Here is a 1153433-nt window from a genome sequence, read left to right as displayed (position 1 = left end):
CGTCATCAGTGAGGAGTAGCTTGGGTCTCATTCGAAACCTTCCACCCATCACTTTTGTGGTCAGTCTGTTTCATGTCAACACATATGTGTATTGCAGCAGGTGTGCCTTTTTTTGGAACTGCTACTATGTGAGACAACCAAGGGGTAGGGCCTTTGGCAGGTTTAATTATGTCTTGTTCAAGCAGGCTTTATATTTCTTTCTCCACTTGTGCTTGGAGGTGAAACAGTATCCTCTTGGGGTGCTGAGCGACAGAAGTGATAGATTTGTTGATGTGTAGAATTATGGGGTCTCCTTTGAGGCACTCTAGGCCAGTAAACAGAGCTGGGAAGATCTGTATGATGGAGTCGTTCTGCTGCACTGCTGCAATCTCCATTTTAAGGGCACTAGAGCGGCCTAGCAGGTTGCTCTGGGGACTTCACCCTGTAGTACATGTAGCTCCTTGATGGCATGTTTGCCTTTGTACCAAAGAGTCATGGAGACTTTTCCATGATTGCACATGGGGCCCTTTGCTCCCCAATGGAATATTTTCAGTTTGGATGGAACCAGGCATGGAGGGTTCAACATTTTCTGGTACTCTGAGATGCAGATGATGTTAAGAGTGGCCCCTGTGTTGATCACGAAACTTGCTCTGTGGTCTCCTATCCTCATGTTAACGTCACTCGCAGCCGACGTCTCAGGATTCATCATGTATGCATAGTCACAGGGTTCTCTTTCGTTCATCGTGTATGCATAGTCACAGGGTTCTCTCTCGTTCACTAGTGAGGGCGAAGGAGATCTGTTATCTTGCGTATATGCCTCACAATATCTCATCGGGTGTTTGCGTCTCTTCTCGGCACCATGCTGCGTGGTTTGTTCTTGCCTCTTGCCTCATCGTATTGTAGTTGGGCCCCTGAGTCGACATAGCAGGGCATGCACACAATGGCCAAATGATTCTCACGACCACATATAGTGCATTTCTGTCAAAATGCTGGGCATTTCATACCTGGATCATGTGGAAATGGCAGTTTGCAGCGATAACACCTGCTTGTGGAAACATAACTTCTTGTCCAGTTGCCGCCAGTGTATCGACTACGTCACCCTGCAATCACCTGATATATCTGTTCCTTTGTAGGACCTTTGTTACTCTCCATTCGGCTCCCCTGCGTGTCGGTGCACGCTTCTGTCCTGGCCATCTGTGGAATGGTATTTATCGGAAGTGGCTCTCGTAGCAGCTTCTTTCTGAATGATGACAGCCACCAATGATCGTGAGACGTATTGCTTCTTCATTCGAAACATTTTTGAAATTCACAGTGTGCCACCAGCTTACGAAGCCTGGTTGCAAATTGCGTCCGTGCTCTCACCTGTGAGTTGACATGCCGTATTTAAGGTTTGCCTTTCATGGTCGATGTTTCGTTGTGGATCAAAGTATACACATAGTGCTTCCTTCAGACAAGCAAATGTTTTCACTTCTTCTGGCAGGAAAGTGGGGATCAGATCTTCTACATCGTCCCCCACGAGATTTATGAGCAGTCTTCTTGCGAAATGATCAGGGGCCTGTTCATCATGGGCTGCCAGGTAGTTTTCAAAGCACTGCAGCCATCTTTCCCACTTTGGTCCAAGCAATTGTTGATCTTGCATGTCGAAAAAGCGCTGGCCTACGGAATGCGCTTGCATCTGGCATGTTGTGCTCATGGCATTCTTGTTGTTCCTGTCCTTGCTCCAACATTTTGCAGGTGTAGTGGAGCAGGTCAGGGGCGTTGCTAGGGGGGGCTAAGGGGGCTATAGCCCCTGATCTTTTGGTTGTAGCCCCGGATAGATTCTCAGGAGCTACAGCCAAAAGACTAGCTAGCCCCCAGTCCCAACAGGTCCGACATCAGCTTAGCCCCGGGTCTTTTCCAGACCTAGCAACTCCCCTGGAGCAGGTGTTTATCGCCCCTTGCAGGAACGAGAGAATATAGAAGACATGGGACCTGAATGTAGCCACACAAGCCTACCCCATCCTTGTCTCCATTGTCCTGTCCTGTATTTGCATATGACAGGTTCTGAATTTGTAATGAGAAACAAGTACACACAGCCACGTAACAGGTCAACCATCTCTTTATTTCTTAACGTGGTAACTGCCCGATCCCGAGCATGGAGCTTTGCGTATGCATAACATTTTCGGGCTCTGATTGGCTGCAGACAATGACGACGTCAGGAGCCTGCCATCTTTATCCACGTACTTTCCGGACTCGACACTGCCGAATGGGAAAGGTGTCCTGCTACCAGGACATTGAGGGTGCTGCTCGTCAATGGATTAATAGGTATTATGTATAGTGGGCTAACTAAAAGGTAATTGTAAATTTCCCACAGAAGGAAAAACTATAATGAGAACAAAATGGTCAGCATGGTCTTTGCCACTGTCTGTGATTCCGGGTGCAAGTTCCAGGCCTCCTGAGCTCTGGAATCAAAGTCTGAATCCTTACAGCTCTCACGAGATTGCTCCACCACCCTCTGCTCTAACATTGTGAGCTCACAGGGTCTTTACAGTTCCAGGGAGACTGCACCATCTCCTCCCCTGGTATTGCAGGCTCCCAGGGTTGCCAAACTCTTTCTGGGATCCTTTAGCCCTTCGCTACTTAGGTTCTTAAAGTTCCTAAGCAGCTTGGATGTCGGTTGTAGCTGGCAGGGAGAGCTAGAGTAGAGTCCCTTGAGCAGGGTGGCCAACCTTACAGACTTTACCCTTTTCATTGTACTGACCATACTCCCCCTGCCCCTGTCTCGTTCCTCCACTCACCATCTGGACCTGCTTAGGGTGACCTGACATGGTGGACCCCGCCTAATACATCTGTGTAGGACCTGCTCTTTCTCATACTCTTTCTTGCTCCGAAGGTTCCTTCCCCTCCTCCTCAACTCCTCTCTACTACTCTCTCCTGATGTTATAGCTGGTGCTGTTCACTCGTGGACCCCAGTGTTTTCCTTCTTTCTTTGACCAGGAATCCTGTCCCCTCCACCTGACCCTCTCTTTGTGAAGCCTTAGCTTCTATTCGTATGAGGTCCGTAACTTCCTTACTCTCCCTTCCATTACCTTTCTTTTCACTCCTAAACTGGTATTACAATCTCCTTCCTTTCCGCTTAGGTAGTTGGCATCTCCTAAAACCCACTCAACAATTTACAACAACCACCCTTTCCCCCTTCTGTTGTTACACCTTTCAGTCCGCTCCTGAATTTACCTCCTCCCTCCTATGCTCTTCTGTTGTTGCCACTGCCTTACAATCCATTCCAGGTTTCAGCACCTCCCTCTTTGCCTCTTGTATTGCTATCACCTCCTTCCACTGCCCTTTAGACAGTACCTTCTCATTTCGTCTTCCCTCTCCTTCCAATCGTCTCCTTTTGCTCCTTTTCCCTTCTGTAAAACCACTACCTCTCTCTTATTCACTCCTGATTTACACACTTCCTCCTCACCGGCTCTGCTGTTTTCCCTCACTTCCTCTTTATGCCAGATTTGACCTCGTGTCTCTTTCCACATGTTCAGTTCTCCCCATCTCCTCGTGCTCTCCTCTGCCGCCACCTCTACAGGCTCCTCCCCCTCCTAGTCTTTCAGCTGCCAGCCTCCATCCAGCGTGAGCCTCCTGTTCCTGCAATCCACCCAGCCAGACTTGACTGCCAAGGGTCTGCACCTGTCAGTGGCAACTGGTTGAGGACCGAGTTCCACCGTGGCCCTTATTTTCTTGTGGGTCAGAATGCGCCTGAAGGGGCCAAACTAAGACTATAAGAACTTTATTTGCATTTTGGAAGCTCTATGTGTACAAGGTGAACAGCTGTCTGTGCCTGGGACGATGCTGTAGTAGAGCTTTGGGTATGCAAATTCACTTTGGGGGGAGTGGGGGGGTGGCATAGGGCCATTCATATTGCTTTCTCCTTGTTTCCCATAATGTTAGCATTGAACCTGCATGTTTGCAGACTTTGTTCACAGGTCTGCAAACCCGAACAGGATCCCACCGATGGGTAAGCAGATCAGCATGGGTTTGCACACCTGGCACAACCCATGAAGGTGCTTTGCAGTGTCCAGGGCTCTGGTGCTCCCATTAAGCATCTTATCTGTGTCTTTAGGGCGAGTGTTGTCCTATGAGATTTGTTTAGGGGAGTGGCCTGCTAGTAGTGAGCCTATATTGGGTATGGAGCATGGTGTAGCTACTGTGACTGACCCCTGTCAAGCAACCCGGACAGAGGAGAGGGCCCCAGGGATCCTCCTCATCCCCCCGCCCCACAGGCCAATCATCCACAGGCTCAGGGAGGCACCTGGCCCCAAAGCCACTCTCCGAACTCTCGACAAAGCCAGGCAGGCAACTTCATTGTACTCCTAATAAACAGGGCTATTTTGGCATATGCTGTAGTCTCTGCATCTCAATTATTTTCAGGGCAGTGATGATGAAATCCATGGCATTGAGGTACCCTCTGACAATTTACGAATTTACCAGTGGAAGGATGATAATTTACATAGACTGGTGGTTGTGTGTCCGCAGGCCCCTCTGGCATCAAAGCTGGCCAAATCCATTGTTAGTTACTCAGATTAGAAGATCATAGTATTGCTGTTGCATGTAATTTATAGCTAAAATGGGAGATGATGAAACACAATTTACTTGTTGTATAAGCGCCTTACAAATGCACAAAAAATACATAAATCTGACAGGCACTTGCTTAGAGTCGGGCCTTGAATTTCATTCTTCAAGCGCCCCAAACACCCAGTCCATAATTGAGATTTAGTCTCACTGTATGCTTATGGGTTTCTTTTGGAATACCTGTTATTTGAACAGTATTACTTGTATATATGAGCTAATATGTAGCTTTAAAATACGTTTTCACTATATTTGTCCCTTTCGCTGCTTAAAATTTGAAAACAAAATGTAAAAAACAGAAACATTAATTTTCCTTTGTTAGCGGCGCATTGGCTATCCAGAAGTTGAGCACTGCTGCGGAGGAGGCACTGGGCGGCATTGCAGCTTTATTCAGGCACATCATAGCAAGTAGGATGCTACGCGCTATCAAAGGGCAATGATGGACTGGTTGCTAATTCTGGATTCTTAAAAACAGCCCTGGGGTTGGTCCTTATAGACCAAATTATTAAACAAAAATAGGTTTTTCTTTCTAACGCTGAAAGAAAATCTCAGCCAGTTTGAGTTTCTTGGGGCCTGCCGTGACCCCCTAAATGGCAATGCTAGACATGCTCTCTCAGAAGAGCAGTTCTATGTGAGCATCTTGAACGTAAAAAGAATAATGTAAACCTTTAATAAAAAAATAGAATGTGAATGTTAGGCCGAACGGCATAATAAAATAGGACGCGACACCGGAGTGGACTGGAATGTCTGCTTTATTCAATGACTAACTACATACTGACTTTCTCCCTCATCACTCCTCCCCTCGCCCACGTCACCCCCCACGTGGGCTCCCTCTCTGTCTCTTAAGGGGACAGAGTCTAGTAACATCACCCCTGGACAAATGTCCTGACATCCTCCTCAGCACTGTTGAACTAGGTGAGGTGGTCTTCTAATGGTCCTTGGGGCCTTTCACTCCTCTCGCTGCCCATGGGTGGTCTTTGTTTCCGCTGAATCTGCCACCCGGTGGAGGGTTTCTCCTAGGGGAACCCACAAGTCATGTCTGGGCTCTCGTTGTTCAGGATCAAGATTAGGTGGTGGAGGCCTTTCATTTTCTCTCCTGGTGAAGTGCTTAAACTGGGAACTGTTCCTTGTGACTTCCCTGTCTGCATTCTCGGCCGTCACCATGGTGCCTTTGATGGCTACAATATTGAGCGGCCTCTGTGCAAACCGGGCCTCAGTGTTCTTGGTGGTTGCCTGCTGTACCAGAACTTGGAAGTCCTTGGGCATTGCCCTAAGTTCTCCTCAAGTCTGTGTCTGCCTGCGCCTTCTCTTTCCTCTCAGTGTCCCTTCTTATGACGTCGGGAACTCCCTCCTGCTAGGTTGTTGGATGCCTTACGATACGGGTGTGGACCGCGTATCGCATCATTAGCTCTGTGGCCGCCTTGTTGGTGGCTTTGTGGAGGGGTGTTCCGGTAATCTTGGAGTAGCCGGCACAGCGCTTGATGAGGGTCAGTACACCTGATGCAAGCTCTCTGAATTGTTTTCTTAATGGAGGCTATAAACCGCTCAGCCATTCCATTAGCTTGCAGCCACCTCGGGGTAATCTTCTGATGGGTGAACCCCATGTGTTTTGCGAAGGATGGGAATTCGTGACCACTGAATGGGCGTCCATTGTCAGATTTAATCTTCCTGGGGATGCCCCATTCGCTCAGTACTTCGTCAAATGTTGCTGCTACATGGGCAAATGCAGTGGTCGCCACTTTTTTTTGACAATAGGGAACATTTTGTGCTTGTCAATGAACAGTAGGAGGTACCCTCCAGATTCCATGGGTCCATAAAAGTCAACCGCTACTCTATCCCATGGCTTGTCTGGGATGTGTGTTGGCTGGAGTGGGACTGGGGCTTCTGCCTTTGCTGTGCATTGGCATGCTAAGCAGTTTTTCACCCATCTGTCAACCATCGAGTCTAAGAAAGGAAACCACACATGACACCACAGCTGTCGTTTTGTGTTGTCAGCACCCCTCGTGTGCTGTCTTGATCACCTGTGCCCTGAGCGTCGCAGGAATGACTAGCCGACATCCTCTCAGTAAAACTGCATGGTCCTTAACAGCTAGTTCGGTGTGTACCCTTGCAAGCCTGACCATCTCTTCTCTGCACACCCCACGGTGGTTTAAAACAGCACACTGATCATCTTTCCACTTGTTGTTTCCTGTTAGACTGATCGCAAGCGCCATGGATGCGTCTGCGGCGGATGCAACCATCCCAAGTGAAATTGCTGGTGGGAGTGCATTTGAGGCCACGTAGTTAATATATTCTATTTCACCTTCTCTGGAGCTAGTCATGCCTGTCGGGTTGTCGTGACAGGTGTTTCCCTCAGGCCTGTGGATAATATCAAAGTCGTATTCTTGAAGTCTGATGCCCCAGTGCTCAATCCTGGGAGGCATCTTGGTACGTGGGTTCCCGAATAGGGACAGCAGAGCCTGATGGTCTGTGATCAGTGTGAATGTCTTCCTATGACAAAGTTATGAAAGTGTTCACATGCCCATATTGCCACTAGCTCTCTTTCTCTGCCTGTGAATATGCGGATTCGGGTGGGGCCAGGGCTCTGCTCGTGTAGGCGGCAATGTGTCTGGAGTGCTCATCAGGCCCACTTGTTTGTGCCAGAATTGCTCCTAGCCCTACGGGGCTCACATACACAATCATTTCTGTGTGCCAGTTTGGATTGAAATAGGCTAAACGACGGGCTTCCGCCAAGGCTGTTTTGATGGTGTCGAACACCTCTTGACATTCCGTCGACCAGGTGAACACAGTGTCATTCTGCAGCAAGTATCGTAGTGGTCCCGTAATGGACGCATAGTGTGAAATGTAACGAGCGCCGTAGACAGCCGTCCCCAGAAATTACCGAATATCCGCTACTTGCGCTGGTTCTTGGAGGTTTGAAATGGTGCTGACCTTGTCGGGGTCTGTCGTCATTTCTTCTGCGGAGAAGATGTGTCTGAAGAATTTTAACTTTGTCTTACTGAAGCGGCAGTTGTCGATGTTAAGTGTTGGTCCTGCATCTTGGACCACAGTGCATGTCGCCAGTAGTGCAGCGTCGTGATCCTCTCGGGACTTGCCGAAGACAAGGATATCATTGCTATAGTTCAGAGCTCTTCTCACCGTCCTGATGACTTGTCTGATAGCCTCCTGAAAATGTTTGCCAGCTGACGAAATGCCAAAGTTAAGGTGTCTGTATCGAAATAGGCCATCATGGGTGGCAAAAGTGGTAATGCCTCTCGACTCAGAGTGTAGTTCTTTCTGGTGGTAACCCTGATTGAGGTCTAGTTTGGAGAACATCACAGCCTCATGTCTTCAATTCGGGGTCCCATGTGTCGTTCTGTTTGAATGTCCTTGTTAGCCATCCTTATGTATATGCACATCCTCAAGCGTCCTCCTTCTTTGGTCACAATCACTAGGGGTGAAACCCAGGGGGTCGGGTCTGTTGCTGGTTCAGTTATGCCGTTGTTGAGCAGCTGGATTCGCTCTTTCGAAACTGCCTCTTGCAGGTGGAACCCCACTCTCCTGGGATGTTGGGGAATGGGTCGGACCATGTTGTCGATATGTAGCTTAATGGGAGGTCCCCTCAGTCTTCCCAGCCCTTTGCAGAGGAGTGGGAACTTCGTCAGGATTGTCTCTTTTGTGATGAGAGTCTTCGATGTAGGGTTGACGTTTATCATGCATATGTCCTCCTTCTTGTCGCTTGATGGTGCAACTGACTGGATTACATTGCCTTAATGGAAATGGATATCAATGAGTCCTAGGCAGGATGCGGTGTGGCAGCTTAGAAAGCATTGCACTTTTGTTGGGCTCCGGATCACATGAATGACCATGTCAATGGTAAGTCCTTTGTGCATGAGTTGGCGCTTGAAAGGTCCTATGGAGTGAAGGGGGAGGATTGCGCCCCACTGGAAGATCTTGCAATTCGTTTTGACCAGCATCGGTCTTTTGTGAATTTGTAGAAACTCTTGTTTACCTATAATGTTGACGTGGTGCCAGAGTCAAATAGGCAACAGAATTGTCTATCACTGATGTTGACGGCTATCCTGGGCACCTCTCTTGCTTCCCTGTCGTCCAGAATGAGATTGACATACTCATCTTGGAAGTATTGATCGTAGTTATCACCTCTGTATGGTGGTCCGAATTGTTGTTGTGCATTGTAACCACAATATAGTTGCGGGGGTCCATAGTATTCGTCCTCTAGGCGTGGTCCTTGGTCATAAGATTCAGAGTGTTGGGAGTAGTCTTCCGTGTGGTGCTCTTCTACGGCATGTACATAGCACATAAGTCCTTGTTGATAGGATCTTGTTTGGTATGATGGGCTTTGAGGAGTTCGATTGTACATTCTACTTTGTGGTTGTGGAGACATTCGCGGATTGGGAAATGGCCTGCCTTCCCTGCAACGGACTGGAAGTGTCCCGCTCTACCACAGTTGCCCCATCTTTGGGAGAGTGCAGGGCACATCCCTGAGTTTAGGAACACCATCCTGCAGCGGTAGCACAGTCTTTGTGGTCTGGGACCTGTTTGGTTGCCCCCTCTGTATGGTACGGCTCCCCTGTCACCAGGACGCTGGTTTACAGTTAGACCGCTGCAATGAGCTTGCTCTTGTCTTGCTTGGTGCTGGGGTTTCCTGTCATCGATGCCACTTGTGCATCCACTCTTTCATAAATTCTGGCCAACTCGCTTACTTCCTCTATTGAGAGTGGCTTTTTCAGTAGTTGCTTCTTCAGGGTTTGGAATAGGCATCCCTCTATCACCCGCAGTTTTATTGCTTCATAAAGTGAGAAGGTGTGGAACTGACAGTGTTCGCCTTTGACTCTCAGGCGGGTGATGAATTCATCAACTGTTTCTTACCCTCGTTGTGTGCATTGATTGAACATGTAAGTGTTCAAAATTCGACCCACCTTGGGCCTTTGTCTACCTGTGGAGTCATGGCGAACGGGAGCAGAATGCGCAGCAAGGTTGATGTGGACCTGGGAAGGGATGTTGGTGGTGCAGGGTCACTCATGGTGGCAGGTGTGGCAGTTAAGGTATGTGCGTGGTGCTGGCTGTGAGCCTCTTAGTAGCAGTTGACTGGTCGGCGCATGTGCGACCTGTGCGCGAGGTACTGTGTGAGCGATGCCACTTGGGAACTGTGGGCACTGTGTGAGACACTCGGCCCGTGAGGCTTGCCTCCCTTTCCGCTGTATTGTACTGTTTTCTGTGTCTTGTCTTGGTGGTGTCTGCTTGTAGGGTGGCACCCAAGCTTCTTTCGACTTAATTTCACAGTGGTATGGTTTCCGTGCGAGAAGGACCGCCTTTGTGGCAGCATGATTGCCTGTGGCGAGTGGAGGAGGAGGCACTTCTTGTATTGCGGGCCAGAGCCGCCTGTATGAGGAGTAGGCAGTGCGTGCGTAGTGGTGTTTCCCGGCTTGCTGGCGCCTTTTATTTCTCTTTTATATGGAGGCCGAAGCGGCCAGCCTGAGGAGGAAATGGTGCAGTATTGGCAGGAGCGCCAGAGGAGGTGGGAGGAGGAGGCACCCACCTGAGGGCTCTGCGTATGTAAACATTTGTCACACTCACCTGGGAAACTCTGCGGGAGCGATAGGCACCTCTTCCCTCTCTGGGTGGTTGGTCTTGGAATGGGTGGAGAGTAGGCCTGCCAAAACAAAATGGAGTTCAGTGTACTGCTTTTCGCGGGTAGCCCCAGACCTCCCCCTCCCAGATTCCCTGTGTGTGTATGGCTATCTAAGGTAAATGTGCAAGATCACCTGTATGGCTAGTGTGGTGGGCTCTCCATCCTGCGAGGCGCACTAAGTCTTGAATAGGATTGGATCCCAGTTGCTTCACTGGGCCCTTGGAGTCTTGCTTGTCCCATGTAGATATCAGGTAAGTCCGGCTGACAAATAGCCTTGAAACGATAAATAAGTTCCTTCCCTTGCTGTGGCAGTTCCTCAGGGGTTAATAAGTGACTTTTTAGCAAACATAAAGTAACTAGTGTCTTTATATAATGGGTGTAGGTTCTACAAATGTCTTGATTGTTCTATTCTTACTCTCTCTCTCTGCAGGTGTCCGTGGAGCGCTGGGAGTTAAACCTGCAAAGCTCGGGTAGAAACTGAGCGGGGGTGGAGTCTCGTTGCGCTCCTGAAGTCGGGGGAAACCCGCAAGCAGCCTCTGTGAAATGTGATGAGCTGCATGAGCAAAGTTTCTAAACCTGCTATGCGGCAGTCGTTGCACTTCATGTTCACTATGCCAAAATGCGCTGCGATTATTGTATTCACTGTGTTACTGCGTTTCTCTCATTTTTCTTCCACAGGTGCAGAAGCTGCAGAGTTGGATCGGGAAATCAGGAAATCCTCACAGCTGAAGTTCGGGGCTCTGCAGTGTCGTGGAGAAGCTGATCTGGTAAGTCTTTCACAGAGAATATTAACTGGTTTTTGGAAACAATAATACTGATACGGGTTGTCTTCTCTTTCCAGGATAACCGGAGCTCTGGTGAGTGTGTACTTGGAGCTACAGATACTACACGAAGCACGGACTGGTTTCTGGGCGTGGCTTATAACGGCAGCCATGCTTAGAGACTAGAATGTGTTGATCAGTTCTACTATGGCCAATGGGGAACCCATATTGAGAGATCACGAAGTGTCATGCCCTAATGGAAAGTGGTGACTCATGATAACTGAAGCTGTTGGCGGTGTCTTTCACACCTGGCCATTACCCACATAGCCCCTGCATGCCTATTCTGTAACCCCCCTACAATCTATGGGAGAGGAATGCCTAGCTGGGAGCGCAGTGCCCATGATAGTCTTCCCCTTTGAAGCCCCCCCCCCCCCCCCCTAGGGTGTGCTCCCTTATCCTGGTTTGGTAGGGTTGTTTTGATGGAACTTGTTAAGCAATCTGGGGGCGCAAATGTTTTCACTGGGTTCCCAAGTTCTGTCTTGTGGCCTATACCCTTTCCAATCTACTTTTAATCATCTTGGAATCCAGAATACTTTTTACTTCATACTCCGGTTCATTTTCGACTACTACTGGAGCAGGGGGTGTCTGCAATGGGGTCCCTGGATGTACCGGTTTCAATAAGGAGACATGAAAAACCGGATGTTTGCGTATGTGGGGTGGAAGAGCTAGTCTCATGGGCACAGGCGTAACCACTGCTTCAATCATGAACGGTCCTAAGAACTTGGGGTGAAATTTCCTGGACCCTTTTAGTGAAATGTGTTTGGAAGCTAACCATACTGTATCACCCACTTGGTATTTCGGAGTTTCCATGCGGTGACAGTCAGCATATCTCTTTTGTGCCTCCTTGGCTACCTTTAAATGTGCAATAGCTTTCTTCATGGCTTGGATGATGTTTTCGTGTAATGTTTTAACTACAGGCATCTCTAATGCTTCCGGTGGAGCGTATCTAGGAGTTTGTGGACTCTGACCATATAGCGTGTAAAAGGGACTCAGGCTGGTGGAGGAGTGCACGGAATTGTTATAAGCGTATTCTGCCATCCACAGAATTTCCACCCAGGCTTGATCCGTTTGGTGTAGGAGACAACAGAGGTATTGCTCGAGAATCTTATTTCTATGTTCCGTCTGCCCCTCTGTTTGGGGTTTGTGGCTAGTGGAAAGACGAACTTCCACCCCGGCTAGAGCACAACATTTTCTCCAAAACTGTGATACAAACTGACTACATCTGTCTGATATCACCATGGACGGGACACCGTGCAGCTTTACTATGCGTTCCAAGAAGACTTGAGCCATAGTTGATGCTGAGGGAATCCCCTTTAACACCACAAAATGAGCCATCTTGGAGAACAGGTTGACTTACGACCAATATGGTGTTGAATCCCGAATTAGGAGGCAGGTCTGTGATGAAATCCATGGAGATGGTGTGCCAGGGTGCGGTTGGTATCGCAAGAGGTTGTAGAAGACCAGCTGGCCTTTGTCTTGTCGCCTTGTTCTGAGCATAGATTCCACAGGAATTAACAAATTCAGTGACATTGTTTCACCAGGTTGGCCATCAGTATGATCTTCCGACCTTTTCCAAAGTCTTTGCCACTGCAGGATGACCTTTCAGGGGGGAGCTATGGTAATTGGTGATGACTTGCTCTTGCAAGGTACTCGTTGGGAGATATAGGCGTACCTGGTAGTAAGGCAGATTGTCATGGACGGAAAACTGAATTCCTTTTTCTTCCCATGTTTGTAGTTCAGCTACTGACAAGCTGTCTCTAACTGCCTCCTTCAGATTTTCCAAGGGAGAGTCAACAGTTCCACACCATCCTAATATCTTATTGCCAGGGATGATGTCCACTGGATCTGAAATTATGTAAGCGCCCTTGCCTTTACCGATGTGCGACAAGGCGTCTGCCTTGCCATTCTTGACTCCAGAAAGGTCATACTCGGCTAGAAACAGAGCCCAGCCTAGCTGTCGAGATGATTGGGCTTTTGCGGAACGTAACTACTGCAAATTCCAGTGATCAGTAATGACCGTGATGGTATGCTTCGCACCTAACAAGTAATGCTTCCACTCCTTGAGAGTGTCTTTGATCGCTAACAGTTTTTCATCTGCAACTGTGTAATTTAGTTCTGCTGGAGAAAACTTTTTCGACCGAAAGGCCACTGGATGTAAGCGGTTGGTCTCAGGATTCTGTTGTGATAGTATGGCCCCCATGGCAACACTGTAACCATCGGTTTTGACTACATAGGGGAGATCTGGCTGTGGGTGTTGTAATACAGGAGCTGAAGTAAACTTGTTCTTCAGAGCTTGAAATGCCTCCTCTGCTGCTGTTGTGCATTCGAACTTCTGATGTTTTCGGAGTAGCACAGTAATCGGATGTACTACATGTGAGAAACCTGGTACGAATCGCCAGTAAAAGTTTGCAAAACCGAGGAAACTCTGGATTCCTTTTAGTGATGTAGGCGAAGGCCAGGTGAGGATTGCTTCTACTTTCCTGTTGTCCATCCTTATGCCCTATGGCGATAACACAAACCCCAGAAACTCTACTTCGGTAATGTGGAAGGAACATTTCTCGAGTTTAGCATACAGATGGTTCTCCCGCAGCTTGAGGAGGACGGCCCGTACGTGTGATATGTGATCTTGCAGATTAGCGGAATAAATCAGGATAACATCGATGTATACCACCGCACATACATCCAGTAACTCCCGCAGTACGTCATTTATAAAATTCTGTAATGCCTCTGGGGCATTGCACAACCCAAACGGCATTACCTGGTGCTCATAGAGGTCATACCTGGTGCGGAATGCAGTCTTCCACTCGTCGCCCTCTTTCACACGCACCAGGTGGTAAGCTCCTCAGAGGTCTAATTTAATAAAAATCTGTGGCTGTTTGACTTGGTCCAAAAGTACTGGGATCAGTGGCAGCGGATACCTATCGGATACCTATTTTGTACCGTGACCTAGTTTAGCGCGCGATAGTCAATTGAGGCTCTTAGATCCCCCTCCTTCCTGGGCACGAAGAAGAGGGGAGAAGCCACGGGGGACTTTGATGGTCGAAGAAACCCATTAACAAGGTACTGGTCCAGATAGGTCTTCAGGTAGGTGTTCTCTTTTTCCGTCGAGGTATAGATCCTACTGCATGGCACTTGAGCACCTGGTATCAGGTCGATTTGACAATCATATGAGTGGTGTGGTGGTAATGTATTTGCCTGTTCCTTAGCGAAAACATCCTGAAACGCCTGGTATTCGGGTGGTAGTACACCCACAATCCCCAACACAGAGCCTGTCCTCAGAACGGCTGGCAGTGGACGTCCTGAAGTGGTTTCTTTATCGTAACATAGATGTTGACACCCATCGGCTAAGGTCAGGGTCCTAGTACACCAGTCAATGCGCGGGTTATGCGCTTCCAGCCAGGGTATGCCGAGTATGACCTGGAACTGCGGGCAGTGATTAAATTGAATCCGATTCCTTCCCTATGTCTGTCTTGGCAAAGTAACGTGACTTCCGCAGTACACTGTGTTACTGGTCCAGAGAGTAGTTGAGTGCCGTCCACCGCTGTGACGTTTTCCGCTACAGCCTTGGGACAGACAGGAAGTCAGATTGTGCCTGCCACACCTAAATCCATATAAATGCTGATGGCTCCACAGTCCACAAACGCCTCGAGAGCATGCATCCTGCAGGGTTGTTGCTGGTTTATCAGAATTACTGGAATTACGAAATGTGAGGTCTGAGATTACCTTTCTGCGCTGGGCAAACCGACCTCTAGGTTTGCTGGGCGTTGGAGTTTTCCGAGTCACTGTTCTGTTCTCTACTGTCTAAGGCCCCTACTGCCTTTCGAGGAGGTGTTGCCGGGTAATTCCAGAGAAAATGAACTAATTGGCCTAGTACAAACATAATTGTTCCTGCCGTCTTCGATCTCTCTCAGCCTTTGAGAGAGGGCTGCAGAGAACCCCCAGTTGCATGGGTTCTGGATGTGCCTCAGCAGGATGTCGGACTGGACTCTCTTTTGGGCGCACATAATACGTCCTACCCTCCAAGCGGGCATGATCGGTTTTATGGTCCTGCTACCAGTGGTCCAATTGGATAGCTAAATCGAAGTATTCCTCACACCCCTCCGGAGAGTTAACCACCTGTGCCAGAACGTCCTTTAACTCTCCCTGCAGCCCTCTGTAGAACAGTGTGGTACGTTTCTCTTCCGGCCAATTTGACTCGGCAACCAGGCGATTGAAGGTTGCCACATAGGCTAAAAAGTCTTGACTGCCCTGACGAAGGGTGAATAATTAGTTGTCAAACGCCTGCCCTTCAGTGTGGCGAGCAAACAGTTTTTCTAGCTCCCATTGGAAGGCAGGGAAATTGCGTAATAGGGGATCGTCTGTGTTCACCAGCGGAACCAACCAACACGCTGCATGACCCCCCCCCCCCCAAGTATGGCAACACAAAAGCCACCTTTGAGTGGTCCATTGGGAACACCCCAGGCCTACACAAGAAATGTAAACGACAATGGTTCATAAAGACCCCGAACTTCTTAGGATCTCTTGTGAATCTTTTGGGAGGTGCTAACGCAATATTACCGGAGACAACTACCTGCGGAGCCAAAGGCTGCGGAACCGGAGCTGGTGGTACTGCTTTATTCAATGACTATGTACTGACTTTCTCCCACATCACTCCTCCCCTCGCCCACATCCTCCCCCGCGTGGGCTCCCTCTCTGTCTCTTAAGGGGACAGAGTCTAGTAACAGTGAAGTCATAGAATTCCTATCTATAAAATAGAATTCAACATTTTAAATTGAATGGTTTGTACCAATTGTAAAATGACTGCTATGTTACTGCTGGACAGGATGTTCTCTTTGCTATCTTCAGAATTCATATTATCCTTCAGCCGAGAGGAGCTCTGTGCAGAGTAATGGAAGAGAGCCGGCCTTTGAAATCTGCAGAAAGAGCGAGGACGTAGAGGTAGGAAGGCGCTTGTAACAGGTCCTCTAATTGGGAAAATACGGGGGCAGAGTCAGAACGCATGTCCTCTAATGGGGGGACAACAGCTAAGGAAAAACACAGATGTATCATTTCTTCTAGGAATCAGTTATTCTTATTCGTTTGCATTTTCCGGGGTGCATTTTGTCACAGTAAACATAACTTGTATAAAAGAATCATTAGAGTGTGTCCACTTCCTCAAATGCTTTACTGCAGGCGTGACTGCAAAATGAAAACAGAAAAAAATTAGCAAAGCAGTATTATGCACCTTATAACTGAGTGCTTAAAATAAACAGTCTTTCTGAAGCACTGGCAAGCACAATCAGCACCTGCAAATAGGTCCCTTTTGTTGTGGAGCGTATGGAGGGGGGGCCTGGCATGCGCTGCGCAGCACAGCGCAGCAATGAAGACTGGCACAATGGTGTTGGTCGGACAGGTCCAGCTCCGCTCTGAACAAAAGAGCGTAAAGCCGGGCCTCTTTGTTCAGTCTGCATGCCTTGATGTGCAACGTCACAGCGTGCCATCATGTGATATAACACTCCTCCCAATTTTTATAACAACAAACCTTTTACTCAGCAACATCTCAAAACAGAACATATGCAGTGGAAACATAAATGCCTTGCACTCAACTCACAGCTACCCCAGGATTGGGGTAGTTCACCCGGGGCGCTGGCTTCCTCTCATGTCCGAGTTCTGGTGCCCAGCTCATAGTCCCTTAGGCATAGTGGGGGCCCTCTGAGTTCAAAGGTGGGGTACCGCCTTTAAGGCTCAGCGCTTGGGAGATCTGATGGCCATTTCCTCTGGGGGCTTGCTCCATTGCTCCTTCATGGCGTGGCTCTCTCAGGTTGGCGTCTTCAGTGTCGCTCACATCTGGGAGGTGGGCTGCGCTGTCCTCTCTCAGTCCATGCCAGTCAGTCTGTAGCCGGGAGGCACCCAAAAGCCTTTAGGAGAAGCTGGAATGTGTTGTTACCAGCCCACGGTCATCTGCAGCTGTTACCTGTGACCCGTGTATCCGGACCACCTCAGGGGTGACGGCTCATGGGTGAGGGAGCTCTTTCCTGGTGGGTGGCGAGTCCTCACCAACACTGTGTCCCCGACTGCCAGGTCATGCTCTTTTAGGCCTCGGCGTGTATTCTCCTTGTGGATGGCACGTACATTTTCATTGTCTATGGTCCCTGGAGTTCTCGCGTTCAGTTTGGGGAGGAATGTGGAAGGGCACCTATGCAAAAGGGCCTCTGCAGGTGCCATTCCTGTGGAGCAGTGTGGGGTGGTTCTATATTCAAACAGGAACTGGAATAGTGTTCTTTTTTTTTGAGGTCGCCTGATCATGCGCTATTCTAAATGTTTTATTGAGGGTGCGCATACGCTCAGCTTCTCTGTTTGCACGTGGCCACACTGGTGTGATCTTCCTGTGCGCAATTCCACTTTCCATCAGGAATTCTTCAAGGCCGGCGCTTTGGAATGGTGACCCGTTGTCTGAGCACACACTCTTAGGGAATCGGGTTGCAAATATTTTCTCCATCACGGGTATTACATCTTGAAGAGATTGTGATGGTACAAATTCTACTTCAGGCTAGTGAAACTATTGGTCATTCATAACCAGGAAGTGGGAATCTCTCTGTGTGGATCCAAAGTCCCTGTGGATGCTTTCACACAGTACTTTGCTCCTGGGCCTACCCTGGATGGAAGGTTCTTTTCCTCTCGGGGCAGCAGCCTGGCACCACCTACAGGCTTGGATGAACATCTCTACCTTTGATTCTAGCGCAGGAAACCAGAGTGAATCTGAAGCGACTCCTTGTTTTTGCAGCTTCTAGGTGCCCATGGTGTGCTAAGGCAATTGCTCTTTCAGTCAACTCAGTGGGGATCACCATGTGGGACCCCCGCCGGAGAAGGCCGTTGTACACGAATGCTAGCTCACTCCGTACCTTCCACAATTGCTCCAGGGTGCATCTTGGGTTCTGGTCCCTAGGTTTTAGAACGCTATTTTCCACTGGCCTGATTCCATTGCTTCTCATAGGATTCGGAAATACCAATCATGTTTCGATGCGGCTTTGAGCTCTGCAATGTCCATGGACTTTGGAACCATGCTATCTCTGACTAGTCGTACATACTCTTCCACCTCGGCAACCTCCTCAGGGGAGTTGGGGGGTATTGGATGGGGGTGGCTTGGTTTGTCACTTGTGGGTGCCGGGACAAGTAATCTACAGCGCTGCTCTTTCTGGGCTTGTATATGAGGTTGATATCATATACTTGGATGCCAGTAACCACTTTTCAATGCGTGGTGGTGGGTTAGCTGATCCGCCTGTCATGATGGTTAACAGGGGCTTATGGTCTGTGACCACTTTGACAGGTTTTCCGTAAATATAAAGACGGAACTGGCAACATCCCCGCAGCACGGCCAGTACCTCACGCTCAATCTGGGAATACCTTTGCTCCGTTGGAGAAAGAGCTCTGCTGGTGTACGCGACGGTGCATGCAGTGCCGTCTTTGTTCGTTTGTGTGAGGATGGTACCAAGGCCGAAGGGGCTTGCATCGACGATGATCTTTGTGTCTTTCTGTGGGTCAAAGAAGGCTAGGATGCATTTGTCTGACAATGCCTTCTTGATGCCATCAAATGAGTTTTGTTCCAGGGCTGTCCACTTCCACGTTGTGGATTGCTTTGAGAGGTTTTGCAGGGCTCCGAGAGTGTGGCTAGGTTTTTGATGAAATAGCCACAGTAGGTGACCATCGCTAAGAAGCTCCTGACTTTAGCTCGATCAGCAGACAGCCCTCCTTCCTGAAAGATGAAACCGAAGAACTCCATTTTTCTTTTGAGGAACTCGCACTTCTTGCGATGGAGGGTTAACCCCAGTGCTTGAATTCACAACAGCCCTTTCTCCAGACGCTCTAGGTGTTCTCCTTCTGACTTTGCATGTATCTGGATGCCTACGCTCACATTTAGAGTTCCAGTCAATCCCGCCAAGGCCCCGCCTATGGCGTTTTGAAACAACTCGGCTGCTGAAGAGATGCCAAAGTTCAGTCTCTCTGTAGAGGCCACCATGTGTTGTGAACGTTGTCATGAAGAGACTGTCCTGGTGAAGCAGAAGTTGGTGATATCCTGAGCGGAGGTCGAGTTCAGAGAAGATGGTTGCACCCTCCAGTTCGGCTATAATATCGTCCAGTGTTGGAGTCAAATGTCTCTCCCTCCTTATTGCCTTGTTCGGAAACCACATATTGACGCATATGCAGACACTGTCAGGCTGTTTGAGCTTGTGGGCAATGATGATTTGAGATACCCAGGAGGTGGGTCCTTATACGAGCTCGATGCTGTTGAGGTCCACTAGATTTTGTATCTCCTCCACTTTGTCACGAAGATGGAAGGGCACCCTTTGGGGTTTAAGGGCCACCGGCTGGATTGTGTCATCGATGTAGAGCCGGATCGGTTTACCTGCCATCTGCCCTATGCCTGTGAATATGCCTTGGAATCTCTGTAATAGCATCTGCACGTCTTCTATGAACACTTCATGGGTGAATTGAATGAGTTTGAAGACTTCAGCCGCAGCGCAGCCAAGTAGGGTCTGGGTGAATACCTTGGTCACGTAGAATCAGGAGTGTATGTAGACATCACCATGCTGGACGGTGGCTATGAAGGCACCTTCTAGGGATAGCGGGGTCTTGCATCCAAAAGTGGATATGCACACATTGGTCATTTGGACTGCTGGAGGGCCTGGTAGCTTCCGCTATTGGTCGTCGGCCATGACACTGACCGAGTGTCGAGAAGTACAGGGACTGGGGTATTAAGTATAGTCACCGAGCACCTGGGTTGGCGCTTCCCCCTGCCACCGACTAGAAGCACGCAGAAACGAAAAAACACCCTTGTCTTCATCCCCTTGGCCGTCTCCTGGTAGCTCCGTTAAAGACATGGTGTTGGCATTTTAGACCATTCGATATTGTGGAGCACCTCTTGGACACTTTCTGTCCCTCGGCACGCTGGCTGGCTGCCGATGCTCACCCTTTTCTCAGGGCAAGGTTGTATCCACACTGTGTGCACTGGGCTGGGGTGGAGGGGTTCCGGTGTTTCCTTTGTTGCCAGACGCTCCTCGTTCCTTGGCTTTTCGGGGGCTATTTTCCCACTGGGCACACCTCTTCTAGCTTCGCTGACTTCAGCGCAGACTCCATTTTTGAAGCCCTGAAGTACACCAGCTCATGAGACTGTCCCAGTTCAAGGATCCTGGAGAGTGCTATTCCCGGCTCACAGGGAATTTGCCTCCGCAGTTTAACGGAATGGCATCCAATGATGATTTGGAGCCTCACCTCTTCCTCCTCCTTCTCCCAGGCGCAGGTTGCTGCCAGCTGCCTCAGACGACTGTGGTATTTGTCTAGGCTCTCCTCGCTCATCTGCATGGCAGTGCACATGACACATTTTTCGTAATCAGTATTAACCATGGGAGTGAAGTAGTCTGACAGCAGCACTGTAGGGCGCATTGTCTTAAAAAGCTTGTGGACCACTGACCCTGCTGAATATATCAGCATGCATTCCTTCGTTAGGTCATCAAATCCCCCGTGGCATTAAAGCACATGGCCTGGCATTCTAACCACAGCTCCCACTGTGGTCCCAAATTGGCCGGGGCCCAGTCTACGTCGAACTCACAAGTGACCCTCTTTGATGCAATGTCCCCCACTGTGGACGTGGTTCAAGTGCAGGTCCTACCTCTCCTCTTTGACCTTTACAACTTATCCAGAACAGTACTGCGAGACTTGTCCTTGGCCTATCTCTCCAGCTCTGAAATCTTGTCATTGGCTCCCAGTGGCTGCAAGGATCAAGGTCAAGACCCTCTGCATCGTCCACAAGGCTTTCTGGTGCCTGGGACTGCTCTACCTCCAACTTTCTCCTCCAAAACATCTTCCTTCTCAAGCTCTCCGCTCATCCACCTTCAACACTCGGAGGGTCAGACGCTTCTCCAAGCAGAGAGTTGGGGGCAGATCTATCTCTTCAGCTGAGGCCTACCTCTGGAACAGCCTCCCTGTCTCTCTCAAACTTGAGCAGAACCCCCTCTGGCTCTGGAAGCAACTCAACACCTTCCTTTTCGCTTCCGCTTTCTCACTTCCTCTCCTCTGCTGGTGCACCTGACTGCTCCACGCACTGGTCACCCCCTGAACTTGGGCCCAGGTTCCTGCATGTCCAGTTGCCCTTGCACTTAAGGGTCTGTATCTGCAACCCTACAGTCCCATATCTCTGCACTTATGAGCCACCAGCTGGCTGCACTTGTGAGTTAACTGCACTTCTCCTCTTCCTCACACTTGCGCGATCTTAATGAAACAAGACCTAGTAAGATTGTTATTTTGTCCTCTCTTTGTTTCCCCCTTCTTGTCTTGTCACACCTAGAAACTCTTGTGTACAGGCGCGTTACAAAAGCTACATCATATATCACTGGTTGCACAGCGGGTGCACAGGCACTCCCTAGGAGGGCAGCCCCAGCCCACTATGGACAATGAGGGAGGGTGGCGCACAAGCGCTCTCTGGTGAGAGCCATGCCTTCCCTCGTAGTTGGGGTGGCCCTGTGGGGGACCTTGGTTGCAGGTGTAGCCTGGGATTTCCAAAAATTAAGGCTACTGCCTTCTTCTGACAGCATGAGGATTGTTAATTAGAACGAAAAAGCAGACTGGCTTGCACATAGCATGTGGTGTTCCCGTGGCGGGCTGAGGGACAGCACGCTGTGCGGATCGATAATCTAGGTGCTGCAGGCCTGCCTGATCAGCAGGTGCGCGCCCTGGACTCCTTTGTCGCCATTGTTGTGGAGCGCATGTGGGGGGGCATAGCATGCGCTGCACAGTGCAGCAATGAAGACTGACACAATGGTGTTGGTCGGACAGGTCCCGCTCCACTCTGATCAAAAGAACATGAAGCCGGGCTTCTTTATTCAGTCTGCACGTTGCGACGTGCAAAGTAACAGTGTGCCATCATGTGATATAACACCTCTCCACTACCCATTACTGATTTTTATTTTTTTATTTTATTTTTTACAAAATAGCGCTGGGGTACCCCCACCCTGTCCTCACATTGGGCCCAAAAACCCCATACATTACTTGAAATAAGAAGGAAAGAAGGCTACTGGCATTGCCTACCACTTCCCCATAAAACTTGTTTATTCCCACCTGCTACTTAAAACAAAGCCCTCAGTCCCCAAAAAACCCTCTTATGCCAAAGACAACATATTAATGGGCCCCATTACAAGTTTGCCGGTATTCCAGTGGTAAACCATCAAGGGGAATTACCGGCAGATTTCAAGTGGTGGTAAATCCCCATTCCAAGGACTCCCATTGGACTCAGGGGGTATTTTGACGCAATTACCGGCCGTGCCAGTGATAAAGGCAGTTTTTTGCCAGTAGGGGTCAGATTTACCTCCAGCTCTTAGCTGGAGGGAAATCCTTAACCTCTACCGGCAAAGTTGTAGTTGGCCAATCCAGTAAACCTTATTATCAGCACTTTTACTGTTTACCGGCCAACTTAGAATACGTTCAGCAACCAAAATAAATTCTGGAAAAAGCATTTGCACTGCTAAAATGGAAACAAGGAAAGTCCAGATCTACTGGAAGATATTTTCAGATGCCCACGGTGAAAATAGATTTGGAAACAAAAACGGATTGTTCAGAATACATGGATTTTTGCAACTGATTTCCTCAACAAAAATGGTCATTATACAAATTGCCCAAAAAATAATGCCCCCAAAGAAATAGAGTATATCGAGTCCTCAAGGAAAAAGTCCTGAAGGAAGTGAATGTGTATTGACATGACGTGCCGAAAATTGAACACTTTAGGTGCAATTATCACATTTTAATGTGGCGATGATATACATATATGTATGGAAAAAGGCAGAAGGGGTATGCAGGGCTGGGTTGAGGAGGTGGGCAGAGAGGTGGCAGAAGTGTGTGGAGAACCCCCATAATAAAACAAAATAGTCGAAAATACAAGGACCACAAAGGGACGAATACAAATCCCACGTACAGTATAAGGTAGGTGAAACCACGCAGATCCATTAACATCCTCATAACTTTAAATAACTGTACATTTGGAAAACCAACTTTAAGCCTCATGTGTACTTTGGAAAGTGCCATCAGTGAACATCTGTGTTTACCCCTTAAAGGCTTGTCACTGTGTGTAGTTTCAATGAAATGACTTTAGTCTTTGATCAATCGGATGTCTCAATCGTAATTTCAAACTTAGAATGCCCTAGGGCATGCCCTGTCGTGGATTTTTCCTTCTGAAAACCAGTAAGTATCCAGGGTGGTGCCTGTCACCCTTTAACGGACAAACTCCGATCAAGAGTCATGATTTCCCCTTGATTTCTCGATTCATGATAAATTAAAGGACTGATGTTCGTGGTTGTGTGGTGTCATTAAATCAGTGGTATTGTTTAAGGTTCTTTTTTGTAAAAAAATTGAAAAGGGAAATAAAAAAAAGACTTTTTGCACTGCCTATTAAAAGACTTCTAGCAATTTCACAGCCAAAATAAATAACGACAAGGCACCAGATGGTCATTTAGCAAAGACACTGTGTATGGCATAGGCGGGCTTGTCTTTGAATAACTGATGAATAGGTCTGTGGAGTCTTATGAGGACACGCTTTTCCTTAGGAGGCAAAGGCCTGAACTATTACTGAAATTAAAGCCTCAGGTAGTGAAGTGTCTTATTGGCCAAATTCTGATCTTTATTTTCAGATAGAGCCTGGAGTTTTAGCCAACCCACAAGCCTCCTGAGGCCTCTTGTTAATGTGCTGCCCTCTGCTCTGGCCTCCTTCTCTGTCTCTGCGCAATTTTCCACTGCCCATTCTTATTCCATGCGTGACTTTAGTTTGCTGCCTCAATGTGATAATTCCACATTTTAAAGGCTGAACACAAAAAATACTATTTCTTGTGGTTGTTTTTTGTGGCCTTTAAAATGCCAAAATATCACCCCCTCCCACCTTCTGAAGCCGATCCTGTCTCCAGCCCCACCCTCTAATGTTGGTTTTCCTGTTAATCGGGGGGTTTAACCTCCAAACACCCTATTTCCTCACCCACACCCCTTCCCAGCCCAACACACACTTTCTCCCCAAACACACACACGCACACACAACACCACATTAAACACACCTCCTTCGATGCTCCTTTCCTCTCCTGCCTGCGCTTGTCAGCCTCCTGCGCACTCGAGTGCGGCAAGGGCATGACACTTCGATTTAGAAAGACCGCTCTGTGCGGTTACAGTGGTGTTTCTAGATTGACCCCCTCACCACCCAATTAAAATAAAAACACTTTTTCACTTAAAGGAATTGTGCGGTCAAAAATGTTATTATCCCGAGTGCTTGGGCATGTGGTTTTAAGCAAACTGTGATCGATCGTAAAAACATTTCCTATGCACCTTACCTTAGTTTTCTGCACTTTTACACATGTGAAATCAACGAGTGGGGCACGGCCATCTTGTGCTAATCTTATCCGTGGATCGATCGCCCTAAGTTCAAGTACCCCTGCGGCACTAAATCATATCAACCGCCCCTGAAGCTGACATCACTAGAGGCATACTGGCCATTTCATAACGCGAATGCACGTCGTGTGTCCACATTCTCTGTGCGCCAGCTAATGACGTGTCCCCATGGAAATGGCAGGACACTGCTTTCCTCAATAAGTATAAACAGACGGGTTATCATCAGAGTTGCTTTTTCAATCGTTTCACTATTTGTTTTTTTGTATAGCCTGTGACTTGTTTCTGCTGTGTTCAGCTACCTTCGTTGCACGGAGCCCCTGCAAACTAATACTTATACTAGCATTACTATTGATTTCAATTTTGTTGTATAATGGCAACAATACAGCCCTACCAGTACGAGCCAGAGTATTCCGCGGCGGAATTACTTGATAGAGAAAGATGTGGAAACGATGGGGCATTGGACGACAGTTGGAAAGACGAATCACTGCATCCTGAGCCAGAGCCTAGTCGCATGGAAGACGTTTCCACCTGGTGTACATACAATTGGTGCAAGGTCATGCCAACCGAGGAGGAGAACTGCTGCTGCTGAGAAAACTCTGGATGCTTGGCCTACATATCGGAAGAAGACACACCACTGATTTGCCTTACCGAGCTGCCTGACTTCAGGGCAGCCTGCCTCACAAGGTCTGTGTTGAGGATTATGATGGAGTTTATGCACGAACTTCGCGCAACAGTTTGCCCTCGCAATCCAAGTAACGAGTAAGTGTACTCTAGGTGTGATGTCATTTTGACTACTGAGGCCACAAACATTTCATGTTTGTCTCCTATATTGTCGTAACTTTGATCTATTACTGCCAAATGAATGTAGTCTGCCAATTGAATACATTTCTCGCGCTTTGGGGAAATCAGAGTGTTCATCTTATGTGTCTTTCACGTTCAACTAAGAAACAATATTTCTCTGTGCCCCAAACGTTATGGATTGCATGGGTATTCACTTATGTAATGTGTCTACACTTCAAAGCCCAAGTTGATTGATCCATGAACTAACACTTGTACGGGCAACTATGCCATATGACACAGGGTGCATTTTCAACTAAGGTTTGTACACTTACCAGATTCATTTAAATACAGTATGTGTGTTTCTCTTCCACAGGTGGAACAGGCTGGTGGCCTACCGTTCATTTACATGGTGGCTTTATTGGAGGCTTGGATTCAGCGTCTGACGCGTAATAACCACGTGTTTCGTTGGAGCCATTTGCGCCAAATTCCCCAGTGACAGCGGACAGTACAGGGGATTTTCCCACACTGTGCTGCAACCCGAAGTATACAATTTGTAGTATATTTGTGCCATAAACATCACCAACAACATAAAATACAAAAGAGCTTTTATGGCTAGTTGTTTCAATTTTTCAGTGAATCAAGGACACGCTCACTTGTCTATGAGGGGCATGAAAGCATTGTTGGTGCCCTTTTACGCTCACCTCCTCTGCAACAATCCATCCCCCCTCCATTATAAATGGCCAAGGTGCCAAACACCATGTACACTTCAAAGGAATCTTCCGCACAGGCGACATTGTACACATGGACTCCCCAGACCCAGTGTCTCCAGGCTCAACTGAAGCAGACCGCGCCCCTGCAATCCACATAAGTGTCTCCATTCAGCAGTGTTCCGGCCCTTTTCTGCACACCTCTTGCCCATCCATTCCCCCCTCCACTATCAATGCAGTTCTCATCTGTGGCCATGCGCTCCCAAGGGGGCTGGCAGGGTGGGAATGGCCAAGGTGCCAAACACCATGTACACTTCAAAGGAATCTTCCGCACAGGCGACATTGTACACATGGACTCCCCAGACCCAGTGTCTCCAGGCTCCCCTGAAGCAGACCGCGCCCCTGCAATCCACATAAGTGTCTCCATTCAGCAGTGTTCCGGCCCTTTTCTGCACGCCTCTTGCCCATCCATTCCCCCCTCCACTATCAATGCAGTTCGCATCTGTGGCCATGCGCTCCCAAGGGGGCTGGCAGGGTGGGAATGGCCAAGGTGCCAAACACCATGTACACTTCAAAGGAATCTTCCGCACAGGGGACATAGTACACATGGACTCCCCAGACCCAGTGTCTCCAGGCTCCCCTGAAGCAGACTCTGCCCCTGCAATCCACATAAGTGTCTCCATTCAGCAGTGTTCCGGCCCTTTTCTGCACGCCTCTTGCCCATCCATTCCCCCCTCCACTATCAATGCAGTTCGCATCTGTGGCCATGCGCTCCCAAGGGGGCTGGCAGGGTGGGAACAGCCAAGGTGCCAAACACCATGTACACTTCAAAGGAATCTTCCGCAGAGGGGATATTGTACACATGGACTCCCCAGACCCAGTGTCTCCATGCGCCCCTGAAGCAGACTCTGCCCCTGCAATCCACATAAGTGTCTCCATTCAGCAGTGTTCCGGCACTTTTCTGCACGCCTCTTGCCCAGCCATTCCCCCCTCCACTATCAATGCAGTTCGCATCTGTGGCCATGCGCTCCCAAGGGGGCTGGCAGGGTGGGAACGGCCAAGGTGCCAAACACCATGTACACTTCAAAGGAATCTTCCGCACAGGGGACATTGTACACATGGACTCCCCAGACCCAGTGTCTCCAGGCTCCCCTGAAGCAGACTCTGCCCCTGCAATCCACATAAGTGTTTCTCCTTTCAGCAGTGTTTCCGGCCCTTTTCTGCACACCTCTTGCCCATCCATTCCCCCCTGCACTATCAATGGCAGTTCGCATCTGTGGCCATGCGCTCCCAAGGGGGCCGGCAGAGTGGGAATGGCCAAGATGCCAAACACCATGTACACTTCAAAGGTATCTTCCACACAGGGGCCATTGTACACATGGACTCCCCAGACCCAGTGTCTCCAGGCTCCCCTGAAGCAGACCGCGCCCCTGCAATCCACATAAGTGTCTCCATTCAGCAGTGTTCCGGCCCTTTTCTGCACGCCTCTTGCCCATCCATTCCCCCCTCCACTATCAATGCAGTTCGCATCTGTGGCCATGCGCTCCCAAGGGGGCTGGCAGGGTGGGAATGGCCAAGGTGCCAAACACCATGTACACTTCAAAGGAATCTTCCGCACAGGCGACATTGTACACATGGACTCCCCAGACCCAGTGTCTCCATGCGCCCCTGAAGCAGACTCTGTCCCTGCAATCCACATAAGTGTTTCTTCTTTCAGCAGTGTTCCGGCCCTTTTCTGCACACCTCTTGCCCATCCATGCCCCCTCCACTATCAATGGCAGTTTGCACTGGTGGCCGTGTGCTACCAAGGGGGCTGGCAGAGTGGGAATGGCCAAGGTGCCAAACACCATGTACACTTCAAAGGTATCTTCCGCACAGGGGCCATTGTACAGATGGCCTCCCCAGACCCAGTGTCTCCAGGCTCCCCTCTGGTTTTGGTCCTCTGTTGAATTCATTTCACTTCCGTAACTTGCTTTGTTCTACTTACAAGGTGGTTTCGGACCAATGGCTATGGTCCATTGTTGAACTCTTTCCATCATCCTATTTTGACTATACCGAATATTTGGTGATTGTTGTTTGATAGCTGTAATCTATTTGTCTAGTACAAACACTTTCAGATTTAGGACCTTGGTTTGTTGTTTTTTCTATTTTTCTATTTTGTTTTTTTCAATATACTTTGCTGTGATTTCGCAACACATGAATAGTACTAACCCACCAATGATGTTTCAATTGGATGTTATACTCTTTTAAACCTTTTTTTACTATGCTACATTCTGTTGTTACTCTGTGTATATATAATTGCAGATAAACTGTATCTGAAAAAGAAAGAGAAAAAAACAAAAAATGTAATAAAGTAACTGCTAATATTTAAAAAAGCAGTGTTTCAAGATACTGGTTTTATCTTGAAATTTTGATTTCTTGTTTTCAAGGATAACTGGCTTATTGATTTTTGAGCAATATTTTGAAATAAGAATAACAAAATAATTTAGGCACTCTAAATTAAGTGCAATGCCAAGAAATGTACTTGTGGTTGGAGCCCCCTTTTTTGTTCTCTACTGGATACTAGGCCTTTATCCTTCCACATTAGGGGCCATCCCTTCCATTACAAAATCCAGGCTCCCCTCTAGCAGACCTCGCCAGAAACATGTCACACATTCACATACACACCCACTTTTCTAATCATATATAAACCCTTTGATATTTCTCCGGAGAACATCTCTGAGCACTGGAAGTCAACTCTTGATCGTGCTACCTGTTCTCCTGCTACTAACTCCCCTGCTTGCTGAATCTAATTGTTTGTTGGTCAAGGTAAGGGCAGGTCACCTATTAACTTCTCTATACTCATCTCTTTCTGATCCCACATTTTCTATCTATTTCGACCGAATGTACCCAGTAGTGTAATGTTCATTCATCTCAATGACTTTACCATTGTCGAATGTTTCAAGTGGTCTGATCTTGATATATAGCACATTTCATCAGTGTCCATTTTAATAGAATCGCATCTTTCTCAGACCATGTCTATAAGCATGTTTGCTTTTGATGCATGAAAGTACATTCAACGGATGAGTAACACGTTCTGATTTGCGTCATATCAATCAATTCTGTATGACAGTTATCCCAGTGTATATTCAACTACACTACACAGGTTTTGCTTCTTTGACCAAAACAAACATTGTATAGATAGCTGTGATATAATTCCATCAATCTCATGTATACAGTACAATTTCTTTGTAATTATTTATATCTTTTTATGCATCTCTTATAGATTTTTTTAAGAATGCCTGCTTGTATGGTTTTGGGTTGCCGTTCTAGGAGCCGTGTCAAAAGTCAGGGCACAATCCTGCATATATTCCCGAAGGATATTGATTTAATAAGAAGATGGGTTCGATATTGTGGTTTTGCGGTGGACGAGATTCAAAGTAGAGCCCAGGCTGTCTTGGGAGACTTGAGGGCCAATCGATGCTGCAGCCTGCACTTTATCGAAGATATGTACAACCAATCGAAGTACACAAAATAGCGTCGACCCAGAATGTTTCGCAAATTGCTTCCAAATGCAATTCCAACTCGTTTGATGCACACACCGCCGCATGCGAGTCCCGGATGATGATTTAGCTGTAGGTGGTGGGGTACTGAAAAGGTAACTTCATGAACGGATTGGTGCTTTTGGTGTAAACAGCCTTAGACTAGAATCTAACTACCTATCCTTTAGGAAGAAACTGAAGAAACTGTTGTTCAAATAAAGGACCTGCATAAATACAAATGTCCACATAATGTAATCTACTCAGAACCAGTAATCTTACTCTACTGTGCCGTCACTTTTCTGTTGTCCTTGTCTTCATGTAATGTGCCCTGATGCCTGTGGGCTTCGGCGCTACAGAAATAAATAAGTCTTACTAAAGTTTTCATATTTACTAGATTGTATTACATTTTAACTATACCACATTTTACTATACATCTGTCCCTGTTTTATGGAGCCTCAAATGAAGTAATTATGACCATGGAAAACAATGCCATAGTGCCCTTCAAAAGAAGCATAATGTTTTTGTAATCGGTTGCTTGAAATGTTTTTTATTTAGGAAAGCATACTGACGGAAGCACAGACCCTCGCAAGTGACAAAACCATCGACACATCCATTATACCAATGGTGAGCCCTACAGACTTGCAGAAGTTCATATTCTCGACAGTTGGATCTTCCCACATATCTAATGCTCCCTTTTGCCACTTCATAACAATGCACTGAAAATGAAGGACCAAGATTCTGCATCCATTTATTTTCTGGAGTCAACAACAACTTCAAGTGCCTATCAGGTAATTTTATTTCACTTTTCAATTACAAGAATGTATTATGCTTGGAATTTCAAATAATATGAAATTGTTTATGTATCATGTTGGTTGTTTACACTATGTGTCATTTATGGATTTCTCTTTATATGTACCATTGTCTCTGTTCCATTTCGCTGTTTTCATCCATACTAAAACAAGTACTGTGTTACAGGGAGATGCAGGTACTTCGACTACAATTATATCTTCCTTTGCAGCTGGTCCAGAGTATGAGGTACGCATACGGACAGTTCCCTTGAATGAAAGAAAGTAAATCCTACATAGGATACTATTAGACAGTAACATTCATATAAACGTGCAGGGTTTCAAACTTTTATGACTTCAGTTCTAACGTTACACTTCCTTCCTAATGCAGAATACATTGCAAAATGTTTGAGCGCAACTTACAATCAGTATGTTTTGCACAGTGATCTCTGATCAAGTACACTTGTCATCAATCAGGTGAAATTTGAAATGTATATTTTGACTAAATGACGTACACTGTTTGCGAGGGTGTGTGTAAGCACTGTGTGCGATAAAAGATTTTAATTTCCAATACGATTGACTTGTTTTGTTAATGAATTTTCTATTCAGGGAATGTACACAAGGTGTGGAATTAGAAGTGGAGGCACATGGATCGGAGATGGTGGATCAGCTTGCTGGTGCAGTCGTTACAGAGAAGGCCACGGTTTCACAGAAAATCAAGAAAACAAGGGTAACTAATTTAGTTTTCTATAAGTGCTTTGGGCTGGTGTTTTATTCATAACATGTTTTTGTATTTAAATTGCTATCTGCTGTATGTGTGCTATACATTGAACATGTTTTACAACATCTCCTAGAGGCCCAGAAGGAAAAGAAGTATAAAGACACAGACAACAAATGAAACCAAAGATGTTGTTTGCCAAACAGATTTCTCCATGGAGCAACTATTTGAGGCGCAGAATGGTCCATCCAATAAGCACACTTCTGATGCTTATGCCCAATGGCCTCAAACGGAATTGAATATGACCGACAAAGCCAGCAAAGTGTTCTTGGACCATTACACAATTTGAGAACTCGACAAGACAAAACTGAATCAATGAAGATGCATTGGAATTCCTCGCAGACCACTTGACACAATCTACACCTGCAGAAAAGGTCCCCCCAATAAACATTTGAATTTGACGGATTCTCTAATTCATGTGCAAATAACACAAGCTGAACGAACAGAGACTGAAGCTTCAATGCAATTGACCGATGAACTTGCCAAAGATCTCAACTTCAGTTTGGCTAGTTTGGGCTATTTGACAAACACAGTTGAGTCACAAACCACATTCATGCAGGACGATTGGCTAATAAAGGAGCAAAAATACATTGTGCTCGACAGCTGCCTGGTAGACATTACACTGATGCTAAAATGTGTCCATACATTGAGGGGGAAAATATGTGGGCAGCCATTGGTGCATGTGTCAAGGCACTAACCTGAAAATCCAAGCCAGGTGTGTTCACCTCTATCATACATTTTCATGTTATGCTCAACCGATGCTGGGCAAAGTGCCAGGTGGAAATCTACTATGTTCAGCAGCTTTACTTTTCAGTGGCTCGACTTTCAGTAAGATGTCCAGTTTCTGTCAATTTTTGGGAGTTCAGTTACTTGCTAAAACCCAGTACTACAAATATCAAAGGGAATTATTATTCCCCGCTATTAGTCAAGCCTGGAAAATTGAACATATGACAATTGAAAGCACATTCTCTGGCAAACGGCTCAGGCTATCTGGTGACAGAGAGTGCGACAGCCCCGGATTTTCAGCAAAGTACTGCACATACCACTTTCAAGACATGGAAACTAAAAAAACTCGTGAGTTTGGAGATCGTGCAGGTGTCCCAATGTAAATCCTCAGTGGGCAAGGAGAAACATGGTTTCATAAAATCCCTCGAACATCTTCAATCGAGTGGAATGCAAATAGACCCGATAGCCACTGACAGACATGTTTCAATAGCCAATGCCATGCAAGAGTAGTTTCCAAACATTCGTCATCAATTTGATGTATGGCACGTAGCCAAATCAGTGATTAGAAAAATTACAGCTGCTGGTAAAAAAAAACAAAAAAGGGTTTTGAAAATATTTTACAGTGGTCTCAGTCTTTCAGCAACCATCTTTGATGGAGCTCCAAAACTTGTGACGGGTCTGTGGAAATTCGACTTGAAAAATGCCATTCATTGATGCACCACAGTTCCAACGTTCACTCATGGACAGAAAACCAAAATGTTCACGAATGTGCACATGGACCGTTATCGGAGGAGCAGGAACGCAAGAAGAAGCAGTTGGTGCCATGTTCACCTACACACAAAGCTCTTGATAAGATTGTGTCTGACATAAATCTTTCAAGAGACCTAAAGGCACTCACAGAATTCTGTCACACCAGAGATTTGGAGGTGTTTCACAATATGTGCCTAAAGTACAGGCCCAAAAGGTTGCATTTCGGCATAGACGGTATGCAGGCCCGAACATTACTAGCCGTATTAGTGCATAACGAGAACTTAGGTAGAGAACAATTGAGAACTGCCAGAAACTTTGGGATGCTTCGTTACAGCTTGGCCATTGCAAAAAGCAGAAAATGGGTGGCAAAGCCAATATACCAGGAAATGGAATTCAATTTTGCGAAAGATCTCACTTTGACTGTGTTGGCCATGCATACTCATGGAATCTATCTTGATTGATAGGACACATACAACGCCACAAAACATTTCAAACAAGCCCTGTCCACCTAAAGATGAACTTGTTGAACAATTGACCACCCGGTATAAATGATTTGCAGCGTTGTTCTTAATGTGCTCACTATAACCTTTTAGGATATGTTCCCTAATGTTTGTACATTGTACACCAACAATGGAATGCTATTGAACTCGAATTTCAATGCAATAAAAATATTAAGAAGTGTTTAATTATGCAGATTTCATCTGGTTTATGATTCATTAATTTATATCTTTTGCCTCTCTTAATTTATATTACTGGTCCTCGAACGATAACATACATGTTTGTGGTTGCTAGGTGTGTGTAAATCCCTCTGCTAGACCCAAGCCACATCCACAAATGCAGTGCATGGCTCTGGTGTTGATGGCCTAAATTGTCTTTTCAAATGTATCCTCTGTCAACTTTAAGCCCTGCTCTTTTCTCCTTTCCCCCTCAACTGGACTTGCATGATCATCTGTCCTGCTTGGGTCCTTAGGATATAGTTAGACGTGTGTTGCTTTTTGGGAGAATATATTACTACATGGGATAAGTGCAGCGATGTGGGTCCTTGACTGATCAGGGCATGGGACAGTCAGATGGATATCAGCATGAAAGGAACTGCACGGTCTGAGCTGGTGGGCTCAGGCCTGGCGAGGTGGATGGAGGTTGTTAGTGCACGGGAAGTTCAGAGGAGATAAATGGGCACTTGGATTTATGACTTGTTAGTGTCTCACGTTATCCATAGCACACATTCCTCTGCGAGAACAGGGTGCGCGCAGATCTGGCAATGGGGAGGAGATGGTGTGGGCTGGCTGAGCAGGGCGTTGGGGATGGGAGAGCTGCATTTGTATAGAGATGGATTTTCGGGCCTAGTATAAAGATGTAATTCGGGCTATTCCAAATTGGTTTCCTAATGCTGGGCTTGAAACTATAGTGTGTGTTATTTGCAATGGGGTGTGGTGTAATGGAATGTCACGGGGGTTGGCTACGCCTCCCACCTTGGTTATTACATATGTTATGTTTCAAGAGTGACGAACGAGGCGGAGGGGGGGGGGCAAGGATCATCTACTTCCCAAGACTAGTAAGACTGTTGTCTGTCTTCCCTCTGCATTGCCTCGTCGCACCTTGAAGTACTTGTGCATTGGCATGTTATAAATGCAATATCATATCATCATATGCTATCACAATCTGTTTCAGATAGACACAAGTGGAATCTTAGGTTACACCAGACTTGCAGTGGTTTGTATTATCTGTTTTACTGACCTTCTGTATAACTGGTGGAAGCCAGCAAATAATTTTTTATTTTTCAAACATATTTTGAATACCACGTTGGTCGGCCAGGTCATCACTCCAATGGAGTGAAGGTCACTTACTTTCATGTTGGTTATGGGGAGTTCACACTGACGTGTCTTGTACAGTATGTTTTAGATTTATGGCTTTCCTTCACAAAAACGAAACCTACCAGGCATACACGCTCTAAAGAGGCTTCAATTGTTATTTGACCTTGGACGAAAGGGAGGATTCGCTATGGCTTGAAGAGCGGAAGGTGTCGAATACCCGCAAAATTTTTAAAACTGGACATTGTAAACATTTTTTTCAATCTATGCAAACTTTTGTTCTGACGGGACACTCTGTTACGCCAAGAAAATGGAACTACCAAGTATAATGTAAGTTTAACTATTCAGTTTAAAGGCGAGTTTATAGACGAACGAGTAAAGGTTTCATTTTCTGACCGGTATTGCTCGTTTACGTTGTTATGGGTTGTTAGTTGGAGCATATTGTGACGATTATTCATCGACGACCTGCCAACCCAACCTGTATGCAGGCTAGTGATATCTAAACCACTTCGCCCCATGGCATATCACTGTGTGCTATCAACGTTGTATTATTGGATGTGCCGGGTGCAGAACATGTTTCAAGGGGACTTGGTTTGTCAAAATTTGATGTTGCCAGTTCCGTTACATTTTTTTTAAAAGGTAGCAGGCGCCCCACACTAGAAAGAACATGGCATGATAACCTGTTGTGTTTTTTCCACACTTTGAGTGTCCGCAGCCATCGCCTTTTGCTCAATGTACCTTTCACAGATGGGAAATATCTATTTGCATATCAGTCTTTGTCCCAGCCACATGGGCAGTCCAGCACTGAAATGCTATGGCAATTCCTTTCTGAACAAAAGTACCTAAAGCCACCCCATACACATGTTTCAGCCTTGTTGTGCCTCATCAATGAGGTGCACCTGTGCCTTTCTGAGTACAGTGAGCATGGAGTGCACGTCTGTGGTCCCCCAGTGAACTTAGGGTCACAAACCTCAAGTTCTTTGCAACTATTCCATCATAATGCCGTCTCTGTGTTGTTTGGATTTTTCTGCCAGCTTCCGCATCCCATTGGGAGCTATACATACTCCACAGCGCTAACCTCTCAAGCACATTGTAGACTCAAACTTTCCCCGATGTTTTCTGTGTGTTTCCATTCCATCGTTTGTGTTCGTTATTAGGTTTCACCTGGTGCAGAATTACAGGGTAAATGGATACATTTGAATAAAGAACGGCTACTAAAATATATTTGTATTATTGTGTGTACAAATAACGCTTTCCTGATGGCATTTTGTCACAGATTAGACAAATTTTGTAAAGGATACAGTCGTGTAAAGGATACAGTCGGTATTCACTTTCAGGGGGCCCTTCCGTTCTGGGGTATCTTGAACGTGCAGCGAACCAGATTCTTCCGGGACACCTTGCGCGTGATGCTAAACAAGACTTCCCCCCCCCCAAGAGCGTAGCCTGTAGGAATTTGAATAATAACTAACAGGCCAGGGGCTTGGGCGAAAAGGCAGGAGCAGCGACAACAGAGCTAAGGGAACAAACAAAAAACAATGGTTCAAGAGAGCAACTAAGTTTTACCCGAAATGCAGCAACCAGCCACCCACAATGGCCCTCTCTTACCTGCTGATCTAGAGAGAAATCCCACAACCTATTTGTGGGTCCAAGGCGCTCTACGACAACCAGGCGATGCAGGAGAATGGTTTCCAGTTGGTAATAGTTAGTGTAGATGTCCGCCTAACCCGAACGGCAAGAGGGCGCAGCTAATGTCCAAAAGCAATCCCTGAAAGCATTCAGCAAAGCGTCCTTGCATTGAAGGTGAGCGATCCAAAATAGTGACCAGTAGAATCAGGATAGCGTCCATATAGTCACGTTGATGCGTGGAAAGGAAGGGGGAGTAGGAAGTCCGTGAAGATAGGGATAGGGATCCGATGGGACAATTGGAGCTTTATCTGGAAATTCAGCGGTGAGAAACAAATCCGAAAATGTCACAACAAACAGGAGTAGGAGAGACCAGTCCGTTATACAAAGCCAGGAGTTCGAGTACCAAGGGGAAAACAGGAGGGGGTTTTGTCGCCGGAAATAGTAAGGGTTAAGACGTATAGGATAATCCTTAAAGCATGAGCCGGGTCTAGGAGGTTCAGGAAACAGGATAACATGAATCGGGCGCTTAAACTAACTGCTTAGTTTTAGGAGCACCTATTGCATGGACCGGCTTAGTTAAGTACGATTAGTATTCCCAGGACGTGAGACGCGTTGCCGGCGTGTCACATGATCGTAAGAAGTGGAGATGCTGGGAAATGTAGTGCGGCGTGTCCCGCGGCTTGGATTTAGTCGCCAGGGCAACTTCCACTTGGAAACGGACGGCCCTAGTCGTCCGTGTGCAGGAAAGCGGGGCATGACACATTTACAATAGATACCTCAGGAATCTGCCTGCTTTTAGCAGGTGCGCATTGCAGGCAGAGTCCATAAGAATCAATTTGTTGTACTCTAACTTGTAAATCTCATCCAGGCACAAAAGCCGCAGGCATTTGAAGGAGAAATGCATGAGGACATTTCCCTAGAGATTAAAAGTAAGGCATAAACAGCTTACTCCTTGCTCATTTGCCTTACTTTTCCACTCCAGCCCTTATATGTCTCCCAGTATATCTTGCTCAAGAGATATACACATGAAATGTTCCCTAAAAGAACCAAGACGAGAACTGTTAAGGAGCAATAAGACTACTATATATGGCTTGCTGGTGAAACATACCTAACATGCCACTGTGGTTTAATGTGAGAATATTGAACTGAATCTACTGAGGGGAGTTTAGATGGGAAAAAGATGGAGCTGCACTGTTGGACAGAAGATGGTTACTCAATGAATTTTGTTGACCAGTGAGTAAGGCATCGTGAAAAGGAGACATATGCATAACACTACATGCTGCTATGTTTGTAAATATCGGTTTACCTTTCTCTTTTAAGGTGTATTTTAAAATATTGTATGCCTTGTTTAAAACCACTACTACATGGAAACCTATACATTTAAATAAAATGCTAAGAATGTTTGTGTAAACTCCACTCCTAGAGACACTCGCCTCATTACGAGGTTGGCGGTAAGCCCCCTCCAACCCCCTGGTGAGACCAGCAGGTTGCCGCCAACCCTGTAACATTGAATCCTCCGACTTCCCAGTGCCACCGTGACATTATAAGTATCGGCGGCGCGGCAAGTCAGGCCCTAGATTTTTAACTCCCCATTCCCATAGAGTCCAATAGGAATAACAAAAAATAGCAACAGGCACACTGACAAAACATTAAAAATGAATAGGTACACACAAACAAAAACAGACAGCAGAACACACACAAAACATGCACACACAACGGATAGCAGAACATGCACACACGCACAGACAAACACACGAATGGCAACACACACATCCAATATAAAGTTAGAGGCTGCTTAATTAATTGAAGTACCTGCTGCATAATACTTTTGTCTGTGCCTGGTCCTGCAATTTAACTCAGGAATTGTGTTTTTGTCTATTGAACTACATTTCCACTCATTATTTGTAGTTCTGTTGCTCCTCTTCAAGACCACGTCAGACATGTAAGCGCCAGCGCGTCAAAGCCAGTTTGTGCCAGTTAGTGCTCAGATAGTCTCGGGCTGTGTTCCTTTTTGTCCTTGCCTGATATATGGGGACTGTGGGGCTTGCCTGTCCGGCCCGCTAACACTATGTCATCGCGGTGCAACTTTCTGTCAGCCATACAAAGGAACCGACGGGTAAGACTTGCTGCCATGTCGGAGGATGCTGCTCTTCAACATGCATTACCCATTATTTTGGCAAATGACTGTGTTCCTGAGCTGAAAGAAACTGTTCTCTCAGTCTCAGTTCCATTGAATAGTGTAGGTCCAGGTGAGGCAGCGTTGCTACCTACACAGAATGGGGATAATATACACATAGCTGACGCAAGCATCTATGTCAAGATTCCTCCATCATGCTCAAACAATTATCATTAAAGTGTGCTTTACTTAATCCATGTTCCTTAGTATGCCATGCAGTGGAAATGGCTGACTTAATAACTGAGTTACAATTGGATCTTGTGGCCATAACTGAAACTTGGCTACACAAGGCCGCCTTCCATGCAACGCTACTGCTGTTCCTGAGGGATATGAAGTTTTGCTCATTGATCACAACATACAAAGAGGGTCGGGGGGGGGGAGTGGCCTTAATGTTTCATAAAGGCCTTAATTTCTATATTTCAGCCAAGCCTCTTCCTGATCATTGAGTCCATGCTACTTAAGCTAAATATTAACTTTGTATAGTAGAAGACTGCTGCGAGTACTAACAGATTGCCTGTAGTAATGCCTCTGTTCAAGGAACAATTTCGGTCCTCCTTGGCTGCATCTCTAAACCTCACTCGCCTCTGCTGGTTCTGGGAGATTTTAACCTATGGGCCAACGACCCCTTGGACTGCGATGCAGTCTCTCTATCGAATACTTTAGCAACTCTTTGTTTTAAACAATATGTTAAGGAAGCAACACATGTTGGTGGCAATACCCTTGTCTGGATTGAGTCTATAAACCAGGAAGTGGCATCCGTTTTGTCACAGAATTGCTTATGGTCGGATCATCTTCTCATTGCTTTCGAACTTCCTTTTTCTTCTGATATTGCTAAACTACCTTATCCCTCCAAACAAATGGTCCTTACTAGGAAACCAAAAGGGATCACCCATAGGCCTTCGCCTCTTCTGCTTTTCCTCTACTACACTCTTTGGATAACGATATATCTCTTGATGACTTTATGTCGATCTTTAGGAAGGCTATTAATCAGAACTATGAATCTTTAGCACCCCTGAAACAATCTACCCAAAAGAAGCTGGCCTCACATAATTTGTGGTTCTCACCAGCGGTGCTGTCTGCTAGGATAGCCAAACAGAAAGCAGAATGCTATTGGCGTAAACAACCGACTGACACATCTCTTTCTGCCTACAAGGCAACTGTGAAGGCCTTTAAAAATACCATGTTGAAGGTCAAGGAAACCAAGCTCAATGCTAGGATTGAGGCAGCTAATCCAAACCCAGGGAATTGTTTATAGTTTTACAAGAGTTAAAAAGTACTCTGGTGGAATCCCATATTGAGGTGGATAATGAGTGGTGTCAGTTGATCCATGGTAGTTTTCACAGAAAATTCAAATGCATCATCAATGTATAGCAGACCAATTTAAATTTCTCCAAACCTCTGGAAGCCGAACGTCTCCTGCTTGTGCGGCTTCTGTCTGTGTCGTCTCCTTTCAGAAGGTATCCGAAAGAGGTTATGGATCCTGTGCCTAAGATGAAGCCAACAACATGTAAAGGGGATAGTTTTCCTGCCACTTTATTTGAAGAGTTTCTGAGCTTTCTTGTGCCCTGCGTGACATTTTCTGAAGCCTCTGTGCCGGATAACATCAAGGAGGCATGGATCTCTCCGCTTTAGAATTTAGACCCCAGTGTTCCTGGAAATTCTAGGGCTATTACTAACGCCCCTTTCATGTTGAACATATTGGACAAAACGGTGTTTAATCAATATCAAGACTTTGTGGAACAAAATAATATCCTTGGAATTGGTCAGTTTGGGAGACTGCACTGCTGGATCTCAAATCCAACATAGCAGAGATAATTAATAAGGGCGGCCAGGTACTGTTACTTTTCCTGGATTTGTCGGCCACCTTTGACTCGATTGATCATGCCCTTTTAGCAGATGGACTGGTTAAGGTTGGCGGATGTACTGGCACTGCAGCGTGTTAGTTCAGATAATTTCTCAGCCCAAGAATCGCCTTTGTGACTAAGGGTTCGGTGCAATCACAAAGGGTTTCTCTGGTGTGTGACGTACCCCAGGGCTATTGCCTGTTGCCACTTTTATTCAACATTTACATTAAACCATTGTGTGACTATCTATCCTCCCTGGGGGTACGATTTGCAAATTACGCAGACGACACCCAGATTGTGATAGAACTATCAGGTGCATATAGCAAAGATTTAGATTGGGTAAATTAAGTCTTCAGTGCTATTGAGACCTGGATGGCCACACATTCTTTAGCTCTAACAATAAAACTGAACTGCTAATCTTAGAAACCCCACAAAAAGTTAAATCTTCTTGACTTATCCTACAGTAGCTTTTCTATTGCGGGCAACAATATCAAGGTTTCTGATTCAGTCAAAACATTGGGTTTTTTCTTCAACTCCCACTTATCTTTCCAAAAACATGTTTTAGATCTGAAGTCTTCCTATTTTATTCACTTGTTATGGCAGATTGGTCCTTCTCTTTCGGAATCTAACAGGGGAACGATTGTGGCAGCTATCATCAACACCAAGCTTGATTATTCTAATAGCCTGCTTGTTGGAACCTCCCAGGCGAATAATAAGAGTCTCCAGATGATTCAAAATAGAGCACTACATGCTGTTTTTGGTTTAGGTCATCAGTTCCAAGTGTCCGAGGATTGCAGGAAACTGCACTGGTTGCCAGTTAGCCAAAGAATTAGGTTTAAAGGCACCACCTTGGTGTTCAAGTGCTTGGAAGGTGAAGCTCCTGCTTATCTCTCAGCCCGAGTTTCTAAGGCTCTGTTTAGGCAGACCATATGTTCTAATAGATATCCTCCTTCCATGCCTGGGCACCAAGTCGTTGGAATTCACTTCCTTCTAGCCTTAAGGGGTGTGTGTCGAGTCCCCATTTAAAAAACTAGTGAAAACCTACCTTTTTGCCATGAACACAGGCTAAACCCGCTATCCGCCCCTCCCTATCTTTCTGCAGTCCCTTTTTATGTTTTCTGTTGTTGTTTTGTCTTGGGGGCGCCTTTAGGCCCATGTGCAAATGGTGCTTTATAAGAAATGCATAGATAAATAGATAGATATACACAAACACAATGTAGGACAGCAAATGTGCACACAAAGCAAAAACAGATGGCTGCATACACACAACAAAATCGATGAGAGATGCCAGAACACACACAACAGATGGCGGGACACACAAACACACCACACCTCCAAAAGATGTCAGGACAAACATATATACACACACATGCAATTACACAATGGATGGCATCACAGAGACCAGCAACATTTGGCAGCACATACACACCACTAACAATGGAAAAAACACACACACACACACACTCCCCCCCCCTCCCCCTCCCCCCACTCCCACAAGAGGATGCCAGCCCACACACTGTAAGCTTTATTAAAAGAAAAGTGTAGTTTAAATGTGTTTCTGCATGTTTACTGCCATTTGAAAGACAATGTAATAAACTGTGCAGCTTGAATTTTAGCGTTCACGAACAGAAAGGACAAATTTATTTACAAAGTTAGATCGTTTATCATAAATCACACCAAATCTGTTCATAAGCTCACAGGTTGTTAGATTAATAATATAAGTCAGTCAATTACATTTACTTCAGATTGAAACAATCAATACAAGCACAAATAAATACAACAAATGTACAATCTACATTCTACTCATTTTGATACTTGGTAGTATTGTGTACCACCACATTCCATAATGTGAGTTTGATTTCATTTTGATCCCCGCTTGTTGAGTTACATCACACTATTTTCCTTCCACAGAGCCTCCTAAATTGGGTTTGGTTTCATTTTGATTCCCGCTAGTAATACCACATTCCATGATTTAGGTTTGGTTTCAATTTTCTTCCATAGCAACACTATATTGGGTTTGGTTTCATTCTGATTCTTGCTAGGGTTGATTTCTACCACATTGCATAATCTGGGTTTGGTTTCATTTTTATTCTGACTAGTACTGTGTTCCACTACATTGCATTTTCCTTCCACAGTGCCTCTGGGTTCAGATCACATTTGAGTCTTCCTCAGTGCTTCTAGATTGAGCCCTCATTTGAATCTCACTGTTGTTGATCCACATTACATTTTTCTTCCCAAAGTGCTTCTGGGTTGGGTCTGCATTTGAATCTCGCTTTTGGTTAGTTCCTCCATCTTGCATTTCTTCCTGCATTGCCTTCCAACTGTATTTACTACAGCCTTTTCCACAGCCACACGCCTTTTCTCTCTTTAGGGTCCTGGGTGTGGGTCGCACAACTATATCCTGTTACTGCCTTTCTCCAAAGCCACAATTGCTCTCCTTCTCTCGGGGTCCAATGTGGGTGTTTTTAGAACTGTATCCTACTACTGCGTTTCCCCCTTCCACGTAGTCTTCTTCCCATAAGGATCCAGTTGTAGGATTTCCCATTGTGAACAGCGCTTCTGCTACACACGCGCCTGCTCCTGCTATGCCCATCAGCTCCAAGATCAGAGACGCCAACTGGCGCTCCAGAAACACCACTGCTGTACCAATCAGACCACATCCTTACATGCCAACACCTCCCACTAATCCTAGCATCGTCGGGATGACTCATCCAACCCCCTTTCTAGCCGAGAATCCCCCCCTTTCCTGAAACACCCTTCTGAGTATCCTCCCCCTCTCTCCAGGGCTGCCTTCAGAACACTCTGCCCTCCTCCAGACACCAACCTCTTGGCACTCCTTCCCCCAGGCACATTCCAATTCTGCAATCCCACCACTCTGATATACGCTTTGCATTTCTAAACACTACGTGTAACATAGCCATCTCTCCCAGTTCTGCAGCCCATCCTTCCCTTTCCCACGTCGCCTAAGCCCTGCTAAACACCTAAAAAAACCAGACACTGTATCTCCCAGGCCATATCCATCGAGCACACCGCCCCCTACTTCACACACAGATCTAAAACACCCTCCCTCACCTACACCTAATGCAACCTCCACCACTCTGCCAAATCCAGTAAAATCACTCCTCACCCTTCCAAATAGTCCGCTTGGCACTCACCCCCAGAAGACCATCACCAGTCCCCCAGCTCCCCTAGAAGACGGGCCTGCAGATCAGAAAATGACTAGGGAACCTATTTGGGGCCTCTCAAACCCTCACCTCCCCTATAGACCACAGTCTCCACGTCCACCAGCCCAGCTCACCCTAACATTAGGGATTCCAACACATACCCTCTGCCAAAACTTGCATCCCAGATAAACCCTCCACCCACCACTACCCAGAGGCCTTCCACCACCCCAGCCCATTCACAAACACACCAACAATGCACAAAGTTGCCTTCCCTCCCCCACTGGAAACCCTCAAACTTCCTCTGATCACCTTGAACCTGCCACCAATTCCCGCCCTCTGATTCTTCCACATTACAACCACGAGCCATCGACCCGACCTCCCTCCATTCACTACTGCCATCACCATTTCAACTTTAACTTCCTCACATCTATATCCTCTCCGCCCCCCTCACCTAGAACTGCCCCCAGCTCCCTCTCAGAACATACACCTCCGATACTCAAACAAACCACCAATTGGCGGCCTAAAATGCATTCTGATCAACGCCAGATCCGTTACTAAAAACTGCCACAACATTTACGACCTTATCTCCTCAGAGGCCCACCGATATCCTCTTCATCACCGAAACTTGGTTCTCCCAAGACATCCATCCCATTGCACATGAAGCATTCCTTCTAGCGTCATAATCTCATTGTACATACCAGGACAATCAGGGTATGTGGGTTTGCAATCCTCCACAAACCCTTCCTCTCCATCTTGCACTCGAAGGAACAAGCCTACAATGCAGACTGTGAATCATTTCTGATAACATTTCAGGTCACCCCCTCGCACATCCACAGCTTCATGCTCATATCTAGAACCCAGTGATACAATAGACCCTTCACAGAATCCCTCGATGACTCCTTATCAGCCATAATGGTCTCCCAGCCCCTCCTCACAATAGTAGGAGACTTCAATATATGGTTTGACATCCCACACAACCCTATGATACAATCCCTAAAGGACAACCTGCAAACCCTACATCTAGCACAACTAGTGTCATGCCCTACACACTCTGCAGGTCACACCCTTGATGCAATCGTTAGCTCACCAGACAACATCACTGTACTGCCACCTGCCACTCATCTTGACTGATCACAAAGCCATCCTCTTCAATGTTTCCACGATGAACCCTCCCCTGCCTCCAGCAAGCCCCAGTGACACTTACCCACTCTGACTGTGGAAGAAAGTCAAAGTAATTCCTAATCTTGCAGATTCCTTTCTGGCCTCCCTGACCTACTCACCCATCCACTTTGATCAGATCTCCATCATCCACTTCGATCGCTGGCTCTTTGAAGCTCTCAGCCCCCTAGCCCCTCTCAGAACCTTCTCTAATAAACAAGGCCTTTGCCCCAAAAGGTTCATCACGGCTCTTAAAACACTCAAATCGCAGAACCACACCCTAGAACGCAGAGGGCCCACGGACCCTTCACCCTTTAACAGACTAGCATACAGCTCCCAGCTCAGGGCCTAGTGGGCAGAAATATGCAAGGACAAAAATACATATTAATGGAATAAAATCAACACCACACCTAACCCCTCCAGGGAACTCCACAAGCTCATCTCTGAATTCTATTCACTGGCATGCACTGCCTCCACGCCCATCCAAAAAAACAAACCGTCTGCGACTCCCTTTAAGACCACTTCCACAACATAGCCCTAGAAAAAAACACCACCATTGCCTCGAAAATACCTTTTCTCCCGCCTCTCTCCCCGCACCTCAATTGGGACATCAGTACTGCCTTGCAACCCCCCACCGCTCTTCACATTCTTCACTTCTCTCTCCCACCCCAAAGTTAACAAGCTACTATCAGCTATGCCTCAGGATCCCCCGGAGACCCCCTACACCAAGTCTCTCCTTAAAGAAATCCTGAAATCCACCTGCGCCAGAGACTTGGCAAGATCCACCATCAACAAATCTCATCACTGGCATTTTCCCAGCAGATTTCAAAACCTCCTACATCAAAGCCTCTTCTTAAAAGGCCCACACTCGACCCACTCATCCCAACCAAGTACAGGCCCATCTCACACAACCGACTCCTTGCTAGACTGGCTGACAGAGCCGCATATTCACAACTATGCCAGTTCACAGAATCAAACCAGATCCTCGACTCCATCCAACCTGGCTTCAGACCCAAACCAGGAACTGAATCTTGCGTAGTTTCATCTGTGATGAAATTAAAAGGCACTCTGATGGCTGTGCCGTCCTAATCCTACTCGACTTCTCGGCAGCCTGCGACACCATTGGCACCCTTCCCTCACGGACTGACTTCACTCTCTCGCCATCAGGGACTCTGTTATGAAGTGGATATCCTCCTTCCTCTGCAACAGATCCCAATTAGTATACCTGCTTCCTTTCTCCTCTTCCCCCTGCCCAGTCGCCCTAAGTGTGCTGCAGGGGGCCTCGCTCTTCAACCTCTACCTGAGCCCACTTCCCGCACTCATTCAAACCCATGGCATAAACTGCTACAACTACACAGATGACACCCAAAATCATCTTCATAATCCCAAAAGACCCCTCTGTCTCATCCTCAAATCTTGCAACATGCCTCTCAGAAATTGAGCACTGTATAACTTAACCACATCATACTCAACCCAGGAAAAGCTGAGATCATGCTCTGCGGGATGACCACCCTTTTCCCCCAACCCACCAGGTGGCCACTCTCTCAAGGCCTGCACCCACCTCATCCGAAACACATTAAAAAACCTCAGATGCATCATGGACACAGCCCTGACCCTCTCACATCACCTGGGTGACAAAAAGCAATTACTTACACAATCACATTCTCAGATGCGTATTCCCATACATGTCCTTCCCTCACAGACTCTTGCAACAATGGCCATGATCTTTTCATGCTTAGACTATGCCAAAGCTCTATAACTGGGAATCACTGCATCACAGCCAAGTCAATTTCAATGGGTGAAAAAACACTGCTGAAAGGCTTCTCCTAACCCTAGAGAACATCTCACACACCCTTCACTGGCTCCCAATTGGGTAACAATTCACCTTCTAGGCATCATGCATCACCCACCAGGCTCTCCACAACGCAGGATCGGAATACTTGCAGCATAAACTCACAAAACACAGGCATACCAGAAACCTCCGATTAGAGATAGCACTTCTCCTTGTCATACCCGTGACAAAGTCAACAAGAATAAGGGAATCATCTTTCTCAGTAGACATCCGCATGTCAATGGAGAAAATAATTAAAAACATGAATATTCCATTTAAAATTGGTTTAACTCTAAAGGTGAGAGTTAGTTTGTAGCCGATACATCTCCTTATGACACAGCAATATTTGATGGGCCAAGAAAAGCAAGGAGGAGGGCTCTGGTGTGTGTAAGAAAGTGAACAGAACCCATCATAGGGAATGTCCAATCCAAAATTCAATGACAAATGATGCTTCCTGTGTGCAGTTTGCTGGGTGTTTCAGCTCAAACATATAGGAGATGGACACTTTTTGGGGGAAAACAGAAAAGCCAGAGACTCCATTCCACAGGAAAGCAGCAAATTGAATGGTTACTTGATGGGGAAATCTTATAAAAAGGACCTTCTTTAGACTGAATGCAGACATCTTTCCCAAACGCAGAACCAGCTTAACCAAGAGGGATTTTCAGGTGCAGATGCACAAATTGGAGGGCCATCTTACTGTACAGAATGGCCTGGGACTAGTCTCTATCTTTTCCCTTTTGAAAGACAAACATACGCAAGTACCAATAACCCTAAGCTGTGTAGACATTTCCCCCAAATTAATTAAAGCCCAGATAGTATTTACAAGTATTTTGGGGGCCCCGTTTAAAAGTAGACCATAAAAAGGGAATATAGTGCAGGGTGTATTTGCTCTACGATTTATAATTAAAATTGAAAACCTAGGTAGCATCACCGTAATATTGCTTTGCCTCTGAAATTTGGAAGCTTTGGATAGATCAAATTGAAATGGTGAATAACACGCCCTTTAATTGGTATCTTCCATAGTCAATGTTATTGAAAGCCAATCCTTACTGAACATATGGAACTGGCATGATGTCAAGCCAAACACTTTCTGGAGCGTTGGGCTCCATTGTCCCAGCATTCCAAAAACAGACATCCTGAGAAATCCAAGCCGTTACAATTATTTGTAACACATTCAAAATCATAAAAGATTAAATCGAGTCAAGTTAAGAACCAATAGTTTGTCATAGATAATGTCCAACATTTTATATTTAAATCCACCCAAAAATGTGAAAACCATCTAAGAAAAATATGAATCCAAGTATATTTCCCAAATACCAGTACTTATTAATGGTTTTAGAGAAAACAAATTAAATTGCTTTGTTCAGAAGTTTATTCAGTTAACTGGCTCGCCTTTTGATTTCAGGGAAAGGTGGGTTTAACATGGACAACATTTTCGACTGGAGATAGTTAGATTTTTGTGAAACCTCCAATCTCAATGTGTGTGCCAACCACTAGCGAAATATTTGAACACATTGTCTTCCATAGTCATTCAAACATATATTTTTCAATGTATGGATGTTTGTATGAAGGTGTAAAGTAGACCCAATGGGCCTCATAAGTTTGCAGGTCCGGTAGTAACGGCGCCGGTAATTTTCTAGTGCTGTTGCTACCGGACAACTACGAGTTGTGCTCGCGGCCTCCTTTCTGCCCGCCAGGTCTGACCTGGCAGGCAGAGCGGCACCCGCGAGCACAACTCGTCATATGCACCGGCACCATTCATGTATAGTGCCGGTGCATCCGACCTCTCCATTCCCATTGAGCCCTATGGGGCTCACTGAGAATGGGGAGTAATTAATAATGGCACCCTGCAATGGGGACGGACCGGGTCCACCAGGGTCGGAATGCCCCCGTACGTCCCCATTGCTGAGTGCCAGTAATTTCATGAGTTTAGCGGACGGCGTGCTGTTTTTTTTTAGGCCCAATGTTTTATGTTAAATAAAAATGTTATTGAGACAAAAGTAAACATGCTTAAGTGCATTTATTATCATTGTAGTCAGAATTCATGTGCATTGTTTTGAAGTGACTTCCCCAACACTGCAAGTTAGGGGACCACATGCATTTCCTTGATTTATTATTTAAATAAAACAAAATATTAGGATTAAAACAGCCTATTTCTTGTCCTGGCGTCTGGGTGGGTGGGATTGTGCCAATAGGGGATATTAGATCTGGGATATTTCCACATAGTCAAAGAACCAACTACAAAAGTAAATATAAACCCCCAAAACAGAAGAGGAAGGCAGCACACACGTACACAGAGGATGGCACTACACACATACACACAACAACAGACAAAACACATACAGAGAACAACATAAATCATTTTATGAAGCTTTTTGACTACACCAATCACCTATGTAGTGGTCCTAAAGCAGCAGGGAAAATGGCATACTGTGGCTCAGCTTCGGATAACGAGACTGTAGTCGTGGGGGATGAATCAAGGAAAACAGGTAAAAAAGTAAGGGTTGGGAGAAGCAGGAATAAGAGATGCACACGGCAAACAAATTGGGAACATGGTAGAGGGAATAGGATTGTATAACGAAGTGTGTGTGAGTAAGCAGAGGTGTGTGTATGGTATGCACTGGGTCGGCAAAACAAAAGAGGTGATGGCTGGAAGGTTTAGAATTAATCTTAACCTCTAGCATTGCTTTGGGCAACCCTCCAGACCATCGCTCTTCGCCTGCCACGCCATTATAAAAGAGGAAAGACCATATGCAAATCAGGCTTGTTCACACCCCAAAAGAGGCAGTACAGTCCAAACTGCTTGGTCATATCCCTTGTACAGGAGACCACAAGCATCCCCAGACATGTTTCAGCCTAGTTGGGCCTAATCACTGAGGAGTAGCTTGGGCCTTTAGGCCCAGCATGCACAGGACCCATGTCTGGGCATAACTGTCCCACTCTGGGGACTACAGAAAACAGCAAAACAAAAGAGGTGATGGCTGAAAGGTTTGGAATTAATCTTAACCACCGGCATTGTTCTGAGCAAACCTCAAGACCATTGTTATTCACTTGCCAAGCTATTTCAAAAGCGGAACGACCATATGCAAATCAGGCTTAGTCCCACCCCAAAAGGGGTAATCCAGCCTGAACTGCTTGGTCATATCCCTTCTGCACGAGACCACAATCATCCACAGACATGTTTCAGCCTTGTTGGACCTCATCTGTGGGTCAAACAGAATGATTATCTAGAAAGAGGGAAAGTAAGAAAACTTGTGTTAAACATTTTCCAGTGTTGGCGTTTTCCGGTACTCTGGAAGAAGCACTAGAATGGTGCTGGTTGTCAGATGCCCCCGAGACGTGCTCGAGAAGCCCTTAACGTGTGCAAGCCAGAATTGACAGGTAGCATTTTTTTTTAGATGCCGGCTGCAAATCCCAGGTATAATCTGGGAATGCCAGGCCAAGTGACAGGGCCAAAGTAAGTACGAACCACCCTACAAGTGCCCTATGTGCATGGACTCTCCATTACAAATACACTGATTCAAGCTGTGGGAGATATAGAGGGTGGACAGTCATAATATCGAAAAAAAAAATGTCGACACAAAAATGTCGACAAAAAAATGTCGACTTTCATTTTTTTAAAATTATATATTTATTTTTGGGGTTCGGGAGTTAAAAAAAAAAGCGAAAAATTTAAAAAAAAAATTAAAAAAGGGGGGTTGGGGGGAACCCCCCATTTAAAAAAAAAAATGCATTGAAAAAAAAAGTCGAAATTTTTTTTTCCGACATTTTGACTGTCGACATTTTTGTTGTCGACATTATGACTATAAACCGATATAGAGCTGGTGTATTGGCATAATTTAGCAGCTGTGAGAATTCAAACTCCACTTCCATAGGCTGAATGCCTGATGCAAGCGAGTATGCCACATATAAATGATGCTAGTATAACAGGCATCCAAGCGCAATGCCCCCAACAGAGCCTAAATAACAAATAACTCACGATACATGTGAAAAGTATAAATGACCTTATGCAATATAAAGAAGACACCCATGGGCATTACGTGAACATGAGAGTTGACATGAGCCTCATTAATCCCCTGAATCTTGGGACAAATTAAGTCAATGCATCTCCCATAAATATTAGGCTTCAGTAGTACATTTGAATGGTCCATACTAGGAAGGTGCATTAAAGAACTTTGTAAGTGATGTATTTCATTTTACAACATTTACATCTCCCCCTGACATTTTATGTGAAAAAGGGTTGCATTTTAGTTCTCAACATCAAATTCCATATGAGAATATAGTTTGTAAGACCTGTTTAGAGGAAGCAGATATTTGTCCAGGTTAAGATGGCCAGCACGATCGACCTGCCTACCCTGCAGCCTATCAGCACCCGACCAGATTGGTCGGATTCAGCCAAGATGGATTGGGCGCTCAATACATGCACAGCCAAGCCCCCACCAAGTTGGCAGGCGGCGCCGACTACGCTGACAAAGGCCAGGAACTAAGGCCTTGGTCATACTCTGTCTGCACCGACAAGGTGATGTTTTTGACAACATGAGACGCTCCTAGAGCCTCACACCCTACCCTAAACTCTTCTTACCCACCTTATGCCAGGCATCTGTGCATCAACACACTATCGCCACACCCATACATAGAACAGCCTTGGACACCTCTCCCAAGTCCACAATCCTGCAAAAATCCTAGTAACTCCATGCAGGTGGTCAAGGTTCTGCAATCAGTGGTCCCAAAGTATAAAAGTCTACAGCCATTGTGGATCCACTAATCTGACCCCTCAAAATAGTATAACAGTTGCGCACCAGTGCATGACCAGCACAAAGGTCCAACCACCTGGAAGTACCCAACACCTTCGCATGGCCCATCCATATCAGGGCCCATCCACAATAGACCCCGCTCCTACTGGTACTAACCCACATCCTGTAGTCCTCCTAATATCACAATATCCCAATAGCCTAGAGGCACTCCCTCCTATAAACCACCTCCTAGGCACAGACCGCCTTCATAATTTCAGAGTCTACCACTAGACTCTGCCACAGACCCCTTCCCCCTACTATACATGCTCTAACTCTCGCCTCCATCTCTGTTCCCAATCCCACATATTCTACGAGTGCCTGTGCCCCCCCACACACTGTGCAATCAACCTCACCCAAAAAGGATCAGAGGAGCCCATCACCACAACATCCATGTATCTGCTCCTTGATTAATGCTAGGTCAGTTACTGTTCATGCTCTCAACATCCATGACCTCATCACAACAAAGAATATGGACATGCTGGCCATCATAGAAACATGGCTCAACCCATCTGCAGGCTCGGCCCCATCTATTGCTATCCCTTCTGGCTACGCCATACTAGGAGAAGATGGGACAGTCTGTAAAGGAGGCGGAGTTGCCTTCATCCACAAAGATACGATCCCGCTGCAAATGACCACTGCCCCACTTATCACACATTGCAAAGCCATAGGCACCAAACGTAGCTGCTCTCCCATATCGCTCTTCCTGCTGTACCGTTCCCCTGGCCATAGTGCTACCTTTGAAAACGATTTGATCGAAGTCATTGCTGCTCACCTAAAGCCCAAGACTCAGCTCATAGTCCTGGGAGATTTCAATCTGGTCTCAATGACCCTCTAGACGACAAAAACCTCAGCCCTTCCCAAAGCTACTTCTGCTCTTGGCTGTACCCAACGAATCCTTGACCCCATATATTGCCAAGGTCACACACAGATTGTTTACTAGACCATAACTGCAACATATCCGTAGTCTCCAATGTACCATGCGCTTGGACTAACCACCATTGCGTAACCTTCACCATCCCTACGTGACAAAAAAATACTAAACCCCTTTCTTTCCTACCCCCTACTCTGGCTTGCAGCACTCGCCATCTCACTAGTGGCCACCTACTCCCATTGTTCACCACCCACTACGATATCAACTCCTTAGTGGAACATTACATTACTAGCTAACGCAGTCGAGTCGCTTGCACCCCCTCAAGGCATGTAAAGAGAAGAACACCAATCACAAAAACACATTGTTCACCATCCAGCTCCACACACACTGCACCAAAAAATGAGCTTTGAAGGCAGCTTGGCAAAAGGCTAACACAGCTAACAAGGACCTCTTCTCATAGCGGTCCACAAAATATTTAAAAAGGTAGCCTCATGACCAAAGCAGCTCCTGCAATAGTAGGATAATGGAAGCTTCCTCCAGCTCGCAAGAACTGTTCATTATCATCCGCAAATCAGAATCTCCAATCGCACCTCCATCTACTGTCACCAAAGACTGTGCGGCAGCATTTAAGGCGCCCTTACTGGCAAAATCTCTCAACAAAGATGTCAAATCAAAGCCAAATGTGATTCCTTTACCAACAACATACCACAAAGCACCCCTAACATAACCCATACCTACACATAACTCTTTCCCTTCATCCCCATCTGAGTTCGACCTGGCCTCCATCGTGAAGGGCTTTAAGAAGCAAAGGTGATATTTGCCCTGTCACCCTGTTCAAACAAACAATGTATTGAATCGCTCATTCCGCTAATCACTGCCATAGTCAATGCTTCCTTTGCTACAAACACCTTCCCTTCACCCCGCAAAGAATACTGGGTTACCCCCATATAAAAAATTTCACTTGACCCGACCATCGACACAAACTGCCGACACATCACCACTGTCCCGTTCCTCTTGAAAATCTAAGAGTTGCCTATACTCAAATCCAAGCATTCCTGGAAGAACATCTCATCCTCAGACCCCACCCCTGCCAATCTGGCTTACACCCTAGACACGGAACAGAGACTGCACTCCTTGACCCAAATAATCAATTGAATGACTCCAATGATCCAGGAAAGCTGTCCCCCCCCCCCCCCTGCTATTACTTGATCTCTCAGCGGCGTTCGATCTCGTCGACCATAAAACCATATGCCACCATCTGACCTCAGTAGCTGGCTTCTCCCTAGAAGACGCCAACTGGGTCTCCTCATTCTTTGACAATAGATCATTCAGAGTCTTTGCAGGCAAGGCAGCAGCCCCCAACCCCAAAGCCTATCATTTGTGGTGTCCTGCTAGGTTCTTGTGTCCCCCCCACCCTCTATAACATTTATATAAAGCCTCATCTCCTTCACAAACTACGCTGATGAGACACACATTCTCACAGGACTGCACTTCTGTAAACTTAGTCTAGAGATAATCCAAACCTGGATGGCCTTGCATAACCTCTGCCTGAATGACAAGACGGAGCTCCTTCTCGTCAGCCCCCCAGTCCGTCTTGCAAGTATTGACCCATCATACCACTTCTTCATTGATGGCCACAAAATCGCCGTCTATGCCTCAGTAAAAACATTGGGCATTTACTTGGATGCATCTCTTAATATGACCCACCAAATTAACAACATCACCTCTGCTACAGCCTACACTACAAAAGTAATACGAGCAAGTCAACTTTTTCTCTCCACTGCTAACCGACTTACTGTAGCCCACGCTCTTTTAGGGTCCAAGTTGGATTACTGCAAAGCCTTACTTTGTGGCACTTCCGAAAAGAGCTTGAACAGGCTCCAAGTCATCCAAAATAACGCTCTGGGGTTCTGTGTTTCCGATTGTGTCAACATTCACCCTTGGCTTTCCACAAATCTGAATTTCATATTCTCATATATGGCTGGGGCTTGTACTTGCAGTATCCATTCCTGGTTTGCAAACAATCTCCTTAATATCTTTGTTTCCGTTGCTTTAAAGTTTACAAATTGTGTTTGGCGCGATCGCTGAAACGCCCCAGGGTCCCCACTTTGCTTGGGTTGACTCACTGGCTCTGTGTGCCGTCTTCGGTCCTGTTTGCATTTACGCAGCCGAGCTTTGCCACCCGCTTTCCACTCTGGACGGCTTCCATGTCCTTCCGTTCGTCTCGCGGCTTCCCATCAGCACGCCAGCCTTCCTTCAGGTCCCGCTAAGTGAAGCTGTGTTTTCTCTGGCGGCCAAATGCCCAGGAAGCTTCCCTCTGTTCCTGGCGTGTATGTGGCGCATCCTGCTTGTGCAATGTTTTTCTGCCTCTTTGCTGGCAATCCCCTGGGCTCTGCCACAGCGGTCCTTGCTCCCAGGGACCACGGTCTTTGCAGAGAGGTACAACAACTTCTTCCCAAGAGCAGCTGCCTCAGAGTACCAGTCCTCTCACGACAGCAAAGTCCTTCAGACTTCTTCCCATACACTTCAATGGGATTCACCCCAATTGGGCAAAGAAACAGACTTTCTGGTGTTACCCCTAAGTGGGGGAGACTGCAGTCGCTTTTGGGCTGCGGCACTCTGCTGCTGCCCAGGAGTCCCCCTTCCTCTGGAGGGGGTAGACTGTCCTCCTTGACACCTCCAGTGCTTTCCATCTCCCCACAGTTAATTGGGAGTCAAGGGTTCCCCCTTTCTTCTCTTGGCACAGGATTCCTGCAGCCAGGTACTCCAGGGAGGACCGCTCTCACACTTCCTGAGTCTTTCCTCCTTTTGATATTGGCTTTGGTCAATAGGATTTGGGGAAGGACTAGAGTGTTGACAGAAGGAAGTGATCATCATTACTCCTCTCCTCTTCCTTGTACCAACAGTGAGGAGTCCATCAGATACATCACACAGTACACACAAACAAGTGGCACACCATCAGAGGGTGGCAACACACACCCACCCATCACAGCACAACCGGCCTAAGAGTTTCCATTAGATACCCTCTCCATAGCTGCTGTAGATCAGAAGCTGGATAGTAGGACATGGCAAGCCTTAGACCATGCTAGATCAGCGCATGGTAAGTAGAAGGCAGCTACTAAATATTTGAGATAAACTATCACTGAAAATAAACTACACATTCTTTGAAGCTATAAATACTTGCTATGCTACAGAAAAGAAAATGGGTTATATCCGACAGATAGTGCTGTGCAAGGAAACATAATGGCAGATCATTCATGGAGCAGGTAATGGATAGTCTTCCAATGTCAAGGAAAGTCCATCTATGTCATGTAGTGTTGCTATGCAGGAAGTATTCACAATGAGCGACTCGAGGAAGACAACAATTAAAGTGAAGCAAGGACCTGCCTGAAAAGAGCATTGTGAATATTTGATATTATGTCATGTAGATTGACCCAAGCTGAGCATTGTGTAGCCCCTCAGTTGAACGAAGAATGGCCTGGACAACAGAAAAGGAAGAGCTAGATGGTAACCTTGTTGTAGAAGGCCCATCATCTTCAAAGCACCTTTCTTAATGAACACCTATAAACAAAGTCACTTAAAAGCATAACCTAGTCTGGCTTATAAGGGACCAGCGCCCACAACCCACAAAAAGTATACTTGACAAGTGACCATGTTTTTAGCGATAGGATAAATGGCGGTCTACTCTGATGAAGTTTTTTTTATCCATGACATTAGTTCTAATCATTGGGGTCAGGGATGTCTGAGCACAGTCACGGAGGATTGCAGTAATGGGATTTGCAAGAATTACTGGAGGGCCCTAGTTGGTATAGAACTGAAGGGCCTTGGTGTGAGACAAGGACTACTGCTCTGCAGGAGTATAGGGATGAGTAGCGGCTAAACCACCTACTCAGCCCCACGCTACTATTAAACTAGCAGTTGATCCCAAAGGTGAAACAGGCACAGCCCAAACGAAATTCCTCCTTCAGCTCTTTTGGCAGCATAGGCCATGAGCCAGCTATGTCTTTTGGATAATATTCTGCTGTGCCCTGTCTTTGTAACAAGGCATTATTATTATTATAATTTATTATACTTGGTTCATCTATTTTACTAGTTTTTACAAGTTTTGTGAACCGTTGAAGTTTATTTCCCTCTCTTTGTTACCTTAAGTGGTTAAAAGTTTTAAAAAGTCTTTCTTTTGCAGTAGATGTAGTTTTTCTTGGTTCTTTGTTAATGTTATTGTGTTTCCTATCCACTCTCGACAGCCTATTTGTTGTCCAGGTCGAGGCTTTCTAGGAAGTTTCCTACTGCAATCACCCGTTTGATGTTTTCTCTGTTCATCAGGTATGTCCACCAATAATCATCTTCTACACTACAGAAGTACGTGAAGAGATGACCGAGATAAGTTCTTCTATCCGCCGATAGGCCTTGGCAGTTGAAAAGAAGATGTTTTAATGTTTCAACTGTTCGGGGCTCCTCGCAGTATCAGCATTTGTTGGGTTTAGTTTTGTCTCGGATTGCTTAGATTCCTTTGGTTTTTAGAACGTTTAGCCTGGCTCTCATGAAGATTGAGCGCATTCTTTTGTTGGGAAATTTCACTAGATAGTTTACAGGCTCGCTAATATACAATTTGGGCATAAAGTCTAAGGAGAATACAAGGAGTTGGACTGCTTTTGATGCCAGAAGGGAAGTATTTGTCTTTATTGAGTTGGAACTTAAAAGGTAACTTTCTATCAGCCGCATATGGCAGGAGTGTTCAAGCCATGGCAACTCCAGCGATGTTGATAATGCCAAAGCTGAAAGTGGCTTCTGTGTTTTGAAATGAAACCTATTGGTGAAATGGAAATGAAACCTTCATTGGGTTAATCAGGTGTAAGGGCATGTCATGTGAAAAGGTGTCACGGCATGGAGGCTGGGTGTCTAACTGCGCAGCTGCATCTGGTTTACAGGGACAATATAATGAGTCAACCTCGTGTGCAGTGCGTGATGCAGCAGTCAAAGAACATCGAAGTAAAGTGTTGTTACTGCTGACGACCGGTTTTTTAAAAGCAAGGAAAAAGTGTCGATGGAAAGGTTGAATTAATCAGACTTTTGTCAGATCAATAGGACCAAAGGTCGTACATGAACATTTTAGTGCAGCGTACTCTGAGGAACATGCAGGGCAGAGGCGTTGCTAAGGGGGGGCTGATGGGGCTATAGCCCCTGGTCTTTTGGTCGTAGCCCAGGATAGAAGCTCAGGGGCTACATCCAAAAGACCAGCTAGCCCGGAGTCCCTTCATTAGCATAGCCCCGGATCTTTTCCAGACCCTTATGCACAGTCTTGTCAACGGACTGAAAGGAAACTTCAAACTGATTTTATTGTTTTTTTCTTTTCTTGGTGAACTTTACTTCAAGGTGTTTTACAGCACGAGAGGCAAGCTTTTCTGCACTGTGAATTTCGAGGAATTATAGTTGGAGACCTTGATTTATTTAAAATATATTAATGAAATGCATTGCTTAGACTTTAACTTCATAAAATGCTGGTATTCATAGGTGCACATAAAGAAGGCGTTATGTAGCAAGAGGGGAGTGTGTGTATTAATAACAATGTAGTGAAATGCTTAGAGTTTGTGCATCAGATGCAGGAAGCTTCAAGTGCACATAATGTTAGGCTGTGTGTTAATGACGGTCATAGGCCATTGTCTTGTGGAATTGTGTTCACGTTGTTGCCCGAGAGCAATGGATGTTTTTTACAACCTATTTAAAAGAGTGCTGCCAAACAGAGTATTGGAGGAATACACACCTCACATATAAGTGGGTGACGAGAGTTGCAGAGCAAGGTTGCTTTGGGAGGTTAAATCTATCTCAAGAGAATTTGTTAGGAACATGGAACAGTTCACGTAGAGTTTGGGACTTCTGAAGTGTGTGGTAGTGCTATACTCCAAAGTTGGGGTGCTGCTGTAGGGCTGCCAGAGTTGAACAGCATCTCTTGTTTCTGTTACTCCAAGGAGGGAGTTTTGACAATGAATATCCAGTGGATAAAGGCATTTTAGCTAGCTGGCTGTTTATTATTCCAAGGTGGGAGTTCTGTTACTGAGTATTGTAAGGGTACAGAAGTAAGGTTCGGGCACAAACGTGCCATGTTTTCGCATAAACTTTTATTAACCAGTAAAGTGTTGGACAAATGCATCCGAGTCCCTAAAGCTAAGAGGGATTTCCCCTGCCTCAAAGAAAACTAGTGAATATGTCAGCATGTCAAAATAAAAAGTGTGTTACTGTTGTGTCCCAAAAAGCCTACACCTGCCCCTAACACTAACAACCTAAATCAACTGATGATCTCTTCCCAAAGTAAAGTGTTCATGATAACTCTGGGCAACAGAAAGGTTCCCAATTTCTTGGGTGATAAAAAATGACAAAAGAAATGCTCCACAATGTAGAACTCCAAGGATTAGGGATTTACTACTTTCCACTGGATTCTTCCTGGTTCTACTTTCCTTTCTTTGGGTTCCAGACCCTGTTCTTAGGTAAATGTCACTGTGATTTTATAGTTTCACAAGGGTGCGAGCCCCAGACTTGCAGTTCTTTATCATACCAGCTTGGTGTGCTTCCCTGCCAAGCATGGGTTACTTTGGATTAGTCTCTTACTTCCAGCGTCCTTTACCCTCTTATTCTCAAACTATCATGTGGGTGCGAGTGCCAGACTTTTGATGTGCGATTGCAATAGCTTGGATCTACCCTCTTGCCAAGCATATGTCCTCTCATGGACTATCTGTTTCTGTCAGGGTCCCAGACCCTTTTTTTCTTCGACTCTTATTTGGACTTACAATATTCTGTTGCAATGCCCTGGTTTACTCTCCTGCCAAGCACATGCCCCCTTTTGTATTGTCTCTGCTTTGATCCGGGTCCCAGACCCTCTTCACTCGTTCTCATATGGGTGCAAGTCCCACAATCTCACTGTGCTGTTGAAATAGCTTGGTTTACTCTCCTGCCAAGCATATGATCCTGTATGCACTCTCTGCTTCTGTCAGGGTCCCAGACCCTCCTATTCGGATTCCTCGGCTGCTCCCGAGACCTCCCGGACTTCCAGCATCTTTCGCTCTGCCCATCTACCTGCTTCTCTGGTGCACGTCTTTTGGGCAGCAGTGCTTCCCTCTGACCCTCAGTCAGTATTCAGGCGTTCTGTGGTCGGCGGCGTCCCCACCGATCACACTTCGTTGGCTTATCCCTTCTCATTGGTCAGTCGCTCCGCTGGTCCCTTCTTCCTTCTCGAAATGGGGTTTCGCTCTGGCAGCTGGCCGGACTTGGGGACACCCGGTGGTTTGTTCAGGCAGCATGCAAAGTAGCTCCTCCGACTGTTTTCATGCTCCCGTTTGCCTTCCGTGCTCAGCATACCCTGCTGCTGTTCCCTTCAGGCCAGGCCTGTGTCTCCCAGACTTCCTCGCTGGAAGAGGGCTCTCTTCCTTTTGGTTTCCACCTGCAGTTTTCTATTTCCTTGGGCCAATCAAGTCCACGGCAAGACTAGACCTTTTCCTCCGGTTCTTGGGAGTGATGCTCATGCTCCTGGTCATCTTCTTCACAGTACTTTTAATGGAGCTAAAAGCGAAGCATTTGTTATTTCCAGGGCTGCTGGTCAGCTCCAACATATTAGGTTGGTTAGCCTCACAATAGCAGATATTAATACTGTCTGGGAAAAGGGAAGAAGACATTGGTTTGAGCAATGAGGGAGGGTCTACTAAAAGGGTGGACTACCGTGTTCTCTGGGAACGGTCGTTCCTAATCCCATAAGGGGCTTCCGCTCCCATGTGACCCTCCTTCAGTGTACCACCCCTAGGGGGACCTTTGTACTGTGGAGACACCATCCTGGCCCCATGGGAAATGTCCCCCTGCCCCAGGGAAGAAAGAGACAACATCTTCAGATTCGTCACAGTATTGAGTGGAGAAAGGCCTCCTTGCTTGCTGGGTTGTTGATCACTCCAAGCAGGGAGTGGAGCAGTGGCAGCATATCATATTACGAATTAAAGTGGGGTGTATTACTACCTAGTTGAGAGAGGAGTAGTGCTAGCATTTATGGCACATAATGCAGTGGTCTGTATTCTGTGGCATGGGGACATGAAAGTGTACATGTATACCTGTAGATCGGTCTGTTGTGTGTATTCATCCAAGTAGGGAGTGCAGGCAATGAAGATGTCTTCAAATGGGGTGTTTAGTGGCTTGGAGGTGAAGGTTACAATAGTACAATTCTTTTAAGCACACGCCTAGATAAACTTGGTTGTGCTGTTGGCATACATAGTGTTGTGGTGTGTTCGGGTTAGTGTTAGGCAGAATTATATGCAGTACCCTTTGGGAACACCACATACAATTAAGACTACAAGTGGCAGTACAATCTCACCTTTGGTACAAGCCTGTACTACACAGTTAAAGTGGTAGGAGTAGCAGAGCAGCCAGACTTATCTCAAGAGTAAGTGAGCAGTATCAAATAGTTACACAAAGGACAGCAATTACTATGATTCAGGCAAACACTGACTCAAGGTTTTCAAGTAAAAGAATATACATTTATTTCACTTTTCAGTTGTACAACATTACACTATTGTAAGCAGTCTAAAAACCACTCTCAATCCACTACTTCCCTTAAATTCCGGACAAGTTAAGCTCACAAAATGAAGTGGGAGCAAAATGGCACTCCAGCAATTTAAAAGGGAGGGAAAGACAGAAGTTACCTGTTGGTGTGGATTAATTTCTGTTAAGTACTCAGGGCAAGCAAACAAGAAAGACTACAATGATCAAATCAGATAGAAAAGGCTTAGGGCCAAAGTCAATGGTTCAAAAGTCTTTTTGCTCAAAATAATACAGTTCAGTGTAGTTCGTGGTAAAGTTCGTGGCACGGTTTCCGGACAAGGTTGGTTGGTAGAAAAGTTAGTTCAAAGAGAAGAGAAGGACAAGCCCTCGGATTGGAGAAAGATTCAAACACTTTCACCGCATCTGAACGAAACGAACAACCGGATTTGCATAGTACCTTAAAACGAGAGGGAGCTGTAGCTGATGCAGACGTTGCTGGTAGTTTCTGCAGGCTCACGGTTCCTGAAGAGACTGCCGGACTGATAAGAAATAGGAAGACTGGAGGGTCCGGCATTACCCAGGGAAGAAACCAGCAGCAGAGCAAAGCAACAAATAAAAGGTCCGCTCCTTAAAACCCAAGCAGGGTCCGACCTTCCTGGCTATCTGGCCCACTGTAGCTCTGTACAGCGAATTCGACCAGAGGAGGGGCCCTGGCTTGCAGTTTGGGTGAACTGATTGGTCCTGCCAGCTCTGGGAAAGAAGTTTCCTGGAGGATCTTATCGGTCGTCGGATTCTGGAGATTCAGACCTGCAGCAGGGCTTCACTGGGGGGGGGTTCAGTCGTTGTAGGGGTCCTCTTCTGCCAGTCCCTCGTTGGTTCTTTCGCTCCAGTGGCGACTCTGCTCTCCCAGTCCCAGAGACCTGCTTTTTATGCAGTTTTCCACCATTCATACAGCCTGGCTGTCAATCACACAGCAGGGTGGCTGCCCTGGCCAGGACAGTCACCCAGCCAATCAGGGAACTCATGGCAGGGGTACTAAAACCCCTTCCTCACAGCCTGCCTACCCAGACTCTCAGGCGCCTAAAGGAGGGCTTCTGTGTGGAAGCCCGCGAAAAGGCGATGAACCAAGGGACCAGACCTGGTTTGGCGCGCAGAGTAAAACACAAGAAAGACTAACAAAAAGAAATTGCGAATAAACCCGGCCGGAGCAAAAAATAAAATGTATTTGGTCAAGCGGGTTTATGTTTGAGGCGAATATAATAGCCTAAAACATTACCACGTTTATATAAAATAATCGCGGTAGAAAAGTTAGGGTAGATACCACTGCCACCAGCCAAGTCTTAATGTAAAGGGAGTGAAACATGCTCCAAGAGGCACAGGCAAAAAGGAGTATGAATTAACCCTGAAGATGGGGTGTACTGGGCCTTTGGAAAAAGTGACTAAATAAAGTTAATGGCAACTTTATCTTTTCTGGGGGACAGTAGTCAGCCCCAGAACAATTGAGTCAGTGGGAAGTCTGAAAGACAACCCTGTGTCACTGCACTGAAGGTGCTGTGTAACGCACATGAAAAATATGGTGCCCTGGAGTAGGTGAGGCTCCAGTGCCCAAGATCACACAAAAAGTAGAAATACACATAGCAAAACACATGTAAGAGTGGGGGAAAAAAGGCTCACACTCTTACCAGTTGAAAAAAAAAATCCTAGAAATCCAGCAAAGCTGCTGAGGGACTCAGTAGTAAGGGAAATCAACCATTTATGAGAATTCTCCCCAACAGTTAGTCCTTCTGGTATGTGCATGTGTCAGGTTCTTTTGTATTATTGATATTAACGTATCAAGTGTAAAGTGAAGGAGGTGTGTTGTTTTGTATATAAAGGGAAGGTGTGTTGTGTGCCGTCTTTGTGACAATGCATTATAGGTCTCTACACTTCTCTTTCTGGCCATTCCTATTGTTGATGGAATGCTCTGAGTGGGGGTGAGTGACAGCTTAAGGAATGTTAGATGAATCGTAACATGTTAGTGTTCTTACAAGTGTCAGTTGAAACGTGGGCCGAGCCACCCGAGGATGGCCGGTGGGTGTGCCCTGCTACCAACTTACAAGAGTAACTGGAAATAATATAAATAATGCAATGCACCTTTCTAACATCTGTCCCGACATGCCTTTACTGGAGAAATTCACTTTACAACAATGTAATCACAGAAACTACCCAAGAGGTGTTAGTATAATAGTTCCAAAATCAAACAATGTTCAATCAAGGTTCTATAAAAACATAGACCTTAATAAAACAAAATCAAATGCAAACTAATGAAAAATACTAAAATCCCACCTGTTTACAAGGGCAGAGAATGTAGAACTTTATGTTCAAGGCCACTCTGTTGATAAGCAGGTGTGACAAGGCTTTCTGCAATTGTCAATGTTAAAGGCAATTTTTTGTAGACAAAGGTACGAAGGAAGCTTAAAAGTCATATGGTCCCTTAAAGTGGATTGGGGCGGGGGACAGTTTCACTTCACAGTAGCTTTGATTGATTTGTTTATTTATAGAGCGCCTTACACCAAGGCACTGTACAATGGAACAACTCATTCAGTGAACAACAAACATTGGGAGCAAAATTACATAATGAATCATTTGACAACAAAACAGTGCAAAAAGCAATTAACTTAGGGGGAGGCGAGGTGGAGAGGGAGTAGGATTGGTGAGGGGTAACGGAGAAGGATAGAACGAGTGAAGAATAGATGGGAGGGAGAATGAATTGGGATGGGGGAGAGAGGAGTTAGAAGAGGGAAAGAGGGGGGGAGGAAGAGAGAACAGGGGAGGCCTTCAAGGAGGAGAGTGGAGAAGGGAGTCTTGGGTGCTGGATAGCAATGATCCCGGCTGCTAAGTGTTTTTATTGCAGTCAAGCTTATGTTGAGACATTCAAGTTGCTGGGGTCCCAGGCATTGAATCAGTTTGAAGGTGCATGCTCCCGTTAGGTCGGGTCAACTTTCGAGATGGTCGACACGATCGCTTCCAAAAGTTAGGGTTTTGGCTGAGTTGGCTGCAAGGCCATTGCTCTGCTGGGTCGAGTAAGCATTTGAGAAGTGTGACAAACCTGTGGGAATCCTCACTCCGACTCCCCTGGATCCTCTCTGTTCAGGTGGCCAGGGAAAGGCCATCACTTTTGGATCTCGACTCTGGGGGTGGGGAGGTGAGGCAGGATCACCTGGGAGGAGGGTTCTTGGAGATTGGGGTGCCCACGGGCGAGACATGGTATCCCCCTTTCCCTATTGACAACCAACCTACCCCTAGCCCAGCCTTTATGGGCGATGGTAGAAGCTCTCCCCTTATTTCCTCATATTGTACCTTTGTTAGTACTCAGCAATGAACACCAAGACGGTGTCCAGTCATTTGGTCGACTACAAACTGGTCGACTGCAATTTGGTCGAAAACCAAATGGTCGAATTTTTTTTTTTATTTATATATTTTTTTTTTGGGTTTTCGTTTTGTAAAAAAAGGGGTTTTTAGAGAAAAAAAAGGGGGTTGGGGGACCCCCCCCAAAAAAAAAAAAAAGGGTTAAAATAAAAAATAAAAAAATTCGACCATTTGGTTTTCGACCAAATTGGTTCGACCATTTGTCTGGTCGACCAATTTTTTTCGACCAAATGTCTGGTAACCCACCAAGACCTCTTTTCACCACTAGTACTGGGATGAGGAAGATGCCTGTATAGTACTTGCAAGGTCGGGCATGTCGCTTTAATGAGAGTCAGGCAAACCCAATTTGAATACACGCCTGCAACCTGTCAAGTGGTTTTCAGGTGTATAAAGAGAGCCCAATGCAAGAGAAAAGAGCAACAGGGAGGCCTTTGTAGGAGAGACCAGGGGACCCTTCCCGTCAGGAGGCAGCCGTGGTGGGACCAGAGGAGGATCCAAAATGCCAGCAGACATCCCCAAGGACCTGTAAAGCCCAAGGCGAGTTGGGCCGTGGGGCTAACTCAGGTGGGGAAGCCTCTGCGGCAGAGATCGAGCAGCTGGAGCTGTGAACCAACAGGAGAGAGAGGATGCCGCCCGCGTCCTCGCAGAAGCAACAAAGTTGCCGGCATATGCGAGATTCAGTGTGCGAGCGGGGCTAGCCGAGGTCAGAGCACCAGCCGGAGAAGGGGAAAAGAAGCAGCAGGAGCTGCCGGAGCTGGACGCAAAAGAAAGCCACTCCAAGTCGGGGCGCTCTGGGCAGGATGCACATAAATACATTAATAACGAAGCGATGTATGAATGAAAGTTTGAAGCCAAAACTGAACTATACATATTGAATAGCGAACTGAATGAAAGTTTGAAGCAACACTGAACTATGCATATTGAATACCAAATTAACTAAAAACTTGAAATTAAACATTGAATACAGAGTTGAAATGAACAAGTTACTTTCTTACCTGGTAACGTTCTTTCGATGGGATGGTCCGACGACGTATTCCATATCTATGACAGTAATCACCACAGCTGTGCTGCTTCGGAAACTTTTTCGGCGTCTGCGTCCTGCGTCGATGACGTCGATGCGCCGCCGTCGAGGACCTCCTCCGACGTCCGACGTCATCCGATGTGATAAGTAGGACGCACGACGCCAGTAGCCTCAGTTGTAGTTTTTTCCCCCAGAACGTGTGACATTAGTCAACTGCCAGTCCGACACAAAGCCTTGCGGAACGTAAGCTGCAATCGCAACAGAAATTCTGCAGCGGGGAAGGCAGGGCGGGAGCGATATGGAATACGTCGTCGGACCATCCCATCGAAAGAACGTTACCAGGTAAGAAAGTAACTTGTTCTTCGAGGGGATTGGGTCCTCCGACGTATTCCATATCTATGACAGACTCCCAAAGCAGTACCAAATCAAGGAGGAGGGAAAGAATTTAGAAACAAAATTTAGAATAGCCAATCAAACAGCAGAGCAAAGGACCGCCTTGCCAAAGGCCAGATCCTGCCCTCTGATGGAATCGAGGGAATAATGCCGCACAAATGTATGTACTGAAGCCCAGGTGGCAGCATCACAGATGTTGCGAATAGGAACACCCCTCTGCAGGGCAGTAGATGCAGCCAAGCCCCTGGTAGAATGGGCCCGCAAGCCAGCCGGTGGGTCCTTGCCCGCCAAGCGGTAACACTCCGAGATGGCCAAAATAATCCAGCGGGACAAAGTCTGTTTCGTCACAGCTTGCCCCAAGCGCTTACCAGCGTAACCAATAAAGAGTTGATCGTCCACTCTGACCCGGGACATGCGAGAAACATAAAAGCTCAAAGCTCTCCTAGGATCAAGCCTATGGAGCCTCTCCTCTTCCTTACCAGGATGCGGAGGAGGATAGAATGCCGGAAGAACAATCTTCTGGGCCAAATGAAATTCCGTCACTACCTTTGGAAGAAAAGAAGGACGAACTCGAAGGACAACCCTGTCCTTGTGAAATACAGTGAAGGGTGGCTTAACAGAAAGTGCCTGTAACTCACTCACTCTGCGAGCGGAAGTAACCGCAACTAAAAACACAGTTTTCAAAGTCAACAGCCTCAAAGGGCAAGAATGTAAAGGCTCAAACGGAGCACCCATAAGAAACCTAAGAACAAGGTTCAAATCCCAACCGGGCACCAGGAAAGGCGACGGAGGGAACACATTAGTGAGCCCTTTCAGAAACTGCGAAATTAAAGGGATTTTAAAGAAAGAACATTCTTCAGATGAGCGCTTAAAGATAGACAGCGCCGCCAGGTAACCTTTAATGGTACCCACTTGCAAGCCCCTGTGGGCCAAAGAAAGCAAAAAGGACAGAACCATGGAGATGTCACATGCAAAAGGATCCACATTCTGAACTCTGCACCAGTCGCAGAACTTACGCCAACGGCAACGGTACAGAGACTTAGTTGCGGGCCTTCGGGCCGAAAGCAACACCTCCATTACGTCTCCAGGGAGGTCCCAATCCTTATACCTCAACCTTTCAGAAGCCAAGCGTGAAGGTTGAGGGATCCGACCTCTGGATGGAGAACCTGACCCCCCTCCCGTGAGAGCAGATCGTCTCGGTAGGGAAGACGACGTGGAGGGCAGATGGATAAGTCGAGAAGGTCCGGGTACCACGTCCTCCGAGCCCACGCTGGAGCAATGAGGATCATCCGGGAACCGAACTTCCGTAACCTCCGCAGCACTTGCGGGATGACGGGGACTGGAGGAAACGCGTACAGCAGCGGGAACGACCACTCCACCACGAACGCGTCCCCTAAGGCTCCTCTTGGAGGAAATTCCCGCGAGCAAAACCTTTCGCACTTCCGGTTGACACTGGAGGCAAAGAGATCCACTTGAGGGGTCCCCCAAAGGGCGAAGATCTCCAGGAGAATCTCCTGAGCCAACTCCCACTCGTGAGAGATCGTGCTCTGCCTGCTCAGAGCGTCCGCCGTCACGTTTTCGACTCCGGCCAGATGAACTGCCGAGATCGAAACTTCCTGCTGGATGGCCCAGAACTCGAGCTGCATCGCCTCCCTGCACAGAGGAAGTGACCCTGCCCCCCCCTTTTTGTTGAGGTAGTGCATGGCCACTGTGTTGTCCGTCAGGATCAGGACATTCTTTCCTCGCACAGTCGGCAGAAAAGCCCTCAGGGCTAGCCTGACGGCCCTCAGCTCCAACAGATTGATATGGAGTCTGGACTCCGACGGAGACCAACGACCGCTGACTGTCAGCCCGTTGGCATGAGCTCCCCATCCCGTGAGGGATGCATCCGACACGATCGTCACCTCCGGCCAGGGAAGCCAAAACGGAGCCCCCTTCATCAAGTTGCCATCGACGGCCCACCACAGAAGGTCCCGGGCGACCGAGGGCGGCACCTGAATCGGGTCCGACATCCTGCCGGAGGACTGCGACCATTGCATCTTGAGTGCCCACTGCAAAGATCTCATTCGCAGGCGAGCCTCTGGCACCAGAAGAATGCAGGATGCCATGAGGCCGAGCAACCTCAAGAACTCGAACGCCGGGAGCGTCTGGGCATGCTGAAACTTGTGCACCATCTGCTGAATGTGAAGAGCCCTCACCTGGGGAGGAAAACACTGCCCCAGGGAAGTGTCGAGCACTGCCCCGATGTACTGGAGCCTCTGTGTCGGCGTCAAATGGGACTTCTTTAAATTGAGGGAGAAGCCCAGCCTGTGAAGGGAGTGGCAGGCGACGGACAGATGATCCAGGACCTGCTCGGGAGAGCTCCCCCTGATCAACCAATCGTCCAGGTAGGGGTAGACGTGAATCCCCCCTTGCCTGAGATGCGCTGCCACCACCACCATGAGCTTGGTGAAAACCCTCGGGGCGGAGGTCCAACCGAATGGCAGGACCCGAAACTGAAAGTGCGAGTCGCCAACCGCGAACCTCAGGTACTTCTTGTGCTTGGGATGGATCGGCACATGGAAGTAAGCATCCTTGAGGTCGAGTGACACCAACCAGTCCTGAAGCTGAAGGGCCTGGAGGACTTGAGAGAGAGTAACCATCTTGAACTTGTCCTTCCTGAGGAGTTTGTTCAACCGCGCAAGTCCATGATGGGTCTCAATCCCCCGTCTTTCTTGGAAATCAAAAAATAAGGGGAATACCAACCCTCGTTCCTCTCCGCTACAGGCACCAGTTCTATGGCGCCTTTCTCCAGCAGGGCTTGAATTTCCTGCGCAAGGAGCGGATCCGGACACTTCAAAGAGAGGTTCCCCGGTGGATTGTCGCGAGGCCTGTGCCGAAAGGGAAGACAGTAGCCGTGGGTTATGATCTCCAGAACCCACACATCTGAAGTAATGGCACGCCACTCTACAAGATGCTGCGCCAGCCGTCCCCCAACCGGCGAACCATGGGACATGGCCTCATGACTGAGTAGGAGCGGCTGCGGCGTTACCTGAGGGCAAAGAGGCAACTGCCCGAGCGGCCTTGGCACCACGGGTACCTTGTCGTCCACCTCTGGTACCCCTGCGTTGGCCCCTTTGACTGCCAGCTCCTCTCGCTCTACCAAAGGACGAGTAATAGCGAAAGGAGCCACCCCTCCACTGCTGTCCCCTAGGACGAAAAGGCGGAGGTTGGCGAACTGCAGCGCCCAACGACTTAGCTGCAGCTTTTGAGGTCTGCAACCTCTCAAGGCTCTCGTCAGCCTTGCTGCCAAAAAGATGTTCACCATCAAAGGGCATGTTGAGGAGCCGGGACTGCACATCAGGAGCAAACCCCGACTTCCGCAACCACGCAAACCTGCGTATCACGGTGCTCGCCGCCATGGACCTACTGACGCATTCAGCCAAGTCCAAACCCGACTGAACGGACTCACACATGGCATCCTTACCATCCTGGACCAAAGCAAGGAAACCATCCCGTTCGTCCCCTTCGGGAATATGTTCAGCCGCTAACGCAACACAGTTCCACAGAGTGTGCGTGAAACGTGACAAGGCACAAATGGAGTTGGCCGCCTGAAGCGCCATACCACCAGAAGAAAACACCTTCTTCGCCCAGCCATCAAAACGTTTGTCGTCCCTATCAGGAGGGATGGTAGGGTACGACGCCTGCTTTGCCGGGGCCGTGGCCGCCTGCACCACCAAACTTTCCGGAGTGGGGTGCCTGGTCAAGTAGCAGGGGTCGCCACTGGCTGGACGGTATTTCCGCGACAAGGATCTGCCCACTGCCGGGAGACTCTCCGGAGCAGTCCAAGCCGCCGCCACCCTACGCTGTAAAGCCATATGGAACGGCAGTACCGGGTCAGTTGGGGGACCAACATCAAGGATGTCCGTCAGATCATCCTGCACAAACTCCCCTGGGGGAGCAGACCATCCCAGATACTCAGACACCCTAGCCATAAGGCGCCGGTATGAGGAATCGGCATGGGAGCCAGGCTCAGGCCGACCAAATTCCACCTCCGGAGAGGTGTCCAGACCACTAGCATCATGCAGCGACTGCCTCAAATCGTCAAATTGACCATGGCCCGAGACAACGTCATCCGGCACCTGACCAGGAACCAGGCCAACCGAATCCTCATCCGCCTCTGAAATATAATCCAAGTGGTGGAAAGGCACCTGAGAGTGCCTGCTCTTAGCCAGAGCCTTCCTAGGGGGTACACCCGAGACACGGGGCACCTCCGACACGAAAGGCGTCGATGGCGTCGAGCGAATCGGCGCCGCCGTCGAGAAAACCGGCAACGGCGCCGAGAGGATCGGCGTCGACGTCGAGGAAATCGGCGTCGACGTCAGATGCAGCGCCTCCAATATCGGCGGCGTCGACACAGCCCTCGAAGCCGGAGCCCCGAGCGTGTCCCTCGACGACCTGAACGTCGACGGCTTCGACGACTTCCTCGGAGCCGGAGCCTCGAGAAAGCCTGTCGACGCCCTCGACGCCTCAGACGTCGATGTCTTCCTCGAAGACATCACAGGTGCACACGGTCTCGATCGCGTCGAGGACCGGGACCTGGAACGGGTACGGCGAGAACGAGCCTCCTTGTCCGAACGGGACCTCTCCCGTGACTCGTGCCGACCACTCTTGCGAGCGGTGTCTCTCGACCTCACACGGCCGACCCCACTCGGGGGCGCGGACGGTTGAGTACCCTGCGACTCAAGAATCGCCAACATTTTCTTCCCGAAGGAAGCCCATTCCTCCGGCGTCGCACGGCTGGTGGGATAACCGACGTGCCGGGCAGAGTCCTCGGAAGAGGACCTGGAAGGCGACCGGTGACGGCGCTTCCGAGAATGCCTCGAAGAGGCTGAGGAGTGGCGAGACCGACTCCTAGAAGAAGACCGACGAGACTTCCGACGATGACGCGGAGAGTCACCCCTCGAATCATCCGTCGAAAGCCCCGCCGACTTCGACTTCCGGGGCTTGGACACCCGACCTACCGACAATTTCTTCTTACGTTCGCGTAAGGCCTTGGACGTGAGCGACAGGCAGTCGACACAGTCATCCGTGTCGTGGGCCTCCCCGAGGCACCAGAGGCAGGCGTCGTGCGAGTCAGTCACCGACATCTTGGACCCACACTCCCCGCACTTCTTGAAGCCCGGACGCGGGGTTGAAGACGAAGTGGAAGACATCGCTAAGGAATATTCACAAACGAACAGGTTCGAAGAACCAGAAAGAACAGAACTCCAAAGAGTCGAGGCTAGAACCGAGAAACACGAAGCAACACGTTCGCGGAAAAAACGGAACTGAGGCTACTGGCGTCGTGCGTCCTACTTATCACATCGGATGACGTCGGACGTCGGAGGAGGTCCTCGACGGCGGCGCATCGACGTCATCGACGCAGGACGCAGACGCCGAAAAAGTTTCCGAAGCAGCACAGCTGTGGTGATTACTGTCATAGATATGGAATACGTCGGAGGACCCAATCCCCTCGAAACAATGTTACAGGCAAAGCAAATAGCTAATGAAAAGTCAAAAGGAAGAATGCCTACATAAAAAAAAACTTTTGGGAAAAAGAGCAAATGTCAAAGAGTGGAATTAAAGTGAACCTTATGAATGAATATAGTGCTGCAAAGCCAAAGACTGGCAAAGAGGTGTGTGACACATAATGGCAAAGCCAAGAGGCTGATGCAGAGAAGCTTGGAAGGTGTGATCCTGTATATAAAGCCAAGAAGCCAACAAAGAGAAGCCAAGCGAAGGTGAATCAGTACACAGGGACGAATGCTAAAGAACTTGTGTGGGCAGAAGAGCCAAGAGGGTCATGGTTGCGCAACCTGTGATGGGTGGACGCGTGGTTTGACAACTGCACCTAGACCAGGGAGCCCTATATTGTGAAAGCCAAAGACATTGTGAAATAAACCAAGAAGGAGCGCTGTAAGTGAATTGGTGACGCAAAACCAGAAGAAGGGTCAGGTTCATCTAGAATTAAGTAAAACTTTGAAAGACTGAAAAACACATTGGTTGCTACGTTGTCGTCTTGGGGAAGAGAACCCCGAGATTTGAAGAACTGCAAAGTGCTGCCTTGAGGACAGAGCCTAAAGACCCCCTTTCTTTTGAACTGTGTTGCTTGGAACTTGGGGAAGGGAACCCTCGAGGATTGTGTAAAACTGACCTTGAGCAAGGTAAACTTGAGACTTTTTGGTGGAACTTTCTTGAACTTGGGGCAGGGGAGCTGAAGAGAAAGCAAAGAGCTGGACACAGCTCAGAACTTTATGTTGAACACCATTTCTCGGATTATTAACATCCCTACACACATAGTTTTAGTTGTGAGGGCAAGCCAGACTTAAGTGGAACTCTTTGACTCAGACTTTCCTTAGTTTCGTTTAGAAAGGGAAATCCCACCTTTGCATTTGGCAATTTAGGCTTTCCACCATCCTGACATTTGAGTTAATAAACCATTTTGCTTTGAACTTTGAATCTGTTGGCTGTGTTGCTTCATGATGCCATCACAGAAGGGAGAATCAATGGCTTCCAGTACTCTAGTCAGTTTCTCCCAAGAAGTTGAGCACACCATATGGTTGAGATGAGGTGATGTGCTTCAATGGGTCGAGCCAGTGTCTGGTTGTCTCACAGTGCAGCAAGTGGTTTGAAGTTGCATATAGTGCCAGAAGCAGCACTGCAGGTCCTGTAGCGGCTCATAGGGTGCGTGCGCAGTCAGATAGTATCGAAGATCTCTCAAGGCAATGAAACCGGATTTTCAAGCTGCGTCTGGATTTCAAGGTTGCTGGGAGTCCAAATCCAAGATCTCCAAGGCAAGGTGAGTGCTTAGATTCTGCACTGCCACTCCAGGAAGTTGCCTGGCACTTATAGGGCAGATCTGGTTCCAGTACAACAGCCATTTGAGAGGCCTTGGTCCACAGCAGTTCTCCCTCACTATTCCCTGGTGATGGTTAAGGAGCAGAGAACCCCTCTGCTTTGGATGCATACCTGTCCTGCCGAAAATGGTGGGGTTGAGGGGCAGAAGGTGTAGAGCCTTAACAGCAACTAACTTCAAAAGGGATTCCAATGGTCAACATTCTTGTGTGGGTTGTAAGAAACCAGAAGGTGTCTCACCCGCTAGTCCTCTAGGATATGTCATTTAGGTGGCCAGGACTTGGCCATTGCTTTTGGATCCAGTTCCTGGGGTGGACCAATGCGGGAGGATCACCTGGGTGAGGTGTCTTCGGGGAGTGGGATACCTGATGGTGAGACGTGGTATCCTCCTCCCTGTAACACCTTTACCCCATCCTACCAGGTAGGATATTTTGGAACTCTACACCCCCTCATCCCCTTTCCCTTCATGAACACTTTCACACAGACAGCCCACTTTGGCAGAAAAGACTCACACACAAGCACACTAAGCGAGGCAAAACACACAAAGGAACAGTATTTTCCCGATGGACCCTTCTACATGGCTGACCGAGTCGGGGGGTGGGAGGGGGCTGTGGGGGGGGGGGGGAACAGCAGTCGCTGTGGTACCCTCCATGGCTCCAAGATCAAAGCAGCGCCAGAGAGATCAACACAGCCGGTGAGTTGGGGAGACCGATGCAAGACCGGTCTGTGTTGAAATCATGGTTGCAAGCAGCAACATTGACTAAAGGTTGCAAGAACGAAGATTGGTAACGCATGTGATGGAAGACACGTGGAAGGCTTAATTACTGATGGATGTTTGAACATTAATGGAGAAAGATACAATACCAGTGACAGAGTGGACCGGCACAGCAAGGGTGCTCAATCAAAGGTGTCTGTAAGGCAGCCAGCCAAGACTTGGCAGAAACGAAAAGAATGAGAAGTGAAGTGAATCTAAGTGGCCCTGTGACGGTTTAAGCAAAACCCATCGCACATTCGAAAGTCTTCAATTTTTGACACAAAGAGGGAAACTTAGAACATGGGAGATCCATGGTCCGAGCCCAAACAAGAGAGCCATGGTCCGAGCCCAAACGAGGGAGACCAATTGTGAACACTGTGCTAAAGTGGTCTGAGCTCGAACGAGGGAGATCCATGGTCCGAGCCCGATTGCAGGTCACCAATTGTGAACAGTGTGTTAAAAGGGTGTCTGAGCCTGTAGGAGGGAAGACCCCGGATGAACATTGGAAGCAAGAGCTTGTGAATGTGAAAATTCTGATAAGAAAGGAACTTGGTGCTCATTTGTTACGACAGGCCCTCTACAATAAGAGACTTATTGAGAAAAGAAGCTTTGGCAGAAGGCCTTGATACCTATGCTTTGAACTGTATCCTGGTGACAGAGAAACCAGAGTGTGTGCGCAAAGCTCCAACGTGCCTTCTTTCCCCGTGCTGAAAACATGGGGAAGGGAAGCCAACTGCTCAACTATCCTGATATATTTCTTGAAAACTTTTCTTATTGCATACATTATTGTCCCACACCATTTGTATTTAGAAGGAGTGGCAGTAGGATTATTAGTATAGGCCCTTTTATTCTGACAGAGACTCCACTAGGACTGTGTTGTTATTGTTTGATGGTCGTAGCATGCTCCCATCCTTAGATTTAGTCTTCGATAGGCGTTCAACCAACCCATTGAAGCTAAATAAACACCCTTGAACTGTGATCACTTTTGTCTGTCTTCACTGTCAAGATCAGGCTTACACACATTATTAATATACACACATTATTAATATTTGAATCAGAGGTGCAGACAGTTAAAACACCCGTCTGCTGCCATTTTGTATTGCAGCAGCTGTCAGGAATGCATATGTGACCTCTGAGCCTGCCCTGTGCCACTGCACAGCTAGTGCCAAGGGTGACAGGAGACTATCTCAGCAAGGCACGTTTGCACTATACTTTGGCATGGAACATTTTTATTAAAAGGGGGTTCTTATTAGCAGACCACATTTTTAGAGACAGAATTAGACTAATAATTTTGATTAATACAAATCAAAAAGGCTAGAGCCTTTGCGCCCTCGCTGATGGTTATCCATCACAACTGGTCTAAGAATATGAGCGTGAGGCTCAACCCTTCAGTCGGAAGGTAATTTGCAGTGAAGTGCAACCAACTTAGGATTTGTAGTGCCAAACCCAGAAAAAAAGAAGTTAGACTGCTGTTGTGTCTGACTGTTGGGCTGAGGGACAGAACACGGTAATGCTTTGAGAGCTGCTGTGCGAGACAGATTGAGCTTATAGTTGGCCAGGAGTGGCTCATTAAGAGAGTTGAACTGAGGTGATCTTGGAGGGCAGTGACCCTTGTGGGTTTGTGTTGCTACCGAAGACTAGGAGGGATATTGCAGGCTCAAATGCATCATATTAAACTGAATTAGAACCATCTGTATTTTCAAATGTTTTTATTACAAAAACTGGAAAGGGGAAGCATAAAGATTCGACTTTTTCTGAATCAGAGAGCCCCTTTTAATTGATAAATGTTTTAAATACACCAACACCTGGCAGAAAGTGTGCTGCTTAGCTAATAGTGTTGTCCTTTTAATGAAAGGACCTGGAAGAGTATAGCCTGGACTTGCTGCTGCAACAGTTTTAGGGAAATGTTCTCATTTAGAAGCAGACCTATTTTATAAACCATTTGTGAGCAGAATAAACTGTTGTTGAACTTTGCTTTTAGATTAAACATCGAAGGTTGTGCGATGTGTCTAGAAGCAATTAGTAATAATGTCTTTCTAAGATTAAGAATTGCAACATCCTTCTTTTGAAAATCCATGTTGACGTTTATTGGGATATATGGTGGATGGTTATCACATTATTGGGAAGAACAAAGCAGCATTTTTTATGGACAAATTGTTTACTGATCCATTGTTAGCAGATCTATCTGTGATGTGCAAGTTAAGGAGCAAGGGGAGGGAGAACACACCCTTGCTTTAAGGCAGTATCTGAAGATAGATCTTTTGAATAAACATCCAAGCTACCGAGACAGACTTTTACAGTGGTACCTGTTGTGACAACTCCCCGGATGCTGTCGCTTCTCCCTGAGGGGGAGCCCCTCCCCATGAGGCAAGGGAGGTGAGGCCACTACCAGATAGTCCCCTTGGGGGTGGTACTCAGGGGGTGGATCTCATGGGGAGAGAAGCCCCCTGTGGGATTACGAGGACCTGGGGAGAAAATGTTATCCCCATTGCCCATCTAACACTTACACACCTTCCTGCACCCCTCCCCCCAACACTTGTCCTAATGTTCATATATGTTTTAGTCATGCCACCAATATAGGACAAGGAAGAGTGTGGACTACTCAAGGAGCACATATCCCTTACGAACTGATATGAAGGCAAGACCAATTGACTCAATGGAAGACCTAAAAATCAGCACTGGGATGACGAATCCATGCAGAATCATAGAGAGCATGCATGAGAACCTGAATGAACATTTGTTTGCGAAGGCTAAAACCCATTCAATGCTGAAGCGGGAATCCAGGAAGGAGAACGAGGAGAAACTGTGGGAAACGCTCGGCTCAGCAAAGGACCTGTGCGGTTGCAGGAGAGATATAATGGTCAGGCAGAGGCTCTTACCTGCTACGATGTTGAATGAATATCTGGCGGAACAGAGCAGCGAACATCCAGGCCAGCCAGGCAGAAGGACTGTGCGGTCGCAGGAAGGTGCACTTGCTGAGAGTCTGCGAGTGCCGGAGAGACACCACAGCACGCCGGAAGAGCAGAGAAGCCTGAAACAGAGGGCAGAGAACCCTGAGCACCAGAGGAACAAGGGCTATCGGGCGGTTCGAAGGGGATTCAGAAGGCACTGGCAAACGCTGGAGCTACGATATTGGATAAGGATATCAGGAGAAGGAAACCATACCTCCTGGTGTCTTTCCAGAAGACTGTATATGAACTGTGAGTTCATAAAGTCTAAGAAGGGCTTAGGGCAGGGGTGCACAACTGATTTTGACAGAGGGCCGAAAGTACCTTACATGAGGGCTATAGTGGGCCGAAAAGTAAAAGTGGGCGGGGCGGTAGGCGGGACATGTCAGGAGGCTTTTTCAACCCCCAATTTGTATTAAACACATGGAAAAAGATGTTTTTGAGGGGTAACGATTTTTATTGCATTTCAAACTTACATTTTGTACTACACATTTTCCATTGCTATCATTTATTTCGATGTAGTTATTGTATATCGTCTGTTTAATTAAATTATATATATTTTATTGACCCGTGATTGGACATTCCGTTATTTTGGACTGCTATAGTTTGCTGTTTGGGTTACCCAAGAGGAGTATGGCCTTCGTTGAGTCAGGTTTCCTCAAAAAAGCAAAGGATGTACATCTCCTAACTGTGCCTGTTTCAGCTTTATTATTGAGTTCACTCTTGGAGTGCAACACTATGCCCCATGGCTCCCATCCCCAACCAAACACTATGCCCCATGGTCCCCTCACCCCCAACCAAACACTATGCCCCATGGCTCCCATCCCCAACCAAACACTATGCCCCATGGCCCCCTCACCCCCAACCAAACACTATGCCCCCTGTCCCTCACCCCCCAAGCAAACACTATGCCCCCTGTCCCTCACCCCCAACCAAACACTATGCCCCATGGCCCCCTCATCCCCCTAACCCCCAACCAAACACTATGCCCCATGGGCCCCTCACCCCCAACCAAACACTATGCCCCATGGGCCCCCTCACCCCCAACCAAACACTATGCCCCATGGTCCCCTCACCCCCAACCAAACACTATGCCCCATGGCTCCCATCCCCAACCAAACACTATGCCCCATGGCCCCCTCACCCCCAACCAAACACTATGCCCCCTGTCCCTCACCCCCCAAGCAAACACTATGCCCCCTGTCCCTCACCCCCAACCAAACACTATGCCCCATGGCCCCCTCACCCCCCTAACCCCCAACCAAACACTATGCCCCATGGGCCCCCTCACCCCCAACCAAACACTATGCCCCATGGCCCCCTCACCCCCAACCAAACACTATGCCCCATGGCCCCCACCCCCAACCAAACACTATGCCCCATGGCCCCCTCACCCCCAACCAAACACTATGCCCCATGGGCCCCTCACCCCCAACCAAACACTATGCCCCATGGCCCCCACCCCAACCAAACACTATGCCCCATGGCCCCCACCCCCAACCAAACACTATGCCCCCTGTCCCTCACCCCCCAACCAAACACTATGCCCCCTATCCCTCACCCCCAACCAAACACTATGCCCCATGGCCCCCTCACCCAAACCAAACATTATGCCCCATGGCCCCCTCACCCCCAACCAAACACTATACCCCAAACACACTCTCAAGCATGCACCCATACAGACCCGAACCCCCGCCCCCAACGCAGCACACACATTCTCAAGCATGCACCCATACAGACCCGAACCCCCCACCCCCCAACTCAGCACACACACATGCACCCTTACAGACCCGAACACCCCACCCCCCAACTCAGCACACACACATGCACCCTTACAGACCCAAACCCCCACCCCCCAACTCAGCACACACACATGCACCCATACAGACCCGAACCCCCCACCCCCCAACTCAGCACACACATGCACCCATACAGACCCGAACCCCCCACCCCCCAACTCAGCACACACACATGCACCCATACAGACCCGAACCCCCCACCCCCCAACTCAGCACACACACATGCACCCATACAGACCCGAACCCCCCAACTCAGCACACACACATGCACCCTTACAGACCCGAACCCCCACCCCCCAACTCAGCACACACACATGCACCCTTACAGACCCGAACCCCCACCCCCCAACTCAGCACACACACATGCACCCATACAGACCCGAACCCCCCACCCCCCAACTCAGCACACACACATGCACCCTTACAGACCCGAACCCCCACCCCCCAACTCAGCACACACATGCACCCTTACAGACCCGAACCCCCCACCCCCCAACTCAGCACACACACATGCACCCTTACAGACCCGAACCCACACCCCCCAACTCAGCACACACACATGCACCCATACAGACCCGAACCCCCCAACCCCAACTCAGCACACACACATGCACCCATACAGACCTGAACCCCCACCCCCCAAATCAGCACACACACAGACCCGAACCCCCCACCCCCCAACTCAGCACACACACATGCACCCTTACAGACCCGAACCCACACCCCCCAACTCAGCACACACACATGCACCCATACAGACCCGAACCCCCCAACCCCAACTCAGCACACACACATGCACCCATACAGACCTGAACCCCCACCCCCCAAATCAGCACACACACAGACCCGAACCCCCCCAACCCCAACTCAGCACACACACAAACATGCACCCATACAGACCCGAACCCCCACCCCCCCAACTCAGCACACAAAAAACATTCAAATCAAAACATTCATACACATCCGACACCCACCCCCACCCCCGCATCTCAACACACACACAAAATACATTCAAACACAAACATTCATACACATCCGACACACCCCCCACCCCCGCATCTCAACATACACACAAAATACATTCAAATACAAACATTCTTACACATCCGACACATCCGACACACCCCCCCACCCCCGCATCTCAACATACACACAAAATACATTCAAACACAAACATTCATACACATCCGACACCCCCCCACCCCCGCATCTCAACATACACATAAAATGCATTCAAATCAAAACATTCATACACATCCGACACCCCCCCACCCCCGCATCTCAACATACACATAAAATGCATTCAAATTCCAACATTCATACACATCCGACACCCCCCCACCCCCGCATCTCAACATACACATAAAATGCATTCAAATCAAAACATTCATACACATCCGACACCCCCCAACCCCCGCATCTCAACACACACACAAAATACATTCAAATTCCAACATTCATACACATCCGACACCCCCCCATCCCCCCATCGCAACATACACACACAAACAAAGTAAAACAGACCCGACACACAAACGCAAACAGACCACTTACCGGAGACGTGCTGGAAGGCAGGCAGGTAAGCGGCAGGTAAGCAGGAACGCTAGAATCGTACTACGGCTGGCGTGGTCCAAGGCTGAAATGCCTTCCGGCATCAAGCCTTATGGACCACGCCAGCCGTAGTGCTGGCCCTCCATTGGGTCAGCACACACACACTACGTGGCTCGTAGGAGCAACGTGGTGCATGTGTGCTGAGCTAATGACGGCCAGTGTTTTGTCCGGCCCGGAAGACAACAAAGACTTTCCTAATGGAGGGCGGCCGCGGGCCGCCCTCCATTAGGAAAGCCTTTGTGCCTCGCGGGCCGGACAAAAGAGCATGGCGGGCCGCAATTGGCCCGCGGGCCGTATGTTGTGCACCCATGGCTTAGGGGAAGGAAGTCAATCCGCCCTGCCATTGTGAATTGGGAAGCAAAGGGACCCCTGGAGAAGGGGACAATACCTCCTGCTGTCTTCCCAGAATATTGGGTATCGTCAAACGAAGGCCAGTGGAAGCGAGTCAATACCCGAGCTCTGAGAGGACATTGAGAATCATACCTGCAGAAGGAAGCCATACTCCATGAACCCAAAAGTGAAGTACCACATTGTTCAAGAAGGAATAATGTTGAAGTTGGAACTTTTTCTTTTGCATTGGACCCTTAAGTCGTTAGAAGCTGGAACTTTGTTTTCTCAGAAAGGACCAGAGACCTGGAGAAGGGAGTCATTTTGATGGGTGAAATTCCCCTTACGATTGGAATGTGACTCATTGTCCAGAAGGAGGGAGTCATTCTTCTGGACCAAGAAGAGCCACTACCCTTTTCTTATTAGTTATAAGTGTGAGGGATAGACGCAGATATTTTGACAACAGTGTTCTCTTTATTTACTTGGACATTTGGACCGATCGTTTAGTTACTTATTAGAGGCAGGGAAACCCCCTCTTAGAGTTTGGCAGAGTTAGGTCTCCTCTTTATTTAGTCCAACTTCTGCACCCTTACACCGTGTTTAGTACTTTTATAATTTGTATAATTTATAAGCAACCTCGCAGGAATTTGTGTGCAATTTGTGCCAAAGCTGGCTCGTCTGACTTAGTCAAAGGCTGAACTGTAATCTATAAAGGCAGCATACAGAGGCGGGGACTTAAAGTGTTTAGCACAGTTGGTTAACAGTTGTACCACTAGATATTATGCAACATAGCCATGCTAGTGAAAACCGCTCTGGAATAGTTGCAAAATAGTATCTACAACCCAGTTAGTTCTTTAAGAAGTATGGTGGCAAATAGGTTGCTGTGAGTCCAACATTGCTAGTAGTTCTTTAGCCGGATTTGAATGATCACCCTTTTTGTAAAGTGGAACTAATGATTGCCTCCACAAATAAGGTTTAGTTTCTTCTTTAGCTATGTGTGCTAGTCCCTCCAGAGCAGGGGCCCTAGAGAATTTGATTTTCTTAATAATGTTTTGTGAATATCCTCCGGGCTCATGGAGTAAGTGCATACACATTTGGTTGTAGATTCATTTGTTTTCATGCTTTGTTTTGGCAAAAGGTCTGTATTGATTTCCAGCTTTACATCACCTTATTTAAATTTCCTAATGAGCTGCTAACCTTTCTTGCTCTCATTTGTCTTCAAAGTTTACAATCGTACATTCCTAATATAGTCGTTGTGAGATAGTAACACTTTAAAATTAATTTTTCCTCCGATATAAGTATTCATCATTCCGAGTTGTTTATATGTGGCAATTTCTTATAATGATGAATATCACAACGAAGAATGCGCTCGTGACTGGCAATCTCAGCCTCATGAAAAATGTGGATGCTCAGCTTATTTTCTGAATATACCAATTCTTTGCCTTTCCTACCAAAATACCTTGCAAGACAACTAAACCATTCATTCATGTCATTTGATGTATACCAATTCTGGGGGGCTGAAGTAAGTGCGCTTCTACAATGCAATCATTAAGGGCACAAATGTTTTACTCCTGCCAGATTAAAAAGGGATGATGGACAGAGAGGGGACAAGAGAGACCACGCAAAAGAGAAAATGAACAGTACCAAGTAACGGCAAGTGTGTAAATAAAGTTATTATACATGCACAATTCACGTTCTGCGTTTATAACAATACCATCAAACACAAATGGAAAGCAAATGATTTAATTTGTACATCTTCCAGGCACACCGATGTGCAAAAACCAACTGTTAAACTGCAGCCTTCTATCATTGGCCAGTTTGGCACCAAGCCTCATCACCAGCTAGTGCCACACTTTCCCATCAGTAGAGTGGGCCTTGTTTGTGCCGATGACTCCTAGGCATTGAGGGTTCATTGCTGGCCGCTGGTATGCCTCTTTCTCAGCTTCTTTGTCCAGTGGTTGGCCTGATGAGGCAGTCAGAATATCAAGATCTCTGGCGCTCTGCCTGCTCCAGGATCCGCTGGGCGATGTCATTTATAGCGGGGTAGGCTGCACTCTTGGGGAACTCCTGCATGAAATCTCTGCCTTGCTCCAAGCTCTGTGAAAGCTGTGGATCCAGCGGGACACAACCTGCATGGGGGAGAGCTGTAGTTCAGAGTTTGTTTGGTTAACACAGCATCTCACACACTATATATTAATCCGTTGATACACAGGAACTACTCCTAGATAACACTGGCGGCAAGGTCTACATTTACCACACAATATTACTGCATCACACCTTCCCAGTGGGCAACAATCGCACTTCTTCAGTTGTGGGGAGTACTCACCCATGGAGAAAACCATCTGCAAACACACTGAGGCCTACTATCCCCCTTTTGTCGTATTACTGTGAGTCAAGAAGGTAGAGCTTCTTCAGTGTTCCCCTCACTTAATGGCTCTACTATAAGCACACTTGGGGCTGGAAACTACCTCTAGTCCAGTGACAATGTGGATGGCTGTGTGATACAACTACGTTCTAAACTAAGGGGAGATCTGCCTCACCGCTGGTGTCTGGGCGTCCAAACTTCAGCATGGCAAAGAAGCTCACCCTCTCTCTCCAGTGCATACTGAACGCCTCTTAAGGTGTGTAGGGGGCTGAATGTCGACTCACTCCCAACTCTGTATGGTCATTACTGTGAACCATGGGACAGGAATTGGAAGCCTCTCGCTTGCACTAGAGGACTTTAAGTCCTGTGGGACAGGGAGACATTTCTCAGTATTTATGACCAGGTAAAGGGAGTTACTTTACGACCTACAAGTTGAGTAGCACTCTCTCAAGACATTTACCTTGTACATCTCTCTACTCTGCCACATACTATGTGTAGGGCAATAAGCACACAGGAGACCACTCGTGGTGGAACATTCTGCAGTACTAAGTAGTATTTCTGTATTTCAGTGCACTTCTCTCCCTTCCAGAGCTCCAAACAACAATTCTGGTGTCTTATAAGGTGGTGAAATGAGTCATTGAGTTGAACATAAAACATTCATGCGCACAGAAGCAGAACTGGGACCAGAGAAGTCCCTCTGGCACAGGTGATCCCCTCACTATTCAGGGGAATCCCCAATGGCCAAGGTCTGTAAAGGTTTGTGGAAGACTGGAGTCTCAAGGGCCTCAACATTTTTCAGGGTACCGGCTTCATTTTGTGTTACACTAGTCCATGAGCTCCTTGCTCAATATACCCACTAACAAAGTACCCTCTGCTCCCGAATCCTTTCAAATAGCATAGGATGCCTGGTGTTGGCTGCAGGAGGCCCGAGGTGAGTTTTGGAGGTGAAGGCAACTGCGTTGGAAGGAACTCTACCGCACACTGTTAATGCAGAAAAGGCGAGACTGGCAAGAATAGGAACGCTTATGTCCATTTTGGGGCCCCAGGCGCTCTTCTTTTCCTCACAACTCTCCCCATAATCCACCTCCACCCAGACACCAGAGGTGTATAAACAGCACCAAAGAAAGCCTGCACCATAATGCCTTACAACAAAGCCTCTCATTTCCATCTGTAAGTGGCGCAACAAGATGGGGGTAAAAAGCCATCCGGGGTATCAAGCCAAACAGGAAGGGGTGGCAGTGGTAGGGGCTCATAGGGTAGGCAGAATTTTTCTTCACTGCAGTTGCAGCAACAATGAACAGCGCAATAACCCATTTGCGGGAATGAACATTCACAGAATGTAGAGGTGAGGATACCTAGAGCAGGCAATAACACCACAACCTCACCAAGAAGGGACTGATGCATCACCATAAACTCCCAGCAATACTGCTTTTAGAACAAGCATTGGCTTTTGAATATGCACTGTATGAGCATTTGTCAGGTATTACCATCATATGTTCAGCTACTCAAACCATTCGGCAGCTATTGGCCACATATGTCCAAGCACTTGCATCATCTCCAGGGGTTCACTTCATATATCTAGGTACATAAACCATTGGCATGCTTTTCTCTGAAATGCCAAGGTACTCGCAACACTGGGGTGTGCATGTGCATGCATTGTGATGATGTGCAGTGTGGGTGTCTGAACATTGTATGTGGGCAGTGTATATTGGCAGTATTGGTGCGTGCATGCAGGTGTGCTATATGTGGGTAGTGAGTGTATGGGGGTCAGTGTGTGTGGGGTGGGCAATGAGGTGGACAGTGCTGCGGGGAACAATGTGGGGGCTTTGTGTGTGTTTTGGGGCAGTATGTTCATTTGGGTGTAGTGTTTGGTGGCAGTGTTAGTGTGTGTGTGGGGGGGGGGGGGAGTGTAGGGCCAATGCATGTGAGGGGACAGTGCATGTGTGTGGGGGTGGGTGGAGTGCATGGGGGTGGTTGGGGTATATGGGGGTGGGAAGTATATGTTTGGGGCAGTGCACATGTGTGGGGCAATGTGAGCGGATGTGTAAGAGGTGTGTGTGTGGAGCCAGTGTTAGTTTGTAGGGGAAGTGTGTGTGTGTGGGGGGGGGCATTGTTTGGGCAGTTTGTGTGTGGGGTGTGTGCAGGCAACACGTGTGTGGTGCTGGCCAATGTGTGTGAGGGTAGTCTGCTTGTGGGCAATGTGTGCGGGGCAGTGTGTGTGGTGTGGCAGTGTGGGAGGAGTGCATTTGCAGGTCTCTGTGGGGGGTGGAGGTTGTGTGGGCAGTGAGTGTGCTTGGTGAGTGTTTAAGGGGTAGTTAGTGGGGGTTTGTGAGGGGAGAGTGCATGTGTGGGTACACTGTGTGCAGTGCATGTTGGGGACAGTGTGCGTGGGGCAAGATTGGTGTACGTGGTAGGCAATATGTTGGTGCGGTGTCAGTATTTTTGGGGGAGAGCAGTGTGTGTTAGTGGGCGCATGTGTGTTTGTGTAGTGGCTGAGTGGAAATGTGTGTGTGTGTGTGAGGGGGAAGTGTCGGTGTGTGTGGAGGCCGATAATGGGTGCATGGGCAGGCATAGTGTGTATTTGTAGAGACCAGTTTATGTGGCGGCACAGTGCCTGCGGCCAGTGTGCGTGTTGGGGGGGAAGTGTTCGGGGGCATTGCATATTTATGTAGAGGTATTGTGTGTTGGGTAGTGTGCATTTGTCGGGCAGTATGTGCATGAGGCATAGTGTGCGGGCAATATATGGGTAGTGTGGGGCAGTCAGTGTGAGTGTGGTGGGCAGTGTGTGTGAAAATCGTGCATGCTAGGCATTGTGGAGGGGCAGTGTGTGGAGGCAATGTGTGTTAGAGGACAGTTTACATATGGGGCAGTGTGTGTGTGCGAGTGGACAGTGTGTTTGGGGCCGTGTTAGTGTATGTGGGCAGCGGTGCTGCTCGTGTGTGTGCTTGTGTATAAAGTATGTGTGGGCAGTGTGTGTGGTGGGACAGTGCATGGGTGGGGAGTTCAAGTGTGTGGGGTGGGGCAGGCGGTGCATGTGGGCCTTGTGTGTGATTGCATTGTGTGCCAGTGGGTGTGAGAACAGTGTGTGAGTGTGGGTGGGTATGTGCACGAGAGCAGTGTGTGTAGGGGCACTGTGTGGGTGGGGTCATGAGGCCGTTGATGCGTGGATGAGGCAGTGTGATTTGTAGGCGAGAAATACTTTCCAAAGTCTGAGTTCAGTTATAAAATGCAGAGTGACAGCCAACAATATTTGGCCAACTTTCTTTAAATGTTCCCAGTTTCAAGCAAACAGGCTTCAGTTACTCCATTTGTCAAACCTGTTAACTCGTTGCTCAAGAAAGGCTCAAGTTGTGGACTTGTCATGTTCGATTCTATTAGAGCTCAACCGTCATGTAAAACATCTTGGCAAGCAAAGATGTCCTTGGCCTGATAATATTTTATATCCTTTAAACAAGGATGTAATGAGATCTCAAGAGCTTACCTAACAGAGCCCACCAGTGGCTTGGAAGTTGAACAAAGTGCCCAGTACACTGTAAATAAGTAAAAACCAGCCTTGCTATGAGATTCCATAACACACAAGGATTCAACGGAACGAAGGCAAAATCAGTTTTACATTTCGGAAAACACACTGCAACTCCAAATGCAGTATGTACTCTAGCTGGCAATGCTTTGTGTACTTGTATCTTGTGTAACTGTTTGTGAAAAGTAAGTTGACAAATGTGTGTACCTTTCTATCTATTAAGTTACCTAAAATCCTGATTTAGGTCATCTATATATTGCCCTTGCCTAGCATGAGCTCCAGCACGAGTCCAAAGACATGAGGGTTAAAATCGCCAGGCAAGAAAGCCTGGCTGCACCACTGTATGGGGGAAAATACATCTGTTTCCCTATTGCTGCAGCTGGATCCCTGGTGTGGCATCCGGCCAGCAGAACGGTCGTCCCCTCTGGATGAGGCCAGTCCCAATGATCGCCCACAGAAACCGCCTCTTTTCTTCTCCTGGTAAACGCTCTGAGACTTCCTGCAGTGTCTGGAACCCTTATTATGGCTGGAACCCAAAAACTAAAAGCAATTGCCTACTGGTAACTGCAGACCTCTGTATGGCCAGAAACAAAACTCACTGGAGAGAGACTGAACTTCCCAAACGGTAAGACGGCTTTGCAACTAAAGCATTGGGGTTAGTATACCATACAACCAACCAGATGCCCAATTATTTCCCATCTGAAAGAACAGTCCGGCTCCACTGCAGTGGCACTGACTTGATTGGAGGCTACGTCCTGAACAGGCCCTTCCTGAAAGGTTTGAAAGTGATTTCGCTGAACAGAGGTGTATTCCCCTTCCGTCTGTTATATCTAGACATTGTTGCTAGATGTACTCTTTTGGATGCATGTGACAAACCTCCCGTTGCCAGGTTTAGCAGGCATGGCAGAAGCTTGTGTGTTTGAATCTGAAGCGGATTCAGCTGCTGCTGCTGATCAGGCCCTTTGAAGAACCAGGCCCATTTTTGGTTGTAGGATTTATTTGTTGATGCCGCCCTTGGAAGTCGGGCGCCATGCCTTGCGTTTACTGGGTCGTGGTGTACTATCGTTGGGAGCTGTCCCGAGTGGGATTGGGCACTTCTCCGACATGTGTAGGAGATGTGTACCAGGATTGTCTGGGCCACGCGGATATCACCTCAGTGATCCCACCTGAGGATGTCTGCTTGCGAAGGTGTGGCATTTCTTCTTCATTCTGGTCGCAAAAAGGTCTATGGCGGGTGAGCCCCACCGTCTAAATACTCTTGTCAGCTGTTTGCAGCACAATTCTCACTTGTAAAATGGATCGCTTCCCTGGTGAGATAATCCGCGCTCGTGTTTTGCATCCCTGGCAGGTGAAAGGCTTGTAGCTTGAGCTGGTAGGCGTTTGCCCAGTGACAAAGGTTCTGCGCTTTCTTAGACCGAGGTCTGGACCGGGTGCCCGTTTGCTTCCTTAAGTAGTACATCATTGGTGGTGTTGTCCATCAGTATGCTTCCTGTGGACCCTCTTAGTACAGGTAGGAAGGAGCGGAGTGCCTGGGCTACCGCCTACAGTTCTAGAACTCTGATGTGTAGGCTTGTTTTGTCCACTGGCCTTTCACACATAAGTCGCCCACGTGTGCGCCCCATCCCATCAGGGACGCATCTTTTTGATGGGAGGGTCTCCTTTAGGGGCATCCCTTTCGATACAAGGGGAGGGGTTTGACACAACTGTAGCTGCTGTAATAAGTTGGTCATGACCCACACCTTGCCGTTCCAGGTGCCGTCCACTTGTGACAATCTGCCGTCCAGAAACCTCTGCAGGGGCCTCATGTGCAGCCTGTAATCTGGAATTAGGGGTATGCATGAGGACATTGTTCCCAACAGTTGCATGCACCTTCTGAACGAAAGCCACTCGTTTGGATGGAATGTGGCTGCTATTCATGGGATGGACTCTGCTCTCTACTGCGACGGTCGGACTAGCTATCCCCTGGAGGAAGATTCTGCCCCCAAGAAAACTACCTTTTTGCAGGGCATTATGCTGGATTTTGCGTAGTTGATTGAGAATACCAAACATGTTAATGTTTGCATAGTTTGCATCATTGCACGTGACGTTTCCTGCCGTGTAGCCCCCTCTACCCCCGCCCTTACTAGCCAATTGTGTAGGTAGGGTTATATGTGATGACCTTTCTTCCTCAAGAATGTCGCTACCGGTGTGAGGCACTTTGTGAAAATCCTTGGGGCAGCACTCTGAACTGGTAGCGGCTGCTTCTGACAACGAATCTTAAGAACTTCCTGTGGTCCTTTTGCACTGGGATGTGAAAATAAACATCCTGCAGATCTAATGATGCTAGGAAGGCTGGCTGCACTGCTTTGATGACTTCTACTGTGATCATTTTGAACCTTTGTTTTGGGATGCATTTGTTTATGGGCCGTAGATCTAGAATGTGTCTCCACTTTCCATTTGACTTCTTTATGAAGTAGAAGCGGGAGTATACTTCCTTGCCTTGTTGACTCTTTCGAACGCTCTGTATTTTGTGGTTTCAGTGGGCCCGTTGGTGGCTTCCGGTTAAAACCCAGGACGTGCCCCGTCGAATAATGTCTAGGACCCGAGCATCTGTTGTAATCGCTTTCCATTGCTCCAGATAATCCTGGAGATTGCCTCCCACTTGAAACTGTGTGGAGGCTGCTGGGTTCTGTAAGTAATGCTTGTTGCTTCTGTTAGCACCCTCTTTGAGATGAAACAAAGAACCTTTGGCAGAAATGGAGAAAGAAAAAGGCAGGAGGATTAAGGGAATGAGGCAAGAACAAGGGACGACAGTGTTAAAAAGGAGCAGGAAAGAGTAGGATAGCAGAGAAGAAAATGCTGGAAAGGAAAAAAGAGGGGGTCAAAAAGAATGCTGTATGGGAGAAAAAGGAAGCAGGAGGGAAAGGTGTAAAAGGGGAGCATATTTGTGATACGAGTTCAGCGGGTGCTAGTCCTAGTTGCCCCCATGTATGCAGTCACAGCTGCAATAAATACATGAACAGGGAAACAATTAAAATGCAGCCACTTAGATACAGTCATATTGAAATGGGGCAAAAAGATCCACATGGTTGACTAAACAAGCCCAGAGTTGAAGTAACGGGGCTGGGTGTCTCTGTAGGGTGGACAACCATGTGTGTCTGTAGGGTGGACTGTTTTGCAGGACTGTCAATTTTATGGGCCTTGTCCCTTGTCTCGCACACAGCCAGCTCGGGACAGGAATAAGGCTGACTTTTCTCCTTTGATGCAGGGTCATCTGTCCAAAGTCTTCCCAACTCACACTTTTCATGTGGTAGTTAAAAGCGCAGGGAAGCACAGCACCTTTCCCACTGTTCCCCCAGCACCTCAAGGTACAGCTTTGTGCCAACCCCATTTCAATAAACAGATAAGAGGGTGATGACCCAGACATGGGTATCTGGGTAAGAACTGTTGTCCCTTAGAAGGTGCAATTGGTGGGTGATAATAAATGGAATCTGCATGCTGTGTAAAATAATGTCTCAAGCAGATGGATCTGTGTGATCACTGCGCCGCCCGCAACTGCAACGCCGAAAATGCCGACGGTAGTTACGGCGCAGTGCAATGATCATATAGATCACTGTGCCCGCTTCCCCTGGTCTGAATTACCCCCTCCCCAACCACCCTACCACAATTACCTTTAGGGTGGCACACTTCTGCGTGTGCCGCCCGCACTCTGCCATCCCTGCAGTGTCAGCTTCTCCCACCAACGTGGGTTGGAGCCAACGCCGCAGGGTGCTTTTTTTTTTTTTTTTTTTTTTAACTTGCGTGTCCCCTGCTTTCCAAAATGGTAAGCGGGGGACACCCCCGCAAGCCCCTGTCCCCCATTACTGCGCCCAGGAAGAGCGGGGGACACCCCCTCTCTGCTTGGGTGCAGTAAATGTCACCCTCATTTTGTGCACCTCCAAAGTCGCAGGGACTACGGGGGCGCACAAATGAGGGCAACATTTTTGTATGATATCAAGCAGATTACCTTATATTGAATTCCCTTTCACTGTGAATACCTTTCTTAAACCCAAAGCATATTGTTTTTAGGCCCACATTACTTTGCAGGCTGCTACCGCAATCATGCATTCAGGGTGACTGATGTAAAGCTATGCATGTCTTTTTGCTTGACCTATTTCTATAACCATGCATATAATATCTGGTTGGTTTCTATGTGATTTAATAAGTACTTTTCAAGGCATTGATAGAAAAACGAATTATTGTTTTTGGAAACCGAACTTTAAAACATTTGTCACCTATCACTGGGAGGATATGCAGGCAAGTGCTTAAATCACAGCCTGGGTCCAAAAACTGAATCACCACTGTAACAAAAGGGGTGATCCTGGGCAAATCATTTAATCTCATTGTGCCTGATCAGATGACATTGGGTGTCGCTAGAAGTGATTTTGTTTGCAATTTGTCCGCCAAGATAAAAAAGCTTCATGGTTTACTGAACTATTGAGTTTCTGCATATTAATAATAGTGAATATATGTATATATATTGCACAACACATTCTCTTGGCTGACACTTGAAAACTGCTTGTAATTTCTTGACAAATGGCATCCTAGAGTACTGAAGGTTGATGCCACTGCTTGCGATATTTAGTGCGATGTCGCTTCTGATCAGGTCAATCCATATCATGCAAATTAGGGTTCTGCGTATCTTTTGCTGGACAGTTTGGGAAAACAAATTACAACATAACAGTGCCTTGTATACCCAATAGTCCCACAGTGTTGTGATTTTGTTCTATGTATGTGTTCAAAAGCCTCTGGGAAGAGGGGATGTTCAAGCAGCTGTCCCTATTTTGGCTACTGAACAACATATTTCTTATTTTCATGGCATTAAATGTGCACTTTGCCTTGTGTGCATTCTACAGGCATCCCTTTGCTGGCTGCTGTCACCTTACCTGAAGACTTTATATGTAAGCTTTGCAGCAGGTTACTAGCACCCAGCCTCCAGCAGTGTTGTCACCTCTTTTACTCTGGTTAAATCTGCAAAGCACTTTGCTTACAGAGCAATTACTAACTTTGTTAGTGGGAGTTTAGGTTCACTGTGGCTGCCTGCCCCTTCGGATCAAAGGGCATCGTTATTTAAGGAACCCAAGGGTGCCATAGACTGTGTCCCTCCCCCAACTGTAAGCAAGGGGGGTCCATTCATACTGAAATGGGCCCCACTAGCCATGACAAATGTGTAGCCAGGACCCTGTGAGCGAGCCCTTAAGACGGTTCTTTGTTATTCCACTGTGCCGGACTGCCAGCATAGAGGGATGAGGGCATGTGTGTTATGGCTGCTGTGAAGAGATTTGGAAGGTGTCACCAGGACACTGCAGGGCCCGCTCGCTCTGTCATACAAGTGCTATATCCGCCTCGGTGTAAACCTTGAGACTCTGGTCCGAACAAAAAAATTTCGGACAGTGGCCCAATCGATTCTGAGCTCTGGTTAAAAGCAGTGTGGAAAGCGGACATTCTCCTCTCCAGTTTTCAGTACCACCAACCTGAGGTAGGGGATGTGCATTCCAGCTGCGCAAGCTGATTACATTCCTTATTGTATGAAGCAATCTCACTGCTAGCCATTCTTAAGACTGCCACTTTCTAATTTACCAAAGTAAATCAGGCTTTCACATTCTTTGTGTGTCAGAATTTGGTGTGTTTAAGAAATGTGTTCATCCTGCTTCGCCAACACATTTCGATTTTTACACGGGCCTCTGAATAGGGCCCTTAGAAATGTGCATTTCGGACAGACCGCATTGCAACAAGGTCACATTAATGGCACAGGTGCACTAACCAAAGAACGGTAACACAACCTTAAACTCGGATTCCGGCTGTATACATTCTGGTTTCCTTATGCAAAATCAAGCAATTAATCACTGCAGTGCTGCGGAAAATCAGTAATAGCAGAGGAATGATTACTGACCTAGGAAGGGAACTTCTGCATGTCGCGCTAGCTCCTCGCCACCACCACTGGAAAAGATGTTGGTGCATTCCTGAAAAAAAGAAGACTCATAATTAAGTCAAATGATGGCCCCTTCCCTCAGGTGAAAAGATGAAACACAGCCAACACTGTGGCAGGCAGGACATGGACACACTAGGACTCCCACAGAAATCGGACACAGTCCAGGAAGTGCTCGTTTTGTGATTGCAGAGGGATGGGAACGTGGTGCTGAACTAAAAAAGAAGCCAGAGTGTGTCCCTACTCAAGTAAGACCTCTCCAGCGCTTAGAAGCTATTGTGCTGCCTACCTTCTTGAAGATACGAATCTCTTCACCCGCAAGTCTTGCAGCAACACACAAAAGAAACAGTTGTGGCTGTTCTACGGGAATACATGGTTTAACTAATACTTGTATATGTCAACATTTTCTACTTTCCACACAGATCCCAATAAACTTAATGGCGTTAACTACGAACCTTTATCTTTGCACTACAAAACAAGCACATAACATCACTAGGCTTGACGTCGTTTTCCAAAACAAAAATAAGCCCAGTATTTAGAGATGTGCGCTTGGATGTTGTATTGTCGAGAAAGCAAATAGCTGAATGTGTACTTGGTTAAGATGTTTTTGTTAGAAGAGCCCCTTACTAGTGGCAATGAACCCATTACCTACCATGCGACTGTTTCTGCAAGTAGAAATGGGTGTTTGAAATCACCTTAGTGGTACCACAGTTTCAATAAAATAAGCATGGTACTACCGGCCAAGCTACTGGCATATAAGCATACCTCGAAAATACCAGGAAAAGGGGCCTACCCCATGTATACTTTCTACACCAATACTTTTTTCCCCATACAGGTGTCTAATGTGATTTGGCATTTTTATAGTGCTCTATATATTATTGGTATGATCGCAAAGCGCTGGTAGGTTGAACACCCTCGGGGACCGTAGTCCAAGTCAGTTGAGAGAGTAAGGTGTCATAGGGTGCACCAGTTGTGTGCAGCTGATAAAATTGCCTGATGGTAGCTGCATCCTAGCATTAGGTGTGGTGGACTTGATATCAGTTGGAAGTGCGCAGTCTGGACGGTGGACTCCAAGACATGGTTCTGGCTGCGTTAGGCCCATGTAGGACGCTTATGTGTGCAGCTATGCTGGTTTGTCATGGGATCTAGCTCCGTATTAGAATGAGGTGTTCATGGGGTAATGTTCGTATGTGAGCAGGTAGGCCAAAATTTATTGAGGGGTGTAGCTGTACTTTAATTGTGTTTTGGTGTAGAGAGTAAGCATAGTGATATGGGAGGTGAGTGTTTCGCTGGAGTTATGATCTAAGGAGTTCGCTATTCCGGAATTTTGAGGGTGTGTTTGCTAAATAGCGACTTAAGCGTTTTCGGTGGTGTCATTGCTTGGGATCTCAAGGAGCATTTGTCATCGGTAGTCGCCTCAGATGGTCATGGTTGGCCTTACGGAAAGGGCCACATTTGTAGAGCTTTGCGGAAGGTCATATAGTCCTGGGTGTGTCGAATATGTGGAGGGAGTGAGTTCCACAGAGTTGAGGCCAGGGTTGAGAAAGCGGATCCTCCGATCCTGCCAGAGTTAGAGGTTGGAATCACTAGAAGTAGAGTAGTGCTTGATCTTAGGGTGCCAGATGGGAGATAGGGTTTTATCTTTTCTTGTAGGTACATTTGGCCGGTCTTGCGCACTGCTCGGTGGGTGATGCATCGGGTCTTAAAGGTGGCCCTTCGTCCGACTGGGAGCCAGTGAAGGATTCGGAGAGCTGGCGAGATGTGGTCTCTATGATCAGTTTTTGCGGCAGTGTTTTGGGGTCTTTGTAGTTTGTTGAGTTGGTATGCCGGAGCTCCTAGGTATAGGGAATTGGCATAGTCCATTCTCGACATCACAATAGACATAACTGCTGCAAGTCTGTTCGGGTATGAGAGGTAGGGAAAAATACGTCTGAGAAGTTTGAGGTGGTAGTGAGAATTTAGACACGTTGTTGATCTGAGAGAGAGTTAGGCCTGAGTCCATTGTGCAGCCTAGGTTCATCACTATATCAGGGGGGACGGGGGCCATGGGAGCGGATATGGCAGAAGGACAGTATTGCTGCACACCATGACTTTCGTTTTATCAGGGTTCCAAAGAAGGTGGTTTATTGTCATCCATCGGTAAATATCGCAGAGACAAGCTTCAAGGTTTGGAAGGGGGTTGTTGCCTGACTTGCCAATTCTTAGGATAATTTGGGTATCTTCAATGTAGTTGTAACAGGAGATGTGTGTGTGGACGATTCCTGGTAGAGTGGTCATTTAGAGGTTGAACAGGAGAGCAGATAGGCATGCGCCTTGGGATACTCCAGTGTTCACAGAGTGAGCATTTGAGACAAAAGGGGAGAGGAGGGTTATTGGTTTCCTGTTGCTGAGGAAGGTGGCAATCGATTTGAGAGCAGTGCCATGGATTCCGAGGGAGTGAAGGCGGTCAAGGACGATTGAGTGGTTAACCGTGTGAAAGCCTGCAGAACGATCGAGAAGAATCAGAGCTGCGCAGCCTTCAGAGTCTGCAGTGACATTGAGATCATCCCAGATCGAGATCAGTGGTTTCTGAAACCTGATTGTGAGGGGTCGAGAAGACCATTGGATTCTACTAAGGAGTTGAGCTGTGAGTATGCTGTCCGGTCAATTAGTTTTGGAGATCGGTCTGTAATTTTTTGGGTGAAGGGATGCCTTTTTTTCTTAGAAGTGGTTTGACATGTGCTGTTTTGAAGGCATAAGGGAAAATGCCAGAGGCCAGGGAGTTATTTAGAATGGTTCTTGCATATTACTCTGCACAGGTAAACTAGAATATTTCTTTCAGGACAGAGGCGGGGCAGGTGTTGAGGGACCACCCGGGGGTTTGCTGGCTGATAGGTCAAGGAACTTGTCTCTGGAGATGGGTTTGAAGGTGTTGAATGTAGGGGAGTTGGGCGTCGGGGCAATGGGATCAGGAGCAGTTGGTTATGGGAAGGGGGGAGAGGAGGGACAGTTTGGTGTTGAGGGTTGCTGCTCTGTCAAGTGCAGTGTTGAAGAAATGTAGGGAGAAGGAGTTGCAGAGCGATTGTGTGGGGGTGGATTGGGTCGCAGTGCACAAGGGTTTCACAAATTCTGATATGATCATGTGGAGTTCTTTCCTGCGGTTGCCACAGTTGAGAATGTGTTTATTGCAATAGGCTTTTTTTGTCTTTTTGGCTTTTCAGATTTGTAGTTACGGTGGTGCAGGGCGAACATGGATCTGCCGAGATCGGTTTTAGATGCTCGCCATATGCATTCAAGAGAGTTTCATTTTCGTTTTTTTGGCATGCCTATTGGGGCGTGAACCATTTGGCAGACGGTCCTTTGCGTGAGAATCCGGGGCGCGAGGAATTAGTGAGTCATTAAGCCAGGAGTCGAAGTCATCAATGGTCAAGTATCAATCGGGGGGGGTGGGGCAGCATTGCAGGGGGACGAAGAAGCAGCCTTTGGCTAGGTCAGGAAGGATCTTGACTTTGTTCCAGCCTTTGAGATCAGGGGTGGGGGCCGGGGGTGCTGTAGGAGGAGGGGCATGTGGGTGGATAGAGAAAGGGATTGCAAAGTGGTCGGTCCAGATGAGTGGTGTGAGACGGGATAAATAAACCAGGTCATGTGAGCTGAGAATTGCATCAATGGTGTGCCAACCTGAGTGGGTGGGACCAGTGGTGTGAAGGGAGAGGTTGAGCGCATCGAGAATGTAAACCAGTGGATGAATCATGGGGTTGTTGCGAATATCGAACCAGATATTGAAGTCTCCCAGGAGTATAAGAGAAGGGTGATTTACTTGAATGGTAGCTATTGAGAGTCAGAGAGGTTATTGGCAAAATAACTGTTGTATCCCGGGGGTCTGTAGATGAGTAGGAAGCGGTGGGAGAAGGTTGGTAGTAGCGAGAGTTTAACTAGAAGGGATTCACAGGAGGCAGTGCATGCCTGGGATTCGAGTAAGATGGGAGGAAAGAGAATTGAAGAGGACTGCCCCTCCGCCACCTCTGGAGGGTGGATTGTGGGTTTCGGTGATAAAAACTACAGCAGGAGGTAGGTATGTGAGAGAAGGGGTGGAGGGGTGGGTCAAGCGGGGTTGTGAATGGATCGTTTCGGGTGCAGGGGTTTAGGTGTGTTGATTTTGGAAGGAGTCTGGAGGGTGTTGGGGGTTTAACTGAACAGGGTGAGAAGTCAAGAGAAAGGGGGAGAAATTGGGAGAGGAAGGGGGTAGGCGAGAGAGAGGATGGGAGGTTGGGCAGAAGCAGAAGTGGCGAGGAGTGGAGGGTCGAGGGAGAGGACCAGTCACGTTTTATGCATTTTGTGAGTTCTGGTGTCATAGGGGTGTGAGAGAGGGTGAGGGGGCCGGAGGGGGCATGGGGGACGGAGAAGAGGTTACTGTTATAGCAAGGGTGAGACAAGCTACTATCAGAGAGGGGAAGGGGTATGAAGGGGGGTTTGTTGGCAGGGGTCGCATATGGTTTAAGGGGGGGGGAGGGGAGTGGGCGGGAAGGGAGGTAGTTCGAGAGGGTGGTGAGTTCCGTGGTGGGCTAAGGGGGAGGGTGGCATGGGAGGTCGGAAGAGAGAGGGGAGTTCCTCAGAGGGCACAAGTATGGTGTGGAAGAGGAGGAGGATTTGTGCTGTTTGGCATGCCAGAGTGATCCCATGGTTTGAGAGTTCGATAATGGGCGTGGTGTAAGGGCGGGGGGTATCAGGATGTTCTCTATAGATGTCAGAGGAGACTGTGGAGTCAATGTGTTAGGGCGGGATGGGAAAAGGGGGATGAGCACTTGAGGCGGCATATGTTTGGCGCCCCAGAGTGTTCTTCTGATCTTAGAGTTGGACGCAGGATGATGGTAGGAGAGTGGGTGGGGGTCGTCCGGGTGTATTTATGTACGGGTGGTAGGGGTGCAGGGGGGTCGTGAAGTTGAGTGCTAGAAGGGGGGCCATGTGCCGCGAAGGGTGAGCCATGGGGGAGGGGTATGGAGCAGAGCGGATCGGAGCATGGGTATATGATGCGCTGGGATCTACATCCCGGGGGGGTGGGGTGGGAGGAGGGGTGTTTTAGGGGGATCAAGGGCAGCACCTGGAGATTGATTTCTACTAGAAACAGTAGATGTAGTGGCAATAGATGTACAACCTGCGTCTAGATTCAGGACACCTAGATGTAGTAGCGGTGCCTAAGACATAGGCTAGGAATTCCCAGTACTATCTCAGACGGCATTTCCCAGTCGTGAATCAAACCAGCAAAAGCAATTCTAATTGTGCAGCGCAGGCAAGTAAATCACAGTGCCATCTCAGGGGGTACTTGAAGATGTGAACCGATGCAGCTTTCTAGGTGTGAATCAATCCAACAAGAACAACTTCTAAGAGTGTGGGACAGGCAAATAAATCACGGTACCATCACAGCAGGCACCTTCCAGATTTAATCAATGTAACAAGACAAATTCTAAGTAAGCGGCACAAGCAGGTAAATGACAGTACTATCACAGAGGGCTAAGCCAAGTAATTCACAGTACTCTCTCAGTGTGTACTTTCTAGGTCAAAATCAATGCACCTTTCTAGGTGCGAGTCAGTCCAACACAGACAATTTCCAAGTCACAGTGGGCACCTTCTAGATGTGAATTAAGTTAACTAGAAAGGTTTCTATGTGTGCGGCGCCGTTAATAAATTACAATATTACCACAGTGGGTACCTTCTATATGAATCAGTGCAACAATGCAGCAGTTTGTAAGTGTGACCGGCGCAGGTAAGTAAATCACAGAAATGGGGCGGCGCCTTCAAGATGTGAATCAGGTTAAGTAGAAGAGACAGTATATTATCCCACATGCATGTTTACCATACAGTCTTTGGACTGTTCAGTTTCCGTCTCCCCTTCAGCTGCTTTGTGTTTGAGGGATCTGGAGTAGGTTTTGTCAAAACAATGTGGGAACAATCAGCTGTTGTAGTATGCTGCAGATGTTTTGAGGGCTTTTCAGTAGGTGCATTTGTGGGTAAGGATAGAGGGTTTGAAGGCACTTTGGGCACAAAAGAGGTGCCAGCGACATAACCAAACAGATGGGAGGGAGGGGGTTTCAGGCCTTCTTTCCAGTTACCAGCCTGGCTGCTACATTTTTGATATGGACAAGGCTGTTAAGATCGATGTAACCGGAGGCACAGCTCGATTGTCTAAGGACACCATGAAGGCAATCATGGATCACTTCACCACGCTAACCTCACTGGTAAACTAGAACACCACCTTTACACTCCTTTGCTTACCGAACAATGCGGGCAAACAAACCCGCTCATATTCTCGATAATTCCGATCACCCGCAGGCCTGTCTTCTTACAGAACGTCAGCTCCCGTCGAACATCTCCTATGGACACCGCCTAGGAACAGAGAAACATAGAGTCAAATGAGATCATACAACATATGGGTGCACAACTGTGTTATTAGCGATATAGTCTGAGAACACAGACACCTAAAGACTCAGAAGTGATAGTGGTCATGGAAGCAGCTTAAGATCCCAGATAGGGTAAACCAGCTGAGATACTGGGAAACCAGTATACAGAAAGGCAAGCGATGAAGAATGATAATAAAAATAGAGATATTAGGATGGAGAAAATCAGAAGCCCACATGGTAATGGTCCAGCAAGACAATTGCCGCAGACAACTTGAACCTGCAGAGATTGTGTTGAAACAGTTAAGATCCTTGGAGAGAAGTGTAGAGATATCGGGGGTGGGGTTGGTGGTGGGGGCTGAGAGGATGCCGCCTGATAAAGGAGAGACATTGGGGGATGTTGCAGGGGCGGGCAGACCTGCTGAAATTAGGGCAGTAGGAATAAAATAATAACTGCCTAATTCCAAAGGCCAGGGAACATGATGGAACATTTTGATAATTGTTCAAAGAAACAGGACGATGTAAACCTTAGCTGCAACATGTACTTTGGCTCCCAACAGACAATGTAAGAATAAATCCCTCTAACAAATATATGAATATATGATTCCAAGTTGAATGTTTCACAAAATGCACTTTTTATACCTTTCAGCAAACTGCCTGGAAATATGATGCTTAGATGGAACAATGTGTTAGCCATCAAAGTAATGCAGACTTCCTAATCGGATAGTGTAAAGTGAAATGAGAAGCAAACACCCACAGTTAATTCTCAGAGCGGAAAAAAGGAGAGCATTTTCAGGTTATAGTTCATTGGGTGAAGGAATGGCACACGCATGAAATGCAGGCATGGAATGGCTGCCTTATCTCAGGGAGCAGGGAACACACAACAGCCATCACTGAAAACAGTTCACATTTCTAGCCATACAGACAGATTCATTTTATGAAAGCAAACCGGATTCACATATAACTGATGAATGTAATCTGTTCTCGAAATTAGTCACAGGCAATCTGAATGAGGGTCCCAATACATTCATAAAATAAGGAGGTTTCTTTAGAAACATATTGAGGTGAAAGATTTAGGAGCACCCAATGTGAAAGCAGGGCGTGGTTTGCATTGGCCTCACACAGGATCTAAAGATGTGTTTTGTAGCTTCCATATGGTGTCAAGTCTGTGCAAGGATTTTAATACAGATGCCAAGATGCACTTGCTGCAATAAAAAGTGACAACTGCAAAATATGTTGTCATAAATGGTGCAGTGAGCAAGGTTACTGCAGTATGCCTCAAGCGTCAAAATGGCGAACGTGCTTGCATACAATACAGCAAATACAAAATACAGGATGCAGTGCCCACTCAACTCAATAATGGGTGCCAATCATTTTAGCTTAGGCACCCACAAAATCCAATGGCAATATCCTGTGTCCTAACCCATTAGGGTTCAACAGCTGTTAGTTAGAAGTGGTACTGAAGGGTTTTCTTCTGACTTTGTTGACGTGATTGCAATCCTGGACTACGGCTCTAGGATGGCCACAGGGAGTCATAAAACTATGTTCGGATCTGTGTCTTTTAGGTACAGATCTTTAAGTACTTGAGTTACTGCTTAACCCCATCTCAGACAGATTCTTTCATTAGTTTCCAATTATTTCATTTTTCAATTCGTAATAATACATTTTCCTTATTTTTTGTATATCTCTGGTTTTTATCTCTCTACACGTGTTTCACCTATCCTATGTAGTGGCCCATCAGGAGAGATTCTAAAGTAACAAAAACAAAACATTGTGAACATTCAAAGTCACAGATACACTGAAAGATTCAAAGTTTGTATTTGCTTGACTTGATAAGCTTAAATTGACCAAACACCCTAAAACACTTCCAAAATGTTTCAAGGTGTTTTGGAAAGTTTTTTCCTTTCTTCCACTATATCATTTTTAGGCCTGCAGTAAACATGGATTAGAACCAAAAAGAAGAAAGAGAAAAACAGTACAAGCATTCCCTTTGTGTTTAACAAAAAATGTCTAATCAGGATACAGTTATTAAAGGCTAGCGTTGTTAGTTTTCTTACCAGCTTTGTTCCTTGGGATCCGTTTGTCACCTGCCTGATGCTGCTGATCCGTGACACGGATCTGTACTGACATTGGCAGTCTTTATACTAATTGATGGTATTGCATTATGACGTCATCACGCTTATGCTTTTTGGCATCATGACGTCATTACGCAATAACGGGAAGCAGCCATCTTGAACTTTTCACTATTTGCAAAAGCAGTCTATTTCTGAATACTCTTGTTTTGTATTACACCACAGTTTTTTGTAGGAAAATCACAGGTGACAAGTCATTTTCCTTTACATACATTGAGATAACAATCTTCCTATGTCCCACGTATCTTTTATATAGAAGTTCCAAATTGAAGCGCTCTCTCCAAGTTTCCCATATGATTCTGCTACATATAGTTCTGCCATTGTATTTTCATGTTTTCCCTCTGTACGTGACCCATTGTCATTTGGAATGTGTTCTTACTCTTTCTATGCAGCTGTTTCAATGTCATTTTCATTCAGTAAGTTTACCAATTTTCTGCTAAAAACTCTGGGTACCAAAAACACATTATGTCCAATCTTAGTCACAACCAGTTATACATCTGATTGTCACAATTTAGACCAGTCTCGCATGTGTCCATGAGACACATCCATTTTGCTTCTTTTTGTCACAAGAGCTGTTCTCCATTTCTTCCTCTAGGTAATTATTTGATATCAAGACCCTAGAGACTCAGCAGTTCAACTTTTGCCTCTGGATACTCTATGCCAAAGTGAATAGCCATGGGATATTTCAAGCCTTTATTCCTAATGGCGCTCATGTGTTCAAAAATTATTATTTTGAATGCCCTAATTGTGCTTCCAATATAAAGTATCACAGATGCATTTTATTCCATAAACTACAAACTTGGCATTGCAGTTTCGTTTTTCTTTTCCGTTTGGTAATTTTAAACTTCTAATTCCATTAATTATTTGTGGACAGAGTTTACAACTCCCACATCTATGGTTTCCTAGGATTGGTTTCTGATTGAGCACACTACTCCTATCTTTTGGTTTTGGTGGTTTCAAGAAACTTGGACTTAAAATGTTTATAGTTGGGGACTTCAGATAGCAGATCAAAGTTACATCATCCAAAGGTTTCCTAACATTTTCATCAATTTTTAAGATATTCCAATATTTCTATGACTATCAAATAATAATGCAGTCCTAGTGGCGTCTTATCAAAATAAATGGGCCTATACTAAAATAAAACTATTGCCAATCCTTACAACTAATACAGAAAAGTGTGGGGTAAGGTTTCTTGAGAAAGAAAAGAAGTTTTCACAAATGATAAGCCAGGGTGTAGTAGCCGGGGGTCCCCCTTCCCCAAGTTTTCAGCATGGGACAAGGTGGGATTCCGGCGCACAGCACACACAAGGTTTTTTTGAGCACGGGCCTACAGTTCCATTCTCAGGTATCACGACCTCTGGCGGTTAAGTCTCTTTACTACAAAAAGTCTCTAGTCTCCAAGGACCTGCTGCATACAAAATAATAAACAGTTCCTTTTCGTCTGTACGCTGGGTGACAACCATTCACCCCTGGATCACCCTCTTCAGGGCTCAGCTCCCCAAAGAGTTTCTAACAGTATCAGGACCTTCGACGGTTATTTATCTTGTGGGTCTGATACAACAAAAGAAAGCATCCTTTCTTGATTACACTCAGGGTGGTGGTGCACCTTCACCCCTGGGTCCTCCTCTTCTGGGCTTAGAGCCTTTTCTGCTTGCTTCTTTATTTGGGTGATGTTTCTTTATCCCTGGGTCCCCCTCTCCCGGGCTCAGACCCTTGTTGAATGTTTGCCTTCCTCTGTTGGGTTCACTATTGCCTTTTCCGGTGGGTAATGGCTTTTGACCCCTGGATCCCCCTCCTCCGGTTGCAGACCCTTTCCAAATGTTTGTTTCCATCTGTCGGTTCACTATCCCCTTTTCTCAGCTAAAGTTCACATGTCCAAAATACCTTCAGCTATCCCTCTGCTCCAACTTCCCTAGGGTCTGTTGTTTTTCAAAGAAACAAGCTGGGGGTAGATCTTAGTCTTCGGCTGGGTCCTCCCTCTGTACAAGCCTCCCTGCCACTCTGAAACTTGGAGAACCATCTCTGGAAGCACCTCACAACCTTCCTCTTTGCTTCTGCCTTCGCCACCCCCCCCCTTCCTACTGATCTGTTCTCTCTCGGCACTGTGCACCTGGCCTACCCTCTGTCTTCTGGACCCAGGTACCTGCTCACCCTGCCACTCTCCCGAACTGCCCCCGGGCCACCCCTTGCACTGGGGTCTGTATCTGTACCCATACCACTCCCCAACCCTTTTTCTTCCTGTACTTATCAGACATACCCTGTCTGCTGCCTTAAACCCAGCACTTGCCACTTGCTGGCTGCACTACCACTGTTGCCTTTATTATGTATTTATTATTTATTATTTATCCATTTCTCCTTTGCTCCGCACTTTCCACCTCTCCCCCCTTCCATGCTCTTTCCCACTTTCCCTCTCCCATGCACTTGCACATTCTCAAGGTCACTGGGCCAAGTAAGATCATTGTTTTGTTCTGCCCAGTTCCACTCCCTTGCCTGGTCGCTCTGAAACACTTGTGTACGAGGGCAATACAAATAAAATATCAATATCAATGTGGTATTCAAAATTCTTAATGTCTTTTTAAACAGGTAACAGTGACCTCAGTTTATCGGGTTCGCTCTGTCGGGTTCACTCTTGCCAATCTTTTCTTTCACCATGCGGGATTCGTTCCCCTTAACTTTCCATTACTTGCTGGCCAAAGACTTTCAACCGTAGAGCCTATTTTGTTAGACCTCTGTATGACCACTCTTTTCACTGCCCTCGCACGGCCTCTTGGTGTTGGTAGTTTCTACCATCTTCTTGCGGCCCTCGCACGGCTTCTTGGTGTTGGTAGTTTCTACCATCTTCTTGCGGCCCTCGCACGGCTTCCGGTGTTGGTAGTTTCAACAAAAATGGGGCATCAACTAGAGTGTCTTGCCATACACCCACATGGTGGCGGACCCCTTCAGCTGGCTTTCCCCTACAACCTTCACAGTTCTTTGTACTTTCCTTAACTTGCAACTTTCATTCAAACACAGTTCGGTTTCTTATCGGTTCTCCCCCTCGACTCACCGGCTGTGATGAATCGCTTGGTTTTCCTTGTATTGGGAGTCATGGACGGTGCCACGGTAGCAAGCACCTCCTGCTGTTCTGCTTATCAGCGTAGGCACGCTCCGTGTACCGTTGACATCTGCTGCAGCAAATGTTAGCTTTTGTTCACGGTCTTATGATTTCTTCCACAGAGGTGCCTAGTTAGGGATACGCTATTTTCTCTTTTTAGTGCCCAGATAGATCAACATACGTGGTTTACAGGGTGTTTCATTTCAAATCCGGACTCTCCAAGTGGTGGAACAGAAGGAGTAGTCAAGATAACTCTACAGAAGATATGAGCTGGTTTAAATGTACAGTAGATACATTTAATAATCTATCTTTAGGGAAATCTCTTCACAATAATTCTGTAAAAGCAGATGTGCATAGGAAAAAAAAAACTGGTAAATTTACAGCCAAGTACATACTCAAATAATTATGCAGAATATGGCTAAAAATACAGAAAAAGGTCTTGCGGGCCCTTCAAATCTGTATCGCCCATTTTCCCCATAGGTCTTTCACTACATTTTGCTACTGGACAGTCACCGTGGTAAAAAGGGGAAGGGTAGAGGGCATAATTGGGGTGGCTCTGGGAGAGTGGTGGTGCAGAGACCACGGGAAAGATGAGGCGACATTGGACACAGGATTATAATTGATTTTTTATAACGCACTTAATACCGAAGAGGTGTCCAAGCATGGACATGGGATTCGAACCTGTGTAGCTCTGCGTCGTCTTGCTTCTAAGCCAAGCGCATTGCCACTGAGCTATACTACCCGTTTAATGGGATGGGATATCATAGATCCCTGTCAGGTCCCTAGTTAACAGGACACTGTAATACATCTCTAAGGGTGAGTACACAAGATTTCCTTAACCATAATAATAGCCAGCTGCCATTGTCCCAGTCGAAGATGGTGAACTTCCTGCTCAGCAGTGATTGGCAAAGGAATATTGTGATGCAGTTTGGAACCTCAGGAGAGGTTCTAAACTGCCTTTCATTCAAGACCTGTTCAGGAGTGGTCGGTTCCATGTAATAATGTCGCCACAAAAATCTCGCCATGCAAAAATATCGCCGAAAAATGGCCGTTTTTCTTGGCGACATTATTGCATGGAACATGCGGGGGACACCCCCGCAACCCCCACATTTTTTTTGCCCCTGTCCCCATATATATGGTTACCTAAATAATATCGCCACGACATTTTCCCGGCGATATTATTTACGGCGACCATATATATGGCGATATTATTACCTGATACTGAGTGGTCATAGTGCTCAAGAGCTCCATAGAAGATCTAAGAAACCAAAAGAACAAATATACACTACCAAGAAGAAAAGACATCAGACAGTGCCAGAGTTTAAATTCAGATAAGTGACTTTAAAAATGAACTTGTGCCACAGTTAAATCAAAAGCAAGTTTGCATGTGTTGTACAGAATAGTTGTGAAGTTCTTAAACTGTCTAAACTGGAAGTCAAAAGAAAAGTTTCTGAAGCATTTGCTTGTTTGGAGAACACTTAGTATTTTGTTTTAAATTGTAATAACTAATATATTTTTCATAGAACATTATTTTGCATGCACGTTTTAACATAAGCGTAACAATAAGCACTTTCACTATGCTTTGCATTCAATGTTGTTTCATATAACCTGAGTGGTCTAAATTCCCCCGTGCAAGCATAAGAAGGTGGAAGCCCTAGTAAGACGGGAAAGTGCGGATGTTATCATGCTGCAGGAGACACATATAAAGAAGGCAGGTAGATCTGCGGTGAGAGGGCAGCAATTCTCCCGGATATTCCAATCTAATGTGAAAGAGAAGACCTCAGGGGCCTTGCTAGGGTTCAAAGACTCGCTTAAGGCTACAATTGTGCGGCATCTGGCTGATGCTGGAGGGGGCGTCTACTTGTATTAGTGCCGTTTGAACATAGACAAGTTACCATGGCGACTGTATATGCACCAAATACAGGGCAGGATGGGTTCTTGCCGGAGGTGGCAACTAAGCTGGCGTTCTTTGCAGTAGGCGAGATTCTATTAACAGGTGATTTTAACCTGGCGTGGGACCCGGCCATGGACAAAAGTGCGGCAGTGGGGAAGAGCTCAGCACCACCCCTTCACGGGTGTTAAAGGAAGGCTTTGAAACTCTGACCCTTGCGTTGCGAGCTCAACAGGAGAAGCAGAGAGTGGGAATGGAACAGGACCTAGAAACACAGTTGAGCGACACACAACAAGCTATGGCGAAGCATAGAACATGGGCCCTGCATAAAAGGTTGAAGGAACTCCATAGTCAATTAGAACTGTTGCGAACTCGTACGGCAGAAAAATCCCTGTTGATGGCCAAGCAGAGGTACTATGTGCGGGCCAATAAAGCAGACGAGCTGTTGGCCCGGGAGCTAAAGAGGTCGGAAGCTGCTAAAACGGTCCTGCAAATTACGCAGCCCGAGTTGGAGACCATAGAGGCTTTTGCTAAATGTTATAAATCATTATATGCCTTGGAGTACCCGGATCATCGGGCGGTTGGGCAATATTTTTTAGACATAACAATATCAAAGATAACATCTTTGGAGCAGGAAAGGCTGGATGGGGATATGAGGGAGGAGGAGGCAGATATCAAGGCACTACCACGGCATAAAGCGCAGGGACTGTATTGATTCCCTGCAGTATTTTAGAAAATGTACGCTCAGCAATTGGTCCCTCAGCAAGCAGAGCTTTCCAATTCGATAGCAGCTAAATGGGGGGTAACACCGACTATGACGGAGCCGAAAGAGGTGGTATATGGTAAACCGGGCAAAGACTTGACGAGATGCGGGTCGTACCGACCTATAGCATTAATGAATATGGATGCAAAAGTGTACACAGGCATCTTGGCGGCGAGACGGTCTCCACCTCTCCCGAACCTGATTGATGCAGACCAATTGGGGTTTATCATGGAAAGACAGAAATGGGATAACATCAGGGGGGTTGTACATTTGATAGAGAAGGTCAACGCAAAGCAGATGCCGCCAGTGCTGGTGTCGTTAGATGATGAAAAGGTGTTTGACCGGGTGGAGCGGCCCTTTTTATTTATGGCAATGGAGCAGATGGGGATGGGAGCTAAGTTTATAGGGATGGTGCAAGCAAATTATAAAGCCCCCAAGATATGCCTGTTGATTAATAACCAACTGTCCCGTAAAATAGTAATAGGTCGCGAAACGAGGCAGGGATGCCCTTTGTCGCCGCTTCTCTACGCAATATATTTGGAGCCATTTCTGTGTAAACTCAGACAGGGTTCGGCTATACAGGGCATCCCTTTCACGGGTTGGGAGCACTAGGTAGTAGTTTTCACGGATGGCATGCTAATAACATTAATACATCCAGTGCAGTCGATACCAGCACTAGTAGCGGAACCGACAGTAATCGAACAAATGGTGGGTCTCGAGGTTAATATGGGAAAATCGGAACTGAGGGACTTCCGGCTTCTGCTGATAGAGGAAGGCTCTGCCAGTCTATTATCTGTTTGTGGTAGCAAACGGTACGATTAGATATCTGGGGGTTAACATAGCTGATGCAGTGCCACAGATGTATGATAGAAATTATCTGCGGTTGCTCCAACAGGTGAAGGAGGATCTGGGGAGATGGACTCCACTGCATATTTCATGGTTAGGAAGGGTAGCCACTATCAATATGGTAACACTCCAGAGGGTACTTTACCACTTTCAGGCTCTCCAGATTCCGGTTCCGCTGTTTTTGTGATATTGAACAAAATGGTCGCGAGATTCCTATGGCGTAATAAACCCTTGAGTAGCACTGCACACTTTAATGGCACCCAGAGATAAAGGGTGGGTTGGCCTCACAAATTTTATAAAATATTATGACGCCGCACAGCTGCAAGTATTGCGTGAATGATTTACTGGAGACCTTTCGAAATCCTGGGAAAGGATGAATACGGTGGTGGCGGGGTGCCCCTGGGACGGGGTTCTGTGGCTACATAGGCTGGATAGGCCCCAGAACAGACAGATTAGTCAGCTGTTAGTGGTTGTATGCGATTGATTACTCGAAACGGAATGTTCATCTACACGCACATCCCCTTTTACCCTGATACTTGGGAACACGCAATTTCAGCCAGGGACAGTCCAAGGAGCGTTTAGGCAGCGGCGGACGGTGGGATGTACACAGCTGCGAGATATGATGCAGAGAACCGATATTTATACTTTTGTAAAATATAAACGGCTGGTGGGTCTTTCCAAAAAGAACAGATTGGAGTATTATCAAATAAGACACTGGATAGCAAGCTCTGGAGTGAAGGCAGCTTCAGGGAGAGAGCTTACAGAGTTTGAGAAATGTATTACCACACGCACTGGTAACAAACAAATGGTGTCAAAGCTATATTCGTTTTTGATGGCAGGGGAGATGGGAAAAATATGGGGTTATATGCATGGATGGAAAAATACATTGGGATGGATATCCCAAGTGAACGTTGGAAACATCTATGGGCGAATATTCCCAAGATGACGAAGCCGAATCAGGTTAGAGAAGCGTGGTACAAAATAAGGGTCCAGTGGCATACACCGGAGAGATTGCACACAATGTTTCCGTCAACCTCAGAGAAGTGTTGCAGGGGATGTGGCATGAAAGGGGATTGGAAACACATTTGGTGGGAGTGTCCAGAAGTGGAAATGTTTTGGGAGGTGGTCCCAACCCAGATAAAAACAATAATCATCCCGGAGGTAATTCTGACCCCCAGGGAATGGGTGTGTGGGGTGTTTGATCCGGAGATTCGCTTTCCCACTAGAGCACATGGCAAAGCCTTCATGTTAATGGTAACAGTGGCGTGGTTGGTGATCGCAAAATGTTGGATACAAAAATGGCCGCCAACGATAAGAGATTGGTTATTCAAACTGTGGGGGTTTATGGCAAAGGAATGGATGACCGAATTTGCAAGGGGAGACTGAGAAGTTCCAACAAGATTGGGTAATGGTTTTGGACGCTCTTAAAGGGGACTACATATACCTGTGGTGTCCACACAATTTGGGAATAATGGACATTATGTAAAAAGCACGATATCCCTGAGATTACCTGAGATGTGGAAGGATACAGGAACGCTACTTCTGCCGGTGGGCGCAGCGAAGGGGTTTTTGAGAGGTGAGGGCGGGCAATAAAGTTTTTTTTTTTTAAAAAACAAATAAATTACATTTCTCCGAACAGAATTACAGTTACCACCAAAGGTAACTGGATTTTCCACCGGAGTTGTAATCCCCATTCTGAAGTCACATAGGACTTCATTGGGGAATATTCAAATTGCCAACCGAGGTAAATCCACTGGAGATAATTCCTCAATTTTGTGGAAGGAAAACCTCCATTCACAAGCTGGAGGGATTACCTCCTGTGGGGTATGCAACTAATAAACAGGACGAATGTTACCTCCAGTTTTTTTTAGTTACCACCAAACTAGTAATGAGGCCCATGATCTGAAGGTGATCACATCAGCAGAGGGCCAGATGGATAAAGGAAATGAGGATCGGAAAAGGTTAAGGGATGTTGCCTGAAAACACAGAAATAAAGGGAAGTCAGTAGGACAGCCCTGCACAGCATCTGGGGGAATTAAGGGGTATAGGAAACATGAACACAAGGCATAGTCTGTGTAAGGATGATAGACTTGCTATAACATCATTGGCAAGGGCTTCTGGTCAGCTTTAGGAAGAACCTTTTAAAGACATTAAAGACAGGTGCATCAAGGGAGGAAAGGGTGAAAGCAGGCCAAAGACAATGCCATTAAGCTATTTAGTGTATCAGTGTTGGAGCAGTCTTCTACTGAAATGTGCACTTACCTGTGGGGTGGTGACTAAAATGGCTCCGAGAGGCTGGAATGGCCGCAGTGCGTCCACTGTGGAGATGTGCTCATCGGAGGTGCCTGGTGGAGTGTCCACAATGAGGAAATCCAATTCACCCCATGCCACATCATTGACAAACTGCTTTATTAAAGCTGGAGACACAAAAGGAGAACCCCCAACGACACCCCAAGGAATACACATTAGGAAAACAGCTGATGCAAGAAGAAACATGCTTCTCCAAATACAAACAGATCCCAGCAAACAAAGAAATAGCAGAAAGAAGAAGAGAAGAGCATCAGAAAAAAACTGAGAAAGAAGCATTTCAAAATCAATCCTTCATGGAAGACACCACATTTCAACAGAGTTAAACTGTTGGTATAGTTGTAACAAGACATCAGGCTATTTGACACTGGCTTTCTCCTAAATGCCAGATATTGAACATGTTTCCAGTGGTGATCCAGATGAAGCATTTGGGACAAAAACATGTCTTCTCGTCCTTAAATAACATGACCAAATCAACCTTGTTCTGCTCCCTTACTAATGTTTATTGCAAACAGCATTCTAACCCCACTGCCCTGCATGCCATGCCCTTTGTCCTATATGGCCTTAAAAGAAAGGACTGTCTTTACGACTCCATTATCGACAGGAAGCCATAGCATAATCTCTGAGCCATGACATTAGGCCAAGGGTTTTGAAATGATGCGAGTGCGGTGTACTAAGGACACAATTCAGTGAGGAGGATTGTGGTGGTCAGGTTTGTTGCCCTCTGGTCCTCAAGACACGCAGGGCAAGTAGGAGCAGGCAAGGTAAACCCATAAACACTACATTGGCAGCAGAAACACTGCTAGCTCACACCCTTGCAGCCAGCAGATTCTCTCCCAACTGCCATCAACCAACCGTCACTACTAGAATCCCTGCAACCTCCACGCTCCAGGACATCACAGGTTCAACATTGATCCACAGTCGCACGAGCAGGAACAATAGGTATCTGTCACCCAACACCAGGGACACCAGACCATAACATCTCCCCCTGTTACATTCAACACAACCAAGAAAATACCATGATACCAGAGACGCGTCAACGCTCCATTCCATTACACCATCATGAACACTAGGTGTCGCGTTACATAACACCAGGAACAAATCAAAACACACCTCTCTCTGTCTCATCTAACACAACCATGGTGGTCAGGTTTGTTGCCCTCTGGTCCTCAAGACACGCAGGGCAAGTAGGAGCAGGCAAGGTAAACCCATAAACACTACATTGGCAGCAGAAACACTGCTAGCTCACACCCTTGCAGCCAGCAGATTCTCTCCCAACTGCTATCAACCAACCGTCACTACTAGAATCCCTGCAACCTCCACGCTCCAGGACATCACAGGCTCAACATTGATCCACAGTCGCACGAACAGGAACAATAGGTATCTGTCACCCAACACCAGGGACACCAGACCATAACATCTCCCCCTGTTACATTCAACACAACCAAGAAAATACCAAGATACCAGAGACGCGTCAACGCTCCATTCCATTACACCATCATGAACACTAGGTGTCTCGTTACATAACACCAGGAACAAATCAAAACACACCTCTCTCTGTCTCATCTAACACAACCAGGGGACAATCCCAACACCAGAGACACAAACCTATAATGGCACAAGAAGGAATACACCAAACTATAACACCTTCCACACCCTCCATCACCTCTAATGCAGAACTGAATGGAAAAGAACACTAAAAAACAAACTATCGCCCCATGAAGAAGCACAACCATATACCACAGGGCAGGTCATGACCAGTGTGAACTAACCATCATACAACCTGACACACGCACATATGGCTCTCGCGTCAAAACACAAGTGGCCACCCAGTGGATTGATGCCAGGAGAGCCAAACGAAAGTGGAAAACACAGTGAATATATCCAGCACAAAAGGGGCCACCACCCCAGATCACGTACCGCAAGTAATGTAATCCAGCACCGGATACAAACAAACACAGACAACTTATAAACAAAACACATAAGAAAACCATGGTGCCCTATAACCTAGATGGCAGATAAAAGAACAGTAAAATCACCGCTCCATAAATCTGATGACGACCTACAGCTGAGCCACCTACATAAATGAGCAAACTCAAATACAAACCCAAAATTTGCCATTTACCATGATGACAAATAAGTGAGCAACAAACATTACCAAGAATGGTGCAGACTGACTGCAAGTATCACCATCCCTCACCTCCAAAACCGTACTACCATGGTGAACCAAGACACCCCAGATCAAAAATGCACCTATCGAAATGCACCCATCGGTGTTGCGGAGAATGCTCAAAGATTTGCCAATTCCCTTCACCTTAGAGACCCCCAGCAACTTTGCTGGATTTTGAGGACTTGATTTCTTTTTTACCTGGAGAGCGAGCCTTTTTCCCACTCATGTATTTTGATATGTGGTTTGCTCTGCGTTTTCTTTGGTTATGGAGTCTAACCAACTCCAAAGGCATCATCTTTTCATTTGTGTCACACATCACCCCTCGGTGCAGTGGCACAGGGAAACCTTTTCAGGCTTTCCCAAGGTTTAAATACCTTCTCTGGGATAAACTACTGTTTCCCAGAGTAAGTAAAGTGAAATTGACTTTACTAGTCGTTTAAATTCCTAGACCCAGCACACCCTATCTTACAATAGAGTTCTGAAGGGGTTACTTAGTATCCCCTATGTCTAGATACTCATTTAGCAGTCAAATGCTACCCTTTCTCCTCAGAATGGCTGGTGGCAGTGGTTTTACAACTAACTACCATGATTTTTCCCAACCGTTAACCATTCGTAGCTCCGGTAATGTTAAATCGAGCGAACCATGTTTTTCAAGATGGCGTCTGTGCCCCTTTTGTTAAAACAAGTCCTGGTCTTTTTTTGCCATTTCTTTTTGGAAAGGTCCTTCTAGAGTGTCTCTGCGTGCCAAACCTAGTTTGCCCTCGTTGTTCATTCGCCTTTGGCGGGCTACAGAAGTGAAGACCGCCTCTGGCTCTGGGGTGGGTAGGCAGTGAGGGAGGTGCCCGAAACTCCCTGTGCTTAGTCTCCTAGGAGACCCAAATGCACTCTGTGGTGATTGGCTGGCTGACTGTCGGGCAAGGACAGCCACCCTGCTGGGTGAGTGACAGCTAGGCTGGAATGAATGGGAGAGAACAGAATAAAAGGCGAGTCTCTTGGCTTGGAAGGCAGTCGACCACTGGAACGAAGGAACCGAAGAAGAGCTTGAAGAGGGCAGCTGGTCCGAATCGCCAAGTTTGCATCGACAGAGAAGCCCCTGCAAGGACGACTTCTCCTTTTGAGTTGGTAGGACCAATCAACTCCAAAGTAAGCCTCCTGGACACCCATCTCGGATCTGGTTTAATTTTTTCAGAGTTGCTGCAGGAAACCTTAGAACCAGGCACACCAGTTTGTGTGCGTTACCTACAGGCACTGGAATTGAAGTTGCCAGTTGTGATCTTTTGACCAGTCCTAGCGCAGGAGTCCCCCCGACGTCCTCCCTCTTGTCTCCATGACTGAGGCCCAGAAACAGCGAGATCTGCAGGAACTGAAGTCATCAGCTGCCTCTTTTTCTTCACTGTAAGTTACTGTAAAACAAGACAGAGTACTTATCTCTTGCGGTGAAAGTCTTTGGAACTTTTGCAACTCACAGGCCTAATCCGCTTCTGACCCAACATATGATTCTTCTTCCTACAAACTACTTCTAAGAACTTGTGCAGAGACTTTCCCCGTCTACTTACCAGAACTGCTTTGTCCTATCCAAGACTTTAGCCCATTGACTTTGGCGTAGCCTATTGAATTGAATGGACTATTCTGGTGAACTAATAACATTTGCCTTTTACTCCTCTTGAAAAGTATTCTAAATGCCAACAGTAAGATACATGTCCCCAGCAACCTTGTTACTAAAGTTACTTGTGGTTGTAGGTTGTGTCTGTGGACATTCCCAAAAGGGTCTTATCTGATTCATAAACTTAAGAGTGTACAGTATTGAAGTATATTTGTGTGTTATTATATGATTGCCTCCTTCTATTGAATGTTTTATAACTGACTGGTTAATAAATTAATAAGTATTTACCAAGAAACCTTGAGTGTAAGACTATTTAAACACCTGTGATAGTAGACCTCTGTGTAACATCATTACTGCTCACATTTCGCCTCTTGAGATAAGCCTGGCTGCTCAACATGCTACCAAAACTGTGGTACAGACTAAATACCAAATGGCACATTCTTGCGTCAAAATCAAAATCCTCGCAACGTGTTAGTTGCACCCAAGTCCCATCAGCAACGCTAATATCAGTGGCACTTCCCAGTGCTAAAATCACCATAAATCCAACCAGTGGCACCTCCTTGCGCCAAGGTCCTTACAACATTTGCTGTTGTTGCACCCTTATGTACCCCTCAGCCAACGCCGACAGAAATAGCACTTAACTTGCACCAACACAAACGACGAACAATCCACATTCACATGCCATAAGTTAACTTTGGAAATTTTGCATGGTCCAAACATACCAATAAACCTCACCCAAATGTAGGAAAAAAGGTACTTCCAGATAAAACACAACACACAGCTATACACTTTACAAAGAAATCTATCTTGCCAATAAGTCTGGTTTGAAACGGTGTGGGGAAAGAAAAAAAAGACTCCTATATAGGATCCCAGACCCACGTGTTAAGATACTCCAAATCTGAAAGAACCGGAGCCCAAGCGAGACCGACAATACAGCTAATCTGATATTCTTCTGCACCAACATTGAACGTCTTAGCGTTCACAAACCAAGCCCACAGGTTGGGATCCAGTTGCTGCAAGTTCCTGGAAATTCGCTCACACCTCGAGCAAATCACAGCGGCAAGACACTTTCTTTCCGAACACGCTCTGCAACTTTGATGCACTTGTCCCTCAGATCTGGTCACCGTCCACCTCCTCTGCCTTTTAGCTGCCCAACCAGATCACTTAATTTCCTCCCCTGTGGTACTGTGACCCAAATCTTCCATCCACAGTCGCTCTCCGCTTCTCACTGCAGGGCGATCCATTGGCTCCCTCGCCCCTCAGAGCTACGCCCCCGACTCCCACAAGTGCAACATTGCGCTCCGCACAACGTTGCTCTGTCACTACACCATCCCCAAGTGACATCACCATTCTTCCCTCAAGCACCCGAGGGAAAGGATCTCCCCTCAGCCTCCTGTCCGTGAACATGGGGACACAGCTCCTCATGCCCAGCATGGCGGGGACACCCTCCATCTGCCATCCTCTGCCTTCTGAGGCTCCTGTGTCACCCCTGGTTGGCCCTCAACTCACGGACAATGGCACCGCACCAACAGCGGCACCAAAATTTTGGCCGCTCCTTGCTGCTCATCCGACACCCGTCTCCTGCAGCTGCTGCACAGCCAATAAACGGCTGATGCTGGCATGAAAAATGACACCAACAGGGAAAAGCATCCTCTGTCTACAGTCTGGCATCTCGCAAAAACTGGCTCCCTGTCGACTGTGTGTGGGGGAAATCCTTTAGGAGGCAGTGGCTGTCAGTCCGTGTTGCTCCCCCCGACAGCAGTTCCTGTACCTGCTGTCCGTCAAGATCAACTCGTCGCCAGTGAAAATTATGTGAGTGTGATGCACCAACGACACAATCCAGCGAGTACGATTGTGGTGGTGAGCTTTGTCTTCTGGTCCTCACCACCAACCATCACTCCTAGAACCCCTGGAACTTCCAAGCTCCAGGACATCACACATTCCACATTGTGCCACAGTCATACTGAACACAAACAATAGTATTTCTAAGTGTAAGATATTTGAAGGGGAAGCCTATTTTAATCAAAGAAAAACGGCAGGATTCTTGGAGATCATGTCCCAACTGTGGTTGAAGAAAGAAACCAGGGCTCGAGCTAGTGTAGTGGGCTCTCACTGATAGACTTGGAGAAACTGCTACCCACTAGACTGAATCAACTAGGCTTCTTAAACACGTGCAAGGCTCTGGAAGAACCTTGATGCCGATATCCTTGAAATGTTACAGTACCTTGGTTGCACTGATCTCCCCCTCAGTCTATAGCAATGTTCATTTTAAAAATCCCAAGGGAGCAGTGTCCAGTAGAAAGCTTTGTTAGGTGATCTACCAGATTCACAGTGATGCCAGACAGGCATGGCTGCAACAGCTTCACATTGAGTGAGGACCTCCTCTATTTTGGAATTGAACACTGAGCTTTTAAAAAAGTAAACCAGTAAGTTGTATATCCTGCGTTATCACAGTGGACTTTAACCATGCCATTCCCATCAGAAGGACAAGGGGAGAGAGGGGAAGGTGAACCAAAAGGGGCAAGAGGAAGTCCAAGGTAGCAGAATACACTGGAAGTGCTTGAATAGTGAACAGTTGACAGCGTTTGCTCATTGATTGCTACATGTCGATTTGCATCATTGACACAAACATATTAGTAAATGCCTAGCTTAATGAGAGAGTCCTTTAATCCTGGCCTACTTGGGTAAACCTGTGTTTAAGATATTTACAACCAGAGTTTTTAAATTACAGAAAAATGAAACGCCTTCTTTAAACAAGTCCTCGGTTCCTCAATAGCAACAATGATCATCTCACTCAGGATGATTTGCCACTCTGATAACTTAAAGAAATAAAACTTCTCTGCAAGAGCCTTGGACAGCTCTTCCTCCAGCACCACTAACAAAGTGTCTGTTAGGACCACCTTAAAGCACTCCTTCAACTTCCACCTGGACTGCTTCCATGCCAAGCCTATAATCTCCAAAGGTTAGCCATCTGGGTATACTGCCCTGCCCGAACAACGTTTCACAACAAATGATTTTGTGGTCAAGGTTGACCCGCAGATAGATTTATGTTAATGTTGAGCTGGCAAATAGTGGCATTTTTCTTTACTCTTTGCACAGTCTCAATCTACTTACATAGAATTCTTATGATATGTAATTCATGTCATGAATCTGTGTTATTTTATAACATTTAAGTGTTGGTTTGATTCACATTTTTGTGCTGTTTTTTTAATTTTTAGCATCATAATTGACTATATGCATTGACAAATGAATCACGTTCAATGATAGAATAGGTTTATGTGAAAAATGTTTGGATTAAATATGAACATTAATGTTTGGAAAAAATTGCAATAATGTAGACTGGTCATTTTGACTACCTCTCTTGCACCAAAGTTCACCACGGCTGGTGCTGAGGGGCCTGTTCTTGGAGCAGAGCAGCCTTTTCCGTACTTTGCGGATAATAGGAACCCGTTCCGCCCTGCAATGGATTGGCGTGCTTGGACTCTGCTGCCGCATACAGTCACGCTTCCTCCTACGTTCGTACCTTTCATCTACGTGGAACCAGTTGGTGGGGGTACCATCCTGGCGGCCATTTTCTTTGCGATCCTGGGGCTATGCCCCTTCCGAGCGGCCTCTGCCCAGTCAAGCGCCCAGACCTTCGTCTGAGGATGCGTTTATTTTTGGCAAGTTTCACCGCTTATGCATCAACCCTCTATGACCAACAGTGTGGTTCGAATTTGCACGGACAATTCCGAAGCAATGTTTTACATCAACAAACGGGGGGCACCAAGTCTCCCCTCCTGGAGGACCTTGCTATCCAAATTTGGAATTGGGCTATGAAACATGTCTGGCTCCAAGGCTGTGCACATTCCAGGTCACATCAATGTGATTGCGGACTCCCTCAGCCGCCAATCTGCAGCGAGTTACGAATGGGCGATAAACACTGATGTTCTCCCCAAGATCTTCCAGCAATGGGCTACTCCAGAGGTGGACCTCTTTGCAACATCATCGAACAGTAAACATATTCTTTATGCTTCCAGGGACGGGCTTGGAGTGTCTTCCGATCATTAGCGCAGTTCAACCTCTGAGGACGACATGCGTATAATCCAGGCGGTACGAAAGCCCTCCAAGAGCTCAATACAGGAGCAAGTGGCTCAGTTTTTGTCATTGGTAGTCAAAAGCCCCGCCATGGACCGCCATTTTGTCAACGCCTGAGGCGAACTGCGTCACAGGTGCAAGTGAGACTGTAGTTACCAAATGGAAACAGGGGTGTTATGTTCCATTTTAGCCTTGAGAAAAGGAACCTTGGCAGAGCCGGTGCTAGTAGATTTAGAGGGTTTGAGACACCTTAGAGACTGCGGATGAATTAGCCCCAAGAGAGGTAACCTCGGCAGAGCCGTTACTCGAAGACTCAAGGTGTTTAACCGGCTTCTTTGTCCCCTCAGCAGGATCGGTTCTACCACAGGTCTGAGTGTGGGAAGGCTTAGAGTCACGCCCTGAAACCAGAACCCCCCAAAGGGTGCCCCCTCAATCCTGCTGGTCTTCGATATAGCCCCAAGAAAGAGAACCTCAGGGACAACCACGGTACGTTTAGTCACATTGAGAGGCACCTTGAGCCAAGACTCGGTACACTTAGTTCCTGATGTGGAAACCTCAGGGCTGACCCCAGTGACAACAGCCCTAGAAATACTGGGTGTACCCTAGCCCCCAAAAGGGGAAAATTGGAAGGAGGTCTGGTTTTGGAAGCCCCTTCGCAGTGATCCTCGGAGGAAACTCTGGAGGACCGGTTAGGTCCCTTTCGGGATAACTTGGGGAGATCGCTGTAATAGAGCCACTTGAGCCCCTACTGGACCCAGAAGAACCTGGGAAGGAGTCCCCTGACAAGGAACAAACTTACCGGCAGTTTCCATTTTTCTTCAAATAACTGCTGTAAATGTGGTGGAGTAACGAGTTCAAACACCTCCTCCCATCTGACAAGCCGACGCTGGAGTGCCCGGACGGAGAGGGAGTCGCAGAAGAAGGACGAGTCCCAACAGTCTTCCCGGCCTAAGCACTCCAGGCAAAGAGTGGGGATCCGCCCCTCGCGAAACGACGTTCGCAGGATGAACAGGACACGAATCCCAGACGCTCTGGCATAGACGGAGGAAAAGAGGACCGTGGAACCTGAGCCAGAATGAAGGACAAGGGAACAAAAAGAAAAATATTCCCTGTGATGCAAGTGCGCCCGACCCCAACTGCGCGGAGAAAAGTACTGAAGGGTGATGCACGGGGCAGAGCTCAGGAAGGCAGGGCTTTGGTCACGTGTGGTGGCCCCATGTAAAAATAAAAAAGGACAAAACATTTTTGATGCTTTAAAAGTGCTCCGGTCCCGTCCCCAAGGACGGAATGTTCCACAAGTATGGAGGAAAGGGGACAGGACGTAGGATTATGCCATTTTACAATAGTATGGTATTCAAAAGTAACGTGTGAATCCCTTTCATTCACATGCAGGTACTGCTTCTGCTGCTTTACATTAATTCTGCTTCTACGTGAGCACTCTACCTGTGAACTTACTCTGGCAAACTTTCGGTAAGTCTGCCTTTGCCCACGCCACTTCCAATGGGAGCTCCTCTTGCTCCCGAGGCTCTCTGGTGCACGTCAACCACTGGAGGCAGCCTCGTGGCCCTCGGGTGCACAGCAGCCACCCGAGACAGCCTCCTGCATGCTTTCTGCTGCGTGACCTCTGCACTTTAGATTTCTTGTGGCACAGACCCTCTAAGGACTGGGAGCTGATATCTGCCAAGCAATGGTCCTGGAGTCTTCTCTCTCCCCCCCCCCCAACAGCTTCTGCATGGGCTGTCAGCATGAACCATGCTGCTTCCACTCCTGACGTCCTCTACTCTTCACCAACGCCGCCTCTATAGCCTGCACCAGAGGTGGCTTTTTAAGCCTCTCAGTGTCCCTCAGGTGTGGGTCATCGGCATTAAAGAACTGACCACTCCTGCAACATTGGGCCTCTTCTTCGTCCCAGTACGAGAGTTATGGAACTTGAAGCCCCTAAGGGAAAAATGTGATTTTCTTATTTCTGTTTTACAATTAAACCCCAGTTTGTCCCTTACAACATTCTTTAAAGGAACATCATAAGAATTAGTAATTAGCCTGGATTGTACAGGGGAATGCAATTCTTTTACGTTGGCGTTATTCACAAATTTCCTTTCACTATCCCTTTGGGTGTTAGGGAGGTTTCCATCTCCTGAATTTTAGAAGGGTTTTGATTTTCTCAAGGCATAGAAGTGCCCGATTGGTGTCACCCCCATTTATATGTGTATTTTGTGGAACAATAAGATGGTTATTATAACAAGCCGTTGCATACTTCGGTATTGCAGAGCCATCCTCCCTAGAGGAAGACAAATACTGTCTCATCACACGGATTCCTCTCACTCCCCTGTGCCTCTTCTCCTCCCAGGCGACCCTCCCGCAGACCCCACCCCCAAGGTCAGGAAGCGTCTGCCTTTACCTGGCCACCTGAGAGGAGACTTTAGGCAGGGAATTAGTGAGGAGTCCGTCAGATTCATCACATGTGGCAGGAATTACAAAATGGAGACTTGAAGCTAGAAGAAATAGTATGTGATCCAGACATACAGTTAACAACCAATGGGAGTGGCTGATCTCCAGAGCCCCTGTACTTTTTTCACCCGGCTGAAACAAGTGATCGACCATGATGGCAGCCATGTACGCTACTGGCAAAGAAGGAAGTCAACCTTCAGCTACATGAAGTTTAATGGGTTGAGGCAAAGGGAAGATTTATACTTGGGTGGGTTGGATGCGATTTTGATAGCAAAACCAGAGTTAAATAAACTGCACAAAAAATATATATTTTAGTTATAGCTGCAAAAAGGATCTTGTATGTGTTTATGCTTATTAACTCTTATAGGTCTCTCTGGTCATTTATAGGTTTTGTTTATTTCTATGTAGAACATCATGGCCAGAAATATGCAGCGCTTACACAAAACAATACATAAAGAAGATAACTAAAAGCTAGTATTTCTGACAGAAAACCATAACAAGAGAAAAAAAAAGAGTAAGAGAGAAAAGGAGAAAGAAAGAAAAGCGGAAGAAAAAAGGGTTGAATGATCAGGACAAAGCGAGGGGGAAGAGCGCATGAGACACAGAAATACAAAGGAGTGCAAGATATTCCAAGGAAAATTTTGTCCTTCCGGCCTGTGAAAGCTGCCAATTGCAATCATTTCCTACCATTTTTCTTGGGTCCCCTCCACACCACAGCATCATCAGGTTTCTCCAGCAGGAACCCAATGGACATAAGAGAGATGCTCTTCTCTTGATCCACAAAGACTGGTACCCACCCACTGTCACACTGGTGCACATCTTTATCTTGCATGTTCAGCATGCGGGGGATGCTGGGGCCACACAGGTCCACATCCAGAATCCCGACCTATGAAACAAAATGGACAAAGTAAGTAGGAGTAGACAGGACAAACACGTCAAAGCAGATTTACTTCCTTGTGTACAGAACACAATCCCTTTGTATTTGCAAAAAGGCCAGACAAAATTACTCGAGATTTGAACATGCCCATTAGCATCATGTCTCTGGTGATTGCCTTATTGGAATGGCAATCATCATACCTTGTTTCATAGTTTTTTCTCTGATACTAGTAAGGTTGAAGAATGCCATATGCCCATGGAAATGTAAGTGCCGTTGCTGTGAAGGAGGACAGCAAGGACTGAAGAGCCAGAAACAAAAGTTAACTATTTGTTCCTTTCTACGTCACCCTGCTTTCCCTCACTCGCAAATAGTTGTGAAACAAGAAAGGAAAGTGACACCAAATGCTCAGCAGGTTTTGAGCAAAAAGTTTATTCAAAACATGGCAGAAAGATGCATCCCTTACTGAGGCAGCATATAAAAAGATAATGTCTGCAAACTACATGTGCAGTTGCCCACATGGCTACCATACATAGTTCCTAGATACAGACTTGCCCCAGATAGGCCACTGAGGATGCTTCCGACTTGCTGGAGTATGCATGAAGCCTTTTGGGCGCTAGGATTCCTTATTGTTCACAGACACGAGATTTATAGCAAGCAGTCCAACTACCTCTCAACTTCTCCTCGGAGAACTCAACATCCACCTGGATGCTCCTTATCCCTACTCTGGGCTTTTCCGCAACCTTTGCGACCGTCTCTCCCTTTCCATTCCACCCTCTGGTCCGACACGCTGCTGGACACACCTTGGATGTTCTGATCTCAGACATCCCCCCCTCTCTAACCCTCTCACCACTCCACTCTCTTGGACTCACCCATTTCTGCTCCACTCTCACCTGAAACTTCTTGCCCCTCAAGCAAAGCCTACACCAGCAGCGCCACCTTCCTTCTCGGTCATTCGACCCATGAAGAGGGTGACAGTGGATGCCTTTGCCTCTACTCCTGCGGCTGACTTGCACCCTGACACAGCCTTCTGTAACTAGCATCTTTCCACCTCTGGACATCCTTGCCCCTGTCATGAGAATCCGCCTGAAGCCTACCTCCAAGGTGCAACTCTTGGCATGATTCTGACCTCGCCGCCCTGAAACGCAAGTGCAAGGTGGCTGAGAGGAAGTGGAGGGCTCTCCTCTGATAAACTGGCCTGCTGCCTGCCCCAAAGGCATTATAGACTGTCCTCTCCAAGAAGAGGGTCCATAATTAAGCCCACGTGTCTGCGGCCTCTAATAACACGGCAAAACTTTTTAAAATCTGCAAGGAGCTGGCCTATCGCACTGCAGTCACTGCCTCTCCTGTTCCCTCCCATGCCCGCTGCACGTCCCTGGCCTCTCATTTCACCACTAAAACTCAGGCCATCCTGTTCTCGTTTTCCTTTTCCCCTCCCTCTACCTCTCCCAGGCCCCCTTTAGCCATCTCTCCCTCTTACTTTTTCTTTGTTCTCTCCGTTAACACCTGATGTCTCTAACCAAGTCAGATCTATGAGGGTGTCGTCCAAACATGTTCTCCCCTGCTCCTCCAGAATCATCAAGGACCACATTGCAGTCGCTCAAGCTTTGGCCGATTTCTGCAATCACTCCTTTGCCACTAGATATTTCCCTTCTCGCCTCAAGCACTCTTGCCCACCCCCTTCTAAAAAAGCCTTCTGCCGATCTTACATGCCCAGCAAACTATCACCCGATTTTTATTACTCCATTCCTGGACAAACTCCTGGAAAAGCTGGACATCTCCCAGCTTACCCTCCACACTGAATTGGTTTGCAGGCCTCCATGACCATCAGTCTGGCTTCAGAGCAGCCAGAGGCATGGAAACTGCTCTCCTGAACAGCCGTGAAGATCTGCTCTCTAACCAGGACTCCAGCTAGCCCACTGTCCTCATCCTCCTTGACCTTTCCTCTGCTTTTGACATGGTAAATCACGCAACCCTGATCCATGTGAACCTGGGCATCACTGATCAGTCCCTGGCATGGCTGACCTTCCTCCTGGACCATCCCTCCCAGGTCCAACTTGGGTCCTTTCTCTCCACCACCTCTCTCTAAACATGCCCCCCCCCAGGGCTACATCCTCTCATCCTGGCTTTTCAATGTCTACCTGCCCACTTTGGCTCACCCGATCTCCACCTTCTCTTCAAACTTTTCAGTGTTATGCAGGTGACACTCTGCTCTCTTTCCGGCTTCCCTCAGCCTCCTCTAGTCCCTCGCTCATCCCTGAATGTCTTTCTGCGATTCAGGAGTGGGGCGCCCCTAACAATCTTTGCCTTAATGCCAGTAAGACTGAGATCCAACTCACTGGGACCCCTGCTCCCACTTTCCCCTCTCTGACTCTAATCGGCCTCGTTGGGCACTCTACCCTCGCCTTGCTGTGAGGCAAAAAACCTTGGTGTCATCTTTGACTTCCCTCTCCCCTCCCATCAAAGACCTTACCAAAAAGGCCCAGCTGCACCTCCTCGGAAGCATTCTACCTTTTCTCACTTTCCCCCAGAAGCTCACTGTCTCCAGAGCCCTGGTTCTCTCCAGGCTGGACTACTGCAACAGCCTCTTACTCAAGCTGCCTACCTCTACTCTTCCCCACCTGCAGAAAATGGAGAACAGGACTGCAAGACTTATCCTTAGCCTCAGGTGCTTTTCCAGGCAGAGAGTACAGGGTAGATCTATCTCCTCTATAGATGCCTCCCTCTGGAACAGCCTCCCTGCCCATCTCAGACTTGAGCCGGACCACCTGAAGTTCCGCAAGCAGCTCAAGATCTTCGTTTTCACCTCTGCCTTCTCTCTCCCTCTCATTTGCTAACTTGCTTGTTGCTGCGCCGAACCGTTACTTGGTTACCTCATCTCATTGGGTATCCGGCCCCTCCACGACCAGTCTTCTTTGCACTGCCTCCTGCAGTTGGGGCTGTAAATGTAACCCCTACAGCCCCCTGCCTCCTTGCACTTATCCCTAGCCACGTTGCCCTGATTGCACTTCCCCATTTCCTCTCCCTTGCACTTCGCCCTGTTGCACTTGCACGATCCAAATGACAAGGCCTAGTAGGATCGTTTGTCTTGTCTTCCCTATATCTACCCTCCCTTGTCTTGTGCTGCCTAGAAACAGTGAGCATATGGCCCTTTGGATATCGTGCATGCAATAGATGGCGATGCAGAATAACTCAGCCACTAAATAATCAAACCAACTCAGGAAGATGGCAATGGTTGCTGTTTTATTAACAATTATCTAAAACAGGGAGTTACAACAGACATCAACGGACGTTCGCTCGAGCTCTCAGTACATTTTGCATAGAAACAGCCTTTTATACAAAAGATATGTCAGATGTGACGTCACACTACGTGGCAAATAAGAAAAACCTACGAGAGATTGTGATACATTCAAGGGGAACATCCAAGTATATTTTCTATAAGGGGTGGGATTATGATTGGCCATCTACTGTCGGGTGGACAACTTATGCTTACCTCTGAAAACATGTCATCTTTAACACTAAGTACACAGTACATCATTGGCTCTCAAACTAGAAGGCCCTTCGTTATACAGCCCTCTATAATTGGTTGGCACGGTCGTGCCGTGGCTGGAAAATTTGGTTTACTTAGCACGTATGGTTATACCCAGGTGCCAGAAGGTGGACTTGACTTTACCTCCCCACCCAATTAGGCCAACATCTCTCATGCCTTCTGCCATGAAGATCGTCTTTGAACTTAGCCTTGCAAAGTATTCTGGTCTGTGAGAATATATGGGAATGCGAGTACGCACTATCGTTCCAGAACGCCAGGCTCAACTCTATTTACATACTTGGCTCACGTGACAGGAGACCACGATTTGGTCCATTTTGCAGCATTTCAATGAATACAACTTGGCATGCTTGTTCTTTGCACCTTAACAAGGGATGATTCAGCTCCTCACATTCACTGCCTTCAAGAATAGATAATAGAACCTGGCTGCTTGAGCTTTGATACCAGGCCAGACATCCTCACTGTTCTCTTCTACGATCTCAGCTTATTCGTGCTGCGACCGTTCTCTGCCTTTCCTCTCCATGGGCCATGGCTTACTAAATTCATGACATGGATGTCCAGCTTCTATACAATGGTGGCTCCGCCTGCAGTATATTGACTACGTATAGCCAGCTTCTATGATCACTTAGTCAACTTGGGTTACAGCATCTGTACAGTTATTAAACGGCTTACATTTTCTGCAGCGCTTTGCACACGTGCAATCTTCTTGCATACTAAAGTTTACTCGATTCTAATTTCATCATCAGTTTCTTTAAGATCCATGCAACCCGATAAGATTTTCTCAGTGGATACCTTCTATCAAATATTCGCTGTGGTATGGTTACAACAGCTGGTGTTAAGCATGGTAAAATCTCAGGCTCCCAACATATAGGAGGTATAGGGCCGGATTTCCTGCAGAGGCAAGTAACTGATCCTCTACACTCCCCCCTCTGGTCGAGTCATCGACCATCTCTTTAATGGTCTCCACATCTTGATATTTTCTCTTGAAGAAGTGTTTCTTTGGAGTCCAGATCTTCATCACCCTCCTCAGGGTGCCGGCTTTTTTGACATGTTCATCCACACTCCAAGTCATGTAGTTGCACTGTCCATTCGGATTACAATAGACCCATCGTTGCATGTACTTCTTGCGATTCTTCGGATAGAGGAACTTCGTTCCTTCTGGTGCTACGATGCTGGCCTCTATGTATTTTCTGAAATCTTCATCAGTCAATTCCTTGGGTCAAAAGCCTTATTCGACATCGATCATGATCTTCATTCCTACTGCTTTCTTCGTAATCTTCTTACATTGTGCAATTATTATCCTGATTACACAGAATCCAGACATCACCATGACCAATATTGCACCAAGAAACTTTCCCATCCACTGCGGAATCCATGAGAATATGAAAGCAAACCAACTGTCATCTATAAGGTCCTCTGTTTCGTCTTCCATCTTGTTATGCAGGTTCGTTGGCAATGTTATGGCCTCTGTCAAAGTCCCGTTCTCGTCATGAGAAGGTATGAATGTGCATCATGATGGCCCAATTTTGGCACAAACTCCTCCTTCCATCGCTGTCATCATGTCAAGAACACATCTGTTCTGTAGGATTATCAGTCGTATGGCCATCAGCTCTTCTTTGATAGCATTGAATCCCTTTATGGTGGTGGTGATTGTCTGCAGAAGCTCCATTCTCAGAATTTGCAAACATTTGGCATTGGCCATCGTCTGAATCCCAGGCATGAAGATAGTCGTGAAGATTGAAGCAGTCTTGCTGAACAGCCTATGTTTATAGGGAATGGAGTCATATGCTTCTATTGACTTGGCTGATAAGCAATTCCCTCTTCTGGTCCGATTGAGAAATTGTTACGCTCACCTGGTTCCCAAAGGGCGGCGATCGAACCCGGACAGCAGCGGCCTCCACCAACGTGAAGCGTAGGGCAAAGATGGCTGTCTGGACGGACCCGCCTAGTCTCGTGTGCTTGACTCGTAGGAATATTCTCCTGTAGAAGGAGAAAGGGATTTAGTCCCGTGGATTTGAGTGCAGACCCCTCCCCACTGCTCCCGCTCTCCCTACTGGCCACCTCCGATATTCCCACTTAGTGTCCTCACCTTATGTTTTTAATGGATGAGCTCTCCATCTTGCGTGGCTTGCAGGGGCGCGTAGATACCAGTTACTTCACTGGTTTGGGGTATTGGAGTTCTGGAAGATTATTGACTCCGGAGTTTACCAAGTTTAAAGAGTTCAATATGTCCAATGCTCACTCTTGGTGTTTTTGCGGCAACAAATACTGTCTGGAGGTTGCTGGTGGCGTTCAGGTAAGAGTCTGTATTACCCAACACTATCCAGTAAAGTTGCGTGAGTTTAACTTGTTGTTTTGTCCTTCTTTCATAGATGCGGCGTATTGAAGGATAATGCCTCCGGTGGTAAATCAGGTAAGCCTTGTGGTAAAATGATTGTCTTTGTAGTCTCTCTGGGCTCACCTCGCTATTCCCTTGTCTTTTTCCCCCCAGGTGTTGAGGATTGCCGAAGATAATGATGGAGGCAGCGCCGAGTCGAAGATGCTGTGGACTGGTGAGAATGGAGCGGCACTGCGGCTGCAAAGCGAAGCGTGTCGAAGTATGTCCCTTCAGGCTCGGAATGGTGCAAGATCCTGAATCAGGTAAGGAATCAGATTAATGTCCGTAACCCAACCTCTTCTCCTATTTTCCCCTTTCTTCTAGGAGCTCCGGATGCGTGGTGGGCGTGGCAGAAGACTGGATGCAGGTTCGCAGGCACGGTGAGCGTTACGCTGCAGAATAACGCAAAGCGTGTGTTATAGATCAGGCGTTGTTTAAATAGCCTCAAAAGTAGTCCCAGGTAAGAAGTCCCTAGAACCACACCTGAGTAAAAAAAATAAATAAATAAATTTAAAAAAAAATAGTCCTTGCAGAAAAATAGTCCCATCCAGGTCTCACGTTGGCCTGGATGCATGTGCAGCATGGTCTGCCTGAGGTAAGTGATGACTATGAGTCAGTCCTGGCGCCTTAGGCGCCAGGACTGATTCCTACTAGCAGCCTGGTGCCTGAGGCGCCAGGACTGAACCCAGATAGCCCCTAGCCGGGGCTTCTGAGGTTTTACTAAATGTCTGGATGCCTGCTTCCGGGGCGGATGGGCTTGGTCCAGATGCCCGGGGGTAGGCATCATGACAGAAATTCAAGCACTTTTTTTTCTCAAACGGGCATCTACTTTTGGAAATTCTCCAGTATTCAGGTCACTCTGATGAATCACTAGTGCTGGAACATGAATAAGCTCCAAGGAGCACGCGCCTCCCCAATCCTTGGGCAACTTCATGTAGGCCATAGGCACAAAAGCCCAATATCGATCCATCAAGACGGCTGCCCCTGCTCCCATCCTGGAAACGCTAATTGTAGTTTTGCAGCCTTTGTCATCTCCCACATGATTCTTTCCATTATTGCGGAAGCACAATGTCAAATTCGACCAGATTCATCTTCTACCCATGTCAGTAGTTTGGCATATTTAGCCCACGACTTCAAACATCCATTGTTCACTCCCTGCACCTCTTGTACATACTCTGGTTTCAATAGATGAGCTGCACAGGACATCAGTCCTCCTTTCCCATCCTTTCTTGGACTTCACTTGTCCATAGACTAAGACTTAGTTTGTTCCCAACATCCAGGCGATCCAGCTGTCTTTTAGATCAGGGCACTCCATTCTCTTCATGTCTTCCAAAGACTACCTCTTCCTGTCCTGCTGCAGGATACACAAGCATCTTGCTCTCCCATCCAGGTTCCTTTTCTATCTGTGTGGTCTTGATATAATCATCCTGGAATGGAAACAACCATTTTGATCTCCATCGAAAAGTGGCCCAACTTCCCTGAAATTGTCCTCTGGTCATACATGCTGCAAGATGGAGGCATCTGGCATCATGTTCTGGGACTTCTCTGGAGATTAAAATTTGCACTGTATTCATGGCATGAGAGCGCAGATGTAGCAACTCTCCTTAGATGTTCTCTCTCCCACCTTTCTCATGTGTTACCAAATGTGCAGCATTGTCTAGATGAACAAGTTACTTCTTACCTGGTAACGTTCTTTCGATGGGATGTTCCTCCGACGTATTCCTTATCTATGATATTTGTATCTCCAGCTTGCTGGCCTCGGAATTTTTTTTTCCCCAGTAGAGGGCGCTGTGCGTCGACGTCCGTCGAGTAGGTGTTCCTCAACAGCCACCGTATCAACGCCGACGTCATCATGCCTATAAATGGCCACGCGCAGCGTCCGTTGCTCAGTTCCGTTTTGTAGAGTAAGGTAGTTATTGCATGAATGGTTACTACCCTTGAAGGAGCGTAAGCTGCAACCACAAGGGAAATGTTACTGCGGGGATGGATGGGAGGGGCGATAAGCAATATGTCGGAAGAACATCCCATCGAAAGAACGTTACAAGGTAAGAAGTAACTTGTTCTTCGAAGGGATTGTATCCTCCGACGTATTCCTTATCTATGATAGACTCCCATAGCAGTGGTATGTGATTGGAGGCGGGAGTAAGAGATGCCATATTACTCTGTTCATTCTTAAAGAGTGTAACACAGCTTTGCCAAAACTAGTCTCTTGACTAGAGGAGGAATCCAAGCTATAAAATTTGGTAAAGGTATGTGCGGACGACCATGTGGCAGCCGCACATATGTCTCTAATTGGTACCCCTCTTTGAAGAGCTGAGGAGGCTGCGATACCCCTGGTCGAATGAGCCCTTAGATTTTGAGGGGGCTCTTTCCCTGCCAGTTTGTAGCATTCCAGAATGGCTAAAATAATCCATCTGGAGATGGTTTGTTTGGTTATTGGTAATCCCAACTTACGTCCTGCGTAACCTACAAAGAGTTGGTCTGCTTGTCTAATTTTAGCAAGTCTACTGATATAAAAACTCCAGGCTCGCTTAGGGTCCAGCCTGTGTAGTCTCTCTTCCTCTTTCCCCGGATGGGGAGGAGGATAGAATGAAGGTAAAGTAATCTTCTGAGTAATGTGAAATTCAGAAACTACCTTTGGGAGGAAGTTAGGCTTCACCTGTAGAGCGACTTTGTTCTTGTGAAAAATTGTATGAGGAGGTTTACAAGATAGGGCTTGTATCTCACTAACCCTTCTAGCAGATGTTAATGCTACCAATAAAACAGTTTTGAGGGTGAGAAACTTCAATGAACAAGAGTGGAGTGGTTCAAAAGGAGCACTCTTTAGGAAGTTTAAAACTAGATTTAAGTCCCATAAGGGAACTTGGAATGGTCTTGGAGGGTAAACATTAGTTCGACCTTTTAGGTATTGTATTACCAATGGAATTTTGAAATACAATGGTTCCTCTGCAGTGCGCTTAAAGATCGATAGCGCTGCGAGATAGCCCTTAATAGTGCCAACTTGAAGGCCTGAATTTGCCAAATAAAGTAAGAAGGATAACACCGCAGGTGTACCACATGAAAAGGGTTCGATATTCTTTTCTCTGCACCAGCTGCAAAATGTATTCCAACGGCAGGGTTATGAAGTTTTAGTTGCTGGCCTTCTGGCCGAAAGCAACACCTCCATGACGTCATCTGGAAGGTCCCAATCCTTGTACCTCAACCTTTCATATACCAAGCGTGAAGGTTGAGGGTCTTGATGGCTGGATGGAGAACCTGACCTCCCTTCTGTGAGAGAAGATCCTCTCTGTACGGTAGACGAATTGGAGGGCAGATGGACATGTCCAGAGGGTCCGGGTACCACGTTCTCCTGGCCCAACCCGGGGCAATTAGGATCATGGTCTTCCGAAACCATCTCAATCTCCTGATCATTTGAGGAATGACAGGGACCGTAGGAAACGCGAACAGAAGTGGGAACTCCCAGTCCACTACGAACGCGTCTCCTAGAGCTCCTCTCGGGGGAAATTTCCTTGAGCAAAATCTGTCACACTTCCTGTTGATACTGGTGGCGAACAGATCCACTTGAGGGGTTCCCCAAAGGGCAAAGATCTCTTGAAGGACTTCCTGAGCTATCTCCCACTCATGGGAGACTGTGTTCTGCCTGCTCAGAGTGTCCGCTGTCAAGTTCTTCTCTCTGGCTAGATGAATTGCCGATAGAGAGTTTCCTTCCTGAATTGCCCAAAACCAGAGCTGCATCGCCTCTCTGCACAGTGGCAGTGATCCTACGCCTCCTTTTGTTGAGGTAGTGCATGGCCACTGTATTGTCCATCATTATCAGGACGATTCTCCCCCGTACAGACGGCAGAAAAGCCTTCAGTGCCAGTCTGATGGCTCTCAACTCCAACAGGTTGATGTGTGGTCTGGACTCCGATGGAGACCAACTACCGCTGATGGTCAGGTCGTTGGCATGGGCTCCCCACCCCGTGAGTGAGGCGTCTGTGACTACTGTTATCTACGGCCATGGTTGCCAAAACAGTTCTCCTTTCAAGATGTTCTCTGGAGAGGCCCGCCATTGAAGGTCGTGTGCTACCTTGTCCGGAATCCGGAGGAGATCTGTCATCCTCCCTGAGAATTGTGACCACTGAGTCCTCAGTGGCCACTGAAGGGATCTCATTCTCTGGCGAGCCTCTGGCACAAGGGATATGCAGGATGCCATGAGGCCTAGCAACCTCAAAAAGTGATAGGCTGGAGACGTTGGGCATTTTGAAACCTGGTGACCATCTGCAGAATATCTTGAGCCCTCACCTCTGGTGGCTAGGCTTTTCCCCAGGGACGTGTCCAGGACTGCTCCAATGAACTGGAGTCTCTGTGATGGTATCATCTGTGACTTCTTTAAATTGAGGGAGAAGCCCAGCTTGTGAAGGAAGTGGCAGACATAATCTAGTTGGATCCGAGCTTGTTCCGAAGAAGCTGCTCTGATCAACCAATCGTCCAGGTAGGGATAGACGTGAATCCCTTCCCTCCTTAGACTTGCAGCCACAACCGACATTAGCTTGGTGAAGACCCTCGGGGCGGAGGTCAGCCCAAATGGCAGAACTCGAAATTGATAATGAGAGTTGCCAATTGAGAACCTCAGGTACTTCCTGTGCTTGGGATGGATTGGCACATGGAAATAAGCATCCTGAAGGTCCAGAGATACCAACCAGTCCTGAAGCTGGAGGGCCTGAAGGATCTGAGGGAGAGTTACCATCTTGAACTTGTCCTTACTGAGGAACTTGTTCAATTCTCGTAAGTCCAGGATGGGTCTCAGTCCTCCGTCTTTCTTTGGTATGAGAAAGTAGGGGGGGGGGGGGTGGGGGATTAGTACCAGCCCTTGTTCCTGTCCGCTAGTTACCGGGTTCTATGGCACCTTTCTCTAGCAGGTCTACAATTTCCTGCAAGAGGAGCAGATCCGGCACTTTCAGCGAGCTGTTCCCCGGTGGATGGCTCTGAGGGATGCATAGAAAAGGCAGGCAGTAACCTTGGGCAACTGTCTCCAATGCCCAAGCATCTGATGTAATAGCCTGCCATTCCGTCAGATGGTGAGTTAACCTGCCCCCTACAGGTGTCTTGTGATTGGAGACCTCAAAGTGGTATGGGAGCGGCTGATGCAGTTGCCGAAGGTAAAGCGGCTCCTGCTGATGCGGCTTTCTTTCTTTTACCCCGTCCACCACGGGTAAATTTTCCTTGGCCTCTTTGTGCCGGCCGTCCTCTGCCTCTTCCATATGAGGAATAATAGCGAAAGGACCTTCCTCTCCAAGAGGATGCTGAGGGACGAAAATTGGCGGATTGCAGCTCCTAGTGACTTGGCTGCTGCTTTAGATGTTTGCAGTTTTTCCAAACTGTCATCCGCCTTTTTACCAAACAGGGAAGAGCCGTCAAAGGGCACATTTAAAAGTCTGGCCTGTACGTCAGAAGCAAAGCCGGACTTTCTCAACCACGCATGCCTGCGGATTGTGGTACTTGCCGCCATGGCCCTGCTGATACTGTCAGCAGAATCAATGCCAGTTTGAAGGGACTCACACATTGCATCTTTACCATCTCTGATGATATTTAAAAATGCGTCCCTTTCTTCTCCTTCCTGGAGGCAGTCAGCCGCTGATGAAGCACACTCCCAAAGAGGGTGGCTGAACCTAGCGAGCCTACAAGTCGCATTAATAGATTTTAAAGCCATGCTACAGGCCGAGAAGACTTTCTTAGCCATGGAATCATATTTTTTATCATCCCTATCCTGTGGAGCAGTGGGGTATGCAGATGTACTGCCTGATGAAGTTGCAGCCTGGACCACGAGACTCTCTGGAGTAGGGTGTTTAGATAGGTATTCAGGGTCATAAGCAGATACCCTATATTTCGCTGACAACTTCAGGAGTTTCCCAGTTAGTTAAAATCTTTCTTTGTAAAGCAGAATGAAAGGGAACCACAGGATCCTCCTGTGGACCTTTATCCAGAATATCTGTGAGGTCATCCTGTTGAAAAACAGGTGAAGGCGCAGACCACCCCATGAACTCCATAATTCTTGACATTAGGGTTCTATAAGGGGTTTCAGCATGTTCCCCTGGGTCTGGTATGACAAATTCCACTTCTGGGGAAGTGTCTAGGCCACTTGCTTCCTGTAATGCATCCTGAAGGTCTTTCAACCTTCTTTCCTCAGAGGCAAAAGTCTCTGGTTCAGGTGATGTGGTCCTCTCCAGCCCAAAAGGCCTTTCTTGATCAGAATCTTCCCTTTCTTCATAAATTGAAGTTAAGGGGGGATGCTCTGGCCTGTGAAATGGTATAAAACCCATCTCTAAAGCAGAGGGAGCCATCATCAGTGGCCTTGAAAAGGTCGATGTCGTCGACGCCGATGTAAAAATCCTCGAAGGCGCCGACAAAAGCGTCAAGAAAACTGGAAGAGGCCTCGAAGAACTCGAGAGGATTGGAATCCTACTCGAGGATGTCGACGGCGTTCTCGACGTCGTGTCGGAGGCTCTCAGTGTAACCGTTGGCTGTGGAGTAGCCGTGAGTTTTTCTTTTATCGGCGTCGACTCGATCGACGGATGCGTCGAAGAACCCTTTGATAACGGCGTCGATCTATGCTTCGAAGGGGCTTTCGACGATGGCGTTGAAGATGCTTTACTTCCCGATGGCTCATGGCGCTTTCGGGTCGACTCTTTCGCCGGGTGCTTCGACTAGCGGCGTTTAGATTTTTTGGACTTTTCACCCGGGGCATCACCCTCAGCTGACTTCGAGGGGGTCGAGGCCGCTTTCTCGAAGACGCTTAGCATCTTTTTTCTGAATTCCTCCCACTCAGCCTGAGAGCTGTATTTTGTGGGGCAATTTACTCTTTCAGGGGAACTAGAAGACGACGACAAAGGAGATCTTGTACGTCTCTTTTTCGAGTGTCTAGACCTCGACGAGTGGTGGGAGCCACTTCGAGACCTAGACCGAGAATGCTTTCGATGGTGAGGAGACGAATGTCTCGACCCCACCGCGGAAACTTTCGAGGAAGTTAAAACTGACATACCTCTCTCGAGCTTCCCCTTACGCTCCTTCAAGGCTTTCGCCGTCATGGATAGGCAAATCCTCACACTCCGAACACTGGTGTTCGATTCCCAGGCACCACAAACAGATCCTGTGAGGATCCGTCAACGACATTTTCTTCCCACAGTCTCTGCATTTTTTGAAACCGGACCGAGGAGTCGTCGGGTCGGAGGAGGAAGCCATCGAGTACGAGTCGGTTTTCTCGAGGAAATATGAATATATTTCGACTGACGAACTGAGCAACGGTATTCCGAGGCACACGAAGCGCAGAAAAACAGAACTGAGCAACGGACGCTGCACGTGGCCATTTATAGGCATGATGACGTCGGCGTCGATACGGTGGCTGTCGAGGAACACCTACTCGACGGACGTCGACGCACAGCGCCCTTTACTGGGAAAAATGTTTTTCCGAGGCCAGCAAGCTGGAGATACAAATATCATAGATAAGGAATACGTCGGAGGACAAAACCCCTTCGAAAGGTATTTATCCCTTCATTATCTAGATAGGCATTTATCCCCTCATTTTCTTTTGCTGCATTTCTCTTCTGTCTCCCAAATTCAAAGGTTGTGTAATAATCATGAAGTAAGTTAAAATCAGTTTTCACAGTGGGGAGAACCATTGATATTGATATTTTATTTCTATCGCGCTCGTACACAAGTGTTTCAGAGCGCAACAAGGCAAGGGAGGGGAAACAAAACAGCGATCTTACTAGGCCCAGTGACATTGAGAATATGCAAGTGTATGGGAGAGGTGGAGGGGAAAAGTGCACGGAAGGGGGGAGAAGTGGAAAGTGCGAAGCAGAGGAGAAACAGATAAATAACAAATAAATAATAAAGGCAAAAAACTGTTTTAGTGCAGCCAGCAATTTGCAAGTGCTAGGTTTAAGGCAGCAGACATGGTAGGTCTGATAAGTGCAGGAAGAAAAGAGGGGGGGCTGTATGGGTACAGATACAGACCCCAGTGCAGGGGGTGGGCTGGAGGCACTGTGGGAGGGTAGCAGGGTGAGCATCTACCTGGGCCCGGAGGACAGAGGGTGGCCAAGTGCACGGTGCAAAGAGAGCAGATCAGCAGGGGGGAGGGGGAGCAAAGGCAGAAGAAAAGAGGAAGGTCTTGAGGTGCTTTCGAAACCGGAGATGGTTCTCCTCAAGTTTTAGAGAGGCAGAGAGGCAGGGAGGCTGTTCCAGAGGGAGGCCACAGCCGAAGACAGATCTACCCCAGCTCGTTTCTATGAAAAGCGACTGACCCTGAGGGAGTTGGAGGTAGAGGAGCGAAGAGCTCGAGAGGGGAGGTATTTGCGGAGGGATAGCTGAAGGTATTTTGGACCCAGGCCCCAGAAAGCCTTGTGGACAACGCAGAGGGTTTTGAATTTAATCCTTGCATCCACTGAGAGCCAATGGAGAGATTTCAGAGCTGGAGAGATATGATCCGAGGGCTTGAGGCCAAGGACAAGTCTTGCAGTCCTGTTCTGGATTAGTGCCACAGGGCAGAGAGTAGAGGCAGATAGATTTAGGAAGAGGCTGTTACACTAGTCCAAGCTAGAGAGAACCAGAGCTTGGGATATCATGAGCTTCTGGGGGAAGGAGAGGAAAGGCAGAGTACCTCTGAGGAGGTGCAGTCGGAAATTTGACTTTTTAGAGACCTCAGAGATGTGGCCGGAGAAGCATAGGGTGGAGTCAAAGATGACCCCAAGGTTCTTAGCCTCGCAGGTGGGGGTAGGAGGAGGGCCAAGGGAGGCCAGCCAGAGAGTGAGGGGAAAGGATGGTGAAGGTGTGCCGATGAGGAGGATCTCCGTCTTGCTGGCATTCAGACAAAGATCATTGGCGGCACACCAATCTTGAATGGCAGTTAGCTGATGAGAGGGAGAGACGGTGGCAGAGAGCAGCCTGAAAATGAGGAGTGTCATTAGCGTAGCACTGGAAATTTGAGCAGAAAGTGGCAATGCAGTGGGCAAGAGTTGCCAGATATTGGTTGAAAAGCCAGGGCGAGAGGTTAGATCCCTGGGGAACACCACAGGTAGAGAGGAAAATAGATGAAAAGGAAGGACCCAAGTTGGACTTGGGAGGGTCGATCTGAGAGGAAAGGGGTCAGCCAGGCCAGAGCCTGATCAGTGATACCCAGTTTTCACAGACGGTTGAGCAGGATTGTATGGTTGACCGTGTCGAAGCCAGATCGAGGAGGAGGACGACAAAGGGAATGTTAGAGTCAAGGTTGGAGAGCAGATCTTCACGGATGTTCAGGAGAGCAGTTTCCGTGCTTTTTGGCAGCTCTGAAGCCAGACTGGTCGTCATGGAGACAGCCAACAGAATTGGAATGAAAGTTAAGCTGAGAGAGGGCCAACTTTTCCAGGAGTTTGCCAAGAAAGGGAGTAATGGAAATTGGGCAATAGTTCGCTGGAGAAGAAGGATCAGCTGTGGATTTGAGAAGACGGCGCACAAAGGAGTGCTTCAGGGGGGAGGGAGAAGGATCCCAAGGCAAAGGAGCGGTTGCAAAAATCAGCAAGGGTCATATCAAATCACCATAGGGTCCTCTGTCTCAGGGGATGTGCTAACTGAACAAGGAGGAACAGAAAGACAACAAGAGTAATCATACAGGAAAATATTATACACAAACATTGGCATCCACATTTCACGCCATCCTGGTATTTGTTGCACTTTTTCAATCTCTAGAACTGTCAGCTTCTAAATTGCTCATCTTTAATACAATCATCAAATTTCTTTAAGCCTGCAACTGTAAAACCTGCTCAATTATTGCAATTAGGAGCCTTATCACTTGTCCATTTTTAGGATCATGTAAAAAAAAAGTATGAATATCAACGTTTTTTCTGACAAGAGCAGGATAAGCTTGAAGTATAAACACAGACAGCAAGCACAAGCCGATGGACATCACTTTCAGTAAGTACCATATGGTTAACTGCTTATAACAGATATGCACCACAAAATGAATCTTGATACTGATCTTGTTTCCAATTTCTGATCAATAACTGACGTTTAGGCATAACTTTGATACTTCAATGTGTACCTCTAACGTTCATTTCCAAGCCACTGAAACTCGCTCAAGTCCTTGCACTCCTGCTAAAATATCTATAAAGGAGTGTCCCTTTGAATCTCATTTCAAATGCAAAATCTGCATCATCCACTGGATGTTGATTTATCCCCCTTCTAAGTCATCGATCGAGTCTGCGCACGCTGATATTCTTCTTTTTGTCTTGCTTCTGGATCAACGATGGAAGGGTGGGTCTCTCCTTTGTAGGCCTTTACATCCCCTAAGTGAAGCCAAGCTCATCTTCCTTGGACCTTTACAGCTGAAGGGATAATAGTCTCAACGCAAAAGGCACCATTAAAACATGGCTCATGACACTTCCTAGTAAAGTCATTAATCAATAGTAGGTCGCCAACATATAACTTGGGTGCCGATAAAAGTTCAGTTGGGTTGGTTGTTGAATTGTCTTCTTCTGTGTTCTGAGACCGACCGCCCTGGCGCTTGACTTGATCTGAAATGAGAGTAAGGCTAGAGGTCATACATGTCAAATAATCATGTAATTCATCACCTAAAGTCTTAGCTACACTCTGGGCATCACTTCTACTTCTAGTTGGAGGTCTAAGGGGAATTCTCGTTTGCGAGCCGGTCACTAGTTCGTGAGGGGGGAGGTGATGGTCTGATCCCAAAGGGCATACAAGGCTAAAAGGTAGACAATATAGCCATGCCTTCTATAAAGTCATTTTAATCTTGGCAATCGTTTCTTCAAGGAGGCCATTAAATCCCTCACATATCCAGTTTGCTTGCGGGTGAAAAGCGGAAGAAAACACATGTTTAACGGAAGCCCCATCTGTTCAAATGGCTCATTAACAAAATGTGGCCCATTATCTGATCTCGGCACATCACACACCCCCTCATCTCAGAAAGACTTTGCGCACTAAAATGTTTGCTGCACAAGTGGCATCGGGGTGTCTGGATCCACCTGGAAAAGGGACACACCACTACTAATAGATACCTGTATCCATTACACACCTGCAGCACATCAACATAGTCAATATGTAAATGGTGAAACGGACCATTCGGTCAAGTATTACCACTCTAATTGTCCTCAGTGTATGCCCAGCAGTAAACTTGAGTTTACCATAAATTGTGCAACGTGCTCCAACAAATTTCGGAATGAACCAGTATTCCACAATCGTAGCAGCAAGACTCTTCCTAGTTACATGCACGGGATAGTGCAGCTTTTCCAGCACAACCTTCAATAACGCTACTGGCATCACCAGCTTTCCAGTGCCATCTTGTCAAAATGCTTCTGTGGGGGATAAAGAACACCCCTTTCGCTCCACAATTCCTACTCTTCCTGCAGTGCATTCCCTTGAATTTCCCTTAGTTGGGTTATCGACAATTTATGAAACCCTTCTTACACCAACATGGTTGCAACTACTTTTTCTTTAATATTCTCAGTATCAAAACTTATTATCTGAGGAATATGCAACCCTTTTGGCTTCTTCGTCTGCGGCTTCGTTCCCGCAAGAGATGAAATCTGTTTGCTTTATGTGCGCTGCGCGTTTAACGACCACTGTGGCTACTGGGAGTTGTAACGCCTTGATAAGCTTGTCCAATAAGGATGTGTGCTGCACTGGAGTACCATGCGCACGGAGGTAGCACCTCCTTTTCCAACATGTTAACCCTGCATGTATAGTTGACATCACTTAGGCAGAGTCACTGTACACCGTCACTTCATGCCCTTCGTGTTTTTGGAGCGACAATAAGCGCTACTAACTCTGCTGCTTGCGCTGAAAAGGGAGACCATAGACTTGCACTTGCTACAACTTCAAATTCTCTATTTAACCAGTGTCTCACAACTGCAGTGCCCGAATGCCTTTCCCCACTAGTCTGATGAATTTTCAAAGAACCATCAAGAAAATTTTCCCCTCCTGCTAAAGCGTTTTCATTGACACTGGGTATATCATAAAATTCAACATAATTAGCACAGTCCTGCACATGATCGTCTTCTTCCATTGGCTCAGCTTTAAACGTGGCAGGATTCAATATTTTACATCTTACAATTTTAATCGTCGGGTTTGAAATCATTACCTCATAAGCCGAAGCTCTTTGAGATGTTAATGTGCCTTTGGGTTTCTCTAAAATGGCAAACAGAGCATGCTCCATGAACAGTCAGAGAGGCCCATATGTCATGCCGTTTGTAAGGAGATTCCCTTGGCGTCTCAGAAGCCAATGGCAACTCCGCCGCCATTAATTGTTCCACCTTTTTTTTCCCCATTTCCTGTTGCTACGCTGTAGTCTTTTTCCGGCCTCTTCCTGGTTTCGCTTTTAACCACGCCTCCTTGTTTTGCTCGGCGCGTTGCAAATGTAGCTTTCACGCTCCGTGTCGCTTGTGTGCTCGCTTCCGGCTTGCTGCCTTGCCGATCTCATCCCGGTACTCTCCCCTTTCTGCCTTTTTCTTTGCCTATCTCTTTCCGGTGTCCTTTCCCTCCTTGGTTCTTGGCTGTTCCTTATTTCTCGTCTTAGCGTTACGTTATTTTTTTCCCTTGCCTTATCAGCTATTCTCCGCCCTTCCCGTTCCCACTCTCCTCGTCCTGCCTCTTTTCCCGGCTCTCGGCCCTCCTTCTGTGCTTACCTTCTTCTGAGCTTACCTGTTTCTTTTCCCATCCTTTTCGGGTCCATTTATCCTTCCTCCGTTTTCTCTTCTTACTTCCTGCTTCTTCTCCCTCCTTTCGGTCTACGCTACCATTCTTCCTCTTCCCGGTCGGCCGCCGCTTACCCGGCATTCCATTCTTACCGCTTTTCCCTTGCCCAGCTCAGCATTCACGTGATCCTCAGCGGTCTCTGCGATCCTCTGCAACCCGGAACATCCTCTCCTTCGGATACCTGGAAAAGAACCTTGTCTGGCTATCCTTACACCGCAACAAGATCGAAACACATGAGGTTTTTTTCAGCATACGCTTTTTTGCTCTTTTACGGCTTCAGCGGAAAAGGGAGTCCCTTGTTTCCCTGGTGTTACGAGGGGGAACAGGGTGGCTTCTAACCGCGGAAGACCATATCTCTTCTCAAAAAAGAAGTCTACAAGAAAAAAGGGGCGAAGACGCGAGGAGTCCACAGAAGAATCAGGTGAGGAGGAGTGGGTTCTGGATAAAGACAGTTCTGGTTCCAACGAATTGAGTGATCAGCCTAGCATTCATGATAGATTGCAACGCCCAAATGATCCTACAATGGCTACAGCTGAACAGATACAGGAGTTGCCAACTCCTGTACACAATCTCACACAGGAACTACAAACGGTCAAGGCGGAGAACGCGGTTCTAAAACAACGTATTGACAACCAAGAAAGAGCACGTGCAGAATGACCCCCTATGCCTTTGGCATCGGATAAATACGATGGCTCTCCACATAAGTTCAAAGAATTCATGGAGGCAAGTATTATACATTTTACTTTCAGACCCCAGACATATGCCTCCGATAATGCCCGCATAGGGTTTCTCATCTCCAACCTTACTGGAAATGCACTGGCATGGGCCACCCCACTAGTTACCAGTGCTAGCCCACTGCTGCAAGACTATAGTGGGTTTACTGCACTATTTAAAGAAGCCTATGAGAGACAAGAAACTGCCTAAAAAAGCCAGCGAGCAGTTGCTTGACATCAGTCAGGGTAACTCGGATTTGCTATCCTACATTTCCCATTTTAAGAGGGTCGCCGCTGATACCGGGAGGCAAGAGGCGGCTCAATACACCATTTTCCGTCGTGGTCTCAGAAGAATTGAAAGACAAATTGGCACGCATGCCCAGACCTGCAACTTTGTCGGAATTGTGGTCTACCGTTCTCCAATTGGATTTCTGCCTTTCCGAGAGACGTTCTGAAAACCGAAGAGGTCGAATCACACCTATTTCCTCCGAGCCTTGTCTACCCACTGCCTCCTCTGCCCATCAAACCAAGGATGAACCCATGCAGATAGGTACCACCCGCGGGACCCTTCCGTCTGATGAACGAAAGAAGAAAGGACAATAATCTGTCTGTATTGTGGTTCTAACCAGCACCTGTTATGTGACTGTCCAGAAGTACCTCCACGACGGTCGGGAAACGCCCCACCTCAGAACTAGTGGGGACAAGTTACCGAGGGGGATTTCCTGGTCCCTACGTTTCTATGTCAATAACATCCATCTCATCCACAGAGGACACTCGTCTCATGGTTCTGGCAGTCCAGCTTACCCTTCATCAAAGGACTCATGATGTCCTGGCTTTACTGGACTGTGGTGCAGCAGGATGTTTCGTGGACACCATGTGGGCTAATAAATCTGGTATTGAACGACTAGAGAAGGATGAAGACCAGAAGGTGGAAGGAGTTGATGGCAAGCCCTTAAGTTCTGGTCTGATCACCCATGCCACCCCGCCCATGACTATGAGGTTGTTACAACATACAGAGACAATCCAGTTTGATCTAATAAGAGCTGCCCACTTCCCAGTTATACTAGGGGTATCATGGCTACGCAAACACAACCCTACCATAAACTGGAAAACCAATCAGATGTCTTTTTCTTCTGATTTCTGTTTGAGGAAATGTCTTCCGGAAACCAGCTACGCTACTGTTCAAGCCATCACTGAATCCTCTCCAGCATCTGATACCTTGGGAATTCATACCATTCCCATCGACCTGGCTCAGTTTAGTGAAGTTTTCCAAGACCAAGAAGTCCAAGAATAACCTCCACACAGACCTGAGGAATGCGCCATTGATCTGGTCCCAGAGGCCCTAGTATCGTTTGGGCGAATGTTCTCCCTTTCTCTTAAGGAAAAAGAAGTCGTCAAGAAATACCTTGACTCCAATCTACAAAAAGGACTCATTCAACCTTCACGTTCTCCTTCTAGGGAATCCTTGTTTTTTGTGCCCAAAAAAGATACAATGGAACTAAGACCCTGCATCGACTACCGAGGTCTGAACAGCATCACCATCAGAGATCGGTACCCGATGCCATTGATTAAGGATATATTAGAAGCCGTACAAGGGGCCACTGTTTTCTCCAAGATCGACCTTCGAAGAGCCTACCATTTGCTACGCATCCGTTCTGGAGATGAATGGAAGACTGCCTTTAGGACCCCCTTCAGCCACTACGAGTATAGGGTGATGCCGTTCACCCTGGTAAACGCTCCATCAGTTTTCCAGCGATTTATGGACCGTACTTTTTCTGACTTGTTGTATAACTGTACTATCATCTACTTGGACGATATTCTAGTGTTCTAAAAATCCCCGGAATTACATGCACAACATCTTCATCAGGTTGTCCAAAGACTTAAAGATGCCCATCTAAAGGCTAATCCAGACAAGTGTGTTTTCCAGGTAACAAAGGTTCCTTATCTTGGGTTTATCTTGTCAGCCGAGGGAATTCAGATGGACCCTCGGAAGGTAGAGGCCATCTTGCAGTGGCCAAGTCCGACTTCGGTAAAGGAAGTCCAAAGATTCCTCAGGCTAGCCAATTTTTATCGCAAATTCATTTCTGATTTCTCCTACAAGGTATTGCCCATTACCTGTTTGTTAAAGAAATCTTCTCCCTTTCTTTGGTTCAATGAAGCAGAGGACGCTTTTCACCAACTTAAAACTGCCTTTTGTTCTGCCCCAGTGCTACGTCAACCAGATCAAGATCTCCCATTTATAGTAGAGACTGATGCTTCATCTGCAGCTTTGGGAGCAGCATTGCTACAAGAACATGACGGGTTGAATATCCTGTAGCCTATGTATCTAAAACTCTAACACCTAGCCAACGGAACTATTCCGTGATAGAGAAGGAGCTGCTCGCGATGAAAGTAGCATGTGAAGAGTGGCGACATCTCTTACAAGGGGCTGCTTTTCCCTTTGAACTGCGCACGGACCACAAAAATCTAAAGGTCATACAAAATATGGAGTGTATTAATTCACCATAAGCCCGATGGGCCCATTTTTTTCCCCAGTACAACTTTGTGCTTACTTACTTACCTGGAACCCAAAACTTGCTTGCTTATGCATTATCCAGAAGACCCTCTCCAGAATGTCTGTCCGAACATCTAAACCTCATGTTGCCTCAGAAGAAGGTGATATGTACGGTAAATACTTTTCTAGAAGGGGTACGCAAAGCCACAGCCAACTTAGACAAACCCCCTTCTGTTAAGGCTTCAGAAGACCTCATCCTCCAGGATGGCGTATATCTTTGCAAAGGACGTCCATTTCTTCCAGACTCCACCTCCCGTCTACAGGTCTTGAAATGGTGTCACGATGACCAAGTAGCAGGACATCAAGGTATTAAGAACACTCTGGATTTACTCAGACGTCATTTTTGGTGGTCCGGAATGGAAAAGATAGATGAGTATGTGTCGACCTGTCCCATCTGCTCCAGATCACAATACAGCACTCAGAAACCGGTTGGATATCTACAACTAGAAGAACCACCTAGGAGACCATGGAGAGTAATCTCCACCGATTTTGTAGTTGACTTGCCTCCTTCGGACGGTTGCTCCTGCATCATGGTAACCGTGGACAGTTTTTCCAAAATGGCACATTTTACCCCCTAGGCAGGACTGCCAACAGCAGCAGAGAGGTCTTCTGTTTTTGCCAAGGAAATATTCCGGTTACATGGAATTCCAGACAAGATCATTTCTGACAGAGGTTCACAGTATACATCCCGTTTCTGGAAAGAGCTCTGTAAGAGGCTCGGAATTGCAAGAGCTATGTCCTCAGGGTTCCATCCGCAGACGAATGGTCAGACAGAACGGATAAACGCCTTACTGGAACAGTATCTTCATTGCTTTACCAATTCTCAACAAGACAATTGGGTGGCCCTGCTACCAACAGCCGACTTTGCTTACAACAACTCCACTCATAGTGCCACCAAAGTAAGTCCTTTCTTTTGTACTTATGGCTTTCATCCCCGTTTCTTACCAATCAGAACCTTTCCTCCTGGGGATATACCTTCTGTCGACGCTTTGCTTGCCAGTATTTCTGAGGCACATAAGACTGCTTATGCTAATCTGCAAGCCAGCAAGATCCGGTATAGTTCTTTCAGCAATCCACGGTGCCTTCCTTCTCCCCAATGGCAAAAGGGCACCCAAGTCTGGTTATCTACGAAGTACCTCCCTCGCTGGTTGCATCCTTCCAAACTTACTCCACACTATCTGGGTCCTTATACCATCTTGGAAATGGATAAACCCAGTGGCCTATCGATTTCTGTTGCCCGACTACATGAAGCGAATACATCCGGTCTTTCATTCCTCCCTTTTGAAAGAATATCAGGAAGACACCTACAAGCGAAGAATACCGAAAGATCAGAAACCCAAAGACTTACCACCTGATGAATATGAAGTAGCAGCCATCAGAGACTCCAGATATAAGGGAGGCAGACTGGAATATCTCATACATTGGAAAGGTTACCCGCATTCGGATGATACTTGGGAACCTGTTTCTCATGTCCATTCCCCTCGTCTGGTGCGGATATTTCATAGACTTCACCCTGGCAAGCCGGGGGGGGGAGGTGGGGGGTGTCCCATGGAAGGGGGCATACTGTCATGCCTTTTGTAAGGAGATTCCCTTGGCGTCTAAGAAGCCAATGGCAACTCTGCCGCCATTAATTGTTCCACCTTTTTTTTTCCATTTCCTGTTGCTACGCTCTAGTCTTTTTCCGGCCTCTTCCTGGTTTCGCTTTTAACCACGCCTCCTTGTTTTGCTCGGCGCGTTGCAACTGTAGCTTTCACGCTCCGTGTCGCTTGTCTGCTCGCTTCCAGCATGCCTGCTTGCTGCCTTGCCGGACTCATCCCCGTACTCTCCCCTTTTCGCCTTTTTCTTTGCCTATATCTTTCCGGTGTCCTTTCCCTCCTTGGTTCTTGGCTGTTCCTTATTTCACGTCTTAGCGTTCCGTTATTTTTTTCCCTTGCCTTATCAGCTATTCTCCGCCCTTCCCATTCCCACTCTCCTCGTCCTGCCTCTTTTTCCGGCTCTCGGCCCTCCTTCTGTGCTTACCTGTTTCTTTTCCCATCCTTTTCGAGTCCATTTATCCTTCCTCCGTTTTCTCTTACTTCCTGCTTCTTCTCCCTCCTTTCCTTTCGTTCTACGCTACCATTCTTCCTCTTCCCGGTCTGCCGCCGCTTACCCGGCATTCCATTCTTACCGCTTTCCCCTTGCCCAGCTCAGCATTCACGTGATCCTCAGCGGTCTCTGCGATCCTCTGCAACCCAGAACATCCTCTCCTTCGGATACCTGGAAAAGAACCTTGTCTGGCTATCCTTACACCGCAACAAGATCGAAACACATAAGAGGTTTTTTTCAGCATACGCTTTTTTCCTCTCTTACGGCTTCTGCGGAAAGGGAGTCCCTTGTTTCCCTGGTGTTACGAGGGGGGAACAGGGTGGCTTCTAACTGCGGAAGACCATATCTCTTCTCAAAAAAGAAGTCTACAAGAAAAAAGGGGCAAAGACGCGAGGAGTCCACAGAAGAATCAGGTGAGGAGGAGTGGGTTCTGGATAAAGACAGTTCTGGTTCCAACGAATTGAGTGATCAGCCTAGCATTCATGATACCCTAACAATACTTGTAGACTTCTCAAATGCAAACGCAGCGGCTGCCAAAGACTGTTCACAAGGCAAGTGTCATTTCATAACTGGATCTAAAAATCCCACTATAATACACTAAAGGCTTATATCCCAATGTAGTTCTATGTGTAAACACTGCTGTCATGACTCATTTGTGTGCGAGAACAAATAAAATTCCTCAGCATAATTGGAAATTCCTAAAACAGGGACTGTACAAATAGATTTCTTCAACTCATCAAACCCTTCCACCATTTCTTCAGTCCATTCTATTTTCACTTTATCCACATGTGCTTTCTTTAAAGCTTTCAGAAGTGGTCTTGTATATGTGCTAGAATCAAACACCCAGGCTCTAACATAGTTACACAACCCCAAGAACCTTTGCATTTGTTTCAGTGTTTGGCTTTGGCTTTTCCATAATCGCCTCAGCTCTTTCAGCTGTTACTTTCTTTCCTTCATGCAAAATCAATTGACCCATGTATAACGTCTCTGCTTGACAATATTGCAATTTCTCCTCGTCTACCTTACATCTCATATCTACTAGGATAGTCATCAACTGAATAGAATCTTGTCTGCACCCTTCTTCCGTGGTGCTACAAACTTAAATGTAATCTACGTATTGTATCACTGCTCTCTTATGATCAATATTGCCTAAATCCATTTGTAGGACTCGATGGGGACTCACAGTACCCCTGGGGCAAACGAGTATGTTTCAGTCGAGTTTGGTGTAACGTAAAGGAAGTCGAGGCTTGTGAGTCTTTGTGCAACGGGAATCGAGAAAAACACATTTTTCAAATAGATCCCGTGAAATATCGAGCTCCCACCGGGATACTGCATATTATCATCGGCGGATTAGGAACTAAAGGAAACTCTGCATCTACAATCTAGTTAATCGGTCTCATATCTTGTATAAAGCTCCACAACCCTCCTTTAGATACACCGCAATATTACACAACGATTTCAATGATACGGTCAGTGTAGAAAAATGGATACCTCTACTTTGAGACCACAAACGTATTTTGGTGGCCGTGGGCCAACCGTCTCATGCACAATATGACAGAACATAGGTTTTAGAGTTTGCCAATGAACGGCCATTTTGATGCAACAAGAATCGCCATTTTGTTTTCTAACCATTGCTCATTGCTTTCTGTCCTATTGCTTCGCAGTATATTTTCCGCTTACACTGCTCAACTGTAAAGCATTGTCTGTATGTAAAAAGGACAAGGCCGGGAGGATAACAAGAGTTAGTTGAAACACAAACGTAGGCAGCGCCAGGAAGAATGCCCGGCTCCCTCCCGAATGTAGCCTTGAAGCAGAGCTGCAGGGCATTAATCATTTCGCAGCTGCCAGCCAGTCTCGTTATATGGTAGAATATGTTAGAATAATACAGCTAAAGGCTTGAATTATGCTCTTCTTATGGCCCCCCCCTTTGCTGAGCCCGCTAGAGCGTGTCGGCTCCCAGGGCACGAATAGCACCTAATAGATAGCAAGGTCCGGAATGCAACTCTTACCCCCCATATGTAGCTTGCTTCCAAGAACAGAAGCGCTGTGTTCGATTCAACAACTGAAAGATGCCTTCGCACTCACAAATTGCAAATTGTTACTAGAATAGATGTTTGAAGGTGTCTCAGTTATCGGAGATGTCCATCATCACACCAAGTTCAAAGAAACCCAATAAAAGGGGGGTGTTAAACATGTCATAGCTGATTGTTTGATATGCATTTTGTATATATCTAACTGATGTACGTAATTCACTCTTGCGTCCCTCGAGGTCTAGAGATACACGTCGCGGGGCGCGAGACCGAGTTGGCCAACTGAGACTTTTGCTTTGCAATAAACCCTAGCTTTGGGAATACAACCTCGTGTCTGGCGTATCTATCGTGTGTGGTGACTCGCCTAGTTTCCATAGATGTCAGGGTCCCCTTTCAAGATGGCGCCCGAATAGGTACCCTCCCCCACTTGTTCCATCGCAGAATGTTGTAATTGAGTACGGCGGAGAACGGCGAGGACGGGACGATCGAGCCGGGATCAAGAGGTGTTTGGGGCGCCCTGTAAAAGTGATGGGACTCCTTTGCAGACCTGCACACATCTGATCCCTGATCGACATGCCTGGCTAGAGAACAAGGAGGCGAGGGTCCAGAAACGAGGTGGAAGCCAAGAAACGCAGACACAACGTCCTTTGGACCATCAGTATACAGACGTCTTGATTTATCAGGTGAGTCATTCCCCGATTCAAAGTAATCCTGATATTGGTTGAGAGTTGACTTTGCAAAATCAAACGCCCTAGGTAAGGTTGATTAACCAGGGGGAAGGTTGAAACATGCCTGGGGTATTGTCCACCTTAGCAGGGTTTTTCTGCTGTGGTAGACAATCTTTGGAAGATCGCCAAACTGTACCACCTGGGGGAACGCCGGCGTATGAGATGTATGTGAAGTATGGAGTGGGTGCGATAATATTCTGTGAGACTTAGCATAGGCAAACCAGAAAGCAACAAGATGATCAGTGGCCGATTAATGGTAGTTTTGAGATAGCGAGGACAGACAACCTGGAAAGGGCGTTGATAAGAAAGAAAGCGCGTCCTGCAGCATTTGAGACTATTAAAGACGGGAGAAAGGAAGCAATGCTCCGTTTTCAAAGCAGAGCAAAACATGCGCACAGGCACAAATCGAAAGGTGAAGTAGCGGAAGAGAAAGAAGAGGAGTGGACAGAGTCTAAGAAGGGCAGGTAGGCGAGACCAGTTGAATATAGAAAAAATATATCCACAACGGGAATTACACATAGCAGATGAATAGAAAATATATTGACCCATACAAAACAAGGCCCAAGATCAGAAGTAAGACCAGACAAGTCAGTAACTATTGCCCAGACCCTGCCCATAACCCTGCCCATAACCCAAGCTCCCTCTCCGGTAGCTCAAGCCCTCCCACAGCCACAGACCGCGCGCGTAACACTTCCTATTAGCCAACCAGGCCCACAACAGACCCTCCCTGTTCCCATTGTCCCATCCGCACCTCCCGCCTCAGACACAGACTCGGTACCGTCTGTTCCTCCTGGGGTCGAAATTGAAACCACGAGGGCAAGAGGCGGGACTGACCAACGGGGATGCAGCACAATCAGCAAAGAAAGGAAGGAAGGAAGGTGGAATTGCAGCAACAGGCAGAGATGTATATAGACGGGAATGACGGGACGACAACATTGGCTTCGATGTACGACTTCCGAAGAAGCAACAAAAGACAGGTAGTGTTGGAATGCACGGGTGCATATTTGGTGGAGAAATGGAAACAGTTAATTGGGAGATTACCACCGCAGCGATTGTTAGATTTGAATGCATTAGCACGCTGTAGGGAGAGGGATGAAGAAGTGAGAGACATGTATATAGACTTTTTGAGCTTAGAGATGAATTCGATAATGATTATGTCGAAATGTTTACTACACCTGTAAAAATGTTTACTACACCTGCGTACAGGAGTAGGGATATCGGGAGACCTGGGAAGGGGGGGAAAAGGGTGGGGTCGCATAATAAAACGGCAGCAGTTACCATCACCGTGGCAGAAGGAGATGGTGAACGAATTATCGTTGCTAAAACAGGTGGTGGCAGACTTGAAAGAATGTCTATTGAGAACACAGGTACTATTGCAGCAAGTAACAGGACATAATGTAGGGCGAGGGAACGCACAAGGAAGGAGTAATTCGAATATGCATGGGGGAACAGTGGGACCGAATCAGTGTGCGTATTGTAAGGAGGAAGGACATTGGCGAGCGCAATGTCCGCATCTACAGAATAGAAATGGGTTTGGTCAGAGGAGACAGCATAGAGGACACCCAGGAGCGAATGGACCAAATAGGAATAGTATGCAGAAGCATCACAATAACGGAGGTAATCAAAACCAAGGCCAAAACCAAAATGCCCCAAATCAGTGTCAGGGACAGCAAAATCAACAATATGGAAACCAGAGTGGGGGAAATAGAGGAAAGGGTGGGAATGTTTTTGATACACAGCCAAACACGTATTACAGTAATAGTAATGATTACATATCGGACGATGTGTTATTTCCCCAATAGGACAGCCCAGGACAGGGGTCGGAACCAGTGTCTATTCCCGTGAATCAGAGAGGACCCTACGTAGACATGAGAGTCGGGAATGAGGAGCACCGCTTCCTTGTGGATACAGGAGCGCAGAAGTGTTCAATAGACCACCACTTGGTTCCGGATATACCACTGTCGGGGCAAAAGAATGTTTCCGTAGGGTTCGCAGGTACACCAGTCATAAACCCAGTGTCCAAAGCAGTCCCAGTTACAATAGGACCATTTACTGAACATTGTTCTTTCCATTTAACAGAAAATTGTAGGGAGAATTTGTTGGGATTAAATTTGTTGGGATTAAATTTGTTGAAAAAACTAGGTTCCGTTATACATTGCACGGCGGACGGAGTGTTTCTAACGATTTGGCCACACGATGCCCCTGTGTCAGAATTCATGTCTGAAGCGTTACCAGGGGAACTAAGTAAAGTACCAACCTGTATATGGGCAATGCATGACAATGATGTAGGATGTTTAAAGATAGAGCCAGTAAAGATCATCTTGAAAAAAGGTGTTACCCTACTGCGAATACCCCAATACAGAATTTTGGCTGAAGGTGAGAAAGGATTGAAAAGTATTGTTAAAGATTTGGTGAAATTAAGGGTAATCGGGGAAATTACAGGCAGTACATGCAACAGCCCGATTCTTCCGGTTTATAAAAAAGGAGGCAATGAGGTACCATACCGTTTCATAATTGATTTACGCGCATTGAACAAGGTAGTAGATCCACAATTTCCTCTAGTGCCAGATGTCGCTACAATATTGACAATGATACCTCAGCAGATTACTTTAGTGTAGTAGATTTGAAAAACGCCTTCAGTATTCCAGTGGACAAGGACAGCAGATATTTGTTTGCGTTCACATTAGGAGGACGATCATTTACATTTACGCAGATTCTGCAAGGTTACGGTTATACGGAAAGTCCAAGTATTTACAGTAGAGCATTAAAAGAGCAGCTAGACATGCTGGAATTACCCGTGGGTTGTGTACTCTTGCAATACATAGACGATCTATTGCTAGCTGCAGACACAGAGGAGATATGTAAAGAAAGCACTGTATTACTACTGTCACACCTAGAGACACATGGCCATTAAGCTAGTTTGAAGAAATTTCAATATAATCGAAAGGAGGTGGCCTATTTGGGCTACCTTCATTCGAAAGGAGGGAGAAGACTAACGCCAGAACGCATAGAAAGTATTTCTTGTATGCCTATTCCAAAGACACAAAAAGGAGTCAGAGCCATAATAGGCATGGCTTCATATTGCCGACAATGGATTGGTAATTTTGCGTTAATTGTGAAGCCGTTGGTGAATATGACTAGAAAGGATACGGTTATGCCTTTGCAGTGGGAGTGGGATGAGGAATGTCAGAAAGCATTTGATGGATTGAAAACTGCATTATGCTCGGCTGCAGTTTTGGGTACGCCGAATTATGTGAACATTTTTAGACCATTTGTGTGTGAAAGTGAAGGATGTGCTTTGGCGATTTTGACACAGGAACAAGGTGGAAGAAATAGGCCGTGCGGCTATTTTTCTTCTGCGCTGGACCCTGTAGCGCGCGCACTACCACGATGTTTGCAATCTGTTGCGGCGGCTGCTGCGTCAGTGAAACAAACAGAAGGGACGGTATTGGGGCACACTTTAATTTTGATGGTGCCACATGCCATAGACGATAGGACACAGATGCAACACCTCACCTCTGCTAGATTGACAAGATATGAGATTATCTTGTTCGCGCCGTATATCCAAATTATGAGGTGTAGCGCTTTGAATCCTGCAGAATTAATGCCACCAACCATAAAAGAAATTGGGAAGGATGAATCATCCCCCCACGATTGCTTAATGGTCACTGAGGAAGAAACTAAGGGGAGAGTTGATTTAAGTGATATCCCACAGAAAGGGCCAGATGGAGTTATTTTGTGACGGCTCATGTTTTAAATTACCAGATGGCACGACAACTGCCGCATATGCTATCACTACCCTAGAGAGTGTTGTAGAAAGCAAAATAATTCCCTATAATTCAGCACAGGCCGCAGAGATAATAGCATTAACCAGAGCCTGCAAGATTTCTGAAAATTTGAACGTGAATATATATATATACTGATAGTCAGTATGCTTTTGGAGTGGTTCATAATTTTGGTCGACTCTGGGCTGAGAGAGGATTTTTGACATCACATGGCGCCAGGATTCAACATGGCCCTTTGATTGTACGATTGCTGTCTGCACTCACGTTTCCAAAGCGCCTAGCAATAGTGAAATGCGAGGCACATGAAAAAGTAACATGCAAAGTAGGAGAGGGAAACGCGTTTGCAGACAGAATTGCGAAACAAACTGCCACTGATTTGAATACCAAAATGATGACGGTTCAGACTGAGGAAGTACCCTGTATGATAGAAAATGGAGTTGCCACTGTCAAAGAAATGCAGGCCGAAGTTATGGCCGATGAAATACAGGGGTGGGCTGAGGGATCTGCCGAGTTGGATCTAGAGGGTTGTTGGGTGGACAAGGGAACTAGAAACTGGATGTTGCCCAAATTCGTACGTGACTGCAATGGTCACAATGGCCCACAGCCCTACGCACATCTGTGCGATGAAGATTTTACAGCACCTTTCTACAGTTTGGCAGAATGTAAACATAAAAAAGAATGCAGAGAGGTTGGTGCAGAACTGTATCACGTGTTTGCAACACAATGTAGGGAAGGGAACAGGCAGTTTTGGCCCACCCTCTATGCCATTTGAGGTAATCCATTTTGATTTCATAGAGATGGAGAGGTGCCAAAACTTAAAATAAGTCTTGGTGGTGATCTGTGAATTCAGTAAGTGTGTGGAGGCATATCCCTTGAATGACTGCACAGCAATGAGCACGGCAAAAGTAATGTTGAAGGAGTACTTTTCCAGATTTGGCTTGCCCCGTGTCCTATGGTCTGATAATGGACCACATTTTGTGGGCGCAGTGGTATTACAGATATGTGCTGGTCTTCAGATTGATAAGAGATTCCATAGCTCAAGGCATCAGAGTTCTGCCGGTCTTGTGGAGAGGCACAACAGGATTCTTAAATCAAAGATTAGCAAGATTTGTGCGGGAAGCAAGTTGAGTTGGGTGGATGCATTACCAATAGCACTATTATGCATGCGTACGTCTGTACAGGCTAAAACTGGGCTCTCCCCGTACGAGATCGTGATGGCGAGGGGGAGGCCGGCAAATGTATGGTGCACACCACAGCCAAAACGACTTAGTGAGGTAGAACATCCTGTGCTTAGTACTTATTGTGGCCTTTTAATGCAGAAATTGCGTTTGATTCATCAGCAGGTGCAGGAGGCATTACCAGTGAGATGCACCGGTCCGGGGCACGCGCTGGAGCCAGGCGACTGTGTGATGCTTAAAAATTTAAAGAAAGTCAGTAACACCCAGGTGGCGCAGGCCCTATCAAATACTCTTGGCGACGCAGACGGCAATACGGGTGGATGGAAGGAAGTCGTGGATCCATGCCAAGAAGATTCTAACTGCACTAAAAGTCTTGCCTGACACTGATGACCGGAAAGAGACAGCGGTCCCAGAAACGAAAGAAACTGTTGCCAGTAAGCAGCCACCTACTCTGCCAAAACAAGGAGTGAAACTCGAAACAAAGCCTGAGATGATTGCCAAAGAGGGGGAAGGGCAAAGAGTGGCCCAACGTTGCCCAGCAGAATCGACATCACTGCTGGCCGACACAAAATCTGCCTTGCAAATACCAGCAGAAACAAATCGTGTACCCCTTTGGTGCCCACCAGCACTTGCCAGCACGCCAAAGAACGGATCTGCATCATTGGCGCGGCGCACACCAGCACCTGCAGTAGCGCCACAGGCTGACTTTGAGCCTAAATCTGGAAGTGCACCGGCATTGTTCACGGATCACACGATACCAGGAGTAAGGCGATACAACTTGCAGCCTCAGAAGACAGTGATCTGCAGTTCTTTTTTTGATGTTTATGTCAACCTCTGGTTCAGCTCATGGACGGAGAAGGAACTAGAGGTGTAGAGGAGAGAAGCGTGAGAATTGTGCAAGTCGGACAATTCAAGACTCGCGGCTCCTCGGTGCGATCATAAAAGTACATGTGTCAGGAACCAGAGCGGACAAGCTGGGCGCACATGATACTAAGGCGATAAGAACTGATCAAAGGTCCTCTGAGCAGTATAAGAAAGGACAAGTGATCTTGCCTAAAAAACGAATCCAGGCTAAAAAGGACAGGCAGAACTGAACTGTGACAATTACATTGAACTTATTGACATCAGAGCAAGCGCGACGAAGAGAGATATCCACAACGAACTGTGATAAGAAAGAAGAAGGACGAGAAACATGCCGGGACCAGTTCCACCACCGCTGAGAATGAGTCCATTATAAAGACTGTAAGCTTAAGAAAAACGCATGGTAAAACAAATTGTATGATGGTACTGACAATAATAATGTGCGTGGTAGCACCAATATCGACAGCCCTAATATTATGGTATGTGGAAGCAATACACCCATTAGAAATGTTTTTACCAATAATTAATATATCCACTACCGAAAGCCCGGTTCAGGTGATCACTTATACCCAGCCCCCAATGGAAGAAAGACACAGGGAAGGTTTTGGAAATAATACATTGCTATTGATCATGAACATGATGCATGCAATTCTGAAGAAAACAAATTGCTGGGTATGTGCCCATTTACCACAGCATGCTGGGAAAGGAATAGGGTGGTATGTACAGCCACTACCATTAAGTTCTGCATGTAGTGCGTCTTTAGGTGCAATGTTCTATGGGAAATGGAATGAGAGTAGTACGGGTCAATTAGACAGAACCAATCGAGTTTGAGGAGATAATAATGAAGCCTGTGGGTTGTTCCATTTTCCATAAAGCACAATAATAGCCCCAGAGCCCACGAGGAAAAGTACACAAAAGATAACACAACAAAATAGACGAGAAAGATTGTCCCCACCAAAAAAAAACATCTGTAATGATGTTTTGTGTAAGAACAGAAGGGGACAAAGATGCAATTCCCCCCATCTTACACGGTGATTTATAGCCCAAGAACTGTCCCTTTTTGTCTAAAAAAGAAAGGCTCTTTTTCCAGTCAGAACATATACTGGATGCATGAATACAGTGGTATTAAAATGGGAAATAGAACCAGTATATGTAGGTGATCCAGTTTAATTTATATGTGGAGAGAAAGCATATCCTTGGTTGCCCAGAAACTGGGGAAGTACATGTTACCTAGGTCTACTGTTCCCAGGAGTATTCCTCTTAGAAACAGCAGCCATGGCCAGATTATCCAGAACTAGAGTCAAAAGGACCGACGAGGGTGTTTTAATAGCAACTGATGTAGCGAAATCATTCATTCCATTCTTAGGGCAGATAGTGAACTCCTATAATATAAGGCAACTGTCCAGAATCCTAAAAAATACAATAAACACATCAACAGATATACTATTTAACATGACGTTGGAAGAAAGGAATTAGGTTAATGACGCTGCAAAATAGAATGGATCTCGATGTGATCCTGGTTGATCGTGGGGGAATTTGCAAAATAGTGGGATCAGCGTGTTGCGCTTATGTCGATGACTATTTCCCTACGATCTTTGAAGCAATAAAGGAAATGCATGTCCTAAGCTCTGACCTCCCTACTGCAGAAGGAAGCTGGGGAATAGGATCTTGGTTTTGGGGAATACTACGTTCTTGGGGATGGAAGTTGATCTCAATATTAGTAGTGGTGTTTGGAATATTCCTAACGTGCTGTTGTTGCATACATTGTCTACCCATAGTTTGCGCTGAGGTGACTGAGGGATGTACGGAAGGATGTATGCATACAATGACAAAGAGAAAACAACCTCATGGTCGAACTGACCAAGACCCAAATGAGATGAGAGAAGTAAAAGAGTTGATGGCAATAGATATTGATGAAGACAATGAGGTTTACGATAGCATGCAAAATTCAGACACAAGTACTTCAGACTCATCATCACCAGAGGAGGTTTCAATAAATAGATGTGATGTTTGGCATACGGCCAAAGGAGGATTTGTCAGTCTTGAAAAATGGATACCTCTACTTTGAGCCCACAAACTTATTTTGGTGGCCGTGGACCAACCGTCTCATGCACGATATGACAGAATATAGGTTTTCGAGTTTGCCAATGAACAGCCATTTTGATGTAACAAGAATCGCCATTTTGTTTTCTAACCATTGCTCATTGCTTTCCGTCTCATTGCTTCGCAGTATACTTTCCGCTTACACTGCTCGACTGTAAAACATTGTTGTCTGTATGTAAAAAGGACAAGGCCGGAGGGCCGGGAGGATAACAAGAGTTCGTTGAAACACAAATGTAGGCAGCGCCAGGAAGAATGCCCGGCTCCCTCCCGAATGTAGCCTTGAAGCAGATCTGCAGGGCATTTAATCATTTTGCAGCTGCCAGCCAATCTGGTTATATGTTAGAATATGTTAGAATAATACAGCTAAAGGCTTGAATTATGCTCTTCTTACGGCCCCTCCTTTGCTGAGCCCAGTAGAGCGTGTCGGCTCCCAGGACACGAATGGCACCTAATAGATGGCAAGGTCCGGAATACAACTCTCCCCCCCCCCGTATGTAGCTCGCTTCCAAGAACAGAAGCGCTGTGTTCTATTCAACAACTGAAAGATGCCTTCGCACTCACAAATTGCAAATTGTTACTAGAATAGATGTTTGAAGGTGTCGTAGTTGTCGGAGATGTCCATCATCACACCAAGTTCAAAGAAACCCAATAAAAAGGGGGGTGTTAAACATGTCATAGCTGATTGTTTGATATGCATTTTGTATATATGTAACTGATGTACGTAATTCACTCTCTTGCGTCCCTCGAGGTCTAAAGATACACGTCGCGGGGCGCGAGACAGAGTTGGCCAACTGAGACTTTTGCTTTGCAATAAACCCTAGCTTTGGGAATACAACCTTGTGTCTGGCGTATCTATCGTGTGCGGTGACTCGCCTTGTTTCCATAGACGTCAGGGACCCCTAGGGGCCCCTTTCAACACCAGAATCCCTTGTTTCATCAGTGCTGAGATAGTCTGGAATATACCCTCATCAACTTTGAGACATGGGGTACTGCTTTGCTCGAGGTGAAATCGCTCCTGGCTTCAGCTTTATTTTAACTTCCCCTATTCCTTTTAATAAACCTACGTCACAAGGGCCTGTAGTCCAAATGACACTTGCCACCTCCTCAAAGTCTTCTTGAAGAAATGCTGGATGCTGCTGCACTATAGCCATTTGCTGTGCGACTTCCCTCTTTTCTATCCTTTTCCATGTGATGCTCATAAAGAACACCACTTCATCATCTGTTCGATCTTCCCTAAACATGTCGTCATCAGTGATGTCCGTCAATCTGTACCCTTCCTCGAGAGCTATTACTGTTCACCACAGTCTGCCCTCATCTACTCCGACGATCTTTGCCATTTCCTTTCATACTATGGCTGCTCCAATTATATAGGGATAGTCTGTCCCTCCCCCCCTCTTCGTCCATAGGTATTTGTGGTCTAAACAAAAACTCATCAGGTATCCTCACGATTTTTTCCCACCAAGCCAGGTAGCCATGTCAACAGAATGCTTACGCCAAACAGAAAAATCTCCGGATCTACTGAAACGTCGCAGAGAGTCACTTTCCCTGTGAACGCCAGTATGAAATTCGCCCGCGTTTAAGTGTATTCCTGGAGCAGAGCCCAGTATCCATTTAACAATGAATGAAATCACCAGGTTTAGTTTTGTCATCAATGTTCTTCCCAAAATGTTAACTGGCGTCTGTCGTGAATATAAAAAAAGATACAGGCATGTCACACTCTCCTATACAGATCGTTAATTCATTAGTAAAAGGAACTTCGACTCGTAGCTCCAGAGAACCCTTGAGCATTCATGACAATTCCCTACATTGGATATTTTCCCTCTCGTATACATGATCAAGTTGCTCCAGTGTCAAGAAAAGAAAAGGATTTGCCTTCTAGAGTCACATCATCCCATGGTTCCTCTTGGGGGTCTGGCGTCACAGATGGTACTGGACACATAGTCACCCTGTGAACTGTCCTATTGTGGGCAGAGGCTCATCCCAGTCTCTGTGAAAGGATTTCCTCCTACAGTGACAACCCCTATTCTGGGTGTCAGCACTTGTCCTGTGTCTGCATGGGGGCTTGTTGCGACTACCCTTGCGGTGGATTCATTTGCACTCGTTGTTGCTGTACCTGCTGCACTCATGGCGCTTGTGTCTGATACAATGTGTGATCTTGATCATACCATTCTCTAGTCTGTGTACTATATGGTGGAGGATTAGCTGTCCCCTCTCTTGGAAATTGGCCATTCCCTTGGCTCCCACATACGTGTGCAATATGCTCTGTCATCCCACAAGTCCAACATACTGGGGGAGCCCTTCTGACAAGTCCTTGTTTATATCCTCCCTGCGTACTCTGGTTCCCATTGAAACCCACCATGACTATTTTGAAATCCTCCTCTTCCTCTATAGCCTCCCCCTCATGGCACAAACCCATAGCCACCTTGGTCCATTGGGTGCTGATTACTCGCCTGCGATGTACCCACTGCTTCCTGCATTCCCTAACCCTCTCCGCTTGTCAATACCTGCCCTTCTATGGCAAATTGACAATTTTTTCTGAACTAACTTAGCTTCCTCAATTATTCTATTTTCATCTTATTTTTCTCTTGTAATAGCCGGCAATGATGTACTATTGTCAACAGTATCTCAGCCCAAGGCTTCCCTTCCATCCCGCCTTGTTTTTTTTTAATCTGACTCTGTACTGGCTCAGACAACCCCTGGCATATAATGTGGCAAAATAATGCCATCCTCTTTTCCCACGGCTTGCGAGTTTCAAGTTGCCATTTCTCCTGAATGTAAGCAATTTGGTCTTCATCTTCTTGCATCTTACGAGTCATAATTGCACCCATATCTGATGTGGCAGGATTCTGTACCCTGAGCACTCTCCAAACATCTGCTCTACCATTATTAAACAGTGCCCCGTCATGAGCTGTGTTCTGCACAGTCTCACTTGAATACCCCGCTCTTCTCCATCTGTCATCAGAACTCTCTGCAGGAATAACTGCCAGGAGACTTATGTCCCCTATGGCCAACGTATTTCCTCCTGTCATTTTTTTCTAATTTGTATATCCATTTCCCAGCGCCCAAAGTCAAACTCGCTAGCTTGCACCTTAAGTTATCCTTATCCATCTGCCCCCATGGAATATACTGTGGTCTTGCTCCCCCTTTTTCCAAAAAAGGGAAACTGCGTAAACCCTGTCCCACAGTCGGATCCTACTATTAATCTATCCCTGGCAGAGACGATTGTTCCCGTTTGCCTCCTTGTAGGTAACAACCTTAATCCGCTCGCATACAGTGGAGACTCTCCCTTCTCACTGTGCGGTCGTCCTCGGGGACGCTCAGGATATGCTATCGGATCTGGCATCTTATCTTTAGGTTGTTCAAGCTCAGACCATTTAACTTCTCCATCCATTAGCAGGCTTCCTTCAGGTGCACACGCACCCCCTCCTCCTACCTCGAGGTAGACTCTTTTTCCTCGTCTGGCATGTGTTGTCCCCAGCTGGTGTGACTATCATCCCCTTCACCCATATACAGAATCAATCTACTTAAAGACAATGCTCGACATTCATCACTAAACAAGCTTCCCGCCTCTCTCTGTGATCGAGGCAATGGAGATTGATCATCGTTCCCGCAAGTTACATATGTTGATGAGCCTCATCAATCCTTTCTCCGATGCTTCTTGCATCAAGCCTTTCTTTGTCTAACACAACTCTAGATGTCCCTGGCGTTGCTTCCTTCATCGGAAGGAACTCTTCTATTCTATTCTATCCCATCGTATCTCTGGACTTGGCCCTACTGGTTCTTTACGAGTGAGACTGGTATCAAATCCTTGTTGCCTCCTCTTTTGTTCTATGTCTCCATCTAGTTCTCTTCGCTTTCTCGCATCCCTTCTACTTCTTTCTTCCTCTTGCCTTCATTCTTCCATCTTACTCCTTCCCTTCTTTCCTCTTCTTCCCTTCGTCTGTCTTTTATCCCTTAGTCTTTGCGCTTCCTCCTCTTATCCCCCTTTCCTGTCTCTCTCTTTCTTCTATCACTGTCTGTTGTCATACTCTTTGTTCTTCTGCCTGTTCTTTTCGTTCTTGCTCTTCCTGGTACAGCTGTTCTCATCGCTCTCTGCTCTTTTCTGCTTGTCTTCTTTCAATCTCTAATCTCGTTCTTTGTCTTTTCTTTCTTGTTCATCATTATCTTCTCTTTGTCCAACTTCCTCTATACTTTTCCCATGTATTTTAAGTAATATCTGTCCTCCCTTCCATTAGTTCAGCACAAGCGCCATCTAATCAGCTTTATCTTTCTCTCCTTTCCATCTCTTAATTTTTCTGTATATTTCTGTTGACAATTTTGACCGCTCACTTTTTTATTCTTTGTCTTGCATGATCTCAGACCTCTTTTCTTTTATTCTCCTCTAGACTATCATCACTATTGTAAGCTGGGGGTTCGTAAATTGGATTACTATACCCCATTGCCACTTTCAACTCTTTTTAAGGGTACAACCCTATTTCTTCCATGCTAGCGTCTTTTACTTCAGGCGAGTTAAGGGGAGCTGAAGGCTCAACACCTTACTCTTTTTGCTAACTAAGTATCCACTCCTTAGGTGGAGGGTCTTCCTTTCGTCCTGGTACATTTTCCAGAGCTCTGAAAGCTATAATCTTCTCTAATTTCTTCCCAGTTTATGCAGCGTGCAACTATATGGTCATGGGTTGCAATAACGCTTTCGACAACGATCCCCCTTATGGCCACGCCATGAACATGTTCTCTGCCGTGCCTTTCACCATTCCGCACTACACTGTTTCAGCTTGAGCATGTGCTTCTGTAACATTTTACATGAGTGCATCAGGAGTGTCTCTCATAATGTCAAGTCTAAATTGACTGTCAATACTTATCAGCTTTATGAAATCTATATACTTTTGCTTAAATCACCACTTTTTCAACACCTTTAAAAAAACAAATATGAGTGCGCACCATCAATCGCGGCTCAAGCTTCTTTTTTCTTAATTAGCTACCTCTACCTTTTGATCGGTGCCAATCACTTTGCTAGGTTCAATCACTATTGCCCCTCAACTTTTTCAATTACTTCACTTCTATCGATCTTCGATATTTTTACTCAACGAACAACAAACAGACTAGTCGACATTACACATTAAAAAACGCGGACCACCTTTTTCTCTCTCGCCTTTTCCATGTACCCTGTTACAGGGTTTGAGACGTCACCTTACATAAAACTGTTTATGCGTTACATATTTTCTATTATACCCCCGTTGGGATTTGAAACGTCTCCTTCTGAAACTCCCTTGAGCCAGGAGTCTAGGCGCCATCTTTTCTTCACTCGTTATTTCACGTTACTTTAAAATTTTCACAACCCCATCCCCTTCATTTGTCATTCCCCTTAGTCTACTCAACATTCGTTATCGATGACGACTCCTCCAATCCGACTAGTTCGCCTTCCGTCCGCAGAGCGCCTGTGGAAACGAGGCAGGGATTTCATTAAAGGGGGACCTGCCCACTGTCTTGGTTCTTCTTGCAAGTTTATTTCTATCGGCCGCTCTCCACAGGAAACCCTGTGATCTTCCGACTAATGGCAGAGAATACTCAATCGTCCAAAACTCTGGAGACATACTAGTTTGCATCTTTTCCAACCATCCACACCGCTACCATGTGAGCATATGGCCCTTTGGATATTGTGCATGCAATGGATGGGGATGCAGAATAACTGACACCAAATAATCGAACCAACTTAGGAATATGGCAAAGGTTGCGGTTTAATTAACAATGACCTAAATCAGGGAGTTACAACGGACATCAAGGGACGTTCGCTCAAGCTCTCAGTGAATTTCCCATAAAAACAGCCTTTTATACAAAAAAGAAAGTCAGACTTGATGTCATACTATGTGGCAAAAAAGAAAAACCTACGAAGGATTGTGATACGTTCAAGGGGAACTTTCTAGAAGGGGTGGGATTACGATTGGCTATCTACTGTCAGGTGGACAACTTATTCCTACCTCTAAAAACATATAATCTTCAACACTATTAAGTACATAGTATATCATTGGCTCTCAGACTAGAAGGCCCTTCATTATACGGCCCTCTATAATTGGTTGGCACGCTGGTGCCATGTCTGGAATATTCAGCTCACGTTGCAGCACGTAAGCTCATACCCAGTGCCAGGAGGTGGACTCGACTTTACCTCCCCACCCAATTAGCCCAACATCACTCTTCATCCATGTCTTCTGCCATGAAGATTGTCTTTGAACTTGGCCTTGCAAAGTATTCTTGTCTGAGAATTTATGTGAGTATGAGCATGCTATATCATCCTTCTAGAATGCCAGGCTGAACCATATTTCCATCCTTTGCTCATGTGAAAGGAGACCAGGATTTGGTCCATTTTGCAGCATTTAAATTAATAAAACTTGGCATGCTTGGTCTTTGCACCTTAACAAGGGATGACAGCTTCTCACGTTCACCGCTTTCAAGAATAGATACCAGAACTTGGCTGCTTCAGCTTTGATACCAGGCCAGACAGTTTTGCTGTTCTCTTCTACAAACTCAGCTTATTCATGCTGTGACGCAGTTCTCAGCTTTTCCTCTCCATCGGTCCTGGCTTACTAAGTTCATGACACGGATTACCAGCTTCTATACAACGGCAACTTCGCCTGCAGTCTATTCACTACGTATAGCCAGCTTCTATGATCACTTAAGTCTACTTGCGTTACAGCATCTGTACAGTTATTAAACTGCTTGCATTTTCTACAGTGCTTTGCACACGTGCAATCTTCTCGCACGTTAAAGTTTACTCTATTCTAACTTCAGTTTTTGTAAGATCCATGCAACCTCTTCAGCCAGTATCTTCCGGGCGTCACGCTCGTCTTTCATATTGTTCCTCCCTCAGATTGTCATCTCTTCAGGGATACATTCGATAAGGTTTTCTCAGTGCATATCTTCTTTAAAATATCCGCTGTGGTATGGTCACAACAGCTGGTGTTAATCATGGCACAATCTCAGGCTCCCAACATATAGGAGGTATGGGGCGGGATTTCCTAGAGGTATGCAGCTGCTCCTCTACAACTTGTGTACAGGCACATTATCATGATCATCTGAAGAACACTTTCAATGTGACGTTACTGTCCAGCTCACAAGTGGCACAATTTTTTGTTGAAAAATCAGATAACCCAAATTTCACAATGCTGTATCCAGTTCACTCACTGGGCCTTTGCCAGTTTAGTTTCATTTAGCATCTGTCAGAAAGAAGCTGGAAGCAGGTAGTTGTGTCCTCATGCTTTTTTCAACTAACTTCAGAGGATAGAGAAGTGGCCAAACTGAGGAAAACGGTCCCACTTGTCTCAGCTGATTTAAAAAAAAGTTTGATGCTACTTACCCAGAGGGTCAAGATGAATGAGAAAGTATGAAATGAGAAAGTTTAAGAGAATGAACAAAGGGATGAGCGAGAAAAAGAGTGGATGCCTGCGTGGCTAAGGGCAGGTGGCTGTTTTGAGCCGCAGGCTGTGTTGTGCTGCAATATACTGCTCCTTCTGGGCCCTGCGTGAAGGCATCATGAAGTACAACACAAACAGATTCAAGATTCAAAATAAAGTAATTAACTCAAATGTCAGGATGGTAGAAGGCCTAACTTGCCCTATGCTAAGGTGGGATTTCCCTACCTGAATGAAACTAAGGAACGTTTGAGTCAAAGAGTACAACTTAAAAGTCTGTGTCCAAAACTATGTTTGCCCTTACAACTAAAGCTAAACAATGTGTAAGGATGTCAATAATCAAATAAATGGTGATCAACACAAAGTTCTGAGCGGCTTCCAGCTCTCAGCTTCCTCTTCAGCTCCCCTTCACCAAGTTCCACAAAAGTCTCGGAGTGGCCACTCTCTCACTCAAGGTAAAAGCTCCACACAATCCTCATGGTTCCCTACCTCAAGTTCCAAATAGCGCAGTTCAGAGAAAGGATGGTCTTCAGGCTTCTTCTTGAGACAACAACAGGTATATCTCCTTCCGTCTCAGGGCTCGCTTCCCCATGACTTCAGATCCGCCAAGTATACCTCTTTCACTCTTTTAAACACTAGGGTTATCACAGTTCAGGGCTCACTGGTCTAGGCGCATTTGTCAGACCACATGGTCCACCCATCACAGGTCACACAACCAGGATCCTTCCCTTTGTTAGCTGCTTGGTTTTGGTGGACAATATTCACCCATCTTTGACCTCTCCTTGGTATCCTCCTGGCTCTACCAGAGAAAGTCACATCTCTGCAAGTCTTTTGCTTTGCCGCTGTGGGAACCCCAAAAGGTGTTTCACCTGCTAGTCCCCGAAGATCTATCGTCCAGGTGGCCAGGACACAGCCATCACTATTGGATCTAGTTCCTGGGGGTGGACCAGTAGGGGAAGATCACCTGGGCGGGGAGTGAAAATGGGACACTGATAGTTGAGACGCGGTATCCCCTTCCTTGTAACACCTTTCCCCGTTCCTACCCTGTAGGATATTTGGAAACCATATTCCTTCCCCCACCCCTTTTCCCACCCAAACACTTTCTTACAGAGTAATAGACAACAGACCAGAGCCGTTTACATGACATGTCCCAACACACGGCTCAGCAAGAGTCAGGCAATTGACAATAACCATGCACACCCGACAGCCCTTTACCTTCCCCCCACAGTGATAAAAGGCAGAGCACGAAAGTACACTTTGAGCAAGGCCGAATGCACATGGAACAATGATTACAATTGAATAGGTCCAAGAGAAATAGGTGCTAACAGAATACTCATGTTTTTATCACCCTCTGCATCAAAGAAGAATAAAAATTTCCAAGCTCTGTTGTAGAATCAATCTTATTTTTTATCTAATGTTAGTACAGTTCAAAATAAAATGGACGTTTCAGAGTTAGCAACAAGAGAAAAAGGGAGGTCGTTGACCTAAAGTACAGAAAATATTTACATCACACGGAATCAAAGGTTTTTCAGTAGGACAACCATTGTGTGTGCAAGACAAAATCAAATTCAAATTTCATTTGTCAAGGGGTTCGCATGAAAATGGCAAACATATAAACAATTGGACATTTACAACATCACTTGAACATTTCGACAAAAACAAGTCATTTTCATTGTGTACAGCAGCATGAGTGTACTGCAGTTGGGGATAGTGCGTCTACACCACAGTGTTTCAGCCGTTTCTAGGTGGGATTAGTGGGCCACATCAAGTATACGGCCTTCATCAGGACGGGGGTCTGTACTGTATGAGGTTTGTGCTGCAGGGGGAATGGAGACAATTGTCAGGGGAGTATTCATGCACCAATTATTTAAAGACGAATAAATCATGCGCTGTGCAGTATTGAAAACGCACACAGCTTACCTATGGTGTATTAATTCCAAAGGTTCTGTGATTGGAAGTTGTATGAGCCACAAGGGCTAATCTCTGTCTGATCCGATTGTGAAAAAACAGAAAGGAAGGAGTTTCTAGTAGGTACAAAGATCACCTTAAACGGGATCGGAAAAACAACTTGGTTATGACGGACACTCTTCATAACACAGACTCCAGACTTCTTGGCTGGAGGAGAAGTTTCACTTGTAAACGAGCCTAGTTGTTCTATTCATTAAAATGGTCCCATGGCCAAAAACCTAAATCGAACGAGAATGTCCAATTAATATTTTATGGCACTAAGGGCACTTGAGTAGTTGTGAAAGTTGAGTGCGGGCAAAATGGCCTTACCTGTCAGGGTACAGGACCTGCTCGCAGTCTGCCGCTGTAACGTATGAACCGCTGAGTCACTCTACGATTTATGGTGACCTGGCTTGGCGTTAGTAACGCTGTTGCTAGGAATCCATGATTATTTATACGGTGGCCATCTTGGGGGGGGATGGGTAGCCACTAATCGTGGAAGCGAGTAACCTTTCCATCAATTGCTCAGATTGTGAAGCAAAAGAATTTACATGGGTCCCCATGCGTCTGGGGTCCAAGTGTGTAAATTAGCCACTGTGTTGAATACGGGTTGACATGGCAACCGACAGTGGGCAAAAGGGGCGTTAAATGTTGTGCCAATCGCTCGGCTTGTATACCAAAAGTGTTTATGTAGATCCTCACCTGGGCGGAGATCCCAGTGGGTAATCTGAACCCGATGTTGGTGCCGGTTGTCATGGCAACCTGCACTGGGAGTCCAACCGTGGGCGAACGGGCGTAAAGGAAAAAAGGGGAATGCCTCCAAACATCCCTTCTGACACCAGGGGCGGGGCCTGGTCCCTAGGCTGGAATATGCTGTGCGAGTATTTGATGATCAGTGCAGGTGCGGTTTCAAGACACAGCATCACATCAAACCAAAACAACGGTGCAGTAAAATCCCATATAGAGTCCATACTCGCATTGCAATATACATTTTGCCTCGTCATTGATAATTTCGTGTGCAGATGTATAATCAAACGACCTTCGGACACAGTTTCGTGATAACAGTAATGGTACATCAAGTGACTGTTGTATCTAGCTCAGGGTAGAATAGGCTCTCAACCAGGAGCCCCAACTTTTGAACCGAATGCACAAGGAGACAGCTACACTAAACTGGCAGTTCAAACAGAGAAGAAAGGTGGTGAGGCCTGGAAGGACGAACGGGAATTGCCCTTGCCCTTTTCAACTCGGACCGGCAACGCGTCCGAAAGAGAAATAAGACTGGGAGTTACAGCTGTCGTGCGGAGTAGCAGAAGTCAATGGTACACAGGGACCTCCCGCATTGATAATGCAGGCGGAGAGGCAAGCTGGCTACTGTGGTACTATCCTTGACTCAAGGGATCAGAGAGACCAAAGGATTCAGCACAGTCGATGAGTCGGAGGAAGCGGATAACAAATAGAACTGTGTTGATCCCAAGGTTGCAAGTGGCAACATTTTGAACGCCAGGAATTTGCAAGAGAAAGAACTTGTGTATGTGTTTGAACTTTTAAAGAAAGCCCATTTGAGGTCCAGGTGCAGAGTGGTCCAGCGCCACGTGGGCGCTCATTCGAAAGACTATGACCGGGACCCGTTTTGAACTAGATGAACCAGAAGGCCATAGGAAAGGGGCATGAGGTGTCAGAGTGGTCCTACAAGGGTCACGTCAAATCCCTTGTACAATCGAAAGTCTCCGACCCGTTGCCAAGAGGAAAGCTAGGGGGTCGGACTCGGAACACCGCTTTCCAATAAGAATGTGCGCTGTGAAATAAGGCAAGTGTGAACCCGACAGAGGGATGCAGAGAAAGCTAGGAGAAGGAAAACCACGCTTTCTGATGAAAATAAGCAATACATAAACGGTGTTAAAAGAAGGCCGTAGTGAACCCGACGGAGGGAGGCCCATTTTTGCAAGGAGGATCTGGGCCCGGCAGAGGGAGATCAAAGGGCCAAGAAGCTACCGCCCCAATGTAAAGGAGTACCGAAGGAACTTGTGCGTTTGTCACCGTGAATCAGCAAACCTTTTCAAGGCAAGAGACTTTTGCAGGAAAGGGACTTCGCCTCTGCAGGTTTTGATATCATTGAACTTGAACAGCCAACCTCGCGCTGACAAAGTCCAGGAGTGTGCTGTGCTCAGAAGTCCCGCCTTGTCCTGTGCTTAAAACGTGGGGAAGGGAGACCCAGCCAAACCATCCTGACTTATTTTGTGAACACTTTTTATTTTAAATTTTATTTTGGTGAACATTATCCCACACTCTTTTTGTAACTTGGCGTTAAGGACTGGCATTAGTTTATTTTTTAAGTATAGGCCCTTTTTATTTGACAAGACGCCTCTAGGACTGCCTTATTATTCGATCGTCGTAGCTTGCTCCCATCTTAAATGTAGGTTTAGATTATGCTGGATGAGATAAACGCATAAAGTTCAATAAACACCCTTAAAATATGATCTCTTGTGTCTGTCTTTACTGTTGCCACCATTAGTTCCTTACACTGCACTGTATCTTCCCTTTTCAGGTTTATAATACTTTCTGTGTAAAGGCTTAATTGAATCACAATGGGAAAGTTTGTTTGTGGATATTATTTCTCTTCTTAAGCTTTCTATTCACTTTAACAATGGCCTGTCAGTTTGAATCAACTCGCGTTTGCAGTTGAGCGGCACGGACAATGCGTTTGCTGATAATGTTGCTTTAAAGTATCACGCTCGCGTGCAGAGTTGCTCTGTGATTCCTGTGTCTCTGAAACTCACCAGCTCTTGAACACTTGGATGCTTCCACTGCTACCACAATGGTTAGGGGTCTTCAGTCTGCCTCCAAGATGCTCCAGCGTGGCTGTCACGCCCGGAGTCATCAAGCACCAGTCTTCAGGATTATGAGATCGGCACTGCTTCCTGCTGCGCAAACTCTGCACACAGGGTTTGGAGTTTTAAAGCCAATCTCAAGACACTTCATCTCGGTGCAATATACTCCTCACAGTTCGTCAGAGCTCCTGCCGGTTCTCGATCTGCTGCTCCTCGTTTTCCCAGTCGCTCTCTCCCTCTTGCTGGGCTGGTCTCTTTTCTATACTCCTGCAGGTGTGCATGCTTCATTAGCCCTGCCTGATGTGAGGGGCATGTCATCAAGAGAGACACAGTCAAAAGGATTTCTTTTAAACCTTTATTTATTAAGATTCCTTGGTTGGTGGAATGCCTGACTGGCCCCAACTCTAAAGGGAAGGTTCCCTTAACTGATCATTCTTATGGCCGTTGTTGTCGAATAGTCCGAAATAAAAGTCTGCTTGCCCTCACACTTTAAATAATGCGATAGGGAAGTCTTTTGAAAAGGAAAAAATAGTGATTCAACAAAAATGACAAAACCAAAGTTGGTTTCAGGTGGTCTTCTCACCAGGTGCAATATGGTCAATGTTACACAGATGGGATCACTCAAGAGGGCTGTTCGTAAGACCTCCACAGGGCCCTTAGAGTGATTTCAAATGCCTCAAGTGTCTTGAGTTCCTTGGGGTTCCGATCCCCAAGCTTTAACTGGTTCACTTTACTTTCCTAAATAGGCCCGTCAGGGTTCCCTTGCCCAGGCCTTTTCCAGCTTGAAAATGTCAGTTCCTTTTTAGTTTCTTAGGGTGCCCTTCCTCAAGCTAAGACCTCTCTACTTTTAAACACCAATTCAGCTGGTCAGGATATGCCTTTTCCTTGTATATCTTCAGTCTTACATTCCATCCTCTCATGGGGCATAATCGGACGCTTTCGAAAACGCCAGGCTCTCTACTTTCTCAACACGACCACTCTGACCCTACTGCCCCTCTCTTTGTTTCCCGCACTTTTTCCTTTGTCGTGCACACTTGCACTGCCCTTTATTCCTTCTCCGTTTTGCACCTCTTGCATGCTTCTTTCACTCTTTAGTGCAATGATGCACTTGCTTCTTTCTTTTCGGGTCACTCACACCCTTTTTATACTTTATTTTCCTTTCGTTCCTCTTGCACCTTTCCATGGGCTTCTAGCCCTCTTTACACTTGCATCACTTTCTTGTCTGAGTTCTTTCCATTCATACATGTGTGTTTCCCTCGTTTCGCGATTACACAGTTGCTTGCATCGTTGCCTTGTTTAATCTTTCCGTTAGCTTCAATTGAACACTCACTCAAACGCGGTTCTCTTTCTTACGTGATTCTAGTATTATTGCGCTCTTCACAACCCGGCTCGGCAATGCTTTCAGACTCACCGGGCTGACTTCTGCGCTTCAGCTCCACAACAGCTCTTTATTCCGATGTCAGGGACTCGCCGCCTGCCCCTCAGACACTCCCGGGCTGTCTCACCGACCCAGGGAAACAAGCATTCACAGGTTCAGCAGAGGACCAGCACGCCTCTCAGCTCCCTTACACAGACCCTTCTTGGCTCCCTGGAGACACGCTCCCTCGCCACGCTTTGGCTCCTTCGATCTGCCGCTGCTCAGCGTCCCGGGATCTCAGTCTCTGGCCTGCGGTCCTGGGCAACCCTGGTGTCTCGGTTCTCCTCCCAACTCGCTCTCCTTCTTGCTCTCCGAGTCACTAATCCTGTTGTGTAAGAACACACCTTTTATAGTGAAAAGTCCAGTCAAGTGGAGTCAGGTTTGAATGTTTACTATTAAATGCCTCACCCTGCCTATTAGTGGGACAACTTCAGTTCTTTCTAGGGTAGGTTTCCCTTATTCCCCCCCCCCCCGTGTTATTCCTATGGGTAATCTTTACTGATCTTAGTTGCCTCTTCCTCGTCGCAATATTTGTTGGAAATGGGGAGGGGGAAGATATAAAAGATGGAAACTGACATTTGTAGGTGAAGTATGGCAAGTGGATTGACAGAAAAAGAGCCTCTTGTCTTGTACAACATGGGCGATTCCCCATTTGTTAGGTCATTCCATATGCCAGACATCTTGCCATGAAAGTCCTGGCCTTGGCAATATTCCCCAGGCTCTGAAGCAGGGGAGAACAGTGTTGGGGTTAGGGTCATATCTTTGTCTTGTCTGGAACCTTCTTGCCTGGTTTGATTCTGGCCTGATATTTCCACCTCCCTCTTGGTTTGGGGACAACAGGGCTTGCATATCCCATGAAGGTTTCAGGGACCTCCTCCACCTCACCTACCGTCCCGCTGGGATACTGCGTCTCACCTGGGGTATTCCCACAATAACAAGCCCTGACTGCTAGCTAGGTGATCCTCGCTCGCTTGTTCACCACATGATTGGGATCCAAGAGCGATGACCCTTCTCTGGCCACCTGAATAGAAGTTTTTTGGAGTCTACATGGGAGAATACTCCTAGGTTTCTCACACCAACCATAATTAAAAGGGGCATGCCTGAACCTCAACTCTTAGCAGGCATCTTTCTCGTCCCAGCACCAGAGTGGTGAAAAAGTAGTCTTCATTGCTCTTAGTTGCCTCTTCATCCCAGTACCGTCAAGAGTCAATTGTGGGAAATTAAGATGAGCTAGTTTATAATAGCCCATAAAGGGCAAGGAAGGGCAGGGTTGGTTGTTACTAGGGAAAGAGGGATACCATGTCTCACCAAAGAGTACACCACTCCCAGTACCAAAGGACCCTCCACCTAGATGATCCTCCCTCGCTTCTCCACACCCTGGGTCAGGATCCAAAAACAATGGCCTTGCCACCTGCGCAGAGGATCCAAGGGTTCTAGGAGTGAGAATACCATCGGGTTTCTCACCTGTGACAGTGCTCTGTCACGCCCCCAATGCATAACGCTGACCCCCAACACCATTTGGCAGCGAAGACTGCGCAGCCAAGGGCAAGCAGCTGTTTTGAGCCGCAGGCTGGTTAGATGCTGAAGGCGGTGGCCCAAGGAAGGTATTCTTGCTTTACTTTTCTTGCAACCTCTCTGGGCCTCCAAACAATACCAACGTGAGTGCTGCGGCCATGGGGAGCACATTTCTTTCATCGCTGCAAAACCCAGAGTCTTTACGGATGCCAGTTCTCATTCGGTTTTTATGTGACTTGTCAACTATGCTATTTTAGCAGCCCAGTCAGCTTGCTGTAAGCTGCCTTTCATCCTGTGCCAATAGGGAGCCACCAGAGCAGCTGTCGCCAGGAGGAGAAATCAGGACCCCAGTAATGGGTGAAGAAAGAAAGCTGACCCTGGCCTTCAACCATCGTTGGCAAACATCCCGAATTGCTATTTATTTTGTCTGACATTTTGCCATCTGGAAAGATTTCTGTTAGCCTTCGGGTACTCCTGGGCACTCTGCTTGTGACAGAAGCGGTTGATTGTGCCCATGTGTAGACTTGATGGGACTTTGCTCATATACAGACGTGACTGAGAGCGGAGGGAATGGCGGGGCGGACTAAGGCAGTCCCTCAACCTGCCGGGCGAGCCTCGCTCCACGCCTGTATAAAGTGACCAATTATTTTGTCTTGTTTTAAATGCGGGGCTGTCATCTCACGTACATCTGTCATGATTCCTACCTCATGTGCCCAGCCCTCCAAGATGTCAGGCTGGAGCCAGGTCACAATCACCTACATGGCCCTCAAGGGCCTCTCCATCCCTCCAAAGACCCACTTGGAGTCAGACTTGGCGCTTGTGGCACCAGACTCACTCACTCCCATAGGATAACATTGGGGATTGGACGTGTAGTGCTTTGATGGGGACAAGATGGATGCCCCCACATATTTCGGTTCCCAGAACTGCATGTGCAGTGCAGTCTAGTCTCTTGGGTGTGGTTCAGCCCAGAGACACTTGGGACACCCAGAGACTATTTAAGCCACGCCCAGGCTGAGAAACATGCTTTGTGTTTTCTGCACCTGCAGCGTGACACTCAACGTTTTTGGATCGGTCTCCAGTAGGCCTGCATCTTTCTTCTGCGCTCAGCTCCTGAAAGAACAAGAACACCGTTAGGAACAGCCTTACCTTGCGGCGCTTCTGCCCATCATTTATCACTTCTTCTGTTCTGCGGGCATCTTCGGCGGTGTCATTCCCATCCTGGCAGGCCGCTTCCTAAGGAAAAGGGAAAAGAACAGAAAAAAGGCATTAGTAAGCATTCAGCAAATCTTCGCTTATTTTTAAATACTGTACGAACTTAAAACGCTTTCCTGAATCCCAGCCGCTCTGGGGGAACTCTGTCTCCGGAACTTCTCATCCATCTGCAAGAGGGAAAACACACTCCAGGTTAGCGTGGAAGCATCTAGAGGCGCCACATACCGCGCTTACTCACTGCATTCCTTCTTCATAACCGGCATCCACGCTGAAAACGTCGCGGCATCTAAAAAGACACAGAAAAAAGAAATCGGTTCAATACAAATAGAAAAGGGTCGCATTGCGCCCTCACTCACCTTCAGCGCTACTCATCTCAGCAGCACGTCGCCATCCCCGGACGCCGGCCATCATCTAAGGAAGGAAAGGAACGAGGTTAGAGAACTGTTCAAAAGACTCTTTATACTTACCTGTCAGACTCTTGCCAGTGAAGTAACTAGGCAGCAACGAGGCCGCATCAATCAACGCGCCCCTGTGCTGAAAGCAGGACGGAGAGCACACTTTCCAAGAAAAAAAGGTGAGCTGTGGATCAAAGGGAAGGGTTGGACCCCGGGGAAGAAAGGGGTTCAAGCACACAGACAATAGGGAGTTAAACTCTACCAATCCTGTGTTTCAGGCCCAGTCTCCAGTCGAGTAGACTCCAGGGAAGGGTTTGAGGTCGTAAGAGGTCAGAACAGGCTGAGTGACTTCTCCGTGGATACCAGGTGAGCGTTACAACTTAAACAGCAACCTTGGGATATTTCATTACTCATTGGCAAAATGTTGGCAAGGAACATATTACTCCCTGCCCTTTTTTGCTGTTAATTATAATGGCAAAAAGAAAGGCCAAGATCCCAATCTCCCCTGGTAACAGGCAAAGAAAGATCGAGAATATTTAAGCCGATAAAAGATGTGAACGCCCTTATCTTAGAGATAAAGGAGTTGCTGTCTGACATTGATAAAATAGATAATTCCATCAAACTTCCAATAAGTCAATCCATAGAGGGTTGTACAAAGGAAGGAGGAAACCAGCTGTGGCATTGATACCTACTTGTGTGGTGCTTGATGAGGCAGATGATTCATTGATTTTACCCTATGACCCTCTGCCCCTTCAGGCATTCAACCTAGGTTTACTGAGTAGTCGTGTCCCCCGGGGAGATCCTTTGGCCCCTTTTCAAGTCTGTATGAAGCCGGGACAAGAAGTGGAGAGGAATTATTTCCTCCTTGCCAAGGGCCCAAGATGGGGTAATGAGGAAGAAGGGCTGATTAGCTCAACCAATGTAATTGAGATCCACCCAAGAGCTAGTTGTGGATGTGGTTGAGCGGAATAATGATTTGGAAGTAGAGGTATTAGCTGAACCACCTGCAGAAATTAAGGGTGTTAAAGAGGGAGGAGAGGGGGGGTGGGGGGCGGGGGGAGGAAGAGGTTCAGTTAATAGTGAAGCCCTTCTTTTCAATGGGCACTAGCGAGAGGGCTGTTATGGGTAAGGTAACTAAGGAACTGAATGCACCCAGTGGGACCCAGAGCTGGCAAAAGAAGGAAATGGGTCTCACCTGCAGTAGAAATAAAGACCTGGGGAAAAAGGCAGACATTCTTCAGTCTCCAACACTTTTATTAGGAAAGATTCTTGCACACAGAACTGTGACGCAGACTTTGTTTCCGGAGCTACGCTAGGTTTCTGCGTTACAAATTTAAAGGCTGAAGGGCTGCTCTTAGAAATAAGGGAAGCAATTGCTAACAAATTGGAGCACCATGGATACACTAGTTTCCGACCTCAGCAAGTTAAACGCGGAGGTAGCTAGATTATCAACACCCCCAACCTCCAATGTTGATATAATGAGACCGAGCTCCAACAGAAGGGTTCACTGTGGCTAATAGGGGATAACACAGGGATAATAGCCAATGAGAAAGTCGTCTCTTGGAAGCAACCACCTGTAACTAATAGAATGGTCTCAGAGTACAAAGATTTGACACCAGTTGCCCACAGGGGCAAAGAAACACTCAAGGTCGGTTTCACAATCAGTGTCGTGCCCCAGTCACGGGTCCAAATTCAGTTCCAATTGCGGGCTCTGATCGGTCCTATGGCCCTGGGATAGGACCAAACAGAGCTTCACCCAATAGCATTAATCCGACAAGAGGTGTCCCTCTTTAGTTATGGTCAATGTGCCATGTTTGAGTTCAAATTCCTATGAAGACCAGACAGCCCTAACAAAAACACACATTTGTTTAGCCATACAAGAAGCGGCTTGGCCCCAATAAAAAGATTCAGTGAGGTGCATTAGGGCTCCTATCCCAAATTCAATATTTGACAATTTTCAGGTATTTCTGAAATCTTGAAAAATGGTTGACAGGTTACTAGACATTAGGTCGTACCCACCTAAGAATGTTAACATATCTCTTAAACCAGTAGCTCTGTTCCTGGCCAGGATCAGAGGCCCCGAGGTACCTCCTCCTGTGCGTAATAGCTGGCCCCAATGGGGGGGGGGGTGGGGGGGGGAAGAGCACGTGGCCGCTGGGCTCGGGGGTGGGGGAGCAACGACTGGAGCCTAACAATTGCGATGAAGTCCAATGATGACTGATCGTAAAAAAGAACAAACCAGAGCCAGAGGAATGCAGATTTTTATCTTGCAACATAGCCGGCCTTAAGAATGCCTGGAAGACCCCAATTGGATTACTTTCATAAGGGGTTTTCACGTTATAGCATTCCAAGAAACTTGGGCGTTCGCCACCATTGAACAACAGGACTTCCAATCTTATAGTGTACCGGCCATTATGGGCCCCAAAGGCAGGTCCAACGGTGGTCTTTTGATCTGGCTAGACCCCTTATTAAATTGGGCTGCGATGGTATCCGAAACAGGAGTCCCTGACCTCCAACATCTGACTATTCTATTAAATGAAAAGGAGGAATTGTCCCTGTTCAACATTTATAAAAGATCAGCAGGAAAAGGGGGCCTATGAAATCTGGAAAGATTGCATGCTTTGGAAAAAGAAAGGCATAATTTGAAGGGCTATAGCACGCTTACACTGGTTATGGGGAATTTCAATCTACAGATCGGACCAATCAGAGTTGGAAGGGATTTGGGATGATCAGGACATTGCATGGGACATCCCAAAATGAATAGCTAATCCACCCAGGAGAGCCCATCGATCAGCAATTGAATCTGCCCGATTATTAGAGGATCTGGATTTAAGGGCCTGTAATGGCCATCTCCGCAAGAACACATTCAAGGGCCCCAATAGCGAATCACTAATTAAAAATGCTCTTATCTCAGGTAAAGACTGGGCTAGGGTTTTGGATTCTGAGGTCATAAAAAATCTGAAAGTGACCGTAGGCCACTTAGTTTAAGGGCTCTAATGAACAATTTAAAGGGGGAGGGGAATAGATCAGCTATAAAATGGCTGAAGATACTGGACACAGCTTTGAAAGCAAATATGTATAGGGTTATCCTGGACAGCCTAGGGAATATCTGTAGTGACGACGCTCAGATACAGATGTCCTTAGAATTCGAGCCTCTTAAGGATAAACTCAAACTAGTCACCTCAACCAATGGTATTCTTAAGAGAAGAGCCTTAGTTAAATGTGGCCGATATGATGCAGATTGCCATAAGGTGAAAAGGAAGATAACTGACTCTGTTTAATTGGGCCCTAGCATGGAGAGGACCAATAAAAACGTTTAAGACATGATTCTAAAAAGACAACAGCTTAGACAAAAGAGGATTTGCTGCAAATCAATGCTGTGAGTTACATAAAGCTAGTTAGAGAAAGGACACTGGTCCTCATTGCGAGTCGGGCAGTATTCCGGTGGTAAATTCACCAGAATAACGCCCTACTGAATTACCGCTAAAGCCACTTGGTCCAGCGGAATTACTGCCAGATTACAAGTGGTTTTTGGGGCTTTTTTGGCAGAGTTACCGCAGCAGAATCTCTGCCGCTGTAATTCCACAGATTTCTCAGCAGTGAGTGAAAGGATTCCCCTCCAGGATTTTTCTGGAGGTAAATCCTCCACTCCAGGCCCAACCTCGTAATTTGGCATAGTGGTAAAGTTGGCGGAAACAGATTTACCAGCAATTTTACCACTTAACGCTATACTTGTAATGAGGCCCCCAGTCTTATTCTGGAAGTTAAAGGTAAGGACCTGAAGGGTGATCAAGATTTAATCTGTTGAATCACAGAGGAGGGCTGGCAGTCACACATTGCAAGTTTATATAGTGAGCAGGGAGCGGAACAGAGGATCGATTCATTTGTAGAGATAGATTATAAGGTCAACAGGGTTTGAGGTAAACGTAGAGGGTGCCGTGAGGGCATTGAAGTCACAAAAAAAGAGACAAGGCGGTTGGCCCAGATCTTCTACCGGTTGACTTGTTCCTAGATGGACATTTTTCTTCTGTGAAAGGATGGTGAGCTAAAGACTGGTTGAGACTCTAACCCGGGATATAGGCCGGTAGAGACACTCCAAGGACCCTCTTTGTTCATGCAGATTAAGTAGCTTTGGGTTTTCACCCTAAGTTACTAGGGTAATACAGACGTAGAACCCTTGCTCACTGTTCTTAGAAAGGCACAGCTCCACCTCACTGACGAGGCCCAAACAGGCCGAAAACACATGTCTGGTGTTGCTGTTGATATCCTTGTTCAGAAGAGAATTGCCTGGCATTTCGGTGGTGCTGGACTGCCCTTGGGCAGGACAAAGACTGATATGTAGTGGAAATTTCTCTTCTGTGAAAGGATGGAGCTAAAGACTCTGGTTGAGACCAACTAAAGACCGGTAGAGACACTCCCAGGACCCTCCCGCCCCCTTGTTTATAGAGTTGCGAGTGGCCTTGGCAACCACACTCAAGCATCCGAGCTTAGCCTTCTAAACTCTGTTAATGGTCAGGCCTCTGAAGGAGGTCCCAATTGTCGCCTGAAGGCACTGGAAAATAAAGCATCAAAATCATTACTCTAGGAATTCCACTGCACATGCGGAAGTAAACTCTAAACTTTGGACACATCCTCTTTGGTATATCACCCATGTGAATTTCTTAGTCTTTGGTGGCCAGTAAGATCCGAGAGACTGAGGTCATTCCTTAGTCTATGGTTATAGCGCTGTTAACTGTACAAAGTCATTTAGAATGTCTCCCTTTGGTAGAAATAAGCAAGAGGTGTGTTGGTGAATTAACTATTGCCCAGTCACTCATGAACTCCGCTGGGAGTCTGGTGAGTCCCTATTACAAATGCATGGAATACACATAGGTGTTCGAGCATCAGCCAATGCCCCTTGGACAGCTCCTATGTGGGGCTGGAACTGGTTCAGGCTGAACCCTGTGGTGTCTGAAGGATCCACTGCTGCAGAGCTAGTATTGGCAAGACGACCCCAATTCCTTGAAAGTCTGCACACAATGCCTGTATAGTGGACAATAAGGGGGTAGGAGTGCATATTTTATTTAAAGGCTGAGACTTCCCATGCAAGAGTCCTCTTTCCGGGTTCACAATGTCCTCTTCGAGCAGCAGAGGCCAACAAAGAGAGCAAGGTGTTTATATCATGCGAGGAAGGCAAAAGGTAGCTTCGGTGTGCCAGCAAAATAAGGCCAGCGATTACTAGTTGTCATTCTCAAAGATGTCCAAAAAGCTACATTTCGAAAGCTACAACATCCCCCTGAGCGGAGATGGTTTACGCAATGCCCAGAACACACAGGTAGTAGTTTGCCTGGAGAGAGCAAACAAGTGTCAGACATGACGACCGAGGATTAAACGGTAAGAAAGTGGCAACTTGACTGACCAAGTCCAAATATGGAAAGCAGAAGACAAAACAGAAATCTGACGTGAAGAAGTAGGGCAAAGGAAAAACAATTCCTTGCTCCAATGTGTGTGTGGAGGTCCAAGCGATGCATCCTATGCAGGATAGCATTAAGGTACAGAACTGCAGGCAGAATGGTGATCAAAAACACAGGAAAATATTAAAAATAAATACAAACATTCACATTTTCTTGAGTGCCATCAATGCAGCCTCTCGGTGCACCCTTGGGAGAACCGTACTCCATTTCGAATAAAACCAAAGACACAGCATTGTACAGTGTTTGTGTGGCAAGAGCGTGAGAGGTGTACTGGAACAAGTGAGTGTCTAAGTATTTTGGAAAAGTTGTTGTAGAAACAAAAAAATGGAGTTGCCAAGTTTCAGATGCCCCATAAAGTAGAAATAATCCCACCTCGGACCGCACAACCACGAAACCCGTCCCAATGGTGGTTGATATGCTCAAACAACCAGAAAGAAGAATTGTTTCCTTGAGATCACTGTTGAGCACTGCCTCCCAGACCCAAGGTGCCTCTTGGGACTTGTGGTAGGCAGAGCAGGGCGAGGCGAGTGCTAGAGAACGCTCACCTGCCAGCACCCACCTTCCCTAGTGCTCCACCTCAGTGCACTTACCTTCCCAACCCACCCATGGCTATACACTAGTGAGGCCGAGGATCTTTTCAAGGTAATATACATGCTTGCATGCTGTCCCTGCATGCTATGCGTATTATTAAAGGGTTTGGAGGAGCAGCGTGTTCCTATTACATCCATATACAGTAAATACATATGCCTGTTTCAGATACGCATTGTGTGGCAGATGCCACTCACATACTGCAATGTGCCTATCACAATTAAACTGAGTGTCTCCAAGTGCATGTACTGCTACCACTGTTATTTTATGACTCTGTTGCACTAAACCCCAAAAAGCGAGAAGGCATATTAATTGTAGCAGTGTCATTTTGAACAGAAGGTGCTGTGCATAGTCCAGTGTGGCGTGTGAAGTCAGATGGATACAGATTACAGAAACCAGCATTTAAAGAGGACTATGGTAATGGGGACTATGTGATATCTGATTAGGGTAGTACAATGTATAAAAGTTTATTCATAATTCCTCCCTATTCCTCAAATTGTAAATGTGTACAGTAATTTGCCCAGAAAAACACGATTGTTGGGTGAAGTGCTGAAGCGGGTAAAAATCCAGGTTTCCATAACAGCAACTTCGTCACTAGTCTACACCATCTCAACAGTTGTTATCAGCTGTTGCAGTAAGTTTTCTGCTCTGCATGGCTGTGCTTACCTTTTTTCCAGAATGCCGCAGTGCAAGGGCCAGTTCAGTGGAAATGGTGCTCTTCCCTACACCTCCCTTGCCTGAAAGCACCAGAACAATGTGCTGGACCCCAGAGAGATTCCCTTGATCTGTAAGAAATAGCAAATAAGGGTGACATGATAACTTCAATGGCAAATTGAAGATCAGAATGACCTTGCTTTGCTCACATGAAAAGGCAACATTTTACATTGTATTGCAAGTTACATGCTAAGACAAAGCCCTTGTTCTCTCCCCACTACATGCACATGGGCGATCTTAGTTTTCCAACAATAGTACTTTATTGATTACTATACATGGAAGCCACCAATCTAAAGTGCAAGCAAGAACAGGGAACACCTTCACAGGGCAAAAACGTCGCAAAGAATGAATGTTCAAAATGGTCCCCAAGCATATAGGGATCAAACTACACACACACATACTGATCATTTGTTATGTAGAAGTTAAGATGCAGACTGCAGCTTTTGCATGCAATTGAGTGCACAGGGTTTTGCAGTGGAAAACCGATTCAAGGGTCGCGAAGAGTTCACAGTGCAAAGGTGCACAGTGAGAACCCCTTACATTGGTTACTCTATAGCTAGCCTTCTCAATGCCAGCTTTCAGCATAGACCAGTCTGAACAGAAGCGCGTGTTACAGGATTCTGTCTTAAGCCTAGGGTTCAGTGCCTTCTAGAGGCTGGGGTTCTGGACTCCTAGGGATTTCCCTAATTTTTCTGACATTGGAGGGTAGAAAGAGGTAGAGGTCAGGTTACTCAAGTCCGGGATAAAGTGGGATGCCAGTTTCTGCAGATATTCTGGTCCTGTGTTCTAGTGGCAGGAGCACATTTTGAGGCCTAGAGTATTCCATGAATTCAATTCCAAACATCAAAAGGGAGGGATTCATTGAAGTGCTTTCAAATGGACATCAAGAGGTCTCTTTTTTACAATGGTCCAGGTGCATGTTGGTGCCTAGTTTTGGACTCTGAAGACTGTAGATCATTCCATAGGGAACACTGTATATATTCAATTGCCATTCAGGCAAGCATACACCAGGGATCTGGTTGAATATCAAAGTAGGTTTAAAGGAATAGGAGTATTTTTTAGAGCCATAAAGGCTGAAAAAGTTGTGATGCTCTTGACCACGGCCAATTATCGGCACAAAAATGGTCCTGCTTGAGATTTTCCCAGGTGTTATTCCCACCATCGATCTAAGAGTGGGAGAAGTTAAAAAACAAATTAAAAAAAGAAAAGTTCTCTTCCAACTAATTGCAGTCAAGGTTTATACATTTAGTGAGGTTTTCTGGCTCTGCAATTCATTTAAATGTGTGTCACAAGAATATACATTTGGAAATGCTGCCTAGTCCTTTCTTGGTAGTTTTTCGAGCAGGCACTTCTGAACAGAAGGGATGAACGAGAGGACTCCAGGGGCTTTCCCTGGGGTACAATGCGTGATAACGATAACTGAATTATGCAGATGTATTGCTTTTGGTCAGTGAGAAAAGGGCAAACCCATTTGAAGCCTTTACCCAACACCATTGCCTATACTTTTTGCAATACAGAACGATCAACAATGTCGTACACTGCGGAGGGGTCTAGGAGTACCAGTATTATGTGTTGCCATGGTCAAGGGTGAGGGGGCATGTGCTCATATGACAGACAAGGCGGTTTCAGTTCTCCTCCCAGGTTAATCATGAAGAAGGCAGTTATGTCACAAGTGTTTGGCAACTGCCTGGTCAACTTCCCCTCCAATATTTTATTAGATCATACAAGGCTGAGATGGGCCACTCATTTCTAAGGAATTGTAGGCCAGCCATCTCCTTTTTTTATTAACATTTTTTAAATGTGGTGAAGGCATGATAAGGTTGGCTGCTGACAATTTCTTTGGCAAGTTATGCATTTAACGATTGTCATCTAAGCAATGATTGGAAGGAATTGCTTCAACAGTGCTTTTGGGCTGGTCTCAACCAATAAGATGCAGGTCTTGGTTTTAAGAGCGAGTTCTGCCACTTGTGCCATTCCGTGGGTTTAAAGGTAGAGAGTATGGTCTGTAGTAGGGGAGTGGTGGGTGGGTAAAAATTGCATGGGGTCTTGCTTGTTCATGAGGGCTGTGCAGATTATTTAATCTTTGATTTAAACTGTGGTATATTTTTGTGGTGTCAAAAGTTTTATTTATTTTTTTAAAAATGGCACCCAGGTTGTGCCTTTTTTCACAGATGTAATATACGTTTCCTTTGCCTGGTTCATTGCTTTGCTGCCTAATTTAAAGAAGTAGACCCATTTTCGCCATCTTGAAGCCCTTGTGATAACCCCTGCTAGGTAAGAAGTGGCGCAGTCACACAGACTAAACAACACTTACCGGCTTGGTATTAGGTAACCCACCTTTTGGTATACGTCTGTACTACACAAGTTGGTAGGGTGACTGAGCAGCCAGGCCCATCTCAAGAGGAAAATATGAGCTGTAGAGCTGTACAATTGAAATTCGTAAATACATGTAACCAGTAACACACTCAAGGTTTCAGTTACAAATAAGTCAGTAATTTAATTAAACATCAATTTTTAAATAAGCGTTCTTTAAACAGGCAATTCATGTAACAATGTAAATACACTTAAACATACATAACTTTCCAGAACCAGAGCAAGTTAGTGGATAATCTTTGGACATGCTAAACAATTTCTACACCCTGAGGGGACTTTAATCACAAGGACAGTAATGGCATTTAAATATCACACCAGTTATACTTTGCAGATTCTGAGGTTGTAGAAAGGAAAGGTTTAAGGAAGGAAAAGGTTAAACAGGTTGTCAGTATATGCGAGGACAACTAAATCTTCCAATTAAATCTAGACAAGCCTTTCCCAGCAGCAACAGTCTAAAACAAGTTACCACCTATGAGGGACAAACAATATCAAAGTCAATAGGCTAGAAGAGTCTGCAGGGAGCCAGGACAGCCAAAGTCAATTGGAACACAGTCTATGGAGCTGAGGCATGTCTTAGATAAAAGTCTTGCAAAGTTAAGAGTTTGTAGAAAAATCACTTGTAGGGTCACAAGCTGTTAAGCCTGTGAAAAACAGAGTTGGAATCAAGCCACTGCAATTCCCAACCGAGAAGAGCACTGCTACAAGACAATGAGGTAAGTACCCCAAGTCTAAACAGTACCTCTGGTTTGAAGAAGAGTGGTCCAGCTGGATTCTGTCTCGCTACAGCGGTGCAGACCAGGTGTTCCTGAGCCCCAGTCCTGGGCACAAGAGGGAGGCCGTCTGGAGGGCTTCTGCGGCGGTACTTGGGAGGTCGTCGGCAGCTATGGGCTCTTTTCGGTTCAGCGGCACTTTGTGGTTTCAGTGGTTAGCAAACAGCACCGTCACGGATCTCGGATACCGGTTGGGCTTCCTTCACTCCTTGGGTCCTGCACTCTGGTGAGGGGACTCTAGCTCGGGTCGTCTTGCTTCTGGAGGGTCCTTAGGAGACTCCTGGAGCTTCTAGCCGGATTTCAGACATTGCACTCTACTATGGATTTCTCGACCCCTGGTACTCTGTTATTGCAGCAGTGAAGAAGTACGGCCAGTCAGGGAAGATAGTCCAGTTGAGTTTGTCTCTGGGTTAGTAAAATAAAAAAAAGTTCCAGCACAGCAACAGGGCTTCACCGGGCAATTGAAAGGTCCAGGAGGATGCAGCAAGCTTCGTTCACAGTTTCTTTGTCGGGTGTTTCTCCAAGTGATTGCCTCTAGTCCGAAAACATGCGCCTTTTAAGCATGTTTCTGCCATTCATGCACAGCCTAGGCTGTCAATCACACAGCAGGGTGGCTGTCTCCCTCTTCTGGTTTACCAAATATGGTGTCAGGAATGGGATTAAGATCAACTGATACAAGTTTGGGACCTATGCGGTTTACTAAGTTATCCTAAGGCCCGATCACCCACACTAGCCAGCCCACAATCCATTGGGATGGATTTTTACAGCATAGAGAACATCTACATACACCCGAATGAGAGACACCCGATGCCTACAGGGCTCAGTGTTTCCGCTCCACCTGGGACATGTGTGATTGGCCACAAAGTCAGCAATTGGCCAGCGAAATGACCTAGATGTTGCAGCCGTAATAATAGATCATGATTATCGGGTGGGAAGTTAAGATAATCATGCATAATCACTGGTTTCAACCTTACGTGGTCAAGGAAGGAGAAGCCATAGCATAAGGGATACTAGAACAGGTCCTTACTACAATTCCTCAAGAGTTGGAAACCCCAAGAGAAACCGAAAGGGGATCACTGGGGTTTGGAGAGGCTGACCTTCTCAGAGAGGAGCTAGACCCAGGGGAGACGCAGGCCATCGCACCACTGCCCGACCTTGCCTTTTCCCAAAAGAATGACCCAGCTTTTACAAAGGCCTTTGGAAGGGTAATGTTGGAAGAGCAAAGGAGAAGTCAAGCCAGGCCAGTTTTCTTCCTGAAAAGGGGGTTGTTGACATAGGGAAAGATGGTCTTCTCCGAAGACAATTAGTAATTCCCTGAGGTCACTAGAGAATCGTGTTGGAGCTGGCCCATTCCCATCTTACCGCCACCCACCAGGCAATAGGTAAAACCCAATGCCAAGGAGTCCCCAGGTTTTATAGGCCCGGAGTATATACGGATGTAAAGAGCTATGCATCAACTTGTACTATCTGCCAAAAAACTGCAACTACTCAGGTAAGCCAGGATCCATTACAACCGCTACCCATCATTGAGGTGCCCTTTCCGCGCATAGCAGTGGACATAGTAGGCCTGTTACAATCATCTAAATTGGGGAACACATTTATTCTGGTCATTGTCGACTATGCTACTCAGGTATGTCGAAGCATTCCCCCTTAGGAACACCACCAGTCAACAAATATTAAAACATCTACTTCCCTTCCTTTCCCAGAGTTGGATGAAGGCACCACCTTTATGTCCAAGAAATATTGCATCAAAATTTGATGTACACTGGTAGATCACTCTCAGAACGATGGACCTGTGGAAAGGTTCAATCAAACCTTAAAAATAATCTTACACTAACATAGAATGATGGTCGTAATTGGGTCGTTAGGATTCCCTGGGCTCTCTTTGCACTTAGAAAAACACCTCCGGCATCTCTAGGATACTCCCAGTTTGAATTATTGTATGGAAGGGACATGGGAAAAAAGATAAGAGGCTACCCTACCCATCTCCCAAACAGCACAAAAACCCAAAAGCCATATGGCTGCTTTTAGGGATATTGTAAAACATAATTTAGGCAGAGCCCAAGAACATCAGAGGGCTCTGCATGATAAACAAGCTGTAGCCTGAAAAGGTCACATTTATGTAGTGGACTAACCAGATAGATGTCAGAAGACACAGATATACCATGTAAACTTGTTAAAAAGGAGTGGAAAAATTAACCCAGTAGAGGACACTACTGTGACCATGGCCACCCTCCTAACAGACCAAGGGGATCATTAGAAGTTTGCTGGTATCCCTCTGGTAATTCTGTCGGGATACCGGCAAACTGACCCTACGTTTCCACTGCCTGATATCCCGGTATCACCGGGATATTGCAGGCGGCAGAAAGGGTGGTAAATCCCCATTCCATCTCCATGGAGGGGATTGCCAGTAATACTGGCATTATGTTACCGGTGGGGTGTTTTTTTTTCTTCGTGGATTAACCAGGAACCATGTAGACAGGCATTCCGGCCAACATCAAGCCCCAGGCACATGCCTCTCGCCACCATATATTTATGTGACCAGGGGCCCCTTCTAGCTTGTGAGCTTGCTAGAAACTGGATTTCTTTCTGGTTTAAGTTAATAGGTGCATTTCAAAATGTCCCTTCATAACCTGATGCGACAAGTGGCTAATATGTGCACATTTTCCTATGTACTGTACTGTTTGAATAAACCTTTTTGCCCCAGGGTCCATCACCTTTCCTTTGTTGCCGAAGGGTATCTTGAAAGTTTGAACGGAGGATGGAGGAGGTCTTCTTTGTGCAAGGGCCACTGAGTGAGGCAGAGGGTTGGATGCTAGACAGAACTTCTCTTCCAGCCCTAAACACAACTTATTATCTAAGTATTCACTGATTGAAGCAACTTGGTAAGGCACGTTCAAAATCTTTTTGGTCTCTTTCAGGATGTCAGTTTCTAAGGGGACCCCTGTTTTTGTCATGTCTCGAGAACAAAACTGGAAGCAAACACCCCGTTTCACTGGGATCATGGAAGGGACTGAAGGGCCAGGAATTCCACCCTTTCAAAATAGGATTTGATCGAAGAGAGAATGTCATAATATTCTCCCTCACAGCTTCTGAAAAGATATCCGTCACAGTGATGTGCTGGTCGTTGTGGCAATGCTGGAGACGTGCTCTGTCCTGAGCTCTGCTACTTTTCACCGCTTGAGTGCAGTCTAGTCTTTTTTCCAATATGGAGTCTTCATTTCTAATACTTCTCCTCTCGTACTGGCACTCGCGTTGCATCCCTACGATTATCCTCTGGACTGGACGTTTATGCCGGTACGTTCGGTGCCTGCTCCATCCTTTCTCTCTATAGCCCTCCTGTGCCTTTTTGTCCCTCGATTCTGTAGTATGCACTTGCATTGGTTTGTCAATGTAAGTCTTGGAATGTTTCGCTGGGCTGGAACCTTGTGGTGTGATGAGGTTCTAGCAGGGGCAGTTGGAGACACACAGGACGGGGGAGCAACTGAGATGGATATGTATTATATAGCTCCCTACTCCCATTTCCACTATGGAGCCCTGTAACAAAGACTCTTCCTATTTATAGTTACTAGTGTGAGTGTCTCCTAATTACCTGCCTGCCAATATGACACTAGACACTACAGATTCCTGCTCCGCTTGGTTTTGCATTCTGGTCTGTTGCTCTTGGCGCTCGCATTTCTGGCTCTTGGCTTCTGCATTTCTTGCTCAACAGCTTTTCAGCAGTGTTGTTGCTTGCACTCCCTCCTGCTTAGTTTCACATTTCATGGTTCTCAGACTATTCTCTCCCGGTACCATCTTCATTTGATGTCCTTTTGCCAGCAAGAACCTTATTGCCAGAGGCACCAAATCTTGAAATACCATCTGAATGAGAGCCCTCTTCTTCTGTGGACATTTTTTACCAATCATTGGAGCCTTTTCTTCAAAGCATGTGTGTGCCTTCTGGCTTTTTCCCCTGGAGGTCCTCTTTCTGGTCTCCCCTTAGTTTCTGCCTTTTGTTAGTGGGCAAACAGTGGCGACATGTAGGGATCATCCGTTTCTCTTCACGGAACAGAGAGTGATCTCTCAAAAGGAAACAGGAAGAAGTCGAACCGCAGAGAAGACAGAGGAACAAGACCTACCAAGAGGGGAGCATCCCATTCAAGGGGATAACTGACACAAGAATAGTAGAGAACCGAGTAGGAGGAAGATCCAGAACCACTAGTTTGGAAAGAGGCTCTGGGGATCGGTTAAAGAGGAGGGGTGGATTTCCTCTGAGGGGGAGGAGGAAGAGGATGCCTCTGTGGGGGAAGCAGATGAATGGATGGTGGCATCACCTCCTTAATAAAATCCCCAAAAGATGTCCTTTTTGTCAGAAAGGTCAAACGTATGGAACCTTTACAAACGGGGCTCCTCTTGAGATATTTGAGGGTTCCTGGCCTTTGTTGCTTGAATGAGGCCAGAAGGAAGGTCTGGGTGCATGGTGCTGAACAGGACCCCAAATCCAGGCACGGATATGGCAGCTTGAATATCATTGCATTCAGGATGGAGGGAAAGTAAGGATACCTTGGTATAGCCAATCAGTCCACCCTTGAAGCAAACTCCAGTCTGAGGCAGAGCCTGAAGTTCGGGTCACTGCTCTGTAGGCTTGTTACTGTTTCCCAACCCGATGGGGGTGCTCCATAGGAGATGGTCACCTCTTCTATTGAGAGCAAGAACACTTCCGCTGAACACGGCTGTCCCACTACTTTATCAAGGCTTGGAACCATCACAAACTAAGTCAGAAGCGCAGACAAAACACCATTCCTAGGGTCATTTGGTTTAACGGCCTCCATTTTGCAGTGCACCATGAAGTGCTGGGTTGCCTTGGTGAGGTGGCTGCCCGCCATTGACAGGAAAAGTTGTTACGCACCTTACTGTTCTTGCAGGAAAGGTGCGTCTCTGGCAAATTTCCAGAGAGATCTGAGCTGTGTGGAGCCTGCACCATCCGACAAAGCTTGTGGGTCTCTACAATAAGCGATTGCAGATCGGGTGAATACCCATGCTCAATGGGTAGCTAGAAAATGCCTGTGCCTTTTGGCAGCGTTAGGCCGCTTGCGTGCCACCTCAGGACAAATCCCATTTCAAAGAAACTATCTCCTCACATTGTGAGCTCCAGTATAGGTTTCACCTCGAGGGGCCCACTGGGCCCCTCGAGGTGAAACCTATAGAAAGATGTCTTATGTGACAGAAAGAGCTCTGGGGAAGCCTTCTCAACAAGTTGACACATGGAAAACAGTTAATCCAGATGGGATCCCTCAGAACATGGGAACGTACCCATTTCGATAAAGGTGGATCCTCCCACTCCCCGCCCATAAGTTCCAGCCCATCTCACAGAAGCAGATTTGTTTTCCCCCCACACTACACACAGGGGTCAATTCCCTCCTCTTCTGGTTTATCTGCGAGATGAACAAAAAGAAAAAAGAATGTAGGTGCTGGAAGAGAAGAGCTGCCACAAAGAACTCAAGCTTTGTTCTTGTGGAGAAAATTAACTAGTAGTTGCAGTCGCAGTCCCAGGTGTGTGGAGCGTGCACATGCACCCAACTTCTTTTTAGCGATAGTTATGGGGCAGTTCAAAATGCTAAAGTCGCATCACCTACCCGATGTGGACACCCTGCAAGTACACTGGAAACAGGAACGGACACATGGATACTGTAGGAGCAGAGTTCATGGGTTTCCAAAGCAAGAGAGACTTCTGGCAATCTCAAAATCAAAACATACAACATAAGAGGTACATTTGCAAACTTTTTTGAAGACTTACCACCAGGATGTCCAATCTTTCCCTATTTCTTTCAAAGAAATTACTTTCATTAGTCTGGTCAAAGGCTTGGGAATTTCCTCTCCAGGTTTCAGTCAAACATTTCACAAAAATTGGCAGAGATTTTAGAAATTCTCCTGGCGCCTGTATCTCTATTATTTTCTTTCTTTAACACCAATCCTTTCTTCATGTTTCACTAATAATTGCAGATGCTTTTAGGAATTTTCTCCTGGCACAGTTTGCGGATGGTAACTTCACTACAATTTCCTGCAGGCAGTGTTGCTCTCCGTCACACTTAACAGATTGGCGCGTCCACCATTAAATGCAGAATGCCATCTTCTAATGAAGACTGATGACAAATTTTTAAGTCGATTTGGAAGATTGCTTCATTCCAAAGGGCAAAAGAACTGGATCGAAGTGGTGTCAAAAGGGTTAGTCAAGATTTGAGCATTATAGTAGAATTAAAAAATTGCACGCTTCACAGGCCTTTGGCGAGTGATAAGTGGCTCTTTGCTGTGTACTGTGTGTATGTGGAGAATTGAGGAGGTGAGTGGCATTCTATGCCTGCTAATAGTTTGGAACTTGACATTTGTACCTCCGATTGTAGTTAGTGTTCATATTTGCTTTAAGTGTCACCCGACTACCAGCCAATCATGTTTTAAACAAGACTTGAAAGCAGCTGTGTTTTTGTGGAAGGGGGTCACGTGGTTTCACAGCTTTTTCCAACACAGTTGAGTTGAAGTAACCACAATTGGCTTCTTGAAGAATCTATAAATAATGCAGGTGTACAGAATATGACCAACCAGATAAACTGGTTTGTGAAAGATGTCACTCGCTGTGGGAAATATTTAATGCTTGTGAACCCTGAAATACAGGGTCCCAAAGGGTATAACGCTCCATGGCCCAAAATCATGAATGCGCAGAGGACAAATGAATCTACAAGGGAAAACCAAAACCTCTTGGGAAGAGCCTGAAACACAGGGAGATGAAATCATCTGCACAAGACCAAATCACTTTTGGCAAGAAGGAAAACCCAGATTAGGAATGTACGGATCAAACTCCAGAAATGTGGCAAATCATTGCCTTTCCTCATATTCGTCTCTTTGATTTGATATTAAACATCATGCTGTTTTTAAGATTATTTCTAATCGTTCCCACCATTGATGGATGAGAAAGCTGGAGCAGCTGAGGACAGCTATTTCACAATTTTGGTCAAGCAAGAAAACTAGGAAATCCCGGATTAGAAACAGCAGCATTATTTCACCAAAATCATTGGGGTCATGGCAGTGCCATTACACAACCCTTGAGACCTCATCAACCGCGCTGGAATGGACATCAGATTGTCCCAAAAGCCCGAGCATGGGCCCGTGAATGCTTTATAAATATTTAATGGAATCCTGAGGCTGACACATGCTCAACAGTGGTTCTTAACTGGGCCCCTCACCCAGCTAATAAACTACTAAAATTTAAATGCCTGTTGATTTTAGCAGACCACTCTTAAGGGTTGCAAAATAGTAAACATATGTTGTAAATCACCGCATAGGATATCATTGATTCATCAGCATGATTCCCATGCTTGTAATCCACACCTCTGAGTTCTAATGTCTAGGATTTTGCCATCACAATACCGCTCAACCACCAGTCTTTTTTGCACAGTATTGCAATGTCAACTGTACGAATGGCCAAGGTTGTACAAATTGGTTAGCCTGGATCTTCAAGATCTAAAATTGGTCACTTTAGCATATGGTTTCCATGTTACAATATTTTTGATTTGTTGCATCACGTAATCTTTGGGTACCGTTCTTTTACAAACACTCCCACATTTGGTGGGCAAGAAAACTAGAGTACGGGGAGTTCAAGTGTCACTGCAATGTTGGCCAAGTTGGGAGCCAGGTTTAAAATCCATAATATTTTGTTTTAAAGATCTGTACTTTAGACACAAAACTACATCACTTCTGTTTTGGTTTTTCTAAAGTGTGTTCTAGTGATGTTCAATGTCCTTCTAAGCACTTTTCCTTTCCTCCTCCATCCAGTATTTTCCTTTCCTCCTCCTTTCCCCACCGTTTCCTCTCCTGCCTGTAGTTGGGTAGGCAACGTGGAGGCATGGTTAACATGTATCTGTGGGAGTAAGCCTGGGAAGTGATGATTTTGTCTGGAACGGCCTTGGGGGGCAGAGGGGGGGGGGGGGGGTCAATGTAGTGTGAAAATAGGTCTATGTGGGTGGTTGAGTGTTTGCAGTGTGGAGCTGTGCATGTGGGGCAGTGGAACTCAGTCTATTGAGTTGTGACGGCTCAGGGGGGTGTTGGAAATGTGTCTGTGGGGGTTTGGGTGGCTAAACAGTGAAAACATGCATGTGGGCTTTATCTGGTCGGATGATATTCGGGCACGGGTTTGATGCCAAATTGTCTATCTGATCCTTGCTATTCTTGCAAGAGCTCATTAAAGCTATTCCAGTGTGATTTTTCCTAATTACAATATGGCATAAAATGACTATTGCTAATCTGGTCACTGATCATTAAAGCAAAGTCCCTACCGTCTCTGCATTAATGCACAACCTGCCAGGGGGGCGGGGGGAATTATTGCTAATATGTCCACTGTCAATTTCGGTGAATGGTCGTCATTTGTAACTCTACCCGATTGTCATTCTTGCCGACCCTTTCTGACATCATTGTCACTCCAAGTGGCAGTGTTATTGGTCTTACTGGCCAATGCAGTGAAAACAAATATGATGGAAGTAGTTTGGGACCTTATTAAAACAGTCTTGGCAAAGAACCTCATACAGCCGCCTTAAAATGGATATCCTTGCTTGTTCAGTGATCCCATATTTTGTCTAAAAGTGGTAAATAGTTCACAGTGATCTGTGGGTAAAAACGTGTTTGACAGAAGACTTTCATGGCTGGAAAAATGTAAAGAAGTAATCCAGTTCAGACCAGTGCCACACACATCAAGAAGAAGAAATGCAGAAAACGTTCCATGGCATGTGTCTCTGTTCTCAGAAGAAGCATTCTCTGCAACAGAATTCCCCGGCTCACATGCCTGTGGTTTAACAAACTCTATACATGGAGCTGGGAAGCTCATAAATGACCCAGGAAGAAGAAGCAGGGCTTTAAATAAACGGGGGGAGTTAATTCGCATAAGAAACACACAAGACTTCACAGTACGTGAAGTCAAATGAAAGCAATGCACACATACCAGCTTCTTAGTAATTGGGTGGGTCCATCGGATAAATAATGTATTTGATTTGTAAAAACACTGGCTTTCTCTTCCACCACCGATTAGTAAAGGGAATCCAAAGTAATTGGTGACAGAGAAAATGATAATGCCTGTTGAAATGGATTTCTAAACTCTGAACTGGTGGGCAGAGGTTTAGGAGGCAACCCTCCGTTTAGTGAAACAGGGGAACCTTCGGGACAAGCCAGACCAATCTAGGTGGTCAAGACTACATCTCCAGGAGGGGTCAGAGTGAACGAAAGCCCACAACGAGCACACACCGCAACAAACCACAAATTACTCTTAGAGAAGTGTATGAAAAATATATATACATTTATTGTCGGCCTGACCAAATAGACACAAGTAACTTTGGCAATGAGAATACAGTTACTACACAAATCCTTAAACTATACAGCATACATTACGTCTCCTATTGCAATTTAGTGATGAGATACAAACACAACCTGTGAAGAGAGGGTCAAGCTATCCCACACATGGCATTAGGTAATTCTTCAGAGTTCGTTCCCTAACTTTCAAGTTCAACCCCAAGAATAGTGAAGCCTTGTGCTCAACAGTACAGTTGTGCGTAAAAACGCACAACCGTGCAGATGAACAAAAAGCAGGTCTTCTTGGGAGGGCTGCAGCAAGTCAGGAAGGGGCTTGAGGTGATGAAGAATTGGTTTTCGAGTAGGCCCTAGCCTTGCTGGCAAGGCAGTGTTCAAATGGAGAGAATAGCTTGGGAGAGAAGGCTAACCCAGCCAAGTTTGAATACCTTTAAGGGATACTCGTGTGTAAAAAGAATCGGCTGTGCCAGGGGGGGCACCGGTAAGTGATTAAAGTACTCATCGAACCTAGACACAGTCCGGACCAAACTTTGCCAGTTTATTCGAGGTCGCTAGTAGGTTTGAGTACTCCAGTTTCGCGGCACTCCAGCTCTCAGCAGCTGCAGTGGAGAACGATCGTCTGTGATGGATCAGTTGCCTTTTCTCAGCCTCTGAAGGAGGTATGAAGAAAATAGTGCAGCTGGCTGAAAGGCACAGGAGAGCAGAAGAGCAGGGGAACTAAAGCGACCATCACCATCAGGTAGTTACGCGGGAATTGTGGATGCGGGCAGCGTTACGCACTCTCCCTATTTGGGACCCAGAGGAGCTAGGCCTGCGACATTTGGCAGGAGAATGCACAGGACCACAAGCAAGCGATGTTCCAAGTCTCGGGTCTGCACTCGAGATGGTGGCGGTGCTGAGGATTACCCCGAGGTAGAGCTGGACAGTTTGCTGGATGGCCCAGGAACACTACCGAAGGGGCTTGTTTGGTGGGTAAGCAGGGGGCGCCAAGAGTAGTTGTTCCCACTACTCCAAAGGGGCAAAGCGCCTTGGCAGGCCTTCTTGATCGAAGAAGAAAGCAGGGGTCCGACGGCACAGCAGAGGGCAAAGGGTGCCAAAACCTTTCAAACAAGCTAGTCTCTTTGTGTAGGAGACTTGGCTCCTTCTGTAGTTTGATGAGAACACATGTGATCGACCTGGAATGGCTGCAGAGCCCATTCTCTTATACAAGATTAACTTTGTGCCAAAGTTGAGGACTTCCAATAGAAGATCTGCTCTCTTGCAGGCATCCCAGACGTGGACCAATCATGGCCCACTATGGTCTCAGTCATTCAGGCACTCCAGACATCCAGGCACCAGTAGTGTTAATTGGGATTAGACAGCCCCAGCTCGCTTCCTGGGCTCACATACGTGACAGGCAGAAGCCTGCAAAAGCGATCGGTTTTCGCGGGAGGCTGCATGCCCAAATAAGGAAAACTCTGGTTACTCGACCTGGGTGAAGGCAAGGGACAAAATGGCCATGGGACAGAACAAAAGACTTTGTGGTTCAGCCATTTTCGGACCTGGCCACAGTCTTTAGCCAAACACGGTTTAATCCAGTAAAAAGAAGTAAAACATTATGAAAAGTAACTGCTACCAACAGTTTGTCCCAGGCACACTCGTACAATCACAAAAATAAAATCCATTGAAGGTGTCTAGGGCCATAAAATAAAAAAGGGACCCCAGCGCACAATACTGGAAGGTACTTTGTGCACCGTTAAAAAGTTACCAAGAATAGTTTCCCAGTACTGACAGTTTGAAGGACGCGTCCGTTTCCCCATAACAAGAGAGCAAAAGCCCAGAGGAGTTCAGCTGAAGGCTGGGATCCACTGGAAAAAGTCAGGTTAGGATATCCAAACAAAAGCAAAATGTTTGGGAGTCAGGGGTGTCCATAAATGGAGGGAAAGTTGCACATAAATGAAGTTGTTCCTGACACTCTCCCGACCCAGACTAAAGACAGGGGGAAATGATCCACCCTTGGATAGGCCTCCTCTTCAGGTCAGTTAAACGTTCTGGACAACCCATCAGCATTGCTATGTTGAACACCTGGCCCGTGCTCAATGGTCAAGTCAAACCCTTTCAGGCTGAGCAACTTTGGATTCTCTCCCTTCACGTTCATCAGCCACTTTAAAGGCTTATGGTCAGTCTGCACAGTGAAGTAGGTCCCATAGAGGTAGGGCCTCAAACTTACTTAGGACCCACACAACGGACCATCTGAGCTCTCTGTCCTTAAGCTGACGACTGATGATTCCAATTGGGTGTTCCTTGCATTTCCCATCCATCTGTGATAGTACAGTACCTATCCCAGTGTCAGAGGCATCTGTCTGCACAGGGGCCCTGAGAATAGGGGCCTGGCACAGAGCCTTTTAAGCCATCAACTGCCTTCTCGCACTCCTCAGGCCAAGAGACCTTCTAAGCTTCTTTGGAGTGGCGAGAGCAGTCGGAGGGGCAGCTATGGTGCCATAGTCTGCCATGAAATTTCGGTAGTACCCAGTGAGTCCTAAGAAGGCTCTAACTTGGGTTTGTGTAGAGGGGGGGGGGGTAGGCCAGTATTGTACTGCGTGTACTTTACTGGCTAGAGGCTGAATCCTCCCTCCATCTACTTCATGTCCAAGGTAGACCACTGACCCTTGAACCATCTGGCACATTCTGGCCATTATGGTTAAGTGGACCTTCTGAAGAACCTGTAGCACAATCCTAGGGTGCTCTACATGTTCCTCCCAGGTGGCACTTAAGACTGCTATATCATCCGGATATGCTAAGCAGAAATCATCCATCCCATTTAGAACATGTTTCACAAGCCTCTGAAAAGTGGCAGGCGCATTTTTCAATCCAAAGAGCATTACCCTGAACTGGTAAAGGCCTTTTGGAGTTGAGCATGCCGTCTTCTCATTGGCATGCTGTGTTAAGGCTATTAGCCAATAGCCAGCAGTGAGGTCAAATGTGCTGAGGTACTTGGAGGCACCAAAAGGTATCCACCAGCTCATCAGTTCTAGGTAGGGGGTGAGAATCTGTCCTGGTGACAGCATTCAGAACCCTATAATCCACACACAACCTACGTTCAGGTGGTACCAGCCTTTGGCACTAAGACCATAGAGCTTGACCAAGGACTACTGGAAGGCTCAATCACTCCTAGATCCAGCATCTTGTTGACCTCAGCGTTGATGTAGGATCTCACATGGTCCGACATTCTGTATCCCTACTTTTGGTAGGTACACTATCTCCAGTGTCAATCTTGTGTTTACACCAAGGTGTCAAACCTGGAGTCAGTGAGAACAAGGAGGAGAACTGCCTCAGCAAAGTTCTTATTTCCCCTTGTTGGTCTGAAGTCAGGTGAGGTGCCACATGGACACCCTCAATGGAGCCATCTAAAGGTCCATTCTGGAACAGGTCAGGTAGAGGTTCGATTCCTTCTCTTCCATGCCTGAAGCCAGAAGCAGTGCAGCTATTTCAACCCTAGGGATGAAAGCCTTCAGCCTATTTATCTGAAACACTTGTGGCCTGTCCACGCCTTCTAAGGTCCACCAAATAGTTAACCTCACCCAGCTCTTCCACAACTGCGCAAGGGTCGGACCATTTATCTTGTAGGGTTCTAGGCCTTATGGGATTCATAATTAGGTGGTCTTAGTGAACAAGAGAAGCCTTCTAGTCATACCAAGTTTGACCAATGTCTGACCAGCCTTCAACTTGTCACTGGCCTGAGCCATCAGGAGGACCATTCTCTTCCTTAAACCCAACACATAGTCCACCACAATGTTAGTGACAGGAGGAGTGGGGAGCGGTCACCTTCCCTTTACTATGGCCAGTGGCACCCTTACAGGGTGACCAAAAAGAAGCTTGAAGGGGCTAAAGCCAACCCCCTCTTGAGGTATCTCTCAGTAGGCAAAGAGTAAGCATGGCAACAGGCGATCCTATTTTGTCCTTTGAGGTTCTTCCAGAGCACCAATCATGCTTTTGAGAGTTCCATTAAATCGCTCAAACAAGCCATTTGTTTGTGGATGATAAGCTGATGAAAATGTCTAAGTGACCCCACATTCCTTCCACATGGCTTGCATATACTTGGACATAAAGGTGCTGCCGCCGTCAGACACAACTGCTTTAGGGAAGCCAGCCCTAGTAAATATGCCAAGTAAAGCTTTAGCAACTGATTTGGCAGTCACAGTCTTCAACGGGATGGATTCAGGATATCTGGTGGGATGGTCAACCAGCACCAAGATAAACCTATTGCCAGAGCATGTCTGTCATGATCTCTGCTTCCAAAAGGTCAGGGTTTTCCCAACTCCCTTGGAAGCAGATCCATAACCCAGGTTCCGAGTGCCAACCAATCCCAATTGGGACCTTTTGGACCCAGTCCTGGCGCCAGTGGCACCAGGCTCATAAATATGCCCAGTCCCAGCGCTGGAAGCGCCGGGCTCATAATGCTTGGGTGGACTTACCTGCAGCAGACCATGCTGCTTACTTGCCTGTCAGTTGAGCCTCTGATCCTCTTCTGTTTGGAACTACTTTTCCTGTTGGGTGGGGCAGGAGCCACTCCCTAGATTCAGAACACTGGAACTCTTCTGGAAAGCAGGAACTCTTTTCTTACCTAGGCGTGGCTGTGGAAGGAGACACCTAAGCACTACAGGAGGCTATTTAAACCACACCCGATGGATGAATCTTGCTTTGCGTTATTCTGCATCCTCTGCAGCAGAACGCTCATCGTGTCTTCTGCATCTGATCCTGGGCCTAAGGAAAAAGGCTTACCATCCTGAATCCAGTCTTCAGCAACACCTATAAAGACAAGAAAGAACAGGTTAGCATTACGGTCTTCAGTGACAGCTCTTCACTTACCTGGTCCATCGGCTGTCACCAACGCCTTGCGCTGCATTCCGGCATCTGAAAGACAAAAGCTTACCAACTCTTTGCACGCTCCGGAGGCCTTCAGCGCTGCATCCCGCATCTGAAAGACAAAACAAGGTGCGTTTAAAGACATTGGGGAACTTTAATACTCACGTGCCATTACTCCTTTCCACATCTAACCCAGTGGGTATTCCGGCACCCTGCAGCCGCTCCGAACTTGTACCTGCAAAATAAAAAGACAGTTAGAGCGCATCGTGAAGCAGGCAACAAGCACTTACTTACGTGCTTCCAGGCGCTTCTATTCATCACACGGGCTCCATCTTCAACTCACTTCAGCCCGTCATCCGCCATCGCCGGAACCCTGCAAAACAAGAAACATCATTACTAAAGACTTTAAAGACATTAGAATTACTCGAAACTTACCGTTCGTGCAGTAAACGACGGACAGCAGTCCTCTGAAGTCAAGAGGCCTGCTCCCCTTATCCAGTGAAGAAACTGGTTACAGCACCCTGCCCCGAGGCAGATGGAGAGCACGGCGTTCACTTACCTAAGGTGAGAACGTTAACCTTTGGGGTTCTACAGGAGAAGAGAAAGGGAAGAAGAGAGAGACATTCAATAACCCAGTTCCTTAATCCCATATTTTCTATCTGCAGACATCTTACCCTTCGAGTCAGTCATACAGTGCCCAGAGGTCCAGCCCAAAGAGCCACCATAACACATATCCCTCCTTTTACAAACGCCTTCCTGACACATCACCGCTCTTCACAACCGAAATCCTATTTTTATTACAGTGCTGACCTCCACTTACCCAAACTGCACCTTTCAGCACAGCCACCACCTTGACTGGATCAGAATACAATGGTTCTCCCTTCCTCCTAATCACACCTTTCTTTATTCTCACAAGATCCCCACACTCAGCCCTCAATTCCTTTTTACCCCTTCTCAAGTTCTCTCGCATGACTCACTCCTCCTTTTTTCTCTCAGATCTCTCCCCACCTCATCCACAACGCAATCAGATTCCCTACTTCTCCCCAAGCACGGGGGACTCGCAGTGGTATTTGCTTTGCATTCCCTCATCAACTCAAAGGGACAAATACCAGTTGTGGAATGAGGAGGCATCCTCGTAGCATACAGCCTCTCCTCAATGGCAACTTTTTGATGATACCCACACGCATCAGCCATACGAATTCTCTCCAAAACACATTCATCCTCTCCCCCATCCCGTTGGTTTCCAGGTGATGCAGAGCTGATCTTCTGTGCTTCGCACCACACTCCTTAAAATACTTCACAAAATAAGATATCCTCCTGCAAATTGCATGCCATTATCTGCGTGTACACTCTCCGGTACGCCTTTCCTCACAAAGACGTCTTCAACAAACTTGACCATACTCTCCCCAGATATATCTCTCACCATTCTAAACTCTCACCACTTCGAAAACAAATAAATCAGCAACACAATGTACTTTCCCCTTCCGTATCCAAGATCAATGGGACCCATTATGTCCATGACCAGTTCACTCCACACACTACCTGGAACCTTAGATTCCACAAGGGGTTGCTTCTTGGCCTCCACTCCCTTCCCTGACATGATACAAAATTGACACTCCCCTAACCTTCTCTCTATGTTCCTGTCGAATACAGGCCACCAGTAATCAATCAACACACCCTTTGTGTTTGGCACACCAAGATGCCCACCGTGGGCCAAATCAATAATCTTGTCGACGATTCCCACAGGAACCACTGCACGTTCCCACCTGAACAAAACACCATTTATCATACTTAACCAATCCTTCACTGACCAAAAAGCCTTCTAATTTTTCTGCAAATACCCTTTTCTGGGCCATACTGATGATTCAACATATGTCCTCACCTGCACTAGTGCAGCATCCTTACTTCCTTCTTCTATCCACTCTTCCCTGGTCACTATTCCTTCAACAATGACAAACGCCAACGCCATACTACTTTCCTCCTTGCCATCATAACTAGGACTATTCAACCTGGATAACCAATCTGCCAAAACATTTTGCTTCCTGGGAATAATCTGCATCTTGAAACAATGACATTGCATCCTCGTGACCTAGCTAGTCACCCTCCTAGAAACTTCCAACCCTTTATTCTCAAAGATAATTTTGAGAGGCTTATGATCCTTTCCAATTATGAAATCGGTACCCCATAAAAAAAATTCTTAAACCTCCCCACAACCAAATGGCATGCAAGTGCTTCCTTCTCAAGTACGGAATAATTTCTCTATGCCCCTCTCAGTCCCACAGAAGCATGAACAACCTCATCATCCTCACTATCGCCTTCACTTAATTGAAACAATACTGCTCCAATTCTACCATCACTTGCATCAACAGTAACTTTACTGGTTCGTCGTGTATCAAAACATCCCAACGGATGGGCCAAACCAATCTCTTCTTTGATCCCCTTGAATTCCTCCCCACACCTTTGACTCCAGACAAATTCCTCGCCTCTTTTCAATAACTTCCTCATTTCAATTACCTTGCCCGATAACTTAACAAATTCATGGTAAAATGCCATCATCCCCAAGAATGACCTCAATTTAGCCTTACTCTCAGGACGCTTAACCTCCTTGATGGCATTATCTAAACACTCCTTCGGCCTCACGCCACTCCTGGACACCTCATGTCCTAAATACTCTGCCTTATCCACTCTAAATGTACACTTTAGGGTGACCACCCCCTTCTCCTCAAAAATCTTGAGGACCTTGTCCAGCACCTTATCATGCTCTTCTTCCTATTCTCCACATAAAAGCACATCGTCTTGAAAGCAGAATACACGCCTCTCTCCCTTAAATAACCTGTCCATGACCTTCTGAAACACAGACGAGGCTGACACTAACCCAAACGGCATCCTCTGGAACAGGAAGATGCCTCAATGAGTGATAAAAGCAGTGTTTTCAACATACTTCCACCAACTCCATTTGGTGATAGGCCGAGGCCATATCAAGCTTTGAGAACACCTTCCCTTGTCCCACTCTGGCCAACATTTCCCCCATATTGGCAGATTGTTTATCCATGTTGATTAGACCTAATTATGATGGCAAGGAGGAAAGTGGTATGGAGATGGCGTTTGTCATTGTTGAAGGAATAGTGACCAGGGAAGAGTGGTTGGAAGAAAGTAAGTAAGGCGGCTTTTTGGGAAGTGAAGGATTTGTTCAGCTTGCGCACATCAACGCACAACCGCAATTCCCCTGATCCTTTTTTCCACCACAACTAAGGGAGAAGTCCACTCTATTCCTCCTGCCTTCTCGATGATGCCCATATGCAACAACTTGTCGAGTTCTTTCTTCACGCCCTCCCTTATGGCTAAAGGAACAGATCTCAGTTTGGCTGAAATGGTCACACTTCCATTTCTTAAAATGATTTGGTGCTGCACCCCTTTCCCTTTTCCAACACCCTTCCTGAGTACCCTTCCAAACTTTTCTCCTATAGTGCACACCACCTGCAAAACCTGTTCAGCTTGGTTTGGGTCTAGTCTTATTTTAAACTTTTTCTGTTCTCTCCGCCTTAGCAATGCGAGACCCTTCTTGGTCACATAAATCTTCCCTTCACTCCGCCAACCCTTAAATTCAAATTTGCCATTGAGATACCCGAGAAGCTCAATTATATCCTGATTGCAGCCTCTCGGGTTGACATCTGGTCTGAAGAAATTACGCACATCCCCTTTCACTTCTCCCTCAAACACCTCTCTAGACATAAGTGAAATTTCCGACGCTGAATCGGCCATCATCGAAACCTCTCTACCATTCACTCCAACACTTGCATACAGATGCTCGCAGTCATCACTGTTCGGCAGAGTTTGCATGCAGTACCCTTTGGGACCACTACACACAACTATGACTACAGGTGTAAGCAAACCAACCTTTGGTATAAGTCTGTACTACATAGTTTTGGTAGCGGAGCTGGGCAGCCAGGTTTATCGCCAGAGGGGGAATGTGAGCAGTAATGATGTTACACAGAGGTCTACAATGACAAGTGTTCAAATAAACTCTCACACTCAAGGGTTCTTTGATAAATACATATTCATTTATCTGCCAGTTATAAAGCATTCATAAGAAGGAGGCACTTCTATAAACACAAATATACTTCAATACCATTTCAGAATACTTTTCAAGAGGAGTAAAAGGCAAAGGTTATTAGAACATGAAAGGTTACAATTATTCTTAAACAGTGTAGATATTTTGAGTTCACCAGAACAGTCAATTCAATTCAATTCAATAGGCTAGGCCAAAGTCAATGGGCTAAAGCTTTGGATAGAATAAAGCAGTTCAGGTAGTTCAACGGAAAAGGTCTCTGCACAAGTTCTCAGAAGAAGTTTGTAAAAAGAAGAATCACATATTGGGTCACAAGCCAGTTATGCCTGCGAGTTGCAAAAGTTTCAAGCACCCACCACGAGATTCAAGTACTCAGTCTGATTTCACAGTACCTTACAATAAAAAAAAAGATGCAGCTGACTACTTCTGTTCGTGGTAGTTCCGGGAGATCTCGCTGTTCCGGGGCCTCAGTCGTGGGGACAAGAGGGAGGACGTCGGGGGGGACTCCTGCACTGCACTTGAACAGTGAAAAACTCACAACAACTGGCAAACTTCGATTCCAGTAGCTGTAAGTAAAGCACAAAAACTGGTGTCCCTCTTCCTGGTTATTCGGTTTCCTGCAGCACTCTGAAGAAAATACAACCAGCTCCAAGATTGTTATCCAGGTGGCTTACGATGGTTATCCAGGTGGCTTACTGTCGAGTTGATGGGTCCCACCAACTCAAAGGGAGAAGTCGTCCTTGTAGGGGCTTCTCTGTTGAGATGAACTTGGCGATTCGGACCTGCAGCAGAGCTTCACCGGGCAAACCAACGGTCCAGGAGTTGCAGGACAGTCAGCCAGCCAATCACCACAGAGTGCATTTGGGTCTCCAAGGAGACTAAGCACAGGGAGTTTCAGGCACCTCCCTCGCTTCCTGCCCACCCCAGACACTCGGGTGCCAGAGGCGGTCTTCACTCCTGAAGCCTGCCAAAGGCGAAAGAACAGAGACCAAACCTGGTTTGGTGCGCAGAGACAAACTCTAGAAGGACCTTTCCACAAAGAAATGGTGAAGAAAGACAACCAGGACTTGCATTTACAGAGGGGGGCTCAGATGCCATCTTGAAAAACATGGATCCCGCGATTTAACGTGACCGGAGCTACGAATAGTTCACAGTCAGGAAAAATCATGGTAGTTCGTTGTAAAACCACTGCCACCAGCCATTCTGAGAGGAAAGGGTAGCATTTGACTGCTACATGAGTATCTAGACATAGGAAATACTAAGTGGGGAATAAGTAACCCCTCCAGCACTCTATTGAAGATAGGGTGTGCTGGGTCTAGGAATTTAAAAGACTAGTAAAGTAAATTTCACTTTACTTGCTCTGGGAAACAATAGTTTATCCCACAGAAGGTATTTAAACCTTGGTAAAGCCTGAAAGGCTTCCCTGTGCCACTGCACTGAGGGTGCTGTGTGACACAAATTAAATGATGCCTATGGAGTTGTTTAAACTACATAATCAAAGAAAACAGAGGTAAAACGCACATCAAAATACATGAGAGAGTGGGAAAAAGGGACACGCTCCAGGTAAAAAATCAAGTCCTCAAAATCCAGCAATGTTGCTGGGGGTCTCGAAGGTGAAGGGAATTAACACATTTTTGAGAATTCTCCCCAACAATCACTTTCCCCATTTCGCACAACATTGAGAGTGATGTTCTCCACAGGACATGTTTCTTCCTTATCTGACTATTTTTGACCATCCTCTTTGACGTAGAAGACCTTCTTCTGATTGAATTGATAGTTCTTACAGCTATTCGCAAAGTGTCCTCGCCTCTCACACTTATCACACGTGGCTTTCCTTCCTGGGCATACCAGTGTCGTGCAAAAAAAGGGAATTGCTCGCGGATCGAAAACACAATCGCTCTTTGTTCCTTTCCCCCCTCATCTTATTGTATTTGGTGTCGACTCCTCCTCGAATACTGGTTTGTCCTTGGCTTTCTTTTTCTGTTTGGACTCTCCCACACTCAATACTTCTGCCTTCACTTCAGCACCTTCTTTGCCAATTTTGCCACACATGCCACACAATTATGCCACCCTCTTCGCTATGCCCAAGACTTCGAGTGTGGGTTCATCCCTTAACCAGAGCTCTTCTCTGATTTTGTTTGAACTACAGTGAGTCATAAATTGGTCATGTATATGCTCATCAAAAGAATCTTGAAATTTGCAAGATAGAGCCAAGTGACGCAGGGCCATAACGTATTCCTCCACAGACTCGCCCTGCTCTTGCACACGTGTACGAAAGTTGCATCATTCTAGTATGGTACTTGTTTTAGGATTAAAGTGTAAATCCAGTCTGAGTAGGGCACTCTCCAATTTGTTCGCAGAATCCCCTACACCTTCACTTGGGAGCTGCGGCAATGTCTCAAATATGCGCTGCCCTTCGAATCCCAAAAAATGCCTCAGCAATGAAAGATTCTCATCGTTGGAGTAAGAATTTCCACATGCAGCCTTGATACTAATGCATGAATCCCTTTCTCCACTGCGACCACTATCTTTACAGGACCGGGTGTGGCCATGGACATGGGTGGTCCCACTACACCCAGCATCGCCATCTTTTCTGCCTCTCCCCATGATTCTTCCTGGAAACTTCCTAGAAGCGATGTTTTCACGCAGAAGGAACACTATATTGTAACCTTCTAGATGAAGTGCCTTTCCAGTGTCTCCTCCTTGCCTCCTTTTATCTCCTTGCCACCTGTCCTCTAGGTTAGCCCACACCCTTCCTCCACCCTCTGCGCACAGTTTTGTTTTGTTTCAATTGTGGGTCATACAGCATGTTGGAATGTCCCCTTCACAGGTTAAAATTCCCAATTTTTCTTTTTTTTCCTTGTTCTTGTGTTCACCAACTTTTGTAGAGCAGAGAGCTTTTACAAACTGACAAAACTGGCATCTACAGTCTCGATTTGCTCCTTCACGCATGCGCACAACTGCCCGTCTTCAGGCTTCCGACACGCGCATGCGCCGGCTTCCAATAACGGCTGAAAGCGAAGGCGAACGTCTGATGTGGATTGATAAGATCGCGGGTGAAGGTAGGCCTTTATTACAAAATTGGAATGCAGCTTTGTGTAGCGTTCCCTGCAGTACCTCCCTGCAGTGTCTCACTCACCTGCTCAACTAGTTTCAGGGTTCCTTGCGTGGGGAAAGTAACCGTTTACTATCGGTTCTTCCGAAGCACAGGAGGGCTTAGGCAAACAGAACGTGAAATAATGCATTCACAGATTCAGACGCACTTCAGGCATTACTGATTTGCTCGCCTTTGAGTTTTGTTCACTGGGTCGGTGACAATGGGCTGGAGGCAGTTCGTGCAAGTCTTATTACGGACTCGGCACAATACAGCGTTCATGCTAGCATTGATTCTCAGTGCCTTCAGTGCTGATCCCAAGTTGGCCACTGCAACGTGTGAAACGGAGTGGCAATATAACTATCTGGCAGGCAGGCAGTATGTGCTTCTTCTGGAGGCACTGTGGATCCAAACACTGGGTAATCCTTGTTGCCAATGTTATGATACCACAGACACCACACGTATCTTGTTTAGAAGCTTTATTTCCAAACTAAATACAAAAGGGCCCCTAGCACAGCCACAACCAAGGTTGCTGATCTCCAACTGCTGCCCTGTGGAACCGCCAACAAAAGAAAACCGTAATGAACATTCCTAACACATAACATTCCCAAAGGAGTGTAATGCATCCAATGCACCCAACACTCCACTCTCCATCATCTCTCTCCATTGAGCAAGCAACACCATAACCGTCTCCTACAGTAGACTCTGGGCTCACTGTACAGGAGCCCATCCTCACTGTACAGGAGCCCATCTTCCCAATAAATCATGTGCTTCCAGGAGGTTCACCCTCAAGCTGGGAGCAGGCCTGTCTAAGGCCTTCCAAAGATGGGCACTTACGTTGACCCTTACTAAACGCTTCCCTATCAGGACCACCTTCAACCAATAAACTTTGGAGTTCAGGATGGTCATTGGGGTTGTGTGAAGTGCCTCTTTCTCATCAGGTTCCGGTGCTTGGCCAACTATCTCCACCTCAGTGGTAGGTGAGTTTGGGGGATTATCCTCTTTCCCGCTTTTTGATTTTGTTACTCCCTTAGCCATGGGTTTCCGCTTTGGCTCAGCTTTGGTCTTGACCAGGGCCGCTCTTGTTTGAGACCTTGTGCATAGTCGTTCTGCTGTATCCCCCACAAGACCCAAGTCTCGGAGGTCATTTCCTAGCAAGCAGCACTTTGAGGGGCTTGCCTCTGTACCCTCACAGGAATCCTTACTACTGTACCATTAATAGTCAGATTTACAGGCATTACAGGGAACTTGAAAGGGGGGGCTTCAGCTAACTTGGTGGGCAATCAGGGGGGTTCTGGCAAGCTCCTCCTGGTTGACCAGAGTTGCATTCACCACAGTTCTGCTGGGTGCAATATCCCTAAGAGCAGGAGTGTCTACTCCATTGATCATCACACTTTCTTTAAAGTAGTGCTTGGTGTTGTCAGGTATCCTATCATAAGCTTCTGAAACTCTTGGCTCCCAGGAACCCTGGGAAATTAAGACTACCTCAGATTCCATCCCACTGGGGAAGGAATCCGAGGAGAAGGATGCCCCTGTGATAATTTCTTCCTCCTCATAGGAGGCGAAGGTCAGACACGCAGAGTGGACCCCCAAAGTTTTGATCTTACATCTGAGGTCCCCCTTCACATGGTAATTTGCACCACAAGTCACCGAAGATCCACTGCGTCTGTGCACATAGGGAGGTTACTCCCACTACTCTGACTGTTCCCTGGTGACTTAACCTTTTTAAAATGTGTGGCCCTTCTGAGAAGAATTTTCAGATTCCCCCCCCCACCCTCCTTATCCTTTTTCTCCTACCCCACCCTCCTTCTCCTTGTTTTTTTCCCCTACCCCCACCCTCCTTATCCTTTTTTCCCCTCCTCCTGCTTACCAGAAGCAGGCTTGTCCTTATGGGACACTATGACACCCATAAATCTGCTGCAATGTCTAACTTTGTAGGATCCAAGCTCTGGGTTACAAGTAAAAATATGTCCAAGCATGACTAAATACATCATACCTTCAAAAGGTGGTGACCATGTATGCTTCTACCCAATCAAGTTTTTAAAAGAATCAGCAACATAAGAAACCCCCAAGTATTACCTTCATTCTTCTTGTATTCTCTGAAACGTGTCTAACTATTGGGCAGGAGTCTTCCCAAACTTGAATACCAGAGTTTGCTTCAATTTCGCAAAGTCTTTTCTGTCAGCCTTTGACATATGCACAATAGCACTGCAGCTAGAATGGGGTAGTCGACTGAGCAAACATGCAATCTTATCAGCATCCACTAACTCTTGTATCTCACATGCATACTCCAATGCAGTCAACCAGTACACAATGCAATTCTTGTCATCATACACAGTAAGCAGATCTTTTGGAAATCTTGGATGAGAGGAGGGCAGAGGCGTTGCTACGGAGGGGCTGAGGGTGATACAGCCCCGAGTCTTTTGGTTGCAGCCCGGATAGAAGCTCAAGGGTTACAACCAAAAAGGCTAGCTAGCCCCCAGTCCCGACAGTCCCAGAATTAGCGCAGCCCTGGATCTTTTCCAGACATAGCAACACTCCAGGAGGAGTAGCCAGACCCTCTTCTGGAACCACTGGGGTCATACAATCTAGCAAGCTCCAACTGGTGGTCCATGTCCTTCTGCTTCTCTGAGCTCTGCAAATCCAGCTTAGCCATGCAAAATTCAATCTCCTTCTGCTTAAACAGCAGCTCTTGCTTCTTGAATTCCAGCATGGCTTCAGCCCCCAAGCCAGTCAGTGAAACGGAGGACACATCATTATCATCAACACCATCATCACCCTGGCCTCTCTCTACGGTAGCACTACTTAACACATTACTGGTACTTGGGATAGCCCCAGTACCATCTGTATTATCATAGGAAGGCAAAGCCAGGATCCGCATTTCCTGCCAATCTGTGATCCTTTGGATCATTTCGGATGGTACCAGTGGCTGAGAGGCCCCTTTCGGTACAAATCTTTTAGTGTCTCAGATTTAGAGGCACTTAAAGCAATGTCTGTAACTGCTTCCATACTATAAGTAAAAGCACATGGCTTACAGTAAACTTTAACCTAAGAACCCTGTGCTCTTGTGTAAGTGTAACCTGGGTACCTTACCAGTGTGCAACACTGGGTACCTACGATCCTATCCCACCGATGTACACCAATTTGTTAAGATGGATTTCTAAACTCTGACCTGGTGGTAGGAGGCCACCCTCGGTTTAGTGAAACAGGGGAACCTTCTGGATAAACCAGGCTAATCTAGGTAGCTTGGTAGGCGGTCAAGACCAAGTCTCAGGAGTGGTGAGAGTGATTGGAAGCCCACAATCAGCAAAAAACGCAACAAACCACAAATTACTCTGACAAGTGTATGAAAAATATCTATACATTTATTGTCTGTCGGACCAAATAGACAAGTAACTTTGGCAATGAGAAAAAAGTTACTACACAAATCCTTAAACTATACAGCATATAAACATTATGTTTCCTATTGCAATTTAGTGAGGAGATACAACCACAACCTGTGAAGCGAGGGTTGAGTTAACACACAGATGGCATTAGATAATTCTTCAGAGTTCGTTACCTAACTTTCGAGTTCAACCCTAAGAACAATGGAGCCTTGTGCTCAACAGTACAGTTGTGTGTGAAAACGCACAATCGCGCAGATGGACAAAAAGCGGGTCTTCTTGTGAGGGCTGTAGCAAGTCAGAAAGGGGCTTAGGGGCTTGAGGAGATGAAGAATTGGTTCCCACTATTCGAGTAGGACCTAGCCTTGGCAGCAAGGCAGTGTTCAAATGGTGAGAATAGCTAGGGAGCGCAGGCTAACCCAGCCAAGTGCAAATACCTTTAAGGGATACTTGTGCGTAAAAATAAAAAAATTATAAAATAAAAATAAAAAATAAAATCGGCTGCGACAGTGAGCCAGTGATACAAGTACCCTGGGCACAGTCCGGACCAAGCTTCGCCAGTTTAAAATCGAGGTCGCTAGTAGGTTTGAGTCCAGCAGTTTCACGGCACTCTGGCTCTCAGCGGCTGCGGTGGAGAATGATTGTGATGGGACAGTTGCCTTTTCTCAGCTTCTGAAGGAGCTATGAAACAAATTCCAGTGAAGCTGGGTTCAGGACACAGGAGAGCAGAACAGCACGGGAACTAAAAGTGACTGTCACCATCAGGTAGTGATGTGGGAATCGTGGATGCGGGCAGTGTTACACACTCTCCTTATTCAGGACCCAGAGGAGCTAAGGCTGCGAAATTTGGCGTGCAAATGCACGGGACCACTAGCAAGCAATGTCCCAACTCTCGGGTCTGCACTCAAGATGACGGCGGTGCTGGGGATTATTCCAAGGTAGAGCTTGACAGTTCCCTGGATGGCCCAGGAACTTCTGAAGGGCTTGTTCGGTGGGCAAGCAAGTAGTTCCCACTACTCCAAAGGGGCAAAGCACTTTGGCAGGCCTTCTTGATCGAAGAAGAAAGCAGGGGTCCGATGGGACAGCAGAGGCGAAAGCGTGTCTGGTTGTTTCACAAGTCTGTTTCTTCGTATGGGAGACTTGATTCGTTCTGTGGTTCGCTGAGAACACAGGTGATCGACCTGGAAATGCCGCAGAGCACCTTTTCTTTTCCAAGATTAGCTTTGCACCAAAATCGAGGACTTCCAATAGAAGATCTGCCCTCTTGCAGGCATCTCAGACGTGGACCAATCACGTCCCGCAGTGGTCTTAGTCATTCAGGCACTCCAAACACCAGTAGTGTGGATTGGGACTAGAGAGTCCAAGCCCTCTTCCTGGGCACACATATGTGACAGGCAGAAGCCTGCGAAAGAGATCGGTTTTCGTGGGAGGCTACATGCCCAAATGAGGAAAACCGGGATTACTCGACCTGGGTGAAGGCAAGGGACAAAATGTCCATGGGACAGAACAAGAGCCTTTGTGGCTCAGCCATTTTTGGAACTGGCCACAGTCTTGAGCCAAACACAGTTTAGCTCGGTAAAAAGAAGTAAAACATTATGAAAAGTAACTGCTGCCACCAGTCCGTCCGAGGCACACCTGTACAATCACCAAAAAATCCTTCCAGGGTGTCTAGTGCGATAAAACAAAAAGGGACCCCAGCGCATGGTAATGGAAGGTACATTGTGCACTGTAAAAAAGTTACCAAGAAATGGCAAAATAGTCAAAGACTAAGGGAAACATAGTTTCCAAGTATTGACAGTCTGAAGGATGTGTCAGTTTCCCCATAACAAGTAAGCAAAAGCCCAGTGGAGTTCAGCGGAAGGCTGGGTTCCACTGGAAAGATTCAGGTTAGGATAGCCTGTTTGGGGGTCCATAAATGGAGGGAAAATTCACATAAATCAAATCGTTCCCAACAATGCCCACTACACCTCATCACATTATCAAAGCACTGCCTACCTTACTCACCGAACATCAAGCATTTTTTATACTCAATGTCACGTTGCATTCCTGCACAGTGCTTCCAGATTCTAAACCAGGTAGCAGGACATGAAGTGGCGCATATCAACCTGAAATGGGGCGACTTGAGTTTTCTAAAAACTGCATTACTATTGTCAAGACTTCAAGATGCATACACAAAACAGCTGCTGTGTTAAAGTCACCTGCTCTTACTCATTTTACACCAAACTGTGGGCCTAGCGCACCCCTAGGATGTCCAGGGGGGCACAAGGCTCTTCAAAAAGGGAGTACAGTGACTGCTTTTAATATAAAATAGGCAGATACTCAATGGGGAATCAGCAACAATATTTCCACTCAAGGAGGGGCTTGGCATAAAGGAATACCACTGTTTTACACGTACATGCAGCTTGGTAATATTGAAGATGTGAATTACATTTCCAGTGGAGAACAAATGCTTTTACTATGCATCAAACATGCATAAAAATGGACTACACAGCTCGGAAAAAGTATCTTTTGCTAAAAATACAAAAAACAGAACACTGCCAAATAACCTCTTCTCTGGGAAGGTGCCTACTCTGGAGGTTCTAGAACCACATTTTTACCTCGCAGGACTTTCACAGAGGGGAAATATCGATTGCTGGACTGCCGAGGTGGGTGGGTCAAGACCAAGGTTGTCCAACATACGGCCCGCGGGCCACAATGTGGCCCTCCAAGCCATTTCATGTGGCCCGCGAGGCTGTACAGAAAACATTGAACGTATAAATAAATAAACCGGGCCCTGGCAGAGGATTGTTACTGCCTCTGGTGCCCCCTAAAATGGGGCACCAGAGGCAAAAACAGGCCACGGCCCGGTTCATTTATTTATTTGACCAATGTTTGTCGGGTCCATGGACTCGATTAATGTATTTATTTCTGCAATGATGGTCGAACCAACATTGCAGAAATAAATAAATCGGGTCCACGGACCCGGCAAACATTGAACAAATAAATAAATAAACCGGGCCGGGGCCTGACTGCCTCTGGCACTAGAGGCAGTTACAGGCCACAGTCCGGTGTCAGGGGTGCCGAGTACGTGGGTGCTCCGCCCCCATCGCATCCCCCCCAGGCCGGAGAGAAGAGACGCAGTATGGATGGCCCTTTATTCCATCCATACTGTGTCTCTCTATGGCGGCCCGGGTAAAAGCCGGGTAAAAAACGAGGTTTAAAAATTGAGGGACGGATGCAAAGCAAGATGCTCTTGTTTTGCATCTGTCCCTTAATTTCTAAAAATCGTTTTGGTTTGGGTATACTTCTACATCTGTGTGCACGGATGTAGACGTACACCCAACCCAAAACGATTTTTAGAAATGGAGGCACAGACTTGGAGGCACAGATGCAAAGCAAGTCTGTCCCTCAATTTCTAAAAATCGTTTTGGGTTGGGTGTATTTGTACGTGCGGTCATAAAACTGCTGGTGATGTCACTTCCTATATTTGGGCACCCCCCGGGAAATTCATAAGTCGGCTCTCCTGCCCAATTTATTTATTTGTTCAATGTTTGTAGGGTCCGTGGACACGATTAATTTCTTTATTTCTGCAATGTTGGGTCCGACCAATAAACCGGGCCGTGGCAGAGGACTTTTACTGCCTCAGGTGCCCCCTGGAATTGGATTATGTTTCTTTCATTACCACAGAAGTAATAAATGTGTATTACAGAGATAAGCTAGCATGTGTATTGGGCACACTGCACATGCTCAGGCAGCATCAATCATGCTTTGTAGAGGACAATGCTGGCCTAAATTGGGAACAGCCAGCATAGACATGTTGCTACAGAGGCATATTTTGGACACAGCCAGTATGCCAATGTGTTACATCAGTGACAGTGCTGTCTTACACTGTGGACACATTGATCATTAAAATGTGTTGTGTTCTACAATGTTCTTGTCTGCTGTTGGCAAAATGGAATGTACATGTTCCCCTTTAGAACGGATTGTAAACTTATGGCTTTTTCGTCACTTTCTGCTGTAAAATGCACAATTTCAGCCCCATATTTGGAAAAGAAATCTTGGGGAGGGGACCCCCCCCAAACCCTCCCTAGATCGTTACAGCCCCGCTGCTTCGCTATGCTCGGTCGCCCCCACTATTTCAGAGAAATATCAACACATACACACTGGAATAAATCACAAGAAACTAACCTTTGATCACTGCCCCCCGACACCAAAAGCTATCTTTGGGACTGCATGGCTATGCCTGTGACGCTATTGTGTCAAAGGTAACACACCATCGTTTTTGAATACTGCTTTGGGTGAGGGTGTTCACTTTTGGGTCGCCGGCCCACCGAGCACAAAAAGTTAATGCTTCGGCCCCACATTCAAAAAGGTTGGACAAGCCTGGTCTAGACTGATATGCCAATGGGCATTTCTCCTCTGTGAAAGGTACAGTGAGCTAAAACGAGTGGACACCAGGGGTGGAATGGGAGCCAAAAGAGGCCCTGGAAATAATGTTCCCATTGGGCCATATTCATATTACACATTTTCAGCAAGCCCTACCCTTTTACTATGGTAACATTTGGAAATACCACACAAAAGAGGCCCATGGTGCAGAGGCCTACCAGGAAATCGAGAGTTCCCTATAGGCCAGTCCACCATTGGTGGACACCTTCCCAGAGAACAGGTGATTTGGCCGCGTTTGTTCTTGATAGAAGGTCTCCCAGACCTCTTTGTGTATCGGTTTTACCAAGCTGTTTTGCAGCTATGTGTACGTTTGAGGTGGAGATGTTTGCATGTCCGTGCCAAAGGCCCAGACCATTAGTACTTCTTATGAGGATATAAGCATTGTTAGAGAAGCGGGTCACTCAGTAATCCTGTGCCTTAGTAGTCCAGGAGTCATTCAAGGTCTGCTGGAAACAAAGGTGCTTCAAAGCAAGCATTGAGAGGATAAGAATAGAATGCAAATGTGCATGAGGCCCTCCTGAGGGTGGGAGGCGCCACAGTTTCACATTAAAGGGGATGCTGTGTCCTGCTTTGTTGCCTTGCTTGACTGGGATGAATCCGTTCTCTATAAATATCAGTAGTGCCCAATGCACACTCCAATTGGGCCTCAAGTGGAAATGTTGACGTGTCAAGAAAGGCCTGTGCAAGAATTCCAAAGACCATTACCACTCTAATTGCAGTGGAGGAGCCATAAGCATTGATGGCCAGGTGTTTAGAAATGATAATCGGAGCGACAGAAATGGCTACATATATTAAGGATGTGTTGCTTTCAAGCAAAGATCAAGGACAAATTACAGGACAGCTTAGCAGCAAGTCTTCTAAAATAGATCTGCAATTCTGAAAACTATTCACAAAACGTGCTCCTTTCATTTGATTTTGAAAACGTGCAGATAACGATTTTCATTGATTTACCAGAGGGTGACTGCACTCACCTTTGTCTTCACAGGGCTGGTCTCCACTCATTGTGCCCACCCTCGGAGCAGGCGCTCCTTCTTCCAAGGACAAGCTGAAGGGCAGTACTGGGAAAACTGCTGCTGCGCTCAAGATCTACAATCAAAAGAAAAAGCATCATGAGAACGCTTAGGGTCATGCCTGGTACATTGTGAATGATGCCCATGGCAGAAATGGAAAGCAGCAGCTTTGCCAAACAGGAAATATTAGCTGCTTAAGGTTTCGGATGGATGATTCATGTTATATTCAGGCAAGGAATCCAGAACAAGACTGCGCGGGCAAAAAATGTCTAGCCGGAGCGCCATTCAGAGAAGACCTGAGGCCCAAACCTGGATAGCACAAACTCAATAAAACAGGCCAAAGCTCTCTATATATAGACTATTCTGACAGAGGAAATGAGCACCATGGTCCAGGGTGCATTGCATGCTCAGAAGGAATGCACCTTTGAATTACCATCACAGACAGGTTTGATAAATCAGTGGTTATTCTTATGTTAACAAAATGCACTTTGTTTCTATGCAAAGCAGCCAGCATCCTATGTTCAGGGCACACGCATTATGTCCCGCCCACACCAGCACTGGTTCCCTTTACTGGATCTTACTATGGCACAGCATCTGTCACTTGCATGGCATTTTGGCTCGTTAAGTCCTGCAAGAAAAAAGCAGCCGCCCCCCCCCCCTTTCAATTTTGGGCCATTGCGGAAGAGACCTGTTCACAATGCACATAATAAAATGCACCTCAACAAGCGATCTGTCCCTAAAACTCTGCGTTTTTTTGGAGTAGTGTGAACTTAACTCACTTCTAAGTACTTCAATGTTTGTAATAGAGTCACAACAATATATTCTTAATTTTTTTTTCGATTTATAAAGCGTACAAAGCAGCCCTTAGGCATCGCATCGCTGTTACAAGGAGGCTTACTTAGTTGCAACGGAATGATAAATAGAATGTCAAAGGTTTGTGGGGTTACAGGAGAATCTGGTACAGAACAAGTACATAAGTTACTAGGTTAAAAAAGGAGAGACAGAGTAGGTGGTTCGAGGGGTTACAGGTGAACCAGCTACATCCAGTACAATATCGCACACTCGGGTAACTGGAGGTATAAGGCTAGGAGCGGGTGTGCGGGTTAGATGAACAGCCTTGTTTTGAGGGCTTTTGGAAAGGCAGTATATATTACATTTGTCACTCCTGCTCCTGATATTGGCCATTGAGGTCGTCAGCTAGAATTGGGTTATTGTTGCACTGGCTCGTTTCCATAACACTTGATTTGACAGGCAGATACTTGGTCTCAGCAGCCAAGCAGTTCACCAGAGATTCTAGTATAGCAGATTGACAGCAGCAGGACCAATGTCAATTTCCTCCCATGTTGCAGCTAATCACCGAAGTAGCTTAGCCGATCCAGACTACTGCTTCTCATGCAAAAGAGTGAAACTCTTTGATATGCCTGGTTATGTTATATTATTCAGTCTTGCAATGAAAACTGCTGTGCTCACAGGTTCTTGTAGCTTCATGATCTGCAAGAGGTGGGGAAGGGGACTAATGTTGAAGAATAGCGAGCAGGGCAATTTTGCTTTGTGGCAATGATCTGTGCAAATCTGAAAAGTAAGGGCTTTCTGAGGTGTGTAAATTGTAAATATTTTCCGAGTTGTCTGTACCAGTAGTTAATGCATGGTCCAGGTCACTAAAGTAAATGGTTTGTGTGGTCGCCTGTGGTGTTGGTCAGAGTAGTACTTAAGGAGCGTGGTAGGTCAGAAGGAGGAGACAGTCCGGTTGTGTCATTCTTACAGATATTTATTGGAAATATAAGAAACAAAGGCCTTACTGTCACTATTCTGTGAGTTTCCCCTGCCTAACGAAACTAACCAGGGTGCTCATTGCCAGTAGTGAATTCTAAAGCAAAAGATTTGTCCTCCGTCCAAAGCTACTACACTGCTCCTACAAATGAGACAAAACTAAAGTCCAGGAGAATGACTCCCTTCTCCTGGAATGGCTTCCCCAGCCTTAATATACAATTCTTAGATAGTTTTTGGCTATCTGCTTTAATAGCTCATTCAGTTCCTTAAGGGGGCTTTTCCAACTCCCTGGTTCCCCTTTTCCTTGACTTTATAAAGTCCTCCTTCTTTGGTGTTCCTGGCCTTTTTGTTTCTCTTCTTGTGCTTTTCTAAAGTGTCTCTGAAAGTCTCTCTTATCACCGGGGAAATATAAACAAGTCTTTATTTTCTTCCAGCACTGTGCCTTCCAATGGTTCTTTAACTCCTCATAAGGGCGAGTAAGATATCCTGTGTCAGAATTCTCCTTTTCTGGTTCTCTAGTTCCCTCACTGGGGCAAGTACGATGGACCCAATAGTTATTCTCTTGGCTAATTCATGTATTACTGAGATAAATAGGATGAGTTTGGTAATGATTCTCGTTCTCTTGGTTATTTCTGGTATTGCCGGGACAAGAATGATGTGGCCAGTAATTCTTCTTGATCTCTAGGTCTCTTATATTAATGAGATGAAGAAGATGATGATGATTCCAGTAAGGCGTATCGCTTGCTTTGTTAATTTTGGTATTACTCAGACGAGTAGGATGAGTCCAATAATGATTCTCACTCTCGGTTCCCTCACTTATCACTGGGATAAGTAGGACGAGTGCCGTGACGATTGTGCCAATAATATTCTGTGCTTGACTTTCGTACATCAAGGCACTGTAATTCTGGTACTCATACTGGTGTTCCCTCCCGGGTCTCCCAGCTTCTATTCCACAGGTTGGCATCACTGGGCCTGCTTGCAGGATAGGGATTTCTCTCAGCTCAGTCAGGACGGCTTCTGCCTTCACTACGTCTCTCTGCTTCTCATGGTCAGCTCTGGCCACCGTTGCAGCGGGCTCGTGTAGTTGCTCGACTGCACAGTCGAGCTCTCTTGAGTCACGACACCACTCACTACTGGCTTTCTCTTTTGGGGTTTCCTTTCCCTTCTCTCCTCTGCCTTCAGCTCTCCTGGCGCTTCTCTCGCAAGCCAGCTGGTTGCTTCCTCACCACAGATCCCAGTTTTGATCAGCTTCCACGACAGCAAAGCGCCATAATGATATGTCTAACCAGGACTCCCCTTTTTTTTTTAGAATATTTTGGGGGGTGTGGGGGTCGGGATCAGGTAGATTTGCCAGTTGAATTTTAAGAAGGGAGTGCTTCAGCCCTTTTAAGTATATGATACAAATGGTCCATAGTGCCATGGATGGGTTGAATAATTCTGCTAACTTGGGGAAAACAGTTCAAGGGTTTTTACTGTTGATTTATCCGACTGCAGGGTGATCAGATTAAGGTAGGTCCCCAACTCGGCTCATAACTCGCCGTGGACTCCCTCCACCCTATCCCAGGGTTCTCCCATTCCCCAATGGTTTATAGCAACCACTGATCAATAACCCCCAGTGTCCAAGCTATCCTACTCTATTGGCGAAAGGCCTAAAGGCTGCAGGCTCATCTACCATTTTCCCTCTGGGACTTTTTATTTCTAAGGATTCCCTAATTTCCTGGTGCCCAACAATGTGATCAATTATGTTCACGAGGGCTCTTGTCCACTCATGGCTCTCTCACTCTTTCTCTCGCTCCTGTCCCTGCTTTTATGCATCTCCCATGTTTTCCTGCTATCTCCTCCTTTGGTCGGTCGCTTTCTCCCCCTCGGTCTCTTTCCTCCCCTGCCCCTCAGTCTCCATCTTTACACTCCCCATTGGCGAGTGGGGGGGATAGCTCTGGGGCAACGCATTTGTCTTGGAAGCAAGACAACGCAGTGCAACACAGGTTTGAATCCCGATTCCGCACGCATAAACCAATCTCTGGTATTAAGCGCATTATAAAAGAACAATTATTATATTATAATTAGCCTACTACTCTCTTTCTCAGTCACTCAGGTCTTCTCGTACCCCTCTCTCTAAACTCCCCCTCTTCCTACTTGGCTCGCCTTTATCCAATTTCTTCCTCTAGACCCATCTCCTCTCCATTTCACTTATACGTCTTCTCTCCCTTCCTCTCTCTTTCCCCCCCTTTCTCTTTACCAATATCATCCTTCACCATCTACTCTTGCTTTCCTCTCTTCCACACCCTCATTCTACAACCATTCACTCAGTCATACATTCTCACAACCACAGTTAGTGGCCTGGGCAGGTTGGCGTTCAACGGGAGCCTCACTTTCCCTCTAATTTGGGATGCTTCAGTTTACTAAGCTGGAAGGTGGTGTGACTGGGCGATTCTTGGTCAGCATTTTTATCCGTCTGCTTATTTTGTTTGGTTGTCATTGTGCTGGATTTTGGATCTTGTGGTGCTGAAAATGGAAAAAGAACACTCTGGCAGAAAAGGGTCTAGTATGTATTGTGTGATTGACAGTGGTACTAACAGAAGTAAACAAGGCACACTCAGGGTATGACAATACCAGGCATCTAACAGGCTTACATTCGTTTTCAGAACAGGGTTGCAATCCACCAAGATCCAATCAAAGCATCATCATCATCATCTACACTGATGTGCCACCAGTCTACCAAACAGCAAGACACCCCTAACCCAACATGCAACCTAATTACCGCAGATGGCACACTGGGGCAATCCCGCATTTAACTAACATTCAGTCTTCTCTTTTCTCCCATCTCCCTTGGTGCTTGTCCTCTGTGCATACTAATGTATGAATTATTCGCAATGTGGCAAATACGCATGATCATGTATAACATTCAATACTACTGTAACACTAATGGATTCATGTACAGTATTACTATGATGTTCCTCGTGTACACATGTTCAATACAGCACACATGACGCACCATACTTATGGTATCTGCAACACTTTCTTTGGGATTCTTCGGGTGCAATAACAATGTATTTCTATGTGGTAATTTTGCATGAATATGCTCATAGCCTAGAAAAAGACCCAGGAGGGTCGAAACACACGTTGGATAGTTCTGCTATTAAACCCACCCCATGAACAAACTTCACGACTATCTTGAAAATTCTTGTGAACTGATGCAAGTGTCACAACCTATTACCACTGACCCAGCGCCTATGTGAACAGGGTTCGAACAAGTTCCTGTTACACTCAGGGAAGTCATGGACTACCACGCCCACCTGACCCCCCCCCCCCCCACCCCCAAACTACCTACCGCGCCCCTGGGACAATATCATCCATGGTAGGCCACCTACACCAGACCGGGAGGGATCTCTGTTCCCCCTGACAGGATCAAGCCTGTGACCCCGTCGCAAAAAGTCCATTGAAATTTACCACCAACTTAGTGATTTGATTGTCCATAAACAAATTGAACTATCATGTTCACAAGAGAAGGAAGAAGGAATTCGGGTGGGGTTTTCTGGTTGGCTCCCTTCCTCTATTGTCGACAGTTGATCTATGCAAGAATGGCTGAATGAGTCTTGTAGCTTTTTAAGTGCACATTTTTAATCAGTAAAACAAGAGTACATTTCAACAGCTTTCACTTAGTTGAGAAATTATCCAGCAAAATGTATTGTACTGCATACATATGCAAGGTAGCCAATAAGTCTGTTTCTGCACTCACAAAATAAATATATAAAACATTGCAATTCTTTGAGCAAACCAAATTATCCACAATGTATTACGTTCTAAAAAGTAGGAAATTGAATTTACACATGGAAAGGGTGCTTAGAAAATAAGCATTTTACACATTTACATTTGTCAACAAATGGCCACATTTTCCCCCAAAAAATAGAAACTAACCCTTTCGCGACTTAAAATTTCAGTAAGTTTCACAGCACTACACACTTTGCTGAATACACCATATTACACCTATTTGCAATCTCCTTAAGTTCCTTGCTGACCTTTATCTACTGTCCCATCACCCATCTCCCTACCTAGGGAAGATCTTTGAGGAAGCAGTAACTACGCAACTTCTCCAACACAGCGACGTCAACAACCTCCTTCAGTCCTACCAGTATGGCTTCAGACGCAGCACAGAAACAACGACCATCAAGGTGATCAACTATGTCCTTAACATCCTTGATGGCCATCCTTGCCTCCCATTTCTCCTTGACCTCTAAGTGGCATTCGACATCAGACACTCACTCAAACATTCTACATCACCGTATGGGGATCAGCGAGACCATACTCCGCTGGTTCAAATCCTAGTTTGCTGACCATCATTTCGTTCAAATGGATTGTTCTAGATCACCATCTCTGCCCATCACCTGTAGAGCCACGCATACTTGATTATCAACCTTTACACAGAACCCCTCTGAACCCTTTACGCTCCACACAGTATTCACATCCACCAATCCAAAGATGAGACACAGGCCGATCTCAGGATATCCTCCATCAAAGACATTCACAGGTTCAAAGCCTGCCTCACATTCATCCATTCCTGGCTGTCAAGTGCTTACCTGAAGCTTAACCCTTACAAGACAAAATTCCTACGGTTGACCAACAACACAGAAAATCGTGACATCCAGACCTAGCTATCCGCTAAGAACTTCGAGGACTTCACGCTCCAGCTGACCGCCTGCACCGAGCCCCTTGGGTTCTACAGACACCTCTTTGCCAAGGACAACATAGCAAGGAAGTCACCGATGGCAGGGTACCAACTTACCCTCTTGCAGAAAATGAAGCCTTTCATCCCAGCAAACCACTTTGGATCTGCTGTTCAAGCCTTGGAACTCTCCCACATGGATGGTGCAATACCCTTCTGCAAGGGCTTGCAGTGACTACCCTATTAGCCCAGAGATGTGTCTGACATGCTACAGCACTACTCAAAGGACTCTGGAGATTTGACCACATCGCCCGACCCTCAATGCGCTGGCCACTGCTGCAATCATGTGTCATCTTCAATTCTGCTGCATCATCTACAATGCTGTCGCCCTCTAGTCCCCAAGCTACATCACTGACGAGCTCTACATCTCTGGAAACCTATGATCCACCAGAAATAAGGCTATTTGTAGAGTTTATCTCTGCAGATGCAGGAGGGATAGAACGAGAAGATAGGCCTTCTGCATCTATGCCCACAGACTCTAGAATCTCCTCCCAGTCAACACAAGACTCACCCCTTCACTTCTAAATTTCAGGAAGGAGATCAAGACCCTTTAAGGAATGGCTCCTCCCTAACAACTAGGTCCACACATACTCCCCAACTACCTCAAATGTTAAACTGGGCGATCTGCTCCCTCCCATGACTGCTGATAAATCCCTTGCTTCGAAATTGCGCATCCACCCTCTCCCCCGGTTTTAGCTCCCCGCTCCCTCCTATCTCTGCTTCCTTCACTGTGTACTCCCACCTTGCCCCCCATGACTTGCAAGGAACAAGTTACTTACCCGTTACTGTTCTCCAGCATGGGTCTGGCATGGATTCACATGAGCATGAATATTCCTCGTCGTCAGGCTGGGAATCCTTGGTAAAGAAAACATCAGTTTCAGTTTCATTTCTGAACTGTCTTTCTGCTAATAACCAATCACTGGTCTCTGGGTCATACTGCCCTCAACCAATGACTGCCCTCTACCTAAGCCCCTCCTCTGGCAGCCATCTTCAGATTTGGTGGCACGTAAAGTGGCAGTAGGACCAAGAGAAGAGCCGCAGAGGGGTTGGAGGGAGGGTTCGCATGTGAATTCATGCCAGACCCATGCTGGAGAACAACAGTTACAGGTAAGTAACTTGTTCCTTCTCCAGCATCTGGCATGGATTCACATGCTCATGAATACAAGAATACATAGCAGTACACATGCACAACCACAGGAGGTGGCAAGGCTCAACATTAAGCATTTCAACAACTCAACATTAAGCATCTTTTACCTCCTCAACAGGCTCATCTTCAAGCGAACAGGTTGCGCAGCACTGCCTGACCCACTCTGGACTCCTCCCTGGAATCCCGGTCGACACAGTAGAATCTCGTGAAGGTGTGTCGACCTCCACGTAGCAGCCCTGCAGATGTCCAGCAGAGGCACACCAGACAGGAACGCCGTAGTAGCACCGTTCGCTCTGGTTGAATGGGCTCTCAGACGGCCGGGCAACGGTCAGTTTGCCAACCGGCCACAGTGCATGATGCAGCCGGAGAGCCATCTGGAAATGGAAGCCTTCGAGAGGGCCTTCCCTTGGTTCACAGGGCCAAAGTTTACAAACAGCTGCGATGTCTTCCGCAAACTCTTTGTGCGGTCCATGTAGAACATCAGCGCTCTAGCCACATCCAGCGAGTGCAAAGTCCTCTCAGCCGGCGACGGGAAGAAAACAGGTAACACCAAGGGCTCGTTGAGATGGAAGTCGGACGGCACCTTGGGCATGAAGGAGGGGTGCATCCTCAGCACTACCCTCGTCTCATGGAATGTCAGATAGGGAGGTTTACAGGAGAGGGCCTGGATCTATCCCACTCGTAGTGCAGAGGCGATGGCCACCAGAAACGCTGTCTTCCACGATAAGAACTTCAACGGCGCTGAATGCAGCGGCTCGAATGGCAGACCCATGAACCTGGTCAGCACCATGTTGAGCTCGGACGCCGGAGCCTTCACCGGCAGGAACGAGCGGAACAGTCCTTTCATGAACTCCTTCACCAGGCGATGAGACCACAGCGATGACCGCCCTGGAGTTCTGGTGTAGCGGGAGATCGCCGCCAGATGGATTTTGATGGAGGCATGAGCCAGCCCCGCCTTGGCCAGCGACAACAAGTATGGCAGCACTTGAGGGGCCGTGATCCGCAGAGGGTTGATGTGTGCACGGCACCAGACAGATAACCTCTTCCATTTATGTCCATAGCACTTGAGTCTAGGACGCCCTGGCCTTTGCAAGCACCTCGTTGCAGTCCGCCGGGATATCGTACCCTCCGAACTCTAGGCCTGCAGGTTCAGCGATCCCGAGTCGTGATGTAGGATGGCACCTCTTTCCCTGGCAAGAAGAAGATCAAGATCTGCATCCGTCTGCAGTTTGACTAGGAAGGCATTTGGTGTTCGTCGCAAATAGGTCGATCTGGGGATTGCCCCCATTGTTTGAATAGGAGATCCACCTGATCCTGCCGCAGCTCCCTACTGAATGAGTCGGTGATGGTGTTCTTTATTCCAGCCAGATGGAAGGGTACCAGGAACATCCTTTGGGCAAAGGCCCAGTGCCACAGATTCTGCGCTTGCTTGGATAGGGCTGGGGATCTGGTGCCCCCCTGCTTCCATATGTAGAACACCGTGGTGGTGTGGTCGCTGAAGACCCTTAACACTTTGCCCTTGAGGGACGGAAGGAAAGACCTGAGGGCCCAGAGCTCCAGGACGATGTGCAGGGACCTCTCCCCCGGGAGCCAAAGGGCCCTTGCATGGAGATCTCCGGTGTGCGCTCCCCATCTCTCCAGGGAGGCGTCCGTCGTCAAGTTTCCTGATGCTCTGGGGTCTGGAAGGCCATGCCCTCTGCGGGGTGCACGCAGGTGCCCCACCACCGGATTGCTTGATGGAAAGTCTTGTCGAGGGAGATCTCGTCTTCGAAGTTGCCAGCAGCTTGCCTCCAACGGGCGTCGAGGAACTCCTGCAGTGGACGCATCCGCAACCTGCAAAGACGCACAAGGTAGATGCACGACGACATCATGCCGAGCAGGGACTTGATGGACCTCACCCTGGCCACTTCCATGGTCAACAGCCGTTGCACCTTGCCCAGGATGGGCTTCGTCCTCTCCTCCGACGGTGAAGCCAACTGTGCCACTGTGTCGCGTCTGGCTCCCAGAAACAGGGCGTCCTGCGACGGTACCAAGTGGGACTTCGCGAAGTTGATCGAGCATCCCAGACCTGTGATCAACAGCGAGTTCTCTTGACTTTGCTTGGCTGAGCCAATCATCCGGGTAGGGGTATACGTTGATCCCCTGCAGGCGCACCGCCATCGGTGCCAGGCACTTGGTGAATACCATTGGCGCTGACTTCAACCCGAAGGGCAGGGCCTTGAACTGGTAGTGCCACCCTTGGACCACGAATCGTAGGACCTTTCAATGCCCTTTGTGTATGGGGATGTGGAAGTAGGCATCATCCAAGCCCAGCGACGGCAAGAAGTCGCCCTCCTCCAGTTGCCCCAGCACGTGCTGAAGAGTGACCATCCGGAACTTCTGGGACTTGATGGATTTGTTGGGCGGCTAAGGTCTAGGATTGGCCGCTAGCCGCCGGTCTCCTTTCGAACAAGGAAGTACAGCGAGTATACTCGTACCTCTACAAGCAGCTGTGGCATGTGGTTTTCCCTCCTGGCCACAGGTGGTAAACGGGGACACTTTATTGTGCCCTTGGGCCAGGTCATCTAGCACCCAACAGTCAGTGGAGATGGACTCAACACGCTGACGAAATTCGGCAGCCGGCCTCCCACCAGGGTGTTCGGGTGGGGGCCCGACATCACGGCCGGTTCAATCTTGTTCGCTGAGGGCTTGCCAACTTGGCGACGACGATGTCCTCTGGTCTTGTTGCGGCCTCTGTTGGCTTCCTGCGATGAGGAGCGGGCCGCCTGGCGGTACGACAAGGAAGTGCCGCTGAATCCTTTGGAGGCACCTTGAGACTTGCCTCCGGAGGTCCGAAAGGACGGCCGTTGATGGAGAGAACCCAAGGCCCGGGCAGTCTCGGTGTCCGCCTTGCTGGCCTGCAGTGACGCATCCACTGCCTTGCTGAACAGGTTGTTTCCGTCGAAGGGCATGTCCAGTACCCTGGTCTGCACGTCCTGACGGAAATCGGTGGCCCTGTGCCAACCGCGCCGGCGAAGGCAAATGCCGTCAGCGATGTCCGTGGGCACAGTGTTGGCGTGGTCCAAAGCCACCTCACCTTCATGGCGTCCGCCCTCTTGTCTGGGAGGAAGTCCAGGAGGGGAGCGATCTTGAACCACAGCTCCCTGTTGTAGTGCGCCACGATCACGAGGGCATTGGCCGCCTTGATAGTCGCTGCTGCCGACTAGATGACCAGTCGTCCCATGGCATCCAGCTTCTTCCCCTCGCCGTCAGGTGGGGGGAAGTGGAAGTTGATGCCGTCAACCCTGCCGATTTATTCTTGGCCGCCGTGGAGACCACCAAATCCGGGGACGGCTGTGCCCTGAGGCAAATAGGAGTCGAGTCTGGGACCCGGTACTTCTTCTCATACCGGTCCCTCTTCGCAGGGGTCGTGGACGGGTTCTTCAGCAGGGACAGTCCTTCATCGCAGAGAGGACGGTCTTCCTCTTGGCCTCCTGTCGTTGGTAGAGGAAAAATTCCTTCTGCTCTTCGGGGCATAGCTGGAAAAGCTCAGATGCCCTGGCGATCATGGTGTGAAACCCGGGCAGGGGGTGATGCCCGTCACCACTGTCATTGTCCGTCCCCGTCTCCGTTCTCCGTCTCATCCCTCAGTGGAGGGGATGGAGGTGAAGGATGGAAGGGAGGGAGAGAGGGGGTGGGGAGGGGAGGGGAGGATGGATTTGCCTCCGCTTGTTCAGTGGGCTCCCCGACGGTCCAGGCGCCGCTGGACCGTCCGCTGGCGGTAAGGGCAACCTTGGCGGTAAGGGCAACCTGGTCCTTCTCACCGTACACAGGGTCTGGAAAGCCATCAGGATTGCTCCCGAATTGTCCTGTGGCATCGGCATAGGTTGTGACGGGAGCGACAGCTGGGGCGCGGGGTCCTCCATTTCTTCCAGGGCCCGCGGCTCCTCGTCAGCTCCACCGTCGCTCTCTACATCCGACTCCTCGGGATCCCTCCCGTAGGCCTCAAACTTCTTGTCCAGGATAGCTTTGACACCAGCTCATTCTCAGAGGTGGTATCTGTGTCCGTTAGGGCTACCATGACCCCCCCCCCTCTTTCTATTCCCGGGGTTTCATAATGGGGTCTTCTCGATAGGCTGGAAAGATGGGTGGCAGGGAAACTCTAGGCCTGAAGTAGTCTCCACTGGGGTAGCCTCCACAGGTTTCGCCAATCGAGGCCTTCGCTGGGTGAATCGGGGCCTTCATGACCTTGGGCGCGTCTGAGGCCTTTACCTTAAGAGGAAGGTCAGCGCCTCTCCCCCCACTTGGCTTTCTCCGTCGGGATCGACCGGGGCTTCTCCCGAAGCTTACCCGGGTTCTCAGACTTCCTTTTCCTCCCGAGCCAGAGCGTTGGCTCGTGGATGATGGCATCGGTGACATCGCGCCCTGCCTGGCAGCCGAGGAGCCTGAACCACCGGCGCACCCGGTGCCCGCAGACTCGCAGTGCTTTGCCTTTTGTTGGGCCCCCGTCGCCAGAGCGCCCTCAAAGGTCTTAGAAGACCGCTCAGACTTCTTCTCACCTGTTGCTGGGCTCTTCGCCTCCAGCCAGTCAGCGAGTCGTTCACGACGGTCCTTCATGGTCCGGACGGACATGTTCTTGCAGAACGCACAGTCCTCCTCCACGTAGAACACAGATACTATGACACCATTCGGTATATCTGTTCTCATATCAACATCCGCCGCTCACTCCCCATCACTCTAAGTAAACATTGCTGGTTTCTCACCCCCAGCTAAGCGTTCTCGTCAGGCCTAACGCTGCCTCACTCGGACTGGATAATCTCCTGCCAGACCGAACACATACTCCTGATTCCTCAACCACCACACCTATCGCTAGGAAGCAGCTACCACAGAAATTCCGCACCAGCTGCACACATACCTGGTGCGCACACGCACCTTTGACCCTCTCCAACCTCTCCACTGACCCGAATCTCGGTTCCCAAGGGCGTTCAACCTACCAGCGCCTTCAGACCATACCAATGGTATATAAGGCGCTATATAAATGCAAAATAACAACAATAACGTGAGACTTGTCGGCGTGTAGGCAGAGGCACCGAGAGTGCTCGTCCTCTTTAAAGACGTTCTGCAGTCCACATCCTGGGCAGTTCCTGAACAGTTTGGATCCAGTAGGCGTTGAATCTCCTATGTCCTAGGCCATGTCCGACAGAGTAGGCCTCAAAGGTCTTCCGGAATCCTCCAAGAAGTGTAATTCAACGAAAATCCACCCTTTAGGGGCGTAGAAAATTCCGAAAACGGGTCCATGTTGATCAGAAGAAGAATCGGTGGAGCTTGAGGCTCAAATTGACCATAAAATAAGAGTAAATTCTCGAGAAAAAAAAACAATACGCAGTAAAAGCTCGAGAGCTACACCACAAGGACTCCCAACACTTGAACGTGCAGTAAAAATCTGAAGATGGCTGCAGGAGGAGGGGCTAAGGTAGAGGGCAGTCATTGGCTAGGGCAGTATAACCCAGAGACCAGTGACTAGTAATTTGTAGAAAGACAGTCCAGAAACAAAACAAACTGATTTTTCCTTTACCGAGGATTCCCAGCCTGACGGGGAATATTCATGAGTATGTGAATCCATGCCAGACCCCATGCTGGAGAAATAGCTCTGTTACTTCCCAAAGCTAGGTCTGCACTCAAATACCCCAATCATAATAACTTCAATATCCTTTTGCACACATGCCATTAAACCTTAGTGCATCAATATACTAGATTATCAGCTCAACTGGTAATGAGGAATATAAATTCACATTGGATTTGCCACCCCAAAACAACCTGGATCCTCATTTGGTGAGACCAAATCAATATCGGAATAATACATTACATGTAAATCGGTTAGGGCATCACATGCAACAACCTTATATATCCTGGAATGATTAATGGGATCTTTGAAAATATCTGAGAAGTTAAGAATTGTACCCGAAGCTTCAGATCTATACGGATAGGGACGAAGACGACATCATGCAAACTTTAATTGCGTTCAATTTGAAGAGCAAACGTAAGAGCAAGCCATCATAAATTAACAAAGCCCCATGAAATATCCAATGGTGTATCCTCCAATTTCTAGAACAACCTTTTAAAACTCCATCCACTGTTGGACCTTTTTCAGAATCATTACTTTTTAAGGGGGGCATAGAAAGGGGTATCAGTCATCCTTAAATTTTGGGGAGCTCATCTAACGTTAATAGAGGTTTTGTTACTCCCAAGCATTCCCTCCCAAATTCTTTTAAATTCCCATTTCCCCAAAAATATCAAGGGCCTATGTATCACAATTTTACCCTCCTCCCCACCCCCCAGCACAAGAGTCGCGCTCCTGCCATATGCTCGCTTCGGGTCACGGGTGTAAAGACTGGAGGGGGGGGGGCGTAATCGGTACTCCTGCTCTCTATAATGGCAGAGCAAAAGCACCCCAGCCAAGATTCTCCATTTGGTAAACTTGGACGAGCAATCAAGGCTTAAGCTATCGGGTGGTGATGCAGGCTGGTTCTTAAGTACAGTGTAGTCCCCAAGCACCCACAAAGGAATGTCCACACACTATGTTAGTGAAAACACAGTTCTTTATATAAATAGGCTCATGTTATGTACACAATAACACACTTTGTGCTCAAGTTAATCTAAAATGGTAAATGTATACAGTTCCTATGTAGTACAACCATTACTCTTTGATTCCATTACAATGCATCAACTGTACCCAGTTCAAATGTGATACAAATCAGTTAATAAAGTGAACCAACAATAGACACAGGGGGAATGCAGTTTGGTTACACAATAGGCAGAATACTGGCACCTACCACTAGACAGCTCTGTGTGAGGATTCCCCCAACCCCCCACATGGGCAACCTGTAAATAAAGATATAGTACAAGCCCAGTCCATATATTGTTCAATAGGAGTCTTATTTCCTTCTAAATAGTTCTACACCCCACCCCATCCCCCCAATGTACCTGGAAAAGAAGAGTTCGACGTCTGGTCCTAGACGGATCCTTCTTGAGCAGCTACCTTTAGCCATGGATCGTTGAGATCCCGCGAAGAAATAGTGAACAAAAGCATTGATTTATACAACAATAGGGGTGCCCCTTTGTGCAAGCGTGAGAGAGGGCAAGGTATACTTTAGACAAAAACAAAGTACCCACGCTAAAAGGACAGTCCTTATTTCTGTCAATTATTTTTGATTATCTCCAAAGAATAAAAGGAGGAGTGTGCTTTGAAAAAAAGTCACATAAAAGAAACCAAAGAGAAGTCCTTCGAATACAGGGTTAATTTAATACACAAAAAACATTTTATATTCAAACTTATAAATCTTTCTTTACACAAATGTAATAAAATTATTGAAAAAGGAAAAAGACATAAGACAAAGCATTCATAATATATACATAATTTACAAAACTGACAGAAAGAAGGACTGTCTTTAGCGTGGGTACTTTCTGTCTTTGTCTAAAAAGAACAAAAAGCATTGAGGCAGCAGCTTTGGTCCTGGCGGTGGTCGTCGACGATCGGTTGTGGACATCCTGCAAAGAAGAGGCGTGCGGTGCACCTCGACGACGATAGTTTGTTGCCGCAAAAGAGTCTATTAAGAACTTTGGCCCAACAAGGGAGTCAAGTCAGGCGTCTGAGGTGTTCGGGTGGCGGGAAACCCACCGGCGGATGCTCCTTGGCGCCCTTGACTTTCTCTGGTGGGGCAAAGCAGTGCTGGCGAGCGCATCCTTGAATTCAAAGTGTCTTGATCAATGGAGCGTTGCGGATCCGGTCGTCGGCGGCACCGGGTCACACTGTCCCTGCTTCTGGGCAACACTGCTTCGACGGGCCTCCAGCGGTTATATCAAACCTGCGAACCCTAGTCGACGATGGTGGAAGGCTGTCCTGTTGCTTCTCTTCGTATTCCTTGGCAGTACCCTTCTCCGGTCAACAGTCTTTCGAAGGCTGGCTTCCAGGGTGCTTCGGCGAAGGTTAGCGGTGCACAATGGTTCCTCGTAGCTCTGGAAGAGGTCTCCCAGCCAGGTCCTCTCTTGAATCAGTTCTTGAAGGCACAACAGCTTTCAGATTGTGTCGAAGGGAACAGCGGTTCACCTTCTTCCGGCTCGGCTTTCGAGATCAAGCATCAGTTTTGACTTCAGCTTCTGACCGATTTCCATCAGTGGGAGGTCCCCGGATATACTGTTTGGTCTCTCATTCACTCTGCTCACACTCAGGCAACCAATCATTCAGAAGGGCATTCATGCAGCCAGGCAGCCAATCAGGCTCACAGTGCATTCAGGTCATACACTTCCCTTCCCTCCCGACACTCAAAACAAGGAATGTGTATTGGGACAAGTACCCAGCCATTCAGAACGCCACACTGGTTTCTGGTGTGTAACACAATGAATGAGACAGCCCTGCCCCATAACATGAAGTGCATATTGGTCACACACTCCATTCACCCAGGTCCCACCCCAAGGGTGTACCCACAACATACAGTCACTGGGAAGGCTCCAGCCAGTCTGGCTTGGACTTCCCCCACAATACCATATATGGAACTTCCACCCAACAGCTAGTCAGGGTGAAGGGACAGAGTCAGGGCTTCCCAGGACTTTGAGACAAACAAGGTAACAAGCAATAGAACGCAAGAGGCCACAGGGGCCATCTTGTCTCCTATCAGGAATCAACTGATTCCAATGGCAGGGCATACCAAAATGGAGGATACGGAGAGCACCTGTAAACTCAGCATGGAGCTGCCACCAGCCTATACCCTGCTCTGTGGGCCACACACAGGTGCCCAAAAACATACACTAGGGGTGCCGGGCTGTACCCCCCTATTGGTTCTACGGGGTGGCACTGATGGTGCCATAAGGGTATCCGAAGGTCTGTAGACCAAACCAAAAAGAGGAAGAGCTGCCCTGCCAGGAGTCCCTGGGCAGAAAAACAATGCAGAACACACATGAAAGGACTACAGGACAAGGACCGGGAGGCCCTATCCCTCCAATGCATTTCCAGCATCACAGGAGGTGGTTCCTACTTTTCGCGGCACTTGCGATCCGCACAGGGCTGTTGCGGGATCCCCGCTACTCATACCTGCAGCAACAGGTCTTTCTGCCTCGTGGAGCAGTTTTCCCTGCGTTCTTGGATGTTGCCATGGCACCTCCACAACATCAGAGCGCAGGGACGTCACGCCGCTCGCATCACGTGATCCAACCAGGAAAGGCAGTATAAAAGCCCTGCCGTAAAGCAGGATGTTGCTTCTCAAGGTTTCCTGCGAGTGGCTTGCTACCTTTTTATCTGCTCTTGTGATTTTGTCCCTTGGCTGTGTTCTATCAGATTTCCTTTGGATTACCCTTTTTGCGGTGGAGACTTTGTGCTTTGGCTTTACTGGCTTTTTGACCTCGGCTCTGCTTTTTGGGATTTCTGGATCACTCTTCTGTTATGGCGTATTGGAACTTTTCCTGGACCCTTTGGACAAGTTGAACTTCCTTTTTTGCTTTTGGCTAATTTTGGTTTTCCTGGATGTTGGCCTTGGATCTTTCACCCTGCTTGGAACATTGACTCTGGGCTTTTTCGGAAGTCTCTCTCCTGGAGCGGCTTCTATCAAGGAACTGTGCACTCTCCTCCTTCCTAAGGAGAGCACGTCATCTTGTCTACTGTCGAGGCTCCCACTAGGTAGGTCCCTTTGCTTGCACGCTGTCATTCGGCACCCAGTGCCAAAAGTGGGGTCAACTTCATCCTTTTGTTCTTCTCTAGTTGCTAGGGATCCGCTGCGGCAGTTACAGTTCCCACCTGTGGCCTCAATAACTGGTTAGGGAGTTTGTACACTCTCTCCCTTTAACTGGTGCTTGGGGACGGAGGTACGGCCCACTCAGGAATCATCTTGCTGAATCTTGACAGATTGAGCAGCCACAGCTCCCGAATGGGCTATGGATGCAGTTGGGGACCCAGTGACTGCCCTAGTTCATGCCATCACTACGCTGCGAGCGGACATGTCAGCCGCTAACGCAGCGAGACACCAGCACTTGGACGTCATACAGAGCGAACGCCATCCACTTGCCCCCAGATGCGGAATTAGGGGAACCTGTGGGCCAGCAACCACCGCCTGGCGTTCCCCATACCACACAGGGCCTCTGCTCTATGTCCCCACTCCATTTCCCCTAGCTCCACCAGAGAAATACCACAGCGATCCTCAGATGTTTTGCACCTTTTTGAATCCATGTACAACTTTACTTTCTCTGCAGGCCTCAAGCCTTTCCTGACTCTACTACCAAAGCTGCGTTTACCTGATCACATTTAAGCGGTATCGCAGCTACTTGCGCTAACCCGTTGCAGCAAGGCAATAGTCCTCTACTCTGATTTTGATCTCTTGGTTACCGAAATGACTAGAGTGTTCGACACTAGTTTTAAGGCCCAGGCACGAGAACTCAAATTACTCAAACTTACACAGGGCAAGACTAGTGTGTTGGACTACATTACCAAGTTCAACCAGTTAGTGCCAGAAACCTCCTGGACCGAGAACAAGAAGGCTGTGGGGTTCTGTAGAGGCATTAATGACACCATGAAAGATACATAACGGGAACGATGCTGTGCAACCAATGCTTGTTTCTACTGTGGGCAAACAGGGCATTTCGTTGAGGAATATCCTAAACAACCCAAGAAACCACTGGGTTTTCAGAAAGCTCCTCCCTAGAGAAAAGGGCACGGATGAGCCCAGAACATACGCCCCCTTTGTTCTCACAATTCTCTGTATCCACTGCCCCAATTGCAGTCAGTCAATGTTACTGTTGCCTTGCCTGATCTCACAAAGCACCCGTGTGCCTGGTATAGGATTCTGGGTCTACCGGCAATTACATTGATATCGCCCTGGCTACTTCCCTACAATTGCCTCTGCAGGAGAAAGTTAAGCCTGAAACGGTGCAGGCAGTTGCCGGCTCCCCCATGATATCTGGTCCTATTCGACAACAGACTGTACCTCTTATTCTCATGATTCAAGATACCCATACCGAAACCCTGCTCTTTGATCTTAGAACAGTTCGGTATCATATTGCGGATTCCATGGCTGAAGCAGCACCATCAGAAGGCTGATTGGGCACAGGTTTCTATTGCCTTCACCTCTCCATATTCCCGTGATCACGGTCTTTCGTCCGATTTATCGGTGCACACCCCTTGTCAAGCTCTAGTTGCAGCTGCCTACCTGGTGGGTTCCCCAACATCCGGTATCCCAAAGGAATATCAATCCTTTGCCGATGTCTTTGACAAAGACAGGGCTGAGAACCTGCCACCACATCATCCATACGATTGGCCGATAGATCTAGTACCAGGGTCTGAAGTCCCTTGTGGGCGTATCTGCTCTTTGACTCCTTCTGCAGATCAGGCATTGAAAGATTATACGGATACAGCGCTTCGCATAGGGCACATCAGACCTTCATACTCTCCGGCTGCTAGTCCAATTTTCTTCATCACTAAGAGGGAAGGGGATCTCCGTCCCTGTGCTCATTACAGACGATGAGATTACTGTCAATAACAGGTACCCCCATTCCTTTGATTTCCCCATTACTTTAACAACTGCACCACAAGTTGGATCTGCGTGGAGCATACAATCTAGAGACGGCGACGAATGGAAAACGTCCTTCTGTACCAGTCATGGTCAAAGCCTCTATGAATATACAGTGATGCCTTTCAGCTTGTGTAATGCCCTGCTACGTTCCAGAGATTGATGAACGACATATTCCATGACATTATAGAATCCTTTGTTATTGTTTATCTGGGCGACATACTAATCTTTTCAGCAACTTATCCATCCCCATGTCCCATGTTATGCATGTCACAGAAGTTCTTTGGTACCTTTGACAATTTTCCCTTTTTGCCAAGCCTAAAAATGTGCCTTTCACGTGAACCAGATAGACTTTCTGGGTTTTCATATAACGGCTGAGGGGTTGTCGATGAATACTGCCAAGATCCGGTCTATATTGGATTGGCATGTTCCCATGTCAGTTAAGGCATTGCAGTCCTTCAATGGTTTTACAACTTTTACCAGCATTTCATTTCTGGTTTTTCCACCATAGCCTCCACTCTAACCAAGCTTACTAGTCCCAAGAGCCATACGTCTGGTCTACACCTCAGCAAGAAGCCTTTCATACATTGAAAACTGCCTTCACTAGCACCCCAGTGTTATAGCATCCCAACACTGACTTACCTTTTGCGGGACAAGCAGAGGCTTCTTCGTTTGCGTTAGGAGCTGTTCTATTGCAAAAATGTCCACTTTCTGGTCTGAAGCATCCAGTGGCATATCATTCACGTAAATTCTCATCATCCGAGTTTCATTGCACAGTCAGAGAAAAAGCTGTTGGCAATTAAAAATGCCTTCCATGTTTGGAAACACCATCCGCTTGGTGCCGAATGGCCTGTGACGGTGTATTCAGATCCTAACATACAGGATCTGGCCTTTTTAAAGTGTCAGAACAGTTGGTAAGTCTGCTGGCATCTGTTCTTCACCGCTTGCAATCAAACATCGGCCCGGGATCGGCCCATATAAGTTCCGATATGCTCTCCAGTCTTCCCGGGGGCGGGGGTGGCTCTTCCTGCATTTCCTGATACCATTTTAGGAAAGGCGCATCTTGTTTGTTTATGCACTCCACCGCTGACTGCTTTCTGAGATTCGCGATTGGGTCTCCCAGCATCCAGCGATCCTTCAGGAATGGAATGCAACACTACACGAAGGCCTGCCTTTTGTCCAGAACCGTTTATTTCTCCCCACTTACCATACCCGACAGCAGGTCCTGGAATGGTCACATGAAGCTGCAATTAACGGGCATCGCGGACATATTAGATCTTTAGCTCTCCTTCAGCGCTGGTGTTGGTGGCCCTCCATGCGCCGAGCCACTATTGATTACGTTGCCAATTGTTCTATCTGTGCCCACAGTAAAAATCAAAAAGGCAAACCATTGGGTCTCCTGCAACCTATGCCAATACCTTATAAACCTTGGTACATGATCTTGATGGACTTCATAACCGATCTACCCAGAGTCAAAACATTCGGAGCCGCTTCTGTGAGAAACCTGAAGATGCCTCACTTGCTAGTCCCCAGGGATCTGTCATCCAGGTGGCCAGGACACGGCTATCGCTATTGGATCCAATACCTGGGGGTGGACTAGTGAAGGAGGATCAGCTGGATGAGGTGTCCTCTGGGAGTGGAAATGGGACGCTAAAGGATGAGATGCGATATTCCCTTCCTTATGACAACTTTTCCCCATCCTGCCCAGCAGGACACTTAGAAGCTCTACCCCCCTTTTCCAACACAAACACTTACACACAGCGTGAACGGCAACGGACTAATACCCGAGCCGTTCACCCGACCTGTCCCAACACGAGGGTCAGGCAGAGCCGGACAATTACTAACAACTACACACACCCGACTACCCTTTCCCTTCCCCATCGGGATAAAAGGCGGAGCAAAATTAGAGCAAGGCTGAACGCATGAGGAGGCGGCAGTTCAAGCAGAGAAGAAAGGCGGCGGGACCTAAAAGGACGTCAAGCAGGGAGTTGCCCTTGCCAACCCACACCTGCAAAGCCTCCAGTAAAAGATATGCAAAACTGGGAATCGCAGCTGAGAGGTGGCACATGGCACCCTCCCAAGCAGGCTAGCCGTGGCAGATTATTTGTTTAATGTTATGTCTGCCTTGGCTAGTCTATGTGCTAGGTCTTCCCAATAGCATTGGATCTTCCTGCAAGCCCAATACATATGTATTATGTCCATGTCTTCCAGGCCACATTTTGGACAACTTTGCTCTTTTGCCTTATTGAATCGTGCTATTTTACACTGAGTCAAGTACGCCCTGTGGGTCACTTATAATTGGGTTTGCTGTAATCTAGCATTTCTGGACACTTTTTTTTAAATGATATCCTAGCGCCTGCTCCCATGCTTTGTCTGCAACTGGTTCACCCAAATCCCTCTCCCAGCTGTGTCGGGTCTGCACTAGCCCACAAGTCTGTTAGATGATTTTTAACTCATACAATCTTGATACTGCGTGACCTCCTTCTGAGGTATAGTATTTCTACGACTGCATTCTGGTCAAGCCAGCCTGCCTTACCCTTCCACCTCCGTGTCAGCGCATTGAGGACTGAGGCATAAACTTTGTATTGACCCTGTGTAACCCTGTTTCAGTAGTAAGTATGTTGAAGGCCACCGGCTCTCCATACCTTATCAGGTCTTCTATCGTCGCCACCCCGCATGGCTCCCAGTACTTTCTCACGTTTAGCCTAACTTGCGGGTCTTCGGCCCTCAGTGCCACCAGCGGGATTTGGGGAAGAGTATGGTGCTTTGTTTCCTAGCAAGCTGCACGCTCTATGCCATATGTGTTTACCCACTGTTAGCAGGCGTGGGGGCTTAGGCCAATGTGACACGCTTTCGGGCCATGTTTGGTATCTACCGCGCCACTCTGTGGTCTGTACTCACTTGGTGTTGTGTTGTGCTATGTAGGCTGTTCCCAAACAGTCCCCTCCAACTCCCCCCTCCCCAACAATTACCCACCTCAATACCTTGTGCTCAGGCAATCCCGTTTCTCACTCCCGTCCCAGTTACCCTTATTCGCTCCCGTCGTCCTCTCAGATCTGTAGCCAAGTATAGCTTTGACCAAGCAAAGGGAGGAGAGAACAAGATCTAGGCATCTTCCAATATCTCTTCTGGCGCCGTCCTGTCATGCTCTCTTAGCTTTCACAGAGCGTGCTTCTCAGGTCTCTGCTGCGTTATTCCCTTTTCTCCTTGTTCCCGACGGCAGGTTCTCAGAGACCATCCACTTGTTTGCATCTTCTGGGGTGTCTAAGAAGACTGTTCGACCATTGCGTATGACCTTGAGCCTCGCTGGGTATAACAGCATATATCTAAGGTCTGACTCCGAGTCTTCTCTTTGCTACATTCCCTACTTTCCTGAAGTATTCCAGGATTCTCTCAGTCCTTATAATTCAGTATACGGGCTACGATGGACCGCGGTGGGGCTCCTGACGGTAGTTTCTGTGCCAGGGACCTATGCATCCGCTCTACTGTAAAACCCTGGGTGAGGGTGCCCGAACCAATCACCTGCAACAGCATATTTTCAACAAAGTTAGTGGGGTTTGTCCCTTCTTCCCCCTCAGGGAGCCAGACAATCCTGATGTTGTTTCTCCTAGGACGACCTTCTGCATCTTCCACTCTCCCTTCTAGGTTTTTCAACTATTGAAGTGTCTTGCTGTAGTTCGTGGTGCCCTTCTGCCCGCCAGTATTCTCCGCCACCTATTTCTCCAAATCGACTTATTTCGGCAAGTTCCCCGACATCTTACCTCAGCAGGTTCAAGTCTAGGCTTATGCCGTCCATTTTAGTTTCCAGCACAATTTTCAAGGCCGCAATTGCCGGAAGGACCTATTGGTCTCCTCCATTCTGCTACATAACTCCTTGTTGCGTTGTCTTGGTTGATGTCACATCGTCGCTTGTATGCCCCGTTCTCGTGAATGTGTCTAGTGTAGATTGCTTGGATCTACCTTTGGTCGCCTTGGAAGGCATGTGTGGACCTGTCGCTGTATGTATGCAGCCTGCACTTGGGCAATATGGTCGTTCTATTGCTTTTTGGTTGTAGGTCAGTGCTGTCTGCAGGCCCCAGCTGCGCTCCTCTTGCCAAGTCTGAGTTCTGGTAATGCCTTATGATTGGGATGCGCTTTGGCGGCACCGATTATCTTGTTCACGAGTCCAGCTCTTGCTGTGCACAGTGTGCGTCACAGGGTGATTAGGCCCTATAGTCAGACCTGTATGAGTTTGGGGACCACAGTGCCTACTGCTTGCCTTTGCCTAGCCTTGTGCTGTCTTTTGTCAGGGCTGGAGTACTTCTATGCCCTTCTTGTGCATCTTGTGGCTTCCAGGCCTCGAGACGTGTCTACTACAGTACTGCTGTGTCTACGCTAACCCAGAGGCTATCTGTTTTCCGCTGCCAGTTTGACTGTGCGCTGCTGTGCAGGCTTTTAATTCTGCTGTTTCCCTTCCACGTGCCCAGTCCGTGCTCTGGGCTTACTCCGGGCACCGTGGGAGATCTATGAGGGGTCCGTCCATCAAGCGGATTCCTTCAGCGCCATCTGCCACAGTGCTGTCTGCCTCCTGACTGCTGTCAGTGGCGCGCAGCTCCCTTTAAAGTCGCTGTCAGTCCAGGTCACTTTTCATGTGAAAGTGGTGCTAGGATTTGTTACACGTTGCACCCCATCTGCGGCTCCCACAGTTCCTGCCTCCCCTCCTCCACAGGAGACCTCAGGGTCTCAATGCTCTTGCTCGTCTCTGTCGCAGGTGTTTGTGTGCGCATCGGGGTTGCAGCGTTCAAGCCCGCTCACTGCGGCGTACCATCTGCATGCGTGTAGGTGTTTGTGCATTGTGGGCCCACGCCTGTGCAACTTGGCTTGGACACTCTTATTATCTGGGCATTTTCCTCTTGCCTCATGGGTCCTGCCTGTTCTTGCTGTTTCTCCGCTGTGGTGCTGCATCCGATCTGCAGGCCCCTGTGGCTGTGCAGCTTTCTTGCTGCACTACATTAGGCTGTATGTAATATCCCTCCCCACTTGTGCTCTGTGTCTCTGCATCCGTTTAAGGGCTGGTGTGGTCGCCGCACACAGGTTTCTCTTCTGCAGCATGGACTCCCTGTGCACTAACCTCCATACGGATCAGTTTGTATGTCCTTCCTGGTTGCCAGTACATTGCTGCGGCTTCACTATTGTTTATCCTACCGCTTTGCTGCTTTAGTGCTTCGCGCTTTGGTGCCGCCAATCACACCCGGCACCGCAGTTATATCCACTCTCCCGCGGCATCTGTATTAATATTGACGCACTGTTGGTGTGGAAGGCCAGGTTTTCATATCCGGGGCCGCCGCCATGACGGGCCAGTGTTCTCTCCCCCAGGCGTCTTCTTCAGCGGTCCCATTCCTCAAGTTGCTGTATGCGATTTCTTCCCAGTTTCGCCCGCGACTGCTTTACTTATTCATGGGATGATCAGCCGGCGCACAGCATCTAGGCTCTACAGGATCTTTCGTCTTGGCAAGGATCATTACAGGAGCGGCGAGGAAGATGTCCCTACTGCATGGCTTCCGGGCCACAGCCCAAAAACACACAGCAAACTTCCTTGTTAAATAGAAGAAGCTATCTGGTCGACGCACAGTTTTAGACCATAGGTCCACTCATTAAAAGGTCACGCAACCAGGAGCTCCCATGTTTCCTTCAAAGTTTACAACATCATGTAGTAAACAGTTTGTAGAATGCAGCTTCACACTTTCCTAACATTGATTTCCTTCATTTAATTCAGTACTTTGCTATAGATATATTCTTAATTCACACTCATCTTGTGGTCTGTCCAAACAATGTTCAATAAGGATGGTTTTTTACAATACACATTCAATCTGATATTTAGAATAGATGCTTTTCACTTGTTTCGTCAATTGCAGTGTTCATTAAGAGCCATCTGTTATGTTCGCATCATAGCAGTGAATTACTTTCACTTTCTACCTTTAATTCGGTATTCAATAAATTGATAAGTTAGGTTGTTTTATTCAGGTTAAGGGAAAAACCAGTTCTGTTGTGTTTATTTGATTTTACTCATTCGATTTCACTGTTAATATTTTCTTGGGGATTTTTCGGGTTTCTAATTTTGCTCCCACTTCATTTCCGTGCAATCTCCCCTCTTCTTATGAGGCTTACAGTTCTACACAGAAGCTTTCACTGATGGGTTTTCATACACGCGATAGGTCAGGAGCTCATTGTTATGCTGATATTCAAGCGTTCCAATAAATGTGTCTTTTCCTTACGTGCTTGCTCAGTTACTTTGGATTTACTTGGTTAAGACACATACCGGTCTGCTGCTTGCATTTCAATATCCGGTTGTGTTTTCTTTACTTCCCCAACATTCGTCTGCTTTTTCTGAGGACAGGGTCCAACCATCTGCGCCTCAGACACTCCTGGGCTCCTTTCCTAGCCCAGGGGAACACGCATTTTCTGAACACCACTGGAAAAGGCTCCCGGCTCCCTTTCACAAGACGACTCCTGCTGCTTGGAGGCACGGCTCCCTCGCCACATTTCCACTGACTGCTTCAGTTTGCAGACCCTCAGCGTCTCAGCACGCTGTCCTCCTCCAGCTGGTCCTGGGCAACTCGGGTCGTTCTGTTCTCCTTCCAGCTTGCTCTCTCTCCAACTCTCTTCTCCTCCTGCAGCCCGAGCTTTTATACACCTATGGATGAATAATAGGTTGCAGGTGTATGCTGAGGGTTTGCCTTGCCTGACCCCAATTAAGTGAGTTCATGGGACATGCCTGACCTGGAGGTCTCTTCTTCGTGTTAGTACAAGGAGGTAATCTTCAAAGCTCCTAGTGGTCTCCTCCTCTTCCAAGTATTTCTATGCCTTTCAAATGGGGAGGAAAGTGGAACACTTTTGCAATGGCCCATAAAGGTCGGGAAGGATAAAGTCTTGAGGAGAAAGGGGATACCGTGATTTATTGTTAAATATCCATTTTTTTTGTTTTTGTTGCATTCACGGTTTACAGGAAACCTTACACAACATAGAGAAATTATTAAAACAATTAAAGAAATATAAAAGTTCAGAGCTTCAGATTCTAAATACAAAATCTTACCACAACAATAGCATCAGACAGATTTGAGGTTTTTCCTCGTCCAGTTCCATTGTAACAGACGTTAGAAACACATTTAAGGCCAAAAAAAAAAAAATGATGTTAGTACCCCACACATATATGCACCACAGTAGATTCATGGACACATCTGTGTTGTTACCAGTGTTATCCTTAAAACATATTGAACGATTTATTTTCGAAATAAGGCACACGATAACTAAGTGTCTCAAAGTTTCCCCACAAAATCTACAATAGTGGTTAGGAGGATTACTAAAAGCTGCGATGGAAAGTCCTTCCAATGCTTAATCCTCTCCTAGGTGGGGAATTGATTGAGCCTAAATGCATATTCGATGTGCGAATATTAGCACAGGGAAATCGGTGTAGGTATAGTGGTATACATTCTCTTGCATGCCAAAAAAAAGAGAACTCCCCATACATTAAATAGGAAGCAATGAAATCTGCAGTCTCCACCCAATGTGCCCTGAACAAAATCCTCTTACAATCCCTGGGAACTGCACAAGATCTTCCTCTGTTACCCCAATAGAGACCAGTACAGAATTCATCTGTAATCTGAACACTTGAATTGAAGGTACAGATTGTGTGTGCGTAGCAAAACCGAGATTCTCAAAGATAATTTTTAGGGGAACAGTCCATTTCCTAAAGATAGTAAGCAGTTTCCAAACATATCTAGCTTTCAGAGACACCAGACAGAACTTGTGTCTTAGGACCGTATTTCGGATAGCCATGGAAGGACCCAACACCACCTTCCATGTTTTCCCCCTTGTATGACATTCAGCATAGAGGCCATATCGTGGATAGACAGGTCGAGGTCGTACAAGATGCTTGGTTAAAATTTAGCCAGATAGCGCCTCAAAAGGAATCAATGAGAATTTACAAACTCCGAGCTTCAAGAATTTTAATTGAGCTCTTAGTTTTGCAGCTACTCCAAATTCAGTGTTGACCCTATTTGTGAGGTTATAGCTTAAATAAGCAATGACCTTGACCTGGTCCACATTTTTCCGGCCCCATTGCCCAAACATGTGTCTGCACCCTGGTTCCCCTAGAGAAAACCAAGACCTTGATTTAGATGCGTTGGCCAGGAATTTGTTGGCCACAGCATATGTGTAGAACAGCTGCATTTTCCTTTGCATGCCTCGCAGAGTTCTGTCTAGCAGGATAAAATCTTCCGCAAAGGCCATCCATTCCAGCCTAGGAAGAACTCTGTCACAGCCCCTCCATATCACACACGTACAGGTTGAAGAGTATGGGGTCCAATGTGCAGCCCTGCTTAACCCCAACATATGAGTGCATCTCCTGCGATAGGGACCCCTCCTTCGTAAGTCTTACACGTATGGTAGTATGTGTATCTAATAACGCAAGGAGCTGAACAAGCTTACGCGGTTCATGTCGAGCATTTTGGACCAGAGCCTAGACAGAATCACTCTGTTGAAAGCACTGGACATATCAAGGGAAGCTAGGAAAACGTCCCACACACCTGTGTGGTAACAGTGTCTCAAATGGGCCAGAGTGATCGCATTGAGTGAATTACCCATTTCTTCCATGAATCCCACCTGGTACTGGCTAAAAAAGATAGTTAATTTTTTAGTACTCGATTAAGATCCCTCAGGAGAAGGTTAGAGAAGACTTTACTTGTTGCGTCTATCAATACTATAGGCCTGTAGTTATTAGGATCATGAACATCTACCTTTTTATGAACGGGTATACTAATAGATTGCACAAAAGAGGCAGGGATGGTGCGAGTCCGAATGATGTCATCAAACATAGGCTTTAAAGGTTCGGGCCATAGATTAGGGGCCTCTGAGGGCAAAAGGTGGAAAGCCATCCGCTCCTGGGGCATGGGAAGGTTTGAGTCTATCTATAGCCCAGGAGATGTCCTCTGTTCCACATACACAGGCCTTCAACAGGTTTTCCCAAATCAAGTCCTCACACATTACTAAGGTTCTTGGGCAGGGCGCATTTGTTGGTATAATAAGCAGCCCATTCATTGGCCTTTATAAGACAATGCATGCCCCCCCCCCTGTAGCCTCGAAAGTCCTATTAACAGTAGACAAGAATTTTCCCTCCTTCCCCTTACAAAGCTGTTCTAGCATAGAATCCTGAGACATGCATCCATCTTTAGAGATTTGACAAGGTTCTTATGCCTTTGTGAAATTTTTGATTTCTGGGCCACATAATCAGAAACTGCCAGACACTGCTTTTTTACAGCAGCCAATTCCCTACGTTTAAGTAGCTTCAAGTGGTATACTCCATCGTCACCCAGTAGATTACCAGCTTTAGTGTGAACCATAGGGCAAACGCGCCTGATTTTATAAGTGCAAGCCAATAATATGTTATAATAGGGGTCCTCAAAGCCTTCCAACATGTTTCGGATTGAAAGGGGTGAGCCAAGTTCGACAAAGAACCTCATAGGAGACTATTGAATTGAAGGATGGTCTTCTATTCGATATGACTACAGTCCCCTTTTTACTAGTTAAAAGACCCACTAAATCCGGTCTTAAATGGAAAGTTGGGATAAGGATGGTAAGGGAAAAAGAAATGTATATGGTCTCCTAGTTCAGTAGGAATGTGCTTCAAGTAGCTACCGTTATGCCTAATGCCATTAGAAAAAACCAATCCTAGAGCTACAATCCCCTCTATGCCATGTACATCTTGGTGAAAGTTAAGATTGAGTGGTCCAGCAGGGCCATATCCCAATCCTCCAAAAAAAGATCCTATTTTATGCCTTGATCTATATTAGGGAGCCAATAGGAGGGAGAAGCCCTGAATTGTTCCACACAGCTCCCTCGGCACAGAGCAAATTAAAATCACCTCATAGAATAATAAGTTTGCCTCTACCCATCTCATACCAGGCACACAGAAGGTCACCCAATCACTCTTCCATGTTTTCAAACGGGACCCTTATAGGGTTCCAAGAGGTTCAGTAACAAGACAGGCTGTAAACGTTCCCCCAGGTCAAGCTTAATATCCCATCTTTATTCTCTCTCTTTCTTTGTTTATCCTGGCTGGTATAATATTGATTCCTACCCTGCTCGCACTAGATAAACAATAGCCTATTACTTCTGGGATAGGGGTTCCTTTTGAATAGGAGGAGCTAAAATACTGTGTCTCACCTATGGATCCCTCACCTCCAATCCCAGAGAACCCTCGATCAAGTCAATCCTCCATTGCTTGTCCACCCCCAAGGGCAGGATCCAAAAGCGATGGCCTTTCCCTGGCTACCTGTACAGAGGATGCACAGGGAGTAGACGTGAGAAAATACTCCGGTTTCTCACAGCTACCAAAAGCAGACTTAAGATTATCCTGTTTTTTGCAGACACCAGAGGCTGCAAGGGCCACCAGACACCAAGCCAGATTATACTTGCCCTTTGCACCTTTGTTGGGAACCCTTATGTACCTAATCTGTGTGACACAGCTACAGCAGTATAAGCACAGATCAATGTCCTGCCATTAGCAGCACAGACATGCAGATGTAAAATGGGTGCAAACCCATGCTATATTTGTGGGGCGATAGAGACTGTGGAGTATTTTATTATTTTTTACCTACTTTATTCAAACATTAGGGAGATGTGGCTACAGAGCATTTTAAGAAAAAGTTGAATAAGGCACTATACACCTGCATTCACTTTCCTATTGGGATGCTCATAGGTGAGGGTAGTGTTGCCCTGGCCAGTTGCCTGAGCAGGACGTGGAAAAGAAGAATGTGTCTAATGTCGCCAGTTCAGACCAACATTCCCAACTAACAAAGAGCCTCATCTGCTCTAAAACTGATTGTAAATATGTACTTACATGCACTTTTTTCTTCTTTAGTCAAACTCGCTTGAGAATGTGGAATGTAATGTTGTTGGAGCCTTTGTGTTGGCTATTAATCTGTACTTGCATGCACTTTCTTTGTGTTTACCTCAACCCATTATCTTGGAAAACACATATGTATTTTTACTAATGAACACTAATTTCACATTATGCACCTTGCACTTTTGTTCTTTGCATTGACGAGTCAAATGTTTATCTTTGTGGTATTTTAATTGTGGTGATCTACTTATAGAATACATTACAAAAACGTTGGTCTTCTATCTGCAATCATGCTTCATTCCATAGAGGTCATTTTAAACAATCGAGTGACATTTGCAAGACCTGATACTTTATTTATCCAATTGTGTTTTCTTGTTTACTACATTTATGGTAAGGTAATATTGAATTATTGTTCTTTTGTGCACGTATGTCAAATTGCCGAAATAACGTAACGATTGCACGTTACTACTATTTTATTCTCCACCCACACATTCAACCACAATCACCATCCTTTCACTTCCCCAGTCACCTTTTCATTCACTCCCTACTTTCCCTCTATCAATCTCAAGCACTCATCTTTCACATACACTCAAGTAACACTCTCTCCCATCAACCAATACCTCACACTGATTCAGCAATTCTCCTCTACGCCCCTCTGCTCCATCCTTCCACCTGGTCTCTTGGACCTCCTGCTCCACCCTTGACCACAGTTGAACAACCTCCACCATTCTACTTCCTAACCTCCCTCTTCCCTTCAATTGGCCATCTGCTGGTTCCCCTGGCCAACCACTGCCTTTTCTTTCCCCAGGAGAGGTGTTACAATCTGAAAACATTCAAAAAGGGGCCTTAAGCCTGGTCCTTTTTTTGCATGCAGGTCCTTTGGTCACCGGCAATGGCGTCCCGCAACAGTGAATGTTCCAGTTCATGCGAGGGCTTCCCGGCTGGTGCAGGATGCTAACTCGATAAACGTGCCACTCAACGGCCCATACACAGGTGAGTGCAATGTTTCTGCGGCCCATTCTCCCCGATTGGGTGTATTCAGCTGAAAAGCTCTGTGCTCCAAGTCACGCTGATATTCAGGCTGAGGTGGACGCATGACGGCTTGCTACATTCATGTTGCTGTATCATTTTCTCTGGCTCTTGCTCGCTCCGCTTTCTTTCACTCTGGTTGTCTGCCACTTTGTGCTAGGCTGCTGACATTGGCGATACTATGAGCCAAAGAGAAAACACTGCAGAATAGTGTAGTGCAGGCATGGGGAGACAGATTGTGTTACTCTACTCAAGCATGAATGCACAAGAGGGAGGGATAGGGACTGGGGCAGTCCTAAATCCCCACACTCTGCCTCTGGTGTAGGACTGGTTCCGGCATAAACCCTGGTAGAACACACCCCCTACCCCCACACCGCTGAGGCTGTGAGGGGTCCCTACCTCCACCCGTCACAGGTGGCAATACAATAAATGTTTCTTTAACTGTGTACAGAATACTGCGTGGCAATTGGATAGCTCAGCGAGTTAAAAACTCAAGGCTAAGCATGCGCCAACTTGCACTTGCCAAGTTCATATTTCAGCAGGGCTGAATTAGCCCATCATTGGTAGTGACAGCACCTATCTTTGCAGCACGTAGAAGCAGGAGGGATTGGAGATGAGACCATATACATATAAATCATAGTATACAACTAGTCTACCTGGATAGGGGAACGTCTAAGCTACAGTGACATCGAAACATTAATATGGGATGTGTAGAAGGCTGTGCCACACGCAGAATACATTTAGATTCGTACTGCAAGAGAGAGTTTACGCTTCTGGATATCACCCTTTTAGAAAACAAACTTATGAGGCTTGAAGGGTGATTTCTTTTAGATCAACTGCAATTCACCCACAGACTCCCTTTAAACTAGAACACAATATCACAATCGTATAACGGACACAGCATGACACACATAGGCAGACTTGCAAAATTAGGTGACAAAGCGGGCAATTTGTTTGCCCAGCTCAATACAATGGGCAAATCATCACGCTTTGTTCGTGAAATGGTAATACCTAAAGGTGTAAAGATCTTCAATGATTCATTGATCGCAAATATTTTCACGTACTATTATGATCAACTATACAGAGCCAAATTCGAATCTAAACTTGATTATATCTTGGAGGGCATTTTACTTCGACATGCCACCCAATCACAAAAAGTAAAGTTGTATTTAGACATCACTAAAAATGAAGGTCACAATGCAATAAATAATCTCCAAGCAGGGAAATCCCCTGACCCTAGTGGCTTTCCATTAGAGATCTGGAAACAACTCTGCAACAAAGTCACTAAACAGATGCTAGATTGGTTTAGAACAAGCTGGGGAAATGGTGAGCTTCCCACAGATCCAAGACAAGCGACTATCATAGTCATCCCCAAAAATGGAAAACCCAGCACAGATAGTAAATCCTATAGGCCCATCTTGCTGATAAATGGGGAATGTGATGCTCATCTATCCCGATCAATGTGTCTTTCTCTCAAAATGAATATCCGCAGTGTGGCCATTGACAAAGCATCTACCATATGAAATCTGCTGTCAGTACTTGCCATTGCTTTTGAAAAAGCGTTATATTCTATATACTGACAATTTCTTTGGGTGTTAATGCATAAAATGGGTTTCGGTTATGGCTTCGTGAATTGGGTAAAATTATTATATTACTCACAGACAGCCTCAGTTAAGGCCAAGGAGGTACCCTCCCATCAATTCTCCCTCAAGATGGGCACATGGCAATGCTGTCACCGCTCGCCAATGTTCTTTACCTTCACATTGAACCCCTGGCAATCTAGCTTAGAAGTTGCCCAACATGGGGAGGCTTCTGATAGCTGACTGGGCATGGAGGCTGGGTTGCGCTATACGCAGACGATTTGCTGAATGAACCGGTATACAGTGGTTATACCGAAATTCAAATCATGAATAACTTTATTAATGAAAAATAAATAAAGAAATGTCACATTTTTGGTTAAAAGTATATATGGGTTTGTGGTAAGGGATTTAAAAGGGTGCGGGTGGGGAAAATAAAGCTAGAAAACTGGGTTGGAGGGCCCACCAAAAATTTTTTTAAAAAAAAAGGTTTTCGTCATTTAAAATGAGTTTAAAAGGTTTTCATTATTATTGCATTTGTTATAATCACATGGAACCAATGAACGAAGGAACTCTGGTCCAAAGGTTACTGAAACACTATTGAAATTTTGGCCGGGACTGTGGCTGGCCTGCTTGTGTGGTGAATCGCAATGATGTGATCCACACAAGAGACTCACCCAGCACTGCCTGGTGGCGGTACTGACACTACCTGCTGGAGTAGGATGGCGGCCGCAATGGCGCAGCTCATGACACGCGGAGGAACTGATTGGCATCCACACCTTAGCGTGCCTGTGCTGGAACACCAGGAGCCAGAAAAGCAGCATGCTCCACTCCGATTGATGAAAGTCAATGAGAGAAGACTGCAGGACCTCATAGGAAAGGCCTTAGTCGTTTCCTTAGAAAGCGCCGGGAGAAGTCCCGGATGTTTGCAACTCCATAGAGCCGATGGGAGGACTTGGTTTCAAATCCCCATAGAGGAACCTGGGGAAATGCAAGGATAAGAAATATCATATTTTAAAGAAGCCCAGGATAATAGAAGAGTAAATAAAAGGAAATAAAGAAAGTGGAAATACAATTGAAGTAATAGAAGCCCAACTGGCCAATAGAAAAAAAGCGTAATACAGGAGGACCAGAGTGGAAATACCTTGCTAGCAAATTCTGGAAGCAGGGCTTTCCCATCTCAGGATGACGATTGTCTCTGATCGGTCAGGTTCCCTGTACTTCTCGCCAGAAACTGCAAGGAGTTTCTGCCTGGGTTAGGAAGCCTGGACTACCCTAGACCACTGCCTGCCTGGAAGCTGCCTTAAGAGCCTGTAGGAAACGGATTGGCTGGGGGGAGGGGGGGCTGCCTTAAGAGCCTGTAGGAAACGGATTAGCCGGGGGGGGGCTTCAAGGAGCGTACCTCTGCATCCTAACCTCAGGGGGGAGAAGGAGTACCTGGGCCCTGCATCCTCACCTAACCCAGAATGGATAGAAGAGCTGACCTGCCTGACAAGCCTAAGAAGAGGCTAAGGAGACTAGCTGACCCAGGTGGAAGGAGAGTACCCCCTGCAGCCCACCTAAGCCAAAAGGGTAGAAGAACGGATATGCCTGCAGAGCCGAAGAGGCTGAGGAAACTAGACCAGGGGGAAGAAAGAATACCCATACAGCCTGAAAGGTGAGAAAGCTAACCCGCCCAAGAAGCCTGGGGTAAGGCTAAGGTAAAACCTTGCTAAGATCCTGGTAGAGACCAGAACAGAAGCAGGACCCATGAGGAGAAGAGGGGTAAAAGCAAAGATCCTGTGAAGAGAAGAGGGGCAACATTTCAGCTGCCGCCCGCCCACCCGAGGTCATGAGGGGCAAAAGAAGAGAAGACACCTGAAGGAGAGGGAGAGGGAGAACCACTCGAACAGGGATAGAGAACCAAAGTGCAGGACCCAGATGATCCCTCGCCTAAAGGCGCTGCACCTAGGAGACAACTACAGGTCCCAGGTTGATTGCTTTGGGTAAGCGGCCTAGTTTGTCCATCTGAGGAAACCATAAGAGAATACCTGTTTTGAACTGTTGGAATTTTGTTATTTAGGGAATGACTAAGTTAGATATTCTACCCTCAATACTTTTCACCCAAGGGAAGGACTTCAAGTTTATATTCTTCATTGCACCATTTGATGTAGCTATTCTGACAACTCCCTTTCAAGGAACGTTTGATTCAGGAAAACCTATAAGTTAAATGATCAGTTGTGACAGGTAAGCTTACTGTAGGGGTTTTTAGTACTTGGGTCAACTTTTTGTTTCACAGGGGAGGTACCCTTCAGTTTGCAATATTCACACATGGCTGGACTTAAGAAGAACCAAAGTCTGAGACCCTTCTGTTCTCCATGTCGTCACTCTATTTCCACCACAAAGGGGAGGACAAGCAATATCAACATTTTTCAGATTTCAGGTACTGCGAGACTACTTCACGTATCTGGGTATTAGAGTGGGGAAAACACCATCAGAATTTCTACTTCGTATTTTCTCCCCAATCAGAAAGAGATTCCAATCTGATGTTAATTTCAGGAAATCAGGCGGTGTGTCCCTTTTCGCGAGAGCCGCCTTACTTAAGATGAGGCTTCCACAATATTTAGGTTATCCAAAACACCCCAGTTGAAATTCCCTCTGAATTAAAAAGAATTAACTGCATTCTCCCAACAGTTAATCCGACAGGACTCTCAACCCAGAATTGCTCTTTCGACCCTATTCAATACAGTATGCGATGGCAGCATCCCGCCTCCTAGTGGCTAAACGCTATTGCTAGGATTCTCAAATGCAATTTTAACCTAATGGCTCCACAGAAACCCTAACTCAGCACATATTAAAGTAGATGTAGCCTGGATGGGCAACCTATCTCCATTAGAGGTGCTGTGCGGATGAGGGAGGCCTAATGGTTTGTCAACCGCCTCTAGATCGGCCCTCCAAGTTCGCGCTGGGGTCTTAAAGGCAATGGGATGGGCTGGGAAGGTACACTCAAGGCACCTCTCTGGTATAATAGACACTTCCCCGAAGTCAGTAAATTGTACCCCTTCAAGTGTTGGAAAGATATTTTGTTGCTGAATGATGTGGCGACTAACGGAAAGCCGATACCATTCCAGGACCTTGTGCAAATATTTAATATTCCAGGCTACGCTAAAGACCACTACTTAGAATTCAGCCATTCAATGCAGGCACCATTTCCTCATGACAAATCTGCACTCCAAACCCCATTAAAGCGAATTTGAATTACAAACTCATTATCAAAACTATTTCCACCCTGCACCAATCTTCTCTCCTTTACTGCCTTTCCTCTTAATAAATCCTAGCTTAAATGGGAAACTGACATCTGCCATCTTGAACAAGAGGAATAGGCTTTGACGTTTCCTGAGAAGTAGCTATCTGTGCAAAATTCCAGCTCATACAGCTCAAAATCCTCCATAGAACATACTACCGAAGAGACCTCTTTAAAAGGTGGGCCAGCAAATGAGAACAGGAATCAGACACTTTATCACTTGATTTTGTAATTACCAAACATTCATAGTTTGTTCCCTAAGATTCTAAGATACCTGGCAACAATACTTGGTCAGGATGTGGGAAAGGACCCTAAAATTATTTTATTGGGAGTGGGATCAGTTGAAATTCTGCCTAAGTTTATGTTTCTGTCACTAGCTTTCATGATTGCTAAAAAGAATATTGCTATGAAACAGGGTGTGGATGATTTTGCCCAACTATCTAAATGGAAAAAAGATGTAGATTAATGTATGTTAATGGAAGAACACGTGGCTGTCCACAAAAATATATGAAGATCTGGACCAAGTGGGAAGTATATGGCTAATTATCTTTCTGGAACATGTGTTTTAATTCTTTCCTATCTAGGTACTGGATACTTTTTAACTTGATTGTTCTTCTGTGGTTTATTTCATGTAGGTTTACATGTGTTCTCTTTTGTGATGTCAAATACAAAACTAATAAAACTTGTATTATAAAAAAAGAGTGGAGTACTTCACACAACACAATAGGCCTCACAAACATAGAATTAAAACTAAACTAATTATCAAGTTGACTCTGAATAAGAAGTTCTGGATTATCCATTCCATCTGCGCTTTAAAGACAAACACTACTTTCCAGCTGTACCTTTGCAAATTTAAGCCAAAACACCCATGAAAGAAGGAAGTCTTACATCATGGCATATTGTGATGAAAATGTCATACTGCCTGCTCAGATTAGCAGTAATGAACACAGATTTCATCTGGCTATATTATAGAAGATAGGTCATGGTTCATAACCCTAGATACAGGTGAAGATGAGTTATGTTGGGACGACCATGACATGATCTTTGCAAGATTTTCAGTGTGTTCAGTCTCCAGATTTACCCTACAAATCTCTTGTGGTAAATGCAATGGATCAACTGCAACATGTTAGCTTAGCCTGTCAGCATCCAAAGGGCCTCATCAATATATCTATTCCCTCAATGCAAATTCAAAGGGATCGTTTTCGCAACTACTATTTGGGGTGCCGCTGGCACAGTGCAAAAAATAATAAGGGGGCCTTACCCCCTTTGCATTTTAACAGCATGGCAATACCATGAATCTTCACAAATGCTAGGCCGTGTTTCACTTATATTTTGTAGGTTTTGCTTCTTCATAATAGGCCCAATATTTATCGGGGAGTTCTTCCAAGTGAGTACATTTACATTTCTCACATGTGGAATCCATTGGAGCCTGAGTAACACACACATAAATGATAGTGAATTTGTGTTTCTCCGTTTGAAGATTAAGGGAGAACCTCCTGAAATTCTGTAGAAGGAGCCAGTCCTGAGGAAAACATGGTCCACATTGGGACCCAGATTGTTGAAACTAGTTAAGGGGTGATTAGTTAGTGCCTCCATATGAGCTCTTTAAGGAAGACAACAAGTTATTAAATGTAGACTAATTCTTCTTGGAGACTTTTGTTTTTGGCTCATGTAATTACACAATATGATATGTCCTATATCAATGATCTGAGGTAGAGCACATTGCACTTTGTTGAGAGATGTATTGCTGCTACCATATGCACTTCAATTTACGTGATTGATGTATGACGTATTGTGTTTTTTATAGTCCTATTGTGTATATGTTTTACTATTTCTAGCACTCTAATTTTCAAATTGTTGGACAAGTGTACATTTCCTTAACATTATTTGCTTACCTACCTTTTGGTATTATACACAAAAAGGTACGACATCCATAAACAATTCCACCCAACGAGTGATTTAAGTAAATAATAGAGCACACTGAGATAACACTTCATTTTTTCCCCACATATTAATAGATTGTTCTCTGCCTTTATCTCTCTCACCCCAAATGCTCTCAGTCTTTCACTGCATGCATATACACGCGATCAGCCTTGATAAAGCCCTCAGGCATGACACTCAAGTCAGTTGCATTTGTATGATTGATTGTACTTCATTAGACTGATACTGTAGCGTTTATAGAAGCCTAGTGTTTGACTCTAGATAACTCAGAATCCATCTGTTAACCCGGAATAGCACTATGTCCAGCAGTTATATCATCTTTAGAACAGTTAATCCTTTAACATTTTGCACGGATATAAATCAGTCTTGGGACAGACTTAGAACCACATCTCAAAGTAGCTCATACAGAGGATGACCCCTATATGAATTATCCAATGCACCTGTTCAGGGCTCTCAAGCTGCTGGCAGTAGGTCACCCAGCAAACACACAGGGGCAAAGGAGCTCTGCTCAGACATCAGGCGAGAAATAAAAAAAGATGTTGAAGCGCTGTGACCAGCACCACAATTGGTTTAAAAGTGAATTAAAAAATTAAAGTACCAGTTGCAGATGATAAAATGATGTGATAATGTAGGTACTATTAGGTATGCAGATATTACATTGATCAATGACTTGATAGAAAAAGTCAACATAGAAGAGTCGAAGTAGAAGACCACAAAGTAAAAGTGGCGATTGGAATCCACAGAACCGCACTATTAAGACCAATGCAACTTTACCAAGATGAGCTTCTTTACTATCCGTTCTCTCTCACTCAATGTTCCATGGCGCGCCACACACACACACACACACACACACACACACACACACACACACACACACACGTTTTCCAGCCATTTACCCTCGAAGTAGAGTGGAGCTAAAGTGCTGCATATTGCAGTTATACAGTATGTAAAAAGGTAAATACAAAACTCAATAAAACTCAATAAAATGACACTTTATATAAGAAAATGCAATTGTTGTAGAGCCTTCTTTTGGGGATTGGCCCCAAAATACTGTTTCCAGTGCACTTATTCAAAAATCAAGTACCTGTAAAAACAAATGGGCAGTGTCTGAAGTGCCAGGCTATTATGTAAGTCTATGCAAAAGGGATGAGCATACTCGTCCTTGGCACGTATTAAAGAGTAAGAGCAATGTATAGGAGCAAGCACTGATTCATCTCAGTTCTGCTGAACTTCTGCTCAATTCAGTTCCCTGGAGCTCAGTAGGGGCCACAAATTGCCCACTAGGGGCCACAAATTGCCAAGTGAACCACTAACCAGACAGGTAATTTTCGGCTAGCCGACCAGTAAATTCCTGCATCAGAGCACGCTTCTGCTCAACAATCAGTGCAGCATCCGCAATAGCAGCTCTTGTGGCATTTGCACTTCCACTGGCCAGCTATATGGTCAAAAGAAACTTAGGGGGTGCCTAGACGCTGGAGGGCCAGCAGCGTAAGTAGCATTAAAGCAAGGATAATATAGATCATTGACAGACCTATGAAGCCTGCAACATATCAGCCAGCTCGCAGATCACGGTACAAAGCATGCCCGTTCCATCTGTCCTCCTCACACACATCCTTCACCTAGTCAGCTGCATTTCTTTCCCAGAATTCCTCCTGGTACCTGAGCGTAATTAGAATGGAGTTACTTTGCACAGTTCTTCGAAGAGCCAAGTAGTCTTTTACATCTTTGACAGAGATGCCCAACACAGGGTGCCGCAATTTCTACAGGCCCTTCAGCATAACGGTTGCCCTAGCCACATTTTAGGTTTATAGTGATTTTTTCGACAGTCAAAGTTTCTACATACAAAAGTTTCGACACAAAAAAGTTTCGAATGCTTTTTTTTTTCCTTGGGTTTCCCCCCCCAACCCCCTGTTTTCTTTTTAAAACAAACTTTTTTTTCTATACAAAACCTGTAACATGAAAAAAAATGCATTCAAATTATTTATTTTCCCGAAACTTTGTATTCAAAACTTTTGTATGTAGAAACTATTTTTTCAAAAATATAACTGGATACCACATTTTACCAAAGCAAAAGACTCTACCCTTATACCAGTATCACTCTTGCTTCTTTCGTTCCCTTTCTAGGATTGCACTTTGAACAGCGACTTCAATAACTGTTTTCGGGACTTAGGTATGTCAGTAAAACATTTCACCATCTTGTTTATGGATTTCCCACTCTCGCCAAAACACCCCAATTTACTGAATCAGGTTTGTTTTTTGTAAACCTTGTCAAGCACAATTGGCATGTCTCTCTCTGTCCTGTCAATACAATCTTTCAAAGCTGGATTTAACTTGGACCCAGGGATCCAACCACTTATCCTACAGGCTGCTATGGCCTCATTCAATGCCCGTTTCCAATCAAGAGTGCTCACTTTGGCTAACTGAATGCATTCCCTTAAGGAAACGATTGGTCCTTTCAAGGGTGGATGGTTTGATGCCATGTGGCTGTGCCTTATAGCCATATGTATTTTCTAAAAACCTGCATTTCTCCAGAACAAACACTGTATACCTTTATCTGTGACAAGTGCTCAGGAGAAACTAGAGGAGTCCGCTTGTGGTTAAATAGGACACTCCCACTGAAGCCATTTTGACTCACAATCTATTATTGTAACAATGTATGTATTACAAGGCCCCAAAGTCTCACATGGCCCTGTGATGTGTCCATTGTTACATTGAACTACACCTTCTCTACGACTGGTAGACGAAAGAGTGCCTGGGTTACCAATAGCCGCGTGGGACACAATCCTTCACCACGACCAACGGTTGCCCATCAATGCGCAAGTGCATTGCCAGAAGGTTTGAGAAATTACGCAAGTGCATTGCCAGAAGGTTTGAGAAATTACAACCCCTTTTTGAGGAGTGCATATATGCAGAACCCCTCAAGGGTCAGACGGGACAAGTACAAAGACCTCAGTCGGAAGGGGGACGCCTTTGTCCGGCATACCTGTGGGCTGTTGTGCTCTCGGCCTGGCTGTTATCGGGGCCTTCGAGCCGCTTCTGGCGAGATGAGGGATTCAGTTACGCCCACGGTGATGTATTTTCTTTTAAATTCTCTGTCTTTTCTGTGATTTATTTCTGTGATATCACTTTTTGCTTCCAAGCTTTGAATAAATAGCTGTATAAGTGCTCATTATTTTCTAAGTATGCGTGTGGTTGTAAGTCATTGCGTCGTCTACCTGCGTTTAAAGTATTGGCTCTGCAATTGCGCTGGTGATTAATGACTGTCCGTGCACTCTGGGCGAGCAATACAAAGATTTATAGGCAACACCAGCTGGTTTCTCCTTGCATTCTAATTTCCCCATCAGCCAATTTTTCCACCACATGTTCAAAACTGCGCACGAATTTCAACACCACTTTCAAATGGGAAGTGAACCCCTGGCAGTTAAAATGTGCATATTCATCCTTCCTTCTGGCTGCCCCCTCCTCCACTCTTCCGACTATGGCAATGTGGTTGTTGGCTTCCGATACTACCGCCTCGCACGCTCTATTCTCATACAATGATAATCTAGACAAATAGTCTGCCAGCTTGTTGCGTTTTCCAGGAACATATCACACCTATTTTTCGTTCCATTAGTTGAACCACCCATTAGCATATTCTGGTTGTTGCAGTGTTAACACTTATTATTGAGAAAGTGTTCATCAAGGGGTGGTGATCAATCCTCAAGATTAGAGGAAGAGTCCAAACTAACAAACTAGAGTTTTAATATAACAATGCCCAGTGCTGCAATAGAGCCCCTGTATTTAACTGTGCCACAAGGTTAAATTCCATTCCCTCAGCACGCTAGAAGCGAAAACTATCATGAAATCCCTGCTATCTTCCTGCTTTTCGAGCACCCGCCCAAACTCCATACAAAAGGCATCCACTTTGAGATACTTTTGACATGGAACATTTGCAGAGTGCATGCAATGTGTACTGCGGTTTTGTTATAGGTTAACTCGGTTTGATAGCTTCTCCGCCAAACAAATGTAACCGCCCCCCCCTCTCATGCCTACTGATCTATCATCAAAATTGTGCATACACTTTCCTCCACCTCGAACATACTTTCTCCAATTTTGGTGTAACCCTTATCACATGCCTGATCTTCAGCACTTTTTGTATTCTTGCGTCTTGCTTCTCTTCGTTGACACTTTTGACTAGGATATTATGTTGCAAAAAATAATCCAGGCAAGCCAACAAACAGTACCTGAAAGAAAAAAAAGAAAAAAGAAAATACAGCCAGAAAGCCCTACTCAGTGCAACACATTAGGTCAGATAGCGGCAAGGCTGACACAGGCCTATTGGGTAGTAGACTACTTTGCAGGCGTCATGGTTGACATCATTTGAGGAAATTGGGCAAATACCAACCCAAAAATTGGCATTCAAGTACAGCAGGTCAACAATACACATGAATATCGTTAGATTTTCCCCACGCACACCATTTTGGCAAGCCTTTCCGAGTGGTTGATGGAATCTACAATTCCTTCTCCACCCAGTTTATAGAGTGCTTCCCTTAGTTCCTCTTTGAAACAGAGATAGGCCTGACTTTATGCACTTTGGAGCAGATGCCCGTGTTGAGAACAATGCAGTCCTTGAAGCACCTCAACAACCTAACTTCGTCAATGAACACTTGAAAATAATATCTTACTAAAAACCTTTCATTGGACCAATCTCGATTTTCAGGACCCCTTTAACTGCCCAATCCTACTACAGAGGAAATTTCCAGTCCAGCATACAATTTACATATCGCAGCAATGTCCTGGTATTTAAGAGGTGACCAGATGTAGCCAAGACAAATGAGAGGGTTCTTCTCAAATGATTTTGGGTTGCATAAGTTTAGCCCCAGAAGGTCTTGAATGTTACACCACTCCCCACCATAGTCTTACAAGCACCTGCTTGGGAACTACTGTGAATGGAAATCCTGTGTCCAGCATGCTTGAAAGAATACTCCCTAGGGTTACTGATGGCCAGGTCTAATGTTATTTTTCTCACCACCCCTGGCGAAAGAATATAATCTTTTTCTCCTTCATTCTCACCTCTTTCGTCTTTGGTGTAAGACTTAATAAAGCACGTCCATTTACAGTTTCGTTTGAGACACATGGAAGCAAAGTGACGCTTTTTCCTAATACTTGTTACGTTCGACCGTTGTTATGGGGAGCTCCTTGGTGCTCCCATCAGGACTGTCACAACTGTAACTAAAGCATACTACTTTGACCCTAGGATACCTTCTGTTTTTATCGTTTCACCCTCGTTGCCTGTTCAATTACGATAATCCACCTGCATCCTTTCCAAGTCACTATCCACGGCTGTAAACTCTCCAATATCGTGCTTGGAACCTGCACTAAGCAGCTTCACATGTTTTCTAAGATTTACCACCATGTATAGGTTGACCGCCTTCTGCAAGGCAAGAGTTTAATTTTCTTTAATGCTATGGTTAGATGTCCAACATCGGGTGGTCTCTAAAATGTTCATCTCGGGTGCCTGTGAAGTCAGGTAGAAAGTGGACCACTTCAGTGCTGCAAGACACCATTCAACTGTTTCCTTGAAAATAATGTCCAGTGTATGTAATCGACATTTGTAATGTCGGCCCTGGCACTATGTGAACTGGTGTAGAGAAAGAAAACACAATGTTCCAATCAACCAGCAGCTGAAAGCCACGTGAGGTTCCAGGACTACACTCCTGTAAACCAAAGAAAATGCACATTACATGCTGCTCATGAGCCAGAACTGCCTACATTGTGCTTTTCAAGAACAGCAAGATGCCTCATGTCCCTCTCTCCAACCTACCTGGGTTGACCTACACTTTGACCTACACCAAACATGGGCCAATCAACCTGCAGGTGGCATTTACAGTTTTTCTAAACAAATAGTGGAGAAGTGAAGAATAAATGTGATTTCACATGTTTTACCACTTTCCCACAAAGTGGTGGAAAATCAAAATTACCTGCAGGGGACCTTTTGCATAATGGTGCAAATGGAAGTGGTACCCTCTTTGCAATTTAGGAATCAAAACAAAAGTCCCACATACACTTTTTCGATCAACATGTTTCTACAATCATTATACAATGTCAGACTGGTTTATCATGTGACTTGGACTCTCTTAAAGCCATCTGTATAAAACAGATAATTTTAGGTCTTCAAATCCAAACAGAATACATATTTGTACTTCAGCTAGGAAGATGCCTGGTCAAGTACCAACTTTTCAAACTAGGCTCGAATTCTGGCTTCACCACTTAAAAGTACGTCGTATGTGAGAAACTCGAGGGTATTCCCACTCCTCGACCCCTTGGGTCCTCTACGCAGGTGGCCAGGGAAAGGCCATCGCTACTGGATCCCCGACCCTGGGCACAGTGAAACGAGAGCGGATCACCTGGGTGGCGGGCCCTTGGGGAGTGGGGTGCACTTGGGCGAGACATGGCATCCCCCTTGCCCTACTAATGACCAACCCAAATTTTCCCCAACCTTTATGGGCTATTGTAAGCCATTTCACCACCACCGACACTTGACAGTCCTGGGATGAAGAAGAGGCAACTAAGAGCAATGAAGACTGTGCTCTTGTACCACTCTAGTACAGAGAAGAGGAAGATGCCTGCTAAAAGCAGTGAAGGTCAGGCGTGTCCTCTTAATGGTCGTCAGGCAAGGCTGATTGATCATCCACAACTGCAGCCTGTTAAAAAGGGCTGCAGGTGTATAAATGGGGGCCAACCCAGTGGTAGAAGGGAACGACAGGAGAAGGACCAGAGGGGCGGTACAGACAGCAAAGAACCTTACAGCGTGGTGTGGGAGCTAGGACTCCCTGGAGCAAACTGGGACCTGTGAAGTGTGAGAAACATGAAGGCGTCTCACTCGCTAGTACCCAGGGATCCGTCATCCAGGTGGCCAGGACACACCCATGGCTATTGGATCCAGTTCCTGGGGGTGGACCAGTGCGGGAGGATCACCTGGATGGGGTGAGTGGAAGTGGGACACCGAATGGCAAGAGGCGGTATCCCCATCCTTATTACACCCTAGTAGGATGGGGAAGGGTAGGATATCTAGAGACTCAACCCCCACCCCATTGCAGTACAAACACTTTCTCGCAGGCAGTTCATTGTGAGCAACAACAGACTAACACTAGAGCTGTATACCTGACATATCCCAACACAAGGGTCAGGCAGAGTGAGGCAATTACTGATAATTGGACACACCTGACTTCCATCACACTTCCTCACACTGATAAAAAGCAGAGCACAAAAGCACACTCTGAGCAATGCAAAAAACACGAGGAAGCAGCAGTCAGAGATGGCGGTGTAACACGAGGAGAAAGGCGGCAAGACCAGAAACGGTTGCAAGAAGGGAACTGCCCATGGCCTTTGACGAAGAAGACAGCCACTTTCAGAAACCCTCAAGGATAAGAAACATAAGACCGAGAATTGAAGCTGCAGAAAGGTGCATCGTGAAGTACCCGGCACTCTCCCGCATCGATAATTAGGATAATTCTAGAATGGCACGCCGAGGAAGACTAAAGCTCGCCAGTCGTTTCTCGGTTTCGCAAATTTCTACCGCTGCTTCATCCGTTCTTTTTCCAGCCGTGGTTTCACTGATCGCTGCTTTGACTAGTTCCAAGGTTCCCTTTGTCTGGAACACTGCCACGCAATCGGCTTTTGAATATCTCAAGAAGGGCTTCACGACGGCTCCTATCCTTCAACTACCGGACCCAGAGTTGCCTTTTATTGTTGAAGCCGACGCCTCGGGCATTGCGGTGGGGTCTATTCTTTCCCCAAGAATGTCCTAATGCCGGCGAGGTGCATCCAGTGGCCTTTTTCTCATGAAAACTAACGTCATACGAACAGAACTACACTGTCACTAAGAGAGAACCGTCAGCTGTCAAGGACACCTTCACTGAATATTGAATTCATCTCTTGGGGGCAAAGCATCCAGTCACAGTGTTTTTCGATCACCGCAACCTGCAGGCTTTGAAAATTATGAAGTGTTTAACAGCAAGACAGGCCCGGTGGCACGCACCCTTTAAATCAGTTTGAGTTCCACATCACTTACCGCCCTGCATGTCAAATCACCAAGGCTGACGCGCTTTCACGTCTTGATGACAGCATGGCGTCACTCCGTTCTGATCAACTCCGGGTGCTCTCGTATCAGGTGGTTTGTAGCAGTACTGCGCAACCGCTAAAAAGGGCACGCTTACAGAACTGGGTGGCTACAAAGCCAAGGGAGCTGCAATACCTCAATCTAGATGTCCATAACGGAATTCCGTTTATTCAGGCAATGCTGTACCTTCCAACAGAAGAAGCCTGCAATCAAGCACCACAATGGGGTCATGATGCCTTGATCGCAGCACATCCTGGCAGGAAAACGCTGGAGTTGCTCCGTCTGTGGGATATATTGACCCACTCAACAGTATTTTCCCACATCACCAAGCTGCATTTGCGCAGAAATAGCAAAATGGCTGTGCTGTCTCCTGTGGGCGCTATGGCCTCAAAACTGCATTTTTGCAGCAACAAAAAGATGGCTGCAATCTTCTTGCCAAGCATACTTCGGGCAGGATGCAACAAGGGAACACACTGAAAGAGCGTGCCAGTGTGTTCTGACATATACAAAAAGGAAGAAAGTGAAAAGGCAGCACTGCTTTGCTGAAAACCCCAAAAGCCCCATTGAATAAAAAAACTTTTTCACCTTCCTTTAAAGAGAAAAATGCTGCTTTGACGCCAATTCCATCTGTTCTTTCTGATAAATAAGGTCCTGCCATGGCCAGTATTTCATTGAGCCTCAGCAAACCAGGCACGATTTATGAATGACAGGCCCCGTCAAACCAACTCAGAGAAATCAACAAGGAACTTCACTTTTACTTGCACGGGAAAACGCGTTCATTTCTTTACAAATGTATCAAAGCTCAGTAGTTCAAAAGAGACTCCAGCTATCTGAGCCATGCCAGTTTAAAAGCATCTGTGCTTCAAATAAACTACTGCCTAGAAGAAAGTAACTATGGCTGCGAGGCAATATTGGGAAGTCAGATGGCAAAATCGAATTTGAAAGGAAATGCTAGCAGTTTTTTTCAACACATGTGTAAAAAGGGGCTTTTGCAAAACTAAAGGAGAAAAATGCCTGTTTAAAAACTAAACTGTTGAAGGAAAGCGTGCCATTACCTAGCAACGTGAAAGGGGTTGTGGCTGGTGAAAATACATACATGGGCTATTTTATTTCACAGGTTTGTTTTAATTCAGGACCAAACATAAGAAAATAAAGGTTTTAAACCGCCTTGGTTGGATTTGCAAGCTGTCAAAACAGGTTATTCCGGTTGGCAGAGTTAAAGCTTCCCCGTAGGAAGGGGGACACACCATAAACCCTCAGCAGAGACTAACACCCCACTGATAATTACTAGGTCAGGAAGAATTTAGGCTGGGCTGAACCCACTGACAATGGAGCTCCCAGTGCGGGGAAGTGTGAAGAGGGGAGGGGGCAATAAACCTTCAATCAAGCTGTAACACCCCACCTTGCTCCGGAGGAAGTGACAGTTGGTGGCAGCTAAAAAAAAGAAAAAAAGAAATTATCCAGTGCAAGGCAAAGGACTGCCATTTGCTTCCAAAGACTATTTTAGAAGTAAACTTTAAAGACTATCTCTACAGCAAGAATTTGTAAAAATGTGAAAAGGTTATAGTTTAAATATGATCTTATGGGCTTTCATTGAAGACATGGTAGAATTCACTGACACTTTGGGGACAGAAATGGCAAAGTATTGTGGATTACAAGAATGCGAAGTTTTGTACATACATCCCTTTTGATCATCCACACCCATGTATAAAGTTATGGAATTTTAGGCTGAATATTTCACACTAGAAATGACCAAAAAAGTATAAAAGGACAAAACAATGTCTCACAAATTGCAGGATTGGACTGGTTTGCTCTACATAAAATTTGTCACCTTATTATGTCATTTATTAAGGTGCCACAACTGTACAAATGTGTGATTTTTGGTGGCAAAAATTTCTGTCTGAAGGCTTTTTACATCATAAAATGCAACCTCCTGAACCGAGTCATATCCCAGGGGAGGCAACCAACATTGATTGTCCAAGCCGGCACAGCAATATAGTCTATGAGGTCACTACGCATTATAAATAAGCGTCCCTGACAAGACTCTAGACAGACACTCTTCCTGACGTTCCTGCGCTGCGTTCCTGTTCCATCCAGATTCAAACTACAAGGCCAAAGCATTGCTGACCCTACTCCAGGGCCCACTGCAAAATCCAAGCAGTGCTGATCCTATTCTCAGCAAGGCCTCAAATCTGAAAATCCACTAATCTCTCATTAAGAAGGGGAAAACTGTGGTACCTTTGGGGAAGCATCCTGAACCAGCCTGGCTTGCTGTCCCCCAACTGAATGCTCGTGCAATCCTGCCATCCAGCTGATCTGGTCACTGGATTATAAAGAATTGCCATTCCAGTCCAGTGCCATCCAGTGACAAGACCTGCCCAGGTGTTTGACAGGCGCGCCGCCGTGTGGGGACCAGAACCGTTGACGGTCCAAAAATCCCCAAACTAAAATGTGGACCGAGTATAATCGCCATCCCATATAAACCCATAGACTATCTTGTCTTTGTCCTTATCCCACTTTAAGCCACCCTATCCTTATCCTGTTAACTTGTTGAAACTGTCAGACTCATGCTTGCAACACTGCCCTTGATTTCTAATGCTAGCACCATCTCTTTAGGAATTTTGTCTCGTGTAATCCTAAATCATTAGTCCTATTTAGAGTGATCGGACTGGTTTCCACCAGGGTTGGGCACTGGGGTGGCGAGGTTGAAGTCGCAAATCAACCCTGGCTCTTACTGTGTTCATCTTTGGTGGCCTAGCCTGAATACTCTAGTGTAAAGTAAAAATGTTCTTGTAGCAACAGATTTCCTTTCCTATTTCACAGAACCATTTTACTCAAAGCGCATCTTTTTATATCTTGCATAACTCACCCACTTTACCAACTAAAGACCTAGTTTCACTTCTAGAATACCCCTGGGATACACCTCTACACCCCAACCAAAAACAAATGCACTCCAAATAACTGTATTTCACCCCCTCTTTTTTTTTACATTAAAAACCGTTTGGGTAATTCAAGGCGGGAATTGAAAAATTTCCAACGTGTCATTTTGTTGCAATCCGTTTTAAACTTTCCACTCATTTTCGAACTGTATGCTCTTGGTAATCCATTCTTTGTGATCATTAGTGTCGTTGCATTGTTGCTTTAGTGAGGAATTATATTTGCTTCAAGGTTTTTAACACACATCCATTATTAATCAGTCATTTCATAATATTGCAAGGGGTTTAAAAATCTGTTTTTCTCTCTTATTTGGGGAGGAAACGTCAGATTTGAATTCCATTTCCTGTTTCTTATTCCAGATTACCTGCTGCTTCCGTTTATCCACTCAGAATTGATTATTTGTGGGTTGAGGGAACACTGCAGGGGGACATTCTAACTTGGGTGCTATCTTTCAGAAATCAAAAAAGTGCTCCTATTCCGCTGTGCTGTGTCTATGTTCCACTAGCAGGTTAAACCCAGTGCATTGCTCACATTCTCATTGTAATTATCACCCCATTGGTGATTGCTGCCCGATATTAAAAAGTGTATGATTTCTTTTGAATTTTAAAATAAATAAATATTGTATTTTACCAACCAGCCTGGTTCATGGTCAACTGTGACCTGGGGTATTTGAAAAGGGGGTGTGATACGAGTGGTGCATCATCTCAATATTGAATCTAGATACTATAAAAAGATAAGCATTTCAGTCGTGCGCTGCATACTAGTCCGAGACCAAGTCGTGTGTGGCCTGATTGAAATCCTTAACATGTCGATGGTGCTGGTGGCCGACCATGCATTGCGATGTGGTGGACTAAGTCTCATCATGCTCCATATGTACACAATATAAGGCTACGTCGGGTAAACCTGTGGGTTTGTTACGGCCACTGCCTGTGCCCCACAAACTGTGGCACATGGTGTCCATGGATTTCATTGTTGACTACCCATGGATCAGGGTTTCAACACCATTTCGGTTGTCATAGACCTTCTCCACGGTAGCCCCGTTTGTCCCTTGCAACGATATTCCATCGGTACCTATACTTGCTGATCTGTTCATAAGGAACATCTTACGCTTCTTTGGTCTGCCTTACATCATCATCATCTCAGATAGGGGTTTGCAGTTCACCACCCACTTTTGGAGGGCACTCTGTGCTGCTTTTCATATTGATGCTAGGTTTTCCACTTTGTATCATCCTCAGACAGATGGCCAAACTGAGCACAGTACGTTGGAACAGTATCTCTGTTGTCTCTGCTTACAGTACCAGTTGTCATGGCCATCGGTGTTGCCTTCAGCAGAATTCGCTTACAATAACTCCTGAATTCGTCCATTGATACGTCACCATTTTTTGCATTGTATGGGCAACATCCCTGTCCATTCCTTTTGATCCGGTTTCGTCTGTGTCCACTCCTGCCGCCACTGCCTGCGCTCTGGATATCGTTTCGGTGCATATGAACGCACTCACCCAGCTCAAAAAGGACCAGGTTTGTGATAAGCGGTTTGCTGATGTACACAGATCTCCTGCCCCAGTTTATCGTGTGGGCATGCAGGTGTGGCCGTCTACCAGGAACCTGACAATCCCTGGCAAAAAGTCTGATGCCCCGCTTTGTAGGTCCGTACACCGTTTCTGGTCTTGTCAATCCGGTGGCTGTGCGGCTGAAGCTTCCAGCCCGGTGGCGGGTTCACCCTGTTTTTCATGTCTCGCTCATTAAGCCCGGTCTTGATTCTGTCTGCCCGTTTGTCCTCTGTCGGTCACGTATGTGATTCCGAAGAATATGAGGTTAACGCTATTTTGGACAGCTGTTGCGCATGGCCGTTCCATACTACCCACTCGATTGGAAGAGGTATGGTCCCGAAGATTGCACTTAGGAGCCCGTTTCCAACATCCGTGCGCCTCTCCTCAGTCGCTTCCATGCCTCCAGGGGGAATTCTACTGTCATGCCTGCTGGTCGTGTCTTCGCTGGTGTACTGCGTTTTGCTGGTTCCCGCAATGCTCGCACAGCAAGTGCATTCAGAACAGCTGCTAGACCATTTTTCACTCAATGGAGGTTGTCGACAAGGTTTCCGTGTCGACAGTGGGTGGTTCTGGGACATCGATTGGCTAAGGCGAGGACCTCGCCTTCCCGACGTCACACCAGGTTGCTGCACACGCCGGCTCTGCCTCCGACCTGCCTCATTTCATTTTAAACAAGGCTCGCGAAAGAGCTGCTTCTGATTGTTCTCAGCTACACTGAAGCTCCGTTCACATTCCGACTTTCAGCGCTTCGTGAACGTTTCACACAACTGATTGGACTTGATCTGGCTCTGCCCACGGCTTCTTTGCTACTTCGTTATGCTGTCCTCTCCCCGCTGAAGCAACTCTGAGTACAGCGTTTTCTTAGCCTCGCTTCACTAATTGGGGCTCATCCGACATCCACCAACTTCCTTTCAGTAAATGCTCATTTACCATTCGTGCAGGGCACTAAGGAACAGTTTCATTGGTTATGCTGGCATTTCAGTCTCGCTACCTATACCGAGGCTCTCTGTTCCTGGCTACTGACAGTGCAACAACGCAGGGCGTGAATTGGCTGTACTGTTATTTTTCTATTGCACATTAGCCTCGCTTTATCACCAAGGTTATATTGAACTATCCACATATACCATACTCTGGAAGTGTGTGTGATATATATATATATATATATATATATATATATATATCAGTTGGACTGTTTCTTTTGCAGTCATTGAGAAGCACCCACCCAACCCCCACCACCACCCCCCCCACCACCACCACCACCACCACCACCCCCCGTTTGGAAAGATTCTCTGGAAACCAGAATTGTAGTAGCTGCTCTTTATTCAATAATACTGTGCAACATCACAGCTGATAAATAAAAACCACACACACTGTGGCTCTCCCACAGTGTATGGCCCAAACTTGACAAATATTTGTTTACCTCCTACCACATTAACTACGAGGATCCACTGTACCAGCCACCTCTACCTCATTCAGGTCTCATTCCATGGAGTAAAGTGCACCGAACTATGGACACTTTGCATGATCTTTTCATCCAGTGTACCACCCCAGCTCTAGGGCGTCCCTCATGCCGTACAGGTTATTCCCTCTACTAACATTCCTTCCCACTTTGCATCGTTTTCCAATCATCATCTACTGGACAAATACACTGGAAGACCAACTGACCTCTTCTACGGTAAAAAGAACACCTGGGGGGATCTCAAGGGCTCTAGAGGGGATAGGCAGGTGACTTTTACTTATTCATTTTCACTTGCATTCTTAGGGGAGTTCTGGAAGTGTTCCTCCAATTGATCCAAGCAAGGTCCGGCACTTCATTTATCCAGGTTAGTCTAGAGGTCTTTCAGATAGTACATCTATATTTCTGAAGGCTGAGTTCTGAACACTGTTCTCTTGTTAAAGCTTGGCATTTTCCTGCTTTGTGGATTTCCTCACCCTTCCAAGTGATTAATTTCTCTAGCCTGCAATTGCCACGGCTAGAGAGGTACATCACTAGGAAGGTCTCTTCCTCGACTAGTAGAGCATGTGTACCAGAGGCAGATACTATCCTAATTCAATCCAACTGTACTCCTTCCATATTGAGGGTCCATTCCATGTCTCTGGGGAGTCCCTCCTTGCTTTGTTTGTTATTCTGCAAGCAGTGTGGCTGAATTGCAACAGAGATTGAGCTAAAGAATATTGCACTCACCGTTGACAAAGCCAAACGGGGACAATATTTAACCATATATTGTAACCACCATTGCCAAAACCAAGGGGAAACAATATTCAAACAAAGTGAATGTGATTCACAAAAAGGAAGATCACTTATAAAAGAGGACTACAACCAACATTGCCTAAGCAAAAGAAAGGCAATTAAAGAAAACCAAAGCTGGAAGAATAGAAGCCCTCCTTGTAACAATTATCAAGTGGGAGAGAAATATAACCTGCACTGCCTAAGGCAGTGAGGAGTTTTAGCCTGGCAGGTAAGTATACCAGGAAAAGGACAAATAGTGGCTAGTGCTGGCAGGCGAGTGGACCAGGAAAAAGATTATGTTGAAATACTGCACTGTGGTAGAAGGTTGTGGTGGAAGGAAAGTGGTACATACACTGGTGTGCTTTGGTGAATTATTGTAAAGCCATACTAACAAAACTGTGCTGCTTAAGAAGAAGAAATGTGATATAATGAAAAGAGATTGATCATGAGAAGAGAATAATTATATAGCATATGGACTTGAGGTATAAAGACAAAGTCTTTTTAGTTTGCCAAACAACAGTTTGTGAATACTTTAACTATTGGCTTGAAGAGAGAGAAATCCGATTTGGAAATAAGACAATTATATTGCCAAGTGAAGGAACTATGGAATGAGCAGCACTTTGTGCCATACTTCAAGTGGAACATGGCTATTGAAAATAACTTTTCAGATTTTGAACTTTGCTTTGAAACATCCTGAATTGATTCAAAGGAAGGGGATTCAACCCTGGTTACAAGGATTTATGTTTATAATTTTAATGTTATTTTATGAAGTTTGAACAGCCAGATAATCCCTGTATGATTTTGTGTTGTATGTAAGAGTGCGAGGGATAGAGATCTTTGGACATTAGGTCATTTTCCTTTAGCTTTAGTTCGACAGGCAGGAAACCCTTGTTAGGTTAGGGAAAGTTATGCGTTTGTCTCACCCTTATCGTTTAATAAAATGGCTAGTTGTGAAAAAAACTCCATCTACTGGTCCGTCTCGCATTTCTAAACCCTCACACAATACTGTTCCTGGTATTTTGTGGGGCAGGTTTGACAAGGCTTGCACCAGTGGTGCACTTCCAACAATATCTGCCTTTATGCCAGTAAGATTGAGATCCTTCGCATTGGGAGCCCTGCTCCCGCACTCCTTGGGCCCTCTTCCTTCACCTTTGTGAGGCAAACAACGTTGGTGTCATCTTCGACTCCACTCTCTCCTTACATCACTGACCTTGCCAAGAAGGCCCACTACCAGTTGCAGCTCCTCAGAGGTATTCTTCCTTTTCTCACTTTCCCCCAGGCTCACCGTCTCCAGAGCCCTGGTTCTCACTAGGCTGGACTGCTGCAACAGCCTCTTTCTTAATCTGCCTTCCTCTACTCTCCGCCCTCTGCAACTAATCCAGAACAGGACTGCGAGATTTGTCCTTGGCCTCAAGCCCAGGGACTGTATCTCTCCACACCTGAAATCTCTCCACTAGCTCCTGGTGGCTGCAAGGAACATGTTCAAGACCCTCTGCATCATCCACAAGGCTTTCTGGGGCCAGGGACCACACTACATCCAACACTCACTTCCTAAACACCTTCCTTCTCAAGCCCTTCGCCCAGACACCTCCAACTCTGATGATCAGACGCTTCTCCAGGCAGAGTGGGGGGTAGATCTCTCTCCTCTGTGGGTGCCTCCCTCTGGAATGGCCTCCCTGCCCCTCTCAAACTTGAGCCGGACCACCTGTAGTTCCGGAAGTTGCTCAAGACCTTTTTTTGCCTCCGCTTTCTCTCCATCTCTTGCCCGCGCCAACCTACCAGTCTGCCCGACTACCCTCAGAGTCTCACAGGGTACCAGGCTTCTACACGACCAGTAGCCCCTGCACTGCCTGTGGGCCTATCAGGCACTTGGGGGCTGTAACTGGAACCCTACAGGCCTCTGCCTTCTTGCATTTACCCAGAGCCGTGCTGCCCTGGCTGCACTTACCCTTCCCTCCCCCTGGCACTTTGCGTTACTGCACTTGCACAACCTGAATGACACAAGGTCTAGTAAGATTGTTTTGTCCTTCCTCTGTTCTCCCTCCCTTTTCTTGTCTTGTCTTGCCTAGAAACACTTGTGTACAGGCGCGTTATAAATTATTTATCATGTATCATCAGTGGTGCCAGACTAGTGCTTGGGATAGGTAAAGCCCCCCAACTTTGAGGCAGCAGGCATCCCTCTGCTGTGACGCCCAGCTCAGACAGCAAGAAGCCGTCACATGTCTCACCTCAGGTAGCAGTGTATTTACTATAAAGGTGAAAAGGGAAGACCAACCTCAGGGCTAATAATCGCACTAGGCTCTAGAAGCAGAATACGATTCTTAAAAGCACTCACTTCAAATTTATTTCTGCAGGCTCTACTCTTCCGCTAGGGTCGAGGCCCGTCAGAAGATGAAGGGAAAGACATCTTGATAATAATCAATACATATTGGAATCAACAGGCAATGAGCAATATGAACTACTTGTCGATGGCAGAGAGCGCGCAATCAACGAGGCATATATAGAACATCAGGCAAAATATATACTCATATGCGGCGACCTAAACATCATGCTGGAAAGGCAGTGGAGAGCAAAAAAAGTGTAACAAAAATAAATAAATCATAAAGGAGAGAGGAATTTTATGGTCAACTCTAATGACTTCTAGAGAATTCCACAACTTACACCGGTCATTTAGAGAATGAGTGACGACATGGGAACGGGGAGAGTCACAAGTGACAATAGGCCACATTTTCTTCCCCTAATAACCACTTTTGACGATCAAAATTGAAGATTGTAATTATGGAAATCGCCTAAGATTAACAGCAAATAACATTGAAATGCTGACTAAGAAGTACCAAACGATTGACAAATCTGGGGAAACTTAGCCCGAAATATTATAAAATTAATTACTGACCTTTGCTCACCCAATGTCGAATAGAAATTAAAACCTCAGGATATAGCTGAAGGCCAAAGATTCACAGATATGACAACTTTTGTGGAAAAATTACATGAACTGCGAAAGGCAAGGCGAATGGCGGAAAGATGAAACTGCCAAGCCAGCCTGGGAAAAGCCAAGTCGGCAGCAAAGAAATACAAGAACTGGTTGACGGGATACCGACTAAATCTATACCAACAAGACTCTGAACAGATGCTCTGAGCAATTGTGGACGTAAATCAAGAGAATTTTGGTCACTCGTAACAACAACAGCAAGTACAACCAATGACACCCTATAAAACAACGTAGGGGAGAACACATTGTTGAAGGAAATCTGCACCGAGAAAGAGAAACCATGCACTACTTGGGACGTGCCACATGACAGTGAGACGATTCTGGAAAATTATTCTGAAGTCAACACCTCGAGAGCCCAGATGGTATAACTAACAAGGACCTTAAAAACCATACAAAGGAATGGGCAAACTTCATACATCTGGTGTTCAAAACCTGCGTTGAAACAAGAGCAATTCCAAAATCTTGGAAGACATTAACAGTAGTTCCAATTTTTAAAAAGGGCAGCAAAGACAACCCTAAGAACTACCGACCAATAGCATTATTGGATGTTATCGGCAAAGTCTTCAGCTCATTAATATTGACTCGCTTTCAATCATGGCCAAGGCTGACACCTTGGGCTGACCCTTTCTAAGTAGGTTTTGTAAAAACTTGGGAACCACAGCAAACATAATGCTGTTGAACACCTTGAAAGTGACATCATGGAAGCAAGCCCAAGGGTTTTTAGAGCATTTATTGACCTGGTGCAGGCTTTTGACCAGGTCAATCGCTGCACATTATCGAAGAAATTGACAGCCTGGAAGGGTACCAAATGCATTCCGGAACTTGTGCAACCCCTCTATACTAAAACTTCTATGAGAGTTGGACTAAGCCAGCAGGGCATACTATCTGAGGAGATCCCTACAGCAAGAGGGATAAAGCAGTGATGTCCACTTGCCCCAGCACTGTTCATCGCATACCTGGATGATTTCCAAAAATCATACAAGGTAATATCTTTTCCGGCAACAATAAGACATACAAAAATAACAAACACTGTATGCAGATTTGATTCAGCTTGACCAGACGGCAGTCGGCCTTCAACGTCAACTGGACAATCTGTCTGCATACATAAAAACTAACAACTTAGTAATTAACAAAGCCAAAACTAAAATTACGTCTTTTTCGAAAAAGCAAGCAATAGAACTGAAAATTGTAACTGGTATTTAGACAGAGAAAAGGAATTTAAATACCTGGGAGTAACACTGAATAGTGATACCACAGACAGCAATGCAAAGAGCTCTGCTTGAAAAAGTAAAAAAAAAAAAAGTTATCGGCACAGACAAGAGCAGTGGACAAAAAAAAAAGTCGATTCTCAACTAGACCCATAATCCACTCCTACAAAGCAAAAGCAATTCCGTCCTTGTCATAAGGCCATGCCATACATTCCGGTGAAAATATGGCTAAAATTGGAGAGCTTCTATTGGCGGAGTGTCTTGGGCTTGCCAAAATAAACACCAATGGCCTCGATACGAAGGGAGCCAAGTCTGATGTCACACCAGGCCACGATCGACAGGAACAGTCTGATGCTGTATAGAAAGACATTTGCGAACTATCCGAAAATATTGCGGATAATCAACACTGAAAATCAAGGGAGGCCAAAACAAATTGTTAAGGAAGTGGGAAATGAAAAACAAAGAAAACCTTGAAGAGATAGCTAGCACAGAACAACTCAAGCAGAACCCAACTAAGGTAAAATAATAAATTGGAAGAAAGGGACTGGATTTAAACCTTGGAAATTGCAGCCACAAACAAATTAACAACCAACTTACCAATGAACACAAAAAAGTAAACCTTACATTCCGGAATACACGAAGAAGTTCCCGAACAGAGCCCTTCAAAAACGTTTTTCTAAGGGCCTGTTTAAACCTCTTAGAGACTAATGAAATTCTAGCCAGAAGAGGCTTGTCCACCGAGAAGTGTCGACACTATAAAAACCAAGAGCAGAGAGAGGCACTTTCTGCTATCATGTCCGGGAACTAAAAAACGAAGGAATAATTCTCTGCATTTTAAGTATATGAGCAGGAAGTCTGGTTGTCGCGATTGATGAGTGGAGAGAAGACACCACTGGTGATCGCAGTGGTACAAATTCTTCAGACAATGGGCTACGTAGGGGTAAAAGGAAACGTAAAAGAAGAGGGCAACAAAAATGGAAGGAAACCACAACAGCCCAAGACAATTAAGAACATAGTTGCCACGTGAGGTCGGACTTTGGAAAGTTTTATAGTTATCCTGTGCACTTTGTTAGACATTATGTGGAGGATATTAAGAGGAGGGCATTTCCCCATTTCTTCTTGTTCTTCTTCCATTCATTTAATTTCTCTCTTTAAGAATAAATGGAAATAGAGGGCGCTAGAGGGCCATCCAAGATGGCAGCCTTGGCCTGAGCTCCCGCAAGTGCCCCGCATCAATCCTTAATAATCCAGCTTTTTCCTGCACTGCACAGCCCCAATTCCTCGTCTCCTGACTTCCTGATCTGCCCAGCTGCCTGCAAGTGCTTTCCTGACGAGAATCGGCCACTCCATGCCTGATTGGGACCCCTGAGGCCTTGGGTCTGAGCCCTACACAGCTAGCCCGCCGGAGCAAAGGACGCGGCGCCGCAGCCCACATCCAGCCAGCGGACCGCATTTGCCTGCGCCGCACCGCCGAGGGACCTACCCCACTCAGCTTGGACCGTGCCCTGCTGGAGGGCCGGATCCGGAGCGCTGCTCCCCCGGGGCGAGGACGAACTACAGGGGCTCAGCGGCGCAGGTCCAACATCCCCCTTCCTGGCGCGCGGCCATCATCGGCGCCCGCCCGCCACCCTGCGGGGCCATCCCGACGTTCCACCGGAGTCCGGAGGAGCGAGGCCGGAAGATCAGCGGGGACACCAGGTACTGGGAGGGGGAGGGGGGAAATCACGCGCCGCGCTGAAGTTGGCCCCGAGCCGGCCCGACCCACCCCCTGCCCCCCCCCCCGCCCACTTGCCACTTCAGCCGCGAGTCCCAGCTGCGGCTCCGGCCGCGGGAGGCCACGTTTGGGGGCTGGGGAGCGTGTGGGGTCTCCGCCGGCACGCTGAAGCATCAGCCCTGAGAGGAACCGGAGGCCCGGGTCGGGACGGTGGAGGAGAAAGTCGCGGGTGTACACCACTGGATGACCTGAACCAAGAGGGCCCCCCTCGGTCCCCCCTGCTTTGGACTGGTGCTTCGGTTTTGATGGGCTGCCCAACACACTTGTGGCGTTTTTTCCCTGCACCCCTCCGGCACCTTGGCACCTCGACAACCACCATATTGCCAGTCGGGAAAGTCAAGGCTGCATCCCATTTCATTCACCCACTGAGGCTACAGCAATAAGCCTGACAAAGTACATCGCCCACTGCCTCCCCACCGCAGTGTCAGCACCATCCCAGGGGGAGTCAGTTAGTGGCTAGCCCGGCTTCCACAGCAAATCGCCAACCCCTCGCCCAAATCAAACCATATCAGCCCCCTAGGGCGCGCAGAACGCAGCCCAAAAAGCGGAGTTCCATTTTGCTTTTGAACTATAATCCGTCCAGAACCGAGCAGCCGGATAATTCCTACCCACCCCAGGCATTACAAAATATAGCGGCTCTCGCACAAAGTGCACCGGCTCCACATTTGAAATGGGGAAAAACGACAAGTCTCAGAGGAAATTAACTTTTGAAGGCGGTGCGACTCCAAAAGCCCCCGTTCAGCGGAAGACCAGACTCCCGCCCCCAGTGGTTCGCCCCCGATGGAGCCAGAGGGTAATGCATTTGAAATAAAAACTCCTTTTAGACCTGAAGGCTTGCATCGGAAATCTAAACAACAAAATGGACGGCCTTGCCTCCAAGGTAGACCTCCTGCAACACCGCATCGACACACCCACACAGAAAGTCTAAACGAGGTCGAGCAAAGAGTGTCAAATCTAGATGATGGCACATCATCCCTCTCAACCAAAGTTTTGCAACTCGAAGCCCAAATGAAGGCAACAATAGCTAAATGGGAGGACCTCGAAGGTCGTTCAAGAAGGAATAACATAAGAATCGTCGGGGTGAGGGAACAGCAGCCGCAAGGTAGAATGGAGGAGTTTGTGGAGTCGCTCTGCACATCACTCTTCAGTAGAGAATCATTGTCCCCAATGTTCATAGTAGAGAGGGCTCACAGGATTCCGTCGACCCGTCCTGCCCCCGGCGCACAGCCTAGACCAATCATTGCCAGGCTGCTCAACTACAAAGACCGAGACACTATCCTCCGCCTGACGAGAGAAAGGAGAGCTGCTTCATGATGGGGACAAAATTCACGTCTATCCAGACTTCTCTCCCACGGTACAAACCCAGAGGAAATCATTTACCGCCATCAAACAAAGGCTCCGAGCCAATCAATTACCATACTCAATGCTCTTCCCAGCAAGGCTCAGTACAGCACGGGGAGAGGGTCCACTTTTTCCAATCACCCGAGGATGCACGCATGTTTCTTGACCAGATGGGCTGCCCAGACCCGAATCCCAACCGTCCCAGGCCCCAAAGAGACAGAAACATCAGGAATCCGCCATAATCCGGAGTGACCAGGGGTGAAGTGAAAACTCGCAAGAATATACGACGGAAACAGGTTCAATACATGCACCAGTTTACTCCCCAGGGTGCACTCGGCTACCAGTAGGTCTCTAAGCTGAGTTCCTCGGGGGTACAGTTTATACAGCGACATGGTTTCCACTTGTTACGCTGTTTGTTTTAAAGGGTTTATGTGGGATCTCTCTGTGGGCCAGTTAGGGGTTGCCCACCTGAAAGAGAGAAACACCACGGGCTTGTGGGGGTTTGACCACGGACGGTGTCCTCAAAGTTCATCAGGAAAGTTCAGCGCCACCAGTTCCCACCCCTCCCCTCACTCTCCATCTCCTAAGCAGATACCAATGTCGTCTAATCAAGCAAGTTACAAAGCTATCAGCAACAAAGCCAACAAGTCTCTTCTCGGTGCCTCTCCACGACCAGCTGCAGTAAACGAAAAGTAGTCAATTAGAATGCCATATCCGAACCATTCAACGTATTAACATGGAACATTAGAGGCGGCAATATCCCAGCCAAAACCAGGAAAATACTCCAATACCTCAGGCGCCACGAAATGGACGTGGCTATGATTCAAGAGACCCACCTTCTACCAGGGAAGGAGCACCAGTGGGCCAAGAGCTGGGGCGGTCACAGATACTTCTCCTCTTACTCAACCTACTCCAGAGGAGTCGCTATACTTATACACAGAAGGATGAGCTTCCGCCTGATACGCATGGCGAAAGACGCGGAGGGGAGAGCAATCATAGTGAGCGGTATCGTAGCCGGACAGAAGGTGACCTTTGTCAACTCCTACTCTCCGAACACAGACGGCCCTGACAATTTTGGATGGGTACTCACCCAGCTTTCCAAACAGGATACTGCAACCATAATCTGGGGGGGAGACATGAACACTGTACTTGATCCACTAAAGGACAGATCAAAAGCTTCTCCACTACCTATTTTCCTCAACTTAAAGCCATCCACTCCGACGCCACCGCTACAGCGATGGCGCTTCAAGAACGGCTCGTAAAGGGATGAAGTGTTTGCCTCCGAACTAAGGGACGAGATCAATGTGTTTCTTGATGCCAACGCTGGTTCAGTCCCATCTGCAAGCACAATTTGGGAGTCACTAAAATGCTTTATTAGAGGAGTCTGCCATGCCAAGGAAAATGGCATCCACAAGCTCATCAAGCGCGAGCTCACAAGCAGCGAAGGGAAACTAAAGAGCCTTGAGCGTCAAGTCACTAACGGGGCGGATCCCAAAATATCAGCAGCCCTGAAGGAAGAATTGATGAAATTCAATCTCGCTGCAGACCGTGAGGTCAAATTCCTGAATCGCAATAGCCAAGCTCGTCAGTACGGAGAAGGCCAAAAACCCGGGGCCCTTCTAGCAAATTTAATCAGAGCCGACAACAGACTTGCACACATTGAATCGATTTGGACCACTCTGGGAGAGACAGTCTATACCGATGAAAGGATAGCGGAGGAGTTCAGGATCTTCTACCAAGAACTATACAGTGCTAAACTCAACAAGTCGTCGACTGTTCCACTGGAGTACCTAGAAGACACGGAACTCTACTGGGTCGAACACTCTCTCCGAGAACCTCTAAACGAAATGATCACGCAAGAAGAGATTTTAAAAGCCATAAAGTTCCTCCCCAGCTCCAAAGCGCCGGGCCCCGACGGACTGACGGGGGAATTCTACAAGTCCTTCGCGGGCACCTTGGCCCCCCCCTCCTAGAGGCAGTATATGCGGAAGCGCTGGAAAGAGGGCACCTGCCCCCTACCACCTGTGAAGCAAATGTTATTCTACTACACAAACCTGGCAAACCTCCAGAAGATTGCTCATCATACCGACCAATATCTCTCCTCAATCTTGACAATAAAATACTTGCCAAGGTGCTGGCAAGGAGGTTAATGCCATTGATGCCTGCCCTTGTTCTGGCAGACCAAGCCGGTTTCATTCCAGGCCGCAACACGACGTTTGGACTTAGGAGAATGTTCGGTGTCATGGCCGCACTGGACCCCTCACTGCAGGCTGTGGCGGTGCTTCTCGACGCCATAAAGGCATTTGGTCGAATGGCCATTTCTGTTCACGGTGCTCACTAGAATGGGCCTAGGAGCCCGATTCATTAACCTGGTCTCTCTCCTGTATACCAAGCCTCGTGCCAACATTATTGTAGGTACAGCCAAGTCGGCCCCAATAGTTCTGCAACGAGGCACGAGACAAGGCTGTCCACTATCGGCCTTAATATTTGCCCTGGTGATGGAACCTCTAGCCTCCAAACTGCGGGAACAGAGACAGCAGAGGGGACTCATTATAGGTCCCCACAAGCTCATCATCTCTCTCTACGCCGATGACGTAGCACTATTCATCCGAAACCCGGAAGACAATCTCAATCCAGTCATGAGGGAAGTCATCAAGTTCGGAGCAGCGTCAGGATTAAAAATCAACCAGTCAAAATCCATTGTATTCCCTCTAACACCAGCCACAAAACAGTTCCCAGACGACTTCAAACTCACATGGAAGTGCTCCAGAGTTCGGTACCTCGGGATACAACTATCTCTAAAACGTCAGGAAGTGTTCTGGGATAACTATGAAGTGGTGGTAAATTACTTCAGGACAAGATCTCTCGCTGGAAGCCTCTTCCACTAACCCTCTGGGGTAGGATCTCCCTGGTGAAGATGGTGATTTTACCCAAACTATTTTACCTATTCAACAATATCCCAATGTTGCTGCAACAATCCTTCTGGAAAAAATTGAAAAGCTTGGTCCTCGAACAACTCTGGGCGGGTAAGCCAGCGAGAGTGGCATACACCATGCTAACACTCCCGGTCACCAAGGGGGGACTGGCTCTGCCGGACCTGGAAAGATACTATTGGGCGGCTCAAGCACAGTTCCTCAGCCATTGGTACGCCTCTCAGGCGATCCAACCTCATGTACAAGTTGAGCGAGTCCTCGCAACACCTAACTTCCTAACTGCAGTCGTCCTTAGTCAAATGCCAGTTCCCAGCGCCACGATGAATGTGATGCTCACAACGTACAAAGTTTGGAAGACGCTGGCCCAGAAACTTGGGGTGCAGACACTGTACTCACCACCCCTGCCTGTCAAGTTTATTCCCGGAGTCCCACTGACCTCGGAGATGGTGTTTCACAAGGGGGTCGACAAACTGAACATACAAACACTGGGGGATCTCTTCACAGAAGAGGGTTTTCTAACACCAGAGCAAGCAAAAAGTAAAGGGGGAAACACGGCCTTGGATGTATTCCTCTACTTCAGAACTCGCTACACCATGCAGGCTCTACTGCCCGACTTCCCACGTCAGCCACCAACGTGGCAATTACTGCATAACGTCATCCAAGCGCAGGGCGAGGGCAGGCTGGTGTCACAGATCTATAAAGCCCTCATTACCTGCACATCCCTCGCCATCTCAGGTGCAAAGGCTAGATGGGAGAAGTCATTACAGGTTAAGATTTCTGATGAAGACTGGTTCTATAGCCTGAAACAAACTCATAAAGTGGCACTTAACTCACGCCTAAAACTTATACACTTCAACTTTCTCCATCAAACATATCACACACCAGCGAAAACCAACAAGCATCACCCAGACACAGAAGCGAAATGCATCAGATGTGGGTCAATCTCAGCAAACTTTACTCACCTAGCTTGGGAGTGCCCCGAGCTTACGCCTTTCTGGAATCAAGTTCTGAAGACGACAGCGGCTGTTGTGGGAGAACCAATACAACCAAGCAATACAGCGGCTCTGTTGGGCATGACTAGGCTGCTCTCTGCTCCAATAAGGAAACTGGCTGGGGTAAAGTTAACTCTGGCCCGTAGGAGGGTTGCCATGGCATGGGGCAGAGGCCCCCCCCCCCGTCAGTCCCCACCTGGCGCAAAGACTTGTTATATTACCAAGATGTGGAAACAGACTTCATTAAATTACTTCCTCTGCACGCCCGACCGCCAGACATCTGGGGGCCATTGACACTGTTCTTGATGGGCGAAGCGGCAGAGCACACATCTGCATCTTCAGACTCGGAGGACACCCCCCGGTGAGGTCTGGTCCAGGGTATTTCCACATCCTCGAAGCGATTGCTGGAGGGGGCACTATCTCAATTAAAGAGGACGCTGTTTCAGGGGGACGGAGCTGTGAGGGGGTGGGGGGGAAGGGCAGTGGGAGGGTCCCGGGTCAAGGCGCAAAGTTTAAGTCCACCCTAATGTGGGTGTGAAGTTGTATCGTGATTTAAATACCTAAAAATAAAGTTTAAAAAAAAAAATAAAAAAAATAAATCAATCCCCTGCTACATTTCCATTTATTTAACAGGAGTTAAGAAAACTGCAATCTTTTAAAAATTGTAAACAATTAAATCAAGTAATTAAAGAAAAAAACTTGTTCTTACTTTGGCATCACATTTTACTGCTGTTACAGGGTAAATACAACATAATGAGTACAACATGAGTGTTCTTATATGCAGCGATTTGTGTAATAATGATAATTTATATGGCGCTTTCGCCAAAACACTGTACAGAGAACATATTTACATACAATCATCAAGCAATTTAAGTTGGTACTCATTTATCTACTTCAACTAGGATTTGAACCTGTGAATCACACTCAGATCGCAACTGCGAGTGTTTAACCCACTGAATTATCTTACTGGCTAGCAAGCAAGGACATGTTTTTTACTGTGGCACTGCATTTTATTGCTGGTGTTCAGGCCAAAGGCAACATAAGTGTTTTTACATTGGAGTGGGGGCATTTGTTTTGTTTACTCGGCATGACATTTTTGACTGCCATTAGGGAGCAAATACAACACGATGAGAGTTCTTACATGGGAATGAGGGCATTTGTGTAACCAGCAAGGCTATGTTTTCTTACTGTGGCAAGCTTTTTTTTTTTTTTACACTGGCATTAAGGCAAAGCCAAAAGGAGTATGTTCTTACATGGGTACACCGGCATATATTGGCAGAGCTAGCATAAACATGTTTTTTAATAGCCTCATTACTGTAATTATGGACAAAGAAAACAGGAGTAGTTTGTTATGTGGGAATAGTGGCATATATACATGCCAACCCTCCTTACTAAGGCGGGAGACTCCCGAGTTTTCAGTCAAAAATGTTGCTATTTTTGACTGTCTCCTGCCTAAAATATGCCTAAACCCAAAGCAGTTCAATGGGGAAAGTTAATTCTCCCGCGTCCTGTTATACAATCTCCCTCCAAGGGGATTCAAAACGCTGGCATTTATGTATTTTGGTGAACCAGAATGGACACGAGTGGGCACAATCAATATGAACATGTTTTTACACTTGCAGAGCACTGACCGTATGCAAAGGCATTATGAGAATACACTTGAAAATGCTCCTGGTCATTGTTGGTGACTTGGCATCGAATGGATATTTTCAGATCTTATCCTACAAAACCGATAAATAGCCCGACAGATGGTGCCTTTATGGACTAAAAGTCCCAGTAATGCCTTGTGGTAGGGCATAATCGCAAGTGCCATCTTGGAAGGTTCCTATTGCTTCGCACCAGGGCTTCTCAGGGAGGATGTAGATGTAGTTCTGTTTGCTCCTGACTCCAACATCTGCACGCCTACCCTCATCCGCTCCAAGAACTGCGGATAGTCTCCTGGCTTTTGGTAACCTTTTTACCCACGTATTATGAGTGGCTGAGTATGTTGGTGGCTTGTTCCTGTGTTCCTATACATAATACTCGCGGAGTATTGAGAAGAGCTTTACGGCGTGTTCCTCCCTTACTGACTCCCTTTACTCTGACCTCTGAAATGTCAGTTACAGCACTCAAAACTATTGGGGCATGTGTTTTTAAAATATAAGCAGGCACTAACCGAGACACTGCTTTCCTCAGACCTCTTACAAGCTTTCCTCATACGTGGCAGAACCAGTATTTGTTCAAGCTGTAAATAAAGATCTATTGGTGCTCTGACCCTGGATGAAAAAGGGCGCGTGCTTACCCTTTTGGTCAGCCCTCTACAAACACCTTCCATTAAATAGAAGCATTGGCAACGCCAACAGTTTGGGATGGTGTAGACATGGGCCCAAGTCAAAAAGGAAGATCTTCCTGGAATCATTCTGGAGTGTCATCCAGCGACTCCATCCTAGAGTCATCTATGGTTAGTTTAGGGAGATCATCCGAAACCATCCTGAAGTATGTGTTTAGGCCAAACTATTTAAAAGAGATGACTCTAGAGTTATCACAGAAACTACTCTAGGATGAGTTACTTCCAGTGATGATCTTATATTACCCCAGGATGACCCCATGACAACTTTAGGATGGGTTTGAAATTGTGAACAATTATTGCAGACAACTCCTCCTGAAGTTATTTCATGTTGCTTCCAAACGATTTAGAAAAAGGGTGTATTCCTGGTGTATAAGTCGGGTGGTATTACTAAAGGGCGAGTCTAGTTATTATGGCTAGTGTACTAAATGGAATTTTGTCACTTTCCATCTTTGCTAGAGCACACCAATGTCATTAACTAAACTCGCTGATTTAGTATGCAAAACTACAAATCCAGCCCAATATGTCATGAACCAACCGGTAACCTCCCTCCTTTCAGTAGACCATCTATAAGAGTGGTGGGCATTGTGCAGCATTTATGTGTGGAAAAAGGGAATGCCTCCACGTAGAGACATCAGATGTACCCTCCACACCCCAAAATCAAATCGATGAACAAAGGAAATACATTGCTTACCTGACTAGAAAAGCACGACTGCCTTGAAATCCTTTTCTTTACATATTTCTCTTTTACTTTCTTCAAGACCCTCTATCATCCATTCACAATTAACTACACCGGGAATTGCCATAGTCTGAAATTCCACATCCTTTCAAATACACAAAGAAAATTGTCGGAATGAAAGGAAAGCACATTAAAGAGTGCCATGATTTGAGTTATTGCCTAAAATAAGAAACTTTAGTATGCTCCAAGTAGTTGTGAACCACATCTGTACCCAAAACCATCAATTTATAGTAGACTTGCTATGGCTGTTCCTGCCTGATGTGTCCCGATTTATGAGTGAAGCGTCTCTTGGTGCTTGGTAACTTCCTCCAAGACTTCACCCATTGTGGCTTTAACTAGTTGCATCTGCTCGCTAATAAAATTAGAGGTGGGTGTTCTTGATGGGCAATACTTTCTTAACTGGACAGCTCTTGTACCTAAAACGCTGCAGTCATTTTGTGTGTGCCCTTTAAAAAACAAGCACCCGTTTCAGTTTCTTAAATGTAATAAGAGTCCCAGCTTGCAGACAATAAAAAGTACAGGAAATGATAGGGACCACAAATAAGAGGGTATGCAGGGACAGAACCCATGATCAAAGCGATAGCTACTGGGGGGGGGGGGACAAAAAGTTAATATTACATCTTAGCAGGAAGGCTTTTGCTAATATGAGCCAGGTACTAACATCCAGAAGGGTCAGACGTCTCCCCCCCGCCCCCATAAGCATCGCTACTGTGCCATAAAATGCATTACAGCTGGACTAGCGCGGCGCTCATAGCAGGGGAAAAAATCCTGCAAAAAAATAAAACCAGGCCATGGATAAATTTTGCAGAGGCATGGTTTCTAACACAAGCACCGCAGCCCGATACATGTAGCTAACGTACTACTTAGAGGGTCGGGTGCACCTATCGGAGGAAGGCATTGGCCTATTCGTGTGGAACATTGTGGGGCCACTGGAGCAGCAACAGCATTAAAGCCAAAGGGGGCAGCCAGTAGGAAAATTTATCCCCTACTTAGCGACGGTTTGAAAGCGATCAGCCTGATCAGCAGAACAGTCATTGGGTGGAACTGGGAAGGAGTCGCCCCACCCACGAAAAGGTGGCCTCTGTATGCTGAACAGCTAGGGTGCCTTGAGGCAGTGGACTGAAGGATGCCCCGTGGTGGTGGGCTTGAAGGATTATGGGGACTGTAGAAAATATAAACATTTGTGGTGGGGGGGCAGAAACTATATTTTACTCAAGGGGCCTTAGGATAAAAAAGGCTGGAAGGCCAGTACCTTAATGGAATAAAGTGACCTCCCACTTTCAAATAGCAAAGCAATTAACAGCACTCCTTTCACGCCTAGGTCAGAAAACTCCAGCTACTGTGCCAGTCCTCCGATACAAAAGGCTGCTGAAAAATCCAGAAAAGCAAGAACATAGCTCCAATCTCCACAACATCTAACGAGAAGGAACTGGTCCCATCATTAGAGGGGGGGGCGTAATCACCAAAAAAAGCAAGATATTTTCAAAATTAATGACAGGGATCACTAGCATTCAATAAGTTTACAGGCAAACTATCTTCAATTAACTGCTGAAGTCAAGTGGTTGGAAAAAAACTGCACTGAAGGGGCAATAAAATCCCTCTGGGAACCTCCCCTATATAGAGAATGTAATAAGTATAACTAGAACATGCAGTAATCCTGAGTCCCTGAAAATTACATTCGTATATATTAAATCATGAAGCAATTTCTCCAAAGTGTTGGACAAACTAAATGTAGATGGAGTAGAGCACGAGTCATGGGGGGAATTAGAACACTGTCTCCCGCACATAAAGGCTGGCTCAACGAGCCCTACTGTGAACCGAAAAAGGCCAGGGAAAACAGGAGTAAACAAGCCCTTAAAATAAATGACGTAAAAAGCTCTGCCTCACTGGTATAGCATTCGTAACTTCCAGCAGTAAAAAAGAATATTCAAAAGGATTACAATACAAAATGACAGCCTTTGAATGCCAGATAGTTTGCTTTTATGGGGGGCAGCTAGCTTTACAGAACCTCTTTGGGGGTGCGTGGACCTTGAACAACAGAGTACCTGCCCTGTACACTTTTCACATTACACAAATCTCAAGCTGCTGCACATACTGTAAACAATCTTCCCCAGCTTGAACCGGGGAGAAGGGGGTGGGTGGGGGGAACCAGGCTTTCCAGACTCTCCTTTATTGCAAACTCAGTTGCTGGACAATTAATGGATGCCACTTGTTGGCTGGTGTTCAATGGCTTAAGTGAAAGCAATGATCAGGTTGCAAGCATTGTTAAGAGAAACAGGGGGTGCGGGCATCTGTCCACTGTAGGTTAGAGGAGCCATTTTCTCTCCCTTCTTAATGAGAGCTTGGATGGCCAATATCTGCAACCATTCTCTGTGCGCAGAATCACAACAGCAAATCTAACTGGAGCTTTTGTAAAGTAAAGCCCAAAGCGCCCTGTGCCCAGAAGCAGGAATGCAGGAATCAAAGACCGCATTGATCGGGGCATTTCAACCATCCCCAGTCCGAGAATACACCTGGCGGCGTGTGCAGCAGACCCTGTACCACACAGCGGCTCAAAGAGTCTGCCACACACTAACTTAGCCAGTATTCATGTCAGCCAAACAAAACACCCTGCTTCAGAATTTAACAATATTAAAGATACTGCGAAAGTAACACGCTTCCCACGAGCTATACATCAAAAATCCCACACAAGGGAAATCTATGCCAGCAGGCATTGATGCACCAGCATGCAGCCGTTTGGGCAACTTATTGAAAATTATAAGCGCTGTGCCCTTTATATACAATAGACAGTCTCACAGGGGCTATGCGACAAGATGACGGAGTAGAATCTTGAGTATCGCTGGGCCCATGCAACTCTTTCCTTCACAGTAAAGCACTGGAATTAATTTGCTCGTATCAACTGAAGGTGTGGTCATGTGTAGGAGTTGTATATGCACCGTACCATACACATAGAAATGTCGCACACAAGGGCACAGCAAGCACATGGATAATGGACCACTTTAAAAATAAACCAGGGACTTTGCAAAGGTTTGTTTAGTACATTAAGCTTCCGCCGTTAAAGCCCACCCGTGTACTGTCCCCTAGGGACCGGGGAGGGTCTAAATGCTCTTCCAAACTAGCAATCAATTGTTAACCTATAGCGGCGCCAGCAAGATAGCAATTAGGTTTTTTGCCTTTTAACACACAATTTCTTGACGAGATCGTCACTCTACAGCAGTGGTCTTCAAACTTTTGCTGACCCAGAGCCCCCCTAAGGAAGAAAGGGTACCTGGCTTGGGCCCACCTATAGACATGGACTCCAAAATGTTTATTGGTTGCGAATGGTTATTGCCCGCAGGTGTACAATGGTGCCCCAAATGGAGGTGTGTGCCAAACACCAAATTCTCTCAAAGTCATTGCTTTCAATAACTCAAATTAGATTAGAGGGCAAATATTTGTAAACATAGCATTCAGAATTTTTTGCTACAGTGGACTGGACTAAGAGCAGTGTTGCATATTTATTTCCTACTGTATCGTTTGACAACTATTTGTTTCTTAATTACAACAACATGATTACTATCAATGCAGTCACTTGCAAGTTGGACAGTGGCATACTGGTGAACTAGTGTGAAGGGTGGGCCTGTCTTTCAGCAGCCAGCCTGTCACTATTGGGTTCAATTTTTGCAATAGCCAACCACAAGTTTTCTTCCAGCTTTGACCAATATTTAGTCATCAGTGCTGAGAATCCAATCTCACAAAAAGGTACGAGGTGCTGAAAGGTAACAGTACATTTGGATAAAGTTGTGAACTCTGCATTTAGCCAAAATCCACCCAAAGACAATTTTTTGAATTGGCTCTTCAGTAGGCGGTCACTTTGAAGCTCCATTGGTTCCTCCTGGAGGTGTACTGGGAGGTGGGTCCCTACGTCTGCTAGGAAAGGTTGAACCACTCAGTCTTTCATGCTACAATTGTCCTCTGGAAAGTACTTTGAGACTGGTTCTGAGATGGTTTCGTATTAGTTTGTCAACACATGACAGATCACACTCCGGTCTCCTCAAGAGCATCTGCTACTAATGGAAACACATCGGAATGCAGACATCAACCCTCCTCCTCCAAAGCTCCAGCTTCTTCTTGAATGCTGATATTTTTGTGCTCATAGCCAATGATGTTTCTTTTCTGTGCCTTGCAAAGAGAGGTTTAGAAAATGTAGCTTTTCAAAGAGGTCACCATGGTAAGCTAACAGTACAAGCCAGTGTGAATCAGAGGCTTTTCTTGCGTCTCGTCTAAACCCAGGAGAAAGTGTCTCATTTGTTGCCGAGTTCCTAAACGTGATTTAAAATCTTTCCCGCCCTGGAGAGCCACCAGACTTCATGTGAAACAAAGCAGCATCATATTCAGCTCCCGTTTCTGCACATAATGTGGCAAAGACGGGCTCTTGTGCAGTGCATCTTAATATCTTAATAAAATGTACAATTTTACAACAGAAGTCAGCAACCCCGAGAGTCCATTCCCCATATTGTGCACAGGCAAACGTGTGTCCACAATGTATGTGGAGATACTGCCAACACTTGCTTTTAACCCAGCTCTAGCACCACACATTGAAGAAGCACCATCCATGCAAATAGCAGCACACTGCATTTGCTCTGCCCTGAATTGGTTTACAAAATATTTCTTTCCCACGGCAGTACCTCAAAAAAGAAATCAAATAATAATAATAATTTGGCATTTATATAGCGCTACGAACCCTCAGGTATCTGAGAGCTGCTTATTACCACCCACGGTGTGTGGTGCTCATTTATCGACTTCTGAAGGATGAAAGGCTGAGTTTGGCCATGCCGGGATTCGTACCTGCGTTAGCAGGCTCTGCACGGATGGCAAAGCGAGCGCTCTACTGTCAGTGGCCTCATCCAACTGCAGGGGAAACTGACTGTTTCAAGCGCGATATCAATTCTGTACTGATATCAGAGAACAGGTCAGTGATGCGGCGGAGAAATTGGGGCGTCGGACATGGGGATACTTCGCATTTCTCTGCTGCGCAGTCACTAAGCATTACCCGGTTGACAGCGAGAATTGTTGGCAGAATTACTTTCTCAGCATCTGTAAAGGGCCTTTTGTTTTTGTCCAGATAATGTGGTAAGAAGCTTTCAAAGCGTTTGCAGGAACTGAGGCCACAATTTTAACAGTGTCCTTTTGCATGCCTTCCAGCTGCCGTACAAACAAATCCTGGGTCTTTGTTGCTAAATCGGCCCATTTTGTTTCCAAATGCCGGCTTAATTGTGTTGGCTTCAGGCTTGCTAATGTAGCGCCACAAACCACACAGTACAGCTTAATTATCCATGTGAACTCAAAGTCCAAATAAGAGACATATTTCCGTGTTTTTGCATTTCTTTTGTCTGTTTCCACCTCTCCTTCCGCTTTTCATTTGAGATTCCTACTATCTTTGGGTACTAGGAAACGAGCCATTTCTATGTGATATTTCTGCATTTTAAAGCCCGAAAAAAAAAAAAAATAATAATAATTTCGGCTGTTTTTGTATTGGCTTTAAAATGCAGAAATATCACATACTGTCCCACTCCTCCCCCACCCGCTCATTAACTTGTTAATCGGGGGCGGTTAACCTCCAAACCCCCAATTTCCTCACCCCCCAATCAACACACACCCTACCCAAATACACACACACAGTGAAAAACTCCACTCTGCCTCCGACAACGGCACTGCTGGGGCTTGCAGCACCTGCCAGCCCCTGCACGCACTTGTGTGCAGCAGGGGTTTGACAAGCATGATAGTGCGATTTAGAAAGACCGCTCTTTGTGGTCATGGAGCAGTCTTTTTAAAACGACCCCCCCCCCCAATTGGTACAGTGAAAAAGACCAATTATCCATCTAAAAAAGGAGCCCGAATCTGTGAAAACATTGCAAACCCCCACTTTAAGGTTGTGTTAGTTCTTAAAAAGCATTTCAAGTTTTCAAACATTAAAAAATGGAAAAGACCACATGCAAAGATTTAAAAACGAACCACATGAAAAGGCTGGGAGGAAAAAAAAACGCAGGGAGATAAAGGAATGCCTTCCTATACAGACCGACAGCGGAAGAAATCCCCTGGCTGTGGGGGATAGGCAAGTGGGCTGCGGGGGGAGGGGGGAGGGGGGGGGGGTCGGTGGAAATCAAGTAAGACATCTTGTGGTACAAACAGACTCTGCCAGTACAGCTCAAAGCAATGCCTGGCAGCACTGAGCGGTAAAGTTAGGCAACAGGCTAGGGTGACCAGACGTCCTGGTTTTTGGTGCTCCGTCCCCCTTTCTCAAGATTAGGTTTCCGTTTTTTGGTAGTCGGTCTTTATAGCCGACAGTCAAGAATGCATAATCTGGAACTGGAACACGTTAGCTCTGGACGAAAGAGTTGAGCCATTATTCAAAGAATTACCCACTTTTGCTTACAAGAGGAGTCAGAATTTGAAGGACAAACTAGTGAAAACCAGGAGTTTGAGCATCAGAAAAGACACCACAAATACTGGAACATTTCCATGTTTGAACTGCACAAATTGTGGATATATACAAAAAGGGAACATAGTAAGTCATCCGCATACTGGAGAAAAGATAAAACTCAGATATTTTGGGACATGCAATACAAATAACAATTTATTCAATAAAATGTCCATGCGGGATGTATTACATAGGACTATCCACACGCAGAGCCAAAGTAAGATGGCACGAACATCGCTCCTGTATACGTAATCACAACAAAAATTCGGCAGTGGCGTGACACGGGGATACGAAGAAACACAACTTATTGCTGTTAAGATTTCAAATACTGGAGGTTGTGAAGAAAAGAGAACCACACATGAACATACAACAAAGGCTCGACCAAAGGGAATCTTTTTGGATAGACACATTTGGGACACTATCACCAAGAGGATTGAATGAGGAGATTAATTTTGCCTGTTTTCTTTGAATTCTTTTGAACTTTATGTAACAAACATTTTTACGTAATGGATGATTCGCCTTGCACATTGAGTTATTAATAGATGATCACAGTATGCACCCGATAGCTAGGAGTAATTCATATCACAGCTACAAATCAAAGAAAGATTGAGGGGCATCATATTTGCCTCCACCTAAATAGGTGTGACACCATGTATCGACCTTAGGTTCTATCTCAGAGATGAACAGGGATATACAATACTGTAATGTTCACTTACTGAGAACGTGGATGATGGTCCAACATTACTGGCATGATATTATTCCTGGCCTTAGACATATTAAAGACACATTTTGTTTAATTTATCTAACTATTTAGGAGATGAAATATCGCCCATATTTTTGATTGTACATACACATGAAGAGGAGGTACACCATAGCTACGATCGAGTGTTAATAGTTACTTATAGATGGAATGAGATTCTTTACTAATAATAACACTTTTTACATCCGCACATAGCCTACACAGACACAAGTGATTGGTACGCGTGTGTACCGTTGTTGCACTTTAAAGAACATATGGGATTCTGTACTTACAAGGATACAGTCTTTTTGACTACACAGGAACATCCAAACTGTGCGAGTGTACGTGTGGGAACCATGGTGATCAGATGTCCCGCCTACCCATTTCAATGGGGAAGCGGGACTGGAGCCGCGTCCAGAACGACCAATCCTGGTCCGTGGACGTCGCCGTGATCACCATAAAAACAAAAAGTCCTTGCGGGCGTGCGCATTCGCAACCCGTACAATGAGGCGGAGTGACAGACGTGGAATGAAGGTAAGCAGCACGGGCATTGTGCTGAATCAGTACGGACAGCCACCTAGGAACATAGTTTCAACAATCCTCTTAGCAATCCTCTTCGTTTTTGCCATTACAGGGAGGTTTTCCCAGCATACACGTTAGGCAAAGAAAAACAGAGTTCGTAAAAAACTAAGGTAATTATATTTGCACGCATTGAGAAAACCCGCAATGCTTTATTGTAGTTAAAGGTTACATGGCAAAGGAAACGAATGGATGCATTGTGCTTTCTTTTACCTGCCTGCGTTACTATGAATTGAAACGTCCATCACTATGCATTTACATTGCAAATGGCGGTATGTATTTCTGACATGACTTTAAATGTGAATTTATGTATTTTATATTGATTGAAATGTATTGATGTTGATTTTGAAAAGCTATGCCCTGAAGATGGTGCTAGGCAGCGAAATGCATTGGCAGTAGCTTATACTTTAAGGAATTGGAATTTCTTCACCTGAAACATTGTGTGATTAAAACACAATTTACTTATAATTTACTTATAAAACATTCAAAGAAATTTTTGGAATTTTATTTTACCTTTAAGATTGGAATTCTACCTTATTGAACAAATGAACAAATGAATGAAGAAAAAACTTCAGTGAAAGCATAAGCTATATACTCTTTGGATTGAACCAAAAAGGAACAAAATGTAGCTTCTAAGGAGCAAGGAGTGAGCACTGGGTCTTACGGGGTGGATTCCACCCCGTTTTCCGGTTTGATTAGATTGCACATAGGTCCAGTGTCATTGGGCTATTTTCAACATGGTAGCTCCACATATAGGCATCATCTTATAAAAGAAACACATATGAAACAATTGATATAAAGGCAAGTTGCATAGCAGAACCGATAGTAGTGCCCACCTCTTCTCCATTCCTCAACAATGCACAATCCAACAGAAGAAATGCAGCATTTTACAATTTAGGATAGTGTTAGTTTGTTATAAATTAGTTATAATGTGTTTATTTGAACAGTAACACTTAAACCCACTTCTCCAAACGCTACTGAAGTGCAGTGACAGCCACTTACAAGAGTTAGTCCTACTTTTATGTTAGTTGCCCTGCCCCGGGTTTTTACTTTTAAAATCTGGTCACCCTACAACAGGCACATACCCTACAATGTTCAAATCAGAACCCCTCACCTCATAAAGGCAGTAAAGTTACAGAAATCATGCCAAGGGAACGTCAACCCCACCTGCTGCTCTTCATTCAGAGCCCCGGGCTGCCGCCGCACTCGTCCCCCCGCTCGCGACACATCATCCCCAGTGCAGGAGGGTTCGGTAGCACCAGAGGCACCCAAGCCCGCGTGAGGTTGTGCAGCAGTGCAGAAAAAGAAGCAAGCATGTGGTAAAAAAGGGATCGACAAGGGGCTTAATTTCCAACTAGCTGAGCGCATTGCTGTTTTTAAGTTAATAGATTTTTATTGAAAGTTAATTAAGTAGACATTACAGCAAGTTGCATGAAAAGTGAGGTACAACATAGTTAATATAACTGATGATGCTGTAGTTCATGACATACAATATTAGTTATAATAAACGTCATAAAAATATAGTAAAACCATTCCATGGTTCAGCACAAACAGAGGAGGACAGACATGACACGTAAAGGGAAGAGTAGGGAGAGGGAAGAACAGTAAAGTCAATAAAAGGAGCATTTAAGTAATCATTAAAAGGCATTCAATTTGTTATGAAACTTTGGTAAAGTTTGTTGATGAAGGCAAACATTTTTTCAATTCTGAGAAAAGAGCAGAATTCCACCAAAAATAATAAGTACATTTTCAAGCATTTCCAATTAGACACAATGAGATGGAAGGCAATATATACCAGAAAATTAAATAAATCAGACAAAGTAATATGTGACATAAGGATTTGCCACAGCTCCAATCATGACATTACATAATGTGAGAGGCACCTGAAACAAAAACCTTTTTTGTAAGCATTTCCATATACGAGTCCAAAACGTAAATTTACAGTTAAAGATTGAATGAATGAAATATGCAGGAGAAGATTGGCAGGATAAACATACACTGACTGGAGCAAGACATTTTGGCAACCATTTGTGGCATAAGATAGGCTCTATGTAATATGAAGCAATGTGATTGAGTGAGATTTGCTGCAACAGAGGTGGAAAAGCATTGTAGCCATATCTTAGTCCACTTTTCTTGAGTGATTAGTAAGTTACAATCTGATTCCCACATGTTACAGAGTTTAATGGCAGTATCAGTGGGCTGATTGAGAATGGAATAGAATTTGGATGTTTTGGTGGAGTAAGCGTACAAAATCAGTTCTAAATATGGGAGGAACTTTTATGTGTATATTGAGGTATAGCTTTAGCAATAAGTTTCTTGAAACTGGAGTAAGTTTTAAAATGTGATTAATTTAAATTGAAACGATTACAGGAGGTCTTGGAAAGGTATGCAAGCATTATTCTTAAATAAATGGGAGACTAGGAAAATGTCAGCTGAGTACTATTTATGTAGGAAGCCATGTTTGGGTTTATGATAAAAAAGCTTTATTAAAACCACAAGAAGGCGTTGGAGATATCTTGGTTAGTATCACCTGTTGTAATTAAGGAATTCCATACTTGTTTGTAGGAATATAGATGGGGAAGTTTTTTGATTCCAGGTCATGAGGATGTTTTTAGAAAGTGAGTAAAGGACGAATGAGTAATGAGTGTTGATTCAAAAATAATCCATGAAGGGGTGTCAAAACAAAGATAATTTGTCGTAATAAAAAGGATTTCTGGTATTTAAGGAAGTCTGAAAAATTCCCTCCACCGGAAGGTTTAGTAGATTTCAACTTATTGAGAGCAATTTTGGCGGAACTAGAATTTTGTCTATTTTTTAAAGAAATATTTTGGGAGTAGTACTGGTATCAGAGAGATAATAGAGAATAAAGGGACCAAGAGTCATTTTAATAGGGTCTAGTCTGCCCCACCAAGAGAGGAACAAAAGAGACCAATGATTAATAGACCGGTTAATTTTATCAATAATCATATTCTGGGTTAGGTTTAGGGTGGCCTCAAGGTTATTAGCAATAGGGATCCCTAGGTATTTAACAGATAAAGTACACCATTTCATTCTAATAAGTGGCGCATTTGCTAATGTACATGAATTTTTAAGGGCCAAGATTTCAGATTCATCATAGTTCAATTTATATCCAGAGACACAAGCAAATTGATCTATGGTAGACATAAGTGCTGGGAGGGAAGAGTTGGGATCTGATAAGTAAAGTAGAATATCGTCCGCATAAGTGGTGAACATAAAAGTAAAATCTTTAATCATGATACCTTTAATGCCATCATTGATGGTAATACTTTGGAGTAAAGGTTCTGAAGCTAAAATGAAAAAAAAGGAGTGGGGACAGTGGACAGCCCGGACTAGTGCCTTGTGAGATGGGAAAAGCTTTAGTGAAGGTTTTAATTAAATCTATGCCATAAGAGTGAATCAAAAAGAAAAGGCCAAGAGACTATCAAAAGCTTTTTCAGCATCTAGAGCAAGGATGAAAAGAGGATCAGTAGAATCTTGCGCATGCATAAGTAGTTGTTATGAAATGTTTTGATGGTTTCGGAAATTGTATTCTACTGTATGTGATTTTGAAGTTCTGTAAATAAAGTTTCAAAAAAAAAAAAAGAAAAGACTTCTTGTATTGGAGGAGGCAAACCTTCCTTTAATGAAGACTGTTTGATTAACATTAATTAGTGTATGCAGAATACCGTCCAGACGGCAGGCAATCAATCATTTTGGCATCCAAATTAATTAGAGATGGGACGGTCATTTTGAACCAAAGAAGGGTCTTTGGTTTGGGAAATAAAATAAGAAGTGCTTCTCCAAAAGAACCTGTGCCAGTGTCAGGAGTTGGGGCTTGAGAGCAGGCAGGAAGGGTGTGGGGTACTAGGAACTACAGTTCCCAGCATGCTTGGGGAAAACTGTAGTCATCCACGCATAGTAGCAGCTGACGGCTGATTGCAGGTCCTACTTCAACCGCCGTGCGCAGGTGTGGCTTATTGAGAGCATGCAGCACGGGCGGTCAGGAGGAACTTTGGAAATCTGAGGAACGCCGAAGGAATACGTCACTACCTTAGCTTTGGGCTATGGCGGTGATCTTACTTGGAGGATTCAACGCTCTGCTACGTCTGGTCCGGGTCTTTTCATACGGGAGGCCCGGGCCGTCAGTTAAGTGCTAGGAAATCTGATGTAGGCATGTTTTCTTTGTACAGTGCATTTGCTTTCTGGCAGGCTAAGAAGCATTGAGGATCAGAGGGCATTAAATAACCTGTTGGATTTAAATGCCCTTACACGCAAGGCAGTTCAGTATGAAACCTGCCTTCCCAACTGCCTAGAACTCCAAGTTCATTGTTACATTTGTTTGTGGGATCCTTAAGGGCAGCATTAAGACGCTCTATTCCACGTTTGTGATCTATGCTTGCCCATCAGGCCACGTGTGTGTCTCATTCACGAAGGGAGTCATTCCTGTGCATGTTCCATTCCTGCTTGCTTAATGATTAAGTGTGACAACGCCCACTGTGTTACATGTTACTTGCATTATCTCAGTGTGGCAACAGGTTTAGTGTTACTATGTGAATCTACGCACACGCTTCATTTTACATGAGTATGCTTCATGCGTCAAGGTTTGCTAGAGCATCAGGTTGTGCAAGGAGGTACAGGGCAGGAATTGGTTGTGGCAATTTACTTAAGGATGATGCATGCAGGGACTACTGCTGTCCCAGATATTACAGTGCACAGTGGGTGCAGTAAGCTGAGTTAAAGTGTAATCTATGTGTTGCGGTATCTTTCCTTGCAACCCCCTTAAACTGTTTCCCGGTTTTCCTAACATCCCCTCCCTATCCACAACCTCTCCCTAATTCCCCCTTCCCCACTGGATGCCACGTGGTCCCCTGTGAAGCTAATATAAGGAACCTGTGCCAACCACGGGTGGAGGGATCGATCTATTCGGCTTCTGTGGTGCGGGGGGAGGGTGTTGTTCCCTTAACCCCTCTCCCCGTATGATTCTTGACATAGAGCCTGAGGCAAGAAAATGATTGTAGAGTTTGAGAAGTTTAGGAGATAATAGGGATGAAAAGGAACAATAAAAATCTATAGGAAAACCATCTGACCCAGGGACTTTACCGATTTTAAGATCCAAAATAGCTTTATGTATTTCTTGCAACAAAATCGGATTATCAAGGAATTAAAGGTCTATTGGATGTTCAGTGATCTTTTTATTAGAGCCGAGACATTTAAGAATAGTATCGTTAAGAATTGTTTCATCTGCAGGGTAACATTGGGAGTAATACTCAAATGCATCATTAATTTGATGCAAATTACAAACTGATATTTTTTTGGTTAATAACTGAAGTTATGACTTTTTCCTTTTTAGATAAGCGGCTAATAATTTACCCGATTTACTGGATCCGCCATAAAATGTTGCTTTGAACCTTAATAAAGAGGATCAGGCTTTATTTGTGCTAGATTTGTTGAATTATATAGGTTTTGCAAGAAGGGATTTGAATGAGTCTTCTGTGGGATTGTTGAAGTATGCCTGTTCTAATGACTTGATGGAGCGAATAAGGTCTTGGGAGAACTTTTCATTTTGTTTTTTCTTACAGGATGTACAGCCAGTGCTCCAAATAAGATTTGGAACTGGGAGTATTTTACACCCTATTTTTTAAAGTTGGTAGTAAAATGATTTTCTAGAGAGTAAAAATGTCAGTCCAATTCCCAATGAGAGTATTTATAAGCAAGTAAAAATATGATTTAACTGAAAAATGGAAAGGTTTTTGTAATATTTATTAATTCGCACATAGTTATTCATGCACATTAAAAGATGCAGGTTTACGTGTTCCAAATAAGCAGTTCAAATAGGAGTTTCTTCCTGTGGTACTACGTGCACCACTTGTCCAAAAGTATCCATGGAGCAGTGAGAGGGCGAAAGCAGGGTTGCAAGATTCTACATGTCTTTATCCTGTTTTTTTTTTGGGAGTATTGTTACTCTCGATTTTTTTTTGTTGGGGGGAGTATTTGCCATTTTCTAGTGTGTGAAAGTGGCTGATACACACCTTATCTGTAGGGCTGTGTATAGCATATAATGAATCCACGCAGTGTGGCTTTAAAAGCATCCCAATTGGTATGTATTGATGTACCAAGGGAATTATTAAGGGTAAGGAATTCAGTAATAAAGACATTCATTTGTTGCATAAAATCAGGGTCATTCAGTAAAAAGTAATTAAATCTCCATCTGGATGAATGAAAAAAGGCAAGGGATCCCATTCCAGGACATTAAGCACAGGGGCATGATAAGAAATAATAATGGGGCCAATTTCAGAATGAAGAATGTTGGGTGCAAGAGGGGAAGTTTATAAATATATGATCTATTCTTGAAAATGATTTGTGTATGGGGGGTATATTCTTTTGTCTCAGCATGCCACAACCGGCAAGTATCAACAAGGGCAAGATCTTCTATAAAACTGAGGAATTGTTTGTGTGATTTCGTATTTTTAAATTTGGATTCGGATTTACGGTCCAGGGTGAAATCACAAATCTGGTTGCAATCTCCGCAAATAATGAGACGACCAGAATTTTTGCTGAAAATAGTGCCTTTTAAATGGCTCCAAAAGGTGGGTCAGGAGTATTGGGGCCGCAGATATTAAGAATCAATAATAGACCATTGTCCTGTCCTGAGGAATCATGTTGCTCCTCAATTAACTGAAAGGATTTTTTTAAATTTTCTTTTTATTTATAAGGATACTAACTCCACCCTTCTTATCAGCTGCAAAAAAGGCATGCTTGCCCCAAGATTTAATAATTTTATTATTTTCTTCTATCAAATTTAGGTGCGTTTCCCAAATACATGCAATGTCAGGGTTACTTTTCCGTAGATGGGTAAGGATTCTTTGTCTTTTAATAGGTTTGTTAAGCCCTTTAACATTCCAAGATAAGACGTTAATACTCATACCTATAAAAGTAGTTATGTAGTGGTATTAATAACATGAAAAGGGCAATGACAAAATGAAATAGAAAGAACAAGGTAGTAACGATTGGAGTCAGTTTGTATACATTCATAGTTAGCCCCTCTGATATATTCGATATAATACAGATGAGAGCTTGGTAAGGAAACAAAAGGAGAGGCGACAACCAGAAAAAACGAGTATTTGATATTATAAATGGTAACAATCATACAAGAGAACAAAGAAATAAGTGATCCTGAATTTGAAATGCAAACCAAACAGTAATCTGTTAAGAGCTGCCGCAGGAGGCAGCAAGACGGCACACATTGCATTAATGAGGCGGACAGAGTTAAAGCTACATGCATTACAAGATTGAGCTAATTAGTAATAAGCAGATAAGAACAACATCTGTGCAAAGATAATCCAGGAGTAGTGAAGGGAGGAAATAAACCTTCATGAAGTTGGAGCGACTTCTAACAAAGCATGTTTAATCAGAGACCTGGATGTATCCCATTGTTTTTCAGGGTTGTCAAACACCTTGGCAGATGGGTTGGTCTATTCCTGAAGTGGAAGAGTTTACCGGATTTCAGTTTTTGCCGGACCGGTGGATTGTGGGCAAGTGGAGGAGGTTGATTGGAATAATTATGATCTTTGAAGGTCGATGCGCAGGACATGGTGTCCATATCAGAAGATTGAAGGGATTGCATAAAGTCATAAATCTTCAGGGTTCAAATATTCTTTCGTAATGCATCCTGGGGGAGTAATAAGCATTCATGCTGGTTCAATCAAACCATATTTTATATCCATTTTTTTTTTTTGTGCCAGTCGTAGGTCCAAAAATCTTCTTTTATCTTGCGTAGATTTGGAAAAGTCAGGGGAGATAAATATATTGTTTCCTTGAAAGCTGAGAGGTGGCATTTTCTTTGCCGTCAAGAGAATTAGTCAAGATTGTTGATGTAATAAACAAGCAATTAAGGATCTGGGTGAGTTGTCATGTGAGGTGAATATAGGTTTAATTCTGTGAGCGTGTTGACATTCGATAGGAGGCGTGAAGGTGAGATTTAAAATTTGTTGAAGCCAATCAGTAATGAATTTAATGGGGACATTTAGTTTGATATTTTCTGGCACCCTGTATATTCTTACATCATGCCTCCTGTTTCTGTCTTCGAGGTTCGCTACTTCCTCTTCAAGGTGCTGAATTTTGCTGTGCATTTGTTCTAGACCTTCCATTCTGTTTTCAGTAAAAGAAACACGCTCTTCCACCTCTGTTAATCTGGAGTTGATAGTTTTCATATCGCTTTTAAATACATTCAAATCTTCTTGAATACCCATGGTTCTTGTGTCCAGAATTGAGATGGATATTTGGATGGACGAGAGTTCTTGAAGTATCTTTTCCATACAGTTGTTGATGGAAGATACATATGTAGAAGCATTTTGGGCAGCCATTGTAGCGATTAGGGTATCAAACAAGGTGAAGAAATTGAGCTAGTGGATGATTATATATTAAATTAGCATCTTTCGCTACATGTGTCAGGCAAGAGCGGCCTGACGAGAAAACTGAAGCTGTGTAGTCTCGTAAAGCGAGATTTGAGTTTATAACCTCAGACAAGGCGACATTCCTGTATTATTTGATTGAAGACAACCAATCATTTCACCAGACGTCTGTAGGCAAGTCACGCTCACACCTCAGCCTGCTGCCAATGCTGTGTTCTCCACTACCCTCTTGCAATATGAGTAGTAGTAAGAAATGATGCAGCTGAGGAAGTGACAATAAAGAGATTTTGACAGCAGTTAATCTCCAGAGTGTGCCTCCTCCAGCAATAGCTCAAGTCATGCATCAAAACTGTGTAATAGAGTAACCAGTAGTTCTACACAGAGGTATTAGCCATATGAATTGAAGTGTTGGCTTTCAGCGAGTAGTTTTAAGAACAGTCACATATTAAATATGTTAGTGTAATGTATAAGGGGAGGTGGAAGTTCCTTTTTCTTTGGTATTTAGACCTTCCTACGCTTTAGTTATACACAGGGCCCGTGTTGTGAAGAAAAGTATTTCCCCTGCAGAAGACAGACCTTCTCCAACGTGCTTTATCAGTCCGCTGGTGTCTTAATCAGGAGACTTCCGGGCTTCAGGCCCAGCCCACTTATACATATGATGGCTTTACAGGCAGTGATTCAACTTCATGGAGATTCCCCCACGGCCCAGCAGGGATGTTAAGCAAGTAAATTAGTCATTGCTTGTTTCAGTGGAATTCACACTGATACGTTAATATGCCCTTTTATTACTGCTTCATCTGCGAGCTCACCAACTATGCGGCTATCTTGTTTTGTCGCCGGCCATGGACCCCGCATTGCTGTTTTAACAGTGAAAGCTGTGTGTCTTGTTGTGAAGAAAGATGGCTTATAATCCGACTTGCTGTTGGCAGCTGAATTTGGAAAAATCATCTGCACTGAAATTTCCTTGGTGTGCACTGCATGGCCACAAACCACTTCTGTTGGCCGGTGGGGGAGCCGGGATGGGGATAATATCAGCCAAGAAGACACACAAAGATCCGCTGTTACTACAACCAAAATCAAAATAGGAAAAACAAACCCACCGGCACCTAAATATACCTGCCACTTCGAAACACTTCTGAGGTTTATACAAAAAATAAATACGTGCCCGTACACGGCATGGAGTGGCCTTTCCTCCGTGTAATAACGTAGAACAACAGGTAAGTGGATGTATGTTTATTCTTCAAACCTGTACACCGTAACCCACCATCACCTCCCAGCTCCTTCCTTTCAAAACCCAACCGTCGCCCCGAGCGTGGAACTCAAACATTCCACGCGCCTGGAACCTTTGACAAGAGCTCGCGGAGGCGCGAGCAACTACTACACATCTCCCCCTGTAAACCTCAACGAATGGAAATACATCAAATACGGACATCAATGAGGAAATGGAAATAAGGAAGAAATAAGGAAATATGCATGAAAAGACATATATAGAAGAATGCCAATTATCTACAGTTCAAGATTAATCATCTGCAAATTCTAAAACAAAATCCTTGTACTTTGCTGGAATCTTCTTCATTCGGTTCGGGCGAGTATTCACCCTATTGGAGGCTTCCGCTAAAACAGAGTCCTCGCATAGTCCCTTTCCGTGTGGAACCAAAACGGAATTATCTGATACAAGGACTGAAGACTCCTCTGCAATCCTCGTTTCCACCCCAGTCGGGCCAACAGCACAATTATCAGCATCACACTCAGAATATTCACCCACCCCTTTCGCACAGGATGCTCCATCTGATGGCGCAACACCATCACCTCCCGAGACAGGCACTTCCATACTTCCATGTCCCGCCCGAGTAGCCTCGCCAGGAACCGCCACAGCACAACTGGAACCCTTATCGCTCCGTATGGGAACCACACCTTCAGTCACACACTCGAGACCATCCCCAACTGTAGCACCACCTCCTTCACAACATTGGTCCTTAGTATTGCCAGCTTTCCTTTAACAAGGACCACCCGCCTCAAACTCCATCTGGTACCATCTTGCAGTTTAACATATCCATGACCTACCTTGGTCACTACACACGGTTTCATAAATTTGGACAAACCCTTGGCTACAAATCTTGGATTTTTCACCACCACAAGATCACCAACTTGCACACGCAGGGGTTTCCTTTTGGTAAGCTGAGATTCCCTAAAACGGGATTGTTTAATGCGCACCTTGTCAAGAGCTTCCTGCATATCGATGCAACTTCGCACACCACCACCAAGAGCAGCCACCCGGAGTTTAGAGCCTGGTTTTCTACCTCTCATCAGCTCAAACAGAGACACACCGGTAAAGGATGAAGGGGTAACCCTATAAGCCTTTAGGGCCTCAGTCACAACACTGCACCACGGCAAACCATTTGCTAGGGCCAACTGAACCGCCCCTTTCACGAACCGGTTCATCCGCTCAACTAATCCATTGGCCTCTGGATTGTACAAAGCCACCCTATGGTGACGAATTCCTAGTTTGGAGAAGAATTCTTGCATGGCGACTGACACAAATTGGGGACCATTATCGGTTACTACTCCAGCAGGAACCCCCTCCCTGTCAAACACCGCCGACAAGAAGTCAATCACCTTCTCAGTGGTGATCGAGGACAAAGCCGTGGCCTCCACCCACCTAGACGTGTAGTCAACCAACACTACAAAATATCTGAAACCTCCACCCAAAGTGTCCATGGCCACCTTTGACCACACGTCTTTCGGCACTTCCACAGGCTGTACGGGTTGGGGCGACGTTGTCCTACTCTTATCACTGACTGAACAAGCCACACAATCTTTAACCACTTTCTCAACCTCCTCATCCATCTTGGGCCACCAATACCCCTCTCTAAGCCTTCTTTTCGTCATAGATCTACCGATGTGCCCTTCATGAGCCAACTCCACCAACTTGGCCTTAAGAGAATCAGGTGGTATTAACCTGGTACCCCGGGCAATGCCCCACGGACCCACAGACAGCTCAGACCATACTTGTCCGAACGATTTATCCAATTCCTCCATGCCAGCACCGGTAGCGAGAGCAGCCTTGATGTTGTTCAACACGCGATCCATTGCACACTCTCTACCCCATTCCTGTTCATTGACGGCCGGAAACACCTTGGCCACCAACACATATTCATCACTCGTCACAGCCTGTGTTGAATCTTCCCCAGTCACATCATTGCGGGGAAAACGAGAGAGACCATCCGCAACCATATTTTTATTGCCAGGTAAATACTCCACCTTAAAATTATACTCATTCATGTCTGCCATCCAGCGCATCACCCTAGAGGATGCCTGGAACAAACCCTTAGTTGTCAACAAATGCAGTAGGGGTTTATGATCGGTGCGTATAGTGTATTCTACTCCCCATAAGAATGTTCTAAAATGCTTGGATGCCCAGACAGCAGCCAAGGCCTCCCTCTCTATGACAGCATATCTACGTTCTGTTTCACTAAGAACCCTAGACGCAAAAGCAATGGGGCGGTATGATCCATCAAAACACTGTTCAAGAACAGCACCCACCCCATACTCACTAGCATCCACTGTCAAAACTGTTTTCCTAGATGGGGAAAAGGAAGCTAACGATGGAGCCTGGTCCACCTGAGCCTTCAAGCCTTCAAATTCAAGTTGGCACGACTCTGACCACTCAAAACGTACACCCTTTTTGAGCAACGCTCTCATGGCCACTGTCTTGTCGGAGTACGTGGGAATAAACCTGCTATAATATTCAGCCAATCCCAAAAACGACCGTAATTGGTCCTTAGTGGTGGGTGGAGATACTTCACATAACGCCTTCACCAATTCAGCCTTAGGATGTATCCCCTTGGCATCCAGTGTGTGTCCTAAATAAGTCACACTCTCCACCCCAATCTTACACTTACTCAATTTGACCGTCAAACCACTCTTCTCCAAAATGCCCAAAACTCGTAGAATCCCCTCATTGTGTTCCTCATGCGACCTGCCCCACACCAAGATATCGTCCTGGAAATACTCCACACCATCTACTCCACAAAACAACTTTTGCATCACCCGCTGGAAAACAGCGGAGGCAGAGGCCAAACCAAACGGCATACGCCGGAAACGAAAAGCTCCAAATGGCGTAATGAACGAAGTTAGAGGGCGTGATTCGACGTGTAGATCCACCTGGTGATAGGCAGAGGACAAATCTAAGGTGGAGAAACAAGATGCCCCTCCTACAAGTGAAAGCATTTCGTGTATATTCGGTAAGGGATGCCTGTCTATCCAGATGCTTGAATTTAAATCTCTTAGATCAACACACATCCTCATCCCACCATCGGATTTACGTGCCAATACAACCGGGGCTAACCACTCTGAAGATTCTACCTCCTCAATTACACCAGCTTCCATCAGCTTTTTAAGTTCTGTCTGGAGACTTTCACGTGCCATGATGGGCACACGCCTAACTCTGTGCACAACGGGAACAGCACTCCTCTTGAGCACGATCTTGTGTGAGAAACCCTGCAACTTGCCCAGGACAGGGGAGAAAACTGACGGGAACCTCTCTTGGAGAGTATCAGCTGTCAACACACTCCCTTACCTCAAACCACTTTCTCTTCCCTTGCTCACACACAACACAGGTACAGCTTTGCCAGGGCGAACCTCCATCTCCAGGGCAGCCTGCTCATCCCACCCAATTACTGGATCACCCTTACAAGCTACATACAATTTTCCTCTGGTTTTCCGACCATGAAATTCAATATTAACCCACTCGTATCCCAATGCTTTAATCGGAACACGCCCGTAAGCACAAGGATTAATATCAGACGGATTCAAACTAGACACCTCCTTATGGAACTTAGATTTGTACATCTCTGGAGAAATCATAGTGTAAGGAGAACCCGTGTCAACCAACACACTGAGGGAAACACCATTCACATTAAGGTTAGCCCACGCACTCTTTTTTGACGGTCCCAACCTCAACAGCGCACCTTCTTTTGGAAGCACATCCGCCATAACCGAGGGACTAACATATCCTACAACCGTTACATTATTATCGTCCTCTTCAGGGTCCACCATGCGCACAACTTCCTTCTGTGCAATAGCCTTACACATGCGGGCAAAATGACCCCTTCCCTTGCATTTTCTGCACACAACAGCAGAAGCAGGGCACTCCCTAGCTCCAGCAACATGACCCCTCCAACCACATTTCTTGCAGAAATCTCTGCTATTCGGCATCACTCTTTGATCCTTGTCCCTGGCCCGATTTTCTTCATTCTTGCGTGGCTGAACCATGTGTACAATGTCCGCCTTTTCCGTCACTTCCTTGACACTCTTCCTTGACTCCTCCAGGGCACGAGCTATTTCTATCACTTTCTCTAACGGAGGATCCTTCTCTGTCCATAATCTCTCGCTAACTTTTTAATTCACTAGTCCTCATCATGATATGGTCACGAATGTATTCCTCCGCCATGCCCGTGAACTTACACGTAGAAATGAGGGTGCGCAGTGCCGTCACATACGAATCAATGTTCTCGCCAGGACCTTGTGCCCTTGAAAAGAAATGATACCTCTCTAGCACAATGTTAGCTCTCTTGCCAAAGCGTGTCTCTAGCTTTTTAAGGGCAGTCTCAAATGCCAAAATCACTGCTTGCCCCCCTTCTCCATCTCCTTCGCCTGAAGACAACGCCAAAACATCCTGGCCCGGAAGATGCCTGAACACCCTCCAACCCTCCGTACCAAGGCAATTGAGCAGAGTCGCTTCCTTGTCATCATCAGACATTCTGGAACCACCTGACGCTCTCAGGTATACCTTGAAAGTGTCTACCCAAAGCTCCCATGCAATGGGGGGCTCCCCCGTATTGGGGAGAAATGCTGGGGGAGGGCGAGCATTGCTGTGCTGCATGGTCAATGGAACCGACATAGCCTCTGACAGAAGTCAATACAAAGGAACAGGCGAAAAATGTCTGCGCACTTCCCTGAATAATAAGGTGCTATCACTTACACCTTGTCCAGGCTAGATGATGAATTTCTCCACAAAAACCCCTTACTGGCAGCAGATGCGTGGAATGGTTTGCACCATATGGTTACACCGGCAGGCTCTTATCACTTCCCTCCTCTTAGAACAAATGTGGCCAACAGAAACGTGCAGTTCTTTCAAACGCCCGCACTCAAGGAGTTAACTCTCCTCTCCTTGCAGTTAATGTATTGCAGACACACCCACCAATGAATAGGAAACCTTCGGCTCGCTTCCTCATGTAGTGGGCGGAGCCGAACTGCGTGACACCCGTAGTCCATTAACGCCTTCCCGGCTGTGAAGAGCGCAGATCTGTGCCCCCTCCCAGGATCCACCTCTCACCTGCTCTGCTCTACAGTCCCCTTTTCAACTGAAAGGCGCCAGCCGCACCCTCCCTCAAGCCGCGCTCGACCTCCTCCGGGAGCGCGGCTCGGCAGGATCTTCTGCGTACGAGCAGCGGCCGCTAAGACGAGGCACGGCTGCACTCTCCGCCGTGTGCCGCGCTCGACCTCCTCCGGGAGCGCGGCTCGGCCGGTCCTGAAAGCGAAGGTAGCGCTGGCCCAGCTGACACCAATCACGCCGGGGGCCGCGCTCGACCACGTCCGGGAGCGCAGCCCTGACAACCAGCTGAGGCACCTGATGATGTTTACGGCTTGGCAAGGCGCGTGGGTCAGGTTTGATAATGTAGAACAACAGGTAAGTGGATGTATGTTTATTCTTCAAACCTGTACACCGTAACCCACCATCACCTCCCAGCTCCTTCCTTTCAAAACCCAACCGCCGCCCCGAGCGTGGAACTCATAAACATTCCACGCGCCTGGAACCTTTGACAACAGCTCGCGGAGGCGCGAGCAACTACTACAAATCTCTTCCTGACCTAAGCACATAAAGACAACAACTTGCTACATGAAAACGTCTCGACGACTTAATAGAAATACGTGAAAGACATCATGACACCATAAAGCATTTTTATAAAATATCAGCAAACTTTTAAACAAACACACCATGCTATCCGGTCTCATAGGGATTTCAATGGTGTGATTGATAGTAAAGGAATATAAGGCTTCCCTTTAACCTTCTCTGTCACACATTACAAAGAGGCAAATGAACAACACCCTGCCCAGGGAGTGCCAAATCCCCCCCCATTGCAGGAGAAAAAAATAACTGAACTGTTATGCTGGAAATTCGTACACAAATGCGGCTGTCTGCGTAAAACACATATCCTCATCTGCTGCACATAACAAATCATCCAACCCTCCCCTCTCCAACGGGGAGAATAATTAACTATTCGCTGTACTGTTCACTGGTATAGTGGAAATCCCATTGGGAAGGGAGGAACGCGCTCATCTGCATGAGAAAACCCCAAAAACACCAACCCGCCTGTACTTTAAGTAAATCTCACCCCTGATGCACATTACAAATCCCCAAAATACTCCATTCCCCCTCTCTGCATTAAAGTAACAAACAACATGAGAAAACTTTAAGACTTACCATAAACCAAACTCAAGCACCAAATAACAAGCAACTACGAGAAATGTGCATTGTAACGGAGGAATCTCCCCCGCTGAGCCCTGCAACGCCTTGCCTTCCCTGTCCGTCCCGCTTGTGTGAAGCCTAGTTGCCACTTGCCTAGCCTTCTCGCTCGTTCAAAAAAAAGATGACCAAGTGAAAGATACAGAGCACGTGATGACGTACGGCGGAGCGTTGCTATGGTCCGTTTCTCAAATGGGAAATAGACACTACCCTTTACGAAACGTCATATCCTGATTCCAGGCAGAATCAGGTGAGTGCTTGCATTCATCTCTGGTAGGGAATTTTATATGCGTTTCTTTAAGCATCCATTAACTTACCAGTTCTCACCCCTTTGTTATATTGTTAATAAGAGGAGCCCTTTTGCAACCTCTGGAAATACACGTTGAAACTGTACCTCGTTGTATTGTACTTATCACATGTTGAAATTAAACATTGTATAAGTACGTGAATTTCTAAACATCTGGTTTTGAAATTACACGGGGCAGCCTGTTGTTGTTGGTATTGTCGACACAGTAGCTGCTCCGAAGCTCATCTCTGGTACGGTTCAGGCTCTGGAATGCTCGCAGACGCAGTAACTGCCGTGCAGCTACACAGACCCTGCTCTGGTGTAAGTGTATATAATACCTGCGCCCGGCTAATGCCCGCAGACGCAGTAACTGCTGTGCACCTACTACAAAGACCCTGCTCTGGTGTAAGTGGCTATATATATATATATCTGCCTTGGCTGATGCTCGCAGACGTAGCAACTGCAGTGCAGCTACTATACAGACCATGCTCTGGTGTAAGTAACCACATATATAATAATCAGGCATGTTTCTTGACTTGGGCAAAGCGGGTGGCTGCCTGGGGCGCAATTGCCCCTGGGGGTGAAATTGCACCGGTCCCTTGAGGGCAAAATTTCCCTGGGTGTGGGACGCGATTGCCGTGGGGAGAGTAGCCGCAACTGCTGACTGGGGTAGGGGTAGATGTGACTCGCAAGAGGAGGAGGAGTTGAAATGTAACTGGGAGAGAGCACTGTGACCAGACTGGGTAGAGACAGCTGTATCACACTTGCTGTGAAATGCACACTGGAATGTGCAAATGGGCTAAGCTCCAGGGCTGCAGGAGGACTCTTGTCTGTGGAGTCCAGCTCTCCGTGTTCACATCAGCTGAATGCCTCCTTTTGATGTTTTGTTGGAAGAGTTGTTTGCTGATTAGTACTTTCCTTTGGCACAGAGCACACTTGGGGTACTGAAAAGTGAACGCTCATAGATGTGCCAGAAGTCAGGCTGTAGTGACCTGCAGCCTATTTGGGAAGTTGGTCCTAGGTGAAGTGAGGGATGCTCTTAAACTCAGGCCACACCCTGCTTTTTATTTACCTTTGTGCCACTTGCTTCACCCTGGTCTCGTAACGAAGCTCGCCAGTGCTCCTGCGGTGTTCTGGTTCCTTACCTCTGTATTGTTCCATTTCAGTTTTTGCTTTCTTAATGGTTAAAACAAAGACCATTCAGCTAAGCAATATTGTATTAAATCGATTGAGTTTCTGGTCCGACGCTGCCTGCCTATTTGACCTGGAGGCTGGCATCATTGCTGTGATCGAGACCTGCCCTTTCCTGAAAAAGCACCATCACTTTAAAAGTGACTTTCAAATGACAAACGGAATTCCAAAAACTGCTCAACAATCTGACCTATTTGAGGTCATTGGTGAGATATAATTGAAAGGAAACCCTGTAAACATGTGCCATATGGCCCTAATTCAAACAGCCCTGTAAACAATGTGCCAATGCAGCCCTTTCTCTGAACCGAAAGTTATTGCCTCTCACAAACCTTAAAGTGCAGTTCATGGTAATGAGTGGAGTTTTCAGAATAAACTTTAACTGCATCTGCCAATTCAGAGCCTTGTTTTGTTGTAGTTGTGTAACTGCGTATTTGTTTGAGAGAGGGATTGGCACTTGCAATGTGAGATGGTGAAGTGGTAGGAATTGGCATATATCGTATTTGTCCAAATGCTAGAAAAGTTTTGTTCATATGGGTACGACCATGATGTAGCCTCTCCAAATTTGGCCCACTTTCAACTCCGCACCTTTTAGAATGGAACCTCCTTACCGCTACTTTGCTTCGCAATCAATGCATCATTTAAACTGAAAAGACTTTAAAACGTTTTTGGGGAGTTTGGATTATTCCTAGCAAGAATATTGCAACATGTTATAATTGGGCCATATTTTCTGGCTATTTCTTTTACTTCAGGCATTTGAACGTACTGGCAATGTCGAAACCAATAAGACCTTCGTGAGCACAGACCCGGCAGAGAAAAAAACAACTGGCGCAAGGTATCAAAAGTGCCAGAGTACTGTCTTCATTCTTCAAAAGAAGTAGATAAGAGCCCTCCTCAAGGCCAGGCAACAGGCATTCCTGAGGAAACGGTACTGCCTGTGGTCATGCTACAAGTTTTAAGAGATGAGGCCTCAAGAACCCAAGCACTAGAGGGCAATGATGACCAACAGGAACAAGGCACTAAAACGTGTTGTTTTGAAGACTTTCTCTATGGCCTAAATCAATGTATGGACATGTGTGTGATCAAATTGTAGTGGGAAGGCCACAGGCTATGCCACCTCCTAGTTATTGATACCCAAAGTATCACACAAATAGGCACTTTCTTCTTCATATGGGCTCATGGTATTACCCAACAAAGAAACGGTCTCCAGGCCTTGGCTGCAATATTCTATTTGGACTGATAGTCTACTGTTTTTGCTGTAGGCTTTTTGACCCTATGCCAAAAACAAAACTTGGTAGTGATGGCATTAATAACTGGAAGCATATTGGTAACTATTTGAAAATGCACAAGGGGTCTCCTGAACATGCCAAATCCAGTGGCAAGTGGGTGGATGCTGAAAGGTGCCTCACAGGACATGTTGGTATTGATTCTCTCATGCAAGATCAAATACAGGCAGAGACCAAGAGTCGGCGGGCTGTGCTTGAAAGGATTATGTCAGTTCTCTTTCAGTCCAAAAATAATTTGGCATTTCGTGGCTCTTCAAACAAGTTACTTACTAAACAATGGACATTTCTAAGCCTTGTTGCACTACTAGGGAAATATGTTCTGATCATGATGGATTATTTGCATCGAGTGACCTCACAAGAGATCCGTAGTCACTATTGCGGAAACGTCATTCAGAATGAACAAATTAGTTTAATGGGGTCTCAAGTAAAGAATGCAATTTTACAAAGGGTAAAGGCTGCAAAATATTTCTGTTATTTTGGATTGTACCAGAGATATCGGCCACACCAAGCAACTGACATACACTATAGGAATTATGGATATTACAGGCAAAGACATTTCTGTGAAAGAATATTTCATAGGGTATCGCCCCCCAGACTAGACATCTGGTGAAGGACTTGCAAACCTTCTGTATTCTGAAGTGTCAGAATTCGGTCTAGAGATGGACAACTGCCATGATCAGGGGTATGATAATGGTGCAAACATGATTGGGGTAAACAAAGGAGTCCAAGCGCGAGTTCTCGAGCAATACCCGCATGCATTTTTTAACCCATGCGGCTGCCACAAGTAAAATTTGATGGTTGGCGATGCTTCCAAATCCTCTGTTTCTCTTTTTGGTGTACTTCAGGGACTCTATAATTTGTTTGCCGCTTTAACCAAACGCTGGAGTATTCTCAGTGAGCATGTAAAAAATCTTTCCTTGAAAAAGGTCTATGAAACACGATGGGAATGTAGAATTGAAAGCTTGAGAGCAGTGCAGTATCAATTTGTTGAGATGCACACAGCACTCAGGAGCATTGAATAAAAAGTCAATGACCTAACATTGTCCTCGGAGGCGTAGTCCCTTGCTTTACACTTGGAAGACTTCAGTTTTATTTTATATGAACATTGTAAGCAAATCCATGCAGTCCAAACAAATTGTTTTTCCCGGCCTGCAATGACCTGCTTAAGTACTGCATTGCCTTTGTCAAAAGTTATAGGAGTGTTGGGTTTGAGTCTTCTGTAACAACAGCAAAAGAGAGGACCTTACCTTTAAGGCACCCTACTTTTAAGGCAACTGAACGACATAGGAAAAAAAAGAAAATGTTTCTGTATGAGACTCAGGGCGAGACCCCTGAGAATGAAGAACTTATTAAAGTAACCATATTTTATACCCTGATTGACGCCATAACTAATTAGCTTGAAAGGCGGTTTCCCCAGTTATCTACGCACAGAACTAGCTGGGTTTTCATGTACAACATTAAGCTCTTGCCTGGAAAAGAACTGATACAACTGTGCAAGCACCTGGAGCAATTGTTAGCAAAGGGTGGTGATAGTGCACCAGAATCTGATATAGATGGTTCCCAGTTGGCTGAGGAACTGAGACATATCCAGCCATCGCTCCAGAATAGTTCTATTATGCCCCTTCAAGTTTTGCAGCACATTCATCACACAAAAACACATTGGTTGTTTCCAAATATGTGGGTTGCTATGAGGCTCTTACTAACAATTCCAATTGCAGTAGCAAGTGGTAAGAGGAGCTTTAGTAAATTGAAACTGATAAAGACATACTTGTGCTCCACAGTGGCTGAGGAAAGGCCATCAGCCCTTGGGATACTTTCAATTGAGAGAACTTGTTGAAAAAATTATGCAGCACTAATAAATGCTTTTGCAGCAGCAAAGTCAAGGAGAGTGCCCTTAACATAGACTAAAAATTGACATAAAACTTTAAAAGTAGCATATACTGTTTGTGTACTCTGCTTTTTCCGAGGAAGTACTGCAAAGTTCTTGAATCATGATGTAATAAAACCGATTTCATTTGTTTAGCAGTGATTTATTGACCTTGGGTAGGAGTTACTTAACAGTGTAGTTTGGCAGTGGCATGCGGGTTGGGGCGCTTTCTAGTATTTTGCCCAGGGCACCAAATGGACTAGAAACTGGACTGATAATACCTGCACAGGCTAATGATTGCAGATGTGTACTGTCTCCAACTCCTCTAGTTTCGTTATGTCCCACTTCACCTCTTGCAACAGTCCTGCTCGCATAATGCGGAACTGCGACTGAATGGTGTTCGCTAGTTTGTCCCCAAAATCCTGAAGGCATTGGCAAAGGACCTCCTGGGTGACCACTTAATCTTTTGCAGTGCCCCCAGATCCTCTTCTGCCCCGGGCCCCTGATCTCCCCCAGCCGGTACCTCGCTTTCTCTGCACCAGAGTCTCTGCAGATTGCCCTCCTGTGGTTTCTTCACAGATTTGGGGGAAGCTTGCATGTCCTTCCCATTGTTTTTGGACATAGGCGTAGGCAGGTCTGATGGGGGAGAGCCCTGCCCCTGCCTCTTCTCCCTGATATTGTTTTGCATCCTTTGGACCTCTTCTGGAAATTTGTTCAGGGCGTAGGAACCTCCTCCCTCCGCCGCTTTGTGGGTCCGCCCATGACTGTGCGTGGGGGGTGTTGGAACTCCCCTCTAACTGTGCCAGGATCACTTTGCCATGAGCCCAACCAAATGGTCACTCGCTTATTCTTCCTTGCCCACCATGGGTGTAGATGTACTCTTTAGCGCTTTATTCGGCCTCAGGATTGGCCGGGTCCCCACCGGTCACTGTCTATGCATGGTGCGCCACTTGCTCCCTTGTCTCCCTTGCTCTGCTTCTGAATGGGGGTGTGCTGGCTGAGACACTATATGCAGTTCCAAAATCCAAAATGTACGTCCAATGGGCCTCCAGCCACCCAACACCACAGGGTCTCCCCTGGTCTTCTCTGCAAAGTGCTGGCTTCAAAGCTTTGGTAGGGGCCCTCCTCCAATGCTCCCCCACTCCTCAATGTCACTCTGATCAAAGCTGGTGATCACTGTCTGCACTGGCCAGCCTCGGCCTGCTTGCACCCTTTCCTTGGGCCAGGGCGCACGCTGACCTGTGAAGGTTCTCCCCCGGGCGGGGGGGCAAGTGAGAGTCAAGCCCCTCAGGGTCACCGCCTTCCTGCCTCTTCGCTGTGCGGCCCCTACCGGGCCTCTTGGCCGCTCCGGGTGCTCTTCTCCACTCCACAGCTCTCAGCAGTGGGCTATGGGTTTGGCTCCTACGGGTTTCCTGATGTCTCTGATGAGACGCTGCTTTGCCGGCGCTGGGGTGGCTCAGTCACGAATCGATCGTCCCGCTGCTGCTCGCACGCTGGGGAGCCCCTGCTCCACGAATCCAGCCCTTGTGGGCCTCTAATATCTCAGGCTGCTCCTTCCTGGCGGGCTCCTCCGCCGTCCGGCAGCGGCTGCTTTCTGCCACCCTGTCTTGCAGCCGTATTGGATCCTCGGCCGTCCTGGGTCTCCTTGAGTGGTTCTTCTTGCTCGCTGTCTGCAAGCTCAGCTTGGCACTGGCCGCAGGCGTAGTGCCCCCGCGCCTCTGACACCGTGGAGACGAAGGCCGCACACCCGCCTCTGTCGGCGTTCCTCGCTGTTGCACTCCGGCACTGCAGCCTACATTACTGCAGCCTACATTGATAAATCCTCACCTGGGGAAGGCTCTTTTAATCTATCTTTACTGTCTTTGGCCCCAGTGGGGGAGTGTGGGGGGATTGGGAGCTCCATGATCACGCTGCTCTCCCCTCGGTGGCCATCTTAGAATCCTAATCACAATGCACTTTTTAATGGGTATCCATCATAGATGGCAGTACAAAATGCTGTTTCTTTTTTTAAAAAATGTTTTCTTTTAGAAAGGATGATATGTGCTTCTATGTGGCTGCATTGCCATTTTGGGGCACCCAGTCTAGCCATTCTTTGCTGTGGCATGACATTCTTAAAACATTTTTTACTGGGATTCTATGACAAAGCAAGCGTGATGAATGCTGTGTCTAGACTGGCATTTAGGGCAGCCAGTCAAGCCATTTCTTACTGTGGCGTGGCTTTTCTCACTAGGTATCAAAGGTAAAGCAAACATGATGAGCATTATTTCACATCTAGACTCTCCTGCATTGTGCAGTGTTTGGACATTTTTAAAGGGAAAGCCAACAGGAGTGTGAGGCAGAGCCATGATGGGCATGTTTTCTGACAGTATCATTACTGGCATTATGTTATGTGCAGTTGAGTTGTACCGCACCACTGCCACCCAAGGCAGTCTCCAGGCGCTCGCGTGGATCTACAAAAAAGTGGGGTGCGGGGGATTAAGGGGAAAAGGGTGAGAGGATAGGTTCAGAACCAGGAGGAACTGGTGTCTGTGTGTTTTGCATGTGGTCACTTGTTGGCGGCCTCGCGCATTGTAACTGTATGGGTAAGATTCCATGCCTCGGGTGTGTGGTAGTGTTTTGCCTTGGTGTTGTCTGGTTATGTTAGGTTGGTTGTGTGCACTGGTTAGATAGTGTCCATAAGGGATTCTGTCACAGGTGGTTGTAGCTGTAAGCTTGTCCGGCATCTTGGTGTGTTGTTGCATTTTAGATGGTATTGGGCTATGTGGGTGGTTCACTCTTAATGTCGGCATAGTAATGTAATGTTTGCAGGAAGGGAAGAGGGTGAGTAAAGTCGGTCAGTTCGTTGTGGTCTCTCTAGGGAAGGCCTTTGGATGCACTCGTGAAGTACGGCGAAGTACTGTTAACTGTTTGCACATCATTCTTTGTCTGCTGTGTGCTTCGTGGCAAGTTTCTCCATTCTGAAAACCCGAAGCGAATTCGCCAAGAGGAAGTCTTTTGGTGCAACACGGAAGTTGCCTGACCTGGACTTGAAACTCCCGTGGGATTTGCCTCGATTCCCAAGACCCTCCTTTAACTCCGCCCCCTTGTGTTTACAAATACTGAGTGTCGCGCGCACTCGTGAAGTACGGCGAAGTACTGTTAACTGTTTGCACATCATTCTTTGTCTGCTGTGTGCTTCGTGGCAAGTTTCTCCATTCTGAAAACCCGAAGCGAATTCGCCGAGAGGAAGTCTTTTGGTGCAACACGGAAGTTGCCTGACCTGGACTTGAAAGTAACTTTTCTAACCTGGGCAGGGGGGTACTCTTGATAACGTTTGACATCTTGGATTAATTATATCCTGACTGTGTCATTTCCTCCTTTGTGCCTCTCTCCCCTTACAGCTCCCGTGGGATTTGCCTTGGTTCCCAAGACCCTCCTTTAACTCCGCCCCCTTGTGTTTACAAATACTGAGTGTCCTGCGCACCCGCGCGCGCACTCGTGAAGTACGGCGAAGTACTGTTAATTGTTGTCTGTGGGCGGTGCGCGGTGTGCGGTGAGCGTTTTAGCTTGTCCTTTGTATTTTAGGAACTCCTTTTATTTTGCCCCTGGCATTGCACTTGCTTATAGAATTAGTGAGTCTCTTTTGAACAGTGCTGTGTATGTGGGGCATTTATTGTGGTGACTGTTTGAAGTGTTAACTATTCTAGCCTTGAAGTGTTCTTTTCTAGCCTCACTCAGTCAAGTTAATGGCTAAAGTATATTCGTTAAAGTCTAATATGCCTAATATTGAGTCCCTTGTGGACAAACCTTATGATTTCCAAACTACCCCAAAACGCATTGTGAATGGCTCTTACCCCCGTATCGTTGTGCGGGGTCGCTCTTTATCCCATACTAGCGACATCAGGAAGTTTTGTGCGGATAGCTTTGCTGGTCAAGCCAACCCTAATGGATGTGAGCAAGATATGAACCGCAAAAATAATCACAAAAGTGTATTCGGAGTCCCTGTCTGCAGTGAAAAGCTAAGCGAAAATGCTGCTGTGGTAGATTTGTGTATACCTACTTCTACCCCGGTTATATGTGTAGAGGGAACCGATTGCGAAAGTAGTAACAAGGGTGTACCTGAAGCTCTTGCAAGCGACGAAAAAATTAATGAAAATGCTGGAGCAATAATCTGTGTACTCCCTCTGATTCCCTTTTTAGCTGCGTTTTCAGAAGAAAATCTGCTGGGGGTTTTTGCTTTGTCAACCAATAAAAAACCCACTGCTGATATTCTTGTACACTCTATTCACATTCCTCCCGTGGATGTCATAACCACTGAAAGTATTACGCCAGAGGTAACTGTTGTAACAATTAGGTACTCACGACTGTCCGGAAACAGCAGAGGTGTAGAATTGGCTCTGACGTATATAGGTAATTCCCCCAAAGTGTTCAGAGGCCAGAAAACTGGACTCAGTGCACCCCGGGGGCAGTACCCTTGGGAAACCCTCGTGGGGAAGAAAACCCAATTGTGTCTCGTAGAGGATGGTGTCTCCCGAGTAGCTGTGGAAGAATGGTAAGTACTGCAGGCTGAGGGATGAACGATTCCAGGAATCCGCTCGGTGAGAAGGGTCGAGCAGCAACGTAGTGGAAGCCAGAGTACAGCAGGCTGAGGAAGGAACGGTTCCAGGAATCCGTTCGGTGAGAAGAGTCGAGCAGCAACGTAGAAGGAAGGCCGGTCGTGCTCAATGCTGTGATAAGGAGACCAAGTAAGGAAGGAAACGAGGAAAGAAGTGGTGTAGAAAAGAAACCGCACAGGAGTGCACGGGAAAGGAAAGCAAGAAGAGTAAAAGGGAAAACGGAAGGTAGGAAAAGGTAGAATAAGTCGAGACGGAGCTCAGATAGAGTGCGCAGAAGAGAGGAGAAGAGGCTTAGAAAAGCCTCAACGGTAGAACTGCAGAAAGTTTTAGAAAAGCACCAGCGCAACTGCGAGGTGAAGCGAACAGAAGCGACGCGTCTTGCCCGACCATAGAGAGGAAGATATAGAATGGGCAGAGGCGGTCGCCATGTTGGAACCAACTAGAACGGTAATCGTCGTGTGGCAATAGCGCTGATAAGCCGCCATCTTGAGTTCCATTGTTGGTATCTTGAATGACTCATTCTCCATTTCCGCCAAGCGTGTCGAGCTGAATTCCTGACAGTATGCCCTCCCCGTGGGGTGATTGGTCCAGGTTTCCAGGGTTGAGAGCGATGGAATTTGTTTACCAGTCTGGAGGCATGAACTGATGAAGCGTTTTCCCAAGTCCTGTCTGATGGATTGTAGCCTTTCCAATCGATTAGATATTGCAACTTTCCGTGATAGTATCTGGAGTCGCATATTGCTGCTACTTCGTACTCGGGACCCTCTTGAGTATCCACTGGAGGGAGAGTATGATTGAAGCCCCTATTGAACCTATCCGGTATCTGTGTCTTGAGTTGAGAGACATGAAAAACATTATGAATCCGGTGCCAGGATGCTGGGAGACGGATTGTATATGCTACCTTTCCGATGGCCTCAATAATGGGAAATGGTCCAAAATACTTGGGTGATAGTTTCGATGGTACCAAATGTTTAGGAAGGTATTTAGAGGAGAGCCATACTAGATCTTTAGTTTTGTAAGTTGGTTCCTGTGAGCGTTTCTTGTCAGCTTGTTGTTTTACCCGGCCTCTGGTTTCAGAAAGGGTAGCAGGGGCTGTAGCATGCCCTTTCTGGATGTCGGAGACTAACTCATCCACCGCTGGGATTTTGGTGGATAGAGGAGTTACGGTAGGGAAACTGGATGGATGGAATCCATATGTGCATAAAAAAGGTGTCATTTTGATGGCTGTGTGAAAGGAATTATTATATGCGAATTCAGCATATGGTAGAAGAAGGCACCAGTTGTCTTGAGCAGCTGACACAAAGCAACGCAAATACTGTTCTAAGGATTGATTTAATCTCTCCGTTTGCCCATTGGATTGTGGGTAATACCCAGAGGTGAGGTTTCTTTGTATACCTAAGGTTTTGCATAGTATTTTCCAGAAGGAGGAAACATATTGTGAACCTCTGTCAGATATGATGTATTTTGGAAGTCCATGGAGACGGAAGATAGTTTGTAAAAAAACAGGATGCCATCTGAGCTGCTGAAGGTAATCGGCTCATGGGAATGAAATGTGCTAGTTTGGTCAAAGTATCTATAGTCACCATGATGGTTGTATTGTTTGAAGAAGGTGGTAAATCTACAATAAAATCTGTAGATATGCACTCCCATGGTTGAGTGGGAAGCTTAGGTTGGACCAACCGCCCTGTAGGCAGATGTCTAGGAACCTTAGATTGCTGGCAGATGAAGCAAGAGGAAACATAATCCTTGATGTCTTGTGTAACTCCAGGCCACCAAAAGTGTCTATTGATGAGTTCCAAGGTGGTTCTGATTCCTCTATGTCCTGCGACTTTATGGTCATGGCACATATGTAATACTCTCTTTCTTGATATACCTTCAGGTATATATAGTTGGTTAGCTCGAAAGTAAAGTCCATCTTCCATTCTCAGGTCATGATCACTGATTTCTTTCTGGTTCAGTTCTTGGCATTGTTTTCGTATAGTTTGAAAATAAGAGGATACATAGTATAGAAAAGTGGCATGTGACCACATCTTTTCCGGGAGGAATGACAAAGTATTATGTGAACTTCTGGAAAGAGCATCAGCGATTTGATTATTGGTTCCCGGTATGTAAGTAAGGACGAAGTCATAGGATGAAAAAAAATATGCCCACCGAGCTTGTCGACTGTTTTGGCACTCCATGTTCTGTAACACTCTCAAGTTCCTGTGATCTGTACGAATTTGAACAGGATGTTGAGCCCCTAAAAGGAGGTGTCTCCATTCCTGGCAGCTCCTTTTTATAGCTAAGAGTTCTTTTTCAAGTACGGTATAATTGCGTTCTGATTCTGTCAGGGTTTTTGACATGTAGGCAATCGGATGTTCGATCCCTTCTTTCGAAACTTGCTTGAGTACTCCTCCTATGGCTGAATCCGAAGCATCGGTTTCCAATATAAAAGGTTTTGTCTGATCTGGTAACCGTAAAATCGGTGCTGTAGAGAAGGCTATTTTGAGACCTTCAAAGGCTTTCTGAGCGGTTGAATTCCACTCAAAAGATCTTCCTTTTTGAAGAAGAAGAGTGAAGGGTTTGATGATTCTAGAAAAATCTGGAATACATTTTCGGTAGAAGTTAGTGAATCCTAAGAACCGCTGTACCTCCTTTACGTTCTGAGGAGGTTTCCATTTGTAGATGGCTTCTACCTTCCTTGGATCCATGGCAGCTCCTTCTGCAGATAAAATGAAACCCAAATAGGGTATTTTTCAATTTTGGCAAACAATCGATTTTGATGAAGCCGTTCTAGAACTTCAGAAACATGGATAATATGTTCTTGCAGATTGTTAGAAAAAATGAGGATGTCGTCCAAGTATACGATTAGGGTATGAAGGAGTAAATCCGCAAATATGTGATCTACAAAACGTTGAAAGACTGAAGGGGCATTTGCTAGCCCAAAAGGCATCACCCGATACTCATAGTGTCCGAAAGGTGTACGGAAAGCTGTTTTTCATTCATCTCCACTTTTAATTCTGATCAGATGATATGCCCCTCTAAGGTCGAGTTTTGTAAAGATAGTTGCGCCTCGGACAGCTTCCAGAATGTCCTGGATAAGGGGCAGTGGATATCGATCTTTGTATGTAACTTTGTTTAGGCCTCTATAATCGATGCAAGGACGGAGCTCTTTACAATCTTTTTTGGGGATAAAGAAAAGTGAAGCACCTGCAGAACTTTTAGACTCTGTGATGAGACCAAGTTAGTTTGTAGGTATTCCTTTAAGGCAACTTTCTCGGGAATAGAGAGAGTGTACATGCGACCAAAGGGTACTTGCGCATCTTGTAATAAATCAATAGAACAATCGTCCTTTCTGTGGGGTGGTAATTCCTTGTATTCATCATTTGAGAAAACAGAGCTGTACTTGTGGTAACATTCCGGTAGTAGATTCAGGTTGGATATGGTAGATAATACCGGGTTTTTGTCCGGGGATGCAGTTGTAGTATACAAGCCCACCACTCCTTTGGGTAGGCAAGAATGCAAGCAGTGTTCGGAACCCAAAAACAATGTGCCTGCAGTCCAATTGATGAATGGGTTATGTTTAACAAGCCATGGGAGACCCAGTATAAGTGGATAATGAGCGGCTTTTATCAAATCGAATGATAACTCTTCTTCATGAGTAGAAATCTTCATGGTGAGAAAAGTTGTGTTTTCTTTAATGGGTCCTGATGATAAAGGATTTCCATCTACTCCTTCCACTGGCAGACTCAGGGTTTTAGCCACCCGGGGTATGTTGTTTCTGAATGCCCATTCGGAATCCATAAACAATCCCGCTGCACCACAATCTACTAAGGCGGGTATTTGTTGGACATGCTTGTCTAGAAATTGTAGAGACACATTGATTACCACCATCTTATGGTGAGTTGAGGTTGTTTCCTGGGAACTTTGTACCAAAGACCCACTCATGGTTCCCTTCATGGGTGGGAGTTGTCGTTTCCCTGACGTCTAGGAGAAGTCGGGTGACAATCTTTTTGAACATGTTTATCGGAACCACAATACATGCATAATCCTAATGTTCTTCTTCTTTGTCTTTCTTCCGGTGTTAATGGTCCACGAGCTACTCCCAATTGCATAGGTTCCCCGGATTCTTGGTTCTTACTGGTCCTGAGAATATCCGACTTGTAAGGTCCTAGCAGTGAACGTGATTTCCCTTTCTTTCTTTCTAGATTTCTTTCTTGTATCCGGTAATCCAACTGGAGTACTAGTGTGACCATTTCCGCAAAATTATGAGGTCTAGGAACTCTAGAGACTTCATCCTTAAGTTCTTCACATAGATTCCGGCGAAATATGGTCAGGAGGGCATCATCAGCCCATGCCGTCTCATTGGCTAATTGTTTAAACTGTGTGATGAAAGTTAGGATATCAGTGTTCCCTTGCTTCAGATCCAAGAGATTTTCTTGTGCTGAAACCACTAATTCTTTTCTTCCAAACATGGCTTGCAGACTATTGGTAAATCCTGCGTAGGAATCCATTAGCTGATTGTTGGTGGTGACTAGGGGTGTAGCCCAGGCCAGGGCGCTGCCAGTGAGATTAGATATCAGAAAACTTACTTTAGCTCTATCGTTTGGAAAAAACGAGGCTTTCAAAGTGATTTGCACCAAACAAGAGTCCAAGAATTATTTTAGTCTTTTAGGGTTGCCATCGTATTTTCCCATGGGTAATGATCCTGGAGGGATATCTGCCCTGTTTGCAACCATTTGTCTCAACGTAGCATTTTCGTTTCTTAACGTCTGTACTTCAGTATTGAGACTCTGCATGGCTGCCATTACTTGTTGCATCTACTGTTCCATCTATTGTTCCCTTTTTGGGCGTCGCTTTCTGTAACAATTAGGTACTCACGAATGTCCGGAAACAGCAGAGGTGTAGAATTGGCTCTGACGTATATAGGTAATTCCCCTAAAGTGTTCAGAGGCCAGAAAACTGGACTCTGTGCACCCCGGGGGCAGTACCCTTGGGAACCCCTCATGTGGAAGAAAACCCAATTGTGTCTTGTAGAGGATTGTGTCTCCCGAGTAGCTGTGGAAGAATGGTAAGTACTGCAGGCTGAGGGATGAACGATTCCAGGAATCCGCTCGGTGAGAAGGGTCGAGCAGCAACGTAGTGGAAGCCAGAGTACAGCAGGCTGAGGAAGGAACGGTTCCAGGAATCCGTTCGGTGAGAAGAGTCGAGCAGCAACGTAGAAGGAAGGCCGGTCGTGCTCAATGCTGTGATAAGGAGACCAAGTAAGGAAGGAAACGAGGAAAGAAGTGGTGTAGAAAAGAAACCGCACAGGAGTGCACGGGAAAGGAAAGCAAGAAGAGTAAAAGGGAAAACGGAAGGTAGGAAAAGGTAGAATAAGTCGAGACGGAGCTCAGATAGAGTGCGCAGAGCGCAGAAGAGAGGAGAAGAGGCTTAGAAAAGCCTCAACGGTAGAACTGCAGAAAGTTTTAGAAAAGCACCAGCGCAACTGCGAGGTGAAGCTAACAGAAGCGACGCGTCTTGCCCGACCATAGAGAGGAAGATATAGAATGGGCAGACGCGGTCGCCATGTTGGAAACAACTAGAACGGTAATCGTCGTGTGGCAATAGCGCTGATAAGCCGCCATCTTGAGTTCCATTGTTGGTATCTTGAATGACTCATTCTCCATTTCCGCCAAGCGTGTCGAGCTGAATTCCTGACAACTGTAGAGACTATTGAAGCGCCTATAGCGACAGTTGTTTCTTCATCTGACGATGTCATAGCTCAACCGTGTGTTGAAGATGATGTTGATCATTTGTCTCAATCCCCTGTGATGTTTCCAGAATGTTCTCAAGAATCCTCTATTTTATCAATTTCCTTCACGTAACACTCCCCTCGGTGTGCTATCTCTTCTAAGGCAGATTCCCAAAACCTGCAAAAATCCCTTCTTTCCTCTACCAATGAAATTGCGTTGCAGGCGATGAATACGGCTTTGTTTACTTTAGCTAAGCTATATGAAACCTTAGATGCGAGGCTATTAGATCAAAATTTTCTATTAAAAGAGCTGCTAGAAAGCAAAAATGCGGTCATCTTGCCTTTTGTCTGTCCTTTAAATGAAAATACAAACATTATTTCTAGATCTGTTAACGCGCCAAAAAGTGTGGCGGAAGAAGTATCAAGAATGACTGAGCCAGTGCTTTTGCTCCAAGAAGTCAGTATGAGCAACCTGAGTGAAAAGAGAAATAAGAAAGTAAGCTCTAACTGTGTGGGTCAGGACATGAGTGTAATTGAGACAATTGACCTCAGAGTGGGGAAAGATGAGGAAATAAAATTAGCAGGTAAAATGGCAGGTGTTAAAATTGATAAACCTGCGTTTTGTCCCGCTACAGACACGGAGACCTACAACATATTCAGTGTTACCAAAAAAGGGAAAAACATATAAACAATCCTCAATCTGACTTTAAAAAAACAAAGAATCAAAAGATCACAAACACGCAAAATAATAAAAATTCTCAGCAGTTTATTAAGCACATTTCTTTACCTGATAAAAGTTGTCAAGAAAAAAGTGCAGCAATTGTTCGGAAGTATACTGCCATCAAGAGGAATAAAGTTACTCAACCTCCCATCAAGTTATCAGCGGCAGGCTTTCGTAATTCTATTAACACTGTTCCGATACATGAGCCCCTTGATAATCTAGTGTCCGAAATTACCAAACAGGAATCGAGGGAGGTTTCTCCAAGATCTTTCACTATGGGGCAGCTACCTCTGACGAAGGAGCAGAGGAGTTATCCAGATAACCTGTTGCAAAAACACTCTTTTCTAACCTTAGATGATAGACGTGAAGAGATCATGAAGTCCATGGGAATTTTTTTCTCCCGTCCCACTGACCTTTCAAGGGCTCCAATAGATAGATAGATCTTCTGAAGCTGCTTTCAATCAGACTGGTAGGCAGATCCCTTCAGAGCAGGGAACGACTTCTCTCCAGAGAAATAGCTATGATAAGTCAAGCATACAAACACCAAATGTGAACACAATGCCTGTACAGAAACAAAAGACCACAAAAGTGATACCGAGGAACAGACATGATAAATGCAATGATCACACTCATGTAAGTTTAATCTTACAATGCAGAGGTGGGGAATATGGTCTTTATGATTTAAATCGATCATCTGTGCTTAACATCCTGCGTTCCATCCCAATTTTACAAGGAATTAAATCTGATGATATGGCCCAAATAGAATTCATAAATGACCAAGACAGAGCAGTTGTGAAAATATGGATGACCTCAGACATAGTCAAATACACGATCTGGCAGGCAAGGGATGATATTTTCCATCTAGGGTTCCTATTGCACAATCCTTCTGCTACGCCGGCAGTGATCAATACATTCCCCGCAAATGTAGCCAATATATTCCCTTCAAGTTCTAATAATGGTATAAATGGAAATATACGACTTAGTGGCAAATTAGCTGACCCTCTAATGATAAAATGTTTTACAACAGGTGAAAATCAATCATGAATGGTAATGACTACTGCTTTGAATAAAAGGCTAAATGAATGTTAGCTGTCTTGTAATGGGACTACAATGAATGTCCAATTGGCCTCTTGGAATACAAGAGGTCATGCGCACCTCAGTTCGTCCTCAGCATCTATTTTTGGTATGTATGACATTGTCATGCTTCAGGAGGTTTGGTTAACTTCCTCCCCAGCTTGGGAGAACCATCAGGTGATTTTGGAACCAGCAATTAAACTTCCTAGAGGTCGCCCCAAGGCGGGTCTTCTTACAGCCATAAAATTAGATCATGGCTGGAAGATTGAAGCATGGGCCTCCCCTAACAGCTACACCCAGATGGTCTGAATTTCCAATAAAGATCATATTATTGCCTGTATTAACCTGTATTGGAATCATTTAGAGATCTCTGACAACCGTTCTTTCAAGGACTTGAATAACTGCCTGAATATGATTGACAGAGATCCTCTGGTGAAATTTATAATTATTGCAGGTGACTTGAATATGGATTGTGTGTGCTTGAAGGGGGGAAAAATTACGAGAGACTAAAGAAAAATGGAAATCACTGATGAAAGAAAGAGGTTTTAACATGATAAATGGTTCTGTTGAGGGCGATGTACCGCCAAAAGCCACATGGCAGCAAGATAAGGTTACATCAACCATTGATTATATATATATACCAACTGTGAACCTTTTTCCATGGTTACCTCTTTTGAAGTGCTGTACCAAACTAAAAGTGATCATAATTTGCTCCAACTGTCCTGGTGCTTGCCAGTTAAGAATATTCTAGAATCTGGTTTGAAATATATGCCAAACCTAGAAGTCTCTACCAATGGCAACCGCTTTAAGTGGACTTCGTCAAATCTTAGTAAATTACTGCAGGCGGTTTCATATCCGAAAGATATTATAAACCCTGACTTGCAGTATATACAAGGGGATTATGTGAGTATGCTTCAGAATTTTAAAAAATCTGCTCGATGTAATACCAATGCTCAGAAATCCTACATGCATGCATATGATGAGGAAATAAGGTCAAGGAAAACAGTCCTTAGAAGAGAGATACGATATATTAATCAGCAAAATGCTACTAATAAGGTTCTTATGATATCCAAATGCAAAAACAGATATAGGAACTGGATCAAACAGCGGAAAGCAAAGATGATTTTGCAGGATGCACATACCATGTTGCATTCCATAGCATCAAAGAACTCTGCATTAATATGGGGACTGATTAAAACCTCCTATGGGGATACACAATCCATAAGACAAATTAATCCTGTTCCTGAAGAAGTTTGGGTTCAATATTATACTTCCCTGTATGCTGAAACGCATATCCCTGCCCGGTTGTATCAGCTGGATTATATTGGGAAAGACGACCTCGAGTATGACAACATAGATATTGAAATATATATAAAAAAATTGAGTACGTCTAGGGCCCCTGGTCCTGATGGTCTTTCCAATATTATGCTAAAGGGAAATCCAGAGGCGTGGGCTGCCATTTTGGGTGCGATCTTTGATCAAGTAATTACTAGCAGAAGAATTCCTGCCTCTTGGCAAAAATCTATTATTGTTCCCATTTATAAAAAGGGAGACAGGCTTAACCCCAAGAATTATAGACCGATTGCTCTCCTTGATGCACCTGGAAAAATGTTTGCCCGCTTGATATTGAGGGACTTTAACAAATGGTCTCAGCAGGAGGGAATAAAAGATCCGTTCCAGACGGGGTTTATAGCTGGCCTTGGCACTTCTGTAAACCTAAAAGTGCTAGATGCCATTAAACAGCACGAACTTCAGCTTAATCAAGCGGTCTTTATGGCCTTTATTGATTTCGAAACTGCTTTCGACTCTGTTTCAAGAAAATTGCTATTTAACAAGTTAGCCAATAATGCATGCCCTGAATACTTAATTCATTGGATAATCCAATTTCATTCACAAACCTCAGTACAAATTCGCCTGAATATGGATGACTCTGTCGAGAGCGATCAGCACGCACAAGGGATTAAAACAGGGATGTCTTTTAGCTTCAACCTTGTTTAATTTCTTTATAGCAGATGTGGTGCAGGATTTTAGGAAGGTTATGTCAGATGCTCCGCGGTGTTCCTTGGATGTTTTATGCTGATGACCTGGTTCTACTCTCCAAAACATCCTGTGGGTTACAGAAGCTACTCGAACAATTGGGAGAATATGTTAAACGAAATGACCTGGTCATAAATGTGTCAAAAACTAAAACTTTGAAAAATGTACCCAATAGAACATCCAGAGCAGCTTGTTTCTCGTGGTCGTTAATGGCGGCACCGTCAGAAAATGTGATGCAGTATAAATATCTAGGGTTAAATGTTAATACATCCAAGGCTGATTGCCCCTACTGGGAGGAACTAAAAAATAGTCAATACGTCTATCTCTCAGGCTTCCATTATTAAATACAAATATTGTTCTTTCTCCATGAAACCTATCATCTTGTTTTATTGTCAGAAAGTAGTACCGACAATTCTTTACGGTGCTGAAACTAGATCGTGGAAAAATGAACTGGCCTGGTCAAAAATGGAAGGCCAATTTTGGAAAAAGATCTTGAATGTTCCCAAATCATTGCAGATATGCCTGTTGAGATATGAACTGGGATTATCATCTCTTTACTGCATGTACATGTGGAAACTATGTAGTCTATATCGTAAATGTTTAATGACTCATCAAGATAATTTTCTTTTGCATGTCCTGTCTGTTTATATGGAAAAAAGCGATCACAAAGTAATGGTCAAATGGCGTCTGCAAGTTGAGCAATTTTTATTAACAACTGAGGTCTCTAAGGAAATGTTGACATCTAACCCATGCAGAGCGAAACAGAAGATCATGATGTGGGACTGGATTAATACTTATGAACAATGCCAAAAGACCAAACGCGCGTTTATTTATAAGATAATTGTTAAAAAAATCAGAACAACTGAGTTATTTGTTGAAGTTCCCTGATGCTAAAGCTAGACTTTCCTTTTTAAGATTCAGAATGAATTGCTGGCATACAAGGAATATTTTGGCCAAACGGAACCTCATATCTAAGGAAGAGGACGTTGGTCGGTTTTGCAAAATTCCTAATGTATTTGAAACCTTATTTCACTTAGTCGCTGAGTGCCCCTCGTTACTGTACATGAGAATTGAACATTTTAGGAAACACTTTTGTACTTATACGTCTTTATCTACTGAACTCTTTTGGTATCGGATTTTCAATACTCAGCTAACTACAGTGAGAATAGCAATTCTAAATTACATGAAGGCTTTGAATTTGAAGGAAAATATCTGTGAATCTGAGCTGAATTGAGTATACGAGACTGAAAGATAATGTTTCATTTTATTTTGTGTTTATTGCAATTATCATGTTTTAGTATTTTTAGTGTTTATATTTTTTGGGCTATTGTCTTAAATGTGCTAAAACAAAATTGTGATACTTTAATAGATGTGAAAATGCTGTTAATTTTGTGTTTTATAATTTTTTTTTTTTTCTGTATATAAGTTATTGAAAAGTTGATTTTTTCAACTGTATCAATTATTACACACAAAAAAAAGAAGGCCTTTGGATGCAGTTTGACGGTATTTAGCCAGGTTCTTGTTTACAGTTCTTTGGCCCCTCTTGTCTCCTCTCTAGTTGCATTGTCTGCAGTATTGCTGTTGCTGGTGTCCCTTCTAGGTTGTCATTGTCTGCTGAATAGCCAGGTTTTGAGCAGTTTACAGAAGGTGATGTGGTTTTCTGTGGTTGTAATTACTTTGGGCATGTTGTTTCAGGTGTTAGAAATTGGACGTGAGAGCGCTATTCCAGCAAATTTCCTTTTTTCGTGGTGTTTTAACTCATTTGTAGATCGTTGCTGGATCTTAGTTCCCTTCATGGGAGATACCGGCTAATCTTGTCTTGGAGGAATTCCGCTCCTTGTCTGTGCAGTGCTTTGTGGGCGATGCAGAGTGCTTTGAATTTGATGCACTTTTTTTTACTAGTAACCAGTGTAGTGGTTTCAGTGCTGGAGTGATGTGGTCTCTTCTGTTTAGTCTTAGTACGTTCCTGGCTGCTGTATTTTACACCCTTTGGGGTTTCTTGGTGAGTCTTTCTGGAATTCCTAGGTAGAGGCTGTTTGCGTAGGTAATTCTTGTCAGTATAAGGGACCTGAGTACTTGTAGGAGGAAGAAGCATTTTTTGGCGATTGGGTTGGCTTGCGGTTCATGTGATAGTCCATTGTCCATGAGTATTCTTAAGTTGTTTACTACATTGGTAGTCTCTGATTGCGTTCCCATGCCGATTGGCCAGTCCAATTGTGTGTTCCCTACATCGAACCCTGTGGGTGAGTGCATTATTTCCGTATTTGCGGGGTTCAGCTTGAGGTTGTTCGTTGTCATCAATGTCTGTGAGGCAGTTGTTGAGGGTTGTTATTTTGTTCCTGTGTTCTGTTTGCAAGTTTATCAGTTGTGTTGTCTGCGTAGTTGTAAGCGGTAAGTCCGTAGGATCAAATGATTTTCATCAGTGGGCACATGTAGATGTTGAATTGAAAAGTAGAGGGGAGAGACTGGTACCCTGTGGGACTTCGCAGGATATATTTTTGGTGTTTGAGGTGAAAGGTAGGTTCCTTCGGTTTGTTAGGAATAAGGTAATACACTTTAGTGCAGATTCCTGCATGCCACATTCCATCAATCTTTTTATTAGTGTTGTGTGGGTGATTGTGTCTAAAGCCGCTGAAATGTCCAATAGAAGGAGGGCTGATTGGGTGTCGTCTGCATTTATTTTCAGATCGTCCCATATCGATAGAAGTGCTGATTCTGTTCCTCTCATCGGTCTGAAGCCAAATTGTGATGGGTCGAGTATTCCATTTGTTTCGGTGTGTTTAAGATGGATTTTGTGGACGTGGTCCTCCAGGATCTTCGCTGGCTAGGGCAGGTTGGCTATCGGTCTGTAGTTGCTTGGGTCTTCTGCGCTTTCTGACCTTTTTTTTTTTCAATCAGCGGTTTGGTGTATGCTGATTTGAAGGAGGACGGTACTATTCCTCTTTTGAGTGATACATTCATTAGGTTCCGCAAGTGTGTCGCTGGGGTTCTGTGGTTGAGGATTCCTTTGAAGAAGTCTGGGGGGCAGGGGTCCCATGGAAATCCTGCAAGGTTGGTGTCCTTGATCAGTGTGACGAAAGTTTCCCGTGTGATTGGTTCTAGGCAGTTTTGTTTCATCTGTGTTTTGTCAGTGGTCTAGTGGTTGTATTTGCCCCGGCTAGGTTGATGGTCTCCTCTTGTCTATTTTTGCTCTAAGGCGGTTGGAGATTTTGTCTCCAAGTGTTTGTGTAGGGGTGATGAAATTTTTGCAGGAAGAGTATTTTTTTTTTTTAAATCTGTGATTTTGAAGAGTTTTTTCTGAGAATTGTTTGACGAGTCTATTCTTGTGACGTAGTAGAGTATTTATTTTTGTTTTGAGGACCGTTACGTTGAACAGTTTGAGTTGTCTTCAGTATTTTATTTGGTCTTGTCTGGTGTATTGTTCTCTCCATTTTGTTTCCATTTTGCAGTTGTATTTTTAAAAAAAAATTCTGTTCTTCTGTGAACCATTTTGCTACCCGTTTTTGTTGGTGTTTCTTTAAATGGTTTGGCTGGTGCTAATTGGTCAAGGGCCTTGGTGATCCAATTGTTGAGTCAGTCTTTGGTTGTATCTAATGGATATTTCCCATCTGTGAAGGTACAGTGAGCAAAATGCAATGGCTGCGAACTCTCAATGTGGTTAATAACCACTGAACAGGTTATCATGCCGTGTTCTTTCGAGAGAGGGGCGCCTGCTACCTTTTTTGTATTTTTAGGTTACCTGGGGGCAACCAGACGTGGACTCTCTTCTCACTGTGCTTAGAGAGGCTCAGCTTCACCTCACTGATGATGCCCAACAAGGCTGAAACACGTGTATGGGGTTGCTGATGGTACTCTTGTTCAGAGAGGAATTGCCATAGCATTTCGGTGCTGGACTGCCCTTGTGGGCGGGACAAAGACTGATATGCAAATGGATATTTCCCATCTGTGAAGGTACAGTGAGCAAAAAGCAATGGCTGCGAACTCTCAATGTGGTTAATAACCACTGAACAGGTTATCATGCCGTGTTCTTCCTGCTTCCTTTTTTGTATTCGGTTGTATCTATGTTTGTATCAGTAGGATCTCTTTTGACTAGGTTGTTGTGGTGGGTTGATAGCATGGCGGCCTGGCCCGTTAGTTTTGTTGCAAAGTTGGGTTTTTAAGAAGATGTCTGTAGATCAGGAGGAATTCTATGTTGGATTGGTTGTTGAGTTCTATCTTGATTAGGAGATAGTCATAGTCTTCCGTGTTGGTTGTGATGATTCGACTTGCTTAGGTGTGTTTTTTTTTTTGTGGATAGTTGTGATTCTGCCTCCTCTTTGGTTTTCTCTGTTGGCGTTTATTCATTTATAATTGTCGGGTATTGCTTCATTTGCAATGGCTTTATAGTTGTCTGATAGCAAGGGTTCTGGAAAGAAGAGCACGTCGGGTGCCTCCTTCGCTTAGGAGATCATTGATTTCTGAGTGTTTTGCCATGGATCTAACATTGAGGAGGCTGCAGTGTAGTTTGCTTGATTTTGCCTTTTGTGGTGTTGTTCAGACCAGTATGGTGTTGGTTGGGTATCCGGTCCAGGTGGGTTTTTCCCAGTTTAGTCTTTTGAGTGGGGTGGTTCTTTGTTGGTCAGTCTCTTTGTGGAGTAGACTGATAAGGTTTATGGCGGGGTTGCTTAATTCCGGGTGGTTAATAGGGTAGCTATCCCTCTGTTCCAGTCGTGGTGATACAGGGGGTGTAGAATGTGATGGATTCAAATTTGTTCCTTGTTCTGGTTGGGGTATTGCCTATGGTGGAGACCGGGTTGGGATGGTTTATTAGTTGTCGTGTCCCGTTTGGTTCCTGGTTCGTTCTGTATTTGTGGCGCTTGTTGGCTGTCGGTTCGTTGTTGCTGTGCTGTTTTGTTTACCACGTTGCCGTATGTGGACAGGTAGCTCGCTTTGTAATCTGCCTTTGCTCTGTTATTTGTATGTCTCCTTCGGCCATCTCAGATGTTTGTCAAGTTTTTTGGGGCTGTGGGATCATGCTGGTTGGTGCCTTCCCGAGTGGTTTGGGATTTCTTATTATTTCTGTTGTGTTTTCTGGTTTCTTTGTCTTTCTTGTGGTGAGGCATGATGTGTGGGTTGTGTTCCTTAGTGGGCTCCTCTTTCGATTAGTGTTTTTCCTGGTCTTTTGGGTATAATCTTTGCTGTTTGTGGTTTGTTGTTGCTTGTATTTGTTAGGTTGTGGGTAGTTGAGACCTCAGTTAATGGGACTTTGTGGTTCAGTTTGTTTATTGCTTCTTTTTTCTGGATTTGTTTTTCTTTTTTCTTTTTTTTTTTAATCCTGGGGGTACTTTTGGTTATGGTTGTTGGTTATTGGATTTTGCGCAAATAAAAAGAAAAAATGAATACTGTGTGAAGGAGTACATGTGAATACTGGCATATATTGGTGCAGTTGTGTTAGGGAGAATTATCATGTCTCTGCTAATTCCCTTCAACTTTAGAGACCCCCAGCTCTTTTGCTGGACTGTAACTTAACCCGGAGTGAGTGAGACCTTTTTCCCACTCCCTCATGTGTTTTGACCTGAATTGGATTATGCGTTTTCACTGTTTTGGGAGTCTGAAAAACTCCATAGGCATCTACTTTTTGTAAGGTGACACACAGCACCTTCAGTGCAGTGTCACTGAGAAATCCTTTAGATTTCTCATAAGGTTTTAAATACCTTTTCTTGTGTGAACTACTGTTTCCAAGAATAGTAAAGTGAAATTGACTTTACTTACCTTTTCTCTTTGTGGGTCCAGCACACACCATTGTATGTGGAGTGCTGGGGAGTGTGGGGGTTACCTAGTAGCCCCTTATCCTACATTTTCATGTAACATTTTTATGTTACCCTCCCTACTTTAAATGGTAGTGGCAGTGGTTTACTTTTTCCTACCATTGTGCTGCACCCTCATCTTCTGTATAGCACCCATGGGTGACCATTTTATCAAAGGGTGACCATTTTATCAAAATGGCCCGGTCTTCTTTTTTCTACATTTTCTGTTTGTGAGGTATTTCTTGGGTTTTAGTCTGTGCGTTGAAACAGATTGGAGCCCTTTGTTTGTCTTGTCTTTGAGGGGCTTCAGCCCCAAAGCCCGCCTCTGGCTCCAGTGTGTCTGGAAGGACAGGATGTGAGGGAGGGTCCCAGAACTCCCCTGTCCTTTGTCTCTAGGAATGCCTGAATGCAACCAGACCTGATTGGCTGGCTGTCATTTTAGGACATCCACCCTGCTATGTGATTGACAGCCTAGGCTGTTCATGAATGGGAGAAACCTGCTTAAAATGTGAGGGTTTTGGGACTAGAGACAGAGTCGACCACTGGGTGAAACACCCGACGAAGAAACCGTGAACTAAGCTTGCTGCATCCTCCTGGATCTTTGAATTGCCTGGTGAAGCCCTGCTGCTGTGCTGAATCGCCTTTTTCAATTCAACAGAGAAGCTCCAGAATGGACAACTTCTCCCCTTGGACCACTCTTCTTCAAACCAGAGGTACTGTTTAGACTTGGGGTACTTATCTCACTGTCTTGTACCTGTGCTTTTCTCAGTTGGGAATTGCAGTGGCCTACTTTTAGATTTGATTCCAACTCTGTTTCCAGAGGCTTAACAGCTTGTCACCCTACAAGTGTTTTTCTAACAAACTCTCTAAATTTGTGCAAGACCTTTGATTCTAAGAAGTGCCTCGGCTCCATAGAATGTTTGTTTCAAATTGACTTTGGCTGTCCTGGTCCCTGCAGAATTTTCTAGTCCATTGACTTTGATATTGTTTGTCCCTCATAGGTGGTAACTTGTTTTAGACTGTTACTGCTGGGAAAGGCTTGTCTAGATTTCATTGGAAGATTTAGTTGTCCTCACATATACTGAGAACCTATTTAACCTTTTCCCTTCCTTAAACGTTTCCTTTCAGCAACCTCAGAATCTGATTGAAGTCACCCCAGGGTGTAGGTATTGCATAAGAAGCATATCCAAAAATTATCCACTAACTTGCTCTGATTCTGAAAAGTAATTTTAAAGTATATTTACATTGTTACATGGATTGCCTTTCTAAAGAACGCTTATTTAAAAATTGATGTTAATTAAATAAATAACTATTTATAACTGAAAACTTGAGTGTAAGTGTTACTTGGCTACTTGTATTTACGGATTTCATTTGTATAGCTCTACAGCTCACATTTTTATCCCTCTTGAGATAGGCCTGGCTTCTCAGTCACACTACAAACCTGTGTAGTACAGACCTATACCAAAAGGTGGATTACCTAATACAAAGCAGAGAAGTGTTGTGTAGTCTCACACAGTAGGACTACACCAATTCTTACCTAACAACTCAGCAGGATAATGATTTGATTGTGAGGGTGCTGGGTTCCTGCTTTTGACTGGGATGGCAAAGGATTCTCAACCAGGGGCTGTATGCTATGTTTAGGCCTCTGGCTTCAACTTCGGCCCAACATGGTCTTAAGCTTTACCCTCGCCACAGTCAGATGTCTTTCAGCATAAGTACAACTAAGCAAAGGCGCAATGACAATCTGTATTGGTCCGCATATCATCCTACAAACTCTGATGTTCGGAAGTAATCAGTAAATCATCCCCAAATCATCAAAAACAAACATGTTTTATGGCAATGCTCTTGAAGTAATTGGCATGTCGTCCCAGAATCATCCCCAAATCATCAGGGACAAACATGCATTCTCTTGAAGTGATCAGCAAGTCATCCTAAAAGCATCAGGAACAAAGAGTTTTCTAAAATAGCGATGATGTTAGCATATTCATTGTCATCCTAAACTCATCCCCAAATCATCACCCACCATTCTGAGATATTTGCTGATGACTTAACAGCGTGATGACGTCTGATGGTGTGGGAATGACTTCTAGTGTAGTTCGATGATCATCAGATGACCCCAGGATGGTATCTAAAGTCATCCTTTTAGACCAGGGAAAAGCACTTGCCAGGCACAGCCATAGTGGTATTAAATACCCATTCTTTGTATCATGTGCAAAAAGGTGCGAGTGTCTGTGCAACTAATAGCAGTGCCTGGCAAAAGATTAAAACTTAGGCACAAGCCAAAAATGTTGGATTCGCCAATGCTTGTTTTGAATGACTTCGGTGAAGAACACGCATAGTGCTAATAAATCGAGTGACTGAAGGCAGGCATGATGAGACATTTTTGTTATACCAGCAGCAGACATTTTTATTACACCAGCAGCGTGTTTACAACTCCAATTAAGTCATTAACTCTCAAAAGACTGCTTTGAACGAACACTGGCAGGCACTTTGAATGCAATCACTCATGGTAAGGATTGATTAAAGCGAGTGCAAAGAATTCCCATGAGGAGGTGTTTTGGGTGGGCAGGGGCAGCAATGGGAGGGGGAATGACTCTGGAGATTAGCATTGCCATGGGCAGGCAATGGGTGGGTACATAACCTACAGACTCTGTGTCCCTCATATGTCATTCCTCCCTATCTGTACTCCATTGCAATAGTTTTGGCTTATTGGTGTCGCAAGCGACACCAAACTGAACACAAACCAAAGAATACTGTAACAATAGACAGTAGTTGAAAATTGGAAAGCAAGCAATTGCGATGGATTTTGGTGCCTGCAATCAGCAACTTCTTTTTGCCGTTGATGCCTTATTGTGATTTAAACCAGAATATATGTGTGTGAGCTTACTTACCTATGACTCCATATCATCTGGGACACCAAGCTCCATTTCTGGAATCTCCACAATTGCATTCTGTGGCTTGTTGTCATGGTTCCCTGGAATGCAATAGAATTGACTTAACTAGAGTCCAACACTACAACATTGCATCTACAGGGATATGTAGTCTTATGGTGAATTATTTGATTTTCTCTCCAACAGTTGATTGTGCACATTATTCGTGTGAAATAGAAGAGCATATTGGTTATTCATGAAACAAATCCAATAACATTACCTCCATGTCCCTCTTCCCCTGTACTTACTCTGATGAGTAGTTGATACGAGACCCACCACAATCACGCTTAACACTTGGCAGAAATTTGAGTCTCCGAAAAAGAAAATGCGAACTTAGTTTTAGGTGATTGCATAATTATTTAATGAGACTTGACGACACATGTTTCGACCTTAGCAACCAGTACGAGCATTGACTCTAGATCATGACTAGCCTTGATAAAGACCTCTGTGGTCGAAACACTTGTCGACAAGTCTCAAATAATTATGCAATCACATAAAACTAACTTTGCGTATTCTTTTCGGAGACTCTATCTCTGCCAAATCTAAAGTGTTAAGCGCGATTGTGGTGGGTTTCAAATCAACTACACATCTCTAACCAAGGACAGTGGGACATGTTCCAATCCCACCCAGAAGTGCTGTAGTACCCTCCTGTTTCTACTGTCCCAACCCAAGTACTTACTCTGAGGCTCGCATCCTCCAACGTTTTTTCTTCTTTCATGACCCATCCTGCTTGCATAGTGCTTAAAGCCCCACTTCATCCATAATGCCTAGTTATTTTGTTTTCTGCCTCGGGCAGGGACCCTTGCATGCTGTTAGGATTGAAGTTTCTCATTCTTTTGATGGTCGCCTGGAGTACAACGAGGTGTACAGCCTGGGCCCCTGTCCGCTGCTGAGTGGTGGGTTGCACCTTGGAAGTAATTCTCCCAGGCCTCACTGTAGAGCTGGGGGGCATGGTTGAGGATCAGCAAGATAAAGCGGCTGATGTATTCGGTCACAGTTTACTATTATTTTGGGGAGTGCAGTCGAGGGATCCAACAGAGTTTGATTCCAGGGACAGTGTTCATAATGGGTAGCGTATGGTGCCTGTCGAGGTAAGGAGAGAAGTGGAGGACTCTACTCCTTTTAAGAATGACCATGCTGATATTGAAATAGTGTGATTTACTGGGCTTGCGTTACCTCCAGCCAGTATGGGAAAAGGAAATGCATATAGTCTGTGCTCCCCCACTGCTCACCCCTTCCTCCACAGAGGGGGGAAAAGAAAGGGCAGCAAAGTTGAAGCCCACAAGTTTGCAAGATCTTTTGAGAATACTTAAGGAAGGCATTGGGTAAAATCATACTTCTTCCTGATCCAGCAGTTGTGAGTCGTCTTCCTTTTCCTCATCCTGAATCTCACTATGTGAGGGTGAGGAGGGGAGGGGGACATCTCAGTAAAGTAGCCAATGCCATTGCCCAAATTGTTAATTTACATGGGGTTTCAGGAGGATGAAGAGCCTGCCCCGGTGGGAGAAAAAAAAACCTTTGCCCAAAAAGTTCAATGGCGCAAAGAAAAGGGCTGCCGTTGTTGCCAGAAGTGAAAGAAGATGGAATGAGCCAGAAAAAAAAAATGCAGCCTCCAGTGTTTTTGGCAAACCTGTATCCCATAAGAGGGGAAGATGAGTCCATAGTCATTGGAAGTAAATTATATTTTCTTGAGTTTCGTTACGCATGCATCTATGTTCTGGAAGGAACTATAATGCAAAAAGCGTACTCACTTGACATTAAGGACATTTACTTATGCATTTGACCTGGAAGCAGCCCTACAGATAAGGGGTGTATCTGTCACTTTTACTCCCTACAAATAGGCAAATACTCCCAACAAAATATGGGAAAACGGACATAGGACCTTGTTCCCCTGCTTTCACTCGCACAGCTCCATAAACAAGTTTGGACCAGCAGTGGTGCATGTAGTACCACAGGAAGAAACTTCTATTATTACTGTGTTATCAGGTGAAGTAAACGTGTATCTTTTATTGTTTATGCAAAAATAGGTGCAAAGAAATAATTATTATAAAAAAAAATCAATTTCCCAGTTTAAACATATTTCTACCCGCTTATAAAATACTCTCATTGGGAATTGGAGTTACATTTTTACTCCTTAAAAAAATAGGGAGTAAAATACTCCCACTTCAAAATCTTATCTGGAGCACTGTGTGGAAGAGACATCAGTTGGGGGATTTCCTGCACTTTCCAAGGCCATTGAAGAAACCATGAAAAGTGGTCTTCCTATAGGATCTGGCAAATTATGGAGTTAAGTCGTCCGCTCCCACTACAGGACCCTTAACTGCATTAAGGTGCCATTTGCATCTTAGAGATTGGTGCAAAGAATCTCATCAGAAGTCTACTGCTGTCTGGATTCCTTTTGAGGGACACCTGCTATTCGTCAATTGTCTTGTGCCTCATAAATTGACGAGCACAAGGCAAGCTGCAAAGAACGGCATGCAGATGATCTGTTGGGCAGTCTAAGAAAAAGTATCATACTGGAGGGAGGCCCAGCTTGTGGCATTCATCCACGCTGAGTCAAATGGTTCATCAATCAACAGGTAAAAGCTTTCCCGCAGGGTCTACACAGTAGTCATGACACTGTCAGGAGAGGCTTGGAGAGCACTCTGCTCCTATGGTTTTCAGAAAAATTGATTGTTAAGAATGGCTACGTCATACAGTTTTGGTAATTCCTTGCTCATTCTGGCATGGTAGCCACCCCGCAAGGATCAAAATTAAGACTGGATAAGCAGGCGCTAAACGCTGCTCCTGGGTATTCAGCATTAACCAGTGACCAAGAGCTACCACTGGGCAACTGGGAGCTGGTAAATAGAGTTCCACAAATCTAACTTCCACATAAAAGGAAAATGTATCATTTTGTCTATTATTTATGACACCTTATGCTTTAAATGTCATACAGATGTGTTTGAATGCTTATTTATAGATTATCCCAAATGCAAGAGTTAAATTCACATATGTTTGTTTGTTCAGCATCAGTTGGCCTGAGGAGCTAAATGTAGCTCCTGGTAGCTGTTGTTGTCAAGCTAACCAGGCTCTTCTAGGCCCTACCCAGGAGCTAAATGGCTCCCAGCTCTGCTCAATTTCGAACCCTGCTCCGGATCCCGGCAAAAGGGCTACCGTTGGCAGAGAATATACAATCATTGTTGAACAAGAATGTGGTGTCTTGGGTACCGCAGATAGAGCAAGGACCGGGATTCCTTTTCAAAATATTCTTGGTTTCCAAACCAAACCGCACATTTCAAATGGTCCCGGATCTGAGAAGACTGAATGTCATTGTTGCCTCCAAGAAATTCAAAATGGAGACTGCAGCGGATTAATCCATTGATTAGGGCGCACTAGTCTCTGGCCTCAATCTATCTTCAGGTTGCTTATTATGTGCAAATGCACCCCTCGCATCATCAATTTCTGAGGTTCCTGGTAGTGGATTATGTCCTTCTCTTCAATCTCAAAACAGCTTCCTAGGTGTTCACAAAGAGGGTTGGACCAGTGGTGGGTCATGTCCAAAAATTGGGTCTGTTTGTGTTCCTATGTCTATACGATTGGCTCAGGGCTCCATCTGGTTAGTCGGAGGCTGGAACATACCAGTAATTTGTGCAACACATTGTAAAGGTTTGGGCTCTTGGTTAGTTGGGGAAAATCCATCATTGTATCCTTTCAAGATCTCAATTTTATTGGTGCCAGGTTTTGGGCAGCCAAGGGATGTTTGTTATTACTTGAAAATAGGGCCATCGGTCTGAAGTCCCTGTTGTCATCTTTATGCCAGAACGATTGGCCAATAGCCAGGTAGCTGCTAACGCTGCAAGGTCATATTACTTCCACAGTATTTGTTGTGCCATTGGAGAGACTTCATGTGCAGCCTCAGGTTGACTAAATTCTCAAACTCTTGGTTTCTGAGTCCAAGGATTTTGTGGTCAGGATGCACATTTTTCAGCAAACTCTAGTGGTGGCTTCATATGGAAAACCTGCTCAAGGGGTTCCTTTTCACCTGGCCCTCACAGATCATGATTGCAACATATGCCAGCAAGCACGGATCGGTGGGAACCTTAGTGAATCTCAAGGCACATGGCCAATTGCCAATTCAGAAATCTGTATGGTTGTCCAATAAGATAGAGGTGGTGGCGATCTAGCGGGCTCTCTTAATGTGTATTCCGCATGTTATGTGGAGACTGGTCCTGATCAGGATAGACAACAGTCACCAGGGGAGTACGCAATCCAGTGCCCTGAACCATATAGCAGAAGGAATTGGGTAGAAGACAAACAGTTGGGTCTCAAAGTTACCTCTATCCGAGGTGTGGAAAATAGATGGCCCTCCTTGCAAAGGAGTTGTGTCCCCAACCACAGCCTGAGAATTGGGTCAGAGGATTTTTCCATAGCTATACAGTACATTTGCTTATCCAATGGTAGACCTCTTCGCTTCTCCTCTGAATGCAAAGGTGCCCAGGTTTTTATCCATGTATCCAGCCCGGGTGTTTTTGGGCTGGGCTCCATGATGGCACGATGGCCGACAGGCTTTTGCATGCCTTTCATTCTCTGACTATTTTCCCAAAAGAAAGTTAGTAACTATCAGAGGCTCAGAGGTCCTAGTGCATCAAGTTTGGCCAAGGGGATCTTGATTTCCCCCTTGTTAATGAAACTGGCCGTGGAACCTATGATGCTATTGAAGGGGAGGAGAGGTCATTGCTCTTGGTAAAAGGGTCCTCAATCCGTTACATGCCATTGTGAGGGGTCGGGAAGTTGAAAGGTGGGGGTAGTGTAGACCAGATGTGACATTTCAGATGGCCCCACTCTACAGAATGCTTAGAAGTCATCCATGCAGAAGGCGTATGGCAGGCATTGAAGACTTGTTTTGGATTGGTGCAGCAGAGTTTCAGTTTACTAGTTAAGGTCTCAGCGGGAAGCTATTAGGGCAGTCACAGAAGTAGGGGGCTTGGATTAGAAGAAAACAACTCTGGTGGCTAAGTTACGTAAGAGTTGCATGCAGTCTCGTCCCTCTGCCTTCCTGGGTGTTCCACCATGGGACCTCCCTTTGACACTAATGGCCCTGCAAGGCCCTCCCCCATTTAAACCCTTGGCGTAGTGCAGATCGAAATATTTGACTTTGAAGGTTGTGTTTCTGGTGGCAATAAGCTCAGCCCGGATGTTAGGGGAAATTGGAGTGTTTAGGGCCCTGTCCCTTCAAGTCCTCTTGGAATCCACAATCCTACATTGTGACCCTCAGTTCATCCCAAAAGTGTTGATCTAAGGAGGTGGACCTACCCTCCCCCCCCCAAAATCCTGCCTCTTCAGAGGAACAGGAATGCATTCTCTGAATTTTGAGAGAGCTGTCTTGATAAATTTGGACAGAACAGAAGAATTCAAGGGTTTAGATAGACTCTTTGTTTAGCATTTGTGGGGCTAAGCCAATCTTTTGTGGGGCTAAGCCAGGCAGTAAGCCTTTAGTGGCTCCCATCAGTTGGTAGATAAGAGGTGCGATTGAAGAAGCATGAGGAGTGTCCGTGTTCCTCTCCCTGTCACAAGTCTCTCCCCTTCTTATCTGGTTTTTCCTTGCTTGCGACCTTCTTGGGTGATTTATTTCGCACGGTCTGGGATTTGTATAGACCCGTGTGCTGGTCTTCTGGTTCCAGCGTGACGATAGCAGTCCTACACCAGGAGGCGCTCATATGTCCAGAAAGGAAACAATGTCTGAGCTCGGAGGCACGGAACGCTGTGACCCGAGCGCAGGCGGGGATCCAGGAAGACGCTAGAAGGTAAGTTCGAGGAAAGGAAAGGAAAAGAAGTGGATTCAAGGAATCAGGAAACTGGAATCGAATGGAAGCCCAGAGCAAACTCAGGCAACACATGTCAGACTACTCCGAGCAGTGAGACGCGCAGAGCCGCGGGAGCGTGTCTGTTTTGTAGAATGTTGAACGTAGCGCGTAAAGACTGGCAAGCTGCGTTCCGCACCAAACGGCCATGTTGGAAGGATCAAGGAATTCAGTCCTCTATGGGTCAGGGACCACGAAGTCCAGAATGGACGCAGGCGGCAGTTCATGAACCTCCCGGCACTGATATAGGGACTCTAAGCCAGAGGAATGAAGGCTTCTTTGGCTGAAGCTTATGGAGTGTCAATCCAGGAAATGTATGGTTTGGCCACGTGAGCAAATGGGAGTATGTTTATGGCATTCTAGATTTAACCTACCAAGCCATGCTTCTACCACATCTGGGTTTGGGGTTCTGAGTTTTGTATCTGAACAATGAGCTGCTTTCTGTACAATAAAGTTGTTGGGGTACTAGTAGCATCCAGCGATCTGAGTCCTTCTTAGACCATCCGTACTCCGCTTTGGCTTTCCTAATAGATAAAGTACTGGGACAAGAAAAAGAGCACGGAGCAAATGGTGAGATTTACTTACTGGTAATCTTAATTACGCCTAGTCCAACTCTTCCTCGTCCCAGTACTTTTAGCCATCGCTCTAGCACAAATTTGGATTTCTCTTCCAGAAGTAGTATTCTTGAACTAAGACATTAGGTGTGAAGTGGGGGAATGTATGCGCTATTTAAGTGAGTAGAGCTATGAAAGAAGACAGTTGTGTTCCTGTAACAGATGGTTTGTGCCTCGTAGAGTAAGTGCTGTTATGAGGAAGAGTAGGACTAAGAGTAATGAAGATTACCTGTATGCCATTCCCAATATTGTCCCTGTACCGCAGCAAGCGCATTGGGAACTTTTTCAATTGACCTTAGTCGCCTGTTTATTTCTTCTAATTCACTGCAAATAGTCACACAACTGTAGTGTTTTTCTTCTCTTCAGAACTTCTGTCACATAAGCATTGTTGTTGAGGGGAAAAGCTGCTAGCTGGAAGGGCTTTGTAGATTTAGAGAGCTGTCCAGTGTTTAGAAGATGTATTTCATTGTATTCTGGTTTGTCCTGCTTACATGGACATTAGAAAGGCTACTATTTTTCCTGTTTTTAGACATTTTTAATTGAGACAACATCCATCTGCATTAGCCTTCCTTTTATCTGCTGAATCTCCATATTGTTTTCCTTTTTTTAAAGGCTATGTATCCCGCAAAGGGTGTCATGGCTGCTCTGTGAATTGTATTTTTAATATTCTGCTTATTTGCGCTAGAACAATTCTTCTTCTGGTGCGTTCTATAATGGTATTATTTTGTTATGGGCCAATGTGAACATTTTTAATTGTAAAGATATGTATTTTTGTGGTGTTTAATCGATATTTTCATCCAAATAAACCTTTTGAATGAATGGATTAAATTGTCGTATTAAAGAATGACCTTTAGAAACACAGTTTTGAAAAGAAATGTGGTATTTTGATTGTGCCAACTACATTTGTGTCCTGCTAAGTAATGATTTTTCAAATGTCGCAGGTGTGTGAGGAATGAAGAGGCAAAGAACCCAACCTCTTATTTGAAAATGTGCAAAAAAAGAGTATTTCCTCATATAAAGTACGACTGCGCCACACATTGTGTTTTTAATCCTAACATACACAAGTGTAAGATTCAAATAACAATAAGGTGCCCTTTTGGATAATGTGTGTTTCTGCACAAGTGCCTTTCTCAAATCAGGGCCAATTTTGTCAGCTTTAAAATAAAACAAAAAAATATATATATCAATTCACAGTGTGCATTTCATTGGAACATTCGTGGACCATATAAAACAAAAAATGTGAACAAAGATGGAAAATAAAAATGAATGACAGACATCAGGGAGGGGTCTGGTGGGGAGGGTATGAGTTTGCAGAAACACAAGAAAGAGTAATGGACATACTGTCAGTTTGGAAATATCAGGACAGTATTTCACAAAAATAAATAATTGAGTTCACCACACAACCACCTCTCTCCCAGCATTCCGCACGCACTTTACCACACCACATCAACAACACATAAACTTCACCCAAAGCACTTGAGGCCTTCGCCCGATCCGATACTAGCACCAAAGCCCAGCATTCGGTGTATACCGAGCTGAAGCTGCCAACAGCACACCACCTCTCCCACTCTCCTTCCCCCTTCTTTCCCGACTAACCCTACCCACCCTTTCTGTTTGCAGATCCGCCAGAGCACCTGGGGACCAATTCCGTTGGTGACGGTGCGCTATACAGGTACCGCTAACATAACATTATATTAATCCAATCTGGATATAATTGGTGATATAAAAATCCCTGTCAAACGTGCAGGTTGCATTTGTACTGTCCACCCATCCTATTCTCGTTGTAAGTTTGTGAAAAGAAAGCTCACAGTGCCTTAGCTACAAGGCTACGTGTTTAAAATTACCTGTACTTGTTTTCAATTGGTACGGGGTAATACGTATGAATTTGTAACTACAAATTCATTGAAAAATATCGAATAGATGCTTCTAAGTAGCCGTGGGTAGCAGATCGTACGCGACCATGTCTCTAATTCCATCAGTCCGATCAGTGTTGGGGCTTACCTGGAAAGAGTTAGTTTTCGTCTCCTCGCGTCAGCCCAGTGTACTCCAGCTCGTCCATGGGTTTGTGTTTCCATGGTAACCGATTTGTCCTACTTCTAGTTCCGCCGTTTCATAATGTTTATCCAGACCTGGGCGCCATGTTTTGGGCTCCGAGGTCGAGTAATGCACTCAATACAGGGCAAATCTGCCCGAACTTACTGTATTATCGAACCACCGTATATTCCTACATTTAAATGGGATAATCGTGGATGTATATGTTTAACGAAAATGGACCCAGACGGTCCGCCGTATTTTTGTGACGTGTTAGAGTGAAATAGTAAATATATTATAACAAGTGGGTCAGCTGCTCATTACATGCAGTGTAAATATGACATATTATATTTCTCAAAGTTGTCAATTATTATAAATTGTGTGTGGGTCGTGGAATAGGGTTATTTTAGGAAGTCCAGTGTTGGACAATTATATGCAGCAAATACTTTCACTGAATTGGGTAGTATGGTGAACGCGTCCTACTGGACGTAGTGGCCATCTCTGCTGAAAAATGCTGTCTGTTTGAAACCAACTATATATCTAAACAAACTCGTAAGTGTGAGAGTTGATGCGGATGAAAATCGCATCTAAATCATCATCACTGTTGGTATCTAGTACTGTGTTTGTGAGTGCAGAGAATTCCCACATAAATTCAAATGTACAATAAAATTGTCCTAAATCACAGATAATGAATGACCTGAAACATATGTAACTCCACATGTTGGGCACAATGGACACATCTATATAATCAGTTTTGTCACATATGAGTTAGTTCTTCACATACTGATCCAAGACATCATAAAAAGTGAATCATTTCCTTGTCTTTGCTCATACCAAATTCAATTGTGCGAAATTTACAAATTTAAACGTGCCTCAGCTTGGCGTAACATGGTCTCTCTCTTTCTTCCTCCTTCTTCCTAGTACTACCCTTTTCAACCCACATGTTTTAAGTTCTGTTTTTCTTCCAATTGATGATTCAACTGCCAGTGTTGGGCAAGTGGTAGAGATGCATCTTGGCTACCAATTCCTGAAAAATGTTCTCGAATTCTAGTCCTAAATTCTCTTATGGTACTCCCAATATAAATAGGTTGACAAGTGCAAATGATACCATAAACAACATCATTTTGTTCGGCAGTTATTATTACTTGTAAGAAATGTTCATTTTGGTTCCTCTAGAGTCTTGAAAAGATTGAGTGCTTGGGTGCGCGAATTTACATAGCCCACAAGTTCCACATTTTCTGGAACCTGTAGGAACCTTTTGATGGTAGCCAGGATCCAATGGCCTCTGCTGATGCTTGAGGGAGTAGTGACGGACTCATTTAAGTGTTTTGGCTTTTCTGAAAATTATCTTGGGCTTCTCGTCATTAAATGTTCTAGATGTTGGTCAAGTTTGAGAAGATGCCAGTTTTTAGAGAGAATTTTCTTGATTTCATAATTATTTTCACAATATGTAGTAATGTATCTTACTTTGTCCATATTCATTGTCTTTTTCCTCTGATTAGATGTGATTGTTTGTACCATTGCCATTTGGTTGGCTTTCACAAAGGCTTCCTGAATACATTTATGATTATACCCTCTTTGTTTAAACCTTCTCTCCAGTAGATTACATTCTTGATGAATTTCATTGTTGTTTCCACAGTTTCTCCTTGCCCTTATAAACTCTACTTTTGGTATGTTGTATTTTACTGATTTATAATGACAACTCGTTGCGTATAATGTTGAATTAGCTTCTGTTGTTTTTCGATATGTTTTTGTCATTAGGTGGTCTCCCTCAACATAAATTGTGAGATCCAGAAAATCAATGCTTGTGCTATTGGTTTCTCCCGAGAAATGTATGCCTTGGTCATTCATTTTCATTCTGTCTTGAAAATCTTCTTGCTCGGCCCCGATCCAAATTAGCAATACATCGTCAATAAACCTAGCCCAAAGGACAACCTTGTCCTGGAAAGAATGATCCTTTATAAACAATTTTGTCTTCAAACATCCCCATGAAGAGGTTTGCAAGGGCAGGGGCATATTTCACGCCCATTCCACTCCCCTTTTCTGTTGGTAATATTTGTTTTCGAATAAAAAGATGTTATACTCCAGTGTCACAGTCAACATTTCCTTAAGTATTGTTGTATAATGGTAATGAGAAGCTGATTCCTCCTGAAATGTATAGTCTATCATTTGTATCGCTGATTCATGTCTAATCGAGGTATATAGCGCTCGAACGACCCAGGTGGCAAGTTTGTATGTAGGTTCCCAATGAATCTGTTGTATGGTTTTTATTACGTCTGAATCTTTCATGTATGCTTTAATCTTTGGCATCCTTGGGCGTAGAACATTGTCAATAAATTCACAATTTTTTTCCGTTGCCCAAACGATTCCACTGACGATTGGTCTTCCTTCTGGTATCCTGTCAAATTGCTTGTGCACTTTTGGTAGGAAATAAATTGTTGGTACTACAGGATGTTGAACTATGAGATAGGCTTTTTCTTTGGCTGTGATCAGTCTTTTTCGTTCGCAGGTATTGATTTGATCCTTTCATTTGTTGTTTAATTCCATGGTAGGGTTAGAGCGAAGTTCTTCATAACATAGGGGTGTTCAAGCTGATTTTGGGCCATCACTATATAGTCATCCCGGTCCATAATGCTGATTTTCCCGCCTTTGTCGGCCTCCTTTATTACTGTGGTATTGTCTGCTTCAAGTGCATTCAGGGCCACTTGCTCTCCTTGTGTTAGATTTCTGATGGTTTTAGTGAGTCTCCTCATCTTCCTACGTTGCTCAAAAGTTGTGTTGATATCAATTTGTACAGCTTTGTAAAAAGCGTCAATCAAATTCTCTTGTGCCAATTGTGGCATGAACTTGGACTTAGGCTTCATTGACTCCTTCATTAGGCTTACTGGTTTGATTCTTAAATCGTGCAAAGTTTCATGTATCTCTAGTTCATCAGATTCAATCGATCTAAGTAAGTGAATATTCTCAGCACCACAGAAACTCAAACACAGCACCACCAAAAAATGTTTGGCAGCAACACCAATGCATAATGTATAATGCTCCTTTTTGTAGGGGGCCTAAATCCTCTGAAAGCTGGAAAGGTCATAGCATACTTGGACCGGCATTCTCCCAAAATAGCAATGTTGCAATAGATACAGGCACTGGGGCCGCTACATGACTGGGGGGGGGGGAGGCGTTTAATACGATCTTAGATCTCTACAGTGACCGGACAAGCAGTACACAACGTGGATTGTCCGCTGCAGCCAAAAGGATCAAGCATATTATGGGAAATCTTGGGTTGGTGGACATCTGGAGAGACGAGCCGACTTACTATTCTACGGTCCACAACGCTGTGTCACGGTACCAACATTTACCCCACACTTTCAGACCATTCACCAGTGGCGATCTCATTGGATCTTGGTAGTGCGCCACGCCCCGTCCTCTATGGACGATGCCACGCACCATGTTAGCAGACGATTTGTTGGTAGAGGATTTACGAGAGAAGATTGAAGGGTTCTTTGAAACGAATGAGGGCTCAGTCCCAAGATATGCCACGATATAGGAAACCTTTAAAGTCTGGCTGCGGGGTACTATGATCTTGTTTACATCTGGGATGTTGAAGCATACCAGGCGGGAACTGGCGGAAGTAGAGTGCGACTTACATAATTTAGAGAACGAATATTGTACAACCGCAAATTAGGCACTCCTGGGAGAAATTATTCCGCAATCTGGCTGATAGGGCGATACATTAAATGGCAAAGCCGACCAAGGGGTGATGCCCTTCGCCGGAATTTACGGGGTAGCGGTGGTTGTTTGACATCCACTGAGGCGACTAATAATGAGTTTCTACAATTATATGAGATGACGCATGCAACCCTGACACCTGTATGAAGGAGGAAGAAGAAACATACTTGGAAGGGTTTGCCCTCCTGGGTCTTCCTCCGGAGGCCTGTGAGACATTAGATACCCATCTCTCTGTGGAAAGAAATAACAGAAGCTATTGCCTCGTTATCCTCCGATAAATCTCCCGGCCCTGATAGACTGGGAATTGAATTGTATAAAACATATACTGAGATCCTAACACCACGGCTACTCGGGGTTTGGGAAGAGTCATTGGTAGCTGGGCACCTTCCATCTACGCTTACTGAGGCAGTTATATCAGTATTGCCGAAACCAGGTAGACCGCCCGGTGAAGTTGCATTTTCCTGCCCACTGTCACTAGTCTATGCCAATATATACGCTTAAGTATTGGCGAATAGGCTCCTTCCATAGACTTACCTGGTACAATCTGGCTTTATCCCTACACAGCCCTTACTCTACGGCGTCTTTTTGGTATAATCTCACAAATTAATCCACAGGCTCAGGCGGTAGCAGCGTCACTTGATGCCGAAAAGGCTTTCAATCCTGTACCCTGTAACTACCTACTTGGGGTACATAAACATTTCGGAGTAGGGAATCATTTTGTCAGGTTTGTGAGACTGCTCTATACGAACCCGACGGCCAAACTAACAGGGTTTTATCACAGATATTCAGTGGCACAGGGAATGGAACAAGGCTGCCCGTTTTCCCCCACTGTTGTTTGCACTAGAATCATTGGCACTATTGATGAGGGAACGACACGTACATGGAGGGATACACATAGCAGGTCACCCACAGATTATCTCCCTGTGTGCGGATGATACATTGTTGTATATACGTAACCATAATGAGACCCTAGGGCCGATCATGGAGGAAGTGGACAGATTCACACATTACTCAGGATATAAGATCAATGACACCAAATCTGAATTGTTCCCACTCATTAATGGCACCATTATACCGGTTGACCTTAAGGGGCTTAAATGGACTCCAAATAGTTTTAAATATCTGGGAGTAAAGGTATCCTGTACACAGCAAACATTGTATGAAGATCATGAGGCATATCTCAACACTCTGGCAGTTAAATTAGGGCTATGGGCTAGATTCCTATATGGTAGATTATCCCTACTGAAAATGGTAGTGGGCAAACTATTATACTACTTCACATCCGTACCGATTTGGCCTGGGAGAGGGTTCTTTTCAAAGCTGTGCTCTATGGCTATACAATTTGTATGGGGTGTGGGGGAGCAGTACGGCCCGCATGAGCAGAGAGTGGCTAACTGAACCACGAACAAGGGGTCCTGGCGGCTCCAGACTGTGAATTGGATTATCTGGTAACCCAGGGACAGTTTGCAGGATACTGGTATGCACCTGATCCCGGTCCAATACATGGAGCATTGGAACAATATGGGGCGGCCCCTACCGACCTTAGGGCAGCCATTCTGGATGATCGGTACACAGATTCTTGTCCTTTTGACCCAGTGCGCATGACAGTTAATGCATGTGCCTGAGTGTGTAAAGCTTGGGAATAACAACACCCTAATAACAAAATTAGTCTTTGGTGCTGCCCAGAGATCCCTCCTACGTATGACCCTGATATACAGACATCATGGGACCTGTGTAAAACAATGGTGTTGGGTGACCTATTTCCCGGGGAAATATTTGTTACGCAGGAGGAATTAATAACGAGGTTGGGAATGAGCCCCGTTAAATTGTTACAATATTTTCGAATAATCCTTTCCCAAGGAACCGAAGATATGTGAATGTATAGATGTGATAGTGCTGAAAGAAACCATAAGGGGGTCACATTTCAAGGTTGTATGGAGCGGTGCAGGCTTCGGAACATGGAATATAGCAAAGCTTAAGTGGGATAGAGGTCAGAATATGACCATAGATGAGACTAAATAGCGCAGATATTGCCTGTTAGCAAAGGATGTTGCACTTAATGCACAATTGCTTTTAATTCAGTTTAAGGTTTTAAACTTATTACATTATACACCTTACATTATACACCTGCTAGGGTGTCACGCTTTTTGCCAAATGCGGTAGATACCTGTATGAAATGTGGACAGAAGGGGGCTGACTCTATCAACAGGTTTTGGAAATGTCCCGGGATAGCACAATTTTGTCATGATGTGGCTGAGGTGCTACATGTAATGGTTGGGATACCGCCCACACTTGTCCCTCTTAAATACTTGCTGGGCGATATTGGGAAGGTTTCCATCAAAATCCGTAGATTGTTTAATATATGCTGCATTGTTGCGAAGAAATGTATTTTGTTAAAATGTAAATCGAAAATGGTGCCATCTTGTGAGGAATGGCTCGGAGAACTAACATATGTAAGTGAAAGAGAGGAGGGATATATCAGAACTGTAACTATGACGAGTAGGCCACATGACACATGGGACCCATTCCGTGAATGTTTGAGTATTGTACAGTCTGGAAACACATAAGGCATGAGAAATAGCCTATGTGCAGAACGTTAATATGTAATCTAATACAGTAACTTATCATATGTTTTCAGTGGGGTGTGGGACCTGTGTCCAATCCGTCTACCTGTTTGTTTCAATAAAGAGTTACAAAATAAATACAATTATGGCTGCTGAACACAAGTTTCAATCATACATGGTCCGTACCAATGATCAGCATACCATTGCGGCCCCCAAGCATAAAACTGCTCCACCAGCTCATCTTGACCAGGCTGTCTACTCCCCAATCTGCGGTTGTGACCTGTTCAGGCTTTATAGTGCTATTCGCAGGTGGAAGGAGTTCAATCAAATTGGAAGCATTGAGGCTGTGCTTTCTGCCCATGTTGACCTTGCCAACCAACATCCCCAAGGCAAGGAAGCACTGCCTCCCTTTGGTAAACATGTATTTTCAGACATTCATTGGTCAACTCCATCTTTTAGAGAACACCACTCGCAACCGCAAGCTTTCTGTTCCTGCACGAAAAAAGAGATTTAGGTGGACCTGCATTTGTGTAAGGTGGTTTCTTTGAGCAGGGTGAGGAATTCAAACTGAGTCCGACAGAAGGGGTGTGACAATTGTTTGCCAATCGGGGTTCTCTCTGATACAAGCCAAATTTAAATTTGGCGCTGGTAGATTACCTGCGATTCCATCCTCTTTGCCCCCACTTGATCGAGATTAAACCAGCTTGTCCCTGCATTGGTTGTTGCACCTTGCTCAAGCTTCAGCCGTGGTTACTCTCTAGCCATCCAATACATCCAACGGCCCTGCGGTCAGTAGCTTGGGCCAACGCAGCAGAGGGTTCCATTTCTGGGAAGTTCACGGAAGGCATTTGATCCGCAGGCTGTGAGGTGGGCAATAGGATTGTTAAAACCTTGATTCTAACCAGTCATGGTGATGAAAAATAGGAACAGGAGATGATTAGTAAACAAGAGGGGGAGTACTTAATCAGAGAAAATGGGAGGATTCCCATATTTTATATCCTTCCCAAAATTCACAAAAGTTTGGAGAAACCCCCGGGTAGACCCATCGTCTCGGGTGTCAATTCCCTTTTGGAGCCGATCTCAAAATTTGTCGACTTTTATCTAAGACCATTCATTCCTAGTATGAAAAGTTATGTCAAGGACACAACAGATGCCATCAATAGAATTGAGGGAAACACCTTTGATCCAAGGACGAATTTGCTAATGTGTCTAGACATACAAGCCCTATATACGAATATACCACAACTGGCAACATTAGAGGTAGTGGAAGAGACTTTGATAAACAGACAAGATCACTCTCCAGTCTCGAATTCCTTTATAAAATGGTGCACAGAAATGGCCCTCACGAACAATTTTTTCCAGTTTATGGGCCAGTTCTATAAACAAATTGAAGGGACAGCCATGGGGGCGGCAATGGCACCCAATGTAGCCAATTTGTATGTAAACATGTTCGAAGAAACGGTGGTGTATACTGACCGTAATCCTTTCCAAGAGAACATTTTATGCTGGCTCCGCTATATAGATGACATTTTCGTCATCTGGAAGGGGAGTGAAGAAGAGTCAAAAAATTTTGTAACATGGTTGAATTTCCAGAACAGATATCTTAAATTCACCAGCAATATCAGCAATGGACAAATACATTACTTAGACATTTGTATCTATCATGAACAAGGGGTATTACTAGTCAAACCTTTTACTAAGGAAACCGATAGGAATGCATTGTTACATTACAACAGCCACCACGCACAACATGTGAAGAACAACCTACCCTTTGGGCAATTTCTGCGGCTAAAAAAGAACAGCAGTACTAATGCTTCGTATGAAGATGGGGCAAACGTGCTTATTGACAAATTGGTAGACAGAGGATATCCCTCTCCTTTGGTCAAGAAGGCGGCCAAGAGAGCTTTTAATAACAATCGAGAAGCCCTCTTGGACCAACAAATACGTAGAAATGGAGAAACTAGAGAGACCCCGCTAGTATTTGTGAATACATTTAGTAATCTTTCATATAAAATCAAGAGTATTATTCAGAGGAATTGGAAGAAAATTATGACTAAGGAAATGAGGAGTCCCATTATAGCTTTCAAAAAGAGCACTACGGTGCGCGAGCTAGTCATGAGGAATGATATTAAGACCAAGAAAAGAGCAGGCCAACAGACGAATCTGTGGGGCCTTTCGCCAGTCCAGGGCCATTATCCTTGTGGTAATTGTACCATGTGCCAACAAACGAGGAAAACTACATCAGTTGTTTTAGGTTTGGGGAAAATATGGCAAATGACAGAACACACAAATTGTGAAACAAGTAATGTTATTTATTTGATTAAATGTCCATGTCAACTTATGTACATAGGAAAGACAAACAGAAAATGCAAGACAAGGATGATCGAGCATAGAAGCTGTATTAGGAATAAAGTTGAACTAGCGCCAATGGTAAAACATTTTATTGAAAGGAAACATACCAGTAACGAATTTGAATGGGTGATTCTGAAACAAGTTAAAGGGGAGTCACAACCACTGATCAATAAGAAGTTATTACAGTTGGAACAAAAACTTATTTTCTTATCTGGAAGCCACCTCCATGGTCTGAATGAAGGCGTGGAGTGGCATAATACCTAGACACGCTTCTCTGACTCGGTCTTTCTTTCTTTCTTTCTTTCTTTCATTCCCTTTTTTTCCATTGAGTCTGGTTTTTCCATTGAGTCTGTTGAATTTCGAATTTTGATTGACGTAACTGAGAGATCATGGTGATCGTCGAACATATGCACACATTGGACGTGAAGACATATGAGAAACAATTATAGAGAGCATGTAACACATGTATAATTCCTACCCTTTTTTTAGAACGCATGGAGGATCCATCTACAATGATTTGAAGCGTCTCTATGCGTTTTTTCTAAAAATGTGCTTTGATTAGAAATGATTCTCTGTGCTTTATATTTACTGTGGGGGCCTATTTGAGATGAAATCACAGTTATTGGGATGAAATTACAGACATGAGGGTATTTGAAGGCCAGATTAAGAGTCTGCAGTAATATGAATAGACGATCCGGGACTTCAATTCCCAGCTATAGGCCCGCGCGGGTGCGTCGCGGGCCGTAGTGACGTCACCAGCACGCGATCCGCGTGAGGCGTGATGACGTCATAGCGCTGCCCGCGATTGACATACGCGGTACCTAGGTTGTTCCCCGAGATGCTTGCCGCTCGAGTTCTGTACAAGCCGATGCGAAGCTAAGAGCAGGACACTAGGATATGATCGAGCCTTCTTGTTGGAATTAAGGGAAAGAACCCTCAGAACGCTGTTGGAGGCGCACTGGTGAGGAAATAAGACTACTAAAGATATCCAGCCCCAGTGGGAGTCACGAGCATGTATTGTCTGGCTCACCTAAATAAGATATGTAGTGGATTTGAATACGTGGGAATCAGACTAAGGTTTTGTGTGCTCCGGTTTTGATGTCTTTCAGGTATATATACCTGGAAGGGTAAAGGAAGTTTTCTGAGCAAACTGATGGAGTGATCCCGGATGACATAATTAGAACCATATGGTAAGATGTCTCCATGAGGTAAACATAGGCTGATGAGCTCATAATTCTAGGTAATAAGAGTCTAACATGTGTATATGTTGTGTACTAGGACAGAAGTTACAGGAACACAAGCATGACGTCCTCAACGAATGGGACTTTTGCTTTAATTTAACCAATTGAGGTTGAGAAGAAGATTCTGGGATAAAGAACCCCCGGGTCAGAGAGGTATGTTATTAATTACATTTTCCTCACCCTTATGGGGATAAGGGTGACAATGCTAGTTCAATTAACAGACTAACACTGTGTAAAATAAGAGTAACACAGTGCCCCCTTTGTATTAACAGGGTATACAGACTTTTAACAAGAAGATAGAACTTTGGAAATGTGGTTTCATCTCGAATAAGATCTACACAAGACACACACCCCTGAAGAATGTCCTACATAGATGTGATTATGGGACAGAAACTTGTGCAAGTTGGGTTTTTGGGAAACTAAGAACTGAATTAGCCAAAAGACTACTTTGAAGTGAGGAGACTCAGTGTGATTGGGTCATACGGGTTGTCCAATAGATCAAATTTGTAATCCGAACCAATTGAAGTTGAACTACTTGTGTGTTTTTAGAAATTGATTGTTTGTTTTAGGTGATATGATCATTTTTACGATGAATTTTTTTCTTAAAATGAATTTTGTATGATTAATAAAATTGATATCTACTTGTCTAAAAAATGTATGTGTCAGACAGGATACCCATGTAAGTGGTGGCACTTGTTTCCTTTTTTAGGAAAAAACGTTTAAACTTCTTTTTGTAGATATTAGATTTCACTCCACGGAGTAAGAAGTTTATTAATCCCCAAACTGTGGTTTTCCACTGTCTTGAGAATAGAGTACTTTGGAGACTATTAGGGTCTCGGTGGGTAACGTGTTTAGTAGCACGTCCTATTCTGTCTTAGTGTGTATATATATATACTGTGTGGACTTTATGAGCAGTCTAACAATGACTTCAGAAAAATGCTTAGCCTATAATGATGAGTATGTACGAAATCTCATGGAATCCTTGCCCGTGATAGGTCTTAATAAAGATCTTGATACCCTTGGCAAAGATGACCAATGGGATGAACTTGTGCAGATGAGGAAAAGACTGATACGCACTGAACTTCATGCTATAATCATGATAGAGTATGTGAAAAATCTAGCTTTGCCCCAGGGACTTAGGGTTAGAAATGAACCCCGTCTATTTTTAGACAATCCGGAATTTAAATTAAAGTGGAGCTATATTGCCAATAAGTGCGGCCGTGATTGGCTGATACTTATTATAGAGACTGCACAAGAAACAGCAAAAAAGATTGAAATAGACCTAAAAGACCTAGAGGAAGCAATAAAGAAAAAGTTCGACGTAGAAGCTTTCAAGAAAGGCCTAGATAAACACTTAAAAGAGATGCAGGAATTCAAAACTGAAACCATATCTGAACGCATCAAGAGAATGAAGAAAGATATACAAAACTTTACCCATGAGAAAGCTTTTGGATATATAAATAAAGACCATAAATTTGGAGAAACGAGACCTAATCCGAGACAGAATCGTAGAGTACGGTTCCGCAATACTTCATATAGCTCGAGTGATGGGACTTCTGAATACGACGAAGATAATGATCCTCCCAATAACAGTAATGATACCCGACCAAGCCGGGGGAGAGGCTCTAGAGGCAATAGTCGTAGGGGGGACAATCAACGACAGTCTTTTTTAGGAAGGGGCGGAAATCAAAGACAATGGGCACCAGAGCGGATGCAAACACGCAGCAACAGGGGTTGGTAGTAAATCTCTCTAACGTAATTCTGTCCAAAAGAGAAGAAGAGGTGCTTAACAAAGGACTTAATTTTGTAATTACTAAATATCATAATCCTTTTGAATTCAGGACTGAATTCAATCAATTTATGCGCAAAGTCCATTTGAGGGAGTTTTTTAAAGACATCTCTCTCGAGAATGGTGGAAATTATAGTGGATTGAGGAACCCCTCCACTTTTTGTGCCCCTTACAGCTCACACACTCCTGAATCCAAGGTTTTCGAGAGAAAAGTTCTGGAGGAAATTGACATCTTAGAATCACAGGGGATACCACACCATTCAAATTTGAGCAAAACTGAACAACTTACTCTAAAAAACTTGGGGACAAATGAGCAAATTGTTATACGCCAGGCCGACAAAGGTGGTGCTATAGTGATAATGAACAAAAGTGACTATGTTGAGGAGTGTTTAAACCTCCTCTCGAATACAGATCACTATGAAAAACTAGATAGAGATCCTAGTAATGATCTTATTAAAAAAATTAAAGAGAAAGTCATTGAAGCGGTGGAACAGGAGATGATTAGTAAACAAGAGGGGGAGTACTTAATCAGAGAAAATGGGAGGATTCCCATATTTTATATCCTTCCCAAAATTCACAAAAGTTTGGAGAAACCCCCGGGTAGACCCATCGTCTCGGGTGTCAATTCCCTTTTGGAGCCGATCTCAAAATTTGTCGACTTTTATCTAAGACCATTCATTCCTAGTATGAAAAGTTATGTCAAGGACACAACAGATGCCATCAATAGAATTGAGGGAAACACCTTTGATCCAAGGACGAATTTGCTAATGTGTCTAGACATACAAGCCCTATATACGAATATACCACAACTGGCAACATTAGAGGTAGTGGAAGAGACTTTGATAAACAGACAAGATCACTCTCCAGTCTCGAATTCCTTTATAAAATGGTGCACAGAAATGGCCCTCACGAACAATTTTTTCCAGTTTATGGGCCAGTTCTATAAACAAATTGAAGGGACAGCCATGGGGGCGGCAATGGCACCCAATGTAGCCAATTTGTATGTAAACATGTTCGAAGAAACGGTGGTGTATACTGACCGTAATCCTTTCCAAGAGAACATTTTATGCTGGCTCCGCTGTATAGATGACATTTTCGTCATCTGGAAGGGGAGTGAAGAAGAGTCAAAAAATTTTGTAACATGGTTGAATTTCCAGAACAGATATCTTAAATTCACCAGCAATATCAGCAATGGACAAATACATTACTTAGACATTTGTATCTATCATGAACAAGGGGTATTACTAGTCAAACCTTTTACTAAGGAAACCGATAGGAATGCATTGTTACATTACAACAGCCACCACGCACAACATGTGAAGAACAACCTACCCTTTGGGCAATTTCTGCGGCTAAAAAAGAACAGCAGTACTAATGCTTCGTATGAAGATGGGGCAAACGTGCTTATTGACAAATTGGTAGACAGAGGATATCCCTCTCCTTTGGTCAAGAAGGCGGCCAAGAGAGCTTTTAATAACAATCGAGAAGCCCTCTTGGACCAACAAATACGTAGAAATGGAGAAACTAGAGAGACCCCGCTAGTATTTGTGAATACATTTAGTAATCTTTCATATAAAATCAAGAGTATTATTCAGAGGAATTGGAAGAAAATTATGACTAAGGAAATGAGGAGTCCCATTATAGCTTTCAAAAAGAGCACTACGGTGCGCGAGCTAGTCATGAGGAATGATATTAAGACCAAGAAAAGAGCAGGCCAACAGACGAATCTGTGGGGCCTTTCGCCAGTCCAGGGCCATTATCCTTGTGGTAATTGTACCATGTGCCAACAAACGAGGAAAACTACATCAGTTGTTTTAGGTTTGGGGAAAATATGGCAAATGACAGAACACACAAATTGTGAAACAAGTAATGTTATTTATTTGATTAAATGTCCATGTCAACTTATGTACATAGGAAAGACAAACAGAAAATGCAAGACAAGGATGATCGAGCATAGAAGCTGTATTAGGAATAAAGTTGAACTAGCGCCAATGGTAAAACATTTTATTGAAAGGAAACATACCAGTAACGAATTTGAATGGGTGATTCTGAAACAAGTTAAAGGGGAGTCACAACCACTGATCAATAAGAAGTTATTACAGTTGGAACAAAAACTTATTTTCTTATCTGGAAGCCACCTCCATGGTCTGAATGAAGGCGTGGAGTGGCATAATACCTAGACACGCTTCTCTGACTCGGTCTTTCTTTCTTTCTTTCTTTCTTTCATTCCCTTTTTTTCCATTGAGTCTGGTTTTTCCATTGAGTCTGTTGAATTTCGAATTTTGATTGACGTAACTGAGAGATCATGGTGATCGTCGAACATATGCACACATTGGACGTGAAGACATATGAGAAACAATTATAGAGAGCATGTAACACATGTATAATTCCTACCCTTTTTTTAGAACGCATGGAGGATCCATCTACAATGATTTGAAGCGTCTCTATGCGTTTTTTCTAAAAATGTGCTTTGATTAGAAATGATTCTCTGTGCTTTATATTTACTGTGGGGGCCTATTTGAGATGAAATCACAGTTATTGGGATGAAATTACAGACATGAGGGTATTTGAAGGCCAGATTAAGAGTCTGCAGTAATATGAATAGACGATCCGGGACTTCAATTCCCAGCTATAGGCCCGCGCGGGTGCGTCGCGGGCCGTAGTGACGTCACCAGCACGCGATCCGCGTGAGGCGTGATGACGTCATAGCGCTGCCCGCGATTGACATACGCGGTACCTAGGTTGTTCCCCGAGATGCTTGCCGCTCGAGTTCTGTACAAGCCGATGCGAAGCTAAGAGCAGGACACTAGGATATGATCGAGCCTTCTTGTTGGAATTAAGGGAAAGAACCCTCAGAACGCTGTTGGAGGCGCACTGGTGAGGAAATAAGACTACTAAAGATATCCAGCCCCAGTGGGAGTCACGAGCATGTATTGTCTGGCTCACCTAAATAAGATATGTAGTGGATTTGAATACGTGGGAATCAGACTAAGGTTTTGTGTGCTCCGGTTTTGATGTCTTTCAGGTATATATACCTGGAAGGGTAAAGGAAGTTTTCTGAGCAAACTGATGGAGTGATCCCGGATGACATAATTAGAACCATATGGTAAGATGTCTCCATGAGGTAAACATAGGCTGATGAGCTCATAATTCTAGGTAATAAGAGTCTAACATGTGTATATGTTGTGTACTAGGACAGAAGTTACAGGAACACAAGCATGACGTCCTCAACGAATGGGACTTTTGCTTTAATTTAACCAATTGAGGTTGAGAAGAAGATTCTGGGATAAAGAACCCCCGGGTCAGAGAGGTATGTTATTAATTACATTTTCCTCACCCTTATGGGGATAAGGGTGACAATGCTAGTTCAATTAACAGACTAACACTGTGTAAAATAAGAGTAACACAGTGCCCCCTTTGTATTAACAGGGTATACAGACTTTTAACAAGAAGATAGAACTTTGGAAATGTGGTTTCATCTCGAATAAGATCTACACAAGACACACACCCCTGAAGAATGTCCTACATAGATGTGATTATGGGACAGAAACTTGTGCAAGTTGGGTTTTTGGGAAACTAAGAACTGAATTAGCCAAAAGACTACTTTGAAGTGAGGAGACTCAGTGTGATTGGGTCATACGGGTTGTCCAATAGATCAAATTTGTAATCCGAACCAATTGAAGTTGAACTACTTGTGTGTTTTTAGAAATTGATTGTTTGTTTTAGGTGATATGATCATTTTTACGATGAATTTTTTTCTTAAAATGAATTTTGTATGATTAATAAAATTGATATCTACTTGTCTAAAAAATGTATGTGTCAGACAGGATACCCATGTAAGTGGTGGCACTTGTTTCCTTTTTTAGGAAAAAACGTTTAAACTTCTTTTTGTAGATATTAGATGAAAAATAAACAGTCATGTCACTTTCTGACTCTGCATCAATTTGTGTTTATGCACCAGAACTAAAGTGTTATTCATTTGTATGAAAATGGATCCAGGAAGTTAAACTCTGCACAACTTTATGAGCAAAACTCATTTTTCTTTTACATTTTTTAATTTTTTTTCCAATTATTTTATAAACAACACTCCAAACATTACAAACAATGAGGACTTCTGTGTTTAAGCTTCACAACATTACATTACAAAGTATGCATTTCGGTCCTCCCCCCTCCCGCCCCTTTAATTCGAGCCCCTGCTTCCATGTCATCGTTCTGCTTATCTTCAGGCGTGTCTACTGCCATTATCTCTTCCGTATCATTATCACTATGATCGGCCTGGGAGGCTCCTACCATCGAGGCCACCAATTGTCTCCATGCTATTAGGGGTCCTACCTCCTCCCCCCCACTCCCACTGCTTCATACCAGGCAGCCGTTTTGCCTCTGCCCATTTCATGAGGTATGCCCACCACATCTCAATTCTAGGCCGTTGGGCTGCTTTCCAACACATTGCAATTCTCTGTTTGGCCAGTATGTAGGCCAGGTCTTTCATCTTACTGTTGTGCCTCAGGTTGCGTGGTCTGGTAAAACCCCCAAGCATGCATGTCCAAGCTGACTTCACATCCAGCGTAATCCTTTTTCCCACTAAGCGTATCTTCAGCTCTGTCCAACACCTTCCCACCTCCGGGCAAGCCCAAAACATGTGTAGCATCTCAGCTCCCTCCTCCCCGCTGTCACCCGCAGGAGTTCCGACTGGCGGTTTCTTCCGCGCTGGGTTTTGGGACGTAGGTACGGGAGGTACTAGTCCCTCCTTTGTGTCCGTTATTTTTTCCTCCTTGTAGCGCAGGGCCGCTGGGAGTATATCTACTCTCCCGGCCCAGCGGTCCCTGCGTTGCAACTTTCCTTTGGAAGCTCTCGCTCTTCCGGGTTTCTTCGCTCCTGCCTCGCTCTGTCCAGGCTCCAGTCACTCGCGCTCTACAGCAAGTGTTCTTCTTACTTTCTCTTCCCTCCAGTTTTTTCTGCTGCCGCCGCGCCTCGGCGGTTTTCTGTTTTCTCTCTTCTTGCGGCCCCATCCCCGCAGATAGGCGCCGCCCCTTTCCCTGCTCTTTTCTTTTCTTTTCTCTCTCCGCTACTTGCCTGGCGCCTTTCTCCTTTGCTTACCTCTCCTCCGGTCCTTGCTCCGCTTGCAGGCCTTGGCTGGTGGGTGTTTCCGGCTCCCACGACAGGACTTCCCTGTTCCACTGCAGTGTTACCTCCAGTTACGCATACGGATCCAGTCTACTATCTACCTCCTACCCATCTGAAAGTCTACTTTTCTGCTGGAACTACGCCTTCCGGGCTACAGACCAGAGGAGTCCAAGGGTTTTTCCCCATTCAGGGTTTTTTCCCCTATTTCGGCTTGGTTCCGGAAGGGAGGTCCTCGGACAGCTGTTCTCTTCAGCGGTCACGGTGGCCTCCCTCCGTGACAAGCAAACTCATCGGAAAAAGGAGAAGGATTATCTACTCCGACGGCGTCTGCAGGACCCCGACAGCGATTCAGGCGGTTCAGGTGAGGAGAGTACGACAGAAGGGGGAGAAAAGGGAGACCAGGCACTTAAACTGTCACACCCGCACCTAGGGCATTTCTGTATCACTTGGCCACCAAACCTGGTGATTTTACTGGGGGTCATATATGGTCTATGAGTGACATATAATTGAATCTGCTGAAGCCTCGCGTTTCGGGACACCTTCTTATGATACCTTTGGGCTCTGTCCCATTGCCCATCCGACATGGGTTCTCCCACCTCCTCTTCCCAGTCTCACCTCAGTTGGAGCAGCTCCTTCCCCACCCTAGTCCCCAGTAGCTCATATAGGCGAGATATTTCATGCCCACCCTCCGAGATATCATACATCGTCTCGATGGTTGCATGGGGTTTTCCGCAAGCACTGCCTTAGGCCACCTTTCTCGCACCCGTTTAATAATTCTGGAATAAGTAATGTGTTGGCCTTTATGCACCCCGGTGTCCTCCATTAGCCTCTGAAAGTCCAATGCCACCCCCTCCTACCAAATATTTCCAAGGGTAGCCAGGCCTATCGGTTCCCAGTATTTACGGATCCCTTTTATCATTTGGGAGTCCTCCCCGCATAGCGCCACTAACGGCACCTGCAGGGAGAATGGGGCTGGGTTCCCCACAATTTGCCATGCTCTGCGCCTCATTTCCCAGCCAAGCACCAACAGTCTCGCCATTCCTAGTACCTTTTGGTTTAGGGAACCACACTGTCTCTCTAAGGAAGAAGGGAGCAGGATCCTTACACAACAGCCTGGCTTCAGCCGTTTCTTCTTCAGACAACCACCTGGCCACATATTGCAGCTGTCCCGCCAAGTAGTATAACTCAAAATTCGGCAGGTTTATACCCCCCACCCGTCACGTGGGTTTTGTAGTTTCCAGAGGGCCACCCTGTTCCTGGAATTGTGCCATATGAAACCCCTGCACAAGCTGTGGAGTTTGGCAAAAAAGCATTTAGGGATCACATAAGTGATGTTTACAAAAAAGTGTTACAGTCTGGGCAGGACTACCATCTTAATCAGAGCCGCTCTACCCATCACACCCAGAGGTAGTCTGGACCAAAATCCCATGCTATATTCTTAATACCTTCAACTGCCTTTTCCGTATTCTGTTTGTGTTCCTCTTCTGTCGTGTGGTATATATCAATACCTAAGTATCGAAACGTCTCGGTTCACCAGGGTATTGGCAAAACCAGTAGGCTCCTCGGTAGGGCGCGTCTGTACCTCCCCAGGGGGTACATGCTGGATTTATTGGGATTTACTGCTATGCCCGAGAGGGTAGCATATCGTTCCATCACCTCCAGGAGATATTGTAGGTTTTCCTCTGGGAAGCGCAGATATAAAAGTATATCATCGGCATACAACGATATGAGATGCGAACCTCCCGCAGTTTGCATCCCTATCTCCCCGTATTGTTGTCCGAGGCAGACTGCCAATTGCTCCAACGCAAGGATGTACAGAATGGGCAACCAGGGGCAACCCTGTCTAGTGCCCCTGCTGAGTTGCCATTTATCTGTGATTGTAGCACCTGTTTTGACCCTTGCAATTGGGGAACTGTATAACCTTTTGACCCACCTCAGATACCCCGGCCCCATCCCGTATTCTCTCAGAGCCGCTAATAACCAAGGCCATCTCACTGAGTCGCAGGCCTTAATTGCATCCAGCAAGACAATTACCAGTTCGCCAGGGTCCTTCTCTGTTTGGTCGATAATGTGGTGAAGTCTCCTATGATTGTCTGTTATGTTCCTGCCAGGGACGTAGCCTGTTTGGGTAGGGTGTATCAGTTTACTGTTGACTCGCTTAAGCCTGTTTGCTAGGGCTGCTGTGAGGATTTTGCTGTCCTGATTAAGCATCGATAGGGGTCTGTATGACCCACAGTCTGTGCTTGGCTTACCTGGTTTTAAGAGCGGGATGATCACCGCCTCCCGTAGGGACACCGGCAACCTACCGTGCTCAAACGCCTCATTAAGCATGGCCAGCAGAGGGGGGAGCAACTCTTGTTTGTATGTTTTATAGAATTCGCTGGGGAGCCTGTTCGACCCTGGGGCTTTGCATGTGGGCAGGTGCTGAATCACTGTCTCTAATTCTTCTGAGGTGATTGGGGCGTCCAGGTCTGCCCATTCCTGATCGTCTAATTTTGGCAAGCCTACGTCTTCTAATATTTCCTGAATTTCTTGATCCATTTCTTCCCCTGCGTCCCCATAAAGATGTTTGTAGTATCTAAGGAACTCTTCGTTTACTCCCTCCTGGGTATCCCAGGTCTGGCCCTCGTCCCCTCTGATTTCCCTGATCACTGGTTTGATGTTTCATTTTTATATAACCAGGCGAGCAATCTGCCCGGCTTGTCACCTCCCGCGTGCTGCCTTTCGACATATTTCTTGTAGCTCAATTTACATAATCTATCCCAGTGCTCACTGCTGGCTTGTTGTTGCAGCTTCATCCTTACCTCATCCTCCTGTGAGGTGCCCCCCTTACGCATTATGTCTTCCAACTCCCTCTCCGTTTCTTGCAACTCCCGTTCTATGCCCCCTTGGAGCCCTCTGGATTTTGATATGGCTATGCCCCGCACTACTACTTTGAATGCCTCCCATAAGGTTCCCACCAATTGAACGCTTTCGGAGTTAGTGTCGAAATACTCAGTGATCGCCTCCCTCCGGTCCTCCCGGAATCCCGAGTCCTGCAGGGCCTCAGCTCTGAGCTTCCACGTCGGGATTCGCGCTCTAGGGGGCTGGTGTCGCCACTCCAGGACCAAGGGGGAGTGGTCCGAGAGCACTCTGGCCTTATACTCCGCGCCCGTCATTTCTCCTACCAACTCAGCAGCTGCAAACATAATCCAGCCTCATGTGCAGGTTATGTGGGGCCGCGTAATGTGAGTACTGAATGTCTGCTGGTTGTAACTGCCTCCAGACATCTTCGAGTCCAAAATCTCTCAGCAGGGCCTGTAACGCCTTTGCGGCCGGAGTGGGTTTGTCTGATTTACCATCTGATCTGTCCATTTAAGGATTTAATGTACAATTAAAGTCCCCTCCCCATAGGATCGCGCCGCCCAATAGGGGGCTCATTTTGCCATATAGGGTCCTGAAGTAAGCCGCTGTATCTTGGTTAGGGGCTTATAAGTTTATAATGCTCACTTCCCTGTTTTCCAGCATCCCCCGCACTACTATCATTCTGCCTTCTGGGTCCATTGTAGACTGAATTAGCTGAAATGGTACTCCCTCACGTAAGATGAGTATGTTGCTCCCGTGGTACTCCCTCTCCACTTTCTCTTGACCACCTCCAGTTTCTCCCTAGTAAGGAGGGTTTCCTGTAATAATGCTATGTCAATCCTCATCCTTCTTAGGTACATAATTACTTTATTAAGCTTCAAATAGCTGTTGAGGCCCCTCACGTTCCAGGTGACCACTCTAAGGCTACCCAACGCCATCTACGGGATATCCCACCTCCCGTCCCAGTTTCCCCTCCCGCCTGATTTGACACAAGATTTGTCTCGTTCCCCTCCCACTTCCGACAAACTCCCCCTCACCTCCTACCCAACTCTAAACCACTGCACACACCCCTTCCCTCCCCCCACTCAACCCAACCTCAACAAGTGCCCAGCTCTATCCCTGGATCTCAGGCCCCCCCGCGTTTGGTCCTGCCTCGGAATGCAAGAGGTCAGGAACCCTGCAGGGTGTCACCGGTCTACCGGTGACCTAACTAAACTACTCGTTATGGGCATATGTAAGGCTCCCGCGCTATTATCAAAGTTTCTCGTGCTAAAAGATCATGCATACATGTATAGCCCTAGTCGCACCCTCCAACAGGCTTTGTCTTGTGCTATATTCAGGTCCCATTGTCTTAGGCTGTGACACCATGGGTGCCACAGACACATGTTACTTATCTTCGCCTTCTCCTGTCTGGATACCCGATTTTTGGGGGCAGCTCTGTGCGTCCAACCAGGGACGCGCAGAGTCCAGGGTTTCAAAAAACAAGGTTCTGCTCTTGTGGAACACCTTCAGTTTTGGCGGGTAGATCAGCATATACTTGTGGCCTGCGTCACGCAATCTTCTTTTCAAAGCCCCAAAGTTCATGCGTCGGCGTTGCACCTGCAAGCTGTAATCCGGGTATACAGTTATGTTTGCCGACCCCCTTTGTATTGTTCCGCCCTTCCGAAAGTGTTCAAGAATTTTTTCCCGGTCACGGTAGTTCAGGATCTTAGCTATCACCAGCCTAGGGGGGGGTCCCCAGTGGAGGCTTCCTCATCGGGGCTCTGTGCGCCCTTTCCACAGCAAACTCCTGGGTCAACACTCCCTCGGTTATCTCCTGCAGCAGCATTGATTCAATGTACTCCGTGGGGTTGGATCCCTCAGCTCCTTCCGGCAATCCAACGATACGTATGTTGTTCCTTCAGGCGCGTCCTTCCGCCTCCTCCACCCTACTTTCCAGGTTGCCCACGTGTTGTACTTGGGCGTGAAGTTCAGATTTATGGGCTGCACAGTCCGCTGTGTTCAGGGCCACCTCTTTTTCTAGGTCACTCGTGCGTTCTGCCAGTGACTTGGCATCTTGCCGGAGAAGATTCACCTCCTCTTGTACTGCCCGGACTTTGAGCTCTAGTGTCACTTTCAACTCGTTCATGGCCAGTCCCAGTTTAGTTTCCCAAGCCACTTTCAGATCCGCAATCGCAGCAAGGATCTCCTGGTCTTTGCCCATAGTGTCCGTGCCCCCAGCGGGGGTTTTGTCTTTGCTCCTGGCCCCTTCTGCACCCGGCGATGTTCTGGCGTATTCGGCGAGCGTGGGTTGCTTGCCCTTTATTCTTTGGAGTTTGTTAGTCATTGTGGTGTGTCAGAGCCGTATGGGCAATCCCCACAACTTGTGGCCCCAGGCCTTAGTAAGGTTAGACTGCCATTAGTGTCAAGGCCTGGCCAGACCGTGTTGGGGGTATCCTCAAGTTGCTGGTTCTGCTTCTGGAGTGGGCTGTGTCCTCCCACGTAATTATGTGGGTTTATTCAATCCGCTCGAGCCCCGAGCTCCAGCCCCAGTTGGTCTGGGTCCTCGGGCGCACTCCCCAGTGCTTATGGAGCCCCCGGGCGTATTTGCTGGCCCAACGTGCGTCACCGTGAGCCCCGACGAATTACTGTCACGTTCCACTCGACCGTGGTGTTTGTGGAGCTTCTTACCAGGCACGATTCACTGTGCCCCTATGTTCATCTCTGGCCTAGGCTGGGGGGTGTTTCCTACCCCTTGCCTTTGTTACCGCTGTTCCTAGCCCGGGATCACGTGGGGCACCACACTAACTCCTTGATGTCTACCATGTCTATTTACTTTGTGCGGGCACCTTACTTGTGTCCATATATACAAGCGCAGCTCAAGGCTTGACTGCGGGACTGGTCTCAGTGAAGCTGCATGTTGCACCTAAGTGGGGCCTGCGCCCGTCTGGGCTGTGTGGGTCCCGCGCTCTACTCAGCGCTCATGCCCCCCAGCCGAGTTAGTTTGCTACGGGCATACCTGTCCGCCGCGCTCGCAACGGCTCCTGCTCATAAAGGGGTGTTCCGCTCATCCCAGTTTCCTCGCTTCTCAGAGCGATCCAAAGTTCAGGCGCGCGGGGCTCCCAAGTGTCCCAAGCACATCTGCGTCCACCTCGGGCCGCTTTCACTGCGTCTAGGGAACGTTGATGCGAGTTAGGTCCGCCGTTGGGTCTCCCTCGCCTGGCGCGGCTGGTCCCACACCCACCGTGGCATCAGGAGAAGCCGTGCCTCACTGCATCCAGCCTCGGGGACATTACGGAACAGGGGTCCATGCGGTTACTTCCACTTTCTGTCCCCCGGGCACCGCGCACAAGCGCTCCAGCTGGTGTTACAGGGGCCCCAGTGTGCCGTTGCCTGCATCCAACTTTCTCACCCGCAGTGCCACCACCGTCTTCACTTTAATGGCTGGCGCTTTTGTTGGCTCATCAAAGCCGCCATTTTGGGTCTCAGACCCACAGTACGTGAGCTCAGCTATGCCCGCAGTGCTGTCCCCTTCCCTAGCACAGGCTCCAGATTGCAGGTTACTAGGCTCCTGCTCATAAGAGAGTGTTCAGACCGACTCAGTTTCTGCGCTCTTCGGAGCGATCCGAAGTTCAGGCGTGCAGGGCTTCTAGGTGTCCCAAGCACGTCTTTGTCCACCCCAGACCGCTTTTACTGCCTCTTAGGAACGTCGATGCAAGATGGGTCCGCCATTGGGTCTCCCTCGCCTGGCGCGGCTGGTCCCACAACAGCCTCGGCTTCAGGGGCAGCCGTGTCTCGCTGCATCGAGCCTCAGGGGCATTACAAAGCGGGGGTCCATGCGGTAGCCTCCGCTTTCTGGCATTCGGGCACCACGCAGAAGTGCTCCGGCTAGTGTTGCAGGGACCCCCGTGCGCCGTTGCCAGCGTCCAACATTCTCACCCGCTGTGCCACCACCGTCTTCACTTTGCTGGCTGGCGCCTTTTGTTAGCTCCTCGCGCCCGCCATTTTGGGGTCTCAGACCCAAAGTATGCGGGCTCAGCGATGCCCGCATGACCGTCCCCTTCCCTAGCACAGGCTCCAGATTTGCAGGGTACCTTTGCACCACTTTCATGGACGGGCAGACGGATTTTCAGGGCATAGATGCATGCATATGTGCACTTCTAATCAGGATCAAATGCCGGATCGCAAGAGCTCTCCCAGAGCTCGACTCCTCACATGGCTCTTGTAGCCACGTCCCTATGAGCAAAACTCTTGATAGTTTGGATGGGCGATAAGTAGTTTTGAATGGAGAAGTGAAGTGTGTAATTGTGGCTGGAAAAGCTGCACAATGGTTGGCTGCATACATATTTAAGCCACTCTCTGCTCTTGAAAACCATACCAGTGACAAATCCCAAGTGCTGGCCTAGGACTCTGGTATCTTCGGGGGTGGGGGGAATGCCTAGGTCCAGCTTCAATGGAACTAATAATATTCAAATAAAATAATGACCTACTGTTATGGCATACCAATGCATGATGTTGCACTTCAAGCTATATCATTTGCCTACAAATGCACTGAGAATTGATGACTACAGAAAGTAAAGAAAACAGTGTTGATTACACCTTAGTTTGAGAGTATGGAATTGTGCAATGTAGAAGTGTGAGTTGTATGTTTCACGGAGGTACCTAAGAACTAGAGAAAAATCTCCCTAAACTTGCTTAGTGGTTCCGTAAGTAGTGTTATGTGCATTGCTTTCCAAGGAGGAGGACGTTCTTTCACACAATGTAGAACGTTCCAGACCCACACAAGTTTTTCTGGGAATTTTAGAGACTCCTTTTTACTGGTTGTTAATGGGTTGTTTTGCCCTTTCGCCCTCCAGAGGGACGCATCCTTAAAGATTTCACTCCACTGTCTTCCTTTACTTTAACACATCTTAATACGAATATATGCACATATTGCTTAATTCCTCAGAATTATTTTGTTCAAATTTGAACTTCAACATGAGATTCGAGCGGTGTCACTTTTCCATCTAGTCATTGACTTGTTATTGGATGATTTATTTAGAGGACTCCAAATGTAAAAATCAAGGATAGCTTTTTCTAATCCAGTTACTGAAATTAAGCACAGTAAAAATAAATTGATGAATGGGTATCTGCTCCGTGTTCAATGATAAACATCTGGTGTTGAGGTATTGTACGTTCCAAAAAGCATACAAGGTGGAGCTGTTGCCTAGATGACAACCTTGTGGGACCTTCCTCTCTGCTTCTCCGAGCCCCTGCTACAACCCTACCCTCTTATAATGTCCCCTGTCTCGCAAAGTATTTTCTGAATTCACAGTGCCCAGTCTCACATCCATGCTTCTGTGATAGCGAAGTTCACAGAAGGCAATCGCTGGTGTAAGGTGCAGAGCACTGTTTAGCCACTTGTGTGACTGATCTAAAGATGGCAGCATGCCGGAGGAGGCTGGCAGGCCCAGACACGTTGTATTGTTGTGCAGATGAGTGGCGCATCACATTCGGGGATCAGTTAACACTCGTACAGGTACTCCTCACCTGCAGATGAATCATAGAAATAAATGATCCTTGATGGAGCAATGGCCTATTGGATTTTCGAGTGCAAAGACACATAAAAACATCCATGCATGGCCCTGACCTGGCCCTTGGGAGGGTGAGCGGAATATTGCAGTGTGATTAGTGTCTCCAATTCTACTTCGGTCCAGACCACCATATATGGTCCGACGCTTGTACCCTCATCACTGCAACTACAATCTGCTTTTTGAACCTACCACTTTGAAGTCTCAAACCTGGGTGGCTTTCGATATATGCTTTGAGGAAGTCTAAAGAGGACAACATATGCTAGCAGACTTGGTGTATGCCGTCATACGTGTCCAAAGTGAATGTACAGTACACTGGGCAATCCTTAAGAGATGCCTTGCAAAAGAAAGAAATGTACCAGAAAAACTAACCAGTTGGGGAAAATTAACTTTTGCTGGGAAGTAACCATGGTGCCGACATCAATGGACGGGGTTCATGGTGTCGGATAGTTGAAAAGATCCAAAAGTACCGTCAACCATCATGACTTTATGATGGAGGAGAATTGATGGAAGCAACCACGTCAGTGCACCGAATGGAGTATCTGGATGTACAGAGTAGCCCAGCCATGATATTTATACTGCCTCCATCTAGGGAAATGAAGTGTGTATAAAAAAAAAAATTTTAAAAAAAATTCACTTGAAGTAATCCATATACCCGTGGATGTTGCATTTGCACTGCAATTTTGTCAAAATTATGCGATAACGATCTTGACTGAACAGAAAGGTCTCTGCATTTTAGGTTGAGGATTGGAGTCTGGCAAAGCGCAATACAGCTCTGCGAGAGGACAACCTAGAACTACGCGGTGCAGTTGCTGGCAAAGCAAGGGATCTTGACACTGGTTTGCAAATGGCTCCTCTTCCCAACCTCCTTGATGGTGACAATGGAATGGTATTTTAATTTGAATAGCTGGCTTAATTATCAGGGTGTAAAGAACATTGCAGAGATGTATGTCAACAGCACTCCATACATCTGCCGATAAGCTTTTGGAGCTCTTTTATTTATTTATTTATTTCTGAAAAGGCTTATAAGTTCCAATAGTAGGTGAAGTTCCCAGCAAATACTGCCACTGTTCCATTGAAAGCCTACCATATAGGCCAGAAGCTCCAGTTCTGCAGTAGAGTAGTAGTAAAGTAGCTGCTAATTTGTGGGAGTGGAATGGCACAGGATCACTTCGGGCCCCTGGTCTATTTTCAGACAAGATTTCTCCACTAGCATTATGGTCTACGTTTAAAAAGAAATGAATGGTGGGCTACATTTGGGATGTTTCTAAAATTGGGTCTGTGAGGTAAAACTGTTTTTGATTGGCTGGACTTTTTTGTGGCTTCTGGAATAACAGAGCTGGGAGACATACTGCATGAATTTGCAAGATACGTTGGCAACACCTACAAAACAGTGTTTCTTTGGCTTATTTTGGCAGAGATCACTCAGAGATAGCTTTTACCTTATTCAGAATTAAATTCCACCACCGTGGGGTGTTAAGGTGTAGCCCAAAACGCAATCTGTTGAGATTCGAAAGGTATGCATTGATTCCGTTGAGTGTACATTTAATGATATTGTAATCAGGAAGCAAAATTTCCACTTGCGATTTAGTAATAAACTACCTGCAGTGAGTAAGGAACTGCATGCATGTGGAAATCTGGCAACCTGCCAACTTCTCTGCACTGCACTTTTAAAGTTTGCATGCTTTTTGCTCCCCTGTAGATCCCTGATTGTGACGATGGCGCCAGCTGCTTACTACGCATTAGCGGCCGGCAGGCCCTACTTTTGAAAAGACCTCTGGTGCGGGAACTACTGCATGATAAGTCAGTGCAACCAGGAAGCAGGGAGATCGTAGGAGCAGACCGGTTTCCATCAAAGAAGGAAAGCACCAGCACCAAGAGCTGTATCCATTTGTTCAGAAGGTGTAAGGGTGTCCATAATTACTCTCCCACCAGAATCAATACACTCCTCTGCTGCCTGAACAGTCTGCTCCTGTCCCTTTCCCCGTTCCTTTCTTGCCAGAGTGCTCTCAAGCAGGGGTTTATATAGTCTTGGCTTGTCATAGTGCTGTCACTTGGGCTTTATCATGACTTCAGCCAAATCCATCCTTCTTCCACAATAGGGATGCTCCAAAGCCTTCTTTCTTCGTTGTCAGTTTTGTCAGGGCGTGCTATTCTACATCTTGCTAGCTATGCAAAAACACACTGTAACTCATGCTTTCCTCCATTTTGCTAACTATGCAAAAGCACACTGCAACTCTGCAGACTTTTACAAACCTTGAGGCCTAGCCCAAGGAAAAACGAAACATTATCCATGTTCAAACATTTTCCAGTTCTTCTCTCCATATCCCACTCATCCTGCTCACGCTATCTTGGTCCTGTAGTTTCCTCCACTTTAGACTTTTTTATTTCTAAATGCACTTTGCCATACAAAACATGCTAGTCCTATTTTTAATATGCTTGGAACCTTGATGGACAGTGGACACCTGGTGAGTCAGTTTGTGCTAGCCATGCTGACGAACACCTCACACTAAGCCTCAGGTCTATTTTGAATCCCACAGGCCACATTCCTTCTTGGAAGGAGGGGGAGCTTGATGAATCTACAGCACTAGCTAAGCTTTTAAAATGCCTGGGATCCAGACAATACCTTCTTCAGTGCTTGCCTATGTCTGTGTATGTGATTATGTTTGCACGAGAGAGCCTCCCCATTGTCCCTCCTACCCCTTAGTCCATTATAGCTGTTACGCTCACCTGGCTCCCACAGAGGCGTTGATCGGAACTGGACAGCTGCGGTCTCCACCAATGTGACGCGTAGGGCCAAGATGACTGACTGGACTGGCCCACCTAGCTTCGTTTCCTTGGCCCGTAGGAATATTCTTCTGCAAATGGAGAAAGGGAATTAACCACCCGTGGAGTTGAGCGTAAATCCCCACACCCCCGCTGTTCTCCCCACAGATCACCTTTGATGTCCCCTCTTATAGTCTCACCTGATGGTTTGAAAAGATGAGCTCTCCATCCTGCTTTGAGCGCAGGGGCGCGTTGATAACCAGTTGCTTCACTGCCTCGAAGGAATTGGTGAATTCCAGAACAATATTGACTCCGAGATTCCCGGCAAGACGCCGTAAGTATAAAGTTTGTAAGAGTTCAAATTCCTGACTTTCACTCTTGTCCGATTCCTTGCAGGTTGCTGTCAAGACTTGCTGGTCGTGTAGCCGATGGAACCTCTGTCCCCAAGTACCACTCGGGCAGATAGGAAAGTTACTGCACCGAGCGATCTTTGAGGCCACAGGTGGTGATCTTCGTCAGTCGCAACAAGGAATGCCTGTAGATGCCGGAAGGTGCCCCTGATGACCGCTGTAAGGAAAACACGTGATTAGGTCAAAACAAAGAACCCCAAGTTTGCAGGTGACTATAATAAATCTGGAACAAGGCTTACCCTGCGAAGTTGGTCAGGACTTAATAAAGGAAATGTGTCAGAAGCAGCCAGCAAGGATGACGGGATGGATTAAATCACCACCTGACGTGGAAGACAGGAACGTAGATCAATCAGAGTGGTCCAAGAACATAGTTCATGACAAGGGATAATCCGATAGCAATCCAGGGACAGAACAATGGTCAAATCCAGTAGAGGCAAAGTTCCAAAACAACTATACCGAGAGGGAAAAAGCCAAATCAGAGTCCAAAGTTCAATCCGAGGTCCAGTAGCACAACTAGTTCGAAATCCGTAGTACGCCCAACAGGATCAGCTGTGAAGCGTCGAAGGTAGTCAGCGCGTCCCTTTTAAACGCTGACTGGTGATCACATGACTCCGTCAACCGTCACGTGATCGAGCACGTTGAGGAGGAGCTTTTAGTTGCCGGCAACGGAGACGCTGTAGAATGCTCGTAGCGCGTCTCCATGGCAACTGCCATCGATTGAATGGAAACCAGTGTTGAGATGGCAAAACTCTGCGTCGTTGACCTTGTCCCAATCCTTGCTGGCAAGTCTTCAGGGGAGAGTGTGTTTTGTGAGGTGTGTTCAAAATACATCGGGGCGTGACAGAGCCCCCCCTCAAAGGCCCACGACCCCGTGGGCTGGAAGGGTTTTCCCGATGGAACCTAGACACCAATAACGGGGCATGGACATCAGAGGACGGGACCCAGGACCTCTCCTCAGGACCGTAACCCAACCAGTCTACCAAATACTGTAACTTTCCCCTGACTATCCGGGATCCCAGAATAGAGCTCACTTCATAATCCTCCTGAGAAACCACAGGAACAGGGCCAGGGGCAGAAGAAATGCGTGTATCAACAGTACAAGGTTTAAGGAGAGAAGTGTGAAAAACGGGGTGTAACTTCCAAGAAGTGGGGACGGCTAGTCTATAGACCACCGGGTTCAGAACTTTAGAAACTTTATACGGGCCGACGAAACGGGGCAGCAGTTTACGACACCCCGGTATGTCGAGATGCTGTGTAGACAACCAAACCCGTTCGCCTGGTTTATATGACGGGGCCTCTTTTCTTTTTTTGTTAGCGGCAGCACTCATAGACGCCTGGGCCTCTTGGAGATGGACAAGGGTTTGTGCATGAACGGATGCGAGATCTCTGACACAATCATTTGCCGCAGGGGTACTGATACTTGATACAGGGACATTGACAGGATTCAAGTCAGGAAAGGGCAAAGTACGAGGATGTTGGCCATAGAGTGAAAAAAACGGAGAAAAACCAGTGGCCGAATGCAGGGCGTTGTTGTAGGCAAATTCTGCAAAGTGAAGAGAGTCTAACCAGGTGTTCTGGAATTGCAAAGTTAGACACCTCAAAAACTGCTCCAGGACCTGGTTAACTCTCTCAGTTTGCCCATCGCTTTCGGGATGATATGCCGATGAAAAACGAGCATCTATACCTAGCAGTTTGGTAAGGGCCAACCAGAAGCGTGAGGTGAATTGGGATCCCCTGTCTGATACAATGACATTCGGTAACCCGAACAGACAAAAAACTGATTCAAAAAACATACGGGCTAATGAGGGAGCAGTAGGAATGCCTTTACATGGTAGGAAACGGGCCATTTTTGTATATGAATCAACAACCACCCAAATTGTGTCATAGCCTCGTACTCGCGGTAGATCAGTTATCAGGTCCATGGATACTGTATGCCATGGTTTCGGGGGTATGGGCAAAGGATGTAACAACCCTAATGGACGACCTTTCCGGGTCTTGCATTGTGCACATATAGAACAGGTGTTGACGTATGTCTCCACATCTCGTCGCATCGATGGCCACCAACACCAGCGTTTCAACAAGTCTAGAGTACGTCGCTGACCTGGATGACCATTGATTGGAGCATTATGTGACCATTCTAAGGCTTGGTTACGAGAGTCACTGGTAGGGAGAAACAATTTTCCTTGAACGAAAGGCAATCCATCCTGCATAACGGTATCCCAATCATCCAATACTTGAGGATGTTGTATAACCCATTGGCGTATGACCTTTAACATAGGAGGAGATGGAGTACAGGTACAAACAATATGGCCTTTCCCTAGCAGAGTATCAGGATATGAAGGGAGAGGTATCCCCCCAGGTGAACGGGACAAAGCATCAGCTTTACCATGAGACAAACCAGGTCTGTGTTTGACGATGAAATCGTATGCAGAAAAAAAGAGGTGCCAACGAACTTGCCTACTATTGACACATTTCAGGGATGCTAGATCTTGTAAATTTCTATGGTCTGTGTAGACGATAGCCTGATGTCTTGCTCCCAAAAGATGGTGTCTCCATACCAACAATGCGTCTCTAATGGCCAATAGTTCCTTTTCAGTGACCGTATAATGAATTTCAGTAGGTGTGAACTTCCTGGAATGATAGGCCACCGGGTGTAATGCTCCGGTAGTAGGACAAGGCTGGGATAGAACGGCCCCTAAAGCAAAGGAAGAAGCATCTGCTTCTACTATATACGGAAGCTCTGGGTCTGGGTGCTGCAGAACTGGGGCCGTGGTGAACGAGGTTTTAAGGGAGTCAAAAGCTGTTTGATGTGCATCAGTCCAGAGAAACGGTACTGACGGACTGGTCAGTGCAGTTAATGGTGCGACCATGGAGGAAAAATTCGCAATGAATCTTCGATAAAAGTTTGCGAACCCTAGGAAAGATTGCAGTTGTTTCAGATTAACAGGTACTGGCCAATTTGTGATGGCTCGAACTTTGGATTGATTCATTGTTAATCCCCCCGGTGAAATATGAAAACCCAGAAACTCGACTTCGGCTGTATGAAACAGACATTTCTCGGGTTTAGCGTAAAGGGAATTCTTCTTAAGTCTTGTGAGTACTTCTCTAACATGAATGACATGTTCAGCTAATGTTTGAGAGAATATCAATATGTCGTCCAAATACGCTACGACATAAACATCCAGAATATCACTGAATATATCGTTTACCAGTCGTTGGAAAATGGCTGGGGCATTACAAAGGCCAAAAGGCATCACCAAGTATTCATATAGTCCTTGGCGAGAACAGAATGCAGTCTTCCACTCATCTCCTGGTCGCATACGAACCAAATTATATGCTCCCCTGAGGTCCAACTTGGTATAGATGGAGGCCTTGGTTAACTTGTCCAACAAGGTAGAGATGAGTGGAATAGGATAACGATTCTTAATGGTGATTGCATTCAGGCGTCTATAGTCTATACAGGGACGGAGATCGCCTTCTTTTTTAGGAACAAAGAAAATGGGACTGGCAACGGGTGATGAGGAAGGCCTGATATGTCCTAACTGTAGTGCATGATGTATATATTCTTTAAGGGACGTTTCTTCAGATGGTGATAATGAATATATGCGTCCCTTGGGGAGCGATGCCCCATCGATTAGTTCAATAGAACAATCATACGGTCTGTGAGGAGGCAGTATCTCCGCTGATGTTTTATCAAATACCGAATGAAAGTCATGATATTCTGGGGGTACCCCTGACAATGTGGCGCCCACTGTATGAGCTGTTTCAAATGTACCGTTCTCCTCATCAGGAGCTAAATGTAGGGCCCCAAGTGCTCTTGCAGGATTGTTTGCTTCACCTTCCGATAGACAAAAATGTTGGCAAATATCCGATTCAAACGAAACTTGTCCTGTACCCCAGTCTATGAGGGGATTATGTTTTTTCAACCAGGGAAGACCTAGGATTATTCCAAACTGTGGTGTGGATATCAAATCAAAAGACAATTGTTCTTTATGGTTTCCCTGAATTACTACGTCCATCTGGGCAGTTTGTTGTTTAATTGGACCAGAAGCGAGAGAGGAACCGTCCACTGTTTGAACTGGTTCGGGATGTGCCTTGGTTATTAAAGGAAGGTTCAATGTTTTGGCCAAAGGTATATCAATAAAACAACCAGTGGCCCCTGAATCAATTACTATATGTACTGTGTGTGAACAATCCCTATCAGGCTGAAGAACTGCCTGAACGACCACTGGTTTTATTGGGCCAAAAGTAGGAACTCTGGGGTTATGAATCAAGCTCGTCTTGTCCCCCATATTCAAGGACGAGCTTTCTGAAAACCCGAGGATTTGTTTTTTGGGCGTCTTGGGCATTCTTTGACAAAATGACCACTGAGTCCACAGTAGAAGCATGCATTGTCGGTTCTCCGACGCTCCCTTTCGGTCTGAGTGATGGGACTTCGTAGACCACCTATTTGCATGGGTTCACTTGTACTATCCGGTGGAGAAGGTAAGGATTTGCCTGAGAAGCCAGATTCCGCCCGACGTTCAGTCTTTCGAGCGTCTACTTGAAGAACTAAATCTACTAGTTCAGGATATGCATCAGGAAGGGAAGGTATTACAGAAAGGGCGTCCTTCATAGTGTTACACAAACCTTTGTAAAATACTACAGCTTTCTTATTTTCGGGCCATGAAGTCTCAGCTGATAATTGATTAAAGCGTGTGATGTATTCTATTAAGGTTTGTCTGCCCTGAGATAATTCCAAGAGCTCCAGATCCCGAGACTGGGCTTTGTACCTGGTGTCAAAAACTTTGGCCAATTCACTTACCAAAAGATCAAAATCATAAAGGGCTGGATGGTTATTCTCAAGAAAAGGATTAGCCCAGGTAGCTGCAACCCCGGTCAAATGGGATAACAAAAAGGCTGCCTTTGTAGTGGAATCATGGAACACTAGTGGTCGGCAAAGAAAATGAAGTTTGCACTGATTAATGAAAGTGCGATATTTTCTAGGATCACCCTGATATTTCTCTGGAGGTGCCAATGGAAACTGTGTAGGTAACACCACAGGAGTAGGTGGGGTAGCAGGTATAGTGGGAACTGGTGGGGGTGTTGCCAAATCCCCGAATTCAGCATCTGCCAGTAGAGGGTTGCGGGTACTTTGGATATTGTCTAAACGATGATGTATCGCGGTAGTAGCAGCCGCTACTTCGGTTCTAAGGGATGCAACAGCTTGCATTAAAGCAGCCACAGGGTCCCTGGCAGTAGGTTCCATCGTCTGAACGACCAATAAAATGGCTTCACAGTCTGTCAAGACTTGCTGGTCGTGTAGCCGATGGAACCTCTGTCCCAAGTACCACTCGGGCAGATAGGAAAGTTACTGCACCGAGCGATCTTTGAGGCCACAGGTGGTGATCTTCGTCAGTCGCAACAAGGAATGCCTGTAGATGCCGGAAGGTGCCCCTGATGACCGCTGTAAGGAAAACACGTGATTAGGTCAAAACAAAGAACCCCAAGTTTGCAGGTGACTATAATAAATCTGGAACAAGGCTTACCCTGCGAAGTTGGTCAGGACTTAATAAAGGAAATGTGTCAGAAGCAGCCAGCAAGGATGACGGGATGGATTAAATCACCACCTGACGTGGAAGACAGGAACGTAGATCAATCAGAGTGGTCCAAGAACATAGTTCATGACAAGGGATAATCCGATAGCAATCCAGGGACAGAACAATGGTCAAATCCAGTAGAGGCAAAGTTCCAAAACAACTATACCGAGAGGGAAAAAGCCAAATCGGAGTCCAAAGTTCAATCCGAGGTCCAGTAGCACAACTAGTTCGAAATCCGTAGTACGCCCAACAGGATCAGCTGTGAAGCGTCGAAGGTAGTCAGCGCGTCCCTTTTAAACGCTGACTGGTGATCACATGACTCCGTCAACCGTCACGTGATCGAGCACGTTGAGGAGGAGCTTTTAGTTGCCGGCAACGGAGACGCTGTAGAATGCTCGTAGCGCGTCTCCATGGCAACTGCCATCGATTGAATGGAAACCAGTGTTGAGATGGCAAAACTCTGCGTCGTTGACCTTGTCCCAATCCTTGCTGGCAAGTCTTCAGGGGAGAGTGTGTTTTGTGAGGTGTGTTCAAAATACATCGGGGCGTGACAGTTGCAGCTTGACCCTAATGAAGAGTTCCTTGTGGCAACTGGTAGTATTCTGGTAAGGATTTGTATTTTCCAACACAGTCCGATAAAATAATGTTAATATGTAACCTGTTGCTTTCTCCCTTATTCAGGCACTGAGAGAAAGTATGAAGTCTCAGGGAATAATACCTGCGGTGTTAAAAATCAAGTAAGTCTATTGTGGTGAGGAGGGTTCCCCTTGTTAGTCCCTTTGTTTCATCTTGCTGTCCTTTTGTTTACCCTTAGGGGCCGGGGTTCGGCGAAGATGCAGTGGAAGCTGCGCCGACCCGTGAAGAGGAATAGTACCCCCGTTGGTAAAATCAGGTAAGTCTATGGTGGGGTAACTAATATTCCTTTGTGTATTCCCTTGGCTCACCTTGCTGTTCTTGTCTTCTCCTTAGGTGCCGGAGTGCGGCGGGAACATGCAGGAGGATGCGGTGGAATGTGAAGATGCTGCGAAGGCCAGTGAGTTCAGCGCGGCACTGCAGCAGGCGAGGCGACGCGCATAAAATAACTTCTTTCTTCCAGCTCGAAGGTGCGATGGATCGGGAATTCAGGCAAGGATCAAGGGTATTGCTCTTGTCCTAACCTTTTCTCCTTCTTTCTCCCTTTTTCTAGGAGCTCCAACTCGAGGCGGGCGTGGCAGAAGGGCTGGATGCAGACTTGCAGGCATGGTGAGCGTTACGCTGCTGGATGCAGAATAACGCGAAGCGTGTGCTGCTCTTCGGGCGTGGTTTAAATAGCCTCCAAAGTAGTCCCAGGTAAGTATTCCTCCCCAGCCCCGCCCGAGTAAAAAAATAGTCCCTAAGTAAAGTAGTCCCTTCCAAGCCTCTTTTGGCTTGGAGCTCTTGCAGCATGTTCTGCATCAGGTAGGTTTGCAGCATGGTCTGCATCAGGTAAGTTTTAATCTATGAGCCTGGCGCCTATGGCGCCAGGACTGACTCTCCATATGAGCCCGGCGCCATAGGCGCCAGAACTGGACCCAAATAGCCCCTAGCAGGGGTTGTTGGGCTTGCTTAGGATAACTTGATGCCTGCTTCCGGGGTTGCTGGACTTGGTCTGGGTCCCCGGAGGTAGGCATCATGACAGCAGCGCCTTAAAGAGGTCTTGCCTAACTCTAAAGCGCTTGGGGGTTCGGGAGGACCTTGGCTCCTTCCCAACATTCCCCCCTTTCGTTACTTCTACAGTAACAAACTCATCCCCGCTGTTTATTGTATGGCAAGGTGCATTAGAGCCCCCAATTGATACCATCATCTTTGCACTACTAGGTACTACATTGACATAACATCAGAGAGTCTTGGCACGTGCAGAAGAGAACCAAGAAGAGCACGATAATGGGCGCCAGTATTTTTACTGCTGCCCCCAGCCATGACTTGGCTCAATCAAAGGCAAGCGATGGCCAATCCGTGTTCTGAACTCCACCTTCTTTCTTAATTTGAACACCTAAATGTGCACCACCTCAATGACGTGGGATAGTGACCTATTCTCAGCATCTTCCGGGGGTACAAAAGTGCAGAAGCTGCGTCCCAACTTTTTACACACTCCTCCTTCTATGGCTGTTAGCAGAGCCAGCATATAGTGGTTCTGCATCGTCATGCGTCTCGGCGCACGGAGCTCTACTTTGATGGCGTTGAACCCATTCTCTGTATCATTGGCGAGCTGGACTAGCCCCCATCGAATGATATGAACCCACTTGGCATTAGCAGCTGCTTGTACCCCGTGAGCCAAAAAAGATGAAACGAAAGTCTCTGCTGAGCTAAAAAGTCAATACTCGTCAGGTATTCCTCTGAGCAGTGTGGAAGAGTCTTTTGAGATATAGTTCGATCTCTTCTTTCTTTTCAGCTGTTGAAATCATTTTTTCTGGCAGCTTACAAAATTCTTGTGTGATCTGCAAGTCTCTCTGCTTCTTTAGGTGCTGGAGTGACTGTTGACACCTTGACAGTCAGTTCTTTTCCCTTCAGGTGTTCTTCCGGGATTACTAGTGCAGGGTGGCCAGTGAACACTTGCCCCTCCAGGATGATGGGTTGTGCGAGTAGGCTTGTCGGCCACAAACCCAGTAGTAATCCATCACCACTGCTGTACCTTTTTTTGTGTGTGTGTGTGTCCCTTCATTGCTAAAACAAAGTTGATAGTCCATGTCCCTATGTATTCGCATTGGCTTCTCCATTGTGCAATCCATGTCAGCCTTGTGATGTATCGGGAAATTATTTGCGCACACATAGTCTCTACTCAGGCTATTATTTCTTTGCTGTACTCAGTCCATCTGCCGGGCTTGTCACTGGGGTACCCTGCCATTTGTTGTTGACATTTGCGTGACCTCCCAAGGAAAAATATGGTACTCGTAGACACTTACTGTATTTCGTACTACCATTGCATGGTGCTGGGACTAGATCGATGCTCCTCAACTGCACGCTGTGTGCCTGGAATGTGTCCTTTATCATACATAGTGCAAGATGTACCAGGCATTGTGCCTCTATAATTGCCACTGGATGTAGAACTAAAACCGTGGGAGCCCCTGAAGCATGCGGTATGAGTGCACACGTGTAACGGCTTTCATTCATCACATCCCTTCCCGCATTATGCATATCGGAGTACTAGCTATTAGCGACTTTGATTGCTGAATGTCAGAAATGACGTCAAAGCCCAACCCCTTATATACATCATACGTCATTCGTACTTCCCGTTATATTATTCTAAAAGAATCAGTAGGGGTGGCCCGCCAAAAGTGAGACATTGTTTGATTCTTATTTATCATAGACCTATTCATACACTTGCTTATGAATCTACTAACATTATTTTTCTTAATATGTAACTGTCCATCCCCACCTTTTTATATGCCCAACCCATATAACAGACATACCTTCATACACTCCGACAACAACGATCAGTGTCACACAAAACAATAATTATCGGTCTATCAAGAAAGCATAATGCAGAATTCCTAGAACGAATTACTTTCAGTTTATCATTATCCCTACATAACAGAGGATTGAACATGTCGGTCAGGCATCCTTGCTTATCCCCGGAGAGGAGATAAAAGGTTACCAAGAAAGAGAGGGAGAAAGAGAGAGCGCAAGAGAGAGGCCATCAAAAATTGAAAAATTGAAAAAAGATAAAAAATAAAAGAACAATACAAAATGAAAAAAGAAAAATCAGGGGTGTGCCACTGCCCACCACCCTGGCATGGAACCTTTACTAAGTGTCTTCTTCATCAGTTATGTCCTTGATCCGTCAATCAACCTTTGCAGGCTCTCAATGCCTCGATGAGGAGCAACAAGGTCCACTGCCAGAGCTAAAAAGTGCATAGGTAATCTTTTCATGATGGAAACCTCCCCATCCCCTCCCCCTTTTACCGTGCACCACTGCCGCTCCTGTGTGCCTACGTCCTGTCTCCTGGTCAATTGTTGATGACCCATCAACATATAGTATATCTCCTTCCGTCAATGCACTGTCTCTAGCTCTAGATTTACCCTCCTCTTCACCCTTGTATGTAGCACAGTCATGTGTTTTCAGGTCATCATCAGTGGATGCCTCTATCAAAAATGTGGCGGGATTCACCGTCCTATACCTTACTATATGAATGAGATTTGGATATTATAATCTGATATGCAGAGGTTATCTAATTCGTCAAAGTCGATTTAGACCTTTCCAAAATGGCAAACGTTGAATGTTTCGCAAACAAGGTAACAGAGCACCTCATGACAATCGTGGAACCTTTCTCTATCGCAAATGCAGCCACTGTGAGTGCTTGTTCGCAATAGGCCAATGGCCTGCGGCCCATTGTGCTCTTTTGAGGTAATAGTGCAGTCATGAGCAGTCCATCAGAGTGGGAAAATAAAAAAATAAAACTCCTGAGTATAATCCGGAGTTGCTTTAGCACAGGCCGTGCAAATAGCTTCTTTGAAGTCCTAAAATTGTCTATTCATTTCTTCAGTGAATTCCAATTTACAGTTTTTTGTCTTCTGTCCTTCTGTGAGACTTTGTAACAGCTGCCTTGTTTAGGCTGCGTAATCTAGGATCCATGCCCTTCAATAATTACAAAAGCCCAAAAACTGCTGTATTTCCTTGACAGTACTGAGCCTAGGGGTGGCGCATACTGCCGCCGCCCTAGCTCGTAGTATTTTCTTCCCGTTTGCAGAGATAAGTTGCCTAGTACCTCCTGTTGCCAGTATTGTAGCTTCTTTTTATCTCTGTGTACCTTTTTGTGAGCCAGCAATTGCAATAATGCAATATAATCCCTCCTGCACTGCTTTTCATTTTCACTACATACCAGCAGATCATCCACATACTGGATGATCGTGCTAGGCACCTGAATATTTCCCAAGTAGGCTTGCACCACTCTACTGAAAATACTCTGACTTTCACGGTACCCTTGGTGCAATCACGTGTGCTCAAAGCACTGTTGACCATGCGTAAACGCAGTGAGATACCATGAATCAGGGTGGAGTGGGATTGAGAAGAACGCATTCTTTAGATCCACCGCTGTGAAGTACGTCTCTGCCTTGGGAATGCTACATAGGATCGTCGCAGGATTTGGAACTACTAGAATCTCCTTCTGCACCATGTCGTTAAGAGGACTTGGATCCTGGATCATCCTCCAAATGCCCCCTGTTGCTTTCTTGACTGGGTATACAAGGATGTGGATGGCACGATGATCCCTTGCTCTAATAGAGCCTGAATAGTGCCTTTTATCCCTTCCTCTGCTTCCTTGACAACGGATACTGCCGCACCCTCGGGAGTACTGCTCCTGACTTCAACGTAATCTGTACTGGGGTCACATCTCTCAGTAACCCAACATAATGCAGATTAACAGTCCATAATTGTGCTGGCACATATCGCATGTCCTCCTCAAAAAATAAAGACTGGGTCACCACTGCCATCAAGAGGGCACTGTACCTTCCTATACTGCACCATGATATCACACAGGATGCAAATTTAAAAAATGATCTCCCCATTTTGATCATTGTCCTCAAAGACTCCTCATCAGTCATTTCCTTCAATTGTACTGTCGTATTTGCAGATAGTACCGTGCGCCACTCGCACTCATCCTAATCTGTTCCAATTAGGACTACTCTTTTGTTTTACACTACTAGTCCTTGCAAATCTAATGACCATATTGTCCCCGCCACCACCTCGGGTGGCACCATGGAAAATCTATGGGCACTCGCCAACATTTTGTCGCAATTTGAGGCACTGCTTTTGCTAGTACCTTGATGCCATAGGCAAATATGTCTGGGACCACAGGAACTCCACGGACTACTGACTCCCTTGCCATTGCATTGTTTATTACCATTGCTCGAGCTACACACATCCCTGGAGTGGAACACACTACCCCTTGATCTGTGAATGATATAGTTACATTTAATTTACTGAGCAGATCCCTACCCAACAAGTTAACAGGGTAACTCTCTGAATATAACAAGGGGGTTCGTACTATCTTTCCTCCCACTTTTATATCCAGCTCCTCTGTGTATGGAACCGTAGAAATAGCCCCAGAGAATCCCTGCGTGCAAGAGTTTTACCTGATAATGGAAAGTTCCCTTCCATAATGCATTATTTAGTAGCACCTGAATCTACCATAAATATAAATTGCTTGTTTACTATTTCCGCCTCTTCAGGGTGTGCGGTTGTCAAATGGATTGGACACGTGAGTGCTCTTTGTGGGCTGTTTTAATCAGAATATGTATTTGTCCTGGGAAATAGAAAAAGGGTTGCCCCCCCCCATTATTACTGCTTGGACCGGGGTGCCCATTCCCCCTGCCATTCTGTTAAACTGTGTTCCTTCACCCTGATGCAGTTGTTGCCCACGTTGCCCTTGCCTGTCAGCCCCATAAGGTAACTGATTTTGACCCCCTCGCCCAAATTGCGGGTGTGCCATTCCTTGAGGCCCTTGGAATCCCTGCCCTGGAGGTGATAATTAAATCCCATCCCAGGCCTGTGCCTGTATTCCCTTGCGAAGCACTGTGATGTTCCCAATCCTCCTCCCTGGGGCCCTATCCCCCCCAAAAGCCTCCTGCCCTTGCTCCTCGAAATCCCCCTCTTCCCCTTGGTGCTCCTCTATACTGCCACTGTGGGTTGGGGTACTGTCCCCCCACCCCATCGTCCCTGTCCTCCTTCAGACCATAGTGCCGCAATTGTGGCATTCACAATCTGTTGATTATCTCCTGTCCTTTCCCCCTGAGCCAGTGTTGTCACCGGTGCTTGGACGACAGCCTTATTTTGTTTCTTTTCTACTAGTTTTGCCTCATCCATCTGCTGCTTCTGTCCGGTCTCCCTGTCCCGTTCCTTGATTCTCTTACAATGGTGGATTAGTATGCTTTGTATCTCTGCCCACCCTTTGGCTTCAACGTCCACAATTGTATCTAGTGCCTTCTAGACCTATTTTGGTAATCTCCTCTTTACGATAAAGTAGAAAAATGGTTCTGAATGGTCCCATTGCCCTCATGTCTCAACTCTCTACATTCCCTGTAACTTAGAATAGACCTAACTGGGTCCTCATCATCACCCATTGTGCACTGTATTAAAGAATGTAAGTCAGGGGTATCTGTGTAAATGTTTCATAGGGCATCACATACCCTTGTCCTTATTTCATTAAAGGTTGCTCCATCATGTTAGTTATATGCAAGAATTATCCCAGGGTACCCAGCCCTTACCCATATGTCCCCAACTATGGCGACCAGTAAACTCTTAAATTCTCCTAGTGCTAAGGCAACCCTTGCTGTTTGTTTCTTAAATTCATAGATCCATTTACTGGCTCCGGCTGTAAGCTGGGGGAGAGCTTTATCAAATATTTTTTGTCAATTTTAGGCCATGACACATACACGTTATCCCTACTCCTTTATGTACAAGAGGCATCTGCATGTCTACTTTGTTTTCAACCCCTTTTTATTAGTATTTTTCTGTTCTTATACCACCGTTAAATCTGGTTGATTTCTCGGTCTATCCCTTCCCACTGTCTCTTGTGGTAGGGATGGGTTTCTCGACGCCTCCTCTGCTCAAGCTCTTATTTTCCCCCCGCCTCTTCATTATTTCTCCAACCTTGATCTTCCCATTCATTTTCCCTTGCTGGTTCGACTTCTTGTCCCAGAGCCGTCCATACCCTCTCCCCATCATCTTTTTCAACACAAACATTTCTTCTTACCCCAGGGTTAAATCTAACTAAAATCTAACTAAATCTAACTAAAAAATCTCCTTACTCCCTATTTTCTGCACGGTACCCTTATTTCTGGTGGTACTTCTCCAGGTTCTTTTAACCTGACCAACCTTTCCCGTAAGGCTCATTGTTCATATCTGCTTGTGAACCCCCTGAGTACACTGATGCTACTGGCATTTCAGCGCTTGTGGATGGGTTATATGGAGGTGCAAAAACTCTGAGTCCCCCCTAACTCCCCAGTTGCTGATCCTGATGATAATATTGTCGACAGTTTTTCTACCACTGGAGGCATATAGACTGGATTCGTATATCCAACCCTACTGCAGGTGTAGGCGTTACGGGGTATATCCCCTTACATTGGATCTTCCTGATCTTCCATATCTTCAAAGATCTAAAATCTCTTTTCTTTTTTGTAACTTCTTTCACTTATATTTTGCTGCTAAAAAGATATTTTTCTAGTGTGTTTCTGTTATGGGAGCCCTTCTCTGGCCAGGAGCAGGACATCCCCCCCCTTCCTTTGTTTCCAACACCCCTTGTCTATGATATTTTTCTATCCTGTCACAGTATTGTGGCAGGGCCCTATGCATGTGTCTTATTGGGGTTTCTTCCCCAATACTAATATTGCGCGTCCTTTATGCTTTACTTAGACCTTACTACTTTGCTGCGCACGCTGCTGCTTGTTACACAAAAATACAGATCAACCTACTTTTACCCCCACCCCTTTTTCCCCACTGTGTTTTCACACACACACACTGCGACTCATCCACCTGCCTTCTTTTTTTACCACAAATGACAGCAAGAAAAAATATACTACAATAATTGAGTAAAATCCAGGCCCATTCTTTATACCGAGCCACTACTCGTAGTACCACCTTTTCAGCTTTTTTTACATGCTGAGGATCCCATTGCTTTTATCGTCATAAAAGAATTCCACGTGGAACTACCATCTCAACCTATTATGGCTGAGGATCCCTTACCTCCTAGTCTTTATACGCTGATGCTCCCTTTCTTCCCAGTTTTTACACGCTGAGGCTCCTTTTTTCCATTATAAAAACAGAATTGAGCTACAATTTCAATACATAACCCAACTCCTATGCAAACTATACCTTAACACATCACCAAAAGTCCTATCCACTCTGTCATTGACCTCGTACTTCATTCACACCTCACATACTGTCATACACACATCTCCTTCTTGTTATCTCTTACAGTAGTCTACTTAGAAGTGCGTGTTCACCCGAATTTCCTCTGTGACAGGTCCTATACAGGAACTGTCCTCTCTGGAGCCATGCCCACTTCAGAGAGCAGAGAGGATTTCTATGAAAATGGCTCCTTCTAAAACCACTCAGGAAACACGTATTTTTTGATTTGGGGGGACAGGTCACTGTAGGTGGGCGTTGCTCTTTTTCCTGGAGAAGTGGCCTGGAGCATTTCGCAAAGTGCGGGGAGAACTGGAATCACGTTGGGATAGTCGCAACTTGTAAGGGTGTCCCTAATTACGCTCACTCCAGAATCAATACACCCCTCTAGGGAAATAAGGCAAAAAGGCGATCTTGTAAGGATAACAAGTTTAATCTTTACAATTGAGGATGGTAGCAAAGGACTCTGCTTCCTAAACGGTCTTCTCCTGTCCCTCTCCCCGGTCCTTTCCTGCCAGAGTGGTCTCAACCAGGGGTTTATATAGTCCTGGCTTGCCATGGTGCTGTCACTGGAGCTGGATCATGTCTTCAGCCAAATCCATCCTTCTTCCTTAACAGGGATGCTCCAAAGCCTTCTTTCTTCGTTGTCAGCAGTTTGGCAGGGCTGTTCTACATCTTGCTAGCTATGCAAAAACACACTGCAGCTCTGCAGGCATTTACAAACCTTGACGCCTAGCCCAGGAAAAACGAAACATTATCCATGTTCAAATATTTTCTAGTGATTCTCTCCATATTCCACTTGTTCTGCTCACCTTTATCTGGGTCCTGTAGTTTCCTCTGCAATTTAGACTTATTTTTTAGTCCCAAATGCACTTTGCCGTACAACATAATAGTTCATGGACCGTGGGGAGTCAGGTCGTGCTGGCCATGGTGACGGTCACTGCACACTAAGCCTGCAGTCTATTTTGAATCCCACAGGCCACATTCCTTCTGGATAGGAGGGAGAGTTTGACTCACCTACAGCACTAGATAAGCTTTTAAAATGCCTGGGCTCTGACATTACAAATCTATCCAACTAATAGTTAATTGCGCCTTATATTTAGACAATAACTACCTTCTTCAGTGCTTGCCTATGTGTGTGTATGTGATTTTGCATGAGAGAGCCTTCCCACTGCCCCATCTCCCCCCTAGTCCATTATAGCACCTTAAAGAGGTCTTGCCTAACTCTAATGCGCTTGGGGGTTCGGTAGGACCCTGGTTCCTTCCCAACAAAGGCCCGGGAAGTGGACTGGTGGGTCTGGCTATATCACATGAACCACGCTGGCTGCTTCTATGCACAAAAAGTGTGTGTCTGGACTGGGGATACGTCTTCCTGAAATTGGCAAAGTGGTGATACTACTAAGCTCAAAAGACAGGCATTTCTGCTTTATGACACCTCTGTTCCCTAGCAGCAGTGAACACTGCTCCGGTAAGGAGGATTACAAAGGACCAATCTGAGGCATTGCATTCCACCTTTCCTTCCCCAAGCCCCCCATGATTAATTGCCTACCTAATACTACCTAGTACAACACACACACACGCTCACAGAGAGCTCCTGTAGACCATGCGAAAGGCAAGGGTGCACGGTATAAATCCCATTAACTTAACACACTTTCAAATATCTGGAGGCACATCATAACTATTCTTAAAAGGAAATACCTGTGTGATCCACTTTTCATTGTGCAAACACTGATTTTCAACATGAGTGCATATGAAGAAAGACGGTCAAGTACTTTGAAGAAGAGCTGTTTGTTTTATGGGGAAAACTGCAGCTAAACCTACACTGAAAACAAGCATTCTAGACCTGAAACCGCAATGAAAAAGAGTACACCCAGGTTCGATCTGCTTCATGTAGAAGTTGTATTCAAATTAGCCAGTCATTGTTAGGAAAAAGACAGCAGCAGTTTTGGGATGTTTGTTTAACTAGCGATCCTGCCCAAATAGTTCATCAGGATGAAGTCTTTTCAGATTGAAAGAGTGCACAAGAGAGAAAGTTAATAGGGGAGTCACTGGGGACAGTGACTCAACAAATATCGATCAAGTGTGCCAGTTGAGACAACCAGTGATAGTATTTAACGTTGCATTGTGAATGTATTTAAAAATTGCATTGTGAAACCTAGGCCTTTTTCCCACTATGCAGGACTCTCAGACTTGGGTATGTTTTCTCTGGTATTTAAAGATTGAATTGTGATAATAGTGCCATTCTGTGGTTTTTCTGCCTTCCTAGCAAAGCTCTCATCTAGCTAACTTTACTACCATTATCTGAGCTCCTGTCGTCTTGTCAAAGTGTTTACTACTGTCTCGTCTCTCTCTGTCTTGTCTGCTTGGACCCCTCCCTGTGTCCTTCCCCAGTGCTTTCCCCACCCCCTCCCCCTTCTTCTCTCCTTTCCCTACTTACTCTGTGGTGCTCTCTGTCTCTCCTATCTTTTCCAACTGCTTCTCTATCGACTGTCCTGCTCTCCTCACTAAATCTGGCAGGAAGAAGTTTAAAAAGGACATCCTGGTCTCCAACCCAGGCCTCCCTATTGCCAACACCTATACCAGCACCTCCTTGAGGCAAACCCTCACCGACATCCTTTTTGTTGTTCCCTCGCCAGACTCATGGACTCTTCATATGGTCTCTGTGCTTTCTCCTTTCTCTTTCTCCCATTAATGGTGGCACCCAGTGGGAGGCCCACCTGGCCCCCTTCCAATCCTCTAAGGTCATCATTAATGTTTACCTGAATTTAAACTGTCTTGGTCCAAGGCCCTCAGGTCAACCTTCTCCGCTTTGATAGACTCTTCCAGCGCCTCATCCCCCCCACGGCTTCCTTGCCTTCCCCTGCTGTCTCCTCGTTGGCTACCTTGCCCTCTCCTCCTTCCTCTTCTGCCCCCCCTCGGGCTTCTTCTACACCTCTGCAGGGCGTACCTCTGATTTGTCTTTCAAGGACGGCAACCTTCTTCATATTGCCACTCTCTCTCTGCTGTCAAACACTCCTCTGACATCTGCCACCTGGAAGAACTGGACCTCGATGTTTTCGGTCTTACCGAGACATGGTTCACAGCCAGCTCTGTCATGAGCTTTGACACTCTCCTCCCTGATGGCTACTAGATCCTCTCCACACCCAGATCCAACCGTTCCGGGGGGGGTGTAGCCCTGATCTTCCCTGAGTGGATCCCTGCCTCTGTCATTCCTACGCAGGCCTACTCCTTTTTCAAATGCCTCGTCTGCAGGCACTCTCTCTCTCCTGGCCATTCCCTTACTGTGTCAACCATCTATCGGCCAGCTGGTCAGATCTCCTCCTTCCTCTCTGAATGGGCGGACCTCTCCTCTTCCCTCCTAGTCTCAACCACTCAACTCCTCCTTCTTGGCAACGTTAACATCCACCTGGATGCGTCCAGTCCTTCCACTGGACTCTTTCGCGACCTCTGCGACACTCTCTCTCTCTATTCTCCACTCTGGCCCGACTCACTCTGTAGGGCACACTCTGGATGTTCTGATCTCTTCAGACCTTCCCCTTTCTATCCCTCTCACCAGTCCTCTCTCCTGGAGTGATCTCCTTTGCTCCAAGCTCACCCTCTTTACCCCTCAGGCCAAGCCACATCCAGCACTGCCATCTACCTTCTCGGTTATCTGACCCATGAAGTGTGTGTCAGTTGAGGCTTTTGCTGCCACTTTCTCTCCCCCTCTTCCCCCTTTGGCTGACTCACACCCTGACACAGCCCTTTCCATGCTCCACTCTGATATATCTGATACTCCTGATGTTCTTGCCCCTGTCATGAGGATCCGCTTGAAGTCCAAAGCCATTGCAACTCCTGGTACGACTCAAACCTCGTCACCCAGAAACGCAAGTGCAGGGTGGCTAGGAAGAAATAGCGTGCTTCCGCTACATCCTCTGACAAGCTGGCCTGCCGCCTGCTCGGAAGGCATTACCGGCTCTCTGTCCGCACCAAGAAGAGAGCCTACATCCAAACTTGTGTCTCTGCGGCATCTAATAATTTGGCCCACGTCTTTAAAATCTGCAAGGAACTGGCCAATCCTGCTACAGTCTCTACCTCTCATGTCCCCTCCCAGGCCCTCTGCACAGCTCTGGCTTCTCATTTAATCTCTAAAACTCAGGACATCCTGTCCTCTCTCTCTTCCTCTCCCCCTTCTCCCTCTACTCCCTGCTCTTCCTCTGGCCCTTCTTCGGCCACCTCTCCTCTCTCCTTCTCTGCCTTTCCCCTGTTCTCCCCACACAAGATGACACCCTGACTCCTGCTCTTGCTGACTTCTGCAACCACTCCTTTGCCACTGGAGTCTTCCCTTTCCCCCTGAAGAACTTCCTTGTGCACCCTCTTCTTAAGAATCCCTCTGCTGACCCGTCCTGCCCTGCTAACTATCGCCCAATCACCATCACTCCTTTCATGGGCAAACTCCTGGAAAAGCTGGCCATCTCCCAGCTTAATCTTCACACTGAATCTGTTGGTTGTCTCTATGACCAGCAGTCTGGCTTCAGAGCTGGCAGAAGCATGGAAACTGTTCTCTTGAACATATGTGAAGACCTGCTCTCTAACCTTGATTCCAACATCCCCTGTGTCATCATCTTACTTGATCTCTCTCCTGCCTTTGACACGGTCAACCATGCCATCCTGCTCAACCGTCTCCCTGATAACCTGGGTATCACCGATCAGGCCCTGGCTTGGCTGACTTCTTTTCTCTTTGACCGACCCTCCCAGGTCCAACTTGGGTCCTTCCTCTCCTCTATGTCTACCTGTGGTGTTCCCCAGAGGTCTAACCTCTCTCCCTGGCTGGTCAACAAGTACCTGCCACTTCTTTCCCACCGCATTGCCGCTCTCTGCCCCAACTTTCAGTGCTAAGCGGATGACGCACAGTTCATTTTCCGGCTCCCTTCAGCCACCTCTTCTCCTTCTCTCATCTCTTGACTGTCTACTATCAAGGAGTGGTGTGCCATCACTGATTTCTGCCTTAATGCCAGTAAGCACTCCTCATCGCCATTCCTGCTCCCTCCTTTCCTGTCACTCTCTTGCCGGCCTCTCTTGGCCTCTTCCTGCTCCCACCTGTGCGGCTAAATACTTCGGGGTCATCTTCGACTCCACACTCTCCTTCTCTCCTCACATCTCTGACGTCTCTAAGAAGTCACACTACCAGCTGCACCTCCTCTGAGGTATTCTTCCTTTCCTCTCCTTCTCCCAGAAGTTCACTGTCTCCAGAGCTCCGGTTTTCTCTATGCTGGATTACTGCAACAGCCTTTTTCTAAATCTGCCTGCCTCTACTCTCTGCACCCTGCAACTCATCCAAAACAGGACTGCGAGACTTGTCCTTGGCCTCAAGCCCAGGGATTGCATCTTCTCAGGACTGAAAATCTCTGCACTGGCTCCCAATGGCTGCGAGGATTAAGTTCAAAACCCTCTGCGTTGTCCACAAGGCCTTCTGGGGCCTCAATATCTTCAACTCTCTCTTCCTAAATATCTTCCTTCTCGAGCTCTTCACTCATCCGCTTCCAACTCTCTCAGGGTCAGTCGCTTCTCCAATCAACAAGTTGGCGGTAGATCTCTTTCTTCGGCTGGGGCCTCCCTCTGGAACAGCCTCCTTGCCTCTCTGAAAATTAAGAACCACCTCTGGTTCCGGAAGCAGCTCAAGAGCTTCCTCTTTATTTCTGCTTTCTCTGCTCCTCTCCACTGCTGAACTCCTGGCTGAAACTGAAACTGCACTGGTCACCTGACTACCCTCTGTTCTTGGGCCCAGATCCCCTCCCCACCAGTTGCACACCTGCACTGCCCCCTGGCAACCCTTGCACTGAGGGGCTGTTTCTGTATCCCTACAGCTCCTACCAGCACTTGACACCTGATGTCTGCACTTACCCTTGAATCTGCCACTAGCTGACTGCACTTTTTATTTATTGTTCTTAATTATTGTTTTTATTTATTTACTGTTATCCTATTTACTGCACTTCCCCTCCTCCTTTCCCCTTGCACTTTTCCCCTTCTCCCCCACACCCTGCACTTGCGGATCTCAATGTTACCTGTCCTAGTAAGATCGTTGTCTTTGTCTTCCCTCTGTTCCCTTCCCCTCCCTTGCCGCGTCATATCATATCCGTCTTCAAGCGATTGAATCGGAGCCAGTGAGTTATGGAGCAATGAGAGACTCTGTGAGTAATTTAGGTGGTTGAACATGTCTGCATAATCAATACTGTTTATAGTGGACACTGCTGGCAAAATTGGCCTCTTTTTCACTAAAAACAAAGGCATGTGTAGATTATATATGATTTGGGCTTAAATTGGGTTAATTTCAAAGAGGTGTAAACGGAGACGTTTTTATGGGAGGGCAAAGGGGGCACTTGCCCAGGGCACCCACCTTGGTAGGTGGCCCCACAAGGCTGCCTGAGCTAAAGAAGTAAGATTCCATTGTTCACCAGAGTTAAATAGCACATGTCAGGATATTTGATGGCATGTTGCTGAGGTTCTAAGCCCATTGCCTGTCTGTTTTGACAAGTACGTTTTGACTTTATCAATTCATCATGTAATGCCTTCTGTGTTCACTGTGGTATACATAGTTTGTGTGCTCCTAAGGGCACACTATGTGGCATTCTTTCCTTCCTGTGGGAATTAGTTTACCATGTGCAACAGCTAAAGTTGAAATGCACATTGATGCATTTAATGCTACAATTGTTTAGAAGTTAGCTCAGTGTGTCAAGCACTCATTGCAGAGATATGTGTTCTATGCAAGATTAGAATAACACAATTCCAGCAAGGCTGGCTGAGCCTTTCCTATGTTTAAAGTTTATAAACCTACCTTCATATGTACTTGGTTTTATAGCACAACATGTGCTATTATCAGCAATGTACCTGCACAGATAGGGGTTGCTATAAAAACGAACATATCATCTAAATGGTGAAGGTCTAGAAATTGGTTTGGTCTGGAGGCGGAGTGGGGGGGGGGAATGTAAAACCTAGGCACCACTTCAAATGACGAGCATAAACTGTTAGTCTTATGTGAGGTTTGCCGTCTTGCGTTTGCCGTCTTGCATGCAGTGGCATTGTTTGGCCCATTACTTGATCTGTCTTCTTATGGAGGACATTTGACTGGAAGGGATGGTAGACGGAAGAGAGCAGACTAGATGTTGCAGGCCTCGGGCAAGCATATTTTAAGGTCTGCTCATTTGACACACAAAACGTTTTTCTTTTTTTAAAGTCAAAGTTTTTTATGCACGTTTATAAATGACAATGTCACAAGCCATTGTTTTGGAAGTATTTTTAAAGTTTTAAAATACGAAAGAAAAATCCTGATAAAATGCGTTCAATCACATTGATTGGTATGCTGGTACTTATATACTTCCCTTGATGATGGAGAGAATGAAGCTAGAATCATTCCCGTTTTGCGGGACACCTTTCTATAATATTTTGTTTTTAAATGTTTATAGATCATATTTAGTAATGTGATTTGTGTACTTTCCAAGTCTGTTTTCTAAAATGAGATTGTTTTAGTACATGATAAGAACTGGAACCCGGCACCTCCACCTTGATAGTTCATATACTTTAAATGTTTGTATTTTGTAGATCTGAGGCGGTTTACAGGCAATTCCTGTTAAAGTATGAATTTTTTGTCTATCCATTTTTTATAGTTTACCTTCGTTTCCTGCTGAATATCCCCTTCTTTGATAGCTAGGTGCATTAACGATTTAGTGTGACATGCCATTATTGCAGCTACCGGTCACCACAAGGGCTTTACTCTGCAGTCATCGTGTCTTTCCTGGAGATGGTGAATAGATTTTGGGATCCATCCCCGTCTCGTTCTTAATGTGACATTTCGGTCACGTAAGTGGGAGAGCTCAGTAATGTCTGTGCTAGAAATAGTCCAGAAAATAAATATACATAATAGAATGTGAGCAGGGCACTGAATTCCTGACAATAGAAGGCCGTTCCCTGGTAAGAGCAAAAGGTTGAGCTCGAGTTGAGTAACTATTGCAAACTTCATTTTATTCCTTCTACATCCACTAATACGATTTTAAATGCATTCATGACGCGCTAACAAATGCATAATAGATTAAATAAATAAATTGTGCTATTGGATTTGGAAAGTCGAAGTTCGTGTAACTGGGTAAAAAATATACACTCTGAAAAGAAACTAGCATTTCTGCCAGCACTCTAATGTAAAGTTCGAGGTTGTCTGTCCAAAATATGGTGTGAAATCTATAAGACATGGGATGAAAGCATGTGCATTGTACTAAAAAAAATGTTGGGAAGGAAAAGCTGCAATTTATTTCTTTGAACCGTACATGTGGCAGAATAAGTCCCAACGGCGTACCTGGTTCCTGGAAAATGTCGCACAGTTTGGGAAATATTTCTTGGTGTCCTACTTTTGGATTACAGGAGTAGACGCCTGGCATTAGGAAAATTGCACTGTACACGAGTTGAAACAATAAATTACAGGTAGCCAAGCTAACGCCAGTTGTAACAGCTGGTTGCACTCTTCATCTCTGCCCCTGATCCTAGGCAGTAACATTTTTAAAAAAGGAACACCACCTCCACCTAACGCATTTAAACCATTTTTGGGCACTAAAGACTTTTAATATTCAGTGAGGAATAACACAAATGTTGCCTCAGTTGTGGGAATCCAAGCACCGAGAGATGAATGGATTTGCCCAAGATCGAACCACTTTTGTCAAAAAGGGATTCTCAGATTAGTAGCCAGATAGCCTTGTCCCAAAGTCACTCTGCTTCATTTCCTTTCTATTTCGTGTTGTATATCACTGCATACTGGTGTCCAGTTTATTTCAAAGAATGCACACGTTCGTTAGATAAGAAAGCTGATCTAGACGGATAAGAACGTTTGCAGAAGTAGGAACCTGGATTAGAATGAGTAGAATTATTTCACCAACATAACAAACGTTCCTGACGGGACATAACGCAACCCTCAATGACCTCACAGGAAGAGACAGCAAATGGTCCACCACCCAGTAACTGGTAGTGTATTCTGCATAAACCATACTTAATTGGCTACCTGAGACCACATGTTGATAAACAGTGCTTTAAATTGGGTACAACAACCAGCTATTAAACGTACCAAAGGCTAAAGAACAGACAATTTATTCTAAGAGCCCAGTAATTGTATGATTTACATTAGTTAGTAGGGTTGCAAAACTGTCTACTTGGGTTGCAAGAAGAAACATTGAAATAGCACTGAGATAGCACTTGCTACACCTTAAATGGTGCGAATGGCTAGGGTTTATTTATTTAAGAATTGTATATTGTGCCTCAATGTTGACTTGAGGCCATTTCTAATACATAACGTCTGGTTCCAAAGTCCATGAATTGACCACTAGACCATACCTTTTCTCAGTATTTAATTAGGTGCAGTGTTGCACGTTGTACAGCAAGTGTCCCAACCTCTAACCGTTTTAGGCAAGCCAGAATTGGAACTCTGATCTCCATACCAAAGTTTGCAATTCTTCCACTAGGTCTCTTGTTTTACCGTCTACTTTCTTTCTCGTCTTTTCGTCCTACACCCTCCCCCACAACCCATCCAAAGTCCTTTTTATCTCATCCACAGTGTGGCTGCTAGCTCATTATGAGGGACAGTGGATATATGCCTATGGAATTGGGTGCTGTGTCGGGGCAAAATTTGGGCTTCATGGTTGCAGCAGATGTGCCCATATTTATCAGAGGCAGTCGATGGATGGTTGGAATATTCCATTGAGGGTAGTGCTATATTTCTGGTGGGGTTCGGATTGGTACACACCAATACAATGTCCAAACTGTGTAATTATGGTTAATAATACAAAATACCATTGCGGCTAATCCAGTCTGATGGTCGGTATTGATTAGACTGCTTAAAATAAATATTGCTAATCCCACTACATATAGACCTGGTCAGCTCTATTGCTAGCCTGGCCTAGAAGACATTCTTGCTAATAACTCCTGATGTCAATATTGCTAATCACTTGCTCTCTATCCTCATTGCTGATCACTTGCTTGTTGGTCAATATTGCTAATTCTGCTTGATGAACAATATTCTTCTCTCTGGTGGTCACTCTTGCTAAATTCTTTCTGACGTCATTGTTGTTCTGTTTTGTGAGCAGCAGTGATGTAGCTCTTATTATCTAATGTTAAATGTATAATGGGGCTGCACAGTTTAACTTTATCATTCTATTTAAATTAAATAGTATGAACCTTTGAAATAAAAAGACAGTGCTGTGAGTTTTTGAGTGACTCTGTGAGCCTAAATACGTTGTGCATTAATTTTGTACAAAGCTCTTAGCACTCAAAATAACTATTTATACAAGTCACTTAATAATAGTAACATTGAGGAATCAAGTCTGCATTCATGCACCATTGTAAATAAACCTATATAAGCCTAACAAAGTGACGTTGACGTTATATATCATTCTCTTCGTTACATCTTTTCCGCTCCCTTCTTAAACGTTATTTGCTTAGTTCTGACATGTAGTTCTTTCTCATTCTTTGCATCAATTTATTAATGTTTTGTGTCCCATGAATTTGTGCCTCTTTCTTTTTTTTTTTTGTGCAGCGCTTTGGCGAAAGCGCTTTTATAAATTAAATACAAAACAAATAATCCAAGCACGTAACCAATTTCACAAAAAGTACTAGAGTAGGAAAAAGGCAAACATTTGTTTAAAAAATGATTGTTTGCTCATTAACATTTTCTTGATTAGCAAACATATTTTGTAGCCATATTTCAATTTCATCGTTTCATATTTCATCGTTCGCAGCGTCCACAGGAGCAGGAGCTCCTTTCTCCTGGCTGCCGGAGCAGCCCACAGCCAACCTGCTCGCATCCCATTCCAGAGATCTGATCCGCTGAATGCCCGCATGCCACAGCACCCCGATGCCGACCAGAAGAGCACACAACGCCAACATGGCCGCCATGATCGCACCGCAGCACGGTTGCTGATCGCTGACCTGATTGGTCCTCCCCGCCCAGCGTATCCACTTCTCTGATCCTGTGGGACCGGCAGGCGTGAGCCGGCCCACAACAAGGCGCACACTAAGGCGCCTGTCCTGTGCCTGTCCCTGCCCGAACACTGCCCACTGGCCAGGAACTCTGCCCGTCAGCCACTCCACCGAAGGTACTGTACAAACTGTTTCCTGATCGCCTACTATGTCGACCTCCATCCAGCCTGACCTGCAAACTTCCTCATAACACTAATTCTAAACGTGCGCGCCATAACGCCTCGTGTACTTATGCATGTACTATCCTAATCCCACTCGCATTTGCTGACTCCCCCTGTGCATTCGCATACTGTGCTCCAGCCACCCCTTGCAAAATTCGAATCTACCCACTATTTAATATTCTGTTATGCCTATGGTCCCATCCCTAGTTGTGCCTCAGAACTTGCCCCACCTGTATTTATGATTCTATTGTGCCGTGATTTTGCTGCCCACACTGCATTCTGATTCTAGTTGTGCCTCAGATCTTGCCCCATCTGTATTTATGATTCCATTGTGCCGTGATTTTGCTGCCCACACTGCACTTTGATTCTATTTGTGCCGTGTTGAACGATACCCTCGCCATGCCTCATCCCCAATCCACCAGCTCACCAGCTGCCCCACTGGCATTCCTCTCCAACATTCCTCCTACTTACTTCCTACCATCATTCTTCACTGAAAGCATCCCCACAGCACGTCATCCTCCACCCAGCATAACCCCCTACACTAGACCCATCCACATCAGGAACCAACTCCTAGGTCTCCGTTCTAGATACCCTAGACCCACCCACCAAGCACCTCCCATCACTCTTAACACGCCTAATACGCCAGCCCTTACAGTCAAATCACCCTTACCTAAACCCGCCATGCCGCACCCCATCCCGGCGGCACCACTCAACACCACCCCTACCTCAGCCCAACACACACACAACCTACAGTGTGCCCTCATTAATGCTAGATCCATCCCTGCCCATGCCACTGAAATTCACGAACTCCTAATTAACTTGGACCTCGACATCCTAGCCATCACCGAGACATGGCTGCACAGCGCTGCAGGGCCAGCCCCCAACCTTACTATCCCACAGGGATACGCCATTATCCGGCAAGACCGCCTCTCCTCAGTAGGTGGTGGGGTAGCATTCATCCTGAAAGATCACCTCGAGACCAGACAAATCACCTCCAATCTAGGTGACACCATAGACTCTCTAGCTATAAAAATTGCCCTCTCCCCTAACTCAACCATCACCTTCAACCTAGTCTACCGCCCGCCCGGCCCACTAATAGAGTTCCATGAGAACCTTGTACACCGCCTAACAGAAAACCTAAAACTCGCCTCCAAAAGCATCCTTCTAGGTGACCTTAACCTGGGGTATAACGACAAAAAGGACAAGCCAGCTAAATCTCTTGCACTAGCCTTAAAAGAACTAGGCTTCGACCAAAAAATAACCTCACCCACACACAACAAAGGCCGTATCCTGGACTGGATAGCCGACCACAACTGTCACATCGACATTAGCTCCATCACCCCGACTCCTTGGTCAGATCACCACCTCATTCACTTCTTCATTCCCGCCGTATCTAACACAAACAAACCTAACCCCATCCCCCCAGCACTGGCAAGATGTGCAAAAAATCTCACTAAAGAGAAAATTACACCCCACCTTCACATCCTCTCCACAGACCTCAAGTCATCGGACCCGTCAGAATTAGCAGATATCTACAAGAGCACCATTAGCACCGCCATTGACGCCATTGCCCCCTTGCAGACCAAAAAAGCCAAAACTATCAAACACTCAAATACCTGGTTCTCCACTGAACTCAAAGAACTCCGCTCACAGAAAAGAAAAGCACTAAACTCCTGGCAGAAATCGCCTTCCCCAGCCACCCTATCCTCCTACAAAAAAATCACTGCCCAATACAAAAAAGCCATAATCACAGCTAAATCAGTCTCTTATAATGATAGAATTGCTAATGCAAGCTCCGAATCTAAAGAACTCTTCGCCATTTTCAACGAACTCACCACACCGGCCACCAAATCACAAGACATTGTTAAAGACCAAATCTGGTGCAACTCCATACAATCTACCCTGTTAAATAAAATTGAACTCCTACAAACAAAAATTAAGGAGCACCACAAAAACCTATCACTGCACCTCAAATCTCCCACCACCACGGGCCACATGCCCACCCCTAGCTCGGGGACCCCATCCACCAAAGCCCCCACCACCCCGTTCAAATTCAGGGAAGTCACAGTACACGAAGTTATTGAGATAATGAACAAGATCAAACCATCCAATTGTAAAGGAGATCCCTGCCCCGCCAGTCTGATCAAAGACTGCACTGAAACACTCGCCCCCTTCCTTAAATCATTCATTAATGCCTCTTTCAATACCAATACTGTCCCTGACAGTCTAAAAGAAGCCTGGGTGCGCCCGCTTCTAAAAAAACCTACCCTCGACCCAGAAGTAGCTACCAACTACAGGCCCATCACCACTGTGCCTTTCCTGCTCAAGATTCTGGATAAAATTGCCTACACACAAATCCAGGATTATCTCGAAACCAACCATATCCTAGGCAAAAGACAGTCAGGCTTCCGACCAGGTCACGGAACAGAGTCAGCCCTACTTGATCTGAAAATACAACTTGCAGACACTATGGATAAAGGCAAACCGGCACTCCTCCTCCTACTGGATCTATCTGCCGCCTTTGACCTTGTCAACCACAATATCCTAGGCATGCACCTAAAAAATGAAGCACACTTCTCCCCGGAAGCCATTGCATGGGTGGCCTCATTCCTAAATGGCAGACTCATGAAAGTCTTCTCAGACACTGCCTCGGCAACCCCTACTACCATCCACTGCGGCGTCCCCCAAGGCTCCTGCACCGCCCCCATTCTCTACAACATATTCACCCTTCCTCTCTTCAATGACCTCGACTGTCGTAACATAGCATACACCAACTAGGCAGACGATACGCAGGTACTACTCCCGCTAACTGGGACCTACGAAGAAGATGCGACAGCATTAACCAAAATCTACACAGCCATCCAAACTTGGATGGCGGCCAACGGCCTCTGCTTAAACGGGGACAAAACCGAAATCCTCATAGTAGGGACCAATGAAATTCTCAACAAACTCCCCCCCCCAATACAAATCCTTCAACATAGACAACTCCACCATCACAGTCTCCAAGACTGTTAAAACCTTAGGTGTTCACCTAGATGCCTCACTATCTATGTCTCGCCAGGTCAACGCCTTAGCCTCTTCCTCAGCACTCACCACCAAGGTGATAAATGCTGTCAAGCCTTTTCTCTCCACTAAAAACTGCCTGTCCATCGCCAGAGCCACTATAGGTACAAAACAAGACTACTGTAATGCCCTGTTCCTAGGCACCTCTGCCCACAACCTAAAAAAACTCCAAATCACGCAAAACAACGCGCTCCGGGCAGCGCTGTCCATTCCAAAAAGAGAACACATCTCGCAAGCAAGGAAAGATGCTCACTGGCTACCCGTGAAAGAACGCATACTTTTCAAAGCCATGACCATCACCCATAGATGCCTCTCCCTGGATGCCCCACCCTATCTCGCAGAAAGAATCACACCGAAAGCCTCCATCAGACCCACCAGAGCTCACCGCACCATGATTGATGTCCCCACGTTTCAAAGATCCAGGGCGGGAGTAACCAGCTTCCAACACCTCGCACCTAAAAACTGGAACTCCTTACCTACCTCACTAAGGAACGAAAAATCATACCACACCTTCCGTAAAAACCTCAAAACCCTCCTATTCCGCTAAAGTCCTCCACATGCACATTCATGCTTGCATTGTAACCACAGCATAGCATAACCTCTAAGCTCAATGTTTATTACCATTGTGAAACGTTCTATATAACTCGGTTTTCATCTGTAAACATATTCCTATGTTTGTGTTCAAGACTAAGTCTGCTGTAACAGCGCCACGATGCCCCAGGGCAGTTTTGTGCGCTTTACAAATGCAAATAAATAAAATAAATGTAACCAGAGGTTACTAGCACCCAAGACACAAAATGATCCACAATACCGCATTTTGTGTACTGTTGAAGTAATATATTCATGAGAATGTCTGTAAGTTAGCTGTATGAAGTACACAAAAACACAATATAAAAAAGGCTTTGAAAACAGCTTCCAGTGCAAGGCTCTCTACATCTGCGTGTAGTTTGTGCTGTCCACGGTAGTGTTCCAATATACTTTGTCTTGCCCTACCATGTGCTGTGTAAGGAGGACTTTAGACATTTCATAAATCCTAGAGTTCACAATGTTAGAAGACAGCCAGGGTTGGAGACCAACTACACAGTATGTTGATGCAGCAGGCAGTATAATTGCAACTTCAGATAGAATGATGGACAATATTGCCCTTGCCTGTCATTTAAATCAACTGATTTCAGTATAGCCTACATACTGCTTTTAAGGTTGTGCATAGCCCACCCATAAAAGGGTTAGGCCCGAGCACAGTGTTTCAGCCCTGCCTGCCCCCGAAAGTGGTATTTATCGCTATTCGCACCCACGGGTTCTGATACTTCTGATAAAAAAAAATATTTTTTTTATGTAGGCAGGCTTTGTACAATTGACATGTGCCTCCTTTCCATAAAAACACACAATAGACGGATATGTCTGCCATTTCTTTTGCAGGACCTGGACGTACGCTAAGAGACTCTCTTGGTAGATCGGGGGGTGGGAGGGGTTCAAGGAGAGGGGACTCCGGTGGAGAATCTTCTCCGCAGCAATGCACAAAGATAATGGTCGGGGCAGGGTGCAAAAGCCCATAATGGAATGCGGGCGGTTACTTGAAGATTCTTCTTTCACTCTCGGCCTGATGGGCTAGCACCTCGCCCCAGGGGCTAATAATGTAATTTTGTAATCGACATGCAAAGATAGATCTGAAGTATAGCGCATGCTTTTGCAGTAGGTCCGGAGATGTGCAGACTTGATAGAACTGTTGATCACTAGATTGTTTAAAAATCTAATTAGCTTTGTATTCATTGTGTAAGAGGAAAAGCAAAGCTCGAGACTAAGCAGAGTGAATGGCGTTGCAGCAGGCAGGGAAATGGGCAAACTAGGTGGACATTGTCGTTTGTGGACATCCATCGCTTTCAGGGTAGCTGGTTTAAAGTGACCGATTAATGAGATCATGCTGTTTGGGATCAGTTCGCGGATTGTGCATCGGTGGCACAGATCTATGTTACCAGCAGGCCACAGAAGTACCTTTTACATTTAGCTGTGTGATCGTTTACATTTTCAAAAGTGTTCTCTTGTGCTTTCCCCAACACAATTAAATGTGGTTCACACTATGAGATTTACATACACTAACCTGAACTTTACTGAAAAGCATGTAGACAATGCTATTTCTTTTATAGTAGAAATAATTATGCAATATGTATCAACTTACATTTTTAGGAATTGCAAATATGTCTTTAAAAAAGTTAATATGTACTGACCCTTTCCAAACAGAATATAGTTACCTTAATAAAAGTAGCGCTGTGATCACCTGTTGGTTTGTGGTTATTTGAAAAGGAACTACTTTTCCCGGCTAATAATCCCACACAGTTGTATGGCACTTTTCAGAGGAGATGATTACTGATGAACTCTCCTCTGCCAGTTTGAACTTGCTGTGAATAAAGGACAAAGGGCGGGGAGATCCCTCAGGGTAAGAAAATAATGCAAACCTACAGAATTACACCACGCATTATACCCGTTTGATTTGCAGTTCCAATGGAAGGAAAAGGTGGTCACTGTGTTCCCTGTGGAAGAGAGAGCCTCCCTCCTCGTCCTAGAGATGGGACGGTTGGAAGAAAGTGAACAGATGGAAGGAGCTACCCATGAGAAGAGAGGCACAGGGTGGAGTGGGAGACCAAAGGGGAGACCGCGCTGAGAGAGAGCTGGCCTCTAGACGTTGCAGTGAACGAGAAAGTTTCCCAAAACAAGCTACCTGTTGGTGTCACACTATCGGGCTAGTGATGTAGATGAGAATAAGGCACAAATAAATCACGATCTTGTATTGAAACAAATATAACAAGATATGCACGTAAGCTAGTATTTAGTTAAAGAAAAAATATAAATGGTTTTATTTTTCTACATAAAAAATTGAGCTTGATAAGTCCAATTGTTAAAAAAGCACAAGACAAAAACAGAGAGAAAAATCACAATCCTGTTTAAGGAAAATAACAATTCATGTGAAAACACTCATAGGAATCTGCTTGCTTGATTCCCATTGTACATCAAACCTATTCTCTTTCAAAAGGTGATGTTAGTAGTAGCAAAGGTGACTTCACAACATAGACATAACATACTGATATTATTGCCAAAGTACCAATCGGGACAATATGTGGGCATAGGCCCATCTAGACGTTGCAGTCATACCAAAGGGAGGTAGACCAGTTGAGCCCCGTGGGGCAACTTTGTTGGGACGCATGCATGTTGAAAGAAGCAGTTGAAAGGCCGCCTATTAGTTAATCGAGTTAAGACTTGTTATGGAAGCGTGTTGGAGGAAAAGGAGGCCGGGTGGGCAGAGGGCGCCAGTGAGATGTTGTAGTTCTACAGTTAATCAGCAAATGAGAATGTTTTAGGGGGAATGGATGATTAATTGGTGAGAGGGGAAGGCGATGGAATGACCAAAGGAGAGGGGAGGGTATGGGGAGATGTTGCTGTTTCTACTGGTTGGGGGCGAAGGGGTATAATCAAGATACGATGCCGGCAAAGGGGCACGAGTCATGCATTCGTATAAGGGGTGGGGGGGGATGTTTCCATGACTCAAGACCAATCATAATTAAGTTGCGGTTAGGCAATGTACAAGGGTTCAATACACTGAACCAACACATGCAGCTGTTGAAGGTGCCTCGTGGGTGTGTGCAGGTATAGTGGCGCAGCAGAAAACTCATCTAGTGAATCGTGACCAGCATAGAATGTGATATAGGAATTTCCTGCTGCAGTTCCACACTAGCACGGCCACCAAACACGCAGGAGCAGCAATTCTAATTCATAAGCGTCTCAATTTGAAAGTTAAGAGCTTGTTAAAGACAGGGAAGTTCCATATGTACTTGTCAAGGGGAACATTGGAAGCAGCAAGATGATGATATCATCCATATACGTGCCAAATAGGGGTCCGATACATTTCTACTGGAATTCCTCCAGGTACTCAAGAGCTGTAGAGAAGGGATCTGCCTGGTGGCCGGGGACTGCAATGCAGTAATGGGAGGGGGCAAGGACAGATCATCAGTGTCCTAAGTTCCTGCAGGTGGGTGAGCATACCGAAACAGTCAGTCGGCTTGACAGAGATGGGTACGGTGGATGTATGGAGGCACCTGCACCCGGAGGATGGGAATTACACCCACTTTTCAGTGGTACATCAGTCATACTGCGGGTTAGACTAAATCTTCATTACAGCCACAGCACTTAAAAATGTCCAGACGTGTAGCATCCACATTAGAACGATGTCTGACCATTTACCACTTTTGATTGATCTGACAGGGAGGGACAAGCTAAACACAAGGCCGCTATGGAGGCGGAATGAATTACTCCTAAGAGATAGGCTAGTGAGGGATAACGTTGAGAAAGCCCTAGGGGACTACTTGTATCTCAATAGGGTAGGAGACAGAACATCAGGGGTTCAATGGGATGTACTAATCGCAGTTGCAAGAGGGTGGGTCTGATTGCCTCGCCAGCTGCACTAAATTATATCAGGAAACACTGGGAAGCCAAACTACTAGGGGAAAATTGAGGAAGTGGAGGATCAGTGTAAAGACAACCACAACAGGAGCGTACAATGGAAGCTTAAAGCAAAAAGGGGTGAGCTTAACATGTTGAGAGTGGACAAGGGAGGGAAAATATTGCTGGGAACCAAGCAGAGATTCTACGAGAGGGGAGACCAGGCAGACAGTCTGCTGGCTAATAGGTTGAGAGCAAGGGAAGATAGGAGCTGCATCCAGCAGATATTCCATGAAAGAGGGGAAAACGGGGGTGAGATCTTACGCGCAAGGCCTTCTGAAACCTTTACTAAGTGTTAAACATGGAAGAGATGATAGGAGAGAGAGGCCAGATAGCATATTTAGACTCAGTGGACTCTCCGGAGAGGCAAGAAGTGTAGGATGCCCTCAAGGGGATGGTAGAGGGTCAGAGTCTGGGGCCAGATGGCCTGTCGGTAGCATTCTACAAAAGCATGCCACACATTCTTGTAGACCCAATGTTGCTTCTCTTTAATGCGATTATGGAGGAAGGGGGGATTGCTCGCGGGAACAATGTTTGAGACCCAAATAGTCCAGGTCCCTAAACCCAGTAAGGATCCCACCAACTGCGCATTTTACAGGCCCATTTCCCTACTTAACATAGATGCTGCAAGGTGTACGAAAATATTGACTAATCGCTTAGGTCGGTTCATGCAATTGCTAATTGACCCCGATCAAACTGGCTTTGTTGCCAACAGAGGGGCTGCGGCCAATAGAAGGAAGATCACGTTATTGATTGACAGGGCAAATAGAAGTAAAGAACAAACGGTCCTCCTGGGCTTGGATGCCGGTAAGGCCTTTGACCGGGTTTTCTTTTCAGGATCTACGTGATCCGACTGTGGCCGATTTGCCCGCGGCCGGAAAAAGTTTGCATGAGAAAGGTGCGAACCACCAAAAGTTTGCACCTTTCTCATGCAAACACACGTACATACCCACACCTCTACCCACACCCATAACACACCCCCCACCCACACCCTCGACACTCCCCCACCCACACCCCCAAGATCAGGATCCTCATCTGGGCTACCCTTCTTGACCAAAGTGGTTTCTTATTAGATAAATCAATTAATCTCCCTGTGTTTTGATTCCCATAATCTGCTAAAGATTTGTTCCACTTAAAATTAAATGCCTTTGTGCGCATTAATGTTTTATTTTGAATGTGTTAGGTAGAGATAGCGTGCCTTTTCGCAAAATGCTTTCTAGGAGCTGGTGTGGCCGCTGTCTGCCCAGGATTTGCTATGATTCCTAGCTCATATCGCCTAGGATCTCCACAACCGCGCTACTGGCTGTTTGCCATTACCCTCTCTCTCACATTGTATATCTCCTTGCTTAATTGGTCTCTCTATGTATATCTCACTCAACTGCATTATCTTACCATGCCTGTACATGTTGTATAATTTGTATATTTGTAGAATGCCCGTATTTCATGTTGTATAATTTGTATATTTGTATAATCCACTATAAATGCTTAATGTATCATGCCTGTAACTAAATAATGCGCCCGGTTGCCCTTGGGCCTGGTGCGCTATACAAATAAAATAAATACTAAATACACCGCGCCCAATCATGACTGGGGCTAGCTAGGCTTCCTGTAATTTAGTTTTACATTAATATAATGTGTAGCTTTCCTCTTATTATAAGGTGCATGCTCCTGTAATCCAATGGTAGACCAGCAAGCCTTATTTCTCGCACTGTGTGAAATTTCCCATGATCCTGGTTGGGCACGTTCTGCACGCCTGCCCCGGTGTGTAGGACCCTTTTGTGACTAGGGAGCACAGCCCTGAGAAAACACAATTGGTGTACTACCATGCTGAGGCTGTTTACTACAGTGATTGTTGCAGGATGCACAATCTGTGTAATGTGCACAAGGACAAAAGCCTGTATTGCATGGCCACGTGCTGCTGTCTTGTGCCAGAGTCAGAACTTTGCTGTTTAGATGACCGCACGAATTGCGTGTCCCATTTGGAGTGACGGAAATGAAATGACAAAAAAAATTAATTACTGAGAAATGTCTTGGAAATGTAAAGGATGCATTGGAGATGGGCCTCTAGTAGATAGTTTGCCCCTATTGCTTGCTGTCTGTCTTCCAATTAAATTTCTAACTAAAAATAAGGTAGGTTTGTGAAGATTATATTGGCAAAAATGAATGTTGCCTTGTTACTTGGTGAATGGGGGCATTGGCCTGAATGCTGTGAAACATCTGGATCATAGAACCAGATCTCATGGTCAAACTCAGGAACTATTCTGGGGACGTTGTAGAGAATAGTTTTATTCCATGCTAACAAGGGGACTAAATTCTGGAAGTTACCACTTTCTGTCACTCACCATACCATGTGTAGGAATGCTTCTCTGTTTGCATGTTCCAAAATAAACTTTGTTTTTCACATCTCCTAGACACCTTACAGACCATGGCACGGCGACCACGAAATAGCAGAGCTTGGCACTTTGTCCTCAGCGGTGTGCGGCGGGAAGCAGATGTCAGGCCTTTGTCATTTGACTCGGGGGCAGATGGATGGGCTTTTGACTCTGATGGACAGGTAAGGATTGCTTTTGGTGTGTAACCATCTTTAAAATAGTCAATCCCAGTCTTTACAATACCTGTAAAAATATCATGTGATCTGATTTTGGTTAGTGTGTCTTTCTCTTCCAAGCCTGAATCTTTGTGATCATGATAACTACTTCGGAAATGCACTTCTGCCTGAGATAAATGAGACATCTGCAGGGGAAAAAACTGTAGTTTGTGCAGCCAGAGAGGGCACCAAAAAGTTTTCTTTGTGGTTAAACCTAATGACCTGTGTCAATGAAGTGCATTTTACTTTGAGGTGCATTGGCAGGTCTATGCGCGAGTGCAAGTAGCAAAATATTTGGAGGCTTAATAGGACAAGTGATGTGAGTTAGTCCCAGGATTAGATTTACAAACGGTGCTGTATGTCTGTACCAGGGTGTGTTGTGTCCAAGTTGAGAGTTAACCGGGTGTGCTACAACAGGGATTGAAATAAAGATTTGCTGAGGAGGATCTGAAAGCAGCAAGTAGGAACTACAGTTTGAAAACCCAGAGCTAGTTCATTGGCCTTAAAACGTCCATGTACGGTGGCGGCTATGCCTTGTTCGTTATATATGACCCAATATACTGTCTTCTAGATGTGTTCTACTACTTATTTATACACATCCCCAAACACACAGAGGTACTGTTACATGAGCATGTTTGTATCAAGGTAAAGATGTCAAGTTGCAAGCTACTAGCCAGGAAGAAAGTCATTCACCCCCTCATCTTTCCATATGCACACAGCACACAGTTTCCTACTAGCCAAGGGTCAATTGCTACTGGCTAGGGCACATTTTGAGGCCTGTTGTTATATGGCCTGTGTTGGCCAGGGGAGCCTAACATGTCTCCTGCAGGGCATGGCCAATTCGGGTAATATGGTGGACTGTTCCAATCAAGCTCTGTCCTTCTAACCCCCTTCTTGGATCACTGTTCCTACTAAGAATGCCCTCGCAGACTGTATAAACACCCTGCGGCTCCGCTGACTGAGAGAAATGCAGCGCAATGGCTCCTGGAGGCAGCAGTAGGAGCACGCTCAGAACTGGGCTATGGCAGACCGAGCGTTTGAACTCTCCTCCTCAGAGGTGAGGTGTACAGATGCTTCTTGAAGGGGATACGGGAGATGAGTGGCTCATGAAGCCCAACAATGCTACCTGTAATACCCGTGCTGGCGGTGTGCCCACCTCGCTGCCCTGGAGCCATTGATGTGCTGCTTCGTGCCCATGTGGGGAGAGGTGTGGCAAGACTCCCACGGCCCAACACGAAGGCATTTGTGCATCGGCCAGTGCTTGGTCCGTACTGCGACGGTGCTACAAAGCTTGAGGAGGACAACTTTTGGGGACCTGAGGCATGATCAGTGGAGGCCCGAGGACGAGCTGCAGAGGTGCCGGCTCCCCCTTGACCGTATTACCCGCTTCAGGGGACCGCCGATCTATGCGAAGACGCCATTTCTGCTTTGTGTAGAGGAGCACCTATAGAGAAGCGGCGGCCTGTGAATAGCTCAGCATAATTCAGCATAAGAAGTAGCTCTATGATCCTGGGAGGTATCTATTTATTTATTTTTAAAGTGCCGTAGCCCGTAGGCCTCAGGGTACAGAGAAAAGTGAGATCGAGAGCATTGAAATGTAGACCAGGGAATCATCAGTAATGGGTCAATGTAAGTGAATAGAAAAGTCTTCGGTGCTTTTTTGAATGCTGATAAGCTTCTCTCACAACACATATTTACAGGCAGTTTAGTCCATGCAATAGCTGCTTTTACAGCATATGACCTTTCTTTTCCCCTGACTCGTCGGTATCTCGGGCAATATCAATCGCATGTAGTCCTTCGATCTGGTGTTTTTTATAGAATCTTGTACAGTGATGAGAGTTTTCAGATATATTGAGGCATCATCAAATAAACATTTGTGAGTCATGGTGTTACATTTAAACTCTTATTCTCGTTTCTACAGGAAGCCAATGCAGTTCTCTTCTATACTGTGAAATATGGTTGCGCTTCGAAACATTTTGATTCTCACAGCGTCATTTTAACGAACCTGCAATCTTTCAATAAAACATTTGCTTGCTCCCCCTAACAGCGTGTTGCAATAGTCTTAATTTTGAGATGACTAAAGCTCTAAATGGAGTAGCACAATTTGTTACTGAGAAAAATGGTTTTATCAGGCGTAGCAGCCTGAGATAGTATTATGTTTTTTGTCACACTTACAACTTGAGCGTCTGCATTAAGCAATGCCTCAGTAGTAACCCCAAAAGTTTTTACTTTATTGGCTGTATTTATTAGATGTTGGTCAATACATAACTTGTCATAATCCACTCCTAATTTTTCTTTTGCTTTGACTGAGCCAAAAATAAGGAGTTCGATCTATTAAGGCAAAGGCCATTTTCCTTCATCCAGATATTAATTTTCTCATATACAGATGTGATCAGTTCTGTGTCCTTTGCATATTTACCACTCAGTCTAAAAAGAAGCTGAGTGTCACCCGCGTAATTGGTGAAATATATTCCCATAGATTCCAATAGATCACACAACGGTTGACAGAAGACATTAAAAGGGGCAAGGGACAAGCAAGCTCCCTGCGGAACTTCACAAGTAATAGGCCCTGAATTAGATGAGGCATTTCCCCAGACAATGTTAGACTTTCTATTACTTAGAAATGTCCGAAGCCATTCAATCGTTTCGGTAGAACAATTTGCAATTTCATGAATGCATGTTAGAAGTTTGGAGTGGCATAAAAGATCAAAGGCCACTGAAAGATCTAAAAGCATCAGCAACCCTTATCAAATATCATCCATAATATCCAGCATTTCTGTTTGTAAATCGAGCACAGCAGTCTCCGTCTCATGTGCATTCCTAAAGCCGGACTGCTGCTGGTGCAGAATGCTTGATTTCTCGAAATACTGTTGGAGCTGAATAGCCGCCACCTTATCAACTACCTTCAACAGAAATTGGGAGTATGGAACACAGAGAAGAGATCAGGAATTGATCCCTGTGCCACCAACCCCCCTCACCACCCCTCCTCTATGCCCCCCAGGTGACTGCAAAGTTGCTGAGACTGCAGGATATTCAACACAGTTTAGCCTTCAAACACATGGGACCTTGGAAGCCCAGCAGCATAGGGGGTGTAATTAAAGAACGGAATGTAAAAGTAGGGGTGCACACACAGTTGAAGCCAGACCACTCACAGCAGTTAACCAAGTATCCCTAACCATGTCTAAACCTGCAGCCAAAGCTAAAGGTCCAGTCATTAAAGTTGGTGGTGGCACAAATTCATGGAGAAGCTCAACACTCAGAAGCTATGAAGACCTTCGCAACAGAACAGATCTGCAGGTCTTACTGCAGGAAATAAAACCGGAAATTTAAGGCAGCACTGCAAAGCTCTCCCAATCAGTAGCAGAGCTAAGGGCAGTCGAAAACCACCTGGAGGAAACAGAAAACACTATTTGAGAACAAGTGCAGCTCCACGACGAACTGGCAAACAGAATAACGGGGCTGAGGAGCAAATAGAAGTGATATGGTCCTTCCAAGAGGGCGCTGAAAATCACGCTCAGCGGAACCATATTGGCTTGAGGGTATTCCAAAGGCAGTACAGGAAGTTTGTTTGGAAGCTATTTGGCCATATTCTAGAGCTGCAAGAGTCCTTGGCAATCATCCTGGATAGAACGCATAGTTTACTCATCTTTTCAGCTAAGACAGAATCTTGCACCCGAAATTCTTACCCGTGTACGGTTGTTTTTTAAGAAAAAGATTATGAAAGCAACCAGGACCTCCAAAACAATGCTTCCAATGTACATATATTGTTCTGTTTCCATATTTATCTCAATGTACCCTATCCAGGAGAAATTGGCTGACCATGGGAACGCAATGGTTGCATGAAAAGTCCATCAGCTATCGCTGAGGGTTCCCCTGAAACCTTTGTTCTCTCTGAATGGTCAGCGATATGCCATTGCTAGTGAAGAGGAGGAGGCAAACTGATTAATAAATAGAGCGCAAGCAAGCAGGTGCAAGAGCAACAAATAAGACTAACAAAAGGTGCATGCATTCTCTGGATGAAAATTCATCACCTACTGGTTTAAAAAACAAAACGGCACCTTGAACATAAAAGGTCCTACCAAAAAACCCTGATGAAACGTGAGCATTAAGCTGCAAGTTCATACGTTAGTATTTGATTGAGTGCCAGTTCTGGAGGTTTGTCTATACCTGCTATATTGGCAGAGTGGTTTCTGGGGGGAAGGTGCAAGTAGTGGTGTGTGGCCGCGACTCTGTATTCCTTGTCTCAATGGATTATGCCCAACTTGAGTTAAAGGAACCAGTTAAGACAAATATAGGTTTTGTTGATATGTTAGTATTCATGCCTCATTGAGAAATGTTGGAACAGTTTTTTTGGGGAGGCATTTGTACAGCAAGTTAGACATTTGTTCGTAATTGCAAGGACATAATCGTTCAGGAGATGGGGACCTCATAAGGTCTAGGTATTCTGGCTTCAAAGGGAGTATGTACAGAACTGGAATGCAGGGCCCACATGATGTTAAAATATGGTTCCTTAATGTTAGACAGCGTAATCCCAGTTGAAGCTTAAGGTTTTAATACAGGCTGGCCGCACAAGATCTTATAATGGTTTTTCTGCAGGAGGGGCACCTGCTTCCAAAAGATGAGAAAAGGATAACTGAGTATTCGCTAGCCGCTTTTTTGCATCAAGTGGCAGTAAAAAAGAGGGAGTGACAATTCTTATTATAGTGGGCTTCTCCTTTACAAAGCAGGCGGTTCTCTGGGATCCAGAGTGAAGATATATTTAATGGTTAAGGCGCTTCTGAGAGACCAACTATTTACTCTAATCACAATATATGGCCCTTTTGAAAATCAAGACAAATTTTACTCTAAACTCATCCCAATCCTAGGCTTCATTGTCGAAGGGAACTTTGTAGTCGGAGGACATTCTAATTGCGTGATAGATCCGCTGCTCGATAAAACCCTCCCTCAGGTGAAAGCAGAAACTGGAGGGTGTTAGCCAAATTACTTAAGAGACTTCTCCCTGATCAACACCTGGAGGTTCTCTAACCAAAGAAGCAGGGAATGCACCTTTTATTTAGTGGTACATAGAGGGTTTTCCAGGCTGGACATGTTCCTAATTTCAAAAACTCTACAAATTTCTATTGGCACTAGGGTCTTCTCAGACCACTCTTCAGTGCTACTAACACTCGACCTAGGTAGCCTTTCCCGCTCTACTCTTCGGCCTCTTCAACTCATCCAGAACAGGACTGCAATACTTATCCTTGGCCTCAAGCCAAGGGACTGCATCTTTCCAGCCCTGAAATCCTCCACTGGCTCCCAGTGGCTGCAAGGATCAAGTTTAAGACCCCTCTGCATCGACCACAATGTTTTCTGGGTTGTGGTCCTCACTACCTTCAACTCTATCTTCCTAAATACCTTCTCCTAGAGCCCTTTCTTTGCTCGTCTCTTCTGACTCTCTGCAGGTGAGCCGCTTCTCCAAGCAGAGAATCGGGGTAAATCTCTTTACTCTTCTGATGCCTCCCTCTGAAATGGCCTCCCTGCCTCTCTCCGCCTTGAGCCGGATCTCCTTAATTACGGAAAGCTCCTCAAGACCTCCCTTTTTTCCTTTTCTTTCTTGCCCCCTCTCTCCTGCTAACCTTCCCTTGCTCCTGCTCAGTCTGCTGACTGGCTGCTCTGTGCCCTCTAAGTCTTACAGGACACCAGACACCGCTCCCCCTTGGCACCCCAAAGCACCCCGACCAGTCCCCCCTGCACCTGCCGCAACTTGCACTGCCGCCTAGCTAACCTTGCACTTCCTGGCTGGGATTGCCCCCTGTAGTCCCAGCCTTCCTTGCACTTAACCCAGGGCCCTGCTGCTCTGGCTGCTTTTCTTCCTGAACTTCTTGTTGCGCACAATCTCAATGACACGAGGCCTAGTAAGATTGTTGTCTTGTCCTCCCTTTTGTTCCCCCCTCCCGTGCCTTGTTGCACCTTGAAACACTTGTGTATAGGCACATAATAAATAATCAATCATCGTTAACCATGGCATTTAAACAAGTTCCTCTTACAGGATATAGTCGTGTATTGGCATATATAGGAAACCCTGAATAATTATTTTAAAGAGAAAGGTGTTGATAATATTGATGTAGGACCCCTGTGTGATGCTGGGGAAAGTGTTATTTAGGAGAGAGATTATAGGCAGATAAACTGCTATAACTAAGGCCCATGATCAGTGCAGAGTATCCTTAGAATTGAAGCTCAAGAGGTATGCAATTAATCATAAGCCGAAAAGCTCAATCAAATGCCTGAGAACTCAAAATGGTGACAAATATTCTGGATGCCCATTTGGAAGGAGCAACTACCCAATCACTGACAAAAAAGAAAACGTTTTATTAGGCCAGTGCAACAAAGCCAATAGGATTCTGGCGGAAGCCATACTGCGGACTGCTCCTCCAGAAATGTCATAGGTGGCCTTAAAAACAATGCATATGCATTTATTACATCAAAGGAAGGGAAATTCGATTTTTGGTAAAGTACTTTTTAAAGTATTGTTTTCGAAACAATTGTCACAAGTCCCGACAGAGGCCGAAGAAATTGATTCTTACCTTGCCCTATTGGTCCTCCCTTCTATAACAAAGGAAGACAGGGCAAGTTTAGAATACCCAATAACTGGGGGAAAAAAGATCAGAGGAGGCTAATGCAAGGAGCTGGCCAATCCTGCTGCAGTCACCACCTCTCTTGTTCCCTCCCAGGCCCTTTCCAAGGCAATGACTTCTCGCTTCACCACCAAAACTCAGGACATCCTGTCCTCTCCTCTTAATCTACCTTTCTGGCCGTCTCTCCTCCTCCTTTCTCCTGACGAGCTTTCTAAACAAGCCTGATCTATGAAGGTCTCGTCCAAGCAGGTGCTTCCCTGCTCTCCCAGAACCATGAAGGACCACATCGACACCCTCGCTCCAGGCTCGGCCGATTTCTGCAATCCTTTGCCACTGGAACCTTCCCCTCCCCCTTAAGCACTTCCTTGTGCACCCCCTCCTTAAGAAGCCCTTTGCCGAGCCTTTCTCCCTGGCAAACTACTGCCCAATCTCTCACTCCTTTGCCGGGCAAACTCATGGAAAAGCTGGCTGTCTCCCAGCTTACTCTCCATGCTGAATCTGTTGGTTGACTCAATGACCACCTGTTAGGTAAAGATTTGGGGTAGTATCCTTTGGGTGCACTACAACAATCTTAGCCTCCTGGCAATAGGACCCAACCTTTGGTAGAAGTCTAAACTACACAGGTTGGCAGTGTGGTAGAGCAGCCAGGCTTATCTCAAGAGGGGTCAATGTCAGCTGTAGGGGAGTTCCACAAGGATTCACAGTGACAAGTATCCAAATAAACACATACACTCACGGTTTCTTGATTAAACAATTATTAATTTATCAGGGATTTGACAAAATCTTCCTTAGAAGGGAGCAATATAATAGCAACACACAAATACCTTCAAAACACACATTCTTAGTTGCTAAATCAGCAAACGCCCATTGGGGATAACACACACACTTCCTACACCCTCAGGTGACTTAAATAGCTAGGACACAGTGGACATTAATATATTACTGTTGGCATTTAGAATAGTACTGAGATGAGTGTCAAAGAAAAGGGTATTGGAACAAACAAGAGATCACAAATATTCTTAAGCAGGCAAATAATTTTGAACCCCCCAATGCAGAGTAAGTTAACCCCTTCCTGGAAGGATATGTGCCACACAATGTGAAAGGAGAGAAGAGTCATTCAGTGAAACAGGCTAAGCCAAAGTCAATGGGCAACATTCTATGTGAGCTGAAGCACTTCTTGCAGGTAAGTAAGAAAAATCTTTGCACAATGTTTTAGAATTCTTTGAAGAAAAAGAAGAATCAATGTAGTCCCACACACTGTTTAGACTTTTGAGTAGTAGAAGATGCAAGCAACTCTACAACAAGAGGTACGTTCTCTTAGACTTGACAGTACGTTTAGTTAGAAGAAAAATGCAGCAGATGACTTCTGTTCCTGTGCAGCACTGCGGATCCTGGTGTTCCTGGGCCTCGGTCGTGGGGACAAGAGGGAGGACTTCTGGGGACTCCTGCACTGCAATGGGGCGGTCACAGATAGTAACCAGCAATCTTCAAACAAGTGGCACTTCGGTGTTTCAGCTCCTCGCGTCTACCGCAAATGGCACTACCGTGGCTCCTGGCTGTCGAGATGGGCTTTCCTTGTTTCTTGGGTCCCGCACTCTGTTGAGGTGGCTCAATCTCGGTCAGTCCTGCTTCCTGGGAGTCCGAAGGATCTTTCTGGAGCTCTTGGCAAACTTAAAACCAACTCATACAAACTGGTGTTCCTCTCCCTGGCTTTTCGGTTCCAACAACAACTGCAGTGGAATTGCAACCAGCTTAGAAAGTATGTCCAGGTGGCTTACTTGGAGTTGATTAGTCGCACAAACTCAAGGGGAGAAGTCGTCCTTGCAGGGATTTTCTAGTCGAGGCGAACTCTGAGCTTCAGCACAGCAGGAGGGCTTCATCGGGCAAATCAACGGTCCAGGAGTTGCAGCAGGCGTCTCTTCCAAGTTCTTCTCTGGATTCCTTTGTTCAGTGGCCGACTCTGCCTTCCAAGCCAAATAGCCTTTCCTTTTATGCCGGTTTCTCCCATTCATTCCAGCCTAGCTGCCAGTCACCCAGCAGGGTGGCTGTCCTTGCCAGAACGGCCAACCGGCCAATAACCTAAGAGTGCATTCCTGTCTCCTAGGAGACTAAGCACAGGGAGTTTCGGGCACCTCCCTCACTTCCTGCCCCCTGGAGCCAGAGGCGGGCTTCAATCGTGAATCTCGCCAAAGACAAAGCGAACAAAGGGACCCAACCTGTTTTGGCGCGCAGAGTAAATCTCAAGAAGGACCTTTCCACAGAGAAATGGCGAAAAAAGAAGACGGGCCATTTTGACAGAAATGTCAATCAATGGTGCTTTACTGCAGCTGCGAACGCAGCCCGCGGTGAAGACACATCATGGTAGTAAAAAAGTAAACCACTGCCACCAGCCATTAATCGTAGAAAGGGTAACATAAAAATGTTACATGAGAAGTTAGACAAAGGGGATACTAAGTAACCTCTCCAGCACTCTATGGTAAGATAGTGTGTGCTGGGTGTAGAAAGTTATACATGTAAGTAAAGTCAGTTTCCCTTTACTGCTCTTGGAAACGGTAGTTTAACCAACAGAAGGTATTTAAACCTTTGGGAAATCTGAAAGACTTCCCTGTGTCACTGCACTAAAGGTGCTGTGAGACACAATGTAAAAAGATGCCTATGGAGTTTGTCAGGCTCCAAAAACCAAAAGAAACAGAGTTACAAACACATTAAAACACCGGGTCCACAGAACATCTTAGAAGCAGATGGGGGAGAGACTTAGGAGAGGAGATAGACCCAGAACAATGGGAAACGATATGCAAAAACGCATCCAAGACGTCCTTATCCAGCCAAAATAAAACACACGCCATCAAACCACTGCATAGATGGCAATACGACCCACTCAAATTGTCCAAGATGTTTCAGACTCTGAGCCCGAAATGTTGGCGCGAATGTGGAGAAACTGCCGACTATTGGCACATGTGGTGGAACTGCCCACGCATTAGAGTATTCTGGGAGGAAGTCCTGGCATGGATTAAAGACATAGATGGCATACAAAGAGACGTTGATCCACGTTTGGTTCTCTTCGGAATGGAAAGAAACGAGGATGAATGGACTAGACTCAGGGGTCTTGCCCTACACCTATTATTAGCAGCCCGTGCGCTGCTAGTAACAAAATGGAAATCCAAAAAGGTTCCAAGTAAGAAGGAATGGATCAATTTATCAACCAACATTTATACAATGGAATTGATCACGGCATCCCTGCATAACAAAGCATCGCAATGCGAGACCTTATGGTCGGAATTTCGAAGCAAACACCTCTCCGAGACGACGGACTCCCAACCCGAAGACACTACAGGATCTTAAATGAATCAGGAATCCCAAAAACATTCAATACAGGACAGCTAAGACCCAAGACTCAAGGAAACCTCACAATCGTGAACCGAACATTACCCGCCATGAACATGTCAACAGAGAAAAGATGCTGCAATGATGTCTGCCCAACCATGGGGAGGGAGGGGGTGGGTATGGAGAATTTTATTCTGATTGTTACTACTAGAGATCGGAAACGAACACAAGGACGATCAACTGTATAATGAGACTCTAGTTTTGTTCTTTTGATGTAACCATATGCTAACAGAGTGGTAACATTTGAAACGCTCAAATCTTTTGTTCTTTTTTTGTTTTCTTTTTATTTTTGTTTCAATATCAATAAAACCAAATATAAAAAAAAAAAAATACATGAGAGACTCTCTCCAGGTAAAAATGAAAAGGTCCCAGAGTCCAGCTGAAGAGCTGGGGAACTCTAAGGTAGAGAGGAATTAGCACCATTCTGAGAATTCTTCCTAACACCACCAGTCTGGCTTTAGAGCAGCCAAAAGGAAGGAAACCGCTCTCCTGAATACCCGTCAATACTTGCTCTCTAATCTTGACTCTAACCTTCCTTCTGTCCTCATTCTCCTTGATCTTTCCTCTGCTTTCGATATGGTCAACCACGCCGTTCTGATCAATCGTCTCTGTGACAACCTGGGCATCACGGGTCATGCCCTAGCCTGGTTGACCTCCTTTCTCTCCCATCGACCCTCCCAAGTCCAACTTGTGTCCTTTCTCTCCACCACCTCTCTCTCTACATGTGGTGTTGCACAGGGTTCCAAACTCTCACCCTTGCTCTTCCACCACCCACCTCATCTCTACCTTCTCTTCAAACTTTCAGTGTTATGCGGATGACACTCGGCTCTCCTTCAGGCTCCCTTCAGCCTCCTCTGCTCTCTCGCTCATTCCTGGCTCTTTGCGCATTTCAGGAAGGGTGTGCCTCCAACGATCTCTGCCTTAATGCCAGTAAGACTGAGATCCTTCTCATTGGGACCCCTGCTCCCGCTTTCCCTCTTTCACTCTGGTCGCCCACCCTGGGCCCTCTACCCGCACCTTCCTGCGAGGTAAAAAACTTTGGTGTCATCTTCAACTCCACCCTCTCCTTCTCTCCCCACATATCTGACATATCTAAGAAGTCCCACTACCAGCTGCACCTCCTCAGAGGCATTCTTCCTTTTCTCACTTTCCCCCAGAAGCTCACTGTCTCCAGAGCCCTGGTTCTCTCTAGGCTGGACTACTGCAACAACCTCTTTCTAAATTTGCCGGCCTATACTCTTCGCCCTTTGCAGCTAATCCAGAACAGGACTGCGACACTTGTCCTTGGCCTCAAGCCCAGGGATCGTATCTCTCCAGCCTTGAAATCTCTCCTCTGGCTCCTGGTGGCTGGAAGGATCAAGTTCAAGGGCCTCTGCATTGTCCACAAGGATTTCTCGGGCCGGGCACCGCACTACCTCCAACTCGCTCTTCCTAAGCATCTTTCTTCTCGTGCCCCCCCGCTCATCTACCTCCAACTCTGAGGGTCAGACGCTTCTCCAGGCAGGGAGTGGGGGTAGATCTCTGTCCTCTGCTTGGACCTTCCTCTGGAACCCCTGCCTCCCTCAGACTTGAGCAGGACCACCTAAGGTTCTGGAAGCAACGGAAGACAGTCCTCTTTGCTTCTGCTTTTTCTCTCTCCCCTGCTGATGCTCCTGTCTGCTCTGCTAACTGGTTACCTGGCCACCCTCTGAAACTCACAGGCACCAGTCTCCTGCACAACCAGTAGCCCCTTGCGCTGCCTCCGGGCCTCCCACGCACTCACAGACTGTATCTACAACCCTACAGTCCCCTGCCTCCCTGCACTTACCACCCTTTTTGCCACTGCGCTCTGTAAGGAACTGATGGTTGCAACAGTAAAGGCAGACACAAGTGATCACAGTTCAAGGTTTTTTTTTAATTGAACTCTATAACTAGGTTGGAAAAACGCCTAATCCAAACCTAAATCTAAGCTGGGAGCAAGCTATGACCATTAAATAATAATAAGGCAGTCCCAGTGGCGTCTTGTCAAATAAAAAGTGCCTAATACTAAAACAAAAAAACTATTGCCAAGCCTTACAACTAAATACAGAAAGAGTGTGGGATAGTGTTCACAAGAAAGAAAAAGTGTTGACAAATGATACGTCGGGATGTTATAGCCAGGGGTCTCCCTGCCCCATGTTTTGAGCATGGGACAAGGTGGGACTCCTGGGCATAGCACGCACTCTCAAGCTTTTCCACCACGAGACTACAGAGTTCAGGTATCAGGATCTTCAGTGCTCATGTCTCTTTCATTACAAAATGTGTCTTGCCTCTGAGGATCTGATGGGTTCAAAATAATAAAACAAAAAGTTCCTTTCTACATGTACAGTGGGTGATGGCTTTTCACCCCTGGACTCCCTTCTACCGGGCTCAGAACCCTCTCGAATAGCAGCCTCCCTCTATCGGGTTCACTACGGCTTTTATTCACAAGATCTCTCCTATTTCTTTGCGTTGGTTGATGGTTTTCACCTCTGGGTCCCCCTTTTCCGGGCTCAGACCCCTCTCGAATGTCAGCCTCCCTCCGTCGGGTTCACTACGGCTTTTATTCCAAAAGATTTCTCCTTTCACATTCACAAGTCTTAATGACCTTTTAAACGATCCATTGTAGACATCCCTCCGTCGGGTTCACTCTTGTCAACACAATGGTCATTGGGGCATCATGCTTTGCCCTTTCTGTCGGCATCCCTCCCTTTGCCATTCACGTCTTTCGTTCAAAACAGTTTGGTTTCTTATTGGTCCTCCATTTGACTCATCGGCTGTGATGAACCACTTGGCTTTTCTTGTCTTTGGAGTCAGGACGGTACCGCGGTAGCAAGCGTCTCTCCCTGCCCTGATTGTCAGCGTAGGCGGGCTCTGTGTCCCGTTGACATCTGCTGCAACACACGCTGGCGATTGTTCACGGTATTATGATTCCGTTCACGGAGGGTTAATGGGCCTGGGATAAAAGGTACAAGGTCGCTTCTTTCATTGTCGCCCCTTCGGTTCTCAACGCTTTTCTCCTCTTCTTGAACTGCTGCCCTGGGATAGCTGTCTTGTGGTGCGGTTTGCCTTACTCGTATTGTGCTCTCGTGCTTCACCTTTTATCCCTGTGGGGAAGGGAAAGGGCCATCAGGTGTGTGTGTGGTTTTGGTCAATTGCCTGACTTTGCCTGACCCCTGTATTGGGACATGTCAGGTAAACGACTCTTGTGTTAGTCCGTTGTCTTTCATGGTGTAAAAGTGTTTGTGTCAGAAAAGGGGACGTGGCTAGAGTGAGTATCCTACGTGGTGGGATAGGGAAAATGTGTTATAAGAGGGGGGACCTGCATCTCACCTGTCAGTGTCCCACCTCCTCTCCCCGAGGACCCCTCATCCAGTTGATCCTCCCGCACTGGTCCACCCCCAAGAACTGGATCCAATAGAGATGGCCGTGTCCTGGTCACCTGGATGACGGGTCCCTGCAGACTAGTGGTGTCTCACAACTCCCCCATCTCCCTCTGGCACTTCTCCACTTCCTTGCCCCCTCTCACTTGCACAATCTGAATGACACAAGGATTAGTAAGATCGTTTGTCTTGTCCCTGCTTTGTCTCCCCTTCCTTGTTTTGTCGCGCCTAGAAACACTTGGGTACAGGTGCGTTATCAATTACCTATATCATATTAAACTCCCTGCAGCGAAAATCCCTGGTCCGATGGGTTCCCTGGCTCTTCTATGTTTTTAAATCCATACTAATCCCTAAACTGCTTCAGCTTTTTAATTCATTCTTAACCTCAGGGTGGTGACCAGCTCCATGGCAGGGTCCACACCGACCTTGCTTCTAAAACCGGGCACTTTCACTGTTAAATATGGACGCTAAACTTTTTGCTAAAATTCTGGCAAACGGATTAATGATTCTCCTCCCAGCACTGACGGACCCGGACCAAACCGGGTTCATAAGAGAAAGAGATACACGTTACAGTATAAGACGGGCAATCAATTTAATAAGGCATGGGATCCAATCGGAGAAGAAATGTGTATGTCTGGTACTAAACGCTAACAAGTCTTTGACCGCATCAATTGAGTTTATCTATACAAAGTGTTGGGAAAATGTGGATTTTGCCCAGATCCAATGCACAAAGATCGAAGTTAATAGCAAATTTGCTGAACCCATCAAAATAAGAAGAGGCTGTCCCTTGTCCCCATTTATTTATGCCCTGGTCATGGAGTCATTTGCACAATCATTTAGAGCAAACCTGAAGATTGAAGGCTGACTATTATTCCGATATTCTTACGAAACCCCATCAGCTCACTCCAGGAGTTATCATTAAGAATAAGGCAATACAGGGATCTGGCTACACAAATAGCCCTAAAAAAGAACAGGGTTACACATATTAGAGTTAAGGGAAACAGTAGAGCGATTGTGCACTCTGACGCAAGGAGATAAAACTCAATCCAATATTTAGGAGTCTATCTTACCCCACATTATGATTTTCGGGATCCAGCCAACATCCTTGTGTGTTATGGAAAGCAACCATAGAACACTTGCCTAGATGAGACCTGCAAGATATTTCATGGATAGGTTGTATCGCATCGGTTAAGATATAATAGGATAGGTTATTTAGAAAACGCTTAATACCCAGATGTTTCTAAGTGCAGACCCGGGGATCGCACCTGTGTTGCTCTGTGTCGTGTTGCTTTCAAGGCAAGCACGTTGCCCCTTAGTTATCCTCCCGAGATGACCATCATAGCAAAGCTTCTATACATGTTAAGTTTATCTCATCAGGGAAACATTCTAGAATACCCCGGAAAATATTGACAAGCACTATTGTAGGCGGTTTGGGGGCCCTATGTGCCGAGCAATACTATATTGCAGTATACATTAGTCACATGGAAACTCGGACGAGGCATCCCAACGGAAATAAGGGGGCTGCCATGGAACTGAGAGGATCCAGGGTTCCTATCGCTCATCTTCCCTTTCTGCCCCCCGCTCCCAGGTCACAGGAGCGAGGAGGGCGTCATCTATCATCCACTATGTGCACTCTAAGCTACTGGGAAAGAGCTTGTAGTCTGCTGGGAATAAAACTGGGCCTAAGCCCCTCACTACCATCGCACATGACCCAGAATTTACACCAGGACTGGAGGGAGTTTCTGCATTTTTGACGGTAATGGACCTCTCTGGCTAGTGCAGTTATACCCAGGGAATACTCCCTACAAGTTTATCGAAAAGGGAAATGTTATTTCCCCGAAACTTAGATTCCCTTATGCCGAGCTACTCCATTGGCTGATGAGCAGTGAGGTAAAGGTGGCGGGTATATGTTTCCTGTAATCGGTCGAGACTTTTCTAGCGGAACGTTCCTCCGACAGGATTGTTTCGAAATGTCATTGTCTGTTGGAAGCAGCGGATCCCGAAGAGTTGCTCCCATAAATGGGCACGTGTGAAAGAGATTTAGAAACAAGCATATTGTCTGAATCATGTTCGGACATGTGTGAACGGGTCAAAAGAAGCACTAAACCCGCCATGATCAAAGAGTGCCCATATAAGATCTGCTTCCGGTGGTATATCACCCCAAGAATATTACATAAGTTCTCTCTGCAAAGCTCTGTTGGAGAGATTGTTGTCTGAATGGCACGTTGGGTCATTTGTGGTGGGGCTGTGGTTACTGGAAGGAAATTGTGGCACAAATAAAGAACATAGTTTTGACCACGATCACCTTTAATCATAATACTGGGGGACTCTGACATTGATGGTGGCTACCCAATGTTCACAATAGAGCAACATTAAATACTCGCTCCAAGCAGCCCAGTTTAAATTTGGCGACATTTTTTAAAACTCCATGAGGTCCCACTATCCCCTCAAAGTGGGTCAGAATCTGGGCAATTTTGTATCTGAGAAGATCTTGGCTGCATCTTATAATTGTCCACCTAACTTTATACAAACATGGGATCCGGTTATCCAATATGTTAAGATGGAGAGCAGAGTTTTTGGAGAGCGCAATTGTTGAAGCATTTATATTTTATTTAGATGTGGTCGCTGATGATGAACTCTGTGTTTCTTGATTATCAAAACTACTGCAGAATGTGCCTTGGACCTACTCAGCTCAAATGTTTTTTTTTAAAGTTTGCCGCACACTTTAAACATAAGCTTGAATTATCAGATGTAATGAGTTTGCTGATAGTTCATTCTCTGACACTGCAATGCAATGAGAAACAGCTACAACGCATGGAAAAAATGTCTCCTGCTAGCTTTTTGTATCAAGATAAGCATGCTCTCCTTTGTTACGAGCAGGCGCTTGCACCCAGCAATTTAGATCCCTGCTACAAGTTAGGATTTAGGTGCATGGCGTCTGTGGGTTAGGGGCTAGGATATTGGTTCGTTTTTTCAAGCTTCGTATGTACAAATTATCTTTGTAGGTGTGCTGGGCATTAAGGAGTTTGTGGCTATTATGGTGTGACCATCCATAGCATTTACAAACCCTGAAAGTATATTCTGCGGTTTGTTTGGGCCCCTTTTAGCCACCTCAAACCACCCAGTAGCTAATATTCATAGGTTATATTACTGGTCCCAGTCTTCCTTCTGCTGACATTTACTCAAAATAATCGGGCACGGAATGGCAAATGGTGCAATAAAGCGGTGCCGAAGTGCCATCCCTTGATTCTAGTATGGACCTGTTTGTTTTTTTTGGGGGGGGGAGTGGTGGAAAGGGCCACTTTTATGGCCAGAGTGAGGAAGTTTCATAAGTTGGTAGACTAGTTTTAACCAATGTTTCTAAGCAAATAGGCTTTCAAATGAATTCTTTGAAACATATTTTGCCAAGAATATCCCCTTTTGGTAGTATTCAGTCTATTCTGAAAAGTAAGGAATTGTAATGTGAAATTGTGGGCCACTTTTTCATTGGTGCCTGGACCAATTTTATGTCTGTCTGATCCTGAAAATCGTGCACAACTCCTGTTGAAAGTACTTGCTTAGGGTGGACTTGAGTGTAGGATTGCTGTTTTCTCCAGAATGTTTATGAGTGGAAGCAAGACAACGCAGACGAACACAGGTTCGATCCCCGGGTCGATGCTTAGAAACCTCTGGTATTAAGCGCGTTCTAAATAACCAATTACATTTTTGCCAATGATTAGACTGGAGGTGAATGTGCAGTTTATGCATCATGAGTCCTAGTGCTTTAATCACAGTGGAAGCTGCTACTCCGTGTTCTTGGGGAACAGACAGCATCTATATTACCTAACCAATCTCTGGTTCTGTATAAAGCTTAGTTTACTTTGAGTGTGCAAAAGTGATTTGGATGGTAATGGGCAATAATTACCTTTTTTTGTTTTTTTCCTTTTTCTGGCAGCATAGTGACTCTGATTCAGAGCTTGAGTTTCCTGCACTTCCACACTCCATCCCCAGTGCTGTCCCTGTTACTGGAGAATCTTACTGTGATTGTGAGAATCAGAGTGAAACGCCCTACTGTGCCAGCCTGCACACCATACACCGGGTGAAGGACTGCCAGTGTGGAGAGGAAGACAATTGTGAGAGTCTTAACGTTTCCTTCTGGTCTTGCTCATCTGCCTGCTTTGCTTGAGTTCATGAATATGGTCTTGTTTGGTCTTCTACCTGTTGATACCCTATGTTCTGACACTTTTTTTTACTTTGGGGTTAAATATTTAAAACCGTTGTCAGCAGGGGAGTTGCTAGGTCTGGAAAAGACCCGGGGCTACGCTGATATCGGAACCGTTGGGACTGGGGGCTAGCTAGTCTTTTGACTGTAGCTCCTGAGATTCTATCCGGGGCTACAACCAAAAGATCAGGGGCTATAGCCCCCTTAGCCCCCCCTAGCAACGCCCCTGGTTGTCAGTGTTAGACTCGTTTATTATGAGGCTGTGCAGGATCTCCGATCAGTGAGTTTGGCGATGGTCTTTTTTTCATTTGTCTTCAAACCATGTCTATTTTTACAATATCTATCTTCAACACTTTTTTGAGTTCATTTGTATTTTGTCAAGTATGGGTGTAATTCACTCGGCATCCAACAACACGTCTGCCTTATTTGTTTATCCAAATAAGTGGCACGATGCCCATATCCTTTAAAAAAAAAAAAAAGTAAATACCCTTCTTTGGTCCATTTTGTTTATCCAGAGAAACCTCATTGTCAAAATAAACCCTAAAGCCCTCTCCCCAGGATATGCTCTCAGAATTCCACGTGTATAACAATAAAACGGGCCTCTCTCTTCAATGCATGTTAAAGTGATAAGCTGTTACCAAGGCTGGTAATCCCGCTGTAGTTTAAACGTCATATGGTTGGAAACAAGCACGTTACTGCAAACATGCTTATCTACCACGAAGCCTATTTCTGATTACTATGACAACCAGAAACTGGGATAGGTGTTTATCTTTTGTATATTTTTGTATAGTTCTCCAATGCAAGTTGTGGTCCCCAGACATTTACCACCTAAAGTGCATTTCTTTACACCCCTGTTGTTTTTATCTTCTGATGTGGAGAGGAACAATGGATATTACATCTATCCCACGTTTGTCCTGTGCATTTGAGTAGAAATGCACTTTCTGGTTGGAAACCTAGTCTGAGGCCTTCCTCTGCCAATGCATTATCCTGCACCCTTTTCTGGTGGCAAGAAGCAGAAAGATTTTTTATGTGATAAAGATTAACCGACTACTGTTAAGAGTTGCATAAATACATACCAATTCCAAACAAGCTCATGTGTTAAATCATTATGATCAAATATGAGGCTGGGATAGTAAATAACAAGTGAAGAGCTTCATGCCGTATTTTCAACCACTAAATTCGTTTCTGGTGGAACAATTTGAAACTGGATGCTTTTATATTGGAAGGGGGAGTCGGGAGTTTTCTTCTCCCTGTGTTCTTCTCCCTGACCCCCCACACCCCATTAAAAGGTCAATAAAGATGTTGGAATTTTTGATTGAAGCTTAAACATTTTCCACTGCAGGCACTGAAGCTGCTATATCGCTTCCTGTATGTGCCACCTCAGAAGCCTTGTGTCTCCCTGCCCCCCCCCCCTCACTCCTTGCCACCATTATTATATTGGATATGATGCATGTTAGGGCCGTTTTTCTGAAGTCCAACTAAAATCATTCAACTGAGACAGTGCAGGACCTCACTCTTAGTATAAGCCTGTACCACCTGAGTTCATGGTAGCATAGACAGAGCAGGCAGGCTTATCGTAGGAGGGAGAGAGGGCTGTAGAGTCAGTACAAAGAAATTATAATACACAGGGTCCAAAGAAACACTGACACACTATGTTTTGTACAAATACATGTTTTATTTAAATACAAGTAGGCCCAGATAAATCTTGGGGGGAATAAGTACTGTCACAGCTCATATAAACACATTATAAAAACACAACACTATCCTTGTAGGTTGTTAGACAAGATTTGTCTGCAGTACCCTCTGGGACCACTACACACAACTAGGACTACAGGTGTAACCAAAACCAACCTTTGGTATAAGTCTGTACCACACAGTTTTTGGTAGCAAGCTGAGCAGCCAGGTCTATCTCAAGAGGGGAATGTGAGCTTGTAATGATGTTACACAGAGGTCTACAATCACAAGTATTCAGATAGACACTTAAACTGAAGGTTTCTTGGTAATACTTAATTTATTACACAGTCAGTTAGAAAACATTCACTAAAAGGAGGTATTCAGTATCACTCAAATATATACTGCAGTACTTCACACTAACCGGTTCTGAAACATTTACACTACTTTGAAGGTGGAGCAAAATGGCATTCAGAGCATTTGAAGTAGAAGCAAAAAGGCATAAGTTAATAAAACGAATATTACAGTTACTCTAAAACAGTGCAAACAGTTTGAGTTCACCAGATGAGTTGATTCAATGCAATAGATAGGCCAAAGTCAATGGACTAGTGTCTTGTATAGGTAAAAACGGTTCTGGTATTTAAACCGAAAAGTCTTTGCCACGGTTCTTGGAAGTAGTTCACAGAAGAAAGGTTCATATGGCGGGTCACAAGCTGACTAGGCCTGTCAGTTGCCAAAGTTCCACAAACGTTCGCGGTGAGAGGTAAGTTCTCTTGTCAGGTTTTCACAATACCTCATATTGAAGAAAAAGATGCAGTTGAAGACTTCTGTTCCTGGCAGTTCCTGCAGATCTCGCTGTTCCTGAGCCTCAGTCGTGGGGACAAGGACGACGTCGGGGGACTCCTGCACTGCACAGGCACTGGTCACAAAGCTGGCATTTCTTCGATTCCGGTATCTGTCTTCAAGCACACAAGCTGGTGTCCTTCTCCCTGGTTATTCGGTTTCCTGCAGCACTCCAAGGAAAATAAAACCAGCTCCGAGAATGGTGTGCAGGTGGCTTACAAGTTGATTGGTCCCACCAACTCAAAGGAAGAAGTCATCCTTGAAGGGCTTCTCTGTCGAGATGAACTTGGCGATTCGGACCTGCAGCAGGGCTCCACCGGGCAAACCAACGGTCCAGTAGTTGCAGCAGCCGTCCTCTTCCAGCTCGTCTTCGGTTCTTTCGTTCCAGTGGTCGACTCTGCCTTCCAAGCCAAGAGACGCACCTTTTAAACAATTTTCTCCCATTCATTCCAGCCTACCTGCAACTCACCCAGCAGGCTGGCTGTCCTTGCTGGACAGTCAGCCAGCCAATCACACCAGAGTGCATTTGGGTCTCCTAGGAGACTAAGCACAGGGAGTTTCGGGCACCTCCCTCACTTCCTGCCCACCCCAGACACTCGGGCGCCAGAGGCGGTCTTCAGTCCTGAAGCCCGCCAAAGGCATAGAAACAAAGGGACCAAACCTTGTTTGCCGCGCAGAGTCAAACTCTAGAAGGACCTTTCCCAAATGAAATGGCGTAAAAAGATCGGGACCTGTTTAAACAAAGGGGGCTTAGGTGCCATCTTGAAAACCATGGCTCCTGTGATTTTTAGATACCGGTGTTCGCAGTAGGGCAAAATCATGGTAGTTTGTTGTAAAACCACTGCCACTAGCCATTTTGATAGAAGTAGCATTTGACTGCCTCATGAGTTTCTAGGCATAGGGGATACTAGGTACCCCCTCCAGCCCTCTATTGTAATCCAGCACTCTATTGTAAGATAGTGTGCGCTGGGTCTAGGAATTTAAAAAGACTAGTAAAGTCAATTTAACTTTACATTCTCTGGAAACAGTAGTTTATCTCAGAGAAGGTATTTAAACCTTGGGAGAGCCCAAAAGGCTTTCCCTGTGTCACTGCACTGAGGGTGCTGTTTGACACAAATGAAAAGATGATGCCTATGGAGTTGTCTAAAACTCCATAACCAAAGAAAAAAACATAGAAAACAGACAGAATTAAAAGTACAAAGTCCCAAACGTCAGCAAAAGAAATGGGGGTCTCTAAGGTAGAGAGGAATTAGCGCATTTATGAGAATTCTTCCTAACATAGGTACACAGATCAAAACATATAACCTAATTTGGAACACCTAACAGTAGTGCTAACGAAGTCAAAACTAATGATTACTTTTAGATTACTTTCAGTAATACCGGGTCGGAGGCCCTATCAGTTGCACCATGACGCTCAGCAAGAAATGACATAGTAAGTCAACTGGGAATTATATTTTTCAGAATAGTGGGGCACTTATTCTAGGAGCAGTAAAATACCTATAACTCTGATTGAGGATAACAGTTCTTCTAGGGGAGTTGGACCTTGGGATGTAACATCCAATTACAGTTGCTTTTCAGTTCACAGTTTAAGGGAAGCAATAACTTGTTAGCTGTGTGCCTTCCAAAAATAAGTTAACACAAGGTAAGTAACACCTCTATACTTTTGTAAGGAGCTACCAGCAACCTAAAAGGTAAGTATGACCTAAGCAATATTATTCTGTACAGGCTAACGGCAAGTCAGGGGAAGCACATCGCGCTCTGAAACACTTGTGTACGAGCACGATACAAATAAAATATCAATATCAAGACCCAATTGGGGATACTCATACAATTATCCTAACAGGAATAATAAAGTGAAACCAACAGCATTACTTTTGGGAAGTGGGGAACCCAATTCATAGGTGAGTAACTTAACCTTCAGTCTACTTTTAGTTAGAATGGCGAGACAGTTTCTACGAAAGGAGGACTTATTTAAGAAGGCACACAGCTTATTCAAGGCAAGTAAATTCTATATATACTTTTCAGAGTAGCAGAACAAATCTAAGATAAGTAATAACTTTTTGTAACTCACGGGGGGCGTGGCTAGGAAGCCATGTGAAAGGACGTGTCTGTACGGGGGCTCCCGAAGATCCGCACATTATCCGACTGAAAACAGTGCAAGGACCGATGTAATTTGGCTGAGACTGATATGACTGCGTACATGAATCTCAGGTGAACGTGTGGATACGTTTCGATATGGGCCTGCACCGTGAGAGCGCAACAAAAAGCTAAAAGAAGATCTGGAGGCGAGAGTGCGATGAACGAGAAAATGGCCGCCGCCGCCGAACGAAGGAACAAAGGGGTGCTTGATCTGGGCGCCTGACGGTCGCACTGGAGCGTGGTGGTGTTGTAGGTGCATGACGCGGGTGCATCGAGGTCATTAAGGACACCCAGTCCTGCGAGGCCGACGGCGTGGACCTGGGAAGGGAGCAGGGCCTGACCGAAGATACTTTGTAACCGGAGCGTGCGGTGTGACCGGGAACTGTGCCCCGGGCCCTTTGTGGCCTAAAGTGCACCTCAGAGGGTGAGACGCGACCTGGCTTAGCTAGGTAATAGACAAGATGGCCGGGGGAGCCGGAGGACAGAGGAACTTGGTGTCAGAGAAGTGGTGATAACAATGGGGCACCCGCAGAGCGCACTGTGACACCCTGCCCCAGATCCGAGCGGGGATAGAAGGACGGGAGACATGTCTAACAAGCCCCTGAGAGCGAAGACCAAACAGCACACGCTCGACGAATACGCTAAAACGCCTCCCGGCCCAGACGGAGCCAAAAGCAAAGACAAAACGCAAGCCAAGGAAATGGCCGCCGGGGGTGCGAACCACGAGGTCCTCGCTGCGATCGCAGACCTGAAAGCGACCTGGGAGACCAAGCTCCAGCTCGCTGTGGCTGAACTGAAGACCGCAATGGAACTCCAGGTTGGGGCAGTGCAGGAGGACGTGAACCTCCTAAGGCAGGACGTGCGTACCCTGGCAGAGCGCACGGAGACTTTGGAGAAAGAATTGGGCCCTACCGCGGCGGACTGCGCTGTGCATAAGCGTGAACTCCATGCCCTGGTGCAACGCGTGGGCAACTTGGAGAGTAGGGCGGAGGAGGCAGAAGGGCACGCCCGGAGGAACAACATCCGTATCGTGGGCCTGCCGGAGGGAACTGAGGGCCACAATCCAACGGAATTTATCGAAAACATGCTACTGCAGGAGATCACGGGAGGCACCCTGTCGCAGGGTTTTGCGGTTGAGAGAGCGCACAGGGCCTTAACTAGGAAGCCACCACCGGGAAACCCGCCCAGGCCAGTGATAGCTAAGATCCTTAACTACCGGGACCGAGAAAGGATCCTTGAACACTTCCGCAAGGGAGGCACAATACAACGAGGAGCGGCGAATATAACGGCCTATCCCGATTACACCCTGCAGGTACAGCGCAGTCGTATGAACTTCGGAACGGTGAAGAGGAGATTGCGGGAAGCGGGGCTCAAATACATGTTGCTCTATCCGGCCAAACTGAAGGTTTTCTTTCAGAGCAAGCTACTGTTCTTTGTCACCCCGGAGGATGCTATGGAGTGGTTGGATGCACAAAACTGCCCTCAGGAGTCAGATGTCCAGACAGCCGGTGGAAAATAAAGGACGAGATAAGTAACGCTGTAGGCCCGGTCGGGTCATGAACATTGGGACTAGATTATAGTCATTGAACTCGCTTGAGAACATGCGCGCGTCAGGGGTTATGAAACGTGGTCCTTGCGCGGACATGGTTGCGAAGTTGAGGAGCCGCCTGAAGCCACCCTTTACACCCCCTTTTTGTGTTTAGTTTAGTCACTGTTAGTGGGGTGACACCCTGTCGGGTTCTCTATTTGGGTTTTCCAAGGAGGACCGAACACAGGGATGCCTGAGATCCAGGGATGGAGCTGGGCAGTTGTTGGGGGTAGGGGTTTGGGGGGGAGTTTTAGTTTTTGTATGAGCCTGGGGGTGAAACCGGGAGTGGGGGTTCGCAAAGTGGGGAGGCATTGCCTCGGATGGGGGGAGGAAACTACTGATAGGCCATGGGAGACCTCAGGATATTAACGTGGAACGTTAGGGGGCTTAACAGTTATCTTAAGCGAAATAAAGTCATGTTGTATCTTAAGAGGCAGAAGATAGACGTAGCCCTGCTACAGGAGACACATCTAAAGCGAGAGAAACTGGAGCTGGTAGGGAGGAAGTGGAAGGGAACAGTGGTAGGATCAACGTACTCCGCCTATGCCAGAGGAGTGCTGGTGTGGGTGGCGCCACACGTCCCATTCAAGCTAATTGAGGAGGATGTGGAGGAGGATGGGAGGTTGGTTATGGTGAGGGGGCTGGTAGAGAACAAAGTAGTGTGCATTGTAAACACATACGCGCCTAACCAGGAAACGGCGACATATTTTAGGACGCTGTGCACCAAGCTCAGTGTTGGGATGGGGGGGAACGGTGATATGGGGTGGTGACTTTAATTGCGTGTTGAACCCCAGGGAGGATAGGTCGGATGACAAGATGGCTAAGCCCAGTCCGGCGGCTAAGGTATTGCAGACGCTGCTGGCGGATTTTGGCCTAGTGGATGTGTGGAGAGCGAAACACCCGAGCGCGAGACAATACTCGCACTATTCGGCTCTGCATCTACTGCACACGAGGCTTGATTACTTTTTCACTACGCCAGACATAGTCGCGGAGTGCGACCATATAGACTACAGGGCGAGGGTCCTCTCTGACCACTCGCCCCTGGTCATGCGATGGCAACTGTATTCCCCACGAGCGCGTATACCAACATGGCGCCTAAGGGCGGAGGCGCTCAAAGACCCCGCCTTCAGAGAGGATATTAGGGAAGAGATAACTGCTTATTTTGAGGTGAATAAAGGGAGCGTTAAGTCGGCTGGCACCTTATGGGAGGCCTTTAAGGTCGTAATGCGGGGGATCGCCATTGCGAAGTCTAAGGGATTGATGGGGGGAGTCCTGGCGGATTTGCATAGAGCTGAGACTGCGCTGGAGGAGGAGTTGAAAGGTGGTGGGACAGATGCGGAGCCGGTCTCCAAATTGCAACAGAAGTGTGCGGAACATTGGGACAGGCTCTGTAATTTGAACTATAGAAAGTATATTGAGAGACTGCATGCGGGGGGAGATAAAACGGGCCGACTCTTAGCTTGGCTGTACAAGATTGAGACCCCACGATCCCCGATCAGATTGGTAACCAATGAAAAGGGGGAGGAGGTAGACACCCAAGAAGGCGTGAACAGGGCATTCATGGAATATTATAAGGTCTTATACGAAGATTGCGAGGGGGGCAGCCAGGAGGAGATAGACCAAGTGCTGGAAGATGTAGGCTTGCCCAAGGTCAGCGATGAGGAGCGAGAGGAGCTGGATGCTCCGATCACCCTGGAAGAGCTAAAGGAGATTGTGAGACAGTTGCCCACTAGTAAGGCCCCAGGGGCAGATGGGTTCCCCAGTGAATTTTATAAAGTTTATGCAGAGGAAGTGCTCCCGCCCATGCTGGAAATGCTCAACGAAGCGTACGAGATGGGACGGTTGCCGGAGTCACTTAGGGAGGCGATTATAATACCGCTCCCCAAGCCAAATAAACCGGGACATGATTGTGGCTCCTACAGGCCCCTGTCGATGCTGAACCAAGATAATAAGATCCTGACAGCTGTCCTGGCTACTAGAATGCGTAGAGTGATCGGCAAGTTGTTCCACCCTGACCAGACGGGCTATGTCCCTAATAGGAACATCACTCACAACCACAGGCGCCTCCACAGGGTGGTCGAGTGGGGTGGTGGTGAGGACGGCGAAATGGCGATAGTGGCATTGGACGCGGTTAAGGCGTTCGACTCTGTTCGGTGGCCTTGGCTGCTAGCGGCTCTGAGAGGGTACGGGATGGGACCAGGTTATGTTAGGTGGGCCGAGATGTTATACAGAGCACCACTAGCCAGGGTCCGTACGGGTGCGGTGGTGTCAGAGAGATGGCAGTTGGGCAGACGCACTAGGCAGGGGTGTCCCTGGTCCCCAATGTTGTACATCCTGGCCCTAGAACCGTTAGCGATTTACCTCCGGCAGCAATATGACCCGGTCGGCATCGATGTGAGAGGAGAGTGTCACCTTATATCCCTGTATGCAGATGATATGCTGTTATACCTAAGATACCCAGAAGAAAATTTGCAGTATGTCTTAGAGGTGATGGGGAGGTATGCCTGGTTGTCCAGTATAGCGGTAAACCCTCAGAAATCCACTCTATTTCCGCTAGGGGGCTATGTGGGGACTCCAGTGGAGAGGTTGCCAGTGTTGCAGATCCCGTGGGCGACGAGATCCTTTAGATACTTGGGAATTGATGTGTACCACACGACCGTGGAAGAGCACAAGCATAACACTGAACTTGCTGTGGGGAAGATCGAGAAATGTATGAGGTTCTGGGAAAGATTGCCACTAGCGATGATGGGCCGAGGAGCTATGCTTAAAATGGTAGTGCTGCCCAGGCTTCTGCATTATTTTAACAACATCCCCTACATGATTCCTAAGAAGTTTTTTGTGAGGCTACATAGTGTTTGCAGAGAATTCCTGTGGCACGGCATGCGCAACAGAGTCGCACTGTGGAAGCTGCAGAACTTCTATGAGAAGGGCGGAATCAAGCTGCCGAACTTTGAGGCATATTATGTGGCAGCGCAGCTACAATATGTGTCCAGGTGGCTCTCTGATGACGAGACCCCTGAACACAGGCTGTTTGGGAGGGATTGCTCCCCTTTTTACTTGCGAGAGGTGATCTGGGTGGCTAATGCATGCATGAGGGAGCGGCCTAGTATGCTAGCTTTGGGACGGAACATGTGGAAACGGGCCTGCCGGATGATGGGCAACCCTTTGCCGTGTGTGTTGCAGTTCCCATTGGTCGCACTGGTGAAGGGAGATGGGCAGCTCAGAGCAACCATTCGGATATACTGGGAGTCAGTGGGGTTGGTCACCATGGGAGATATTTGGCAGGATGGGACCATCTTGGAGTTCGAAGAATTAGAGGCAGGGTCGGGACTGCACAGGGGTCAATATATGACATATCACAGGATAGTGCAGGAGATCCGGAATAGGTGGCCCGAAACTACCCTGGCCGATGAACCGGATGCCACGGTGGAGATACTATATGACACATCGGAGGGCGGGCATGAGGTCTCTAGGTTGTACGAGATGTTGATGACGAAGGTTGGGAGCGATTTAGAGCACTTGAGACTGGAATGGGAAACGGAGATGGGGGCCCCGATGGCAGATGGGTTGTGGGAGCGAGCCCTCGGGTATCATAAAAAAGTATCGAGAAACGCCAGGTTTAAGCAAATACAGCTTTATATAACGCACAGGGCTTACCTGACCCCTTTGAGAATATCCAAATTTCGGGATGTTGGACGCCAGGCGTGCCCCAAGTGCGACGAGGAGAATGCAGACATGATACACATGTTTTGGGCGTGCCCAGTAATTGCAAGCTATTGGGGTGAAGTGGCGCAGAAGCTGGCAGGAAAGGGTGTTACGCTCAAAGTGGATTCAGCCTGGGCCTGCTTACTGGGGGGATATCCCAGAGCACGTAAACTTAGACATGTCGATAAATTGAAAGATCTGGCTTATGTGCTTGCTAAACGTAGGATTGCCATGGGTTGGAAGGAGTGTGATAAGCCACGAACGGAGGTCTGGTGGAGGGATCTCCAAAAATGGGCGGAGGCCGAGACGGCTGTGTGGCGGGATGCCAGTATTGCAGGGGAGGAGGAGGAAATGTGCTCTCTTGCGGCATGGAAACTGTTGATAGCTGAACTGTTTGGAACGGGGTCGGCTCCAATTGAATCTGAGAGTGATGACGCCCCCTCGTCCACAGCGGATACCAATGGCGAACACCATGCAGGCTCATAGGGGGGAGGGATGGGGATTGCAGTGTTGTTTGTTGTTAAATGTGTTTATTTATGTTCAAGTTGTAATGTCGTGTGGTTTATATATATAAAATAAAAATATATTTAAAAAAAAAAAAAACTTTTTGTAACTCACTCCGAGTTGCAGTTACCAACCAATTTACAAGTAAGTAACTTCTGAACACTTGTTATTCTTTTCAAAGCAGAACCCTTTTCTTATCCAGTCCTTCCCTTATTCTATAGCATGAGTTCACTCAGAGGCAGTAGAGGGGCCGTAGTGGTCTAGGTGCCAGCATTAGGCAGGGTGAGATAGGGTTCAGTTTTAGGCATAGTCGGAATTCCAGGGGAAGACTGTTCAGAGCAGACCCCTTTGGAGGGATTATGTAGTGTGCCTCGGTGAACTGGATGAGTGGCCTCTCAATCACAGAAAACACCCCAAAGCTATACAGATATCTCAAAGGCTTATGGTAGGTAAAATACCCCAGCTAACACAGTACCTCAGCACAGAACAAGAGTTGCAGCAGGAAGACTTCAGGATCTGCAGCCAAAAACCCTGTCGATGGATTCCTTTGCCAAGAAGATGGAAGACAGGACTTTGGAAGGACTTTTGGAGCAGGGATCATAGGAGAAGGCTCCAGGCAAGAGTGTCTTTATGGTTGGATGTGGCTCTGTGGATTTGGTGCCTTTTCAGGAGCACAGAAGACAGAATATCGCTGGTTGGATTCTTGTTGTTTGCAATGTCCAGCACTCTTATGAGGGGACCTTTTCAGACCTGAATCGTGCCTCTGAAGTTTCAGCGAGAATTCTAGAGAGAATTCTAAAGAGACTTCCTTAAGTATTGAACCAATGACAACCAACCTGAAATATGGGTATTTTGAGGATGGATAATAGTCCAGGAAACCGGAGACAACGATGGGAGAAAACAACAAACAGGAATGTTAGTATAGGGAAATAAACCCGAGCGGCACGAGGGTCGCACTAGTACCGGGTTGGTGCAGAATCAGCAAAGCGTTTATATGCACTTGACGACAAGTTCACAAGACAGGGTAGATCACTCAATGTCCCAAAATCCAGCAAAAGGAAAATATCCAATCAAGGCAGTAGAGAAATGATTTCAATAGCAGAGATGGAGTTGCCAACTACAAATATGTACCTGAGCACACACGCATCCAGATAAGGCGTGGAAGAGTTCCGGGTGGTTGATGGCAAGTCATCTGCGAGGAGGGCAAAGTCGTTCCGCGTCTGGTAACAGCTAGCTGGGATGGGGTACCGCAAAGAGGCAGCAGGAAGCAGGAAGAATAATCCAATAACGTTCCGTGTCAAAAGCCAGGCGAGCACGACAGGAATAAAGAAGGAGGCAAGCCAAAACAGGAGAAGTCCGGGTCAGAAACGTAGCGGTCAGTAGACAGCGAATCCAGAAGCCAGGCAAGGGTCAGAACCAGGTAAGCAGATTAGGAATTTGTACGGTGGAAACACGAAGGAGTAATTGGACGTAACCGCTGTAGCTTGCAACGCTAATTAGCAGCAACGAGCCCCTTGAAAGATGGTGGTTTTAAAGCCGTATGGGGGCGTGTCTTGCCGTACGTCTTCCACATACAGGAAGTGTCAGCTGACACGGACTCCGTCGTAATTTATGCCGGCGCCATGGCAACCTGTATCTGTTCCACAGAGGAGCTTGTAAAGGAGTCGTATTCTGCAAGGAAGCCTGCAGGGAAGCCCGAAGTGTAACACGGGGTCGTCATTTTCGGAGTCCCCAGGTCGATTGGAAGAAAGAGCCACAGCATGCTCTGGTTATACAACAGGCTCTGTGGTAGTTGGAAATCGTTACAGCTGCAAATTCTTAATCTTCCTCTTCGGTTTTGGTTCCAGTGGTCGAATACCTCTTTAGCTTCCAGGATCAGACTTTTATGCAGGAACCCAGCCAATCAAACAGCCTTGCAACATTCAAACTTGGGGGGGGGGGTTCTTGAGGGGGGTTGGCAGTCCTTTCAGGACAGCCAGCCGCCCAGTTTGAACTGGATTCTCGCACTCGGGCTGGAAGACAAAAGGCTCTAGAGTTTTGGACTCCTCCCTTGCTTCCTGCCTTCACAGACACTCTGGAACCTGGTTGAGGAATCCACAAGATTCTCGTCGAAGATAAAGTTAACACAAAGGAGTTTCCCACCTTGGATTTCAGTAGATGGAACAAGAAAGGACAGGAAATGCTAAAATGGCAAAAAAAGAAGACAGGAGCCATTTTGGTAAAATGAGCACCCATCAGTGCCAGCCCACCGTAAAGGTGCACTGAATGAATAAAAAGGTTCACTGCCACCAGCCACTAAAAGTAAGTTTGTCCTTGTAACATAAATGTTACATTTTAAATGAGAAAGGGGATACTCGGGATCTCCCCAGCACCCCAGATAAGGGGCCTCGGGAGAGGGTCTGGTCTCACCTAATAAAATGTAAAAGGGATCCACAGATCCTTTCTACCCTTGGGAACTGTAGTTCTCACAAGGTTAGCCAGAGAAAGTTTAAAAGGGGGGGCAACCCAGCAACAATGGGCACCTATTGCCAAACAATTGTCAAAGAGGATAACTTTTAAAATACACTATGACACCCATAAAAAGAGTAAATTAATCTGTGAGGGTGGAAAAAGATTCCCACTCACTGAGGTATAGGGAAAAATAATGTACCAGCCCAGCAAAAAGTTCTGGCGTTGACACAGGTCAGGAAGATTTATCATTAAGATGAAAATCTTAACTAACAATGGAACATGTGGGTTTCGTGTGGTGCTTCATCTTATTTTTACATTTATTGAGTGCACTAAACCCAGAGGCATCAAGGCCTCGTTACATAACTGAAGGTCATGGCTAAATGATACTTGCATACGGTACATAGGAATTGGTAGCGGGCGGACAAAGCATGCAGTATTACAAAGGTAAAACTGCACATGGTGCATGAGGGTACATCGTGCCTGGAGATCGAAATGCTATCTAGACGCTTGTTACAGGTGATTATAGCCGATAAGTTTGATGCCATAGTTCAAGATGTCCAAAGTGGCTCAGAGGAGTAGGTTCGTGGAGAAAAGTAATGTTTTGAGCTGTTTTTCGGAACACTCAGTAAGATTGTTCAGATTTTAGGGACAAGGGTAGAGCATTCCAGTTCTTGGAGGCAATAACCGGGAAGCTGATCCCACCAGATCTGTTTCACCTGAATATAGGGATAGTGAGTAGGTGAGATTGAAAGGATTGGGTGGGTCTTGAGGAGTGTGCTTTGCAGAATTTTTCGAGAGGTACCTGGGTGCCGACTTGGAGAGGCATTTATGCGTAATAGCTAGCGATTTGAACATAATCCGCTTACGCTATGGGTAACAGTGCACCTCTTCTGGCAGCTGAGATGTGTTCATGCTTAGAAATGTTAAGTGCTGCTCTGAGTGCATTGCTTTGGATTACTTGCAGTTTATTGATGTTGCACACAGAGGTCCCTGCAAATGGGGCGTTGCAGGAGTCTGATCTTGATCTTATAAGTGCTCCGGCAATGGTGATGCAACTTTCAGAGGGAAGGAAGGCGAAGTATTGCACAAGAAATCCTATGTTGTGCAAAGGGATCACCAAAGAAGATTTGCAGCGCATTTTGAAGTTCACAAGGACCAGACCAAAACAGAATGGGTGGGGATCCTTCTTTAAAGGAACATTTCTGAGTAGAGGGATTGTACATACAAGTTTGCTTTGGCATGCTGCATTCCTTTTGTTCATGAAGATTGCTGCTTTTTATTACTGACTTGCAGCATAGTCGGATAAGTCAACATTTGACCATGTTTGTCTTCAGTTTGAGTAGGTAGTGTAAGGGCGTCGAAGAAGGATGCTGACACAAGCGTGGCATGCTTGGTTATAGATTGTTATTGATGGTAAAAGAATCGTCACTATGCTCAGATTTGTCTGTGGTTAATAAGTTGGCCATTAGGATAGAAGAGGACTCAACCGGGTCCTTCAACTCATTTAGGAGATTTATGTGATATGTTTGGATTTTGAGCCTCCTGTCCAGTTGAGTTACTTATAGTTATAGGTATGTGTTGATAGGTAAGTATTCGTGCAGTCCAACTGGTGAGGACTACACAAAACTTTTCTGCTTGCTATTAGGTAACCCACCTTTAAATCTAACCCTGTAATACACACATTGGTATTTGACTGAGCAGCCAGGCTTATCTTAAGAGGGGTAATGTGAGCTGTAGAGCTTTACAATTGAAATCAGTGAGTACATGTAGCCAAGTAACACTTGCACACTTAGTTGTATATACATATTTATTTATAATCTACACAAGGTTTAAATGAGCATTCTTTAGAAATCTATTCATTCTTTATCTACTAGTAACATTCAGTCAAAGTTAGGATTCAGTTTTTAAAAGACCAACGTTGTTAAAGACTTTTCTCATGCTAACAAATATTCCAGCACACTGAGTGACTTCTGTAAAAGTCAGTATTGCGCTTATTTCATTTACCAATTCAATTATTGAGTTGTTTAAGGAAGGAAAGGTCAGAATAAGATTTAGAACATTCTTCCACAGTTTGTAAAACAATTAGAATCTCCTAAAGGGGGAGGCGGGTAAACATTTATCCCAGCAATAATTTTCCACAATTGTAACCTATGAGGCAACACATACTGCCTATGCCAGTAGGTTCAGATGAGTGCCTTTAGGGAGCCAGGACAGACAAAGTCAATAGTTCTGATGCACTTCTTCTTAGATAAAGTCTTTACAAAGTTAGGAAGTTGAGAAGAAATCACAGAAACTTAAGTGAGCTACTTTGTAGTGTGCACAAGCTGTTGGGTCAGTGCAGGTGGGTTGAGACCCACTCCAAAAAGCACTTTGCAAGATAGGAAGCTCAATTTATGGCTAAAAGGTGAAAACCCCAAGCCCCACAGTAGCTGTGATTGGAAGAAAAATGTTCCGGTTGGATTCCTCTTTGCTACAGCTTGGCAGACCCTTGTTCCTGGACCTTGGTCGTGATGATGAAAGGGGGGCCGTCTGGCGGGCCCCTGTGGCAGTGCTCAAGAGACATGGGACATCCCCAGCAATGGATTTCCTTTGTTACAGCGGCACTTCAGTGTTTTGTCGCCATTTCCTCTGCATCAATGACGAACACAAATTTTGGTTGGAAGAAGCTTGCTCCCTCGGTCCTGGACTCTGGGGAGGTGACTGTGGATGAAGATTTCCTGCTTCTACAGAGTCCTCTGGATGCCCATGAAGATTTGGTCTTGGTGAGGCACAGCAAGTCAGGGGGATGCGCCAAATAGAAGTTGGTCTTGAGGCTAGTTGGTCGCACCAGCCCAAGGGAGGAAGTCGTGTCATACAGGTCTTCCCGGGCAGCACAGCTGCAGGGCTTCACTGGGCACTTCGGAGTCCAGGAGGTTTCTGCTAGTGTCTTGTCACATCTTCTTCTTTGGATGTTCTTCTCCAGTGGTCGAATCTGCCTCTAGTCCTAACAACCTTGCTTTTTATGTGATTTCTCATTCATTCACAGCCTATGCTGTCAATCACACAGCAGGGTGGCTGTTGTTTCACTCAGGCACACCTAGAGACAAATGACAGGGAGGTTTCGGGACCCTCCCTCACTTCCTGCCTTTCAAGACATACTGGGGCCTGAGCGTGTTTCAGGGCTGAAGCCCACCAAAGGCAAAACACCCAAAGGGCTCAAACCAGTTTCAACTAACAGAGTAAAAGCCAAGAAAGAATTTACAAACAGAAAATGGTGAAAAAAGAAGACTGGGCCATTTTGGGAAAAATGGTCACCGATGGGTGCTGTACTGTAGCTGAGGATTCATCCTGCAGGAGAAATGCACACTGGTAGTAAAAGTAAACCACTGCCCCCAGCCGTTTAAACAAAGTTAGTGTAGCACAAAAAATGTTACATGAGAAGTGGGAGAGGGAATTACTAAGTAACACCCACAGCACTCAACACAGGGTGGTGTGTGCTGGTCCCACAAAGAGAAAGGTAAGTAAAACGGGGATCATCTTACTATTCTTGGGAACGGTAGTTAACCCAAGAAAATATAATTGAACATTAAGAGAAGTCCAAAGGACTTCTTAGTGGCACTGCACCTAAGGTGTTGTGTGTCACTATACAAAAAGCAGATGCCTATGGAGTTTGTCAGACTCCATGAAACACAAAAATCCTAGTCAGGAAAAATGCATGAGGGAGTGAGGAGAAAAAGGTCCCACTCACTCAGGAGGCAGAAAATCGGATGTATACTAATTGACCTTTTCAAATTTGACCTTGGGAGAATTGACCTAATTTAAAAGGTCAATTAGGACATATATGCGGGGAAACCCCCCCCGCATCCCTCCACCCAATCCCCTTATATTATTTATAATCCAAAACCAACCCAATACATATATAAAATAATATAAAGGTCAATTGTGCAGAAGGTCAATTAGGACCACTATAATTAGGTCAATTAGGACAAAAGGTCAATTTGGCTAATACCAAAAAATCACAAGCCCTAAGTCCAGCTAAAGAGCTAGGGATATCTAAGGTTGAAGGGAATTAGCGCAGAAATGAAAATTCTCCCCAACACTTGTCCTCTGTAATATTTGATAATGTCTGACCATCGTGAAAGCATGTTATGCTCTGAGGGGTAGGATTAGCACTTTCTGTCCGATAGAAAAGGATTGTGGTACTGCCCTTTTATCGTAATGGATCTTCTGGCTTTCGGACTGACCTAGATGTTTTTTTACTATGTCCCGTGCTCTTTAAGCCTTTGGTCGATTTGGGACATGGGTTACGCTGCCTCTTCCTTTTCTTCCCATGTCTCCTGGAGCTTTCTAGTATGTCTCGGGTCACGTCTGTAAAGGAAGCATGAGGGGCTTTTCTTATGGCAAAAAGGGCCCACTGGATCATTGTGTCCCAGTTGCGTCCATCTGCTTCCACTAGTTCTTCTTTTTTTTTTAGAACATTCTTTAAGGTTTATTGAAACTTTCTAATAAACAGTGAGGGTGGTAAACAGAAGTGCATAGAGTTTTCATCTGTAAGATCTCCTTCACATCTGTAATCAATTTTGACATTAAGGTACTCCCTTGATAGGTCAATACTTCTCTTGGAAAGCTCACCTATGACAGAAAAGGGACTAGATGTTTAAGAATCTGTTGTGAGGTATTATTTTCCATTGGGAAGGCCTCTGGATACTGAGTTGCATAATCTAGAATTATTGGAATACATTTAATTCCCTAGTTTGGACGGTTCTAATAGTCCGACTGTGTCCATGTCAATTCTATAGAAGGGTACTTCGATTATAGGGAGGGTTTGGAACAGGGCAAGTGGAGGGGAGTGTGGAGCTGTTTTCTGACATAGGGGACACATAGCTATGAAGTCCTTGACGGCAGCGTAAATCCAGGACAACCCACCTATAGGTCCTAGGGATGACAATCTGGATCCTAGTTATCCCTTCTGGTGTGAGATCTCTACAATACAGAAGGCTTTGTTTCAGAAAGAAAATAGTTCATCTTTAGACCTCCCTTCTGGAACTGCCTTTAAGAAAGCTTCCGACAGAAGAGGGTCATTTCGCTGAGCGAAAGCTAGGTCAGGAATTATTTTGCTCCTTACACCAATGGCCCTCGTGGGTACTGGGGTTACATTCATGAGCCTCTCCAAAGCCCTTGGTACCTCTTTTCGTTAGCTCTTGTCCTTGAACCTCTATGGGGTTTGGGGAAGAGGACCCCTTGTCCTTGAACCTCTATGGGGTTTGGGGAAGAGGACCCCTTCTAAGAAGGATGCTGACACAAGGGTGGCATGTTTGTAGTTCTAGACTGTTATTGATGGTAAAATAATTCTCACTATCCCTATCTCTAAGAGGGGTTTACCTGCCTCCAACTAATACTAGAGGATCTGTCAGAATGACCGTCCAAATGAAAGTCCACTGTCCCGTGTCACAACCTGCTTCTATCCCTTACATTATAACTAAAGAATAAGCTAATCCAACTGAAAGTTCATTCTCCAAGAGAATGACTCCCTTCCCCTGGTATACAGGTGGTGTTCCCAAAATGTCTTCTTGTGAACAGGTACCAGGGGGAGCGACTCCCTTCCCCTGGATGGCAGTTCCAGCACTTTATACAGTCAACTTTCTGGACCAGAAGGATGCCTTCCTTCTCCCGGTACTGGTCTGCACTTTCCAATGCAGTTCACAACAAGCCTGGAGAATTACTCCTTTCCCCTGGCGTCTCTTCAATGCTATTGAAAAGATTCAGCTTTCTTACCAGGAGAATTACTCCCTTCTCCTGGTGTTTGCAAGTTCTTTCTCAACTTTGGTCTTCTCTTGACCATTTTTAACTTAATCAACAAATCTCCAAATCCTACTGATATCGGGGAACCAGACCCTTCTCTGATGTTCAGTGGTCTTCTCTCTGCCACTGGTACGAGGAGGATTTCCCCGGAGGCTTGGCTCTTCTTTGTTGGGTCCCAGACACTTCTCTGGTGGTGAGTGGACTTATCTCTGGTACGAGGAGGCTTACCTCTGACTCACGGTTTGGCCCGTTGGGGGTCCCCCCCACTCTTGATGGCCCTCTAATAGGCCTACACTTGCACCGGCATGAAGTGGAGACCTTTCTGCTACCCTCACGTCCCTAATGGGCTGCCCGTGCTTCCTGTTACTTCCGGGACTTGCTTGCTCGGCACAGGTCTCTCTGGGGACTGGGATCAGTCTCCTTCCTATCTGCCTCGTTACTGCTCCTGTGGAGGTTCTATGTGTTGTGGCTTCTTTCAGTCTCGATACCGTTCGAGGATCGGATGGTCCACCTCCTCCTGGAGGTCGTGCAACTGCTTCCTGCAGGGCTTGGTCCTGATGTGGCAGGACCCATCACGGACTCCCTCAGCCACTCCACGGCATCTTCTGCAGATCCCTCTCTTTGGGTCGAGTGCGAACATTGAAACTCCCAGATTCTCCGACGAGGATGGAAGATGAAGACGCACAGTCCTTCTTCTCTTTCTATTACATGGGCCTTACTCCGCCCAGCTTAACGTCAACACGTGTTGTCCTTGGTATTCCTTACGCCTCTTGTGCACCACCTCGTCTCAGTACTAGCACAGTTAGTATTCCTCCTGTTTTCGGAGCTCGTCTTCATCCTAGTATTTTCTATTTTGGCTGTACCTTAGGAACTACAGAAATACTTTTGGTTACTTTCAATATAATGGTTTGAAATGGAGAGTGGTGGCTAAGGCATGGGAGGGTGTGATTATACAACGGGTTGTACCCAAGGTGCTCATCCTTATCCCCAGAGGGCGAGTCCCTCCCCATGAGATCCTCCCCCATGAAACCACCCCTGGGGGACTATTTGGGACTGGCTGCACCTCAGCCAGCATGTTTTCGGCGTTTGAAGTCTGCAGTGTTTCCTTAATCCCTCCATTTATAAGTACAGTGCCACGCTTACAAAACTGCAGCCATCATCCACTCTGTATGATCTAGACAGACCACTGGATAACAAATGTCACCTCATAGTGTTTCTCACAGAAATAGCCATATTTGAAGGGCTCCTAGTGCTTAATCCTTGTAGTCCTTGTCTCTCCTGTGCTGTTTATTCAGTGACTCTTCAAAATTCTACTGTTTTATTTAGGCCTGATGCAATCTTTTCTTTCACAACAGATTTTGATTGGGTATGGGATGACACAAGCAAATCAACAGCCACCCTGCTAAGCTGCGAGAGCCGTAAGGTGAACTTTCACATGGAGTACAGCTGTGGAACGGCTGCCATTCGCGGGAACAAGGAACTGGGTGAAGGACAGCACTTCTGGGAAATCAAGATGACTTCTCCAGTCTATGGGACTGACATGGTATGTTGAACCTGACTCTGCAATGGTGATTTTCTGGTTTCACGTGTTAATATCCCCGCAAAAATATAGCCATACAAAAATATCGCCATATTTCTGCGGCGATATTAAGGCATGGAACCTGCGGGGGAAACCCCTGCATTATTTTTAAAGGAGCGGGGGACACCCCCTCAACCCTTGCTCCCAAAAACTCCCAAAAGTATCCCCCCCCCAAAAAATATTGCCTATGGCCATTCTAGACAACCATATATACGGCAATATTTTTGGTGGGGATAATATGTAGTGATACCGATTTTTTTTTCTCAGTGAACATGCTTAGATAGGAGAGCATTTCATATCTTTCTCAGAGCCTAAAGCTCTGTTAAATCAAATTTTTCTGTTTCCATCACTGTTAAGATGGATTTCTAGAGTCTGGCCTAGTGGACAAATGTTCGGAAGCCCCACTAGTTATAGTAACAGGGAACTAGAGGTTAACCACAACCCAATCAAAGTAAGCCTGGAGAATAGTCAAGGATATTTTCAGGAGAGTGTGATTGGGATCAGGGGCCCACAACATAATGCACAATAATTCAATTTAGACAGCTATGTATAAAAATACAAATATTTATTTGAGGCCTTCTACACACACTAAAAAATGAAACTAGCAGGTGGTGATATCACACAATACTCAATAAACATATATACATTCACCATAGGTTTTTCAGATGCATTCAAATGACTTAATGAATACAAGAGGTAAGTAAGTTAATGCAGTAAAGATGGACTGAATGCACAAGTGAATTTTGCTAACTTCAGCAGTCCAATCCTTATGAAGAATGGGACCTTCTGCTGCAAAGTCATAGAAGCTACAATGATTCTCGCCAAATTGTAGTCTCTGTAGGGAAGTTCTAATTTTACTTGTTTTGGTGATTGTTCTAATAAGCTATTCAACTAAGTTACTAGGTAACTTGTGTTCTTATCTTACAGAAACTACTACCCAGGTTTGGCAACCAAAAGGTAGTGGAATGGAAGATTAGGATGCAAATGGACTGGTTCCCAATATTATCCTAAGGAAGACAGGGGGAGGAGGGGATAAATGCTTTGCGTTTACTTACCCCCTGACTCTGATTTGTCCCAGATGGCTTGATGAGTCGACTGTTTGTCGCTGGAGGTTAGATTTCCTGCTGTTGGTTCTGGTGGGAGGTACCAAGGAGCTGTGGGTGCAAGGATTTTTCTGGCTTCGTCCAGATGCAGAATGCAACACTTGGCGAGGAAGAAATGCTATATTCACTGATGCAGTACTCTTCACGGGACAGGATAGGCGAGTTCCAGCGATGGCCACCACACAGACGACGGCAGGTGTCCTTCTGTTAGCAGTTGAAGAAGCTTCTCTAGGACAGGATCCCTTGATGCTGGTACGCTGAAATTCGGAGGGAAGGCGACTTGTTACCACACGCTGGCGACTACATAAGTTCCGGGTGCAGCTGCTGAACGGTGATAGTTCTGTCGAGGTAGCCCACGAGAGAGCTGGCCAGTCCATTGGGTGGTCCAGGGAGACTTCCGAAGGCTCAGGACGGCTGGATGCTCAAAGGCACTGAGACTAGTTCGTACCATTAGTCCAAGGGCTGAAGCTCCGCTTGGGGTCTTCGGAGGCCAGGTAGTCTAGCAGGGCTTCACCGGGCCAGATGCAGGAAGAGATGCCAGGCCTCTTCAGATCTTCAGTCAGCTGTACGTCTGCAAGGGATTTTTGGCTCCAACGCTGATCAGAAGAAATGGCTGCAGGAGCCCTCTTATCCAAAATCAAGCCTGGAAGCAAGTCCAAGCTCGTTGACAAGTATCTGCAAACGATCTCAGTATTGCATTTAAGTGTGAAAAGTGATATATCAGTGTCCACAGTGTCCTAGCAATTGAACTCACCTGAGGGTGTAGGAAGTGTCTGTGTGCCATCCCAAAAGGGTATCTACTTAATTAACTTAAACTGAAGGAGTATATTTTTGAGTGTATTTTGTTGTTGCCATTGCCCTTTCTAAAGAAGGCTTATTTTAAAACTGACTGTTAAATTAAAACATATTTATTTTTATCAAGAAACCTTGAGTATAAGTGTTATTTGAATACCTGTCACTGTGAATCTCTATGTTGCAACCCTAAAGCTCACATTGACCCCTCTTGAAATAAGTCTGACTGCTCAGTCACTCTACCAACTTGTGTTGTACAGACCTATACCAAAGGTTGGGTTGCCTATTGCCAAGAGGACAAGGCTGTTGTAGTCTCCCACAGGGTTGCTACATACAATCTTGCCTAACATTATGCAAGGACAGCCAGCCAGCCAATAAGCACTGGGTGCATTTGTGTTACCGTGGAGACAAAGGACAGGGGGGTTTTAGGCACCACCACACTTCCTGCCCTTCCAGACATACTGTAGCCAGAGGCGGGTTTCAGTACTGAAGTCCGCCAAAGACAAAACTAACAAAGGGCTGGGTGAGTAGAGTAAAACCAAAGAAAGACCTCACAAACAGAAAATGGCAAAAAAAGGAGACCGAGCAATTTTGACAAAATTGGTCACCCATGAGTGCTATACTGCAGCTGAGGATTCAGCCTGTATTAGAAAAGCCCAATGATAGGACACTTAAACCACTGCCACCAGCATTTAAAGTAGTGAGAGTAGCATAACAAATGTTACATGAGTAAGTAAGAAAAGAGGCTACTAAGTAACCCTCACAGCATGCCACATAAAATGGGTTGTGCTGGACCTACAAAGAGATAAGGTAAGTAAAGTCAATTTAGCTTTACTGTTCTTGGGAATAGTAGTTCACCCAAGAAAAGGTATTTAAACCTTTTGAGAAATCTAAAGGATTTCTCTGTGACACTGCACTGAAGGTGCTGTGTGTCACCATACAAAAAGTAGATGCCTATGGAGTTTGTCGGACTCCAAAAACAAAAACGGATAATCCAAATCAGGTCAAAACAAACGAGAGAGTGAGAAAAAGGGCTCACTCACTCCAGGGTTAAAATTAAAAAATCCTAAAGTCCAGAAAATTGGTTGAATGAATTAGCACCGAAAAGAGAATTCTCCCTAACATGGACCACTCTTCTTCTAACCTAAGGTACTGTTTTGACTTGGGGTACTTACCTCATTGTCTGCTGCTTTGCTGTTCTCAGTTGAGACTTGCTGTAGATATTTTGCCAGAGTTGATTTCAGCTCTACCCCTTCACAATTGTAACAGCTTGTGACCCTACAGTGATTTATCTTCAACAAACTCTCTAACTTTGTGCAAGATCTTTGCTAGCTCCATAGACTGTGCTCCAATTGACTTTGGCTGTCCTGGCTCCCTGCAGACTCTTCTGGTCCATTTGACTTTGATACTTACTGTCCCTCATAGGTGATTTATTTATTTATTTTATAAATTGCATTTGATAATACGCCCAAACCCGGAGGTATCATGGCATAGGTTACATGGTTAAAGTAAATCTTTGTTACAAAGGAAGAGATGTCAGGAAAACATACAGACCGTGACATGACAGTTACAGAACAAGTAAAGATTACCGGTACTATAAGCTAAAGAGTTTCAACAACATATGGTGCTAAATAGGATTAATTAATGCATCTGTGTAAACAGGTTAGAATTTGTTGACTAGCCAGGTCTGGCTATTTGACTACTATTGGTTTTTAACTATTATTGCTGGGAAAGGTTTTTGTCTACATTTCATTGGGAGATTTGAAAGTGTTCACAAGCTCTGAGAACCTGTTTAATCTTTTTCCTTCCTGTAACCTTTCCTTTTTACAAACCTCAGAATTTACAAAGTGTACAAGTGATATATAAATGCCATTACTGTCCTAGTTAGTGAAGTCACCCCAGGGTGTAGGAAGTGTGTATGAAGCATCTCTAAAGAGTATCTACTTGCTTTGTGTTGATTCTGGGAAAGTATTTTAAAGTGTATCTCATTGCTACATATATTGCCCTTTTTAAAAGAATGCTTCTTTAAAAACTATTGTAAAATAAATGTTTTAACTACAAACCTTGAGTAGAGGTGTTACTTGGCTACTTGTATTTGTGTATTTCACTGTTACAGCTCTACAGCTCACATTTACCCCTCTTGAGATGAGCCTAGCTGGTCAGTCACACTCCCAACTTGCGTAGTACAGGCCCATACCAATCGGTGGGTTACCTAATACCAAGAGAACAAGAGTTGGGTAGTCTCCCCCAGGGTTACTACATCAATTCTTGTCTAACAAAAGGATCTTTTTATTTTGACAGGACCCCACTAGGACTGCGTTGTTATTATTTGATGGTTGTAGCTGGCTTCCATCTATAGACCTGGGGTTAGATAGGTGTTCTACCAACCCAATGAAGTTCAATAAACTCTCTTAAACTGTGATCACTTGTCTGTCTTCAGCCTTTCTTACAGTACCTAGATGCCAGGCAATTGCCTTCTACGGTTGAAGCCAGACGTCTCTGCTATATTACCAATATAGGGATCTTTGGTTTAACATGGTGGCACCCTCTCTTCCCCTTACGATCGATCTGTAGGCATCCGTCCCCGGTGGTTGGTGCAAAAGTCTCACATTCAGTGATCATTCGCAATCTTCATCTTTCTGTGCCAAGTTTCCATTACCTGCCAATATCTGTGAACTGAGAAAGAGGCTGAATCCTGGTATTTAGTGCTGTAATAAAATTACAGAATCTTTACTTTTAAATCTGTGTCAATTCCCTGACCCAGTTAGTCCCAGAAGTGAAAGAACGCAAATTAAATGTGCTAATTCCGTGAACTGCCTTGTCCTAGAGTTAAAAGGCACTGCATCCTATGTTTATCTCGATAACATTCTTTTTTTTCATTCTTCAATTAGATGGTAGGAATTGGGACATCTGATGTGAACCTGGACAAATACCGGCACATGTTCTGCAGCTTGTTAGGAAAAGACGAAGACAGCTGGGGTCTTTCATACACCGGTGAGAGCAGAGGCAGGCATTGATGTGTGTTGAAATCTGAGGGTGGTGGAATTTTGACAACATGATCTTCAAAAGTAAGTTGCTTACTTGTAGTATCGGTCAGCCACGGTTGGCACACATATCTGCTAGTCCTGCCATTGATACTTTGTCTAGCCTATATATAACAAAAGAGCAATAAATTCATATTGTAAGCGACTAGCCAGCCACAGTCACCTGCCACCTCAAGTCTATACATATACACAGCACGCCATTTCTTACTCGCCAAGTATCAACTATCACTAGCCAATGCCTAGTATTGAGTGCAAATGTTGTGCCCGGATAAAACAATGCCTGGAGTTCATGTTGGCCTTGGCAACCCACCAAATTGTACAATCCAACTGGGCCCTCAGAATGATCAAAATGCAAATTATTTCAACTGAACTGCCTTGTTTGTAACTGTTTATTTAATACATATTCTCTGGAGATCCTAAAAAAACCTCACTAGATTTTCTTATAGCAATAATCCTACGTTCTGTGGGGTACACTGGGCGGTAACAGCCCAGGTCCAAGTTACAATCCTGAGCAAAACGAGGGCTGTAACACTGTGCAGTAATGCTGTTCCCGGGCCAGTGCAGTCCGCAGAACGCAGGATTATTGCTATTAGCACCCTGAGGCAAACCCGTGAGGTGCTTGTAGCAAATAAAAAATGAAATACCAGCTGCACTGTTTCGTTCCGAGCAGCAACTGGGAAGAGTAAGGCAGGGTTGCTGTGGAAATGGTTCCATCACGAATCCTTGCGGACCGGGCCGAAGGGCCCTGCAGAGAAAGGTAAGGAGATTTGTGTTGGAGGGAGGCTGGTGAGTAAGATTTATGGAGTGGCTGGATTAGGGTGCGAGAGGCAGGGGAGGGAACACAGCTTTGCAAGTGCAGCAACCACTCTGGTTGCTCCGTACCCAGGCTTGCATCAGTAGATTCAGCTTGGGTTTTGAGCAACCTGATTTGGCTGCCACACCTTGCGGAGGGTGCTAATATTTGGTTAGCCAAGGTCTTTCTGACATGTACAAAGTCTATAAATTTGCTGTGCAACAGAACCACAAGTTAAATTACAATGCTCTCCAACATCGAAGCTCTTCCATTCAAAACCTGCCAAACAGCGCCCAGTGTTCCCTGTGTAGTTATGCAGCCCAGGCTACTGCTGTCCATTTTATTTTTAGTATTGACCGACCCATGTAGCCTTGCACAGGCTTCCTGTACTATAACCCAGTTGTGAAAACCCTGCACATATCTGTAGGACCTTACATCGCAATAGTAGGTCCTTGCGGGCACAGAATTGTTAGTATCAAGTGTTAATGGTGCTTGAAGATGCCGGGTTAAAAAGGTACCTGAACTAAGCAGTTCTATTTGTTGTGGCCAATTCACGGCCGCTAATACTCTAGTCCCTTACCTTCCCAATCCCTCTTCCTGCACGCTTTCTCTAAATGTATCACACAGATTCCTCATCCCCCATCCAATGCTCACCACAGTTGTTTCACTTCACTCTTTAATGAGGGCTCTCCCATGTAGCCCTTGTCTTTACCCGTACATTACCCCATCCCAGGCAGCCTTTTGCCACCGGCCCAAAGTTTTCCCCTCTTAATATGTGCGTATCCTACTCTTCCCCTGGTACATAGCCACTCTGCCCCTTCAACCATGGCCTGCACCCTACTCTCCTCCACGCACACCTTTCTTCATTCGTCTTCATGATATATTCAGCAAAGCAGTAAAAACACTACTCGATGTGGCAAGCATTTCCCCATTGAAAAGGGAAAGCCAACTGTTGCAACCCTGACTTCAGGCACTTTAAATGTCTGCGATTCTGGAACCTGAAATCTGTGAATAGAAATTCAGTGCACGCTGAATCGGGCATTGTGGGTAAATGCAGCCAAGCGTATTATCAGTAATTTCAATCACATGCACTGCTAATGTTCAGTAAAAATTATAACATTGCAATTCTGAGTAACCGCAAATTACAAGGGATCAAGGGCCTGTACTCCTTGTTTAAGCTTTGTTCAATTTAATATCATAAAAGCAGCACAACTAACAAAACTGATATATCAACAGTTTCAGTAAAAGCAGGATTATGAGTCCATGCATAAGAATGTAATATATAAATATGGGCAGTACAATATATAAATATGAATAACAAAACAGATAAAAGAAAAGCGGCCATAAATACCTAAATGGCATCTTATACAGTTTGACAGGTTACCAGGTCATCAGATTTTATACAATGGCAGATGGAGGCAGCCAGAGACCATCCATTACTGCTCACTGTGCATGGCCTGTACTGTTGGGGCCTAAACCCTGTGTTGCTTAGTTCTCACTTGCCATGCCTGGGAGATTTTGTTCATGTATTGGAAATGCAGTGTAGCTTGTGGACCCACAAGTTGTGTTGAAGTTGATTGGGGTGGAAATTTAGTAGTAGAGGTGGGAAAGCATGGTTGCTTTGGATGGGTTGTTCTGTGCAGATCTGATGAAACAGGCTTTGTGTGCAGGTAAACCTCAAAGTGTCTCAAGGTAAGGTGCCTGCTGAGACTTGGACTGGTTTGTTTGGCATAATGTGTGAGATGGTTTGGTGACCGAGTCTGGCCCATGCATGCATGTACTATGATAGAAGTCAAGGGCATTTGGCATGGGACTGTGGTGTAATTGGGGTATGGAGGGATGTGAATGTGGTGTCGGTAAATGTGCAAGACTGAACTGCCTAGCTGGTATTTAAAATTGTCTTTGGACATGGCTTTGCCACAAGGTGCCTTCCATTTATGTATCTGGTCCATTGATGTGAATGTCTGTATGCTGATCCTCATGCAATAAGTCCGGGGTATTGAATCTGTTGTGCAATTGCTATTTATTGGTATTTGGCTCTAAACCGTTCCGGCATCTACCCTTTGGATTGGCATTTTGACCTATTTAGTGTCTTCAATGCATAGTCAGCTTTTTTAATTATAGTTTTTCCCGAGTAGCTTAGAAGGTCCCCCCTCAATGGCATTTCATAATACTCCCTTGCAAAAGCATAGTGCACCAATGTAAATTTGCTATGACTGTCTCCTGCCATCCCCAGCAGCTGCCCTTGTGGTGGCAGCTGGTCAGGTTTAAAGGTCACATGTGTATTCCTGAACACAGCTGCTGGAATCCAATTTCCGTCAGTCACAGTAGGCTTTTTAACTATGTGTGCACCTCTCGTTAAAAATATAAAAATTGTGAAACGCCAAGAGCTTTGTGGCAGTAGATAAAAACAGAATGTATGCTATGTCTAGTTTTGACAAATATTACTCAATTGACAGCCACAAGTATTTGATGTCCTTTGTCAGTTTGAACAGTGACTCATTCATGACAGACCCTGGTGTGCACTATGCTAACGGGGCTGGGTGCTCCTACAACAACCATGTTGAGGCCAGCCCAGAAGCCCTCTCTTCGATATCCGCTGAGGAGGGTTGTCACATTCCCACCAGGAGCAGGAACACATACTTTGAGGTCCCCTGGCAACCGGTGCTTCAATTGTCATTACAAAGGCCACAGCACACCAGGGTGCTGATTACTGGAGACCTTTTTGATATAAGCACACAGAGGAAGGAGGTGGAGTTGACATAACCCAGAAAGGAGTTTTAGACCACAGAGGGGATTCACCATCTTGGATTTTGCTAGGGATTGTTAGGGAAGGCATGGTATCAATAGTAAGACAGACACAAGTGACCACAGTTCAGTGGTGTTAATTGAACTTCAAAAATGGTTTGAAAAACGCCTATCTAATCCTAAATCTAAAGATGGGAGCAAGCTACGACCATCAAATAATAACGCAGTCCTAGTGGTGTCTTGTCAAAATAAAAGGGCCTATACTAATAAACCTATTACCAATCCTTAACTTTAAATACACATAGAGTGGGAAACAATGTTATGTAAAAGAAAGAAGTGTTCAAGAAATGATATGTCGGGATGTTCAGGCCGTTGGCGTCCCTTCCCCACATTTTCACCAGGGGATGAAGCGGCACACTTGAGCTTAGCACAGTGCAAGGAACTCATGGTGGCAACAGTGAAGACAGACACAAGTGATCACAGTTCAAGGGTGTTTATTAAACTGTAGAAATGGGTGAGAAAAATGCCTAACCTAAATCTAAGACGGCAGCAAGCTACAATCATGAAATAATAATAATAAGGCAGTCCTAGTGGTGTCTTGTCAAATGAAAAGGGCCTATACTAAAAAAAAAAAAAAATATTACCACTCCTTACCGCTAAGTTAGAAAATAGTGTGGGATAGTGTTCAAAAGAAAAGTCAGGATGTTATGTCCGGGGTCTCCCTTCCACACCTTTTTTTGCATAGTATGAGGTGGAATTCTTGAGCACAGCACACTCCTGAGCTTCTCCAGTACAAGGCTACAGTTCCCTTTCTCAATATCGGGACCTTCAGTGGTCAAGTCTCTCCTCCACCAAGTCTCTCGCCTCTGAGGGCCTGATGTGTCAAAATAACAAAACAAAAGTTCCTTTCAGTTATCGCTACGTTGAGTGATTTCTCTTCAAGGATCGGATCCCCCTCAACCGGGCTCTGATCCTTCTTGCAACATTGGCCCCCATCAGCCACGTTCACCACACCTTTCATTCAAATGAAGCAACTTGTGACATTCAAAAATCTCAATGTCTTTTTAAACAACCATTCACTGTGGACCTCCCTCAGCCGGGTTCACATTTCTCTACACAATGGTTGCTGGTGTATCACTGTTCACCCCTATTCATAGGCATACCTCAGTCGGGTTCACACTTGCCAGTTAAACAGTTCATTTTACTTTATCCCAGTGTGGGATTCACTTCCCTTAGTCTTTCTCCTGCCATCCCTCCCGTCAGATTCACATAGCCATTCTAACACAGTTTGTGTGGCTCCATTATCTCATCAGAATGCTGGAGTTCCCTTACCCTAGCTTTCTGTGGGCATCCCTACGTAGGGTTCACACTTGACTCATTATTTCGCAATTTCACAATCTTATCAGAAAGCAGGGTTTCCCTTCCCCTAGCTTTCTCTGGGCATACCTCATTCGGGTTCACATTTGCCCCAGTAGCACAGTTCATTCTGTTTCTTCAGCGTGTCAAAGACTTTCGATTGTACAATGGGTTTTTTCAACCCTTGTATGGCCACTTTGACCTCTTGTGTCGGGCTCTTCGGAGGCCTCCTTGTATCTGTAGTTTAACAAAAGGGGACCAACCAGAGTCTTCCGAATAAGCGCCCACGTGGCGCCGGACCACTCTGTAGCTGGTCTCTCCTTGGGTTTTTAATAGTTCTGTGACACACAAGGTCTTTGTTCTTCAATTCATATCATGTTGCCATTTGCAACCTTCACTCAAACACATTCCGGTCTTCTATCGGTTCTCCCTCCGACTTACCGGCTGTGCTGAACTCCTTGGCACTGCTTGTCTCTGGAGTCAAGGAGTGTACCGCGGTAGCAAGCTCCTCTCTCCGCCTTGCTTATCAGTATGGAAGGGCCCTGTGTACCGTTTACATCTGTTACACCACACGCTAGCTGTGATTCCTGGTCTGGTAATTCCTTTCACTGAGGCTTTGCGGGTCTGGGTGAAAAGGGCAAGGGCACTTCCCTCCTTGTCGTCATTTTCAGTCTCACTGCCTTTCTCCTCCTTTTGGACTGCCGTCCTGGAACAGTCGTGTCCTCGTGCGTTTTGACTTGCTCAAAATGTGCTCTTGTGCTCCACCTTTTATCCCTGGGGCGAAGGGAAAAGGGCCGTCAGGTGTGTGTAGTTATTGTCAATTGCCTGACACTGCCTGACACTGCCTGACGTGTGTTGGGACATGTCAGGTAAACGGCCCTGGTTCTAGTCCGTTGTCTTTCATGGTGTAAAAGTGTTTGTGTCGGAAAGTGGGGGCGGGGTGGGTAGAATTTCTCAATATCCTATGGGGTAGGATGAGGAAAAGGTGTTATGTTATAAGGAAGGGGGTACTGCGTCTCACCCGTCAGTGTCCCACTTCCACTCCCGAGGACCCCTCATTCAGGTGATCCTCCCTCACTTGACCACCCCCAGGAACTGGATCCAATAGCGATGGCCGTGTCGTGCCACCTGGAAGACAGATCCCTGTGGACTAGTCAGTGAGACACCTTCAGGTTTCTCACAACAGTCTCTGGCTTCTATAGCACAAAGGTGCAACATTAGCATTGGGGCCTTTTGTGCACAAGTTTCTTTCTCTTCCCCAGGCTCTTCTTGCAGAGTGCCTAATGCGACAAACAATAATTTTATTTTCCTCTATGAATTTCACACATACTCAATATCTCAGGTGATTTACTATTCACCTCAGATCCCCCTCAGCCGGGCTCCGATCCCCTTTAATACAAACTTTGTATGATTTACATGTATCCAATTTCTAGGGTGATTCACAATTCACCCTGGATCCCCCACAGCTGGGCTCAGATCCTTTTAACACAATGTTCAATCAGTCTCCCTCATTGGGCTCAGACCAGTTTAATTCCTTTAACACAAACTTGCTTTATCCCAAAAGCTTTCAATTGATCTCCCTCGTTCAGGCTTAGACCAACTTTCTCTATTTTGGCATTAACTTGCTTGGCAGTATCAACATCGAAGACTTTCGATTTTGCATGGTATTTTGCTTGACCAGCTGCAGGCCCACTTAGATGTACAGTTCTTTGCCATTCTTTCACCATTCTCAACTCTCAGTTGGATACCGTGGTGCCGGACCACTCTGTCAAGGGTATCTTATCTTGGTTTCAAAGTTGAATCCCTCATCTTTTGTTCAGTTTTTACTCACGTTGGTTATCGCATGAGTTTTATACACTGTTCGCTTCAGTGCTCACCATACAATGTTGCCGCTTGCAACCTTGGCTTCAACACAGACCGGTCTGGCATCAGTCTCCCCAACTCAGCAGCTGTGTTTTGTTGTAGGAGCCAAGGACAGTACCACAGAGGCAAGCGATTCTCCCCGCCCTGATTATCGACGCAGGAGGGGCCCGGGTGCCTCTGACGCAAATGCAGGATTCTTCAGCCTGGTTTTCTGGTCTTACGCTTTCTACTATTGAGGATTCGTGAAAGCAACGGTTCCTCGTCAAAAAGGTCAAGGGCACTCCCCTCCTTGCAAACCCCTTCTGTTTTGCCGTCTTTCTCCTCGTGTTAAACTGCCATATTGGAACTGCTGCTTCCTTGTGTGCTTTGCCATGCTCAGAGTGTGCTTTCGTGCTCCACCCTTTATCCGTGTGTGGAATTGTAGTGGAAGTCCGGTGTGTGTGATGGTCAGTAATTGCCTGACCATTGTATTGGGACATGTAAAGTATATGGCTCGGATGTTAGTCCGTTTTCACTCATCGAGCTGTCCGTGTGAAAGTGTTTGTGTTGTGATGGAGCGGGGAGATTGGGTTCCTAAATATCCTACCAGGTAGGATGGGGTAAAGGTATTACAGGAAAGGACATATCTCGCCTCACCCTCCGGTTTCCCACTCCCCGAAGCACCTCACCCAGGTGATTCCCCCCTACACTGGTCCACCCCCAGGAACTGGATCGAAAAGCAGTGGCTGTGTCCTGGCAACCTGGATGACAGAGCCATGGGGACTAGCGGGTGAGACACCTTCAGGTTTCTCACAGGATCCAAAACCTCATCTCCTCTCCCCTCCTGCCCCCCTCCCCAACCATATAAGGAGCTTTTTGGGATGACAGCTGACTGGACAATTCGTACTGCAACAGGCACTGGTACCCCAGCTCAATGAAGATGGCATAACCCTTGCAAGTGCCCTCTACAAACCTTGCTGCTTGGGAAGAACAGTGAAAAGGACTTGCCTAATCCCTGGCATCCTGGACTGGGTCTCCTAGCCGCCAAAGAACCAAGGAAGCCACCGATAGCTGTTGCATCTCCGAACCACCTGAACGCAGACCTGAGCACCTTCAAAACCATCCAAGGTGCTGCAAAGGAACCCCTGGAGTCATCCTTGACCTAGATGCTCAACCGCATAAACAGCTCAAAGTTCCGCTTGGCATCAAAGCTCGGCTTCTTCATATCCAACACCCACCAAGTCGTCTAGCATCCCAACTCAAAACCATTTGCCTAGTTACCAGCCTCTTCGAGCTCCAAGCCATCATTGCTTCAATATTACGATGATGATGAATTGAGCCCACTCGCTGGCAAAGCCTCAGCTTCTCTGCACCAGAGGTTGTCGAATATTTCATTGACGCCGAACCAACCCCATCTGCCATTCACAGGGTCTTCGACCCGCAAGAAGTCCCCACTGCCAAACTGCACCATATTGTTGGAACCCATCACTGCTGCTGACTCAATCTCTGCTTAGCACTCAAAGCACCCAGACGCCTTGTTAGATGCCAGAAAGACTGACGCTACACTATTGTGCCCTTAAAAGCAAGAAATAAGGTATTTGAAGTGGCATTCCCCCATGTCCGCCTAAAAAAAGGCCTTGTGACTTTAAAGCACCCATATCTACCTTTTGAAAGAAATATTCAATACGTTTGAAATTTTGCTGCTAAAATCTTTGCATACGCACTCCTGTCTAACATTTAAAGTGACCTTTAAATGTTTAAAGTGTGCTTTCTCTGCGTTTTCCCTTACAGGTGTGGGCTAGTAGTGTTTTATTAGTTGTGCGCATTTTTGTTTCTTTAATTAAAGATACTATCTTTTGTAGAACCAATCCTGAAGACAGTAGCCTACCCTCATCCCACGCTACCCTGAACTGTGAAGGATGTATACATGTCGACCTGCGCCTCTTTAAACTTTGTTTGGGATAACTGCTGGTTTTGTAGTATTGTGGCGCTGCGTAAACTCTATCCACCACTACTCATTACTACAGTAGTCCTTTTGTGACACTGTGCTCCAATTGGTCCTGGGGTGCTGGGTGAAAAGCCAGACTTTCTATTCCTAGGAGTCTGAAATTCAGTCGATGAGCAACTTTGGCTTTTTCTAGCGCTGTCAGGAGCACAGTGTTGCTGAATCTTACTGGCCATGTCTAATTGTAAAAAATTACTTATTTGCATGATTTTTGGACCTCTGGCATGTAAGGCCTGGTGCGGGAGGCCGAGAGCTTTGGATTCTATTGTTTGCATGATTAGCAGCCATTGTAGTGTTTATAGTTCTGGTATGACGTAGTTTTATTTGTATGTATGTTTTTTTTTTAATGTTGGTTCGGTTGTAAGAGCAGTCTCGCAGCTTTGTTCTCTATTCTCCATATCGTCTGCACCTAGTGCAGCCTTCATAGGGCCATAGAGATGTTGGCGCCGTTACTATGCTTGTAAAGTGAGAGAAAAACAGGTTGCATCTGATCCACACCAGGTGAACAACAGTGCTTTAAATGGAGGCCCCAGTGTTTGTGCAACATATATCAGATTTCCAAGATTCTTAACCTCTGTTGGGACAGAATTCCATTGTTGGGGTTGCTTCCCCTGACCCTCATTGTCAGTCATGTAAATATTCAGCTAGTTTCTTGACTTATATTTCTGTGAGCTTAGGACTGCTACTAAAGTTCTTCTGTCACTGCAATCCTTTTTGGGATGTGCTAACAGGAGTTCTTTTTGAGCACTTCATTTTGGTCCTAATGTGACCCTGTCACCCAGAAAGAGCGCTATGGTGTAGGTTGGTGGTAGCTGTGTTTTTTTTAATTTTGGCTAACTGTGCTTGTGGCTATTGCATTGGTAGCCCAGTGCCCATATACAGTGGTCATGGGGATACCAAAGTATTTTTCTAAGTGCAGCGGGCTGCCATTTTACTTTTGACCATTCTTTTTTCTCTGAACAACATGAGGCTGGCCTTTAATGATCGTTCTGCTGCACGGGTGTCTTTTCTCCAGACATCCTCAAAGTGGATGAAGAGCAATTCCTAGAGTCGAGAGTCTGAAAGGATGAAGTATGAGAATATGAAAATTTAGTATGACTCCCACTCAGTATCTGAGGAAAGAGAGGCTGGGGCGGCCGATGAGGAAGTTCACCTTGCTAGGTCCGCCATTACTTGATAGATGCCTCTTAGCTGGGAGCCTGTCTAGATAGCAACCTGTATTGTGCAAGAATCCAGCAGCTTCCTCAGGAGGTACAGTGGTTCTGTCCGTTCCATGCACTTCATAGAACGCGCCACCTGAAAAGTGCCACCTGAGAGGATGTTATCAGGTGCTGTTTGGTCAGAGGGGGCCGTTAAAATATCCCACAGGTGTTTAGAGCGGGGTGCGGTGTGCTCATCCAGTGGCAGGAGGGGTAACTGGGCCAGGTACGCAGACCTAAACCACTGACCAGCAACAGCCCACTGCACTGTTTTAAGGCTTTGTGCGCCCACATGTCATCGCCCGTCTTCGGAGTCAGTCAGCCATGTTCTGTACTGCTTTCCGGGGAGAACATATTACAGACAGCCACCCCAGTCAATGCAATTAGTCTGTCTGTCAATCTTTCAAGAAGTGCTGGCCAGACCCTACCAACCCCAGAGAAACAATAAAGGCCCTCTTCAGGCAAGTTGTGTAGCTTTAATGTGTTCCCTGAGCGCTTTCTGCTGTATTTTCTTTTTGCTGCCCGCCAGGTGGTAGCATATAGCCATTGGAGCAGCAGCAAGAGTGGCATAAAGAAACATAAGATTTTAAAGGTCTTCTGGCTAGGCCCCAGAGGTTCATAGATGAAGTATGTATGGTTTGGGTCCAACTAATGCAGGCATTCTGTGGCACCCAGAATACGTCCCGCCCTTAGCTGAGCCCTTCACCTCAGGATCACTGCAACAAAGCCAGCTGAGCACTGTCTGGGGGCTGCTAATTGGCACATGACTGTTGGTTAGCAGGAGAGGAGTTGAATGGTGGGAAAGGGTGGTCGGGAAATTGAAGTTGGCTGGAGAAGAGAATGTCTGTGCACCAAGTATGCACGGATGCTTTAGAAATTGCAGAGGGATCCGTTTGCAGGATCTTTTTAGCGCCACAAATGTGATCATTTTAGGAAGATTAAGTGTTCTTGCAGGTAACTTTTTGTCCCCTTACTGGTATAGCAGACGTCCGCAGTGGAGCCCAATACCCTTTCATCATACATACTTCTGCTGTACCTATATTGTAAGTTTTATTTCATACAGTACAGCTAAAGCCACGTGTTAGTAGTGCACCTTTCACTCTTATGGTACAGGTTTGTCACAAACCTCTGCAATGAATGGTTCACTTTCAAACAGGGGCAGGGTGATAGGTTGCCAGCAGCCTTGGGTTGATGAGGCTGCACCATTTTGGAATCTCCTGTTGTACCCACATGTGCCACCACAAGTCCCGTATCACATTTGGTCCCCTCTCTATTTGTGCATTCTCAGCGTACAGCTGTCCTGTAAGAAAGGCCTTCGTCTCTACGTTCCCAAGCCCACTTTATCCTCTTTGGCTATTGATTGTGCCATGTTTCAATCTTTTCTTTGCATTCCCATTCGCACCCTGTCCTCTATCTTGCCATCTACATTCTAACTCTCTCTATTCTTGTCCTTTCTTCCTCTCACTTTTTTTTGTCTCTCCATTTCTAGTCCTGCTCTTCCCTTGTATCCTCTCTTTTTCTATTAATTTGTTGTGTGTGTGTATGTGTGTGTGTGTCTATATAAAAGCTGGTAAAATAGCTCAACGGTTTAAGCGCTAGTTGCTGTGATCTGTTTGATCTGCAGGTTCAAATCCTGGCATGATCGACTCAGCCTTTCATTCTTCCAAGGTTGATAAAGTGAGTACCAATTCCGATTGGGTAATAATGTATGTAAATGGGTGCTATGTAAAGGGTTTTGGATAAAAGCGCTCTATAAATAACAAATTATCTTCTGCCTGTACTCTTTATCAAGCCCTGTTTCGATCATGCCCTCTCCCTTTGCATCCTTTCTCGATCACTCGACTTCACCACCCCCTTGCCCTTAGTCCCCCCCCTCCCTCTTGGATACTTCTCTTTACCTTCTTATGAGCCCCTCTCATCCCATGACATCTCCTGTTCCTCTCATTCCAATCAAACACTGTTTCCTCTGTCTCCCACTTTGTTCCAATTCCTTCTACCTCTCCTTCCACCTCTGACCTCGCCCATTCTATGCTCTCTCCCCATCCTCTGTGTGCCCTTTACACCTGTGACCTCAAGCTCCTCCACAACCAACCTCTCCTCCATTCTCTCTCCACTGCCACTTTATGCACATGGCTGCTCTGCAATTCCTCTATATTCTCTGTGCAAAGATATCTTGATGCATTTAGCATTCATTGGCAACAATACTCTTATGGGCGCGCGTTGGCAGGCCTGAAAACTGCAGGTATGCACAAAGGTCCTACATATACAGCCCTGACATTAACCGCTCAATCGGCAGCGCTATACATTGCTTGCAGTGCCACAAATTCCAAACCCTGCAAACATGCCCCCTTTGCTCATTGGTAGCTGCTGCAAACAGGCAGCATGCACACTATTAGTTCCTAGGACCAAGCAGTTATATGTTCGCATTATTGACTGAATGGCCTATCTCCAAATCCAAAGCTTCCTGGATTACCACCACATTCTCAGCTCCCGACAGTCTGGTTTCTGCCCAAGACATGGCACTGAAACTGCCCTCCCGAACTTAAAAAACAACTTGACAACCTCAACGACGACAGCAAAATCTCCACCGCCTTGCTTCTTGACCTTCTCAGCCGCCTTTGATCTTGTCAACCACCAGACTCTATGCCACCACCTTACCTCCTCAGCTCACTTTTCTATTGCAGCCGCCAATTGGAGTTCCTCCTTCCTCGCGGACAGAACCTCTAGAGTCTTTGCAGGTGAAGTCTATGCAACTCCCAGACCTTCATTCTGCAGCATCCCACAAGGCTCCTGCATCTCTCAAACCCTCTATAAGATCTACAACAAACATCTTTTCGATCACCTTGACTCCCATGGCATTTCCTACACAAACTATGCAGACTTTAATCAGATTCTGGTCCCCCCTCTCTGGTGGCCACGCCCAGGACACCCTAACACAATTTATGAAAAAGTCCAAACCTGGTTGGCCGCCCACTCCCGATGTCTGAACGCTGGAAAAACAGAGCTCTTCCTGGTGGGCACACCCTCGCGGCTCGCCAAGCCTCTGCATACTATCCCTGTAGCCTCTGCCGTCAAAATGTTGGGGGTCTACTTGGATGCAACCCTAAATATGTCAAGACAAGTCAACCACATTGCTGCCTCTTTCTGCCTACGCCGCCAAGCACATCCATGCGGGCAAACCATTCCTCTTGGTCGGCAGCCCCATCATATTCGCTCGTGCCCTCATTTGGTCAAAACTCGACCATTGTAATGTCCTCCTTTGTGGAACATCAGAAAAGAACCTGAACAAGTTAGAAATTGTTCATAACTATGCCATCCGAGCGGCAGTAGACTGGTGAAAACAGGACCACATCTCTGACACCAGAAGAGCTGCTCACTGGCTCCCCGTCAGGGAAAGGATTACATTCAAAGTCCTCTCCATCTCACACTGCAGCCTCTCAAATGATGCACCCTCCTGCCTTCCCCCGATGCTAAAAAGATGCACACCGGCCAGACCTCTATGCTCCTCTAACAAACACCTCCTATCCTTACCCAGGGCTCACCGGAAGAAAGCAGGGGGATCCAGCTTCCATCCCTGCGCATCTGCCCTCTCGAACAGCCTACCCCTCACCCTGCGTGCCAACCCCTCCTACCTCTCCTTCCAAAAAAAAGCTCAAGACTCGCCTGTTCTGCTGAACTGTATTACTCTGCTTAACCTACTTTTCCCTTACTCCTCTTGACGCTCATTTCTTGTAACTAGCCTTGTGGAATAAGCTGCCAAGTACACCAAGATTAGACCCTTAATTGTCTTCTTTGTGTGCCTGCATGCCTTTGGGCCTAAGGCGCCTGTTAGGGAGAATTCTCAGAAATCTGCTAATTCCTTTCTACCTTAGAGATATCCAGCACTTTTGCTGGACTTTAGGACTTTTGATTTTTATCCTGGAGAGAGTGAGACCTTTTTTCTCCACTCTCGTATTTTTCTGTGATTTGAACTGTGTTTCTTTTGGTTTTGGAGTATGACAAACTCCATAGGCATCATCTTTTAACATTGTGACACACAGCACCTTCAGTGCGGTGGCACAGGGAAGTCTCTTAGATTTAAATATCTTCTCTTGGATAAACTACTGTTTCCAAGAGCAGTGATATTGACTTTACTTACATTTGTAAACTTTCTAGACCCAGCACACACTATCTTACAATAGGGTTTGGAGGGGTTACTTAGTATCCCCTTTGTCTAGTTTCTCATGTAACATTTTTATGTTACTCTTTCTACAATTAATGGCTGGTGGCAGTGGTTTACTTCTTACTACCATTGAGTGTTTCTACCGCGTGCTGCAATTGCAGCTGCACTAAAGCACCAATGGGTGCGCATTTTGTTAAAATGGTCCTAATCGTCTTTTTTCGCCATTTCTTGTTAGAAAGATACTTCTTGAGATTTACTCTGCGCGCCAAACCAGGTTTGGTCCCTTTGTTCATTTTATCTTTGGTGGGCTTCATTGCTGAAACGCGCCTCTGGCTCCAGCGTGTCTGGCAGGGCAGAAAGCGAGGGAAGTTCCCGAAACTCCCTGTGCTTGTTCTCCTTGGTTACAAGAAGGCACCCAAGGGTGATTGGCTCCCCCTGCTGTGTGATTGACAGCTAGGCTGCAACTGAATGGGATAAACCTGCATAAAAGGCAAGGTATTTGGCTTGGAAGGCAGAGTCAACCACTGGACGAAGGAATCCGAAGAAGAACGACGCCTGCTGCAACTCCTGGACCGTTGGCTTGCCCTGTGAAGCCCTGCTGCAGTGCTGAAGCTCCAAATTCGCCTCAACTAGAGAAGCCCAGAAAAGGACGACTTCTGCCCTTGGGTTGGTGGCACCAATCAACTCCAAGACAAGCTCGTCTGGAAATCCTCTCGGAGCTGGCTGTACTTCCATTGCCGCTGCAGGAACCGATTGCCAGGGAGAGGAACACGAGAATCGAGTGAGTGTCTTTAAGTTGGACCCGAGTTCCAGGAAGATCCTCCGGACTCCCATGAAGCAGGACTGGCCAAGCCTGAGCCACCTCAACAGAGTTCTGGAAAGTCCATAGTGGTATCAAAGAACCGCAGTGCTGCTATTTGCGAGAGGCCCGAGAAGCTGAAACCGCGAAGTGACGCTGATCTGAAGTTTGCCCATTGCTGCCGCCGACCTTCCATTCATAGTGCAGGAGTCCCCAGACGTCCTCCCTCTTGTCCCCATGACTGAGGCCCAGGAACAACAGGATCTTCAGACCTACACAGGAACAGAAGCCAGCTGGAACTTATTTCTTCCAACCCAAAGGTACTGTAAAACTAAGGGGTTGCTTACCTCTTGTTGTGTAGCCTTGCTAGCTCTCAGTTGAGACTTGCCTGGTGTGCTTTTGGCAGGGTTGCTTACAGCTTTGCCCGTCACAAGCCTCCCACCTTGTGGCCCTACAGTGATTTCATTTTTTACAAAGACTTCTAAAACATTGCGCATGACTGCAAGAAGTGCTTCAGCTCACCTAGACTTTTGTTCAATTAACATTGGCTGTCCAGGCTCCCTGAAAGACGCTTCTTACCTCTGACTTCGTGCTTTACCTTTCCCCCAGGAAAGGGTTAGTTTTCTTTGCATTGGAGGGTCCAAAAAGTACTTACCTGCCTAAGAATGTCGGTTAACCTTTTTTTATTCCCTAAAACCTTTTCTTTGACACCAACTCAGTATTGCTCTAATTGTACTAGTGATATACCAATGTCCACAGTGTCCTAGTTATTTAAGTTACCTCAGGGTATAGGAAGTGTATGTGTGCCATCCACAATGGGTAGCTACTGATTTACAGAAACTAAGGGTGTGTATTTTGAAGTATATTTTGGTGTTACAAATATTTGCTCCCTTCTAAAGAAGGCTTATTCAACTAAAATTAATAAAGAATTGTTTAATCAAGAAACCTTGAGTGTAAGTGTTTGTTTGAATACTTATCACTGTAAATCTCTGTGTAATAACCCTACAGACCACATTGTCCCCTCTTGAGATAAGCCTGGCTGCTCAGTCACTCTACCAACTTGTGTAGTACATGCTTATACCAAAGGTTGGGTTATCTATTGCCAAGAGAACAAGGCTGGTGCAGTCTCCAACAAGGTACTGCATGCAATCTTGCCTAACAGCGTCCTATGTATGTCAGTCTAAATAATCAAAGAAAGCCACATGCAATATAAAGGGGCTGTTCCCTTTATATTGCCTGTGGCTTTCTTTGATTACATAAGAGTCATTTTCTGTGTTCTTCATTGACCCCTCCCCCCCATTGATTCTATGTTCTTTTGAATTAGATTGGGGTGACCTCATGTTTGTGTTGGTATCTATTATTAGGAAGGCACATGCAAAGAGCTGCCTAGTTTTCATTACTTGCCAGAAGCTTCTGATGTCATCCAGTTTGAGATTCGAGTGCACAAGTCTTGGGTCAAGTAGATTACATGAACTTCACCACACCTGCAAGTTAAGTAACAAACGATTTTTCAAGGCCTGTTACTCTCTCCCAACATTCAATCTTAATCTACCTTCATCCCTCAGGCCCCTACTTCTGTATCCCTCACTACTATCTTTACTCCCACAAACACTCCCTCAGTCCCTGCTTAACTCTCTCAAACTGGTACCACTTTCCCTCACTGTGAATAACTCACCTGCCCGCATGTTGGGGATAGGTATCATTTCTATGCTTCACCCCCTCTCCTAGTGAGACCTCATCACGTTTTGCTGGGCTTCTGGACCCATTTTCTTTCTAACCTGAATGAGGGGAGCCTTTTCCCCTCATTCATTCTTATTTGCTCTGCCTTTTGGAACTCTATTTTCGTGTTTTACCTTTAGTATGGAGTCTGCTTTCCTCCCTATCACTTTTAAGGCACCTGTGTTTAACATTTGCAGCACACAGCACCTTATGTGCAGTGTTACTGGAGACCCCTTGAGATTCTTTTACTATCCTTGAGAACTACAGTTCTCCAGGATAGAGGGTACCTCATGTCCATCCTAAAACTTTATGCTAGGAGAGGTTAGCACATAGCACCTTATGTGGAGTGCTAAGGGGATATCTAGTATCCCCTTTCTCTTTGCTCCTGTGACATTTGATTCACATAGACAACCTTATACTTATGGCTGGTGGCAGTGGACGTGTTCTACCAACTATTGTGCTAGTTTCTACTGCAGACTGTATTCAGTCTTTGTTATACACTATAGGGTCCACCTGTGTTCTAATATGGTGGCTCCTTTCTTTGCCATTTCTATTGTGGTTATTTGTTGGCCCTTCTACCATTCTGGGAGGGAGAGGTCTGAATGTGTGTTTTATGATTTTGGTGGGAACCTTTGGGTGTCCCGGCCTAGGCTCCAGTGTGTCTTTGAAGGCAGAAAGTGGCAGAGGAGTTTATCACTCCCCTTTGTCTGCTAGAGTGCCTTATTTGAACCAGTTCTTACTAGCGGCTGCCTGTCCAGATTGGCCAGTCTCCCTCCCCTTTCTGTAAAATGCTGAGCGGGTTTGCAGGGCAGTGAATGGGAAAACTGAATAAAAGGTGAGGTTCCTGAGGCAGAAGGCTAGTCGACCACTGGAACAGAAGAAACAAAGCTGAAGATAATCAGAGATGCCCACAGACCCTTCCAATACCTGTGAACCACTGCTGTCCTGGCCCTGTTTTCTTATCGACCGAGGAGCTCCGAAGACGACTCCTTCCCTTTGACTGATGGGACCAACTAGCCTCACGACTAACTACAAATTGAGCCATCTCCCGAGCTGCTGTGACTTTCCAGAGCTGCAGACAGCAAATACCAGGAGACCTCTAACCCATTTACAGTGCAATGTCTTAGTGAGGCCGTATCCGTCCAGAACTTTGGTGAGCTCCAGTTGGACCTACAGAGGCACAATCCAACTCATCTAAGTCTCCTCACCAGAGTGCAGGACTTCAGAATCGAAGATCGACTGGGTCAAACAGTCCTTTGTTTGGAGCTGAAAAAAAGGCACTCAAACTGCACCCTGAAACAGAAGATGGAGGAAATCCTTGTTGGGGGTCCTGTCTCCCAACTGCTGCTGTGACCTCCCCTTCAAGGTCTGACCGCTCGTTACCAGACCGAGGAATCCGGAGACCAGGTCTGTCGCTGAACAGGAGGGAATCCAGACAAATTTGCTTCTTCTAACCTAAGGTACTGTGGGGCTCAAAAGTATATTCCTTTAAGGTCTCCTTCGCAGTGTCCCTCTAACTTGTGTTATATTGCTGAGCATCTTTTTCTAGTGAGTGAAAGTATCCTGAGGAACTTTGCTTATTCTGCTACTTCGTAAGACTTTGGCTCCACTCCTACACTGACTTTTTTGTATAGTTTTGGATGGACTTTAAAAGCATTAGTGTTGGGGTAGATTCTCAGATCTCAGAAATGTGATAATTCCCATCTACCTTAGAGACCCCCAGCTCTTTTGCTGCACTTTAGGGCTTATAATTTCTATCCTGGAGAGAGCGAGACCTTTTTCCCACTCTCTCATGTATTTTTTCTTTGCTTTGAACCCTGTGTTTCTTTTGGTTTTTGGAGTCTGACAAACTCCATAGGCATCATCTTTTTACATTGTGACACACGGCACCTTCAGTGCAGTGGCACAGGGAAGTCTCTCTTAGATTTCCCCAAAGGTTTACATGCCTTCTCTTGGATAAACTACTGTTTCCAAGAGCAGTGAAGTGAAATTGACTTTACTTACCTTTTTGTAACTTTGTAGACCCAGCCCACACTACCTTCCATAGAGTGCTAGAGGGGCTACTTAGTACCCCATTTGTCTACTTTCTCATGTAACATTTTTATGTTACCCTTTCTACAATTAATGGCTGGTTGCAGTGGTTTACTTTTTTCTACCATTAAGTGTTTTTACCGCAGGCTGATTCCTCAGCTGCAGTATTGCACCCATGGGTGCCCATTTGGTCAAAATGGCCCAGCCTTCTTTTTTCGCCATTTCTTGTTGTAAAGTTACTTCTTGAGATTTACTCTGCACGCCAAACCAGGTTTGGTCCCTTTGTTCAATTTGTCTTTGGCAGGCTTCAGTTCTGAAACCCACCTCTGGCTCCAGCGTGTCTGGCAGGGCAGAAAGCAAGGGAGGTGCCCGAAACTCCCTGTGGTTAGTCTCCTTAGTTACAGGAATGCACCCAAAGGTAATTGGCCAGCTGGCTGTCCTTGGAGGACGGCCGCCCTGCTGTTTGATTGACAACTAGGCTGCGGATGAATGGGAGAGACTTGCATAAAAGGCTAGGTCTTTTGCAAGCAAGGCAGAGTTGACCACTGGACGAAGGAATCCGAAGAAGAACTTTGAAGAGACGCTTGCTGCAACTCCTGGACCATTGGTTTGCCCGGTGTAGCCCTGCTGCAGTGCTGAAGCTCCGAATTCGCCTCGACTAGAGAAGCCCAGCAAAGGACGACTTCTCCCCTTGGGTTGGTGGGACCAATCGACCCTAAGATGAACTCGACTGGAACCCCTCTCTCTTTTGGCTGTACTTCCATCGCTGCTGCAGGAACTGATTGCCAGGGGACCGGAACACCAGATTCGAGTGCATTCTTTTTAAGCCAGACCTGAGCTCCAGGAAGATCCTCCGGACTCCCTTGAAGCAGGACTTTCTAAGCCTGAGCCATCTTAACAGAGTGCTGGACCCCAGAAGCAAGGAGAGCCCACAAGGTGTCCAAGAACCGCGGTAGTGCTATTCACGAGAAGCTGAAACCGCAAAGTGCCTCTGATCTGAACTTTGCCCATTGCTGCTGCCGACCTTCAAATCATAGTGCAGGAGTCCCCAGATGTCCTCCCTCTGTTCCCACAACTGAGGCCCAGGAAAAAAACGACCTGCAGGAACTACAACAGGAACACAAGCCAGCTGGAAGCATTTCTTCAGGCCTAAGGTACTGTGAACTAAGGGGTGCTTCCCTCTTGTGTGTGTGTGTGTAGCTTGCTTACTCTAATTTGAGACTCACCTTGGCTGCCCTTTGCAGAGTTGCTTGCTGCTTTGCTCTCCACAAGCCTCCCAGCTTGTGGCCCTACAGTGATTTCCTATCCAACAAAACTCTCTTTTAACATTGTGCAAGACATTTTACTTGCCTTCAAGAAGTGCCCCCGCTTTCCTAGACTTGGCTCAAGTAACATTGGCTGTCCTGGCTCCCTGAAAGACTCTTCTAAACTCTGACTTTGTTTTTTAACTATTCCCTCCAAAAAGTCATACATACCTTACTTGTGTAACTGGGAAAGGGTTGATCTACATCGCAGTGGGAGATTGAAAGTGCTTACGAGAAACTTGTTAACCATTGTTTCCTTCCCTAACCTTTTCCTTTTTGCCAACTTCAGTATTACCATTTAAGTGTGAAAAAGTGATATATTAATGTCCACAGTGTCCTTGTGATTGAAGTCACCTCCGGGTGTAGGAAAAACTGTGTGCTATCCCAAAAGGGTATCAACTTAACTTATTGAACTGAAGCAGTGTATTTTGAAGTGTATTTTTATTGTTGCCAATTGCTCCCTTCCAAAGAAGGCTTGGATTTAAACTGTTAAATTAATAAATAATTATGTAATCAAGACACCTTGAGTATAAGTGTAATTTCAATACTTGTTACTGTGAAACTCTGTTACAACCCTACAGCTCACAGAGATAAGCCTGGCTGCTCAGTGACTCTACCAACTTGTGTAGTACAGACTTAAACCAAAGGTTGGGTTACCTATTGCCAAGAGAACATGGCTGGGGTAGTCTCCCAAAGGGGTACTACATACAATCTTGCCTAATATGCGTCGAGGCAGAGTGGAGCCCTTTGTTTGTTTTGCCTTTGGTGGGCTTCAGCCCTGAAGCCCGCCTCTGGCTCCAGTGTGTCTGGAAAGGCAGGGTGTGAGGGAGGTTCCTGAAACTCCCCTGTCCTTGGTCTCTAGGAATGCCTGAATGCAACTAGTCCTGGCTGGCTGGCTGTCTTTTCAGGACAGACACCCTGCTGTGTGATTGACAGCCTAGGCTGTGCATGAATGGGAGAAACCTTCTTAAAAAGGCAAGGGTTTTGTGACTAGAGCAGAGTCGACCACTGGGAGAAATACCAGACGAAGAAACCCTGAATTAAGCTTGCTGCATCCTCCTGGACCTTTTGAAGTGTCCGATGAAGCCCTGCTGCTGTGCTGGAACTCATTTTTCAATTCGACAGAGAAGCTCTGGAAGGGACGACTTCTTCCCTTGGGTTAATGGGACCAACTAACTCTGAGACGAACTCCACTGGACCATCTACCACGACTCGGTCGAGAAATCCGTAGTCGAGTGCAACATCTGAAATCCAGCCAGAAGCTCCAGGAGTCTCCTAAGGACCCTCGAGAAGCAGGACCACCCAAGCTCGAGTCCCCTCAGAATGCAGGACCCAACGAGTGAAGGAAGCCGAACCGGTATCAGCGATGGTGCTGTTTGCCAAGCACTGAAACCGCGAAGTGCTGCTGATCCGAAAAGAGCCAATAGCTGCCGACGACCTCCAAATTGCCGCTGCAGGAGCCCTCCAGATATCCTCCCTCTTGTCCCCACAACTGAAGCTCAGGAACCCAGGAACTGCATCGCTGCAACCAGACAGAATCCAGCTGGACCACTCTTCTTCAAATCAGAGGTACTGTTTAGACTTGGGGTACTTACCTCATTGTATTTCAGTTGTGCTTTTCTCAGTTGAGATTTGCAGTGGCTTACCCTTAGAGTTGATCCCAACTCTGTTTCTCACAGGCTTAACAGCTTGTGACCCTACAAGTGATTTTCTTAAACAAATTCTCGAACTTGCAAGACTTTGATTCTAAGAAATGCCTCTACTCCATAGACTGCTCCAATTGAGTTTAGCTGTCCTGGCTCACCTGCCGACTCTTCTAGCCCATTGACTTTGATATTGTTTGTCCCTCATAGGTTGTAACGTGTTTTAGACTGTTGGTGCTGGGAAAGGCTTGTCTAAATTTCTTTGGAAGATTTAAGTGTCCTCACACATACGGAGAACCTGTGTAACCTTTTCCTTCCTTAAACCTTTCCTTTCTTCAAACCTCAGAATCTACAAAGTATCACCAGTGTGATATATAAGTGTTATTACTGTCCTTGTGGATGAAGTCACCTCCGGGTGTAGGAAGTGTGTAAGACGCATTTCTCTAGAGTATCCTCTAACTTTTTGGATTCTGAAACGTATTCTAAAGTATATTTACATGGTTAAACAAATTGCCTTTGTAAAGAATGCTTACTTAAAAATGTATGTTAAATAAGTATGTATAACTGAAACCTGGGTATAAGTGTTATTTGTATCTACGGATTTCATTGCTACACCTCACATTTACCCCTCTTAAGATAGGCCTGGCTGCTCAGTCACACTACCAACTTGTGTAGTACAGACCTATACCAAAAGGTGGGTTACCTAATGCCCAGCAGATAAGTGTTGTGTAGTCTCACAGAGTGTTACTACATCAATTCTTACCCAACTAACAGCCTGATTCATGGAATTATTAGCGGCGAAATCGCAGATTTGCGCACCTTTCTGGCTGAAAATCCCCATACTTTAAACTGGGATTTTCTGCCAGAAAGGCGCGCAAATCTGCGATTTCGGCGCTAATAATTCCATGAATCAGGCTGTAAGTCCCTTTTGGGTGGATTTAAAAAAAACTGTCCTAACACAAGTGATTCTAGAAAACAAATTCTCTAGCGCATTGTTACGAAAGATTTTCTTTTGGCCATCCATAGACATCAGTGGGACACCCCACTTTTTGCTGCTGTTTGGATACTGTTCTGTTTTTCAGAGGCCAGTGAATTCTCTTTACTTCAACGGCCTTGCAAACCTCACCTGTTTTGGGAGCAATGATCAGTCCCTACGACTATTAGTGCAGGAGATCTCTGTTCTTCGTTGTAAACTTATCTGTTTATTTTTCCTGGACACATTACCTTACAGTGAAGTGTGGTAGAGTCACTTTGTTTCCCTGTACTTTTGTCATTTGTAACTTTGTGGTTGCTAACTTAGTGTCTAAGACTGGCTTGTGGCAACGGATACATTTCTAACATGTTTGTTGGTATGGTCTCATACACTTTTGCATTTTACAGTTTAATGCAAAATAGATTACCATGTACTGTAAAATGGCTTTGCCACAAGATATTTGCCTTTCCTTTGGTCATCTTGTTGTTTTGCCTTCTTCCTGTTCGGGAAGAGCTCAGAATTGCCATATATGGAAAGCCTTTTCCCAGAGAAAGCCTCTGCTTTCCTGGGCAAAGTGATAGTCCCTGTGTGTGGCAGAATGTGGGGGCTGAGACTCTCTAGTTCCTGTCCACATTCATTCTAAAGTGTGTGTTGCTGGGCAGTTGTGTTGGACACGCCCTGCCAGTTTAAATGGTGCAGATACTTACCATTGCTAGACTCAGGGGTGACTGCAACTGAAAATCCTGTAGCCAGTCAACAGATAGTCATTAGAGCCATAACCCCTACGAAGTGGAGCATCCTGCTGAAGACCCGGAACTCATTGTTGGAAGATGCTTAAAGCACTTTATTCAACTGTTCTGGCAACACCCTGCTCATTTACTGGTCTCCAGAAGGCCTTCATCGGTGCTTCGACTCCTGGGCTGGTGGGCAGTCTCGTCCCCTGCTTGAGGATCCTATGGAAGGCTTTGAAAGTGTCCTGGAGCAATCCTGTGGGCTGAACAGTTTCCTCCTAGGATGCTTTGCTGCATTGCTTGTTGTCCCAAGTTGAGCCTGGGGTTGCTGCAGATCCTCGACTTAAAACAAGAAGCTGTTCCCTGAACTTGCAACACAAAGAAGGGCCTTGCAGGACCAGTTTCTTAGTTTCCGCGACTGGTTGACTGCTGCCATTTCCTCGCAGTGGCTAATGCTGATCGCCATCTGCATTGTGTCTTGGGAGTCCTCTGAGGTCGTTGCCGGATTGGTGGTCCATTATTCAGTCCATTAGAGGTAGCCAGTATCCAGGACCGATCCATCAGAGCACACAACCACGAACTAGCCGGCCCCAAAATTCAACGCTGAAAGTGACCTCTGCCTCAGAGACCCCTGAACTTCCTTCAAAAGAAACAAGGCACGAGAAAAGGAGGCTAGCAATTTCAGGAACTTTCATCATGGTCCCTGAGGGAATCGGAGTAAAGGAGTTTAGTAAGCATACCTGTTCTAACCTTCCTTTCCCCTCCTGCAGTTTAACTGGTGCAAAGTCCTTAACTGAATCTGAGTTGTGGAGTTCTGGTCAATGATCCTCTGCAAAGATTTCGTTAAGGTGGTTGAAGAAAAGTTCTTCACAGACCCTCTCATAATCCAATTGTTTTCTATCTTTGATGCACTTGCAAACTATCTGTTTTCTTTGCCAGCTCGTGTTCAGACTCTTAAAAAGACTCATAGCCTTCTGAAGAGCAATGCATTGGGACCTCTGATTCTAGTGCGGTCAACCTCTACTTGTCTAGCTAGGGAAGAACTTTGTACGGTGTAGCCTGACATTTTGTAGCGTTATATTCTTATTTGTTTGTACGCATGCAGTGTCACCCTGGACGTTGTAACCGTTAATTGCCATTTTCTCTCCTGTCCTAAAATAAAACTCAATCATTGATGATAAAATGTACTCGATTTAAAAAAAAAAAGTTGCTCCTTAGGTCAGTCCAACTTAACCGTTACTACAGCACCTCTATCACAATTTAACAAGTTATTGGATTTTGCTACTCGTGGCCTCTACGTCCTTTCACGGTATTTGCCAACCTCACACACACCCTTCATGCTTGTTGGGCAATCATGCAAAATGGCTCCCAATTCCTCCTTGTGTTTTTAAATCCACTCTTTCAATACAATCCCCACTTAGCTCTAGCACACTGTGTATCTAAGCTCTCCTCCTTTCCCCCTGTGCTGTCTCCCACATTCGCTCCTTCACTCTCCTGGCTCTCCCAATCACTGGAACGCTATACCCCTTTGAAATTGAGAACATTTCAACAGTGACTGGCTTCAAGCTCGTCCTTGTAAAACTACCACCTCTCTAAGCAGTGTGATCTCAAGAGTCTTGGATTGTTTTGCCATCTTCTCCTATCTCCCAATCCAGTTAACTCATCAGCCACTGTCCTCACTAGATTGTATGTCTGTATATATCTGTTAATACTGTAATTAATGAAGATTCATTTTTTAATTTTGTCTTGTGCTGTCCTGATGTACTGTTTTTTCGTCTCCTTGCCCACCACCGTCCTGTTTAATGTATTCATTACTACTATAGCCATCAATATACCATTTGTAAGTGCTCCTTTGCAAAGACCCTTAGGTTTTCATTAAATACATACAAATTAAATATTCCATACTTAACAGATTACCAGCATTCATATGGGAGCACCGCACATTCATTTGTACTGCCTATTATTAGCCTATTCATAATTAAAAAGGGGAACCTAGCTAGTACATTAAGCATTGGAAAAATGGTGCTTCATGCTGTATGACCTTTTATGTTCTTGTAGAGACCGCTCCTAGTTCTCTTTAGTATGGTCATCATAAAAATGACAGTGCTCTGAAATTGTCCAATGTGTTTAGCATTGTATCCCTGCCATTGATCATAACACTGCTCTGTGTGTTGAGAAATGAAAGGCCCATTCCTTTTGGAATAGGAGCACCTCCCCAAGCACGTCCAATGTGTTCCCAATTTGATCATCCCGCAGACAATTGTACCTGGCCTACTGTATTGCAACTGCAGTGATGGCATGCAAGTCTAAGATTGGGTGTACTCCTGGGTGGCCTAGAAGCTAATCTGATCAAATAATTCAGAAGAAAATATCTCTGTATCCTCCATGCCTTGATGTAATATATCAGCTTGCTACTGTTTTCTTTCCCTTTTTCCTTAGGGCTGCTTCATCACAAAGGGGACAAGACCAACTTCTCCTCGCGCTTTGGACAGGGCTCCATTATTGGGGTTCACCTAGATACATGGCATGGCATACTGACCTTCTTCAAGAACAGAAAGTGCATTGGTAAGAAACCACCTCCCTCCCTAATCATGGAATAACAGCACAGGGCAGTCATAGGGGTGATTATAGGAGATACAACTGGGTGGCGGTATGAGATGCACAAGTAGGTTATTGGCACAGCAGGCTGATTTTAGAAAGGGGCAACCAAAGTGTTACAAGATAAAATGGTGATTCATAATGCATTAGCACATAGTTATCTTCAGCGCCACATCCTCAGCAGGGTTGCTTTGATCTCTGGCAACCTGTTGTAATCTATTTTTTGTAATGCCTTTTATGAGTCCTTTTCTTATTTGTGTTATTTGTTTTCTCTTTCTTCATCATCCTGCTCCCCCTTCCTTCCCAACCTGGTTGGGATGTAATTGCACTGCCACTCAGGGCCAGAAAACATCTCTAATAAATGGGGTTATCTACGCTGCTTCCCTTTATGTGCAGACCCCTGCATCTTGTTCCCTATATGTGGAAAAAACTGGAAGTCACCAAATCATCCTGTTGCAGTCTCCTCCCTATTTTGTCACAGAGGTGTCTGTATCGTCCCTTCGACACTCCCAGGAAAGTGATTATTCTGCAGATTTCGTTTTCATATTGGCACTAGACATTCTATTATTTATCCACCACATCCATTGCCAGATGCCGTGTTCAATCGGCTTTTAAAAAAGCATTGGTTTTGGCAGATCAATTTCCATAGCTGAATTAGACCGAGAATGTGTGAACTACCACCTGTGGGTTAAATAGGCATTTTGCTGCAGGGTGTGGCCACCAGTGTCTGTGGTGGCAACTCTAGCTGATTTCCAGGAAGGGACGGGTACTGCAGGTAACTGTCACCTTAGTGGAGGGTCATTAGCTGTAATAGTGGTTCAAGACAAAGCAGAGTCTGAAACCTAGGGTGGTGTGTAGTGCTGTTGTGGAGGTTACCAACCCTGTTCCTGTGTCTTCACTCATCGTTTAGGAGTTTGATGAATCATATACTTAATGGAGGATCACTACCAGAAACACATGTCTTGGGTTGAGTTTGACTTGAGGTGCAGAGCTTGTATCTAGGAAAATGTCACACGTATCAGCTTGGCTCGTCGAGTCGAAAATCCTGACCTGGAAAAACGCGCTTGTGCTTTTTGCATTTTGCTCGACCTGTTAAGTCTTATTTTCCAACATTAGATACTTCATACATTCACATGCTCTGAATGCTTTCTCGTCTTCAGGCTTGGTATCCTCTGTATACATTTATCATAGCACTTTCCAGGAAGTCAATTTTTAGTAGGCGATCCACATGATGTAGGTTCATAAAGCCCTACCAATGAAGTGGGCAAGCTAAAATCTTTACCAGGAGGCCAATCTCTGAAGTCCTCTCACTTTCTCAAACACTTAATTTTAGAAGATGTGCAACTTTCTGTATTGTTTTCCAGATTTGTTTTCAGCAGGTTGTATAGATGGACCTCTGCTTCTTAATTTCTTTTCGAGGTGCCTTTGATCTTTTAAATGTGACGTATCACGTGAATCACTACCATGTCAAGTCCTGTGATTGTCTCTCTCCAAGGCTAACGTGCTGTGCTTAAAAAAACGAATAACTGTCTGTAAATAACCCTCCTGAATTACTCCTGATTTTCTTTTTGCAACTTTCCCTCCATAGTTTTTTTATGGATTCCCATTGTTTTTCCCATTGTTTTTGCTTTGTTTTTGATCCTGTCCTGACTTTTTTTTTTTACAAAGAAGTAAAGCTTTCACCTTCAATTCCCTTTTGCTCATTTGTTATGGGGAAACTGGCTAGTCCTTCAGATTGTCAGTACTGTGAAACTTTGTTTCTATTTGAATTCTCGCATTTTTATATTGCACACAGCACCTTACAGTGCAGTGCAATGGGGATACGTGTCTATCACTGTAACCTTTTACACTTGGAATTTTTGGTCACTTTTATATGTGCCTAAAGACAAGCTGATAGCAGAGGTTACATTTTTTACCATTTTTGCTTTATTTTTCTTATGCACTGTCGCGTTTACCACGCATGGCTTCTAACCATGGCTAGTGCCCTAAAATAGCCGTGCCATGTGATTTTCATTCTTTCTTTGTCTGTGTTGTAATTTGGCCTTCTTCCTGCCTTCCCAGGTCAGGAAATCCCTTATAAGTACATGCACTTGCCCAGGAAAGCTGCTACTTTCGTGGTGTATGTGTCCATCTGTCTGTCTGTCGTGCTCAGGAAGAGGGCTGGGACTGTCTAATCCCAGTCCACACCCATGTTGCCGGTAAGTCTGCTACTGGGGGACTGTGAAACCAGTAGCTGTCCCTAATTGTACAACTACTGGCTGTTAGAATTGGGCAGATCCGTTGCATTATGGGCTCAGACTATCTTTCAGCTCCAGTTTTGGATAAGAGGAGAACTCCTGCAGCCATTCTTCAGATCTACGTTGGAGCCAAGAATACTTCAAAGAAGAGCAGCCCGAGGATGACGTCTGCAGTAGAACAGCGATTGGCCTGGTAAAGCCCTGCTCCTCAGCCTGATCTCCCAAGACCTTCGTCGGTGCTTCAGCCCTTGGATTAGTGGGACCAGTCTTGACATTGCATGTCCTTGGAGCCTTTGGAAGTGTGCCTGGTCTGCCTTAAATCAAAAGATCCTGTCCTCGAGCTGCTTCTTTGACCGTGACTGGAAGGATGCCTGCAAACATTGGCACTGGGGCTTGCCTTCCTCATCCCTTGAAGTTCATCTGCATTGTAGAAGTCTGCATTTCTTCATCGACTGGGCTTCCATCTTGCAGTTGCACCCTACCCGAAGAATCCTCAAACTGCAACCCTGGGTCCCCTTTCACCTCAACAAAGCACAGAAGTCTGTGCTCCCAGCAACTTTCCCCCAAACCCAGCCCACGACCATCCATTGTGACACCTGGGAAAATTGGAGTCCGAGGGTAACTAAGCATACCTGTGCCTATTCCCCATAGGGCAAGATTGGGTGCAAAGCCCTTTGTCTCCAATGTCTCTCTTATCTACTTCGGGTCATCGAATCTAGGTCAAGTATCCTGCCCCTGGGTTCGCCTTGGGTCTGGAAGAGAGAGAACCACTTAACTGTCAATTGTTGCTGAACTTTTAAATAGTTTGAAGCTATTCTGAATCCCCACCAGATGTCCATTGCATCCCTTTAGAGAACCCCTACCTGTGAGAAACCTTGTGTTGGAACCTGTGCCTTTTGGTCACTAGGCCCGATACATTTTAAGATTGGGCTTCTAAAGTATAGGGAATTGAACTTGTTATTGGTTCTCATCATTTTACCTACATCTGCATTACTCTGTTTAACCTCGTTAGTGTTAGGTAAGAATTAGTACAGTCCAACTGGTGTGGGACTACACAAGACGTATCTCTTGGTATTAGGTAACCCACCTTTTAATATAGGCCTGTACTACACAAGTTGGTAGTGCAACTGAGCAACCAGGCTTATCTTAAGAGGGGTAATGTGAGCTGTACAATGAAATCAGTAAATAAAGATATTCAATTAAACACCTACAGTTATGAGTATTTATATGCACACAAAGATATTTAAAGCATTCTTCAAAAAGCAGTAACATTCATCCCAAGTTAGGATTCAATTAAAAACGTGAACAATAAAGCAGGGCGTAATTCATTCATACATTGCACATTTTCCAGCACACAGAGTTGACGTCATTTGAAGTCAGTAGAACACTCATTTTGTATCACCTTTGCAGTATTGAGTTATTAAAGGAAGGAACGGTTAGAGTTAGATCAGAACAGACTGGTATTGTATAAAAACAGTTACATTCTCCCAAAGGGATGCAGGCACTCTTTTATCCCAGCATTAAGAGTGTTCAACAATTAATTCCTTAGGGAACAAGCACTGCCAAAGCCAACAGGTTCAGAAGGAGGCCAGGCCCTTAGGGAGTCGGGACAGCCAAAGCCAATGGGCAAAGTCAAAGTTCTGATGCTCTTCTTCTTAGAAAGTTTTTCTTAATTAGTCAGTGTTAAAAAAAAGAAATCGCAGCAACTCAAGAAGAGTCACCTTCAAGAAGCACAAGCTGAAAGGCCAGTGCAAGTGAGTTAAGGTCAACACAGAATAGGGTTAAATGGCACTCGCAAAGGTCGGAAGCACCCCAAATGGCAAAAGGATAATGTACCCCAAGCCCCACAGTACCTTTGAACTTAAGTTGTTCAGCTGGATGCCTTCTGGTTGCAGTGCAGCAGACCCTTGTTCTTGGTCCTTGGTTGTGGTAACGAAAGGGAGGACGTCTTGTGGGCTCCTGTGGCAGCACTTGAGAGGGACTCGGCAGCAATGGATTTCCATCGATTCAGCAGCTGTTTGTGGTTTTGGTGCCTTTTTCTCAACACCAAAGAAGAACGAACAGCTCCAGTTAGAGGTTCCGTGATCCCTCGGTCTTGGACTCTGGTGAGGGGACTCTAGACGCTGATTTCCTTTTTCTGTAGGGTCCTCTGGGGGCCCACAAAGTTTTGGCCGGATTCACACTTCAGAAGACAATGCACCCACAGGTGTTCCAAGTACCCTGGGTATTGGGATTCTGCCGCCTTGTAAAGTGGCAGCAAGTCGAGGGGTTGTGCCAAAATAGTTTGTCTTGAGGCTAGTTGGTCCCACCAGCCTAAGGGAGGAAGTCGTCCCGTAAGGATCTTCCCAGTTGACTCGAAAACTGGGTCTGCACAGCTGCAGGACTTCACGGGGCACTTTGCGGTCCAGGAGAGGTCTTCTCTCGGCTTCTGCTTCGGGTGTTGGCCTCCACTGCTCGACTCTGCTCGACTCTGCTCGTAGTCCCAAAAACCTCGCGTTTTATACAATTTCCCATTTATTCACAGCAGTGTGGTTGTCCTCGAGGACAGCCAGCTGGCCAATTGGAACTGGTTTCACTCGGGCGCACCAAGAGACAAAGGCCAGGGAAGTTTCGGGATCCTCACTCACTTTCTGCCTTTCCAGACACAATGGAGCCTGGGCGAGCTTCAGGGCTGAAGCCCGCCAAAGGCAAAACACACACAAAGGACTCAAACCTGATTCAAACAGAGTAAAAGCCCACCTTGTGCAGAGTTCTAGGGGTTACATAGTAACTCCTTATCCCGCTTCTCATCTAACCTTTTGTTACACTAATTAACTTGAATGGATGGTGGCAGTGGTTTCTTTTTACTACTTTTTTTTGCAATGTACCTGCAGGCTGATTTCTCAGCTGCAGTACAGCACCCAAGGGTGACAATTTTACCAACATGGCCACAATCTTCTTTTTTTTTAGAATTTCTTGTTTGTTAGTTCCTCCTTGGCTCTTACTCTGTTGTTTAGATCAGGTTTGAGTCCATTGTGTGTTTTGCCTTTGGCAGGCTTCAGTGTGTCTGGGAAAGGCAGGAAGTGAGGAAGGAGTCCGGAACTACACTGGCCTTGGTTTGTAGACATGCCTGGCTGAAACCAGTTCCAACTGGGCAGGTGGCTGCCCTAGAGTACGACCCCCTGTGTGATTGACAGCTTAGTGCTGTGAATGAATGGGATTTTGCAAATAAGGCAAGGGTTTTGTGACTATAGGCAGAGTCGACCACTGGAACATTGAATCCGAAGAAGGCGCGTAGAAAAGCCACCTTCCAGGACTGCGAAAACGCTGGTGAAGCCTTCCAGCTGTGCTGACCCCGTTTTCCCATCGACAGGGAATCTCTGGCAAGGATGGCTTCCTCCCTTGGGCTGGTGGGACCATCTAGCCTCGAGGCCTGCTTCATTTGAGGCACTTTGGATTAAGGCACTATATAAATAACACATCATTATTCTGGGCCAACCCATGTGTTGCTGTGACCTTCCCGGGCTGCAATTTCCCAATATCCGAGGTACGTGGACCATCGACAAATGCAACGTCTTCGGAAGGACAAATCCAGCTGAAACTTCACAGGCATCCGTGTGAGTCTACAGAAGCAAGAAATCTTCGTCCAGAGTTCAGGGGTGAGAAATTTCCAACCGGGGAGATTCGTTCCTCTTGTGCACTGACAAAAAGGCACTGTTAGGCAAGTTTGTATGTAGTAACCCTGTGGGAGATTACACCAGCCTTGTCTTCTTGGCAATATAACCCAACTATTGGTAAAGGTCTGTACTACACAAGTTGGTAGAGTGACTGAGCAGCCAGACGTATCTCAAGAGGGGTAAATGTGAGCTTTAGAAATGTAAAATAGAGGTTCACAATAAAGTATTCAAATAACAATTATAAGGTTTTCTAGTGAAATCATTATTTATTTAAGTTGAAATCAGCCTTCTTTAGAAAGGAGTAATAGGCAACAATAAAATACACTTAAAAAATACACTTCCTCAGCTTTAAGTTAAGTAAGTAGATACCCTTTTTGGGATGTCACACACACACTTGCTACACCCTGAGGTGACTTCAATTGCTAGGATACTGTGGACATTAGTATATCACTTTAACACTTAATGCAATACTGAGGGGGTGGAAAAAGGCAAATCTTAGGGAAGGAAACGAAGGTTAACAAGTTCTCTAAACAGGTGAGTACTTTACAATCCCCCAATGAAGTATAGGTTAACCCTTTCCCTCTGAACAGGTGAGTACTTTACAATCCCCCAATGAAGTATAGGTTAACCCTTTCCCAGCAATACAAGTAACCTATGTACTGCCTATGAGGGACAGATAAACACAAAGCCAAAGGGTTAGAAGAGTCTGCAAGGAGCCAGGACAGCCAATGTCAATTGAACAAAGTCTAGGGGAGCTAAGGCACGTTTTGAAGATCGCACAAAAGTCTTGCACAATGTTATATTGAGAGTTTGTGGAAAAGAATCACTGTTGGGCCACAAGCTGGGCGGCTTGTGAAAAGCAAAGAGGCAAGCAACTTTGCAAAAGGCAGCTACTGCAATTCTCCAGTGAGAGCAAGCAAGCCACACACAACAAGAGTTAAGTACCCCTAGTTAGACAGTACCTTAGTTCTGAAGAAAAAGGATCCAGCTGGCTTCTCTTCTGGTTGCAGTCTTGCAGTTCCTGTGTTCCTGGGCCTCAGTAGTGGGGACAAGAGGAAAGATGTCTGTAGGACTCCTGCACTGCGGTTCGAAGTCGTCGGCGGCAATGGGCTTACTTCAGAACAGCCTCACTTTGCGGGTTTCAGATACTGGCAAATAGCACCACTGCGGATCTCGCACACTCAGTGGGCTTCCCTTGCTTCTGGGGTCCAGCACTCTGCTTAGGTGGATTGGGCTTGGGTCGTCCTGCTACGAGATTGTCCTCTGGAGCCTACTTAAGATCTGGTCCAGCTTAAAGACAATGCACTCGATTCTGGCGTTCATAACCCCTGGCACTTGGTTCCAGCCGCAGCGAACAAGTACAGCCAGCAGAGAAAGGGTTTCCAGGAAAGTTCCTCTTGAGGTCAGTTGGTCCCACCAAGCCAAGGGACAAAGTCGTCTGCTCCGGGCTTCTCTAGTCGATGTGAAATTTGGACCGGGCAAACCAACGGTCCAGGAGTTGCAGCAAGCGTCTCTTGCAGTTTTCTTCTACGGTTACTTCATCCATTGGTCGACTCTGCCTTCCTTGCAAAAGACCTTGCCTTTTATGCAAGTCTCTCCAATTCATCCGCAGCCAGCCTAGCTATCAATCACACAGCAGGGTGGCTGTTCTCCAAGGACAGCCAGCCGGCCAATCAACTTTGGGTGCATTCCTGTAACCAAGGAGAATAAGGACAGGGAGTTTCAGGGAACCTCCCTTGCTTCCTGCCCTGCCAGACCCGCTGGAGCCAGAGGCGGGTTTCAGTCTTTAAGCCCGCCAAAGACGAACCGAACAAAGGGACCAAACCTGGTTTGGCGCGTAGAGTAAATTTCAAAAAGGACCTTTTCAAAAATAGAAGACCAGAGCCATTTGGACAAAATGGGCATCCATGAGTGCCATACTGCAGCTGAAGGTTCAGCCTGCGGAAAAAAACGCACAATGGTAGGAAAAACCACTTCGCTCAAGTGACATTGGCTGTCCTGGTCCCTGCAGACTCTTCTGGCCCTCTGAGTTTGTGCTTCACTATCCCTCCAAAAAGTTATGCATACCTTACTTGTATTGCTGGGAAAGGGTTAACCTACGTTGCATTGGGGGATCCAAAAGTACTTAACTGTGTGAGAAACTTGTTAACCATTGTTTTCTCCCCTAATCTCTTTTCCTTTTGCCACAACTTCAGTATTACAATTTAAGTGTAAAAAGTGATATATTAATGTCCAAAGTGTCCTAGCTATTGAGGTCACCTGAGGGTGTAGGAAGTGTCTGTGTGCCATCCCAAAAGTGTATCTACTTTACTTGATTGAACTGAAGGAGTATATTTTTTAGTGTTGCCTATTGCTACCTTCTAAAGAAGGCTTGCATTTAAACTGAATATTACATTAATAAATAATTATTTTATCGGGAAACCTTGAGTATAAGTGTGAATACATGTAACTGTTACAACCCTACAGCTCACATTGACCCCTCTTGAGATAAGCCTGGCTGCTCAGTCACACTACCAACTTCTGTAGTACAGGCCTATACCAAAGGTTGGGTTAACTATTGCCAAGAGGACAAGGATGGTGTCCTGTTGGAGCCATTTTGGACTTGGAGAAGCAGACCTTGAGACGAGTTGGGGGCTGGGGTGGACATTCACAGACATCCGGGAATGCCCTTAACAAGTCCCCTTTCAAAGGCAGATTTTGGCTCGGCAGGAGCTGGGGCTAGCGGAGGGGCTGTAGCAGTAACCAACCGCTTTGAAGCCCTTTCAACCATAGAGGAAATTCATTGACTACTGGATGGGTCGGCCTCAACCAGCCTGCTTCGAGAGAACTGTTTGGAAGGGCCCTCAAGGGAGATGCGGGGATCCTTTATGGGAGCCCTTACTCAGTCCCTTTCATGGAATATAGCGGGGGCTAAAGCTAAATTTGCAATTGAGGACATTGTGTTTTTTCTTAAATCTTATGTGATTTTGTGATGTTATTACAGGAGACGTGGTCAACTGAAGCCTATTTTTGGATAGTTGTATTACTATTTTTACTCCAGCCTCGAAGAAAAAATAGAGGTCAATGTTTTGAGGGTCTGAAGTCTTTTGTCCGGGCCTTTTTTTTTTTAGAGCGTACTATAAAAGCAATTGATACCGACTTGAATTTCCTACAGTTCATTATTCCTACCCCTAGTCGAGGGGCATGCATTGTGTTTTTAAATTTTTACAATAGTCCTCATTCATGTGGCAGTGCTTTGGAATTTTTATTATCTGTTATGGACACTGAGGTTTTTGGTTGCTTGGAGGCTAACACTGTGATACTCTTGGGCCGGGGACTTTAAATTTGTCCATGTCTTCCAGAGGCACTTTGTGATGATATAGAAGACCAGGTTCTGGGGATTATGGTGGCTGGAAGGGGGAATGAGGTCAATGAATGGCCATGTAAAATCTGATTGGTCTGGGCGACCGACATTTAGAAATCATCAGGGATCCTCCACAATCAATTATTTCTGCATCCTTGGCTCTTGTTGGCACATGGTGGAGGATGTTCGTGTCCTGGACGAGCTTTTTGGTGACCATTTCCCCATTAGCTTGAGTTTTTTATGGCAGAGATCTGGTTCTTCTTTTGAATTATATCCACAACTTGAACTAGTGGAGGAAAGCAATCAAAACGTACAACATGAGATGGTGACCCCCAAACCTGCATTGATTCAAAGCATTTTAGAGGATGAGGCTCTTCTGTCTCTAGTGCTTCATATGCTTATAAGTCTGATGGTGAAGTTCTCTGGTTTGTCTGTCCAGGATGCTACGAAAAGGGTCACTCAGAAAAGAGGCTGGTTTAATGAGGAGTGCAAATTAGCCAAAAGAGCCCTCTTGTCCTCTTTAGGGGCAGTTGGCTCCTCTAAAATGGCCATTATTCAGGCTAGGCATCCTCTAAAACACTTATCAAACGAAAAAAGCAACTCACTGACATGGGAAGCATTAGCCGAGGTGGCTCGTTGTAAGGATTCTAAAGCCTTTTGTGCTTTGGTTAACTCGGGGCCGGTGTATAAACACTCTAGATTAGGAACAGTTACCACGCTAGCAGCTTCTGCCTGGGTGGACCATTTTGCAGACTTGTATCAGGGCCAGTCTGAGATCCCGGCAAGTGTTCCTTTAGAGTGGTCATTGAGTTTTGAACTAAAGGACGTGAGACAAGCCATACTGGTTCAAGCCCGGATGCTGTTTCAATAGATTTCTTCCAGGATCTCATAGATCTTTGGGCTCCGCTATTGACTACTATTTTTAGAGCAATCTTGAAAGCCAAGGTAATTCCCACCTCTTGGAAAGATGTTATAATTTTCTCCATTCATAAGAAAGGTGATAGTGCAAGTCCCCTTTCTTATCGTCCCCTATCTCTCCTGGACACTACTTTTGAAGTGTATGGGAGGTAAGTTTTGGGGCACTTGGAGGAGTGGATAGAGCATAATTCAATTTGATCTGATACTCAGTCTGGCATCAGACCAGGGTTCGGGACCTGTGCACAGGCACTTAATCTGTATCTAGTAATGGTCCGTTCAATTTTTATGACATGGACCGGAGTGTGGCCTTTGACAAGGTCTCCAGGCCTAAGCTTTGGGGTGTATTCAGATCAGTGAATTGCCCCAGTGGTTTAATCAGGCTCTTGGAGTCTATACACAGGGACCAATAAAGCCTGCGTCTGATTCGGCGAACAAGGTTCCTGTAAACAGCATTTTGAAGTTAACGGGTGTATGCCAAGGTTGCGTCCTGGCTCCAGTGTTGTTTAAACTCTATATTAATGGCCTGTAGAAGGCCTTGTTGAACACTAAAGCTGATTACCCAAGCATTGATAATCGCAGAGTCCCAGGTCTTGCTTACGTGGATGATACTGTTTTGATTGCCCGTACCCCACGGACACTTCAACAGTTATTCCTGATTTGTACTCGTTCCATGTCTGATTTAGAACTCTGACAAATCCAGCGATATCGTCACTGATTCTAACGAGGTAAGCTTCTCTTACGTGGCCAGGGAAAGGCAGAAGCTACCTAACTCTGACCCTGGGGATGGTTATCTGTGGAAAGACCACATAGGGAAGGACAAACTCCAGAGAGGCAGGAAAACACAATCAAAGTAAATTTTCAGATGTAATTATTAATGACACCCATGTGCCTTTGCAACATTCCTGTAAGGCTTATTGTGATACAGATAAAGAATTCCCAGGTTTTCTTGACCAACAACCTTATTTACCTTCCTCCACTGTTTATTTTGTACTGGGACGAGGAAGCCGGATGGAACAATGAGGATGACCAGAAGCGGTAAGCAAACGCTGCATTCTAGTCTTTGGAAAGTGTTAACTAATGGCGGGAAGAGTAAAACACTCACAGCAAAACAGAATACGAGTGAGAGGCAGAGACTGCAGCAGAACGCAGCTTGTGAAGACGCTTGTTGGAACGCCAGAGGCGAGCACACTGTGGAAGGCAGCACGGAGGTTGTCAAAAACAGCGCGCAGAGAGACGAGTCCAAGAGAAACTCACTGCTTTATTGCTATAGGCCCTGGAGCCGCCAAAAGCCAAGGAAAATAAAGCGGGAGTCAAATGGTTAACAGGACGCACTCCCAGTTAGCGAACTGAAGAAGAAGACAGAAGGATGTGAGGAACACCAGAGCTGCCCGGTAAGCCAGGAGAGGGTGGGTGGATTACCGGAGCGCTTTAAGAGTGAGTGTTTCATATCATTAACAATTAAAGTAATTGGAGGAACTGATACAAATACGAACAGTGTTAAGAAAGAATCGGTGACCCAAATCTTAAGAGAGATTGATACAAATATGAACAGTATTAAGAAAGGGTTGGTGACTCAATACTTGCAAAGAGAGATTGATTCAAATACAAACAGTGTTTAAGAATGGGTCAGTGACCCAATACTTAGAAAGAGAGAGGAACTGATAGAAATACGAATAGTGTGAAGAAAAGGTTGGTGGCCCAATGCATGGAAAAGGACTTTGACATGAATATGACCAGTGTTAAGAAAGGGTCAGTGGCCCAATATTTGAAAAGAGGAGTTGATACCAATAAGACCTTGGTTGAGAAAGGGTTGGTGGCCCAATACTGGAAAAGCATAATTTTATGGATGAACGAAAGAGTGAGTGGAGAACGGGAACGCCCTGGCAGGATAGTGAACCAGGCAAACAGGGAGTCTGGGCCTCAAAATGATGAAAGGATATAAAGCCCAGGCAGGAGAGTAAACCAGGCACTGCAAATCTGGAACCTGCACCCAATAAACAGAACTGTGGTATCCTGACAGGGAGAGGAACGCAGGAGTGGGAAGAGAAGTAAACATGAAACTGAGGAACGTGGAGAACAAATAAAAAAAAGAAGACCCATACCCCTCTTAAGGATCAGTTATAAAGTTGCAATACCCTGGCAGGAGTTACACCAGGGGTAAAAAGAGGAACAGTCAAAGGAAAAGGGAAGAACCATAGCCCGTTAAGGTTAATTGAGATGCAGAGTGAGATGCACTGATGTTTCAAGGGTACTTTGTGTTTAAAAGAGACTCAATGGAATGCTCATCTCCCCTGGAATAACCTTGTACTGTATTAAGATATTGGATGATGAACAAAGGGAAATAACTATTTTCCTTAAAACTGTAGAAGCCTAATAAGTGGAGAAACTCAGGGAGAAGTCATCACCATTGAAACTATGAAGAAAGAGACACAAGGAGATAGCCCTTTGAAACAGTGCAACATTATTTGACCTTTTTACGGAAGTGTCGGACAGACAGTGAAAGACCAGAAGAAACATAGGGGAAGGGAGGAGCAAGCTCTTCCTCTCGTGGAACATCAAGTCCTTTGTTTACGACACCTTAGAACTTTGTTTTGAACTCTGAAAGAAAGCTACAAGTGCATAGTTTACATAAATCCCTGTGTACACATTGTTTTGAGTTTAGCGTGGAAGGGTCGGTTCAGGACATAGGACGGAGGACGTTCTTTTGTTTAACATCTTGACACAGACGTTCATTAGTTTTCTTGAGGCAGGGAAACCACTCATAGACATAGGGGCACGTATTATTTCCCCAACCCCCTTATTATTTTGACAATAAAGGTCCTATTTCATACTGAAACTTGTTACAGTTTCTGAGTCTTAATCTTGATCCCTTACAACAGTCAAATCGCAGTTATGGCATGTGCACCAAGGCAAAAGGTAGTTAAGCTGGGTAAAATGTTGTGTCAAGGGACTGTAATACCTAGTGTGACAGACTTGACTACCTGGGTGTACGTATCTCAAAGTCTTTGACAGGTATTGCCCATGTTTCTAAACCAAAAACTCAGCTGAGCAAAAGGCTGGGCGGTATATCCTGATGTATGGGCATGTTCCTGGGCAAACCCATTAGACTTGATTCTTACTGTTTACAACATCCAGTGCTTGGCCACAACCAACTATGGAACCACACTGTGGGGTTTTGGAAATCTTTCGGATTTGCAGGTGGTTGAAAACAAATTCCTCAAGACTCTATTAGGCTTACCCAGCGCTGCCACTAATTTTGTCGTTCATGATAAGCTGGGAGTTGGCTTTATAGAAGATGAATGGCGTTTAGCACCCCTCTTACACTGGTTCCGAATTGGGCTCAATACTAAAGCCATTTTAACTCAAATTGTAATTGGGGAAAAAACAAAAACTGATGGGAGCTGATTGAATACTGTGGCTCCATTCTATAAAAATGAGTCTAATCAAAGCTAATGCACCTGCACTTTTCCTCCCAGTGGTCTTAGTTTCCAAGGCCCATATTCAAACAGTCACGGTCCATTTATAGGACAGGATCAAGGAAATAAGAGAGATCAGTGAATTTAGGACGTACTTTAATAGAAAATATACTATTATTAAAACACCTGCTAAGTTACAGCATATCTTAACTTCAGTAATCATTCTGCTAATCGATGGCTGATCACCATTGCTAGGTTCGATTCTTTGAACCGAACGGTTAATACTGTTAAATAGCAGCATTCCTTGGAGGCTACAAGTTGTCCCGCTTCTCAGGCTTGGAGGAATGATTTGCTGAATTTGATTTGTTTCTGCCCAGTATATAGCACAATTTGAAGGCAACTCTTATACCGGTTCTAAGAAATTTCTTGTTCAGTCAATGTTGCCTGGCGTTGTATTTTTTCATTCAAGGCAGTCGTGCTTTATCACATGGGCGCGATTCTCTTCTTAATAGAGCGGCCAAGGGTAGAAGAGCGTGCTTGGTATAGTTTTTAGCTTCGTTTTTTTTAATGATTTTATATTTTTAAAGATTGCTTGTGTATCTTATAATGTTTCTATCTTTTTATGTATTTTAATTTATATTGATGTATTATGATGTATGTTTTATGTTGGGCTATCGGCCGAATAAAGATTTCCTGATAAATATATTTAGGACGTTTTATTAACATCTTTACAAATCTCAAGTGGAGCCCTTGGAACAGGGGTTTGTCCGTTTCAAGATTCCCTCTTGCTTCCTAAACTACCAGAAGCTGCCTTTAATTTAGATGGTAACACCGATCACGAGGTGGTTGTTGGGGAGAATTCTCAGAAATGTGCTAATTCCCTTCTACCTGAGACCCCCAGCACTTTTGCTGGACTTTAGGACTTTTATTTCTAACCTGGAGAGTGAGACCTTTTTCCCCACTCTCTCATGTATTTTTTCTGTGATTTGAACTCTATTTTCCTTTTGATTTTGGAGTCTGACAAACTCCATAGGCATCCTCATTTTACATTGTGGCACACAGTAACATTCAGTGAATTGGCACAGGGAAGTCTTTCAGATTTCCCCAAGGTTTAAATACCTTCTCTTGGATACACTACTGTTGCCAAGAACAGTTAAGTGAAATTGACTTTACTTACATTTGTAACTTTCTAGATCCAGAGCATACTATCTTACAATAGGGGGCTGGAGGGGTTACTTAGTATCCCCTTTGTCTAGTTTCTCATGTAGCATTTTTATGTTACCCTTTCTACAATTAATGGCTCATGGCAGTGGCTTACTTTTTACTACCATTGTGTGTTTTTACCGCAGGCTGCGTTCGCAGCTGCAGTGAGGCACCCATGGGTGCCCATTTTGTCAAAAAGGCCCTGGTCTTTTTTTTTTTCTCGCGATTTCTTGTTGGAAAGGTCCTTCTTGAGATTTACTCTGCGTGCCAAACCAGGTTTGGTCCCTTTGTTCGTTTTGTCTTTTGCAGGATTCACGTGTGAAGCCCGCCTCTCGCTCCAGAGTGGCTGGCAGGGGCAGGAAGTGAGGGAGGTGCCCGAAACTCCCTGTGCTTAATCCCCTTGGTTAAAGGAATGCACCCAAAGGTGATTGGCCGGCTGGCTGTCCTTGGAGGGCAGCCACCTTGCTGTGCGATTGACAGCTAGGCTGGAATGAATGGGAGAAACCTGCATAAAAGGCAAGGCTTTTTGGCTTGGAAGGCAGAGTTGACCACTGGACGAAGGAATCCGAAGAAGAACTTGGAAGAGATGCCTGCTGCAACTCCTGGACCGTTGGTTTGCCTGTAGTGCTGAAGCTCCGAATTCGCCTCGACTAGAGAAGGCCTGCAAGGACGACTTCTCCCCTTGGGTTGGTGCGACCAATCAACCCCAAAGTGAACTCGTCTGTACATCCTCTCGAAGCTGGCTGTACTTCCGCTGCTGCTGCTGCTGCTGCTGCAACTGAAGTGCCAGGGAGAGGCACACCAGATTGGGTGCATTGCTTTTAAGTCGGACGAGCTCCAGGAAGATCCTCTGGACTCCGAGGAAGCAGGACTGACCAAGCCTGAGCCAACTCAACAGAGTACTGGACCCCAGATGCGAGGAAAGTCCATAGTGGTAGCCGAGTACGGCAGTGGTGCTATTTGCTGGAGACGCGAGGAGCTGAAACCGTGAAGTGCTGCTGAATTGAAGTTTGCCCATTGCTGCCGCTGACTTTCCCATTGTAGTGCAGGAGTCCCCAGACGTCCTCCCTATTGTCCCCACGACCGAGGCCCAGGAACAACAGGGTCTGCAGAGCTACACAGGAACAGAAGCCAGCTGGAATTATTTCTTCTAACCAAAGGTACTGTAAAACTAAGGGGACTTACCTCTGGTTATTGTAGCCTTACTTGTTCTCAGTTGAGACATGTCTTTGTTGCTTTGCAGAGTTGCCTGCAGCTTTGCACCTCACAAGCCTCCCAGCTTGTGGCCCTACATTGATTCTACTTTTTCTACAAAGACTTCTAAAATATTGTGCAAGACTTTTACTTACCTGCCATGAAGTGCTTCAGCTCACCTAGACTTTTGCTAACTTAACATTGGCCATCCTGGCTCCCCGAAAGGCTCTTCTTACCTCTGACTTTGTGTTTTACCTTTCCTCCAGGAAAGGGTTATTGTACTTTGCATTGGGGGGTTCAAAAGTACTTACCTGCTTCAGAATATTTGTTTAACCTTTGCTTTATTCTTATACCCCTTTTCTTTCACACCAATCTTCTAAATGTACTAGTGATATATCAATGACCACAGTGTCCTAGTTATTTAAGTCAGCTGAGTGTGTAGGAAGTGTCTGTGTGCCATCCCCAAAGGGTATCTACTGAAACTGAGTGTGTATTTTGAAGTATATTTTTGTGTTGTATATATGTGCTCCCTTCTGAAGAAGGCTTATTGAACTGACTGTTAAATAAATGAATAGTTGTTTAATAAAGAAACCTCGAGTGTAAGAGTTTATTTGAATACTTGTCACTGTAGACCTCTGTGTAAGAACACTACTGCTGACATTGACCCCTCTTGAGATACGCCTAGCTTCTAAGCCACACTACCATCCTGCGTAGTACAGACTTCTACCAAAGGTTGGGTTCCTATTGCCAGGAGGTCAAGGTTGCTGTAGTCTCCCAAAGGGTGCTGCACACAATCTTGCCTAACAGTGGTATACAACATATAAATAATAGACTGGAGAAGGGCAAGGTCCCCAGGACCAGATGCTTTCATACCAGAATTTTCTAAATTCTTAGGCGACGCGATGATTCCAAACCTAATGTGAATGCTAAACATTCCTAGAACAAGGGTAAATCTTAACTACCATGCTGATAGTTATCCCTAAACAGGGAAAAGGCTGTACGGAATGCAGTAGTTACCGTCCCATCTCCCTACTAAACAGACCTAATAATCCTCACTAAACTCCTGACAGCTAGAGTACAGAAACATATTAGAAACATCATTAACCCAAACCAGGTTGGGTTATTGCAAAGAGATCTTCCATGAACTGTATGCTAAGGATTGTCTACATAATACCCTCAGTCCACAAACTTCAAGGAGAACTCATCTCAATCTCTGTTAATGCCGAAAAGGCCTTTGGTAGGCTGTTAAGGCCCTTTGTAATGCGTACACCAAAGTAATTTGGTGTCAACGAGAGGTTTATTGAATGGGTCCGAACCTTATACAAAGCACCACAGATCATGATAGCAACAAGGATGTGACATTGTCCCCCTTCATTGGAGAGATTGCTCCCTGTCTCCTTTCGTCTTTGCTGTACCATTAAAGCCCCTGGCATGCAAGGCTAGGCTAGGGAGGAGAAGGACATCCTTCTAGGGAGGAAAAATGTCCATACCTTTCCTAGAAAAATGTCCATACTTTTCCTATACGTAAATGATCTACTTCTCTGTGATATACCTAAATAGTAAATATCTCATCAGAGTACGATAAGCTTCAGAAGTTCTCCCTCAAAGGAAAAAACTGGAAAAAAACAGGACCATCCTTGCCCTCTACTTTAAACTCATGAATGGAAGATAGGATAACTTACTTGGGACTCACCCTAGCCAGATCTTCCTGATCCTATAGTCAAACTAAATCTAGACAAAATCTAGTCGGGAATTTAAAACCATTTCAAATATTGGCATACGATGCCAATACCCCTAATGACAAGTGTGTCTCTCTAGATATTGACCTCCTGACGATATCATTTTAGCATGCTCCCCTGCACGCTCCCATTACTCCATACTTCAAGAAACTAAATTCATTGCTTAATTATTTTCTATGGAGGGGGAACAACAGGATAGAACAAGAAACACTCTACAAAGACAAAACTAACTGGCACAATTAAGAAGGGTGACCATTTAGTGGAGAGAATGTCCATGTTAGGCTACATATGAGGCCCATATATCACATTCCCACAAAACAATACAATTCGTCAATCAAGGCCCCCAAGGAGACACAAATGAAATATTGATGCACACATCTTTAGCGTGGCAACATTTCTACAAGAAAGGAGGTTTAAAACCGGGACACTCAAAAGCTCCAATCTGGCATGATGCTCAATTACAAATTGGCAATCACTTGATTTGGTGGTGACCATGCCGAAACAAGGGAATTTTAACACTGTAACAATGCTTTGAAGGGAATTGCATGGACTCTTGAAAATATGTTGAGGAAGTTTGATCACCCAAGCCAGGTGTTTTGAAGAAGTTTACAAGTGCAAAAATGTTTTGACACTTCTTACCCAACACTCGGTAAAGAGGACCCTGTGAAATCACCCTTTGAGACTTAGAGAGCTATACAAAAGGGAAAAAAGCAATAGCAATGGCATACTGGTTGCGGACTGGAAACGGGACCCCCATGCCAAACCTTCAGTCCCAATGGGAGAAACGGCTAGGTTGAACTTGAGATGAGGACACTTGGCAGGAAATTCTGGAAGGGTAGTCAACCTGCTCAAAGGAAGCAAGCACGTAATGGTGGTCTTATTGTGTTTTACACAGAGCTGGATCAATGAAAATGGACCCATGGAGGGTTATATAAGTGATGGAAAGATTACATAATGTGAGTGGTTGGATATGAGCTGTGCTTGACAAAAGAGACAATATTTGAAGAAAGCATTAATGAAATTTGCAAGACCTATTTTGAGAGAGTTTGAGCACCACTGCTCTTCTTGGGGGACAACGTGCACAAGGGGGAGGGAGATTGGGGGCGAGTATGTTCAAGACATGTGGACAAAAGAAAACGCACTGGCTATATAATCTATAGAGGTTAAAACCAAATAAAAATAGTTATAAAAGAAAGGAACTGCAACCAATTGCCACGGCAGTGCATAATGGAAGCATTCTGTAAAATGACTAAAGGTGATGCCTCCCCATATCACAAGTCTGGGCGGGGAGCACAGGGCAGAGGCTATCTCTCACAATATGCACCGTAGATTAGGGGAGATTCCGGAGGCAATGCTAGCATATAACAGAAACAGGGTACATACCAAACTGATCTGAATTGAAACAGGTATTCACAGGAACTGCAGGGGCAGAAGCTGGCTGTAAACAAAGAGACAGGGAGAAAGCAAAGACAAGCAAATGCACGGGGCAACACAGATTGATCAGAATAAAGGGTGTACTGGAATATGATCAGGGGTCTCCGGGGATTAAGGAAAGCCCTTGGGATCGGTACCAGCAGATTACTCTTAACAATGGTCATACAGCAGTGTCATGAGTTAGGTATGCCGAAGAAACTGTTGTACTCAGTGCACGGGTAAAACTGGAGACCATATACTGAGGCAGGTACGACGTAAACGGACTAGGCGAAGGCAACGGAAGTCTTTCCCCTGTCTGATCTGAACGGAGACCAACCCAGGGTCACACTGTAAACGGATTCAAGCGGAGGCACCACAGTGGACCAAGATGTAATACAGGTAGAAAGCAGCGTTGAAAGAAATAACCAGGTACAGGGCAGGATAGGATCGAGAAACAAAGTACAAAACATAGGGCTAAGGCAAGATAAGTTGCTGCCAACACAGCGAATACAGGAAACTCAGAGTACTTAAAAACAGACACTAGAACTATGGACTGAAGTCGGGAAATATCGCGGGCAAGGAACAAACAGGAAAAACTGCAAAAGACTGGGTTTGCAGAAGAAAGAGAGAAAAGCAAGGCAAAAACGGGACAAGTCTGTAAAGCAGAAATGCTTACAGAAGACAGGGTGTTTCGAGAAAGAAAGGCAGAAAATATATCAGTTAAGAACTGAATGACTAAAAAGGTATCGGAAGTCAAAGGCTGCAATAGGCAGGCTGCAAGACAGGGAGCCCAGAGGAGCAGGGCAGAAGGCAGCGGAGTGCGGCAGGTCTGCCAGGCAGGGAGCCCAGAGGAGCAGGGCAGAAGGCAGCGGAATGAAGCAGGGAGCCCAGAGGAGCAGGGCAGAAGGCGGCGGAGTGCGGCAGACTGGAGAGGGTGCTGCAACCAGCAACAGCAACAGGATTCAAAAGCCAAAATGAGGATTTTCAGGAAAGGTCAAACACTGGTAACAGGAGCACAAGCATGAACTCCCAGTGGAAGCAGTTGACTGACGTTCCAAGTGAGTTTATGAAGGCCCTCACAGCTAGCAGGCCAACATGGTGGAGATGATTGCAAACTCTGGCAGCTGTGTTCAATTAAGCCCAGCCCTGGCTTCAGTAGCCTGCAGCAGTGGTTTCTAATTAAGGGCTCTCCAGCCCTTTGCAGCCTAGCCTGCAGTAGCTTGGAACAGGTGAATGTAATCGGGTCCTCTGCAGCTCTTAGTAGCTTGCTGCAAACAAATGTATTTAGTAAGCCTCCTCCAGCCCTCTGCCTTTTGGACAGCATACATGTACCAGAATGCATCTGCCGGTTTAACCCAAAAGCCGGAATGGAACATGAAATTGGATTGGTCCAAAACTGCAGCGGTAAAACAAGTAAATAAATGCATAGGCAGTTTGCAGGTTTTAACTTTGCAGGTTTACCATAAAAAGAGTCTCTGAATGTGCGCAGGTAGTGGTGCTGGGTGGCAGGTGAGTAGGATTGTGACACCCCATCCTTGTTTAAAAACGAGATGTATATTTTCAATAACTTGTTTTTCTTTTTATTCCAGGAAATGAGGCAAAAACAGTGCCACGTTTTCATTTTACATAGACATTTCTGACAATAAAACCTCTTGGGTTTTTTGTAAAGACATTTTTCTTTAAAATGTATTCTTGTTAATGCAAAGGTACTCATTGTGATGAATCAAGGGATTCAGTCACTTTCCCCAAGGGGGTGGGGGTGCCCCTTTCTGTGGGGCTATGGAGGTGAGCCTGCAAAGCAACATTTCCCCTAGAGGTGGTGGTAAGTGGGACCTCACAAGGCGAGACTCCCCTGTCGGGGATAAGTTCTTCCTTTCCATTGAGGAACTCCCTTTCCATTATTCGCCAAAACCCAATGTAACATAATTACTTCAAAGCCCTCTAGATTTCTCTTACATATGTTACTGTTATGTATGACAGAGGAAAAGTATCTGTGTAGTACTGTGAAGAGTAAGAACACTGGAGTCCTAAAGAATGCTTATCTGACAAACACTTAGATGAAGAAACAAAGAGGAGTTATGACTAATGGGGCCCAAACACAAAGAAAGGACTTTCCCGAGTACCCGGGGAATCCCCAGCACTTTGTCATAAAAAGAGGAGGGCCAGGAGAACAAGGAAGTGAGACATAGGCCGCATGGAGAAGGCTGGGAAACCTGGGGCAACGCTGTTCCACACGTCAAGGAACAGCTACTGAGGAGAAGTGCCAATGGTGTGCGCTACAATCGAACGTCTGGGGGAAGCCTGTCAAAGTCCCAGGAGGGATGTGCGACCAGGACCGGAGGAGGGCCGTCAAGTTGGCATGCCAGAGAGGACGTCTGACTACTGATGGCAAGCCGGAGTAGAGAAACCAAGCAGGAAGGTGGTAGACTGTGAGGGAAAATAGGTGAAGAACCCTTCCATCACCAATAAAATCTTTAGACACAGAAGCGTATCGAAAGAGTTGTCAGAGAAATGCCAGCGAACAGTCCTGACGGAGCAGAAAGACAAAAGAGAGAACACAGAACCGCTGACGCAGGTGGCCCCTTACACAGCAGGTAACTAATGGGAGAGCGGGAGACCCGGAGAACAGAGTGTATTTGTAAAAAGGGACAGAGATATCGTATGCTGTAAGCAAACCGAATATAATGATTGGAGAAAGACCCCTTGTGCCATTGAGAAGTATAACCACCAGAAGGGGGAGAATCACTTGAGGGTTCATCATACTCGTCTCAGAGGGGGGTATGAATATCTAAAGTGTGCGAATTATTGACGACTTCAACGTGCTCATCCCAGTGAATGGCGAGCTAGCCAGAAGGGTGAAACTCATGCATGGACTCATCCTCCTCCCAGTGAATGGCAAAACCCTAATAGGAACAAGAGTCCAATAGAGACTTTAGCTGTATATTTCAGTGAGGAAAAAGCCAGCCGCAAGGAGGAGTGTTGGTCCCAAGACCTGTGTGTGAATAATAAAGAAGGAAGAAAGACTGAATTGGACCTAATACAACAGAATGCCCAGAAAAGGGTCTCTGGAATCCAAGGAAACAGGACAGAAGTGCATGGGAAAAACCCCTGAAAAGACACTAAAGTTTATTGTGAGAAATAGCAAAAGACTATTTAAGAATCTCATATTGAGGAGAACTTGCTGAAAGGCCATGCAGGAGAAGTGTCATTCTCCTGGTATCTTTGTTTTAATAGTGTTAGAATCAGTTAGACTTGTTTCACATGGAGGACAGAACTTTCGTTTGGACGTTCATACTGACGACAAGCACCCTAGTTTAATTGTGTTAGGTAGGGAAACACTTGGAATAGGGAAAGTTCGGCATTCTCTTTATTATTTTGAAATAAAAGCTTCAAAAATGTCTGTCTCCCCCTTCTGACCTACCACATCCTCTATGAATGATAGTAAGAAAATAATGATGAAGGGCTAGGATTAAAGGTGCGTGACTTTTCCTTACATCAAGCATGTTTTGACTTGAAGGCACGTGGCGGGTTACATTATTTGTAGCTCACAAGTTGAACCCTAAGTTTTATAATGTTACAGATCTGCATATGCAGACGTTAACCCAATCCAATTCAGGAGTTGGAGTAGAAATAACATATGAGCTGTTTAATATTTAAGGAGCTTGAGATTTTGATGCGCACAAATGATCACTAAAGTGACCAGCCAGAAAAATAGATGGGGGAGTGGCAGGTGAACTACTAATCACAGAGAACCCTGCTTCTGTATATTTCTGGTCAAGAATAGCTTGCTGTCGACAAATGCATTATCCTTTAGTTACTTTGGTTTATTCCCAACTATGCAGGAAAGTTTGCTGTCTTCTGCATTTCCAGGCCTCATGATACCACCTCCTAACCACCCTGTGGTGCCCTTTGATACAACTGTGCTTGCCTGCATTCCTCAAGGTAGAAATGAACTGCTTGTGTTTTTGAAGGTCAGAGTGAGTAGTCAACCTAATCCTACTTTTCATCCTGGCTTCCATATGCCGGACAACTTTTTTGGGAAAACTTCTAATCGGACAGAGTTCGCAGTTACCACCAATTAGCACTGCCAGCATCTCAAAACTCACAAGTCACTGTTTGTTTTTTCGTGTTCGGAAATACTGCATTAGTTGAGTTAATGAATTATGATGTATTGACTGTTGGTGTGAGTTCTGAGAATACTTTTTGAACGTGTTTGATTTCTTTTTCCTAGGAGTGGCTGCCACCAAATTACAAAACAAGAAGTACTACCCTATGGTGTGTTCCACAGCTGCCAAGAGTAGCATGAAAGTTATTCGTTCCTGCTCCAGCCTGACCTCCCTTCAGTACTTGTGCTGTGCCCGACTGGGCCAACTTCTGCCTGGCTGTGTGGATACACTTGAGGCGTTGCCCCTTCCTCCAGGCCTCAAGCAGGTGCTTCACAACAAGCTGGGCTGGGTCCTGAGCATGAACAGTGGCACAATTAAAGGCCCAACCCTAAAACATAAAACCCTGATTGCTGCTGCTGCAGCAGCAACCTCCTCTACTACCTCTTCCACTGGAAGTGACTCTGACAGCTCCTGCAGCATCAATGCCGAGCAGTGCCAGCGGAAACGTTGCCGGAGGACATAACCTCTTTTCTCTAAAAACTACCTGTGATGTTCTCCTCCTCCGCTACCTACGTTTTGGTGTAATTTTTGGCTTGGTTATAGGGGGTGAGCTCGTAACATCTGAGATGCTGAAGATTTTGTGGACATTATCCTTTTACATGATGAGGTTTTATTCTGCAGAGAAGTTGTCATACGTTCAAGGAGCGCTGCCCAATGCATAACATTAGAAGCGACCATGTGAATTTGAATATGAGCCCAGAATCACAGTCTGTGCTCGGGAGGGTGCTTCCTGAACACTCCTAGAACAACCACAACTTTATTTGTTTTTCTCCAGCAGCATCTTCACACATCAAGAATCCTGTGTCACTACATTCTCCCTGTACCACTCACCTACACGACTTCTTGGGCAGGCAAATTTGGCTTTCTTGCGGACTTCACTGAAGATGCCTATTCTGTTAGTGGTTTGCACAGTTCTCATGTATCCTCAGTGTCTGTTGTGTTTTGCAGACATGACCTTACTCATGCCACAACCTCTGGGTAGAATCTCTCCACCCCTCTCCCCACCACCCCACCATTCATTTCAAGTCCTTCCTTGCTTGCACATGTACCAAATCATGCACAGAAACTGTTTTTTTTTTTTTAGAAAAAAGGAAAAATACTGTTTTTAAAAAAAAGATTCAAATCAAGATTACGATGCGGTTGCCCCTGCTGGAATCTAACTCCGTTCCGTTTTCATTTATTTAGCAAAATTGGCATTACTGCTCTCAAAAATCTGGGCTTTTAAGGCATCTGTTGTGCAGCATTATTTCAGACTGAGATGCAGATGAAATGGCCAACGTGAAGGAACAATAAGCGTGCAGTTTCTTTTTTTTGCAGTGAACCAATAGGACTCTGCTTGTACGCTGGGTGGTTGGAACTACCGTGAAGTCTACATGTAATGTATTTACTTCGTCACCTCACTGCCTCAGTTAATTGGCAAAATGTCCACTATCTAAAAGGAAGAAGAGCTGGAGCACATCAAACACCTTGAGGATTGGCACAGAGAAGTCATCAGATGGTTGGTTTTTAGTTCTTTTAACTGCTCTCCTGCTGCCTGTCGGCTGCTTCAGAGTATTTTCCCAAAATAAGAAAAATCACATGTGCCAGATTTGTACGCTAAACATGTAAGAAAGGAAGTCCAAAGATAAAGTGTCACAGTGCCCTCTCCGTTAACACCATACATAACGTTAGATGCTTTTGTGGCCGTTAAATGCTTGGGGGGTCTACAATTTGTTTTTGCTTTATTTCAAATTGTTTTCTGCTCGCCCAAGCAAAGCATGTTCATTGGCAATGCATACATTTTTTAGGCATGGAGTATTGCTTAATGTTAATATTTTGCTCCACGTCAATGGTATATGGCTTGTAACGCTTTTATTTATTTTTAGAGTAGCTTTAGAATCTAAATGTGAAAAGGTAGTTTGAGACGCATTAATCAGGGTTTTGTTTTTCACTGTATCTCTTCCCATCGTTTAGCATATTTGTGGAAGGTCGCAAATATGGTATCAGTGCAGTGACTGGCAGTGGAGAAACCAAGTGGAAACAAAATGTCCTCCTCCATCTAAGCAAATAACCCCAACATAAATGTGCAATGTTGGGTGTAGTAGATTCTATATGCCTGGTGCATCCCCAATATTAATCTTTGATCTCCTTGCACCCCTAATCCAACTCCTCATGATGGGTTGCCTTCTGCAGGCAAAGCACAACTCACGATGAGTAAGATCGGACAGGACAGGCCCACAATGACTGATGAGCTAGGGTGTTATCGAGGAAAAATATACTATTACCCACAATCCTTATTGGGAATGTGCAGTATTAATTTATCTTTATATTTGTATGGTGAAATAAAATGCACAAATCAGAATCTCTTCTCATAGGAATCCGCAGTCTTTTGAATAATACACCAATGTACAGCTTTGACATGGAAACTGCAGACACCAGGCCCTTTTCGCTAGTGTTGGAAAGAAGGAATGGCGAAGTGGGGATTGGATTTCTAAGTAGAGGCCTCTTTGAAAGTAAATTAGTTATTTATTGTTTCCAGGCCTGCTGCTCACGCATGGTTATCAGAGCTGTAGCAGGCAAGTCTTGTGACGATATTATGTTATTATATGCACAGCCTCTTTGAAAGACGTTTCCGTGCCTTCTGGAGTGGGACTGTTTGGGTGCAGAGGTTTCTTAGGTTTCTCCCTGAGGGAAACCCGTGGTCCCACTTGCTAATGAAACAGTTAGATGAATGTGAAATGTGCTATAGCTTCATTGGGCTTGCTTCTCGTGGGCCTAAGAGGGAAAGAAAGTGAAATGTAGGAGATGTATTCGAGTCTCCAGTCTGTTAGCTTGTTTCTGCACATTCTTTTGCTTACAGAGTAAGATTATGATCTCAGTAGAGATTAGGAACGTGCTTGTGGATTTTAAGGCTCGGTCTGGTAGCAGGCCAAAAGAAGTTCCAGGACTTCATTCCTGGCTTGATCAGTGGTTAGAAAATGACTTGTGTGTCTGACTGGATGTAGCGGATGTCAACACACTGTTTTATGATCCCATAGTTCAATACACTAGTGGCTAGAAACCTGCTATATAATTTATAGACTGGATCCTGTGCAGATCAGAAATGTACCCTACCACTTCGAGTGTGGGTCAAGTCTGCCGTAGTGCTGCTCTAACAGCCCTCAACTGGATCCAGGTCAGGCCAGCAGATGTTTGTATGACTCAAGAGTATAGAGACTAGATCCAGCACAAAACAAAAGACTGCTGTGGAATTCTTAGGTCCAATCTCTTGCACTATAATGTGGGTTTAGATCTGGAATAGGCCAGAAAACCTCTACAGTTCTAGTGGAGGCCAGAAAGAAGTCATTTGGCCAAACTTGTATAGGGGCTGTTCCGAGATTTTAAAGAGCAGCGTTTTTGGGTGGCCGAAGGCTATTGCCCATTGACTCCCACATTAGTGAAATAATATTTACAGTAGTCTCTCACAGTTGCTTGTCTCAGCAGTGAGTACGTGAAAATGGAACTCTGAGTGCTCATTAATGCCTCTCTGAACCAGCTTAGGCTGGCACAGTGTCCTCCTTGATAGCAGTGTTAAACCTGTGCTCCAAACTCTAAAGCAGCAAGTTCATTTTCAATAGAGCAGCCAAGCACCCTTTTTGATTCCATGATTACCAGGTTTCTAAGAGTTGAAGGGATTCTTGACAGTGCAGTCCTTTTGTATTGTATTGCCACATCTTGCAGTGTATAAGAAATAGGCCAGTGTTTTGACGCAGAGTGCAATATCTGGCAGGTTGAGAACAGCGAAGGTGGCATTGTTTTCTCTTTGTTAAAAATGAGCAGCTGTACCTTAAAGAACTTATTTGGGAATGTATGGGATGTGGTTATGCGTAAAGCAAGCATTTCCTGTCAACCTTAGTTGTCAAGGCCATCATTTCTGGTCCCTGGCTAGATGTGGGCGGGGGGGCATTTTTGTAGTGTGCACATAGATGAGTACACCTATTTGTTCTTCAAACTTGGGCAGTGCCTTCACCCTTTGAAAGTAATTCCCAAAGAGGTTACAGAACACTGTACATAAGTATAAACAGAGTCAAATGATATAAAGTAATATTAAGAGAGAAAAGTCCAACCGAAAACAAATTTCTTGGAAGAAGGCATACAATATGGGCAAAAGTGTGGCACATCTTGGCAGGTCATCTTCATGAAGCCACCCTCCGTGATGCCTCTTCCCAGTTTCTGGCCAAATACCATTGGCAGGGCAAAGTTCTGAGGACCTGTAGCTGTGTGACATTTCTCTTTGACTACCATTTCTGAAGTGCTAGTGTGGGCAGACTGCATTTGTGGAATGCTGCCATGGTCAAGCACCATTTCTGCTTTTCGTTATGAGCAGAACATTTTTTCTGTAATAATGGTGTGAGTGGATTGCAGTCCTGATGTTGGTGAGAGCGGCCCTATGTATTGCCTTAGGGAGCCAACATTTGGGGGTATTGATGTGAGCAGAAAAACAAATTGTTCAGTTGAATGCGCCTCTGGGACTCTTGGGACCCTGAGACCTTATGGGTGGATTGTAGTTGTGCGCTGTACATTTCTTCGCAATCACTCCAGTGTTAGAGTGGGCGTATCTGTGGCCTGGGGTAATGCAGTTAATAGAGATGGGAATTGTTTGGGTGCACGTGTGAATAAAGGTTATAGCACTCTTTTTATCAGTGATCTCTTGATGTGGCCTCCTGGGGTAATTAAGAAATTTGGTAAGGAGCCAGTCTTGAAGCCTACCATTGTCTTGGTACCACCAGTGCTCTTGTTGGTCTTCCGTATAGGAAAGCTGCCATTGATTGCCCTGTCCTTTGCCCTCTTCTTTCCATATTAAATACAGTTGACAGTCGCAACAGGTCCACATGTAGCAGAGAGGCAGGCGCCTGGCCTTAGCCTGTCACAATTTCCAAATGTTCATTAGGTGCCATGATGGTCTTTGCTACTGTCACAGGGTTCGAGTATCAATGAACCAGCTGCCCATAGGCTCTCTATGTACAAGAAGTACCTTATAACGTAGCTTCCAATTACACAAAACATGCCCAACCTGCAGGACCTAATTTAAAGTATATCCAGTGATTGAAATAAATATTTGGTGATCGAGCAGGAGCAAAGAGCCTCTCCTGTATATGAAGCAACACTCTGTAAGCAGGAGCTACCCCGGCAGAATCAAGTAGCTAATGCACAATATGCTACACATTTAACTTCACATGGCAGAGGGCCTTTTGTCCCTTATTTATGACCTACTTGAAATGTATTCCATATGTGCCCTAATATTTATACATTTTTCCAAACAAACAGTTAATGCCACACAGGTATCTTTATATGGTACCAGTTGGCATGAGGAGTCAAAAGTAGCTCCTGATATTTGTTGGTATCAAGCTAACCTAGCTTTTCTAGTCTACAAGTAGGAGCTAAATATATCTCTGCAATGTTAATCCCTGTGTATGCAACAATTACAAGTACAGACCTTTTGGCTTTTTACTGCTTGTAGTGCTTAGAGCACCACTGTTGCGTGGACTATGTGCCCGCATGAATAGGCTCCTCCAAGATCTAAGGTAGCCTGGAAGCCTTTGTATTGTTGACTTCTTACTTAGGACCCTTTGATGTCACTTCCACATTATCTCTGCAACCTTTGTCTAATTATTTGCTAAACTATCAAGCACCATTGCTTAAATGTTATGATTAAGTTCCTCCCCAACTGTCTAGGATCTATATATTTTTTTTGTAAGATGCAGACGAAAAGCTGTGCTCATTGGTCTACTGTAGATATTTTTTGAGGTTTCTCAGATTAGCCGGCCGCTCTGTCACATTGTCTCAATGTTGCCCCTCTTAACCATCTACCCATGCAGCATAGCGCATTGTTTCTTATTAGATCCCTTTGTAGGGTATGCATTCAGAATATATGGTAATATCTTCTATGCAACAGGGTTTCTATTTTTTGCACTGGGGCTCCAACTGGTGGGCCTCTTCTTGCTGAGTGGTTGCAATTTGTACGCATGGGCATGTTTTGCTTGAGCTAATGTACTTTCATTTGTGTCATGTGTATTGTGCTTTTTTGCATTGGGATTTGTTAATATTAATGGTGTGATGCCCTTAGTTGATGTAACCTTGGAGATAGGTCGAAAACCTGTAATATAGATAGCTCAGGGATAGCTCTACTGTCCAAGGCACAACCATTTAACTCAAGTGCACCCCTTGGAGCAGTTGGGTAAGGAAGAGGTCTGCCATCTGACAATTGTGACTTTAACATGGTGGTAGCCTGAGGGATAGGTCTGTTGCCTGAGACTTTAACGTTTAACATGTGTTTATACTCGAGGATAGATCTTCTGTCAGAGGTCTAAACCTTTAACATGTTTATCCTTGGGCACAGGCAAGCTTTTGGACCTCTAAACCTTTAACGTAAATATATCACTAGGGATCACTCCATACTCTCTGGTGGGAACTGGAACATATGTGTACTCTCAGGAATCATCCTGCTGTGGTGTTTTCTCTTGCTCAATCACCTAGCCTGTCTAAATCTTGGTTTGGTTCTGCATTATAGGTGTAACTTCAGGGACTGATTTGAGGCTTTGGGCATAAGCTTAACATTGGTATTACTTCAGTGCTAGCATTGCTCAGGCGTGAACATGCAAACTGTGTAACATCAAGAGAGTTTAGTTGTAAGGGAGTCTACCTACAGGTTTGTATAACTAAGACATACAGCTCGGCTGTTTATGCCCGATGTATTGTATATGGTTATTTATATTGCGCTCTTTCCCCATTTGTATGGCATCAATGCACTTTGTGGTTGGAACGCCCTCAGTGACTGTAATCAATGTGCTGGAGGTTCGAAGAGTTTTTAATGATTTGGAGATGGATGTGTGCATTTCCACCGGTATAGGACTTTGGTGGCTGACTAGGCTCGACTAAGCAGCCCAAAAAGGTCAGGCACGTGGGTGGGTGCTGTTGGTGGTTTGCAATATAGTGCTATTGTTGCAAGAGTTGGTGTGTGGCCAGCTATATATTTCACTTTGTTGGTAGTCGCTGTATGCTATTGGCAGAGGTGTTGAGGTACGTCAGGTGTTTCAGTGTGGACGGTTATGTGCGCTGGTAGACTGGATGAGGATAGCCATAGCTGCATTTTACGGTGCATGGATGTTTGGCTGTGCCTGTGTCCACAGATGTGGTGTAAGGTATACGTACCGTAGGCTTCGTTGTTGTTCGGCCGCAGCAATCGTTGTCCAGTGCGGACAGGTTTCATATACAGTAGGTTTCACAGTATAATAGGCAGATATGGGGGGGATATACTTAGATTTGAGCGCCCTGTATAGTGGGAGAGAGGCCTAGGTTTCACAATTCAATTTAGGTACAGGAGAAACCCACCTGGATTTAAGAGTCCTGTATAGAGGGAGAGAGGCCTAGGATTCACAATACAGTAGGTTTCATAATATGATACGCAGATATGGGGTGGGGGCTACACCTAGATTTGAGAACCCTGTGTAGTGGGAGAAAGGCCTAGGTTACAAAGTACAATTTGGGTATGGGAGAAAACACATCTACATTTGAAAGTCCTGTGTAGAGGGAGGGGGCCTAGGAGTCATAAAACAGTAGGTTTCACACTATAGTAGACAGATCTGGGGATGCACTTCGAATTGAAAGTCCAGTATAGTAGGAGAGAGGCCTAGGTTTCACAATACAGTAGGTTTCACAGTATAATACGCAGGTATGGGGGGGGGGTAACCTAGATTTAAGAACCCTGTAGAGTGTGAGAGAGGCGTAGGTTTCACAAAACAGTAGGTTGTGCAGTATAATACAAGACAATTATGTGAGTGTACATACACATTGTGTGTGTACGTATACACACATTGACTGCAGGATCTAATCAAAACTACTTGGCATATTCCAGTCTACATCTGCTATCTACAGTTATGTGCTGCTGTTCAAAGGTCAGTAATAAGAAATTACCCATTTTCATGTTTAATCCACAACCTCCCCAAGTGGTCTAATGTGGCATATGCAATTGTTTACAATTGAGAACTAGCGAACAAAATACCAAGTATGTTTTAGTTGATGGGTAAGGCGCCTTAACTTAAATTCCCTGTCCTTCTACAGAATTAGGCTATGTGTCGTTATAAATGAACCTTGCCTGACCAACTCCATGGTGATTGTCAATATCCTTCTAATGTAATGTTGGGGATATGTTAGCCATCATTTTCTGTGTCTTTGTTTCTTTAATATGTACATATAGATGCACCTACATTCATACACACGTTTCACACATTACTGTACAACAGTACGATGTTGAAGGGTACCCAGGCAGGCTGCTAGAACGTTTTACATTTTCCACTAGTCCCAAGCTGAACTTTGAGACCTACATCCATTGAGGCCCTTTCAAGTGGAAAGGATACTTGCTCAGGGATGCAGCCTTTGCTTTATCTTGGCACCAGGCTCTCTGCCACATCCTTTGGACACATAATGTCATCCTGAAACAAAGACGGGTTACATCATTAGAATGTGTTTTAAAGGATAATTATTGTACAAGCTTCTTACCACTCTGCCTGTCTTTTCGTTCCTGGTTTACGGCTCTGGCGACCCTAGCACTGTAACGCAGCAACCTTAATGGAATTCTTAGCTTAACCTGCCGTCTTTAAATGAAATGGAAAACGGATTTTAAAAACAAACACTAGTTTAGTTTTGTTTTTGTGACCCTGTAACCCCCAACCATATGCCAGAGTGCTTGTGGCATAATCATTCTATCATGACTGGGCCCACTCTTGGTATCTGCAGAAGGAACCGGTTGTTGATGGGCACACAAGTAAGGTATAAAAGCTGAAACCTATGTACTAAATTGAAGGAGGGAGACCATAAAAATTAGAATGTTATACTAAATGGGCACAGTGTAAACTGTGGGTACACTTTTTTTACACTGCAAAAGTTGAAAACTTCCAACCCACCCTTCGTCCCATCTTTCTCCTTGCTGACCGGTTACGGTTCAAAGTGGTTCTTGGTTGTCCCTGTGGCCACAATGTCACTTGTTTGTGTAACAATTGATACCGTCCATTTTAAATCCACCTGCCAGTGTTTATAGAAGAAACATAGTGAACATTATTGTGAGCCATACGGAGCAGCATCAAATCTTTTAATAAGTGTTTGTGTAGTGTGGTTAACATTCTGGACACAAATAATTGAAAATGGCACATTACATCCAGGTGAGAGGGTTTTTCCCTCCCCAATGCCACCCTTCGACAGGTTAATGATCTGTGTATGGTCTTTGAGAAACAGAGAGGCAGTCGGGTATTGGCTCATGGTAGGGTAATAAAGTAGAGCTTGTTCCTGGGCAGACCATCTTCCAGTAGAGAAGCTCTTACTCTTAATCCACAGCTTGATGGTCAGGAATCCCCTAAATTACAATAGGGGGTTCCTCACTACTTCTTCCTGTATTTGACGACAAGTGGGCAGTCTCTGTCATGTGTACAGAAAAAAAAATTCAACCTCATATCATGATCTGTGATCCTTGGCATAGATTTTTAAAGCCTATCCTAATCCTTCAACTGTATGTCTGTCTACACTCTCACAATGTTAGTTTGCCTACAATGCTCTCCATTATCCCAACGCTTTTAGGTGCCTATACTGTCTTGTGCCACATGGCAAACATCACAACACAATCACCCTTTACGGTTTTATGTTTGGCTTGCCGCCTTCATCAGGTTTTCGCCTGTTTAAGAATGTTTGCCAGGTCCTGCCTAGTGCACTTGGCGTCTTTCTGTACCTGAATCACAAATAAAGTTAAGAATCGTTTTTACATTTATGTCGATGTTGTCTGGTTTATTATTCTTTGAATAGAGGTTCAGCAGATTTGTATCTTGATGGCAGTTGTTCATGGGGCCTGTAATCTATCAAACCATTTCAACATCGCCCTTAAGAAATTATGATCTGTGTACAGTGCGTGTAGAAATCAAATAAATAACATTAGATTATGGACAATTATAGCATTTTATAGGTTGTATAGCAATAACTGCATGTGATAGGTTTATCTTGTACAATTCATTATGATTAGCAGTATAGGTACTGTTATTTGGCACCTGCAGCAAGTGTATGACTTTTAGACTAATAGTGGGCTTGTGTAGTTAATTACCTTTTTGAAGTAGCAACAGTATCGTAGTACCATTTATTTAACAGAGGAAGAGAGTACTCCATCCAGAGCTGCAAGACGTGAACAGATGGAGCAAACCTTTTGCTGGATGCTTTACATAGGGAAAATAAACGTTGATTGTGTATAAAGCAGGCTGTGATGGGGAGCGTGTGGGAAAAAAGAAAATGAGCACATTACAGGACAGAGCACTAGAACACATCTGTATTATATACATAATTATGTATATGTATAATTAAACAGTCCTCCAGTCTCAGGAAAGTCGTTACAGGGGGACAGAGAGTAGTGATGTTCTATCTGGGATCACTCAAGGGCGAGAAGGAAGTCATTGAAGCTGTCTTATTCCTGAGGGTAGAGTGTACAGGGGGGTTAAGGAGGAATGGGTTTGAAGAAATGAGGCAGCTCAGAGTGGACAGGGAACAGGTAGGTTGAGGGGGGCTTGGGATTTAAGGATGCAGGGGAGAAAAGCAGGAGAGATCCAAAAGGTCAACATTGGCCCAGCACATCTATTTATATACAAAGAGCTTGAAAAGGGAGCCATTTTGCTTAGCTAATCAACCTGCATGAAAGCAGTGTTGGGAGGTTTGCATAGAATTGTTTTGATATTGTGAAAGGTGAGATGGGGCCAGGTTTTTTGTTTGATCAGTAGATTGAGCCTGGTGATCATAGCCAATTTAAACAGGGTAAAACCACTCGGTAGGCTAAGCGCTCACAAAATGCTCTTATAGTGATGCTGCAATGTTTGTCAAATTTGTTTTCCATTGGAAGATAAATCATGGAATCAGTACAAAAGTGATTCTGATAAAGTGCCCAAATAAGTGTTTAATCATTATTCAAGAAGGCAAAAGCATTCTCAGCAGTGCTAGCTCATAAACCAATGCATTTTCGGAAAAAGATTCCATCTTCAGGGCTGAGCTCTTAGTTGATGCGTCTGTGTATCTGGGCTATGTTGAGTGCGGTCCTTCAGATTAATTCTTCGAAATCACTAATCCTATTCTGCTTTTGGGTGATTCACAGGAGATTCATATTTCACCCAATTTTTGTCATGTGTATTTCAATCCCTGTGTCACAGGATCCTTCATGCCAAGCAGCTCCATTAAGCAAAAATAATACGTCATTGTCGTATTTAAACTTAATGAGTTTAATACTAACATATGGTTGTGCCCACCTACCTGGCATAGAAACACTGTCAAAGAGGACCCACATATAGTGAATAGCTACCCTTCCTCACACGCTCAGGCGTATACTATCCACTACTTCCAGAGTTTACGAGCTGTCATATTTAAATTAGACAAAGGTACATGAGTTTAGAAAAATACATATTTTAATCTTTACATACAGAAATTCATAAATGTACTAAAACACATAAAAAAACATGAAAATAAATCAGTCTTGTTACACAAAAACCATTCCTGCCTTGATGGATCAAATTGATTTCTAAGGATAGGAGTGAGGTTAGTAATACAGAAGTGAGAGATGTGATTGAAGGTATAGATTGTCTATTAGTTATTGTTGAAACAAATGTGTCGACACTCAACATGTGGTTCTAGATCCAATCCAAATAGAACACGTAAATGTTTGAATCTGAGTGGTGTATTCCATTGGATCTGTCTTCAGGACACTTCTTATTCATACAATGTGGGTTGCATTTGACGTTACACACATGATTTTTAGTTCCCATGATACTCTTAAATTCCTGTTTGGTCATTTCATTCACGGGGTTTAGACTGTGCAAAGGTGTTTTTATTTTCTGTATTAATTGTAACTCGAGCGAGTTTGAAGGTCAGCCTGTTCCCTTTTTCCCATTTCTTTATGGCTCCAGCCCTCTGTGGCGAAACCGCATGCAGCTTCTGCAGTGTTTATCCCGTCTTAATGATTTACGGCCAATATGTAAAGATTAATATATATATATATTTTTTTTTTTTTAAGCTCATGTACCTCTGTCTAATTTAAATATGATGGCTCGTAAACTCTAGAAGTAGTGGATAGTCTACGCCTGAGCGAGTGAGGAAGGGTAGCTGTTCTTGTGTAATTTGTTTTTCTGTCACACATATCAGTCCTCATCCACACAGCCCCCCAAAAAAGAGGACAACCCGGCTCTTCTTTAGCCCACCCACATATAGTGAGCCATAGGGAATGGGGTGATAAGATCTTGTTAAAAAAGTATATAGGAGTAAAGCATATAGGACTAGGACGAAGGCATGCCTATTGCGGGCCAGAAGATAATTTCCGTTTGTAAGAGGTAAATATCAGGCAATGTAGCACCATCTAATGAGTAATGGCGGGGCATTTGTTAAGAGGGAAGTTCTGCAGAAAAGGAGGAAACGAGAAGATGAGTATCATTGGCAAATATGAAATGAGGATCCGAAGGAGATGAGTTCCTCAATGGAGGAGATATAACCTAAAAAGCTGGATGGGACGATGACCGATCCTTTTGGGACATCTACCCTGAGGGGCCTGTCCAAAGAGGTACGAGACTTCCAGGAGTTTGAGAAGGGGCAGTTTGTCAGTTAAGAGGTGACCTAAGGTAAGGGTGGTTTCCAGGAAACAAAGATTGGAATGTCTAGAGGAGATAGGGATGAGTAGAAGTGTCAGGCAGCAGAAAGAATGAGAAGCAACTAGTGACTGTTGAGTTAAGAAATTTGGAGATGTGGGAGAGCTCTGTTTCTGTGGATCCTGGATTGGAGGAGATCAGAGTTCATTGGCTTCCATGTATGCAATGAGGCGCTTGAAAATCATACATACTGGGACTTTTGAATTATGGGACTGCAGAGAGACATATTTTTTGTTGGCTAGTTGTTGAACATTTATGGGTTTCTTAAAGATTGCTGGAGCACAGTCCACCTTGAAGCCGGGTTGTTTGGCATGAGTTGAAAGAAAGTCAAGAAACTGGCAACCCTAACCTGATCAAGCCAATCTCCTCTACTCAACCTTTCACTGGAGTGAATCGGTCATCCGGGGTACAGGATTGGTTAGCTTTCCAGAGGATGGATGGACATTGTGCACATCGGTTAGAGGAACGTTTCAGAGTATGGTGAAGAAAAGAGACAGATATAGGTGGGGAATTGGGGTTTCCTTTATCTCGGAGAAGCTGCTGGTGAAGGGGTCAGCTTAGATGAGGAAAAAGAGCTGGTTCAAGAAGGGGTAGACCTGGATCGCAAGGTCATGACAGCTTGAGATGGGAATGGAGAGAACAGATGTTCTCCAGCATTGGATATTTCATGAATTCACATGCCTTGAATATTCCCCACCGACAGGCTGGGAATCCTCAGTAACATTTTATTATATCTTAGAATAGAGCTTTTACACTCACTTTAGTAGCCCATCCATGTCCTTTTGGGTGTATTCTGCCTCAGCCAATGGGATGTCCAGTGACAAGCCCCACCCAGGCGGCCATCTTCAAATTCTAACCAGACATTGTGCTGAGGAGTCCTCAAGTCTTTCTCTCTTGGAGAAAAAAGGCAAGAGACCAACATAAGTCTTCAACATTTTGAAATCCCTATTCACAACTTTATAAAAACATCTATACAGATAAGTGGTTTTTACTTTCATAATATGGAAGAAAAACTGAAAGCTCTTCTCAAGGCATACCAGTCATGTGGAATTAAGAATGCGTATGAGGGAGACAAGCATTCGGAATACATATACTGTGTCCCTCAAGGATAGAAAAGGGAGACTAGCCCTTTGGCTGAATGAGGGCAGATAGCCCCCTCGAGAGGCTGAATCCTCTAGAAGTGTGGTGGAGGACACGTCAGACTGGCAAAAAACCTATAAAAGGGCCAAGTCTTATGAAATAATGTATTCTTCTGTCACCTTCAAGAGAAAAAGAAAAACAGAAAATTCTGTCCGTCAACTACTTTGCTGCAAAGGGCCGAGGACGAAAACTACAACTGAAACCCCCTTAAGCGCTCTCAACGAGCACAACTATTCACGACCATCACCTGAAAACCACTGTCAACAGCGTCATGATTGTCCACTGCACAATCATCACGGATGACCATAAAACCATTGTCAGCCTTGTTGATGGGTAAACGGACAAAATCTTCGGCAACAATATCGTCCACACACCGGTTAATGACAGCCTTGCCCGCAAAGACCGCATCATCTGCAGGGTCGGCTACTTCTCTGTCGACGATGACTGTGCTGTCCACGGAAGGCCAAACGGTGTCAACGGCAGGATTGACCGTACATGGAAAGTCCCCAGCACCTTTCTTGTCCTTGCCGTCAATAGGTGGCGGCCCCGGGGGAAAAAAAGGAAATTGGAGCATCCTCGTCTACAGGCACGCAGAAAATATCAAAAATCGGAAACACTGAAGGAAAATTGGAAAATCTAAAGCACAAACACAAGTCTGGAGACAAACGTATACTGGATACAAAGGAGCACGAGGCAATAATGATATGATAGGTTATTTATAACGCGCTTAATACCCAGAGGTTTCTAAGCGCGGACCCGGGGATCGAACCTGTGTTGCTCCATGTCATCTTGCTTCCAAGGCGAGCACGTTGCCCCTAAACCATCCTCCCTCCCGGGCTCTGCACCTGTACAAGAAGGCCCAATAGTTCTTAAACTGCCCGTCGGAACCCTGCACTCGCCTAATGTCGTGAAAGATCAGGCCAAAGTAGCACTAAGTGGGGAACCATCTTCGTCCTCAGTCACTCGAAGGAGACACTAATCACCCTTTAGCGTCCAAAGGTCCAGCCCTGTCCCCGGTCTCGTCAATTGTTCCAGACCAGATACACAAGCACCATATTGATTCAGAATTTGAACAGGGGTCATCTGAGGTAGACAATATATGTCACGCAAAGCACCTGTGGAACCAGGGTTACAGGAGTTGCCAGATCCGATGTTGGTGATTCTGTCGCCCCTCCACTGCCAACAGAACCTTTACTTAACCCACAGTCCCTGTTATCGTTACAGGTATTATCTACTCTTCAGTCCCTAATTCAACAGCTGGATTCTAGGCAGCCAGTGAACCAACCCCACCCACAAGCACCCGATGAGGCACCTTAGTCTTCGGGGGGACGCCGCAGGTCTGACGGAGCAGCTACAAGAAACCAAGCAAATGAATCAAGAGACAATACACCCCCCAGGCATATAACCCTACCGCAAAGAGAACCGGCAATCAAGCCTATGAGGCAAACACCACTAAACGGGACCAGCTGCCCCATTAGAAGACAACTTGCTTCCCCCAAGAACACAACACCCCCCATACAGTCAAGAAGAGGTAGAACTCCAATCTTCTACCACGGACAATGAGAGAGGTAATAGGGAAACCAACATCTCTACCTAAAATCACTGCAGCCAGATAACTGGGAGGACACAGACTTGGGTCTAAACCAAGACTCTGAAGAGCCGTTGCATGTCTCTCCGCCTGACGACATGATATTTCACGATATGGTCCAAAAGGCTTGTGAGGAATTTGACCTAATACCATCTGAGCAGAAAAGGGATTGTTTCCTTTTCGATTTAATGCACAAGCGCAGAAATGTGTTAACGTCAACTCCCATTCTAGACTACGTTTGGGAAGAAGGGCTGTTACTCATGAGAAAATCCTTCTCGGAACCAGCATTAAAAGGCAGTTTGGAGAATAAATTGAAGGCACCAGAGGTATCCCCGAAATGCCTTACATACCAGCCAACACCTGATTCGGTATCAGCAGCATCATGCAGAAAATCGAACGCGTGAGGTCAAAATAGTGATCCAGCAGGTGTCCAACACCCTCTTACGCATTGCATTGGCTTTGCAATAAATCCAAGTAAATCATGCTTCAAGGCATCAACACGCTAGTGTTCTTAGGGGCACAGTTCAACACCAATGAGGGCCAGGTACGTCCCTCGGTAGCGAGGGCAGCGTCGATACCCTGTTTAATCATGAAATTCTACCTGGACCAGGATCACAGTCAGAACTGTCATGCAACTATTAGGCACCATGTCGTCCTGCATTCCTCTAATACAGCATTGCAGGTTACAAATGAGACCGTTCAAAGAATTCCTAGTGGATCGGGCTCCCAGCTAACGATAACATGTAACGGCAAGTTGGCAGTAACAAGGTTGCTCATGCCCAGCTTGCAGTGGTGACTCACGCCATCTCACATCACCAAAGGAGTCCCATTCAGGGACCTGCCTTTTCGAGAAACCCTGATCACAAATGTGTCACTGACAGGATGGGAGGCAGACATAAACCAGCTATCTGTAAGGCTGTTGGTCGTCAACCGAGACACAACTTCACATCAACATACTGAAGCTGAAGGCAGTGGCACACGCCCTTCACTCATTCCAACCAGTGCTCCGAGGCAAAGTGGTAAAAGTGTTCACAGACAACACAACCACAATGTATTATGTGCAAAAACAAAGGGGCACCATGGCAAGGGCGCTCTCTAGAGAAGCCCATCGGCTGTGGCACTGGGTTATCGAAAACAACATACAACTACAAGCATTTTGCCTTCCGGGGGAAGGAAAACACAACTGCAGATCAACTGAGCAAGAGCTAATGACCAGTCACATGAATGGCAATGGGCGGACAGGAAGCTCCTAAAGATCTTCAACAAGTGGGGAACCCTGACCATTGATTTATTAGTTACATGGGAGAACAAGAAATGCCCTCTGTTCGCAAGGAGATATCTGCACCATCGATCGCTAGGTGACACTGTTTGCAATGTCATTGGAAGGAATCTTCTCCTATGCGTTCCCTCCAACGCCAGTCATACGAAAGTGCACAGTCATTCTCATAGCGCCAACATGGGCGAGACAACCGTGGTTATCAGAGCTGTCCAATCCATCTGGGTCACGACTCTGACCTGCTAAACATGGCCAGCCAGCAGGTGCGACACCACAACCCAGGGGTGCTCAACTTAAAGGCCTGGCTCCTAACTTCAACGGGTTCGGGAAAGTCCCGCTCACGCAGGAATGCAGAAACCTCCTAAAAGCTGCCAGGGCGGAGTCAATGAACAGATCATATGTATACAAATGGAATCGGTTTTGCACTTGGTGTTCTCAACAACAATTGGACCTGTTAGGTCTGGAACTATCATAACGATTAAAATTAGCAAAAGACAGGTTATCCATCAAAGTACATGTGGCTGCTATTTCTAAAAGCATCAGAAATCAAGGAAAAGCTCCCATTTTCGGAGCCTGCATCGTAAAACATCATGAGGCCTATTCGGCACCAATCCCCCTCAAACGAAAGTGCCACCTCAGTGCAGCTTAAACACTGCTGTCAGCCGTAATGAAACCTCAGTTCGAACCTATGGCAACAAAGTTTGTGTTCTGGAAAACTGCTTTTCTAGTAGCAATCACGTCTTTCAGATGGGTGTCATAAATCCATGCACTATCTGTTAATCCTGCATACCTACAGTTTAAAAAGAACAAGGTCATATTAAAAACAAACCCTACGTTCGTTCCCAAGGTCCAACTTGCACCTGCAGACCGAAGTAACCCTACTGGTTTTCTTTGCATTGCACATCCACCACACCAGCGGAACAGATTCTACACTCACTAGACCTTCGAAGAGTCCTGAAGATTTGCATAGACAGAACCAAGAATTTTCAACAAACATCTCAACTATTTGGGGCTTTCCGCTTCCTTATCAATGGTTGGCCTATTTCAAAGCAAAGTATTGCCAGACGGGTTTTCACTGCAATTTTGACGGCGTACACACAGACCAATCGACCACTACAAGTACCCGTTCAAAGTCATTCCACTAGGACAGTGGGGTCTTCGGCAGCGGTCCCCCTGTCGGACATATGCCAAGCACCGACCTGGGCAATCCCACACACCTTTGTCAAGCATTACTGCATGGAGGGACAAGGAGAGGCTGAAGCAAGGGTCGGAAGAGCCGTCCTACAAAGCTTGTTTCAATAAGGTATGCCTTCTCCAATTACACCTCCTATTACAAAATATTAACTGCAGTGGCAATCTATTCAAAGCATGTGAATTCATAAAAGAGCCAATGCTGGAAAAAGGACTATGTCGCTTACCTGTTACTCCTGTTCTCCAGCATTGGTATCTTTCATGGATTCACATGCGCCCACCTTCCATCCCTAAGGGAGCAAGGCTACTTTTAGCCAACTCTCCTCTCTTTGGGGTTAGAATCTGAAGATGGCCTCCTGGGTGGGACTTGTCACTGGACGTCCCATTGGCTGAGGCAGAATACACCGAAAAGGACATGGATGGGGTACTTAAGTGAGCTTAAAAGCTCCACTATAAGCTATAATAAAATGTTACGTAGGATTCCCAGCCTGTCGGCAGGTAATATTCACAGCATGAGAATCCATGCCAATTCTGGAGGACAGGAGTTACAGGTAAGCAACATATTCCTTAGTGTCAAAGAGGTATTTGATGGAGTAGATCGTAGTGGGGAGAATGAGGAGGGCCTCTTTGTAGAAGGCAACTTGAAAAGTACAGCAAGTTTTGCATAGATTGTGCAACAAGCTGTAGATGACCCTGGATATCCAGGGTTGAGGACATGGGTGAGATGGGATAGGGTAGTGGTTTTTAAAGTCAAATGGATGTACTGACTTAAAGTCCAAGATAATCTATTCAGTGGAGTCAGCGAAAGTTAGAAATAGAACACCTGACATGATAAGGATTTGGGTATTAAAGTACCTTTTAAAGATAAGAGAGGTGGGTAGACTTGTGTAGGAGTGACAGAGAAAAGGGGGATGTGAAGGAAGTAAACCGAAGAAGATAGACCAGCAGAAGAACTGAGAAGTGAGTAAAACTAGGTTGAGTGAGTTGTCAATGTGAGTGGCCTGCTAAGGTAGGGTTATCAGTGTCTGGTGGAAAGGACTGGAGTCGAGCTGTAGTGCTCTGGCCTTTGTAGTGTTTGAAGGTTAAAGACTCTGATGAGTATAGCTGTGACTGTGGTGGGGAAAGATTGGAGTATTGGATCATGATTGTGCCAGAAAATGTGTGCAGCAGGGGTTTGTAGATGAGGATAATGAGAGGGGACAATAGAAGAAGTTAAACAGCAATATGTCAGAATTAAGAGCAGAAAAAGTATGTGTTGGCTTTGTTAATCAAAAGGCCAAGCCCTCCACCTTTCTTAGTCAAGAAGTGTGGTGTGATGGTGCTCGGTGAACAATCCTTTACGAGTAGCAGTGTGGCATTGGTGGGGAGGGAGGTGCATGTTTCAATAACTCCCAGAGACATGCTGTTGGTGCGGGTCAGTGATCAGAAAGGAAGGTTTCAGATTGGGTATTTCAGAGTAACTGTTAAAGGGAGATAGAGTAGTTCTTGGAGGACAACACAGTGACTAGATGAGGTTGGTGCAAGTTGGAAAAGGACTGGAGTGGGATGAAAGATAAACATAGAGAGGAGAAGTTGGGAATCATTCAGTGCATAGATTAGGGGTACCAAGAGCATGGTTAAGAGGAGGTTGACTGTGTGTAAGGGCATGTTCTGAGCAGGTAGTGATGAGCATTGCAGTACATAGACTTGGCTACCAAAATAAGGTAAGAGGCCATTAGTTTAGAGTATTTATAAGGATATTAGCCAGGCAAACTGGTTTATCCTTTGCCCAACTGCCCTAGCCTAGCATTCCCAATAGATGGTGTGCATCATTCAATCTTGGTGTAACAGAGCAGTATGACTTCCATCTGAGGAGGGTGATGGACTGCTATCAATCTACAATTAGGTGCATGTACAAACATCAAAATACACTACACATAATATAATGAAATAAATATATATTTGCATATACACACTATATTGTATAGGTCGAACCGCCGAATACTCGCACAAGAAGAGGTACTTTTGTCTTTGTTGGATACCAGTTAGGATGTGCAAACTAGACTCCGATACTTGCTGGAGATTTCAACCTGGGAAATGCAGTTTAACACAAATACTATGTGACTGTTAAAGATGTTTGGGTTGAGGAGATCGATAGTTGAAGTAGTGTGTGGGGCTGAACCGAAGATATGTTTTAGGCTAACCATCTGTGAGACAGTGGAAGCTGCCCGCTAACCATGCATCCCCTGGGAATGTTGGTTATACATGGTAACAGTATTGTCTAGAAAATACATTTTTAAAAGTCTGAAAGTCTAGGAAAAAGCCTTGTGTAGATAATTGGAGTTTGCATATGCAGCTACTGTCAAGGTATGCGAAAGAAGTATTGAAGAGATCCAAAAATACCACATATATGTTGATTTGTGAGCCTAATTTAGTGACTTGCATTTTTAACAATACCCCCATAAGATGCTTGTATACTATGGGCATGGTCCACACTAATTGTTTATACATCTAAAAAGCCAGGATCACACAAGACACACATATGACCACTCATTATTATAGTGTAAATTATTTTTTATTTAAAATCTGCACACTAAAAATATAAGCTGTTACTTTAAGCAGTCATTTTCCTAGAATAGCAACACATATCTAAAAAGGGACAGTTCACCCTCAACCACTAGTTAGAACAATATTTAGAATGGATTGTGTCCTCCAACGTATTCCTCATCTTTGACATGTAATGTCTGTAGCTCGGCTGCTTCGTACATTTTTCGGTAGAGGGTGCCCTGCGTCGATGGCATCGGGTTGATGTCCCTCGAAGACCTCCGTCGAGGATGGCGTCATCTGATGTTATAAGAAGCACGCACAGCGCCCATACCCTGAGTTTGTTTTTTACGCAAACGTGTTTGCTTTGTGAAACTCACTGCGCCTCGTGGTTGCTGTGAAGTTTCCAAATTATGTCGTCTTCTACCCCGACGACCACACGGTCTGGCTTTAAGAAGTGTCGGGACTGTGGCTCCAAGATGTCGATCACGGATCCGCATCGGATTTGTCTGTGGTGCCTTGGCGAGGGCCACGATACAGATGACTGTTCGAAGTGCCAGTTGTTGACTGCCAAAGCCTTGCGGGAACAAAAGGGGAAACTGAAGGTAGGCAAGGTGTCCAAGCCCTGCAAATCCAAATCCGCTGGACTTTCGATCGACTCTCCTCGGCGGAAGAACTCCAAGCAGTCCAGGTCCCGGAGTCGTTCACGCCACTCGTCGTCATCGTCGAGGCGTTCAAGGAAGCAGCACCATCGGTCACCTTCCTCGTCGTCTTCGGTGGACGCCTCCCTGAAATGGATGGTCTGCCCGTCCAAATCATTAACCCCGGCAGAGTGGGATGCTTTCCGGGTGGAGATGTTGAAGATCTTTGTTTTCAAACAAAACAGGGATAGTGAGTATTCTTAGAATTTCACCTCAAAAATATGGGGTATTATCCACCTTGTTAACTTATAATAACAGTATCACGCAAAACAATGGATATATGGGGCTATCATTCTGCCATTATTTATTGCACTACTAATGTGTAGTCTAACACTAGCCCTAAACAGAAGAACACCCTCTCCCTGGGTGGTGTGGACAGACCCTGGGTAGCGCTGTGGCATCACCTTTCTCTAAGAGATAGGTAAGAGGGAGACTTGCCCTAATTCTGCAATGGATACAACTCTAGACAAAGAAATTAATTCTTATATGCAGTTAAAAGGTTATGCATTAAGAAGCAGTATTGATTAATATATTGCCTGTCTCGATTGGTCAGGCAGTTCACGCGGGACTATATGTCAGGAGGACAGTTTATTTGCCATCCGTGAAGTATGCCTGTTACACTTGAGAGTGTATTAAGAGAAATGAAATGGAATAAAATAAAGGGATTTGTAGTGAAAAGGAATTTCAATACAGTGATCCGTATGGTGCTCAAAAAGATGAGGGAGCAATAACTGACTCTCACTATTTAGATGTCCTTAGTTAGCATCTTTTTTTGAAACTGGATATGCTTTCTCATATGTTGACAACCCTCCATTCGTTTTGTGGGAGGAAATATCGAGGGTAAAAAGGGAAGACTGCACTCCAAGAGGTCTTTAGTGCTCTAGAGTGGTCTGTACGTATGATGATTTTACTACGGGTCTCCCTTGGTTGTGAGACCTCTGAATTAACCACTAAGGTCTCACAACCATTGCAGAATTAGGGTGAGTTTCCCCTCTTACCTATCTCTTTTAGATAGGCGATGCCACCATGCTAACTGGGGTCTGTCCACACCACCCAGGCAAAGGGTGTTGTTCTATTTAGGGCTAGTGTTTGGGTACACATTAGTAGTGCAATAAATAACGTCCGAATGATAGCCCCATATGTCCATTGTTTTGCGTGACAGTTCCATCCGTGCCTTCTGAAGAAGCCGGCAAGGAACTGTCTCGGCCGGATACTCGCGCGCCTTTGAGCGTGGTAAACATTGGGAGCCTTCAAGGCCCTGTTTGGAAAAGGCATCATGTGATCACCAGTGACGTGCCAGGTCACTGTCTTCGTCGCCGGCGAAGCCTTCGAAATCCTCAAAGCCCTTGAATGCATAGACTCCATCAGCGCCATGCCTGTCAGGTCTTCGACCCCGGTCAGGCCCTCAAAGCCGTCGAAACCATTGGTGCCGTCTGGCCCGAATTTGCAGCTGAAGGTCCCTGTGCATGTGGACCCTTCAAGGAAGGCTACTGCTAAGTCTTTGAAGCCTGTAGATGAAAAAATGTTTACTCCTCTCCCTAAGAAGGATTTTTTTTAAGTCCCCCAATGACATTTATCATTTACGAGGAGGATGAAAGATCTAATGAGAATGATGTCTCTTTTGCTCTCCAGTATGGAACCCCTAGTGTTCTGGACAGCCTCATTTCATAGGAGAGTCAGATGGAGGATCTGCGTCAAACTTTGTATGATGCCAAGGGCCTTGACACTTCCCCTGAGCTGAGGTTCGGCAAGCTGGACCCAGGGGAGCATGCTGACTCCTCTTATAGGAGGCTGATGTCGAGAGTTGTGGAGTATTTGGATTGGTCCAGATCTCCTGTGCATTTTGATCAAAATGAGCGCCCGTCGACCGACCCTGTGTTACCATTTCATATGGCTTTGCAAAAGAGGGTGGCTGCAACTTAGAACACCCCGGAGTCTAATCCTGCGGTGAACAAGTCTTTGACAAAGAAATACCGCCCATCCAGTAGCGACTCCAGCTACCTGTCCACTCACCCCACTCAGGAGAGTTTGGTGATCTAGGCAGCCACGGCTACCTTGAAACAGTCGGCGTATCCTACAATCCCTCCTGATAGGGTCGATAAGGGCATGGATGGATGGATGGGCACGCAAGGTGCTTTCTGCGGGGAGTATGGCGCTGGCGCTGAAGTCGGCCAACTCCACGTGTGCCTTAGCAAAGTTTTTGCACACTCTGTGGAATTGCATTTCGTTTGCGGTTGAGCATATTCCCGAAGGGGAAGAAAGGGATGGCTTTCTGGCTATTGTTCAGGATGGCAAGGATGCCATGTGTAAATACCTTCAGTCGGAGTTGGACACTGCGGACAGTGATGGCAGGTCCATGGCTACGAGCACCGTAATGCGCAGGTTTGCATGGTTGAGGAAGACGGGTTTTGCCCCGGATGTGCAAGCTCGTCTACACTTTGTGTCGTCGTCCTAGGCGACAGCAATGGAGCGGTGGATATGTTCGCTTTTACTCCTCATTCGTAGGGGAGAGAGAAATGGCCAGTTAAAGGGGCAAATATAGGTTTCCTCATGGTGGACGAGGTAGAGTGGCCAAAGCTGCTCAAGCAGCAGCCGCTTTGCCATCAGGCGCTGCAGCAGCCGCTTCAAAACCATTCTGAGGCCTTGAGTCACTGCTCGCAGGTCCGGGCAGGCTGTCTCAGCATCTTGAAGAGTGGTGAGCCATTAATTCAGATGCGTGGGCTCAGAATACAGTAACCCACGGCTATTGCCGGCCTTTTCTGCGATGGCCGCATGACAATCCACTGGGGAAGTACTTTGAGGATTCTGGATCCACTCCTTATACAGGAGATATTGACCCTGCTAGAGAAAGGCACTATAGAACCAGTGCCTTTGGCGGAGAGGAACAAGGGTTGGTATTCCCTGTATTTTTTGATTCCCAAGAAGGACGGAGGACTGAGACCCATCTTGGACTTAAGTTGCTTCAACAACAAGTTCCTCAGGTAAGGCAGATTCAAGATGGTCACGCTTTCTCAGATCCTTCAGGCCCTACAACTTCAGGATTGGTTGGTGTCATTGGACCTGCAGGATGCTTATTTTCATGTGCCGATCCATCTCCAGCACAGGAAATACCTGCGGTTCACAGTCGGCAGCTCGCACTATCAGTTTCCGGTCCTGCCGTTCGGGTTGACCTCTGCCCCGAGGGTCTTCACCAAGCTCATGGTGGTGGTGGTGGCGGCAGCGCATCTCAGGCGGGGGGGAAGGTGTGAATTCACGTCTATCCCTACCTGGACGATTGGCTGATCAGGGCGTGTTCTCCCGAACAAGCCCTGTCTCATCTCAACGTCACCTGCCACTCCCTTCACAAACTGGGCTTCTCCCTCATCTTCAAGAAGTCATATATGACACATTCCCAACAGCTCCAGCACATTGGGGCTGTGTTGGACACATCCTTGGGGAAGTGCTTACCACCCAAGGTTAGGGCTCAACACATTCTCCAGATGGTAAGCACACATTATTTGGAGCAATCAGACTCGCACTGAAGGCTTTCGTGCCCTCTGTACAGAGAAGAATGTCCTGATAATGACGGACAACACAGTGGCCATGCATTACCTGAACAAGAGGGGAGGTGTAGGGTCAATACCTCTGTGCAGAGAGGCAATGCAGCTCTGGTTCTGCAATGGGATAAGGGGGCTGGGTGTTATGGTGTAAGCGCTCTCCCCTGAAGGATTATACTACACGTTTCATTATTCAGATTACATTAAAACACCTTCAATTTAAATCGAGATGATGACTTTGTATTTGATCATTGGTCAGTACAGCCGACAGGTGTTCCGACCAACACTTGGTCGTCCTCAAGGCTGTTACACATACATTATATCATCAAAAAAGAACAAGACCAAAATCAACATGTATTGTACCCACATAGTGGGCAGAAATCACAATTTGATGTAAGGATAAACAAAGGAAATATTACACAACGGAAAATAAAAGATCAGCAAAAAAGATTTTTAAAACAAGTTACATACCCAATGGTAATTGTCAGAAACGGGAGGGGTATTTGATGAGGCAGGAGCAGAAACAAAGCAGCAACATTGATAAAATTAATATCGGTATCATGTTATATACTGAAGGTAAGTTGGTGATTCACCCAAAGTAAAGAAAACAGAAGTCAGTGGATTAATATAGAAGATCTAGTATACCAGGTGGACAGAGAAAGGGTAATGGGTAAGTACCCATCCTTGCCAAGCACACTTGATCATCGCCAAATGCTGGGATGTGAAATAGTATGAAGTTATGAACTGTGTCAAAATGGGGAAAGGTTTTTTAAAAGCCAAAGTGGTATTACGGGAAACAACTAGAAAGATTCCCAAACAAATAACCACAAACACTGCACCCATTTAGAGTGTGCCGAGACCGAAGTCTAAAGTAATTATTCCAAAAAACTGCTCACCCAGTTTAACTTCTGTATCAATTCCTAATGGAAAAGAGATATGTATGTCTGTATCGAACCAGCTAGTAAATAGCTGCAGTAAAAAGAAAATCACATGTGTTTTGCCAAGAAAAAAGCAAATGACGTACCAGGTATTTATATTTCCATCATAATATTGCAGGTTACAAATCAGTGAATTAAACTTTCAACATGTACCCTGTTCTTATATTCACAAAGGCCTTCACATGAAGAGCTGTGTAAAAAAGCGAACAAAGAACATCTGAGTTACCGTATCCTAACCCCAAAGGAACAATAGCTAATATGGACAATAAATCAGAACGAGAAAAATTTACGTAAACAATCTTACCATATAACGTGTTTTCATTCCCTCCAAAAATTGTTTTATAGCAGGTAAAATACCCTGTTATCTATTTCCTGGGATAAATCCCTAAGACAAAAGCAAAATCCATTTTGTAAAACTCATCTGGGTCGTTTAACAGTTAATTTATGGCGACCAATAACAAGCTAAAGAAAAGTTCTGGACAAATACCTGCCCCAAGTCAAAAAATAGCTCTCTCCGACAGCGTTCTCACAAATGCAGAACCCTGGAGAGCTGTAAATGATGCTACTGCGTCATTGGACATATGACGTCACGCGTCCGATGCCGTGGTGCTATGTGCAGCGTCTGTGATATCATTTCTTGTCAAATGGTATCGTGCAAGCGTGTAGACAAATGCTGTTTGCCGTATATGTGATAAAAGGAGATTTTAGATTGATAGTAATGATATACATTCGCCCATTGCAAACTAAAATAAAGTGTATGCGAGCATTAAAATTACTTAGTTGGTAAAGGGAAAATATATATATACCTTGAGTAACTGTCAGGTTCCCACATTATGTACTTCACATTTGCAAGGGACCTAGGAGATTTGGGCGTTTCAGCCATTCCTTTTGGAGTACTAGGAGGGGGAGGTTGGTTAAAGTATTAGGTAGATTCTGGTTTTAGTGTAACCATTTCATATGAAGTTTGTTATCTTTCCTTAACTAATCTTCCTTTAGAAAGATGTAATTCTCCCAAGCCAAGATGGTGGAACACCTTTTCAGCAGTGATTGGCTAAGACAATTGTAGTCAACATTGTGTTGTCATTTGGAATCTTCATAATAATTCTAAACTGCCTTTCATTAAAGTTTCTCTCTGAGTAGGTCATGTTTTAGTAAATAAAGTCATCGTTTTTCATTTAAAAGTTGTAGACTACTTATTTCACCTCATCTTAGCATAGTACTCAGTAATAGGTTAAAGACTACAGTAGAAGAAAGATAAATACCTACGAGAGTCTGATGGCAGTGCAGCTGAATCCGGTTCTCAAGATAAAGACTAAGCTAAGTGAACCTTTGTATCTACAGTGATTTATCTATATTGGATTCAAGTATATTTTATTTTTAATCATTTAAGTTTTTTTAACAGAACTTGGAACTGTAAATTTTGTAAAATTGGTTTTTGATTTTTAAGATTCTATTTGCGCATATTTTTGTTTAATACTATTACAAGGCGCGCGGTTCTGTTTCGCCGTTTTATTAATATTTTTAGAACATATTTAAAGTTACTAATTTAGAATTCCTTTTGCTACGGGCGCGGGTCGCGATCATATAGTCTGCGCGTACTGTGTATTTTTATCTATGCGTGCGATTAGAGAAAAGGACCTAACAACGTCAAGCATGCGTCGTGGCCATTTTGGATTTTGCTGTTTTTTTTATTTTTTCTTCGCTGAGAGCGCGTTGCTTCATATGAGAGACTTTGGAGTATTAGACTTTCTTTTTTAAAGCAGATTTTTCCGATTTTTGATGTCCAGACAGCCTAATCGGATTGTTTCATCATCATATACTGCATCAGGTATTTTTAGATGAAGAAAAACTATGACCTAAGTTCAAAAGCTACTAAAGAAGGATCGTATTAGTGATACACTTTTCTGGGTATTTATTTAAGATCTTTCATTCGTGGTTATAAAGGAAGAGTTTTAAGTGAAAGAATTTTTGAAGAAGAATTGCCTTTTTGAATATTTGACATTACAAACATTTGTGAAGAAAAGCTACAGAAGTCTACAGTCAAATATAAAACCTCTTAAGGAAAACAGCCTAATGGCATATCAAGTTTAGGCTACAGGTAACAATAGCTAAGTTGTTTTTATAAAGTTTTAGTCATTTGTAGAGAGTTAGAAAATATATTAAAAAGATTGCATTCTCATTTTAGGAACTCTACTGAAATAACAAACACAAAAGACATTCCAGTGAAGACAGACTGAAGCGCCAGCAGTAGGAGTTCCTGAATTGTTGTTTTCTCCATTCCCCTTGGTTTGCCTGTCCAATAGTTTTATAGTTACAGGATTGTTGGTCTGGCAGGCTTTCGGGGTCTGGAGGACCAGCTTCACTCCTGCAGGATCCTTCAGCATCAGATCTTGACAGTAACCAAGGCATATCTAATGCAAATCTTACCCATGATTCGCCGGGATAATAATGTAATCCTAAGTAACTGAGTGTACCATTGGTGGATTTAATCGCTGAATATTTATTCGACCAATAGCCCATCTCATTGGTAAATTAGATCATAGTATTCTATGATTTTAAGAGACTGCATAGTGTGCTTGGTCAAGAGATGGGCACAAACCAAAACCCACCCCTTTCTCCAGTTAACTAATCCATGGTATTATACATGATTAGAAAAACACATGATATTATACACAGTAATCTCAAGACTAGGACCACAGGTACAAAGGCAGACGAAATCTTGTTAGGTTTAATCATAAGAAAGAATTCATTTCATGGTCTGTGTTAAGACCACTTTCAGTGCACCGAAAGAAACATATACATTTACTCTCCATTTGCCTAGGTTTTGATTGGAGATCTCCACCTCTTTTACCTCTCTTGGCTTTCATTAGTCCCACAAATTTGATATCTGTTTTATTTGCAAATTGATGGAATGTTTGCCAGTGAGCTGCCAGCGGGACTAGTTGGTCCTGGCTAAACAAACTGCCGAGGTGCTCTCTGATCCTAATTCTAAGCTGTCGTATGGTGCTCCCCACATAGATCAGACCACAGACACAGATTAGCGCATACACTACATACGTAGTTCAGCAATTAATACATTCATTGATCGTAATGGTAATGCCAAATGAATCCATAAAACGTGTGCAGTCAGGTTGGGCAAATTTACACATCGCACAAGTGCCACATTTGTGGAAACCTGCCAATGGTTGGAGCCAATTAGTGCTTACTGTGGGCATCCGCACGCTAGTATCTAAATGTGATGGATAAAGGTGGTTTTTGATAGTTCTTGCCCTCGTGTACACACATTCTGGTTTGTCAGATAGAAAAGGACAGAGGTCCTTGTCCAGACGCAAGATATGCCAATGTTTAGCAACCAATTTGTAGAGTAATCTAGTATCTGATGAATATTTTGTTATTATACTCAGCTTTTGATCATGTTCAGTTTTAGTAGTTCGAGTGGTGAGCAAATTGGTTCTATACACACTCTTGTATTTGTTAAAGGCTGTATTGATAGTCTTAGGTCGATACCCTCTATTCAAAAACCTGGCATTCAATAGAGCACATTCCTGATTAAAATCCTCTGAGATGCTACAATTGCGCCTGGCTCGATAAAACTCTCCACATGGAATATTATCAATTGTAGACCTGCCAGCTTTTGGCATGCAAAATGGAGTTGACCTTCATGGGTTTTCTGAAAAGTATTAGTCTCAATTTTGTTATTCTGTATGGTAATATATAGGTCAAGAAAATGTATGCTGTGGGGGTCACAATGACCTGTAAGTTGTATTATAAAAGTATTATTGACATATGATACAAATTCATTGAAAACATCCGAGGTACCCTGCCAAATAATCAGAACATCTATGAATCTTTTCCAAACAACCACATTTTGGGGAAAAATAGCATTTTTCAATACATGAGTTTCTTCAAAGAAAGACATAAAATGCCAAGCGATGGAGCAAATTTAGCCCCCATGGCTACGCCCCTAGTTAGCATATAGTATGCGCTGTTAAATTTACCTTGATGAATAATGTCTGTACCTTTAAGAAACATCTTAATCATTTCAATATGTCTAACATATGAGGCTGAAGAATTTCTAAAAGTATAATCCACTGCCCATAAAGCAAAATCATAATCAATGTTGGCATATAGGGCAACAACATCCATGGTGGCTAACAGATAGTGATCATGCCACTCAATTTTAGATATAAGCTCCAAAACATGGGTACTGTCCCGGATATATGAGGGCATATGGAGAACATATGGTTTGAAGGGTTTATAGTCATAGCATCGAATGCCTTACCATCTAAAAAAAAGCATCGAAAAAACAGCATTGAATGTATTTATTATTTTTTTTATGTTAATGGGGTTGTTCCACCAACCCCTTTTTTTCACCTTTAAAAACCCAATACAATTAAAATAAACCCTTTACCTTAAAAAACCAGCATTAGATGCTTTTTTTTTTTTTGGACGCTTTTTTGTAGATGGTAAAGCATTCGATGCTTTGCCATTCAATGATATGACTAGATACCGATTTGAAGGCATTATCTAAGTACTTGGAAAGGCCCTCCGTGGCCCACCCAATACCGCTAAGTATGGGTCTAACTTCTGGTAAAACAGTATAAGCTTTATGCACCTTAGGCAAGAAATATAGGGTTGGCATTATGGGATCTTTAATACTTAGAAATCTTTTTTCATCTTATGTAAGGTACCCCAGAACATACCATTCGTTAATCATCGTGTGTAGATCTTGCACTATCCTTTTAGTAGGGTCAGTAAGTTTGGCATAGCAACCTGGCGTTGCTAAATGTGTTTCTCCCATCGTGATGTAATCGTGGGTATTTAACACAACTACATTGCCCCCTTTATCAGCTTCTTTTATGGTAATCAGGGGATCTTGTTCCAAATTCTTAAGAGCTATAGTTTCAGCCTTGGTCAAGTTGGTGGATTGATTACGGTTTCTGTATTTACCTGTTGCTTGAATGTCTTTGATGTATATCCTTTATTTAGGCCTGATGAAAAGTATCGCTTACATTATCGTAGGCCAAGTTTGGGGTAAATCTGGAGCGGGGTTTCAATTCTTCCAGTGCCAGGTGTCTCGCATGAATTCCCAATTTAGAGGACAATTGCTGAGAGTCTAATTGAACTTCATTGATCAAAGAAAGGAGAATGTTAATTTCCTCCAAATCTTCAATTGTTTGTAAACTTAAAGGATTCAGGATTGGTTTGGGCACAAAAGTAGATACTTGTGTGGCAAAACATTTTTTTTAATTTAAGTTTGCGTGTATACTTGAATACATCAATCTGGAAGTCAGTAAAATTAGTCTTTGTAGTTGGTGCAAATGATAGACCTTTATTCAACAAATCCTAATCAAATTTTAGTACAACCTTATCCGAGAGATTGATCACTAAATCAATCTCCATTATTTTTCCAGTCTCTTCTTCGCATTGGAGCGGGTTGGAATCCCTGTTGTGCCTAAGGATTGTACCTGTAGCATAACTCTTGTTTTCAGCTCTGGCTCTGCACCCTGAGTAGGCAGGGCGCAGTCTCACACAATAGCTCAGGAAGTCCTTCAGGAGATCTTCGCCCTTTGGGGAACCTCGCAGGTGGACCTGTTTCGCGACCGTTGCCAACCGGATGTGCAAAAGGTACTGCTGAAGGGAATTTCCTCTGAGAGGAGCTCTAGGGGACACGTTTGTTGTGGATCGGTTATTCCCGCTTCTGTATGCGTTTCCTCCGATCCCCGTCATTCCTCAAGTACTCAGGTGGTTATGGAGGTTCGGGACCCACATGATCCTCATTGCTCCGGATTGGGCCAGGAGAGGGTGGTACGGGTCCTCCGATACATCTTTCCCAAAGAGAGGATCTCCTCTCACAAGAGGAAGGTCGGGTTCTCCATCCACAGGTCAAGACTCTCAACCTTCACGCTTGGTTTCTGAAAGGTTGAGATATAAGGACTGGGACCTTCCAGATGACATTATGGAGGAGTTGCTTTCGGCCAGGCGTCCGACAATGTCATCTCTGTACTGTTACCATCATTTTTGCAACTGGTGCAGAGAGAAGAATGTTGATCCTCTTCAGTGTTCTATTCTGGAGGTTCTCTTCTTCTTGCTCCCTTTAGTACACAGGGTTCTTCAGATGGGAACCATTAAAGGTTACCTAGCAGCGCTGTCCATATTTAAGCGCTCGTCCGAACAATGCTCTTATTTTAAGATTCCTTTGATCACTCAGTTTCTTAAATGGCTCACAAATGTGTTCCCGCCATCGCCGTTTGAGGAGCCGGTCTGGGACCTTACTCGGGTCTTAAAGTTTCTGATGGGTGCTCCATTTGAACCTTTCACTCCTGTCTGTTTAGATTGTTGACCTTTAAGACTATTTTCTTGGTTGCGATAACATCTGCTTGAAGAGTGAGTGAGTTGCAGGCACTTTCTTCTAAGCCACCCTTTACTCTGTTCCACAAGGACAGGGTTGTATTACAAGTATGCAAACTTAGGGAGCTTTTCTGGCCACACTCTTAAACCTCTGCGACCTTCCAGTGAAATAACAGCTTTGCGTGTCGCAATGGTGTGTGCAGGAAACGAAGACCCAGAGTTCCCCTACTTCGTTTGTCAAAATTGAAGAAAAAAGAGTTCTGCACACATCTGTTACTGTGCCACAAGAAATATCACTCTAGACTGTTTCTTGCATTTGCTTGCATTTTGTCATGCATTTTTATTTGCGTTTTTGGCCCATGTTGGTAACACGTGTTGCGGCACTCTTAATGTGCCTTTTTCAAATCTGGGCAATAAATTCTCTACCGGTTGCTATTATAAGCTATCTCTTGGTGTTCAAAGGCTCTCTAATGACGTAGTTTGAGCAAATGAAACAGGAGTCCCATCAGACTCATAAGCGATGTTCGTGCTACAAAATCATGGTTCTGGCATCACGCGTCGTGTTCTATTAGGAGCTTGTATTACAAATACATCCTGCCTTCCTACCTAAGGTTGCTTCTGACTTTCATTTAAGTCAGAAGGTTGTGCTACCCGTCTTCTATCCTCCTCCACATCCTAGTAAGGGAGAGGAAAGGCTACATAGGTTGGACCCAAGGAGAGCGTGAAGCTTTTATCTTTCCAGAATGTCCAAAGTCAGAGTGGACAGCCAGCTCTTTGTAGGGTATACTGGACGTAGATTGGGCCAGGCTGTTTCTAAACAGACCTTGTCTCGGTGGATCATCCTCACTATTGCTGAGTGGTACAGATTTGCTGGCAAGGACCCCCCTGAGGGCTTGAGGGCTCATTCCACCAGGGGCATGCTACATCGACGGCCCTGCAGAGGGGTGTCGTGGTAAAGAACATCTGTGATGCTGCAACGTGGTCTTGCATTCACACGTTTATTAAGCATTAGTCCCAGGATAATTCCCCTGTTCAGGATGTTGCCTTTGGTGAGGCTGTACTTTACTCTGCCATTTAATTGGGTATGTCTAAATTCTTCTCCCTCCTCCACTCATGGATACTGCTTTGGGAGTCTGTCAAAGATGAGGCATACGTTGGAGGACACAATCCATTCAAAGAAAAAGTTACTTACCAACTGGCAACATTCTTTCAACTGGATGTTCCTGCAACATATTCCTCATCGCCCTCCCAGCCTTCCCTTCTGTAGAATTTCCCATGCTTTTACAGCTTTCGTTACAACAAGGTGGAATAAAGGGAGCACTGTATTATGGGCAAATTTGCTCCATGATGAGAGGGGGGGGAAACATAAACTGAGGCTACGGGCGCCATGCGTGCTACTTATAACATCCTATGACGTCACCCTCGACGGAGGCCTTCGAGGGACATTGACCTGACGCCATCGACGCAGGGCGCCTCTGCCAAAAAATTTCGAAGCAGCTGAGCTGTGGACATTACATGTCAAAGATGAGGAATACGTTGGAGGAACATCCAGTTGAAAGAACATTACAAGTTGGTAAGTAACTTGTTCTTCTCTGTTGTTACTTGAAATATTGTGAAAGCTTAGGTATACAGTGCAATGACCAAAGAAGAACAATTTGTGCTAAACATGTTTTGTAGTCAAAAAGAAAATAAATGCCATGTGTAAGCATTATACATTCGGTGGGAGTCTTAATCTCATTACATATTCCCCAAATTAATGTCAACCACTTTCTGCAATTTAGTTATTTATTGTGTTCATTAGGACAAATTGTATTAGTTAATGGTCAATTTATCATTACTGCCACAAGAGTCCTGGTCTCTGCAATCTGAAATATTAAATCATTTTATTTCTAATGTATCAATATTGAAACTCAATTCAAATATTGTAGACGCCATTTTCCTGCATCAAAGGGGTCTGTATTTATTTACTCACTCAGATTAGTGGTATATATTATTATTTTCTTTGTTTTGTGTAATTGTTCATGTCTGTGGTTATCTATGATGAATAAACAATATATTCATGAGGGGTAATAATTAACCTGTTGAGTAATTCAGAATGTTTTTAAAGTGTGTACCAAACTTAGAAAATCCCAATTGTGTTTCTAGCGGCACAAAGGAGGACATAGAAATTCTACATAACTACCCCAATACAAGCATGTCTATGGCTGCCTAAAAAGATCGGAGCTATGTGTTCCATGATGATGGATTCTGAGCAAGTATACTTCCTATTTCACTCGCCTATGCACTGGAAAAATTCCGTTATTTAGAGCTGATGCAGCTTAGTACCTTTGCACAGGTGTGCCCATCTTGACGATATATGCAAGTTGTGGTGTGTGAATGTGCTGACCTAAGACAGTCCAACAGCGTTGAGTATCACCTCAAAACTGGATGAACAAATAATTTGTAGACCCACAGATGGACAGACACATAGTAATCCATTACAATACAAATGTGTACAGGCATGTTGAATTGAGTATTTTTCGACATAATACATCTAAATGTATTCTCGTCTATGCATGTGTTAGTATTGTTGGACACAGCAGAAGTTAAGTCATGTGGATGTTTGATGTTCGATATTTATTCCTTTCTCACCAACTTACCATTATATGTTTAGGACGCAAGCCCAACTAGTGCTGTACGTATTCAATTACTCCTTGCCATTGAATGGCCTCATTCAACCCTTCTTTGACAGAATTAAATCTGAAACTCCATCTTTGTTCAAACCTAAGTAACGTTTGAGACATTACCGCCTCTTTGAAAGTGTTACTTTTCCCGAGACTGTCCATGTAAAATCTTGATCTGAATGTCCCATTTCTATGAAGTGTGATACCAAAGATGCATTGTTTAGGTTTTTATGCATGATTGATGTTCCAACAATATTTGATAGAACGGCTTGTTTATCTTACGTGGGCCGAGAGGATAGCTCACTGGCAATGTGCTCGCCTTGGAAGCAAGACGTCTCCGAGCAACACAGGTTTGATCCCCAGGTCTGCGCGTTATAAATAACCAATCACAATACCTATCTACCATTTCTGATCACACATATTCCATAACTGGTACTACAATTTGTAAAATGTATTTCATTCCAAATCCTTTTATGGTCAATGCTGATTGTAGTAGTTGGTCTAGTTTGAGAGCAAATTAAACAAGAACCACAGAGTGCATGGCCATTGTGGTTTGGAGGGGTTCCACAAGTTATATTGTGTGAGGATTCCTACCAGTTTATGAATCATGTGTACTAGAATGTCCTGAAGAATGTTCCTTCTACGGGAAGCAATCCTCTGCATGGTAATGTATGTTCACCCACATTAAGAACAGGTTATGATTTCAAAATGTGTTTATTTTTTTTTGCTTATGGTAAATAACCCAACACTGCTGAGATGATACCCATGGAGTCCTTTTCTTGATGATGTTCAATTAAGGTAATGTCAGGAGGGATGTTCTGAGCTTTTTTCATGGACCTCTACTGTACTTTGCACGGACAACCCATCGCCATAAGTCAATTAATAAGATCCCTGCCTGGTTGTCAGACTTCCGCGATTGTGAAGCATTGGAAAAGTGGCCAAAGGGAAGGTTATTCTACAGAGAACTCAAATGGTAACTTCTATAGAAAAGTAGAGCTTTCCAGTCAGTCGTTTTGTTTTTGTATACCATGGTTGCCAGACAATATTCTCTGCCTTTTTATCTCAAGTTCCAAAAAATGAATCCCATTTCCATCACGTGTTTGCATAAATGTCAGTGACTTGTTCAGTTTGTTCAACCAAATCATTTTTGGACCACCCCATCCCAGGTGAGGATAATATCTATTTAGTGGTCCTAAAGGGCTATTTCTTTATTTTTATTTTTTTATAAACAATTTTTATTTTTTTATAAACAAAACACCAAACTTTACCAACATTTAGGACATACACGTATGTGTTACACGTCATTGTATACACCTGTTATAAATCGCAGTCCTCCCCCTACCGCCCCTTAACTCGAGTCCCTACTTCAATACCACAGAATTTGATCCTCAGGGTTTGTCTCCCTCATTGTTCCCAAGCGTTTCATCTTCACGGAGTTCAGCATGGGAGGGTCCTACCATCGTGGCCACCAGTTGTCTCCACGCTATCAGGGGTCCCACTTCCTCCTCCCCTCCCCTACTGATTGCTTCATACCAGGCTGCCGTCTCCGCTTCTGCACACTTCAGGAGGTCGGCCCACCACATCTCTATTTTGGGTCTTTGGGCTGCTTTTCAGCCCATTGCAATTCTCTGTTTGGCCAAGATGTAGGCCAGATCTTTCATTTTACTAACGTGCTTCAGGTTGCCTGGTGTGGCAAAACCCCCCCAACATGCATGCCCATACTGACTCCACCTCCATCTTAATCCCTTTTTGGGACTGACGTTGTTTAACCTCCGTCCAGAATCTGCCCACCTCCGGACATGCCCAGAAAATGTGCATCATCCCAGCGTCCACCTACCCACACCTGGGACATTTCTGTATCACTGGGCCTCCAAACCTGGCAATTTTGCTAGGGGTCATGTATGCCCTGTGGGTAACATATAACTGGATCTGCTGTAGCTTCGCATTACGTGATACCTTCTTATAATACCTTTGAGACCTATCCCATTGTCCATCTTGCATAGGTTCTCCCAACTCCTCCTCCCAGTCCCGCCTCAGTTGGAGCACCTCTTTGCCCACCCTGGACATCAATAGTTCATAAATGCGGGATATTTCGTGCCCTCTCTCCGAGATATCGTACATCGTCTCATTGACTGTATCGGGTTGTTCCGCTAGCTCTACCTCAGGCCACCTCTCACGCATTCATTTGTGATTCTTGTATATGTGATATATTGACCTCTATTTACCCCAGTGTCCTCCATTATCTTCTGGAAATCTAGTACCTCCCCCTCTTGCCATATGTCTGAGGGTTGCGAGGCCCATTGGCTCCAGTATTTGCGGTTCCCTTTTATCATTTGCGTGTCCTCCACGCATAGCGACACCTGCGGGGAGCATGGGGTCGGGTTTCCCACTATTTGGATTGCCCTACTCCATATTTTCCAGCCCAGTTCCAACAATCTTGCACTTCCTCTGGTTTAAGTAGCCATACCACCTCTCTTAGAAAAAACGGGGCTGAGTCCCTGCTCAATAGCCTGGCTTCGGCCGTTTCTTCCTCGGACAACCATCTGGCCACATACTGGAGCTGTCCTGCCAGGTAGTATATTTCGAAGTTCGGCAGGTTTATGCCCCCCTTGTCACACGCATTTTGCAACTTCCAAAGGGCTACCCTGTTCCTGGAGTTGTGCCATATGAAGCCCCTGCATAAGCTGTGGAGTTTCATGAAAAAGCATTTGAGGAGCATGTATGTGATGTTCGTGAAGAAATGTAACAGCCTGGGCAGAACCACCATCTTAATCAAAGCCGCCCTTCCCAGCATGGCCAGGAGGAGCTTGGACCAGAACCCCATACTATTCTTGATACCTTCCACTGCCCTTTCCGTGTTGTATTTGTGTTCATCTGCAGCCGTGTGGTATATGTTAATACCTAAGTATCTAAATGTCCTGGTCTGCCAGGGTATTGGCAAAACCGGTAGGCTGCCATGCGGGGCCCCCTTGTATCTACCCAGAGGGAACATGCTTGACTTCTTAGGGTTTACCGCTATGCCCGAAAGGGTGGCGTAGCGTTCCATCATCTCCAGGACATACTGTAGGTTTTCTTCTGGGAAGCGCAGGTACAACAGCATATCGTCGGCGTACAATGATATCAGGTGTGGTCCCCCCTTTGTGTGGATCCCTATCTCCCCGTACTGTTGTCTGAGGCAGATTGCCAATGGTTCTAATGCGAGAATGTAAAGCATGGGCGACCAAGGGCAGCCCTGTCTAGTGCCCCTACTGAGTTGCCATTTGTCTGATATTATCACGCCCGTTTTGACCCTTGCAATTGGGGAGCTGTATAGCATCCTGACCCACCTCAAATACCCTGTACCCATCCCGTATTCTTTCAGGGCCGCCAGCAACCACGGCCACCTCGCAGAGTCGAAGGCTGTTATTGCGTCCAGCGAGACTATTGCCAGTTCGCCGGGGTCCTTCTCTGTCTGATCTATGATGTGGTGGAGTCTCCTGTGGTTATCAGTTATGTTCCTGCCTGGAACGTAGCCTGTTTGATCGGGGTGTATAAGTTTGCCAATTACCCGTTTGAGTCTATTTGCCAATGCTGCTGTGAGGATTTTGCTATCTTGGTTCAACATAGATAGGGGTCTATATGGCCCACAATCCGTGCTTGGCTTGCCCGGTTTCAGGAGCGGAATAATCACTGCCTCCCTTAGAGACTCCGGCAACCTTCCTCTCTCAAGCGCTTCATTGAGCATGGCGAGCAGCGGGGGTAGTACTTCCTGCTTATATGTTTTGTAAAATTCAGTAGGGAGCCCGTCCGACCCCAGAGCCTTACACGTGGGTAGGTGCTGAACCACTGTCTCTAGTTCCTCTAGTGTAATTGGGGCGTCTAGATACTCCCGTTCTTCATCGTTTAATTTGGGTAATCCTATGTCTTCCAGTATTTCCAGAATCTCCCGGCCCAACTCCTCCTCCTTGTCCTCATAGAGGCATTTGTAGAATCTAAGGAACCCCTCATTTACTCCCTCTTGGGTGTCCCAGGTCTGGCCATCTTCTCCCTTTATCTCTCGGACCACTGGTCTTGGTGTCTCATTTTTGTATAGCCAAGCTAGCAGCCTTCCCGGTTTGTCTCCCCCTGCATGTTGCCTTTCGATATATTTTTTATAGTTCAATTTACATAGTCTGTCCCAGTGCTCCCTGCTAGTTTGTTGTAGTAAATTCACCCGTTCGGCTTCCTCCTGTGAGGTGCCCGCCCTCTGCATAATTTCTTCCAGTTCCTTCTCTGACTCCTGTAGCTCTCGCTCTATGCCCCCCCTGGAGTCCTCTGGATTTGGATATGGCTGCGCCTCGTACTACCACTTTAAATGCCTCCCATAGGGTTCCTTCTGACTGCACACTCCCTTTGTTAGTGTCAAAATACTCATTGATCGTCTCCCTTAAATCCTCTTGGAATACCGAGTCCTGCAGGGCCTCGGCTCTGAGCCTCCATGTCGGGATTCTCGCTCTAGGGGGCTGGTGTCTCCACTCCAAGACCAGAGGGGAGTGGTCCGATAATATTTTCGCCTTGTTTTCCGAGCCTATCATTTCTCCTACGAGTTCCGAGGCGACGAACATATAATCCAATCTCGTGTACAGGTTATGTGGGGCAGCGTAGTGTGAATAATGCCTGTCCTTCGGGTGTTGATGTCTCCAGATATCCTCTAGACCAAAATCTCTCAGCAGGCCCTGTAATACTTTCGCTGCAAGGGTGGGTTTATCTATTTTACTATCTGACCTATCCATTTTGGGGTACAACGTACAGTTGAAATCCCCCTCCCCATAGAATCGCGCCACCCAGTAGGGGGCTAATTTTACTGTATAAGGTCCTAAAATAGGCCGCCGTGTCTTGGTTAGGGGCGTTTGAATTTATAATGCTCAGTTCTCTGTTTTCCAGCTTCCCTCGCACCACTATCATCCTTCCATCTGGGTCTACCGTGGCCTGAAGCACCTGGAACGGTACATGAGGTGCCACCCAGGTGACCACCCCCCTTGCATAAGCAGAATATGTCGCTCCCGTGGTGGACCCTCTCCACTTTTTTTTTAACCATCTTCAGTTTCTCTTTAGTCAGGTGGGTTTCCTGTAGTAATGCTATGTCCACTTTCTGGCCTTCTCAAATACATCATTACTTTGTTCCTCTTCAGGTAGCTGTTGAGGCCTCTCACGTTCCAGGTGACTATTCTAAGACTCCCCGTCGCCATGCATGGTTTGTCACTCCTCCCTCCCTCTCAGTTATCCTCTCTAATCTTAATTCTGAGGCTTCCCATTGCCATCCATATTTCGTTCCCCCTCCCTCCCTCTCCGTTCCTCTCTCCGACCTTGTTTGGCATGAATGTGGGCTTGGTCCCCATCTAAATTCAACCTTAACTCCCCAACTAACCCCCCCATCCCATTTCCCCGACTATATTCACTACACACGCACACCTCCCAACTTACCCCCCCTCCCCCCGCCCGTCCCGTTCCCAACTGTTGCCCAGCTCCATCCCTGGATCTCAGGCTATCCCGCATTTGGTCCTATCTCGATGTTGCCGATTTCAGGAACCCAGCAGGGGGCTGCCAATATATTGGCAGCCTAGCTAAGCTATCTGTGGGGGCGTAAGAGTAGAGCTATCAAGGTTCCTGCAATTTTATACTTTTGCGCCATGCCCGGACACATCCTTTTATTTAAACCACCTTTCTGGCCTCTCCCTAGAATATATTCAAGTCCCAATGTTTTATTTTACAGCACCTCGATTTCTGTAGTCGCTGTCCTGCTTATTCGATCCATTCTCTTTCTGGCTGTCTGTTTCCGACGGGCAGTTTTGGGCATCCAGCCATTCCATTCCATCCTCCGGGGCATCAAAGAACAGCGCTCTGCTTCCGTGATACACTTTCAGTCTCGCCGGATACATCAGCATATATTTGTATCCCGCCTCTCGTAATCTTTTTTTCACTGTCCCATAGTTCATTCGTCGTCGCTGCACCAAGAATGCGTAGTCCGGGTATGCTGTAATGTTCGCAGAAGCCCTCTGTATCGTGCCACCTTTCCGGAAGTGTTCCAGAATCTTCACCCTATCTCGATAGTTCAGGATTTTGGCTATTATTGGTCTTGAGGGGCTCCTAGAGGTGGCTTCCTAGTTAAGGCTCTGTGCGCTCTTTCCACCGCAAATCCTTGGGTGAGCGCCCTTCCCCGTATTTCTTGCAGCAGCATTGTCTCCACATGATCCGTCGGATTTGATCCCTCTGTGCCTTCTGGTAGTGCCACAATGGTATGTTATTCCTCCGAGCGTGTGCTTCCGTTTCCTCCACTCTATTTTCCAGATTGCTCACTTGTTGTTTTAGCATATGAAGCTCTGATGTGTGGGACATGCAGCTGTGTTTGGGGTCACCTCTTTTTCCAGTTCGCCTGTGCGTTCTGCCAGCACTCTTACATCTTGTCTGAGTAGGTTGACTTCCTCCTGGACTGCGCCGACTTTGAGTTCTAGTGCTGCCTTAAGTTCAACCATGGCCGACTCCAGTTTGGTTTCCCAAGTTAGTTTCAGGTCCGCAATAGCTTCCAGGATCTGCTGATCTTTACGCTCCAGAGTGGCATCTGTAGGGGGGGGGGTCTCACCTTGTCCTCCTCTGTTGGCTGCAGTGTCCTTGCATATTCCTCCATCGTGGGCTGTTTCCCTTTTGCCTTCGCCTGTTTGCTTGCCATCTCTGAGTTATGTGCCCCAATCCGAGGTTTCGGAAATGTGGTCTCTGGTTCTTCTGGATTGTTGTGTGGGTAGCTGTGGTTCGTGGGGGAGATTTGGTCAGGTCTACCTGTTCCATTTGTGCTCTCCTCCGAATGGATTGTGCTCCCCCACGTCTCCCGGCGCTGTTGGTTCCCTTGTAGGCCAGCCCTCTTTGGGTCTTGTCGCTGCTTCCACTTATTTGGGAAACTTGGTTCTATATCGGTCCCGTGTGTGGTTTCCTAGCAGTTGGGGTTATGTCCAAATCAACCCATTCGGTGAGCGTAGGAGCTCTCCGGGTTGTTTACTTTTTGTGGCCAGGTGCGCTCGTAATTGGTGGGGCTGCTTTTTTGTGCACCATATGTTTTTAAAGCATGTCCTGCTGGGAGCCGGGCAGTGTTGGCCGCTGCAGTGCCCGCACGCCCCGCGCACCCCCCCGCCGCTCGGTATTGCATCTGTTCTGCGCTCAGAGTCTCCTGCGGGGCATGTGTGGGGATTCCCGCTGGCCCGGCGGGGTCCCTGTGGCTAGTTGGTGGTCCGGCGCCTCGCTCCTCTGCCTTTGGGGTGGCGCACGCTGTGATCTCCGGTGTCCGCCTCCTTTGGGGCCAGCAATTCGCACCTCTTACGAACAGCTGTTTCCTCCTAGGTAGTTTCTTATGTTAGCAGCAAAGCACTTTTCCATTGATGCGTCCGCCTCTGTGCCAGGCGGACGCAAGCGACCGTTAGTGCATCCCTCTCAGCTGGCTCCTCTTCATGCCTCAGCCTGGGTCCGCCTTCGTTTAGGCTGCGGTGCCTTGTTTATTCTCCCCGCGGCATCCAGCCGTCTCACGGTGCATTGTTTTGTCCCCTGGCGGCCACCATTTTATTTTTTCCCCTCATCTGATGTGCAGATCTTCTTCAGCCCGCAGTTCACCGCACGTGTACTGATCTCCCCCAGGCCGTCGATCGCTTCGTACCCGGCGACTTTATATTCCGGTGGGTGTCAGTTTCCTTGTCATAACTGCCTCCAGGCATGTATATATGCGAGGATTATGAACCAATCGGCAGGAGCTCCTCGGGAACACGTCCTGCTACGTGGCCATGTAGCCACGCCCCCAGGGCTATTTCTTTCTTAAAGCGATTGGTGTTCGTGTATATGTGTGTATATATATATGTATATATATATATATATATATGTTGATTTTCATTCATTCACATGTAAATTGGCCAGACTGGGGGCAAATGTAGCCTCCATGGTTATACCCAAAATGTGTGCATTGAACTGCCGAGAATACTTCTTGTTATGGATATTTCTGTCAACTGAAGAATGACATCCCATGAATATCGTACTGTTTTGTAGGACCTTTTCAACAATTAATAGTTTCCTGTTGAGGGACATAACATTGCATGGTTATATTGAATTGTAAATATTTTAGAAGTTATAATATCGCAGTTGTGTCCTTGACAAAAAATTGCATCAGTGGTAGCTTGTCTTCTAATACAAAATCCAGAAGTTGACATTGCGGTTCAAGAAAAGTGACCCTATGCCCAAAACTATGCGTCTCCCTGGAGGTGGATTTAGCACTTTCTGCATTTTTGGGGACTGCGTAGAATACAAGAGATTTTGGCTCTGTGGGTAAGGAATTCTGCCTCTTTTATTGAAATATATTATTTCATCAAGACCTCTTCTCTTATTGGGCCAGTTAATCTCAGAAGATCTGTTATATGATCTTGAGGTAATGGTTTATAACAAAATCTATTGTTTAATAGCGTTGTTACTATTTCACCATGCTGAGTGTGGTCTGCCGCCACTGTGACACTGCTGTTGTTGGTGGATTTCATACAAGGGTGGAGGTATCCCTTAATTACTCCAATACTGTCTTTTCGGAGCATAGTTTAGTGCATACTTGGCCTGTAGAGGCTCTCGGGTAGCAGAACTAGTCTCCCACAGAATGTAGCAGACTTGCACATGGCATCTTTTTTCTTTTGAACTACAAAACCAATTTAGCACCCGTTGGTGTTTTTTCTCGTTGGGCTTTATATCTAAGCTTTCACAATAAAAAAAGTTGTTTGATTTAGTGTTTAATGGTATGCTATTCTTTTGGGGAGGTGGGGGATGGGGGGATGCTCAAGAGCCGAGCCAAGATGGTCGCTCTAATGTGAGCTCCCGTTTCACTTGCTGAATGTCCTGTCATAATCCTGACCATCTACGCTAGGTTACCCTTGTACTAAATGGATGGACATTGCTGGCGCCTTATAAGGCTGCCTGCTGAGTTTTGCCAGCCTCTGACGATTCGAGAAGTGTCAGCGTTGAGCTGGTCTGGCACAAGGCCCAGAGAGACTGCTGCAGTGCGGTGCAAGCACTTCTTTGGGTGACACTGTGGGGCGGCCTGCACCGTGGAATGCATTGGCCTAGCCCACATGATTGAGATCCTAGCACAGCGTGAGTGACCTTCAGTGCGGACTGTCAGGTGGTTAGCAACAACTTTGTCCGCAAGTGAGGTTCGAGGAGGGGGGCCATGGAAGACCAGCCTGCGGCCCCGGGAGCGGAGCACCCTACCGCGCTCTTCATAGTGGGCACTGAACTATCTGAAGCTAGCTGCAAATATACTGGAGCCTCGCAGGGGGTGGGTGGGGTCTGCTGTGCCACCAGGTATAGCTGAGAAGGGCCATGGAGAAGCCCTGCATAGATCCCAGAGGTGGGCTGCAGTGCAGCCTGCTGGCATCGGCACCGTGAGGTAGCTGGGAGCAGTCCGGAGCTCCAGTAGTGGTCTCCTTGGGCGGAGGGGCACTCCTCCTTGGGCTTAGCTGCTCGACCCGTGCAGAGCGGAGGGGACCTGGCTGCGGTGCAGCTGCCTGCCATCCCCTTTCCCCAGACTGTGCATAATTATCCAGCCATGACGCTGAGGCGAACAGAGAGGAGTCATTGAAGAGCGGGGGTAAGCCCCCAGGTTACCAACTGGTGCGGCAGGCATGCGCTCAATCCTTCTATGGCCTGGTGGTCAGACAATGAGTGGGTGAGGCCATTGGGAGTCTGGTGGCAGCCCGGTGGCCGGGCAACTTTGGAACTTTGATCAGGTCGTTCCCGGGGGAAGTAGCCTGGCCCTTGCCTACATCTATTTGGGTTGTGGAAAGAAGGACCCTGGAGGGGAGGCCACTGGTGTGGGGAGAAGGCAGTGACCTCCATATGTGATGGTACTACTCTGTATACTGGGTTGGGGGGGACTTCCTTGGGGGCAGGGGCCTACTGTCTTGAGGGGTGAGCAGCCACCAACAGTCTACCCGGAGAAGGACAGAAGCATTGGGTGCTGTGGACAGATTTGACCTCATGGGTGTTTGTGTGCATTGCCCCAGCGCTTATCAGAATGGTAGCCAGGGATTGAGGGCTGGGAGGCAGAAACGTGGAGTTCACTCAACAGCCCAGGCTGGCATCTGGTTTTGGGGCCTGGATCATCATAGGTTTTGGGTGCCAAGGAGTGGTCTCTGCAGCTTGATGCGGCTGGGCAGAACCTGGTGCATCAAAGTTGGGGCGCCTCTTAGAGTCCCTGACTGTCTTCCTGGGCTGCAGTCAGAATTGGAAAAAAATGAAGAGACAGTTCAAGCTCCCCTATGGCACACCTGCTCAATCAAAACAGGTGGCAAAAGGATCACCAGGCATGGTGGATGTGATGGAATCCCGGACCAAAACTTCATTGCACGCTTTGAGAGACATTAAGGGAATCCTGACACAACTACCATCTGGTGTCAATTCATTGGACAGTAAATTGGACACCCTCACCTGCAAGGTCGATCATATGCAGGTAAGGCTTAACAGGCACAGCGACAGGCTGGACGAAGCAGAGCAGCACCTATCCACTGTGGAGGATGAATTGGTGACAATGTTGAGGGAGGTGGTCCAACTGAAGATGGTGGTCAAGGAGCTGTTGGAGAAACAGGACGACCTGGAATCTGGGTCCTGGCAAAACAACCTTAGAATATTCTGGGTCTGGAGGCCTCAGATAAGGGGCCCACGGAGCAGTGGGTGGCATCGATGCTGCGTGAGATGCTTGGTGAAACGGGCTTCCCGTCTGTGTTTGTGGTGGAGAGGGTGCATCGTATCCCTGGCGGCCGTCTGCCTATACTGGGAGCGCCTCCCAGGCCCATCATCGCTCGACATCTCATTTACCACGACTGGGACTTTGCACTGCACCGTTCCATTGATTTGGGTGCCCTCAGCTACAGTCGTGACCAGATCCGGCTCTTCCCAGATTTTCAGATTTTTCCAACAGGGTGCAGGCCTCATGGAAAAGTTTCATTAAGGTAAAAAAAAAAAGAAACTCCAGGAGAAGGGGTATAAGTATGCCATGCTGTTTCCAGCATGACTCAAAAAACAAGGCTTTGCCATTGTGTTCCACTCAATCTCCGGAGAGGGCAAGTGACTTTTTGGACAGTGCTGACAGTGGTGTAGGGCCAGGAGGGCCCATGGCCCAGAGACCTGGGCTAATGCTCGGCTGCGTGCCAGCGCCCTTTACCTTGGTGGTGATTGAAATGGAACGGGGTGACATAAGGTTATGGTGTAAAGTCTGTGGTGGGTGACTAAGCCTTGAGAGGCCCCATGCAGTGGTTTTACAGTTATAAGTTGGAAGGGTGTGGGAATTTAACTGCCATATTGAGATTGTCGGTGGGGGTGAGGGGTTGGGATGGGTCCGGTTTATCGTTTGGTTACTGTTTGCGTAGTTCTGATGGCACACAGGCCTCAAATAGGATCGGGATGGCATACAATGGGGGCTTCACGGTTTTATGAGACGCTATTTTTTATAATGGCTAACAATGGGCATACATGTATGACCTGGAATGTCTGAGGCCTGCACTGTCCCTCTAAAGCGAGAAAAGTACTGCTCTACATGCAGAGGCATCAGGTGGACATTGCCTTTCTACAAGAGATGCACCTCTCGCTGTCAGGCGAAGCTGTGTTTGCCAAGTCTTTAGGTTGCCACAGGTACTTCTCGTCGTATTCCAGGTATTCCTGCAAGGATTGCATAATCATCAAGGGTACTCTGGGGTTTAGATGCACAGAGATGGTCTGGGACACGGAGGGGAGGGTACTGATGCTTTTGGGTGAGGTACAAGAGTGGGAGATTCACCTTTGTGAACTATTATGGCCCTAACACAGACTAGCTAGAGGCTCTGGAATGTATTGAGGGCACCTTCGGAAATACCCAGAGAGCACAGTATGTTGGGCAGGGGATTTTAACGTAGTCATGTGCACTGCATGGATACGTCGGGGAATCATAGTAGGGGAGCAATCAAAGCCATCTGCAAACTACATCCGATCTGTGCAAATGAAGGGTTAGTAGATATATGGAGGGATCGCCATGGCTCATAAAAGGTTACACATTTAGATCCTCGGTGCATGGGTTGGCGTTGAGGTTGGACTACGTTTTGGTTTCCGAATGTAGATCAGGCTGGTTCACGGAGTGTAAGATTTTAGCAAACACGCTTTCTGACCATGTCCCTGTTACTGCAACTCGCCTAAGCCCTGGTAAGTGGCAAGAGGGTAGAAGTTGATACTTTAAGAATGAGAGTTGCCTGATGTGTTCTGGGAGGGCGTGCTTAGCTTCTTTTGGGAAAACGAGGGCTCCATGGCATCAGATTCCTCTCTGTGGGAGGCATTTAAGTGTGTGATAAGTGACCTGTGCATCGACAAAGAGACCGGTGTCCTTAGGACCATCAGGGCCAAGGTGGCAGTTCATGAAAACCAATTGCGGGAACTGGAGTCGGGAGCTGGGTTCACTGTAGACTGTAGACGTCGGTATGCAGGCTAGATTTCTTGAGGAATTGGGGTGGTTTTGGGAGGCAGCAGAACAAGAGGTCAGGTTCCTTAATAGGAGCGCAGCAGTGAGACCATATGGGGAGGGTCAAAGGACTGGGACCTTAGTTGCCCGTTTGGTTAGAACCGAGAACTCCATATTGCTGCGATTGCTGGTCAAGCGGGTGAGCAACTGTAGACGGATGAGATCATCATGGGGGCACTAGTTGATTTTTGTAAGACTATATTCCTCCATGATCACGGTAGGGCAAGAGGCAATTGATACATACCTGGGACAGGTTGGCTTGTACTGGGTTGCATAGGGAGAAAGAGACTGGCTGGGCAGGCCTCTATCAGAGCAGGAAATCCACGCTGCAATCAATTTCCTGCTGGCCCTGATGGGCTCGCGACTTTTACAAAGCCTACGCGGATGTACTGGTCCCAATGTTGCGCATGTATCACTTGGTGGCAGTGGTTGCACTTCTTCTAAGGCCAGGGTAGAGCACAGAGAATTGTGTGTCCTACCGCCTGATCTCCTTGATAAATCTGGACAATAAAATCTTCGAATGGATGTTGGCAAATCGGCTTGCCCTGATAATGCCTCAATGCATACTGACCGATCAGGCTGAATTTACTCCAAGGTATTCCACGTTTTACAGACTTTGCAGAGTGTTTGGCCTCCTTTCGGTTCTGGATCAACAGTCCTAAGTGGTGGTGGCTCTCCTCAACGCCAAGAAGGTGTTCGACTCCATTGAGTAGCCATTTTGTTTCACTGTTCTGCGATGTATGGGGGTGGGAGATGATTTTCTTCCTATTGTATGCAGGCCCAGTCACTGGGTTGCAGGTGAATGGCAGGCTCCCTGCACCCATCGTGATGGAAAGGGGAATGCGGCAGGGGTGCCTGTTGTCCACCCTGTTATTCGCGTACGCAGTGTAGCCCCTTGCGGAACTATTCCGCTCTAGACACAGATGGAGCTGTGCAACTATTCACGCATAAACTGGTGATATCGCTGTATGCAGATGATTTAATCCAGTTTATCTCGGACCTTGCTGTGAACCTAGTGCCGGTTATAAGGGATATTTTGGTTTTTGGTCGTTTCTCTGGGTTAATATCAACCCATCCAAATTGGTGCTGTTTCCTCTGACCGAGGGGACTGAGAGGTTTGAGGAGTTTGACTTCCAGTTGCATCCCGAGGACACTCAGTACCTTGGGGGTGATGGTGACTAGGTCACTTGAAGTGCTTTATCAAAAGGACTATGGGGAAAAGTTGGTACGCAGTAAGGCACTTCTCAGGAGGTGGATGAACCTGCCTTGGTCCCTCTTTGGTCGAATATTGGTAATTAAAATGGTGATACGGCCTAAATGCCTTTATCCGTTCCTCAATGTGCCCATACCTACCCCCGCCCAGTTCTTTAATTCATTGAAATCCGTTGTAATGCATTTTATTTGGCAAGGAAAGCAGGCCTGTGTGTGCTAGGAAAAGTTAGTGGCACTGCTGAGGGTGGAGGGGCTTCACTCTTTCCGATTTTGAGGCCTATTGGACAGCAGCTCAAGCATCCTTTCTGTTGCATTGGTATGATCCTGTCCCAGATGGGGCACACATACAAATTTAAAGAGCTTTGGTTGCCCCTTCGCTCCTAAAAGCAGTTTTTCTAGCATCAGCGAAATTTATAAGCAGAGCTCGCCACATGGTAGAGCTTACTTGTCACGCCTGCAAAAAGATAGAGAGCGTCTCTGGCAATGAGTTACTTTACTCCCTGCTTCTCCCAATTAAGCATGTACCGGGAATCTCATTCACGGGAGAGAAGGTTTTTACACAGTGTATGGACAGATTGGGTTTCGTATGCTGGTGGGATCTCTTCCTGAATGGGTACTTCCTTACTTTGGAAGAATTTAAGGCCAAGGGGGATTGGTGCTAGATATTTTGGCCTATTTTAGGCTTTGGGTGGGTTTCAAAGATAAGTTTGCAGATTTTCCCAGGGAGCCCCCTATTGCACCTGTTGTGCGTGGGCTGATGAGCATGGGGCCTCGGTCCAGATTGTTCCAGGCTATGTGCTGCAATAATTGATCTGGCCGCAAGGTGGGCTGAGGATTCACGAGCTAGGTGAGAGAATGCACTAGGGGCCCCCTTGTCAGATGATGTCTGGAGATATTGTTGCATGCAAACATGAAAGGTGTCCCTCAATAGCAATTTCAAGCTAATGCAGTTCAAGTTCTTGCATCAGTTCTACCTGACACCGGTGGATATACATAGATTTTTTCCCCAAAACCCCCAATTCATGTCGGAGTTCTAGTGCCTCCGTGGATACCTTTTTACACCTGGCTTGGGACTGACCCTGAGTTCACTCCTTTTGGGCAAGGGTGCTTGAAATGGTCAGGAGAATTGTGGGTGAAAGGGTGGCCCTGTCTCCAGCAGTGGCTTTGCTGGGGTACACATATGGGCTGCCTAAGCATGTGAGGAAACTATTGTGCCTGTTGCATTTGTGTACCAATTGCAGTAGTTGTGGCATGGAGTAGGGGGCCACCCTCCTGCATACGAACAGTGGCGGTCTGACATTTTGAACTGTTATGAACCGGAGTCGGAATATGGAACTGTTGTACATCTGGCCTCGAAGCGAATATTATTTGGGGTCTGTATGTGCCATACCTGTTGTCGATCACTAGCAACGCTTATGTAGGATCAGACCCCCAATACTCTTGTTAAAAATATGGAATTAATTTGATTTTTACTTCCTTTGATAAGTGTACCTGTGTGTGCTGTTTGGGGTTGTGGTGGTGATGCCATCTGTAGAGTTGTATGTGTTGTGTTGTGTTAAACGTCAATTAAAAAAGTTTTTAAAAAATGGTATGCTGTTCTTTGTAGATGGACGTTGTACACTCATTGGGCAGGGGTCTGCAATGTTTGGCTCTCCAGATACTATGCACTGCAACTCCCATCATCCCTAGCTATCAAATTCAATTGCAAGGGATCATGAGAATTGTAGTCCAGAGCATCTGAAGAGCCAAAGGGTGCAGCCAGCACCCCCCTTTTCCCCACCCCGCACACCTCCCATGGATCTGGGGAAAGGGTTTGACAGCTTATTGTTTCGCTGTGCTCCATTTTGAATAAAAGGAGTGACTTACCTTTTCTGTTACAACCCAAGCTCTTTAAGGTAGGTAACGGTTAACTGTTTTATGGGCTTAGTGGCTAAAACTACCTACCATGTCTGGGCACATTGGGGTCCTGGAACTGCATTAAATATCATGCATGCAGATGGCACGTGAATCCAGCCTCCACAGCTCTCAAATGTTACTGTCGCTCATGGGAATCTTGAGGGGTGTATATGCTGTGTTTCAAACTAAAAGAACTCTCTAACTGGATTAAGTATGTACTTTTTGTTTTAGCAAGAATCTGTGCGTGGAGGGGATTAATGCTCCAATCCTTTGTTAAATAAGCACTATATGTAAGTAAGCAAAACAACATAGTCTGCACAACAAAATAGACGCTGACAGAATCTCAACTCCCTCCAAAACCTAATGAAAAAGACACTTCTAACTAGGAAATACTATCCACTTTACTGATTAGAAATGGAGGATAACAAAGGGAGTGAACAGGTAGAGCACAACAGTCACAAATTAGGTAAGAAAAAAAGGTGCAGTACTAGGACAATAAAGAACCCAGTTAATCCACAAAACCAAGTAGAAACAATAAAATGTGCAGTTTAACTACAAAAGGCCATGCATTCTGCTGGAAGAGCTGATTTATTATCCTAAAATGCATACAAAATCACTAGGCTGCTCCACAAATACCCAGCGTGTCCTGAAAAATCCAGTCCTTCAGTGAGCCCAGGGACAAATGGCTAAGTACACGCATGTACCAGTACAAGTCTCTTCAGCAGAGTTTTTCATGTTCCCAAAGTTCTGCCATACGAGTAAATGGGCTCAACCCAATAGGTCTACCATGGTTGTAGGGTAAAGAGGACTTCTCCAGCATTGGATCTTTCATAGATTCACAAGGTTGAATATTCCCTGTCGTCAGACTCGGACTCCTCAGTAATTTCAATAATTATCACCTATATTAAAAACGTTTCCTTAAGGAAAAGCTACACACCCAGCCCAATAGGGACCGTGTAGCCTCTTGTGCAGCCCCCCCGGCCCCCACCTCCTTTGGTCCTTTTAGACCCTAACCAATGAGATGGCAGGGCTTAAGCTCCACCCCAGTCAGCCATCTTCATATTTTTCACTGTGGTCTTACTGAACAGGGGAATCCCCTTGAGCTCTCCGAGCTTTATTCACTTATCTAAAATCATATTTTTCTCTACCTAGGATAATTTATTCCCTTTATTGGTACTGTGCCTTCACTGGCTTAATGTTCCCGGGCTCAGGTCACTCTTCTTTCCCTACAAAATGTTGAGTGTTGGTCTGCCTTGCTGTCACCTCATGGCAGAGTCAGAAATGCAAGCTGCCAAGGAGTAGTCCTCCCTCTGAAATCCAGTCTTGCAAAAACATTCAGGCCTTCTCTAAAAAGACTCTAGAGGACCGACATAGAAGACTCCTGCTACATCTTTTTTTTTAATTATTTGTTCTTGGTTTATTTAAACCTTTACAAAAACATTTCATCAAGAAAAAATATGAATTTTAAACATACTATAAAAGATATAAATATAAACTTAACATGGATTCAATCTGACACATAACCAAGAATCTCAGCCTAGATCATTTATCATAGCACTCCAACAAATCTAAACATAGAAATAGATATTACTATAAGAAAAAATATTGGTTTGACATAAAAATGAAGACGGCAAGAACAAATACCAACTTCCAAAGTCACTTCAATTAATAGAGTAAAAACAATACATGAGCTTCAGGGTCATAAATATATAATAAAAGAGTAACTTCAATCAGTTCATACAATATTCAAAGACAAAACAATTAAGATAAGTCACAAAGGTTTTTCAAAAAAGCAATAACTCTTATCCTTAGCACTATAGAGGTACCATGTCTCATTTGATGCCACGGTAATTCTCTGTTAACAGTCTAAATGTTCAACAAATTGACCAAAATATAAAATACGGTGATGAAGCAAAGCCGGACAGATAAATAGAATATGCTGCAGAGTTTCCTCAGTTCCCTAATTTTTACAAAGTCTACACCACCCCCACATTCCAGTCACAAAATTCCAATTTTTGAGGATATAATTTTTCTTCAAAACATTAGACCTAAATCTCATAAATGCATTACGTAAGTATCGACAAGGATATTTCTCCAGGTATCCCTCAATAGTTGGAAAAAATGTCCAAAATTAGCATATCTGTTTACATTTTTTCGACTGCAATACTGTTCTTATAGTCTGTTACCAATCATCACTTTTCAATATCATTTTTACTTTCAAAGGATTAGACAAAAGCATTTCAATGGAGAAACCTAAGTTGGTAAGACACTCCTCAATATTAACCTTTAATTGGTTTCTAAAGATATTGGTATGATTCAATCCCACCACTGCATATAGAACCTCTGATGGATTTATTAGACATTTTCTCCATAACAAATGTTTCTTCCACATGATGATGGATTTCAAGGATTGGAGACCTAGCTCGTATCTAATAACCTCAATAGGTACACATTTAGGTAAAAAAATATAAGATTCCTTTCCATATTAGACGTTCTAATGATTTTAAGAAGTCTGTGTGTTCCAACTCATAAAGCTCCATTCCGTACAATAGCCTGGGAATTCCTTTCATAGTATAGAAGGTTCTCAATGGTATCATTGTAAATTTACAGTATTTATTCTCCAATGTATGCATTTGACATAGTCATTTCTGCATTTGTTCTCATTTGATTCTTTGTTATAGTAAGAAAACCGGATCCTATAAAATAATAGCCCAAATATTTGAATGCACTCTAACATTTAATGCGTTTACCCTCACAATGCCAGGTAAACCCAAGCTGATTTTTTTTTTTTTTAGGTTTACCCAGGCATACAATCGTTGTTTTTGACGTGTTGATCTTTATATGTAATTCTGTCACAAACATGACAAAAGCATTTATCATTCTTTGTAAACCGATTTTAGTAAGGTCCAACAACAACAAAATCATCAGCATATGCCATCCACCAAGTTTGGGCGCAACCGGCCCCTTATTTCTTAATGCTTTGTTGGCTCTGCATACATATAAATTAAACAAAGTAGGGGCTAGCATGCAGCCCCGTCGAAGCCCATTTGGGATATCGATCTCTGATGTAAGTCTCCCATTGGAATTTAACCTAACTTTTTTATTTTAGTATCGGAATAAAGTTCAATAATTATCTCCAATAGATGTTTGGGCATATTTAAGTCTCTCAATATGGACCATAGAGTGGGACGATCAATTAAGTCAAAAGCTTTACGTAAGTCCATAGACGCGACAAAGATAGGAATCCCATCTTTCGTTAGTGCCTTTGATTGAAGACTTTTCAATATTAAACCCCCGCAACCAGTGCCCATTTTTTTTTAAAGCCTATTTGCTTGGGATCAAGTATATTATTGCAAATAATCCATTAATGCATCGCCTCAAGCACAATTGAGGCAAATATCTTTGATTCAGGATCCGAGATAGCTATCGGTCTGTAACTTTCTGGGGAGAATCTAGAACCCTTTTTGGAAACCGGAAGAACAAGAGCTATTCTCCATGATTCAGGTATAGTTTTAGAGAATAGAATATCATTAAATAAGATATGTAAGATTTTAGCCCATAGTTCAATATCAGTTTTTAGGATCTTATTGGATAAATTGTTAGGTCCCGGGGCAGCAGAATTTTTTGACTTGCTAATTAAGCAAGATATATTGGGGATAGAAATATTCAAATACCAATCAACCTCTTTATTGTTCACACCCAAGTAATTGGCCGAGTTACAGCTATACATTTTGGCAATGTGTTCGTAACATCTTCTTTCACTAATATTAGTGAATAATAGTTCTTTTTGTGAGAGTTGAACATTGTCGATAATATGCCAAAAATTGGGTATATCATTGCCACTTATAGTATTGAGCATTTTTTCACCACCCAATTGGGCTCGTATTCCCTTATGGCTTATTAGCCAATTTTTATAATGCTGTTTAATTTTTTTAATTTACATAAATGTATAGCCCGCAATATAGCCATTTTTCAAAATTGAACGCACTTCTCTCATCGATAACTTCCGTTTTAAAACATCTATATCAAAACAATGTTCATGTCTACACCTACTTTGACCAGAATACTTATTGCCCTCTAGTGATTTCAGTATTGTATCATTGATGTAGATTGAAAAGGTATTCATAGAGAAATTAGAAATGCGTTCTTCCATAGGCATTACATCAAAATCACGTACAAGGACTGATGAAAATGTCCTTGTTTTGGCGAAGGTCCATCTCATTCTATTGCCTCTTGTATTCACCAGAAAGCCCTCGGTGTAATAGGATATTTCTTCAGTTGAACATATATCAATTAGGTCAATATGTAGCAAGTTGTGATCACTAGTAGGCATCTTGATCACAGTAAGTTTTGACATATATTTATCTAGACCAGCAGATACAAAGATGTATTCCAAAATAGAGCTACTACCTCTAGCATTCCATGTATAGCAATTGTTATCGATCTTTATCAGTCCCATATTTTCTAATAAAATTAACCATATAGCTCCCTGTAGTTTGGAGTTGCCTGCTCCAGTATTAGCCTTATTATTGTTTAAATTAATATCGGATAATAGGGCATCGGCCTCAATGAGGTCAATATTACAATCGGCATTCAAATCACCAGCTATAATTATTAGCCCATTTGCATTGGCTACATGCCATGTATCAATATTCTTGGTCAGGTTGATCATTTCTTTGGCTAACTGCATATCTATATACTTCAACGGATTCCAATATACATTTACAATACAGAGATGCATATTTATATCACTAGTCTTGATCTCATAAATCACAGACAATATAGAATTCAGGCTCGACCAATCCGTGATTTTAACTGCCTGAAGGGTATGTTTACACGCTATTAAAAGTCCCCCCGTAGGACGACCTTTGGCACCTCTAGTAGCAAATAATTGTGTAATCTCAGAGCCCTCCCATAACAATCCGCAGGTAGCTCAAGTTTCCTGTAGTAATATCAGGTCAGGGGATTGTAAAACATCTTTCACATCAGAATTTTGAGTCAGATGCAGATGGCCTCTCGAGCTCCAGCTAGCAAGAGCAAATCTACCATTCTTGCTAGAGGGGTTTTCTCAGTTCCTTCAAGGAATTAATAGATTCCCTGAGGGTAAGTGCAAGCCATCTCCATTCTTGCTTATCAACATTATCAAATGTTGAGTTGTTTGATTCTACCCTCAAACCCCCCCCAACACCATCTTCACATATATTCATAGATGGACGCTTACCATTGCTTACTTGAGAAGGTGGCTCATATTGATAAAGGTCAAAACCTCTATGCTGAAGTGATTCAGCCTCCTTGATCAGCAAACTTCTTACTAAGGGGGCGGAATCACTAGGCACACATAGTCAAGCCTCTGTTTATGAATAAAATCCACCAAGATAATGTCTGCAGATGATATTAATGCCAATTCCGGGATGGCCGCAAATAATGACAGAATATATGGCCGATTTAAGGGTATTTGATTGCTATCCCCAATGTTGTCAATATGAGGCTAGGTAGGTTGATCAATGCTGGTTTTCTTAAATCAGATGCATTGTCAACCTTTCCAACATATTCCTGAGTTTTGTCGGCAAACCTATTGGCGCCTATAGCATTGTTCTGCTTCTCATGGGAAAATTGCCCCCCATTATCGTTATAAGAGAATTTATCCTCAAGAATTTTCTTAACAATTGTTGCTATTTCATCCTCCTTACTGGTAGTATTAGTATTAGCAGTACTTTTGTCAGGTCTAGGCTGCTCTTTATTAGTTAAACTATAGGTTTTGGTCATATCCGAAAACCTAGAAGAGCATCCCATGTTTGTCAAAGTTTTATCAGGCATGGGAACCTCCTTATTACTTAATGTGGGAGGTTCAGTAACTGAAGATGCCAGAGAAAAACAGCCGGCATAAGACGAGAGAACGTCTGCCATGATATCTTTATTGTGCCATTCTCTATGTCCCAATCCAGTATTCACAGAGCACACCGCAGGTCTATTACCTACACTCAACTCTTGATTAGTAGGTAAAGATTCACTAGAGAACTTGTCTACCATGTTATTTATCATACCAGTGTGTTCCATTGGATCTTTAGCACCATTAACAGGTGCCGTAATTGGATTGAGGGAGCTCATTGTTCTCAATGAGTTTGACTTAAATATTTCAAAAATATCCACTAACCCAGTTTTTAGGGTTGATAATTGCGAGGCAATATCGCACAACTCTTTTCTTTTTCATTACCTCAATAATTGAGTCATCCACCTCACAATATTCATCTACAGAAGACTCAGTAGTTGGCCTAGATTTCAAGGATGCTTTAGTCTTAGCACCCCCATCTTTACAAGAAGATTGCACATCCAAGCACTCCATGTCTTCTCTGGCATCTAGATAGTGTTTTTAAATGTCAAGTCTCTTAGAAATGTACGAGAAGAGTTGGCCATGTTATTTCCTCTATTCAATTTGAATTGTTGTGATGTCAAGTCTCTTAGAAATGTACGAGAAGAGTTGGCCATGTTATTTCCTCTATTCAATTTGAATTGTTGTGATCTTTTTTAATTTTATTTTTTGTTATTTGAAATATTTTTAATTATGGCTGTGGTTTCCAAATGACTCTCGATCGAAGGAGCCTTAAAGTTAGCATCATTATCTAAAGTAACCTTATTTGCAGCTACATCCGTTGCTTGCTTGTGAATCAGATAAATTAATTATATCTACAAAATCCTGTGGTTCTTTAACAGGTTTAGTAGCAAGCAAGTCTAGATTCATTGCATCCATTTTACCCTCCAAGGGTGATTTTAAAACAATCGGTAGATTTGACAGCATGTCATTCACTCTCGAGGGAATCTGTTCAACAGAGGTATTGATTTGAACCAGAATTTCTGTCTGTCTCCTTAATTCGAACAACATTAATCCATTAAATATGCCCATCATTGTGCAAATATCATTGTGTTTTTAATCATCCCCACCCTCATCCATAGGTAAATCGAGGTTAGTCGATAAACCCATACGTTTAAGGTCAGCAGTAAGAAAAACACTGGGAGTATCACAAAAAGAATCGTTTGTATTGTGAATATTATTCTGCTTAGCAGCTTCTTCCCCCCACTGTAGTTTTAAGTGCATCCTTATCAAGTTGAGTGGATTATTCTTCTGCATATAGTGATTGAGAAGAGTCACAAGGCTCCATATATTTAGTTCAGTTTGCAAAGGTAGCGGGCGCCCCTCTCTCGACAGAACAAGGCCTGATAACCTGTTCAGTGGTTATTGACCACTTGAGAGTTTGCAGCCACTGCTTTTACTCACTGTGCCTTTCACAGATGGGAAATATCCATTTGCATATCAGTCTTTGTCCTGCCCCGGGGCAGTCCAGCACCGAAATGCAATGGCAATTCCAACCTGAACGAGAGTACCACCAGCAACCCCATACACGTGTTTCACCCTTGTTGGGGATCATCAGTGAGGTGAAGCTGATGCCTCTCTAAGCACAGTGAGAGGGAGACCACGTCTGGTTGCCCCCAGGAGACCTAGGGTTACCAATCCCAGGTTCCTTGAAATTTAGTTTGCAAAGGTAGCGGGCGCCCCTCTCTCGACAGAACAAGGCCTGATAACCTGTTCAGTGGTTATTAACCACTTGAGAGTTCGCAGCCACTGCTTTTACTCACTGTGCCTTTCACAGGTGGGAAATATCCATTTGCATATCAGTCTTTGTCCTGCCCAGGGGCAGTCCAGCACCGAAATGCAATGGCAATTCCAACCTGAACGAGAGTACCACCAGCAACCCCATACACGTGTTTCACCCTTGTTGGGGATCATCAGTGAGGTGAAGCTGATGCCTCTCTAAGCTCTGTATATTTAGTGACTGTATCATCATTAATTGACTGGTCCTCTATATATAGCTGCGCACACTGTAAAAGCTCTTCCTCCTCATGCATGGAGGCGGTAGAGGTAGAGCTGCAGCTTGCGCTAAACTAGCCCTACGCATGGTAACTGCTGTAAAGAAATCAGCACGACGGTCCTTCATCACAGTTGGTGTTTTTATACCTTTGCCCGTGATTAAAGTTGTATCTTAAAATTATGAGGCTTACCAAGAATTATTACCCAAATACTCCAAGCATCCACAATTGAAAATGAGATTATATGCTAATTACTTAGATATCTGATAGCCACTCCTAGAATAATTGCGCAATTAGAAGTGTGCAGCAAGATACTGCACCTAGCACCCCACAGCCAAGCCACTTGTGCCACTTAGTGCGCGCGTAGACCGCTGCCGGGCTCAGAAGGGGCTCCCGCTAGCAGTGAAACAAGGGAATTGAAGTCCTTAATCCGCCGCTTGATGCGTTTCTGCTAAACAAGTGTGACACACGGTTTCCTCTCGCCGACAGCTCCCTCAGTGAATGTAGCAAGGCAAAGATCACAGCCAAACAGCCAAGCCACTTGTGTCACTTGGTGCACCTGCTACATCTAGAGAGCAGGCAAATGTCTTCTGATGAAGAATCTTCAAAGCCTGCACCTTCAACTTCCACCAGGCAAACAAATGCAGGCTCCAAAGAGGAGTACTTCATCAGTGGATAGGTCGGGTCTGCACCCCCTGCCCCCTAAGGCGACAAAGAGGAATGAAAAGTCCACCCTGGGGTCAGAAAAAGCTACCAAGGCCCTGCAAAAGGTGGATCACCATGAGAAAGTAAAGATTTTAAATCTTCCTCTTCGTCAGCGGAGCGGTCGCCCATGCCTAGACACTCTTCACCTTCTACGAGAGGCCTCCCACCATCTAAAACGCCTGTTCCGTCGATGGAAAAATCGTCGACCAAGAAATCCATTACCTTGTTGACGAAAACCTCATTGTCGAAAGGAGTCTTCGATGAAGCACTTGTCCACGATGCATTAGTCGACGAAATCATGACAAGCGAAAACAACAGTAAACGGCCCCCTCCACTGACACGCCATCGTCCACAGCAGCGGACATCCTCGATGAGCCTCCTGTGCAAGTAATACAACCCGAGGATACTTGATTTACACTGGAATCGCAGACTCCGCAGCTAGGGTGCTTAGAAGGAACAGCACAGCTGTCCCCTATAGCAGAATGGCAGAGTTGCCAGACATCATCCTACAGTAGGAGTTTTCAGAAGAGGAGGAGCTGCTACCAGTGCATTCTAAGGAGCACAGTCCACACTGGCAACCAGTCATGGAGGACGCAGCAGATCCCTTTGATCTGGCTCTGATGCAATCTATGCACAGAATAATGGAGGAGTTTCAGAGGAGACAAAAAGCAAGGATGCTTGCTACACAATCAGGTCAAGAAACAGGAAGACCCTCGCGAACCAGGTCTCTGGCAGGCTGCGCTAGAAGAAGGTCCTCCAGAGCCTAAATCCTACACCATTCATCACCTAGACAGCGATCATAGTCTGTCGGAAGTCACCAGAGGCAGCAATCGCAGTACAGTGGGTCACCCAGACCTCAAAGCAGGAGGCATTTAACCTCCGTATCATGGTCCTCACCCCAAAGGACCACAGAACGCAAGGCACCATCTACCATCACAGCCTCTGAATGGCCCGACGACCCCACGGAAGACCAGAGGGAACAGAATGATCCTTTCAGGGAGTTTTTAGACACGGACACACATCTTGAAGAACCAGAGGAGGGTGAATTGACACAAGATACACCAGTCACAGACCCAGACGATTGGGAATCAGTCTTCATTGCAAAGCAGAAGAAGCGCGAATCTCCAGGGGGATCCTCCCCTCCGGACGTTATTGTCTTGTTTCACTCTATCGAAAAGTCGACAGAGATTTTTTAAGATTCAAGTAGCTTCAGATGAGAAGGCATCTGTCCTCTGAGCATAGGGACAAGGGACGCCGGACAGTAACCACAATCCCAATATTAGATGCTCTTTGGGAAGCAGGGGAAAAGATTCTGGCCACCCCTCTCTCCACGCCAGCACTAGTGACGAGGCCAGAGAAAAAATATAAGGCTCCCGATTCAGCACCGTTGTGCTTAAGGGCACCCTAAGCCTGACTCCGTGGTCAGGGTTGCAGTCAGAAAAAGACTGCGGAATCCAGCCTCCCCTCTCACAGCTCCACCTATAAGGAGGGACACAAGTTAGTGGCAATGGGTAGAAAGGTCTCAGCTGCAGCTTTGTTGGCTGTAAGGGCTCGTAACACTGTGGCGATGATGTCCCGGTTGGACAGAGAACTTTGGCTCTGCATGTCGCGCCTAGTGAAACACCTGGCAGATGAATTCCAGGAGGAGGCTAAGGCCATAGGCACAGATGGTGAGGCTGTCTTGGACCACATGATAGACACCTCAGTGGACGCAGCGCATTGTGGCTTTAGACAAATGGCAAAGCCCAGGCCAAGAAAAATGGACTCCAGGACAATGCGCCTCCCGCATTGCACCCCGGTGGGAGGACGCATCACCCAACATCTGAGGCACTGGGACACCATCACTTCAGATAAGGTACTACAAGTGGTAAAAAGGGTACCACACCATAGACTTCATTCAGCAACCTCCTCGAAATAGAAACACACCCCTGCTGAAACAACTGTGGGATATACGCTAATGCAAAAAGTGGAGAGCGTGTCCCGTGATAAACAAAAACGAAAGTGCTTTTACTCACACTTCTTCCTAAAAAAGAAAACGAATGGGCAGTGGTGCCAAAGAATGGATCGAAGGGCCCTCAACAAATTAGTTCCCGTCACCTTAAATTCAAAATGATGTCTCTTCAGCTTGTCCTCCCATGGCTTAACAAAGGCAATGTCCTGGCCACATTAGATCTAGAAGACACCTACTTTCATGTTCCCATCCATCCCTCCCATAGGCAGTTTCTTCAGTTCTCTGTGGGTACATAACACTTCCAGCTCAAGGTGCTCTCCTTTGGGCTCAAGTCAGCACCGAGAATCTTCACAAAATGTCTAGCTCCAGTTGCCACCCATCTCAGATCATCGGGTGTACAACTTTTTCCATACCTAGACAACTGGCTCATAGAGGGCGGTTCCCTGAGAGCAGCGTCCGAGGCAGTGGAGATGTCATCCGCCGCCGCCGCGATTGGCGGATTCTTCCGCGTTACAGGTGGCGGCACAGGGGCTGTGTATTTTAGTCCTCTTTCTATGGTCATCATTCTCGGATATTCCTGTAGGCGGTGCCTGCCGAGAGTTTAAAACTTCCTTTTTCTCAGCAGACTCCGAATTGCGACCCGCTTCGGAAGTCTCTCTTCCGGGTTTATGTGCTCCCGAGGCTTGGCACTCCTTGCTTTGCTGCGGCTTTTCCTCGCTCCACTGTCCTCCACTTCGCTCTTCCCGCAAAGTGTTTTTTTCTGACGCTTTCCTTTGGGCGTTATTCAGTGTTTCTCGTTAGGCCCGGTTCTTTATATCTCCGGACCTACCCTTCTCCTTCTTACCTGTTTCTGTCTCCCTTCTCTCTGCCTCTGCCCTCTCTTCCTTTCCGCCCTCTCTTCCTTTCCTTACCAGATTCGGCTCTCTCTTTCGGAGCTACTGGGTGGACTCAACCGTCCCCGGCTTACCTTCCGGAGGTCTCTTCTGCCAGTGTTGTTTCCCCTCTTTGCCTCCTTCAAAGGCGCTGCCCGATCTTCACGCCATTCTGCTTGTTCGCTTCCTGCTTAACCTTCACCGTCACCTACGGAGAGGAAAAAGAAGAGAACTCAAGTGCCACGAAGGGTTTCTTCTTCATGATTGGGTTTTTCCCCTTCCTCCGGCTTGATTCCGGAAAAGGGGCCATGGAACTGCTGTTTCCTAGCGGTAACTGTGGTTTCCTTCCGTGACAAGCACATTCATCCAAGAAGGGAGAAGGATTACCTGGCCAGGCGGAACCTACAGTCTACGAACAACAATTCCGACAGCTCAGGTGAGGAAAGTGCAGAAGGAGGGAAGGAGGAGGGAACGAAGGGAACTAAGGGAATCAAACAAGCACAGGAGAAAACACCTCTACTTCAAGATCTAGGCTTTTCGATCAACTAAGACAAGTCATTTCCCGTACCAGCGCAAACATCCATCTTCCTTGGAGCAGATTTGGATACTCTAGTCCCAAGGGTATGTCCATCTCCAGACAGGGTGATGGCAATACAGAGTCTCGTCGCATGGATCCAAAGGAAAACAAGCTCCACTGTAAGACAGTACAAATCCCTCCTGGGCATGATATCCTCCTGTACCTTCCTTGTTCCCAATTGCAGGCTGAAGAGGAGACTGCTTCAAGAGGAGCTGGACAAGCTATGGGTTCAACAAAGCGAATCATCAGAGGACATTGTACACCTCACACCAACATTCCACAAGCCCTTGAAATGATGGGCTAAAGACACCAATCTGCTACAGGGCATGCCTTTTCAAATACCAACATCAACTCTACTCTTGAGGACGGCCACCATGTCGCCGGGGCTGGGGCACCCACTTAGGCGATCTACAGGCCAGCGGGGTGTGGTTACAACAGAATCCTGCTTACACATAAATGTGCTAACTCATCTGATGGGCACTGAGATCTTTCCTGCCAGTACTCTCCGGGCAGGTGGTGACAGTGCAGAGGGACAACACCACATCGATGCACTACACAAACAAACAAGGGGGCACAAAATGCAGCATCCTGTCATTAGAGGTGCAGAGACTCTGGAATTGGGCATTGCAGCACAGGACCCACATGAGGTCAGAACACCTTCCCGGAAGGACAACATACTGGCGGACAAGCTCGGCAGGCAATTCCTGCAATCCCTCAAATGGGAACTAAGCAATTGGGAGCTGGACATGCTGTTCCGCAGGTGAGGGAAGCCAGAGATAGACCTATATGCAACATTCAAAAACAGTAAATGCAGTCAAGTTCGCTTCCAGGTACCCAGAGAAATACTCCCTGGGGGACGTATTCTTGTTGGACTGGAGGGGGAAGATCCGCTACAGTTGCCCTCTGACGCCTTTGGTACTGTGTGTGCTCCGCAGAACGAACAACCAACCATGATCATGATAGCCCCGACATGGGCATGTCAGATTAGTACACTGCACTTCTTCAACAGGCACGGGAGACCCCCCTTCCACACCTATTGTGTCAGCAAAAGGGCAAGTTGCTCCACCACAACCCTGCCAGTCTGTCTCTCAGGGACTGGTTCATCAGCAACGAAGATTCCACAACCTTCCACCAGATCCCGAGTGCAGGGGCATACTGCGAGCAGCCAGGGATGTGTCCACACGCCGAATATACACCAGTGGAAGCGCTTCAAAGTGTGGTGCGCAGCTACAAGTACAGTTTCTCTCTCTGCATCGGTTGAACAGGTCTTGCCTTATCTATTCCAGTTGGCAAAGAGTGGATTAGCGCTCTTATCCATCAAGGTTCACCTTTCGGCCATCTCCGCTTATGCCACAAAGCCTTATCAGGACCTATTGCGTCTGATCCAGCAGTCGAAGCATTCCTGAAAGGTTTAATGCACACCTTCCCCAGAGAAAGAAAAGGCATCCCTTCCTGGAGTCTTAACACAGTTCTGCCAGCACTGATGAGAGCGCCCTATGATCCTATCCACAGATGTGACAGAGTTCCCACCATGGAAGACTGCCTTTTTAGTGGCCATCACTTCAACCAGACACATTGGGGAACTGCAGGCACTTTCCATCGAACCACCATTTACCATATTTCAAAATGATAGTCATCCTCTGATCTCACCCTAGATTCATCCCTAAGGTCATGTCTGATTCTACACTGTCAGAGCGGATAGTATTACCTACATTCTTTGGCAATCCTACAACTGCAGCTGAGCAAACAGTGCATTCACTGGACGTGGCTAGAACACTAATGTTCTACATACAAAGGACAAAAGACTTCAGGGCCTCCAAGAAGAGGCTTTTCATCGGGTTTGCTAGATGTAGCAAGGGTTGATTCATCTCCAAACACGGTCTGGCATGTTGGGTTTCCAGCTGCATCACCCACTGTCACCAAATAAGAAATGACCCCACGCCGACAGCACACTCCACCAGGGCGAGAGAGGCTTTGGCAGCGTTTCAAGCAGGGGTATCTCTAAAAGAAATATATTGTGCGGCCACATGGAGTACGCTCCACACGTTTGCCCAACATTACTATTTGGAAGAAGACAGCAGAAGGGAAACAGCAGTAGGACAGGCAGCTTCAGTACCTATTTGCTTGAGGTAGGAGTAGCCTAATGTTCTTTTAATGTTTTCTCCTTATCCTGACTTCCCATTCTGGTGTAGCTGTTACGTCTACTGGCTCACTTTCTCCAAGTACGTTTTTTCTACTGTTATCTGTATTTTTACAGTAATAGACGGCTTATATATTGTGTGTGTGTGTGTGTGTGTGTGTGTGTATATATATATATATATATATATATAACTACAAAAAAAAACTTTGTTAAGGGGACGTTATGGTTAAGTTGCTGTACCAAAAACCTGTGCACTTCACTAAAAAAGTTTCCAGCCTGCCATTACGGTTCACATTACAACCTAAAACCCCCTGAAATTCGCCAGTTATGGTAGGCTAAGCACCCACTCCTGCCATTATCACTGTGCACTGCTACCACCCAGAACATGAAAGATGCCATCACAAATGTCATTGATGACATCACTGACGACATCACATGTTTCGCCCCTTTGTTGTTCTTCACTGCCATATGTATATATGTATATTTAGTGAAAAAACGTTGTTACTGGGACGTTATAGTTCACAGTAAAACCGAAAAACACTTGACAATCCCTAAATATGGGACGCTAAACAACCATAACTCACGCCACCTACGTGCATTGCTAAGACTAACACCCACAACATCAAAGATGACATCAGAAATGTCAAATATGACAAATATGTGGCCATACTGAGCTTGTATTGAAAAAGAGAAAATCAAGTGACCTTCACTCCGAATGCAAATACATTGTCATTTTGCAACAACATATCAGCAGCTATTCATGATAACCGCTACTCCCGTACACATGCAGAAGTGCTGTGTGTACGAAATAGTGCAGGTTGCTGGCTCAGATTCCAAAGTGTAGGACGCCAGTCTGACCGCAGTAATGTTGTTTATGTATTGTAACATGGACGCAGTAAGTTCATGTCGTACAATGAGTAGCAAGTCCCACTGTACCGTATGACAGTGGTAACAAGAATACACCAATGTTTGACTTTCTACTGCCACATCTCATTAACGCTCACCTTTCGAAACAGTGTTCCATAAGTGTAACAAGTGCATTGGTGTCTTCTTCGTTTATGTATGTTAGCGGTGATGTCCGCGTACAACAGAAAACGAAGTAAACATGGCGGGCGTATCGAAAGATTATGACGCACTTCACGCTGTGGCACAACCAATCGGTGAAAGCGTAACATGGTCGCGGGCAGCACGCTATGGAATAGCCAATTGAAATCTTCTCCACGGAGTGAACAGGGAAGTGTGACCGTGGAGCGGACATAGATATCACTAATTTTTAGAGACATACTTTTTGTTCGTTTTTAAGGAAACTACTGGATGGAGTGTCACAAAATTTATAAAAGCACGCTTTCGCGACCAAGCGCCTGCCCCTGCCGCAAATTTGGTGCAAATCCGTCCAGAGGTTTGGCCTGCAGCTGTGCTCCAAGATTTCACCCATTCAGTCTATGGGGAAAAAAAGACGTTTTGGGACCCCCCCTATAACTTTGCCCCCCCTGGACCAAACATCACCAAACTTTGGAAAAACGATTCAGAGTACCCATATCCTTTTTTTTGCAAAGTTTGGTGAGGATTCGTCCAAGGGGAGCGGAGTTATAGGCCGCCCAAAAAGTGCTCTTCCTATAGAATCAGCAATTTAACCATAACTACACAGCCACTACTGTGGCTGTGTAAAATATATACACACACGAACGTCTTTTTATCAGACATGTTCTTACTCCTTTTGGACTGCTTGGTATTCTATTTAAGCATGTGAATCTATGACAGATCCTAATGCTGGAAAAGTCTTAGTTACTGTATTTCTCCAGCATTGGTATCTTTCCTGCGCCAACCCTCCTACCCTGGGGAGTGGCTGCTCCCTTTCTCCAGTCAGTCATCAACTGTCAGCCTACACAGTTTAAAATCTGAAGATGTCTGACTGGGGTGCAGCTTAAGCCCTGCCACCTCACTGGTTAATGCCTAAAAGGACCAAAGGAGGTGGAGGGACTGCACAAGTGGGAGGCTACACAGTCCCTATTGGGCTGTCATACCTGGCACCCCTGTTGCGCCTGTTCCTATGACTCTTCACCTTTGTGAGACACGTTTCGCTTATAGAACAACTAGACCGTTCTATTCTAAGTGGAGACTGATGCATTGCCAGGAAAGCGGCGTTTGAACTATTCATGCTGTTAGCGTCACATGATTTTATTTAATTACGTTATTCCTTGCTACGTATTTAGCAGCGTTGGGAACCTCATTTGCTGCTTCTGATGGTAGTATTTCTCATGAAGCTACGTTTCTCCGTTCACCGCATCTCTGTATTCATTAATACAGCATTCCTGAAAACTTGCTGCCTTTCCTTGAGCGGTTCCTTTTGATTTTGGTTGCTTACTTCGAGTCCTTCCGCTATCTGGCTCACAAAGCGGATCCCGACTCCGTAGCACCCGTTCATGGTTCTTTCAGTGCGGATTACCATCTTGCTGCCTTCATTCGGAGCACGAGCCGTTAGCAAGATAATCACTCTGTGACGCTCACACGGCGGCTTCCTCTGACATCTTTAGGCCACCGCATGAGCTATCATCAAGTCCTAAATTCCTGTGACTGCATTACGCGGCGGCTCCGCTTGTCATCTGCACGCCGCCGCCGCGCTACACGGCAACCGTCCACTGTTTGTTAATCAGCCGAGTGAACATTTCCGGCTGCTTCAGGCTCTATTGTTCTGTTAGTTGGGTGCTACGACTTTCCCTATCCAAAACCCACAAGATTAACCACTTGCTACACTACTCTTCAGGATTAGTGCTTACTCTTCATTCCAAACTTACCTGCTTTGAAGACTCAAGGGCAAGGATTATTATTACCGACAGAACACTTATCACCATTTGCTTCCCCCTAATTATCCCAAGTGTACAGTGCACAGGACTTCATGGGCACTATCCAGTAGTGCACCAACCCGGTTTCTAGCGTGACCATTGTGCCGTTCGGGATTAGTTCCCTTACTAACCTTCCCTCCTGGTCGTTGTCCCTACTTGGATTGTTTTGGTGTTCCTTTGTCGGACTTGTTCCAAATCTACTTACGCCAACAGGCTAGTGGTGCTCCTTATTCTTTATACAGTCAATTGTTCTTTATTCTCCCTCAAGTTGGCGATTATTTGTTGTTTCCACGCCCTTTCCATTGATTCCTCTCTCTGACTGTGTTTTCTACGGTCATAGAGTGTCATCAATTGGAAAGTCGGATTTTGACTTCTCGCTCTACTCAAGTCATTTCTTGAATTCCCACGATCCGGAGACTGCCTTCATCACTGGTATCCTTTAAAGTGGTCATTGACCTGTATCCTTTGTGTATGAGTGATAGACACTGTGAGTATGACAGAGGCTTCGTGTGTAGCTTTTCCTTAGGGAAATGTTTTTAATATGGTTTATAATTATTTACATTACCGAGGATTGCCAGTCTGACGACGGGGAATATTCAAGCATGTGAAACTTTGAAAGATACCAATGCTGGAGAAATACAATTACAGGTAAGTAACTAAGACTTACAACCTATTCGTGGAGGTTTAGAGACTCTTATGGACCTCCTACAGATGTTTCAAGCCCATAAGACACAGAGAAGGATGGTTGCAGTGTGTGACTTCTAATAACTCAAATAATACAGACCTGGTTGAAGGAAAACCAGCAGACTCTCTCTACCCACAGCTAGAAGATCCCAGAGGATGGGACCAGCAACTGGACTGGGGTCCATTAACTTTTGGGAACCTACTCAAAGAGGGGGCTACACTGGAAATTGCCCTGGAAGCGTGGGTACAGAGGTATGTTTCAAGACTGGGCCTGATTAGACTCCAGTGACTAATACTAAAGGCAAGAGAAAGGACAGTTCTAGGAGCCAGGAAGGAGTACTTGCTGCGGATGACCCTCGATGGAGGACACCACAGCAGCAATGGATCAGGAGAAGGGGACTGAGCAAAGGTAACAGGCTTCTCTGGGAAGAACAAAGGGTCCCGTCAGGCAGCCAAAATGATTCTGTGGTAGAGAGTAGTTGGAGAATGTGGCTCAGTACATCCCACAGCAAGTAGATCAGGCTGAGTAGCAGCAAGCCACTCGGGACTCTAGCAAGACAGTAGGGGCCTCCGACCTCAGAGTTCCAGCAAGGAAAGGAGGACTTTCAGTGTGCAGGTACAATGAATACACAATGTAAGCTGGAGGGAAGCAGCAGAAAAGTCCCAAATGGTGTTTTCCAGCAAGTCAGAGTCAGGAGACTGCGACAGGACAGGGTGCAGCCAATAGAGCAGGCTGCAGCAGTACTCCATCTGCCAGAAGAGTTTCCAGGTAAGTTCAAAATGGATCTCAAAATGATACAGAGTTGCCCCCCCCCCCCCCCATATATACACATTCACAAAGGGACAGCAACCCTGCACCCTAATTTACCGGTATGCAGCATTCTTGTTCTTGGCATACTGCCAATCTGGGCTGGCCAGATGAGTTTCTGAACACTCTGGCACACCCTTGATTTTGTGGACTGGGAAGTCTGGCAGATCTAAATCCAGTTTTAAAAGAAGTAAAACCAAAATAGATCCTAATGCCAGTGCTTTTTCTGAAAAATAATCACCAAATGTTCGAAACAATGAAATAATTGCTCTACTTTGTAGGGGATTACCACGAAATATAGATTGAATATAACTTTTTGAAGAGAAAATCACAAAGTTTGAAGTGCAATTTAGATGGCTCAAGGTCATTGATGCCCATATTCATTATTATCTATATGGAAATGGCTATTGCTAGCAGTCCTGTTCTTTACGAAATTGTACAGAGCAGAAGCAAGAATACCAAATGAACGATGAGTATTAAGCATTGTCCACAATCTAGAGCTGTATAGTCTCTTGACAAAGCCCCATAGGGCAAAACTAATGACCATGGAGTCGGCACTGTTATGTTAACGGAATGTGTTAAGCGCAATGGCCGCCCAAGGGCATCTTGTGGCTTAAGGGACCATAAGTAACCAGCAAGGGCAGAGTCAGATCTGAATTAAAAAAGAAAAGAGTCTTCAGGGAACGCCGAAAGGAGAAATGGTTATCCATAGCCCATAGGGAAAATGGAAGAGTTCTCAGCAATAGAAAATGCACGTCCACCTATCCGGGAGTATTTTATCCGGGGGACTTGAATTGCTAACACTGATTGAGAGTGAAGTGCTCTGGAGTGGACGTAGGGACAGAATTTTTCCTGGAGATATTCAGCTCCCAGTTTGTAAAAAGCTCTTTTGACAATGCACAGAGATTTAAACACCACATGCTTTCCAACAGGAAGCCAATGAAGCTGACGTAGAAAGGGGGTCATGTGAGAGCCAAAAGGAGGGTGAAGCACAGCTCTTGCAGCCATATTCTGCAAGAGCTGAAGTGGGAAGGTTGAGCCAAATAGAGGGTGTTGCAGTAGTCGATACCGCTCATAACCAGGCAGAGACAACAGGAGCATGAAATTGAGAAGGAATGTACGGCAGTACCTTGCAAAGGGTCCTAACTTAAGGTGGGCGACTTGACAGACAGCTGTCACCTGATCAGACATTGACAGGGATGCCGAAATGTTAACACCCAGATCTTTCACTGAAGTAGCCAGTATTGGGCACGGTCCAAAACTGGCAGGCCAAATGTCAGGGGTCCAGAAGAGGGGAAGCGGGGCAAAAAACCAGCACCTCTGTCCTTTCACCGTTCAGTTTCAGGCTGTTAACTGTGTTAACAGTTTACTTATGGTGCAAGTGTATTAGGAGTCACCATTGTCAATTACTAATATATGAGCAGACAAATGACCCTGTGAAGAAACTCTATGTTAGAATAAATAATGTAGCTTGCAATTATGTAATGTTAGAACATTTGGTTATTATTTTTCAGAGCTGGCATTAGGATCTATTTTGATTTTACTTTTTGTATGTACTAGCACTAGGTTGTGTGTTGGTCCTTTTCAAGGCACAGCAGCTATTTTCGTACATTACATAGTATATTAGCAGTTTTAGTAGAGGCATGGCCTACTCTTGTCTGACAACCCATTACAGTTTTAAAAGAAAGGCATCCATATTGAAAGACCATTGTGGGCTCCAAAATATGTAGGCAGGAATTCCATTTTGACTTTCATTTGTCTAGTGAGCATGATCTGACTAGCATCCTCCACTGAATAGAAAGGTAACCTTTGATATTACGTTGAGGGCAACTTAGACCTCTCCACACTGGTGGCTATGTAGACGATGTCTTTAATTTCTTAGAACTTAAAGAATAGGTCTGCATGGTGACCTAAGGTTCCTGTAATCATAAATGTGGCTTTCAGAGCTTTACAGTCCTTAACTTCTGTTTCACCAACAAAGGCCTGCCAAGATATGAGCTACAAGCGCCCAGAATGGGACCCTACATTTGTGAAGCTCTTGTGGACTCTCATAGCTCAGCTGCTTATAAATAGTTGGTTTGTGCAGCATCTACTTAAACCTCCATTGCTTCCCCAGCACTGGATAGCAAATATTTGGGCAACATTGTAAAGGTTGTGTTTCGACACAACCCATACTCTAGTGCCTCTAGGGGCTGCTATAATAGCTTTCTGAAGAGCGTCCAACCCAGTGAATGCCCAAAGACCTGAGAAACTTCAGTGCGTCATGCAGGAAGGCAAGTAGGTGCTTAACCAGGTTATCAGCACAGGAGTAGATCTAGTCGGCTTATGATGACCATATTGTCTCCTCTTTGTTCAGACTGGTGCCCACCTCAAAAATACAGGATGTCTGCTTCACAAGGTCTTCAAGAAGCACAGCACACAGCAGAGAAGCACAGGTGGCTAAAAACATTCAGCTGCTGAGACCTCCCCATCTACCTCACACAGCATCCTGGCAGACCAACAGTTGAGTAGCAATGAAACAGGAGTTGCACTAGAAGTATCCAATGGACCTTTCCGTACCTTGCTATCAGAATGTCTAAAAAAATTGGACCAGCCTAACCTTCAGTTTATTGCAATAGTAAACACTACGTTTCTATAAATGGTTTTATTTCGAATGCAAGAGACAGACGTGTACCTGTACCTCTTTTGAATGTAGGGCACACATGGGTTCATTTATTTCTGCACCGCATCAACCCTGAGAAGAATCCTAAGCATGACGTGAGCAATATTCTGGCACCTAGGATGAAGAGCACCTTGCCTATAACCACTTACACTGTGGACAGAAGCCATTGACAACTTCCTGTTCCTTTAGCTCAGCCTGTAGTGCTGTGAAGTAGTTTTTTCCATTTACCAAGGAACCATTTGTATTAGCTTGTTTCAGGAATTCTTTTTTCCTGTTGAGCATAGCTTTCAAAATAACTGTACCCAGTTAAGACTTGGTACATTGCAAACGTGGGATTGCAAGATACTGGGATTGGTCTTTCCAACACTGTGGCAGGCATCTCCTTAACGCAGCCCCCTAACCCTGGCAAGCATGGACCCTGTCGTTTGCTGCCAGTGACTGGATCACCCAACTATGTACACTGTTTTCACTTTCCACTAATAAGACAGAGCAGTTATGTATGCACCAGAATGCTATCTGTTCTCCACCACACGCAGGATGTGATATTACTGGCTGTTCCAGCATGAGTATCACATCCTGCGTACCACTCAGAGGAAGAGGCAGACGGGCCAGGTGGCTTGTAGATGGTGGCCAGAGTCAGCGAGAGGATAGGAGAGACATCAAGCCTGCAGATGAGGCATTCAAGGGAGGAGTAGGACTAAGTGGGTATGATAGTAGCAGGGACCATTCAGGGAAGATCGGGGCCACGCCACCCCTGGACTGGTTAGGCCTGGGTTTGGAGAGGATCTTGTAGCCCTCTGGGAGGAGAGTGTCAAAACTTGTGATGAGCCGGCCGTGAACCACGTCTCAGTAAGTGCAAGGATGTCAAGATCCTCAAGGAGGTGGCAGATGTCAGAGGAGTGTTTGACAGCAGAGTGAGAGTTGAGGGTAGCTAGATGGAGCTGGTTGCCACTTTTGAAGGTCTTCTGAGGAGGGGTACAGGAAAGTGGTACACCCGTCAGAGGTGACAGAGGGGGCAGAGGGGAGGCAGGCGGAGTGAGGAAGTTGATGAGAGATGGAAGACGCCTATCAATAAGGATTAGATTGGGCTGAGATCCCTGGACCATGACAGAGCCATTTAGGTAGACTTTAATTATGGCCCTAGAGGAAAGGAAGTATACCAAGAGTACTTCCCAACGGCTGCCACCATTAATGGGAGAGGAAGAGAAAGGTGAGAGCACTGAGACCATATAGGGAATCCAAAGTTCCGGAGAGGAATGACAAAGAGGATGTCAGTGACAGTCTGCCTGGTAGAAGCGTTGACATAGGTGTCAGCGATGGGCAGGCCTGGATTGGAGACCAGGAGAGCCTTCTTGAACTTTTCCCTTCTCTACCTCGAAAGAGAGCTAGGATAGGTGATAGAGTAGCAGTTAGAGAAGATGGTGGTGGGGGGCGGATTTAAAGCACCATGGAGGAAGGGCATGTAGAGAAGGTGGGTGGGAGCGAGGGTGAAACTGCAGTGCACGAGACCGAACTACAACACACAGCACAGCAACAATCTAGAATCAAGTGTCCAGGATAAGGGAAACTGAGGTTTCAAGCAAACACAGAAATGCAAGACACCTAGAAGTGAGTGTTCTGGATAACGGGCAGAGATCCTTGATAGCGGGAACAAGCCTATATTTTCAAACACAGAAGCAAATGCAAAAACACTCAGATTAGACTTTCCTAGATGTCTTAAACTCCAATACTCTGACCTCACTTCTCTCCTTGCCTCCACCACCAAGCTTCTCCTCCTCAAAGACTTTAATATTCACCATGGCTCCCCTGATGCAGCCCTTTGCTCTCTTCCACAACCTCTGTGACACACTTCTCCATTCTTCCCTAACGTCCGATGCACTCAGCCGGACACAATCTTGGATACTCTCATCTCTGCTGACATCCCTTTCTCCAGCCCTCTCACTACTCCTCTCTCCTGGTCGGATCACACTCTCCTGTCCTCTCACCTGGACCTCCCCCGGTTATGCCCCCGCCTTCACTGCCATCAACCTGTGAAGTGAGTCTCAGTTGCTGCTTTTTCCGCCACCTTCATTCCCCTCCAACTCCTTCCTCTGACCTCACTCTGCCCTTACTAATCTTCAACTCTTCATCTCCAACACTGTCAACATCCTTGCCCCTGTCATGAGGATCCGCATGAAGCCTGCCTCCAAGTGCAACACCTGGTATGAATCTGACCTGACCCCTTTGAAACACAAGTGCAGAACTGCTTAGCAGAAGGGACAGGCTTCGAGCACATCCTCTGACAAACTGGCCTCCTCACAGCTCCTAAGGCAATACAGACTCCATTTGCTCGAAGAAGAAGGCCTATATCCAAGCCGCATGTCTGGAGCCACTAACAACATGGCTGAACTTTTCAAACTCTGCAAGGAAATCGCCAATCCTGTGATATGGACCGCCGTACTGACTGGAATCGAGTTTTGGATTTCCGGAGCTACATCGGGTGAAGTTCCGTTCGCATTTAAGGATGTATACTTGGATAACTTACCAGCGATGAGGAAAATGTAAAAAAACTTTGTTTATATCGGCATCTACGCAGGAGTATTGGCGTTGCAGAGGAGCAGAAATCAGGTTCCTGGTTACTAAAGAACCACCAAGAAAATATTTTCAGACTTAATTAAAGAGGTCTGAGGTTATTCGGGTGCATTTTGGCACACCCACACTACAGAAATCCTACTTATGAGGAGTACGATTTGAAGAGTATTTTTGTGGCCCTGGATTACATGGTGGAGAATAAAAAGAAAAGGGTTCTTCCCCTGAAGAAGGTTCATGCATTGAGCGCAACGAGGAACTGAAACATGTCGGGACTGTTTAACCTGAGTTAATAATACTCAGAGATTGGAAGTGTTAAAATCACTACATAAATTTTATATGTTGATGTATTGTATTGTTATGTTATAGGAATGTATGTGTGTGAAACTAGTAATTTGTATTGTAGATGTATCCACCTTGTGTTGTTGGGTCTATTTTAAGAAAATTCTGTTTTTAGAGTTGGTTTTATAAAGGAAAATTTGGGTTGTGATTTAACCTATTAAAATAAACTGTTTTTGATATTGTGAAAAAACAACTAGGTACTCGGTCTATGTTTTCAAGACTATTGGTACAAAGAGGGTTCTTCTGCATCATACAATATGTATAGATCAGTATTTAGTGAAGGAATGTAATTTCTGTCTCCTTTATATGATAAAAATGTATGGTTATCCCCTGACCGTGAGAGAGAGGGAGCATTAAACAAGGGGAACGGTATGCCTTTGTTAAGGTAGATGGTCAATCATGCCATCCTTATAAATCGGCTCTGTGATACCCTTGGCATCACGGACCTGGCTCTGGACTGGTTGACCTGCTTCCTCTCTGACAGACCTTTCCAGGTTCGACTGGGCCCTTTTCTCTCCTCCATCTCACTCTCCACCTCCGGTGTCCTACAGGCATCTATCCCCTTGCCTTGTCTTTTCAACATCTACCTGGCACCTCTAGCCCATCTGATAACCTTCTCGCCTAATTTCCAGTGTTATGCGGATGACACGCAGCCCTCCTTCAAGCTTCTCTCCTATGCCACCTCCTCTAGCATTCCTGACTGCCTGTCTGCTTTTCACGAATGGTGCATTGCTAAGATTCTCTGCATTATTGCCAGTAAGACAGAGATCCTTCTCGTTGGGACCCCTATTCCCTCCTTCTCACACACTGGCTGCCCTCCATGGGCCCACTCCCTTTACTCTCCTGTGAGGCAAAAAACCCTGGTGTCATCTTCGGCTCCTCTCTCCCGTCACATCCCGGGCCGTGCCAAGAAGGCTCACTTTCAGCTGCACCTCCTCAGGGGCATTCTCCCTTTCCTCACCTTCCCCCGGAAACTCAATGTCTCCAGAGCTCTGGTCCTCTCCAGGCTGGATTACTGCAACAGCCTCTTCCTCAATCTTACTAACTCTTTCCTTTGCCCACTTCAACTAATCCAGAACAGGACTGTGTGACGTATCCTTAAGCCTTATGTAACGCTCACCTGGTATCCACGGGGACGTCACTCAGCCTGTTCTGACCTCTTACGACCTCAAACCCTTCCCTGGAGGCTATTCGTCTGGAGACTGGGCCTGAAACACAGGATTGGTAGCGTTTAACTCCCTATTGTCTCTGTGTGCTTGAACCCCTTCTTCCCCGGAGTCCAACCCTTCCTTTTGATCCACAGCTCACCTTGTTTTCTTGGATAGTGTGCTCTCCGTCCTGCTTTCAGCGCAGGGGCGCGTTGATTGATACGGGCTTGTTGCTTCCTAGTTACTTCACTGGCAAGAGGCCGACAGGTAAGTATAATGAGTCTTTTGAACAGTTCTCTAACTTCGTTCCTTTCCTTCCTTAGATGATGGCCGGCATCCGGGGATGGCGGCGTGCTGCTGAGATGAGTAGCGCTGAAGGTGAATGAGAGCGCGATGCACTCCTTTCGTATTTGCATTGAACTGAGTTCTTTTTCTGTGTCTTTTAGGTGCCGTGATGTTTTCAGCGTGGATGCCGGTTAAGAAGAACAAATGTGGTGGGTAAGCGTGGTATGCGGCGCCTCTAGATGTTTCCACGCTAACCTGGAGTGTCTTTTCCCTCTTGCAGAAGTTCCGGAGACAGAGTTCCCCCAGAGGTGCTGGGATTCAGGTAAGCGTTGGAAGCTCGTACAGTATTTAAAAATAAGCGAAGATTTGCAGAATGCTTACTAATGCCTTTTTTCTGTTCTTTTCCCTTTTTCTTAGGAAGCGGCGTGCTGGGATGGGAATGACACCGCCGAAGATGCTGTCACAAGCACTGTTTCCAAGGAGTCAGGACAAGCCCAACATCCCCGGAAGCAGGCTCACAACCCACGCCCCGGTTCCCAACCGACCCCTATCGGGGCCCTCTGGACCATGTCCTGGCGCCGTTGGCGCCAGGCTCATAAGAATCACCGGTGCCGGGCTCATACTTTAAGTAAAGGTGCTTGGGTGGACTTACCTGTAGCAGACCATGCTGCATACTCACCTTCATAAGTCCAGGCAAAATGAAGCCCCAGCCTTCTGCTGGGTGGGACTATTTTTTCCGAATCTGGAACTACTTTCTTACCTGGGTGGGGCTGGCATCACTCCTTGACTCTGGAACACAGGAACTCTTTTTTCTCTTGGGCGAGGCTGAGGAGGAAGACACCTAATCACCTCAACACTATTTAAACCACACCCGATTGGAAGAATGTGCTTCGCGTTATTCTGCATCTGCAGCAGGACGCTCACCGAGTCAGCTCCAGTCTTCTAGTGATTTCTTCTGCTCCAGCCTGTGAAAACAAGTCAGATCTTCACTTACCATCCAGGGATCCAGTCTCCGGCTGCACCTGTCAGCAAAGGAACATCAGGTTAGCAAAAGGCAACGCTTTAGCAGCCGCGCTTACTTACCTGAATCCACGGCATCTTCCGCATCCCGCGGCCTCTACCTGCAAGACAAAGAACTCCGGTCAACGCTTTAGCAGCCGCGCTTACTTACCTGAACCCACGGCATCTTCCGAATTCCGCGGCTTCTACCTGCAAGACAAAGAACTCCGGTTAGTGCAAAAAGGGGGAAATTGGACGCCATTATATTTTCACTTACCGGAGCTGTGCGTTCCTCGCCATCTCCTCTTCAGCTGCATCTCCGCACCTGCAAATCAAGAAAAAGACATTTAGAGGTGCGAATAAACCTGCCAGCAAGCGCATTACTTACGTGCTCCTCCACGTGCACGGACCTTCACACTTACGTGCTTCCGTATGCTCAGCATATAGCATTTCGGCACCTAAGAAACAAAGGCAAAGACTTCTTTAAAAGGTGCTCTCGAACTTTATAAACCGACCAGCATCCGCTTGTGCAGAAAACGACGGCATCGCTTCTTCAGCAGCTTTAAACCTCTGAGGCAACAAGAGACTTAAAGCAGTCCCAGTGAAGTAACTGGAACCCAGCGCCCCTGCATCAGTCGCAGGATGGAGAGCCCAGCATTAACATACCTAAGGTGAGAGCTCATTCAGACTTTGGGCCTCAGGGAAAAAACGAATAAGGAGGAGAAGCCCAACCAGCCATTAATCTCCTTTTTCTTCCGCCTGCAGACACCTTACTCTACAAGTCAGACATTCCATAAGAGGAGGTCCGGTCCAGAGAACCATCCGAGTCCTGCGCTTCTCAATTGAAGACACGGTAACTGTCCAGCCTGGATCTGCGCCTCCGTGGGAACCAGGTGAGCGTTACAGAACGCGAAGCCCTCCAATAACTTCCTACCCAGGCGCAATGGAAACCTCAGACACTAACCAACTAGCCCAGCTATTAGGGGAATTAAGAGCAGAGGTACATGCAGCCCGTCAGGAAACGAATGCTCTGAGGAGAGAATTGATTGTTTCAAAAGAACGAACTGATGATCTTGCCAGACAGTTGTTACAATCACAAGCGGGGCAAACCCCTTTGCCTACGGGAGGGAGCTACATTCCTGCAGCCTCGGCCAGTCCGGTACAAATCAACCTACCCGGAAACGTGCCTTTGGCTCCGCCCGAACGCTTCTCCGGTGATCCTAAAAGGTTTGCGGTTTTCATCAACCAGTGCCGATTGCACTTTCTGTGTAGACCAGCTGCTTTTCCGACGGACCAGACTAAGGTAGCCTTTGTGCTTTCATATCTTAGCGGCAGTGCTGCTGATTGGTCGGTCCCTCTAGTTGCACAGGATGATCCGATTCTTCACGATTTTCAAGCATTCCAGACCAGCATGGAAAGACTGTTTGCAAGACATTCCCTGGGCCAGGCCTTGGATAACGAACTCCTTTCCCTACGGCAAGGCAATCAGGATCTCCTGGCTTATATTGCGTCGTTTAATAGGCTAGTAGTTGAAACCAGATGGCCCGAGGACAAGAGGATCACACTGTTCCACAGAGGTCTGCGGGGAGAACTCAAAGATGTCCTAGCCCAGGTAGTGAATCCTCCCCAGGATTGTTCTGAATACATCGATTTAGTGGTCCAATTGGATCACAGATTGCAAAACAGGAAGGCAGACCGCTCCAGGTTCGAAACTCGAGTGTTCTCCAAACCACAGACTTCCACCAAGGGAGCTGAAGCCGTAGAACCTATGCAAATAGGGGTCATGAAGGGCCCTTTAACCCAGAAAGAACGCGACAGGAGAAGACAGTTGCAGTTATGCCTCTATTGTGGAAATTCAGGACATTTCCTTCGAGAATGCCCAGTGAAACCTTCAAAGAAGACAGTGGGAGCTTCTGATAAAAATACTGAAAGGCCTGAGCCGGGAAACGACCTCGCCCGACAAGTGTAGAGGTCTGCTTGCCGAGCGTTAAAACCAGTTCTTTGACCTCGCATTTCATAGTTTCAATGGTCCTCATGAATCCAGAGCAACCGGATCGTTTGCATGCTATTAAAGCATACATTGATAGCGGAGCAATCAGTAATTATGTAGACCACGAAATGGCTTCCAGGATGAACCTACCCCTCTGTCCTAAGGCAATTAAAGACGTTATTACCACAGTGGATGGTACGGAAATAGCTTCTGGACCAGTGACCCATACCACCACGGAAGTGACGTTATTAAGTCAAGATGGACATTGTGAGGTGATCATGTTCTATGTGATCAAGGCTCCTCAATTCCAAGTAATATTGGGGATTCCCTGGTTGGAGAAACATAATCCTCAAATTGATTGGCGAGCAAAGACAATACGGTTTCCAGAGTGTGCCCCTACTTGTTATCCTCGACCCAGTATTGGACTAGCAGCGACAACATCCGAAAGTCCGCAACTGCCTATAGAGTATCAGTAATCCCAAGACGTTTTTCAGAAGGAGCAGGCTAATACCCTACCTCCCCACAGGTCGTACGACTGTCAGATAGACCTGATACCCGGATCCACTCCCCCCTGTAGTAGAATATATGCCCTTACCGAGCCTGAGAATCTTCATTTGCGACAGTATCTGGACCAGTACCTAGCCAACGGATTCATCCGTCCTTCAAAGTCTCCAGTATCCTCAGCTCTGTTCTTCGTGCCGAAAAAAGAAGGTGACCTTAGGACCTGTATAGATTATCGTGCCCTGAACCAAATCACGGTAAAGAATAGGTATCCCTTACCTCTAATTCCGGAACTCCTTGACCAAGTTAAAAGCGCCTGTATATACACAAAGCTAGATCTTCGGGGAGCGTACCACTTGGTACGGATCAAAGAAGGCGACAAATGGAAGACGGCCTTTCGCACCAAGTATGGACTATTTGAATACCAAGTGATGCCCTTTGGTCTTTGCAATGCTCCGGCCGCCTTCCAGTACTTCATGAATGACGTTCTTAGAGAACTTATAGACGTTTGTGTAGTCGTCTACATTGATGACATACTTGTGTACTCATCTTCTGAAGAAGATCATCAGAAACACGTCAGAGCTGTTCTTGAAAGGCTTCGCCAACATAAACTTTTTGCCAAGCTTGAAAAGTGTGTTTTTCATGTCACCGAGGTCGAATTTTTAGGTTTCATTTTGACACCCAACGGGGTCCACATGGACTCGAGGAAAGTTGACGCTATCATCAAGTGGCCATCACCAACTTCCGTGAAGGGAGTCCAAAGCATGCTAGGTTTCGCCAACTTTTACCGCAGGTTTATCCCGGAATTTTCACGAATAGTTCAGCCCATTACTGCTCTTTTAAAGAAGAATAAACGTTTCGAGTGGACAGCAGAGGCAGAACAGGCCTTTCAGGAGTTAAAAGCCAAGTTTATCTCAGCACCTATATTAAAACACCGTGCCCGGACCTTCCTTATATCGTTGAGACCGACGCCTCCAGCTTGGCAATGGGAGCGGTTTTATCGCAGAGGGATCCAGAAACTAACCAGTTACACCCTGTGGCTTTCTGGTCCCGCAAGTTCTCGGCGCCCGAAATCAACTACACCATCACTGACAAAGAACTTCTAGCTATTAAGTCCACCTTCAAGGCCTGGCGGCACTACCTCCTTGGAGCCAAACACACAGTCACAGTAATCACCGATCATCGCAATTTACAGTATTTGAAGACTGCTAAAGCTCAATCCTCCAGACAACTTCGCTGGGCTGTGTTTTTTGCCGAATTCGACTTTGTAATCACTTATCGTCCAGGCAATAAGAATGGCAAAGCAGATGCCCTTTCCCGGATTGGAATGGAGGAACACATGGTCAGTCCTGAACCCGTACCTATAATTCCCGAACAAAGAATCCTGGGCCTGGTCTCCTCGCAATCCATCGAAGATATCGAAGCAAAGGCCAGACTACTTGTGACTCCTTCAGATCTACAGAATTGGCAACAGAAGGGAAAGGACTTCACCGTGACTAAGGATTTGCTTTATTTTCAAGGACGACTATACTTACCTGGTACTGATTTACCAAGACAGGTAATCTCTTGCTACCATGATTCTTTAATGGAAGGACATCCTGGCATTGCCAAAACCTCAGAAAAGATCAAGAGACACTTCTGGTGGCCGTCATGGAGAAAAGACATCAAGGACTTTGTAATGTCTTGTGGGGTGTGCGCCCAAAACAAGAGTCAGAAAGAAAAACCAGCAGGCCTCTTACACCCACTAGACATCCCGCCACACCCCTGGCATACCCTTTCCATGGACTTCATTACTGATTTACCCTCATGCTCCGGATATAACACCATTTTAGTAATCGTGGATTTGTTTTCTAAAATGGCCCACTTCATCCCACTGAAGGGCTTACCCTCAGCTTCAGTCCTGGCCCGAGAATTCCTCGAAAACATTGTTCGATTACATGGTTTCCCTTCAATTTTGATCTCAGATAGGGGAAGCCAGTTCATCTCGCACTTTTGGCGAAATTGCTGTCGTCTAGCTCAAATCGATGTGAGACTTTCAACCAGCCATCACCCCCAGACCGATGGGCAAACCGAGAGGACAAATCAGACTCTGGAACAATATTTACGTTGCATGCTGCAACAGTCGGAAAGTAATTGGAAAGACATCCTTTGGATTGCCGAATATGCCTACAACAATTCGATCCATTCAGGAACCGGAAAAAGTCCCTTTTACCTCTTATACAGGATTCACCCTCGAACCTCCAATCTTGATCCACCTCAGGATCTCGGAACACCTGCCGTAGATCATCTACACACTGCTATCACTCAAGCTTTCAAGGAAGCCACGACCCATCTTCAACTAGCCAAAGAACAGTATAAAAAGGGAGCAGACCGACATCGAAGGGAGGCCCCCCAATACCAGGTTGGAGACCTAGTTTGGTTATCCACTAAACATTTAACTCTTAAAGGACCTCGCACCTTTAATCCAAAATATCTGGGACCATATCCTGTCACCGTCATAATAAACCCGGTGGCTGTCAAATTGGGCTTGCCATCCCACATGAAAATACATCCAGTTTTCCACGTATCTCTACTAAAACCAATGCAGCCTGGAACTCGATTGACTAAAGCTCCAGAACCTATTCAAGTTAATGGAGAACTCGAATTTGAGGTTAAAAACATCCTGGATTCCAAGATCATCAAGTCCAAGCTATACTATCTGATTAACTGGAAAGGCTACGGGCCTCAAGAACGATCATGGGAACCTTCTGAATACGTCCACGCACCTCGCCTAATCAAAAGATTCCACCAAACTTTTCCCGACAAACCAAAACCCCCGGGGGAGACTATTTTGGGAGGGGCCTTGAGGAGAGGTGCTGTCATGAGCACTGTTTCCAAGGAGTCAGGACAAGCCCAACATCCCCGGAAGCAGGCTCACAACCCACGCCCCGGTTCCCAACCGACCCCTATCGGGGCCCTCTGGACCATGTCCTGGCGCCGTTGGCGCCAGGCTCATAAGAATCACCAGTCCCGGCGCCAGAGGTGCCGGGCTCATACTTTGAGTAAAGGTGCTTGGGTGGACTTACCTGTAGCAGACCATGCTGCATACTCACCTTCATAAGTCCAGGCAAAATGAAGCCCCAGCCTTCTGCTGGGTGGGACTATTTTTTCCGAATCTGGAACTACTTTCTTACCTGGGTGGGGCTGGCATCACTCCTTGACTCTGGAACACAGGAACTCTTTTTTCTCTTGGGCGAGGCTGAGGAGGAAGACACCTAATCACCTCAACACTATTTAAACCACACCCGATTGGAAGAATGTGCTTCGCGTTATTCTGCATCTGCAGCAGGACGCTCACCGTGTCAGCTCCAGTCTTCTAATGATTTCTTCTGCTCCAGCCTGTGAAAACAAGTCAGATCTTCACTTACCATCCAGGGATCCAGTCTCCGGCTGCACCTGTCAGCAAAGGAACATCAGGTTAGCAAAAGGCAACGCTTTAGCAGCCGCGCTTACTTACCTGAATCCACGGCATCTTCTGCATCCCGCGGCCACTACCTGCAAGACAAAGAACTCCGGTCAACGCTTTAGCAGCCGCGCTTACTTACCTGAACCCACGGCATCTTCCGAATTCCGCGGCTTCTACCTGCAAGACAAAGAACTCCGGTTAGTGCAAAAAGGGGGAAATTGGACGCCTTTATATTTTCACTTACCGGAGCTGTGCGCTCCTCGCCATCTCCTCTTCAGCTGCATCTCCGCACCTGCAAATCAAATCAAGAAAAAGACATTAAGAGGTGCGAATAAACCTGCCAGCAAGCGCATTACTTACGTGCTCCTCCACGTGCACGGACCTTCACACTTACGTGCTTCCGTATGCTCAGCATATAGCATTTCGGCACCTAAGAAACAAAGGCAAAGACTTCATTAAAAGGTGCTCTCGAACTTTATAAACCGACCAGCATCCGCTCGTGCAGAAAACGACGGCATCGCTTCTTCAGCAGCTTTAAACCTCTGAGGCAACAAGAGACTTAAAGCAGTCCCAGTGAAGTAACTGCATCAGTCGCAGGATGGAGAGCCCAGCATTAACATACCTAAGGTGAGAGCTCATTCAGACTTTGGGCCTCAGGGAAAAAACGAATAAGGAGGAGAAGCCCAACCAACAACCAGCCATTAATCTCCTTTTTCTTCCGCCTGCAGACACCTTACTCTACAAGTCAGACATTCCATAAGAGGAGGTCCGGTCCAGAGAACCATCCGAGTCCTGCGCTTCTCAATTGAAGACACGGTAACTGTCCAGCCTGGATCTGCGCCTCCGTGGGAACCAGGTGAGCGTTACAGATGCCCGCAGAACAGAAGGAGCGATGAATGATGGTCAGAAGCGCCGCAAGGTAAGGCTGTTCCTAACGGTGTTCTTGTTCTTGCAGGAGCTGAGCGCAGAAAAAAGATGGAGGCCTACTGGAGACCGATCCGAACACGGTGAGTGTCACGCTGCAGGTGCAGAAAACACAAAGCATGTTTCTCAGCCTGGACGTGGCTTAAATAGTCTCTCGGTATCCCAAGTGTCTCTGGGCTGAACCACACCCAAAAGACTCGACCGCACATGCAGTTCTGGGAACCGAAATATGTGGCGGCATCCATCAATGCACTACAAGTCCAATCCCCAATGTTATCCTATGGGAGTGAGTGAGTCTGGTGCCACAAGCGCCAAGTCTGACTCCAAGTGGGTCTTTGGAGGGATGGAGAGGCCCTTGAGGGCCATGTAGGTGATCGTGGCCTGGCTCCAGCCTGACATCTTGGAGGGCTGGGGACATGAGGGGCAGGAATCATGACACCCTAGGACTGCAGTCTCTCCAGCCCTTAAATCTCTCCACTGGCTCCCGGTTGCTGCACGGATCAAGTTCTAGACCCTCTGCATCATCCACAAGGCTTTCTGGGGCCTGGGACCCCGCTACATCCAACTCTCTCTCCCTAAATACCTTCCTGATAGAGCCCTTCAGTCTTCTAGCTCCAACTCTCTGCAGATCAGACGCTGTTCCAAGCAGAGAGTGGGTGTTTGGGGGGAGATCTCTCTCCCCTCCACAGGTGCCTCCCTCTGGAATGGCCTCCCTGCCCCTCTCAGAGTAGAGCCACATCTCCTTAAGGTCCGTAAGCTTCTCAAGACCTTTCTTTTCTCTTCCTCTTTCTCTGCTAATGTCCCTGTCTGCCTCTTGACTGGCTGCTTGTTTCCTTTAGATTCTTACAGGGCTCCAGGCCCTCCTCGTCCAGTTTACCCCTGCACGTGGCCTACCACCCCTTGTTCTCAAACTGCACTTGCCCTTCTGGGCCACCTCACATTGCACTAGCCTGGCTGGGCTTGCACCCCTTGAGCCCTCCTGCCCCTTACCACGCACTTAGTCCTTCTTTCCCCTGCACTCTCTACATTCCCCTGGCTCTGTCCACCTGGCCTCCCTTGGCACTCGCTTATCCCATGGGCCCTCCGCCCTAACAAGCACTTCCCCTGCCCTCTCCCCTGTACTTCTGTTACTGCACTTGCACGATCCAAATGTCACAAGACCTAGTAGGGCCGTTTTTAGTATCCCTGCCCTCCCCCGAATCCCTTGAAACACTTGTGTGTAGATGGATTATAAATGGTATCCGTATGAAATACTGGAGGGGAAAAAAACAAAGGAAGAAAATGCTGAATACGGCATTGAAACACATCCCAAAAATGGCAGTCAACGGAAGCGGGAGTTGCGGGGGTGTCCCCAAGCTCGACATTCCGAGACTTCTGGGGTTGCAGGGGAGTCTCCCACTCCCGTTTAGTGACATTTTGGGGATTTTTTTATTTTTTTCAATGCCGTATTCAGCATTTTCTTCTTTTTCGTTTTTTTTCCTCCGGTATTTCATACGGATAACATTTATAAAAAGGAAAGCGGGGGACAAGCAAAGTAAAAAAAAAAAAAAAAGAAAAGGACCCTGCGACGCCGGTTCCAATCCAAGTGTGCGAATGGAACCAGCGTTGCAGAGGGATGGCAGAGGTGGTGGCACACTTTGCTGTGTGCTGCCAAAAGGTGAGTAAGAGTGTGGGGTTGTCAGAAATGTCCACGAGAAACAAAACCAGAAGTTATTTTCGTTCAAATAACATTTGTGTTTTCTCCCTCGGACATTTCGTTTTCGACCTTGGACATGGACATCCTTATAAATACCCAATAAATAAATAAAAACCAAAACTACCTGGACACCACATGGAAAACAATGCTCACAGGAGAGTACCTGGTGGCTCTGACCAATACAGCCATTCCAAGACTAGTGGGTGAAAAGCAGTCGGGAGGATGGGGAGAGAGCACGCTTCACAAGAGTTGAAAACTAGAGATTTATTTATTTGGGCATGTCGGAGCTGCCAGGTTGTACACAAGTAATGCCAGAAGGAGCGTGGAAAATTATGAGAGGGGGGAAGAGTAGTTCTCCCTGTGGAGCTCTGCAAATAGGTCAGGAATTTGGCCCATGAACAACACCCAGTTTGTGACATGACACGCGCCTAAGGGAGAAATACTGGCGGCCTGATATATACACCAATTTTTAGGGAATAATCAGAGTGCAGACAGTGTGAATTTGGTGAAAAAACGAGACAAACCAATGCCCAACCACTAATGACAATAGAAATAATAAGCCTGTTAGAGATCTTGATTCAAAATGTATATAATGGTCCTAATGGACTATACTTTCAAATGGGTGGAGCAGAGAGCAACGATAGGAGGAGTAACATCAGACAATATTCCTGACCGCATTATTTGATTTAGAAGGTATCCCAACTTAAGATGTGCCGGACAACAGCGTGCAGGATTTATTGATTGATTGCATTTGTTGACAGAGAGCCCAGACTCGGAGGTATCAGAGCGCTAGTACATAGTTGGTATAACAATGCAGACATAAAAGGTAAAAACAAATAGGAAGATCATAACAACGTAGATGAGGAAGAGCCTTAGTCACATGTGTTAACCCCTTAAGTGCTAAAGATGAGTAATCAAGTGTATGCAAAAAAGAACGCGCATAAAGTTTAGCTGTTATACAACTAGGTTTTCAGATGTTTTCTAAAAGTTAAGTATGATGGATCTTCTCGAATGCATTGTGGTAGGGTATTCCACAGGGTGGGTGCCGTGACACGAATGCTGGCTCCACCTGCTCACTTTCTAGTATGTTTTGAGTGAGATGCTGACATTCTTGAAGGATCACAGGATCAGCCATCATCCTGCAGCCAATGGACGTATGGAGCACATGAGCTGCTTTATAAAGGAAAGCCTATAACTCACCCTAGACTGAAGGGAAGTACTGCAAGTGTATCACCTCACACCACTCTATAAACAGGAAGCTGCCTGCCAACTCAACCCAGTTTGTACTCAAGGATGCAGAGGACAGGCTAGATGCAAAATAAGTCTTATACAGAGCTAGGCAAATACAAAGTCTGTTATAACGAGAAGGAGTTCGTGGTGTTTCCTAGTGGTTATGTGAAGGTACCCAGTCATACATGCAAAAGTACCCAAGTTCAGGCCACTGGATAGGGTTGCGCAGGAAGAAGCACAGTCGTTTTGGAAAATGTGGATCACTGTATGTGTAGCGATGTGGTGAAGATTGGCCAGCACCATGGAAAGTGCAGTGATAATATATTGAAGCTCATGCCTAGTTATACTGAATCATCTGCAACAGGTAGTCCAGGCTCGTATGCCATGAATGAAAGACCATGAGAGAGATGTGGACGCAGAGCTTATCGAAGGGACGACTCATTACTACAAACACTACCACATCCCAATCCCCTTCTCCTGTTGCCCAATTATAGCAGGTGGAGATTTTATATTATGTACAGTGGATTCTGTCAACTGGAATGATCTGCATCGCAGGGGCCATATCATCAAAAGAATGCTCAGAAAGTTCAGATATTAATCAGAAGTGTACTACTACTTGATGGGCCTGTCAGCAAAAAGGGAAATTAGGAACTTCTAGACCAGAGATTTCCTGGTCAGCAATGGTGCGAGTTGTAGGTGGATGAGGTGACAGAAAGGGCATGCCAACAACTGGGAAAGTAAAACTTGTCTGGACAAATCAGGGACCAGGCTTATAGGGTCAGGGAAAAAGAGGGAGATGCCCCCTCCCACCCCCCGCCCACTATCGGTCCATCTTAAAAGGAAGTTAGTCCGGGTAAAAAATGTACCTGCCTGGGGGGGCGCTGTTGCGCCGAACCAAGATGGCCGCCTGAGTGCACAGCTCCGGACTACATGGGCGCATATAATCCTTTTTTACTGCGTTAAATGCAGCTGGATCGTCCCTGTACAGGCTACGACCGAGCCAACTTTGGGAGCCTGAGACCTACTGAGAGCCCCACGTTCCTCACTAATGGTGCGCCGCTGTGGACTGCTGCCTCGCCCTGCAACAGAGCTCCGTGGGGCTCAGATTGCCGATTCCACCTAGCGCCCCGGCGCGGGTGGCCTGTGTGGGGGAGGGGCACTGGGCAGCGCGTGCTGGCCGTGCGTCCATGCTACCCGCCTAATCTGCCGGCAGACCTGTTCCTGTGCTACGCCATCCCGGGCCGTTGTCCGAGACATGGGACTGTGCTGTTAGGGCCCGTGCTGCGGGCGTCCCAGGTTGCCGCGGCTGGCTCCACGCTGCTGTGCTCGGTGCCTGCCCTTCTCCCCCGCTCCCCCTCCTGTGGCGGCCAATTTGCATCTCTCTACAGGTAACTGGGGGACTGGGATCTGGCCCCCGCGGCCACGGACTGGCCTGGAATCCTCCTCCCTGCTGTGTGGTGGTGCGGGCCGCGGCACCCGTCCTTGTTGCCGTGGCAGATTGCGCCTTGCGCTGCCCGGGTGTCCGCTGGAGCGGCACCGGACTTGGCGCCCTCACCATCCTGATCACACTTGTGGCCTCTTCCCCCCCCCCCCCCCTCACCAAGCTGTATACATTGAACCCCACTTGAAGTACCTACGTGGAATCTTTCGGTCCACACTCCCTGATCTATCAGAGGATACCGCTAAATGTTGCTCCCCCTGCACTGTGGTGGCTCCCACTGAACTTCGCGGTTGGCGGTCCGGCTGATTGGCCTTACACATCCCTGCACCGCTGCAGCTTAGTGCCCAGATCTTGCATACAGTGGGGGTGGTGGTGCTGCCTGGTGCCCTGCTCCCCACTACTCTACACCAGTCCTGCTGCGCCTGTGCCGGCGATGCTTTCATCCCCCAACACCATCGCCTTCATAGGGTTCCCCTGCTGTCGCCACCACTGATGAGGTCCCTGCACTTCGTAGGGCACTTGTGCGGCCAGGCGAGACTGCTTGGATTATACCCTGGTCACGAACTGTACACCGTCCCGCCAACACGAAGAGCTTCACAGCCATAAACCTAGCAACTCCTGATCCTCGGCCACTGCTAGTGGAGCGGCACCACCTCTTAGCACCTATCCCCTTCCTGATGTGTTGTGCCCGGTCCTTGATTCCTTGCCTTGTGATCTCTGCTTTGCTGGAGGACCTGTGAGTAGCTGGTTTCTCCCTGTGTGCGCCCCCATGATTGTATATCCGCCAGGTCGGCTGACTCATCCCTGTGGATTTGGCATTACTCACCTGGGTACCTGCTATGCCTCTGCTCGCTGTGAGGGGGGCCGCTCTGGTTCTAACTGCTGTGTCTTGCTATGCCGGTCTGCTGCGCTGGGTCATCGGTCCCTCCGGCTCTGCCGACGTTACTCTGTGGGATTGCAAGCACCGCGGCCACCAAGGTAACTGGCCCTGAACATAGTGGTGCGCACACAACATTTAAATTGTAGGCAGGGGACACAAATTGCAGTACGTCGGTCGCCGTCCTGCGGACCCAGTGGGGCACACACCACAGCCCCAGATATTTCTGAGCTGCAACCAGTAGCGATAGCACCTCTCTACGCCCGAGTACCTACTTCTACTTGTGATCTTGGACCTTGAGCCCGTCCTTCACCATGACTAAGGGTGCTGGAGCTGGGAAAAAGCAAAGCTCGTTGAATATGTTTACCAAAACACTGTCCAAGCCCGCCCCTGATGACCCGGAGGAGCAACTTGTTGCCTCTACCTCAACAGCTTCAGACGACTCTCAGAAGATGCTGGAATACATACGAGATGGCTTCTCTACACTCCACACGAAACTGGACGATATGAATGGGACAATCTCCTCCATAAAAGCCCATATTGAAAAACGGACGGTAGAGTCGCTGAAGTCGAAACCAGACTAGGAGCTGCTGAGGATGACCGGAGCTCGCTACACGCAGTAGTCTCCACGCTCACCAACCGGGTGGCAGCGATAGAAAAGAAAAATGATGACCTTGAATCCCGCTCGAGGCGGAACAACTTGCGCATTATTGGAATTCCCGAGGAGAATATCCTAGAGCCCATGGAGGATTACGTGGAACGCATCCTCATGACACTCCTTGACTCCCCTAAACTCTCCTCACAGTTCGGCATTGAGAGGGCGCATCGAGCCTTGACCGCGAAGCCCAGACCGGGCGCTCCACCGCAGCCCATTATAGCCAGGATCCTAAATTTCCGGGACCGCGATGCCCTCTTGCGAGCGGCCAGGATCAAGGGTGAACTTTTCCTTGGAGCGAATAGAATCCATCTCTATCCGGACTATTCTGTGGCGGTGCAGCGGGAGCGCCAATCTTTCACAGCTGTGAAGAAGAGACTTCGTGACTTGGGAGTCAAAAACTCCATGCTGTTCCCCGCAAAACTTCGTATTGAGCACTCCAACAAAACTTTCTTTTTCACGATTCCGGAGGAGGCTTCTAAGTTCCTTGACGAGCACTTCCCTGGCTGATCCGTGGCTGCCACGGGCCCGGTCTGTCAGGCTCCTAGTGTGATGCCTTAAGCCAATGTTGGTCCGTTTGTAGTTTCATTCATGATGATCCACGACATGCACACTTCCGCTGGCTGCTCATCTGTGTTTTTGTTCTTGTTGTTTGGATCCTCTGTCTTCTGGTCCAACTGTGGAGTAGGATCTTTCTATGCTTAACTATTAACAATGCTTTACAGTTGCACCGGCTCTATGGTTTGTTCTGTTGTGGCCGGCTCCCCAGCCGGGGCGCCGGCGCTGATGAACTGTTCACGGTTATAAGGGGACAGGGTTGGAGACTATGGGAATCCATGAACATTTGTCTGCAGTCCATCTGTTTACATCACAATTCCTCCACACATGTAACCTGAGCTGAACATACTTGTTGTTCTAACTACATTTACACTTTTCTTGCCCTCGATAAGTCTGTTGCGCCATGGCTAGGTCAGTTAACAGCCCCCCAGGCGCTGATGGCGAGTTGTTTGTTTTTGCTTGGTTGTGGGTTGGGTTTCGCCCCTCTGTTTGGGGGGAGGGATGCGGGTGGGGGAGGGGACGTTATGGTTAAAAAAGTCTTGACAGCCACAGGAGGCGCCGCACGCGCCATAGCATACCATCTGACATATCTAGATATGTGGCCACACATAAACAGTTTGTACATCTTTCACTTGCTGACTACCCCGGTACGGTATTTCTATCACTTACCCCTGAAGTATGGCTAGTGCTGCCCTGACCTTTATGAGCTGGAATGTCCGAGGGTTAGGCAATTGCAATAAAATGCAGCAGATCCAGCTCCATGCGGAGTGCCATGGAGTTAAAATCTTATGCTTGCAGGAAACCCACGCTCGCTCTGAGCAATGTGAGCGATTCGCTAGACAATGGGGGACCCAGAGATACTATACTAATTATTCCACTCAAAGCCGCGGCACCCTTACCCTAATACACAAGAGCCTGAAGTTCACATGTCACCACTCTCACATAGATCCACTTGGTAGGTATGTATTGATCACGGGCACACTACAGCATCAGGAGGTAGCCATCTTAAATATATATGGTCCCAATGTCGACGATCCTGATTTCTACCTGCACCTATCCACTCTACTTGAAAGATACCCTCTTATTCCTATTCTATGGGGCGGGGATTTTAATACAATATTGGATGTCACCCTAGATAGATCGGGCTCTAGACCCCGCCAACTGTCTAGGGCAGCGTATACTGTCCTTACCATACTCCCCCCGTCTCTCGCTGGTGGATGCCTGGCGTCTGATGAACCCTGATTCTCGTATATACTCCTTTTATTCTTCAGTACATGATTCCCACTCTCGAATAGACAGGTGGCTCATTACAGGCATGCTGGTCAGATGCCTATCTTACCTGGCTATACTCCCCAGGATACTATCAGACCATTCACCGGTACTCGTCTCCTTAAACTGGGGACCGGATGCCAATAAAACCAGGCAGTGGAGGATGCGTCCTTACTCGCTTCTTGATCCGATATTCGCGTCCGAACTTGAATCCTCTATGGAGGAATAGTTTGAGATTAACACAAACTCTGTGTCCACACAAGCTGTACTCTGGGAATCCTTCAAAGCACACACAAGGGAGATCGCCATCTCCAAAAGTTGCGGTATTCTGAAGGGTATCCGTGCCGACATTGCCACCAGTGAATTGGCCCTGGCTGCCCACGAATCCCAATATGCGGAAGATCACTCTCCAGCCACACTAGCGGCACTGGGAACTGAGCTGGATAAGTTCTGTGACCTTGCCGAGCGCAAGGTTAAGTTCCTGGACTCTTCCCCGATTGGCAAGGAAATACGGTGAAGGGGAACGTCCCGGCCGAATGCTGGCTAGACTATTGCGCCGAGAGCTCGGAGCCTCAAATATCCTGGCCATAACGAGACCCGATGGCTCACTCTCTACCTCCCCACAGGACATTAATTCTGAGTTCCTCTCGTTCTACACTTCCCTGTATTCAGAGCCCGACGGGCCCCAGACTTCCGAAATTGACTCCTACTTAGAGAGTCTTCCCCTTTCTGTCCTGTCGGCCGACGTAAGCAGCTTCCTTGAGAGACCCTTCTCATTGGAGGAACTTGTTGAGGCCATTGAGTCGTTGGCATCTGGGAAGGCCCCTGGCCCGGATGGTCTCCCTATGGACTTCTATAAACAATACAAATCTCTTCTAGTGCCACACTTACTAACCCTGTGGGAGGAATCTTGGAACAGCGGGATACTTCCCCCATCCCTCCGTGAGGCACTGATCACAGTTCTCCTTAAACCTGGCAAGCCCCCTACACAGTGCGGCTCCTACCGGCCACTCTCACTGATTAACAGTGATGTCAAAATATACGCGAAACTGCTAGCCAACCGCTTAGCCCCATACATGCCCCACGTCATCCACCCCGACCAGTCTGGATTTGTCCCTGGCAGGTCCACGTCCTTAAATCTGCGTAGGCTCTTTTAATGTGATCAGCAAGATCAGCCCATCCACACAGGCGGTTGCAGCCACTCTAGACATGCAGAAGGCATTTGACTCGGTCTCGTGGAAATACCTATGGCGAGTCCTCGAGAAATGCAAGTTTGGCCCCAATTTCCGTTCCTGGATAAAACTGCTTTATACCGCTCCGTCAGCCAGGGTCCGTACGGAAGACAGATGATCCGTCCCCTTCCGGATAACCAGAGGCACACGCCAAGGATGCCCCTTCTCCCGACTTATCTTTGCCATAGCCATAGAGCCTTTTGCTGACATGGTTCGGCAATTGCATTTGCACAGGGGATTACACACCGCCGGCCAATCCGACATAGTTTCCCTTTACGCTGACGACACCCTCCTGTACATTCGATCTCCAGACACCAACCTTGCTCCCATATTGGCAGATGTGGCCCGCTTTGGATACTTCTCCGGATTAAAAGTAAACTGTGCCAAGTCACGGACTCGACACGACCCCCCCTGACCTACATGGGTTCAACTGGTCTCCGTCTAGTTTCACTTACCTGGGGGTGGGGTGGTGGTCTCATGCCACACGGCACAGCTTCGGGTTGACAATTACCAAATTTACCTCAATAACCTGGTGACAAAAACCTCCTCCTGGTCTAGGCTCCCTGTCTCACTGGCAGGCAGAATTGGTACACTTAAAATGGTGGGATTACCTCAATTACTGTATCGATTTACCAATCTGCCTGTGTGGCCTGGTGATGCTTTTTTTCCAGATGCTGCGCTCCATCATCAACACCTTCCTCTGGCACTCGGGAGCGGTCCGCCTCAAACTGTCCACACTGACCGCTCCCATGGCACTGGGTGGGTTCAACGCCCCCGATTTTGTCAGATACTGGGTGGTTGCCCAGTCTCAATTCGCTGCACACTGGTTCAACACCATTGACCCCCCCCCCCCCCACCAACATGTTCGCCTGGAGAAGCTAACGGTCAGTGACCGAGTGATTGGATCTCTGATCCTCAAGCCAACCCCCCTGACACAAACTCTGCAGACCCTGTTGCTAGCACATCCTTGGCATTAACCAAACTCTGGGCAATGGTCGATGCGCCTCAACCATTTCACAGGGATCTGCCATTATGGAACTTTCTCCCTGGTATCCCTCTCATTCCACGATCGATGGTTTCTCGCTGGGCAGATGCTGGCTGTCTGATGCTCTGCGATGCCTTTGAACAGGGAAGCTTTATCGAGTGGCCTAATCTCCCTCCTTTGCTCAGACGCAGGCCCTCGATGTGGCTGCAATACTCTTCACTCCGGGAGAGTCTCAAATCCAGGTATCCCGATTTCCCCGCTTTGCCGCCTGATGAGCCTGTAGTCGCTGAGCTTTGTTCCTTTCTCTCTTTCAGGGGCAACGTTTCGAGACTTTATTCCTTACTGCAGACTAGAGCAGCCCCCCCCCTTCATTGAGCTGAGGCGCAGGTGGGAGGAGGATCTCGGGGTTGAAATTACTGACGAGAGATGGTCTCGAATGTGCGCTCGTACCCATGAAGTATCCTATAATACTAAATTTAAACTAATCCAATTCAAGGTTCTACACAGGTACCACCATACACCAACGAGATTTCATCGCATGTTTCACACCACCCCTCCCACATGCCCCAGGTATGACATGGATCAAACTTCCTATATCCATATGCTAGGGTACTGTCTCCGCCTCACCCAATTATGGCTGGATATCTGCTCCACACTGTTGGACATTATGGAACACACGATCGCTCCCACCCCACTGCACTGCCTGTTCCATGGTATCCCTCAATTGACCCGTGACTCTAAGAAACTAGCAGGTCTCTGCATGTTGTTGGCAGTCCGCTGCATATTACTTGGTTGGCTCCGCCCTAGGGTGCCTACCTATGCACAGTGACTCAGGTCAATCACATGGGCTCATGACACTGAGCAGTCCTGGAATGAAATGCAACACCCACATGCGAGACGGAGGGACATTTGGCGTAGTTTCCGTGATTACATGACCGCCATGGCTTCACCATCAAATTCTACGCCTCCCTCTCCGGTGGGCTCCCTGTAGATGTGTTCTCCTCTTGTACAGTTGTTAATACTTTGAAGCAACATTGAGAACAGGCAATATACTATCTACTCAATATGTGTTGCTTCATATGTGTACTGCGTGTGTTTTAATGCTGGCGCCGTGTGGCTTCCTGTGTTTCTGGTAAACTGTAATTTCAATAAAAAAAAGTTTTTAATAAAAAAATGTACATGCCTGACTCCAAGGCAACTGCCGGGTGTTCCTCTGCCAGTCGGTATTCAATTGCTAAATAAATAGGGAGAGTGGCCCATATGGGGAATCAGAGGTCATAGCCCTGAATGGGGGACATGGACAAGGAGAAAAAGAGACCTAGTGAGACTACAGAGACTCAGAGTTGTAAAGTGTGGAGGGGCCTATGTGGATGTTTGGGTCAAAGAAAATGTCTGAAACTGGGTCGTAGTAAGGCGAGAAAAAGAGTAACAGTCAAGTACAGACGGGAGGAAAACAGAAGAACAACCTGCGAGTGGTCAAAGGAGCCGTGAAGGGAAGGAAAGAGAACTCTAACAGGGTGTTAATGAAAGCGGGCCTGAGAATAGACTGGGGTGGGCGAGCCTGGGTATAAGAAAGAAGAAAGCGGCTGAAGTAACGTTGATAAAGAAGAAGGCAGCAGGGTAAAAGAGAGAGTGAATAAGGAGGCAGTAAGAATATGCCAGAGGGGGAGAAAGTGTCAGTAAGAGTGCAAGTGGAAGGAAAGGAGTAGGTAGGAGAGAAAGAAATAATGTCATGAAGCGACAAGAAGGGAAATAGGGAGGTGAATCGGAAGAAACAGTAGGACCAAAAAAAGCAAGAAAGGAAGGACATAAATGGGAAGCCGGGCCCACTAAAGATAAAAAGAACACAAACAGCCAAGAAGGCAACGGAATAGGTAGGAGCAAGCCACAGGTCACCAGGAGGGAAGGAAAACAAGATAACCAAGTCAAGGTACGAGTAAAGGAGAGTTTCCTCAAGGACAGGAGGGTGAAAAGAGGGACCAACAGGAGTGAGGAGCAAGGACGTTTTGGAAAATAGAAGACGGGGGGCTAGATGAGAAACCTTACAGAAGAGCCGAAAGGTACATGCCTCCCCCATTTCTGGAGAAAGGAGGACAAGACCAGCTGGGTAAACATGAGGAAATCCAAGGCACCAGACTGCCGAGAAAGAAGGGGCAGAAGCCCATACTGTAATCCTCCAGTGAAAGCTTCAGGGGGAGCTGGATGTTAAGGGCAGGCCAGATATTTAGTATAGGGTTATGGGATCAGTATGTCACATTCTTAGGAAAATTGTGACACTGAAAGATAAGGCCCCCCCCCCTCTGCCCTTTCACCAACCCAAACACACCCAGAGGGAAAGCCAGAGAAAGAATTGCCATAAGAGAGGAGAAGACCACAATAAGACCAAGAAAGCCTAGTAATAAAAGGATCTTAGCACCTAATGACGCCTGATCTCTGTCGACCCTGGGATCTACCAGCGAGGTGGATTTCCTTCTTTTAAACAGACACCTGGGATGAGAAAGATCATCATTGTTTTGTGCTGTGGCACCATCAGGGGGGTAAATGGGTAGGAGACTGGGTAGCACCCTCTGGATCAGGAGGGTAGCCGGCAAACACATCCAGGAGGACGATTCTGCTTTCCTATTCTTTAGAAATGGCAGCTACACAAGAAAGAGAAGCAGGATGTCAGAAAAACTGAGATGTTGTGCGTAGAGACCGTAACTACAGTGTTTACTTGGCTAATAAGTAAAGTACCTCGCTACAACTTGAACATAGGCACAATGTATGGATGGAAAACACTGCACTGCAATGTACAGGATATCACAGAGCGGCTGGCTCTTATTTTAAATTTGGCTGATGGCCCTTCCCCAGGTGCAATAAGGTGGCTGGAACAGCGGGCAAGAATAGACATTCTCCGCCCACTGCTTCCAGCCACTTGAGGCCCTTCCCCGGGTTGTGACATTTTTTCTATTTTATGTGAAGCGGCAACAGGGAGCTTCTCCCTGTTGACTGCCCACCTCCCCAAAACAAATCCTTCCTCTTTCCACCCCCTGCCCCCCACTTACCTGCCAGGGACCGGAGCGCTGTGCTCTGTCCCTGCCCTCCTCCAGATCCAGGTTACCATAGAAATGGAAAAGGGGCTTAGTCCCTTTTCCATATGGTGGGGCCATCTTTTTTACACTTACGCCAAACCAGCGCTTCCAGAAGAGGTAGCGTTGCAAGTAATTAGAGGGGATTTAAATCCATCCCATACAGAATCTTAGGAACAACTTTGCCCTCATAGAATTTTAGGCTCGCTTTCAAGGAATAAGTACCATACCAAGAATCAATCCTCTTCAGTTGGTTGACTAATGATTTAATATGCTCCCTCAATCACTCTTTTAGTCGGGTCAGTGATGGATTTTCCAGTATAAAAAAATCCCAAATACAACAAGTAACTAACCCTAGTGACATGCTCTGAGCCAATATGCCATCTGAAGATGCTTTTCTTTCGGCCCTTAGAACATTGCAATATCTTTGTCTTGCTAGCATTAATCTGCAGAGCATGATTACCTATCTATGCAGCAAAGGCGTCCATCAACCTCTGGAGTCCCACCGGCGAACAGTCAAAAATGACAAAATCATCCACATAGGACAGCCAGAGGGGCCTTAGTTTGCGTATTACAGGCGTGATGAAAAGCCACTGACGCTAAATAGTCACCAATGTCGGATAAATAGAGGTTAATCAGGCAGGGTGCGAGAACGCAACCCTGCCCGATGCCCCTAAACGTTGGAATCGAACGTGAAAGACCACCTAAATGATTCAGATGCACTTGGATTTCTAACTGGGAATACAAACCAACAATCAATCTAAGAAGTCGCAAAGGAACCCTCCAGTTACAAGAGTTCGCAGTCAACAGGGTCGAAAGCAGCTGTTAAATCAATTGAGGTGATAAAAACCGAATCATATTTCCCCTCCCATGCCAAATGCTGAATTGTTTTCACAATGAGCCCATTTAAAGATGTTCCTACGTTTCTGCGGAAACCAATCTGCCACTTTGGGAGTAGACCCGTTGCCACAGCCCATGCCTGTAGATGGGACCGCAAGATGGACGCAAAAACCTTGCTGTCCACATCCAGAAGGGCAATGGGCCTGTAGTTTAGGGGACTAGTTCTTGCGCCCCTCTTGTAGATTGGAACAATATAGGCTTTTGACCACGGGAGGAAACAAACCCAAAGTTACAACACTCTGAAACAAGATCTTAAGAGAAGCAGCCCAGGCCGCTCGATTACTCTTGAGTACCAAATTCAATAATTTATTGGGACCAGGGGGCCAAGAGGGACTGATCTTCATTATTGTATCCAAGATGTTTTCGTAATTGAATGGAGCTAAGTCCATCCTGTCCCTTGTGCCCCAGATCGGTGCTACAGACTCCACAGTAACTCGAGGTCTAGCATATAAGGGTGTGAAATGCAGAACCCAATCATTCTCGGGCACTGCATTTATTTGTATCCCCAGATCGTGAGGATCCACATTATTCAAAGGCCGCCAAAAGGCAGGAGTCTTTTTGTTTTTCAGGACAACAAATAGGGCTTCTGCATCTCCCTGGAGTCTCTTATGGCAGGACTGTCGAAGCCAATTCCTATATGCTTGGTGCATTTGCCTAATCAGGGATCTTTTTTCTTCCAACGGGATGTCAGGTAGTTTTAAGGACCTAACATCCTTCCTTAATGGACGTTTTCTAGCCACAACTTCCTCGTTATACACATGGATGTGGTTTTTCTGCCGATCTGTCAAATTCAGCCTCAAATTAGAATCAACCAAATCCTTTACAAAGTTGTTCGAAGTTGGAGGCAGAAAACACTAGGCCCTTCCACGCCATAGAGGAGAACTCCAACACCTCCATCAGGGAGTGATTCACCCTCATTGCAAGAGTTTGGTTCCAATAAAGGCGATTAGTTGAAGTATCGGTTAATCCGACTGGTAGAGTCACTCCATCCGATTCCTCGATGGCCACCCCCTAGGCAAACACTGCAATCAAATTTAGAGTGATCGCTGAATGCCATCAGGAGGACTGTCAGTGATGCATTTCCCAAACAACCAGTCCCCCACAAAGACAATCAATAGTGGAGTACAGGTTCCCATTAGACCAAGTTGAACATTGCGGGATGTCCCCCGCCACAGAACATTTAAGTGGATATAAACCAAGCACTCCCATGCAGCTCAACCACTGACAGCCTTTTCTTTGTTTTTTTGTTAATGATGTTACAACACCTACATTATTCGAGTAGAGATTTGGATCCCAGCATTCAGAATTAAAATCTCCTGCCAAAAGGATTTGGCCCCCTACATGAGAATCACAACAAGTGAAAGAGAGATAATACAGGTGCACACCAATTGGTTTGAATCCGTATAATTAGTTTAGGGTAAATAGTGAGGTGCAGAGGAGTGTAAAGCAACCCTGACACTAGGTTGCATTAGTCGAAAACAGAAGGAAACGGTGTCCACGGGCTGTGGAACATTCGCATCCCCTGCACACTCTAGGTTTTGTCTACTGACAAACAATAGGTAAACAAAAACTCATAAGGACAGTCGTCCATTAGATTGTGTCATTTTGGAAAGCGGAATGTCCACTTATAACATTCATAATAAAATAATTTGATGGAGTCAATAATAGATTTTCTTAAAAAATTTGAATGTATTCATGAAACACATATACAAAGTAATTAAATTTTGACAAAAATGTTAAACAATATTCAGTTCATATTGTGTACTGCACATATGTCAATATTCTTCCTAATTCACACATTCAATAGTGAGCTCAACACGTCTCGGGAATATATTCCCTTCGTCAGGAGCAATCCTTCAATCAATGTTCGTGAAAGTTATTTTCTTTTAGTTCAATCTTGTCAATCTTTCAGCATTCTTCCACTCCCCAGGCCCAAGCTCATTGAGGGATAAGCTCTTCTCAACATCCACTAGGATAACTTCCCTCAACATCACCACATGGAACTCTGAAAGGGCACCAAGAGAGGTAGATAACTGGTATTGATCTATTGATAACTGGAAATAGAAATTGATCTGTTGATAACCTCAAATCGTATTTAAACACGCTAATGGGAAATAGCTAACATACACTTTATCTGGTTTCTCACCTCAAAACCTGCTGAAAGAATGACAAGATTGAACTAAAAGAAAATTATTTTCATTAACATTGATTGAAGGATTACGCCTGACGAAGGGAATATATTCCCGAAACTTGTTGAGCTCACTATTGAATGTGTGAATTAGGAAGAATATTGACATGTGTGCAGTACACAATATGAACTAAATATTGTTTAACATTTTTGTCAAAATTTAATTACTTTGTATATGAGTTTCATGAATACATTCTAATTTTTTAAGAAAATCTATCATTTGACTCCATCAAATTATTTTATTATGAATGTTATGAGTGGACATTCCGCTTTCCAAAATTACGTAATCTAACGGACGACTGTCCTTATGAGTTTTTGTTTAACTATTGTTTGTCAGTAGACAAAACCTAGAGTGTGCAGGGGACGCAAGTGTTCCACAGCCCATGGACACCGTTTTCTTCTGTTTATGCGAATCACAACACACATTGGTGAATCGACTCAGGTAGTCCAAAATGGTCACCAAATCTGAAATCCTTTTGTGCCGATACACATTCATTATCAACAAATGGACTGACCTCACCCCCAGCGTTGGCACATGAGTGAATAAGGCACCAAAGAAGAAGTCATCAGAACACAAGACCTGCACATTGCTGGCTAATTTGACCAAAGTTAGCAGGCCCCCCATATGGCCGACCTTCCTCTCCTCGCTTCACAGCTTGAGAAACAACTGTAAAACTATGAAGCATCGGGCGAGTTTGCAGCCAGGTCTCTTGGAGGAAAACAATCATGAATGAGTTCAATTCCAAAGCCACTGCAGGGTTAGTGGGAATGACCACACGTGTTGCAGGACATGGCTGTGAAAAGGGTCTATTCCTTGTGTGCGCCACTCGGGAGTGGGCGGTTGTTAGGATTTCGTCACATTCATTAACCACGACCAGTCCCTTGTTTCTTTGCATGTCTTCATTTTAAGTCTCAGGGCTAAGACATCGGCGCTTAGCTGATGATGAATTACCAAGGCGTTGGTTGGCGCTTCCACCAATGTACTGGCAACATGCTTAGACAAATCAAAATGAAACCCTCGTAGAGAATCCCTCTCTTACAACACAGCAAGAAGCTTTGATTTAAAATAAACCACAGAGCAATCCAACCTCAGAATATCTGCAAAGTGGATTCTGCTCAAGTCATCTGTAGAGATGCCTGCTAGATTAGGGGCTTTGGACAAAAGGCAGAGAATGTTTGTATGATTTAAGTGCACTGATCTGTTCTCAGGGATCACACTTTCAAACAACATACAATGCTGGGATTCCGGTCTTTGTGTTATTCCTAAGGCCCCCCAGAACTCACAGGCCCCATAGGTCCTCGCTCCCCATCACTACTCCCCTTATTCCACCATGTTTCTGAGGGGTGCTGCCAGTGAATATCAAGTCTAACAGTAGTCATCCCAAATGCGTTACCCGCCGTTGATGCCTTGGTAGTGGTATTGAACTCACTAGGCCCTTGCTTCCATGAGGAAGACTCCATGTGGGTGGCCACCTGGGCCTGCCCCCCACCCCCACACCCGAGGGACCCCAGGGCAAGAGAGCTGTCTTCACCTCCAGGAGTGGTGGTGGTATGGAGTACAGAATGCACACCCTTATCATTAGTAGTGCTGTTGGGCTCTGTTGAGCCAGATTGCGTTGTTTCAATTGTCTGAGGCAAAGTATTATTACCTGTGGCTTGCGCAAGTGCTAGTCTCACAGCCGGCCGAGATAGCAATTTATTCAGAAAAAGCCTGGCCGCTTGAGTGTCGACTTTCTGAGCAGAGGGTTTTCTAGTAGTTTTCCTCTGATGCTCTCTCTGTTTTGATACCATTCGCCTTAAAGCCCATGAGAACTGGCTTGGCACCTGAGGCGATATTTGAATGCAATCATCAGCACCTTCAGAGATAGATGCTGCACCACGACTCACAACCACCTGGCCCGCATTTGAGTTCTTGGACAATGGTGGTTTCTAACTGACCGTCACCACCAATGGGACTTCAATACAAAGGCCATGTTATGCTTCACCTTGAAAGGCCCCCTCAATATGGGGGGCTGCGATTCTCTCGCAGATGATGAGACTGTTCAGAAAACAGCCCCTCGTGGGCAGAGGAGCTGTTTTTTTCCTTATTTGAACTTTCTTTTGTAACATTCGGCGCAGGCTTTGTCCCATTGGGGTCTGTCCCTAGGCCATCAGTCGGGCCACTCAGGTTAGTCTGCGATGCAGGTCCCACCGTTGGTGTCAGCCCTGGCCTTATGTTACCCAAGCCATTAGAGAAGAGAAACTCCTTTGCTAAAACATGGAGTTTTACATTGTCAAATTTAAACAGGAGGGATTCCAAAATAACCGAATTAGCTTTCCATTTTTAAACCTTTGTACAGGGAGGCCGGAATGCACAAGACCTTGTTTATCTCAACCAGGGACTGCTCCCATGGGGGATCTCCCTCCCTGTGCGCAACAAATGGAAGATCTACACTCCTGGATACCACAGGGGCGGGTGCCCAATTGAGGACAAGGAAGAGTCAAAGTCGGGGATGTACTGTTGGCCAGTCACCATTGTTGGGGGTGAATCCAAATAGCTTAAGTCTTTTCCGTTCTGAGTCAAAGATAATGACTCCTCCATGGCTGCTTGGGAAAAAAGAAGTAATCAGTTTTGAGGAGGATATCCCCCGGGGGAAAATCCCCAAGCGATCTAGCCGTAAATCAATCACCTTGCGCCCTGCCCATCCCCCGCAGCTCTGTTTCACATGTGGGGACAGGCACACCCTGTACACAGGTCTAAATTTGAGTCGCAGTCCGGTGACAACGGCAAAGGCAAGTTAATGGCTGCCAACATCTCTGCATCAGTGATTAGCCCAAGTTCAGCAGAGGGGGGAATGCTCTTTTTTCATGCAGCCTTTGCCACTCCTTAAATCATACATACAAATGGGTTGAGTCCCACGGAGAAGTTCAACGATAACGACCTGGAGATCACAGGTGTTCAAAGGTAGTTATAGTGTACATGACTGACGAAATGGGCTGTTAGGGTCGCTGTAATTCTCAAACCCCGGTCAAAAATTAGGTGGATTATACACTGGTCACTTACGAGCAGTCTCTCACCTCGCAGCCTGCGCTTACTGCCGCAACTGCTATCACTCAACTCCACTCCACTCCGCAGACTCTCAGGGATTATGTAGCATGCATGGCCTTCAGTCCCAGTAGTCAGTAAGAACAGACTGTAGGAAAGTTCTCACTGCAGCCACCAGCCGCAGCTGCTCCCTTCTTGCTCACCAAACCTGGGCGAGTTTCTTGGAGGAAAGAACCTCTAGCCATGCTGGCACTGTAAGCACATGCCAATGAATAGGAATCAGGATTGTGTGACTCCAGCTAACAGGAATTTGTCCGCTGGTGATAATCTGGCTGAAACAGTTAACCAAGATGTTTGCCCAGATCTCTGGATTTTGTTTATATACAACATTTGGCAGATTGTTGAGGCCTGGCACTCCCGAGGGTTTCAGACCTCTAATTATTCGTCTTATATCCTCTTGCTCAAATGTGATATGTATTGCCTTGTCCCAACCTACAGTATAATTTTCTGTCCCTTTTTCTTCCCAATATAGCTTACCAATATGTGCGCATCAATTTTCCATGGATACTGAGTTGATATCTCTCAGTTTATAACCCATGATATGTGTCTGATAGATATGCCAAACTTTTTTCGATTCATTGGCTCTTATTAGTCTGCATATCATTTTCCAATTTGCAGAGGACCTATCTGTTTTATGCACTCTTAAAAAGTGATGGTTCTTTATATACACAGTCTCTTTTTCTTCTCTGTGCAACTAAGATCCTGCATGGATTTGATATTACGAATTATCTTACAATATATCTTTATTATCTTATGCATCTCAATGTCAAATTTAGCAGGAAATATCCTTGCTTTTTGTTGTGATTAATCTTTTCTTTAAATAAGACATGCAGTGATTTTCTTTGTGATTGTATTCATAGTTGCAATACCATCCATTGATGTTAGAGGAATTCTATTCACTAAATGGGTCAAGACAATGTTCACCTTATTTACTGCTGCCGTAGACCATGTCTGGCAGTTACCATCTAGGTTACAAGTCAGCAAGTTTGTCGGTCCTCCCCGGTCTATGTTTCTCACCGAGCTCAAAGTAAGAATAAGGGGTGCGTGGTCACTACTTAGATTAAAGTCAGACCTATATGTCAATATATGGGAGCGTATTTGGTTCATTGTAAAGATACAATCCAAACACGAAGTGCAACTACAACTGCACCAGGTATTAAAGTTTAGCAGTGATGTGCTGTCTGTAGGGACCAATGGTAATAAATCATATTTCAGAAACAAATTGATCCAAGCATTACCCTTATTCAATAGTCTCATCGGATTTTTGTTGTCAGAGCCTTTCTTTTCATCCAGGAAGTCACCAGAGTTTAAGATGGTATCGTTATCTTCAGCTGTCATACAATGTGTGTTAAAATCTCTATAGACCCCTGTTTCTTGCCAATGCTTTATAGTGTTCTTTAAAGCTTTAATCAGGGTTTGAGTGCAAAGGCCATCAGAGGGATCATACAAAACCACTGGCAGAGTCTTACATTTCAATCTTGGAAAATTGGTCAAAATTGCACATACATAATTTTTGTCCAGATATGCTTGTTTATATTTACTAATCTAGATATCTTTTCTAGCCCCAAGGCAGAGGCCACCTCTAGGTCAGCCTTCTTTACCCTTAATAGCTTTACATATGACTAGATCATATCCATCCATATCTAATGACCGGTGATCCAAGTTCCCTGTAGGAATAACAAATCTTCACTCTTTATTATTTGTTGGCCCACAGGATTTTTAACCAGTGAATGAAATCCTCTGTTGTTCCAGGAAAGAAAATTGATTTGTGAGGTTCGACGTAAAGGTCACTACAGCCAACCTTGTGCCGTACTGATTACCCGCCTAATGCCCTCATTTGTTTGTGCTGTAGGCTGTGTGGTAATATGTTTCTTGATTAATGTGTGACTTTGCCCTGTATTTTGAAGGTTCAATGTGATTTTACTGAAAACATTTTTTTCGATGGATTTTTCTACCCAAAAAAAAAATCAGTTGGAAAAAAATCATAAAATGTGTTATTTCCTTATTGGGGGGGTCACCACCCCCTCGCCAACCCTCCCATTTCCTCATATTTTTAACCCCAACCCCCTCCCCACCCGTTTTAACCCCTTACCCCATATATATATATATATATATATATATATATCTCTTTTTTTAAATCTGTGTTTTTTCATTGGATTGGATTCAGTAAAAAAAGCAATCGAAAAAAATGTTTTTGCTAAAATCACAGGATACCATTTTGAGTATACCATCCTGTGTTATTAGTTGGATCCTTTGAAATGTATTGCGTAACAGGGGTTGGATTATTTTGTGTCAATGGGATATACCGAGGCTCGAGATTTAAAGGCTTTTGTTGAAAAACCATCTTATGCTGTATAAAAATGTTTTTACCTGTCACCATATGCTCAAATACGATCCACTACCACAGGAGAGTTGCTATAGCTGTTCAATTCTGGCAGTTCAATGCTTAATACATCTTTTGATGAAATAATATTAAACTCCGGAACAAGATGAAGCAATCGTAGTAATTGAAATCGATTAATAAAAGGACTATCACATGTTGTGTTTATCTCTTTAAAACGTATGTTTGTCATAGGTAGCTGGAAAGCTTCACTATTACCTACAGCAACATGTTTTTGTTCATTTGGCCTCATATACCAACATCCAGTAGCATCAGTCGGTGACAGTCCATAATGGATAGGTTGGCCTTCTAGATGATGATCTTCGTGAGGAGCATTTTCTTTTGATGCGTCAAACCTCATTAGCGTAATGATGCTGAGATTAAATATGCCCAACGTCAAATATTGTGTGTTTTTGCATACAATTGACGGCAGGAATAGATCACATTCATGAATCAAGCCATGCTTGTATAATGTGCTGCAATCTATGTGTGAACATGCTGAAACCCCTTTCCTTTCTTATCATATCACCTCATTTTATGAGAGAGATTCAGGGACCTGACCCTGCCAAGAAGGGATGGGGCCCTCTCTTAGCATGGGGTGGGAGGCCTACCAAGGTTTTTTTGTCAGGGCCAGTTTAGCTCCAGAGGCTGTGTATTGGAGTTAGGAGGGTCCCTTCTACATGTGCCTACATGACTGCAATAAATACCACCTTTTCTAGCCCCATATCTGTATTGCACAATGCTATCCAGTCTTTCTGTTTGTGCCAGAAGACTACCTTCCCCAGAAGGCCTGGCGGTGGAGGAGAGCGCGGGCAACCCAACCCAGAAAGAGATCACTAGTAACAATGTTAAGCATAGAGCAATGGAATTGCCACTGATGGAAGGAATTTTCTGCAGGTTCACAGAGGGGGCTGCAAAACAATGCAGCAATAACTGCTCAACCAAGACTGGGACATTCAATATACCTTCAACAGGGCTGCAGAACAATCCACATATCCAGCCGCAACCCAAACTATCTGCCAATACGAACTAGGACATTGCTTGTGTTGAAAGTGGGCCACCGTACCCAAATGCAAGTGGACCTGTGTATGAAGGTGGTGCTTAACGCCCATTATCTGTTTTTTCTTACCCCACCCCAGGGGTGAAGAAAGATAGCAGTTGGCATGGGGTACCAGATGAGGGAAAAAAACAATGAAGGGGGAAGAGCAAGCATAAAAAGGGGACAGAGAACAGGAAGGTGTGAGTTGTTCGGGTCAGCTCAAGGGAGGAGAAAGAGGACCAAGAGACAATGTCGAGGAGCGTGAAGAAGGATTACTGAAGGAGTTTGCAAGGTGAGGTATTGGTTGGTGAGAGAAAGTGATACATGGGTGTGAGTGTGTGCCAGGAGTGAGAGTGCCACAAGCAGAGTAGGGGCTGAATGAGAAGAGTGAAAAGAGGGTGACTGTAGGAGAAGGTGTGAGTGTATTGTAGTGAAGACGGGAGAGTTATGGAGAGAGGAGTGCAGTAGTGGTAAACGCTACAGTGGTAATAGTAGTGGGGAAAAGAGCGGTAGTGTGGAGAAGGGAGACTAGTGGCAGAGAGCGGAGGGGAGTAGAGAGATCATCAGATGGACAGAAGGGAAGGGTGAGAGGTAGAGTCAGAGCAGAGCAGGAAATGGAAGGGTAGGAGAGTAGAAGGAAGGGAGAGGAGTACAGGTGCGTGAATCAGAAGGACCAAGTGGGATCAGAGTGTCTGAAAGGCTTCTATTCTTATACTAAATTGTATTGTCGGACCTAGCTTGAGATTCACCTGGTTTGTTCCCAGAGGGAGACAGATAGAAAGGGCGTGTGCCCTTAGGACACCACAAATAGTCAAGCAGAATTTTAGACGGTAGGGGTTACCGATCTCTAGAGACCATCCTGGGGTTTAGAGACATCTGGGCTAGGGAGGGTCCACCCGCACTAGACGAGAGAGAGGAGGACGGCCCTTGGCAAGTCCCTTTTCAATTTCTTTAATAAAAATCCTTGAATCGTTTTCGTGAGTAGGATTGTTCTTGAGGCCATGAGGGAGAGGGAGAGGGAGAGAGAGAGAGAGAGAGAGAGAGAGAGAGAGAGAGAGAGACACTAATGTTTACTTGACAAAAAAATGTAATGTCAAAATATAGAATTGTGTTCATTCCTGTAGTTGGGTAATTGCAACAATGTACCCAATCATGCAGCCCAATTTACCCAACCAGTAGATTCAAACAAACTATTTACAGGCTCAGCATGTTTTTTTGTAGAATAGTGCCACTTACAACCGTCCTTAAGATTTGATAATTTCATGGTGCTTGGCATTTCTTCCCAGAAATAGTCTGACAGGAACCAGGTGAAACCATCTCATTAATCTTGGCTTTCATAAAGCTGTTTTATGTCAGAACAAAATTTAAACTGCAGTGAGAACACAGACTTGTGAAGGGAGACAGATTCAAATGGGGTGTTGGGGATTGTAGATAAAACATTTTCAAGACCACTAGCCAATTCTTTTGCAAACAGAGGAAGCTGGTGGTGGTGTTGTTCCCTGATGATGCAACAAAATGGAACTGGCCTTCTGTTTTACGATCAAGTGTAATCTGGGATGAAAACATGAATTGTATATGCAGTATTATACCAGCCGGTTTATTGACATGCACAACCTGACCCCAATTGATGAAGGAGATATCGTGAACAAGAAAGTTAGTTATTTAGCTGTACGACTGTGGTTGATAATTGCCCCAGATTAATAAAAAGAATAACATTAATCAAATTGTTTTGTAAGTATAACCGTCTCTACGCTGTGCTCAAATGTCTTAAGAGCCCAAGTCCAGCACAAGTTCAGGATTCGTACAGAACATGAAAGTGTAAATGCGACGTGACACATCTGGTCCTAGTCGACGTTCTCGTCCTGTATCCTCCAGAGCATGGACATCTTTCCCTTTAAAATCTGCAGAGGAAAAAGCTTCCAAGTCCTCATTCCCGTCAATGTTTGCATTGTGAACCTTCTCGATTCCCAAAGTGTCTAGCTCTTGGCTCCATTCCTGCATGAGACTATCTAAGCCTTGCCTCACTCCCTTTTCTGAGCTGTCCAGATATTGACTTTGTTCCTTCCTTAGACTGCCTGGGAATGAGCAGTCTCCTGTCCCCAGTTCGTGGGCGCTTTGGATCTTCTGCTTCACAATGCATTTGGCTTGGCTCCCTACCTTGCCAGGGCTGTCTTGATGTTGACCCTCTTCCTTCCTCAAGTGGTCTTGTTCTTCACTCTCTTCTTTGCCAAACCTTTCTGGGCTTTGGGGGTTTTCTTTTGCAGGACTATGTCGGCTTTGGCTCTCCTGCATCACCAGATTGCTTTGGTTATCTTTAGCAAAATGGTCTTTGCCTTCGGTCTCCTGAATCTGGGTGCCTGTGTCTTCCGTGCCTTCTTGTCCCGTGTATTTCTCCTTCCTGACTGTAAGGCCAGTTAACAGGTGTAACCTCTCCTTCTCCGTAGTGCATTTTTCATAAGCCTAAACGAAAACAAGACACATTTAATAATCACTTTTCTTGGGTGTTGCCATAACCACAGAGCAGGAACTTATAAGACACGTACATAGGCAAAGTCACCCTTTTATGCAGCACTGGAATAGGCGGATCAAGTACTTACAAGGGGCAGTAGCAGATCCCTTCACTTATGGGACTAAACGTTTTTGTGAGCTTAGAGGCAAAAATATACATTTTACCTACAGCTATTTAAAATACTGCACAAGGTAAATACCACTGTACTTAAAATGAGTGTGGTTGGTAGAAACAGGCAGTACTGAATAAAAAAAAACGACCTGTTTTCTGGAATAATCAGAGACTAACCAGACATGTCAGCGTGATACTTGCACATCTCCCTCATTTCTTTTTTTCACCACACCGAAACTTTGCTGTGGCAGCAGATGAACTATGAGGGGACACGACTAGCAAAATACTCTCAGCCTGATCTTGTGGAGATAGCAAGCCAATTCTCTGGAGCTGGGAGGAACAGGATTAAAGTGGCTGCTCTGAGAGGCAGTCTGTGCCCCTTTCCAAGCTCTTAGTCTAAGAAAGGCCACAAAACACCACTAATGGACTACAGGAGCCACAATACTTCCCCTCCAACTGTGGAACCAAATAATAATAAAAAAAAGCAATGCCGTCTGCTGCCCAGTGTGGTTTATAGACATAATTTCGAAATCAAAAATTTCGAAAGTCAAAAAGTCGAAAAAAATGTCGAATTTATTTTTTATGACTTTTTTTTTAAATGGGGGGTTCCCCCCAACCCCCCTTTTATTTTGATTTTTTTGTTTTTACCTATTTCTTTTATATAAACTAGAGCCAAAAAAAAATATCAAAAAAAAAATAATTCGACATTTTTTTCATTTTTTTTTTCGACATTTTTGATTCGACTTTTTTGACATTCGAAATTTTGTATTCAATATTATGACTGGACACCGCCCAGTGTGGATCAGCTTAACTTCTGACAGTAACAGCTCCTCACTGGTCCATGACAGCTTTTGCTCTGCAGGAAATGATTCCTCCCTATTGAACCATGTAGTGATAGCACAACACCAGCATGCATCAGTGGGGGCTTTGTGCACATTTGACCATTTTCTGCTGACAGAAACTCCTTAGCCCATTTGGGTCTAGCGCACTAATTGGATGCATTTCTCAATACCCCAAACTTCTCCTTTTTAAAGAGACCTGCATTTCTTTCACCAATCGTTTATTACACTATTTTAAGACTTCTATCTACAAACAAGACTTACTCCATTTAAACCCACCCCCATCTACCTTACAATATTGCATGGAGAGAGTGTGTGTGTGTGTGTATATACAATCTTAAGTCTTTCTGCTGCTTCCTAAAGTGGGAACTGACTAACCTTTTGTCAAGTGTACCAAAGCAACCACTTTGGTTCCAGCTATCTGACCCCTCACATACACATTTACTCTAGGTTGGATTGCCCTCCCATTCTTCCAAAGATCCTATTCTGGTATTCTCAATTTCTCCTTTTGGTAGACACATCCTTTGGCATTTCTTGAATGAAGTGAGCAGCAACAACCTCTGTATGTTTTCTGTACTGTGAAGTCGCCTGTGGTATATGATTGGCTCCATTCAGCCCTTCCAAGAGTGCCCCTTGACTACTGTCATTTTAATGTGGAAAAGAGATCACATCTTAGGGCCACGGGTCTCCAATCAACAGAAGAATTTGGAGCCTAGCCTTACAAAGCACACATATTTTCTGCCATTTATTCTTAAGGCTGCGGTGGCTCTACAAGGGATATTCCTTACCGTTCTCAAACACCAAGGAAAAACACACAACAATGGTCAAAACCCTCCCCTTTGTATATTTCCAAACCCTCAGCCATTATGGGAATGTATCATTACAGACATATGCTTACAATGCACGCAAATACCTAAAGGTCTATGCGAAAGGATCCACTGGTCACAGTGGATACTAGTTGAGGAGAGAGTGCCTTCCTTAGGTGGATATACGGGAAGAGCCTGGGAATTTCGAGGGTTAATGTACCATAATAACAGGTATTTCTGTGGGCTGCTCAGACATAACATTCATAGATTACTGAAAAGACACTCTTATAGAGTAGGAAGTAACCAAACGGATGGGTAACACTGTTGGAAGGAACTGGAAGACAAAGATTGAATAACAATAAAGATCCTACGCCTTTTTGCCTGACTGAAAGCCCACCTGAAGCAGCAGACGTGGGGAGGGAAACTGCCTGGACACAGCTGCGGCCATTGTAGGACTGACTCTATTGAACTGCTGAATCTGCCGCTTCCAGACCTGCTGTAGTCCCTTCCCATCCTTCTCCACTCTCACGCCACTTGTCCAGCCACCCTCTGTGGTGCAGAAGGAGAAGGCCTGATTTTCAGTGTGCTTCCTAGAAAGAGAGAGAGAGACCAAGGGAGAGATTGAGAGGGGGAGAGAGAGATTAGAGGGGGAGAGAGAGAGCGACACATTTGATATAAATCACAGTATTGTTAGTGCAAGGAGTAGCCAGGTCATTGCACCATGAACCTCCTGCCTAGAAAGGTGGCATCCCCACCGAACAATAACTGTTGAACATATTGCATTTAGCCTGATTGTACAAGATAGCCATAATTCGCAGTTAGCCTAATTGTAAAAGGTAGCCATATCTTGCATTTATCCTAATTGTATGAGGTAGCCATATCTTGCATTTAACCCTACATTGTAGAAGGTAGCCATTTAGCCAAATGATACGAGGCAGCCATATTTTGCATTTAGCCTAAATTGCACAAGGTAGCCATATCGATGACATCATTTTTTTTATTGGTTGTATTTAGTTTGTCAACAAACCTTTACAACATTGATGTTACAAATATTCCTTGTTCAAGATATACATTCCTACTTTACAAGGTATTCATAAAACAAAAAATATCAAATTATCAAAATTCCTTGACATCCTCAAATGTCTGCATGTGAGTCGTCACTCTTGCTGTTTGAAAATGTGTTCTTAAGTATCCACTTATACAAAACAACCTTAATTCTAAAATTAAATCACATTTGCATTACATGGCTCCCGTTTCTTGCTAGAACTTATTACATGATGTCAACAAACCATCTCTAACATTCCCCTCATTTTAGTCAAGCAATCGCTGTAACTTGCTTGCAAGTTCCTCGTTAATCTTTATAAGCAGTCTTGTCAATGAGAGAATGACCTTAAATCTAGTACCCCACATACATGTATTCCAAAACCATTCCCTGGATAAGACAGTATTGCCTAATCTCTCAGGTCCAAGTATTGACAGTGGATAACCAAGTGTTTAATTGTTTCTTTCTGAGCTGAATCATTACAAAATCTACAATTGCTCTTTTCATCATTTCTAATGCGAGGATGCCTATTCTTAACTCTCTCATAAGTTGGAATTTGATTCAACTTGAATCTTATGCAAGTATCCCGCAATTTGTTACATGGAAATTGTAATAGATGTAATTGGCGAGGTAATCGCTTTGTAGCCATTTTTGCATTTTCGTTTTATAATGGCAATAGAGCAATGCGGTCAATAGTATGACACCAGTCTAGCCCAAAAAGGTTTTTTTTGGCATGTATGAGCCTAAATTCCAAATCCTCTGGTTTGAGCCCCATTTCCCACAATAAAGCTACCATTCTGTCGAAATATTTGGCTACTGAGGGAGGGTTACGCTCCTTTATCATCTGTCCTAAATTCTCATACAATGAGTTAGTGTTACGCTCACCTGGTCTCTGCGGGGACGTTGGTGCATGGTTGGAGCCCTCCCAGGACTTGGCTCCCTTGGATCGACTCTCACCCGCAGCTGCTGACAAAATCGAAGGCTCTGGATGCTGGTACTGCCCTTGAGAGAAGATGAGGGGCAATGAGAATGGCGTGGTGGTGTTGTGATTCCATTCGACCCTTTCATGCATAATGAAGTGAGCAAGAGTTTGCCCATGCAAGCTCACCATTTCAGTGTAAGGATGAGCTCTCCCGTCCGGCTTTCTATCAGCAGGGGCGCCGTGGATGGACCTAGTTGCGTCACTGGTCCTTTACGTGGTGGCCCAGACCGGCTGCGACCAATCCCGCCTTGAAGGTAGGTGTTTTGTAACAATGATTATTGTCCGTATTCGTGGTGATGATTTCCCCAATGATTAGTGTCCATATTCGTGGTGATGATTTCCCCAATGATTATTGTCCGCAACGTTATATTGTCCTTTCCTCTCCCTCCAGGTATGAAGATGGCCCCACGAGTATGCGGTGGTGGAAGAGAGTCCAATCCGGAAAACCTACAAGAGGTAAGTTGGATTCCCGGATGATGCACAAAGTTTGCGAGTTGCACTGCCCAGCGTTTACAGTTTATGCAATTGCTAACCTTGTGCTTTCTGTCTCTTTTGCAGGTGCAGCCCGTCTGTGTTTGATGGCGAGCGGTACTCCAAACTCCTGCCAGATGGAAGGATCCGCAAGGATGCTTGCCGGAAGATGACTCTGTGTTGATGGGCGTTCGGGACAGGTAAGGATGCAAGGCGCTGCAAGAGGTGGATTCAAGGAGACATGTAAGAGGGGCGCAGTAGCTGTAGAGTTGGAAGCGGTAGCAGTGCTTACAGCAATGGCGTGGCTGGTTCCAGGTAAGATGCAGAGTTGAAAGAAGGTAGCAGAGCTTCCAGCGATGGCGTGGCTGGTTACAGGTAAGATGCAGGATGGATTCCGGAGACTACGATGCTCGTGCTGAACTGGAACAGGTAAGGATCTGTAGACGGCGGTAAGCAGTATGCTGCTCCAGCAGACTAACGCGAAGCGCCATCATGCGGGTGGGGCTGGCATATATAGCCTGGCCCCAGCCACTCCCTTTAGGCCCCACCTTGCCACTCCCCCTGTCTTCTGCACGTGCTTCCAATGCCTCTGTATGGCCACGCCCGGCCTAGGTGCACATGCTTTAAGCATACTGTGTGCAGAGCACACTTTTAAATAAGCTTGGCGCCAGAGGTGCCAGGACTGGGTCCATTGGGATCCTGCAGGGCATACAGTTAAGGGACCTTGACCAGTGGCCATGAGAGTTAGGAGGCAGAAACAACATCTTAGCCAAGTTTGATACGGAGAGCCACTGAAACCTCACAGACAAAGAAGAAAGACCCAGCTCATGCATAAGAATTACATTTGGCAGGGAATTTGCTAATCTTAAGCTTCACTTCCACAACCTCCCCTGTATTTGATCAAGAATATTATCCATCTGTGTTAGACATGTGTCTAGGCCATAAAGAATAGTTGCCTCTACCTTGAAAATATAAAACTCAATCAAAGGTACCATACAGTATTTACAATGTTTCAGATAGACAATGCGCATCTGTGTGGTTAAAGAATTCACCTTTTTATTTAGCGCTGCTTTCTGCGGAATTAGAGTCCACCAAATCATACCCCAGGTATTTGATGGAAACTGCACGTGGCACACAGGTTTCATTAATAGACCAATTCTGTACAGGGTTTGTTTTCTTAAGGCTTAGAAATATGATGACCCTAGATTATTTTACATTAAACTGTAAATTGTGAGTAATGGGAAAATAGATTTAGCTTGGCTTGCAGGCCAGAAGGCGTTCAATCGAATTTCAGAATATCATCTGCAAAGGCGAGCCAATGCAATTTCAAATGGCCAAGCCTTGCCGGAAAGCTGACATTCTTTGACCAAATATCGTCAATATCACAGAGATATAAGTTGAACATGGTTTCAGCCAAGCTGCAACCCTGTTTAACTCCCACCTCCGTCTGTATTGGATCTGTGGTCGCGCCAATCTTATTAACCCTTACTAAATAGGCAGTGTTCTGATGTAATTTTGCAATGAGTGTAATCAGATGTGATGGAATACCCAAGCAGGCCATTTTTTCCCTCAACAAACTGTGAATTACACAGTCAAACGCCGCAGTAAGGTCAATTGAGGCCATATATAATGGGCCGGCATTACGTACTTTCGTTTTCGGGAGCAGATGGGCCAAGATGGTAGCATTCAATGATGTGCCCATCTGAGATCGAAATCCGAACTGAAATCGTGACATAATGTTGTTATGGTTTATGTGTGCTTGAAGTTCTCTCAAAAGTAGGATTGGAAAATACTTTATCGGAGGCATCTAAGAGTGCAATTGGACGAAAATGATTGGGCTTAGCTGTATTCCCTTTTTAAAATATCGGTACCATGATGAAATGTAACCATGATCGTGACAAATTTGATGTAAGAAGAATATTGTTGAATTGCATTTTTCGAATTTTAGCCCAAAACTGGGGATTAGGTTTCAGCACACAAGGCGGTATACAGTCAAGACTCGCTGCTTTGGAATAATTCAAAGACATTATTGCTGATTCCACGTCATCAAGAGACCATGGAGATATCATATGGGGTAGCTTCAAAGGGCAAAATGGACTCATCTCACAAAATGAACCCGGTAACCAGAATTTGGTAGTAAAAAATTGTGTCTATGCTTGCGCTGAGATGAATGCAGATTGCTCATTATTATGTTTTATCGTATCAGCCCTGAGCTTGGCCCATACGGATCTCAGATCATTGCGATATAGATTACCAATCGTCTTTTGATTGTTCAAGTTGTGAATGTGGCGCTTGATTTTATTACAATTGTTGCGATAGGTATTACAAAGGATTTTGTTCTTCACACAGAACTCTACTTCGGATAAATTGTTAGATTGACATTTTGCCAAAGAAATCTCCCTACTATAAGCTTGGGCAAGATTTACTTTTGGCAAATCTTGAGTATTGGCTAGTTTGACGAGTTCCGTTCGAATTATATGCGTATGCCCGTCTACTATTTGTTGTAGTGAGCCAAATTGGAGGCCTGTTATTACATCAGCAGCCAGTTGTTTATCAATCATACTGGTTAATTTGTCGCATAGATAGGTACTCCAAAGCAGGGATATGCCCGGGTGATCACATTCTAGAAAAACGTGATTGCAATCACTCACCAAGGTCACCACCCTTTGTTGAATTGTCAACCATATAATTAAATGGTCATCTACACCAGGCTCTGTTGTTATTATCTGCCTGCAGAGTCCCAGCAGATTTGATGAAACTGCAAAAAAATCTATGCAGGAGCTCCTTGAGCCGCTCCTCCAAGTAACCAGTGCGACCAGCCGGTCAAAACCCAAAAACGAGATTTCCCAGTGCGAGAAATATTCAACCCATCGCAACCCTCACGCTTTAGCTGGAGAAGAGTCACCGAGGGCTTGACTACAAGTGGATGTGCCATTAGAGTGTAAGCACCAGGCATTAAAGTCACCCCCTATAATTATTCTACAGTCAGGGTTCAGACTCAAAACCTCTTCCAAAATTGTTGCAAGAAGAATAAACATAGTATCCAACTGCGTTTGAGCCGGATTCCAATACATTGAGATCATAAGGTAAGCTACTTGGGGCTGAAGACCAAAAGATACCATAATAGCTAAAAGCACAGTGGAATTAGGTACAAATGTATGTTTTTACCTCAAGGTTGTTGACAAATATTGCCAGGCCCCCATATGGCCTTCCGGTATTGCCCCTTAATGCCTTAGCATGAAATGTAGCGAAACCTTGAATTTGAAACTTATGTCTGCTCATGGTTTCTTGACAAAATATAAAGTCAATGGATTTGTAGGGCAAAGTATTTTTAGCCCATGCGAGCAAATTAGAAAACCCGCAAGAATTCCATGAGGCAGTTTTTATGCACGGTTTGCGACTATGTAGAACAAGGTTTCTGGGCTGTATTTAAGCTAACAGCATGAGAAGTTAACCATGACCAATCCTTGCTGATGTTTGAAAGGGCTGCAAGTTGGGTAATCACTGCCTGATCAGGCAGTCCAGCATTCATTGGACTGGATTCACATGCAATTGGTGTAGGTTATGATTCTTCATACGTTTCATTTAAAGTAGTTGCCTCATCAATAGAATCAAATAAGTACGGTGTTAGCCCAATAAGCTTGAGATCAGCCCTGTATTTCAACACCAATTTAGTTATAATTATGGATTCAAATTGACACACCATCCAGTGATTATTCTTGCCTGGCAGAGTAATCCATTCAATATCACCTGAATTAAGAGTTCTAAGTGCTGGAATTTTGTGAAACGCCTGTAGAATAAATGATCGATTGAGCCGCTTATCATCATTGATACTGGCATTACTCAACCAACCAACCATCTTCAATGTCCTTTGGCTCTAACTATCATTCTCCTCAGTATTAGATAACAATGTTTGCTCTATTTCTTTTGGAATAGTCTGTTGATCATTATCAGCCACGAAAATTGTTTGTGACGATTCAATTGTTTGATTGCTCGTATTCTTTTTCATTACCTTCGGAGAAGTTCCCGAAGGTTTGCCAAAAGACTCTACTACTGGTCACAAGTGGGCTGGGCATAAGTCACTTGTCAAAGATTGCCCTTTAACCTCATTCGTTTGGCTTCGCACATTTGTTTTTTTGTTTGAGATCTATTTGTAAAACATTGACAGTTGCGTTTGTTGTGGAACTGTGAAGCTGGGAGTTGATTCAATTTGTTTAGCGGAAGTTGACTTTTCCACTTGCGTGGTCATGATTCGATTGGAATTTATGTTAGCCCCAGTTTTCCTAGTTGGGGTGATGCCCTTCACAAGGGTACCTTTGGTGGCAGAATCTATGGGGAGCTTACTATTTAATTGTAAGGCTACTTTACGTTCTTCAGTAGGTTCTGTTAGGTCAATGACCGCTTCTATGTTGTTAGAAGTGCTTATCACCTTTGTGGCGACCTCCAATGCTTTTACTTTTGTGATGGGTGTTTTTATGGCTTTTTTGCCTATAGCCTGCTGGGCAGCTTGGTGGCTAGCTTTAAGTTTTAATGCTCGCAGATACAAGCGTTTCTCTCTCCTGGAAGAAAACTGTATAGCTGACCCAGAGTTGCGGGACACTTCCAATCCCTCATTAGCCTCTACATGCTCTAATTCACTTTGAGCCTCTGCATCTAACAAGTTGGTAAGAGCTGAAGGGCTATCTGGTTGCTCGGCTTTTGAGGGCATGGAATTTGAGGATTTAGTAGTCTGAACGACAATTTGAGCAGAGTCTTCAATCTGAAGAAAGACGTATATCTGATCAATTTTATCGCTGTCTTCGACGACTTTTTGACATAATTGTGCATATTCCGATGCCTGTGTGGAGTGAGTACCATCCATTCCCCCCAATGCATTTACATAGGTTTGAGGAGCGATATTTAGGGGTAATAGTACATCCTGCACTTGAGTTGTTTGATTAACATTCGGGGTGCTGCTTGTTTGTATTACTATTGACTGTGGTGCAAATAGCTTGATTAGGATGAGTGAGGCAGCCTCCCTCTTGCCTATATTTCTCAGCAAAGATAAAACCCTCTAATTTGTTTAATTTTGACAAAGCTTCAGACATTGTTGCTTTTATGTCGCATAATTCATAGTGCGTATAGTCATGCCCCTTGTCCAGTAAGTTCAATATTCTTGATATCACTGGATATGAGGCCTCTAAATTCAACAAATCCTCAGTTGGGGTCATCTGTCCAGCCACTGAAAGGGAAGTACCATTAATGTTTGAGAATATTTGTAGAGGTTCCTCTACATTCTTAGAATTGCTCAATTCATCACATGAAGGGCTACCTTTAGCAGAGCTTGCTGAGGGCACTGTTGTTATTGGATCACCCTGGGCTACATTGTCCTGTGAATGGTTCGTACCAAGTAGGCTATATACATCTCTATAATGAAGATGGACATTTTCAACCTTACCTGCTGATGCAGTTACTGGCATAGATGGACCCACAGAGAGTCTCACGCGTTTCTCTAATTCTGCCATCACTGCAGGGGCAAGGATTGATATATCAGAGGGTGGCCCTTTTATACCCCGAGTGAATCACAACCGCTGGTCGTCAGTATCTGGGATTAGCCCAAAGAATAAGAACATAACATGCAGCAGTTGTATAATTCAACAGTTCCACCTACTATTAAGGTACATCAAAAGGGTGTACTTGTACAGCCTTGTGGGAAAAAAGAAAAAAAATAAGGAAGACACGTACGTTTTCAGAAAAGCTGCACCCCCTGCTCCCCTCACCCACTCACACCCGAACAGACAAACAGCCAGGGCACTTCCTACGCACTTCACGTGCACGCGCACAGGTGTGCGGGCACCTGGCAGATGTAGATGCTGCTGGGGGCGGGTAGGCGGTCCAGAGGGCGGCAACCAAATGAAGTCTTGCAAAGATGCTGTTAACGTTTCGCCACGCAAAAGGGAGCCGAGCTTCTCCTTACGCATACAACACCGGCGAGGAGCAGGAAAGCAGAAAGGCAGATGTCGACAGCGACTCCGGCCAAACAGCCAGGGCACTTCCTACGCACTTCACGTTTAGGAATTACTATAGCAATGCCAAAGTTAAAACTCAGAGTGTATATTGCTGTGCCAAAGTCAAATCTGAGTGCTTTCCTTTGCTGTTGTCAAAGTTAGACCTAGGCCATTTTCCCTTTGCTCTACCAAAATTAAATCTAGGTGGCTATTGTTAGGGAGAATTCTAATTTCTGTGCTAATTTACTTCAACCTTAGAGATCCCCTAGCTCTTTTGCTGGACTTTAGGACTTTTTCTCACTCTCTCATGTGTTTTGACCTGATTTGGATGATGTCTTTCCTCTGTTTTTGGAGTCTGACAAACTCTATGGGCATCTACTTTTTGTATGGTGACACACAGCACCTTCAGTGCAGTGTCACAGAGAAATCCTTTAGATTTCCCTTACGGTTTGAATACCTTTTCATGTACGAACTACTGTTCCCAAGAATAATATGTGGAGTGCTGGGGTGTTACCTAGTAGCCTCTTATCCTACATTCTCATGTAACATTTTTTATGTTACCCTCACTACTTTAAATAGCTGGTGGCAGTGGTTTAGTTTTCCTACCATTGTGCGTTTCTACGGCAGGCTGAATCCTCAGCTACAGTATAGCACCCATGGGTAAACATTTTGTCAAAATGGCCCGGTCTTCTTTTTTTACCATTTTCTTTTTGTGAGGTCTTTCTTGGGTTTTACTCTACGCGTTGAGCCAGGTTTGAGCCCTTTGTTCATTTTGCCTTTGGCGGGCTTCAGCCCTGAAGCCCGCCTCTAGCTCCAGTGTGTCTGTAAAGGCAGGATGTGAGGGAGGTTCCCGAAACTCTCCTGTCCTTTGTCTCTAGGAATGCCTGAATGCAACCAGTTCTTATTGGCTGGCTGGCTGGCTGTCCTTTCAGGACAACCAACCTGCTGTGTGATTGACAGCTTAGGCTGTGCATGAATGGGAGAAACCTGCTCAAAAGGCAAGGGTTTTGGGACTAGAGGCAGAGTCGACCACTGGGAGAAAGACCTGACGAAGAAAGCATGAACAAAGCTTGCTGCATCCTCCTGGATCTTTGAATTGCCCGGTGAAGCCCTGCTGCTATGCTGAAACTCCTTTATCAATTCAACAAAGAAGCTCCGGAAGGGATGACTTCTTCCCTTGGGTTAGTGGGACTAACTAACCCCGAGACGAACTCCACTTGACCATCTTCCCCTACTGGCTGTACTTCTTTGCTGCTGCAGGAACCGAGTGCCAGGGGTTGAGAAATCCGTAGTCCAGTGCAATGTCTGGAATCCAACCAGAAGCTCCAGGAGTCGCCTAAGGACCCTCCAGCTGCAGGACGACCAGACCTCGAGTCCCCTCACCAGAGTGCAGGACCCAATGAGTGAAGGAAGCCCAACTGGTGTCCGAGATCTGCAATGGTGCTGTTTATCGAGCGATGAAACGGCAAAGTGCCACTAAATCGAAAAGAGCCCGTAGCTGCCGACGACCTCCAAACTGCTGCCGAAGGAGCCCTCCAGACGTCCTCCCTCTTGTTCCCACGACTGAGGCTCAGGAACACAGGGTCTGCATCGCTGCAACAGGACAGAATCCAGCTGGACCACTTTTCTTCAAACTAGAGGTACTGTTTAGACTTTGGGTACTTACTTCAGTGTCTTTGAGCTGTGCTTTTCTCAGTTGAGACTTGCATTGGCTTACCTTTAGAGTATGTTTATTTATTTATAGTGCACGCCAGACCCGAGGGTATCAGGGCGCAAAAGGTAAAAGAAGGCATTCAACTTGGTTACATGTGGTATAAGTACAAATCAAAGTATACAGGCATAAAATACAAGATATACAAGCAGAAGAAGATACAGGCATTTAGAATAATGTAGAGTACAAACTAATATAATTTACAAGACAGTTAAAGTTATTTACAGTTGTGATACTGGGCTAGAGAAGTTACTTCTTATTCTCTTTGAACCAGTTAATGAGATTCTGTCGGAATTTAGTGAATGTTTGGGCCGCTCTCCGTGCTGGCAGGGAGTTCCACAGTTGTGCTGACTTGACCGGGAAGCTAGTGCCCCCAATAGTAGAAAGTTTGAATCGTGGCACAAGGAGACAGTTGGAGGTGACTATTGTGATGGGTCTGCTTGAGGATTTTCTATTGATTCTTTCTGTCAAGTAGCATGGTGCCTTATTATTTAGGCATTTGTGGATAAGAGATGCTGTTTTTAGGCTGATTGTATCGTGGGTGGATAACCACTTGTGAAGCCTCCTAGTCTCGGAAATATGTTCTTTCCTTGTTATGATTAATGCGGCTCTGAGGGCATTGTTCTGGAGTATCTGTATTCTTTTAATGATGTATTTGTTGGCACCAATGTAGAGTGCATTACAGTAGTCTAATTTGGACAGGATGAGAGCTCTGGCTAAGATCATGCAGCTGTTAGGAGATAGGAATTGTTTGCGGGCTCTGATTAATTTGTATGTGTATGCAGTGGATGAAGCCAAGGTATTTTTTACCTGTTTGGTGAATTTTAGAGTGGATTCCAAGTAAAAACCTAGAGTTTTTACTTCTTTGGCGACTTTAATGGAGTTCCCATCGATGGTGAAGGATGAGTAAACAGGGCTTAATCTAGTAAGGTGGGAGGTAGTGCCAAGGATGATGAGCTCCGTTTTGTCATCGTTCAGGCAGAGACCATGAGTGGCCATCCATGCCTGAACGATGCTGTAAATTCCATTCACCAAGGCTAAATCCTTATCATAATACCCAGTAAGTGGTAAGAGGATCTGAGTTAATACTCAGATCCTCTTACCACTTACTGGGGATTATGATATCTGCATAGTTAGTGTAGTTAGTGTAGGTGATACCCAGATGGTCCAGAACATCTAAAAAGGGGCTTGGTAAATACATTGTACAGGGTCGGAGAGACACATGATCCCTGGGGCACCCCACAAGTGATGGGGTCTGCTGCTGCAGAGGGAGAGAAGACTCTCATAGTCCTGTTGCTGAGGAAGGACTGTACCCATACTATGGCCTCCTTGGAGAAATGGGCTTCTGAATCCAAGTGGCTGCATAAGACCTTGTGGTCCACCAATTCAAATGCAGCCGAGAGGTCAAGGAGGAGGAGTAGCGCTAGTTTTCCATTGTCCCCAAGTTCATCTATTTGGGCCATGAGATCAATTAGTGCTGTTTCCGTGCCGTGTTGTGGCCGTAAACCGGATCGGCGGGCTCCTAGTGGTTGGTTAAGTTCCAAGAAGTTCTGAATTTGGATGTATGCTACCTTATCTAAAATTTTTAGAAGGAATGGCACTGTTGTGATGGGCCTGTAATTAGTCGGTATGGTGGGGTCTAGGGTTTGTTTCTTAAGGAAAGGGAGTAGCCAGGATTCTTTAAGGTTGCAAGGGATGGTACCTGATGCAAATGAGGCGTTCATGAGTTTTGAGATAAACGGTGCTAGATCTCTGGCGGCGTCCTTGATTAGTTGGGCTGGACATTGGTCGCCATGGCAGTTTGAGGGTTTGAGTGTGCGTATGACCTTCTCACCCTCAATAGTAAAGACTTTAGAAAAACTGAAGCGGGTTAGATGTTTGAGGGGTAGCAAAGGTATTTTGTTGGAGGAGGTCGAGGGTATTAATGAGGCTTTCTTTTGAGCTGTCTTGTTCTGAAGATTAGAAACTTTATTGACTAGAGCATGCTGAATGTCGGAGCACCATGTTTTGTCTTTGATGCAATTGTCTTGTACTGGAATAGGAGTTTCTATTTCTTTTAGTATGGTGAATAATTCTTTCATACTAGAGTTAGCTTGCAGGATTCTGTTATTATAAGTTTCCTGTTTCGCCAAGAGGGTGTCTTTCGTGTATTGGGCTGATATATTAATTAGGTTTGTTTTGTTTTCTACAGAGGGGAGAAGTCTCCTCGCAGTTTCGCATTTTCTCTTATCTAGCATTAGGCTTTTCAATTGTGGGGTAAACCAGGTGTTAAGGTGGCTTTTGGGTTTACTCTTTTCTCAATTTTAATGGGGCAATATCATCAAGTGCGGTGGTCATGGCTTTGTTGCATTCATCAACTAATAGGTTAGGGTCCATATTGTTGATTCCAACTCTGCTTTTCACAGGCTTAACAGCTTGTGAGCCTACAAGTAATGTTTCTACAAACTCTCTTACTTTGTGCAAGACTTTCTATCTAAGAAGTGCCTCAGCTCCATAGACTGTGCTCCAATTGACTTTGGCTGTCCTGGCTCCTTGCAGATTCGTCTAGCCCATTGACTTTAATATTGTTTGTCCCTGATAGGTGGTAACTTGTTTTAGACTGTTACTGCTGGGAAAGGCTTGTCTAGATTTCATTGGAGGATTTAGTTGTCCTCACATATACCGAGAACCTCTTTAAACTTTTTCCTTCCTCTCCTTTCTGCATTTTCAGAATCTGCAAAGCATAACTGCTGACATAATAATGCCATTACTGTCCTTGTGCATGAAGTCAACTCAGGGTGTAGGAACTGTGTAAGAAGCATATCCAAAGAGTATCCACTAACTTGGTTGATTCTGAAAAGTATTTTAAAACATATCTACAGTGTTACATATCCTGCCCTTTTTAAAGAACGCTTATTTAAAAATTAATGTTAAATAAATAACTATTTATAACTGAAACCTTAAGTGTAAGTGTTACTTGGTTACTTGTACTGGCGAATTTCATTGCTACGCTCTACAGCTCACATTTGAGATAGGCCTGGCTGCTCAGTCACACTACCAACTTGTGTAGTACAGACCTATACCAAAAGGTGGGTTACCTAATACCAAGTAGACAAGTGTTGTGTAGTCTCACACAGTGTTACTACATCAATTATTGCCTAATAGCCATATGCCAAAGTTAAATCTGAGTATGTCGGTTGGTTTGCCAAAGTCAAATCTGAGTGCTTTTCTTTGCTGTTGTCAAAGTTAGATCTAGACCATTTCCTCTTCCCTCTACCAAAATTAAATTTAGGTGTCTACATAGCAGTGCCAAAGTTAAATCTGAGTGCGTCCATTGATGTGCCAAAGTCAAATCTGAGTGTGTTTCCTTTGCTGTTGCCAAAGTTAGATCAAGGCCATTTCCCCCTGCTTTACCAAAGTTAAATCTAGGTGTTTCTATTGCAGTACCAAAGTTAAATCCAAGTGGTTTTCAACTGCTTCAACCCAGTTGAATCGGAGTGTCGTTCCATTGCGGTGCCAAATTTAAATAATTGCATATATTGCATCTAAGTGTTTCCACATTGCTCTACCATAAATTGAATCTAGGCAGTTGTGAACTGCTTCAACCTGGTTGAATCCGAGTGTCTTTCCTCATTATGCCGATGTTAAATCTAGGTCCGTTCCACTGCTGTGCCGAAGTTGAAGCTAGATATTTCTCCATTACTGTGCCAAAATTAAAATCAGAGTGTGCTCATTTCTATACCACAGTTTGCACTAGGCAATTCATCCATTGCTGTGCCAAGGTTCAACCTGAGTGTCTCTCCATTGCTGTGTCAAAGTTGATTCTAGGTGACTCTAGCTTTCACTCCTCACACTGCAATGCCGGCCCGGGACTTACCACACCTATCCCCACTCCTCCCCCCTTCCCCATCCCAAATTCCGCCTCTCACCCAGCAACCCCCCCCCCACTCAGCCGACACTTCACACAGAAATAACGTAAGGCAGCTCGGGCAGTTTGCTGGCGTGCACCCCCCCAAACCTCACCTTAACACCCCAGCCTACATCTCGCACTATAAACCACCCACCCCAGCTACGGCCTCACTGCCCTCACCTCACCCAACTCGGACATCAAACTCACACTTCCCCTCCCTCAGCACAGCACGAGCTGCCCTGGCCAACACAGCCCTGTCAGAAAAACCCTCCGACCCTCTTGTACACTCCTGTGCCCCTCAATCACCCCACACATTGCACAGGCCATAAAGATCACAGACCGCCACTGACACATAAGGGCATCATAGGAGGTCTGGTCTTCCTTACCCCACTTTACCTTCTGAGGTCCAGCATTTTTCAATTTGTCAGTTACACAGGCCGTGATGGATGACAAATTGGGGGTGAATCTTCTATAGTACCCTACTAGTCCCAAAAAAGCCCATAGATCTCTTTTGGTTTTTGGTATGGGAGTCCCTTTCACGGCTCTGACCTTTTCTAATTGGGGCTGGAACATTCCATTACCCACAAATAATCCCAGATATCTCATGGCCGATTGAGCGAGGTGGCATTTCTTCGGGTTGGCGATTAGCCCGGCCTGTTGTAAGGCTTTGGTGATCTTGTATAAATGTGTCTTTTGCTCATCCCAGGTTTGCTATGGATGATGATATTGTCTAAATAGGCTCCACAGAAACTAGAATAGGGTCTTAGTACTTTGTCCATTAGCCTTTGGAATGTTGCTGGGGCACCATGAAGACCAGATGGCAGCACTTTAAACTGAAATAGTCCTCTAGGTGTGGAGAATGCAGTCTTTTCTTTGTCGTTTGGATTTAGAGGAACCTACCAATAGCCCTTGTTGAGATCAATCGTGGAAATATAAATGATTGTGCCGAGTCGATCAATGAGGTCATTAATCCTTGGCATGGGATAATTGTCGAACTGGGACACATCGTTTAACTTTCGGAAGTCTATACAGAACCTCCACGATTGATCTGGCTTGGCCACCAGGACTATTGGCGAAGAACATGGAATCTGAGATCGTTCTATGATGTCGACTACCAGCATTTTCTCGACCTCTTTTAAGGACTATTTATTTTCTAGCTTTTGGAATTTGATAGGGTTTTAAATTCACCACTTTCCCAAGGGGAGTGCGAATATAATGATATATGCAGGGACGTCATTTGGGGGTCGCCAGGGGTTGTAGCTGCAACCCCTGTGGTCTCCCTTGCTACCCCTGTTGTCTCCCTTGCTACCCCTAAAAAAAAAGAAAATCATCTGTTTAAAAACATGTTTTTTAAGTGTTAGCTCCTGGGCTGTGCCAGCGCCACGTGGCTCTTTGTTTCTGGAGCGGCTGAGCAGTGACCCTAAATTAGAAAGAATAGAAATAACAAATAATTGTCTTTCTGGACTTCTATACTATAATTGCTAGACTCATTAAAGGTGAGTCACTGATTTAGTCTGTTCTTAAACACCTCAACTCACCCTTTCATCCTTCTAAGGTCGATAAATGAGTACCAACACAGGTTGGGTGATATTGTATGTATATTTGTTCTATAGAAAGCGCTTAAGCCTGCTATAGAATAACACATCATTATCATTTGGCCTTGGATGTCTGCTTGCACTCACAATAATTTGGTAACATTGGCCTATATACACTGATATTAACGATACATATGGTGATCTATTCTTGTATGAAATGTATATCACAGTATAGTGATATCGTAACCATGTTTTTCGTAGTGTACTTAGGAACAATGCTATGTGATGTCACTTCCTGTTTTGTCAATGGGTGAAAGGTTGTATTCCATCGCTTCCTATGATGTCATCAGAGGTCAAGGTTCGTGTGATGTCACTTCCGCTACCCCTGGCATTTTGGTGAAATGACGTCCCTAGATATATGCCCTTGACTCTTCCTGGTTCCTGTATGGGAGGCTAGGTCTATAGGACCCACTCCCCGGCATACCCCACCCCCGTGCTTCTATGCTCCTGAGTACACGATCCAACCTGATGCTACCTCACGTGTTATCTATCTATTGCCTTATGAATTACCAATATGCATTCAACTAATGTTATGTAATGTTTGTGCCACTGCCAAACTTTTATAGCTACGTATGAAGAAATTAACAAATGTATAAACAATCGAAATTTGTAATCATCTTAATGCTACTAACTTTACCAACTGTTCCCTCGTATGATATATTGTACAGCCCAGGCACAGAGAATCGCGTAAAGCCACAAGGCCATCTCCCCCTCCTACCGCCAGGGCTTACTGGTGCACGAGCAGCACAGCCTCACCTCCCCTTATTCTGCTGGACCCGCTTCAAGAATTCACCTCCCCCCACGTCCGAGGCCACCATAGTCGGCCAAATGAATTATTTACAACCTGGTCCTAAACCCCACCGCCTCAAGAGGCCAGAGATGTACCCTTGCTGATCCAGTAGTACTCCAGTTCACCCCAAGTTAATGGGCCTTGGAGATAGGTATTCAACCCTGTACTAACATATCATAAAGTAATTCCTCACCACATCTAACAGAACAGAACGACAAGGCAGCTCACCTTGTGCCCTCAAACCAGACACCCAGACTTATGGCACCCGGTCAGCAGGTCAAAGGTAATAGTGCACTGATGTATTGGTGAAGCTTCACATTGCATGTTGTTTCTCTGGTCTCCTATTATTTCTTAGAGTAACATATTGTAGGATTTACAGGACAACTGGAATCGTCTAAAGGATGAGTGTTTGTGTGTGTGTGGCCACAATGGCAAAGTGTTAGTGCAGCCATCAATCATCGACAGAGACCGCGCCTGGCCTGGCAGCTCCACCCCGAGGAGCCCAGCTGACCCATCCACCCCACGTTGGCACTACGCAGATGTCCACCAAGCCTGGTGAGGCTCATCACTGTATCACCTATAGCTTAGTCGACGCCACCCAATCCCTGACACTATGTGCCCCCTATAGTTTACAGGATTTGTGACGTGGTTTTGTAATAAATATGACTGTCTTTGCTATTGTCAGACAAAGCGCTCTCGGAGCTTGCAGAGTCCTTTGCATGCCCTATTTTGATTCTATAAACCCCTTTTTACATCACCCGCACTTGGTCTTGGTCTCATTCCCTCCTGGGGTGTGTCCTTATTTGCCTCCTATTGTGGGGAGGGAACTACCTTTTGGGGACGCTTGCTTTCAGTGGTGACCCCGAAGGCGTGATTTGTTTTTTGCTGTCCCCTCTGGCACGAGAAATTCCGGGCTGCAGTGGAGACGCACGGTGCGCACGCTCAAGAGAGCTGCCCGCCTACGGCAACTGGTACGCTTAGACGTGCGCACGCAGTAGGACCAAAGGGTACGGGTCCCGTTCCAAAAATCCCTTTAGTACTGCTCGCCGGGGGTGGCCATTGAGTGCGAGGCAGCACCTCCTGGACGGACCGAGTCCGGAGAATCTCTAATCAAGACGGGCACGTGAGTATTAAGTGCGAGTGATCATAAAAGGAGAAGGGGAAGGGTATACGAGGTCAGTTAAGGGGTACTTTAAACTGCTATTACCATCTTCTTTTCTTTGCATATGGCCATTAGGACAAAAGGTGAAATAAGGGAAGATAAAGACGGGAACCTAGCTCTGCAAGGGGGTAGAAGGCGGCGCTGCGTAGTGCTATCTCGACTAGTACTGGGAATAAGTGAACAGTGGAAAATAAAATAAAGGTGTCTGAGAATAGGGAGACACGGTGTATACATTAGAAACTGCTTTTTCCTTCTTTTCTATCCAAGGTACCTCAATACTAGAATAAGTGCCATAATTAATAAGGGTGAGGGAGAAATATTGGCTGTGGGTCAGAAGGCCTTGCCAAAGACAGAAGTACGGGGCAAGAAAAGGGAGAGTCAGTGTTATGTGTTGTATGTTAAAAGTTTGTTAAATGTCTGTTCCATGTTGCATATGCTAAGTCAATAGTGTTTTGGAGAATTGTAACGAGGTGATGTTGAATTAGTGATATTACATAGTTCTGTGGTATGGTCATTGTAAGTGTGACCCGGTAAGATCTGAAGACAGTGATATTGTGAACAAGCACTTTTTTATATTCAAGAACTGTTAGAGATAAGAGATACACATGCACGCAAGTCACAGTGACAAATACAAATAGTACAGAAAGGTGAGCACCGACAATACAATATGGGGGCGGAAACACCCCTGGCCCACATTTGTAAAAGTTTACCTGGTTATGCAGAACGTATAAACAAATACCATGACCAGTGGGTCACGGAATTAAAAGGAGGGGGACTGCCCCAAGTATGGCCAGAAGGGGGATCATTTGATAAAAATGTCTTGGATATGGTAGCCACGTGCATATTCATAAAATACAAAGGAACGCAATTTCAGAACAGGAGAGAGATATTAGATCTGTGTAGACTGGTTGAAGAAGTGCCTCCACTCAAAAAGAAAGAGATAGCACCCGATCAGCCCACCATCACTAACACTCCCTTACCAGCACATGAAAATGAGGGTGAAAGTAAGGGGAAAGGAGGGTCGATAGAGGCGACACGATTGTACCTCCTAAACAAACCAATGCCAGCAGAAGGGTACAGCGATCCCACATATGTGCCCACCGCTGCCCCTACGGCGGCCCCACGGCCAACTGCACCACCACCATATGAGGGCCCCAGGCAGTTTGGGCAGGTAAGTACCCCAGCAGTAGATATTGAAAAGTTAACAGAGGACCTAGACTCTAGGCTCTCAATGGCCAGAGATGAGTTATCTAGGATAAGAGATATATGGAAGCACAGTGGAACAAGCGTCGCAAGAACAGAACAGACACCTAGGGTGCAGACACTCGACAGGTCGTCGGAAGAAGGGTGGAAGAAGGGGGAAATACTATTTAGAATTCAGGAAGAACCAACTCGAATAATAGAATTGGGACCACAAGAACTGGAAGACAACGCAGGTGAGAAGGGAATGGCCACTGGGGGGATGGAAGAGCTGTGGCGTGATATCGAGGATGAAGAACAGGAAAGTGGAAGGTTGGGTGTGAGGCAGGAGGGAAATCAGGAAGAGTAGATGAGACACCCCTGGGAAGAACTATGGCAGTGGAATGGACGGGGAGACTAAGGAATAGAATGGGAAGGATGGCCACGTTAGGGAGGAAAGGATTGAAGGCGAGTACAGGCAAAATGACAAAGAGCAAACTACAACTCCCATTGATACATAGGGGAGGTGGGAGGCCAAATTACATACCGTGGGCCCAGATGGACAAGGCCAATTTGTTAAAGTCCTTGCCTCCGCTATCAGCGGGGGCTAGTAAGTGGATATATGCATTTGAGAAGCATACCGCAGGAGTGCCATTAGCGGTAGGTGATGTTAAAAGCTTAATGGTGTCGGCAGTAGGTGACCAGGCAGATAGAGTGTGGGCAAAGGCTGGTTTCCCGGGAGTAACATTAGATTGTGACCGCCATGATGGAGCTTCTTTTAACACAGTGCGCGCAAGAGTATGGGATGCATTGAGAGAAACATTTCCAGACACACCAGATTTACAGTCAGTAATGCGATGCACCATGAATGATGGGGAGGATGCTATCGATTTCATTTTTCGGGTGCAGGAGATGTGGAGAGCCGAGACGGGTACGGCCTGGGACCAGTCAACATCCCTATTTTACTTTATAATAAAAAGAGGGCTCCCAAAAGAAGTGCAGAAAGCACTAGACAAAATAGCAGGGATCGAAGCAAAGGGGTGGCCAGAAATGCAAAGCATAATAGTACACCACTGCAAAAGAATAAAGGAAAGGGAGAAAGAAATTGCACAAAAAAGGTTGGCAGATGAGGCGACGTTAGTACAAACGAAACTGGTGAAGGTCGCCGCAGCTGTACCAGCACTCCCCCAAGACAGGGCGGGGGAAGGGGAGGAGGGACTGGTAGCGATACAGGGGAGGATGGCAGCAAATTGGGCAGGCAACGGGCAGGCACAGTGGAATGGTCAGGAGCAGTACGGAGGACCACAGTGGCAAGTGTGGGAACCCTGCGGAGGACGAGGTGGGTACAGAGGACGCAGAGGGGGTGGTCAAGGGTATGGGGGAAATGGCGGGTATGGAGGGCAAGGTCCTAGCGGGGGACAAGGGAACTTCTGGAATTGTGGTAGGTGGGGACATTTCTCATGGGAATGCAGAAGTAGAGAAAATAACATGTATCAAGAGGATCAACCCTATGGCCATCCACACCCGGGAAGCCCATACGGATTACCCATGGGAGGGGCACAAGGACAACCAGAGCAAGAGCATGTAGAGCAACGAAGGGAACACCCTCATAATGTACAACAGCACCCACAAAGCCGTGAGCTTATGCCATACACACAGGGCAACCCTTTCGCCACAACAGCTAACGGCGCGCCTGCACTGTACGGTGGAGTGGCAGTGGTATCAGGTAATGTCTTTAGCCAAGTGGGGAATATGAGACACCCAGCATAGGACAGCCCACAGAGAGCACTTGCGTGTCCTGTACTATCTACGACCTACAATGCAGCAGAGGAACCATTGATAGGGGCGCAGATAGGGAATAAACAGTTCATATTTATGGTGGACTCGGGAGCTGAAAAATCATGTTTACGTGAAGGCCGGTTTCCGCTATCTAATCGTAAATTGGAGACGCACGGATTCTCTGGGGCTGTTGTCGAAGTTCCTTATACAGAAGATTTAGATGTCACCGTGGGAGGAAAGACAGTAAGGGCACCCCTACTGTACTATGAACAATTCCCGATTAACTTACTGGGAAGGGACCTCCTTACTAAGCTCAATATGACTATCTCCCTCATGGAGAGAGGGATAGTTTGTTCAACTCCAGGGATCTGTCCCATGCGCGTAATGCTGGTGGTACATGCGCGAGAAACAGCACCAGAAGTGCGCGGCATACCGGTAGATCCTGATGTGTTCATTCAAGGGCTAAAAACATTGGCACGGGTGGTCCCAGAGTTGAAAAAGCTAGAATGGAGACTACCCGCAGAGTTCATCTTCCGACCAATAGCCCGCCCAGAGATTGTGCCCGGGACAGTGATGCCCTTAGATTTGCATGCAGTTCAGATTTCAGCCAAAAGAATAGCCATCATTGCAATAGACATACATGGCTGTGAATGGCGCACGGTATAGTGCATAGATGCCGACATTGCATTGCGAGATCTATCCGATGAAGACCTTTTCTCAGACTCAGAAAGTGATGGTGAGATAATTATGGAAATAGCCATACCTTGTGATATCATGATACAGGAAAGACAAGTGCCTGTACAAGTAATGGCAGTGGTAGGAGCACCTCCTTCCTTTTTTGATGATGACATGAAATCAGTGTCCAGTAATTTGTAGACCCCAGACCCCCATGATGTGGGACTACTGCATGGGGTCTCACCAGTTAAAATAAAACTCAAACCTGGAGCCATTTTAAAAAAGGGTAAAACAATACCCCCCTATCCCGAGAAGCAGAGGAAGGGATAAAAGAAACTATCAGTGCGTTATTGACCCAAGGAATAATAGTGCCCTCAAATTTGCCATGTAATACTTGCATTTACCCGATCAAGAAAGCAAAAGGAGGGGCGTGGAGGATGATCCAAGACCTACGCCCCCTCAATGACGTCATTCAAAAGGAATTCCCTTTGGTCCCCAACCCGGCATCCATCCTGTGCAGCATCCCAAAAAACGCATCACATTTCACAGTTGTGGATTTGAAAAATGCCTTCTTCTCGATACCACTTGCAGAAGAGTGCAGATATCTAACAGCATTTACATTGGGGGGAAAGAGATACAAGCCTTGGAGGTTACCCCAGGGGTACTGTGAAAGCCCCAGTATATTCAACCGCATCCTACATGAAGACCTAGGGAATATGACAGCAGAGAGCACGATCATTCAATACGTAGATGATCTACTTATCTGCGCAAAAAATGAGGAAGAATGCAGAAAAGACTCCATTGCTCTCTTGACATTGCTGGCCCATAAAGGCTACAAGGTCGACAGAGGAAAACTACAGTACTGCCAACGAGAGGTGTTGTATTTGGGACAATTAATTTCACTAGATGGCAAGAAAATAATACCAGACAGAGTAGCTGCCATCACAGCAGTAAGACGACCAAACACAGTGAAAGAAATGCAAACATTTCTCGGCATGTGTAATTACTGCCGAGCATGGATATTAGATTATGCAGCATACACAAGACCATTATTGCAGGCGCTCAAGGAGGCCCAACAAGAAAACACAGAAATACAATGGTCTGCAGAACTGGGTGACGCATTCACGTCACTCAAGGAATTGATCTCGAGCGCACCCGTGCTCGCAAATCCGGATTACGAACGCAAGCTTTACCTATTCTCCCACTTTAAGGGGATCCTCATGACAGCAGTACTCTCGTGATTCTACAGTTAAAAAAAAAGAATGATGAATATAACTGTTTAAGTATGCTTAATGCACTTTTATGTTTTAAACATATAGGGGTAACCATGGCAACGAAGGGGCAGCCCGCAACGAATAACATTAGGGCAGTTAGAAATGTGAATAATGCATTTGACATACGTAGATATTCGTATGAATGTGGCCTGTTTGTGTGCGCTGTTCTATTTTTTGCCATGATTTTTGGTCTGGTCTTTTACTGGTTTTTGGCATTCATCTCTATCGAGATGAATGAGGAGGGAAGGAATGGAACTAACAGGGGGAATGTAACCAGAATGGTTAAGGAGGGGGCCTATTTGATATGGGATGGATTTCAGCTCATATGCGGTTATGATACAGACCCTACCCATGTACAGCCTCCAAATGGCACCAACAACAGATCGATCACAAGCCCAGCTCCACCCTCAAATGTCTCAGAATATGATGTTTATGGTTTAAATGATCGTAACCCTTCTGTCATATCATGGTTGTACGACACTACTGCCACAATGCCCACACCAGAAGTTACCCTAACTGCAGAAACTAAACCACCTGCACGTAGTAAGGAAGACAATGTAGAAATGGCAGAAAGGTTTCTGGCTCTATATGACGAATGGGAAAAGGGGGCGCAGGAAAAGAGGGGACGATGTCACAAGCGGCAAGAGAGGCGAAAAGCTACCTTAAAAGCAGTAGGAGAAGGAGGGAGGTGGGGAGGGAAAAATATGATGAATATTATGGCCTGGGCCTAGACACAATAGAAGACCCTAGGCGTCCACATCAGTCAAATAAATTGTATGCAGATATGAGCTCCACTGCAAAGCAGACAACCAACGAATGTTGTTATATCTGTTCCCTGATTCCCCACGCCTCAGGTAAACCTAAAGTCCTGCTGCCTAAAGAACTGCCTCTTGCAGATGCCCAATGTCTCCTTCATGTCACTCTGTGCAGAATTAAGAACACCTTCAAGGCACACGATGTCTCTTTTGAAATGCTGCAAAACAAAAAAACCTGCTATTCAAGAGCTAAAGGAGTGATATGTTTAAAAGAACTGTTTTTTGTGATCAAAGGGACATTGTTTTCGGACAATAAGTGGAAAGATGAAGTAATATTGTATAAAGCTGAAGCGCTACGAGGGCTACCGGGAGAAAAACTGCAATGGATCAAGAAAACCTGTACACCAGTGTGGAAGGAACATATCACAAAATTAACCTGGGTGACCGCCATAAAAAAACTGTTTAAATTGCAAAAAGAAATTCATACGAACCATGCTTCCATGGCAAAGGAAAGAACATCATGGGCGCAAATAAGAACTGCAATCGGACACTCATCATCCCAGACATGAAGAAAGGAACAGCAGCACTCATGGACACTTACTGGGTCTGCGGCAAACAGGCGTACTTGCACCTCCCACAATCCTGGAGGGGCACATGTTCTCTGGCAACGTTGCATTCAGCTTTGATGGTAATCCCGGAGAGCCACATTAGTGGAGGAAAAGGAGTGCCAGTTGTCCATCGTGAACAAAATACACAGCCGGCAGAAGAACCACAACTGTATGCCCTGTCCCCAGGCAATGTGCAAGATGTGCTGTCAAGACGGTGGAGAACATCCAATTACATATCCAAAGCCTCTTCAGACCTGTTGGCACAGATACCAGACAAATACCGGCTGTTCAATTCCGCAGAAACATTCTTTGCCTCTCTTATCCCGAGCATACAGGCGCGAGCAAATGCAAAATGGCTCCAGATCACGCACTGGGAGCTGATCCAATTGGCCAACGACACTGAAGAAGGGTTTAACGTGATCAAGGTGGAGCTAAGGGCCCTACGGTTAATGACCATGCAGAACAGGTATGTCTTAGACCTGTTAACGGCGATGGATGGAGGTGTTTGCCAAGAAAATCGGGAGTGCATGTTGCACATTTGTACCCTCTGAAGATGCAGACAATGGGACATTATCACATGTTATCGCAGCAGTGCACAACCTGGGAGAACGAATGATAAACGAAGGTGGAGCAGACGCCAGCACCTGGTTTGACAATCTTTTTTCCTGGGTACCATCATGGCTAGGACTGACGGTCAAAATGCTGATGCCCATTGTGGTATTTTTACTCCTGATTTTTTGCGTGTGCCAGCTGGGTCTTCGATGCTGTGCAAATGCAGTGCCAAATGGCGCAATGATGATGGTGACAATGGGCAACACTAGAGGAGTGGCACAGATCATGCAAGAAGCACAAGTACAAACAGGTGAGGACCCAGAACCCAAGTATAGAATGGTGCCATTATACTACGATGGGGACATAGTAGATAGGTTATATAATACCACAGTAAAGGAGCCCCAAGTACGGGAATGGTATACAGAGGTATGGGTGGACTTGGAAGGAGATGGGGGATGTATATATATGACCTGCATACCAGATGAGTATGCTAGGAGGGGGGAGAGCCTCCGGGGGGCATGTAGAGCCTGGATGCCAATAAAAGGCACACAAGCATGGGATGAGGCTGTTGTGAATGAGAAACAGCGCTAGAGGTTGGGCGAGTTACAGTATTCGTTACTTAAGTAATGAAATTGGGGAAATGTATGGGAGTATAGGTCTATAGGACCCCCTCCTCGAGATACCCTCCAACCCCCGTGAAGTTCGTGGCTCGTCAGCGGCCCACCCTGCACCTGTGCTCGGGTGGCAGGGTGGCTGATGATCGACACACAGGACCAATCGACTTGTACTGTAACAAACCATAGACACCATTTTGAAAGCATCAAGACTCCATTTTAGATATAAGCGACCAAAGCCCAAATTAAACAGCCTGCCTGCAAAAGCCGCAGCTTGGCCCCTGCTCACTGTGCGCAGCGAGCCATGCACTCCCCCTGCGCCTCCACCCCATGGCAGATCTGCTAAAGACCCGTTCTCACGAGCAACCAGACACGAATGAGTATCAGAACAAACACTGTATCATTTACCTTCCGCAGTACATCACTGTCCCCGGAGTGACCTAACTCATGGTTTAAGTCTGGAAAATAACAAGAACCATCCCAATCGAACAGGCCTCAGCCCGGCATCTAACCCCTAACAGTTGAAATATATGGTGTCAATAACCTTCCTACATGAACCCCTGCCCACATTCCCCAGATGAGGTGTTGACACATACCAAAACCCACCGATTCACAGAGTTGTTTGTAAATTATAATACGGGTTTTGGGAAGGGATGAAGCTTATAACGTTGATGAAGCAAGAGTGACCTCAGTCCATTGCAAAATACCATGTGCCCTGAAGACTTAATGAAAGGGCTTGATAGAGCCCCACCTAATGCTAACTAATGATTGCTGCTAGTGTACAAAGGAAGGCGAAAAAGCATTACTAAGAATACTTATGTGTAATATAGTGAAACACGTTTAAGTTGGTATAACCGAAAATGCAAATGCACGATTGTATATGAACGTATTGCTTCTATGCTCCTGAGTACACGAGCCAACCTGATGCTACCTCACCTATTATCTATCTATTGCCTTATGAATTACCAATATGCATTCAACTAATGTTATGTAATGTATGTGCCACTGCCATACTTTTATAGCTACGTATGAAGAAGTGAACGAATGTATAAACAATAGAAATTTGTAATCATTTTAATGCTACTAACTTTACTAACTGTTCCCTCGTATGATATATTGTACAGCCCAGGCACAGAGAATCGCGTAAAGCCACAAGGTCATCTCCCCCTCCTCCCGCCAAGCCTGCTAGGGCTTGCTGGTGCACGAGCAGCACAGCCTCACCTCACCTTATTCTGCTGGACCCGCTTCAAGAATTCACCTCCCCCATGTCCGAAGCCGCCATAGTCGGCCAAATTAATTATTTACAACCTGGCCCTAAACCCCACCGCCTCAAGGGGCCAGAGATGTACCCTCACTGATCCAGTAGTACTCCAGTTCACCCCAAGTTAATGGGCCTTGGAGATAGGTATTCAACCCTGTACTAACATATCATAAAGTAATTCCTCACCACATCTAACAGAACAGAACGACAAGGCAGCTCACCTTGTGCCTTCAGACCAGACACCCAGACCAATAGCACCCGGTCAGCAAGTCAAAGGTAATAGTGCACTGATGTATTGGTGAAGCTTCACATTGCATGTAGTTTCTCTGGTCTCTTATTATTTCTTAGAGTAACATTTTGTAGGATTTACAGGACAACTGGAATCGTCTAAAGGATGAGTGTTTGTGTGTGTGTGGCCACAAGGACAAAGTGTTAATGCAGCCTTCAATCATCGACACAGACCGCGCCTGGCCTGGCAGCTCCACCCCGACGAGCCCAGCTGACCCATCCACCCCACATTGGCACCACGCAGATGTCCACCAAGCCTGGAGCGGCTCATCATTGTATCACCTATAGCTTAGTCGACACCACCCAATCCCTGAGACTATGTGCCCCCTATGTTTGACAGGATTTGTGATGTGGTTTTGTTATAAATATGACTGTCTTTGCTATTGTCAGACAGAGCGCTCTCGGAGCTTGCAGAGTCCTTTGCATGCCCTATTTTGATTATATAAACCCTTTTTTACATCACCCGCACTTGGTCTTGGTCTCATTCCCTCCTGGGGTGTGTCCTTATTTGCCTCCTATTGTGGGGAGGGAACTGCCTTTTGGGGACGCTTGCTTTCATTCCTCACTAAAAACGTCTGTGAACTGGTCTTAAAGATCTTGAATATTATGTAGTTTGCATGGAGAAAGATCAGATGGCATTAAATTAGGTTCTCCGACCTCAATCTTCAGCTAACAGGCTGGCCATGACTACAGAAGAGGCCTCCACAGAATCTTCCTTCCATTCTTTTAAGATGTTAATATGGTAGATCTGGGACTTGAGTCATCTATCCGGTTGGGACACTTTATAATTGCATGGGCCAGTTTGTTCCAAGATCTCATATGGACCATGCCATTGTGATAACATTTTATTTTCGGACCTGGGGAGGAGCACAAACTTTCTGTCCAATGGAAAAAGAACATGTTACCATTTTCCGGTCATATAGTAGTAATTTGGTTTTACTGGACATTGGACAAATGGGAATTGACTACGTCCCAGACAATCTGTATCCATTCTTTTATTCTCTGTTCTGTCTGGGACCGCTGACTACCTTGACCCTGGACAACCCACCGGAACAACAGCTCCATGACAAGATGGCCCTGCATTGTCTGCATCATCGCCCAGCAGCCTCCCACACCGGAAGGCACCCGATCCACACTGCAATTGGCTGCAATGCTCTCAAATGGGGAATGAAGCACCGATCGGAAGGCGTAACCAGCCGCATTTGAAGGCCTGCATTCAAGGCCTATGCAGCCTGTCTGGGCATGCACGGCAGCCAGGCCAGCCTCCTGCCTCCTGCTTTCACCCCCTTTCCCTGCCTTCACTCTTCCACCCCTGTCCACCCTGCAGCAAGTGATAGCTAACTCTCCCGCTCTACTGTCTGCTGCCCGGAGACACGCCTGGAACGCAGAGCCCTCCATCCCGATCCTCGCCTTACAAGGTAAGCCTTCTCCGTCTTCTTTGACTGAGGCCGACGGCTGTACTTTAGATGCTTGCCCATCCGCTCCAGTCATCCTCTCTGGCACCTCAGAACCGCCACTCCCCAAACCCAACCCTTTCCTACCCCACCTTCTCCATGTCACGACTTCTGTTCCTTCTGTCCTCCTCTACCTTACCTACCCGCTCTCACTTTTTACCCAACCCCACTGACTTCTTGCCACAACTGCACCTTCACACAATCTCTACTTCCTGTGTACTATCCCACTGCGCCTCTGCCCACTACCTGTATCTTCTCAATCCCTCCCCTGTCTTCGGTAAAGAACTGTCAAATTGCACGCCAGGACCACAGGCCCTAGATCTCTGCACCGGCACAACACTCTCAAGGCGCGTGTGCGTCGAGACTCGGCCGCCCCTACTCCCGCACCTTACCCCTGCATCCCCTGCTCACGCCCCAGCAGCCTCCCACCCCCTTTAAGAAGGACAGCGACAAGAGTATACAACTCCATAGTGCACTGGTCAGTGCCCACTCCTTGTGTGCCCATGCCACCCACATTCACAACCTTATTGTTGAATACCACCTCGACCTCCTGGCAGTTACAGAGTTCTGGCTCCACAGCGCAGCTGGACTGTCCCTCTCACTTGCCATTTCACCAGGATATTCCATCTTTAGAGCAGATCAATCTGACAAACTAGGAGGCTGTGTAGTCCTCATCACTAGATCCTCTTTTGCTATTAGAGAGATCCCTACCCCCAACCCCCACAGATAGGCTATGAAATGCTACTTACCAAAATACTTTTTAACCCGCAAACAACCATTAACGCCCTACTCATTTACTGTTAACCCAACTATCATAACAGCCCAGAGCTTAACATCCCTCTATTCCTCGCCCCCCCTCATCAAACCGGCCACCAAGTTTATACTATTAGGCGACTTCAACTTTAAGTTTTAATGACACCTCAGATTCAAGAGCTACGGATCTCACCAACACGTTTACTGCAATGGACTTTACCCAACATATAGCTACTCAAACCCACTCCAAAGGACGCATCTTAGACTGGCTCCTCACACTCCATACCACAGTTTCCGTCACTGCTATCAGCCCAGTGCCCTGGTCTGACCGTTCTTTTGTAAAGTACCGATTGTCCCATTCCCGTTCTTCTACAAACCCTGTCTCCCCACCACCCACCATCCTTTCCGGCAACACCCACAGGCTCATTGAAGAAGTCCTTATCCCTACCCTACTCAAGAACCTTTCCCGGCATGCACCCTCTCCGAATGATCCTCGAGCGCATGATTCCCAGATCCTCCATGCCCTCACATGTACCATCGACCAACATGCCCTGCTGAAATTCAAAACCCCTAACCAGACAGACGTCCTAACAGATGGTTCACCAATTAACTGATCTCACTCTGCCGACTCAAACAAGCTCGGCAACACATTTGGAGAAAAGCCACCAACCTCTCAAATTTAGACGTCTTCAACTCTTCATCCAAAACATTTTTAAAAAGACTAATATCTACCAAAGCAAATTCCTTCAACGTCAGGATCACGGAGGCCAGTTCCAGCTCAAAGGAACTTCTCTCCATCCTCAAAGAGTTTGAAAACCCTCCCCCTACCACCTCTCTGATCCAAATCGACAAATCCTGGTGCAAGACTATCCAATCAACCCTCTCTAGCAAAATGGACAAACTCAGAGACAAAATCTCAGCAAAACAACTACAGCTCTCAGCCAAACCTACTGTCTCAAGATCCCCACCACCCCACACCCAATCTCCATCTCCTCCCCAGGGCCGGTGCTATCACTAGGCAAGGTTAGGCGCTTGCCTATATGTGGAAAAGTGAGAGCGGCAAAATGCTGCTTTAACACCTCCACACTAATTGCATAACCTTGCCTGTGATATGACAGTGACGACGAGAAATCCCAAAATTGAGGAGGCACCCCGATAACCCGGGCGGTGTCCTCCTAATCTCCCCCCTCCATTAGTAGGGCCTATAATGGACTTTTGGAAGGAAAGGGGGAAGCAGGTTTTGGACACGGAGCAGTCGCCACATCTTCAGAAGTATTTCCACTAATGTGTGCAGTGTGTTTTTATGATATTGTGGAAATAAATCTGCGGCCTTTTTATGCCAAAAAACTAAGCAAGACTCATTTTACGCATTTCTGGGGGGAAAGAGGAATGAGTTATTGCTATGTAATGGGTCCAAAATGGACGGATGCACGGGTTAGCACCAGCCCTGAGTCTGTCTGCAGTAGCAGGCCAGGCAGCGCTGCACCTGAGGCACAGTGAAATGATTGGGGTCGGATAGGGGTCAGGAGTGTGGGCATGGGCGTGTCAGCGCTCGCTCAAGTGCTCGCAACTGCGCATTAGGCGTAACATGAATGGAGCACCGCTCGTGCCACTGCCCCCTAGATTGTCCTGACTCTGACTGAGTCAGTAAATGTGAATGCTGCAGTCTGCTGCCTGCAGACAATTGACTTCTTCTTTGACCCGGCGACTGATGCGGCCTGCGTCTCTGTCAGCTGCTGCCGCCTGTGACCTCACCTGTCCTGGGCTGGCCCTGCACTAGCTGCAAGCCTGCAGACCCCTTCTGCTGTGCGTGTGCTGCCAGGCCAGCAGGCCAGTGAGGCCACCCAGCCTGGTGGCAGTACCCCCTGTGCTAAGAGCGGCCCTGCTGTTCTGCAGAGAGAGTGACTGACACATAGTCGGCAGGTGAGGTGCTCTAATAAAATTCAATGTATCTCTCTGTGTTTGTATGTCTATCCAACTATCCACCTACCTTTCTAGCTATCAACCGATCTCTATCTCTATGTATCTCTGTCTACCTATCCACCTTTCTAACTGTCGACTGATCTCTATCTGTCTCTCTGTTTTACCTCATTAGACCGTGCGTTTTCCATCGATAATAAATGGCGCCACAGACGCCGTGTTCTGTTGTTGATTTTTTTTATGTCAGAAAGGTTCCATTTTATGCTGGACTGCACTAAAATGCATGCAATTTAGCAATCTTGCTCGGCTTTTCAATTATACAAAACATTAGCTTCACTCACTTTGCACACCTGACAAATATGCAATGTTTTTGCAAACGTAAAAGTACATTTTTTAGATAGCGCTTCATACTGGCATTTGGTACACACGGAAAAGGTGAAGCATACGGGAAGTAAATGGTCAATGGCGCATGCTGAGAGGAGACCCTACTGGCAATTACACAGGTGCAACTAGCCGCAAAGTGTGACTGCCATTAGGCTTGTTTGTTGAAATAATGATGGGTCTCCAGTGTCTGGCAGAATGCATCACGAGACGTTAGCTTAAAGCAGCATGGAATGTTCATGCTAGCATGAATGCATGACATTCATATTGCTTTTCAGCTTCCTGCAGGTGTATGGTGTGGGTTATTCCATGCTCCACTCTGATAATTGACTCTCATCATGCATACTGGTCGGGTTGCAAGTCCACTGGTTTGCAGAGTGAGGCTTATATGATGGCCTTCAGTAATTAACCACCCGATTTGACATGCATTGTTTGCAGTTTGTCGTGCTCCCAAGTATGTTTACAGAGGGAGAGGGGTGTGCAGTGCATGCATTGACCCGATGCTCTCTCAAGTTGATTCCATTGACCTGCGATGGCTTCTTACATGTAGCATGCCACCTACCTGGGGCAGAGTAATCACAGGCACTACACTGTGCTGGTGCAGGCAAAACTATCTAGTCATCATGAACCCTAATGAAACCGTCTTAGGTGTTTACTCCATGTCCCTGGGTACACTGTCCAGGTGATTGGGCATGTGGCTTCTGCTATCTGCAGTGATTCTACCCTCTTTGGCACAAGTATGTCAACACTGAATCCATCTAGATGCAGCAGGCACTTTGGTCAGACACGGAATTGGTGTGGGGTGTGGCAATTGACGTAACATACATGGAGTCATCGTCTGGACATTTGCTACGAACACATGGTAGACGTTGCCCCCATATCATCTGTGGGGCAGTACGAATTATCTTTCTTTGGTGAGCATACGCACGTGTTGTCAAATGTCTATGACAGCCAGTAGCTAGGTAGGTGGGCATTTATATAAGCAGTTTGTCTCTGTTGTGCCAATGCCAACATTATTTTTTTCAAACTGACAGTCTGCAAATCACCTCCTGGATGTTTGTACTGCATGATTGATGTGCACTCAGCTTAAACCCCAGTCTAGACTTGTCTGATTCCCTCTAGGACACTAAGGTCTAACAGTCCATGCCTGCCTCTAAGAGGGCCACAGATTCAGCTCTGGTGGTGGCTTACTGTCTTGGTGGTCAAGTACCCCCTGCTGTAATCTGTGACCATCCTGCAAACACCCCTCTGTAGGTCCTAACAGCACTCCTCAGACCGGGAAAGAGTGTTTTCTTTGGCCACTACTGCATTCACCTTGCAGTGCGTGTCCTGTTCGTGCCGACTACTGCCGACACCATAGTTCATGCCCCCCAACCCTTTGCAATTATTAAATGTTAGTTATGCTTATCAGGGCAGGCTGGCAGTGGCTGCAGGCCCTGCCCCTCACCAAGGATGTGAGCCACGGGCACCCCCTGGTATTTTCCTTTTACCTCTATCCCCCTGCCTTCATGTTTCCTCCGCTTCCCTCTTTCTTCTACCTACTTCACTCCCTATGTGCCTGCTGTCCCTTTCCTCTTCTTGCCTGTATCCGATTCCTGCATCCATACTCTCCCCTATTACTCCTTCTCTTGCCCAGCCCTACTTCCTCGCCCTCTGTTTTCAGGCTTCATTTCCCTCTACGCAGGTCCTGTACAGTCCCCCATTGCCCAGATCACGCTCCTCTTTCTCCTCTCTCTCTCTGCTTCCCCCATCCTTGTGTTACTGTTTATCCTCTTACACCTTCCCTGTGCTTTCCTGCCTCTCTCACCCAGGTCTGTCCTCTCTGGCTCTCACTCTGAGTTTGAATAAAATGGGCCCGTTTTTAGGGTTTCTGGGATAAAGGATTTGGTTTAAAAGGTACCCAGGTTTGTTCCTCAGGTGGGGAAAAAATCGTTGTTTCTGGCCCCACTGATCTTTTAAGTTGTGGGTAGCGGCTAGAGGGTGATTGTATAAGCTTTGTGTATGACTGCTTCATATATGTTGCAATAAAATGAGTATTTTATGGCACACGTTAACATGTATCAATGATCAACCAATTGTGTGAAGTCAGTCATATGAAATGAAATCATGAACTCACAGAGAAATCTCCTGTTAAGGAAAATCCTAAAATGCACATGTGTGGACCCCTACCTACGTTATTGTATTCCCTGTCCCTTCCTCTCCTCTTACTCATTCTTCTGCCATCCTGTCCCTCTGCTCATCCTGCTCCCTTTTTCCTCATTGTATATGGGCGCCCTTCTAAATTTTCCCTCATGCTGCATCCTCTGCCTCCCTACTCCTCCTGACTCGCCATAAGTGTCCTGTTCCCTTCCCACTCTTTTCTCCTGCTCCATCATCTACTGTCTTGTTACCCTTACTCCTTTCTCCTGCTCCTTGCCTTACTTCTTCCAAGCTTGCTTGCCTCCTTACTCTTACACCATCCCTTTCCCCCGATTCTTTACTCTTCCCCAACCTTCAACTCTAACTATACCTCTGCCCTCCTTTCCCTTTGCTCTTACGCCTTCTTCTTGTGCCTTACTCCTCCCCTCCTGTTTCCACTATCCTGTGCCTCCCTCAGCCATCCCCATCCTGTTGATTCCCATCCTCGCCATTTCGCTCTTCCTCTTCCCACTTGTCCTTTTCCCTTTCAGCCTGCCTCTTTTCTGCTCCTCTTCGCCCCACCGGGTTGTGGGCTATGGTATTTCCTGTGCCCAATTAACTGACTAAAGAGCTTTCCAGATTGTCATATCCACTGGCCATATCGTGCAATCAGGGAGACCACCACTGTTTCTCCCTCCAACGCCTCTGGTGCTTTGCAGCACAGCAGCACATCTGTGCATAGTTCCTCCACAAGCACCCTCACAAAGACGCAGTGCATGTCATAGGATACATGATCATGGACATGAACCTGCCTCAGAGTGGAATCTGTCTCTTATTGTCTTAGGCAGATATTCTCACATGAGATGAGGGAGTTGCGCTGAAATGTGGTCACCAGGAATATTATTGATGGGTGTCTTTTTGTTGATGTTTTCAGACTGTCACAAAGTTTACAGAGATCAATTGAAAACTCCAGTCAACCACATGTGCAGGAATCATAATCTTTATTTGGGGTATTGTTACTCTTATAGATAAAAATAATAAAAAGGCTGAAAATCCTGAAAGCTTAATGGTCAGCGTAGCTTTTCCAAAAGGCCTGTATTCTTCCCTACCTTGGGCTATGGTCCCATCCAAGTGATTACACATGTAGCCTTTGAGTGTAAGCAAAGTATCCCTAAGCAACAGAGTCCGAGTCTTGGCTCCTTCCCAGTTGCTTGACATGACACAGGCAGACATTTCTTTAAAATATATATTTATAAGCATGCACGAAATGAAAATGCAAAGAAACTCAACAAAAAAAAAAAGGCTTGTCATTCTCAGCTTTGCAAACATATGTTGCTAAGAAATCCCCTATTGGATTTTTGCGGTCTCCTCTTCACTCACAATCCGTGAGTTGAAGTGTTGTTCTTAGTCTGCCTGTTTTCTTAGTTGGATCATGTGTAGCAGGCATACGGTGGGCAGACCGCCTCCCAGGGTGGCAGGTTCAGGGTTGTACTTGACAGTTGATTCTACACATGATGCTAAAACTGAGCCAGGCTTCGTCAAAGGTCCAACTCAAGCAAACAGGATGGCCCCTTACAGTTTGCACAGGCTTTTCTCTTGGCCTTGTGCCCCCTCCCTGTCTCAGGGTCCTGACTACTTCCCAGAAACCCAGTGTTACCCTCCTCCATGACATCTTGCCACCTGCTCACACCTAGGGAAACCTTTCCTATACCTCTCTCTTCCTCTCGCCTCACGCTTTCCCTGCACTTCTAGGCGCATCACCATGTGCTCCTTCCTCTAGCCCTGTCAGGCATGCCCCTTTTGGACTCAGTATTCTCATCTCTCTCTTCACTACCTTCTTTCACCTTAGTCTTCTCGGGCTACATTCAGCCCTTTCCCAACCTTCCCATCTCCCTTGATGTTTTCTCCTCCAACCACCTGTCTCTGTCTCTCCTTATTTTCCAGTTAATGAACCTCTTTTCTTCCTCTCCACTACTTTCACTCTTTTCTGTCCTCTGAATGGCATTCCTCCTCTCCCTCTTCGCTCCATTAAGTGCAATGTAATCCATCTATAGCAGAAGACGCGAGCAATGTGTTAGGTGGAGGTAATGGGCTTGCGGCAATCAGTAACAAAATGAGGACAGTTGGTTGAGATCGGTTAGGATCTGGAGTGGGGGGGCGCCAATCTGACAGATTGCCTGCGGAGGCAAAATTCCTTGCACCGGCCCTGCTCCTCCCAAGTTCAACTTCTCCCCTGTCAACACAGAAAAAATACTCATATCTATCCAACATCTTAAACCCTCGAATTGTAAAGGAGATGCTTGCCCAGACATATAGTCAAGCTGTGCGCAGCCACTGTCGCGCCATACATAACTGACTTTGACAATGCCTCCTTTGCCTCTAAATCTGTCCCGACCTACCTCAAAGCAACCTGGGTTTCCCCTCTCATTAAGACCCTCTCCCTGGATCCCTCCCTCCATACCAACTACCGGCTCATTACTACAGAACCCCTCCTCCTAAGTATTTTGGACTGCATAGCCCATTTCCAGATCCATACCTACCTCTAACACCACCAGCAACTTGACTTCCGACAATCTCGTTTCCGTCCGCTGCACAGTACTAAAACAGCCCTCTTGGATCTCAAAATCCAACTTGACAACTTCCGTGACTCAGGCCACATCGCTATCCTTCTCCTCCTCGACCTCTTTTGACCTTGTAGATCAGGATATCAGGATATCCTCTGCTAACACTTGTCATCATCAAACTTCCACTTCTCCCATGAGGCAACACTATGGATTAAATGCTTTTTGAGTGACCGCATCTCCACCACCCGCTATAACACCTACACCAAACCACTTTTTGACCACTATGATGCCCTTGGCATTTGCTAGAGCAACTTTGCCGGAGACACCCAAATCCTCCTCCCTATCTATCAATCAGACTTATAGTATCATCCAAAGCTGGATGGCCTAGCACAACCTATGTCTCAATGATGAAAAAAATACCTTCTCGTTGTGGGCTCCCCTCAACGCCTTAGCTCTCTGAATCCCTCTGAGTCCTCTTTTTCCATCAATGCTATCACCATCCAGGTTTCCAAGTATGTTGAGACGCTCAGTGTCTACATCGATGGTGAGCTCAATATGGCCCGTAAATGCGATTGCCTCTGCCACAGCCTACCCGGCTAAACTCATCGCCCTGGCACCTCATCCAAAGACCTCACCAAGCTTCAAAATTTACAAAACAATGCTCTAAGACCAGCACTGGGCCTAAAACACTCGGATCTATGCTACGAGATGAGGGAAATTGGCTCCCAATCTAATCAAGTATTGAATTCAAAACTTTACTGATCACACACTGCTGTTTGCATATGAACACCCCCTCCTACCTCAACCCCTGCATCTCAGCTAAAACTGCAGTGCGCCCTCTTCGCTCCTCTTCCTGTCTTGCTCTGCAAACACCCAGATTTAACCTTAAACAAGCTGGAGTTTCCAGCTTCTGCATCACAGCGCCTACCCTGCGGAACTCACTCCCCTCCCGTATCAGGAATGAACCGTCACATCTCACCTTCAGAAAACTCCTGAAAACCTGTTTTTTCAAGAAATATGGCTAACTTGTACCTCTGTGTTGAACTGTTCTGACTGCATCCACTTACCTATACTATCTACAAGCGCTGTGATACCTTTGGTTTTGGGCGTTGCATGTCCAATACATCCCTCAGTTTGCGTCTATATTGGAGTTTGAAAGGGAAGAAACCCATGGATGCTTGAGGGACCCTTACTAATGGCAATAAGAGCCTAGGGAACCATCATAACCCAATTTCTTCCTTCCGTTTCTACTAGTTTTCTGAGGATACCTTTTTTTAGTGTCTTTTAAAAGCGATCAGCGAGTCTGTCCATCTGGGGATGATATACAGACGTTTGGAGAGTCTTAATCTGAAGGATTTCCTTCACCTCAGTCGAACAAGTTACTCTCTTACCTGGTAACGTTCTTTCGATGGGATGGTCCGACGACGTATTCCATATCTATGACAGTAATCACCACAGCTGTGCTGCTTTGGAAAATCTTCAGCGTCTGCGTCCTGCGTCGATGACGTTGATACGCCGCCCTCGAGGACCTCCTCCGACAGCCGACGTCACTGGATGTTATAAGTAGGACGCACGACGCCCGTAGCCTCAGTTGTAATTTTTTCCCCCCAGAACGTGTGGCACCAGTCTTCTGCCAGTCTGACACACAAAGCCTTGCAGAAACGTAAGCTGCAATCGCATAAGAAATTCTGTAGCGGGGAAGGTAGGGAGGGAGCGATATGGTATACGTCGTCGGACCATCCCATCAAAAGAACATTACCAGGTAAGAGAGTAACTTGTTATTTGAGGGGATTGGGTCCTCCGACGTATTCCATATCTATGACAGACTCCCAAAGCAGTACCAATGCAAGGAGGTGGGAAAAGAATTTAGAAAACAGAAATTTAGAATGCCCAATCAAATTGCGGAGTAAAGGACCGCCTTGCCAAAGGCCAAATCCTGCCCACGGATGGAATCGAGGGAGTAGTGACGTACAAAATTATGTACCGAAGCCCAGGTGGCTGCATCACAGATGTTAGGAATAGGAACCCCCCTCTGTAGGGCAGTAGAGGCAGACATAACCCTGGTAGAATGGGCCCGTAAGCCGACCGGTGGGTCCTTACCCGCCAAGCGGTAACACTCAGAGATAGCCAAAATAATCCAGCGAGACAAAGTCTGTTTCGTCACAGCTTGTCCCAAACGCTTTCCAGCATAACCAATGAAGAGTTGATCGTCCACTCTGACCCGGGACATGCGTGAAATATAAAAGCTTAACGCTTTCCTAGGATCAAGCCAACGGAGCCTCTCCCCTTCCTTACCAGGATGTGGAGGAGGATAAAATGCCGGAAGAACAACCTTCTGGCTTAAATGAAATTCCGACACCACCTTCGAAGAAAGGAAGGACGAACTCTAAGGACAACCCTGTCCTTATAAAACACAGTGAAGGGTGGCTTAACTGAAAGTGCCTGTAACTAAGTGACCGCAGCCAAAAATACAGTTTTAAGAGTTAACAGTCTCAAAGGGCATGAATGCAAAGGCTCAAATGGAGCACCCATCAAAAACTTTAGAACAAGGTTCAAATCCCAAATGGACACCAGGAAAGGTGACAGAGGGAACACATTAGTGAGCCCTTTCAGAAACTGAGAAATTAAAGGAATTTTAAAATAGGAACACTCTTCAGACGAGCGCTTAAATATGGACAGCGCCGCCAGGTAACCTTTAACGGTACCCACTTGCAGGCCCCTGTGGGCCAAAGAAAGCAAAAAAGACAGAACCATGGGAATGTCACATGCAAAAGGATCCACATTCTTAACCCTGCACCAGTCGCAGAACTTACGCCAACGGCAACGGTACAGGGACTTTGTTGCTGGCCGTCTGGCCGAGAGCAACACCTCCTCAACCTTTCAGAAACCAAGCGTGAAGGTTGAGGGATCTGACCTCTGGATGGAGAACCTGACCCCCCTCCCGTGAGAGCAGATCGTCTCGGTAGGGAAGACGACGTGGAGGGCAGATGGACAAGTCGAGAAGGTCCGGGTACCACGTCCTCCGGGCCCACGCCGGAGCAATGAGGATCATCCGGGAACCGAACCTCCGTAACCTCCGCAGTACTTGCGGGATGATGGGGACTGGAGGAAACGCATACAGAAGTGGGAATGACCACTCCACCACGAACGTGTCTCCTAAGACTCCATTTGGAGGAAATTCCCGCAAACAGAACCTCTTGCACTTCCGGTTGACACTGGAGGTGTAGAGATCCACTTGAGGGGTCCCCCAAATGGCGAGAATCTCCAGGAGAATCTCCTGAGCCAACTCCCACTCATGAGAGATCGTGCTCTGCCTGCTCAGAGCGTCCGCCGTCTCGTTTTCGTCTCCGGCCAGATGAACTGCTGAGATAGAAACTTCCTGCTGGATTGCCCAGAACCAGAGCTGCATCGCCTCCCTGCACAGAGGAAGTGACCCTGCCCCCCCCTTTTTGTTGAGGTAGTGCTTGGCCACCGTGTTGTCCGTCAGGATCAGGACATTCTTCCCTCTCACAGTCGGCAGAAAAAGCCTTCAGGGCTAGCCTGACGACCCTCAGCTCCAACAGACTGATATGGAGTCTGGACTCTGACGGAGACCAACGACCGCTGACTGTCAACTCGTTGGCATGAGCTCCCCATCCCGTGAGGGATGCATCCGTCACGATCTTCACCTCCGGCCAGGGTAGCCAAAAAGGAGCCCCCTTCATCAGATTGTCTTCGACGGCCCACCACAGAAGGTCCTGGGCGACCGAGGACGGCACCTGAACAGGGTCCGACAACCTGCCGGAAGACTGAGACCACTGGAGCTTGAGTGCCCATTGCAAAGATCTCATCCGCAACCTGGCCTCTGGCACCAGAAGAATGCAGGATGCCATGAGGCCGAGCAATCTCAAGAACTCAAATGCTGGGAGACTCTGGGCAAGCTGAAACTTGTGCACCATCTGCTGAATGTGATGAGCCCTCACCTGGGGAGGAAAACACTGCCCCAGGGACGTGTCGAGCACTTCTCCGATGTACTGAAGCCTCTGAGTTGGTGTCAGATGGGACTTCTTTAAGTTGAGGGAGAAGTCCAGCTTGTGGAGGGAGTGGCAGGTGACCGACAGATGATCCAGGACTTGCTCGGGAGAGCGCGCCCTGATCAAGCAATCGTCCAGGTAGGGGTAGACATGAATCCCCCCTTTCCTGAGGTGCGCTGCCACCACTACCATGAGCTTGGTGAAGACCCTCGGGCGGAGGTAAATCCGAACGGCAGGACCCGAAACTGAAAGTGCAAATCGCCAACCGCGAACCTCAGGTACTTCTTGTGCTTTGGATGTATCGGCACATGAAAATAAGCGTCCTTGAGTTCGAGAGACACCAACCAGTCCTGAAGTTGAAGGGCCTGAAGGACTTGAGAGAGAGTAACCATCTTGAACTTGTCCTTCCTGAGGAGTTTGTTCAAACCGCGCAAGTCCATGATGGGTCTCAATCCCCCGTCTTTCTTGGAAATCAAAAATTAAGGGAAATACCATCCCTTGTTCCTCTCCGCTACAGGCACCAGTTCTATGGCGCCTTTCTCCAGCAGGGATTGAATTTCCTGCGCAAGGAGCGGATCCAGACTCTTCAAAGAGAGATTCCCCGGTGGATTGTCTTGAGGCCTCTGCCGGAAAGGAAGACAGTAGCCGTGGGTTATGATCTCCAGAACCCACACATCTGAAGTAATGGCGCACCACTCTGCAAGATGCTGCGCCAGCCTTCCCCCAACCGGCGAACCATGGGACATGGCCTCATGACTGAGCTGAAGCGGCTGCGGCGTTGCCTGAGGGCAAAGAGGCAACAGCCCGAGCGGCCTTAGCACCTCGAGTACCTTGTTTTCCACCTCTGGCACTCCTACGGTGGCCCCTTTGACTGGCAGCTCCTCTCGCTTTACCAAAGGATGATTAATAACGAAAGGAACCTCCCCTCTATTGCTGTCCCCTAGGACGAAAAGGCGGAAGTTGGCGAAACACAGTTCCACAGAGTGTGCATGAAACGTGACAAGGCACATACGGAGTTGGCCGCCTGAAGTGCCATACCCCCTCAAGAAAACACTTTCTTCGCCCAGCCGTCAAAATGCTTGTCGTCCCTATCAGGAGGGATGGTAGGATACGACGCCTGCTTTGCCTGCACCACCAAACTCTCCGGAGTGGGGTGCTTGGTCAAGTAGCAGGGGTTGCTACTGGCTGGGCGGTATTTTCGTGGCAAAGACTTGCCCACTGCCGGAAGACTCTCCAGAGCAGTCCAAGCCGCTGCCACCCTCCTCTGTAGAGCCATATGGAATGGCAGTACCGGGTCAGTTGGTGGACCTTGGTCGAGGATATCCGTAAGGTCATCCTGAAGAAAATCCCCTGGGGGAGCAGACCATCCCAAGTACTCGGTGACCCTGGACATAAGGCGCCAGTACGAGGAGTCGGCATGAGTGCCAAGCTCAGGCCTACAAAACCCCACCTCCGGAGAGGTGTCCAGCCCACTGGCATCGTGCAGGGATTGCCGCAGTTCTTCAATTTGGCTATGGCCCGAGAAAATCTCGTCCGGTACCGTATCCGGAACCATGCCCTCATCAGAGCCCTCATCCACCTCCGAAATAAACTCAAGCTGGCGGAAAGAAGGCACAGGATGTGGAACAAAGCCATGCTTGGCCTTTGCCAGAGCCTTTCTAGGCGGTTCCACCGAGCCCCGTGGAACCCCCGTCGAAACAGCCTCGAAAGGCGTCGAGTGAATCGGCGTTGATGCCGAACGCGGCGCCGACAGCATCGATGGCGCCGACACAGTCCTCGAGGCCGGGGCCCCGAGCGTGTCCCTCGACAGCCGGGGCGCTGAGGCGTCGATGACTTCTTCGAAGGCGGGGCCTCGAAAGAGTCCGTTGACGACCTCGGTGCCACCGGCGTCGACATCTTCCTTGAAGACACCACAGGTTCACACGGTCTCGAGCATGTCGAGGACCGGGACCTGGAACGGGCATGCCGAGAACGATACCCCTTGTCCAAGCGGGACCTCTCCCGCGAATCGTGACAACCACCCGAGCCCGAAGGTGTGCGAGCGGTGTCTCTCGACCGATCACGACCGACCCCACTCGGAGGCGCGGACGGACTAGTGCCCTGTGATTCGAGAATCGCCAACATTTTCTTCCCGAAGTTAGCCCATTCCTCCGGCGTCACATGCTTGGTGGGGTAAGCGACGGGGAAGGACACCGATGACGGCGCTTCCAGGATTGCCTCGAAGAGGCAGAGGAGTGGCGGGACCGACTCCAGGACCGAGACCCACTGGACTTCCGATGACGACACGGAGAGTCGCCTCTCGAATCGTCCGTCGAAAGCCCCGCAGACCTCGACTTCCGTGGCTTAGACACCTTACCTACCGATAACATCTTCTTGCGCTCCCGCAAGAAGGCAGGCGCCGTACGAGTCCGTAACCGACATTTTAGACCCACAGTCTCCGCACTTCTTAAAGCCCGGACGCGGTGTGGAAGACGAGGTAGACATCTTCACGAAGAAAGACTTAACAATACGAAACAGGTTCGAAGAACAAAGAAAGAACAGAAACTCCAAAGAGTCGAGGCACACCGAGATCTCCAAAGCGAACAGGTTCGCGGAAAACATGGAACTGGGGCTACGGGAGTCGTGCGTCCTACTTATAACATCCAGTGACGTCGGCCGTCGGAGGAGGTCCTCGAGGGCGGCTTATCGACGTCATTGACGCAGAAGCAGAAGATTTTCCAAAGCAGCACAACTGTGGTGATTACTGTCATAGATTTGGAATACGTCGGAGGACCCAATCCCCTCGAAATAAGTTTACTCTTGAAATTGGTACCTTGATCTGAGAGATTTTTTTGGGGGAAGCCTACACGGGATAAGAATGGAATAAGATGGGGGAGTGGCTTGGAGCGCCGCGGATGAGGCTGCTCCCTTGAGGCCAGCCGTATGAAGCCCGCCGTATTCCCCTGAAAATGCAGCTTTCTGCACCTCCAAAGGCACCCTAATTGCCTCCGGGGCCGTCGGAACCTCTTGGGCACAAGCGGGCCGAAGATGGGTGCCTAACGTGCGCCAGGGACGCGGCTGCACTGACATTTACCGCCGTAGTGAGACGGCTGCCTGGAGCCAAGATGGCCACCACCACCGGGCCCCGAGCGCGGGCACAACAGCAAAGGTGCCGGAGTAGCACCCAGTGGTTGGCGACATCCATGGAGCGGACTGCCGCTGCCCCGAATGCTGGATTTCCTGCGGCCCCGGAGGATCACTTGGCCCTGGCCTCGCACTAGCCCTGTGGGGGAGCCACCCGCACAGCATCTTGTGTGGCTCTAGCCCATTTGGCTGATCTCCTGCTGCCGGACCTGTTCCGACCGGACACGCCTGGGAGCGTCTCCCCTCCAGGACGGGGAGGGAGAGAGCTCTGACTCCGCTACTGGCGCGCCCCGGATCAGCCGGCACTGGAGGTTAGCGCCTGCAGCGCCAGACACGCATCCAGCTCCTGGGGCGCCCCGGCCCATCATCATCCGAGCCCCTTTCCTCCCCGGGGACGTGGAGGCCCTGCATCGCCCACAGCCTCTCTGACTATGCCGAGCCCCGGCCCGGACTGACGCCCGTGCCCCTGGGTTCGGAGGCGCTTGGGCCCACCTCCACTGGTAGCATCATACTCCGCTTCCTCTCAACGGCCCTGAGGTCCCCTCGCTGCCAACACTGCAACGGTTCCTGCTGCGTTCCTGTGGGGCCGGATTTGCCCCACCAAACGTCGCCGCCACAGTGAGTATCCACGGCCTCCCTACACCACCCGCATCAGGCGCAACAGAGGGCGGCCTCGGCCCTGCTGGCCCCCCCTGGCCATTTGGGGAGTCTACCTCTCCCGGCCCGAACGGCTGGGGCCCTGTAGCTGGCTCCGGAGGCCCTACAAGACCCATACACCCTTCTTCCTGGGGCGCCCCGGCCCATTCCCTCGCCGTCTATCTCCCAACCTAGCGCCAGAGGGACCTTCACCACCGCAACCCAGCGCTAACGCTCTCCGCCCCAAAGAAGCGCCTCCAAAGCAAAGCACAGACTTGCCGCCTCATTTTAATCTCCACGTCAAGTCTAAACACCATGACTAAACAAACAAAAGCATCCAAAAACGCAGACATAGCTACCATGTTGACGGCCCCAGACACGGGGAAGAAGCCCGATCTCACCGGGCCCACGTCCCCAAGCCATCAGAAGGAGGGCGACCCCCCAGCCACCAGGGGCGATCTACTAGCATTCATGGCGGACATTAAGGCCGAATTTAGAGCCTGCATGACAGAACTCTCCACCAACTTGGAGCAAACCAACAACAGGGTCACGGAGGTGGAGGAGAGACTGGGGGCGGTTGAAGACCACTCGCAGGACCAGGCAACAACGCTGGGCGAAATCCAACAATTAGTCAGAGCCCTTCAGTATAGATTTGAGATCCTGGAGTTCAAGCAAGAGGATTTGGAGAATAGGGCCCGTCGCAACAACCTCCGGATCCGAGGTGTTCCCACCTCGGTCGCGGACAAAAAACTGGCTGAATATGTGGGGGAATTCTTCCGGGCTCTCCTCCCGGACCTGCATGAGTCTCTACTTTTGCTGGACCGCACCCACAGACTGCGCCCACGACGGGGGGTAGAATCTGAGTCCCCCCGGATGTTATCACCACTTCTATTCCACAAAGGAGGCCATTTCCGCCATCAGTCGCTCAAAGGATGAGCTCACTTTTATGGGCTCCCCCCTCCAGATTTACCAAGATCTCTCGCTCCTAACCCTTCAGAAGAGGAACGCATTGCGGCCCCTGGCCCTCTTCCTTCAGGAACGCCAGGTTCGATACAGATGGCTCTTTCCGACAGCCCTGCAATTTTCATATAACGGGACCCTGCGAAGAATTGCCCATCTGGAAGATGCCAGCAGGATCATGCACTCCTCCTCCCCCGAAGAGGCCGCCCCGATTTCCTCGGAGGAGACAAGTACTCAGGAGCCCACTCCTGCCCCACAACCCAGACGCTCTGCCTGGTCGAAGGCCTCCCGAGGCAACAGGAGGAGGTAGCAGACATACCGGCCCTTCGTCAGGTACTAGTGCCACTCATTCATCTTTGGGGCGCGCCGCCCCTCCACAACAAATTGCCTTTCACAACGGTGCCAGGGTTTTTCATGACCCAATACTGCGGGCTTCACTCACGGCCCATGCCCATTCCAAGGTTCGTTCCACCTCATGTCCTTGGAAATCCAAGTTACACCAATGTCAATTGGCCCTGTTGGCCAGGGGTCCGGCTGCATATGCAATGCTGCCCACCCCGCCGATTACAAAATTGGCCCCCCGTTGGGGGCCCTTGTTAAAACCTCAAGAGCAGGACAACCCATTCTCAGCCCGCACCTATGGCGTCCGATGGTGATCTGACCCCCGGCCCCCTCCCGCCGGCCCACCCCCTGGAGGGGACACAGACCCCTGAGCACCAGACTTTGCGCTGCCTTTCCCTAAACGTCAATGGGCTAAATGCCCCCCCGAAACGCAAATCGGTTCTGCAAAAGCTACAAGATGAGGGGGCCGGAGTGGCCCTGCTGCAAGAAACCCACCTCCTCCCAGCGGACTTTGGGCGCCTTCGTTCACGCCTATTCCCGCTTCAATTCTTCGCTTCAGGGGGAACCAAGAAGGGGGGCACGGCAATCCTCTTCGGGAAAGACCTACACCCCCAGATTTTGGACTCAATCTCATGCCCGGAAGGCCACTTCGTATCGGTTAAATGCATCCTGATGGGGGACCTCTTCACATTTGTTTCGGTCTACGCCCCCAACTCAGGCCAAGCAGACTTCTATGACGCTCTGGGCGCCTCCCTTACTGGTTTCACGGAGGGCCAAACAGTGATAGGGGGAGACTTCAATGGGGTGCCGGATCCCACCAAGGACAAAACCCACCCCCCCCACTATGGGAGACTTCACACTTGCCCTCAGCCTCCTGCGCCTATTCAGAACCCTAGATGTGATAGATGCTTGGCGGGTGCTCCATCCGACCGAAAGCGACTTTTCCTTCTTTTCCCATGTTCACCGCACGTTCTCAAGGATCGACCTCCTCTTAACCTCGCCCCAGAACCTCACATTTGCAAATGAGGTTTCCATCGGCCTGAGAATCCTGTCAGACCATGCACCAGTAATTATGGAACTCAGAATCCACAACCCTGGAGCCAACCCCGCACGCAGATGGTCACTCTACGACCCGCTCCTTAACGACATGCGGGTCAGGGACGGAATCACATCTACTATCAAAAACTTCCTTGAGGAGAATCCAGTCACTGACACTTCCCTAGCTAATAATTGGGATGCCATGAAGGCTGTGATTAGAGGAGCCTTGATAGCGCAGGGGGCGGCCTTTCATCGGAACCGCCGACAAACCCGGCTAGCCCTCGAGGAGGAACCACAACAAGCAGAGGAGGCGCAGAAGAGGAAGGGGTGGTCTCCCAAATCGCAACGGGCGCTCCGCACAGCTCGCAAAAAACTTGAAGCCCACTACGCGGAGCACACCGCACAACTAATGACTAGAACCCGACAACTGTACTACGCCAAGAACAATAAAGCTAACAAATTCCTCGTAGCCAAATTGGCCAAGGCAAGGCGTTCCAACACGATTGCGGGGCTACGCGACCCAAACGGGAGAATGCACTACTCCGAGCAGGAGAAACTACAGCTGGCCGTTGACCATATCACCCAAGTAATGACTGCGCCCCCACGAGATCGGGCTGCACAGCAGGAATACCTGCGGGGAGCGGCCTTGCCTCAGCTGCCCGCCGCAATGAAGGAGAGCCTGGAGGCCCCAATCACCGCCGAGGAGATCGACGAAGTTATCAAGACTCTAAAAGTGCGGGCTCCTGGCCCGGACGGCTTCTCCCCAAGATTTTACAAAATCTTCAAGCTACAACTAATCCCCACCATGGTGCTACTCTTCAACTCGTTCAAGGATACAGGCACGGTGACCCCTTCCATGCAGGAATCCACGACAATTCTCCTCCCCAAGCCAGGGAAGGACCCGAGAGACCCAGCCTCATATAGACCGATTGCTCTGTTGAACATAGACGCCAACCTCTACTCGAAGATTCTGTCCAATCGCTTATCATACATTCTCCCAACTATAATTCACCCTGACCAAACGGGCTTCATCCGGAACAGAGCTGCGGGGGATAACATCAGGCGTACCCTGAACCTGGTCGAAATAGCCCACCGGCGTTCCCAGGGCCTCGCGCTGATGGCCCTAGATGCCACCAAAGCTTTTGATAGAGTCGATTGGTCATTTATGGAACTCACTTTGGTAGCCTTTGGCTTTGGCCCAACCATCCGAGCCATGATATTGGCCAACTATAAATCACCCAGGACCCTCTGGAGGATCAATGGTGCCCTATCCACTCCAATCCCTATGACCTGCGGGACGAGGCAGGGCTGCCCGCTGTCGCCCCTTCTCTTTGCGCTAACTCTGGAGTCCTTCGCCCAGAGAGTCAGACAGAATGGGCTCATCAGAGGCCCAAGTAGGACCATCCCAACACAAGATTGCGTTGTACGCTGTAGGGGTGTCACGGTATTAGTTTTATGACGGTACAATAACCTTCTTGCCAAATGACGGTATATCATGGTTATCGCGGTATAGCAGGTGGAGTTAACTAATCTTAACAAATATTTTCTAAAAGGTCATAAATTGTCAGGTTTATCATCACAAACAAAACCAGGCACCCAGGGCCAGAATTGGGCTTTTCAACATACTTTCCACTGAAATGCCACCCCTTGCTTCCACCAAACACAAACACGTGTGGAAAGGGGGGGGGCTGCTGCAACTGGCAAAGCAAACTGAATAGCTTTTCTTAAATGGTCCTTTAGGCTTTTAGCTCCCCCCACTGGCTACTGGTGAAGATGCACATGTTGCCATCTTGATAATCTGCATGCCACAGATCAATGGAGTCTGATGGTAGTATACGCTTGTGCGCATACACACACACACACACACGCACACACACTCTCTCTTTATGTTACAGCCTTTAGTTTACTTCCGGGCCAAAAGGTGTTCAGTAATCACAGACATGTTACCCTTTGGTATGCAGCAGGGAATTATATGTAAATTCAATGAAAGAACCAGGCAAATCCCCCATTGTCATATGTTTAGAAAACATTATCCATTATAAATATATAAACCCCAAAGCCACCAACCCAAAGTCCCGGGAGGATAGCTCAGCGGCAACGTGCGTGCCTTGGAAGCAAGACGACACGAAGCAACACATGTTCGATCCCTGGGTCCGCACTTAGAAACCTCTGGGTGCTTAAGTGCGTTATAAATACGCAACGAAGACAAAAACAATTACGCAACTAAATAAACAAAACCAATTTCTTTAACAGCGCCTCGATGCCCGCAGGCTGTATGAGCGCTTTAAAAAAAATGTACATAAAAAAAAAACCCTCTTCCTTCTTGGCACTGTATTTATTCTTCCTATTGCTAACATATTGCTTTTGTGTCAGGCAGGTGTGGTTTATGGAATGGCATTAAAAACTGCTCAAACTGAAACTACTTAGCAGATGGCACATCCAACAGTACAAGACCAAGACTGCGCAGAACTTGCTTACTGCAGCCTTTCCAAATCAGATTGAAAAGCCCACTTAACGGTATGAACGGTATAAACAATGTGACAGTTATTATTGTTCAATTAAGTGGTTCACGGTATCTTTAACGGTATACCGTAATACCGTTACATCCCTGGTACGCTGATGACGTGCTCCTATCGCTCTCAGACCCCGTCAAATCGGCAGAGCAAGCCCTGGGCGAATTGGCAAACTTTGGGAAGGTCACCGGCTTTGCAGTCAACTTCGCTAAATCGGAGGCCCTGGGCGTCGGCCTCCAGCGCGAAGAACGGGAGGCCCTGTCTAGGCTGTGCCCTATCGCCTGGAAGAAACAGTCTATTCCCTACTTGGGAGTCCACATCACGGCGGTCCCAAGGGACACATACCAGGGCAACTTTCCCAAACTGTTTCGGGAACTGGAGGGGGACCTGAAGCGCTGGGCCACTCAGGAGATTTCGCTAATGAGACGGATCACGGCAGCCAAGATGAACCTACTCCCGAGATTCCTCTACGCGTGTTCCTCCCTTGCAGTGGCGATCCCGAACTCAGCGCTTCAGGACCTACAAAGGAAAATGTTGAAATTCATTTGGAAAGGTAAAAAAGCCAGAATCACTGACAAGACACTTACAGGTAACGGCAGACTAGGAGGGATGGGGGTCCCCGACCTACGGGTTTACAGGGCCGCAGCACAGTTGGCTCACGTCCGGGCCTGGCAGATACTCTCGGACCGCCCTAGATGGGTAGAACTGGAACAGGCGCAGCTTCCGCTCCCCCTCAGATTCCTCCCACATGTTCAACCCGCCCAGAGAAAGCATTGGGCCAACCTCCTACTGACCACCAAGCACACCCTAGCCTCCTGGGACTGGGCTCTGAAACAAAAGGGAATCCCGAGAGGCCATGGCCCCCTCTCCCCAATCTTCCTCAACCCAAATTTTACACCAGGGATGCACCCACGTAATTTCCGAAACTGGATAGAAGGCGGCTTCGAAACACTGGAGCAACTATATGTGGGGAACGCCCCCCGCACCTTTGAACAATGTAAGGCCGAATTCCGGTTCCAGGAAAAGGACAGGTTCACCTATTGCCAACTCCGTCACTGGGGCTCGCAGCCTCAGACCCTCCGGGCTGCCACGCGGCCGCTAACTGCCCTAGAATTAACGCTCAAGGACCTCCCGGCCCGGGGCAGGATCTCTTCCCTGTATAGACGCTTCCTGGCAGACTTCTTAATCTCCAGAACCCGGTGCATGGCCCAATGGGAGGCCGATCTGGGCCACCCGATCGATGACCAGACCTGGGTGGATATCTGGACACGCACCCACGCCGCCTCAACCTGCATCACCAATAAGGAATGTGCATATAAGCTCATGCTGCGCTGGTATTTTGACCACCTCAGACTACACCACATGAATCCGCGACTGAACGCTGCCTGCTGGAGGGGATGCTCTCAGCCTGGTTCCTTTTTCCACATGTGGTGGTCGTGCTTGAAGATTCAGCGATTCTGGGAGCAATGTTTGGAGAGGATTGAGCAAATTACTGGGCAGACTCTCCCCCTGACGCCCGAAACGGTACTGTTGGGGGTCCCAATCCCTGGTTCCTATCCCCGCACAGGGAACAGCGCGAAACTAATAACGCAATGCCTCCTGGCAGGCAAAATGGTGCTGGCCCGCTTCTGGAAGTCGCCAGACGGCCCCTGCATAGGCCACTGGTGGGGCAAACTATGGGACATCCTAATTGCAGAAAAAATGACCGCAGCAAGAGCGGGGGTGCTACACCGCTTCTACAATGTCTGGGCCCCAGTGTTGGACTATGATCAGCGTTACCCCGCTTTGACATTTAAACCGCTTAACGCACGATGGACCCTGAAAGTAGGGGAACCTACCTGAGCAGCGGGAGCTGCAGTCGCACCCGAGGAATGTAGAAGCCGGGAGAGAACTGCAGGGGGTTGATGGGGGGGGTGATGGGGTTTGTTTCGTAGTTGAAGCGTAAAGGGTGTGTTCCTTCGCGCAATGTATTTGTTAATTTGTCCTGCCTTGATGTAAAATAAACATATTTTTTTTAAAAAGAATGGAATAAGATGTTTTAAGATTTGCTGTGTCAAGCTATTCTGCACGGGAAAACCCCCTGGGTAACAGGTTGCATAGTCTCTGATGACTAATATGTACTTGTTTCCAAGACAGGATGGTTCTAGTGGTCCTACAGTATCTACTCCTATGCAGGAAAATGGTATGTCTATGATGGGTAATGGTTGTAGTGGGGCTGTAGGGTGGAAATGTTGGTTCGCTCTTCTGACATAAGGAGTAGATACGAAGTTATTTATGTCAGTGAAAAATCCTGGCCAGTAGAATCTACTCGCCTCATGCTCCTAGTTCTTACCTGCCCCTAAGAGTCCCGAGATGACGTGGGCATCAGTGATTTCCAACACCACCCTACGGTGGCTTCATGGGACTACAATTCGGGATCGTGTGATTCCCTCCTGGATAGTGTCTCCCCTATACAACAACCCCTGCATGAGGAAAAAGAAGGGACCACCTTCCTTTCTTCCCTCGTCTTCCATTATTATCTTGAGGAAGGCTTCAGCTAACATAGGGTCATTGTGTTGAGCAAACGATAAGTCAGGCATTATTTCAGTTTCTCCTGCTCATGAATATTGCCTGCTGTCAGGCCGGGAATCCTCAGTTAGAAAAAGAAAGCAATCTTGCTTTAAAAGCTTGAAAACTGCCTTTCTCTCATTATCCAATCACTAGAGACTGGGTCATACTGCACCCATCCAACGCCGACCGTCTCCCAGAGTCCCAACCCCGACAGCCATCTTCAGATTTTTACTGCACGTTTCGGTGTAGAGAGTCCTTGTGAGTTGCTCTTTGAGCTATTTTTAATAATTGTTGTTTTTCCACTAAAGAATTTCTATTTTTGTCCTAAATCTATCGTCCGCTGACTCGTAGTCAGTGCCGGTAGTGGGAAACCATTGCCGGTAAAGATCATCAACTACACCGTCGGATCTTCGTGGGAAGGACTAGCGAGGCCTACTTCGCATCTCACCATGTCGAAGGAAGGCAGGAGGAGTCTGTTCAGGCTCTACTCCCGGTGTGGTTTTAGGAACATCTATGTGGAGCACAGGCACACGAGGTGCTGCTATTGTCTGCATCCTGACCATGAGGAAGACCGATGCAACATCTGCTGACGTTATCAAGCCAAGACTAAGAGAGACTGTTACCGACGGTTGGTGGCGTTGCGAAGAAGGACAGAGCCCATGGGCAGTTCCGGGCACGCTCAGGCAGATCCCAGATCCAGTCAACCTCTGGAGCGCTCTCTCTCGGGTAAGAGGTTGAGATCGGCCAAGGATGTATTCCCAGAGGCTGTCCGTAAGGCCAAGCGCCATACTGAGGAGCCGACTAGAGACGGCAAAGCTGCAGGTCCTAGTTTGGGGCACACACGCTCTGTCACCATGCCCGTCCATGGTGAGCTTGCCGGTGGGTGGGGTATTGTCTGTGAGACCTTCGAAACATGGCCCGTAGTCGAAGATTAAACTGAAAAAGATTTCTTCGGCGGTGATATCCCACAAACAGAGGCCCCATCAACGATTCCTCAAACCATGACTTCAACGGCCAATACCCCGTCGACGACCAATCCCTCGTCAGCGACCCCGTCGACGACCTCATTGCCGGCGGCGTCCCCATCAACGACGAGGGAGAAATCCAGAGCAATGCTGCCTCCGAAGCCCATGACCGCTCCGACCAAGACTACTGCCTCGTCATCTACCACTACTCAGTTGGTAAAGGCAACAGTGGTATGTTCTGCTTTGAAGGAGACAGCAAGACCAAAGGATCTGTTACTACCAGCGGATTTTCTTCCCAGATTGGGGGCGGAGGTTCAGAAGGAGTTCACAAGCGGCCCAGTGATGACAGTCTACACAAGTTCTGAGGAGGAAACTTTACAGGAATAACTGGACACGGGTGGCAACAGCCTGATAGGCATGGAGTCACCAAGGCATAATAGCCCAGTCAGGCGCATTAGCCCTACGTCAGTGCCTCCTCCTGTGGCCCTTCCACAGGCATCTAGGGACATGTCTCAAGATATTTTCACTGTACTCAGTTCTCTGGTTTCGGAGATACAACAGCAGCTGCCACCAATAGCGTCCCCATCAAGGAGCGACTCTAGGTACAGCCCTCTAAGGCCTCAGCACAGGCATCCCTTGGCTTCCCTGAGGCGACCACCACCAACACCACTGCCCATCCCAGCAGCACCAGCCGGGGATGCATCGCAGACTGATACTACAGCGGGCACGGATACCGGCACCACGGACACGGATGAGTTTGACAGCTTTATTCCTGCGGATGGAGCCCCGATTGGTGCTGATAATGCTCCCAGGGCTACTCCCCCAGATGAGGTGGGGTCATTCCCCTACATGATGGCAAGGGCATCTACCCTCTTCAACTTGGTAACCGAGGAAAAGAAAAAGGAGGGTTTCCTTTACCAGAGGCGCACATCATCCAGGAAGACGATATTGACTGTCCCTTTACTTGACGAGGAAGGAAGGAAGGCCTTGCGCTAATGAAGACTCCAAGCTCCACCCCAGCAAAACGCAACAGGTTAGAGAAAAATACAGTGTGCCTGACTCATCCCACAAGTGCCTTAGATCTTAGCCATCACCAGATTCCGTGGTCTCAGCCACAGCAAGCAAACGGTCTGCGGACCCGTACTCCAAGTCTATGGTTCTGCCAGATCAAGAAGGAAAGATGCTGGATGCAATGGGGAAGCGGATCATATACACTGCATTATCAACCGTCAAGGACGCTAACGATCTGGCCATTCTAGCCCGGTATGATAGGGAGTTGTGGTACAAGCTAGGCCCACTCCTAGATTTCTTGCCGGATGACTAGAAGACAGGCTCTCACCCTTTTTCAGAAAGGAAAGGTGGCCCCCTACCACGCCATCACAGTAGCCATGGATTTCGCAGACTCAGCTTTAAGCCAATTGGGTAATGGTGTGGCACTCAGGTGCCAAGGCTGGCTGAAGGTCACCAACTTTAGACCTGACGTCCAGGCCAAGGTGGTCGATATGCCCTTTGACGGGGATAACCTCTTCAAAAAGGTAGTGGATGATACGCTGCAGGCGATAAAGACAGACACAGAGACAGCAAGATCCCTAGGGGCCCTGCAACAGCGTCGGTCCTCTTCCTGTCAATCTTCAAGAGGACAGTTTAGCAGATCTTCCAGAGGATACGCCTCTACCTCCTACCGTCAGCCCTCCGCTCCATGGCGCAGGAAGCATACAGAGGCCGGTTGCAAGCCTTCGGAGGAGGGTCACAGCGTCACTGACGACCGCAAGGCAAGAGGCAAACACCCAAGCAAGCGTGACCAGGCTGGGACCCCACTTTTGCACCCCGTGGGGGGGTTGTCTATCATATTTCATCAACACGTGGAAGGACATCACCACCGACGAATGGGTGCTGGACATACTTCATCCGGGACATACCCTGGAGTTCGAACACAGGTGCCCTCGTATTCCCCTTGTAGCGAGGAAGGAGCTACACATGGCCAAGCTGCTCCAGGAAGTGCAAGCCATGCTGGCAAAAGGGGCAATAGAACCCGTCCCTTTGCACCTCGGGGGCTCTGGAGTGTACTCCAGATACTTTCTTGTCCGAAAGAAATTGGGAGGGTGGCGTCTGATCCTGCGACATCTCAACAAATACCTAAAATCCCAAATGTTCAGGATGGGGATTACATAACAGCGCTGGGCCTGGAGGATGCCTACTTTCATGCCCCCATACACCCGAAGCATCAAATGTTCCTGCGTTTCGTAGTTCTGAGTCATCACTACCAGGTCAGAGCTCTGACCTTCGGTTTAAAGTCAGCACCAAGGGTTTTCACAAAATGCTTGGCCCCAGTGGCAGCTCATCTACGCCTCAAAGGCATACACGTATACCCTTACCTGGACGACTGGCTCATCAGGTTATGTTCTCAGGACCTGGCGATACAGCACACAGAGGAGGCCATATGCCTGCTGACAGTACTTAGATTCTCCATCAATTATCCAAAATCCTGCATAGTGCCATCGCAGGTTGCTCTGTTTCTAGGTGCCTGCCTCAACACAGTGGCATCCTTGGCGTACCCCTCGGCGGAGAGGGTGGTGGCCATTCTGAGGAAGGTACATTGGCTATCCATGATGTAATCTGCGACCATCCTGGCAATCAAGTAGCTACTAGGCATGATGTCCTTGTTCAGCCACCTGGTCCCGTTCTGCAGGCTGCAGAAGAGGCCGCTTCAAGAGTTCCTGGATGCCAGGTGGCGCCAAGTAACAGGGAGATGGACAGACAAGATTGCCCTCAACCTGCAATTCAGACAGTCCATACAGTGGTGGGGAGTGCGCTCACACCTCACTCAGGGGTTCCCCTATTTCAAGTCCCACTTTTCCAGGCTATGGTCAGTCACCATAGATGCCTCCCTGGACCGATGGGGGGCTCACATCGGGCAGTCCTACGACTGGCGTCTCTGGCTCCCGGAAGAAAAGAATCTGCACATCAATGTGCTGGAATCATGAGCTGTATTCTGGGCTCTCAAGTCTTTCCTGCCTCTTCCGAGGAGGCAGATAGTAAGGATTTTCACAGAAAATACCACCATAATGCTCTACATCCCCTGCTCTTTCACTAGAGGCTCAAGCCCTGTGGCACTGGATGATTCTTCAAGGCATGTTCCTCATCCCGTTTCACCTGGCAGGAATCAAGAACACTGTAGCGAATGCCCTCAGCAGGGAGCTGCGGTCCAGCCACGGATGTGAAATTCAACAGAAGCAGGTGTCTTTCCTCTTTAGCAAAAGGGGCCGTCTCCAGATCGACCTCTTCACCACGGCAGCAAATTCCAAATGCACAGAGTTCGCCAGCAGGTTTCCCCAGCCGGGGAGCCTAGGTGACGCCTTCTCGCTCAGATGGGAAATTCTGTATGCGTTACCCCCAATTCTGCTTCTACTGCATGTCATCAACACACTCAAACTCTGTCACTACAAGATGATATTCCCGCCTGGTACCCGGATCTGCTCCGCCTGTTGGTGGCTCCAGCCATCCATCTGCCTCCTCTTCCCGACCTACTCTCCAGAGAAAGGGGGACCATTTCTGCATCACGACCCAGCATCATTGAAACTCACAGCTTGGCTCCTGCAGCCCTAGAGTTTGGCCAATCTTCCTATGAAATGTAAAGTGGTTCTTACCAAGGCCAGAGCGTCATCTACACTATTGTGTTACGGGCACAAGTGGAAGCGCTTCACGGTGTGGTGCAGGTCCCAGAAGATCCCGCCTCGGTGCGTCACGGCCCCTCAACCCCTGCCGTACCTACTGTCACTAGCCAAGGCTGGATTGGCCAATGCCTCCATCAGCGTGCATCTGGTAGCTAAATCACGATACACCCGCACGCCGGGCAGACCATCATTGTGGTCCCAAAGGCTTGTCAAAGAATTTATCAAAAAGGGCCTTTAGTGAAGGCTGCTGCCCCAGCATGGGAGCTCAATGACGTCCTCAGCAGGTTCATGGGCTACCATTCGAACCATTGTATCAGAACCCCCAGAAGTTACTTTCTTGGAAGGCAGCGTGTTCCTGGTGGCTATCACCTCGGCCAGGCGGGTCGGGGAAATGCAAGCTTTCTCCTGCAAACACCCATACCTGTCATTTCATGCTGCAAGGGTGGTGCTTCGGTCCCACCCTTCCTTTATGCCTAAGGTTCCGTCTACATTCCACCTTAACGAATCCTTAATGCTTCCAGTATTCTTCCTGAATCCTGCTTCAGCCGCTGAACGGTTACTGCAACGCTGCACGTTGCTCGGGCCTTGAAGTTCTATGTGGTTCGCACAAAGGATTTTTGGAAAACTTCTCAACTTTTTGTGAACTTTGGTCATGTGAATCAGGGCAATGCCCTGTTAAAGGCTTCCATATCCAGGTGGCTCTCCGGGTGCATCATGCACCGTCATCGTCTGGCCAACAGACTACTCCTGGGCTGTTTTGGACCCATTCCACCAGAGCCATCGCTGCAACAACTGCGTTTCTCTATGGGGTTCCCCTGCTGGACATTTGCAAGGCTGTGTGACCTATTTCCTTGAGGTGAGTCGGTTCCAGGGGTAAGTGTGTGTACCTCTGTTGAGCTTGGCCACCTCCTGTAGTTGTGTAGATGTGTACTGCTGTATATTCGTATTCATGAGCATGTGAATCCATGCCAGACCCCATGCTTGGGAGGGAACAAGTTAGTTACCTGCAACTGTTGTTCTCCAGCATGGGTCTGGCGTGGATTCACATGCAAACCCTCCCTCCTAACCCGCAGTGTTCTTTTGGGTTCATACTGGCCCCTCAAATGCTTTGAATCTGAAGATGGGTACCAGGGGCGGGACTCAAGGAGACGGTCGTCATTGAATGGGTGCAGTATAACCCAGTCTCCAGTGATTGGATATTGAGAGAAAGGTTGTTTTCAAGCTTTTAAAGCAAGACTGCTTTCTTTTTCTTACAGCGGATTCCCGGCCTGATGGCAAAGAATATTCATGAGCATGTGAATTCATGCCAGACCCATGCTGAAGAACAACAGTTACAGGTAAGTAACGTATTCCTTCTTCAGCCTCTGGCCTGTGGTGTTGGTGTCTCTGCTTGGGGTTCCAGCTCTATGTCGGCTTCCCTGAATCCCTTTTCCCCTCTATCAGTTTGATCTTGGTCAGGGACTTCCAGCAAGTCTGGAAACACTGCTTTTCCTAAGATTCCCTGGGCAATCTTATCTCTGATCTTAATGTGATAAGATTGCCTTCCATTATTTTGAAGAAGGACCTTAACATCTCCCCTATAATCCGTGTCCACTACCCAGGCCATGAACATACAAAACATATTTCCAGGCTAACCCAGACTTAGATGTTAACCTGATATAGGTTGTCTTGGGATATGTTAAGGGCAGTGGTTCAAATTTGTCGTTCTCCTGGTTTTAAAATCAGATCTGGACCACTGGATAAGTCAAAACAAATTGACTCACAGGTGGCCACTGAGGGTTTGGAAGCCCTGTCATTAAGCTTGGTAAACTTTAGGGTTCCCCGGTTTGTGTCAACCAGGCCAGATATCACTCCTGACACCATTATAAGGGTGTAGAAGTACAAGTCTGACTCAATGATGGCATGGTGATTGGCAAAGACTTTTATGGTAATAAAAGGAAAAGAGAACCTATCTTGCCCTATTTCTAAGAGGGGTTTCCTTACCTCAAAAGTGCTACGGGGTCTGCCAGGATCTCTAAAGTAAAGAGTCCACCATCCTGTGTCAAAATCCTATTTTCTTCGCTTACACTACAAAGAAACTAAATAACTGGGGGAGTGAGTTTCAATGAGTCCAAACTGACACTATACTTTGAGGGCATGTATCTCTTCCTCGGGTTACTGTCTCGTACTGAAGCAATATAAAGTTTCAGGTTCATCAGCTTCTGCAGGTATAGCTTATAAGCAATGTCCATTATTGGTCATAGATGTTTTCACTATGGTTTCCTTGGGAATTGGCTTTTTTCAATCTTCCTGACAAGGGGGGTGACTCCCTCCACTCTGATCTGTGAGAAACCTGAAGGTGTCTCACCCGCTAGTCCCCCGGGGATCTGTCATCCAGGTGGCCAGGACACGGCCACCGCTTTTGGATCCAGTTCCTGGGGGTGGACCAGTGTGGGAGGAGGCACTTAACCACCCCCCTTTCTGACACAAACACTTTCGAACGGACAACTCCCTGTGAGCGAAAACGGACTAACATCCGAGCCGGATACCAGACATGTCCCAATACAATGGTCAGGCAAGGTCAGGCAATTACTGATCATTACACACACCTGACTTCCATCACACGTCCCCATACGGATAAAAGGCGGAGCGCGAAAACACACTCTGAGCAAGGCAAAGCACACGAGGAAGCAACAGTTCCAAGATGGCAGTTTAATACAAGGAGAAAGACGGCAAGACCAAAGAGGGTTGCAAGGGGGAAGGTGCCCTTGAACTTTTCAGAGAAAGACCATTACTTTGATGAGCCTTTGAGAATAAGGAACATAAGACCTGGAATCAAAGCTGAAGAAACCTGCATAGTGTATCGGAGGTACCCGGGGCTCTCCTACGTCGATAGCCAAGGCAGGGAGGAGCGTTTGACGCTGTGGTACTGTCGTTGGCTCCTACAACAAAGCAGCACCAATAAAGTCAGCACAGCTGTTGAGTCGAAATACTGGTACCAGACCGGTCTGTGTCAGTGCCAAGGTTGCAAGCGGCAACATTGTAAGGAGAAATCTGAAGAGAACAGTGTGTGAAACGTATGTGACGAGTGACGCAAATATAATTGAACAGCAGATGAGTGACTGAACTTTTGAAGCCAAGCTAGATGATATAAACAGTGGTCCGGCGCCACGTGGGTGCTCATTTGAAGGTCTCTTTTAGGTGTCCAACTGAGAGGTGGCAAATGTAAAAAGGAATTGTAAAATCGAAGTGGTCCTGCAGCGGGTCAAGCTAAACCCTGTGCAAATTTGAAAGTCTTCAATAGTTAATACGAACTGAAATTGGTCCAAACCCGGCTGAGGGAGACTAATTGTGTAAGAGGAAGGATCTGGGCCCAGCTGAGGGGGATCCAGCGTGAACCGCAAGTCACCCGAGAAAGAATATTCTCTGAACATTGAAAAGGGGGATCTAAGCCTGGAAGAGGGGGATCCAAAGTAACGATTGTTGTATAAAAGGGATCTGAGCCCATCTGAGGGTGATCCAGGGTGAAGAGTGAATCAACTGAATATGAGTATTGTAAGAGGAAAATACCTTTTTTGTTTGTTTTGGTACATCAGGCCCTCTGAATCAAGAGACTTTGAGATGTAAAGAGACTGGGGCACAGAAGGCCCTAATGCTGGTAATTGAACTGTGTCCTTGTGCCGAAGAAGCCAGAGAGTGAACCGCTTTGTCCCGTGCTGAAAACGTGGGCAAGGGAGGCCAACGGCCTGAACATCCTGACATATAATTTTGAACACTTCTTTCTTTTTCATTACATTATTCCCTACACTATTTGTATTTAGAGGTAAGGAATGGCAATAGTTTATTTTGGTATGGGCCCTTTTATTTTGACAAGACACCACTAGGACTGCATTATTATTATTTGATGGTCTTAGCTTGCTCCCATCTATAGATTTAGGATTAGATAGGCGTTTATCAAACCCTTTTTGAAGTTCAATAAACACCCTTCAACTGTGGCCACTTGTGTCTGTCTTACTGTTAATACCATGCCTTCTTTACAGATCCCAATTCATGATGTCATGGGGATGCCTCCCTCTCCCTAATCTTTCTCAATTTTTGATAGCTCAAGTCTCTGTGGGGGCAGGGGGGTCTCCCTTTGACCTTTCTCATGATGCTTATGCAACGCAGGATTTGATGGGGGAATCTCTTCCTTCCCCTGGCTTTAGCCCCATTCAGGCAGTTCAATATTAATGGGGGGAATGTCTCCCCGCCCCATAGCCTTTCTCAGGCTTTTCAGAAAGTTCAACAAACAATGGGGGAATATCTCTCTTCCCCTGGCCTTTCTCAGGTCTCTCACACAATGTAACAAACAGTGGAGTAATGTCTCCCTTCCCATGGCCTTTCTCAGGCACTGAAGAAAGTTCAACAAACAGTGGGTGAATACCTCCCTTCCCCAGGCCTTTCACAATATTTTATTTCTTCTGGATAGCCCTGGTTCACTAACCTGCAAGGGACTGTATCTGCTCCACAGTTCACTCTTCAACTGTGGGTCCTAGACCCTCATTTCTGTGTTCTTTTGGCTTGTAGTATCTGGGAATCTTCTTTCCCAACTACTGAGAAGAGGAAGAAGGCTTAGGAGGCTGCTCAATATGTGCTTGGGGTCTGAGACCCTTTTGATCTGGTCATCCACCCTTCGGGTCCCACCAACTGTTTCCGGCCACCCAGAGCTTCACAGGGTGCTTGTCCGTGGGTCTCTGCGGCCTCCTGCTCTGGCTCCTTCTGACTTTTGCAGGGGCTGTGGTGTTTCTCGACCGGCTGGCTGTCTGGAGCTTCTGCTCGTATGCCACTCCATCCATGGCAGACCTTCCCTTAACACCTCTGCTTTCGGGTAAGCATCTCGGTTCGTGCTCTCCTTGCCTGCCGCTCTTCTCACTTTCGAATCTTCAGGTTTCGCTCCAGCGGGCTTCTCTTCCAACAAAGTCCTTCTTCCCTTTTTATCATACGGTCTAATTTAATTGTTTTAGAATGTATAGTCTGTCCACTTTGGATACACAGGGTGTTCCGCATTACTCAGCGCTTTCTTCTCATCTCAGTGAGGATGCTCTCCCTCTCTACTGGGTTGTTAGTGTTCTTCTTCATCCCAGTTTCTGAGTGAGCCTTCCCTAATTCAACTCTACTCTTCCCCCTCTCAGTACTTCTAGAGGAAGTGATGCCATCTACCCTACAGAGACACATGGAAGTGTGTGGGGGAGGTGGAGTCTAAACAGGGTATGTGGGTGGGATAGGGGTTACTATCTGCTGGACGTACCGCCTTCTCTCTGGATAATCATCCCTATTCCTATGGGGGGGATCTCTCCCCCTATGATCCTCCCGCTGAGTACCACCCCGAAGGGGACTATCGGGTAGCGTCTCACCTCCCTGGCCACAGGGGAAAGGGCTGCCCCCTAGAAAAGAAGGGATGATATCCTGAGATTCGTCAGTGTGCCCATGATCATTATTACATGATGGAGAGTGGGGGTCTCTGCGATTGTAAGCCTACTGTATGTTCCTAGTAAGTGGAGAAGAGCACTAGGCAAAAGTTTGTACTTTAACTTTCACCTCCGGTGCAGCTACTTTGACGTATACTCCTATCACATGAAGGCGTTTACTTGATCCTATGTATAAATATATGGCAAGAGGGGACTTCTATGGGCTGTCAGGGGTGCAGTTCTTCCATGGTGCAGCTTGCAATGTCTTTCAGTGCTACTGGTGACTTAAAAAGCCAGATACAACGGCAAAAGAGCTTAATTTGGCATATGTTACGATTACTGAACATTTTAAATCAATCTGTTCAAACAGAGCAGATGGTATACTCACTTGAAGGGGCGTTGGGCTACTGCCTTAGTCACAGCAGCAATATGTTGGCCGAACTCTTGCCAGGTATCTAGGAAGAGGACGTCAGTGTGGGACCATAACTGCAAAACCACCAATGCCTAAGAGGAGGGAAACCAAATAGACATGGTGATCAGAAAAGCAGCAAGTTGCTCTTGAGAGAAAGGAATGCTTTTCCCCTGTGGTATATTGATAACAGGTGAACAGCCAAACACTCTGTGAAGGAGAACCAAACATACACAGCGACCCAGGAAACACTAAACACTGAGGGCTACTAGAAAAAGGAAATAAAACACAGACAGTGCTTGAGGAGAAACCAACAAGCATGGAGACAAAGGAATTGATTACAAAGACAGTGACCTAAGGAGAACCAAACATGACTGCAAGAAGTTGAAACAACAAAGATGCAGTGACCAATGTGGCACCAGAATATCCAGAGGGAGGAAAACTAAACCCACACAAGGGGTAATGCAATGAGAACCACCACTGCCATAAATAAGGGAACAAAAGAGATCTACGGACCAGAGGGACTCGGAGAATACAGCTAAAGAAAACCGTGGCATATTCTTAAAATGACGTCTGGTGTTTCACTTGCTTTTTTCGCTTAGGTTTCCCTTGAAGGTTTGATTTGTCGAACTTTGTAAAGCCCAACTCTGCATAGTCCACAAGGCTTTCTGGGGCCGGTGTCAGGGCCCGCACTATGTACAACGCTCTCTTCCTAAATGCTCTCCCTCTAGAGTCCTCTGCTCGTCCTCCTCCAACTCTCTGCGGGTGAGCCGCTTTCACAAACAGAGATTTGGGGGTAGATCTTTATCCTCTGCAAGTGCTTGCCTCTGGAACAGCCTCCCTGCCTCTCTCCGTCTTGAGCCAGAGCTCCTTAGGTTTTCCAGAAACTCCTCAAGACTTTTGTCTTCTCTGCTAAACTCTGTTCTTTTTTCCCCACCCTCCTTCCTCCTTCTCCTCCCTAACTCTGTTCAGGTTTTGCTGACTGGTTGGCGGGTTCACCTCCAGAGCCTTACAGGTCCCAGCCCCCTGCCCCCCGCCAGTCTTTGCAATTGCCTCCGGGCCACTGCACTATATTCAGCACTACAGCACTTTCTGCTTACGCTCTATGAGCGAGGCAACCTCTCTGCACTTAACCCAGGGCCCTGTTGGACTGGACGCCTTTGTCACTCCCAGGCCCTCTTCCTTGCACCTCTGTCTGTACGCATGCATTAAAGAAATATACTAGGACTAGTAAGCTTGTCTGCCCTGTCCCCACTCCCCACCTTTCTCTGTCCCCCCTCCCTAGCTGGTCGAAAACTTGAACACTTCATGCACTTGCACTAAGAGAAATGCAGTCAGGCTTAGTACACTAGTTTTTCTGGTTAGATCATTCGGAAACTTCAAGGCCTAAGAATGATTACTGTATTCCCTTGTTCCTCTCCCACCTTGAAGCGCTTGGAAGCATTCCACCCGTGCATAAGCGCTGTATAAATTTACAATTACAAGCTCACACTTGCAATAACTTCTAGGGCACAGCAAGCTTCTCAGAGATAAGGAACTAAATAGAGAAAAAGCTATCCCAAAGGAAACATCTAGGGCCCAAGAGATGGAGCCAAGCACAAACAGGTTTATAAGAGGAGAAGCGAACAGTGACAGGAAGACGAGAACTAAAAAGGCAGTGAAGTACGATAAAAGAAGGTAACCTACAGATACATAGGAACCTAAAGGGAAATCACCAGCGCTTAAGAGAAAGAAAAAAAGGTAGACATAGCCAACTAACTGGAAATCACAAAGCCCATGGGAAAGTGGAATCAAACAGTGACTGAAGGAGAAACCACCGCACAAGATAGATGAGGGCCAAGCAAAGACACTATGGCCAAAGCAGAAACTAACCGTCTACAGGACCTTAGAGAAAGGAACCAAGAAAAAGTGATACAAATTAGTGTGTCAGAGGTAGTCCAAGTGGAAACTAAAGTTAATCATACTAAGAACTGAAAATTGATATGAGAAAAGGAGCTAAAGTGAATAGCACCCCCGCAGGGCTGTGGCCTCCTTAGCGCAGCCCTGCTCCGCTGATGTTGATTGCCGTTTGATTGCCCGTGAGCGCTCGAAGATATGAGCCTATCCCCGGGGACCTGGCACACTCCAGCACCCTGTGAGCACTGCTGGTGATCATCATGGATAAGACAAAGCACTGGGAGCGCTGGTCCACATTGCGAGGAGTGCCGCCGGCGGTAAGAGCAATTCGGTGAGTACACCTCAGAGCTGTTCTGAGCCGGGCAGGGAAGAAGCGTTCTGACCCCCGGCGTGGCTCCCTAGAGAGTCCACAGGTGGATCAGGCCCCCGCCACACCTGGAGAGCCCAATGTGCTTGGCCGCGTGTGCTGTGTCCTCCGGGGGAAACGTTCAACAGGACCGGAGCCGGCCCACTGCTGACTGTGGGGAGCGGGCCGACAAAACACAGGCCACACTAAAGCCCAGGAATCTAAAGGCATTGGCCAGCAATACAGGTGGGGAAGGACCTCTGGCCCACCAGCAGGGAGAATCATCTTCACAGAGATTTCTCCATGTGGGAAAATAACAAGCAGTGCATGGCTAATCACAGGTCTAGCCACACTGGAGTAGTGGTGCTGGGTCCAGAGATTCAAACATAGAGCACATCACCACCTTGGCAGTAGTGCGACTAGTCTGCCCAACCAACTTCACCAGCGCTGGCAAGCTGTGTACTCAGCGCCAATTCTAATTCTCATAAACTCTTCATTATCTTGCGCGAACTCGAGTCTCCAGTCCCTGTTCACACATTAGACTGGTTCACTAAGGTGAAGTCCTTACAGGAAAAATCTGCACACTCCAGAAAAAAATCTGCTCCAAGCAACAAGCCATCCGAGCCAAACCACCACCCTCTTCTCATCCTGCGGCACCACACTCCCCATCCTCCACACCTTTTGACTTTCACACTGTCTCAGAACTGGAAGTAGCTAACATAATCAAAAGCCTCAAGCCATCCCAATGCAAAAGTGAAATTTGCCCGGCCTCCATCATCAAAGACTGCGCAGAGTCGCTCACACCATTCATCAAAGCCATAATCAATGCCTCCTTCACCACAAAAACTGTTCCAGCATCCCTGAATAAAGCATGGATCCTCCCGCTACTAAAAAAGAAACTCCCTCGACCTCTCCATCCCAACCAACTACTGTCCCATCACAACAGTGCCCTTCATCCTAAAGATCCTCGACCATACAGCCTACATCCAAGTACAACAATACATTGAAGCCAACCACATCCTCATCACCCGTCAATCAGGCTTCCGCAGAAGGCATGCAACGGAAACTGCCCTGCTTGAGCTGAAAAATCAACTACATGACATCAAAGACATCAGGGGAAAAGGAAAAGGCCAAGGGATTTCGGGCTCGAGGAACTTAGTAGTGAACATTTATGATTGAGTGTTAAATAGAAAAGAAGAAGCTGTTTTACAAAAGGGCCTTAAATTTGTACCAACCTTTGGAACCAGCCTATTCAACACAAAAGTGGAACTTCACAAACTGACCAGGAAATTGAAACTTAAGGTTTTCTTTGCAGAGATGCATAATGAGAACAACTACAGCACATGAACAACCTGATCTAGTGGAAATCAAACCCAAGAGCACATTTGTAGCCCCTATTAATGTACCAGCAATTGACATTTTTGAAAAAAAATGATCAGATCTAAGAAAAATCCGAATTGGTGCACCAAAAAATAAAAACCTCAGTAGAAGCAAGATGTCAATTATTCAAAATGTATATACTGATGACAAGATTACAATAAGACCAGCTGACAAAGTGGGAGCCTTGGTACTTCAAAACACACATGATTATGTAATGGAGTGCAGAAGACCACACTGTTTATGCCAAAATTGATCATGATGCTACAGAAGAGATTTGCAGCAACCTGGAAACACTTCTAATGAGAGCAGAAGAAAGAGAGATGATCACAAACGAAAACAAAGTCATTCCTATTGAACCCAAGACCTGCAATTCCACACTTTTATCTTCTACTGAAGATTCACAAGAGCTTAACAAACCCTCATGAAGACCAATAGAAGCTGCAACGGGTGGAATATTACAACCTCTTGGCACATATATTGACTATTTTCTCCAGCCCATAATACAAAAAACAGAAACATACGTTAAGGACAGTACACATTTCCTGAACATTTTGGAAAATATACAACTAACCGAAAGTGACATTCTTTTCACGATTGATGTTAACAGCTTGTATACAAGCATTCCTCACGATTTGGGCCAGGAGGCAGTAGAGTGGCTCCTCTTACAAGAGGGTGAAACAGGAGCAGTCAAATAATTTTTGCTTTCACTACTGATCTTCATTTCAACCAATTCCTACGTTAAGTACAACAATGAATATTACCTTCAAACATCTGGTACTGCCATGGGTGCAACTATGGCTCCAGCATATGCAAATGCATTCATGTACCGTTTTGAAACCAATCGCAACCTGCGCAAGACTCAATTGAAAGACAAGCAAAAAATTGGGATATGTTACATCGATGACATTTTTGGGATATGGCAAGACACAAGAGAATCACTTGATAACTTTTTCTTGTACATCAACAGTATAGACCAACAAATCCAATTTACTTCAGAAATAGGTAACCCTGGAATTCACTACTTGGACGTGAAAGTGAATGTACACAACTTCCCTATTCATTAAACCTACAGTCAGGAACAATTTGCTACACCGCATGAGTTTCCACCCACAGAAAACTTTACATAACTTACCCTATGGACAGATGCTACATTTAAAAAGGATCATAAGTGATCAAACAGAACTGGATAAAGAACTCACAAAACTCCACAATAAATTACAAGAACGCAGATATCCAGAGGAAGATCTTAAATCAGCATCAGACAAAGTGGCTGCCAAAACCAGATCTAGCACCAAACATCGAGTCAAACCAGAAGCACCAACATTGGTACACGTATCAAAGTTCTCAACTCAGAGCTCGCAAATTAAAAGGTGCATTAACAAACATTGGCCAATTCTTACCAATGAAGACCGGAATAAGCATCTATTTACCAACCAACCAGCGTTTGCATACCAAAGGTCAAGCAACTTGAGAGACCTATTAGTAAACACCAGAGATGAGAAACCAAGGAACACTAAACACAAGAAAACTGGAGCTTATCCGTGTCTAAACTGCAGCAACTGCAACAATATAGTGAAAGGTGGAGTGGTCTTACATCGCTACACAGGAGAAAAAAATCACAATAAGGTGCTTCGCTACCTGCAACACAGAGAATTGTATATACTGTATACGCTGCCCTTGCGGCATATACTATGTGGGCAAAACAGGACCGAAACTTAGAATACGTAGGAACGAACACAAATCATGCATATGCAATAAGAACAGTAACTCAGCAGTAGCCAGACATTCCAATGAGAAAAATCACAATATATCACAACTTAAGTTTCAAGCCTTGCAAGTCATTGAGATTTCCCAAACTCACATGGACATCAAGAAAAGAAGACGACAAAGAGAATCCTATTGGATTGATCGACTGGACACATTATCACCTCGTGGAATGAACAAGGAGTTTGATCTAAATTGCTTTTTATGAACTGACTCACTTGAATCATCTGCCTAACGAGCTGATGAAGACAAACATTGCGAGCAAAACGTTCTAGCGATAAACACTTTATTTAAACAGCCTTGTAAGACCTGTTCTCACTTGTTAATCCACTTCCATGATGAGCTCATCAAGAACACTGATATTGGTTATGCTGTCATGATCTCTGCTTCCAAAAGGTCAGGGTTTTCCCAACTCCCTTGGAAGCAGATCCATAACCCAGGTTCCGAGGGCCAACCAGTCCCAAATGGGACCTTTTGGACCCAGTCCTGGCGCCAGTGGCACCAGGCTCATAAATATGCCCAGTCCCAGCGCTGGAAGCGCCGGGCTCATAATGCTTGGGTGGACTTACCTGCAGCAGACCATGCTGCTTACTTGCCTGCCAGTTGAGCCTCTGATCCTCTTCTGTTTGGAACTACTTTTCCTGTTGGGTGGGGCAGGAGCCACTCCCTAGGTTCAGAACACTGGAACTCTTCTGGAAAGCAGGAACTCTTTTCTTACCTAGGCGTGGCTGTGGAAGGAGACACCTAAGCACTACAGGAGGCTATTTAAACCACACCCGATGGATGAATCTTGCTTTGCGTTATTCTGCATCCTCTGCAGCAGAACGCTCATCGTGTCTTCTGCATCTGATCCTGGGCCTAAGGAAAAAGGCTTACCATCCTGAATCCAGTCTTCAGCAACACCTATAAAGACAAGAAAGAACAGGTTAGCATTACGGTCTTCAGTGACAGCGCTTCACTTACCAGATCCATCGGCTGTCATCAACGCCTCGCGCTGCATTCCGGCATCTGAAAGACAAAGGCTTACCTACTCTTCGTGCGCTGCGGAGGTCTTCGCACTGCATTCCGGCATCTGAAAGACAAAAGCTTACCAACTCTTCGCACGCTCCGGAGGCCTTCGGCGCTGCATCCCGCATCTGAAAAACAAAACAAGGTGCGTTTAAAGACATTGGGGAACTTTAATACTCACGTGCCATTACTCCTTTCCACATCTAACCCAGTGGGTATTCCGGCACCCTGCAGCCGCTCCGAACTTGTACCTGCAAAATAAAAAGACAGTTAGAGCGCATCGTGAAGCAGGCAACAAGCGCTTACTTACGTGCTTCCAGGCGCTTCAATTCATCACACGGGCTCCATCTTCAACTCACTTCAGCCCGTCATCCGCCATCGTCGGAACCCTGCAAAACAAGAGACATCATTACTAAAGACTTTTAAAGACATTAGAATTACTCGAAACTTACCGTTCGTGCAGTAAACGACGGACAGCAGTCCTCTGAAGTCAAGAGGCCTGCTCCCCTTATCCAGTGAAGAAACTGGTTACAGCACCCTGCCCCGAGGCAGATGGAGAGCACGGCGTTCACTTACCTAAGGTGAGAGCGTTGACCTTTGGGGTTCTACAAGAGAAGAGAAAGGGAAGAAGAGAGAGACATTCAATAACCCAGTTCATTAATCCCATATTTTCTATCTGCAGACATCTTACCCTTCGAGTCAGACATACAGTGCACAGAGGTCCAGCCCAAAGAGCCAGCCGTGTGTTACACATCACCTTTGAAGATACGGTATACGCCCAGTCAAGACCGGCGCCTCTACGGGAATCAGGTGAGCGTTACAGAACGCAAAGCCTACCGCAAAACTCCCGTCCAGGCGCTATGGAAACCTCGGATACCGACCAGCTAGCCCAGTTACTTGGGGAACTAAGGGCAGAAGTGCATGCAGCCTGTCAGGAAACGAACGCTCTAAGAAGGGAATTGATTATTTCCAAGGAGCGAACAGATGATCTCGCTAGACAATTGCTACAGTCACAAGCCGGACAGACCCCGTTACCCGCATCTGGGGGAAATCTTCCTTCTACATCCTCTATGAATCCAGTGCAGATCAACCTACCTGGGAATGTACCTCTGGCTCCGCCCGAACGATTTTCTGGTGACCCAAAGAGGTTTGCAGTATTTATCAATCAGTGCCGGTTGCATTTCTTATGCTGGCCAGCAGCCTTTCCAACAGATCAAGCTAAAGTAGCTTTCGTGCTTTCGTACCTTAGTGGCAATGCGGCAGACTGGTCGATCCCTCTAGTGAATCAAGATGATCCGGTCCTCCATGATTTTCAAGCTTTTCAGCTCAGTATGGAAAAACTGTTCGCAAGACATTCACAGGGGCAGGCCTTGGACAATGAGCTTCTTTCGTTGCGACAAGGTAATCAAGACCTTTTGGCTTATATTGCGTCTTTCAACAGACTGATAGTGGAAACTCAATGGCCTGAGGACAAAAGGATTACGCTGTTTTATAGAGGTCTACGTGGAGAGCTCAAAGATGTGTTAGCCCAAGTAGTGAATCCCCCACAAGATTGTTCGGACTATATAGACTTAGTCGTTCAAATAGATCACAGACTGCAGAACAGGAAGGCCGATCGTTCCAAGTTTGATGCTCGAGTATTTTCCAAACCGCCAACTCCTTCCAAAGGAGTAGACTCCGGGGAACCCATGCAAATAGGGGGCCTGAAAGGTCCTCTAACACAAAAGGAGCGGGAAAGGAGAAAACAGTTGCAATTATGCCTCTATTGCGGAAACTCAGGGCACTTTCTTCGAGACTGTCCGGTGAAACCTGCCAAGAAGGCAGTAGGAGCTGCAGTTACCAAAGTTACAAACTCTGAGCAGGGAAACGACCTCGCCCGACAAGAATAGAAGTCCTCTTGCCGAGCGTGAAAACCAGTTCCGTGACCTCGCATTTCGTGATACCTATGGTCCTCATTAGCCCTGATAATCCGGACCGATTACATGCAATTGAAGCTTACGTCGACAGCGGTGCCATCGGCAATTATGTGGATCATGAAATGGTTTTGAGGATGAATCTAACTCTTTGTCCCAAGGCTGTAAAGGACGTCATTACTACGGTGGATGGAACGGAGATAGCCTCCGGACCAGTAACACATACCACTCAAGAAGTGACGTTAGTAAGTCAAGATGGACACCATGAGAAGATCGTGTTCGATGTGATCAAGGCTCCTCAGTTTCAGATTATTCTAGGAATACCTTGGTTAGAGAAACACAATCCTCTGATCGATTGGCGAGCAAGAACGGTCCAGTTTCCAGAATGTGTCTCTACTTGTCACCCTCCACCTGGTGTTGCACTGGCAGCAATTTCTTCAGAGACTCCCCAGTTACCTCCCGAATACCTAGAATACCAAGATGTTTTCCGGAAGGATCAGGCTAACTCTCTACCTCCTCATAGGTCTTATGACTGCCAGATAGACCTGATACCTGGATCTACTCCTCCTTGTAGTAGAATTTATGCCCTCACCGAGCCTGAGAACCTTCACCTTCGACAATACCTGGATCAATACCTGGCAAATGGGTTTATTCGTCCTTCCAAGTCCCCTGCTTCTTCAGCTTTGTTCTTCGTTCCAAAAAAGGAAGGAGACCTTAGAACTTGTATAGATTATCGCTCCCTGAACCAGATCACCGTCAAGAATAGATATCCGTTACCTTTGATCCCTGAACTCCTGGACCAAGTCAGAAAAGCATGCATATATACAAAGCTGGATCTTAGAGGAGCCTACCACTTGGTACGAGTAAAAGAGGGCGATGAATGGAAGACGGCCTTCCGCACCAAATATGGGCTATTTGAATATCAGGTCATGCCCTTCGGACTTTGCAATGCCCCGGCCGCCTTTCAATATTTTATGAACGATGTCCTCAGAGAGCTCATAGATGTGTGTGTTGTTGTTTACATTGACGACATCCTCGTTTATTCTTCATCGGAATCTGAACATCGGAAACACGTGAAAATGGTCCTCGAAAGATTGCGTCAACACAAACTTTTCGCTAAGTTGGAAAAATGTGTTTTCAACGTGACTGAAGTTGAATTCTTGGGATTCATATTATCACCTAGCGGAGTGCGTATGGATTCAAAGAAGGTCGATGCAGTTCTCAAATGGCCATCACCATCCTCCGTAAAAGGTGTGCAAAGCATGTTAGGCTTCGCTAACTTTTACCGCAGGTTTATCCCCGAATTTTCTCAGATAGTCAAGCCCATCACTGCCTTGTTAAAGAAAAACAAACGTTTTGAATGGTCTACCGAGGGGGAACAAGCTTTCCAGGATTTGAAGACTAGATTTATCTCTGCACCAATCTTAAAACACCCTCGCCCCGAACTCCCCTACATCGTGGAAACTGATGCTTCAAGCCTTGCCATGGGGGCAGTTCTATCACAAAAGGACCCGGTAACCAATCAGTTGCATCCCGTGGCATTTTGGTCCCGCAAATTCTCACCTCCTGAAATCAATTACACGATTACTGACAAGGAACTTCTGGCTATCAAGTCTGCCTTTAAGGCTTGGCGGCATTATCTGCTGGGGGCCCGACACACCGTTACTGTGATTACGGATCACCGAAACCTGCAATATTTGAAAACCGCAAAAGCTCAATCCTCTAGACAACTCCGTTGGGCATTATTCTTTGCCGAGTTTGACTTCATAATTACCTATAGACCTGGTACAAAAAACGGTAAAGCTGATGCCCTTTCTCGGATAGGAGTGGAAGAACACTTGATCAACCCTAAACCTGTACCAATCATTCCAGAACAAAGAATTCTGGGTGTAACCGCCACACAATCCATAGAGGAAGTTAAGGATGAAGCCAGGCAACTTGTAACTCCAGCAGACATACAGAATTGGCATCTGCAGGGAAAGGACTTTGCAGTAAAAGACAACTTATTGTATTTCCAAGAACGATTATACCTGCCCAGCACAGATTTACAGAAAAAAGTAATCTCTTGTTATCACGATTCTTTAATGGAAGGACATCCCGGTATGGCCAAGACCTCAGAAAAAATCAAGCGCTACTTCTGGTGGCCGTCTTGGAAAAAAGATATCAGAGACTTTATAATGTCCTGTGGAGTATGCGCCCAAAACAAGAGTCAAAAGGAAAGACCAGCAGGCCTCTTACGCCCTATTGACATCCCACCTCGCCCTTGGCATACGCTTTCTATGGACTTCATCACCGATCTACCTCCAAGCTCCGGATACAATACGATTCTAGTAATCGTGGACTTATTCTCCAAGATGGCGCATTTCATTCCGCTCAAAGGCTTGCCAACAGCAGCAACTCTGGCCCGAGAATTTCTCGAAAACATCGTCCGACTGCACGGTTTTCCTTCGGTTCTAATTTCGGATCGAGGTAGTCAATTTATTTCTCATTTTTGGCGAAGTTGCTGTCGGTCGGCTCAAATTGATATGAGACTATCAACCAGTCACCACCCTCAGACCGACGGACAAACCGAGAGGACCAATCAAACTCGGGAACAGTATTTACGCTGCATGCTGCAACAAACTGAAAAAACTTGGAAAGACATCCTTTGGATAGCCGAATATGCCTACAACAACTCTGTCCATTCGGGAACTGGGAAAACCCTGTTTTTTCTTTTATACGGCAGTCACCCTCGAACCTCGGAGTTGGATCCCCTCCAAGATCTTGAAACACCAGCAGTTGACTACCTGCATTCTACAATCACTCAAGCCTTTAAGGAAGCTGTTTCTCATCTTCAAAGGGCTAAAGAACAATACAAGAAAGGAGCAGATCAACATCGGAAGGAAGCCCCTCAATATCAAGTAGGGGATCAAGTCTGGTTATCCACCAAATATCTACCTCTAAAAGGGCCACGCACATTCAACCCAAGATACCTTGGTCCCTATTCCATCACTACCATAGTAAACCCAGTAGCGGTCAAGTTGGACTTGCCCCCGCACATGAAGATACATCCGGTCTTCCACGTCTCTCTATTAAAACCCGTGCAACCTCAAACCCGACTAACTAAATCTCCAAAACCCATCCTAGTTGATGGAGAACACGAGTTTGAAGTCAAAAGCATTCTGGACTCCAAGATCTCCAAATCTAAACTATTTTACCTAATTGACTGGAAAGGCTACGGCCCCCAAGAGAGATCCTGGAAACCCTGCTGAATATGTCCACGCTCCTCGCCTAATCAAAAGATTTCACCGAACATTTCCTGACAAGCCAAAACCCCCGGGGAAGCCCAGTTTGGGAGGGGCCTTGAGGGGGGGTACTGTCATGATCTCTGCTTCCAAAAGGTCAGGGTTTTCCCAACTCCCTTGGAAGCAGATCCATAACCCAGGTTCCAAGGGCCAACCAGTCCCAATTGGGACCTTTTGGACCCAGTCCTGGCGCCAGTGGCACCAGGCTCATAAATATGCCCAGTCCCAGCGCTGGAAGCGCCGGGCTCATAATGCTTGGGTGGACTTACCTGCAGCAGACCATGCTGCTTACTTGCCTGCCAGTTGAGCCTCTGATCCTCTTCTGTTTGGAACTACTTTTCCTGTTGGGTGGGGCAGGAGCCACTCCCTAGGTTCAGAACACTGGAACTCTTCTGGAAAGCAGGAACTCTTTTCTTACCTAGGCGTGGCTGTGGAAGGAGACACCTAAGCACTACAGGAGGCTATTTAAACCACACCCGATGGATGAATCTTGCTTTGCGTTATTCTGCATCCTCTGCAGCAGAACGCTCATCGTGTCTTCTGCATCTGATCCTGGGCCTAAGGAAAAAGGCTTACCATCCTGAATCCAGTCTTCAGCAACACCTATAAAGACAAGAAAGAACAGGTTAGCATTACGGTCTTCAGTGACCGCGCTTCACTTACCAGATCCATCGGCTGTCATCAACGCCTCGCGCTGCATTCCGGCATCTGAAAGACAAAGGCTTACCTACTCTTCGTGCGCTCCGGAGGTCTTCGCACTGCATTCCGGCATCTGAAAGACAAAAGCTTACCAATTCTTCGCATGCTCCGGAGGCCTTCGGCGCTGCATCCCGCATCTGAAAAACAAAACAAGGTGCGTTTAAAGACATTGGGGAACTTTAATACTCACGTGCCATTACTCCTTTCCCAGTGGGTATTCCGGCACCCTGCAGCCGCTCCGAACTTGTACCTGCAAAATAAAAAGACAGTTAGAGCGCATCGTGAAGCAGGCAACAAGCGCTTACTTACGTGCTTCCAGGCGCTTCAATTCATCACACGGGCTCCATCTTCAACTCACTTCAGCCCGTCATCCGCCATCGTCGGAACCCTGCAAAACAAGAGACAGCATTACTAAAGACTTTTAAAGACATTAGAATTACTCGAAACTTACCGTTCGTGCAGTAAACGACGGACAGCAGTCCTCTGAAGTCAAGAGGCCTGCTCCCCTTATCCAGTGAAGAAACTGGTTACAGCACCCTGCCCCGAGGCAGATGGAGAGCACGGCGTTCACTTACCTAAGGTGAGAGCGTTGACCTTTGGGGTTCTACAAGAGAAGAGAAAGGGAAGAAGAGAGAGACATTCAATAACCCAGTTCATTAATCCCATATTTTCTATCTGCAGACATCTTACCCTTCGAGTCAGACATACAGTGCACAGAGGTCCAGCCCAAAGAGCCAGCCGTGTGTTACACATCACCTTTGAAGATACGGTATACGCCCAGTCAAGACCGGCGCCTCTACGGGAATCAGGTGAGCGTTACATATGCTTAAGCAGCGACATCTGCAATTCCAACACCAGATGGTGTAGTCGTACTTTTACATGGAACACATCACTCATAACTGATTTGCATAATTTATTTTCCAGGTGAGTTAATTAAAAGCACATGACTACTTTGCACAATCAGCTAGTTCCACAAGTTCAACAACACTATCATCAAATTATATAGTGCGACTTTGACATCAATTAATCTCCCACGCATAGCCACAATAACTTACTTAAGAGAGGACAATATGTGAGTTGTTCTTGCCCCTCAAATTGGGCAGCATGCATCTATTAGGTGTGGCCCACTACTAATAATATTTTGTGGAATTATGTCTATTCAACCCTGTATTACACACAACACAAAGAGAAGGATGATGCAGTATCTTGTTGCTTTGTACCAGCAACCATGCATGATGAGTTTATACAAATAGTTTATACACAATTTTTCACACGGGCATATCTATGCTAGTATATGCATTTAAACTAGCTGACTGTCTTTAGGACCAGTGGATAAAAAAACTACAGCTGTCGGCAGACACTGACACAAACCTTCATGTATTGCCCCTTCCAAGATGGCTGACACAATAAGATGCAGTCGGCCATATTGTTGTACAATGTTCCCTTGACAACGGTAGTTACATTGAGATGACGCTTGCCGCGGCAGTTGTGTTCGCGGCATGAGCAGCAGTAAACATAGCGATCCCCTGTCCAAGGTAAGAGCGGAACTTTCTGTAACAATACGTGCTTAATTTTTCACCATATGACAATGAAACGCTTACAATATTATTGGCATTACTCGTTTTTAGAGGGATATTCAAGAATGCTGCAAACCGCTTTTTGAGCAGGGCAGCGCCTTGCAGACAGGTTAGTGGAGCTGACACGTTGCATGGGTGATAATACATTATAGACACAGGGTTAGCACGTGGATATGCACATGGGTGTAAATGTATTTATTCATAAGTACACACTTATCATTATGTGAATGATTGAAAGGGAAATGGGAACGATATAACATCCTGTAATGGATACACCATTTCACAACAGGTCTGAGACAACACAGGCTGATAACCAACAATAGCTCACTAAGCAATGAGACTATGAGACGCATGAAAATAATACGCTATGCATTTAACTAGATTGCAATTGCCTTTGGATTCAGATTTTTTTGGCATCTAATTTTGTTCATGTCTATATGTTTTTCTCTATATGTTACTTTTCTCTTATGTGTTTTTTCTCAAATGTGGGTACCCTATGTTCAAATGGTGCATAATGTTATGAAAACTGTAATTATGGTATATTTTGTGTAGTACAGTACCAAGAAAAGACTGGCCTCTGATGAAGGATTGTATCCGAAATGCATTCGCCATACAGTGATTGTTTGCTGTAAATTTTACCACAGATATTTTGGTGAAGAATAACCAAAGACTAAGGAATAAAAATACAGTTTGAAATATGATTCACAGTTTTCAAGTCATGACTCAAAAACAAGCTTGAAGATGAATTAACACCCAGTGGGAAATACGGGTTTGTGGCCCACAACGAAAGCTAGTTAGCCTAGGTCTCTCTTTTCAAACCTGTTTGCTTCTCATGCTGGATCTCTCAGCTGCGTTTGATCTCATCGCTCATCAGTTTCTCTACGATCACCTCACCACCACAGCAAACTTCTCTCCTGCAGCCAGTGACTGCATCAAATCCTTCCTAGCTGACAGATCCTCTCATGCCTCCTCACCTACGCCAGTTACCTGCGGCGTCCCCCAAGGTTCTTGCCTTTCCCCGACTCTGCATAACATCTATAAAAAAAACCTCTTCGATTACCTGGATGTCCTTGGCATCTCCTACACGAACTATGCCGATGAAACCCAAATTCTCCTCCCGCTTTCAAGCTCTAACCACCAAGACACCAGTCTACAACATCGTCCAAAACTGGATGAAAACACATGTTATGCCTAAACGACGATAAAACAGAGATTTTCATTGTTGGCTCCCCCACTACTCTCTGCAATTTGGATCCAGCCTACAATCACTTCAACATCGACAGCAACCTAATCCCCATCTCACCTGCTGCCAAAACTCTGGGTGTCTATCTAGTTGCCTCACTCGACCTCTCACGTCAAGTTAACGCCATCTCCTCCGCTGCCGCCTACATAGCCAAACTGATCAATGCCAGTAAGCCTTTCCTCTCCATACCCAATAGTCTCACAATTGCCAGAGCCATAATTGGGGCCAAGTTGGACTACTGCAATGCCCCCTTTACTGGCACTTCGGAACACAACCTGTAAAGGTTACAAAATCATCCAAAACAATTCCCTCCGACGTCACCTCGGATTTACCAAAAACACCCACATCTCAGGAGCCAGAAAAGACGCCCATTGGCTGCGGAGAGCGGATCAATACAAGATCCTCTCCAACGTTCAAAAGTGCCTCTCCGAAACTGCACCTGCCTACCTTTCTCAGCGCGTGGAAAAATACACCCCCTCTCACCCACTAAGATCCTCACACGACCACTTGCTCAAAGTGCCCAGCTTCAATCGCCAATCTGCAGGAGGCTCAAGCTTCCCTGTTGTCACCGCCAAGCTGTGGAACAATCTCCCCTTGTTCTTGAGAATGTATCCCTCCTATTGGTCCTTTAGGAGAATCTTGAACACCTTGTTTTTCGATTAAGCTCCTCGGAGTCAAGACACTATATTACTGCTGAACGTCCTGAACATACCCTTCCTACTTTCCCTGTTTACCTTTACCTGTACACACCTTCCCCTTTCCCTAACGTAACTAGCGCCTAGATACCTGAGGGGTCAGCACGCTGCTACGAATGCAAAAATAACCCAGAACAGGCAGTGACTGAGGGTAAACTATTGGACTCATTTCATTTGACGAAAATATGATTTGACATTAAAATCTGTTGTTTTGTACTCTGATCAATGTGCAATGTAATTGTAACTTTAAAACCTGCATTTCTCATCTGAAACTTATTTAGATATTTGGACTTGTGTCATGACCCATAGAACTTGCCCCTTCTGGACTTTCTGGTCCTTATCGCGACGGGGCTTGTATTCCTTGTTGCTCCCAACATGGCCGTGCCAAGTGACTTGCCTCGCACCAGCCTTCACGTCGCACATGGCACGTTCTATAAATTGGCCACGCCCCCGCGGCCCCGCACGCCTCAACGCTATCATTAGGTAGTGACTTGACGTGTGTGCTATTCGGCGAATCCACTATTCCTAGTTTCCTGGTTCCTTCTTCCTTCCTTTCACCCCTTCCCTCTAATTCTGATCCCGGAATCCTCATCCCTAGCGACCGCTACTTTTTTCCTGGACATCCTGGAACTGCGACCTTCCCCGAACTCTGAACGCGCTCTGCAGCCGGACGAGACTCGAGCGAGCCTATACAAGACCCGATCCGTCCACAAGAGGAATCCTCCCGCGGAACAGAGCAAGAAGCGATCCCAGGTGAGACGGGGGGAGATTTACGACAACTTGATTGGAATTTGACGAGGGTGAAGAAGACAAGGACTGCATTTCTAAAATAGCACAACACCCTTTGTGAGTGGTTTGTGCAGCAAAGCAGGCAGAAATGTTTAAAATCAAGCAGAATGTCTTCTGTTGTAAATCTAAACCTGTGCTGAAGGAAGATGTTAGTGAAACAATCCATTTGTGAACTTGTGCCATTTCAAGTCACATACATCAGAGGGCGATCATGGAAAAAGCCATTAAAGAACATTATCTATCTATCTATCTATCTATCTATCTATCTATCTATCTATCTATCTATCTATCTATCTATCTATCTATCTATCTCCCTCTCTCTCTCCCCTATGTTTCATAGTTTTAACACTTTTGATTACTAAAGAAATGCAGGAGATAATGATTCACTATAGGGGGCCTTTTATACAGAGTGGGGTACAAAATGAAAGCATACAGGTGCCTTTACTCTTTCATTTTATGCTCCATCTCATTGCTGTGCCTTTCCAAGCAGAATTTGCTTCTCCTCTTTGCTTTCGTCCTGTCTTGGAAGAGCACATGGCTTTATGCTTGCATGAGATTTTCATGAAGGTGTAAAAAACCAAAGGATTCCTATGGAATAACGACTTGCATTTACACCAGGTGTGTAACAGTGGATTCCCCAGGAATCCATTATAAAACGAAACCTGCAATCTTAATTTGCAGACACCATTTTACATCTACGAAGCAGAGAGTAAACGGGAAGTGTAAAGGCGATTTCGTCTTTATTTATGGGTCCTTGCCCCGCTCAAAAAGTCAAAAGCTGGTCCATCTTGCCCATGTAATCCTATGAAAGACTAACTCTGGGTTGAATGTATAAGAATATTAAGGTACCTCGGTGTCCTGAGAACGTATCTTGGTACCCAACATATCATATCGACAGTGGACATTCCGGGTGAGCCTAACTGGTAGAGTTCATGACCTTTGAACACCGAAACGACTCTCTCATACAGTTTACTTATCCATATCCCACATAACATCGTGTCATGACCCATAGAATTTGCCCCTTCTGGACTTCCTGGTCCTTATCGCGACGGGGCTTGTATTCCTTTTTACTCCCAACATGGCCGTGCCAAGTGACTTGCCTCGCACCAGCCTTCACTTCGCACACGGCACGTTCTATAAATTGGCCACGCCCCCGCGGCCCTGCACGCCTCAACGCTATCATTAGGTAGTGACTTGAGGTGTGTGCTATTCGGCGAATCCACTATTCCTAGTTTCCTGGTTCCTTCTTCCTTCCTTTCACCCCTTCCCTCTAATTCTGATACCGGAATCCTCATCCCTAGCGACCGCTACTTTTTTCCTGGACATCCTGGAACTGCGACCTTCCCCGAACTCTGAACGCGCTCTGCAGCCGGACGAGACTCGAGCGAGCCTATACAAGACCCGATCCGTCCACAAGAGGAATCCTCCCGCGGAACAGAGCAAGAAGCGATCCCAGGTGAGACGGGGGGAGATTTACGACAACTTGATTGGAATTTGACGAGGGTGAAGAAGACAAGGACTGCATTTCTAAAATAGCACAACACCCTTTGTGAGTGGTTTGTGCAGCAAAGCAGGCAGAAATGTTTAAAATCAAGCAGAATGTCTTCTGTTGTAAATCTAAACCTGTGCTGAAGGAAGATGTTAGTGAAACAATCCATTTGTGAACTTGTGCCATTTCAAGTCACATACATCAGAGGGCGATCATGGAAAAAGCCATTAAAGAACATTATCTATCTATCTATCTATCTATCTATCTATCTATCTATCTATCTATCTATCTATCTATCTATCTATCTATCTCCCTCTCTCTCTCCCCTATGTTTCATAGTTTTAACACTTTTGATTACTAAAGAAATGCAGGAGATAATGATTCACTATAGGGGGCCTTTTATACAGAGTGGGGTACAAAATGAAAGCATACAGGTGCCTTTACTCTTTCATTTTATGCTCCATCTCATTGCTGTGCCTTTCCAAGCAGAATTTGCTTCTCCTCTTTGCTTTCGTCCTGTCTTGGAAGAGCACATGGCTTTATGCTTGCATGAGATTTTCATGAAGGTGTAAAAAACCAAAGGATTCCTATGGAATAACGACTTGCATTTACACCAGGTGTGTAACAGTGGATTCCCCAGGAATCCATTATAAAACGAAACCTGCAATCTTAATTTGCAGACACCATTTTACATCTACGAAGCAGAGAGTAAACGGGAAGTGTAAAGGCGATTTCGTCTTTATTTATGGGTCCTTGCCCCGCTCAAAAAGTCAAAAGCTGGTCCATCTTGCCCATGTAATCCTATGAAAGACTAACTCTGGGTTGAATGTATAAGAATATTAAGGTACCTCGGTGTCCTGAGAACGTATCTTGGTACCCAACATATCATATCGACAGTGGACATTCCGGGTGAGCCTAACTGGTAGAGTTCATGACCTTTGAACACCGAAACGACTCTCTCATACAGTTTACTTATCCATATCCCACATAACATCGTGTCATGACCCATAGAATTTGCCCCTTCTGGACTTCCTGGTCCTTATCGCGACGGGGCTTGTATTCCTTTTTACTCCCAACATGGCCGTGCCAAGTGACTTGCCTCGCACCAGCCTTCACTTCGCACACGGCACGTTCTATAAATTGGCCACGGCCCCGCGCGTCTCAACGCTATCATTAGGTAGTGACTTGACGTGAGTGTGCTGTTTGGCGAATCCACTATTCCTAGTTTCCTGGTTCCTTCTTCCTTCCTTTCACGCCTTCCCTCTAATTCTGCTCCCGGAATCCTCAACCCTAGTGACTGCTACTTTTTTCCTGGACATCCTGGAACTGCGACCTTCCCGGAACTCTGAAAGCGCTCTGCAGCCGGACGAGACTCGAGCAAGCCTATACAAGACCCGATCCGTCCACAAGAGGAATCCTCCCGCGGAACAGAGCAAGAAGCGAACCCAGGTGAGACGGGGGGAGATTTACGACAGTTTGAGACGCCCAACGACCGACACTGATACTGCTATGGAGAAAGCAGTCCAGGACCTTATGCGTGGCATGCAAGAACTCACAACTGAAGTACAGAACTTAAAAGCTGAGAATGCATTGTTAAAGCAGCTTGTTTTGTCTCACGACCCCGCTAACAAGGACAGTGTGTTACTGGGTGGAGTGGTAGACAAATATGATGGCTCGGCAAAATCCTTATGTGGATTCCTGGATTCCTGCTTGGTGCATTTTACTTTTAAGCCCTATTATTTTTCAACTTCCAGGGCGAAGGTGGGCTTCATAATCTCGCACCTCACAGGGAACGCGTTGACCTCGGCCACTCCCTTAGTCAACTCAGGAGATGCCCTCCTGGATGATTATGATGGATTCATTCAGGCACTCAAGACTATGTTCGACCGCCCAGAACAGGTTTTTAGTGCTCAGGAATGGTTACTTGATTTCCGACAGGGATCTCAGGATATGCTAACGTACGTTACTAGATTCAAACAACTGGCCAAGGAAGCGGATTGGTCCTCAGAAGCAAATTTCACTCTATTTCGCAGGGGTCTAAACGAGGATATTAAGGACGAATTAGCCAGGGTGGCTCGTCCTAGCTCATTCCAGGCTCTTATGGATCTAGCCATGCAAATAGACTTCCGAATCCAGGAATGAAAGGCTGAAAGAAGAAAGACCAAGATACCCTTTCAAAAGAATTCCCTTGAGACTTCTGTAAAAACCGAACCTGCCCCAACCCCTGACATAGATCCGGAACCCATGCAAATAGGAGCCTTCCGTGGGTCTATTTCCCCACAAGAAAGGATGAGAAGGATCCACACAGGCCTGTGCATGTATTGTGCCTCGGATAAACACCTTGTTAGAGAATGCCCTCTAGCCCCTCCACAGCGTTCGGGAAACGCCAGCTCCCGATCCTAGATGGAGCGAGGTGTCGGGAGAGAGATGTTTGCTCCACATCAATTCCATCCTTGAACTCTCCTGGACAAAACAATTTGGTGATACTACAGGCCTTCCTATCGCCCTCCAAGAACAAGACCTATCCCATTCTGGCCTTGGTGGACTGCGGAGCTATGGGAATTTTCATTGATCAAGACTGGGTTGTTAGTCATCATATTCCGTACGAGACACGAAACACCATGCAGCCGGTGGAAGCAATTGACGGAAGACCCCTCTCTTCAGGACCCATAAGCCTGCAGACTAAAGAGATCCAACTTTCCATAAACCATCATCAAGAACGGATTACATTCAACATCATTAAGTCAGCCCATTACCCCATGGTTTTGGGTATGCCCTGGTTACAAAAGCACAATCCGTATATCAATTGGACAGCAGGATCATTATTCCTGGGCTCAGAGTTCTGTATGTCCCACTGTCTATCCCTGGATCCCTCCTCGACACCTCCTAAAGAACCACCAAGAGACCAAAAAACACCACTCATGGTTTCCAATATCATACAAGTTCCAGAGGCCTATCAGGGATATGCTGGTGTATTTTCTACTGCCATAGTCCAAGCCTTACCCCCTCAAAGGCCCGAAGACTGTGCCATAGATACAGATCCCTCAGCAGTAATTCCCTTCGGCAGAATGTTCATTCTTTCCGAACCTGAGAAAAAGGCCCTTCGGGAATACCTAGACACCAATCTTGAAAACGGCACCATAAGACCCTCGAAATCTCCAGCGGGTGCTTCGTTGTTCTTCGTTCCCAAGAACGATACCAAGGAACTCAGACCTTGCCTCGACTATCGAGGCTTAAATCAATGCACCCTCAAAGATCTGCACCCACTGCCCCTGTTCTCGGATATCCTGGAAGCTGTGAGAGGCGCCGTAATATTCACGAAGTTGGAACTCCGGGGTGCCTACCACTTAATCCGTGTCCGGGAAGGAGACGAATGGAAAACAGACTTTAGAACATCCTTGGGTCACTATGAATATCTAGTCATGCCCTTTGGACTAGCTAATGCTCTCGCAGTCTTTCAGCGTTTTATGGATAGGGTGTTCTCTGACATGTTGTTCCTCTTCGTCATTGTCTATCTGGATGACATATTGAATTTTTCCAAGGATCCTCTAAAGCATGAAGAACATGTAAAGGCAGTATTACAACGACTTCGTGAACACAAACCTTTAGCCAAACCCGAAAAATGCTTGTTTCACGTTACTTCTGTTCACTACCTAGGATTCATCCTTAGCCCAGAAGGAATTGGTATGGACCCTTCAAAAGGTAAAGGCCATACTGGCTTGGCCCGCTCCCACATCTGTGAAACAAGTTCTATCCTTCCTGGGGCTCGCCAACTTCTACCGGAAGTTTATTTCTACCTTTTCCGAGATCGTTCAGCCGATCGTTGCTCTCTTGAAGAAAGACACCCCCTTTATCTGGTCTACACCGCAAGATAAAGCATTCCAACGATTGAAGACAGAGTTCACGCAAGCCCCCATCCTGGCCCAATGTAACGCTCACCTGGCTCCCACAGAGGCGCTGGTCTGGTCTGGGTTGCTGTGGCCTCTTCAAGCGTGATGCGCAGAATTCGGACCACTGATTGAACAGGACCGCCAAATCTTGCTTGTCTGGCCCGTAGGAATATCCTTCTGCAGATGAGAAAGGGGATTAACTGTCTGCTGAATAGTGTGCTTGCTCCCCCCTTCCCCCCTTCGTTCTCCTCTGACTTCCTCCAAAACCCCCCGGTTTAAGCTCACCTTATGGTTTGGAAGGATGAACTCTCCATCCTGCTTCTGGTGCAGGGGTGCACGTTCGTCCAGTTACTTCACTGGTTTTCAGAATGGCGCTGGCAAATCCACTTGACTTTTCTGAGCGATACACCGTAAGTATGAAGATGCAAAAGTTCAAGTGTGAGCCTCCTTTTATGTTGTTTCTCCTAACCTGTGATCTGTCCTTTATTTCAGGTGCAGAACCAAGGCGATGCGTTGAGGGGTAAATTGCCGGTGGTAAAATCAGGTGAGTTAGTGATGAGGGCGACCCCTCTAAATGTCTTTATAATTCCCCAGTAATGTCTTTTGTCCTTTCCCCATAGGGGCCGGGGTGCGGTACCTGCCGAAGATGCGGCACCGACCCGAGATGTGGAATGGTTCACCAAGAAAAGCCGGTAAGTAATATAGCTGAAAATTCGGCTTTCCTCTTGTGTTCCCTTGCTCACCTTTTGTCTCTTCTTCTCTCCCCTAGGTGCAGAGATGCGGCGACTGGTGCTGAGAGCCGCAATGGAGCCGGGCGGCGTCTCGGGAACAGGTGAGTGAAGCGCGGCGCTGCAGCGAGCAACGCAGTGCTTTTAAATGGAAGTCCTCCTTCAGGAATGCTGGCGTGAAGATTCCGGATGCAGGTAAGAAGGTTGAATAAGTTCTTGGTTTTCACCTTTCTCTTCTCTTCTTTCCTTACAGGTGTTCCAGGTTCGAGGCGGGCGTGGCTGGAGTCCAGGTGCAGGAGCTGACACGGTGAGCGTTCAGCTGCTGGGATGCAGAACAACGCGAAGCACGTGTGGCTGTCCGGGCGTGGCTTAAATAGCCTTGGAAGAAGTTCCAGGTGAGTATTCTTCCACAGCCCCACCCAAGTAACAAAATAGTTCCTTCAGAAAAATAGTCCCTCCTAAGCCTCATTTGGCTTGGTTCTTCATGCAGCATGGTCTGCATCAGGTGAGTGTGCAGCATGGTCTGCTTCAGGTAAGTGCACCAAACACTTCCCCTTATGAGCCTGGCGCCTATTGCGCCAGGACTGATGTCCAATATGAGCCTGGCGCCAACGGCGCCAGGACAAAGTCCAAAGAGCCCCTATAAAGGGCCGCTGGGCTTTTACCCGGGGGCGTGATGCCTGCTCCCGGGGGTGCTGGGCCTGGCCTGGTACTCCGGGGGTAGGCATCATGACACCCAACCCGACATAAATCGCCCATTCCTAGTGGAAACGGATGCCTCTAAATACGCCATAGGAGCGGTCTTGAAACAGGAACTTGAGGATAAACTGGAACACCCCATTGCTTACCTTTCACGAACCCTGACTCCCAGCGAGACACACTATTCCGTCCTGGAGAAGTAACTGTTGGCCATCCGCCAAGCCTTCACTGAATGGCGACACCTACTTCTGGGTGTTAGATATCCAGTTCAGGTCCGCACAGACTATCGGAATCTCCAAATTCTACAGTCGTTGGAGTGCAGGAACAGTCGTCAGGCACGTTGGGCTTACTTCTTCGCCCAGTACCAATTCCAATTCACTCATGTTCCCGGATCACAAAACATGATTGCTGACGCCTTATCTCGACGTCCTGACTACGTAGCCACTGAAGACAAGGCCTATCCTAAGATGTTTCCCCACACTATCTTTGTAGCTCAAGCAGTCAACCTCCTGGAAGAAATCCGAGTGCAAACCCAGTCCTCTGACCTCTGGAAGGATATTTCAAGAAGAATCCATGGAATCTAAGAGTTAAGGAAGGATATTTATTCAAGGACAATGCACTGGTCATTCCTACGCAGAAATTACAACAAAGGATAATAAACCTCTGCCATGATACCCTTCACTCCGGTCATGGTGGTATAACTAACACCCTCCGTTTTATACAAAGACAGTTTTGGTGGCCTGGAATGAAGACCGACGTACAACAGTACATCAAGGCTTGTGCTATCTGCGGTCAAAACAAACATGATAACAAGAGACCGGCAGGTCTTCTACTGCAACCATCGCTGCCAACAAGACCATAGGAATTTATTGCTACAGACTTCATTGTGGAATTACCACCTTCCTGAGGATCCACGACCATCATGGTAACCATAGACTTGTTCATTCATATGGCTCATTTTACACCTTTGTTTAAACTACCATCCTCCTCAGAACTTGCTGGAATCTTCCTGGAACACATTTTCCGTCTTCATGGACTTCCTTCCAAGATCATATCGGACCGAGGACCTCAATACGTCTCACAATTCTGGAAACATCTGTGTCGTATTCTAGGGATCCAACGCGCTCTCTCATCAGGTTATCACCCACAAACCAACGGAGCCACGGAACGTGTAAATCAGACTCTGGAGCAATATCTTCGTTGTTTTGCCACCAAGGTTCAGGATGACTGGTCTCTCCTCATACCCCTGGCCGAGTTTGCCTACAACAATTCTGATCACTCAGCACTCCAGGTCAGCCCTTTCTATTGCAGTCAAGGTTTTCACCTGTCCGTTTTACCTTCTGTTCTTCCACATCCCACTCCAGTTCCTACTCTCGACTCATGGATTCAGACTCTCATCAACATACACAAGGAAGCCAAGGAACAATTGCAAGAGGCCCAGACACGCACTAAGCGTTATGCAGACTCCAAAAGAAGACCAGCGCCTTCTTATTCTGTTGGTGATCAAGTTTGGTTGTCCTCGAAACTATTACCACGACATCTACGGCCAAACAAATTGGCCCCTCGGTACTATGGACCATTTTCCATAAAGGAAATCATCAATCCTGTCTCATTCCGACTCAAGCTACCTGACTCCTGGAAGAGAATACACCCAGTCTTTCACACTTCCCTATTGAAACCCTACATCCAATCCACCCGAAAATCCTGTAGACCCAGTCCTGTTATTGTGGACGATCAGCTGGAATATGAAGTGTCCAGAATATGCGATTCCAGGTATAAACGGGGTCGACTTCAATACCTGGTAGAATGGAAAGGATATCCTCCTAGCGAGAGAACCTGGGAACCAGTTTCTAACTTAAATACCCCTCGATTGCTTAGAAGATTCCATCTCATTCATCCGGGCAAACCTGGTTGAACAGGTCTTCGGAGGAGGCATGCTGTCATGACCCATAGAACTTGCCCCTTCTGGACTTCCTGGTCCTTATCGCAAGGGGGCTTGTATTCCTTGTTACTCCCAACATGGCCATGCCAACTGACTTGCCTCGCACCAGCCTTCACGTCGCACACGGCACGTTCTATAAATTGGCCATGCCCCCGCGGCCCTGCGCGTCTCAACGCTATCATTAGGTAGTGACTTGACGTGTGTGTGCTGTTCGGCGAATCCACTATTCCTAGTTTCCTGGTTCCTTCTTCCTTCCTTTCACCCCTTCCCTCTAATTCTGCTCCCGGAATCCTCAACCCTAGCGACTGCTACTTTTTTCCTGGACATCCTGGAACTGCGACCTTGCCGGAACTCTGAACGTGCTCTGTAGCCGGACGAGACTCGAGCGAGCCTATACAAGACCCGATCCGTCCACAAGAGGAATCCTCCCGCGGAACAGAGCAAGAAGCGATCCCAGGTGAGACGGGGGAGATTTACGACACATCAGCTATGAAGTACTATTTGTGTGGACATTCCTTTATTGAATATTGTTAAGCTTCAGGCTTGTTTGTCTCACCTACTTAAGATGGGGCACACAAATGTATTCCAGTTTCATAGCTTAGAGAGTGGTTATGCGCTATCATCTTTCCACCTATCATGGGAGTCTGAGCAGATTCACATATTGGCGCAAAAGCTTCCAAGCACATAACAACAGGTAGTCTCCAAGGCTATTAGCTTTAATGCCCAAATATAAATGGCACAAGAGACACATTTAAATCACTTGATTCCACCTTTTAGAATATGCTGCTAATGAAAATAAAATGTCTCCCAGGCATCACTTGGATCCAGGCCCTACGCATGTGGTAACAAAATAGTGGAAATGTTGGTCCCAGGTGGCCAGGGGAAAATTGTAAAACATGTCCAATGGAGAACACAGAGTAGCCAAGAAAATGGGTGAACTATTAAAAAGATGTGGAATAATGGACAGCACTTGGGGTTGGGTGCTATGGAGAGAGGAGGAGGAGGAAAGGTTCGCTACATGAAGAAATTCTAAGTCAAAGGAAGGTTAATATTGGTTGCTGCATATGTGAACCTAATCAAACAGGTGAATTGTAAAACCATGCTCACCGGATACAGAGGGTAATGACGGGAGTTGGTTGGTATGGCTTCGGCAGAGATTAGAAATCAAGCCTCACTTGTTATTACTCCCACACCGGGGACATGGTGGGAGATCTAAATGAAGAGGAACTGGGGAGCACTTTTAGAGTTACAAGATTTCCCTTTCTGACAACCCTCACTCAGTAACACTTTAAAGTAAGTATAAGCACCTAATACAGAAGAACAGAAGAGATCATCTGTAGAGGCAGGAGGGGTCAAAGAAGGAACATCCCTATTGTCCTATAACGATGCGGAAATGTAGAAAGTATTACAGAGATATGCAGGCCTTTCAATATTTTGAAAACTTAAGAGACAGAACAACCTAAAACTTGAGGCTTAGCACCTATCTCACCTCCTGGATCTGCCGCCGTGTCACAGAATGCTCAGGGTCTCGTGTCCTGCGTTCACCTCTCCTATTACGATCTCCAGTCTGCTGTTTTTGCTTGAGGTGCCTTCACAAAATCAAGAAAGGAGAATTTATATCATTAATTTAAATTTCTTTCACCACTAGATTTTCCACGAACTTGTTTCTTTTCTAGACTCACCTCTGAAAGAATGATTAATGGGGAAAGGTTAGAGGATCAAACGTCAATCATGTCACCAACATCTTTTTTTCACAATATTCTCCAAATCTTATTGTTCCGTCAATTGTAATTACAGCCTTTTGTGAAGGCATCATGAAGTAAGAGACAGACAACAGATTCAACTTTTTAAGTAGATGTTTTATTTTCTTAAATGTCAGGATGGCGTAAGGCCTAACTTGCCTTATGCTAAGGTGGGATTTCCCTACCTAAAGAAAACTAAGGATAGTCTGTGTCAGTAAGTTCAACATAAAAGTGTCTGTGGCCAGAACCTATACTTGCTCTAACAACTAACCATATATAATGTGTAGGGATATCAGCTTCAAAAGAAATAGTGGTCAAAACAAATTTATGAGCTTCTTCCAGCACGTGGCTTAAGTTCAGCTTCCCTTCCCCAAGTTCAGAGCAATTCCAAAAAGGCCTCAGGGTTCCCTTACCCAAGAGTTCAACACAATTCACAATGTACCGGGGTTTCCAAGTCTATTGACTTTCAAAATCATTCCCATTCAACTCCTTAACCATTCAGGGTTTTCAATAGTTCACAAAGGTTCCTTTTCCTTTCTCTGTATTTCTCATGCGCAAGGAACGGTGTCAGAATGCAAGCTTCTTCACGTTTGCTTTTCCTTGGCTCTTTTCAAATAGGGGTCACTCGGTCTAGGCGCAGTTGTCAGACCACACGGTCCACCCATTATAGGTCACGCAATCGATAACCCCTGGCATTTTGTTATATTTCGGCATTATTCAGATATATCAATCAACATTGATTTCATATTGTCCTTGGCATTCTCTTGGCTTTGCCACAACGTGTATTTCACATAACTCATTCCATGGTGTTGACCTTTTTTACACCATCTTGCTTTCACTTTGCTCATAAATGTTCATCACTTACTTTGATCTGGTGCTGTATTCACATAGGCTCATCACACCCAGGGCCGGTGCTATCACTAGGCAAGGTTAGGCGCTTGCCTATATGTGGAAAAGTGAGAGCTGCAAAATGCTGCTTTAACACCTTCACATTAATTGCATAACCTTGCCTGAGATATATGACAGTGACGACGAGAAATCCCAAATGGAGGAGGCACCCCGATAACCCGGGCGGTGTCCTCCTCCTAATCTCCCCCCTCCATTAGTTGGGCCTATAATGGACTTTTGGAAGGAAAGGGGGAAGCAGGTTTTGGACACGGAGCAGTCGCCGCATCTTCAGAATTATTTCCACTAATGTGTGCAGTGTGTTTTTATGATATTGTGGAAATAAATCTGCGGCCTTTTTATGGCAAAAAACTAAGCAAGACTCATTTTACGCATTTCTGGGGGGAAAGAGGAATGAGTTATTGCTATGTAATGGGTCCGAAATGGACAGATGCACGGGTTAGCACCAGCCCTGAGTCTTTCTGCAGGCTGACTGCAGTAGCAGGCCAGGCAGCGCTGCACCTGAGCCACAGTGAAATGATTGGGGTCGGTTAAGGGTCAGGAGTGTGGGCATGGGCGTGTCAGCACTCGCTCAAGTGCTGGCAACTGCGCATTAGGCGTAACATGAATGGAGCACCGCTCGTGTCACTGCCCCCTAGATTGTCCTGACTCTGACTGAGTCAGTAAATGTGAATGCTGCAGTCTGCTGCCTGCAGACAATTGACTTCTTCTTCTTTGACCCGGCGACTGATGCGGCCTGCGTCTCTGTCAGCTGCTGCCGCCTGTGACCTGACCTGTCCTGGGCCGGCCCTGCACTAGCTGCAAGCCTGCAGTCACCTTCTGCTGTGCGTGTGCTGGCAGGCCAGCAGGCCAGTAGGCCAGACATCCTGGCGGCGGTACCCCCTGTGCTAAGAGCCGCCCTGCTGTTCTGCAGAGAGAGTGACTGACACATAGTCGGCAGGTGAGGCGCTCTAATAAAATTCAATGTATCTCTCTGTGTCTGTATGTCTATCCAACTATCCATCTACCTTTCTAGCTATCGACCGATCTCTATCTCTATGTATCTCTGTCTACCTATCCACCTTTCTAGCTGTCGACTGATCTCTATCTGACTCTCTCTCTCTTTTACCTCATTAGACCGTGCGTTTTCCATCGATTATAAATGGCACCACAGACGCCGTGTTTTGTTGTTGATTTTTTTTATGTCATTAAGGTTCCATTTTATGCTGGACTGCGCTAAAATGCATGCGATTTAGCAATCTTGCTCGGCTTTTCAATTATACAAAACATTAGCTTCACTCACTTTGCACACCTGACAAATATGCAATGTTTTTGCAAACGTAAAAGTACATTTTTTAGATAGCGCTTCATACTGGCATTTGGTACACACGGAAAAGGTGAAGCATACGGGAAGTAATTGGTCAATGGCGCACGCTGAGAGGAGACCCTACTGGCAATTACACAGGTGCAACTAGCCGCAAAGTGTGACTGCCATTAGGCTTGTTTGTTGAAATAATGATGGGTCTCCAGTGTCTAGCAGAATGCATCACGAGACATTAGCTTACAGCAGCATGGAATGTTCATGCTAGCATGAATGCATGACATTCATATTGCTTTTCAGCTTCCTGCAGGTGTATGGTGTGGGTGATTCCATGCTTCTCTCTGATAATTGACTCTCATCATGCATACTGGTCGGGTTGCAAGTCCACTGGTTTGCAGAGTGAGGCTTATATGATGGCCTTCAGTAATTAACCACCTGATTTGACATGCATTGTTTGCAGTTTGTCGTGCTCCGAAGTATGTTTACAGAGGGAGAGGGGTGTGCAGTGCATGCATTGACCCAATGCTCTCTCAAGTTGATTCCATTGACCTGCGATGGCTTCTTGCCTGTAGCATGCCACCTACCTGGGGCAGAGTAATCACAGGCACTACACTGTGCTGGTGCAGGCAAAACTATCTAGTCATCATGAACTTTGATGAAACCGTCTTAGGTGTTGACTCCATGTCCCTGGGTACACTGTCCAGGTGATTGGGCATGTGGCTTCTGCTATCTGCAGTGATTCTACCCTCTTTGGCACAAGTATGTCAACACTGAATCCATCTAGATGCAGCAGGCACTTTGGTCAGACACGGAATTGGTGTGGGGTGTGGCAATTGACGTAACATACATGGAGTCATCGTCTGGACATTTGCTACGAACACATGGTAGACGTTGCCCCCATATCATCTGTGGGGCAGTACGAATTATCTTTCTTTGGTGAGCATACGCACGTGATGTCAAATGTCTATGACAGCCAGTAGCTAGGTAGGTGGGCATTTATATAAGCAGTTTGTCTCTTTTGTGCCAATGCCAACATTATTTTTTTCAAACTGACACAGTCTGCAAATCACCTCCTGGATGTTTGTACTGCATGATTGATGTGCACTCAGCTTAAACCCCAGTCTAGACTTGTCTGATTCCCTCTAGGACACTAGGGTCTAACAGTCCATGCCTGCTTCTTACAAGGCCACAGATTCAGCTCTGGTGGTGGCTTACTGTCTTGGTGGTCAAGTACTCCCTGCAGTGATCTGTGACCATCCTGCAAACACCCCTCTGTAGGTCCCAAAAGCACTCCTCAGAACGGGAAAGAGTGTTTTCTGTGGCCACTACTGCATTCACCTTGCAGTGCGTGTCCTGTTCGTGCCGACTACTGCCGACACCATAGTTCATGCCCCCCAACCCTTTGCAATTATTAAATGTTAGTTATGCTTATCAGGGCAGGCTGGCAGTGGCTGCAGGCCCTGGCCCTCACCAAGGATGTGAGCCACCGGCACCCCCTGGTATTTTCCTTTTACCTCTATCCCCCTACCTTCATGTTTCCTCTGCTTCCCTCTTTCTTCTACCTACTTCACTCCCTATGTGCCTGCTGTCTCTTTCCTCTTCTTGCCTTCATCCGATTCCTGCATCCATACTCTCCCCTATTACTCCTTCTCTTGCCCAGCCCTACTTCCTCGCCCTCTGTTTTCAGGCTTCATTTCCCTCTACGCAGGTCCTGTACAGTCCCAGATTGCCCAGATCACGCTCCTCTTTCTCCTCTCTCTCTCTCTGTTTCCCCCAACCTTGTGTTACTGTGTCTCCTCTTACACCTTCCCTGTGCTTTCCTGCCTCTCTCCCCCAGGTCTGTCCTCTCTGGCTCTCACTCTGAGTTTCAATAAAATGGGCCCGTTTTCAGGGTTTCTGGGATAAAGGATTTGGTTTAAAGGTACCCAGGTTTAAAAATTGTTGAGTTTCTGGCCCCACTGATCTTTTAAGCTGTGGATAGCGGCTAGAGGGTGATTATATAAGCTTTGTGTATGACTGCTTCATATATGTTGCAATAAAATGAGTATTTTATGGCACACGTTAACATGTATTAATGATCAACCAATTGTGTGAACTCAGTCATATGAAATCATGAACTCACAGAGAAATCTCCCGTTAAGGAAAATCCTAAAATGCACATGTGTGGACCCCTACCTACGTTATTGTATTCCCTGTCCCTTCCTCTCCTCTTACTCATTCTTCTGCCATCCTGTCCCTCTGCTCATCCTGCTCCCTTTTTCCTCATTGTATATGGGCGCCCTTCTAAATTTTCCCTCATGCTGCATCCTCTGCCTTCCTACTCCTTCTGACTCGCCATAAGTGTCTCTGTGCCCTTCCCACTCTTTTCTCCTGCTCCATTATCTACTGTCTTACTACCCTTACTCCTTTCTCCTGCTCCTTGTCTTACTTCTTCTAAGCTTGCTTGCCTCTTTACTCTTACACCATCCCTTTCCTCTGATTCTTTACTCTTCCCCAACCTTCAAACTCTAACTATACCTCTGCCCTCCTTTCCCTTTGCTCTTACGCCTCCTTCTTGTACCTTACTCCTCCCCTCCTGTTTCCACTATCCTGTGCCTCCCTCAGCCATCCCCATCCTGTTGATTCCCATCCTTGCCATTTCGCTCTTCCTCTTCCCACTTGTCCTTTTCCCTTTCAGCCTGCCTCTTTTCTGCTCCTCTTCGCCCCACCAGGTTGTGGGCTATGGTATTTCCTGTGCCCAATTAACTGACTAAAGAGCTATCCAGATTGTCATATCCACTGGCCATATTGTCCACTGGCCATATAGTGCAATCAGGGAGACCACCACTGTTTCTCCCTCCAACGCTTCTGCTGCTTTGCAGCACAGCAGCACATCTGTGCATAGTTCCTCCACAAGCACTCTCACAAAGACGCGGTGCATGTCATAGGATACATGATCATGGACATGAACCTGCCTCAGAGTGGAATCTGTCTCTTATTGTCATAGGCAGATATTCTCACATGAGATGAGGGAGTTGTGCTGAAATGTGGTCACCAGGAATATTATTGATGGGTGTCTTTTTGTTGATGTTTTCAGACTGTCACAAGGTTTACAGAGATCAATTGAAAACTCCAGTCAACCACATGTGCAGGAATCATAATCTTTATTTTGGGTATTGTTACTCTTATAGATAAAAATAATAAAAAGGCTGAAAATCCTGAAAGCTTAATGGTCAGCGTAGCTTTTCCAAAAGGCCTGTATTCTTCCCTACCCTGGGCTATGGTCCCATCCAATTGATTACACATGTAGCCTTTGGGTGTAAGCAAGCAAAGTGTCCCTAAGCAACAGTCTGAGTCTTGGCTCCTTCCCAGTTGCTTGACAGGACACAGGCAGACATTTCTTTAAATGATAGATTTAAAAGCATGCACGAAATGAAAATGCAAAGAAACTCAAGCTAACAAACAGGAAGGCTTGTCGTTCTCAGCTTTGCAAACATATGTTGCTAAGAAATCCCCTATTGGATGTTTGCGGTCTCCTCTTCACTCACAATCCATGAGTTGAAGGGTTGTTCTTAGTCTGCCTGTTTTCTTAATTGGATATGTGTAGCAGACATACGGTGTGCAGACCGCCTCCCAGGGTGGCAGGTTCATGGTTGTACTTGACAGTTGATTCTACACATGATGCTATAACTGAGCCAGACTTCCTCAAAGGTCCAACTCAAGCAAACAGGATGGCCCCCTTACAGTTTCCACAGGCTTTTCTCTTGGCCTCGTGCCCCCTCCCTGTCTCAGGGTCCTGACTACTTCCCAGAAACCCAGTGTTACCCTCCTCCATGACATCTTGCCACCTGCTCACACCTAGGGAAACCTTTCCTATACCTCGCTTTCCCTGCACTTCTAGGCGCATCACCATGTGCTCCTTCCTCTAGCCCTGTCAGGCACGCCCCTTTTGGACTCAGGATTCTCATCTCTCTCTTCACTACCTTCTTTCACCTTAGTCTTCTCGGGCTTCATTCAGCCCTTTCCCAACCTTCCCATCTCCCTTGATGTTTTCTCCAACCACCTGTCTCTGTCTCTCCTTATTTTCCATTTAATGAACTTCTTTTTCTGCTTCTCCACTACTTTCACTCTTTTCTGCCTCTGAATGGCATTCCTCCTCTCCCTCTTCACTCCATTAAGTGCAATGTAATCCATCCATAGCAGAAGACGAGAGAAATGTGTTAGGTGGAGGTAATGGGCTTGCGGCAATCGGTAACAAAATGAGGACAGTTGGTTGAGATCGGTTAGGATCTGGAGTGGGGGGGTGCCAATCTGACAGATTGCCTAGGGTGGCAGAATTCCTTGCACCGGCCCTGATCACACCTCTCAGTTAGTTCAGTATTCAACAATGCTTGCAGCATTCATAAAAAGTACTTATATTACTCTGCATCTTTCTCCGGCATTCAATAATGCTTGTAGCACTCTCAGGAACCCTTTTCAACGTTATCCCGTATTCAGTAATGCTTGTAGCACTGTTAAAAGTACTTTTGACAATTTGCAGCTTATTTGGCACTCAACAACATTGGATTCAATCTTCTATAGCAATTGTCATGATTCTTAGTTCGTTGGCTATACCAATATGCCTCTTTCCAGCCCTGAAGCACCCCGTTATGGGTGCTCTCTTCTCTTACACTCACCGGTCTGTTATCGCTCCTCCTGGCCTCTCGATTTGGCTTCTTTCAGCTCTGCTTGTGCCTCACGTGAGCTTCTGCGAGCAGCGTTCATCGTCCTCGGTTTCAGCTGCGCGTAGCCCCGCTCTTCTCAGCGGAGGATACCTGTGGTGGTTGAGAGCGTTCGGTGTCCCACAGCTCCTACTGTGGACACCAGTAAAAGGGGACAGAGGGTTTTTCACCCTTGCACGACCTGTGCTGGCCCAGCATCCTTTCTGCACTCCTGCTCAACCCGGCATCTCAACCGGTTCCTCTTCCGCCTGCTCTCCCTCTGCACGCCACTTTCTCTCCTGGATGGTTCACTCCGGGATGTTTCTCTCCTGCTGCTGGGTGGTCACTCATTTTATACACCTGGGACCTCTTAAGTGGTGTCAGGTGTAATTCTTTCATTCTAGTTGCTTGACCATAATTAAACCAATTAGCTGGACATGCCTGACTTTTACAACACTACTCCTCCACAGCCCTCTTCCTCGTCTCAGTAGCAGAGTGGTGTGAATAAATTGAAGTGTGAGTTACTCCAAGTTGCTTCTTCCTCGTCCCAGTCTTAAAGGAAAATGGCTGTGAGACATTTTGGGTGGCAGAAAGGGCCAAAGACTGATAATGGCCGGGGGACTATAGGGTTCCTTTTGACAGGGGAAAGGGGATTACCATGTCTCACCCAAAGACACCCTATCCCCACTTCCCAAGGTCCCTCCACCCAGATGATCCTCCCTCGCATATCCACCCCCAGAGTCGGGATCCAAGAGCGATGGCCTTTCACTGGCCTCCTGAGAGGAAGATCTAAGGGGAGTAGAAGTGAGGATGCCCTCAGGTTCCTCACACTTTGCAGACATTTTAGGGTGATACCAAGTATGATCACGACTTATCTTTGCGTGCTCAGGACTGGGGCGCACATCCTCAGAAATTGATGGAAAAACTCAAGTCAATTTGTCACAAAAAGAACAGTTTCGTTTTCAGCTCTTTGCAACAGGTCTTCTCTCCTCACATTTCTGACATCTCTAAGAAGTCAAACTATCGGCTGCACCTCCTCAGAGGTACTCTTCCTTTCCTCCTTTTCCCCCAGAAGCTCACTGTCTCCAGAGCTCTGGTCCTCTCTAGGCTGGACTACTGCAACAGCCTTTTTCTAAATCTTCCTGCATCTACTCTCCGTCCTCTACATCTTATCCAGAACAGGACTGTGAGAGTTGTCCTTGGCCTCAAACCCAGGGATCGTATCTCTCCAGCACTGAAACCTCTTCACTGGCTCCCAGTGGCGGCAAGGACCAAGTTCAGGACCCTCTGCATCGTCCACAAGGCTTTCTGGGGCCTGGGACTGCACTGCTTCCAACACTCTCTTCCTAAACATCTCTCTTCTCCAGCTCTCTGCTCATCCACCTCCAACTCTCTGAGGGTCAGTCGCTTTTCCAAGTAAGAGTTGGGGGCAGATCTCTTTCTTCGGCTGGGGCCTCCCTGTGCAACACCCTCCCTGCCTCTCTCAAACTTGAGCAGAACCACCTCTTGTTCTGGATGCAACTCAAGACCTTCCTCTTCGCTTCTGCTTTCTCTCTTCCTCTCCCATGCTGATGACCCGTCTGGTCCTCGCACTGGTCACCGTGCCACGCTCTGACTTTGGGCCCAGGTCCCCACATGTCCAGTTGCACCTCGCACTGCTACTAGGCTACCCTAGCACTTGTGGTCTGTATCTGTAACCTTACAGTTCTGCTCTCTGCGCTTAAGAGACACCGTTGGCTGCACTTTCTATTAACTGCACTGAGCCACTAGCTGGCTGCACTTTGATTACCTGCACTTCCCCTCGCCAACTTTGACACTTCTCCCCATCCCTTCCCCGCACTTGCACGATCTGATTGACACAAGGCCTAGTAAGATAGTTGTTTTGCCCTCCCTCTGTTCCCCCCACACCGCTTGTCTTGTCACACCTAGAAACACTTGTGTACAGGCTCATTATAAATGCCATATAATATCATTAAAGGGCTGCAGGTGTATAAAAGGAAGCCAAATCGAGTGGTGAGGGGAGAAGCGGTGATGGTAAAGCAGCAGCAGAGAGGCCAAGAGAAGCAACAGGGAGCTGTATGGGTGCAGCACAACGCTGGTTCATTCGAGTGCGGCCTGGCAGCTGGGGCTCTGTGGAACCGAACAAACGCTGAAAGGGGAGCCGTGCAGGGAGGCTGCCCCTTTTTCTGGTGTGCGAAGTGCTCGTTCTCCTGGGGGGACAGAAGCTGACCCAGGAGTGCCTAGTGGCAGGAGGTGGAGCCCTGAGGCAGAGAATAGAAGGCCCAGAGATCTGTGCTGCAGGAGCTCCCAAAGAAGCAGCCAGTGAGTTTCTAGGAAAGCAGAAGAACAAGTTACTTACCCCATGAAACGTTCTTTGGACTGAATGTTCCTCCCACATATTCCTCATCTATGAAATCTCCTATATCCAGCTTCAGCTGCTTTGGAAAAATATTTCGGCACAGGCCGTTGTGCGTCGATGCGGTCAACTCTATGTCCCTCGAGGGCCTCGTCTCGAGGATGACGTCATCGAAGATATACATGGAACATGTAGCGCCCATTGGCTTCAGTTCTGTTTTTTCTTACAGTAGAACTACCAGCATTAATGTGGTTTAGACAATACCAGGAGTGTAAATTGTAAATCATGGAAATTCTACTGCGGGGTAGGCTGGGAGGGGCGATGTGCAATACATCGGAGGCAAACCCTGTCGAAAGAACATTACCATGGGTAAGTAATTTGTTCTTCGAATGGATTGTGTCCTCCCGTGTATTTCTCATCTATGATAAACTCCCAAAAGAGTATTCGTTTTGGTTTGGCGGAGGGAATAAGAATTTTGCAATCAAGGATTGTTATTAACCAAATGAAGGACTGCTTTCCCAAAGCTTCGATCCTGGTTTAAGGTGGAATCAAGGCAGTAATGCTTTGTAAAAGTGTGAATGGTAGACCAAGTGGCTGCCTCACAAATATCCTCTACTGGAACCCCTCTTTGCAGAGCAGAAGAAGCAGCCATGCCCCTAGTGGAATGAGCTCTCAAGCCTCCTGGGGGATCTTTCACAGCCAGTCTATAGCATTTAGTAATAGCTAATATAATCCATCTGGACAAGGTTTGCTTAGTTACAGCTTGTCCCAGTCTATGATCAGTATATCCTACAAACAGTTAGTCATCTAAACAAAACTTTGACATTCTTAAAATGTAGCAACTCAGAGACCTTCTTGGGTCAAGTCTGTGTAACCTTTCCTCTTCCTTGCCAAGATGAGGTGGTGGGAAAAAGTAGGTAATACTAATTTTTGTCTCAGATGAAAATCTGATATAATCTTAGGTAGGAATGAAAGTTTGACCTTAAGGACGCTTGTCCTTAAAAATAACCATAAAAGGCGGTTTAGAACATAGTGCCTGCAACTCACCCTACGGGCTGATGTTAACGCTACTAACAAGATGGTTTGAATGTTAGTAGCCTCAAAGGACATTAATGGAGTAGTTCAAATGGTGAACACATGAGACATTTCAAAACAAGATTAAGGTCCCAAATAGGAACTTGAAAAGGAGATGGAGGGAACACGTTCTTAAGTCCCTTTAAAAATTGACTACCAAAGGTATTTTAAAATATGACGTTTCCTCAGACAAGCGCTTGAAGATGGAAAGCGCAGCCAAAGAACCTTTTATGGTTCCAACCTGGAGCCCCAGATTGGCCAAATGCAGCAGAAAAGATAACACCTCCAGTGTTTTGCATAGAAAAGAATCCACACTCTTAACCCTGCACCAGCTGCAGAATGTATTCCAACGGCAGAGGTACAAAGACTTCACTGCTGGCCTTCTGGCTGAAAGCAAGATCTCGATTACGTCCTAGGGGCGGTCCCAATCATTGTATTTCAACGCCTCAGAAACCATGGTTGAGCGAGTTGACCTCTGGATGGAGGACCCAACCTTCTTCTCACGAGAGAAGGTCCTCTATTTGTGGAAGACATTTTGGAGGTCAGGTGGAGATGTCCAGAAGGTGTTACACCTTTCAGACAATGGTCCTTGTTCTACAGAAGAAGGCTTTGTGGAGCAATACAACGTTCTGCCGCACCGAGGACAGCCGATCCCAGCTGTACGAGCATCAGCAGTCTAGTCTATTCACGTCTGCAACTGACGCCGGTAGCAAGTCACATGATCCCATTAAAGCACCAGCGACACTCTCCTCGTAGCGTCGCTACTGTTTGCAGAGGCGCTCCATTACCTTTACAGCGTCAGCTCTTCCCGATTCTCTCGAGTCCGCCCGTACTTCCGGGTCCTTCTGATCCAGCCGATCCTCTTCGCCTCTTTAAGCGATCGGATGAAAGCTCGGTCCCAGTCCATTCTAAAACAGAACCTCCGGAGTATTCGGGGTCCAGATCTCATACAGATTCCGTATCCATGGTGTTTCATCATCCCATTTAACGCCATTTAACGCCTTTTCTTGTATTGGAAATCCCAACCCAGGCCTCCGTATCGCAGAGATTCAACGTCTGGAGGATTCCATCCACCCAAGGGACTTCCACCCATTTCGTCCAGGGTTTTATTCCCCAGAGGGTTTCCCTGGGGTTCGTGCCCCTTCCCCCGCTGGCAGTCCCGTTACGGTGGGGGAACAGGATCCTCAGGGAGATTCTTGCATTCTGCCGTTGCTGCTCCCGGACCGACAGACCGACCAGGTTAGTTCAATTTGTTTGATATTCCGATTTGAGCCTGCCTTTATCGCTCATAATATAACAGTTAGCAACGCCAGTGTGCGCTTCGTCGGTAGACGTTGACATGGAGCAGCAAATGCAGCAGCTCCTGGCAGCCATGCAATCTATGTCTTTAGAGATGCAGACCGTCAAACAAGACAATGCTCAGCTAAGGTAACAGGTTGCCAGGGCTTTCTCTGAATCACCTCCTATAGCCCTACCCACGGGCAAATATGACGGAGACCCACACAAGCTAAATGAGTTTTTGGACAGCTGCACAGACCAGTTCACCTTTAAATCCCAATTTCTTCCTACCGATAAGGATAAGGTAGGCTTTATGATCTCTCATCTGACGGGTCCGGCCCTTGCATGGGCTACCCCGTTAGTCACTTCAGGCAATGCCATTTTGGAGTCTTACCAACCATTCTCCAATAGTCTTAGATCTATGTTTAGCCGACAAGAGAAAGACTCCTGGATCTCCGACAAGGCAAGAAAGGATCTAATGACATACATTACTCAATTCAAACAATTGTCTTCGGAAACTGGGTGGCCTGATGACGGATTACTGACCCTCTTCCGATGGGGACTCGCCGAGGATCTGAAGGATGAGGTCTCAAAGGTTCCGCGACCAGGTTACTTTGCCGAGATGATAACTCTAACCATGCAAATAGACTATCGCCTCCAAGAGCGCTCTCAAGAAAAGAAAAGAGGGAAAGGGCTTAGTTTGAACCCCGATCCGATTCCACCTTCCAGCAAACCGATCTCCGCAGAAGAACCTATGCAGATCGGGTCTGTAAGGGGACCCATCTCTGCTACAGAAAGGGAAAGACGAAAGTCTTTTGGACTCTGCATGTACATTGGATCGGCTTCTCATATTTTACGGGATTGTCCGATAGTTCCTCCCCGCAGAACCAGACCTCAGCAATCAGGAAACAACAAATCCCTACCGTAAGGGGAACCACGGTAGGAGTTCAGCATCAGGGTTCATCTGTTAGGATTGAATCATCACTAGATCCATTTACAAACCAGCATTCCATGGTAGTCCTTTCTTTAACAATCATTCTGCCAGACCAGACGTTGCCAGGGATTCCTGCTTTACTTGATTGTGGAGCTGCAGGGAATATCGTGGATGATCAATGGGCAGCAAAAAATGGTTTGGCTAGGATTTCCAAGTCTTTTACCACCCCCATTCAAGGGGTGGATGGGAACCCATTTAGTTCAGGACCCATTCGGGGACAAACCACTCCGTTGACCTGCCTGATTGCCTCACACAAGGACATTTTGGTCTTTGATTTGATCCGAACCGCCCATTTTCCTGTCATTTTAGGCCTGCCATGGTTGCACCTTCACAACCCTTATATAAATTGGAAAGCTGGAACTCTATTCTTGGGCTCTGAATATTGTGTCTCCCATTGTCTGTCTCAACACTCAGTAGGCCTGCATCTTCCTTCTGAGGTTTCAGGCCCACCCGAGGTTCCTTACATAGGTCAGTTAGGATTGATTCCTGCATGTCACCAACAATACCTTAGTGTCTTTGCTACACCCCAATTCCCCTATCTTCCTCCACATCGACAGGACGATTGTCATATTGACCTACTCCCAGATCACCCTATACCGTTTGGACGCATGTATGTTCTTTCTCAAAGAGAGAAGAATGCCCTTAAAGAATATCTACAGGCTAATCTTCAGAATGGCTTAATAACTGAGTCTAAGTCTCCTGCTGGTGCATCGCTGTTCTTATTCCGAAGAAAGTCACAGAAGAACTTAGACCATGCATTGATTACAGAGGTCTTAACAAAATCACCATACCGGACAAGTACCCTATGCCTTTGATAAAAGACATCCTTGAAGCAGTCCGTGGTGCTACTCTTTACACGCAATTGGATCTTCGAGGGGCGTATCACCTTATTCGAATTGCACCGAATGACGAATGGAAGACTGCCTTCCGTACTCCCTTTGGGCACTTCCAGTACCAAGTAATGCCATTTGGTCGGGCGAACGCGCCTGCTGTGTTCCAGCGGTTTATGGATCATCTATTTTCCGACATCCTCCTTCAATTTGTCATCGTCTATTTAGATGACATTCTGATCTTTTCTACTAATACTGAGGATCACATCCAGCATGTCAACACCGTCGTAAACCGCTTAAAAGCCAACCAGTTATACTGTAAAGCGGAGAAGTGTGAATTTCATAAAACCCAAATCACTTACCTCGGATTCGTATTATCCGCTAAGGGAATTTCCATGGATCCCAAAAAAGTTTCTGCTGTCTTAGATTGGCCTTCCCCGTCAACCATTAAAGAGGTCCAAAGGTTTCTGGGGTTTGCAAATTGTTACCGTAAATGTATTCCCGGTTACTCAGAAACAATCCCACCCATCATCCGATTACTCAAGAAAGGAACAGTGTTCTCTTGGGACCCGTTAGGCCAACAAGCCTTTGAGACCCTAAAGAAATTCTTTACCTCCGCCTCCATTCTGCTCAATCCAGATCAATCCCGACAATTTATTGTCGAAACCGACGCATTCCCATCATGCTTTAGGAGCTGTTCTTCTACAAAAGACAGACCAGGGGGAAGAAAGACCTGTTGCCTATTTGTCAAAAACTTTTACCCCCTCAGAAGAACATTACTCAGTGCTAGAAAAGGAACTATTGGCCATTAAGAGGGCCTTTGAAGATGGAGGCATCTATTGTTAGGGTCACCCTTTGCAGTAGTGGTCCGTACAGATCATCAAAATCTCAAAGTCTTGCAACAAGCTCATACCACTAACAGCAGACAGGTGCGATGGGCTCATTTCTTTTTACCATATCGGATTGAGTTTACTTTTTTGCCGGGGAATCAAAATCTGAGAGCAGATGCTCTGTCCCGGAAAAAACCTGTCACCATCCGTTTCTGTTCTGAAAGACTGTTTCCCAAAGCAAGATTTATTTCCGATTTTCTGCATCTTCTTAAGCAAGAAACTATCAAACATCAGTCTTTGTGCGAGAAGCTAGCTTCTACTCATCACCTCATTAAGAAGCAGGAGTTGTACTTCCATGCTGACCAGGCCTTAATTCCTACTCATTCCCTCCAAACGGAAGTACTCAGGATATGTCATGATTCCAAGGCTGCTGGGCATCGGGGCATTCAGACTACCCTTGATCTGATTAAATGACATTTTTGGTTTGCTACTCTGCAATCAGATGTACGAGACTATGTCAGCGCATGCACCATATGTCTTCAGTCCAAGTCCACACGAGCCCTCCCATTCGGTCTACTCGCTCGCATGCCTATACCAGAAAGTCCTTGGCAGGTAATATCCACGGACTTCATTATGGACCTTCCACCCTCATCCCATTTTACCACTATTATGGTTACCATAGACTATTTCACAAAACTAGCACAGTTCACTCCTTTAACCAAGGTCCCAGGAGCAGCTCAGATGGCTAAAATATTTATTGCGGAAGTGTTTTCTCGTCATGGTTTACCTGAGGCCATTGTGTCTGACAGAGGGCCCCAATACACTTTGCAATTTTGGAAAGGTCTTTGTAGCATTTTGGGAATTAAGAGGGCTCTGAGTTCAGGATACCATCCCCAGACCAACGGGCAAACTGAACGCCTTAATCAGACGCTGGAAGGCTTTTTACGCTGTTTTGTATCTGTAGCTCAAAATGATTGGGCGGTTCTATTACCACTTGCGGAATTTGCTTACAACAATGCCAAACACACCGCTCTCAAACACAGTCCCTTCTATTGCTCATATGGGTTTCATCCTTCTTTTATTCCCACTGCTTCTCCATCTTCCTCCAAATTTCCCAGAGTGGACTGTCTCATAGCTGACATTCAGTCAGCACATCGATTGGCCCGCGTGGCCCTCCAAGCAGCCCAGGACGAGCCAAACTTTATGCTGACAAACATCGCTGTGAGATGCCCATTTTAAATGTGGGAAACTGTGTTGGGTTGGCCTCCCGATTTCTCCCTAAACATCTGGTTCCTTCCAAATTCTCCCCTAGGTTTTTTGGGCCTTTCAAGATTCTATCCTGAGTGGGGACTACAGCTGTATGATTAGCATTACCACCTTCTTGGTCTCGGATTCACCCGGTTTTTCACATGTCACAGTTGAAGGTCACGGTTAAGGACTGATTCCAACGATCCACAAAACCCAAACCTTCCCCAATAGTCACCAAAACAGGGACTGAATATGAGGTGGCCAATATTTGCGACTCTCGCTACCATAGGGGTTGCCTCCAATTCCTCGTAGACTGGAAAGGCTACTCTCCGGTGGAAAGAACTTGGGAACCTGCCTCTGGTGTCCACTCTCCTCTCCTGGTGCGACACTTTTTTCGTCTAAACCCGGGGAAGCCAGAGTCGCCACCCAGGAGGAGGGGGCATACTGTTACAGCTTTCAGACAATGGTCCTTGTTCTACAGAAGAAGGCTTTTTGGAGCAATACAACGTTCTGCCGCACTTAGGACAGCCGATCCCGGCTATACGAGCATCAGCAGTCTAGTCTATTCACGTCCGCAACTGACGCCGGTAGCAAGTCACGTGATCCCATTAAAGCATCAGCGGCACTCTCCTCGTAACGTTGCTACTGTTTGCAGAGGCGCTCCATTACCCTTACAGTGTCAGCTCTTCCCGATTCTCTTGAGTCTGCCCGTACTTCTGGGTCCTTCTGATCCAGCCGATCCTCTTTGCCTCTAAGTGATCGGGTGAAAGCTCTGTCCCAGTCCATTCTAAAACAGAACCTGCAGAGTATTCGGGGTCCAGATCTCATACGGATTCCGTATCCATGGTGTTTCATCATCCCATTTAACGCCTTTTCCTGTATTGGAAATCCCAACCCAGGCCTCCGTACCGCAGAGATTCAACGTCTGGAGGATTCCATCCACCCGAGGGACTTCCACCCATTTCGTCCAGGGTTTTATTCCCCAGAGGGTTTCCCTGGGGTTCGTGCTCCTTCCCCCGCTGGCAGTCCCGTTACGGTCGGGGAGCAGGATCCTCAGGGAGATTCTTGCATTCTGCCGTTGCTGCTCCCGGACCGACAGACCGACCAGGTTAGTTCAATTTGTTTGATATTCCGATTTGAGCCTGCCTTTATCGCTCCTAATATAACAGAAGGTCTGGGTACCACGTCCTCCTGCCCAATATGGGGCCATTAGGATCATGGATTTCCCAAACTTCTCAACCTCCTGATCACATGAGGAATGACGGGGACTGGAGGAAACACATACAGAAGTGAAAACTCCCAGTCCACTACGAACGCATCCCATAGAGCTCCTCTTGGGGGAAATTCCGTGGAGCAGAACAGTTTGCACTTCCGGTGGACACTGGTCACAAACAGATCCACTTGAGGGGTTGTCCTAAGGGTGAAGCTCTCTTGAACGACTTCCTGAGCTAGTTCTCACTTGTGGGAGACTGTGCTCTGCCTTCTTACAGCATCCGCCGCTGTGTTTTCCTCTTCGGCTAGGTGAACTGCCGATAGGGAGATTCTTTCTTGAATTGCCCAGAACCAGAGCTGTATTGCCTCTCTGCAAAGTGGTAGTGATCCTACACCACCTCTCTTGTTGAGGCAGTACATGGCCACTGTGTTGTCCGTCATTATCAGGACATTCTTTCCCCATACGGAGGGGCCTTCAGCGCTAGGCTGATTGACCTAAGCTCCAAAAGGTTGATGTGTAGTTTGGACTCTGATGGAGACCAACGACCGCTGATTGTCAGATTGTTGGTGAGGGTTCCCCACCCCATGAGTGAGGCATCCGTCACTACAGTTAGCTCCGGCCATGGCTGCCAAAAAGGTTCTTCCTTCAGAATGTTATCCTCGCATCCCCACCACAGTTTGGAACCTGAAATAGATCCAACATGTTGCCCGAGAATTGAGACCATTGTGTCCTGAGAGCCCATTGAAGGGATCTCATTCTCAGGCAAGACTCTGGCACCAGGAAAAAGCAGGATGCCATGAGGCTGTGCAATCTCAAGAAGTCGAAGCCCGGGAGACGCTGGGTACTCTGAAATTTGGTGACCATCTGCAGAATATTGAGCCCTCAACCTTGGGTGGAAAGGTTTTTCCCAAGGATGTATACAGTACAGCCACAATGAATTAGAGCTTTTGAGATGATATCATATGAGACTTCTTGTAATTGAGGAAGAAGCCCAGTTTGTGGAGAGAGTGGCAGGTTATGCTGAGATGATCCAGGACTTGTTCGGGAGAACGTGCCCTGATCAGTCAATCGTCCAGGTAGCGGTAGCTGTGAATCCCCACTCTCCTGAGACTCGCTGCCACCACCGCCTTCAGTTCGGTGAATACCCTTGGGGCAGTGGTCAACCCGAATGGCAGAACTCAAAACTGATAATGAGAACCGCTAACGGCGAACCGCAGGTACTTTCTGTGCTTGAGATGGATTGGCACGTGAAAATAAGCATCTTGAAGGTCCAATGACACCCCATCCAATCCTGGAGCTGGAGGGCCTGAAGGATCTGAGAAAGTGTGACCATGTTTAACTTTTCCTTCCTGAGGAACGTGTTGAAGTATCTCAAGTCCAAGATGGTTCTCAGTCCTACGTCCTTCTTGGGGATAAGGAAATATGGAAAATACCATCCTTTGTTCCTCTCCATTATAGGTACTGGCTCTATAGCACCTTTCTCTAACCGGCTCAAAATTTGCTGCAAAAGCAATGGATCTGGAACATTTAACTAATGGTTTCCCGGTGGATGATTCTGAGGTCTCTGAATGAAGGGGAGGCAGTAACCCTGGGCTATGGTTTCTAATGCCCAAGCATCCGAAGTAATGCCTCGCCATTCTTTCAGATGCTGAGACAGTATGCCTCCAACCGGGATGTCTTGAGTGAAGACCTAAGAGGGGTTTTGAGGCGGCTGAAGCAGCGGCTGATGGTAAAGATGCCGCAGCTTGGGTGTGCTTTGCACCTCTCCCTCATCCACCACGAGGGAATCTTCTTTGTTCTCTTTGACCAGCCATTCCTCTCACTTTTCCAACTGAGGAGTAGAAGCAAAAGGATCTACCCCTCCAAAAAGGTCCACTGGGTTGAAAAGGCTGAGGCTGCCTGATGGCGGCACCTAGAGACTTGGCTGCCGCCTTCGAGGTCTGCAGCTTCTCAAGGCTTTCCTCAGCCTTGCTGCCAAAGATATGAGACCCGTCAAAGGGCATATTAAGGAGTCTAGACTGCACGTCCTGTGCAAATCCAGACTTCCTTAACCACCCAAACCTGCGTATCAAGGTGCTTGCTGCCATGGCTCTACTGATACGGTCAGCAGAATCCAAAGCTGACAGTAGAGACTCACACATGGCCTCTTTCCCATCTTTAACAATGGCCAGGAAGGCATCTCTTTCTTCCCCTTCGGGAATATATTTAGCCACCATGGATATACAGTCCCTTAGGGTGAAGGTACATTTTGCGAGGGCACATGTAGAGTTGGCTGACTTGAGAGCCATGCTCCCGGCAGAAAACACTTTCTCTTTGACCAGGTGTCTATACGCCTATCATCCTGATCTGGTGGAATGGTCGAATAGGCAGTTTGTTTGGAGGCAGAGGTTGCTGCTTGCACCACCAGGCTTTCTGGGGTACAGTGTTTAGAAAATAGCTGGGGTCACTACTTGACAGACTATATTTTTTAGTCACATTTTTATTGACTGCCGAACTTCATTTTGGTGCGTCCCAGTTTTCACTTACTCTTTTTTTGTAGAGCAACATGAAATGGCAGGATTGGATCCCTTTGAGGACCTTTGTCCAGGATATCAGTGAGGCCATCCTGTTTGAATGGGAGGGCAGGCCTCCTCCATCCCAGATAATCAATGACCTTGGTCATTAATTGCCTGTAAGAGGCATCTGTGTGTGTTATATTCACAGGATCACATTACAGCAGGAGTCACAATTCCTCTCGCCAACATATAAGTGTCATCGACTAAACGCCCATTGTTACCGTAGTAACGGCTAAACCACCGCGAAACACCTCACGGGGTCCTGACCAAGGTAGGCACCCTTTCTCTTACGATCTTACGATGTTTGATTTACGAATATAATTATTAAACACGGCAATACTGGTGAACTTACACAGTGATTATTATAACTTTTAGGACATACACAGCGTTACTATTTCAAAAGGAATCCGCTACCGCAAGCTTTTGTTACACCATCCACTGGTCACCTTACGCACACGAATACCCGTGCAGTCACTAAGCCCTCCATCTCAGGTCCTATTCTGCCGTCCCCTTCTGACCTCATGTCCTTACTCCCTCAAGCAGCACGGCAGCGGCGCACACAAGGGCATCTAATGTGCTATGGTCATATTCACCCATTGCAATGTTGGCAGCTGCCCTGGCGTCTTGGAGACAGTCGACGGAGACACCGACTTTTTCCTTTGCTTCGTCACGTCCTCAGGAAGACCTAGGCCCCTTTAAAACCGGAGAGGGAACGCTCATTCAGTGCTTCACAGCTGACCCAATCAGGCACTGTTCGGCGTCTTCCTGTCTCCACATCTTGAACCTGGACTACGGACTGTTCTTCTTGGATTCCTCTGTCAAGCCCTTGGATACTGTTTTGCTCTGCTGTTTCAGGACCTTTGAACTGTATTTTTGGATTCCTTTGGATTACCCCCTGGTTACGACGAACTTGGCTGGCTTTTGACCTTGGAACTCTTAACGGACTGTTTTCGGATTTCCTCTTCTGTTACCTTTTGGAGTACCCTTTCCATTCAGGTCTTGCAGTGCCTATTTCTACAACAATCTACGCCTACCCGCTGCCGCTTGCTACACTCTGCAGCCACACGGAACACCTCCATTCTCATCTTTGTTCTTCCTGTCCCCAGACCCTTGGTAAGCCCCTTGATATTTGTTACCTCGCTATTCAGTGTATTGTTTGCCATTGTACTGACCCATTGCTTGTTTTACAGCGGTCGAGGGGTCACCGGTGTTCCTGGTTCCTGGCATTCTTCGGCACTCAAACAACCTGTGGCCTCAAGGATTGCTCAGGAAGTTATTTGTATCTTTCTGAGTGGAACTTTTGGACAGAGGCCCCATAATCCTCACGACCATCAAGTCATAACAGCTTTTCACTATCACACCGTATTCGGAATACAGACAAGCATGTAGGTAAGTGCATTTCCATCTGGAACTAGCCACATCATTGCTCATTTCAATTTGGATGGTGCACAGGGGGACCCAGCGCTTATCTTAGCGCTTGGTCCCTCTGTTCACCGTCACCATCTCTAATTGTTAATTTACAATATCATGGAATATGTTTTACAGTGATCATCTCACGACTCTCGCAGAAAGGTTTCTCCCAAGGGACCAAGACCAATTCCAAGGTTAGTTACTAAGAGCTCAAAGTTAATACAGACTATAACTATCTGAGAGCAAACAAGAAAGTCATACTGACTCGTAACTTAGAATACACATTATATTTTGCAGATAATCAAGAAAGAAATTCCCAATATTCAAACCTGAAGAAAGGCAACAAGCGCCCGAAACACGTAGTTAGAGATAGAACAAAAATATTTCAACTTATCACATGAGAATAGTGTGGATTTCTATCAAGATATTGGGTTATATACAAATGAAAGTCAAAAGTATTTGTGACATAAGAGGTTAATATATACAAAGGATATCTAATGACTTTTGTAAAGAAAATGTTTGTATGTTTAATAATTTATGTATTGGAAATATATACACATGTTTGTGATAAAAATGATGCACAAAGAATAGCACATGGTTAATTATGAAAAATGTATTTGACAAATCAGTCTAATGAGATTCATTTCTTGATTGAGATGTATATAAATGATTGAATATTTTTGATGGATTCTATCTGCAAATAGTACTTTTGCTTATTGCTGTGCCCCAGTTTGTTCCTCATTTTTATGACGGTGAAGCTTCCAGTTTAGCACTTATCTCATTAAAGATAGCACTTTACTAGCTGGGAGCACCTTGAATTTAATTTGCACTTTTCTTGAATCCAATTATTACATTGTGAATGTCAAATTACCTTAGGCAGTGTGCACCTCCACATCCATAACTTCCTGCATCTGTGTGATCTGCCAGGTCTGGCCAAATTCCAATTCTGGAGCGGTGTCCACCCCACTGGCTGTTTGTAAATTATCACACAGGCCCTGCATCCTAGATTCCTCTGATATAAAACTATCAGGAACATTAGGTGTGCCATATTGTAACCGAAAGGGAGTATTATTGCCGTCTGAAGGGTCATAGGCTTCAGAAATCGTCGTGAGAGATTTAAAAAAAAAATCCTTTCTTGGCAATGGTTTAAAGGATTTTTTAATGTCCGGTGGAGGCATCAATGGCTTCGATGGTTTTGAGCCAGATGCCGATGGAGTCGTCGACAAACTTGGTTTTGGTGTCAATGAAGTCAGTGTCTTGGACGCCGATGGTGTCAATGGTTCCGACTTTTCTGTGGACTTTGTCTGTGACAGACTTCAATGACTCAGCAGAGTTTTTGATGATTTTTCATTGACCAGAGGCCTCAACGGCTCTCAGTGAAAATGTGGCATTCGTCACTGGCTCGAGGGCGCATGAGATTTGGTTCTAGCCCTTTCCTTACCGGCTTCAGAAGGCGCGGTAGGAGCATGGCTCACTTGCTTCGAGGGAGCTAGTTTCTCGAAAATGTTTAATATTTCCTGCCTGAATGAATCTCATTTAACCGGAGTCGAGGCCTTAGTAGGGCAAGATATAATCTTTCTGGAGATCAGTCGAACGAGGAAGACTAAGTATGTGATTTATGATGCCTTTTCTTCGATTTTCTCGCCTACGACGAGGAGTGGTGAGAGCCACTCAGTGACCTAGACCTCTTAGTTCCCTTCCGTCGAGGAGAGTGGTCTCTCGCTTCGTCGGAGGTATGTTCTTTCAACAGGGTAGTCAAAAGGGATTTTTTGGGGAGTCTACATACCACCATTTTCCTTTACGCTCATTCAGAGCTTTTCCTGTCATCGATTGACGCGACTGACAGCCCGAGGTCTTGTGCTCCACACCAAGGCACCACAGACACAACTGATGTGGGTCCGTCAGTGACATTTTAGCACTGCAGTCTTGACATTTCTTAATCCCGGTCTTGGGGGTTGGCGGAGATGACTGTGAAGACATTACGAAGTAACAATATGAAGCGCGCTGTAGTTCATGAAGCAATAGCTTACTCAGAAAAATAGAACTGAAGCCAACGGGCACTGCACGTTCTACATACACCTTCGATGATGACATCCTCGAGGCGGAGGCCACCGAGGGACATCGGGTCGACTGCAATGACGCACAGTACCCTCTGCTGAAAAATATTTCCAAAGCAGCTGACGCTAGATATAGGAGATATCACAGATGAGGAATATGTGGCAGGGCACAATCCATTCGAAACCTGGTATGCAAGTGTTTGAACTTACACGCAAAGTTATTTTGTATTGGAGTGGTCGCGTGAATGGTAAAACATGTTTTCTAAGGTCTCCAATCTGAATCCTTGTTAATCATTGAACAATTGAGAATACTTTGTAGCAGAGAGGTCGAGTGTACATGAAAGAACATTCTTTGAACGTCTCAGAGTGATGGGCACGTTATAAAAAGCAATCTACACAGATACAAAACAACGAGATGAACCGAATTGAAACCTTTAACGATTATTGAATTCCAAACCAAATGAAAAGCTTAACAAACAGATCTTCACGCTTATTGAATACCAAATTGAAAGAAAACTTAATAAATAAACAGAATTGTTACCTATGAAGATTACCAATGAATGGAGGTATAAAACCACCATATGCCAAGCTCAAAAGTGAATGAAACTTTTATGCAAGATAGATATATATATATATGTATATATATGCTGAACCTACAAGTGAACAACACCTTGAATATAAATGAAACCAATACACATTGTACCTCAAAGCGAACAGAACTTTAATAATACAAGTGAACCCAATATATGTTGAACTCCAGGGTGAACGGAACTTTGGAGATGAACTTTAACAAGCGAACCAAAGGAAAGTATATTAAACGACAGAGTGGAAAAAATGTAAATAATAAAATATACTTGGCAATATACTTGGCAAGCTGAATTAAATGCAATTCTCAGTCAAGATATTTACGTACAAAGACCAACCATATACAGAGAGCACAAGTGTGGCGCAAAACTTTAGGAAAATTGAAAAATACCATTATTAGATTGAAAGTGAATCTTCAGTAAGGGAACCCTGAGGTTTAATTGAGGACAATGTCTCAAGATATTTTGTGTTTGGAACTGTGTTTTGGAACTTAGTGAGGGCAACCCTGAGTATTGGTTAACTCTATAACATCCTGAACTTAAGGAAATCCTGAGACTTTTGGTTGTGACTGTTTTATACGTGGAGAAGGGAGCTAAAAGAAAGCTGCTAGCTGGACAAAGCTCCAAACTTTGTGTTGAACACTGTTTTGTTGATTGCCGACATCCCTATATATTGTGTAGATTAGTTGTGAGGGCAAGTAAAGGTTTTGGACACAGACAGATTCCTAAGTTGAATTCTTGGACTTTGACTTTCCTTAGTTTTGGTTTCGTAGGGAAAATCCACCATAGTATAGGGCAAGATAGGCGTTTTTCCATCCTGATCTTTAAGGTAATAAAGTATTATTACTAATTCAGAATCTGTTGTCTGTGTCTTACTCCTAGATGCCTTCACATATCACAAATACTTTCTAGCATGAAAAGACATCTCATACCATCATAAGTGCTCCCATTGTAGCCCTTAATCTACCCATCTAGGTTTGTCAGGCTTTCACACACCCAAGTGGCCCACAAGCTTCCATCTCTTCTTGTGGTCCCTAAACCTTTTCAGGTATTGGGAAGGGGTCTTTCCAAACCTGGCCATGAGAGCAGTCTTTACCAACTGGTAATCCTCTCTACCAGCACCATCCAACTCCATCACAGCCACTCTGGGGGAGCCCAGAAATAACCCATGGAACAAGTTCACTCGTACATATACCTTGCGCTTAAAAAAATGTACATGCAAATGTACCCAGCCAATCCAGAATATCAGTTTTAGCACCCTACACACTCACCAAATCATTTGGGAGCCAAGGCTTCCTGAACCTGGGGGTGTCTGGCAAAGAATTCTCTGAAATAGTAGGGGAGTCAAGAGACAACTTTTTAATATCATACTCATCATGCTGCATCTCTTTCACTCTGAGTTGCAGTTTCTTCTTCATTTCTTTTTCTTGCATTTCAGATTGTACCTACAGCTTTCTGTACTCAAACTGCATTTTCATTTTTTCTAGTGCAAGAATATAATCAGCTCTGCTGACATGTTAGAGACAGGTATTTGTGCGGCTAGGAGATTTCGAGGTGGATCAACAATCATATTAACATCCACATCTTCTATCTCACTTCTTGGAAGATGAGGAATAAGAGTTAAACATTGCCCTTCATCATTATCCATATCAATCTTGGGTCTATGGGTTACAGGCCTACTCACAGCAGTTTGGTGATCCAACAAAGTTTGGATCAGTACGCTTTTCTTCCTTTTTGTACTAAAGAATCTCTCTTTACACATATATTTTAGTGTACCTACTGTTAGATTGATAAGAGCCTCTGCCTTATAATTTTCCACTGTTACAGTGATTTAGTAGTGCACAGTATAGTAACCAGCCTTGTGGATGGATTCCTAGGACACAGGTATAGCCAGGAGTCAATGCAATCCAACACTACTCAATCCCACCACCTATAACACCGGTGTTAGGGGAGATTTCCTAAAGTCCACTTGAGGTATGACTTCATAAAGCTATCCCTTAGCATACAGGTCCCCAACTCTTAGTATAAGTCTGTACTACCCAAAGGATCTTGGAAGAATGGCAGAGCAGCCAGGTTTATCATAGGAGGAAGATGTGAGCTGTAGGTAAGTACACTGAACCCAGTAAATACAATAGTCCAAAGAAACACTTACACATAAAATGTTGTATTAAAATATACATTTATTATATTTACAAAAGTAAGGTAGATAAATACTTAATTCACTAACCAACACACATAGGAATTCTTAATACTTTTCAAAGGCCATTGCTTCAAAGGTAGTTGCTCGCGGTTATAGTTGTTACATCGGTAACTTGCGTTACTTCACGGATATACAGTAATTGTATTTAGTTAGCAAAACCATATAAAAAAGCCTTTTAGAAAAGAACATGGTTGGTTAATCACACAGCAGCAGAGTTTAACATTCTAGAGACACTTTTCTGGCTAACGCTTTAAAAGTCCAATCCCTAACTATGTGAAAAAGTCAGTAGAGGAATGGATCCAAAGTCTTAAGAAGTAGCAGAACAGCAAAGGTTCCTCAGGATATGTTCAGATTCTAGGATTCGTTACTTAGCAATATAACACAACGAGGGGGACCTTGCACAAGGACTGCCTAAAGGGACGCAAGCTGGCAAGCTTAGGTCAGAGGTAGGGTGGATCCTGGACACTTGTTCACGCATTCCAGTCACTCTGGAGCGACTTCTCAACCCACAGTACCTTAGGTTAGATGAAATGCTCGTAGGTGGATTATCCTCTGTGCAGCAGCAACGGAACCCAGTCTCCTGATCCTCGGTCTAGCGACGAAAGGAAGGACTCTGAATGGGATGTCTCAGCAGCAGTCTCCAGAGAGGGGCCTTGGCACAGATTTTTCAGTCTCCTTGGTCGGTCTGTGGTTTTGCCACCATTTTCTCAGCACCAACACTCTGGTGAGGGGACTTAGATGAGTCTGATCGTGTCTTTGAGTTCCAACTAGCGCTCACCAAAGTTCTGGACGGATTTGGTTTTGCAAAGACGTTGCACTGCAAATGAGACGGAGGTCCCCTGGTATCCCCGGTCTGCAGCTCTGGAGAGGCACAGCATCTCGGGAGATGGCTCAATGTGTTGTTCGTCTCAGGGCTGGTTGGTCCCACCAGCCAAATGGAAGGAGTCGTCCTCTTCTGAGCTCCTCTGTCGATTAGAAAATGGGGTCAGGAGAGCAGTGGTCACTTCACAGTGTTAGGAAGGGTCTACAGGCGTCTCTGGTCGTCTTCAGCTTCGGTTCTTCTATTACATTGTACAATAAAATGTCGTCTGCAAACATAGCCAATTTATACTCCTTGCCCCCTCGAGGAATAGCATGAATCAAGGGGCATGATCTTATGGCCTGGGCAAATGGTTCAATTACTAAAGAATATATTAGGGGGGATAGTGGGCAGCTCTGCCTCGTGCCTTGCGTGAGTGTGAATGATGACAAGGCGATTCCGTTGATTGATACTTTAGCTTGGGCTGTGTGATAAAGTGCTCCCGCCCCCTGGGTCCATGTTCCCCCGAGCCCGGCCCATCTCAATACTGCCCGCAGGAAAGGCCATTCAAAGCGGTCAAACGCCTTCTCGGCATCGATCGATAACAAAAGAGGGCCCTCTCTGGCCTCTCGAAGTGTCGCCATGAGATCTAGGGTCTTCCTGATGTTGACTGCCCCCTATCTTCCCCTTACATACCCAACCTGATGAGAATGAACCTGTTGGGACAAGACCAGGGCTAAACGTGCCGCCAAAATGCTAGAGTACATTATTGAGTCAACATTTATGAGGGAAATTGGGCGATATGATGAGCATTCTAGGGGATCTTTGCTCTCTTTAGGAATAACGATGATCGTGGATTCGGTGAATGATTTGGGAGCTTGACCCGTATCCAGGATCGAGTTGAATTATTTCTTGAGAAAAGGGGTTAGGGTGCTGCTGTTGGATTTGTAGAAGGATGGTGTATAGCCGTCCTGTCCCAGCGCTGAGCCTGCTTTTAGGTTGGAAATTGCTCCCTGAACTTCTAGGGTGGTAATCTGGCCGTTTAACATTTCAAGGTGTTTTCCAGTTATTGGTGGTCGAGGAAGCGCGGATAGATACCCATCTATAGCTGGCGAGTGCCCGTCTCCCTCTGTTGTGTACAGCTCTGAGTAGAACCTTGCGAACCGGCTCACTATGTCTTGCGGGCATGTGAGGGGGGAACCTGCTTCATCGTTAATCTTGTGGACTGCTCTGTCTGCTCTTTGTTTCCTTAAACGATTTGCCAGCATTGTGTGGGCCTTATCCCCTTTCTCAAAGAACTTCTGCTTAAGATACTTATGCTGTGTAAGCGCTTTGCCCTGCAATACGTCTCTCAATTCTCCCCTAAGCCCCTTAATTTGACTTATCAGGTTTTCATTGTGGGTTGGGTGATGCCTCTGGGTTCTCCCTAGGGAGGATATCTCTGTTCTTAATTCCCCCTCTCTAAGTTGCCTGAGCCTTTTTTTGGCTGCACCCTCTGCTATTAAGAGTCCCCTTATCGTGGCCTTCCCTGCCTCCCAGACAGTGTTTAGTGGCATTCCATCAACCTCATTGGTTTCGAAGTAACTGGTGATGGCTTCTGCAAGAGTGTCCTTGAATACTGGGTCTCTACACAAGAAGTCATTACAAAATCCACCTACGCTCGGGTTTGGGCAAAGGGCCCAGGTCGAGGTCCACCATGCATAGGTCATGGTCTGACCAAGCCACCACTTCTATGGTCGATCCCAGGGTGGCGCTTTCCTCTTCGGGCCCCAGTAACAAGTAATCTATTCTAGAGAAGGTCTGATGTGGGGGGGAGAAAAAGGTAAAGGATCTGCCCTCTGGGTGTGCTATACGCCAAGTGTCAATTAGGTGGTGTTCTTTCAACTGACTCAGAAATCTATTGCTTTGGAGATGGCTTGGGGGGGTTGTTGTTCCTCACCACTGAGTGCCAACCCTTTTCTCGCGCCGCTGCCACATTGAAGTCTCCTCCACAAATCAGGGTGCCGTCCCGCCAGTCCTCTAGAAAGTCAAACAATGGTTAAAAAAAACTGGATTGGCCTTGGTTTGGGGCATAAGCGGAGCAGAGTGTTACCATGCGTGTTCTCAGCCTTCCTTTTAGGGCTATGAATCTGCCCTGTGCATCTCTGTGTATGTGCTCTATTTGTAGGCCTAAGGATTTTTTATACAAAATTCCCACCCCCCTTTCTTCTGGGGGCCTGAAGCCCACACTGTATTCCCCATATCTTTACCAACAATTGTACGCTCTTCCCCTGGGTATACTTAATTTCCTGCCCAAATAATACATCCAACCTGGACTGCTTAAACTGACGTGCCAACATGGACCTTTTTTGCGGTGAATTGAGGCCCTTCACATTTAGGGATCCGAAGTCCACTCCGTAAGATCTAGCCATAATGATCAATTTGAATATCATGTCTTGCCCCACTCCTCCAAAGTCCGTGTGTGGGTAGTACTTCCCACCCGTGATTAAGAATATTACCATGCTTTAGTGATCCCCGCCTCTGCAAACTGGTGTAGAATATCAACATTTCTGTTGTGTAGGATTGCTTGTTTCCCCCCACATCCCTTCCCTCCCCCCCTTGCGAGATACTACCGGGAGCATCTCTTTTGAAAAAGAATGAGATGCCCTTAACTTAGAAGGGCCACACTAATGAGACCCCTCTCCAGAGCATTTGCATTTTTCAACATGTATACTTCCGCAGAAACAACTCTTGTGATGTGCCTAGTGCTATCATCGCTCTATATTGCATTACGTCCTTAATCCCGGTAAAACATTTAACCATTTAACCATTGGCATAGTGTGCCAAAAAACTGAAGCCGATGTGTCGTAGAGCGGCCTCGGGAGCTACTATGCCTGAGAGTTCCATGTGTCTTCCTCAGGGGGTATTTAGTTTCTTGTACTTCCATTTAGATTGCGCTTGTCCGCATCGTGGAGGTTTTGGTGCTGATTCACGTATTGGGCCTGTTGGTTCTCTCCGGGACTCAGAGTTCACGCCTGCCACCGATTTCTGTAAGTGCTTTAGGGCTCGTTCCGCTTCCTCTACTGAAGTTAACCTGAACTCCTCATCGTCATTCTCGAAGGAAAGTGAGAAGGGGTGCCCCCAGCGATAGCGCACTCCCCTTTCTTGCAACCAACCCGTGAGGGGTCGGCATCCTCTTCTTTTGGCCAAGGTCACTGCGGATAAATCTTGAAACAGTTTAACCTTTGAGCCCTCAAAGTCTACTGTGTCTTTGTTTCTTGCTTTCAATAAAATGTCTTGCCTTTGCGTGTAATAGTGGTATTTTATGAGGACTGAACGTGGGCCTCGCAGTGGGCCGCCGGCTCTGTGCAGTCTGTCGAATTGCAGTGCGGGGGGGCTCTCACCGTCATACAGAGATAAAATATGGGATTTTATTTTGCATTCCAGACTGGTCAGGGTTTCCCCCTGCGCTTCTTCCAGGCCCATGATCCTTATGTGATCTCCGCTCTCGGTTTTCCAGGTCTTCCATCTTAGACTCCATATCCCGTTGTTTTTGCTCCAGGTCCAAGAGCCGAGCCTCGTACTGCATGGTTGTAATATCCCCTGATTGCTGATTACTCTCCACGTCGTCCAGCCGGTCCTCTACTTTGGCCATCTTCGACTGGAGGTCAGTGACAGTTTCTGTGAGACTTGTTTTAATCGACCTAATCTCTCCAAGGAGGAGGCGGATGTCAGATTTTGTGGCGCTGTTGAGGTCATTGCCTGGTATTTCTGAGGTGCTTTGTACTTCGTTCTGTTCCATTGCCACGTTTGAGCGACTGAACTTCCGCAGAGTTGCTACAGTGCTTGGATCCAGCTTGCACGATAGTGGGAGCGGATGTCTGTCGTTACCTTAAGAGGAGCCGTGTGCCGAGCGGTGGTGAGCCAATTGGCACGTCCTAATGCGACCGGGGTGCCTAAGGCTTTGATAGTACAACAGGCGCCTTCCCCTCTGGTTATCTGAGTGCACCCCTTCCTTCTATTTGGGTGTCTGCCCGTTCAAGTGTATGCCCCCAGAATGGGATTCTGGCATGCGACCAGGATACTTTTATGCTAATGGGGGGCCATGCTGTAGGTCCGTCCGTTAGACGCTTGGTGATCAGGGGAGGCCATTCGGCGATGTGATCCCTTCCCCCCCCCCCTTCCTTCTGGCTTATGCGCACCTCACTGCTTTGTTCCTCCCTGCGCAATCCAACTTGGTACGACAGAAAGGGGGCTGGGAGAAAGGTGCTGCTGCGGATTATGGCTACCTTTGGATTAGTCTGCTGTGGGGGCAAGCGTGGTTGTGAGGCAGGAGTTATCACTAGTGTTCGCTTCGGGTTGCAAAATGGAAAATCAAGCGAGCATATACATTTGTATTTTTAACATCCAGTAAGAAAAATGGCCCCTGGATCACGCGAGTTCCTGCACGCTTATGCTTTACTGTGGGCTCAGAGCATACCGTTTCCCGAGTGCCCTTGCTCAAGAAAAATGTCCACGCCAGATGCTGATTTGCACGCGCCCTCGTGGGGCGGCTGACTTGCTCTAGCAAAGGCCACCGGGGCTTCTGTCAGGAGCTCCTCTCTCATCTGTGAGAGGGCTCACGTCCCTAGCTTTGGTCGAGCTCCGGCTCGGTTGGGGGGAACGTGATTGAGACCTTCTGCAGGCCGGAGGGGGAACGGGCGGGGGGGAGCCGCCGTTGATTCCTCCCGTTCCAGGCTCTGCTTAATGACTTCCCTCCCTGCTCCTTACCGGGTGTCTTCGCGCACCTTTACAGGGAGGCTAATATACGGCGCCTTTCCGTGGGTTCCGCCGGCAGGGCAGAGAGGGAGACACTGGCTTAGGCTGCCATTATGTCTGCGCCCCCTTGTGATCTCCCCCACTTTCCCTTTTATGCATATACAGTAGTTTCTCAGTGTCATTTCTCTGATCGAACAGTTTATAGAAAGTTGCAACCTTAGCTTTAGGGAGACCTGTATTGCTCCAAAGCTCTCAATTGTCTTGTTCCTCTTGCTTTTACCAATGGATGGGACACTGAGTGACACAACTGGGAATAACAGAACCTTTCACGCTTTCCCCCCAGTTGAGTCACTCACTATAAACATGTCTTACCTTCCGCAAATGTCAGCGGTGACCCCCTTGTATATACTGGTTATAACCTTTAAGCCTCCTACTGATGAAATGCCCCTCTTGCTATGCCAGCATGCATGACATGGCAAGGGACCCAGACCGGCACAGCCTTATTCCATTAATGAATGGGGGCACTTGTAGCTTATAACAATTCATTAGCCTTCGAAAGCTTATTTGTCTATAAAGGGAAATTGGGAGAGAGGAACAGGGGATATTTCCGGTTCTAGCTGAATCTAATTCTAGTCTAAGTCTAATTATGACTTTTGCTGCCTGTCCACAACTCTCTGCCTGCCCATATGAAAGTAACATCTTTTTTCTGTAAGGTGTGTAGGGAGGACAATGGAATTTTAACAGAGAGCTGGGCAGAAATATACAAATCTAGAGATCATGATTGTTTTAATTAGCATGATTTGGCACATCCAGGATATTACCTGGTTACTCCATTTGTCGACATCCTCTCCAAGATCATTACACACATTTGGTAAATTGACCAGATAGACATCCCAAGGAGAGGATGGAACTTGGACTCCCAGGTACCTCTCAGATTCTGTAGGTTTATCACTCACACTTTCCTTACCACTAGCCCACTCCTCACCTGATGATTCTGTGTGTGTCATATATCGCCCATGGAAAGTATGGAGCAGATGGGCGCTATGGAAGAAGGACTAGACTCCGAGTCACTGCAAGGTGCGGTCTAGTCTTTCTGTTGTACTGCCTACAAGTACCTGAAAATGGAGAACACCTGTGCGTTGCAACTTTCTTGCTGCCTACGTGAGTACACCACGCTTGTGCTCAGCCACCAGTTGTTTCTCTGTGTTTCCCATGCCTTCCTTCCCTGTTCGTCTGCCCGTGTCTTTCCGTTACCGCTGTTCGCGGTTTCCTCCTCCCGTTTATTCCGCTTACCTGTTTGTTTTCTGCCTCTGCTGTTACTCGCGCTCTGCGCTGCCTTCTTGTACTCACTCCTGCTTCAGCGTCTCATCTGCCATCGGACGCTCTCTGCTGGGAACACTTCGTTGTCCAAGTTCTTTGGAGTACTGTACTGTTTGTGCTGTTCCGCACTGGATCGTTATTCCCTTATCCACTAAGAACACTTATCAGTGCATGCTGGTTCTTGAAGTACGGATACACGCCGACAACTTCCTGCCAACTACAGCTACACAATCTTCCAGGGTTTTTCGGCAAGGCTTTTCCCTGGTTTGGGGTGGGCTCCCCGGAGTCCCCGCTGCCGGGCTAATTGCTTATAGGCAAAGTGGCCTCCGGGGGAGCTCGCTCCTATTTCGTCAAACAGAAGAATAAGATTGTCAAGACAAAGACAGCCTGGAGGGAAAAGCCGGAAAGCTCATCAGACGAATCCGTAAAGACCCACACAGAATCATCAGGTGAGGAGTGGGCTAGTGGTAAGGAAAGTGTGAGTGATAAACCTACAGAATCTGAGAGATTGCAATGCCAAGAGAAGATGGCTAGTCTTGAACAGTACCAGGAGATGGTTAACGCCATACAAGCTCTGAGGGTTGAAGTACAAACCCTAAAAACTGATAATGCCGCATTGAGGCAACAGAGAGAAGATTCCAGAGGAGAACTACCTCCTTTATCCCTACCTTGCGGTAAATTTGAGGGAAACCCCAGGAAATTAAAGGAGTTTCTGGATGCCTGCACAATACACTATACTTTTCGGCCCAAGACATATGAGTTGGATCGAACAAAAGTGGGTTTTCTAATTTCGAACTTAGCTGGTAATGCCCTAGCCTGGGCTACCCCACTAGTGACAAACTCAGACCCAACTTTAAATAACTATGGTGCCTTTGTAACACGTTTCAAAGAAAGATTCGAGAGACCTGAAGTCTTATTCTCCACCTTTGAAAACCTGTTAGACATACGCCAAGGAAACTCCGACATACAGACATATGTTACCTGTTTTCAGAAGGTGGCAAGTGAAGCAGGTTGGCCGGAAACGGCGCAGCAGGCTATTTTCCGTCGGGGTCTGCATGAAGACATAAAGGACGAACTGGCCAGAGTAGCCAGACCTGCTTCATTTCAGGAACTCGTGTCATTGGTGTTACAGGTAGAATTCCGCATGTCGGAAAGGAAAGCTGAGAAGAAGAAGCCCCGATCTTTAGTGCCTATCCTCAGTCCCTGAAAGGGTTCAACACGAAGAACCAATGCAGAAAGTAACTGCTAGAGGACCACTTACAGCCAACGAACGGAAGAGACGCAAGGATCTTGGACTTTGCATGTATTGTGGGTCCAACACACATTTGCTGCGAGATTGCCCAGAAGTCCCTCCCAGAAAGCAGGGAAACGAAAGACCCCAACCTTGAACAGGGATAAGGAAGGGGAGACATCGATGCATCCCTGTGCTAATGCTCAGCCAGCTTTGATCAGCAATAACACACTGATGGTGGTTAAGATTACGTTAGACTGGCACCCTACCAAACCCATTGATTGTTTAGCTATGCTGGACTGTGGAGCTGCGGGCAACTTTGTAGATGATAAGTGGGCTAAGGAACACCACCTGCCTCGACGCCCTAAGATTAAACCGATTCCAGTAGAAGGCGTGGATGGCACACCTTTGACATCCGGACCCATTTGTCAGGAAACACAGGAATTACGGGTCAGAGTGTCAAATCATTCTGAGTACCTATCTTTCGATCTCATTCGAGCGGCTCATTTTCCAGTCATATTAGGCATACCATGGCTCAGAAAACACAACCCGGCAATTGACTGGCAATTTAACACAGTAGAGTTCAGATCCACGTATTGCTCTCAACAGTGTTTGACTAATGAACCCGCTTTGTCCTGTGTGCTTCCAACAATACAAAATACCGTCCTCAATGTTAATACAATTCCCATCCAGTCCTGGAATATGAGGACGTGTTCTTAGACACCCAACCGAGGAATCTTCCTCCTCATCGGAAAGAAGACTGCAAGATCAAACTAATTCCGGAGGCTGAAGTACCCTTTGGAAGGATGTTCCCTTTATCTCTACCTGAAAAGGAGGCATTGAGGGAATACTTGTCAACCAACCTACAGAATGGCCTCATACGGGAATCCTCATCGTCAGCAGGGGCATCTCTTTTTTTTATCTCGAAAAAAGGAACCACTGAACTAAGACCCTGCATAGATTACCGGGGTTTGAACAGTCTGACAATACGAGACAGGTATCCTATGCCCTTAATGAAAGACATTATTGAGGCAGTCCAAGGAGCACACCTCTTTACCAAATTAGATCTTCGAGGGGCTTATCACCTACTTCGTATTCGTGAAGGGGACGAATGGAAGACAGCTTTCAGGACTCCCCTACGACACTACGAGTACAGGGTTATGCCCTTTGGTTTGGTAAATGCACCATCCCAGTTTCAACGCTTCATGGACAAGATATTCGCAGATATGTTGTATTCCTCAGTTGTGATTTATTTGGACAACATTCTCATATTCTCAAACACTCTGACTGAACATCGTCAACACGTCAAAGAAGTTCTCCACAGGTTAAGACACAATAGTCTATTGGCCAAACCTGAAAAATGTGTTTTTGAAGTTACTACGGTACCCTACTTAGGATTCATCCTCTCCGAAGATCGGGTACAAATGGATCCAGCCAAGACTCAGGCTATAACACAGTGGTCCACACCCAATTCAGTTAAGGATATACAAAGGTTTTTGGGACTCGCAAACTTTTATCGTAAGTTTATACCAAACTTTTCGGACATCATCCTTCCTATTACAAATCTCCTTAAAAAAGGAGTCAAGTTTCACTGGGACCAGAAGACGGATCAGGCATTCCAAAGGCTTAAGGAAGCATTTGTGACAGCTCCTATCCTGAGACAACCGGATCAATCCTTACCATTTATTGTGGAGACCGATGCTTCAGGAGGAACGATTGGAGCTGCTTTGTTACAAAAGAAAGAGGATGGGTTAGAACACCCTATAGCTTATTATTCCAGAACCCTTAGTCCCAGTGAACGAAATTACTCGGTGCTGGAAAGAGAACTTCTGGCCATAAGACAGGCCTGTGAGGAGTGGAGGCACTTATTACAAGGAGCTGTTTGTCCTTTCCAAGTTCGTACAGATCACCAGAATTTAAAGGTGTTACAGAAAATGGAATGCCGAAATTCCAGACATGCCAGATGGGCTTATTTTTTTTCTCAATTTGATTTTGTAATCACCTATTTACCAGGAAAGGATAACTCATTAGCAGATGCCCTTTCCCGCAGTCAAGGGAATGACTGTGGAGGATATCAAGGTCCAGAAATTCTTCTAGCAGGGAAAAGGTTCATCAATGTGGTTAATACGTTTCTTCAACAAGTACAGAAAGCTCAAAAAGATAACAGGAAGATAGACGACTATGGAATGACCCAAAGAGGAAATCTGAAGTTTATGAAAGAGGCTTTATTCTTACCCACTCAGGATCTACAAGAACAGGCCATGGCTTGGTGTCACGATATCCCATCAGCGGGACACAAAGGTCAACTTGCCACCATGGAACTGGTGTCTAGACAGTTTTGGTGGCCTACCATGAAAAAAGACATCAAAGAATATGTGGCTACGTGTCCCATATGTGCTCAGAATAAATATGCTTACTGTAAGCCATTGGGCTTACTTCAACAGGACGTTCTACCAGATGGGCCGTGGCAACACATTTCCACAGACTTTATTGTAGACCTACCAGTTTCCAATGGACATACGGCCATAATGGTCACTGTGGATTCATTCAGTAAACTAGCGCATTTTTCACCATTGAAAGGTCTACCGACAGCAAGTATCACTGCAGAGGTGTTTCTGAAAGACGTGGTTAGGTTACATGGTCTTCCGCAATCCATAGTCTCGGATAGAGGCTCACAATTCACCTCGAAGTTTTGGACTGCCTTGTGCAAGGCCTTGGGTATAAAAAGATCACTGTCATCAGGATTCCACTCTGAGAGCAATGGGCAAACTGAACGTCTTAATGCAACATTGGAACAATACATTAGGTGCTTCTGTAATCAGGAGCAAAACGATTGGTTTCACCTACTTCCCATGGCAGAATTCTCTTATAATAATACAAGACATTCCTCGACAGGCATGAGTCCCTTTTTCTGTACCTACGGTTTTCATCCTAGACACATTCCTCTGTTTGGTCCGGTGTCTACTAACATTCCCTCTGTGGACCATCTTTTGGACACCCTTCAGACCCTTCACAAAAGAACCAGATCTAATCTTGAAACCTCCCGTCTTGAGAACAAGAAGTGGGCTGATCTCAAGCGAAGACCCAATCCACAATGGGACATTGGTACCAAGGTATGGTTATCCACCAAGTTTTTGCCCAGATGGGTACATCAAGGAAAGTTTTCTCCCCGTTTTATCGGACCTTTCAAGATTACTGCCAAAATCAATCCAGTTGCCTTTCGATTGGATCTTCCTGCAAAGCTCAAAAGGATACATCCAGTGTTTCACACCTCTTTACTAAAGGAATATGTGGAAGATCCTCGAAAAAGAAGGAAGAGAGGAACCGGTAACCTACCCATTGAAACTCCGAAGGAGTATGAAGTATCCAGATTATTGGACTCAAGGTACAAGGAGGGCACCTTACAGTATCTGGTATTATGGAAAGGATACCCAAGGTCAGAGAGTTCATGTGAACCGGTCAGTCACATCCCTGCAGCCCAACTTATCCGAAGGTTTCATCAGCTACACCCGGGTAAACCGGGAGGAGGATCGCTGAGAAGGGGTCATACTGTCATATATCGCCCATGGAAAGTATGGAGCAGATGGGCGCTATGGAAGAAGGACTAGACTCCGAGTCACTGCAAGGTGCGGTCTAGTCTTTCTGTTGTACTGCCTACAAGTACCTGAAAATGGAGAACACCTGTGCGTTGCAACTTTCTTGCTGCCTACGTGAGTACACCACGCTTGTGCTCAGCCACCAGTTGTTTCTCTGTGTTTCCCATGCCTTCCTTCCCTGTTCGTCTGCCCGTGTCTTTCCGTTACCGCTGTTCGCGGTTTCCTCCTCCCGTTTATTCCGCTTACCTGTTTGTTTTCTGCCTCCGCTGTTACTCGCGCTCTGCGCTGCCATCTTGTACTCACTCCTGCTTCAGCGTCTCATCTGCCATCGGACGCTCTCTGCTGGGAACACTTTGTTGTCCAAGTTCTTTGGAGTACTGTACTGTTTGTGCTGTTCCGCACTGGATCGTTATTCCCTTATCCACTAAGAACACTTACCAGTGCATGCTGGTTCTTGAAGTACGGATACACGCCGACAACTTCCTGCCAACTACAGCTACACAATCTTCCAGGGTTTTTCGGCAAGGCTTTTCCCTGGTTTGGGGTGGGCTCCCCGGAGTCCCCGCTGCCGGGCTAATTGCTTATAGGCAAAGTGGCCTCCGGGGGAGCTCGCTCCTATTTCGTCAAACAGAAGAATAAGATCGTCAAGACAAAGACAAAGACAGCCTGGAGGGAAAAGCCGGAAAGCTCATCAGACGAATCCGTAAAGACCCACACAGAATCATCAGGTGAGGAGTGGGCTAGTGGTAAGGAAAGTGTGAGTGATAAACCTACAGAATCTGAGAGTGTGGGTCTTTACAGATTCGTCTGATGAGCTTTCCGGCTTTTCCCTCCAGGCTGTCTTTGTCTTGACGATCTTATTCTTCTGTTTGACGAAATAGGAGCGAGCTCCCCCGGAGGCCACTTTGCCTATAAGCAATTAGCCCAGCAGCGGGGACTCCGGGGAGCCCACCCCAAACCAGGGAAAAGCCTTGCCGAAAAACCCTGGAAGATTGTGTAGCTGTAGTTGGCAGGAAGTTGTCGGCGTGTATCCGTACTTCAAGAACCAGCATGCACTGGTAAGTGTTCTTAGTGGATAAGGGAATAACGATCCAGTGCGGAACAGCACAAACAGTACAGTACTCCAAAGAACTTGGACAACGAAGTGTTCCCAGCAGAGAGCGTCCGATGGCAGATGAGACGCTGAAGCAGGAGTGAGTACAAGAAGGCAGTGCAGAGCGCGAGTAACAGCGGAGGCAGAAAACAAACAGGTAAGCGGAATAAACGGGAGGAGGAAACCGCGAACAGCGGTAACGGAAAGACACAGGCAGACGAACAGGGAAGGAAGGCATGGGAAACACAGAGAAACAACTGGTGGCTGAGCACAAGCGTGGTGTACTCACATAGGCAGCAAGAAAGTTGCAACGCACAGGTGTTCTCCATTTTCAGGTACTTGTAGGCAGTACAACAGAAAGACTAGACCGCACCTTGCAGTGACTCGGAGTCTAGTCCTTCTTCCATAGCGCCCATCTGCTCCATACTTTCCATGGGCGATATATGACAGTACCCAACATTCACATTCTCCCATTGCAAAGGAAATGTATTGCTCAATTCAAGTATAAAATCCCAGGATATAGAGACATCTAGACCTTTAGATATACAATAATTGACAGTAAACCTTGAAGCCACCTAAATCATTAAACCCTGCCATCAATGCTGGAAGGGATACAGGGGTGTCTATCATTGTCACCATAATATCAACTGCATATAAGCAAACCGTATGCAATCTTTCCGTAACATCGATCCCCGTAATATAAATATGCACATGTTCTTACAGAATCAGCTTCACATATCCGCCAAAGCAGTCTTATGCTGCCACAGAAACACAAAAATGCAGCATCGTCAACAGAAAAACCTGGTAGAAACACCTCACAAAAGTAGAGAACATAACTGCTCAAAAAGTATGAATCCCTAGTATGGCAAGCACTGAACATAAGGAATGATAGATTAGAGCAGAGGTCTTCAAACTGTGGGGGGCGCGGCCGCATCCCAGGGGGGGGGAGTAGGCCCAGCATGAAATCTGTGTAAAAAACTAATAAACATATATATTTTTTTTTTTTAGATTGCAGGAAATGAGCAGGGGCGGCTCACATAGTTGGACTGGACCATAAAAGTGTCTCGGGCACCAATGAAAAAGAGGCCCGCATTTGCAAATGGATATTCATTCCTTTAGTCAGACTGTTTGAATAGTACCCAAGGTGGTGTTTGTTGTTAAAATGGCAGCAAATTGTGATATTAAAAGAATATTTATTCAGCAACAATGGTCAAAACTATTAGCTGCATAGTGAAGTAACCCATCACAATGGCCAAAAAAGTGGCCCATTTTGACTGGCCTACACTAGCATTTTCCATTTTTGGCACGGGCATGGCCCTATTGTCCTATATGCCAGTCCGAGCCTGGCAGCTCATCCATGATGGGCGCGGCGTCCACCCAGTGGCCCCCTCATCCATTATGGAGGAGCTGAGGAGCTAGCCCAGTGAAACACTGAGCACTCCCTCAGCTGCTTTTTCCAGCTGATGGAGTGCTCCTGGGCTGGCTGAAATGTCAAAGGGAATCACTGTTTCCCTTTGACAGTACAGTTCTCCAGCCGCACATGCTCACTGAGCCATGAAACGCTGGGGGTGTTTTGCTTCGCCAGCCTTGCATAGCTCATTGGAAATGCTGGCTGGGACGCTGTATGTGCAAGGGTGAGCTCCTGCGCCTCCTTGCACATGCGGACAGAGCAACCTGGAGCAGGGCATTTCAGCACCCACACGCAGGCCCCCTACAGAAGATAGTTATTTTTATTTATTTTTCATTTAAATGTGTATGGATGCTTGTGTTATGAGTGAAAGTATGGTGATGGGTGCTCATATGAATGATAGTGATTGCTGGGTGTGTGTGTGTGTGTTTTGGTCCGATGAGCTGATTTTGGCGAGTGGAGGGTACGGGGGGGAAGTAGGGTTGTACAACAAAGGCATTTTAAAAATGCATGGGTGGAAAACCCCTGACGAGCCCCCATTGATTGGTTCGGGTTCCCTCGCTGCGCTCGGTCGCAATGGCATTTTTGTGGGAAATGTTTTTGCCCCTCCACTTAAAAAATTCGCCAGCTCCCACTGGCCCTTGAACTGTGTTGGGAACGGGGTGGAGGTAGCCCAGAGACTGTGGTGGGAGCGGGATGGGTGCGAGCACTGGGATAGTGGTGGGAGCAGGGTGGGGAGCACTCAGGCACTGGCTAGGAGTGGGATGAGGGAGCCCAGCAACTGTGATGGGAGCGGGTGGGGGAGCCCAGAGACTATACTGGGAGTAGGGTGCGGTGACGGCGTGCAATAGTTCATAGCCATTTGTACATACTGTCCGTTTGGCATTTTTGGGTGGGCCCGGCCTGGCAAAATTTTGCTCATGGGGGGGGCTCATGCCAAAATAGTTTGAAGACCACTGGATTAGAGGGATATTTTCACAGAGGACGTTCAAGGGAAAGCTGATAAGCAATGAGTGGGAAAGGCAAGTTGTTCATCTTGGCACTAGGAGCTATCCGGTGAACTACATCATGTAGTTGAAAGCTAGTAGACTTATGTTGTGTATGTCCATGCCCACTTCTTTCGCTAACCCTCCGCTGCAGCCATATACCATTATTCATGGGGTTGGAGAGATGGCAAACTGTCATTATTTCAAATATTAATAATACCAGGTGCCACCTCCCTTTAACCTGCAGCAATCCCAAAATGACAGAAAATATACTTGTCCACGTTCAGGGAGCCTAGCTGTCGGGGTAAGGCTTCTCACTAGGATGGGTCCCAACCTTGTATCAGGTTGTTCGAATCCCACTTCTAACCTTGTATCAGGTTGTTCAAATCCCCCTTTTAACCCCACCTACCATGCTGGTAAAATAGCTATGTGGGTTGAGCGCTCGCTGCTGCGATCTGTGTGTGATCTGCAGGTCGCAGGTTTGAATCCTGGAAAGGCTAACTCAGCCTTTCTTCCTTACAAGGTCGATAAATGAGTACCGACTTTGGTTGGGTGATATTGCATGTTTATATGTTCTATGTAAAGCACTTAGATGTAAGTGATATATAAATAAACAATCATTAACACTTGTAGTCAGTCAGTAACAGGAAAAGGACAAGGAGCATTATGGGTTAAGTAGTTCTTTATTTGAAAACCAAAAACCTAAACTGTCCCTTTGTTTCTCAGCCCTACTCTTACAGAAAAAAAAGGAGTCTAAAAGAGTGCACATCAGGATGTCCTACAAAATAACTAAATCTGCCCTCCAGAATGCTGTTCTAGCCTGATTCCCGTCCCTACCACTGTAAACTAAAAATAACCTTACTTTAGCAGAGGTACAATAAGGGCCACTTGCCCAAACAATAGAATGGTGGCTGGTTTTTGGCCGCACCATGATGTCTCTATCAGAAATTGGTATCTTGCTCCTTGCACAGTTCTAGTAAAGGCAAGAAATGTTTCTTCCAACTTCCCCTCCCCGGGTTGCGTATCAGTCTTTGGTTAGTCTTGCTCTCTGCCTGGATTGCTTCGTACTTTGCCTCAGTTGCGGGTCGTGTTCCTCCCTTGGGCACTCCCTGGTTCATAGGTCCACACCAGATACTCTCCTTGGGTCCCCTACCAGAGAATCTCATGGTGTTTTCTCCACTCAGCTAACGCCTGTTTTTTACCCCTGCCTGGGGTCTGGGGTCTCACACCCCACCTTGGGGTTTGATTTCTCTCAGCCCACCTTGGGGCTTGGTTTCTTCCACCTGCCTTGCGGTCAGAATGTTCTCTCCCCTCATTGGGGTTGTATTTTTCGTCACCCTGCCTTTGGGTTCTGATGCGCTCATCCCGCCTTGGGCTCGGGTTGATCTCTCTCCGCCTTGGGATCTAGTTTGACCTTTCCATTCTCATCCCGGCTCCCTGGAGCAACGCCACACCTTTTACTCCTCCGGCCAGGCGTTTAAGTAGGCCAACATGGTTTCTTCTTTTGACTTCCTCTAGGTGTTCTGCATCAGATGGAGCTTGCCCTCCCTTCCCTCAGGGCTTCAGCGTTGGTTTCCATGTTGCGCCGCTTGTTCGCTGCTCCAGTGTTCTCCATCGCAGGAGACTCTCGTGGGCCACGCTTCTCCAGTGCCAGCAAGAGTGCTGAGCGTTCAGTGGGCTTGGCTGCAGGCTGATCCACCATGCCGGTCATAGTAGTAGTAGTAGTTGCTTTTTATTCGGTCTGCGTGTTCCTGAGGGTGAGTTGCCTTGAAATGTAGCCATTTAATTGTCTTTGTGTGCCTAGACCCGTGCCAGTGTACCCCGGACCCTTGTTTTCCCTCCCGCGACCCTTGCTTGCCAACCCGCTTCCTGATCCAACTCCCTCCCGCCTCCCGACACGCCCACCGTGTCCTGATTGGTCCAGACCCAGTTACCATTGAGTCTTCCTCCTCGCCGTAACTCCTGCAGCCCCTTTCGGTCTGCGTGTTCCTGAGGGTGAGTTGCCTTGAATTGTAGCCATTTAATTGTCTTTGTGTGCCTAGACCCGTGCCAGTGCTCCCCGGACCCTGGTTTTCCCTCCCGCGACCCTTGCTTGCCAACCCACTTCCTGATCCAACTCCCTCCCGCCTCCCGACCCGCCCACCATGTCCTGATTGGTCCAGGCCCAGTTAGCATTGATTCTGCCTCCTCAACGTAACTCCTGAAGCCCCTTTCGGTCTGCGTGTTCCTGAGGGTGAGTTGCCTTGAATTGTGGTCATTTAATTGTCTTTGTGTGCCTAGACCCATGCCAGTGCTCCCCAGACCCTGGTTTTCCCTCCCGCGACACTTGCTTGCCAACACGCTTCCTGATCCAACTCCCTCCCGCCTCCCGACCCGCCCACCGTGTCCTGATTGGTCCAGGCCCAGTTAGCATTGAGTCTGCCTCCTCGCCGTAACTCCTGCAGCCCCTTTCGGTCTGCATGTTCCTGAGGGTGAGTTTCCTTGAATTGTAGCCATTTAATTGTCTTTGTGTGCCTAGACTCGTGCCAGTGCTCCCCGGACCCTGGTTTTCCCTCCCGTGACCCTTGCTTGCCAACCCGCTTCCTGATCCAACTCCCTCCCACCTCCAATCCCGCCCACCATGTCCCGATTGGTCCAGACCCAGTTAGCATTGAGTCTGCCTTCTCGCCGTAACTCCTGCAACCCCTTTCGGTCTGCGTGTTCCTGAGGGTAAGTTGCCTCAAATTGTGGCCATTTAATTGTTTTTGTGTGCCTAGACCCGTGCCAGTGCTCCCCGGACCCTTGTTTTCCCTACCACGACCCTTGCTTGCCAACCTGCTTCCTGATCCAACTCCCTCCCGCCTCCCGACCCGCCCACCGTGCCCTGATTGGCCCCACGTACTGTCTTACCCAGACCATTACCGACCCTCCCCAGGGCAGCCCTCTGCCCGTGCAGCCCCTGTGGCTAAGGAGCTGAGGCAAAGGACGGCTCCTACAGTGACGGCTCCAGGTCGTATCTGCAGGTATCCGAAGGAGAAGCAAGAAGCCAACAATAAGTAAGTGTGGCAAGGGCGGGGACTGAAGCAATTACTTCACGCCATACTACCCTACCACTCAACCCAGAAAGCTAAACTGTTGTAAACTTTTCCATCTGCGGTCTAGCTTGCATTTAGAAACTCTGCTTAAATAACCTCTCAGTGCAAAGTTGAATTTAGAAGTGTGCCTAATAGCGTGCATTGGTTGAATTTAGAAGTGTGCCTAATATCCTCTCTGTGTGAAGTTGAACTTAGAAGTGTGACTACTAGCGTGCATTGGTTGAACTTAGAAGTGTGCCTAATATTCTCTCTGTGCAAAGTTGAATTGAGAAGTGTGCCTACTAGCGTGCATTGGTTGAATTTAGAAGTGTGCCTAATACCCTCTCTGTGTAAAGTTGAACTTAGAAGTGTGCCTAATATCATCTCTGTGTAAAGTTGAATTTAGAAGTGTGCCAAATAGCGTGCCTTGCTTGAATTTAGAAGTGTGCCCAATATCCTCTCTGTGCAAAGTTTAATTTAGCAGTGTGCATAATAGCGTGCCTTGCTTGGAATTAGAAGTGTGCCTAATAGCCTGCCTTGGCTGAATTTAGACGTCTGCCTAATATCATCTCTGTGCAAAGTTGAACTCAGAAGTGTGCCTAATAGCGTGCCGTGGTTGAATTTAGAAATCTGCCTAATATCCTCTCTGTGCAAAGTTGAATTTAGAAATGTGCCTAATAGCGTGCCCTGGTTGAATTTAGAAGTGTGTCTATTAGCGTGCCTTGCTTGAGCTTAGAAGTGTGCCTAATATCCTCTCTGTGTAAAGCTGAATTTAGAAGTGTGCCTAATATCCACTCTGTGCAAAGTTGAATTTAGAAGTGTGCCTAATATCCTCTCTGTGCAAAAGTTGAATTTAGAAGTGTATATAACAACATCACTTTGGCATAGTGGAATCTAGACAGTGTCCATAATAAAGTCACTGTGCCAAATTCTAGAAAGACTTCCCTATAGCTTATCTGTGTCATAATTGCATTTAGAAAGTCTGGCCTATAGCATATCTTTGGCATAACTGCATTTACAAAGTCTGCCCAATAGCTTATCTATGTCATAATTGCAATCAAAAATCTGCCCTATAGCATATCTGTGCCATAATTGCATTTGAAAGTTGCATTTAGAAGGTTTTACCCTATTGCGTATCTGCGTCATAACTGCTTTCAGAAAGCCCTCCTAAAGTTACGTCGAACAACACCGCCTAATAGCATACCTGTATCCTTGCTTGCTAGAAGATAGTCTACCCAACAGCGTAACTGGGTTGTAGTTGCAACTAGATAGTCTGCCTAATATGATATTCTTTGGTCTCGCTACATTTCAAAACTGCCTAAAGGCATTTCTGCAGCCTAGTTTGCAATTGGTACATTAAAACTTAGAATAAGTGAATAATATCACCCTGTTTAGTTGAACCCTGAAACCGTGATTATCTCACCCAGTGGTATAACCCTGGGTGGTAAGCAGAACTTATAAAGTCCAAATATAAAGTGTAATTTGCACCTGAAACGGTACCTAATAGCTGGTACTGCTGTGGTACTGTTAATCATAGAAAGAGTGAACAATTACCATCCGGTGTTGTAGCTAAAGTGGGATGGTGTGAACGAAATATTCCAACCCATCTATATCACAGTTACTAACCATGAGTGCGCCCCAACCCACCAAGGTCTGCCGGAAATGATCCCCATACACCCCCCCCCTCCTGCCAGCCCTGCCGCCCATCCCCTCCTGCCCAAATCATCCCACCCTCCACCACATCCCCTACCCACACCCTTTCCAGACACCAAGCCAGAGGGGCACGATGGAGAGCCAACCACCCTAAAACCACTGCTCCTCTGAACCCCTTCACCGATCAGCCTACTATGATCATACCCGCTCCCCTCACTAGCCTCCCAGGCACACCCTGCCCAGCAATCATGCACCCCCTGCCTTTCCCATCGACCCCCACCATCATCCCCCCGTCCCCACTCCTTCCCCTCCCTAAAAAAACCGCACGCCTAGCACTAGCAAGAACAGAAGCATCATCCCTCTCCCCCTCTGACCCCGCTACCCTCTCGCACACACCAATCGCAACAAAGACACTAAAGAGGAAACGTACCTGGTCCCCCTCAATCTCTCAGCACTCATCGCCTCCCCTGTCTCGACCCACCACCTCAGCCCCCCAATCACCACCCTCCCCCCACGCCTCACCCTGCCTGAAACCCCTCCCCCTTGATTTCTCACCGACCACAACTGAAACTCCTACCCATCCACACCCCACCTTCAAATCCCCTGCGCCAAACCCAATCATCCCAACACACGCGTCCATCCACTCCCACCCAAAACCCACCAATTATTCTGCTCGCCCACTCTTCCCATCGACCACCAACCACCCCACCCCTCTCGCTCTCTAGTTTCCACCCTCTCCCATCCCACCCCCCATCTCTGCAGCTTCGACATCAACCTCATCTACCAAAGTGAATTGCATCCTATTTAATGCCCGATCTGTAGCGAAAAACAAACACAGCATCTTTGACCTCCTCGCCTCTGACAAACCAGACCTGGTCTTCATCACCGGAACCTGGTTCTCTGCCGACTTCGCCCCTATCGCCAATGAAGCCTTCCCCCCTGACTACTCCCTCATCCCACAGAACCGTCCCTCTAGAGGAGGAGGAATAGCATTCGCCTTCAAATCTCACTTCCACGCCTCAATCGTCGACAACCAACCTTCCATTCCGTCCTGCAAATCGCTCCTCGTTAAACTATCCCTTTCCCCTTCCCCTTCGTTCTCCCACAGCTTCCTAATAATCTACAGACCCCCTGGCCAAGATAGACAATTCTCAAACAACGTCTGCGACTCTATTCCGACCCTCCAACTAAACCATCCCAACCTCACCCTTCTAGGAGATTTCAACATATGGCTCGACATTCCCACCAACCCTATGACACACTCTCTGGTTGACGGCCTAGACGCAATTAACCTCCAACCCCACATAAACGGGCCAACTCACTATAAAGGACACACTCTTGATGCCATCTTCAGCTCCCACAACCGTATAGATCTAAACCCCCCACCCCTATCATCTGGTCCGATCACTTCATTGTTTCTTTCGCCATTCTCTCACCCAACCCGCATCCCGTACCCGAACCTGAACCTCCGAATCTATGCAAATGCTGGAAGAAACTAATAATCCTTCCCGACCTAGCCGACGCACTCCGCCAGTCTCCTCCGCTTACCTGCCTACCCAATAATCAACTAACCCCTGACGCCTTTGACTCATGGCTCACACCCTCTTGCAAACCATCAGCCCGCAGTGGCCTTTTTCCTAGAGGGTTCACACCTGAATTGAAGACCAGTAAACAACTATATAAATACCTTGAACGCAAATGGCGGAAAGACAAAACTCCCCTGAGCAGATCCACCTTGGCACGGCACCTTCATCAATACAAGGCCGAAATCCGGAAAGCAAAAAAAGCCCATTACAACTCCCGAATCCTAAACTGCAAAAACCCCAGCAAAGAACTTCACAAAATCATCGCCGAATTCACCAAACCATTCTGCACCACCATCGTCCCCCTCACAATCGCTGTGCGACTCACTCTCTCTCCACTTTTACACCACAGCTCTTGAAAGAACAACCGCTCTAACAAACAAACTAGCTCTCTTACACCCACCAGGCAACCAACCCTCCATACCGGCCAACCCACCGCCTGTGACCACTACCCAACCAACGTTCGACTCCTTTAGTCCAATATCAGCCGACTAATTTCTCAAACTTCTCTCTGCCCACAAACCATCCGGCTCTCCGCTAGACCCTTGCCCGGCCACAACCCTCAAAGAAATGTTTGCTTCCACCTGCGCAGGAGAACACGCAAGAACCATCATAAATGACTCCCTCTCCTCGGGAATTTTTCCCGACGCATTCAAAACGATTCATGTCAAACCTCTAATAAAAAAACATCCCCTAGACCCTCTCCAGCCCAAAAACTACCGCCCCATCTCAAACACCAGGTTCCTTGCCAAACTCATCGACCGAACCGCCTTCTCCCAACTAAATGCCTTTGTCGAAGCCAACAATCTCCTAGACCCCGATCATTCAGGTTTCAGAGCCCGACACGGAACTGAAACCACCCTAACCTCAATCTGGGATGACCTTAAAAACACGGCAGACTCTGCAGGATGCGCCGCATTAATACTTATTGACCTATCCGCCGCCTTCGACACAATCAATCACTCAATCCTCCTTGACCGCCTCCGCTCACTAGGAATTCGTGGAACCGCTCTCAAATGTATAGTATCCTTCCTCAAAAACAGGAACCAAATAACCCTACTCTCCACTTATTCCTCCCAAGCCCGACCAGTCGACACAAGTGTTCCACAGGGAGCATGCCTATCAGCCCTCCTGTTCAACCTCAACATGGCCACCCTCCCACGAATAATTCGCTCACGCAACATCCTGTGCTACAACTACGCTGATGACACTCAACTGATTCTAAAACTGCAGAACTCAAATCCCAACTGCCGACCCGACCTCGCTTCCTGCCTCCTCGACGTAGAGCTCTGGATGACCACAAACCACCTATTGCTAAACCCCTCCAAAACCGAAATCATGGTATGTGGCAACACCAAACTTCTTCCACACCCACTCACCGACTCCCTCTAATTCAGTAAAAAACCTTAGATGCACCCTAGACTCTGATCTAACACTCTCACGCCAAGTCAACAACGTCTCAAAGTCCTGCCACTACCACCTTAAAACTCTTAGGCGCATTTTTCCATACCTCTCTTTTCCCAACAGACTCTCCGCGGTCCAATCAATTGTTATATCAAGACTGGACTACGCTAACCCCCTCTACCTCGGAGTCCACGCATACCAACTGACCAAACTACAAAGATGTCACACCGCGGCCGTGGAAACTCTGGGCAAGATGGAGGCGGTATTAAGCCTCTCTACAGGTCCGCTTGACGCTCTAGTCGTTTTGGGCTGGCAGGTATATTAGGAGGCCACGCCCCCTGCGACTCGCGTTGCAACTCGCATTCGTCGGTCTTCAGACTTTCACTTTGCAGCAGGGCCCCACTTCCGAGTTTTCATTCGTAACTTACCTCCTCTTAACCCTGTTTCTTCCCTGGTCTTCCCCTCTCGTGCAGGTCCTTTTGTCTCCTGTTCAGCTTCTTTTACGGTCTTCTCGTTCCTTCGGTCAGCCTCTCCACGGCCGTTTGTTTCCCGACTAGACTACACTTCGATTGTGCTTTCCGGTGTCGGTTTCTTGATATTCTACCTTGAGGTCTAGTGGGCTCGATTTCCCTTCCGCTGTGTTTACGGAGCGGTCACCTTCTTTTCCGTGTTTCACCAACGTTCCATTCTCTCTCTCTCTCTCTCTCTCTCTCTCTCTCGCGCTCCCTTTCTCTCTGGCTTTCTCCGGTACTCTCTCGTGCTTGGTATCTGCATCTTATCGTTTCCTCCAGATTTCTCTGTGTGGCTATCTCTACTTATTCAGCCTCCTGCAATCTTACCTGTTTTCCTTCTGTTTGGAACAGTTCCTTATTTTCAAGTGTGCAGCCGATTCCCCATTCTCATACAGAGCTTTGCTTAGAGCGAACCCTTATCCAGGAGGATCAGTCCTTTATCTGACTTTTCTGTGTTCTTGATACAAGACTATACCAGCCTCTCCAATCTTCACATCAGGATCGGCCAATACCATCTGCCAATACACAGGGTTTTTTCTGCCAAATCTGGCTTTTTCCCTGTTTGAAGGGACGGACTCCCCTGGGTTCACCTGACTGCCAGATCCATAGGCGGGCAAGGTGGCCTCGGGGGGAGACCGTCCCTATCTCTTCGAACGCAAGAAGGGAAGAAGGACTATCAAGTCAAGTGACGAAGGAGAGAATCCCACAAAGGGAAGAAGAAGGAGACCGAGGACATCAAACCCCACTGAAGACCCAGGTGAGGAGTCTCAGGGGGAAGGAACTTCCTCATATTCTGACAGATTGCAACGCCACCCAACCGGCATGGCCTCCTTGGAACAATACCAGGAGATGGTGACTGCTATTCAGGGCCTTCATGCCGAGGTTCAGAATCTCCGAACCGAGAACATTAAACTACGCCAACAAGTAGCGGCACGAGAAGATTCCCGAGGCGATCTACCTCCCCTGACCTTTTCATTTGGGAAGTATGATGGCAATCCGAAACTCCTAAAGGAATTCCTGAACGCCTGTATGATTTATTTCACCTTTCGACCAAGGGCATATGAACTAGATAGAGCTAAGGTTGGGTTTCTTGTTTCCAACCTTACTGGCAACGCATTGGCTTGGGCAACTCCGCTGATAGCACACTCAGATCCTGCCATAACCGATTACTCTCAGTTCACTCAATTGATGCGTTCTAGATTTGAGAGACCAGAAGTCCAATATTCTTCCTATGAAGCCCTTCTAGATTTTCGTCAAGGCAATCAAGATGTACAGACTTATGCCTCTACATTTACCAAATTGGCCACAGACTCAGGATGGCCAGACTCGGCACAACAGACCTTTTTTCGTCGAGGCTTACATGATGAGCTTAAGGATGAGCTAGCCAGGATGGCGCGTCCTACTTCCTTTCAAGAGTTGGTTACGTTGTCCCTGCAATTGGAGTACAGACTGCAGGAACGGAAGTTAGAAAGAAGGAGGTTCAGACTTCATCCCTCAGGAGGGATTCCCACTGCAAGTTCTTCAAACCGAACACAACCGGAAGAGCCTATGCAGATAGGGACAACCCGAGGTCCTTTGACCCCCGAGGAATGCAAGAGACGCCGAGACCTGGGTCTCTGCATGTACTGCGGATCTTCGAAACATTTGCTTCGGAATTGTCCAGAAGTACCCCTGAGACGCTCGGGAAACGCGCCTCCCCGGTCTTGAGCAGGGAAAGGAACCGGGCAGAATCGACGAATCCCTGCAATTCCACCCACCAGGATCCTTCTGCTGATTCTCATAGCCTTATGGTGTTTACTGTGCGCCTTACATTTGAATCCTCTCCATCTGTAGAAGTCTTAGCAATGCTGGATTGTGGTGCGGCCGGAAACTTCATTGATATCCAGTGGGCTCAAGAACAAGGCATACCCCTGCATCAGAAGGCCTGCCCTTTGCCTGTAGAAGGGGTAGATGGAGCACCCCTTTCCTCCGGTCCCATTATTAAGGAGACAGTCCCGGCTAACATGTCCTTGTCTCAGCACCAAGAACAGATCATTTTTGATGTTATTAGAGCAGCTCATTTCCCAGTCATCCTGGGCATTCCTTGGCTACGTAAACATAATCCCAAGATTGAATGGTCGGCTAATACCATCTGTTTTTTATCACAGTACTGCTCGAAGGAATGTCTACCGCAAGCCCCTCCTTTCATGAGGAAGGGGGTAGCACTCTCGACTTCGACGGCAGTGGTCCAAACGATTCCGCCGTATTATCAAGAGTATGCTGAAATCTTCGAAGACAGACTACCCCGTACTTTACCTCCACATCGACCTGAAGACTGCAATATCGATCTAAAGCCTGAGACATCTGTTCCTTTCGGTCGTATGTACCCTATGTCACTTCCGGAAAGAAGAGCTTTGAAGGAGTACTTGGATGCCAATCTTCAAAACGGTTTAATTCAAGAATCCCATTCTCCGGCAGGGGCCTCAATGTTCTTCATCCCTAAGAAGGGTACCACGGAATTGAGACCGTGTATAGACTACCGTGGGTTGAACAGCCTGACTATCCGGGACAGGTACCCTATGCCCCTCATAAAGGAGGTACTTGAAGCAGTGGAAGCAGCCTCAATCTTTACCAAATTAGACCTTCGAGGAGCCTATCATTTGTTGAGAATAAGGGAGGGAGATGAGTGGAAAACGGCATTTAGAACTCCTCTGGGACACTTTGAGTATAGGGTAATGCCCTTTGGACTTGTGAATGCTCCTGCCGTGTTCCAACGTTTTGTAGACAAGATCTTCTCGGATATGTTATATACCACAGTGGTGGTCTATTTAGACGATATTCTGATCTTCTCTTCCTCCCTCTCTGAACATCGCAGGCATGTCAAGCAAGTCCTTCAAAGGTTGAGAGAACATCAACTACTGGTTAAACCCGAGAAATGTGTTTTTGAAGCCTCCTCAGTATCCTATTTAGGGTTTATTCTTTCTAAGGAGGGGGTGCAGATGGATCCTGAGAATGTGAAAGCAGTTCTTCAATGGCCCACTCCAAGAAATCCCAAGGATATACAGAGATTTCTGGGACTATCTAACTTTTACAGAAGATTTATTCCTAGCTTCTCGGAGATTGTTTTACCAATCACCCGTTTGCTTAAGAAAGGTCAGAAGTTCGAATGGGATAAGGGGGCAGATCAGGCCTTTCAACTACTTAAGAGGACATTCACCACCGCTCCCATCCTAGGGCAACCTAATCAGTCTCTTCCTTTTGTGGTGGAGACGGATGCTTCCGGAGGTGCCATTGGAGCTGCTCTTCTACAATCAGACAAGGAGGGAGCAGAACATCCGGTTGCATATTATTCCAGAACTCTTACACCTAGTGAGAGGAACTACTCTGTATTGGAACGGGAATTACTGGCGATTCGTCAGGCATGCATTGAATGGAGGCATTTACTGCAGGGGGCTGCCCATCCTTTTCTGGTTCGCACAGACCACCGGAATCTTAAGGTTTTGCAACAGATGGAATGTCGCAATTCTCGTCACGCCCGATGGGCGTATTTTTTTTCCCAGTTCGACTTTGAGATAACCTACCTTCCAGGAAAGGAGAATGTCCTAGCGGACGCTCTGTCCCGCAGTCTGGAGCCCGAAGACAATCAGGGCCTGGGTGAGATACTCTCTGGTAAGAGAATCCTAGGAATGGTCAACTCCTTCATACAAGAAGTAGAGCGCTCTACCAGTCTCTCTGAAGTCTCTCCAGACCATATACCCCTCATGGAAAGGAGAGGGAAGCTATACTTTCATCGAGGATCACTGTATTTACCATCTGAGAAACTCCAGACGCAAGCCTTGTTCTGGTGCCATGACCTTCCGTCGGCAGGACATAAGGGCCATGGGGCAACACTACATCTGATCTCCAGATATTTCTGGTGACCGACTATGGACCAGGACGTCAGAACGTATGTAATGGCTTGTCCGGTATGTGCGGCTAATAAACCCGTTACTCATCGACCCATGGGCCTGCTCCAACAAGAACCTCTACCATCACAACCCTGGGAACACATTTCCACTGATTTCATCGTGGATCTCCTTCTCTCTATGGGATCCACAGCAATCATGGTTACAGTGGATACATTGAGCAAGATGGCTCATTTCTCTCCCTTGTCTGGCCTGCCTTCTGCACCCGAAGCAGCCGAAGTATTCCTGAGAGAAATAGTGAGATTGCATGGTCTACCTCGGACCATTGTTTCCGATAGAGGGTCCCAATTCACCTCCCGATTCTGGTCAGCTTTATGTAGTGCTTTGGGTATAAAGAGAGCCTTATCCTCGGGTTATCACCCCCAAAGCAACGGGCAAACAGAACGCCTAAATTCCACTCTCGAACAATATCTCCGTTGTTTTTGTCATCAGGAACAAGATAAGTGGAAGTCCTTTCTAACTTTGGCAGAATTCACTTACAACAACACCAAACATTCGGCAACTGGCTTCAGCCCCTTCTACTTCACCTACGGATATCATCCGAGACATATACCTCTCTTTGGGGTTCCTCCAACTTCAGTCCCTTCGGTAGATCAACGCCTGTTTGATCTACGTTCCATCCAGAAGGAGGCTACTCAGAAACTAGAAGCAAGTAGGATTCGATACAAGAAGTATGCCGATAAGAAGAGATCTCCTAACCCCAAATGGGAAGTGGGAACTAAGGTCTGGTTGTCAACCAAATATCTCCCACGTTGGGTCCATCCTGGTAAATTCTCAGCCCGCTTTATAGGCCCATTTCCCATCTTATCTCAAGTAAACCCGGTGGCCTTTCGATTACGACTGCCATCCAGTCTGAAAAGGATACACCCTGTCTTTCATACCTCCCTCCTGAAGACCTTTCACCCAGATCCCATGGGCCGTCGTATACCCTCCTCCTCTATACTCCAAGATCCCGAACCGGAAGAATATGAGGTGGAGAGGCTGGTTGATTCACGTTACAGGCATGGCACTGTACAATATTTGGTCCAGTGGAAGGGATACTCTGTTGCAGAACGATCTTGGGAGCCCAGATGTCATATCCACGCCCCGCGACTTTTAAGACAGTTCCATCGCCGACATCCGGGAAAACCCGGGGGAGAGTCTATGAAGAGAGGGCATACTGTCACCCGCGGCCGTGGAAACTCTGGGCAAGATGGAGGCGGTATTAAGCCTCTCTACAGGTCCGCTTGACGCTCTAGTCGTTTTGGGCTGGCAGGTATATTAGGAGGCCACGCCCCCTGCGACTCGCGTTGCAACTCGCATTCGCCGGTCTTCAGACTTTCGCTTTGCTGCAGTGCCCCACTTCCGAGTTTTCCTTCGTAACGTACCTCCTCTTAACCCTGTTTCTTCCCTGGTCTTCCCCTCTCGTGCAGGTCCTTTTGTCTCCTGTTCAGCTTCTTTTACGGTCTTCTCGTTCCTCCGGTCAGCCTCTCCACGGCCGTTTGTTTCCCGACTAGACTACACTTCGATTGTGCTTTCCGGTGTCGGTTTCTTGATATTCTACCTTGGGGTCTAGTGGGCTCGATTTCCCTTCCGCTGTGTTTACGGAGCGGTCACCTTCTTTTCCGTGTTTCACCAACGTTCCATTCTCTCTCTCTCTCTCTCTCTCTCTCTCTCTCTCGCTCCCTTTCTCTCTGGCTTTCTCCGGTACTCTCTCGTGCTTGGTATCTTCATCTTATCGTTTCCTCCAGATTTCTCTGTGTGGCTATCTCTACTTATTCAGCCTCCTGCAATCTTACCTGTTTTCCTTCTGTTTGGAACAGTTCCTTATTTTCAAGTGTGCAGCCGATTCCCCATTCTCATACAGAGCTTTGCTTAGAGCGAACCCTTATCCAGGAGGATCAGTCCTTTATCTGACTTTTTTGTGTTCTTGATACAAGACTATACCAGCCTCTCCAATCTTCACATCAGGATCGGCCAATACCATCTGCCAATACACAGGGTTTTTTCTGCCAAATCTGGCTTTTTCCCTGTTTGAAGGGACGGACTCCCCTGGGTTCACCTGACTGCCAGATCCATAGGCGGGCAAGGTGGCCTCGGGGGGAGACCGTCCCTATCTCTTCGAACGCAAGAAGGGAAGAAGGACTATCAAGTCAAGTGACGTAGGAGAGAATCCCACAAAGGGAAGAAGAAGGAGACCGAGGACATCAAACCCCACTGAAGACCCAGGTGAGGAGTCTCAGGGGAAGGAACTTCCGCATATTCTGACAAAAGAGCACAAAACGCTGCAGCCAAACTACTACTAGCGCTTGGCCCGAGAGACCATATCTCCCCAGCCCTCAAAACTCTGCACTGGCTTCCGGTTGCCCGAAGGGTGACCTTCAAAACCTTATGCATTTCTCACCGAGCACTGCATAAAAAATGGACCTCAATATCTTCAAGACAAACTAAAACCCTATCACCATACACGTACTCTAAGATCAGGCTCAGCCGGCCTCCTAGTCATACCAAAAACAAACTCAGTCAGGTTAGGCTTATCATCTTTCTCAGCCTTGGCCCCCATGCTGTGGAACGCACTGCCACCCCACATCCGACTCACTGAAGACCTCATGTGTTTCTGCAAATTACTGAAAACCTGGCTCTTCCCCTAAAACCGACCAGATCTCAATCAAACTCAAACTGGAAAACAGCATCTCAATGACTTTGCCAAATGCTAGATCATAAATAGCAATGCAGCATCATGATCCGAGCGTGAAATCGAAAATAATAACCTCTATTGGTTAGCTAAAAAGGACAAACAAAATAGATTAAGTAAAAAGGATCAAACCTGCGAAGTAGATAAAAAGAATAAGCTGTACGAGAGCAGTAAAGCGGCTGAAATTAATGAAATGGACAAAACAAATGTAATGAACAAGAGGATCAATGTAGACGTGAGGAATAAAGTGGATAACAACAATTCAACTAACCCAAACTACTAGATCTTAAATAACAATGAAACAAACAACAATACAACATAAAGATCCAAGCGAGAAATCGAAAACTGTTAACCTCTAAGGTAAACTAAAAAAAAAAAAAGGACAAACAGAATAGAATGAGTAAAGTAGATCAAAGCAGTGAAGTGGATAAAAAGAATCAATTGATAGCGATGGGAGACTGATATGGGGACGGAAATAGATGATGACGAGTGGGACAAAATGTGTACCATGGCCTCCCGTACCTCAATATTATGCCAATATAAACTCCACTCCATCAAACTTTTGCATCGCTGGCAATATGACCCGTATAGGTTATCCAAGATGTATCAATCCTCCTCCCCCTCCTGTTGGCGTGAATGTGGGCAGGTCGCAGACTACTGGCACATGTGGTGGGGATGCCCTTAGATCAAGATTTGGGACGAGGTTTTGGGGTGGATCAGGCACACTGATGGGATCTAAAGAACAGCGGATCTGCACCTAGTCTTGTTTAGTCTTGAAAGAATTGAAGATGAATGGACAAAGGTTCATGGCCTAACCCCCCATTTGTTGCTCGCGGCGCGAGCCTTACTTGCTATTAAATGGAAATCACCCACGACCCTGTCTAAGCAAGAGTGGATTCATGTGGTATTGAATATATGTACCATGGAGAAAATCACTGCATCTCTCCACGGTAGGGCGACACAATGCGAACTCCTATGGTCAGATTTTCTAAGAGCACATACATCCAACGAATACCCACCATCAGATGTTGATGACCCCCCCCCCCATCCTGAATGAGACAAATCAGGTTTCTTGCTCATGGCGTATCGCTCTCCTCCTATCTGAACTACTCCGTCTCCCTTGTCACTACCTAAACACCACCCAAAGGATTAGGGCGCGCCCCCCACATGTTGAACCCTTGAACACACCGCACCAAACAAAGACTCAACCCTTGCAGATAACCACAGCACCACGATACCTTACTCCCTAAACAACACGACTCTCTTTCCCGGGGCAGGGGAGGGGGGACGGGAAAAGCTGTTAACGTTTGTAAGGAACGTGCAAAGTTTTGATGTTACTTTTGCTCTTTTTTGCTTTACTTGCTTGCACATTCCTGGTTGTATCAATCGTATACTGATGTTGCCGCACTACGTGAAACAGTGCGCTGCTGGTATGTGTATATTATGTTCATGTATGCAACTGTTTCTCCGTTTTGCTTTACTGAGAAAACAAATTTTAACTATAAAAACCTAATAAAATTTAATTTAAAAAAAAAAAGAATCAATTGTACGAAAGCAGTTAAGTGGTGGAAATTAATGAAATGGGTGAAATGATTGCAATGGATGAAAGTAACAAAATCAACGAAAGGAATAAAGTGAAGAAGATAGAAAGATGAATACAGAAGACGGATGAGTGCACAGACCGATGGCATGGAATGCATGAGTACATGGTATAAGTGGAAAATACAGAATAGACGATTCAAGTACATGAGACGGGTGTAGTGCATGGGACAGATGGAGAGCACAGAACGGATCGAGTGCGTGCGACAACCGATAATGCAGGGTGAATGACCGAAGTGAGTGGAGCGGATGAAGTCGGTGGCATGGATAAAGCTCGTAGAGCGGATGAGTACGTTGAGCCGATGAGTGTGTTGAGCGGATGAGTGTGCAGAGCGGATGAGTGTGCAGAGCGGATGAGTGCGTAGAGCGGATGAGTGCGTAGAGCGGATGGGTGCGTAGACCGGATGGGTGCGTAGACCGGATGGGTGCGTAGAGCGGATGGGTGCGTAGAGCGGATGGGTGCGTAGAGCGGATGAGTGCGCAGAATGAATAAAGGCATGGAGCGTATGAGGTCATAGAGCGGATGAGAGCGCGGAGTAGATAAGAGCTTGGTGCGAATTTAGGTTGTGGTGCGGATGTAGGGTGTGAGTAGATAATAGAGTAGAGTGGATGTAGGGTGTTGAGCAGATTTAGGGTGTTGAGCGGATTTAGAGGGCGGAGCGGGTGTAGAGGGCGGAGCAGGTGTAGAGGGCGGAGCTGGTGTAGAATGCGGAGTGAGGAGCTGGTGTCGAGTGCGGAGCGGGTGACGAGTGCGGAGCGGGTGACGAGTGCGGAGCAAACGGGTGATGTGTATAGATGGAATGGGTGAAGGGGTTGGAAGAAACGGGTGTAGTAAAGGTAGAAACGGAGGATGGATCTGGAAGAACAGGTGATGTATATGGACGTGACGGATAAAGTATGAGGAAGGAACGGGTGAAGTATGTGGACAAAATTGGTCAAGTATATTGAATAGAACGATTGAATAAATCGATGGATCAAATGAAAATGTGGTTGGAATGGAGAAGTATGAGGTTGGAACGGGCGAAGTATGTGAGTGGAACGGACAAACTGGGTGGAACAGACGAACTGGGCGGCATCCTGGGTGGAACGGATGAATTGGGTGGAATGGATGAACTGGGTGGAACAGATGAACTGGGTGGAACAGATGAACTAGGTGGAACGGATGACCAGGGTGGAACGGGTGAACAGGGTGGAACGGGTAAAATATGTGGAAGGAAAGAGTGTAGTATGTAGTTGGAAAAGATGAAGCATGTGGATGGAATGTGTGAAGTATCTGGATAGAACGTGTGAAGTATGTGGATGGAACGGGCGAAGTATGTGGATGGAACGGGCGAAGTATGTGGATGGAACGGGTGAAGCTTGTGGATGCAACGGGTGAAATGTGTGGCTGGAACGGGTGAAATGTGTGGCTGGAACGGGTGAAATATGTGGATAGATCGGGTGAAGTATTGGGAAGAAACGGGTGAAGTATGTGGATGGAATGGCTGAAGTATGTGGATGGAATGGCTGAAGTATGTGGATGGAATGGCTGAAGTATGTGGATGGAATGGCTGAAGTATGTGGATGGAACGGATGAACGGGTGTAGAATGGGTGAAGTGGGTAGAACGGGTGAAATGGTAGAACGGATGAAGTAGGTGGATGAACGGGTCATGTGTTTGTAACCAGTGAAGTGGGTGGAACCGATGAAGTGGGTGGAACGTGTGGAGATGACGTATATGGATGGATGATGCATGGAGAAAGGATAACGTGGGTAGAACGAATGAAAGGAGCATTACATAAAATGGCTGGAGTGCATAAAATGGTTGCAGTGCATAAAATGACTGGGAGTGCACGGAACAGACTGGAGTCCATGGAACAGACTGGAGTCCATGGAACAGATTGGAGTGCAAGGAACAGATTGGAGTGCATGGAACGGATTGGAGTGCATGGAACGGATTGGAGTGCATGGAACGGATTGAAGTGCATGAAACAGATTGGAGTGCATGAAACAGATTGGAGTGCATGAAACAGATTGGAGTGCATGGAACGGATTGGAGTGCATCGAACGGATTGGAGTGCATGGAACGGATTGGAATGCATGGAACGGATTGGAATGCATGGAACGGATGGAGTACATGGAACTATTGGAATGGGCGCAATCTCAACCACCTAAGGTAAACCACCATATCACACCCCACGCTTGCTCTCTTCTTTACACCACCACTCAAATAGAACACAGCGATACTATGACACCATTCGGTATAACTGTTCTCATACCATCACTTGCTGCATACTTCCCATCACCCTAACTAAACACTGCTGGTTACACACCCTCCAGCCTAGGCGTTCTCCTCAGGCCTAACGCAGCCAGAATCGGTCTGGATAACAACCGGCCAGAACGAACACATACACTTGATCTCTCAACCACCACACCTACTGCTATGAAGCAGCTACCACTTGAATGCCACACCAGCTGCACACATATACGGTGCTCACACGCACCTTTTGACTCTCTCTATTCTCTCTACTGTCTTGAACTTCGGTTCCCGAGGGCGTTCAACCTACCAGCGACTTGAGACCATACCAATGGTACATAAGGCGCTATATAAATGCAAAGTAACATAACATAACATATACTTGCTTCTCTCTGCCACTCCTCCCAGGAGGAGGTTGCTCCTCCTGTGCAGCTTCACTGGCATTTCTCCTCTCCAGGTCATTATGCTCCATGCAACAAGGGGGTGCATGAAAAGGGTCAGAGACCATACAAGCCATTGGTGTATGAAGTGGTAAGTCATTATACAAGTTAACTCCCATATAACCAACAAAGCTATTAGATTCCTGAGACAAGGGAGGATAATTTATATATCCCTATTGAATGAAAAAACTTTGCTAAAGGGACATTATGGCTACAAGTAAAATAGAAAAACCCCAGGAATTCACCAGTTATGGTAAGCTAAGCAACCATAACTCGGACCACCACTGTATACTGCTAATACTAACACCCAGGACATCAAAGATGACATAAAAAAATGTCATTGATGACCTCACTGATGACATCACATATGTAGGCAACTTGTTTTTGTTCACTGACATGTCTGGGCCACTTGATTTTCCTCAATGACAGTAAGAATGTTATAATTGAAAAGGTACTTAATATCTAGATGTTAACCTTGTCCTATGTTGTTAATGTACTTTTTTCAGGGTATGGCCTCAGCTGATGGTACACATACATGGGGAAATAAGCACTCCCCAAACACACAATTCATTTGTATACATAATAAACTCTAATCTTATTGTCATTTTTTAGTGATGCTCTTTCTTTCCTCCATACAGATCCCAATGCATTGCGTCTCTTCATATGTATTGTTTGTACTAACATAAGTGTAGTAACTCTTGTATTGTTAGCTATTAATTCCAAGCTTAACAATAGACAAGATTCTGATAGCCTTGCATTTCTTATTTTACTGACCAACATTAACAGATTAAAAATATTGTACTTCCGTGGTGCAGGCTGCACCCATTTCCTATGTGAATGTATTATTAGGTTGCATTATTAACAAGGTCACTTGCCCACTGTGCCTTCCTGCATCTGCCCTGCCCATAGCACCTTGCACCCCGCTGCTCCACAGCCTTAACTATACTGCTCTCCCAATTATGCCCGCCTGGCTCACTCTCATCATGTTCCCTTTCTGTGCCATGCCTAACAATATGCCATGCAGCAGAAACAGCTTCATATCACTTAGCAATGGACTAGCCAAACTCGGCTGTCCAAGACATTACCCTATCCCCTGTCCCACACCCTTCCTCCCCACTCGGCCACCATTCTCCCACAGTGCCCACTCATACCACACCGTTAAAATTAGCGCCACCGCAGACAACCCGCTACCCAACCCCACCAAAGTTGGCCACACAGCTACCAACCAGAACCCCCCCAAGCTACCAGAATACCGGCCCTCAGCCTACCCTAACCTTACTACCCGCAACAACAGACTAGGCTCTAGGCTCCATACCCTACCCAGCACATGGCCTGCAACATCTATGATTAAGGCCATGAAAAATAACACCACCAGCGTTGCTAACACCGCCTCGCTAAAAGGCGCGCTACTCAATGTTAGATCCCTTGTTGCCCATACCACTGAAATTGCTGACATCCGCTCAGCAGATCTAGACTTCCTTGCTACCACAGAAACATGGCTACATGATGCAGCAGGTCCCCACCTAACCCTTGTGGTTCCCGACAATGATTCCATCCTTAGGGCTGACAGACCCAATGCCCGCGGAGGAGGTGTAGCTATCATATTTAAATCCTCGCTTGACATTAGATCTGTTACCTCCCTCCCACTGAAATCATGTGAGCACCTCACCATTAAAATACAAACCACCCCTAAGAATACCATCACTCTAGAACTAATATACAGACCTCCTGGTCCCACAGGTACCTTCGAGGAAGACATTACCTCTCTCATAACTGAGAATTCTAAGCCTCTCTCACAAAATATCATTCTAGGTGACTTTAACCTGAGGTACAACGACCCTAACGACACTCCTGCGTCCTCCCTTGCTAACGCCCTCTCTGAACACGACTATACTCAACTTAACACATTACCCACCCATCAGAAAGGCAGAACCATTGACTGGCTCGCGGCCCACAACTGCAATATTACCTGCAAAGCACCCCAACCTCTCGTATGGACTGACCATCTCCTCATATCGTTTGACATTAGCATTAACAACCAGAACCATAAACAGTGCCCCCCTGCACCAGCCTGCCTGACCAGAAACAAGCGTAACATTACCGCGGAAACCCTTATACCACTGGTTCTCTGTACCCGAAATACGCTCGCTGCTGCCGCTGATCTTATTCTACTAGTAAATACCTACAATGACGCCATGACCAAAGCCATCAACACCGTTGCCCCATTAAAACTACGCAAAGGCAAACCTAGAGCTCATCTGAACTCTTGGTATACACCTGAACTCAAAATACTCAGAAAAAAGAAAGCCAAGTTGGAAAGTTTATGGAAAATTACTCCATCAGCTGAAAATAAAACTAACCTCACAAATATCTCCTCCCTCTATAAAAAGGAAATAATCTGCACTAAGAAGGAAGCCTACAACATCAGAATAAACAATGCAGGATCCAGTGCTAAAGAACTCTTCACCATCCTAAAGGAGTTAGAAAACCCTAACCCACCAACAGACACGTCTGTAAAAGACAAACCTTGGTGCGCGAGCATCCAAGATGCCCTTGCTAACAAAATCACTGGCCTACAAACTAAAATTGAGGTAAAAAGACTACAACTTTCCAACAACTCCTCCACCCCTAGCATACCTAGTACCACCAATACCACCTCTGGCTTCACATTCAAAAAGGTAACTATACCAGAAGACCAAAAAATCATAACTTCCCTCAAACCGTCAAATTGCAAAGGGGACAGCTGCCCCGCACAGATCATCAAGGATGCAGCAAGAGACCTATCCCCTTTCATCTCCAAGCTAATAAACCTTTCATTCTCCACTAACTCAGTACCCAACAACCTGAAACAATCATGGGTTCTCCCTCTTCTGAAAAAACAATCGCTAGACACAGCCATTCCCACTAATTACAGGCCCATCACCACGGTTCCTTTCCTGCTAAAAATCCTTGATAGAGTTGCCTACCTGCAAATTCAGGACTACTTAGAAACCAACCAACTGTTAGGACTGCGTCAATCTGGCTTTCAACCTCAACATGGAACAGAAACTGCTCTTGTTGACCTCAAAAGTCAGATTGATGACATTAAAGACAAAGGAAAGGCTGCCATCCTACTCCTTCTAGACCTCTCAGCAGCGTTTGACCTGGTCGACCATAAAATACTATGTAACCACCTCTCCTCCGCTGCCCATTTCTCCTCCTCTGCTATCACGTGGATACAATCCTTCTTGGCCAACAGAACCATGAGGGTCTTTTCTTCCATGGCAGCAGCAGACCCTATCCCCATCACCTGCAGTGTCCCACAAGGTTCCTGTGTTTCCCCCACCCTATATAACATCTTTACAAAGCCTCTCTTTGACAAACTGGACCATCTGGGTGTCACCTACACCAACTAGGCGGATGACACCCTGATACTCCTTACCATCTCGGGCAACTACAGCGTTGATGTCACTAGGATAAACAAAATCTTTTCTATCATTCAGGCATGGATGGCCACACATGGCCTTTGCCTGAATGATGAGAAAACTGAACTTCTCATTGTCGGATCTCCTAATAACTTACAAAAACTGAGCCCTGACTACTCCAACATCATCATTGACGGCAACACCATCCCAGTCGCTAAAAATGTGAAAACCGTCAGCTTTTATCTCGACGCCAATACCAACCTCACCAAACAAGTTAACACAACTGACTCAGCTACCGCCTACACAGGGAAACTAATTAGAGCATGTAGACCTTTTTTATCCACCAATAGCTGCCTCACGTTGGCTAGGGCTCTCCTACAATCTAAGCTAGACTATTGCAATAGCCTCTACCTAGGTGCCAACCAATCTATAATCAACAAACTACAGGTTCTCCAAAATAATGCGTTACGAGCAGCATTAAACATTCCTAGGCGTGAGCATATATCCGCCATCAGAATATCATGCAAATGGCTTTCCATTCAACAAAAAATTGACTTAAAAACGCTTTGCCTTACCTACAAAGCCCTTAACCACCTAGCTCCTCCCTACCTCACCAACAAACTCACCATGAAACCTGCCACCAGAATCACTAGATCCTCCAACATTCTATGCCTCACCTTGCCCAGATTCACTGCTAAAAGAGCTGGCGGCTCAAGCTTCACGGTCCTTGCCTCTCAACTCTGGAACACCCTGCCTTTAAACATTAAATCGACTAAATCCTTCCTATTATTCAGGAAACTTGTCATTGGCTGGTTATTGACCAAAACCCAATCCTAAATTTGACCCAGCCCATCACAAAATTGTATATATTGTACACGCCTCATCACAAAATTGTATATATTGTACATGCCTCATCACAAAATTGTATATATTGTACATGCCTCACCTATGGTTCAACTGCAAGTCTTAACCTCCTCTGTCTGTATATACTGTACATTATTTTACTACTGTATTAATGCAAATTCTATATATATTGTGCCTTGTAACTTGTCCTAAGCGCCCTTTTACTCCAGGGTCTGGAGCGCTATATAAATAAAATAAACAAACAAAAAACTCCAATAAAACATTTTATTTAAATGAGTAAATTTTTTAATACATTTAGTAGTTCATGCGAGGTCCCCCGATCATTCCTGATATGTTGCTACCAACATTGTACACACATCCCCTTGTAGGGACTTTTCATCAGAATTAATTTGATATGTGATGTCATCAGTGATGTTATCAATGACATTTGTGATGTCATCTTTGATGTCCTAGGTGTTAGTCTTAGCAGTGCACAGTGGTGGCGCAAGTTATGGTTGCTTAGCTTACCATAGCTGGCGAATTTCTGGGTTTTTTCAATTTTACTTTTAACAATAACGTCCCTTTAACCCCTTAACTGCCATGGGGTTCCCCCCCACCCCCTCCCCAGTGCCAAGGCCTTTTTTGGTGATTTCAGTATGTCGCCATACAATGCCTTGTAACTTTTTTGTTACATGAGATATATCAGCCATATTAGGCCCCTTTTTTCCCCACATGGAGGCCGTCGTAACACCACCAAGGAATCCTAGTTTACTGTAGGGGGGTGAGGGCCCGGATGCCCTTGGGCCAGGTGTGATCTATAAATAAATAAAATACAAACCAAAAACATTTTGGGTTTTTTCAGAAAATGCCAATAAAATGATGTACAAAGAAGCCTGTGGTTTTTTCCTTGTAAGTGCTAGGAACAAATGGTTTGCTGTGCTGAATTCCCCATTTTCCGGGCTTTCAAGAACAGGTTGAGTAGAAACCTAAAAAACATTTTGATATGGTTACCAACCATTTTGTGAGAGACAGGCGATTTTGGCCTTTTTTTCCAATAGGACATGCGTGGATGGAATGGAAGAAAAGGGTAGGAAAGCTGAATGGGAGGACAAGAAGGCATACATTTCTGAAAAGTAGACAAAATTCCAAGTTTAGGAAGGGGTGATTTGCGCAGGTCAGGCAACAACTATGTAGAGAAAAATTCCATAGTTTGGTGAAAAATCGGGAAAATGACAGAAAAAAGGTATGTGGTTGGCCCGGTAAGGCACTGGCTTCTATGAATTTTGAGAAAAACAATGCTCCGCTACACTCCACCGACTCTTCCAGTTAGGAAATTACACATTTTGTGTAATGTTTCACAAAACAAGCAATACCACAAGCCAAAAACAGAGCCATGGTACACAGGAGTTTTATGCTTATGGCCGAAAAAAATAAATAATTAGCATGTGTAAATAAGGAAAACAAATGGGGTGAGGAAGGGCAAGCATAGATTTTTTGAAAGAGCACAGGCAGACCTTTTGAAGGGTAGGTGAGTTGTGGCAGTTACAAAAGTGGATAGGGCATAAAGCAGCGACTAAATGTAGGTCACATTTGGGAAATGAAAGGGTTGTGTGACAAAGAGCAGCAGCAAATGGGTCGAAAAGTTATGAAAACCATGCAAACACAACAAATGTCGTACCTTCCCGCGTTCCCACAGGTGTCCCGACGAAAACGGTACCTCACGTGTGTGGGTGCACCTACCTGGGTGCAAAGGGAAAAAGCTAAAACACTGGTAATCCCAAGTCTTTCGGCAGAGCAGATTTTGAGAAATGTTGCTCTTGTGGACAACCTACACATTTTGGCCTAGTGTGTCGAAGCCACCAAGGAAAACAGGGAACCCCATGCATTTCTGAAAAGAGGACACCCGTGAGAATCCACAGAGGTCTGACTTGCGCGAATCGGCCCAGAATTTATTACCCACAACCCCCGGCAAAGTCTGAAATGTGGCGAAAAAAACACAATGTTCGCACATTTCACTCTGCTCACCCAACGAAACACGCAGCCAACAACACATGGCCTACCTTCGGGCATTCCCACAGGTGTACCGACGAAAACGGTACCTCACATGTGTGGGGGTACCTACCTGGGCGCAAAGGGAAAGGGCTAAAACACTGGTAACCCCCAAAGGGTTTGGGGAGACAACCTACAGATTTGGGCCTAGGATGTCAAAGCCACCAAGGAAAACATGGAACGCCATGCATTTCTGAAAAGAAGACACCCGTGGCCGTGTGTGCCCAGGGGGGGGCAAAACATACTGCCCGAGGCTTGGGGGGGGCCTGTGCAAATATTTCTGGTGGCCTCTCCACCCACCCCAAATGGATGGGGAGCCTCTCATGTAGCCCTCCCTGGGGGCAGATGCCCCTTCCTAGGGGCAGAAATTTGCCCCCAGGGAGGGTTACATGAGGTACCCCCCATCCACTTGGGGTGGGTGGGAGCCCCCCCTTTCATAAGCAAAACATTCCTGGTTGTCTAGTGGCCCCAAGCCCCCCCAAAACAAAACGATTATTTATTTATTTGTTTGGGCCCCTTCCCTAGGGGCAGATGGGCACCCATCTGCCCCCAGGGGGGTCCAAACCTGCAGCCCCATGCTTTGGGGGCCTTTATGGTGACCTTCTCCCCCCGACCCCAAATGGATGGGGGGGCATCTCATGTAGCACTCCCTGGGGGCAGATGTCCTTCCTAGGGGCAGAAATCTGCCCCCAGGGAGGGCTTCATGAGGTGCTCCCCATCCACTAAGGTGGGGGGGGGCAACCCCCCTTTCACAAATACCTGGTGGTGTTGAGGGGCCCACCCACCACCCCCACACCTGTATTTATTATTTTTTTAAAATGTTCTCCCCCTCCCTAGGGGCAGATGGGCACATTGTAAGAAGCACCTCCCCCACCCCCACGTTACGCAAAGATCCCTGGTGGTCTAGTTAGCATTGCTGGGCGCGGATCGAGCGAGAATAATAATGTCTTCTTTTCTTATAGTACAAAGTTTACAAGAAGAAACTACACCACACATTAATTATGGAGAATCCCAACAATCAGAAAGACAATCCCAATCCCCAACTGTACAGAATCAAATCATGAACTTGTCTTCAAATTGGATGAACTTAGCAATGACTTTAAAGAACTTCTAAATTATGTTCAAAATCATGTTATTATAAATGTTGATTATCACTATCCTACTTGTACCTGTCCCCCTTGCCCTCAGCAATCACCCCAATCAAATTCACAAAATATAAATCAAAGAGGGTTTGATGAAATCTCTCTCCCTCCCCTATGATGACTTTATAGGAATTTCAAATCTTCCCATTTATGTTTCCCTTTCCAATACCCCATACCTTTCATAAATAAATGTATTTTCTATACTATAAATTTCTTGTATATTATTCTGTCATGAGTTTCCTTTAAAAAAATAATATTAATAAAATTGATAGTCCGCGGACTATACGAATGTTCAGGTCCGTTTATGCAATGGATGACATCCACGGACATTGCGCCGTGTCTGGACATGTCCGGTCTCGCATGACCCACTTTTAATTACTCCACGGACAGCGTGCCCGATTGCAGACATCCTTGTACATGCGCCCGACATCTCCCGCCGCCATGGTCTGTGGATGTCCCTACGGCATCAAGGACACCCCCGGACAACATCATGTGACTGTGCGGCGTGATGAAGTGTCTGTGAACGTGTCTGCGGACATTTTGAAACTGCATTTTCCGGCCGATCTATGAAGTCTCAAGTTGAAAATTAACCCTTCCGCAGCTCCTAGGCCCATTCTTAGTTGATCTCTCAACTTTTTATAACTTTCCAAGGCCTATTTTTGACTCGGTAGTCCCCGGACGGTTCCTCTGAAGGGACCCACCCATTACCTTTAGTCATTCTCAATCTGGCGATCCAGGAGAGAGCACCTGTTTTGCAGATCACTTTACAGCAACTTCAAGCCTGCATCAATGGGATCAGTCATGACCATCCCTCCTCCTCAGAGGCCACCACCACCAGCTGGAGGGCCTGGGCAAGGGAACCGACAAAATGATGCAGAGGAGGATCAAGAGGATAGTACTTACCTCCAATACCCGAAGAGAATCATGGGTGTGGCTTTTTTTTTACGACCGTTCGAGGGGTACCAGAGGCTCGGGCTGCCCGTGTTAAATGCACCAAGTGTGGAGTCATACTCAGTCATGGACAACATGAGCAGTACTCTTTGTTAACACCTCCATGCGCTGCCACACCCGCTCAAACCACCAGGGTGCTCTGAGAAAGGCTGTTCCTTTCTCAGGGAGTAGAGGCTAATCCCTTATATATCTCATTGGACATGCACCGCAAATCGGGTCAGGAAAAGTTAGGCACTTGACTTTAAGTGCATACATCTGATACCAATTAGCTCTCCTCATCCGGGTAAAAGGCGCAACATACAGGCACACTCTGCGCAAGGCGGAACACGAGTAAGAGCAGAACTTCCCAGGCAAAGGCAAACCTACTGGGACGGACCGAGGGACGACAGCAAAGGAGAGAGAACCCCAGGAGGTTGTTGTCTCCAAAAGACTGCAAAAGACACGTGGAGAAGGACAAATTCAAGACAAGAAGACTGCATTGTGTTTCAAGGACGCCAGCGACCCTCCCGGGTGAACGGCAGAGTTGGGGAGGCAAGGCCAAGCCTGTGGTATTAACCTTGATTCGTGAATGAAAAACTGCAAAGACAAGAAAGAAACTCACACAGTGGGTGAGTTGGCAAGCGACATGAAAGACCAGTGTGTGTTAAGGAAAGATTGAAGTTGTAATCGTTTTTGCACAATTGAAGGCTGCACGCATGGGATGAGACGCGAAGGAAGGTAGACCTGTGGTGAACTTTAAAATTACTGTAAACTTGATAGCTGTGAAATCAGGGATACTGAGTAACGGAGTAGTCTGGTGAAAGGAAGTAGCCCACTCGAAAGTCTCTGTGAAAGGTGGAATGTTTTTGTTTGATAAAGTGAATGAACTATAAAGAGCAAAGTGATCCAAATTAACCCCGGGAAAATGGGGAAAGTAACAAGGTAAGCATTGAACTTTTGTGCTTATGACATTAAACTACCCAGACCAAGAGACACTGGGGCAAATAACACAAGTGTGTGAGCAGAAGGAAAAGTCTTCGACATCAGGAAAAGGTCAGAGCCCGACTGAGGGAGACCAGAAGTGTGATAAGTTAGGAAAAGGGTATGTGAATTAAGCTTGGGGAAGGGAACCCTTGTGAGTGTTGTGCTTTGAAAGGTCCAAGCCTGACTGAAGGGAGAACTATGTGAACATTTGCTTTGAAAGGTCCGGGCCTGACTGAGGGAGACCTGAAGTGCAACAAGTTGGGTCAGGGAGCCCCGGCAAGTGTTGTTGAACTGTGAAAGGTCTGAGCTCGGCAGAGGGGGACCAACGTTGAGCTGTGCAAGGTCTGAGCCTGGCAGAGGGGGACCAGCGTTGAACTTATGTTTTCTTTTAAAGAGGTCTGAGCCCGACAGAGGGGGACCGGTGTAAACTTTTTGTTTCGTTATTCGGGAAAGACTGGAACAAGAGCCTGTAATGTTGAAGGCCAGGCGGGCCTCGATCCACGTTCCGAACTGTTTCAGTGTTAAAAGCTGAGCCAGAGTGTGTCATCCTGCCTACAGAAACTGCCTTATTCCATGCTGTCTAAATGGGGGGGGGAGATCTGATTCAGCCACATTTATTCTTTGTCGAACACAGATTTTCATATTATATACATGCGTCCTTTACACATTTTTCTGTAGGGCAGACATTAGGTTTTGTTAGCATAGGCCATTTTAATTTGACAGGCACGACTAATATTGTTTTCTTTATTATTTGATGGTCGAGACGACTCCCATCCTAGTTATAGGGCAAAGGAGGAGTTTTTCCAAACCCCACGAAGTTAATAAAGAAGCAAACAGAAACCTGTACCTCTAACCTGATAGAAAACAAAAGACCCACCTCTACCACGTAAATCTCTTAAAGGAGTGGAAAGAAAATCCTTCCGCCGCCACCTCCTCTATATTGTCTTGTTTGGTACCCAAGGAGATAGTTCTTGGGGAATAAGTTTAGAGTTGTCTATCTACACTGAAACAAGAAGATTTGAATGACCTTATTATGGCGTTCCGTGATGTATTCTGCGAGAAGCCAGGGAGAGTACATGGTACTTATCATTATATCAGAACTCCCAACGGAAAAGTGGTCCATTCTAAAACATTTAGACTCCCAGAAGTACGAAAAAAAATAGTGGTTGAAGAAGTAAAAAAAATGCTGAAGACCAACATTATCGAGCCCTCTTCGAGCCCATGGTCCTCCCCTATTGTGCTGGTAACAAAACCTGATAATTCTTGGAGGGTTTGCATAGACTTCAGGCAGGTTAACGCCATCTCTGCCTTCGATGCCTATCCTATGCCACGCATCAATGAGTTAATAGAAAAACTTGGAAATGCCACCTTCCTGTCAACCATAGATTTAACCAAGGGATATTGACAGGTCCCAGTGTATGGACCTGATAAGGAAATTACAGCTTTCTCGACACCAATGGGACTATTCCAATTCAAAGTCCTTCCTTTTGGAATGCATGGGGGCGCAGCCACTTTCTAACGATTTATGGACAGGATACTACAGCCCTACTCCGATTTCTAAGGGGCCAATATTGACGACATAGTCAATTATAGTAAAACTTGGGAAGACCATCTTTTTCATCTGTCGACTATTATGAGAACCCTCAGAGATGCCGGCTTAACTGCTAATTCATCCAAATGTAAACTGGCTCAATCGGCCGTGAAATACCTAGGCTTCTTTATAGGGAATGGCAGTGTCCAGCCCAAGCAAGAAAAAATGAAAGCCCTCCTAGATGCCCCCACACCCAATACCAAGAGAGACCTCGGGGCATTCCTAGAATTGATCAGTTATTATCGTAGGTTTATACCGAAATGTTCAGATAGAACTGATAGATTAACAGACAAGCTAAGAAATACTGAACCCCAGGAGATTCATTGAAATGATGAGGACGATGCACGTTACAATGACCTAAAACAAAACTTGTGTCAGATCCCAATCCTAAAAGTAGTAGACTTTTCCAAAGAATTTGTGTTACAAACTGATGCCTCTCTCACAAGGTAAGGAGCAGTTTTATTGCAAGTATACAATGAATTAGAACACCCCATCCGATTCACTAGTCGGAAACTCTTCCCACATGAGAAAAACTACTCTGTATTGGAATTGGAGGCCCTTGCCATCAAATGGGCAATTGTCCACCCAAGATACTACCTTTTAGGGAGGAAGTACACACTTGTCACTGACCACTCACCTTTAGTATGGATAAGTCAACGGAAGGACTCTAACCCTCGAGCCATACAATGGTTCTTAGACCTGCAACCCTACTGTTTCACTGTGGAACACAGAAAAGGTAAAGTACTCGGGAGCGTCGATTTCCTTTCTGGATTTCCCTGTGAAACAGATGCAGCTACATTGCAAGGGGACGGGTATGTGAGAAACCAAGGGGTGTCTCACCCGCTAGTCCTTGGGGACTTGTCATCCAGGTGGCCAGGACACGGCCATTGCTTTTGGATACAGGTCCTGGGGGTGGAACAGTACGGGAGGATCACCTGGGTGAGTGGATCTTCGGAGAGTGGGGGTGAGGCAGCCAATGGTGAGACACGGTATTCCCCCCTTTTTTGTACATCTACTCCCTCCTATTTTTTAGGATCCAATATCCCAAACCCCCCTCCATCTGCACAAACACTAAGCCGAGGAAGAGGGTGACTGAGACCAACTCTTATACATCGTACTAGACATATCCCGCTAATCGGGTCAGGCAAAGTCAGGCACTTGACTTCAAGTCCAATTCCAAATAGCTCTCCTCACACGGATAAAAGGTGGAACCTACAGACACACTCTGAGTAAGATGGAACACGAGTACAAGCAGAACTTCCGGGGTAAAGGCGAACCTACTGGAGCAGAGCAAGGGACGAGAGCAGCGGGTTGAAAACACCAAGAGTTCCCTACAGGAGGTTGTTCCCTCCACAAGGCCGCAAAAGACACGTGGAGAAGGGCAGCTCCCAATATCGAAGACTGCATTGTGTTTCAAGGACGCCAGCGACCCTCTTGGGTGAACGGCAGAGTTGGGGAGGCGAGGCCAAGCCTGTGGTACTAACCTTGACTCGTGAAGTGAAAATCAAAAAGCCAGAGAGAACCGCACACAGCCGGTGAGTTGGCAAGCGACCTGAGAAAACAGTGTGTGCTAAGAAAGACTGAGGTTGGCAACAATATATCATAAGTGAAGGCTAAATGCGTGTGTATGAGACACGAGGAAAGGCAGACCTGTGAATTAACTTTAAGATAAAGACAGCTGTGGAATCAGCGATACTGAATAACGGAGTGGTCCGGCAAAAAGAAGTAGCCCAATCAAAAGTCTCTGTGAAAGGTGCATTGTTTGAGGCGATGAAAGTGAATGAATTTCAAAAGCGAAGGTGAACAAAGTTAACTTCAAGAGAAGGGGAGAGGAAAAGCTGAACATTGAATTCTAAATCAAAGTGGTCCTGCGGTGGTCTGCAAAGGAAACCCTGTACATTCGAAGGTCTTTGACATCGAAAAGCGGTCTGTGCCCGATTGAAGGAGACCCGAAGTGTAAAAAGCTTGGGGAATGGATCCCAGGCAAGTGTTGTTAAACTGTGAAAGGTCTGCGCCTGGCAGAGGGGGTCCAACGTTGAACTGTGAAAGTGTCAGCGTTACCGCCTTCTTTTATGGTTTGAAACGAATCACCCTCCTCCTCACCTGAATCCGGATCCTCTTGCTGTAATTTCTGTAGCCTCCTTTTCCATATGCTTTTTTTAAATTATTTGCGGATGTGGCTTGACACGGGATGAAGCCACCGCGGGAGTTGAAAACAACAACCCAGGGGCCCCTTTCTGGAACAGCCGGAGCAGTGGAAAAAGCCCTTAGGCACAAAAAAACCCTTTCCTCGTATGTCGTTCGGTCTCTGATGGAGCTACCATGGAGACTGGGTTTCAGGGAGCAGCCATGTGAGTATCTTGCCATGGAGCAGAGCGAATAGCGAATCGTGGACAGAAGAAAGACACAAATATACCAGGAGCAGCAATAACGAAACGAAGGAGAGTCAGGGTGCTGCAGAGGGGGAGTGGCCGGAGCGCCAGAGAAAAACACAACCAAGAGAAACAACGAAGAAAAGCAACGAAGGAAAGAGAGTAGCGGGGAGCAACGAAGGACGGGAAGAACGGAAAGCAAAAGGCCGCCGTAGCGGGAGAAAGACAGGATAGCAAAAGGCAGGGTACAGCCTGTACTGGAGCGGAAAACCACTAGCGATGCCTCCGAAAGAGGAAAAGCGGGACGCCGAGCCAAGGGTTGCAACGCACTGTCCGCCGGAAGGGGAGGGGAGAAATACCCGTCGGAGGACAGTGTCAGAACAACTAGACCAGTCAACGTGTTTCCAAGAATAAAACAGCCCTATTATGGCTGTTTAAACGCCAGCGGTTCCACAGTCGTCCACCGACTCGGGACATGACGGAAAGGTCTGAGCCCGGCAGAGGGGGACCAATGTTGAACTTATGTTTTCTTTTGAAGAGGTCTGAGCCCGACAGAGGGGGAAAGGTGTGAACTTTTTGTTTCGTTATTTGGGAAAGACTGGAACAAGAGCCTGTAACGTGGAAGGCCAGACGAGCCTCGATCCACGTTCCAAACTGTTTCAGTGTTAAAGCCCGAGCCAAAGTGCGTCATCCTGCCTACAGGGACGGCCTTATTCTGTGCTGTCTCAACATGGGGAGGAGAGCTGATTCAGCCACATTTATTCTTTGTCAAACACAGATTTTCCTTTTATATACATACTTCCTGTACACATTTTTCTGTACAAGAGATAGGGCAGGTATTAGGTTTTGTTAGCATAGGCCAAATTTGATTTGACAGACATGAGTAAGACTGTTTTCTTTATTATTTGATGGTCGAGACTACTCCCATCCTAGTTATAGGGCAAAGTAGGAGTTTTTCCAAACCCCACAAAGTTAATAAAGGTTTTACAAATTGTACCTTTTGTGTCAGTGTCATACTTGTGATACCATACCTCCCCTAGACTACCCAATGCCGAGAAGCGGCAATCTGATTGAAAAGCTGGGCTTAGCTAAATACCTAATAACTATAGATATAACCACAGGCTACTGGCAGGTCCTGTTGAATCCATCAGACCGAGAGAAAACAGCCTTTTCAACACTGCAAGGCCTGTTTCAGTTTAAGGTTTTACCTTTTGGTCTTCATGGTACACCCGCCACGTACCAACGCCTTATGGACAAAATGTTAAAACCGTTTTCAACATTTTTTGGAGAGTACCTGGACGACACTGTAGTACATAGTAATAGTTGGGCCGAGCACGTATATCATCTGTATGAAATTAGCAGTAGGGGTGTACCGAATAGTAAATTTACTATTTGGCCGAATACCGAATAGTTACAGAATAGTAGATTACTACTGGAAATGTGTCAAGATATGCATAATAAGCCAAAACTTTTGGCGCTGCCAAAGCTGGTTTTAGCAGGACTTCAGTACAGCACATGCTTATAAATAGTTAAGGTCAGTCCCAGGGACTGCAGGAGGTGGAATGATTTATAATGAGTTTAATAAATATATAAGTATACGTTTAGTGAAGCACGTAGCAGGTCATCTGCAGGCAAGAAACTGTGGTGTTTGGTGAATAAATGATTGCACAGTGTAAATCTGTAATTATTTTAAAAGAAGGCATTCAGAAAAGTGAGCGCGGAAGACTATATGTCCTCTAGTGTAAGCAGCGCCTCTTCCGTGCTATGAACTAATCAGAGATTTCTGAAAAGCCTCTGACAAACTGGTTGTTTCCTTCGGCGTGTGTAAACTTTGTCCAGACTCTGCAAACTCGACTGCAGTCTGACCGCAGCTCAGTGTGAGAGACGCAGTGAATACCTGTCACAGAGGTTTCTGAAAGGCCTCTGATGTGCTGTTTGTTTCCTGCGGGGTATGTAAACATTGCCCCGAAGCAGCAAACTGAACTGCAGTTTGACCGCAGCTCTGTGTGAGAGACGCTGTGAATGTTAAAAGGCAGTCCCACGTTATAATGCACAGCGTTTGGGTAGTGGTAAAGACTTGATACCTGATTGATGTTTGATATTCTCTGACAAAGGTTTCAGTTCCGCACCTTCCGGCCATCAACCAAGAAGGGTTTGCTCCATGTGCACACGTGTCTGCAGCTGAAGTGCCCAGAAGAATATAAACCCATTTATCTTTTCATTAGTTTATGGTTAATGAAAACAGGGTTATAACTGAAACCCACAGTTTTTTTTTAAATAATAGATGTACCTCGAATGAAAACCATTTTACTTCTTTTTGTCTTCCTCAGTACGAATTAAAATACAAAGCCTTCCCTCTTTATTGCCGATTTCTCTGATTAAGCCAGCTATGCATTGAGAGCGCTGATTCCAATATAGTGGAATATTCTCCTGGGTGCCACTCGTATCCATCCCCGTTCTGTGCTTTAAAAAGCCATCTGTCAATTACTCTGGCAGCATCAGCACTTAGCGGGCATACATTACCCAGCCATACAGTACTTCAATGTACACTCGCACGTGCAGGCATTCATGTGTTGTGTATGGCTGCAGGTGCCGCCCCGTCACATTTCCTGTTCCTGAAATGGAAAATGTAAGGCTTCTCCTTGCCAATAGCGAAGACTGGTAAACAGCAGCACAACTCTGCAAGCTCAAAGCCAGTGCCCTTTCCATGCACGGCATAAGTGAATTGGTGCATAATATAACACGATGGTGCTATCAATCGTGCACCCGCAGCGCGGCCCATCACCCACATTGTCTCTGGCTTTAAACTTCATCAGTATGCATAGGCGGTGGTAAACAATGATAAATGATGTTCATGGGGCATCGCCAGGCGCGGCTGAGAGGAGATGGCCGTGTTTCCTCCTAGCACTCCTGCATCTGCCACAGCTTGACAACATTGTGTTTTGCGTTTAGCGTTAACATAATGTGGTCATTTATAAACTGACAAGTTAATTATTAGTAGGGGTGTAACTTCGGCTTCGAGTAAGCATTCCATTAGGTATTCTGCCAAAGCCGAATACCTAATATTCAGCCGAAATATGGCCGAATACTTACTCAAAGCCGAATTTCAGTACACCCTACGAAGGAGATTTGATCTAATGGCCAACCCCGACAATAATACCTTGCACAACCTGCCGTCAAATACCTCAGCTTCTTATGGGGAATGGCCTGGTCCAGCCACAGAGTGGCAAAGTCAAAGTCGTCCAATAAACTTCCCCACCCAAGACCAAGAGGGAACATCATGCTTTTCTGGGTGTAACAGTCTACTATAGCCTGTTTGTATCTATCTACTCAGGCATAGCTGCTAAACTAACAGACAAATTAAAGTATGCCCAACCCCAGAAACTCCTGTGGGTTAAGGAAGATCGAGCAAGTTTTAATGGGCTGAAAAATATCCTCTGTAACAAGCCTGATTTCAATAGAGAATTTATCTTACAAACTGACGCATCTAAAACAGGACTAGGCGGAGTACTCTCACAAGAGCACAACAGCACCGAACATCCATTATTGTATGCTAGCGGGATGCTTTTTCCCAGGGAATAATCTTATGCAACTGTTGAACTGGAAGCTTTGGCCATCAAATGGGCAGTCACCCACTTAAGATACTATCTGACTGGCAGAAAATGTAGGCTACTGACAGACCGTTCTGCCTTAGCATGGATGAGCATAAGGAAAGACACCAACGCCAGAATAATGAGGTGGTCTTGGATTTGCAACCTTTTTGCTTCATAGTTGAACACCTAAAGGGACATGAACAAGGAAATGTGGACTTCCTAAGTCGCTTTTCGATCAATGGAGAATGGGTAGCCACAGAAACAAGGGGAAAGGTATGTGACGAATCGCAGGAATTCATCCTTTCTCCCCAAGGCGGAGCCCGCCCCATGAGGCTAGGCAGGTGAGCCCGCTCCAAAATACCCTCCCCTAGGTGTACAGGCAACCAGGACCTCACCTGGAGGGACTAGCCCTGTGGGGACAAGGCCTCTCGTTCCAGTGTGGAACTCCCAAAAGAACAGCCCAACACTGCCTCTTTAGATATACCCTGCAAAGTATGACGAAAGAACAAGTATGAGTCATTGTCTGCAAGAACTGAGTATCCCTTTAAATGGAAAACTCCATTTAACTGAGATGAGGAGGATGGAGCAATGAGAAGAGAGGCTGCAGCAGGCAGAGAGAGAGAGCGACACAGAGGTATGCCTCAGAAGGCCCATGGCTATATAATCCCTGAGAGGGCACAAGACCCTGACAGATGAATGTGCAGCGTCCTGTAGGTTGGAGAGAGAGAGAGGAACGAAGAGTAGTGGCGTGACCACGAAGATCTTGTGGTGGTCCGGCAGTCCCAGAAACTAATCAGAAACCACTATGTGATTGGAACTGTGTAACTTCCCGGTCTCTGAAACACCAGACAACCATCCTAAAGGAAGATATAGAGCATGAAGCATTGACAGGATAAAGGAAGCCGGACAGGTGGAGAAGACCAATCCCGAAATGAGAGAAACCCGGTGACATTATCCCTGAGAGTATCGGTTAAGAAGGAAAACAGGAGACCCAGCAGGGAGACAGAGAATCGTTATGGGACTACTCATACTCATCCCAGTCAAATCCAAGAAATCATAATCAAGAAGGAAAGTGAAGATACAAAAAAAAAGCCTGAAGAGAAGGACGGACTGATATATATGTCCAAAGACAGATTCAATAGAAGGAAGCAAGGTTGTGGATTACGCAGAAGGGAAGAGAGTCTCGAGAAAGAATCATAAAGGTTGGATAAGGTTACCCTGGGAAAAGGAAAGAATAACTTTTTGTTCTGTACTTTTATTACAAACAGAAACCATTAACTAGGGAGAAGATATCAACCTAAGGTCAAAGAGACCACCTTTTGAGAAGAATCCGCAGGAAAATAAAGTGTTAAAAGAACTGTGCAAACTGATCAAAGAAGTCACAGGCAACTGTTTGAAAATCAGCTATTGTACAGAAGTTTGTGAGAAGCAAAGCCCAGGAGAAGTGAGTCATTCTTCTGCCTTTAGTTGTTAAAATAGAGGTAGGGTCAGTTAGTCTTAGTTTGGACAGTGGACCGATTCTTTTAAGACATTCACTGACCTTTGCTAGTTTGTTAGGTAGGGAATACCCTATAGAAGTATGGAGAGATGGGCGTTCCTTTAAGAAATACACACTTGAAATTTCTTGTAAGAGTCAACGTCCTTCTTCTGACCCACCACAAAACACAAAGGGTTTCACAAAATCTAAGAAGGAACTTTCGCAGGGTAGCAGGGTTGGATGCACAAAGAGGCTGATACCAGATCAGACTGAAGTAACAGAACTGGATATATTCTGTTTCCTACCGCAACAAGGAAATAGTAGTGTCTTGACAATAAGCAAAAAGAAAGTTATAACAATTTCTCCAATGGGGTCTTTCAACCCCTGCTTGATAGTCTAATTGTTAATCTTGGCCTTTGTCTTTGGGCTGTGGGGTTCCCAAACCGTCATCTGTTAAGTATGATGTTGGGCCTTCTGCGACCAGTACATTTCAGACTTGGGTGAGTTAACATGTTTCTTCCAATAGGGCAAAACATTGGGTGAGTCTTTCCAGGATCGATCCACTCTCTCAAGCTCTTGGGATCCACTCTCTCAGGCCTGTGGTGCTCTCAGCCTGTTCACCACCTCCCTGCTCTCTGCTCTATGGACCTGCTCCCGGTCACAGAACACTTTCTCACTGACCCTCCTCTAACATAAGTACCCTGGCCCCGGTGAGATTGCACTGTCTCGTACCTCCTCCTGCCTTTACTAAATTATATCTTAGACCAAACTGGCCCACTGCAACTTCCATGGTCTTTCTTTCTAGGGGTATCTGTTCTCCTCCCACCTCCTCCAGTACAGTAATGATATATCCCATTCTGTACCTTCTCTCTCAATGTTAAGGGTTGTCAACTCCTTCCCCCTTATGCATACTGGATCTCTTGGGCATACAGCTCCACCGTCCCATCTTTCCTCCTCTCTAGATTTTATCAATTCTTGTCTAACCTCTTCAAGGCCCTATCCCCCCAACTTCTCCACTTCTTCACTCTCCAACAACTCTCCTCCTTCTGACAAGATCTCTTTCTTTCTCAAACCTCCTCCAGACTCCCCGTCTAACCCCCCGTTTGCTCCTCCTGCTCTAAGCTCAGTACTCCTCTCCCTCACATGTTTCAGCCTTACTCCTTCCACCAGTCCCAACTCAGATGTTCCACGCTGCCAAACTGAGTGGTCTGCTTTACATACTAGGGTCTCTACATCCCTGGGCTGGGGACCCCTGGGTTCTGAGAGATGTGTTGGTTTGTGATTTCACAATGAGTTGGTGGTTTGGTGGCTAGAAAGGGGGCTGGCCTGAGATAACAAGAAGGGTGAAGGAACATATTGGATACCAGAAGGGCCATGAGCAAGTGTGGAGCGCCTCTCCTTTCCCCTAGAAGCTTTGTTTTTCTTGCCTCTGTGAGTAGGGTCTCTTTGCTCTCCTAGAATATGAATCTGGATTAAGAAAAGCTCTTGGTAAGCATGGGGAAGCTATTTGTTACATTTAATCTTCTCTCTTTGCTGGGAATTTGAAAGATTGTAACCCCCATGACACGAAGAGAATGGGGAGTGTGTTTCTGAGCACAACTTTGTAACCACAGGGCACCTGCACGCCACACTAATGAGTCACAATGTAAATTGATTCCTCTGGCTCCCTCTGCCAAAGAGAAAAATTTGTTTCCCCATTCAATGGGATTTGTGGAGTGCTGTAACATTGTTTCCTTACATGTAGAGGCTTCTCTTACTATGCTAGATGTATAGGTCTGGCTAGTAAGCTTCAATGGCTCTCTGTCTTAACAATGGGATCCTCCTTCTCACCTGAATCTCCTAGCGAAGTCACGGGTGAGAGTTCCTCTCGTGGGGTAGTAGTTGTCCTCCTTCTGGTGGAATATCTATCCTTGTAAGGATAGGGCCTATCCGGGGGGAAGCTACTATGCCCAACTGTGGAAACAGCCAAGGCAGGATACCCCTTCCCTGGAACAGTCGAAACAGGGGAAAAAGCCTGATTGGCAGAAAAAAAAACCCAGCTGGAGCAGCAGATTGGTTTCTAGTCGATGCGCTGGTCGATGTGGTGATTATGCGAGAGGAGTCAGTAGAGCCTACCACAGTAGCCGGTGGCACCGTGTGGATAGTAGAAGGTAAAGGGTTGACAGGGAACCCAGAGGGGAGAGCGGGAGCCAGGGAAGAAACAACGCAAGTGAAGGCACCAGCAACAAAACAGGAGGGAGCGAAGATAAAAGAAGATAGAGCACACGCAAGGCGTGAAGGAAGAAAAAAACTAGCGTCTTACCCAGAGAACGAGATGAAAGGGTTGCAACGCGAAGCAGCGCAGTCGAAGGCTAAAGGTATACTGTAGCCTGGTGCCATATTGAAAAGAACTAGACCAGGAAGGTGCGTTTGACTTAAATGTGGTGGCACATTAATGGCGAATGCTCCACTGCTTCCACAGTTTCCAGGAAGGCTGCGTGGTGACACTCAGTGCATTCACTTTATGGGGAGGAATTTCTCTGAGGGTTAAGGGTAACTCTCTCTCCCTGTTCTCATTTATGGGATGATATTTCTTGAGTTTTTTCAATGGAGTTTCTATTGAACAGTGTTTTTTCACTGACAGTCACATACAAGCGGTATTGTATGCCACATGGCCACAAGGAAGCCGACCAAAGTGGTCCAAGTTGGGAGGCACCAACGGGTGAGATTATATATTCCAGAAGTCGTGGCAACTTCAGACATGTCATCAGTAACAGCCTGATGTAAAACCTAGAAATCGGTTAAAGTTCCTCTTACACAAAGTTCTGCTTTTGAAACAATAGCTCTATTCACTGGGTAAGGAGGGTCAACCTTTGGCGGAAGTCACTTCTAGTGTGTTCTTGACAATAATGTACAACAGTATTTTAAGCTGGGTATTTGTCAAGCTCTGTGTCCCCCTTCACTCCTTCCTCCTCACCTTGTTCTTCAGTGGAGCTTACTGGGGTTTCTGTCTTTCCCCTTCTGCGAGTTGTCTTCTTTTCTTCTAACTTTTTCTTTATCTTCTTTTCGTGTAAGTAAGGACGGGCTCCGTTAGATGCCACGCTGTCTGGGTGTCACAGCACCAGACCACCAGTGGAGCCAGTCCTCTAATAGGGAAAAAGCCTCCTGGCTGAAAAAACCCTGATTATGTCTGGTAGAGGCGGCAGATGGAGACATCCAGTATCAGATGATTGTTTAGCGGAAGGTGCATTCACAGGCAAATGGCTTTGGGGGTTCAGCAGATCCAATAAGATAAACCGAGCGTCTAGAAACTGACACTGCCGAGAGGCAATTGCTGTGGAAGAAGAATGATATGGGGAAGGAGAAAAGGCTGAGAAGTAAACAATAGAAACCAACTCCGTAGAGCAGGTATTGGGATAACAGCACCCAAGGAAAACAGGTAAGTAGGAGACAATACAACGAGTAAAAGATGAAGACGGGAAGAGACCCGAATTACAGGGAAGAGCAAGAGAGAGAGAGAGAGAGAGAGAGAGAGAGAGAGAGAGAGAGAGAGAGAGAGAGAGAGAGAGAGAGAGAGAGAGAGAGAGAGAGAGAGAGAGAGAGAGAGAGAGAGAGAGAGAGAGAACCGGCGGAATGACCAGAACGCTGGCTGAGTGAGAGTCAGAGAGAGCCGGCAGGATGAACAGGAGCGCCGGCAGCGCAAGAGTGAGAGAGTGCCGGCTGGATGACGGAACCAAGCAAAGAAGTGCAGTCGCAAGGCAGGATAGCCAGAAGGAAAACAGAAGGAGACGGAGCGTGAGCTCAAAGGTAAGGACAAACTAGCGTTGGCTGATCCGGGGAAAATCCGTAGGTGCAACGCACCTGACTGAGGAAACGATTGCAGTATAAAGATAGCAGCGGCCATCTTAGAAGAAACAACTAGACCGCTAAACACATACAGCTAGAAACGTGGCGGCCCAGACAATGGAGTCTCCACAAATGCCACAGCTTCCATCGGGGCCTCCTCTTCACTGGGGGTCCCCCCGGCTTACCAGCATGGAGTCTTTGGAACCTTCGGATGAGCAGGGGTGCATTGATCTGATGACTTGGCTCCCATGTGCGTTCCTCCTTGGAATACCCCTTCCAATGCACCAGGTATTGAAGCTCCTCTGTTGGTATTGAGAGTTCACCAGATATGAAACTTCATACTCTGCAGGTTCTGGAAATGTAAATCTTGCATACTTCCGCCAGTAAGAGTCCGGGCGATAAGCCTTTAGTAATGAGGTATGGAACACAGGATGCACTCTACTGAATTGTGATGGAAGGTATAGCTGGAATGCCACAGGGTTGATCTTCCTCTTAATCCGAAATGGGCCAATGAACCTTGGGGCAAACTTGCCTGTGCGAACCCATCAGGGTAGAAATTTAGTGGCCGCCCACACTCTTGTCCCTTCCTTCCATAATGGGTTGGGAAGTATCTTCTTATCGGCCCAGCTCTTGTAGTTCTGGTGACTTGCATTCAGGGTGTCACAAGCTTGTTCATGAGTTTCTTTTAAGGCCCCAGTGAGTTGTTCTATCGAAGGTAATTTGGAAGGATCGGATGTCCCCAAAGGCAGGTGGCGAGGATGATATCCGTAGGTACAAAAGAAGAGACTCATCCGAATAGCTGTGTGGAGGGTATTATTATAGGCAATCTCAGGCATGGGAAGGAAGGTACACCAGTCTTCTTGTCTTTGACTGCAAAAACAACGTAGATACTGCTCCAACGTGTGATTCAACCGCTCTGTCGGACCATTGCTTTGGGGATGATAGCCTGAAGAGAGAGCACGTTGAATACCCAACTGGTTACAGAGTGAGGCCCAAAACATAGAGGTGAATTGAGAGCCTCTATCCGAAACAACCGTCTCGGGGAGACCATGTAAGTGAACAATGTCTCTAAGAAACACTCTAGCTGTCGCTGGTGTCGAAGGCACACCTTTCAAAGGGATGAAGTGAGCCAATTTACTTATCGTGTCTACGGTGACTATGATAGCAATCATACCCTGGGAGGTAGGAAGTTCTACTATAAAATCCATAGATATGTGAATCCAAGGTTGGGTTGGAACCTCCTCCTGTTGGAGAAGACCTATGGGCCGAGATGTTTGGTACTTATTTATAGCACAAAAGGGACACGTAGAGACGTAGAGTTTGACATCATGGGCACAGTTTGGCCATCAGAAATGCTGTGAGAGTAACTCCAAGGTGGCCTTTTGACCCTTATGACCAGCCAAGGGACTATCGTGACTCCACAACAAGGCTAAGTCCTGTTGCTCCTTCCTGGGGAGATATAAGGTGTGCCTTCGAAATCAAACTGGTAGAAGAAATACGCCCAGCGGGCGTGTCGAGCGTTCCTGCACTCCATCTGTTGAAGGATCTTCAAGCTGCTGTGGTCTGTTCGGATCGTAAAATGGTGTAAGGCTCCTTGCAAAAGATGACGCCACTCCTCACACGCTTGTCTGATGGCCAGCAGCTATATTTCTATCACAGAATAATTCTGTTCACTAGGAGAGAGCGTACGAGATAAGTATGCCACTGGGTGTTCCAGACCATCAGAATCCTTCTGTAACAAGGCTGCTCCTATGGCTCCTCCTGAAGCATCCGCCTCGACTATAAAAGGAATGCTTTGGTTGGGTTGTATTAATATTGGCGCTGGGGTGAAAGCCTGTTTGAGTGTATTGAAAGCCTGCTCAGCGTCTGGGTCCCCTTTCTTGAGTAAAGCCGTTATAGGTAGCAGTAAGTTACAGAAACCCGCAATGAATTGTCTGTAAAAATTGGCTAGGCCCAAAAAGCATTGAATATCCTTCACGTTCTTGGGTGTGGGCCATTGAAGGATAGCCTTGATCTTGCCAGGATCCATGCGAATACCCTCACCTGAGAGAATGAAACCCAGATAAGAAACAGTGGGAGAGTCAAAGATACACTTTTCGGGTTTTGGCGTACAGCTGGTTCTGTAAGAGCCTCTTGAGGACTTCCCGCACGTGCTGCAGATGTTCTGAAAGTGAGGTGGAGAAAACCAAAATGTCGTCTACGTAGACCACCACTGTAGAATACAACATGTCAGCAAACAGTTTGTCAATAAATCGCTGGAACACAGCAGGTGCATTAACTAAATCAAAAGGCATTGCCCTGTACTCAAAGTGTCCAAGGGGTGTACGAAAGGCGGTCTTCCGTTCATTGCCAGACCTGATTCTGAGCAGATGGTAAGCCCCTCTCAGATCCAACTTGGTGAATACAGTAGTCCCTTGTACGGCCTGGAGTATTTCCTTAATAGGAGGCATAGGATACCTGTCCTTGATAGTTAACTGGTTAAGTCCTCTGTAATCAATACAAGGTCTCAGTTCCGTAGATCCCTTCTTGGGGATAAAGAATAGAGAAGCTCCTGCTGGGGACCTTGACTCTTGAATGAGGCTATGTTGAAGGTTGCTGTCGAGGTAATTCTTGAGGGCTTGTCGCTCGGGTAGAGAGAGGGGAAACATTCTGCCAAACGGAATTGAGGCTTCTGATATGGTCTCAATGACGCAATCTTCATTCCTGTGAGGAGGAAGGGTATGGGGTTGATGGTCCACGAACACCTCAAGGAAATCCTGTTAATGTGGATGTATCAGATGAATGGAGGCCGCGGACATGGCGTGCTCAGAATTGGCCAATGGAAGATTTTCCGATGGACACAGGCATTCACCCAAACAGAAGGAGGACTCTATGTGTATGGTATCTGCTGTCCAGTCTATGTTGGGATTGTGTCGGCGTAACCAAGGAATCCCCAGAATGGCGGGGAAGTGTGCTCCCCAAATCAGGTAAAATACCACTACTTCCTGATGTTTGAACAGGTTAACTTGGATGGGTTCCGTTTTATACTGTATGGGACCAGACGACAAGGGAGTACCATCTACTCCTTCTACTGGAACCGACTGAGTATTCTTGCGGATAGGTAGGTTATTCTCTTCTGCCCATTGGATATCTATGAAATTGCTGGCAGCTCTGCAATCCAACATGGCAATGGCATCCCAGGAGGAAGAGGCTCCGACGCAAGCCGGACTTGGAATACCATTAATCGTGTGTCCTCCTTATGTGAAACCGGCAATGTGTTAACACAGGGATACTGTTGCTTCTCCCTGGACCGTTCCCTGTTCAGGTTTGGGGTGTAGCATTTCCCTGCCGACGGGGAGGAACCTCAGGACAATTCTGTAAAAGATGCTTCTGGGACCCACAGTACATACAGAGTCTGAGTTCCTTTCTCCTCTTTTTTTCTTCTGCAGTCAGCCGGCCCCTAGCGGTTCCTACTTGCATAGACTCGTCTCCTTGTGGAGACTCGGAACGATCACTCGAAGCAGGAGTATTGAACACTGACATCTGTGCAGGACGATACTTTCTTCATTCCTGTCTTCTTTCGCCTAAGCGGAATTCAATTTGCAAGGCTAATGTAACCAATGCCTGAAAGGACTGCGGTCTCGCGATCCTGGCTAACTCATCTTTTATGTCCTCATGCAACCCGTGACGAAACAGCGTCTGTTGAGCCGTGTCCGGCCACCTGGAATGAGTGGCTAGCCTCATGAAGGCCGAGGCGTATGTTTGCACATCCTGAGCCCCCTGTTTGAGGTCAAGGATGGCTTCACATGAAGCAAACTGTACCTCTGGACGTTCAAACCGTGCTTTAAACAATTGGGTGAAAGCTGTGTAATCATTTGTAGCAGGGTCTGATTGAGTTATAAGTGCGGTTGCCTAAGAACCCCACCTTAGCTTGGTCTAATTCAAAAGCCTGTGGGCGAAAGGTAAAGTACATGAGACGAGAGTCCAGAAATTCCTTTAAAGTCTTTGGATTTCCATCATACTTCCCAAATGGTAATGAAAGAGGGGGCAGATCTCCCCTGTTCTCTTCTCGGGTGTTAACCTGTTGTCGTAAGGCAAGATTCTCATTGTGGAGGGTCTGTACCTCTGTAGTTAAACTCTGTATAGCTCTGCCCAATTCTTGATATTGTTCAAGGGTTGCCATTGGTACTTCCTGGTGTTGCACGCTGTCAAGCTCTGTGTCCCCCTTCCATCCTTCCTCTTCACCTTATTCTTCAGTGGAGCTTTCTGGGGTTTCTGTCTTTCTCCTTCTGCAAGTTGTCTTCTTTTCTTCTAACTTTTTCTTTATCTTCTTTTCATGTAAGTAAGGACGGGCTCCGTTAGATGCCACACTGTCTGGGTGTCACAGCACCAGACCACGGGGTATCCCGGGAGCCAGTCCTCTAATAGGGAAAATGCCTCCTGGCTGAAAAAACCCTGATGTTGTCCGGTAGAGGCGGCAGATGGAGACTTTCTTGCACTTAAAGGGAATCCAGTATCAGATGATTGTTTAGCGGAAGGTGCATTCACAGTCAAATGGCTTTGGGGGTTCAGCAGATCCAATAAGGTAAACCGAGCGTCTAGAAATTGACACTGCCGAGAGACAATTGCTGTGGAAGAAGAACGATATGGGGAAGGAGAAAAGGCTGAGAGAAGTAAACAATAGAAACCAACTCCGTAGAGCAGGTATCAGGAGAACAGCACCCAAGGAAAACAGGTAAGTAGGAGACAATACAATGAGTAAAAGATGAAGACGGGAAGAGACCTGAATTACAGGGAAGAGGGAGGGGGAGAGAGAGAGGGAGAGAGAGAGAGAGAGAGAGAGAGAGAGAGAGAGAGGGAGAGGGAGAGAGAAAGAGAGAGAGAGAACCGGTGGAATGACCGGAACGCTGGCTGAGTGAGAGTGAGAGAGAGACGGCAGGATGAACAGGAGCACCGGCAGCAAGAGAGTGAGAGAGTGCCGGCTGGATGACGGAAGCAAGCGAAGAAGCAGAGTCGCAAGGGAGGATAGCCAGAAGGAAAACAGACGGAGATGGAGCGTGAGCTCAAAGGTAAGAACAAACTAGCATTGGCTGATCCGGGGAAAATCCATAGGTGCACCACAGCGGACCGAGGAAACAATTGCAGTATAAGGATGGCGGCGGCCATCTTAGAAGAAACAACTAGACTGCTGAACACGTACAGCTAGGAACGTGGCGGCCCAGTCAATGGAGTCTCCACGAATGACACAGCTTCCATCGGGGGCGCCTGACAGTATTAGTCTGAATGCTCATTTTTGGTTTGCTTTCTTTCTCCCATCCCTTGCTCTCTTAACTGGTTTTATTTATATTGGACCATCATATTATATTTATCTGACAAATCAAATCGAATGAAATTACATGCGAATTATGTGATGCAATTTATTTAACTATGTGATGTAACTTAACTATCTGAGGACCACGTGGTTTTTATGGATCTTTTCTTCTCTCTGGGTATTACCGCTTTCGGGTATTTGTTTTTGGTTTATATTACTTGTGATCTGGATGGTGTTAGGTAAGATCTTCATAGCAATGATAAATCTTCCTTACCTGTGTCAACCCCAGAACTTTACTGGTCGATTATTCTTCCCTACATCTCAATAAATGGGAACCTTTTTCCACACTCACAGAATCTTTTACTCTTTTTATGGGTGTCATTTGTAAGACTCTCCATAGTGCCTTTTAAATTTTATCCTCTTTAACAACATTTGGTGTATACCTTTTTATTGTTATAGGGTTGCCCTTGTGGCTCCCCTTTTAACTTTCTCTAGCTAACCTTGTGAGAACTACCGTTCCCATTGGTAGAAAAGATCTTTGGATCCCTTTTACACTGTGTTAGGTGAAACCAGCACACCCCACCTTATGTGAAGTGCTGGAGAGATACAATGTATGTCCTTTCTCCTTTTAACTGTAACATTTCTGTTACAGGCACATGCTTACCTTTAATGGCTGTTGGCAGTGAACCGTTTTACTAATTCGGTGCACCTTTACTGCGGGCTTCTTCCACAGCCCCGGTAAAAGCACCCATGGGTGCTAATTTTACCAAAATGCCCCCCCCCCCCCGTCTTCTTTTTTTCACCAGTTCAATGTCGCTTGTCCTTTCTTGTTCCTTCCCCTGACCTCCAGGGTGGGAAAATCCTTTTTGTTAACATTATCTTCAGCGGGAGACCTCGGTCAAGCCCACCCAGGCTCCAGAGTGTTTGTGAAGGCAGGAAGAGAGGGAGGAGTCCAAACCTCTGCAGCCCTTTGTCTTCCAGCCTGACTGGGAGAATACAGTTCTGACTGGGAGGCTGGCTGTTCTGAAAGGACTGCCAACCCCCCAAGTTTGAATGTTGCATGGCTGTTTGATTGGCTGGGTTCCTGCATAAAAGTCTGACCCTCGAAGCTGAAGAGGTAGTCGACCACTGGAACCAATTTCAAAGAGGGAGATGAAGAAAATGTGGCTAAGACTATTTCCAGCCGCTGGAGAGCCTGCTGTGTAACCGGAGCCTGTTGTTATCCTTCCTTTTAATCTACCTGTGGAAACGACGACCCCCGACCCAGACCCTGGTGAGATCCACTAGACTCAAGAAGACCTGCATTTTGAGCCATCCCACGTTGTGATGCGACCTTAAAGGGCTGCAATACCCCAATACCCTGCGACTTCAAGCCATTGTGCGTTGCACGGTCTTCTGAATTCCGAATCTTGCTGACATTTTTGGGCATCCTGCTGGACCTCCAGAGACCTTACAAACAACGAGAATCCGACCGGCAATATTCAGTTTTCTTCTGACTCCTGAAAAGGGTGCCAAATCCACAGAGCTGCATCCAGCGTGAGGAATCTCTTGCCTGCAGCCTTCTCCCATGATCCCTACTGCAAAAGTCCTTCTAAAGTCCTGTCTTCTGTCTTCTTGACAAAGGAATCCATCGACTGGGTTTTTGGGAGCAGATCCTGAAGTCTTCCTACTGCAACTGTTCTGTGCTGAGGTACTGTGTTTGGCTGGGGTATTTACTTACCTTACATCTATTGTGATTCCTGTGTAGTTTTGGGGTGTTTTCTGTGATTGGGAGTCCTCTCGTCCAGTTCACCCAGGCCCACTGCTGAAATCCTCCTAGGGTGCCTTCTCTGAAGTCCCTGGACCCTTAACTAACTTTAAAGTGAGTCGCTTACCAAGTGTTTTCCCAGGTGACACATTCTTCTCGGGAAGGCGGCCTGGGCACTCAAGATGGTCGCACTTCCCTGACGGACTGCATTGGAAGGCGCTTAACTGGTGTGGCACATAGTTAAAGGTGGTGGGGCACACATACCCTGCCTGGAGCGCCTGACTGCATCTAACTGGGGGAGCCAGGATCACCAGCAGGTAGGATCCAGAACCCTGACCTGCGCCCGCCATACTGTGGAGCCTGAGCACAGGCCGGGTTGTCGGTTGGGAGAGCAGGCAGCGGTGCGCTGTCGCAACCAGAAGAACTGGGGAACTGCTACCAGCTGCGGTGTGGGCCCAGCGGCTTCCTCCATCTGGGAGTTGTGTGGGTGCTCTACAACGTTCTGCAGTGAAGCTGGTCAGGACCCGGGGCGTAGCAGTGAATATAGAGCAGCTGAGGCAGCCCCTCCCGGGATGATTGTGCTAGCGGGCATTAGGGGAACAGCGGTCTGAAGCCGGGAATCCTCATCACCCCATGCTGAACAACGGAGTGCTTCGGACCACTGGAGAAATTGATGGCAAGCCCAGTGCTGGGCTTGATATGCAGAGGTGTGTTGCGCTATGTACCTAGGCTCCATTTGGTGGGCTTCTGATCCTTGCAGCAACTCTGCTTGCTGGGCTCCTGGGACTGGAGGCAGAGGATTTGGGACTACGTATAATCCAGCACATACATTGAAGATTGAGTTTGCAGTTGGGGTGTTCAATGCTGTCAGAGCCTTGCCAACTTTGAGATTGCTGCCTTGGCTTGGCATTCTAAACTGTGTGTCCTCACTTTGATTGCTAGCTCTACAGTCTGGCCATACCATCCAAGGGCTTGGTAGGCCCATACTTCTGGACACGCGGGTCGCATTTGGGAGGCGTAGCATCTGGAAGCTGCAGGATATATTTGGGAGTGTAACCCGATTGGGTTTTCCCTGGTTCTTTTGGCCTATCGCCCCTGCCCTGGATCTGGAGCTTCGAACTCCTTCTGCAGTGCCTGGACTTACCTGTGTGTTAGGCCTATAAGGGGCAGATGTATTTACCCTGGTCATGAAGTTTCCAGCAGGTCGAAAGAAAAGTCTGGGACCTCCATTAAAGATCTGTTACAGTCCTCCAAGCAAGCAACAGCTGGGTTGCTGAGCGTGAATATGTCGCATGGTCATGATATGCAGCCGGCCACTAAGGGTGATATTGCACAGCTATTGCAGTCAATCCGAAAGGAGATGGCGTCCACCCACAGTAACAACCTTGGAAAGACTCAGGGTGGATGAGGACACTGGGATCATACCCTGGTTAGGACCACTTATTAACAGAAACAAGGGATCCCAATGCCACTATTCTGTTTCTTTAGGTCCCAAGATACGCCATATCTCAATTACCAACACTGTGTTCAAATGACAAGAAAACCTCTTCCCTGGGGCAACCCATACACTTTAACAGGCACATTTAAAATATTTTATTAAATACACAGTTTAAAAATACATAAACACCAACAATCACCTAAAATACAAGAAATCAGTAGTGACATGTGCCGTGCAAAATGTAATATATTACGTACTGTAACCAAAAGCGTACCCACTCGATTCCGTTATTCACGCTAGTAATACCCTTCTGATTACAAATGTACTTGACTAGCTAAATGCATTCACCAATTATCAGACCCTATACATAAGTCTTGTGAAAACTTAATACATTAATACTCAACACTGTCAGTTTTCACAGTGGTTTTGTTAATAGATGGCATCCACCCTGCAGGAGTTGAAGGGCTCATTCCAAGACGCGTTGCATAACGTCCAACAAGCTGATCATCGGCTGAGTGAACTTGAGTGTTTTGCGATCAGGTTAATTCTCAGGGCCAGCTAGAGCAATGAGTTGCAGCGCTGGGAAGACAAAGCGACTAAGGTGGGGCGCCTCGAAGATACCGAGAACCGTTCCAAAAGAAATAATATTCAGATTCACGGTATCCCACATGAAATCCTAGACCGGGACCTGGAGGCATATGTGGGAGACCTCTTCCGGAGTATTTTGGAAAATGATACGCAAGCAGACTTAACTCTGGACCAGACCCACCGAGTTTTCTCAAATTTCTAACACCAGAATATTCTCCCTGACGTGCTGTCTAGAGTTCACTTCTTCCAGACCAAAGAGATAATTTTTCATAAGGCCAGTATTCAGTTTAGAGGAGCAGAACTCCAGATATTTCATGATTTGGCTTAGGGGACGATCCAAACATGCCAGCAAATGAAACCACTCACTCAATGGCTGCTGAAAAAGGATATTCCATAAAGATGAGAATTTTGCATCTTGTTTAGCTATGAGGGGGCTCAGCACAGATTTACATCTCTAGCCGCGGCGCTGGAAGTGTTGAAGATGGTATCCAGTGACAATATTGCAGGAAATAATAAATAATGAATTTACAAGGATGAAAAAATATTGCAAGAAATAACAGAGCAGGAAAGATTACCTAAAAGCAGAAAAAATATTGAAATAAAGAAAAGAAAATGTAATGATAGGGATGGGTTTTAGGTGTAAAAAAACAAAAACAGATTTAAGTTAAAATTGGGATAAAGGGGAGGGAGACAAGGAGAGTTTAGGAGTAGGAGACGTAAGAGTGGCTCGGGTGAGGGGGGGCCTGAACGTAGGTATTTTTACAATGTGCACTGTAAAAGGCATTTCAATATTTTTTCATGCAATATTACACTTTGTAATTGTACATCACTGTTATTTCTGCAATAAAATCACAGTGAACCATTGAAGATACCCCGTACAGAGCTTCAGCTTCCGGAAGGCCTGGACCATGACACCTCTCACAAGAATTGGTCTGCAACGTGTTCTCGGAAAAGCAGGCATAGAGATCGCAGATGGGCTTCTATGAATAGCGTGAAAGGAGCGTGGGCTCAGAGGAACGGACATGATTATCTGCGAAGACTTGATTACTTTCACCATGTTGTTATTGGCCAGGGGTTATTCATTGGGAGCAGTTTCCATATTGTTCTTTTCTTGTTACGCAGGGTTAGGGGCATATACTGGAGTACCACCCACCCCTATTGGGTGTGTTCTGACCCAATGACCATCCCATTCGGGATGTCTAGATTGTTTATTCTGTTTTTTTTGTGTTTTTTACCATTTGTTTTCTACAGTGCTGGGGTGTCATTTCTGCTGATGTTTTCTGTCCGGTTGGGTCTGGCAGTTTTGGAGTTGTCTGTGTTCAGGGGAGTTGGAACACGCAGGGTTGGACTAAGTGGTTGAGAGGGATTGAAGAGGGGATTGCCCATGCTCATAGGTGACCTCAAAATAGTTTTGGTAAATGTGCAGGGTCTCAATTCTCCCAGGAAAAGAAAGAGTTTCTTGACTAAACTACTGCAACTGAAGGCTGATATGGTCCTGTTACATAAAACGCATCTTTTGCAAACAGATTGGCCCAGGCTTTGCTCTAGGTGGTTCCCACGCCAGTACTTTGCATCCCCTCCAACTAAACAAGCTGGAGTGGCCATATTATTTGCTCACTCCCTGAATGTTACCTTGATTAAGTCCACTAAAGATCTCCAAGGGAGATACTTAAGTTTTCATATCCGTATTGGGGATGTAGATCTTACTTTGTTCTCAATCTATGGTTCCAATCAGTTCCAGGACACGTTTTATGCTTAGACACTTCTTCACATCACACAGTTAAAGAGTGGCGAATTTGGGTTTATAGTCATGAAGTCGAATGTCATAATGTCGAAAGTCAAAATGTCTAAAAAATAAAGTCGAAAAAAAAATGGCGAATTTCTTTTTTTAGTTGCTTTTTGTTCGAAATGGGGGGGTTCCCCCCCCAGCCCCCTTTTTCGTAATTTTTTTTTGTTTTGTTTTACCCCTTTTTTTTACCCCCGGAACCCAAAAAAAAACAAATAAAAAAAATAAAAAAATCTTTTTTTCGACATTATGTTTTAGACATTTTTGTAATTCGACATTATTTTTTCGAAATTATGACTGCACACCGCGAATTTGTAGTAGGAGGGGAATTTAGCTTAGTGCTCAATGAGAGGTTGGACCGGTCGACCTTGACAGGGTGGGGGGGTCCACTGCAACCAGATCCAACTTGCTAAGGGGGGACCATTCGGGTCCTACAGTTTGTGGATGTTTGGAGGTGGCAACACCCTCAGGAAAGGGATTATATCCACTTTTCTCGTGTTCATCAGAGTCATTCCCGTATTGACTTCTTTTTGGTTTCTCACTCTTTGGTCCTGAGGGTGGCCGCTACCTCTATTGAGTTGGCAGTAGTCTCAGATCAGGCTCCGATTGTACTCCAGATAGATATGCTTGCACAGGGGGCTAGAAAAACGTCCCTATGGAAAAACAATTATTCTCTCCTTAGTGATATGGGTTCTGCACTTCCATTTGCGAACGCATTGCCCTATATTTTCAGGAAAACCTTACGGGGGATGCGTCCATCACAATTGTTTGGGACGCGTTGAAGCCTACATTGCGGGCAAATTTATCAGTTTGGCGTCTGCTAGGACGCAGCTTTTGCGTTTCCAGATACAGTTGGTGGAGAAGCACGTGGCCAAGTTGGATTCACTTTACAAGACATGGGGTGCTCGCACAATCTATAGGCAACTTCAAGTGGCTAGGGCTGAACTTAAGGCCTTATGGAAATCTGATATCTCTTATAAGCTGCTCCGGACAAGGCAATTCTACTTCAGCATCTCGAACAAGGCTTCCCGCCTCCTTGAATACATATTAAAAGCAGACAAAGCCAAGAATACTATTACTAAGCTCTGTGATAGCGCTGGACAACTGAAAGAGGATGAGGACTCTAAGCTGCACACCCTGCTAGAATATTATAAGTACCTTTTTAGTGCAGATAGCTGGGATGTTGCAGCTCAAGAGGCCTTTATTAGAGGAGCGCACTTACCTTCCATTTCCGCCAATGCTTTTCATAGGCTTGAAAACCCGATCACGCTAGAGGAGGTCCCCCGGGTTATACGTTGCCTTCCCAATAACAAGGCTCCGGGACCAGATGGCTATTCGGCTCTCTTTTATAAAAGAAATGTGTCGATCTTCTCGCGCCCCCCCAACTAGTCACCTTATTCAATAGCTTTACTGGCACCGGTGTGGTTTCGCCCTGCATGGGTGAATCCCTGCTCTCACTCATTGGCCAACCCGATAAAGACCCCATCCCTTTGTACATCGTACCGTCCTATTGTGGTTTTAAACTATGAGTCCTGAATGTAGTCTAAAATTCTCGCAGCTCAGTTGGCAGACATTCTCCCGAGTATAATTCAGATGGACCTAACAGGTTTTATTTTGGGGCGTCAAACCTTTGATAATGTTTGCAGATCCCTAAATGTGATTGAATATGCAAGGAGGCACAGTTTTGAACTGGCAGTCCTATTTATTGATGGCGAAAAAGCATATGGCTGCATTGATTGGACATACCTTTTGGGGGTGCTAAGGGGATTTGGTTTCAGGCCACTGTTTATTAAAATGGTACTGGCTAATTTTGTTCATCCAACCACTCGTATAAAAATGAATGGGGCCCTGTCTGAGCCATTTGCCTTGTCTAGGGGAACTCACCAGGGGTGCCCATTGTCCCCTTTGTTATTTGCATTATCGATGGAGCCCTTAGGAAATACGGTCCGACTAGCAGACAATATTCACTATAGCTGGATGTCAGCATAAGGTTGCGGTTTATACTGATGACCTGTTCTTCTACAAGCATCGTTCTCAAACTACTCTTCCCCAGATAACCCTTTGACTAGAATCATTTCATCAGGCCTCTGGCTTTAAAGTGAACTACTCCAAATCCACTATCCTTAACGTTTCTGTGAACCCTGAGACAAAACCGGGAACTTCACAGGGCCTTTGAATTTCAGTGGGCTGAGATGTCCCTTAAGTACCTGGGGGTTCGGATCACCTCTTCACACTCCCAAATGTATGCACAAAATATCCCTGGCCTTTTTTCCTCCTCTAAAGCAGACCTGGCCCATTGGGCTCAATCAGATATCTCTTGGCTGGGTCGGATTATGCTCTTGCCTAGACTATTATACGTTTTTTAAGCCCTTCCAGTCTGGGTTCCCAGACAGGCACTTAGGGATTTGCAATCATCCATCTTCAAGTTCATCAGGGCTAAGAATTCTTTGAGGGTTCCCCGTCGCATGCTACTGACAACAAAGGATAAAGGAAGCCTGGGAGTCCCGGATATAGAAATGTATCTTTATGTGGTGCAGTTAGCCCCCTTATATGAAAGCATGAATGCTGTTCAGAACCCTAAACACTGGTTGAATATAGAGCAGTCTAGGATTCAGGTTCCCCTGCATGACTGGTGTCGGAGATTACCGGTAGTCCGTTAGAAAGAAGCAAACATCCTCCCATCAACCAGGGTCTTGATGGAATATTGGGATAAAGCTGCATGCAAATATCAAGGGACTAGATTCCCCTCTCCCCTTACTCGTGTCTGGATCACCCCGTGCTGCCTGTCAACTCGGTTTAGTAGGTTGGTTGAGGGAGGTTTGGAGCGCTTAGGGCAACTTTTTGAATCAGATGATCCCCTGACCTTTGATAAATGTAAACAGCTTTTCATGGTCCACAGTATTGATAAATACGCTTACATACAACTACGCCATTGGATTTCCAACGCTAGGGTCTCCCAGCGTGCCAAGAGGGATACTATGCAATTCAAGGACCTGTTCATAGAGGACCACCCTCTTGCAGGGTCTCCACATTATATCATACCCTCAATGCCTGCCGTTTCAAGCCCCCTCATGCTTACATGGTATACTGGGAGGAAGAGATGACTACCTCAATTGGTGATCTTTCGTGGTACAATGTGTGGACCAGGTTGGCTAAATCCTGTAGGTGTGTGCACCTGAAAGTAAACAGTTATGCATGATTATTTCGTTGGTATCTTACCCCCTCACGGCTCCACAAGACGGATCCTGCTGTTTCAAACTGCTGTTGGTGCTGTGTGCAGGCTCCTGGGTCTCTTTACCATATTTGATGGTCCTGTACAATAATTCAGGTGTACTGGAAGGAGGTCTTAACCCAATTTAAAAGGGATCACTGATGTGCAACTCTCCCTAAAACCTTTGTTGCTGCTGCTCGGGGGCGAGGATCTTGAAGGGCACTACAGGCTGTCCACCAAATCGGCCCCACTACTTACACACTTCCTAGTAACTGCTAGAATCGTTGTAGAGCGTAATTGGAGGTCGCCTGTAGCTCCAGACATACGAAAATAGTGGGCCAAATTGTGGTTCATTGTAGCCACATGCAAAATTGAAGGCGCCTTAAAAGGGGAGATGCCTAAATTCCTTGCAGAATGGGAGCCCTTTATTCGGTTTGTAACTGCAAATGACAATCCTGGTCTCCATCATAAACCACATGATATGATGTCCTTTACGCTACTGTGATGCTTTTGTCCTGGGAGCTTGGTGCACGATAAGCAGAACAGTCTATGAGACTACCTCATGCCCTGCGCTCAGGGCTTTGTAATTTTATGTTTTGTTGAATTTTTTGTATACATCATTTTTGTTTGACTGTTTTTCCTTTAGGCTTGCTAATTTTTCCTGTGCAGTAACAGGTTGCAATTTGTTTTTTCTTATCTTTTTTGATTTTGTTCATGTACGTCTTTATGATGTTTGTTATACTTTGCATATTTTTAAGCTGTTATAGGACTGCTTTACACCACTGCATTATTGATGCCTTATATTTGTTAAATAAAATGTGAATGGTAAAAAAAAAAAAAAGACTGATACAAGGTCGAAACACGTGCCGGCTGTTTTGAACATCTTTATTTTTTCATTTGTGAAAGTGATTAAAGCACCATTGCGTGTTGATACATTTATTGGAAGAACTTTCTGTTATTCAAGTGGCATTATTGTACCATGTGCACTAAAGGTCCAGGTCCTTTATATAAGATAGTCTCGCAGCAGGCACAGATAATGCAGGCACAAAGAGTACAAAACACAGAGCATTCATGAACATATGAAATAAGGGTTCCAGTTACTCTTGAAGTTGCATGAAAAAAAGGGGGACCAGGCACTGGTTAACATCAGGCATACCAGCTCAGGGCACAACTGACACTCATAACACCCATGCATCACCGCACATTCAAAAGTAAACGAGTTGTCATTCACTCATAATCACCAACATGCTAACACCATTAGAAGACGGCCAGCAGGATACTTGTACACGATAACTCACACATGCAACTCAAACAAGCCCCAGAAGAGCCCTACAAACAATGAGTGTATAAGCCACTTTAACTGCCTAAAAATAGACAAATACGCCAAACAAAGGAAAACCGGGAGTAAAAATACTAAACAAAAAATAGGCAACACAGGAGCATGTCACCCTGCTTTCACTGGCACATCTTTTATATCTTTGGATCAGTAGTACAAGTAGTGGCACTGGAAGAAACAGTAATATCAATACTGCTGTAAATAAAAAGGTCAAACATTCTTATAATGTGCATGAATAACTGTGCAAAGAATTATTTATCACAAAACAATTTCACCCATGTATAAAATACTCTCATTGGGAAAGAAAGTTACTTGTTTAGCGCCTAAAAATTGATTTAACTCCCAACTTGAAAGAAGGGGAGTAAAATACTCTCACTTCAAAATCTTATCTGGAGCGCTGCCCATGATACAAAAACTGGCCTTTTAAATTCTCTGTCCTCCCAGCACAGGAAGCGGAACTGGGGAAAAAGAACACTCAAGTTAATGAAACCATTAAGACCCAGCCAAGATCCAAAGCACAGAAGGGAAATATCCCACACGTGTAGCCCTCAGGAAAGGTTCCACCCCAGACAGTGGAAAGTGACCTATAAAACCTGAACAGTAGGGAGCAAGGGTATGGGTGTTTGGGGAAGGAGACGCTGCAAGTTTGGAGGCGGCCGGAGAAAGAGCAGGCCACATGCAGAGGGGAGGTTAGAGATGACAAGGCGTAGCAGTGGTTCAGAAAGGAAAAGCAAACCATGATGTGGTGAGGAGAGGAGCAGAGAAGAAGGAGGTGCTGGTAATAAGGTCAGAGGAGCAAGGAGTCTAAGATCAAAGGGAGTGGTGGTGACAGGAGGAGCTTGGGGGGCGGGGGTGAAGAGTGAAAAATCAAAGGAGGGGGTGATGATGGGAGGAGCAGAGATGAAGAGCACAAGACCATAGGAAGAGGTTGTGAAAGGGGAGCAACGTAGGTGATGAAAGGAGGCACTAAGAGGTTTTAGGTGTGCCAAAGAGCTGCACAGACAATGTTAAAAAGAGGAGCAGAAAACAGGTGGGAAAAGAAAGGCCTGAAGAGGGAGCTGTGGTGGGAAGACAGTGGAGGAGCTGGAGAGGGAACATGTTCTAAGTAAGATGAGAGACGGAGAACAGAGAGAGAGCGGTGCAAACCTCACGGCTACGGGGTGTGCAGTAAGTTAGGAGGCTGAACAAGCACATGGTAGGGAATCGAGAAGCTCCAGCTGAAGTTTCTTACAACTGCAGTGAGAGAGAGAGGTCCCTTAAATATGAAAAGACTTTGGGGCATCAAGAAGGAAAGCAAAAGTAGGCTCAGCCCCTATCAGACCAAGCCCTTGAGCTAGAGGGAGGTCTGGTGACCAGTGAACAGCTTTCAGTATTGAGAAACTCTAAGAGTGATATTTTAGGAGGGAGAGCAAAACTAGCCTTACAGGAGATGGTATCCCTATTTAGTTCAATTGACTTTCTTTCATTTATTTGCTTGTGAGACACCTGAACCCCATTATATTAAGAAACCTTTGATTAAAGTACAACATAAAACAAACATAGTTGATCTTGTCTGATCTTATTGTCCCATACGTACTTGCAGATATTGCCCGTATGGCTACCAAAACAGGGGTTATGTTATGTTATGTTATGTTAAGTAAACTTGTAGAGCGCATCATACACCTGAAGGCATCCTGGCGTTATAAACCACCAGGCCCTGGCCGCACCAGAGGACTGAAGAGGTGGTCTTAAAACAAATGGGTCTTTAACAGGCGACGAAAGGATAGATGATTCGTCACAGCTCGTAATGCAAAAGGGAGAGAGTTCCACGCTTTCACAGCAGCCACGAAAAAGCTTGCCCCCAACACGAGAGTGCTTTATAGAGAGGATCTGTATTGTCAGAGGGGACCGAGAAAGCAATACTCTAGGCGGGATATAAGGGCAGAATTTAGCCTGAATATTTTCGGCTCCAACTTTATAGAATGCTATGTGCACAATACACAGAGACTTAAATAGAACATGTTTCTCCATCGGGAGCCAGTGCAACTGGCAAAGGAATGGAGTCATACGAGAGCCAAAGGGCGGGGGTGTAGAACCACCCTGGCTGCCATGTTTTGTAGCAGCTGGAGGCGGCGGAGCAAGTAAGCTGGCTGTGCCAGGTAGAGGGAGTTGCTGTAGTCGATGCCACTTAGAACCAAAGAGGAAACCACTGGGGCATGAAAGCAAGGAGGAAGATAGGGAAGGACCTTACAAAAGGTCCACAGCTTTAAATGCCCAGATTGACAGACAGTGGAGACTTAGTCTTTCATCGACAGTGAGGCTGAGATTTTTACACCTAGATCTTTCACCAATGCAACTGGGGAAGGACAGGGCCCTATGGGTGCAAGGGCAAAAATCAGAGGTCCAGAAAAGAGAAGGTTTGGACGAGCCTACAACCAGTACCCCTGTTTTTCCAGCATCATGCTTAAGCCAGTTGTCAGCCATCCATCCTCCCATGGCCTGAAGGCAATCCCTCAGCCGCATAGCCATCTCTGAAGAGGAGAGATCAAGCCGCAAAATAATTTGTGTATCGTCAGCGTAGGAATAACACATGAAGTCGTGGGATAGGATAAGTCCGATCAGTGGCTGGATATAAATGTTGAACAAAATGGGAGATAAAGCGGAACCTTGAGGGAATCAGCAAGTTAAAGACACTGATTTAAAATAAAAAGGTGAAAGATAGATCGACTGAGACCGACCCGACAGAAAGGAGGAGAACCAGGCAAGTACCTGTCAAGAGAGTACAGCACAGGTCAAACAAGCGATCAGGGTGGGGTGGTCGACAGTATCAAAGGCAGCTGACAGATCAAGTAAAATCAGCGCCCCCGCTCAACCCTGATCCACAAGGTGTGCCAAATCATCCAGCACTGACAAGCACAGATTCTACAACAGAACTAAGTAATGGAATAATGAAGGATTGCATCAGTTTCATAGTAAATGGGAGAAGCGAGCTAGGGCGAAAATTAGAAAGTAAAGAAGGATCGAGCAGAGGCTTTTAAAGAAACCCATTTTGGTTGAAGGGTGAAAGCCTTTTTCTTGTTTTGGCTACACCAAGTTTGCAGCCCAATAGACCTATATGTTATGTTATGCTATGTTGTATGGCATTTGTATAGCCCCTAATGTCATTGATATGGCTTCACAGGGCTGTGCGGGGAGAACGCCGCTGAAGTGCTGAAGTACGAGTTATGAGAATTGAAAGGAGGATTTTTAGAATGTGTGCGTGCGTTTTAGCCGGCACAGAGGTAGTGTCATGTCTCGCTGGCGCCGCGGCTTCCTTTGGCGGCGCTGGAGATTGCGGACTATGTCTTTATTTCCCTCTCCCAGCATGGCTCCTGTTACTATGGGTAGCGGTGCAGTGTTTTCCGTGTTCAGTCAGACGTCCTCTGACATCACCACGCTGTTCCAGGGATCCCGGATATGGTGCAGCGGAACCACAGCTCAGCGCGTCGCTTCTCTCCCCAGACGCTCTGTAAGTTCGCAGCTAGTGTGCATGTTACCTACATCCTCGCCTTTAACTTACCTTCTCTCTCTACCTACCTACAGACTTGTGTCCTTATCCAGCCTCCCACTTCCGACATCTGAGACTCCTCAAGACTGTTCGTTAGTCACTCCCTTCCAACACGCTGGGTACTGCTCTTTTTCACTTCTGTCTGATTTTTCCGAATGACTATCCTTCAGCTCATACCCTGTTTGTTTAATTAGAGTACAGAAGCAGTCAGAGTCCCGCGAATAGAATCCTTCCTGCGTTGAAGAGCGGCATACCGAGGACGACTGGATCTATCCTGCTACATCTTCGTTCCGGCAGGGTTTTCTCCCCCAGGAGGGTTTCTCTGGGATCCCTCACACAACCACTTTTTCCCTTTCTAGCAGAGGGGAGGTGTCAGAGTCCTTAGGGGGCTCCCCAAGTGCCTCGTTGATTGCTGCACCATCAGGTTAGTGATTGAAATTCTTACAGCAAGCGACGCCCAAAAAATAAATCTCATTATGACAATGCTGCAAGCAGCGTTAGACCAGGTGCAGCAATTAACGACCGCTGTACAAGGTTTGTCCCATGAGGTACAAGCCTTGAAACACGAAAACGCTTACCTGAAACAGCAAATAGCAGTGAAGCCTCCCACAAGTTCTGAGATCCCTCCGGGTCCATTACCAGGTGGGAAATATGATGGGAATCCTCAATCTCTAAGGGAATTTCTGAACGCCTGCACAGTGCAATTCGCATTTAAAACATCTTTTTTCCCCTCAGATAGAGACAGAGTGGGATACATGATTTCCCATCTAACAGGACCCGCAATAGCCTGGGCCAGACCTATTGTCACTTCTAATAACGCCATTCTTGATTCAGTGCCCGCTTTCACAGCCAGCCTGAAGGCTATGTTCTCAAGAAAGGAGTACCATGTCTCCACTCAAGAAAACTGCTAGATATCAAGCAAGGATCTTTAGGTATTCTAGAATTCATCACTCGGTTCAAACAACTGGCGTCCGGCACCTCATGGGCTGATGACGCTCTGATAACATTGTTTAGAAGGGGGCTTCATGATGAGTTAAAAGACGAACTCGCACGGGTCTCCAGGCCCAATACACTTGCGGAATTGATCTCCCTCACCATGCAGTTGGACTATCGGCTACAGGAACGGCAAGCTGAAAAGAAAAAAGGGAGAAGTCACCGCTTTGGGCCAGACATTGTTTCAGTCCCCAAAACCACTACTCCAGATGAACCTATGCATGTGGGAATCACACGGGGACCTCTTACTCCAGAGGAACGTGCTCGCAGGAAAAGTCAAGGGCTATGTATGTACTGCGGCTCTTCCTCTCATACCGTACAAGAATGCCCTATCGCTCCTCTTAGACGGCAATCCCGTTCGGGAAACGCCAGACCCCAGCAGCAAAGGGAACAACGGTCGGGGCAACAGGTGCTAGTTCCCACTCTCCAACCCTGATTCCTCTATCATTAGACATGGTAGTTTTACGGGTCTCTCTTTCCTTACCAGATAGAACCGTAGTAACGGTACCCGCCTTGATAGATTGCGGTGCAGCGGGACTGTTCATAAACGATTTATGGGCTAAATCACAGAATTTACCTTGCTCTCCCAAAGCCTTCGCTATACCCGTGGAAGGGGTGGATGGTACGCTTCTAGTTTCAGGACCCATTCGGGAACAAACGTTCGCTTTATAAATGTCCATCGGTTCCCACAGAGAAGAGATCATATTTGACATTATTAAGGCCGCCCACTATCCCGTCATTTTGGGGTTGCCCTGGTTAAAGCTACACAACCCATTCATAAACTGGTCAGCCGGTTCCATCTTCTTGGGGTCAGAACACTGTGTTCAACACTGTCTTGCAGACAGCTCTGTAGGATTCTTCACTCCTCCTTCGCCTCCTGACAGATCCCATAAGATTGTGGACCAGATCAGACTCCTTCCTCCCGAATATAAGGAGTTCCAGGACATTTTTTCTTCACCTCGGTTCTCGGAGCTTCCGCCTCATCGAAGAGACGATTGTTCAATTCGTCTTGAATCTTCACAGCCCATACCCTTTGGTAAAATGTACATCCTTTCGGAGAAGGAAAAATCGGTCTTAAGACAGTATCTTGATACCAATCTTAGGAACGGACTGATAACGGAATCAATCTCTCCAGCAGGGGCATCTTTGTTTTTCATAGCGAAGAAGGACACAGACAAATTAAGGACCTGCATTGATTATCGGGGTCTTAACAAGATCACCATTCCCGATCGTTATCCGATGCCACTCTTCCCTGATATCTTGGAGGCAGTAAAGGGAGCCACAATCTACACAAAACTGGATCTCAGAGGAGCTTATCACCTCATCAGGATTAAGGAGGGGGATGAGTAGAAAACAGCCTTTTGCACCCCCTTTGGACATTTCGAGTACCGGGTTATGCCCTTTGGTTTATCAAATGATCCTGCTGTTTTCCAGAGAATTATCCACCACATATTATCTGATCTCCTTCTCCACACAACAGTCGTCTATCTCGATGACATCCTGGTGTATTCCAAGGACCCTAAAGAACATCGTCAGGTATTACACAGATTACGGAACAACCACCTATTCTGTAAACCAGAGAAGTGCAAATTCTATCAGACGACAGTTACTTATCTGGGGTTCGTCCTGTCCTCCTCTGGGATTTCAATGGATCCCAGCAAAGTAACAGCGATTCTGGAATGGTCTCCACCCTGTACCATCAAAGAACTCCAAAGATTTCTGGGATTCTCAAACTTTTACAGGAAGTTTATTGCAGGGTTTTCTTCTATTGTTCTGCCACTAACAAGGCTGCTCAAGAAGGGGAAGACTTTCGAATGGACAATAGAAGCCCAGTCAGCCTTTGATACTTTGAAAGCCCTTTTTACGTCAGCTCCACTCTTGCGAACTCCAGACCAGAGCCTACCCTTTATTGTTGAAACAGACGCCTCTCACTTCGCCTTGGGAGCCGTGTTGAAACAGGCTCAGGCACATGGACCAGAACATCCTGTGGCCTATCTTTCTAAAACCTTCTCTACCTCTGAAATCAACTACACGGTTTTAGAAAAGGAACTGTTGGCCATAAAACGAGCATTTCTGGAATGGAGACATCTCCTTTTGGGTTCCCAACACCCTATCGAAGTACGCACGGATCATCAAAATCTTAAAAGCCTCCAATACGCAGAAACACGTAACAGTCGGCAAGCTAGATGGGCACATTTCTTTTCTCCCTACAACATAACATTCACAATCATCCCTGGTAATACCAATCTACAAGCCGATGCATTATCACGCAGAGATCCAACCTGCAAACTTGGTTTTCAGACCGAAAGACTGTTTCCTCGGGCTACATTTATCGCTGTAGTCCAAGATTTCCTTCACTCAATTGCATCCCAAACTTGTCTCGTCAAGGATTCTATCAGCCTTCAAACGGAAAAGTGGGGTCTCTCCTTTGAAGACGGATGCTTTTATCAGGACCATCGAGTCTATGTCCCTACGCTCCAACTCCGTACCGAAGCAATGCATATGTGTCATGATTCTGTCATGGCCGGACATCGCGGTATAGCCAGTACTCAGGAGCTTGTATTAAGGCATTTTTGGTGGGAAACCCTGAGAAAGGATGTGAAAGACTATGTTTCATCGTGCATGGTCTGCCTCCAAGCCAAAACCCCTCGCAGCAAACCTTTCGGGAAGTTGGCACTGGTACAGATACCTACCCGTCCCTGGCAACTGATTTCCACGGATTTCATTGTCGACTTACCTGCTTCAAAAGGTTGTACCACCATTATGGTAACAGTCGATTATTTTACCAAATTGGCCCACTTTCTGGCTTTGCCCTCTATACCGACAGCCCCACAAATGGCCAGACACTTCATCAATTCCATATTTTCTCAGCACGGTCTACCGGACAGTATAGTGTCCGATCGAGGTTCGCAGTACATCTCCCGATACTGGAAGCAGGTCTGTTCCGCGTTGGGAATTAAAAGAGCCTTAAGTTCGGGTTACCACCCTCAAACTAACGGACAGACCGAACGCTTGAATCAGACTCTGGAAACTTACCTACATTGCTTTGCGTCTGCGGCTCAAGATAACTGGATGGAACTGTTACCCTTGGCAGAGTTTGCCTACAACAACGCTCCTCATGCATCCATTAGGACAAGTCTATTCCATTGTACCTATGGATACAATCCCTCCTGTTCTCCTTCCTCCCTTCTCAAAGCCTTGGCATTTCCAGATGCCGACGCCCTTATGGGCGACATCCAACAGGGACACCTTCTGGCAGGACTGCTTTGTTGGAAGCTCAGGAAAGCTCCAAACGCTTTGCGGATTTGCATCGTTCACCATCTCCCGAGATTTCTCCGGGGGATTTGGTTTGGCTCTCGGCAAGATTCCTTCCCAGACACTTGATTCCGTCTAAATTGTCTCCTAAATTCTTTGGACCTTTCACAGTTTTGAGGTCAAAGGGCTCTCTAGCCTTTGAATTACAGCTTCCACCATCTTGGTCCCGAATCCACCCAGTATTCCATGTATCCCAACTCAAGCTCCATGTTCCAGATCGATTCGGCCGTTCTAAGGTCTGTCCTCCACCTGTGTCAACTGATGATGGTCCCGAATTCGAAGTCTCTGGTGTTTGTGATTCTCGTTATCATCATGGTCGGCTTCAATATCTGATCCACTGGAAGGGGTACACTGTAGCGGACCGTTCGTGGGAACCAGCCTCTGCTGTCCACACACCTTTGCTTGTTTGCCGCTTTCATAGGTTTCACCCCGACAAACCCGGTGGGGGGGCCCTTAGGGGGAGGCATACTGTCATGTCTCGCTGGCGCTGCGGCTCCCTTTGGCGGCGCTGAAGATTGCGGACTATGTCTTTATTTCCCTCTCCCAGCATGGCTCCTGTTACTATGGGTAGCGGTGCAGTGTTTCCGTGTTCAGTCAGATGTCCTCTGACGTCACCACGCTGTTCCAGGGATCCCCGATATGGTGCAGCGGAACCACAGCTCAGCGCGTTGCTTCTCTCCCCAGACGCTCCGTAACTTCGCATCCTCGCCTTTAACTTACCTTCTCTCTCTACCTACCTACAGACTTGTGTCCTTATCCAGCCTCCCACTTCTGACATCCGAGACTCCTCAAGACTCTTCGTTAGTCACTCCCTTTCAACACGCTGGGTACTGCTCTTTTTCACTTCTGTCTGATTTTTCCGAATGACTATCCTTCAGCTCATACCCTGTTTGTTTAATTAGAGTACAGAAGCAGTCAGAGTCCCGCGAATAGAATCCTTCCTGCGTTGAAGAGCGGCATACCGAGGACGACTGGATCTATCCTGCTACATCTTCGTTCCGGCAGGGTTTTCTCCCCCAGGAGGGTTTCCCTGGGATCCCTCACACAACCCCTTTTTCCCTTTCTAGGAGAGGGGAGGTGTCAGGGTCCTTAGGGGGCTCCCCAAGTGCCTCGTTGATTGCTGCACCATCAGGTTAGTGATTGAAATTCTTACAGGTAGGTAGGGTTGGTTAAGTCCTTGATAGCAAACCATGGAGATCTGGCTAGTGGATGGGAGCTGTGATAGACTGTCAAGAGAGTAGGCGAGTCAAGGAGACTGATTATGTGCCCAGTTGGACATCATTATTTGTCATGGGACTCAGCTCAGGGTGAATAGCAGAGGGGATGTGCGTTATCAAGTCAAGTAGTGAATTGCTGCAGATGTGTGTGGGTGCGTAGCCATGCCCCGGGCGGGATACAGCTATGTTCCATTGAGATGGAGTGCTATATGTACCAGAGAGTCCCTGTGGGATTCAAATGCAAGCCTACAGCACTATCCCTGTGGAAGAAGATGCAAGGTAGTGGCAAAAAACAGTAGCTAGATTCAAAATAACGGCCTATAGCAGTACTAGATCTAGAAACAAATCGTTCAAAATGGTCAACATTTTGGTTACTAACCCGTTTTTTTGAAGTTCTACCCCATCCAATTTTGCTTTGTGACCTTCCTTTGTCTGTGTGGGCTACAAGGCATGGCTAACATGTCTATTCTATGGATAAATGCTCAATCAGAGATATCCACAGTTTGGGTTTCAGGCAGTCTAAACAGGATGATCGCACTCCAGGCATAACAACCCACAAAAGGGTGGATGTACCCTGGGTGGAAGTTTGTCTGGGAGATCCTGATCGATTGGCCACTAAAGTGTATATGCTGCATGCCTGTTGATTGGTGGTCTGACAAATCTGATGTCATCCCTCCTTTCCCTGAGGTAGCCTCTCCTCATGTGGTCAGGGGATGGCAGCTGCCATCTCATCCTGACCCTGGGGGTGGCTATTTGAGGGAGGATCATATGAGGGTAGGCAACACTGAGGGAGAGGGCCCGGCATAAAAGATGATACATGGTAGCCCCCTTTCCCTTTTGGGGATATCCCTTCCATTTCTCATGCCTTGATGGCATACTGTGATCATCCCCTTCTATTTTTATTTTTATTTTTTTTTGGTTAAAAAAACCTTTACAAAATTGCATCGTATTTATCACATATTAAAAACATATTAAACACATCTTACATATACAAAATCGTAAAAAACATTTACAAATTTAAAATTTACAGCTTTTGTCATTTCATATTATTGTCCATTTGCAAGACATATATTCTTACAATAAATTTGTAACGCATTCTAATTAGTATATACTTTACGAAAGTTTTGAAAGTTAAAATCGTTCATCTTTGTTAATTGATTTTTTCTTGGGTTTCAAATCTTGTGAGTTCCGTTTCTATGATTTTTTTAAAATTACCCAAGGCTAAAATGAATGGGTAGTGTGCGCCGTTCATGAGTCTTTCCCATAGAAATGCAGTACAGTCAGTAAACTCGATATTAACACATTTAGCCAGATAGAATGTGCATAGACCTTTAAAGTAACCACAATCCAATACTAAGTGTTTTAAGGTTTCATAGGGTTCTTTACATACCGGAAATCTACATTGCGTTGTTTGCATATACATTGCTTTTCTTGCCCAATGCTGACACCGTTCTTTTGTATGGAATTGATTTAATTTAAAACGTATGCACAATCTCCTAATAATCGGACAAGGAAATAGATTAACATAGAGATTGCATGGAATTCGTTTCCGCGCAAACTTAGCACATACGGAGTATGTAGAATAACACTTCATTTGGTCAATTGTTCGAATCCAATCCTCCTCAAATAGTTTTTTCTTAACAAAGGCAGGACGTAAGTACAAATCCTCTGAAGTTACTTTAAGTCTATCTAGTATCACATTCATTCGCGTTTCAAAGCTCTTAATTGTGGCTACTGAGTTAGTTTCCATCGCGTGTTGTAAGTCTTGGTATAGACAATTTCTAGGCGGATTTAATATCTTCGCATAATTTGATAATAGACGCCATACCACTCTGCATGATAGAGAAATCAAGCTTAGCTCGTGCCTAATCATGAAATTTGGGATAGACATTGCAATATTTAAAACATCTTTAAGTATACGTCCTTGCATAATATCTAAGTATTCACATAAGTCAAAAGGACACACGTCAAGAATATAAATCAAAACCGCTTGAACCTTCATGGTTAAATAGTCACGCATAGGTCTTAAGGAAAATTGGCAGTATCTTGTAAAGATGATCTTCATTTGGCTCTTTAATGGGCGTACTTTATTGTTCAATCTTTCCTTCCAGATGTTAATTGAAGAATTACTGCTTAGTTGCTAGCCAAGATAACAAATTTCAGACTGTATTTGTATTGCAAGATTGCCCATTTTCCACCTAAATGATTTTAATTTCCTGCCAGCATGTAGTATAAGGATATTTGTTTTGTTGACATTTGGTACAAGATTTAAATCCAAGGCATATTTCTCAAAAGCAAACAATTTCGCTTGAAGACCAGATGGAGTAGTGTCCATTATAAGCAGGTCATCGGCAAATGCCAACCAATGTAATCTTATTGCGCCTAGCCTAACGGGATACATCCCCAGGTCCTTCCAAATCCGATCTAGATCGCAGATGTAAAGATTAAAAAGCATAGCTGCAAGATTACAGCTGTTTTAAACCGATCTGAGTTCTAATTGCCTCCGTGATTGCACCATCACTGGATAATTTTACTTTATATGCAGTGTTGGAATGCAGCATTATTAACCAGTATATTATTTCTGATGGAATTCCTAGTTGTATTAGATTAGTCCATAGTATGTTCCTTATAACACAATCAAAGGCACAAGATAGATCAATGCTTGCCATTGTCATGTCACGCGGGAGACTGGGGTCTGCCGCTCCCATTTCCTCCTGGCGAGTCTACCCGCGCGTTCGCGTCTGGGGACTCGCCGGGAGGGGAGCAACGGATTACAGGGCCGGCGGCCTTCGGCGCATGCGCGGAGGTCCTCTCTCTCGGTTCCGCGCATGCGCCGTGGGGGCTTGCCTTCCAAGCCTCGTTCTGGGTTCGCCGGCGCCCGGAAACGGAACGGTTTGCGTTCCAGGCCTCTCGGGCGCCGGCGGCCCATAAAAGAGGCCGCTAGTCAAAGCTGCCCGCGTCTCAACGCGGTTTGCTTCGCTTTCCTCGTTGTTCCTGCCCAGCCTTACCTGTGGCCTGTCCTGGGCCTACCTGCCTCCAGCCTTACCTGTGGCCTGTCCTGGGCCTACCTGCCTCCAGCCTTACCTGTGGCCTGTCCTGGGCCTACCTGCCTCCAGCCTTACCTGTGGCCTGTCCTGGGCCTACCTGCCTCCAGCCTTACCTGTGGCCTGTCCTGGGCCTACCTGCCTCCAGCCTTACCTGTGGCCTGTCCTGGGCCTACCTGCTTGCCTCCAGCCTTACCTGTGGCCTGCCCTGGGCCAGCCTGACTCCAGTTCTTATCCGGGTCCTGTCCTGGGCCTGCCTGCCTTCAATCCTCACCTGGGTTCGGCCCTGGGCCAGCCAGCCTCCAGCTACTACCTAGGTTTTGCCCTGGGTCAGTCTTCCCTCAGCCCATTCCGGAGTTCTGTCCTGAGTCATCATTGTGTAGAGGGGACTTATCCCACACTAGCCTGCATTCCCCCTGTTCCATCTTGGGCACGTTCCTACAGTTCTCTAATTGGCCAGACAACTAGTTCCAACTGTCCTCACTCTTTCCTGTCTTGCCTGACTCCGAATCTCATCCTGTGTACCATTGGAACTATCTGCACCAGCCAAGCTCCTTTGCCTACTACGAATACCTTTCTGCTACACTGGTCTATCTATCAACTGTCGCTGCACTGAGGTTCTTGGAAGATTCGGACAACAAGCTCTACCTGGACTATGGTTCCCTCCATCTGAGCCTACATCCTCTTGTCACGCTTACCTGGGAGAGTGCCTTTGTGACATTGGGGGTTGGTCCATCCTTCACCCAGTTCCTCATTTGGGTGGTGGAGAGGCTGATTCCTCGTGCCGCTATCTCATCAGTTCCTGGACTCCAGACTGGCGACCTCTGCGAGACCAACCACCAAGACTACAGGTACGCGGTCCTCTCGGGCCAATCAGCTTGACAGATTGAGACGCCTTCCTCCTGATTCAGAGATGGATGAATCGCAGGACATGAGGAACGAGTTGCTAGCGCTCAGGGCCGAGATGACCGCCCTGCGTCAGGAGAATCAAACATTACGACAAATGATAACGCAAGGAGCACCTAGTACCTCTCAAGGAGAGGGATCATTGGCTCATACAACACCCATCAAATTCGACGGAGACCCTAGACGGGTGGCGGAGTTTTGTAACCACTGCAGAATACACTTTCTCTTCAGGTCTACCTACTTCAACACTGATAGGGCCAAGATTGGTTACATCTTGGGGAACCTAACTGGGAACGCATTAGCTTGGGCAACTCCGTTTGTGGTTACGAACAGTCCTATTTTGAATGACTTTGCTGCCTTTGAAAAGGCCTTTCTTGAGGTATTTCAGACGCCGAACCTGGCCTCCGTTGCACAGAATCAATTGATGGACTACAAACAGGGAAGCAATGACGTCATCACCTACATCAGCCGTTTCCGACTTTTGGCTACTGACTCCCAGTGGCCCGAAATTACACAGAAGACACTGTTTCGTCGAGGCCTGAGAGAGGAGTACAAGGATGTGTTACTTCACATCCCTGAACCAGAGAGCCTTCAACTCTTGATCGATCAAGTACTCCGTATTGACCAAAGGCTAGCCGAACGAAAGGCTGAGAGACGTCGGCTTGACAGAAGCGGTCCCCGGACAACCAACACACCTGCTGGTTCGTTTGGGTCGACCGAGTCCGGACCTGAGCCCATGCAAGTAGGAGCCATGAGGGGACCTTTGACGGAAGAAGAGAAGAAACGAAGGAGGTCTTTGCGTTTGTGTCTTTACTGTGGAGCAGCTGGACATTATTTGGGTACGTGTCCTTTGCGTCCGCAGAAGAAGAAGTCGGGAAACTAGGAGACCTGTCGTATACTGGAAGGGCAACGACAGGTCCCATTCCTTCCTCAGACCCTTCTGTTATTTGTTCTATACGTCTGCCCATGCAACCAGCGGTACTACAGACCCTGAAGGTCCGAATTAAACTACCAGACAAGAACCTGGAAGTATCCGGTCTACTGGACTGTGGGGCTTCCGGCAATTACATCGACGAAACGTTCGTCACCAGACATAAGATACCACTCGTTTCCAGACACACGCCTCTGTCGGTGGAGCTTATTGATGGTACTCCCTTGTCTTCTGGACCCGTTAGTCAGTTCACAGTTGGACTGGCCCTTCTGATTGCTGATCATTACGAGGAACTAGCCTTTGATGTTATCAAGTCACCGAACTACAAGATGGTTTTGGGATTACCTTGGTTGCAACACCACAATCCTTTGATAGACTGGAGAACCCAGACCTTGACCTTTTCATCCGAACGGTGTGCTCAAGAATGCAAGCTACCCGTTCCCACCAGGACCGTCTCGACTTCTCTAATAACGGACAGCAATGGGGTTCATCTATGTTCCACGTCTCTGGTCCCACAGGAATATTCCGAATTCAAACATGTGTTTTCTGAACCTGGCAACATACCCCTTCCTCCACACCGTTCTTTTGATTGCTCCATTGACCTGCTACCGGACCACGTTATTCCCCATGGGAAACTATATGCTTTGACACGTGACGAGAAGCTAGTTCTTCAGGAGTATTTGTCGGAGAGTCTAGAAAAGGGGTACATTGTGCCATCGAAATCGCCTGCAGGATTCCCCCTGTTTTTTGTAAAGAAAAAAGAAGGTACATTGAGACCCTGTGTCGACTACCGGCAGTTGAATGACATAACAGCCAAGGACCGGTATCCTTTACCCTTAATTCGCAGCATCCTTGAAACCCTGCATACTGCGCGAATCTTCTCCAAATTGGACCTCCGCGGAGCTTATCATTTGGTGCGCATCAGGAGTGGGGACGAGTGGAAGACAGCTTTCAAGACATCTTTTGGGCATTTTGAATACAGGGTTATGCCTTTCGGCCTATGTAATGCTCCCGCTGTTTTTCAACGATTCATGGACTACATCTTTGGTGACCTGTTAGGGTTATCCGTTTGGGTTTATCTGGACGACATATTGATATTCTCTAAATCCTTAGACGAGCATGTGGAACATGTTCGTGAGGTCCTTCATCGGCTGTCCGTCAATAACCTGTTCGCCAAAGCGGAGAAATGTAGCTTTCACCAACCCAGCATTGAATTCTTGGGATTTGTTATCAATCAAGAAGGCATTGGGATGGATCCCAAGAAGGTGCGAGCCATACAAGAATGGAGACATCCACACGATATCAAGGCTCTCCAACGCTTCCTGGGATTCGCAAACTTTTACAGGCGCTTTATCCCACAGTTCTCACAGATCTCGGCGCCCCTCACCAGGCTAACCAGCAGCAAGATCACGTTCGAATGGGATCTCGTGGCTTCCCGGGCTTTCGACGTATTGAAGTCGGCCTTTATGGCTGCCCCGATCCTGCGCCATCCCCAGGAAGAGTTGCCTTACATAGTGGAGGCCGATGCTTCCAGCTTTGCTGTAGGGGCAGTCCTTCTTCAGAAAGATCCTATCACGTTGGTAGAACATCCAGTAGCCTATTATTCTCGCAAGTTGAGTCCCAGCGAACGAAACTACGCGGTGATTGAAAGGGAACTGTTAGCCATCAAGACCGCATTCGAGGAATGGAGACATTTTCTCCTCGGAGCACGCTTTTCTGTGGAGGTGCGGACAGACCATCGCAATCTGCAATATCTTCGCTCTCTGCAATGTCGGACTCCTCGTCAAGCCCGGTGGGCCTTCTTCTTCTCTCCGTTTGAGTTCCATGTTACTTATATCCCGGGAACCTCCAATACGAAAGCGGATGCGCTTTCCAGGTCCCTGGAAAACGTAGATGGGACGCCCTGTCCAGAACAGCCACTGATTTCTCCTCGCCATTTTCTGCTGGCCTTGTCCTCTCACCTTAAGTCCATCGCGGAAGCCACTCGGTCGGATCCAGAAAGAACGTCCCTTCTTAGTCGGCAACTAGTATCAGAACGAGACGGACTGTTGTTTTTTCAAAGAAGACTCTACATACCCAGAGGAGCCATTAGAAGGGGCATTCTACACGGATTCCATGATTCACCCATAGGAGGACATCGCGGGGTCAGAGCCACTCGAGAGTTGATATCCCGACAGTTCTGGTGGCCTGGTTGGGCGACCGAGGTCCAGAAGTACATTGACAGCTGTCCAATATGTGCCCAGTGCAAGGTTCCCAGAAGACGACCATTGGGTTTGTTAATGCCCACCGAAGTGGCTCCCTATCCATGGCATACCATCGCCACCGATTTCATTGTGGATTTGCCTCCATCTGAAGGGTACACCTGTATAATGGTGGTTGTGGACAGCTTCACCAAACTGGCCCATTTCATCCCATTCCGGAAAATCCCTACAGCTACTCAAATGGCTTCAGCGTTTCTGCACGACATCTACCGGTTGCACGGCCTACCGGAGAAAATCATATCGGATAGAGGTACCCAGTTCCTTTCATCATTTTGGAGACAGGTGTGTGGTCATCTGGGAATACATAGAGCTCTAAGCTCAGGCTATCACCCACAGACAAATGGGCTAACCGAAAGGACCAATCAGACTTTGGAGGGGTACCTCCGCTGTTTTGCCAATGCCACACAGTCTAATTGGAAAGGTGGGCTAGATCTGGCCGAAGTATCCTACAACAACACTGTTCATGCCTCCATTGGAGTCAGCCCATTCTTCTGTTCCACTGGTCTACATCCTCGGTTAATGCCTTTTCAACCAGTTCCGTCTAGTACTGTTCCCTCTGCTGATGGTCTGGTCTTACACATCCGGGAACAGCAAGAACTTGCACACAAGATCTTAAGTGAAGCCAAGGATCGGATGAAGAGACAGGCAGACAGGAAGAGGAGTGCAGAACCTAATTTCCAGGAGGGCGACAAGGTGTGGTTGTCCTCAAAGAACCTGCCTCTCCGCAATCTGCCCGTCAAACTGGCCCCTCGATATTTGGGACCCTTTGTTATCACCAAACGATTGTCCTCTGTAGCCTTCCGTCTTCACCTACCCTCTTCCTGGCGTGTACATCCCGTTTTTCACGTGTCCCTGTTAAAACCCTATGTGGTCGATGATTATGGCCGCACCTCTCCTCGTCCGGCCTCTGTTTTGGTACAGGGGGGCCCTGAGTTTGAGGTACACGAGATCTGTGATGCCCGGTACCGTAGAGGGGTGCTCCACTATTTGGTTGACTGGAAGGGGTACCCGGCCTGTGATCGTACCTGGGAACCGCGCCAGCACGTGCATGCTCCCCGGCTGATACGTGAGTTCTACGTACGGTTTCCCTGGAAGCCTGGGGCCCCGGGTCTTCCTGGGAGGGGGCATAGTGTCATGTCACGCGGGAGACTGGGGTCTGCCGCTCCCATTTCCTCCTGGCGAGTCTACCCGCGCGTTCGCGTCTGGGGACTCGCCGGGAGGGGAGCAACGGATTACAGGGCCGGCGGCCTTCGGCGCATGCGCGGAGGTCCTCTCTCTCGGTTCCGCGCATGCGCCGTGGGGGCTTGCCTTCCAAGCCTCGTTCTGGGTTCGCCGGCGCCCGGAAACGGAACGGTTTGCGTTCCAGGCCTCTCGGGCGCCGGCGGCCCATAAAAGAGGCCGCTAGTCAAAGCTGCCCGCGTCTCAACGCGGTTTGCTTCGCTTTCCTCGTTGTTCCTGCCCAGCCTTACCTGTGGCCTGTCCTGGGCCTACCTGCCTCCAGCCTTACCTGTGGCCTGTCCTGGGCCTACCTGCCTCCAGCCTTACCTGTGGCCTGTCCTGGGCCTACCTGCCTCCAGCCTTACCTGTGGCCTGTCCTGGGCCTACCTGCCTCCAGCCTTACCTGTGGCCTGTCCTGGGCCTACCTGCCTCCAGCCTTACCTGTGGCCTGTCCTGGGCCTACCTGCTTGCCTCCAGCCTTACCTGTGGCCTGCCCTGGGCCAGCCTGACTCCAGTTCTTATCCGGGTCCTGTCCTGGGCCTGCCTGCCTTCAATCCTCACCTGGGTTCGGCCCTGGGCCAGCCAGCCTCCAGCTACTACCTAGGTTTTGCCCTGGGTCAGTCTTCCCTCAGCCCATTCCGGAGTTCTGTCCTGAGTCATCATTGTGTAGAGGGGACTTATCCCACACTAGCCTGCATTCCCCCTGTTCCATCTTGGGCACGTTCCTACAGTTCTCTAATTGGCCAGACAACTAGTTCCAACTGTCCTCACTCTTTCCTGTCTTGCCTGACTCCGAATCTCATCCTGTGTACCATTGGAACTATCTGCACCAGCCAAGCTCCTTTGCCTACTACGAATACCTTTCTGCTACACTGGTCTATCTATCAACTGTCGCTGCACTGAGGTTCTTGGAAGATTCGGACAACAAGCTCTACCTGGACTATGGTTCCCTCCATCTGAGCCTACATCCTCTTGTCACGCTTACCTGGGAGAGTGCCTTTGTGACATTGGGGGTTGGTCCATCCTTCACCCAGTTCCTCATTTGGGTGGTGGAGAGGCTGATTCCTCGTGCCGCTATCTCATCAGTTCCTGGACTCCAGACTGGCGACCTCTGCGAGACCAACCACCAAGACTACAGGTACGCGGTCCTCTCGGGCCAATCAGCTTGACAGCCATGTAGATCGGATATGCCCCTTTCTTTTTTGTACTAGAAATGATATGGGACATCAATGTAGCGTTCAGCGTAGTGCCCATTGACTTCCTAAAGCCTATCTGAGATTTTGCCAAAATATCATTAGTGGCGATACAGTTTTCCAAGTCGTGCAGAAGAAGGCTTGCAAAAATCTTCGCACATGTATTAAAGGCATGGTCTAGTAAAACATTTTATTGTCCCTACGGGTCGGCCATGTTTTTTTCAGCCTAAGTGGCTCAATTTTAGAAAACTTTCCTATGGACCTTACCCGAGTTTTCGTCCATTAAACGCACGCGAAAACAAGCACCAGGGAGCCGCCATTTTCTGATAATCCTATCTTTTCCCCGATCGCCCTGGCTGACCTGCTTTTGCGGCACTAAATCAATTCCCCCCCCCTGAGCCTGTCATCAGCAGACTCGTACCACCCATTTCCCAACGCCAAAGCACGTCTTGTGTCAACATTCGCTGCGCTTCAGCTAATGACGTGTCGCCATGGAAATGGCAGGACAACTCTTTCCTCAATAAGTATAAACAGACCGTTTCACAACACACAGCAGCAGATTTTCGATTCCATTCCTCTCTCTGTGTTACTTTGAGTATTCTGTGACTCGTTTCAGTGCTCTGGTCAGCTACCTTCGCCGCTTGTAGCCCGTGTGAACAGATACCAGTACCACCGCTATAAATTATTTTAGTTTGTTTAACACACAATGGCTACAATAATGCCCTACATGTACGAGCCCGAGTAACCGAGGAGGAACTACTGGAAAGGGAAGCACGCGAAAACGATGGGGATTCGGACGGCAGTTGGCAGGACGAATCAACAGATGAAGAGCCTGGGCCTAGTCGAATGGACGGCGTCTCCACCTGGTGCACATGCAATCGGTGCGAGCTAATGCCAACCGAGGACGAGAACTGCTGCTGCCGAGAAAACTCGGGATGCCTGGCCTACATTTCGGAAGGCGAGCCACGACCGCAATGCATCACCGAGCTGCCAGACTTCAGGGCAGCCTGCCTCACACGGGCCGTGTTGAGAATAATGATGGTGCTTATGCACGAACTTCGCGCAACTGTTCGTCCTCGTAATCCGAGTAACGAGTAAGTATACTCTGCTCGTCATGCCACTCCTATTTCATGTTCTTCTACTATATCCAAAATTACATCTACATATCATTGTAACGCATGTAAGTCGTTCAATAGTGTGCATTGTCTAGATAGCATTTGTCCGTGCAGAATGCCATTAGTTACAAGAATTATCATTGACAACAAACGTTTATTAAACGTATCTTGGTCATTTAAAAACAGTTTGTTTCATTACTTTTCACAGGTGGTACAGGCTGGTGGCCTATCGTTCCTTTACATGGTGGCTCCACGGGAGGCTTGGGCACCGCGTTCGAAGAGTGATACCCGCCTGTGCCGTTCGTGCCATTAGAGAAACGTTCCCGAGTGACAGCGGTCAGTACAGGGGATTTTCTCTCGCTGTGCTGCAACCTGAACTGTACAATGTTTAAAGTCTTGTATTTTTGTGTCATCAAAATAAGATACAAAATAAAACACCACATATATTTTAACAACGGTTGTTTCGATTTTTTAAATGAATCAAGTGTGTCTCCATTCAAGGATGGACGTCAGACATCTGTGCTCCGAATGGGTGAAGGTCTGGACGCTGTGAAGCAGGGTGGTCACTATCTACCTAAGCTAACATAACATATTCTCGATGATGCATGCACTAAATAACACTTGTTCAAAGTCTTTCAGTGGGTTATGTCTCTATAAAAGTCACACATATGTCTATACTAACAATTACCATTGGATTATACAGGCCTTGGGTCTTGACCACTATAATACACCGGTTGAAGTGTGGGTCTGTGCTCACAAGAATCTCCGGTATGTGGCATTTGTTATTGATAAGCAACGATATACTATCATTGATTTAAAGACGATATACTATATATTGATATAAAGGCGGTTCGCGCCGGTGGATGCGCGCTGGCATGGGGGGCTGTCAGGGGCGCGAAAGGCCAAGGTGCCAAACTACATGTACACTTCAAAAGGTATCCCACGCCAAGGGGCCATCGGTCACATGGCCTCCTCAGACCCCGTGTCTCCAGCCAGGCCTCCCCTTGAAGCAGGCCGCACCCCTGCAATCCACATAAGTGTGTCTCCATTCAGCAGTCTTCCTGTGCCTTATCTGCACGCCCCAGGCCCATCCAACCCACCCCCCTGTATCAAAGGCGGTTCGCGCCGGTGGATGCGCGCTGGCATGGGGGGCTGTCAGGGGCGCGAAAGGCCAAGGTGCCAAACTAGATGTACACTTCAAAAGGTATCCCACGCCAAGGGGCCATCGGTCACATGGCCTCCTCAGACCCCGTGTCTCCAGCCAGGCCTCCCCTTGAAGCAGGCCGCCCCTCTGCAATCCACATAAGTGTGTCTCCATTCAGCAGTCTTCCTGTGCCTTATCTGCACGCCCCAGGCCCATCCATCCCACCCCCCTGTATCAAAGGCGGTTGGCGCCAGTGGATGCGCGCTGGCATGGGGGGCTGTCAGGGGCGCGAAAGGCCAAGGTGCCAAACTACATGTACACTTCAAAAGGTATCCCACGCCAAGGGGCCATCGGTCACATGGCCTCCTCAGACCCCGTGTCTCCAGCCAGGCCTACCCTTGAAGCAGGCCGCCCCCCTAAAACCACGACATACATACGTCATTCATTCACAAACACACCCCTGTCTCTAATACTTTATAAACCACTTGATATGTCTCATGAGAACATCTTTGTGCTTTGCAAGTCAACTCCTGAACGTGTTACCTGGCAACCACTGAGATCTACGCTAATCTGCTCGTCGTCGTGCTATCCGTGAACTTCTGTGACCGCTTAGAGCAAACCCATCAGTGTGCTACCTGTGGCCACCCACCTATTCTCCTGCAACATACTGCTCTGCTTGCTGAATCCAACTGTTTGTTGGTCAAGGTAAGGCCATGTATCCTAGTCATATTTCACAGATTTTTAAAATTCTATCTATTTGCGAGTTGAGTACACAATAGTGCTAGGTTCATTGGTCTCATTGCTATTGACTTGAGTTTCCATTGCTATGCTATCAATAGATCTATTTATTTTCATCTGTGTCTATTGTCATCGAATTGCACCCTTCGGGGGTCCAGTCTATAATGTAAGCATGTTTCCTTCTCGTGCAATACAGAACATCCAAGGGATGGGTCACATGTTCAGTTTTTAGTCACATCATTTATACATTTCTGCAACTTATGCAAATACTAAGCCGCACATAATGAACTGGCATAGTTCCTGCGACCAAAACAAACCTTGCATTGATCATTGTATGATTCATTTACTTTTGTATCAAATCTTTATTCTTGAAGATTGTATAATAATGTCGATATTTACTTTTCAGATTTATCAACAATGCCTGCCTGTTCGATTAGCGGTTGCCCTTCGAAGACCCATGCGAAATCTGAAGGCACTAAAATGCATGTATTCCCGAAAACTGTTGATCGAATAAGAGAATGGGTCAGACATTGCGGATATTCACTGGATGAGCTGGAAAGTAGACTCCAACAAGTCTTACAGGACAAGAGGGGTGATCAATACCGCATCTGCAGCTGGCACTTTTCCTTGGACATGTACACAACATCTTGGGTAACAAAGAAGAATAAACGGCGAACGACACGGAAATTGCTCGAAAACGCTATTCCCACTCTATTCGTCCACATTCCGCCACCGGTGAGTCAAGTGTCCGGATTTAGCTTTAGGCCTTGCGGTAGTGTGTAGGTATCCGAACTGATTAATTGATATTGTAGGTGTTCTATCCCTTGTAATAATTTCGATATTGATATGAGTGTATAGTTTTTTGAATAATGACATTTACCAATATATTATTTTTCAATTTCATAACCCACAAACGCAATGTATATATATGGGAACAGGGAACTGTGCTGTATTGAGCATTTTACAAGTATTCTGTCGCCTTACATGGCTATTTTTAATATTGGCATTTCATTATCAATCATTAATTTACCTTTACAACTTCTTGACTATCCCTTGAATCTGAAGCAAGAACATTCTACATCCTTGACGTGGTCGCAGTTATCAACCACTTCTAGCGCGTATCAGGTAATCTTACTAGGCTAATCCGCTACAGACTTGTTTTATGCATGTCAAGTAATATTTTTATTTTATTGTGTAATCATTTTACCGAATGTTTGGTTAGTGCTTTCCAATTGATTTACACCTTAGTTATCATCCACTGGTGTTTGTTTTCAGTTATAATTAGTGTTATCCATACTAATGCAAGTACTGTCTTTCAGGGAGATGCTGAAGCGTCCGCCACATCTACAACATTTCTAGATGTTCTTCAACAGCAGGAGGTATGGATACTGACAGCTCCATCAAGCGTCATCATCAGAGCTGGAATTCTTGTCGTTTGATTGTTCTACACAATGTTTCATTCGTGGTTAGCCATTGATATGTACCTGTGCTGTCGACCCCAGGTGTGTGTTATGTTTTCACTATTGTAATCCTCACTAATGCAAGTACTATGTTTCAGGCAGTTGATGGAGCGTCAACCCCTGCACTTGATGCAAAGCCTGACATTCAAGTAATTCCAGGGGAAGTGGAAGCGGGACCATGCGTATACGAATCGGCGCAACAGCTTTTGGAAGTGCGCACTACATTTGCAACATCCATAGATATTCTTCAGCAGCACGAGGTATGGATAATGACAGCTCCATCATGCGTGATCATATAACGTGATTCCATTTGCTATACTTTCTTCCCTATTAACGCAAGTGCTGTGTTTCAGGGAGACGACGAAGCTTCCACTAAAATCACAACATCCAATTTAGATGATGCAGATGTAAATAAATCGGAGAAATAAGTCAATGAAATGTGATCATATTTAGATTTTCCTTGATTCTTTTGGACAATGCATAATTTGCGGTTATCTCTTTATATGTACCTGTGCGTTCGACCCCAAGTGTGTGTTATGTTTCCAATATTGAAAACCATACTAATCCAAGTACTGTGTTTCAGGGAGACGACGGAGCTTCCACCACAATCACAACATCTCATTTAGATGATGCAGATGTAAAGGAATCGTTGAAATAAGTCGATGAAATGTGATCATATTTGGATTTTCCTTGATTCTTTTGGACAATGCATCATTTGTGGTTATCTCTTTATATGTACCTGTGCCGTCGACCCCAAGTGTGTGTTGTGTTTCCAATATTGAAAAGCATACTAATGCAAGTACTGTGTTTCAGGGAGATGCGGATGCCTCCTCTCCAATACAACCATTCATGGCAGTCCATGCAGAGCCAGAGGTATGGATACTGACAGTTCCATCGAAATAGATCATCACTGGTCGAATACTTGTCGTTTGATTGTTGCACACAATCTTTAAATCGTGTTTGGCTATTGAGATGTACCTGTGTGTTCGTCCTCACGTGTGTTTTATGCTAACAATATTTTGATACATAGTAATGAAAGTACTATGTTTCAGGGAGACGATGGAGCCTCATTCCGTGCTGTCTATGCGGATACAGAAAATATAGTCGTTGCAGCGCAAGAGGAAGGGAGGACATGCGGAAACGAATCGGAGCTACAGCGTGCAGATGTTGAAGGTCGAGTCAAAAAAGTTGCAAAGAAAAAAAAACAAAAAAAGGTTAGTTGCAAACAGTTCATAACTTTAAAAAAATGTTTGTGCTGGGGACAATTTTATGTTTTTTTCAAGTCAATTCTACTACACTCCATCTTGTGTTTAAACTAAACATCCCTTTTCCAATCTCTCCTCCAGTTACCCGTGGGTGTCAGAACTATACACACACAGACAGTGAAGCGAATGAGAGATGTGGCTTGCCAGACCGTGTACACTATGGAGGAACTATTAATTGAGGCGAGGCGTGTTCAGGCTCGAGATGCTCATGTCCAATGGCCAGAACATGAATTAACTGTGTTTGGAGACTACAGCAAAGTTGCATTGGACCATAGCTACAGTGCGACCGCACTACCACAAGAAGATGTTATTGAATGTATTGAAGATAGCTCTGAAGTAGTTGCAGATCAATTTACACAATCTACACCCGCCAAAAATTTGCCACCAAAAAACCTGTCGACATTGTTGTGTTCTCCCATCAATGTTGAAGTAATAGATGTCGAAATGACAGAGAATGAACCAGCCGCAGCATCCATAGACGCATCAGAACTTGATATCAGCGATATTACTTTCGAATGTGTTGAAATCTCCACAACGTCACAGGCCGAAACAACGTTGACGCAGGATGACAGTCTAATAAAATAGAGCAAATACATTGTATTCGACAGTTGTTTGATGGAAATTATAAGTATGCTGAAATGTGTGCATTCCATTAGAGGGAAAGTATGTGGGAAGCCATTGATTAATGTGACTCGTCAAATAAAAGGCAGTAACGTCAAAATAAATGCCGCCTGTAGATTAAATCATAGGTTCTCATGGTCTGCACAACCGATGCTGTGGAAACTGCCAGCAGGCAATCTACTGTGTGCAGCTGCATCACTTTTTAGTGGCTCCAGTTTTAGAAAGTTAGAGGCTTTCTTTCAGTTTGTGGGACTCCATTTCATTTCTAAAGCACTGTACTACATATACCAACGTGATTATCTGTTTCCGGCCATTAGTGATGCTTGGAAAATTGAATTATTGTCTCTAGCAAGTACATTCGAAGGCAAACGATTCAGGCTAGCCGGCGATGGACAGTGCGACAGCCCTGGATTTTCTGCCAAGTACTGCACCTACCACTTTCAGGACATGGATAGTAAGAAAATTGTGAGTTCGGTGGTCGTGCAGGTAACACAATGTACATCGTCAGTGGCCATGGAGAAACTAGGATTTATAAAATCAGTGGAATATCTACAATCAAGGGGAATGCACATCGACCTCATAGCCACGGATAGACACGTTTCAATTGCCAAGACAATGAGAGAGCAGTTCCCACATATTAAACATCAATTTGACGTATGGCATCTTGCTAAATCAATCAATAAGAAAATCTCGGCTGCAGGGAAAAAAAAAGGTTTTGAAAGTATTTTGCAGTGGTCACATTCTATCACCAACCATCTTTGGTGGAGCTCAAAAACTTGTGAGGGGTCAGTGGAAATACTACTTGAAAAATGGCGGTCAATGATGCACCACTGTACCAACGTTCACCGCTGGACAGCAAATCAAAATTTCCACCAATGTGAACATGGCCCTTTGTCCCCAGAGGAGGCACGCAAGAAGAAGTGGTTGATTCCATTTTCATCGACACACAAAGCCATTGAGAAGATTGTTTTCGACAAAACTCTATCAAGAGATTTGAGAGGACTGACAGAATTCTGTCACACAGGAGATTTGGAGGTGTTCCACAATATGTGCCTAAAGTACAGGCCAAAGCGTTTGCATTTTAGCTTTCGGGGCATGAAACATCGCACTCTACTAGCGGTCTTGGCCCATAACAGCAATGTCGGACGTGAACAATCTAGGACTAGGGGTAAAGTAAGGAGGCCTCGCTACACTAAGGTGTTTTCAAAATGAAGTAAGCAATGGGTGATCGAACCAGTCTATGATGAAATGCAGTTCGACTTTGTGAAAGGCCTTATTGTTGCTGTGTTAGAGAAGCACAGATATGGAATTTTGGACGTTTCTGTGCAGAGCAGTGATCCATTGCAACCGAACATTGCGACTGTGCCATGCCCACCCGAATCACAGCTGATTGTGAAGTACAAATCCCGGTTTAAATAATTGCAATACGATTGTCTTTTTGTAAATAAATGTTATTGTACAGTGTACCTGTAAACCTAACCCCTACCTTCACCATCATGGGTGGCGAACAAGCTGGGTGTCATCTTTGAATTCTCTCTATTCACCTCACATATGTGTATGTATATATTTTTCTCATGTCTCATCTCATATAAATGTAAATTCTGCGCACTGTTAACGGAGGGGAGGCTTGCGTATTGCAAATAATAAAACAAACAAACAACAATAAATCTCACTTTTAACTCAACTCCTGTGGTACTTTATACTTTCCCTGACCTTCCGCCAAAAATTAAATGTCTCAATTTGGGCTGCAAAGCTCGCAGACAACGGGGACAAAATTGGGGCACTTAGAATGCGCCAGCCAAGCGGGCCGTGGTATTTGGGAGAGAAGCCAGTTTGCATTTGCACATTCAGGCGCACTACATAGACGGATTCTAAACTTCAAGTTCTCACAGATGCCTATACTACTTGATGTTGCAAATAAAGAATGCGAAAGACAGCGCCCAGATGAGGCCCACAAGTCGCACTGGAAGTATAAGGGTCTATTGTTTTTTGACCTTGAGACAGGGACCATGCCGAAAGAACTACATTTGAAGGGGGTGCGCAATAACGTAAGAGACGATAAGGCAGAAAATTCAGAAACTAGACCGACCTTCATTTTAGTTCAGTATACGAAAAATCGTTGTCAAGAGCACGGTCGTTTTACAGACTGCATTACGAAGAGACACAATGGAAATTTCAAATATAATGTAAGTAAATCTTTACACGCTTTTATACCGGAATGAAGATTTAATGAATGGATGCATGAATAAATGAATGAATGAAGAGCTAGGAAAAGCAAGTAAAACGTGTTCGTAGTGGGCACATGGGCATGCAGGTCCACTGGTCTCACCGATCTTGGTCCTTGGCACAGCCACTTTTCCCTGCACTGCCTACCTGCACTACGGGACTGTCTCTGTATCCTTCAGCCCCTTCTCCCGGCATTTACCTTGCACTTGCCACCAGCTGGCCCTATTATTTAATTTGTATTCAACTAACCATGTACAGCCCTTCCCCATGCACGATCAGAAAGACACCTAGCCTAGTAGGATCGTTGTCTGTCTGCCCTTATTCCCCACCTGCCTCATCACGCCTAGAAACACTTGAGTATAGGCGCGTTACAAATGCCATATCATATATCATATCATTCCTCACGCATGTAGACTAACTGTCGTTTATCATTGTGTGTTGGCCTCGATTTATTTCGTTACTTTTCGCATTGATTTTAGAGCCGAACATACTCCATTGAACTATCCTTGCAAGCAAATAGTTTCTGATCGGCTGTAATAAATAAAATAAGTAATATTAATGAAGATCGGCTGGCGAGACTAATTATAATTTTTTTGTTTTCATAACAGGTATTTGCTCCCCTTCTGCTACTGCCATCGGTTTGAGACACCAGCAGATGGCTTTTACAGTAGACACCTGTAGCTTCGTGTGAACAACTGGAGCACACTGACAATTTTATGGGACGATCGCCAAGGGCCCACATGCCCTTACGCTGTACTAGTGGCTAGAAGCAACATATCAACCTTTACGATGGACTAGTGCCTAGTTGATGGAACAGCCTTGCGGTTCACCGTGCTTCCAAAGTGCTTCTTTTAACGAAAAGCAACACCCTGTGTACCATGGCGGATACAGATAAAATAAAATAAATGGCTTTCGGAGTTCATATGGCAATTGCTGAATATTCTCTAAACATTTAATGTAAAATAAATGTACTTTACCAAATGTACCGTGTTGCTGTTTGATTTTAAAGTACAGTTTCATATTCCGAATTGTGGCGCGCTGTGTTGTGAGATGGTCTGTGTTGGTTTCCGGGTTCTGTGTGGAGTCGCGTAGAAGACGACTGGGCGTGTTTGCCTACGCAGCACAGTAACGTCACGGAGAGAGGCGGGGAATATGAATGTTTTGATAATGTCAGGCTCAGGGGCGGGGGAATTGATTTAGTGCCGCAAAAGCAGGTCAGCCAGGGCGATCGGGGAAAAGATAGGATTATCAGAAAATGGCGGCTCCCTGGTGCTTGTTTTCACGTGCGTTTAATGGACGAAAACTCGGGTAAGGTCCATAGGAAAGTTTTCTAAAATCGAGCCACTTAGGCTTAAAAAAAAATGGCCGACCCGTAGGGACAATAAAGATTTTTACTAGACCATGCCTTTAATAAGCGATATAGGTCTGTAATTTTGTGGTTAAAGAGCATTGCCTCTCTTATATATTGGTACGATTATAGACGTACCCCATTGCTCTGGTAGGTTACTGATTTTAAAAATCACATCGAATTTAATTTTCAATATCGCTGCCCATAAAATTGGGTCGGCTTTATACATGCACAAAGGTATGCCATCAGGGCCGGGGGCATTTGATTGAGATAGTTTATTAATTGCCCATGTAATGTCTGTTTCGGACCATTTCAAAGTATCCCATTTCGTAAGGGAATTTAGTACAGGGGCATCAAATTTAAATCGCGTTGGCATAGCGAATTTCTCTGTTATGTATGCGGCCCATATATTAGCCGGGATAATATTCACATTAGTAGCAACCTTAGAGCAAGTGGGGTTACGCATAATCAACAAAATATACCTGGAGTCATGTCTACATAATTTGCGCACAATTTCACAATTAACATTATTTGATTGAATTTTTTTCAGAATTCTGGTTTCATTTTTAAAATTCAGTAGAATGTGATTTTTTTTCATATTTGATCTGAGCATATTTATGCACAAGTTTCTTAACAGTGCGCAACTCTTTGTTTTTTTCCGTTTTAGGAGCTGTATAGCATGGTCAAACTTATTAATATGAAGTAAATCCTTCGAAGTTGATTTACCTTGAACAGTTTGTATAGAATTGCTAATTATTCTGACTGTTTCATCCTCTTTGTCAAACAAAGAGACACCGAGATCCCAACATAGTGATATTCTAATGAACTCAGTACTGACTTTCTCTGCTATTCGATTACATAATGCCAAGTTCCATCTGACAGAAAGTTTAGGTCGATTAATTTCATATAGTGACAACAACTGATTTATTCTATAGCAAGCATGTGTATACATTAGATTTTGTTGAATGGGAGCATGATCACTCAGGTTAATTGGATGATCAGCACCGGTGAAACTAAGTGTATCAGCTCATTCGAAATTGCAAAATAATCTATCTTGGAAGTGTGAATACCACGACTCCATGTGTGGTTGGGACCGTCTATCTGATAGTTCACAAACGATATCTCCCATGTATCAAAGTAGGCAATCCATTTCGTACCCCTGTTCCTAGCTTCCAACTTCCCCAAGTTAACATTGCAGTTCATCACCATATTATTCAAACATAAGGAGTTAAAATCACCAGCTATAATAATCTTGGGTGAAGCTGCGAGATCATGAATATGTTCCAAACAAAGATCTAAGTCGTCAAACATAACGTCTAAGGATACTTTCAAAGGATTCCAGTAGAGTGATAACAAGTATAGGCAATCCTGGGGATCGTTGCCCAGATCTATTTCTATTGCCACCACCTGGGATGAAAAGATGAATCTCAGATAATTTGCATTTAAACCTATTGTTTATAGCAATAGCAATTCCTCCCATTGGGCGCCCCAGAGTACCCCTATTCGCATGGCTACAAATCGTACAATATTCATCTAGAATCAAATCAAAGGTACACATTGTCTCCTGTAAGAAGATGATATCTGATTTATCATCATTGGAGAAGGAAGAAAGCCAACTTTGAAGAGCATGGTAGCCACATGAGTTCCATTATATTAGGTTTAAACTTGATTGCTTTATTTGCTAGGCTGAGAACGAAAGATTTTTAAAAGAAGAGATAGAACGCATTAACGGTTCAATTCATGCTAAATTTTGATTGCTGATTGCCGGCAGTCATGGCAATGATCTGAGATATGCAGGTCTGTTCTATGGCCATTCCAGATGGGTCAGAAGAGATCACTGTTGGTATTGGAATAGGTTTATGAAGGAACTCTTGAGCTTCAGATTCACAATTGAAAGTGTGCAGGCTGTAACCCATGTTCTTCAATTCAGTTCTATAACTCCAAATCAATTTCAACACCATAGAATTGCATACATAACCCAGCATTCTATAGTTATTCTCTAGTTGCAAAGCAATTTGTTCGAAGTCCGTGGTAGTTAACATACGCAATGGTGGTATCTTCGCTAATATCTCTAAAAGGTGAGTTCTATTGATACGTTTACCCCTCAAGACTTCGGACTCACCTTCCAGTCCTATGATATTAAGCTCTTCTCTAGGTGGTGTATCCTGTTTAAACCTTTGTTCGCCAGAAGATAAGTTACCAGCTGCCAAGCTTAAATTAGGGATTGCTACTTCCGATGAGGCTAAAGGTACTGGGGCAAGATTCTAATTGTTATAGACGGTAGTCTGGTTGGAGATGTGATCGCCAGCACGTGTCCCTAGTTGGCATTCATTCATTACGCTTGGCTCCGGATATTTCAATTCCGATAAATTAAATTCTCTTGCTAGTGCTTTTGAAGACAGAGCACCACTTTTGACTGCAGAATTTAAGATTTGGATCATACCAGTAAGTGATAATGTATCCGATGGCTTAACTTGGGTTTGCTCATTACTCCCAAGGCCAGATAGTTTAGGTTCTGGCAATGTAGATCCTAACTTCTGGTTTAAATCAGCAGCATTGCTTCGCTCATCACTCGTCACTTGAGTTTGTGCATTGCTCCATGGGCAAAATGATTTTGATAATGGCATTATTGGTCCTAAGTCATGACTTAGCTTAGTAGCAATAGTTCGCTCATCACTCCTCGACTCCTAATCCATCTTATGTACTGGGGTAGTAGGTGCTATGTCTAGTTTTGTGGCCAGACTAAGATCTGTATGCTTTCCTGGACCACAAATAATCATGTAATTGTTCCCAGTAAAAGGATGGATTGGTTTTATAGTAACTAAGTCAGGACAACATACATCCGCGTATGATGGAGCAGTTGTAAGACCCGAAGGTTTAGGTATCGAGGAAGCAGTTCTGGTGCTTTTCTCTTCTTCAATTTCTTGCCTAGTAATTATAATCCCTGCCTTAGTAGTAGAGATTAGGCCCTTTGATGGTAAGTAGTGCCCCAAGTCATTTTGAGTTTTTATAGATTCATCATTAGATGTCATGGAATCCCCATCCCTAATCCCAATTCCGGGTAACATTTTCTTAGATTTATTTGTGATAGCCGTTTCAGATAGTCCCAGATTGATCAATTTGGTGACCCCATCGGTCTTTTTTGTTAAATCTTTGGCATTATTTTTATTTTATTTTTTTGTGATAATTTTCGGGGATAATGGATGTACTAGTAGTGCACGACTTTCTTCCAAAAGCTGATCTACATCTATAATGTCATCTTCTAGGTGGGGAGGTATTTCATGCTTGATTCCTGAATCGATCTTTTCACCTTCAGTGCTTAACTGATCTTGGGATTTTAACATTTGTTTCTCTTTTCTTCGTTTCTCAGCTTGTTTTTTGGCTTTCAAATGCATTTTTTAATACGTCTTGAGATAAACGAAGATTTATCACTTTTAGCCTTATTCTCCTCATCTGCCGTCTGCTCTTCGATAATTCTTAAGAGTTCAGACGTACTATCAGGAGATGCAGACGAGATGTTAGGCTGAGGGGAAGAAGGCTTTGTGTCAAATGTAGATTTTATCATTCTGATATCCTGCTTCATGGATACGATATCAGTACCTAAGGTTCCCAAGATATTAGTCAAATCTATAGGTAGTAGTCGTGGTTGGTCCTCCTTAATTCCACGAGGTACCAAGTCCTCATTTGGAAAGTGGCACTGAGTTTGTTTATGTTCTAACGTCAGTGTTTCTGAGATACCAGGAGGTTTGTGGGAACTAGCGGCACAGGGGCAGAACAACGGGACAAATGCCTCTTTGGCTAACATAAAGCCTTCGAGACGATTGAGTTTCACAAGTATCTCATTAGATGTGGACTTCATTTCACGCAGTTCTAGGTGTGTGAGATCATGGCCTTTGTCTAAGAGGTCAAGAATTCTTATAATCACCGGAAAAGAGTAAGGGCTGGGTGGTGAAGAGATATGCAGCAAATCATTACCCTCCTGTGCAGTTTTGTCATGTCCAGAAAAAGGTTGCTGGCTAGAATCTATCAAAAGGTTTTTAAATTGCTTAGCAGATATTTGTGGTTGAGTTGGAAGTGTAGGACTAATGATATGGTTGTGCGGTAGTTTTTTATCTATTAATGGGGTTAATGCTCCTATAGATGCCTTAATACGTTTGTTCAATTTAAAAAAATGGAGCTAAATCATTGCCCAAGGTACCAATGGGACGATTATCTTCCACATAAGAGCTCTCCATAGCCTCATTTATACTACTTGAAGCTAGAGTCCTGTCATACAAAACATTTTCTCCTTCTGCTAAATTATATACACAATTTTGCTTTGAGGGAGTATTGCTAATACCAGCCATTTTACAAGAGACCTTAGTTGCCGCAGGTTTTGCTTCCGTAGGTAGCACAGCATAACTCTGATTGTCATGATTATAAGATGTTAGTGGCCCATTAGATATTATATCTTCATCGCTCAGATGGCAAAGGTCACCAATTGATGCTGCTAATGGGTATGCAGTGTTGCCACTGCATACCGAAGCATCAACATTGAGGATTTGAGCTTCAGTCAAGTCCATTAAGCGGCCACTACGAAGACCTGCTGCCATTACTCAGTCCTATTTTATTAGTAATACCTTTGCAACACTATGTTTTAGTTAGAAAATAGGTAGGGCCCACTTACCCACCACCCTAACAGCCAAACAGCCAAACAGCCAGTCCACTTGTAATGCCAGTTGCGATGCGCGCGCGATGCGCGGTCGCAGTGCATTTCAGTTCTTTTCATCTTCCTGTTGGGGCGTGGCTATAGGCAAGGTCAGGCTGCTAGGGGTGGTGGGAGGAGCACAGCGGTGGGAGTGGACACTAAAACAGAGAGAGAAAGTTCGAGCATGAGTGCCTCGAGTGAGTAAGTAAGGTAAATCCTTACATGCAGTTGCTAGAATAACATGTTTAGACCATTCAAAGAAAAATAATTACTTCAGTCCCAAGGCACGGCAAGTCCACGTTGCGAATGCGGATGCTTCCTCTTGCCGACTAGTGGCTTTCCACAAGATGAAAGAACGTGATCGTAAACGCAACGCAGAAGCACTCCTGCCAAACAGCCAGTCCACTTGTAATGCCACTTGCGATGCGCGCGCGATGCGCGGTCGCAGTGTATTTCAGTTCTTTTCCTCTTCCTGTTGGGGCGTGGCTACAGGCAAGGTCAGGCTGCTAGGGGTGGTGGGAGGAGCACAGCGGTGGGAGTGGACACTAAAACAGACAGAGAAAGTTCGAGCATGAGTGCCTCGAGTGAGTAAGTAAGTAATGTAAATCCTTACATGCAGTTGCTAGAATAACATGTTTAGACCATTCAAAGAAAAATAATTACTTCAGTCCCAAGGCACGGCAAGTCCGCGTTGCGAATGCGGATGCTGCCTCTTGCCGACTAGTGGCTTTCCACAAGATTGAAGAACGTGATCGTAAACACAACGCAGAAGCACTCCAGCCAAACAGCCAGTCCACTTGTAATGCCACTTCCAATGCGCGTGCGATGCGCGGTCGCAGTGTATTTAAGTTCTTTTCCTCTTCCTGTTGGGGCGTGGCTTCAGGCAAGGTCAGGCTGCTAGGGGTGGTGGGGGGAGCACAGCGGTGGGAGTGGACACTAATAGGTGTCGGGGGTAGTTCGGGTCCTGGTTCCTTCGGTTTGCAAAATCTCCTTCAACAACCTGTAATGCCTGATGACAGTATCCCTCAATATCCTGTAACAAACAGAATGATAAAAACTGAGAGGAAGAAGAGGGGCCTCGTAATGCTGAACACTCAGCAGAACCAGAAGAAGCAGTCTAGTGCTTGGTGGAAGCCGATTGGCTCCAAGCAACTCCCTTCCTTGAAGCGGGATTTTAAAGATGGTACAGCTGAAAGTAACCAAGAGGTTCAACCGGCTAGTCACTGCCAGGAAAGCCGAGCTGTCAGGATGACAGGCGAGCAAGGAGACATGAGAGGGCCCTGGCAATGACTTTCCAGCTCGGGCTGGGAATCCAGGAGACGCTGTCCGAGGAGGCTTCATTTTCTTGATGTAGACTGAGAAGCCACAGAGCCGCAGCGAAAACCGTGGAGCAAGGAGACTCGGGAAGATGGTGAGAGAGGAAAGACTGCAGGAGCTGGTTCGCTGTGCTCGGATCGCAGCAGGAAGAGAAGAGGACCCTTCCTGGTGACCGCAGGAACCGTGAAGCAGTACCAACGCCGCCCGAACCAGAGAAGGGCTCAGAAGCAGAGCAGGAGCTGGAAAGGATGTGGAAGCCACCAGACGAAGCTGGTAAACCATGAAGTGGAGGCAGGGCACTTCTATGTGTGTTCCGCGATAGAGGTCCGGAGAATGCAAAAGAAAGCTGGTGAGCCCCAAAAAGGGAAGACAGTGTTCCTTATCTCACCTGAAAATTGCTGTAGAGATAGGCTGCTGCGAAGGATCCTGGTGTGGCGATAGTAGTGGGGCCCTGACTCCCTTGCCATTTCCATCTGTGCTTCCCATTGCAGAAGGAATCCATTGATGGGCTTTTCTGTTGCTTCTTTCTCAGCCTTCCGGGCTGGATTATCTGACCGTCCTTACTGTACTCTTTGCAGCTCCCGACTGCTCTTTGCAGCTTCTGACTGCTCCTATGTAATTCTTCTAACCTGATGCCCAAAGATGGGGGTCTGTCTCTGGTGTGCCGGCCTGGAACCAGAGTGGCTGCCTACTACTTTGTTTCTGCTCTTTCTGTGATGGCTTGGGTCATTTCCAGCTATTGTCCTAGCATTGAACCACATCCTGCTGCCTGTTCTGAACCTTGGAACTCCCCCGAGGCACATGTGACACTTGCTGGGTCTACCTAAGTGCTCTTCCTGCTGCTGTCACTGCTGCAGTGTTCTTTGCCTCTTGGGTCACCTTTGTGTCTTCCTCACCAGATCGCCTTGCCTGGTTCTGTCTGCAATGTCAATTCACAGCGACCTGAGACCCCAATCACCATCCAGCTATGCACAGTCCTGCACCTAAAATCACAGATGCATTGGCAGTTCCTGGACCAAATCCACCACAGCCAGCAAAGTGAGCACTCTTTCGCAAGTCCTTAGACCCCAAATCCATACTTGGTTGCCCCTTCCAGAGTCTTCTTTCTCAGAGTGCAGAAGTGTTCTTTACTCGGGTTTTCTATTACCCCTTTCTTCTAATACTTGGCTTGAGAATACCAGGTACCTTGGGGCATCACCATTAAACAACACAAATACAAGCTGCATAATTGGACACAAAATAAAGCATATCCACCAGATTCATAAAGCAACCATCAATTCCGTCAGTGTCTCAGATACAAAACAAAATCAGTTGGAATAACTTCGATCAAAGGCTGCTACTAAAGATGCAACAAGGACTGCCCACTTAACAGTTTTTTTCCAGGTTTGTTGGGTATTGGCTTAATGTACACACATATCTGTATTGGTTTCTTGTCTCCTTTTTGGTTGGCATTCTCCTACTCCTTGGCAAGGGCCTCTCCCCTTTCAGACTCTGCCCTCTCCTCACTGCTTTCTCTTTCTCCTTCTTCAGGGTTTCTGCCCCTTCATTCTCTGCCCTCCCCTTGCAAGCCTTCTCTTTCTCGGTCTTTCTCTTAATCATGACAGGCTGGGGTTTCAGCATTTCCTCTCCTGGGCTACACTCCCTCCTTGGCATGTACTTCTGTCTTTTCCTCTTCCTCCTTTGCCAGGCATTACCTGTCTCAGCATCTTCCTGGCCACTGCCCCAGCCTATTCATAGGCCACTTCCTCAGTCTCCAATTTATGGGAATAAGATGCCCTGCTCAACTTCTCCTCTGGGCACAAGATTATCAGAGTGCCCTCTTCTCCCCTCCTATCCTCTAACTCCTTTCCTCTCTGCCTCTCTGGTTATTCTCTTCTACACTCCTCCTGTATCACTGACTCTTCAGTCCTGCACTCCACCTCTCCAGCCCTCTCTGGGTCTCTGTCACTCCATGCTTCTCCACTCTCCAGATCTTGCACGTTTGCTTTCTCCTCTTCTTTCCAAACTGCCTCCTCCTCATTTGGGATCCCAGCTTCCCCTCTTCAGTGTCCTTGACTCCTTCCCCAGATCTTGAAGGTGCCTTCACCTATCCTTGTGGGTCATCCCATCCCTTCTTTTCAGGCGGCTCTCCAGATCGTCAACGCTGCAATTCGCTAGCTCTGCACTCTCAAACTCCCTTTGACTACTGTTCTGGGTGCTGGCCCTTGCTTTCAGTGAATAGCTTCTCCGTAGTGTCCGTCAGGGTCAGGTGACTTGTTTGGGCTTCCTTAGTGGCAGGGATGCTTTGTAGTCCTTGTGGCAATGTCTTTAAATAGACCATTCACCCTCATGGATCTCTTTCCTGTGTGTTTGCTGGCTGGAGCTGCTGATCTCCTGCTCCCTGCCTCTTGCTGAAGGGTGCCTCCCCTGCTAGGGGTTTGATTTTAATATGTTCTGTATATAATAACAATTCCATGGAGCTGCCAAATCATTCTGAGGTGTTGGGAGACTGAAAGCTGTTTCTCCTGCGTTATATTTTAAGTGGGTATTTCTCCCATGAACTCCAAAGAAAGAATTTGTTTCAGCAGACTCTCTCCACCAGGCTTGCAGGTTAGAGCGAGACATATGGTTTCCTTTCTGTAGGTCACCCTTTAGTGTCGGGAGGAAGGAGAGGCTACTCTAGGAAGTTGCTTGTTGAGCAAGAAGAGCTGTGCTGTTCTTGGTCACTGCAGGTATTAAATGGAAGAGGGGTAAAAGATCCCCAATAACTTTCCTCTTCGGGTGTGCAAAATATCTCTGTGGGATGCTCAGGGGTTCTCTATAGTATTCCTGCCCCTGGACGTATAACTTTGTTTCCTGGGTTTTACCCCTGAAAAAGAATGGTGTTATTGGAGATCTAGTTCTCCACTTGGTTAATTAGCAAGGTCGGGGTACGTTGGCCTTTTAACATGTTCTACGACATCTTTCCCGGCTTCTGAGATCCTAAATGGGATTAACCATGCTCTTCTTTCCCTTGAAACCGTTGTTGGTTTTCCCAGATCCATTTGGGATTGTCACTTTTAGAGAGACAGAGGGGGAACTTTTGAGAAGGCAAAGTCCTTGAATATTGTAAAGAGGCTGCAACCTTGGCTAGGGAAGGAGTTGTGAGTGTTACAGCTTTCTAAGGTCGTGGGGATGTCATCCCCAGTTCCAAGGGACGATGACAATGTAAACACAAAAAACGATTTCCATGCACATCACAGCAAGATACAAATAGCATTGCCCTTACTACCCCATATATAAAATAAGGCAGCACATTATGAGACTATCAAAGGAGACATGACAAACCCCCAAGCAAACACCTGCAGTCTCAAAGAGGAAAAGACATGGGACTTACCAACGGTAGGGCTCCAGTCCAATCACAATCAAGCAGGTCTTCTTTGCGGGATGTCTGTCTGCAATGTCAAAAGCAAACCCCTGAGTCAACACGGGTGCTTCTTTGGTTTCCTGAGTAGGACAAAAGCAGTAGAGAGGTTGAAAACAGCATAACATCAAGAACTGATACAATGTCAAGAGCCACAAAATCAATGCATTAGGAACAGAATGAGGTGCTGAGATTGCACACTTACTATTGTCAGCAGAAACAAACTAAAGGATTCTAGAAACCATCATCAAGGATTTTATGATGTAGCTTGTAAAATACAATTTGGCATTAGAGAAGGTTTAGTATGCCCATTTCTCTAGCTGCTGAACCACTGCACACCAGTCTCCAGCTCTGTGTATACTCTTACAGTATGGTTACTCCCATTTTCCTTTTAAGTCCGTTCCCGAATTCCCCCACCCATCACTCCTCTTGTGGGATGGAATTTAGAATCTCGATCCCAGACATTGCTGATACCCAAGGGCAGCATCATGAAAACATCTTCATCAAATTTGGAGTTTATTGGCGACAAAGTCCCGCTCTGCCACAATGTATCTTATTTTCCTCTCGCTCGCGCACCGGGTTACTTTACACACAGAAATTCACTGGTCAATTTACTTGATGCTGCAGCTCCTCCACTCACATGGCCTCTCACAAACTGAGGTCAGGGTCTCACCACCTGCCCCCAGGCACTCCTGGACCGGCTCCTCCGCGCAGAGGAACAAGCACTTGCAGGACCAAACGGAAAGGGCGACACTGCATACGGCTTACTTCCTCCGACCTCACCGGCTCCCTGGAGACACAGCTCCTTCGCCACACTTTCGCAGAGGGCCCTGCTCTGCAACTTTCCAGTGCTCTCACGTTCCGCTCTCCCCCGGTTCCCAACAGCCCGTCTGGGCCTCTCTGCTGCTGTTCTCTTCCCTTTGCTGCTGCCATGCCACCTTTTTATATAACTGTATCCCATCAAGGGTTTACAGGTGTGCTTCTCTTGCCCGAATTGCCCGATTCTAATTACTGGGACATGCCTGACCTTCAGCTCTGTAGTGTTCAGATGCCCTCTTCTTCGTCCCAGTACTATAGTGGTGTTTCCAACAGGAAGTGTGCATTAGTCTTAGTTGCCTCTTCCTCGTCTCAGTACTTGATGTGAGATTACAGGGAAAAGCTGGAAAGGACCTACAATATCCCATAAAGACTGAGAAAGGGTCTGATAGGTCATTGTTAGTGAAGGGGGGACACAATGTCTCGCCTTCAGGTACCCTCTCTCCAATCCCCAAGGACGCGCCACCCAGGTGATCCTCCCTCGCTAGTCCACCCCAAGGGTCAAGATCCAAAAGCTATGGCCCTTCCCTGGCCACCTATACAGAAGATCCCTGGGAAGTAGATGTGAGAGTACCTTCAGTTTCTCACAGGACAGAGTCGGCCCTTGGAGTGTGTGGCCAGGATGCTACAAGGTTGGAAATAAGAAAAGGCCACTCTTCTGTCAAAGACACTGAGAACTATGATCGCAGGCACGCACCGTTTGTGTGGGTCTCTGCTCCTTTATCCAATGAATAAATAGGTTGGGCCCTGTTTTTTACCAGAAGCATGTCAATGGAGCTCATTACTGCTGGGTCCTCCAAGCATAAGCCTACAAAAAACATCTGCACCACACGTTTATAACAAATTGTCCTACTTAAACACATAATGAGTGTCCATGACAGCTGGAAGCAATGGAAATATAACAAAGGGAAAAATATGCTCAAGATCAATCACTCAAGTCAAGCGTCATGATAAGGGATAGTAGGAATGTGCTAAACACAAGTAATGCTTTCCAGGGTGGAAAGATAGTCTCAAGAAAAGGTGACTGCATTCCCATACTTCAAGAGAACACTGACATCAAATCTAAAATGGGACATCACTTCTTAAGAAGTCTGGAAAAAACACACATAATTGCAAATGCAATCCTACATGTATCCACCAGTCAGTTTAAAATAATAATAATATTTCGCTTCCAGCTAATGAGAGGATGTCTTCAAGAGGATTGTCCGTATCACACAGGGCACCGAGTATGCCTATTTTCATTGGTCATTCCACCAATTACACTGTTCCAAAGAGATTATTCTCAAATTGAACCAGGCTACAGCGTCAAGATCCCGATTATCCAGTTATGGCCTTATCAGGGATGGGATTGAGAATTCCTTTCCGACAGGAAAGTATCACATAAGAGACTGCAATGCACACCCGATTATCTACCCAGAATGGACTGCAGTCCATTCTGCCACAATTTACCATTGCTGAATGTTGCTGCATGGCTCCTGAGGATAAGCACTTGCAGGACAAGGATTGAAATTGGTGTCTGGACTGTGAAAATGTCATGGTAAGCAAAAATGCCATCCAAAAGAACAGCTTTAACTATGAAAGATACTCTCTGTGGTGACTCTAGAAAGGCATTTATCCTCAAGCAAACAAAGAAGTAGGCTACCTTATCCTTTGTCTATCATCTTGCGCTTCTCGGTCTCCCCGGGTATGACCATCCCTGGGAAATCCCCACAGATGCTTCCCCACTTTCAACCTTGAGGGTTCCTCTGTGTGCCTTCTCTGTGGGCAAAGAGAGATTTCATCTATCAATGTGTGCTCATTAGCATGTTGATTCATTCCAGCACTCGTCTTTGCCATGTTTCCCGTTTTACAGTTTTCATTTATGCATCTTTTACTGTTAACATTTTGTAAGTTCTTTTTCTGCATCATGACACACTTCATCCCTATTCTTCCCGTCTCCTCTCAGGTTATTTCTCCCTGTCCCCCATCGCCCGATCTAGAAATCCTGTTGCACTAATCTACTTTCCACATCACTACTACCCATTAGGAAAGGCTTGGTTCCTTGCATATTAAAATGTTCAACGCTTGATCATTTTCTCTGATTCAATTTCCTCTGACATTCTGCCTCACAGAGACCTGGTTTTCATTCAATAACGTCTATGGGTACTGCTCGAACTACCTTCCAAGCTACTTTCTCTCACCCCCCAACAACCAGTATCAGGTTGTGGTGGCAGTACAGATATTCTTTTCTTCTCTACTTGGATTCCTTCTCCCCCACTACTTTGCGTCCAGCAGTCTCGTACTATGAAAACGCATCATATTTCTTTTCTCTAAACCTAACCTCCCCTCTTTCTCAATAGTGGATCACCCTCTGGCTTCCCTTTTGGCCTTTTTTTTCTCTTTAGCTATTTCAACTTCCATCTTCACTCCACTCATTTGACATGCCTTTTTCTTTCTCTCCGTGACTCGATTCAATTAAAAAATACAACTTTCCACTGTGCCATTCTACATCTTCGGCTCTTCTTGTGGTCACATTTTCTACAATCACTCTTCTTTTCGGATATCCATCCTTCCTCCCCCTCTTCTACCTCATCTTTCCTTCGTCCCAAACTTTGCCATTTTAAAACTCTCTTGTTCATCTCAGACCTTCACCAAACGCTGGCATCTTTATTCTTCCTCTACTCTTCTGTCTTCTCTAATGACAACCTCTTGACTATATGAACACCCTCCCACACCCTTTATTTTCTGATCTTAGTCTCTCACTCTTCCACTGATTTTGCTGTACTTAATTAATGTTGCTCTTACTAAAATCCTGCTCTATTCCATGCTATACAAATTTACTACCAATGTCTAATTACTTCCCTCTCCCCTCATCGTCGAGGTCCAGTCACCCTTATTGATCATCTTCTGGTTCCCCTAACCGTACTTTGAATTCCAAACTCTCAATCTCTGATTACCCTCATATAGTACCTCTTCATAATTCAGTATCCATAACAGTTATAATAAAATACAGCTATAAGACAAAATGTATATATGTCAAATATGCATCAATACCACATAACATCTGTAACACCTGCCTCAATTAAGCCATTTATTACTTAAGATCCAAATGTATGATTTGTGACCTATTATACTGTAAGACATGTATAAGACAATAGACCATTAGATAGAGGATGGCAACACACTACTCAATTACTATTTTCTCATACTACTTTTTATTTTGTCGTGCATTTTGTGGTACAAAAACAAACTAGGTATTTGTCAAACAATATGTTCAGTTAAATGCTCCATTTCAATTCCTCCATCTCTCACACGCACTCATCCTTTCATACATAGAACCTATTTCTCCATATTAATACATGGTTTCATAATATATATAACCATCTGGCAAAAGAATATTTATAAAGCGTATCTAGCACCCTTTTTCAATACAAGTGTGTCTGTGCAAACTACAGGTGATGTTTCAGTTGACACGGGTTTCGGTCGGTTATGCTGGGCTATTAACTCTGTTGCCCTGTATTGACCCAACCTTCATTACACAGTTACACTATCTGTGGTGGACAGTCACGGAAAAACATGCCCCGTGGTGGGTGCATGGATAGTGCACAGAGGGGGGATTGGTGGTGAGTGCTCAGATGCTTCCCAGATGGTAGATGCATGGATGCTGCGCAGATGGTGCATATTTGGTGAATGAATAATCGTGCATGGGTGTGTCTGTATGGGTGTGTTTATGGCGCACGGATAGTGGGTGCATGCATGGATAATGCACAGTCCCCATGCTTATGGGTGTGCATATCTGATTTCTGCAAAGATGTTCGTGGTTGGTCATAAATGGTGCATTGGTGATGCAAACATCATGCATGGTGGTGCACTAGCAATACTGCTTTTCTAACAAGCTTTCAGCCTTCTTAAGAATACATATTCAAATCGGAGTTCATGCGCCCCGTCCCCTTCCCTCGCACAAACATATTCCGGTCATGCATTGGGAATCCGGCTTATCTTTCATAGGGGTTCCCACCACTGATGAAGATAGGGCGAGAACCCCTATTGCCCCTGGGAGGAAAACACTATTTAAAGGCACAGTTCGACACTCGAGGAGAACGGAATCACAATAACTTGTTTTATTACAAGGATTAGGAGTACGGGCTATTTGTGAGTCTGCATAGCATATATAATTATGCCTATTACTACTACCAGTAATAATACACATATAAGATTATATTGATTGATATTGCTACCAACAAGAGTAACACCAATAATAAATACAATATAGCAAGAGGTAACACATTTGACAAAAGCACCATTTGCACATAGGCTGCGATGTCAGCCATGTCCAAACGACCGTCACGCCAAAAGGCTTGCCCTGAATTGTCCTTCGTGCTACTTTGGCCACGCCAAAAGGGGGTGTCTGCGGCCAAAGTGCCACGCTGAAGCGGCTGCACCAAAACGGGGTGTACCGATCATTTGAATATATGGATGCAATTTCTCAGTGTTGAGTTACCCTCTGATGTCCAAATGGCAAAGTGCACCCACTTCAACAACAGATACCATTTCAACAAACAGAACGAGCATGGTTCAATGCGGTCATCTTCACCTTCCACTATCGCAAACATTCTGAAGTTACTTCTTTCCACCCCCACTTCTCTTCAGACAGGGCATGGTGGTTGCAGTGACAATGAACAGTTATTCACAGGCTCAATGTTTCAGTCTCTAAAGAGCGAAACACTGTAGGACGAATGCCTCCTCACAAGCTAAAACTGAAAGTAGGTGCTGTAATTATGTTACTACACAATCTTATGCCATTACAGGGACTCTACAATGGAACGAGGTTGACAATTAGACGTTGTAAGGAACTCATGGTGGCAACAGTAAAGACAGACACAAGTGATCACAGTTCAAGGGCGTTAATTAAACTGTATATGCAGGTTGGAAAAACGCCTAATCTAAACCTAAATCTAAGATGGGAGCAAGCTACGACCATCAAATAATAATAAGGCAGTTCTAGTGGCGTCTGGTCAAATAAAAGGGCCTACACTAAGAAAAACCTATTGCCAATCCTTTTTTTTTATTTTCTGTTTATTACATTGTTATAACCACAAACAATAACAAACCACACCATGATACACATTATCATATTGCTATATCTATTCCTATGTTCCCCTTAATACTACCCCAACTCAGACTTTGCGTAATGTCGTTAAGATATACTTCTTTAATTACACTGCACCTACTTCCTCCAATGTATCCTACGTAACAGCATCCCCTTCCTCTCTCAAGGCATACATTAGTTTTCAAAAATTGATTGGCATAGTTTGCTAATTAACATTTTCTTGATTAGCAAACCAACCCATTTGATTAGCAATGCTGTACTAATATTTTTAATGTCAAACGACATTATTTGCACCCAAAACATAAAATGAGCATCAATATAGCATTTCAGTCTACCGCTGAAGACATCAGTGAAATGAGACAGGCCTGGCAAATTCTTTAAAATTCTGCTAGACCTCCAGCTCGAGAAACTTAGTTTACCTACTCGACCTAAGAGAAATGCACCCGACCCATGACATGGCCTAGCATGCAAGCCTCCGGGGTATGAATTTCAAGTTCCATACCTCCCTGGGCTGCTTTGTGTGCCACGCCCCTGCAGAACACCTGCACTATTGGGCATCCCCAAAGCATGTGTATAAGACTAGCCTCCTCCTCCCTACAACTGGGACATTTTTGTTTGTTCGCTCCCTTAAATTTTGCAATGGCAGCTGGTGTAAGGTATGCTCTCTGTGTAATGTATAATTGTATTAGTTGTAGTCTGGCATTTCTAGAAACCTTCTTATGGTATAATGTTGTCAGGTGTGTGTAATTCCGGTCAATTGCCTGACTTTGCCTGACCCTTGTGTTGGGACATGTCCGGTAAACGGCTCTGGTGTTTGTACGCCGTCTTTCGTGGTGTGCAAAAGTGCTTGTGTCGGAAAAGGGAGCTGGTGGGCACAGTGTTTGAGTATCCTAAGTGGTAGGATGGGGAAAAGGTGTTATAAGAAAGGGGATACCGCATCTCACCCGTCTGTGTCCCGCTTCTACTCCCCAAGAACCCCCTATTAAGGTGATCCTCCCTCACTGGTCCACCCCAGGATCTGGATCCAATAGCCATGACTGTGTCCTGGCCACCTGGATGACAGATCCCCAGGGACTAGTCAGGGAGACACCTTCGGGTTTCTCACAGTGTCTACAAAGACACATCATAGAGGTCTGTGTGATCGATGGAACTTAGATACTGTTCTTATACCGCGCATACCTCTCATTCCATCTGATACATTTAGCCTTTTCAATGAACATTAATAATTCACAGGGACCTACACCCTATTCCTGGAAGCGATCAGTGGTAAATCTGATATTTAAGAATGGGCACATAAGTGACTATGAATTGCAGACCACTATTGACCTTTGAGATATGCTAGAACGGCGTATGTTACGCCGGGAACAGCTAGTTATATATATATATATGCTTGTTATTTTTTACAAAAAGAATTGTACTTGTATTTCATTCATTCATATCTCCACCTTGTAAAAGAAATTCTGAAGGAGGAAGGATTGAAATGTTTTTCAAATAAATTAATAATAATTGGATTTAGTCTGCATGAGTTGTAAAATCTGTGGTGACTACTCATGGTAGGTTTCATATATATGAGTAATTTGCAACCCAACTACACTTGCACCCCAATTGCTTTGGAATGCCAGTTACTATGTATGGAGCTGTAACTGTTAAGGTCATTGTTAATTAAGATGCGTCTTAAGAAGGTTGGTAGGTTAAGCTGTAGGCCTGTGAGGGGTCAGTAAGGTTAGGCGGACAACTGTTTGATGATTTATCAAAGTATGCCATTTTATTCTTAAAATAATATTAAAAAAATGCCTCACTGTCCCTACTCTGCTGAGGAACTCCCTGCATAACCAGAGCTATGGGAAACACTCTAACATAGGATAACTGTCCCTCACACTAAACAACAAATATGCAAAGAAAATATATGGCAATACCACATGACATGAACAATATTCAGAGTTTTTAAATGACCTTCTAATGTCCTGGGTCATTCCCTTTCCCCAGGATTCAAAGTCACTTCTGCAAATGTTCAACCAAAGAAAAGAATGTCTTGAATCAGTTCTTGAAAAGTCAGACTAAAAGTTCATTAACAAACATTCCGCTAACAATAAAATCTCTTTGCATGTGTGAAAGATCCACTTTCTACTTGCAGAAAAAGTAGCAGCGATGGTGATCCTGGCCACGATGCTTTGCCACCTCTTCAAGAGGCTTCGACAAGTTATACTTTAACGTACTTCAACACCCTCTGGTATGCAAGACACTCTTCCTCTGAATATCTCCTTTCAAAGGGGGCAGCCTCTTTGCCTCTTTTGTCTATCTGCCACAGTAACAACCTGGATTTGCCTTTAAGACTAACTTCTCTTTGTCTTCCCCGTCTTTGGCACTACAGGTTGTGTCTACTTCAGAATAATCTTTACAAGCAGTCAGTTTCCATTCACCTTTCTACAAGCTTTCAACCTAAGCAATTACCCAGAACCCTTGGTGCCACTGTCTTAGCTTCAGGTAATGTTTGCACACTTGTTTCTTAGGCCAATTAACAGTATTTTTATTTGATTTATTTTTGTATTTATAATGCGCCGAAAGCCCGCAGGCATCAGGGCGCAGAAGGAAATGAAAGAGAACACAGATTAGATGGGGAAATTATTCAAAAAGATCTGTCTTCAGTCTTTTCCGAAAAGCTAAGTGATTTGTTTTCGGCAACTAGGTCTTTTGGGCGACCATTTCACAGGTATGCCACCTGTACCAGAAAAGATTTCCCCAGACCCTTTACTCGTCTACTCTTCGGAATGGCCAGGTGAACAAGATCACTGGATCTAGTTACTATCTTAGGGCAGTGAACCCTGATTGCGCCCTGGAGGTAACTGGGCGCTTGACCATATAGGCACTTGTGCACAATAGTGCAGACTTTAAAACAGACCCTGGCTGCCACTGAAAGCCAATGCTCCTCTGCGATGCTCAATAATGTGTTCTCTTCTGGAGACCCCTTTGATGATACGCACAGCATGGTTCTGCAAGATTTGTAACCTTTGCCAAAAACCTCTGCCAGCGCCAACCAGGAGTGCACTGCAATAATCAATGCGTGGCATATTCAGAGCCCTAACTATGGTTGTGCAATTTATCTATGATACAAAAGGTTTGACTAATCTAAGCAGTCTTAGAGAATGAGGTTTGACTAATCTAAGTAGTCTTAGAGAATATTGTGCCTTATTAATATTGTGTTGAACTTGGGCTTCTGATTTTTACAAAGCTTCCAAAACAACTCCCAGAGTCTTAACTTTAGAGATGACATTTATGGGCTGGTTCTGGATGACAAAGCTTGAAAACGCGCCATCCAGTTTTGTACGTGCCTGAGTGGAGCCAAAAATCAATAGTTCAGTTTTGGCTGCGTTGAGACACATGCTATTGTTTGCCATCCAGCTCTGAATGCTATTGTAGATTCTAGTGACAAGCTCCCGGTCTTCTTCATAGTTTCCACTGAGATTATTATTATTTTTTTGTATATGGTTACAAAGAACCTTTACAAAAAAAGCAACAACAAAAATAAGATTAAAAAGGTTATTTCCATAATACTTCAAAATTCATTAATACTAAAAATAATTTTTAAAAAAAAACTTTTTTTCTTTACTGTTGTTTGCCTAACAGATGTCAACCTTTCAACGTGAAATCATTGTATTACAAAATGAACAATATGACATAGTATACAATTACAATTCACATTAAAAAAATGAAATACATATATACATTCATTAAAAGAAAATCATTTTTCCCAGCAAAACTTAAAATACCCATATGGATTCTATCATCTATACATCAGCACGACAGTATAGTCTTTCTTATTATCGATCGTATTTCCACATTTAACCAGAAAAAAGGGAAAACATTTTTTTAATTATGTTACATTCGTAATATTGGTTTCTACTGTCGTGGCCTTGAGATTAAGTTTGTGTAAAAAGTTTGTAATAGCATATCTAATCGATGGCCTCTCAGTGTGGTACAAGGCCTCCCATAGTTGATTGTTATCCAAATTAACATGTTTCTCGAATTAACATTTGAAATAATAACACCTTAAAGGTAACAGATCTTGACAACTGACTACCAAGTGTCGTAACGTTTCAGGTTCCAGATTACAATATTGACATAACGCATCATTCGGTTTCAACATTTTCCATCTAATCAGGATTTCTTTGGTGGTCCACAAATTTAATCTAAATCGCAAGAAATCCAAGCGATAATAAGGATTGGATGATTGTAATAAGTATGCAGCTGTTTCACTGTATTTTTTGAAAAAAAAAATGGATTTTGTTTAAATTTAACATATTTCATGCAACATTCGCGAGTTAAGCGCCAATCTTGTTCGTATCATTTTTGCTAGGCTTTCCCTGTATTATTCATCAAAAGCTCGAAGGAATGTCAGCGCTACACAATATTCTTAGAGCTCTATACTGCCACAATCTTGCAAACTCATCGTTAGATGTTCTTATGTAATCAGCAATCTGAATCATCAGACCATTAGTATTGTCATCCATAATACATTTCCTATACAGACAACAAATCTTCCATTTGTATATAGCATGCATTGATATTAGGCCTAGTTCATGTCGGATCAATACAAGGGATTCTGAAGCAGGAAGAAGCAACACTTTCTTCCAATATTTACCCTCGATTTTCGCCCAGTACAAGATTGATTTCCATGGTTTGGTTTCTGCGCCATAGAGAACAACAGGTGTCATTTTCTGTTTATAATATACTATTAATGGCTCAACTGAAAATTTACAATATTTAGATCTGATTATGCGTGATTGGGATATAGCAGTACCCATTTTCCTTTTTATGGTGTCTTCATATGGAGCCTCATGGGGATGGTTATTAATAGAAACTCCTAAATACATGTAGCTTGACACTACTTGCAGAAAAGTATTTTGTAGGGACCACTTATATTTTTTATTACTCTGTTTCATGTTTCCAAATTGTATACTTTGCGTTTTTTCAGTATTGATGGTAATATAATTATTAACAGCATACCTCTCTAGTAGTGACCTTAATCCTTGCAGGGTTCTAGATAGTAATACCATATTGTCTGCATACATTAGTATGTGAACTGGTTTACCACTGATCCGGGGAGCATCAGTTATTAACTCTTCAAAGCAATCGTTTATATCTGCAATAAAATAATTAAATCCTTAAAACAATTTTTCTATGTCCACAATTAAGGAACAAAACATACTATTTCACATCATCATTAAAAGAAGAGATAAAAAGAAAAATAAAGAATTCATATCAGCTTCATGTCCTCAAGTAAGAAAGGAGAAGAACTACTAAAGGAAAGAGAGAAAAAAACAAAGTGCACAAAAGACTTCAATTAGTTATTTACTTACCTGATCAACTGCCTGAGCTCTAATTAAACAGAGAGCAAAAGGAAGAGGATGGTAAAGCCAGAGTAACCAGAGAGGGACAGTAGTTGGACTTTAGATAAAGATTTGTATCTTTTCTAACACTTGTATCACCTTTATCGTCAAACTAGTCTCTTGTCCTGACATCAACCTCCCCAAAACATATCTGTAATGATACCCTCCAGTTTGTCCACATGTCTTTGGAATAAGGTCGCTCTAAAAGGCCAAGTGCCCTCACATTCAATTAACAAATGTTTCACTGTCTGCTTTTCAGGAGTTTCACATACTGTACACAGCATATGGGCAGCCTCCCTTCCCCCATTTCGAAAGAACTTCTCCAGTATACGCAATGTTTAAGCGGAGTCTGAGAAAACTTTGTATGGCTCTCCAATCAGGGAACTTCTCCAGATATGTTAGAACGCAGCCCAATTTATTTTCTGATAATGAATACGAGTTAGCTTGGGTAGCATCCTGCATGGCTTCCATTGTAATAATCCAATCCATCTGTTCAATTGCTTTTTTTGACTTCATGGGATTGGTAATCAGGTTCTCCAAATCTGTATCAGATCTTGGCAAGATCTCTCCAACTCTCAGGTTTAAGTCAGTTAGCAGCACTGATTTAGAATGTGCAAGATGGTCTTTGATATCTGCATACAGAGTGTGGGGCTTAGAGGTCATAATTAATCGAAAGAGGGAAACCAGCCTCCAATCTGCCAGAGATGCCAATGATTTATGACCTATTTCGTATCTTAAGCATACGGTAGGAAGACCCTGCGGAAGTACAAAGACCCTCTTCCAAATTAAACCCTCCCATTTTCGCCAGTTTGTTTTCCAAAGTAATGGTTTAGCTTCCAGACCATACAAAATCACTGGTACTTTGGCCACATCAAATTTTGTTAGAGGGGTCATTGAGAATTTATAGTATTTTGTATAAACTTTTTTCATTTGGGAAACCAGCCGCATGATCTTAACCATCTAATTCTAATTCCACTTTTTCTATTGATGGTGCTGCGTACATTACATACCCCAAATAAATCCCCTCCTCCACTCTTGGAAATTTTTTGTTATCCAGTAACCAATGATGGTACTGCAGCTTTTTCCTTACTTATCTAAAGACCAGTATCTTTGATTCCTCTGGATTGTTGGAAAGGCCACTGACTTTAGCGTAATCCCGCAATTTGTCCAGTAAATGTTGCAGACCGACTGCTGTCCTATCTAGAAGAACAATATCATCGACATAGGTCAGCCAACAGATTTCATTGTCATTAATTTTAGGGCTGAGATTAATAATCAGCTGAGTATCATCAGCGTAGTTAGAAAAACTCACTCCCAGTGAGTCAAGAAGATCACACAGAGGACGACAGAATATGTTAAAAAGCGCTGGCGAGAGGCAAGCACCCTGCGGTACACCACATTGCAGCCTCTCTGGCTTGGATCTAGCCTCCCCCAGATCATTTTAGACATCCTATTGTGTAAGAAAGATTCAATCCAGATGGCTGCCTACTCGGAGCAGCCAGCAATGTTTTTTTTAGGTGACCCACTAGTTTCCTGTGGTCCACAAGGTCGAAAGCTGCTGATAAGTCCAGCAGCATCAACAAACCGGCCTTGCTGTTATCCACGATCTTAAGCATTTACTCTGGAGATCCAGCATGGCCCTTTCAGTGCCATGGTGAGATCTAAAGCCTGATTGTCTGGTATGTAGAATGTTTTACTTTTCCAGGTGTACTTGCAGCTGCGAGGTGGCCACCTTATCCACCACCTTCATGAGGAATAGAACATTTGTAATAGGCCTATAGTTTGAATGGACCTTCTGATCTAACCCTGATTATTTTAACAATGGGGTTTCTGCCACTTTTTTTTAATGAATCGGGTATACAACTATCTCAAAATGTTGCATTAACAAAGCGAACCAAGAAAAGTAAAAAAAGATTAAGATGTTCCAAAATGATTTTAGCAGGAAGAGTTTCCCCTTCACAAGATGTAGGTTTCACTTTACTTAACAACTTGACAAGAACATCTTCATCTTCAATGGTGCTTTGCTCCCAATTAGTTTCAAATTTGTCACCAATACAGGGGACCGGGTGGAGAGTTAACTACATTTTCCCTAATTTGGGAATGGGCAGCCGAGATTTTATCAGAAAATGCCTTCTGCACCGCTTCACAATCATCGGTGCTAGGAGAGAACCGGTCAATCAGGGATTTAGGTTTCTCTAAATCTTTCAAAATTTCGAACAACTTCTTAGATTTATTCTCGGCAGTTTGGATCTGATGGTCAAAAAAACTTTTCTTGGCTTGCAGGATTTCCTGGCGATACAGCTTATCTAGGGACTTCCAAGTCTCTTTATGTGTCTGCAGCTGATCTTTACGGCATAATCTTTCTGCTTTCCTTTTTTCTTTCTTACCAGCAGATAGGGCTGGCGTGAACGATTTCTTATTGGTTGACAATTCACAAAGAAGCTTGCATCTGACAGGTGCAACCCTGTCCAAATATTTTAATACCACCTCATCGTATTTTGCCACTAGAAGGTGGGGAGAATCTCCCTAAGAGGTGATGGTCATTAACTCCACCTGACACTGTTCAAGACCAATTGCATTTACTCGATTACAATTCCTACTAGTCACCCTTTTGGCAATATTAGGTCGCAAAGTGGGTGGACATGGTAGTGTCATAGAGAAACTTACCATAAAATGATCAGACCAAATGCAAGGTCTAATGCTGGTCGAACTGAGTAACACAATTCTAGAGATGACCCAGTCTAAAGTGTTTCCTAAATTATGAGTCGGGTCTTTGCTAAGGAACTTGTTATCCACAAAGAATTGCTCCAAATGAGAAGCCTCTATAGCTTGTGGATTATTTAACCACCTATTAAAGTCCCCCAAAACCAACGTGGAATTGTTAGGCTTATGAAGAGAGGCCAGAATGTTTGAGATCACCTCATGAAAAAAGGGTGCGTCAGACGGTGGACGATAAAGCAGTACTATATTAACACAACTGTTGGGACTGGGTGTAGTCTTCAGGAGAATCATTTTGCAGCCTGAACACTTAATAGTTACTTGAAAAAGGTGCAGGTCCTATCGTGCCAAGCAGGCCACCCCTCGACCCCTGCAAGACTCCCTGTTATTAATAAACAAAGTGTATGTTTGGTCCGCTGGAGTCCTGCAACCATGTCTCCGTCAGACACAAAATATCTATGTGCTGATCTAAGATGTAATCCTTAACATCCAAGGCAAGTTTATGTAGAGATCTAGTGTTTAACATGGCCATTTTCACTGTTGCATAATTACTATCCATAGTTTTAAAAACATCCGACACCGTACCAGGCTTCGGGGGTGGTTATGCTAATGTATGTGGAAATGTAACTAATATAAAAGTCCTACCAGAAACTGGCATGTCTTGGTAGCTCGTGAGTGCAAGCAGGGAGGCTGCCAGCGGCGGCACGAGGACTAGCGAAGTACAGCAACAGGCTGCAAAGGCTACTGGAGAATGAAGTCTAGCACAATGCACCCGGGAAGAGATTTAACAGTACGGAGAGGTACGGAAGGCTTGTTTCATTATAAAAATCACTTGTCTGCACTTGATAATTCAGGAATGGCTAAAAATAAGGTCAATACAAAATATTTTAAAATACTAAAATATTAGGTTTTAAGAATTCGAAACGACGTGCAAATACTCAGTGAAATGAGCAGCAGCATCTAACAATTTCACACTAGTACAACATATCTTTTCTAATTCTGGAAACAAAGCATCCACTCACAATACGTTTAAAGTACAATTTAGATTGCGCTTCAACTTCAAGGAAGGCTGGTATTGCTGTTAATATAGAGAGACTCTTGGCTTGGATAATGCTTGTTCTCTGCTTCAGTAATATATAAACGGACTCCTTGTTCGTGAAAGGTATAGCTTGTGAAATTAAAGAATAGAATGCAGTCTGCCTTCAGAAATCACAATTAGGCACATACGACCACTCCTTGATGTTCTATTCAGAGTTTAAAGTTCAGTATTGAATTGTATTCCCATATAAAGTGAAGGATAAAGTTCAGCTCTCCTTTGGGAATCACAATTGGTCACACGCAAACACTTCTTGATGTTATATTCACAAGTTAGAGGTTTCAACAATGGATTAAACAAGGTAAGGTATTCGGTAATGATCTTCGCAGAGTTCACCTTCCTTAATTTGTGAAACGTGACCACACCTTTGGATAGTAACAGTCGTAGAATAGTGAACAATGGATGCAAGCAGTATTTCCTTTCTATGCAAGATAGAAAGACTTACACGCGCGTACTACATTTCCCATTATTCAAGTTCAGTGGACAATATTCACTTGCTTTACTTATACGCGAGTGACCAGGGAACTGGATACTGTTGCTGGTAACGCTCACGTAAAGGTATTAGAACGCCGAGCTTCTCTCTCACCAGCTTGTTCCAACACTTGCTCTTCCAGTCGCACTGCTTCTTCGACATCTACCACAACTTCTGCTGCTTCTGGCTGCTTAAGGACTGTGAAGGCATCATGAAGGACACAGACAACAGATTCCAAGTTCAAAACAATCAATTTTATTAACTTAAATGTCAGGATGGAAAAAGGCCTAACTTGCCCAATGCTAAGGTGGTATTTCCCAATCTAAATAATACTAAGGAAAGTCTGAGTCAAAGAGTTCAATTTAGGAATCTGTCTGTGTCCAAACCCTATACTTGCCCTCACAACTATAACTGTGCAATGTGTAGGGATGTCAGCAACCAAAAAGAAAACAGTGTTTAACACACAGTTCTGAGCTTCTTCCAACTCCCTTCCCCAAGTATAAAACAGTTCCACAAAGAAAACGTCTCAGAATTCCCTTTCTTGAATTTAGGATGCAATAGTCTTATTCAGGTCTCAGGGTTTCCTTCCCCAAGACAGTACTCAGGGTTCCCTTACCAAAGTTCCAAATCACATAGTTCAAACAACCTTGAAATGAAAAGCTTCGGGTCAGGACTCATTGTTGCCTTCCCCCAGTTTCAAGTGACGCAGTTCAAAAAGAAACACAAAATATCCCTGTCTCCACAGTTCAATTAATCTTATTTTTAAATGTTAGTTCAGATAATTTGCAGCTTTCACACAAGTTGTAAATGTCACTGTAAATCAGGCTTCAGTATCTTTTGTTTGCCTGTTCTTTTAAAGTCATATTAGATTTCAGCATACTGTGATTGGTTTAGAGTTATATGCCTTTTAGCACTTCAACATATATTGGTTTGTGTGGATTTAAAGTTCCTTTCCCCTTTTTGTATTCCAACTGTTTTAATTCTATTTGGTAACGCAGTTTCAATTCAGTTCGGTATTCAACAAGTATATATATTTCTTATAATTCATTTCCCCTTCATCTGTAGTTCAACATTTGCAACGGTAGTAACCCACAGGGTATCAGTGGAAAAAATGGTCACTAAGCCAAAATGAATTGACAGAGGGAGGTTAATACTGAGTGTTTGAAGATAATCTCATGGAACTCCAGAGGGTTTCACTCCTTTGTTTCAAATCCTATTGGGCAAGCACACATAACGGGAGCTGATATTTTTGCTATTCAAGAATCATGTTTGATAAAAGACTTCTATCTGGATGGTTATACTATCCTGCAGAGGGAGGCCAATAGGGATGGAATGGGACGATCCTCTGGGAGCCTATTATTGGGCGCCAGGAATCACATATTATTGGAAGAGTAAAAACACAAAACACTATCACCTTTTGGTTTGTCCGGTCCTCTAATATGTAAGATGGATGGCTGTGCACAGAGGGTGTTGTTGATCAATGTTTATGACTTTACTGCATGAGCAAAATGAGCCAGAAAACATGGCGCCGATGCACGGCCATCTTGGATATTCACTTCCATTTACGGCAAGAAAATAGTAATGAAAGTCCACGTTTTCCTGGGCTCAGCTAGCAAACATGTATTTCTGCTGCAGAGACAAGGTCACATATTTATGTCAGATGACCGAACTGGGGAGAATAGTTATTGTATTGTCCGCCGAAGGACAAGCTAGAAAGGGAGTCGGAGCACTCTGCAGGTGCAGTGATAAGGGGCAATGGGAACGACAGCAAGGAGGGAAGATGGTTTTTTTTTCCGCTTCTAACTGGAATATTCCACTCTGTTTATGCCTCATGCTTATTGTCTGCTCTTCGGCCGAGTGCAGCTTGGTAACCATGAGGGGCGGGGATCGAAAGTAGACCCCATAAGAGATGAGAGTTTTTCCTCTTGGAGTTCAGAGTTAGAAGTTGGACCCCGGTGTTGCAGTCTTGCTGGATGGGAGGACGCTCCACACCAGATCCCGTTAAAACGATCAATCTCTTTGCATACCTGGTGTGGGACTAAGTAGTGTTGTTTTGGCCGAGATGAAGGTGTCTACCGTGGCGATCATAACGGTGAAGTTCTTTTACCTTTTGTTTATATATAACTGATTTTGTGTCTATTTTTTCTGTTGGTTTATTATACATGAATAAAGGGCCTATAACGTGCCATTTTCTTATAACCATTACTAATGTGTTATGTGTAATTATATGACTATCTGAGTCCAATGATTATTTTTATAAGGGTCCGGAGAACGTAAATACGGGATCTCCATAGCCAACCAAGATAAAGCAAAAGAATTGGCGCTGTAGCAGGGTCTTTGTGCTGCTATTAATGCCAAAGTACCCTGCCTGTATAGTTTGAGACATATGATATTGGACTCATAGGCAATCTTGGTAAGTGAGTAGTGTGTGGTGTGGTACTGTCGATAGGGGACATGTAATATTCAGTTGGTAACATGAGCTCCATATTTAGGAAAAAAGGAAGCTCCGCAGGCGGAGGCTGTCCTGAGATAACCATTCCGGGGTGGACCAAAAGTCTGTATGCTAAAGTTGCCCAGACCTGGGCATGTGGGGTGGGTTTCAGTGAGGAATGGGACTACAGCATAGGAGAGGCTAGTCCGGACGACTTAATGAGTTGTCTACAAGAGGTGCTGGTGGAAAAAGGGAAGCAGTGTTCAGCCTTAGGTAGGAGGGGCTGGATCTTGTTACATGCCTTCCCGAAAGCTACACCAGCAGAATGTTGAATTACAGGCGAATGTCCTGAAATTAGAAAAAGAACTGGCAGCTGAGAAACAACTGGCATTAATTCAACAGCTCCAAATGAAATGATATCATGATTAAAGCAGATAAATATCAGGTGGTGGCCAAGCGGGCTGCTGTAAGAGTGGCTCGTTAGAAATATAAGAAGAGAACAGGGAGAGTGAATTCACGAAAGGTGGCAACTGTGATAGCCACCGCAGGGGTGGATTGGGACCTCGATCATTGGGATGGTGATGTATTTGATTGTACTAGTACCGAGAGTGATTTGGAACCTGAAACCAGACCCAAATCAGAACCCGACCAAAAAGGGGTAGTGGTTAACCCGGTAATACGACAGAGAATGGGTCGTAATCCCAACAATACCGGGGCAGGGGTGGTCGATATGACTGCACTGGAGGATTATTCCCAGCAAGAAATTGGGGAAATAATAGGCCGGTTGAAGTATCCAGTGCTTTCCTGGATGGTCAGGTTACTTGATGGTGGGACAGCAGGTCTTCACGTTGATGCAACAGACTCTTCTCAGTTTTTTGCTGTTGACGCAGGAAGTCCAAATACAGGAAATTCTACAGGTAGGTCCTCCGCAAGAAGCTGACGGAGCTGAATCTCAAATGTCTTTATTGCAAATGGTGACCCAGGGCTGCAATCGCAAGTATCCCATTGCATCAGATTGGCCGACGGAGGAAAAGAAGTGGTGAGAGATCATGCCATGAAAAAGGTGATCCATTTAGATGATCCCGAACATATGGGGCTGGTAGCATTATCTGTTTCAGCTGGAAAACACTCATTCGCACCGCCCCTCCGGAATATAAGAATGTGATCATGACTCTATTAGTGGGTATGACAGGCAAAACAACGGATGAAGTGGTAGACGCTATTAGACAACTAGCTGATTTAGGCGAATGGGAAAAGGCAGAGGAAAGACCCCAAGAACGAGAGAGAGAGAGATAGAGAGAGAGAGAGGGGCACAGTGAAAGGCACACTCCTGGGAAGAGGTTTGGCAGCCCCGATACGTGCGTGTGTAGAAAGGATATGTTCCTAGTGCTACTAAAAGATGGGGTACCGCAGGGGGATATCGATGGGATTGAGACACGAGAAATGTATCAATTATACAAAAAAAGCGGGTTAGACGGAAAAGAGAGATATAAACAAGTAAAGCGGCAGAAGATACATAAACAAGAGAAAGAGGAGGACCTGTTTGAATCTTCCCCTGAAAAGGCAGTCGGTAGGTCTTCTGATAAAACTACACAATCTCAGCCGAAGTATGCTGATTTGAGAAAAATGGTGAGTGCAATGGTGGAGATGGAATCCAGAAAACTGCACTCCAAATATGAATAGGATGATGGGCAAACTCTGGTGTCAAATTCCCCAATTGAAATAGACAGGAGACCTCATGTTAAAGTTAAATTATTTTGGCAATAAGGCAACATACAAGAGGTAAATGCTTTAATTGATACCAGGGCCGAGGCCTCACTAATACACAGGAATCCGTCAAGATTTAAGGGGCGACATTTTACAATCACTGTATTGGGGGCAAAGAGACCCATGCTGTACAAAAAAAGATAGACATGAAAATTGGAAGCTTAAAAGGAGACAGTTATGTATTAGTGGTCCCGATACCCGAATACATTATTGGATTTGATATTCTGGAAGGATTGACCCTCGGATTGGTAGGAAAACTTTACCAGTTCGGGGTCAGTGCATTTACTTGTAGCCCCATGATAGTGGGTCAACTGAAAATGTCCCAGGTGCAGGTTCGGATAGCCATTAAAATGGTGTCAATGAAACAATATCGAATTCCCAGGGGGCAAAAGGAGATTACAGAAACAGTCAAAGAGTATGTAGAGGCCGGTGTGTTACGATCAGTGACCACGGCATGGAACAACCCGATCTGGCATGTCAAAAAACCGAATGGAAGCTACAGGATGACAGTTGATTACCGTGAATTGAATAAACATACGCCTCTGCTGAGACCGGCGGTTCCGGATTCAGTGACTAATTGAGAATGCACAGAAATGTTATCAAAAATGGTACGCCGTTTTAGACTTGGCTAATGCCTTTTTTACTATTCCAATTGCTGAAGAATGTCAAGAGCAATTTATCAAAAATGGTACGCCATTTTAGACTTGGCTAATGCCTTTTTTACTATTCCAATTGCTGAAGAATGTCAAGAGCAATTTACATTTTTGTAGAATGGGAGACCATATACGTTCAAACGTCTCCCAATAGGATATATGCATAGCCCAAATATCTGTCACCGGCTGGTGGCTGAACATTTGGACAAAATTCTGTGCAAATCAGATGAGCAAATCGTACTTTATATTGATGATATACTAATCGAAGGGAAGGATGAGCATAGTGTCCGAGTGCACTTAGACCTTATCATGGAGAGGATAAGAAAGGAAGGATGGGAGATAAATGAGACTAAAACACAAGGTCCAGCAGAGACCGTGGTTTTTCAGGGAATTCAGTAGCACAACGGACACTGTGAAATGGTGCCTAAAGCCAAACAGAAAATCCTTGAGTTCTCCAGCAGTTTATTGGGTTGTTTGGATTCTGGAGACAACACATTCCCCATCTTGGGCAGATCTTGGCGCCACTGTACAAAGTCACACGTAAGAAATTCTATTTTGAATGGGGTGAGGAACAAGATTGAGAGTTTGAATTAGCTTACGACACCATTCAGAAAGTGCCAGATATATGGCATTGAGAGAGGTGAGGTTGAGTAGAACGTGTCCGTCCAGGATGCATATGCCAACTTGGGCTTGTGGCAAAAACAGGATAGAAAACCAGTGCCATTAGGGTTTTGGAGTAGAAAGTTGCCGGAAGCGGGCGACAGATATACTGCCTTTGAAAAGCATCTATTAGCCTGTTATTGGGCACTAGTGGATACCGTACAAATGACGGTGGGTCATGATGTTTTGATCCGACCGGAAGTACCCATTATGCAATGGGTGCTGAGTTCACCTAAAACACATTGGATCGGACATGCACAAGAGGCGAGCATTATTAAATGGAAATGGTACATTCAAGATCGTGCCAAAACAGGAAAAGGTGGCCTGGCCAAATTACACAAACAAGTGGCAGGTGTTCCATTAGCTGACTTGGAACAAAAAGAGGAAGGAGTGATTGGTGAATCTCCTGTAAAATGGGGAATTCCTTATGGAGAACTGTCGAATGAGCAAGTTGAACATGCCTGGTTCAGTATCTAGATGTTGAACGGCATTGCAAAGCAGTAGCCTATAGTAGCCTATAATCCCAAACTGAAAAAGGTGCTAACCACCTCAGGAAAAGGGAAGAGTAGTCAATTTGCTGAACTATATGTGGTGTACCAGGCTTTAAAACAAGAGATGCCCGGGAGTTGTTACATTTATACTGACTCATGGTCCGTTGCCAATGGTTTGGTGATGTGGCTGCCTACGTGGCAGAAGAATGGTTGGAAGATCCATGCCAAAGAAGTATGAGGGAAGGAAGCGTGGCGAGACATTGCAGACATGCTAACGCATATCGCTGTGACTGTGTGTCATGTAAATGCACATTGTGCAACAGATTCATTAGAGCTGTGGTTCAATTGTGTTGCAGATGAACATGCATAAATTGCAAACATGGACGCGAGAAGTGAAGAGGAGGATCTGGAAGGGATTGTTAAGTGGGCCCATCAAAAAAGCGGACATCTTTGAGAGAAAGCTACTATCAGGTGGGCACAGGATAGAGGAATTAACATCCCATTAGAGATGGTAAAAACAATAATATTGCAATATCCTATGTGCCAGCATCAGAAACAACGATCTATCCCACATATTGTTCATGGTACATTGAGGAGAGGTAAATTGCCCGGTCAAATCTGCCAGATCGACTATATCGGTCCCATGCCCATTAGTAGGGGATGTCAATATGCATGCACTATTGTAGACACATACTCTGGTTACCTAATGCTATTACCATGTAAAAGAGCTACATAATTGAACACGATTAAATTGTTAGATCAAGTGGCAGTGTATTATGGTATTCCCCTACAAACACAGGGCGACAACGGGTCCCATTTTAAAGGAAAACTGTTTTCAGACTATTGTCAGGAAAAAAGAATTGAATGGATCTTTCACGTCCCTTATCACCCGGAAGCTTCTGGGTTAATTGAGAGAATTAATGGATTGTTGAAGGCTCAACGACACAAAAATGAAGAGGGTACCTTGAAAGGGTGGCGTGAACGCATGGTGGAGGCTGTACAAATACTTAACCGTCCCATTGCGAATGGTGAGACTCCATTAATGCGAATGTTGATGCCAAACTTGCAACTCAGAACCCATAGAGCTGTGGAAACATTATTTTACTGGGAGATATCGCCTGGTGCATTAGCCCCTTACTGTGCCACTCCTGAATCAGCATGGGTGGATTTACATGCAAGCAATGAAATACGACTTGAACCTAGAGGCATTGTAGTGATCGATATGGGTATTGGGGTGCAAATTCCTTCCGAACATATGGGATAGATTGTCCCTAAATCCGTGATGGGTTTGAAAGGTATTCAAGTATTAGGTGAGATTGTGGATGCAGACTATCAGGGAGATATCAAGGTCATCCTTATTAACAGTGGTGATAATATGTTACCAATCCATAAAGGAGACCTTGTGGCCCAGTTGATATTAGTACCTGTGAGACTACCCATGGTGAGGAAAGGTGTTCCGCCCACTGTGTTGACCATTCGTGGGGACAAAGGTTTTGGCTCCTCAGATAACATGGTTCCGGGTGCAAAGGTATGGGTCGACAAATCGAGTGGTCCGCCCGCTCCAGCGTATGTAATTGCAGAAGGTGGGGAGGGATCAAGTGGTTCTTGTGATGGAACCGGGAAAATGGAATTGGTCGCATATACCAGCTGACAAATGTTATTTTCGTGAGTAATGTACTTCGCTAATATCTTGTTTTTGAATCTTGATTTATAGATCCTGTGTATGCTGAGTGCCAGTGTGAGAGACGATGGAGTGTCTTTGGAAGGGGACAGGGACATGCCAGAAGATGTGGACCAGGACCATTTAAAGATTTGAAAGCTCTAGTTGCCAGAGTGACGCAGGATAAGGACTTGGACTGGTGGGGTCAGATGTTTTCTTGGATTCCTGAGGCGTTGCGTTCTGCTTTGATTTGTTGTTGTTGTATTTCTTGTATTCCAACTATTTGGCGTTTGTTTCGTAGGTTCTGGGAACCTCCTTTTTCGCCCACTGGGTTATGGTAGTTGAATATCCAAGGGGTGGAGTGTAGTGCGTAAGCAAAATGAGCCAGAAAACATGGCGCTGATGCGCGGCCATCTTGGATATTCACTTCCATTTACCGCAAGAAAACAGTAATGAAAGTCCACGTTTTCCTGGGCTCAGCTAGCAAACATGTATTTCTGCTGCAGAGACAAAGTCACATATTTATGTCAGATGACCGAGCTGGGGAGAATAGTTATTGTATTGTCTGCCGAAGGACAAGCTAGAAAGGGAGTCGGAGCACTCTGCAGGTTCAGTGATAAGGGGCAATGGGAACAACAGCAAGGAGGGAAGATGGGCTTTTTCTGCTTCTGAATGGAATATTCCACTCTGTTTATGCCTCATGTTTATTGTCTGCTCTTCCGCCGAGGGCAGCTTGGTAACCATGAGGGGTGGGGATCGAAAGTAGCCCCCATAAGAGACAAGGGTTTTTCCTCTTGGAGTTCAGAGTTAGAAGTTGGACCCCGGGTGTTGCAGTCTCGATGGATGGAAGGACACTCTGCTCCAGATTCCGTTAGAACGATCGATCTCTTTGCCTACCTGCTGTGGGACTAAGCAGCGTTGTTGTGGCCGAGATGAAGGTGTCTTCCGTGGCGATCACAACAGTGACTTTTTTTACCTTTTGTTTATATATAACTGATTATATGTCTATTTTTCTGTTTGTTTATTATACATGACTAAAGGGCCTATAACGCGCCATTTTCTTATAACCATTACTAATGTGTTATGTATAATTGTGTGCCTATCGGAGTCCAATTATTATTTTTGCAAGGGTCCGGAGAACATCTTACCTATCCGGAAGAATCACCCTCAACCCATCCAATAGACCCATCAGATCTAACCTGACCAACAAGATCTACGTGCCAGCATTCAAAAGAACCAAAGCTGGAGGGTCCAGCTTTCAACACCTGGCACCCAAAAACTGGAATGCACTGGCCACAATCCTATTAAATGAAACATCCGATACTACCTTCTGCAAAATGTTGAAAACCGCATTGTTCTGCTAGACCAGACCAAAATATATAGACACGCTGTTCCATTGTAACTGCAGCAACAGCTTCAAATGCCATACTCTGTATCATTGTGCCTGTCCTCTATGTACTGTCAATCTATGCTTTTCATTGCCATGCCTGCTGCCAAGTAAAAACTCTAACAGCGCCACGATGCCCCAGGGCTGATGTGCGCTTTATAAATGCAAATAAATAAATACATAACTAAAGTAAGTAAGTACGGGATCTCCATAAGCGACCAAGATAAAGCAAAACAATGATCCTCCCAGGGGTATTTTTAACTAGGTCTGTCATTGAGGAAATAGAGCAATTATTAGATGAATGGTTGTTTTTACATCGACATGCATTATTTGTAATTATGGGTGATTTGAACTTCACTAGATTCTGTTGTAATGAACAGGGTGCCGTAATAATTGCTCATAATGACAAGGTGACAAACTCTGAGAATGTATGGTCTTCTTTTATAGAGAACAATGGTTTGTTGCAATTATTCATACATTTTGACAATCCATCAGATCCCTCCATATAACTGGTCTGCTAGGAATCATTAATCCTGGATAGATTACGTACTATTTTATAGTTCACTATTTGACCTCATGGGACGGCTAACATTAAAACCAACCACATGTAGTGATCACATAGTGAACCAATATGTAATCTATGCTCAGTACAAGAAAAAGGTAGCCATTGTAGGTGCCTCTGTTAATAAGAACAATAACAGAATAGTATGGTCTGTTAATTTGAATTCTTTGATAATCTATTAATTGATCAGCTATGTTATGGACAATTGGAAGAATATTTTTATAATACCATATCCAAAGAGGCAAAACAATACATAGCCAATCTAGAGCCTAACCTATGTAAAAAAAAAACGAATATAAAGAGACAACCCTTTGACCCTTATGTGGCTAATGAGAAACAATGCCATAGGAGAGATATCCGGAAACTAAAAAGGAGTGTAATAGATAAACATTCATGGAGAGAAACTATATCCAACTATAGAAGTATAAGGCCTCGGTTTACACATCAAAGAGGTTTCTGATAAGATATGCAATGAGGTCTTCAGATACTCAGAAATTCTGGACCTTCTTCAACTCTACTAATAAAAATTGCTCAAGCTCAAGCTCCATGAACGAGATCAACCCTATTATTGAGGATGCCAGGTGCAAGCATATTAATTCTCAGTTTATGACTGAGTCTGATTCTTCTATCTTGGGTAATAGATTGGACAGAGAGCTACTGCAATATAGCGGTAAATTTGATTTTTATCCTGAGTCCATTGAAAACATTATCATAAAATTAAAACCCTCAAAAGCACATGGTCAGGATGGGATACCCAATCTGAAAACCCAAGCTATTGGTCTTCAATGTTCTCGTCTTTGTTACATCATTCCTGTATAGAGGCTTTTTGCCTGTGAGCTGGAAGGCATCTATATTAATCCCATTGTTCAAAAAGGGGGCTAGGGATAATCCAGAAAATGATAAACTCGTAGCCATGATGGATGCATGTTCGAAGATTTTTGCCCAGGTCATGTTAGGTGAGCTGAATACCTGGATAAACAAAAATAAAATATTATCTAAATTACAAACTGGATTTCGGCATGGAATGGGAACTCAGTCCAATATTTGAACATTGATGTACCTAATTCAAGAAGCCAAAAAAAAAAAAGAAGGGGCATTATACATCTGTTTTATAGATTATAAAGGTGCATTTGACACTGATTTGACACTGATTGGGTAATGGTTGTGATCTAAACTCAGGAATTTGGAGATTGATTTGACTCTTCTACATTTTATAAAGGAATTGTATTCTGATGCGGTTGTTCAAGTTCGGTTAGATCAGGAGGGTAATCTTATTAACACAATTCGCACTTCCATTGTTTTAAAACAAGGCCATTAGCACCAACACCTTGTACAATCTCTATGTGGCAGACATGGGCTTGATATTTAACAACATAAATATGTTCCCTCCAAAGATTGGAACATCGAATATAAATTGGTTGGCATATGCAGATGACACCCTCCCAATTGACCGGATACCGGTAGGATTAAAGAGAGCTTTGAATGAATTGAGCTCTTACTATACTCTTAATGGTTTAAAGATTAATTACAAAAAACGAACATCATGATTATCGCCTTAAAGAAAAGAGTGGAAAACAAATATAGGTGGCAGATTGATAATGAAACAATTACAATAACGGACACGTATATTTACTTCGGTGTATATATAATTGTAAACTATCTGAGATATATATATATATATATATGGGATACATTACTCACCGTAATCGTATTTCTGATGCTTGTATCTGCTTAGATTCACATGCTGTGCATAGGCCGACATCTAGTGGAAGCTGCGGAGTATTACAGTTTGTTTTTCGAAACTCGAAAATGGGTGTCGACACAGGGCGTGCCAGTAATACTATCCCTAGTGTGACGTCCACTGTACCCAAGATCCCTCACGCGTATAGGATCCTCAGATTGTATTTATTCTGACATGAGGTAGCATGAGGAGTAGCGTGAGTACAGATAATCCAAGCAGATAGATAGAAAGGTAAGACTACAAGCAACCATGCGCCTTCTCTCAGAGGGGAGGAAGGGTGGGTCGCATGTGAATCTAAGCAGATACAAGCATCAGAAATACGATTACGGTGAGTAGTGTATCCCTTCTGAGGCTTGTGGAATCTGCTTAGATCACATGCTGTGCATAGATTAGCGAGCAGTACCTGAAGAAGGAGGTGGGATGTGAGAAGGGTCATGAGCAAATAAGTGTCTTAGAACCGCTTGTCCCACTTGTGTATCTGCCTTGGAATGGGTGTCAATGCAGTAATGCTGAGTAAAAGTGTGAATAGAGCTCCAAGTAGCTGCTTTGCAAATGGTGTCAAGGGGTACATTTGCAATGAAAGCCAGAGTGGCCCCAATGCCTCTAGTAGAGTGGGCTCTTGGCGTGAAAGGCAGAGTTCTTTCAGAGAGTGAGTAACACAGCTGGATACAGTTAATAATCCACTTCGAGATGGCACCTTTAGAGACGTGATCCCCCTCTCTGCCTGTAGCTACGGAGACAAAGAGTTGATCTGTTTTTCTTAGCGGTCTGGTTTTATTTACATAGTAGAGGACCGCCCTACGCACATCTAGGGTGTGTAGTTTCACCTCAGCCGAGCTTTGAGGGTCCTGGAAGAAAGCCGGAAGCTCGATGGACTGGTTTACATGGAATTTTGATATAAACTTAGGTGAGAACCTAGGGTGTGTGCGTAAAACCAGTTTGTCTTTATGGACAGTAAAGAAGGGATCCTGCACTGACAGAGCCTGAATTTCACTGACCCTTCTTATAGAAGTAATAGCTACTAAGAAGGCCGTTTTATAAGTCAGGTGTTTGAGACTGCTTTTATGCATGGGCTCGAAAGGGGGTCCCATGAGCTTGGCTAGCACCACATTAAGGTCCCACCCTGGTGGTGGGTTTGAAGTAGGAGGGTGAAGTCTCTTTATTCCTTCCATGAAGGCTTTAACTACTGGTACTTTCCACCACAAGACCTTGCTATGGGAAGTGGTGTATGCAGACAGGGCTGCCAGGTGTACTTTCAGTGAGTTAAAAACCAATCCTGCATCTAGCAGGTGGAGCATGTATGTAACAATAGTGGAAGGAGTGCAATCAACAGGGTTGATTTGTCTACTCTGGCACCAGATAACAAACCTCTTCCACTTGTCAAAGTAACAGTGCCCTGTGTATGGTTTCCTAGATTCCTTTAGGATGTCCATACACCTCTTTGGTAAATTGAGATGTCCAAACTCTATGACCTCAGGAGCCATGCTGCCAGGTTCATTGAGTTGGGTTGCTGGTGCACTGTTTGACCTTGGTGCTGGGACAGTAGGTTGTACCAGGCTGGAAGTTTGATGGGCTCGCACACCGCCATCCTGCGTAGGTGTGGGAACCACAGTTGTCTTGCCCACATGGGAGCAACTAGGACGAGCGTCATCGACTCTCTGTTCATCTTGTTCACCACTTTCCTGATGAGAGGAGTTGGTGGAAAAGCGTACGCAAACATCCCTGACCAGTTCATCCACAGGGCGTTCCCCTGGGAGTCTGGTTGGGGGAACCTGGATGCAAATCCTGGGCATTGTCTGTTTTCGCTTGTGGCGAATAAGTCTATAGTGGGGAAACCCCACTGAGAGAAGATATCTTATATGACCTCTCTGTGTAGAACCCATTCGTGTTCCTCTGGGAGGGAGTCTTTGCTCAGAGCATCCGCTAGGGAATTGAGCTCCCCTGGAACATGTTGTGATGACAGGAAGAAGTTCCGTCTGAGTGCCCATATCCAGATTTTCTGGGCAAGCTTGGACAGATTTGGCGAACGAGTCTTGTTCAGGTAGAACATGGCTATCGTGCTGTCCGTCCGGATTTGCACTGACAGGTTTAGTAGGTGGGGCTCGAACGCTCGAAGCGCTCTGAATACTGCCAGAAGCTCTAGCAGGTTGATGTGGTTCTTGGCCACTGAGGGAGACCAGAGAACCTGAGCTGTGTGGTGGAGATGGTGAGCTCCCCACCCCGTCAGACATGCATCGGTAGTGACTACTGCCTGTACTTCGGGATCGTAAAAGGGTTTCCCCTGTGCGAGATTCTCTCTTGTCCACCAGTGAAGGCTTTGTACTAGTGTTGGCGAAACGACCACTAGATCGTCCCACTGACCACTTGCCTGAGACCACTGTTTCGCCAACCATTCCTGCATGGGACGCATGCGCAGGCGCGCGTGGGGGACCAGGTAAATACATGACGCCATCATGCCCAGTAAACGCATTGCTTTGCATACCGTTATTTGGTGACCGGACTGATAATGCGGAATTTGCAGTAGTATATTCCGAATTCTTTCCTCTGAAGGAAAGGTCAACCCCTCTTGAGTATCTAGGATTGCTCCTAGGAGCTGTTTGGAGGTGCTTGGCACCACGCTTGACTTTTTCTCGTTGATTGAGAAGCCTAACTCGTGTAGGAGGTCGATAGTCCTTTGAATGTTTGTCCTGCAAATTACTGGGGTTTCCCCCATTATGAGCCAGTCGTCCAGATAAGGGTACACCGGGATTGCCTGCCTGCGTAGGTGTGCAGCCGCCACCGCCAGTACCTTGGTGAATACCCTTGGTGCTGAAGCTATCCCGAAGGTCAGTACCTTGAATTGATAGTGTTGAATGTCCACCTTGAAGCGCAAGTACCTTCTGTGCGCTGGGAACATGGAAATATGAAAATAAGCATCTTTCATATCCAAGGTTGCCATGTAATCCCCCTTTTTTAGGAGGGGGATTACCGCTTGTAGCGTAGTCATACGAAACTTTTGGGGCTTGACATACTTGTTGGCAGGCCGTAAATCCAATACTGGGCGCATTGTCAAATCTTTCTTTGGCACAAGGAAGTAAGTTGAATAAATACCCTTGTTTACCTGGTGTCCCGGGACGAGTTCTATCGCGTTCTTTTCTAGCAGAATGGCGATCTCCTCGAGGAGAATCTTCTGATGTTCTAAAGAGTGTACTCTTTGTCATGGAGGATGGTTTCGGGGACGCTGCAGTAGTTCTATACAGTACCCTGTGGATACTGTTGACAGCACCCATCTGTCTGATGTGATCCCTTCCCAAGCCTGGGTGAAGTTGGAAATGCGTCCCCCTACTGGGGTTGCGTGAGAAGGGACCCTGAACTGAGCGTCACTGCTTTGGTGGAGGCGTGCCGCCTCCTTTGCTGGGGCTGCCTCTGCCTTTACCACGACCTCTCCTATTACCCCTGCCGTAACCCTGGGTAGACTGTTGGCTGTTGTTCCACTGTGTACCCTGCCCCTGGGAATAGTTAGATCCTCTCTGGGAATTTTGGCCGCGTGAGCGACGAAAATTACTATTCCCTCTCTGGTAAGGGGGTTTATTGGTTAACTGGCCAAGGGACTTCAGTGTCTCGGATTCGTCCTTGGCATTCTTCAGTGCGTCTTCGACCGCCTTACCAAACAACAGATCGGCTACCACCGGTTTGTCCAACAATGATGCCTGGGTTTCTGTCTTAAAACCAGACTGCCGTAACCACGCATGTCTCTTGATAACAGTGCCTTCTGCTATCAATCTGCCTGCGTTGTCCGCGGCGTCAAAGGTTGCTTTCAAAATGCAACCAGACACGGCTCTACCCTCTGCGGAAATCCGAGCTAACTGGCCCTTTAAAGGTTCAGGAGCAGAGGCTATGAGTTCCGCGACTTCTTCCCACTGATGGCAGTTGTAGCTGGCCAATAGGGTGGTGGAGTTTGCAATCCTTGCTTGATAGGCGGACGTTGAGGCTACTTTCCTGCCGAAACCATATAGTTTTTTGCTCTCCTTGTCGGGAGTAGCTTCGGACGATGACAAGGGTGTTCCAGCCCTCTTACGAGTGTTAGTGACAACTAGGGAGTCTGGCTTCAGATGTCCTCTTATATAGAGAGGGTCAGACTGGGCTGCCCTGAAAAGTTTTTCAACCCTGGGATTGACTGCTCTGGTGAGGTTCGGGTTCACCAGGGACGGGTCTATTCTTCGCTGAATGGACTTGAGGATAGGGATGGTCTGGGCAACAGGCCTCCTTTCTCCCACTAACTCCTCTGCGAAGTCCCTCTCCTCCTGGACACCGTGGGTGTCAATATGGAAATGTTCTGCTGCACGTGCAAGAACCTCGTTTAGGAGGGGTTGGTTATCGACAGGGTAGTCAGTAACCGGGGTTTCGTTTTCTAACGGGGAATCTACTCTGTAGGTTTCAGGGTCTTCCTCTTCCTCTTCTTGGTCCTCATCATCCCCATAGTAGCCCGTCCCGGTTTGCTCTTCTACCATGCCAAATTCTTGGTCCTCACCAAAGGAAGCCTCTCCTTGATACAGTGAGTATGGTCTTGAGTATGGTTGTACCTCGAAGGGGTCTGTAGACCTCATCGGTGTTTCAAACCGGGGCTTCTTACTCGGGGGGTTAGGATCATTAGAGCCTGAGGGTGTCGCCCCTTGTGGATCATACGAAAGGAAATGGTCTGGATATTTATCGTAAAAATCAGCCAAAGAAGAGATCCTTGACATGACCCTATCTATGTCTTCACTCGACCATTTTTTGGAACTGGGAATGACTCTCTCAGCAAGTCTCAGGGATTTATCTTGAGTAGATTTGCTGGTTTTAGACATATCAGCAGACCTGGTCTTGTCTGTCTGTTTAGGGGGAGTGGTGTGTTTCACAGGTGTGGAAGAGTGCAAAGGCTGCTTCTTCTGCTGTTTTCCCCCCTCCCCGTGAGTGGAAAAATGTTTTCCCTGTGCTTTTGTGGCTCCGGAGGTTTTCGACGCCTGGCGTCGAGGATCGTGGGTAGGGTCCCTGTCCTTCGAGCGTGGGGCCTCGCTGATTTTGACTGCGGGCTCTGACTCCTGGAGCGCGGCCTGGGGGTGGAAGTCGTCTTCGTCCTCCGACGATCGAACTTCTGTTAGTCTAGGGAGCGAGGCACTCTTGGCAAGAGTGGATGATTGCCTGGAGTCATGCGGCGATCTCGATCGAGAACGCCCAGAGGACACCGAATCGGACCGTTCTGTTTGTGCCTCTTTCCGAGAACTCGACGTCGTCGAGTCTCGGTTGGACTTCGTGTGTTTAGTGTGTGTGGTGTGTGAAGCGCTTGTGTCGCCGGGGGTCTTCCCCATAGCCGCCCTGCCGGACGACCTTCCGAGGACGGGGACTTGCGCTCAGCTGTCTTTCGACGCCGTAATGCCCTTGCCGTCCGAAAGTACGGCGTCGCTGCCATCGCTGAAGGCACCCTCCGCTGCCATGGCCGCCTGCCTGGCATGGTGGGCCCAACGCTTCGTCGAACGGTCCTTAAGTGTCTTAGGTTTAAACCTACTACACGCTCTGCAGTTCGCTTCGGGGTGGTCCCTCGGCAAGCAGAGATTGCACGTTGCGTGCCTGTCGACCCAAGGGTATTTGCGATTGCACTTGGGGCAGAATTGAAAAGGGGTACCCTCCATACGCACCTTGAGGCAGCGGGCTGTTAAGTGTAGGAAATGTATAAGGTGTACCTATATACCAAGAGTGTAGAGTATGTACAACCCCCCACTCTCCCTACTTACAGGGCCGAGGCCAGAGGCCTTCGAAGGCCCGGGACGAGGCCAGAGGCCTTCCGAGGCCCAAATCCATCGTGCAGCAGCCGACGGTCGATTTCTTCTCCAGCCGGCGTCGAGTGTCGAAGTTCGACGTTGGGATGGGGAAGGATGTAAATAAATTAATATTTTAGCAAAAGTATGGCTAAGGCCAAGGGACTCCGCAAAATGCTTCCGACCAGTATGGCGGAAAAAAACAATCTGAGGATCCTAGACGCGTGAGGGATCTTGGGTACAGTGGACGTCACACTAGGGATAGTATTACTGGCACGCCCTGTGTCGACGCCCATTTTCGAGTTTCGAAAACCAAACTGTAATACTCCGCAGCTTCCACTAGATGTCGGCCTTTGCACAGCATGTGATCTAAGCAGATTCCACAAGCCTCAGAAATATGAGAATGCATTACTTACCGTAAAAGCATTTCTGATGATTGTATCTGCTTAGATTCACATGCTGTGCATAGGTCCGACATCCAGTGGTCACTGCGGAGTATTGCATTTTGTTTTTCGTAGTCGAAAAGGGGACGTCGACAAGGCGTGTCTGAAACACTATCCCTATAGTGACGTGCGTTGTACCCACAATCCCTCACGCGTCGAGGTCCCTCTGTTTGTATTTTTCTGCCCTGAGGGAGCCTTCTAGACGTGAGTGAGTACAGAAAAGAGAGAGAGAGAGATATATAAAGGAAGTCTATGTTCCTTCCATCCGAGCGGGGAGGAAGGGCGGGCGCATGTGAATCTAAGCAGATACAATCATCAGAAATGCTTTTACGGTAAGTAATGCATTCTCTTCTGATGTTTGTTAATCTGCTTAGAATCACATGCTGTGCATAGACTAGCGAGCAGTACCCGGAGTTGGCGGTGGGTTATGAGAAGGAACAGTAGAGAAAAGGTGTCGTAATACTGCCTGTCCCACCTGGGAGTCAGATCTAGAGTGTGTATCTAGACAGTAGTGTTTTGTAAAGGTGTGCACAGAACTCCAGGTAGCCGCTTTGCAGATGGACTCAAGGGGAACATTTGCAATGAATGCTATGGATGCCCCCGTGCCTCGAGTAGAGTGTGCTCTTGGCCTAAAGGGCAGTTCTCTCTTAGCAAGAGTATAGCAGAGAGTGATGCATTGAACAATCCATCTAGAAATAGTGGATTTTGAAACTGCATCTCCTTCTCTTCCTGCTGCCACCGAGACGAAGAACTGATTAGTCTTCCTCAGTGGTCTGGTTCTTTCCATGTAGAACATGACCGCTCTGCGTACATCTAGTGTGTGCAGAGTCCTTTCTCCCAAATTGGAAGGATTTTGAAAGAACGTTGGTAGTTCTATAGATTGGTTTACGTGGAATTTAGAAATAAATTTCGGAGCAAACCTAGGGTGAGTGCGTAGAACCACTTTATCTTTGTGAACTGTAACGAAGGGGTCTAGAATAGAAAGAGCCTGAAGTTCACTTACTCTCCTGATGGAGGTGATAGCTATTAAAAAAGCAGTCTTAAGCGTGAGGTGTTTAAGAGATGCTTTGTGCATGGGTTCGAATGGAGAGCCCATGAGTCTGGTAAGTACCACATTAAGGTCCCATCCGGGAGCTGGGTCAGCTATCGGGGGGTGTATTCTCTTTACTCCCTCCATGAAGGCCTTTATAACAGGGATCCTCCACCACGACACTTTGAGTTGGGAAGTGGTGTATGCAGAAAGTGCAGCTAGGTGGACTTTAATGGAGTTAAACACTAGACCTGAATCCAATAGGTGGGTCAGGTATAGGACCACATGTGTGGGAGAGCAGTCAATAGGGTTGATGCTTTTACTCCTGCACCAGATGACAAATCTTTTCCACTTGCTAGAATAGCAGTGGCGAGTGTTCGGCTTTCGGGCTTCCCTGAGGATGTCCATGCATCTTTGCGGGAGTTGTAGATGTCCGAACTCTATGATCTCAGGAGCCAAGCTGCTAAGTTCATGTTCTGGGGGCATGGATGCAGAGTCCTGCCTTTGTCCTGAGACAGCATGTTGTACGGGCAGGGGAGTTTTACTGGGGGGGATAGAGACATCTCCATCAAGTGAGCGAACCATGGTTGTCGTGCCCACATTGGGGCCACTAGTATCATGGTCACTTGTTCCTGGTGCATCTTGTGCACCACTTTGTTGAGAAGGGGAGTCGGGGGAAAAGCGTAAACAAATTTCCCTGACCATTGCATCGACAGACCGTTCCCCTTGGATTGGTTCTGGGGGTACCTGGAGGCGTAACTTAGGCATTGTGAGTTTTCCAGGGTTGCGAACAGGTCTATATCTGGGAATCCCCATTGTGTGAAGACGTCGAAGACGATGTCTTCGTGCAGGCGCCATTCGTACTCTTTGGGCAGGGGGAAATCTCTGCTGAGACTGTCTGCTAGCAGATTGAGTTCCCCGGGTACATGTAGTGATAGTAGGAACATGTCCTGTTTGAGAGCCCACTTCCATATATTCTGGGCCAGCTTGGACAGACCATGGCTGTGGTGCTGTCTGTAAGGACCATTACTGTTTTGCCTTGTAGGTGTTCCTGGAAGGCTCTTAGCGCCTTGAACACAGCTAGTAGCTCCAGTAGATTTATGTGTTTGGATGCTACGTTCGGAGTCCACACTCCGTGAGCAGTCTGATGGGATAGGTGCGCCCCCCATCCTGTGAGGGATGCGTCTGTGGTTAGAGTGGCTTCCGCCGCGGGTGTGGCAAAGGGTTTCCCTTTTTCCATGTTTTCCTTTGTCCACCACCGTAGCGAGAGAACTAAGGCCTGCAAGACCACAACTAGATCCTCCCATAGTCCGCTGGCCTGACACCACTGGCTGTTGAGCCACTCTTGCATTGGGCGCATGCGCAGGCGCGCGTGAGGTACCAAATAAATACACGACGCCATCATTCCTAGCAAGCGCATTGCCTTGCGTACCGTCACCTCTCGACCGGTTACATATTGAGGGATTTGAAACAGCATGTTTTGGACCCTCTCTTTGGAGGGGAAGACGAGGCCGTCCTTTGTTTGAATTAGAGCCCCTAGGAATTGCTTGATTTGACTGGGGTCTAAATTGGACTTCTTTTCGTTGATGGAGAAGCCCAACTGGAACAAAAGGTCTACTGTCTTTTGGGTATTGGAGAAGCATGTTTCGTAAGAATCCCCTGTTATGAGCCAGTCGTCGAGGTAAGGGTAGACTGGGATGGACAACCTGCGCAGGTGGGCCGCTGCCACTGCCAGCACCTTCGTGAATACCCTTGGTGCTGATGCTATGCCGAAGGGTAGCAGTTTGAACTGGTAGTGTTTGCCCTCTATCATGAACCTGAGGTATTTTCTGTCCGCTGGCAACATTAAAATATGAAAGTATGCATCTTTCATGTCCAATGTTGTCATGTAATCTCCCTGAGAAAGCAGTGGGATTACTTCCTGTAAGGTTACCATACGAAACTTTTGGGGTTTGATAAACTTGTTCGCTGGGCGCAGATCTAATACAGGGCGCATGGTTAGATCCTTTTTGGGTACAAGGAAGTACACTGAATAAATACCTTCCGTTACCTGAGATAGAGGCACGACCTCTATGGCTCCTTTTTCCAGCAGTAGTTGTACTTCTTGGAGAAGGATGGCAAGATGTTCCGGTGTCATGCGACGTCCCCTCGGGGGTCTGTAGGATGGGGAACTGTTGAATTCGATACAGTATCCGTGGGCTACGGTGGACAGTACCCAACGGTCTGACGTTATCTCCTCCCATGCAGGAAGAAAGGATGTTATCCGGCCCCCGACCGGTGTTGCATGGGAGGGGACGCGAATCTTCGCGTCACTTGGAGTTGTTGGGGGCTTGGGAGCCTCTGGGGGTGGATCCCCGACCCCTCCCTTTGCCCCGGCGTTGGCCTCTTTGGCTGTACTGCCCACTATTGGTTTGGTAATTGGTGGCAGGGTATTGCTGATGTTGATTTTGTTGTTGGTGTTGGCGTTGGCCACGAAAAAAGCGTTTGTTGCCATAGCCGCGCCTGGTAGTGGGCTTAGAGATTTGGTCAAGAGTCTTGATAGTGTCGAACTCTTTTTTAGCCATCTCTAGGGCTTCATCTACCGCTTTTCCGAAGAGGTTAGCGTCCTCGACAGGTTTATTTATCAAAGACGCCTGTGTCTCTGGTTTAAAGCCTGAGTTGCGCAGCCATACATGGCGCTTTAGGAGTATTCCTTGTACCAAGGAACGTCCTGCTGTTTCTGCCGCGTCCAGAGAGTTTTTAACAATGCTCTGGTTCACTTGGGTTCCTTCGCCAATAGTTGACAGTAGGCGCGTACGTAAAGGCTCCGGTGCTTACTCGGCGTCTTTTCGCAGTTTGGCCCACTGCGCGTCTGCGTAGCTTGCAAGCAATGAATTGTTGTTGGCAATTCTTGCTGAGAAGGCAGCCGAGGAAGTAACTCTTTTTGCAAGAGCATATAGCCTCTTGCCCTCCTTGTCAGGGGGTGCCTCACTGGTGGAAAGTGGTACCCCTGCCCTCTTTCTAGTATTAGATACCACTAGGGAATCCGGAATGGAATGTCCCCTAATGTAGAGGGGGTCTGAGGGTGAAGGAGTGAAAAGTTTTTCAATCCGTGGATTGACCCCTCTGATCATTGCGGGAGTGGACAGCAAAGGTATGATCCTTCTCTTCACTGAAGCGAGGAGTGGAATGGTCTGGCTGACCGGGGGTTTTTCTTTAATCACTCTTTCTACAAAGTCCAATTCTGGAGAGAGTTCCCCGGTGTCGAGTTCGAAATGCGCTGCTGCTCTGCGCAACAGTGCATTGAACGTGGGCTGATCGTCAATTGGAGACGTGTTCCTAACTGGAGAATTGTCCGGAGGAGTTAGGTTTAGGACATCAGTGTCGGAATACACTGATGGTGATTGCCAGGGGTGTGAAGGTCCCTCTTCTGGGTTAACCCCGAAGCCTTCTTCTATAATGTCTGTTCTGTCTTCCAGACATTCCTCCTGGTTCTGTTCTTCATTGTCCATGAAATCATCTTCCTCCTCGAAGTCTTGTTCCTCCCCAGTGAGGTCATATACATCTTGGAAGTCTGAGGCTGTGTCCTGCTGGGGATCGACTAGCCTCGGATTTTTGGCCCTGGGGTCCTCCTGAGGCCCTTCTCTGGTCCTCTTGTGAGTTTGAGAGGCCTGGGTGGTCATGAACCTTTCCATCCTCTCCATACAGAGGTGGAGTCTTTCCATTGTTTCATGGGGTACCCCAGAGCGGTCTGGCGGGGGAAACATAGGGTTATCTAACTCGAAATGGCTCGACCTCTCCCAAAGCGTCGAGGAAAGTGTCCCGTCGCCCTCCGAAAAACCTTCAGGTGAGTCGGGAGACTCCCTGACTGAAGGGGGTAGTCCCTGCTTCCCTTCGGGCTTTTTCGGCGTATCCTTTAACTGATGCGTAACGCTCGACGTAATTTTCGGCGTACGCTTTTGGGCGTCGGCTACAGCGATCCTTGCTAAGCTATCTGCGACTCGCTTGTCGGCGACTCGTTTGTCGGCGGAAGCTTGAGTTTTCGACGCTATGGGTATCGAACGCTCTACGGCGGTCTGCGCTTTCTGTAGGTGCGCACCGGCCGATGGTTTGGTGGCAGCGCCCTTGTTTGCCGAAAGCCCAGTCGCAGGTCGCGGCTGCGGTTGCGAGAGGGGCTTCGAACCCGAACGGTCCGAGGAGGCCGCCGGTGGAACCTGCGTCTCCTTGGGCGCCGAAGGTCTTTTCGACTTCGTCGAAGAAGAGCCGTGGGTTGTGTGTTTATGTGGATCTTTGTGTGCGTCTGTGTCGCCGGGGTGTTCATCCCCATAAGCAGGGCGTGAGCCGAGCCCGTCGGGGCCGGGGACAGACGACGAAGCGCGTAAGCGCTCCTTAGAGGGGGTTTCGACTTCCGTAGCGGAGGTCGTGTTATCGCGTTCCTCGTCACTGTCGGTGGTAGCAGCGGCGGGTGAACCTTCGGCCTTCGACATCGCGTAGGCCGCCCACCTTTTAACCCTTCGGTCTTTTAGAGTTTTAGGCTTAAGAAGCCGACAAGCCGCGCACCTTTCCTCCTTGTGATCGAGGGGCAAGCAGCGGTTACACCGTGAGTGCTTGTCCTTCCAAGTGAATTTGCCTTTACAAAGTGGGCAAAACCTAAACGGTGTCCTCTCCATAGCCGAGGCAATAAATCGCGATAAACACCCCAAGGGAAAGGAAGGGGAAAGGGAAAGGCATTCTCAGAAAAGACCCAGAGATGTCCCACGACCCCACTCTCCCTACTGTATATGGCCTGCGAGGCCAGGCCACGTGTTCGGCAGCGCCGAAGGATTCCTTCCGCTCGACCCTCCGTCGAAGATTCTTTTCGGCGGAGAACAGCTTACAACTGCGTCGAGGGAGGGATTATTAATATTAGAGAAAAAACGACCAAAGGTCGAGGAGTTGCAATGTCTCTCGAGGAGCTCCGCGTGAAGGCGACCAGAAGCTGGGCGGAAAAAAACAATCTGAGGGACCTCGACGCGTGAGGGATTGTGGGTACAACGCACGTCTCTATAGGGATAGTGTTTCAGACACGCCTTGTCGACGTCCCCTTTTCGACTACGAAAAACAAAATGCAATACTCCGCAGTGACCACTGGATGTCGGACCTATGCACAGCATGTGATTCTAAGCAGATTAACAAACATCAGAAATATATATATCTCTCAGATAGTTTACGATTTGTGGAGATACAAAGACATGTGAGTGCGAAAACAAAGTAGATTTCTTTCTATTCTTAAATATATAAAGAACAACAGTGGCTATTCCATTGAAGGTCTTGTAAAATTGTACAGCTCAAGCATTATTCTTTGCTTAACATTTGGCCTGGAAATCTACTCATGTAAGGAGAAAGAATGGGTTAGAAAACTTGAAGGGAGGCTATGGAGGAGATTGCTGGGTTTGCCAAACATTTTTCTCATTGAAGCCATTGAATGTGAAATGGGACTAACCTCCTTACTGACCATTCTAAAAGTTAGTATGGATGCGCTCTATATTCAAACGCTTTCTAAAAAGGAAGGAACAGACTATATATTCTTGGACTTCTACCCCATTTTGATTGCTTGTCAGAGAGTAATTAATTGTTTGAATGGTCTCTGATGTGACTCAATTCTTTAACTCTTTTGGGTTTGTTATTGACATATCTACCCCGATCCAGGTAATGGAAAGTAAAATAAAGAAACTGGCAGGTATCTGGGACCATGATAATAATATAACCAAATTAGCTTAGAAAAATAGGTATTGGGAATATGTTCTTCAAGGATTTCACGTAGACAAGCCATGCCGTTATCTCATAAATATGTATAATAGTAACATTCAGAGATTTATTATGAAATTTAGGCTAACATTTTACCTACTTTTGCTGTCACGGGTGCTTGGATCAAAATTCCATATGAAGAAAGAACATGTAGGATCTGTAGAAATAAAGTTGAAACTAGTAGACATGCATTGACAGTTTGCACTAAGGTGCTAGACTTGTATGAGAAAGGTTATCTAAGATTAAGAGACAACATTGAAAACTATACTTCTGACCAAATGTGGGCATTCATCTATTCTGGGGATATTATCAAGCTAAATTTTACAGTATATAACATCTGGCAAGAAATCTATAAGAAATGACATCATGATTAGCAGGGTAATTCATGGAATTTCGCACAAAAGTGTTGCACGCGGCTGGCGCACAGCGTGCCCGTTCGAATGTCTGCGCCAGCCGCGTGCGCTAAAATCGATTTCCGCGCACAGCGTATTCATGGATTTTCGCATCCAAAACCAGCTGTGGCGCAGCGACCCTGCAGCAGCACCAGTTGCGCCCCCAAGAACGCCCTCGTGCAAGGAAAAGCCTTCAAAATACCCAAATAATCGCAAAGGGCTGCGCAAACCCTGGGCCAGTCCACAGGGCTGGCAAACAGCAAACGCTAAGCGGGGAACGTGTATTTCAGTGGTTCGCGGGAAGTTCCACACGCGATTGTCCTGTGTACGTGTGCATCAGGGGTGCGTGGGAAGTAACACACGCAAAAGCAGCAGGGTACGTGTATTTCAGGGGTGCGCGGGAAGTATCACACGCAAAAGCAGCAGGGTACATGTATCTCAGGGGTGCGCGGGAAGTATCACATGCGATTCCATCAGGGTACGTGTATTCCAGGGGTGCGCGGGAAGTATCACACGCAAAAACAGCAGGGTACGTGTATTCCAGGGGTACACCCTCCACGGCCCCTGCAGGTGGCCCACACCACAGGGGCCTACCCGGCACATGTCCTGCAGGCACCCCATCCACCATGGCCATGCCCCCCAGCCAACCCACATGTCACCTTGCAGTACTGCCCACTAACGCATGTCCCCCTGCACCCCCAGCCACCAGGGGCAGCCTCCACCAGGCCCCCACCCATGTCTCCCATCACCCCCACCCCCCAGCCACCAGGGGCAGCCTCCACCAGGCCCCCACTCATGTCTCCCTGCACCTCCACCCCCCAGCCACCAGGGACAGCCTCCACCAGGCCCCCACTCATGTCTCCCATCACCCCCACCCCCCAGCAGTGCAGGGGCAGCCTCCACCAGGCCCCCACTCATGTCTCCCACCACCCCCACCCCCCAGCCACCAGGGGCAGCCTCCACCAGGCCCCCACTCATGTCCCCTATCACCCCCACCCCCCAGCAGTGCAGGGGCAGCCTCCACCAGGCCCCCACTCATGTCTTCCACCACCCCCACCCCCCAGCCACCAGGGGCAGCCTCCACCAGGCCCCCACTCATGTCCAACTCATGTCTCCCTGCACCCCCACCACCCAGCAGTGCAGGGGCAGCCTCCACCAGGCCCCCACTCATGTCCCCTATCACCCCCACGCCCCAGCCACCAGGGGCAGCCTCCACCAGGCCCCCACTCATGTCCCCTATCACCCCCACCCCCCAGCAGTGCAGGGGCAGCCTCCACCAGGCCCCCACTCATGTCTCCCATCACCCCCACCCCCCAGCAGTGCAGGGGCAGCCTCCACCAGGCCCCCACTCATGTCTCCCATCACCCCCACCCCCCAGCAGTGCAGGGGCAGCCTCCACCAGGCCCCCACTCATGTCTCCCATCACCCCACCCCCCAGCAGTGCAGGGGCAGCCTCCACCAGGCCCCCACTCATGTCTCCCACCACCCCCACCCCCCAGCCACCAGGGGCAGCCTCCACCAGGCCCCCACTCATGTCCAACTCATGTCTCCCTGCACCCCCACCCCCAGCCACCAGGGGCAGCCTCCACCAGGCCCCCACTCATGTCTCCCATCACCCCACCCCCCAGCAGTGCAGGGGCAGCCTCCACCAGGCCCCCACTCATGTCTCCCACCACCCCCACCTCCCAGCCACCAGGGGCAGCCTCCACCAGGCCCCCACTCATGTCTCCTATCACCCCCACCCCCCAGCAGTGCAGGGGCAGCCTCCACCAGGCCCCCACTCATGTCTCCCTGCACCCCCAACCCCCAGCCACCAGGGGCAGCCTCCACCAGGCCCCCACTCATGTCTCCCATCACCCCCACCCCCCAGCAGTGCAGGGGCAGCCTCCACCAGGCCCCCACTCATGTCTCCCATCACCCCCACCCCTCAGCAGTGCAGGGGCAGCCTCCACCAGGCCCCCACTCATGTCTCCCTGCACCCCCACCCCCCAGCCACCAGGGGCAGCCTCCACCAGGCCCCCACTCATGTCCAACTCATGTCTCCCTGCACCCCCACCCCCCAGCCACCAGGGGCAGCCTCCACCAGGCCCCCACTCATGTCTCCCATCACCCCCACACCCCAGCAGTGCAGGGGCAGCCTCCACCAGGCCCCCACTCATGTCTCCCTGCACCCCCACCCCCCAGCCACCAGGGGCAGCCTCCACCAGGCCCCCACTCATGTCTCCCACCACCCCCACCCCCCAGCCACCAGGGGCAGCCTCCACCAGGCCCCCACTCATGTCTCCCACCACCCCCACCCCCCAGCCACCAGGGGCAGCCTCCACCAGGCCCCCACTCATGTCCCCTATTACCCCCACCCCCCAGCAGTGCAGGGGCAGCCTCCACCAGTCCCCCACTCATGTCTCCCTGCACCCCCACCCCCCAGCCACCAGGGGCAGCCTCCACCAGGCCCCCACTCATGTCTCCCCCCACCCCCACCCCCCAGCCACCAGGGGCAGCCTCCACCAGCCCCCCACTCATGTCCAACTCATGTCCAACTCATGTCTCCCTGCACCCCCACCCCCCAGCCACCAGGGGCAGCCTCCACCAGGCCCCCACTCATGTCTCCCATCACCCCCACCCCCCAGCAGTGCAGGGGCAGCCTCCACCAGGCCCCCACTCATGTCTCCCATCACCCCCACCCCCCAGCAGTGCAGGGGCAGCCTCCACCAGGCCCCCACTCATGTCTCCCATCACCCCCACCCCCCAGCAGTGCAGGGGCAGCCTCCACCAGGCCCCCACTCATGTTTCCCATCACCCCCACCCCCAGCAGTGCAGGGGCAGCCTCCACCAGACCCCCACTCATGTCCCCCAGCCAACATGTCACCACAATCTAGATCGCTGGCCCTTATGGTCAGCCTCCAAATGCCAAACACCCACCCGAGTATTGCATCCACCCACTTAGAAATGGCAAAAACATGATAGAACCACAATTGCAAGTTTGCAAATGAACACATGTCCCTCACATACACCCAATGGGTGTCAGTGAATGTCAAAACCCATATCATGATATGCATGAAACCAATGAGATACTAAACATTGAAGTTTGAAGAAAAAATATGTATTAAACGCAACATAAATTGAATCAAAAATAAAGAAACAATAATTGAAATTTTTTAAAAATAAACCAGCAGGTACGTGAAATAATGCAAAACCACAAATCATAATGCAAACGAAAGGTGTCCAAAGTCACAGTCCACAAAAGTTAATCCAATGGAAAATTAAAATCGAAAACCATTGCTCCATGGGGAAATCATTAAAAAAAATGAAAATCCAAAAGTCAACTATATACAGATAAACAATCCAGGGTCCATGATCCCAACCGAAGAAATGAAACCTATCTAATAACACTACTTAAAAAAAATAAACTATATACAAAAATGTGGGCCATTGTCCAAAAGGTCCAAAAAAAATGCTAAACCAAAGGAAACCTAACACTAACTACAGAACTATTTACAAGGGCAGCGGGCTAGTCCGACGGCTCACTTCGGGATGTTCCGGGCCAGGGCATCATCGAACTCCTGCTCAATGTCCCGAAGGCGCTCCTCCTCCATGGCCCCGAGGGTCCGCAGGGCCGTCCACATGTTCCCCCCAAACTCCCTGCGGATTGCCTCGAGGCACTCGGCACGCCTCAGGGCCCTCCGCATGGAGTTCTCCGCCCTGACCATCGTGAGCCGTGCCTCTTCCTGCCGCTCCGCATCTATGGCGTGGCCCAACCGCTGCCACACGGAAGACACTTCCCATCCTGGGTCCTCCTGCCCTCCGGCCGATGCCTGCCCCTCCGATGTTGAAGGCCCCGAGCCTTCATGGCTCCTACCACGTTGCTGCTGCTGCGCCTCTGCCCGTGCACTGCCTCCTGCTGCCTGCACATCCTCTGCTGGCTGGGGTACAGTCGATGTGGCCACCCCTGCTGGACGTCCGACTCCCGACTGTGGCAGGGATGCCTCCTCCACCAGCCTGGCCGCACAGTCAGAGGCAGCTCCACAGGGCACCCAGGTGACTGATGGGTGGGAAGATGGCACGGAGGACGACTGGCGCATAGGGGGTTCAGTTGAGGAGGGGGTCTGAGCAAGCCCCATCAAACGGAGGAATCCTGTCTGGGTGACCTGTCCCAGTAGGCCGACGCGGTCAACAAGCCATTCGAGATGACGTGCGCTCTCCTCATGAAAAGACTGCAGGTCACCTCGCATGGCCCGTTGACGCAACGCCACACCAGTCAGGACAGGCTCAACCCGGACCCGGATAGCCACGTCCGCAGGCAGAGGAAGGCCAGTTGTCGTGAGCTCATCCCCTGCCTGAAAACAGGTCTGGACGTAGGCATCCCTGCTGGTGCAAGATGATGCAGTGACAGGATCAGGGACAGGATTGCACACAGGCACCTCCGCGGCGACCTGTGCTGCCTCCTGTCCCTGGTCCTGCACTGCACCACTAGCACCAGTGGAATCCCCACCTCCAGACCCCGTCTCTGTTGCTTGCACGGCCTCCTCCTCAACCAAACCCCCCACCAACCTGGATGACTCTGTGCCATCTTCCCCCGTTGGGCCCTGTGGGGTCCCAGCTGCCCCTTCTGCTGCCGAGGAGTCCAACTTCGACCTCCGCCTCTTGGACCTCCCCCCGGCAGCTGCGGCCTGTGACGCGGCACCGGACTCCTCACTCCCCGACGAGATCACAACCTGGGAGGGGAGCCGGGCCTTGCATCTCCAGCTGGCAGTGCGATCCCCGCCGCTGCGCTCCACAGCACCTTCTGCGCCCTCTTCATCAGTTGACGCTGCAGACAGGGAGAAATGAAACACAGGCATCAGGGCACTGCACAATGGACACATACACTCATGACAGTTGCACATGAGTGGCATTGGCAAACCTCAGACATGGCATCACAATCGGCAACACACATGTCATTTCAACTTGCACACATGATCCATACCACAGCCACATCGCAACTGCCAGCACCATCCATACACATACAACAGCATGAGCAGGCAAAGGTGAGCCAGACATCACATGCAACACAGGGAGTGCACTACACATGCACGCACACCACCACACTTGCATGCATGTGTACACCTCAACGAACTGTTGCAGTGTTCCGATGGGCATCCATGTCACATCTGCCAATCAGGCTTCCACATCCCGCTGTCACATGCATCCATGTTGCATCACTGTTGCACCCTTGTCAAATACACACATGCACATGTACACAGTGCTGATACATGCTGCTGAAAACAACATACATGCGTGACATCACGACCATGCCCACTTACATACACATTCATCCAAACATGTGTGCCCACGCAACTGCATTTGGCATGCAAGCCTACACACACAAGCACCATCCATGTCTCACACATGACAGCCCTCGCATGTGTTAGCCGCACGGCCCTGTACACCCCCACCCATACTCAGCCCCATACAAACATATGTGCAACCGGCACACTACTGGCACATCACCACACGCACAGCTTACAATCATAATGCATGTACACTTACCGCTCGACTCCAGACGGGTCTGCCTCTCAAGGACCTGGACGTGGAGCGCTGGGGATATGCGTTCCAGGACCCTCATCTGATCTTCCGACAAGTGGCCCCCGGCGCCCCTTAGCATCCGCTGCCTTCAAGAGGTGCCGGGCCTTGTTCAGGGTCCTGGACCTGAAGTCCTCCCAGCGCTTCTTGACATGTTGGAAGTCGCGGACTGCCACCCCCTCCGCGTTGATGGCAGTCACGATGTCCGTCCAGATCTGAGTCTGTCCATCCTTGTCGGCGCGCACACTTCCGTAGAGGGCATCATACTGCCCCAGGACTTGCTCCACCAGGACACCAACTTTCCTGGCACTGAAGCTGGTGCCTCTCTGGCCGGGGGTTGTCAGTGGTGCCAGATGTTGCAGTGCCCGACATGATAACCCCAGAGGCAGGAGTGGGTGGGCAACTGGGTCCTGGGGCTGGGCTGTGGAGCGATGGAATCCCAGTCGGGAGTCTTCGGTTCCAGCAGGGGTGGTCACAGCAACAGCACCCCTGGCTATTGTGCAGGCAGCAAATGGCAGGGCACGTGGGCAGCAGGCAGTCAGGCAGCAGCAGGTGGGAGCGTGCTCGGGGCTCTGGGGGGCAGTAATTCTGCCTTGTGGGCAGGAGCGTGGTCTTCCGTGTGCTTACGCGTGGCCAGCTTGATACGGAGTGATTTTGCACGTGAAAATCCTGCACGTCTGCGTGTAAATCGAGGAAAGGCCCTTAGCGCGTATGCACGTCAGCACGCATATGCGATTTCATTGGACCAAAGGCCCTTAGCGCGTAAGCGCTTCTGTGACGTGACGCGCGCGGGTGTTTCCCTCATTACACGTGATGACAGAGCACACGTGGATTTCCACCAATCGCGTGTGAAACTTCCTGCGCACCCCAGAAATACACGTACCCAGGCCAATCGCGTGTACGCTCACTTCCCTCCGATTACACGCGATGACACTCGGACGTGCAGTTTTACCACGTGTGCTCGCATATGCGATTTCATTGGCCCAAAGGCCACCATGAGCAGCTGTGACGTCACGCGCATGGCCGTAGAGAAAGGCGCGTGTAAAAAAAAAAAGAGATACACGTCCGAGTGTCAAAGCGCGTAATTGGTGGAAATGGCCTCATCGTGTATGCACATCTGTGACGTGTGTATAAAAGGTACGTGTAGAACACCATTTCCTTGTACGTGCTTTTCGTGGAGAGCGAGTGGGTGAAATCTGTACTTCTTGTCGGTTAACACGCGATTTACTTCACGGCGTTTCCAGTTCGTACTCCCTGTTACCTCTTGACAGCTTTTTCTCTTTTCCTCTTTTTCCTGGGCCTGTTTCCTCAAACAGCGTTCCCTTCTACTGTTGTCCTGTCTCCTCAGACAGCGTACAATTCTTCATTTGGCGAGGGTGTTGCCAACGCGCACACGCGCATATTTTTCACGCTTTTGTTCCTGGCAGACGGTGAGTTGCGCACGTATTTAACATCTGTGCTTGCCCCGTGTGTCGCGTACCCCTTCAGAGGTCATTCTAGGCTGCGTGTGACACGCATACGTTCATTCTTGTGTTTCTGGGTGCCACAGCGTAGTGCAGGTTTATTTTTCTACGCACGTGGTCTAGGAGGGCTTGCGTGCACCTTACTTCCCTTTTTTGGGGTGCCTGTGCGTTGCGTGACACGTCATATTTCCTCAGGGGTGACATACAGCCTTGCTAGAGCACTAGGGTACGATTACCATCTGGTACCCAACCCCTTTGACCCCCAATTGCCCAGGACAATAGTTCACATCGACTCCCATACGCACAATAACATCAGTGCCATGGCTGGGAGGCGAACAAGCCGTAAGGGTGGCAAAGGTGGCCGAGCCCCAAGTGGTGGCCGTGGTGAATCCGGTAGGGGACGTGGCCGTGACTTGCAGGGTGCCCCTAGCCCCCCATGTGTGGAGGAGCAGTCAGGGACACCCATGCCCCCCCCCTGGTTGAGGTTAACATGGCTGACACCATCCATGCTCTGCCCTTGTTGGACCAGCCCACTGTGGAACCAGACCTGGCACAGGGTGACTCCATGGCTGACTTCCAGGTCAGCAGGTCTAGGCCACGTGCGCCGGTGAACGTTGGTGTCATCAGGCCACGTGGATCAGGGGCAGCTAGGTCATCTGCTGCCCCGCGTAGGCAGGCTGGGGAGGCTGCAGGGGCAGCTGCGGCTCCATCCACCCCACCTCTCAAACACCCTGCCAGGACAGTGTCGGTCCAAGTCCATCATGCTGACATTCCCCCTGACACCCTCACACTTGAGCTAATGCCTGCACCAACTCCCATGCTGAGGGTGCAATCCCATACTCCTAGTACAAAGTCCACCGGGGCTCCTGCCCCTAGTGTCCAGAGCGTCGTAGGACACTCAGGATCCCCACCACCTTCCAAGCGGAAGAGGAAGAGTGCTCGTCCAGTAGAGGCTGATGCCCCAGACACGGCTACACAGCCCGGCCCGTCAAGGAAGCCCAGCTTCAATGAGGCCGAACTGAATGCACTTGTAGAGTATGTGTCCGCACATGACCGCGAAATGGCACACCTGCACAACGTCAGGCACACTGGCAGACCATTGCGGACATCATAAGTGCCCTTGGAATCGTGAGGCACACAGCTACTGAATGCTACAAGCGCTGGAATGACCTGAAGCACAGGGCAAAGAATAAGCTGGCCTCAAGTCATGCCGCAACTCTAGTGACTGGAGGTGGGTCTCCAGCAGACGACATAGAACTCACTCCACATGAGCAGGTTGCTGGGACCTACGTCACGGAGGAACAGATCCAAGGCGTGGGAGAACTGGCAGATTACGAGGCATTGTCCGGTGAGTGCACATGCATGTGTGTGTCATCCATGTGCATGGTGTGTGTGGGAGGGCTTCTGTTTGGGTGCCAGGTGAGGGTGTGTGTGCCTGAGTGGTTTGGGTCACCCATGTGCCTCTTCCTATACATTCTGCGCACCAGCATTTGGGTATAGCAGCATCCCTTCTGCCAACATTAGACATCCAGCCCAACATCACGCCAGTTGCCCTTGGAGTGTCATCTTGCGACAACATTGTTGCTTATTTACCTCTGTTTATTCAGGCAGATTGTTTGCATACCACCACTTTTACTCGGGATTTCTCAGTCCTATTGTCACATGTCTGACATGGCTATGGTACAGTGGACTGGCTTAGTTTCCTGGACATGATTTGTTTGGACATGTCCCTGTGCTATAGGACCATTTTGGACTGGCAGCTGCAGGTTAAACATTCGAACCATTTCAATGAAAAAATCAATTACATTAGCAAACTGGACTGAATGAACAATTGGTGACCTCCTCTCCCTCTTCACTTCATGGCTAGGGTACATGCTATCTGTGTGATGGCATGTGTATTTGACCTGCCAATCACTGGCCAATGTGTGATGCCACTGATAGGCAGCATGCAGCAAATGTGTTCATCTTCCATCTTGGTGTCATCAATGTGTGCCATCTGCCTCCCCTTCACACGCAGTGACGGTGCATGCATGGGAGGGTTTTAGTCATGTGGGACATGTGTCAATCAAGTACTGTTTCTGTAGCCTCTCAGCCCTAATTGTGTGCCATAGTGCTAATACCTGTTTCCATTTGTTTTCTTTTATGTCTTTGCAGGGGATGACGCACTTGATACTGCTGTGGTTGTGGAGATGGTGCAGACCCAGGAGGGGTCTGAGGGCCGACCGACCACCAGTGAGGGACGTGGTGTGGTGGTGGGTGAGAAGCCACAACTGCTGCAGGTCGTGCTCTCAAGGGGTGTCTCTGGCTGCACCTCCCCCGAGCTGTATTCAGGTGTCGATTCGGATGATGAGACCTATGTGCCGTCGCAGGTGAGTGTTCCTGGGAGGGATTCTGTTCTGTCCGACCCACCTGCACCAGGGTTAGAACCCTCAATGGGGATGTCAGTGTTGGCAGGTACGCCTTTGGTGGTTACGGATGCAGGGTCACACTCCGCGACATCTGATCCTGTTCCTGGGCCAGCAGATCAGAGGGGGAATGCAGTCCTGCAGCCTCAGGCAGTGCCGGCACAGCAAGGCGCAGTTCGCCTTGCCCCAGACAGGTGTGGTGCCCGCCGACGTGGTGGCCGTCAGCCACCTGGCAATACCGCATGGGAGCAATCCATATACGGTATGGCAACCCAACAGGCAGCATCATCAGAGATGATGGCTCAGGCCATGGATAGGGTGGCCACTTCCATTGTCCCCCACGAAAGGCTGATGGAGCGACTACAGCAGGCAACTGACTCCATCTGCCAGTCACACAGGGAGGACATGTTGGCGGGCGGCACTGGCGACTCTGCAGGAAGCCATTTCCATAGAGTCCCAGGGCCACAGGCAAGCCCTGGGGGTGGAACTCCTTCACCTCAGGACGACTCTTGTTGAGCTTGAGGCTTCAACAAACAGAAGGACAGAACAGCAGCTGGAGCGTCTCACACGTACGCTCTCAGCTGAGATGCAGGCAACTAGGACGGAGGTCCGGGCATCCCGTGAGTTGTTGCATGGGGACCTCCGCACACTTATCCTCCAGAACGAGACCTACCACACCCGCATGCTTGCAGCCATGGAGGAACAGACTAGGGCTTTGCGTGGGCTGCCTCCCATAGTGCCATCACCTCCTGATGCAGCTGCAGAGGGTGAGGAGAGCGACAGCAGTGATACTCCCACAATAGGGTAGCCGTGTAGGCCATGAGCCCATGGAGGTGTTTTTTTTCGCAAGATCCACACAGGTGGGTTTTGGTGTGCACCCTGTCCTCGGACCTCCTGGGTGGCCTCCCCACCCCCCCCTCCCCGGGTCCATTAATGGCCATTTTTGATTTTCTTTTTTTTTTTTTTTTTTTTGGGACAGTGTGTTGCCTTGTGTGGCTCCCGTGGGCATACACTGCATTGTGGCTGGGTACATGCAGGCTTGTCATGAATTTGGTTCAGATGCTTGGGTTTTTGTGACACACACCCCTCCTGCTTCCCGTTTCCATGGGCTTGCAAAGGGTGTGCCCAAGTGTCATTGGGGTACATGGTGACATTGGACTCCTATTCGATGTGTGGGCAGTTTGTAGTCAATACTGTGTATACATTCATAGTGCATATTGTTGTTGTATTGTACACTGCATGGTGTATTGATATGTGCCTCTGCATCCATCTCATCCTCCTAATTTGCAGGTCCATTCCTCATGTCTTCACAATGCGGTCCACCTTGGAAGTGGAGTCCATGTTGTAAGCAGTGCACCTACACTCTTGCGTGGCGCTAACACTGTATACTTGGAAGTGTTTGGAGGGCTGGCATCATCAGGTAGTGAGGCTAGCAAATTTTTAAGTCTGTAATGTCATGTTAAAAGTAGGTTGGAGGTTGTGTAGGTGATTGGTATTCTTGGTAAGTATTTGGTAATGTGTGTTGTAGGTCCTGCATTACTGTGAGCATTTCATGTGTGGACATGTTTCCATTAGGGACACTGTAGCTGGTGACACTTGGGGCATGTTGTGGGGATTACTGTCATGATCTCTGCTTCCAAAAGGTCAGGGTTTTCCCAACTCCCTTGGAAGCAGATCCATAACCCAGGTTCCGAGTGCCAACCAGTCCCAATTGCGACCTTTTGGACCCAGTCCTGGCGCCAGTGGCACCAGGCTCATAAATATGCCCAGTCCCAGCGCTGGAAGCGCCGGGCTCATAATGCTTGGGTGGACTTACCTGCAGCAGACCATGCTGCTTACTTGCCTGCCAGTTGAGCCTCTGATCCTCTTCTGTTTGGAACTACTTTTCCTGTTGGGTGGGGCAGGAGCCACTCCCTAGATTCAGAACACTGGAACTCTTCTGGAAAGCAGGAACTCTTTTCTTACCTAGGCGTGGCTGTGGAAGGAGACACCTAAGCACTACAGGAGGCTATTTAAACCACACCCGATGGATGAATCTTGCTTTGCGTTATTCTGCATCCTCTGCAGCAGAACGCTCATCGTGTCTTCTGCATCTGATCCTGAGCCTAAGGAAAAAGGCTTACCATCCTGAATCCAGTCTTCAGCAACACCTATAAAGACAAGAAAATCCAGTCTTCAGCAACACCTATAAAGACAAGAAAGAACAGGTTAGCATTACGGTCTTCAGTGACAGCTCTTCACTTACCTGGTCCATCGGCTGTCACCAACGCCTCGCGGTGCATTCCGGCATCTGAAAGACAAAGGCTTACCTACTCTTCGTGCGCTCCGGAGGTCTTCACACTGCATTCCGGCATCTGAAAGACAAAAGCTTACCAACTCTTCGCACGCTCCGGAGGCCTTCGGCGCTGCATCCCGCATCTGAAAGACAAAACAAGGTGCGTTTAAAGACATTGGGGAACTTTAATACTCACGTGCCATTACTCCTTTCCACATCTAACCCAGTGGGTATTCCGGCACCCTGCAGCCGCTCCGAACTTGTACCTGCAAAATAAAAAGACAGTTAGAGAGCATCGTGAAGCGGGCAACAAGCGCTTACTTACGTGCTTCCAGGCGCTTCTATTCATCACACAGGCTCCATCTTCAACTCACTTCAGCCCGTCATCCGCCATCGCCGGAACCCTGCAAAACAAGAAACATCATTACTAAAGACTTTAAAGACATTAGAATTACTCGAAACTTACCGTTCGTGCAGTAAACGACGGACAGCAGTCCTCTGAAGTCAAGAGGCCTGCTCCCCTTATCCAGTGAAGAAACTGGTTACAGCACCCTGCCCCGAGGCAGATGGAGAGCACGGCGTTCACTTACCTAAGGTGAGAGCGTTAACCTTTGGGGTTCTACAGGAGAAGAGAAAGGGAAGAAGAGAGAGACATTCAATAACCCAGTTCCTTAATCCCATATTTTCTATCTGCAGACATCTTACCCTTCGAGTCAGACATACAGTGCACAGAGGTCCAGCCCAAAGAGCCAGCCGTGTGTTACACATCACCTTTGAAGATACGGTATACGCCCAGTCAAGACCGGCGCCTCTACGGGAATCAGGTGAGCGTTACAGAACGCAAAGCCTACCACAAAACTCCCGTCCAGGCGCTATGGAAACCTTGGATACCGACCAGCTAGCCCAGTTACTTGGGGAACTAAGGGCAGAAGTGCATGCAGCCCGTCAGGAAACGAACGCTCTAAGAAGGGAACTGATTATTTCCAAGGAGCGAACAGATGATCTCGCTAGACAATTGCTACAGTCACAAGCCGGACAGACCCCGTTACCCGCATCTGGGGGAAATCTTCCTTCTACATCCTCTATGAATCCAGTGCAGATCAACCTACCTGGGAATGTACCTCTGGCTCCGCCCGAACGATTTTCTGGTGACCCAAAGAGGTTTGCAGTATTTATCAATCAGTGCCGGTTGCATTTCTTATGCCGGCCAGCAGCCTTTCCAACTGATCAAGCTAAAGTAGCTTTCGTGCTTTCGTACCTTAGTGGCAATGCGGCAGACTGGTCGATCCCTCTAGTAAATCAAGATGATCCGGTCCTCCATGATTTTCAAGCTTTTCAGCTCAGTATGGAAAAACTGTTCGCAAGAAATTCACAGGGGCAGGCCTTGGACAATGAGCTTCTTTCGTTGCGACAAGGTAATCAAGACCTTTTGGCTTATATTGCATCTTTCAACAGACTGATAATGGAAACTCAATGGCCTGAGGACAAAAGGATTACGCTGTTTTATAGAGGTCTACGTGGAGAGCTCAAAGATGTGTTAGCCCAAGTAGTGAATCCCCCACAAGATTGTTCGGACTATATAGACTTAGTCGTTCAAATAGATCACAGACTGCAGAACAGGAAGGCCGATTGTTCCAAGTTTGATGCTCGAGTATTTTCCAAACCGCCAACTCCTTCCAAAGGAGTAGACTCCGGGGAACCCATGCAAATAGGGGGTCTGAAAGGTCCTCTAACACAAAAGGAGCGGGAAAGGAGAAAACAGTTGCAATTATGCCTCTATTGCGGAAACTCAGGGCACTTTCTTCGAGACTGTCCGGTGAAACCTGCCAAGAAGGCAGTAGGAGCTGCAGTTACCAAAGTTACAAACTCTGAGCAGGGAAACGACCTCGCCCGACAAGAATAGAGGTCCTCTTGCCGAGCGTGAAAACCAGTTCCGTGACCTTGCATTTCGTGATACCTATGGTCCTCATTAGCCCTGATAATCCGGATCGATTACATGCAATTGAAGCTTACGTCGACAGCGGTGCCATCGGCAATTATGTGGATCATGAAATGGTTTTGAGGATGAATCTAACTCTTTGTCCCAAGGCTGTAAAGGACGTCATTACTACGGTGGATGGTACGGAGAAAGCCTCCGGGCCAGTAACGCATACCACTCAAGAGGTGACGCTAGTAAGTCAAGATGGACACCATGAGAAGATCGTGTTCGATGTGATCAAGGCCCCTCAGTTTCAGATTATTCTAGGAATACCTTGGTTAGAGAAACACAATCCTCTGATCGATTGGCGAGCAAGAACGGTCCAGTTTCCAGAATGTGTCTCTACTTGTCACCCTCCACCTGGTGTTGCACTGGCAGCAATTTCTTCAGAGACTCCCCAGTTACCTCCCGAATACCTAGAATACCAAGATGTTTTCCGGAAGGATCAGGCTAACTCTCTACCTCCTCATAGGTCTTATGACTGCCAGATAGACCTGATACCTGGATCTACTCCTCCTTGTAGTAGAATTTATGCCCTCACCGAGCCTGATAACCTTCACCTTCGACAATACCTGGATCAATACCTGGCAAATGGGTTTATTCGTCCTTCCAAGTCCCCTGCTTCTTCAGCTTTGTTCTTCGTTCCAAAAAAGGAAGGAGACCTTAGAACTTGTATAGATTATCGCTCCCTGAACCAGATCACCGTTAAGAATAGATATCCGTTACCTTTGATCCCTGAACTCCTGGACCAAGTCAGAAAAGCATGCATATATACAAAGCTGGATCTTAGAGGAGCTTACCACTTGGTACGAGTAAAAGAGGGCGATGAATGGAAGACGGCCTTCCGCACCAAGTATGGGCTATTTGAATATCAGGTCATGCCCTTCGGACTTTGCAATGCCCCGGCCGCCTTTCAATATTTTATGAACGATGTCCTCAGAGAGCTCATAGATGTGTGTGTTGTTGTTTACATTGACGACATCCTCGTTTATTCTTCATCGGAATCTGAACATCGGAAACACGTGAAAATGGTCCTCGAAAGATTGCGTCAACACAAACTTTTCGCTAAGTTGGAAAAATGTGTTTTCAACGTGACTGAAGTTGAATTCTTGGGATTCATATTATCACCTGGCGGAGTGCGTATGGATTCAAAGAAGGTCGATGCAGTTCTCAAATGGCCATCACCATCCTCCGTAAAAGGTGTGCAAAGCATGTTAGGCTTCGCTAACTTTTACCGCAGGTTTATCCCCGAATTCTCTCGAATAGTCCAGCCCATCACTGCCTTGTTAAAGAAAAACAAACGTTTTGAATGGTCTACCGAGGAAGAACAAGCTTTCCAGGATTTGAAGACTAAATTTATCTCTGCACCAATCTTAAAACACCCTCGCCCCGAACTCCCCTACATCGTGGAAACTGATGCTTCAAGCCTTGCCATGAGGGCAGTTCTATCACAAAAGGACCCGGTAACCAATCAGTTGCATCCCGTGGCATTTTGGTTCCGCAAATTCTCGCCTCCTGAAATCAATTACACAATTATTGACAAGGAACTTCTGGCTATCAAGTCTGCCTTTAAGGCTTGGCGGCATTATCTGCTGGGGGCCCGACACACCGTTACTGTGATTACGGATCACCGAAACCTGCAATATTTGAAAACCGCAAAAGCCCAATCCTCTAGACAACTCCGTTGGGCATTATTCTTTGCCGAGTTTGACTTCATAATTACCTATCGACCTGGTACAAAGAACGGTAAAGCTGATGCCCTTTCTCGGATGGGAGTGAAAGAACACTTGATCAACCCTAAACCTGTACCAATCATTCCCGAACAAAGAATTCTGGGTGTAATCGCCACAGAATCCATAGAGGAAGTTAAGGATAAAGCCAGGCAACTTGTAACTCCAGCAGACATACAGAATTGGCATCTGCAGGGAAAGGACTTTGCAGTAAAGGACAACTTATTGTATTTCCAAGAACGATTATACCTACCCAGCACAGATTTATAGAAAAAAGTAATCTCTTGTTATCACGATTCTTTAATGGAAGGACATCCCGGTATGGCCAAGACCTCAGAAAAGATCAAGCGCTACTTCTGGTGGCCGTCTTGGAAAAAAGATATCAGAGACTTTATAATGTCCTGTGGAGTATGCGCCCAAAACAAGAGTCAAAAGGAAAGACCAGCAGGCCTCTTACGCCCTATTGACATCCCACCTCGCCCTTGGCATACGCTTTCTATGGACTTCATCACCGATCTACCTCCATGCTCCGGATACAATACGATTCTAGTAATCGTGGACTTATTCTCCAAGATGGCGCATTTCATTCCGCTCAAAGGCTTGCCAACAGCAGCAACTCTGGCCCGAGAATTTCTCGAAAACATCGTCCGACTGCACGGTTTTCCTTCGGTTCTAATTTCGGATCGAGGTAGTCAATTTATTTCTCATTTTTGGCGAAGTTGCTGTCGGTCGGCTCAAATTGATGTGAGACTATCGACCAGTCACCACCCTCAGACCGACGGACAAACCGAGAGGACCAATCAAACTCTGGAACAGTATTTACGCTGTATGCTGCAACAAACTGAAAAAACTTGGAAAGACATCCTTTGGATAGCCGAATATGCCTACAATAACTCTGTCCATTCGGGAACTGGGAAAACCCCGTTTTTTCTTTTGTACGGCAGTCACCCTCGAACCTCGGAGTTGGATCCCCTCCAAGATCTTGAAACACCAGCAGTAGACTACCTGCATTCTACAATCACCCAAGCCTTTAAGGAAGCTGTTTCTCACCTTCAAAGGGCTAAAGAACAATACAAGAAAGGAGCAGATCAACATCGGAAGGAAGCCCCTCAATATCAAGTAGGGGATCAAGTCTGGTTATCCACCAAATATCTACCTCTAAAAGGGCCACGCACATTCAACCCAAGATACCTTGGTCCCTATTCCATCACTACCATAGTAAACCCAGTAGCGGTCAAGTTGGACTTGCCCCCGCACATGAAGATACATCCGGTCTTCCACGTCTCTCTATTAAAACCCGTGCAACCTCAAACCCGACTAACTAAATCTCCAAAACCTATCCTAGTTGATGGAGAACTCGAGTTTGAAGTCAAAAGCATTCTGGACTCCAAGATCTCCAAATCTAAACTATTTTACCTAATTGACTGGAAAGGCTACGGCCCCCAAGAGAGATCCTGGGAAACTGCTGAATATGTCCACGCTCCTCGCCTAATCAAAAGATTTCACCGAACATTTCCTGACAAGCCAAAACCCCCGGAGAAGCCCGGTTTGGGAGGGGCCTTGAGGGGGGGGTACTGTCATGATCTCTGCTTCCAAAAGGTCAGGGTTTTCCCAACTCCCTTGGAAGCAGATCCATAACCCAGGTTCCGAGTGCCAACCAGTCCCAATTGGGACCTTTTGGACCCAGTCCTGGCGCCAGTGGCACCAGGCTCATAAATATGCCCAGTCCCAGCGCTGGAAGCGCCGGGCTCATAATGCTTGGGTGGACTTACCTGCAGCAGACCATGCTGCTTACTTGCCTGCCAGTTGAGCCTCTGATCCTCTTCTGTTTGGAACTACTTTTCCTGTTGGGTGGGGCAGGAGCCACTCCCTAGATTCAGAACACTGGAACTCTTCTGGAAAGCAGGAACTCTTTTCTTACCTAGGCGTCGCTGTGGAAGGAGACACCTAAGCACTACAGGAGGCTATTTAAACCACACCCGATGGATGAATCTTGCTTTGCGTTATTCTGCATCCTCTGCAGCAGAACGCTCATCGTGTCTTCTGCATCTGATCCTGAGCCTAAGGAAAAAGGCTTACCATCCTGAATCCAGTCTTCAGCAACACCTATAAAGACAAGAAAGAACAGGTTAGCATTACGGTCTTCAGTGACAGCTCTTCACTTACCTGGTCCATCGGCTGTCACCAACGCCTCGCGCTGCATTCCGGCATCTGAAAGACAAAGGCTTACCTACTCTTCGTGCGCTCCGGAGGTCTTCACACTGCATTCCGGCATCTGAAAGACAAAAGCTTACCAACTCTTTGCACGCTCCGGAGGCCTTCGGCGCTGCATCCCGCATCTGAAAGACAAAACAAGGTGCGTTTAAAGACATTGGGGAACTTTAATACTCACGTGCCATTACTCCTTTCCACATCTAACCCAGTGGGTATTTCGGCACCCTGCAGCCGCTCCGAACTTGTACCTGCAAAATAAAAAGACAGTTAGAGCGCATCGTGAAGCGGGCAACAAGCGCTTACTTACGTGCTTCCAGGCGCTTCTATTCATCACACGGGCTCCATCTTCAACTCACTTCAGCCCGTCATCCGCCATCGCCGGAACCCTGCAAAACAAGAAACATCATTACTAAAGACTTTAAAGACATTAGAATTACTCGAAACTTACCGTTCGTGCAGTAAACGACGGACAGCAGTCCTCTGAAGTCAAGAGGCCTGCTCCCCTTATCCAGTGAAGAAACTGGTTACAGCACCCTGCCCCGAGGCAGATGGAGAGCACGGCGTTCACTTACCTAAGGTGAGAGCGTTAACCTTTGGGGTTCTACAGGAGAAGAGAAAGGGAAGAAGAGAGAGATATTCAATAACCCAGTTCCTTAATCCCATATTTTCTATCTGCAGACATCTTACCCTTCGAGTCAGACATACAGTGCACAAAGGTCCAGCCCAAAGAGCCAGCCGTGTGTTACACATCACCTTTGAAGATACGGTATACGCCCAGTCAAGACCGGCGCCTCTACGGGAATCAGGTGAGCGTTACAATTACTTTGTTTCCTCTCACATTGCATGACATGCCATGGTGTGTTGTGTGGCCGTGCCGGGGAGGGGTTGGGTGACATGGCACTGTTTTCATGTAGTATTTTGCGAGTGGGTATACATTTCTGCAGCATGGAAGTGTCTTTTGATGACACTGCATTGGTGGTGTTTGTGTAGGTAGGGATGCACACATTGTGACACTTCCACATGAACAATCTCAGGCTGCTATGGTTCTGACAGTTGACTGTCCCTTTGTTCGTCTTAATTGTCAGGTCGAGTCATCACTGCTTATCAGATGGTATGTGCCAGGGCTGTGTGCACTCCACTGGTGTGTGATTTCTATGTGAAGTAATTAGCCACCAGCTGCGTACGGGCTGCCTCACCCCGTGCCCTCTCCCCTCCCATGCGCACCGGGCATGCATGTGGTTGGGGATGTGGGGGCACCACCATGTCTACAGCCAGGCCCCGGCGTGTTGCAACATTGTGCAGGACACATGCTGCCACTATGATCCTGCACACTACTGGGGGCGCATATAACAGCTGCCCGCCAGAACGGTCAAGGGAGCGAAAGCGTGACTTGAGCACTCCGAATGTGCGCTCCACTATGCCCCGGGTTGCAATATGGGCTGTGTTGTATCTTACCTCTGGAGGCGTGATGGGGTTCCGAATTGGCGTCATCATGTGGGTGCTCAGAGGGTGGCACTGTCCCCTGGTGAGGAGGTGATGGGTATCATTAGTGGGGTAGTGACATAACTCTGCATCTTACATGCATGCATGTGCAGTGGCATTCATACTCACCAAGCAGCCATGTATCGCCATGCTGCCCAGCTTCTAGGTCCCGGCTTAGGGTAGACATTCAGTAAATGAAGCTGTCGTGGTTGGACCCTGGATAGTTGGCATATACTGAGGTGATTCTTCCCTTGGCATTACATACTACCTGCACGTTGATTGAATGCCAGTGCTTGTGGCTCCTATAGATGTGCTCAGATGCCCTGGGGGGACGTAGTGCCACCTGGGTGCAGTCAATGGCACCTAGCACTTTTGGGAATTGTGCCACACCGTAGAAATCGAGGGTAGCAGCCTGCCTTTCTGCAGGTGTCCTGGGCAGGTATATGTGCCTACGGACTGATGGGCGTGCAGTGATGATGTTCAAGACCTGGTGTAGGCAGCGTGACTGCGTGGCCTGTGACACCCCACCCACTATGGCACTTGTCCGCTGAAATTATCCTGTGGCCAAGAAGTGCAGTACATTGAGGACCTTCTCCAGGGGGCTGAGTGCTTGGGAGCACAGGGTGGGTGATGTGAGGTCATCCTCCCACTCACTGACCAGGTCCAGTATTATGTGTGGTGGAAACCTGTACATCCCATACACCTGGTCATCAGGCATCCCAAAAAGGCTGGTTCTGGGAGTGAAAATTCTGGCCCTCACTATCCTCCTCCTCCTCCTCCTTTGGTAACCCACGGCCACTGCTGCTAGGAACGGTATATTCATCCTGGCGTCTGAGCTTGTTTGTTGTTTGCGCGCACTTTTATGCTGCGCGGGTCGACGTACGCCTGCTTCATGCTGGCGTACGTGTTTCAGGATTGGACCATTTATTTTTCGGCGCGTCGTAGGCGAACGTGTGAATCTTCCCGCCCACCCCAGGAATACACGTAGCACGCTCTCCCAGGCCCAGTCGCAAGTAAATATTCCCGCCCACCCCTGGAATACACGTACCCCACTCTCACAGGCCCAGTCGCGTGTGGAAGTTCACGCGCACCCCGAAGTACACTTACCCAGGCCAATCGCGTGTGGAACTTCCCGCGCACCCCGTAGTACACGTACCCAGGCCAATCGCGTGTGGAACTTTCCGCGCAGCCCGAAGTACACGTACCTAGGCCAATCGCGTGTGGAACTTCCCGTGCACCCCGTAGTACACGTACCCAGGCCAATCGCGTGTGGAACTTCCCGCGCACCCCGAAGTACACGTACCCAGGCCAATCGCGTGTGGAACTTCCCGCGCACCCCGCAGTACACGTACCCAGGCCAATCGCGTGTGGAACTTCCCGCGCACCCCGAAGTACACGTACCCAGGCCAATCACGTGTGGAACTTCCCGCGCACCCCGTAGTACACGTACCCAGGCCAATCGCGTGTGGAACTTCCTGCGCACCCCGTAGTACACGTACCGAGGCAAATCGCACGGCTGGGGGTGGGGGTGATAGGGGACATGAGTGGGGGCCTGGTGGAGGCTGCCCCTGGTGGCTGGGGGGTGGGGGTGGTGGGAGACATGAGTGGGGGCCTGGTGGAGGCTGCCCCTGGTGGCTGGGTGTTGGGGGTGGTGGGAGACATGAGTGGGGGCCTGGTGGAGGCTGCCCCTAGTGGCTGGGGGGTGGGGGTGGTGGGAGACATGTGTGGGGGCCTGGTGGAGGCTGCCCCTGCACTGCTGGGGGGTGGGGGTGGTGGGAGACATGAGTGGGGGCCTGGTGGAGGCTGCCCCTGGTGGCTGGGGGGTGGGGGTGGTGGGAGACATGAGTGGGGGCATGGTGGAGGCTGCCCCTGGTGGCTGGGGGGTGGTGGGAGACATGAGTGGGGGCCTGGTGGAGGCTGCCCCTGGTGGCTGGGGGGTGGGGGTGGTGGGAGACATGAGTGGGGGCCTGGTGGAGGCTGCCCCTGCACTGCTGGGGGTTGGGGGTGGTGGGAGACATGATTGGGAGCCTGGTGGAGGCTGCCCCTGGTGGCTGGGGGGTGGGGGTGGTGGGAGACATGAGTGGGGGCCTGGTGGAGGGTGCCCCTGGTGGCTGGGGGGTGGGGGTGGTGGGCGACATGAGTGGGGGCCTGGTGGAGGCTGCCCCTGGTGGCTGGGGGGTGGGGGTGGTGGGAGACATGAGTGGGGGCATGGTGGAGGCTGCCCCTGGTGGCTGGGGGGGTGGGGGTGGTGGGAGACATGAGTGGGGGCCTGGTGGAGGCTGCCCCTGGTGGCTGGGGGTGGGGGTGGTGGGAGACATGAGTGGGGGCCTGGTGGAGGCTGCCCCTGCACTGCTGGGGGGTGGGGGTGGTGGGAGACATGATTGTGAGCCTGGTGGAGGCTGCCCCTGGGGGGTGGGGGTGGTGGGAGACATGAGTGGGGGCCTGGTGGAGGGTGCCCCTGGTGGCTGGGAGGTGAGGTGCAGGGGGACATGTGTGGGGGCCTGGTGGAGGCTGCCCCTGCACTGCTGGGGGGTGGGGGTGGTGGGAGACATGAGTGGGGGCCTGGTGGAGGCTGCCCCTGCACTGCTGGGGGGGGTGGGGGTGGTGGGAGACATGAGTGGGGGCCTGGTGGAGGCTGCCCCTGGTGGCTGGGGGGTGGGGGTGGTGGGAGACATGAGTGGGGGCCTGGTGGAGGCTGCCCCTGGTGGCTGGGGGGTGGGGGTGGTGGGAGACATGAGTGGGGGCCTGGTGGAGGCTGCCCCTGGTGGCTGGGGGGTGGGGGTGCAGGGAGACATGAGTTGGACATGAGTGGGGGCCTGGTGGAGGCTGCCCCTAGTGGCTGGGGAGTGGGGGGAGACATGAGTGGAGGCCTGGTGGAGGCTGCCCCTGGTGGCTGGGGGGGTGGGGGTGGTGGGAGACATGAGTGGGGGCCTGGTGGGGGGTGCCCCTGGTGGCTGGAGGGTGGGGGTGCAGGGGGACATGTGTGGGGGCCTGGTGGAGGGTGCCCCTGCACTGCTGGGGGGTGGGGGTGGTGGTAGACATGTGTGGGGGCCTGGTGGAGGCTGCCCCTGGTGGCTGGGGGGTGATGGGAGACATGGGTGGGGGCCTGGTGGAGGTTGCCCCTGGTGGCTGGGGGGTGGTGGGAGACATGAGTGGGGGCCTGGTGGAGGCTGCCCCTGCACTGCTGGGGCGTGGGGGTGGTGGGAGACATGAGTGGGGGCCTGGTGGAGGCTGCCCCTGGTGGCTGGGGGGTGGGGGTGGTGGGAGACATGAGTGGGGGCCTGGTGGAGGCTGCCCCTGGTGGCTGGGGGTGGTGGGAGACATGAGTGGGGGCCTGGTGGAGGGTGCCCCTGGTGGCTGGGGGGTGGGGGTGCAGGGGGACATGTGTGGGGGCCTGGTGGAGGCTGCCCCTGGTGGCTGGGGGGTGGGGGTGATGGGAGACATGAGTGGGGGCCTGGTGGAGGCTGCCCCTGGTGACTGGGGGTGGGGTGGTGGGAGACATGAGTGGGGGCCTGGTGGAGGCTGCCCCTGGTGGCTGGGGGTGGGAGACATGAGTGGGGGCCTGGTGGAGGCTGCCCCTGGTGGCTAGGGGGTGTGGGTGGTGGGAGACATGAGTGGGGGCCTGGTGGAGGCTGCCCCTGGTGGCTGGGGGGTGGGGGTGGTGGGAGAAATGAGTGGGGGCCTGGTGGAGGGTGCCCCTGGTGGCTGGGGGGTGGGGGTGCAGGGGGACATGTGTGGGGGCCTGGTGGAGGGTGCCCCTGCACTGCTGGGCTGGGGGGTGGGGGTGGTGGTAGACATGTGTGGGGGCCTGGTGGAGGCTGCCCCTGGTGGCTGGGGGGTGGGGGTGATGGGAGACATGAGTGGGGGCCTGGTGGAGGCTGCCCCAGGTGGCTGGGGGGTGGGGGTGGTGGGAGACATGAGTGGGGCCTGGTGGAGGCTGCCCCTGCACTGCTGGGGGGTGGGGGTGGTGGGAGACATGAGTGGGGGCCTGGTGGAGGCTGCCCCTGGTGGCTGGGGGTGGTGGGGTGGTGGGAGACATGAGTGGGGGCCTGGTGGAGGCTGCCCCTGCACTGCTGGGGGGTGGGGGTGCAGGGGGACATGAGTGGGGGCCTGGTGGAGGGTGCCCCTGCACTGCTGGGGGGTGGGGGTGGTGGGAGACATGAGTGGGGGCCTGATGGAGGCTGCCCCTGCACTGCTGGGGGTTGGGGGTGGTGGTAGACATGGGTGGGGGCCTGGTGGAGGCTGCCCCTGGTGGCTGGGGGTGGGGGTGGAGGGAGACATGAGTTGGACATGTTTGGGGGCCTGGTGGAGGGTGCCCCTGCACTGCTGGGGGGTGGGGGTGATGGGAGACATGTGTTGGTGATCAGTAGTGCAAGGTGACATGTGGGTTGGCTGGTGGGCATGGCCATGGTGGATGGGTTGCCTGTGGGACATGAGCAGGGGTGCAGGGTAGTCTCCTGTGGTGTGGGCTGCCTGCAGGGGCCGTGGAGGGTGTAGAGGGAACACCTGGGAGGACCCACATGGCCAAATCACGTGTAGTATTCCCTGGCACCACCAAAATACACGTACCCTGCTGAAATCGCGTGTGAATCTTCCCGCGCACCTCGGAATACATGTACCCAGGCCAATCGCGTGTGGTACTTCCCGCGCACCCCGAAGTACACGTACCCAGGCCAATCGCGTGTGGAACTTCCCGCGCACCCCAAAGTACACATACCCAGGCCAATCGCGTGTGGAACTTCCCGCGCACCCCGTAGTACACGTACCCAGGGACAATCGCGTGTGGAACTTCCCGCGCACCCAGGAACACACGCACACGCTATTTTTCACACAGCGGGTGTCCGTGTTTGTTGGTACCCCTTTGCACCTCATTTGTCCTAGAGGGCCACTGTATGGCCCATTCATCATGGCTGTATATGGGTGCTTTTTGTTAGCGCACATTTTGGCGCACATTTTTTTCAGTCGCAGGGGCGCTACCGCCTGCTTTCTTGTGGCGTACTTGTTTGGCCCTGTACGCCTCTTTGACCTTGCGCTGGTTTGCCCTATTCGATTCCATGAATACGGGTTGTAGGCGAGCGTGTGGGCGTTCCGCGCACTTGCCTCCTGTACTTCCCCCGTGACGCCCATATTTTCACACGTTGTTCCCCATTCCGAGTGTTACGCCCCGTGTTCCGCCTGCTTTTGTGATGTGCGCCGCGCTATGTGCGATTTCGCAATGGCCGTGGCGCACGCTGTTGGATGACCTGTGCGCCGGCGTGCGCGGCGCACAATTTTAGCGCACATCCAATATTTTTCTCGCGCACGGACTTCTATGAATCGATGTGCGCTGGTTTCCCTGCGATTTTCGCACTTGCACTGCGATTTTTGCACTTTTACTGCGATTCGCACGTTTTGGCACCTCTGCGCAGGAATTTTCGCGCACATTATTTCCATGAATCGACCCCTAAATGTATTATTCTTAGAGGGTTCTTTTACTTTTAATTAGAAACACGTCTTTTGATATGTATTTATTATGCCCTGTGTTTATGAAATATGACTTATATTATTGTTTTAATACAATAATGGGAAAGCTAATTTAGCACCATTGTTTTTGTATCTATGTACACATGATTTCATGTCTTGATGTTTTATTTTTGCTTAAATGTTGTGTTTTTATGTTTAATTAACCAAATAAACAGAAAATAGAAGAAAAAAAATTCAATATTTGTTAGTTTCCCTTCAATTGAATGGTTCATTGTTTGGAGACCTTTTGAAAAGGTGTTTCTTGTCACACGCGACAACTCCACTACAAAGTATTCCCATCTGTTTTGATAATTAAAAATGAATGGATCAAAGATTTTCAAAAAATGTGATAATCTCCACATGCGCGCACCAGGATTCTCATTCACCATAACCTCACTGGTCGCTTTAAGAGTTTGTGCTGCATCGTGGATCACACAGCCTTCTGCCTTTAGTGTCAGGGCTCCAGTTCCTAACCCTCAGACACTCCTGTGGTGGTCCACCACAGGGGAACAAGCATTTCGAGCAGCAAGGAAAGGGACAACCTGCCTGCATGGCTACCCGCACCTTCTTCAATCTGCTCCAGAGAGTTTCAACTCCCACGCCACGTTGTAGGTTTTTCTGCTGCATGCACCGGCCTCCTGGTCCGTATCCTGTCGTTCCCCTCTGCTGTTGGGTAGGGTTCCATTTATACACCTGCAGCCCATTGACAGGCTGCAGGTGTGGATCATCAATCAACCTTGCATGACCACAATTAAAGGGACATGCCTGACCTTCACTACTCTTAGCAGGCAGCCTCCTCGTACCAGTACTAGAATGGTAAAAGAGCATAGTCCTCATTGCTTTTAGTTGGTTCTTCTTCATCCCAGTACTGTCAAGTGTCAATTGTGGAGAAATGAGGGGAGCTGGTTTACAATACCCCAAAAAGGTTAGAGAAGGGTTGGGTTGGTCGTTAGTAGGTGATCCTCCCTCGCTTCTCTGCCCCCCGGGACGGGATCCAATAGTGATGATTGCCTTTCCCTGGCCACCTGCGCAGAGGATCCAAGGGGTTTAGGAGTGAGAATACCCTCAGGTTTGTCACAGGACCCACACCCTTCATCCGTGAAGGTTTCTTCGTTCCGGCCACATGTTTCTGGAGCCCCTCTAGCTCCTGCGATCCACGGGTTGGTAACTGCTCCTGGCCTCAGTCTCCATCCTATTCAGTACGTGGCAAGCACAGCAATCAGACTCACATGGGGAAAGACAGCTCTCCTGCATGCCTTCCATTGCGCAGCCTCTGCACTTCAGAAGTTGGGGGAACAGGACCCTTGCATAACACGCAGGTGAAATCTGCTGTTTCCACGTTCAGGTCTCCCTCTTGCTCTCCCACTTCTGCTTGTTTTGCCAGCCTTGTGCCTTCTTCTTTCTGCTACTTCTGATACGGTTTGCATTCCAGTCACAGTTCCAGGTCCCTCCTCTCCTTCTAATTGCCTGAACCTGAGGGTGTCTTTTATGCCTCTCAAGTTCCTTTAGGTGTGGGCTGTTAGGCTCAATTGCATGACTACTTCAATAGCTGTTAGGCTTAATTGCCTGACTGCTGCAAGTTCATGCCTCTTCAGCCCTCTTCTTCATCCCATTACTTCTAGGATTATGAGACATGTAGTCCCCTTCAACAAAGTTATCCTTTTCAACTTCTGCAATTTGGCAAACAGCCATCAAAAGTGTGGGATTACGGGGAAAGTGACCCTCCCGCAGTACACCAGTCCCAGGGTCAGGCTCAAGAATTGTCTGCCTTTCCCTGGCCACATGAGGAGGGTCCCAGACCAGGTTTCTGGAAGGAATCATCACTGATTCATCACAAGGCACTAGAAAATCAGATGAACACCACTCTGGTGTTCCCAAATAATGGATTGCCCCAGATCACCTGAGGAGCAGTTGTAGAAGAAGAAACAAATTGTTGGAGGGAATAGAAGGCAGAATGCGTTAATGCGCCAAGGGGCAGCGGTCGTGGGAATCCCCGAGGGAGTGTCCCTGCTAGAGTGAAGACCATGACCCAGAAAGCGTGAGGAGGAGATAACGAAGATCACTGAACGCAGCATACCCCCTCGCTGGGGATCTGTGTGAAGGAGTGGCTGCTCAGACCACCGCTGATGCCATGTGGCCCACTGTTTGCACTGACACAGGGAGAAGAGGATAACCCCATGAGTAAGAAGCAGTGACAAGAACAGCAGGGAGCCAGCACATTGTTGCATGCTTCCAGGCAGACTTGCCTTAGCGACAAGGGGGACCAGAGCCAACCTCATCCAATGGTAGACCATCCTGGAGTGCCAGGATACTAGCAGAGCCATTGAGCCCCAACATATTTCAATTGATATAACTGGCTAGATCAAGTGCAGGCCCTACAAAGAAGGAAGCAACACCTGAGCTGAGGGACACACTACAACTGTGGGACAGGTTGCCAGACCTTTAATGCCTCTGTTATTTTCTTGTTGGGCATGCAGTTTCGGCAGTGTGTCAAGACATCATCAGGAGAGGGAAGCAAGGCAGGCAAAATCACACAAGGAGGATAAGTAACTATTAACTGTGTGGCCCCCTGAGTGACACTGCGGCATGAGAAATAGGTTGTGGCACACTAGTACTGCCAGTGGGATATGATTGCCTTAGGGAGTATACATATTGGCTGATGTATGGCAGCTCTGACATTGTCATGCTGTTAGAGCCCTTATGTGAGCCACCTATTTGGGGTGGTATTCAATGTCAATATATGTGACTCCATGTAAAGTGGTGTTAGCCACCCTGCTCTGCCTGTCTTTTCACTCTAGATTTATTGAAGAAGCAAAGAGTGGGGTGGACCAACCACCACCTAAATGATGAACCGTGTTGGTCAAGGGCACTTCACGTATGCATGTACGAGCAAGTTAATAGTAATTGTTAGTCGGCCAAACCTGAAGCGCTCTGCTAATGGGAGGTCACTGAGCACACCACTGTAACCTGTGGAAACGACCAACCCCAGAAGCGCGTCACTTAAAGTGTTATGAACTTGGATGTGTCGACATGACAGTTACAATGAAGTTCAGTCTTTATTTAGAAATCTGTATTTAGAAGGTAAAGTATAAAGAATACAGCTCCTTATGTGGGTATCAAAAAATTAATTCTGATATGGTGTGTTGTTTGTTGCCAACAAATCTTATTTTACCCATTATGGCATGAGGGTTGTTCTGGTTTACCCAGGACATAATCTAAGATGGTACAGGTGGTCCCGGCCTTAAGCAAAACCAGTTTGTAGCCACTTCTTGTTTAAGTATTTCTCTTACACGTTGCCTCATCAAATACGTCTCTCAGATCAGCTTGCCTAGGGAGAGAATTGTTAAAGTGGTCCTTCCCCACACTCCCCTGACCTTGAAGCAATGGCCCGTCAGCGGACCAGTGTCGAATGACCTGGGCTACATAACTCATTAAAAATATTCACAAATAGTAACGATACATGGTTGTATCTTTTTATTTGATTAAAAAACAGCTTATGTATATTGAGGGGCTGGTGGATTTTGGATGTCAATAATAGGCTTTTACTTAAAGCAACAATATTGTCGATCTCTGGGAAAATTAAGTCCCATATAGAAGTCTCTGTGGTTAAACCCGCAAAGCTGGCCTCCATTTCCTGCGAAGAGAACAGCCATCTCATTATTGATAAACGCACACCAAATTGTAGGTGCCCAGATTTTATGAAGTCCCTAATCTGCAAGTATTTGAAAAATGTATTTCTCTCAAGGTCATATTTATTACATGTATAGTTACCCACCTGCTGCAAAGGAGTTATTGCCCGACTGTTAACTATCCCATCCTGGAAAATGCCAGGGAGAACCATATTTGCCCAAAGTAAAGTTTTATAGTGTTAACACAGAATTCTTAACTTGTGCTGAATTTGGCCCTAGTTCCTAAGAATAATTCTCAGAACTTTTAATCCAGACCATCTTGAAACCCCTCAGGTCACCACACTTGGCATTCCCTCTGCATGCGGCTGAAACAGCACTATCACCTTTAGGTAACTACCTTAAAAAAAAATAACCCCTGCAAACATTCTATCTGGGAGGCACAATTGTAATGTTAGAAATTAGGGAGGAATAGACACCTCCCCTTAGTCCATAGCTGCTACACTTCTAGGAGGCTTTTACCGGCAGTTTATTTATTCCATATAAGGAAATGAGTAGTGTACTTAAATGTCCCAATTGGACCTTAGGTAATAAAAGTGACATAGCTCTAAACAAATAGAACTATGATAATACTGACATTTTAACTACATTGATCTGGCCCCTCATGATCAGTGGGAGACATGCTTATCGCTTACATAGAGCTGTGGCTTCTGAGAAAATTATTTCAAAGTTAGTGCTAGCCATCTTTTTAACTCAAAAGTAGCGTGATGCACAAAAAACGTAACTCTAGATTAGATTGGTCCATCATGGGCTACAATATTGAGACAAACACATTGGCCCTCATTACGACCCTGGCGGAAAGTGACTGACCGGACCGCCACAGCGTAAATAGCGTTTCCGCCATTGCACGAAGGAGCAAAGTGCGGCCCATTCCGACCCATCGGGCACGAGCACCACGGCATGGCGGAAGTGCAAAGTCCGCGATGGCGGAAATGACCCCAAAACGGCCCACACCGCCGCCGTACGGCGCCCTAGGTGCAATACCGCCACCCATCACAGCGGACACCGCAGTGTGCGCCTACCGGAAAGTACGGTGACCGGAAATATACGGAAACGGAAGTTAAAACATGGGCCCGGAACGGGAAACATCCCGCCGTACACCTATAAAACCACTAAAACCACACAACCACTAAAATCACTACCCTGAAACACACCCCAACCCGTCATCCACCCTAGCGAAACCAAGAAAAATGGGAAAAGTAGCGAAGAAAGCGTGCGACCGCAAGCGGCAGGTCCACTTCTCCCGTGAGGAACTCACCGTGCTAACAGAGACCCTCCAGGAGAATGCTGCCGTCGTCTTCTGCACGCAAATGACCAGGACGGCACTTGCAAACAAGAAGGCCATATGGGCTCTGGTGGCACAGCGGGTAAGTGCGGTGGGGACCGCACCCCGCACCCCACAGCAATGCCGCAAGCGATGGGACGACCTGCGGATACACGTCCGCAGCATACTCTCTGCCAACCGCAACATTGCCACAGCCACCGGGGGAGGTCCTGAATCACCCATCAAGTTGACCCCCTGGGAAGAAATCTGTGCCTCCACCATCGGAATGGAGAGCATAGAGGGAGTCGGAGGGATGGAGAAAGGAGTGCAGACATCCGAAGATTCAGGTAGGTGGGCCAAATAAAACAATGCCAAATCCACAAAGTCCATCCATGTGAAGTACCATGCGTCCACATAGTGCAACAGAAACACATGTCCAGGAGAACGTCCACACACATCGGCCTGATAGCGCACGTTAAAACCCACAATAAATACATAAATAATTAAAAACCCCTAAAACACGCACTACACGTGCAGCAGGCACACCCTAACTGCAGGCTGCCAAACAACTGCACCCTCACTCCACACACCAATGAAAGCACCTCCAAGGCCCCGACCCAAATCACCCTCAGGTACCACCCCAATGCATGTGATACAATGCCATTCCAATTCCCACAGACCCAATAATAACCCTCGCCCTCCTTTACTCCACCACAGGGTCCGATCCAAACGACGAGCTTCAGGACACCCCTACCAGCACACCTGCAAAGAGGGCCAAGACCAACGGCCAAAGACCCTCCACCTCAGCTGCACGCATCAAGACACGGCAGCAGCACAAATCAGGTGGCAACACAGAGGAGGGAACATCAACAGGCACCCCAGCAGCCAGCATGCCCACAACACCACCACCACAGGTCCCCCCAACGGATGCCACAGAAGGCACTGCCTCTGGTGGCAGCAGCACCATAGGTGACACCCCATTGATGGCAGCATGCTCCGACACAGAAGACGGGGATGTCGAAGTCAGATCCATCCATGACCTGTCCCAATCCCCCTGTCTGTCCCATCCCGTACAACATGAGGATACCACGCAGGGGCACCCACAAGACGACGACTGGCCATCCCCCACAAGCCCTGTGGCAAGGCAACATGAGGACAACAGCCCCTCTGTGACACCCCCGCAAATGGCCATGGCCCAGCAGAGGCAACAGTCCCTCGACCAGTTAATCGTGCAACAGCAGCAACTGGCCACGCTCCTCAAGGACCATGCCGATGAATGTGGGGGCATTAAGGCAGACATAGAAACATCAACTGAGACACTTAGGGCAGAAATGGAGAGAGGTACAGAGACACTAAGGGCACAAATGGAGAGTAGCACCGAGAGCCTGGGAGTCCAAATGGAGAGATGCACCGAGAGCCTGAGGGGGGAACTGCATGCGACGTCCAAGGACGTATGTGCCGAACTTGCCGCAGTGCGCCGTGTGCTCACTGAGCTCTCGCAAACCCTTAGGGACATGCATGGACGTGAGCAGGCAGAGACATCATCCGTTGCAAGTTCCGCCCAGGGCAGCCCCCAACGTAGATCTGGGAGGAACCTGCGCTCCACAGGCAGGGGTGCCCCTGATACCCGCAGAGGGGGCTTGCAATAGCGACTGCCCACTGACAATGAGCATCTTTGGACACTGGTGTTCGGGGGGGAGGTAGGAGGGTGGAGGGGGTGTGTTGGGCTCACTTGGGTGGCGGGTCGATAGGGTGTACAACATGATATCACATATGCCATAAACAGTGCACGATCAACCAATGAGATGTGTGGACATTGATCTTTGTGTACTAGGCCATCATAGGCGTACAGTCCATATTGTGCATGTCCCAGACACACACAGTGCCACGAGTCCCGTGTCCATGTATCAGCCACCAGGCGTGAGTGCTAGAAGCATACATCAATGAGATGCTGACGAATGTCACGGCCCTCCGGTGCCTCGCAGACTCCATGAGGTGCTGCCACATCCCCACCCTCATCATGACCATCATCAGGTGCTTGCAGTTCTGCGTCAGGGGGCATGGGCACATTTCTACGTACGCACATGTTGTGGAGCATGACACATGCCATCACCATCTTTGCAACCTTCTCATGGCGGTACAGGAGTGCCCCGCCAGACCTGCTGAGGCAGCGGAAACGACCCTTCAGTAGGCCGAATGCCTGTTCAATGACTACACGGGTACGTGAGTGGGCATGGTTGTAGTCCTCCTCATGCTGGTCCCGTGGGTTCCGGACTGGTGTGAGGAGCCATCTCTTCAGTGGATATCCAGCATCACCTGTATGTGGACGAGAAACGTATGATGTGGAATGCCATTGCTACGTACGCACACCCCCCCCCCTTCCTGCCAGGTCATTGCCGAATCACATACCCCACATTATCATGAATGTAATGAGACTCACCGAGTAGCCAGGATCTGTTCCCTGCGTGTCGCTCCATGTAGCGTGGTATTGTAGAGTTCCTCAAGACCATAGAATCATGGGTTGATCCAGGGAATCTGGCACAACAATGTGTAATGATCCTGTTGGAGTCACACACCATTTGTACATTCAGAGAATGAAATTGTTTTCGGTTGCGGTACTGGGCCTCCATGGCATGTGGGACGACCAATTCCACATGGGTGCAGTCGATGGCACCAATGCAACCCGGTATGCCGGCAAGTGCATGGAATCCCACTTTTGTGTTGGTAATTTCCTGCTCCGAGCGTGGTAGAGAGAGAAATGTAGTCGTCTGCGTGCTGCAGGAGGGCATCGAGCACTTGCAATAGTGTCCGTGAGAACAGTGGCTGAGAAATGCCATGCAACTGTCCGACTGTGTGCTGGTAGGTGCCTGTGGCCAGGAAGTGGAGTACAGACACCACCTTCAGTAGGGGTGGGATGGCGGTTGGGCTATCTATCATGCTGACAAGGTCAGCCTGTGTCATGTCCACAATGGCGGCTATGGTGTCCCGGTCCAGACGGTAGAGGGTGTGGATCTGCTCATCAGTGGGGTTGAACGGATGTGCTCGGAGGCGTGGGATTGCGGGCTGCCTGCGTGGTGGTAGTGGCTGTGCTGGCGGCCCTTCCCTTGCTGGCCCTGCCTTGGCCTCCTCCTCCTCCTGCGTCTCCTCCGTGCGGCCGGTTGTAGTTGGTGTTCGTCTTCTTCTTGGAGTTGGAGTACTTGCAGTGCTATCAGGTCCCCCAGGGCCAACATCGCGAGTCCTGCCGGTAGCATTTCGGTGTGGTTGTGGGAGGAGACTGGCTGTGCAATTTATGTGTTTTCAGGCTGTATGGCCTCCACCTGTGGTGATTAATTCCACCTGTGCAAACTGCTCTCCCCTTTGGCCGAGCACGTCCCGCGCACAACGCTGCAATTCGGGGAATGGCATCTTGCTATTGCAATCATGTATTTGTACCCGATGGCCGTGTAAGATTGGTTGATATGTTCATTCTGCTGTGGTCCCATTGTTTCACATACTATCTGTGCAGTCGCGAACAGACTTGTGAAGGGTCAGTGGAACGTAGTACTCGAGTAACGGTGGGCCCTCATGCATCACTGTACCGAGTTGCAACGACGGGCGGGGCGTCCCATTTGTGGGTGAAGGCAGTTGCCATTTTCACACACAGCCGCACTCGATGGAATAATTAGTGATTTCAAACGGCCACAGATGCCTCTTCGACGTGATGTTGCAAATGAGGAATTCGAAGGGCGGCGCTTTCGGTTTTCAGCTAGCGGCGAGGAAATGCCCACAGGTCTGACTGCAAATATAACGTACTATTGTTCAATGTCCTTGAGACAGGGGCCATGGCGAGGATGCAATGATTGATATGAATAGTTTGGGATGCGCAATAGCGACGTGGGCGATGAGGCCGGACGTTCCCAAATACATGTTACTTCACTACACTGGAATTACGGGCTGGGGCACTGTGGATTTTGCAGGCTGCATAACGCACAGACTCAATGGATATTTCTAATGTTATGTGAGTAAATATTCAGGCGTTTTAATCCCGGGATGAGGGAATGATGAATGGATGCATGGGCAGGTGATTTGATACAGAGTTTGCCATGTACAGGGCTTCTTGGGATCTATCCGCCTCCCCTACGCTATGTGATGCAGGGCTGCCATAGTGGGACCATCGTCTATCTGGCCTTGTTGAGCCCTCCCTGTCTCGACGCGCCCTCAGACACTTGTGTCCATGCACGTTAACATTCCCATCTGATGGATTCTGTTTTGACAGACGCATGCACAGGTACACTCGTTTGTGATGGTGTTTGCACCTCGATATAGATGGTTATGAGTCGCAAGTGGTTTTGGGGTGGTGATGATCCTTTGGAGTGGGCTAGCATGCATATGGCTGTGGATTTAGTGTGATCATTGAAGTGAGTTGTTCGAATGTAGTTCTGATGGCCATTCTGTTCTTTTTCTTTTCTTTTGGTTGACAGGTATCTCCTCCCCTTTTGCCACTGCCATCTGTATGCCACTCCTGCAGATGGCTTTTACTCCCGACACCTGCTGCTTCGTGTTAATCAGTGGAGCAGCATTACGATCTTATGGGACGATCGCCAATGGGCCACATGCCCTTACGCAGTACTGGTGGCTCGGAGCAACATTTCGGCCTTTCAGCTGGACTAGTGCCTCCCCATTGGGACGGCCCTGCGGTTCTGTGCGCTTCCATGTTGCCTTTTCGTACGTGAATGTGGCTCTGTGTACCATGAGGGAACAGGGCGTCACACAAGTAGTGGCTGGTCATTTCTTGCGGATGCAGCCCACAATGGTGAAAAGTGTTTTGGAGTTCATGGCCTGATGGCTGTATGGGCTTGGTGATTTTGATGTGCATTAAATTTCTATTCTGATTTGGCCCGTGTAGCGTTCTTCTTTGCAAGTGATGTGGCATATGCCTATTTGGGGGGCGATGTATTGTGAGGAGATCTGCATTGGGTTCCAGCTTCGGAGTTTAGTTGCGTGGTACTGTACTGGGCGCGTTTGCCTACGAAGCCCGTGAGGTCAGGGATGGGGGCTGCCAATATGACAGTTTGAATGTTGTCATGCTCAGGGGCGGGGGATTGGGTTTTGTGTAACAGATGCCGGTCAGCCAGGTGGACTGGTGGAATGATGTGATTCTCGGAATATTGCTGGTCACAGGTGCCTGTGTTTGCGTGCGTTTCTTGGTGGGGGACTGTGGTCATGTCCATTGGGATGGCTTCTGTATTCGTGCCATCTGTGCCCTGCTGCTCCCATTGGCCCCTGTTGTGTTTCTTTTGTTCGTTGGCATGCATGGGTGACTTGTACATTTCAATGGTTGCATTGTGACTTCATTGCACCTACGGGGAGTTGTACTTTGTGGGCAGGGAGCGGTGTACAGGCACTCAGTGGGGCCGTTTACGGTTGATTCGCGATGCCGTACTTCTCACCATGGCGGAATGGTACATTCCGCCATGCTTGATGGCGTTAGGTACATGTCCGCTAGGGTCGGAATTAGCGTACCCTTGCGCCATGGTGGTATTTACGGTTTGGCATGGCGCGCGCGCGCGTGCTTGGTGCAGTTAGCGTTGGCGTTCACTACGGTGTCGCTAATGGCTTCGTACTTTGCGGTGACGGGTCATAGTCGCACCGAGCGCTATTCGATGGCGGTATTGCATTTCCGCCATCGTTTTCAGAATTCCGCAAGGGTCGTAATGAGGGCCATTGTGTCTTTGAGGAATTGAACATACAGCCAAAGTACTTAACAGCCAATGCGTGTATGCTAGGAATAGACTGGGTGGGATTAGAAGTATAGATCATAGTAGCTTCAGCACTCAAAGCTGTGAGAAGCGTAATTCATCTTTTCTAGTGCTTTAAACGGTTGTATCTAGTGTGTGGCAGCAAAAAAAAGCCTTTCAAGTGGATCAATATACAAAGCAAAGGAGCACGTGTGGCAGGCCCGAGCAATGACACACTAGACACCAAGTTGTGAGTATGAGAAGACTATTCATGCATTTATTTGGAAAGGGATGGACAAAATCCCTAAAGGAACTATGGGTAGAGCTACATGCCAAGGGGAGATTTTAAAGTAAACATAATATGTAAAGTAAACAGTGTTAAGAATATGTCAACGTAAAGTGGGATTCATTTTGAGCGTCCAACATGTTCAGAGACAAAGGCCCAAATTGCAAATCGAATCCTATCCTTACAAATTGATGTCCCTCCTTGGGATCCTCAAGTCAGCAAATAAAAAGCAACAAAACCTAACTTTAACAAGCCTTTTATCCTTATGGCTCCCCAAAGCTAATGAAGCAGTTTCAATTCTAGTTTCAAATGTGTAAGGGAGGCATGGTATCACAAGTATGACACTGGCACAAGAGGTACACGTTTCAACACCTTCATTGAATTTTCGGGGTTTGGAAAAGCTCCTGCTTTGCCCTATAGTTATGATGGGAGTAGTCTCTACCATAAAATAATAAGGAAAACACAGTCCTAGTCAGTCTCTATCAAATCAAAATGGACTATACTAACAAAAACTATTGCCTGCCCTATCTCTTATACAAAATGTGTGTAAAGGGGAATATGTATGCAAAGGAAAATCAGTGTTATAACATAAAGGATCAAAGTGACTGAGTCAGCTCTCCTCCCCACATTGATAGCACGGAGTAAGGCGATCCCCGTCGACAGGATGACACATTCTGACTCAGGTTCTCAAAACAAAGGCAGTTCAAAAACGTGGATCGAGGCCCCGTCTGGCCTTCCATGTTACAGTCCCTTATTTCAGCATTCCAAAAGTTCTTTCAGAGTTCAACAAAAAGTACACATAGGTCTCCCTCCGTCGGGCTCAGGAAGCTCAAGCACAACACTTGCAGAGGTTCCCTTCCCCAAGCTTAATTCACATTTGTTAGGGCTTCCCTTTCCCTAACTTATCACACTTCCGGTCCCTCCCAATTCATCTTGGACCTTTCACTGATATCAAAGACTTTCAAATGTGCGAGGCTTTTCCATAAACCTCTGCAGGACCACTTCGACTTTTACTTCAGCTCACACTCTTGTGTTTATTAAAGTCAAGTGCCTGCCTTTGCCTGACCCGGTTAGCGGGACATGTCCAATGAGATATTTAAGGGTTAGCCTCTTTACTATCAGTCGCCCTCTTCCTCGGTTCAATGTTTGTGTAGAAAGGGGGGGGCGGGAGTTGGGATATAGGAACATCCTAAAAAATAGGACAGGGTACAGGAAAGGGAGGAATACCACGTCTCACCATCGGTTGCCTCACCCACACTCCCGAAGACCCCTCATCCAGGTGATCCTCCCAAACTGGTCCACCCCAAGGGTCTGGATCCAAAGGGGATGGCTGTGCCCTGGCCACATGAGAGAGAGATCCCGGGGGACTAGTAGGTGAGAGACCCTTTGGTTTCTCATAAATGTCAATACCCAAGCTATTTAAAACCAAACAAATAAATGTTCCTGGGAAGGCTCATCCAGTCTGAACTTTCTTACAGCATCTATGCTTTCGCCCTACTTCCTCGGATCTCTCACAGGCATATCAGAGGTTGCTCTTCTTCAAGCTTGCAGGGCTGGATTATCACCATTGGTAGGCTTCTCTCAGCCTTCTGCTTTTCCTACTTCTTGGACGATGAGGTCTCTCTGAATAAGGTAGGCTTCCTCAAAGGACCCTTCCTCCTGGATATTAGCTTTCTTCAAGATGTACAACAGGTTCCTTTCATGGGTTTGGGTTTTCAGGATTCAGAACAGGTCTGTCTCATAGACCTTGAGCTTTTAGGACTCGCAACAGGTCTCTTCACAGACCGAAGGATTCTTGGGTTTAATGGTTATCCCCCCACACACATTCACAGTCTTGTTCAGGAAGCCAATATTGTCTTGCCTTCCCACCACAGGTCTCGGCCCTCTATTTTCCTTCTCCCATGGGTTACTGGTGGAAAAACTCAAACATTGGATATCCTTTCTCTTACAGGTTTGAGAGAGGTTCTGACATTCCTCTGGTCAGCCTTTACTCTAAGGGATTCGGTGGATTAGCAGCTCCCCAGCTGTCCTTCCAGCCTCTCAAGGATTGCACCACCTTCCTACAGGCAGCATTCCTTTCAGTACTCCCCTCTTCAGCAATCTCTGATTGCATCAAAGATCCAAGAACTGGCTAGACTACCCCACCGACTTTTATACTCATGAGACAGTTGAGTTTTTTGTAAAAGTGGTTTTGATACGTTATTTCCCAATTGCTCAAGTATCCCTCCCCAGGATTGATTATTCCTTCTGAATGTCTTAATTCCCCATCTTATTTCTGTAATGGGTTTAATGAATAATGGGTTTATTATGGTGTAATAGAAACCACAATGTTTCATAAGTGTCCGTGGCATGCAGCACCGTCTTTGTGTAGTACAGTGGCTCATTGGAATTCCCCAGTTTCCTTAGCAGGGTGTAGCCTCTTTCGCAGCCTGAGGAGCAAGCACTCTGCTGTTTCTTTCTGGTTGGGAAGGGAAGCTTATTCTTGTTCAAGACAACTATGAACTCGCAGGGAGCCTTCAACTCTCTGTCAGTTTCGGTATTCCACTGGTGCATTCTGGGAAACACAATTCCTGGGTATGTGAGTGCACAGGGCTGTCCTTGGAAAGACACATTTGTTTAGGCAACTATGGCTCACAGTAGGAAAGCCAAGAGGTATGCTGGTAGGTTTATTAATACTTGGCTGAGCCAAGTCTCTGTGAACATAGTGAGCAAATGGGATCCCAATCTATTCACCCTCTGGGTAATGCATTGGGTTGGGGCCGAGTCACCTCATCCCCTGTGTCCCACTCCACTCATGAGAACGTGTGGTTAGTACCTCTAGTAATAACAGGGAGAACTTTGTTTTATTAATAATAACCAAAGCCAAAAGATCCAAGTACGCTCTTTGAATCAATGCAAAATATTACTGAGGGAAGCCCATGCATTTTAAGACCGTCCTGAGAAACTCCCACTTTTCTAAATCAAAAGATTTTTCGGCATCGAAATGAGAGAGGTTGGGCGAGTTACAGTAGGTTTGCACTATCAATGGTGGCTGCAGCTTAATCGGTCAGAGCAACCATAGACTGCCCCCATATATACACCTGTTGGTTCACTCTGACAAGCTGTGGCATCCAGGGTGATCTATCCTCTGCTCCCATAGAAAATCTTATAATTGGTGTTAAGTAAGGATATCAGTTGACATGATGAAGTCAACCTAAGATTTGTGCCTTTTTTCCCCAAACACTGAGATGTTGCGTAGGACGAGGATGCCAGACAAAATCACTCTTGCCAAATATCTTTAATAACTTAATAAAATAAATCAAGGGTATTTCTCCCTTTAGGAGTCAATATAGGAGTCTATTTTCGCCTGCAGCTGTAAATTCAGCTCCTAATACACTTCTATTGGACAGTCTTTCTAGGCCATTACCTTCCATGAAGGAATAAATGTCTGCCAAGGCTGCCATAACCTCTAAGAGTATAATTCCACCCAATAATATGAAAACTCTTTCATGATCCCCTCAGGCACAGAGAATACTATACCAGCTTCCTCTTCCATTACATTGATATTATTAGCTTCATCTCTCTCATCTACTCATCAGCGTCAGAACCCTCCCACTTGTTTCTCTCAGCTCCAGATGCATATCCCTAATTTGTCTACATTTAATATCTATTTTCCCCTGAAGATATATCACTTCATTTCAGCACTAGCACAGGTAAAAAGCTTGCCTTTCCGGTCTAAAACGACTCCTATTATAAGAAACTTCACGTGAAGATATTGTGCTACAAGTAGCTTCTTTTTCATATTCACTTCCACTGCTCTTTTCTTTTTTTCTAACATGGCTTTTAATAAAACTCATTCAGGGAATCTGAAATCCAGCGATAGCTGGTTCACCCTTTATTACGCAGAACACACTTTGTAATCTCTAGTTGAACAGATTTTTGGAAGTTTACAGTCCATGTCCATCTTTGTTGTTTCCCAAGAGGAGAAGATGTCACTTCCACCACTACCCACAATGGACACTGATCAGACAAAAACAGATCCGCTTGTATTCCCAACTGTGCGTCATAACCAAATATTTATTTATGGTCGTTTCTTTTTTTTCAAATTTCTCTATTGACATTTTTAACATGAAGAAGATAGAAACAGTAACATTTTTTGCAAGTAAACATCATTTAGACAACATAACATTATATTTACACAATTTTTACAAATAGTAATAGGCAGGAAAAGGAAAGATAGAAACAGAGGAAGGGAGAGAAAAGAAAGAGAGGAAAGGAAGAGAATTTTCTTTAAATAAATAAATCAACTAAAGGGAATTCTTCAGATATACAAGTCATTACAGATATTCCATAAAGCATAATATTTTTATTTTTTTAAATCTCTGATAAGCCAGTTTTTCTGTATTTGATAGAATGGTTCAATCCTGCAAACAGCCATCTATTGAAGGCCTAGCATCACTCGTACAGCATCTTAGAATCTGTTCCTTAAATACAATAGTGCTCTATAAGCCCAAAAGAGTTGGCCAACAGACAGCCGAATACCTACCGGAAACAAACCCAGCACATGTAGCAATGGAGTATGAGGGAGCAATACATCTAGTACAAGTTCCATACGCTGCAGACATCATCCCAGAAGCTAGTAATTTTCACACAGGACCAGAACATATGCAGACCAGTACCAACATCTAATTTACAATTCCAGCATACGTCATCTTGCACAAGCTTACAACGTTTCATTTTTTTAAGACGTCCAATAAATACAATGCACAATCCGTTGCTGAGTAAACCTCAAATCAGAGTCAAACTTGCATCTGTAAGGTCCTGCGCGAATACAATTCCAATCTCCCTCCGATAAGTCAAAACCCAATTCCAAGGTCCAGGTAGCCTATCCCTGCTCAGAAGGAACATTAGCGTCCACCGGCACAATAAGTTTATACAGAGTAGAAGCCGAAAGAGGCATACTTTTGGATAAGTGCAGTACAGGTGGAATATTATGCAATGAGGCATTTAACGGCGCTAATAAATTCTTGAAAACTTCACAAAAGAGACGATATCAATGATCTTGTGACATACGCAACTTATATCTAAACCTAAGGAATGAGCACCGAAACTCCATTGTGAATCTGCTCCAATTTCCAAATGTATTACATCGTAGTGCCGAGTTCGTCCAGATGGAAGATTCCATACTCAGTAGATATTTAACCCCTGAGCTTTCACAACATTTCTTCCAGTCTTTTAGGATCCATCTAACAAAGGGCGTAGATTTGTCTACAGCTATCTTTTTTTCCCGACTAAGAAGGCAGTCCAGGGGGACTGGATGAACAGTGTTCTCCCCTAACCCAGTTTGGGCAATTAGCCACATCTTCTCTTAACCAAAAATGTAGGGTGCGCATGCTGAAGGCTCTATGATATGAGACTATATTAGGGAAACCAAAACCCCCCCAAGCGTACTGGTTTCATATGTACATCTATCTGGATTTTGGATCTACCCCCCCACTCCCCATCAAAAGTTTCATAAAACTCTGTTAATATCACAAACTAAATCCCCCATCAGAGGTAGAGGAAGCATACTAAAAACATAAAGCAGTTTTGGAAGTAGGGTCATCTTTATTACATGAATCTTTCCTCACAACGGTAGGTTCAATCTTTTCCACTTCAAACATAGCACCGCTATCTCTGTAAGTTTGACCTGAATATTAGGAACTAATAAGCAATTAACTCGCCTAGAAATTTGCATTCCCAGATATTTGAAACCATTCTCAGCCCAACCATCCCGCTCAACTCCAAATAGTCCTATGTGACATGAGGCTGAAATTGGGAATATCAATGTTTTAGATGCATTGATTTTATAATCTGACACTTGACCAAACCTACTCAGAGTCAAAATGTATTCCTTGAACAAAGCCTCAGGGTCTGAAAGTAAAACTAGAAGGTTGTTCGCGTAAAGAAGGACTTTAGAGGTGCAGTAAGCTATCAAGATATCTTTTATGCCAATGTTTTCCCGGATAGCGATAGCCAGGGGCTCTATAAAATGAGCAAATAATAGAGGGGATAAGGGACAACCCTGCCTTGTACCCTGATGGATCGAAAAACAATCTGATAAACAACTGTTTACCAATACCGTAGCCTCTGCATCATTATAGAGGGCATTAAATTGCTTAAAAAAACGAGGACCACAATTCACTCTTGTTAATACTTGATGAAGGAATACCCAGCTAACCCTGTCGAACGCCTTTTCCGCATCGATGTTAATCGCAGCACAGGGGTCCCTCAAGTTGCCTTTTAAATGTATAACATCCAGTAGTTCCCTCAAATTATCGTAACTATTCCTACCAATGATGAAACCCGTTTGATTTCGGTGGATCAGCTTTGGTAGTAAAGGGTTAATTCTTAGCATACATTTTGCCAAAGAGTTTAACATCTGCGTTCAATAAAGATATGGATCTATAGTTACTGCAAATTGAGTGATTCTTACCAGGATTAGGGATCACTGATATCACCGCAGTTTTCATAGAATCAGCCACTCGCTCAGATTCAATGACCTCTTTAAACAGTCCAACCAGGAAGGGTGCAAGCAAAGAGCTGAATGTTGCATTGGAAACCCATCTGGTCCCGGACATTTACCAGGTGTTAATAACCCCATGGCATCTCCGATTTCCTGTGCCGTAATCTCGCATTCCAGACAAAGTCTGTCACAATCATTTAACTTAGGGATAGGGATTCGGTCAAGGTATTCCGACACCTCATCATCACTTATATACCCAGTTTAACAATATAATGACGCATAAAACTTCTGGAAAGCGCCACAAATGTCTTTGTTTTTCCTGAAAATGTGTCCATTACCTTCCGATATGGACAGTACCCGTCTTCCTCTCTCTCTGGTTGTTTCTATAAGAGAAATAAAAACTCAGAACTTGCTGGTATAAGTTTCTGTCTGATGTTTAGAAAATCAAAATCAGACATCGAACATCCATTTGTTCTCTGTGTTTGACTTTTGGCAATAGAGACTGCTCTAGTAGTTATATTTAAATTAGGATATAGGACAATATTTTATTAAAATCCCCAATGTGATGTATCCTACGGACTCCTTACTAAACCCCTGCCTAAAGCCTCCTCCGAGGTGGCCAGGGAAAGGCAGACGCTATCTGATCCTGACCTTGAGGGCGGTGTTCTCTGGGAGGATCACCTGAGAGGAGATAGGGCCCAGGGGTGGGACGCAGTATTTGTCTTTCTCTAGGGAGGATATCTCCTCAGTGTCAGAGTATGTAATGACTTGTTGTTATAACCATCTTTTTGTTCCACAAATTAAACATATAAATATGGGTGAGAACAATCACAAACTCTTAGGCATCGAGAGAAAAAAAAGCCCTCCAAAATCCTGAAGACTTATAAAGCTAAAAACCTACCTTACTCGCAAAGGTACAGTGAAAGGCAACCTGTGAATAAGAACGGTTTAACTTCTAAAGAACTGCATTCCTCTTTTTAAACAATTCTGGTAACTGATCCATGTGATATTCCTTTAAAGAATGTTATGAGGAACAGAAATGAGTTTAAAAGCGAAATTCAAACCAGAAAAAGTAGCGTTGCCTTTAAGGACTGCAAGTCCCATAATTCCCTATGTACTGGGACGAAGAATAGCGCTAAAAAGGTACACTGCTGCAGGAGTGGTCAGATCATTAATCGAAATGACCCACGCCCGAGGGAGACAGAGGCTTAAAAGGCCCCCTCATGTGCAGGCCATGAGAGAAAGAGCAAGAAGCAGAGTGAGCAGGAAGCTGTTGACTCATGTAGGCAGTGAGGTAGAAGCCCGAGCAGGGAGAAGACGCCGGGACCACTGTTCGGCAGAAGAAAGCTGCTCCTTTCTGAGAGGGTCTGTGTCTCCAGTAGACTAAAGTGCAGAGGTCGCGCAGTGGGAAGCGTGCAGGATGGAAGCTTGTCCTCTGGGGACCTGTTCTGCAGAGGCTGTGCAGCGGAAAGCGAAAGCGAGGGAAGCTTTCCTTCCCAGGAGGCTGGCTCCGTTGGCTGGCGTTCACCAGAGGGCCTCGGGAGCAGGAGAAGCTCCAATTGCAGGTGGCACGGGTGACGGCAGACCGGGAGTAGCAGTTTGCGGGGTCACAAGGAGCCACAGAAGCAGAAGTCCTGCGAGCAGCGAGGGGATCGGATGCGCACGATTTACCGGGTGGTTCACAAGCTGGTTGTAACACCGGAGCACTCCGCACCCACTCACATGTTCAAGCCAGGCATTCACCAAGTAAGCAGCACTCGCGCAGGCGTGAAAGTGACCCTAGAAGTGATTCTGAATGCCGAATTATTAAAAAGCTGCACTTGCGTATGAGTGAAAGTGGTCCTAGAAATAATTCTGGATACTGAGCTACTAAAAATCAGAGAGAGAGAGAGACACATTTTACAAAACCAAATGACTAACTTTAAGCATGTGTGTTTGTGGAGTATCAGGCAACCTGATGGGGCAATATTAATGAGAACTAATTCACACAACCATTGCCCAAGCCAAGAGAGACTAAAATTAAGGCAATTCAAATCCAACAGATATTGGCAAAGGCAAAAGGGGGCTAATGAAAGGTCCATAAGTTGTGAAACGTGTTGCCCATACTTGGTACAGCATCGAGCAAAAGTTGGTATAAACTCACATTGCTAAAGCCAAGGGAGAAGCCGAATAAGATCTATCCTTCAGTATTTAGTTACTGGTGCAGTGGGGAAACAAGAGTGGCAAAAAGGCTGCCCTTCTGGAAAAGGTTATTCAGAAGGAGAGGAGCAGTATTTGCAGAGGAATATTAAAGAGCACCAATGTGAATCTTGTTTCCCATGAAGAGTTGTTAAAAGTTTCAAGCTGCAAAATGATGAATACTGCGAAATTGTTGTGAACCTCTTGTCAGTTGATCTTAACCACACAAGCACTTGTAGTGAAACGCTGTTCGGGCAGTGGAGTATACCCGGATGGCACACCTTTGGAGGAGTAGGCCTGGCATGGGAGTAAACCGGGGAGAAGTTAACAAAGTGCTATAAAGTGGTGCTAACAGAGAATTTATGTTGTTTATGGTGCTGAAGAAATAACTTCGCAAAATCTGCAGTAAAGGAGTTATATTTCTTCATAACTCTTCAGTTGTGGCAAATCATCCTGACCAAGACAATCACTGTTGCTATTTATAAACTGAGAAAAGGTTCTTTATTTGGAAGAGGATAAATCTTACTATTTTTCAAGGAAGAGAAAAGAAACTTCTACTTTTCTTTGTTGAATCATTGAAGTGTTCTGTTCACAAGTTGAAGTTGCAACGAACTGTGTTAGAACTGTGTTGCAAACCAGGATTTTCTTGTTTTTGGAACTGTGGAGCAGAATCCTGCTTAACGTGGGGAAGGGGGATTCACCTAGGTTATAAAGAGAGACCTTATGAACTCAATTGTTATACTAGTTTTGTTCTCTTGGAACTGTCATGCATTACATTAATTATTTATTATATGCATAAGTGTGAGGGACAGATATCCTTTGTTAGATTATTTTAGGCAGGGATATCCTCGTCAGGGTATGGGTACTGAGGTTTATCCAATCTTCTAATTTAATAAAATGGCATTTATTGAAAAACCGTCACAAAGCTGCCCGCCTCACATTTCGGACCCATCACACCACATAGAAAATCGGTCTGGGCCAAGTGAGCATCTTCACGGCCAGTCCATCGTAAAAACTAGGATCTTCATGATTCTGAGAATAGACTGACCCTCAATGTAAAAATAAAAAAAGAAATATCCAAGATCTGGCACTGGTCAAAACAAATCTCCAAAAAGGTTCTGGGGCTGATCTTCTAAATGTTGTACAAGAATGTGAACTCCCCTTGAAACTTGATTATAATCAGAGGAGTTCCCATAGCAAATGCCATGTCCTTTCACGAGGCTGATATCATTACATTCTAAATACGTCTTGTGCAAACTAAGCTCCCTACTTAGCTGCCATCAACCCAAGAATTAAACATGTCTCTCTTGTTTCTGGAATTCAACCCATTCACATTCCAACTATCTATACTTAAATCTGCCATTTGCTCAACAGTATTGTTAACTAACTGAATCACAATTGTATGGCTTTTACAACCCTCTGCACTACATCCTTCCTTCCAACTCCTCAACCCACTACCTAACCCTGCACCACGACCTCCCTGAAATAAACCAATGTCGCGTGGATCCTTCGTGCAAGTCACATGGTCTCCCATTGACTTCTTGCTGAACACCACCCACTTTCGAGATATGCGTATTAGATGTCAATAATTATTCTACACCATGAATCTTAAGATGGTCATTGCAGTAGAAGCAAACAGTGCAGTGTACAGTTTGTGAGCTTCCTTCTCAGATTGCATATAATTTGACAGTCGTCACCTTCCTCTGCCCTCCTCTAGCTTACCAGTGATGTCACCGTCTCTGGACCACACCTATGTTTGTTACTGCGGGTGTGTGTCTTGAAATCAAATTGCGAAATGAAAAGTATTTCCAGTATCTTGTATTAGCTGTTCCTTGGCATCATCATCTGGCAATATTTTCTGCCACCTCCAAAGATGGTAATAAGGCAACTCTTAATGCCAAGACAAGGGGACAGCTAAGGAAGTGCTACGGCCACAACAAACAAGGTGCAATCACACCAGGCTAAAATAATACATAGTAACAAATCCATCCCAATAGAGTCATAATGCAGTGTATCTGTACAAAGTCCCAATTGAGTGGCTTTAGTCTCCCCTTGACAGGCTCGCAGGCTGGGCCTTCGAGTGTCCCGGTTAGTAGGCTTTCTTCCCTGTGCAGGCCTTTGACCAAAGGACACTCCTCAGGGTTGTCCCAAACTTGACCAACAGAGAGCAATGGGGTGGATACAGAAAACCGATACTCAGTTACAGGGGTACATCCCATCCTGGTTACAGTCCCATGAGCCATATGTTCTTTGGGAGTAGCTCACCATCCATAGCACCCAAAACCCCAGTTATGTGCTGCTTGTTCACCTCTGTGGGAGTATGAGCTCAGCAGGAGTCGTAGCAGCTCGCTTCTGCCAGTTGGGCCATCTTAGGAGTCTATGTGAGAGACACTTAAAGGGTACTCAATGCAGAGCATTCTGTTTGAAAGCACCTTCACCAAAAGAATGATCATCTATGTTGTTCTTTTTCCTCTCCCTTACTGCTCCCTCCTACCCCTTCCTCTTTCTTTAGCCCTCTTTCTGAATCTTCCCTTGGTGCGCTGCTCCATTGTGCCACACCCACCAATGCTCCCCTTTATCCTTCCTCGTCTATCTGCCCTCATACTCAACTTCCCTTCCCTTTCCTGGGCTTCTTTCCCATTCCTTTAAACCATGTAATGTGGTTACCTATTTTTTTTAATAAATTCAGCTCTTACCTCAAATGACTGGCCTATAGCGGTAGTTTTTTTTTTTTTCAACTCGATATTTTATTAGCATTTAAAACATGACAAAGACATCAGACATCATCACATACGCATGAAGGCATGACATAACACACTTTTAACAGGGGATCCCCAGATGGTTCCGAGCCCAGTGGAGCATCCCGTTCCCTCGGCGAAAGAAATGCTCCGTTCGATGATAGTTCCTGAGTGCGTGGCTCATTCCAGCCAACGGGTTAGTGGGGGCCGACGCATACGTCCGGGGAAACTTTGTGCATAGTCCATCAATGGAGCCCAGATATTTCGGAAAAGATTTAGGTTGCCGAGACAGAGTGCTGTAATTTTTTCGGCTACTACGATGTCCCAGCACTTGGACCACCATAATGGGATGGAAGGGCCCTCAGGGTGTTTCCACAGTCTCGCCAGGGCAATTTTGCCCGCTGTTAGTAGGTGGGTGCATAGACGTGCTAGGTGGCCTGATAATGGGAGGTCCCATCCCCAGTATCTCCCAGCAAGATAATCCCTGGGTCCCAAGGAATGATGAGGCCTGTGATCGAACGAATATGGTCCAATACACCCCTCCAGTCGTTTGTCACTTTAGGGCAAACCAACAAGAGGTGGAATAATGTTCCCTCGGAGGGGCAGCCTCTCCAGCAGTCCGGCGAAATACTTGAGTTGGATTTGTGTAGTTGCGCCGGTGTGACATAGTATCTGTAGCACACCTTATACCCAACCCTCCCTATTGGTAATGCACGGGGTGCTTTTGTGCAGCCTTGACCAGATTTTATTCCACGTTGCAGAGTCCATTGTTCGCCCCAGGTCTCTCTCCCAGTTGACCATATATTTCTCTTTGGATTCAGGATTTGAATTCTCCAGGAGCCGATACAGGGTGGAGATTTTCCCTTTAGGAGGGGTTGATGTTAATGTGAGTTCTAGAGGTGTTAGGTTCCTGGAGCCCCGCTCCTTAACGGTTTTCTGGGAGATCCAATGACGGATCTGTGAGTAGCAAAATCTCTCCCCTTCCGAAACTTTGAATTTCGCCTTGCAAGCTTCGAATGTGAGGGGATGGCCTCCCTCTAGAAAATCGGAAATCTTCTGGAGGCCCCCTCTTTCCAGGCTGAGAAGCTTTGGGAGTGGAGTCGTGGAGAGAATCCAGGATTATCCCATATTGGTGTGAGAGGGCCCAGAGTCCCCGCATCTCCCCATTTTTGGCTGCTGCCTTCCAGCTCCGCACTGTGTTACATGTTGTAGTAAGTGGATTTAGGTTAGGTGGGTGTTCCAAGTCAGCATGTGTGGGAGGTCGGACAGTGGGGGCTTACACCATGCCTCCTCCATCTGTAACCAGCATGGCTGGTCTGTCGCTTGGGACCAGGAGAATGCATGCAATAGTTGTGCCGCTTGCCTATACCTGGACACGTCTGGAACCCCCAGTCCCCCTGGAATCCTCTTCTCGTGTGATTAAAGCTTCCAGTGACTCAAAATGGGATGTGGCAGCAGGTGGTTTGGGGAACTGTAAATATTGGCGGTACGCGGCCTGGCCTCTCAAGGAGGTGGGTGGGCCTTTCATGATTGTTCTGTGGTGGGCCACTAGGACCTCCAACTTATCGGCATAGGTATATCAGGCTATTCCATCCTCCCCAATAAGCTGGGTTATGTTGCTTCGGTTATGTATCTTCTGCAGTTTGTAAGCAAGTATACGGTTCGCTTTATTACTTTTGTGGCAATAAAACTGTTGTGTATGCGAAAGCCTTAGCGGAGCGGTCCGCCCAGGGCATTTCTAAGGCACTTTTTTCAGCTCACTCTCTGCCTTTCTTGTTCGGTGGGCCTTTAATTCCTTCTCCAGAGCCGAGACTTTTAGTTCTAGGGCTGAAGCTTGGATCTTGGAGATCCGATACTGTTCGGCGGCTGCGCTAATGAGTGTCCATCTTATTACTGGTTTCATGGCCTCCCACAATATCTCTGCGGTTGTGTTAGGGGATGTATTTTCCTTGAAGTAATTAATTAATGACTCTCCCACTTCTGCTTTAATTATGTCGTCTATTAGGAGGGAATAATTTAACTTCCAGTACTTTGGTGGGGGAGCAGGAGCGCCAGTTATTGAGAGGTCGGCCGACACTGGGGCATGATCGGAGATCATGCGAGTGTGGATTTCTACTTTTCGAATGCAGGGGAACAATGCTCCCGTGATTAGGAGCAGGCCAATCCGAGAGTAACCTTTGTGCGCATTGGAGTAGAAAGTGTAATCCCTGTCCTCCAAGTTTGCAAGTCTCCATACGTCCACCGTTTCCGTCTCCCTTAATCGCTTGGCCAAGGCCAAGGCTCCGGCAAAGTCTTGGTTGTACGGGGGGACAGTTTTATCTTTCAATGGCTCGGGGACCATGTTAAAGTCTCCCCCGATAATGAGGTGCCCTGTTGCAAAGGTTAGTAATGTGAGTAGTAACTCTGCTAGGAACTTATCCTGGCCTGTATTAGGGGCATAGATCCCAGCTATAGTGATCGGCTGCTCTACAATATGCCCTTTCACCAGGAGGTACCTGCCTGCGGGATCATTTTTTACTGAGAGGTTGGTTAGGGGAAATTTGTCGCTGAGTAGGATAGCCGCCCCCTCTTTTTCTCCCCTGAGGTGGCGAAATAGGCCTTTTTAAACCATTTAAACCTAATGTGGTGCTCGTCTGCCGCTAACAGGTGTGTCTCCTGGAGAAATACTATATCCCTGCCTAAGGCATTGAGTCTGTTCTCTACCGACTGGCGTTTCCTGAGGGAATTGAGGCCCTGGGCTTTCAATGTGAAAATGCGAACATCTCTACCTTCATCTGACCCCATGGGATTCTAGAGTAGTTTCAGCTAAGGGCGCCTGTGTATTGGGTCTTATGTTGGACTTCTGGGGTGTCCCCCTGAGTGAGTGTGCTTGTGTCTCGTCTGAGGATGTCTGAGTTGGTAAATGTTTCATTAACTGGGAGATTAGGGGCGCTAAACTATTCCCGTCTCCCTTACCCTCTCCTTCCCCTTCCTCCCCCATCCCAAAACTCTAGGGATGAGAACAGCCTCATCCTACGGGGTTACTAACAAGCCCCCTTGCCGGTTAACTGTGGCCAAAGGGCCGAGCCAGCATCAACGGCATAGCGATACTGGTGAGTTGATCAACGTGCTGGACCTAAGCACTTCTGAACCGGTCACGTTTTATGTTCTAATTGGAATGTGTAAGCATGCCCCGATGGTCGTTGGAAATCCGCTGCCCAATCCAGCGCCCCCGCATGGTAGAACGGGTACGGATGAATGCCAAGAGTTTCTGCAAGTGGGTTATGTGGGGTGCAAAGACACTGACCTTCCATGAGATAGCTGCAGTGGGGCCAGTTAGTTCGGGTTGAGCGGTTTCCGAGGGCCCCGGAATCTACGTCGCCTGCTGGCCAGGGACCAGGAGCTGGTCGAGAACGACTTTGCTTGAACTTGAGTCTGCATTGTGGACTCTGAGCCACCGCTGTCTGCTCCTTTTCCCAGGAAATGCTCTTCCTTTGGTGTGCGGATCTGCCTACGCGTTCCTTCCTACTTGAAATTCAAGGCAGTTGGAAAACTCCAGCGGTATTGCACCTTCCGTTCTTGCAGCCATTCTGTGAGGCCCAGATCGCTTTTCATTTCTGCAGGGTTGCATTCGCTAAATCTTGGTACAATAGATTGGCCGCCCCTCTGAAAAGTATTTGCTTAGAAGATCTAGCCTCCCTCATTATTTCTTCTTTTATTTTGAAGTGAATTTGTGTGAGGACATCTGGTGGGGACACAGATGCTTGTCTAGGAGCCGTCCGGTGGACTCGGTCGATCCCCAAGGGAGAGCTGTCCAGGAGAGTTAAAATGAACCTGAACAGATCTTTTGTGAAGCTTTCCAGCTCGGAGTTGACTATCGCCATGGGGATTCCTCAGAGGCGTATATTATTCCACCTAGAGCGGTTTTCCGCATCCTCCTGCTTAGCCTCAAGCGCTTCACATCTTGCTTCAAGTCATGTGATTCTGTCCAAGCCACATTCTAGCTCGAAGGCGTTATCACAGAGACTATTTTCCACGCCTTCAGTGCGCTTTCTACCTCTTCCACCCTTCGGTCTACCGAGGCGATCTCCCGTGTGACCTCGTCAGTTCCTTTCTGAATTTCCTTTGTTAGCGCGGATAGGAGATCTTTAAGGTCAGATTTGGTGGCAAACTGGATTGGATCTGATGTATCTGAGGCATGGGATGCCTCGGTAGTGGAACCTGCTGTCTGGTCGTTCTTCTTCAACTTTTCTTGGCCGGGATTGCTCATCAGTGGTGCGATGTAAGTCTGTTTCACTGTTTCCCCGCTTTTTGCCATGATGTCTGAGATTGGCACTATCGTTATTTGTGGGAAGGAGGAATCCCCAGCTCCAGGGAGGCTCTGCTGGCAGTCCGTCTCTCTGTAAGAGTAGAGCGAAGGTGTACAGGCCCTGGCTGGCCCCTACAGGTTTTCACCCGTGGACCTCCCCGTCCCGGCTCACCTGCGTGGGCTGGGGCAGACTCACGAACACTCCGTTGAGCGACTTACCAGGTGGAAAGAGATTCCAGTCTGCTGCTCTGGTGCGCCGGATGCCTGAGGAACGGCAGAACGGGTTCTTGTCCTGACTCACTGGCAGTGCGCTCGAATCCAGAGGCCCATAACAAGGCTGTAGTGGGCGGGTCAGGATCTCTGCCGAGGTCCGGTTAAATCCCATGGTGAGTGTCTCTCTCCTGGGGTATTTGCTTCAACGGACGTGAACGGCAGCAGGTCCAGTTGCTATCTCGCCATTACACCCACTGATGTAATTACTTCGGCAGGAGCTCGGGCCGCCGACGAGGACACGGCCTCTGCCCATCCGCGGCCGCGGGGCTCCAGGATCGATCGCCCACCATCTTGGCTTCTCCGCTTCGGGCTGGGACGGAGCTTTCTGTTATAACGTGAAGGTTATTAGAACCTTCATGACTCTGGTTCGGTGTGTCGTTCCTCGGGCGGGATTCGATTCTGAAGCCAGCTGGAGGAAGGACGCAGCGGACCCAGAGAGGGAGCTCTCCATTTATAAATAAATACCTAAGTAATGAACTGAATACAAGGCTACGAAGCGTTTATGTACACACATCTTCATAACAAGTGGCGACGAGGAGGCCGCTTGATCCGCACGAAGGAGAGTTCCCGTAACACAGAGTTACAAGGAGCGGGCGGCCGGAACCAATACATACAACCGAGGCAACTACAGGATTCAAAATCATCAGTTCATTTAAGGTACTGCAGGACAACATAATTTAAGAAAATATATATAAATTTACGTGGCGATTGGCTAACAGAATAGTGCATCCTTCAAAGGGGGCGCGAGCCTCGATGAATAACGGCATACGCGTATGATGTGAAGCGCGTACTGACATCCCCTGCGACGTGAGAGGAAAGGACCTTAAAGCGTCCTGTGCATGCCGCCATCTTGGGTTACTTCATGTAAAGTGAAACAAACATGAAACGCGTTTCACATTAGTAAAGAATAACTTTGTATCAAGCCACGTTATGCGAAATGCCTGACAACTATTGATGAATACTTAAAGCCTGTCAGTTCTTTGATCAATCGTGGATGCTAACGCAGGACATAAAGCAAGCTGCCAAATTAGAGTGTTGATGTCACAAAGGTGTGTACCAATATGGTGCAAAACGATCTGACTCATACAAGTTGGTAGCTGTGAGACAATTACAGACAATATTTTTCCAGCCAACAAAAAAAAAAAAAAAATTGAGAGGATAGTAGAAGACATACAATATCAGCATGCAAAGCATAGTAGCACCGGAAAAATTCTTGGCACAACCTGGAACTCCAGTTTTTTCGTGGGAACAATGGTTGGACAATTTCCAGGTTTATATGAGGGCCATTGGCGGTGCCAAGTTCAGCGATGATTTGAAGGAGGCCACCTTACTCAGCTGTATTGGGACAGAGGCCTTGAGAATTTTTCGGACGCTACCGGATGGTGGTGATACTGCAACTGGCTCTGGTGACTCCACATCTAGTTCTAGGAAATATGAAAATGCCTTGTTGAAACTAAGCAAACATTTCGGAAACAAGACTAATGTAGTTCTGGAAAGATACAGATTTTTCACGCGGAAACAACTCAAGAATGAGTCTATTGACATGTATGTTGCAGCGTTAAGAGGTCTCATAGCTACATGTGAATTTACCGGGTTAACAAATGAGTACCTGAGAGACCAGATCGTCCTTCATGTTGCAGATCCCAAAATACAACAAAGGCTGTGGCAAGCAAAGAAACCGTCCTTGGAACAGACTTTGGAGATTGCACGGTCCATTGAATTGGGTGATAAGTGCATGAGAGAAGTGCAAAATAAACAAGAACTGTTTGACAGAGGCTCTGTCCAGGCTGTAAGTGGTGACGAAATCAGTAAAGATGAAGAGTCATTAATTGCAATGGTAAAGAAGATAGTAAGATCTGATTTTAACAAGGGTCCCAGACAAAATAAGGAAGTGCCATCTTGGACCCAAACCAAATGTGGTAGGTGTGGTTGGTACAAGCATACTAATCCTGATAGAGACTGTCCAGCTAACGGTATGGAGTGCTTCAAATGTGGCCAAGTGGGGCACTATGGCAAAATGTGTAGAAGCACCAGAGGGAGAGGAAGAAATATCGTGCGTGGGAATTTCAACAGAAGTTATCGCCAGCCAATCAGAGGCAATGCCTCAGGTGTGAGAGCCGTAGAAAAAATATCCGGATCTGATGATGTTGTAGCAGTCGCAACGGGAATTGATGAGGAAGTACAAATTCTGGCCCTCTCTGCTAAGGAGAATAGGATAGGCTTGTGGGTACCAATGTCCATTGATGGAATTGTCATACAAGTTATGGTGGATACGGGATCCCTGTATACCATAGTGGATGAAGATACGTTTCAAAGACTTCTTAAGAAGAAACATGAGGATCTGTGTCTAAGCAAAGTCAAAGCAACAGGATATGGCAAATCTCCGATAGACATTATAGGTTATGTCTGGGTCCACTTAGCTTTTGAAGGGAGACAAACCTATTGCAAATTATATGTGGCCCGAAAAGGATATGCCATAGTTGGCTGGTGGGAACAAGCAGCCTTGAAGATTAGAATTCATCCAGGAGAAAGCATTCCCGTCATGAGTGTTATAGACAAGTGCTGCAATTCAGATGAAAGTTTAGTACAAAGTTTTCCAGAAGTGTTCAACGACAGAATTGGCATGTTGAGGGGTTTCAAGCATCGCATTATTCTAAAAGGGGGTGCCAAGCCCATTGTACATAAATTAAGGAATATACCGGTTGGTACCCGTGAACCTTTGAAGAAGGAATTAGAAAGACTGTGTGCCCAAGATATAATTGAACCAATAGAAAGCTCTGAATGGTTATCCCCGATAGTGATTGTGAGAAAGCCTGGGGGGGGAGATTCGCATGTGTGTGGACTTGAGAGATTTAAACAACAGTATATGGGTTGATCGCCATCCACTGCCAAACATAGGAGAGATGCTTTCCACAATGGAGCCGGCTAGATACTTTACCACACTCGATTTGTCATCCGCATATCATCAGTGTGATGCTGGAAATGCATCAGAGGGACAGGGCCTCTGAATCCTTGTCCTTTACTGGTTTTTACCGTGTGTTCTGTCGTGTTTTCTGCCCAGGAGTCCATGTGGGACTCCTGGCAGTGCAGCTCTCTCTTTTGGTTTGGTGAACAGACCCAGGGGATACCCTTATGGCACCCATGGGTAGGGGTACAACCCTGTGCCCCTAGTGTATGTTTTTGGGCACCTGTGGGTGGCCCACAGAGCAGGGTATGGGCTGGTGGCAGCTCTATGCTGAATTTGACAGGTGCTCTGGGTGTCCTCCATTTTGGGATACCCAGGCCCTGCCATTGGGATCAGTTGATTCCTGATAGGAAACAAGATGGCCCCTGTGGCCTCTTGCTTTCTATTGCCTGTTACCTTGTTTTCCCAAAGTCCTGGGAAGCCCTGACTCTGTCCCTTCCCCCTGACTGGCTGTTGGGTGGAAGTTCCATATATGGTGTTGTTGTGAAGGCCCAGCTAGACTGACTGGAGCCTTCCCAGTGACTGTATGTTGTGGGTACCTCTTGTGGGTGGGACCTGGGTGAATGGAGTGTGTGACCAATATACACTCCTTGTTGTGGTTGTCTGGTTTCTGGCATGAGAGACAAAGACAGACAGCCCTGCCCGAAACTGGCCTGAATGCAGTGTGTAGTGTTGAATGGCTGGGTACTTGTCCCAATCCACATTCCTTGTTGTGAGTGTCTGAAAGGGAGGAGTGTGGCCTGAATGCACTGTGTGCCTGATTGGCTGACTGACTGCATGAATGCCCTTCTGTATGATTGGCTGCTGAGTGTGTGCCAGCAGTGTGGATGAGAGACAGAATAGTATATCTGGGGACCTCCCACCACTGGTAAATTGTTCAGAAGCGTTCAGAAGCTGAGTCTCCACTCTAAGAGTAACTGGAACTGCTGATCCTCGACGTCCAGCTGGAAGAAGAAGACTTGCTGTTGCACTTGCTTCGACCGATCTGAAAGCTGCCGAATTCGTCGAGGACTGACCCGAGAGATGACCTGGTATTGCGCCCTCTTCCTGTGCTCCGAGGGATCATCGAGCACCGCTACATCTTCGCCGAAGCGCCCTGGAAGTCAGACCCTCGAAAGGCTGCCGACCCGAGACGGGACCGCCGAGGAGATCGAAGTGAAGCACCCGGACATCGCCGCCGTCGAAGTCCATTGCCGTCGACCAGGGTTCGCAGGTCTGTGTAACCGCTGGAGGCCCGTCGAAGTTGTGTTGCCCAGCCGTGGGAACCACTTGACGCCGTGCCGCCGACGACCGGAGCCGTCCGCTCCTTGCCTAAGAACATTTGAATCGAAGGACTCCCTCGTCCGCACCGTCGACCGCTTTATCCTGCCGGAGAAAGTCGAGGACGACCAACGCGCCAAGGAGAAACCTGCCGGTGGGTTTCCCGCCACCCGAAGACCACAAAGACTCGAACGACTCGACGCCCTTGCTGGGCCCCCGTCTTCACAATTTTTGCGGTCCAGAACAATTGTCATCGAGGTGCCCCGCACGCCTCTGCCTTGCAGGACGTCAACGCTCCGTCGTCGACGAGCACCGCTTGGATCGAAGCTGCCGCCTCCTGGACGTCGTTCTACCCTGTTTTTGTCGGACGTTTGACGCCCCGTGTCTCCCGCCTGAAAGGGAAGGCATTCAAGAAGGGCCGTCGATTCCCCGACGCCGAACGCCAAGTTCCTCGACGGACGTTCGACGCCCCGTGTCTCCCGCTTGAAAGGGAAGGCATTCAAGAAGGGCCGTCGATTGCCCGACGCCGAACGCCGAGTTCCTCGACGCTTCTCGACGATCCGTGACTCCCGCTTGAAAGGGGGTCGCTCAAGAAGGATCTGTCGACGCCTCTTCGAAGAACTCGACTCCACCAGGTACATTGGGGGGGGTAAAAACATTATAGGAGGGAATAAGACTTGCAGAACAATATATGGACTGGGCTTGTGCTATATCTTTATTTTACAGGTTGCCCAGGTGGGGGGATCTCCACACAGAACTGTGTCTAGTGGTAGGGGCCAGTATTCTGCCTATTGCTCAACCATCTTATTTTCTCTCCTTTCTCTATTGCTGGTTTCACTCTATTGATCTGTGTGACATTGTTACAGTATTGTTGATGCACTTTTAATGAGGTCTAATACAAAGGGTGGTACCACTTTAGAATTGTATATATTTGCCATTGTTGATTTTCCTAAGTACAAAGTGAGTTATTATGATAAGTGTACATAACCTTGAATATTGATTATATAAAGACTGTGTTCTAACCAATACAGTGTGTGGACATTCCTTTGTGGGGGCTTGGGGACTACACTGTACTTAAGAACCAGCCTGCATCACCTCCTGAGAAGCTAGGCCTTGATTGCTCGACCATAGCTACCGAATAGGGAATCTTGGCTGGGGTCCTCTGTGCCTCCCCTCTACCATATAGAGAGCAGAGGTACAGATCACCCCCTACCAGTCTTTACAGCTGGTGGCAGCGGTGGGATGCTTATGGTTTTAAGAATCAGTGTATAACCGTGCCACTTACAAAATATCTGCACTTTATTAAATTAAGGTTTAGTTGTGTACAAGATAACTGCATTACAAACAATGGAGTCTATTGCAAATGGCAAATTGACTCGGATGAGCTTGGAGGCTCTCCAGAGTGCTTGTGAAGCCAGGGAGTTGGACTTTGTGGATAAGTCTAGGGCTGAGCTGATAGCTGCCCTGGTGGACTACCAGACTGATGGTGAAACTCTTGATGAGGGGGGGAATGCAACCAATGAGGACTCTGCCCCTGGGGTTTCTGCTGAATCTGTTTCTGGGAATGCCGCCATTCCTGCTGCCTCTGTTCCAAACCCCAGCAATTCCTTGGAGCTTGAGATATTAAGGATGAAATTGGCCTTTGAATACCGCAAGTTGGAAATAGATGCTGAGCTTAAGAAAGAGGAGTTGGCTCAACAAGTGGAGCTCAAGAATAGGGATCTTGAACTCAAGAGCCAGGACACTGAATGTCAGAGAATCCAGCTAGAGAAAGCTAGAGTGGAGACTTCAGCTAAAACCAGTGAGAGTGTCAGGTCCCCAGCCACCAAGTTTATGAAAGATTTGGTTGGTGTATTTGTGGAGGGTTCAGATATCCTCCAATGGATTGAAGCATTTGAAATGGCTTGTGCAATTCATGATGTTGATAAAAAAGATTGGGCTAAGTGTTTGTTAAGCAGAGTGCCTCAAACTGGATATGACTGTATTCTGAAGCTGAGTGTGGAAGAAAGGGGTCAGTATGAGTGTATGAAGTCTGCTTTGATTGCCAAGTTTGGCAAGACACCTACCCAATTCCTTAAAAGGTTCAGGGATTTTAAGAAAAGAGAGAATGTGTCTTGGGTTGACTGGGTGAGTGCTGCGCACATGAACATGATGGGGTGGATTGATGGATACAAGGTTAAGACTTTTGTTGAATTGTCCCACCTCTTGTTTTTTGAGCATTTTTCTGAAGCCTGTTCACCAGAGCTGCGTCAGTATGTGGCTGACCAGAACATTTTGGACCCCTTTAAGCTGGCTAGGTTGGCTGACAAGTGGGTCTCCCACCGGGTGTGCCCTAAGGACTCCAGTGGGAAGGACAAGGACAAAGAAAAGGGGGCCTCTCAGAAAGCTGAGGAGTCCCACAAGCAGTCACAGTCGGGTAAACCTAAACCTTCCTCTCCCAAGACCCAAATATCTAGTGGGGATAAGTCATCTGTGGGTGGGAATAAGAGTAGTGGTCCACCTGCTGCAAAGCAGGCTCCCAGTGGTTCCAGTACCGTACCCCGCACTCCTGGCACTTGTTGGGACTGTGGGGCTCTGGATCACAAAAGGGGTGACTCCAAGTGTAAAGGTAAGGCACTTGGAGTACAGGCTGTCAGCCTGACCTACCCTTACCCAGTGTCTGAGGTGGAGGCCACTGTCCTCCCCTCCTCTACCGGGATCACATTTGGTGCTCCGGTAGAGATTTCCTTAGTGTCCCTTGGGGCCTGGGACCAGTATGCAGAAGTACTGGCGACTATCCCACAGAACACCCGTAGGTTTTTGAGAAGTGTCCTCTTGAATGGCCAGCCTTCTACTGGTTTGAGAGACACTGGGGCAAGCATGACAGTGGTGGACAGGACCCTGCTCAAGCCAGAGGACTATGTAGGTGCTCCTCTGAGAACCACCAGGTTAGCTGGTGGGCCTCCCAAATTATCACCTGTAGCCTTAGTCACACTCATGATTGGAGACAAGACAGCAAAGCTTCCTGTCCTGGTTCAGGACAATGTCCCTGCTAACATTCTGTTAGGAAATGATCTAGTAGAGTTGGGGTTGATCTCGGATGGTCTTCCCATGACTGCTGCTGCAGTCACTAGGTCGCAGGTGACACCGGGTCTGGCTGTGAGTCAGGTACCCGAGCCAAAGGCGAGGCCTAAGGCAAGAAGAAGGAAGACCAAGAAGGCCACCTCTATGGGGGGGAACACCTTCTCTTCCTGCTGTTCCGACAGCACCCATTGGGATCCATGCTCCGGACGGGCTGGGTCCAGTGGAAAACCCAAACTCAACTCCTGTGGGAGAAGAGACAGAAGACTCTCCTGTGGGAGAGGTTCTCAACCCGGAGGATCATCCCGACCTTCAATGCTTGTTAGCTGAAGGGGGACCCTCCCGGGCAGACTTCTGTAAGGGACAGAGAGAGTGCCACTCTCTCGAGGGACTGAGGAAACAGGCCCTGTCCCAGGCACAAGGAGAAGTGCCTAGGACATTCCGGATTTATTGGGAGGGTGAGCTCCTTGTTAGTGAGCCCACTAAGCCTGAACCTGGTGCCCTCAAGAGGTTGGTGGTACCCCAGGTTTACAGGCCCTTCCTACTGCAGTTGGCGCATGAGGTGCCCTTGGCTGGTCATCTTGGGACCAAGAAGACTAAGCAGAGGCTCTCTGCCCATTTCTACTGGCCACGGATGGGAGTAGAGGTGGAGTCCCACTGCAGGACCTGCCCAACTTGTCAGTTGTCTGGCAAGACTGGAGGCAGGGTCATTGCCCCACTGCAGCCATTGCCAGTGGTTGGCACACCATTTGAGAGGGTGGGCATCGACATCGTCGGTCCCCTTGACCCTCCCACTTCAGGTGGACATCGGTTCATCCTGGTCTTGGTAGATCATGCCACCAGGTACCCTGAGGCAATACCCCTTCGGACTGTTACTGCCAAGGTGGTTGCCAGGGCTCTCCTGGGCATTTTCACCCGTGTTGGATTCCCCAAGGAGGTTGTCTCTGACAGAGGATCCAACTTCATGTCTAGTTACATGAAAACCATGTGGAAAGAGTGCCGGGTAACCTACAAGTTCTCCACCTCTTACCACCCCCAGACCAATGGTCTGGTTGAGAGATTTAATAAAACTCTCAAGGGCATGCTAGGGGCTTTGGAAGAACCCCTAAGGAGGAAATGGGATCTCCTCCTGCCATGCCTGCTGTTTGCTTACAGAGAGGTACCTCAAGAGGGTGTTGGTTTCAGCCCCTTTGAGTTACTCTTTGGAAATCCCGTGAGGGGGCCCCTCGCCTTGATCAGAGAAGGCTTGGAAGCCACCCCTCCAGGTCCCGCCAAGCAAGTGGGGGACTATGTGTTAGGCCTCAGACGGAGGATGACACAGATGATGGGTCAGGCAACAGCAAATCTCAAGGCCAGCCAGGAATTGAATAAGTACTGGCATGACCTTAAAGCCTCGCAAGTGGATTGGACTCCGGGACAGGAAATCCTTGTGATGGAGCCTACCAAGCCTAGAGCTTTGGCAGACAAGTGGACTGGACCTTTCAGGATCATCTCCAAGATGGGCAAAGTCAATTATCTGGTTGACATGGGAGCCTCTGGGTAGCCCCTCAGATATTCCATGTCAACAGGCTCAAGCCTTTCCACCGGCGAGCAGAAGTCTAATGTCTCTTGCTAGCTTCAGGGCAAGAAGAGGATGAGAGTGAGCCCCTTCCTGATTTGCTGCATAGCAACCCTCAGGATGGCTCAGTGGAGGGAGTACATCTCTCTCCGGATTTGACAACAGAGCAACAGAGGGCCTGCAGGGCTTTGCTCCAACAGTATGCCTCTCTGTTTTCACTGACGCCAGGCCTTACACCGTGGTGTAGGCATGAAATTGACACTGGTGACAGTGTGCCTGTCAAAAGCAGGTGCTACCGTATGTCAGATACCGTCAAGAACCACATCCAGGCTGAGGTCGCCAAGATGTTGGATCTGGGTGTTATTGAACCCTCAACCAGTCCCTGGTCCAGTCCAGTGGTCCTTGTCCCCAAGGCAAGTTCCCAGGCGGGTACCAAGGATTGGAGGTTCTGTGTGGACTACCGAGGAGTCAATGCCGTCACCAAAACTGACGCGCACCCATTGCCGAGGGCTGATGAGCTCGTGGACACCATAGGTGCTGCCAAATTTGTGAGCACCTTTGACCTTACCTCAGGCTATTGGCAAATAGCTCTGACGGACCATGCCAAGGAAAAGACGGCCTTCTCAACACCTGAGGGACTCTACCAGTTTAGGGTCATGCCTTTTGGGTTGAAGAATGCCCCTGCCACCTTCCAGAGATTGGTCAACCATGCGCTCAGTGGGCTGGAAGCCTTTTGTGTGGCTTACTTAGACGACATTGCCGTCTACAGTTCCACCTGGGAAGAGCATTTGACGCATCTGGATAAGGTGTTGCAGGCCTTGAAAAGGGCTAACCTCACTATCAAGGCCACCAAGTGCCAGATAGCTCAGGGGAAAGTTACCTATCTTGGTCATGAGGTAGGAGGGGGTCAAATCCAACCTCTCTCCAGTAAAGTACAGGATGTACAGAACTGGGAGACTCCCACTACTCAAACCCAGGTGAGAGCCTTTTTGGGCCTCACTGGGTACTATCGCAATTTCATGGCAGACTATGGAACCATAGCTGCACCCCTGACTGCTCTAACGTCACCCAAACAGCCTAGGAAGGTTAATTGGACCAAAGACTGTCAGAGGGCCTTTGATGGCTTGAAAGAAAGTCTGTGTAGGGCACCTGTGTTGTGTGCGCCTGACTACAGCCGACCCTTTATCGTCCAGACGGATGCCTGCGACACCGGAATTGGAGCTGTCTTGTCCCAGTTAGATGACAAAGGGAGAGAACATCCTATCATATTCATCAGTAGACAACTCAAGGGTAGAGAACTTAGGTGGGCTACTGTTGAAAAGGAGTGTTTTAGCATAGTTTGGAGCCTTAGGCGTTTTAGGCCCTACCTTACGGGGTCTACCTTCAAGGTCCAAACAGATCATAAGCCCCTGAAGTGGCTTATGCAGATGAAGGGTGAGAATCCGAAATTGCTCAGGTGGTCCATTAGCCTGCAAGGGCTAGACTTCACCATAGAGCACAGACCAGGGAAGAGTCACGATAATGCAGATGGCCTTTCCAGAAGGTATGTTGACCGTCTGGATGAGGGTGTCTATCCCGTGGGAGATTAGACACCCTCCACCTCAGTCTGGGGGGGCGACTGTGATGCTGGAAATGCATCAGAGGGACAGGGCCTCTGAATCCTTGTCCTTTACTGGTTTTTACCGTGTGTTCTGTCGTGCTTTCTGCCCAGGAGTCCATGTGGGACTCCTGGCAGTGCAGCTCTCTCTTTTGGTTTGGTGAACAGACCCAGGGGATACCTTTATGGCACCCATGGGTAGGGGTACAACCCTGTGCCCCTAGTGTATGTTTTTGGGCACCTGTGGGTGGCCCACAGAGCAGGGTATGGGCTGGTGGCAGCTCTATGCTGAATTTGACAGGTGCTCTGGGTGTCCTCCATTTTGGGATACCCAGGCCCTGCCATTGGGATCAGTTGATTCCTGATAGGAAACAAGATGGCCCCTGTGGCCTCTTGCTTTCTATTGCCTGTTACCTTGTTTTCCCAAAATCCTGGGAAGCCCTGACTCTGTCCCTTCCCCCTGACTGGCTGTTGGGTGGAAGTTCCATATATGGTGTTGTTGTGAAGGCCCAGCTAGACTGACTGGAGCCTTCCCAGTGACTGTATGTTGTGGGTACCTCCTGTGGGTGGGACCTGGGTGAATGGAGTGTGTGACCAATATACACTCCTTGTTGTGGTTGTCTGGTTTCTGGCATGAGAGACAAAGACTGAGACAGCCCTGCCCGAAACTGGCCTGAATGCAGTGTGTAGTGTTGAATGGCTGGGTACTTGTCCCAATCCACATTCCTTGTTGTGAGTGTCTGAAAGGGAGGAGTGTGGCCTGAATGCACTGTGTGCCTGATTGGCTGACTGACTGCATGAATGCCCTTCTGTATGATTGGCTGCTGAGTGTGTGCCAGCAGTGTGGATGAGAGACAGAATAGTATATCTGGGGACCTCTCACCACTGGTAAATTGTTCAGAAGCGTTCAGAAGCTGAGTCTCCACTCTAAGAGTAACTGGAACTGCTGATCCTCGACGTCCAGCTGGAAGAAGAAGACTTGCTGTTGCACTTGCTTCGACCGATCTGAAAGCTGCAGAATTTGTCGAGGACTGACCCGAGAGAGGACCTGGTAAGGCGCCCTCTTCCCGTGCTCCGAGGGATCACCGAGCACCGCTACATCTTCGCCGAAGCGCCCTGGAAGTCAGACCCTCGAAAGGCTGCCGACCCGAGACGGGACCGCCGAGGAGATCGAAGTGAAGCACCCGGACATCGCCGCCGTCGAAGTCCATTGCCGTCGACCAGGGTTCGCAGGTCTGTGTAACCGCTGGAGGCCCGTCGAAGTTGTGTTGCCCAGCCGTGGGAACCACATGACGCTGTGCCGCCGACGACCGGAGCCGTCCGCTCCTTGCCTAAGAACATTTGAATCGAAGGACTCCCTCGTCCGCACCGTCGGCCGCTTTATCCTGCCGGAGAAAGTCGAGGACGACCAACGCGCCGAGGAGAAACCTGCCGGTGGGTTTCCCGCCACCCGAAGGCCACAAAGACTCGAACGACTCGACGCCCTTGCTGGGCCCCCGTCTTCACAATCTTTGCGGTCCAGAACAATTGTCATCGAGGTGCCCCGCACGCCTCTGCCTTGCAGGACGCCAACGCTCCGTCGTCGACGAGCACCGCTTGGATCGAAGCTGCCGCCTCCTGGACGTCGTTCTTCCCTGTTTTTTGTCGGACGTTCGACGCCCCGTGTCTCCCGCCTGAAAGGGAAGGCATTCAAGAAGGGCCGTCGATTCCCCGACGCCGAACGCCGAGTTCCTCGACGGACGTTCGACGCCCCGTGTCTCCCGCTTGAAAGGGAAGGCATTCAAGAAGGGCCGTCGATTCCCCGACGCCGAACGCCGAGTTCCTCGACGCTTCTCGACGCCTCTCGACGATCCGTGACTCCCGCTTGAAAGGGGGTCGCTCAAGAAGGATCTGTCGACGCCTCTTTGAAGAACTCGACTCCACCAGGTACATTGGGGGGGTAAAAACATTATAGGAGGGAATAAGACTTGCAGAACAATATATGGACTGGGCTTGTGCTATATCTTTATTTTACAGGTTGCCCAGGTGGGGGGATCTCCACACAGAACTGTGTCTAGTGGTAGGGGCCAGTATTCTGCCTATTGCTCAACCATCTTATTTTCTCTCCTTTCTCTATTGCTGGTTTCACTCTATTGATCTGTGTGACATTGTTACAGTATTGTTGATGCACTTTTAATGAGGTCTAATACAAAGGGTGGTACCACTTTAGAATTGTATATATTTGCCATTGTTGATTTTCCTAAGTACAAAGTGAGTTATTATGATAAGTGTACATAACCTTGAATATTGATTATATAAAGACTGTGTTCTAACCAATACAGTGTGTGGACATTCCTTTGTGGGGGCTTGGGGACTACACTGTACTTAAGAACCAGCCTGCATCACCTCCTGAGAAGCTAGGCCTTGATTGCTCGACCATAGCTACCGAATAGAGAATCTTGGCTGGGGTCCTCTGTGCCTCCCCTCTACCATATAGAGAGCAGAGGTACAGATCACCCCCTACCAGTCTTTACAATCAGGTAGTGTTGGATGAGGAATCTAAGCATCTTACTTCCTTTATAACACCTTTGGGTGCTTTTCGCTTTAAAAGGATGCCATTTGGATTAGCATCCGCAGCTGCCGTTTTTCAAAGGCTAATGCAGTATCTTTTTGAAGGCTTACGGGGTGTATATTTTTTCCAAGATGATATCTTGATTTCAGCAGTATCAGAAGCAGATCATGATGTCAAACTTGTGGGTGTGCTACAGATTCTACAACAAAAAGGACTCACACTAAAGATTGAAAAATGTAGAATAAAAAGACAGGAAGTAACGTATTTGGGCCATCGTATTGACGCAGAAGGGATAAGGCCTAAAGAAACTTTGGTGGATACTATACTAAAAATGCCGGATCCATCTAGTAAGGATCAATTGAGGAGCTTGATGGGACTAACGGAGTATTACTCCAAATTTATTGATCATTATACTCATAGAACGAACCACATGAGGAATTTGTTGAAGAAGGGTGTGCATTTTGATTGGTCAATTGAATGTAAAAATGAACTATGAGATATCAAAACATCAATAAACAAAGCTCCTGTGTTGAAGATGTTTGACTGCAGAGCCAAATCCATTATATCAGTTGATGCAAGCAAGGTGGGTCTAGGAGGCGTGTTGGAACAGATTCAGCATGGAACAAGAGTCCCGATTGCTTTTGCCTCTAGGACACTGAAAGATGCAGAAAAAAATTATTCCACTATTGAAAGAGAGGCTCTGACAGTGATGTGGATACTAGAACATTTCAAAGGGTTGATTTGGGGAAGTCCCATCGAAATAAAGACGGATCATAAGCCTCTCATTCATATTTTAAATCCCAAAAATTCGCATTTAATGTCTCCTCGCATTAGGAGGTGGATATTAATCATAATGCAATACAATCTTACTGTCAGTTTTACTCCTGGCAAGATGAACAAAGTTGCTGATTGCTTGTCTCGCCTGCCATGCCCCGCAACACATGATGTAACTAAGGAGGAAGAGATGGAAATGGATTGTGTGATAGCACAAATACACCCCAGTTTCTCTAAAGAAGAATGGGTTGAAGCTTGCGAAATGGATGCTGAACAAGAGCAACTCAGGAGAGCAATTAGGAGTGATTGGAAAGAAGTGACAGGAAGCGTTTCATCGTGGGAGAATAAGAAAGATGAAATGTCTTGTGATGGGGTGTGCATTTACCGTGGAGATCGCATAGTTCCACCCTCAAATTTAAGAGAGAGGATAATGGAAATAGCGCATGAGGGGCATATTGGAAGAAACTTAACGAAAAGGAGAGTAAGAGAAACATTTTGGTGGCCCAATATATCGTGTGACCTAGAAAACACTGTAAGAGAATGCTCTGCGTGTGCAGTGAGTGACAAAGGGAAGGTGACCAGAGCTACACCACTGCAGCCTGTAACAATACCAGAATCGGTTTGGATGAAGCTGGCTGTTGACATTTCAGGTCCATTTGAAATACTGGAACCTCACAAAGTCTACATCATCTTGTTGGTTGATTATACCTCTAAGTGGGTAGAATGTGGCATAATGGAAGACTCAGTTACAGCCAGGAAGATTAAGAAATTTCTGGAAGAGATTTTCAATAGAGAAGGGGAACCTCAAGAGCTTATATCAGATAACGGTGCACAGTTTATGTCGATAGAAGTGCAAGAGTTTCTCAAAGAGAGAGCGATTAAGCACAGGACCACAGTATCATTCCATTGGTAATGGGTTGGTAGAAAGAATGAACCGTTTTATTAAAGATACCATCCAATTAGCTGTGGCTAACAATTTACCTAGGAGAAAGACTCTCAAGGAGGCCTTAATTACATATAGAGTCACACCACATTCTACTGCAGATGAAGAACCTTTTACGATGATGAGAGAAAGAATTGCCTCCAACAGATTGAGACCAGCCTGGTTGCCGTTAAAAAAGAATAAAACTGTGGATATGGATGCAGTCATTAGGAGAGTGAAGGATAAACAAGAGAAGTATAAAAAATACTATGATAGTCAAAAACATGTGAAAGAAAACAAGATTGAAGTGGGAGACTGGATTAGGGTGAAAGAACCCAGGAGAGTACTGAAAGGAGAATCTAAGTATCGTGATCCGCAAAAGGTGGTGAGCTGTTCGAATAAATCAGTGACATTGGAAGATGGAAGTAAATGGTCATGTGATGATATCATTATGACTGTGTCAGATACCAGATTTGCCCTCGTAGTGTAGTCGATGAATTCTTCTTCCCAATGTACCCCTCTGGTTTTGACTAGAAAGAACCAGAGCGATCTATTGGAGAAAAGAATGGATGCCAATGGAAATCCTGGAGTCTCCGTGGAACAACTCGGGTTGAAATGCGGGATGTCAAGGAGACTTGGATAAGGGTATCATGCAGCAATTCGGAACCAAACCTGCATAGGTGAGATAACAACACACCACAACCACAAGATTTGTAAAATGTGATACCGAAGATATACCATGCAATGCAAAAAGGAAGGTTTTGTAATAACAACTGCCAGTAACAATAAGACAAAGACCACCCCCCTCCTTCTACCCAGTCTTATCAGAAAAAGGTTAACCGCTTACCGGTGTTTGTGTCCCAGGAGAAGGATAGTATTCGCAGGCGGAATCCAAGCAATCCACAAGAAGCAGTCCAAGACTATCCCGACGGCACGAGGACGCCTAATAACACCCTGACCCGACGGCACGAGGACGCTAGTACACACAGGCAGTCTCTAGTCCGTGTACCACTACTACAGTTCAAAGTTCCAGAAATCCCAAGAACAAAATACTGAAGAGGATGAGGTCTGACCTGAAGAAAACGAGGTATCCAAGGAGCAGGCAAGAGAGGTCCAATAGCAATCCGAGATCAAGAAACCAGACGAGGCAATTCCAGGCAAGGCGACAAGAAAAAGGCAAACCAATAAACAGTCCGCGTCGAGGAGCCAAGGGGATCAATCACTGTGGAGGAAAGAACAGGGTAACAAGGACAGGAACGGGGAGAACAAGAACCAGATATGGGTAAACAGAATTCCAAACGCCACTAATCTGTGATCAGAAGCACCGAACCAGTAGGAGGAGGTGCTAATAAGGAAGCAATTCACGTGACAATCCGGCGCACTACTCGACGTGGTCCGAGGGAGGAGTAGAGTGGATGCCAGCGTTGCCATGCCAACTTCCAGGTACCAGGTTTCGCCTTCCTTAAAGGGATACAAGCCCGTGGTTTAGCGAGGAACGAGTGCCCATACATAACAGTATCCTCCCGCAAAGGGGACCTCACCCCCCGAGAGGACCAGAAACGGGCCATAAGGACAGGGGCATGAATGTTTTCCGTTGGTTCCCATGTGCGGTCCTCTGGACCATAGCTCTTCCAATCGACCAAGTACAAACGCCGTCCCCTGCACACTTTGGTATCCAGGATAGCAGCCACCTCGTATTCGTCGAACCCCTGTACTCTGACAGGAGACGGGTGTAAAGGCAGTTTGGTCAATGGGTGACAAGGTTTCACCAAGGATACATGAAACACCGGATGTATCCTCCAGGTAGGAGGTAGAGCTAGACGGAGCACTGCAGGATTTATGACTTGCAGAACCTTATAGGGACCCACAAAGCGCGGTAACAAGGTCCGTCGACCTGACAATCGTAGGTTCTTCGTAGACAACCAGACCTTCATGCCAGGAGTATACAAAGGAGCCGAGGAGCGTCGTGCATCCGCATATTTCTTTGAACGCTTCTGGGCCAGAACCAGTTGATTCTTTACTAAGGCATGAGTGTCTGAGAGTCTCTTAAAACAATTTAAGGCAGCGGGATTGTGCAAGGGTGGCTCAGCATCAAGAGGCAAGGACCGTGGATGTCGACCATACATAGCGTAAAATGGGGACATGTGGGTCGCGGAGTGGAGGGAATTATTGTAGGCAAATTCCGCCAACGGCAATACGGAGACCCAGGTACCTTGACGTTGAAGAGTGAGGCAACGGAGGTACTGCTCCATGGTGGCATTAAGCCTCTCCGTTTGGCCATCTGTTTGAGGGTGATAGGCGCTGGAGTATCTGCCATCGATACCTAAGGTTGTGGTCAAAGACCTCCAAAAGCGAGAAGTAAACTGCGGTCCCCGATCCGTAATGATCATAGTGGGTAGGCCGAACCTTTTAAACACATTTTTCAGGAATAGATCCGCCAGTGCCGGAGCAGTAGGGACACCATGGCACGGTACAAACATAGCCATCTTGGTAAAGTAGTCAATCACTACCCAGATAGTGTTGTAACCTTCCACCAAAGGAAGCTCCACGACAAAATCCATGGAAAGCATCTTCCACGGGGCTTCAGGTATAGGCATGGGTTGTAGTAGACCCACAGGTTTACCACGTTGATGTTTGCACTGGGCGCAAACGGCACAAACAGCTATGTATTCCCTCACATCCTTGTTCATAGAAGGCCACCAGCACCACCTTCCCAAGAGGTCCAAGGTCTTACCAACCCCCGGATGGGCCGCTATAGCAGCATCATGACACCATTGCATGGCGGTACGCCGAGTATCAACATCTGGCAGAAATATCTTGCCCTGTTTATAGGGTAGTGAATGAACCAGCTCCAGACCAAGGCTTGCCAACTCGGAGGGATGGTTATTCACCCAGTCCTTGATTGCCAAGTTTAATGGAGGACGTAACGTGCAACCACACACTACTTGAGTAGGCAGTAACATAGAGCCGTGAAGGTTAGAGGGAGTCGGAGGTCCATGAAGCCGCGAAAGGGCATCTGCTTTAGAATTCAAGGAACCGGGACGGTAGGTGATGGTGAAATTGAACATTGAAAAGAATTCATGCCACCTAGCATGGCGAGCCGTGGTGCATTTCACCGACTGCAGGGCTAAGAGATTCCTGTGATCCGTAAAGACTTGTACCGGTTCGAGAGAACCCAACAGATGGTGCCTCCATACCAAGAATGCGTCTCTGACAGCCAATAACTCACGCTCCGTGATAGTGTAATTTCTTTCATAGGGCGTAAGTTTCCTGGAGTGATAAGCCACTGGATGGAGAGTCTTGGTATCTGGACAATGTTGGGATAAAACAGCGCCCAAGGCTATATCCGAGGCATCGCTTCAACAACAAATGGTGTGTTCATATCTGGATGCTGAAGAACAGGAGCGGAAGTGAAAGCGGATTTCAGGGCTTCAAATGCGGTTTGTGCCTGTGCATTCCACTTAAACGGATGTTTCGTGCTGGTGAGAGCCGTTAGTGGAGAAGCTAGGGCAGAATAATCTTGAATAAACCGCCGATAAAAATTTGCGAAACCAAGGAAAGACTGCAAGGCTTTCAATGTGTTGGGACGCGGCCAGTCCAAAATAGCAGCGACCTTGGAACGGCTCATTTGCACACCCTGATTAGTAATGCTATAGCCCAGAAACTCCACCTCAGTGACATGAAACATGCACTTCTCCAGTTTGGCGTATAGACGATTTTCCCTCAATCGTTGCAATACGTTGGAAACATGAATGACATGAGAGGCAATCGAAGGAGAATAGATCAAGATGTCATCCAAGTATGTGACAACGTAATGGCCTAACATGTCATGGAATACCTCATTGATGAAAAACTGAAAGGTAGCTGGAGCGTTACACAGGCCAAAAGGCATAACACAATACTCGAAGAGACCATACTTGGTTTTGAAAGCAGTTTTCCATTCGTCGCCTTCGCGGATCCGTACAAGATTGTATGCACCCCTTAAGTCCAGTTTAGTAAACACCTTGGCCGACCCCAATTGATCCAGTAAAACCGAAATCAGAGGGATCGGATATTGGTTCTTGATTGTGACTGCGTTCAATGCCCGATAGTCGATGCAAGGACGAAGGTCTCCCTCCTTCTTCGGAACGAAAAATAATGGGGAGGCAGCAGGTGAACGTGAAGGGCGTATAAATCCGGAGTCCAAGGAACTCTGAATATAGTCCTTCAAAATCAGGTCTTCCTTTGGGGTCAAGGAGTAAATGCGTCCTGAAGGTACCTTGGCCCCAGGGACCAAGTCAATAGGACAGTCGTAAGGTCTATGGGGTGGAAGTACCTCCGCCCCCTGAGCATCGAAAACATCCTTGCACTTTTGGTAAGCCACAGGAAGCGTAGTATTGATAACTGCCCCTACGGTACCAGCTAGTTCAGAGAGAACGCGGCCTGGATTGACCATGGCAGGGGTTTTTAGACAATGAGTATCACAGTAATCAGAGAGAAAACACACGTCCCCTGAATACCAGTCCACTGATGGGTTATGCAGTCTGAACCAGGGCAGACCTAATATAAATCTGAACTGTGGGGCGGCAATAAGATCAAAGGATATACTTTCCTGATGCCCACAATCCGTGGTCATTACCAAGTCAATAGTGCGTTCTGTCACTAGCCCAGACACCAGAGAAGAACCGTCCACAGCATTAACCATTTCCGGACATGGTTTAAGGACAATCGGGAGACCCAATGCCCTCGCATGGGAGGCATCCACGTAATTCCCTGTGGCTCCAGAGTCCAATACCATGCTAACCTGCTTTCTCTCAACACCGGAGGCCATGAGTGACACGTTCAGACAATAAGGGCTACACAAAGAAGGATCTGTAGATGAAATACCCGGCGTCTGGATCCCTTCAGTCACCGGGTTTTGGCGTTTCCCTGTTTCTTGGTAGGTCTTTTGGAGCAATCCCTGAGCAAGTGATCGGAAGCTCCACAATAAAAACATAGACCGTTCTTTTTACGGTGTTCCCTGATTTCTGCTGATAAAGGACTTCTCAGAGCCCCTATTTGCATAGGTTCAGAGGATCCCGAAGCAGGAACAGGAACAGCAAGAGAAACCGGGGGAGCTGTTCTTTTCTCTCCTTTCCTCGCTGCCTGTCTGGAATCGATCTGAAGAACCAAATCCAAAAGTTCGGGGAATGTCTTGGGTATCATTGGCACAGTAGCTAGTGTGTCCTTCAAGGAATCAGACAAGCCCTTATAGAAGAGGGAGGCCTTCTTTTCTTCAGGCCAACCGGTCTCTGCCACCAACTGGTTAAATTTGGCCACGTAGGCTAGCAGAGAGAGACCTCCTTGTTGCAGATTGAGCAGTTCTAAGTCAGTAGCTTGTGTCGCATAACGTGTGTCAAAGACGCGACTCATGGCATCTATTAATGCGTCACAATTATATAGAAGATGACTCCCTTCTTCCAACAGTGGATTCGCCCAGGCGGCAGCAGTGCCCCCTAAATGGGACAACAGAAACGCTGCCTTGGTAGTTGCATCAGGAAAAGAGGCAGGACGACAAAGAAAGTGCAGTCTACACTGATTCAGGAAGGTCCTGAATGTTTTGGGGTCTCCATGGAACCGTTCAGGAGGAGCCAAGGGGAACTGTGCCGTCATATATACAGGACCCGTGCCCTGTTGAGATGGGAGAGGAGCTGCGTCAGGAATACCCGCCAAAGGAGCCGCCTCGGCCCCCCGAGGCGACAACCCTGCTTGCAAATCATCTATGCGCCGCTGCGTAGCAGTATGGGCAGCGGTCATATCATTGCGGAGATCGGCCACCAATTGCAAGATGGTGGCCAATGTTTCATTGGCATCCATTAAGGCTTCTGATTCTGTCAGATACCAGATTTGCCCTCGTAGTGTAGTCGATGAATTCTTCTTCCCAATGTACCCCTCTGGTTTTGACTAGAAAGAACCAGAGCGATCTATTGGAGAAAAGAATGGATGCCGATGGAAATCCTGGAGTCTCCGTGGAACAACTCGGGTTGAAATGCGGGATGTCAAGGAGACTTGGATAAGGGTATCATGCAGCAATTCGGAACCAAACCTGCATAGGTGAGATAACAACACACCACAACCACAAGATTTGTAAAATGTGATACCGAAGATATACCATGCAATGCAAAAAGGAAGGTTTTGTAATAACAACTGCCAGTAACAATAAGACAAAGACCACCCCCCTCCTTCTACCCAGTCTTATCAGAAAAAGGTTAACCGCTTACCGGTGTTTGTGTCCCAGGAGAAGGATAGTATTCGCAGGCGGAATCCAAGCAATCCACAAGAAGCAGTCCAAGACTATCCCGACGGCACGAGGACGCCTAATAACACCCTGACCCGACGGCACGAGGACGCTAGTACACACAGGCAGTCTCTAGTCCGTGTACCACTACTACAGTTCAAAGTTCCAGAAATCCCAAGAACAAAATACTGAAGAGGATGAGGTCTGACCTGAAGAAAACGAGGTATCCAAGGAGCAGGCAAGAGAGGTCCAATAGCAATCCGAGATCAAGAAACCAGACGAGGCAATTCCAGGCAAGGCGACAAGAAAAAGGCAAACCAATAAACAGTCCGCGTCGAGGAGCCAAGGGGATCAATCACTGTGGAGGAAAGAACAGGGTAACAAGGACAGGAACGGGGAGAACAAGAACCAGATATGGGTAAACAGAATTCCAAACGCCACTAATCTGTGATCAGAAGCACCGAACCAGTAGGAGGAGGTGCTAATAAGGAAGCAATTCACGTGACAATCCGGCGCACTACTCGACGTGGTCCGAGGGAGGAGTAGAGTGGACGCCAGCGTTGCCATGCCAACTTCCAGGTACCAGGTTTCGCCTTCCTTAAAGGGATACGAGCCCGTGGTTTAGCGAGGAACGAGTGCCCATACATAACAGACTGAAGGAAGAGGAGAGCAGATTATGAATGACAACATCAGGACGGAGAGGGGAGACATGTGGGAGGAAGGAGATTCCACATCATTCAAGGGTGCATGCCATACTAGCACTATAAACAATGATGCTTCTGGTTGAGGACCCAGGAAAAGAGTGGCACCTGTGAAAGAGGATTTCATTTATTATTAGTAGTAAACATGTTTATCAGCTTTGGATCCTATGCTATCTTGATGGAGATGAGACAACGAGTATCCTTTCAGTCAATATTTCTCAGCGGCTTATTGTTCATCCTTTGTGATTTTATTTGTCTTGCTTGCTTTCTTTTGTCCATATTCGTTATTAGTATTGACGGAGGGAGATGTTATAACGTGAAGGTTATTAGAACCTTCATGACTCTGGTTCGGTGCGTCGTTCCTCGGGCGGGATTCGATTCTGAAGCCAGCTGGAGGAAGGACGCAGTGGACCCAGAGAGGGAGCTCTCCATTTATAAATAAATACCTAAGTAATGAACTGAATACAAGGCTACAAAGCGTTTATGTACACACATCTTCATAACACTTTCCATCGCTGATAGTAGCCTGTAAACAATATTTAGACGTCCCAGTCTCGGCAAGTTAGAGGCAGCAGGGATTCATACCCCCAGGGGGGGTTTGCAGGGTACGCTGCAGACTCCAGCCTGCTGAAATTCACTTCGACAGCAAGGCTGGTCAGAAGCTTTCACAGAGCCATGATACTCAGTCGGCTCCAAGCCACGCCCCCTATAGCAGTAGTTATTTAACTTTGAATTGAAGGTGCTGCCTCCTCCTACTATCCATCTTGATTCCAACGTACTCCTCCCTTCACTTCCATCTGACTTTCACCCTGCTCAATCTACTGAAACTGTTCTCTTACATGTCACTAATTTTTCCAATTGCATCTCCTCATATTTTTTGACTTGTTTCCTCTCCTGGTGTATCTGGCTCTGCTCTCCGTTTCTTTCATACCTTTCTAATCGCTCGTATTAACATTTTCAGGGCTTGAGGTTCTTCTGGTGCTTTCCATTCCAGGGTCCCACATAACAGTTATAGAGCCTTTTACTGTTTTTCCCTCTCTCTTCTATCATTTGGATTAATCTGTCTCTTTTATGCTGATGATTTCCAATGTTATCTCCTTTCACTAATCAACCTAACACCTCCATCTCCGATTGTCCTTTCACTATCAAGCTCTGGATGCTTGCACATTATCTCCATGGTAACCCATCTAAGACAGGAATTCCCTTCTTTCCTGGCCTGTCCGCACATGACTGTACATCCCCCAATATCTCACAACTCTCTCCCAGTCTACCTGCAATCTAGATATGTTTGATTCCTCACTTTCCTTTACTAATTACATGTCTTCACTCGTCCATTTTGTCGCGTTCACCTCCACAAGATCTTTAAATTGTGCCTTTTTCTAAAAAGACTCTTGTTCATACACTGGTCTTTTCCCAGCTGGACTATTGTTACTTACTTCTTTTTGTCTCCCTACTTAAGCACTCTCTCCTTATTACTGCATTTTTAAATCTGTAATTCATCTTCCAATCCTCTCCCTCCACAGTCTCACATCTTTCCTTCGGTTGCTGTTCTTTTTTTATCTATCCATCCCTCTCTGTCTTCAGTTTTGCTATTTTTCTATTGCCTTTAAATGTGTTCAAGGTCTGGTGCTTTATCTCTCGTCTCTGGTTTCCGTTTACTTTCCTACTCACTGCCTTCAGTCTTCAACTCTCTTTAGTGGCTGTTGCCTGTCGTCCTTGTGCTCAATACTGCAACTGCTCATTCTCCCTTCTTTGCCTATAAAGTTTGGAATGCTCTTCTCTGCTTTTAAGTCCTGGCGCAACTCTTGCTTCTTTCCATACTTTTTTGAAAGCTCATCTCTTAGCTAAGCCCATCGTAAAACACATTAGCAATGCCAACAGTGTGGGCTTTTGTGTAGGCATTGAAAAGGCACTTGCCAGGCACTGCGCTAGGGTTGATGGTAGCAGGTGCAAAATGGTGCAAGAACCTGGGCCTGGCAAATGGCTAAAAAGTATACACAAGCCAAATCGGTTGGCTTTGCCAATGCTTGCTTTTAAAAGGACTTCACTGAAGGAGACCCAGAATGCTTATAAATCGAGTGGCTGAAGGCAGACATTTTTATTACACCAGTAGCACATTTACACTCCAATTAAGCCATTAACTCGCAGAAGACTGCTTTGAGCAAAAACTGGCAGGCACTTTGAGTGCAAAGTTTGATGTGAAGGCTTGATTAAACGAACTGAAGAAGTTCCCATGCGGAGGTGTTATGAGCGGGGAGGGGCAGGAACTGGGTGGGAATGGCCATAGGGATTAGCATGGACATGGTCAGTCAATGGGTGGGCAAACACCCAAACAAAACCTACAAGCTTTGTATCCCTCCTCATATGCCATTTCTCTCTTATTCTGATTGCCTAGCTTCGGCTTATCTATGAAACTAAAAATGCGGCAATATGTGGTTTAACTTTTATTTTCTGGTTTATTATTTCTAACTACATTTTATAATTATGTAGAGTGCCTAGGCGCGAGTGCTTTTAAATTCAAACAAATTAATACATTTTTATTTGACAAATTCTGGCATATTATTTCCTTTTCAAATAAGCAACTCAGCCCTCTTTCAAAGCATACAGAAAAGGTCCCACCAGGCATCTTTTGTTCTTGAACCGGTAATTAAGGAGTTATTTGTGAATACAGAGACTCTATCCAGCAGAGATGTTCATTGACTCAAATGTAAAATACCAGAATGGGAGCACCCTCTACACAGCACATGAGAGCTGGGCCACGATCGGCTTTTGTGCTCCATTGCATGGATAGTGACAGTGGGCCTCATTACGACCCTGGCGGATTTTTTCCGCCATCGGCGGACTTTTCCGCCATGGCGCAAAGTCCCTTTACGCCATGGCGGATGGCGGACTTACCGCCCCATTCCGAGGTCGGCGGGGCGGTAAGTCCCCATTGACCCATTTACCCTTCCCCATTCCCATTTCGGCCCCATAGGGCTCAATGGGAGTGGGGAAGGTGTTAATTACGCCACCGTACACTACGGTGGCGTAATTAACACCGAGGTCCCATAGCGCCATGGATTTTTACGCCCGCAAAAAGCGGGCGGAAAAGTGACCATGGCGCTCTGGGAACTCGTAGTTGGCGGTAAGGGGTCGGCGCAGCTAACGCTGGCGCAAACCCCTTACCGCCAGGGTCCTAATGAGGCCCAGTAAGTCTTAGAAAGGGAACTTATCACAACCATCTACTGCTCTGGAAGGACAGGTGCCATTCGGATTGTAACTAGTGACTTACTAGTCACTATAAAGCATGGATGGGTTAAGGCAGTGTTGCCACCATCACAGCAGTAGATTCCACAAAAACGGGCTCTCCACACTCAGGAACTCCCTTACTTACCTTCCTTAAGGAGTAGACACTCTTGAGGAAGTCGTCAGGCTTAACCAACACCAGCATTTCTTGTTCCTCCCCATCCAGGTCCAGTGCCTCCAATCCACTCTGAAAAGAAATATGCACTGTTCACAAATATATTTTTAAAAGTAGTCCTTTTTTTCAAACAATCAAATTACGTTACCATCAGAGTTTGATCCCCTACTTCTCACCAATATATCTTTACACCATAATATCACAAGTAGCATACAGGCGAGAGAGGCTGCAGGCGCTATCCAAATCCCAGTGGATTTTGGCCAACTGGGTTAAGGCATAGGTGCCAGGCATAAGACATTTTACTTTACTAATTATGTCGACCCTGCTCCCCTGCCTCCTTATTTCTTAATAACATTCCACTTCTCACATATGTTGCAGAACTAGTCTATACCTGACGTTGGCTTGGCAGTCCCCAATCATTCGGGAACTTACCGTCAGTACCGTAAACAGTTCCAGCAGGTATTTTAAACCCAACATATGTAGCAGGATTGCCTGAGTGTGCTCTTGAAACTCTCACACATCCACCACTACTCGACCTCTAGCTTATCTCATCCGGACTGTCGTCTGGATGCTCCCACTCGAGTTCTAGCGGGCTCACAGCCTTCTTGAAGTGCGACGCGTTTCGCGTCACGGACGAATGTCCATCCACACTGGCAGTGATCATAGTGCCTTTCCTGTGCGTCACTGTCAGACGTCCTGGTGCAAAAGTGGCATCTTCCTTCCGACTCCTTGGTTGGCGTATCAACACCTGATCTCTGGGTTCCAGGGTAGATTTGTGCGCCTGCTCCCGAGCATCGACTCTGTCCTTCATCGTGCTCTTTTCCTCCCGGTCCTTGTCTCTCGCTTGCTGTTCTAGCGAGGTTGGTGGTGCCAGGTTCGGACCTTCCGGTAGCCAGGCAAACCCTGGTAGTGCTGTGTGGGGTGTGTCAGTATTCCCTCAGCAGTTGATAGAGGGCCTGCTCGAAGGGCTTGTTGAGAATGGTAGCCATCTGTAAAGTCCTTTTAATGCTTGCCATAAACCTCTCGACAATGCCGTTTGCTTGAGGCCATCGTGGGGTTATCTTGCTGTGCTGAAACCCCATGTACCTTGCGAAATTCTGAAAGTCCTAGCTGGTGAAAGGCGGGCCATTGTCTGACTTTAGGACTCTCACGACCCCATACGTGGACAGCATGCGGTCCAGCAATGAGATCACGCACGTGGCAGCCGTGCTCTCCACCAGCTGAGCTTCAGGAAACCGAAAATGTTCATCTATCAGTACGAGGACATAGGCACCGCTGTGGAGAGGGCCAAAGAAGTCCACTGCCAGTTCGTCCCACACGTTTTCAAGGAGTGGGGACATCTGCAACGGATTGGGGTGTGAGGGGGCGGCCACCTGTGAACATGTCGGGCAGCCTCCTACGATTTAATCCACCATGGTATCCAAAATGGGGAACCACACTTTTTGACGTAGTAGGCGCTTCGTTGATACCACCCCACGGTGGCCTTCGTGCGCCAGCCGGACTGTCTTTTCTCATAGATCCTCCGGAATAACCACCTAACAACCCTTTAAGACAACGTGGTCATCGACAATGGACAGTTCATCCTTGACCAGGTCCAAACACCTAATGTCGTCTTGGACGGACTCGCTCTCGAGTTTGGCTTGCTGTCTCAGACGAGCCCGTCTTTCCGACTGGATGCAGTGTCTGACGATGCGAAGGGCTCGATCCTGCTCCGACTCAGCTATGAGATCGGACTATCCTACTGGAAGAGGCTGTAGGTGATAGTTAGGCAAAGTTTGTATGCAGTACCCTTTGGGAACATTACAAACAACTCTGACTACAGGTATAGGAAACCCAACCTTTTGTATAAGCTTGTACTACACAGTTTTGGTAGCGTGTTGAGCAGCCAGGCTTACCTCAAGAGGGGTCAATGTGAGTTGTAGGGGAGTTACACAGAGATTCACAGTGACAAGTATTCAAATAAACTCTTACACACAAGGTTTTTTTTAATAAACAATTATTAATTTATTTATCAGTCAGTTCGAATAAGCCTTCTTCAGAAGGGAGCAATATATAAGTAACACTTAAATACACTTTATGAAATACACACTCTTAAAAGCTCTAAATCAGTAGATACCCTTTTGGGATGGCCCACAGACACTACCTACACCCTCAGGTGACTTCAATTGCTAGAGTGCTGGGGACATTAATATATCACTGTTGCATTTAGAATCATATAGTAATAAGTCAAAGGAAAAGGTTATTCAGAACATACAAGAGGCCACAAATATTCTTAAGCAGGCAACTACTTACAGATCCCCCAATAAAAGTAATTCAGTGAAAGCCAAAGTCAATAGGCAAAAGTCTATATGAGCTGAAGCACTTCTTTGCAGATAATGAGAAAATCTTTGCACAGTGTCTTAGATGTCTTTGAAGAAAAGAAGAATCAAATGTAGGGCCACAAGCTGATTATTAGAGTAGTAGAAGATGCAAGCAACTCTACAGTAAGAGGTAAGTTCTCTCAGAGTTTTTACAGTACCTTTGTATTGAAGAAAAAGTGCAGCAGATGACTTCTGTTCCTGCGCAGCTCTGCAGATCTCACTGTTCCTGGGCCTCAGTCGTGGTAACAAGAGGAAGGACTTCTGAGGACTCCTGCACTGCAATGGGACGGTTACCGCTCGCAACCGGCAATCTTCAAATCAGTGTCTGTTCAGTGTTTCAGCTCCTTGCGTCTACCACAAATAGCAACACCACAGTTCCTGGCTGTCGAGATGGACTTTCCTTGCTTCTGGGGTCCTGCACTCTGTTGAGGGGGGTCAGGCTCGGTCAGTCCTGCTTCCTGGGAGTCCAGAGGATCTTCCTGGAGCTCTAGGCCAGCTTAAAAGCAACACACACAATCTGGTGTTCCTCTCCCTGGCTATACGGTTTTCAGCAGCAACTCTGTGGAAAAATTCAACCAGCTCCGAGATGGATGTCCAGGTGGCTTACTTTGGAGTTGATTGGTCCCGCCAACTCAAGGGGAGAAGTTGTCCTTGCCGGGGATTCTCTGTCGATGCGAATTAGGAGTTTCAGCACAGCTGCAGGGCTTCACCGGGCAAACCAACGGTCCAGGAGTTGCATCACGTGTCCTCTGCAAGTTCTCCTTCGGTTCCTTCGTCCAGTCGTCGACTCTGCCTTCCAAGCCAAAAGCCTCACCTTTTGTTCAGTTCTCTCCCATTCATTCCAGCCTAGCTGTCAGTCACCCAGCAGGGTGGCTGTCCTTGCCGGACAGTCAGCTGGCAAATCCCCACAGAGTGCATTCGGGTCTCCTAGGAGACTAAGCACAGGGAGTTACGGGCACCTCCCTCACTTCCTGCCTACCCCAGACACCCTGAGCCAGAGGCGGCTTCACTCGTGAATCCCACCAAAGGCAAAGCGAACAATGGGACCAAACCTGGTTTGGCGCCCAGAGTAAATCTCAAGAAGGACCTTTCCACAAAGAAATGGCGAAAAAAGAAGCCCGGACCATTTTGACAAAAATGGCACCCTTGGGTGCTTTACTGCAGCTGCGAACGCAACCCGTGGTAAATACACACCACAGTAGTTAAAACAAAACCACTGCCACCAGCCATTCAGCGAGAAAAGGGTAAGATAAAAAATGTTACATGAGAAGCTAGACCAAGGGGATACTAGGTAACCCCTCCAACACCCTATTGTAAGATAGTGTGTGCTGGGTCTAGAAAGTTACAAATGTAAGTAAAGTCAATTTCACTTTACTGCTCTTGGAAACAGTAGTTTATCCAAGAGAAGGTATTTAAACCTTTGGGAAATCTGAAAGACTTCCCTGTGCCACTGCACTGAAGGTGATGTGTGACACAATGTAAAAGATGATGCCTATGGAGTTTGTCAGACTCCACAACCAAAAGAAACACAGAGTTCAAAATCACATTAAAATACATAACAGAGTAGGAAAAAGAGTCTCACTCTCTCCAGGTTAAAAAAATCAGGTCCTCAAAATCCAGCAAAGGTGCTGGGGGTCTATAAGGTGGAGGGAATTAGCACATTTCTGAGAATTCTCCCTAACAGTGATGAACCACGTTATTGATATAGGCGTCTGCTATGGATGGCCCTGCTCGAGTCGGGTCAGTGGGGTGACAGGACAAATAGTCCGCTGGGTTGTCTTCCTTGCCTGGCCGATATTTGATGTCAAACTTGTAATCTTGCAGGCATAGCCCCCATCTAGCGATCCTGGAGGGCATCCTGACCTTAGGGTCCCCATAGATCGTCAAAAGGGCTTGATGGTCCGTCACGACTTTGAATGCCTTCCCTTAAAGGAATAAGTGGCAATATTCAAAGGCCCATACCACTGCCAGGCTCTCTTCTCTTTCTCCACCTGGGAGTATGCCTGTTCCACGGCTGTGAGGCTCTTACTAGCGTAAGCCACGATGAATACATTGGATGGGTCATCCCTATCTTTCTGTGTCAGAATGGCTCCCAGCCCCAAGGGACTGGCGTCCACTATTATCTCAGTCTTCCTCTGCGCATTGAAGTATGCCATGTCCTCGGCCCTGGCGATGTTGTTGCGGATGGTCTCAAACGCTCTTTGGCAGTCATCGGACCACTTAGACGGTTGGTCTTTGCCGCAGAGGGTTGCTGACGGTGGCATAGTCCTTGAGGTATCTCGAGCAGTAGCTTGCCAAACCCAGGAAGGATTGTAATTCTGATGTGTTTTGGGGAGGTTGTACGATATTGAGGGCTGCCACTTTGTCCAGATCGGGCCTCATCCCCTTTTCAGAGAACACATGCCCCAAGAAGCGTAGCGCCCCTTTTCCAAACTCGCATTTGGCCTTGTTGAGCGTGAGGCCTACAGCCTCCAGTGCGGCACACACCCTGTGCAACGCTTTGTCGTGTTCCTCTTTTGTCTTCCCGAATACTAAGACATCGTCCGAGTGGTGTAGGCAGTTGGGTACATGCCGTATGACCTTGTGTATTTTTTCTTGAAATATCTCAGCTGCCGACGAGATGCCGAAACTGAGTCTCCTGTATTGAAACAGCCGCAGGTGTGTCACGAATGTCGTGATGTATCGCGACTCAGGCGTGAACTCAATCTGATAGTATCCTTTTGTGAGATCAAACTTGGAAAACACCTTTGCTCCATGGAGTAAGTGAATCATGTCAGTGATCCTCAGCGCCTGGTGTCGCTCCCGTTCAATTGCTACATTGGCCCTCTGCATGTCCTTGCACAGTTGTATGGACCCGTCCAGGGACTTCTTGGGCACTGGGACTATGGGCGACACCTAGGGCATTGGACCAATGACTGGTTCGATTACCTGTATTTGGATGAGTTTGTCTAGCTCTTCCTTGACTTGTCTCTGTATGTTGACCGTTATGCCACAATAGTGTTGGGCTACTGGGCGAACCTCCGGGTTCATGTGTAATTGGATCTTCCTATGCTTCAACTTCCCCAGTCCTTTAAATAGCTTCGGAAAGGCTGCTTCCACCGCTTTCGGCCTGGCAAAGTACTTGTGGGCCATCAGCTCATTTAAGATGTAAACTAGCCCCATGTTGACTGCTGTCGTGAAGCTGAGTATGCAGCCGCTGTTGGCCTCAGTCTTTAATACATGCAATGGTATTTTCGCCACGTGCGTCTTGTGTGTGCACCGGGCCATGATGGTGCCCTTGCAGGGTAGCGGCGTGGTCGACCCATATGGATAAATGTCTACTGTTGCCTTTCTCAGCTTTGGGGGCCGGGCAAGGGTGTTGTATGCCTTCTCGCTGATGATGTTAACAGTCGCCCCTGTGTCGATGAGGAATTCCAGCGGGGTATCATTGACTTGTAGCATGAGCACAGGGCTGTGTTGGGCGGTGGTGTAATTGTTAAGCGCCCATACATAACCCTACTTCCGTTGATCGTCACCTGACGATGGGGATTTGCTGCTCGAGGGAGATCTCATCTCTATGTAACGGATGAATCGTCTCCACCCACTGCGTCTGGACCCCTCTGGTGGCCGCCTCTTCTCTCGCGTATACGTGCTTCGGCATTCTCAGTACTCCTGCCTTTGACTCCTCGGTTCACTTTCCTGCCTGTTGCCTGGCGGGCTCAATCGAGTGCTCCTCCGTCGCTCTTCGGAGTCTTTGTCGGCTGGGCGCTGGGGCTGGTGCGTTCTTGCAGACGGCTCTGAAGTGGTCCATACGTCTGCACGCCGCACACTGCTGCCCCAGGGCGGGGCATTCACCCATGTGTGGGTCTTAATACCCGCACCTGAAGCATGTAGCCTCCGAGCGCTTGCCCGTCTGATTGGATATCGAGGACAGTTTTTTTATGATGTCAGGGTCTGCCGATTTGTGCTGGATAGTGATTTTCCCCAGACTGTCGAGCTGGGACTCCACAGCCGCCTCCATCCGAGCTAGTGCGAGTAACTTTTTTCTGAAAGGTTGCGACTCGCAGCTGGCTATCACCTTAGGCCGCAGGGCTTCCTCATTGGAATAACTGTGAAATTCGCAATATTTGAGTACGATGCTGAGTCTCATGACAAAGTTGTCAAGAGATTCACCTTTGTCCTGTCGCATGGTATGAAAGAGGTGTCTTTCATAATCTATGTTGGTGTGAGGAGCAAAGTATTCTGATAATTTGCCATAGAGGTTGCCGTAAAATGCCGTGTCTAGATCGAGCAGCTCTCCCATAATGTTCGGTATCGCAGGTCCCCACCGCCATGGATAGCGTGTTCTTCAAGCGAGCGTCATCTGTGAGCCCTATGCCCTCTACATAGAATTTTATGTCTCGCAATCATTTGACCCAACAGGGCACTAGGTTGGTGGTGTCTCTTAGATGAAAAGGGTGGGGCAAGTGGAGTACTTGTGATGCAACCCCTGCTGCCTGTACCGTACTGGCAGCGCCTCCTGACGCTCCATCCACCAATGTGGAAGACGCCTCCTGATCAGACATGGCTGGACTATGTGGTGGGCCCCTTTTTGGGCCTCTGTCGTGTGGCGGGGCGTGCGTCCCCGCTGTTGTGTCGTGAGCTTCCTCTGACCACAGGCTCTGGCTTGGCCCCTGGCTCCCGTGTGGTCACAGCTGCTTTGTGGCCCTGTGGCATCGTGCCAGGCCACTATGGCGGCTCCTGCCTTTCTTGACGTATATTTTGTGATGATGTGCCACCCCCCCTGGGCCTTCGTGGTCACCAGGGTGTGTCTGTGGCCTTCTGTCGTTGTGCCAGGTCTCTGGGGCGGCTCCTGCCCCTCTTGCTTCACTTGCAGGCACCCACATCGGGTGTTTCAATAATGCGCCCCCCCCTGGGTCCCTGCTGCCACCAGGGTGTGTCCCTGCCCTTCTACTGCGGCCTCGCATGGCCCGTTGCGGCCAAGATGGCTACTTGGGCAGGGGATGTAGAGACGGGGCGGGCATATACGCGGGAGGCACGCCGACACACGTATTAAATGACCGACAGCATCCTCCAGGCCCTGCGGTTGCAGTGCTCCTCTACGGCAGAGACTCCACTCAGCCCTGCGCGGGCTTGTAAATTACTTTGTCGCCATTGTAAACACAGAGGATGGCCACCACAGAGCATCCGCTGTCAGGGCCACACATGCAACACTCACACGTGAGGCAACACAAAGAAGGCACGGACACCGGAGCTGCAGCACACGTCTCTCTTTATTACCAACGTGGTATCAACTGATCTTCCTGTCCCCTAACGCCCGCCTCCCTAACCCCAAAGTCACTTCCCTAGGAAATGGCCATAACGTCGGCCAGTCCACAAAACGATGTGGCTAGAGCCAGGTTAGTGTCCTCTGCCCGCCATGACACCTTCCTTGCTCGTTATCACATGCGGGACACAGACCACGGCAGAGTGTACCTAATAGGACACTCTTAACACTGATACCTCAATCATGTTCATAGATCCACAACGATATGGAAATTGATACCTAATGCAGCCAAAATTCTAAAATCAACACTTAGTGACTATATTGGTTGTGGTTAATAATCATACGCAATATTTTCGCCAGTCCAAGGAAATCCCGGACTACAGCCATATATCTTGAACCAACATCTAGTAACCATAGTTGTGGCTTTAATAATACCGGAACTAGATAAGTTCCCAATTAGGGAACTCCCCGTCCCCTGCACACTATTTGTGGCTGTTTAGCCAAATATTTCTAGGTTAAGTTGTTTGGAAGTTCATAGTACATTTTCAAAATAATAATAATAATGACACACTTTGAAAATCACAAAGTAATAACAGTAGTTTCTTCATGGTGTACAGAATAGACTTGCAGCTGAATATTTGAGATTTTCAGGATTTATTGATCCAAACAAAGTTGCCCAACGCATTTCGAGATGAGTTCTCTTCTTCAGGGGATGATTATGATATGAAATGCCTGTGTGTAGGTATGCACATACAACGTATTTGTCAGTGCAGGGTGTGCATGTGTGCAAATAAATGTGCATGTAAGATTGGGTGGGGTGTGTAGTCAGACAAATGCTACAGGACAAACCAGACATATTTTGCAACAACCAGCATGCCAAGCATGGACATGGTTTTTACATTTTCATTCTGGTATGAGGAAAGCAAACGTGTATTCTTACAATAGTGATAATGGCCTATAGTGGTGCAGCCAACATGGACATGTTTTCTTACAGTAGCATCACTGGCAGTATGAGCAAAGCAAACTATAGCATGTTCTTACCTAGGAATGCCTAGATTTGGTTGTGCATCCAGAATGGACATGGTTTCTTACAGTGGCATTACTGGCACTATGGGAAAATAAATCATATGTATGGATATTGGCATATACTGGCGTTGTCGGCATGGACATGTTTTCTCCCAGTGGCAATACTGCCATTACTAGGCGCAGCCAGCATACAAATGTCTTCTTCCACTGGCAGATTAATGTAATACTGTGTGGGCAAAGTCATCATACAAATGTGTTGAAATATATTTGTGTGCGTTGGTGAAGAGGCATCGATTGGATTTTTACACAGGTTACCCTACAAAACCGATTGTTCATTGTAAGGCTTTTTACACATTTTGTAACAAAAAGTGTGCTGTAAAATACACCATTTCAACACATTTGCAAATATTTCTAGAGCGGAGAAGCCCTGTTCCCCTTGGTTGGCTAAGGCTCCCTTGCTATGTTCAGTTTCTCATATACATACGTGGCAAATACTTATGCCACTCCAATGAAATAAATCACCAGCCGCTAATCGACTTGCATGCCTGAACAAGGGAAAGGGATCACATCATACGATCACACATCTAAGCAAGTAATTCAGCATGGTGGCACAAATACAATACAAAATGGTGATATTTAAGAATAACTACATACACACCTACCTGCACAAAACAACCCCTTCAGAGGGATCACCTTTTGAATAGGTGTTAGAACAGCCTAAACTGGGAATCTTCGAATAAAAAAGGTTTTAGAGCAACCAATAACTGAAGAGAAAACGTGTGCAGTCATAAAGTCAAACGTCCGGTGGCCATACAATGAAAAACTGACAAATATGTCAAGGAATGGGGGGATCTATTATTAAAATGGTGGAACCAAAATCCAAGAAAGGACGCTTTGTACTGCCGGCCTAATTAGTTATTCAATCTCTTTCCGACATGTGCTACTCTGAAAGAATGATGTAATTGTGGGTAGATGTGCTGGAACACATACCATTCGTCTTGCTTGGCAAAATGCCTTCGAATCCCATAGTCACGAATGTATACATTTACTGCAATCAGCACTTTTGCCTTGTCCAATGGAAAAGTGGTGCTACCGGCACTGACTGTGGAAAGGAAAAGATTCTAGAGCCTTTGCGATCAAGTTTGGCTAGTAAGATATTTTGGACTACAACTCCTATCAATCATTGCCAGCACAGTCGAAGGCTTCCGACCCTTGTTCTACAGCTACGGAAGTCCACAAATGAAACAAATTATGATGGCATGCAGAGCTAACTGTCATACGCTTAAGGGGGAAAGCCCATGAATACTTTTTAAATATTGGCATAATCATCAGTTTAAACTGAGGGGACACCAACAGCCTTTGACAAATTCACCCTAAAAACAAGTTATCCAATTAGCCTCTGTGGTGGGGTGTGAATGAGGCATGGTATCACAGGTAGACACTGACACGAGAGCTGCAAGATTCAAAACCTTTATTGATGGTTTAAAAGGGGTTGGAAAACTCCTATCTTGCCCTATAAATAAGATTGAAATATTCTCGACCATCAAAGGAAATGAAAATACAGTTCTAGTCAGTCTTTACTACAGGGACGCCATTTAGGGGTCGCCAGAGGTCGCAACTCCGACCTCTGAGTTCTCCCTTGCGAGAAAAAAGAGAAAAAAAACACGTTTTTTTTTTAAATGCAAGCTCCTGGGCTGTGGCCAGCACAATGTGGCTCTTTACTTCTGGAGTGGCTGGTTTTCTTGTTCAGGCCCCTTAAAAAAAAGTAGAAAAATAAGAACAGGAGTGCCACAAGTCTAACACTTTCAGCACTGAACCTAAATAAGAAAGAATAGGAATACCAAATAATGTGTCTTTCTGGAATTCTATACAATAATTGCTAGACTCATTAAAGGTTTATTTCAGGCACACTTCAGGGGGCGAGTCACTGATTTAGTCTGTTCTTAAACGCCTCAACTCAGCGTTACATCCTTCTGAGGTTGATAAATGAGTACCAACACAGGTTGGGTGATATTGGGTGTATATTTTTTCTATATAAAGCGCTTAAGCGTAAGTGCTATATAATAACACATCATTATCATTTGGTCATGGACGTATGCTTGCATTCACAGTAATTTGGTAATATGGGCCTATACACACTGATCTTATAGTTATATCGTAACCATATTTTTCGTTGTGTACAATGCTATGTGATGCCACTTCCTGTTTTGTCAACGGGTGAAAGGTTGTGTTCCATCGCTTCCCGCGATATCACTTCGGGGTGGGGTCAAATGACATCACTTCCTGTGATGTCATCAGGGGTCATGGGTCGTGTGATGTCACTTCCGCTACCCCTGGCATTTTGGTGAAATGACGTCCCTGGTCTTTAGTCAAACTAAAATGGCCTATACTAATAAACCTAATGCCTGCCCTCTTTCTAATACAATACATGTGTAAAGGGAATGTATAATCCAAAAAGGAAAATCAGTGTTCAAAAGAAATGTCATTATGGCTGTGTAAACTCCCTTTCCCACGTTTTGTAGAACAGGGTAAGGTGGCACACTTGGACCTTGCGACACACTCGGGCTTCGGACACAAGGATGATGTTCGTTTCGTGGACCAGGGCCCACTTGGCCTTCAAGGAAAAGTCACTAGTTTATCCAATGGACCTCTCGGCTTTCTCTCACTCCAGCCTAGGTCACCTTTTAGTGTATCATACAGTTCCACAGAGTTTGTTTCCTTCTGGTTACCACAATTCTCAGTACAGGTTTCCCTACGCCAGGCTCAAACCTTTCAATCACAATTTGTGGGGGTTCCCTTCCCCAAGTTTCAATCACACAACCATAGGCTTCCCTCTGTTGGGCTCGAGACTCCTTTCACTTTCCTTCCGCTGTCAAAGACTTTCGAAACTGCAAGGCTTTTGCTCTTACCTCGACATGACCACTTCGACCTTCTTTCCTCAAACTTTACTTTTTCTCTCCTATACCAAGGCCTCTTGGTAAATGTAGTTTCGAGCACAGTACTTATTTCAAAGTTCAAAGATATCTCTCACATCCAGGTTTCCCTCTGTCTGGATCAAACCTAACAGTTCCAAGATATTTCTCACATCCAGGTTTCTCTCTTCCAGGATCAAACCTAACAACAGTTCAAATCTTGTATCTCAGTTTCTTTCTCTTCACGCCGCTTCTACGGCATCAGACATTTTACAGAGACTTTCGATTGGGCAATCTTCTTTCGCCGGACCACTCTGTTACTTTGTATCTTTAATTTACAATTCTTTACAATGCTTTACTTTCTCTCGCGCCTTATGAGCACACGTGCAACCTTTATTCGTTGGATACTGTTGCCGTCAAGTTTCATTTAACACAGACCAGACTTTCATTGCTCTCATAAAATCACTGGCTGCGTTAATTAATTTTCGTCTTTCGCAGCTTTGATCATGAAGCCAAGGCTGATATCACAACTGCCTCTGCACCACCCCAACTCTGCCGTACACCAAGGAGGGTGGATGGTATCCATGTAACACAAAAGAGGTGTGTCTCTTCTCTCCAGCTGGGCTTCCTTGCACAACCTTCAAAGCCTTTTTGAGGTAACGATCTCTAACTCGGGTGTCCAAGGGCTCTCCGTACCTCGGTTCCCTCCCTCTCCCTGTTACTCTGATGCACCTGGTTTGCCGTCGCCGTGGAATAACTGCTCCTTCTCGTGCATCACCTTGCTCAGAGTGTGTCTCGGTGTTCCACCTTTTAACCATGTGTGGAGAGCTAATATGTACCAGGTGTTTGTAATTAAGATCAAGTGCCTGACCTTGCCTGATCTTATTAGTGCGGCATGTCCAATGTATTACATGGGTGGTACTCCTTTCAGCTTCACATCTCCTCTTCCTCAGCTCAGTGTTTGTGCAGAAAAGGGGGGAAGTTGGAATGTCCTATAAAATAGGATGGGACAGGGGAATTTGGAAAGGGGGGTACCATGTCTCGCCACTGGGCGTTCTACCCGCACTCCCCATGAGCCCCTCACCGAGGTGATCCTCCCGCACTTGTCCACCCCCGGGTCTGGATCCAAAGGCGATGGGCGTGCCCTGGTCACCTGAGTAAGGGATACCCAGGGTATAGGCAGTGAAAATACCCTCTGGTTTCTCACACGGGGACTGTGCTTACTTGCCAAATTGAGGCCAGCATTCTGTTGTTACACTATTGCAACAGTAGTCTTTGCTGCAAGGGAGCACTGAGAGCTGATGAATGTGTTTCTTTCTGGTGAAGCACAATACCGTGACAACAACAAAACACATTAAACCAGTACAGAACTTTTTTAAATAATTAAAGTTAAAAATGCATACATTCATAATTTCTTATTGACAGACTGCCAAAATCTTTTCATGTCTGATATAATGGCATTTATGGCATTTATAGCATCGTTAAACAACAAAACCAAAGTATCATCATTGGTTACATTAGACTAAACGATTCTACTACAAATAGAATTCTCTGATTATTTAAAAATAGACAATCCACAAATACATGCTGCAGTGTCTCCAGATTACTCCTACAAAATCTAAGGAGGGCTTTGCTGCACTCCATCCTGGCTCAAGCCCCTTCATATGCAAACTTTTAACAACAGAACCTAGACCGTAACTCACCAAGTAAACATGGTTGAAGTAAATAGTTGTGTAATGTCTCCCCAGAATCAAACTAGATAACTTGTTTTTGGGGTGAAATAAGATATTTGTAAATGTTTGTTGATTTTCGCCAAGCTTCCGATGGTGATTATATAAAGGTCTAAAAAAACTGTACATGAGAGTTCCCTTTTAAGAGAATAATTTTCTAGTGGAATACGACTTCAGGATAAGTTTGAAGACATTGCTATTGCTACCATGCATCACTATGCAAATTGAATAAAAAATGCACGACCGTAGCAACTATAGGGCTACCAAATTGTCTATTCAGCATGTTGTGTTTGTAATTTATAGTAAAAACCTAGATAGTTTCCACAAACACGGTCTCCAGATTTACCCTTTTCAATTTCCACAAAGAAAACAGCACCAATGGTAGTCCTGGATAACCTCCGTCCAGGATAGACCTGGCAAAGTTCAAAACAAAAGTACCACTTCTACTTCAACAACTGTCCATCTTTTAGTAACTTATGCAGCGTCTTTGTCAGGATGCTTCTTCTAAAGGGGTTGCTTTTCTCTTGACAACTCCCTTCCGCTAATGGCACAGGGACAGCAGGCTCCTTTGTTTCACAGTGTACTACTGCTTCAACCACCTTCAATAGAATGTTCTCTGACAACATTATAGACAACCACAGCTTTGTTAGCTCTACTGCAACTTGGAACTTTGAGGATTTATTAGGCAACTTAAAGGCAAGACTCTTTGACCTACACAGGTAGGCAAGGCACTCTTCTATCCTTTGCCATAGGAAAGGTGCAGCCTCTTTGCCTCTTCTAGCTGTCTTACAGCTACCAATAGAATCTGCCTTGGCTTCTAGAATGCTTCTCTCTCTCAGCTTCAACAGTCTCAGCTTTACAGATTGTTGATCAGTTATTTTAATGAGCACCAAGCTCCCTTACCCAGCTTTATGGACACCTTCTTGTTTCCAGCAGTTACCCTAAAGCTGTATTGCCACTCTTCCAGCCTTGGATAACCTTGTCACCCTTGTATCAGAGGACACTGGATTTGTAACAACTATGACAACTTCAAAATAAGGCGGTTAGATCTTAACAGGGCCGGTTTCATGTTAGAAAGGATTTGCCTGCTGGCTTGGGTAATGCTTGCTCTTCTCGTTACTTCAACAACTTCTACAATTACAAAGTTCTTGTTCTGACTGTTACAATATTCGGGTTTCACAAAGGAAACAGAATTAGGTAAATGCAACCACTCTTTAATGGAAAATTTTAACTTTAAAGGCTGCAAATACCTATGTCCCTTTCATTCATACAGAATGCTGCTTTAACATGGACCGGGAATCACCATCATTCATACATAACCTTTCTTTGATGTGACAGGTCTTGTAACAATTCAGGAAAGTCAGCTGCTACCATTCGAGTGATTACAAACCAGCATTCTCCCTCTTAATTGGAGACACGCGACCACTCCGGAAAGGTTAATTAATACAACAATGTAAAGGAGAAGGCTTTTCTTATATGCGAGCACTTTGAGTTGTGTTAAGCGTGCACGTGATACATTTCCTTTGTTGTCAAGTCTTCCCACAGCAACAAACAACTTTTACTCGCGTCTACTTCTATGCCTGTTCTAATTGAGCTGGTTACAGTTACTGGCAAGGAGTTTTCAGTGAATTGGAATACAGAGCTTCACTCACCAGCTCCAAAAACACTGAAGTTGCGGGCGGCTTCCACTTCCCGACTTTTCTCTCTGCTACTACTACTTCAGGCACTCTTGGGACACACACCCCTCTGCAGCACGGGTGTCTCCGTTCCGGCCTCGACCACAGAGAGTCTCCTATTTCCCTCGGTTTGATTCTGCACACAAGCCTTGGGTATCTGCATGACTTCAGCTCTGCAGTCACAGTGATTAGGCGCACCTGAGGAAACCTTTAACTTCTCCAAGTCTCTCTGAGTGCAGCCACAGCCAGTCACGTTTTGTGAACACAGGACCAACTCAGAACCAGCAGGTGAAATCTGCTCTTCTCTCGTTCTGGCGTTCCTTAAGTGGTCACACTTCCTCGTGAACTGCCAGCCTCATGCTCTTGTCCTTCTGCTACTACTGCCAATCTTCCAGTTCCTGCTCCTTCCTACTGCAGCCTTTTATGCGTCTTGGGTGGGGCAACTGACTTCAAGTTCATGCCCTTAATGTTAATTGCCTGACCCTGGCAAAGGCTGTTAGGCCTACTTGCCTGTCCTTTACTTCTGCATGCCTCCTCAGCCCTCTTCTTCAACACAGTCCCATGGGGATTCTGGGACATGTAGTTAATTTGAAAGAAATTAGGTCTTTACACTTCTTTTACACTTTTAAGGGTGGCTTTAATTCCCTTCATATTTTTAGAAGAATATTTTTAGAAGAGGGATTCCGTCATTCCTTTTGGTATACCTTTGGCATTGAGGAAGATGTTTAATTTTAGGGATACAAAAGACCTGTTCTTTTGATGCAACCTTGATGTTTATCCTTTCAGCCTCACTAGGAGATCGAGATATATAAAAGTGACAATAAGCCAGTTCCTCCTTTAACTTAGTGGCAAGAGTATACCTCACAGAGGAGAAATACTGTGTCTCACCACACGGAATACTCCCACAGTACATCACCCCCCGGATTGGGATCAGGAAGCGTCTGCCCTCTCCTGGCCACCTGGGAGGAGACTTTAGGCAGGGTTCTGGTGAGGGATCCACAGGATTCCCCACACTAGGCATTGAAAGACAGGAGAATGCAGAGGATTTGCATTTCGCATAGTTCTTAATGAAAATAATTCTTTCAACATGCATTGTGTCATGCAAACATCTCAACTATGCTATGGCTCTCCTTGATGGCATTAACTGTGCCATGTCGCTCCAGGCATTAGTAACATGTATTTATACTATGACCAGACGTGGCTCTGCACCGGTTCCAACCACAACTTATTTTTCAAATAATACTTAACTTTACAAAGGCAATCCCACTTTAAAGCGGCAGCCACAATGCTTTCAGATTTGGATTTTGTTTTTTACTGCAAAGTGGACTGGACCGTAAAGAAACAACATCTCACTTTCTATTGAATATATATAGAAGGAACACAGAACATTGGGATACTAGCACCTATGTCCCTGTTTTCGAATTGCATTTGCCTACATTACCATCCCAGATTCAACCCTGATCAAGTTGGACAATTTAGGGAATTGTGATTGATTGACTTTTTCAGAGGTAAATTCTGGTTTTGGAAGAAACAGCTATACATTGTCCTGTCAGCAAACCCTCAATTAAGGTGGCCTTTTTGGAATCAATCATCAAGCGCCATCTGGTCATCCCTCCATGGGCTGCTTGGACTTCCTTCTCACAATGGACAGGTCACATGGACTCATCTGCCAAGAGTCATTTCTCTTGCTCTGCACTGCAATCTCCAGTTTGTTCCCCGTCTATCTCTTCCTCATCCAATATTCCATAATAATCTCTGTCGGCTGTGTATGTCATTAGATTTCTCTCTTAACTCCACCTCCGGCTGGCCAGAGGTGTGGCTTTCCAGTCCAAGGGGCGGGAGGAAAGCCTTCCTTAATGAGAAACATCCATTTTGTTTGTATGCTCTAATTTGACTCATCTGTGCTACCTTGATAAAACATATATTTTTAGATTCTATGAGTCAAGGTGCATATTCTGAGATATTGAATGATAGAATTCTGATCATTGTTGGCAAATTCATACGTTTTTAACAAATTAAGCTAATCCTTAACATGATTATATTGTTTTTGCACATTTCAAATATTATCCTCTACATTTTAAATGCATTTATTTCTTTGGTGTGACATTGAAACAGTTCTCCATAAGAGGATAAAGATGACACATCGGCTAAATATTCCCTTACTATGCCACCACTTATCCAAAGTAGAAGGCTTTTAGTGTGCATATTTTTAATGACCTCTCAACTTGACTAATCCAAGAGAGTCCTAGTCGCAGTGAATCTGAATGCCATTCATCTCTTCTATCGACTTCCCACTGCTAATGAATTCTGTTGATGTGAAATAAAACATGTGATAGATTCTATGAAGGCAAAACCTGGTGTCATGAATGAACACTGAAGGAAAGGTATAGTGCTTATCTGCTTTAGAAGACTCCCTTGAATATAATAAAGGATCAGATTAGGGTAGTCTTAAAAGTCATCTGGCCTGACCATTACATGTAATACTCTTCTATCCAGTTCCCACTAGACTGGAGCCCTTGTTTCTCTTCAGTATGCCTACAAGTGGGAACAGAAACATAAAATGCAATTTCAGTTCTGTTCTTTCATTACAGCTCCTTTAGGTTTCATGTCTTCATGTATCAATGCAGACCTATCTTTTCAATGCACTTGACACAGCCAAACGAAATTCAATAGCATTGTCATTTCTATTCCTAGGTTTGAACCAGTATAGTTTGAAATGAATTACTAACATAGCAGAATAAAGGATCACTTTATATATTAATTCTCAAATTAACTAGAATACAACTTTTGCTGTAATTACATCATCTTTACATATGCTATTGGCATTGGAAGGATATATTTTTAATGAAAATATTAAAATGAAGAAGTCCTATTATTAATTAAATGGCTTGCAGTATTCCCTGCAAAATAATTACTTTAATTCTGGGCCTGCCTTTCACATGTAGAATGGTTCAATTTTGGAAATCAAGGCAGTTAACTTTAAATATTACAGTGCTCTCTGCTTAAAGCTGCACTCCATATGTATAATATCCCATGTTTGATGTATTGGGCTCAATATTTCACACATAAGGATGTGCTTTGCCAAGAAGGTATCTGTACTCTACAACACATTCAAGATGGGTATTTGTGGGAATCCATTTCTGATATACTTTTTGCAGGTTTCAAAATGGCCAAAAGAAAATATGTCACTGTACATCGGTTGAAATCTGGCTTTGAAAATAAAATAGTTCAACAGTTATTTTTCAACATTCGGGTGCTGTGAGAAACCTGAAGGCACTCTCACATCTACTCCCCGGGGATCTTCTGTTCAGGTGGCAAAGGCAGGGCCATAGCCTTTGGATACCGACCCTGGGGGTGGACTAGCGAGGGAGGATCACCCGGGCGGAGGGTCCTTGGGGTTTGGGGAAAGGGTGCCAGATGGTGAGAAATGGTATCCCCCATTTCCTAACAGTGATTTACCTTAATCTCCCTGAGCCATTGTAGGATATTGTTACACAGACCCTACTTTTCCCACTGAAGTCAGACCAAGTACTGAGAAGAAACTAACACCAAGAGTAATGACGATTACCCATAGGAAACACCACTATAGGTGGGATGAAGAAGAGGGAGCCTGAAGGCTATAGAATTGAAGGTCAGGCATACCCTGTTAATTGGACTAATTGGGGCAAATGGGTCTAGCACTTCACACCTGCAGCCTGTCAGAGACTCACAGGTGTATAAAAGGTGGAGTCCACAGAGTGTAAGAGGAGAGAGTTGGAGAGAGCAGCAGGAGAGTCATTACAGTCTGCAGGAAGCCGGAGCAGAACGGGATGCCAGGACGCTGATGGACAGCTGAGCACTGGAGGCTGTCATTGCATGGTGAGGGAGCTGTGTCTCCAAGAAGCCGGAGAAGGCAGGAGAAGTGTACCGTGGAAGATTCTGGTCCCTTTAACTGTGGCCAAGAACTGCTCTTTCCCCTGAATGGCAGTAGCCATACAGGTAGGTCTGAGGGGCAGGCGGTGAGACCCTGACCTCAAATCCCAGAAATCATCTGGTTGAAGAAACTGAAGAAAGGCTTATCGCAGCCGGTGAGTTTCAAGAGAATGCGAAGAAACCTGGTGTGTGTATGAAAGTGAGAAGATTACATAGTAGCGGAATGGTCACGTGCGGTCGGCACGTTCTTGAAAGCCTCTGAGTGAATTAAAGGAACTAATCAAAGTAAATGCAGTACTTGAAGTGAAACTTGGAGAAACGTTGTGTCAGAGTGAAACACGCTGAAATCGATGAACGAGTAACCTGAGCAGAGCCAGTGAAGTGCGAGCAAAATGCTGATCGGGCAAAATAAAACGAATTGAAAATCAAGCAAGCACATTATAGAAAGGAGAACTAAAGGAGCATAAAGAAAGGCAACCCCTGAATCTAAGAACTGGGGAAACTCTAATCCGCCACAGTGATAAAAAGCTGAAAAAGGGTAACCTGTTTGCATGACCTGTAATGGGTGGGCCGTGTGGCCTATTAACTGCACCTAAACCAGCCAGGATGCCCCAACAAGAAGTGTGAAAGCAACTTTGAAATATGCTAAAGCTGAACAGTGGTGTTTTGACCATCAGTATTAAAAGCTTGGGGAAGGGAAAACCCCAGAGCTCCTTTGAACTATTGTTGCTTTGGACAATCCTGCTTGAGGCTCAAGGGAAGGGAAACCCTGAGCTCCTCTGGAACTTTGTTGATTTGGTGAAACAGTGCTTAGCCTTAGGGAAGGAAACCCTAAGCATCTTTTTGAACTTTGCGGTTAAAACTGCATCTTGAACTTGGGAAGGGGGTTAGAGATTGCTCCAGACTTTCTGTTGAACACTATTTAAGTTAGCATCTCCCTTCACTACATTTCTGTATTAAATGTGAGGGCAGGCATAGGTTTTGACACAGACAGACTTTTGAGTTGACCTTACAGACTTTTCCTTAGTTTCTTTAAGTAGGGCTATTCCCACCATAGATGTAGCGCAAGTTAGGCATGGCACCCATCCTGACATTTTAATAAGGTTTTCAAAACTGTTACATCTGTTGTCTGTGTCATCTCTTGATGCCACGCCCGTTTCACAGTGCACACTGCAATCTGACGGGTGTCCCTTTTTAACGTGACAGCAAGCAAGAGGCAGAAATCCTGAATAAGCAACAAATTCGGTACATCTTATGTCTCTTGCCAGGAAGGCCTTTCTCATTTTATTAGTTCTGGGCCACATTTTTTAAAATGAAATCCCTGATATTTGAACCGATAGAATATGTGGTTCATTAATGACATAGCTGCTGTTTCTGCTTTGTAATTTGGAGCGGGAAGACATACAACCTATTTAGTGAAGTGACATGCATATATATTTGTTGCCACGTAAAGAGCGAGTCACTGGACCTATAAAGTCGATCTGAAGATCAGATCAAGGTAAGGTCATTCCTCTCTTTTGTAGAGGTGCCTGGTGAGTTGGAGAACTTGAGTAGAACTGAGCACACATCAGACACCCCTTTAAATAAATATTTAAGTCGTGACCCATGGGTGGGAAATAAGCGACCTCACATAGGATTTCCTTTATCTTTTGAAAACCCTGATGACTAGCTGTTACTGCATCATGGGTGTGATTCAACATTATGCTTCAGAATGATGTGGGCTGATAAGAACCCACTGATCAGAACCAGAATGGGATTTCAGAACCAAAGGTCAGTCTTGAATATTGAACATCTTTTCAAATCTCATAAAAACTTGAAGAGCTCCCCCACCCCCCTTTTCCAGTCTATTTCAGATATGGGAAGTTTTCTGGGTCCTCTAGATATTAATAGAATCATCCTAAACATACCTTGTGTTTTTAAAGTTCACTAAATGCTCAGGAAATCCATGTTGGACATAGTCTGCATCAGTTATGATTACAAATTTGTAGACCTAGTGATCTCCAGCAGTAAGGACAGCTTTATATATAGCCATCAGTTCTGCCCCCGGACTATTTATATACCTGGCTGTGAGTTCAGAGATGTCCTTCAGCGAGGCAGTGCTTCAGATAAGATTTGGAAGTGGGAGTATTGTACTCCCTATTTTTTAAAGTTGGGAGTAAAATTATTTTTTAGGGAGTAAAAATGGAAGTCCAATTCCTAATAGGAGTATTTTATAAGTGAGTAAAAATATGTTTTAACTGGAAAACAGAAATGTTTTTGTAATAATTATTTCTTTGCACCTAGTCATTGATGCACATTAAAAGTTACATGTTTACTATTATTACTGCCTTATCTCAAGTAGTTTCTTTCTGTGGTACGATGTGCACTACTGGTACAAACATTTCAATGGAGCTGTGTCAGTGAAAGCAGGGTTGCAAGGTACCTAAGTGTCTGTTTCCTACTTTTTGTTGGGATTATTTTGACTTACTATTTTTATTTTCTGGGAGTATTTGTCTATTTTTAAGGAGTGAAAGTGTCCGAAACACCCCTTATGTGGAGGTCTGCACCCAGCCATTCTCTATACATTCTTTCTTTTCCCGTGGGTGCTTGAAACAGGGATTTAATGTCTCTGGGGCCTGCAAGTGATTTCTGCAATTTAATTTGCGGCATGTGCGGTCCCGGCCTGTGCGGGCACCTCACCAGTGTAGTCCAATACTGGCAAAGGCACCCTCCCACATCCGTTATTACCTCAGCATGCCCAAACTGCTATGATTTCTTTCCCGGCCGTCTGGGTTTTCTGGTTGTCTCCTCGTATTATCCAACAAGGGATTTCCCACCTCTGAGCTCCTCTGCTCCATGAGCTCCTTTCCGATTCCCAGCAGGCTAGGAAGGTGCCCTCATGCTGGAACTGCATTTCGGAGATGCCATGCACGCAGCGCCCCTGATATCTCTTTATCTGCACTCACTGATACCGCTTCTGCTCCTTCGGTATCTTTCACCATGCTCGGGTCTCTGTTTTCCAAATCTCCATTCCATCTGGAGCCACTCCACTCTACACTTCTTCCACTGCACCGACAATATCCCTCCAGATAATTTACAGCTAAGGCACCATTTTAGTCGATTTCTGCCTTCCTCATCTTCCGTTGTTTGTCATGCTCCACTCGCTTGTCTCGAGCTCCCCAAAGGTTTGAGGTTGGCGGTACCGTTCTGCTATTTTTCTGTATTTCCATGGTTTTCTCTATCATTTATGAGGGAGAGACCATCTGTACAGCGGTAATCGGTAGTGGAGCCCGCAAGTACCCATGCTTCTACGGCAACATCTTGGCCAGGCTCCTCTGGGAATAGCTGTGCACAGTGTTGTCTCTTGGTTGAATACTGGAAGGGTGAGAACTCTCTCAGAATTAATCCAACGAAGAGTGAGATTATGATGGTGGAGGCTTCTTTAGAATCATGGCAGAGCTATGGCTCCAACAATAGCTGGGAGATGGACTCAATCGATCAAAGGTTCTAAAACCTGAAGCCTCTCTTATTGCTACACAACTGCTTGCTTAGTTCCACCACAAGTTGTCAATTTTATATAGGTTTAGAAGTACAGTGCCAAGAGACCACCTCATGGCAGTAGTACTGTGTTTTACAAATTCCATAACATAACATTCCAGTCAAAGAAGAAACTTTAAACCACTTTAATCTGCATTGAGAAAGTAACGCAAATACTGCTTTGTGGGAAACTGAGGAAAAACCCTAAAAGGCTGTGAACCAAGACAATAAACATGAATCCACTATGCTCTGATGGAGTGACAAGAGTCTACGGTAAGAGAGAACCAAAGATGCTGCATTTTTCAGAAAAAGAGATTTTAAAAAGGTTCACAGAAAAAAGAAAACAAGTATTGAAGCAATGTACCCAGAGAGATAAAAGGTCCAGTAGGAAAAGGTTAATCACAAAGACGCTGCATTCTGGGAAAGAGATGCTGATCTCAAAAAGCAGTAAAAACAAGGAACAGACTCTGAAGCACAGTACTCAGGGTGAACGTGTGAGTGTGTCAGTTCAGAAAAAGAAAGTAAATAGTTAGTCAAGAACTCCAGAGAATGTTTGCATGGGGTAAGGAAAGAGAAGCACTAAACCTACCCAAAGCAGAGACTTGAAGGAGATCAGCAAGTGACAGAAGATACAGGTAAGTACCCCAAAACTGGAAAAATACTTTCAAACACTGACCAAAGACTGACATGTTCTTGCATACATTTTGTTACTTTAAGTTTAGTTTTGTTGAATTATTTGATACACCCTGTCACTGGGCCAAAAACAAGCACATGCATAGCAGAGGTTTAACTATTAGGATTAATCACGAACAGAAATGAAGAAAATCAAATTGGCCAGCTGATGAGCCTAGTACTATTTCTTGCTAGGTGGCATTTCTCCATTGCACGAAAGAAAGGAACAAACCACTTCTGGGTTGAACAAGCAACATCAACCAATACGCATCAATGTAACTAGAAGCCATTAAAAACAATAAGAAGAGGGGATAAGGATGCCATCCTGGAGTCAGGATGCTACCTGACAGGTTAGTGAATCCGCCAACAACTTACCACTATTACAGAAACATATAAAGACTGAAACATTTTAATTATATGGTCATTTGTAAGGGCATGCACATATCTTACAAACTGATCGTAAAGCATGGCAAGATTGGCTGTTTACAAAAGGATCAAGCATGGAACAATCCTCATTACACTGTGCCTATACCTCCAGGAAGAAAGAGGTGAACGTTGCTTGTTCAAACAGTATCTACTTACTTTACATAGAGCCTGCAGCCACACATCTACTCCAACCCTCCGGCTCCCTATGTATGCTTATTCCTCAACCTGCATTCACATTCCAAACACTTGTTCACGTGTTTGGAACGTGGACACCAACATCATACATACTACACCCCCACCTCCCTTCAACCTCAATGTATAACTTTAGCACTGCAATAACAAAGGGCCTTGGCATTTGGGAAGCCCACCCGTTGTTTTCCTGCTTTTAACTGGGAGCCTCTGCATCGGTGTCTGGCTACGCCCCCATGCACTTGAAAGGCGAGGACCTCACCCACAGGGTGAAACCCATGGGAAAGGGCGCGGGTGTTTTGCATCTGTGAGAAACATGACGGTATTCTCCCACCCACTCCCTCTGGATCTTCCATTCAGGTGGCCAGGGAAGGGCTATCGGTTTTGGATCCTGACCCTGGGGGTGGACAAGCGAGGGAGGATCACCTGAGTGGAGGGTCACAGGGGATTGGGAGGAGGATACCCGAGGACGAGACATGGTATTTGCCCAATCCTGAAAACACCCTACCGTCCTCTACCTCAGCTTTTGTGGGGTGTTTACAATCTCACCTCATCTCCCCCTCCCCATTTCAAAGAAATACTGAGACAAGGAGGAGGCCACCAAGATCAGTAAAGATTACCCATAGGAATAACATTGGGGAAGTAGGGATAACCTATTTTAGAGAAAACTACTGTCCCACTAATAGAGTCAGGCATTTGTAAGTAACAATTCACATCTGATGCCACTTGACTGCGTGTTCAGCTATAAAAGGTGTGGTCATTCACAGAGAAATGAGCGAGGTGGGGATGCAGTCCGGACCGGTGGGGCCCAGGAGCAGAGAGAAGCAGGAGCTACAGGAAGGAGGAAGAAGGCATGTGAAAATGCTGGTCCGGTGTGGAATAGGGGCTACAGCATGGAGAGGGAGCCATGCCTCCAGGGAGCTGGAAATGTGCAGACTGCATTCTGCATGCCAGGTCCAGGAATGTGCTCGTTCCCTTGGGGCCCGTGCCGACCCCAAGGGTGCCTGAAAGGCAGGTGGTGAGACCCTGACCTCAACCCTGCATTGCCTGGAGGAAGCGCTTCACAACATGACACTACCCGCTGAGTTTCGTGGAGAATGTGAGAGAAACGCGGGAGCGTGCATTTGGATGAGAACAGAGCGGGAGAAAGGAATGGACAGGAAAAGTGGCACGGAAATGCAAAGAAAGTCAAGTGTAAAAGTTGAAAGTAAGAGCGAAGCACAAAGCATAAAGGCTGAAAGCGCAGCTAAACAGCAGGAGTGAAGCCGAAAGCGGAAAAGGCTAAGAGCATCGCTAAAAGCAAAAGAGAAAAAGTAAGAAAAGCAGAACGGAGCGGAAAGCAAGTAAAAGACTGATCGGAGCAGAAAGCAAGAGAAAGTGAAAAGAAGCCCCGAGTGGCCCATAATGAGAGAGGGGCATGATAAAAGGCAAAGTAAGGTGCTAAGGGGATGCTAAAGAAGAAAGCAGAAAAGAGGGTGCAAGTGTGCACGTAGAGGAAAGCAGATAGCCAAGTGTGCACAGAAAGGATAGCAGAAGAAAAGGGGTGCAGGAAGCATCTGAAAGAAAACAAAAAGGTTTCAGAGCAAGAAAACAAAGAGAGGTGCAAGAGGGTCAGAGTGGTTGCGCCTAGGAAAAGCAAAAAGCCTGGCGTTTTCGAAAGCCTAAGATTCTACCACATGAAAGGATGGTATGCGAAAAAGTTTGTTAATCAAAAAAGGTACATCCTAACCAACAGAATTTGTGTTGTGAATTGAAGGGGCCTAAACCTAGGGAAGGGCACCCTGTGACCTCAAGAAAGAACTGTGCTAAAGTATGTTTTGTGTTGGAAAGCTGGAAGAGACCTAAAGCTTGGGGGAAGGGAACCCTGAGAGGCCTATCAAAGAAAGCATCCTGATAACAGTGGCTTTGTGTTTAAAAGTGGAAAGGGGCCTGAAACTTGATTAAACTGAAGCTTGGAGAAGGGAACCCCAAAGAACTCAATGACACTGAAGGTAGTTGGAATAACTACAAGGGACCTGTGGAGAAGGTCTTACGAATAGCCCTGTTGATTGAACTCATGTGTGTGACATTGACCAAGCAGCACCTGGCAAGAAGACCACCTGAAACCAACTCTGGTTTCCATTTTTTGTTGAACCACTATTTTTCTTATTTTGAAAAGAATACCCATCACATTTTTGTACCGAGAGAGGGCAACCCTAGGTTTAGACACAGACAGACTTTTTTTTTGTTTGCACTCTTAGACACTGACGACCATTAGAAACATCAGTTAAGGGAATTACCCCTTTACGGTTAGGGCTGGTTAGGCATTATACCAACCCAGGAACCTTACTAAATAAAGGTTTTCAAACTAACCCTTTTGAATCTGTATCTCTCTTGATACCATGCCTATCTCACACACCCTGCAGGGTGTTCGGCAATTAAGTTTTTGTTTTAGTGGTCGACGCAGGCCTCGCACAGCACTTGCATAATCAGCTCGAACCAGGCAAGACTGAAGAAGATGCAGCTGAGAATCTGGGTTGGACTGGGTAGGGTAGTGTGAATCTACGCCATTGTAACTTTGCTTCTGGTACTAACTGAAACAGAAACTGGAAGCAACACCTTGAAAAAGAAACTCAAAAGAATACAAAGAATATAAAGCACACCCAATCATACATCCTCCCAGCACGTACATCTCTTGGCATGCTAAAACAGAAGATTCTTACAGTAAGGCGGAAGATCCCAACAGTCCTCCCCCCATCTGTGCTGCTGAACTTTGCCCTATAGCCCAACAAGTCCTGCGGGGAGGCAAACATTTTGATGAAAGAAGTACACCAATTTCTTGGCAACTTTGATACCTGTGTGGAACAGGACCCTGAAATAAAAAAAAGAGACGGACAAGGAAAAGGGGAAGGAGAAGGAGGACGCCCTACGTGCTATTTGCTGCAGCCCCATGCACTGGGTTATAGTTGGCACAGCCGCTGCTATAGCGAGCCCAACGCAGTAAGGGGGCGCCAAAAGGAGTTTGCCCCTGACCTTTGATCCACTTCCCCAGGGGCGGTTGTAGGGGGGGTCCAACGGAAAAGAAAGTGACACTGAGACTAACAAAACTGCCATGCTCATTGTGTCATCTGAGGCCCCGAATTCTAATCAGCGCCCGACCTGCCAGACCTGCCTGAAACCCTTGGCACTCCCGTCATTACAGCAACCAGGGTGGAGAGAGATACAGCCTTATCCTTGATGGGCAGTACAGGTGTGATCCCTTCAAACATAGGGCAAACCACTGGCCTACAGGGTGGGGTGTTAATGGAGTGTGTGAGAAACCAGAAGGTGTCTCACCCACTAGTCCCTGGTGATCTGTCATCCAGGTGGCCAAGACATGGCCATTGCTTTGGGATCCAGTTCCTGGGGGTGGACCAGTGCGGGAGGATCCCCTGGGTGAGGGGTCTTCAGGGAGTGGGACACCGGATGGTGAGACGCGGTATCCTCTTTCTTGTAACACCTGTACCCCATCCTACCCGATAGGCTATTTAGGAACTCTACCCCCCCCTCCATTTTACAACATAAACACTTTCTCAATAAAAGCCCACTCTGAGGGAAAACAGACTAACACTCGAGTCCTGTACCTAACATGTGCCAAAACCAGGTCAGGTAAATATCGACAAGCACTCAAACCTGACTTCCAATTCACTTCCCCACATGGATAAAAGGCGCAGCAGAGAGCACACTCTGAGTGAAGCAAAGCACAAGAAGAAACAGCCATTCCCAGATGGCAGTTAAACGAGAGAAGAAAGATGGCGAAACAGAAAGGGATCACAAGGAGGGACGTACCCTTGACCTGTTCGACAAGGAACCGTTGCTTTCATGATCCCTCGAGATTGGAAAACATAAGACCAGGAAAACAGGCTGAAGAACCCTGCATTGTGCATCTGAGATACGCGCGGCCCTTCTGCGTCGATAATCAAGGCGGGGAGAATCACCAGCCCCCGTGGTACTGTCTTTGGCTCCAAGAACAAAAAAGCATCAGTAAAATCAACACAGCCGGTGAGTTGGGGAGACCGATACAAGACCGGTCTGTGTTGAAACCAAGGTTGCAAGCAGCAACATTGTATGGCGAGTGCTGAAACGAACATTGTTAAAACATGTGTGATAAGAGACGCAAGTGAAATTAAACTGCTGATGAGTGATTGAACTTTAAACCAAGCTACAATACCTTTGACACAGTGGTCCGCACTGTGTGCTCAATTGAAGATCTCTGTAATGTATCCAGCTGAGGAGTAACAAAAGTAGATACATTTTATCCTAGCCTAGTGGAGGGAGATAATTTTAGATCATTTGCAAGTGAATGAATAAATGTGAATCAAAGTGGTCCTGCGAGGGGGCAAGCAAAATCCCATGCACAGTCGAAAGTTCGATTTTGATGAAATACATGAATCTGGTCCGAGCCCGGCAGAGGGAGACCATTGAAGATTTTGTTTTAAAGTGGGTCAGAGGGTGGCCCAGGGTGAATCGAAAATCACCCAAGAAGTTGTACATGAGAATGCTGAGGAGAGAGGAACTTTTGAATATTGTCGTATCAGGCCCTCTGAAGTAAGAGACTTTGAATGGCAAAGATACTTTGGTACAGAAGTCCCTGATACTGAGATATGAACTGCATCCTTGTGCTAGAGAAGCCAGAGATGTGCTAAGCTCAAATGTGTCCCGCCTTGTCCCGTGCTGAAAACGTGGGGAAGGGAGGCCAACGGCTTGAATATCCTGACATCATTTCTTGAACAATTTTCTTTTGCATAGCATTGTTTCCCACACTATTTGTATTTAGAAGTAAGGATTGGCAATAGGTTTATTAGTATAGGCCCTTTTATTTTGACGAGACACCACTAGGACTGCGTTATTATTATTTGATGGTCGTAGTTTGCTCCCATCTTTAGATTTAGGATTAGATGGGCATTTTTCAAACCCAGTTGAAGTTCAATAAAACACCCTTGAACTGTGATAACTTGTGTCTGTCTTACTGTTTGATACCATGCCTTCCTTACAAGTGTACATTCTGTAATGTAGATAGTAAGGGTGATGAAATAGCATCAGTGCAGGTCCTTTTACAAGGGACTATGAGCGATGAGAGTGCCGCCCAACCGCGTAACAGCCCTTTATACCCAGCCTCCTGTAACTCGTGATGACATCCAAAGCTGCACCAGGTCGCGACACCAGGGGGAAAGCGGTCATGATTCCATACAAATTTTATTTAGGGAGTCAAGAGTGGCAAACAGCGTACTCAGATTTATAAGAGATGCCACCCTTCATCAAACAGCACCATAGAAATCGGAACCCATTCTATCTATAACGCTGATAATTTCTTTGAAACTAGGCCACAAGGTTCTGTGCTCTCTGGCGCAAACGCAGTCCCCCTGGGGAAAGGAACACTAGGTAACTCCCCTTGGCCCAAAGTATCTACCCCATATGTATGTCTGATAAGACATCAGTAATTGTAATCCCTGCTGAACATGTTTTGCCCAGGATTTGAGCTTCTTCAAGCACTGATAGTCTCTAGGGTTCATTGTAATAGACTAAATTATTATAAGGGTTAGAATGCATAATTTAATTTATTTATATTTTCTTTTCTTCTTTTTCTTGTCATGTGTTATGATGTACTTTTATGGCCCCAAGGCCGAAATAAAGTAATTGACTATCACTTTTTTTAACACTTTATTTATCATTTTCCATCTACACATCACGTGAGTACATACAACCAACAGGAACAATTAGAAATAGGCTACATCTATGGCAGCATCATCAACAACATTATTCAGGATAAGACATAAAAAGAATAAAAAGGGAGAAAAGCAACAACCCTGCGACAAGGCAGCACCCCTCCAATTACACTTGCCATATCCATCCTAGGAAGCCTGGCGCCAAAAGCACATCAAATGAGGCCTACAGCCCCTCTCTTGTGGAACCCATCTAAGCTAACGTGGTCTGAGATCCAAATGCCTATTGTAAGGAACACATGGTCGCAACAGAAAAGACAGACACAAGTGATCACAGTTCAAGGGTGTTTTTTTTAAAAACTGTAAATGCAGGGTGGGAAAACTCCTAATCTAAACCTAAATCTAAGATGGGAGCAAGCGTCAACCATCAAATGAAAAATAAGGCAGTCCTTGTGGCGTTGTGTCAAAATAAAAGGGCCTATACTAATAAAAACCTATTGCCAATTCCTTACAACTAATTACACAGAGAGTGTGGGATAAGGGTTCAATAAAGAAATAAATAATACGTCAGGATGTGATTGCCAGTGGTCTCCCTTCCCCACATTTTCAGCACGGGACAAGGTGGGACCTTGGAGCACAGCACACGCTCGAGCTTTCTCAGCACGCACAAGCTAACAGTTCCGTTCCAGCTATCAGGTTCTTCGATGGATAAGTCTCTTTTCAATCAAAAACTCTCTTGCCTTCGCTGGCCTGATGTCTTCAACAACAAACAAGCAAACAAAAAGTTCCTTTCTCAATGAACCTTTGGTGAGGACTTTTCACCCTGGATCTCCCTCGACCGGGCTCGGACCCACTTGACAAGGGGGACCATTCATTTCCCCTTGTCTTCCAGTGCATCTTACTTTCACAAATCTTAATGTCTTTTTAAACAATTCTTCAGGCTTTGCCTTTGATTGTCGGCTTCGCTCTGCCGGGTTCACTCTCGCCAACTTTTACAGACAGTTAACCGTAGACACCCCTTGGTCGGGGTCACTTCGTTTAACACGCTATTCTGGTTGTCGGCTTCCCTCTGCCAGGTTCACTCTTGCCAACTTCTAACTAACAGTTCACTATAGGACTTCAGATTTCGCCCCATCTCGTTAGCATCCCTCCGCCGGGTTCACTCTTGCCAACATTTCTCAAACAGTTCATGTATTAGTTTTAATTTCCCCTTCATTCACTATCATCTGTCGGTCAAAGACTTTCGACGCTACAGAGGATTTTACATGACCCCTGTATGACCACTTTGACCTCTTTTCACCTCTTCCCAAGGCCTTCTTGTTATGGTAGTCTCTTATCAGCAGGTAATCGGCTAGAATTTCCTGTGTGAGCACCCACGTGGTGCTGTTCACCTCTGTTACAGGTTTTCCCCTCTTTTCTCAATAGTTCCTTTCAAAGTTCAAATCAGCTCTTGCTACTTTTCATTCAACACAGTTCGGTTTCTTATCGACTCTCCCCTCGACTCACCGGCTGTGATGAACCGCTTGGCTTTCTTCTCTTTCGAGTCAAGGTTGGTACCACCGAGACAAGTGTCTCTCCCGGCTTAGTTATCAGTGGAGGAGGGTCTCGTGTACCGTAGATATCTGCTGCAACACACGCTGGCCTTTGTTCGCGGTTTTATGTTTCCGATTACAGAGGTTTCACAGGCCTGGATCGGAAAGGGCAAGGCACATCTCTCCTTGGCACCCTCTCGGTATTCGCCGTCTTTCTTCTCCTATTGAACTGCCGTGCTGAGTTAGCCCTCACCTTGTGCGGTCTGCCTTGCTCGTCCTGTGCTCTCGCGCTCCACCTTTTATCCCTGTGGGGAAGGGAAAGGGCTGTCAGGTGTGTGGTTCTGGTTAATTGCCTGACTTTGCCTGACCCTTGTATTGGACATGTCAGGTAAACAGATCTGGTGTTCGTGTTGTGCGAAAGTGTTTGTGTAGGAAAGGATGGGGAAAAGGTGTTGAAAGAAGTGGGATACCACATCTCACCCATCAGTGTCCCACTCCCACAGGACCCCCCATGCAGTTGATCCTCCCTCACAGGTCCACCCCCAGGAACTGGATCCAATAGCGATGGCCGTGTCCTGGCCACCTGGATTACAGATCCCTGGGGACTAGACAGGGAGACACCTTCAGGTTTTTCACACTGTCCAGGGGCGTCCGACACCTCATACCACACTGTGTAGCATGATGCTCCTTCATCCATTGATGCACCCAGAACCCCCAGGTCCATTTTCGCCCTGACCCACATGCGCAGAGCCCTTCGCCAATCTCCAATGTTAGGACCCGCATGCACCTTCGAGGTCATAGCAACAGCTCATCACATCTCCCCCATTGGGCAATCGATAGCGCATGCAAAGGTGTCCTGTGCCTCTTCCTCGTGCCTACTGTGAGAAACCTGAGGATATTCTCACTCCTGGACCCCTTGGATCATCTACACAGGGGGCCAGGGAAAGGCCATCGCTATTGCATCCCAACCCTGGGGGCGGAGAAGCAAGGGAGGATCACCTGGGTGGAGGGTCCTTGAGGAATAGAAGTGTGGTGCCTTTTGGCGACACATGGTATCCCCCTTTTCCTGTTAGTGAACAGCCCAATCCTTCCGCATCTTTATGGGCTGTTACAAGCCCGTTCCCCTAATTTCTCCCCATTTAACACTTCACAGTACTGGGACGAAGAAGAGGCAACTAGGACCAATGAAGACCACACTCATTTACCACTCTGGTACTAGGACGAGGAAGATGCCTGGTAGGAACTTTAAAGGCCAAGTATGTCCCGTTGATTGTGGTCAGGTAGGGCTGATTGGACATCCACACCTGCAGCCTGTCAAGGGGCAGCAGGTGTTTAAAATGGGACCTGCCCAGCAGTATGAAAGACAACTGGGAAGCCTATGCATGAAGAAGCAGCAGGAAGGCCGGTGTGTGGGAGCTGGGGCTCCGTGCAGCAAGCCACATGTAAAAAAGGGAGCCGTGTGGAGAGGATGTCCCTTTTATGTGCGCTCAAGATGCTCGTTCCCCTGTGCTGACACGTGACACAGGGGTGTCTGAGGGGCAGGTGTGAGACACCTGATGTGAGGAGTAGAAGGCCACATTATCCATGCTGCTCTGAAGCCTTTGTACGCGACCAGTGAGTTTCTATCCATTGAGAAACCCGGTGCGCGAGTGTTGAACTTGGTTGTTCGAGGAATAGTTTCTATCAGAGTGGTCACCTGTTTGAGGAAACACATTTTCAAAGGTCTCTGATTAAATCCATTGTCAAATATTGAATGAATAACTAAGCATACATTGTGTCGGAGTGGTCATGTGTCGGAGAAAACATGTTTCTGAAAGTCTCCGAAGGTTATACACTAATTTTCAAGTGAATTAAGGAAATATTACACCACGGGTTGAACGAAAGGTGTTCTGAATACAAACCATGTTCTTTTTGAATATCGAACTGAATGAAAATCTTAACAAGCGCAACCGGTGCCTATTCAAGACCAAAATTAATACAAACTATGTTTAAAGAATATCGGGCAACCCGTTCCTATTGAAGACCAACCTGAGTACAATTTAAGTTTTTTTTAAAATACTGAACTTAGTGAAAACCTCACAAAAGAGCGGAACTCTTACATACTAAGTTCAGAAGTAAAGCAGAACTTAAAATTCATGTAAAACCATTAAATGCTGCATACTAAAATGAATGATACTTTAAATCCAAGTGGCATCTGCTATATCATAAAGTGAAAGGAACTTTAAATGTTGAAACAAAGAAAGGCATATTAAATACCAGATTACATGAAAACAACATCTAATAGAAAACTCCATAAAAAGCAGAAATTACTAAAGCTGAAGATTATTTCAATACAGTCACAATTTCAACACACAAAGAAGGCACAAGAGTGACAACGAACTTTAAAGAGACAACGGATATTTTTGGCCTGAAATTAAGTCTTGGGGAAAGGAGCCCTGAGACTTGTTGCTGGAATTAAGTCTTGTAGAAGGGAACCCTGAGACTTCAACCATTTTTTGGCTTGAGACCAAGGTTATTTTGTGCTTGGAACTGTGTTACTTGGAAATTGGGGAAGGGAACCCCGAGTACTGGTTAAAACTGTATTATCCTGAACTCGAGAGGTAACTTTGAGACTTTTGTTGGAACTGCTTTATACTTGGGGAAGGGAGCTGAAAGGAAGCTGTGAGCTGGAAGAGGCTCAGACTTTTATGTTGGGCACTGTTTCTTTTGGTTGCTGACATCCCTACACGGTGTATAGCTTAGTTGTGCGGGCAAATATAGGTTTTGGACACAGACAGATTCTTCAGTTGAACTCTTTGACTCAGACTTTCCTTTGTTTTATTTAGGTTGGGAAATCCCACCTTAGCGTAGGGCAAGTTAGGACCTTTTCCATCCTGACATTTAAGTTAATAAAAGTGTTTTATTTAAATATTGAATCTGTTGTCTGTGTCTTGCTTCATGATGCCTTCACACTACTTGCTCATACTTCCATTTGCATAACCTGTTGAACTTCTATATCGAGCCTTCCACCACTCTAGCTGCACTTCCAAACGCTTTCTTCATCTCAATAGGGTCTGAGACACTCCCCCTTACATACACTTCTTCCCTTCTTTACCCTCACCCAATCTCCGGGTGAAAATCCATCACTTCTTTGCACTTCGCTGCATTTCCTGCTTCTGTTGCATTTCTATGGTTTAAGCATAATGCATTCCCTGACCTGCTCACAGTTTATTTCTCCACAACTGCTCTTCTCATTTACCCATGCTGGGCTTAATCCAGTGTTTGGTTTTCTGGCCCTCATCAACCTGAACGGTGATATATATATATATATATATATATATATATATATATGGTTTTGGGCGGGTGGGGGTTGCGGGGGGTTTCCCCCCGCATATATGTTACAATTGACCTTCACAATTCGGTCAATTGTGAAAAGGTCAATTGTCATTCGAACAGTTGTAATACGAACAATTCGTATACAACCTCCTGTCAGACTGTTCACATGCATTCTTGTACTCCTTTCTTGTTCAGCCAGTGCTGCTTTGATATTCATCCCATTCCTGATCACTTGATTTACTGTCACTACTATGACTCACCTTTCTAGCAACCCATTGGACTCTGGGTAGTAATTTGCGGTAAACTTCAATTTGATTCCATCCATTTTGGCATAATCCACCATTTGTTTTCCTCTGAATTGCATCCCATTATCGCTCAAAATCGGCTCAGGATATCCTTCCCTCCCACATACTTGCTCAATAGATTTTTCATTTTCACCGAACTCGTGTCTCTCACAAACTTCTTCTCTACACACCTTGAATAATAATTTACTATTACTACCACAATCCTCGTATCCCATCTAAGCGCGTAGTAAGGTCCAAGAATGTCTATTTCCATTTTTTCTCCAAGCTCCTTGTCGAGGCGTAATCGGTTTGATTCCTTGCTTTGCCACCTTTAACTTTTATCAGACACATGGACAGTAACATCATACATACTACACACTGCATGCCATAGGTTTGTATGGATTTCATTAATTGTCCCATTATGTCTTTGGAAAATTAGAGGTGAAAGCAGGCTTTCAAACATTTGTGCCCCATAAGAAAATACAGAGTGGAATGGCTAGAACCAGGGTTGAAATGTCAAGTTGCAAACACAAACAAAATCACTCACCCCCTCAGCATCCACAAACACAAAGCATATCATTTCCTACTCGCCAAGAGTCAATTATCATTAGCCAACGGCTAGTGGCAAGTGCAAATATAGAGGCCTGCTGGAAAGATAAACAATTAGGACATTGCAGTGAAACTACCTGAAACAGTTCACCAAGCATTCAATGCAGACAAAACACAAGGGCATCCCAAAGCTATCTGTTGTGCTGAATGCCGAAGGCAGCTATTCCGGAGGGGTAGATGCCGGCTGAACATATTCCCCAGGGATTGGATTACCACTCACATAGGTTACCAATTAATGGTTAATATCGAGAATGCTCAAGAACAGGCACAGTGGCAAATATGTACATTCAATAAAGGAAGAAATGCAGGCAAAATGGCAGAGCTCAACTTGAACTCCCAATCGACATAATGTAGTGATGAATGGAAGAGTATAGGTATTTTCCACACTCTGAGGGAAAACTTGCAAACTAAATATAAGCATTGGGAAGACTGCACTGCAAGCGTTATTGACAATGATCTGCCTCGAACTACTATAGCAGGGTGCAGCACCAAGGCCTTGTTAGCCAGTGGTGCAGCACCATGGCCTTGTTAGCCAGTGTTAGCAATGTGCTCTGTTTGCTCTAAACAAGTTGAACTGTTGAAAGCCCTAAACTCCATGAATCGGGAGTCCATCACTAAATAGTTTACACTCACTTACCACCAGATAAATCCCCACTGGCATTCTATTTGAGGACGCCATTGGTTTTGTAGGGATGATGCATAAAGAGGTCCATGATGCTTTGAGTATGAGTATGCACTGAGAGGGAATGTCAACACAGCCCTATAGGCATTGTATGTTTGAAATATGCAAATGATGCTTCAGATACTCACTGTACCAGACCACCCAGGTGGCATCTCTCTCCTCCAGATAATGCTGTGCGGCACTGGCTGGGGTTCGATAAAATATTTACACTCCAGGGCACTCAAGACCGCCAACGCTTCATCTGAACCAGCATCTTCCAGTATACCTATGGGCAAACAAGGGTAATATACTGAACCTAGGAATTCTACAAGGTACATTAAAGTTCCCTGTACTGACGGAATATGGCTACTGTTCCTTTGTTTGATTTTCAATTCACAGCTCACATTTTAACATTTAGAACGGCATGTTTGGCCATTCTTATACCACTTCTTCAAATAGGGGTGTTAAAGCTAGCGCGTACACTCCATGCTTCAAAATCATCAGCTAAACAATTACCTGTTGAGGTAAGGAGCAGACTAGGTTAGGACGCCTTTCTCACCAATTACTCACATGAAAGACTGCAGTAGAAAAACTGTTGACAGAAGCGCGATTGCCAGAGGGTCAATGCAGTTTAACTTTAGGTGACTAGTATGGCGATAATGGCCGCAGTCAAGATAAAGGCCTGACCGCCACATCTAAAGGTTGCTGATTAAGGTTAAAGCCTATACTAAATCAGTAGTAGATACATTTTATTACAGTTTAACACCGTCTCCATGGCCCATGTTTAGGGTCTTGATGGTTTTATAGCAGTTCTCAGATGAATACGACAGTACCACACAGGCCTCCAGATAAGTGTTGTACTAGGCCTTTTTACACATTCAAATCTTGCAAATACAACACCTTTTATGTTTCTATCTGTACTCTTATGCACCAGTTGTAAGCAGAGGTCACTGCAAAAGGCAGGTGCCTTGACAGAAACCAGAACACATGTTGTGATTCTTATCTGCGTGTATGAAAATGCAGACCATGAAGGAGAGAGGTCCAGACATTTTTCTTTAAACTGTTGTTAAGATGCATTTCTGAACTCTGATCTGGTGGGCAGAGGTTCAGGAGGCCAGACTAGTTTCTTGGAACAGGGTAACCTTCTGGACAAGCCAAGCCAATCAAGGTACCATTGGCAGCGGTCAAGACTAGCTGAGGGGTGAGGGTGATCAAAGGTCGACAATGAGCGCACACAGTAAACACCACCACAAATTGCCCTCAGTCAGGTGTATATATCAAAAATACATATACATTTATTAAATGACTTTTAAGTGAAACACAAGATGAAACCACAGTGATTATTAACAATTCTAACACAACCAAATACTAGGGAACATATATACAGTAACTATTATCCTAAAGTAGGGGGGGGCGTGGCTTGGCAGCCATGGAGTAGGCTGCGTCTCTGCTGAGCTCCGTGATCCGACAATTGATCCTGGGAAGCGCGAGCTGCCTGGCAGCAGATTATGATATCAAAATAACACTATTGATGCATGAAGGTGCCCGGAATAGTAGGAAAGTAACCGCGAGCGGATAGAACCAGGCGAATGCAAGATCTGATACTTTGTTGCGCAGACTGGAAGAGACAACAGAGACAAGATGGCAGCGTATTCGGGACAAAGGGACCCGTGAAGTGCGAGTGTGGAGCGGACTGCCAAGGAAGTGCGGTATATCAGCAGTGAGAAAGAAACGTGTGTCGTATTAACACGAGCCTGCACTAGCCCGAAAAGTGCATCAGCAGTGAGCGGTGACCGCGGGAGAATGCGCGACGTGGCAGGCAAAGCACGAAGATGAAAGGATCTGCGAACCTAGCCCTGGCGGACACTAGGATACACAAGGCGGCCCCATAAATCGGGACAGCAGCGCAAACAAGCGCATGGGGTGAACAGCCGGTAGCAGAGACACCCGCTAGCACAGGGGAGTTGTGGCGAGCCGTGAAAGTGGCGCTGAAAGAGAGGAGGACATCTGAGGCGCTCTGCTTGCTGCAGGGTGTGTAAACTGAGGCGAGTAGAAGCGGATGGCAGGCGACCCGTAAATGCGCCTTCAAGGATAACAGCGTATTACGGCGGGCCGTGCAGAGTTTCATGAGAGTCGGAGTGCTGCATGCACATGGGCAACGGTCGGCGGCAGCTGACTCAAGGACAGGGGGCAAGGAGTGACTGTATAACAGCCGATGCGTGAGGCTGCCACATGCAAACAGAGGCTTTGAGATAAGCCGACAAGTGAGGAACGGAGCAAGACGGCTGGAGGTTGAGGGCAAACAGCCGTGGGCCCTCGCCCCCCCCTGGAGATCGGTAAGCACGGTGGACCCCTGGAGGGATAGTGGAGCGGCGGATGGCCCCTCCCCCCTCTTGAGAAGTAGCACACAGGGGGGTGACCAAGCATAATACTCCGGAAACAGCTGCAATAGCCATCGAAGTGCAAAGGCCCATAAGCAGCATGTAACAAAACTGAATCAACAGATATAATATGAGGCAGATGTAGGTATAGCATGGAACACCAGCTAAGGCCATAGTTGACTGAAGATGCAGCCGCAGACAAAGTGAAGGAAATAAAGGCGGTGGGCACGCTAAACGCCAACACCTGGATACGGGCCTTAACCAATGGGATTGCACGGCACAGGACACTACACGAGCCCGGGACTCAGCAGCGGCGGAAAGAGAGGTGCATTTAACAGCCCCAGGTAACAAGTAAAGTGAGCTATAGATTACCGAGGCTGTAAAACATTGCATGAAGAAACGTGCCAGACCAGGGACGGTGCCCGCAGGACCTGCATGAACACTGACACGGGCTCATAGACCACAGGACGCGCAGACGACAAGAGGTCCTGCCTAGAGCCAGGGAGAGTCTAACGGCAGAATTAGAAGCGGTCAGAGACACGGGGGGACACAATCCACTCGGGGTACAGCGCAGAGAGTATGAATTAACGCTGACTGCAGCCCCCTGAGGCAAACACTCTCAAGCACCAATGATCCCTTTGGCGCCACAGAAGAACGGGAAGCAGGACTCGTACGCCACAGAAGAGCCAGACTCTGGTATATCGACAAGGCTGCGCAATGTCGGTAAGATGAGCCAAGGCCAAAAGCAAGCAGCCCACAATGGATGTTTTTGCTAAAACGCAACAGACACCTACTGGCCTGGCACAAGGCGCGGTGGCCACATCTGTAGAAGGTACCACAGCAAAAGAGGATCATTTGATCTTAACAGCCATCACTGAGTTAAAGGCCTCATGGGGGACAGCAATGGCGGACCTGAGGACTGCCCTGGAAAACAAAATAGATGCAGTGGGAATAGAGGTCACCTTGCTGCGGCAAGATGTGAGAGGGCTGGCGGAAAGAACAATCGACCTAGAGAGCGCGGTGAAAACCAACAAAGAAACCAGCGCAAGCAATGCAAAAGAGGTCCCCATACTGAAGCAACAGGTGGCCAATCTCGAGAACCGTGCGGAGGAGGCTGAGGGAAGGGGGCGAGATGCAACAACATATGTGTGGTCGGCCTCCCAGAGGGAGAGGAAGGCCAGGACCCCACGGACTATGTGGAGAACATGATCCTGCAAGAGATAGGAGCCGACAAGCTTTCACAAGGATTTACTGATGAACGAGCGCACAGGGCCCCGATGAGGAAACCACGACCGGGAGCCCCCCATCGGGCAATAATAGCTAAGATCTTGAACTACAAAGACAGAAAGAAGATCTTGGAGTTTTTTTCGCAAAGGTGGAACGATAAAGAGGGCATCTGCAAACATCACGGCATATCCTGACTACAGCATGCTGGTGCAGAGGCAGCCTTATAGCTATGTGGCAGTCAAGAGGAGACTGCGCACAGCTGGAATCAAGTACATGCTTTTGTATCCTGCGAAACTCAAAGTCCTGCATAAAAGTAGGGCGTATTTTTTTGATACCCGGAGGAAGCAGCGGCATGGCTGGATATGCAGGTCTGCCCAGAACGAGATGAGGAGCAAGATCGCGAGGATCACGATAAGTAATGGGGATACATCATGTATAATAACAGGATGGGTGGGGGGGGCCTGGAAAAGACAGTGGTATGGATAACTGGGAAGGGGCGAAGACAGATAATATTGAAAATTGTAACACGGGATTCTTGTACTTGTTGGACTTATTGGACTAGAATATAAGATGCACAAGTAAATTGGGTAGCATTAAGCGCGCTGAATTAGAAGCAAATAGGAGCAGCAGGATGGACGCAACCTAACCCCCGCAAGTAGTAGGACAGACATTAGGGCGACTTCACCCTGCTGAGACGTGAGTACAGGCTATTGCCAGAAAAGGGCTAGATGCGGGGGTGCCTGAGATCCAGGGATGGAGCTGGGCAACAGTTGGGGAGGGTGTTGGGAGGAGAGGGGATGCAGGGGAGTGAGTTGGGGCAGGGAAGGGAGGCGGGAGGGAGGGAGTTTTGGGTGTTTGATGTGTTTTTAGTTAGGGGGAGTTTAAGTTGGGAAACAAGCCTACATGGAAGGGAAATACACCCGGTCTTGGACTGCACTTATGGTGGGAGGAAAGGGACCCTAACGAGCCATGGGGGATCTTAAGATAATTACTTGGAACGTCAGGGGGCTTAATAGCTATCTGAAAAGGAACAAGGTTATGCTGTACCTACGCAGACAGAAAATAGATATAGCCCTGCTGCAGGAGACTCACCTGACGCAGGATAAGATGGAGATGATCCGGAAGAAATGGAGGGGAACTGTGGTGGGTGCATCATATTCAGTTTATGCTAGGGGAGTGATTACCTGGGTGGCGCTGCATGTCCCGTTCCAGCTGTTACAGACGCTAGTGGAGCCGGACGGAAGGATGGTCATAATGAGGGGACTGGTGGAAAACAGGGAGATAAGCATTATAAATACATATGCCCCGAACCAAAACACGGCGGTATATTTTACAACCTTGTGTAGCAAGCTTAGCACGTGCGTGGGAGGGGCGGTGATATGGGGAGGGGACTTTAATTGCGTGTTAAACCCTAAGGTAGACAGATCAGATGGTCAAATGGATAGACCTGCCTCAGCTGCGAAAGCGCTGCAGAGACTGCTGGAGGACTTCGGGTTCGAGGACGTATGGAGGTCACACCACCCCCAAGAGAGACAATATTCGCATTATTCAGCGCCGCAAGATCTACATACTAGGCTGGATTATAGGTTTGCCACACGGGAGCTAATGACAGAGGTCACCCAGACGGAATACAAAGCGAGGGTCCTGTCAGACCACTCGCCATTAATCCTGAGGTGGCAGTATCGACCCCCGAGAGCAAGGATTCCGGCATGGCGCGTCAGAGCAGAGGCGCTAAAAGATAACACTTTTAGGGACGACATGAGGGAGGAGATTATAAACTACTTTGAGATCAATGCTGGCAGTGTGGATTTGGCGGGTACGCTCTGGGAGGCCTTTAAAGTGGTGATGAGGGGGGTAGCCATAGCAAAGTCCAAAGGGCTACAAGGAGGGTCCTGACTGAACTGCAAGATACGGAGAAGGAGTTGGAAAGGGTGTTAAGGGAAGGAGGCAATACAAAGGAAGACAACTGGGAAATACTTAGGCTGCAGCAGAAATGTGTGGGGTGTTGGGAGATACTGTGTAACCTCAACTATAAAAAGTACATAGAGAGACAGCATGCAGGAGTGGACAAACCAGGGAGGGTCTTGGCATGGTTATACAAGAGTGAGACCCCCACGCCCATAATCAGAACGATAACGGGTGAAGATGGGAACATAGTGGATACCCCGGAAGGAGTTAACCAGGAATCCGTAGAATATTACAGACTCCTATATGGAGATAAGGAGGAGAACAATCGCACAGAAATAACAGAAACACTGGAGGACATAGGACTGCCGCAGATTAGTGCCAAAGAACGAGAGGAGCTGGACGCTCCGATCACTCTAGAGGAATTAGAAGAGGTAGTGAGGCAGTTGCCCACCAGCAAGACTCTGGGGTCTGATGGACTCCCAAGTGAATTCTATAAAACGTATAAGGAAGAGGTGCTCCCCCCGCTCTTAGAGATGCTGAATGAAGCCTATAAAGTAGGAAGGCTGTCAGAGTCCCTCAGAGAAGCGATAATTATACCGCTTCCCAAGCCTAATAAGCCTGGTCACAACTGTGGCTCATATAGGCCCCTATCAATGCTAAATCAGGACAGTAAAATACTGACAGCCGTCTTGGCAAACAGACTAAGGAGGGTTATTGGTAAACTCATACACCCAGACCAGACTGGATATGTCCCAAACAGGAACATATCAAATAATCTTAGGCGACTCCATCGAGTCATTGAGCATGTAAGTGAGGACGAAGGCGAACTGGCAATTTTATCGCTGGATGCAATAAAAGCCTTTGAATCGGTCAAATGGCCGGGGCTGATGGCGGCCTTGCCTGGTTATGGACTGGGGTCCGGGTATTTGCAGTGGGCAAAAATGTTATATAGTGAGCCGCTGGCAAGAGTTAAAACAGGAGCAGTGATATCAGAGAGGTGGCAACAGCGCAGGGGCACTAGACAGGGATGTCCGTGGTCCCCTATGCTGTATATTTTGGCCCTGGAACCCCTGGCGATATACCTAAGACAACAGTACGACACGATAGGTATCGCCGTGGTAGGGGAACCACACTTAATCTCCTTGTATGCGGATGATATGTTGCTGTATTTACGACACCCGGAAGAAAACCTCCAGTACATTCTGGAGGTGATGGATAGATACACAAGGCTGTCTGGTATAGCCACAAACCCCCAAAAATCTAGCATATTCCCATTGGGTAGGTATAACGGGATCCCGTTAAAACAGCTACCGGTGCTACAGATACCATGGGAGGTTAGCACATTTCAATATCTTGGGATAGATATATACCATACGGTGGATGAGGAACATCAGAATAATACAGAGGTAGCGATTAAGAAAATTGAAAACGGCATGAAGTTCTGGTTGAAGCTACCTTTGGCAATGATGGGGCGTGGGGCAATGTTGAAGATGGTGGTCCTACCTAGACTCTTGCATTACTTTGGGAACATACCATACCTGATAGCAAGGAGGTTCTTTACTAGGTTAGACGGCATATGCAGGGACTTCGTTTGGCATGGAACTAGAAATAGAGTGGCCCTCCGGAAGCTACAAAACTCACATGAGAAAGGGGGTATAAAACTGCCAAATTATGAGATTTATTACATAGCAAGCCAGCTGCAATATGTAGCTAAATGGCTCTCTGATGGGACAACCTCTGAGCACAGGCTGTTTCGACAGGACTGTGCTCCATACTACTTAAAGGAAATGATGTGGCTGCCCAAGGCAGATATGGAAGGGCGCCCAAAGATGATGATGCTTGGGTGGAAAATGTGGCATAGGGCCTGCCAGCTGATGGAGAACCCATTCCCGTGTTCCCCGCAGGTACCATTAGTGGCGCTGGCGGGTAGAGAAAAGAAACTGGGGATGATTAGGAAGCATTGGGGACCGGTAGGGATAGCAATGATGGGTGACATATGGCAAGAGGATACTATAATAGACTTTGAAGTGTTGGGGGAGGAAACCGGGTTACACGCAGACCAGTATATCACATATCATAGAGTGGTGCGGAGAATCAAGGAGACATGGTCTGAGGTAGTACTAGGAGAAGAACCAGACGCCACCATAGATACAATATATGACATAGCAGAAGGGGGACATGAGATATCCAGAATATATGAGATGATGATGTCCAAAGTAGGAAAAGAAGTGACACAACTGAGATGGGACTGGGAGAAGGAAGTGGGAGCCCCAGTGAGTGGTGGGATGTGGGAACGGGCCCAGGGGTATCACAAAAAGGTGTCAAGGAACGCGGGATTACAACAGTTGCAATTATATATTACACATAGGGCGTATATGACACCCCAGAGAGTAGCTAAATTCAAGGACGCAAGATGACAAGCATGTCCCAAATGTGATAAGGAGAATGCTGGAATGGTGCATATGTTTTGGTCATGCCCAGTCATTGAGCGTTTTGGGGTGAAATGGCACACAAGTTAGCGGAAAAAGGCATCAAGATTGTGGTGGACACAGTGTGGGCCTGCTTGATAGGAGTGTTTCCTAGACCACGTAAACTTAAGCATGTGAGCAAACTAAAAGACTTAGCGTATGTACTCGCAAAGAGGAGAATTGCTATGGGGTGGAAGGCATGCCATAGACCATGACTAGAAGTATGGTGGAAAGATTTACAGAAAGGGGCTGAAGCAGAAACCATGGTATGGCAAGAAGCAAGCAATGTCGGGGGGGGAGGAAACAGAGACCCTGATGGCCTGGAAACTACTAATAGCAGAGTTATTTGGGCCAACGCGAGACCCAGCGGAAATAATGGAAGAGGAATCCCATACACAAGGTGCAGAAACAGAACAGGATAGAGAGTAGGCTTGAAAGGGAGGAGGGAAAGGGAGAAGCGGTGGACATGATGAAGCAATGTATGTTTAAGATGTTATTACATGCACTGCAAGTTTGGTTTGTATTGTTTGCTGGAATAAAATTATTTTTAAAAAATATATATTATACTAAAGTAATATTAAACAAGTATGGATCCACAACCTGTAACAGAAGAGGGTCAGACAGTGCAAATATACTTTTTTCAGTAATCACAACCCTCACTGATAGGCAGTCCAATCCGTACGATGTGTGGAGCCTTGTGCTCAAAAGTACGTTTAGCGTGGCAGCGCTCGATCGTGCATTAAAGTACAAAACGGGTCTCTTCAAGGGGCTCTAGTGGCTCAGGAAGGTGCGTGAGGTGATGAAGAATAAAGTTCCACTATTCAAGGAGGGTCTCCACATGAGGGCAGAGCGATTTCCAGGAATCGGGAATAGGATGGTAGCACAGGCTACCCTAACAAAGGTGAGTGGCCCTTGGTCGACACTCGTGCGCAAATGTCTATGGATGCCACCGGTAAGTTTAGTTTAGTTTGTTTATTTATAAAGCACAGCCGAACCCTAGGGTAACTGGGCGCTAAGTCTTTAGGATCAACAATGGTTACAAAAGATTGCACATACAGTGGCAGGCGAGAAAGATACAGTATCGTGAATGGTGAAAGGGACCAGGTTACAGAATGGTCCGAAAAAAGGGCATAGTAGATTGTGGCAGGACCGGGTTACAGGTTGGCCCACTGCAATCATGTCATATATTTAAACAAACATACAGTGTCAGAATGACGTACATAGAGGCATAGATTCGATAGTGGTACAATTGAGTATAGCTAGTGCGGTTCACAGATTATTGTTGGTTTATGAGCAGTTGACTTTGGCTCTGAACAACCAAAATGATGTGTCAGCTCTAATTGTCATAGGTAGTGCATTCCAGCATTTCGCTGCTAGTACAGGAAAACTTGCTCCCCCGGCCGTTTTCAGGTTGAACTTCGGTATGTTGAGTTGGTGTAGATAGGGGGATCGGATTGGTCTGGTAGAATTCTGTCTCGTAAATTTGTCTGATAAGTAAGGTGGGGCAATCAGATATAGGCATTAGTATTTTATTTATATAACACTTATTTGAGAAATACGACATACTGTGTCTTCAGGAGACTTGGCTGAATGATGAACCCTCTTATGAAGAGGGATATGAAGTATAGTTGAATCCAGCTGTTAAGGGGAACCTCGGGCAACCCATGGCAGGTCTGATCACAGCATGTAAAAGAACAAATGGTTGGACAAAACTTTGGGTCCAGAATCCCACGCCACTGATTCAGTTTGTGATGCTAACAAAACGTTATGGTCCACACACTTTCCATCTCTTGATATGCAACATCTATTGGAACCCTGCATCACCACTTGCAACCAACCTCCTAGACACTGTCACGAATCGCATCGACGAAGCAAGATCCATTTACAACGCTATTGATGTCCTGGTATGTGGGGACTTGAATATGGAATGTTTTGACTGCAGGAATGAACTGATAACTAACCCACCAAAAATTGCTAACCCGAAGATACTAAGGGGCATAAGCTTGAGAGAAGAAATGCAAAAAAGAAACATAAACTTGATGAATGGCAACACAAGGGGCGACATTCCACCGAAAGCAACATGGAAAAGAGGTGCCCAAACTAAGATCTTAGATTATATCTTCGCGTCAGACAACCTATCAGCCCAGATGAGTGATCTAAATGTGATAATATGTAATAACAGCGATCATAACCTACTGGAGATGCTAGGAAGCCGTGTTGAAGACAAGGTCGGGAAGTGTTTAGACTTACTCAACACTACCAACACAGAGGTCACACCAGGCCTCAACCGGTTAAGAATATCCCCCAAAGACATCAGTAAATGAACCATGTCCCTGTTTAACGGCAAAAGCAGAGATGCTTCTGGCAATATTATACACCCAATTCACTATCCAGCAGCCCTGAACATTTTTCGGGTTGAAGCTGGAAATGGCTTAAAAGGAGTTTTCATAAGGAAACATGTATTTAGGACGTATATGAAAAGACAAAACCTAATTAAAAAACTCGCCAGACAACTCAAAAAGGGCACACTCCCTGATGCAAAAGAAAAATGGAGAAAAGAAAAACAATTGCTTAAAAATTGGTTGAAACAACATCAACATCGACTATTGCAGGCAGATGGGGAGAGAATGCTGGGCCTAATGGCCAACAAGAACACGGTTGAGATTTGGAAGTTGATGAACTCTACAACGGCTCCACAAGACTTGATTTTTGAAAATTCAATACCAGCGTCAACTTGGGAAAAACACTTTGCAGGCCTGTTTTCAAATAAGCCGGGGGAAGGATACGAGAAGGTTATACTATCTAACCAACCCTGGACATTTGAATTCGACAGGGAGGAGATACTCACTTTAATAAATAATGCAAGTACCTCAAGGGCGGCGGGCCCCGACGGGTTAACAAACGCGATTTTGAAGCAACAGCCAGAACATTGGGCCGACTTCATGCTGTCTCTGTTTCAGGAAATTAAACAAAGAAAATACCAACATCATGGACCAAGTCAATTGTGGTCCCAATTTACAAAAAGGGCGACAGGTCTGACCCTGCTAACTATAGACCAATCGGGATAAAACAGGGATGCAGACTAGCACCGGCTATATTCAACCTTTACATATCTGACATCGAGAAGGCGTTTGAAGATGTGAGGTGCTTTTGCCCAAGGATTGCAGGCATCCCAGTGGGAAGATTACTCTACGCAGATGATCTCCTTATCATGGACCAAACTGAAGTAGGACTGCAAAGACAGCTGAATGCCTTGTTTAAATACGTGTGTGATAACTCTCTAACCATTAACCCTAAGAAATCTAAAATCATGGTTATAGGAGAAGCTAATAGATCGCGCAGGACGAAAAGAAGCTGGAGTCTCCATGGGGCTAAAATACCCGAGGTTACATCTATGAAGTACTTGGGGCTAACTGTGAATACCAGCATGGTAGACTCACACGGGGCAGCAGCTGTGAAGTCCAGAGCCAAGAACCTAGCAACTCAGGCGAGAATAATCAACCGCAAGTATGGAAAATTCACTCTACATCCCATTATTAACTTCTACAAATCAAAGGTGATCCCGATCTTGACGTATGTCTCTGAAACGCAACTACAACTCGCAGGCTCACTATGGAGGCAGGTTGAGAGAATATTCTGGCGACAAGTTTTGAACATGCCAAGATCCCTACCGGTAGAAGTGATTAGGAGAGAAATGGGAATGGTGTCATCGTACACAATTATGGTTTGGAAATCATTGTCGATGCTGAGGAAATGCTTACAACCACCAGGCGAAGGAGGGTACGAAGTACTACAAAAAGCTATCTCCCTAAATAGTGAGAAATCACTAACTCAATGGAGACTTACTTGTGTGGAGATATTATATAGTCTCGCACTGAGTGAAGAGACTCTATTGAAAAATCCCGATCACGTCAAGAAGAAACTCTATGACCAGGATTGGATAGATACAGGTGAACGGATCCGGAGCATGAAAAGTGGTGGGGGGATAACGAAAGACGTCAGGAAATGTGGTCAAATTCCAAACTACCTGACAAAGTTTCCCTGTCCCATAATTAGACAGGAATTCATGAGGTTCTGTTTTAACCTGTATCCCACAAAAGAGGTTCTCGAGAGACGAATAGTACCCTCGGAGAGAAACTATACATGCCGGCTTTGTAATGGCTCGCTCGAAACCTTCGAACATTTAACAACTGAATGCGAGCTATTGAAGGATCTAAGATCACTATATCTGGGACACTTGTACCAGGAGTCAACAACACTACTTCCGAACTCACTCTGGGACAGCCTGTGTCAAGGGAGAAGAAATACTGAGATTCTAGCTCTGATGGCCTACGTCAAAAACATCTTTGAGAGATTGACGATAGAAGAAGATGAGGAAAAAGCTTTGCCATGATGAGAGGATTAAAACAGACGACGATGGAGCGATTTTAGACTTTCATGATAGGAAATGGGGTCTTATTTTATTATTAAGAGTTTTTTTTTTCTTCATCTTTTTCTTTTGTCACTAATTTCATGAGTGTTTGTTTTGTTTTTAGTAAACAGCATGAAAAAAGTTTAATTGTAAACTATAAAATATGCTAATAAAAAAAATAATAAATAACACTTATATAGCGCAGAAACCACTGACCCGAAGGCTTAACGGCGCTGACAAACAAATGGCATATTTGACTGAGCAGAATACAAAGGTGAGATAAGATTCAGGAATTTAGAAGACCAATGGTAGTTTAATTAAACAGATGTGTCTTCAGACATTTTCTGAATACATGAATGGAGTTTTCCGATCTCAATTTCAGGGGCAAATTTTTCCAGGCCACAGGAGCTGCAGAGAAAAAGCACCAGCCTTAGTTTGCGATAATTTACATACCGGAATCATAAGCTGAAATTGGTTGTTGGATCTGAGATTATGTTTACTCACTTTTGGTCGTAGTTCCTCACTGAGATAACTAGGGCCTGAATGTTTCAAGCAATTATAAGAGATAGATAAGAGTCGGAAGAGGATACGTTCCCTAAAAGGGAGCCAGTGAAGTTCCCTTCTCTCCTCAGAAATATGATCAAACCTTTTCTTGTACAAAACAACCCTAACAGCGTTATTCTGCACAACCTGCAGTCTGTTAAGCTCACCATTTCGGAGAACAATTAACAAGCTGCTACAATAATCAAGCCTGGAGCTAATCAAGACTCTGGCAAGTGTTTCCCTACTAGTATGGGAGAGAAATGGTCAGGCATGTGAGAGCAATTTGATATAGTAAGAGGATGAAGCCACCAGACTACCGACCTGTGCTTCCATATTAAGATTACTGTCAAGAAAAATGCCCAAAGGCTTGACTTTTTTCTTGACCACTATAACACATTCATCAATAACCAGTTTGGAGTATTGATCTTCAAGTTTACGGATCTTGGGGACAGTACCAACAAGCATAAGCTCTGTCTTGCTTATGTTAAGAGCCAAGCCATTAGAACACATCCAACTTTGAATAAGCAGGTAAATTCTGTAGATGTTAATTTCATCATCTGAGAAAACACCAGAGATGGGTATGATACACTGAGTATCATCGGCGTATTTGGTAAACTCAATGTTGTTAATGTCCAGAAAATCAAGAAACGGTGCCGTAAAGAGATTATAGAAAATCGTAGAGAGACAGGCTCCCTGAGGTACCCATTGCGTCAGCTCCTTGATATTGGCATCAGCTAATTTGCTGCTCACTCTCCAGTGGCGATCTTTCAAAAAAGACGTGACTCAATCAGCCGCCGATGATGAGAAACTCGCCACCTCCCTCAACCTGGAGACCAATACCGTATGGTCTACCAGGTCGAAGGTGGTGGATAGGTCCAACAACAGCAGCATGCTGGGGTCGCCTTCATCCATGCTTCTAAGGAGCCTAGATTTTAAATCCAACAAAGCAGACTCTGTGCCATGTTTTTCCCGAAAGCCAGACTGTCTCTTATTCAAGATGTTACCATTTCTTAAGTGTAGTTGAACAAAGGCCACTTTATCCAGAATCTTAAGGAGAAATGGGGAGTTGGAGATAGGGCGATAATTAAGTGGGTCATCGGGGGAAAGATCAGGTTTTTTTAATAAGGGGGTCACCGAAGAGCACTTAATACATGTGGGAACCTCACAGTCCCTGAAAGATGCATTAACACATTTACAGAGTATGGGGATAAGTGAGGTGGCACACGCTTTAATAGTTAAGGAAGGAAGGACAAACATCTCCCTTACAATTGGAAGGTTTGAGATTTTGGACAATAGTTGTTAAGTCTTCTTCTGTAATTGGTTTAAAAGAGTAGTAGCGGGAGTAGTATCCTTTAGACCTTTACTGGATGAAGAGGCTCTGGCATCAGCGATACCCTTATTAATTTTGTTAAGTTTATTATCCATGTCCTCCTGTACTAGGTTACACCACCTAGCATCTTTAATGGTGGAATCCTGTATAGTGTTCTTTTTAGATTCCAGTTCTTTGAACACTTTAAAGAGTTCCTTGGGTGTAGACTGAGCCTTAGTGATACGATCATCCAGATAGGCTCTTTTTGCAGCGATCACTGCTTTTTTATAAGCTCTGACATGATTATTGCAAGTTTCTTTGTCAACTTCCGACTGAGATTTTTTCCATCTATAAAGTGCTTTAGTTTTAGCACTTTTGAGGTCTTGAAGATCATGAGCAAACCAGGTGTTAGGTTCCCTATTTACACATTTTTTACTAGAGATGGGTGCTAGCGTGTTGACAGCATCTTGAAGAGTAACTTGATAGGCTGTATTGATATCTTCTATTGAGGAGTCATCTTTAATGATATGATTAAGTGTGGTAATCCATGGTTCAAGGGATTCGGGCGTCAGTTTTTTAACATTTCTACTACGAGTGATACTAAAAACAGGTTCTTATTGTCGATGATTTTATCTGATGTCATCTCAAAGTAGATAAAAAAGTGATCCGACCACGGACAGGGACTCACATCTATGTTGGGTCCCTTCACATGAGTAGGCACATTAATAAATTGAGAAAAACCTAGATTAGATAAGGCTCGATCCAAGAGTTTGGCGCATGAGTCAGTACTATCTCCTAGCCAGTAATTCAAGTCGCCAATTAAAAGGACATTAGATAAAGGTTTTAAAACAGCCATTAGCACATCAGAGAGCCGATTGCTGAAATCCTTCATGGATTCTGGTGGCCGATAAATGAAAATAATATTGAGTGTGTTCTCCGCATGCATTTTGATTTTAACATGGAGTATGTCGCATTTATCTATGTTGAGGATGTCAACTTTCCACACTTATAGGGAATCTGATTCCACCATATGTAATGACCAGTGCACGTAGTTTAATTCTCTCATGGATGGGGAGCCAATAAGATTGCTTTCTGAAAGTGGAGATGTGGGCCTTACGGGGAAGATTGAGCGCACATTGGAGGGCGTTATTTTGGACTATCTGTAGTCTGTTCAGATTGAGGTTAGTGGAGCCCAGGAAAAGTGTGTTGCAATAGTCCAATTTGGACAATATGAGGGCTCTGGCCAGTGTGAGGCAGCTGTTGGTGGATAGAAAAGGTTTACAGGCATTTATAAGTTTATTGGTGTAGGCTGTGGATGAGATGGTGGCGTTGATTTGCTTTTTAAGCGAGAGTGTGGAGTCAAGATACACCCCTAGTGTTTTGACTTCTTGCGACACTTTTATGATGTTTCCATCAATGGTGAAGGATTAGTATCTGGGGTCGGGTTTGTTGAGACGGGCCTGTGAGCCGACAATAAGCAGTTCCGTCTTGTCATCATTTAAGCAGAGGCTATGGGTGGCCAACCATGCTTGGATTTCAAGGTAGATCTCACTCAGCTTTGCAACATCCTCGTCATAGCTCCCTGTGAGAGCAATGAGGATCTGCGTGTCGTCAGCATAGTTTGTATATGTGACGGCCAGGTCATCAAGGCGGTTAAAGAGGAGCTTAGTGAAAACATTGTAAAGCGTGGGGGAGATGCAGGATCCTTGGGGTACTCCACATTGGATTGGGAACGGGTCGGCCACGGCGCCGCCAGATGGGGCGAAGACCCTGGTTGTTCTGTCCGATAGGAAGGACCGAATCTAATTGGTGGCATCCTGAGAGAATGCAGCAGCCGAGGGCAGGTGTTAGGTGAGAATTTGGTGGTCAACTAAGTCGAAGGCTGCGGACAGATCCAACAAGAGCAGGATGGCCAAATTGCCCTTGTCTTTAGCTTCATCCATTTGGATTTTTAGATCCAAGGAACTGTTTCCGTCCCGTGCCTGGGTCTAAAGCCAGATTGTCGCAGTCCTAGAAGGTTGTCGTCTTCCAAATGTTGTTGTATTTGGAGGTATGCAACTCAGTCTAGTATTTTTCTGAGAAAGGGGACCGTTGTGATGGGCCTGTAATTCGTGGGTGTGTTGGGGTCTAAATTGGGTTTTTTAAGCAGAGGTAGGACCCAGGCCTCTATAAGGCTGTTTGGGACTACCGCATTTTTGAACGAGGCATTAGTCAAGGAGGTGATAATGGGAGCTAGGTCTCTGGCCTCATCCTTAATGACTGGGCCAGGGCAAAGGTCACCTAGACAGTTAGATGGTTTTAGGCTCGCAATTATGTTTATAACTTCATCCTCTGTGACTGTTGAAAAGTGGAAGAGGGGGCAGTCGGGCTGAGGAGAGCTATGCGAATAGCTGACGTGGTCTTTGGCTGTGAGACTAGCTTTTTTGGATTCTATTTTGAAGTGTTGCAAGTACTCACCGACTGTCAGACCAAGGAAGCACTTGAAATGGAGCGACTTGCCCCGTCATGTAGATGACGAAGTCTTCCAAATAATGTACCTGTCTGGCTATTAGAAATAACAACCAGAATGTTCTATTACTGGAAAGACAGGAGACCGATGACCCAGGCGCCGTAGAAGTGTAGAGACGGTATACAGGAGGACACACCACCAGCTGAAAACAAGGCAAGTATCTTTACTGCATAGACAAGTAAGCCAATACATAACAGCATACACGGAATACCACTAACCTGCTAACTCAGGTAAGAAAGGCTTAACCGGCTGGTAATGCAGGCACCTGCAGTCTAAGCAAAGAATACGGCAATGAATCACTTATCAAGAAGCATCAACAGAATAACTAGGAGTCCCTGATTACATTCATAGCCTTACCGTGCTGGACTCCTGTCCAGTAGTAACCAAGGTTCGGATGGGCAGAGGATGTTCGTGGCAAATCCTTAGTTACGAGGCAGAAGACAAGCAAACAACCCACAACGTACACTTGTGGAAGTCTCTAGTCCGTGTACGAGTGAGGGCCGAAAGCAAGGAAGTTCAAATTTCGAAAAAAGCCAAGACGAAACAAAATCTTTTCCAAGCAAGGTAGCAGCGTGGAAGCAATCCAAGGCAAAGTCCAATAACATTCCTATGTCGTGCAGGGAGCGGGCAGTGCAGACCAAATCAGTATCCAAGGTAATATCCAATGTCAGGCCAATGTCGAGCAGGGAGCGGGCAGTGCAGACCAATTCAGGATCCAAGGCAGAACAGGGACGGTCCGTGGTCAAGAGGGGGAAGGCAGCCAGATCAAAGGCAAATTCCAAAGAGCAACCGAAGCAGTCCGAAGTCAAAGCAGGAAGGACCAGAAAACTGAGATCAGGAAAAAGGAAGTCCGAATCCGAAACGCCACCGAAGAAAGTTCAGAAGCGCCGGTGAGTGTACAGGGACGAGCTTATGAAGACGGTATCACGTGACTTGGCTTGCGTGATACCGTCACAGCAGGACGAGTGCTCCTGTAGTGTAGAGGACGCCAGCGTTGCCAGGCTACCTTCCAGGCACCGCGCTGCATCCGGGGTAAGTAAAGTGTTTGAGTGCTTGGATTCACCTTTGTTTTGTGCTGAAGGCTTTGATCGCGGAAGCGCCGATGTGCAACTGGCGACGCCGTGCTTTCCTTCCCCGCTAACAGACTGGAAGGGCAGAGAGATCTAACACCGACCCTCGACGCAGTCCGGACCAAACTTCGCCAGTCAAGTGCAGTTCGCCCGCAGGTTCGAGTCCAGCAGTTGCACATCTCACTGGCTTTCAGGGGCTGCGTTCCGGGACCTCAGTCTGTGGCGGGACAGTGGTCTTTTTTCTGCTTCTGGGGAAGGGACCGAGCCAGTTCCACTGCAGGTCGACTTAGGGCACAGGAGGGCACAGCAGCAAGGCACCTACGAAGCTCGTCACCACAGCGGGGAGACACAGGTACCGCATAGGCTCGGGCAGACTCTCCTAATTCCAGATATAGGAATGCTAGGTGTACGAAAGTCGGTGGGAGAGTGCCCTATACCAAGACCTCACCGTTCCCAAAGGCTCAAGTCAAAACTCGAGACAGCAGCGATTCCAAAGCAAAGGTCCCGTACGAGCTGATCAGTTCCCTGGGTGGTCCAGGAACACTTTAGAAGAGGCTCGTTTGCAGGTTAAGCAGGAGGTGCCGAGAGTAGTTGGTGCCACTACTCCAACGGGTCGATGAGAAACAGGGGCTCCGACGGGACAACAGCAGGGAGAGGGTGCCAAATCTTCCAGCGGGTCACCAGGGGTTCCACAGATCAGTTTCTTCGGTTCAGGATACTTAGCTCCTTTACTAAGTTCGGTGTGAACTCAGAAGACCGACCTGGAATGCGTGTAGGGTGCGTTTTCTTATCCAAAGTTTGCTTCGCGCCAAAACGAAGGGCATCATCTGGGAGATCTGCGCACATTCAACCATCCCAGACGTGGACCAATCATGGACCACAGTGATCCCAGCACACCAGACATCCTGGCACCCAGGATGTGTATTGGAACTAGACAGTCCAGCCCACATCCTGGGCGCACACATACAAGGCATGCAGAAGCCTGAGAAAGCTTTGGTTTGCGCAAGGGTCTGCATGACCAAATAAGTAATTTCCCGGGTATGCTCGACCTGGGGCAAAAGGACAAAATGGCAAAAGGACAGAACAAAGGACTTCGTGGCATGGCCATTTTAGGCACTGGCCACTGTCCTGGGCCATACGCGGTAAATGCGAATGGACCATTGAAAGAGTCAAAAATGCTTTCAAAGTAACAGCTGCCACCAGCTCCGTCCTGGGCACACTTGTACATTCACCAAAAATCCTTCGAGGGTGTCCAGGGCCTTAAAAATTCAAAAGAGACCCCAGCGCACTGTACTGGAAGGTACATTGTGCATTGATAAAAAGTTACCAAAAAATGGTAAAAAAGTGAAAGACTAAGGGAAACAAAGTCTCCTAGTACTGAGAGTCTGAAGACCATGTCAGTTCCCCCTTAATGAAATGAGCAAAAGCCCAGCGGAGTACAGCAGAAGGCTGGGCTAAACTGGTAAAAGTCAGGCTAGGATGGTCAGACAAAAGCAGGGGTTCACAAATGTTGGGAAAATTACACATAAATGGAGGTCTTTCCTAACAACTGTGTTCTCTGAGGCTGCCAAAAAGAGCACTCAGTGAGATAAGAAATGGTCTATTTCTGTTCAACTGCTGCTGTGTTTTGTGTGTTCCATGTCTTTATAACAAATACCCAGGCCACAAAGAGAGGAATCCAGAGACATGGACAGGTTTCAATGCTAAGAGGCCGAAGACAAAATGTTGTCTGAACAAATAGGAAAGCTATGTGCAGTTCAAAAGGAACAGCCAAGTGAAGGTGCAGAATGTCATAGGAGTGATCTTGTGCGTTCTGACAGTAAGTGACTATTTAATAACGCCTGCACTGACAAAAACATGGATCACCTTTGAATAAAGTTCCTGAATTGCATACTGACTTAAAAATAAGAACACAAACGGATGAAAGCGGGACAGGGAATTCCAACACACACGAAAAGGGAGTATGGTTCAATTTGGAGTTGAATCAGACCATTGAAGTGTTTGGTAATGAAGAACAGAAAGAGGAAAATGAACAAGAAAAACCCAAAGAACAGAGAACAAGAGCATCCAATGTGAAAATAATACACAAAGCAAAGAGTTAGGATCAACAGTTAGAGTATCCTCGCGTGACAATCAGAATACTGTTGAGCTTTATACAGAAAAAACGGTAGCTCAAAAGGAGGGTGCAGGTCAATCACCTGAGCAGCATTTTGAGCCACAAATATTCTAAGAGACAGAAAGGACAGGCACCATGCAAACACAGATAATTGTCATGCACAAGAAGTTGACAGGCTGTCATATGACACTTGTGAAAATAACCAGCAAAAAAGTTGCAGTGTGAACACTGGTAGTCCCAAGTCAGAGGGGCAATCAGGGGCTACACTCCAAAGGTGTTCTCAGCCCAGGTAAGTAGACAAAGAAGTTCAAAATGAAGATGGCAAAAAGGAGGGAAAAATGTCATTTCATATGCCCATATGTCTAGCAAGGAGTAAAAAGGAGCTAAGGAAAGTGAGTCCTGAAATCAGCAGAAACTCTCACTTTTTGTGTGTGCTAGAGGAGGTTGAAGACAGGTGCTATGCTCCTATAACTGTTGAAGATAAATGTAATGCATTTACAATGATTGATACGGGTGCCCAAGTCATGATAATGTCAAAAGAACTAGTAAAAACTATCAATGAAGGGTGATCCCCACATAATCACATAAAGGTGAGGAAAAACGAAGGCCCTGTGCACAATTTCAATAGTGAAGAGATACCTATCGAAGGTGTCACTGAGGTTGACATAAAGATAGGGAAGCATAGGATGAGACAGGAAGTGTTAATCACATCCATCAGTGAAATACTGATGGGCAGCCATGGATCCCTATCCATGTAAATGAGCATTCTGAATTGATAAAAGCCATTTTAGCACTCGAACATGAAAGAAGTTTCATTAATGAAAAAGTACTCCAGCAAATTATTAACAGGGAGGAGATCCCAAATTTCTGAATAAAGAATCAACACATCTTTGGCCTGGACAATCCAGAGTCAGGGCAAAGGATTGTAGGAAGATGCATGTTAAATATTACAATTGGTCCTAAGAGTATCCATCACAATGTGTGGATCGTGATTGGGACACAAAACAAATTGTATTTGGGAAATGACATCATGCACAGACTGTGCATGGTATTAGACTTTCTAAATCAAAAAGGTTTGGTCCAGGTTAGGTGGGGCTGCACCTGAATTTGAAGACAAAGGACAAGCTTATCATTGCGCACAAATGGCACCCCCTATGCAGTTGAACTGCAGGTGAAAAAGGATGTCCCATTCTCGCACTCACCAGACAAGTTACAATAACATTAAAATACAGAAAAGGACAACAGATAAAAGATTCTGAAGCATTTGTATGCCTAAATGAATCCATGAGGCAGCAAGGGCTAGAATGCAAGTATAAACCACTGATATTGGGGATGGACCCATTCAAATCCTGGTGGATAATAAGGGGTGGCAGGATATTCTTTTAGAAGAGAGTTTAGCAATAGGAATAGCAATAAAAAAAAGTCTTACTACACTGCAGATTTCAGTAATGCAGTGATTGGGAACATCCCTGAAAGTTATGTGACTGCGCAGGGTGAGTTGCCAGAATCCTTGGATTCTAAGCCTAAAGGTATCTTTATAATTCCGTCTGTGTATCCTTATGAATCGGGTGAAACAGTGTGCTGTCATCAAGATTATTGCATTCTATTTGAATTAAATGAGGCTAAAACAGAAATGCAGCATATTGAAATGGAGGTCAGTGTTCCAAAATATTTAAGAATAGCGACAATCCAAAGAGATACTGCCACATGGCTAGAGGAAAGTACAGAGGTTCCTCCTTTAGATTTCTCTAAAATGGTAGAAGAGCAGATTCAGGCTGCAGATGCTTGCACAAATGAGGAAGAAAAAGACCAATTGAGAAAAATATGTATGCAATTCAAACAGGTTTTTTGCCAAAGATGCATATGATTGTGAGTTAACAGATTTGCATGTTGCCACATTACCTGAAGCACCTGGTAGGGAACCAGTATTTGTGCGACAATATAGGTTACCTCTGGCATGTTTGGAATCACTGGCTAAAATAATCTGAAATTTAGAATTTAGAGGAATTATTCGGCCCATTCATAGCACATCAAATACTCCCATATTAGGTGTGTTAAAACCTAATGGCCAATGGCGCTTTTGTACAGATCTACGAGAACTAAACAAAAAGGTGCCCGTTTCAAGATGGCCCCTTCCATTTATTGATCAGGGTCTCGCAGAGGTTCACGGGTGTTTACCACGTTACCATGTTAGACCTTGCAGCTGGATACTGGTGTGTACCACTGGCTGAAGATATTCAAAATGTATTTGCATTTTCTTTTGACAAATCACAATATGCGTGGTCCCGGACACTGTTTGGGTATGTTAATGGTGGAAGTGAGTTTGGGATATTCCTGAGCAAGGCGCTCCCGGATGCAGCTGAAAAGGGGGACAATAGTTTACGTGGATGATGTGCCAATTAAAAATGAAAAACTGAAAAGCCATTTCAATGAGATTAGACATGAAAGTATCTTTACAGTAAGCACAATAGTGTAAAAAGAAAGTGAATTTCCTAGGTCATGAGGTGACCGAGAATGGGTTAAACCCGCAAAAGAAGAAAGTGGAGGCGATACATAAACTGAAAGATCCTATCAAGCTGAAAGGGTTAAAAAGTTTATTTGGGATGATAGGATACAACAGGAAATGTATTGAGAATTATGCAGAAATTACACAACCTTTAACAAGATTGCTGAAGCAGGGTGTACCCTGGAAATGGGAAAAGTAACAAAGTGAGGCAGTAGCTAGGTTAAAAGAATGTCTCATAAAGGCACCATATCTGACATATCCAATAAAGAACCATGATTTCTCTGTAGAGATATGATTCACTGATCAATGCATGTCAACAGTGTTATATCAAAAGCATGATGTGAATAACAAAACTATTGCATATGCCAGTAAGGCATTGTCATAAGTAGAGGCTAAGTTTAGTGAATGCGAAAAAGCACTCCTAACCACTGTCTGGGCATTACAGCATTTCCGCCCCATAATTCATGGGGAAAGAGTAATTATTGAAACAAATCACCAGCCTCTGCAGTTTCTGCAAAGTAATAGAATCAGATCAGGGAATTTTGCCCAGTCCAGAATTACTTCCTGGAAATTAGCACTTCAGGGATTTCCTGTGGAAGTGAGATATGGACAAAATAAAAAGAGCCCAGTTGCCCAGGGGATTGTGCAGCCGAATGTGCACCGGATGACACAGAGCTAGAATTAAGTTTGAGTAAATTCGAGCAATACCCACACAAAGCATTCAATGAAGACATTTTAAGAATTTACCAACTGTGTATGTAGATGGATGTGCATACCATGTAGAAAATAATACAGAAAAATAGCTTGTGGCAGGTATAGGAAATATCTGGTTTAAATGTGACAACATTCCAGGTGGCAGAGTTGGCCGCTATTTACAAAGCAATTTTTACAGCGGTAAAAAACAAACTCAAAGAGATAGTTCTGGTATCTGATTCTGATTAAGCACGGAATAGCTTTGTAGAATATTTACCTGGCTGGAAGGTAAAAGGCATGCTCACTGATAACAGAAAACCACTTAAACATCGCAAGATGATTCAAGCCATAGACGAACTTGGGTCAGAAAATGATTTGATAATACATTGGAGGAAAATACGTGGTCATTTGAAGATGCGAGGTGAGGACAAAGAGGGGAATGACAAGGCAGATCAGCTAGCCAAGATTGGAGCTGTGATGGGAGAGTTGTTTTCCATTCAACACCTGCTTAGTGAAATACAGGTAGATGCGATAGCACGCTCCAAAACTCCAAAAGTAGTTGAGCAGCCTGTGGCGCAATGGAGTTTTGATACTCCAGATCAGGACCTGATCAAAGCGCAAAAGGAAGACCTGATTTTAGGCCTATTCTATAACCATTATTAGATGCGGAACACAATCCTTTGACTGAAGATGATTATAAAGGGAAAGAGGAATTGAAGGAGTTACTAAAAAACAAAAAGAGAATTAGGTTACAGGACGGGCTGATGATTAGAGAATCTGTGACAGGTCAAATACAATGGGTAGTGCCCTTATAATTTCAGGGATTGATGTTACAGCATGCCCATGATGCCATAACTGCAGGACACATAGGTTCACAGAAAACCTTGGACATTTTGAAAGATTATGCTTATTGGCCACACATATCCCAAGATGTTGAACTATACACCAGAGGGTGTCTAGTATGTGCACAGTTTCAACTTGCATCACTTATTCATAGAGCACCATTAATGAAAAGGGGTTGGACCCTCCCATGGTCTGATTTGCAAATCGACTATGTCGGGCCTGAAAAAAGATCAGCAAGAGGAAACAGGTATATGTTAACAGTAACTTGTTTAATGTCCAAATGGGTGGACTGCATTCCAGCACCGGATTACAGTGCGCAAACAGCGGCCACATTACTTGTAAATCATATTTTTTCAAGATTTGGATTGATCTCAAAGAATAGAATCAGACTGAGGAAGTAATTTCATTAGTGCATTAATGACAAAGATATGGCAGATTTTGGGTGTGAAGAGAAAACTACACATTTCTTACCAGCCATCCTCTTCAGGGGGAGTAGAGCGGTGTAATAGGTCAATAGTGGATATGTTAAAGAAATTTGTGGCTGAAGCAGGTTCTAGTTGGGACCTTCGGCTTCCATTGGTATTAATGGCCATTAGGTCGACTCCCGCTACATCAACAAATCTCAGCTCTCATGAAATACTGACAGGGAGAAAAATGGTGTTGCTACAGCATTTACTTTACAAGACAAATGAGCAGATCCTTGTAAATGCATCCACAATTCATGAATATGTGGAAGAGTGAGGAAGCACTTATAACATGCGTTTGCATATGTGCAGCGGAATTTGGAAAAGGCTGCTGACCTTGCAAAAACATATCATGATAGGAAGACATCTGTAAAACAATATGATGTAGGAGATCAGGTATACAAATTTAATTTTGGGAATGGAAAACACAAAAACTCTGAATTCCTTGCAGCATGGCAAGGGCCATATAAAATGACAGATAAGATTTCACTGGTAGTATACGTAATTACTAAAAAGGAGGGTGAGTTGACAGTGGAACAGTTTGTCCATGTTAATCAAATCAAACTCAAACCTTTCCACCCGAAACATGAGGTGAAGAGGCTTGAGCAAGTTGAGGATAATATATATATATATATATATATATGGGGGGTTGCCCTAGCAAATGAGTAAGTGTAAACAGTGCTGGTGCATAAAGGTACTAAGGGGCTCTAATCTAAAAGGTAACATGTGAGTGTGGTGTACCTATTTAAAGAATGTATTGGTTGCATGGCATGTATTTCTATAATGTGTATTTGTCAAATACATCAAAATTGATTTCAGACACTCCAGTGGCAAAGGAAACGAAAGGTTTATTGTGCTTGGTACTTAATGTGTCTTTTCTTTTTTACTCTAGAGAATTGTTTTCCTCGTCAGCGCCGGACCCTTGGAGCGCTCCACCTTTGGTGGATACCACTAGATCGGAGTCCCCTGGAAACCCCCCCTGGACCGAAGAAGGTGGTGAAGAAAAAAGCTGTGGAGATGACATCCCTGGGGGAAGACCCATGGAGTCCTGGACTGGAGGAGTTCTGCCAACGACGGTGTTCTGTGTGATTGGACCACAAACTCGTAATAGCAGGAGATACTTAAGTACAGACTGTGCTACTCTTGCTATCACAAACTACTTTGCTACAGGATGTATTTACAAAAACTCTTATTTGATCATGGACAGTTTTTACTGATTTTGGGATTTGATTGGATGACAGAGATGTGTTCAAATGTTTTATGAAAATGTTGATGATTTAATTATCGCTTTAAAAAAAATGGGATCACGTGTATAAAAAAATCAATATACTCAAAGGTGGTCATCGAAAATCTTTTAAAAAACATATATATATAAAATATATACCATTAAAAAAAAATAAGAGAAATCAGATCACCAATAATAAGGGTGATCAATATCTAAAAAAAATTACAAAATACACATGTTCTAAAAAAATAATAATATATCAAGGCATAAAATAAGCGGTATTGCATCGCAATTTGCGATATAATAATGATGTTTTTTTAAAAGATTGTGCCCTTAAAGTTCTGCCTCTGTGCACAGCGTGCACTGTAAGCGAGGCAGAAGCACCCGGGCTGGGCTAAAAACATTGTATCAATGTTATGTCAGCCCAGCCTGGATGCAGCGTCATCACATCTGTTGTGAGAGGAGGATCTCAGCCCCCCTCTCACACTCTGGCTTAACTTTCTCGAGGTAAGGAGGCAGAGGGAGTCCCAGTGCTAAGGGAGGTTTTGGTGGGGGAGCCAGGCCCTTTTCATGCAAATGTGTTTGGGTGCTGGTGTTAGTGTCTGACGATAATATTTCTCCCGCCCATTCGGGTGGGAGGAATATTATTCTCAGCCACTTGCTCACACCCAGCACCCGCCATAATATTGCAGCCTGCTGCTCGTAGAAGGCCTTTCAAAAGGGCTGCGTTATTACTGCAGGTGCTGGTATTAGCAAGTGGCTGAGAATAATATTTCGCCCGCCCGAACGGGCAGGAGAAATATTGTCATCAGACACTTAGAGCAGCCACTCTTTAACACCCAGCACCCACCGTAATAACGCAGCCTGCTGCTCGTAGAAGGCCTCTTCTATGAGCAGCAGGCTGCGTTATTACAGCGGGTGCTGGGTGTTAGAGAGCAGCCACTCTCTAACACCCAGCACCCACCGTAATAACGCAGCTTGCTGCTCGTAGAAGAGGCCTCTTCTATTTTGTTATCCACCGCCCGACACCTTAATTATTAATAGCTATCCTCCTTTTGTTTGAGCAGTTTCCCGCAGATCCTATGCCTATAGGACCAACCCCTTCTGGACAACATCTATCTTCGTAGTACCTTGCTTGTATCATTGCTCTGCGTCGCAACAATGCCCTGAGGCCTGGAGATCACAGAAGCATCACACGTGCCTTTATTATCCCCATCTAATCTACATGTGAACATCATTAAACACGTAACACCGCCCCTTCCCCCAAACTCATAAATCTCACTCTCCTGCTTAAAGCATATGAATACATTATTTTAAAATGGGGTAAACCGCTCCCCGGCCTTCTGTTTACAGTCCTTCTGTGCCTGCGATAATTTGATTGCGGGCATCAGACTGTAAACGGGTAAACAAGATAAGTAGACCATGACTAAAGATAATAATTCTGGCGTGAGCATTTAATACTGGGCTCATTTAGCATGGTCATAGCTGAACCTGGCTTTGCAAAAATGCAGGGACCCTTCGGTATAATTTGAGCACAGGAGTAGACAGTAAGGTGCTCTTATTCCCATTTATTTTGGCACTTTCCCAACCTTGCGTAATGTTTACCAGCTTTGAAGAGGCCGTAATAACACAGCCTGCTGCTTGTAGAAGAGGCCACTTCTAAGAGCAGCAGGCTGCGTTATTACATCGGGTGCTGGGTGTTAAGAGAGTGGCTGCTCTCTAACACCCAGCACCCACCGTAATAACGCAGTTTGGCTCATAGAAGAGGCAGGGGCGCTGAGTACGCAGTAACCTGCTGGTGGCGAAGGCCCTGGCCGCACTGTGGTGCGCACATTTCAAAATAAGCCCTCTCCCCTCGGCATCATATTGGTGGGCCTAGAGGGCAGGGCTTAGTTCTTCCTGCCTGGCCCGAGAAGTCGAGGAGCAGGTAAGTGCGCTATTTATTATTTTTTCACATCCTCTTTCTCCTGTCCGGCACATTTTGTATCTTTTAACTGACCCTTAATTTCAACATTTCACCTTCCCTGGGCTCATTTTCACCCTCCCAGCACTCCACATGTAGGCACCCTTTCTAGTACTCTTGCTTTCTCTCATGCACCCACTGACAAAACACATGTACTCTGTCTACCAGCTTCCCACACACCCCTTCTCTTGCACCCTGGCTCTCTCCAACACCATCTCTCACACTCTTTAACCCTTGCTCTTTTGAAGCCTTGCCCAAACTCGTCTCTCGCACCATAGTTCTCACTCTTGCATCCTAGCTCTCACACCTTAGCCCTCTCAACATGCACACTTACTACTCTCACACTCACTATTGTATTCAAATGCTACTTCTCACTCTCACTCGTACTTTAGCTCTCATTTTTACTCAAACCTAGTTTCATGCTTTCTTGCATGATAGCTCTCAATCACAGTCACCCACACCCTTACTTTTACTTGCAACCGAGCTCTCACTCACAACTGCACTCTTTCTTGCATATAGCCCCCCACTCTCCCTTGCTCCCTGTCCCATGTTGCCTTAGCGTTCATTCTCGCTCTCACTCACCCCACACACCCTTGTTTTCTCACACACTGCCTGCAATAAAAGTCTTTCAGAGTTTTTTAAATGCTTACCAGAATCCAACTGCACTTTGATCTTGTCTGCTATCTCGCAGCCTGATGCCTCAGTTCAGAAGCGCATGGCAAAAGGTTCTGATCTCGATTTACCCTCCCCTTTTGTGGCTAAGCCTACATATCGCTTAGTCTTTTGAACCATATTTTTTGCACCCCTAAACCGCCCACCCCTGCCCCAATATACTTTTTGGTAGCTGCCCTTAGTGGAAGATGGCATTTTAACACATAACAAAAACAAATAAAACTGCAGAATCACAGATGCAGCCTGCATCTATAATGATTCTGCAGTTTTATGCAGGAAACTCATCTATTAGAGCTCTGTACAGGCACTCTGGAGCGAAATACATGCAAATCTCCTAATTTGCATATGCATATTGCACAACAGAAATGACTTCACAGAAAAGGACATCGCAAATCAGCATCATCAATCTTTGATAGTACTGGAGGCACCATGGAAGTGACTTTAGAATAAGTTGCCATAAGGCTTGCATCTCCTTCTTACTTGACTTTAGTATATGCAGTACATGCTAGCCAATGTCCCCACTGTTCTGCACCCCCTCTTTTCGCCAAGTTGGCGACTACGTGCAAATGCGGGTCATGTAACTGCCAGTGAGGTCACTTCCCTAATATTTGGGCACCCCCCGGGAAATTCATAAGTCGGCTCCCCTGAGAAGAGGCCTTCTACGAGCAGCAGGCTGCGTTATTATGGCGGGTGCTGGGTGTTAGAGAGTGGCTGGCAATAATATTTCTCCCGCCCGTTCAGCCACTCTCTAACACCCAGCACCCGCAGTAAGCAGCATCAGTACCGAGTGAAGAGGTGTGCCCCTCGGCCCCCCACTGCTGATGGTGGAAACAGTGGGGCAGGGTCGGACTGGGGTATACAAGTGTCTTGGGTACCAACAAAAAAGTGCTCCACAGTGAATTAATTCCTTTCGTGATGTTGTTTGATTAACCCAAGGGGGAGGTGAGGCAAATTGTACATTTTAATTCAGCAACACTGGTCAAAACTATTAAACATTAGGGCCAGTTTGATGAGTTACTGGAGTCCAGTAACTCATCAAACTGGCCCACATTGGTAAAAAAAAAGGTGGCACACTTTAACCCAATAAATGGGCCCACACAAGCATTTTGCGTTTTTGGTTAAGCCATGGGCCTATTGCCCTATATAGGCCAGTCCGAGCAGCCTGCAGTGCTGCATGGGGGTTAGCTGCCGAATTTTTCACAAGGCATGCAGCCAGAGCCAGTAGGAAGCTTCACACTGGCCATAACTTTAATGTGAGCACTGCAAAGCGCATATTAAAAGCCCCAGAACGAAAACTGTGACTTTCTTTTTCTGTGCTTTGCGGACTGGAAACATGGGGGCAGTTGCTGGGCCCCCTCCCCCTAGATGCTCGAGGCCTCTTTTGTTTGTAAAGGCGAAAGTCCCCAACAATGTCCCCGATTGCTGGGCTGGGTGTTGCCAAGTGGCTGCGCTGGCATTTGTTCGGCTGTCGATTCTCGAGCCCACCCGCCCCCAGACTGAGTGTGCATTGTTGTGGGTAGGTAATGAGTTGCTTTTGTAGGAATTGGTCTGCAGTGTAGAGGAAGATTAGGCAGAGATGACCTTCTCACTGTGACTTCATAACAACGGGCCTAAGAGGTAAGCAAAGCCTAGCCCAACTTTTTATTCAAAAATATCTTTTTAATGTAGACTATTCAAAGGCCTTCTGCAAGCAAGATGTGTTATTGGTGCAGGTGGCTGCGCTGGGAAACAGCCATCCACTTGCTTGCGCTCAGCCCCGCACTAAAAGCACTGCCGGTGCTGGCAAAAAGTCTTCTTTCAATCACAATTTAAAGAATATTAGAATGCTTTCTGAGCAGGCTGTGTTAAAATTGCAGGGCTGTGTGCATTTGGTGGGCAAAATATTCGTCCCAGAGCCCTTTGCTAGATCGCAGCTCTGCACTGATAAAGCCTGCAGAAGGCTAAATCATTTGTTCTTTCCTGTCAGTAGCAACTACGACTTGCAATAATAGATGTTACCACTTGAATTATAATAGTGCTTGGAGGCAAGAGGAAACGGGAGACCATTTAGCAAAGCTAACTGTCAAGAGTCGCATGTATGTGTACATAAGTAGATGCCTTAAACACCACACTTGCAGAGAAAGTGACTCAAAGCTATTTCTTTTTAAAGCCGAGTTCATCCATAAGATCAAACGTGGTTTTGCATTCAGAGATGTGTAGTCTTCGGTTCAGGGTGGTGCAAATACTCCAAGGAGGTTGCTTTGGGTGTACTTTGCAAATAAACAAGACCATTGTGGCTCTTGTTTAACCCAAAACAAATGTGTACTAATTAGAGCTTGGAAGTTTGTGGCAGGTAAGTTAAATTGCTGGCATTTCTGTCTTCAGTGCTTCAAAGTATGTGATCCTGGGCAAATAATTTGACCCAGACAACCATACAAGTGCTGCCAAGAACAGAAATGTGCATTTTATCCATAGGTGTCAGTGGCCTCAGCCCTACAGATAAGGGGTGTATCAGCCCATTTTACTCCCTTAAAAAAGGCAAATAACACCCAACAAAAAATGTGTGCCCCTGCTTTCACCCACACAGCTCCATGTATGTTATGTTTGGACCATTTAGTACCAGAGGAAGAAATTGGGTTATAGCTGCATGATCAGAAGTAAAGCCATTGCTTTGATTGTGCATCAATAACTAGGTGCAAAGAATATTATTACTAAGACAATTTCATTTTCCAGTAAAAAAAAAAAAATGTTTTCCCACTTATAAAATACTGTAATTCGAATTACATTTTTACACCTAAAAAAGTCATTTTACTCCAGACTTTAAAACATAGGGAGTAAAATACTCCCACTTTCAAATATCCGGAGCACTGGGTGGCCTAGATGGGCATTGCATTGCACAATTTGCTGCTAACTTGCCACTGAGTACTTCCCACAATGCTGTGGAGTCACAAAATGCACCTGTGACCCGGTTCAGAGAACAGATCATTTCTGATCTCTTGGGCACCCGGTACATTTTTTCTAATTGGAATTAAGATGCATCTGGGACGGATACATGCCCTATTTAGACAATTTATTTCGATCTTTTAGATCATCTGAGTTTTTTCTGACTTTCAGTTTGTCACAAACTCCTTGTAGTTGCTGTCTTCATCTTGAGCAGTTGACACTGTGATGTAGTCAACTGATGGACCTTTAATGACGTTTAATTGTTTTCACTTTAGTCATGGCCATCTCAAAGCCACGTACTGTGAAATTGGCCACAGCTTTGGGGTGGCAAAGAAAATACGACCCAGGCAAAACCTGGCTAGACATTTATGAAGAGGAAGACGCTGTGTGTGCAAGATGTACACTGTGTGCAGTTTCAAACAGATTTGCGTTCTATGAGGAATTTCAAAGCCTCATTGATTTCTGGCATCAGTGGCTCCCAGCTGAAAGTAGACATACTCCGCAGCACCTGGAAACAGAGCAACACCGAAAAGCCGAAAAATTCAAGAAATTTGGAAAGCAAAGCAGTGCTGTGGACCTTTATCGCCACACTCCAATTGGTGAGTTATTGAAGATTTTTTCTAGGGCTTTGCTTAGTTCGAGCAATTGCAAGCTGCTTTTGACAGTCTTTGATTTTATGATTTTTCATTTGTTAAAACAGGCAGAGCTTTGGCTACAGCAGAGGATCAGCATAGACTCACTGTGGGCCAGCTAATGGCTATCCTTTATACAATGGCAAAGGAGGACATTCCTATTAAAATGTTTTCTGCATTGGGTGAGCAGGAGAAGCGTCATGGTGTTGACCTGGGCTCCAAGTACACTAATGCTGTAGCAGGGAGAGAGCTTACAATTTGTATTGGACGCTAACTTGAGGAAGAACTATTTAATGTTCTCAAGACTGCTGATTCTTTTTCGGTTTTAATGGATGGTAGCACAGATAGCATGTAATAGAGAAGGAGTTGGTGTATGTTATATACGTAAACCCACAAAGTGGTGAAGTGGAGGTTTCTTTTCTCAAAATAAAATCAGTTAGTGATGGTCGCAGTGAGGGATTGAAAAAACTTCTATTGGAAGTCCTAAATAAAACGGGAATCTCTTTAAAGAAAATGGCGGGTTTTGGGGCTTACGGGGCAGCTGTTAACTCGGGTGTGAAACAAGGTCTTGCTGCACTGCTCAGACAAGACATTAAATGGCTGGTGTCTGTCCATTGTTTTTCTCACCGCTTTGAATTGGTTGTGAAGGATGCATTGGATAAGACTTACTTCAGTGATACAGCTGTTAACTTGGGTGTGAAACGTGGTCTTGCTGCACTGCTCAGACAAGACTGTCATGATGCCTTCCCCCGGGCATCCGGATCGAGTCCATCAGCCCCGGGAGCAGGCATCCAGATACTCATTAAAACCCCAACAGCCTCGGCTGGGGGCTGTTTGGATTTAAGTCCTGGCGCCTTAGGCGCCAGGCTCATCATAGAAATCAGTCCTGGCGCCATAGGCGCCAGGCTCATAGACTTTACTTACCTTATGCAGACCATGCTGCAAATGAGTCCAAGCCAACGTGAGGCCTGGATGGGACTATTTTATTACAGGGACTATTTTTCACTCGGGTGTGGTTCTGGGGAACTTCTTACCTGGGACTACTTTGCAGGCTATTTAAACCACGCCCGAACAGCAGCCCATGCTTTGCGTTATTCTGCATCCAGCAGCGTGACGCTCACTGTGTCGGCAAGTCAGCATCCAGTCTCCTGCCACGCCTGCCTCGAATCCGGAGCTCCTAGACAAAAGGCAAAGAAAGGAGAAGAGGTTAGATCACAGACATTATTTGATTCCTTACCTGATTCCGGACCCAGCACATCTCCGAGCCTGGAAAGGACATTATTTCAGCACGCGTCGCTTCGCCAGCTGCAGCGCCGCGTTATACTCACCAGTCCACTGCATCTTTCGACTCGGCGCTGCCTCCATCATTTTCTTCGTCGAAACCCAGCATCTGGGGGGAAAACAAAAGGAATAACAAGGTGAGCCAAGAAAACCAACAAGGACAATTTCTTTGCCCCATAGGCTTACCTGCTTTACCACCGGAGGTATTATTATTTAATTCGCCGCATCTTCCTATGCCGCACCTATAAAGGGAGAGAAAACAGCAAGTTTAACTCATGCAACTTTTACCAGACAGTGTTTGGTAATACAGACTCTTACCTGAACGCCATCAGCTGCCTCCAGGCAAAATTCTTTTGGACCCAGCTGCAACCTAACGAGGGAATGGAACAAGAGTGAACATCGGACATATTGAACTCTTTGAACTTTATAAACACTGGAGTCAATATTCCTCCAGAACTCCTCCAGTACCCTCAACCCAGTGAAGTAACTGGTATCTATGCGCCCCTGCATGCCATGCAGGATGGAGAGCTCATAATTTAAAAACATAAGGTGAGGTTACCAAAAGGGAATATCGGAGGTGATTAGTGGGGAGAACGAGAACTGTTGGGGGGCCATCACTAAAGTCCACGGGTGGCTAAATCCTTTTCTCCACTTGCAGGAGAATACTTCTACGAGTCCAGCAGACAAGATTAGGCGGGCCAGTCCAGACTGTCATCTCTTCACTACGCATCACGTTGGTGGAGACCGCAGCTGTCCGGGTCCGATCGACGCCCCCGTGGGAACCAGGTGAGCGTAACAAAGACATTAAGTAGCTGGTGTCTGTTCATTGTTTTTCTCACTGTTTTGAATTGGCTGTGAAGGATGCATTGGATAAGACTTTCTTCAGTGATGTGTCCAATATGTTAATGCAATTGTTTTATTTGTATCAAAAAAGCCCCAAAAGGTTGCGTGAATTGAGTGCTCTGGGATTAGCCATGGAACAGTCTGTTCAGAAACCAAGGAAAGCTCAACATAAACTACTTGCTACTGAGGCCCTGAATAAATCTTTCCCTGTTGTTTGTGCACATTTGGAAAGTATGGCAGCTGTTCCAAGCCATGACCAGGCAAAAGCCAAGGGAGTATTGCAGCTTTTAACACGGTTTCAGATGGTATGCCATCTGCTTTTCTTTGAGCAGATGCTGTAACCCCTTGCTAGATTTTCTCTTGCACTTCAAAGGAAGTGATTGAAATGCCAGAACTCATTAGCTCTATTTCTACTTTAAAAATGACTCTGCAAACCTTAAGGCGAGAAACTGCCTTGGTAGGAAGTGAGCTTGATACTCTTACAAGTGAGGCCAACAAATTATTGTCTGGAACCTGCGAGTCCGTTTCCTATCGTGGGGTCCAACTAACACATGTGATTGCTTACGTTCGGAACAGTTTCAAGCAACAGTGTATACAATATGTCACAATCATTGACAAATCTTGTGAAGATAGATTGTCTTTTACGGAGGACAGTGTTTACAACTGTGCAAAAGTGTTAGACACAAGAGTATGGTCATCAGAGTTAGAAAAGTTGGAAAAATATGGAAATAATGAAATTGTTAGAGTGGCAGAACACTTTTCTGATTTAATTGTTGACTGCAGTTTTTCAGTAGCAAGTCCTGGAACAATTCTGTCTGAGTGGCAAGAGTTTAAAGTATTTGCCCAGACCAACCTTTGTAAATTGCCACCAAAAGAGATCTGGGTGAAACTGGCAACCCTCTATGGTACCTCATATCCCCAGCTTGTGAAGCTCATAAATATCTTGAGGGTTTCCCCTGTGTCCAATGCAGTTGTAGAATGCTGCTTTTCCTGCATGAACAGTTAAAACTGACTGGAGGGCATTCCTATCAGAAGAGACTGTTGAAACGCTCATTCGTATTAAGAAGCAGGGCCCTTCCACTGCAGAGTTCAAATACAAAAAGGCTGTAGATTTATTTTTTAGCATGAAACCAAAACGTCCTGGTGTTGCCGATGATGACTTAAGGCCTACCTCTCCCAAAAAGAACAGATCATGCACACCAAGCATGTCTCAAGACACAGATTCTTAGTCCTACACATTGATTTTAAAATGTTTTTCCCTATTTTAAACCAAGTAAAGTTGTGTGTGACCGTTTATGCCAAACACTTGCTATATGTAACTTGATATAATAAAATAAAATTGCACATACTATTGAGTCTTTAATTGATGTCTTGATGTCTTGTTAACAATATGAAGGACGTAGCACTGTGCTGCAACACTGACTGCATGACCCAGCCACACATCATTGAACTGAAAAATGTTTTTAGAGCTTTATTTGTTTGCCCATACATGCACAGAACCTTTACATTTTACAGACATTGCACTGATGTTATACTTCAGAGGTACATAGAAATCATTTCTGCATTCTTGCTAATTCTATATCTTGTGGTACAACTAATTCTGGTGACATTCAATATTAATACAAAATTGTTTTAATTAGCAAAACCGGCTAATCAATTTTTGAAAACTAATGTATGCCTTGTATATACGATTTTTGTTTTATTCCTTTTTAAAGCTTTTGTTGCTGTTCTCGTGATTGTGAATGATGATTCTTTTACTCAAAGCTGAAGATATGTATATAATGTTCTGATGCCTGGATTTCAATGTATATATTATTTATTTTCAGTTATGGGTAATTTAATTAGGAGCAACACATGCATTTTAAGGCTTTAGGTTTGTTTTTCCTGCAATGATTTCCAGTGGATCTCAGCAGTAAAAAAAAAAGGAGTCGCTGGGGGGGATAGGAGTATCTGGGGGGCTGTGAGTTACAGGGGTTTATCTAGTATACACAGGTAGTGTTAGTTTGGGTTTTATGCAGAAATACAGAAATATAAACATATATTAATAGGTTACCAATGCAACCAGCGCGCGTGCTAGAAGGAAATGCACAGGGTCCAGAAATAGAGCGCATGTTTTAAAAGTGTTTATTATTTCAAAATGATTATTTCATTGGACTGGCTTGCACTAAACCTAAATACTGATATAAATGAACCTGCTAACCCTTCTCAGTAACCTGTAACATGTCCTTAATATAGATTAGTGCAAATTGGTCCAGGTGAAATAACCTGAAAATGATTTTGGAAAATGCTCTTCTGCAATGAGGGTTAAATGTGCAGTTAGGAGCGTGTGTGCCAAGCTGCATATATGAAATATGAAGTTCTGTTTTGCTAAAGACAAACCATTGTTAAATCAGGAAGCGAAAGGAATTCGCATACAAGTTCCAATCCCATCGAAAAGCCTTTTTATATAATTGTGTTTTAAGTTGCGTCAAATGCATCGATAAATTGACCTGCCAGTTGATTAAGATAAATTGTTTGCGCTTGGCCCTTTGGTTACCTTCTCTTGGAGAAAAGGTTCATAGATTTAAAATGCTGTAAGAGAATTGCTCGGCTGTAATTGTATTACAAATGCCCCACCTGCCGAAGAACAAGGTGCCAAAGTTCTCCCACGAGTACCTAACCATAGCATGTAATGAGCTTTCTCGACACAGTGTTATTGACATTTGGGTTCAAATTAGGGCCAAGCTGTTTAAAAAATAATAATATAAGGCAAATCTCACTTGGGCTTGTAATATAATGCTAGACACATTCGGTTCAAGGCAAAGCACACAGATCTGAATATCTTTTGCTAGCCCGATTATTTTCTGACGGACGTTATTTTGAATGGTCTGGTGAGCAGCACAGCTATCATGCTTCAAGATTTAATTTCTATAGAACAGCGCTGAGGGAACTTTGGCTACAAGTTCATATACATTTAGGCACTGATCTAACATGTGGGTGCTGAAGTTAGAATACCATCTCAGCAACCCACCAAGCCACTAGTGCTCTTTGTAGTTTTCTGCATGCAGCGCATCAAGCTTCTGCTCTTAGCGAACGGTATTTCGAGATAGGAGTATGTGTGTACCACCTCGATTCTTACCTCATCCGAGAAACAGATTTATTGCAGCCTTTTGACGAATACCATGACACTCATCTTGGCTAAATTCTCTGTGAATTTAAGGGCTTCAAAAGACATCTTATTTATTTATTTTTACATTTGTTTAGCACGCTAAGCTCATGAGCATCAAGGCGCTGCTTGATAAAATCAGTTACACATAGCAGAATCAGAATATATACATCAATGATACATAGAAATACATGAAAAGTTGCATCAGTGATCAATACAGGAGTATGATGGTAAGACTTTGTTGACCTTAATTGCTTGTTTCCCGGCCTCAGGGGGGAACAGTAGGAGTCGGGGTTAGGTGAAAACCATTGTTTTTGTTTTAGCGCTTTCCTGAAGGTCCAGTAGGACTGGTCGGCCCTGAGGGTGGGTGGCAGTAGGTTCCATTGCTTGCCAGCAAATGTTGGGCAGCTGGATCCTCCACTTTTTTGATTTTAGGTTGGGTGATGCGGTGAGTGTAGGCTGCTCTAGTTGGTCTGGCAGAGTTTGCTTTGGTGATTTTTTGGGATAAGTAGGGGGGGCAGTTTTGGATAGGCATCTGTGCGTGATAGAGAGGGTTTTGAAAATGATACGTTCATGAATTGGGAGCAAGTGGGCACATTTTCTTGCTGCAGTGATGTGGTCAGCTCTAGGGATGTTAAGAGCAGCATTTTTTGAATGTTGTCGTCTGTGGTACCTGCAAAAAGGGCATTGCAGTAGTGAAGTCTGGACCCTAAGGTAGCGCGGGCTATAGTCATGCAGCTGTCTGCGGAGAGGAAAGGTCTAGCAACATTGAGTAGTTTGGTCGTGTAGGCGGCACTGGAGGCGATGGCACTCACTTGTCTTGTTAGCGATAGTGACGCATCAAGATAAACCCCTAGTGTTTTCACTATTGGGACGACCGGGATTGTTACTTTGTTGATGTTGAATGGAGTATATTGGGGGCTTTGTTTTTTTATTACTGAGGGGGGCCTACTATGAGAAGCTCAGTCTTCTCATCATTAAGGCATAGACAGTACATGGCCATCCAGGATTAGCGTAATCCAAGGTTTGTTGGACCCCTCTCGCCATCGGATAAATCAAAGCTGTTTCATCAACATAGAGCAAAGCACTATATAAGCAACCATTAATGAGTGGTAGGATCTCCGTAGCAGATGAGCCCTTAAGGTCAAATTGGCCTATGAATAAAATCTCCCCCCAAGTTGGTAGAGAACTGGCATGTACAACTGATTTTCCTAGTATACCACACAGCTGCTGTCGTCTTGGCATAGAGCAGCTAATCAGCTGTAAAAGCCTTACAGGCACTCCAGTTTCTATTCATCTTTGGTCATGGGAGATTGCTATTAATAGAGTTGAAAGCTTTGTCAAGTCCAACAAGGCTGCATAAACATGCTCATGTTTAATCCTAGTATATTTATCAATAATGGTATTTAAAACAAGGCCACGACCAATCGTGCTGAAGCCTTCTCAGTGCCCAGCTTGGTTAATTGGATAGTGTTATTTGATTTGGCCCAAACATGAAGCCTGTAGAGAAGGCATTTGGTGAAAAACTCCCAACTATATCTTATAGTGGTGCCATTAGCAGTTCAGATCCATTTTGGAGCTTCTAAATAGAGAGGGGATCAGGCTATTGTACCAGGATTTTGGAACTGTTCTCAAACTAATACAGGCTTTGAAAACTACTCAAGCAACTTTGACCATGAGTTTTAAAATCAGGAAAACTCTTCTGATCAGTCATGTGGACCAGCTGCTTTACTCGATTTAACTGATGGCACACATTTTAAGATTTCTCCTGAAGAGAAGCAGGCCATAATTTGCGGTGGCTCAAATTTGCAAGTGATGTTTTAAAAGAGGATAGTTTTGAATCCTTGAACCTGAGTGCTAGCAGTCAAGGGTGGTGGGTAATCCTCTATCCCCACTCGGGGAACGTTCGTCCCTTTGACACTAATGTCCAAAATAATGTACTATCTTTTCTCTTTAGAGCAAAAGCCAAACAATACCATTGTTTATGTTGTGGGATATATTCTGGAGTTACACCTAATTCTGTGGTATTTTACTGCGGTGGTAAAGAGTGGTATTTTATTGTGATATGATATCTCTTGTGGTAATTCGTTTGTATATTCCCTTTTACAGTGGTAAAACCCACTTCAGAATATATCCTAACACTTCTATTTACCAGGGTTACTCACTGCAACTAGGTACTGTACTTGGTACAGTCATTGGGGTGATCAGTACTTCCAACTCACAGCATTTTATGTACAATGCCGCTGTATGCCCTGATGGCCAAAATGTAATACATATAGCTTATATCATAAACAAATATGTGTATGCACACACACGTCTGGCACTCCTACAACACACTTATTAGAAAACGATCTATTCCAGATTTTACCACATGTGGCAATATGAATTACCACCTATGGTAAAATAAACCTATCCCCTGTTGAACCTCAGACTATGTGCTAATAAAATTGCAGTCACATAATACGAGCACGACCCGTTTGTTTTCAAACCTTTCGGTTTTTATCAAATGGTAAAATTCAAAGCTGTTCAGACAATTACGTTATGCAATACAAGTTACTTGGACATGAGAAAACAAAATGCCTTTCATTAGTGGGTTCGCACAAATGAACAGAACCAGCTGTGCACAATCTTATCATCTGACCTTGGACAAGAGAAAGTTGGCGCAAAACGCACCTTGAGAGAGAAAAAAGGATAAAATTGCAACTACTTTCATCACATTTACCATCGAAATATTGCACATGAGATAATCTTATTTCCCTATCTAACTGCTTGCCAGGCACACTTCTCGGACCTCAAATGTAACTGTATATTCACCTAGATCTGATGGCAATACTTCTTTCCCAATTTGGCAGGGAAGGCGGGGTCGTGCAGAGAAGTCCAGTGAACAGCCCTCAGCTCAGGAGTATGTCTGCTGGCCATCTTGCTGCAAATCACTGTCCCTCTGGATAGTGTCCCAGTCTGCCTCCCAGCCCGTCTCAGCATTCGAAGATCCCTGGATGTCTCTCTCAGGATGTTTCTGAATGACTGCCCAGCTACACCCACTCACAGTCCTTTTTATGACCTCTTGCTAACACTCAAAAGAAACTACCTCCCATCTAGATCATACCACTGGAGTCCACGTGATCTTACTTTTGAATGCGTGTATGGAAAAAATAACGTTATGGGAATATTCTGTGCAGGGAAAGAACTATTTAGCTCCTGCATCATATCTTATTCCAATTAGTGATGTTAATTTGAGGTTTATACTGGTGTTGCTTTTTAATCTTTTGCCTTCCTTTGTAGTGACAGGCCCTAGGACGAATATAACTCGGGAAGATTGCAAGTGTAGATTATGTCATTCATGTTTAGAAATGACAACTCATCTAATAATGCAGCGTGTTTCTTTACAAAATGTTGTATTGTATTGGGTTATTTATATAGCGTTCTTTCCCCACTTGTGTGGCCTCAATGCGCTTTTTCCTTGGTTGAACGCCCTTGGTGACCGTAATCCATGTGGTTGGAAATTCTAGGGAGTTTAGTTTAGGAGATGCATGTGTGTATGTTGCCGTTCTAGGACTTGGGTGGCTGGCCAGGCTCGGCTAAGCAGCCCAAGAGAGGTCAGTGGGTCATGGGTGGGTGGGTTGTGAGTCAAAGGATCGAATCAAAAGGATCGAAATACAATAGGGTCGAATCAAAAGGACCGAAAACAAAAAGGTTGAATTTTTTTTTTGGTGTAAAAAACACTTTTTTCCTATACGGAAACCCAACAAAAAATATATATATATACATTTTAAAAAAAATGTTAAAAAAATTCAACCTTTTTTTTTTTCGGTCCTATTGACTCGATCCTATTGCATTCGATCCTTTTAATTTAGATCCTTTGACCGGACACCGGGTGGGTGCTGTTGAAGGCTAGAGATAGACTGCTATTGTTGGGAGAGTCTATGTGAGGCCAGCTATAACGGATTCCTTTCGTGCAGTGGTCGCTGTATGTTAGTGGCAGATCTGTTGAAGTACATCAGGTGTTTCAGTCTGGACGGCTATGTGCGCACTAGTGTTACGAATCTGGAGAATTCATTCCTTCTTCCCTAGGGGAAGCCAGCCCTGTTGAAGCTGGGGAGGTGAGCCTGCTCAGCAAAACCCTCCCTAGGTGTTTGGGAAAGTGGGACCTCACTGCAAGTGACTCCCCTTTGGGGACAAGGACTCCCTCTGGCCTGGGGAACTCCATATACACAAGGTATTATCTGTCTACATGGAAGTAAGAAATGCTGACAACACCTCTATGTGTTTGGCTCGTGGAAATGCTGAACTTTTCACATGCTTGAAAACCTGTGGTGAACAATATGCCCAGAAAAAACAAGTTGCAGCACGGAATGAGACGGACATCAGAGGGAGATGCTTTATACCAGGCGAGGAAGTGCGCAAGGCCGAAGAAGCAGAGGCCTGCACAAAGCAACATGGTCCTGGAGGCAGGCCTAGGTACCGCAGGTGGTTGGCCCAGAGCCTGCAAACAGATGCCAAGTCCAGCGAGAAAGGGTGGACTGGGTCCTCCGCTTTCAGACCGAGGGCCAATTGAAGAGAAAGAGTGCAGAGACGAGCGGAACACGAAGAATGCTAGCATCCAGAAGCGAAGAGCAGCAAGCCATGGAGAAGGCTGCGGTTGTTTCCGAGGCAGACCCTCACTGGAGTAAGCACAACAATACAGCAGGTAAGCAGATTGCCCAGGTCGGAGGGAGGAGAAGAGAGAGACTATCCTAGCCTCATCCAAGGGTCAGAGGAACCCGAGAGAGAGAATGAGACAAGGAAAAGGGTTACAGGAGCTTGAGACGCCCAAGCAGCATAAAACTCCAGAGGGGACATAGGGACCCAAGAGAACTAAGAGAACCAGAAGCAGAGAAGGGCCACAGGAACCCTACCAAAAGAAGTGATATATTTGGTCAGGGGACCCCAAAGGAGCCACAGGGGCAAAATAAGCAGAACAAAGAGCATATGCCACGGGAGCACCCAAAAGTTGGTCGAAGTGTGGAGATATCGACCAAGCTGGTAGAAAAGGATTAGGGAAGTTTGGACATTTCTTTTTTAGGAACTTGAGACTTCAAACTTTGGGGAAATATTGAGGAACTTTTGATAGACCGGCAAGAACTGTTTTCAGTGGAACATTTGTTCACTTCCAACTATTGGATTCAGACCCATGAGTGATCCCTGGGACAGACAGAGATACCTTTCTGAGGAACCAAGAGTTCTAGAGCACTCAACCTATTTCTTTTTCGTTTTTGCTAAGTGGTAGGGCCAGTTTAATAGATAGGTTTGGCCAGAGGACTATTATTTACTTTGGACTATAGATGAGGTTATGCTTGATTCAAAATGGCGTGGGCGCGCAATGCATTCTGGGAGCGCTCGGAGCCATGTTGGATATTTACTTCATACCGCAGTGAAAGGCTACACATATTTTGCTGAAGTGTTAGATTCACAGTGCTGAGACAAACATGCTTTTCCAAACCTGGTATGCGGTCAAGGCCATTTCTGCTGGGAAAGCTAACGTTGCTATGGCTTGCTACTGTTCTCCGTGGAGCGTGTTTTTAGAGCAGGGAGGCCCTGCGTTCCTTGGGGGGAGCTCTCGATTGACCCAGCTGGCAAACGATGGCTGTTCCTCAACTGCGCAAGTGCAATTTCCAGAATGTTTGAGAATTAACTCCCCTTTGTGGAGTGTGTATATATGTGGAAGCCCAGAGGGTGTCAGGTGAGACTTCCGCCGGAAAAGGACGCTCCGTCCGATCTTCCCGTGAGTTGTGGTGCTCTCGACCTGGCTGTCCCCGGGGCCTTCCAGCCGCTTCTGGACGAGATGAGGACTTCTATTACGCTCACGGTGATGTATTTCCTTTTGACTTCTTTACTTCTTCTGTGATCTATGACCTTACTATTTTTATGAGTTATTTCTATGTACTTGTAAGCTTTGAATGAATAGCCGTAAAGAGCTGATTTATCTTCTAAGAGTGCGTGGTTGTGAGTTATTGTGTCAGTCTGTTTTTTTGGTTCAAAGTAGCTCTATATAATTGCATTGATGATTTATGGTTGTTTCGTGCACTTTTCGGGGGAGAGCAGTACATTTTTGGCGTCACGAACAGGATGTACGTGATGAGTTGTTCCGAGCATCCAAGAGTCTGTTGAAAACGTAGATAGGATTTGGTTGTCGTGTAAGTGAAGTTTTTTTGAAAAGTGAAGTTTTCTGTCTTTTTGGTAACTGTTTGAGTGCCTGTGGGAGTGATTGCAGTGTGGAGAAGACAATATATAGGTTCAACGAGGTTTTGCTTTGTTTGCGATAATGAGTAGTTTGTTCAAGAAGAAGAACGTTACCGCTGGCGGTGACTGTTCTGATGTTGTTATTCTAGGTTGGACGAAGAGTCCGTATGATAAGTTGGCTCAAGCGTGGGCATGTGGTGCTGGTTTAAGTGAAACTTGGGATCAAGGATTGGGAGATGCCGATCCGACTGATGTAATTGTATGCTTGCAACAAGTTCCAGTAGAACGTGGTAAAGAATGTGCGGCATTAGGTAGGCGAGGTTGGGTTCTTTTGCATGCTTATAGGAAAATACACCAGATGAAAGTGGACATGAAAAATGAGGTTTTGCGCTTAGAGAGAGAGCTAGCTGCAGAACGGCAGACTGCGTTAATGCAGCAATGCAGCAGATTCAAATGAAATTGTTTAAAGATAAGGCCGACACATATCAGGCGGTGGCCGAGAGGGCAGCAGTCAGAGTAGCTCGATTTAAGTATAGGAAAAGACGGGGAGGGGTCAACAAAAGGAAGGTGGCAACTGTAATCGCTACCGCTGGCGTAGACTGGGATCCGGACAAGTGGGATGGTGATATTTTTGATTCGACCAGTCTAGAAAGTAGTTCTGCAGAGGAGTCTGACCCCAAACTAGAGGTGAAACAGAAAACAGTGGCGGCTAAGCCTGTTAGAAGGCGGCGAGCTGGACCACACCCGCAGAATCCTGGTGGTGGTATGGTGGATTTAAGCACTTTTGAAGATTACACACAACAGGAGGTTGGGGAAATTATTACCCGTTTGAGGCAAAAATCAGGGGAAGCTTTATTGACATGGATGGTGAAATAACTAGAAGGGGTGCTGCAGGGTTGTTGGTAGATTCTTCTGATTCACCGTGTTTTTTACCCCCGTCAATTGACACCAATGTACAGGAGGTCTTAAGAGCAGTACCGCCCCCTGACGCAAATGGTCAAGATAGGCAGGTATCTTTGTTGCACCTGATGGCCCAAGCATGTAACTGTAAATACCCTATTACCACAGATTGGCCCAGTGAAGAAACAAAGTGGTATACGTTGAGAGAAGCAATTCAAAAAGTCAGAGAGCATGCGATGAAAGAGGCGATTCACATAGATGCTCCTGACCACATGGGAGCCGTACCGCTCTCAGTTTCAACGCGAAACATGGTGATTAGAAATGCGCCCTCCCTTATACAAAAGTGTCATTATGACTTTGCTCGTAGGCATGACGGGCAAGGCTACTGATGAGGTAGCAGATGCCATTCGGCAACTCGCAGATTTGGGAGAGTGGGATAAGAGCGATAACAAGCCACAGGAGAGAGAGGGGCGTAGTGAGAGAAGAACTGAAGGCAGGCGACAAGATAGCAGAGACTCCCGAGTGTCCCGAAAAGACATGTTTTTGGCTTTGTTAAAAGATGGTGTGCCACACGAAGAAATTGATGGCTTTGAAACCAGGGTAATGTATGAATTATACAAAAAACGAGGACTTGCAGCCAAAGAGCGCTACAAACAGGTTAAGAAACAAGTAGTCACCACACCACAGGGGGACGCCTCACCTTCTGCTCCCCCTGCGGAAGAACAAGATGAAGGGTCTATGGGGACACCTTCCCCTTCCCAGCCAACATATGCTGATTTGAGAAAGGTGGTGAGTGCGATGCTAGAGGCAGAGACGAGTCACACACATTCGAAGTTTGACTAGGGCTTCGGCCAAGCTCCGACAGCGTCTGCCCGCATAAAAGTGGATAGGCGGCCTCATGTTGATGTTAAGATTTTTTGGGGGCCAGGAAATACACAACGGTTGCGAGCATTGATAGACACCGGGGCAGAGGCTCTTTGATTCATGGTAATCTGACACGATTTAAGGGCAAACAGTTTACGATCATAGGTTTAGGGGGAAAGGAGACTCCCGCAGTGCAAACGCTAGTGGAGATGAAAATAGGCAATTTAAAGAGGCAGAAATACCAAGTGTTGATTGTCCCGATACCTGAGTATATAATTGGCTTTGACATTGTGGAAGGGCTAACCTTGGGACTTGGCGGTAAAAGGTAACAGTTTGGGGTGAGTGCATTGATCTGTACACCCATTACTGTAGGCAAATTGAAGATGCCCCCAGTACAAGTGCCAGTTACAAGCAAGCGGGTAGCTATGAAACAATACCGCATTCCTGGGGGGCACAAGGAAATTTCAGACACCATCAAAGAGTATGTGGAGGCGGGTGTATTACGCCCTATTACCACATCATGGAACAATCCGCTCTGGCCCATTAAAAAGGGGGATGGGTCGTGGAGGATGACGGTGGATTACAGGGAGTTGAATAAACACACTCCTCCCTTAATGCCCGGGGTCCCAGATGCTATTACTTTGATTGAAAATGTCCAAACGTTTGAGGGGACTTGGTATACAGTGATCGATTTAGCTAATGCATTTTTCTCCGTGCCAATTGCTGACGAGTGTCAAGAACAGTTTGCATTTTCGTGGGGTGGATGTCAGTACACTTTCACGCGACTACCCATGGGGTACATGCACAGTCCGACTATTTGTCACCGGCTGGTGGCAGAGCACTTAAGCCAAGATACCGTGTAAACCCGACATACAAATCTCTCATTACATTGATATTTTGATACAGGGCAAGGATGAGCACAGTGTGCAAAGTCAGCTAGATGTCATTATAGAAGGATTGAAGAAGGAAAGGTGGGAGATTAATCCGAGTAAAATTCAAGGTCCAGCTGAAACAGTGATATTCTTAGGGATTCAGTGGCATCATGGACATCGAGAAATGTTGCCAAAAGCACGACAGAAAATACTTGAATTCACCACTCCAACGACAAAAAGCAGGCTCAGCAGTTTATAGGACTGTTTGGGTTTTGGAGACAGCACATTCCGCATTTAGGGCAGATATTGGCCCCCCTCTACAAGGTGAAAGAAATATGAGTTTCAGTGGGGGGAAGAGCAGCAGAAAGCTTTTGAAATGGCGAAAGACACAGTGCAGCAGGTGCTTGATTTATGGCCCTTGAAGGAAGGTGAAGTGGAATTAAATGTGTCTGTGCAAGACAATTATGCTAACTGGAGTGTGTGGCAGAAACAAGACAGGAAACGTGTGCCATTAGGGTTTTGGAATCGTAAGTTGCCCGACGCTGGTAACTCATATACTCCGTTTGAGAAGCAATTGCTGGCATGTTATTGGGCTCTTGTTGATACCGAGCAGATGACGTTGGGTCATGATGAATTTGTGAGACCTGAAATACCAATCATGCAGTGGGTACTGAGCTCTCCTAAAATGCATCGTATAGGACATGCTCAAGAAGCCAGCATAATTAAGTGGAAATGGTACATTCAAGACAGAGCCAAATCAGGAAAGGGTGGAGTGGCAAAACTACATGAGCAAGTAGACAACATACTGCCCTCAGATTACATACCACCATAGGTGCCTGAAAAACGTGAGTCTCCTGTGAAATGGGGAGTACCTTACAGTGATTTGACCGTGGAGCAAACAGAGCATGCTTGGTCCACGGATGGTTCAGCTCGATATGTGGGAACTGAACGGTACTGGAAAGCAGTGTCGTACAATCCCAAAACAAAAAAGATGTTGACAACGACAGGGAAAGGAAAGAGCAGTCAGTTTGCCAAACTTTATGCAGTTTACCAAGCATTGAAACAAGAGACCCCTGGTCAATGTCATGTGTATACAGATTCATGGTCTTTGGCGAATGGATTGGCAGTGTGGTTGCCGACTTGGCAAAAGAATGGATGAAAGATTAATTCAAAAGAGTTGTGGGGAAAGGAACTGTGGCAAGATATTGCAGAAATGTTGTTACAAAGTGAAGTCACTGTATATCATGTGGACGCACATTGTGCCACAGATTCATTAGAACGTTGGTTTAATTCTGTTGCAGACGAACACACCAAGATTGCGACAATGGATGCAGAGGCTCGGGAAGACGATATGCAGGGTTTGAGCAAATGGGCCCATCAGAAAAGTGGGCACATTGGAGAAAAGGCTACTATCAGGTGGGCACAAGCTTGAGGCATCAGTCTTCCTTTAGAAATAATGAAAACAATCATTTTGCAGTGTCCCGTGTGCCAACACCAATTGCATAGACCTATACCTCAGATTGTTAGAAGCACATTGAGAAGAGGAAAATTACCAGGTAAAATTTGGCAGATTGATTATATCGGTCCTATGCCAAACAGCAGTTGTCAGTATGCATGCACTATTGTGGATACATACTCGGGATATTTGATGGTTGTGCCGTGCAAACGTGCAACCCAATTGAACACCATCAGGGTGTTAGATCAGATCATATTACATTATGCAGTGCCTTTGCAGATTCAAAGTGACAATGGGTCACATTTCAAAGGCAAACTAATACAGGAGTATTGTCAGGAAAAGAGCATTGAGTGGCTTTACCACGTTCCCTACCATTCTGCTGCGGCAGGGCTAATTGAACGAATGAATGGGTTACTGAAAGAACAGTTGCGCAAATCTGGAGACGGCAGTTTGGCAGGCTGGCGTGATCGTGTGTTTGATGCGGTACAAGTGTTAAATAATAGGCCTGTGTATGAACATGAAACTCCTTTGATGCGATTAATGACTCCTAATTTACAGGTTCAACCCAATTCAGTCAGAGAAACATTGTTATACTGGGAAATTACCCCAGGTTCTTTAGCTCCCTATCGAGCAACTCCAGAGTCAGCAGGGGTAGACTTGCATTCCAATGAAGAAATTAGATTAGATCCAAGAGGAATAGTTATTATTGAAACAGGAATTGGAGTACAGATTCCCCCAGACCATATGGGATGGATTGCCCCTAGATCTAGCCTAGCATTGAAGGGAGTTCAATTTTGGGAGGGGTAATTGATGCTGATTACCAAGGAGAGATCAAAGTCATCCTAATGAATAGTGGGGATCAATTGTTATCAATACACAAGGGTGATCGAGTGGCTCAATTGATAGTCATTCCCATTAAATTGTCCATGATTAAGAAAGGGGAGCCTCCTACAGTGTTAACTACCCATGGGGATAGCGGTTTTGGCTCTTCAGACAGTATGGTACCTGGTGCAAAGGTGTGGGTGGAAAAGCCAAGTGGCCCACCAGTGCCCGCAGATGTCATTGCATCAGGCAAAGATCAAGTGGTTTTAGTTATGGAGCCTGGCAGAAAGAAATGGCAATATGTACCCGCAGACAAATGTTACCTGAGAGAGTGATGTGCAACACTGATATCTCTTTTCTGGGTTTGCTTTGTAGATCCTGGGTCTGGTTGGTGTGACTGTGGCACTAAATGGACTCCATTTGGGCGAATTAAACGATCTACTGTTACCAGCGACAAATGTCACATCTGTGCCAGTGATCAAGGGGATACTGATAGTGATGAATGTTGTCCCCAAGCAGCCCTATGCCAGTGCCGAAAAGCCTGCCAGACCGAAGACATGGATCCGTGAAATGCGACAAACACATCAGGAGCAAGTGAAAACAACCTTGATGCCAGCCGTGCCGCAATCATTGGTAGGAAGGAGGAAACACTCTCCTATGATGACTCAAGAAGAGAATATGTGGATATATTCAGATATATCACACTTTTGTCTTACTGATGTGCCCAATGCTGAAGCTTTACTGACTACATGTTTAGTAGCGGTGCCGACGCCTGTTCCGGTTTTAAAGCATATCTTCGGCGTCACACATAATGATTCTTTAGTTCAAGACTCAGACATTAGACAATCTTTTTCAGTTTATGAATATTGTCGGTTCTGCCAAGAGACTGACAAGAAATTGAGAAATTTGACACGTGTGATTACGTACAACATAGGTCAAGGAGATGTGTGTTACATTATGACGTGCAAAGCACAAGAAATTGGTAAATGCAGACAAATAGAGTTGACCAATCAGTATAATCACACTATGTTCGAGAGGAGACTATGTTCGCGAATGTCACGCAAATGCACCAGTGTAAATAACACTATGTCTTGCAATCATACAGTGATAACTGCTAGTCATTTGAATCATGTGAAACTTCCAACAGGATGGCTCTTTTCATGTGGTAACATTACATATACTTATATTCCAGCTAACATTTCTGGAGGTCCATGTGCTTTGACTCGATTAGAACTAATGATGTTTCCTTTACACTCAGCAATAACTCGAGGTAAAAGGTCAACTTTTGAATCTGTAGGGCTATCTCCTGACTGTGATTCACATGTACATTTGCTATCAGAAGCTGAGGTTCTAGCATTAACCCTTTCATTAGTGAGTGTTTGGGGTTTAGCTGCTGGAGGTTACAAATCTTTGATGAAATTAGCATGTTTAGTAATTAAAAGTCTTAATCATACTTCGCAGGCTTTAGAAGAATTACTCCTTGATAGCCAAGTTATTAGAAAAGCAACTTTGCAGGACAGAGCTGCTGTTGATTACCTATTGCGGAAACATAATTTAGGGTGTAATGCCTTTGAGGGTATGTGTTGTTTCAATTTAAGTGACCACTCACGATCTATTGAAAGTCATATTCGAGGTTTGAGGGCTCTCATTTCTCAAGTGTCTCAAGATCGTAAAAGAAATTGGTGGGATTGGTTATTTTCATGGATACCTGATATTAGGGGTACACTACGTTATATTTTTGCTTGCATTTTTATTATACTGTCTATTATAATTGTTGTTTGTTGTTGCATTCAATGTATTCCCAATTTAGTTTTAACATTTTGTAGGTTTCAGAGACGGGTTCCTGTGCCACCTGGCTACGGAAGATAAATATCCAAAGGGTGGAATTGTTATGCTTGATTCAAAATGGCGTGGGCGCGCAATGCATTCTGGGAGTGCTCGGAGCCATGTTGGATATTTACTTCGTACCGCAGTGAAAGGCTGCACACATTTTGCTGAAGTGTTAGATTCACAGTGCTGAGACAAACATGCTTTTCCAAACCTGGTATGCGGTCAAGGCCATTTCTGCTGGGAAAGCTAACGTTGTTATAACTTGCTACTGTTCTCTGTGGAGCGTGTTTTTAGAGCAGGGAGGCCCTGCATTCCTTGGGGGGAGCTCTCGATTCACCCAGCTGGGAACCGACGGCTGTTCCTCAACTGCGCAAGTGCAATTTCCAGAATGTTCGAGAATTAACTCCCCTTTGTGGAGTGTGTATATATGCCGAGGCCCGGAGGGGTCAGGTGAGACTTCCGCCGGAGAAGGACGCTCCGTCCAGTCTTCCCGTGAGTTGTGGTGCTCTCGACCTGGCTGTCCGCAGGGTCTTCCAGCCACTTCTGGACGAGATGAGGACTTCTATTACGCTCACAGTGATGTATTTCCTTTTGACTTCTTTACTTCTTCTGTGATCTATGACCTTACTATTTTTATGAGCTATTTCTATGTACTTGTAAGCTTTGAATAAATAGCCGTAAAGAGCTGATTTATCTTCTAAGAGTGCTTGGTTGTGAGTTATTGTGTCTGTCTGTTTTTTTTTTTTTTGGTTCAAAGTACTTGCTCTATATAATTGCATTGATGATTTATGGTTGTTTCGTGCACTTTTCGGGGGAGAGCAGTACTGATGAGCACCTTAGTTTAGTTTGGTTGGAAGGTAACTCATTTTCAGTAGTAGGGTCAGTAAGGTATTTTCTTTTAATGCAAATTAAAACTACAGACAAACATGTCCTCTGGTCCGAGTGCTTCTTCTGGCTTACCAAATATGTTGTGAAACGTGCGATTGGTACCACCTGATACAAGGATGGTATCCATGCTAGTTCGATGCCTATGCTTGAATGCCAAACTTGCTAGTCAGGTCAACCCACAATCAATAGGGATTGACCTATTCAACACATACAAAGTCCATACACCCCCTATAGAAGCCCAATCGGGTTAGCATTTCCCCTCCTGCCAGGACTTACATTAGACAAACAGCCAAATCTTGGCTACCGTGGGGCGACACTCCCCAGATGTTACAGCAAGGGTGGTGGATCCCAACTATAGAGGGGAGATCCAGATTATTTTACATAACCATGGATCTGACCACTATGCAATTAAGATGCAGTGGCACAAGGATATTGAAACAGGCCTTCATCCTGTTTACCAAGGAATTGAGGAGCCATCTGATACCCCAAGAGGTTCCCTAACATTTGGGGGAGACCGACACTTTCATTACTGCGCCTCTAGCATATATGTCACAATTACTGAGTGAAGGAAATCAGGACAATTCACCGTAGATTAACTCATAACTTCCTTTATTCTTCTAATCCGATTAGTGACTTAAAGGTTGTAGTGGTGGTTTAGATTTGCTGAGGAACTCTGTACAGATCTTCTTTGACACTTCTTAGTAACTAGAGGCTCATCTCCTCCTCCTGTACTTAGCGTTAGTCGGTTCCAAAACAAATGTCTTTAATTTTAACTCTGGAGAGAGGCTTGACCCTTCTTCAGCTTCTCATGGTTTTCAACAAATAACATGGAGAACAATCTGAGAAATTAAGTGGCTATCCAGCTCAGCTATTGTGTCCTTCTACATGCCGGGCTAAAGATTTCACTGCCAGCGTTAGATCTGTTCTATTTTTCCTCATTCAGCATTCATCTGTATATATGCAACTTGGCTCGATGGAAAAGTCAGTTTCAACAAGACGTTTTGTCTAGAGGACGTTGGATTTCGAGCCGCTGTCGGAGTGTGAGGTCGGTCGGTGTTACGGACGTGTCAGTGTTACAGGCGAGCCGCGCAAAGTCGAGTCGCTCCACCTGGAGCGTTGGAGTTCGAGTGAAGCAGATTTCAGATCCGGCAGGAAAAAGTAGGTAAATGAGTGCTGGTAGTATGTGGCGGGGACATGTAGGGGGCGAGGGGGGGTACGCGTTACGTTGCATTATTAGCGAAGCTAGGGGGAATGGTGCAACGGCTACCATAGCAAGCCTGGTGCGACAAGAATCATTAGTCAATGGCCACCGCGCCACGTGTCCAACATTCGGCTCGTTTGTCGTCGTTGCTTTGCTACTTAAGCCACACTAACATCCGCTGCAAAAACGAATTAATAAGCTGCCGGCCATCACGTGTTGTCATAAAGCTCTGAGTCAATCTCATGTTGGCTCCTTTCCTAGATTTCATTGAGTCACGTCAAGTATGTTTAGCGCGCATCATTACTTTATTGACTGGGCGGGCATCCGCAGGTTAGTTAGATTCAGCAAGACACATGTGAGCGGTAGGGGCACTCGAAATAAATAATAATTGTATATATTTATGGTTAAAATAGGCAGCATGGCGCAGCACCTCGGGGCAACCGTCGACGAGTGACTAGCACACAATGCAGGGCGGGAGCATGCCATGTGCCCTCTTTGTGTGGTTGCTTGCTGGGCGGGGTTGCTTCTGAAGGGCCTCCATTCTGTCGCAGGGGGGTGGTGGGTTGTGGTGTTTGTTACTGCAAAGGGTTCGAAATGGGCTCTGGGGGAGGGCAGCTAATGAGCGGGAGTACTCTAGGTGATGGCAGCTATTTTTCCGTCGGGCGATACAGGGAGGTGAGGCACTGTATAGGTGTATGGGTTGAGGGGGATTCCTTGGAAGGCCGGTACACGACATGCAGGTAAGGTGGGGGTCGGTATAGTGGCGAGCGAGGGGCAGGGGGAGTGCGGCAGAAGTGCGAAAGGCAGGGTCGCAGCAGAGAGGCTAAGCATTAGTAGGGGAGGCCGCGTGGGTAATGGCGGCATGCCAACGAGGGGGGAGGGAGACGATGAGAAGGTAAAGTGCAATGTATGGAAATGAGGCGAGGCAGTGTATATGTTACCAAGACGTGGGGGGATAACGTGCGAAAGGGGGATGCGCGCTTTGCAGAGACAGCATAACGGGACACGGCCAGTCGGTGGGACACGGAGGTGAGAGGTTAGCTCGGTGAGGGGATTGGCGCTGGCGGCACGAACATGGTGTGGACAACGGTGAGGCGAGCAATACAGCGCAGGGGGGAGGAGGCGGCAGGGACCACGGTGTTAAAGTAAGGTTTCAAGGCTGAGCGAGGCACGGCAAAAATGCTAAGGCCCAATGCTGATGGGTACTTCACTTTCCTTACGGAGTGGATGGACAGCGGGGGGCATGTTGTCTATGTATGGGTCGAACGAAGACTGCGGGTGGAAATGCTTGGTTAGGAGAAACTTTACAAAGAAAAAGGGTGGTGAGTGGCCGCCGTACCGTGGGGGGCTATTGCAGTTACAGACGATATGATAGTTATTTATATGGGCCTACACACAATGCGTTTCAAAGCGCCTACGCAAGATCTGGTGTGTAGCGAGGCGCTCATGGTTGGCCAAGGTGCCTCTGGGGTTGGGTTGATGGGAAGGGGCAGGTCCTAAAGGGGAATGCCTATTGCATTGATGTATGCCACCGTTTGGAAGTTCCTGCCGGGGGTTCGCTGCAGGAGCGGAGACCTTCTTGGGGAAGTATATGGACTACAACAGTTAGAGGGGGAAGATGCCCGTGTGAGTTAATGTTCTTTCAGGGCACATTTGTATGGAACAAATGTACTCATTTCCTTGTATATGCGTTGCCATGTTGTTGCATTACTTGTGGTGATCTACACCCCCCTTGTTTCATTTTGAGTTGTGCATTGGCGGCAGTTGGGGCTTCAGGTAGGCCTTTGGAGTGAATTTTGGAGATAGCCGAGAATGTGTTCAGACGAGTTGTAGTTGGTATGAAGCCATGGGTAGGTGCGCGCTCCACGCAGGCGGCTTAGGTAAAGCAGCATGGTGGAAGGGGCACGGTCCAAAACCACGGGGGCAATGCGGCTAGGCGGGATAGTGTTGGCCTGATTATTTAATTTGATGTGCGTTTTGGAACGAACAATGCCCGACTGCAGTGTATTTCCTGGTGGTCGGTCAAAAGGCCGAAAAAAAAATCCCGAATAACAAAAATCTCGAAAAAAAAGGCCGAAAAAACAAATATCGAATTTATTATTTTTTTTATATATATGTATTTTTTGGGTCAGGTAAGTAAAAAAAAGGGTTAAAATTAAAACAAAAATAGAAAAAAGGGGGGTGTGGGGGAACCCCCCCATTTCGAAAAAAAACGTCATAAAAAAAAATTCGATATTTTTTTTTCGGCCTTTTTTTTCGTGATTTTTTTTTCTCGAGATTTCTAATTTTGCTTTTATGACCATAAACCGTATTTCCTTTCAATTGCGGTCCTCAGATGGTGCTCGCATAAATGTTACTACTTTCAGTCACAATATTGACGGTTTATTTGGGTCAAATTGGTAATACTTGCCACCTACATTGTGCACCAAATTCGAGGCCTGCAGGGGTGTTAACTGGCACTCGCAGATCGGGAACGGCGTCCAGGGACCTTAGTTTAGGAATCAGACAACAGGCAGAAGGGAATTGACGGAACTCCTGAGAGCCCTTTTTACCAGGATAGGGGGGGGGGTATTCCGGGGTCGCGAGGTCATGTGGTCAGAGATAATACTGCGGCAAGAGTGGAGGGCGGCGCTACGCCACGGGGCGATAGAGGCGGCAAGGAGAAAGACCAATTGCCGGATGGGGGGTTTCCTGAAAAGAATGGGGATGGTATGGGTTCGCCACCCCCTAATTACTTTAAAGGTTCCCGGGTATTTCGGGGGGACAAAACGCACCTATCCGAGGTAGGCACTGCTCTGATGTCCTTGGAGTGGAGGGAGGCCTTGAGGAACACCGGCTGCACATAACACGGTGCACGGCCGGGGGGCTACGGGCCCGGGGGGGATGGGGCGAAGCCCTCGCCTCCCCCCCCCTACCACACCAGGGAAGGAAGAACAAGGAAAGTGCCGTAAGGGAGCCCGAGAGAGGGAGCGTCCAGTGCATGTTGGGGGGAACTCTCCGTCGCCGGTGGCCCGCAGAGAGTCTTGGAGGAGTCACAGGCCGATCCCTCTAGCAAAGCACTGGCAGGCCCATAGGGGAATGCTCAGCCAACAGATTAGATATTACGGTGCCCCAAGAGTTCTAGACTCAGGGGAGGCCCTGGGGAAAAAGGGGAGGGATTTAGGGGACTTGGAAACCACTTCCAACCCAAAATTGCAGGGAGTGGGGGGGGGAGGGGACAAGGAATAAAACACAAACTCACAATAGAGGTCGGCAAGGGAGGTTGGACGGGGGGAGCATGAGGAGAGTACGGGGGCTCAGGTAACATTTACAGAGATGAAATGTAGGGGGAAGTATTCATGTAAGGAGGGAGACACGAGGGGGAGGTGGGGACCAAGATGGGGCCGTAACGCAAGCAGAGGGAACAGGGGGGGGGGAATCAGAGTCCGAGGACGTAAAGGGGAGGGGCACGGACCAACGCAGGGGGGAAAGAAATGGGGTACGAAAGAACAGGGCTGGGAAGTCTGTCTTGGGGGGGAAAGGAGAGACTAGGATCTGGAGGGGCGGAAAGGTCGGGGGGGGCTTGGCCTGACGCTAAGAAACCTGGGATCTGGAGAGGGGAGGAGCAAGTGAGGGAAAGGAAGGGGGAGGCCTACGGAGGATGAGGGGGGTGGGGGCACCGGGATAGACATCATAAGGAGGGCTGGGGGAAGAGGGTACTGCAAGGGTTAGGGGCACGGAAAAGCCCTGCCCAGGGGACGGCAAGTTGAAGGGGGAACTCGGGGGGGCAGGATAAGTTGGGGTTACAGTAGGAGCGGCACCGTTGGGGTCAGGGGGGCCAGAGTAGAATAGTAAGGGCGCTAGGACAGCTGAACATCGCAATGCGTTGACCGGGTAGGCAGGCAGAACCATGTTAGTCGGCACTGGAAGGTGGTGTCGGCCGAAGGTACAAGTATGTGGGGTACGTGCTGTGTTGGGACACCGGTGATGGTGTCTGTATAGGAACCTGAATAATAGCTAGGCACCGGGAGGCTGCCTGTTTTACCTAGAACCAGACGTGGGACACGGTGACAAGCTTTTGGGGCCGGGGATTACCAATGGGTACCTTAGAGCTAAAGGAGGGATAGGCGGCACGGGAATGGGGGTCGGCCAGAATGTACAAGCATGTGGGGTATGTGCTGTGTTGGGACACCTGTGATGGTGTCTGTATAAAAATGAAAAAAGAAAAGCGGTGAGAATGACAAGAAGTATAACTCTGGGGGAACCGTCAAATGGCCAGGGGTAGAGAGATGTTGCTAGCAAGGGCTGGGCTCAACCGGAGGCATCCACTGGACGAGGACGGTAGGGGAGGAGGCGGGGGGAGGGCAGGGCATACCTAGGTAGCCGCACCCAGCGTAGAAGAACCTGTGGTGTGGTGAATTACGGATCACCTGTAAGATAACTCCAAGACTTTATGCAAATAAAGCTGCTGTGGCATTAACTCTTCCAACCTTACAAAAGTGTCTGTCTGTTATTTTTAAATGGGCTAAATGATATGTGTCGTGATTGCACCCGGTGAGGGACACGGGGGGGGGGGTGGAGAGTCAGGGGGACAAGTCATGGGAGGAGAGGGAGGGAGGCGGCACTGGGGGTGCCCTCGCTAAGCATTTCCCTTGGTAACAATCACACGCGTAGAATTCCTTATGCCCACTTATCTCTGGCAGAGTTTATTTACTTTGTCATTTCTCCTTTCCTCTCTGTGACACAGCGGCAACAGCGCGCGTGTCAGATTCACTTCGATTCCCTTCTGATTAAGCTCCTAGACAATATGCTTTGTGTCCGCTTTCCTCCGGCGGCCGCAGCAAGATGAAACTATTTTCAATCGTGTCAGTTTCACTTTACTTCAGTTCAGTTCTGGTGCAGTTCAAAGGCATTACTCTTTGTGACCGCTTCCTCCGGCGGCCGCAGGGATTTATCAAGTTGCTTTACTTTTACCTCATCAACTGGGATCCGAACGCGAGCCTTGTCAGTTACGCCCACTCTGTCTCCCATGACAACCTTCCTCAAAAAAAACACTTGTCTGTTTCACCCTGCCGGCGTCACTGCAGAACACTGTTGCTTCTCTCCCATCAACCTAACGTGGCTGATTGCTCAAAACAATGTATCCCTCATGAATCTCTTCAATCGACACAGGCCTCAATACGCCCATTCATAAGCTCCTTCTTTTCCACGCAGCCTGTAATCGACCAACAACAAAAATGTTAGAGGAAAAGACCCTTTGCATCCAGCTGCCTACTTCTGATTCGTTGCAGCACATGTCCATCATTCCCCATTGACCCTCTTCCTGCAGTTAACCACGTATCCTTTCCCTGCCGTGATGCTCTGTGTTGCCACCTTTCCCCTCAGGGCTCACCTCCTCCTGGTTAACCTCTTCACAGACCCCCCCTCTCTAGGCCCTTACGTTCGGAAGGACATAGGCGCGTGACAAAAAGTCTGCTTGTGCCATCAATCGTCCTGGGTGGTGGATGGTTTGAAATGAAAAAGGTTGTAGGGACCGAAACCATATTAGTATTATATAAAACTTGATTTTATTGAGAGTCGTATTCAGTACCAACACATTACAAGTATATCAACGTCAATGCAACATGAGTGCAACAACACATGCCACATTGAACAGACGTCAGGTGGTTTCAGCCACCTTACTGATGTCTCCAAGCAAATATTTCAGGGGGGGGCAGTGATGCCGAGATTGATGTTATCTTTTCGAGGATCTCTGCAACAGACCCCCAGAACACAGCTATCAAAGGGAACGCCCAGTACATATGGAAGGCATTTGCATTTGGTTCGCCACATTTCAAACACTCCCCGGAGCAAGTCACCATAAACTTGGCCATCTTGGCAGGGGTATAATGGAGCTGATTGAGAATTTTGAACTGGATCAGGCGTAGGCCAGCATTTAAAGACACAGATTTTGTCAGTTGGCAGTATCTGAGATATTGTTCCTCGCTTAGAGTTACACCCAAGTCTGTCTCCCATGTCGTTTTTATAGTATTTAGAGATTTGGAATGCATTTGCACTAGGGTATACAGACCCCCTTCTTTACCCCATTTGCTGCTGTTATTGCACATATACACTCATGTGTAGTGGGCTCTACAGGAAACGTTGGCCATCTCACAGCAAACGCAGCCCTCATGTGGTGATACTGAAGCAGTTCAAGCTGTCCACCCCCAACAGTATTCACAAATTCCCTCAAGCTCACGTAGGTACCCTCTGGAAACATGTCCCGGATTTTTAGCTGCTTATCAGGGTCCCATGTCCTCTGCGATGATCTGTTGAATGTGGGGGAGATACCAGAAAAGTGCCATGGTGGGACCTCAGGGTCATAGGGTATGTCCACCCCGATTCTTTTGTATATCCTGGACTATGCATGAGCGGTAGTGCTGACAGGGTCAAACTTGCAGGAGTCTTTATGGCGGGGACTGAAAATGACCGATCTGAAGTCGGTTGGGGAAGCTTCATATTTCTCTATAGGGAAATGTGTGGCTGTATCATCAGGGCCGAACCAGTGTTTGACGAATTGGGCCTGAGCCGTCAAGTAATAATGTTCGAAGTCTGGTGCAGCAATACCGCCGCTCGAGTATGGCTCCACCAGTTTGTCCCATTTCATTCTCACAGCCCCGCCCCCCCATACGAATGAAGTGGCTAGGGATTGTAACTTCATGAAAAATGCTCTGCCTGGCCAGAGGGGGACATTTCCAAAATAGTACAGTAGTTTGGGGAGAATAACCATTTTAAGAAGCACCACACGGCCGTATAAGGAGATGGGGAGCTCAGCCCACAACTGGAGTTTGACTGTCAGTACTTGTAAAAAAAGCTTCATGATTGTCTGTATACAGTGTATGTTTCTCTCTGGACACGATTATGCCCAAATAGCAGACTCGCACAGGAGACCATTTAAATCCGCTGATATTGGGTGGGCATTTGGTAGCGGGTGTGAGTGGAAACAATTCAGATTTGGAGTTGTCGATTTTATACCCAAAGTAGCGTGCAAAGTCGGGTATGTCCGTCATGATGGGTTCCAGGTTTACCTCGGGGTCTCGAATATAAAGGAGAGCATTGTCCGCGTAAAGAGATATTATCTGCGGCGGGCCTGTCATTCTGATGCCCCTATGCACAAGTTTCTTTCAAATAAACTCAGCCATTGGTTCAATTGTAAGGGCAAACAGTATGGGGAGAAGGGGCAACCCTGTCTGGTACCTCTGCCCAGGCGAAGGAGCGCGGATAGAGTAGGGTTGGTAAGGACTCTCGCACCTCGGTTAGTATAGAGTAATCGGACGCATCTTACGAAGTACGCCCCCAAGCCAAAGCATTCAAGCACCGAGAACAAATATGCCCAGGAGACCGAGTCAAATGCCTTTTCAGCGTCGAGTGCAGCTACTACTGCGTTTGTATTTGGGCAGATCTGTGCCATCACCCCGAATAGCCTACGGAGATGAAGGGCTGTGGACGGCATTGGGATAAAACCCGACTTGTCTGGATGTACCAGGCTGGGCAGGTTAGGGAGGAGTCTAGACGTGAGGATTTTGGCAAAAATGTTGGCGTCTGTGTTGATCAGGGAAAGGGGCATGTATGAGGACATGTCATAAGCGGGGCGTCGAGGCTTCAGGAGCACAGTTATTATAGCTTCACGCATGGAATCTGGGAGTATACCCAGGTCCATAGTCTCTTCCCACACGTTCAGCAAAATGGGTGCCAATTTCTCATGGCATACCTTATATAGTTCAATACCAAGACCATCAGAACCGGGTGCTTTTCCAGAAGCCAGGGCCTTGATGGCACTCGTTATCTTCTCTAGGGTAATAGGCAAATCCAGTGTGGATCCGACCTCGGGCGAGAGAACAGGAAGCTCGAGTCTGTGTAAATATTCAGATGTTTCCTCAGCAGATCTTTTGTCATGATTGGAGTACAGTGCTGAATAAAACTGTGTAAATGTGGCATTTATTTCTTCCTCCTGGCTCACCACCACCCCCTGTATGGTTTGGATACTAGCAATAGTGTTTCGATAACTTTCCGCTTTCAGCATATTGGCCAAGGATTTACCAGCTTTATTGCTCTCCCCGTATCTGCAGGGCCTAACTGGGGCAGCTATATATTGCACCTCTCTATCAGCCAACTTATGAAATTCACTCAGTAGTTTATGGATGTCCGCAAGGGTATCTTTATTGTGTGTAACACTGTAACTCTGTTTAAGTTTCAGCAGTTGAGACTCTGCCTGACCCAATTCCTTCCTGAGTGATTTGAGTAGCCCGGTAGTCTTGGCCATAAGGATGCCACAGACCCACACCTTGAAAGTTTCCCATAGTATTGCATAGGATCTAACAGAGCCCTCATTAATCTCGAAGAACTCCTATCTCCACATGCAGGGGTTTGCACACGTTAGGATCGTTAAGAATAGCAGAGGGCATCCTTCTGCGCTTAGCTCGCGGGGGGACATTGCAGAGTTCAAGGCATAAGGAGATCGGAGAATGATCCAAGAGTTTAGGCGGGTGGATGTTACATGCCGACACCGCATTTGAGAGTGTGGTGGTAAGGAGCCAGTAGTCTATCCGGGACACAGACATGGACCGTGGAATAGTATGTATATTGTTTGTTTCTCGGGTGAGGCATACGTCTGTTAGGGTGTCTGTAGCATTATTTGTTGCAAAGTGGTGGCAGCCCTCGTGAGTTTACGGAGGGCAGTGGAAGACCTGTCCAGCGTTGTGTCTAGGATTGTGTTAAAACCTCTGCCCAAAAGTACTAAAGTCTCGTCCAGCGGGATGAGCATGTCCAGCACAGCCCGATAGAACTCTGGATCGTCTACATTCGGCCCATATGTGTTGACCAGTATCATTGGGTGACCAGCTATTTCCCCCCACACCAATACGAATATTCCCATAGGGTCTATTTTACTGTTCAAATACCGGAAACGTAATGATGGATGAATAAGGGTAAGGACTCCCCTGGACTGTGCAGAATATTCCGTATAGTATCGAAGTGAGCCCCAGCGCGCGTTGAAATTAACATTTACTTTCTTTAATGCATGTGTTTCCTGGAGCATCAATATCTGTGGGTTGTGTCTTGTCACGTACGCAGCCACTTTTCTGGCCTTGCCTGGGTTGTTAAGACCCCGTACATTCCAAGAGACAAGCCTAACTGTTAGCCCGCTGCACGTATGGGTGTTATGTACCATTTGTGATCATAATGCTTATCATATGTTTTACATGTATAATCAAGTTCAATACTGTTCGCAGCGACATGACTCTCAGTTTTAAAACTTTTAACATCCCCAACTAGCCCCCGTCCAATGTCGCGGGCCGAACATCATAGACATCACCCTCCTCCCCCACCCGCTCCATCAACCCCAACACGATGATGACATTCCCCCCTGAACTTGTGGAACCTTCCGAGGTGCGTATGCTGCAGCTTGCACCTGCCTCAGCCGGACGCTACCGATCCGGCACAACCTAACAGTTTAGTTCAGTGCCACCCAGACACCTCAATCTCCGACACATAAAAAAGGATATTGTACTCAGCAACAGTCAATCTGTCGGGTCTCCCCCCTCCGCTTCAAGCTGTGGGATTCTATTCTGGTCTGGTCCACGGTCACGTGCCGGTTGTGGAATTGTGGCTTCGATGTAGTCCATTGCCGCCGCCGGATTTCCAAAGAAGTGAGCTCTGCCACTGTGCTGTATCCGTAGTTTCGCCGGAAAGATTAGCGCATATGGGACGTGTCACAGTTGGAGTTGCCTTTTAACTTGCTCATATGATCTCCTCTGAGCCTTCAGCAAAGTCTGGGTAGATATATATGTTGTCTCCTTCGTGGCGTTGGGGCCCCGTTTCTCTCGGCAACCTGAGGACCGCATCTCTGCCTCTGTAATTGAGCAGTTTGGCAATGATGGTGCGAGGAGGAGCTCCGGGTTTAGGCGCAGTGGCCAGTGTTTGGTGGGCTCTTTCCACAAGAAAATGGTCTGAGAACGAAGTAGCTCCAAAGAGGGAATTCAGGAGGGCCTCGACATACATCTCCATGGGTCCCTCGCAAGAGGATTCTGCCACTCCCACTATACGAATGTTATTTCTCCTGGACCTGGATTCCAAGTCATCATATTTGCTTCGCATCTTGGCGACCTCCCCCTTCAGCAGAGCAATGTTTTGGCCAATTGTGTCCTCATTAGTACTTATCCTGGTCTCTGCTTCCGTCACCCCGGCGCTTTCCTTATCCAGGCACACTTTGAGTGACCCAATTGTGCAGACAATGTCATCTAGTTTTACGTTGACGGAGCGGAAAGCGCCCTGCATGGTGGCGAGGAGATAGTCGCTGGAAGTATTTGTGGACGTTATCGGGGGTCCCCGGTTGCTGGCGCCATAGCGGGGGGGGTTTGAGTGTTTTTTGAATGAGTCCATTAGCCCTTTCTTCCTGGCGGCAGAGTCCTTTGTCATTGTCAAAAGGGTTGCAGTATTTGTGCTGTCCAGCACGCCGTGCAATGGGAGAGGTCAAGTTATGCATTGGTGGAAATGCGCCCAGACATTGAATGCTCACTGCGATGAGGTTATGCATGTGTTGACACCCCGTTGGAGCTTCTCCTCACCGCTTCTGATTTGATATCGGTAGGATAAATCCCCTCTTCAGCAGCCACTCCCCAGCGCAACTGAGCGTCAGGCACTGAGTTGTCAGGACCCATGACTGTATTGTTTGTTTGTTTATTTATAAAAACGTAGTTTCAGTGCTTCAGGTTACCCTCGGCCTCCTCTTCTCCTTCCCTCATCTCTGTCTCTCTATCATCCATGACTGGTGTGCCGCCAATGACCTCTGCCTCAATGCCAGTAAGACTGAGATTCTACTCATTGGCACGACCACTCCCTCCTTCCCTACAGCTCTCTGGCCGGCCTCTCTTGGCCCTCTTCCTGCTCCTACCTGCAAGGCAAAAGAACTCGGGGTCACCTTCGACTCCACACTCTCCTTCTCTCCTCACATATCTGACGTCTCCAAGAAGTCACACTACTAGCTGCACCTCCTCAGAGGTATCCTTCCTTTCCTCTCCTTCCCCCAGAAGCTCACTGTCTCCAGAGCCCTGGTTCTCTCGAAGCTGGACTACTGTAACAGCCTCTATCTAAATCTGCTTGCCTCTACACTCCGCCCTCTGCAACTCATCCAGAACAGGACTATGAGACTTGTCCTTGGCCTCAAGCCCAGGGACCGTATCTCTCCAGGACTGAAATCGCTACACTGGCTCCCAGTGGCTCTGCATTGTCCACAAGGCCTTCTGGGGTTTGGGGCCAAAATATCTTCAGCTCTCTCTTCCTAAATATCTTCCTTCTCGAGCTCTTCACTCATCCGCCTCCAACTCCCTGAGGGTCAGCCGCTTCTCCAAGCAACAAGTTGGTGGTAGATCTCTCTCCGCAGCAGGGGCCTCCCTCTGGAACAGCCTTCCTGCCTCCCTGAAACTTGAGGAGAACCATCTCCGGTTCTGGAAGCACCTCAAAACCTTCCTCTTTGCTTCTGCTTTCTCCCCCCCGCTCCCCTGCTAATTACTGAAACTGCACTGAATCTGCAACAGGGCTACCCACCGTTCTCAGTCCTTGGCCCAGCCACTCTCCCCTGCACTGCCTCCCTGGCAACCCCTGCACTGCGGGATTGTCTCTGTATCCCTCCAGCCCCCCTTCCCAGCACTTGTCTGCACTTACCTTGCACTTGCCACCAGTGGGCCCTTATTATTTATCCTGTATTCTACCAACGCTATACTGCACTTTCCCCTCTCCCTTCCCCCTTGCACTTTACCCTTCCCCCTCCCTTGCACTTGCGCAATCTGAATGACACCTGGCCTAGTAGGATCGTTGTCTGTCTCCCCTTTGTTCCCCCCACCCTGCCTCGTCGCGCCTTGAAACACGTGTGTATAGGCGCGTTACAAATAACTTATCATATCATATCAAAAGGGAGCGTATGAGGTGAATTACAACATCAAAGAATGTGCAAAAGGTGATATATCATACGCAAAGTGCAAAAAGAGAAGTACAAGGTGATTACAACCATTGATTTTGACCCCATGTTACGGTCGGCGGGAGCGTATAGATGCAAACGACAAATCAGTGAGCAAATACATGGTGCCTACCCCATGTTACAGGGCATAGGTAGCATGCAAATACAATATAAAAAATTAAGTAAAGGGCATTATCAGGCTAGAAAAGAGGGAGGGAGGGGTGTGGGGGCACACAGGCGACCATGGTGTACCTGTAGCAGACAGGGAGCAGACAGGGGCCTTAAAAGTGGGCCTTGAAACTACAGGCCGGCTCCACGCCACACCAATTGGAAGAAAACAACAATCACCAGGGCCCAAAGGCAGAAAAAGTTTTTGCGCAAATCAGGCGGCCATTTTGGATTGGGTTGGTGGGTACTGCTAATGGAGGGTAGAAACTCTCAGCTGGGCAAAATCAAAAAGCAACTGCAGCGGTATGAGGAACGAAAAGCATGTGCAACTGCACAAATGCTTCTTAAAACATGAATGCTGGAACGTGCTCATTAACATCCCGAGCTGCTGTTAACCAAATGGAAAGTGATGTGCGCGAGGTCCAGAAGCCTAAGGCACACAGCTGAAGATGATTTTGAATGCTTGCTGCAAAGCGCGGGGTCACCTGGCAATGTAGTTCCCGCTGGTCCCAATTAGGAAAGAATGCGCACAAACGCGAAGCACCAGAGTTTACTCTGAACAGCAGCTGAGTGATGATAAAGGTGCACGCACAAGTGCGAGGGCCGCATGGTTTGTAAAAGAAAGATGAACTTGAAGAAAAAACAGTGCCGGGAGGAGCAATTGTTTAGCAGGGTGCACACTGCATGAGGAATGTAAGAAAAAGTAACACTGGTGTGGGGTCCTGTGTAAGGACCAGGGTTAATGATGTCAGTACGGTATCTTCAGTGTCAACTGCAGGATGAATCGGACTAGATTCAATGCCTTGCCTACGTAGGTGTTCAGGGCGTGGCTCGTGGTTTGTTCAGGCAATGTTGTCAGCCGCGTGAGGGGCAGCAATTCGGCCAACTAGCATACCTCTATCGGCTATATTCAAGTGGTTTATTTGCAGTAACCTTTACTTGGCTTCCCGCTGAGTCCAATGCATTGCCCTTGGCGCACCAGTATGTAAAGCTGACTTGTAGTATGGAGGTCAGCCAAGATTAGGCAACTTATTGTTCTAGATTATGCATCCTCCACTGCGCACTGTGTAAAAGGATGGATTGAGCTCTCCCACATCCAGCAATATTGACTGTGCCTCTGGATCAGGCATCAATATGTACACAATGTTCTACATCCATGCCTCTCCCTTGTCTGGCTCGGAGCGCGTAGTGTAACACCACTGCATTTCGTACCGGCATATGTTCATGAACGCAGTGTATCCCCGATCGTGCCTCAAGTGTTGTGTTGTCAGGGGCAGGCAGCATTGATAGTCAGCGCGGGAAGTGGCACTTACTTCAAAGCAGATTTCCGCCTCACGTGCCACAGGCCCACGCAGCCGGTAGATTCCCAAGTTTGTAAACCCACGTAGCGGCTTGGGCGGTAAACCTCCCTATTCCCGTCATGTTCGTGGTATCAGCATGCGGTTCTGCCGCGTGGCTCCGTCTTCAACCCACGCAAAACTAATGTTGGGTATTGGGCGCGGCAATATCGCCGATTGACAATACTTGACCGTACTCGTGCTTGAGCTGCCCAGCAAATATCTAAGTGCAAGCTTCAGTAATCTCCCTGGAATATCCTCGGTTCGGGGACCAGGATGGACTGTGGCCTTTCACGTATTAGCCAATACGTGTGCTATGTCGTATGTTCATAGAGGTGGTTGAGGTGTACAAATATTTTCCCTTTATACGTTGGAACTCTGTGCTCAAGCTATTTATGGTAATCCAGAGGTTGGCTTTCCGGATTAACGTGGCTCGATAATGTCCCCTTCTTTTTAAGAGGATCCAAGTCGGGTTGCGCGTCGCGGGGTTCCCGCTCCCGATCTGGGCTGCAAGTCTCTGCACTGTGAGTTGCGCTGGGTATGGGCTGACCCGCGGGACCTGCACTAGTCGTGTATCCGGCTCTGCAGCAAACTGCAGCAGGCTGACCCTCAAGGATCATACAGGGGATAAGTTACCATCCATCTACCTCTGCGATTTTGGTTCCCCGCCTGGCCGTGTCGTTGTTTGGTCTGGGGTCAACGTCGGGTCTGGAGAGGACCTGTGCAAGTGAGCGGAGTGCAAGGAGCTGGGTCTGATCCTCTCTTTCGATCACTGCCGCTGCAGTCTTACCAGCCAGTCAGAGTATCCTCACAGGGGCCAGTAGTGCATAGGCGGCCGACCATAACACTGCCAGACAGTCGGCTACCACCTGTCCGCTTCCATGCTGCCCAGCGTTTCGTGTGCGGGCCCACTCCGGTTACACCCTCAGCGGGCAGTAGGATGTACGTCCTCTTCAGCCGGGGTTGGCCCGCCGCTTCCGCCCCACAGGATATCACAAAGCTCAGCCTCCACACGTGGGGGTCGCAGGAGCGTTCTCGTGGTTTCGCTGCACGAGGGGGGAGGTCTCTTCACGCTCAGTTATGAGTTGGCAACATACTAGGCTCCTGCCTCTACGCGGCCCAAGGAGGCAGCTTCCCCTTCGGTTTAAAGTGGTTTCCTCATGATACCCGCGGCCGGCCTCTGCACCTCTTCTCCGTCTGGTTCTTACGGCGTGGATATCTCGGCCAAATGTCATCAGATTAACTTGATTTTTCTGCCGGGAGGACTTCAGAACTTCACTAAATGGTATTAAGCAGAGTTACGTCTCTGGGTGGCTCCAAAGTAGGATGTTTGTCAAATAAGAATTTCGGCTGAAGTTGGAGCTCAACAGCTAGGCAGCCATCACGTGCGCGTGCCTCCCCATATCAGTATTCTGGGGTTCGTATCCTTGTGTCTCGCCAACCAGACCAATGGTGCGTGGTCCGTCACCAGAGTGAAATGTCGTCCCAGGAGGTAGTACCTGAGTGCCTCCACCGCCCACTTCACCGCCAGACCCCTCTTTCTCTATGGTAGCATATCCTATTTCATGGGGAAGTAGTTTGCGGCTGATGAAGACGGGTCTCTCAGCTTCCCCTTGATTTTGGAATAAGACTGCCCCCAGGCCGGTTCCAGAAGCATCGGTATGCAGAAAGAAGGGGGCCTCATATTCAGGGCATCAAAGTACTACTTGATCTGTGAGAGCATTCTTTAGAGCATTGAAGGCTGCCTTCGTAGCGTTGTTCTGCCATTCCTGTTTGGCGGGGGCTGAGGATCTTAGAAGGTCTGTCAGTGGCGCAGCTATAGTTGAAAAATGTGGGATGAATCGGCGATAGTATCCAACAAATCCGAGAAAGGCCCAGACTTGCCGGGTATTGGCGGGGAACTGAAGTCTTTGGATTGCCTCCATCTTCTCCCTCTGCGGTTTGATGGTCTCCAGTCCCACAAAGTATCCCAGATATTTTGTGTGGAAGTTTGCCATATGCGTTTTCTGTGGGTGGACATGTAGACCGGCCTGTTGCAAAGTCTCTAAAATGGCCTCCAAGTGTTTCAGGTGTTCCTTCCAGGATTGGCTGTAAATGATGATGTAATTGAGGTATGACCCAACATAATGTTCAGGACCTGCGAGTAAGGAGTTCATCACTCTTTGGAAGGTGGCTGAGGCTGTGTGAAGGCCGAAACGGAAGTACCATGAATTGGTAAAGTCCAGAGGGAGCCGCGAAGGCGACCTTTTCTTTGTCGGCCGGATGGAGGGAAATTTGCCAATAACCTTTTGAGAGGTCGATGGCGGTTAATTATCTGACTTTTCCCAATTTGTCTTGAAGATCTTCGATTCTGGGCATAGGGTATGCATCGAACTTAGATATCTCGTTCAGTTTATGAATGTCCATGCAGAACCCTCCACTGCCGTCGGGTTTAGGCACTAGAACCATGGGGGAACACCATTGACTGTGGGAAGGCTCTATCACTCCCATCTGTGCATTCATTGTACCTCTTGGTTTATGGTCTGGATTCTGGGATTCAGCAAGGGCGTAACCTGACAGTGGACCCTGGGATAGTCTCTATGTGGTGATATGCCTTTGTGGTTTGACCTGGAGATTAGGAAATCACTTTAGAGAACCGCTCAACTAAGTGAAGTAGTTCCGTTCTTTGTGGGGAACATAAATCAGGATTTATGTTCAAGGCTTCCTTTCCAACGTGTTCCCACCTTTGGGGAAGGAATTTGGTTGGGACTTCTTGTGTATTTATCAATGCGTCCGATGATGCATGTTCTATCAATTTTTTAAGCAGGTTGATGTGATAGGTTTGAAGGGGAGCCTTCCTGTCTGTCTGGCGTACTATATTTGTGACCGGACCCAGAACTAGCTCTATGGTATAAGCTCATCTCCATGCAGCCAACATCTTATTCTCTGTTGTTGGTAGTAGAACCAACACCTGGTCTCCCACCTGAAAGGTTAGCATCCGGATGCCTCGATTGTAGTTCTGTTCCTGTCTCCCTTGGGCTTGTTGTAGGTGCATTTGTGCAATGCCTTGTAGCTTCTCTATTCTATCTTCGAGCTGTGGCGCGTATTCGGTGAGGGTAGTTTCTTGGGTGGGTTGTGCCTCCCACTCTTCCTTCAATATGTCGAGCAGAGTTCGTACTGGCCTTCTGAACAAGAGCTTGAAGGGTGCAAACCCTGGAGAGGACTGGGGCGTATTTCGCATGGTCACCAGTACCCAGGTTATCAGCCTGTCACAATTTCTCTCTTCAAGGTTCGCCGTTTTCCTCAGCATTTGCTTAATGGTTTGATTGTATCTCTCCACCAATCCATCCGTTTGTGGAAGATAGACAGCTGTTCTCAATTGCTCGATGTGGAGGGTCTCACACAATTTCTTAAATACCGAAGACATGAAATTGGTACCACCGTCTGTTATAATTTCTCGTGGTATGCCCACTCGGGCTATAAAGGGTACCAGTGCATCGCAGATTTGTTGGGCATTGGTGCTTCTCAAGGGGAAAGCTTCCAGGTAACGGGTGGCGAAGTCTACTATCACCAGCAGCTACTTGTGGCCCTGGATTGTGAGGTCGAGGGGTTTTACAATGTCCATTCCTATTCGGTGTAAGGGTTCAAGAATCAGTGGCATGGGTTGTAAGGGGGCCTTTGGGATGTTTGCTCTGTTCTTTTTCTGGCATTCTCCACACTGTTGGCAGAACCTGGCCACCTGGCCATACACTCTGGGCTAAAGAAATCTTCCTAATATCTTTTGGGTCGTCTTTTCCGCTCCTAAGTAGACTTCGCCCACTTGTAGGTGGGCCACTTCTAGCACTGTTCATTGATATTTGCTTGGGAGCAATAGTTGTCGAACGGTCTCTCCCCCAGGTCCCTTTGTTATTCAGTAATATAAGCCCTTGTCTTTCATAAAATACGGGCCCTCACCTCCCCGTTCTTCTTCCGTGGAGGCCAGGGCATGACTCAACATGGGGTCTAGTTCTTGAGCCATCCTGGAAACTGTCTCCTTGTTCATTCAGTTTCCAATCCACTGTTATCGGGAGCATGTTTTGTTCACGGCATTCCCTCTGAGTTCTCCTCCTTTCAGCTCTGCTCCTTTTCTCCTTGGCGAGGGGTGCTATAATCTCCTGATCATGAAATGGGGCGCTCTTCAGCCAGCTTCTTTCAATGTTTTGTATAATGCTGGGAAGGTTGGGGACATCCGAGCCTACTAGGAGGGGCTCGGGCAACAAAGGCACCACTGCGGCCCTCACGTCTGTCTGTTCCCCTGCCAGCTTAACCTGGATCTCTTTTGTAGGGTATCTTTTAACATCCCCATGCACACATCTGATAGGAATGCTTCTGCCAGTTTTAGGGTTGTCACCTACCAGATCAGCGCTGACTGAGGTCTGTAGACTTCTAGAGTCAATCATAGCTCGGGTCGGGCGTCCCTCCATCTCTGCGTTGCAGGTATAACATAGGGGGATTTCGTGGGATGGTCTGTTTCGGGATAGTCTCCCTCCTTAGGTACATCAAAGGTTCCGACATGCATGGGTTCTGACGTATTGCTTTTTGGACATAGTAGGGCTAGATGACCCCATTCTCCGCATTCAAAGCATTGAGGTCCTCTTGATCCCATCCCTGGTGGTCGACTCAACATACTTCCCTCTCCGCCAGGACGTGTTCTTGGTCCTTCCCATTCTAGCCGTTTGATCATGGAGTTAGGCCCCCTCGGCGTTGTGATGTGTCGGACCGGGGTGGAGGTGGGTCCACTGGTTATTCGGGCTGGTTGAAGATAAGTAACTAATCTCCCTTGACCTGCCTTTTGGTAGGCGGAGGTTATGTTAAGGGCCTCTGTTAAACTGGGTCGATGATGTTTTCTCACCCATAATTGTATTGTTAGGGGAAGGGCTCTACAAATTGCTCTAGAACGATCCTCTCTGCCATCTCCTGGGTCGTGGTAGTGACAGTTTGTAGCCATCTGTCTCTCAACTCTTTTACTCTATAGAACAGCTGTCTGGGTGTTTCATCATGCAGCAGTTTAGTCTCTATGAACCTTATTCGGTAAGCTTCTTCGTTGTGACCCAGTCTCTCCAAAACAACCCTTTTCATGTCCACATAGGTTCCATCTTCCATAGAGTTCGCCGCCTGATATGCGCTCTGCATTTTTCCAGTCATCAATGGAGCAATATAGTGACACCATCTATATGCTGGCCACTGTGCGTTCCTTGCCACTCTTTCAAAATTTACAAGAAAATGTGCAGGGTCTTCTCCTGGGGTATACTTCTGTAAGACTGTAGTCAGTAACTGCTTGTGTCTCCTTAAATTTGCAGCATCAATCTTTTGTGCTTGTTGCACCTGGATTGCCTGTTGAAATGCCTATCTGTCAGCCTGAGCTTGCTGACTTTGTAATTGCAGTGCCAGCTGCAGTTGGTGCTGTCCCTCACTCAGTGCCTTGATTAATGCCTCCCTGGTGTTCGTCTGAATCCCACCGCTTGCCACCAAATGTCACAATTACTAAGTGGGGGAAATAAGCACAACTCACAGTATATTGGTTAACTCATAAATTCCTTTATTCTTCTAATCTGATTAGTGACTTAAAGGTTGTAGTTATCACAGGTTTCCCCCTTTCTCACCTGTTTTCGTTGCCTGATGACTTCTTTAGGCGGAGTCTTCTTTCGTATGGTTCGGGTCTTATACAAGCCCGCTCGGCCACCCCTCGGCTTCCAGATTGCATTCAGCTTCGATGTCCGGGATCAAGGGAAACTCCAGGAATTCAGAAAAGAGGAAGAGGTGCACGCGGTAGCGGTGCAGGGATTCCGGGAAAGGCTGGACAAGAAGGAGGGAAGGTAATTGGAAGAAGGGGATCCGGGAACCAGGAAACAGCAGAATAGTACAAGGGAGAGTACGGAGCACACGTCCGGACACAGCTAGCGGCAGCGTTGAGATGCGCGGGGCAGCGGGGGTGTGGTTTCTTTATAGAGCAGGCTGCGTAGAACGTGAAAACTGGTGAGCAGCGTTCTTAGATGGCTGCCATGTTGGTAGTACTATGGAGTGTATACCCCGACGTGTCAGGGCCCAGAAGGGGCGAGTTTGATGGTTCATGACAGTAGTAGTGGTTTAGATCTGCTGAGGAACACTGTACAGATCTTCTTTGACACTTCTTAGAGGCTCATCTCCCCCTCCTGTACTTAGCGTTAGGCGGTTCCCAAAAATATTTCTTTAACACTGGAGAGAGGCTTGACCCTTCTTCAGTTTCTCATTGTTTTCAACAAATAACATGGCGAACAATTCCTTACAGCCGTTTATCTCTGGCGGAGTTTATTGACTTTGTCATTTCTCCTTTCCTCTCCATGACACAGCTCTGAGAGCAAGCGTGTCAGTTTCCCTTCCATTCCCTTCTGATTATGTTCCCAGACAATATGCTTTGTATCCGCTTTCCTTCGGCGGCCACAGCGAGATGAAACTATTTTCAATCGTTTCATTTTCACTTTACTTCAGTTCTGGTGCAGTTCAAAGGCATTACTCTTTTTGTCCACTTCCTTCGGCGGCCGCAGGGATCTATCAAGTTGCTTCACTTTTAGCTCATCAACCTGGCTCCGAACACAGGCTTTGTCACTTACACCCCCTCTGTATACCGTGACAACCTTCCTCAAAGAAAGCACTTGTCTGTTTCACTCTGCCGGCGTTTCTACAGAACACTGTTGCTTCTCTCCCATCAACCCAACGTGGCTGATTGTTCAAAACAATTCATCCCTCATGAATCCCTTCACTGGCCACGGGCCTCAATACGCCCATTCATAAGCTCCTTCTTCTTCCCCACACGCAGCCTATAACCAACCAACAAAAACGTTAGAGGAAAAGACCATTTGCATCCAGTTGCCTACTTCTGATTCATTGCAGCACACGTCCATCATTCCCCATTGACCCTCCTTCTGCAGTTAACCACGTGTCCTTTCCCTGCCGTGATGCTGTTGTGTTTTTGACATAGTTCTGCCCTTGTACATATGTGCTCTACCAACCTAAAGTGTTACACACTGTGTGGTTTTATTGAGCCACTCATCCGGTGGCTAGCAGCAGATGTTCCCCTTCATTTAACATCTGCACCGTTCGTTTCCTTTTCTAGGTCCAGCTTTATTCACCTGCTCCACCCGTCCCATTCTACCCCGCACACATCCTTTCCCCCCCACCCCTCCCCCTTATTCCCCATCCCCCTTCTCTCTTCTGGCAGCTGTTCTTTTCCCTGGGCCCCCGGGTATTTTTTCTACCCGGGCTTGCCCCCCACCAGTAGTTTATTTTCCCTGCACACTGCTCCCCTTTACAATCACAAGCTTACTGGACAGCACAGGCTGCTGTTAACATGGGCCCACTTTGGGTCCCCACGCGCAGGGACTCGAACATTATGTATCCCCACGAAAAGGTACTCGCACATAGCAGGGACTGAGGTCACAGCGCCTAAGCGCTGATTTTCCTCGCCCCACTTTTGGGCTTACCTCACAAACTCTGTGAGGGCCCCACTCGTGGGCCTCGACCCCTTGTGGACCCCCGATCCTGTTACTTTGAACAGCACAGTGGTGGCTCGCTATTCACCAGCATTCTCCTGGTATCCAGACTATTCCACCTATGTCCTCATTTTCGATTACTACGACCCGCGCAAATGCGCGGGAGCAGTGCCCAGTTGCGGGCCCGCATCGCACATGCGCGTGGGAGTAGTGCCCGTACGTACAGCTCCTCTACACCCTTGCGGGGGAGCAGTGTCTCGCAGCACGCCCCCACGATGCATGCGCGAACCAGCCCGCTTCCATGCGCGGCTCTTAACGTACTTTCCCTGTTACTCCAGACAGCTCCTCGCTGTGTCCTAGTCTTGTAAGATGTGACTCCAAACAGCCCTTTTCCAGCCTCCGAGGTAAGCAGCCTCCCCAGCTAAGAGCATTTTTGCTCACATGGCCGTATTGGATCCATTCCACTGCCGCTTTCTGGTGCATACATGGCCAGCTTTTCAGGCATGCATCTCTAATCGCTATTTTCTCTGCCTTCCTTTCCTTATAGCACACATTGCCTCCCCAACTCTATAGGGGTGCTCCTAGGTCTCATGGCCCCACAACTTACCTGTGTTGGGCCCCTACTTCTCCAGCTCCCCAGCCGCCAAGGGTTCTGGATGGGCCTCTACTTAAGTCTGTCCACCATTGCAAGGCGTATAGGAAACACTTTATCAGGTAGGAACTCAGCCCTCCTCTTGTCCTTCTGGCATTTCCTTGCCTTGGTATTGCAATTGTTTGGCTGTATTAGTGTTTATACATACAATGGTGTTTTTCAGACATAAGTTGAGGGTCTTTCCACCCAGGGGCTGAGCTTCCTGCCGCCTTCCAGCTGCTGATTCTCGACAGCTCCACGAGACAGAACTGCTGCCCACTCCCTTCTGCTCCTCCCGTCTTGCCCTACTCCCCTGGACCCAAGCTTCAGGTTGGCCGGTTTCTGTTTTTTTTAATGAGAGATTTTCTCTCTTTCAGCTATACAGGTCTTCTATCTGTATACAGCACACTGTTACCACTAGCAGGTACAGGTTCTTCTGTGAGTTTCTAACACCCACCCCCCTTTGTGTTTATTGCCTATAGGGAGATACAATCCTCTCATGGCCCAGATGAAGGCACCTATCCTGTAAGCCGAAACGTCCTAGGGTCTAGTACCATCACTATTGACCCAGTATACATCCTTGGGAATTGTTTGTTTCCTGACGTAGACCAGCTGAGGATGGTCACTTGTAAGACTAAGCATTAGTGTACATCTGTATAGGACTCAAAATTGACAATTTCTAGGAAAACTGTTCCTGACCTATATGTAAATGTACACCTTGTACTAACACTCAACAATTTGCCTTATTTTATTTTTTGTGCAGGATTCCCCGAATGGGAAAATTAATGGTTTAACTTCTTCTGTTACTGAAGCAAATGTTTCTCTGTTGGTTTTTGTGAGGGATAAATACTCTACCATTTAAATAATAATGCTATACAGAGCCTTGGTAAAAAGTTCAATACTGTAATCTTGTTATTTTGCTTTGTGGTTACTGTATGTCTTCTGCACACAGAATTGGACTGAGACTCCTTGCTCAACTACTGCCTGAACGTTTTTACACTTTTTCTTTGTTATTTTATTGTATCAGGACATTGTACTTTGGTTTCTGTTGTCTTGATAAATTAAAGTGGAGTGCAAAAATAAAAAAACTGCACCTCCCTAATAACTGGTTTCTTGCAATATTATAGAGCACACCCACCCCCAAGGGGGTCTTAGTTTTAGTTTATATCACTAAGTGAATCACAGGTGAACTTTTGAACACACCACCGATTCCAATAGAATCAAAACACATATATGAATAATAATATGTTTCAACTTTATTAGGCGGCTACCCCCTTCTGTGACGCATTGTCACCTTTTCCCTCAGGGCTCACCTCCTCCTGGTTAACCCCTTCACACAGAGTCTGATGATCCTCCACCATTATCTGACCTGGCCTTTGCTCAAAGAAATGACCCTACTCTCACCGAAGCCTTTGGGCAAGTCATCTCAGAGGAGTAGGGTCACAGTCAGGCCCAACCTTTTTTAATTTAAAAGGGATTGTTATATCGGGGAGATACAGAAAGAGATGGCCTTCCCAGAACTTACTTAGTAATTCCCGGATGTCATTGGTGAATAGTCTTGGATTTAGCCCATTCTCATCTTACAGCAGCTCACCAGGGGATAGGGAAGACCCAAAGTCAGGGAGTTTCTCGATTATATTGCCATGGGGTGTATCTGGATGTATAAAACATATATTGCAGCATGTGAAATATGCCAAAAAACTGCACCCACCCCTTGACCCCTTAGAACCGCTCCTTATTATTGAGATTGCATTCTCCTGCATAGCTATGGACATTATGGGACGACTAGCAATATACAAGTGGGTTAATAAATGTATTTTAGTAATATTTCACTATGCTACTCAGTACCCCCAAGCGTTTCCATTAAGGAATAACACCAGTGAACAAATACTAAAGCACTTACTCCCTCTTCTTTCCTGGGTGGGGTTCCCTACAGAAATCCTTATGGATCAAGGGACCACCTTTATGTCCAAAATCTTGCAAGAGGTAAAGGAGATCCTACAGATTAAGACCCTATGAACCTCGGTATATACTACCATCAGACCAATGGGCTTGTGGAGCGATTCAATCAGACTCTCAAGAGAATCATATATGAGTTTGTAGACTGATGGTCGTGCTTGGGACGTAATGATTACCTAGGCTCTATTTGCCATCAGAAAAACACCCCAGGCAACCCTGGGTTATTCCCCCTTCAAACAGTTATATGGGAGGGGACCGCGAAATGTCTTAGACATACTCAAGGAAACTTGAGAAGAAAGGGAAGAGGCTATGTTACCCTTCTCCCAGACCACCCAGAAGCTTACAGTCCATATAGCCGCAGTCTGAGAAATTGTGAAACATCATCTAACTAGAGCACAAGAACACCAAAAAGCTCTTACACAATAAACAAGCTGTATGTAGCCTGATCCTTTTCCATAAGAGACTCTGTTTAGGGCTTAGTACCCACCTCTGAAAATAAAATGGTTTCAAAATGGTATGGGCCTTATAAGATCATAGAAAGTAAATATCCCCTAAACTATGTAGCCGCTTAGCCAGACTAATGTCAAAAAACCCAAATTTACCATATAGATCTCTTAAAGAAATGGAAGATCGACCCCCTAGAACAGCGGTATTCAAACTGTGGGGTGCGACCCCGCCAGGGGTCCGCGGGTGCATCCCTGCGGGGCCCAGAGAGCTCAGCATGAAATATAAAAATACATTTTCTTTTTTTTGTTTTTTTTAGATTGGAAGAAATGGGCAGGGGTGGCTCACATGGTCGGGCTGAAGCATGAAACTGTCTCAGGCAACAATGAAAAAGTGGCCCGCAGTTGTAAATGAATATTCATTCCTTTAGTCACAGACTGGGCCTCATTACAACTATGGTGGTACGGTAACAACGGTGCCGGTAAGCTACCGGCACCGTTGCTACCGTACCGCCATAGTAAGTGTTGTGCTCGCGGGTGCCCGACAGCCTGCCAGGTGTGACCTGGCAGGCCGTGCAGCACCCGCGAGCACAGCTCGTCGGATGCACCGGCACCGTTATTAGTGGTGCCGGTGCATCCGAGCTCCCCATTCCCATTGAGCCCTATCAGACTCAAATGGGAATGGGGATCTACTGGTACCGGCACCCGCGAAAGGGCAATTATCGGGTCCGCCTAACTCGGCATGACCCAGTAATGAATTGCCCATTCGCGGGTGCCGGACCCGGATGCAACTCCGGCGGCAGCCGTGCCGGTTTCACCGGCACAGCTACCGCCAGGGTTGTAATGAGGCCCACTGTTTCAATAGTACCCGTTAAAATGTAAGTAAATTGTGATATATTCAGCAACAATGGTCAAAATTACTAACTGCATAGTTAAGTAACTCATCAAACTGGTCCGTATTGGCCAAAATGGTGGCCCATTTTGACTGGCCCAAACTAGCATTTTACATTTTTGGTACAGGCATTGCCTTATAGGCCAGTCCGAGCCTGGTGGCTTATCCATAATGGCGAGGGGGCGCCCACCCAGTGGCCCCTCACCCTTTATGGAGGAGCTAAGGAGCCAGCCCAGTGAAACAGTGAGCACTCCCTCAGCTGCTTTTTCCAGCTGATGAAGTGCTCCTGGACTGGCTGAACTGTCAAAGGGAAACACTATTTCCCTTTGACAGTTCAATTTAGTTCCCCAGCCGCATATGCTCACTGACCCATGCAAGTGCTGGGGCGTTTTGCTTCGCCAGCATTGCATAGGTCATTGGAAATGCTGGCTGGGGCACTGCATGTCTGTATGTCTGAGGGGGAGCTCCTGCGCCTCCTCGCACATACGGACAGAGCAGCTTGGAGCAGGACGTTTCAGCACCCACACGCAGGCCAATGCAGAAGGTATGTTTATGTTCATTTTTTATTTAAACATGTGTATGGATGCATGTATGCTTATGTTATGGGTGAGTGTATGGTGATGGATGCTTGTGTGAATGTTAGAGTGATTGCTGTATGAATGTGCAGCGCCTTGCATACACACATAATCATGTTGATTGTGTTAGGCCCAGTGGGGCCCAGGGGACAGGGATGGTATCTTTTTACTGGTCATCTATGATAGATGTCCAGTAAAAAATGTCATGGGCCCCCCAGCACCAATTGAAAACTGTTTGGCCATTTACCCATTTTTTAGTTAAAAGTATGCTCTACAATGTAACATTTTAACCCATCATTAAAAAAAAATTCACAGGGGGAAACACCCCCCCCCGAACTCCCATTTATTGGTTCAGGCTCCCTCACTATGCTCGGTCGCTATGGCATTTTTGGGGGAAATAGTTATGCCCCTCCACTTAAAAAATCACCAGCCGCCACTGGTCCTCAGACTGTGTTGGGAACGGGATGGGGGGAACCCGGGGACTATGATGGGAGCACAATGGGAGGGAACCATGGGATAGTGGTGGGAGCAGAATGGGGAGAGCCCAGGATGTGTGATGGGGTGGGGAGAGACCGGGGACTGGGTAGGAGTGGGATGAGGGAGCCCAGCGACTGTGATGGGAGCAGGTGACAGCGCGCAATATATACTGTCCATTTGGCATTTCTGGGGGGTCCCAACCTGCCCAAAGTTTGCTCAGGGGGACCCTGGCCAAAAAAGTTTGAAGACCACTGCCCTAGAGAATACTACAGTTGTCCAATTCTGCCCAAGGTCCATGGACATAGTCCTTATTTATGCACAGAATGTAATGTCTTGAGAGGCACAGCAAAAAGAGCATCCCAAGGATATGTTTAAAAAACTAGGAATAGCAAAGGCAAAGTGTCCATGTGTAAGAGTTGCTGGCTTCTGGTCTGAGGTATGTACTGCCTGTATTCAAGTTTCTGGTGGGGATCCAAGCTTGGATTTTATAACTATGATATTGGGGGATGACTCCTCACTTGATGATCTTTGTGCACCCCATAAAAAATTTATTTTTAGAGGTGCGATTGTTGCGAAACGTCTGGTTCTGAGGGGTTGGCAGAGTGGGGTTTCTCCATTGTTGGAGAACTGGATGGATGAAATGCATAAACTCTCGAGAGTTGAGAAAATGATCTTCAAAATGAAACAGAAATTGTCTCTCTATGAACGAATTTGGGGTAGGTTCAATGACCTCTTCTGAATACTCTTTTTTTTCTCCCCACAAATGCTTCGTTGTTGTTGACTTTCCATTGAAGGAATTATTGTATGTTTGATACGTTGTGCATTGCTGTATAAACTTCTAAATATTTAAATAAAAAAATTAAAAAACATTTAAAAAAGAGAATACTACAGTTACCATGGCCACTGACTTCACTGGCCAAGAACGAGAGGAGAGGTTCAGTTAATCACTAAAAACGTGACTCCTTCTCAACAGGAAAATCTCCATGATCTTTTGAAACAGTTTCCAGAAGTCTTCTCAGAAGACCGGGTACAAAATGATTTCCATTAATCAACCGGAACAAACTATACATTTAAAAGCCTATAGGATTCCTGAGGCCCAGAGAAAGATCATTGAGGAAGAGCTTCCAGCCATGCTTAAAGCAAGCATAATTGAAGCCCCTCAGAGTCCATGGTCCTCACCCATAGTTTTGGTGGCAAATTCTAATGGGAGCTGGAGATTCTGCATCGATTTTCAAAAGCATAATTCAATCTTTAGTTTTGATAATAATTCCATGCCCCAGATATGTTATGTTATTCACTCTTCTAGAGCGCAAACTGTCACCAAAAAGTGCATCATGGTTCTCAGTGGCCCGAAGGGAATAAGGAATTTTGTTCCATAATACAGAGGCAGCGACGACCGAGAAGGCGCGACCACCAATCTGTGAATGCTGAAAGCGGGTAACATGAATAAAAAGAGTATCTGAAGATCGAAGCAAGCTAGAAGGGACATATGGACGGAACTTCGCTTGCAGGTATTCTTGGCCAGTGCCATAGGCGGCCAGATGTACAAAACAAAGTGCCTTAAATTCGACACGTTTAGAAGTCAGTGGAGGTTATGAAGAATAGGAGAGATAGAAACATGCATGGAGGTGTCAGTGGTGACTCTGGCAGCTGTGTGGTGAAGGACATGTAAACAATGAAGAAGATACACGAGTTGTGCCAGGCACGAAGAATTACAATAATCCAAAATCCCAGAGAAGGTGGAGGACACTAGCAGCGCGTGGAGATAGAAAGAAAGGGCAGGATCTTACGAAGAATCCAGAGTTTGAAATGGCCAGTTTGGCAGATGGTACTCACTTGGGCATCCATGGAGAGGGAAGAAGAAATCTTAATCCAAAGATCTTTAATGGTGGAAGCCGGCTTTGTCAAAGTCCCAAAGGAGGCAGGCAAAAAGGAAGGTGTCCAAAGAGAGGCAGCAGAAGAAGGACCCACCAACACATCCGTTTTATCACCAGACAGAGCCAGTTAAAGCTCATCCAGGTGTTAACTGCATGGAGACAAGTACAGCAACGCTCGGCTACAGCAAATTGCGCAAGATCAAGGCGCAACTGAGTCTGCGCGTCACCTGCATCCGTATAACAGCGAAAACCAAAAGAGTATATAAGCTTCACCAAAGGCTGAATATAGATATTAAATAGAAGAGGTGAAAGAGCCGAACCCTGTAATAGATGAGCTTATGAAAAGATTAGCATAAGCCCGATATATATCCACATTAGATCTAACAAAAGGATATTGGCATGTTCCACTAAATCAATCCGATAGGGAAGAAAAATGTATTTTCTATGACACAGGGTCTCTTCTAATGTAAAGTCCTACCTTTGGGTTACACAGGGCACCCGCCACATTCCAAAGATTAATGGACCAAGTACTTCGACCATACTCCGATTTCGCAGTTGCCTACCTTCATGATATTGTCATCCAAAGCAATACCTGGTCAGAACATATACGCCATCCCTACAAAACCTCTTGCACCTTGCAGAAAGCAAGCCTGTGTAAAAAACCTCAAGCAGTGTCACCACGCTCAATGAGCAGTGAAATATCTAGGATATGTGACAAGGCCTGCTTACAGGCTGTCAGGGAAGAGAGGGAGTCCACCCAAACATTCCCTGGTGCTCGTGCCAGTGTGTACAGACCCCCTCGCATCCCCACCTTACCTATGGTGATGATGGAGAACACTGACGGGGAAGACCGCAGCGGAAGGCAGCAGAGGGAAGCCACCATGCAGCAGCAGTTCACACATCCTCGCAGCACACAACCGGCAGCCTAGAAAGCAGTGTAGAAAAGTCTGCCGAAATCTACACACCATTCAGGAATAGAGGCCTTATTAATGAGGTTCCCACCAGCTCACCAGAGATATTAAGATTGAAAGGCCCATTAGAAGGCCTTATGGAACAGGGACTCCAATTCCTCAGGAACTCTTCCACTCGCCTTGCCAGAGATGATTCTGGAAATGGGAGTGGGATTTACAAGCCCTTTTTGAAGCCTCCCTAAAACCTACCCCTTGAGCCAGGTAAGTGATTGGGCAGGGTGAGTGGACAATCCTGGGAGGCGGTGGGGTATTTAAGGAGGTGTGTGTGAGTGTGTAGGTTAGTTGGGTGAGGACAGGAGACAAGAAGGATGGCCAAGAGACCAGAGGAGGCGAGAGCAACTGGCGCGCGGCTGTTATTGTTAAGGAGGTCTGTGGAGTGGTTGTGTGAGAGAGAGGAGAGTGCGTGTATTAGAAGTAGAATAGGAGTAGTGGTGGGGTGAGATAGTAGTAGGAGCGGAAGTAGCAGTAGTAGTTGTTGGGAGTAAATGTAGTAGGTGGCGGGAGTAGCGAGGGAAGAATACAAATGGTAGAGTTGTAGTCTGTCGTACAGGGGTGAGCAGGGCACCATATCCCTGAGTGTAATTGAAATTGGTTATTTATAACGTGCTTAATACCCAGAGGTTTCTAAGCGTGGACCCGGGGCTCGAACCTGTGTTGCTCCGCTTCATCTTGCTTCTAAGGCGAGCCTGTTGCCCCTGAGCTACCCTCCCGAGTCTCTTGGAGCAGTAAAGTTAGTAGAGAGGTAGTGATAGTAGGGAAAGAGGAACAGTAATAAAGCGGTAAGAGCGGCATTGAGTGAGAGAGTAAAAGAGGCTATTGGCATTAAGTGAGATAGAAATTATAACAGGGGAACAGCAAAAGGGGGGGCCGGTGAGAGGAAGGAGGGAAAAGGAAAAAAGGTAGAGGGATAGTTGGAAGTACAAGCGGTAGTAAAGAATAGGACTGCGAAAGGAAGTAAGACTAAAGGGTGGGGGTGGAAAGGCGGAGTGAGAGATTGGACGGACAGTAACGTGGTGGGTGAATAGATTATAGTTCAGGATAGTGATGGGTCACGAGTGAGAGGCTGTGGAAAATGTGAGTATGACGCTAGTTGAAAGGAGGCACCATTTCCGATTCCCTGGGAAACTAACCAACGATAGGAGAGGGAAAGTTGAAGTTCCTTAGGGAGACAGGAAGCCGGCGTCTTTGGGAAACACCTAGTCATAGTCAGCAGAACAGATAGGTGTTACCGATCGGTAGTGACTAACAACCCAGTAGGGATGTCTGGGGCTGGAAGGTGGGTCCCAAGTAGGGGTGTCACGGTATTAGTTTTATGACGGTACAATAACCTTCTTGCCAAATGACGGTATATCATGGTTATCGCGGTATAGCAGGTGGAGTTAACTAATCTTAACAAATATTTTCTAAAAGGTCATAAATTGTCAGATTTATCATCACAAACAAAACCATGCACCCAGGGCCAGAATTGGGCTTTTCAACATACTTTCCACTGAAATGCCACCCCTTGCTTTCACCAAACACAAACGCACGTGTGGAGAGGAGGGGGCCCTGCTGCGACTGGCAAAGCAAACTGAATAGCTTTCCTTAAGTGGTCATTTAGGCTTTTAGCTCCCCCACTGGCTACTGGTGAAGATGAACATGTTGCCATATTGATAATCTGCATGCCACAGATCAATGGAGTCTGATGGTAGTATACGCTTGTGCGCATACACACAAACACGCACACGCACTCTCTCTTTACGTTACAGCCTTTAGTTTACTTCTGGGCCAAAAGGTGTTCAGTAATCACGGACATGTTACCCTTTGGTATGGCAGCAGGGAATACCCACAGAGATGATTAAATTTCGCAGTGTGACTTATTATATGTAAATTCAATGATAGAACCAGGGAAATCCGCCATTGTCATATGTTTAGAAAACATTATCCATTATAAATATATAAACCCCAAAGCCGCCAACCCAAAGTCCCGGGAGGATGGCTGAGCGGCAACGTGCGTGCCTTGGAAGCAAGACGACACGAAGCAACTCAGGTTCGATCCCTGGGTCCGCGCTTAGAAACCTGTGGGTGTTTAAGCGCGTTATAAATACGCAACTAAGACAAAAACAATTACGCAACTAAATAAACAAAACCAATTTCTTTAACAGTGCCTCGATGCCCTGGGGCTGTGTGAGCGCTTTAAAAAAATAATGTAAATAAAAAAAAGTAAACCCCTTTCCTTCTTGGCACTGTATTTATTCTTCCTATTGCTAACATGCTGATTTTGTGTCAGGCACGTGTGGTTTATGGAATGGCATTAAAAACTGCTCAAACTGAAACTACTTGGCAGACGGCACATCCAACAGTGCAAGACCAAGACTGCGCAGAACTTGCTTACTGCAGCCTTTCCAAATCAGATTGAAAAGCACACTTAATGGTATGAACGGTATACCGGTATAAACAATGTGACCGTTATTATTGTTCAATTAAGTGGTTCACGGTATCTTTAACGGTATACCGTAATACCGTTACATCCCTAGTCCCAAGCCCGTGGAAGTTGAGAGATGGAAGGGATGGCCATAGCGCCAATCATCGCCAGTCCCTTAGACCCTAAATAATCAAGAACAGAAGCAGCCATTCTGACCATTAAGTTTTCAAATAAACACCCATTTGTGATGTCATCTTTCATGTACTGGGTGTTAGTCTTAGCATTGCATGGTGGTGGGACGAGTTATGGTTTCTTAGTTTACCATAACTGGCAAATTTCTGGGGGTTTCTGGTTTTATTTGTACCATAACTGGCAAATTTCTGGGGGTTTACGGTTTTACTTGTACCATAAATTGTGAATTTCTGGGGGTTTCCGGTTTTACTTGTAACCATAGCGTCCCTTTAACAAAGTTTTTTCCATTGAATTTCATAGGTTTTTATTAGTGCAACTTAACCATAGCGTCCCTTTAACAACGTTTTTCAGTGAATTTCATGGGTTTTTACCAGTGCACCCTTAATTTCTTTAAGGAAGGTATGGTATCAAACAGTGAAGACAGACACAAGTGATCACAGTTCAAGGGTGTTTATTGAACTTCAAATGGGTTGGTTGAACGCCCATCTAAACCTAAAGCTAAGGATGGGAGCAAGCTATGACCATAAAATAATAATAACGCAGTCCTAGTCAAGTCTCTGTCAAATAAAAGGGCCAATTCTAATAAACCATAAGTAAAAAGGTATAGGTATAGTCCCTAAGGTGTGTGCTGTGACCACTGAACCCTTAAATTGTGGCCAGCTGCGTCGCCAAAATCAGGAAGTGAATGCACCCATAAGCACCTACAAGTTATACAATTTTAATAGCACATAACTGGCATTACGCGCTCTACCCATTGATATTAATAGATCTAAATTACTGGTTGTATATCATGAAAGATTGCAGATGCAACTTGTGTACATATATTGTAATGTCTTTAATAGAAAAAAGGATGTCAGCCACATATATTGTAATGTCTTTAATAGAAAAGCATGTCAGCCCACACGTGTTTCCACAAAAGTCGTTTTCAAGGCAATCATCCAGTGCTGTACAATCTGCATAAGTGAGCTAGTTCATTCATTCACAAAATTGTTCCTAGTTAGATAGTCGCCACAGTAGTGTCACATAAAGGATTATTCCAATGTCATGGATGTTAAATCCTCTCAGTGTAAGCCCCTAGCCGATTTAAGGTATGGATTTCTTTAAATTCATCTTCTTGAAATATTCCAGTTAGGCGGACAGAAACTCGTAATATATTCACCCAATGGTGTTGTCTTTCAAGGGTTCGATCCCTGCATGGAATTGTTCAAGAAGTAATTTGGATCTATTAATATGAATGGGCAGAGCGCGTCACGCCAGTCATGTACTATTAAAATTATACTAATAAACCTATTACCAATCCTTACTTCTAAATACACAAGGGTGTGGGACAATGGTGTATACAAAAAGAAAAGTGTACATGAAATAATAACAGTTGAAAGCACAGGCATCAGGGCCTTCTGCCAAAGCCTCTTTCTCAATAACAGTCTCTTACTGCAGAGGATATGTTGTAACCAACAAAGTATCAAAGTTTCATTCCTATCAGGATTTTCACATGCACAAGTTCTTGCTTTCAATGCTCTTCAGGCTGAGAACCCCTTTTTATCACAATGTTCACACTTGTTCTCCCATGTTCGGGCTTGGACCATGGATCTCCCTCGTTCAAGCCTGGATGAACTTGATATGGATCCCCCTCGTTCGGGCTGTGATCCTCTTCACATCAAAATTGAAGACTTTCGAATGTGTGAGGGATTTTGCTTAAACCGTCGCAGGACCACTTTGATTAACTTTGCACAATTATTCTCATCAATCTCCTACTTTTGTTTGATTGAGCTCATCCACAGTCCCGGACCACTCTGTCAATGGTATTGCATCTTTCCTTCTCAAGTTCAAACATTAATCAGCAGTTTAGCTTTACTCGCATCTTTCATCACACACGTTTAACAATGTTCGTTCCAGGGCTCGTTATACAATGTTGCCACTTGCAACCTTGACTTCAACACTGACCGGTCTTGCATCGGTCTCTCCAACTCACCGGCTGTGTTGAGCTTTCTGGCACTTCTTTGTTCTTGGAGACAAAGACGATACCACGGCAGCTGCTGCTGCTGTTCCTCGCCGCCTTGGTCAGTTACGCGGGAGGGCCTTCGGTATCTCCTACACAGAATGCAGGATTCTTCACTCTGGTTTCTATCACAGGTTTCCCCCTTTCTCACCTGTTTTCGTTGCCTGATAATTTCTTTAGGCGGAGTCTTCTTTCGTATGGTTCGGGTCTTATACAAGCCGTCTCGGCCGTCCTCGGCTTCCAGATTGCGTTCAGCTTCCATGTCCGGGATCAAGGGGAACTCCAGGAATTCAGAAAAGAGGAAGAGGTGCACGCGGTAGCGGTGAAGGGATTCCGGGAAAGGCTGGACAAGAAGGAGGGAAGGTAATTGGAAGAAGGGGATCCGGGAACCAGGAAACAGCAGAATAGTACAAGGGAGAGTACGGAGCACAGGTCCGGTCACAGCTAGCAGCAGCATTGAGACGCGCGGGGCTGCGGGGGTGTGGTTTCTTTATAGAGCACGCTGCGTAGAACGTGAAAACTGGTGAGCAGCGTTCTTAGCTTGTTGCCATGTTGGTAGTACTATGGAGTGTAAACCCCGACGTGTCAGGGACCAGGAGGCCCAGAAGGGGTGAGTTTGATGGTTAATGACAGCATGCCCCCTCCGGAAACCCGCCCCATCGGGTTTGCCCGGGTGTATGAGATGGAACTTTCTGAGTAACCTGGGGGTATTTAAGTTTGAGATAGGTTCCCAAGTGCGTTCACTGGGGGGATATCCTTTCCATTCTACCAGGTACTGGAGTTTGCCACGTCTATATCTAGAATCACAAATCCTGGAGACCTCATACTCCAGTTGGTCATTGACGAGCACTGGGTTAGGCCGGAGGTTAGTTCGAGAGGTCTGGACGTATGGCTTCATTAAGGATGTGTGAAAGACTGGGTGGATTTTCTTCCATGAGTCTGGTAACTTGAGTTGGAAGGCCACTCGGTTGATGATTTCCTTTATAGGGAATGGCCCATAATACCGGGGAGCCAATTTATTTGGTCGCAGATGCCGTGGCAGCAGCTTCGAGGATAGCCAAACTTTATCCCCTATTGTGTAGGTGGGGCTTGGTCTCCTTTTGGAGTCCGCATACAGTTTGGTCTGGGTCCTGGCCTTCTCTAATTGTTCTTTGACTTCTCTTTGTACATTAATGCATGTTTCAATCCAGGAGTTGACTGTGGGGACTGGTGTAGGGTGTGGAAGGACAGAAAGTAGAACTGAAGGGTGGAATCCTTGGCTACAGAAAAAAGGGCTGGTCTTAACGGCCGAGTGGTCCGAATTATTATAAGCAAATTCAGCCACTGGAATTAAAAAGGGACCAATCGTCCTGGACCTTGGTGGTGAAACAACGGAGATATTGTTCCAAGGTCTGATTTACACGCTCTGTAACTCCGTTGGTTTGGGGATGATAACCTGAGGAGAGGGCGCGTTGAATTACTAGTATTTGGCAAAGATGTTTCCAGAACTGAGAAACGTATTGAGGCCCTCTGTACGATATGATCTTGGAAGGGAGTCCATGTAGTCGGAATATGTGTTCCAGGAAAATTCCAACAAGTTCTGATGAGGATGGCAGTTTATACAGAGGTGTAAAATGAGCCATATGAGTGAACAAGTCAATCGTGACCATGATGGTTGTGTATCCCCTGGAAGCAGGTAACTCCACAATGAAGTCTGTAGCTATGCATTCCCAAGGCCTTGTTGGAAGTGGAGGTTGCTGCAAAAGACCCACCGGTCTTTTGTTGTCATGTTTGTTTTGGTTACAGACAGAGCATGCCTGAACGTACAGTTATACGTCGGCTTTCATTCCGGACCACCAAAATTTCCTTTGAATTAGTCGGAGGGTATTAGTAATACCACGATGTCCGGAGTAAAGGGTATCGTGACAGAGGTTTATTATCCTTTGTTGTAGTTTTTGTGTTGGGATGACCAAGGCGTTATCTTTGAACAAGTATCCATGCTTAGTCTTCAAATTCTACTGGTTCTTGCTCGAGATGTCTTTCCAGAGCTCACAAGATTGAGTTTGAATGCAGACTTCATCTAGGAGACTGGTTGCTTGGGCTACAAATATTGTATGGGGAAACATCTTAGGAAATGGTCGGTCTTCAGGAGGTTCATAGTCAGGACGCCGAGACAGGGCGTCAGCGATTATATTTTGTGTTCCAGGGACATGGTTAATCTGGAACTGGTATTGGGCAAAGAAGAAGGCCCAACGGGCCTGACGGCTCTTCCTGCACTCCAGGGCCTGTAATACTTGGAGATTTCGATGGTCCGTGCGAACCTGGACAGGATGCTTAGCTCCTAGAAGCAAATTATGCCACTCGGTGAAGGCTTGACGGATGGCTAGCATTTCCTTTTCTAAAACTGAGTAATGACTTTCACTGGGGGTCAATGACCGTGAAAGATAGGCAATGGGATGTTCCAGTCCGTCATCGAGTTCCTGTTTCAGAACTGCTCCAATGGCATAGTTAGAGGCGTCTGTTTCCACTAGGAATGGTCGATTTATATCAGGTTGAGCCAGGATGGGGACTTGTGTAAACTCTGTTTTCAAACGTTGGAAAGCCTTCTCCTGGACTGATGTCCAATGAAAGGGAGTATCTTTCTTCAACAAGGCAATAATCGGTTGAACAATCTCGGAGAAGGATGGTATGAACTTCCGATAGAAATTGGCCAAGCCCAGGAAAGACTGGATCTGTTTTACGGTGGTCGGAGTAGGCCAGGATAATATGGCCTTAATCTTGGATTGATCCATTCCTATGCCGTCTGGGCTAAGGACAAATCCTAGATAGTGAACAGTGGAAACATGAAAGAGGCACTTCTCGGGTTTTGCTAGAAGCTAGTGTTCGTGTAGCCGTTGTAATACTGCCTTAACATGTTCTTCATGCTTGAGAGGATCTTTAGAGAATATCAAAATATCGTCCAGGTAGACCATGACGAAAAGAAATAGCATATCTGAAAATACCCGATCCCTAAAGCGTTGGAAGATCGCCGGAGCATTAGAGAGCCCAAAGGGCATGAACAAGTATTCATAATGACCAAAGGGTGTTCTGAAGGCTGTCTTCCATTCGTCTCCTTCCCTAATACGGATCAGATGATAGGCACCCCTGAGGTCCAATTTGGTGAATATTACGGCTCCTCTTACGGCTTCCAGGATATCTGAGATCAAGCGTAATGGATAACGATCCTTAAGAGTGCACTGATTAAGACCTCGATAATCAAGACAAGGTCTGAGCTCTTTGGTGTCTTTCTTAGGAACAAAAAATAATGAAGCTCCAGCTGGAGACTTGGATGGGCGTATGGTGCCATTTTCTAGGTTAGTATCTAGGTATTCACAAAGGGCCTTTTTCTCGGGTTCTGACAGAATGAACATCCTTCCAAAGGGAATCACAGCTGAAGGTTCGGTTTCAATAGCACAGTCCTCTGGCCTATGCGGTGGTAGGGCTTGGACAATAGCAGAAGAGAACACATCGACGTATTCCTGATAGGCTTTAGGAACCTGGACGATGTTAGAGACCATGAGAGGACCTTGCTGGGTTGTTGAAAGTTCTTCCGAGGGTGTCGGAGAGGGATCCAGAAGTAGACAATGAGACATGCAAAATTCGGAACCTAGGAACAGGGAACCTGCTGTCCAATTGATGTATGGGATGTGTTTTTGTAGCCAGGGCATTCCCAATACCATTGGGTAATGGGCAGATTTTATGATGTCAAATTTTATCTTTTCTCGATGATGGTTTATTGCAAGCTCGATTTCTTTGGTCTGAAGGGTTATGGGTCCAGAGGAGAGAGGTCTCCCATCAATTGCTTCTACAGGTTGCAAGACAGTCCGGGATTCGTAAGGAATATGATGTCTAAGACCCATTCTTGGTCTATGAATATTCCCATGGCCCCACAGTCCACTCGTGCCAGAATGGGGTAGGATTCCTTCTTGGATGGCGATAGAAAGGCCTGTAAAATTACCAGAGAGTTTTGTCCAGGAGAGTTCAAGGATGGTGTAGATGTGGAGCCTGCATCTCTCTCCCGAAACTGAGCTCCATCTAGGATCGGGAGCTGGCGTTTCCCGAACGCCGCGGAGGGGCTATTGGACATTCTCTGACTAAATGCTTGTCCGAGGCACAGTACATGCATAAGCCAGTTGGATCCTTCGCAACCTTTCTTGGGCGGATATGGGTCCACGGAAGGCCCCTAGTTGCATGGGTTCGGGTTCGCTTGTAGGGATAGAAGAATCTTCGGATTTCAAGGGGGTCTCTAAGGGATTCTTATGGAGGGGTGACTTGGTCTTTCTTTTCTCTGCCTTCCTTTCCTGGATGCGAAAATAAATCTGTAGAGCAAGATCCATAAGTGCCTGGTAAGAACTAGGACGTGCCACCCTGGCTAATTCATCCTTAACATCTTCATTTAGTCCTCTGCGAAAGAGAGTGAAGCAAGCTTCAGAATGCCAAACCGCTTCTTTAGCCAGTTGCTTGAATCGAGTTACATAGGTGAGCATGTTCTGAGAGCCTTGCTGGAAATCGAGTAAACGTTTTTGAGCACTAAAGACCTGTTCTCGGCGGTCAAACATGGTTTTAAGTGCTTGAATGAATCCATCATAATCATCCAAAAGGACATCTCCGGAATTAACTAATGGTGTGGCCCAGGCTAATGCATTCCCGGAAAGGTGAGAAATAATAAAGCCCACTTTAGCCCTGGGGGTGGAGAAATAATAAGGTTTAAAGGTAAAGTGGACCAAACAAGAATCCAGGAATCCCCGGAGGGTTTTCGCAGAGCCATCATATTTGTCAACAATGCCGCCCAATAGCACACTGTCCTTTGTGGCAGAGTCACGGGATAGTACCAATTGTTTTAACACAGCGTTTTCAGCTTTCAAGTTTTGTACTTCGGTCGTTAGCTCTTGCATGCCGCGCATAAGATCCTGGATGGCCGCCTCCATGTCTATATCGACTTCGGTCAGGTGGGGTCTCAATCTATCACAGGTTTCGCCCTTTCTCACCTGTTTTCGTTGCCTGATGACTTCTTTAGGCAGAGTCTTCTTTCGTATGGTTTGGGTCTTATACAAGCCCGCTCGGCCGTCCTCGGCTTCCAGATTGCGTTCAGCTTCGATGTCCGAGATCAAGGGGAACTCCAGGAATTCAGAAAAGAGGAAGAGGTCCATGCGGTAGCGGTGCAGGGATGCTGGGAAAGGCTGGACAAGAAGGAGGGAAGGTAATTAGAAGAAGGGGATCCGGGAACCAGGAAACAGCAGAATAGTACAAGGGAGAGTACGGAGCACACGTCCGATCACAGCTAGCAGCAGCGTCGAGACACGCCGGGGCCGCTGGGGTGTGGTTTCTTTATAGAGCACGCTGCGTAGAACGTGAAGACTGGTGAGCAGCGTTCTTAGCTTGCTGCCATGTTGGTAGTACTATGGAGTGTAAACCCCGACGTGTCAGGGACCAGGAGGCCCAGAAGGGGCGAGTTCGATGGTTCATGACAGTTTCCAGGCATTACGCTTTCTGCCTCGAAGGTTTCTTGAAAGTAACGGTGTCTTGCCGAAAAGGTCATTGGTAATTCCCTTCTTACGAACACTTCTTGGTTTGTCGTCTTTCTCCCCTCGTTCAGCGGCTGACTTGAAACCTTGTTCAGCTGCCGACTTAAAACTGCTGTACCTTTGTGTGCTTTGCCTCGCTTAGAGTGCGCTTCCGTGCTCCGCCTTTTATCCATGTGGGGAAGTCTAATGGAAGTGAGGTGGGAATGATTGTCAGTACTTGCCTGACCTCGCCTGACCACAGTAGCGGGACATGTCAGATACACTGCTCTGATGTGAGTCTGCTTTCTCCCAGAGCGAGCTGTCCATGTCAAAGTGCTGGGAAAGGGAAAAGGGGGTGTAAGGTTCCCACATATCCTACCGGGTAGGATGGGGTCAATGTGTTGCAGGGGGAGGGATACCGCGTCTCGCCATCCGGTATCCCACTCCCCGAAAACCCCTCACCCAGGTGATCCTGCCGCACTGCTCCACCCCATGAACTGGATTCAAAAACGATGGCCGTGTCCTGGCCACCTGGATGACTAATCCCTGGGGACTAATGGGTGAGACACCTTCTGGTTTCTCACTGTTGTAAGATTTTGTCACTCACCTTTCCTACAACTTACTAATATCATACTTAGCCCAATATAGCAACATCTTTGTCCAATGTACAAAGTTTCACCTTAAAACTCTGCTATTCCCCACCTTCTAGCAACATCTTCCCCTGTGCACCTGCCCCTCCATATCTGTGGTTGGTGCCTCTTCTCTCATTTCCATCCCAACCTTACTTTCGGATTGCTCCTGCAAGCAACAACAAAAAAAAAGAAAAAGAAAACAACATTTTACATTTAAAAACACCAAAAAAAGGTTCCTTTAGGAACCACCTTTCACAGTTAAAAAATAGAACTAAAAGAATAATCTTATAGACTCCATCTACTTTACATTTCTCAGTAAAGTAGTTAGACTCAATATGAGTGTCCCAACATTTCCATTAGTAATTTCTGTTATACTAATGGGAATAATAAGGCAGTAAGCCTAGAGTCTGCAGGCCTTTACCGCATAAGGATAATGCCCCTGAGTCTCATAGTTACAGGCCAGAGTGTAGAAAGAGCCTTAACGATGGCCCCGGGGGCAGTACCTTATGCGGTAATGGCCCGCAGTCAAGGGACTTAATGCCATTAGTCGCCCTGTATGTTTTCTCTTTCCGTAGCGGCCATAGTAAACAAAGAAAATGGCCACCATGGAATGGGAGAAGGGACTACACGTACCAAGCGCATTCTTGGGGGAGGCGAAAGAATGAAGGGGACCGGCGCAAATTCGCTGCTGCGACGTGAGCAGGAATGCCATACAGTAAGGTTCGGAAAAGGAACAATCAGTGAATAGAACACATGATCTTCACGGTGTGCCAGGTACTAATGGACAATAGTATTCTAGAGAAAAATATAGAAGGACAGAAACTATATTCTGCCCCAATTACTTTTCTGCAGCATACAATAAGGGCCATAATCGATGGACCTTTATACCTATTGGCGGTCTCTACAGTCCCCTTTCCAGGCCGTGGACCATTAAAAGACCCGTATTGCACATGCACACGATCGCACAGGAAAGCCTTTCTACCCTTTTTAATTTTATATTTCCAACACTCCCTCAATGCCTGCTTTCAAACAGTCAGACATCCATCCACCAATCACTTCCAAAATCTGTATATATAACCCTATGACCATATTACGCTTCCACACACCAACTGTCACTTATCAATCTTCTACAAATCTTTTGCATCTTCATTTCCCTTACTTATACAAATGGTACACAGTGCGTTTATAAACACACATATGCATTGTGCAGTGAAGAAGTGCATAAATAGAAGGGGCTGTACGGATGGGCAAGTGTTCAAAGAACCCAGGAAGGAAATGCCAAGGGATGCCAAGGTGGGACGCCACTGGCTAACTACAGGAGCAGAGGAGTCCCAAGGGTGGGATGCATCTTAACCGTAAGACCCCTTTAACAACGTTTTTTCTGTCAATTTAATATGTTTTGATAAGTGAAAATGTTTCATGGTGTTACATCACGGTACATACGTTATTAATAATAATCATTTCTCTTTTCATATATATGAAAGAACTATAAACCATTAAGAAATATATTTTTTCAACACATAGTTATGTCTGTCGTTATCAGCAGTGCATTCTGGGAATGCAAATCATTGTTCAATTGTCTAAGGCATAAGGCTCAACCATTGCCCCATCACAACCAAGCCACCCCTAGTATTCACTGCACCTACCCTGCATCCTAGCTCAGTGTCCACTATACCCAAATATTGTAAGCAATGGCCAGTGCTCATGGCTTGCAGCCATGGCCAGTCTCCAAATACATGGGGCATAGGCTTGGACCATGCCGCATTCCCCAATAAATAAATCCCCAGTACACATTTGCATTTGCTGAGGGCCAGGCCCACTACTGAGTCACCAAATGTATATCACTAGTTTTTCTACTTACATAGAAAAATAAAACACAAGACATATTTCCAAAAACATGCTTTCAGGTCCTTTCCAATGCTCATCGCGCATGTTTGTTGTAATCTAGTGCACCACTTCAGGGTGTAACCGCAAGCAGAATATTTTTTCCATTCAAACCTACCACTTCGGCCATGCCGCATGCCCCAATAAGCAAATTACTGTACATATTTCTCCTTGCTGATGGCCAGGCCTATAGCCCAGACACCAATGTTATATCACTGTGTTATGTACTTACATTTTCACACTTTCCAAAAAATAAAAGACGGGACATATTTGCAACGCCATGCTTTCAAGTTCTTGCAGACCCTCCTTTTGTATATTTGCTGCAATCCCATCCAGCACCTCTACCCACGAGCAGAATTTTTTTCCCCATTCAAACCTTTCACAATTTCGAAAAACATTTACCACATAGCCGGTCCCTGGTAGCCATGCCCGCTTTAACCTCATTGCTGGTCCCTCGTAGTCAATCGCCATGTTTTATTTTTTTTTAAGTGTGAGAAAATAGTCATACCACTTGGGTGTATAATCTTTGTGAAAACTTTTGTCCACATTCGTCAAACGGCAACAAAGTTATAAGCCATCCAAAAATGTTGAGACTCCCCCCCTTCTAATTTTCCCACCCCTTGACAAAATCCCACCAAACTTTGCAAAACATTCATATTTAGGTCTAAAATCTTTTTGCAAACTTTTGTGCCGATTCGTCAACTGGTACCACATTTATAAGCTATTACAATATTTTGGTACCCCCCCCCCTCTAATTTTGTTCCCTGTTCACAAAACAGCACCACACTTTGCAGAACCATTCAGAGTCAAATGTAGAATAACATTCCAAAATGTCATGCAGTTTCATTGAGTGGCGCCAAAGTTATAACCCATACAAAAACTGTTTTTCACCAGCCCCGTAATTCAGAAATAGGCATATATGTCCCTGAATATCTAACATGTTCGCGGACATCACAGGACTGCCCCGGACATCCGCAGACATCAGAGTTGAAAACCCACCTGTTTTTTGGGCTTTTTAAGGCCATATTCCATCCCATGCTCATCACCCCCCACTTCTCCAGAGATTGTTTCATTAGTTTGACAAGTGCAATGTTGTGTTTTTTAGTAAGCTTTCACTGAACTGTTTGCGGACAACAGCGGCTGTCCGCGAATCCAACATGGTGGGCGTTTCCAAAATTCTGACGCATATCACGCTTTTCACCATCCAATCAGTGGGCGCGTCCGATGTCCGCGGACATCACGCCGCCCTCTGGGCCAATTGGAGGCCCGTCCGCGGACTGAACAGGGAAGTGAGTCTGCGGACCAAACCCAGATATCACTAATTTTTTTGTACCTACTTTTTGGCCGTTTCAAAATAAAAGTACAGGATGGATTTTTGGGCGGTTTAAAAAAAAAAACTGATTACACCAGATTTCAAAAGCACGCTTTTGGGACAAAGCCGCCGCTCCTGCTGCAAATTTGGTGAAAATCTGTTCAGCAGTTTGGGCTGTTGACGTGAGCAAAAAAAATGTCCCATTGCGTCTTTGGGAAAAACCACACATTTTGGGACCCCCCTATAACTTTGTCCCCCCCCTGCACAAAACCTCACCAAACTTCACAGAATCAGTCGGCCCGGGCCATTTACTTTTTTTGCAAAGCTTCTTGAGTATTTGTCCGGGGGAGGGGAAAAGTTATAAGCTGCCCAAAAAGTGCTCTTCTACGGGTTGAGCAACTAAACCATAACTACAGGGCCGCTATCGCAGGCCCTGTAATGAATTCAATGCTCCACTCTATTGGTAACACCTCTGTGTGGCTAGTGAAACGTTCTAAAACCACCTTTGGAAGTTTTTCCTAATAGTAGATTTAATGTAGTTGTCACAAGAGTGGTTAGGGAGTATCGCACACAGAAACTACTACAAATTCTAGTTAAGGTGGATCGTTTTCATGAGAAACCAGCCCTGTAAGAAGATGGTGTTAAATGTCATGGCTTTTAAACATTGTTCAACTGATAGGATACTCAAAAGTGTCCCCCACCTGTGTCAACACAGACGCTCATGTGTTTCATGCACTGATCTGGCCGTAGGAACTTCAGGGCTTCAGACAATTCCTTACGGCTCTGCCTCTCTTGCTGTTCCTGTTGTTTCTGCTGCTCCTTTGCCAACCTCTTTTTTTCCCTCTCCAGCCTCACAAGCTCCTTCATGCGTTCCTTCTCCAGCCTTTTAGTTTCCTTCTCCAGCTTCCGTACCTCTGAACACAACAGGTCACACTCCACTAACTCCTCTCCATGTTTCTTTCTTACTTTTTTTGCTGGAGTACATGGTGGTGAAATGGGCTTTGGTTGAGATAGGACATTGCCCTCATCTTCAGTGACCAAGCAACTCTGATTTGAAACGACTGGCCCGCATCCAGTAGTCTTTAACAGACATGGGGAGGAATCTAGTCCTACACTACTTCCTTCTGTGCATGTCTCACAATCGCTTTCAGCTTCGGAATCAGACACTTCCCAGGTGAAGGCTCGTCTTGTAGGAGTCTTTATTGCAGTGTATTTTGATTGGAATTTTGATTTTGGAGACATCACTGTTTCTTTAGATTGTCCTTTCATGACCAGTTTGTTTCGAAAAATGCAATCAACGCACTTTAGTATATGTTTTTGTTGGACACACTATATTGTACAGATTTCCGATAGGCTTCAATTTTTCATGACCCTGTGGTCTGCCCGCATACCAATTCAGTAGAGGTCTGCGCTTCAGAAACCAGGTCGGTACTGCACACTTTAGGCCAACCACTGCAACTCTGCCCGTTTGATGCCCGTTTGATATAGTGCATGGTGCATCCACTTGCAGAGGACCACAGAAGGTCTGCACTGCGTAGTCATTCACTTAAACATTTTGTATCCATGCATGTGCATGCTATCATGGGGCGAATTGCGAGGCCAAATACATTGCAAAGCAGGACTGCTAAAGGAAACGGAGTCACAATAGCGTGGACTTACGTTTTCTTTCAAAATAGTACCATTCTAATATAAAAATGAAATAGCACAGTCTACGTCATTGTTTTGAATACAAAGGGCACTTCAATGTGCACGCGATAAGTCTGAGTGATTTTAGTGGGATGCAGCGACAAAGGGGGGGAAGCTGTTTCGGAATACAGAACTAGCAAAGATGAAGATTCCATAGTCCTTTCTGAAACACTGGATTCGAGGTCACCATTAAATGACCAGCAGACAAGGTTGGCCGCCTCAAACTCGCACCCATTTCCTAATTCCTGCAGGTGCTTTCGTGCAGTAGACTGAAGGAATTAAGCCTGCTTCGCCACGGCAGATTCACATTTTAGGTAACAATTTGCAAGTTTGGTTTATTAGACAAACCAAGTGCACGCCTGTAAGCAAGATAGCACATTAAAACAGACTGCATTTCCACCCTAAATATCTGAACTTCTTCGCTAACCAACCTTAGGACCTTATTTCACTTTGGTCAAGATTTAAGTTCTGCGCTCTCTGGGGGTGGCACACTTTTTGAATATATATAAATGCCCCATGTTGTCTTTCTCTCAACACTAAACACGAACTCCACCGTGACGGTTACCCCAGTTTGTGTACATAGTTTTTCCGCCCACGCTGCACGCAAGCTTTGCTTCTTTTCTTTACGACACCGAACAAAAAGTAACATTTATAAAAACATATCCAAGAGAGCCTTCATTTTTCCTGTGCAGCAACCCGGAACTGTTAATAAGGGGAACTACATGGCCGGGGTTCATTTTTCCATCACAACATAGGTAGGCACACAGAACCTAACATCCGGCCGAAACAGGAAAGACGGGCACGTAGACTTTCTTTATTAGAACTCTATGGAGCTTCAAAAATTGGGCGTTGTCAATTGAGTTTACTCTTCTTTAAAGAGTCCCTCGCGTAGAGTATTGCTGCCGTACTGCGGTTAACAAATTCGAACCGTTTAACGTTCTACAAATGATCCGTAGAAAGTTTGCCCACTCCAACATGGCCATCATGCGGGCGTAGTTGTACTTCGTCAATTTCTATACAAGACAGTTTTATGGTCAGGCATTGAAATTCGGTAAATAGTTGAATGTAGTCAATACTACCATCTTGGAATGCTGTCAAGATCTACAGGTTACCAGTTCATTGGACAGTGTTCACTGACGTGAATTGAAAAGTGCAAGCACTTTTAGGAATTTGTCATTTAAATATAACGACTAAAATCTACGTCACCTTAATATATTTCAGAACTCGTAAGTGTTCCTTTTAAAAAAAAAAAAGTGTAGGTATTATTTAATGGTATTCGTTCACTGTGCAATCCCTGCAAAAAAAGAAAGTGATGTAATATTTCAGGATCGATGTCCCGTTGCCTCGAACAAGTAATACATTCAAGGTTGCCCCTTGTTTTGACTGGCATCCGATGGGAGGGAGGAGTTTGTCTCTGATCTCCAGCTCTACTTTCCAAGCAGAAAACTACTGCTTCACATATTCCTTCTTCTAGTAGTTTAGCAGCTTAGCGCGGCAAAACAACTGAGATCCTACTCTGCCCGCTTGAAAAACAAGCATGTTCTAAACGTCATTGTGTGATCATTGGCAACGCGGAAACTACGTTTTGTTGACTCGCTGTTTCTGAACGGCCGCTTATATAGTTACACCGTCCTTGTTGACCTTAAAATGGCTGCCCCCATGCAGTTTGTATCCCCTTAGCTTGGGATTCTTTCCCTGAGTTGCCCCGTACATGCCCACTGGTAATTCGTCTTAGTAAAAGGGTGCCCTCCCAACAATCGTGCAGAGCCCCACCGCTCTTTCATATTGTAAGAGCGTTTCAGCTACCAGGACACTTATCTCGCCACACAGCACCTTGGACTATCGTTGTTTTTCTTTCGTTGGGGAGTTCATATCAATTCCTTAGTGATGGCTCGCAAAAAGCGCGTTCGGCTGATTGCCGAGATGGCCCGCAAGATTCGAGAATATCGGGCACTGAAAAATCGTCCGCGTGATTCGCAGCGCTTTGCCCTGGACTATGAAACCATGATCCGACCATTCACCGGCAAACGACTGCCTGTGCTTGCTTGGGAGAGTGTGCGCACTGAGAACCGTCTCTTCTCCCTGCTCAACGGGATAAGGCACTTTGGCATTGGGCGTGTGGTGACCTGCAAGTCCTGGCTGGATCGTTATGAAGAGCCCTACTACTGGACCATCACCAAAATTAAGGTCGACTACACTGCCGAGGTGAGCATGCATGCTCTAACGCGATCATAGGAGTCCCTAAAGGTGGGCCATTATTTGCTGCTTTGCTCTCCTAATTGGCGGTCTGTCCCTCTCTGGCAACGTACTCTTGCAAGTGCTCCTTTGCCCAGTTGTCATTCCTGCGTTTGCATGCTCTATTTGCTCAGCCTGTGGTCGTTCTTCTGGCCTAAAAGGGACACCACGGGAATTAATGGGGCATGAATATCACCTGCTTTCAGCATGACCATCAGTGCTAAAAAAAAAAGTTTTCCAAATGTGCAGCTTGCACTTGCATAGTAAGGCACTTCCAAACTGAAACATGCTTCTTAAACTTGCATTCCTTATTTTTCTTTAAAATGTGTTTATTTTTTTTATCAGACTTACCACACAACTACCTTGTCATTTTTGTGCCCATTCTTTTGTGTTGCATTACAAGGTACATTTCTAAAAATGTCATCTGCTCGTCAAACTGCTTAATCACAAATACCTGTTTCTATTGTGCTGACAGTTATTAGGAAATTAAACTGTGCGTTCATTAGGGCTAACTTTTGGATTTTCACTTTGGGGGCAGACATTCCCCCACCCCTGTCCTGAATATAAGCAAGTGACCAACCCATCTCCTGGCTGAACGTATTTCATAGCGCTTGTTTTTTTTATAAAGAATTGTACAAAGTCATAAGATTTACAGCATCTCCGCAACAGTCACTCAACCTGCTGATTTTTCTAGTAGCCTCCTACTGTAGGGCATGGAATATCCGCCCCTATTTGATGCAAAGTAGGGCGGACATGACGTGAAGCCCTGAATGAATGGGCCTGTCTCTTACAGAGGCATCCATTTAACACCACCACCCTCTGTGTGTCGTGTGGGTTTGGTCTGGGCCTACAACAATTTGGTGATGTGGTGGTCGCTTGGGACTCGTGGCAAGAAAGCCATTGCGTACGATATGGGTGTGCATTTTGTGGAGAAAAGAGACTAGACACCAGGGAAGCTGTTCCTGGTCTTTGCCACCTCACAGTGAGGTGTCGAGGGGCTAGCAATGTGTAGTGGCCTAGCACTTGGCAGCATGAGGGGTGTGTGTGTGTGTGTGTGTGTGTGTGTGTGTGTGAGAGAGAGAAGTGGAGCTTGGAATGTGGTGAGGTGCCTGGAACCTAGTGTTCATGGACGTTCCAGGGACTGTGGTTAGAGAGAGCCAGAGGGAGTAGAAGCATGTTACCTGCACTCCTTACTTGCCTTCTTCCCTGCAACTGTAACAATAAAGCAAGCTTACCGTTTGATACATACCTGCCTTTTTCCTGTGTCCTGCCTGATGATTTAAGCCACTCCAAGATACCACATTTTGGCGACGAGGAATCCTTGAAGAACCCAGAGGAAGGGAATGTGTGAAGGAGAGCGAAGAGAGATGAAGTCCTGAGCGTAGAGAAATGAAATTCTGATGCCATTCACCAGCAGTTGAACAGTGCAGACGTGAGAAGCTGATGAAACTGTTATAGACTTGTGTAGCCATCAAGAACAATGTCAGTGGCATTGGTGAAATTCAAGGCTCATCCACGGGGCATGAATGGCCCTGGCCCTGGCATAAGGAAAGGGCGGGGGAGGCAGAGCTCCATGAAGGAGGACAGCCAGAGAAAGGGCGTATTGGTCGAGTACGTATCAGCCCAGTATGTGATGTTGCTGTTTTTGAGTGCCGTTGTGCTCCGAATAGAAGATGCATTGTGGGACATGAAGTTTGTTCCCATGAGTGCAAGCTTGCATGGGTGTAATTTGGGACAGCTGGCGAGGGTCCATGGGCCGTTGGTGGGGTAGCGCCTAGAAGAGCCTTGCGTTTCAGCGCAGCCTTTTGGCTGGAATGCACTGAAGAGGGCCCAGAGCCATTGTCCTTGCTTGGATAGTTTGGAGAATATGCATCGGAGTAAAGCACCTTCGATACTTACTTGCGTGAAGATGCACACAGGAGTTGTTCCGGTAGACAGAACATGAAGTAGATGTATTTTGTTATCCTCCATGTCAGCCCGAGCCGGTCACACTTCATGGAGGAAGGTGGAGGTAAATGGAACAAAGTGGCTATTGGTGCAACATTTTTGCTGCAGACCGGAGCAGATTATTTGACCAGCATTGAGGTATTATAAAGCGGCGATGTTGGGAGAAAGGATGTGCTTTACGTTTCATTGCCATTTAACTTGGAATTTGCATTATGTGGCGTCGTTGACGGGCACAGCACTGGCGGTGTTCGTAGACACATTGTCAGACTCAGAGGCGTTGTGCTTTTGTCTTTTTTGCACTGACTGTTAAATAATGTATGATTTCACTGGCAATGGGCATGAAAAAAATGAAAAAAGAATGGGCAAGAAGTTAACTGCATTTGAGGCAGTTGGTGGTGTCTAGGTGACAGTAGACTGTACAGTAGACTGTACTCATACGGCAAGGTACTATATAAGAGTTATTAATGCTGTAGTGCAGCAAGATTTTTAAAAGTATGTAATTTTGAGCTTAATGAAGTAATGTTCAGTAGTTAAACTGGCATCATTGAAATTTAGAGATTACATTTAAAATGTTTTATGTGAGTGTGTGCTGTGTTGAGGATTTATGCGGAATGCAGTGTGGGTGCTATTTGTAGCAAAATCTGCACAATATTTTTATTGAAATGAATCTTGCGCAGGATATTTCTTAAATGATGTTTTCTTAAATGATGAAATTAGGTAGAAACTTGTTTTTGACAATGAATGTTTTGCACAGAATATTCTTAAATGATGGGTTTTCTTAAATGATGAAATTATTCAGAGTTGGTGAGATGTTTAGAAATTTAATTTTAACTGTTGGCGCACACTTTCAGAATGCTAAATTATATTTATTGGGTTAATGCATACGTGTATGTGCTGAGTGGATGTGTATTTGAGTGCATCTCTTGATGTTGGAATGCAGGTATAGCAATACATGCGTAAAGTTGTTGGTTGCGTCGCGGTTGGATGTCAACGCGTGTACATGGTACGTAGTGACATGCCTGAAGTCGTTGTTGAGGTGTGAGCGTGTTTAAGAGGTAGCACGAATGAAGTTAGAGGTTGTGGCCCACATGCTGGCCAGGTGTGGAGCAATGGTTTAAACCTGTTTACTTGAGTTGAAAATTGTTAAGGAACGCACGTGAAGTTTTGGCTTTCTAGTTAGATGAATCATAGGTGGATGAGTTGATAAATTAAATGGGACACTAGGGTACAGTGTCTGCTGAGGTTTTCTGGAGACTGATCAAACGTGGTTGACGTTGTGTGGGGAGGGGCCACGTGCAATAGGTAGGGGGTGTGGCAGTAAAAAAGAGTAGGTGTCCACATCTGTCTCCAGTGCAGTAGTTGAGTATAGTGTTGATTTAGGAGCAATGGTTGTAGCTCCTACCCATGCCTATTGAGTGGTAGGAAAATAGTTTCCTTGGCACACCTTAATTTGAAAATTAGTGGAGCAAGTTATGGGGCACACAGAGTTATATGCCAGTGTGGTTTGGTGTTCTTTTGTTAGGTGACATGTGGTCATCTTGTGACCATTTTGAAGCTTCAGACATTGGCAAGTGATTTAGTGGATTATTTAACACATTTTAAAATGTAATATTTTTAGCAAGCACTACATTTTTCGTCTTTTTGTGCTTGCGTGCATTCTTCGCACAAGTTAGTCTTTTCATACCCTACGCTCCACGTCTTTTGTGGTTGCGTCACCGTTTTATTTTTTTTGTGCTCTTTCTTGTGAGTCACTTTTCTATATTTTTCATTACTTTTGTGTGTTTAAGAGCGGTGGTGTTAGTGGCTATCAGTGTTGGTGCTAATTGGTCCTCTCCATAGGGGCTATTGATTAACCTCTATGTGAATGTGTTTGTGATGAGTTCTTTGTGAAGAAACATTAAGGATTTTTGGACGTTAGAGTGGTTGCTCGCACTGCTGAGTCTGGGGTGCTCTATACTATGGGTGAGGTTGTGCTTAGATGTGGCGGGTCTAGGGTTTGGGTGCGGCAGGCCCCTATGGAAACGGAAGGAACAAGGTTCTGTATTGGTGGTTGAAAGTGTTAGTGAAGTCTATTTGCTCATGGAGAGCAATCTGTGCTTGGGGGTGGCATCCCTGAGGTCCGGGGGGGTGGGGGAGCAGACCAGGACAGGAGTTTTTAGTTCCTCAGTATGTTAGTTATCCTTATTGTTCATGTGGCGCGTTTTTAGTTTTCTCCTTTTGAGGAAGGAGATGTGTAGTGGCCAAGCACCTGGCAGGGGGGGAGGTGTGTGTTAATCAGAAAAGGATTGCAAATATGTATATATCTCGTTTCTGATATTTGTGGCAAACTAAAATCTCTGCTTTCTTTTGTTCTACCTTGCAGAATTTAGACCATGGAAAAGCCTGGGGAATCCGGACGACCAAAGGTGAGAATGTCTGGCATGGGGATGAGCCACAGGGGCCAGGCATCGATGCTAGTTAAGTGGTCTCTGGACATTTTAGTTGTGGGCAACTTCAATGCTGCATTTTTGAGACTCTGCTTGGGGAGCCAGCAAGTCAGCCTCCAGCATCCGCGAGAGCTCACCAATCCCTACTGCAGGAACATTTTATTTTTTGGCACAGTAATAGATGATGGTGACCTATCTTGGGGTCACGAAAGGTTGTAAGATCTTTGCTTGTGAAACCTTTTTATTTGTATCTGTTGCTGAATGATTTCTAAGTTGTTTAACAATTATTGTAGAGTTGTTATATTTTGGTATATATTTTAAGAAAATAACAAAACAGTTATATTTCATATAGATCTAGATTACTGGCTAACTGTTGTCATTACTTGTACCCTATCTAGTTATTAGTGTGTGTGGTGTACAGGAGCCCACCTACACATTTATAGGGTGGCATACATATTTGTGAAACCCAAGAACAGACCAAAGGTTGTGCGCCTACGGTTGTGTCTCTGTCTCCCTTAGAATCCCTCTCTATCCCACGTGTCAGTATTCCCAGGTTAGTGCTACCGCCCGGTAACCCCTACTGTCTAATCCCTGACTTAGGCTAACAATGTTTCCGCTATAGGCTGGCTATCTGACTCCCTCAGGGACTTTCTAGCTGTCCCCATCCTAGCCAGTTGCTTACCTCTCTGCCTTCTTTCCTCTGTGGTGATTGGCTGACTTGCCCTAGCCTCTGTTCTCAGCTTCCCCTCCTAGGCCTTGTGCGTGTGAGTGACAAGCCTTTGAGATGACTAGACCCCCCCCCCCCTGCTCCTTGCAGGTTTGCCATTTTGCGAATGCCGCTGTGGTCTAGTCCCAATTCAGCCGTCGGCCTGCCTGGTGTGACTGCCTCTTTGGCTCAGCAGACCTCGTCCAGCGGTGCCATTGTAGTCGGGCATCCTCAAGCTTGTGGAATCCCTCTGTTGCTGCTTGCTCTGATAGTCTGATCTTTCCTCTCTCGCAGTCTGCCCCCAAGAAACATGGACCAGTGCGCAGGTTGGAAGGTTAAAATTGGAGAAAACAAAAGTCTGCATACTAGCACTGGGAATTTCAGGTGTTTGGCTCCTTGTGGGAGAACCTGTGCCCACTATCAGGACTGATCCATCTTCCCTCTGTCATGATGCCTACCTCCAAGGAGCCAGGTCCGACCCAGCAACCCCAGAGACAGGCAGGCATTTCCCCCAGGGCAGTGCCAGCGGGCCCAAGCTGGGGCCCTTTGGACGCAGTGGCGCCAGGCTAATGTTGGACCTCTGCCCTGGCGCCTTAGGTGCCAGGCTCATAAAGCTAGACATGTGTTCAAGTGTTTTAATGTGCACTTACAGACCATGCTGCCACATCCAGGCCCTCTTGAGGCCTGAATAGGAACTACTTTACCTGTGGGACTACTTTCCACCCGGGTGTGGTCGGGGAAGGATACATACCTGATCGGAGGAAGGATACACACTTGGAACTTCTTCCAAAGCTATTTAAACCACACCCGATCAGCAACTCACGCTTCGCGTTGTTCTGCTCCTCGCAGCTGGACGCTCACCGTGTCAGCTCCTGCATCTGGACTTCAGCCACGCCTGTCAGCATCCTGGGTCACCTGCAAAGGGAGACAAGAGACCTACCAGCTAAACTGCACCACGGAGACATCACCGACGATCCTGAAAGGGAAGACATTTTTAAAAGCATTTCGTTACGATCGCTGCAGCGCTGCATTTCACTCACCTTTCCTGGGTTCCTCCATCTTCAGCAGCGATGATCCGGATACACAGCCACTTCCCAGAGCCTAGGGAAAAAGACAAGAATAAGAGGTGAGGGAAGGAAGGGAATAGGAAAAGCTCAGTTTCCTTCTAAGACTTACCTGTTGGGTCATTCCCATTTCATTTCGGGTCTTGCTGCTTCCAAGCAGGACCCCGGCCCCTATGGGGAAAAAAGACAAAGACATTAGATGAGCGAATGCAAAAACATTACCTGAGCGCTCATCTAGGACTTACCAGATCTTTACTGGAACTGCACGTTTCACTTCGGGTCGGCGCCTATCTCCGGCATTCCGAACCCTGGCCCCTATGGGGAAAAGACTTCAACATCAGCCCTTTATTGCAAGGAGTTTCCAAAGGAATCTTCATTCATCACCTGAAAAAAGACAATGAACATTATTATTTAAAGCTTGAACTTTTGAACTTGCAACAGAACTTTTACAGCGCCTTACCAGTATAATCAAGCTTACCTGAACTCCCATCCAACCTCAATCCAGTGAAGTAACTGGGTTCAACGCGCCCCTGCGTCAGAAGCAGGATGGAGAGCTCGTCCTTTCAGACCCTAAGGTGAGACTTCACGGGGAATCGTGGAAGGGTATCGTGGAGGGTTGGAAGAGAGTGGGAGGCTTGAGCATAACTCAGTCAGTAGGTAATACTCCCTTTTCACGCACAGGGGAATATTCCTGCGAGCCGGAGAAGCCAGAGTAGAGGGCCCTTCCTGTCCATCTTCAGAGTCCCGAAGCCAGACCTGCGCCTCCGTGGGAATCAGGTGAGCGTTACACCCTCCCCCTCCTCTGATGAGACCGGATCATCACACACTGGCCTCTTTCTCTTGCCCCTATAATTTTTCTATATGATCTCTCCCCTGGGAATAAGGGTTTGACCACCCTTGAACCTCTTTGAGACATTGGTCGAACAGTGGGAAGTCTGCACCTAGAAGGACTTCCTCCAGTAGCCCTGGCATCACAATCATGGGCATCTGGCTGGTATGATTGAATACCCGTAAGGAGAATGAGACTTCTGTGTCAACATCGATATCCCAATGTACACAAATAATGTATACAGGTTTCCCCGGTTCTTGTTCCTCCCTGGAGACCAGGTCAGCCATAATTGACTTTATTTTGCTTTCAGAGTGTAAGAGAGCCCTTGCCAGAAGCCCCTCAATTTCAACGGGGAGGTGAATTTTCTGTCACCCATCTGGTGTAGACTTCCCACGCTCCGGGTGCTGGTTCGGCTTCTCCGTCTGGGAATATGTCTGCCAAATACTCAGGGTTCTGGGTTTCTTGGTGGCTCTCCAAACATTGGTTTAAGGTATAATCATCCGGGAGGAGACCAAATTTCCAGTGGTTCCTCCTTTGGTTTATCTTTACAGAACCTGTCGAAGTCCTGGCGTCCTACATGCATAACATTGGATGTATTCCCAGCGGGATGGAGGTCCTACCCTCTGCGAGTCCACTGGGGCGGTGGGTCTGGGTCAATATTCCCCAGGAATCTTGAAAAGGGAGGCTATTCTTCAACCCAATGGTTCATATTCCCCTATACTTCCTTGTATTCCGCCAGGCTGCCATTTGTATACACTATCGAAAATACTCCTTTTTAAATTCTGTCCTTCCTGTAACAGGAAGTTTCTCTGGAAGGATTCAAACCAAGCGTGTAACCTTTGCTTCCCTAGGGACTACACCGAAAAACAGTGCAAGTCTTTAAACTGTTTAGCCCCCAAACTTCAAAAGACTAAACGCTGGGCCCACCCTGCCATGCAGGGCGCGGCCGCCATGGACGTTGAGGGAGCCTCCAGCGATGGTGATGTCGGCTTCCTAAGTGACACTAAGGGTGACCGGGATCCAATGGATTCACGCGTGCGAGCCCACAACTCCCAACAAGCAGGCCGGCGGTTCTGCTATGGAGACGACACCCAGCGGCTCAAGCACTTTCATGATACGCCACACCAAGCACATCCCCCATGGCAGACAGTCGACCACGTCATCGACCGATAAGCCACACGCAGCGTTGAAGGGAAGGTCCGAACATTCCGTTCCTGACCCTGTGTCCAAATCTGGAAAGTCCTCAGGTTCCGGCGACTGCATCGAAAGACTCATCGACAGTCCCTTCAAAAAGCTCTAAAATGAGCAGCTTAATTAAAAAACCTGTTCCCGACACCCTACTGAAGGCCAGAACAATGACAAACTCAAAATCCTTGACGCCCCAGCCCTCAAAATCTCAAGGTTCAAAGAGTAAGGATTATTCTACCCCTGAGGACACCCTTTCAGGGGCAATGCATCATAAACAGACCCCTGCTCCAGAGCCTCTACCTACACCTGCTCCCTCATTGTTGCCAGGCTCCTCCCAATGGACCCCAGAACATTTTGATGGGGTCATGAGGAGAATGTCTAGTTTTGTAATTTTCTTTGAACAACACCCAGTTCAACTCCACAACCTTCAGGCCCCCCCTAAAGACGAAGCAGCTTGCAAACAGCCCGACCCCAAAAGAGCCCACCTGGACAATACACAAACGAATACCTCGTCATATCAAGACGTAGGTCAGAACACATATTATTACGACACTCAAGTCTCACAAGACCCTGGCTCATTTACAGACCCAGAGGACCAAGGGGACTTGGACCAATACTATGATGATGATGACGACGATGATATGTATAAATCATCCAATCCCCAGACCATAGCAACCAACCAGTGGCTGATTCCCCAGTAGACAACCAGCTGCTGTACAATTACCTGCTCTTAAAGGCTGCAGAACACTTTAAGATAGATACCCAGGAAGCCCAAGTCGATAAAGACTTTGTAAAGGACATGTTTGGGGATAAGAAATCTGCAGCACAGTTCATCCCTCTGCTTCAGTCTGTCCAGAGGTGTATTCAGCTCTCACTACTTACCCCCATTCTGACAAACCCACACATTGAATGTTTAGACCAGCTCCATCGGACCCTCTATACATTAGGGGGCAGCTAAAGCCTGACTCTCTTGTAGTCGCCACCACAAGAAAGAGAGCGGGAACACCACTAGGCTCTGCCAAATCCCCTCCTGACAAGGAGAGTAAGAAAATCTACACCCTGGGCAGGAAAGTAGCTTCTTCAGCTGCCTATCGAGTAAGAATAGCTAATAATACTACGCTATTATCCAGCTATAATTGCCACAAGTGGGACGAGGTCACACAACAAATGGACTCGGTTCCAGAGCCCCTAAAGACACTGCTCTTACACACTATCGCTGACGGAAGACAAGTAGCCAACTGCATTCTTAAACATAATTTAGACGCAGCAGACAATGCGGGGAGAATTGTGGCAGAAGGTACACTCCTCAAACGCCATGCATGGCTTTGTCAATCGGGGTCCAAATTAGAGACCCATGCTACCATTTTAAACATGAACATTGAGCCCAACGCATTATTTGGCAAAGTGGTCGAGGATGCACTAAAAAGTGCAAAAGAGGAACAAGACTCCTTCAAATCCATGGGACAACTCACTTTGGGCAAAGAGGAGGTTCAAAAACATGCTGCCGGTTTAGAGGATCACTCCCAGCGGTCCTCCAATTACAACCAGGGTGGGCAAAGTTCGTCCTGGGGGTCTCCACAAGGGCAGTCTCCCAACAGAATTTTCAAAGGGTTCAAAGAAAGTCCAAAAGTAGGGGCAGATCCTCCTCCTCAAGAGGGGGCTCCACCCCCCTAAGCACCCCCTCCACCCCCCCTCCCGTCAGCCACTTGGTCTGATCTCCTCCTTCCTCTGAGTGTTCGGACCTCTCTTTCCTCCTGGTCTCGACCACTCAACTCCTCCTCCTTGGAGACTTTAACATCCACCTGGATGCTTCCTGTCCTTCCTCTCTGACTCTTTAGCAACCTCTGCAACTCTCACTCTCCTCCCCTCTGGCCCGACTCACTCTGCAGGACACACTCTGGTTGTTCTGATCTCTACAGACCTTCCCCTTTTTTCCCTCTCACCACTCCTCTCCTGGAGTGATCACTTTCTCCTTTCCTCCCAGCTCACACACTCCACCCCTCAGGCCAAGCCAACTCCAGCACTGCCACCTGGTTTATAGTGATTGCATCGAATGCCAAAGCATCGAATGTCTTAGCATGGAAAAAAAAGCATTGACTCAATTTTTTTTTTTTTAATGTGGGGGGGTCCCGCCCCATCCCCTATTTTTTTACCCCATAAAACCTTTACCTTTTGAAAAAAATGCATTTGATGCTTTTTTTTCTGATGCATTTTTTTCTGATGCTTTGGCATTCAATGCTTTATATTCGATGCAATGACTGGATAACCTGCCACCTACCTTCTCGGTTATCCGACCCATGAAGCGCATGTCAGTTGAGGCTTTCGCCGCCACTTTCTCACCCCTGCCACCGGCTCCAAAGGCAATACCGGCTCTCTGTCCGCACCAAGAAGAGAGCCCTCATCCAAGAACTCTGCCGAACTCCTTAAAATCTGCAAGGAGCTGGCCAATACTGCTGCAGTCTCTACCTCTCCTGTCACCTCCTAGGCCCTCTACATGGCCTTGGCTTCTCATTTCATCTCTAAAACCCAGGAGTCTCTTTCTCTTTCTCTTCCCCCCCCCTCTACTACCCTCTCTTCCTCTGACCCTTCTGTGACCACCTCTCCTCCCCCCTTCTCTGCCTTTCCCCTGTTCTTGAGGTTTCTAGACAAGTCCGATCTATCTTGTCAAAACAGGTTCTCCCCTGTTCTCTCAAACCATCAAAGACCACATTGACACCCTGGCTCCTGCTTTGGCTGACTTCTGCAACCACTCCCCCCTGAAGCACTCCCTTGTGCGCACCCTCTTCTTAAGAAACCCTCAGCTGATCCCTCCTGCCCTGCTAACTACCACCCAATCTCCATCACTCCTTTCCTGGGTAAACTCCTGGAAAAGCTGGCCAGCTCCCAGCTTGATCTTCACACTGAATTGGTTGGTTGTCTCCATGACCATCAGTCTGGCTTCAGAGCTGCCAGAAGCATGGAAACTGCTCTCCTGCACATCTGTGAAGACCTGCTCTCCAACCTTGACTCCAATACTCCCATCTTACTTGATCTCTCTTCTGCCTTTGACACGGTCAACCATGCCATCATGCTCGACTGTCTCTGTGATAACCTGGGTATCACTGATCAGGCCCTGGCTTGGCTGACCTCTTTCCTCTCTGACCCTCCCAGGTCCAACTTGGGTTCTTCCTCTCCTCCCTCTATCTACCTCTGGTGTTCCCCAGGGGTCTAACCTCTCTCCCTGGCTGTTCAACCAATACCTGGCACTTCTTGCCCACCACATTGCTGCTCTCTGCCCCAACGTTCAGTGCTATGCGGATGACACTCGGCTCCTTTTCAGGCTCCCTTGCGCCACCTCTTCTCCTTCTCTCATCTCTGTCCGCTATCCAGGAGTGGTGTGCCGCCAACAATCTCTGCCTTAATGCCATTAAGACTGAGATTCTCCTCATCGGACCTGCTCCCCCCTTTCCTGTCACTCTCTGGCTGGCCTCTCTTGGCCCTCTTCCTTCTCCCACCTGTGAGGCTAAAAACCTGTGGGTCATCTTCGACTCCACTCTCCTCCTCCCCTCGCATCTCAGACGTCTCTAAGAAGTCACACTACAGCTGCACCTCCTCAGAGGTATTCTTCCTTTCCTCTCCTTCCCCCAGAAGCTCACTGTTTCCAGAGCTCTGGTTCTCTCTCTAAGCTGGACTACTGCAACAGCCTCTTTCTAAATCTGCCTGCTTCTACTCTCCACCCTATGCAACTCGTCCAGAACAGGGCTGCAAGACTTGTCTTTGGCCTCAAACCCAGGGATTGTATCTCTCCAGGACTGAAATCTCTGCACTGGCTCCCAGTAGCTGCAAGGTTTAAGTTCAAAACCCTCTGCATTGTCCACAAGGCCTCCTGGGGCCTCAATACCCCCCAACTCCTTTCCTAAATATCTTCCTTCTCGAGCTCTTCGCTCATCTGCCTCCAACTCCCTGAGGGTCAGTTGCTTCGCCAAGCAACAAGTTGGTGGTAGATCTTTCTTCGGCTGGGGGCCTCCCTCTGGAACAGCCTCCCTGAAACTTGAGGAGAACCATCTCCGGTTCCGGAAGCACCTCAAGGCCTTCCTCTTTGCTCCTTCTTTCTCTGCTCTGCTCCCCTGCTGAACTCCTGACTGTAACTGCACTGGTCACCTGGCTACCTTCTGATCACGGGCCCAGGCCCCCTCTCCCACCAACTGCATATCTGTACTGCCTCCCAGGCACCCCTGCGCTTGGGGGGCTGTTTCTGTATCCCTTCAGTCACCACCAGCTCTTGACACTTGATGTCTGCACTTGCCACTAGCTGGCCGTGCTTTTTACCAATTGTTTTTATTTATTATTTTATTTATTCTTTACTGCTGATCCTATGCATTGCACTACCCCTTCCCCATCCCACCCTGCACTTTCCCTCCCCTCCCCCACCCTCCCCTTGCGCGATCTCAATGTCACCTGGCCTAGTAAGATCGCTGTCTTTGTCTTCCCTCTGTTACCCCTCCCTTGACCTGCGCTCGCGCCTTGAAACACTTGTGTATAGGCTCGGCATAAATGCCATATCATATCAATGACCAACCACTAGAGGTTCCCTCCCATGCCTCTCCAGTTGGAAGTCGTGTTTCTCACTTTACCCACGCATGGGAGGGGATCACATGGGACAAATGGGTACTTCCCACCGTGGCGCGCGGGGGGTATTGCATAGAGCTAATACAAAAATCAACCAACCGCCTGCCAAGACAAAGACATACACAGGAAGAACGCATCCTGTTAGAAGAAGTCAAAGCACTGCTACTAAAAGACGCCATAGAGATCGTCCCAGCAAACCAGGTAAACAAAGGTATGTATTCAATACTTCCCTGTTATGAAAAAAAAGTAACAATACGCCCTTCCTAGACCTGTACCCTGCGAATACCTATGTCAAGCCACAAAAATTCTGCATGACCATGCTACAGGAATGAATCCCACTGCTAAAATAATGTGACTACATGGCAACCATGGACATGAAAGATGCATACTTTCATATTTTAATGTTCCCAGCTCACAGAAGATTCTTGCACTTGAAAATAGCGAACCAGCATTACCAATTCAAGGTGCTACCGTTCGGCATAGCCTCTGCTCCAAGGTTATCACCAAGGTATTAGCGGTAGTGGCAGCGCACCTACGCAGAGCATCAATCCCAGTATACCCTTATCTGGACGACTGGCTGATAACAGGGGAATCTCCCCCAGATTTGCAAGCAAAATACCCAGAGAGCAATCAATCTTCTGTTCCAATTGGGATTCTCAATCAATGAGAAAAAAATCATCTTGTTCCAAGCAAAACTAAACAGTTCTTAGGAGCGGTCATAAACACAGAAGAGGGTCTAGTCTTTCCATCAAACAAAAGAGTGCAAAACGTACTGCTGCAAATACCTCAGTATATAGCCCATCGCCAAATAACCGTACGCAAAGCAATACGTGTGCTTGGGATGATGGCTTCATGCATTTACCTGGTCTCGCACGCACGGTTGTGCATGTGCCCAATGCAAGAATAGTTGGCGAAACAGTGGTCTCAGTGGGACGATCTAGTGGTTGTTTCGCTACCCTTAGTTCAAGCGCTACTCTGGTGGACGAAAGAAAATCTATTAAAGGGAAATCCTTTTCACAGCCCTAAACTGCAACTGATTATCACTACAGACTCATCTCACACCGAGTGGGAAGCCCCTTACCTTCACCACACAGCGCATTGCCTGTGGACCCAGATCACAGCCCCAAATCACATAAAATTCATAGAGCTGCTTGCAGTGATCAAAGTCCTACAAGCTTTCCAAGTGCATTTATCAGGTCAAACAGTATAAATCCTCATGGACAGCACCACTGACATATTTTACATAAACAAGCAGGGAGGCACAAACTCTCCAGATCTGTCCAGGCTAGCACAAAACATTTGGAAGTGGGCACTCAAGCCGAACATGTTCCTAGTGTCGCAGCACCCAGGGGAACTCCATTCTCTAGCAGACTCATTAAGCGGAAATCCTCTTCCTGAGGAGCATGAGTGGAAGCTCAACAGAAACATCTCGGACAATATTTTCTCCCTATGGGGCTATCCTCCCTTAGACTTGTTCGCCACAAGGCAAAACGCACAATTCCCAGACTTCGTATCCAGGTTTCCCCAACACGCATCCAAGGGGAATGCCCTGTGGATGAGCTGGTCAGGGAAATTTGCCTACACTTTTCCCCCAACACCGCTACTGAGCAGGATGGTGAACAAAATGTACCAGGAACAAGTGACCGTAATCCTGGTTGCTCCTATGTTGGCGAGACAGCATTGGTGTCCACATCTGCACAAACCGGCGATGTGTGATCCAATCAAACCTCTGCGCCCCTCCAACATGCTCGCCCAACCCTGGGGGGGGGGACAACATTACACCCACATCCTCAATCCATGAACTTGGCAGATTGGCTCCTGAAGTCCTAGAGCTTGGCCATTTAAAGCTAACGCACAGGTGTGTGGACATCCTCAAGGAGGCACGCAAACCAAACACCAGGCACTGTTACTTTAACAAATGGAAAATATTTTTAACATGGTGCCAGTCAAAAAAGGTAAACCCAATCGAATGTACGCCATCACACATTCTTAATTACATGCTCCACTTACTAGACTCCGGTCTAGTATTCAACTCCATCAAGGTTCACCTAGCGGCTCTATCTGCGTACACAACCTCTCAAAGCAAGGTGTCCTGGTGGAAAGTTCCTTTCATTAAGGCATTCATGGAAGGAGTAAAAAGGCTTTAAACCCCCCCCCCCCCCCCCCCAACCATATTTCAAACCCGTGTCCAGGGTGGGATCTAAATGTGGTACTCGCAAAGCTCATAGGGTCCCCCTTTGAGCCTATGCACAAGTCCAGCCTTAAACACTAAACATATAAAACGCCTTTTCTGGTGGCCATCACCTCCATACGAAGTCAGTGAGCTACAAGCTCTGTCAGTGCAGGACCTTTCTTTGTTATCCACGAAGACAAGTTGGTACTAAGAACACACCCTAGGTTTTCACCTAAGTTAATATTGAAGTTCCATGTCAACCAGTCCATCTAACTACCCGCTTTGTTTCAAAACCATTGCCGCTCAGCCATGAAAAACCTCCATACACTAGATGTAAGGAGAGCGTTTCTTTACTATGTAAACAAAACGCTACGAAAAAATACCAAACTGTTTGTCTCCATAGCACCTGGCAGGGAAGGTGATCATGTTTCAAAAAAACTCTGTCTCCAAGTGGATACTCAAATGTATACAGCTCTGCTACTCTCTATTAAGCAAAACTCTGCCTTTCACACTATGAGCCCAATCTACCAGGGGTCCAGGAGTTACCTTGGCCTTTATTGCAAACATCCCGCTGGACGCCATTTGCAAAGCAGCTATATGGAGCTCTATACATACTTTTACTCACTACTGCATTGACACACATACTAAAGCAGATTTGCAGGTGGGACAAGCAGTGTTAAAACATCTATTTGCCACTCTACCTTCTCCCAACCCACCACCTTCTCCAGACACTGCTTGCCAATCTATGCATAGCATGTGATCTAAGCAGATCCACAAGCCTCAGAAGTGATACATTACTCTCTGTAATCGTATTTGTGATGCTTGTATCTGCTTAGATCCACATGCGCCCACTCTTCCTCCTCTGTGGGGTAGAACGTGCATAGATGTTTTCTGGCTTATCTACTCTTATCTGCCTTATTACATCTGTACTTGCGCTACACTTCATGCTACCTCATGTCAGAAACCAAGCGATCTGAGGGACCTCGACGCGTTAAGGACCATGGGTACAGTGGACGTCACACTAGGGGTAGTATTACTGGCACGCCCTGTCGATGTCCCTTTTCGAGTTTCGAAAACAAAAAATGGAATACTATGCGGCTACCACCAAATGTCGGCCTATGTATAGAAGGGGAATCTAAGCAGATACTAGCATCGGAAATTAGATTACGGAGAGTAATGTATCCCATACAGCAACCTTACCAGTATGCAGCAGACCACTGGATTACTGGTCTCCTTTGGGTCCTACATGACTGCCGATTTAGACGACCTGACCCCTTCCCAACAAGCAGAGACTCCAGATGATTGATGGTCCTGCTAGACCCACGACATAAACTGTAGAAATGGGATGCTCCTTGTAGGGCTGCTACAAAACGACATTAATCCAGAAAATGGTGTATTTATCAGTACTCTTATGCAACTGTATGTCTCCCGGTATATCTTTTTCATTGTTCGATGCTGTCATGAATCTTATGTGACTTGTTCTGGCCCGGGTGTGGGTGGGAGGATGGGAGGGAAGGAAATGTGTATGTTGTCATTGTTAACCATTTTAAAAAATAATAAAAATAATTAAAACAAAATAACACTGCAATGTCACAATAAACAAAGATTTCAAGTATGTGACGGTTTTGAGGGTGCACTCAATGGTGTGTTGTAGAAGCAATGTGTGTTGTCGCCCACTTGCATTGCTAATCACCCTCGAGCGCCTTCTCAAAATTTCACTTCTATTAAAAAAAAAATAATAATTATAAAAATACTACCTCAACTGCAATCACAAGGCCGTTTATCCTTCGAAAGAAGGTGTAAAATGTTACACATATTAACCTTTCCTCTGGCCGTTCTGTCCCCTGATGCCTGTGACTTTCATGGAGCTAATAAATGTCATTAATCACAGAGCTGACATTCTGTTGAGTTCTCTCAAGCCTATCCGGGGCCAGTGTGTTTGCTGCTGTTGGACAGCCATGAAGATCTGTTGTCCGAAGTGTATCTGACATTTCTTTTTTTTTTTTTAAGTATTCAACTCCACGGAATTATAACGAACACAAAGTTCTTATTACATTTTCCATGTAACAAACCAACAGCTGTTTGCCTTTGACTAATATCTAATGCTTTCAGATTTTATTTGACTAAGGGTTGCATTTGCAGTTGAGAATGGCCTATGATTTCCCATCTGGGTGCCAGACAACTCTTAATAAACGGCAATACTCTTATCTAACCTTGATGTGGTAATGTAATTGTTGTCAGGCCATTTGCACACTTAGTTTAGTTTTCTTATCAAAGGTATATTGGCCTCAAAGACAAGCTGCCTGCCCAGAGGCCCTAAAAATCGTTAGAAAGCAAACAAGAGGAAGAGTCCTGTCTATGGAGTCAAAGCTAATTGCAATTTAATTATATGCAAAAGAAATTTGAGGTGTATCTGATACTCTATTGTAGCCTTATTTATGCATATCCAAAGGATAGGTGTACAAACAAAGGAGTAATAATACACATGCACTCGTGTAAGTTAAATTAAATTAAACCTGAGAGTAGTTTTTATTTTCTCTCCTCAGTCATTGACTCACTTGTTTTTAAAAAGGAAACAAAAATTGGATTGTCAATTCCAATATGAAAGACAGAAATTGCATTTATACATTGATACAATTGTTCCGCATATTCAAAAACATGATGCATGAAGACTTTTGCGGCATGCATAAAACAGAACCTGAGTGAATGGATACATGAATATGCTGTATGCTGACATTCTTTGAGAAAGACGCATGTACAGGCAGATTTTTCTTGTATTTAGTACATTACTTGTTCTTCTCATAATTCACCTAATATCAACACAAGGTAAGTTACACATTTACCTCAAACGGATAGAAACAACATAAACAATTATTGCTCTAAACACAGGACCTTGGATAGGTCTGACAAAAGCCAGGCTAGAGGGTGACCAAAGTGGATACACATTCTTTTTAGCTGGGCAAATGCAGACTTTTTAATATACACAAACCTCAAAGCACTTCATACTCAGGATCCGCCCATATGTTGCATATGTCAAGAATACCTGAGTTACAATATTGCTTGAAAATGAGAATTGACCACAACATCTCCCTGGTGCTTGTTACAAGTCTTGGCAGACAGACGGGACAGCGTTCTCTTTTTCTTTACAATGTTAATTTGCTTATCACAAATATAATGGCTTTAGAGACATAACCCAATCTGCTCTCCCACACCCCTAGACATCTGTACATGTCATGTTTCTAGCTGGACAAAGGCAAACTATTGAAATGCACAAAACAAATCTGCCTACATGTAGCACAACTATGTCAAGAGACCAGGTTGTCCCACTGGGACGTGGGGCTGCTAGGGTGTGGTTAGAGTGCTTCAAGTTGGCACATCATTCCTTGTGTCATCTTATTTTGATCCCGTCTCGTAACTTTCATGCCATTGAGCACCATTTATTTCTTCTATCAGAAGGTATAATGGCTTCAAAGACTTTCCACAATCCACATGCCCATAGATATTAAGGCATATTATCTCTCGCAGGATAAATGCAGATGCGTCGATTGCACAAAAAACAAAGGACTGTGCAACCTGCCTCTGCCTTCATGACTATAACCACCTATACAGCATAGGGTAACAAAGGAATAGACTCAAAACTACCATCTTTACTACAGATTCAGTTGGGCACACACTGCTAGCCACGCTAGCATTTTTCCACAACACCAAGCGCTAATGGTAAGCAACTATTTCTCTCATTTATGTTTTAAAGTTTTGTCCATGGATCAAGATTCCGCCTCATCCATCCTTTTCATAAAATTCAAAAACTTTCACATTAATTTCAAGCCCATAGTTAATTGTATTTAGAGTTAAAATATTTATTTTTCAACCTTTGCAAAGATGTACAAATACCAGTACCATTTTCATATTATATAGTTTTATTTTTACAATTACATTATTTATTCACAAATATTTCATATTCCAGAATTTATTTGTTAGTAAAATGTCATCTTGCATCATCGGATGTGCCAATTTTACACATACAAAGATGCCCGGCACACTACTGCACGTTTTCCCTAAAGTTATTCCACTTATCCTACAATGGCTATTCAACTGTGGCCTTCAACCAGATGTCATTGGCTGATTTACCAATAGAAGATGGAAAGGGAAGTCTATTTCACCTTTGCTGCCCACATTTCACGGTAGAGCTTTACGAGTTGGAGGAATTTACGAAGAAAGGCCAAACCAGACTGATATTACTTGCTACTGCTGTTCAGTGCTTTTTTGCCTTTCTGTTTTCTCAGTAATTTAAAGACATCGTCTTTACTTAAGGGGTTCCCATCGCTACTTAAAGGCTGGAAGGCAATGTGCTTTTACTTGGAACACAAGAATTCATTCACACTTCATGTAGATTTTGAAGTAGACATCCCTCAGGTCTCTTTTTTGAGTATCGCAATTAAAGATACCACAGCAAAATACAGCTAGAAATAAGGCAGGAATACATCACTGTTAGCGTTTATCTAACATTCTTCTTCTCTTCCAAGTCTTCACTGGAAACCACCAGGGTAGGAGAGAGTCACTCGCCAACGGGAACAGGCTGAAGGAAACACGGCTGCTTCATTCTGCCCAGCCGTAGTTCAAAGTAAAACATGGCTTGCTCTTTCTCTGTCGTGTGATCTCGTTCCCTCAAAATGTAATCAAGTATTTTTCCAGAGATGTTTACTGGCAGTAGAAAACCGCAGCTGTTGCATCTGCTGGATTCCACTGAGTTTTTAAACAATCTCTGGTTTCTCATGAGAAGCCGACAGACCTTGCTCTCAGCTTCTAAAATAATGCAAAACAAGCTTTGTCTGAACTCATAAACAAGCTCTTTTCATTGCTCCAGCAAACTCACATTGTGCTCAGAAATGGGCTTCTCTTTAAGCCTGAAATCTAATGTTCACTGCTGTTCCAGAATGCCTCTCATCTTGACTCCATATTGGAATCCAAGCTAATACATTTTTAAAAGGATTACAAACGCTATCCCCCTGTGGAAATACCCCGACCTTCCCCCCCCCCCCCCATTTGATACCGGCATACAGGAAACTTGGTACCCTGACACAGAGGTGAAAGTAGGAGACATGTACATAGAGGGGAAGTTTGTGACCCTCGAGGTGTTCACGAGGGGTATGGGAGGTGGCAGCTCAGGACACTGCAGTATTACCGAATGAGGTCCGCGTACCAAACACGCTGGCCTTCATTTCCCGATGAACCCCCCCCCCCCCTCCCACCCATGCGTACAGCTGGTCACAACACAGGGCGGGCTGGGAATCTCCAGACTTTACAAGATGATACAGACTCACTCCTGTATGGTAAGCCAGGTGAAGGAAAAATGGGAAGCAGACATAAAAATGTCAATACCAGAAGATAAGTGGGCAAGTTACTGCGTGCTCACGAAAAGGGTGTCCCTTAATGCGGGGCTGCGTCAAATACAGTTTAAAATCCTGAATAGGCTGCATTATACCCCCGCCAGGGTAGCCACATTTGTGCCTGATGACCCAGGCAAATGCCCCAAATGCGGGTCCCCGGCAGCGGGGTCCTATCATATGTACTGGGAGCGCCCAGCCGTTGCAGGGTTCTGGGGGGGGGTTACAGATATGCTGACGGAAATCACACAGATTCCCCCACATTTGACCCCACAAAAATATCTGTTTGGTGATATTGGCAAATGTTCTGAAAAACTCAGAAGGTTGTTCAATGTGGCATGTGTCATGCTAAGAGATGTATATTGAAAGCATGGAAGAGCCCGACTGCCCCCACCATGAACACTTTCCTGCGTGAGTTAACCTACATAAACGAGTGTGAGGAGCAGTATGTAATGACTCAACAGAGTATGAGTAGGCCAAAGGACATTTGGGGTCCCTTCAGGGCATACCTTTGCGATATGCTTTCAGACACCGACGCACCCATTTAAATGTCAACTGTTAATCATCCAACGAAGATATTGTTGTATATGCGATTGTAGGCTGTGTTCACTGTGTGCCAATGTAACTGCTGAGACCATCAATAAAAATGTTTAAAAAAAAAAAGCATTACAAACGCTCTTTGAACATCAACGTAGGCCAGTGTGCATAATATAGATTATAGATATTACATGTGTGCTCTGTATGTCTCACTTAACCTGTTTCTTCCTGGCCCATTTCATTTCTGGGGCGCTGGTGCTGTTTCAGTACCCTCTGTCGCATTGTAGTCCGTGCAGGTATTCCAGTCACGGTTGCATCGTTGAATACCATGAATGTTCTCTTTGATTAACATTTTTTATCAAGCATGTCACTAGAATCTTTGTTTAATGTCTTGGCATAGTGGAATGTATTACCCCATCCCTCCATTCTCATGTGACAACTGTGCCTATTACTCTTCAACTGAGGCAGCTAGTGCTTTCTCCGCACTCCGACACATTGCTGTCCATGCAGGTATACTAGTCATGATTGCTTTGTTCAGTAACGCGAGTGTTCTCTTGCATTAGATTAAATATTAGTGACATGTTTGCCTGGAATACATAAAAGGCCCAACCAGATGTCATGGAGCTCTGGCTAGCTTATTTTCAGTTCTGCATATTTAAAACAAAAATGTTTGCTTTTAGTACAACTTCAAATTCTGCACATCATGAATAGCAACCTGCAAGATTGTGAATTGAGTGTATTTAAAACTCTTTTTGAAATAAGTAGTCAAATATTTTAGACTCCAATAGTATTCAGGCTCTTTTGTGTTGTACATTTTTTGATGGAACAGACTGTTTCTGCAATTATTTCTAAAAACAAATGGTGGTTTATTTTGATATTTGTGTCGTTCCAAGTCATGTCTGCAAAGCAGTTCACACTCAAACTCACAAATAATTTTGCTTTACTGTAACAAAAAGCATAAGGCACTATGATCACGTGTAGCAGACTGCGCTGAAATCCCCTTTTCACCAAGTGTGATCACGAAGATTGACTTAGTTAGATTAATCTCTTCAGAAAGCATCACCCTATAATGTTGCTTCATATGTAATAATAGTGACCATTGATCTACTGCACACCATGCGTAATTTGTTTCTTTGCTCACTAATGGCAACGCCACTTGAAAAACGTGCTCATCGTCTAATCTCAGTCTTCTGTCTATACTGGAGTGTGTACCATTTGACTGCATGATCTGTGACCTGCCTCCCTCTGTATTGAATAGAGGACCTGTGTACCTTTTAGGCTTTTACCAGACAGGCGCTTTGGAGACTGTGTGACGTAGGAGCTCATTGAAGAAAAAAGGCTTAAAAACGTGTTTATTTATTTAACTGCTCTCTAAAAAGGTGGACCATTGGGATTGTATAGAGAATTATGCCCATTTGGAAAACCTTAAGAATTATCGCTTTGTTACATACATGTTAAATTCTTATAAGAAGCCACAGTCTTACCTGAATCTATGTCCAGCAGTTAGATTAAGGCGTTTTATCCTGCTCCTAAGGGTGAATCACTTACCCGTGTTGGCTAACACAGGTGCAATAAATCGGATACCTTATGTGGAACGCTACTGCTGACTATGTAAGAACAATCGCATAGCAGAAACAGGGAAACGTGCTAACAAACTGCCCTAAACTAGTAACCATATATCAGACCCAATATGGCAGATATATCCATAACAAGGAGTACATAGCAGAATTAGCTTTTTGGCGGCATAGCATTAACACATCGAACTTTGTCGAAGATATGGCTCTAGTAAACAAAATCTACCTCCTCATTCAGGCATGGATGGCCTCCCACAGCCTCTGCCTAAATGACGACAAAACTGAGATATTAATACTGGGCTCCGACTCTAACCTAAAAAAACTGAGCCCCAACTATCGTAATTTCAACATAGATGGCAACACAATCAAGGTGGCCACCGAGGTAAAAACCCTGGGCTTTTACCTCGATTCCACTTTATCCCTCAAAAAACAAGTTAACACCCTGGCATCCTCTACAGCGTACACCTGCAAATTAATCAGGACCTGTAGACCTTACCTCTCTAAAACCAACTGCATCATGCTTGCCAATGCATTAGTCATGTCCAAACTGGACTATTGCAATGCCCTCTATGCAGGTGCCAACAAATCCATCATAAATAAAATGCAAATCCTTCAAAACAACGCTCTTACACATACCCCGCAAAGCACATATCTCAAACGTTAGGAAAGACCATCACTGGCTCAAAATCAGCGACAGAGTCCTGCTCAAGACACTATCGCTTACCCATAAAGGGCTCAACAACACTGCTCCCCCCTACATCTCAGCCAGACTGACTAGAAAATCATCCAGGCACCATACTAGGGCTACTAACCACTACCTGCTTGAAACCCCTAGATTCAGACGCTCCAAAGCGGGCGGAGCAAGCTTCCCTGTCAAAGCTGCCCAGGCCTGGAACGCATTGCCCATTGCACTGAGAGCCAACTTACCCTACTCCAATTTTAGATGCAAGGTAAAAAACTGGCTCTGGACAAACGACAACTAACTCTCGTGGCACCCAATGACCATGATACCGTTGTCCAAAACGATTCTGTTCTCATACCTATACCTGTACACTCCCTCAAAACTACAATATGCTAGTTTTTTTTCCTTCCACACGGCGTGTATTGATATGTTCTTACTGTACTGTTATGTTGTTTCTCGCCTATACTCTGTATGTAACCCAAGCTTAAGTAACCTTGTACCTGCTGCGCCCGGCTACCCCTGGGTTTTGTGCGCATTATCAAATAAACAATACAATACAATACAGTATTTATTGCCATGAACAATGTATGGTTAGTTATCGAGACCCTATTGGGAATCTCTATTTGAACTAGTTTTGGTAGTTCTGAAGGTGTTAATCTCATTGCATGAAGTGTCTCAATTTGAAGCTATTTAATCAATGGTAGTAGAAAATTTGAGATTCCAGATTGGTCTCTTTCTTACTCTGAGTATATTTTATACATTTGTAGATATGATTTGGTTTATATTGTTTTTTTAAACTGGGATATTTTCTATGTAATCGTTTTAGTTTTTGAAAGTGTATTCTGTACTTTCTTATTTTCCTACTGTAAATAATAGGTTTTCATTTTTTGTATTTAGAAGTAGATCTAAAATGATGTTATATGTATGTAAATTTATATATTATGTGTAAAGTTTAGTTAAACTATATCGCATTAATAATAAAATTATTTGTAGTGACGGTAGCTAGCAAGACTGTAGCTTTGCCTGGTAAACCATGCTAGTAGGAGCTTCATCAATTGGGCACCTGAAAATGGATTTGGCAGACTATGCCCAGCCACTGATGCCAGCCATTATTTTGATGGGTCGAATCATTTAAACAAGATTATTTCTTTTTTTTTTATAGTATAGACATAAAACAGTTGCAGCGTACAATGTTTTCTTTGCATCTCTCGCTGCCCAATAGGAGGTGTTGACATTTGCAGCTTTGATACAGATATATTTGGGAAAACAAGTAGTTGCTTATTACATCTGTCCTGGCCTTGACAATCCGTGCGCACAGCTAACGATGTATCCTAGCTGCGAGGGAGTGTAGAAAGCTGTGATTTTACAGGGCATTTGAAAAATAAGGATGGTTAAAAATGTGCTAAAAAGCATTTTTATTATGCCCAAGGGATGGGACAAGGCGAGGTACTAACTGCTGTTACATGTTATTGGCTACAGATACTGTTTGCAGGCATGCATGTGCCACCATCTTGCTCTCCCCATAGGTAGATCCTTCAAGAACCCTTTAGAATTATCGACTGATCACCCTGCTGATGCTAGAGCCACAACCCGAGATGTGCCTGCTTGTAGTTCGTTATTTACAACAGGCTACAAATGCCCCTGTAAAATGCAGATCAGGAACTGATCAACGTTAAAAGAAAAGCAAATCGACGTGCATCACACGCACTACGTGTCACTGCGCGGCACTTTTCTGACTAAAGACGTACACGTTTTTCTCGTGCCTCTGTTTTTTGGATAGCTTGCCTTTTGATCTTGCTTAGAATGCCATGCAGCATACCACGATGGCCGATATCTGGAATGTGACATAACGTGGACTCATCCAGAAACGTTTTTCCATTAGACTTCGCTATTCACAGCAACGTGGTTCGAGACTAGAAAGGACAAACTAAAAATGATCTCTTGTTTAACTGTGCAGAATAACTGTCCTCTTGTGTAATGGCAGCTTTCTAATTGTTGTATTTCTACAATGATGGGTTAATAAAAATAATTAAAGTACTGTCTCAAATGCTTTCTTTATTTGAGAAATGATCTTCTTGAAAAGAAAGACTTGAAAATGAATAGATTCAATCGGATGATTTGCATTGCGGAGGTGAGCATCTTCTGCCTTTCCATAGTGACGTGATTTTGTAAATCCGGTTAGTGTATTATTTTCTGACAGCCGCAAGCAGCACCGCCATGGGTGTTTTGCTCCATTGTGTGCACCAGACCCCTTTAACTTGCCCGTGTGTGACTGCCCATTAACTCAAAATGGCCATGGCGTACAATGGTGGATTGCAGTGTTAAGTGCATTGAAATGTAAGTGATGCTGCTTATGAAATATACTTAAAATACATTGTTCTGAGGTGCATTGATGATTCTTTAAGAACGTGGGGTTTTGGGGGTGGGAGGGTGACCATTCCTTCAAAGAATGTTCACAAAGGTAGCTTCCTATCTAAGTGTTCCTTTTTAGTGCACCAAAGAATTCTTCCTCAGCGCTGCATCTTGCCGCTCCATGATTATATTTGGGAAGGTCCTTTTATGAAGAGACTTATCGGTGAAAACAGATCTCGGCCTGTACATCCCTACACACTTTGCTTCATAGATATCGTTACATAGATCTATATCTGACTCAACCCGGATGCATTGGCATCCACGTAGGTTGATTAATGTGCTCCCTTCCCGTTGCTCTCCCAACATAGTATAGCGTATGTGGCTGAGTTCCCCACAGTTTGAATTGGCTATGACTTCCTAAGTATATTTTCTCCTGCTAGCTTGACCCCCTCCAACAATTACCCTGAGATTCTTCATCCAATGATGCCCTCGTTCTTTATTTTCAAAGCAATATTGAGGAAAGGCCAAATACTACAGATGCACAGCCAGTACAAAGATTATCCATAAACTCTGCATTTAAACGAAAGAGAGCATTCCTTTTTTCAGGTCATGAGGAACACACCAACAGGGGGAGAGGCGTGCGCCAGGTCAAACAGGGGAGGGTAAGTGAAGAGATGGGAAGCTTAGGCGAGGGGAGGTGAGACGGCACACAGGAACGAGGACAGAAGCAGTCAGCCAGCCAGTCAATTCGACATACCGCTACTCCAGTTTATCAAGCCTTCACATTCACAATTCAGACGTGCTATTCAAGGAACGATCCCTAGACCATTTCATAAGTCTGAAGGCTGTCCCTCATTTTAAACCAGACCATCTCCAGATTAGATTGTAAGAGCAGATCCCCAATTCATTCGTCCATCTGACTAGCTGTTGCCTTCCAGAGGTGCAAGGCTTCAATTTTAGCCACAATCGTTGTGCGAATCGGCCACCACCTCCCACATTTTACAATGTCTTTATGCATGTCCAACAGAAATGATCCCAGTTCTGTAGACCAGCAGCGGGTCAGAAACGGGTGAACCCTTTTGACTACATCGCCCAGAAACACAAAACCCACTGACAACCGCAAAACCCTTTGCACAAAACTGGACACCATTTTACAGTGGCAACAGATTTTGCTGTCAGACTTGCCAAGCTGGTATATCTTACTACAAGCCCAATAACACTTAAAAAATACATTTTCTTGGTTGTCAGTAGAGTTTAGCACTTTGGTGGGAGCCACAAAGCCGTTTCCATCTCAAGTCAAAGATCTCCATGCCAAGGCCCCTGCTCCAATCAGCCATTATCCTTCTTTCAACATTTGGGGTAAACCTGTAATCCGCATCAGATGGGAATAGACCAGAATAGGGGAAGCATGTATAACTCAAAGATATTGTAAGGAGCCTGTCTTCCATTATATATTTCATTTCCCAATACCTGTCTCTTTGCTTAACGCCTAGTGCATATTTAAATCTGAGGTAATCAAAGTTGCCCATCCACTACCTCCTCCATACATCATGGAGGATGCCTGCCCTGATTCAAGTGGGACAATAAGGTTTCACATTCCTAAATCAGACATGGCTTTCCCAAAATGGGTGCATCATTGTGCAAGTGGATGTTCTCTGTTCACTATGCCAAGTACAAACCCAGCAACGCACCACCGGGAAGCGGTTTATCTGCCCTGTAATCCTATCCATTGAGATCAACAAGTCTGTGGAAAACTGGGCACACCTTGCTCTCTGAATATCCCACCAGTTGGAGTGTTTGGGGGTGAGGGGGAGGGGCGGGAGCGGCATTGGTTCCCTTGTAGTAGTGTGTTCCTTAGTATGAACTCATTGTGGTACTCCCTGATAGCCGTTTATGCACAACCACCCTTTGAGAGGTTCCACCCATTCAAAACTAGTTTAATTGGAGCCTAACTTTGGTCGTCTGTCATAGCACTAGTGCCTTCCACATGGATCTGGTTGTCATAGGGTGCCGGTCTCTATGCACTCTACATGCCTCTCCGGATAGCGCGCTACATTCAGATTCATCTTCCTCCACTGATTGAAGTCTATTATCTAATTTTGCTTCAATCCATTTCATTAGGAGATGCTGTCATCTTTAAAATAATGAGGCACTAGTGTCTGTGATTCTCACAGATTTGCATAAAAAGCAAACATGTCAGATTAGCACTGTTTACCTTTATACTTGAATCTCAAAGCCCAAAATGGAAGCAAATCTGGCAATTCCTGGGAGCGTCTTTGAGCTGCATACATGAGAATTTGATTCTCAAAAGATTTGTTCTTAAGCACATCACTGTGAAAAGCACCTCCTGATTTGCTTCAATATTAGGGTTTCAATATCTGTTATAACCGAGTATGCATCAATCTGAGCTGTATGGTAATGTTTATTTATATAGTGCCTAAACACAGGCAAGTGTTTCAAAGCGCTCAAGGAGGGTGAGAACATGGGGGCGGGGGGTAGCAGTTGCTCAAAGCCCTTCAAATTCTGAGACAGTCTGCGTATGCAGAGTAAGTGATTATAATACATTTAACAATTGAGACACAGCAAATAGGCCTGGCGACGAATCTGCAGTTTTACCAAGTGCACATTAAGGGGTCAAGACAAGGGAGAACAGACAGACGTTTTCAGGCAGAGTTGCGTTCTGATCGTGAAAGTGCACAGACGGTCAAGGGAGGGAGAGGTCCAAGTGCACCCAGTCGGTGGAGACTGGGTTAGTGCAGAGAGAGTCACTCTCTTGGATTTATTCTCAAGTGCATTGAGGGAGATTGGGGTGCAGGGCCCTGAGGCAAGTGCAGAGGCCTTGCTGGTGTGCCCGGGACTCGGGAGGTACACCAGTCGGCAAGCTGTAGGGAAGAGGTGGGAGAGATGCAAAGAGCTAGGTTAGCAGGGTAGAGGGGAAAGAGAAGGAGAAGGAGAAGAGGAAGGTTTTGGGGTGTTTTTTGAAACTTAAGAAGATCAGGCTCAAGACGGAGGGTGGCAGGGAGGCTGTTCCAGCGGGAGGCACCTGCTGAGGATAAGGCTCTCCCTCCAAATCTCTGCTTGGAGAACCGGCTCACTCACATAAGGTTGGAGGTAGATGAGCAGAGGGCTCGTGAGGGACAGTATTTAGGTAGGCAACGTTGCAGGTAGGTAGCCCCAGAAAGCCTTGTGGACAGTGCAGAGGGTCTTGAACTTGATCCTTGCAGCCACGGGGAGCCAGTGAAGGTGTTTCAGCCCCAGAGAGATGTGGTCCCTGGGCTTGAGGCCAAGGATAAGTCTTGCAGTTCTGTTCTGTTGAGTTGCGGAGGGCGCAGGGCAGAAGCAGGGAGGTTGAGGGAGTGGCTGTTGCAATAGTCCATCCTGGAGAGAACCAGGGCTCTGGAGACAGTGAGCCGCTGGGGGAAAGTGAGAAAAGGTAGCGTGCCTCTGAGGAGGTATAGCGGATAGACTTTTTTTGAGATGTCTGAAATGTGAGAGGAGGAGGAGAGAGTGGAGTCGAAGAGGACCTGAAGATTTGTGGCCTTGCGGGTGCAGGGCCAAGGTGAAATTGGGAAAGCGGGAGCAGGGGTCCCAAAGCGAACGATCTTAGTCTTGCTGGTGTTGAGGCAGGGGTTGGCTGCAGCACACCATGACTGAATAGTTATGTTTACTTTTAAAGCGCACGATCGCCCAAGGGCATCTTGGCGCTAAGTAGCGGAGGGACAGCGGTCGCAGCACAACAAATCAAAATAACAAGGTTTTCACAGAGCGATGAAAAGAAAGATGGTTGGCAGTGGCTGGAAAAGCAAACAGCAGTTCGTTCCAGGCCCTCGCCGCTGCCACAGAAAAGGCCCAGCCCCCCCATCCGAGACAGTCTGATACGAGGAACAGGGAGCAGCAGAGAAGCCTTGGAGTGCAAGGAACGAGTGGGAACATACTGTACAAACATTTCTTGAAGATACTCCGCTCCCCTGATTTTAAAAAGAATCTGCTTCACAGCTGGCAACCAGTGGAGCTGTCTGAGAAGTGGAGACGTGTGCCCGAGGCAGAGGGTATAGCATTGCTCTGGCAGCTGCGTTTTGAAGCATTTGAATTCGATGAGTAAGGTGGCGCGGTTGACCCAGATAAAGTGAGTTACAGTAGTCTGCCGTGCGAAGAACAAGCGCAGCAACTACCGGAGCATGGAATTGACTAGGGATGAACGGAAGAACTTTTCACAGGATGCAAAGTTTAAAATGGCCGGATTTGCAAACAGCCGCAACCTGCTCTGCCATGGATAAGGAGGATGAGATTTGTACCCCCAGATTTCTTACGGACAAGGATGGTCGAGGAAACGGTCCCAGAGGTGGGCTAGAACTCCGGTGTCCAAAAGGACCAGGGCCTGTTGGTACCCACCACTAGGATCTCAGTCTTACTTCCATTTAGTTTGAGCAATTTGCAGACCATCCATGAGCCTGCAGCAACTCCTAGTCAGCCTGGTGAGATCCAGACACACCAAAATGTGTGTCCCGTCGGCATAGGAGTAATATCTAAAACCATGAGTGAATAAGAAAAAGAAGCAGCCTAATATATGTTGAACAGTCTAGGCGAGGGACCCCACACGTCAATAAGACCGATTTTAGAACAAAAGGGAGGACAAGAAACAGACTGGGAACGCTTGGCTAGAAAGGCAAAGAACCAGCTCAGAACTTGGCCTGATATCCCAGCATTAGACAGCCGGGAGATCAAGATGGAATGATCAACTGTGTTGAATACTGCAGACAGATCTATCAAGAGTACAGCACCCTAACAAGAGTACAGCACCCTAACAAGAGTACAGCACCCTAACAAGAGTACAGCACCCTAACAAGAGTACAGCACCCTAACAAGAGTACAGCACCAACACTGCCGTGGTCAACCAGGTGGGCCAAGTCGTTGAGCAGAGTTCAGAACCGATTCAGTCTGGCTTTTGGCCGGGGGGGGGGGGGGGGGCACTGAAAGACATCAAAGAAGCCAGAGGATTTGCGATAAGACAAGAAGAGAGATAAGGGCCTCCAAGAATAGCTGACAGTCACATATGAGCGAGGAGGCGGTAGCTGAGGGTAGCCTACATGTAACATTGGAATTTAGAGGTGAAGTGGCAATCACACGTGCCAAGGTAGCTATATAGATGTTGAAGGACCAGGGGGATAGGTTTGAACCCTGGGGAGCACTGCAAGTTGAGCGATAGTCGAGAGAAAGGCTCTGCGTTCCACCTCGAATGGGCTACCAGTGAGAAAGGAGGTTAACCACACCAGAGCCTGACCTGTGATTCTCAGGGTGTCACAGAGACGTGCGATCAGGATGTTGTGGTTCAGTGTGTCAAAGGCAGAGGAGAGATCAAGGAGAATGAGGACAGAGGGTGTGTTGGGTGTCAAGAATTGAGAGCAGGTCTTCAGAAGAGCAGTTTTCGTGCCTCTGGATGCTCTAAAGCCAGACTGATGTTCATGGAAGCGACCAATAGATTCAGTGTGGAGGGTCAGCTGAGAGATAGCCAACTACTCCAGGAGTTTGCCCAGGAAAGGAGTGTTAGAGATTGGGCAGTAGTTTGCCGGAATGGAGGAGTCGGCAGAGGGTTTCCTGAGCAGAGGGTGAACAAGGGAGTGCTTAAGAGCAGTTGGGAAAACTCCAGTGGAAAAGGAGAGATTGCAGAGATCAGCCAAGGCTGGGGCAAGGGAGTCAATATTGTCCTTAATGGTTTTGGAGAGGCAGTGGTCCATCTATTTGGATGAGACCTTCATACACTGGGCTTGTCTGGTGACCTCATCGGTTGTGTAGCGTGAGGAAGAGGAGAGGGAAAGTGGAGGGGTGGCCAAGGGAGACTCCCAGTGTTGGTGTATGTTGTGGTGTGGAGGAAAGGGAGCAAAGGATGTCTTGGGTTTTTGTGATGACTGTGTGCAGCCAGGGCTGAGCAAAGGTCCTGGATGGGTGTGACAGAAGAAGAGGCTGCTGCTGTTCAGTCTCAGTGCAGGTCTTTGACAATCCTGTTAGTATATAATACATGCTTTGGTTTCTTCTGAACCTGGATTCTATGCTGAAGCACGAACGCTCATTGATGCCTTCTGGTAATACCTGTGCACTATAAAACTCTCTGTAAAATACGTTTCCAAGTGGTGCATTCTACTCTCCTTCTACTCCTTGCGTCTTCCTCAGTTTCATCCTTCCTAAGTCTCACTGTTTCTAAGCCTCGCCTCCACGCTTTGATGTCACCACATCTTTCCTAGTACTCTTACTCCTTCCTGAACACTACAACTCCTTCCTTCGCTCTGAAACTACTTCACCCTCCTCTCTATTCAAACACCCCCCCTTTCACTCACCCAAGCACTTCACCTACAGTCCCTCTTAGCCACCCGAGTTACCATCTCACGCCCAATCACCATGCAGTGGCACTTGCACTCACTAGCCAATACCTCACCTGTTCAAGAAATCGCCTCCACACTCCGCTTCTTCCTTCCTCCTGCTTGTCTCTTGGTCTGCCACCACCTCCTTCTCTGACCTCCCCCAAACAACCCACAATTTCCTGCTTTCTGTTGCCATTTTTATGCTCCTCTTCCTCTTGCCATTGGAATGCTTGCCCTGGCTAATCGGGCCCTGCCTTCCCCACCTAGGAGGTCTTACAAGCAGCAAAGATAACTAATAGTTGGCCAAGCCCCACCCCTTTTCTCATCACTATTCCGCAATGGGTGTAATAGTGGTGGAGGATCGGGTAGTACAATGCCCATGTACATATCTGGGGGCCTTGGTCTGGACTCCCCTAAGGTAAGCGTAGTATGTGCAGGGGTCTGTGATCCTTGGTTTAGTCCCTGGAGGTTAGGATGCGGGCTGCCTGCTGCTACAGGGTGTTGGCTGTGTTGTATGGTCCGCCACGTTTCTTTTCGTTCTCAGCCTCGGGTCTGACTGCTGGCAGCTTGGGATGATGGAGGGTTGTTCTCCTGTGTTCCACGTCTCTAGTTTTTAAACGCAGGGCATGTGGTACTAGATGGCTTCTCTCTCTGACAGTTGTTGCCCATTTCTTGTATGTTGACTCTCAGAGAAATGGAGGTAATCTGGCAAGCATCTTGTTTTGGAGCAATGGGTTAAGAGAAATGGGTGTTGCCCATGCAAAGGCTACCATTGGGGCAGGAAATGGGTCCCTCTCAACTGCCACCAACAAGGACTGGCTCTGCATTTCCTCTTGGTAGGCCTACCACTCCAAGATGAGTGTGGTTCCCATCTCCTCTTCACAACGTCTGAGTACTAACCTGTCACAGCTAGTAGCCATTTTAACTTGCTCCAGATGCACATAGGAATCTGCGTGCGATGCAACAGATAAATGTGATGTATCCGAGTCTGCACTAGGCTTTCCCACCAAAGTAATCAATTGTGCACTCGCTGAAGCCTCTTTATACGTTTAACAGGGGCGACTGCATTAAAAGTGGTGCATGTGTGGTCAATATCTATTAAAAATAATTATTCTAAATCCGAGAGAGCAAATCAATGTGATGACTTTGAATCGATGCTGCACAGTAAAAGCTCAATTGCTTGAAGGCACGTGGGTGACTTTTGGATATTAATTTAGTGATCATACGAAATGTTATGTTGCAAATACTGGAACCTGAAGTCCTTCATAGCTCTCAATGATTGCACAGCGCCAAACACTAAGTCTCCGAGAGGAGGTGAGAAAAGAGTTCAGATTTCATGCTCCCAGGGATCGAACTAACGATTTGAGGAGCAAAAGCTGAAAGCAGCTCCTGGTTATCGGGCATAAAAATAATACTGGAGCTAGCAAATCGCATGCCGCAAGCAAACAAAAAATCAAACTTGCACATGAGATGAAGATATCTTTTTGTCCAATGTATAAGACTTGGCATGCTTTTAAAGGTCTTCTAGATGTGTACTAATGTCCTTTTTACACATGCCTAATTATGTTTGTATAGGACCAGTTGGCCAAAGGAGTAAAAATGAGCTCCTGGTAGCTGTTGGGTATCCAGTTATCCAACCTACAAGCCTGAGCTAAATAGCTCCTATCAATCTGGGGTGGGGGCTGGATGTACCCTGTACTCGTGTAATTCCAGATTTTTAAGAGACTGGAGATGGCTTTCTGGCATTTAAGTAGGGGAATATTGGTTCAAAACAGTGGGAATAGGAACAAAAATCATCTAAGTTAATATTCCTTGTAAGGGTCTTCAGAACATTTGAAGGAACGCAACTAATTTCTGAGAAAGTAATTGTGACGATACAAATTTGTCATACTGTTTTTGTTTGCTTTATAAGGTCTGAGCCTCACACCTTTTTATAAATGTGTTAGTTAAGGCCAGCTATGTTTGTGAAGGCATTCCAAGGCATAAAATAAGCGGTATCGCATCGCTATTTGTGATACATTTAAGCTGGTTTGATATTTATTTTCATGATCACGTCGCAGTTGCTGCGATATGATTTTCCAAAAAGAAATAAAAAAAATTGTTCCTTTTAATGCCTGCCTCTGTGCACAGCGTGCACTGGAGGCGAGACAGGCCGAAGCACCCGGGCTGTTCTCAAAACATTGTATCAATGTGAGCCCAGCCCGGGTGCGGCGTCACGTGAGAGGAGGATCTCCACCCACCTCTCACACTCACTCTGGCTTCAACTTGAAGAAGTAAGGAGGTTTGGGTGGGGGAGCCGGACCCTTTTTATTAATTAATCTGTGGGTGCTGGGTGTAAGTGGGCAGGAGAAATATTATTCTCAGCCACTTACACCCAGCACCCGCCGTAATACCTCAGCCTAATGCTCATAGAATTATGTCGGGTGCTGGGTGTAAGAGGGCACCTGCTCTCTAACACTCAGTTCAATTTGAAATATGCATATTTCATTAAATTGCCTTTTCGCAACCACCCAAATTGCATATGACAAAAGGCATTCGCCTTCCATAAAATAAACGCGTTAAAATGTGCACATGTAAACTCCAAGAACCAATACAAAGGTTTTCCCTGAAATTTGCAGTACCGAACTTGGACATTTCACCTTAGTTGTTTAGTGCAGTGGTGAGTTGTCTAGTCTTTAAACCTGTTGGCTGTGGTTCAATGGGGCTGAGTCCACCCTAACCTGGCAAAAAGAAAGCAAGCAAAAGAAACGCACGTTAGCATTGAAAGTCGGCAAAAAAGAATGAAAGGTCAAGCAAAATAAACATGCGTTATTTTGCTTCACCTGCGTAATAAAACAAAACCCAAAAAAAAGCAATCCGTGAAAGCTTTCCCCCATCAACATTCCTGAGATTCCAGGGTCTTTCCTCTCTCCCCTCCCCAACCATCTCCCTGCAAGCTCTCCCATATCTCCACCAGACCCCTGTTCTTCATTTCATTTGTTTGTCTCCCCCTTCCCCAAATGGCATGCACACATTAACTCCCACACATTCTTCCCCCCCCCCCCCCTAACCCATGCAGGCACCCATCTTTCACATCCTCTTTCTCCTGCCCTGCACATTTCGTATCTTTTCACCTTCCCTGGGCACATTTTCACCCTTCCAGCACTCCACACGCAGGCACCCTTTCTAGCACCGTGCTTTCTCTCATGCACCCAGTCACAAAACACATGTACTCTGTCTCTACCAGCTTCCCACACACCCCTTCTCTTGCACCCTGGCTTTCTCCAACACCATCTCTCACACTCTTTAACCCTGGCTTTTTTCAAGGCTTGCCCAAACTCGTCTCTCGCACCATAGTTCTTGACTCTTGCACCAAAGCTCTTGTTCCCACACATAGTTCTCACTCCTGCATCCTAGCTCTCAACTTGGCCCTCGCTACATGCACGCTCACTACACTCACTTCTCTCACACTTTTACTTCAGGGATATAGAAATCATTTCTGCATTCTTGCGAATTCTACTTGGTGTACAACTAATTCTGGTGACATTCAGTATTGGTACAATATTGCTAATCAAAAAACTTTTAATTAGCAAAATCTGCTAATCAATTTTTGAAAACTAATTTATGCCTTGCATTTAGGGGGGACCTATTTTAGAGAACCACCATATTGATGCAAATAGGGTGGTTTCTCTAAGTCCTCTGGATGCAGAATGATATACAACTCATTTGTTCAGTTGACAGGTTGAGTGCATTTAGAGGTACAGAATGTTTGGAGAAATGCATGTGTAATTGTTTAAACAAGATTTATTACACTGTCTCTGGCCTAGCTCACCTCTGGTCCCAGAAGCTTATGTGCCTAACTAATTGTCTCTGTATCTTTTCCCGCAGGTAAGACGGAGCCTGATGTCAGGGAGATTGACCGTGTCATGTACCATGACTGGCGACTGGTACCAAAACACTACGAGGAGGCCTTCAAGAGATTCACACCCAAACATGAGCTAGAGCCCATCCGGTATGTCCCATATCCGCCACTGCTGCGTGCCATGATTTTGGCACAGTGGCAGAAGGAAGGGCGACCAACAGACCAGGAGCCTATGCTTGACCTGCAGAGGCCCAAGTTCTTCCCGCCAGACTACTTCAAAAGCCAGGAAGCCACAAGAGAGGACGAAGGAACACCTGTATGAAGAGACGCAATCATGCGTAAGTGCAAATGCACCACCCAATTTTCTGTACCAACAAGTGATTGATAGCTGGCTGGGTGGCAAGATGTGGAAGAAAAGCAAGAACAGAAACTGTGCACAGTACAAGCATAAAGCCCACGCATAAAAAAAGGAAAGATAACAAGCTGGATGTTTGAAAAGGAAAGGAAGTTCATAATTTGTCTAGACGTTTCTGAACTGTCAGTGCACAATGACAAGCCTCTAAGACAGTGGCAATAGCTGTGCAAGAGTGTTCATAATTGTACAAAGTTAATGATATATATTACTGTTGGCACTAGGTAATAAAACAATCAATGTAGCACTAAATGTCCTAACATTTTGCTCCACCTGTTTCACATTGGTCACCACACAGCTTGGCCAATTTTTTTTTTTTTTTTTTTTTTTTTTTTTTTTTTTTTGGTGTGCAATAGGTCTTGTGCTAGGATGATGATCGCATATATATTAACCATTCATCTTGTTAATTAAAATCACTGCTAGATCTGCCTTGCTGATACAGTGTTTCCACCAAGTGGGAACTAGCTGCATTTTAATCGGTACTGGCATATGCAATTGGTGGCACCAAGGAAAGCAAGATATCTGTGAGATAAATTAAACCATTATTGAGGTGAAAGAAAGGAAACTGTTAGAAACCATCATACCCTACAATCCAAATGTGCACAAAGGATTTTTCTTGAAAGATTCCAAATTAAAATCTGTTAGGTTAAAATCTAAACAGAAACATGATTTCTGGGCTTTAAATAGAACTGCCCTGGGTATTGGTCTTTAGGCAAGTATTTGTATCCCATGGACCCAGAAAGACACTTGATTATGGACTGTTGCATGATAACAAATCTGCAAATGTGTCCATTAGTACCTGTTTAGTAATAAAACCATAGATTTTCAAGGTTAAATAGTTTCAGGTACTGAAGGATATACTTGAACCATGGGAGAAGAAGTGCACTGTGATGATTAAGGAGATCTTTATGGGCTGCTCTGTATGACCATATCTGAACCCAAGTAAATGTGTAATAATACTTTCTTGTTAATGGAAACAAGTCCCACCTCCATGTATAGTGGAATGTTTGGGGTATTACTCGGAACCCATAGAAGTTTCTTTAGGAATTTGGTTTCAGAAACTGCCAGCATTAGGATTTTGCTGTGCCCCCTCCCCCCCCCCCCCCCCACCTCTGTTCCGTATAGTGCAGCTGAAATAGCCTAAGCATGATAGATTACTAAGGCTGGTTTAAGAAGGTTGTTGCCAAAGCTCAGAATATTACATTTTCTCAAGCAAATGTTTGACCTTTTCTGTATGCTTTGCCCATTTCCCATCGCTTGAGAACCTAATCCCCAGATAGTCAAAATACGTTCTCTCATTATCAATCTGGAGATTGACCCTGGAGAATGGGCCCGTCTTTTTACTGCAACTCACCATCTTGGTCCTGTTGATCTCGCAAATCCATATAGACCCACACACCAAAACAACACAACCCATATCATCTATGCAAACCCAGCACACTTGTTTCTTAATATAAGCTACCAACAGCACAACAAAATGATCTGTCACCGTCCCACAAACTCTTCACCCAATTGCCTTCCTTTTCATATCGCTCTGAGCGCCAGGAGACCATGATAATGGCAGCCATGCACGGTATAAATCTCAATAACATAACATTTGAACAATAAACGCAACAAATCATAATTTGCATAAAAAGCATAAACCTGAACGATTATAGTAGTATCATAAATAGATCATAAAGTGGTGGGTGGAGGCTGGAAGTGCTGGAGAGTTGCCCGTCCCAAAGCCAGGCTGTTGGAAGCATGATTACACCTGTGGGCTTGCTTTTCCGAAGAACAGGGTTGAGTTTTTTTTTTTAATGTATTTCATGGAAAGCCTTTGGTCCTGGTATTTTGTACTAATGGGCAAAATAAAAACTGAATTTCTCCGGAAAGTGTTGAGGTCATGCTACAGGAGAAATTGTGACCACCTTTGTCTCTACGCTATTCCACATGCAACTTGGAACTAATAATCAACTTCACCAAGATGGGGACAAGACCCCCAAGTAACTGCTCTGCACCTCCAGTCATGTTCGATCTGTGTGTGTATCCTCCTCTCTGAAAGGTCATGCAATGTTTGTAGCCTTCAGGTAGGAGTAGACATGGGCAAATAACTTTGAGTGGAAACCCAAACTCCCTGAACTTTGGGTGGCCTGAGGTCCTTTGAATTTTCTAAACCTAAAGAGAAAGCAGGCTGCTTTCACTCTTCACAGGGCACTATAGCGCATCCACTGTTGGGCCCAGTAGTGCAGTGGAAAATGCTAACCTTTTCTATTTTGTGTATAGGGTTGCTGTTGTGTGAAGAGGTGGTGCATCAGGGTTTGTGGGTTAGACTAGATTCATTGTCCATCCACAAGTGACCCATGAATATTTGTGGGCCACCTTTGGTGAGGTTTGCTTGACAAAAAGCTGTTCGGCAAAGGTGTAACAGTGGTTACAAGAGCGTGTCTGGTTATCAGAAAGTGGATGACATTGGGTGAAGTCAAGCCACCAAGATACTCCAGGTGAAGTAAAAGTGCAGTGCCACCTACCAGACAGTGAGGAAAACTGTAGGAAGTTGTTAGCTACTTTCTACAATGGTCCTGATTGGCCAGTAAGTGGCACTGCTTCTCAAATATTAGCTCTTTATTTGAACCATGCCCATGCAGTCTAGGGACTACCCATTGTGGCACACTTCAACTTTGTTATTCTCTCTTCTTTTGTGAAAGAATTTCTGATTGATTTGGGGAAGGGTTGTAAGCAGCTGCTATGTTGCTCATTGTGCAGGGAGGCAACAGGAATCTCATGGCAGTGGAAGCAGCCAAGTCCACCAGTGGAAAGCTAAAGAGCAATATCATCTATTAGGGAGTTGGTAGTCATGGCGGTTAAAATAACTTGAATGTAAGTGTAGGAATGATATCCAGGAGAGGCACAGCACAAACTGATCAAATCTATGAAAATGGCATCTCTGGATTGCAAAGGCCACATTTCGAGAGATCACTTGTGGAGTGAGTGGGCTACACCTGCTGAGTTACAGAGCAAATCAGTTACATGCACTGGTCGTATCAGTGTGCACATGCTTACATGATGCAGCTGTCTTGGGACGTGTCACGCAGCTCTTGTGAGAAATTTCAAAGCCCCATGTAGCAGTATGAATGAGCCAAGAGTTACTTGTAAAGTCTGCCTCCAACTGTAGCACAGATGGGACTGTTCCTATTAGTCTTTCTCTCTTCAGCAAAGCATATCAGGCATGTAACTAATACCGGGCATGTAACTTTCAAGATGGCCACCTAAAACTACAAATGGTGCTGGGATATTTGGGTAATATAACAACCGTTTTTACTGTTTAACCAACAAACCTTTTTGCCACTGGTAATTGTGGCTCTACGGACCGGAAATAATAAAAACAAAGCAACTCCACTACCTGCAGCATGTAGCCTGCCGAACACGGCCAGAAGGAAGTATTTAAAACCATCCATGAACACAAGCACCACACAGCTTGTAATTTGGCTTGTATCCCTAAATGGGAACTCTGTGATTCCATCAAATGACACTTTGGCAACAAAATCCAACACTGCCTTGACAGGAAAGGATCAGCAGTGACCTACCCACCAAGGGAAGTGACTCCCACATCTCCTCCCCCCCACTGGTTCCATGTGATATTCTCGAATACTGAAGTCTGCACATCAGAAAGGCTGATTTGGTGCAGCCCTCAATATTCAGGATATTTCACTATTTGGGGGGGGGGGGGGTCCACCCGCCAAACTACTCGCTCACCTAATCCCCTGCCCTCTCACCTTCAAACTGGTAATTTCACCCCGAATCCTCCTTTGATCCCCAGCCCACTCTCAACCAAATACATTAACCTAAATCCCTCTCCCATCACAGACATGCACACAAATTAACTGACACACACTCACCCGCCCCTCCCTTCATGACACATTCCTTGACCCCCCCCACTCAAACACCCTTAAACATAACGTATCGCCCCACAGTACATTCGCCCTCAACTGACACGAAAACACATATACACTTAGCCGATTTGGCTGTGTGTTCTGTCCTGGCTGCACCTGCCAGCCCCTGTGTACACTCGTCTACGTCAGGGACATGACCGTTCACTTTAGTAAGACCGATCTCAGAATGGTCTTTCTAAATCGCCTTTTTCCCCTGTAAACAAAATGAGAGCACTTAATATCCCCGCACATGTCATTAACTGCCTTCACAACTCCTCCATTGCACAAGGTTGATCCTGCTTACCTTCAAAAACTGTTAAACCAGTTAAAAAAAATAATCTACAGCAGGCTTAACTGACCCAGCCAACTACTGACCATCTTCAATGCAGTTTTCATCTGAAAAATCCTGGCCTAATTCATATATCTTCAACTTCATTAATACCACCATGGATTCAGGCCAGTAAGAGGAGCATAATCCACAATCTGCTCAATTTTAGACATGCTAAAAACCAACGAGGACAACAACCTAACTAGTGCACTCATCCTACTGGATAGATGCATTGACAGCATTGATCACCATTAATCACAAGATCCTACTAAAGAGACTAAAAGACATTGAGGTAAGGGTGAACTGCCCTCCATTGGATCATATGCTTCCTCACTGGTAAAGCAGAATCATTTAAGGCACCTTTCAGATCCCCCCCCTCTAACCCATACAACCTGACGTGTAATGTACCATGAAGTTCCAGTATGTGCCCCCCCCCCCTTCTTGGAACTCATCAGCAAAACAGACCTTGCATGGTTCTACTATGTAGATATGACACAAATTATTTACAAACTCGCCAGTGACCCAAACGCGAATCTTCATCCATTCCTTATACATGTGGTCTCCTTTTTAACAACTATCAGAAAAAGACGTCATGATCAGTGGTGCAATGCCATTCAATGATGCAACAACCCTGGAGCTGTAAATAATGGGACCCAGCCCACTTCCAAAACCAACGCTGAGGAATTTGAGAGTCGCAATGAACAGCAATATTTCACTAGAGCCACAGGTAAAAGCCATTGTTTGGGGCTCTTACTTTGCATTCAACAGTGCATCATGCCATAATTGGCCTTCATGCAGAGCTCCATGACAGTTGTCACGCTGGTACTCTCAAGACCTATGACAACAGCCTTTAATTTGGACTATCAGAATATGTACTTAGATAAGTCAGAATCAGGAGACGGACAACTCATGATGAGGTAAGGCAAACCTGGACTTGTGTGAATAAACCATCCTCTAAAACTCTTTCAATGTAGTCCCTATTCTACAGAGTTTAAAAAGGTGCACATTAGGAGGTATTTTAAAGTAAAGCTGTCTTCTGTGCAGAAACCTATCTAGCCTAATCCTAACCTACCTCTATAAATCAACCGAATGATGAACAAAATAGTTAAGGGCTTCTCGCCCGAATGGCTGGCTTCTGACACACACTACTGTCTCAACTGAATTCAAGGGCCTTTGCCATGTGATCTTCTTTCATAGTTATGATAATACATTTATCATTCATGAATACCTCTGTTTATTATTCAGACCATGTGATGGAAAGCCATTAACCCAGATGATGGTTGTGCAAGACTTTCCATAAACACTTCAAGGGAAGGGAGAGAAATAAATAAGTACTCTTTGAAGGAGCAGTAAAATCCTTATCCTCCCAGATGCTCCGTCGTCCCATATTATTTCCCTGCATTCCTTCACGTAATCCGATTTGCGACTGCCATCTCAAGCCTTTGGCATACATTCTACTTATTTCCCTGAAAGCCCATAAACCATCAGCTCTCAATTTAACCCTCCATGTAACCAGACCTTTCTGATCATCAAAAAACAAGCCTTCGTGCTCCCAGGAAAATTCCACTTTGCATCTAAGAACCTAATCCAGCCATAAAAATCAAACAAATGGCTTTTCATTCCATTGTCACCTTCAGCCCTTTGCGATGTTATCACAACTGCCCATATGCAGTTTGCTTCTGACCTAGGTCATCCAGCTCTCCAAACCAGGTAAAAACCCATTCCTGCAAATCCAGGGACTCTGCGGCCTACTAAAACTCCAAGTAGGTGAAACCTGTATTCTGTGATGTCTCCATGAACCCATATTTGTCAGTTTCCTAAATGTGTCTGCAATGTAAACCATTGTTAAATTCCCACATGTTGGTTTCCTCTTCAATTAACTCCTCTCTCGCATGCATAAAGCTCCCCAATACATACTTCTCAGCGCTCCAAATTGTACATTGCCAATACATTGTATCCATGCTACAGCTACTCTTACTGCCTACTATAACTCCAAAATGTATCCAATTAAAACCCAAAGTTAAACTGCGTTTCAATTCTTCTAACGACATTGAACACATATTTAGTTGCAACATCGCATCCAACACGGCCGCACCATGGCCTAGTAAAATTATTGTAGTATGAACCTCTTTCCTGTGTTGGCACCTAAAACGTCTACCCAAACATTCCCCCTTTAGTCAATTTATTAACTGCCAGATCCATTTTTAATTCCTTGACAGAACCATCTCTGGGTACCCAAACCTTACAAACATCCTGCATGCTCTTTCCACTTGGAGCATAGTCCTCTGGTGTACAAGATGAAAACCACCACCTACCATTTTTCCACAATCTACCCAACACTCCACATAATTATCTAAATCGGGTGGAGGACACAAAACAACACATGGAGTCCCATCAACCCTGACTCAGTCTGTGTGCCTATATGATTTGAAGTGGCCCTATCTATGGGCAGAGTGACCGACGTAATAGCGGCTGTTTGAGGTAATTTAGCAGAATAGCATCTTAAAGTACTTGGCAGGAACAGAACAGGACAAGCAGAAAAAAAGAAAAGCAGCATCAGTATCTTCACAGACAAACTCAGCCATGATGCAACCCAGGCAAAGAGTGAATCGAACCAAGGGTCCTCTTTGTTTCCAGCCTCTATCGCCATGGCCTCATGCAGATTAGGCAAGGCTTTGATGGCATTAAAGGCAGTCTCTGAATGATTAACCAGTTCAATGAGTTCATAACCGGTGATCTGAAGCCATTTAGCATTGACAATGGCTTGGACACCTGGTGCCACGAGAGAGGTGAAGTGCTTGGGTACCTTTTTCAATGCCTCTGAAGAAGCCAATGAGCGGTAGTTGCTCTGGATAGATATAGAAATTTGGCCCTTTTATGTCCTTGAATAGTGTCAACTCCAGGTGTACTCATCGAGGGAAGGGACACAGGGGGCACAAAAGTGGTTTGGGGTGGCACATTAGAAAATACCAGATGGGCTTTGGGGACAACCAGCACTGGGGAGTGCAAGGTAGCAATGCTGCACACTCGCTTCCAGGCTGGTGGGAGTTGAAGGTAACCTTGGGTTCTGCAGACCCAGTAGTGATAAAGGATGGCAGAATCCCACCGGCCATGTCTGCAGAATGCAAAGTTCTGGTACAGTTTGTATTATTCCTGACTGGTATAGTGCCATCGCCCCTAAAACGCAAGGAAAAATGTGTAAGTAACTGAATCTTAACAACTCTTTCTTGTGGCTTCAGCAACGTCAATTATTTTACATATGCATTTCATATCTCTGAATATTCCTCATTAATGTTCTTCATTTGTTGTTCAGTAAACATTCTCATGCCTCCTGCTTTACAGCTCTTCACCCCCTGCTCCCATCTGTTGTGTAAGAAAATGAAACTATCTAATTTCAACTGTGATTGCAGGCTATATCTTGTATCTTTGTGCTATTTATTTCTCTTTTTCCAAACATTCATGTTCATCGATTGGTATGATAGTAGCCTGAACAGCTTGTCCCTGAAATAAACCCCTCATTCTCCACAAAGATAGGTGCACCACACATTGTACTATCTGTGCCTTCAACTAATTAGGAATAAATACTTTTGGAATGCCAGAAGCGTGTGGGTTGAGTGAACAGAAATAACAGCCTGCTGCCTTTTCTCTCCCCACCCTCTTCATGTGCCTTTACCACAAATTGTCTGGTGCAAAGTTATGTACATTTACCGCACATCTAAACCCACCCCTTCATTTACAATTTCATTTGCGTCAATATCTCTTTTTGTTCAGGGTTTTAGCATTTCAAGAGATTCTATAACACTAGCAGACGTATTATTAATGTTTACATCATTAACCATTGTTGCGCGAAAACAGGGTAAAGAAAGAAAAAAGAGAAAAAACCAAATGTACAACTTAACACCCATACATTTTGACCTATTTCTTCAATATTTACACAAGAAACATAATGTCTGTTTGCCTGTTCAAATGTCCTAGCTAGAATGAGCCCTGACTTTGGGAATACTTTACGCATTATTTTTTTGTTGTTGACTGCTCTTCCCCATTAGTCTTTTGCAAAGGTGCAGAAGCGCTACCAACTTTCTGCATGTCGTTAAGGTGTATCCGGTGCTTATTTCCTTCAACTCTCACAGTGCTCAGGGTGGCAAACTAAGTATGTGGTCCATTAAAGCAGCTCTCATTCCAGAGCCAGACAAATGAACAGATATACACAGTGTCTCCAGGGAAGAGCCGTGGCTGTGGTAAAACTCCAGGATCTTGATCAATGCCCACTGTTGCATCTGGCTGTTGGTGTGAGGAAGGAACCTGTGAAGGTATAATACTGACAGCTCCGATTAAGTCCCTAAAGTAGCCCTAAATGCCAGCCCTGGAATCTCAGAGGACGTTTGAGCATCTGATGCTGTGCGTTTAGGTGAGAGTGGTCTATGTATCCTTCTCCCTGTCACTATCTCGTGGGGTGACAAGTGATGATCCTTCCCCAGCTGAGTCCTTAAATAAAATCAGTTCCAAGGGAAGGCAAAACAACCATGACTTTTTAAGTTCACAACAAAGCCTGGATAACCTATTTTTTAACAGTCCATTCATTCTTTCCACAATTCCGTTGGCCTGTGGGTGATCTACTGAACACAGCCTGTGCTTTATTCCCTTAAAGAAGTAATCGCTGTCAAAAGTTCATTAAAAAAGTGAGTTCCATGGTCGGACCTCAAAACTATACCCCACCTTGGGAAAACCTCCCATGCCAAGAATTTCACAAAATACCTCCCGCACCAAGGATTTTGCAGCTGATTCAGCATCAGTGTGTGCACAAGGTCCAGTCTCAAGCCATCGGGAGAATGGACAAACAAAAACAATGAGATAACAAAATTTACTGCACCCATTTATCATGTCCAAATAGTCAATGGGGCGCTCTCTAAAGGGCCCCAATCCTCCTGAAGGTCCATCACTATTTGTCGCTGAGACATGTGTGAAGGGTCATACAGCTGCTCCAGACCCACAATAAGCAATTTCAGAGACATTACTACTTTACCTGTAAGTTCCTGTCTCCACAACAAATCTGTGAGCGAAAGGGCATACCCTTGTTTCACCCACAGCTCCTTCTCATCCCTTGATGCTCTCTTGCATTTCTATTTGAATCCGAGGAACTGCAGTATACAGGACTGGTAACTGTACCTATTGGGACATGGCTTCTGTGATCTGGGAATCTGTAAATGTTAAATACGTGGCCTCCTCTGCTGCTCTGTCAACCACATAATTCCCAAGCGCAATTAAGTCAATATTGTTGGTATAGGCAACACATTTAGAAATGGATATTTCTGCTGGTAGTGTTAACACTTTTATTAGTCTGGGTAGTAGTGCAGCATGCTAGATGGGGGACCCGTCAGATCTCCTAAACCCTCTCCTCTGTCATCTTGACAACCCTGAATGCACAGTGGACGTGATGTATTTAGAGTCAGAGTGAAAAGTGACTGCCTTCCCCTGACTCCTCTGTAGCGTCTCTATAAGTGCTGCCAATTCTGCCGCTTGTGCAGAATAATGTGAAAGCAATCTTTATCTCTCTGACTTGGTACTCACCATCCACAAGGCCCACAACTGCTGCTCCTGTGTGCCTTTCACTAGTGTTTTGATTGTTGATGAACCATCAACAAAGAGCACCTCCCCTCCCTCTAATGTGAGTTACGCAAGATTGCAACAACTGCATGTTCTACATACAGTGTCTCTGGGCAGACCACAGTGCTGGTTGCAGACTTTTGAATAGCAAAAGCTGTTTCCACCAATGCATGTTCACACGGGAATTGCCCTTGCATAACTGGATCTAGGAGTCTGCTATAAGCCAAAGGCCTATGACCCAATGGGGTTTTCTGTCTGAGGACTGCCGTCATTACCTGCCCATTGGGATGCCAAAACAAATAGAATGGCTTCTTATTATCTGCGGTTGCCAAGAATGGAGCATTACTGATTGCAGTCTTGAGCACCTGGAAACAAGTTTTCATCTCTTCTGACCGCTCAATCAGGCCTTTCTCTCTCTGTGCTCCTTCGAGTCCTTGCAACTTGGGTCTTGTATACATAGAATAGTCAAAAATTCAGGATCTACAATAGTTAGAGTCCAAGAACTTTTGTATCTTTTATACGTTTGCTGGTTGTGGTGTATTTTGCACTGCAACGGCTCTCGGAGGCATTAATAATAATAATTACAGCATTTATATATCGCTACGAACCCTCGGGTATCTGAGCGCTGCTTATTATTACCCACAGTGTGTGGTGCTCATTTATTGACCTCGGAAGGATGAAAGGCTGAGTTTGGCCCTGTCGGGATTCGAACCTGCGTCAGCAGGCTCTGCACAGATGTCAAAGCGAGCGCTCTACTCGCTGTGCTATCGGACCGGCTATGGAGATTACCTTTCTTCCTGCAGCCAATATTATTTGCCCCAGGTACACTACCTCAGTCTGACAATACTGTAATTTCTCCTTGTCCACCTCTTACCCCTTGACAGCGAGCAGAGTGAGAAGTATGATTGAATCTCCTCGACACTGTTCCTTTGAAGTGCTACATGCTAGCAAATCGTCCACATACTGTACTAGGCATGTGTAGATTCCCCAAATCCATTTAAACCACCAGGTTAGAAATACTTGGAGATTCACAATAGCCCTGTGGTACCCTTGTGTGCTGAAATCCTTGACATCTATATGTAAATGCAGTAAGATACTGAGATTCAGGTGCAAAGGAACTGAGAAAAATGCATTCTTCAGATCAATTATAGCAAAGTGAGTGGATCCAGTAGGGATATTACAGAGAATAGCAGTAAGATTTGGACCCACTGCGAACTCGGCTTTAAAAATATTATTCAAAGGGCGCAAATCCTATACTGTCCTTCAACTCGACCCTTTCACCTTTTTCACAGGATAAATAGCTGTGTTAAATGGGGACATGGAAGGATAGATAACACCTTGCTTCCACAACGCCATAATGGTATAAATCCCTTCATCTGCCTCGCTAGACATGGGGGTTCTATCTCACACATGGCAATATTGCTCCAGACTTTAACTTTATCCTCACTGTTCCTATGGTCTTCAGCAACCCCACGTCATGAGGAGCCCTATTCCACAAGTGACTAAGTACCTTCTCTAAATCTTCCTTCAAATTTGGGGATGTAGTTCTAACAGTAGACCCAATGCTCAATCGTTATCTGGCAAGGGATACCAACCGCAAAGACCATTTCTCCTGTGTCCTCGGCATCCTCAAACAATTGTTCGTCAGACACTTCCCTCAGTGATAGTCTCAGATCAATGCACAAAACTGTGCGCCTTTCCTCTCTGTCCTCATCAGTTCCCGAGAGAACCACTTTGTCCTTCTTAACAATTACTGCCTCTGAAATATGGTGACAACAGAACCTTTCTCTGGTAAAACAGTGGGTCGAAACAAAAACTGTTGGTATCCATAACGCTCTCCAATCCCAGGAATCCACCACAAGACTACCATTGCACCATAGAGAAACCAATCTGAATGTACAGGCACCCCCTTATCGCGCTGTCACTACAACATGCAAAAGCGCCATTGTTCTTGCATGGTGTTGAGCATACTCTACGTTGTTCTGTGAATGAGATCGTCTTATTCAGTTTTCTCAACAAGTCTCTGCCCAAGAAATTCACTGGGGTATCTGTACAGTACAAAAAATGAGCTGATAAATCCTGAGTACCTACCTTTTATAGGTAAATCTTCTGTGTAGAATTTTTTTTTTTTAAATAATTTTATTGGTTTAAAAAATCAAACCTTTAAAATATGACACAATTCAAAACAAAACATTTAACATCTTAGTGTTGTTATCACTCTACTTATGCCCCTGAGATGATCATCTCTTCTACCTTACACAAGTAGTGTACGGACCTTTCTCCAAGGTGTTTATCTCATAGGTCAGTCCACACTTGTTATACTTTCGTTTTGACGAATTGGGGATCAGACACTTGAGTTTTTAGATAACCTCTCCTAGATTACAGCCAGGAAAGAGGTCAGGGGCATAATTAGTTTCCAATCCGATCCATTCCACATTTTCTGCCACCACTCGTCCGCGTGCAGTGTTTGATGGTTTGCGTACCACTGTCCCAGATGAACAGATCTTTCATTTTTTAAAGAGTGGCAAAATAACACCAGGTGTTTAAGGGATTCCGGCTCCTTAAGGCAGATACGACAAATGGGATTTGGATCAATGTCGTCAGCTCGCAGTCTGATGCGGTCCTTCGTCTTGAATGAATTCAGCCTGAATAACAAAAATAGTCTACGTGCCTTCGAGTTTGGAAAACGAATCTTATAAGGCTGCAGTACGTTGTAGCTTTTGGCTTCAGCGGGCGCATCGTTCATCGCGCTGGCAGCTTGGCGTTCACTACCTGTGTCAATCCAGTCAGCGCGCCAGATCTTCACTTTAGCTGCTGTCGGGTTTACGTGCAGGGCTTGTAAACTAATGTTGTTGATGGTTAATAAATCTTCACCTCGTTTTACCCATTGGGACAAAATGTCGGAGCCTCCACTGCACGCATTATGCAGGATCTTGAATTGTAGGATTCCCTCTTCAGTTTTGGATTTCCGGAACAACGATAGTTGGTTCCAGCAGACCCTCGCATGCAATGAGACAAGCGCAAGTTCGTACCTTATGCATGCAGTAGATATTCCTATTGGTAGGCTTAGAGCCTTCGTCCAGAACATATGTTCCAGTGATGCCCAATGTGTAGACGGACAACCAAAGGCATTTTCAGCGCCGTATGTTAAAATCGGGACCACTTTCTGTTCGTAAAAATTTCTCAGTGGTCGCATTGAGAATCGCCCATATTTTTTATGGATCACAAGAGCCTGACGTGCCAACTGTCCACATTTCCTCTTTGATTCAGTCACCCAAGGGTCATCACAAATACTGGAGTTCAAAATCTTTCCTAGATATTTTACAGATTTTGATGTGCAAAGGACCACTTGCTCTAGTGACCACCTGTGTTTTGAGCACCTCTGGTTTTTGCGTGATCTCAGGTTCTCAAACACCAAAATTTCAGTTTTTGCAGGATTTAACTTCAAGTTGTTTGTATTCACATATAGTTGAACCGCGTCAAGTTTGCGTTGGAGGCCAATCGGAGTTTGATCTAGAATTACTAGATCGTCGGCGTACAACAACCAACTTATCGGCCTTGAGTTGAGTTTTGGAGGGAAGGCTCTCACAGATTCGATTGCTTCTCCAATGTCGAAGATAAAAAGGCTGAAAATTGCAGCTGCCAGCGGGCATCCCTGTTTCACTCCCTTGAGAGTTTTGATTTTAGCGGATAGGGCGCCCAAATGATCAAGGCGAATTGAAATTGAGGTGTCTGTATGAAGCTCTTTGATTGCCGCAAGTAGATCTGCCGGACACCCCCACCCTTCCAGTTTAACCTATAGCGCTTCGCGATCTATCATATCGAAGGCCATGGAAAAGTCAACAAAAGCTGCATACACCTTTGTGTTTGTGCTCAGGGCTTCCATTTTTAGCAGGTTTAAGATTAGCAGGTTCAGTGAGCAACCCACCATTTTCACAAAACCTGCCTGTCTTTCGTCCACTTTTTTCGCTGTTTGTGCCCAATTAATTAATTTGATTTGCAGCAAAGATGCGTAAAGCTTGCCTAGGACGTCAAGGAGGGCCACTGGTCTGTAATTTTTCGGTGACACTCTGTTCCCTTTCTTGAATATGGGGACTATTATCCCTGACTTCCATGATGTCGGTACTTGCTTTTGCGAGTTTATTCTTGCAAAGAGATCGAAGCACAAATCAGCCCACAGGTCTGGGAACTGTTTAATCATAAAGTTCGATAGGCCATCAGGACCCGGGGCCCTAGAGTTTTTCGTTCTCATTATTGCATCTCGTATTTCGTCTCTTGAGAAGTTTAGGTTCCAATCTGATTCGATAGGTGAGTGTGCATGCGGGACAAGGGACTTATGATATAGCGCAGTGAAGTGCTGGACCCATTCAGCTTCCGTCACCTGACTTATAAGTAATGCCTCTTGTGGTGATTCCATCGCATTTATTGTTCGCCAAAACTCACCACTATTCTTATTGGAAAGAATCTTCAACATGGCCTCTGCATCATTTTGATGTAATATAAACTGGTAACTTTTAATCCAGTTTTTGTAGTGTTGTTTTGTTACTTTGTTTCGTTGCATTCTTTCTTCTTTTGGACCTAGATTATTTTTCCGAATTTCGGCTCGCATGGCTCTTTTGCGTTGCATCACCGTTAGATCAAAGGAGTGTTTTTTCTTGAATGATCTGTTTTTCATTCCGTTATTTGTGCTTTTAAATTGCGCCAGTATGGGAGCATACTCAATCTCCAAACGTATCTGCTTAAATTGGGAGCATATGGTGGCAACTTCGTGTTCTTCTAGTCTTATTCGTAGGCGATTCGATTCTGCTGAGATTTTTTAGCCCCATTTTTTACTCGGGGCACCTTTTGTGTCGTAAAATTTTACTACCAGCATTTCGTGGTCGCTGTTTATCATTGCACGAACGTTCAAAGATTTTGTTCTCGTGTGCACACTGTCAGAGACAAAAATGTAATCGATGGTTGAACTACAGAGCTCACGCACCACGTGGCCCTTGGTGGAATGTCACCTTGGGTACAGCCGTTTAACATAGACAAACCTCTTACAGACATTTCGTCTGTCCAGGTTTGAGCAAGGCGAACTTTAGTGACGCTCTGGGGTTTAAAAAAAATCGATATTTAGATCACCACAGAGTATCATGCCTGTTCCTCTTGATGTTTCAAGCAAATTGTCAATTATGGAGGAAACTTGGTCAATGAAGGAGTAGGACCCGGCGGCTTGATGATTCCAGTATACATTAAGTATATGGAATACATCAGAAGGTGATGGTTTCTCTGTGAGCTTTCCTATTTCACATACTTGAATGTAGGGCGTATAATTTTTAGAAGTTATCAAGCGGTAACCTGAAGACCGTTTGAACAGTGTTAACAGCCCTGCTATCGGGCGCCCCTTGTCCGCTTTAATAGCAGGGTTCAAAGCACATTCAAATTCGTAGATCACCGGCAGTTCACGCAGCCAAGTTTCTTGCAAGTATATGAGATGTAAATCTTGGGCCCATGCGTTATTTAACAAGTGGAGCAAACCACGTGTGTTCCAGGAGGCAAGCAGACATTCTTGGGCCATGTTGGTCTTTGAGCATTAGCTGTGTTGCTTACTATTTAAGGCTGATGCCAGCCAGTTCCATTCCTGTGTTACTTCATTGCCTCGTGTGCCGTTTAGTGCAGTTTTCACCGGGATGACCTCTGATGCTCCGTTATTTATCGTTATTTTAATTTTATCCATCGTGCTTGTTCCGACTTCCTCGACAAGCTCCATGGGCTCAGAGTTCTGGTAAATATGCGCAGAGTGATGCCTCTTGTTGATTGACTCGTCTTGTCTCCAATGGCTCGACTGAGCCATGCCGAGTGCTTTTGTGCATTGAGAATGTTCCAAAGATGAAGATGTTTCTGTACGCAAGGGCCGAGAGACACATAGTCCTGCAGTCTTGAATGGACTATTGCGTCTGTTTGGTTCTAGCAATTTATAGGTATCAAAGCCCAACGACAACAGATCTTCATCAGCCTCTAAAATAACATTTGCAATTATGTGAGAATTTATATGCAAAATCACTTTGTCTGTTTGCCGCTCGTCTGGAAATTCAACCGTTTTCAGGTCTTTCGAATCAAGTGAGCGCAACCGAGGTATATGATGAAGTAATTTCAACACGTTTGATCTGTTCAAAATTAGTTTGTCACCACCTACCAACCTCTCCAGCATTATTTTAATCAAGCTAGGCACTTCGTTCGAACCCCTGTTTTCATAATGGTTCTCTTTCTTCTGATTGTTTGTTTTAGACTGTGCAACATAGCTATTGCCAATTTTTGGTAGTGGTAATTGTGGAACAGACAGGGCAGGCATCCCAGACCCTTCAATTCTTTTTGCATGGTTCTCTCCATTTACTACTTGATGGTTGCCTTCGTCGAGATCTAACTTCATCTTCCTGTTGTTCAGCCTCTGCCTTTCCCATTTTGCTTGAAGTGTCATGAATTCTGGGCTCCTAGGTACAAAATCTGATTCTTCTATTTCTCTGAGCAGGGGCACCAGCTCACATCTCCTCTGCATAATGTCTCGTATTGATATCGAGGAATTGCTCTTGCTAACTTCGATTGTTGCTCTTTTTACCATTTGTGTTTCTTTTTCAACTTTCTTGGGAGCATTGGTCGTTTTCGAGGCCGGAAGCACTGACAGGCTTTATTGTGAGCATAGGTCAACACACGGTATTTCCATACTGGCTACACATTCTGTCTTGGGATCTTCATACGTTGATAAGTCTATTAACTCTTTGTCAATTGCCAAGTCTTCCTCACAAGGCAATATTTCAGTAGATGTCTTCACGTTTTCTGCTGTTAACGGTTGGTCCAATGTTTTATCCTTAATTGTGTCTGCTAGTTTCAGGCTTGAGGTGATTACTTTGTTCACCAATTGGAACATATTCAGATTGCGTAAAAATTTCTGTGCTCCTTTTTGCTGTTTTTTTTATGAGCAGGTAAGTTCTTTTGCTTTTTCACCATCCGTGAAGGAGTTTTTTTTGTAATCTTGTTTACTATGGCCTGATTTTGTGAGTCTTGGTTTCCAAAAATGGGAAATATCCCAGCCGGAGTCTCGGATGCTGCGGGGTTATCTCTCGTTTCGCCCACCTGAACCCTCTCTTTCCCAGAAGGCATTGAGCCGGATGCTTTTTGTAAGTCTGTTAGGGCCGGATTTGCAGCATTTCTAGTTTGATGGAAGGCCGTGTTAAACGATATGTCCAGGGTGTTAGAGAGCCCAACATTTCCGCGCTGTGGTGTGTTACAGATGCTGGATTTCTCTAACGGAGTTTCGGACGACGGTGGTACAGCATTGCGCCCTGGTAGCTCAGGTGAATTGTCTTCAATTACAAGACTTTCTGAAGATGTAACAGTCAGGTGCTGAGATTGAGTCGGATGAACTTGGAAGGCCATCTTCATTGCCCCCTGGACGGCATTAGAAGCAACTTTAGCGGAACAATGTGCCTCCAGCATCTTTGTCACGCTCGAGTCGCTAGCGCAACTATGGCTCCTTTTTGAACGATCAGAGATTTCCGAAAAAGAGACAAAGCTTCTTTTGCGACCTCTGCGAACAGCTTTTTGTCGAATGTGTCGTTCTGTTTCACATTATTTAAGGAGTTTATTCCTACCAATATCTTTTGGGTTAGCTCCTCTTGTTTAGCCTTTTGGGCACAGTGTGATGCTTCTAGATGTAACACTTTTGAGTTCATCATGGCCAATAAAGTTGTAACGTCTTTCACATTTTCATTTAAAGATTCGAACAACTTAGTGAAAGGTGTTAGCGAAATGGCCATTGCAGATGTTAAAGCTATTAAAAGTTCATTTGCTGGTACGTGAGCAGAGGGGGCTCCACTACCCTCACTTCGTCGCTCTTGATAAGGCCGGGGTACCCGTCTATGCCACGTCCTTTCTCGACGGATTTTAGGAAAAGGACGTTCAATTAACAAGTCTCTTGTGGGAGAGTCAGTTAATGAGTCTTCACTAGATGTAGCCTTGTTTTCCAGGCTTTGGGGGTCTCTTCCGCGATGTTGATACTGGCAATCTTTTCTGGGAGTCTGCTACATTAGTGTGATGTGACGATGTTGTCTCATCTGAGGATACAGAAGTGGCTGCCTTAGGTCTTTTATAATTGCTGGATCTCCATATGTCACGGTTTACATTTGTAATGTTAACACAATTCCTTTTCAGGGGTGCTTTAGATATCGCATCCTGCACACTGTTTAAATGAGTGGGATTTGTTTAGATTAATCAATTTTTGAAACACTGTAGAGACCACTTCCAAAGAGTTTCTTTTATCACATTTATTTATTTATTTAAATTTATATAGCGCGCAAGCAGCCCACGGGCATTGAGGCGCTGTTACTTGTGAGAGCTTAGTTACAGAGGTACAGGAATGGTAGCAGTTGTTGGTACATTATAAGTATTACAGACATAATACAATACTTACAGCTTCTGCGATTGGTCATTACATTCCAGCTTATGCAGTGGGTCAAAATGTATAGTATTCATGCTGATGTGAGGGACCTTATGTGAAGAGGATGGTTTTCATAGCTTTACGGAAGGCGATGAGGGAGGCCTCACCTCGGATAGTGGGGGGTAGGGCATTCCAGTGTGTGGGTGCAAGATATGGGAAGCTGGAACCCCCCGCTCTGGCTCTTTTTACTAGTGGCACATAGAGCATGTTGGTATAGGGTGATCTGGTTGGCCTTGTGGAGGAGACAGGGTGGATCCTTTCGGAGAGGTAAGCGGGAGCAGTGAGGTGAATGCACTTGTGGGTCAGTGTAAGAGCTTTGAAGACGATTCTTTCCTTAATTGGGAGCCAGTGGGCTAGTTTTCTGGCCTCCGAGATGTGTTCTCTTTTAGCAATGCCTTGGGCTGCACGGAGAGCACTGTTCTGTATGACTTGTAACCTTTCCAGATTTTTGTTGGAGGTTCCTAGGAAGAGTACGTTGCAGTAGTCTAGCCTGGAGCCAGTGATGGCTCTGGCTATGTTTGTGCAGTTCTCTTTGGAGAGAAAGGGCCTGACTGCGTTGATTAGTTTAGCGTGATATGCAGCTGAGGAGGCTATTGCATTGACTTGTCTCTCCATGGATAGGTTGGAATCCAAATAGACTCCAAGGGTTTTGACTGAGTCAGAGACAGGTATTTTGATGGTGTCGATGGTGAAGTGACTGAATTGGGAGTCTAGATTTCTTAGTGTGTCGGTGGAGCCTACCAGGAGGAGTTCAGTCTTATCGGAATTGAGGCATAGTCCATTGTCTGCCATCCAGGCTTGAATGGTGTTGTAGAGGTTGTTAAGGGTCAAGGAGTCAGTGTCGTAGTTGCCAGTGAGGGTAAGGAGGATCTGGGTATCGTCAGCATAGTTAGTGTATGAGATACCCATAGCGTCGAGGATGAGGAAGAGGGGCCGTGTGAAGATGTTGTACAGGGTGGGAGAAAGGCAGGAGCCTTGGGGCACGCCGCAGAGTATGAAGGAGGGTGAGGCGGAGGCTAGGTCTGAGAATACTTGCATGGTTCTGTCTTGTAGGAAGGAAGTGATCCATGCAGTGGCGTCAGGGGAGAACTTGGCAGTGGAGGAGAGGTGGTGGCAAAGGACGTCGTGATCAACAAGATCGAAAGCCGCGGATAAGTCAAGAAGTAGGAGAAGTGTTGGTTTGCCCATGTCTCTGGCATCGTCCATCTGGTTTTTCAGGTCAAGTAAGGCGGTTTCCGTCCCGTGTCTGGGGCGGAAGCCAGATTGACGGCGTCCCAGGAGTTTGTTCTCTTCAATGAAGTGCTGGACCTGCAGGTAGGCTGCTTTGTCCAATATTTTGAGGAGGAAAGGGACAGTGGTGATAGGTCTGTAGTTGTTAGGGGATGTTGGGTCAAGAGTTGGTTTTTTTAAGAGAGGGCGGACCCAGGCTTCCTTGAGGGAAGCGGGGACTTTCCCTGTGGCAAAGGACGCATTGACAAAGGCTGTCAGGAAGGGAGCAAGCGCTTCAGTACAGTCCTTGATGATGGTGGCTGGGCAAGCATCCCCTTTACAGTTAGAGGGTTTGATATTCCTCATTATGTTGATGATATCTTTTTCCTGTATGGGTTTGAAGGAAAAAGGTTGGGGGGGGTCCGAGGCTGGTGGTGGGACAGGGATGTGTGTATTAGGTAGGGCTAGTTTGGTAGCCAGTATTTTGCTTTGGAGAGTCTTCAATTTGGTCTGCATGGCCGTTTGTATTTCGTCGCACCAGGCTTTGTCTTTGGTGAAGTTCTGGGGGGCGGGGGTGGGTGTCTCCAGCTCCCTGAAGATGGCGAAGATTTCTTTTGAGCTAGATTGGGCTTCTGAGATTCTGGATTCAAAGGATTTGGACTTTGCTAGGGTGATTGCCTTTTTGTATATGGTGGAGCGGGTTTTAAAGATCAGCTTATCTTCGTCGGAGTGGGATGTTTGCCATTGCGTAAGTGCAGCCTTTTTCTCATTGCGGAGTATGAGAAGGTCCGGGGTGAACCAGGAGTTAGAGTGGGTAGTTGGTTTGGATTTCCGGGGTTTGAGTGGTGCAATGGAGTTGATAGCTGCTTTGATGGCAACATCATAGGCTGTTGCGAGGGTTTCTGGGTCTGTGGAAAAAGGTGGTCTGAAGGCTGGGCCTTGGAGGAAGGGCAGTATCCTTTCCTTAGTGAGCTGACGGGAGCTTCTTGCGAGGCAAGGAGGCAGGGGTTGTGGTGCGGGAGTGGAGGGGCTGGTGGTAGGGATGCTAAAGGTGATGATGTGGTGGTCGGACCAGGGGGTGGGAGAGTTTCCAGTGATGATGAGTGGGCAGTTATGCTGTGCAATCCAGTCGAGAGTTCTGCCCTGGGTGTGAGTTGGGCAGAAGATGGTGTTTTTGTATCCTAGTGCCCTGAGGGCTGAGTCAAGGGATTTGGCTGCTGAGTCCTTGCTGTCCAGGAGGCCTAGGTTGACGTCCCCAAGGAGAATGGCTTTTGTGTGTTTTTTGAGGTTGTCGGAGAGGAGGTGGGTGAGAGAGGCTTGAAAGTCTCCTGTTGGGCCTGGAGGGCGGTAGACAGTGTGAATGGTAATGGTACAATGGGGAGAGATGTTGATTTTGATTTGGAGGTAGTCGCTGTTGTTGTGTAGGGATTTCTCTACCTTTCTAATCGAGAGGGCGTCTTTGGCAATGATTGCTACACCTCCCCCTTTAGAGAGTCGATCCTGCCTAGTGATGGAATACCCAGAGGGCAGTGCAAGGGAGAGCGCGGGGCCGGAGGCCTCGTGAAGCCAGGTTTCTGAGATCATGAGTAGATCAAGGTCATGGGTGGTGATGAGGTCATGGATGTCCAGAGCATGGGCATTGATTGACCTAGCGTTGATCATGGCGCATTTGAGATGGGGTTCTGTAACGGCTAGGGGGGGGTCCACGGGGAGAGTGGGTGCAGGGGTGGGCGTGGTTACGCCTGGGGTGGTAGAAGAGTTGCACAGTGCTGATTTTCCCGTGGTGGTGGACACATGTGGAATCACATTTGGCACAATAGCATTCAAGGTGGGGTCAGAAGAATTGCATATCACAGATTTTGCATTGGGGACATCATTTACGGTAGTGGTGGGCACATGTGGAATCACATTTGGCACAATAGCATTCAAGGTGGGGTCAGAAGAATTGCATATCACAGATTTTGCATTGGGGACATCATTTACGGTAGTGGTGGGCACATGTGGAATCACATTTGGCATAATAGCATTCAAGGTGGGGGCAGAAGAATTGCCTATCACAGATTTTGCACTGGGGACCTCATTTTCGGTAGTGGTGGACACATGTGCGATCACATTTGATATAGAATGAATATAATTTGGAATGGGGTGAGCTGATTCATTGACAACTATATTGTGGGTAGCTATAGTGGCTGTGAGCTTGGCAGTTGGGCGGATGATCCTGGCCCTGTTTGCACCTATAGTGGGGGGCATAGTACGGGAGCATAGACGTTCATTTCGGGTGCTAGTGGGGGTGGGCTGGGTGCTGAGGGTGGACTCTAGCGTGCGGGCACGCAGTCTGAGGCACCTAATGGGAGGGCCTGGGTGGCAGCTGGCAAACGGGCACCTAGGCAGAGTGGCCATTTTGAGAGGTGAGTCTCGTGCTTATAAGCAACGGGATAGTAGGCAAGGTTAATTATGCTCAGCTCAGTACAGAGCGACAGGGGTTATAGAATGGCACTTGGTCAGCAATGGTGGTGGCAATGACGAATCAGAGTTCAAAATGAGGACATTTTGCGTTTGAATGTTCCTGTTAATCTTGCATAGTAGAGCCCAGAGGCTTACCGTAGTGTTGGAGGCCCATCATTGGAGAGGTTACAGTTCCTGCGGTAGAATGGTGCAGACCGCACCTCCCTCACATGCACCGAACAGGCGCCAAACAGGGCCTTTGTGTGGCCTTCGTGGCTGGCCACCGGCGACTCCGCCTACCGGCGAAGCAAATCGAGTGATAACGAGGTTCAGCCTCATTGTCGTGCCGCGCAGCGCCCGGCACGACAACGAGGTAGGAGGACCTACATTATTGCCCCTCTGTTCACTACCTAAATATGGATCACACACTAAATCATCCGCATGCACCGTTGTTCGCGCTTCATCCGCGTTCAGTAGTGATGATATTAAGAGGGGCATAGGCTCAGCAGCATTTGTCATTTTGTTTAGGGAAGAAAAATCGCTTTGAATTATTGCGCCTACCTCGTGATTAGTTTCAGGAACATCAGTACAATTCACTGCACTCTTGGGATGCTATATCTCTGCGAGAGCAGCTGCGGCACGGCAGATGCGGCGGGCCTCTGCCAAGTCCAACAGGCTCTGTGTTGCCTCTGCGTCGCCGGCCACGGCGTCGCATCCTCCTACTGCATTCGCTTCCTGCGACTGGCTCCGCCCCTCAGCGTCAGTGAGGGCGTCCTCCGCCTCGTACAACAACGACATCACCGGCTGTCTCTATGGAGGGACGGAGCTCGCCCACCCCTGCTGGTAAGTCCTGAACCACAATGAGCAAAATATCGCCCGTAGCGCTCTGACAACTTGCATTATTTGACATGTGCCAACATATGACTTCAGCTTGTTTAGGGCTACTTAACACGGGCGTAGGGTGGATTTTTCCACAGGGGTCGGAATTTGGGCGAGCACCCTCATAAGGTGTAATCCCACAAACTTTGTGTGGCAGGGGATGAAATACAATGTCTTGGATCGGAATATCATGGTCCGTAATGTGATCCAAATTTTCCGATGCAGATCGGCAGGAAAAGTATTGGCTCACCTGTTTGTTGCGTGCACCTTTCACTGGCAGCTCATCTTGGAATGCCATGCGTTTGACTTGCGCTCGCGTCCTTAGGGATGTGGATAAGTTCGATGGATCCATCATCCGCGCTGCGCCACTCGCCAAACAGCCAAACAGTGGATTCCTCAGCCCTTAGACCTCCCTTGCGGCGTTAAGCCCTGAGGTCTAAGGGCTGAGGAATCCACTGTTTGGCTGTGGCGAGTGACTCATCCTGCTGGAGAACTGAAGAAAGGAAAAGGAGGTGCGTGTGCCTGTGTTGTGCCTGTGGCTTTAACATTCCTACCACCTGACCAAGTCACCTGACTGGGTCACCAGACACAAAAGGCCGCCTCCCCTGCCCTTGTGGCGTTAAGCCCTGAGGAAGAAACGCATGATCGAACATCAATCATACGTTAGAGTGAAGAAATTGACAGCTCCCATGGTTTCGCACTTTGTGGCTGAGCGACATCTAGCCAACACCTTCAGATGGACCATTTTGGAAAAAATCAAGCAGCCCAAACGAGGAGGGAACTACCACGACTTACTCCTCACACAGGAACAGAAATGGATCTTTCGATTAGACACCTGTAAAAATGGCCTCAGCGAGGCAATACAATGGCAGAAGCTGGCGGTACTGTACCACAAAGGAGCCTCCACCCTGCCCTCCACCGCCTACTTCATCCTTGCTCATCCATTGGTTCACTTTTCCTCGTTTTGAGACATGCCGGCCCTGCCACCAACAGCACTCAAAACCGCAATCAGCTATCTGCCAATAACGCACATGGCACCAACATAACCAGCGGCCAATGGGTTGCACTCTCCCGCTGCCCCCCCACCCTCTCCCTTGTCTCATCTCCCAGATACACCCAGCCTTTATCAAGGATAACTCATGCACGCTTGTGCCCTGCACTGTGCGATCTGCCTTGCGCAGGTTTGGACCTACATATATCCACCATCCCATCCAGCCTTGTTGCCCTCACAATCCGGGTACATCGTTAGGAGCACTCCCCCCTTTTGGCTACACTTACACGCTCTGTGTTTGCCCCGTCTTCCCACCGCCATCCAAGCATGTGTTTTCAATTTTCCACTGCTCCTCATGCGGCCCTCCCCCCCCAGACTCTGTTTATTATTTTTTATTGGAAAAAAATGTAATTCCTGAATCGTCCGGCTCAGCAGCACTATCCGCAGCTGCTCTTCCCCGTTTTCTGCATTCAAGTTTGGCCCCGCCCCCCGATCCATCTCCTCCACTCCGGAGGACGCACACATCCCTCCAGCTGTGCCCGCCCATTGGCGGGACCACACACTGCCCCACTACATGTTCGGCCATTGGTACGGCAGACGCGCGTCTCCCCTGACAGGCCCTGCCCACCCGAGTGACGCACGCGGAAGCGAGCGAATGCCTCCGCAGCTGCTCGCCAGACCCTTGTGTCTTCCTCGCGAGCTGGCTGCAGATGACATCCATTAACAGCTCATACAGGTATGTGCCCATTGACTCCTCACTGCGCATCCTAAGCCTGCCTCATCAGCATGCCATGCTGGCACTGACTCTTTCCATTCTCTTACATGCTTGTGCAGGCATTGTCTCCACTTGGACCACATTGCCTTCCCGCAACTAACGCCTGTTCTGGACTACATCCAAGCATCCAGGTAGGCACAGCAGTTATACTGTGTCATCACTCTCTAGCTGGTGGCCCCCATCATCTCCCCTCACGGTGGCCTGTACCCTGGCAACCATTTTGCTCACATAGTCCCCCCGTCCAACCCACCCCACGGGTTCTAGGTGTCTCTGCATAAGCCACACATATTGGTGCCCATGCTCTTCACTACCGCAGAGCCAAAACTCCAATCCCAGCATTGATCAGCTTTGCAACTAGATTATGACCAAGTTTTGGCTGTGCTACCATCTTTACATTGCAATATGAGGTACATTGATGCCCCCCCCCGCAATGTTATTTGTGTCTCCTATTAGGACTCCAAACAGCCCACCATTGCACCCCCGATTCAGAGGCCAGCAGGAACATTTATTAGATTGACATGGGAAGAAATTTCGTCCTGAAGAAGATGGTCCGATTACCAGCGTACCATTGAAACCGGTCGACCATACCTGTTGTGGCTCCACCACAACATAATCAGATACCCCCGAGATTAATAGGGGGCACAGTGTAAACTGACAAAAAACTCGCATAGAGTGAGTTTTCCCTATAGCAAGCCCTATAGCTGTGTTGGGTTTTGTGTTTTTAAGACGACTTGATCCTCTTAAAAAAAACATTTCAAAATATTTTTTTAGTTTATTATTTTTCTTTCTTTCGTTTTGACAACCACCAGCATGCAGTGAATAGGAGTCACCAGGGTGAGTAAACATACAAGAAATCCTGATGACCCTACCTACCACATGTCAGTAGATGCAGCCCGGGTTGATCTACGAGATTTAATCACACTCTCATAGACACCCTCATTTCTGGTGGCTGCGCCCCCTCCCCTTTTAGGCTGTTTGTTCCAAATAGTGAATGCGTTAAATTCACAATTAACAGCACACATTGTATAGAGTCAGGGACACTCTCTTGACTTATCCCTCTTAGATAGGCGATGCACCATCTGCCTTTTGTAACTAGAGGGAAAGCCCTTGGAGTGTCAGAGCAGAGGGCTGTAGAGAACAAGATACACAAGTGGGTTTGCTCTGACAACTGGATTTGGGGGGGGGGTACTCTTTTTTTATTTTATTATTTTTTTATATAGTACCCATTAGGTTATTTAGTCATGACACACGTGTTCAATCATGTGTAATAAAAGTGAAATCTAAACACAAATAGACTTACAGATTGACATCTTCATATAAAGTAAAGGTGCATTTATTCATTTTGCATTTCAACATAAATATTTGGTTTTGGCATTTAAATTTTTAAATTCAAAGAGGTTTTTTGACAAACATAACTCAATTGTGATGCCTAGATGTCAATCTGTAAGTCTATTTGTGTTTAGATTTCACTTTTATTACACATGATTGAACACGTGTGTCATGACTAAATAACCTAATGGGTACTATATAAAAAAATAATAAAATAAAAAAAGAGTACCCCCCCCCCAAATCCAGTTGTCAGAGCAAACCCACTTGTGTATCTTGATGCACCATCTGCCGTCTAGGGAAAAGAACCCCCGCTAGGGCTAGGGTGTTCTTCCTGAGGGCCAGAACAGCTCATCATCTTGTGTTCTTCTTTGTGACCACCCCCAAGTAGCTACATCCACGTGGTCTGACTTGTATCTGCAGATATACAGTCTCTTTCTCCCAAAGAACCATCCTTTTGTGTATCAATATTGCCCCTTACGGTTAGGGAAGGCAGTAGCACTTCAGGCTTTCATTAGCCCAATAAACCCTGTTGTTATCTCTAGTCCAGGTATAAACATTCACCCAGGAGCAGAAACTCCTCCCCCCCCCCAACAAATGCTCCTGTGTAATGTGTGATGGTTCCGTGAGGCAAACGATTCCTTTCCCATGGCTGTACCGGTGTCTGTGCTGGCACAACTGACTGTGGCACATAGGTCTGTGCAGTCTCAGACGCTGGGTTCTGTCCTACTGTCATGATGCCTATCCCCGGGGACCCAGACCAAGTCCAGCAACCCCGGAAGCAGGCATCAAGTTACCCCAAGCAAGCCCAACAACCCCCGCTAGGGGCTATTTGGGTGCAGTCCTGGCACCTATGGCACCAGGCTCATATGGAGAGTCAGTCCTGGCGCCATAGGCACCAGGCTCATACATTAAAACTTACCTGATGCAGACCATGCTGCAAAAGCTCCAAGTCAAACGAGGCTGGGAAAGGACTATTTTACCTAGGGACTATTTTTTTTACTCGGGTGGGGCTGGGGAGGAATAATTACCTGGGACTACTTTGGAGGCTATTTAAACCACGCCCGAAGAGCAGCACACGCTTCGTGTTATTCTGCATCCAGCAGCGTAATGCTCACCGTGCCTGCAAGTCTGCATCCAGTCTTCTGCCACGCCTGCCTCGAGTTTGGAGCTCCTAGCAAAAGGGAGAAAGAAGGAGAAAAGGTTAGAACAAGAGCAATACCTTTGATCCTTACCTGAATTCCCGATCCATCGCGCCTTCGAGCTGGAAGAAAGAAGTTATTTTATGCGTGTCGCCTCGCCTGCTGCAGCGCCGCGCTGAACTCACCGGCCTTCGCAGCATCTTCACATTTCACCGCATCCTCCTGCATGTTACCGCCGCACTCCGGCACCTAAGGAGAAGACAAGAACAGCAAGGTGAGCCAAGGGAATACACAGAGGAATACCCCCCATAGACTTACCTGATTTTACCACAGGTGGTACTATTCTTGTTCACGGGTCGGCGCAGCTTCCACTGCATCCTAGCCGAACCCTGGCCCCTAAGGGGAAACAAAAGGACAGCAAGGTGAAACAAGGCACTAACAAGGGGGACCCTCCTCACCACAAAAGACTTACCTGATTTTACCGCCGGAGGCATCATTCCCCGAGACTTCATACTTTCTCTCAGCGCCTGAATAAGGGAGAAAGCAACAGGTTACATATGGACATTATTTTATCGAACTGTGTTGGATAATACAAATCCTTACCAGAACATTACCGGTTGCCACGAGGAACTCTTCAGTAGGGTCAAGCTGCAACCTGCAAGGAATTGGACAAGAGTGAAAGTCAGGCAATTGAACTCTTACGAACTACATACTTACGGCGTCTTGCCGGGAATATCGGAGTCAATATTTCCCTGGAACTCACCAATTCCTTCGAGCCAGTGAAGCAACTGGTTATCTACGCGTCCCTGCGCTCAATGCAGGATGGAGAGCTCATCTTTTCAAATCATCAGGTGAGACTATAAGAGGGAACATCCAAGGTGATCAGTGGGGAGAACAGCGGGGTGGGGGGATTTACGCTCAACTCCACGGGTGGTTAATTCCCTTTCTCCACTTGCAGAAGAATATTCCTACGGGCCAAGCAAACAAAGCTAGGTGGGCCAGTCCAGTCCGTCATCTCGGCTCTATGCGTCACATTGGTGGAGACCGCAGCAGTCCAGTCCAGATCGACGCCTCTGTGGGAGTCAGGTGAGCCTAACACCTACCCATACTTGCTTTGGATGCACCTATTCTGTGGCACAAGGCATGGTCGGGGGCTGCATCTGTGGAGAAGGATAACCTGCAATCCTACCTGCTGGTCCATTGGCATTAGTGCGTTATAACTGCACTATCTACTTTAAAAAGGAACTGTCCTGACCTCCACTGATCAATCCTATTCCTGCTGCCCACCTGTCACCTTCTCACTGCTCCTCTTCCTTGCCGCCTTACTTGTGCAAACTCTCCCTCCGCCTGCTGCAGTGCTTCCAAGCTTCTGTGTGCTTGGCTCTTCACTTACATTCTTAATCTTTCTTCTATCCAAGCCGCTGGAGGCATTGTTCGATTCCTCCTCGCATCCACTGTGGTGGAGGATTGAGACGATGGAAGCAAATACTGGGGATTAGTATATCCTGTAGCGGGTGATAAGGGAAAGCACCCATATGGTGGCAGACGGTAAGGGTCGATGAGCCCTCCTGCATCTGCCCTACTTCCCTAGCCTTACCATCCGGAGCCTTTCCTGTCTCCTCGAACATCCTCCACAATTCCAAAATGCTCTTTTTTTCTAATTTCCTACCCTTATACCTTGTTATAAAAAGTTATGCATATTCTCTAACATCCCTGCATCATGTGTACCTTTATCGGGTAAAGATCTGAACATTCCTTGCATCTTGGAAACGACTGGCACAGATGATCAAGTGGAGTCTCCATACTCCCTTACAATCCTTTATCTAATAAAAAAGCAAAAAATCTAACCACAAAGCTGAACCTGTGGCATGCCAAAAAATGCAAGAAATTCCCTCTAGTTTTTGCTCCTACATTCTTAAAACCCTTCCAAAAATCATTGACCTCTTCCACACCACAAAAAAACGAATGCACATTAAGAATTCTTACACAGAAGATAGCAAATTATAAATAATAAAACACAATACCATGGTACCTTATCAACAAATCTCTGCTTGAGCACCAAAGGAGTATGGTGTTTTCCACTACAACATCACTTTTCCCTCTCTCTAGTACAGCATTTTCGGAAATACTGTCTTTTCCCGACTACAGGAACACCTCTTCTCACTACTTTAACTACCAAAAATAATAAACAATGGAAAAAAGGACTTGCAACATGGAACAATTCATCCTACTGTCATACCCATAAATCAAAATCTCTTACTTTTATTCAATTTCAATTAACTTCCTGAGTCCAAAATAAATTCACTAACCCCTCTGAGTCCACACCCCTCATATACTATACCACAAATTTTTAAAATAACTTTTTTTTCTCTGCTCCCTGATTGGTTTGTTCATGAGAATGCACTCACGTAAAATAGACGTCCTCTGAAGTGCCTTTTCAAAGAATCTGCACGACTTGACTGCAGCACTTCCAGCCGAGTGAGCCGACGGGTCTTCAATGACATTGGTACCAGCAGGCCATTTCTTTGCTATGCACAGGAAACTGATCACTCCCCAGATAAGAGCTGCCAGTCGAGTGTCTGCAGAAGGGCATCCAACAGCAGAAAAACCTGCAAATTACATCGGCTGGTCACCAAATGGAAGGAAGGGACAGAAAGATTCCAATGCGGTATAACGGCTTCCATGAAGAAATTAATCCACTTTTGTCAGAAAGGCAAGTTTATTGTATGCCAATGACCGGGAGGGGCTGGTCAGTTCCTTGGAGCTGAAAACTAACCCGATTCTCTCCAAATCACAACAAGGTCTCAGCTTATATACACAGTTAGATAATTTACATAATCACAAATATTTTGATACAAATTCATCCGCCAACCTCTCATTGGCTAGCTCTAATACAAAGTAATTTAATCTCCTAGATATAAAACTCGAAACATTCACAAATGACAACCCCTTTGACATGTGATGTTCTTTCGTAGTCAGTTATGACACTCCACATAACATATTTATCCTTTATGAATAACTCTGTTTATTATTCAGACCCTGTGACAGAAAGCCATTAGCCCAGATGGTGATTGTGCAAAGCCTTCCATAAATGCTTCAAGGTGAGGGAAGAGCAATAAATAAGTACTCCTTTGAAGCAGCAGTAAAATCCTTATCCTCCCAGATACTCCATCGTCACATATTGTTTTCCCTGCATTCCTTCACGTAATCCTATTTGCGGCTGCCGTCTCAAGTCATATAGCATAGGGCATACATTCTACTTATTTTCCTGACAGCCCATAAACCATCCGCTCTCATTGTAACCCTCCATGTAAGCAGACCTTTCTGGTCATCAAAAAAACAAGCCTTCGTTCTCCCAGGAAAATTATACTTTGCATCTAAGAACTCAATCCGGCCATAACAATCTAACAAATGACTTTTCATTCTTGCCTTAAGCCCTGTGCAATGTTATCACAACTGCCCATATGCAGTTCACTTCCTACCCCCTTCTATGACCTAGGTCATCCAGCACCCCAAACCTGACAAACACCCATTCCTGCTAATCCAGGGACTCTGTGGCCTACTAAAACTCCAAGTACACGAAACCTGCATTCTGTGATGCCTCCATGTACCCACAATGAACCCATATTTCCCAATGCCCTCAATATGTCTGCAATCTAAACCATTGTTGAATTCCCACATGTTAGTTTCCCCTTCCAATGAACTTCTCTATCACATACATACAGCTCCCCACTACATACTTCTCAGTGCTACAAATTGTACATTGCACAATACATTGTATCCAAGCTACTGCTACTCATGTTGTTGCCTACTGTAACTCTAAAATGTATCAACCTAAACACAAAGTGACACTCATTTCAATTCTTCTAACTACATTGAACACATATTTAGTTGTAACATTGCACCTAACCCAGCCTCACCATGGCCTAGTACAATTTACATAGTATATCGCACCTAACCCAAGGGCCCACTCCTGGCTCCTGCACCAGGCATCCACTCTTTCGCCTGAATCGTTTGAGGAAGGCTACATCAGCTGAGGGGGCACCCTGGCTCCCCCCACCTTCCACGAGGCTGCCGATGATAAAACACTTACCTCTCCTCCAGCAACCCAACAAGGTAACCCTTCCTGGGTTGTGCACTGCGAGCGGCACCTTCGCTATTTGATTAATATAAATGTGCTGTATATTTCAGAAGAAGGCCTGTGATTTGTGTTACAGATCACCTGTTGGTGAGTGGCCACACTTGGCTCTTTACCTTGGCCTCTACTATCTCTCCATGTGTTAGGCCACACAAAGATGGCCGCCCATACCGAGTGCACTGGAGTGCCTCGTCTGTTTACTCTACCAGCCTAGGATTGGCTCAGCACCGTATTTTACAGGCCTATCAGAAGCCGGAAGGCTTGGCCAGCACACTCTCCAAGGCCTCACTACTAAGGATCCTGTCTGAGCCTGCCCGAACGTGGGAGGGCCTCCACTTAACCAGGTTCATGTATACAATCAACTCCTACCTTGGAAGCATGTCAAAGTCACCCTTCCTATTACACACACGCTCAACCCTCACCATCAATCTACCCTAGTGCATGGTCATTCGTAGCCAGAAACATTCACTCCCTCACGCCCGAACACACATGACTCATCCCTGTTGGAACACTACAAATGCCAAAATGTACTTCCCCTCAAGCTTGTTGCGCACTGTAACTCTAAACTGAGCTAGAAATGTGCCACTCATTTTGGCCCAAGACAGTATTTCTAACCAGCATATGCTGTGCTACCCAACTGAGCGACACCTGTTGCGCTCCACCCTATGTTGCCTGTTACAACTGATTATTTATCCCAATTGATTGTTTGCCACCAGCCTGTTACCAACGGACCTCAAATGTGCCCAGCACCACGCCACTAGACAGTATACTGATTACCCAGGTACCCTGCCCTAACCCTAATTCTGATCCATGTATCCCAACATGGCTCTCCCACATCAGAAATGGAAGGTACCATATGTGTCTTGCTCGCTCAACCGCACACTAACAATGATGCATGCCTGCACAACACCTACCCCCTCCCATCTCGCCCTAGAGAGACACCCTCCAGAAACTGCATACTTGGCTTGCGCACCTCGCATAGTTGTCACCCCGCCATAACCTACTCACTTGATGCCACATTTCCTAAACATATCACAGATCCACGAGCCATTTACCCTTGTGACCGCTGAACCACACTTGAAAACTCTCTGCCTCGCCTCGCACCCAGCATTAAAATCAAAGCCTCTCGATCTGCTCACCAACAACACACTGTTCAACTACCTCCCATTCCCCCACATCAGCTTGCAGCCAACCTACCTCCTCCCACCCTAGCCTCTGCCCTGCCCCAACCACTCCCACTCACCCTAATAGAATTGTCTCCATGCCTAAACGAAGAGGAGATCACAGGCGCAAGACACATGAACCCAGGCACCCCTATATTCTCATTCACTGGCATCCCTAGCCAACTACCATATGCTGCACGAATCAAGGTCTCCGCCTCCAAACTGTCCTTAGAAGTCCTCAGCCTCACAAAATTCATCCACCAAACCACATCCTCCTCGAACCACATCACTACATCACGAAGGCAGGAAACAGCTCCACTGTATCCTATTGCCTGCGACCCGAGAACCAAGGTATCTGTACCCACCACTCCTGTTACACTGACCTCAGATCCCGACAATCCCACTGCCCACAACCCGATCGGTTACTTAGACAGCCCAAATGTTTCCCTTACTCTTATGAAGGCCTCACCTGCAAATCCCCTGCTCATGAATGTTGGCAGGAACCCTACACCTGATATCCCAAACCCAGACACCACCTCACCCTTCCCGCTCCACCCACAATACGACTAACAGCCACCTCACTAAGGAACTCCCCAAGTATCAGACTCCTCTTCAATGTGCTCTCATCAATGCCTGCTCCCTCCCAACACATGCCCTAGAAATCTGCGACCTGCTCACTGCTAACAATCTGGAAATACTAGCCATCTCGGGAACTTGGTTACACGATGCCTCTCGCCCACCATCTCCTTAGCCCTACCACAAGGATATAACATCTACCATGAGGACCGCCTACACACCAAAGGAGGTGGAGTCGCCCTCATAGCCAAGGACTCCCTCCCACTAAGACAGGTCTCTAACTCCTTTGAAGGTAATAGTGATGTTCTGTCACTCAAACTCACCACTTCCCCCAATTGTACCACCACCATACACATTGTTTACCGCCCCCATGGTTAACTTTCACGATAACCTCATCCACCTCCTATCAGACAACCTAAAAACGTCCTCCAAATCCATCCTACTTGAAGGCATCAACCTTGGATTCAATGATTCACAAAACCCCCAAGCAAAATCGCTTGTCAAAGCCCTTGACACTCTAGGGTTTAGACAATCGATCACTAACCCCACACAAGCCAAAGGCTGCATCCTACAGTGGATAGCAGACCACAATTGCGCCCCATCCATCAACTCCAACGCCCCCTGCCCCTGGACGGCCCACTACGGCATCCACTTCGCCATTCCCACACCATCGAAACAAAAACCCCTCAGCACTCCTCTACCACCCGTCACAGTACAATGCCACGTAAACTTACCAAAGTGAGGCTACTGCCCTACCTTAAAACTCCTGCCTTCAGACCTACGTTCTCCAATGACCCCACAGCCCTAGTCGAACTATACAACTCTGCACTAAAGAATGCAGTCAACACCATGGCCCACTGTGTACCAGGAAAGCAAAAACAGTCAGACATGCAAACTCCTGGTTCACCCCTGAGCTAATGGAACTCTGCTCCCTAAAGCGCACTGCCCTATCCACCTGGCAAACCAATCCACTTAACTCCACAAAAGTGGAATTCAACAAGATAGCTGCCCAATATAAGAGGCTATCATCTCAGCCAAAACCACCTCCTTTAACACTAGGATCGCCAATGCAAAATAAGGATCCAAAGAGATGTTCGCCATTTTCAGGGAACTTGAATCACCAGCCCCTACCACCCAGGCCATCTCCAAAGACTAATCCTGGTGCTCTAATATCCAAACCACCATGCTTAACAAACTTGACCTATTGCATAGCAGAATCCTAACTAACAAGAACTCACTGACAGAGGCGTTGCTAGGGGGTGGCTAAGGGGGCTATAGCCCCTGATCTTTTGGTTGTAGCCCTGGATAGAATCTCAAGGGCTACAACCAAAAGGCTAGCTAGCCCCCAGGCCCGACAGTTCCGACATCAGTAAAGCCCTGGGTCTTTTCCAGAGCTAGAAACGCCCCTGCTCACTGATAACAGCAATAGCCACACCCATCCTTAACACTGCCGCCCACGACTTCCTCCTCTTCTCATTCAAGGAGGTGACGGAAGCTGAGGTCCTCACACTCCTGAAACACCTCAAACCTTCAAACTGCAAAGGCGATGACTGCCCAGCCTCGATCATCAAAACTGTGCTGTCAGACTTGGCCCATTTCTCACTGTTTTCATGAACGCTTCCTTTGCCGCAGGACTAGTTCCCACCAGCCACAAGGAAGCCTGGGTACGACCACTCCTAAAAAAAAAAACTCACTTGACCCAGCCTCCCCTAACAACTACCAGCCCATAACCACAGTCCCCTTCCTCCTAAAAATTCTTGACAAAGCATCCTACACTCAAGTCCAACACTTCCTCGAAACTTACGCCAGTCTGGTTTCCTCCCTGGCCACGGCACAGAATCTGCTCTGCTTGACCTAAAAAACCAAATAGACAAGATCAAGGATGTAGGCAAGCCTGCTTTGCTCCTCCTTCTGGACCTATCAGCTGCATTTGACCTAGTAGACCATAACATCCAGTGTCATCACCTCTCCTCTTCAGCCCACTTCTCTCCCAAAGCTACAGCCTGGATCATCTCCTTCCTAGAAGGTAGAGCCACGAGAGTGTTCTCAGATCAGGCCCGTGCAGCCCCGGCAACCATCCACTGCGGAGTCCCACAGGGCTCCTGTATCTATCCCACTCTCTACAACATTTTCACTAAGCCTTTATTTGAAATCCTAGACTCCATCGGCATATCATACACCAACTATGCTGATGACACCCAAATCCTCTTCCCACTCTCTGGCAACCATGAAACTGGCACTAAGGCCCTCAATACAATATACTCAACCATTCAGGCCTGGAAGACAGCCAGCAGTCTCTGCCTCAATGGAGAAAAGATGGAAATCCTCCTAGTGGGCCCACATGAAACCCTAAGGAAACTCACCAGCCAATACACCTCCTTCACAATCGACAACATTCAGATTCCTGTCTCCTCATCAGTCAATACTTTAGGAGTCTACCTTGATGCCACCCTATCCATGTCACGTCAAGTGAGCGCCATCGCTTCCTCAGCGGCTTACTAAACTAAGTTGATAAACGCAGCCAAACCATTTGTATCCACTGGGAACTGCCTCTCTATCGCCAGAGCAATAATAGGCTCAAGACTGGACTATCGCAATGTCCTCTTTGCTGCCACTTCTGTAAAAAACCTAAGGAAACTCCAAGTCATCCAGAACAACGCACTTCGAGATGCCCTCAACATACCCAAAAAAGAACACATCTCTGCAGCCAAACGTGAAGCCCACTGATTCCCCATCAAAGAGCGCATTCAATTCAAAACCCTCGCCATCACTCACACAGCCCCCACTTACCTTTCATCAAAACTAGTCAGAGCGGGCTCTTCCAGACCCATTAGAACACCATACTCCCACCAACTCATCATCCCCAGGGTCAAACGTGCCAAAGCAGGTGGTGCTAGCTTCCCCTTCATTGCTGCCAGACAATGTAATACCCTACCTCTCACACAGCATTCTGTAAAGCCTTCAAAACTTGGCCGTTCCACTAACCTCTGAGCCCTTAAAGTGGCCATGTACTTTCCCTACTCCTAACACATTCCATGTAACCTATGTAACCCAACGAGCTTTGTATACTTGTCTTGCCATGTCCCTATCACTGTAACTACATAACTCTTACTTTGTAATTGCCATCATAAGTATGCTTGTAAAACTGGAACCATTCCCACTGCCTGTACCACTGTAACTAAGCAACCTACCTACCTCTATAACAGTGCCACGTGGCGACGGGCTGTTTGGTGCTATATAAATAATAAATAAAATAAAATGAACCTCTTTCCCGTGTTGGGACCTAAATGTAATATTAATACCAATTGGACGGGAACAGGCCCAAGACTCCTGTTTATTATAATCTCCCATATAGTCACTGAGCAGTAGCTCCAATGATGAAGGAAAGGCTCAGAGTAGCCAGAAAAGGGTACAACCCAGCATGGACAAGTTATATAAAAGGCTTTGGGAGCCAGCATGGGACATGAGTCTCACCAACTATCACTTATGGAAGACTTTCTAAAATTCTCCCAGGTCATCGAGGAGCTCAGGGGAGCAGGAGAGCATGGGAGAGAGAAAGTGGGAAGGAAAAAAGCCTACAAAGCATTAGAGGCCCAGACCCCCCAAGCCACACCACAGAAGGTGAAAGGTCCAGGGTGCAGGCAAGCAGGACATATCCTCAAGCAGCTCGTATGAGCAGGAGGAGGAGGAGGACTGGCATCGTGATTCCACAGAGGAAGAAGTGGAGTCAATATTGCCCTCCAGCGAAAGCGAAAAACGGCTCCTAAGAAAAGGAAGGTCACAGAAAATGATGAGGAAGATGGGATGACTTTGACCCGGATTCCCTCATTCACCCACGTTCATCTGAGTGGGAACCGCTGAAGAAAATTGCAGCATATCTCAAAAAACATCTCAGGACACCTCTAGCGAAAACGAAGGGCAGAATGTCCTAGAACGCACCTACCAGAGGGGATTGCTGATACCCCTGAAATTGATGATTGGATTGTAAGTAACTCAGGGTGACAACAGTAAAGACAGACACAAGTGATCACAGTTCAAGGGTGTTTATTAAACTGTATAAATGGGTGAGAAAAACACCTAATCTAAACCTAAATCTAAGATGGGAGCAAGCTACGACCATCTAATAATAAGGAAGTCCTAGTGGCGTCTTGTAAAATAAAAAGGGTCTAGACTAAAAAACCTATTGCCAATCCTTACTGCTAAGCTACAGAATAGTGTGCAATAATGGTCATCAGAAAAGAAAGAAGTGTTCTCAAAATGATAAGTCAGGATGGTATAGCTGGGGTCTCCCTTCCCCACGTTTTTAGCATGGAACAAGGTGGGACTCCTGAGCACAGCACACTCCTGGGCCTCGCCAGCACGAGGTTATAGTTTGTTTACCAAATATCAGGGCCTTCTATGGCCAAGTCTCTTTCACACAAAGTCTCTTGCCTCAGATGACCTGATGATGTGTTACAATCAACAACAAAAAAAAGTTCCTTTAATAAATCTTCATGGGGCGATTACTCTTCGCCTTAGAATCCCCCACTGCCGAGCTCAGATCCCTCATACAACGTGGGCCTCCCACTGTTGGGTTCACTATGGCCTTTCATTAACAATGTAACATTCAAGAGTCGCAATATCTTTTTAAACAACCATTCACTGTGGACAACCCTTAGCCGGGTTGAATCTTGTTGACACAATGTTCACG

The 1153433-nt window shown here is 46.2% G+C and overlaps 4 protein-coding genes across 7 annotated transcripts; 2 read left to right on the top strand and 2 right to left on the bottom strand.

The window, feature by feature from the left end:
• Positions 1-81125: 81125 nt before the first annotated feature.
• NUBP2 (NUBP iron-sulfur cluster assembly factor 2, cytosolic) lies at positions 81126-302178 on the bottom strand. Its single transcript, XM_069647000.1, has 8 exons — positions 301937-302178; positions 211223-211337; positions 177918-178036; positions 119620-119818; positions 108590-108744; positions 97480-97590; positions 91195-91264; positions 81126-81527 (listed from the first exon to the last, which is right to left on the bottom strand). Exons 1-8 carry the CDS (start codon positions 301937-301939, stop codon positions 81382-81384), a joined length of 918 nt encoding a protein of 305 aa, XP_069503101.1. The 5' UTR covers positions 301940-302178; the 3' UTR covers positions 81126-81381.
• Positions 302161-503786, top strand: SPSB3 (splA/ryanodine receptor domain and SOCS box containing 3). 2 transcript variants are annotated; one of them, XM_069646999.1, is made up of 7 exons: positions 302161-302228; positions 401869-402011; positions 419357-419534; positions 439661-439848; positions 444671-444773; positions 470568-470693; positions 494077-503786. In XM_069646999.1, the coding sequence occupies exons 2-7, from the start codon at positions 401883-401885 to the stop codon at positions 494472-494474; spliced, it is 1122 nt and encodes a 373-aa protein (XP_069503100.1). In that variant the 5' UTR covers positions 302161-302228; positions 401869-401882; the 3' UTR covers positions 494475-503786. The 2 variants fall into 2 exon arrangements, with proteins under 2 accessions (XP_069503100.1, XP_069503099.1); XM_069646998.1 differs by lacking the exon at positions 302161-302228 and adding an exon at positions 391505-391858.
• A 97656-nt stretch (positions 503787-601442) lies between these two features.
• EME2 (essential meiotic structure-specific endonuclease subunit 2) lies at positions 601443-1078250 on the bottom strand. Of its 3 annotated transcripts, XM_069646994.1 has the most exons (9): positions 1076482-1078250; positions 981014-981150; positions 945092-945190; positions 868261-868317; positions 828191-828300; positions 692671-692770; positions 665819-665934; positions 604784-604976; positions 601443-602581 (listed from the first exon to the last, which is right to left on the bottom strand). In XM_069646994.1, the coding sequence occupies exons 1-9, from the start codon at positions 1077047-1077049 to the stop codon at positions 601889-601891; spliced, it is 2073 nt and encodes a 690-aa protein (XP_069503095.1). In that variant the 5' UTR covers positions 1077050-1078250; the 3' UTR covers positions 601443-601888. The 3 variants fall into 3 exon arrangements, with proteins under 3 accessions (XP_069503095.1, XP_069503096.1, XP_069503097.1); XM_069646995.1 differs by lacking the exon at positions 868261-868317; XM_069646996.1 differs by lacking the exons at positions 868261-868317; positions 945092-945190.
• On the top strand, positions 1078203-1116032 carry MRPS34 (mitochondrial ribosomal protein S34). Its single transcript, XM_069646997.1, has 3 exons — positions 1078203-1079671; positions 1084011-1084053; positions 1115395-1116032. Exons 1-3 carry the CDS (start codon positions 1079354-1079356, stop codon positions 1115688-1115690), a joined length of 657 nt encoding a protein of 218 aa, XP_069503098.1. The 5' UTR covers positions 1078203-1079353; the 3' UTR covers positions 1115691-1116032.
• Positions 1116033-1153433: the final 37401 nt, after the last annotated feature.

The sequence above is a fragment of the Ambystoma mexicanum genome, chromosome 2q (assembly GCF_040938575.1).
Source record: "Ambystoma mexicanum isolate Mex_15411 chromosome 2q, UKY_AmexF1_1, whole genome shotgun sequence".
In the NCBI taxonomy this organism is placed as follows: Eukaryota; Metazoa; Chordata; class Amphibia; order Caudata; family Ambystomatidae; genus Ambystoma; species Ambystoma mexicanum.
Note: the sequence above shows the minus strand (reverse complement) of the source record. Positions and strands in the feature narration are given on the sequence as shown.

Coding starts and splice junctions, on each gene's coding strand:
- MRPS34 (XM_069646997.1), top strand. CDS start 1,079,354: ATGGCTCGCAAAAAGCGCGTTCGGCTGATTGCCGAGATGGCCCGCAAG. Junction 1,079,672..1,084,010: donor AGGTCGACTACACTGCCGAG/GTGAGCATGCAT, acceptor TCTACCTTGCAG/AATTTAGACCATGGAAAAGC. Junction 1,084,054..1,115,394: donor GGGAATCCGGACGACCAAAG/GTGAGAATGTCT, acceptor CTTTTCCCGCAG/GTAAGACGGAGCCTGATGTC.
- EME2 (XM_069646994.1), bottom strand. CDS start 1,077,049: ATGAAAGGACAATCTAAAGAAACAGTGATGTCTCCAAAATCAAAATTC. Junction 828,301..868,260: donor AAGCACCCGTGACAGCAAAA/GTAGGTAAAATG, acceptor TGTCCTACTCAG/GAAACCAAAGAAGCACCCGT. Junction 665,935..692,670: donor CACGGCGGCAGATCCAGGAG/GTGAGATAGGTG, acceptor CCCTCCTCTTAG/GCATTGGTGGTTTTGCAGTT.
- NUBP2 (XM_069647000.1), bottom strand. Junction 108,745..119,619: donor GAGGGGACCCAAGAAAAATG/GTAGGAAATGAT, acceptor TTGTGTCTCCAG/CTTTAATAAAGCAGTTTGTC. Junction 97,591..108,589: donor TTTTAGTCACCACCCCACAG/GTAAGTGCACAT, acceptor CTCTGTTCCTAG/GCGGTGTCCATAGGAGATGT.
- SPSB3 (XM_069646999.1), top strand. CDS start 401,883: ATGGCACGGCGACCACGAAATAGCAGAGCTTGGCACTTTGTCCTCAGC. Junction 419,535..439,660: donor GTGTGGAGAGGAAGACAATT/GTGAGAGTCTTA, acceptor CTTTCACAACAG/ATTTTGATTGGGTATGGGAT. Junction 444,774..470,567: donor CTGGGGTCTTTCATACACCG/GTGAGAGCAGAG, acceptor CTTTTTCCTTAG/GGCTGCTTCATCACAAAGGG.